The 1,019,923-nt window shown below is 45.3% G+C and overlaps 2 protein-coding genes and 2 pseudogenes across 15 annotated transcripts; all 4 read left to right on the top strand.

The window, feature by feature from the left end:
* The first annotated feature begins 83,938 nt into the window (after nt 1-83,938).
* Nucleotides 83,939-102,284, top strand: LOC307113456 (L-threonine 3-dehydrogenase, mitochondrial-like; annotated as a pseudogene). Its single transcript has 3 exons — nt 83,939-84,026; nt 94,933-94,999; nt 101,156-102,284. The product of its transcript is annotated as an L-threonine 3-dehydrogenase, mitochondrial-like (transcript).
* Nucleotides 102,285-107,409: 5,125 nt separating this feature from the next.
* LOC307113455 (DNA-(apurinic or apyrimidinic site) endonuclease 2-like) lies at nt 107,410-128,671 on the top strand (annotated as a pseudogene). The gene is made up of 4 exons: nt 107,410-107,614; nt 122,614-123,553; nt 126,426-126,492; nt 128,496-128,671. The product of its transcript is annotated as a DNA-(apurinic or apyrimidinic site) endonuclease 2-like (transcript).
* Nucleotides 128,672-154,722: 26,051 nt separating this feature from the next.
* LOC307113730 (jun dimerization protein 2-like) lies at nt 154,723-155,232 on the top strand (the record flags this gene model as incomplete). Its single annotated transcript, XM_079795598.1, has 1 exon — nt 154,723-155,232. Exon 1 carries the CDS (start codon nt 154,741-154,743, stop codon nt 155,230-155,232), a length of 492 nt encoding a protein of 163 aa, XP_079651724.1. The 5' UTR covers nt 154,723-154,740.
* Nucleotides 155,233-174,333: 19,101 nt separating this feature from the next.
* On the top strand, nt 174,334-745,924 carry MAGI1 (membrane associated guanylate kinase, WW and PDZ domain containing 1). Of its 12 annotated transcripts, none has more exons than XM_079794597.1 (24): nt 174,335-175,325; nt 506,535-506,651; nt 631,257-631,376; nt 645,069-645,272; nt 649,334-649,535; nt 653,863-653,945; nt 657,233-657,268; nt 662,373-662,430; nt 665,869-665,981; nt 668,146-668,238; nt 673,336-673,518; nt 675,029-675,649; nt 703,169-703,200; nt 713,315-713,531; nt 716,879-716,962; nt 719,609-719,700; nt 721,466-721,658; nt 723,838-724,128; nt 726,964-727,164; nt 734,867-734,960; nt 735,081-735,141; nt 736,023-736,166; nt 738,345-738,483; nt 742,404-745,924. In XM_079794597.1, the coding sequence occupies exons 1-24, from the start codon at nt 175,013-175,015 to the stop codon at nt 743,189-743,191; spliced, it is 4,479 nt and encodes a 1,492-aa protein (XP_079650723.1). In that variant the 5' UTR covers nt 174,335-175,012; the 3' UTR covers nt 743,192-745,924. The 12 variants fall into 12 exon arrangements, with proteins under 12 accessions (XP_079650722.1, XP_079650723.1, XP_079650719.1 ...); XM_079794593.1 differs by having other exon boundaries at nt 657,230-657,268; XM_079794599.1 differs by having other exon boundaries at nt 174,338-175,325; nt 726,997-727,164.
* The last annotated feature ends 273,999 nt before the right edge of the window (nt 745,925-1,019,923 follow it).

Raw genomic sequence — 1,019,923 nt, 5'->3', positions numbered from 1 at the left:
ATGAATGAATGGTACTGAGCCTGGCGTGTAGTAGACATTTAAATGTTTCCTTCCTAGAGCTCCATTGGGGCATTGAAGGGCTGTAGAGCTGAATAAGGGGAGAGCCTCTGGGATGTTAGTTTTCATTTGTAGCATAGAGCAGGCTATTCAGAAAAAACCCTGAGAGAGTTCATTGACCAGGTGCATGCTTTAGGAAAGTAGTTTGGAACTAAGTATTAGCAACCTAACAATGTCCATAACATTTAACTCAGCAAAGATAACAGGAAGCCACTTACACATTAAACAGAAGAGGAATGGTTAGGTAAACTTTGTTAGATGCACTTCATGGACTATTCCCTTGGCAATGGTGCTTGTGAAGAGCATGTGCTATAATAACATGCAAAATGCTTATGAGATTAAAATAAGAAAAAATATAGCACAGTACATATGTACATCTGTTCATTCCTAATTAAAACTACTATTAAAAATAGTATTCCTAACTAAAAATACCATTCCATTCATTTTCTTAAAAGCTGCATTATTGTCCAAGACAATACAAAATAATTTTGATAGTAGCATTGCAGGGATACCTCAGATATATGAGGGGTCTGATTCCAGACCACGGTAATAAAGTGAATGTTGCAATCAAGAGAGTCTTAATGTTTTTGCTGGTGGAGGATCTTGCCTTCCATTTGTAAAAAAAAAAAAAAAAAAAAAAAAAAAAAAAAAAAAAAGCAACACCTGAGCTCAATAAAGCACAGCATAATAAAACAAGGTATGCCTATACTTTTTCTCCTATTTTTTATAATATAAAAAAGTACTTTAGATTTTTAAAAATAGCACACCCTTTATCACATTCTTCAAGACAAGGTATGATAAAGACTTCTCACTGTTGTGAGACTTGACTGCCTCTTCATACCTCATTCATTTTCCTAACATTGCCCACAGTTTTCTTCAAAATCCCAGTTAAGTGTCCTCTATTTGCTGCTAGAATTCTAACAAAAGACACTATAATTCAATATTAGTACATATATACCTATTAGTTATGACCTGGCATGACTTGACAGCTTAAAACATCAAACATTTACCATCTCAGGGTTCCTGTGGTCTGAAATCTGGAGGTGGCTTGCAAGTGCAGTCATGCTGAAGGCCAGGCTGCAGTTCCATCTGATGGCTCAAATGGGGGAAGACCCATTTCCAAGACCACTCACATAGTTGTTGGCAGGTGTCAGTCCTAGAGGGTGTTGACTGAGTGGCTCAATGTTTCCTTGTCTGTTGACCTGGGTCCTCCTTTAGGATGGGCTTCTCCATACAGAAGCTTGCAACATGGCCCCCCAGCTTCACCTGAGTAAGCAAACAAGAAAAAGTGAGAGAGAACACCCAAGATGGAAGCCACAGGATTTTGCAACCTAATCTCTGAGGTGACATCTCATCACTTCTGCCAGCCACACTCAGGGGCAGGGATGACAACGGGCAAGAGTACACGGCAGCAGGACTCAATAGGGGCAATTTTTGAGGCAACATATACATTGTTTTAATTTAAACTCTTTATTGCTGAAAGTATTACATATGTCTCCTTTTTCCCCCATTGACCTCTCCCCAGCTGTTCCCAGCCCCCAGCATATGTCCCTGCCCCCTACTGGCTGTGTCCACTGGTTATGCTTATCTGCATGCACACACGTCCTTTAGGTGACCTATTACACTCCCCTCCCACCCGAGGCAACATATAATTTACAATGCACCCCAGAACACTGCATGATGACTGGGCACATTAAAAAGGATCTTTATCAACCAAAGGACTTGTGTGCATGCATACGAGCCTAACCAATGGTTAAGGACAACAGGGGGGTGGGGGCATCCGTGGGGAGGGGTGTGGGATGGGAATGGGGGGATGAGGACAAATATGTGACACCTTAATCAATAAAGAAATTTAAAAAATAAATAAATAAATAAATAAATAAAAAGGATCTTTCTATTTTCCTATTTCTTTATTTATTTATTTATTTTTGTTAATCCTCATCCCAGGATATGTTTCCATTAATTTTCAATAGAGTGGGAGGGAGGGAAAAAGGGAGGGAGGAATAGAAAGAGAGAGAAGCATTGATGTGAGAGATACATGTCATTGACCAAAAATGAAACCTGAGACCTTTGGTGTGCAGACCAATCCTCTCACCACTTAGCAACACTGACCAGGGCCATTTGCTTTTGGTATTATTGGCCATTACTAAGGAATAATTATTATTGCTATGCCTATTATCATCATATGAATCTTTTGTTTCTGAACAGTCTCTAACTGAGCAAGTTGATGTAGACCTGCCTAGACTTGACAAAGAATAATTCAATTCTTTGATGAATCAATATCTGCCAATATTTTGTTAAATATTTGACCAAAGAAAATGCTGAGCTGTGGCTTGGTTTCCAAGATATCCTATATAATAAAACCCTAATATGCAAATCGACCAAATAGCAGAACAACTAGCAGAATGACCGGTCGCTATGATGCACACTGACCACCAGGGGGCAGACGCTCAATGCAGGATCTGCCCCAGCCCATAGGCCCCAGGCCAGCCAAGGCAAATGTCAGCAGGGGACCCCCGATTGCCCCATTGGTTGCTCCGTAGAGGGAGGCAACTGGTGGTGGCGGCAGGGGGCAGGGCCAGCGAGCCAGTGGCACCAGGCTGGCCAAGGAGGGTGCCAATAGGGACCCCGATCACCCTGCCTGTCGTCTCACAGATTGGCCCTGATCACCGGCCAGGCCTAGGGACCCTACCTGTGCACAAATTTCTTGCATCGGGCCTCTAGTATATAAATAACCAGGATGAAATTTGCTCAGTTGATTTTTATGTTTTTTGACAAAGATCTCTGCTCTATTAATTGTACAGATTATCCTAAAACATTGTGGCTTGTGCACTTACTGCCCATCAGTTTGGCAAGCCTGTCACGTTGAAATACAACACAGAGATGCCCTTGCTATAATTGCTATCCTCTGCTGAAGTGGCCACAGATTATTATGAGTCACCTTGCGACAGTTCCCTGACATAGATGACGACAGCAAGTGGTTTTTCTCAGCCACTGACCATTGTTATATCCAAGGGCAAAATGAGCCGTTTTTTTCTTTGTAGTACAGGAAATAATGAAAAAACATAATTAGGGCTCATGATCTTCTCATTACAGGAAATTTAAACGAAAGTGTCCACCATTTAACCACAGTCTTCTGGATAAGCACAAATAAGAACTCTTTATACTTCTTCAAATTCCAGTAGCAAGTGCTCAGCACCTATTACATGTCCACAAGAGCCTTTTTTCTGTATAAACATCTTACCCTCCCAACTTTATTTTATCACTAGAGGCCTGGTGCACAAAATTCACGCACTGGGGGGGGGGGGAGGAGTCCCTTAGCCCAGCCTGTACCTTCTCGCAATCCAGGACCCCTTGGGGGATGTCCACCTGCCCGGGGGCAATCGGGCCTAAGCCGGCAGTCAGACATCCCTCTGGCAATCTGGGGCTCTCACAGTCCGGGACCCCTCGCTCCTTACTGCCCACCTGTAGCGGTGGCAGGAGAGGCTCCTGTCACCATTGCAGTGCTTGCCAGCTGTGAGCCTGACTTCTGGCTCCTTAGTGCTGCCGCAGAAGCAGGAGAGGCTCCCACCACCACCGCTGCGCTCACCAGCTGTGAGCCCTGATGGTCAGTGCACATCATAGTGACCGGTTGTTCTACCGGTCATTCTGGTCGCTCCATCATTCAGTCAGTTTGTATATTAGGGTCTTATTATATAGGATGGTTAAGAGGCTTGCCTCTGGTCCAATTTCTTATCAATTCTTGATGCCCAAACCATTTCCTAACCCCTCAGAGACATCCCTCCTCTCCGCTCCTTTCTTTCTGTAAAATGCCTTGGTTTAGACCTTTAAAAATCATAACAGAATGGTTATGAATGTTATGATCCTATATAATAAAATCCTAATATGCTAAGTGCCCGGTCGTACAGTCGTCTGTTCAACCAATCAAAGCGTAATATGCTAATGATATGCTAAGGCCACTCAACTGCTTGCTATGACGTGCACTGACCACCAGGGGGCAGACAGTCAACCATTTGACCAGTCGCTATGATGTGCACTGACCATTAGGGGACAGACACTCCGACCAGTAGGTTAGCTTGCTGCTGGGGTCTGGCCAATCAGGACTGAGGGAGATGGGCCAGACATGCCCTCAAGTCCTCCCGCAGTCCCTCCCCAGCTGGCCAACCTCCTGCATCCCTCCCTGGTCCTGATCATGCACCAGTGGGGTCCCTCGACCTGGCCTGAACCCTCTTGCAATCTAGGACCCCTTGGGGGATGTCGGAGAGCTGGTTTCAGCCCGATCCCGCAGGCCAGGGTGAGGGACCCCACTGGTGCATGAATTCATGCACCAGAACTCTAGTTACGTCATAAAAACCTTCTTCTGACTCCATATCCCCATTTCCAGTTCATCAGTCAGTTCTGCAGGAGTAGAAGAAACTGCAACCATTTTATGTCAGGCCGCTGTGGACGACTGGCTCATTTCCCTATTTACTTTCTCACTGGATCAGCTGCCACCTGTGTCTTAGTTATTCCAATCAAGCCTAGACCCCTGGTTTATGAATGGAAAACAGTAAAACCCAAAAGGAAGGTATTGCCACTTTAGATGACAGTTGGCAAAGCTAAACATAGTCTTCACATATGATCTGGGAATTGTGCTCCTTGGTACTGAAATTAGTTGAAAACTTATGTCCACACAAAAACCTGCACATGGATGGATGTTTATAGCAGCTTTATTCATAATTTCCGAAACGTGGAAGCAATCAAGATGTCCTTCACTAAGTGAAGGGGAAATAAACTGTGGTCTATCCAGACAGTGGAAGAGTATTCAGTGTTAGAAAAAAATTAACTATCGCCTGATCTGAGTGGCTCCAGTGGTTGAGTGTCATCCTGTGCACCTAAAGGTTGCCTGCCAGTCCGATTCCCATCAGGTTTGATCCCAGTCAGGGCAGGCATGGAAGGCAACTGATCAATGTTTCTCTCTCACATAGATGTTTCTCTCTCTCTCTCTCTCTCTCTCTCTCTCTCTCTCTCTCTCTTCCACTCTCAAAGCATGTCCTTGGGGTGAGGATTAAAAAAGAAAGAAATGAGCCACCAATCCATGAAAAGGCATGAAGGAACCTTAAATACATATTGCTAAGTGAAGAAGCCAATCTAAAAAGGCTATATATTGTACAATTCCAACTATACAACATTCGGGAAAAGGCAAAACTATGGAGACAGCAAAATGGTCAGTGGTCCCCAATGTTTCAGGGAGTTGGGGATCAAGGGATGAACAGGCAAAGCATAGAGGATTTTTAGGACAGTGAAATTATTTTTCATGATGCTATAATGGTGAATACATATCATTATACATTTATCAATACCCATAGAATGTACAATACTGAGTGATTTACCTAAACTATAGATTTGGAATGATAATGATGTTTTAATGTAGGTTTGTCGGCTGTAACACATGTACCACTCTGGTGGAGGAAGCCAATATTTGAGGAGGCTGTGTGTGTGTGTGTGTGTGTGTGTGTGTGTGTGTATTGGGGGTTGGGGGTGGCAAGGAGTATATGGGAACTTCCTGTACTTTCTTCTGAATTTTGCTGTGAACCTAAAACTGTTCTAAAAAATGAAGTCTATTATAATAAAAAAGGAAGTCATTGTACTGTTCCTTGAGATTTGAAATAATAACATCCTTTAGTCAAATTCTATCCTCCTTCTACTCAGGGAGAAAGAAAGGGAGGGATGGAGGAAGACAGGAAAAGCGTAAAAGTAAGTTTATGTAAGAAAAGAAGAAGATCCATGTTTAAAAGACACGTTTTCTCCAGTCCAAATGTCCATCGGCAGATGAATGGAAAACCAAATATGGTGCATGCACGTAATGAGACATTACTGAGCCTTAAAAGGGAAGGAGATTCTGTCGCATGGGCGAACCTTGAAGACATTCTGCCAAATGGAATAGGCCAGACACAGAAGGACAAATACTATAGTGTTTTCTCATAAACAGAAGTACCCGGAGTAGTCAAATTTGCAGAGAAAGTAGAATCGTGAATACCAGGGTCCTAAGACAGGGGGAAAAGTTAATGTTTAAGCAAGGGTGGGGAATTTTTGTTTCCCAAGGACCATTTGGATATTCATAACATCATTCATGGGCCATACAAAACTATCAGCTTAGCCCTAACTGGTTTGACTCAGTGGATAGAGTGCCGGCCTGTGGACTGAAAGGTCCCAGGTTCGATTCCGGTCAAGGGCATGTACCTTGGTTGCGGGCACATCCCCAGTAGGAGGTGTGCAGGAGGCAACTAATCAATGTTTCTCTCTCATCGATGTTTCTAACTCTCTATCCCTCTCTCTTCCTCTCTGTAAAAAATCAATAAAATATATTAAAAAATAAAAAGATCAGCCTGCTATATTTGGTCAAACATTTAATTAACTCACCCCTAGTGCCTTGGCAGGGCCAACCAAATGATTTCTCGGGCCTCATACAGCCCGTGGGCTGGACGTTCCCACCCCTGGTTTAAGGGTGCAGAGTTTCAGCTGGGGAAGGGGAAGACGTTCTGGGATGAATGGTAGTAACAGTCGCACAACAATGTGAATGTACTTAATCCCACCCAACTGTACACTTAAAATGGTCGTTTTTATGTTATGTATACTTTGTCACCATAAACAAAAGACATTTTTTTCGTCCTAAGAGGTGGAACACATTTAACTTATTTCAAAGATGAAATGTTTCTCATCCTAAAGAATGCTACACAGCATTCTTTAATCTGCTTTAAGTTCTCCTTGCCCTTCAAGGCCACTCTGCTTCATAAATCAGAGTAGCTGGAGGGGAGCAAGAGGGAGTCAGTGTCAGCGGGGTCTGTTGCAATCATTCACTGATAATTCATGATGCGGGGAAGTGGGAAGGAAGGCTCGGTATTAACCAGGATCTCCCTCACCGCTCCCTCATCATTGTGGGCCTCTCCCTGCTCCACGTGCCAATTCCTGCCTTCCTCACTGTGCCCCTTGCAAACAGTTCTGTGGCCCTGTGGCCTTTTTATTGATTAGCCTCCATCAGCCCATCATTCAAAAGGGCACAGTCTTTTATTCTTCCGAGCTACCACCGTACCCTAAATGAACACGTTAGGCTTAGTGCTGCAGACGCATCATTAATCTCCTGGATCTTTCCCAGGGGAATGCCCTCACAGTTCAAAGAATCACTTGAGAAAGGTGAGCTAATACCCTCCTTTTGTTGTTTCTCTGATTCAATGTTGCTGACACGAAAATGGCCACTGTCCCCCCAAATAATTACAAGACAACACGTTACACTGTAGGGTAATGTGTCGCTCAGGTTCAGCCACTTTCTCGGTTCATCGTTGGTTTTGGTACTTTTGCCGGCTTCATTTCTCAACAGGCGTTTTCTATTTTTTTCCTTTAGCCAGAGTGACCTGGCCCTGGCTATCGCTTCAGTTTCTTGGCCGAGCAGCCCTCCTGCTTTGCTAATGAAGCTTTAGCAACACTCGCTTTTGGGTCCCTCAGAGGCGTCGGTCTTGTTCATCCTTTAGTCTCAGGGCCTTCCCAACCTCCACTCCCACGTTTCTCCTCACTCGAGGGCTCAGCTTAACGTGGTTTCCTCCGATGCTGTCTTCTCCTTCACATCACCCCTTCCCACTCGTTTCCTCCCATGGTGTCTACTTTTCCCGGTTGTGTCAAAATCCCCCTCCCCCCTCCCCAGCACTGACTGCAATTTGTAATTCTCTATTTCTGTGCTCATTTTTTAAATATCTGCCTCCGCCACTGGATTATAAAATCTATGAAGAAGGGGACAATGTCTGTCAAGTTCACCACTATGTACGCAGGGCCAGGCACACAGCGTGGGCTCAGTCGTTGGACCAAAGAAAAGAAGGGGAGGAGAGAGAAGGAGAGGAAGGGAGTGGAGGAGGCCATGGGACATAGTTGCATCTTCAGTTCCATAGCTAAGCCGACCTGCATGGGAAGGTTCGATAGGCATTGAGACTCCGAGGGCATGGGATGTGACTTAAATCTTCAGGGTGTCTTTTCCCTAGAAAACTGCTCCTTCTGTATTTCTGATAGCTGGGAAACAAAGCATGTCAATTCACAGTGTGTTCCCGGGGAAAGAGCACGTGGAATCAATATCACAATCTCTATCCTAATTTCTCTGCTCTCTGATTTCTATTCTAATTTCACTTCACGCTCCCGGGTACCTGGGGCCTGGCCGGGTGCTTTAAGCAGTCCCGTGTTGGCGGTAGTGCTTGTAATCTGCAGGAGGGAGGGAAGCACTTCCTCATCCCAGGGCTGCTGGCTGGCTGTGCTCCCTGGGAGCTCGGGTGTGCTTCCTTGTAATGCCGCTGAAGGGCCAGGCATGCCCCTCTGTCTCCCGGACAGAAGTCCCCCCCCCGCCCCCCCCCCCCCCCCCAGACAGAAACCCGCGGGAGACAGCGTTGCCTCAGCTCCGTCTGGCTTCCTGGCAATCCCTTGCTGCCACTCAGAGTAGGAGGGGTACAAAAGACAAAACAAAACCCCAAAAAAGCGAGTACAAAAATCAGCCCCTCTTGGCACTTCACTCTTTCTGCACAGCCGGCTGCTCCTGGGCAGGCCTTCTGCCCAGGCTCCAGCTGGGCACCTGCTCATGTCCGCCGCACCTTCAGACTGAGCCTTAGGGGTGCAGATTTCTAGCCTTCTGCGACTTCCTGTGGCTTGGGTCTCAGAGAACTGGGCGGATCCAGCAGGTCTGCAGGTTGGGGGCAGGGTGCCTGCAGTGCTCCTGAAGTGGAAGTGATGTAGGGAAGTCCCATCTCTCTTTTTTCCTAGGCGCACAGACCACCCGCAGGGGGCTCTCTGCCCAGTGTTCTACCAGGGGCTGGAGGCTCTCTGAGAGCCTCTGCTGGGCGTGTGGGTCAGCGCCCTCTGCAGCCCAGGGCTTTGGTGTGGAGCCATTGTCCCTGGTGCTGAAACAGAGACCTCTTAGAGTTACTTTATGCCCAAATCCAGACCTCTCTTTGCCTGGAATGTTGCGGGTTTGTCTTCCAAAGTAGACCACATTTCCACTGCTTCCCAGCGCCCGGTGCCACACGGGTTCCCCGTCCCATCTCTGTTTTCCTGAGTGGGGATCCCTGTGTGATCTCAGGGGGGCAGGGGCTCCGCTGCCACTATCTCTCTCCAGCTTCCAGGCTGCACACCTGCCAGAGCTGACTCACCCTCTCCCCGGCTCCTCCTGTCTTTCTCTCGCCTCCCCAGCATTTTTCGTTAATATGAGATAATGCTCATAAAAAATTACCCAGACCGTTTTTAACTTTCTGTCCTCTAGGTGTCACTTATGTCTACAGGAAAAGAAAACTTCAAGTTGAAGATAATAATGTAGATAGTTGATTATACTGGGTACACAATTACAGAGAGAGCACCCTACACGATTTTCTATGTTTATTTTAAACAGTTATTGCAGTTCACTCACATAATAAATTCAATATGATATATGTTGTTTTATTTGACACACTGACAATTAAATTATATTTTAAATTTATAGTTAAACACTTTAAATTATTACCTAATGATGTGTTTGGTATCCACAAAGTACCCAATCATAGAATTGGCCCCACTTTCTAACAGAACCCAAATTAGAGCAAACCCTCATTTCCTCAGATCGCCCCCAAATCATCCCACAAAAGGCCTAATTCTATAGCAGCTACTTGTTAAACACCCTCTTACTCACACACCCTGTGGTTCCCAGAGGTGTGCGTTCTCTTTCAATGCAACCAGTAATAAGCCAAAATTATCCAGTCACAGGTACGTTCTTGGGGGACTTTGACTCAATGGCGTTGACAAGTTGATTGTGCATATGGGCACAGGAGCCATGGAGTCAGTGGTCATGGTTAGGGTACCTTTTTTTCCCTTTTCAAAATTTTTAAATAATAGGATATTTATGTTTTATGTCTAGAGAAAGAACTGATTACTGTAATTAAAGATACTAACTAATATAAATGTTGATTATACTAGATATAAGGATTTCAGAAATATAAAGGTCTAAGTACAGGATAATTGTATTTTAAAACTATAGTCATAAATTTTAAATTATCATCATCAAATGTTTGTATATCTATGAGTGCTTAAATACATATAAATAAAAACATATCAATATCAAAGGATATCAAAAGATATTTTACTACAATTTGTTACATAAGTAATGAGTCAAAGGAATATATTAGGATTTAGGCCTTCCACGTAAAACTTAGTTATTTTATACCCAAATCAATTGAAATTTCTTTTGTCACCCAATAATTGTTAATTTTCAGTGTTTTTGCATGCCCTTCAACTATTTTTTTAAGACTCTCTTGGATAATCCTGACCTTATTTTATTTGTTCATATTTTATTAATATGTTTTTATTGATTTTCAGAGAAAGGAAGGGAGAGGGAGAGATAGAAAACATTGGTGAGAGAGAAACACTGCTTGGCTGCCTCCTGCATGACCCCTACTGGGAATCAGCCTGCAACCGGTGCATGTGCCCTGATTAGGAATGGAACGGAACAAGCATGGGACCCACTCAACCAACTGAGTCACACCAGCCCGGCTTGTTCATATTTTAAAATGCCATTGCAGACTTTAATTCACCCCCAAAATACTGACTACATCACCAGCAGGTGGAGACACCAAGTGCTTATGCTCAGAGCTGCGCATAAGCTCACCTGCAGACTTGCCCAGTGCAAGCACACATTCTTGAAGGAATAGGTGGTTGGAATCCCATGTTTATTTGAGCACCTACCTGCCCTCCTGTGGATCTTTCTTTTGAGAAAAGAGATGGGGGATGCAACAAATCTCTTTGGTAACCCCCATCCTCACCCAACCTGGGGCTGCCTTATACTCACCCCTTGAGTATAACTATTTAGCTGCCAAGGCACCTGGAATAAATCCAAGCATGGTCAGTAGTCAGACAGGGAGCTTTTATCCAAAGGTCGGTAGTATTCAGCAGGGCCCAGAGGGTCTCAGAAGGAGTTTACCAGCCCCAGTGACCCCTGACTGCCCCAGGTTCTGTGTAGAGTGTCCAAGGGCTGGGGCTCCTCTCTACAAACACTGTCAAGAGTGGCATGCCACCTGCCTGAGAGCACGCACTGAGGAGCAGTGGGAGGGTGATCTATGCCAAAAGGACACTGGGTAGTATAAAACCTGCAGTCCGTCACAGGGTCATGGGTAAAGGAGGTAAGATCTGTTGCAACTCTCTCCTTTCAGGAAGGTGCAGGAGGCAGGGTGGGGACCCCAGGTACACCACGGGGTCCAACCACGTGTCCTTTTAAGAAATATTCACCCTTGGAGAATAAGGAGAAAATGTGTAGGACCAAGAAAGGATACAGATTTGAAAGCCAATGGTAGTTCGGGTGCCAGACATTCAAGGGTTTCTGAAAATTTTGTTAATTTTAGTTTTATTTACTTATTTATTCATTCATTTATTTATTTTTCCATCACCTTCCTCTCCCCAAGATATAGGTATAGTTCTCCAGCAAGGAAACACTTCAATGTGCCCTGAGAATAATTACACCATAAATTGGACATGTTTCTAATTCAACGCAAAATGTATTTGAATAGTCTGTTTGGAGGTGTTTAAAGAGCCCTAGGGAACAAGACAAGGATGCCCACTCTCACCACTTTTATTCAACATAGTTCTGGAAGTCCTAGCCAGAGCAATAAGGCAAGAGAAAGAAATAAAAGGCATCCAAATTGGGAAGGAAGAAGTAAAAGTGTCACTTTTTGCAGACGACATGATTCTGTACATAGAAAACACTAAAGACTCCACCAAAAAAAAAAAAAAAAAAACTATTAGAAACAATAAACAAATACAGTAAAGTTGCAGGAATAAAAAATAAATATACAAAATTCCACTGCCTTACTGTATACTAACAACAAAATTTCAGAAAAAAATGAGAAAAAAATTTCTTGTTTGCAATTGCAACCAAAAGAAAAAAAAATCCCTAGGAATAAACTTAGCAAAGAACATGAAAGACCTATATACTGAAAAATCTAAAGCATTATTAAAAGAGATAGAAAAAGATACAACAAAATGGAAAAATATCCCATGTTCATGGACTGGAAGAATCGACATAGTTAAAATGGCCATATTACCCAAAGAAATATACAGATATAATATAATCCCCATCAAAATCCCAGTGTCATTCTTTAAATAAATAGAACCCCCAAAAAATCATCAGATTTGTATGGAACCACAAAAGACCCCCGAATAGCCAAAGCAATCCTGAGAAAAAAGAATGAAGCCTGAGGTATCACACTATCTGACTTCAAATACTGCAAAGCTACAATAATTAAAACAGCATGGTAGAGCTTCCAGTCAATATGGCAGAACAGAAAAATGAAGTAGTCACTTCCTCCCACAACCACATAAAAATTACAAATAAACTATAGAATAGCCATCATTCAGAACCACCTGAAATCTGGTTGAATGGAAGTCCTTCCATTGAAGTCCCTTCAATGAGGGGATTAAAGAAGAAGCCACCTGGAAACTGGTAGGAGGGGCAGAGGCTCAGAAGAGCTGGTCCCAGTCATAAATGAAGGATATACTAACTTAAATGAAAAATAATTTACAGGGAATCAATGGTACAGTAGAGGATGCCAATAATCAAATCAGTGACTTGGAATATGAGGAAGTAAAAAACACCCACTCAAAACACCAAAATAAAAAAATAATCCAAAAGAGTGAGGATAGAGTAAGGAGCCTCTGGGACAACTTCAAGTGTACTAACATTCACATCATGGGGGAGCCAAAAGGAGAAGAGAGAGAGCAAAAAGTTGAAAACCTATTTTTAAAAATAACAGAAAACTTCCCTAACCTGGTGAAAGAAATAGACATACAAAGCCAGGAAGTGAAAAGAGTCCCAAACAGGATGAATCCAAAAAGGCCTACATCAAGACACACAATAATTAAAATGCAAAGATTAAAGACAGAGAGAGAATCTTAAAAGCAGCAAGAGAAAAGCAGTTTGTTACCTACAGAGGGTGCCCATAGACTGTCAGCTAATTTCTCAACAGAAACTTTGCAGGCCAGAAGGGAGTGGCAAGAAATAATCAGAGTGATGAAAAGCAAGGACTTACAACCAACATTACTCTACCCAGCAAAGCTCTCATTTAGAATTAAAAATCAGATAAGGAGCTTCCTAGACAAAAAAAATCTAAAGGAGTTCATTACCACCACACCAGTATTATATAAAATGTTAAAGGATCTTCAAAGAAGAAGGAGGAGGAGGAAGAGAAGAAGAAGAAGAAGAAGAAGAAGAAGAAGAAGAAGAAGAAGAAGAAGAAGAAGAAGAAGAAGAAGAAGAAGAAGAAGAAGAAGAAGAAGAAATAAAAAATATGGACAATAAAATGGCAATAAATATATAGCTATCAACAATTAAATCAAAAAAACGAAATAAATGAGCAAGCAGAACTGAAACAGACTCATAGATACAGAGAAAATTTTGATGGTTGCCAGATGGGAGATGGGTTGGGGAATGGGTGAAAAAGGTGAAGAGATTTAGAAGTACAAATTAAGTACAGCACAGGGAATATAATCAATAATATTCTAATAACTATGTATGCTGTTAGATGGGTATGAGATTTTTTTGGGATGATCACTTAAGTTTTATAATATCCAATCACTGGAGTGAATACCTGAAACTAATATAATAATGTTTGTCAACTGTAATTGAAAAATTAAAACATGATTTTAAAAAGGCACAGCATGGTATTGGTAGAAAAACAGACACATAAATCAATGGAACATAATTTAGAGCCCAGATATAAAACCATTTGTATGTGGGCAGATAATGTTAAACAAAAGAGACAGAAACACACAATGGAACCAAGAAAGCCTCTTCAATAATTGTCGCTGGGAAAATTGGAAAGACACCTACAAAAGAATGGAACTGGATTATAATTAGTCCTCATGTACAAAAATTAACTCAAAATGGATCAAAAGGCCTAAATGTAAGATCTGAAGCAATAAATTACATATAAGAAAGCATAAGTACTAAACTTGTGGACCTTTGTCATAGAGAGTTCTCAGTCCAAAGGCAAAGGAAATAAAGGCAAAAATGAATGGGACTATATCAAACTAAAAAGCTTCTGTACAGCAAAAAAAAAAACTGACAACAAAACAGAGCCAGCCAACCAAATGGGAGATGGTATTTGCAAACAATAGCTCCAATAAATTTTAATACCCAAAATATATAAAGAGCTCATAAAACTAAGCACCTAATAAACAGCCCAATTAAAACATGGGCAGAGAACCGGAATAGACACCTCTCCCAAGAAGACATACAAACAGCCAACAGATCTATGAAAAGATGTTCAACCTCACTAGCAATTAGGGAAATCAAAATTACAATGAGATATCACCTCACATCTGTTAGAATGGCCATTATCAACAAAACAAGTAAAAACAAGTGTTGGAGAGGTTGTGGAGAAAAGGGGACCCTCATTCACTGCTGGTGGGAATGTTAGACTGGTATAGCCACTATGGAAAAGAAGTCTGGCCCGGCCCGCATGGCTCAGTGGTTGAGTGTCGACCTATGAACCAGGAGGTGAGGGTTCAATTCCTGGTCAGGGCACATGCCCGAGTTTTGGGCTTGATACCCCATATGGAGCATGCAGGAGGCAGCCAAACAATGATTTTCTCTCATCATTGATGATGATTCCTCAAAAAATTAAGAATAGAGCTACCATATAACCCAGCAATCCCTCTCTGAAAAACTTGAAAGCATGTATTCGCAAAGATATATGCACCCCTATGTTCATGGCAGCATTATTCATGGTGGCAAAGACATGGAGACAACCAATATGTCCTTCAATAGAGAATTGGATAAAGAAGATGTGATACATATACACAGTGGGATACTACTCAGCCACAGTAAAGACAAAATACTGCCATTTGTGACAATATGGATGGACCTTGAGAATATTATGCTAAGTGAAATAAGTCAGTCAAAAAATGCTAAGAACTATGATTTCACTCATATATGGGATATAAAACTGAGACTCGTGGATACGAACAGCAGTGTGGTGGCTGCCAAAGGGAAGGAGTTGGGGGTGTGAGGGTTGAAGGGGGCCTAATATATGGTGATGGAAAATGATGTGACTTTGAATGGTGAGCACACTGTGCAATAGAAATCCACACCTGAAACCTATATGATCCTATTAACCAATGTCACCCCTTTAAATTTAATATTAAAAAATAAAAAGGAGCCCTAGCCAGTTTTGCTCAGTGGATAGAGCATTAGCCTGTGGATTAAAGGGCCCCAGGTTCAATTCCGGTCAAGGGCACATGCCCAGGTTGCTTGCTCGATCCCCAGTTGGGGGAGCGCAGGAGGCAGCAGATCAATGATTCTCTCTCATCATTGATGTTTCTATCTCTCCCACTCCCTTCCTCTCTGAAATCAATAAAAATATTTTTTAAAATAAATAAATAAAAAGGAAAGCTAAAACCAAACAATAAAAGCCCTAGGGCCCTTGGTTCCCATCTATGACCCACTTTGACCATTTTATCAGTATTGTGTGGCTGGCAGATAAGACTTGCATGGAAAACATCCTTGGCATGTACATTTAAAATTAGGCCACCACCAGTGTTGGTTTAATATTGTTACTGGTTTATCTTTGCTTCGTGGGTAAATTAAGAATTTTTGTTAAAATCATTTTAGAGATGTGTTTCTGACAGTTAATAACAGCCTCTTTGAATTTCTCCAAGACTTTCCTCGTTTCTGTAATTCTAAGAGTATTTATCTAAGACTAGGTTAACATTGTTTGTTTAACATACCCAAAGCATTACTGTGGGATTCTAGGTCTTCATCTTTGACCTTTTATTTTTATTATAGCTATGTTCTTAAGTTATAGCAAAACATCTAAAACTTCTTTAATGTGCTGTCCAGTTTGTATAGATTTTTCAAATGATTCTAAATGATTCTGAATTTGTGGACTACTCCCAAAGCACATTTACTATCAGCATAAATATTTGCACTTATTTTTTTTTATTAGTTGACAAGCATATATGAGGAAAATTATGCTACTCAACTGAACTGATTTAATTTCTGGAAGTTGTCTGTGTCTAAAGTGTGAATTTAACTCAGTGTTAGCATTTTTTACATTAAGCAACAACAACAAAAATAGGTCAAGGCTATCCTTGGAATCACTAAGAATATGGTTGAATAGTATGCAAAAAGCACAAGCATTTATAATTAACCAACTGTTAACTGTGACAAAAAGGAACTTCTATTGAGCTGGGTATAAAATAACAAGTCATTTTACACAAATGGCCCCAATTCTAATTTTAAATCCTAATTTAACTCTTTTGGTATATATGTAACAAATTGTGATGAAGGGTATATATGGTTTTGTAGCTATAAAATATATGTATAGGTAATAATTTAAGATTTAAACTATAGCTTTAAAATACAGTTGTCAGTATACTAAATAAAACAATAGATCATCTTAAATTTGTTATGTGAATGAACTGTACAACTTTTATAAATAAACAAACAAAATCATATCCCTGTATCTCTCTGCAATGCTTGTAATCAACTATCTGCACCAAATACTATCTTCAATTTTTTTCTCTAGACATAACAGACACCTAGATGACAGAAAGTTAAAAACTACCCAGTTAATATTTTATGAGCATTTATCTCATATTAATTAAAGCTTTGATAAGGCAAATACAAACATGTATGTATTACTATCCAAAGACATTTGCATATTTTGTTAACTCATGAACATGTATGGTTAAGGGTCAAGGTTAGAGACATGGTGAGAATAAGGGTGAAGTTAAGGGAGAGGGTCATGATCAGAGTCAACATAAGAGTCTTAGTAAGGTAAGGTCAAGTTACAGTTAGAGAGAGGTATGTGGTAAAGGTGAAGGCTAGTTTGATGGTCAAGGTCAATGTCAGTTTGAGGGACATAATGATAGTCAGGATAAAGATTAGGATCAGGTAAGATTCAGGGTCAAGCTAAGGATGGGTGTCAGTGTGAGAGTAGTGTCTGGGTCAGGGTCTTCGCCAGGATCAGAGTCAAGATTTTCAAGGTAAGGTTATAATCAGAGTCAGGTTAAAGCTAAGGGCAAGTTGAGAATCAAGTTCAGGTAAGGCTTGTGAGTGGGAAAGTCAATGCCAGTGTTAGAGTGACATCAGAATCAGTTTGGGGAGATGGTCATGGAGAATGTGAGAGTCATGATATGGATCCAGTTGAAGGTCAGTGTCAGAACAGCTCTTGGGACAAGGTCAATGTGAGGCTCAGGATTAGAGTGAGAGTAAGAGTAAGGTTCAGTATGCACTCAGAAAAGGATAAGGGTGGGGTCATGGTGCTGGCAATATAAGGGTAAGGAACAGGGTAAAGGTCAATCAAGTTATGTGAAAGGATGAAGGTCAGTGACAGTGTCATTGTTACAGTTAGGGTCAAAACCAGGGACATGGTGAGATATAGAGTCTATGTCATGGCTAGGGTAATGGTAATGGTTAGGGTCAGGGTCATGGTGAGGATCAGTTTCAGGTGAAGGATCAGGTTGATGGGGTGAAGAAAGTGTCAGGTAAGGATCAGGGTCTGAGTCAGTATCAGGGTTATTGTGTGGGTGAGAAACAGAGTCAATGTTAAGATGAGCATCAGGGTCAGAGTCATGGATGAGGTTATTGTGAGAGTCATAGTTATGCTCTATGAGAATCAGGGTCAGCCTTAGATTCAGAATCAGGTTTAGGGTTAGAGTGAGTGTCACTGTCAGGTGAATGTGCAGTTGAAAGTCATGTTCAGGTTAAGGATCAAGTTGGGGTCAAGTTCAGGGTGGGGGTCTGAAGAGGGTCAAAGTAAAAGTCCTGTTCAAGTTTAGGCATAGTGTAAAGGTAAACTTCAGGGTCTAAGTCATGGTCAGAGGCAGGTAAAAGTCAGGGTGAATGTAAGGGTATGTGTGAGATTCAGAGTCAGGGTCAGTGTGAGGTTAATGATCAGGCTCTGGATACAGTTATGGACATGGTGAAAGTCAATAACATTGTCATAGTTAGAGTCAGTGTGATGGGCAGATTTAAGGTGAAATTCAGTCTAAGGACCAGGTTGAGGATTAGTTTTAAAGTAAAGATAAAGACGTGGTATGATAAAAAGGTTCATGTTTAGGGTAAATGTAGAATTAGTTGATGGTCACCATGAATGCCAGGGCCTTTGTCATAGTCAGGGTCACGGTAAGGGTGAAGATCATGACCAGAATAAGGATGGGTGTCAAGACTGAGCTGAGGTTCAGGGGTGAATATGAGGTTCAGGTCATTGTAATAGGGTGATTGTCAGGATTAGGGTTGAGTTGTGTTCATGTTAGGATGATGGTCAGGGATAGGGTCTCGGTCATATGTTTATTAGGGTAATGGTCAGGATCATGGTCAGGGTGGAATAGTCTACATGACAGAGTTAGGGTAAGGTTTAAGGTGAGATTGTCCGGGTCAGCTTAAGTGTCAGAGAGTAAGAGTCAAGGTAAGAGTTGTGAGAGTGAGGATGAGGGTCGAATTCAGGATGAGCATTAGATTTAGTGTTTTAGTCATGGCCAGGGTGTGGTTCAGAGTCTTGTGAAGGGTAAAGTTCAGGATCAATGTTAGGGTCAGAGTGTGGGTAAGATTCAGGGTCAGGTTCAAGGTCAATGAGAAAGTTAGAATGAGGGTTATGATAAGGGTATGGGTCAAAATGAAGGACAAGGTGAAGATGAAGGTCAGTGTCAGAGTTAAGGTGAGTGTAAGGATTTGAGTCATGATAAGAGTTGAGGCAGGACATGGGTAAGGGTTAGGATCCAAATAAAGGGCAGGGTCATGGTTAGATTAGTGTGGGATTCAAAGTAAGGTTCAGGGACAGAGTGAAGGTAAGGGTCAGATAAAGGTCAGGGTAAAGGTCAGGATGAAGGTAGGGTCAGGGTGAGAATGAGAGTCAGGGTGAGGAGCTTATTCAGTGTTGAGTTCAGTGTCAGGCTGAGCATTATGGTGAGAGTCAGTGTGAGGTTCAAGGTAAGGGTCAGAGTTCAGTCAAGAAGAGAGTCATGTTGAGTGTCTGGGTCAAGATGAGGATCAGGATCTTGGTAAGGGTCAGGTTCAGTATTGAGTCTTTGTGAGCATCAGGAAGGATTAGTATCAGAGTCGGACCTACCTGAAGAACCGTGGACTCTTGGATCACCTGTAATAGCAGGAGGAATACACTTTTGTGCTCTTGCAGCTCTCCCAGTCTCTCGCTTCAGGCCTGTTGAACCAGGGTCCTGGGACTGGTCGCAGCCTCTTAAAGACTCCTTTTATTCTCTAACTGTGCAAGGCACATCCAGTTCTAACCATTATGCTCACGCAGTGAATTCTCTCTGTGTGTCACTTGCCTCACAGGGCAGTTGGATTTTTAAAAATATATATTTCATTGATTTCAGAGAGGAAGGGAGAACTAAATAGAAACATCAATGATAAGAGAGAATCATTGATTGGCTGCCCACTGCATACCCCCAATGGGGGTCGTGTCCACAACCCGGGCATGTGCCCTGACTGGGAATTGAACCATGACCTCCTTGTTCATAGGTCGATGCTCAACCACTGAGCCACACTGGCTGGGCAGGGCAGTTGGATTTGATGGTCTTTTCAAACTCTGTGGGAACCTTTCAGGTATTCATGCTTCCAACTGTTAGGTCCTGCTTCTCATGCAAGTTGCGGAATAGTGTTTCTCAGCTTTTAAAATTCATGTCCCAAGTGGCCCAAAATGTAGGTATGATCTCACCTCACAATTCAGAATGCACCTCCTGTTCCGTTGGAACCCATTTCAACTCCTGCACAGCTTCTAGGGTCAAGGAAATTCCGCAGGGCTTTAATTTCTGTGGTTTGTACTCTGAGAATAGAAGAGACTTTTGACATTTTTCCAAATATAAAAGTTGTAATGTCTGCTTTTTCCAACCCCCTACCACTCACTCCCTAGAAGAGCCCAGCCAGCTCTCGGCTGTCACTTCAGCTCGCCTCGCACCTCTCTTTTGAGAGTCTCTGCTCTCACATCATTTAAAGATATCGATTATCTACCCCACCACTGACCCTCGTCTCTTTCTTTTTGTTCTGGTTGCCTGTGGTGGTTGCCAGTTTTCAGATGAGAAAGACAGTTGCTGTTAAGGCTCTATTTATAATATGTCCTTGAAAGCGGAATGCTGACTTCTTGAGCTAAAGAAACTGGCAGGTAAGGAGAAGAGACACAAGGCAGAGGGTCATCCTCAGTGAGAGGGACCCAGCACCAGACGCATGAGTGTGGGCACACAGGAACGTGCACACACGCGCACACACAGCACACACATGCAGGCACGCACCTACATAGCATCCAAATCAAAACAAATAAAAAGAAAAGAAACCAGAGGTCCAGGGAAAAGAACATGATAGAAACCTGACACACGTTTGGTGGAAGAAGAAGACAGGAAGGGAGGGAATGATGGGGAAAGCACTGGACTTGGAGTCAGGGACCTTCATTCTAAGCCTGACTCTGCTTGATTTATTTGATTTAGAAGAAATTTGAGCTCGGGCAAGTTTCTTGGCCTGTCTGGATTTTGGTTTCTTCTTCCCTTGAGTGGGTGTAATATTTCCTTCCCAACTAATCTCATAAGATTGTTGTAAAAATCAAGTGAAATGATGGTTATGGAAGTACTTTGTAAACTGAAAATACTATAAGCAATGAGGCCCAGCATCACTGTGAGAGTGAGCATTTTGTGGAGTGCCATTTACCAGCCACTATGACGTTTTCTGCCTACATCCAATCATTCATTCTCACAACAATCTTGCAGATATAAACTATTATTCCTGTTGTCTGGATGAAGAAACATACAGGGGTGGGCAAAGTAGGTTTACAGTTGTGAGTACCTGTAGGAATCCCTTTCCACGTCCCGCGTGGTCCAGGGTTCCGGTTCAGGGTTCGAGTTCTGGAGAAGGGCCGCACACAAATGAAAGGAGACTTGAAGAAATTCAATTTGGCGAAATGGGGGGCCAGGCGGTAGTCCAACTCTAGTGGGAGAACTACTACTCCCTGCTCTGGCCCTGCCATCACTTTTATTGAGGCTTTGGGGAAAACATCTTAGCCAGGACAAACAGAAATTTACATGGGAAAAACAAAGGTGGAGGCTGCTTCAGCTAACAATGTCTCAACTAAAGGGTGAGTGGTTAGAGCAATTAAGGTTGTTGACCAGCCTTCCTGGCTTCCTGTCAACATCTCTCTTTTAGTGAAACTGATTTGTTTCCGGCAAGTACCTGAAACAGAATTTCTTTTTCTTTATTATTATTGATTAATTTTTGTATTATTTTCCATATGAACAACTGTAAACGTACTTTGCCCACCCCTCTATAGAGGTATGGTAATTTGAGGCAGGACACACACCTAGTAAGTGGTCAATTTGGACTTGAGCAAGCCTTCCTGGAGTCCAACAGCCATTTCCTTAGCCACTCTGAATATGTGTCCAGTGCCTTTACACATATGCAAATAAAAGGAAATCTTCCTCCCAGTGTTAAACAACATTCTCTCAGTCGCTTGGGCTACCATAACAGAACACCACAGCCTTAAACAGCAGACATTTATTTTCTCACAGTTCTGGAGGCTAGAAGTTTGAGGTCCAGGCGACCACAGGGTTGGTTTCTGGTGAGGACTCTCTTCCTGGCTTGCAGATGGCTGCCTTCTCACTGTGACCTCACAAGGCTCTTTCTCTGCACATGTGCACTCCTGATGTCTCTTCCTCTTCTTAAAGGACACAAATCCAGTCCGATTAGGGCCCCACCCTTATGACCTCATTTAACCTCAGCCACTTCCTTCATGGCCCTATCTCCAAATATATCACATCAGGATTAGGATTTCAACATATGAATTGAGGGAGGGAGGGGCACAACTCACTTCATAATAGACATGTAATAAACAAATATTCCAAAAAATAGGAAGTTTGTCCGCTTTTTCCCTCAAAGAGGGTTTTCTAATGTCCAATCAGCTTAACAGCAGCCACTGCAGCAAAATTCCTCAGCTCTGAAACCTGTCCAGATAACTGCTCTCCATTCACGCCAAGATCGAAAGGAATGAGCATTCTCTCCCCCGTGCTTGAGAGCATTCTGAAGAAGGGAAAGGCCTGTCCCTTCTCCCCCTCTTGCCACACATTCCTCTTATAGTTTCTGGCGCTTTGGGGTCTGAGGAGTCAAGAGTTCTCAAATCACTTCCAAGGCTTTGCAGCATGCTTTCCCGACCCCCAACCCTCACAGCTATTAGAAACTGTTATTCCTGCTTCCCATGGGGGTGGGGATGGGGAGAGAAGGGAAACAGAGAAAGATTTTCAGCATGCAAAGCTGCAGGGTTTTAAAAAATATCCTCAGAGGAAAATAAATTGTAGTGTTTTCTGCTGAGGTCTGCCCTCTCGGTCTGCTCCTGAAAACTTAGCCAAAAAGTTTCATATTGACCTTCATCCTTGAACCCTACTTCACAGAGGTGCTGATTAGTCCAAGGGCAAGGCAAGAAAGGCCAGAAAGGTTTGTTGCCTGTATGCCAGAAACCATTAAAGGGTTTTACAATTCATCTCACTAGTCCTAGCAGCACATGACAAATTGCCAGCATCAATCTATCTAACAGTATCAGGCTTCAGAGCTTGGGAGCCATATGTTCACGACATTGCTTGGTGCAAATAGACACTCTAAGTATGCATCGATCTGGCAAACTTCACGAGCATTTATCACAATGTTCTTTTGTCTCCCAACATGCATATTAATAAAAATAATACTGAATAATACCAAGTTGCAGCCATGCACAAGATTCCAAACTGTAGGTTTAGTTTGCAAAGTCAATAAAGGCTATTTGTAATCATAAAAAGAAAAGAAAACTAGCCCATTAACGAAAAGTTCTACAGAAGATTGAATAAAGCTTGTATTTCAGTTTTTATAGGTGGATGGTAGAGGAAAGATAAAAATATGGTTGAACTTGATTTATTTCCAGTAAAAGTTCTGGATTGGGTGTTCAGCCATGTGGGGCAAGAACAAACATTCTTCACTTTGTAACTGTGAAATAAGTCACACTCCATATTTATTCACAGTGCTAATTTCACATTTTCTGGGAAAGAAATTAATATATATTTTTAAAATATATTTTTATTGATTTCAGAGAGGAAGGGAGAGGGAGAGAGAGATAGAAACATCAATGATGAGAGAGAATCATTGACCAGCTGCCTTCAGCATGCCCCTACTGGGGATCGAACCCGCAACCCGGGCATGAGCCCTGACCTGGGATATGTTGGTGCTCAACCACTGAACCACACTGAAGTTCTGAGCTTCTAAAGACAGCAAGACCAAGAGTTAAATTTCAAGTCAATAAATACTAAGGTAGCCCTAGCCAGTTTGGCTCAGTGGACAGAGTGTTGGCCTGCGGACCAAAGGGTCCTGGGTTTGATTCCGGTCAAGGGCAGGTATCTTGGTTGCAGGCTCCTCTCCGGCCTGGGCCCTGGTCAGGGTGCATGCAGGAGATAACCAATAGATGTGTTTCTCTCACATTGATATTTTTCTCTCTCTTTCCCTCTCTCTTCCCCTCTCTCTAAAAAATCAATGGAAAAATATCCTCGGGTGAGGATTAAAAAAAAATACTAAGGTAGAAAAAACAGCTGGAGGGATATATGTCAAACTGGTGATGTGGGTTATTGCTGGGGTTGAGTTTGTATAAGTCATCATAATTCCTTTTCAAAGCTTAACAGAGAAAAATATAGCGAATGCATGCATCCTTGGCAACAAAAATGAACACATGTTAACATTTAGTCAACTTTTCCTCAAATCTTTTCTATCAAATACATGACAAAAGTTGAAGATAAATTTGAAATTGCCTTTCTATCCCTTGCAAGCCCCTTTTTCCTGTCTGCTCCCCCCACGCCCCAGGGGTGACTACTGCTGTGAACTTGGAATGTATCCTTCAGCCGCAAATATATGTAGCCATCAATTATATAAAGGTATTGCTCTGAATGTCTTTAAACAGGTATATAAACATCTTAACGTATAATTCTTCAACTTAAGTTTTTCATTCTCATTTCATGCTTCCTTGCTGGCTTTCCTCCTATGTTACTTGCCGGCATTTAAAAAATGTATTAGCCGAAACCGGTTTGGCTCAGTGGATAGAGCGTCGGCCTGCGGACTCAAGGGTCCCAGGTTCGATTCCGGTCAAGGGCATGTACCTTGGTTGCGGGCACACCCCCGGTGGAGGGTGTGCAGGAGGCAGCTGGTCGATGTTTCTCTCTCATCGATGTTTCTGGCTCTCTGTCCCTCTCTCTTCCTCTCTGTAAAATATCAATAAAATATATATTTTTTAAAAAAATAAAAATAAAAAATAAAAATAAAAAATGTATTAGTTTTTAACAATTTTCATAACTTTAGTAAGTCAAAGTCATTGAGAGATACCTATAGTCCCTACACCTTACAGATTATTATCAGAGAAAGCCACCCTCTTGATGTCTCTGTGTGGAACCAGTCAACCGTCTTTCCACTCAACCAGGGGCATTTCCTTTGGTTAAACATGCCAGGCTCCCAACGCCTGAGCTGAGCCGAGAACTGATTGGATAGTGCTGGCCATACTCTCACTGTTGCCTAAGTGGGATCCTTCCTTAATTACCTTAATAGCCAGAGAGAGACTGTATTCTTGGAATTCCAAAATTATAGGACTAGAAAGAGGTCTAAGAAGATCAGTTATCATCAGGATAATAGGCTCAATTATCTGGTATAACAAGGGGGCAGACACCTCTAAGCTTTCATGTTTTGTGGGTAGGGAGTGAACTTCTCAGCATCATTCCCCTCTCTCCACTTACCACTTTCACTCCTTCCACAATGAAGGCGACCAAAAAGAAAACCCTCATCAGATCCTACAGAATTAGGAAGGGTTCCTTCAGAAAAAAAAACAATATAAAGTGCCTTTGAGTTCTGTCTGCCATAATAGCATTTGTTTCATTTAGGTAGAATCTGATGACATTAGACTTCAAGTAAATACAGAAGCCTGAGATCTTCTCAACTTTAACACTCTTGTTTTTGGCTGGCAATTTTGCCTCAATACTCTAAAATTTCAGGTAATAGTCTGTAACTACAAGTAGGTTTCAGGAGAAGATTGATTTGATTTTTTTATTTATCAATAAGGTTCTAATGTACTTTTGATTTAGTAGGCTCTAGGGCGTCCCCTGGATTATATTAAAGCAGTGTGTCACAGGAAGCAAGGACTGTCACTTATAGGATGCCACCATCTGCCGACTCCCTCCATGTCCCTCCTCTGGCTGTAAAAATGTCTGTCATTCCTGGTCGGTTATGCTCATATATCATCTCAACACCTTTCTCAGGTTCCATGGAAGACGCCAGAATATTTGCTCATTTTTTCCTGAAAAGACTTTGTACTGTATGTATGCATGGATGGATTTCCAACACAATCACACAGAGATGTGACTCATTTTACACAACAGTAAACACACAATGAAACACTCCTTGTGCAACTTGATCGGTGTCTCTTTCAAGATTAAAAATATATCCAGGTGTGGTTTGTCAAAGATTCCCTTTATCTAAACACCATGTTCAAGCAAAAGGATCAAGGGCACTCATGTTTTTCTGATTATTCAAGATTGAAGGTGTGTGGGTGTGTTTAACTTTGCAATGGCTTTCATTTTGCTAAATGCTGTCTATAGATAGGTTCTAAGCCATATAAGGTCATAGGTTAACCTATATAATCCTCAAAACTACTTTATGAGCCAGGTTCCTTTATTTCTATACTAGAGGCCCAGTGCATGAAATTCGGGTACAGGGTGGGGGGTGTCCCTCAGCCCAGCCTGCACCTTTTCCAATCTGGGACCCCTCGAGGAATGTCCGACTGCCCTTTTAGGCCCGATCCCGGTAGGATCGTGCCTAAAAGGGCAGTCGGACAGCCCTCTCACAATCCAGGACTGCTGGCTCCCAATTGCTCACCTGCCTGCCTTCCTGATTGCCCCTAACTGCTTCTGCCTGCCAGCCTGATCACCCTCTAACCACTCTCCTGCCAGCCTGATTGATACCTAACTGCTCCCCTGCCAGCCTGTTTGCCCCTAACTGCCCTCCCCTGCAGGCCTGGTCACCCCTAACTGCCGTCCCCTGCAGGCCTGGTCACCCCTAACTGTCCTTCCCTGAAGGCTTGATCACCCCCAACTGCTCTCCCTTGCAGGCCTGGTCCCTCCCAACTGCCCTCCCCTGCTGGCCTGATCACCCACAACTGCTCTCCCCTGCTAGCCATCTTGTGGCAGCCATCTTGTGTCCACATGGGGGCAGCCATCTTGTGTGTTGGAGTGATGGTCAATTTGCATATTACTCTTTTATTAGATAGGATAGAGGCCTGGTGCACAGGTGGGGGCCAGCTGGTTTGCCCTGAAGGGTGTTCCAGATCAGCGTGGGGGTTCCCTTGGGGAATGGGGCAGCCTGGGCGAGGGGTCTGTGGTGGTTTGCAGGCTGGCCACGCCCCCCAGCAACCCAAACGGAGGCCCTGGTATATGGGATTTATTTATCTTCTATAATTGAAACTTTGTAGCCTTGAGCAGAGGCCAAGGCAGGCCAGGGCTGCGAAAGCTTGGCTTCCTCCATCGCCGGGGGCAACTCAAGCCTCCTGCTCTCTCCAGCTCCGTGGCTGCCGCCATTTTTGTTGGGATTTATTTATCCTCTATAATTGAAACTTTGTAGCTTTGAGTGGAAGCCTGGGCCGGCCACGGTGTGTGGAAAGCTTGGCTTCCTCCATTGCCGGGGAAACCCAAGCCTCCTGCTCTCGCCATGGCCGCAGCCATCTTGGTTGGGTTAATTTGCATACTCATTCCTGATTGGCTGGTGGGCATGGCTGGTGAGTGTAGCAGAGTGATGGTTAATTTGCATATTGCTCTTTTATTAGATAGGATTGTAGATGAGGAAACTGATGCTGGGAGCAGTTCAGTTACCTACCCAGGGAGTGAAAGGGGCTGGAGCTTGGATTAGAACCAGGTCTATTCAGCTTCAAAAGCCAGGTGTACAAGTAATGTTTGTGCCCAGTGTATCAATTGTGCTTCATTTAACATATGAACCCACATGCAAATCCCCTCACTCTCTGTGTTAGCTACAGTCTGATGGGAGGTAGACCGAGATGTACCAGTGCAACTTTAAAGCTTTAAGTGCCATCCTCTGCATAGCAATACTTAGTGACTTTTCATAATGCATTTTCATAAGCTTGACATTATCTCATTTTGGTCTTCATTTAGAAGTAATGATGAATATTAATAAGTGCCCAAGGCACAGTGTCTTCTCTGAGAGCCTTGTAACTTGAACAAGTGAGCTCCTAGAAAGTCTGGCTCAAAGTGGAAATGTGGGTATAAATGCTATAGTGGGGAGATGTGGGTACTCGGGGCCCTGAAACTTAGGTACACCTTCCCAAACTACTGCTTATCTTTAATGAGAGTTTTGAGAGACTCGGAATTTTCCGGGGAGAGCCATTCATCATTCAGGAACTTCCTATCATAGAAGAATTAAATGTCTCATTTGTGACCAGGGGCATCCTATCCGTTCTCTGCTACTTAATATGTAAGCAGATTTACCCCAGGGAATGCCAAAGATTGCCGGCAAACCAGCAGAAGCCAGGAGAGAGGCAGGAACAGATTCTCCATCAGCTCAGAAGGCACCGACCCTGCCCACACCTTGATCTTGGACTTCCGGCCTCTGAAACAGCAACAATGAACGTTTGCTGCCTAAGCTCTCTGTAGTGCTGTGCTATGGCACACGCACACAGAGCCACTGACCAGTCCTACCTGAAGTTGACTTAGCCTAGAATTTTCAGTTTCCTGAACCAATACTTTTTTTCTTTTACTTAATTCAATTTGATTGAGTTTCTAGCACTTGCTACGTAACACTCCTCACCGATACTCCATCAACCCACGGAGCACCAGATGAGAGGCCCAAAATGGTGATGGGAACGAAGCTGTGCACCTAGGAGAGAGTGAGGGAGCTGGGACACTTAGCCAGCTGCACGGCAGCTCACAGGAGGGAGGCAGAGCAGGGTGAGGCTATTTTCACATGAGCTCCATGCCAGCAGGAGCATGTCTATGTGGCTCCCTGCTGTGTTTCCCATGCCTAGCATGTGGTAGCTGCTCTGTAAATATCTGAGAAACAAACGAAATGAAAATCTCAGAGTCCTTAGTTGCAAGCAATAGAGCGTGTTTAACAAAAATGTGGGGGTGTATTAAAAAGATGTTGACTAAACCAGATAATTGCAGAGGTGACTAGAGAACTTGACTAGGACATACAGCCAGGACCATCATCAAAATCACAACAGGATCCCAAGAAATCAGAAACATCAATCATAAAGAATATAGGCACCCCTATGTTCATAGCAGCACAATTCACCATAGCTAAGATTTGGAAACAGCCTAAGTACCCATCAGCAGATGAATGGATTAAAAACTGTGGTACATCTACACAATGCAATACTACGCTGCTGTAAAAACAGAAAGAACTCTTACCATTTGCAACAGCATGGATGGACCTGGAGAGCATTATGCTAAGCAAAATAAGCCAGTCGGAGAAAGATAAATATCACATGATCTCACTCATATGTGGAATATATTGAATAACATAAACTGATGAACAAAAGTAGATCCAGCGATGTAGAAGCATCAAACAGACTGTCAAACTTCAGAGGGAGGTGGGGGGAGGGTGGTGGTGGAGGTGAGAGATCAGCCAAAGGACTTGTATGCATGCATATAAGCCTAACCAATGGACACATACAGTAGGGGGGTGAGGGCATGTGCTGGGTGGGGGTGCGGGGGGGGGGGGGGTGAAGAGGCTGGAGAGGCCAGGAAGAGGTCAATGGGGGAAAAAGGAGACATATATAATACTTTCAACAATAAAGAATTTAAATTAAAAAAATTTTTTTTTTAAATTTCACGCCAGGAAACCAGTGGTGAGGACTCCACGCCACTGCCCCAAACATGACAATTACAGTGTGGGCTGCATTTGCCAACGTCACCGAGGCAGAGAAAGGTTTTACAAACACTTTATAGACCAAGCTTGGTTTACCCGTCACGACATTCTGGCACAAAAATAAAACATTCACGTCTTCAGGGATTAGGCCACGTTGGGGGTAGCTCTGCCACCAACTGTTCCGACATGAGGATTCTATTGTGTCCCTGCGTTAATGTACGTGAAGTGGCTAGGACGGTGCTCCACGCTCAGTGCCACATGCCCCTCACCCCAGTCCTCCAGGGCAGTGCCCCCTGGGCAGTACTGGGGCGGTGAGCACAGCCCATGCTTGGCACAGAGGTTGGGCCTGTATGGGAGCAGGAATTCATCTGACTTCAGAGCCTGGAGTCTCGAACACCGCGAGGTTGGCAACCTGTGTTGAAATGCTGCAGTCACACCTGAGGGTAAAACCACAGACAGCCTGGGCAATGGACTACCAAAGTTTGCAAAGTCTTTTTTCTGCTCTATTTTTATATATCCTTACTCAAATGTCTTAGGAACTTCAGTAGTTTTAAATATCTCTTTCCTATATGATCAATTACAAAAACCATAAAGCCAGATAAAAGCACTTGCTTGGCACCTTGTTCAGAACCTGGACACAGGTGCCCAGGCGGAGAGGGGAAGTGTGGTCGCCCGGGTGTGTGCTTCAGAGCAGCGGAGTCGGCCTCGGCCAGTGCTGCCCATCCCACTGGGAACGCGAGGAATATTACTGCCCTTCTCCCCAGAAAAATATGCATAAAATTCCAGAGGCTTCATGGGCCCCTGGAACCCATGTATGAACTTCCGGTGAAGAGCCTTCTCCTTGATTAGTGACTGAAACTGTTGGAAAGCCTGCAGTCAGGTTTTAGTGCTGCAAAAGCACCACAGTCAACCGATGCCGCGTGCTCCCAGTGGCCAAGAGGAATCTATTATGTGCCGGCCAGTGTGTACCAGTACCTGGAGACTCGATTCTTTTCATCCAGCAAATTTATATTGCGTGTCCACTACTCATGTGGTGTACTTTCAAGAAGCTGGTGCTATAGATGTGAATGAGATAAACAAGGCCCTTGTTCTCCTGGAGTGGAAATTCCAGGGGCAAGACTGATACTCAACACAAAAAGCAATGACAAAACAAAATAGGACACGGTCACCAAGAGTGGCTGGCGGGAGGCTATGTCAGTGAGGTGGGTAGGGCAAGCCTCCCTGAGGAGTCATTTGAGCTGAGACCTAAGAGGCAACATGGAGCCAAATGTGTGAAGAAATAAGAAACTGCATTCTGAGGTAGAGGAAGCAGCGTGTGCAAAGGCCTAATGCAGATTATGAACTTGGTCTCACTGAGGAGTAGAGACAGGACCTGCCTAGCTGGCATGTAGGAAATTACTGCCGAATGTGAAGCCTCAGGAGCTCTAATCACGCACTAAGTTTAGTTTCTGGACATCACATTTGAATAAGCATTAAAACTACTTAGTCACTATTTAATAGGCTTTTAGGAATAGATTCTGTGTATCATGGAAAACTAGGACACCAAAAATCCTTGAAAAAAATCAAGAAAGGATCAGCACTTTCCCATTTATTAGACCTATGGACTATAGATCAATTTTTTAGGAATTGCTGAGCTAGAAGGCTTTTTGTTAAAAATCCTCAGGACAGGATATGTTTTTATTGATTTTAGAGATAGAGGAAGGGAGAGAGAAACATTGATGTGAGAGAGAAATATTGATCAGTTGCCTCCCCCATGTGTCCCAACGGGGGATTGAACACTCAACCTTCTGGTGTATGGGACGATGCTCCAACCAACCGAGCCAGGTGGTCTTTTGATGGCTCAAAGGGCTAGATGGCCTTTTGCTGGCTCAAAACCACCTCTATCGGCTAGAGGCTCAGATCTACCAAGCTTTTCCACCCCCATTTAGCCCCTGCTTTCACTTTAACCATCAGATCCTCAACATCTCTACAGTGTACTCCAACCACGAGCCTACTTTGGGAGGAAAAGCAAAATCCCATGTTTCCAGCAGAGATATTTCAAGTTTGGGGGGAAAAATAAGACTAATTACAGTTTTGACTATAAGTCACAGCTCCAAAAAGAGTTCCTAAAAATGCTTCAAAAAGGTAAGGTTTTCTAAAGGAACACCGCCCCCCCCCACACCTGCAAAAAAGAGAAATAGAAAAAAATAACTTGAAAAAACATCTGCAAATGTTTTTTCCTGCTTCAGAATTTCAGGAATGTCACTGTAATGGATTCATCTTAGTGCAGATAAAATCAGGGGCAGTGAATGTTGAGCGAGTGTCTATCACCCCAAACTGTAGCCCTTAAGGTTCTTGATACACAGTAATGCAGAAAGCTGGTCACACTTAACTTCGAGTAGCGATGCATTTTAACCCATACTGAAAGAACACAGAGATCTTTTGGGGTATTATTTAGTTCACTGAGAAATTTAATGAATGAAGCACGTTAGCTTAACATCAAAGGAAGAAAAATTGAAGGTTTTCTCCATCATCAAGGCTGCAATTGAGAACTGAATGGATTTATTTAGTGACATATGGAGAGATTAAAGGGTTAGCTCCAAAGAACAGTTAGTACAGTTCCTCCCCCCGCCATTTTTTAAATTTAAAAATTTTTTTTTAAACTCAGAGGTGCTGAGTGACAAATTGGTTTTCAAGAGAGAGAGGGAAAGAGACACCCAGAGAGAAACATTGACTTGTAGTTCCTTACACATTCACTGGTTGATTCTTATATGTGCCCTGACCACGGATCAAACCTGAAACCTTGGCATATTGGGATGACACTGTAGCCAACTAAGCTACCCGGCTAGGGGGTAGTGCAGTTTTTTATATTGAGTGTTTGTCAAAGGAGTTTCAAATATTTTACTCGGACCTCATAACAGCTCTTATAGTTATCACTGGTAGCCCTGTGCATGAATCTGTACGCCAGTAGCTCTCTGCTGCCCTCCTGTAGCTCTCCACCCACTGCCCCGCCTCCCCATAGCTTGCTGCCATGCCCCCTCCTGTAGCTCTCCACCTCCCACTTGCTTGCTGCCCTGCCCCCTCCTGTAGCTCTCTGCCGCCCACTTGTAATTTGCTGCCCCACCCTCCTGCAGATCCGTGATCCAGTTGTTACACAGTCGGTTGTTACGCCTCACATCATAACGGATAATTAGCATATTCCTCTCTTATTGTATTGGATGTTAATCAGGAGTCTCTGACTTGCAAATGTAAAATATGAAACATGTCTTAAGCATGTATAAGCATAAAAAGGAATGTGTTGGCTTATATTAAACTAGAGGCCTGATGCATGAAGATTCATGCAAGAATGGGCCTTCCTTCCCCTGACTGCCAGCACCGCCTTCGCTCTGGCCAGAGCCGCCTTTTCCCTCCGCCTGGAGCCGCCTTTCTGCCTTCCCATGCTGCCCAGAGGCCCAGAGCAGCTGGGGTGGTGCGGAATGCCTGCATCGTCACCATGGCGAGGACGCAAGCATCCCACCCTACCCCCGGCCACTCGGTGCCTGTGTATGCAAATTAACCCGCTATCTTTGTTGGGTTAATTTGCATACTCACTTCTGATTGGCTGGTGGGCATCGCGAAGGTACAGTCAATTAGCATGTTACTCTTTTATTAATGTAGATGTGCTACATTCAGGCCTGGCTAGATTCAAAGGCTACCTCTGTACCTCATTCTCTCTTATTCTGTCTTTCTCCTATCTTCTCTGTATCTTAGCTTAATTTTTTATTACATGTTAGTGTCATCTTTTCTGATTGTAGATGGCTTGTAGATTTCATGTCCAGATGAAGTGGAAATCAGGTTGTGTGGAGAGATTCTAATGGCCCTGCTGGCTGTGCACCCATTCCTTGAGCCAATCTCTGTGAACAATGGAACAGCTTAACCTCACTGGCCAGGCTCAAGTCTGTGGCCAGGCAGTGGCCAGGTAGGGGACGTGATTGACAGCCCAAGCCCAGCCACATGGAATTTGAGCCAGGGGTACTATTTCAGCAATGGAAAGAGAGGTGCTGAGTGACAAAAGCTGAAATAGGCAATGCCAATATTATTAGTCCCATTTTTCAGGTGAAGAACTTTTAATGGCAGACTTGACCAAATTAAAAAATGTTGGCTAACGATGGCCTCAAATTTCTTTAACAGAAGATGAAACATCCCATTCCCTAAGATAGACGCGGTTTAAAGTCCATAGTAACACAATGAAGTAAACTCACATCAAGGTAACAACCTCTGTTATAAGGTCCTCCTCTGAGAGTCGGCCTGATTCAGGGACACGAGTGCAGTGTATGTAAAGGAGGAAGGAGGTAGGCAGCAAGGAGTGTACTTGAACCCTTGCCATTCCCCTCTAGACTGCAGACTTTTTAAAGAAAGAAGCTGTGATTTCCCTCCTTATCCCCTGCAGAGCTTGGCAGGGAGAGCGAACAGCAGCAAATGGGAGCCGAGCAGAGAGAAGTCTGCGAGCCCTGTGCTTGTCCTCTTTTCCTTGGTAAGTGGGTGGAGCTCAGCATATCACCTTCGGTGCTGTGTCCCGTGACGGACAAGGCTGGCTTCTGCACTGGCAGGAGCTGAAGGTGTTTGACAGGGATTTGGGAGCAGCGCAGATAAGCTGGAGTCGCGGATTTACAGATTAGAGCTGAGTTTTAAATAGCATGTGCTTCCGCTCCTCTAATTTTATATATCGGAGAATGGATGCCAGAAAATGCATATCAAGCCCCACGTTTTCTGTGGGGGGATGGGGTAGAGGTATGCAGGCTACTGTCCTTGGTTCTGAACCACTCCGCCATCAGAGTTGCTTTTTTTAATATCATATACTTGTACTCCTTCCTGCCCAGCCTCTCCTGGTGCTATGGCTTTTTCTGTATTTTGTTTTCAAGATGAATGGGGTTGGGAGTGGTGTGGTATACGTTATTTACTACCTCTGAGGAAAGAGAACTGAGCCTTGTATCATGATATATAGGTTATTCCTCAAACTTTTGATAGTGCCTGCACTTTTCTGACAATTATTCAGTCTCGTCTTCCCAGGATTTGCTGATGCCATCCAAAGATGCCCTGAGTTCACAAATGAACTAGAGGCCCCAGGATCCCTGAACCCTCTGTTGGGTTACCTCCCACTCACTGCCACTGTCTCATTAATATCTGAAAAGTCCATTCCAAACGTCTTCTTAGACACCTGTGCTAGTTACCTATGACTGCCTAACATCACCCCAAAACTAACGACTTAAGACAACCAGTGTGTATAATATCATAGTTCCTGTGGGTCAGTCATTCAGAAGCAACTTGAGGCTAGCTGAGATGTTCTGGCAGCCAAGATAAGACTCCGAGCTTCAGTGAGCTGAAGGCTTGGTCTGGGGCTGGACAAGCTGCTTCCTCAGTGGTTCATTCTCTTGGCTGGCGAGCTAGTGGGTGGAAAGCCCCAGCTGCTCACTGTGTGAGCCTCTAAATTGCTTTTGAGTGTTATCCAATGGAGCAGCTGGCTTCCCCCAGAATGGGCGGCACTCAAGCAACTGAGGTGGAAGTGACCATGTCTGCTATGACCTAGCCTCTAAAGTCATATACTGTCACTTCCACTAGCCCAACAAACGAACCCAATACAGGGCATGAACACAGCAGGCAGGGGTCATTTGGGGCCCGCCTGGAGGCTGGCCACCGCTGCCTCTCACATGCATTTTTACCATAGCATGTATCCGCCTGTATTGTGATTACCTTTCCCTTACACACCCTTCTGTGGCTGACACAGTTGTCTGCCTACCAACAGCCATTCTCCCCATTCTCCTTGGTAACAGAACTTGGCTTTGTTCAGGTATTGATAGTGCTTTTTCCCAGAGATCAACAAACTATGGCCTGTGGCCTGTTTTTTTGTACAACCCATGAGCCAAGTCTAGTTTCAACATTTTTAAAGGTTGTAAAAATTAGAAGGATAATAATGTGAAACACAGAACATAGAGTGCACATAAAGCCTAGAATATTAGCTGCATGTCCCTTTATAGACAAAGTCTGCTCATTCCCTGAAGGGTTTAAGAATAGGCAGGGGTCCCAACTTTGGCATAAAGGCTGTAAGAGAAAGCCTACTGGACACTGAGGCGCTCCTAGAGAGTTTTCTACCCCGTTAAACATTGGATATGGCAGAGGCCATTCCTTAGGCCTCTCACCCATCCCCCCATGGGGGATGTTGGTGGGACTGGAACTGTGGCAGCTGCTTTGCATCCATGAGGGGAAAGCCAACTATACTCTGGAGAAGCAGCCCCAGATACCTGACATTAACTTGCTCAGTTAACCAATCCTAAAACAACCTACTTCTAGATTTTTGTTATCTGAGAAAATTAAAACTATCTTTAAGCCATTGTATGGAAACTAGAGGCCAGGTGCACAAAATTCGTGCATGGGGGGGTGGCCCTCAGCTCGGCCTGCACCCTCTCCAATCCGGGACCACTTGGGGGATATCAGACTGCCAGTTTAGGCCCGATCCCGCAGGAATCCCTGCGAGATTGGGCCTAAACTGGCAGTCGGACATCCCTCTCCCAATCCGGGACCACTGGCTCCTAACCGGTCACTTGCCTGCCTGCCTGATCACCCCTAACCACTCTGCCTGCCTGCCTGATTGCCCCTAACTGCTTTCCCCTGCTGGCCTGATCACCCCTAACCTCCTCTGCCTCGGCCCCGCCACTGTGGCTTTGTCCAGAAGGACGTCTGGAAGGTCGTCCAGAAGATGTCAGTCTAATTAACATATTACCCTTTTATTAGTATAGATGTTGTTACTTGCAGCTGAAAATATTCTAAGTGATATATACCCCCTTGTAGACAGTGAACTCTAGAGGGTAAATATGTATTTTATCACAGAATCCCTATTCCTACAATAAGGCCTGGCATAGAATAAGGTGTTAAGTATTAGTTGTCTGAATCGTGGTTTCTCCACCTCAGCACTATTGGCATCTGGGGCTGGATAATTCTCAGTGTGGGCTGTCCTGTGCTCCTGTGCATTGTAGACGCAGCAGCTTCTCTGGCACCATGACCAGGTGCTACGAACACCTCTTCCCCAAGGCGTAACAAACAAAAATGTTCCCAGACATTTCCAAATGTCCCTGAGACGGGCCAGTGAGCCAGGAGAAGTGGAGTAAGGAAACTGAGGAAGAGAGCTGAACAAACTGGCCAAGCAATTTACAGCAGACACAGAAGTCACCTCCCTAGAGATAACACCTGGGCCTCAGCTGTATTTCAGCTCCAGGCCCAGAAAAGCAGCAAAACCAGGGAGGCAACCAGCTGCAGTGACTAAAACCCCCCTGCCCTGACACTGACCAAGCAGTGGAGACCAAGACCCTGAAAAAGCCCACCCGGAAAACTGATGAATATTCTGCTGAAACCCTCCCATGAGACCTCCCCTAAGAGTTCTGCCTGCAAGAAAGAGATAAAAGCCTCAAGACAAAGGACCCAGCTCGCCCTCTCTCTCTGGAGAGCATCCTGCAACATTCCTTTTTTCCTCTTCGCCCCCCTCCCCTTCCCCCACAGGGCTGCATCTCCTAAACGCTAACGGTCCCACAAGACTTGCAACCAGGGAAGCAACGGGCAGCGGCCACTCATCCCAGGCTAGTCCCCTGAGCCTGTCCCCAAGGCCCCCGTTCCTCTGACTTCCCAGTGAGATAAGGCAGCCCAGCCTAGGCTCTCCCATTGCTTCTTCTATGCTAGGCCCTTCCTTGTTTCACTGTCCTCAGCTTTAAAAAACGTTCCCTTATAGTCACCTGGACCTGTGTTGTGAAATTTTTCCTACATGAAGTAAAAAACCCCACACCCTATGGGCTGGCTCAGGCAGATCCGCTCAGGGCTCGGGCCCCTGTCCAGTAACATCCCCTAGGGCTGTGGGGGGTGGGGGGAATCATTCCTGGTTGAGAACCACTGGTCTAAATGAATGATTCTTAGGATATTAATTTCTAGCATAAGTTATTATGCAAAACTTCAGATTGAACACAGGTTCTAATCAGACTCCGCTGAAGGCATAGAGGCCTTGGAGACAGGGCTACAGTGGAGAGGGCGCTTTGAGATCATGGAGACCCAGGAAGGGTGGGAGGGGCACATAGACGTCTCAGCCGTGTCTCTGCTGGCAGGGCTCTGAGAACCACTGTGAGGTCCTCTTCTGGTCCTTTCTGGAGGGTGGGAGGTGCTGCAGCATCATGAGAAAAGTTTCTTGGTCCAGCTCTTAGACAAGCGAGTCCTGGGGACCACAAAGGGCCAGGTGAGAGGTAAGAGATGTGATCTTACTTATGGTAACCAGAGAGTTCAGGAAGGCTGTGGCCCTTTGGGACAAAGGTTTTGATAAAGGATGGGTGAGGCAGAGGAAGATTAGAAGGTAGCACACAAAAACGGTTGGAAAAACACAACCCAATAATGAGAAAGATATAGCAATGTATCAGTGTGGTTCCCTGCAATGTGTCTGTCTCTTATGAAACTACAACAGAAAAGTTTCCATCAAACTGTTTTCTGTCAATTCTGGCCCCTGACAGATTGTGGCATATGGAGTGTGGTTTATCTTGTAAGTCATTGGGGTTTTCTCACTCAGCTTCACTAAATGGTGGCTATAATTATGGCAGTAAATGCCTCTCAAACAACAGCTTTTTTTCCGCCTTAAAAGAGTGAACATTTTAACAAGGAGCAGACCACCAAGGAACATGTGCTGCAGGGCTTCTTGGGAGAGAAGTCAGAATGCAGCTCACCCTTAGGAGGCCGATTTTCTAGAAAGAGCCTGGGGCAAAGAGGTTGGAGTCCTGATTCAGAGCCCCCAAATCCCCCCCTCAGTCTGAGCCGTGGTGTTCTGAGCTGGGAATTAGGAGGACTGAACAAGAATGTCTGCCTGGAGAAGCTTTCTGAACTGCACCTACAAATGCAAGGAGACCCATTGCCTCATCACCTCCACAACTTCTCTCTGTGAAAGGTGAACAGTGTCCTGACTGCGTATGCAAGGCTCATGCTGTGTGTTCACGAACCATCAGCAGCCTTTACATATTGGGTTAATATAAATCTAACCCTCAGTCTCTTACTAAAAATTCTTCCTCGTGCCCCATTGGCCCATTCTTAACTTGGATGGCAAGGGCCTCCACAATCCAGCCCTGCTCGTGCTCCAGCCTCAACTCTTGCTGCTTTCCATGTCACATCTAGGCTCTCACCCTCCCAAAGTGCTTGCACTTTCCTGCAGGGGCCACGTTCTCTTCCTTCTAGGCTTTGATGGAGGTGCCTTTGGCACAGAATGTTCTCCCTTGTCAACCTAAACTTCTCTGGAGGCAGTAATCTAGCAAAAGTGTTTACTTGGGAATAAGAATTGCAATTCTGGACACGCAGATTTGGGTAGCATGTGACAAAATCCAGCACCCATTTATGATTAAAAACTCTGAGCAAAGTGGGTATAGAGGGATCATACCTCAACATAATAAAGGTCATATGTGACAAACCTACAGCCAACATCATACTCCATGGGCAAAAATTAAAAGCATTTCTCTTAAAATCAGGAAAAAGACAGGGATGTCCGCTTTTACTAGTCTTATTCAACATAGTACTGAAAGTCTTAGCCACAGCAATCAGACAAGAAGAAAACATAAAAGGCATCCACATTGGAAAGGGAAAAGTAAAACTGTCATTATTTGCATATGACATGATATTGTACATAGAGCACCCTAAAGACTCCATCAAAAAAGTCCTAAGTTTACTAAATAAATTTGGCAAAGTAGCAAGATACAAAATGAACACCTGGAAATCAATGGCATTTTTATACACCAATAATGAACTCTCAGAAAGAGAAACTAAAAAAAAATCCCATTTACCATTGCAACAACAACAAAAATAAGATACCTTAGAATACCTTAACCAAGGAAATAAAAGACTTGTACAATAAAAATTCTAGAAGAAAACATAGGCAGTAAAATCTCAGACGTCTCATGTAGCAGTATTTTCACTAATACATCGTTTAGGGCAAGGGAAACAAAGAAAACATAAACAAATGGACTATCCTCTCTAATAAAATGGTAATATGCAAATTAACCATCACTTCGCTACATAAGCCACGCCCACCAGCCAAGCCACGCCCACCAGCCAATCAGGGCGAGTATGCAAATTAACCCCAATCCAAGATGGCTACAGCCACAGAGAGCAAGGTTTCCCAGAGCAAGCCAAGCTTTCCATAGCCGTTGCAGGCCTAAGCCTCCACTCAAGCTACAAAGTTTCAATTATAGAAGGTAAACAAATTCAAACAAATGGCGGCAGAATGGAGCTTGAGAGAGCAGGCCAGGGTTGCCGGTGGCAACAGGGGAAGCAAAGCTTTCCGCACACCCTGGCCGGGCTCACCCGCTTAAGTCTACAAAGTTTCAATTGTAGAAGGTAATTAACTGCCACAGAAATGGCTGCTGCCCCAGAAATGGCTGCTGCCCCAGGCTACAAAGTTTCAACTGTAGAAGGAAAATAAATTCCAGATACCAGGGCCTCCCCTTGGGTTGCCAGGGGGCGTGGCCGGCCTGCAAACCACCACAGGCCCCTCGCTCAGGCCGCCCCACACCCCAAGGGAACCCCCACCCTTATCTGTGACACCCTTCAGGGCAAACCAGCTGGCCCCCATCCGTGCACCAGGCCTCTATCCTATCTAATAAAAGAGTAATATACAGATTGATCATCACTGCAACACACAATATAGCTGCCCCTATGTGGTCAAAGATCCTGCCCCCATGTGGACACAAGATGGCCACTACAAGATGGCCAGCAGGAGAGGGCAGTTGGGAGGCACCTGGCATGCAAGGGAGGGCAGTTTTAGGGACCAGGCCTGCAAGGGAGGGCAGTTGAGAGGGACCAGGCTTGCAAGGGAGGGCAGTTGGAGGTGATCAACCCTGCAGGAGAGGGCAGTTAGGGGTGACCAGGCTGGCAGAGGAGGGAAGTTTGGGGCAAACAGGCTGGCAGGCAGAAGCGGTTAGGGGCAATCAGGAAGGCAGGCAGGCAAGCAGTTGGGAGCCAGCAGTCCTGGATTGTGAGAGGGATGTCCGACTGCCCATTTAGGCCCGATCCTGGTGGGATCGGGCCTAAACGGGCAGTCGGACATCCCTCCAGGAGTCCCAGATTGGAGAGGGTACAGGCTGGGCTGAGGGACAACCCCCCGCCGTGCACGAATTTTGTGCACTGGGCTTCTAGTATCAAAATAAAAAGCTTCTGCATCACAATGGAAACCATCAACAAAATGAAATGGGAACCTACTGTCTGGGAGAACATTAGTCAATGATACATCTGGTAAGGGGTTAATTTCCAAAACATGCAAAGAACTCATACAACTCAACACCAGGAAGGCAAATAATCCAATAAAAAAAAAAATAGGCTAAGGACCTGAATAGACACTTCTCCAAAGAGGACATACAGAAGGCCAACAGACATATGAAAAAATCTCAACGTTACTGATCATCAAAGAGATGCAAATTAAAACTACAATGAGGTACCACCTCACACATGCCAGAATGGCTACCATCAATAAATCAACAAATGACAAGTGCTGGCCAGGATGTGGAGAAAAAGGAACCCTAGTGCACTGCTGGTGGGAATGCAGACTGGTGCAGCCAGTGTGGAAAGCAGTATGGAGGTTCCTCAAAAATTAAAAATGGAACTGCCATTTAACCCAGAGTTCCCACTTTGGGAATATATCCTAAGAATTGCAAAACACCAATCAGAAAGAATATACCCCTGTGTTCATAGTAGCATAATTTACAATAGCTAAGACCTGGAAACAGCCCAAATGCCCATTAGTAGATGAGTGTATAAAAAAGCTGTGGTACATTTACACAGTGGAATACTATGTGGCTGTGAAAAAGAGGGCTCTCTTACCCTTTGAGGCAGCATGGATGGACCTGGAGACTATTATGCTAAGCAAAATAATCCAGTTAGAGAAAAGCAAATATGACATGAACTCACTTATTTGTGGAATCTAACGAACAAAATAAACTGACCAACAAAATATGTCCAGAGGTATGGATGCATGGAACAGAATAGCAGATCTCATTGGGGAGGTAGGGGTGAGAGGGGACAGGAAGAGATTAACCAAAGAACATATACGCATATATGCATAACCCATGGACACAGATAATAATATGAATAAGGCTTGGGGTGGGGTGCGGGTTGGGTGGAGTGAGGCAAAAAGGAAGAACATGGATGACATCTGTAATACTGTCAACAATTAAAACTTTTTTTTTTTTTTTTTTTTTTGTTTGGGCATAACTTTATTTTATTTTAATGGAATTGATCAGTCATCCTGACAGTGTTTTGGCTCCAAGCACCTTGGCTTTTTGGGGTGGTGGTGAAATGAAAGACAGACTGATTTGATAAATCAGTTCCATACAGCACCTTTATGAGTTTCATCAGTAATATTTAATAAATGCAGCACAGGACTGTGCAGAGTTGAGAGAATCAGCATCAAGACTCAATTTTTGCCACTACGAGCCTTTTCTTGCCTCAGTTTCCCCATGAGTTCAAATGAGGCTTCATGATACCCTCCTCATCCTACCTTTCTGAGCTGTGCAGAGCCTAAATGGGATCGTGGAAGGGCTTCTAACGTTTAAAGCACACAAAACGTTAAGACTCGTCTACAGGCTTCCTTGTTTACCAAAAGGTATCATTAAATTTAAGACAGTAAAGGACACAGAAGCCTCTTAGTATAAATGTCTGGAACCAGAATCTTCTAGGATTTACCAACCCTGGCTGATAAAGGAGAAATTAAACCCCCATTACCCCAGGAGGGGCTCCAATGAACGTGGAGGCTCTTTCCCGGAATGTTGATTAGGAATCAGGCGATTTGTTAGGAGGCTCAGGCAGGGCGTGCTTTATTGCTTCATCAGTAAGGCACTCGTGCTAATGGACTGGCATAAACCTTCCTCCGAGGAATCAGCCCTGGCTTCTACTTTGGAGACCATAAACTCAAAATAATTTACACGGCACAAAACCCATTTCTTCCAGTCTGTAAAAAAGTAATGAGAAACACCAGGCTGGGTAGAAAAATGGGGATTGGAACGGGATGCAGGATTGCAAGGGCCTCTGAGGTTGGCTGTATGTGCAGGGTCACAGTGTTTGCTGGCCTGCGGGTCAGAGGTTCACTCCCAAACTGTGCTGATCTAAAGCAGGACTTGCAGCTCACCATGCCACAGAATACTCTTGCGCCCTGGCCTCTCTGTGGGAGCCACTGTGCTCCCCCCAGTGCCCTCGGCGAACATGGGCAGCAGTGCCACGCAGTGCTCAGGTCCCTGAGTGCCCCCTCCATGCTAACCGCATACCAGCACCAGGATGAGGAGGAGCATCCTGCTGGTGCATTCTTTCCAGGTCTTTCAGGAGCTTCTTGGGCTCTTAAGTACCTCCTGTCTTCCCTGAGACTCGAGATAAATTCACTAGACAAGAGTGGGTGGCAAAACTGTTGTCCCTACCTCACCCTTCTCCTGCCTCACCACATATATATAATCAAATGCTTACTTTCCTTTAGCCAATAAAACAAAAGCCACCTTATAGAACAATTGTGAACCAACGAATCAACAGGCTGTAACCAAAAAGAGGAGTAATACCACATAGGTATGTACTTAAGGGAATTAAAAGCAAACGCCTACACAAAAACTTGTACATACACATTGAGGACAATCCTATATAATAAAAGCCTAATATGCTAAGTGTCCGGTCGTCTGGTCATCCGTTCAACCAATCAAAGCATAATATTCTTTTTTTTTTTTTAATTTTTTTTTCAATTTTTTTTATTAAGGTATTATATGTGTACATATCTTACCATTGCCCTCCCCACACCCCACTCCCATATATGCCCCCACCCCCCAGAGTTTTGCATCCATTGGTTATGCTTATATGCATGCATACAAGTCCTTTGATTGATCTCTTATCTCCCCCACCTCTCCCTAACCTTCCCCTTGTAATTTGACAGTCTGTTTGATGCTTTACTGTCTCTGTATCTATCCTTTTGTTCAAGTTTATAATGTTCTTTATTATCCATAAATGAGTGAGATCATGTGGTATTTTTCTTTCATTGACTGACTTATTTCACTTAACATAATGTTCTCCAATTCCTCCCAGGTTGCTGCAAATGATGAGAATTCCTTCTTTTTTATGGCAGCATAGTATTCCATTGTGTAGATGTACCACAGTTTTCTGATCCAGTCATCTGCTGACGGGCACCTAGGCTGTTTCCAAATCTTAGCTATGGTGAATTGCGCTGCTATGAACATAGGGGTGCATATATCCTTTCTAATTGGTGTTTCTAGTTTCTTCGGATATATTCCCAGGAGTGGGATTACTGGGTCAAATGGGAGTTCCATTTTCAGTTTTTTGAGGAAACTCCATACTGTTCTCCACAGTGGCTGCACCAGTCTGCAATCCCACCAGCAGTGCACGAGGGTTCCTTTTTCTCCGCATCCTCGCCAACACTTGTCGTTTGTTGATTTGTTGATGATAGCCATTCTGACAGGTGTGAGATGGTACCGCATTGTTGTTTTGATTTGCATCTCTCGGATAATTAGTGACGTTGAGCATGTTTTCATGTGTCTCTTGGCCTTCCTTCTGTCTTCTTTTGAAAAGATTCTATTTAGGTCTGTTGCCCATTTTTTTATTGGATCATTTATCTTCCTTTTATTAAGTTGTATAAGCTGCCTGTAGATGTTGGAGATTAAACCTTTATCAGTGATGCCATTTGCAAATATGTTCTCCCATGCAGTGGGCCTTCTTGTTGTTTTGTTGATGGTTTCTTTTGCTGTGAAAAAGCTTTTTATTTTGATGTAGTCCCATTTGTTAATTCTCTCTTTAGCTTCCATTGCCCTAGGGGCAGTGTCAGTGAAGAATTTCTTTTGGCATATGTCTGACATTTTGCTGCCTGTGGATTGCTCTAGTATTTTTATGGTTTCCCGTCTTATGTTTAAGTCCTGTATCCATTTTGAGTTTATTTTTGTGTATGGCGTAAGTTGGTGATCAAGCTTCATTTTTTTGCATGTATCTGTCCAATTTTCCCAACACCATTTATTGAAGAGACTGTCTTTATTCCATTGTATGTTCATGCCTCCTTTGTCAAATATTAATTGAGCATAGTGGTTTGGGTCAATACCTGGATTCTCTATTCTGTTCCATTGATCTATATGTCTGTTCTTGTGCCAGTACCAGGCTGTTTTGAGAACAGTGGCTTTGTAATACAGCTTGAAATCTGGTATTGAGATCCCTCCTACTTTATTCTTCTTTCTCAGGATTGCTGCAGCTATTCGGGGTCTTTTTTTATTCCAGATGAATTTTTGGAGAGTTCTTTCAAGGTCTGTGAAATATGCCATTGGTATTTTAATGGGGAGTGCATTGAATCTATAGATTGCTTTGGGTAGTATGGACATTTTAATGATGTTGATTCTACCAATCCATGAACATGGTATGTTCTTCCATCTGTTTACGTCTTCCTCTATCTCTTTTTTCAGTGTCCTGTAGTTTTCCGTGTATAGGTCTTTTACCTCCTTAGTTAAGTTTATTCCTAGGTATCTTAATTTTTTTGGTGCGATGGTAAATGGGATTGCCTTTTTAGTCTCTCTGTCTGTAAGTTCACTATTGGTGTATAAAAAGGCCATAGATTTCTTGGCGTTAATTTTGTATCCTGCTACATTGCCGAATTCATTTATTAAGTCTATGAGTTTTTTGACGGAGTCTTTCGGATTTTTTATGTACAATATCATGTCGTCTGCAAATAAAGACAGCTTTACTTGTTCTTTTCCAATCTGGATGCCTTTTATTTCTTCTTCTTGTCTAATTGCAATGGCTAATACTTCCAGTACTATGTCAAACAGGAGTGGTGAGAGTGGGCATCCCTGTCTTGTTCCTGTTCTTAGGGGAAATGTCTTTAGTTTTTGTCCATTGAGTATGATGTTTGCTGTGGGTTTATCATATATAGCTTTTATTATGTTGAGGTATGAGCCATCTATTCCCACCTTGTTGAGAACTTTTATCAAGAAAGGGTGTTGGATTTTGTCAAATGCTTTTTCTGCATCAATTGATATGACTATGTGATTTTTATCTTTCAGTTTGTTTATGTGATGTATCACGTTTATTGATTTGCGGATATTGTACCATCCTTGCATTCCTGGGATAAATCCTACTTGGTCATGGTGTATGATCTTTCTGATGTACTGCTGGAGCCGATTTGCTAGAATTTTGTTGAGGATTTTGGCATCTATGTTCATGAGGGATATTGGTCTGTAATTCTCTTTCATTGTGTTGTCTTTATCTGGTTTTGGTATTAGGGTGATGCTGGCTTCATAGAAGGAGCTTGGAAGTGTTCCTTCCACTTGAATTTTTTGGAATAGTCTGAGGAGGATAGGTTTTAGTTCTTCCTTGAATGTTTGGTAAAACTCTCCTGTGAAGCCATCAGGCCCCGGGCTTTTGTTTGCTGGAAGCTTTTTGATGACTGCTTCAATTTCGTCCATAGTTATTGGCCTATTGAGCTGTTTAGATTCTTCTTGATTGATTTTTGGAAGGTTATATTTTTCTAGGAATATGTCCATTTCCTCCAGATTGTCCAGTTTGTTGGAATAGAGTTGTTCGTAGTATTTTGTAACAATCCTTTGTATCTCAGTGGGGTCTGTTGTTATTTCACCTCTTTCATTTCTGATTTTGTTTATTTGGGTCCTCTCTCTTTGCTTCTTGGTGAGCCTGGCTAGAGGTCCATCAATCTTGTTTATCCTTTCAAAGAACCAGCTCTTGGTTTTGTTGATCTTATGTATTGTTTCTTTGGTCTCTATGTCATTTATCTCCGCTCTGATCTTTGTTATTTCCTTCCTTCTGGTTACACTGGGCTTTTCTTGCTGCTCTTTTTCTAGCTCTTTGAGTTGTAGGGTTAAGTAATTTATTACCATTGTTTCTTGTTTTTTGCAATAGGCCTGTAGAGCTATGAACTTCCCTCTCAAGACTGCTTTCGCTGTGTCCCATAGATTTTGGATTGTTGTGTTTTCATTGTCATTTGTTGCCATGATGTTTTTTATTTCTTCCTTGATCTCTCTGGTGACCCAGTCCTTGTTTAATAGCATGCTGTTTAGTCTCCATGTGTTTGATTTCTTTGGATTGTTTTTATTGTAGTTGATTTCCAGTTTTATGCCACTGTGATCTGAGAAGATGCTTGATATAATTTCTATCTTCTTGAATTTGAAGAGACTTTGCCTGTGACCCAGCATATGGTCTATCTTTGAAAATGACCCATGTGCACTTGAGAAGAATGTATATTCTGTGGCTTTGGGGTGAAATGTTCTGAAGATGTCAATTAATTCCATCTGGTCTAGTGAGTCATTTAGGATTGCTGTTTCTTTGCTGATTTTTTGTTTAGAGGATTTGTCCAGTGGTGATAGTGGGGTATTAAAGTCTCCTACTATGATTGTGTTGCTATTAATCTCTCCCTTGATATCCTCCAGGAGTTTTTTTATGTATTTGGGTGCTCCTATATTGGGAGCGTATATGTTTACCAGAATTATTTCTTCTTGTTGGATTTCTCCCTTTAGTATTATGAAGTGGCCTTCCTTATCTCTTGTTATGGCATTTACTTTGAGGTCTATTTTGTCAGATATAAGTATTGCTACCCCAGCTTTTTTTTCATTTCCATTTGCCTGAAAGATATTTTTCCATCCCTTCACTTTCAATCTGTGTGAGTCTCTTGTTCTGAGGTGGGTCTCTTGTAGACAGCATATATATGGGTTGTGTTTTTTTATCCATTCAGCTACTCGATGTCTTTTGATTGGAGCATTTAGTCCGTTTACATTTAAAGTTATTACTGAAAGGTATTTGTTTGCAGTCATATCTATTTTTGTGTCTGTATTCCTTCTTACCTGTTTATTTCTTCTTTTTACAGTATTCCCTTTAGCAATTCTTGCATTGCTGGTTTGGTGGTGATAAACTCCCTGAGGCTTTTTTTGTCTGCAAAGCTCCTGATTTCCCCTTCAATTTTGATTGATAGTCTTGCTGGATATAGTATTCTTGGATTCAGTCCTTTGCTTTGCAACACTTTGTATACCTCCTTCCATTCACTTCTAGCTTGTTGTGTTTCTGATGAGTAATCATTTGACAATCTGATGGGTGTTCCTTTGTAGGTAACTCTCTGTCTCTCTCTTGCCGCCTTTAGGATTCTCTCTTTATCATTTATATTTGCCATTGAAATTATGACATGTCTTGGTGTGGGTCTTTTGGGGTTGATCCTGCTTGGGACTCTCTTTACTTGCGTAACTTTTATCTTTCCCATATCCGGGAAGTTTTCTGTCATTATTTCTTCAAATAGATTTTCTAATCCCTGCTGCTCTTCTTGTCCTTCTGGCAGCCCTATTATACGCATGTTACTTCGTTTCATGTTGTCCCGAAGCTCCCTTAGGCTTTCCTCCTGCTTTTTAATTTTTTTCTCCAATTGCTGTTCAGCTTGAGCTTGTTTCTGTACCTGATCTTCTAACTCACTAATTCGGTCCTCTGCTTCTTGTAATCTACTCTTGAAACTTTCCATGGTGTTTTTGATTGTAGCTATATCACTTTTCATTTCTTCCTGATTCTTGCATAAGTTGTTGATTTTCTCATCCATCCGATGTATAAATTCCATGACCATTACTCTGAACTCCTTTTCGGTCATGTTGCAAGCTTCATTTTCACTAATTTCCTTTCTTGGCGACTCCACATTTTCTTTCCTCTGTGAGTTATTTCGTTTCCCCATTCTGGCTATTACCAGAAAGCTCAAGCTTCTGTTTGCGTGGACCTGGGCCGTGTGCTGTGGGGACTTCGCTCCACCCTAGTTTCACTGAAGTGCTCTGACACTAGGACGTGTGACTGTCTTTGGTTGGTGGGAACCAAACTTGCCCAGGATCAGTGTCCCCAGTGTTCCGTGTGGTCTCGTGTGCACATTTAGAATCAGGGGCCCTGTCTGCACCACACTGTTGGTATGTGCCGAGAATGAGATCCTTAGCATGTGCCTGGAGTCAGAGTTTCCCTGTGTCTGCACCAAGACTCGAGTGTCAAAGTCTCTGTTGCCTTGTGCGGTTTCTCGTTGAGAATCAGGGTCCCTGTGTGTGCACGCACCAACAATTGGGGTCGCTGGCTCTTAGTGTGAATGCGCTGTGAGTCAGGGATCCCAGGCAGCTGTGTCCGGCGTGCCAAATTCCCTGAAGTGGGGCTGCGTCCTGTGTGTGCTCTCTCTACTGAGCCAAACCGGCTAGAGCGCACATTCTTAAAAACCTGAAGGTGAGCCGGCTCAGTGCACTCTCCCAAAGTCCCAGAAGGGGGGCGGAGTCCGTCCTGCGCGCCAAATTCCCCAAAGGGAAGCCCCTCTGTGCACGCTTTTAAGAATCTCTGAAGGGGGAGCTGTGCCCAGCGAGCCAAATTCCCCCAAATTCCCCGAAGGGGAGCCCTCTGTGCGCACTGACAGATTTCCCCGACGGGGAGCTGCTTCTGTCCCGTGCGCGAGCGCGCGCCAAATTCCCTAAGAGGGAGCGCGTCCCTGCGCAAAGCTCGGCAGCTTGGGCCAGGGGCAGGTCTATCAGTTACTATGGCACTGTCTGTGCGCGCGCCTGTGAGCAGCTTGGGCGAGGGGCGCGTCTATCAGTTACTATGGCGCTTTCCGCACGCCTGTGGGCGCTCAGCAGCTTGGGGGAGGGGCGAGTCTATCAGTTACTATGGCGCTATCAGTGCCTGCGAGGAGGGGGATAGGCTCTTTGACTCACGGAAATCTGCCGGGAAGTCTGGATTCTTGTTTGTTTGTCTGAAGCTGTGATAGCAGTTCTCTGTCCCCAGTGGCTGCAGGGTCCTGGTTTGTGTCAGAAGCCAGGATCCGAGTCTCGGGCAGCTCTGTTTCCCAAGATGGCGTGGTCTCTGCGTCCGCACCAGCCGCCGAGAAGTGTCCGCTTTGTGCGCGGGGCTCCGCCGTCTAGGGCTGCCCTGTTCCGGAGCCCCTTGGAAGACCTGCAGAATCTAACTGACCCTATCTCATACACACACACACACCACACACATCTACACTCTCCTCTATGGGTTCCTCACTCACACTCTCTCTCTCCCTACCTTCCTGCCGGTCGCCATCTTTTTCAAAGCATAATATTCTAATGATATGCTAAGGCTGCTCAACCAGTCACTATGATGTTCACTGACCACCAGGGGCCAGATGCTCAATGCAGGAGCTGCCCCCTGGTGGTCAGTGCACTCCCACAGGGAGAGGGCCGCTCAGCCAGAAGCCAGGTTCATGGCTGGCACAGCGGCAGTGGCGGGACATCCCCTGAAGGATCCTGGACTGCGAGAGGGCGCAGGCCAGGCTGAGGGACACCAACCCCCAAGTGCATGAATTTCAGGTACTGGGCCTCTAATATTAGTAATAATAGCCAAAAAATGAAAGGAACCTGAATGCCCTTCAACTGATGAATAGATAAATAAAATGAGGTATATCCATACGATGGAATATTATTAAGCTGTAAAAAGGAAGAAGTGTAGATACATGCCACAGCATGAATGAACCTTCAACATAGTGTGCTATCGCTTCTCGGCCTTTTGGCTAAGATCAAGTGTAGTATCTGTTCTTATCAGTTTAACATAGTGTGCTAAGTGAAAAAAGCCAGATCCAATGACCACATACTGTCTGACTCCATTTGTATGAAGTGTCCAGAAAAGGTAAATCCATAGAGACAGAAAGTAGACTGGTAGTTTGCCAGGGGAAGTGGGGGATGGGGAGTGACTGCTAATGTGGTATCTTGAGGAGTGAAAAGAATCTTCTGGAATTAGATAGTGATTCCAGTTGTACAACTCTGTGAATATACCAGACTTAACCTTTAAAAGATTAATTATATGGTAGGTGAATTAGATCTCATTAAAATAATATTTAACTGAAAAATGGGAAAAAGAATCACCAGCTCTCCAATTTCTCGTAGCAAAAACAGACATAAGCTCCACCAGCCCATTGAATCCGAGGACTGCAGTGATGCTGGAGGCATCAAAAAGGCTGCTGCCCCCAACACTCCCCACCTACTTGCTGATGCCAGGAATTCTACTGTGGAACACATTCTGGTCTAAGTGTCTTAACAGTTTGCTCTTAGTCTCCACATTTCAGTGTCTGGGGCCAAGCACATCATGAAGACAAGTACAATACAACACTTTCTCCACTCAGTGGTGTCAGATTATCATAGTTTGGTGGAAGGGTTGCAAACAAACAAACAAACAAAAACAAAAAACATTCTGCATTTGACCTGAAATTCAAGGTTTTCACTCTCCTTTTATGTGTTTTGAATAGGAGCTTTGAAAGATATTGGACATGCATACAGCAGTCATTTAGCGGAATGTTCAATGGACATAGAAAGCACGATGCAGTCAGTTAGTGGTTTAATACTTACTTTGAGGGAAGCCAGAGACAGGGTCTGAGTCAGCTGGGATCAGGCATTATTCATAAAAACCATGCATTTGGAGCCAGAATGCCTAGATTTCTAGACCAGTTTTATCATATGACTTTAAGCAAGTTATAAACTTGCTATGCCTTGATTTCCTCAATTGTAAAATGGGGATAATAACAGTACCTACCCAATAGCATAATTAGAGAAATTAAATAAGTTAATACATAGTATAATCGCATATGTTAAATTAAATAACAATACGGGCAGAAATTTTAGGCCTGTGTTAGCATCAGTCAGCCTTGGCTGTGGCTACTTCTGAGGATGGCTAGAGAAAGGCCTACCCTTCGCTGCACCTTTCTGTGGAAGGCTGTTGGGGAAAATCCAGGAGGCCTGAAGTTGAGGTGAACAGGTGACCCCCTATCCCATGATATTTCCTCTACTTTGCCTGAAGCCTGCCTGCATTAGGCAGGCCTCCAAATCAAGCAGAGGCAGGTGGCCCCAGGACAGTGGTATGCCCCTTGGAGCTGCTTTAATAGGTTCCAAAAGAGGATTGGAGAGGGTGGCTCCAGGGCCTGGTTGCCCCTAATCCAGCCCAAGCTAGGCACTCTGCCCCCAATGGTCCCCCACATCACAAAAAGCAAAGGGAGAATTGCAAAGAACATTCTGAGCTCTTACTAAATTTTATTTCATTAGTTTTTAGAGAGAGATAGGAAGGGACGAAGAGAGAGCGAGACATTGATTTGTCGTTCCACTCATTTATGCATCCATTGGTTGGCTCTTATATGTGTCCTGACCAGAGATCGAACCTGAAAACTTGGCTCATCAAGATGTTGCTACAACCAACTGAGCTATCCGGCCAGGGCCTACTTTTACTACCTTTCTTTTCCCGTTATATTTTTAAATCCTCACCTGAGGATATGTTTCTATTGATTTTAGAGAGAGGGGGAGGGAGAGAGAGAGAGAGAGAAACATCGATAGGTTGTCTCCTACTCCCGCTCCAACCGAGGATGGAACTCCCAACCTAGGTATGTGCCTGACCAGGAATCAAACCCGCAACCCTTTGGTGTACAGGATGACACTCCAACCAACTGAGCCACCTGGCCAGGGCTTACTATCTTTATTTATTAACCGAACAATCAGATTATGGCACTATAGTTAGTATTTTGGGGAGTATGACAGAATAGGACACTCGATGTGGCAACTGAAAATAACCTTCCCACCCCTTATCCCATCATCCTCTATCATGTTGCCATTTCTCTGTGCACTTGCCACTACCTGAAATTCTCTTCCTCATGTTCTTGTTTGCTGTAATGTAGAGTTGTTGGCATTGCAGTTTGAGGGCTCCAGGAGGGCATGGCTCTTGTCTGTCTGCCCTGTCAGTGAGCTAGCCCAGCACCTGGAGCAGTGCCTGGCACAAAGTGGGCATCCAGTGAATATTTCTGGAATGAATGGAATGGGACTCACCCCAACGCTCAGCCCCACATCTGTGCTCTAGACAGGCCTCTACCAATGATCACCTCCCAGAACCTCCCCATCCCATCTCTTTGAGCCTCTGCACTTCAGGGGGCAGGTCAGAAGCTCTCCCACACACATACCACAGCCTAATGGCATCACAGCTGATTGGACCTGCAATGGACTCCTTCCCTAAACCAAGATATTCATAATTTCTTTCTTGGAAGTTTAGGTTTGGCACTCAGAGACTGTGGTTAGTAAGAACTGATGCTTAAAATAGGCTACGGTGGTCTGGTCTCAAGTCAGAGCAAAGCAGAAAGAGCCAGTATGCAGCTAAAGAGAGTAAAAGTAATTGCAAAGAGGAAGTGAGGAGATGAGAAGAGGGAGAGAGAGAGAGGAAGACAGAGTCGGCCAAGCTTTCAGTACTTCACCTAGTCCCTTAGGAGCTGGCTGAGCCTCCAGCCTCACTCATTCCTGCCAGTTCACATTCGTTTGCTGAAGTTTCTATTTCCTGCACACAAATAATTCCTGACTACAAATCCCTGGCACATAGGAGGCATCTGCAAAACCTTCATTGACTTGAATTCATTTTTCATTCATTAATTTGTTCACTTATTCAGCAAATATTTATTGAGCTGGGCACTGAGTGAGAAAGTAGAGGTGAACAGGTATGCACAAAGTAGACACCATCCCTGCCCTTGTGGCATTCTGGCAGGGAGGTGGTCATTAATCAGATAAAGACAAGAACAGGTAGAGTGCATTTAACTTTGCATCCCACACTGCCTGCTATGTTCTAAGAATGGTGGTGGGCTATGCATGATCTAACTCATCATCAATATTAAGGTGGCCACAGTCTGCTCAGAATGGGAACCCTTATATTGTTCTTTACTGATACATATTTTATCTGATTTTCCCCTCAGACTGATTCCATGAGATTGGTCTTAGAAGATGCCATTATATAGGCAAGTTGTTAATACTGGGCCCCGCAAGTGTTACGTGACTTATCTAAAGTCTTCGAGGCTGGTCAGAGGCAGAGCCAGAACTTAGCTGCTATCTCCTACTCCAAAACCCATAGTTTTTCATTTTCCTCCTCCTACAAAATGTTGCCTCTTCAAAATGCAATTTAAAACCACAACGAGATATCACCTCACACTTGTCAGAATGGTTATCTTCAATAAATCAACAAACAACAAATGCTGGTGAAGATGTGGAGAAATGGGAACCCCAGTGCACCGCTGGTGGGAATGCAGACTGGTGCAGCCACTGTGGAAGGCAGTATGGAGGTAAGTCAAAAAATTAAAAAATGGAACTGCCTTATGACCCAGCAATTCCACTTCTGGTGATTTATCTGAAGAAACTCAAAACACTAATTCGAAAGAATGTATGCACTCCTATTTAATTGCAGGGCTATTTACAGTAGCCAAGATTTGGAATCAGCCCACGTGCCCATCAGTAGATGAGTGGATAAAAAAGCTGTGGCACATTTACACAATGGAATACTACTCAGCCATAAAATAGAAGGAAATCTTACCTATTGCCAAAGCATGAATGGACCTGGAGAGTATTCTGCTAAGTGAAATAAGCCAGTCAAAGAGAGACAAATACCATATGATTTCACTTATATGTGGACTCTAATCCTAATATATAAAGAGCCAGGGTCCGTCACGACCTAAACATCTGGACAGACGACCGAATACCAGGCTAGGGGTCCCAGCCCGCACAGCAGGCATCAGTCCTGGGTCCCGGCTGCCCGGCCGCCCGCCCGGCCGCCTGCCCGCAGCGCAGTGGCAGGAGGGAGCTGTGGGAAAGGAGCCATGCTGCCATTGGACTGGCCTCTTGGTCCCTCCCCCTGCCCACAGGCTCAGCTCGCAGGCCCGGGGAACCAGAGCCATGCTGCAATGGGACTGGACCCTACCTGAGGGGTCCCGGATTGTGAGAGTGTGCAGGCTGGGCTGAGAGGCTCCCCACCCCTGAGTGCATGAATTTTCGTGCACCGGGCCTCTAGTGAATAAAATAAAATAGAAACAGACTCATAGCTGTCAGAGGAGAAGGGGGGAGGGGGACTGGGTGAAAAAGATGAAGGGATTAAGCAAAAACAAATAAACAAACAAACAAAAAATCCCAAACTAAACCAAACAAACAAAAACACCTCATAGACAACAATATGGGCATTACCAGAGGGAAATGGGGTAGGGTGGAGGCAGGAGAACGTAAAGTGGGGTGAACATACAACACAATATACAGATGATGTATTATAGAATTGTCAGCTTAAATCTGTATGATTTTATTAACCAATGTCACCCCGATAAATTTAATTTTTAAAAATATTGCCTCTTCTGTGAGACTGCAAGTGTGCAAAAACTATGCACACTGTACCCTGCAGAACCACAGCCAGAAGGCGTCCAGGCAGGACTTGGCTGTGCTATTTTTAGGATAAAGTCTGCCTAAATAATGCAAGCAGCAAAGGGAAGAGACGCTCAGCGCAGCCTCAGCAGGTCTCTGCAGTGCTGGAGCTTTGACCGAGGCCCAGGGTCTCCCGGGAGGTGGGGTGGGGAGGGGCAGGAGCTGAAGTTTGCCAGGCTGCCACCCCTTCCTCAAATCTCCCAGGAAGCCAGGCTCTGGGACCACAGTGAAACAATAAACAACCTGGTCACAGAGCTTCCAAGAGGCTCAGAGCAGGCTCATCACAATTGCGTTACAATGCTCCACAAAATTGTGCACTCCTGGGGGATCTCATTTTCCTCCCTGCTTATCTCACATTACGGACAAAAAGCATAAAAATAACCTCCTCAGAGCTATAAAAACGAATGTCGATAAAACCCCCAGAGCTCAGTTGGTGCATTGGAAGCCGTAGCCCTGTCTTTAGACAATCTTTCCTGAAAGGAAGATGGTATCGTGAACTAGCTTGGTTTTCATTTGACTTGACAAGTCCAAGCCCATCACACAAGAATGAGAGCTGCTGCTGGGAGCTCCCCAAGACCTCCCATCCACCCTGTGACTGAACTCTCACCAGGAGGTGCATTCAGCCCTCAATGCCACCTTTTTTAACATTTAAATCGTTTTTTATTTTCAATTACAGTTGACATACAATACTACATTAGTTTCAGGTGTACACCCCAGTGATTGGACATTATATACCTTACTAAGTGATCATCTCGATAAATCTAGTACCCATCTGACGCCATGCATAGTTATTAGAATAGTATTGACTATATTTCCTATGCTGTATTTTATATCCCTAACTATCAATTTGTACTTCTAATCCCTTCACCTTTTTCACACATCCTCCTAACCCCCTCCCATCTAGGAACCATCAAAATGTTCTCTGTACCTATGAGTTTGGTTCTGTTCTGCTTCTTTGTTTATTTTGTGGGTTTTTTTTTTAATTCATTTGTTGATAGATGTGTGTTTATTGCCATTTTATTGTTTTTATTTTTTAATCTTTATTTCTTTCTTCTTCTCAAAGAAGACCATTTAACATTTCATGTAATACTGGTTTGGTGGTGATGAACTCCTTTAGATTTTTCTTGTCTGGGAAGCTATTTATATGTCCATCGATTCTAAATGATAGCTTTGTTGGGTAGCATAATCTTGGTTGTAGGTCCTTGCTTTGCATCACTTTGAATATTTCTTGCCCATCCTTTCTGGCCTGCAAAGTTTCTATTCAGAAATCAGCTGACAGTTTTATGGGAACTCCCTTGCAGGTAACTAACTGCTTTTTTCTTGCTGCTTTTAAGATTCTCTCTTTGTCTTTAATCTTTGGCATCTTATTACGATGTGTCTTGGTGTGGGACTCTTTGGTTTCATCTTGTTTGGGAATCTCTGCACTTCCTGGACTTGTAGTCTATTTCCTTCACCAGGTTAGGGAAGTTTTCTATCATTATTTTCTCAAATAGGTTTTCAATTTCTTGCTCTCTCTCTTCTCCTTCTGGTATCCCCATGATATGAATGTTGATACATTTGAAGTTGTGCCAAAGGCTACTTAAATTGTCTTCATTTTTTTGGATTCTTTTTTCTTTTTGCTCTTCTGATTGGTTGTTTCTTGTTTCCTTATGTAGATGAAAAGGGGTCACATACTAAACCTGGCAAATTCAGAAAAGGCCTGCATGGCAGCCTTACAAAGACAAAGACCTAAAGTAACCACATAAGATGATCTAAAATAGAAACTTTTTAACTAAAAGCAGTTCATGGCAGGTAGTCCTCTCCTAAGGCAGTATTTTTCCCTAACAAAAAATAAATATTTATTTTAATTAAGCCTGTCTATTGTGTTTTTGCATCTATGATAACATACCTTTGGAATGTCAAAGTAATTTCCCTATTTCTGGACCCCTCAAAGCATAGGCACCACTCTGGAGTGACAAATCTCCTCATCGTTATTGTTATCATATTAATTGTTGACTGTTAACTATCCTGTATTTATCTGTGTAAAAGAAGTATGTGTATATCATTTTACCTTTTATCCTATCCCAGCGATTTACCCACTTTGTTTTCTCCTGGCTCCCTAATCTATCACCAGTGGATTTCATGTAACCCACTTACATAGTCTCTTTTGATTGTAATGTATAAAATAAGGTGCACAGCTGCCATTCTCTGGAGCATGATCTCAATCTGTTGAGGTTTTGCTTCTCAGCAATTGTCAGTTTGACTCGAGTAAAATCATAAAAATTCTCTACAGGTTTGAATGTTCCTTATGTTGATACTTATATTCCAAATCACTGATTTTATTCCCAGCTTCACCTACTCTATTGCTGATTCCCTCTAAATTATTCTTCATTTTAGTTAGTGTATCCTTCATTTCTAACTGGCTGGTTCTTTTTTATGGTTTCCATGTCCTTTTTTAAAACATTGTTTCTTTTTAAAAATTATTTTACTTATTGATTTTAGAGATGTAAGGAGAAAAAGAAACATTGATTTGTTATTCCACCCATCTATGCATTCATTGGTTGATTCTTGTATATGTGCTGGCGAGGGATCAAACCTGTAATTTTGGTGTTTGGGGATGATGCTCTAACCAACTGAGCTACCAAGCTAGGGCTTCATGTCCTTTCTTATGCTGTTGAAGTTCTCTCTAAGTTCAACTACTCTTCCCCTGCGTTCACTGAGCATCCTTATAATTAGTGTTTTGAACTCTGCATCTAGTAGATTGCTTGTCTCTGTTTTGTTTAGTTCTTTTTCTGGAGTTTTATCCTGTACTTTCACTTGGGACATGTTTATTTCTCTCCTCATTTGGTAGCCTCCCTGTGTTTGCTTCTATGTATTAGGTAGAGCTGCTACATCTTCTGGGCTTGGTAGAGTGGCCTAATGTAGTAGGTGTCCTGTAGGGTCCAATGGCACAGCCTCCCCAATCACTAAGGCTGGACACTCCAGTTGTGCCCCCCCATGCAATGTGGGCTGTGTACACTCTCCTATTGTAGTTGAGCTTTGATTGCTGTTGGCACGTCAATGGGAGGGATTTACCCCCAGGAGGATCTGCTGCAAGGACTGGATGCAACTATCAACCACCTTGGAGGATCAGTTGTGCAGTGGCCCACCCGACAAGGCAGGACTTACTTCAGCAGGGCTCAGATGCCTGCTGAGTCCATGCCTTGAGTGTGTCACTGGCAAGTGGTTGGGTGGTGTTTTGATGTGGTCTGAAGCTGTCCACTAGGTGTGCTGGCTCTGGGGCCTCCCAGAAAGTACAGGCCAAGGACATCCACCACCTGTTTTCTGCCATGGCCACCTGGTTTGAGCTACAAAGCAATCTGTAGCTGGCTGCCACTTGTGCTGGGCTTGAAGGTGCCCAGGAGAGGCCAAGCTGTCAGCCACAGCCAGCTGCTGCTAGTGCTGGGCTTGGAGCCACCTAGTGAGAGGAACAGGGCCTGCTGAGGCCAGATGCTGCTTGTTTGAGAGATTTTAGGGAAGTCTGATGCCCGAACCAAGACATGCCATTCTTATGAAAAAGACACAGAAAGAAACAGCCTGGGTGAGCCCACAAGTTTGGTGGGGCAAGGTCTCAGGGAAATCACCAAGGTGGGGCAAATAGTGTTAGCCAGGTTGATGGAGACTGAGAAATGGCACCCACCTGTTGGCTTTAGATGGGGGAGGAACAATGGCCTCTGCTAGCACTTTTGTCTGAAAAAATACTGCTCCCTCCCTCGCGCCCCCCCCCCCCTTAGCTTTCCTCTGATACCAGACACTTCAGTTCATCCCTGTATGTCCCTGGAGCGTTTTGAGCTGCTGTCCCAGCGCTGGAGCTCAGAGCCAGTGAGTTTGAGTAAGTCTGCATGGGCCCTTAAAGAGCAACACCTGGGTTTTCAGCAGCCCTCCATCTCACTCAGCCTCAATCTCCACTGGTTTTTATAGCCAGAAGTTATGGGGACTTCTCTTCCTGGGACTGGAACCTTGTGTGGGGCTGACCTGGCTCCTCAGGGTGAACATCTGCAGCTAAAGTATTCCTCCCTATTTTTGTCTGCCACACGTGGGTGTGAGACCAGCTCGTTCAGCACCTCCACCCCTCCTATCAGTCTCAACGTGGCTCTTCTTTAAATTCTGGGCTCAGCCTGGGCTTGTCCCTGAGAGCACCCTGTGAAATGTAAGTTACAATCTGTAACTGGTTCTCAGTGTGTGGTCTGTGGAATACCTGCATCCAAGTCAACTTTATCAGAATAAATGTTACAATGACTGGATAAATCAATATTTCAGGGCATAGGCCCCAGGAACCTTCATTTTAAACACACACACTTCTGCTAATTCTTAAGTACAATAAACCTTGAAATCTACTACTCTGCACTGTATGTTCCCCTACCAGTGTGCCAGAATATGGCACAAAGAAGTCATTGGCTCTAACATCTGTCCTTCTAGGTCAATGGTTCTCCACCTTGATACTGTCAACATTTAGCAGGTAATTTTTGTTTGGGGGAGGTGGGGTTGTCCTGTGCATAAGATGTTTAGCGCCATCCCACAAAATACCAGTAGTAACTCCCTTTTAGTTGTGACAACCAAAAATGGCTCCAATGACAAATGTCCCCTGGGAGCAAATTACCCGCTGCTCCCCATGGAGAAGCACTACTCTAGGTAAGCAGTTTCCAACCCTGGCTGCGCATTAGAATCACTCAGGCATATTTGTAAAACTTGGATTATTGGACCTTATCCCAAGAAACTATTATTTGTTTAAGAACAGAAGCCAGGCACCTGTATTTGCCAGAGTTGAGAACCACTTCTCTAGGTCGACACTTGGAGGCAAGGGTCTATGTATGTTTGTGACTTCACGGAAAGTAAAACCCTCGAGCCACATAGATGGAATTATTTGAAGACCTATGTACCATCAGGACCAGGTGTGTAATTAGGACAATATGAGCCACCTCTTCTGATGCTAGCAAATGGACAACTTCAGCCAAATACATTATAAATTCCTCCCTCCTAACCCCACATATAAATGATCTTGGTCAAAAATAGAATTTGTCTTGATGCTAGAAAAATAAATAGCCTCTTTTCTACTAGATGGTACAGAAAAGAGATGTGGCAGCTGAAAAGGCTGCAGTCATTCTCCCAGCATCAAGGAAGGCCGCCAAAGGATGGAAAGGGCACTTGGAGGAGGGCAGCACCAACAGAGTCACAGGGAAACAGAGCTGGAGCATTGGTCCCCTTGTGCCTGAATTGTATCCTGTCACCGGCCTCCTTGGTTACATGACAAAATCAATCATCTTTATTTTTCAAATAAGCCAGTTTCAGCTGGGTTTTCTGTTACAACCAAAGCATCCTAACTTGTGCACCATTCTAAAACAATACCCTCTTGCAACATGATATTGCTGAGAGCCTTGCTACTCAATGTGTGGCCCTTGCTAGCAATGCAGAATCTCAGGCTCCTCTCCAGATCTACGGAATCAGACGCTGCATGGTAACAAGATGCCTGAGTGACTCGTGTGAACATTAAAGTTTTAGAAGCAGCGGCTTAGATAGCCTAGCTCTCAAGCACTCAGCCAGGCGATCAGGAGACAATGATAAGGAAAAACAGACGTGATTACTTGGCTTCTCTGACTTGGTTAGATGCCCCGTTTTATACTTGGCAACACCTCATCTTCATCAATTCATTCATTCTTTTACTCATTCAACAAATATGTAATTAGTACTACATTTATAAATGTAATAAAAATAATGAAAAGTAAGCAAAAAAGAGACAGGGAGCAGGGTCTGCCTTTAAGAAGCTCACTCTCCATTTGAAAAAACAAATAGTACTTAATCACAAACAAATGTCAAGGTGTCAATTATATAAGTGCTACCCCGGAGAGGTATATGGGGCCATGGGGGAGATTTTATCTGATCAGGGTCAGGCAAGGCTGCCCCGATGAGATCTGAAGGGCAAGTAGCGAACGCTAGGACAGGGGAGAAAATACCCAAGGCAGAAGGAAAGGACAACACATACACCCTTCCCATTGGGGGAGAAGTGGGGTGAACTCAGCGAGCTGTGAGAGGACAGGTAGTCCTGGATGCAGAGAGCTGGGTTGGGGGTGGGGAGGTTCCTGATGAGTTTGGAGGAGTGGCCAATGTCCAGGCTTTATAACACTTTAAAATCCATGTTAGGGAGTTTCCCCTTTTTAATCCCCAAACTATCAGGAAGCTACTGATTCATTTTATTTTAAATTTTATTTTATTGTGGTAAGAACACAGCATCAGATCTACTCTCTCCACAAGTGTGGGAGTGTAAAATGTACTACTGTTGACTCTAGATTGACAACGTTGTACAGTGAATCTGTAGAGCTTATTCAACTTGATGGAAACTTCATGCCTGTTGATTAGTAATTCCCCATTTCCCTTCCGTAGCTCCTAGAAACCACCATTCCACTCTATGATTCTATGAATTTGACTATTGAGACACCTATTCACATCTCAGTTTCTCAGGGAGCATGAGTTAAGGTAGAACAGTCAAGAGATAGATGAACCCCAGTTGGCCTGGGACAGTCCTGGTTTGTGTATATTCTTCAGCATCACTATAAATGTATCCTAGCCTAGCAGGTAAATTACATATTTATTTTATAAGAACACTAGAGGCACCAGTGGGATCCCTCGGCCTGGTCTGTGGGGATTGGGCCGAAACCGGCTCTCCAACATCCCCCGAGGGGTCCTGATTTTCGAGAGGGCACAGGCCAGGCCGAGGAACCCCACCGGTGCACAATTGGGGTGGGGAGGGATTGTGGGAGGGCTCCAGGGCTCCAGGGTGGGTCCGACCCGTCTAGCCCAGTCCCCATCGGCCGGACCCCAGCAGCAAGCTAACCTACTGATCGGAGCATCTTCCCCCTGGTGGTCAGTGCACGTCATAGTGACTGGTCGAATGAACGGTCGGACACTTAGCATTTTGGGCTTTTATTATATAAAAGGATAGGTTTTGCAGTTGAGCCATCCAAGATTTGTGTGTGTTTTTTTCTTTATTGATTAAGGTATTACATATGTGTCCTTATCCCCCATTGCTCCCCCCCACTCATGCCCTCACCCCCCTGTTGTCTGTGTCCATTGGTTAGGCTTATATGCATGCATACAAGTCCTTTGGTTGATAAGCCATCCAAGATTTGAATGGAATTTAGTCCCTTGGTGTTGTTAACAAGTTACTTAACATCTCTTACCTCGGTTTGTTTAGCTGGAAAATGTCAATAATAATATTTTCCTCAAGGGGTTATTATTGAATAAATGAAAACAATATGGGTAAGAGAACAGTGAATGGTAGTTGTTACCACTCTCATCCTCCCATTGGAGACGCTATTATTCAAGACTCTTTCAGCTTAAGTGTGAGAAATACACCTCAAAGTCACATACACAGAAAAGACACTTAAACATAAAGCTGAGATGGCCAGGGCTTTTCAGACCTTAGGTGTTGTGGGGCTCAGGTGCTAAATGATGTCAACAGGATCTTGTGTTCTTCCTCCATCGTTTAGTTCTCCTTTCCTACATGTTGGTGGCATTTGCCAAAGGCTTGCAAGGTGATGAAGAAGGTAGCCTCTGAGACCTCCTGGATTAGTGTTTAGAGTTCCTGATTTTAGAAGGAAGAACAGCCTTTATTTCCCAAGGTCCATACCAGTCCTTAGAAAAGGGCTCTGTGTACCCCCATGGGGTCCTGTATTCACTTAACCCCACATCCAGGGGCACAGAGCATGCTGATTGGTCAGCCTTGGTCATGTGCCACCACATGGCAAAAGAAACAGATACCCTTGATTAATTCTTCCATCATGCAGAGTTGGGGAGACAATGTTCCATAGAAGGAATGAAAGATAGACAGAGATCTACACACATATCCTTAACAAAGGATTGTTAAATTGCACTCATCCCCTAATGCTCCTTACGTTGAGAGAATGGTCTCTGATATAGATACATAGAATTGGCTTCAATTCATGAAGAGCCAAAAGGAGAAAATCGTGTATTTTTATAAAAGTAGTTTTCTTTTCAAAATGGTGGAAACACACATGATATGTGGCCCATAGTAGATAATGTATCTGATAACATGGTTGCTCTTGCTGCTGCTTCTCCATTTGCCAAGTGTACCCACTCTCCCATGTTCTCTGCCCTGCTCTGTGTCAAGTGTACCCACTCTCCCATGCTCTCTGCCCTGCTCTGTGTCAAGTGCACCCACTCTCCCATGCTCTCTGCCCTGCTCTGTCTTGAGACCAACCTCTCAGGAGTGCCTAACCCAGCTCCCACTGGGTTCAGAGCAGGGGCAAGAAAGCGAGGCTAGGTCATGTCTCCACATGCTCAGTCTGAAGATTTCTCGAGGCTCTGGAATCATGTCCCCACCCCTTTGGCCTTTTGTGAGAGTGGTAACAGCTTTCCACTGTGCTAGGGTACTTACTTCATCATGCCCTGCTGGTTCCTTAACCCTGACTGCTCCTCTCCACAATGGTTAACTCAGTTCGAGTCTCCTTGCTTAAACTCTTGAATATGCCATCTGTGTATGGCCAAGATTCAGACCCATAATTTGCCTACATTCGTTTTCTCTTTTCCCCCTATTATACAAGTAATACATATCATGAAAATAGAAAAAAGAGATGAAAAATTATACTAATCTTACCCTTAGATGTGATGAATACTTACATTTTGGGCTATAGCTTTCCATATTTTATTCTTTACATGTAAATATATACAGGGTAGGGCAAAAGTAGGTTTATAGTTATGAGTATGTAAAACACAGAGTTTATTCTTATATTACTATTTATTAATTATTGTATTCTTTTCCATACAAACAACTGGAAACCTACTTTTGCCCACCATCATACAGGTTTATTTAAAGAACAAACATGGAATAATAATTAGATTTTTAAATGGAAAGTTCTCTTCTGTCAAACATCAGAGGGAAGGCAGGCAAGGTGTGTAAGAGATCAACCAAAGGACTTGTATGCATGCATACAAGCATAACCCATGGACACAGGCAGTAGGTGGGTGAGGGCATGTGCTGGGGGGCAGAAGTGGACAGGGACAGGTCAATGGGGGGAAAAGGAGACATATGTAATACTTTCAACAATAAAGAATTTAAATTTTAAAAAAGTTCTCAAAGGAAAAAATGTATAAAAATAGTCTAACTTCCTGTTCAAAAGGTAATAGGAAGCTAATGTTTTCAGATTCAACTTCAATCATATAAAATTACCTTTATGTTTGTAGAACATTATTATTAGCATTATTATAACTTTGCCTTTTTCAAAACAATTATTTTCCATGTTCTCTCATAAAGAAGTGACTTACCTTTCAAATTTCACTTAGGTCAGAAAAAATAAATGTGGGGAATATTTTTTTACTTGACTGACTTTCTGTGAACTTCTACTATTATCATAGTAGAGAAGGAAAAAAAGGAATTGAAATGAGATGGAACATTTTCTAATTTCTATTTCCATCTAGAGGTGTTATATTTAGCTCTAAATGAGAATATAACATTTTCTCTAGGTATTTCACTTCAAAAGAATAAAAAAAAATCACCAAGTGACGATGAGTATTTTAGAAAACACAAACGTTATATGCTGCACACTAAATGGACTGCTGAATCAGCGATGCCTGTTAACAAGGAAAAAGGATTAGGGACTCTGTATCCTGCCAAGAATTGTCTTCTAACTATCCCTTCTCCCCGCCCCCCAAGCATGGCTGGAACCACTCACAACTGTTCAAAAATCAGTCGTTCCACAAAGTCAATGAACATGAAGGCCACTTCAGACCCTGATGTGGACTGAATGCTTGTGTCCCCCAGTTTACATAATAAAGTTTTCCCCCAGTCTGATGGGGGAGGTAATTAATTGATGAGGTGGAGCATTAATTAATGGGATTAGTGCCCTAATAAAAAGAGGCCTCAGAATTCTCTCCCACTCTCTTTCAGCCATGTGAGAAGTTGGCTGTCTGCAACCCGGAAGAGGGTCCTCACCAGAAGCTGACCATGTGGCACCCTGATGGAGGTTTGTTACAGCAGCCCCAAGGGACTAAGACCGTGTCCTTTAAAATGAACGTGACCACATTTACAGGTCCAAGTTATTCAGAGTGACCTAAGATAACAAAGATTTACTCATGAAAAGCTGTGGAGCATTCAGAGTCCCACTCAATCAATTCTGTGATCCGTTATCTTCACTCTCTCCTTTCAGATGCTATCCATTGCTCCTCTCTCATAGTTCCTAATACTGCCTAAGGAAGACATGGAAAACATAGATTCCCCCACCCACTTACTGTCTCCAGCTCCATTAGTTCAGTTTTCTAAACCATTGATTTTACAGTAATTCCTAAGAGATCCTTCTGGATTGCATCATCTCTCTGACTCATCCACCTCTGAACTCATGGCCCCAGAAAAGTCTTGGCCTGGGTGTAAAACCCACTTCTTGGACTGGGCCTTGCTCTGTTGCAAAGAGAATTGCTAGGTCAGCCAGATATCTTGTCAGTGTTGTCTGGAGCCGTGTTCTCCACATTGTTCTGGTTCCCAGAACTTGATGAATAGTAGAGCTTTGGAAGCCATGCTTAAAGAGATAGAAAGACATTGAAGCATCGGCAGTGATTGCAACACAGTGTCCACTCCACCTTAACAATGCCTGGTGGTATCTATGAGGGTGTGCCCATACTTCCGGGCAAGATGGCAGCATAGGTAAATGTGGTACTTGCCTCCTTCCCACAATCATATCAAAATTACAACTAAACTACAGAACAACCATCATTCAGAACTGCCTGAAATCTGGCTGAATGGAAGTCCTACACCTAGTGAATTAAAGAAGCCATATTGAAACTGGTAGGAGGGGTAGAGACACAAGACAGCCTGGTCCCATACACAAGTGTGGAGAATAAAAATCGGGAGGAATATCGCAGCTGCGGAAGTCCTGTGGGAGGAGTAAAAGATCCTAGCCTCACATCAGGCCCCCCAACCCAGGTTCCAGAGCCAGGAAGAGAAGTCCCCGTAACTTCTAGCTGTAAAAACAAGCAGGGAACCCAGAAAACCATAGGACATTGAAAAAAGAAATAGGGGAAGATACAAACAAGTGGAAGCACATACCGTGTTCATGGACTGGAAGAATTAACATCATTAAAATGTCCATCTACCCAAGCAATCTGCAAATTCAACACAATCACTATTAAAATATCAATGGCATATTTCACTGATCTAGAACAAATATTCCAAAAATTTAAAACTGACCCCGAACAGCCACAGCAATCTTGAGAAAGAAGAACAAAATCAAAGAGATCACAATTCTGGATGTCAAACTATATTACAAAGCCATTTTAATCAAAACGGCCTGGTATTGGCATAAGAACAGGCATATAGACCAATGGAACAGAACAGAGACCCCAGAAATTTACCAATGTCATTATGGTAAATTAATATATGACAAAGGAGGCACAAGCATAGAGTGGTGTAAAGACAGTCTCTTCAACAAATGGTATTGGGAAAATTGGGCAGGCACATGCAGAAAAGTGAAACTAGATCACCAACTTACACCATACACAAGAATAAACTCAAAATGCATAAAAGACTTAAATGTAAGTGGAGAAACCATAAAAATCCTAGAAGAAAACATAGGCAGCAAAATCTCAAACATCTCACATAGCAGAATTTTTGCCAATATATCTCCTAGAACAAGAGAAACAAAGGGAAAAAATAAATAAATGGGACTACATCAAACTAAAAAGCTTCTGCACAGCAAAAGAAACCACCATCAAAATGAAATGGAATCCACTGTTTGAGAGAACGTATTTGTCAATGTTATAGCTGATAAAAGATAAATTTCCAAAATATATATTAAAAAAACCTCATACAACTCAACAAATGGATGACAAAAAATCCAATTGAAAAATGGGCAAAGAGGACGTATAGAAGGCCAAGAGACATATGAAAAAATGCTCAATGTCATTAATCATCAGAGAGATGCAAATTAAAACTACAATGAGGTATCACCTCACACCTGCCAGAATGGCTACCATCAGTAAATCAACAAACAACAAGTGCTGGCTAAGATGTGGAGAAAAGGGAACCCTAGTACACTGTTGGTGGAAATGCAGACTGGTGCAGACACTATGGAAAACAGTAGGGAGTTTCTTTAGAGAATTAAAAGTAGGAACTGCCCATTAAACCCAGTGATTCCACTTCTAGGAATATATCCCAAGAAACCTGAAGCACCAATCAGAAAGAATATGTGCACCCCTTTGTTCAGAGCAGGATTGTTTACAATAGCTAAGATATGGAAACAGCCCAAGTGCTCATCAGTACATGAGTGGATAAAAAAGCTGTGGTACATTTACACAAAGAAATACTATGGGCTATAAAAAAGAAGAGACATCATGGAGGGACCTGAGAGTATTATGCTAAGTGAAATAAGCCAGTCAGAGAAGGACAAATATCACATGATCTCAAAAGTACAGAGGCATGGAACAGACTGATAAATCTCAGAGGGGGAGGCAGTGTGGGATGGGAAGAGATTAACCAAAGAACTTATATACTTACTAGAGGCCCAGTGCATGACATTGGCGCACTGGGGGGTTGGGGGGTCCCTCAGCCAGCCCTGTGTCTTCTGGTAATCCGGGACGCATCGGACATCCTTAGCGCTGCTGCGGACGTGAGAGAAGCTCCCGCCACCACTGCTGTGCTCGTCAGCCATGATTCTGGCTTCTGGGTGAGCAGTGCTCCCCCTGTGGGAGCGCACTGACCACCAGGGGGCAGCTCTTGCGTTGAGCATCTGGCCCCTGGTGGTCAGTGCACATCATAGCGACTAGTCGTTCTGCTGTTCGGTCGATTTGCATATTAGGTTTTTATTATATATGACTAGGGGCCCAGTGCACAAATTCATGCACCTTGAAAGGAACTGTGGACTGCGAGGCTGTGGTGGGCACAGGGACGGATCTCAGCCCATCCTCCACACCCCAGCCTGGCCCTTCCCACTGTGACCCCCGGTCCCCTCTCTGCTGGAAACCCTGCTCCCACTGCCCCTGCTACTGCCGCTCCCACACACTGACGGCGCCGGCCTCGCTCGCACCCGCTGATGGCACGAAGCGCTTGGGACTGGCACCATCAGCGGATATGAGTGGGGCGGGCACTGTCAACACGTGCGAGTGGCAGCTGAAAGCAGCAGCTACTACCCCGATTGCCCCTCAGGAGCAGGGGGAGGTGGAAAAGCCCTAAGGGGCCATTGGGGCTGGCAGCTGATGCTCGCACCCACTGGTGGCGCCGAGCGATTGGGACTGGCACCGGGTGCTGGCAGTGGGTGCGAGCAGCAGCTCTAGTGCCAGCAGTGGGTGGGAGTGGGGCCATCGCCGGCAGCGGGTATGAGCGGTGGCTGCCGACCCTGATCGCCCCTCAGTGGAGAAGCCCTGAGGGGCGACCACGTCTGGCAGCCATTGCTTGCACCTGCTGATGGTGCCAAGCGATTGGGTCTGGCGCTGGGCACCAGAAGTGGGTGTGAGTGGTGACTCCAGCACCGGCAGTGGGTGCGAGCACCGGGCGGGACCATGGCACATGGGAGCAAAGAATTTTCAGTAACCACCAGAGGCTTGCCCCGAAGACAGTGACCAGAGCCCCACCTTGGTCTGGCGCCCCAAGACCATCCCGCCGCGGCCAACGCCTACCATGTTCTGCACTCTGCTGCTTGCTGCCAATGCCTGCCATGTTCTACACACGCCCACTGGTGGTCAACGCACATCATAGCAACTGGTTGTTCGGTAGTTCCACCGTTCAGTCTATTTGCATATTAGGGATATATATATATATATATATATATATATATATATATATATATATATATATATATCCCATGGACACAGACAATAGTGTGGTGTGGTGAAGGCCAGGGGTGGGATAGGAATGGTTTGGAAAGGGGCAAAAGGGAGGAAATGGGGGACATCTGTAATACTGTTAACAATAAAAATATATTTATTTAAAAAAAGAAAATGCCAGTTTTGCAAATGGGTTATACATATTTATATTTCTCCCAACAATATACAAGAGTTTTGGTAATTCCACATCCTCTCCAACTTGTAATTTTCACTTTCTTTTCTCATATATTATTATCTCATGATGGATTTAATTTTCATTTTAATGATAACTGATTTAGAGCACTTTTTCATGTGCTTATCAGACCCTTATATAGCTTCTTTCTGAAGTGTTCATTCAAATAGTGTTGTTTTTCTTTTTAATGTGGATTTGTAAGTGTTCTTTATATGAATGCAGTCCTTTGCCAGATATATATGCACAGAATTTTTCTCCCAAGCTATCTTAACTATTTATGTTTCCAATCACATATTTTGATGAACTGAAAATGTCATTATATTGTACATTGTCTCAATTTTCCCTTTGTTTTAAGAAATATTGGCCAACCAAAACAAACAAACAAGCAAACAAACAAACAGCAGAGATTGAGGCTGAGGGAGACTGAAAGCTTCTGGAGTCCCAGGTGTTCCTCTTAAAGGGCCAGTGCATGAACTTACTCAGACTCACTCCCTCTGAGCTCCAGCACTGGAGCAGCAGCTTGAAAAGAACCAGGGAGGAACTGAATTGTCCAGCATCAGAGAGAGAACTGGGGGACAGCTTTCTCCCAGACAGAAGTGCTGGCAGAGATCACTGCTCCTTTTCTGAGACCTCCCTCCACAGAGCCAGCAGGTGGGTGCCATATCTGAGACTACATCAACCTGGCTAACACTGTTCACATTGCCCTGGTGATTCCTTGAGACCCTGCCCCACCAAACTTATAGGCCCACCCAAGCTGTTTCCAGTGGCTTTTCCATAAGAATGGCCGGTCTTGGCTCATGATTAAGATAGTCCTAAACTCTCAAACAAGCAGCAACTGGCCTCAGCATGTCCCACACCTCTCACTGATTGGCCCTAGTCCTCACTCTAGAAGCAGCCGGTCTTGATTGGCAGCTTGGCCTTGCCTAGGCACCTTCAATCACAGCACAAGTAGCATCCATGGGCATATTGCTTTGTAGCTCATGCATGTGGCCCCAGGCTGAAAACAGGCAGTGGCTGACCTTGGCCTGCACTTCCCAGAGCAAGCAAACCTGGTAGACAGCTTCAGACCATGTTGAAGCATCACTACCCAAGCACCTCCACACTCAAGGGGCAGATTCAGCAGGCACCAGAGTCTACTGAAGTAAGTCCTGCTCTATGGGGTAGGCCCCTGCACAGCTGATCCTTCACGGTGGTCAGAGGTTGAAGGTTGAAGGTCAGAGGTCGGTGGTCTGTGGTAGAAGCCAGTCTTTGCAGCTGATTGGCCTTGGGGTGAATCTTGCCTATTGATGTGCCAACAGTAATCAAGGCTCAACTACAACAGAAGGCTGTACAAAGCCCACATAGGGGTCATACCTCAAGTGCTCAGCTCCAGTTATGGTGGCTGTGCCACCAGACACCTACTACTTAAGGCCACTCTACTAAGCCTGGGAGATGTAGAAGCTCTACCTAATGCATAGAAACAAACACAGGGAGGCTGCCAAAATGAGGAAAGAAATAAACATCCCCCCCCCCCCAAAAAAAAACAAACCAACACACAAAAAATAAATAAAATAAAATAAAATAAAATAAAAAAGAACTAAACTGAAAAACAACTAAACAAAATGGAGTCAAGCAATCTACTAGATGAAGAGTTCAAAACACTGGTTATAAGGATGCTCAATGAAATTAGTGAGAACTTCAACAACATAAAAAAGGATCAGTCAGAAATGAAGGATATACTAACTTAAATGAAGAATAATTTACAGGAAATCAACAGTAGAGTAGATGAAGAATCACATTAGCAATTTGGACTATAAGGAAACCACCACCAACAACAAAAAACAACCAATCAGAACAGCAAAGAGAAAAAAATCAAAAAAAATGAGGAAAGTTTAAGTAGCCTTTGGCACAACTTCAAGTGTACCAACATTCACATCATGAGGGTGCCAGAAGGAGAAGAGAGAGAGCAAGAAATTGAAAACCTATTTGAAAAAATAATGACAGAAAACTTCCTTAACCTGGTGAAGGAAATAGACATAAGTCCAGGAAATACAGAAAGTCCCAAACAAGAAGAACCTAAAGAGGCTCACACCAAGACACATCATAATTAAAAGGCCAAAGGTTAAAGACAAAGAGAGAATCTTAAAAGCAGCAAGAAAAAAGCAGTTAGTTATCTACACGGGAGTTCTCATAAGACCATCAGCTGATTTTTCAATAGAAACTTTGCAGGCCAAAAGGGATACGCAAGAAATATTCAAAGTGATAAAAACCAGCTGGGCTGCATCAGGGCAGAACGGGGTGTGTCAGGTGAACAGTGCTCCCTCCCATTCTTCAGTTGGGTCCACAAACCCTGCAGCCGGCGTGGAATTCCTGTGCTGCCATTGCTTTCCATTGCTCAGGCTCAGCACCTGGTTCCCAGCCTACACCTGGGGTTCACTGGCACCTAAAGGGAAATGGGCCACTCTGCTGCAAAAGAGGCCACCGTTGTGTAGCCCAGGGTCTGCAGTGTTGTTTTGGTCCCCGATTTCTGGGCTCTCTGCCTTCTCAGGTGGCAACGTATTCCTCAAACCTTTGTCCCCCATCAGGAGCAGATTCCCCCAGCTCCTAAGCAGCTGCATGACAAAAAAGTGTGCTGGTGAGACTTGTTTTAATGGCCAGAATTTTGTAGGAGATGCTCCTGATGAGATTCGAAAAGATCCACTAGGACCCACTAAGGAGGTAGAGTTTTGTATCTAGACATGACACGGAGACAATAAGAATACAAACAAGCATCAGGAAGTGGAGTCTAAAATCCTGGGCAGGACTGGAGCTGCCCAGCCTCAGGAAGGAGAATTTAAGCCAAGTTTCTTAAACCTTTAAGGATAAAGAAAAGAAGGCCTAGGAGAGGAAAAAATGGCAGTGGAATAGACAGACGTGTCCGAGCCTTGTCCTGGAGCAGATAGAAAGAACAGCTGAGGGTCACATGGGAAGTGTTTGTTGGAGAGAGAGAACTACATAACCAGACACCCAGAGAAGAGAGACCATAGGGAGACAAAGAAACAGCTTGCATATGAAAGAAAAGCAGGCATCACCAGAAAAGGAAGTAAACAAAATGGAGGCAAGCAACCTGTCAGAGAAAGAATTCAGAGAAATGGTCATAAGGTGGCTGAAAAGAATGGAAGACAAATTCGACAATATGTGTAAGAACCAAGAGGAAATGAAGAAGAACCAAGAAGAAATGAAAACTGACATCGCTGCTGTAAAGAACTCAATAGAAAGCATCAAGAGTAGACTAGAAGCAGAGGACCACATCAGTGAGCTAGAAGACAAGGTAGGAAAAAATACCCAAGTAGAGCAGCTTCTAGAGAAAAAAATTAAAAAGCAGGAGGAGAGCCTAAGGGAACTTTGGGACAACACAAAACAAAACAACATCGGCATAATGGGGGTTCCATAAGGAGAGGAAACTGAGCAAGGAATAGAAAACCTGTTTGAAGAAACAATGACAGAAAACTTCCCTGATATAGGAAAGAAAAAACCCACACAAATCCAAAAAGCTCACAGAGTCCCAAGCAAAATGAACCCCAAAAGACCGATATCAAGGCACATTATAATTAAATTGGCAAACACCAACAACAAAGTAAGAATCTTAAAAGCAGCCAGAGAGAGACAGAAAGTTACCTACAAAGGAACCCCCATCAGACTAGCGACTGATTTCTCAACAGAAACTCATCAGGCCAGAAGGAATGGAATGAAATATACAAAGTCATGCAAAAGAAGGTTCTGAATCCAAGAATACTGTACCCAGCAAGGCTATCAATCAAAATTGAAGGTGAAATCAGGAGCTTCACAGACAAAAAAGGACTAAGGGAATTTATTACCACCAAACCAGCAATGCAAGAAATGCTAAAGGGTCTGCTGAAAACCAACCAAGATTATGCTATCCAACAAAGCTATCATTTAGAATTGAAAGACATATAAATAGCTTCCCAGACAAGAAAAACCTAAAGGAGTTCATCACCATCAAACCAGTGTTACATGAAATGTTAGAGGATCTTCTTTAAGAAGATAAAAAATATAAACAATAAAATGGCAATATATATATCAACCATTGAATCTAAAAACAAGCAGAACAGAAACAGACTCATAGATACAGAGAATGTTTTGATGGTTGCCAGTTGGTGAGGGGGGTTAGGGAGATGAGTGAAAAAGTTGAAGGGATTAAGAAGTACAAATTGGTTATTACAGATTAGTTATGGGGATGTGAAGTACAGCATAGGAAATATAGACAATAATCTATATATATAAAAGGCTAAGTGTCTGTCTGTCTGACCGGTAGCTATGACACGCACTGACCACCAGGGGGCAGACGCTCAACTCTGGAGCTGCCATGATGCACATTGGCCATTTAAAAATAAACGGCACCACGGACCTGGTGCCAACAAACCAACACTTGACTTCCCCCAAGTGGGACACAGGCCCCACCACCACCCCAGAGCAACACCCACCAAATTGCAGCCAATGCTGCTGAGACCCCATGGCGCAAAATGCGGCTCACAGCCCAGCCCAACCCAGAAACGGTCGCTGTGGGTGCCGGTTAATGACATCACGTAGTAACGCCCAGCTTCCTCTCCCTAGCAACTAGCCTCCTTGCAGTTTCTTCAGCCCAGGAACATGACTTGCTTTATAGCCAGGTACAAACATTTTACACTTTAACCAAATGTTTGTGAAGCGTTTTCCTGTGCCTCATCTCATTTGATCCTCACAGAAGTCCTGGAGTAGGTAGATAGGAGACTCGGTAGAATCCTATTTTCTTTTCATTAGCCAGAAAACGGAAATTTAGAAAGTTTAGAAACTTGACCTGACTGAAAAGAAGTAAATGGTAGCCCTTGAAAATGACTTCAGGTTTTCTCACTGCACAGAATATAGTCAAACACTGTTGCAATTAAATATTTTACCCTTTGTTCTCCCCGCATGATCTACAATAATAATCTGCTTCATGGTGATATTTACTTCTGTGTTGCTGACAATTACCTGAAAGAGAAGTTGGGGTGCTTCACTGGGCTGGAAAAAGTTTAGCTAAATCAGAAAGCAGGTCTAATTAAGCAAGCTTATTCTATATATATAAAAGGCTAAGTTGACTTGCACATGAACGATACATATAAAGTTCTTGCTGGCGCCAATTGCATGCATGTGTTTCAATCTGTCATTGTCAATTGTGAATTTGGTTGACACTTCTATTATAGAGAAAGGGTGAATAGAGATATTAAAATATTTCTTCTAATTAATTTCCATTCAATGTGTACAAATCCATGTACCAGGACACTAGTATTCTAATAACTATGTTTGGTGTGAGATGGGTATGAGATTTATTGGGATGATCACTTAGTAAATGATGTCGTATCTAATCACGGGGTTGTACACCTGAAATTAATGTAAGAATGTATGTCAATTGCAATTGAAAAATAAAATTTATTTTAAAATGAAAAGAGAGAGAGCCCAAAACTTACTCTGTTCTCTTGGCCTCAGTTCAGCCTCCTTTACTTCAATGCTTCCAGAAACCTACATTTTCCATACATCCCAGTAGACCGCCTTTGGCGCTGTGCTGACATCATAGTGTCCTTCTTAGCACTTACCAGCATCTCATATTGTACTTCACACGCACCACCTCCAGCCATCCCTCAGCTGAGCTTTGCTAAGATACTAGGCATTCTCATTTGAAGCAGAATAAATTTTGCTCATTAAGCAAAATGTAGGACCCACATGGAAAGTACCTGGCAGGAAGCTGCTTAATGGGTATGGGGTTTTATTTTTTGGTAATGAGAATTTTTTGCACCTGGATAGAGATGGTGGTTGTGCAATATTCTGAATGTACTAAATGCTGCTGAATTGTTTACTTTAAATGGTTAATGTTATGTTGCAAAATAATTGATTTTATGTTATGTGAACTTTGCCTTGACTTTTTAAAAAAATATATTTTTATTGATTTTAGAGAGGGAGAGGGAGAAAGAGATAGAAATATCAATGATGAGAGAGAATCGTTGATCAGCTGCCTCCTGCACGACCCCTACTGGGGATAGAGCCCTCAACCCAGTCATGTGCCCTGAACGGGAATTGAACCGTGACCTCCTGGTTCATAGGTCGATGCGCAACCACTGAGCTACACCAGCCAGGCTTACCTCAACTTTAAAAAAATAAATATGTGTTGAATGAATACTTACTTAGACCTTATTTCAGAACTCTTCCCACAGCCAAGTGCAGACTGCTCTTCACCCAGCCCAGCACTTCAACAACTTCAGTCCAAAGTTTCCGAGTCTGCGTGAAGATGAAAGCACATTCAACCATTATTTGGAAAAACATTTCAAATATTTGCCTCCATCAAGATGACACAGGACATGGTTATCAGCATAAGGCCAGCCCTACAACTAAGTTTTTGTTTGTTTGTCTTAGGCTATTTTACAATAAAATTTGAGATTATTTAGATGCATATGCAGTTATAAAGAGTTATAGAGAGATCCTGTGACCCCTTCACTCAACCATCACAATGGTCACATCTTGAAAAAATATAGAATAATATCATAGCCAGGAAATAGACATTGATATCATCATCTATCTCATTCAGCTGCTTTATATGTATGTGTGTGTGTGCGTGTGTGTGTGTGTGTGTGTGTCCTGTTTCTATATTGAAGTGTAACGACAATTCCTTTTAGTACATACCATCGTCTGTTGACTAGTGAGAAATTCCAGAGGGATGAGGGATGGTGGCACCACCAGAGTAACCACAGTAAATGGCCCAAGTGCAGCTTAAAAGAAAGAGATGTTTCTAAAGTTGTGAGCGGGGCTCAGCAGCCTGGAACCTGTTAGTTAACCTTTCCTCTTACATTCACTTGACCCTTTCAGCGTGGCGTTCTCAGGTTGGCTGCCACGCCTTTTGTTTAATACAACATGCTGAAGGGTATGATACAGTGAGACTTTCTTCTGTCATTTGAGAAAATGGGAAACTTGCGGTTTGATAGCATTGAAAGGTACCTGTGAGACTGTGTTTACTTACAAAGAACACTTGCTAGTTCAGCCTCCTAATACATTTAGCCTCAGGTGAAGAAACAGACGTGAGGACCTTGTCCAGGGTTTAGTGGGGTCCATCCTATATGTTAAGTGAATTCATCTGAAGGTTCTAGGGATTGCTCTTTTCTACATTGCAGTCACTGAAGGATTAAGTATCTCTTACCTATTGGGCCTGCATCCCACCATCTGCTGCGAATAGCATGTAGATTTTAGTCTTAGCTGTTTCGGTAGTGCTATCCACAAACCCCCTCATCTCCCCCTATCCCACCCCCACACAGAATTGCACATGATTCAATCAACACCTTCCATTCTTCTAGACACAATGATTGGTTCAGAAAATGCACATGTCTGAACGTAGCCAAAGAGATGCAATCCCTGATCTTTTGCTAGAATGATAAGGGCAAAGAATCTCTTTCACTGGGATAATGTGTAGACAGAGCACCAGTGAGCACCGGCAGAGACAGCGCGCTGTAAACGAAGCCAGCAAGGACGAAAGAGACGTGCCAACCCTACCTGAGTATTGTTGAAAAAAAGACAACGGCCCCAAAATGGAGTCACGGGTGCTAAGCCCATGTCATCAAACCAAGACTTACTAGCTAACCCAACTGCAGTTCTAACCTCTCCTAGGAATGTCACCTGCAGCCAGTCAAGCTGGAATTACCTGGTCAGCACTGGAGAGGTAATCAGTCTGATGGGCCCCTGCCTGAAACAGCCCACCATTACCTGGAAACTCCCTTTTTTCTCCCTCTTTCATTGCATACATGTCCTGGGAGCTCTTTCTTACTGCTGCATGGGCTGCTGCGCGATCCAGGGATTGTGGAATAAAGCCCAGTTGAATTCTGTTCGTTTAACAGCTTCTAGAACCAGCTATACCTGAAGCTCTAAACTTTGTTACATGAACCAATAAGATAATAATGTGTATTTGTGCGTGCTTAAATACACATTAATTGATTTTATTACTATTTTTTTTTATCACTAGCAACTCAGTGAGAAGGATCAGTGGCAAATAACATTTATTAGGTTGAGCTTGGGGCCATCCATCCTTAAGTTAATTTAGTATTTGTCCTCTCATCGTTCAACAATCCCCTTATCTTGTCATCTGTCTGCATTACCGCCCGCAGTAGTTTGCCTGACCCACAGCTTTGGTGCGTGGTGTAAAAGAAGTAGAGTCAACGAGTGGCACCGGGGGTACATTAGCGCTTCTGACCCTATACTGTCGTTTTTTAAGCAGATTATGCATGTGTGGCACGGCAGCTGACCATCTGGCCTGCTTATGTAAGTTCTGTACTGAAATGGCCCAGGCCTCATTGTTTATTAATGTGATGCACGCAGCCTCTCTAAATCCTAATTCAATCTTCAGTCCCTGTTTTGTAGGCGAGGAGCTCTAATGACTGCAAGAGAAATGTGTGCTGCTTCAGATGGCACTATTAAAAGAAAATTGTTCCCAAAGAAATTCTTATCTCCTGGTGGGGGGAGCTAAGTCCCTATAAATGATGGGAAAGGAAATTACAAATGTGTCTTGTTTTCTCCTTATTGGAGGCATTGTTTTATCACAACTGTCAAGTCAAGCACACACCTATTTTGAAAAGCTCTTTACGGCTTTGAATTAAAGCACAAATGGAGAAATAAGAGGCTGCATAATTACAGGAGCTAATGGAGCTCTGCTTTGCAAGGCAAAGGCAAGGTTTTGCTGTTACGGCAAGGGGTGAGGCGTGGCAAGACGCTGGAAAAGAAGAGAAAAGCAACAGCAAAATGCAGTTAAGAGAAACAACCAACGATATCAGCAGAGGCCTAGCAGGAGACTAAGAATCTTGAAAAGGAAAGCTGAGACCTTTCTAATTGTGGTTCCCGGAGGCAGAGAAAAAGAGAAAGGGACAGGGAAGGGGAGGGGCCCTCAGATTCTAACTTGTTTCCACTGAATAAGCACAGTCAGTCAATCCATCAGTGTTGATGTAATCTTTGATGTTAAAAAATTTCATTAAGCTGGTTGTTTCTGTTTGCTCTCCATCACAGGTGATTTCAATGGACTGCGCTCCTGCTTAGTCACGGCTCCTGTTCATCACCCAGTGGATGTGTTTGAGAGGCCAGCAGAGGGAGCCCAAGATTAATGGGTGGGTTCCAAGGTTAGCCAAGGCTACCATCTTCCCTGTTCAGGACTCCCCAATCCAGCTTGTGACCAGGAAGCTCTTTCCACATGCCTCCTTCTCTTCCCACCTCTCTTTATCTCCCTCTCTTCCCCTAGCTTCTCTCCAAAACAGCTATGATTCCCAAACCCAAATAGTCTGAGTGCTCCCACCATTTACCAAAGAAGTCATAGGTTGACATTCTGATGGTAGGTCCCATGATGGATGGTAAAGAAAGGCCCCAGTGTGGGTCTAACATTAAAAATCATGTTGAATGAAAGAATGTTAAATGTCAAATCAAAAAGCCTATGATCTGCCCTGGCAAGTGTGGCTCAGTGGTTGAGCATCCTCCTGTGCACCAAGAGGTTGCAAGTTGGATTCCTGGTCAAGGCACATGCCCTGGTTGGGTTGCAGGCTCAATTCCCAGTAGGGGGCGTGCAGGAGGCAGCCAATCTATGTTTCTCTCCTCTCTCACACTGATGTTTCCCTCACTCTTTCTCTCCCTTCCTCTCTCTCTAAAATCCATTTAAAAAAACATATTTTTTAAACAAAGCCTATGATCTACTGTTAAGTGAAAATTACAGATTACAAAACTGGCAATGATAGCAACTCAGTTGTGTAAAGATTTTTTTTTTTATTATAGAACAAAATAGAAGTTTGTCAAATTAAGAGTGGTTGATTTTGAGGTGTGATGTGTGTATGGGGGGTATTTCAGGAATTTTTTTCTTGCTTCATTATGTATTTATAACTTTCATATGTATAGTGTTATGCAGTAAATGTATACAGCTTTGATAATCACAGGGAGAAATACAAGATTATATATGCTTGTGTATGTTTCATGTTATTCTGCTTTATAACACCATAGGAATGTTCACGTGACCATACTAAAGAGCAACACAGAAGGAAAGAAAGAAAATGAGCTCCTATTAGTCCAATGTGCTAAGGACTGTATTAGAAGCTAAGGAGTGAGAAGATAAATCAGTTACACTCCGTGGCCTCGGGAAACCTATAGTCACCTACATCATCTCATTTCCTTGTCACTGGCTCTGAAGTGGATGGCACAGTCATGCAGTGCTAATGTGGGATACGGCCTGCATCATTAGACAGTTTTGTTCTGTGTGAACAGCTTAGGGGCCACTTCCAGAAACCTAAATGGGATAGCCCACTACTCTGATCGTATGGGCTGTCCTTTGGCACGACTGGTAGAGCAGAGGGCTGTTTACATCAGCATCACCACGGGCACATGGGCAATGCCTCGCGCTGTGGCTACTATGCCCCTGGTGGTAGGAATTTTTCAGCTGCATTACCATCTTATGGGACCGCTGTCATATATGTGGTTCCTTGTGGCCCACAATGTCATTATGTGGTGCTGACTACAGTAGCCTCAGTTTGACAGGCAGGTTCCTATAAGCAAGTGACCCAGGGCCACTTAACTATTGCATGGCTGACTGGATCTTCACCTCCAAAGACTCTCCTCCTTCCCAAATTGGAGTCATCATAAGAGTCATAGTTTCTGCCATTTCCTAGCTTATAACTATTACCTGAATTATTTAATGGTTTTTTATTTCAACCTATTTAACAAAAATTATTTTTAAAGGAGTTTTATACTACTAATGTAAATGCAAAACAGAGTATGTTCCATAAATAAAAGATAGCCATTAAATAAGCACAATAAAAACAAATAAAAATGTACACTGAGCCTTCTGGGAGGCTCTGAAGCTCTCTCTCTTTTTAAAAAAATATATTTTATTGATTTCAGAGAGGAAGGGAGAGGGAGAGGGAGAGAAAGAGAGATAGAAACATCAATGATGAGAGATAATCCTGTAATTCAGGCATGCGCCCTTGACCAGAATCAAGCCCGGGACCCTTTCATCGGCAGGCCGACGCTCTATCCACCGAGCCAAACCAGCCAGGGCTGAAGCTCTCTCTTTGCCACAAAGAAGAGAATACCACATCTGAGAGAGATGGTAAAGACACACTGCCCCTCGCTGAGGCTTTCTCCTGGACATCGCTAGCGGGTCAGAACAAGTCCTGAAAGGGAGTAGCTTTGTATGCAACTTGTTGCAGACCTTCTTCACTGATCCCAACGTGGCTTTGAGAAATATGGCATTTGATGCAAAGCCAAGAAAAATATCCCAGCCAGAGCAGAACAGAGAAACCTAGCCGTTAGAAAGACAAGGCTGAGTTCAAAGACTGTGTAAATCAAATTTCACTACCATGAGTCTCGAGATTATGGGAGTATCTATTTTTTATAACAAATAAATACCTTGAAACATCAGCATTAAATGGAACATGAAACTAAAAGCAGTTTTTGAAAGAATAAAAATGTATGTCTCATGTTTGACAGGGCATTACATGAGAAGACAGTGCATTGCAATAGGAAGTACATACATTTAGGAACTGAATAGACGTGTATTCAGATCCACTCAGCAATTTATTACACATATACCTACACTTCTCTGAGCATTTTGTTCCCATCTATAAGCCTGGGAGAGGGGTGGATAGTTTTCTCTCATGCAAAGGTCATTTGCATAATTCCTTAGATTAAAGGATAATTTTCCCAAAAAGGTAAAATCGTGGTTCTTATATAAAAATGAATACCTATTGAATATTTTATTTAACTTATTATTAGTGAAATGTTACAACTCATTCAAAGGAGAATTCAAAGAAGAGAGACAGAGATAGATGGGAGGGCTGAAATAAATTTACAAATGGACAAATACTGTCTTCTTCCATGTGGGAGAGGGAAATTGACCATCCACAGGACAGACTTTCTTTGAATATCTGTAGACAAGACTTACTTACATTACTCTAGTTTTCTCAGCAACTTCTGAACTATTGTGGTCAATACAGGAATTTTAGGAAAACAGTTTTCAAGTTAACTTTTATTTCAAGACTTGTGAAGAGCTTAGTGAGAGGCTAAGATGTATATTAGAACTACATGCTCCCCAGAGACCTGTGCGCCACTGAAAAATATCCAGTCATCCCTTTTGTTTTTATTCCAAAGTCTTATTGTTCCTCGAATTTATATCAAGACCTGATCGGCAGAAGGTAACACTATTTTTGAAAATAACAGATTTATAATACAAAGCAAATCAACTAGAAAAAACTGTTCTCTTTTAAAATATCACCAGTGCTGATGATCCTGTAGTGACCAGCTTACTAGTGGAAAAGGTGGGACAGGAAGGTCCCTTCCATCTAAAAGCATAGGATTCTATCATCTAGCCGATTATGACGCTTTATTTCTATTTTACTAAATCTAAGTTTCAAAAGGTTAGAGGTAAATTAAAAATCAGCCTGTAATAAAAAAATAAGTAATTTCTGAAATTAAAGTGAAAATTAAGGAAAAAAATGAGTCAATCATAGAAAAAAATTAAACCAATTTGCAGTAAAATTTGAATGATATAATCCCAGGTTTTCCTTATTTAAGAAATACTGACAAAGAATGACACTATCAAAGATGAGTGATGACAAAAGCTCTAACTCGATGTCCTGATCAATACAGAAATTTATGGTAAAGCAATTTCCAAGACTTTCAAAGTGGCCTACATAATGATTTTTAACTCCTTTGCAAGTTCTCAAACAAAGAATGTCACTTTATACAGTAAAGAAGGTAATTCAAAGTGCATTTTCTAAGCAATAAAGGAAGCTTGTGAGTGTTTGGAAGTTGATTTAATTTCATTAATTTCTTAATTTCCTTTTGCGCTCAGATTTCGAATAGAGCTCTCTAATTCTCTCAACAAGCCTGCTCTGCCCCTACACTGGCTGGTTCGTATTGTCCCTGGAGGGCCTTTCTCAGTGACAGACCAACAACTCAGTGATTCTCTCTCAACCATTTAAGCTGTCCAAGTCCTCCAATAAACTTAGCAAACAAAGCAAAGGAATCCAAATAACATTTCCTTCTATTCACAGAAACTTCAACTTTTATGTGCAGCAATCAATGCCACTGTTTAACCAGGAATGACATTAAAAAAAATGGGGCAGTTGTTATTTACCATAGCCATGTAATAAGGTGTCAAAGGTTATCACAACAGGATATCTGTGTTTAAGTGGGAAGAGATACAGAGCCAAAGTCAAGCTAGCTATCCCTGTTTTGTTTCCCAACAGGAGGCAAGTCTGCTAACATAGACTTCGAGTACCTAACGCAGCAATGGACACAATGGTCCTTTTCAGTTTCTAGCCCTGCTTTCCTTTCTATTGTGGGTGACAGAAGCAACATTAGAATAGAACCATTCTAACTGAGTACCTGCAATGTGTGATATTTTACTGGCATCTTCTCTTGGTCATGCTACATGTATGCATTTTCTTTCCCGTCGTGTAGAAAAAGGGTAGCTAGCTTCTAGAAGTGATCTCTCTGGACACAGGAGTGGTGAGCCCGCGCTGATGGTTGTTTGGGGAACGTGAATGTCGTCAGGACCTCCCTTTGACCACCACCTCTACGTGTCCCATCTCATGACCTTGCTTTCTCCCAGATTCCTCTAGCACGTTCTCGCTATGACTAACACTGTCATTTTGTGGCAGGCAGTTAGACAGAAATGAGCAGAGCAAGGACGATGGGGCAGGTACAGAAGGTCCCCAGGCTGGAAAGCCCCAGCGGCCTAGCAATGCACAATCAACTGTAGGGTGGGACCTTGCCCCAGGATGACTTTTCCTCCCCTAGCACGTGCTGGCCATGTGGTTTGCATCCCTGACCTTTCCTCCCTAGAGATAACATCTAGGCCTCCGTTGTATTTCAGCTCCAGGCCCAAATAAGCAACAAAACCAGCCAGGCGGGCCTGACCTCAGGACGTACGACCCCCTGCCCTGGTGCAGGCCAATCAACCAGTGCAGATTACAACCCTGAATGGACACACCTGGAAAGCTGCTGAATATTCTATAAAGATCTTTCCCTGGGACCTCCCCTAAAATCTCCGCCCGTAAAACCCTTAGGAAGGAGGACCCAGTGCGCTCTCCCTCCTGGGAGCACCCCAGTGCCTTTCCCTTTCCCTTCTGCCTCTCCCCCCCCCCCCCACCCCCCTCAGCCTCTCTCTCCCTCCCAGCCCCAGGCACATTACCATCAGCTTCCTCACTTCCAAATTCCGAAGGCCCTTCCTTTGCCTCCATAACTTGTTTCCTCAGCCCATTCCTTCTCGGAATGACTGCTTCTACCTCTGTGATTTACCGAGTAAATGTTCTCTTACCGTTTGGGTCTTGGCTCTGCATTCTCTCCTGGCCAGAACCCAAGAACCGAGGTTGCTGAACCCAGGTTTGGTCTGACCCCACCGGTCAGGCACCTTGTGCCGTTCCACCGCCTACACAATTTCAAACCTTCGTCTTTGTATTTGTTGAAAAAGGCCTGGCTGTAGAGACCCACTCGCCCCTCGCTCTGGGCTCACAGGTGAAAGACATTGAGGCTTAGAGCGGGTGAGGTCGCACGTGTACTCAATGGTCCATAAATTTTAACCCAGGATTTTCAGTTCCCACGCCAGTGTTCTTTCTTATGCACGGTCCCCTCACTGCAAGTAAATTTGTATTCCTTTTAAAACTGATTTTCCCTGCTCTTTGTAACTATAATGCAAACTATGCAGGAAAATGCAAAATAAGAAAATAAAAATTACTCAAATTCCCACCATACAATGATTAATACTTAGAGGTATTATTTTCCAGTTGTTTTAATGCATCTTACAAAATTGGAATCATCCAGTAATTACATTAGTCTATATCTTTTTTTATTTTTAATCAACATATTAACACCATTTTCTTATTTAAAAATATTTTAAGAACATGGTTGCTAATCATTGCAAATAATTTCTTCATATTAATGTACCAGTTTATTTCAACCACTCCAGTGTCATTTTAAAACGATCTTGGTTATCAAACTCTTTCATCTTAGATGTTTTTTCCATAAGTGGAATTATTACATGAACAAGGTATGGAATTCAAATTAAGGACATTGGCTTTTATTATCAGCAGTTGCAGATGGAACAGGATAAATAGCAGGGACACCCTATACAGGGAAGATAATTACAAAAAAGTTACATGTGATAGACATGAGCATGTCTGAGTCCGTTATAAGACAGGTTTCTCACAATGAAAAGAAACCCCTTCCCCATAGGCAGCATTCACACAGCACCAGGCATTCAGATCAAGAACAAAAAGTGGTCCCCCTGCGAGTGGCAGTCTGTCAAGCGCTGCGTCATCTGTGCGAGCTCCGGTGGCCTCTGGGCTCACAGAGCACTGCATCTTTTTTAAAAATATGTTTTTATTGATTTTGGAGAAAGAGGAAGGGAGGAGAGGAAGAGAGAATAGAAACATCGATGAGAGAGAAACTATGGGCCACCTCCTGCATGCCCCCCACAGGGGATTGAGCCCTCATGTGCCCTACGGGAATCCAACAGGCCACATCGTGGTGCACGGGATGACGCCCAACCCACTGAGCCACACTGGCCAGGGCCAGAGCACTGCATTTTTCAAGGGAGAGGGGAAAACAGTCGGACAACACTGCAACCTGACAGTGCTGTGCGAGGGACGGTGTCTTAAACGTTTCTGTGGGAAGCATGGAAGGTCACACGCTTACACTGCTTCTTGTCCCGGATTAAGTGATAAACAGCTAAGGACCCGTAAACACGCGATGGCCCTGGGCAAGGTGGCCTGTTTCTTCATCCAGAACCCGCAGCAGTGCCACTTCCTCACGGCGGCCTCCGACTCGCAGGCAGAACGTAGAAGAGTTACTCTCACCGCTGCCCTCCTCGCTCTGCCTCGCACAGCTCCGTGGCTCTGCCTCGCACCGCTCCTCGCTCTGCCTCGCACAGCTCCGTGGCTCTGCCTCGCACCGCTCCGTGGCTCTCGGGCGCTGGTGCTGGTGGGTCTGCATGTGTGTGGGGGAGGCTGCCTGCCCCCAAGTGACAGCTTCCAGGGAGCAGGCTCCTAACTCACGGTGGTGGCTATTGCCAGCGGCTCACTCAGGGGTGCGTTGAACTGCACTCTCCTTCCCACTAAAGAAAACAGACTAATCACAGAAACGCACCACTGCTGAGCTCCCTTGCTGCCAGGTGGCCAGGAGATGGGTAAGAAGATCCAAGCAGGAATGTTGGGTGGAATTTTCAGGAAAGCAGATCAGAGGGTGAGGAATCTTCTGGAACACGCATTTCCCCTTCCCGCCTGGAATGCAGACACCGCTGGAGTGGGAGCAGTGAGCCTGGGACCCCAAGGAGAAGGCCGAAGCAGACAGGGTCCCCGAAGGCCCCTGGGAGTCCCTGTGTGTGCACAGGGCTGCCTGCGTCTAGACTTCTCCTTACAAGAGAAAAATAAAACCCTTACTTGGTTTAAGCCAGTGGTCAGCAAACTCATTAGTCAACAGAGCCAAATATCAACAGTACAACGATTGAAATTTCTTTTGAGAGCCACATTTTTTAAACTTAAACTTCCACTAACGCCACTTCTTCAAAATAGACTCGCCCAGGCCGTGGTATGTTGTGGAAGAGCCACCCTCAAGGGGCCAAAGAGCCGCATGTGGCTCGGGAGCCGCCGTTTGCCGACCACGGGTTTAAGCCATTGCTTTTGGTGTTTCTGTCACTTGCTGCCCAGCCATTTCTAGCCGATAGAGCAGCATCCCTAGCCCTGTGAGCGGTGCTCGGCAAGCAGCAGACTTTCAGCATCGATGGAGGAGGAGAGCCGCGGAAGGCATTCAGAACCAGGTCCCGATAGGTACATGCTGGTGTTCACAGACGCCAATCATATTTTCATCTCTAAGATTACACTGTAAATCAATTGACAAAGACACAGGAGAAAAATAGAAAGGTCTATTTTTTAAATGCGCTTTGAGTCATTCATTTAATATTTATTGACCTCCTCCCACGTACCAGACACCGTGCCAGGCGGTGGAGGGAAAGCAACACACACGCTCAGGCCAAGATTCCTGCGCTCACGGCACCTCTGCCCGTGGGGAGGAAAGGCAGTGAACAAGGTCCCGTGTGTTAGAAGGCCGTGGCATTGAAAGAAGGTGATCTGAGGAGCCCTCTGAGCACAGACCTGAGAGGGTGACGTGCGAGTGTCACAGGGAAGGGTGTTCTAGGCAGAGGGAACAGCGAATGCGCTGGCCTGGGCCTGGCCGGTGGCTCAGTTGGTTGGAGCATCGTCCTGTTCACCAAAAGATGGCAGGTTTGTTTCCAGGTCAGGGCACATACCTAGGTTATGGGTTCGATCCCTGGTCGGGACACATACAGGAGGCAACCGATCTATGTTTCTCTCTCTCCCTCAAAATAAATTTTTAAAAACACAAGGACTTGCAGTGAACACTCTCGTGGTCTTGCCCACGTGCCTCAGTGACCACTGTAAGGACAGCCTGAAGTCAAAGTGTCAGCACCCACATCCTTTTTGCCTCGCTTCCCAGTGTCCTAGGGGCACTGCCTTCACCTTCCAAATAAACGATTTACACTCAGCTGCTTGTCTCCAAGTCTGCTCCTGAGCGGACAAACCGACAAAGGCCCACGTTTGGGCATGTAAAGAGGCCAGCATTGCTGTAGCTGCGGGGAGGGGGGTGGGGGACGAGAGGGTTGGGAGAGGGTGGTAAGAGAGGAAGTCAGAGAGGAACTAGGTCACAGGGCACAGGCCTGCGGGAGGCTCAGATTGGACACCAAGTGGGATGGGAAGCGAGTGCAGGTTTGCAGTGACACGTTCTGACCTATGTGGTAAAGGCTCACTCTCGCTGCTGTGCTGGGAACAGTTTGAAAAGGGTGGTGGTGCTGGAAGCAGGAAGACTTCTAAGGAAATTACAACGCAGACAGGTAACAGGTGATGAGAGCTTGCGCCAGAGTGCTAGCCCTGTCCCTCCTCACCTCAGATGAGTTTATCCTCCGGGGAGAGCAGCCGAATCGTGGTGCATTCTTCTGTAAAGTATATTAAACGTCAGTCAAATTCAGTATGTATTGTTCCAACAACAGGCAGAAGGTCGTTGAAGCTACAGTTCTGAACAGAGATGACCATGTAAACAGTTTTACAAGGCAAAGCAGCTACTCTGTGGGCCATCAGGAAGGCGTGCTCATGTGTGCCAAGCGCGCACTGAAATGTTCACAGGGCCCCAAACTGGACTTCCACGTGCCCCTCGGCGGCGGGATGGGTAATGTTAGTATGTGCAAACCATGGAATACACGGCAGTGAGATTGACTAAACCATAAGCAATCCTACCTAATAAAACAGTAATATGCAAATTGACAGCACCTTCGCTACGCCAAAACCACGCCCACCAGCCAAAGCCACGCCCACCAGCCAATCAGGGCGAGTATGCAAATTACCCAACAAAGATGGCGGCTAATTTGCATACGCTGAGGGAGGGAGGAGTGAAGACTGAAGACAACTTAGAAGGAAGAGGGAGGAAAAGTGGAAAGCAAGGTGGCTGCCAAAGGGAAAGCCCGGGCAGGGCGGAGCGGGGCGGAACGGGGCGGGGCGGGGCGGAGCTGGGCAGGCGGCAGTGGCAAGCGGGTGCAGGCACGGCGGCCCGCAAAGGCAGCGGCAGCGGCAGCGCAAGCGGCCCTCAATGGCCGCTTGCAGGATTCTTCCTGCAAATGGGCTACTAGTAATGTATATAAACTCACAGACAACGTGCAGGAAAAGAAGCCAGATACAAAACATAATTCTACTTATAGGAGCTTCAAGACCCAGCAGACCTCATCTGTGCTGTTCTAAGTCAGGGGACTTCTCGCTTGGGTGGGGCAGGGTAACTGGATTTGAGCAAGAGGGGAGTGCCCAGGTGCTGGGTACGTCCTAGTTCTCGGGAGAAGTGCTGAGAACCGGGGTATAGATGCTTTATGAAAATTAAAATTTGCTGAGCTGTACACTTTTGAATTGTGCAATTTTCTGCAATATAGGATATATCGAACAAGTTTAAAATTCTGAAGCTCTAGAACATTTACACACACACATAAGTGTGCATATGTAAATGCAAAACTGACCTTTCTTATTAGGCAAAAAAAGAATGCTGGATTTATCACAAAATTTTGTCTATTAAAACTTTATGCCAAAGCAAAACAATAAACAGGTGAATTATTCTTTGCCTCCTGCGTGTAGTTGCAATCAGAAATAACATTGAGTAAGAAACAATTATTTTATCTTCATTTTCTTTCAAGGTTAATTCCCGTTAAAGCTGGCCTCACCTGAAACACAGGCCCACTCTACGCACGGAAGTGTGCCCCTCAGACAGAGAGGCCTGCCTGCTGTGGGTGCCAAACCCGCAGGAGCAGGGCAGGAGAAACAGCCGCTCTGCGGGGGAGCCTGGAGAGTTCCCTGTGAAGTGTGGGGAGCGGAGGTTCCAGCGCCAGGACCAGAGTTCAGGGCCCTTTCCTATCTCAAAGGATTCATTACCCTAAGACAAGCATGTCAAACTCGTGGCCGGTGGGCCATGAGTTTGACATGCTTGTGAGATGAGCAATAACTCTCCAACCAGAAAGGTGTGGGTTGTTGTTTTTTAACTTTTTAAAAATTCTCATCAGGTGATATGTTTTTATTGATTCTAAAGGGAGAGGAAGGAAGAGGGAGAGAAAGAGAGAGAAATATTGATTTGCTGCCTGCTATATGCACACTGACCAGGTGAAATGAGGGGGATGAGCTGGAGGAGAGCCCATGCCCTGGTGGGATTCTGGTGCCTCTGAACACCAGTACAGTTGTCCCCTCTTATTTATGCGGCGATTTGCCGAACGCCTGGTCATTTCCCAGCTCCGTAACAGCCCTAGGGGCTGAGAGGACTGAAATCTCCAGGAATGCCAGTCCTCTCTTCCTGCACCACATAGTAACCTCTTTTCTTTTTTTTAAATATGTGTTTATTGATTTCAGAGAGGAAGGGAGAGGGAGAGAGATAGAAACATCAATGATGACAGAGAATCATTGACCAGCTGCCTCCTACACGCCCCACACTGGGGACCGAGCCCACAACCCGGGCATGTGCCCTGACCAGGAATCGAACTGTGACCTCCTGGTTCATAGGTTGACGCTGAACCACTGAGCCATGCCTTTTCTTCGGCTCTTGCATGCCTGGCTGCAGGCATCAGCCTCCATCACTTCTCACAGCTGCATCAGCTCACCCACCCACTGACCACCGTCAACAGCCACCTCCAGCTCCTCCAAAGGGATCGAAGCCTCACCCAGAGTCCCCCCCCCCGCCACTCCCCCCCCCCCCCCGCCCACATTCTCTACTCACACAGCCAGGAGATAGAATAGCAAGTTGGTGTTTCACGTCCGTATATTGTGGTGAACGATAACAATTTGATTTAAATGATGAATAACTGAAAGGAAATACACTGAATTTGTAGATTTGGGAAAATGCTGAGAAACGTATTAGCCTCTTGAGGATTGTGGAGTAAGATAATGGAAATGAACCTTAGAGAACCATTGGGACAAGCCTTTAACATTAAAGTCTGGCGATCCTGGGGCTCAGTCCTGGGTCCTGTCCTTGGTCCCCTGCTCTTCTCTAAGTACTCACTCCCTTGGTGACTGTTTTTCCATTCACGGCTTTAAACATCCATATGCCAATAGCTCCCAAATTGTACCTCTAGCACAGACTTTCTCCCGAAGTCCAGGCTCACTTACTCAACTACCTCCACAATTTCCTGTCGGGTGTCTATAGAAATGTTGAAACTAACAAGGCCAAAGCTTCGCTCCTGTTCCTCTACTCACTCCGCCCTGGCCGGTTCCACAGGCGGCCTTCCGTGTGTCAGCAAATTTCCACCTCCTCTCGCCAGCTGCTCCAGCCAAAAACCTTGGGTTCATCCTTGCCTGCTCGCTTTGTCTCCCTCTCTATATCCTATCCACCAGGAAATCCTGTTGGCTCTACCCCCAAAATGTACCCATAGTCTGTGTTCTTTTATGTGACGGTCAGTCAGGGGTGGCCACAAAAGGAGACACAGGAGAGGCTAGAAAAGCAAGGTTAGTACAGTCACAGGTCCTGGGAGCACGAGGCCAGTGAGGAGCGCCAGGCCCTGCCAGGAGGCTGAAGACAGGAGGGAGGCCCACTTAGAGCCTTTGTTAGGGTTTCTGCAGGAGCTGAAAGGCAGGGAAGGGTAAACAGTTTGAATAAGTTTTTCAGGCTTCAAACTATACAGGTGTTCCCTCATTCCCAGGTACCTGGCCATGGGGCGATTAAGGCAGAGAAATATTGCCTCCTGAGCTTCAAGGGCCTGTTGGGTGAAGAGGTGTGGCTCTGGATCAGTTCACACCTGAGGCACACTGAGCCCTTTCCTATCTCTAATGATTCATTACCCTAAGACAAGCATGTCAACCTCGCGGCCGGCGGGCCATGAGTTTGACATGCTTGTGAGATGAGCAATAACTCTCCAACCAGAAAGGTATGGGTTGTTGTTTTATAACTTTTAAAAAATTCTCATCAGATGATATGTTTTTATTGATTCTAGAGAGAGAGGAAGGGAGAGGGAGAGAAAGAGAGAAAAATATTGATTTGCTGCCTGCTATATGCACACTGACCAGGGATCGAACCCACAACCTAGGCATGTGCCCTGGCCGGGAACTGAACACGCAACCCTTCCGGATACAGGGCAATGCTCCAACCAACTGCGCCTCACCGGCCAGAACCAGAAAGGTGCTTGTTGTTGTTGTTGTTGTTGTTGTTATTTTAATATAAGATGTCAAACCATCATAGCCTACAGAAAGTAAAATTATATAAACAATAGAATCCAGAATCTAATCACTTCTAACACTTCCACTGACAATGCCCTGGTCCAAGTCATCATCGGCCCTCACCTGGATTAAGCCAGCACTCGCAGGCCCTGGAGGATGGACGCCCCTCTCAGTACGTGAGAACTGGGCAGGGCACCAGCAGCACCACCTGTGGTGACTTCAACAACGTTCACCTCTCACCCACTCGCCTGGCTATGCACGTTCAAGTGCTTTGCCTTGCAGCACAGACTCCCCACTCATTCAACAAACATACCTCAGACAGTGAGCACCCACCCATGCCATGCACTTTCCCTGCACTGTGGGCACGGCGGTGAGCAAGGCAGGTGAGGGGGCTCACGAATATGCCCCTCCTAATCTAGAGGGGCCAGTGACGAGCCCGGAGTTGGCAGTGACCAGGTCGACTCTTTCCCTATCCAAGTGAGACTCAAAATTATTTTAAATTCTTTCTTCTTACTTTAAAATATTCACTCACTCTCCAAATACATAGGAAAATACACAGAGAGAGAGAGAGTATAGGTTCTGGCACCAATCCCAGTGTTGGGGGACATTTGACAATGTCTGGAGACAAGTTTCATCCTTACAACAGGAGGGGAGGTGTCATTGGCATCTCGTGGGCAAGAGGCCAATGATGCTGCTGAGAATCCGACAATGCACAGGACAGCCCCCACTAACAAAGGGTTAAACTGGCCCCCAATGTCAAGAATGTTGAGGTTGAAAAACCCCAGGGCTAAGTAAGTACCTTCTCTCCTTCCCTCAATGCCCTCCATCACACAATGGAGTTCGCATCCCTTCAATAATTTTCTAAATTACATAGTCATGACGTTAGTAGCTTAGACAACTAGCTTTCACAGTCTGGGTCTCAGTTTCTATAGAAGGTAATCTGCAAAGATTGCCCCCCCCACACACACAATAGAGCGCACCATCTGATATTCACACCTTCGTGTAGCCCTCTGCTCTTGAATCTACTAGTAAATGGCCCCATGCCACAGTTGAACTGATATAACGTACAACGTGAAATTCTGCCTGATTCAGGCCTAGCCTTTAGGAAGGCCTGGTGGTTCTGCTTCTCTGGCCTGAGGTGCCATGTAAGAATCCAGACCCCTGGCTAAGGAACCAGATGGAGAAGCTTACACGGAGAGGCCACGGGGGCTCTGCAATGGCAGGGAGGGACAGAGACATCAGACAAGGGGGCCTGTTGAGCCCCCAGGTGTCACAGAGAAGAAGATCTTCCCAGCTGAGCCCAATCCGCTCACAAATTGTAAGAGATTTTTTTAAAAGGTTGTTGTTTAAGCCGCTAAGTTTTGAGGTAGTTTGTTATGTGACAATAGACAATTAAAACTGTTTCTTTATCTTTGAAATGAGAAGATGGGACAAGATCCTGATATCTCAAATCCTTGAGCTAAACAAAACCTTATCTGGAAGCACAATCTGTGGGTAGCTGTTAAAAAGGCTGTTTTGTGGGGGTTTTGGATGCAGGTAAAAACGAACAGTGGAAGTAATTAGACAATAATGGGTTCCCTTCCTCACATTTTAAGAAGTCTGGAGCCAGATGATCATTGGAATTAGTTCCGTGGCCTCATGGAGTCAAATTCAGTTGCAGTGATTCCAGGCATTCATAGCATGCCACATGGCCACAAGCTTACTGCTGTACAGTAGTGGCCCACATGAGGATGCTGTGATAGGAGGAGGGAGGAAGAAGGGGAAGGTCAGTACCAGCCACATGTGTCCCTTTTTAATAAGAAAGTCAACGTTTCACAAAACTTTAGCATCAAGGACTTCTCATGTTTCATGGGCCAACACTGGGTCATATGCCAACCCATAGCTGCCAGCAAAACTGAGGGATAGAATTGTCAATGAATGAGCATACTCGATAGCTTGAAGGTGGGCCCATTGCCACTATACACAAAATCAAGGTGTCGGAAGGAAGAATTGGGGGATGAATTTGGAGAAATAAATCACCTGCTTCTGAAACAATGTGAAAAGCACAAAAATGGAGTTAATCAGACTGAATTACAGGAGGAGGAGCATGATCCCTGTTCACTCAGCCTCCCCTTTCTTCACTGTGGCCCCTACCAAAATGAGACTCCAAGGGGGCCTCCAAGAAGATGGCAGGACTTCAGACAATCAAGTCTAAAAGTCACTTGACTGTCCCTTGACAGACTTTCCTGTTCTTACAATCTAGAATCTGTACAGTCAATTAATGTGGTTTCTTGAGGTATTAAGTTCCTTACTTTTCTTTTTTTGTGGGGTGGACATCTTAAATCTTATCTGTTTCAAATGGTAAGTTCCCCAGTATCATGAAATTTCATTCATTAATTTGCTTATCAAGGTCTGTTAGGAAACCCAGGCATCTCTCTCATCCTATCTAATAAAAGAGTAATATGCAAATTAACCATCACTCAGCTACACCACAAGCCATACCCACCAACCAATCAGGAGCGAGTATGCAAGTTAACCCAACCAAGATGGCTGCGGCCACAGAACGAGCATGAGGCTTGGGTTTCCCCGGCAATGGAGGAAGCCAAGCTTTCCACACACCCTGGTGGGCCCAGGCCTTCACTCAGGCTACAAAGTTTCAATTATAGAAGATAAATAAGTCTCAACAAAAATGGCGGCAGCCACAGAGCTGGAGAGAGCAGGAGGCTTGAGTTGCCCCCAGCGATGGAGGAAACCAAGCTTCAGCAGCCCTGGCCTGCCTTGGCCTTTGCTTAAGGCTACAAAGTTTCAATTATAGAAGATAAATAAATTCCAGATACCAGGGCCTCAGCTTGGTTCGCCGGGGGCGTGCCAGCCTGCAAACCACCACAGGCCCCTCCCCCAGGCTGCCCCACACCCTAAGGGAACCCCCACCCTGATCCAGGACACCCCTCAGGGCAAACCAGCTGGCCCCCCACCCATGCACCAGGCCTCTATCCTATCTAATAAAAGAGTAATATGCAAATTGACCATCACTCCAACACACAAGATGGCTGCCCCCATGTGGTCAAAGATGGCTGCCCCATGTGGACACAAGATGGCTGCCACAAGATGGCCAGCAGGGGAGGGCAGTTGGGAGGAACCAGGCCTGCAAGGGAGGGCAGTTGTGGGCAATCAGGCCAGCAGGGAAGGGCAGTTGGGAGGGACCAGGCTTGCAAGGGAGGGCAATTGGGGGCGATCAAGCCTGCAGGGGAGGGCAGTTAGGGGTGACCAGGCAGGCAGAGGAGGGAAGTTGGAGGTGACTGGGCCTGCAGGGAAGGGCAGTTGTGGGGGACCCAGGCCTGCAGTGGAGAGCAGTTGGGGGGGACCAGGCCTGCAGGGGAGGGCAGTTAAGGGTGACCAGGCCTGCAGGGGAGGGCAGTTAGGGGCAAACAGGCTGGCAGGGGAGCAGTTAGGCATCAATCAGGCCCTAACCACTGGCAGGCGAGTGGTTAGGGTGTGATCAGGCTGGCAGGCAGAAGCGGTTAGGGGCAATCAGGAAGTCAGGCAGGCGAGCAGTTGAGAGCCAGCCTGGATTGTGAGAGGGATGTCCGACTGCCTGTTTAGGCCTGATCCCTCGAGGGGTCCCAGATTGGAGAGGTTGCAGGCTGGGCTGAGGGACACCCCCTGCCCCCGTGCACGAATTTCATGCACCAGGCCTCTAGTATGTAATAATCAATTAACATGCTAAAAAATTTTCAAGATCATTGTTGCAATGATCCTCACAAATGCTCTGTGAGGTAGGTATTATTACTCTCAATTTACAGATTAGGGAATAAGACTCAAAAGATAGGTGAATATGCCAAGGTCACATAATGCTAGAAATGCCACCCAAATCATCTGACCCCACTAACTACCAGAGTTTCTTCCAGGAGCTGGGAATAGATTGGTGAGCAAGTCAAAAGAGGTTCTTACCATCATGGGCCATATGTTCTAGATGGAAATCTATTTGAGGAATTGTAAGGAGACCAGTGTGGTTGGATTGGAGGGAGGGAGAGGAGGCATCAGAGATATCATTTGGTCATTTGTCCACAACTGCCTACTTCTCAAACCTCATCTTCCCCCTTCCCATGATCTTTTTTTGCACAGGACTCACTCTGGTTTCACTTTTGTCTTTTTTGAGTTAAGAGTTAGAAGGGTTAAATCCAATGATGCTAACTCTGGATCCCAGTAGTTTTATAAAAGTAGGCTTGTTGGAGAAATGGTAAAGGAGATTCTATGGATGAATCTTCCTAACACTGTTTTCTTTTTTCCTTCTCATTTGGAAGTCAGTTGACCAGATGAATCATTGTCTTTGCAGTTAAGAATTGCTGAGTCTAGAAAATACGCTGTTGTACTTTGTGGAACACCCACTCATTCTGTAACACATCTATCCTGAAATGGGGGCGCGGGAGAGGAAGGGGTGTTTAAAAGCCATGGCAGTGATCTGTGCTCCAAAATTTAAAGGTAGAGCCCTGATGTTCTTAGTTCCATGGCTGCAGAATTTATGGGATAAGCCTTGGTTTCTGTTAAAATCAATGAACGAACAGACTTTGTATCTGACAAATCCCCTAGGCCCAATGTAAACAAATAGATTAATGATGTCTTCCAGCAATTAGCAATCCCACAGGATTATTGTCTTGACAAACTCTGTTAACATGAGAAGGGAGGTTTGTTTGTTTGTTTTTGTTTTAAGTAAAGTGAAGAGTGGAATTTGAATGTTAGATGTAATCCTTTTGAACCAGAGCATCAGAAAGTTTCAATGGGCAAGGAATATTTCAGTGTGCAGGTGAGACCTAGAGTCCAACAACCCCAAGCACTGTTCATAAGGCCTCCTAACAGGACACTGGAAGTACACTTGAGGCAACCACACTTGCCCTTTGCTGTAAGAGCCAAGGTGACACTTAAAGGAAGTGGCAAACCAAGGACTGAAGGGTTGACAGGGCAAGCGCCACCCTTGAAAGACCTCATACCTTAAACTGCCATTATCCCTTTGCTGAAATGCAGGGTCACTAAAACCCCCAAATGTCAACACTATGGAACAATATGTCAACAAATGGAACAAGAGTGAACCGTACAGTAAGGTAGCAATGATAACGACAACAACAGACAGCTTCTGCCACTTAGTGAGCATGTTATGAGCCAGGAGCTTGATACTTTTTATCTAATTTCACGCTCACATCATCCCTGTGAGGTAGATACTAGTATAATAACAGATGCTTTTAGAATACTAGATGCTGGTATAATCCCCATCACACAGAAAACAAAACTCAGAGTCTAAGTCATAGGTAACATGCCCAAGGTCACTGGGATACTGAATTTCAGGCCTTCAAATTCTAGAAGTGAGCTTAAGCACTAAGCATTATGCCCCTTTCAGAACATTTGTGTGAATCTGATCATATTTCTGTTTTTAAAGACTCTTTGAAAGCAGAGTTAGATGTTTTGAAATCCACTGAGCCTGTTTTTCATTGGAGATAAGTCTTTTAGTTATGCTTTGATTTGGTTGTATTTCTAAATTCACAGATTCACAGTAAACAAACATGTCAAGCTCAGTCAAAGACAATCTAAATTATGTATTAACTAGAGGCCCGGTGCACGGATTTGTGCACAGGTGGGGTCCTGCAGCCTGGCCTGTGCCATCTCGCAATCTGAGACCCCTTGGGGAATGTCTGACTGCTGGTTTCAACCCGATCCCCGAATCCCTGCAGCCAGCCTGGCCTGAGGGGATCGGCCAAAATGGGCAGTCAGCCAGGGAGGAGTCCCAGCCACGGCTGGGCACAGCTCTGCTGCCATTCATCCGGGCCCTGCTGTGCCTGCCGCTGCCCGGTACCACTACCACAGAGGTGGGAGAGGCTCCTGCCACCACAGCTGCACTCACCAGCTGTGAGCCTGGCTTCTGGCTGAGCATCGCTCCCACTGTGAGAGCGCAGTGACCACCAGGGGGCAGCTCCTGCATTGTTCCCTGGTGGTCAGTGCGCATCATAGCGACCGGTCGACCAGTCGTTCCGGTCATTCGGTCGTAACTGTCACTTAGGCTTTTATATATATATATATATATATATATATATATATATATATATATATATATATATTTGGTTGCCTAGCTGTCCATGTTCTATGCCAGTGGTCAGCAAACTCATTAGTCAACAGAGCCAAATATCCACAGTACAGCGATTGAAATTTCTTTTGAGAGCCAAATTTTTTAAACTTAAACTTCTTCTAACGCCACTTCTTCAAAATGGACTTGCCCAGGCCGTGGTATTTTGTGGAAGAGCCACACTCAAGGGGCCAAAGAGCCGCATGTGGCTCACGAGCCGCAGTTTGCCGACCACGGTTCTATGCCATTTGGAACAGTCGGTTTGCACATCGCTTGTTTGTTTGTTTTATTTTTAAATGCCATGACAGAGTTTACCCTTTTTAACAAAACAAAAATAAATCACACATAAATCTCCTTTTGGATGGATAAAAGGGAAGAAGGGAGAGAGGGAGGGTGAGGGAGAGAGGAAAGTTGATGGATAGGAGAAAGAACAACCTTTCACAGCATCCTAACTGACATCCAGTGAGGAGAGAGCAGGAGAGGAAATCATCCTGACAAAAGCATCCTTATGTTAGGCGAGTTCTTGGCCACAGGTAAAGAGAGGCTTCCTTCCCTCTACCAGCTTCTGATCAAACAGCTCATTTTGTAAGGTACCAGGCAACAGGCTCAGAACTTGGAGAGACAGACTTTGGTTAGAGCAGTTTACAACAATGTCTCTTGTATTTTCTTCTCAAAATTACATTAAGTAATGTATTAAAGCATAGGTCTTATACACCTTCTCAGATTACCCTAACGGCCCTTGCTCTCTCCTGGTTAGTGCCTCATTCACACAGGGTCCTTCTTTCACTTCCAGAGAGGGGATCGCTTCTGAGAAGATGCCAAGGGGTTGGATTCTACAAAAGGTGAGAGGAGAATTCGGTCCCCACGAGGGTAAACCTTGGCCAGTGGGAAATGGGGCTGGGCGGGAAGAGGAACATAACTTCCCCTTCCTCTCCCTCATCCACGGACTGTTTCCAGGCACGTTGCCTCCTGTACTCCTTGCAGAAAAGTGCTGTGTGCAAAGCCAACAAGCCTGGCACGTGGTTCACATGGCTCTTCGTGGCTGGCTCATAATGCAAAGCATCCCAGTGCTTCTCTCCTTCCTTGCCCGGCTTTTCCCCTCACCACAACCTCCTAAATCAATGTTTTAGTGCCTTACACATGGCTGACCAGCTAGAGACCAAACCCTGGGAGCTGGGTGTAGCTATTCCACTAAGTTCTTGCCAATGGGATGTGAACAGATGTGGCATATACAAATTCCAAGGTCTTTTCCTTAAAAAACAAGTTAGTTTACGCCTCCATCACACCCTCCTGACTCCCTTCTTTTTTCTCTCTCTCCATCACCCCACTCTTCACTGGCTGGGAAGTAGTAGCAAGTCAAACAATTTGGGAGTCTACAAATCACTGATGGCTGAACTGCCATGCCAGTACTGGACCATTCATCACGGGTTCTTAAGTGAGAGGGAAATAAGCTTATGTATTTAAAATGAAAATGTATTAGGTGCCTCAATCTTTGCCTCTTTCTAAAGAATTCAAGCCAAGACTGGTAATAATCAGGTATCACCTGCATTTTGTTTGTGAGCTTTCTTCTGGTGAACACTCTTCCCTTGAGTGATACTAAGTGCCCTGGCTTAAGGGAAGGGGCTACTCTAACTTAGGTGGGCAGATACTGCTGAAAACCAGTGCTTCTCTGGTCAGGTTACAGTGGTGACTCCACCCAGCTTTCCCCTTCCTTTATATCTGAGACAACCGACAGACGACATCCAAATGCAAGCATCGATTTCTGGAGCCCTGAGGAGGTGGTTTTCTTTATTTTCAAATAAAACTATGAGAAAGATAGGACGCATGCTCAAATTCTCATGTTAGAGAGGACACAGACTTAAGAAGCTCTCAGGCATCCGTCCACTTCCCCTATTAAAGTGACTAAATGAACTCTTAGGAATGGACTAGCCTTGGCCTTTTGTGCTCAACTCAATATGAAAGAAAAACCACCACAAGGCCAATGGCCAAGGCCATGGCCTGCTGAGCAGGGTCAACCAAAAGTCCTCTGGCAAAAAACTGAAACCTAAGGACAATGTGTCTGGGGATAGAGATTAGAGGGATTATAGAGATAATGCAAAACAGAAAAAAATCCAAGTATCCCCATCTGATTAGCAATTCTGCTGCTAGACTTTTACCTTAGGGAAATTACTGAAGAGTCAGGCTTACTAGAAAGTGATATTATGGCAGGATTATTCATATTAATGTAATAATACAAATCCCCAAAATAACAGAAGTTCTACTGTTAGTAATATGTTTTGCAAATTCTGGTATATTCACACAATATAATACTAAGTAGTCACTCAAAATGATGATAAAGATTTGTAGCCATCAACATGAAAATGAAGTCCATACAATATATGAGGGTTTTATTATTATTATTATGTTTTTATTGTTTAAAGTATTACATATAGTAGTACATATATCTCCTCCCCCCCCCCATTTAATATATAAGTTTTTTTAAAGCATGTTGGTAAGGAAGTAAGACAGTGTCTATATTCTAGAACACTGGTTTTCCAAATATGGCCCCTGGGCCAGCAGCATCAGCATCACTTGGGGAAATGCAAATTCTTGGCCCTAATCCAGATCTATTGAATCTGAAACTCTTGTAGTAGATTCCACTAACCCAGTGGTCGGCAAACCGCAGCTCGCGAGCCACATGCGGCTCTTTGGCCCCTTGAATGTGGCTCTTCCACAAAATACCACGGCCTGGGCGAGTCTATTTTGAAGAAGTGATGTTAGAAGAATTTTAAGTTTAAAAAATTTGGCTCTCAAAAGAAATTTCAATCGTTGTACTGTTGATATTTGGCTCTGTTGACTAATGAGTTTGCCGACCACTGCACTAACCTGTTGTAATTAGCCTTCCAGGTGATTCTAATGCATGCTAAAGATTGAGAACCACTGGTCTAGAACAAGCAGGAGGTTGCTCTACATATTTATAAGGCATGAGTAAGAGCAATGTTTCCCCTTTGTTGTTCTAACACAGTCCCGGCTTATTAGTTTACAGTGGCCAGTAATAGAACAACCAGCTCCTATGGTCTTAAGCAATTAGTGACTATTATTTTCAGAAACTTGGGCAGGACAGGTTCCGGGACCTCCAGTGAAGGCTCCACCACCATATCATGTGATTCTTTCATGTCTGTGCTTCATTTTCAGCCTGGAGTCAGATGGTTGCTGCCGTTCCATGCATCACATCCAGATATGCCACATCAGAGGCGAAAAGGACCATTTCCTCTGGACTCTCATTCCTAAGGAAGCCTTTCCCAGGAGCCCTCCTCTCCCCACAGTCCTTCCCTCATTTCTCATTGGCTAGACCTGGGTCACAAGCTCATCCCTCAGCTAACTGCTTGCGACAGGAACAGGAAAACCATGATTAGCTTAAATTAATCAGGATCCCCCCCTGAGCTGGAGATAGGCTCACCATCCTTGAACAGAACTGAGGTCCTGCTAGTAAAGAAGAGAGGAAATGGCTTATGAATAGGCAATAAACTGCTACACTGAATCTAGGCTAATAACCACGTTTTCACACTTTTCTATAAAACTGAATTATTCGTAACTGTCATCAGTAAATTGTTCGGTGTTGGAAATGGGGCCTACTGTGGTTTATTTGTTTGTTTTCTTTCAGGGGTGTTCCTTACTTTGGAAATGGATCCGGAGTCTCAATAGGAAGAAAAATATTTGTCATTCAAGGTTTTTCTTTTTCTTTCTTTTCTTTTAAAACAATTTAAAAGGCTGACAATATCAAGCACTGATAAAACTGTGGAGCAACTGGAGATCTCATACATTGCTGGTAGGAGCATAAATTGGTGCAAACACTTTGAAACACCATTTGGTAGTATGTACTGAAGCTAAGCATGCACTTATCCTATGATCAGCTCAAACTGGAAGCCACCCATGTATCTAACAATGGAAGAATGAATAAAGAAGGTGTGGCGTATGCATACAAAAGCATACTACATAGCAATGAAGATAAACAAGCTACTGATACCTCCTATACATGGATGCACCTCACAGATAAAAGATAGAATGAAAAAAGTCAGACACAAAATATAGTTCCATTTATATGAAGATCAAAGACAGCCAAAATTAGTCTACAGTGACAGAAGTCAAAATAGTTTTTCTCCACACTGATAAAGAAAAACTTTGTTGTTTTACCAAACAAATAGCCTTTATTATTAAAACAGTATAGTACTTGCAAGAGAAAAGAAAAACAGATGTATAGAATAGAATAGAGCCTTAAAATAGGCTCAAGTATATATGAAAATTTAGCACATGATAAAGGTGGCATCTCAAATCACTAGGGCAAAAGAAAGATTTTTTAATCAAAAATGTTGAGATAGATGGCTGAGATGAGTAGCCAATTGTAAAAGACAAAATTAAATGCATACTTCATACATTCATACCGCATACTTCATACAGTGAGAATAAGCTCCAATGGATTAGGCAGCCAAAGGGAAAAATGAAACCATACAGGTACTAGAAGAAAACATGGTTGAATCCTTCATTAACCCTAGTGTAAGGAAAGGCTTTCTAACAATGACTCAAAATCTAGAGGCAATAAAAGCAATATCAGTAAATATAAATATATTGGACTATATATAAACATTTAAAAATGTTCATGACCAAAAAAACACTATAAACTAATTCAGAAGACAACTGACAAAACATTTGCAACATATATCACAAAGCCCAGTACCACTAAAACATAAAGAACATTTTAAAATTGGCTTTAAAAAAAAATCTAACAAGAGCCCTGGCCGGCATAGCTCTGTGGTTGAGCATCGACCTATGTACCAGGAGGCCACAGTTCCATTCCCGGTCAGGGCACATGCCTGGGTTGTGGGCTTGATCCCAAGTGTGGGGGGTGTGCAGGAGGCAGCCAGTCAATGATTCATCATTGATGTTTCTCTCTCTCTCTCCCTCTCCCTTCATCTCTAAAATCAATAAAAACATTTTTAAAAATTTAATAACAGGGGCCGGTTTCCGTTTAGGGGAAGGCCCTTTGGAAGCTGCCCCACCCTGACGGTGCCCACACGGAGATGGGCAGCGCTGCTGGGGGAGTCCCTGCGCGCGGGACTCTGCCACACCCCTTGTGGTCCCTGAGTTCTCCACCAGGGTATTTGAAGAGAAAAGGCCGGTCATTAGGACGCTGCGGGGAGTTGTGGGCCAGATGCTGCAGAGCCCAGCCTGTGGCTGTGGGACAGCTGCCCTGCCCGGCCTGACCCTGGGCACCTCCCCTTGGCACATTCAAGGAGATGCCAACTTCCACCCTGCCTCTTTCTCTGAAACAGATCGGCCACGGGTCTTAATTACAGGGGGTCTTGGCCAGCTTGGAGTGGGGCTTGCTAACTTGCTAACTTGTTAAGGAAATAATTTGGGAAGGACAATGTAATTTTGTCTGACATAAGAAAAACCCCCGATCACGCGTTCCATAGTGGACCATTTATTTATTCTGACATTCTGAATTATAAGAATCTTCAAGAGATCGTGGTAAACCACTGCATCACCTGGTTGATGTATTATAGCGCTTTGCTCAGAGCAGTCAGAGAAGCAGACGTGTCCTTGGCAAAAGCCGTAAGCATCTCTGGATTGCATAATGTTCTGGACGTTGCCTTGGAACACAATTTGCGATTGCTTGTGCCCAGCACGATCAGAGCTTCCAGACCTACTTCTCCTCGGAATCTTTGCGCTCAGAGACCCAGGACGATCTACGGGGTGTCCAAGGTCCATGCCGAGCTCATGGGAGAATATTATTATTACCGGTATGGCTTAGATTTCCCACGCCTGAGCTATCCTGGCATCATTTTGGCTAGCTCCCAACCTGGAGGAGGAACAACTGACTGTGCAGTCCAAATTTTCCACGATGCCATAAAGAATGGCAAACTTGAGCTACCTGAAACCTAGCACGAGGCTCCCAATGATGTACATTGATGACGGCCTTAGGGCCACCCTGGAAGTCATGGAGGCCCCGGCAGAGTCCCTCTCTATGCGGACCTACAACATCAATGCCACGAGCTTCTGCTCTGAAGAGCTGGCCCAGGAGGTTCTCAAGCACATACCGGAATTCCAGATCACCTACAACGTGGATTCTGTTCCACAGGCCACAGCGGACAGTTGGCCAATGAACTTTGACAGCAATGCTCGGAAGGACTGGGGATGGAAGCATCATTTTGACCTTCCAGAGCTGGTGACGACAATGTTGAACGTCCATGGTCCCGATAGTAGAGTTGCCCAAGCTAACTGAAGGAGGTCTATCCTGGACGTCCACTAGGGAAGACTGTAATGACCCCAAGGTCATAGACACCAAGGACCTGGAGTATCCAGAGTCGAGGCCTTGTTAACCTAATTTTAGCAGCTCATATTGAACTGCTGGATGGAAAATCACGTTGGCTTTCACATTTTCAAAATGCTGTTGGTCTGGTGGTAGAACTTCTAAATCTTTGCTGTTTGCCTAAACTTGTCCAAACACCCATGTCACAGAATGAAGACTTAAGTCATAATAATTTCCATTTCCTTAAATAAGATGAAGTGACTATTTCTGGGAAGGTGGAAGTATGTGACGTTTTGTGTTTAAATTCAATTTAAATGCATATATAAAAAAATCTAACAAAAGAAGGGAAAGACACATGAACAGACCACACACACACACACACACACACACACACAGACACACACAGAGACACACACACACACACACAAAAAAAACTTATGAAAAAATGTTCAAACTCCTCCTAATTAGGTAATTAGATAAATGTAAATTAAAACAACATTGAAATACTATTTCTTATCTGTCAATTTGTGAACATTAAATATGGTGATGCCCTCGCTGGTTTGGCTCAGTGGGTAGAGCGTCAGCCTGTGGACTGAAGGGTCCCGGGTTCGATTCCAGTCAAGGGCACATGCCCGGATTGTGGGCTCGATCCCCAGTAGGGGGTGTGCAGGAGGCAACCAATAATGATTCTCATCATTGGTGTTTCTATCTCTCTCCCTCTCTCTTCCTCTCTGAAATCAATAAAAATGTATTTTTTTTTAAATGGTGACAACTCATTCTGTTAGCAAGACTGTGGGGAAGGGCCTCTCTCAGATATTGCTGGTGGAAGTGCACTCTGGTGGGAAGGCCCTGGGGAGGGGACTGTGGAAACAGCTAATAAAACTGCATATGCACTTACCTTTTGACCCAACAATCCCCTTTCTAGGGATTTATACTGAGGATAAGCTCCAGCAATATGAAAATATACACACGTTATTCTTTATAGCGTTGTTTGTAGTTGCAAAATGTTGGAAAATTACTTATATGCCCAAATATAGGAGAATGGTTGAGTAACTAGGGCACATCACACAGTGAAGTGCTATGTTGCTGTGTTGTTGTTTTTATAAAGAATAAGGAAAGTCTTAAATGATAAAATGTGATTTCCAGAGTATGTTTTCAGTGAAAAGAGCGAAGTGTAAAGGAGTATCTGCATATGCCGCCTTTCATATAAGGAAGAAACATAGCCCAGCTGGTGTGGTTCAGTGGTTAAGCATTCACCTATGAACCAGGAGATCATGGTTCAATTCCCGGTCAGGGCACATGCCTGGTTTGTGGGCTCAGTCCCCAGTGTGGGGTTCAGGAGATGGCCAATCAATAATTCTCATCATTTCTCTCTCTCTCTCTCTCTCTCTCTCTCTCTCTCTCTCTCTCTCTCTCCCCCCATCTCTCTTCTTCTCCAAAGTCAATAAAAATATATTTATTTTAAAAAGAAAGAAACACAGGACAGGAAAAGTGGAAACTATGAGAATGGCGCCCCAAAGGAGAAGATGGGAATGGGCCAGAAAGATGGAGAAATGGGTTTGGGGTGGAAAAGAGGTGGGGAGAAGGACCTTGAGCAGGATGCTGGAATTTAGAACCATGTTTATGTTTGCATTCTCAAAAAATAAACGCATAATTGAAATCAACCAGAACATGGGGGAAGCCAAACAGAATAGAAACAGTAACAAATGAACCTGTGTTACACCTGAGTAACAGAATGACCGCAGGTGAGTGGTGCAACAACTTTTGAAGTAACTTGGAAAACAGTGTTTTTGCTATACGTTATAACACCAAAGAACTGTTTTAAACATGCATATGGATTAGCAATGCTGAGGCTATCCTATATGTCTTCAAGGACTGAGCAAGATGAGATATGGGTTTCTCACTGACAGAGAAAAGAGATATAAATAAGAAAAGGAGAAAGAATAGAATAAACCCTGTGGTGTTGGATTGGCATTAGAGGTATCAGTAGGAAACCATGATGTGCATTACACTTACACACACACACACACACACACACACACACACACACACACAGAGCCATACACACAGATAGATGTAGATGTGTGTTAGTATACACATATCTATTTCCTAGTGTTTTGCTCAGAGGATCCAGAGCGATGAAAACAATGACAAAAGGACAGCACAGGGAATACAGTCAATAATCTATAATAATAAAAGCATAATATGCTAATTAGACCAGACGTCCTTCCGGATGTCCTTCTGGACGACCTTCCGGACAAAGCCAGGGCTGCTCAGGCTGAGGCAAGCTACTGTGGCTTTGAGGGCCGAGCCCCTTGCATGAATTTTGTGCATCGGGCCTCTAGTACTGTAATAACAATGCACATGTCAAGTGGCTACTAGAGTTATCAGGGGGAACACTTTTTAAGTTATACAAATTGTCTAATCACTATGCTGTACACCTGGAACTAATACAATATTGTGAGTCAACTGTAATTTCAAAAAAGAGAAAAGAAAGAAAACAGTGATATGCCAGTGGTAACAAGAGTATGTAACTCCCCAATAAAGAACCAGGACTTCTTGAAGAAACGGTTGATTCCAAGGCTGAAGCTGGGAAGCACAAGATGAGCTTGAACTTCTTATGGTTCCAAAAAGTAAGAAACTGCTCACAAAGGTGAGGGGACCTGTTCGAAGGACACAGGAGCCAACATGAAGGCATTCCAATGGCCAAGCAGGGGCAGTTTGAGCAGTAAAAGAAATACCGATAGTCATGCATTGTAACACGTAGAATAGAGTAAATCTCCATGAGTATACAGGCTGATATTAATAGTTAATAAAGAAATAAATGGATCCCTCTTTCTTATAGCAAGAATTCCAATTCATAATGTAGAAGGGATGATAAAAATAGAAAACCACCTTTGTCATACAGTAACAATAGATGCTAAAATAAGCGGGAAAATACACGATGAGTAACAAGATATTGGCATGGTCTCAAAATATCTCCCAACAAGCTATTAATTAATTAGAAGGGAGAAAATAATAGCTTTACAATTGAGGAAATCTGGCAGACAGCCCTTCATCATCTGCTCAAGGCTAATATCACTAATTACCACGTGTCTGCAGATAGGTAGCACAAAGAAGGACATAAGCTTATTCTGTGGCATTCTGTGGCATGACCTTGTCAAAAATCATGAGGGAACATCACACAACCTAAACTGAGGAACATTATACACAACAATGGACCAGTCTCTTAAAATGTCGTGGGGGACAGGAAAGACAGAGGGACTGTCCCAGGTGGAGGAAGACTAAAGAGATACGACAACAGGATACAGTATGTGAACCTGGCTTGGATCCTGAGCCAGAAAAAGAACATTGGTGAATAACTGAGATAAGGTCTGTAGAAGAGTTAATAGTATTGTATCAATGTTCGTTTCCGGGTTTTGACAATTGTTCTGTGATGAGAAGATATGTTAACACTTAGGAAAAGTGGGTGAAGTTGGTAAGCAGGAATTCTTTGTTCAACTTTTTCAGTTTTTTGGTAAGGCTGATATTATTTAAAAATGAGAAGTGACAAAAAACAGAAAAGAATACTGGTTCCCCTTGGGTACCAGCTGGGAGGGGTGTGAAGAAACCTGGAAAATAGTCTCTATCTTGATCTAGCTTGGGGTACATGGCTACATACACATTTCCTAAATTACACTGAGCATTGTGGTTATGCACTTTGCTATAGGCATACTATTCCTCAATTTAAAAATAATTATTTATTTAAATATGTTTTTATTGATTTTTTTAGAGAGAGAGGAGGGGAAAGGGAATGAGAGAGAGAAATGTCAATGAGAAAGAAACATTGATTAACTGCCTCCTGCATACCTCCTACTGGGACCCAGCTCACAACCTGGGCATGTGCCCCTACTGGAAATTGAACTGGTGCTTTAATTAGCCTCCAGCATAATATGTATATGTAACCGGAGTCCCCTCAGTGCATGGGACAACGCTCAACCAATGGAGCCACACCGGTCAGGGCTTCTCGATTTTTAAAAAGTGTTTTAAAAAAGAACCAAATCAACTTTGACCAAGAAAAACTAATGAACAAGCTCAGTGATTTGCACTGGCTAGGCTTCTAATAAAAGCCCAGGAACGAACTCTGTATCATCATGGTGCTATCAGGAATATTGCAGTTCCCCAGCCCGAGTCAGCTTTTCAAGGGTGCCTGTAACGGGCAGACACTGTGCGAAGTGACCTTTCCTTTGATTTTTCATGACCGAACAGTGGAGGAGATTTTAGTACCCACCTAACCGCCCCCCCCCCCCTTTTGTTTAAGTTGAGGAAACCAAGTCTCAGAGACGTGCGGAGACATTGACTACCCAGGCAGAAAGAGGCAAAGCCAGCATTTCAAAGTCAGACGTATTTGCTTCTAGGTCCCAAACGTCTCCTGCTACCCCACACTGCCTCCAACAGGAGGATTTTGACTTGTATTTTTTTAAAAATGAATTCCAAATAATTTTACGGTTATAGTTGTTCAACCTGTCCTATGGTCACGATTTCATAATTTTTATCTGCACTATGTCCCCCCAAATTAACTAATTAAAGAAAAGTTTGAGCACTTGGCTCTTTATAAAGAAATGTGATTTCAAACGTTTGGAAAAAGTCTTTAAGTTTAGCTTTCTACCAGCTTGATTTATTTTTCTTCCTTTGCTAACCATTAAACTTCACTTCATTAACTTTCCTTTGAATTTTAGTTGAATGCCTATCACTAATCATAATAAAATAATAGAGCAAGTTCAGACAGACTCACTGTCAAGTCAAAGGGTGATGACAAAGTAATTCCTTTGCAGAGTGCTGCTTAGTATTTCTTTGCCACACATATTAAAGACTGGGCTACTGCACTTCAAACATCTCTTATTCTAATTAGTCCAGGAATCCTGAAATCACCTCATTCTATCCACCTCGTTTAGCGGGGTCCTTTGTGGGCAATACAGTCTGGTGTTTAAGACTACAGACCTTAAAATCTGATACACCTGGGTCAGTCAAGTCCTGGTTTTACCATTCTTTCAGAGGTATGACCTTGAGCGAATTATTTAAGTTCCCTGAAGTCTAATTTTCTTATCATTAAAATGAGATGACTGTTGCTGCTACTGCTGCTACTCCCACTAGTACTGCTAATTCTACCACTCATACTGCTACTGCTACCACTAGTACTGCTACTGCTACTCCCACTAGTGCTGCTACTACCACTTGTACTGCTACTGCTGCTACTACCACTAGTACTATTACTGCTACCACTAATACAACTACTGCTACCACTAGTACTGCTACTACCACAGGTACTGCTACTGCTGCTACCCCCACTGGTGCTGCTACTACCACTAGTACTGCTACTGCTCTACCACTAGGGCTACTAGTACTATCACCACGACTATTGCCACTAATACTTCCATTTGTACTGCTACTATCTCTAGTACTGCTACCACTAGCACTGCTGCCACTACTGTAACCCATCCCACTTTTCTTTTGTCATTGTTTCTGTAAATATATCTCTGACTAATATGTAGCTTGTAGATTATAAATATTTCTCTCTTTTCCACATCCAGTGCAGCTAGAGAGCAATCCGGTTCCTGAGTAGGGGCGGCTGGGGATTGAGAAAATGAAAGAGACAGACACAGAGATAGAAGGAAAAAGCTGGGGCCGGGTGGGACAGTTGTCCTCTGATGGAGAGACAGTGACCCAGAGCCGATACAGCACATTTATTTTATACAGCAAAGTACCAGGAAGTTTTACTAAAGCCCAAGACAAAGGAGATTATGTGCATTGTTGTGGCTTCATTGTAATCGTCACTTCTGGGTGGGCCCGAATAATCACATTTGTTCCTGGTGCTTGACTGGATTTAGATAACAAAACCCACCTCCTGGCACCTGAGATGAAGGTCAGGCTGACAACACTCCTGTCTCTGGCAAGGTGTGTTTCCAGGGCATGGCTCTGCCAGGCACCATTGGATTTAGTTGACAATCAGCTCAGGGGCCTTTCCCAGGCACTCTCTATAGTAGATAAACAGCATGTTTGTATAAGAATCCTAACTAACCTCAGAAGATGCAGACTGCAACCTTCAGTCATCCCAGTTTCAGAATATTTGCTGACCTTTAACCATAGAATCAGGACAATGAAGACCAGGATGGCGCACACCATACCAATAAGAATCTCCCATCTTCTCAGGTAACCAGTACTTGAATAAACCTCTTTCCTTTTTCACCACCATCTGTCTCAGGAGTTTGGCTTTCATGATAGCAGGCAGGCGAACTTTGGTTTTGGTTGCACTACCACTAGAACTGCTACCACTAGTACTAGTACTGTTACTACTAGTAGTAATGTATTTATATAAAACCCTAATGCAAATCGACCAAATGGTGGAATGACCAGTCGTTATGAAGCACACTGACCACCAGGGAGCAGACACTCAACACAGGAGCTTCCCCAGCCCACAGGCCCTGACCGGCAGTGGTGATGGGGGGTGGGGCCAGTGAGCGGGCGGCACCAACCCAGCCAAGGTGGGTACAAGTGGGGCCTCGATCACCCCGCCGGTCACCCCAAAGAGGGAGGTGACCAGCAGCAGTGACGGGGGCAGGGCCGGTGAGCGGGTGGCCCCAGGCCAGCCAAGGCAGGTATGAGTGGGGTCCCTGATCACCCCTCTGGTCTCCCCACAGATTGGCCCTGATCACTGGCCAGGCCTAGGGACCTACCCATGCATGAATTTCATGCACCGGGCCTCTAGTATTGCTATAAATATTATCCTTGGGTTGTAGAAGGGTAAACGAGGTAAAGCATGTAAAACACTTTGCATATTCGTTAGCATGTAATTATAGTTAATTATTATTGTTTCCTGGCACTAATCCAAGCTGACTGATATTCTGCTCATTGTTCCAGTGTTCACCAGGTATTTGTATTGAGAATCTACTGTGCACAGAGCACTCTGAAGGATACAGAGTTAATCCTTTCAGTATGTCCATGTGAAATGACTTTACTCTGAAATTCATTCTAAACACTCTTGATGTGCACCTCAACATGCCGGCCCTTGTATCCGGTTTGAGGAAAACAGTGGCAAATAAAACAAAGTCTCTGAACTCCTGAAGCTTATATTCTATTGAAGGAAACAGACAATAAGCAAGTAAACAGAGACACAAGGAGACTGCAGTGACCGTAGAAGGTAAAGCAGGTTTGTGTGTCAGAGAGCATCTGAGGGAGCCACCGGTTGATTTGGCAAAGCCTCCTGCTCCTTGCCCTTTCTGCCTAACCTTTCTAATTGCTTACCTGCCACAGAGCCAGAGCAGACACTTTGGACAAAATGTGGATGTGAGAGGTGCAGGATGGAAGGGGCTTCCATCCAGGCACCATGCTGCCCAGCTTCTCTGGTCTAAGCCACTGTTATCTTGTGTTTTGTCACTCAGAGCCAAGCTCAACAGTGCCCAAAACAATTACGTATTCTCATCGTAGGACTTCTCTGCTTCCAACCTTATCAAATATGGAAGCCTGGAAGAAAAACTCATAAAAGTAGAGAGAATGCCAGAGACTACTAACTAGTAGTAACAATTTAGACTTATTTGTTATGTTTTTTAGTACTTATTAAATAGTAACTGGTGAAGCTTCATTCCTATTCATAAACATCACAATAACTTTATGGAATATTTACCTAAGCCTCATTCAAAGGATTAACAAGCACAATCCCAGTAGTCAAGCAGCTTCTTAAATAAGTGGTTGAGCCGAGATTTAACCCAGGTGTGAATGAGCCCTGAGCCCACTCTTCCCCCGGTGTCTCCAGGGTCAGCAGGAACGTTGAGGAAGTGAACCGAAAAGATCAGAGACCCATGGCACATGATAGAAAAAGTATTACATAAATAGCTTATGACTAAAAGGAGACAAGCCCTGGCCAGTTTCTCAGTGGTTAGAGCATTGGCCTGTGGACTGACGGGGCATGGGTTTGATCCCCGAGGGCCCATACCGGTCAGGGCTCTTGCGGGAGGCAGACAATCGATGTGTCTCTCTTGCATCAGTGTTTCTCTCTCTTTCTCTGTCCTCCCTCCTCCCTCCCTGTCCCTTCCCTCTATCTGAAAATCTATGGGAAAATATCCTTAGGTGAAGATTAAAAAATGATAATAAAAAATAGAAGGAGACAAGAGCAAAAAGAATGATGAAATAAAGAACTGGAGGAAGACCCACCCCCTGGTCCTTTTGGTGGTGTCTAGCTCTATTTTTGTGGCTAGAGGCATCCATATTTGGAAATTTTTATAGAGGGCACTGCCCAGAGCAGGATTTCCTACCTCGGGAGGAAAGCACTCATGCTTTGCTGCATGGCTCTGGCCATATCCTGTCCACTGCCTGTTATTTTTTCAAATAAAGTTTTATTGGCACAAAGCCATTCTCATTCATTTATGTGTTGGCTCTGTCTGCTTTTGCACTATAATCGATGGCAGAGGTGAGTACTTGTGACAGAAACCTTAAAACCATGTTATTTACTATCTGCCCTTTACAGAAACATTTGCCATGCTCTGCTCTGTGGTGTGGCTACAGCTCGGAAAGTTTCCTGGTTAGACGCACCAGCTCACCTCTGCCGTCAATGCTGAAAATCCATTTCCAGGGGGTTTTCTACCTCTGAACATATACATCCAAGGGAAATGCTGAACCTCTGTGTCCTAATGAAAACTTTAATTAAATGCTCAGCAACACCAAGCCTGTCTGCACTCCCCTCCTGTGCATGATCAGGATGCACCACCGGATCTTGTTAGCACACGCTTCTGAACATGCCTGCTACCTCGCTTGCTTTACTACTTTACTGAGTCACAATAAACTAAAGTGAAAGAAAATGGGAGACCTGCAGCGAGGAAGATGGCTTTTAGAACACAACTGGTGCAAAGCGTGAGAAGGGCATCTTGGCTATACTTTTGAACTGGCAGGAAATTGCAGCGGTTCCATTACTGGGGAGTCTGTTCTCACACTCTCCGAGGGGAAACCCAGGGTCTTAATCATCTGGTAATGCACTTGCGTCGAATCTTGCAGATTTGTCAAACGCCAAAAATGAGCCACAGTTTTATCTCTTTTTCTCTTTGGGGCCAGCTCTATTTTTCATCCACAGCACAAGCAACTTCAAATAGAGATGACAGCTGAGAGGGGGAACGATCCTTCTCAAGAACTGAGCTCCGAGTGCGGGCCATGCTGTTTGAGGAAGAATCAGGTGAGATGGCAGGAGCAGAAGGAGCAGCAATATTTAATATTTTTCTGGGCTCCTAACGGGAAGCCACTATGGGGTAAAGTTTGGTTCTGTGCTGGCTCACAGTGGCCACACACACTCTTTGATGCCTGACTCAGTGTAGTCCTTTTCCTGTGTAATTTCAGCCACTTGTCATTTCTGTTTCCTCTTGGCTTCAGCTTCAGGGGGGAAGCTTTCCTGGGGGATGTACAATCAATCTCCTGTGGATTATTCACTGGGTGGATTAGGCAAGGCATGTTTCTAATCTCAGCGGGGCGTCCGCATGCCACCCAGCTTGATCTCAGCAAAACCCTGTTCTGTCATATTTGCTTGGGACTTGAAAGCCACTCTGAATTCCTCCATTCTGGTCTCTGCCTAAGAAAAACAGTGATGTTGGGTGATTAAGAAAAAGACATTAGGAATAAGACAACTTTGCATCTGAACATCAGTTTTGCCTCTTACTGGCTGTGTGGCCTATAGTCAGCTACCTAACTACTCTGAATCTTCGTTTTCTCATTGTTAAAAGGGGGTGGCCATACCCAACCCCAGTCTTGCTGTAAGGTTTAAACAAATGCACATATAAAAAGGACTTATCTCAGGTCCTTAGAATAAATGTTCATAAATGAAGAGTAAAGTTTCCACCTAGAAGCTGTGTAGAAAATAATATCAAAAAAGCAATAGAAATATGATCAAGAAACAGTAACAGGTCACAGAAAAATAAGTAAGTCTCTTACCCATATGAAAAGATGTTTGAGCTCACTTATAATAAGAACTAGGGGCCCAGCACACGAAATCATGTGATACCCAGGACCCAGAGTCCTGTGGCTGGGTGGGACCCAGAAAGAGTCCCACGGCCACTGCTGCCGCCACAGGAGGCGGGACCCAGAATCCCGCCCACTGCCCTGGCAGGACCCAGAAATCCACCTGTGCCTCCGGTCAAGTCCTCCAGAGTCAAGTCCCCGCCCACCCACATGCGACTCGCCATGCACGCAGCCCTGCCCACCCCGCGCAGGCAGCCTCCTGCTGATCAGTCATTACGGCATGATGGCCACAGGCTTTTTATATAATAGATTAGAGGCCTAGTGCATGAAAATCATGCACGGGGGGGGGGGGGGGGGAGGGTCCCCTCAACCCAGCCTGCACCCTCTCCAATCCAGGACCCCTCAGGGGATGTCCAACTGCCGGGGATCGGGCCTAAACTGGCAGTCAGACATCCCTCTCACAATCCAGGACCACTCACTCCTAACTGCTCACCTGCCTGCCTGCCTGATCACCCCCAACTGCCCCTCTCTGCTGGCGTGGTCGCCCCTAACTGCGCGCCCCCCTTGCTGGCCTGGTCGCCCCCAACTGCCCCCCCTGCCAACCTGATCGCCCCATGCAGCCTGCTGTTCAGTCGTTTGGTCGCCCCTCACTAACCCCCCTGCCAGCCTGGTCACTCCATGCAGCCTGCTGTTCAGTTGTTTCATCATCCCTCACTAACCCCCCTGCCAGCCTGGTCACCCCACACAGCCCTCTGTTCAGTTGTTTGGTCGTCCCTCACTAACCCCCCTGCTGGCCTCGTCGCCCCATGCAGCCTGTGTTTGGTTGTCCGTCCAGTTGGCTTTTTATATATTAGGATAATGCAAGTCAAAACTATACAAGGATATCATTTTCACCTATCAAGTTGGCAAAAATCCAGTCCAAAAATTTTACAACATGTTCTGTAATAAATAGCGGAAGTAAGCTCTTTCATGCATTGCTGCCAAGAAAGCAAAATGGTAAGATCCTTTGGGGAGCTAGTTGGCAAATCCTATCAAAATTAAAAATGCATTTACTTTTTTACTCAGCAATTTCACCCCTGAGAATTTTTTTACAGCTACACTTAAACCAGCATGAAGTCAAGTGACAGGTAAATCCCATTACTGTTTGCAGAGTGGTGCGCGTGTGTGAGCGAGAGGCCGGAAACACCCATGTCCATGTGGACGGGCGGATAAATAAATCATGGTGTATTTACATAATATTACACAGCTGTGAAAAAGAGAATGCAGTTCTCCATGCCCTGTGAAAATATCTCAGGGCAGCTAGTACATGAAAATGGCAGGATGCAAAAATAATCTGTACAGTACCCCAATTTCTATGTAAAAGTAGGGGGGAGATAAGAATATATTCATGATGGAAAAAAAGTATGGAGTTTCCTCAAAAAATTAAAAATGGAACTCCCTTTTGACCCAGTGATCCCACTTCTAGGAATGTATCCTAAGAAACCAGAAACACCATTCAGAAAGGATATATGCACCCCTGTGTTCATAGTGCAATTTACAATAGCTAAGATTTGGAAACAGCCTAAGTGCCCATCAGCAGATGAGTGAATAAAAAAGCTGTGGTACAGCTACACAGTGGAATACTACAGGGCATTACAAGAGAAAGAACTCTTATCGTTTGCAACAGCAAGGATGGACCTGGAGAGTATTATGCTACGTGAAATAAGTCAGTTGGAGAAAGTTAAGTATCACATAATCTCACTCATATGTGGAATCCAATGAGCCAAATAAATTGATGATCAAAAATAGACTCAGAGTCATAGAAGCATGAACAGACTGTTGAACCTCAGAGGAAATGCAGGGGAAGGTGGGTAGGAAGAGATCAACCAATGAACTTGTATGCATATATGCATAATCCGTGGACATGGACAATAGGGTGGTGAGGGCCTGGGGGTGGGGCAGTGGAGGACAGGAGCAAGCTGGAAGAGGTTAATGGGGGGAAAGGAGGACCTATGTAATACTTTCAACAATAAAGATTTTTTAAAAAATTTAAAAAGGGAATATATTTATGTTTGTTTATATCTGCACAAAAATTAATGCTAGAAGGCTATACAAATAACAAGAGTGGTTTATGTATAAGAGGCTGAAGACGGGAAATTGGGTAGGTGGGGTCAGGAGTTAGAATAAAACTTCTTTTTTTTATTTCTGAATCATGTGAATATATGACCAACTCAAATACCACAATCAGAATAAAGAGAATATTTAGCATTGCCTAAAATGCATGAATCTCAGAGCAAGCGAGCAGGATGCCAGGCCCTGCAGCTTGGAGCGCCCCTCCATCCCCTTGTCTCTGGGCTTCGGGGTGCGAGGCACCAGCAGTTTGCTCTCCAGATGCTGCGCGTGGTGAGCTGGACCATTAGTGCGGTCCAGAGCCCTCAGCAAGCACTGGTATACGAGGAGCCACCGCTGTACTGCCAGGCCACGGCACGCATTTTGGGCACGCTGGGTGCGGCCATCGGGACAGCAAGGTGACCAGGGACAGGGCCCAGCCTACACCTCCTATTTCAGCTTCAGCCGCAAGCGTAGCAGCTATTAGGGTGTAGCCACCTTGGGTAAGGACAGCACAACTACCCCCATGGCTGCTGAATTAGGCCTGAGTACCTACTTGCCACTCAAAATGGGAACTGGGTTGCTATGGAAACAAGAGGAACTTCGGGCTCTGGATACTGAGGGTTGGGCCCTCCTCATGCCGCACAAGATCTGCACATGGGAAGGGAAGGAGATCTTGACCCTAGTCCACGTGTGCTATCCCCACGCTGGGCCCTGGGAAGCCTGAGCGCTGGCCTTTAAGGTGTGCATCCATCCCTTGCTGCAATCCTGGCCAGAGCCCTCCAGCGGCTTGCAGCCACGTGATCATTCTGAGGACCCAAACACAGCCCCATGTGATCATTCTGGAGACCTGAACACAGCCCCATGTGATCATTCTGTGTGACCCGAACACAGCCCCATGTGATCATTCTGGGGACCCAAACACAGCCCCATGTGATCATTCTGGGAACCCAAACACAGCCCCATGTGATCATTCTGGAGACCCGAACACAGCCCCATGTGATCATTCTGGAGACCTGAACACAGCCCCATGTGATCATTCTGTGTGACCCAAACACAGCCCCATGTGATCATTCTGGGGACCCAAACACAGCCCCATGTGATCATTCTGGGAACCCAAACACAGCCCCATGTGATCATTCTGGAGACCCGAACACAGCCCCATGTGATCATTCTGTGTGACCCGAACACAGCCCCATGTGATCATTCTGGGAACCCAAACACAGCCCCATGTGATCATTCTGGAGACCCAAACACAGCCCCATGTGATCATTCTGTGTGACCCGAACACAGCTCCATGTGATCATTCTGTGTGACCCGAACACAGCCCCATGTGATCATTCTGTGTGACCCAAACACAGCCCCATGTGATCATTCTGAGGACCCAAACACAGCCCCATGTGATCATTCTGTGTGACCCGAACACAGCCCCATGTGATCATTCTGGAGACCTGAACACAGCCACGTGATCATTCTGGGGACCCAAACACAGCCCCATGTGATCATTCTGGAGACCTGAACACAGCCACGTGATCATTCTGGGGACCCAAACACAGCCCCATGTGATCATTCTGTGTGACCCGAACACAGCCCCATGTGATCATTCTGGGAACCCAAACACAGCCCCATGTGATCATTCTGGGGACCCAAACACAGCCCCATGTGATCATTCTGGAGAGCCAAACACAGCCACATGTGATCATGCTGGGGACCCAAACACAGCCCCATGTGATCATTCTGGGGACCCAAACACAGCCCCATGTGATCATTCTGGGAACCCAAACACAGCCCCATGTGATCATTCTGGGAACCCAAACACAGCCCCATGTGATCATGCTGGGGACCCAAACACAGCCCCATGTGATCATTCTAGGAACCCAAACACAGCCCCATGTGATCATTCTGGGGACCCAAACACAGCCCCATGTGATCATTCTGTGTGACCCAAACACAGCCCCATGTGATCATTCTGGAGAGCCAAACACAGCCCCATGTGATCATTCTGGGGACCTGAACACAGCCCCAGCCCCATGTGATCATTCTGGGGACCCAAACACAGCCCCATGTGATCATTCTGAGGATCCAAACACAGCCCCATGTGATCATTCTGTGTGACCCAAACACAGCCCCATGTGATCATTCTGTGTGACCCAAACACAGCCCCATGTGATCATTCTGTGTGACCCGAACACAGCCCCATGTGATCATTCTGTGTGACCCAAACACAGCCCCATGTGATCATTCTGGGAACCCAAACACAGCCCCATGTGATCATTCTGGGAACCCAAACACAGCCCCATGTGATCATGCTGGGGACCCAAACACAGCCCCATGTGATCATTCTGGGGACCCAAACACAGCCCCATGTGATCATTCTGTGTGACCCAAACACAGCCCCATGTGATCATTCTGGGAACCCAAACACAGCCCCATGTGATCATTCTGGGGACCCAAACACAGCCCCATGTGATCATTCTGGAGAGCCAAACACAGCCCCATGTGATCATTCTGGGGACCTGAACACAGCCCCAGCCCCATGTGATCATTCTGGGGACCCAAACACAGCCCCATGTGATCATTCTGAGGATCCAAACACAGCCCCATGTGATCATTCTGTGTGACCTGAACACAGACCCAGCCCCATGTGATCATTCTGGGGACCCAAACACAGCCCCATGTGATCATTCTGGGGACCCAAACACAGCCCCATGTGATCATTCTGGAGACCCGAACACAGCCCCATGTGATCATTCTGTGTGACCCGAACACAGCCCCATGTGATCATTCTGGGAACCCAAACACAGCCCCATGTGATCATTCTGGAGATCCAAACACAGCCCCATGTGATCATTCTGTGTGACCCGAACACAGCCCCATGTGATCATTCTGTGTGACCCGAACACAGCCCCATGTGATTATTCTGTGTGACCCAAACACAGCCCCATGTGATCATTCTGAGGACCCAAACACAGCCCCATGTGATCATTCTGTGTGACCCGAACACAGCCCCATGTGATCATTCTGTGTGACCCGAACACAGCCCCATGTGATCATTCTGGAGACCTGAACACAGCCACGTGATCATTCTGGGGACCCAAACACAGCCCCATGTGATCATTCTGTGTGACCCGAACACAGCCCCATGTGATCATTCTGGGAACCCAAACACAGCCCCATGTGATCATTCTGGGGACCCAAACACAGCCCCATGTGATCATTCTGGAGAGCCAAACACAGCCCCATGTGATCATGCTGGGGACCCAAACACAGCCCCATGTGATCATTCTGGGGACCCAAACACAGCCCCATGTGATCATTCTGGGAACCCAAACACAGCCCCATGTGATCATTCTGGGAACCCAAACACAGCCCCATGTGATCATGCTGGGGACCCAAACACAGCCCCATGTGATCATTCTGGGAACCCAAACACAGCCCCATGTGATCATTCTGGGGACCCAAACACAGCCCCATGTGATCATTCTGTGTGACCCAAACACAGCCCCATGTGATCATTCTGGAGAGCCAAACATAGCCCCATGTGATCATTCTGGGGACCTGAACACAGCCCCAGCCCCATGTGATCATTCTGGGGACCCAAACACAGCCCCATGTGATCATTCTGAGGATCCAAACACAGCCCCATGTGATCATTCTGGAGACCTGAACACAGCCACGTGATCATTCTGGGGACCCAAACACAGCCCCATGTGATCATTCTGTGTGACCCGAACACAGCCCCATGTGATCATTCTGGGAACCCAAACACAGCCCCATGTGATCATTCTGAGGATCCAAACACAGCCCCATGTGATCATTCTGTGTGACCCAAACACAGCCCCATGTGATCATTCTGGGGACCCAAACACAGCCCCATGTGATCATTCTGTGTGACCCGAACACAGCCCCATGTGATCATTCTGGGAACCCAAACACAGCCCCATGTGATCATTCTGGGGACCCAAACACAGCCCCATGTGATCATTCTGGAGAGCCAAACACAGCCCCATGTGATCATTCTGGGGACCCAAACACAGCCCCATGTGATCATTCTGGGAACCCAAACACAGCCCCATGTGATCATTCTGGGAACCCAAACACAGCCCCATGTGATCATGCTGGGGACCCAAACACAGCCCCATGTGATCATTCTGGAGAGCCAAACACAGCCCCATGTGATCATTCTGGGGAACCAAACACAGCCCCATGTGATCATTCTGGGGAACCAAACACAGCCCCATGTGATCATTCTGTGTGACCCAAACACAGCCCCATGTGATCATTCTGGAGAGCCAAACACAGCCCCATGTGATCATTCTGTGTGACCCAAACACAGCCCCATGTGATCATGCTGGGGACCCAAACACAGCCCCATGTGATCATTCTGGGAACCTGAACACAGCCCCAGCCCCATGTGATCATTCTGAGGATCCAAACACAGCCCCATGTGATCATTCTGTGTGACCCGAACACAGCCCCATGTGATCATTCTGAGGACCCAAACACAGCCCCATGTGATCATTCTGTGTGACCCGAACACAGCCCCATGTGATCATTCTGTGTGACCCAAACACAGCCCCATGTGATCATTCTGGGAACCCAAACACAGCCCCATGTGATCATTCTGGGAACCCAAACACAGCCCCATGTGATCATGCTGGGGACCCAAACACAGCCCCATGTGATCATTCTGGGGAACCAAACACAGCCCCATGTGATCATTCTGGAGACCCGAACACAGCCCCATGTGATCATTCTGTGTGACCCGAACACAGCCCCATGTGATCATTCTGAGGACCCAAACACAGCCCCATGTGATCATTCTGTGTGACCCGAACACAGCCCCATGTGATCATTCTGTGTGACCCAAACACAGCCCCATGTGATCATTCTGGGAACCCAAACACAGCCCCATGTGATCATTCTGGGAACCCAAACACAGCCCCATGTGATCATGCTGGGGACCCAAACACAGCCCCATGTGATCATTCTGTGTGACCCGAACACAGCCCCATGTGATCATTCTGTGTGACCCGAACACAGCCCCATGTGATCATTCTGTGTGACCCAAACACAGCCCCATGTGATCATTCTGTGTGACCCGAACACAGCCCCATGTGATCATTCTGTGTGACCCAAACACAGCCCCATGTGATCATTCTGGGAACCCAAACACAGCCCCATGTGATCATTCTGGGAACCCAAACACAGCCCCATGTGATCATGCTGGGGACCCAAACACAGCCCCATGTGATCATTCTGGGGAACCAAACACAGCCCCATGTGATCATTCTGTGTGACCCGAACACAGCCCCATGTGATCATTCTGAGGACCCAAACACAGCCCCATGTGATCATTCTGTGTGACCCGAACACAGCCCCATGTGATCATTCTGTGTGACCCAAACACAGCCCCATGTGATCATTCTGTGTGACCCAAACACAGCCCCATGTGATCATTCTGGGAACCCAAACACAGCCCCATGTGATCATTCTGGGGACCCAAACACAGCCCCATGTGATCATTCTGGAGAGCCAAACACAGCCCCATGTGATCATTCTGGGGACCTGAACACAGCCCCATGTGATCATTCTGGGGACCTGAACACAGCCCCAGCCCCATGTGATCATTCTGGGGACCCAAACACAGCCCCATGTGATCATTCTGAGGATCCAAACACAGCCCCATGTGATCATTCTGTGTGACCTGAACACAGCCCCAGCCCCATGTGATCATTCTGGGGACCCAAACACAGCCCCATGTGATCATTCTGGGGACCCAAACACAGCCCCATGTGATCATTCTGTGTGACCTGAACACAGCCCCATGTGATCATTCTGGAGACCCAAACACAGCCCCATGTGATCATTCTGGAGACCCGAACACAGCCCCATATGATCATTCTGGAGACCCAAACACCGCCCTTGCCCCATTGATCACTGGGATGCAGGCGACCTGGCAAGGCTCCACTAGGCCCCTGACGCCACTCCTGACTGTGGTTGGGTTCAGCCACCCAACCAATGCTGTTTTGTTGTTTTGTTTGTTTGTTTGCCCAGGGGCAGCTTCCTTCATGGAGAAATAGAGCTTAGTCGGAAATACTATTCTCAAAGCACTGAGGGTTGGTTATTCATTCAATAGACATCACTGCCCCTACCTTTGGCCTGGCCCTGCGTCACAGACTGGGGACCAGTCACCACCCAGTTCTGGCTCTGGGCCCCTCAGAGCTCTCTTCGTGGTGGGCTATGGACACATGACAGCCCCTCATAGAACAGTGTCTTCAGGGCTGAGGCAGAGGTGGCAGCGCCAGCAGCTGGGGAGTCAGAAGTGGCACTCCTGGGCCCTCAGGAGAGGCATCTGGAATGTGTGAATCTTCAAAGGTGAGAGGAGTAGAGCTTCGGGGCGAGGGGAGCAAAGCACTCTAGCATGAGAAAAGGCTGCAGGTGGAGAGTTCGCCTGATGTGCATAGCGAGCTGCGAGTCCTGTTCTTATTAGGGGTGACCTGGGAAGGGAGGCGAGGGGCCGGAGATGGCTGCTTTGGGAGCCAGATTTCAAAGGCCTTGAACATCACATTGCCTTGCTCACTTCCTAACACACTATGTCTCCTGCTCACGAACCTTCAATGCCTCCCTCTTACCTCTGGCTTTCCAGGCCTGGCTTTCCAGGCTCTTTCTGGTCTGTGCCCAGCCTCTGTTTTAGTCCTCAGTCCCCCTACACACTGTCCACTCTTGCCAGGTCATCTTCTCTCTGCCATTGAAAAGTAATTTTGATTTTGGCTTTTCTCACTATACCCTGAATTGGTGGGCATCCCCTCCCTTCTGTCTTTTTTCTTGCATGAACCTCTCATTTCTGAGTCCCTCTAGGCCAATGGTTCTCAAAACCCGACAGCACATTAGAACAAGGAGCTTTTGCAAAATATCAATACCTTGACCAATTAAATCAGAAACCGTTGGGTGTGGGCCAGGGTAGCAGTACGTTTCAAAAGCTCCCAGGCTGACTTTATTGTACAGTCAGGTTTGAGAGCCGCTGCCCTGCAGGCCAGTTTCCCTCCTGGGGTAGGGGGGATGTCAGTAACTTATGCTGGCATAGCTCAGCGCTGGGCTTGGCTCAAGAAGGTCCTCTAGGAAGATCCCTTGATTAGTTTGCGGAAGAGCCACGTAAACACGTAAGCTCCCACCTAGAAAATGAGCAGAAATGAGATAACGGTGGTGGGGAAGAGGGTGTACACTGCAAAGTATGAGCCTTCTGTCCCTCCCGACCTTGTTCCTCGGCAGACATTCATTCAGACTGTTCTCTCTGCTTCTGGTGACAGTGTCACGTACCTTTCTGCCTTCTCTCCTAGGTTCAGCGCTATCCTAGATCTAAGTGCACCTCCTACCTCCTTTCTTCCAGGAAAAGAGAACTGATAGTACCGGGTCACATGACAAACACTGTCCAAAGTAGCAGGATATGCCCACTTCCCACAGGACCAGCTTTTCTAGTCTTCTCGTCTCCCAAAATGTCACCATCGTCCTCTGGGTTGCTCTTCTCAGAGCCTAGAAATAGTTCGTATTGTCCTTCTTCCCTTCCCACCCTTCCCACATTCAATTGCTCAGGAAGTCCTGTAGAGTCTAGCTCCACATCACCTCTTCATTCCATTTTTCTCTGTCTCCTCTGGTACTCCCTTAGCCTAAGCGGCCTTCATCTCCTTGCATGAACTACAGTGGTCATCTCCTGCTGCTACTCTGGCCCCCAGTTTGGCCTCCCCGCAGGGTTCCCTCCCTCCACAGGCCCATCACAGCCTCTGCCTGGGTTACTGCTGCTCAGCCTTTACTTTTCAGCTCCCGATCACTTCCTAAAAGTCTCATTGATCCCAAGAACCAGCTCAGGTCCCCATGTTGTCCCTAGCATCCTATCTGGCATGTCATCAGTGTTCTTTGAACATTCGTTGCATTGAGTCAGTGGGATGGTCAGTGAGGGCTTTGACACAAGATAACCCAAATAGCCAGCAGTCTTCTTAATGCTGGGCCCAGCCCTGCTTTCTAGAGGCAGCCACCTTTAGCTTCCTATTTCACATGCTTTTGGTGAGCAATTCTAAGAACTGCTTTGATTACACAAACAACAAAGCAGGAAGGATGGACATGGAATCCCAGCTCTGCCAGAGCTGGGCTGTGACCTTGAGCAGTAGTTTTTGGAGCAAACACATTTTCTTGTCTAAAATGAAGCAGCTGGTCTAAGTCCCTTCCTGTTCCTGGCTTCTAGCTCTGCCTCTCCCTTCACCACCACCCCAGGAATGCTTTCAAGAGGACCCAGGATACAAGTGGATGACGGCCTGGTCAGTAACCTGGATTGCCGGGCTGGGTCCCACACAGGCCTCTAGTGATACCTACGGCTGCCTCCACCCACAGCAGGAGGGGCCTTCACCGTTGGCACCTGCCATCTGAACTATGGCTCCCAGATTACCTGTGTGCTGGGGACAGGACCCTGGTCCTAGACACCTCCCAGGCCTTCTTCCTGCTGCCAGAGGTGATGGGCTCTGACCATTGCCCCGTGGGTGCAGTCTTGAGTATGTCGACACCTCTGTGCCAGCAAACAGTGCCCACCTCTTTGCCCCCACTTCCTCCCTGAGTTGTCAGGCACTCAGCTCGAGGTCCTGCACTTCCAGTTCATCTCCAACAAGAGCCTTTGTCCAAGCAGTCAGCGCTGAGCTCAGCAATAAATCCAGGGACAGATGTGCCAAAACAAAGCCCGTGTGCGCTCAACCAGGGCTCCGCCTAGTCAGGCTGGCTCCAGCAGAGGCCAAAAACCAGATGAGCTACTTCCAGCCATCCCCAAGCTTCTCCCAATTTGGAGCTTCCTAGCCTGTGTGCCCTTGTCACTCCAAAGACCCCAGAAGATGAGGTGGTGGGCGAAGACGTTGAGGGGCAGGCCAAGCCTTCAGAGGCCAAGGGTGAGAAGGAGGCAAGGACCTCACTCTGGAAGTCTGTGCTGGGGTCCCCTTGCCCATGACCCTCTGCAGGGGCCACAGGGAGCCATGTGTGATATGAACTGTGAAGAAGCCAGGACCCAACCAAGGCCGCCACTTGTACATGTGTTCCAGGCCTGGGGTCCTTCCACAGACCCCTCGTCCCGCGGCAACTTCCTCCTCTGGAGCAGGCCCAGCTGGGCCCACCCAGTCAGGGAGGTCTGCCTGGTCAGCGCTGTACGAGAGCTGAGGCCAGCACTGCCCTTCACTGCCACGTCCTCCCCCAAGGCTTCTTCCCTCCCCTCCCCACCCCTTCTCCTCCTTCACCTTCCTCAGGACCCTTCTGTTTCCTCCTTCTCTTCCTCCTCTAGGGCCTCCCTCCCCTCTCTTCCTGCCTGGCTCCTCCTTGGGGAGCTGCTTCCGCCTTAGTTCTGCAGCCAGTCCCACCCACTTCCCACCTTCCTGTGAGAAGTACACAGGAACCAGTTGCTCCAGGCACTGGAAACCCTTTCCTTCCTTGCTGGGAAGTGTATCTGTGCCTCAATGAAGTCTGTGTTTTTGTTTTACTGCAAAATAAAAGAATAAAAAAACCTCTTTCGTTTTGAACATATTTCTGGTGTCACGCTGGGTTATAAACCTTGAGGACAGGGCATGGCCTATGCGGCACTGTAACCAGGGAGCCAGGCGTGTGTCCTACTCTCAGCCAGGGAATTAAATGCATACTTTTTACTGAACCAACGAATAAAGGAATGAGCTTGTTGCTTTCAAGTACAAAGGGAATGATCATTAGCTGACTATCAAAAACTATCGAAGAACCAAGCGATGATGAAAACAGTGACATTTTCCTTTTTAAAATGGGAAATAGGAAGTCGACCACTGAATTAAGAGCTCAATGACCTAAAAGGGGAAAAGGAAAACTGAATGTATTCCTTCTGTGAACGCTATGGGATACTTTAATCTAGCTTCCTTTGAGGGATTTACATGTGAGACTGAAGCCCAGCGGCGCTCCCTCAATGGGCTGAGAAGGAGCTACTCCCCCATCCCATCAAACCAGGTTTCTCCACAGCATGGTCCACTCTTTCCTCATGACCAAGCAATCCCTGGAGAATGGGGGGAAATCACACAGACAGATGACTGGTGAAATGACTTCTATGCCAAGAAGCCAATAACCATGTGTTCATCCACAATATCACTTCCCGGATCCACAACAATTTACCCAAAAATGCTACCTTCCTCATGGCGGCGTGCCTGATTTAGAGATTGGCATCTGTTTCAGATAAAGGGTCCGAGTGGAACAACCATCTATGTTCTGACCAAACAGAGGAATCATTTCATAAATCACTGTCAACCTGTCAGACATCTCACACGGAATTTCTTTTAAATCCAGACAGTTTTCTTTTCCTCAGAGCTTGTCCTGCATGTTGTTATCAAGACCACGAAAATAAATGCATACTTCAAGCTTTTAAAAGACTCCAAAATAGCAATACTAATCAGTCTTTTTCTCTCTCATTTTACCCTATAATAAGACCCTTTTAGCCCTGGCCTCGGTGGCTCAGTTGGCTGGAGCATCGTCCCATACACATGCGGGAGCAACTGATCGATGTTTCTCTTTCATATCGACATGTCTCCCTCTCTTTCTTCCTCTTTCTAAAATCAATTTTATAAATGTTTTTGGGAGGAAATATTTAATAGCCAATGTCCTCAGAGAGCCTCGAGCTCAGGAATTTGCAAACGAATGGAACTGACTTGGTCACTCACTGTTCGCTTGCCCAGAGCAGACATTACTCACTGACCAGTTCCTTCCCACTGAGCTTGCGTGGGTTCCTGTTGTTTGTCTCAGCCCAGGTCCCAGGTGAGCTCTAAAAGGAGCAGCGATGAACATGCAGGATGGCAGAGCCCGATCCGATCACTTTTAAGACAACAGAGCTGAGCTGCAGCGGGAAAGAGACGTGGCCGTGGTCACACAGTGCGACAGGGATGCTCCTGAGCATATCCCTAAGCACGGATCCTCAATCCTGTCCTTTCTCTCCACCAACACATGGCTTGCGTTCAGAAAGCCAAGTATGAGTTGTTGAGTATGTGTGATTTTTCTTGTGTTTTTCAACAGTTATTTCTTTTTCCTTAAAAAAAAAAATCCTTGCATACCAAAATAATCCCAATTAACTGTTTTTCAAATAAAGAATTTACTAATCATTCCAATATAAATGATTCAGAAGTTCCTAGCAGGCTGCTGCTCTAAATATCATTTTGTTTTAGTAATAATCTCCTTTTCCCATAAAATATGCACCCTCCTGAGTGAAGAAGGGGTAATTGTTATTAAGCAGGAAATTACTTTTCATCTGGGCTGACACAGGGCTGTGGGATGAGCTTGGATGCGTGGACAAGACCTTCCCCCAAGCTGCACAAGGTAAAGCCGCCGTGGCACTTTAATCAATCCATTACCGTGTTTATTAAATTTCACCTGGGCTTTATTTTTTCCTTTTGCTTCAGCAAAGTTTCTGAGAATTATAGGACGCCAGAACCAGACGGGCCCTTCCTTTCATCCCATTAGACAAGTATGAGAAAGCAGAGGAGTCCTGGACATGATTTGCCCGGGGTAACACAGCGAGGGCCCAGCTCTCATAATTCTAAGCTCCTTCCCACTCCGCACCCCACAACCCCAACATCAAAATGAGCATCCAAAACATCCTGAGCTCACTAATCAATGCTTCACACACCTTTATGTGCATGTGAATCAACCTGGGATCCCACGAAAACAGATCCACATTACGAAGGTCTGGGGGTGGGGGGGGCCTGCAATGCTGCATCTCTAACTGCTCCCCAGAGGCGCCAGGCGCGGATGCCTGGCCAGTGTGTTTAGTGCAGAGAACCGGCTGCGTCTAGTAGAGAATCTTCACTGGATCCCAGACTAACCAGCCTCACGTGGTTACGGTGTCAGTTGGGTCATCTCAGGTTGTTAAACGCTGGGATGCAGGTTCCGCGATAAGGAAGGCTTACACTCACGGGAGAAGCTGGCCCGTTAACCAAATTGATGAGATACAGGAGGAAGCAAATTCATCTCCCACTGCTGTCTTCAGATCTTCTCTCCTGGGTTTTCTCTCCTGCCCAGGTCAATGCCGAGGGTGGATCCCATGGCGTGTTCGGGAACATTCCAGTATTCACCATCTCATTTGGAGGTACTGAAATAGCCAGGGCAGTTTTAACGTCAGAACTTCCATTTCTCGTCCAATTCCAGCTTTTCTCCCCAGGAGTGTAGACATAACCTCAGGTGGGAAAGCAGAGTGATTTTATTTCTTTCCTTGCCGGGCCTCCAGTTCTAACCAGTCTTGGCTACTTCTGGACGGCACAGAGTTGGGGCGGGGAGAAGGAGAGTTTACGGAGGGGACCGTGGCCAGTGAACTGGTGACACAAAATCTCCAACACTGGCTCCTTCGCTTTGGGGCAGTTTTGTGTTCTTTAGAGACTCTTCCTCCCTCACTCCCCAGAGGCGGGTTCTTTAAAGAGGTTCAGACAGGCTATCAGCGCCAGTGGCACCCACTGTCGTGACTCACAGCCCACTCTCCATCTTTGCAGGAGGGACTGCCTCTCACCTTAGGGCTCTTCCCTGCCTCTGCGCCCCAACTCCAGGAAAAACCAGTCAAGCCCTCCAAAAACATCTTCATTATGCTCCACTAGGTGACGTTTTACCTTTTTAAAATCTCATGGCCCTGGTCAGTTTGGCTCGGACAGCACGTCGGCATGCGGACTGAAGGGTCCCGGGTTCAATTTCAGTCAAGGGCACATGCCCGGGTTGCGGGCTCGATCCGCAGTAGGGGGCCTACAGAAGGCAGCCGATCAATGATTCTCTCTCATCATTGATTTTTCTATCTCTCTCTCCCTCTCCCTTCCTCTCTGAAATCAATAAAAGTACATTTTTTTAAAAAATGTCATGAAAAACTATATAATATAGAATATTAATCTATTGGTCTTAAATCCCTAGAGGTGTATATTTTAGGCAAAGCATGTTTCCTGAGTACAGAATGGTTATATATTTCTAATAAATGGCTGCTAATCCTCCTGGCATAAAGGTTGGATAGATAGAATTGAATGTTTCTTCGATTCAGTTCATTATAGCAATTGAGCACCTGCCAATTTCTAGACACATTGCTTGAAGAGTTAACACCCTAAAATTCCTATGAATTAATGATAAAAGCACTATTGGAATCTCAGTAACATTTTAATTTTTTCCATGAAAAATGTATTATATAGAACATTAATCTTATGGTCCATTCATGTCGTATTATACTGACTTATGTATTATTATAGAAAGAAGTCTATAATACATTTAGCAAAAAAAGTTTGTAGAACAGACTATATACAGTATGTATATATATATATATATATCATTTGTAAGAGTATAAGCTATAATGTTAAAAAATAATGATTCTGATTATGGAAGAGTTTTGCTTACTAATTTATTCTTTCCTGTATTCCTGATTTTTTTAAAAACTATATAATACATTTATAATCAGAAAAAAATGTTAAGAAACAAATAATGATGTCATGGAATTAAACCCCCAGTTTTTTCCTTCATGGGTCTCTTTGTGACAACCTGCAGCATGCTACATTAGCCTCCCCAACGGAAATCATATATGAGCTGCAGGTAAAGTTTTATTATAGTAATAATATTTTACTCAGTCTTTTACATCCAAAAGATTATCATTTACATTCTTCCCCCTCCCCCAAGTCTTTGAAATCCTCTGTGTATTTTACACAACACATATCAATGTAGCTATTGGCTGGTGTATTGGACAGTATGGTTTTACATATGCACTTGCTGTTGTTCTGATAAATAAGAGGATAGCCAATTATGTTTTGGGTACCCTTCTACTTGCTTCTATAGATCAAGCAATAGTAAAATCACTAAAACACACACAAAATCAAAAGAAAGACATGCCCAAGAGTTAACAGCAGTTGTTTTTGAAGAGCTTTTGGTTTACTGGTTTTTAATTTCTAAAGTTGTTGGATTCTATTAAAATGGTTGTGTATTATATCAATAATCTTGCAAAGACAGTTGTTGGGTTTTTGTTTGTTTAAAGACACTGTGGCTCTAAGGGTTCCTTTCCCTAAAAAAAAACACACTTTGGGTGGACCCCTACCGCTCACCCTTATCTCTACTTTCATTCTCTCGTGTTGACAGGAGGGGTCAAAGTCAGCACCTGCGGGAACTACAGACTGGCTGTTCCTGGAAGGAGTGGCACTGAGGCTGCGATAAAAGGTCACAGGTATCAGAGCTCACGGACTGCGCCCCGAGACCATGACCAGGATTATTATCAAGCTTCTCTGAATAATCAGCCACAGATCTCAAACGTCTGATTCACCCTAAAGAGCTACTCCTCTCTTTTACTTATTTATTTATTTTCCTGTGGTAGTACCACACAGGAGACAGTTTAATTGACTGGTGGTACGGACTACGGTCAGCTAGAGGGACAGGCTACAAGGCAGATCTCACAGCACAGTGTAACAGGTGAGCCTGGGTTCCTGTCTCTGGGCTTCCGTCTCCTCAGCTGTAAGGTAGAGATAATAATATGCAACTTACTTCATACGATTGTATCATCCTATGTAATAAAAGCCTAATATGCAAAATTGACCAGGCGCTATGATGTACTCTGACCACCCGGGGGCAGATGCTCAATGCAGGAGCTGCCCCCAGCCCGCAGGCCCCAGGCCAGCCAAAGCAGGTACCAGCAGGAGGTTCTCCCTGCCCCTCTCCCCCATCGCCCCACTGGTCGCCCTGCAGAGGGAGGCAACTGGTGGCGGCAGCAGGGGACAGGGCTGGCGAGCAAGCAGTGCCAGGCCGGCCAAGGTGGGTGCCAGCGGAGGCCCCCCCCCCCCAATCACCCCACTGGTTGCCCCACAGATCGGCCCTGATCACGGGCCAGGCCTACGGGCCCTACCCATGCACAAATTTCGTGCACTGGGCCTCTAGTAATTTTATAAATACGTTGTATTATTGTATTGCTGTTTTGTATCAAGTATCTTATACACAGAGAAAAGTGCACCCATCCTAAGTGCAAAGCACAGTAAATCTTCACAAATTAAAAATATTCTCCTGTTATCATCACCTAGATCAGGAAACAACACTTCAGTGTGCCAGCCCCCTCCGGTCTCTGCCCCTGTATTAGTTGTCTCTTGCTGTATTACAAACAAGCTGAGTGGCTTGAAACAGCACAAATTTGTTATCTCAGTTTCCACAGATGGGGATCCTGGCCCTGGCTTACCTGGATCCTCTGCTCGGGTCTCGGAAGATGGCAACCAAGGTGTCAGCCAAGGTTCGGGTCTCCTTTGAGGCTAGAGCTCATTCGGGTTGTGGGCAGGATGCAATCCCGTATGTCTGTGTAACTAAGTCCCCATTTTCTTGCTACCCGTTGGCTGGAGACGGCTCTCAGTCCCCACAGGCTGCCCGGAAGCGCTTGCCACGTGACCTCCGTACTCAGTTCACACTGAAGCTTCCTCCCAGGCCAGCAGTAGCTTGTCTCTCTGACTTCTATTTTTGGCTTTAAATGTTCTTTTAAGAACCTGCCTGATTAGGTCAGGCCCACGGAGGACAATCTCCTAGGTCAGTGGTCGGCAAACTCATTAGTCAAAAGAGCCAAATATCAACAGTACAACGATTGAAATTTCTTTTGAGAGCCATATTTTTTAAACTTAAACTTCTTCTAACGCCACTTCTTCAAAATAGACTCGCCCAGGCCGTGGTATTTTGTGGAAGAGACACACTCAAGGGGCCAAAGAGCCGCATGTGGCTTGCGAGCCGCAGTTTGCTGACCACGGTCCTAGGAGATTAGGGATCTTTTTTTTTTAAAATATATTTTATTGATTTTTCACACAGAGAGGAAGGGAGAGGGATAGAGAGCTAGAAACATCGATGAGAGAGAGACATCAACCAGCTGCCTCCTGCACACCCCCCACCGGGGGATGTGCCCACAACCAATGTACATGCCCTTGACTGGAATCGAACCTGGGACCTTCTAGTCCGCAGACCGATGCTCTATCCACTGAGCCAAACCGGTTTCGGCTGATTAGGGATCTTAATTAACAGAGTGACATCCCATCAAACCACAGGTTCCACCCGTATGCAAGGGGCAGGGATGATAGCAGTGAGTAACACTGCTGGCCACCTTAGGATTCTGCCTAACACTCCTTCCTCTAGAGCAGGGGTGGGGAACCTTTTACTGCCAAGGGCCATTTGGATATTTGTAACATCATTCGAGGGCCACACAAAATTATCCACTTAAAAATTAGCCTGCTGTGTTTGGTCAACATTTAATTAGCTCGCCCCTAATGCCTGGGCAGGGCAGGACCAAATGATTTCTCCGGCCTTATACGGCTCTCGGGCCGGACTTTCCCACCCCTGCCTAAAGTTAATCACTCTCTGATGTCTAACACAGGAGTTTTACCTATTTTTGAACTTTATAAAAATGGAATTGAAAAGTTAACATGGTGGTACGCAGGCAGGCTAAATAGTCATCTCAGATGGTGGATAAAGAAAAGTTGAATTTATTTAAGGGAAGGAGATGGGGGATGGGATATACAAAGGGAAGGGCTGCCAGCCCCGAGCCAAGGGGACACTGGGCGATGCTGGCAGCCCCAGGAGCTGGAGTTTCATCCTCATATGCAGTCACTGGCGGGAAGCTCTTGTCCTCAGTGGGTGGGGGCTGAGCTGGGCTTGGAACAGGGTGGAATGCAGGTGTGCGGTCAGGGGTCTTCAGGACAGTTCCCATTCCTCCTATGGCCTGAGTCCTGCTGTCCAGAGAGCTTTTCCTGGTCTTCGTTCTCCTGTGGCGGGAAGCTTACAGATGGCCATTAAGGATTGCATGGCCCTAGAGTCCGAACAGGAATCATGCAGTTTGCCTCTTGTCTGGCTTCTTTGGTTCAGCATCATACATGTTTATGAAATGCACTCATTCTTCTGTACTGCAGACGCTGCCAGTGTGAACATGCCACAGTTGACTTACTCCTATAAAAGGTGGTAGTTCCTACCACTACCATGCTGCTGTTGTTTTGGTAAACACATGCACACACCTCTGTTGGGTATACATAAAGGCGTGGAATAGCTGGGTCATAAGCTATGCATATGTGCAGCTTGGAAACTGCCAAACAGTTTTCCAAAGTGGATTTACCAAGCTGTACCTCCACCAACAGTGTTAGCGTATTCCATGAGGCTATTTTGAGGGTTACAAAATAAGATCGTGATAAAGAACACAGGACAGGACCCAGGATATAGTCTGCAAGTGAAAGTTCGTCTTCTCAATGCAAGTGACTTAATGCTGAGTGTTCTCTTCTGTTACACTATTCAAGTCTATGGGTTGTGTGTGTCCAGCGTATTCATATACCCTGGTGCCTAGCCAAATGTATTAAATAGCCAAAGGAACACATCGATGCTGAGTAGCTTCCTGATCAAGAACAACTTCCTCAGACTTGCATTCTCTTTCCATTTCCCTGGCCCTGCACTGAGGCATGTAATAACACTGCGCTGAGGATCCCCATTGCTCAGAACTAACTTAGTCTACATCAGCCTCACTGAGGAGCTGGCTTCTTCTACAAGCAAGCTAGCAAGATTAAAACAGAGCATCACCACGCTGTTGCATACAGTAGCTATTTCTAAAACAAAAACACTCAGTTTGTATCTGTAGCAGGAGATTTAAAGACAGGTAATTCAGTTGGTAGGATCATCAGATCACAAGAAACACTTTGCTTTAAAACCTTGCCTACAATAAGATTTTTCACAATTAAGACATTCAACTCAGGCCACTTAGCAGCAAGGTAATGCTCATTTTTTCTGTATTTGATTTTTCTAATCATTATTAGTTTATCTTTGATTAAATCCAATATTAATGTGCATAATATACCAGATGTCAGTGAACAAATACATAAAAGCGTGCTTAGATGGATTTTTTAATGTAGAAAAAAGCACTGCAAGAAATCCAACCAGCCTGACCACTGTGGCTCGGTGGTTGAGTGTGACCCATAAACCAGGAGGTCACTGGTTTGATTCCTGGTCAAGGGCACATTCCCAGGTTTCAACTCAATCCCCAGTAGGGCGGGTGCACGAGGCAGCTGATCAATGATTCTCTCTCATCAATGTTCCTGTCTCTATCTATCTCCCTCTCCTTTCCTTTCTCTGAAATCAATAAAGACATATTTTTAAAAATAAAAAAAACATCCTCAGGTGAGGATTTTTAAAGTGTTTTTTTTGTTGTTGTTTTGTTTTGTTTTTGTGTTGTTGGTGGTTTTTTTTTTTTTAGAAAAAAGGTTTTCTTTTGTACTTGGTTATCTTTTTATCCAAGGCCTTAGCATGCTAATTGACTCTTTCTAATAGTTTGTCATTTCTCCTCAAACGGGCGATAAGGTTCAGCTACTTGCTGCAAGTTCTGCAGAGGCCACATCAAATCAAGGGGAGCATAATGGGGAGCTCTGTCAAACCATCCATTTGGTAAACCCAAGTTTTTGCCTAGACCACAAGCTCTTCAGAAATTGGCCAGACTTTAATCCAGGATCACTTAAGCCCCTCTAAACTTCCAGTTTCTCCTTTGTAAAATAGGATAAATAAAGGTATCTATCTTGGAGGTATTAACATTCACTGATTTAAAAAATATTTAATTCCATTATCTTCCAGGCTCTGTGTCAGGCAATTAGTAAATAATTATTACATGTTAATCATGTACCAGCTAATGTTATTCTCAACACTTAACACATTGTGGACCAGTAGTTTTATTGCTAGCTTTACCCAGTGGCCAGATAAGTTTCTATTGAACGAGTACAAAAAACGTTTTACATAAATGTTAAAGGCATGCTTTAAAATTAAATATCCATTGCATTTGAAGTTATTTGTTACACGTTCTTACAAGCTAATATCTTTTTAAAGTATGATACTTTGTAAAACACTGTGTAATATGAAGCGAGAATTCTTGTTATCCGTCTGCAATGTGTTAATTGTTTTCATATCAACTATCTACTTTGTGGGAAAGTATTTGAAAGGTTTGGAGTCTTAGGCTGGCTTCATACTCCCCCTCTCAAGCTCATACCCACCTACACGCATAATCATATGCCTACTGCCTATCTCATGTGCATCCAACTGCTCAGGCCTGTGTTCTCGATTATTGTGGTCAGAGAATGCAAACTAATTTTACTATTAGCCCAAGTGCTTCATAATTAGAAAGGCAAATATGTCTCATTTCAAAATCAGAAGAATGTTTTGGGGTTAACTGTCATTTTGATGATCTGGCCTGCATCTCCCCTTCCATTAGCTAAGAACGTCACGGGGCTCTGGCCAGTGTGGCTCAGATGGTTGGAGCATAGTCCTCTGCACCGGAGGGTCTCTGGGTTAAATTCCTGGTCAGTGCACAAGCCTAGGTTGTGGGTTCGGTCTCACTCAGGGCTGGTGCAGGAGGGGACCGATGGATGTTTCTCTCTCCTCTCTGTCCTCTCTTTCTCTTTCTCTCTCTCCCCCTTCCCTCACTCCCTCCCTTCCTCCCTCTCTAAAATCAATTTAAAAATGAGAACATTAGGGGGAAGGTCACTAGACAGATTCATTTTTATAGCTGAGACTCTCCTTCCCTCCTATTCTCCTACTCCCCCTACCTCCTGTCCCCACCCACCCCCAGTCCCTAGGACTCTAATGAAGCGGTCAGTGAGGAAACCTCCCAGAATGCTTTCCTGCCTTTGATGGAGAAGTCTTCAAATTCACTTTCACCCTCATTCATATGGTTAAGGAACAGCTATTAAATCAGCATTGACAGAGGAACAACAGAAAGTCACAGAAGCAGGAGAAGGTCCTAAACAGAGTATTCATCTCTGGAGCCGGAGCACGTAGGTCCAGGCTCTGACAGCTCCATTTGAGAGTCGCCAGATAAAACACAGACACCCAGTTCAAGTTGAATTTCCTGTGAACCACAAATACATTTGTCACAGAAATATACCCCAAATCTGCACATGAGATATATTTATATTGAAAATTGGTTAGTTGTTTATCTGAAATTCAAATTTCACTGGGCGTTCTGCATTTTTATTTGCTAAATCTGGTAACCTTCTTCCATTTGCTGGTTTTGTGACCTTGAGCAAGTTACATAAACTCTGTGTTTAAGTTCCCTCATCTGTAAAAAAATAAATGAATGAATAAAAAAGGAATAGTAAAAGAGCATTCTTCATAGGACAGAGTATTAGTCATCTGTACTGTTCAGTAGAATGTCTGCTTGTCTTCCTTCCACAAACCTGGTCCTCCTGCAGTGAGGTGAGGCCTATGACTTGCTTCAGCCAACGGAAACGCAGGAGGAATGTGTCACTTCCAGGTAGATGTGCTGCAGAACTAGTCACAGTGTGCTGCTCTCTCTGCCCCTGCTGCAGTGGCCTGGTGTGGTCAGAGTTCCTGAGAGTAGACAACATGGAGAGGAAGCCCCCATCTCACACACACACACACACACACACACACACACACACACACACACTCTCACACACACACACACACACACACAGGCACGCACACACACCAAAGGAAGACATAGTGTGAAGGAGAAATTTTAAACACTGAAATTTGGGGATTGTTTCTTACTGCAGCACAACTTAACCCACCCTGATTGAGAGTTGTTATAAAGATTTCATGAGCCAATAATTGCTTTTCTTTTAAGGTTAGAGAAACTTGTTATTAAATTTAATTTTCTTTAAACACATACTTTCCCCCACCCTCACCCACTCTGGGGAGTAAGGGAACTCCCCACTCCCCCGCCCCCTATAAAAACCGTGAGATGGTGATGATGAAGTATAAAAATACCACCATACCCTTCAGACCCCCATCCCAGGCCCCTTTTGCTCCTTTAGAAAAAGCCCCTGGAAATCCACTTGAGTGTACAACAGCCCTTCCTCTGGAAGGGCACTCAGACCCCCACACGGAGCAGGACGCTCTGAGATGAACTGAGGGAGAGTGAATGGACCTCAGACCCTAGTGGGTGGAGGGGATGGCCCTCCAGGACCCCCTGGCAACCAGCCTTTGTTTCCATAGGTCCCAGGTAAACATTGGCGTTGCTTGTGTATGTCCCTGCTCTTCCTAATTGCCTCCCTAGCCTCCCTCACTTCACTGGAGGCCTTGGCTCCTGGGTCTTTCCTCCCCTCCCTCCCTCCTACAGGAGGAGTGGGAAGGGGGGCCAGAGCCCACCTCACCCCTTCTTCCAGGCGTGAGCCAGTAGGTGTTAAGCATGGAGAACATGCCTGACACATAGTAGGCACAACGTAAGTACTTACTACGTAAGAAAAAGTCAGCAACACTCTTTTGGTACTAAAAAGGGATGAAGACAGGCCTTGCTTGCTGTCCAAGTGATGGTAATAAACATTTATTGTCCAGCCTTCTTTCTCCCGGCCTGAGAAATCAAATCTCCCCCTTCTCCTCCACAGTGTTGGGTAATAAACTTTGTAAAGTCAGCAGCATTTAGTTCAGGGAGGTTCTTTAATCATTAAACAGGATTTTTATGTCCAAAACACTCTTGATATGGGTCTGCTCCATGTGCAGTGTGGGCTGGGAGGGAGCAGGGGATTGCAGCCGACCGGCTGCACACCGCGGGAGCCAGCCCTGTGCACAGAGATTCAGAAAGGGCCGAGGAGCCCGGCCCACGGAGACCCGGGTTAATGAGAATCAGGTGCATGTCACTCAGGCCACAGTGCTCGTCCTGCTCTCTGGGCACCGGGACTCACATCCATAAACAGCCTGGGCTTGATTGTAGGCAGCCTTTCATCCCCGAAAGAATTCCAAAGCGTCCCAGGAGCGCTCTCCCTGGCAGCCTGGCGATGGGGAGACCGACAGGGGAAGGTGGGTGCAGAGCTCAGCTCCGGAGCTTCCTGCAACCCGCCGCCCAGAAAGGGCCGCCGGCCTGGAATGCCAGGTGACTCCCTCCTGCTACAAACAATACCATTACTTTTCCTTTCATGCTCATAAAAGAAATCCAAACATGCACTAGTGAGGCTTTCAAACTCCCTTTCAAAAGAAGGACAGGGTTCCTGTCAGACGCGCAACACTGCCATCGATGTGTATGTGTACGTACAGTTACTTTCATATACAACCGAAACAAAACCTCACAAACTGTCACTTACCCTTATCTACGCAATGTCACTTGTTTTAAAAAGCTGATCACTGTCCAAATGTGGATCTTACAACCAACGTATGTGTCAGGTTTTGCATGTTGCAGCACAGCTCACTCCCAGACGGTGAAGGGGAAGGAAGGCCTCAGGCCCAGGGCACTGGGAGTAGACCGCACCTGCCGGCCCCGGGACAGCCTCTTCACCCTTCCAGGCCACAAGCCTGGGATTCTTCCCGTTTTAACTTGCTGGGATGTTGATGTCCGATACCTGTGTGCGGGTAAACAAAGAGATGCCGAAGCCGCCCTCACGTGCTGAGACGATTTGCAGTTCCTCTGTTGATTCAGAGTTAGGGTTAAAGGTAGGGAGAAAGTCCACGTTCCTTCAGTACTAAACACAGCTTTGGGTGGACCCTAAACCAATCAGATTTTTATTTTACTGTATGTAACAGAACCCTCCCTCCACACACACACACACACACACACACACACACACACACACGAAATTACTGGTCCAAACAGTGGGCGGGCCCACGGGCGTGCTGGGCTTCAGCGTAGTTGGCTCAGAATGCTGGGATGAAGCCACGGTAACTGTCTTCTTCCACCGCTGGGCTCCACTCTCCTCTCTCAGGGCTGCATTCTCTTCTGTCATAGACAGGACCCTCCTGCTGGCCAGAGAAGATGCTCAGCAGCAGCTCTCAGCTTACATGCTTCCAGCCTGACCACCCAGAAGAATAAGGCACCTTTCCTGGTGTTTCAGCCAGAGCTCCAGGCTTCTTGCTATCCCAGCGCAGATCACGCGCTTATTCCCGAAACAATCACAGTGACCCGGGAAGGGCATCGCCGCCGCTGCTCAAGTATGGGTTCCGTGCCAACCCCGGGGAAACAGTGATCATGTCAGGTCCACCAAACTGCATGAACTTGAGAATGGGATTGTATCACAAAGGAAAATCAAGGGGCCATTTCCAAAAGTTAGGGGCAAGAACTTTAAGCAGATAATTTTTTTTAAATGGCCACTGCTGACCTCTATCTACAGACAGGGCCAATCTCCACCTCCTGCTCAGCCTGAAAGCAGAGACAGAAAGTTGGCCTTCTATCCCTTGGAGAAGACTTTTCATCACGAGAAATCCTGACACTTTCTCTCTCCAATCTCTGTCAGAAGTTAGACGCTGTGGCAAGAGATTCGCTTAGCTTTGAGATGGAAAACTTAATGTGCCGTGAACTTCTGGCCATTGGCCTAAGAAGTAAACACTCTCTTCGGGCCTTTTAGAAATCCTCTCTCCCACGTTCTGCCCATGGTTTGTAACGTCGGAATTGCCTTCATGGTTGCATCACCACGGCCTTTGCAAACAAAGTGTAAACCTGCAGGTCACCTTGGGTTAGCCAGTGAATTGTACGCTCACCTGATTGGCTGAGCTGCTGGAGCAGGAACCTTGCTCTGCCTTGCACTGCCAAGCGTGCATAAGGAAAAGCGTGGGCACACGAAGTGACGCTGACTAAATCTGACAAAGGAGGAAAGCACGCTGGAGATAGATGGCTCAGGGATGAATTTTTTCTGCATTTGCTGAATACCGTTTGTCTTCTGGGAAGCAATGCCAACAGAGCTGTGGCTTCTGGATTCTGCAAATATCATCGCTGTGCATGCCAGGAGATCACCTTGCTGAAACCCAGAAAGACAAACTGAGGAGGAGCATAGACTCTTTGCCATGTTCCCTTCCAGGCCAGATCACCAGGCCCAGGGTTTTGGCTTTTGTTTGCTTGCTTGCTTTGTTTTCAGTTAGTGGGGGTGTGGTTATGGGTTGTTTTGTTCTTAGTGATTTTTCATAGATTAATTCAATTCAAACTGAGGAAAGGCAACTTGCTGTGATGCAGGCACATTTATCACCTTCAAGAAATTGACAGTTTTGATTTGATAATTTTATTTTGCCTTGGAGTTAAGAGACCAAAGACAGTAATTATTACTTTACAGGTGCCACGTATGAAGCAAAAACCTGGGGCTTTTTCCACGGCGAGGACATTGCCCCTCCCGCTCTGGTGGCTCTTCCTTTTTCAGCTTTCAGATCTTGGCTTCTACCTCTGTGACTTCCTAAAAGTTTCACATAAGCAAAAGTAGACAAAGTTACCATACAACCAAGCAATTCCATTTTTAAGCATGTGCCAAGAGAAATGAAAACACATGTCCATGCAAAACCTTTTACATGCAAGTTCATAGCAACATTATTCATAAGAGCCCAAACTGGAAACCATCCAAAGATTTGTCAACTGGTAAATGGATGCACAAAATGTGGTAGAGCCATATAATGGAATATTATTCAGCCATAAAAAGGAAAGAAGTACATTTAGATGCTGTCATAGGAAGTTAGATACGCATGGCCAGAGCAGGAACGATGGGCCAGGTGCAGAGGGTCACCAGGGCCGAGATCCCTGGGTGCCTAGCAACGGGCAACACCCACAAGCCCTTGCACCACCACTCCCCTAAGTATTAACCCCTGGAGATGGCATGTAGGCCTCAGCTGTGTTTCAGCTCCAGACCCAGAGAAGCAGCAAAACCAGGGGGAGGGATGCCATGGCTGACATCAGGAGCAGTTGCAATAACAAATGACCCCTCCCCTGGAGCCAACCAATCAGTGGAGACCACGACCCTGAGGGGCACACCTGGAAAGCTGATGAATATTCTTTTGAGATTCTCCCCTGAGACCTCAGATAAAAACCCTCAGGACAGAGGAGCAAGTACTGCTTGCTCTCTATGGAACACACCTTACTTAGCCTTTCCCCCATCCATCCTCCTCCCTCTCCTCCTCCCTCTCTCTCTTCCCCTTTCCACTTCTCCATCGCCCTCCTTCACTTCCCCCTAAGCTCCAAGGGCCCTTCTTTTGCTGTAACTTATTTCCTGAGCCCGTTTCTTCTAGGGCTCACTTCTTCTACCTCTGTGACTTCCTAAATAAACTTTCTCTTATAGTTCGAGCCTTGACTAAATTCTTCTCTCAGCCCAAACTCAAGAACTGAGGTCACTGAACCAAGGTTAACACCTGGTGCCGCTTTTTCCACTGCTAACACTACAACATGAATGAACAAAAAAACACATTCTGCTAATGAAAAAAGCCAACACCAAAGCTCACATGTATATGAAATGTCCAGGAAAAGCAAATCTATGGAGACAAAAAGTAGATGAGCGATTGCATATGGCTGGAGGTAGAAACAAACTAACTGTAAATGGAAATGGGAGATCTTATTGGAGTGAGGAGAATGTTCTAAAATTGGATTTCAGTGGTGGTTATTCAACTCAGTAAATTTAATAACAATCACTAAATTGTATAATAATAATAATAATGCCAGGTCTTTCTCAGCCCGAGATTAAATAAAAGGCCCTTGGCACCTACTTTACAAGCCTCATCACACTTCAAAGGACTTGGATTTGGTCTCAGACACACATGGATTCTAGCCTCAGCTGTGCCATTTACTAGCACAGTCTTAGGCAAGTCACCTGCTCTCCGTAAGTTCTTAAGTCTTCAGGGAACAAGTCTATTTGTACTTAGTTATTTGTCATGGTCCAAAATGTTGTCTATGTTTGTCTTCTTCCTGTGTAACTGCACCATGCCTTCGGGACTAGTCCTTCATCTCTCCTGCCCAGCGAGAACACAGGTCTGTGTGGAGTGCAGCGTGATGGGTGAGCACTCCAGCCAGGGTGCTCAGATTTGCCTCTCCTCCCCAGCGGTGTGACCATGGGCAAGTTACTTAACCACACTGTTTCCTCAATGGAACATAATTTTTTGTGTGTGAGAGACTAAGGTTCTTGTGAAAATTAAATGAGATGATACACATGTGTGCCAGTACATACACAGCATTTAGAACAGTGTCTCCCCCACATCTCCCCTATAGTAGGTGTCAGCTACCATGTGTAAACCCCACATCTAGACAGATACAAATAACATACATCTGTTTGGCTTTTCACTTCCCAGAAGTGCGTGTCCTGTCTGGCCATGCATCAGCACCAACCAGCACTGGCGCCTCTGCAAGAGCAGGTAGATGCTCACCTTGACCTCTGGACAGCCTGGCTGACTAAATTTCTCCTACAGGTCCTTTCATCGCCGCCTCAGGTTCGCATCAAAGTGGGTTTTCTTTCAGAACCAACCCAACAAACTCTTCTGTACTAGCATTAGTTCTATTAACGTATTCATTAATTCACTGGGTCCTTCATTTAGTATACACTTGAGCCTGGAACAGCATGGACCTGCACGGATCACTTCTATGTGGGATTTTTTTCAATAAACACTATAATGTATTTTCTCTCCCTAATGGTTTTCTTAATACCACCTTCTTCCCTATCTATAGCTTACTTTATTGTAAGAATCCTACCTAATAAAAGAGTAATATGCAAATTGACCACACCTTCACCATGCCCACCAGCCAATCAGGGTGAGTATGCAAATTAACCCAACCAAGATGGCGGTTAATTTGCATACACAGGTGCCCTGAGCAGACCCCTTGCGACGGATCGCAGGGAGCTGGGTGTCCGCTCCGACACCAGGCTGAAAGCCTCCACAAGAGGCTTTCGGCCTGGTGCACGAGCAGACCCCTCCAATTGATCGCAGGGAAGTGGGTGTCTGCTCCGGCCCCAAGCCGAAAGCCACCAGCGGAGGCTTTCGGGCTGGAGCCGGAGCAGACCTCCTGTAATCGATCACAGGGAGCTGGGGGTTGCTTCAGCCTGGTGCATGAGTGGACCCCCTGCGATTGATCGTAGGGAACTGGGTGTCCACTCCGGCACCAGCGGACCTCCTGCGATCAATCGCAGGGAACTGGGTGTCTGCTCCAGCATCAGGCTTTCGGCCTGGTGCCGGAGCAGACCTCCTGCAATCGATCACAGGGAGATGGGGGTTGCTTCGGCCTGGTGCAGGAGCAGACCCCCTGCGATTGATCATCTGGGCAGGGAGCTGAGGGTCTGCTTTCGGCCTGGCAGGAGCTGACCCCCTGAGATTGATCGCAGGGAGCTGGGAGTCCGCTCCTGCCCAATTGGCTGTGCAGGCCTGGGCAGGGGCTGAGCCAGTGATCAGAGGGAGCTGGGGTCCCCTGCCCAATGGGCAGTGTCTGCGATCACAGGGAGCTGGAGGAGCCTGCCCAGGCCTAAAACTTCGGCCAGAGGCTTTAGGCCTGGGCAGGGCCCAGCCCTCGATGGGTGTGAACTATAGAGGAAACACCTTTTCTGACTGCACATTGGCTAAGCTTCCTGGGGTATGCCACTGGTAATATTCTTAGTAACTTGGGTAATAAGAATCCAAAAAGGTGATCTAGGGTTTTTCCACCACACTTCTGGAGAAAAAAATCAAGGTCCGCTGCTGGAGGGCTAAGAAATGTCATATCCTGCCCTAGCCGGTTTGACTCAGTGGATAATGCCTCGGCCTGCCGACAGCAGGGTCTGGGTTCGATTCTGATCAAGGGCATGTACCTAGGTTGCAGGCTCCTCCCTGGCCAGGGCCCAGATCAGGGCTCATTCAGGAGGCAACCAATCAAAGTGTTCCTCTCACTTTGATGTTTCTCTCTGTCTTTCCCTTTCTCTTCCACATTCTCTAAAAGTCAATGGAAACATATCCTCAGGTGAGGATAAAAATAAATAAAGAAATGCATATCCTATGAAAGACACATCTTGAAAATGCCTAAAGAAAGTTGTCATTTTTTCTTGGTGAAGGGACTGGAGTCCGTGTTGATGAAAACACCTTGGTGGTTGCGGTGACTGGCAGTGGCTGCAGCAGTGGGGTGATGGGGCTGGTGCCTTCCCCTGATTTGCCCGGTTGCCTCCCACAAAGGGAGGCCAGACTGCAGCTTAGGCCCATGCCCCATGGGGCGTGGGCCTAAACCGTCAGTAGGACATCCCCTGAGGGCTCCCAGTATGTGAGAGGGGGCAGGTTGGGCTGAGGGACCCCTGACCCCCAGTGCACGAATTTCGTGCACTGGGCCCCTAGTACAGTATATAATAGACTAGAGGCCCGGTGCACGAAATTCGTGCACTGGGGAGGGTGTCCCTCAGCCCAGCTTGCACCCTCTCTAATATGGGACCCCTCGGGGGATGTCCAACTGCAGGTTTAGGCCAGATCCCTGTGGAATCGGGCCTAAACCTGCAGTTGGACATCCCTCTCACACGGATCGCCCCAGGCACCCCCAGGGAGCGGCCACGCCCCCATGCCACGCCCCCTGGGGTGCCGATCGCCCCAGGCACCCCCGGGGAGCGGCGGCACGGGCGCGGCCACGCCCCCCCGGGGTGCCGATCTCCCCAGGCAACCCCGGGGAGCAATGGCAGGGGTGTGGCCACGCCGCCCGGGGTGCCGATCGCCCCAGGCACGCCCGGGGAGCGGCCACGCCCCCTTGCCATGCCCCCAGGGGGTGCCGATCACCCCAGGCAACCCCGGGGAGCAATGGCAGGGGCGTGGCCACGCCCCCCCGGGCTGCCTATCGCCCCAGGCACCCCTGGGGAGCGGCCACGCCCCTATGCCACGCCCCCCCGGGGGTGCCCATCGCCCCAGGGACCCCTGGGGAGCGGCCACGCCCCCATGCCACGCCCCCCAGGGTGCCGATTGCCCCAGGCACCCCCGGGGAGCGGCAGCATGGGCGCGGCCACGCCCTCCGGGGTGCCGATCACCCCAGGCACCCCCAGGGAGCGGGCACGGGCGCGGCCACGCCCCCCCCCAGGGTGCCGATGGCCCCAGGCACCCCTGGGGAGCAGCGGCACGGGCGCGGCCACGCCCCCCCGGGGTGCCGATCACCCCAGGCACCCCCGGGGAGCAGCTACACGGGCGTGACCACGCCCCCCCGGGTGCCTATCACCCCAGGCACCCCCCGGGAGCGGGCACGGGCGCGGCCACGCCCCCCCGGGGTGCCAATCGCCCCAGGCACCCCCGGGGAGCGGCAGCAGGGGCGCGGCCACGCCCCCCCGGGGTGCCGATCACCCCAGGCACCCCCGGGGAGCGGCAGCAGGGGCGCGGCCACGCCCCCCCGGGGTGCCGATCACCCCAGGCACCCCCGGGGAGCGGGCACGGGCGCGGCCACGCCCCCCGGGGTGCCGATCACCCCAGGCACCCCAGGGGAGCAGCGGCTCGGGCGCGGCCACTGGGCACCGCCATCTTGATTTTATCAACGGTCGACAGGCCACCCGGAGTCCCGCCCTCAGCCTCCACTGGCCCAATCATGGGCATAGCGGAGGTGCGGTCAATTTGCATGTTTCTCTATTATAAGGTAAGATATAACCTACAAAATACAAATTAATGGACTATTTATGTTATCGGTAAAGTTTCTGGTCAATAGTAGGTATTAGTAGTTAAGTTTTGGGGGAGTCAAAAGTTACATGTGGATTTTCAACTGAACCCCAAATTATTCAAGGGTCAACTGTACATTAATTGATTGTCAAATGGGGGCCTGTGTCCTAGAAGGTGGGGGTTAAATACAGAGCAAGATACAGTCCTTGTCCTCAAGAAGCTTCGAATCAGAATCAGAGGTTCCCAAACTCAGTAGGCATCAGAATGGCCTGGACAAGCAGTAGGGTGAGGAGGGGCATGGAGAAGAGAGGGTTTTTTGTTTGTGTTTTTTTTTAAATATATTTTTATTGATTTCAGAGAGAAAGGGATAGGGAGAGAGAGATAGAAACATCAATGATGAGAGAGAATCATTGATCAGCTGCCTCCTGCATGCCCCCTACTGGGGACCAAGCCCACAACCGGGGCATGTGCCCTTGACTGGAATCGAACCTGGGACCCTTTAGTCCGCAGGCCGAAGCTCTATCCAAACAGGAGGAGAGAGGTTTTAGCATCATTCCCCTGCTCTTTAACTTCCATCAACCCCAGAAAACTACTTTTAATTTAAAAACAATTTTTAAAAAACTAATATAGTATCTGCATAAAACATCTTTAGAAAACTGCTATTTCCAACTGATCTGTGCAAAACAAGTGTGCTTGCCATGCAAACACTCTCAGCTAAGTCCCGCAGGGGAGGGAGCCAAACACACTTCTATCCTGTCTCCCCTCTTTAGAAATTGTGGCATTGTCATCAAAATGCAAGGCTTCCTCTGATCATTTACTTATATAACCAGCCTGGGGTGGGCTCCTAAACAGAGCCCCAGTAGACTTTCTGAGTGGGAATCTCCAGGGGCAGAGCCCAGGCATCTATATCTTTAATAACCTGCCCAGGGTTCAATCTATGAACCTGCTTTTGGGGACCACTGCTCTAGGCCCCAGTTGGCAGGAGGGAGGATGGGTTGAACTGAAGGCAGGGAGACACGCTAGGAGGTAAAGCACGAGGACAGAGCACAGCCAGGAGTGTGTGGTGGGCGGAAAGACAGCCCCCAGGATGTCCAAGTCCTGATCCCTTGAACTTGTAGGGTTACCTGGCATAAAGGTCCCTGCAGGTGTGAGTAAGGATCTTGAGAGGCGGAGACTGTCCTGGATTATCTAAGTGGGTCCTAATTGTAATCACAGTATCCTTATCAGAGAAAAGGAGAGGGAGATGTAAGTGCCGAAGAGGAAGGAGACCATGTGACTAGGGATGCGGTTGGGGGTGAGGTGGGGGGAGAAAAGGTGATGTGGTTGGAGGAAGCAGCATAAGCCAGGAAATGCCGACAGCTTCCAGAAGCTCCAGGGGATGAAGAAATGGATTCTACCCTCGGGTCTACAGAAGGAGCCAGCCCCACCGACACCTTGTTTTCAGACCTACAAGACTCAGATCAGGTCTCTGGCTTCTAGAATTACAAGAGAATAAATGTGTGTTGTTTAAAGTCATTTCATTTTCAGTTATTTGCTATAGCAGGCGTAAGACAGTAATACAGAGGATTTTTAAAAACTAGCACAAAAATATGTAGTGGTGAAACCATTAAGTTTTAGCAGTTGATTAGCTATGCGAGGTAGAAGAAAGAGAGTGAGAGAAAAAAGGAGGAATCGGGAATGAGTGCAGGTGTCTAACCAGGGTGAGTGCTGCTGACGCCATACAGTGTTAAAACCATCACCAACACCAGCGCCTCCGCTGACCACAGAGGAAGCCGCCAGCAGCCGTCACTGTTTCCCAAGGAGGGAAGCCTCATTAGCTGGGACAGAGGTTCCGCCCGAAGTGTACGCTTTCCTCTTTTTAAAGAGAAAGAGTTGGGGAAGCAAGTGAAGAGTTTAACAAGATTTCTAGAGGGAATATTTAAACAGCTTAGAAAAACAAACTACTTTTAATCACCTTCAAACACTTGACAAGCACCATTTGTGGGCCAACCGACTTGAGAATTGCAAACCATTTCTAATTCTTGATTAAACAAGTGCGAGGGTAGACCGGGGGATACTGTTATAGCCTGGTTCTATTTCCTGGAAATAACAAAACTGTTTCCCTTAAAATGGTTCATCTTTCTGACCTTCCACTAATTCTGGCTGGCTGTCCTCTACCATTAAGGCCTTGACGACCAGGCTTTGCTGGGTCTTTTTCTCCAGGGCTGCTCCTCCACCACCTCCCCTTGTCATGTATTTTGCGGTTCCCGGACCCAATTCCAAGGTATGGGTGTATGTGTGCCAGGAGGGGTCTTCCACACATCACCAAGCAGTTCTCAGGACACCAGCGGGGCGTCCCGCAATTCAACGCAATCCTGACGCTGTCTACCTGGAGAGAGAGCATCAGGTCCCGCGGGTTAAGGGTTCAGTCTCACAAGCTTGCCCCGCCCCCTTCAGAGACCAGTCGCGAGCCCAGGTTGTTGCCCGTGCTTCTTACTGACCAGCTGGAAGTCCGTTGCCCACATCCTCCTCCTTGGTCTGATTAATTTGTTGGAACAGCTCACAGAATTCAGAGAAACGTGTTACTCACTAGATCACTGGTTTGTTATAAGAGGATGTCACTCAGGAGTACCCAGGTGGACGAGATGCGTAGGGCAAGCCATGGGGAAAGGCCCGGCGCTCCCAGGTCCTCTCCAGGCGGTCCCTCTCCCAGTACCCCCACGTTTTACCAACCTGGAGGCTCTCCAGAGCCTGTCCTTTTGTTTTGTTTTTGTTTTTTTTTAATGGAAGCTCCCTTCCACAGGCATGGTTGATTAAATCACTGGCCAGTGGCAAACATTTCACCTCCAGCCCCTAGCCCTCTGCCCTCCCCAGAGGTCAGGAGTGGGACTGAAAGTTCTACCTTTCTAATCTCATGGTTGGTTCCACTGCCAACCAGCCTCCATCCTTAGGTGAAGCCTCCAAATCGCCTTATTAACAGAACAAATGGAACCTTTGTTGCTTCATCACTAAGGAAATTTCAAAAGTGTTAGAAGTTCTGTGCCAGAAAGAAGGACTAAGACTAAATACGTGTTTCATACCATATCAGAGAAAAACCCAGGGCTGATCCTCCAAACTACCCTCTCTCCCGTGTCCCAACCACACCCATCACCAAGGCCTGACCGTCTCCACCCGCTTCCCTCTAAGGTCACCCTCAGAATTCTAGTCCAAGCTGCCATCACCCCTTACCTGGACCGGTAACAGGTGAAGGAATTATACCTGTAACAGTTCCTTCTCTGGTTTCCTGAATCCATTCAATGACCTCGCAATTCACCCTTCTGACAACTGCCAGTGAGGTTTATCCAAACAACCTGGGCCGTCTAAAGTCAGATTGAACGGGACCGTTAGCTGCGGGGGCTTTCACTCAGCCACAGTCTACTGTCTTCACGTACAAAACCGATAGTGACAGTCACTGCCTCTGAGGTTTCAGGTGAGGATTACGTGAAAGTGAAGTGCTTCCCTTGGTCCCAGCCAATAGCAGCTGCTCAGTAAATATTAGGTGTGGTTACTATTATCACTTGGTTTGTCTGTCAGCCGGTGAATTAGGACACTCTAATCCCAGCGATGATAAATATGCGCATATTTAGTGTACAACACTCATTCATCTGTTTCTATAGGTAAAATGCAAAGGGAGGGTCATGTCTTCTTTTCTTTCCCATAATTTTTGAGGCCAGCACAATTATGAGAAAATGCCTCTAACTTAGAAGCCAAGAATACTACAAACAGTCTAAATCACACATACACAAGGAGCATTTACAATATGGGTAGATGAACCATTTCAAGATTCTTTCTTTAAGGAATTTAATGAAATTCCTTTCATACATCTAACATACTCTTCCCACTTATTCCCCTATGGTGCCTAGTAAGAAAACAAACAAAAATATTTAAAGAAATAAATATTCAACTGTGCATAGAGTGGGCTATTAAGTATTCAGAAGAGCCTTTTATCAGAATGTGAAGAATTTAATCCTTAGCTGACCAGATGTAAACAATGAAAAGGCAAAAAGTAATGCAATCCTGAAATGCACCATGTAACTCTGTAAACACAGATGTATGTGCTTTCTATCAAATAAGGCCTTTAATTAAGAGCTGTTCTAATTGCTCAAAATGTGCTTCAAGTTGGATAACTCAAAAGCAAGTCTCTCACAACTGTGTTTTGCAGGAAAAGCTCATTAATTCAATGTGAGGGAAGTTTTCTCCAAAGTAAAGAATATTTTTTAATGACATGCCTTTTTGTTACTTTTAAAGGACCCAGGGCTAGAGGTAGAACTTTAAAAAGCTCAAATGACCCTGGCCAGTGTGGCTCAGTTGGGAGTCGTCCTGTGCACCAAAATATTGTGGGTTCCTTTCCCAGTCTGGGTACATGCCTGGGTTCTGGGCTTGATCCCCAGGAGGGAGCACGCAGGATGCAGCTGATGGATTTTCTCTCTCTCCCTTTCCCTTCCTCTCTCTCTAAAAAAGAAATCAATTACAGAGACCAAGATGGCGGCATAGGTAAATGCCAGTACTTGCTGCCTCCCACAACCACATCAAAATTACAACTAAAATATAGAACAACCATCATTCAGAATCACCTGAAATCTGGCTGAACAGAAGTCCTACAACTAGAGATATAAAGAAGAAAGCACATCGAGACTGGTAGGAGGGGTGGAGGCATGGGACAGGCTCCTCTGGTACCCACAGGTGGCGTGTTTTTAATAGGGAGGGACATCTAGGCTGGAGGCTTCCCGTGAGGAGCAAGGGGTCCCAGCCCCACACCAGACCACTCAGCTCAGGCTTCCAATGCTTGGAAGAGAAGTACTCATAACTTCCCCTTGAGTGTGTTGCTAATGGCAATCAAGGCTCAACTACAACAAGATGGTGCACACAGCCCACAAAGAGGCACAACTAGAATAAGTACCCAGCTCAGGTGCCTGGGGAGGCTGAGCCACTGGGCCCTACAAGACACCTACTACACAAGGCCACTCTATCAATTCCAAGAGACATAGCAGCTCTACCTAATACATAGAATCAGCTACAGGGAAGCAGCCAAAATGCAGAGACCAAGAAACATATGAAATGTGTCCTTTCACAAATGAAAGAACAAAAGAAATCTCCAGAAAAATAACTTAATGAAATGAAAGCAAGCAAACTACTAGATACAAAGTTCAAAATCATGGTTATAAGGTTGCTCAAGGAACTTAATGAGAGCTTCAAGGGACTTAGTGAGACTTTCAAGGATCTTAGTGAGAACATTAAAAACATGGAAAAGGACCAGTCAGAAATGAAGGATATACTAACTAAGAATGAAGAATAATTTATAGGGAATCAACAGTAAAGTAGAGGACACCAAGAATCAAATAAGCAATCTGGAATATAAGGAAGCAAAAAACACCCAATCAGAACAGCAAAAAGAATCCAAAAATATGAAGATAGTGTAAGGGGCCTCTGGGACAACTTCAAGCATATCAACATTCACATTCTGGGAGGGCCCAAAGGAGAAGAAAGAGAGCAATATAATGAAAACTTATTTGAATAAATAATGACAGAAAACTTTCCCTATTTGGTGAAAGAAATAGACATATAAATTCAGGAAGTGCAGAGATTCCCAAACAAGTGAACCCAAAGAGGCCCACAACAAGACACATCATAATTAAAATGTAAAGATAAAGACAAAGAGAGAATCTTAAAAGCAGCAAGAGAAAAGCAGTTAGTTACCTACAAGGGAGTTCCCATAAGACTGTCAGCTGATTTCTGAATAGAAGCTTTGCAGGCCAGAAGGGATGGGCAAGAAATATTCAAAGTGATGAAGCAAGGATCTACAACCAAGATTACTCTACCCAGAAAAGCTATCATTTAGAATTGAAGGTCAGATAAAGAGCTTCACAGATAAGAAAAAGCTAAACGAGTTCATCACCACCAAACCAGTATTACATAAAATGCTGAAGGGTATTTTAGAAGAAGAAGGAAAAGGAGGAGGAGGAGGAGGAGGAGGAGGAGGAGATATGAACAATAAAATGGCAATTAATGCATAGCTACTAACAATTGAATCTAAAAATCAAAATAAACTAACAAGGAATCTAATGAACAACATAAATTGATGAATAAAAATAGAACCAGAGGCAAGGAGACATGGAACAGACTGACAAATCTCAGAGGGAAGGGTGGGATGGGAAGAGATTAACCAAAGAATATATGCATATATGCATTACCTATGGACACAAACAATAGGGTGGTGAAGGCCTAGGGCAAGGTGGGAACAGGATGGAAGAGGGTAATGGGGGAAAAAAGGGTGACATCTGTAATACTCTCAGTACTAAAGATTTAAAAAAATATATAAATAAAATTTCGAAAGACTTTTTAAAAAAAAACAGAGAAATTACTTTGAACTATTCCAAGGGGCCCTGGAATACCTCAAGGATTCATTCTCTCTCCTACGTTTTTAAACTAATTAGGCCTATTTAATATGCTTGAAAAATTACATGGGAAGCTTTGACAAATAAGAATACACATACAGCCCGCCTGGTGTGGCTCAGTGGTTGAGCATCGACATATGAACCAGGAAGTCGTGGTTCGATTCCCAGTCAGGGCACATATCCGAGTTTCAGGCTCGATCCCCAGTGGGGAGCATGCAGGAGGCAGATGCTCAATGATTCTCTCTCATCATTGATGTTTCTATATCTCCCTTCCTCTCCCTTCTTCTCTGAAATCACTAAAAATATATTTTAAAAAAGAATACCATTATTTTTAGTAAAGAGCCAAATTAAAACCAGTTATTTACTGTATTAAGTTTAGTTTCAATTTGTTCTGATTATTTGCATGAACACAATAAAAGTAACAATCTATTATATAGACTTTTTCAAAGCCTGCTATGCTGGAATGTCATATTTCCCTGCCAGCAGCATCAGGGCAGGGGCGGGGCGGGGGGGGGGGGGGTGGAGGCCTTGTTCCTTAGGATGACTGACAGAAGATAGAGACCTTCTCCCCGATTCCATAAGAATAATTACTAACAAATAGAAAGAGGAGGGAAATGTTAGGACCCTAGGGCCATACAATCCTTAACGGCCATCTGCAAGCTTCCCGCCACAGGAGAAGGAAGGCCAGGAAAAACTCTCTGGCCACCAGGACTCAGGCCATAGGAGGAATGGGAACTGTCCTGAAGACCCCTGACCGCACACCTGCATTCCACCCGGTTCCAAGCCCAGCTCAGCCCCCACCCACTGAGGACAAGAGCTTCCCGCCAGTGACTGCACAAGAGGATGAAACTCCAGCTCCTGGGGCTGCCAGCATCGCCCAGTGTCCCCTTCCCTTTGGGTATTCTATCCCCCACCCCCTTTCCTTAAATAAATTCAATTTTCCTTAAACAAATAAAAATAATAAAAAAATAAATCAATATAAAATCTTAAAAAGAGCTCAAAGGCTACTTCCCATACTCTATCTTGTATTTCAAAATAAAAACAAGTAAAGTAAAAGAAATAAGTAAAAAGAAGACCAAAGTCCTACTTTTCCCATAAATGCTACATTATTGATTTTCTTTTTCAAATAGTATACATTTAATTCTTTTTCAAGAAAGGTTTTTAGTGAAACTGCTTTGCTAGTGCCTGAGCACCTGTGGTCTGCCTACCAGGGATTCACAAATGTCAGGAGCTCCACCACCCAACAGGTCTGTCCCAGGCTAGGGCAGCCAGCTGGGCATTTAGAGACCTGGATTCAAATCCCAGCGAAGGCATTTGCTCTCGGTGTAATTCTGGCCTACTTCCCAATCTCTGGATGTCAATCACCTTATCTGTGGCTGAAATGTCTTGTGTGGGGATTAGAGTGAGTAATCAGAAATACAGTAAGTGTCCCCTAAATTTGGTACATATACAACTGTTCACAATTGTATACAACTGTTCACAATTAATCCATCACCTGTATGCAAATGGTGCCTAAGCAAAGTACTATTGTTACCTTAAGCAGACGAAACAGGCACCTTACAGCTGTTTATTTTGTAAACATGTGCTTAGCATGTTCTGATGACAGAGAACGTTTCAAAAACTCCACAAATTTCAATTCAGCAGAATTTGAGGTCATGAGTGTTTGGTATCCCAAAGCGTGGAGAGGAGGAATGAATAAAGAAGAAACTCCTATTTGACACAATGACACAGTTAGAGATAATGGAACATCACACCATGTCAGTGGATTTTCAGCATTTGGGAAATAAGCATGTTCTTTCCAGGAGTATGCTTGATGCCTGCTGGGAAACCCTACCTTCCTGAGAAGATGAGCTGTCAACTTTGAATCCTGCTCAGTGACTTCCTGTCTTGCCATTACAGCAAGGCGATTAAAAGAAAACAAAGGAAATGCTGCCATTTAACATACCGGAGTACACTTCCTCTCCCCTGTGGTAATCATTGACTTAACAAACTTCACTCGTCTACTGCATGCCAGTCCACTGTGTTCGATGATGAGGATAAAATGACCAGGACTCATCCATGGCCCTCACTCACAGGGCACCAGGTATGCTCGGAGGGGCAGAACAGTCCTTCTGAGGCCATTTCCTGGGCTGCAGCTGGGTCCCGGCGCTGCTTTCACACACATTACATGTGAAGGGCGTGTAACGGACTTCAGGACAGGGCTGAATTAGATGCCATGCTGTTCTCATTTCTCCTTTACCCCCTTTACTAACAAAAATTGTTCATTGTAAAACAATAACAACAACCATAAAGCCTACATTTCTCAAAAAAACGTTATCTATGTAACCTATTTAAACATGAACCCATGTTCACCAAAAATGTCATTGTCATGAAAGACGGAAAGGCTGAAGGATTGATCAAAATTAAAGGAGACATAATAACAAAATGTAATATGCAATCTTGGTCTGAATCCCGGACTGGAGAAAAAAATTGCAATAAAGGTCCTCTTTGGATCAGTCAACAAAATTGGAATGCAGACAATAGATTGAATTAAAGTATTGATCAATGTTTAATTACCTGAAGTAGGTGACTGTGCAGCAGTCCTGTGAGAGGATGTCCTGGTTTTTAGGGGATAAAAATCTGAAGAATTCAAGGGTAAGGTGGCATGAACGCAACTTAATTGCAAATGGTTTGGGGGAAATTTTTATATCTGACAAATGAAACGGGCAAGATGTTAGCAATTAGTGAATTAGGTAAAGGCTGTATGGAGCTTTTGGTACTATCCTTGTGCTTTTTCTTGATACTTGTAATGTTTTATGAATAAAAGTTAGAATTTTGTAAATCTAAAATGTAGGATTCCTTATAGCACAAAGGGAGGGCTAAAAATTCCAAGCACACACTCTGCAGCTGGGTATCATTAAGAATGATGTCCTGTTGTGACCAGATATTAAAAGTTTGCTCTGCCATGGTGCATTTCTATGGATTTGGGCAATAAAAGGAAACATTCTTCCAGTCTAGGATTTTATTATCATTCCTCTGAGAATGTATGCTTGGTCAGATATTCTTTATTTTGGCTCCAGGTCACCTGTAATTTCAGAATGTGTTTTGAAGTCAATTCATCTCTTAGCCCATCCAAATATTGAAAATGTTATTAAATTATGAAGTAGAACTGAAAAGATTTTTGTCTGGAAATTCTTTTAGTCCATTCCCATTTCCATTCATCACTGGGTAATTTTTACTTGAAATCTGAAATCCCTAATGAGCTTAGTCTCTTGATAGCTCAAACATGACTGCTCTGATTTAAAGTTTTTTCTTTAACGATGTGATTTATGTGCTAACTTACACATATCTCAGCAGGTAGGGAATTCAAAGAGCATTCATGACTTGGGGCTTTGGGAGAAATTATTTTATGTAGGCTCCGTTATAAGTGGGGAAAATAAGTCTTACCTCAGAGGGGATGATGTAAGAGATAGTTATCATTTGTGAAATGCCTCAAGGTCTTAAGATGAAAAGAGCCCTTTTGATGCATCTGACTGCCATGTGTATTATGGGCTTACATTTCTTTTACAGTATGTAGAGCACAGTCATTTTATTTTATTTTATTTTATTGATTGGGTTTGAGAGATAGAGAGATACAGATAGAAATAGAGAGACAGAGAGAGAGAGAGAGAAATATATAGAGAGAAATATCAATTTGCTTCCCCACCCATTCATGCAGTCATGCATTGGTTGATTTCTGTATGTGCCCTAGCCGGGGATCAAACCCTCAACCTTGCCGAAACCGGTTTGGCTCAGTGGATAGAGTGTCGGCCTGCAGACTGGAGGGTCCCAGGTTCGATTCCGGTCAAGGGCATGTGCCTTGGTTGCGGGCACATCCCCAGTAGGGGGTGTGCAGGAGGCAGCTGATCGGTGTTTTTCTCTCATCGATGTTTCTAACTCTCTGTCCCTCTCCCTTCTCTCTGTGAAAAATCAATAAAATATATTTAAAAAACACACACAAAAAAAAACACCCAACCTTGTGCATCAGAATGATGCTCTAACCAACCGAGCTTTCTGGCTAGGGATCATTTTAAATGAATTGTTTCCTAAGCAGCCTTGAAGGTGGTTGCCTTGTTTTCGCAGATTAAACAAATTCACTTGCCTTTGGCCACAGGCAGTGTTTCTATCAGTAGAAGGAAGACATTTCTAGCCATGTTGCTTCTCCTTCTTACTCCCTGGCTGACTAAATGAGCTATTTTATTTTCACTTTATTACTTTACTTCTATTTTCATGTTATTATTTTAATTTTATTATACAAACTACTCTTGCCTTAGTACATCTTATATAATAAAAGCCCAGAGACCAGAACGACCAGAGACCAGAACCACCTTGGCACCTCTCGGGGCTGGCCCCGCCCCCAGCAAGTGGTTAGGGATGATCAGGTAGGCAGGCGAGTGGTTAGGGGCGATGAGGCAGGCAGGCAGAGCCCTGCGATCAGTCGCCTCAAAGAGGGAGACCCAGGCCACAGCCTGCAGGAGGGACGCTCGGCAGCTTTGACGGGAGGTGCTGGCAGTGGTGGACGCTGCAGGGCGGGGCTGGTGCCACGGAGGCTCCTGAGCGGGCATGGCGCCTGCAGCTGGCCCAGGTCCCAGGGTCGCAGCCTCCCCTCACAGCTTCTGCAGGGCTGGACTGCTACTCCTCCTGCTATGATGTCTGGGCAGATCCTGGATCCTTCCATGACTGCAGGCTCTCTGCCAGGGCTCGGCCCCCTGACCGGACTCTTCAGCTTGACCCTGACTGCAGAGGAGCTGAAATACACTGACATCCACAACATTGGGGCCAGGATCGCCCCTTTGCACTTCCTGGAGGTGAAACTGGGCAAGAGGCCTCAACCTGTGAAAAGTGAGCTAGACGAGGAAGAGGAGCGGAGGAAAAGGCACTGGGGAAAGAACAAAGTGGCGGCAGCCCCATGCCAGAACAAGACGAAGGAGAGGAAGGAGTTCCTGCAGCAAGAATCTGAGTGGCTGGAGCTCATGAATGAGGAGCTGAAAACCCAGATGGAGGAGCTGAAGCAGAAGTGGCAGCAGCTCATCCTGATGCTCAGCCGGCATTGCCTCACCTGCATCATCAGGACCAACAGCATTAAGACCCCTGACTCAGAAGGCAACCTACTGCTGGAGCAGCTGGAGAAGAAATGACCATGGGCTGGGAGGAGGAAGAGGAGGAGGAGGAGGAGGAGGAGGAGGAGGAGGAGGAGGAGGAAGAGGAGAAGGAGGAGGAGATGAGGAGAGGGTGAAGGAGGAGGGTCCCAGAGGGCTCTTCCTTGCAAAACTCTTCAATGAGGCTCAGCACAGCCAGCATCGGCCAGGCTTTTTTTGTGAAACTCGGATAAGCCACACCAGGGGGAGAAACCCAGGCTGATGAAACCCAGGACCAAGCGCTGAGACCAAAGTAGTCCTGAGGGGAGCCTGTTCTGCCTGGGGCCAGGCTTGCAGGAGGCAGGACAGAGGCTCTGGGCCAGAGAGACACCCAACCAGGCAGCTGTGGGCACTTCTCTGACCTCTCCGCCAGGGCACCCACCCAAAGGACCTCCAAGCAGCCAGGAAAAGCCATGAGTTGCAACCAAAATTAGGCTGAGTATGGAACTCAGAATGAAGCTGCAATCTGCCTGCCACCAGCCCTGATCCTGACTCTGACCCTGACCCTGACCCTGACCCTGATGCAAGGCTGGAGAAGGGCACAGTGCCAGGCCCTGCTGTACCCACCCACTGTGGTCCAGCTCAGTCCTGCCCGAGTGGCAGCCGGGGCGCACCCTCATGGCCCTGCTGGAGTTGCTGTGGGTACGAGGCACGGGCGCCCTTCCCAAGCACATACTCACTGGATGTTTACAGACTGGCTGTCCTGGCAGGGCTTTCAACTGCACATGTTTTTTATACTTTCTTTTTAAAAAAAATATATTTTACAAATAAAAGATTTTATACAAGCAATATATAAATGGATTTCTATAATCACTCGATGTGATACAGTATGAATATGCTATGGTTTGTTGTTACGAACAGATACTCAGCAGTTATGGCCACTGCGTGTACCTTCTAAGTACTGTAGTCTCTGGGTGTTGGGGGTGGCAGGGGCGGGGTGCGGTGCATTTCCATCCTGGTAAACCCTTCATAGTACTCAGTTCTGTATCGCTCAGTAAACATTACTCTTACAAGAAAGAAAGAAAGAAAGAAAGAAAGAAAGAAAGAAAGAAAGAAAGGAAGGAAGGAAGGAAGGAAGGAAGGAAGGAAGGAAGGAAGGAAGGAAGGAAGGAAGGAAGAAGAAAGAAAGAAAGAAAGAAAGAAAGAAAGAAAGAAAGAAAGAAAGAAAGAAAGAAAGAAAGAAAGAAAGAAAGAGGGAGGCCCAAGCCACTGGCCAGCGACGCTGTGGCAGGTGTGCGGCCGGCCAGCGATCGCCCCACAGAGGGAGGCCCACGCCAGCGAAGCCATCACACCCCATGCCTGTCACCTGCAGAGGGAGGCAACCGGTTGCAGGGGAGGGGGGCCAGCGCTGCACAGATAGCAAGCAGTAGCAGCAGTGGGGGTGGGGCCAGCTGCCTGCAGTGGGGGGAAGAAAAGCCCCAATAGGCCCTGATATCAGGCCAGGCCTAGGGATTCTACCCGAGGGGTTCCAGATTGTGAGAGGGTGCAGGCCAGGCTGAGGGGACCCCTTCCCACCCCCCCCCCCCAGTGCATGAATTTTTGTGCACCGGGCCTCTAGTTTTCATAATAAAGAGCATTGCCCAATAAATTCAATCCCACGGTCTTAGTTTGCTCAGGCTGCTGTAACAAAGTACCGTAGACTGGATGAGCTTATAAACAACAGAAATGTATTTCTCACACTTCTGGAGCCTGAAAGTCTGAGACCAGGGTGCCAGCACGGCTAATTTCTGACAAGGTCACCCAGCCCATTCATGAGGGTTCTACCCTCAGACCTAATTACCTCCCAGAGGCTCCACCTCCAAATTCTATGGGAGTTAGGATTTTGGAGGGACCACAAATATTTAGTCCATAACATCCTCTAATATTTACTGAGCATCTGTCACGTGCTAGTCCCTGAAAGTTGGTGGACAAATAGACCCAGTCACTGATCTCATGAAGCTTAGAGTCCAGTGGAGGAGAAAGACGAGAAATAATCAGATAATAAATATTCCATTTTAAAGTTTGAAATAAGACAAACAGAACGTAAAAGAAGAGAGCTGAGATTCTAAATATGGGGTCTGATATAAATTAACTTCTATAAAAACTTTCTGGTTCTATTTGTAATAAATGTGATCACCTATTCCCCCATAGGTAAAATGTTTTAACCGCATACTCATTTGTTAAAAACAGTGTATCTAGGCCATAGGAAAAGTTCAGTCTCATTCTGTTAGCAATTCTTCTTATTTTCTCAGTTTTAATATCTTTTGAGACTATAATGGGATGGAACATTGCAATTGTAGAAAAAATTGCAAATGCTGAGCCAAAATTGGGTTTCATATATTTGATAGGTAAGATTCAAGAGAAAATTAAACATTTTTTGAAAAAAATAAACAACCCTACAGTAATAAATTTAGGGACAAAATATTTATAAGACTCACTGCAATTCCTAAGAGAACATCTAGTTATCATTTGTTCAATGCTTTCTTTCTATAGATACTTACTCAGATTAGTTCCAATAATGTGGAGATGTTGTAAGGCCTTCAGAAAAATAAGGCAGTCAAGAATTTCGGCTCTGTGGAAGAGTGATCTCAAAGGGGCCCAGGACACAGAGCACGCAGGCCTAAGTAAGCACAGAACCCATAGAGACTTGGACTTGAATGAATGGAAAAGTTCTCTAGAGCCGTAGTTCTTAAAGTGTGGTCTTTGGCTCACCAGCATCAGCATCTTCTAGGGGCTTATTAGAAATGCAAATTCTCTGCTACAACCCCTAACCCCACCCCACTGAAGCTGAAACTCTGGTGGTGAGACAAGCCCTCCAGGTGCTTGTAATGCATGCTCACGTTTGAGAACAAACACCCTAGAACAGTGATGGCGAACCTATGACATGCGTGTCAGCACTGACACGCGTAGCCATTTCTGATGACACGCGGCCGCATGCCGAGGATGAAACATTTGCTGCTCCTGAGGATGAAACATTTGCGACTAGAGTCTTGGAGTTAGTTTTTTCCTCAAAGTGACACACTACCTGAGTTATGCTCAGTTTTTTGGCGAAGTTTGACACACCAAGCTCAAAAGGTTGCCCATCACTGCCCTAGAATGAAGTAGAATGAAGGCCCCTTCTTGACCTGGGCATGAAAACCTTGACTAAGGGGCTCAACAGTGACAGGACTCAGCTACTCTTCCCCTTTGGTTTTGCTTCCTTAGCTAACGTGCATTCTGTTTCCTCTGTGTGCCAATTTAAAGAAAGGATCTGATTGGTGCAATGTTGTTACCATCATTCCTGTTGGACAAAGCTCTGGAGGCAGGCCTGCTCATAGGCCACCAACCAACCTATACAGTGGCTGCCCGTAGGTCCCGTGCCCACTACTGGGGATCAAGCCTGCAACTGGGCATGTGCCCTTGACCAGAATCGAACCCAGGTCCCTTCAGTCCACAGGCTGATGCTCTATCCACGGAGCCAAACAGGCTAATGTGGAAGGTTGTATTTAAAAAATTAAGAGGAGATGGATCTTGGAGCAATTCCACCCACATTCTGATTTCCTATACCTGCTGCTGATACTGAATGATGTGGGGATGGGGGGAGTCCTCTTCCCCACTGGGTGCTGGGAGCAGGGTCCTTACAATATCCAGAGAAAAAGAATTGTCTGAGACTCCCACAGGAGAACAGGTGATTTTCATTTGTGCAGAGTTAAGTCCCTGGGCTTCCCAAATCCCATTTCCTTTGTCAAGTCACGGAAAAAGTGTAGCTGGGGTTCCAGTAGAGCTAAAACCAGAGCCAGTGTCCAGGTTTCCCTCTGTGTTGGGGCTGGGTCCAGCATCAGGCTAGTTCCAGTCTATTAGTCCATTGTGTGTGGGACCCACGTGGCTGTGGGCAATGGGGGAAAATGCAGGAAAGCAGGAGCAAAAGATCCCCACAAGCCCAGGGTCACAAGAATCCCAAGAGAGCCAGGAGAGTGACTGTCTTTGGTTAGGCCCGTTAGGGTGTTATGTATCCCAAATCTTGCAACCCTTGCAGTGGCCACGCCCATTCTGGCCAACCATCTGTGTCCGCAGGTGTGATTGACAGCAAGCACTTTCAATAGTTCCCTCACCTTTACTGGGCATGTGTCTGTCTTCCCTTTGCTGGGCCTCTGGGGCATGTAAAGTTGCAGCTTCCTGGTGAAGCTGCCCAAATGACATGCCTAGAATGTCTGGCCTTCCCTGTGCTCTTTCCCATTATTAATGGCTAATTACAATGGCATCACTGTTGCATATTTATTTTTTTAATTCAATGTATTGGGATGACCTGCTGTATTTCTAGAGAACAGAACAGGGTTTCTGAATTGTCATCACCCTTACCGTCTATGATGATTTGACCAATTATAGAAGGCTCCATGTAAACAATGAGCAGAATGTGGGGACTTATTAATGAAAGAGTCCAGCGCCCAGCCGATGTGGCTCAGTAGTTGAGCATCGACCTATGAACAGAAGGCCATGGGCATCAACCTATGAACAGGAGACCATGGGCATCGGCCTATGAACAGGAGACCATGGGCATCGGCCTATGAACAGGAGACCATGGGCATCGGCCTATGAACAGGAGACCATGGGCATCGGCCTATGAACAGGAGGCCATGGTTCGATTCTCAGCCAGGGCACATGCCTGGGTTGTGGGCTGGTTCCCCAGTGGGGGGTGTGCGGGAGGCAACCAATCAATGATTCTCTCTCATCGTTGATGTTTCTATCTCTCTCTTCCTCTCTGAAATCAATATATATATATATATATATATATATATATATATATATATATTTTAAAAAACACTGCTTTAAAAAAAGAAAGAGTCCAGAGCAGGGCAGGGTTCAGGTGTGATTTGATTCTGAGGTTCACAATGTTTTGGGGGTTTCACTGCTCTTTCCCTTCAATTCTTTCAACTCTGGCCTCTTTTGAATTCGTACTGGCCCCGGGCTGGCCTCCGGCATCGGTGACAAAAATGGCCATCTCTGCTGCAGGCCCTGTAACTGCAGCCTCACCACAGTCCAGAATGAAGGGAGCATTTGTCCCAGCATTCCGAGCGCAATCACCGAGGCTCATGCCAATGAGCCAGCCTGGGTGACCCGGGCAGCGCTGAATCAGGGGCTGGGACCCGGTGAGTGAACAGGTGTATCCGCTCACCTGGGAGACCTGCTCCTGCCCTGGGCAGGACAGAGCGCTTCCCCAGAACCACAGGTGTCTTCAGTGGGAGGCGAGGGCTGTTGGGCAGGAGGAGGGGGGGAAGGGAGGTATGAAAATAAGGATTAAGTCTGTTACCCCAGGCCCAACAGACACAGATGAGGAATGGGGCCCAAAAGGCTGATCTTCCGTCTTACACAAATGAGGACTTGGCTAGGGCTCTGCCTTTGTCCCGGAGTAATGCTGCACCTTCTTTCTCTCTCCCCGTGAGGTGCCCTGGCGATCAGTCTGCTGGTGGACAGCAGGTCTCTTAGTCACACACATGTGTTCTTGAAAGGAAAGAACTGTTTTCACCTGACCGGCTCACTCTTACTGCTGTGCCCATGAGCACCCGTCCACGAGGGCCCTGTCGCCAGGGGATGGGGAGAACCTGCTCCGTGTCAGCCTGGCCACGCTTCCAAGGTGCCACGTGGACTCTGCTTCAGTGGGAGGAGCTCCCCACGGTCACCGGCAGCTTTCGTCTATGGGTTTGAAAGAGAAATCACAGCTTTAAATACTGCCTAGTCTACTGGCCTTTTCTAAACCCAGAATTTGGTAGAGTCGGTCGGCTATGCACAAAACACAAGTGGAAGCCTCCCTATTGGGGCTGTCAGATGCTTGAGTTGCTAGCCAGCCGGTCGGCCGGCCGGCCGAAACTACAAGCGGTGCCCTTGCTGCGGGCCTCACTCTGGGCAGGAGCGAGGGGTGCAGCAGTGGGCCCCACAGGGCCCCAGACCCTGGGGGCTGGCCCCAGCGAAGAAGACAAACTGGAGACACATTTACTTAAACAGTTATAATAGGAACTGCGCAGACCTGGTGGGATGTGTCCCTGCTCATAGCTTCCGGCTGATCAAGAATGCTTCCCCCTCATTCTCTGCAAACAGGACGCCTGGACCGTTTATTTCTTAGAACTGGCGCTGTCTCCCTCCACCCCTTTGGATACACACTGACCCCATTACAGCAAATGCTCCCCAATACCCCACAGTCTCATTCCCCTTCACCAGGTTAACCTCCCCTTCTTCTTTGGATTTCATTTTAAACTGTTTCCTAAGATTCGACCAGGTATCCTTGTTGGAGCTTCAGCCCCATCTGTGTTTCCCTCTTGGCACCTGGACCGCTCAGCACTAGCCATCTCTCTGGGAGATGCTTGATTACCATCTGAACGGTCTGTGACGGAGACAGCCTTGTCTATCCTTTCCAGCTCTGTGTTCCCATCACACCAAGCGCACTCTGACCTCAGGGCTCCGCCTTTGCCCTCCCCTCCGCCTGGAGCCCTGTCTCCCCGGGAGCCACTGGGTCCCGTCTCACTGCCCTTACGTCTCAGCTCAGACATGACCTTCTTCATGAGGCTTTCCCTGACCTTACACATACAGCAAATCCCACTGTGGGCAGCACGAGTCCCTGTTCCCCGCCATACCACCTCTGCCCCTTAAAGACTGTATTGCTCCACGAAAATGTAAGCTCTGTGAGAATGAAGCTCTCCATTTATTAGACTGTTTTTCCCCCTAGTAGCTCAAATGCCTGACAGGCATCGGAAGTTAAGTAAATTTTTATTCAATGAAAGGTGGAATCAGTACCTAGTGCTTAGCAAATTGTTAGCACATAGCAGGCACTCAGTGAATATTTCTGAATGAATAAGTGCCTGAACGCAGCAGTACAGATACTACTAACACAAATACAGGAGCTTTACCCGAGTTGGTGGAGTCAGAAGAACAAGGGAATCTTAGCCATCTGGTTGTGTTAATACAACAGGTCAAACTTTGTTACAGCTGTGGTAAGTCTAGAATGTACGGCAGGGATGGGACCTCCTGTTACACCCTTCACTCCCCAGATACCCCTCTGACCCACTCTGCTGCTCTTCACCACACACCTATTCACTCAGCGGCAGCTTTTGTCGTCTTGCAGTTTGTTGCCAAGAACAGAGATTAAAGGTGTCCAAGGTGCTGGTCCAGTTGGTTAGAGTGTTGTCCTGAAACTCCAAGGTTTCAGGTTCAATCTCCAGTCAGGGGTCAGGGCACATACAAGAGGCAACCAATGAACGGGTAAGTGCAACAACAAATCTCTCTCTTTCTCACCCTCCCCTCTCTCTTGGACACACAAACTTTTCAATTTTTAAAGTGTCAGAGAAATTAGCCCACTGGAAGCCAAACCCTGAAGCTATTCCCAGCATTCCTCCACTCCCAGGAGAGCAGAGCGAGGACAAGCAGAGGTAGAGGGCAGGGTTCTAGAAGTATGTTCTCTTCCTAAGGCTAATTGTGTGGGCGGAGGAACTGTGCATGGTACAGAGCAGGGAGTCCTGTGGACCTTCTGGGAGATGAATTTCACCTGCCTCTTTAAACGTTGTGGCCTTTCAGTTGCTAATGCAGCTACAGAGTTTCTTTTGGAGCTGTTTTAGGATTTGCTCCATAAATTACCTGGGAGGGTGCCAAATGCAAATACAAGGAGAAATAGCAGCCCTGATATCTGTGGTGACAACTTAGTTATCCTCAAGGGAAAGGGAAGAATAGGTATCTTTTTCCTTAATAAAGTCTTTCCTATCAACTCCTAGATTCCATAACTGCTCTTACTTGGTAACAGGTTGGAACCAGCCTAGAAATTTCAGTAATAGCAGTGAAACAAAGTTTATTATAACCTCCTATAATAGGCATAGTGGATTGCTATTCTCCTGTGGAGACTATTTGAAAGACCTGTTCACAGTATCCTCCTCTTGGGATGTAGAAAGCCAAATATGGAGAGAAAAATCTGATTATCTCCCTAAACCCAGATCACGTTGCTTTTGTTGTTGTTGTTGTTAATCCTCATCCGAGGATATATTCCCATTGATTTTTTAGGGAGAATGGGAAAGAGAGAAACATTGATGTGAGAGAAACAAATTGATTGGTTGCCTCCTGCATGAGCCCTGACTGGGGTGGAGCCTGCAACCATGGTATGTGCCCTTGACCAGAATCAAACTCGGGACCATTTGGTCTGCAGGCCAACGCTCTATCATTGAGCCAAACTGGCTAGGGCAGTACACCTGTTTTCAATGCTTATGGGTATATATCCAGGAGTGGAACTGCTGGGTCATACAGTTATTCTATGTTTACTTATTGAGGAACCACCAAACTGTTTTCTACAGTGTTGGCATCATTTTATAGTCCAACCAGCAATGTATAAGGGTTCCAATTTCTTCATATCTGCACCAACATTTGTAAATTTCCATTAGAAAAATTATACCCATCCTAGTGGGTATGAAGTGGTATCTTATTGTGGTTTTGATTTGTGTTTCCCTAATGGCTAATGACATTAAACAACTTTCCATGTGCTTCAGAGTGTTTTAGTTTTAGAATAGTTTTAGATGAACAGAAAACCAGCAAAGATTATATAACAACATTTTAAGAGCATAATCTCTACATCAAATACAGTGGAAGACATCTCTAGCCCTCCTCTACTTCTTCCAAAGGTTTAGAAAATTTTGATAGAGAAATACGTCATTGGGGAACATTATAGTTATTGACAAAGGCTCTGATACATTGTTTATTTTGCCTACAAAATGGGGTAGATAGTATTACAGTGACATTAGAAATTAACAAATGAAGGTACATAGTACAGTGATTAAGAACATGGTCTTAATCACACAGGTTTGAATACTGGTTGTGTCATCTCAGACAAGGTACTTTATATCTTTGACTCTCAGTCTCTTCTTCTGTAAAATAAGGATAGCATCTACCTCATAGTATCATTATGAGGATCAAATGAGAAAACTTTTTGAAAGTGCTTACCTGCAGTATTTGGTACTCAATAAATGAGACATATACTTTGTTTGCCTGCTTTTAAAAAAATAAGTTTTTATTGATTTCAGAGAGAGGAAGGGAGAGGGAGAGAGAGATAGAAACATCAATGATGAGAGAGAATCACTGATCTGCTGCCTCCTGCACACCCCCTACAAGGGACAGTTCACAACCAGGGCATGAACTCCGATGGGGAATTGAACCGTGACCTCCTGGTTGATGGGTTGACCCTCAACCACTGAGCAACACAGGCTGGGCTGCTTGTTTGCTTTTTAAAGCAAGAGCAATCACCTAATTTGTCTGTGGTCCTGTGTTTGGTCAGGATCCATGAGAGGCCATCATTCACTCATGCATGTATTCATTCATTCTTCAATATGCACTGGGCCCATGATATGTGTCAAGTGGTGGACAAGAGGCTACAAAGCTGAATAGTAGTCAAAATCAGAGGTTTAAAAACAGAGAACCTAGGATCAAATCCCAACTGCCACTTCTTATGTGTGCGACCTGTCCAAGTTACATAGTCTTGTCAAGTCTCCATTTCCTCATCTGTAAAATTGGAAATAGTAATGTTCCCAGCCTTATAGAGAGGATTAAATAAGTGCAACATCTAAGTTTTAGATGCACCAAAGCATCTGGCACAATGACCACTCACCTAAAAAATGTTAACCACTATTCTATTATGATCATCATTTTGATTAAGACAAAGATAAATTATTGTGAAGATTTAATGAGACAATAACGGAAAGATTTAAGAGTGCATGACATAACTGTAAATAAATGTTATAATATAAATATTATTCTTTTTTTGATTTGTTTTTCAACCATTTAAAAATGTCAAATCACTCTTAGCTCACTGATCATAAAGACAAAGATTAAGGAGTGGACTTGGCTGTGGGCCATAACCCTGGTGCAATGCATCCACGCAGAAAGGACAAGTATGGTTCCATGAAACTTTCATTTCAATAATGTGTATACACTAGAGGCCTGGTGCACGAAATTCGTGCATGGGGCGGGGGGGTCCCTCAGCCCAGCCTGCGCCCTCTCACAATCTGGGACCCCTTGGGGGATGTCCGACTGCTGTTTTAGGACCGATCTCACCGGGATTCCTGCGGGATCGGGCCTAAACCAGCAGTTGGACATCCCCCTCGCAATCTGGGACTGCTGGCTCCTAACCCCTCACCTGCCTGCCTGCCTGATCACCCCTAACTGCCTTTCCTGCCTGCCTGATCGCTCCTAACCACCTCTGCCTTGGCCCTCGCCATGGCATCTTCGTCCAGAAGGACATACGGAATGACGTCTGGAAGGTCGTTTGGCTGTCCGGTCTAATTAGCATATTACGTTTTTATTATTATAGATGTGTATGTGTGCTAGGTAGAGAAACAAAATGCATTTCTTATTCTAACTGCAATGAAAGAAGTTTGAAAACAGTAACCTGGAGAAGGCTCTCACTATCTGGGAGCAGCCAGGAAATTCCCGCTGTCTTAGCAAGGGAAGTGCACAGCTTTGGCAGTTTCAGGCCTCAGTGGTGTCAGTTCAAAAGGGAAAGTCATAACAAGGTAATATGTTAAAATAAAATGGATAACTCTAGGGGAAATCGAGTCTAGTCTAAAACAGAATAGTCTGGGATTTAAGTTAAAAAAAAGAAAAGAAAAAAAAGAATTGCTATCTTTCTAGGTTTTGCTCCATCTCTCAGCTGTGAGTATTCCCAGCACTCTCAGGATTCTAGAGGAAAGGTCAAAAGAACAAGGTCAAATATCTGAAAAATGCAGATGCTGTGAGTTTGGGAGCAGAAACATTCCCAAGCGTATGCCAGCTTGTGCATTCAATAAAGCAGAGGGCTAACTTAATAATTAAAACTGCAGCGTCTTCCAGTATTTAACTTAATTCGGCAGTTCCCTGCTGCACGTAAAACCCTTGGGGTCCTGAGACTCGCGTGCTGCGTTTCTCAGCCGGAGTGTCTGGAGTGCAGAACACAAACACTACATTTGGGCACTGACTCCCTCGGGGAGGTTGCTCTTACCCACTCTGGGTTTGGCTGAGCCTCCCCTCACCTGGGCAAAGGTCCATAAAAATAAGTTTAAAATTCTAGGAACATGCTGAATCTGGAAAGTGAATAATACATTTTTGGGGGGCCCTCATTCGTCTGGCTACAAGATTTTGTGGGGAACAATTTCCCAAAGATGGCACAGGTCAAGGATTAAGGTCGCTCAGATTCCAGATTGCTTAATTATCCCGAGTCACTTTCCAAATCCACCTCGTGTTTGCTGGATCAGCTTTGTGGAAGCCAGTGCTGTGCTTCATGGAGCCATATATTCACACTGCGGGTGACTATACCCATCTGAGAACTCTGTGAACGGCTCCAGTAAAACACACCTTTGAGTACCATAATGTGATCGTGAAACTGGACTTTGTCTTTCACTTCTTAAAATCCTAGTAAAATAAATTAGAGTGGGCGGCAAGACTTTCTCCTCACAGTGGCCCCTTTAGTTTCTGAGGCCGTGTTTACAGGCTACCACCCTCCCTAATGAGCTGTCCCCTAGGATCACCCCGGCTCCCTGTTATTGAACTTAACAAACACAATTGTTTTCTTGTCGGAGGATCCAATTAGGAGGTAAACTTCCTCCAGGAAAAAAGAAAAAAGAAAAATCATGCCTTTTAGTTTTGTACTATCAGTGCCTAGTAGGAATTGACAAAATAAGTATTTAATCAACATTTGTTGAAGGAATGAAAATAATATAGCAACTGTCATGTGCCATCTTGGAACATTTAATTCTCTTCTCCAGTGTAGCCTCAGAGAAAGTAAGATTCATTTCGGGACCTTTGAAATTGGCCTTAAGTAATTTAACAAAGCATCCGTATTCACGAAGTCAAACCCTTGACTGGCTTCCTTTGTAGAGGGTTCGATCCCGCACAGTTGCCAGCTTCAGCATTTCTTCAAAATATCTACCAAAATGTGGGCCAGCCCTTGCAGCTTTGATTGGAATCAAACTCTCCCCACACTTGAATTCTTGGAACTCTTAACCACAGGAAGGGCGACCCCGATAAGAGCCTGCAGAGGACACACCTTGCTGAGGTTTCCCGGCGTGGCCCCAAGTCCACACACGCTTCGCCAGGCCTCATCAGGCAGCTGACTCACTTGTGTTTACTGTCAAAGCCACAGAAAAGCAGGAGATTCTACCTCTACTCTCAACAACTGAAACTGAAAGCAGTAATACGGATGGAAATTTCTGGATTGCTTTTTCAAACCGCTAGTGAGAATCTCCTTTCTCCTGACATTGCTAAACCTGGATGATGCCAGCTGCCCTGGCTACCTTTTCTGGCTGTCTGGAGAAGGCCGATCTGGATGGAGTAGGAGAGGATGAAGGCGACTGAGCAAAGCAGAGCTGAGAGATGCCGAGAAAGCGGACAGAGCCTGAGCCTCTTCACCTGGTGATGCTGAGAATTAGTTCACTTCCGTCTTGCCAGTCACATGGGGGAATACATTGCCTTTTTCGCTTAAGCTACTTCAACTGGGTTTCTGTCACTGGCAACCAAAATATCCTAATGCAAATAATTACTTTAGCCCCATTCTAAATGATCATTAATAGGACCTTGGCTAAACGCATTTTGAAACATTCAAAGAATGGAATATTGTTGAGCTATTTTTAAAAAATATATTTTTACTGATTTCAGAGAAGAAGGGAGAAGGAGATTGAAACATCAATGATGGGAGAGAATCATTGATTAGCTGCCTCCTGCATGCCCCTTACTGGAAATTGAGCCAGAAACCCAGGTATGTGCCCTCGATCAGAATCAAACCTGGGATCCTTCAGTCCACAGGCCAACACTCTATCCACTGAGCCAAACCAGCTAGGGCTTGTTGAGCTATTGAAAGTGATAAATGTAGGCTCATGTTCACAAATAGGAAACTAATGATATATTGGTGAGTGAAAAAGGATAAGAGAGAAACTCTATGTGTACATATTTATATTGCCCAAAATCCAGGCAATATATCCAAATGTAAAAAGTAGTTATATCTAGGTAATAGAATTTTTAATATCTTATGATCCAAGAACATAAGTATTTTGAGATTTTTAATAATTTAATTCTGCCTTTTTACTTTAAAAATTGTTCGAAAAAAACATATCAGCAGGGTTATTTTTTAAAAATGTTTTTATTGATTTCAGAGAGGAAGGGAGAGGGAGAGAATCATTGATTGGCTGCCTCTTGCACACCCCCTACTGGGGATCGAGCCTGCAACCTGGGCATGTGCCCTGACCAGGAATTGAATGATGACCTTCAGGTTCATAGGTTGACGCTCCACCATTGAGCCACACCAGCTAGGCAGTAGGGGTATTTTTAAAATATGAGCATTCCACCCTTAACTTCAGTCTGAATCTTCTTCTTCTTCTCTCATTCGGTTCTGTTTTGGTGGAGTAAATTGTTAAAGATATTCAGTGAGGAGGAAGAAGAGAGGGAACACCTTCAATAATAAAATCCTGTATTGTTTAAGCACCTGCCATGTTTAAGCACCTTCCATGTTCAAATTATTCTATTGTCATAGAGTTGGTGGGAGATGGAATAAAAGAGATACAAACGTTTGTAATCAAGAAAAAGCAAATTAACAATATCAACAGACGTATTTTCAGTAGAATTATGCAGGATAAAATGCTAATTTGGGAAACGTAGTGTTTTATGCAGCGGAATCATTTGGGAAGTTTTAGGAGAGATTCTCATAATATGTCCGTGGGTTTCTGCAACTATCATCGAATCTCCAGTCTTCCAGTTGCCAATATTCATTTCTCCCATGGAAGTGAACCAGCACATTGGCCAGGGCTAAACTCTTCCCGGAGTCCCTTCTCTGGGATATTAAAATAATAGTTTACATGTGATGCTGGAAAGGTCACAAGAACGAACACTTTATTTGCTCTTGCCTAGCAGAAAGTACTGGAAGGAGAAAGACTATGGTCAGAGAACGCTACCCCTCTGTCTCCCTGTGAGGAATCCAACAAGTGTCAAGTGCCCTCCCTGCCTGCCTTGACCTTGGCTCCAGCCACCAAATCTAACTAGCTCTGCATCGGAACGATGGCATCAGCCTCCTCCTTTGCTCTAACTCACCAGTTTGAAGTCAGTTCCGTACTGAATATGTACAATGTACTTACACTGAGTGGCCAGATTATTATGATCTCTGAACGCGTAATAATCTGACCACTCAGTGTACTTCTCTTTTTTTTTTATATATATTTTATTGATTCTTCACAGAGAGGAAGGGAGAGGGATAGAGAGCTAGAAACATCGATGAGAGAGAATCATCGACCAGCTGCCTCCTGCACACCCCCCACCAGGGATGTGCCCGCAGCCAATGTACATGCCCTTGACCGGAATCGAACCTGGGACCTTTCAGTCCGCAGACCGACGCTCTATCCACTGAGCCAAACCGGTTTCGGCAGTGTACTTCTCTTGAGTACCTCATTTATTTGATATCAAAGATACAATCATGCACCTGATCAGTTTTCCCCTTTGCACTGGCTGATAGAAAGCTCAGGGCAAATAGGTGGTTGATCTCCAGCAAAAACCTAGAATGCTTTTGGTACCCATTTGAGATACCAATACACTGAGTGGCCAGATTATTATGATCTCTGAACGCATAATAATCTGGCCACTCAGTGTATATTGATATTTATAATATATGTATCTGCTGGTATTTTTCAGAAATTAAAAGCTAACCAATTTATATGTTTTTCTTTGCCCCACAGCTCACCAACTTATTTCCCATCCTCACATTTTCAGAAAAATGAGGTAAAATTGCACTTTAGAGTGTAAGTACAAATTTGTTTAATCACATATGGAAAACTTTGGGAAGAAATGTTTTTGGGAAAAAGAAAAGAAATGCACATTTAATAATTGTGGGTTTTCCCCTTCCCCTTAGTGGAGTTAGCTATATGAAAATAAGGTCTCAATCTCTGCAGCGGTATCCTTTGGTTCTCACCTGAATCCGCTGTGCTTATTAAGAGTTCACTGTTGAAATGCTAATGCAATAGCAGTATAAGGATGTTCGGCATGTCACCTGTAACCACAGCCCATAGATCTCCAAACACTTCAGAAATGTTTGCAAATTAATCCCCCTTACATTTCAGCAAATTATTCACTCTTCAGAGCCCACAGATGGGGAACAGGAGATTGGATTCCTGAGTGGAACACTGTATTCATTCAGATGAAAGGGAAGAGATAGGAGGGTGACTTAATTAGTGTGCCCACACTCTGTGGTAGTAGATTCAAGAGCCAATAAAATGCTGCTAGCCAAACATGCTAAGTGGTAGGTGGCCACATCCGACTCTCTCCTAGCACAGTGTTCTGAGCAGGGTTTGGGGCATGCCTCTGGGCTCACCCCCTAGCTTTGTTACTTCCAAGCTCATGAGCAAGTTTCTTTACTGCCTTAGCTTCACTTTCCTCAACTGTAAAATCAAGGTCATACCTGCTTTACATGGTTGCGACGATTAAACAAAATGATGCACGTAATTATCCTGGCATGTAGGCCAAGCCTCAAAGTTAGGTATTTTATGGCATTATTTTCCCACTGGGATGTATTACCAAAGGCACAGCCTAAGTGAGAGAAGCCAGGACACTGGGATCCCACTTTACATCTCTTCGAGAAAAATCAACTTCACAATGAGATAACTATAAACTCTTTCAAGAAAACAGTCTATAAGTACCTTGGTTTTAGCCCCCACACTAACTAGGCTGTGTATCCAAGGTCCCACATTAGGCAGTTTAATGTCACACTTCAACCATGTCCTCATGTATTCATTCAGCCAATGTGCATGGTGCACACTGCACACAGGGCGTGGGTTTAGGTGCTGAGAATTCAAAGGTTGGATCAGACAGATAGTTCCTGAAGTTGCTTCCGGTCCAGGACACAGGACGTGGACCAGGTGAAGGAGAGTAGACAGAAAGGGTCAGAGGAGGGGAGTTTTCAAAAACTTAGTGCCTGAAAATTGGCAGTCTTAGCTGCTTGGAAGCTCAAAATACTTATGTTCTTGGATTATGTCTCTCTATATGTCTATCCATCCTGCCCTCTGTACACTCAGATATCCCTTCTTGGCATTATTCCAAATCTAAAATCTGAAGTGGGCTAAATTCCCCAGTCTTTACCTTTCTCAGCTGCAGGACACCTGGAATCCTAGAGAGGGAAGACGGTGTTGTACAGTAAGAAGAGTCACATAACACTTGGTCCCGTCCATCCTTTGGACTCCTCCAGGTGAGAGAGTGAGTCAACTGGGAAATAGAGGGGAGATGCAGGCAGGCGCGGGAACCCTTGGCAAGCAATCACGACTACTAGAATATGAAGTGGAGAAGTAAGCTTTACCCACAAGATAAAGCTGACTAGTGATTTGTAGGGGAGTCTGTGACTCTAAGGTGGTACACAAAAATGTGCATGTTTGTGGGGGATCCATTCAACACACTTGTGCATTAACTAGGTACCAGACATAGTCACAGTAACCAGGAACGTTAGTAAACCATACTGCCAAAGTTCCCTGCCTTCCCGGAGCTTACACTTTAGAGCAGTGGTTCCCAACTGTTTTGGTCATGCCCCATCTAAGCATCTCTAAAATCCTGATGCACCCCCCCCCCCCCCCCCGCCCGTGACATATAATTCTTACTAGAGGCTTGGTGCATGAAATTCATGCATGGGTAGGGTCCCTAGGCCTGGCTGGCGATCAGGGCCAATCTGTGGGGTGACCAGTGGGGTGGTGGGGGGCGGGGGAGCTGGCACCCACTTGGGTTGGCCTGGCGCCACCCGCTCCCCGGCCCCACTCCCCGTCACCATAGGTTGGGACTTGAGGGCTGGGGGCAGCTCCTGCATTGAGCATCTGCCCCCTGGTGGTCAGTGTGTGTCATAGCAACTGGTCGTTCTGCTGTTTGGTCAATTTGCATATTAGGGTTTTATTATATAGAAGTATTCAAAAAGTGAACTCCTATTTACGTGGAGGAAGCCTAAAAGGCCATTAACTTGGTCTAAACAAGCCTCCAAAGAACATGGCATCCATGAAAGAGAAAAATAAAAGAAAAAAGGACAGTTGAAGTACTGAGGAAGAAACCACTAAGAAATTGTTAAAAATAATAATAATAATAATATGAAGTGATATGAAAAAATAGCAAATAAAGTTTCAAAACATGTAATAGAGAACTGAAATGCACAAATATGTCACAATACATATTTATATACTGTATATGAGGCCCCTGGAACCACAAGAAATGCAAAAAATTCACTGTTAATAACTCATTCTCGAATTGCCCCCCTTAAAAGTCCAAGTGCTCCTCTGTGGGGCATGTCCCACGTTGGGAACCACTGCTCTAGAGGAAGATGTGGGCCACAGGTTTACTCTCCAAAAGGGTCCGTGATGTAAACAATGCTCAGGAATCAAGATGCTTCCTCAGCGTTGTGTATCAGCACCACTTAAGGGAAACCTTAAAGGTCCTGAGATTCTGAGGGGCTGGCTGGCTGTTGTGCTTGGGAAGGACCGTTTTGAAGTTCCCACTCATTGGATCCAGTCAAGTGTGCGAGAACTGATTGCTTCTGAGCAAAGAGCATGGAGACCAAGTTCTCCTCGCCAAGATGAGCCAAGGAAGAAGGGCCACTTCCTTCTTTCACAAGTTCTACCAGGCCGTGGGGGTTTCAGTTCCCGATATCTCAAGAGAGAAGCATCCACGTTCTTCCCCGAGTTTTATGAGCTTACATAGCACCCTCCAAACAGTGCTTTAAAACTAGTTAAATGTATTCCTATATCCTAGTTCAAGCTTTAGAAAGGAGAGGAATATTATCATCAGCTAACTTGAAACCCCAAATTATTTCCCAATTCTCTTTCCACATACTACTACTACTACTACTACACGTTTTTATTAGTCACCACTTAAAGGTATTCACTTTACAAGCTGGGCACTTTACAAGTGTTCGTCCATGTACTATCCTAAAAATCTCGTGCAGTATTGTTATACTCACTTAACAGGGGATAGCGGGAGGCTCCGAGGGGTCACAGAGCTTGCACAAGGTCACACAGAGATTGGGCCAATGGGCGCCTACCCCCAGATCTCAAGCCGGGCCCTTGCACTCACCTCCCTTATTTAGCACTTGGCCTCTCTCCTGTGACCAAAGAGGAACAAGCAAGTTATAAATCACCGCGGAAAAAATTGGCTTGGGAGACTCTACCGCCCAGGCCGACGTGGGGAGTGTCGGGAGGGCGGCCTTCCCCTTCTCGGCGCGGGGTCTTCTTTGTCCGCAGCTCCGGGGCTGGGGACCTCGCTCGCTCCACCTCCACCACCACCGGCCGCGGGCGGCGGATTCCGCGGTGGCTGCCGCGCCCGTGCCCACGCCCCCGCGGGCGCCGGGACGCGGTGCGAATCCCAGACCCGGGTGATCCTTATCTCCCGGCCGGGGGTGGGTCCACAGGCTTCCCGCTCAGCCGGGACCTGAGCCCGGGGCAGATGCCTGACTCCAGAAATCTCTGCTGGAAGGGCAGTTAAAAAGCCCCCAACCTCCTCTGACCATCTGGCTCCTTCCCCTCGTCTATAGTTTCCCTGAGTCTTAAAAAAGTTGGCCCCAAAGTTTAAGGGTTCGGGTATATGTGTGTGTGGGTGTGTGACATTCACAGAGTCCCCGTTTGGGGGCTCTGCGGGCCCCCCTCCTCCCCAGTCTCCCTTTGCCCAGAGACACTGGCAAGACCCGCTCCAGGACCCGACCCCGCGGGTGCAGTGCAGGCGGGAGCAGGCGCCCATCCCGGGGTCCAGCACCGGGGATCGGAGGGAAATGTGGGGGGTGGGGTGCGTGGGGCCGGCGGACAAGCCGGCTGGGTGACCCACAGCGTGGCCAGCCGCTGGCCACAGGCGATTAGAAGGCTTAGGCCGGCGTGAATGCGTGAGTGAGCGCGAGCGTGTGTGTGAGCTTCCCCAACCCCCACCTGTTTGAAATGGTTCCAGAATGCCAAAGCCAGATTAACCGCGTTTCCAAAGTTGCAAACAGTTGGAGTAAAACACGTGCGCGTCCCCCTAGCTCCCAGGGGCTGCGCTGCGTCCAAGGCCCTGAAAGAAAAGGAGGAATAGGAGGGGTGTCTGAAAGGGGGTAATTTGCCTCCTCCTGGCAGGTCGGTTTTAGGACCCAAAGGGAAGCACATTGGAATCTCTCCCTTCGGGAGGGAGGGATGGGGCGGGCGGGCGGCCGCGGGGCGCATGCGCGCGCGTCTCCTCTCGCCGGCCGCTGCGCTCGGCGGCGCGGAATAGAATGAACTGTAACAAAACAAGCCGAGCCTTTGTATCTGCTTAAAGGGGCCGCAGACGCTTCCCTCCGGCTCCCCCCACCCCCTGGCGCCCAACCCCCGCTCGGCGACGGCGTCTCCAGGGCTCCCAGCAACTGGCCGGACGGGCTGCCCTCACCTTCAGGAACAGCCCGCCGGCGAGGAAGGCAGCGCCGGGCGGGAGGTGGAGAGGAGACTCCGCGTTTCTAAGAGGCAAGAAAGAAAGAAAGGAAGGAAGGCAAACAGAACCGGCGCGGCGCAGAGTGGACTCTGGTCCCGGGGAGCGCGGCCGGGCGCCGGAACGTGGACCGAGAAGCGCCGGAATGCAAACAAAGCTCGCGGGCGCCGGTGCAGAGCTCGCGGGGAAGCCCGGAAAGTTTGTTTGATGATGGCTTGAGTCGGAGTGTGTGCGGGGAGCGAGGCTGCCAAGTTCTCTCTCCCGCGGCGTCCTTTGGAGGGAGAGGTCTCTCCCATGACCCGGCGGGGGCTTGGGGGCTGTGCTGTGGGGGCACCTGTCTCTCACGTTATTATTTTTGTGTTTTTTTTTTTGGGGGGGAGGAGGGGTGTAACTCGTCATGTCGAAAGTGATCCAGAAGAAGAACCACTGGACTAGCAAGGTTCATGAATGCACCGTGAAGCGGGGACCCCAGGGGGAGCTGGGGGTGACGGTGCTGGGGGGCGCGGAGAACGGGGAGTTTCCGTATGTCGGAGCGGTGGCCGCGGCCGAGGCGGCGGAGCTTCCTGGCGGCGGCGAGGGCCCCCGGCTGGGCGCAGGGGAGCTACTTCTGGAGGTGCAGGGGATCCGGGTGTCCGGCTTGCCCCGCTACGACGTGCTGGGAGTCCTCGACAGCTGCAAGGAGGCCGTCACCTTCAAAGCCGTCAGACCAGGTAAGACGGGACGCGCCTCCGGGAGGCTTCCCGAGACCGGCAGCGGCCTGCGGAGCGTCTCCGCCCTCCCCCCCGCTCCCCTCCCCGCCTCCCCGGGCATCTCGATTTCCCGCTTTCCCCCTCCGAGCGCAGCTTCGAGGGGAAATTGAGGCCGTGCGCCCTGTCGTGGAGGAAGACACAAAGTTGTGTAGAGGTTGCGGGTTGTTTGCTCACCTGCCTTGGGAAGAGGGGGTTGGGTTTGCGCCTGTTTGCCAACCTGTTATCTTGGCCACTTAGTGCGGCGCAGTTTCGCCTGAGCCTGGGGGACAGTCGCCTGAGCCTGGGGGACAGTTGGGGAGCTGAGGCTGGGGCAAAGGGGAGGCTCTCCTGGCTCCTTGGGGGAGCGTTGCCGCAGGCGCAGTGCTGCGTGCTTTTGCCACTTGTCTGTCCAGACCCGGAGAGTGGGTATGAGCGAGGGCAGGGCCTATTGGACCTTCTCCGTTAGGAAATCACCTTTACCCCATAACCTGCAGGGGGTTGGGGTGCCGATGTTCCGGAGCCAGCCGCCTGAAGATCCTGCGTTCACTCTACAGCTGGATGACGCACACACGTGTCTCCTCCGTGTGGCTCAGCCCCAAGTCTTGGGGGGCGGGGACCTGGAGGAGGGAAAGGAGGGGTATTTCCCACTTAGGGCCAATCAAGCCCAAGTTGATGCTGCCACTACCATCACACCATCACTGCCACCATCACCCTCAGTGCTGATAAGGATAGCTATTACTTATTAACTTACTATGTGCCAGACTCTGTAAAATGCTTTCCTTGCATTATCTTGTTCTGAGTCACAAGAATCCTTATAAACCCCATGCTACAGATAAGGAAACTGGGATTGACATCCCTTAAGTTACTTGCCCAAGGTCACACAGTTACCAAAATGAGGGTTTGAGTAGAGCCTTAAGCATGAGGAGGGAGAGCTGGCGAGCTGACCGGTGGGGAGGGGAGAAGCTGACTTGTGAGGAGGGCGTGGAAGCAAACCCCTCTCAGAGTCTGTAGAGGATGATGTCCTGCTGGTGGTGGGGAGTCCCTTGCCTGCTGGAGTTGGTGAGGGCGAGGGGTTGTCCGACAGGGTGCTTCCCCAAGGCACCCTGGTACTACCCGTGCCTGACGCGGTTTCTCTGCCATGAAAGCCCTGGAGGAAGGGGCAGAGTTGCGTGTGGTGAACATTCCCGTGTGTGCCTGCTGGTCTGGAGGGGCACAGCAGCTGGAGCAGCATGTCAAGGGAGGAAGCGCTGCTGGTCCTGCCTGGTTAACAGGCCTGTTCCTGATGAGACAGGAGGGGCCAGGCGGGGTAGGGGGGGCGGGGCTTGAGACAGGAGGGGGCCAGGCAGGGTAGAGCTTTGGGGGGCCTTGAGACAGGAGGGTGTCAGGCGGAGTAGACCCGGCCTTTTAGCTTTGGGAGCTGAGGGGTGACAGTCCTGGAAAGCGCCTTCCATTATGTCCTCTCCTTCTTGGACACCTTCTCCAAGAAGCCCTCCAACAACCATCCAGGATGAACAGATCCTTCCTCCTCTGAGGTCCCCTGAGCCTGTACCTCGTAGTTTTTTCTTTATTCTAAAGCGTGAGTTAGATCTCTTGCCTCATTTCCATACAAGGTAGTAAGTGCATTAAAGGAGAGAGTGCTTCCTTCATTGCTTATCACCCCAGGCTTTGCTTGAGGGCCAATTCCTGGCCTCGCCAGAGAATGTGTCCTTATCTGTAAACTGGCTTTTTTGAGGATATTCCATAAGCTAAGAAGCAAAAAGTATGCAGAACAGTGCTTTGCACATTGTAAGAGTTCAGTAAAAATTAGCAATTATTGTTATATTTAAATTGAATTTGAGCAGCTATTTGTTTCTAAGTTTAGCTGTTAGTGTTAGTTACCTGGATTGTGAGTTTCTTGGTAGAACTGTAGAGGAAATACTGTGAGAAAGCATTTGATGGGAGCAGCTGCAGGTCTCAGCTCAGGGGCATTTTGGGGAAAGGGGTGCCATCTATCTAGTTGGGGACCTGCAGGTGTCCCTTGGGTTCCGTATGGGAGCTCGTTTTCCGTATCAAGATGCTGTGTGTGGCTGAACCTCTTCCACGAGTTATCAGAGATCCTGGAGGCATTGTCCCAGAGCTGCCTCATCATGGAACTCAGGAAGGGTCGGTCAGATAATCAAGTGTGTTTGGGATCAGACATCTCTGGGTTAGAAGAAGGTGGTCGTGTCTCCAAGTGTTATGTTATTCCCTTCCCCCAGAACCATCCCACGCGCAGCACAGGAATGTCCACAGCAGGTGTGTGTGTAAATCTACTTGTCCTCCTTGTGGTGGGATAGAGGAAGGATGTGGATGGGGACACTCGAATGGCCTGGAATCCGCTACAAAATGAAAGCTACTTCATGTGATAATTACACGGGCATAGTTAGCTCTTTAACATCTTCATTTCAGAAACATTTCCCTGGTCTTCTGATCCCTCTTTTATATTGAGAATATGATTTAAATTATGCCGGGATTGCTCTTACTGGGCCTTTATTACTGTGTTTTAATCATATTAGGCAGGCTCATAGTTGGTACATGGAAAGGAAAATGTTACTTTTGTGCTGTCTGCACCCTGAGCTAGCCACTCCCAGGGACATGGGCCACTGTGGGTGCTGTCTGTATGGAAATGTCACGGTCTTCTTGTGGAAGAAAATTCTGCTGCTTCTATTTCATGGCAGGTCTCTGGAAACATGCACAGACCAAAATAGGCTGTAGCAAATGGTATTATATGAAGCAGGACTGGATTGTGAAGGAATCAATCTAAATGGATCTACCAGGTTGGAGTTAATTCATTTTAAAGGGAGAAATGCCTAAAAAATTTTACATCTATATGCTATGTGAATGTTATTGTTATTTTTTAATGTATGTATGTATTTATGTTTTTATTGATTTTAGAGAGTGAGAGAGGGAGCGAGAGGGGGAGAGGGAGAAACAGATCGGCTGCTTCCTGCATGCCCCTTACTGGGGATCTAGCCAGCAACCTGGGCGTGTGCCCTGAATGGGAATCGAACCAGCAACCTCTCAGTGCATGGGACAGTGTTCAGCCAAATGAGTGACACTGGCCAGGGTTAAATAAATGTTACTATATATATACTAATGACCTGGTGCGCAAAGTCGTGCGAGTCCCGGAATCCCTCCCTGCGTGCACCTCCCCGAGCGTGCCTCCCGGAGCATGCAGTCCTGTCCTCCCACCCAGAAAGAGTCCTGCAGCCGCCGCCCCACCACCGCCCTCGGAGGCGGGACCCAGAAACCCGCCTGTGCCTCCGGTCAAGTCCTCCAGAGTCAAATCCCCACCCACCCGTGCTCGCATGCTGCGCACCCAGCCTCCTGCTGATCAGTCGATACTGTGAGAGGGTGTCACTACCATTAGCATATTAGCTCTTTATTATATAGGAATATACACTGAGTGGCCAGATTATTATGATCTCTGAATGCATAATAATCTAGCCACTCTCTCTCTATATATTAGAGGCCTGGTGCATGAATTCGTGCATGGGTGGGGTCCGGCCAGCCTGGCCAGGGGGAGGGGACATGGGCGGTTGGCTGGCCTGCCTGCTGGTCGAACTTCTGGTCGAGGGGACAATTTGCATATTAGCCTTTTATTATATAGGATAGGATATACATTGAGTGGCCAGATTATTATGCGTTCAGAGATCGTAATAATCTGGCCACTCAATGTATATAATAAAGCATATATGAAAACTTTATGAGTATATATTTACCTATAGTAAAATGCACACTCTTAATTATATTGTTTGCTGAGTTTTGACCATTGTATATGCTCATGTTATCTTCACCCAGATCAAGATATAGAACCCCAGAAATTTCTGTCATGTCTCCTTCCAGTCAGTTCCCCCCACCCTCCAGAGGCAAAGGCTGTTTAATTTCTTTCACCAGGAATTACTTTTGTCTGTTATTGAAATTCACACAAGTGAAATAATGCAGTATGTCCTCTTTGTCTGGCTTTTTCAAGCAGCGAAATAATTTGGAGATTTCATATTGTTGTGTGCATCATTGTTCCTTTTTATTGTTGAGTAGTATTTCATTGTATACACATACCAGTTTGTTTATATTTTTGTTCATCTATGGACGTTTGGACCATTTATCATTTTTTGACTACTGAATAATAGCTAGATGAATAAAACTGTTCTACATGTTCTAGTTGCTCCACATTTTTGCTAATCTTTGATCTTGTCTGTTTTTTGAAGTTTAGCCATTCTTATGTATGTGGAAAAAGAAAAAAGTACTTAAGGAGACTTTGCTACCGGATGTAGCTGTCTTTATTAAGCTAGTCTTTATGAAGCACTTGCATTAGAATGTGCCAGGCCCTTGGCTAAGCTAGTGCTTGATGGGGATTTTGTTTTTTATTCCTCATAACTTAGATGTCAGAAACTGAGAGCCAGAGAGTTTGGGTGGCTTTTCCAAGGGTCATACAAGTGGCAGAAGTAGAGCTGGAACTCAGCTGGGTTGGATTCCAAAACCTATACTCCTGATCCTGGGGGAGTGGGTCTCAGTAGGGACCCCTGACCAGTGGCATTGGTATCACCTGGGAAACTGGTCAGATTGCACATTCCCGTCCCCACTGATGCTGAAGCTCATGGGGGTGCAGCCTGTGGGGTGTTTATAACAAGCCCCCCCCCCCCCCCCCCCCCCCCGTGATTCTGATGCCTGCTCAGTATGGAGTACCACTGCTCTAGGGTATGGACCTACAGTGAGGAAATGGCAGCAGGTGAGGCAGGTGACCTGGGCTCCAGGTCAGTCATCTAGGCACCCTCTTTGGACCCAAGTTTCTTCTTGCCAGAAAAGAGTGGGTGTGCCTCTGCAGGTCTTTCGTACTCAAAATGCAGCGATTCCACGAATAACTTAGACTTCAAAAGTTTAAAATGGTGTGATTGTAGTTTCCCAAACTGGTAATATTATAGGCTATGCGTACATATTTTTGTAGGTGAATTTTGTGGTTTTTGCAAATTACCCAGGAACCGAAACAGTCTCTCCACCTTTTTTTTTTTTTTTTTTGAGACAAAATAGAGACAATAAATAAGACACAATTTAGAAACCACAACACCACCACCTGGCCAGCCCTTCCTTCCCCGGAATGAGGGGATTATGACCACATGCAATTGAACGTAGCTCTCTGTGCCTTCCTTTGTTTTGTTTTGATGTTATGTGTTTATTTTGAACAATTGGAATATATTACAGTAGTTCTATAACAAAAGTCTGTTCTCATCTTAAAACACAGTTCCTCGTCTTTCTTGGTTTCCCACAAATTCTGCTTCAGGGTCTCAGGGCTTGCTTTTTCTTTCCCCCATAAAGTCACAGGATTGACTCCTCCCCTGGTGTCCCTTCAGAGAGACCTTCAGTGAACTCCTCATCTGTGCTGTGCTGCTCCGTGCCTGCACCCAGCTCCAGGAATGGGAGCCCTGGTTTGTAGCATCACTGGAGATGGGAAGAGCTGCATGTGATCAGTTTTCCAGAGTCAGTGTGAGCTGGCCTTGCATTCCACTGACCTGCCGAGGACAGCTCCCGGGCCCCTCGCCACCCTTACTTAATCTTGTTTGTGTCTTCATAGCCTTGTCACATTTTCATAGTCTTGTTGCTTCTTTATTGTCTGTCTCCCCTCCCACTGGAATGTAAGATCCATGAAAACAAGTAGCTTTACTCACTTAATTCGCCCCTCCATTTGTCAGGGCCTCAAGTACCCGGCAAATCATAGATGCTCACTAAAATATTTTGGATGCATGGATGAATTTTCCAGTGTCGCTTCTTACGTAAGTGCAGACTAGACCACCTACAACGTATTTCCCTCTTATCTCCCTATTCATCTTTTATTTCTTCTCATTTAGGATCATAATATGTTCACTTCCTCATCACCAGATCTTTCATTTAGCTGGTTCCCTATGTCTAATAATTTAGACTGAGCTATAAATACACAAATGTCTGACAGATTTAATGAATTATATTTAAGTATTTCTGCCTGTTGACTCTTGGAGTTTGCGAAGTGAAAATTCAGATGTTCAGCAGGCAGGATGATGGGGGGTTGTTCTGTTTTCGGTTGATGTGGGACCTGCTCCCTGTTGAGATCTATAAGAATGACCCTAAACCTCCGTTTTCTTGTAGTATTGTCTCTCTGTACAGTTTCTCCAACCACTAGCAAATCAGATCTTTGCTACAGAAAGTCTGATTTTTGTCCTTTCTTGCTCTTAAATTGTGATTTGTGTTTATATTTCTTTTTTCTTTTTTAACTTAAACTTTCAAAAATCAACCTGTTTTTGTTTTTGGTGCCTAAAGACCATTCTCTGAAGGGTATTTTTTAGGTTATACTGTGGAACATTCCATAGTTTTTGCAAAAAATAATGCAAGGACAGGCAACCCAACTCATGCATTGTTTCCAGCGGCCACCCTTTGCCAATGACTGTGATATTTAAAAATAGACCAACTTGACTTTATGATGCAATGCATACAGTTGGCTCACTACATTTGCTGGCATCCATTCCCCAGCTGGTTTTAGAGGGCCAAATTGATGATATCCACCAAAGGGAATTAAGTGGTTTATAAGCGAAAACATTCTGACATCTCCGTACCACAAGGGTTTATAGGAAGGATGTTGCTTTATAAACGATGGTTATTTAATGCAAAACACCCGTCTCTGATGTTAGTGGTCTCTTCCTTGAGTTTGTATATATGTGTAACAGGATATATTGATTTTGTATACACTGAGAATAAAGGCTGTCAAATTTGTTAAGGACTGACATTCACATCCTAAGAAAGTAGGTTAGTGTGTTCCTGTCTGTCTTCATGCGGCTCAGATGATGAGTCCATAACCTTGAAACACCCCTAGTCAATACTGGAGCTTTGCTGTGTGCATCCCCATGGCTGTCAGCATCCCCATGTAGTATTTCTTATGGATTTGTATTGGTGTTTCCATAGCTGCACCCCCATGATGTCAAGGACACGCCTGTCCTATTAACTTCTGCTTCATAGTCAGGTGTCCTGGGGAGCGTCCACTGTGTTCTGGATGTCATCTTTTCAGGAGGCATGTTGTGAAATTAGAAAATGTAATTTGAACAGAGTCTTCTGTGATTAAATAAGCTTCTTTTTTTATAGCTAAGTAATTCAATAATGGAGTAACCCATTATTTATGATAATTTCCATAGTCTCTATCCCAGAGTGAAAGCCAGGTCCTTACAGTGACTGGCAGGACCGCCAGGATATGGCCCAGGACATTCCTTCTCTGCCCTGTCCGTGGCCTGCTGGTCTCCACACGGGCATCTGGAAGGATTGCTTCCTCATGAACTTCAAGTCTCTTCCAAATGTCACCTTCTCAATGACACCTTCTCTGACCTCATTCTTTAAAACCATAACTCCACTGCCACTTGTCATCCCCTCTTCTCCTTCTCCGCTTTATTGTACTCTGTAGTATATAAATAATTGCAGAATAAGTAAGTTCCTTGTTTTGTCTCTTCTTTCTAGAACATAAGCTCCGAGAGGGCAGGGATGTGTTTGATCCTGTTCCCTACTGCCTCCCCAGCCCCGAGAAGAGTGCCTGGTACAGAGTAGTTGTTCAAGTATTTCTTGACATCCACTGTCAAATTTAGAATAAATCTCTGTCGAGCTCAGTTGCCTCTAAAAATTGTGGTGTTTGAAAGTCTCTGGCAACTTAGGTATTTTGTGATGGATCATGTTAAACTTGCTAAGGGTTTAACATTTGCAGTCTCTGGTTGGGGATAAGTAGAGCTTAGCTGATGGATGTAGGAATATTTTCAAAGACAGGAAGCATTGCGAGCCTGCTTCAGTTGGTCTTCATGTTACAGATTTAGGGCAGCACGTGCTGCGTGTCAGGGGACTTTGCAAACTCTCAGCCTCACATGGACTAGGAGAGGTTCTTGTGGGCACCGTCAGCTGTGTGTGTATAGACTCTCTCTGTTACCATCTCCAGTGTCGGGAGAACGAGTTATGTAAGAGAATTAAATTCTCACGGCTAAGGTGGCAACCCCAGCATCACTGCCTACGGAGGCATTTGGTGGGCCTTTAATGGGACACAGTTATGTTTTCCACAGCAAGGCTAATCTTTCAGCCCATTATGAGATAAGATTCGAAGCTCTCTTTATGGACAGTGGGTTGATGGTGCAATTAAAAGGCAATTATGCCCTGATTGTAAGCCATGTTTCAAAATTATTGCAATATACAGTGTTAACAGGACTGCAGCACCGCTTGTAAAACTATCCACAAATACCAGTTTCTCAGTGGTGTAGATTCTCAGGTTTTGGACTCAGGCTGGCTGGGTAGAAGGCAGGCTCTTCCATTCCTTAGCTGGGTGACCCAGGGCGAGAGACCACCTCTTTACGCCAGGATGTCTCCCTCTGAAAATAGGGATAGTAATGACACCTTCTTCCTAGGGCTGATGGAAGACGAACGTGAGATTTAAGTAAACCCCATGGCACAGGGCCACTGTTATTTGAATGTTCCCAGTCTGAACTCACTTGGAAGAGAAGAATCTCTTGAGAGGTGGAGATTGTGGTACACAGGTCCCTGGAGAGCTTTTCAAGTCTGAAAAACCCCCTCACTTTGCTGCATGATTCAAATGCTGCTTTTAAAAAAGGTTGGGATTAGTTCAGACAAATTGAAGGAAACCTTTAGATCTCACCAAGCGTAGGTGGAGGTCTAAGTTGCTTGAGCTTCTCCCGCATTGTCACTGGTGACAATTGATTCCAGTGCTTGTCATCAGGCTGCAGGTTGCGGAAGGCAGGAAGGAAGGACAAGTCCTCTCCCTATTTCCTGGGCGTCCTGGGCAGCAAGGATGAGCCTTGAGAACAGGACGCTGAGGAACTCTGATCTTCCCGGCACCACACCTGGGCTCCCAGATCGGGAACGGCTGGGGAGAAAGTGGAACTTGGTGTTTTAAGGGTTTGCAGTCAGACTGGTTGTGTTCAGTCCCAGGCTCTGCCAGTTCCCGGCTGAGCCACTGTGGGCACATTAACCTCCTAGAACCTTGGTTGAAAATGAGAATAATACTTACCCATAGGGTGGTTGTGAGGATGAAATGAGAAAATGTATGCAAAACACTCATTTCTTTGCTTGGCACCTAAGTGCTTGCAGAAATACCTTCATGGTAGCAGCTGTGATAATTTTCATGGGAGAAATGGAGACTCCTCAGTGAGTTCCTCTAAAGGAGTGGTTCTTCTGGGGAAATTTGCCCCCGGGGACATCTGGCAACGTCTGGAAACATTTTTGGTTAACAGCTGAGAGTAGGACGTGCTCCTGGCATTTACAGAGTAGAGGCCAGGGATGCTGCTGAACATGCAAAGCATAGCCTGCACCAGAGAATTCATAGCCCCAAATAGCAATAAGGCTGAGGTTGAGAAACCTGCTGTAAGGAAAAACTTCATGGTTAAGACTGGGAATCTGAATTCAGAGTGGTAAACTAATAATCATAACTATTATTGCTATATTTTTAATTTTTGTAATTAAAACGTTAATTCTTTTTTTCAATTACAGTTTACATTCAATATTATTTGGTATTGGTTTCAAGTGTACAGCATAGTGGTAAGACAGTCATATACTTTACAAAGTGTTCCCCCTGATATTTCCAGTACTCACCTGGAACCATACATAGTTATTACAATTTTATTGATAATATTTCTTATGTTGTAGTTTTACATCCCCATGAATGTTTTGTAACCACCAATCTGTTCTTAATCTCTTCACCTTTTACACCCAATCTCCCTCCCCGCTCCCCTCTGGCCTCCATCTGCCTGCTCTCTGTTGATCTTCTGACATGTCACTGACATAGGTTTGGGTTTCACCTGGGTAGATGATGTCATTCTATTTTAGCCATGAGAGAATTATCTGGGGAGGTCAGGTAATTTATCCTGGCCCCCAGGCAGCTGACGCGGATGAGATTCAAGCTGAGATTCTGGTTCCAACATTCTTATCCTTGGTTTTGTCCAGAAAAAGGACCAGGTCCTGGGCATCCAGTCTGAACCACCAGCAGCTGGGCTAGATGGGGAAGATAAGCGTGTCTGACATCCCGGGCTTGATGGGGCTCTTCTATATCATGAGTTTGGAGGAGGAAGGTGTAAATTGATTTGAAAGAATTTACATTGGCTGTAGATCCAGGGGGTGGGAGAAGGTGAAGCCCAGAAAGTTCTGGGACAGGTGCATAGTAATGAAGTATTTGATGCTTCTAGATTGGTTGTGGGTTAACGTTGGGAAAGTTCATGCATAAGCAAGTCGTGGTGGCATCTGGTGGTCAGCTACCCCTGTTAGGTAAGAACTGAAATAGCTGCCTGGAAGTTGATTTGGTTTTGATACACAGTCAGGTATGTGAGCAGTATTTTGTTGGTTTTGGCCCATGGCTGATAACTGATGAACTCTCCCTGTCTCCTCTTCCCCCTCTCCGGTCTGCTGTAATTTAATACATTCAGAATTTTTCTCTTGTCAGTTTCTGCATTAGAAAAGTCTTGACTCTGCGCCCTTTCTCTGTGGGAGTCAGTGTGGATGCACCTCTCAGAGGCTGTTCCTTTGCTGCCTGAGACAGCACCACCGGCCAGGTCCCTTCTCCCCCCCCCCCCCCTCACCCCCCAAGACAGTCCTAGAAATACACCATTGACTCCAGCGTGTTTACCTGCCGAACACAGAGCGGGCTGCCATATTTCTCAAGCAGTTCTGCTCGTCCGCCTTCTGTTTTCTCTGATCTCCCTTAGAACCCTGCCGATTCCTTCCTCTCTGCTCTCCTTTTTCTCCCACGAACACCAGGATTTCAAGAGTCACAACAGTCTTGTCATTCTGATTTGCCGCTCTGGGTTATGTACTTCCTGAATTTTTGAAGTCAGCATCCCTGTTTTAGAGCTTTCGTAATCTCTGTCTTCTGTCGGTGTTCAACGAATATTTGTCGCATTGAATTCTTTTGAGGGTAACGAGTAGGCATAACTTTTAAATAAAATAAAAATTCTTGCCTAAGATTTTGTTGGCTAGAAAACCCATGGCTTATTTTTAAGGCATATTAAATATACTTATCCATATGTCTGGCTTTTCCGTGATGATTTAACATGGTTGTCTGCCAGTTGTTGTAGCATTTTGAACTGTAGAGAAAATATTGAATTAATTGTGTTGAAGGTCGCAGAGGGCCTTTATTCTGACCAGATGTGTTCAGTGATTGAACCTATTGCTTATGTAATGTGGCCACGGAAGGCATCACTTGGGCTTGATTTAAATAGAGTCAGTTTTTTACCACCTGGATTCTTGGCCCAGCGTTAGAATTTACATCTGAGAGGGAAAGCCTGTTCATTTCCTCCTCCAGCTACCATCAGCCTGCTGAAGTCTGTGCGACTTGGTTAGAAATTCAAAACTCAAGGTCAAGTTGTTAAGAAAGAACTTCGGTTTGGAGCACGTGGGTTTTTTTTTTTATGTTTACTGATTTTTTTTATTTTTAAAGCATAGGCATCTAGATTTTGGTTTCTGATCTTTTAAAAACTCAAGTAGTATTGTGACTGTGTATGGCTGTCAATCACTGTCCATAGTTGGTCTGTGCTTTCACAGCTTGTTTTTCCTGGTGAAATTTAGTTTTGTTCCCCTCATTTAAACAGCCTGTGCAATACAGAAAGATGTGAATATAAAAGAAAAATGTATCCACATTGCTTATTCACTGCAGAGAAATACACATTGTTAACCGGTGCACGAAATTCGTGCATGGGAGGGGGTTGTGTGTGTCCCTCACCCCAGCCTGCACCCTCTCCAATCTGGGACCCCTTGAGGAATGTCCGACTGCCCGTTTAGGCCCGATCCCACCGGTGGGATCGGGCCTAAAGGGACAGTCGGACATCCCTCTCATAATCCAGGACTGCTGGCTCCCAACCGCTCGCTTGCCTGCCTGCCTGCCTGCCTGATTGCCCCTAACTGCTTCTGCCTGCCAGCCTGATCACCCCTAACCACTCCCCTGCCAGCCTGATCAAAGCTTAACTGCTCCCTTGCCAGCCCGATTGCCCCTAACTGCCCTCCCCTGCCAGCCTGGTCGCCCCCAACTGCCCTTCCCTGAAGGCCTGGTCACTCCTAACTGTCCTCCCTGCAAGCCTGGGTCCCCCCCCCCCCCAATTGCCCTCCCCTGCCGGCCCGGTCCCCCCCAACTGCCCTCCCCTGCAGGCCTGGTCACCCCCAACTGCCCTCCCCTGTAGGCCTGGGTCCCCCCAAACTGCTCTCCCCTGCAGGCCTCGGTCCCCCCAACTTCCCTCCCCTGCAGGCCTGTGTCCCCCCAAACTTCCCTCCCCTGCAGGTCTGGATCCCCCCCAACTGTCCTCCTTTGCAGGCCTGGTCGCCCCCAACTGCCCTCTCCTGCATGCCTTGTTCCTCCCAACTGCCCTCCCCTGCTGGCCATCTTGTGTCCACATGGGAGCGGCCATCTTTGACCACATGGAGGTGGCCATCTTGTGTGTTGGAGTGATGGCCAATTTGCATATTACCTCTTTTTTATATAGGATATATATTTATACACACACATATATACATATATATAAAATACACACAAACATATATGGTTTTTATAGATTTTTTTAGGGTCTTTTTCTTATGAAAATTGGAACATACAATACATACTTTGTGCCTAACAATATATCATGGATATTTTCTCTTCACTATCTATATATCTACTTTATCATTACAATTTTTTGGTTGTATTATAATGTATTAAACCACGCTTCGGTTGTACTATAATATATTAAACCATTACAATCTATTTAATAAATTATATTAAAGGATGAACTGTTAGGCTGCTTTCAGTTTTCTGTTTTTCACACACATGGATGAATATTCTCATACATATATTTTAGTGAACTTCTTCAGATTGGTGTCTACAATTCTTGGCAGCCGTGAATTTTATCTTTTTAAGACTTAATAGCTACCACTGTGGTGCTCTTCAGAGAGCATGTCAACTTCTATCCGTGCAACTTATATGTGAGAGGCTTGTATTTCTTCACTTATCTCAGTTATAACAGATACTACCTAGCACTGGAATTGTTTGTTTATGATAGTCATCACAAACTCAGTACTGAGTGGATATTTGAAAAAACATTAGGGAGCGGTGGGGACTGGGGTGAATGGGAAGAGCATGTCTTGCTCAAAGGGAGCAGTTGACACTCAGCTTCAGCTTACTGCTGTCACGTGCAAACATTGGCCCAGTGTTGCCAGGTTGTACACATTTTCAGGAGACTCCAGAAGCTTGAGTTTGTTAAAAAAAAACAAAAAACCCACCAACCTTGCAATTTTAAAAATGTTGGTTCAAAGTCATTTCAAAAGCATGGATGAACCAAACAAAACACATCTGGGAGCCATATTTGGTCCTCAGGCGACAAGCTTGCACCCTCTTATTTATGCATTTGTCTCTCACTTGATGTCTCTCACACTTCATCTCTTTAGTTACAGTGATCACTTTTCTTACCCCTGTCTGTATTCTCAGGGCCCAGAGACTGGCCAACGCGCAGGGAGGGTCCGTAAGTGTGCGTCAGAGTGAATAGTAAGTTCCGGAAGTGGTCTAGTTTGTCACTTTAGTCCAGGTTAGTTCATTTGGGACCCACCTGGTGACAGCGCCTCCATTCTAATTGTGAGGAGCTGGGGAGAGGGTATATTTTGACAGCTGATCATAATTCATGGTTCTGGTCTGCTGACTCTTAGAACTGGGTGTAAGATAGCATCTTGATGATGACATTTATATGAATAAGTACTGGAAATATTATATATATATATATATATATATATATATATATATATATATATATGTATATTCTCTGCTTTTAACCGATTATACTGTGAAATATGTGGCCTTACAAATAAAAGAATGAGTGAAGTTTATGTAAATCTTTTAGGGAGGTTTGGTTTTACATATAGCTGGGAAGTTCCTAATACCACGACTTGTTTGGGCATTCTACAGGTAAATAAGGACCTAACCTTTATTCCAAGAGTGGATGCTTTATGAACATGATTAACCTCTAAGGCCAGTGGGCATCTGTTTTGCAGGGACAGTGTTAAAGGTAGTTTTGTTTTTTGAAAACCAATGCAGCCCTCTGGCTTTCCTGCCGCATCATGAATTGCTCTGCATATTTATGTTGGGTGCTGGGCCTGCAGCAGCAGGGTGGGGGAAGGGACTCCGGTGATTCAGAGAAGAAGGTAAGTCAGTGCAATTTTCTATCAAGGAGCCAGTCAAGGAAGGGCCTCAATAAAATGAAGACTATGCACTTGGCAGTAAAAGCTCAACATGGCGTTCATGTTTTGCTAGGTTTGGATTTGGACTGTGTTTCTGTTCTCCTTAAGAACATTTCAGTAGGCTGTCTAGGAACTCAGAGCTTAGATAGGATATTCTATATGTAATTAGGACTTTGGATGTGAGATAAGACTCAGGACAGTTTTCAAGTTTCGACAACTATATGCCCTGATCCACTTCCTTCTTTATTATAATCACTTCTGGGGCACCCACAGTTCCCCTGAGTTGGCATGAACTTTGGCTTCTGTTTCTTTAAAATGCTTAAGGATAAGATGTAGCAGGAAAAGCCTGTATTCCATGGTGTTTTAGTACCGGCGATCCTTGATAAAATTGGTAAAGAGAAGAGCGCACAGTGAGCAAAGCCCTGGTTAACATCTCCATGGTGTATATGAAAATTCTTTAGAAAGCACAGAGTGTTCTCTCTATATTCACATAGTGTACATATCTCATTATCCAGAAGAGAGAAGTCAGAGAGAGAGGATGCCCAGCAAGGAAAAAATTCATGTAGCTGTTGTCTATTTTTGTCTCTCTAAATCTGTGGGGAAATACTGCCATCAGTAAGAAAAGGCCTGGCGTTCGTAAGCAGTGTGAATCTTCCTGAGGTTCATTTTAGCTAAAAGTGGAAGCTCAAGCAATTCTGTGTGAAGTAATTATCTCATGGGAAGGTGACTGTGGGAAGGCATTAATGGGAATGTGATAGCTGGTTACTATTGGAGTCCTTTTTGGTGGAAGGAGCCTGCCTGGTTTAATAAAACATGGTGGTGAGTCATCCTATTGCCAGAATTCCTGAGGGGAAGAGATGTTCTGAAAAGGCTGCAGGATCTTTGGGGCCCGGAGCACCTGTTACCAGGCACTTACCCTCACCTGATGGCTGCCGGCAGCTTGCAGGCAGAGCTGCTCGGAGAAAATGATCAGCTTTGGTAGACACATCTACCAGATTGAACAGCACAGGAGACAATGCCATTACACGTGGTGAGGACAGTCTCAGTTCTTTGGTGTCACATTTACCTGCTCCATGAAGAAGAGGATGGAGTGACACTTTTAGGTTGATCCTTGTTAAATGTGAAAGCTTGGGATTAGTAGTTTTTAAGTATCCTTTTTACCTTTTTTATAGGGGCCCACAAATTAAGTCTGCATGAAAGGAAAGTGCATCAGAATTACCCGGGAGAATTTTCAAGATGTGGGCGTCTGGGGGTGACTGCATTAGTGGTGCTGACGCATGTCTCCCTGCCCAGCACAGCCCGATGCCCCAACCCCAGAGAATGGTCCACAAACAGCCACTGATTCAGAATCACCGAGGTGTTCATGAAATATGGGGCTCACGAGGCCCCAGTCCAGAGCTCGTGATCAGAATCCTGGGCGGTAGGCCCTGTGACCCCACCAGAGTTTAAAAAAGTTCTGGCTGATTGTGGGAAGTCCTAAAATACTGGCCTTTTCAATTCTAGTTACCTAATAAATGATGGTAACAGACCCCACTCTATATTTGAATGAACACTGATTGCAGGAGGGAGTAAAGGACAGAAAGATTATCTGGTAATTGATTTGAGCTACTAGTTCTAGGGCGGCAAATACTGGGTGTGTGCATACGTGCAGGTGGAAGGTCAGGCTCTTGCTTCCGGATCCTGGCATTAGTCTGATAATCCTGAGGGACCGTGTCCTCAGCGCCGCACTTGCCTTTTTAAAATAGCCAAGGAGCTCTGGGGGAAAGACAATACTATGCAACAGAACATCCTGCAATAATGGGAGTGTTCTTCAGCTACTTTGTTCATTATTTTATCCACTAGCTACACGTGGAGACTGTGTACTTTTATTGTGGCTACTGTGGCCACATTTTGTTCGCCACACTATGAAAATGGAAATTTTCCTTTTATTTAGTTTTAGTTAATTTAAATGTAACTCTTAAGTAGACACATCTACCAGATTGAACAGCACGGGAGACAATGCCATTACACGTGTGAGGACAGTCACAGTTCTTTGGTGTCATATTTACCTGCTCCATGAAGAAGAGGATGGCCGAAACCGGTTTGGCTCAGTGGATAGAGCGTCGGCCTGAGGACTGAAGGGTCCCAGGTTCGATTCCGGTCAAGGGCATGTACATTGGTTGCGGGCACATCCCCGGTGGGGGGTGTGCAGGAGGCAGCTGGTCAATGTTTCTCTCTCATCATTGATGTTTCTGGCTCTCTATCCCTCTCCCTTCCTCTCTGTAAAAAATCAATAAAATATATTTTTTAAAAAAAATTTTAAAGAAGAGGATGGAGTGACACTTTGGGTTGATCCTTGTTAAACGTGAAAGCTTGGGGTCAGTAGTTTTTAAGTATCCTTTTTACCTTTTTTATTAATATGTTCCCTGGTGACAGTTTTCTTAAAGAAGCTCAGTGAATGGCAGTAGGCTGATTCTCCCAAAATAGAGTAGTTTATATGGAACAGATATGTTTCATGGGACTAGGCATGGCACTGTTCCTGTGGCTTGCTCTGTCTCCAGCAGCTGATATAATGGATGATGGAATAAATGATTTCATTTTGAGTATTTTGTACAGAGAGGGAGAGTCTAAGTTACCTTTGTGTTGCATAAACTATTTACCTTGATGTTTTCGGTTACAAGTAATAAAAAACAACTTAAATGGCTAAAACAACTAAGGGGATTAGCTGATGCATGTAACCAAGACTGGGAGAAGAAGGAGGGAGCTTCAGGTAGGGTTTGCTCAGGACACGGGTCACGTTTCTCTGATTTGCTTCAGAACTGCTATTAGCCCATATGATGCCTTTGTTCAAACCAGAAAGTATGTATTTTCTGGGCAGACCAACCCAGCGTGGCCTGGAGAGCAGAGTCTGGGCAGGATTTTGGCTCATATTCGCCACCTGTAAGAACATAACCTAGGGACAGTCTTGTTAGGGACAGTCTTGGTCCTCTCAGTCTTGGTCCTCCACTCTTCACTTTGCTGGCTTTGGCCTCAGGTTGGCTTCTGTTGTTTGTAGGTGGGCAACTGGCAAAAGGGGGGGGAAGTGCCTGCTTATTCCACAGGGAGGCCTAGAAGAGGAATGTCTCAGGCTGTGCGCTGAGTGGCTTAGGCCTGCAGCCCCTAAACCAATCAGGGAAGCTTATGCAAATCAGCACTCACTTGCAGTTGTGGGGATGTGGGGGGAGTCAGTCCTCATCTGGGCCATGTCACTGTTACAGTGGGGGAGACTCGTAGGTGCTGTTAAGGGAGAAGCCATGGGTTGGATGCTAGTCAATGAGGCCTAATTCTTGCACCTGCCCCCAATGTGATGGTGAATTTAAGAGGGAGTCAGACTGGACAAAAGCCATGGGAATTTCAATCGTGATTGCGTATAGATGAGGTCAGAACAGTCTTTGGGCATGAGTTTAGTAGTTGATGGATTCAAGAACAGTAACAGCTCCATTTTCGGTCCCTTTGTTATTGTAGCCCTGCTTGGGCTGCCATAACAAAATGCCGCAGGCTGAAACAACAGACGTGTTTTCACAGTTCTGGCCTAGAAGTTCATGATCCAGGTGATGGCAGATTTCAGTTTTTGGTGAGGGCTCTCTTTCTGGCTTGCAGATGGCTGCTTTTTTATCTTTGGTGTTTCTTATACGACCCTGCTAGCGGTTCTCCACCTTAGGCTGGTGTAGAGCCTAAGACCATCGGAAAACACAGATATTTACATTACGATTCATTAACAGTAGCAAAATTACAGTTATGAAGTAGCAACGAAAATAATTTTATGGTTGGGGGTAACCACAACATGAGGAACTGTATTAAAGGGTCGAGGCATTAGAAAGGTTGAGAACCACTGGCTTAAGAGTTTTAGAAATGCATTTTGGGTTCAGACCCTGACTAGAATACCCTGCTTGTGGGGGTGGAGAGGGGCATGGATGCCATCTTTAGGAAAAGAGCCACATGCTGTTGCCCGGATATATAGTCTATGGAGGAAAATCGTCTGCTTTGGTACAGCCATCTGCACCATCCATTCGCCAAAACTTTTTCATCATCACAAATTCTCTACACATTAAATACTAACTCCCCTCCCCCCTGTTCCTGGCAACCACCATCCTCCTTCCTGCCTGTAACTCAGACTGTAAGTGCCCATGTAAGTGGATCAGACAGTATTTGTCCTTTTCTGGCCATTATGTCACTTAATATAATGTCTTCAAGGTTCATCCATGTTGTGGCACGCGTCAGATTTTCTTCATTGTAAAGGCTGAACCGTATTTTGTTTATCTGTTCATTCGCTGATGGACGCTTGGGCCTCCACCTTTTCTGTTTGAGTTTTGTCTTCCTTCTCCCTCAGAAGCAGGTGCAGTTAAGCTTTCTTGCTGTCTTGGCCTCCTCCCTTCAGCTTTGCTTCTTTTCTCGTTGCTTTGCCTGCCCTTCCCAGGTCTCCCAGGAGCACCATCTGCTCAATGTCTGTAGCTCCGAGGATGGGGAATGTTTCCTCGTCATCTCTTTGGCACTTAGAGTGGTTTGCTAAGGGTGTGTATGCCAGTCATCTGGTCTTAGGGGCTTCAGTTGTACCATCAGCTTTGACCTGGTCAACATTCCACCTTTCTAGGTTCAAGGCCATATGATCAGTAGTTATGCTCACCGGCTTTGCATTTCAAGTAGTCCGGGCTCAAATCCAGTCCCACTGCTCACCTGCTCTGTGACCTTGGGTGTGTGACCTTCTGTGACACAGTGATAAGAATACGCACCTTGTGTGGATTAAGGAAATGTTGCAGCGAGACTCTCAGCATGGGACGTAGAGCAGAGGCAGTGATGAATCAATGATGGCTATTGTTGCATTAGGTTTGTCGGTTTTCCTCTTTTGAATCTGATAACTTTTGATTTTAGGTTAGTGGCGGTGCTGAGTTGGCTGTGTAAATGGCTCAAAACACTTCTGTGTAGTACTCTGGGTTTTATCTTCCACCCTGGCACTACCACTTTCTCTTAGATATCATGGAGTTGAATTTCTTGGATCAAATTATATGGAGCAGATTTGATAGAAACACATTCTAAGTATCTGTATCTGTTCATGTTATTTTCGTTAGATCTCTTACTTGAGGTCTCAATTTAATCACCACCGTGGAGGAAGCTACAGATGATGATAGCACAATTAAATGACTCTGGAGTCTGTGGAATTCTAGAAGGATCGGTGTAAAGACAGGAGGGGCAATGCACACAGGCATTCTGCAACAACCTCTGTGCCAGGGCAGGGGCATGGTTGGTCAGCCTTTTTCCAGTTGATTGTTCCAGCTGTGAATGAGGTCATAAAGGAGCTGCTAGACATTTATTGCTTATAAAAGTTATGTATGCTTTTCTCTCATTTACTCCTTCCTGTATGCTCTACTTTGCTGAAAGTGCTCTGTTATCTCGTTTACTCCTCAAACAACTCTGTGAAGTGGAGATACTATTCTTGTCCATTTTGCAGAAGAAATTGAGGCTCAGAGAAGTTATTTCCTGCCCCTGCGGTTAACAGCAGAGCCGGGATACCGTCAGGTGCTGCCAGCGCTGGGAGTGGTTGGTGTGTCTGCACCTATTGGTGAGCGAATGGCCGTCCCTGGGGTCAGCAGAGCCAGAGCTCTGTGTCCAGGTCTTGGATGCCACGTCCCGCGCTGCTGGTGACTTACCACGGCTGTCTTCATGTGTCAGTCAGTCCATGTCCACTACGTCTTCCTCTTACATTTTCCCAAACCAGTTAGGAGAAGCTCTGCAAGTGATGTGACACAGCAGGGGGGCTGTCGTGGGGAGACGTGATGCTTACTGGCAGTCCCATATGTTTAAAAATTTATTTTTATTTTTAAAAAATACATTTTTATTGATTTCAGAGAGGAAGGGAGAGGGAAAGAGAGATAGAAACATCAAGGATGAGAGAGAATCATTGATAGGTTGTCTCCTGCACGACCCACACTGGGGATCAAGTCTACAACCCGGGCATGTGCCCTGACCGGGAATCGAACCATGACCTCCTGGTTCACAGGTGGAAGCTCAACCACTGAGCCACGCCAGCTGGGCTGAGAGTCCCATTTTATTTCTACTTTCAAGTCATCCAGGACTCTGCCATTTTGTGATGCCCGTGCCTCAGTTTCTCCCTCTGTAGAAAGAAGCTGTGCCATGTTTACAGATGGGAGACAAACTGTAGGAATGCAGTGAGGTTGCTCACCGCAGCCCCCTGAGGACATGGTCTGTGCTGGCTGGGAGCCAGCGGTGTGCCCGGGGACCGAGTTTGCAGCATGGCTGTGGGGCTGGCAGTTCCCGACTTGTGGGCCTGTGCAAGGCTCACTTTGAACCATTCCCCAAGTTGTCAGAGTGCCCAGTCGTGTTTCCTGTCTCGGGCAGCATGCTGCTGTAGGACTATGATTTTGGCCCTGAAGGCTACAGTGTGGGTCAAGTCCAGGATCCACTGGACCGGAAGGACTTTGGTGGAGCCGGCCTTGGGGACCTGGACTTGTACCTCTATAGGATTGTTTCATCTGACTCTGCCCTCAGTACTCATTTTATTTTTAAAGTAAATACGGGGTGGGCAAAAATAGGTTTACAATTCATATGGACAGTGATACAATAATTAAATAATAATACAAGAATAAAGTCTGTGTTTCACCTACCCCAACTACTTGGTTGCATTGGTGGGAGCTGTGAGGGTGGAGTGAGCAAGGGGCAGCATCCCTGCATAGCCATTGCATCGAGTCGCAGCATTTTCACCTCTGAACTCCAGTCTGCACCCATATAAAGGCATTTATATTTTTAAAAAGAGTCTGTATGTGAGTAAGACTAGGTTTGGGGACTCTGTCGACTTCTCTCTCCCACGTAGTATCTGATGCAGCGTTAAGGCCCCGGCTCTGGAATGTGCTCCGAGTCAGGCAAGCGTGGATCTGGACCCCTCTGCACCCAGCAAACATGAGCCAAGACCTAGAGGCGGGAGAATTGCTGGTACACCCATGGCTCAGACTGAATGGAGTTGAGGAGGGGACACGCAGGCAGGACCGGAATGAGATAGCATGCCCCTTTATCAGCCTGGCAGAAACTCAGAAGTGTTCATACCCTATCGGTCTTGATAAGGCTTGTAAAACCTTCTTGGAGAGCATTTGGGAAGAATCCATCAAAAATGGTAACATTTTTGCCTGGCGTTCCCACCATTAGGAACCTATTCTCTGCAAATACTCCAGCCTATACAAGATGGATGTAGAGCTGTGTTCTCTATAGCATTGCTCATAATGACAAAAATATAAACTTGACATATTGGCTATGGGTAGTGGGAAAATTATGGCAGCTCCCTACAGTGGCACATTCTGCAGTCAGTCAAAAAGAATGAGGTTGATCACTCTGTCTTGACATGTAAGCATCTCGTGAAATAGGTATTAAATTAAAAAAGCGAGAGGCAGAACAGCAGCTGGATGCTGACCTGGGTGGGTGTGTTTGTGCGGTGGGGAACTGTTCCCCTCTGAGGAGGGTGGCCAGATGTTCCAGTTTATTGGAGAAATACCTGTCACACCTGCTGTCCTGGCCTAATAATTAATAGTGCCCCTTTCAGGCTTCCGTGTCCTACTTTGGACGATGGATTATGTGGTTACCTTACCGTCCTCTGAGGACTGGAATTGGGGCAAGAGTAATGGGAACCTGCTATTACACATGTGACTTGCTGGTGTTGCTTACAGCAGGTACACATTATTTTTGCAAGGTAAGTTGAGTATTAGACCTGCTGCATTATGTGGTGGCTCACCGCTGGGTCACCCACATGGTCATTACTAAGGAAGAAGCTACCGTTTTTGGGGGTCAGATATCTAAGCATGTACTTTGTTCTACTTAAATAAGTCTTCAGTTAACTCATTTATTAAGATACTTACTGTCTGAGAAAACTACTTAGCATTCAATACTAACATGCTTTTTTAAAGATCTAGTGGGGATTTTTGTATTTCCTTCTTTCATTTGGCTCCCAGATCACTGAATTGAAATTCCCCTTTAGAAAAACAACACACCTTTTAAAAAATGTAGAAATTGTGGCCTGCCCCACCCCCGGTTCCTCAAACATAAATTTAGACACAATAGGAGTCAAAATTATTAAGTGAGCTACATGCAAACTGTTGACCTAGGGTGGGCTTTCCAGTTGGCTGGGTTCCTCTTTTCTTTGCTTCCCAGTAAATCCTGGAGGAAATGGGGGTGGGGGAGGGGTGGGACATAGCGGCAGTTAAAAAATAGCGGTGATTCAGACTTACCAGACATCACAGACACCTTTGCTGTGCCAGGCACTGTGTAGGTGATTTCTCATCTGTCAGCTCATTTATTCTTTACTTAAACTCTTGAAGAGTATTATCAGTCCCATTTTATACATGTGGAAACTGAGGCTCAGAAAAGCTAAGTTCCATCCCCAGGAATTTGGGATTCAAATCAAGTTTCTTTGATTTGGAATTTTAGTGCCCAGTTGAGGCCACTAGCGTTTCTCAATCTCAGCACTGTTGACATTTTGTGCTGGGTAATTCTTTATCGTTGGGACTGTGGTGGGTGTTGGATGATATTTGGTTACATCCTTGGCCTCTGCCCATTAGATGCCAGTCCCCCTCCCCCCAAGTTGTAACAGCCCAAAACTGTTTAGACATTGCTAGAAGTCCCCAGGGCAGGGGGACAGACAGTTCCTGGTTAAGGATGACTTTACCAAAATTGAAGAATATCATAGAATCCAGGCAAGTCAAGATTTAAGAGTAGCCAGGCCGACGCAGACAGACTCTGCACCTGACAGCTTGTGTTTCCTTCCAGGTCTAATTTTCTTTGCGTTTCATTTTTGTTCATTACCTTGGGAAGTAGGAAAAAGTAATTGGAAATTCCATTAGTCAATTAATGGCTCTGGTCAAAATGTTGAAGAGGTCGAAAACATTGAACTAAGAAGGCACTTATTGGCTTGTTAATCTTGCCCACCCTTTGTCAGATATGTTTCTCTTTGCCCTGGCCAGTCAGGGATGTGCTATAACCATGAAGGCGCATATTCCGAATTCCTTGTGACTCCATTCAGAGCTATAGCAAGAGGCTTCAGAAGTGCTGCTTAGAGCATTTGGTGATATATTTAGTGGTATTTGGCCATTATCGTCTATTTCTCAGCCACTTCATGGCTCATTCCTGGGAAATCCTTTGTAAGTGAATTAAACTAGTTAACAAAGGCTCACCATCTGCTTTTTATCATGCATCATTAGCTGGCTATTACTGAGCCTTAAGATCTTTTCTTTGTGTTTTGAGGGAAGGCTGGTGATAGGGGACTTCTAATACTATCTCTTCCCATATTTATATTTGTGAGAACAACTTGGAACGACTATTTCCTAGAGAAAGTACAGTGTGTGCTATTCAAATTTAGTGGATCAGGGTGTAATTCTTTGCCCTCTGCTAAAAAATAGTTTCTCATATATTACTTGATTACTTGTGCAAGAAAAGTTTCAGTTAAGTTTTTGAGAGATTACGGCCTGCATGCATTTTAAGGTGGGTGTTTCATGTTAGCTGATTATAGATGGTTTCAGTAGCTGTCATTCTTTTTTTAATTTAGAAAATAGGACTTTCAAACACCCACTTTGCTCTTCATCCTAACTAAAACAAACAGAAGCACATCCAGTGTAGGTCAGGTTGTGTGATGGAGGGAGTGTCAGAGCCAAGCAGAAGGAAAGGCCCAGTGTCTGTTGGGTATCACATCAGCTCTTCGAAGAGTTAACGCCGGTCTTTTCAGTTTCGCATTTTATTTGACCGTGGAAACATGACAGGTCACGTGGTACAGGGCTGTCTCTCCGGTGTTTTGGAGAAGCACATGGTTTGGCTGTCCGGAAAACGGCCCGAGATGGAGATTTCCAGACAGGACAATGCCTGGGAGCCAACCTGTAGGAGGGATGGAAGACGTTGGGGGGCGAGGGGGTTGCAGCCGAGGCCAGGCTCAGAAGTTGAGATGTTTCTGCAGCGTTGTCCTGAGCTGGGACAAGATGGCAGGCTTGTCACGTCAACTGACCCTGGGGTGCGGGCACTTCTGGGACGGGATGTGACCCAGGGAAAGGAGCTCTCTGCAGTTACGACAGTCCCTAAGGGGATCCTGGAGCGAGGGCGTAGCACAGTGCGCATTGCACCTGAGCACAGGATGCCGGTGTGTGTGTGTGTGTGTGTGTGTGTGTGTGTGAGTGTTAATTTAACTCACACTTTCTTCAGCAACTTGACCAAGAACACACATCTGGGAAGAGGATGTGTTTTGAACTCACGTTTGACTAGTTCCTAAACCTCTACCTTTGCTGCTGTACAACTACTGCAGTGTTATAAAAAGAATACCCTGGGCAGGCCCTTTCCCTCTCCCATTCCCTGTCGCTTTAGGTCCCTGCAGTGCGGGGACACCCTTGAAGTTTGCTGAATTGGCTTTCTCCAATCTGCCCTTTGTCACAGGGGTATGAAAGGAAAGGTAACATCATTTGTCCTAAATGAATCATCACCTGGAAGGAAAGTTTGAACTCGAGTCCTCTATTATATTCCCCAGCCAGGGTGACTTTGAGCAAATGGATGTCCCTCCAGTTCCCCGGGGAAGCACTTTACTCACAGGCCTCTTATCATTGAAACACACAGGTAACACTTGGCTTCCTCTGACCCGGCCTGCGAGCCGGGGCTGTGCTCACAGCTGCCCGGCTTCTGCACGCCCCGCAGCCCTGGAGCGGGACCAGCACAGCTGTTTCCTCTGTGCCTTCCTCATCGCTGCCTGGAAATCTCGAGGGCAGTGATGTTTTGTAAATACCAAGTTAGTGGTGGCCGTGGTGTGCAGAAGTTTGGGGATAAAAGCAGTTCAGTTCATGATTGAATAAAGCAGGGATTCGGCTGTTCCTCCAAAGAGCCCAAACAGGAAATTTGGAAGAGGAAGCTACATTTTATCAAAACTCAGTCCGTGGGGATTTTAAGGCAGGTGGCCTGTGACGGACACTCCCGTCCAGCCAGCCAGCGCAAGCCTCTCCTCACTAGGCGGCGTCCGTGGGGCACCTGCACGAAGTCCACCCGCTTTCAGCCTTTCTTCCCCCCACCTGCTGGTCTAGGGGTGGGCTCCTTCATTCAAGCCTGAACTCAGGGAGGATTTGAGTGCCCCAGGCCTTGTTGGGCATCAGTGAACATCAGCATGAGATTCCCATGTTTCAAAGAGCTGGAAGGCGAGTGGGGAGCCATCTGTGAATTGCCAACCGGCTGCGTGGGGCCCTGGGGAGGCAGAGCCTGCTTAGAGCAGACCCCACCGAGGGCCTTAGCAAGTGCAGAGCCTCCTGTGCTTTGTTGTGAATTGGAGTTAACAGCAGCACCCACTGCGCGGAGTTAGTGTGAGGACTTAACGAAACGGCCTGAGGTGAGGGCTTAGCGTTGTTAATGATTATTCTTTTTTTTTTTTTAAATAAAAAAAAGTACATATTTCTAGCTCCAAGGGTTAATATGCTCAGGAGGACAGGTTGAGAACTACAGTGTGTGTAAAGTTCATATGTCTTTTATTGAAGCATAATTACTTGTGTGACTTTATGAAAAGTTTTAAGACTTTAAAACTCCAAATAAAATCCTTGGCAAAAGGATCTTAGCTTCATATCTGGTAGTGATGGTGATCCTGGTTAAGGATGGAACTCGAAACCCTAAAAAATGGGCCTGTTACATCCTTAAAATAGAAGGCGAGACTGGAACATGGTTTTCAGGCTGAAGAAGGAGAGGAAAGATGCTGAAAATGAAGGCATGGGCTGCTCAGTGTCGACCACCTCCTCTCCCCTTCCGTCCTGTCCCCGAGAGCAGGACTGCCGTGAGATGCTGCATCATTGGAGTCCGAGGTCTCTCCTGCAGCACGTCCAAAGAGCGTAGGTCACATCAGCTGTGACTTAACCCTAACCCATGGCTTTGCATGTGGGGCTGCTTTAGAAACAGCTGCTCTCTGTATTCCATTAAAAATAAAAAAATCTAGTTAACACGATGAATTCATAGTTTCATAGATTGTTTCTCAATGTCTTTGAGCTCTGGAACGATGAGCCAGCAGATGTTTTAATACTCGTGTGCACTTACATTCGATGCCAGCGGGGTACAGGAGGAGCCGAGCTGCAAGGAAACAGCAAAGGTATGCAAGTTGAGGACTCTTTCAGTTGTTACCAGGCCGAGTGTTTGTAATCATGGCTTCAGAGGCAACTTGTTGGGCCGACTCCCATTTCTCTAGCTCTTGGCCATGATCGTTTGCCTGTTAAAGTGTTTGCAATAGTCAGAGATGCCTGGGACCCAGATTTTTGTACTCATCTTGTCTGTGGGGTTCTTCAGTCAGTGGCGGTGCAGCACGGCAGATGGCATTTCCCAGAGACGGCTGTGAGACTGTCCCCCATCCCGCATGCTCATCTGACAACACGACCTTGACTGTCCTCCCCAGATATCCCTCCTCTTGAACCCGGGCAGACCTTTGTGATGGTCTCTACCCGCAGAGCGTGACAGAAGTCAGTCACACTGCATAACATTCGAGGCAAGACCGTAACAAGGCCAGGTGCGTCCGCTTTGCTGCCTTGGGTGCTGACTCCTGGAGCCCAGCACCGTGCTGTGAGGGAGCCCTCACTTGCCCTGCAGAGACCATGTGTAGAGTCCATGTGTAGGTGTCCCAGGGACAGCCAGTTCCAGCCTCCAGACTGTGAGTCTGGACGCCTCCAGATATTCCACGCCCACATGGCAAGTCACCCCCACTGTGGAGCCCAACCATTTCCACTGGACTCCACCTGAATTCCTGAACCCAGGACAACAAAATGCTGGTTTTATACCCCAAAGGTTTGGGGTGGTTTGTTTTGGAGCATTAATAGTGATGGGGAGAAGGAGAGAGAGAGAGAAGAGGGAAGAGAGAAGAGAGAGATCTGAGTGGGATCTCCCTCCACATTTGCTTTTTGGGAGTATGAAGCATGACCTTGTGAATTGTTTTAGCTTGTCTCCCAGGTAGAAAGGAAGTGGCATTGTCAGCTTAAAGAGAGGGTAGAGGAAGATTATTGTGTTGGACTTACCTTCTCTTGGTACTGAACTATTATTAGAAACAAACAAAAAAGTGAGAATTTGCTCCAGGCAGTTACCAGGCTAGCCTTAAAAACAGGAGGCGTTTGGTTTCCTGACATCCCATAGACATGTGTGTGCCTGCTTCTTTCATAGCTTCCTACCCATGATGCAGTCTCTAAGCCCGATTTAATGCGTATTCGGTAAAGAACATTTTGTGCTCAAGAGTCTTGGGCTAGAAGGGACCTTAGCGGTCTCCTCACCTGTTGGGTTTATCGTGCAGAAACCCACGGCCAGCACGGAGTGACTTGCTGAGCTCCCACCGCTCGGAAGTGGCTGGGCTCAGGCTGGGCTCAGGCTGGGCTCCGGCTCCTGGCTCCTGGCTCCCAGCCGGCGCTTTCCCGGCACCACACTGTCCTTCAGGAAGGCGTGGCCAAAGCCGGGCTTGTGTCAATAAAGGCTCTACGTCCACAGGACTCCTGGGAACGTGCATATTCCTTTCTTTCCCAGCACATTAAAAAGTTGTATCTGTCTGTGAGTGATAGAAACAAATAATAGGACAAGAGATTCCCCCTTCTTCTGTAATGAAAGCTTTCTCTCATGCCTGCCCCTTTAACCTTAGGAACCCACCAGGCAGACCTGCACTCTCCGTCACACGGAGGCTGGATTGCCATTGCTGTCCTGTGTCCTGAGTTCAGGCACAGAGCGGGGACGGTGGGGAAGGGAGGGAGGAAGGAAGAGTCTGGGTGCATGGCCTGCCTGCGATGCTGGGGTCCCGGGAAGGCCTTTGCCATTTTGCATTGACTGTCCTGTTCATCTTCACAGTTTATGGATATCAAAGCTATCCTTTCTTCTTTCATTTGTCCATGGCGGACAGGTCAAAGTAGTTCAAGGGGACGTTTTCCCTAATAATGAAGATGGAGCTAATATCTCTCTCTCTCTCTCTCTCTCTCTCTCTCTCTCTCTCTCTCTCTCTCTCTCGTTAATCCCAGCCCTGTACTGATTCTCCTATAAGTGTCAATCATTAGATGTAATTCACCTGCCTGGGCAAATGGCCCTTCCCAAGCCATGTGTCAGAGGCCAGCTTTGAAGTGTAGGGATTCGGAGGCGACACTTTTAAAAAACAGTCCACATTGGGACAGGGAGGAGGACCAGTCATGTTGGAGAATACCCAGCTCTTCCCCTCTTCCAAATGGTCTTAAAAACAGGCCCTCATTCTTGCCTAAGACCTGAATCCTTACAAATAAAATGGGAGATGTACTATTGTCTTCTGCATATTTGCATCCAAAGGAAACAAAATGTCAAGTGACTGAAATTGGTAGCTTAGGGGATTCTTTAATATAGAGATATTTAGTGCGATCTCGCCTCCCCCAGGCTAACATTTTTTTTCTGCCAATTTGCCCTTTATTTCCAAAAATACTAATTACAAATGATTTCTTTCTAAGGTAATTATTATTATTTTTAACATTTTATTGATGTTTTACAGAGAGGAAGGGAGAGGAGTAGAGAGTTAGAAATATCAATGAGAGAGAAACATCGATCAGCTGCCTCCTGCACACCCCGCACCAGGGATGTGCCCGCAACCAAGGTACATGCCCTTGACCGGAATCGAACCTGGGACCCTTCAGTCCGCAGGCCGACACTCTATCCACTGAGCCAAACCGGTTAGGACATCTTTCTAAGCTAATTATTGCAGGCCTATGTTTTGTCTGAGGAGAACTAATAGAAGACCCTGTCCTGTCCTGGCAGGCCGTCTCTGTGCTGGCCTTTTGTTCTTTTGTTTGTTTATTTTGTATTTTTAAATATATTTTTTACTGATTTCAGAGAGAAAGGGAGAAGGAGAGAGAGAGAGATAGAAACATCAATGATGAGAGAATCATTGATCGGCTGCCTCCTGCATGCCTCCTACTCGGGATCGAGCCTGCAACCTGGGCCTGTGCCCTTGACCGGAATCAAACCCGGACCCTTTAGTCCATAGGCCGATGCTCTATCCACTGAGCCAAACCAGCTAGCAAGGGCTCTTGTGTTGTTGTTTTTTTAATCCTTACCCAAGAGTATTTTTTTTCTTTGATTTTTACAGATAGTGGAAGGGAGAGGGGGAGACAGAGAGAAACACTTATGTGTGAGAGAGAGACACACATCAGTTGGTTGCCTCCCATATGCCCTTGACCAGGGCTGGGAGCCTGCAACTGAGGCACGAGTCCTTGACCCGAATCGAACCCGGGATCCTTCAGACCACAGGCCTACGCTCTACCCACTGAGCCGAATTGGCCTTTTGTTCTTACTCCTGAGCCCCTCTCTGTGCCACAGGCGTTAGGCCTGGCAGGCGCTTCCGAGGGCGAGCGCTGGGGGCCTCGCAGGACTTGAGGCAGGAAGCTGCTCACCACCCTGCGCTTGCTGCTGGGGAGAGTACAGAGGCCCAGGGAAGGCTCGGACCTTGACAGCCCTCATACAGCTCGCTCTTAGTTTTATATGCACGAGAGCCTTCGATGTCCATCTTTTTCTAAGGGCTTTCACAGCTTGGCCTGTGGGCAAGCAATTATTTTATTAAAATGGGCACAGATGTCCAGAATTCCCCATCGTTCTGCAGACGCCTTGTGTTTGACGAGCAGACACACTGGTGTGAACTGGGCAGGAGCAGAAGCTGAAGGGCGGGTAGGAGCGACCCTGAGGGCGCTGATTAGAGAAGTCGCCGGTCTCCAGCACCGGGCGGGTCACCTTCCTAGCGCCTCACCCAGGCTGCCTGCAGCTGCGCAGCCGCGACTCCTTCTGTCCACGGGATCCCTGGGATGATTACATGAAACGGTGGGTGTGAAGCCCTTTAGGCAGGGCCCAGCATGATCCGGATTCCCATTGAGGCTGGTGGACTGAGAGAATAAAGAGTTGCTGACCTTTTATAACAGCCTCACGTGAAAGGTTTAGCCCACGAGACGGGGTGTTGCCCCATCGCTGGCAGAGAATGAACGTTTAGGAGGAGCCCTCCGCAGGCCTGGCCCCTGGTGCCGTCTCCCCCCCCCCCCTTCCCCCCCCCAGGAGGCTGGAGGGGAGCCTGCGTCAGCCACCTGCCTCCTCACTGCAGTGCTGCACTCCAGTTTGCACACCTTGCGTGCGTCTCTCTCCTCTGGTGCCTTTGGATGGTCTTCGGTTTTATTCCCCGCAAGCCCCATCCCGTGCCATTATTAGAAGCATCCGCGTGTGGGTACTGGGGGTATTTTTGTCTCAGTCAGTTTAGATGGGCTTTATTTTTAACCCACTTTTATTTCAGTGAGAAAGTTTAGTCGGGGTAGGAAAAAGAAAAGGGGAAATAGGGATTAAAACCGAACATGACCTCCCATCCTGCTTCCCGGACTCTCCTTGGAGTCCTTAAAAGGCTCTTGGGGAAGGAATTTCAAGCTGTTTTCATTACTAAGAGCAAACCCCCACTGGACAAGAGCACATTGTCTAAAGGTACGGTTACCTGGGCTAACCAAAAAGTCAAGTTTCTTTACTTTTAGACGGAATTGTCGCAGCTCGTTGGTTACACCGGCTGTCTCCGGGCCAGACAAGTTACTCATTAGTTCGGCCGTCAGTGGGGGAGCGCCGACTTCTCAGGACCGGGCTGCATGTGCAAAACATGATGCAATTAGTTCTTGACATAAGAGGATTGTGGACCGCTGGCGTATGCTGTCATACCTTAAAGAGAAACTTAAAAACTTGGTAATAAACAAGGGAATGAGCCGACATGACTGCATGCAGCAAAAATTGATTGGAGCTTTCTGACATAGAAAAAATGATGGCCTTTCCAGCTGGCCTGGAACACATTTTGAGGTAATCTGAATTTTAGGTCATTAAAATATATATTAAAATAGACTTGCTTTATTCACTGAATAGTTCACCATAAGGCTCTGGGTACTTTCATATTTTCTCACACTTGGAGAAGGGGAAGGCATTGATAGATTTTAACCATCTGCCTATAGGAAATTTTGGTATTTCATATGCTTAGCACATTCAGATGAAGAATATCAATATGTTAGATGGGAAACATATTGTTCTTCGATGTATTGGTCCTCTCCCCTTTCTGTCTGTCTGTCAATCCACCCCTCTGCCCGACTTGTAATTTCATTAAAAAGGGAGTCTTTTATAGCCATTACCTTGAGGGATAAAGGGTAAGAATGAAAAGATATTTATGAGCTGTAACTTGGTTTTACTCCATTTAGATGTGATTGTGTTCTCCACTAAGAAATGAAGCAATTGTAAATACCATATGTAAGTGAGCTGTAGACCTACTTCCATTAAATGTTTCAAGTATTGGAAACACATCAACAGTAACCCTACAAAGCTATATGCCTTCAAAGTTTACAGCCTCCTTTTTATGAGCTTCAAGGTTTTTTGCACTAGATTAAAAAAAGTTGGTATCTTAGGAGTTTAAAACTTTCATCAGCATTTTAGGAAAGAAGAGGGTAACAAAAACCAAACAAACCATCCATGGTTTGAGTATAAGCTACAAATGGAAGAAGTCCTTATCTTTTGGCTTCAGTTAAAAACAGATCAGCTTTGGTCTCTTAAGTCTCTGTTTCTGAATAACACAAAGGAGTGGATTCCAAAGCAAAACCAGGCTTAAAACTTGATAAGTTACGGAATTGTCACAATTAATGGATTTTGGAAGTACTAAGTATAGTGAATTTTTTAAATTGTTAATTCCTTTGTTAATTTGTGAATGACAAGTGAATTTGTTTAATTTGTTAGGCAGATATTTATTGAGGGCCGGCTGTAGGCTGTATCCATCATCTATTGGCATAAGAATGTTTTGTAACAAATCACCTGAAACTCTGTGACATTGAGCATTAAGTAGTTATTCTCACACTCCTGGGTCTACAAATTCATTGGGGAGCTATGTTCTGCCTCATTCTGGGTCCCAGGCTGGACAGGGCAGTGGGAACTGGGGCAGGTTCTTCTCCGGCCAAAAATGGAAGCTCCCCAGAGGGGCAAGCAGGCACAGGTGTAGACAGTGAAGCTGGTCTGGGAGTGAACGTGACTACCATTTCAGCACGTATCCAAAGCCCATCAGAGCGGCATATGCCTTCCGCAGAGGCTGGAGGAGGAGGCGGAGGGGGAGGGGGAGGGGGAGGGAGAGAACATTTGCCAAAAATAATCTAGTCCACCACACGAGTATTTACCATTTCCTGGGAGACTAGAGTTATCGTGGTGAGCAAGATCAATAAAGTCCTTCCTCTCATTCTCTTTTGGAGGGTCGGGTGGAGGGAAAAGAAGACAGTAAGCACATTAGCAAAAGCAATCAGTTGAACAAGGTAATTTCAGATAGTGGGCAGGGTGATGTGGTAGGGCATGACTGGGTGGAATGTAGTCATGTATGTCATATTTTGTCATTTTTATTGAGCTCTTTAGGGCTGATGTTCTTTCCTTGCTAGTATAACATCGCTATCGTTACATATTACGTTGGCAGATCTGAACTTCGGTCTGTGGATAGTTGGTGGAGATTTTGGTGGTTTGGATCTTCTATGAAGTTTTACACACACGGTGGTTAGTGTAAGTGAGGACGTCTGATGTCCATCAAGGGGGAGGTCTGTGCAAATGCACATTTTTTTAGGTGCCCCCTAGATCAGACACTGTGGTGTAGGGTGTGTAAAGTGCTGGCGGCTACATACTCTGCAGAAGAAAATCTAAGGAATCATTATACCCCAATTAAATTTCTGCCTCCACTGAGCCGATTGAGGAGCCAATAGGCTGATGGGTTTCAAAGCTGCGAGAAACTGGGACTAGAACACCTAACAAGGTGTGTGTTGAGGATGACATCATTGGAACTGTGTATGTTAAAACAGGAGTTGCTTGTTAAGTTGTAGGCAAGCTAGGATGTGTAAACCTTCACCCTGGCAGGCTGGGGCCCTCTCAAAGTTCAAGATGCTGATACCATCGGAAATCACGCAGAAGGAGTGGGAGGAAGCTTCCTGAGTTCCCAGCCCTCCGACTGTCCCAGGTGTCCAACCCAAGCTGGAGTGTGTCTTGCTTTACCTGGCAGAGTGCGGCTGGCTCAGAACAGGACATGTGGGCGTTCTCCACCCAACCTTGACAGCAGGAGTGGAAGCAAAGCTGGAGGAGGCTGACTCCGCTTTTGGTTTTCAGACTGTCAGACTGGGAGGCTAACTTTAAGGTGGGGAGTTTTTTCCCCTTCGTTTTTCATTTATAGTTATCACTAAATATATTCCAACGATGGAAAATTATGGCTTTTTACTTGCCATTTGGCAGCTGTGCCTGTATCTCTTTTTTAGTGTTTGGTGTATATTTTAAATTCAGTTAGATTTGAATGGAGGGAAATTATGAGCCTTAAAGTTGTCTCACTGTTAATTTAGGTTAGCTGCAGTATAAAAAGACGAGTTATAATAGTAGCTAGCAATTATTGGGAGCTTATTGGGTGCCTTGTCCCAGAGGAAGCACTTGACAGATGTGGTATCTTTTAATTTTATCCTTCTAACCACCCTGTGAGGTGGTGCTATTATTATCCCATCATATAGATGAGGAAGCTGAGGCTCAGAGAAGTTCAACAGTTGCCCCAGGTTACGTCGCTAATGATGGCAGGTCCTGGATTCCAATCCACCCCTGCATGCTACGGGGCCCAAATATTTAAGAGCTCTAGTTATTTATTTTAGTTTTTTAGAAGAAGAGCCTTTTGAATTGGTGCACAAACTTTTGTCTGAAAGAATCTATTCCCAGGGTTCCCAGAGCATGAGCTTAGGTAGACACTGAGTGCCATGGAAACAATCGCACCTGAATAATTACAAATGGGAGTAGAAGGCCCCACGGAGCCGTGCACGCTCAGCTGGAAGAGATTATCGGAGGTCGTTAAGTTTGCTGTTTTAGGAATGTGCTTGCTGGTCTTTTATTTTCCCTCCTTTCCTGACTCTAGCTGGAGTCGGATTTGAATTAATTGTTTGGGGCTGGTAACTAACTTTGGATCCGATCCCATCTCTATGGATCCTTAGGGAGGCTGTAAACCCCTCCAGGGACAGTGGATGAAGAGATGTCTTCTTGTTTCTAGCAGTAGTTCTGTTTAAAAGGTATTTTTAATTTCTAATTAACTTGAGCTTTCAGTGGGACCAGATCTGGCTTTTATTTTCTCAGTTGCGCTGTGTGGGGACAGCTCCAGCCACTTACCTACCAACGACTCATTGTAATTATTGGCTCTCGCCGGACCCCTCTGGACAGGCACCGCCGGGTAGCCAGTCCGTCCAGCGTTTGTGATTTATGTGGCTGCTTATCTCAGGGCCTTTGGGCAATGCTGCCTGTCTGCACCGTGGAGAAGCCAGAGCTCAGTGACTCATCAGAGGGGCATGGGTCCTTCTGTGCTTGCCTGGGGCCTGCAGCGTGTAAGCGTTGGGGATCCTTGGGGCAATATTCCTGCCCCCAGAAATGTATACCATAGTCCCTCTTTGTCCACGGGATACACTCCAAGACCCCCAGTGGATGCTTGAAACTGAACCCTATGTAATGCTTTTCCCTATACCTACAGACATATCTATTTTAACGTTTAATTTGTAAGTTAGGCACAGTAAAAGATTAACAACAATAATGACAAAACAGTTGTAACAATACACTATAATAAAAGTTATGTGAACGTGGTCTCTCAAACACCTTATTTTACTGTCCTCAGGCTTCTTCTTGTGATGATATGAGATGATGCAATGCCTGTGTGATGAGAGGAAGTGAGAGACTAAAAAAGGCACACAATTTAAAATGTATGAATTGTTTATTTCTGGAGTTTTCCATTGAATGTTTTTGGACCATGGTTGACCATAAGCAGCTGAAACCGTGGATAAGTGGGGCCTACTGTTGGTCAGCGAAGGAGCTTCCCATTCTAGAACTGCATGCCCCTCACATTTAGCACTTGACTTTGTAAGCATTCCTGATCAGCCGTGAAAGCCATTCTAGCTGGGACCCAGGCCTGTGAGTGCAGAGGCCTGGTGCTTGGGTGCTGCAGCCCAGGCAGATACCATCGGGAGTCAGGACAGCATCCTGCTGCGTGCTGTCCAAATTCCGAATTGAAAACTGGGGGAAATAATGAAATGGTGGTTGTTTGTTCTAAGCCACTAAGCTTGGGTAGTTTGGTATAAAAAAAGATAATAAAAATAAATGCATTTGGGACATGTTTAGGCAACACCAAGTGGGCGACCAGCACTGGGCTGGTCTCTCCCGCAGGGATCTTAGTGTATGGGTAGGAAGAAAGATATTGGATACATTTTTCAAAGGTAAAAATACTTTTCACTGGATGCTGAGTTCTAGAGCACTTTGTGTTGAAAGCGTTTGTTTAACGGCCTCCCAGCTGTGGGTTGTTCTGTCTCTTTCCTGAGATGATACACTTCAGGATGGACAGGGAATCGCCTTTGTCCTGTGAGGAGGGGGCACAACTGGGGACTGAGCATGGATCTTGCAGCCAGAGGGGATTTGGTTGGGGCTTACTAGCTGTGTGACATGGGGGAATTTTACTTGTCTACCTGAAGAGGGGTGTGTGTGTGTGTGTGTGTCTGTCTGTCTGAGAATATGTGATCTCTCAACTGCAGGTAACATTTACCTCGTGGAGTCTGAACATTATATAAGATGATGCAGCATAGGATCTGATGAGATGATATTTGAACTTCCTAACTCACAGGCTTGCTGTGGTCAAATTTCATTCAATGTGATCAGAATAATGAAGTGTCTCCCAGGAGTGAAAGTGCTGCTGTGGTGAAGAACTGCTTGGGTCCAAGTGTGCTTGGCACCTGGCTAATGCCCGGCAAGCGTGTGTTGACTGAATGACTGATGTGTGGTCTATTTGGACGTAAGTTATTCTTGGCCAGTAGGTGTTCAGCAGGGCTTCTTGGTGCTAATTGCCTGTGGATTCCTACAGTGACTCACCAGCCTCTAGCTACCCAGGTTCTTGTTCTATCAATGTGCGGCCACACCCTGTGGAATAGCAGGCAGAACTGTCGGTTGGAAGCGTCAGTGGGGAAACTGACATCAGATGGGTTGCTGGTAAAATCGTGTGAAGTAATAACCAAATTAGTAATGTGTCATTATGACCAACTCCATAGGGTCTGTTGTAGTTGTGCTCCATTAAATGGGATGTTTGGTTAGATGTTCACTTCCCTCCTGGAACATCTGGGATTAAAGCTGAGATGATGGCCAAACTCTTGGAAAGAGAAGGGAATTTGTGAAAAACTGATAAGGACTATGCCCTTCCTTCAGTTGGTCTACTCGCTGGCCTGGAAGGTGTTGATATTGTTTAGGGTTTTGGTACTTGAAATGTGGTTCATGGACTGACCAGCATTGGCATCTCCTGAGAGCTTATTAAATACAGAATCTCAGTCCCTTTCCCAACCTATTAGATGAGAATTTTCATTTTATCAAGGTCCCCCGGTGATGCCTTGACGCAGTAAACCTGTGCTTGGGAGGATGATTGGAAAGCTATGGTTAGATGGTCCTTGTATATTGAGGTGATGACTGTTAAAGGAGAAGTGTTACTTTTAGGCAGGCAAGACACAACTACTACTACACAATGAACTTTGATCACAAAGCTGCTCACTGTTCTGGCTCAGGTTTTCTTCAGGACTCAGTCCATGCTACTTCATTACAGATGCTGAAAGATGGTGCTCAAGGACCTGGGAAAGGAGAGCAGATACTTGTTCTAAGTTATTCATGGGGTGAATGTCTTCATCAGGACATTGGTGAGGCAGTTTGCTTTAAAAAAATTTTTTTTAATTGAATTTTAACTGCCTCCCAGCTGTGCATTGTTCTCTCTCTTTCCTTAGAGAGAGGAAGGGAGAGGGAGAGAGAAGCATTGATGTGAGTATATAACATCAATCAGCTGCCTCCTGCACTCCCTGTACCGGGATCAAGTCGAAACCTGGGCATGTGCTCTGACCGCGAATTGAACTGGAAACCCTTCGGTGCACCTGATGACGCCCATCCAACTGAGCCACACTGGCCAGGGTGAGGCAGTGTTTTCTAACTGTGTCACTGGCTGTGTTATTCAAGAAATGGAAAGAGCTGACCTTTACGAAGTGCCTATTATACGTCAGTTAGTGTATAAGGAAGGCACATCTGTACATTGTTTCCTTCAGTCCTCTTACACCTTCGTGAGGCTGTGGAGGTTTCGTGAGGTTAACTTGCGGATCAAACACCACATCTCCATGGCACCTACCCCTACTGCCATCACTCTGCGCACGTCTTCTTTCTCATAGCATTGGGATTGGTTTTTAAAACTGATATCAACGTGCAATATAGGGAAGAATCCAACTAAGAGAAGAGTCTGCAACCAAACTCATATTGATTGGTCAGAGCAAAGTCTGAGAGGTAGTGGTTGGTAAATATTTGAATTTTATTGCACCAGAAGCAGGCCAGGAGGCAGTCTGCTAGGATGAGCTCATCCAAGCTATTGCTTCATTTTCCTGGGAACGAGAGAAAGTGATGTCTCATTCTGCGTTTCCAACACCTGCATTTCATAAATATACCGAAGCCGCAGAGAAACACGTTTCTAATGCCAGTGACACATGGCATCTCAAGCAAAGCCCTCCATTGTGAGTCGCTTGTAAAGCACCTTCACAACTTTGCCACACTCATATTATCACTATGTATACCACTGACCTGTTTCCTATGGCTGATTCACTTAAAAAGTTAAATGTATTTTACATCATAGTCGTAAGTGGAAACCTGCACTATTTGCCATGATTATAATAACATATATGAATCCAGGCTTCTGAGCCTGAGTCCTGTCATCCCTTCATTAAAGTGGACAGTTGAGCAACCAATGCTAGGTGGAAAAATCCTCCAGTTCCAACCTGTGACCTCAGATCCAAAATTGGAAGGGTTGAAAGAGAATTGCAGAGGAAGTAATTTTCTCAAAATGTAACTCACTGTTACTTATTTCTGGGTCTGTGTACCATCTAAGTTCCTCTGCACGTCGGCAGATATGACTGAAGAGAAGTTTTCATAGTTGGAATTCTCTTCGCAGAGCCACCTCTGAGCAAGTTGTCGTTTACAGCACTTGGGCTTCGGGAGAGCTTACTGTGCTGAGCGTATGCTGACCGGGCCTGTGGTAGAGGCAAACTGGCTCACAGATCCTAGCATCCTGGCAGGCTGAACCTGAAGAGTGAAACGTGACGCACATGCCGAGAATGGCCTGACAGCTACGCTCCTGGGGCTGAGAAGCTTCAGCTAAGTGAGGAGAGGCTTCCTTACCAGGTGGCCTTTCTTTGCTGGGCAACCTTAGTAGGTGGCACCATTATCAAGGGATTTGTAGTTCTTTCTAAAGCAGGGGTGGGGAACATCAGGCCCTCGGGCTGTGTAAGGCCTGAGAAATCATTTGGTCTGGGCCTGCCAAGGCATTAGGGGTGAGTTAATTAAATGTTAAAAATATAGCAGTCTAATTTTGTGTGGCCCTCGAAAGATGCTATAAATATGCAAATGGCCCTGGGCAGAAAAAAGGTTCCCCACCCTTGTTCTAAAGGAACAAGCCTGAGCACTTGATTTTGATGTTGGTCTTCCACCAGTAACCTCCTCAATCTTTAACTTTTCTATTTCTGCCCGTGGTGCAGTGCCTATTGCCCACCTACCAGGTGTTGATAATATTTGGAGCAAAATGCAGAATTGGCTTTGTCACGGTTGGTTCTGGCTCTCCTCTTCCCTGCCTCACTGGGGTCACTGCAAGTCCTTCCTGCAGGGTCCTCCTCTGTGTCTGCTTCTTCCTCCCCACCCCGTCAGAGCCCCCTGCAGTGTTCATCATTAGGTAGCTAGACTTTGCTCATCCTTGAACTGCCTTTATAATGTCTTCATATCTGTGGGCCACCTGTCCTAGGTTTTACTTATATATTTTTCCAATCAAATGCTTTTTACACTTCATGTAAAAATCTGTAAAATGATCAGATTTATATGACAGCTGACTTTGCCCAGTTACTCATGAAAATGAACACACAACTGTTAACATTTTAAAAAATTGTATCTCGCCCATATGCTATTGGGACAACCTTTGACCCACAGCAGTGGTTCTCAGCTGAAGCATAACCTTAGATTCTTGGGGGTGGGGGAGATAGTAAAAAAGCCCGATGTTCGAAGCTTCTCCAATTAGGTCAAAATTTCTGGGGGTGGGATACAGGCATAGAGAGTTTTTCTAAAAAGTTTCTCTAAAGAGTGTAGTGTGTAGCCAAAATGGAAAACACTGAGCTCAGAATATGGCCAAACAGTCCTACTATCTTTACTCTCCTCCCATTTTAACCCATGCTTGACTCTGTTTCTATATTAATCCTCTTAAAAGTGTCTTTTTTTGAGACTTAATGATTAGATAGAAATCATCACGGTGCTCTGAATAGTGCCAGCATCCGGGACATTTTAGTTGCATAATTTTGTGATAGGGCATTGGATGGAAGTGAGCAGACTTGCGTTCCAGGCTCGGTTCTGCCGCATAGTGCCTTGGGAATTACAGGTAATTGACTACGTCTTTCTGAGGCGTGGTTCAGTTTGTTGTCTACCATTGATATTTCCCAGAGTTAAGTTAGGGTCAAATGAGAAAATGTATTTTTAAAATTGTTTGCCCTAACCGGTTTGGCTCAGTGGATAGAGTGTCGGCCTATGGACTGAAGGGTCCCAGATTCGATTCCGGTCAAGGGCATGTACCTTGGTTGCAGGCACATCTCATCAATGTTTCTAACTCCCTCTCACTCTCCCTTCCTCTCTGTAAAAAGTCAATAAACTATATTAAAAAAGAATGAAAAAAAATAAAATTGTTGTCAACTTTCTACAGGATACCATGACATAACTATTATTATTAAGTCTGGGAAGATTTAAAAATAGGGAAGAATTTGAGACTCTATTTCACATTCGTGGTGATGATTTAAACAATGACTTCTTGCTAATGATAATTATGGAACATAGCCCACAGTGCCACTCTGGGCCTGCTCATCGTCCTCACACTGGGACAGCTGGGCTCGTCCTGATGTTTGCAGACAGCACCTGCAGCTACACCTAAGCAAAAGCACGGTCTGATGGTGGTGTCTAGAGGTAGGGGCCCAGTCACTGTCTCTCCGTGTGCTTTTGCCAGTGTGCGTTAGTCAGCTCTGGACTTGCCCTCATTGTGGGCGGAGTCCTTGGAGGTTGCACGTTTCCACATCATTGGTAGAAACCTTTGCAGCCGACGCTGGCTCAGGAGTGATGTGGGTGAAGGGACATCGCACTCCCCGTCTCCCACTAGAGTTAGGGGCTACCTGGATCCCCCCTTTATTATAGTCAGTTGCAAACATTGTCCAGAACATAATTATGCCTGATTTAACCTTCAACTCAAAACTAGCTGGGGACTCTGGCTTTTGGGAGCCATAGGCTGAAAAAAAGGGATCTCACAGGCATAAACAAGTACCTTGAATTTGAAGACAAGCGTAGACTTGAGTGACTTGGATATGTTCCTGAATATTTCCATTACTTACCAACTTAGGATTTTTATTTGACTGGGATGTCATAAGTTCTCAGTAATAAGCTGAAAAGTTGAGAAATGTTTTTTCTTTCAAACTTTAAAATAAGTGTCCAGATAAAAACTTACACCTGCCTTATGTCTTCAGTGCATTTTCAGATCCATGATCTCATTTCATTATAACAATATGAGGTAATAGGGAAAGGAATTTTCCTCATTTGATACCAGTAAATGGTGACGGCAGCTAAGGTTTAGCTTTAAGGGAGTTGGAAGAGTAACGTTTTGAGTCCTGGGTCCTATCACTTACTAGCTGTGTGACATGGGCAAATTACTTAGCTTCTCTGAGCCACAGTTTCATGGACTGTAATAACACAGTTCGTGGGGACATGGAGAATAAAAGGATAACGTGGGAAACATGGGGACTTAGTGCAGAGTTGCTAATTCATAGCTGAGGTTCAGCCTGGCTCAGTGATGGTGAGAACTGGCACACGGGCCCCTGCTGGACACTGAGGACGAGCAGGGGCCGGGGAGCCCTAGTGCTCGCTCGCTTGCCCATCATTGCTGGCCCTGCCAAGGAATACCGTGTGCTCTAAGCTTACCTTCTCTTATGTGAATGGTACTTACATGCAAATAATTACAATCACATGAAATAAAATAATACATTTAATTTCATAGTCACGTTAGCCACCTTTCCAGAGCTCGGTGGCCGCCCGTGGCTGGTGGCTAGCGTTGGACAGCACGGCTGGGAAATGTTCCCGGCGCTGCTGAAAGTGCTACCCGATGGGGCTGCTCTGGCAGGCAGGTGAGCTGTGTGCCTTCTGGGGGCTTTGGTAAAATAGGCCAGGAAGAGGATGATCTTGGAGTTACGCTCACTTCCGGCTCTAATCTTTACTTCTCCACTAATTATCTGATTGACATTGGGCAACTGACTTAGCCTCTTTAAGCCTCAAATTGATCATCTGTAAAATTGGGATAGTAATAGCCCACTTACAAACTTGTAACTGTTATATGAGACATGTCCTGAATGCTCAAAAGATGGGGTATATCTTTTACGTGTAGCTTAGCACTTGCCCCAGTCTTGAAGGCGTGGCCTCCATCTGCCTTTAGAGTCCAGGTCTTTAAACTCTGCTGCATTGCAGCGCCTCCTGACCTCCCGGGAATGGCGAGCTTGACTGTGGCATTTGGAACCAGCAGCTACAGGGATATTTTCCTGCAGTGCTGCTTTGGCGGAGCTGTATTTACTCTGCAGAGCAGTGCCTGCACCTCTGGGCCCAGTTCCCTGGGCACCTGGCCTTTCCTAGTGGCTCTGGGAAGAGGGCTTGACTTAGAGAAGTTCCATGAGCTTTCAGCCTGAGACCAGCCTGCGGGTTCGTTCCGACCCTCTGCTTATCGCTAGGGCTACCCTTGGGCAAGCCGCATGCTCCTGGTCTTGTGTGAGATTTCATATGCAAGGTGCAGCTTCAGAAAAAAGGCAGGTTTCTGTTCTGTCACCTTTCTCTTCCTTGCTAGTGAGAAAGGTCACGGGCAGAGTTTGAGGCACTTGGGAGATTTCCATGGTGCATTTGTGAAGGGGAGAAATGCTGAAACACGGCTATAGAAAGTGATGTTATATTTTAAATATTTATGCCTAATAAATTAGTGCTTTCAATGCATACATCATATGCCATGTGGAGTGGCCACCATTATTGGATAGTTATGGTTTCATAAACAGTCTTCATTATCAATGTCTTGGAGCATGGATGGTCCGGTAATGGGGCTCGTGTGTGAAGGTGTAGTGTAACTTCAGTCTAGTCAGTAGGTTATAGTCACTGTATCTAAACTCAGAACAAGAATCTTCCAGAAGCCTGAGGTTGAAGCCCCGGGACTAAAAGCCCTCAGGATAGGCCCTGAGAGTACAAGGTTTATCATATAAATACGTTTTTAAATTTTTTATCAGCCAGGAACATGGGTATTTTAATGCATGGGGTTTTATAAAGAAGTGGAGAAATCAGGAAACATCATAAAGAATAAGTTGCTTGCTTTCTGACACAAATACAGGTGGGCAAAGGAGGCGTACAGTTGTGAGTAGGGGAAGCAGTTTATTCTTTTGAGTTAATAAAGCTATTGTAACAACCAGAACCTGCAGGTCTTTTTCCATACGAACACTGTAAGCCTGCCTTTGCCCACCCCCACATTTGCGTTTCTCTCTTATGTGGACTTGTGATTTATTTCTCTCGTCTTGCTTTCAGCTTCAGTAGTTACTATGGACCACTGTCCGCTTTGAAGCTGTGAAAATTAAATGAAGTCCTTTTATCCAAAGAACGTGGAGTATCATGCCGTCTCCACGGTCTCTGAAATGCCTTTCAAATCACTGCAACTCAGGACTTTTCTGTCTTTTAAAATTTGCTCACATAATTTGGATGAAAATAATTTGAGCAGATGAGATTTAGGTAGCATAATTCCAAATCTGAATCCTCTTCTAAATAGTTTCTTTTAGGTAAATATTGTGTGTGTGTGTGTGTGTGTGTGTGTTTTAATCAAGCTGAACTCTTTGATGGGCAGTCTTTTTTTTCTTTTTTTCTATTTTTAAATCCTGAGGGTGGATGGGTGGAGAGAGACAGAGAGGCGTCTATGTGAGAGAGAAACATAGGTTGGTTGTCTCCTGTGTGCACCCCAACCAGGGAATCAAACTCATAACCTGTCGGTGTATGGGACAAAGCTCCAACCAATTGGGCTATCCAGCCAGGGCTAGTGAGCAATTTTAAATAAATAATTTCTCTGTCCCTCCGTCTTCATTATTCACTCAGGCCCTCACTCATACAATTCCTAGTGTGGACGGAAACAGTAGATGGGAGCAGCCACTTCCTACGTGGGTACCTTTACCAGGTTACTTAACCTCTCTGTGTCTCAGTTTTTGGATTTGTAAAATGGGCGTATTGGTTGGTACTAAGCTGAGAAGGTAAGTATCACAGGTACAGTTTAGAAGGTGGGAGATTTAAATGTGCTAATGCATAGAAAGTGATTTGAGTAGTACCCAGGAAGTACTTCATATGTTGTCATTTATATTTGTTGTTATATTATCATCCTCATTCTTTCATCCACTTGCTCCCTCATTCAACAAATAGGAATTAAATGCCTTTTAAACAGCAGTGTGCTGGGTACTGGGAATCTAGTGGTTAATAGAAATATGTGGTTTTGCATTCATGGATACTGAACCTAGCAGCATTCACTTATTTTTTTAAATGTTCTCTTTACTTTTTAAAAGTTTTCTTTACGCAGAGGGAAGTGCTTAATGAAACTGTGATGGCCATTTTTCATGTTTATATCTCCCTTACCCCCCCTTTTTAAAAGCTTTAAAACATTGTGGTCTCAGGGTAATGTAGTGTTGTGGAGAGGAGGGGAGGTTTTACCTGTGTTTTGCAGATGGAGCAACTTTAGGACAGATAGCAGAAATTATTTTTATTTTTTAAAAGATGGAGCTATTTTATTTTACTTAAAAAAATTTTTTTTTAGTGATTTCAGAGAGAGGAAGGGAGAGAGAGATAGAAACATTGATGAGAGAGAATCATGGATCAGTTGCCTCTTGTACACCTACTGGGGATCAAGCCCGAAACCCGGGCACGTGCCCTGACCAGGAATTGAACCAGGCGACCTCCTGGTGCATGGGAGGCTGCTCAACCAACTGAGCCACACCGACCCAGCAGATAGCGGAAATTCTTGTTTATGGTTAGGGTCAGAGTGGGGCTGAGGCCCAGGCCTCTTACCTCTGAGTCCTATTCTCTGCAGTAGCCCTTCCAACCCCACTTTTGGTGCTGATGGCAACCACAGTGTTTCCTCATTTACTGAGCATGTCCCTTCGAAAGGCTTTGTGAGTCTCTTGAGTTCCGTGATGAATTAGATCGCCATGCTCTCACCCTGAGCATGTAACTAGAAGCATGCTGAGAGTGTTTCAGGAGCATGTGACAGACAGCATTGACACAGCAGGTGGCAGGTCAAGGAGGGTTTCCTGCAGAGGATGGCATTCAAGCCGACACTGTTCATGAACTTAATCTCTCTAAGAATGGTCAAAATGCCCATAGTTGGCAACTTGGTAAGGGATCATTCGGTCACATATAGGTGGCTGCTTGGAGCTAATTGGTGTACAGGCACCTCCTCATTGGAAATGTACATGATATGCAGTTGGGTAAAATTGGAAATGGCATGTCTTTCTCAAGTCTCTGAGAATTCATGTAGATAACACATTCCAAAGGGTTCAGTGGGATCAAAGATTATTGAAGTGAGTATAAGACTAATAAACTGTTTTAAGTAGGACTCTCTCACCTTTCCCTCCCTGGTACTTGAGAGGCTAAAATAAACTTTATTTCCAGTATTTGATTGTTTATTTACTGACTACCTGTTTGGAGGAAATGTCATATTGTCTCAGAACAATGGGGGCTATGGTCACAAGAGGGCGGTGAGTTCAGACAGTGAGTTGGTAGAGACCCAGTTCGGCTCACATGTTTGGCATCTCTGAGTTCAGGTGAAAAGGATAGTGACATTGTGGGGAAAACCAAGAGGACGGAAAACAGAAAATTGACACGTTAAAACTAAAAGAGTTAAAATCGTGCCCATTTGAACATGCTCTGTGACTTGACCTAGAACCATAGTCAAGAAGAATGTAATAAATGTTGCAGATATTTGTAAAGACCCTCGCTCATAGATTCACAATTCTTCATTGACTTTTGGGTAATCAACTTAAGAGCAAGGGTATAGGGGAGGGAAGCAGATCGGTTAGATGTGCATACATCATTGGCCATTGACTCCCCATGCCCCTGTCAGACATGCTGATCAGTCATGGCACCTTTTCCCACCAGAGGTAGATGTGTTTGCAAAGTTATTCTTAATTTATTGGAATTGGCACATGAAATGCAACCTGTATGCTATTTATGACATGTTTTTTTGAGTGATGTGGTCCAGATTTTACCCATATTAAATTAACTTAAAAAATTATTGCCTTAGTAGAAGAATTAATATTTGGAGAAATCCTTAGGTTCAACTGAAAAGATTCTATAAATACTTTCACAACCTATGCTAATTTTATCCCTAGATGAGTTGGGGTGTGCACCCAAATTTGTCTCTTGCATCTGAATCTGGGCAATCTCGAAGCTCTATTATCAGAAGTATGTAATTAAGGTAAAGATATTCGAACAGGCCAGCCAGTCCTAAATTTAGCTCTTGCTTTGATGTTCCCCAGGTGCAAATGCGCACATCCTTGGTCCTTCCGCCTTCCCTGTGGTTCCTCTTTCTGAGGCTTTCAGCAAGTTTGCTTTTGGCTCAGATTCCGGAGTTAATACTGTTTTCTCCTGTGGTTCATTAACCATATTTGAGACGGCAATTGGAACCTGAGAAGCTTGTTTGTTTCAATATTCTTTTAAGGGTAGTGTGACACTACTTACGTTTAGCTCGTGATAGCGCAACAAGCTGTTTTGGGTTTATACTTTGAGTGTTATGTTGTATTCATTGGCTGCCCTTTCTGTAGGTGAAGGTAGGCAATGCACTTAAGGGGTTGTGACCTTACCTGCCAAGGAATTCCAGCACAGCTACAAATTCCACTCCGGGTGCTTCGGGGTGGAGCCCTCAGAGGCCCTGCCGTTACTCATGTACAACCTGGGGCAAGTTATGCAACCTGCCTGTGCTTTAGTGTCCTGAGTAAAGCAGAGGTAATAGCAAGTACCTACCTCATAAGGTTGTCATGGGGATTAAATTGCATGACATAACAGAGATGAGTAAATCAACTCACACACAAAGTTTAAGATGTGAGCAGTTAATCCAAAGAGATAGGATGTCAGGGCAGGTGCTTGCTTTGGGCACAAAAGTTGAGGGGTACCAACAACTCCAATAATTAAGGTAATATTTTTAAAAAATGAGAATTAATGAAAAAGTTTATGATGAACAAAATACCAAGTGTTTAATGCAATCAGAATTCTACCCTGCCCTTGTACGCCCCTGCCTTACTCTTTGCTGGTGTTTGCTCAGGGATGCTCTTGCCCAGGGCCAAAGACTTGGCAGCTCTCTTAGGAATGGCGATCAGTGTGTACTGACCCACTTTGGAGGCCTGGTAATCTTGAGTCACCAGCACATACTTTCAAGATGACTCCCTGGGACCAAGAGTGCAGGTGAACCCTGGGATGTTGCTGAGCTCACCGTTTGTGAGGAGGCTGCTTCTGTATCCTTGTCTCATGGCCTGGTGCTAGGATCACGTCAGCTGGGCTGCCGCAGACCGGAGTACTTGGCTTGTCCTGCTAACACACAAGCTATTCACTCCTGAGAACTCCTTTGGACCCCATATCATTAAGTTTATTTTTCAAAAATTTTAAGGTTTTTTAAAACAATTTTTATGTATTGATTGATTTTAGAGGAGAGGAAGAGAGAGAAACATCAATTTTTTGTTCCACTTATTTATGCATTCCCTGGTTGATTCTTGTCTGTGTCCTGATTGGGGATCGAACATGCAACCTTGACGTATCTGAAAGATGCTCCAACCAACTGAGCTACCCGGCCAGGACTCATCAAGTTTGTTAATGTAGCTGTTCTTTAGAGAGTGAGGTATAATGTCCAGTTCTTATGTTGACCTGCGTCCTGAAAACAGAATAAGAACCAGGGACAAAGAAAGAATATTCCAGAAGCACCGAGTTTTGCTCATATTTCTGTGGGTATTTTAAGACTGTTGTGAAACAGAGGTGCACCATTAAAATTCCCTGAAGCGAAGAGAGCTATGAGTTTATAAGCACGTCCCCAAAGAAGTTAATCAGGTTTCCATGGGGTTGCCGGGCTACGCTGCTCGGAGGAAAAATAGTGCTGCCCTGAGAGCAAGAATAGCTGAAACCACTCGCCCCAGTGAGCTCTCAGCCAGCTGCTCCCGAAGGAAACGAGGAAACGAGCTCGGCCGCTAGGAAGGTTTTTGTTGGAGAGCGTTTTGATTAGGCAACAGGCTGCTTCCAGCCTTGGGAATGTGATCTCTTGAAGATAGAAATGTTATGGCCCAAATGGGAGCTGGGATAGCAGGAAGGGCTTGGAGGCTGAGGTTATGCCTTGTTGGATAAATTACTGTAAGAAAATTGGACTGGGCTTATTGTTCAATTCTTATTTATTGTTCCAGAGGCCTGCAGATTTTTGTGTATAGCTGTGGCAAAACAAAACAAAACAAAAAACAACACAAACAAACAAACAAACTGGCTGTGCTCTCTAATTTGATTCCTTTTTCTGGAATTAAAAAGAAAATGAGTGAGTCAGTGAAGTGGGTATTTGAATGGAGAGATGCTTTCTGAATCCTTCCCATCATTGCTCTGGGAGTGAAGTAATGTAGGGCTGAGTCACCGTGCTGTGTGATTCAGATACACTTGCAGTGAAGAAGCTGCGAGCACTGGTGGGGTGGAGGGTAGATCCCTGAGCTGGAAGGATTTGGGGCCAAGAGGAGGGAAGGAAGTGGAGCTGTGAGTAGGAGGTGGGTGAGCTCCCTCCTCTCCCCAGCACTGGGCTCTGGCAGACTCAGCCCCAGCTGACAGAGAAGGTCCTGCTTGCTGGGAAGGCAATGGGCGGGATGGGCAGGACCTCGGGTTCTGGAGTCACCCACCCAGGATCTGCATCCCAGCTTTACCACCGAGTGGCTGTGCGATTGGCAACATTACTTACCCTCTGTGTGCTTTGGTGCTCTCAGCTGTAAGATGAGGGTAATGCTACCTGCCTTGTCAGGTTGTTGTGAGAACTAAGGTGCTTGAACTGTTCCTGGCACCTAATGTCTTATATAAAATATAAATCTTAGTTTTTATTAACTGCTATTGCTATAGAGCTTACCTTCTCAGGTGTACCCATGTGGCGGATAACAGGCATGCTGATGAGTCCATGCAGACAAAAATCACAGCTAGCGATGGGGATACGTGGGGTGCAGTGTGAGACAGGCTGGTCAGGAAGGCCCCGGGGAGGGAGGAGCGGGTATCTGAGCAGAACCTGGATTCCCAGGAGTTGCCCTATGGCGATCTGGGTGCAGAGGGAGAAGCACCAGCAAAGTCCCTGAGGCAGAAAAGAACGCTGAGTGTGAGGAAGAGCTAGAGGACCAGTGTGGCTGCAAGTGGCACAAAAATGGAATATGGAATATGGCTCAAAGACATGCTCTGCTGGATCATGCTGGGCTTCGTGGATCTTGGCCACGAGCTTGGCGTTGGTTGTAAAGGTGTTGGGCCTTCCCCTGAGCAGTGACATGATGCAGTCAGGTAGAGCGCCTGCAGGCTGAGGTGACAGCCCTGGAAACCATGCTGACAACCTTCCCTGCGTGGTGTGGGGGAGGGGTGTCAGCGGACCACAGGGTTAGACTCTGTGGTGGCCTGTGGTCTCCTTTCCAATGCCGAGCCGCCAGAAGCTCAGAGTGAATGGGAGCGAACCCTCCAGTGCCACCATCGTTTCTAAGTCGACTCGGAGCATCGCTGAAGAGGCCCAGGGTTAAGTGCTTTAGTTGACATGTTGGTTTTCTAGAACTGGAACTGGAGAGATGGTGGCTGGAGCAGTTTCCACTTCTTGTTAACTTGAGATATTCAAACACTTTCTACTTGGACATACCTGTAAGAGATACCACGGAGAATGTTTGAGGATGCCTATGCCTGCTGTTTGTTTTGAACAAACACGAGTGAAAGTGTGCAATTTGAATGAGACAGGTGGTAAAGCTTCTGCTAATTTAGGATCATGCTGTGCAGCTTCTAATGCCTCTTCATGGTTCTGTCCTTTAAGCTAAGTGTGTTTCGATTGGTTCTTGTATGTAATTAAGTTTGGTTCAAAAGAGTAACAAAGTCAAGTGCAAGAGTAATGAACTGTAGATCATGATACAAATTTTTTTTAGCATCAATAAACTCATCCTTGAGAAAGGCCTTTTAAATAAATTTTGCAGGGCCTACATTTTAACTACGCCCTCCCCCCCCCCCCCCCCCTTTTAGCAGTCATGTACAGTAAATGCCATCATTTGAAGGTGTTAGTGGTGATTGTTTCCACTGTGAGTACCTTCTGACGCAGCGACTCATCCAGGGTCACAGGGGCTGGCGAGGGAGGGGCAGCTGGGCAGACAGCCACACAGAGAGACGCAGTGAGGTCACCAGGGCTCAGGCTTCTTAGCGCTCAGGGAACTATGGTGAGACACTTGCAAAGGGCAGTTTTGAAGGAAGCCGGGTAGGAGGCAGCCAGAAACAAAGTCCGCCCTTTGCGTGGAGACCCTCTTATTCAGCGGCAACTGTGTTTAGCCTGACATTTGTTTCTCCTTAATTCCAGCTCAAAGATATAATTTAAAGTACTTTGCATGAATCCATGCTGGCCATTGTCACCATCCTCTGGGAACAGTTAAAATGAAGAAGAATTTGCCAAGTAAGGTGACCCGCGGGCTTGGTCTAGTCCTGGAAGAGTTTGGAATCGGAGTCAGTGTCTGTCAGTTAGGACTTAAGTTTAGTCCAAGGCTGAGTGACACTTGATTCCGAAGGAAGGAGCGGAGAGAAATCACTGCAAAGCTTTTCGTGATGCAAAGTCCACCTTCCACTTCAGACTTGGGCAATAAGGTGTTTCCGAAAAGGGTTTCCTTATTTAGAACGTTACTGCCTGTAGGGGCTAGAGGTAACAGACCATTTTGTGGTCTAAACTCTCTCTCTCTCTCCATATATATATATATTTTTCATTTAGGTCTAACACGTGCTTTAGAAAAAGAGAAATGCCATTTTTGACATTTACCTTCTAGGCAGTGATGTGTTTGCTGTGCCAAGTCCTGAATTTTTAGGATGGAAATGAAGATTGCCATGAGTTGAAAACTAGGTAGCAAGAGCATTTCAGTCATTTTTTGGAATAGGAAGAAAATCAAAGTTGAAATTTCTCCTGGATAATGTAGATATATATTCTTTTATAGATATTACTCTTTTTATCTTTGTAAAGAGTAGTGGTTCATATCTGTTTTTGCAACTGAGCAAAAATAACTCTACCTGTGGTGCTGTGTCAGTTTTTCATGGTCTTAGTTTGGCTCCAGGATTTAGAAGATTTGATGGTTTCTGACTTTACAGCCTCCAAGATGTTCCCCCATGATTCCTGCGGCCTGTAGTTCATACCCACATACAGTCTTCTCACACTCCGAGTTGATTTGTGTGAACAATAGCACAGTGATGGCAGAAGTGATGGCATGTCACTTCTGAGGTCGTTATAAAACACTTCCTTCTGGGCATGTTTTCTCTCCCCACTCCCCCGAGTCCCTCACTTTGGAGGAAGCCATGTTGTGAGCATCCCTGCGGAGAGGGATGCCGAACGGCAGCCCTGGCAGCAGCCGTGGGAGTGAGCCTGGAAAAGCATCCTCCAGATCCTGTCCCCTGGGGAGGGCTGCGGCGAAGCTCCGAGAGATCCGGACCCAGAACCACCCCGCTGAGCCTCTGGGATTCCTGACCCACAGAAACTGTGAGATACAATTAACATACAACGTTTTGATAGTTTCAAGTGTACGACATAAGGATTCAGTATTTGTATATATTGCAAAATGATCACCATTATAATGGTGTAGTTAACATCTGTCACCATTATAATTCTTTCTGTGTTGAGGACTTTTTTTTTAAAGTATTGAGGACTTTTAAGATTTACTCTCTTAGCAACTTTCAAATATGCAACAGAGTATTATTAACTATACTCACCATGCTGTACATTACATCCCCAGGACTTCATTATTTTATAACTGGAAGTTTTTCACCTTTTGACCACCTTTACCCATTTTGCCCACTCTCCTAAAATGTTTGTTGTTTGAAGCCAATAAGTCTGGGATGATTTGTTACACAGCAGTAGCTAACTACTACAACTTATAGCATAAGGTTGGTTAGTTTATCTACACACCCACCCTACCATCTGTCCATCCACCCATCCCATTCTGCATGCTTTCAACAAACATTTGAGGACCTACTCTGTCCTAGGACACTGAATAAATGCCACAATCCATGTTCTGAAGGAGCAAAACACCTAGTTTTCTCCAGTAAAACTATACTTGAATTCTACCTTGTCACTTTCCTAGAATTAAGTTTGAGTTTTAAAAGTCAATAAATATTTAAAGAAAGTTTTATTTTTTTGAATCTTTTATAGGACAGGGAATGAGAAATATCATTTTATTTAAACCATATTTGGCTTATAGCATAAACATGAATTTTAGATTAAATTAATGCAAAATCTATTTTATGGCATCAGTATTTGTAAATTCTTTAATGCTTTAAGTGGATTACTTACGTTCACTGTTTACATTTTTTATTGTTTATATGAATTATTCAAAAAATAAAAAGATACTAAGGAATTTGAGAAAAAAATCAGACTTGAGCCAAACCAATACATAAAATAGTAAATATACATATTGATGGAGTGCTTTCTCTGTGCCAAATTGTGAACATTTTTGTATGTTTTGTCTGTTAATTCTCACAAGGTCTTATAATTATTATCTCTGTTTTACTTATAATGAAACTAAGATTTAGCATAGTTAATTAGCACAAAGTCCAAAAATCAATGAGGTGGAGGTGAGATTCAAATCTACATCTCAATGTCTTAGTTACTTTGCTATACAGAAATGTATGTGCTTGTGTATTGATGCATAATATCATGTTGCATATTTCCAGAGTTTTATAGTTTTGCCTGGAGGCTTTAGTTTTTCTGTTTGCTATGTGCAAACTGAGCCCTTAAAGCATGGTTTGGCCAAATTGTTACCAAAATATCATGGAGGCTATAATAGTCAGGACTTTAAATGGTGTATATTATCAAATTCGGTGCAACATAAAGGAACTTACTGGTACTGTCTTTATAAGGTGCTGAAGATGAAAATAAAAGGGGGAGGATGGGGAGGAGGTGAAGAAGGAAGTGAAGTAGAGGGGGAGAGAAAATACCAGATTAGAGGCCTCATGAAAATGTGCTTTATCTCTAAATTTTGACCAGTGTTAAAATGGGGCTGAGATGAGTGGACTGATGTCTCTTGGGAGTATACCAAGTCGCACTACCTTTCGTCTTCATAAAGGTATTTGGCACCCACCTGGAGGGCAGGGCACCAGTGACGTTGTTCGGAGAACCGGACTTTAATTGAGCACCACCGTTTACCAGATGTGTCACTCCAGTCAAGATGCCTAAGCACTTGTAGTTTATTTTCCCATATAGGAAATGAGAATAATATCAACCTCGTTTTATCTAGTTCTGAGGCTTGAGTATATGCATATTGTACTTAATAAATAGTTGAATATAAGATCTTTCTTCTTGTCTGATTTTCCCTTCTCTTTCACTATCATTCCCATCATTAGCAGCCTCTTTCCCCCAACCTGAACCCTGCAGAGGGATCATCCAATTTTAGCAGGAATACATGAAGTGTCAGGCTGAATAGGAACTTTAAGTAAAAGTCAGGGAATAAAATGATTCAAGGTACTAAGTAAAGGTCAGACAATGCTGACTGCCCAGGAAGTTACATAAAAGAAACTAAGTTAAAAGGAATACCTACTTAATTAAATTACAATTCAAATAAAAGAAGAAACCAATGTGTATATCATATGTATATGACATACACATTAGACCAGGCGTCCTCAAACTACAGCCCGTGGGCCACATGCGGGTGTTTTTGCCGTTTTGTTTTTTTACTTCAAAATAAGATATGTGCAGTGTGCATAGGAATTTGTTCATAGTTTTTTTTAAACTATAGTCCGGCCCTCCAATGGTCTGAGGGACAGTGAACTGGCCCCCTGTTTAAAAAGTTTGAGGACCCCTGCATTAGACAGTGGGACGTTACTGCATCGTAAAATGTTTAAAATTACTAAGGTGTAATCAGCAAAATTTCATCTTCTGGTGAACATCTTTCTAACAATAGTGAGGCAATTTGAATTGTTTTTTTACACTGTTTATATTTACAACTAGAGGCCTGATGCACAAAATTCGTACGAGGGGCTCGGTCCTCGCAGCCGCGGCGGCTTGCCTCAGCCCTTGCAGCCGCGGCAGCTGCCTTGGCCCTCGCAGCCCCAGCTTCTTCTGGAAGGTCGTCTGGCTGTCCGGTCTAATTAGCATATTATGCTTTCATTATTATAGATTATTATAGACTAGTGGCCTGGTGCACGAAACTCGTGCACATTAAAAGGGAATTAATTAGAGGAAATATTTTAATATTGTTATTTGCCCTCTCTCTATAATAAAAGTGTGAGAGATAAAAGGAAATGAGTACAGTGTATATGAAAATAATACATAATTTTATTAATAAATAATAACAAAATGATATAACAACAATAACAAACTCATAATATGAAAACAACATTGATGCAAATAATGACTGATAAAGTGATTAACCTTTTGCACTCAGATGTCGAGTGTGACTCGACACAGTTAGCATTAGAATAAAGGAATCGAGAAAAAAGCAAGCGAGTGCAAAGGGTTAAACTTATTCTAATATCTCCCTGTATACCACATTAAGAGTGAAAACACTTTTAGAGTGCTTGACTAATTTCCCTTGAGATAAAGTATTTACAACTTTAACTTTAACGTCACATGCTCTTCGAACTCGAGAGAAAGCAACATATAACTGACCATGTGCGAAAACGGGTTCAGGTAGGAATATTCCTACTCTGTCTAGAGTTTGTCCTTGTGATTTATTAATATCGCAAATGCTGGCATCACGGGAAACTGTCGTCAAATCAATTTAAATGGGAGGCCAGTGTCAGATGGGGACAAATCAATTCTTGGAATCAGAACAACCTCTTCCTCTGCAGATCCTGTTAATACTTCAGCTTCGATAATGTTAGGTCGTAATCTTTTGATAATAAATCTGGTACCATTACAAAGACCCCATTTACTATTAAGATTTCTCAATAGCATGATGATTGCACCCACTTTCAATTTTAATTTATGACACGGCATTCCCGAAGGAGTAATACTATTAAGAAATTCTATGGGAAAATTTTCCTTTTCAGCATCATCTGTTGAGTCAATGGAATCATCACTCAAATATGTGTGAAAATCTCCATCAAGTATATCCAAAATTTCTTCATTTAATTTTTGAACGTGCTAATTTTTTGGACAAAGAATCGCACGTTTAGATATATTTTTAATATTATCTATAGATATACTATTTCCAAAGGTGGCTTCAATAATAGATCCATTACAAATCATTTCATGGGGAATTTCAATAATATCCATTCCTAAATGAAAACTACTGTCAAGTTTGCCATCTCCAAGTTTTACTAACCATTCACTATAAGCAGAATCCTCTGATCTCATATTTGTTGTAAGAGACAACTTTCTGAAACATCCCCAAACATCACAGTACTTTAAACTCGTTTGTACTATGGCTGATCGCATAGCATGCGGCACAATACTGAGACATTATCGAAAATCTCCCCCAAGAAGGAGAACTTTCCCACCAAATGCAACATTCAAATTCATAATTTCTCTTAGTAATCTGTCTATGGCGTTTATAGCATGACTGGATGCCATGGTGCATTCATCAATAATAAGAAGTTGGGCCTTTTTAATGGTTTTAGCAAGTTCGCTTTATATCGAGTCTAGAAATTGAAGTTTCATTTAATGGAATTTGTAATTTATATTGGGAATGAAAGGTTCTTCCACCATTAAGTAAATTTGCAGCAATTCCTGTAGATGCTGTGGGTAAAACAGTACCACCACGACCTCTAATATAATGTATTAAAACTTTATACAGATATGTTTTTCCACCACCACCTGGACCATCCAAGAAAAAGCATTTGGGGTGTACAGTTTGATCTTCGATGGCTGAAGTTATAGTTTGAAAGGCTGCCAACTGTTCATCATTCAGAGAATTTATCAAAACTTCTGCCTGTTGTCGTTCGTACGATTCATCACATGTATTTGCATTCATTAATAAAGGATAGTCCGGAAGTTTGAAATGTGGACATTTCATTCCATGCAATGTGAATACCTCTTGAATTTCTTTAAGGGCATGCATTTCACAGTTCACACAGGCACCTTCTCTTCGGTGCAATTTCCAACAGAAATCTTCAATAAAATGAGATTTATTCTCATCCCATAATTTGTCTGCAGCAGAAGGACATCCAAACACACATATGTATGCAAAAAGTTGCCGTAGTTGTTTGGGCATATTAAGGATGATTGCATCGTCAATCGTATCTTTCCAGATAGTGTTGTCAAGTAATAATCCTCGGTGTTTAGCAGCTTCATGAAATGTATCATAAGTTACACCTCCTACAGTTCGCAGATCCTCAAAACTTATTGCACCTTTTACATGCAGAAGCAAAAGTCTAAGGTAATATCGTTCTGGTTCTCTAAAGCTCACAGTGAACAGTCTACCTAATACTTTATTCCCACCCTTTCGGCGTTTTGTCCACAAAGAATTATTAAACACATAATGCTGTGGAATCTCCTAATAATAATAATTACATGCATCAGAAGGGACAATCCACGTGTTATCGACAACTTTATTTCCAATAGACATGGTGCTACCAGATCTTCGTTTGTATTTGGGATACCCATCAATATTTCCAATGGTCACATTTTGAAATTCTTTTGGATATCCCTTTGAACATTTTCCATTTTCCATACATGGACTATTTGGATTTTGTATTCCACATGGTCCATGTACCATATTTGATTTTACAGTTTGAAAAAGTCGAGGACACTGGTCCTCATCTGGAATTTCTGCCTTAACTATACGGTCAATGTCATCTTCTGAACGTAATTTGGACTCACTATCTAATATCAATAATATGTGAGCGTGAGGCAGTCCTCGTTTCTGAAATTCAATGACATGAATCTTAGCTATTACTTTGCCAAATAAATGGAATTTGCATACATCATTTAAAAGAGCGTTCAGCTTAATATTAAAAACTCTGGCTACCAAGTCAGGTCTGTTTTCAACTTTTTGCCAGCGTTGTAGATTGTTTGTAATATCTGCCCATTTAGGGTTGCATGTCATGGTTATAAATAAATTGGGCTTGCCATACTTCGTTACAATTGCCATAGCATCCTGATATCGCTGCTGCATATTTCTGGGACTACCCTCAAAAGATGATGGGAGTATTATCATTTTACCAATCGGTACATTGTCATTTTCAGATCTAGATTTGAGATAATCCATCAAACCACTATATTTTTCAACTCTCAACTTAGATTGGTTTGCTTTAATGAAATTTATCCGATTTGCCTCCATTTTTTTAATATGAATCCACAATAAACTGTTGAGTTAATTTTCCTGCGTTTAAAATAGGATTGAACGTGTCCCTCACAGAGAGGTGAAATCCATAATACTGCATTTGTGTGACTCGTGTCCTTACATTTTGTCTAGTATTATTGTTGAGTACACTGTTGTCTTTGAGTCTTAATGCAATATCTGTTCCCCAGCCTTTTTCACCATGTGAAAAAGAATAGGATATGTCATTGCATCTAATGTAGGAAATAGGATACTGATTTGTTTCATTTTAGTGGCACTTGGATTATTGGGATCTGGTTTACAATGAATGAGCAAGTCCCTTTCAAAAGGAGGTTCTCCATCTTTGTTTCTGAATATGACAGCAACCTCGGTTACACTGGGAGAATTATATCTTCCTGGGTCACTGTTACGATCATATTTAATTGCCATAGTTACTTCTGTGGGAGCTATACCTTTTGCTGCTGCTTCAGATTGGGCTTCCTTTTTCTACCTCATGTAGCATTTTGTACGATTTTGTTAATTCATTTATTTCATGCATGAGGTTACTGATGTTGATCATGAGTCTTTCTGAGCAGCCCTGGTTCTCTGGCATTGCTAATCGTTTACTTGTAGCTTCAGCTGTATCCAAAATATAGAGTTGAGCAAACTTCCGAGAAACACCATCCGAAGGATGTAAAGTACCAGTACGGTGATAAACTTGTCCATGTATTCTAAAACAGTATGGCCCATACCCTGATGGCGATGCAATATTTGCACCCATGGAAGCAAAAGCAAAAGAACTATTTATGGATCGAATATTTTCCATGAAATTTTTACTTTCAGAATCTTCGTTTGTCATTAATCTTTTTAAATATGCTGGGTATTCTGGAAAATGTATATCATTTGGACAGACTTTCCCTTTGCTACAACATCGAGTAAATTTCCCATCGGATGGTTTTTCATCAGAGAAATTTAGTGATAGGCAAAATTCACATCTAACAGTCATTCCACCACAACTATGTTCGAGAATTGCATCCTCATATACTCCATTATTGCTGAGAAGGCAGTTCCTACAGTATTGCTAGTACTTGTTGATGACTGTTCTCTAGACTTCTGTCTTCGCCACCGCCTTCTTTCAACTTCATAGGCACGTTGGTCTTTAGACATTTTCTGTCGAAGACGCCGGTGTTTTCGGCTTCAGAGCGACGTTTTTCCAATAGCTGCTCTTCAGATACATTCTGTCGCAGGCGTCGCCTTCTTTCAAGATCAGACGCCCTTTGCTCTTCAGACATTTTCTGTCGTTAACATCGGCATCTTTCTGCTGCAGGGCTACGTTGTATCAACAGTTTTTCTTTGGACATAGTCCCACCTCTCTACGGCCACGGTCTGAGATACAGGTGAATGAGTCTTAACTGTCAGGCCGTTGAGCTGTGTGACCAACGGCTGATTCTGGCCGTTTCTGTGGGGGTGGGACTTCCTCCTACCATTTGTCAATGTTCACAGCTGGGATGCGGAAGCTGGGGCTCCAGAGGGAGCGATGCCCTCTAAGCTGCCAGCTTTCTCCCTCTGCTCGAGCCCACAGGCGGGCCTTGGCAGAAGTTGCCCAGGTCCCCTCGGCTTGGACCCCACCAGCAGTGTGCGGTACTGCCACACGCCGCCAGCCTGGGTCCTCGATCCAGGCAAGCACCGGCCTAGGGCTTTGCCCCCTGTTGCTTGCCCGGGCCCCCATTGTAGCTTGGAACAGGCAGGCGGTGTGATGGCGGCTTGGATCAGGGCAGTGGCTAGGGCGCTGACCCACGCTGCCTGCCCTGGTCCCTGATCAGGGCATGGCTTGGGTTCCGCCTGCGGGGCTTGGCTTGAGTCAGTGCCTGCCAGTCCCGGTCCCGATCGGGGTGTGGCTTGGGTTCCGCCGAGGCTTGGCTTGAGTCAGCGCCTGCCAGTCCCGGTCCCGATCGGGGCGTGGCTTGGGTTCCGCCGGCAGCAGCAGGTGCTGCCTCCTCCCCCCGCCCACCATCTTTGCTGGGCTAATTTGCATAGCACCCCTGATTGGCTGTGGGCATAGCAAAGGTACGGTCAATTAGCATATTACCCTTTTATTAGTTAGGATGGCTTTGTCATAAATCTATCTTTTAATGGTCTTCTTCCTTACACTCCTTTCTCCTCTGCTATTGTAAGTGTTCCCTCTGCTGCCTTATGTACTGTCAATTTTCCCAACAAGTGATGGGAGCCACTTTGCCATGCGATGTGGCAGAATTGGGGATTGGCTGAGCTTTGCCACGTGATGTGGCAGAATTGGGGATTGGCTGAGCTTTGCCACGTGATGTGGCAGAATTGGGGATTGGCTGAGCTTTGCCATGCGATGTGGCAGAATTGGGGATTGGCTGAGCTTTGCCATGTGACGTGGCAGAATTGGGGATTGGCTGAGCTTTGCCATGCGACATGGCAGAATTGGGGATTGGTTAAGCTTTGCCACGTGATGTGTCAGATTGGGGATTGGCTGAGCTGCTGGGAGAAAGCAGTGGGACTGAGAAAGCCTTGACTAGCCCCGTGCCCTTATTGCCTGAACCAGTGTTTTCCCACATGCTATCCCTTCAGCCGCAGAGGATCTTTTCCCATTTGCCTCTGGATTTTCCTTCTGCTCCTTCTTACTGGGGATAGCATGGTTAGTGAGTGTGCCCAAGAGGAAGCTATGTTGCGCTTCATAGCAGGGTAAGGAGTTCATTCCCTGGGGGGTGAAGTTCCAAACCATCTGCCTCCTTGGCCACTTGGTGCAGAGGTGAAGGGAAGCTGGGTGTGGAGCTGGGCCAAGCCCAGGGAAGCACATGGCAGGATGCTGGGCAGGGCTCCCCCCAGCAGGATGCAGGGAGGCCCGGCCGCCTGTCTGGTGGAAGCAAGGCTGTGCCTGAGTCAGCCTCACGGCTCTGTGCATGATGACAGGGCTCCTGTGAGCCCGCTGAGCTTTCACGGTTTGGCTTTTTGAATTGCATAAAAGCATTTGCTTGACTTGGATGAAGATTTAATATCCTTTCTGGGTGAAGGGTCTCAGATAGTAGAGTCTGTTGGCTGCCAGCTCAGAGTGCCTGCCAGGGGCTGCTGAAAGGAGAAATTTTAAAAGGAGAATGTGGAGTGAGGCCTGAAGTGCTCCAGGGAGCATTTCAAATTGGATCCTTTTACAATTAGATGGTCTCCAGTGATGACATTGAGTTCTGAGAGGTGCCAGGATTTTTTTTCTCAGGTTCAGCCCCACTTAAAACCATAAGCCACAGGTCCTCAAGAATGAAGCACAATTCCTCATTGGGCCCACCTTCTCTAAGGCTCTGAGGCCTGGTGGGCCTTCTAAATAACGATTCGTAAACGTGCATAATTCAGGGCATATTTAGAAAACGGATGTGTTTATAAATCTAGAATGAAGCTGATTCTTAAGCACCCTGGTGGCAAGTATTCATTATTCTTTGACCATTCTCCAGGTGGCAAAGTCATGCCCCTGGAAACTCACTGTATCAGGTAGCTCTTGCTACAAACCCGCTGTGTAACAAACTGCTCCCAAAGCCACAGCCCACAAGGATGTCTTTCTCTCAGTCATAGGTTTGTGGGTGGCTTTTGTCAGGATGGTCTTGGCTCCAGAGTATGGGGGTTGGGTTGGGGTTTGCCCTATCTCTTTCCTCTTTCTTCTCTGACAGCAGCTACTCTGACATATTCTGCTCATGGTGGATCACCAGAGTGCCAGCGGGCCAGCTGGACTGCAAAAGCACATTTGAAGCCTCCGCTTGTCATGCCTGGGGACGTTCATTGGCCAAAGCAGACTGTGTGGTCCAACGCGGCATTCCTGGTGCAGAGAAGCACACTCCATCCAAATCAGAAAGAACGGCAGAGTTCCGTGGCAAAGAGCACGGATGTATAATTTTAAAACGGGTGGTATGAAGAGCCATGAGCATTAAGCTTTCTTGGTTTGTTCCTTCTTCCTGTCTTCCTCCCTTAACCTCCCTTCTTTCCTTTTATGGTATAATGTACATAACATTAAAATTGCCATTTTAACCATTTCTAAATGTACAGGCCTTTTTGTGGCATTAATTACATTCACATTGTTGTGCAACCATCACCATCATCCACCTACAGAACTTTTTCATCTTTTCAAACACTAACTCCCTACTTCCTGCACCCCCAGCCCCAGGCAACTGCCATTCTGGTTTATATCTCAATGAATTTGACTGCTCTGCATATCACATATAAATAGAACCATACAATATTTATCTTTTGACTCGCTTACATCACTTAACATAATGTCTTCAAGATTCATTCATGTCTCAAAATTTCCTTCCCTTTTGGGCTGAATAATATTCTATTATAAGTCTGTGTCAAATTTGTTTATTCATTCATCTATCAATAGACACTTGGGTTACTTCCATTTTCCTGATTCTTTTTTTAAAATAAATTTTTATTTTTCAGTTACAGTTGACATACAATTTTATATTAATTTTAGGTGTATAACATAGTGATTAGACATTTATATAATTTATAAAGTGGTCACCTCGATAAATCCAGTACCTTTCTGACACCATACATAGTCATTACAGTATTATTGACTATATTCTCTATGCCATACTTTATATTCCCTGAGACTGTTTTGTAACTACCAGTTTGTACTTCTTAATCCCTTTACTTTTTTCACCCACCCTTTCAACCTCCCCTCCCATCTGGCAACCATCAAAATGTTATCTGTATCTATGAGTTGGTCCCTTCATTTTGTTTTTTAGATTTCACATGTAAGTAAATTATATGGCATTTGTCTTTCTCTGTCTGACTTATTTCACTCAGCACAATACCTTCTAGGTCCATGTTGTTGCAGATGGCAAGGTGTCATTCTTTTTATGGCCTAGTACTGTTCCATTGTATGTATGAAATACTTCTTTTTCTATTCATCTATTGATGAACACTTAAGTTGCTTCCATATCCTGGCTGTTGTAAATAATGTTGCAGTGAACATATGGATGCCTATGTCTTTTGGAATTAGTGTTTTCGGTTTCTTCAGTTAAATACCCAGAAATAGAATTGCTGGGTCCTTCTTTGTCTCTTATTATAGTCTTTGTTGTAAAGTCTGTTTTAAGTATTGTTACCCCAGCTTTTTTTTTTTTCCCCTCACTTCCATTTTTATGAAATGTCTTTTTCCATTCCTTTACATTCAATCTGTGTGTGTCTTTTCATCTGGAGTCCCTTGTACACAACATATGTAAGGGTCTTCCTTTCTTACCTTTTTTGCCAATCCTATCTTTGGATTGGAGCATTTAATCCATTTACATTTAAAGTACTTATTGATAGGTATATAGTTACTGCCATTTCATTATTCATTATTTTAATCTTCCCCCCTCTCCTTCTTAAATAAGTCCCTTTAACATTCCTTGTAATAATGGTTTGGTGGTAATGAACTCCTTTATCTTTTTCTTGTCTGGGAAGCCCTTTAACTGTTCTTCGATTCTAAATGATAGCTTTGCTGGGTAGAGTTATCTTGGTTGTAGGTCTTGCCTTTTATCACTTTGAATATTTCTTGCAGTCCCTTCAGGTCTCCAAAGTTTCTGTTGAGGAATCAACTGACAGTCTCATGAGTGCGCCTTTGTAAATAACTGTCTTTCTCATGCTGCTTCTAAGATTTTCTTTGTCTTTAACCTTTAGCATTTTAATTATGAGAGTTTTCTGCTACCTTATCTTCAAATCCCTGATTTGATCCTCTACTTAATTAATCTGCTGCTGATTTCCTCTAATGTATCTTCATTTCTGACTGTTTTTTATAAATGATTTTTATCTCCATTTTTATGTTTCCTATGTTTTTGTTGAAGTTCTCACTGAAATCATTGAGCATCCTCATAACCAGTGTTCTGAACTCTGCAGCTGGTAGATTGCTTGTTTCCATTTTTTGTTGTTCTTTTTCTGGAGTTTCATTTGGGACATGTTATTTGTCTCCTCATTTTGGCTGCCTCCCTGTGCTTGTTTCTATATATCAGGTGGAGCTGTTACATTTCCTGGGCTTGGTGGAGTGGCCTTATGTAGTAGGTGTCCTGTGGGTCCCAGGAGTGCAGTCTCCCTGGCCACCTGAGCTGGGTGCTCAGGGTTGTCCCTTGTATGGGTTGTGTGTTGCCTCCATTATAGTTGAGCTTTGATTGCTGTTGGCACGTTATCGCGGCTGATTGGCTGTGAGGACTGACCATGACTACAGCTTTTGTGCAGGTGTTGACCCTATGGAGCAGAATTTGCTTTAAGAGGGCTCTGTGCCTGCTGACTGCACCTTTGAGTGTGTCTTTTGGATGAGGTGGTTGGGTGGTGCTCTGGCATGGTGTGAAGCTGGCCACTGGGTGTGTTGGTTCTGGGGCCTCTTGGGAGGGTTTCTGGTATAAGCCATGGTCAACCAATGCTGATGCCCTGGCACAGGGCGACCTGGTATGAGCTACAAAGTGATCTTCAGATGGTTGCCACTTTGCTGGGCTTAAAGGTGCCTGGGAGAGGCTAAGCTACCAAGTGAGGCTGGCTGTTGCTAGTTTTGAGCCACTTACCTGAGGTATGTGGCACGCTAAGGCTAGGTGCTTCTTGTTTGGGGTTTGTGAACCTTTGAGAAGCTTAAGTCCACACCATGAGCAAGACAGGACATTTGTATAGAAAAGCCACTGGAAGTGACTTGGGTGCACCTATAAGTTGGATGGGGTGGGGTCTTAGGGAATCACCAGGGCAGGATTAAGGGTGTTAGGCAGGTTGATAGACACTCAAATGTGGCCCTGGCTTGCACTGCAGGGGGAGGGCTCAGCAAAGGAACAGTGGCCTCTGCCAGGTCTTCTGTCTGGGAGAAAGCTGCCCCTCCAGTCCTCGTTCTGAAGCCAGATGGGTCAGTTCCTTCTCATGTGTCACTGGTGCCTCTGGAGCTGCTGGCTCTGTGCTGGAGCTCAGAGCAACTGAGTCCCCGTAATTCTGTGTGTGGGCCCTTTAAGAGGAACTACTGGGATTCCAGTAGCCTCTGTCTCACTCAGCCTCTATCCTCGCTGGTTTTCACAGACAGAGATATGGGGATTTCTCTTCCCAGCACAGGAACCCTGGGCTGGGGGACCTCGCTTCTTAGGGAGGACGTCTGTAGCTGCCACGTGTGGGTGTGGGACCAGCTTGTTCTGCGTTTCTGCCCTTCATACCAGTTATAGTCTCGTGTTGGCTCCTTCTGTATGTTTGTCTTTGTTATAGAATTCTGTTCAGCTGGCAGTTCTCAGTGACGGTGGTTCTGTGGTTTAGTTGTAATTTTGATGCAGCTGTGGGAGGAGGCAAGCACAGCATTTACCTTCTCCACCTTTCTTTGTTGCTGAGTTCCCATTCTTCCTAAACTGGAGCCATCTGACTTTGTCTAATAATCTTTTCCTTTCCAGATTCTGGGTCCAGCTTTGTCCATTCATTCATTCAACAAATACCTATTTAGCACTTTTTATGTCCCAGCAGCTGTTCTAAAGAAACCTGAAATTTCTCAATACTTAGAATTGTGCTGTCCTATTTGGTAGCCATAAGTTACATGTGGTTATTTAAATATAACTTAATTAAAGTGAAATAAAATTTAAAATGCAGTTCTTCAAATTTCAAATATAGCTGCATTTCAAGTGATTCATTGCCACTAGTGCCTTCCGTATTAGACAGCGCTGACGGGAGAGGTCCAGAGAAAGCCAGATAGCAGTGGTAGAGTGAGAGCTCTCTGCTTCTGGAAACTGTCCCCTTACACAAGTCTGTCAGGTGTCATCTGTGCGTGCAATCAATTACGGTTTATTTGTCTAGGTGTGAGCAACAAGCCAGCCAATCAGAGTCCTCCTTAGCACTTGGGAAAGCAGACTGAACAAGTGATTCAGCTCCTCTAGGTCACTGACAGCTTTACTTTCTGGAGGCATTTGGCAGTGTCAGGAGACAGTTTGATTTTCGTAGCCGGGGGAAGCGGGAGGTGCTGCAGGCATGTCATCGAAACACTCCACAATGCTCAGGACGGCCCCCCACAGCCAAGATGGCCCCAGTGCTCCCAATTCCAAACATGAGATATGTCCCCGCTGCTGCTGAAATTGTCACAGATAAGCACAGGGACGGAGAGCCATGTTTTTGGCATGTAGAAGAAGCTGGTGTGCAATGAGAGAACATGAAGCTCCAGTCTCCACTTCCTTTCCCTGAGACCAACCCTCTTTTCTTCGCTTGGGTTCTAGAAAGGACCTCAGTGTTATACAACTTGATTGTTTCACTTGAATTATTTTGAATTGGGTTTTAGCCTTTTGCCCAATGTTGCTAATACAGCAAGTTATTTAGCAGCTCCTTCCTTTAGTTATACCCTAAATTGGGTGTTAGCTTTAAGGGAGTCCTATGAAGTGTCTAACACATACTAGTAGTAGGCATTCAGTTGTAGCAAGCTCATAGAAATGTTTTGATTAAGTTCCAAATAAACTGTTACATTCCGTATGAATCAACTATTACCGGTATTTTACACAAACAATGGGGCCTCATCATATTTCACCAGTGGCCTCTTGGCTGGTGATGATCTTAGTCCTACATGTTTTTACTGGCAACTAAAGGGCATCAGTGAAATGCCTCTTCAAAATCTTACCAGCTCCGCAGGCAGGTGCAGTATCTGAGGATTTTCTGCATTGCATCATATGTACTTAAAGGGAGGCCTATGATTTTAAAGAAGACTGTGTTATAATTATTTGGAAACCTTATCAATCAACTTGATTTCCAAAAATCAACAGCCTGAGACTTTGCTTTTTAATAACTCAAGAGATCCTTGATAGAATGTCCATGGAAGTGACACATTTTTATCTTGGAGATTTTAATCAAGAGTAGTTATGTATATGAAAGTGAGCTTCAACATCCTACACACCTGTACAGTATTTGAAGGTTTGCCACTAATTGTCACTATTCCTTACAAAATAATTCAAACAATACAATAAATACATTGTGAAGCTACATAAAATACCCTTTTGGTCGTCTAATTTGGTGTATCCATATATAATTACTTAAAGTAATAAGGGAGTAGAGATACAGAATAAAAAAAATTCCAAGGCTGCAAAGGGTACAGAATGAAAAGTCTGATTCCCAGACTCCCGCTCTTCTAGATGGAATCACCTTTAATGGCTTCTCATCTAAACATTGTTTATACTGTTAAAAGTATATTCTTGTTCCTCTTCCCTTTCCCTCCTTCCTTTAAAAAATACATAGAAAACAGAGTAATTATATGTGTGTGTGTGTGTGTGTGTGTGTGTGTGTGTGCTGTATGTATTTTTTGACGATATGTATATATCAGTTTCTGCTCCTCATTATTTTCAGTTAATATTTACAACTCTGTTTTGGAGCCCCTTTCCATTAGCACTGAGATTGGCTTCATTCTTCTCAGTGACTTGGAGTTCACCTTCATGTCATTGTTCCATGCATAATTCATTTAACCAGCCCCTCTGATGAGCATACGGTTCTTGCAGCCTTTGTTTTTACAGATACTGCTGCCATGAGTAATGTATCCTTGGACCTCCATCTTTATGCACATATCATTGTACTTATAAAGTAAAATTCCAGTACTAGCCTTTTTGGTTCAAAATGTAAATACATTTTGTTTTTATTACATTGCCCAATTGCCCTTCCAAAATGATGCACCGTTTTCTGCTTTTACCCACTCTATATGGACATGCCTAAAATTCCATCCCCTTATTCCTTATCAGCCTTTCCTTCCCATTTCTCTCTTCCCTGCCTAGCACCAGGCCCAGTCTAGAAGGTGGGAGGCCTTCCGTTGAAGTGTTTATCTCATCAAAGTATGTAGAACACAAATCACGGGTGCATTCTGGGAAGACACAAACCTGTCCCCTCCCCCACCCACCTCCACCCCTGTTAATTGCTGGCCCAGCTGCCTCTGGGTGAAACCCCTCCTCACCCGTTCCTCCCTTTCATTCTCTGGGCTGCTTTTAAGAGCTGGTTCTCATCCGTGGTGCCTGAGAGGTTGACGTCTTTCCACTTGTTTGCCAGCACTTAGAGATAGGCATGGTCGGACCACTGCCTCCTGGGCCGTTTCAGGAGCGGCAGAATCTGTTTGCAGGTACCGTGTCAGAAACAGTGTCCAGATCACTGCTCTGCCTGGCTTCTCCATTCCTGCTTCCACCGGGGAGATGGGTAGGACCCAGGTTTCCAGCCACGTGCTTCTCTCTCTTTCCTAGCCTTCGGCCCAAATTGGAGTCACCTGTAACCCGATTCTGTGGCCTGTGGAGTTTATAGTAAGTGCGGTTTTTAAATCCTCTCACCATGACATTATTGGCAGATCCTCCTTTGAGGGGTCTACCGTTTTGGAGCAGGAATTGATATTCTGGCCTCTTCCTCACTCTCCTCCCAACATTTTATTGTGAAAAATGTTAAACATACAGCAAAGTTGAAACACCCATATGCCTGCTAACAGGTTCGGCCGTAAATATTTGACTGTGCTTGTTTTAGTGTGGAACTGTCCCTCATTCATTATTTTGGGCTCTTTTGGCGACTTCTCTCTGGCATCTTAGAGGCAGCACAGCAGAGGGTTAGGAGTGTGAGCTCTGGAGCCAGACCGCCTAGGTTTCATGCCTGACGCTGCTGTTTCACCCTGTGACCCTGGGCAAGCTGCTAAACCTCCTTGTGCCTCCATGTTTTCATCTGAGCTGACTCCATGGGTTCTGTGAGATGAAATGAGTCGGTACGTCTATAGCACTTAGAGCAGAGTCTACCCATACTAACCATGTAGTACATGCCATATAGTAAGTGCTAAATTAATATTAATTTCATGGATTTTTGTGGCTTTTTAAAACTAATATTGTTCATGGATTTTAGGGTCTAAGCCACTGTGAACCTGGTACTGTGCCAGACATTTTAAGTTCATTGCCTCATTTGATCCTTCAGCAGATTATCCCCACTTTCAGAGATGAGCAAACTGAGGCCTAGTAAGTGACAGCAATGAGATTTAATCACAAATCTATTGCACTTCAGTGGTCATAATCTCCAGGTGTTGCCCTTTCTTTTTAAATCTCAAAATGGAGAAATTTCAGGATTCTATAAGGTGACAGTGTTTCTGTGGTTGGAAAACAAACTTTTCAACTGAACTCTGGGAAACAGGTACAAGCACCTAAGGCAGTGATGGCGAACCTATGACACGCGTGTCAGCACTGACACGCGTAGCCATTTCTGATGACACGCGGCCGCAGGCCGAGGATGAAACATTTGCTGCTCCTGAGGATGAAACATTTGTGACTAGAGTCTTGGAGTTAGTTTTTTCCTCAAAGTGACACACTACCCGAGTTATGCTCAGTTTTTTGGCGAAGTTTGACACACCAAGCTCAAAAGGTTGCCCATCACTGACCTAAGGTTTGATCACTTTGGTGTGACCTTGAGCTGTTGAAGGTCAATGTTGCAGAGGAAAGAACACCTTGCTGTTTTCGTATTTGCTAACACACTTTCCCTCCCATTAGCATGTCCAGGTCCAGGCCCTCCTGCTGTCCGGGGTTCTGGCTGACCTAGCCGGGCCAGAATTTCCTCGGGTGTTTTGGCAGTGCCATCATCCGTCAGCTGTGTGATATCTCAGATGCTAGAAGATTACTGCTGGTTTGCTGTCCAAAATCTTTTGTTGAAAATAGAAAATAGAAAAATAATGTGGCCACTGACTCTCTCATAGACCTGGGTGTTTTGAAGAGAAGCCTTGCCCCAGTTGATTGCTTTAGGGTGAAACTTTGGCCTCGATAACACCCATATCTCTGAGAAATAGCTATGTTATGAATATTCCTCAGGCAGTGAAGAGGAGATTGAAATAAAGCCGTCAGCTTTTGTTTTGTCACTCTAGTTCCTGCCTTAATTCAGATTCAGTCCTTTTCCCCTTTCCCATTCATTCCAGGTGGCAATGTGAGTCTCACACCCTTAACATTGGCTCATCTCCCTTTACAATTGAGAGGCCATAGCCAGTAATGTTACTTGGCTTTCATTGTATTTGCTTTTAGAGTCACCTTATTTTTATGGCAGCTAATTCTGTATCTCTCATTATAGAGGTGATATAAAGTTTTCATTTAAAGAACATTTAATTACATAAAAGAAACTTCTTTTTTTGAAAAAGCTAAGATGGGAGAGTAGAATTGGCACTCGGATGTGGCAAAAGTCACGAGGATGGAATGCAAAGGATGGAAGTTTTTAAAATACTCAGTGACCTCAGGGTTGTCTGTCTAGTCTCCATTGACTGTTGTTTTGGGCAGAGGGAGCATTTATCAGATAGTTGCATCTGTTTTGAAGATGCTCAGTGGAAAGTCATTTCATCTGCATCTGTTTCTTGGCTAAGAAAAATATAGGCAGTAGGTTCTGCCGCTTTGGATGGTTTTAGAGCAAGGCGAATCATGCCCTGGGGCTTTGGCCCAGCACACGTGTTTTCATGAAACAGCCTTTGGTACCATCAGCACCCAGAATCGGTGAGTTGGGTGCAGATATTTCCAACTTCTTAATTTTTTCCAAATTCTCTGCATTTTTTTCTTGGCTGTCCATCCAAAAAGTGGGTACTGTAAATCTGCTAGACTTGGGGTGGCTTCAGAAGGCAGACACATCAAAAGTGGCATCCCCAGGGAGTCCCCTGAAAGAGAATCCAGGGTAAGCCTGAGTGAGGATTTGCATGATTCTTGGGGATTCTGTTTAGGAAGATAAAGATGTGCAGCTGCTCAGAGAATCTGCCTGCGCTGAGTGAGCGCTAAATAACCTGGAGTTTGGAAGGGAGGGAAGGTAAGGGCAAGATCCTTCCTTGGACGGAGAGTCAGGTAGTCTCTGGTATGAACCTGTTGGCAATTCATGGAGCCTTAAGAGTGGGAGCAAATGGGAGAGTGGGGTGGGGGTTTTGAAATTGATTGATGTGTGTGTGTGTGTGTGTGTGTGTGTGTGTGTGTTAGATAGAGAGAGAGAGGAAGAGAGAGAGAGAGAGGAGAGAGAAGAGAGATTAATTGATTTTGGGGGGATGTAAGGAGACTCCTTTCTTTGTGTCTCTTGGTAAGAGAGGAGCAGGTGACTTGGGCGACAGCTCTGTGAAGTTCTCTTTCTCAGACTGGCTCCCTGCCCTAGAGATCTGAGGCCTGTGTGGAGGTCAAGGTGATTCCCCTGGGTCTGCTCCTAGGGTCTGCCTTTGCTATCAGCGGAGGCCACTTCCTCCGACAGTGTGGGCTGTGCTACTAGAAAGTCTCTCTCAAGTCCTGAAGTACTTTTGATCCCCACCCTTCCCCGCTGGGTCTCGGATGCCAAGGTATTTACTGGGGACAGAGTTTCACTGTAAAAGAGACAGGACAGTGAGAGCCAGGTCAGGGCAGTTACTGGTCAGTGGGTGAAACGTGTTTTCTGTCTGCAAGGTGGTGTGTTGTAACTGCTTTGCAGAGATACGATGTGATAAGGGCTCATGTTAACACTCTTAAAAGTGACATTAGAAGGACCAGGCTTGCAAAGTGGTTATATGCCAGGACTCAGCAATCCTGCTGTCTTTCATTAGCCTCTGGCAGCCTTGTGTCTCTGACAAGTTGCTTAAGTTTTATGAGCTGCATTCATCTAACATATAAAAAATGTTGACCTTTGCCCTAGCTAGTTTGCTCAGTGGTTAGAGCATTGGCTCGAGGACTGAAGCTTCGTGGGTTCAGTTCTGGTCAAGGGTGTGTGCTTTTGTAGCGGGCTTGATCCCGGGCCCCGGTCAGGGCGTGTGCAGAAAGCAACCAATTGATGTGTCTCTCTCACATTGATATTTCTCACTGTCTCTCCCTCTCCCTCCCACTGTCTCTGGAGATCAATGGAGAAAATATCCTCGGGTGAGGATTAAAAAAAAAAAGTTGACCTTTAGTCAACAAATTTTATTAGGTACCTACTGTATGCATGGCATTGTACCAGATCTTGAGATAAATGGGTGAAAAAGGCAGGCAAAGCTCCCGCCCTCATGGAATTTTCCTCCTTTCATTTAGGAGTTGTGTGAGATCTAAATAAAATAGTGCCTGTAAATGGCTTGGCATGGGGCTCTTCTTAAATTATGAAATAATTATTATGGAGAAGTTATGAACTGCCCAGTCTACCTTGGGTTGCCATTATTTTAACAACAGAACTTGGAAGAAATTACTTCATTCTTTTATACACAGAATTAAAAAAAAAAAAGGATATTCTTTTAATGTTCTTTCTTGCCTGTTCCTAAGATGAAACCTAATTTCTCTGCCCATTGTGTCATGATTCTTTTTTTTTTTAAACCTCACCAGAGGATAATTTTCCATTGATTTCAAAGAGAGGAAGTGGGAGAGAGAGAAACATCAATCGGTTCCCTTATTGTGCGTGCACCCACTGGGGATCGAACCTGCATTTTAGGTATATGCGCTGATGGGAATCGAACCCACTACCTTTAGGTGCACAGGATGAAATTCAACCTACTGAGCTACACGGCCAGGGCTGTGTCATGATTTTTTAACCAATGTTTTGATGTAACAAAGCTCATCTTTCTAAAGAACTGATTTGGAAAGTATATTTGGGGTGTGTGTGTGTGTGTGTGTGCATGAGAGTGTGTAACTCCTGGAAAAGCTTGAGTACACTTGAATAATGTAGTTCAGCGTAGTGTCCATAAGAACAAACAAGCCAAATGTGCTTATTTCTTATCCTGAAACTACTGATGGGCGGGGGCGGGGGGAGAGTAAAGAAAAACAACCGTTTGGTTAAGTCAGATCCTGGAAACTGACCCCATTGGAGGAATAACCTTGACCAAGTAACTCAGCGGATTGCTCAGGTGGCCACCCAGCGCCTGGCTCTCACCAACCCCCTTGATGTCAGCGTCCTTCTCCTGGCTCAGTGGAACACTCATGGTGTTTATCAGCACTCTGTCCAAGGAAGCCTGACGGGAAGGTCTGGGGGAAGAGGAATGGAGTCTGTCCTAACTGGAAAGTTTGTTTTCTAAAACATGTACCACACATGGTTAGATGTAGTCCTGGATTATCAGTTCACCTCCCGACTGTATTGGCGCTGAGGATAGCTGGGCTCCACCGAGTGCCTTTTGAGGTGCTGTCTGGGCACTTGGCCTTCTTATCTCACTGATATCTCTGAAAGGCCTCCTTTTAAACATTATGTCCCAAGATACCCAGCATAGCACATATACAGAGGTATTTCTGCTGTTACAGCCAGCCATGCAGAATGCACAAAGTAGTGTTCAGTGGCTTTATCTGTTTTGTATTTTCTCTTAACTTACATCAGGAATCTTCAAGATCCTGTCATTTATTCAGGGCAGTCGGTGTGCATACAGTTCAGTGTGCATGGTCAGTGTTGCTGGAGGACCTGGACTTGAGAGGAACAACACTAGCAGCTGCCACCCTGGGAGGTTTGGGCTGAATCACTGAGTTAATTCAGAGAGGTAAAGGGAGATGCTTGCTGGTAAGTAGTACCATGCTCGAGGTGACTTTCCTTTCTATGGATCTGTGTTGAATCCTTTTTTGACTGGACAGAGACCACTCAGTTTTCTGTGTGTGTCCTTTCCAGTGCATCTCACCAGAGGAGCTAGCCCGGTGCTGGGTGTGCAGGATGGAAACAGGAGTAACCCCTCTCCTTGTCCCTGGAAGCATGGTGTCATGGAAGGTCAAAAGGTTATTCTGGGGTTTCATGTTATTTCAAAGCATAACAGGAACGGAATTCATCCCTCTAGCCCAGTGGTCGGCAAACCGCGGCTTGCGAGCCACATGTGGCTCTTTGGCCCCTTGAGTGTGGCTCTTCCACAAAATACCACGTGCGGGCGCACAAGTACAGTGCGATTGAAACTTCGTGGCCCATGCGCAGAAGTCGGTTTTCGGCTCTCAAAAGAAATTTCAATCATTGTACTGTTGCTATTTGGCTCTGTTGACTAATGAGTTTGCCGACCACTGCTCTAGCCTATCGATGTTTGCCTGCCTGCCACATCAGGCTGGCTGTGCTCTGAGCTGCCATGGGACAGACAGACGAGTCCCTGTCCACGGGAGCTTATAGTGTAGAGACGAGGCATAGAGAGTCAGCCACAGTGATGGGTTATGAACAGGAAATGAAGGAGTGCACGCAACTGGAGCATTTAAACTCATTTGTCAGAGTTTTTCCTTGCCACATCGGAGGAAGGATAGGGAAATTACACTGAGTGGCCAGATTATGATGATCTCTGAACGCATAATAATCTGGCCACCCAGTGTATATCCTATATAATAAAAGGCTAATATGCAAATTGTCCCCTCGACCAGGAGTTCGACCAGCAGACAGGTCGGTCAACTGCCCATGTCCCCTCCCCCTGGCCAGGCTGGCCGGACCCCACCCATGCACGAATTCATGCACTGGGCCTCTAATACACACACACACACACACACACACACACACACACACACACACACAGTGGCCAGATTATGTGTTCAGAGATCATAATAATCTGGCCACTCAGTGTATATGGAAACGAGGTGGGGAATTGCACGGAAAAGGAGAATGGAAATGGGTGCAGGATACCAAGAACCACCTCCCTGCACAGCTCTGCTCAAGGGCAATCTTTTGTATTTTGTGTGGACAATGAGACCCATAATTCCAGCTTCAAACCTGGGCAATTTTCTCCGGTGTGATTTCCAGATAAAACATTGTAATTAAATCATGATTAGGCACTTTTCACTCCTTTGGCATCATTCCATTGGCCAGACCTGCTTTTTGTTTGGCGACCACAGACTTGATAAAAGAACCAGCGACATCCTAGTTGTCCTAGAATTGTTTGTACTCATCACTTGGTTAGAATCCACTCTGAAGACAGATGTCTGCCCGCCCCCCGCTCCTCCCGGCCCCCCAGTTCTCCTCTCCAAAGATGCCAAAACCCTTGTGAGGAATCTGTGAAATGTAAACTATGACTTGGTTATATGAGGTTCAGTGAAGTAGCTGGAGGTTTTCCCAGAAGAAGGCTGAGGCAGAATTGTCTAGACATCACTTTCTCCTTATCTAGGCAGGACTTTCTGGGCGCTTTTCCACACGGGAAATGAGGCTCCCAGGCAAGTCAGCTTGAGCGTCTAAAACCCCATCGGGGGTGCGTCCGGATCCCTCCTGAAACACACGGGGCTGCGACTGTTGGTTTGGGAAGGACAGAAAGAGCTTTGCCTCTGTTGTTTTTGTTGGTATAAGAGAGGACTTATTCACTTGTCTGTGAAGATTTTGTCAAGCACCTACCCTGCACAGACATGGCCCTTCTTCCTAGAGAATCAAAGATGGGCAGAAAGGTGATTTTTTTTTTTTTTTTTTGTGGTGAATCAAATAATTGTGCAGATTAGCCTAGGACCGTGGTCGGCAAACTACGGCTCGCGAGCCACCTGCGGCTCTTTGGCCCCTTGAGTGTGGCTCTTCCACAAAATACCACGGCCTGGGCGAGTCTATTTTGAAGAAGTGGCGTTAGAAGAAGTTTAAGTTTTAAACATTTGGCTCTCAAAAGAAATTTCAATCGTACTGTTGATATTTGGCTCTGTTGACTAATGAGTTTGCCGACCACGGGCCTAGGATGACAATTTGAGTAAAGAGCGAATAGGAGAGGAGCAGCAGTCTAAAGGAGCAGAAGATGAAGGGACCTAACAGAGGGGAAGGGAGGGCAGGGGAGGCGCAGAAGCAGTGAGTGTGGGGTGAGTGTGAAGTCGTCTGACAGTTACCCCAATGAAGGGGCTGGAGAAGAAGCAAGCTCGCTCAGTCAGGCTGTGTACCTTCCGGAGCTGCCATGCCCTCAGGGGCGCTGGCGAGTTCTGTTTGGGCAGATGTAAGAACACCAGAGTCCCTTCTGGCTGGCCAAGGGACACAAGGGTGGGCATTGGCTTCTTACCGCAAATACATGGGCCATGTTACGTAGAGCCCTGTTATCTCCCGTACAGCTATCAGAAGTAACGCTGAGATGAACATAGAATGCTCAGTTTTTATACCGGCTCAGTGTATTTTGTGCCAAAATACTAAATGACTTAATTTCAAACCCTAGGAACTGCATGTACACCTGTTCTTTTTTTTATTTTTAAACGCAGTTTTTATTTATTTTAAATCCTCACCTGCTACATTTTCCCATTGATTTTTAGAGAGAGTAGAAGAGAGAGAGAAACATTGATGTGAGAGAGACACATCGATTGGGTGCCTCCTGCACGTGCCCTGACCAGGGCCCGGGCCAGGGAGGAGCCTGCAACTGATGTATGTGCCCTTGACTGGAATTGAACCTGGGACCTTTCGGTCTGCAGGCCGACGCTCTATCCACTCAGCCAAACCAGCTCGGGCTGTACACCTTTTCTTGAGCTGGATGGCAAGTGTGTCTCTTTGATACCACAATACAGAGGTGTTTATTGAATACAAACATTGTTTAAAATAATGTTGAAGCAGTTTCTCTGTAGAATTGTTTCCGCATGTTAAGAATATTGAGCTAGTGTAAGAATGTCTTATATTGTACTAATTTTTTCTTGTTCAAGCCTTAAAAACTTGGTTTAGATTCACAAGTTTCAGGAATTTCTTTACTTCTTTTTCAGAGAGGAGGGAGAGAGAGGTACAATCATCCCCTCTCATCCATGGGGGATACATTTCAGGACTGCCAGTGGATGCCTGAAACTCCTGATAGTACTAAACACTATAAATGCCATGTTTTTTTTTTCCTATTCATACATACTTATGATAAAGTTTAATCTATAAACTAGTCACAGTAAGAGAGTAACAATAATCTATACTAATAAAAGGGTAATATGCTAATTAAACCAGGTGATTGGACTTCCTTCCGGATAGTTAGGGGGCGACCAGGCCAGTAGGGGGGCAGTTGGGGGGCAACCAGGCTGGCAGGGGGGCATTTGAAGGGCGACCAGGCAGGCCAGCACGGGGGCAGTTGGGGGGCGGCCAGGCAGGCCAGCAGAGGGGCAGTTGGGGGGCAGCCAGGCAAGCAGGCAGGTGAGTGGTTAGGAGTCAGCGGTCCCGGATCAAGGGATTGGGTCTCAACTGGCAGTCAGACATCCCCCAAGGGGTCCCTGATTGGAGAAGGTGCAGGCCAGGCTGAGGGAACCCCCCCCCGCCCCAGTGCATGAATTTTGTGCACTGGGCCTCTAGTAATTAATAATAAAATAAAACAATTATAATAATATATTGTGATAAAGGTTCTGAGAGTGTGGCCTCTTTCTCTCAAAATACCTTACTGTCCCGTACTCACCTTTTCACGTAAAGGAAGCACTTTAGGGTTCCTCTGTGGCATATGTGAGTTGCCAGCCTCACTACTCTTGCGCTTTGGGGCCATTACTAAGTAAAATAAGGGTGACACGGACACAGCACTGCGGTACCCAGTACCTGCGACATGATGTGATAACCGAGACGGCTACTAAGTGACAAATGGTTGGGTGGCTTATGCGGCGTGGAGGTGCTGGACAGAGGGAGGATTTATTTCCCCGGTGGCACAGAGCGGGATGATGTGGGATGTCATCACACTGCTCATAATGGCACACAATTTTAAACCTATGAATTGTTTATTTCTGGAATCTTCTATTTCATGTTTTCGGATTGTGGTTTGACCAAGGGAAACTGAAACTACTGATAGCGAAGCCCTGGGTAAAGGGATGCTGCTGGCATCTGAGAGAGCCACATAATCATAAGTGTACAGCGAATGCGATGTCAGGTCCGCCCACTGGGGGGCACTGGCTCAATCCAGAACTAGAACATGACAGCACCAAGAAGACCCCCGGCTCATGCCCCTCCCCAAAGTAACCGCTACCCTGACCTCTGTCTCTACTGATGAGTTTTACTTGTTTTGGATTCATTCATTCATTATGTATTATTTTATACCTGGTTTCATTTCCTCAACTTTATGCTTGACATAGTTTTGTCCATATTGCATGTAACGATAGTTCACTTGTTTTAAAGGTTTTTTAGTATTACTAGAGGCCCAGTGCACGAAATTTGTGCATGGGCATGTTCCCTAGCCTGACTGGCAATCAGGGCCAATCGGGCCTTCGGCTGCTAGCCTGGGCCTTCCTTCCCTGGCTGCTGGCTGCCAGTCGGGGCCTTCCTTTGTTCCGCGCCACCCCCTGGTGGTCAGTGCATGTCATAGCGAGCGATCAAACTCCCGGTCTCCCGGTTGAAATCCCGAGGGGACACATTGCATATTAGCCTTCTATATATATAGATAGCATAAAGATAGCAACATGTACTCACATGTTTTACTTTATTTTCTTTTTAATCCTCATCTGAGGATATTTTCCATTGATTTTAGAGAGAGGGGAAGGGGTGGGGAAAAGAGAGTGAGAGATAGACAGACAGACAGAGAGACAGAAACATTGATGTGAGAGAGAAACAGAGACCAGTTGCCTTATAGTACATGCCCTGACTGGGGATAGAACCTGCAACATAGGTATGTGTCTGACTGTGAATCAAACCTACAACCTTTTGGTGTACAGGACAACACTCTAACCAACTGTGCCACACTGGCCAGGGCTCACATGTTTTACTTTTGGTGATATTTGCTTTGCTTGGAGTTTGGTACTATTATGAATAATGCTACTATCATTATGGCCTTATACATGAAATATGTTTGCATTTCTGTGGGGATTGGGCCATAGAGTATGATTTATCTAATTCCAGGAGATAATTGCACACAGTGTTCCAAGGTGGTGGTCCTAACATTCCCACCAGTAGGATAGGAGTGTCCATTGTTTAACATTCTCACCAGCACGCAGTATTGCTAATCTTTTAATTGTTTAAAAGCGTACCTACTGTAAATTTTTAGAATTGATCACAGTGGCCCTGACCGGTTTGGCTCAGTGGGTGGAGCGTCGGCCTTCGGACTGAGGGGTCCCAGATTCGATTCCTGTCAAGGGCATGTACCTTGGTTGCGGGCACATCCCCAGTGGCGGGTGTGCAGAAGGCAGCTGATTGATGTTTCTCTCTCATCGATGTTTCTAACTCTATCCATCTCTCTCTCTCTAAAAAATCAATAAAATATATTTTAAAAAGAATTGATCACAGTGGTGTCTGGATATTTGTTGGAAAGAAATGAGGCTGAGGTTTGCAGCCCAGAAACCTTGAATGAATTTTGCTTGTACCTTGGTTGAAGGGCCCTTAGAGCGACATTTGAGACCTGAACTGACTGGGCAGTCAGCCTTCATTGACTTTAGCCTCTAGACCAGGCGTCCTCAAACTATGGCCCGCGGGCCACATGCGGGTGTTTTTGCCGTTTTGTTTTTTTACTTCAAAATAAGATATGTGCAGTGTGCATAGGAATTTGTTCATAGTTTTTTTAAACTATAGTCCGGCCCTCCAACGGTCTGAGGGACAGTGAACTGGCCCCTGTTTAAAAACTTTGAGGACCCCTTCTAGACTCTCAGCAGGGTCCGAAAGCCAGTGGCAAACTATGTGAACCCTCATAGTTTTTTAACCTTTGGGAGTCTCTGTCTCCTCATCTGCAAAATGGGAATAATTTTAAATTCCTCACAGAGTTGGTATAAAGAGTATATCCACCAAAAAAGCACATAGTTCCTGCCCCATCGTCATCCTAAAAAAGTTATGAGGTCGCTGTGAGTCACAGGAAGAAGTGGCTGGCTACATTGCTTTGGGACACTTCAGTATTTATTTGAGTTTATCTATTTTTAGGGGAAACAGCGTTATTTCACTCAGAGCATTTGACATCAGCCCCCACAATATCCCTGGCGGACCTGCTTTGTTTGTTTGCTGTGCGGGTGGCGCTGTGCTGTCGGAGGAGGCTCAGCGGGACCGTAACACTCCGGAGCCCAGGGCCGCTCTGGGCGGTGAGCGGTGACACAGGGCTGCCGAGGAGGAAATCCTCTTCAGCTCGTGTTTGGATGTGGAGGAGTTTTGTTTTCCCTTTGTCAACTCTCTGCATCCTCCACGGACACAAACAAACGTTCCAGCCCCGGGAAATACTGTGATTGGCAGCAGCCCTACGTCCTGCCTTTTTCCTTTTCTGCCATGGCATGGTGACTGGGGATGACACTTGAAAAGACCAGTGCTTCTCATCCTGGTATTGGAATGAGCCGTAATGATTCCAGAAATGAAAGCGTGAGGTCCAGAGAAATAAGAACCATGAGATCAAGTTGTGAGGCATTTTCAAGGAGGAGAAAGGAGAGTCATAGGGGTTGTTTGCATCTCTTCCACCCAGAACCAGGTTTATCATGCCACCTCCCCAAGCACAGGTTTATCATGCCACCTCCCCTGAGCACAGGTTTATCATGCCACCTCCCTCAGCACAGGTTTATCATGCCACCTCCCCCAGCACAGGTTTATCATGCCACCTCCCCCGAGCACAGGTTTATCATGCCACCTCCCCTGAGCACAGGTTTATCATGCCACCTCCCCCAGCACAGGTTTATCATGCAACCTCCCCCGAGCACAGGTTTATCATGCCACCTCCCCTGAGGACAGGCTTATCATGCCACCTCCCCTGAGGACAGGCTTATCATGCCACCTCCCCTGAGGACAGGCTTATCATGCCACCTCCCCTGAGCACAGGTTTATCATGCCACCTCCCCTGAGCACAGGCTTATCATGCCACCTCCCCTGAGAACAGGCTTATCATGCCACCTCCCCTGAGCACAGGTATATCATGCCACCTCCCCTGAGCACAGGCTTATCATGCCACCTCCCCTGAGGACAGGCTTATCATGCCACCTCCCCTGAAGACAGGTTTATCATGCCACCTCCCCTGAGGACAGGCTTATCATGCCACCTCCCCTGAAGACAGGTTTATCATGCCACCTACCTTGAGCTTCAGCAGAGACTCTTCAAAGACACTGGAGCTTCTGGTCAGGTGGGTTATTTTGTGGCTTCCCTCTGCCCGCAGGCCTCACTGGCCATCTGAGGTGCAGGCCAGGGGGCGGAGGAGAGGGGGCTAGCCCTCAGCGTGCAGTCTCCCAGAGTTTGACCAGCGGACTTCCATTTCTAACAGCTAAGGTTACTTTTATTAGATTAAAAAAGTATATACCTAATATGCTCTCTTTACTCAGATCTTGCCATTTTTTAAGAGAAAGTAAGTTAAGGAAGGAAGGCAGACAGGAGTCAAGAAGTTGGTACTGTGGGCATTTGAATTTACACTAGGGTGTGTATCTTCCATGTATCTCTCATTAGCCACAGGATTGGGGCAAGTTCCTTGATTTTGCTCAGCCTCATTTTTTCATCTCCTCACGGAGTCTCCGACCCTACCGTTTGTTATGAAGTTTATGTTAAAAATGGCAAATGTTAGGCAGCAGCACGTGACAATTGCAAAAGTATTTAGAGCTGCACTTACCTAAAGGACCTGCATGCATCCGTTATTTTAATCCTCACAACAACCAGGGGTTGTGTGCTCCAGTGGTCAGATGAGGAAACTGAGGCAGAGTGCTTACGCAACTTGACTAAGATTACTCAGGTAATAAGTGGCAGAGCTGGGATTTGAATGGGAGGCAGCTGATTTGGAGAATCTGTCCTTAATCAGGATATTGCTGTTCTCCACTGCCCTTCCAAACAGCCCCCACCCCCTCGCTCTCTGGAGATAACCATTTCACAGTTGGCCAGAAGTCTTCCATGTAATTTGAAACAACCAGGATCCTGCCATCCAGGCCATATGTGACCTGCCCGTTTCATGATACGCTGTGTCACAGCCATGTTTCCATGGCAGTAGGTACAGCTTTCCCAAGGTGAAGCGTTAACCACCGTGGCAGGAGCTGGCCACTGGGCCCAGCCTCGGCGGGGCTGGCTCCCTCGGAGCAGCCCAGTTCTGCTGGCTGGCTGCCTAGGACTGGCTCTCTTTCCCACAAAGGAGCTTCTGAGAAAAGCTGTGGGAAACAAATGACTTCAGAGGTTTTCAGAAACAAAAGTGCAAACTCTAACGAATTTCATCTGGCCCAAAAATGTTACTACCCCAAATCTTTAAAATATTTTCTTATAGGATTATTCCCCAAAGGTTGTTAATCTGAGAACCATCCAGGCCTATTAGGCCTGACTTTTTGCCCGTTGATATTGGAGTTCTGTGTATTTGAATGCTGGAGTGTGGGGGTTGAGGTAAAAAGATTTCTCGGGGGTAAGTGAGGTAATTTTAACTAATATTGTAGTGGCCACTGGGACCCTATCATTCCAGCAAGGATATGGCATTTCACACAGCCAAGATGAAGCTTTTGAATTAGTCCAAAAGACCTTTCAAAAGGTAGTAGTAGATTTTCAGAGCCACAAATATTGACTGATTGGATCTGCCCTAAAGATTCTCGCTGTAGTTCAATTTTACCTAACGGCATTGTCTTTCTCGATAAATGTTATTGTAACGTTATCGGCCTCTTTCTTTTAGTGGTCGGCATTTCAAGCCATTTTACTTTGGGTGTTAAGAGTGGCCGCCAGTGAAAATGTTTCTGTGCTGAGATTACTGTGTGAGGGAGAGGCTTATCTGGCCCTGGGAGCCCGGAGCAGCGTGGAGACAAACCTTCACTTGTTCACCGGAGGAAAGAATGTGGCCTTGTATACCTGCCTCCCTGGACACACCTGTAGGGCTGGTTTCGATGATGAAACCTCAGCTTCTCAGCATCTGACACAGGCAGTTGACTGGGCCCTGGCAACTGGACCGAGGAGCCGAGGTTTCTGTGTCCTCCTGCTGGTTAAGTCCCAAGTCTGTGTGTAATCTCTCCCGAGCTGGTGCGGTGAAGTCGAAACTTGGCTTATCACTGGGCTTAGAGTCTCCTGGAACATATTTTAGATAAGAGTGGAAAACATGCCAGGCTCCGCCTTCGCTGCCCTAAAATACAGAGGAGCTTTTATTTCCCCGCAGACAGAGGAAGGCATTTGGTTTAATTCTGAAAGCTGCTTGCGAATAGGCCAGAAGTATGAAGGCGGACCTTCCTTACCTCCTTTAGGTTGAATTTTTCAGCCGGTGATTTAGAAAAAGGAATGAGGGTGCTAATAACCTTTGCTCACTTGTAATGAGTTAGCCTTGAAGTTCCATTGTTGAAAACAGCATAGCTGGCCGTCTCTGTTGGCAGTCCACCTTGACCTTGGGCAAGTTACGTAACTTTTCTCTGAGCCTCAGTTTTCTCACCTGTAAAATGGGGATAATAATAAAATGTAGTGAACTCAAAGGGTTGTATGAACACTTAAGATTGTAATATTTATAATTCTTAGAACAGTACCTCGCACTGAGTAAGTGTTGTAAAAATGTTTGTAAATGAAAATAAATGGGAAATACTTTGTACAGTTACATGAAATTTATGTGGCCTTTCTGGTTGCTGATCATTCTGACCCAGAAATTAATCATTAGATCAAAATAATTGTGGTTTTCTTCTCTTTTTTTTTTTTTGGCATGTCGTTAAGACTTTGCTTTTAAATACACATACCGTACTGCTCTTCCTGCCCCCTTGGAGAGCAAAAGTATCGGAAAAACACAAGTGCCGGCACTTCCTCATAGTATTGGTTTGGTTGTGGTCAAAACAGGAATTGTGAGTCATGAACTCAAAAGGAACAGGAATGAGCCAAGGTGAAATGACATCCCCAGGACAGGGTCATCTTTGACAAACAGACTCCGGAACTCCTCAGGTGTTACAACAGCCCTCTTCACCTGGAATGCATGGGTCCCCGGGGGGCTCTGTGGCTGGAAATCAGGGCATCAGACATTTGGGTGGGGTGAAAATTACGTCTCCATTTCCCCTCACCCCTAGCTGACCTTGAGCATTTCCTTCAATTATGAATGTAGGCAACAAACCACAGCAGCATAAACAATGTCCAGGAGTTGGTCATCAATAGAAATCTCAGATGTCTTAGTATGACTTGCAGTTTGCTTGGGCGGATCAGTACTTAGAAATTATACTGGTTGTTAGACTCACCACTATTAATGCTAGTCAGTGCCGTAACTTAGAAAATGCATAGCTACATTATAATTTCGTTTTACATATTTTAAACTATAGTTCAGTATAATTGGTTTCCTTTGTACCCTCACATATTTTATTTTATTCATGTGTAAACATCATTCTGAAGGGCCCATAGATTTCATACAACTGCCAAATGAGTCCAGGCACAAAAACAGTGGAGGGGGTTGTAAAGGTGGGAGTTCAAGCTGATGAAATGGTGCTGTCCCACAGAAATGCAATGTGAGCGGCACATTTTAAAACTTTTTCTAGTAACTACTTTAGGATGAATAAATGGAACAAGTGGAATGAATATGAATAACAATTTTATTTTTATTAACTTAATTTAATAATTCAACTGAATCTATTCAAAATGTCATTTAACAGATAGTCAGTGTTAAGCTACTAATGAGATATTTTGCATTTTTTCTTCATACCACGTCTTTGAAGCTAGATGTGTACTTAGAAACATCTCATTTTGGATGCTACAGTTTCATTTGAAGTATATAATCTGTTTTCACACTTAACAAAATTTAGTTGGAAAAGTAGATTCAGGTCCCAGTGCAATGACAAGTTTTCCATTAACTGCTTTGAGTCTTTTAAATTTAAATCAATGAAGATGAAATACAATTCAAAATTCAGCTCCTCAGTCATCCTGGCGCCTGCAAGTGGCCCGCAGTTACTGGGTCAGACAGCGACCTCTGGAGTGGGAGGGGCAGACCCCTGGGGAGGAGAAGCCGGGGCATTTGGGGGTGTCATTAAGACTGCACAGGCTCTTTGGTTGCGTCGGTGAGTGAGGCAGGTGCTTGTTGAGATCCTCCCCTCAGTTGTCCCCAGCACTCTGCCTGGCCCCAGTAGACCCTCACTTGCAATAGTGACAACAGAATAGACTCTGGCTGGGGCTTTGTGTGTCAAATGAAGCTTTTGGCCCTGACCGGTTTGGCTCAGTGGATAGAGCGTCGGCCTGCGGACTCAAGGGTCCCAGGTTTGATTCCGGTCAAGGGCATGTACCTTGGTTGTGGGCACATCCCTAGTGGGGGTGTGTGCAGGAGGCAGCTGATCGATGTTTCTCTCTCATCGATGTTTCTAACTCTCCCTCTCCCTTCCTCTCTGTAAAAAATCAATAAAATATATTTTTTAAAAAAATGAAGCTTTTGCAGATCAGTAGGGGGTAGAAATTTGTAATTTCCATTTCAACCTTTGAAGAGGGATTTACAAATTCTTGGAGAAGAAAGTTTCTAATATTTTTCCTTGAGCAAACCTTTGGCATAATGGGATTTAATTCACACATGAATTTTGAGGGCTTTATTTGTTTTTTGCCCCACCCCAACCCCTTGGGGTCCTGCTGGGCTTGATTTACTCTTGTACCCTAGTCCCTTCCTTCCTGGATTCCCAGTTGACCTTCCTTGACGGTCTGTCAGTCACATGCCAGGGCGGGTGCGGGCCTGGTCTTTTAGTGTTTTGGGGGCTAGAGAGGCTTTGCAGATCCACATGGGGGGCTTTCCCACGAAGGTTCAGCGAGGCTTCATGCTTCCCACTGGCTGGTTGTTAGAAGCGCCCTCCAGGGCTGTTTCCAAAGGCAGCTCAGTGATTTCAGCCAGCGGCCAGTTAGCCACTTGGGCAGTGGGCTCACTTTCATCGCTAACGTGGGCCTCTGATTTGGATGCTGGGTGTGGCCTTTTCATTTCCTTTAATTCACATTGACAAGCTCTGAAAAAATGACGAACCAATAAAGTTGCTATTCCTGATCCAGTTTACGCTTTCCTAGATATCAGTCTAAAAGCATGGGGGTGAGGTAGACATGGAGGGCGTTCTGATACAATAGGTGAATTCTGCCCAGGAGTAATCAGGCATATTTCCCACTGGGGAGAGAATGTTAGACTCGTTTGGCCCTTAGAAACCTGGATGCATGTCTCATTCCTCAGCTGAGCATTATTCAGTGCTAGGGCTTCTGAGAGAGAAAAAAAGGCGCATTTCCTGCTCTTGAGGAGTTGTGGTCTTGGTAAAATGGAGCAGTAATCTTGGACAAGTCTAAATGCTGACTCAGATGGAAGGCTGGTGTGCCAGTGGATTCTGTTTTTTTTTTTTTTTTTAATGGTACACCTAGCAGAAACTTAGCAATTTCCAGCCAAGTAGTAGCACTAAGCACAGAAATGGAATTTATGTATTCCTTGCACAGATGTTTAGTGGATGCTCACTGTGTATGAAGCACTATTCTAGACTTTAGCAACCAACACAATGGACACAGAGTTTGCTCAGGTTTCTGCTGCAGGTGTGGAGTGGATTCATACGCACAATCGCACTTGCATGTTAATGAGTTGAGGGAATAAATGTTAGAGCCAAATGTTATCCGGGCCCTTGGAAGTGTCGTTGGAGGAGTACACCCGTGGGATTCCCCAGTGCCTCCTGGGAGTGGTGTTCGTAGGCACCACTGAAGTACGCCTTTCAGAAGCCCCCACGGGAGAATGATTCATGGACTGTATTTGCGTGGAGTTACATTCCTCGGGTTCCAAAGTCCCACGTCCCTTAAGCCTGTCTTGGGAAAGGTGCCGCTGTGGCTCCAGTAGAGCCAAAAGCAGGGCCGGTGTCTGGCGCTTCCGTTCCATGTTGCAGGGGGTGCACAGAGCACCAGGCTGGTTACAGTCCTTCAGTCCATTGTGTGGAGCCCTCAGGGCCGTGGGCCATGTGGGCAAATGCAGGGGGATGGGCCCCCTGCAGCCGGAGTCCCAAGAAGGCCAAGAGCCAAGAGCCAAGAGCGCAAACCCCCTTCATCAGGGAGTTTAAATATTCAGGTTTCGTGCCCTTGCAGAGGCCACGTCTATTCAGGCCACTGACTCACTTCCAGGTGTGACTGACAGCTGAGCACCTTCCCCCTGTCACTCAGACCTTACTGGCCATGCGTCCAAACTACCTTTTTCCGGTCCCTTCCCCCATTGACCAGAGGGGAACAGACTTGAAGAGTGTTGACACAGTTGTACAGATGGCATGCCTCTATTACCTTTGCTCCTTTCCTGTTAAATAATAGCCAGATTATTACAAAGGCAGCAGCAATGCACTCGGGAGGGGATCCGTGCTTGAAGAATACAGATAGGGCGGGTGAGGACAAACCTGAAGGAGTGTCAGTTGCCTTCTTTGCTTGTCTTGTACTCCGTGCTTCATTCACTCTGGTCTTGCCATCCTCTTGGGATGGTTATGGGGCCAATAGAGGAGACTGGGTGATGCAGTTCAGTCATTGGCTTTGGACATAAACGTTCAGTGGCACGATTCATGGTTAGTTATCTCTACCATCATCTTCATGCCCCGAAGACTTTGGATTTTAAATGGCTGCCACGAGATTTTAGGATGTTAAAATCAAAACAGATTTTAAATTGTTAAAACAGTTTAAAGCAACTTAAATTTAAGCAATTAATATAATTGCTTAAGTGTTATTTGTAGGCATTGTTAACGTAAGAAATGTCCAAACCTGTAAGAATTTTTATGAGATTATTTGAACTAAACTGACAACAGTTGCCTGGAAGTGAAATATCAAGGGATTGCCCAAGCCGGGTTGGCTGGCTCAGTGGATAGAGCATCAGCCAGCAGACTGAAGGGTTCTGGGTTCGGTTCCAGTCAAGGGCATGTGCCTTGGTTGCAGGCTTGATTCCCCAGCCCTGGTTGGGACACGTGTGGGAGGCAGCCAACCAATTGATGTGTCTCTCACATTGATGTTTCTCTCTGTCTCTCCCCTCTCTTCCACTCTCTCTAAAAATTAATGGAAAAATGTCATTGGATGAAGATTAAAAAAAAAAATCTCAAGGGATTAAGGAAATGGCCCAGAGAAGGGTGGTTCTGCACCTTATTTTATACATGACAGTCAAAAGAGGAGGCATAAGACGTTACATGAAATCCATTGGTGATAGATTAGGGAGGCAGGAAAAAAGTAAAGCAGGGAAATCTCTGGGGTTGGATAAACAGTCAAAGAAATAGACACATGCTTATTTTACATTGGTGGGTCAGGATAATTAAGAGTCAACAAGTAACTCAATAACAGTGAGGATTTGTGGTCTCTGCTCTGGTGTCCCGAGAGCTCCAGAAAACAAAGAGAATGTCCCTGAGCTTCCAAAGGTCTGTTTTCATGAACATTAAATTAAAAAGCAAGAACAGAAAAACGACAGACAGGCTCAGGTAAGCAAAGACGGCGCTCTGTCAGGGAGGATGCCTGCTTCCGGGGAGGAAGGTTTCACCTGAGACCGTCTCCCCTGAGCACTGGGGTCTGTGAGGCCCCCGCAGGCCCCCGGAGCTGCTCAGGGTGAGCCCGGGCCCTTTCCTCTCGCACACAGGCTCTGCAACTCTGTGGGCTGAAGATAAGGGTCTTGGGATTTGTTTTTCAAATATATTGAGTAAGCCAAGTCAGTTTGAAGAGTGTCTTATTTTTTAAAGGAAAGGTTCCCAGAAATCAAACATTGATTTTTCTTTCCTTTTGAGTTAGCCCTAACTGAACTTTCCAAGAATTTTCAGGCTCTTGGGTCTAACACGGACTCTAGTTTAGAAAGACTGGCCAAGTGACTTCTAACCCCATTTCAGAGCTGCCATAAACTTTACTTCGGCAGTTTATTATTATCATTATTGTTTTTTATCCTTACCTGAGGGCATTTGCATTGATATTATGAGAGAGCGAGAGCGAGAGCGCACATGTCTTGAACAGACTCCTTTTCCAGAGCACAGGGGCTCAGGTCAAGTCCAGCCCGGTCCAGAACTCATTGCCAAGGATTTTAAAAAATGTTTTGCTGACCAAAGCTTTTACTTAAAAACGTCCTTAGTCAGAAATCTGCATTTATAATTAATGTAATTTGAGCATCATAATTCTGTGATAGCTTGTCTCAATGTGTTCATTTGATGGTTTTAAGATATAAATACAGGATTATTAATCCTTACAAATTACCTTATGCCAGGATTTAGAGAAATGCTGCTGCTTATTCACCCCTTGGCCCCGCCGTAGGTTGCAGATCTGTTGGGGTTTAGGAATTCTGACCCCCAGACTCTATGATGCTGGCAGGAAGGTGCAGGGACAGAGCGCCGCCTTCGGGCTCAGGGGCTGTTCGCTGTGGCTTATAGTTCCAATTCTCCTGCAACATTAGGATTCGGGGTTTTTTAGGGACTCAGGACAGCACAAGCCGGGGAATTATTTTACATTACAATCAGGATAAAATGGTATTTGATAAGTTACTCAGGGCCTAAAGGTCTTAGGGCACCAAACAACACAATATAGAAAGGAGCCAATTTCCTTGACATTTAGTTGTAAATTGAAATTAATTCAAGTAAAATACTTGAGATGAAACACTTTAGTGGTGGAATTTTGGATATCGTTTAGCTTTCATGGTTTTGTCACTTTAACTCCGAAAGTGTGCTGTATGAACCCATTGGCTAGATAAAATTCTCCATCTATTCCCTTTTTCCTGTAGTTTCTTACTCTGTAGGTGAAACACACTTTTAGTATTTAAAAGTATTACTTGTTTTGTTCCATGTAGCTTGCATCTTTCGTTTTTCATTTGCTTGTGCCTGGTCCTGTTTCTTCTGGAGTCAATGCTGACTGAGACTGGGGTGGTGCGCTGCTGTGTGTGTCTCTGTGTGCGTGCATGTGTGTGTATGTATCTGCGTCTGTGTGTGCATGCATGTGTGTATAAGTGTGTGCGTGCATATGTGTGTGTCTGTCTGTCTCCGTGTGTATGCATGTGCATGTGTCTGTATGTGTGTATATGCGTGTTTGTGTGTTCAGGACACCATTTTTGAGAAATGGATGACTGCAAAGCAGCAAGGCCTGCCTGCTTGTGGGCAGATGGCGTAACCAACAGCTCCCCGAATGCCTTGCCAGGACAAATGAGATGGTGCTGTCCCGTTGCTGCTGCTCACGCCCATGCTGGATTTCATTCCGCCCCTGGCTCTGCCTTTCTCTAACCTGGAGAAGCTGAAATTTGTGTCCAAAGGAAAACAAACAAACAAAAGGCCAAAACAGGGTGTAGTGAAGTTTCAATATTCCACATCAGGACATAAATGATAAAAGGCAGGAAAGGCAGGGACAGATTCCTCCGGGCACCGAGGTCAGAGGTCAGTGGCCGCAGCCAGAGGAGCAGAGGAGGAGCTGCGGTTGTAAACGTTCCTTCACTTGTGCTTTTCGAGGGGTGAGCTAACACATTCCCTGTTCTCTGTCACCACCCTTTCTGATTCCCAGTTGCTGCCCTTATTGCCGGGAGGGCAGGCGGCCTGGCAGGAAATGCCAGGGCCTGTCCAGGTGGCTGCCCGCCCGCCCGCCCTCGGGGCCAGCTCACCCACACCCTCCCAGCGCCCTGCAGGCTGACCTCGGGGCCGCCCCGGGGGCTGGCTCCTGTGTTTTCTTTCTTAGGTGCAAAATAATTAGACAGCAGGGACAGTTGGGCTCTTGAATTATTTTTTTCAAATTTATGTGAAAAACCGTATTTTAATTTAAAAGAATTAATAAAAAAACCATTGCCACCCCACGCGTGGCTTCATTCACTGCTCTGTTTTAGCACCTAGGGCAGGACTGGATACACCCCGGTACCCAGTAAATTTTCCCTGAATGACTGGATGGTGCACAGTCCACCAGCTCAGAAGCTTCTGGGTGGTCATTCCAAATGCAGATTCTCGGGCACCTCCTGGGCCTTCAGAATCAGAATGTGGAAAAGAGAGGCCAGCGAACCAGTATCAGTCCACAGTCTTCCCAGTTAGATATGTTTGTGTCTCCAAATTTGAGAACAGATTTGTTGCTTTTCATACATATTGTAACGCGAAGATTTTAGTTCCTACTTTCTATTACACTTTCCTCAGCCCAGTAATATTATGCAATGAATATACCTAATGGAATGAATGAATGCCAATACTGGGACTATTTACCCAGTGATTATATACTTTTCTGTTAGCCAACAAAATTGGCACTCTATATTTAACCAATTCTCTATTGTTGAATAAACTACCCCTCCCCAACTTTTGGTTATTTTTTTTTTTAATGCTACAAAGAATAAGTAATTCAGGCATATAGTTTTTCTTTTGTGAACTGAAAGGTTTTTTTTTAGAAGTTTCTTGCATACAGGAGATATAATATCCAAAGGGCTTCCTTTATGGCTTTAAAATGTGTACTTATTTATTTAAAAGACTTTATTTATTGAAAAAATTTCTACATGAGATAATGAATGTTAATTTATTGTGGTGATTATTTTGCAATATAAACATGTATCAAATCATTGTGTTGTATACCCTAAAGAATACAATGTTATATGTAAATTATATCTAAATAAAATTGGGGGGGAGGGGAGAAATGCCAAATACCCTCCCACCCCCAAATACACACACACACACACACACACACACACACACACACACACTCTTACTTGGCATCTAGTGCAGTGTCTGGCACACAGTAGGTAGTAAATAAATATTTATAGAACACGTCACTGAATAAATGGATGGGTGAAGCAAAACCACAAAAGACTAAAAGCTGTTAGCCTTTATATAGCACTTTCAATGTCTGCTATCTGGCTTGTTTAACTAGTACATTTCTTGTGAAGGAAAGACAATTGGGGCCACTTTTTGATAACTTTAACTAAGAAATTGAGAGACTGCTTAATGGAGTTGAACCAGGATTCCTAAGCACTTCCCTGGAGGTAGGCCCAGGGTTAGGTACTTTGAGACCAGAACAGTGCTTCTCCCTGGCACTCTTTTTTCTTTTTTCATTTGAGAAATAAAATTTAGCTACAGTTTCTCACCTAAGTGATGCTAACCTGTTACAATGGAAAAAAAATGTTCCCAGTTCCCAGATAAGTTTGGGGCCCTTGGAGTTCTACAAAATGAATAGATTTCTTAATTGCAGAATTTCCTAAGGCTTGTATTGTTGTCGGGGTATATGAAGAAAGCTGTTACCCAATGGAATCCTTTCTTTGATATCTCCTGATGTCACTTCTCTACCCAACACTCTTTGGGGGAATACTAAAGTGCTATTTTCCCAATTGTAGGACAAGATTCATGATTATCCGTAGAGACATCCATGCAGCGGAATTTACGCATATGTAAACACACACACACACACACACACACACACACGCACGCACGCACGCACGCATGCCTCCAGTATGCTAGGGCATCGTTTCTGGAGGGTTCTTTTCTAGGTGTGTGCGTGTTCTGAGAGTCCAGTGACAGTGGAGGACATTTCAAAAGACTGTTTCTGCCATCTCCTCCCATCACGAGAAAACAAAAAACATGAAAGTACAGCCAATTAGACATGAAGAATGCGAGCATGAACATTATAATTTCTTCTTCAAACATCAGAGCAATATTCACTTTATTTATTTAACGAACCCTTATGTACTTTACATAAGGATGCGTTAAATAAATAATCTTGTAAAAAGCTCACATGTGCCAAACCTAACCCTTTGCACTCGGATGTCGAGTGTGACTCGACACGGTTAGCAGTAGAATAAAGGAATCGAAAAAAGCAAGCGAGTGCAAAGGGCTAATGTGAGTTTTTTACACCTATCAACTAATCCTCATAACAACCCTGTAGGGTGTGTGTGCTACTAGCATTGTCCCCGTTTTATGGGTGATATAATTAACTATAAAACCAGAAAGCCACAGTAATAATTACACTAGTAAGTATAGCTTTGACCTTATTTAATAAGGGTAATTAATAATGATTAAGAGAAGCCTACCACATTATGGTCTTCCTGCCCCATAGTAATGGGGCTGGGGGGTGAGGATGTTATGTGTAGACCCTAGAAGGGAGAGAATGTTTTCCTCCCACAGAAGAAAGTGGCATTCTCTGAGAAAGTGAGTGCTGTTCCTTTAACGCCCCACAGCCATTGGAAATCACCGGTGATTCCTGAAGAGGTGATCTCATTGGCTTATGAGAGAAGCCACGCCCACGGGCTGCAGCTGTCAAGCTGGGGTTCTTGCCTCCTGGTGTTAGAGCAGCAGTGCCTCTCCATGGGGTCTGTGTTGGTCCCCAGGTGATGGCTGGACACACTTTCATTGTCACAGTGTGGAGCGTGCTCCTGGCACCTAAAGGGTAGAGACCAGGGATTCGGCCCGAACATCCCACAATGCCCAGCACAGCTCCCCCAACAGAGAATTATCCAGCCGCAAACAAAACGTAACTTGCAGAAGGTTGGGAAAGCTGCTTCAGGGCAAGTCGATGTCATTCTGTGATAGCGACCTGTCTCGCTTTCTCACTAGGAGCCACCGTGTTCTCAGTATTTGCTCCTTGGTGCCATTAAGCTTTTTTTTTTTTCTTGGCTACTGTTTCATGTCCATTTGCAAATTATTTGGGGCAGATGCCGCTGTGGTGGAGAGAAGAGGTGAGAGATGGTGTCCATTGACAGGAAAATTGTTGAACTTGGAGGGGGCCTTTTCGGGTTTGGAGTTCGTGAGATGTTCAGAGATCTCCTGCCGAAACGTACTGTGAACAAACCCAATCCTGGGTAACATTTCGGGTTGTCCCAGGTTGGGCATTGTGATAAGTGCTTTGCATATATTTTGCTTACTCGTAATATCCAATAACATTAAAAAGGAAGGTTACCGATCTTAAAGATGAGGAAAGAATCCCAGGAGACTCCAATTCTTTGTTGAAGCATGGCATAAAGAGAACATTCTTCCAGTGGGCATGCCTGGGGTCGCTTTCCTTGGGAGCTGTGCTTTGTTTGGGATAAAGAGAAGTGAGGTTGGAAGAATTGCTTCCTGGTTGGTGTGTGCGGCACGGCCTTCCCTCCATGCTGGTTGCCTCGCCCAGCTCTTGGCATTTGGTTGCCAATGCTGTGTATTCTGTTACTAAGAGCCGAACGGGTAGGACAGACAACAGGCGACCTGCGGCCTTTCCCACTGACACTCAGAGACTCTGTTCTGACTTTTTTTGTTTTGTTTTAATCACTTAAGATTCTTCTCTCTTATTTTGTGCTTTCTTTATGCCCAGAGACTATAAAGGGATCCAGAAACTTAGTAATATTATAAGCAACCATTTATCAGTTGGCCACAGTGTGTTCACTGATGTTCACAGAGTATGAGGAATGTCAGCTTTGCTTCCAAATCCTCATTAGCCCAAAACTACTTGATACCACCATTGCATAAATGCTTTTACTCCCCAAATCAATCACCCTCCTTTCTTGTAGGTTCTTAGATGCAGATGACACATTCCAAGGAAGATCAGAGGAACTGCTCTGAGTGATGGAGGAGTAAGAGTCGGCATTTTATATAGCCCAGGTCACTCCTACTTAATAATTTAGGTGGGCTCTTAATTGAACATTCCCCATTGAAATATTTGCTCTGAGGTTAGAAAACGAACCATCTTTCAGACCATTTGACAGTGTTTTTCTTTGGAATACCTTGAAATGATTCAGTCTGTCTGTCAGGAATTCAAGGTTGTCTATAGCTGTCTACTAGTACAATTAGCTGTTCGTAATTTGTCCAGAATTAGAGTTGGTGATCTTTCTGATTATTGATTTCCCTCCCTCACAGTGTAAACATGAGAGAGTATGAAATAATCTTGGTAGTAAAATGTAGTTTGTATGTTTACAAATAATAAAGGTAGTACATTTGCTATTGATCTTCCAGCCCATAGTAATAGCAATGTGGAAATATACAGGACTTGCAAGAGGCAATTAAAAAAAAAAAAGAAATAAATAAAACAACTCTTTATGTCCAAATGAGAGTCCACAATAAATTAAAAAGAGTGTGTTTTGTTGATGATCTGAATAGCCCATTCCATGCACGAGCTGTGTTAGTTTCAAGTATAAATAGATGTGTCTATGTTGTTCTCTAGCCACAGAGTCATAATGAAATGATTTGAGGGGCAGTCACAAAAGAGTTCCTAGTGCCAGCAGCCGAGAGTCTCCTAAATTGATGAGTTAAACAGGACAGGATGTAACAGAGGGAGAGATGCTTGCTGTTTACCTACAATGGTTACATCCTCAGTAAAAACGTGTCCCGCCCTTGGCTGCAAAGACCCAGACAGAACCTTCTGTCTTTGAGGACTGGTGCCCCTTTGTGCCCTGCCATCTTACAACAATAAAATGACTTCAGCGATGCAGTCTCATTTCAGGAAATGTTTAATGAGTCTCCGGAAAACTATAAATAAATCTTATGTCACAGTTACACCGACGAACAAGTGCACCTTGAGGCCTCAGATCTTAGACTGTCCTAGCATGTTCGTTATGAGCAGTCTCTTCAAGGATGCATGCTTGATGCTTTATTGTAATTTATGTTATTCTGGGCTTTAAATTGTCCTGTCTAAATGCAGAAAGGCAAGGAGCATCCAGTGTCACCGAATGTGACTGGTGGGGAGGTTGTCATTTTAACGATGTCATCATAGGACTGAAGGAGGCTTCCCAGGTTGCTCACCCTGTCACAGGCTCTATGCAATACTTGACTCACCTTGAGCAGATGAGTGGGGACAGAGCCTTTAGTACAGGTGCTTAAAGAAGCACGTTTCAGAATGCCACCCCATCCCGTAACACTTGACTCAGCTAAGGAAAAAGGAAAGAAATCATCCTTTTCGCAGATCAAGTTCTTGATTTCTCATGGCAGCAGTGTTTTATTTTTAACTTGGATGATTGAGAAAACTTCTTAGGAGCTTGGAGTTTATCTTCCTTGTACATATGTGAACTTCAGAGAGGAAGGGGGTTAGAATGACATTAATATAGAATATGCTTCTTAAGTCAGGATATATAGTCATATATTTTATTATTAGAAGAGTATTATTTTGTTCATGTTCTTTTGTTCATGTACTTCTCTTTTTCTAAAAAAATAAATAAATAAAAATAAATTTTAAAAATTGCCATATTCTGTTTTTTTTTTTATTAAATTTACTGAGCCTGATTTCAGTAAAATAGCTTCTGGGCTAAAGTAGCCATCTAACAGAATAATGTCCTTCAGATAAAATTCTTATTTAATTTTATGTAATTTTGTTATTTGTCTCTTCCCCCTTCTTTGAATAAAACCTAATCCCTTTCAATAGCTGTCCTGTTTGTTAGAAGCTGGTTAAGTTGGATGTAAAAAATAAATAAAATCAAATAAAAGGTGTGGCTTAAAAATTGTTACCGAGCAGGTGAGGGACAGTGAATTGTGGGTGTGCCATATACAAACATGGGCACACAGTTGCCGTTGGCTGCCGTGGCTGCCGTGGCCACATGTGCAGCCTGTCATTACAAACCTGCCTGCCAGGGGTGTGTTCTCAACTCCCTCTCTCCCGTGGGCAATCGGGCCACCTCCCGGCAAACACTGACTTCCAAACAATTTCCTGGTGAGCCAGCTGGGGAAGGAGGGGTCTTCCTTAGCTGAACACTGTGCACTGTCATTCAAAACAGACAAAGCTAGCAAGCCTTGGGCATTTTGGGAAAAGAGCAAGGGAGTGTGACCAGAAGGAGCATTTTCAAGTATTTGGCTGCCATTCTTTTGACAGCTCTTTGAAATCTCAGGCAGTAATACCTTGCTATTGGAATTTAGGTTTCAGAATATACTAGTAGGCCTTTCTCTCCTTTACTGCTTTACTTTTTTTTTTTTTTTAATCCTCACCCTAGGATATGTTTATTGATTTTAGAGAAAGAGGAAGGAAGAGTGTGAGAGAGAAACAGTGATGAGAGTGAGAAACATTGATTGGTTGCCTCTTGTACACGCCCCAACTGGGGATTGAACCCACAACCTAGGTATATGCCCTGACTAGGAATTGGACCTGCTACCTTTTGGTGTACGGAACAATGCTCCAAGCTACTGAGCCATCGGGCCAGTGCTGCTGGTGTACTTTCTTGATGAGGTTCTCTCTCTGGTATCACTACATTGGTGTAGGCTGTGCTTTTGGTAAGCTGTACAAGCTTGTTTATCTCTAGGATGAAAGATACTGTCCACCGAGAAAATTAGATACATATTTTTTAGCAGTTTGATTCAAATTTTGCTGAATTTTATTTATTTTATTTTTGGTTGGCAAGATAAATATAATTCTTCTTTGCTTTATTGATGGCCCAGCCCCTTGGTGTGGTAAGCCTCTATGTACCCTCACTTCGGAGTCCTCTCTGTTCCCGTCTTTGCCATTTAAAGATACAAGGAATAGGGTACTTTGGAGAGTCCTCCCTCCGTTACTAGTCAAAATTAATTGAAATGTACTCACTTCTCAGATGAAGAATGATTTGCAGTTGACTTACTATGGATTGCAGACATCTATTGAAATATGGATGAATTCTGACTGCCATATTTTGTATTGTGGTCAGTGCCCTGCATCTGACCACATTATAAGATTTGTAGGCCCTTGGAAAGCTCATTGGCCTAGGCACTAGGTCTGTGGTGCTAATGGATGATGATACTCTGTTCTTAAAACCTTTCCATGGCTCCCCATTGATTTCATAATGAAGGTCAACATCCTTAACCTGGTTCTGAATGATCTGGCCTCTTTCTGTTTGCTGCCTAACAAGACCACCAAAGCTCAGTGGCTTAAAAAGAAAACCCACAAAAACGCAAACATTTGTTATTTCTCGTGATTATTTGGGTTGGCCAGATAGTTCCTCGGCTTGTTTCACTGGGGCTGACTCATCTTTTATGTTTAACAGGAAAGGTGATTGTGCTAGAAGGCCAAGGTGGTTTCCCTCACTGTCTGGCCTTCGGTCCTTGCTGTCCTGAGGTTGTCTTGGTTCTTGTCAGCACGTTCCCTTCACCTCCATTAGGCTAGACTGGCTTCCTTACTTGGTGGTGTCAGGGCAGCATTTCAAAATTGTGAAGTTCTGTAGAAGCAAGGTCCCTGGAGGCCCATGCTGTAGCGGTCACACAGTGTCGCCGTCTCCACATTCTATTGGTCAAAGCAAGTTATAAGTCATCCCCCTCTCCCCCTCCCCTGCCATCAGCCAAAATTCAAAGGGTGAGAAAACAGGCTCCACCTCTTGACGGATTTGCTGCAGAGAATTCTGTCTGCCAAACGCTCCTCTTTACTCTTTCCATTGTCCCCTTTCACTTTACAGTCTAACCACAGAGCTTCTCTCAGTTCCTTAAACTCACCTTGTTCTCCAGCTTTTGTCCTGAAAACATGTATTTCTCTCTACTTGGAATATTTTCTTGCCTCTTCTTCCAGCTAACTGCTACACATACTAGCGATTTCAGCGTCATTGTCATTCAGTAAGGGTGCTTTTCCTGGCCAATACCCTAAGCCCTCCTCTGTGATTTAATGATTGCCTTTGCTTTCCTAGTCATAGTATCACTCATCACCCCTTTATCAGAACTTCTGAAACTGTAGGAGGCAGGACTGGCGTCTGTCTTGTTCTTACTATGTGTCTAGTACCCAGCCCGGTGATGGCCTTCATGGTGGTGGTGAAGAAGTACTTGTGCAATGCAGATCAGATTGGTGCAGATTCAGTACTGGCATTTGCTCACAAGATGATCTTAATGTTCCCTTTTGGAATGTCGTCCTCACTCTTCCACTCTTCCCCCTTTTAATCCTTCTGCTCAGCCAAGCAATCTGGCCTCAAAGAAACAGCCCAATAGAAGAGGGTCCTGGTGATACCATTAGTTTGGAAGCCTTTTCCTTAGACTTACTGAGCCACTAGAACTGTTAAATCACTTGTTAACATCAAGTGATTTTTAGGAAAAGTCTTACCTGTAGTCAATAAAATAGTTGGTTACAGATGCTAACTTAAAAACTTTCCCCTAGCTCATCCACCCTATCATTTCTTTCTTTTCTGAGCCTATATTGCCGTTAGAATCAATTTGTCACCCTAATTGCTCTCTAATTATTTCATGTGCAAGTCTCAGCTTCTCACTTAGGTTCAACTTTGTGAAGGAATAGGAACGTGTTTTATACCCATTTATTCCCTTCTTCACAGTGCATACTACCATAAATTTTAAACACTGGCTCATCCAAGATGTCTTTCTCTCCTTTTACTCCAAACAAGTTTGCGTAAAACTTAAGTGTTTTGAGTTTCAGAGAGTCTGTGTGCTGATCTAGTTGGTTGTGGTCGCCAGACTTCGAGAGCTCCCCGCTGCCCCAGACAATTCTGTTTTCATATCCATGCCTGTGTAGTACACGCCCACATTGAAGATCACCGACTTTTTTTTTTAAAGTCTATTTTAATTGACTTTAGAGAGAAAGGAAGGGAGAGGGATAGAGAAATAGAAACATTGATGAGAGAGGCACGTCTGTCGGCTGCCTCCTGCATGCCCCCTACTGGCGATTGAGCCTGAAACCTGGGCATGTGCCCAGATCAGAAATCGAACCGGGGACCTCTTGGATCATGGGTCAACACTCAACCACTGAGCAATACCAGCCAGGTGACTTTTTAAAAAACATATTTGTATTGATTTCAGAGAGGAAGGGAGAGGGAGAGAGAGATAGCAATATCAATGATGAGAGAGAATCATTGATCGGCTGCCTCCTGCATGCCCCCCACTTGGGATCGAGCCCGAAACTCAGACATGTGCCCTTGACCAGAATCGAACCCTGGACCCTTCAGTCTGCAGGCTGACACTCTAACCACTGAGCAAACCTGGCTAGGTTTTTTGTTTTTTTTTTAAATAAAACTGCATCTTCTGTATTTTGCATACTTTAATTTCAGAGCAAAATAAACAACAAAATCTCAAATATAAGAGGACCAACATTTGAGCCAATAGCATATGGTAGAAATGACTGCATGTCACTCCCAAGGCTAGGTCATCAAAGATATTGTGGCTTCTGCTTTGCTTTTTTGGGGTCACTTGCTCTGGGGTAAGCCAGTGCCATATTATGAGGACATGAAAGCAGCCTTTTTGACTGGTCCACATGGTGAGGAAACAGGTGTCTTGCCAACAGCCATATGAGTGAGCGTCTGAAAGACAAGATCCTCCAGCCCCAATCGAGCCTTCAGATGACTGCAATCCTAGCCACCATTTTTTAAAAAATATGTTTTTATTGATTTTTAGAGAGAGAGGGAGAAGAAAGGGAAAGAGAGAGAGAGAGAGAGAGAGAGAGAGAGAGAGAGGAACAGTGAGAGAAACATCAATGTGTGAGAGAAACATCAATCGGTTGCCTTCTGTAGGTACCCAACTGCAACCTGGGGATGTGCCCTGACTGTGAACTGAACCCACAACCTTTTTGGTGTACGGGACAGGTGATACTCCATCCAACTGAGCCACCCAGCTGGGGTGGGCAGGATGCATTTTAAAGCACATGGTTTAATTTGTGTCTTAAGGCTTTTCTATGAGTATACACATCTACACTAACTCTAATTATAGTGCAATGGGAAGTTGATTGTAAGAGAATATATGTGGAGATTTTTGCTGTGCTATACCCAGAACTGGGTTTCAGTTCACACATAATAGTAGGTTTCCTTGTGCCCAGGAGAAAATGTGAAAGTTTTTACCCTGTAATATAACGTGAAAAGAAGTTGAAGAGAACACCAGAATGGAAGTGGTCTTTTGATAAATACTCCATCTGATTAGGAGAAGCTAGTAGTAAAGGTCAAAATGCAATTGGAAGACCTTGATGCTTACTTTAGACAGAAGTATAGTTTTTCTGTTATACAGAGTTTGTTTATAACAAACTTACCTTTACACACTCTAAGTGATTTACCCTTTCAGGGAAGTGAGGGAAGTGTGAGGTACACAAGAGAAACCTTTTTCCCTTTTGCTGATGAAGGAAACGACCACTTGGTCTGATTGCTTGCCCCGTCATATCACCATTAGTGCATCAGAGGGTGGACTAGATCCCAGGACTTCTGTCTGACCCAACCGTTTCCCACTGACAGCCTGTGGTGCCCCTCAGCTTCTTGTCCTAAATTATCACCCTGAGTAGGTTTGCCCTGAGGCCTCGTGTTTGTGGTATTTTGTTTGTGGGGTTTTGTTTTATAGCTTTTGTAGTACGAAGGGGTCTCAGTTACTGAGGTAGAATTATCCAGTGTCTTACATGGATTGCACTGAATTCTTGTTATAAATCTTAGGATTCCATCCTCGTTCTCTGTGATGGCTGAGTTTTTGTCAGTCTGGGAGAGGATACTGTATGAAATGAATTATGAGCTAGATTAAGGACAGCACGAACAAGGTCTAGATAGGTTGGAGGGCAGGTGCTCAACAAACAAACAGGTACACTGTCACATGCCTTTTTCATTGAAAGCATTGAAAGGCATCAGTGATAACTTCCTGTGTGTCCCCCCATCTCCCCACCCCCCACCCCCCCACCCCCGTCTGTGTATCCCTGAAAACTCATGCTGACTAAATCTTCATTTCCAGGGACCTTTTGAAGAACAAAATGATTTCAGTTTTGCCTGGAGGCTGGAATAAGAACCATAGTTTTCCTTAGGTAACAGCTCCTACTGTCCTTGCATTTTTACTTGAAAGCTAGATTTTTCAAAGGAGAAACTGCACTTTTCACATTTAAAAGAAGACATGGACCCATTTTCCTCTAGAGATTAGAACCTAGGGATTAGACTTAATGTGGTTTGATGGGTCTAGCAGAATTTTGGAGTCTTGAGGTGGAAGGAAACAGTTGAACAACCACATATGCAGAGTGCTTGCCACATGGATTAACTCATGTGCTTCCGTAAACTGATGCCCTCTAAATGTCTCTCTCTTATAAGTACCGCGCGCTAACCGATTGCGCCACTGGAGCTCCATAAATGTCTCTCTCACTTGTCAGTTTGTCCTTATGTTGCTGTTGCCCCTAATTCTGTTCTCAGTTGTGGCCCGGTGTACTGGTTAATGGTTAACAACCTGCCCTGGGCAGGGAGTGCTGATTTGTAGTTTGCCCATTTCCATTGTGTAAACACTCCCACCAAGGCCAATATGAAGTGACTAATGTGCAGGCACTGAACACAGAGCTGGGAAGAGTTGCACACAATTGGCTCTTTGGTGTTAATCCAGGCGGCTCCTGCCTCCACTGAGTTCCATACATAGTAAGGTCATGACTGATAAGATAGTAACTGTAAATGAGGGTGGATAATGGTTCATTGGGGTTAGGAGTTTTAAAAGCTCTTTTACACACGTTATTTAAGGAGCACAGTCTGAAATAAGTGTTGTTACTCATACCATTTTATTTTTTATTTATTTATTTTATTATTATTATTTTTTAAAAAATATTTTATTGATTTTTTACAGAGAGGAAGGGAGAGGGATAGAGAGCTAGAAACATCGATGAGAGAGAAACATCAACCAGCTGCCTTCTGTATACCCCCTACCGGGGATGTGCCCGCAACCAATGTACATGCCCTTGACCGGAATCGAACCTGGGACCTTTCAGTCCTCAGGCCGACGCTCTATCCACTGAGCCAAACTGGTTTCGGCTACTCATACCATTTTAATACAGCCTTTATTTCCATATACTTGGGTTCTCATTCTCTTTGGTCATCTCGGTGAGATCTGAGGTTACCCAAAACCTGAGTGGAGTTGCTTCTAAGTGGCAGATCTGAGATTCAAACGGGTCTTTCTGATTTTAGGGCATGCATTTGTAATCGCTGTAAGGCATAAAGAATTATTCAGAGGTTTAAAGGTTGATGGCATTTCCCCTAAGCCAGTGGTCGGCAAACTGTGGCTCATTTGCTGCTCTGTTGACTAATGAGTTTGCTGACCACTGCCCTAAGCTTTCTCTCTTCCAGTTGTAAATATCCACAATTCTTAGGAAATAATTCATTACTTTATTCAGGTGAATGTTATGTGTTAGGCATTGTTCTCCGCATTGTGCATCAGGGAACAAAACAGTAAAATATTCTCATCCTAGTGGGGGAGAGAGACACAGATTCATGTAAAAGCAATGAATGTTGCATGTTAGGATGTGAACATTTTTTAAACAAGGTGATACTACCGCCTGGGACCACTTACTTTGCATACCTTCGGCCTTTGCTGATTGCCTCCCCGGGAAGGGACCTGCTGTGTTAAGCAGTTGTGTTTCCTGAGCACCAGGTGTGGTCTGCCTGGCCCACTGCAGACCGGCTCCCTTCCTTCCCTTGATTTGTCCTTCCTGGGTTAGGGACACAGCCTCAGAGGCCCTCCCCTGTCCTCGGACCCATGTCCCGTCTGGGCTGGTGTTGATCTGTGCTCAGCCTAAACAACACGTCCTTTCCACAGGGACACCTGCCAGCCAGGCCTGGTTTCCTCCTCAGATCATTTTGCCATTGATCGAGTGGACCTAAAATCAGTCCTTCAGATTTACCTTTGTGGTTTCTCATAATGTGAAACACCTGCAGGGACAACTTGATTTATTGGCAAATAAATCTACATTTGCCATCTCTGTTCCTTAATGTTCCTTAAAGCAGTGTTTGCTAAAGTGTGGGACTACCCATGGCACTCGGGGATTGGCAGTAATGCCGTCGAATCTGGCAGTCGCTCCCCGTGTAGGTCACCCTCCTGGTGTGATGATGTCACGAAGCCTTATGGGCGCCCATGAGCCTTACTGTCTTTCGGCCTTCCTGACCTTCTTGTTCTGAAGAGAGAAGCAGTGGGAGGGAGAGAACCAGGTGTGGACCCTCTGCAAATGACAGTTTTTAGCTAGAAATTTAATAACATTCTTTTATTTATGATGTATTTCTTTTTAGGGCTACCTTCTAGTGAGAGTAGATGATACTGATTTTTGTCTCACAGTAATGAAATAAATTTAAATTTATTCAGGTTAGAAATGAGTTCATTTAAACATGTGAATAAATAACAGGTGTTTTCAAGTATGACACGTATCAAGTTGGCTCTTCAGTGGCTGAAGTTTGGTTAATATTTGTCTAGATAATGCTGTAGGGTCAGAAGTAGACATAAATCCTTTTAATAGACTAGGTTGTAAAATAAGTAACAACATTTTAAAACCTAAAAATATCTCACCATAATCATGCATGTGAATAGCGGTTAAGAGCATAAACTTTGGACCCAAACTCTTGATTTGAATCCCTCTTTACTAGTTGAATGAGGTAAGGTACTTAATACTTGGTGTCTGGGTTTCCTCATCTGAAAAACGGGGATATAAGTATTTACCTTAAAGGCTAGTTGTGAGGACTAAATGAGTTAATGCATTAAGGATAGTTACAGCTATGTAAGGGTGAGCTCATTATTATTTTATTATTATATTTTAAGAGGATGAGGTTCTTCATTTTTACCACTTTAACCAACATGTCCTAGTTGTTAAAGGAGTATCAGTTAGTGTTCTAGGTCATGTAACTTGAAAAAGGAATGAACCATATTGTGTTAATACTATGAACAAAGTTCCCATTGTCCTTCTCCCAGATTTGCATTGGGGAATTGTTTTCACTGGCCCTGGCTTGTTTATAATGGTTCTTGTTGGGAAAAGGTGGGCTTTTTACACCAAGTCTTGGCGTGGTGCCCTTTATTGTCATTTCATTTGACCTTCCAGCCAATTTCTTATGTATAAATAATACATAAAACACCACCTGGACTGAGGCCTTTTATTGCGCTGGGATTAAATTATTGCTTTGGGATTAAATTTTACAGAAATATCAAGCTGAGGGACTGCAGAGTTGAAGGTGGCTTTCATATGGATCTGCTTTTTCTGGGGCGGCCTGGCCTGTGGTGAGCTGTGCAGGACCTGAGCTCCCCAGTGACAGGAAATGTTGCATGGGGCAGGGAAGGGATGGGGTGGGGGGCGGGCAGGATTGGGAAAGACAGGAATACAGAAAGCTCAATAGATTTATCTATTTGCATGTCTTCTCAAAGGATTTTATATATGAAAATTCATCATGATGCCCTAAATGGAAAATAATAAGTTAACTTTTATTTAGCACTTCCTGTGTGCCGGGCATGGTTCTAAGCATTTGACAGTATTAACTCATAAATCCTCCACAACAGCCCAGTGAGGTGGGCACGTCTGTTTATTGTCGTCTGAGGAACAGAAGTGTGGAGTGTAGAATGTGGGTTTCTTGAGCTTACCTGATCAGAGACAGGCTCTGTGATGCGTCCTGTGAGAGTAGAGCCCAGGAAACTGGCTCTGATGGTCCAGCAGACGGATATTTTGGGTGTAAGGTGGCCTCACTTCAACCTCACGTTACTAGGCCTCCTGGCTTCTGCCAGGAAATGATAGCTTCTCTCAGAATCCCCACACTGTATAGATTTGTCTCCCAATGATATTCTTGCTTGATCTGATGCTAGAAATTCCTGAAGCGGGACTCATATATCTTCAAGTGACAGGCTTAATTTTTCAACTTTACCATCTCCTGGATGGGGAGAACAGACCCAGCCCTTTGTCATTTGAGAACTTCAGTAGCACCTCTTGAAGGTGAGAACTTGGTATGTGGAAAGGGAAGACAGGTTTGAATAGGGCCAGTGGTTCTATTTCAGTTAATTGAAAGAGCATTTGATTAATGAACCATTTACATTTTTCTAAAGTTAAAAGAATGAAAAAAGTGGCAGGTTGTATAAGGTTTTAAATGTACGTTACTTCTTCAGGAGTCAAAATGAGATTTTTACCGATGGTCTTAGCTTCATTTGTTTATACATTTCCTTGAATTATTTAAGTATTACACAAGTGATGAAATGATGTTGGGTAAGTCACTCCTCTGCTCCCCTCGACGGCTGAGTTGAATATAAAAATCTTTTCGATTACTTCCTATTACTCTCAATACAAAATCCAAATTCACTGATGCTCTCTGCAATATCTGATCCCCATCCCTATGGCTTCAGGGCTGACACTAGGTCAGACTGCTTCTTTGTGGTAATGAGAAAATAACACTCTTGGTCAGACTGTACACATGGAGAGGGCTGCACGTTAGCCCCACATGTTCCTGGCCGGGTGCCTGTGTGCAGCACAGCCTGACCAGCCTCATCTCATAGCCCTCACAACGTTCTCCATGTCCCTGGTCATTCTCATCTCACTTAAAATGACTTGTTGAATGCCTCCCATTCTTGCTGGAGGGTAAACGCCCTAAGGAATGGTCCTATATTGGTCATCTTTACCACTGTATCTCCAAGAACAGGCACAATACCAGGCACCTAGTAGGTTCTTTACCATGTTTATTGTTTATGATGTGTATTGCATGCAGGCTTGACAGTTGTATGCATGGGTGGGCGGAGAGATACGATTGGAATGGATGGACCAAGCGTAGGTCTTGCAGTGAAGAATTAGAGCTCCTTTGCCTGGGGCACATGGATCTGGGATCTTAGAACCAAACTTGCAGACTCATGGAATAACCCAGTTTTGTCTAAGTGCTCTCAGCCCTCAGGGAGGCTATCTTTTGCAAATCTATTCTGTTGTGAATCTCTCACATTCCACATAACCAGATGTTCCTGCTATGAAGGAAAAACATGTTATGTTTTACTGTTATGTGCAATGCCACCAGAGCTCATCAGAGACATTTGCAAACTGGGGTTATCTGACGCACCAGCGGTTATCTGACACTGACCTGGTGATCTTCTGACTTGTTGGTCCCTATACTGTCCCGCTGTTTATAGATTTTCTTCAGGCTGAAATGCCATGGAATCATCACATTCTCTTCCCTGGTGTTTTGGTTTCCTAGGATTACTATAACAAAGTACCACAATCAGGGTGGCTTAAACCAACAGAAATTTATTTTCTCACAGTTCTGGAAGCTGCAAGACTGAGAGCAAGGTGTCGGCCGGGCCACGCCCTCTCTGAAGGCTCGGGAAGAACCTTCTTGTCTCCTGGCTGCTGCTGGTTGCTGGCAGTCCTTGCATTCCTTGGTTGGATGCCTCATCATTCCAGTTTCTGCCTCCCTCTGCACATGGTTGTCTTCCCTCCGAGTTTCTGAGATTCTCTTGTCTTACAAGGACAACAGTCATTGGATGTAGAGCTGACCCTAATCCAGTGTGACCTCATCTTAACTAATAATATCTGCAAAGATCCTATTTCTAAATAAGGTCACCTGGGGTTCCAGGTGGACATGATTTTTAGGGGTAAGGGGACACTATTCAACTCAGTAGACCAGGTTCCAACCCTTTTCCTTAGTGGCTCGTCCATGAGTTTAGGTCAAGGCTCTGTTGTTCTTTGTGTGACTGTGTATGTGATGTCTTCTCTTATAGTCTCTGTTTCTATAAAAGGGGGCTAGTAATATTACCTATATGTTAGGAAGTGGTTTTAAATTGAATTTTAGAGAGGAAGGGAGAGAGAAAGAGAGAGAAACATGTCCTGACCCTGACTGGGAATCGAACCTGTAACAGGATGTACAGGATGACACTCCAACCAACTGAGCCACCCAGGCAGGAGGAGGTTTTGAGGATTAAATGAGGTGATGAAGACAATCATGTAAACATGGCCAGTACCTGGGGAAAGCATTGAATATATTCTCGTTATTATTCCTTTCCTTCATCCGAACCTGAACCTACAGATATTTTCTGAGTTTCTTTTTACTGATTTTTCAAGTCAAGTCTTGTTTTCATTTCTGCTCTTTTAACTTTTATTAGTAGGTTATAGCCAATTGTCAATCATTTTTGACTGATTCTTCTTGGATTGATTGGATGGTTTGATCACTCCTTGAGGAAGATTACAAGAGAGTTAAGAGCTCTGTGTTGATTAGAGATTATTCCAATATGCTAGTAAAATTTTTAAGAAAATTGCAGGTCGGTGCTAAAATATAGGCTGATTTAGGAAATTGTCTTTTCAAATCAATTTTTGTCTGATTTTGCATTGGCTTGAGAAAGAGGTCATGTGGCTGGGTTTTTCCAATTTGCCAAAACCATGTTAAGTAATTCTGCTGTGGGTTGAAATGGTAATAAAAGTCAAAGAAATGTGTTTGCATTTTCTGTGCAGTTATAATTTTGCAGTGGAGTAGAGTAAAAGTGTAAATAAAAATGCAGACGAATTCCATTTTGTTCTTAAGTATAATATAAATTAAAGCATGTATTATGGGTTGATAATTCAATTTAACGTTAATTTTTGTGGGTTTTTTCCCCCCGAAATGTGAAATTGAATAAATGTTAAGAATCTCTTTAAGAAGAGGCAAAACGGACTAAAATTACTTATACTGTATTGTTTTAAAAATATTTTTAACTCCCAGGAGAGAATGATGTTTCAGATTAGAAATTCATGTGGTGTTTCTGTGTGACTAACAGAATGTGATTGAAGATCCAGTATGACTTGTAATGATTATGGTTCAAACTCAGAAGAAGGTAGCTGTAGAACCCCTTGTTCTCGAATATCGCTGTGTCTTTGAAGACTATCACAGAGGTCTTAGAGAACTTAGGGACACAGTCTGAAGTGTTGAGTTAGAAGAAAATAATACAGCAGAATGGAGTTGAGTAGAGGACTGACGTTAAATGAGTGCAGCTCTATTAAGTGTAAATGGAGTTCAGTTTGTTCTAGTGGCCCTAAGGGATGTAAACAGAATTATGGGGAGTAATGGTGACATGCAGAGCTCTCTAAAATGAGACGTCACCTAGACATGTAGCTCCTTCACTGACAACTGAGCTTGCCAAGCCCAGGCTGGGTCATGCCAAGCAGAAGTTCAGAGGGGACTCAAAGATTGGATGAGAAGTTGGAACAGGTGACCACTGAGATCTTGTGTTTCCAAGATGATATCCAATGGGATACGACCGAAGACAGTTAAAAGAGCACGCTGATTGAAGGCCTGGGGTATTTGGCTAAGAAGTAGAATTTTGATATTCAGAGCAGTAGCTGGGTATGACGGAGGAGACCAAGAGTATGGGGAAAATTATTCCCTCAGTTTTGAATGGTCATTGTTAACAAAGACACAGATGGGAGAAAGTTGCTTTTTTTTTTTTTAACTTGGCACAATGAGAGAGAAAAACATGGAAGGCGAAGAGAAAGAAAGAGGGAGAGAGAGAATGAATGAATGAGAATATGTACATGTTACCTCCTACATGCCTTCCCTTGTATAAGCATTTTGGGGGTTAAGAAATGGAAAACCAAGTTCTGCTTACATATATAATTTCAGAATGAGAAGTCAGCATTTTATCTCCTGGGACAAAAAAACACACACACAAAAAAACCTCCCTTAAATTAACTGAAATTAATTCACTTTTCTCCAAATGAAAAGCTGATGAAAAGCAAGGGTCATGAAAACTGATAGTTTTCCCAATCAATGTTCATCATATTACTTGGTTTCCTGTGCAGTGAAGAGCCTCAGTAGATACTCTAATGTCTGCCAGAATGACAGGGGACTCAAATTCTATGCCCTTTAAGCTAGTTTTCATTGTGTTTTGTTTTATGCTGTTGTTTTTTTAGGGAAATGAGGAGCATTATCCTTCCTAAAGAAAAACAGATCTCCCTGTGATACAATTTAATATTTCAACACTTTTTATGTGCATTCTCCTTACCTTACATATGTTTGTAGGTGGGACAGTTTGAAGAGGAGAATAATATGTTAAATATTCTGATTTTAAGCAATTAAGTTTAAATTGACCTGTTTAGCCACCAAGTTTCAGGATGAAAACAGTTCACTTGTAGCCAAAGAGATTAGTTGCACAATGTTGTGGAGCTATTTTATAGATCCTCAAAGGGAGCAATGTGCAGGCGAAGGTTCTCAGCCCCAGATTTTAATCAAGATAAGCAAAAGTGAAGAGTGCAGACATTGACTTGGGTGGTGAACGCACAATACAATACAATACACAGATGGTGCATTGTAGAATTGTACACCTGAAGCCTATGTAATTTCATTAACCAATAGTCACTCCAATAAATCCAATTTAAAAAGAAGAATGCAGAAAGTTAACCTGATATAATCATTTAAGTTCCCATTTAAATTGCAGGAGTCTTTCTGGGCATTTACTAAAAATGCTTAAGTATAGGAATTTACTTGTAATGATTCTGGTGTTGTCAGAATTATGGGGAGTAATGGTGACTGGATTTGGCCATTCTAATAGATGTATAGTGGTATCTCATTGTTGTTCCTCTGTGTAGCTTTTTCTTTTTAAAATTGAAAAGTGACAATATTGCAGAAAAATAGAATAAAAAAAAATAAAAAGCAAAACCTCTAGTCCTAGGTAGTTCCTCATTCTTAGAGTTAATGGTCTGATGTATATCTTTCTAGGCATTTTTCTATTTATGTATAAAAAAGAAATATCTTTGGATAAGTTTATGAAATAAAAACAGATAAATTTAAACACTCTTGACATTAGTAATTAGAAATGTAAGAAAACACTTGGCAGTCCAGATAAATTTTTAAAGTCAAAGGTAAAATTGTAGTACCATTGATATCGAAAGGTAACATATACATAATTTTGCATCTAGCCGTTTCTCCCACTGACAGGACACTTTGATTCAATGTAAATCAACACTTGCTTTACTGAGCTCCGAGGCTCTTGCTTCAAGGTTGCTTAATTATTTTTAGAATTGAGGAAACACAAGTGAACTGGGCTGTCCATAGGGAGGGAAGGCAGGAAGCAGAACCACCATTAGTTACCTGATCGTCATCAATTTACCAAGCGAGGGGCAGGCAGTTTTCAGGAAAGCATATGGAATATGGCTCTTGCTGGAGCTACGTGCCACTTGAAGGATACACATGGGTAACCCACCGGGATGATTCATGGCCAGTTCAGCTGTGAACTTCTCTTTTAATTAGGTAGGAAGCACCTGTGTGTTCTTACTTCATCATTTTTTTCCTTCCCAATCCAGTTTCTTCAGGGATTAAAAAATAAAAAAGATCCAACAAGTTGGAATTTAAATATTCTGTAGGGGAGAGCGTTCAATATCTTAAAAAGGGTGAGTATCCAGATGATCTGCTGGAAGATGAGGTGAGAATTAACAGGTGGGAATTATGGAGGGCAAACATCTGTACACATTGCGAGGTGTTTGGCAGGGAGCTATGTCTTAGCATCCTGTGTGTTTGTATTTCCACCTTTAAAAAAATACGTTTTTATTGATTTCAGAGAGAGGAAGGAAGAGGGAGGGAGAGAAACAAACATCAATGTTGAGAGAGAATAATCAATCGGCTGCCTCCTGCACGCCCCCTACTGGAAGCCCGCAACCCAGGCATGTGCCCTGACTGGGAGTTGAACCTGACCTCCTGGTTTAGGGGTCGATGCTCAACCATTGAGCAACACCGGCCAGGCTGGAATTCCACTTTTGATTTGAGTATTTATTTTACAGAATTAACGCTAAATGTTTGTAAGCTGTTTTTCAAATTTGAATGGTACCAGTGGGTTTTTTTAAAATTATTTATTTTATTTATTTTTCTCTCCTTTGGGCTTTGAGCATGTCCATGAGATGGCACCAGCATCTTTTCATGACTTGTGGAAAGTGGCTGGGATTAGGAGCTCTTCCCAAGGGAGTTATCAGCATCATTTACCTAATAGTTTGCCTGTGAAATTCTCTCTGCCCTCACCTGAATTGTTTTAAATATCGCTTTCAATAGTAACTGAGATACTCCTTGTGAAAACAACGACTAACTGCTGTTTAATGGCGTGCCTTCTATACGCTGAATGTGACAAATGCATTCCTTCACTACTTCCCAGAGGGCCTGGCTGTTGTTATCATTTTCGTTTTTAGATGAAGAAATGGAGGCTCAGAGAGGAGCCACACCTGGCCCAGCGTCATTGAGCAGCACTCAGCTGAGTTATGCAGCGTTGAGAGCCTAGGATGTTTGTGCATACCCCTTGCAAAGGTTCACCCACTGTAAGCAAATTTACCTTACACATCTGGGCTCACTCTCTCTTTACAGCTGGTGGTTTGTAAATTTAATGTGCTCATCAGGCATTAGTAGAAAAGTAGGTTCAAATCCTCTTAAGGAAGGTGGCTCTCCCAGAGTCTCAAACTAGCATCCTGTGGGCAGAATGTGGACTGCACCTGCCTGGTTTTGTTGTGGTGGTGGGGTGGGGAGGGAAGCACTGTGTTTTAATTGAATTGAGCACGAATGCCTCAAGACTTGGCTTGTACTCTCAAGCTCCCCTTTAGTCCCCATAAGTCCCCATTTTCTTAGGCCCTACCTGCTTCACTTACTAAGTTTATCTGCATGGCCCCTGAATTTGTGGTGGCAGAAACCATTACACCAGGAAGTATGCCAGCGAGGAGACATGTAAGTTTGTTGGTTCAGATTAACATTAACACATCGATTTTTTTGCCCTGAAGTAAACATTGCTGGTATAGCCTTACTCATTAGAGAACAATGGGTTGACTCTATTACCAATTCACTTTTAACATTTTTCACAGAGGCCCTTTGTTGGGAGAATTTCCTGCCTTCTTTGTCTGCAGACCTGTGGATAGAGTCGTATGGTGCATGCCCTGAAGGCTGATGTTTGGTTCAGTCTAATAATATGCCCTGAGGTGACGTTTATCATCAGGCTGAATCTATTGAAGGAAAAAATGAAAGCAAGTTAGCTGTTTGTTCGTAAGCATTAGTAGAAAAAGGAGGGTCTATGATTCCTTTTTCTTTTCCTTTCTCCTCTCTTCCTTGCTGATTGACTGCCCAGCTTAGATAAACTGCATTCTGGCTCCACGTGAGAGTCTTCTGAATTGTCGAGATTACTCAAGGGCTTGAGAACTCTGAGTAGAAGCAGAGAACCTGCGATCTGGGTCAGTGGTAGAACTCCCCACGCCTCTGTGGACATTGCTTCTCTAAATGCGGTATGTTCTGAAGGAATTTCTCTTCCATGTATTTTCATCTTTAAGTATCTCCTGCCACATTCTTGGTGTGTTTCCCATGGAATAGGATGCTATATCAAGTAAGTTTGGGAAGTACTTCTTATTGCAACACCTATTTAGGGATTTCTGTATAACAGTGACATATTTACTGAGCAGTAACATATTTAAGGGGCATACTTTGTATTTCCTAGCACTGTGTTACTCAACTTACTAGACCCGAGACCCCCCCTCTAGAATCTGTACTGTCTGTGCACCACCTCCCAGCTTCCAAAACAGCCTGCACCGACGAGCTTTCTCCCGCACACACTCTGAGATCGCCTCTCGGTAGAAATTGCCCCAAAGCATGAAACCATGTCTTGATATTTTGGCGGTGGGCATAATTCCAGTTTCATTTCAATGGAGTTATTTTGTGAAATGCAAGTTTGTCAAATATGAACAACTTTAAAACAAATGTTGCAGCTAAGAAAGTAAAGGTTTATTTTTAAGGAAATTGTGTCATGCCTGGAGTCACAGGTGAGCCCCTGCTCAAAACCTGGCTCCCCGATGGCTTCCAGGGGCTGGGTTGTGTAGGGGAAAAACCATTAATCATGGTGGCTAAAGGAGTTGAGGTCGTGGGCTCTACTGATTGGCTAGGCTGAGGTAGGGAGGAGTTGATCACCGTGTCAGTCCTGATGTCAGCCGGGTTCTGCTCGGCTCTCATGGTGCGTGAGTTCCGTGAATTAGGTTTTTCAGCTGCAGGTGCCCACTCCCCAAACTAACTCAATTTGGTGTGTGACTTGAAAATACATTTATGTTACCTAATTTTTAAAAAGCCCAAAGTCAGAATTTCTTATTTTTTGACACTTGTTTATTAGACAAAACAGGGAGCTTAACTAAAACCAGATGCTAGTTATTTTTAAGCATATCCAGATACACTTATAGGTAGTTTTTTTCAATCCTCACAGAAGGATATGTTTTATTGATTTTAAAGATAGAGATAGATATAGATAGAGGAGAGAGAGAGAGAGAGAGAGAGAGAGAGAGAGAGAGAGAGACAGACAGACATCGGTGTGAGAGAGAAACATCAATCGGTTGCCTCCTATACTTGGGGATTGAACCTGTATCCTAGGTATATTCCCTGACTGGGAATCGAACCTGCAACATTTTGGCATATGGGATGACTCTCCAACTGACTGAGCCACCAGCATGAGTGCAGGTGGCTTTTAGTCCCTGCTTGCTGGGCTCTTCCCGCCCTGGGCCTGCTGCTGTCTGTCTGGCTCTGCCTTGGCCTTATCAGGGCAGCTTATACCCAAGCCCCCACGTCTGGGAACATGGTGTGCATAATTTAGGCAGCAGGACTTTTTTTTTTTTTTTAAGAGGACAGGGTTTATTTTTGTTTTTGTTTAGCTGAAGTAATAGAGTTCCATTTAACTCTAAATAGTTTTTAGGCACCATTCATGGGAATTCAAATAGGCAGTTTTATAACCAGACCCAAGAGAAGATATGAGCTTGGTTATTAGTAGCCAGTTAACAAAATAAAAATTCCCAAGATACAATTACTTTCAGCTCCCCACCCCCTATCAAGTATTATCATCATAGTGGTTGGGAGTTTAAATCCTGGTTTGTTCATTTAGTAGCTGTGTATACATGCCATTGGGTAACTAATGTTATTTCAGCCTTGGTGTGCTCATCTGTGAAATGGGACAACTCTACCTATCTTGTGTGCCATTTAGCACAGAGTCTTACATATAGTAAGTACTTAGTACATATTTTTTATCACCTTCCAGGTGGCAATTTCAGTGCTGGCAAGTCACAAGTCAGTGGGCTATAAAACAAAATTATGCTTTTGTATTTTATTTGGAAAAGCAAGGTAAGTGAAAGTAAGAGTTCATGATCGGACTTATAAAAGTTTGAGGAGAGAGGGTCTTGGTGTTGGAGTAGTAGCTGTGAGGAGCTTGAAAATGATCAGGGACTGGCATTTTGTACCAACGTACAAGAATGGCTTTGGCAAGCATGTAGTTTCGATACTTTGGTTGCAAGCAGCAGAAAATCCACCCTGACTCCCCTTTAAGCAAAAAAAAAGTGTTAAAAACAAATAATAGGACATTGGAGTAGCTTACAGAACCTGAAGGACACCTGAAAAATGGGAACCGAAAGATAGAGACTGGGCAGCTCCAGGCTCCTAGATGGAGGGAACTGATGAGCTGTCAAGCGCCCCCTGGAGGATGAATCGACCCCAGCCATTTTCAGCTTGAGATCCAAAATCCATGAACAGATGCCCAATTGCCCAGCCTGAGTAAAATGTCCGTGTAGAGCAGCGAGGCTGCGGGTCCCACTGAACCACAGCTAGTGGAGAAAGGGTATATATATTTTCAACAGAATTGACTTTCTCCTGCAGGAGAAGGGAAGTGGATGTTGGGTAGCAGAGCCCACCATGTCTGAGACCTTAGAGTACAAGTTCATCCATGAGGTTGGGGAGATGATGCACAGATGTTTCACTTGATTGAGACCTTTGTGTTGAGGGGGTTAGGAAGGCAGTTTGGGCTTATGCCCTGGGGGTAACGGGAAGTCATTGTAGGATTTTGGTGGATGGAGTTGAGGGTCATTTTCTGTTGTTATAGCAAGGTATTTTAAATACTTCTTTAATAAGCAGTATTCTTTTCTTAGATAATTTTATCATTTTTCCTAGCTACCTGATATCTGTATGTCCCCCATTATATTAGTTGCTGGTGACTTACCTATTGGAATGTACAATTGACAGATTTGTATATTGTCAGCACAGTAATTATTGTCATATTTTACAGATTTGTTTTGAAATAACTGGTATGTTCTTTTCATGGGGATAAAAATCTCCTTCCAGCTTTGACATTCCAGTTCTGTCTCTTAACCAAGGTACTCCTTAAGTTTTTAGAGTGGTAGCCAAAACTCTTTTGAAGTATTCATTGTTTCATATTGTTATTCAATGTAACTCTCTCCACACGCAGACCTGTGGCTAGGAGCTTGCATCGTGCAGGTGTTATCTGGTTTGCTTATCTTGTTTGGAATCCCCAGGCCTCTGAAATAGAGCTGGCAGAGCTACTCTGAGGAGAGTGGGCGGTAGGATATAATTTCGACACTAGCACTTCATTGCAAGAAGAGGTTTTGTACATGTGAATGCAGTTTGAGGTGGTCTCACGGGGAGGTTGGGCATGGTGAGCAGAAAACATCCCACGGTCAGAATTCACACACTCTCCTTGGAGACAGTCGCACTTGAACGTGATTTCCCATGGTGCATGGGGTTGGCATGGGAGAGGGCCATCCCTAGAAAATGAGGAAATGGGTCATTTTGTCATAGCTGGAAGGTGCCCTCTATATTTTAAAATCATAAAGTAACCACTTTTATTGAAACAGTGACCTGCATCAGCACAACATGCTGGGGAGGAGCAGACTTGCGCTTCAGCCCGTGTTACAGACGGGAGGGGCCTATGAGTGGTCACTGGGGGATGACCACGCGGATGCAGTGACACGGCACCCTGGGAAGTGACCCGAGGAGCCTGCTGGGAAGACTGACCCTGGGTTTCTGAAGGAGAACTTGGCCAGGGAGTCCTAATATTATATTTTAACGTTGGAGGCATAGTGACCAGTTTTTTCGTGCCTGATTTTAGTAACCCAACCTACTTCACAGAGCGGGCTGCACTGGAGATAATCTGTAGCCACAACTCAGAAGTTGTTCTTTTTAGAAACATCGAGGTTTGCCGGGGACAGTAGTGGGGGAACGGGTAAAACAGCAGGAAGGAGAGGTTGGTGTTCGCTGCTTGGAGGACGCGTTCTGTGTTTACTGCCTCCGAGTGCTTCTCTGTGCGGGGACTCGGGCCAGCAGAACAGTCAACGCTTGGTCTCTTTTGTTAGGTTAAATGGATTTCCTTCAGGGCGTGTTTGTTTATGATATGTGTGGCATCTGGCTTATTTATTGTGTTAACTTTGATTCTGTCTCTCTTCATTTACATTGTGCTTACGTGGAGTTTGTATGTCTAGTGAATAAGAGTCCCCGGTGGTGGGACACACTAGAGAGAGTAAAACAGAGGGGGTGACAAGGTGAGGGTAACATGTGACAATATAGGTACAACCCAGGCTCCAGGCACCCGGGCACTGGGGAAAGCGTGAGTGCAGGGCAAATGACACGTGTCAAAGCCTTGAGGCAGGGGCACATCTGAAAAAAGCCGCTGCGTGTTTGAGGAAAGTAATAGGGGTGGAGAAGGAATAGCTGGGGACAGACTCGAAGGACAGTGACGTGAAGTTACCCGTAAGGATGAGGGGTGGTGCTGAGTGAGCATTCAGGGCTGGGCCACACGAAATACCAGGTCTGCTGAGGACTTCAATCTGAAAAATGTAAGCCTTTTGGTTGGCCATTTCCAGAGAGCAGAGTAGTCTCGATTTTAAAACAATATTTGCTGTCTGTATGTTTTTCAATCCTCACCTGAGCACATGCTTAGAGAGGAGGGAAGAGAGAGAAACCTTGATGGGAGAGAGACGCATCTATTGGTTACCAACTGGGGATCAAACCTACAACCCAACCCAGGTGTGTGCCCTGACCCGGAACCGAACTGCCAACCTTTTGGTATGCAGGGCGGCACTCAACCAGCTGAGCCACTCTGTCCGGCTGGGTTGCTTTTGCTTTTAATATGTCCTCTTTACTTTAACATTTGCTTATGTTTCATTAGCCAAAGCTTGACTGTCCGAGCTGCTACATGGTCTAGGAAGGAAGTGGAACCTTCAAAGGATTTGGCACCTGAGACCTGAGTGGAGTCTTACTCATGTCATGACAATCTGTAGGACTTTTGACAAGTAATTTTACCTCCACGCCTCAGTCTGTAAACAGATAGTGATAGCCATCCACCCACTCTGGTTATCTGAAGGAGCAACAGGAATTATACACACACATATACACACACACACACACACACACACACACACTCTGCACACTCTGAGTGGCCAGATTATTATGATCTCTGAACACATAATAATCTGGCCACTCAGTGTATATACTATATAATAAAAGGCTAATATACAAATTGTCCCCTCGACCAGGAGTTCGACCAGCAGGCAGGCCGGCCAACCACCCATGTCCCTAGCCAGGCTGGCCAGACTACACCCATGCACGAATTCATGCACCGGGCCTCTAATACACACACACACACACACACACACACACACACACACACACACACTTAGTGGCCAGATTATTATGCATTCAGAGATCATAATAATTTGGCCACTCAGTGTATATAATGTTTATTATTTATAATATTACTTCTCATGTCATATTGGAAACCAAAGGGAGCTAAATAGTAGTATTCTTAGCAATTTGAAAAATCAGATTAAGGGCTGTCCTTAGAATTAATGTTATTTGCAATTGAGCGGCTTTTTTTGTTTGTTTGTTTTTAATCCCTAACCTTCACCAAGTGGAGATGGTCCCAGTGGTTTGGTTTTGAAAGCGAGCAGCAGGGCTCCGCCCACTGACTGTGGGTCGGTGCTAGAGACAGTAGGGCATCTCACTTTTCTCACCGTGGTTCAAGCGTGGAAATACATGATCAAGTTCTCCTTTCCCAAACTTACGAGGAAGACCGGGGCCTTTGCTTAGATCACTTTTAAGCTTCTCTTTGGTTTTGGTCTTTCCCTTGAGAGCTCAGGGAAAGCATTGACTCCTGTGGAGCCTGAGGAGGCCGGACGGGCCGGACTGGGGAGGGACCCTCTGCCCACCATGTCTCCCCGGCGGTGCGGAGCTCCGCGCCCCCACCAGCTGGTCTCGCTGTCCTTCGGACGGGCTGACCGTCTCCTTGCTCCCACGTCTAATCTGATGCCTCATTAAGCCCACCCGTGGCACTTCCTTCATGAGCCCTCTGACCCACCTTGACCACTCCCATCCTGAACTCATTTTAGGCTCTGCGTCCCCCCTCCCTACTCAGTCCTACATCAAGTAGTATTTCCTCCGCATTGTTAGAGCTATCGTTTTAAACATGTCTTTAGGTTAAGAGTGTATTTTCAGGGAGAATAATGACACACCTGTGCACTGTCAGGTAATGCCAGACACATGTTCCAGTACAGTGACCTTAACAAAACCAAGCGAACACAAATAAGGGTATGTCTTTAACAGGGACATACTTTAATCGTGCAGAAACCATTCCAGAAATCCGTCACTTCAGCATTCTAAGAACGCTCCGAGCTCTCCCTGGTACCCAGAGGCAGCAGGAGTTGGCAGGCTACCTCTAGAGCGTTTCCCTGAACCCTCTGGGCAGTGCTACTCTGAGCATGCTCTGTAGATCCCTGCAAACTGTTCTTGTTACCCATGCACAATGCTGTCCACACAAAAGAACTTGATCATGTATTTCTACGCTTGAACCACGGTGAGAAAAATGAGATGCCCGGCTGTCTCTAGCACTGACCCACAAAGAAATTGAGTGTAAGCATTTAGAAATTTAATAATAATTTTACGGAGCAATTGTGCATCTGTTGACTTTAATAATAAAAATAATTAGGAGCTTGTGTTCCTCTTCTAGTAATTAGTTTTTGTTGTATTTTTATACTTTCTGGAAACGAGAAACAACTGGTCCTTCCCACAAATAGTTTGAGAAGCAGTGTTGTGAAACGGTGGTTTTCAACCCTGGCTGCCCCTGGGCTCACCTGGGGGAGCTTGTAAGGAACTTCCCTGGCCAGGGCCACACACACGTCATAAATCAGATCCTGGGGATGCATAACCCAGGCATCAGTTTTTTTTGTTTTTTTCTTTTAGAATACTTTTTAAAGCTCCCCTCTTACAGTACTGTGGGGTCAAGGTTGAGGTTCTCTGAATAGTGTGCCTGCCATACTGCTCGGGTGTTGTGAATTCTTGTTGCTTTCTAGAACAGATGGAAAGTTTTCAGCTCTGTCTCAGAATGCTGTCAGAGAGGAGCTGGGCAGCCCTGGAGATGGTTAGCACCTTCCCTGCCTGTTCTCCCGTGTTGTGTGCCACGTGCTTCCTGTCCACAGGAGCCAGCTCATGGCTCTCCCCTCCTGGGGTTCCTGGTGTGTGGGGAGAGGGAGATGGGCTGTAAACTCGCTGTGCACCAAGTGGGTGGGGCCTGTGTGAGGCAGGTGGGCTAAGACCTGGAGAATGGGAAAGAGGTGGCGATGGGAATAAGAGAAAAAGGACATTCTGGGCTGAGGGATGGTGGGAACACATCCGAGACATGGGCGGAGCTTGGAATGTTGTCCCAGGTGGTGGGCCCAGGAGAGGGGTGGGAACTATTGGGAAGAGCAGCAGAGGACAGGCTCCAGGGCCTCGGAGGCCATGACAAGGGGTTTGGGATTTGTCCAAAGGGCAGTGGCCAGCCCTTGGAGGATGGTGAGCAGGCAGTGAGCTTCCTGTCGCCAGCGTGACATCTCAGAGGCTCATAACCCTTTGCAGGCATGGTAGGTGAGAAGGGCCTTGACATTGGGTGGTTTTGCCGCCCCTTCTAATCCTGAGAACAATCTCCGGCCAAGCAGCTGAATGGGAGGTAAGGCAGTGGCCAGTGCAGGCCACGCCGGCCTCCCCAGCTCCCGGGGCTGCATATCTTGTGGAGCTAACAGCCGGCAGCGTGCCGGTGTTCTGCGCTGTCGGGGGATTAGTTGGAAAGGGGAGAGCGGAACCCAACAGGTATTGCACAATCTAGATGCCTTCCCAAAGACGGTGCTCCTTTCTAATTTGCTAGATACACGTGGTTTCACGGAATTTCAAATGATTTTCTGTGCCTGATTTTAGGCAAATTACAAACTAGGCCATTTTTAAAAGGCACTTAGGAACTTTGATTAAGGCAAACCTACTGGCAAGAGATAAAAACAAAAACCTTTCAGAAGTACCTGATCTCCAGGGAAGGCGCGCGCGTGTGTGTGTGTGTGTGTGTGTGTGTGTGTGTGTGTGTGTGTACACTGTCCTGGGTTGTATTACACTTGATAATGACCTTTCATGACTACTTCTGGTGCTGGGAACTTAATTCTTACTCCGCCCTATGAGGTAGGCACTGCTATGGTCACTATTTTGTAGATGAGGACACTGCACCCTAGAGAGGAGAAGTGGCTTGCCCAAGGTCACACCCAGCTAGGAAATGTGTCGTCAGGGAAGAAGCGCAGGTTCCACAGCCTGAACTCTCCATCCACTGCCCTGCACTGTCTTTAGACTTCAAGCAAAGAGCCCCTGGCTGAACGTGGACAGACTCCACGGGCCTTTTTACCCGATTGGCCCTGTGGCCTTGTCGGACCCTTTAGTGACCCTGAAGACCCCGCTGGCTCCCTTCCTTTGGTCTTTAATTTCTGATTCTCTTACAGCTCCTCAGAGCAATTTTAGTTTTCACTCAGGTTCCCTTAGCGTGTGTTAGAAGGTGCACACTGCTGGCCTGGTCTGTTCCTCACCTAGAGCTGAGGGTGGGTGTCCCAGGTGGGGAGCAGGCTCAGCTGGCTGCCCTGGGGCCAGCAGCACCCGGCAGCCCCGCCCCTTCGCAGAGCTGCCGGAGGAGCCCGGCTGTCTCTCCCAAATTGCAATGGGGGCGGGAGCCGCAGGCAGGTACAGGTAAGAGATCCCGAGCTCCGGCTCCCTGTTTCTTCACAGTGAATCCAGCCTTTCTCCTCCAGCCCCTCAGGGCCTGGTGCTTCCTGCAGGAATGAGACCCCACAGGGTGCAGCTTACAATCCAGGGGCCTGGGCGGCTCCTGGCGCCTGAAGTCAGGGTCCGGGCTGCTGTCTGCCTTCAGTGCTTGGCATTTCACTGTGAAGGAGCCATGTTGGCTCTTCCTGTTCTTATTCCTTTGAAGCTGGGCTTCCATTTAGAGGGTGGCAGTGTGTGGCTCCTTCCTCGTTGGCACCGGAGGTGGAGCTCAGAGGGGAGAGCTCTCCTTCCGCTCTGCGCGCGCCGCCCTCCCTTCTGTGTGTGCGATGCTACCGTCCAGCCTGTTCTGTTACTGAACAATCTTCTGTTACAGGTTGTTCAGTAACAGAAGCAGGTGGAGGTACTCATTCTCTACTCCTGCTGCATTAGAAGTCCTCATTCATTCGTACCATCCTCACAGAGGTTGATTGTTGTGTTCCTTTGTGGTTAGTGTCCTGGTGAAAACTTAAGGACACGTGCGTTGTCCTTTTGGAGAGAGCCGTCTTGAGCTCTTTGTGGGTGGGGGGGTGGTGTTTTAATAAGATGACTTTTTAAACCCAGTGGGTGCCTCCCGAAGCTCGCAGCACCAGGAGAGTGATGACGGTTGGAGCTCCGCGGGGAGCGGTGTTGGGGGCGTTTTCAGGCATTTGGATGGATGAATGCAGATTCAGGGAGGTCGCGGAGGAAATGAGAACAGTCGAATTAGTCTCTACTAACTGTGCCAGTTTCCCAGAAACTGAGGCTTGGACCCGAGCCCTGGTGTAGCTTGAGCAGCAGTTATTTGTGTACGTAGATAAACGATTTTCCCCATTCTGAAGCTGAGCAGAAATATTTTTCAAGAGGAAGAAAACCTCCCAATTGCAGTTCTTTATTTTCCCTGGTGGTAGCAAGCGGCGAGAGAGAGAATGTTTTTCATTGAAATCACAGAACTTCATCTCAGCCAACTTTCAATTGCTTCCCTGTGCAGCCTTTGCCAGAGTTTCAAACAAGACTGTGCAAGAAAGGAAAAGAATGTGTGTTCACAGATGCGAAAGCACTGAAAACAACTGGTGCTCTCGCCAGTTAGTCAGCCGCTCTCTCCCCATCCCACAGGGGAAGCAGGACTGCCCCTCAGCACGCTCTCTGATCTCCGCATCTCCCTCGGGCCTGCATGCTGGGTTCCTCCTCTGGTCAGGGCCAGCCTGCGTTATTTGTCCTTTCTCTTCCTCTGGCCCCATCCTTTTTCTTTCTTCCTTTTTTTTATTCTCTTGTCTGTTGATTATTTTTATTAGAATCCTTTGTGTGGGACCCTGAGTTGCAGGTTGTGTGATGCTCTTGAACCCAAATAGGAAGAGGGTGCCTATTGGATGGATAAAAGGTACCCAAGGAATACCCCAGCTAAGGGCTGTAGTCAAGCCTTAGGAACAGCCTGGGACCTGGGACGTTAACCATATAAGGTTTTTCTGTAGGTATCTGTCTTTTCCCCCTGAATTAGCCCTTGCTTCATTCTTCTATTCTTCTCTTAAAATAGACTAATCTACCTACCATAACAGCGCATGGCTGCCCACGGCTCCGAGCATACATTCCTCTCATGGTCTCAGCTAGACTGAAGCGGGAATCTCTGGTCTTCATTGTAAATTCCAGGGGAGTGACTCTGATTGGTCCATAAGGGCCCGGATCAATAAACTGGCCAATACAGTGGAGCTCCATGCAGAAACGGTGGCAAAGGTGTGTGTGTGTTGTAACCAGGAAACAGGAGTGCGACAACAGCTGGAAAGGTGGGGGATCGTGCTGTTTGCCCAGCAGCGTGTGGCGCTCCACAGTTGGGTTTTATACTTGTTTGTTGGACCTCTTATTAAGTTCCTTCCCGTCCCAACTCCAACTTCAGTAGAACCTAGCCAGATACTAGTGAATGTTTATGTGCATGGTATTGCACAGTCAGATATGGCAAATTAATTGTGTCCAGTATACTAAGTGAGCATTTATTGAGTGCCTACTGTACGCTAGGCCCTGTGTCACATCTAATACTAGACATCCAATACATGCTGCATTTTATTCTCATCCGCCCCTTTATAACCTCTTCCCAATTATAACCCTGTGTTTCCTGTCTACCTCTCACCCATCATGCTCACTTTAGTGAGTGAGGAGTCAGTTTGCAGGTTGGCTATTGATGTTTGATTTATACCTTTCAAGTCCTGGGTAGAGGTGAGTGTGATTTTTAAATAGTTAATGAATTCAAAGAGGCCTGATTAGATATGTAAGGAACTGCATGTGTCCCTGCAGTAACATCCAAGGTCTGATGACTGAATACATATTGCCCATCACTTGCCCCAAAGACATGCTAAGAAGCATGTTTTCCCAGTAGGATAGAAAGCTCTTAATATTTTGGCCCAGGTCATTATAATCATGGTACACATGATAATGGGAAAGCTGCTCTGAAATTCTTTTGGAACTTTATTTAATTATTCTCTTTGATCTAAGCATACAAGTGATTAACAGCAAGCGATGTGAAAAACCTGCCTTTCCCTTTTTTCTTTGAAAGCAAGATGCGGATTTCTCTGGATTCAAGACCGGTTCAGGACTCTCACTTTGGATTTGACCATGACATATGGTATCTGGGAAACTCATGCATCAGGGAGAGTTTGTTTTCATTTGCATTTCTTAATCCAGTCTTAACTTTAATCCTCCTTTGCAAGTCTAATTAAAAATGTAAACAAGTTGGCTGAAGTATACTATAAGTTGTATTAAAAATCTCTGTGGGTCATTGGTGTGTGTAAGGAGAATTAACACTGATGCCAAGGTCCTTGCTATAAATTAATTTTTCTTCCTAAAAAACAAAGATGGCTTGTAATGTCTCCTTCTCTTCCCAACCCTCTTCCTTTTATTCCTCTGGTGCTGTGGTCTGTGAGGGGCTTAACCGGTCACGTCGGGTGTGGTGGTGGGTGACATTCCCATGACTCGTCAGCACCCCTGGAAGGATGTCATTTTTCCTGAGGTTGACATTCCTCCTCGGCCTTCCTGGGATCTGCTTTGTTCAGATGAAGCATCAGAAAGGAACACATTTTTAGTAAGAATTATTGAGAGAAATGGACCTAATAATTGGGCACTCCCTGCCGCCGAGGGCTGCTTGCCTGGAGCTGAGTCTTCTCAGTAGGGCTTCACGGTGTGAATGCATTTTCTGTGTCTGAAGGATGCCTGTTGACAATGTGTGGCTTTGCCATTGGCTGCTGCTGTCTTTATTTGTTGGTCCAGGTCTGTATATTTTGAGGGACTATGTAATAAGTGCTTCGAAATAGCAATAGGAAGGAGGCATCCACGTACTCCTGTTTTCTGTACTCACCAACAGTTTGAATTTCAGGTTATCTTTTTTATTTTTTGTTGTATGTGTATATACATACAAACATGTGTATTTAATTTTTACAAGTAAATGCCTAAATTACATGATGCCACACCTCTTCTGTATTACGGCTTTTCCTTAGGTGTGGTAAAATAAGACTATCATCACCTTTTCTCCCCATATCCTTTTTTATGAAGTTTTCAGTGGACTGTTATTTGGGATGAGTAAGGTATGATTTTGTATGGCATGGTCAATCCATCCATTTGGATTTCTGGGTGAAAAAAGGTGGCAAAAAATAGATATGTTTAAGAAGTCCTTTTGAACAGGGATTATAGAAAGAATCATTGAACTGACTGCATGTCAAACTCCCTGGCTCCTGGTCAGTCTTATCTGAGCATTCATCCCAAGAGTTCTACACAGAGAAAGAGCTACTGATGACTTCATGTGGAGTTACGTATTTGGAATTGGGCTTCTTCGAAAACAGTAAGCCTTGACAAGTGCTCCATGTGATAGCATGTTGGTGAAATGATTAAATGCTTTCTATAAATTTTCTAATGCAAAAGAATAAGTACTTTTTTAATACATAAATATTAAAAAGAACTGATAAAATCACATATAATTGCACCAATCAGATATAACCAGTGTTACCCTTTTGGGATATGCTCTTCTAGATGTATTATGTGTGTGTGTGTGTGAAATTACAATCTATATCAAAGTGTGTACATGTTGCTCCTTGAATTTCCATTTCCTAATAAATCATGAACATGTGCCTCATCAAAAAGAAACCCACTGCCATTTTTAAGGGTTGCTTAGTGTGCCATTGTATGCACACATTCAATTAACTATTTTCTTAATGTTGGGTACCTCAGTTGTTTCGGTTTTTCACATTTTTCACAACTCTGTGGTGAACATCCTTGTAGCTAACTCTTTGCCCGAACACATTAATAATTTTTTTGGAAGAGCTTCCTAGACGCAGAGTTGCCGAGTCCAGGATTTTGATGACTCTAAGGCTTTTTCTTTGAATCACATGTAACCAAATTTTCCTGTCGGTAACCTTCCCGTCGGCACTGGGCATGGTCGTGCTCTTGCTGTTGTGACTACTGTTGTTGTTATCATTATTTAATGGCCTGGCGGTTTCACTTTTGTGATGGGAGCCTCAGTTTTCTTCCATGCCCAAGTCTGTTACTCATGTCTGACTCTGAGGGCTGTTGCCTTTTGGCCAGTGCCTGGAGGGAGAAAAATGCCACAGCGGGTAGAGATGTGGTCTGTGTGCAGCTTCCTACTCAGCCAGGCTGCTGGGTGACTGACCTGATCCCCCGTGAGCCTCCTGTCCCAGTTGTTGCAGGCGGTGAGGCTGTGGTCCTCTCCACGCTGAGGGGTCCTGAGCGAGTGTTTCCATCACCGAACAACCTGAGCATCTATCTCTGGGTTTCTGGGCAGCTAGGGAAAGCTGACTAATTAACTGGTTCCCAGGGAGATATCCAGTGTTATGTAGGAATATTCTTTTGGGCTTAATGCCAACTATAGTTTGATTACTGAAGAGCCCTTTCAGAGGGTGAACGTGTTCAGTGCTTTGATGGCATAGATGGGCATTATTTTTCAATGCTAATATGAAGGGCGATTTGGCAGAATTTTGGAAGAGGCTTCATCATCTAGATGACTTTGTTTTGATTTTAGTCATTAACTGTGCACTTGGCACTTCAAACTATAATTAATTTAGGTTAAGTTGTTCATAAAGAAAACTGCAGGATAGGTGGTTGTTAGTCATATATCAAGATTGTTAGTAGGGACTTGAGTTTGGAAAGAAAGAAGTCTGATTACTGTTTGAAGACAAAGCTATCTACTGTGCCTTGCCTTCTGGAATGAATGGTAGTGATTTCGAGAATTCTGGTCTCTGACTCTGAGGTGACAGTTTGATTCTGAACCCTCAAGATGTCACTTGATCTAACCCAGACCAACAAGTGCTGTGTGTATTTCACATGTTGTGTTCCTTAATATGTTGGTCAAGCAAGGCATTGGTGGAGAGAAAAAGGATGGGAAAGAGGCTCTGGGGTTTTAAAGACGTCCTTCTGCCTCTTGGACTTGCTGTGATCCCATGGAGGGAGCCAGTTGTGAGACACATTTGCTGTGGAGGCTCAGTCACGGTTACCCTGGTTGTACTCAACCCGGTGGTGAAATAAAGCACTGATGGACTTAAGTCAAATCATGCAAGAGCTTGTTCACATTGCTGAGTTCGCCAGGCACAGCACAGCTATCAGGAAAAGACATCTTGATTTGTTATAGTAAGTAACATTATTAAACGTCTCCATTTCCCATCATTGTGACCATGTCCTATTTGGAAATGTCACAACGATGGGCGTGTGTTATTGTGACCTCATGTGAAGGATCCATAACAACAGTAAACAGTTCACATTGCAGGTCTTCATAAGGCAATAAATCTGGGTGATGTAAGCGGCCTTGGCCTGCAGTGCAGCGATGTTGTGAAATTCCCCACGCCAGCAGCGACACTCAGAGATGGGATTGGCCCTTTCAAGGCCCTCGGTGGTGATGGCTGGGAACACCCCTTTGCACTTGTCAACAGATGCAGTTGGCCCATGGGGTTGCCTGCGTGTGTCCTACTTAGGCTCATTGGATGGTTGCACCACTGCCCTAGGTGGTTCTTGTTCGTTTCCAGGACTTCATTTGCAGAATACTCTAGTTATTTATTTCTCTTTTCTTACACTAATCCTCAGTTAAAAACAAATAAGCCCTAGTATTGGTAAGGCTAAGTACACAGTAGAATTTCCAATTGCTCCCTTTACAAAATCAGATAATTTGGATACTCCTTAGCATATTTTTCGTGGAATGGCCTATTGCTAAAAAGCACACGTGTCTGGACTTTTGCCGAAGGGACACGTCCCCCACAGCATGCTGACAAGAGCGCCGCGGTGGAAGTTGCATGGGGTTTGGAGCCACCCAGGCCTGGGCTGAGTATCTTAGTGTCATCGCTTATCCTCTCTGAAACGAATCTTTCACTATTAGCTGGGGTCATAATATCCATTGTCTTTTGGGGGTTATGGCAGACCTGAGTGCAGCTGTGGCCTGCTCTTCTTGCAGAATCAGGGGTTTGTGATTATGCAGAAGTGGCGCTGTGAGAATTCTGAGGCGGGACTGTTCAAAGTGGCACATCGTCCACCTGGTGGTCCTGGGACGTTTGATTTGGAATCGAGCCAGCAGGCTGTGAGGAAGCCTGAGCATCCTCAGGGCCCACATAGCTGCTAGTGTTCCACTGGGCGCCCTGCTGAGGCCCGTCATTCCAGCCCCTGGCTGCTGAGCCGCCCTCAGTCTGCACAATGGAAGCTCCAGGCATCGGGAGCTGACATTTCCACTGTGCTCTGTACAAAAATCCCGACTCAGAGAAATCGTGAAAGATAAACTTACTGTCTTTTAAAGAATCAATGTGTAATTGATGTGTACAGCATAATGATTCCGTATTTGAATATATTGTGAAATGATCACCACAATAAGTCTCTATATATGCATATTGTTACCATGTTTTTTTTTATAAACAGCATGAGATGGGCATTAAGATTCCTGCCTGTTGAAGGCTCTAAAGCTTATTTCCACATGTGGCTTTTATAAGGAACACTGCAGTGCACATCCATATGCATGTGAGCATCCTCATACCCATCCCTGTGATCGTATGCCAAGAGATTTATATTCTACTCCTGCTTTTGGCTTCAGTTCAGGTGGCACCTCCTCCAGGCAGCCTTACCTGACAACCTGCTCCAAATCCTCCCACCTCTCCTTTCTTCCAGGTTAAGTGACTTTTTCTTGCTCCCTTTGTACCACATATCTTTATTTTCCTCCCCACACCATGAGTTCTTTGAGAGTAAATGGCTTCCTTTATATTTTTGTCCCCACATAACACAGTATAGATGCTTAGTACATATTAGTACATAGTGATTCATACGCATGTAATTCATATGGTTTATACATCCTACATATGAATGTATAGATAAATGGACTGATGGACATTAGCTAAAACTGAAGTCTCTGTGTCTAACTTTACCTCCTATTCCTTCTCTTGCATAATACAAATTTTAATCAGAATATGAATATTTTATCTTGGGGGTTGTTTTGTGTTTTTAATAATTCTTTATTATTCTCCTTGGGTTTTATATTTCGTTTTTTTTCTGGCTTTATTTTCCTCAACTTGGTTGAAATTCAGGGAGGTATTTCTCATACCCTTTCACTAAGTTACCAGAAAATGTAAATGTGATGTTTTGAATTGTTCAAAGTTGTATTGTTTTATTGATAGTGTGTTACTAAGAAAGCGAGTAATAAGATATTTTAATGTCAATTTATTAACTTCTCACACATTTTATTGTACTTAGCCATGTGTGATATCTTTCGGCATATATTCAGAACTGTATGGTTATTTCATTACCAGTTAGCGAGATGGACTTCAGAAGGGGTGGAACTCCAATAATCGCTGTCCAGTGACTTTTGAATATTCTCCATCTTTGTTTCTGTGATTGCAGAGGAGACGGAACATTGCCTATTCTTTTCACTTCAGGGGATGCATTTAAAACATAAAAAAAGAGGAGCCCAGCGTGGTTTTCTCGGTCTTCGGAGCCTATAGCCCTATTGCGTTAATAATGCACATGTATTCATTACCTTGGCTCTCAACAGACGGTGACAGCCATTACTATTTCCCTTCCCCTTACCACGACTAATTTTGCGTTGTTGTTTCAGTTATGGTTATTTGAAGGCCTCTCAAGCTAAATTCTTACGTCTTCCTGACATTGCAATACGACGCTACTCTCAAGTGGCAGCTCACTGGTGTTCTCTGCATCACTTGTGTTTAAAAATGGGTTGGTGTGAACTTAGGACTTGTTGAAAGTCACTAAAGGTATTAAATATAGTCATCACTGTGGCTCATTATGTGTGGGAATAGCTAAGAGGACAGAGAATTCTGACTTGGGGCGGGAAGTGTTGCATGTGTCACTAAGCCCAGATGAGAAGGAATGGTTTGTGCTGATCCAAAATTGGCAGCAGAAACTGCGCCTCTAGGAGACCTGCCTTTTCAGTTGACGGAGCTTTCCCTTCTCCTTTCACACACTTCCCAGTACATATCAGACGACTGCTTTCTGTGCTTCGTTCATTCAGCATCTCCCTCCGACCCACGGCTCAGTCGGTTACTCTCCCCACCTACCAAGCATGATGTTACCTAAGTCAGTGGAAAGATCATTCTGGATAGGGTGGTGGTTTCCAGTCTTTTAGCATCTGTAGAGTATATACTAAAAAACTTCAGATGCTCCCTTCATGTTAGTTGTACTTTCAGAATCTGTTAGTTTTATAAAACTACAAGGAATCCAGTAAATGCCTATTATATATTACATCCATATAATACTATGTCTATGACATTTGTATGTGTGTGTAATATTTATATGTTAATTACACTATTTATTTAGCATACAGATCACTCTTGATGTGCATATAGAATCCCGTACCCCTTGGAATAACTTTTCTGTCAGATTTTGTGACCTGTGTATGGGAGCATTGGCTGTTAATGTCTTGTGCGTCTTGGGCAGACGTTACGCTTTCTCGTGTTATTTTTTTAGCACGGGGGAGCTAAAGGCTTCAGTAGCATTTTAAAATTAAATGTGTGTGTATTTAAGACTTGTGAATTAATTTTTGCATTTTAGTAGGTTCTAAAAGTGCATTCATTGATATTAGAAATTTTATCCCATTTACTGCTTGAGTAATTCTATTTTCTTAGCTTCTGCCAGGAGTAACATGCAGTGTACGCCAGCATTCCTTGTCCTTCTCGTTTGGGCCTTGGGAGTTATCATGGGTCTCTTGAGTTCTCTGGCTGCCCGTATTAGACGGCACGAAGTCCCTGTTACATGCTCAACACCTTCCTTGGTTCTGGCCCCGGAGATGAAAGATAAAGCCCTTCCTCTCTCCACCTCTCTTTGAATGCCCGGGGCTTTTCTAAGTTTGTTGAAATGGATTTTAGGTGCGTAATATGTCTCCTTCGATTCTAAGTCCCATGAAGATTAGGGGAACTCTTTTCTAGGAATACTTAAAGTTGTTGATTTCGCGTAGTTATGTGACTGCTCTTTGACCCTGAGACCTGGTGGTGGGAATTGTTTACTCAGTAGTGAGAATGTGATTTAGCCATTCAGCTGGGCTATCTTTTTTAAAAAATATATTTTTATTTTACTTTATTTAAAATTTTTTAAATTGATTTCAGAGAGGAAGGGAGAGGGAGAGAGAGAGAGAGAGAGAGAAACATCAATGATGAGAGAGAATCATTGATCGGCTGCTTCCTGTACACCCCCTACTGGGGATCGAGCCCGCAACCCAGGCATGTGCCCTGACCGGAATCGAACCTGGGACCCTTCAGTCCACAGGCTGACACTCTGTCCACTGAGCCAAACCAGCCAGGGCTTAGCTGGGCTATAAAGATTGAGTATTGTTGACCTAGAGAAGTGTTAGTTTGACGGTATGTTCTTCATGAAATACAATATACTATATTGAACTAATGGCAGCCTGAAAGATAAGTCAGTTATTGACATTGTATTATACAAGCTCTCAGAGTGGCTAACATTCAGTGAATACAACATTAATGTTTGTTTGATGTGCATTATCATTCAGTGCAGTGTAGCTATGCAGTTCTCCTGTGGCAGAAAGTCCTTTGCAGTGAATACTACTATTTCAATGCGTATGTGTGATAAGGGGCTGCTTGCCGCATCCCAATAAGGTCTTGGTGGCCATTAGAACTTGATTGAGGTTACAGATGGGCTGACTTAACATCCTAATAGAAGACACTGTGCTTAGGTGCCAGTGGTGCCTGTGATTGTATTTACCATCTTAACCAGACAGGAAGGAATGTTTATTTTTCTGTCCCTTTAATTTTTCCTGAGTTTTCTTTTTTTTTTTCTTTCTGTTTACTGTCTCTAAGAGGAATTTTTATATAGGTATCTGTTAAAGTTAAGGAAGTTGAAGAACTAGATTTAAGCTTTATGGTGTGTTATAGTTTTTTTATGTATAGGAAAAGTTGCAAGTTTATGAATTTATTTCATTGAATTCAGGAGGTGGTGGTTTTATTTGCAGATGGAAATGTCATTGCCTTCCTGCCCCTGTCATTTTAATTTCAGTGTAACTTACAGAGTTTTGAAATATGCTCTTTTGGTAGTGTTTTATTTTATTCAAGTAATACATGTTTATTGCAAAAATTCTAGTAAACTATAGTTATATATAGAAGAAAAGTACATTTCCCCCATTACCTCCTCTGTCCCCAACCCAAAATTCTAATGCTCCAGAGGTAAACAATTTCAGATATATTTTTTTAGTTTTTCTATACATATACATATGATTTTTGGAAAATTTTTTTCTAGGTGGCAGATACTTTACTCTTGTCCAAAAATGTTGCTTTCAATTTAAGACTATCAACACTTTATTGTAACTATGCCTAGTATTTTTATGTGTTTGCATAGAAGCCCTTTTAACATTAACTGGGTACTCTATTAAATGATTACGTGACAACCCATTTTGAGATTTTGTTTTTTAAGGAAGAGATGTATAAGATCAGATTGGAGAAATAAAGTAGCTGGCTGGTTCCATTGCATTCAAGTTTTCTGTGTATCAGCCAAAATATAGGTTTGGCTGCATTAGCAGATGACCCCAAATCATAGTGGGTTCAATATTATGGAAGCTCCTTTCTGTTTTATATAGTGGTCCAGCCCTCCAGTGTCCAGGGCTAGCATGGTGGCTCTGTGGGGATGGGAACGTGGGTTCTATCCCATTTCTGCTCTGCATTAGGAGAGTATTACTGTCTCTTTTTAGTATTCACGCCGTGGGAAGGGAACAGGGTGGGCAGGTCTGTTCACAGACGTGTCTTGGAAATTCCACACTTCACTCCTGCTCACATCTCATTAGCCAGACCCTGGGCCTATGGCCATTACCAGGTGCAATGGAATGCTTTTAGTCAGGGCGGCTATGTGCTCAGCTGAGGATTTGGGGGAGGGGAGAATACATTTTAGTAGGCAGCTCGTCGTCTTTGCTGACGCGTATGACTTTATAATTGTGTTCAGAAGGGATCTTGAGATATTAACATTTTGAGATTAAGTGAAAATTCCATTGATGTACCAAATGCAAGTTTAAAAACTAATTTTCTATTTAAAAATTTTCCTTGTTTTCATCAATGTTATTTAGTTTGTCAAAACATATAACATAAATTTCCTAATTATGAGACCTTCACATGTGAATATTTGTTGCAGACTGGATGTGAAGTAAGATTTTTATTAGGAAATGAAACCATGTAAAATAGGGAGGTTTGGAATATAGCAGTTTATTTCTTAATCTGATTAAAGGATGGCCGATTACTGTTCTAACCTTTATGTAAATATCCTTGTAAAGTTATTTTTTTCTTTATTGATTAAGGCATTACATATGTGTCCTTATACTCCCATTGCCCCCCCCACTCCCCCCCCCATTCATGCCCTCATCCCCCTATTGTCTGTGTCCATTGGTTAGGCTTATATGCATTCATACAAGTCCTTTGGTTGATCTCTCCCTTTTACCCCCACCCCACCATCCCTACCTTCCCTCTGAGGTTTGACAGTCTGATCGATGCTTCTCTGTCTCTGGATCTGTTTTTGTTCATCAGTTTATGTTGTTCATTATATTCCATAAATGAGTGAGATCATGTGATATTTATCTTTCTCTGACTGGCTTATTTCGCTTAGCATAAGGCTCTCCAGTTCCATCCATGCTGTTGCAAATGGTAAGAACTCCTTCTTTTTAACCGCAGCGTAGTATTCCATTGTGTAGATGTACCACAATTTTTTAATCCGCTCATCTGCTGATGGGCACTTAGGCTATTTCCAAATCTTAGCTATGGTGAATTGTGCTGCTATGAACATAGGGGTGCATATATCCTTTATGATTGGTATTTCTAGCTTCTTGGGATATATTCCTAGCAGTGGGATCACTGGGTCAAATGGGAGTTCCATTTTTAGTTTTTTGAGGAAACTCCTTACTGTTCTCCACAGTGGCCACACCAGTCTGTATTCCCACCAGCAGTGCACGAGGGTGTCTTTTTCTCCGCATCCTCGTCAGCACCTGTCATTTGTTGATTTGTTGATGGTAGCCATTCTGACAGGTGTGAGATGGTACCTTATTGTCGTTTTAACTTGCATCTCTTGGATGATTAGTGACTTTGAGCATGTTTTCATATGTCTCTTGGCTTTCCTTCTGTCTTCTTTTGAAAAGTATCTATTTAGGTCTGTTGCCCATTTTTTGATTGGGTTGTTTATCTTCCTTTTGTTAAGTTGTATGAGTTCCCTGTAAATGTTGGAGATTAAACCCTTATCAGTGATAACATTGGTAAATATGTTCTCCCATGCAGTGGGCTTTCTTGTTGTTTTGTTGATGGTTTCTTTTGCTGTGCAAAAGCTTTTTATTTTGATGTAGTCCCATTTGTTTATTTTCTCTTTAGTTTTCATTGCCCTAGGAGCGGTATCGGTGAAGAAATTGCTTCGGCATATGTCTGAGATTTTGCTGCCTGTGGACATCATTAAAATGTCCATACTACCCAAAGCAATCTATAGATTCAATGCACTCCCCATTAAAATACCAACGGCATATCTCACAGACCTAGAACGAACTCTCCAAAAATTCATCTGGAATAAAAAAAGACCCCGAATAGCTGCAGCAATCCTGAGAAAGAATAACAAAGTAGGTGGAATCTCAATACCAGATATCAAGCTGTATTATAAAGCCACTGTTCTCAAAACTGCCTGGTACTGGCACAAGAACAGACATATAGATCAATGGAATAGAATAGAGAGCCCAGAAATGGACCCAAACCACTATGCTCAATTAATATTTGACAAAGGAGGCATGAACATACAATGGAGTCAAGATAGTCTCTTCAATAAATGATGTTGGGAAAATTGGACAGATGCAAAAAAACGAAACTAGACCACCAACTTACACCATACACCAAAATAAACTCAAAATGGATAAAGGACTTAAACATAAGATGGGAAACCATAAAAATACTACAGTAAAGTTATTTTTGACTTAGTTTATTGAACTTGTTTGCTATAGTTAGAAAATATAAACAAAACTGTGATATCTCTATGCAAGATAATCACCATGCAACATTTGTTTTTTAAGTAATATATGTATGTATGAATTTATAGATATATGAATGCATATGTAAATGTGTGTGTGTACATATGCATACATATACACACATATACGTATCTTACCTAAATTGCATGAACATTTGTCCCATAGATTTTAACTATTCACAGCCTGAATGTTTTAACCACATGACCCATATTTGATAAGGATTGATGCTCACAGTACATGTAAATCATCATTTTTTGCATCACTATTCAGATACTTGTTTTACTGATGTTTTATAATTTATTTAATGAGTTCTATTTGGTGAATATTTAGGTTGTCTCTGAACTTTTGCTTTTATAAACAATATTATGATGAATATCTTTGTATATGCAATGTTGCATATTTGCCTAAATATTTCCTTAAGACAACTATAACATGTAGAATTGCTTGGTGATAGAATTTATACTTTTTAAAGGTTTTTGTTACACATCATGTTTATAGAGTTTTCTTTATATTCTGTCCAGCTCTGGAGGTTTATCTTTTATTTAAATCTTTGTTAATTTGATAGCAAAATTAGTTTTTTGATAGTTCAGTATTTTCAGAGTCAGGGAATTTATTCAAATTGTCTTAAATCTATTCTTTATTTTTATCTGATATTTTGAGACTATGTCCTTCTGTATTTGAGGGAAGTACTTTTGTTCATTGTTCGCTTTTGTGTGTGTTTCTAGATGGTGGTGGGGTCAAGTTCTCCCTTGTTTATCCTTCCATGTGGGTGATGAGGCTGCCCTGAGGTGCCTCCTGTTCGTATGTCAGTCACTAGTTCCCTGTGGTGTGTAAGGGTAGGCAGCAAATGGCAGGGCGCTGGCAGAGGAGGTGGGCAGGCTTCATTTGGGCATTTACTTCTTTCTGTTATATTGTGAATTCAGGAATCGCATTAGTTGACCATCAACTTTAGATCCTTTTAATATAGCCTTTGGTTGGTGCCTGCTCTAGTTACCTTCCTCTTTCCATTCTCATCCTTTTCCTATCTTTTAAAGAATCTCATTGTCTTTCTTTTTTTCTTCTTCTTCTGTTTAGGAGATGATTTTGAAAGATTCCTTTCTTCTTACTTTTTGGTAGTTGGGGAAATTAAGTCTGAAGGCCTTGTTTCTTCTTGGTATCAGGCCATGTACTGGCTGTGCTAGTTTCCTCGGAGGAGGCATCTTTTACCAAATGCCAATAGGCAATTCACTTATACAAAACAACCCAAGATCAAATGGTGTTATAATTGCAGGCATCCTTTCTCCTGTGTGAGGGCAGGAGAGAGGGAACGTAAGACCGTGGAAAGGGTTAGAACAGTGCAGTCATGGTATGTATCATGTGCTTTTACAATGGGAATTCTGATCCTAGTGTTTAAAGCAACAAATCTCTACCAAAGAATATCTTTTGAAAAATATTAATATTAGTAATTAAGTTACTGACCCATTCTGTTCAAACTGGGTGGTCTTTCAGCAGTAGAAATCATAGGGAAAATTGCCAATTTCAGCAAAATTCCAGAAATAAGTCTTTGTTATAATTTTTGCAAAGAATTGTTTGTCTAACAAACACTAAATGTTTTATGACCTACCTGGCTTGTGAGGGAACTAGTCTTGCTCATTCCCGAGGGTCTCATTTCAGAATTACTTGATTTTACTTCCTTTAGACAAGTGCAACTTCTGCATGAGTGTGTCTTCTGGCCAACTTGTTTAGGTCTCACAAAATCCATCTTCAATAAAGATAATGGAATGAAATTGAACAACTGAATCCTTTTTTACGACTCATTGACTTTTTGGCCCATTTTTAATACATGCATTTTAACTATGCTTGTCTCATGAGAGGCCATTGTATTTTCAGACCTGGATTTCAACCTTTTCTGTATAAATCGAACCACTAAATAACTGGGATGTTAAAGAAATTGGGAGGATAAACAGTTGTGTAAGTTGCTGTTGTGGGATCCCTGAATGCTTCCAAGATGAACATGTGCATTTTCCACATGGAGGGGTCAGTGCCCTTATCTATCCTTCCTCCCTCCCTCCCCCTTCCCTACCTCTTCCCTCCTGCCTCCTTTCCTCCCTTTCTTTCCTTCCTTCGCTGCTGTGGTGGTTTAGTTGGGACCACCTCCCAGGGACCTGTGGTTGTCAGCTGTCCTTTAGCTCCTCAGGTGGGAGGGATGTGTGGTATGTAATGCCTCCTTCTATGACATAGATATTTGCTATGCTGGTCCTCCTTCCCCATCTGTCACAAAGGCACTTGTTTTGGGACCATTCAGCATTATTTATTGTTTATAATTGTCCTGCCAACATGTATCTCCTTCTGTGCTGCTGCTTCCAAATATGGCATGCCAGGGGTCAGTACTATACTGATACTACTACAACGACAACGACCACCGCTACTACTACTATTATTACTACTATGTGAGTTTTTAAGAGAATGTTTTTATTGATTTCAGAGAGAGGAAGGAAGAGGGAGAGATAGAAACATAAATGATGAGAGTGAATCATTGATTGGTTGCCTTCTGCACACTCCCTAATGGGGATTGAGCCAGAGTCATTGATTGGTTGCCTTCTGCACACTCCCTAATGAGGATTGAGCCCGCAACCCAGACATGTGCCCTGACCGGGAATCGAACCGTGACCTCCTGGTTCATGAGTCATTGCTCAACCACTGAGCCACACCTGCCAGGCCCAAGATTTTTTTTGTATCACATAGACAAGCTAATAGATTTCATGTATCCCTTAAGGATGGTAACAGGAAGAGTAGAGGGGAGAGAGGAGACTAATAGTAATAAAAATGTGATCTCTGGAATCAATCAGACTCATTTCTGCCACTCAGGTTCTATCTATCTGAGGCAAATTTCACAGGCTGGTTTCCTTATCTGTAAAAGGGGAATAATGATGTTCAGTCCTTAGTATGTAACAGGCATTTGCCCAAGCTGTCTACTTCAAACCTTTTAACTCTCCTTTGGGTCGTAGTGATTATTACTATTCTCAATTTACGGATGATTCTGAGCACAGAGAGGTAAGAACTTTGCCTGTGGACACACAGCCAGTGTGAGGGGAGCTGGGACTGGGACACAGGTGGTCAGGTTGCCCCATGTTGTTATAACACATGACACTGAGCATGCCACTTAGCACATTGTAACGTTTAGTCAGAGTGTAATAACATGATCCACTTTATTCCCATCTTGACCTTGTCTGCTGTAGGTGGAGGTGGGCCTGGTCTAACATGATCCTTAAAGCAAATGTAGAATGACTGCCTTTTAGGAGTTTAACTGTTTATCCTGGGGCTCCCAGCGAACTTCAGTTGCTTCTATTCACTCTCTGCTTCCACCTCAGTTTCTGGCTTTGCATCAACAAGTTGAGAAATGTTCAAGGAGGTTTCAGCCAAAGTCTCTGGTGCGTTGATGAGCTGACTCACCCCAATTAGGCTGCAGGCCTGCCTGTGGGGATACTCTTGTTTACTGAGGAGCATTTATTTATTTATTTATTTATTTATTTATTTATTTATTTAGGGTGGATTGATGGCATCAAAGCCATCCAAAGTGAAGTGCGGCCTGCATTGCCTTCCATCACCCCAGCTCCCAGCTGGGGGAGCTCTGGCTGCCGGGGGCAGCTCAGACAGGGTGAAAGGTGACGCTCTGGAGGGAGAAACTGCCAAATGCAAAAGCCAGTTCCCACCTTTAGCTCATCCGTCCGCCCCCACTTGTTGCACAGATAAATTGGAGGCAGCTTCTGGTCAGAGCTGGTCATTAAATCAAACCAGGCAGCCTTCCTTTGGGCTAGGTGTGAGCAGGCTGACAGGTGGGAGCTATTTAAATAGTCACAAATGCAGTGTGCAGTCATGGTGGGAAGACTCCATTTGTGTCTGGTGTCACTTGCCTGGTACAGTTATTTCTTCCTTCTAATCATGGGTATAATAAACACTTATTTGAGAACTGGAGAGAATAATAATTTATTTTGTTTTTATTTGGGCAACTAAGGAATGGACCTACCTTGTTACATCCAAATGTTGATGTTCAGCCTGAACACCCTGTCAGGTGAGGATTTCGCCCCAAGATGTGTGGTTTTGTGATGTACTGTGGCTCTGTTTCTGTTAGGGGCTATTCTGTTCTTGCAGGTGATCAGGTTCTTTTCTGATGACTACAGAGCTTCTGAACAGTAGTTACTGAAATACCTAGGGGGCTGTTTCGGTGGGAAATACTTACCCACCTTTTTCTTACATTACTGCATCTGTGCGTGAGAGGTAGGACACCTTCTCCCGGGATTCGACCTGCGCTCTTCAGCTGGATGCGAGCTGAGATCATCTCTGGGGAACCTGTCCCCATGGGTGGAAGTGGGGAAAAACACATTAAAATATCTGTGGGATTTTGTCAGCTGCTCATACTTATAGGGAGGCTGCAGTGTTTATGGCTCTGCTTTAATTATGAGCGTTACTCGTGGCAGTTAGTGTTGGTAGAGAGAGTTGAGCTGTGTAGGGTTTCATCCCTGATGTGGAATGAAGTACCTCATATTGGTGATTATGTGAAAAATGACTTGATTTGTTTAAAGATGTTTTCTAAGACATTTCCAAGAGCATTTTATGTAAACTTCTTAGGGATAAAGATCCCATGGCATGGATTTTGGGCTCAGACCTGTATTTGAATCCCAGCTTGAACTTGGACAAGTTTTTAAATTTTGTTTTAACTTAATTTTATCAAAGTAATAGATGTAGATAATTTTAAGAAGCTCAAAAGTATTTTTAAGATTTATAACAAAAGTATGAGTCCCCAACATCACCCCTCTGAACCCTTCAATGGGACCCCTCAGAGAATACCATGTTCAACTCTGTAAGCTGTTTCTTTGACATTTCCTTCCAGATTCATAAACCATATGTTTGCATTTCTATTTCTTGTAGTTTGAAATGTAGGTATTATCTGCTATTATCCCTAGTAAGAAGTTGAGGGTTCATCTTTACATTCCATTTGTTGAAAGGACTATTCTTTTCTCACTGAATTGTCTAGGCACCCTTGTTGAAAATTAAGTCCATAGGGGCTTTGACATGCTGTCACACTATCTTTCTGTCCCTTGAAGTGTGGGTGATTGGTAATAAAATGAATGGGTTCCAACAGTCTCTTGTGTGAAACCTTTGTGACCAGAAGGGACAAGCATCTTGGGGGGATGCATCCCAAGTCAGATAATGGGAGGCTAGAGAACCAAAGTATAAGATTATGCCAACTGAAAAATGCCAAATGTGCCAGAAGATATGAAATAGGAATTAATTTTGAGAGTTACCAAAAGAATATGACATAGCATAAGCAGGCTTAGGCCAGCTTTGGATGAGCTGTGCTTTAGCCTTTGCCGCAGACCTCTGCAGGCCCAAGAGTTGCTGTGGGGCTAAGAGGTGCAGAGCAGCAGATGCACTTGGCTGTGAGTCCATTGGATGTGTCCTGACCTACACTGTTCCCATTCCCCGCATACAAGGTTGCCTCAGGTCTTAGCAAGGGACAAGTCAGCACTTTGTCTGTGGACAGCACCAAAGCCTGCCATCTTGGCTACTGCCCAGAACCTTGGGTACCTCTGCAGTGAAATGGATTTAGATATTTTTATTGACTTTGTTCTTTTCTTTTTTTATTGAAGTACACTGATATTAAATACTGCTTGGTGACCTTCTGTTGCCATAGCCCAGATCAAGGTATGGAATACTGCAAGCACCTCCCAAGCCTCCTTCCTACTCAAAGCTCCCTTCTCCAAGAGGTCACTTGTTGGCCTGTTTTTGAATTTCCAATAAATAAAAACTGTAGTATGTGCCCTTTTATGCCCAGCTTACCTTCTTTAATATAATGTTTGAGACATCCGTTTTATTGTGTCTATCAGTAGATAATTTATTACTGTTTTTATATCATTCAGTGTAGTGTTCCACTTGTTCTATGCATAGGAATCTGGGTAGTTGTACCTTGGGGCTATTTTCAGTTAAAGTGCTATATTTATTCTTGTCTGGGTACATTGATAGACACAAGAACTCATTTCTTTTATGTTTTTACACAGGTGTGGGAGAGCTGGGTTGGATGGTAGGTATGCATTTGGTTTCAGAAGACACTCCTAAATGAATTCTGATTTTTTTGTCCTCTTCTCCTATTTACATCTCTTTAAGCTCTGGCTAGAGCATGAGTTTGCAGCCTCCATGGACAGGTCATGGATGGGAAAGAAGAAGAGAATTCCATAGGCAGAAAGGGGTGGAAGGTGGGATAATACTGAAGGAACATTGTGAATGTTCAAATGTTAAGTGGGGTAATGTTAAGGGAAGAAAGTGAAGACAATGACTTTGAGACAAGTATTATTATGAGTTGAGAAAGCAAGTTTTCAATCTGGATTCAAATTCTAGCTCTGCTGTTGACTAGTTATTTAACTTAAGGACACTTCACCTCTGAGGCACATTGGTCTCACCTGTGAAGTGGAGGAAACAGTAAGAACTTGTGTGGTGGGGTGACTGTGAGCTGTAGGGGGAGCATTGCCTAGAAGCCGCAGCTCACGTTTACTGAGAGCTTCCTGTGTGCTGGTCACCGAGCTAATGCAAATAGCTAATTTTTCTTTACAACAACCTGTGAGTTATGTCCTCTTATTTTCCCGGTTAGGAAGCTGAAGGTCTGAGAGGCTCAGTTACGTGCCCCTGGTTCACAGACCCGGTAGGTGAGTAGAGGGGAACTCAGATAGGTGGACACCAATGGATAGACTGCAGAGACCGTGGGAAGCAGACGGACATGAGAGATATGGTTCTTGCTTTTAGACATGAACAAGTGAAGAACTGTTGTTGGTGCAGGCGGATAACCACCACCAAGTGGTTCATCCAGGGTTTTCTGGAGTCCAGGAAGGAACAGGGGCTGTTGGGATGAAGGAGAAAGGAAAGTTGGCAAATCTCTTTCCACAACATGTAACCTCATCTCTATGGCAAGGCTTCGAGTTTCTTTCCCAGCATTCCTTCCCTGTGTACCCTGTTTTGGTCTGCGCTGGCCTCACACAAGCCCCTAAGACCTAGGACTGGCCTCCTGGGAAGTACCCAGGATTCCACAGTTGTTGTTCTCCCTTTCCCTGCACAGTTCCTCACGTCTCTTCTCTCAGTGCTGTGCTCTTACTAGTAGTGGGATGGACCTACTACTAGTAGTGGGATGGACCTACTACTAGTAGTGGGATGGACCTACTACTAGTAGTGGGATGGTCACACGGTCCCAGTGCTGGAGCCAGGCGAACATTACCGACCTGCATCTCACCCCCTCCAATCTCACTCCCTCAGTCCCACTCCAGGTGTTATCAGGTGACTGTATCTTTTCACACCTATAGAAATATATAAAAACCATAATGTCTTCGTTTCATTAAAAAGCCTTTTTTTAAAAACACTTAAAATGGGACTCTCATTATGCACACAGCCCTATCTCCCCTTCCCTCCTCTCTCCTCTTCCCAGCCTCCCTCCCCCTTCCCACCTGGATTCCTGGCTTATTCTTACTCTCTCCTGGTTCCCTTCCTTCTTCCCCTCCCTTCCCCCTTCCTCATTTCAGTGAATTGCTACCTTTGTCCAGCCAGTGTGCTGGGACCCAGGGATATAAAGATGCCTCAGACACTGCCCTGACCCCCTAGGAGATCAAGGTCTTGTGTGGAAGTCAGATGTGAGTAGTTAATTACCACAAAGGTGTGTTCTTTGGTTTGTTAGTTTTTTTAAATCATCTGGACAAGCTTCCTCATTCACTTAGAATGAAATGGGAGGGTTGCTGAGGGCCAGGCCTGCTAAGCTGAATTGACTGTGGCTCCTGGGAATTAAAGAAAAATGTACCCAGTGCTCAGGCAACCGACTAAGTGCAGTTCCTCCCCTCCCGTGTTTGTTTACCGATCACTGCAGACATTTCTCACCTTCCTAGGCTCCTGTCTGCGGAAGAAATAAATGCTCATCATCCTGATGGAATAAACCGCTCCCTCTAAGAGGAATTGCATAGAACGAGGAATGGCTTTCCCAACCTCAGAAACAACTGGATCCATTGAAAGGGTAGCAATCTGTGGCTCAATCTGGGAAGCCAGGCGCAGGCTACAAGGTGGATTTCACTTTCTGAGATAAGGAATAGGGAAGGTGACTGAACGCTTTCTCTGTGCCAGGCATCGTACACGTGCTCCGCATTGCCTGGCCCTCGCATTCTCACAGCCACGTGTGCAACAGGCAGCACGAGAACCGCTGATTGCAGACAAGGAACAAGGGACACCGAGCAGTGAGCATTTCAGTTCGGTTCCGCTCCGTTGGAAATGCTTGTGCCAGGCTCTCTGGTAGGCACTTGGAATGCCTCAGCTAAAAGCAGAGAGTCTTGCCCTTGGGTAGTGTGCATTCTAGTGGGGTGGCAGGTAGGGCAGGATTGACGCTAAACTGTGAACACAATCAGTGAGTAGATTGTGAAGTATATTAGAAGTTGGTAAGGGCTCTGGAATCAAGAAAAGCAGAGCAAGGTCAGGAGATTGACAGTGCCCAGGGCTTAGTAGATTATAGTATTCAATGGAATAGTCACGGAGAAGTGAAGAATTCAGTAAAATGTGCAAAATATTAAAAAGACCACTGTGTCCTATAGTCTAGCTAAAAGGTTTTAAGAACTCATTTGACAAGTCTTTGTTGAGCTGGATAACATATAGGAATGGCTTATCCGTCCCCAGGCCTCGTATGCCTTGCCGTGTTTCAAGGGAGACCAGTTCACTCCTAGGAAATAACTATCGCTTCAGGGAATGGTGCGGACAGATTTGGCATGAAGTTCAAGGTGGAGAGATGACGTCAGTCAGCACTCTCCTAGATGCATGCTGAGCACACGCTGTGTGGAGCTGGGTGGTGCGCGGGATTCTGAGGCGTTTTCCCGGAGCACCCGAATCTCTGCAGAGGTAGACGGTTAAGGCCTTGTCTCCAGAGTCAAGCTACCTTTTGGATGTGAGCTCTGCCATTCGACATGTAAAATGGGAATAGTCGTGTTTGCTCAGAGGGTTATTGGAACACGATGAAAGGGTTGTTGACCGTGTTGGTTGTGGGGTGTGACACGCCCTCACATGGTGATCATTGTTTTCCGTCTCGTCTACAGGATCATTTGAGGTTTTACTCCTGGCAAGACGGCCCAGGTAACAGTCTCACAAAGTCTGGGCACCGAGGCCAGGCGAGAGGCGTGTGGTGGGGACGCACTGGCATGTCTCCCTTCCTCCTCCCAACATGGGCCCACTTTCCAGAACAGCATATGGACCAGAAGGAGTCCCAGGGATTTTTCTCAGCAGGTGGACGGGTAAACAAACGACAGGGCGGGAGGAGGGGCTTGTGGATTCCTGACAGATCAGCAGTTAAGGTGTCACCCCTGGGACTGCCATCTGTTCCCATCCTCCCCAGCCTTGCCATATCTCGTGTCTCCAACCCAGAGTGGAATTCAGAAAGTAAGTGAAGGGCAGAGGCCGGGGGCTGGGGGAGGGCCGTCTTCCCGGGACGCTGCCTTCTGTGTAGCCACTCACACCCTTTGAGGTCACATGGGTCTGGGCTGGTTATGCCAGAGGCCTTCATGGACCTCCCTCGTTAGGAATTGCGGCTTGATGCATCCATGTATTCACAAACGCTGCTGCCAGCAGTGTGCCCGCACCGTGCAGTGGTCAGGCGAACGAAGCTGGCGGGGGCCCTGCCCTCAGGTTGCTCCCAGCCGTCAGGCAGGGGTGGTGCTCATGGTGAGCAGTGATTGCTCACCGAGGGCCAGGTAACTTTCTAAGCACTTTGCATGGATTCAGTCATTTAAACATCAGACCCACCCTTTGAGATAGATATTATCTCCAGTTTACAGATGAGAACTAAGGCAGAGAGAGGTTAGGTAGCTCACCCGAGGGCACACCCCTATAGTAATGGACACTTAAAATATCAGGAAATTTCACAGACATCCGGGTTTTCAGCTTCTCCTTAAAAGGATCTGATGGGAGAGTGTGGAATTGGGCTTGGGCAGTCATTGGGGCTGGATTAGGAGAGACCTTGAATGCTAAGCCAGGAAAGTGGGGTTTTATCCGTCTGTGGTGAGAGAATGATTTCATCAGATTGAGTGTGTTAGGGGCATGTTAGCCACTGTGACCGACAAAATGCAGAACCTCTGTGACTTCACATCATGGAAATCCACCTGGTCTTCGCAGGGTGTCCAGAGGGGGTTTCTGATTGGAAGGTGGCTCTGCTCCAGCTGGTGACTCATGGCCCCAGGCTCCTTTGTTTTTGGCTCTGCCACCTTCAGTGTGTAGCTTTCATGTCCCTGCAAGAAGCTGGTGGAAGAGGAAAGGACAGGGTGTCGTGAAGTTTTTCGTAAGCAGGTTCTGGAAGTGGCCTCATGTCACTGTGCACATTCCACTGGCTGGCACTCTGTTCCGCGTCCTCAGCCAGCTGCCTGGGCACTGGGGAGTGTGTCTAGGTGCTTTGCACAGACGTAGAGGAATAGAGTAGCAGATCTGCTACATGTCTGTTCTTGACAGTTGAGTTGTGATGGGATGTTGGGAAGGATCGGGAGGAGGGGGAGGAGACGGAGGAAAGCCTTATCGTGAGGGCAGGGATAAAGAAGGCTAACGTTTACTGAGGACTCTCCATGCAGGAGCCTCAGAAGAGTCAACCCTACGTGACAGGTGCTGCCGTGTCCCCATTTTACAGAAGACAACTTGAGCCTGGGGGTCGTTTGCTGAGGGCTGGAAACGCCAGGGCTCCGACCCTGGCTGATCTTCGCCAAGCTCCTGAGCCCGGGACCACCGCCTGCTGCTCGCTCACCAGCTGCTGTTCTTCTGGGGATGCAGAGGGGAGGGAAGGGAGGACAGAACCACATTTGAAATGAGGTGAAAGTGCTGCTGTCAAGGGACATGCTGCTGAAGGAAGGACCTTCGAGAAGGCACAGCCTTAGATGTGAGCAGGAGAGGAGTCAAAGACGAAGAAGCGTCATGCTTGGGCGCCTGGTGGTGCCTGAGGGAGGGCAGGGCATGCTCTGTGCTCCTCTGTGCTCCTCTGTGCTCCAGGCCTCCCCAGCTCCAGACCTGCGACCCGCCATCCAGGGCCACATGCGCCTGGTAGCCGCCGGACGGGTTGCTCTGTGCGGGTTTCACTGCTGCTCTGTATGGGCTGCTGCCGGAGAGTTAGATGCACAGTGGAGGCGGACAGTGGAGGCACAGTGCCTGTGACTCAGCCATTGCGTCACGTCCCTCCTCACGTGTGACCGTCTTTGTCTGGGACGCCCCTCCCCTCTGCAAGCTCCCACCCACCTGGCAGACCAGGCCAAATGCTCCTCCGCAAGACACTTCCCCGGACTTGTTGGCAGAGGTAGTTTTTCCTGTTCTCGGTTCACGCTGTGCAGTTAACTCTGTGGATTTATTACGACCTGATTGGGGTCCGTTTCCACAGTTAGAGTGCGAACACCCCCAGTTTCTGAGGTTTCTGTACAAGAGAGGTAAAGAAGGGGGCAGAATCTTTGGAGAGATGAGTTGTCTGTCATTTATACAAAGCTGGGTTTGCAAACACAAAGAGTTTTGGGGCCAGGGTGGTGACACCAGAGTGACACTGGCCTGGCTGAGTCGGGATGGGTCAGAATTGGTGGGGTGGTGGCTGGACAAGAGTCCACACCTGGTCTGAGGAACTGCTGACTCCATTGTGTTGGCAAACGAAACATTGACAAGGGTGCGTGCTGTGCCCATGTCTCTGCTGTTGACCGGCCGCTGACAGGAATGTGGCACGTTGGAGAAATCCCTGAAAACCAGGAGCAGCATGGAGAGGATGTAGGCATCCCCCGTGTGCCTCCACCCGAGAAATTAGAGTGAGGAGAGCTTGCTTTCTGTCACTCCTTTTTAAAGGAATAATATATTTTTATTGATTTCAGAGAGGAAGGGAGAGGGAGAGAGAGATGGAAGCATCAGTGATGAGAGGGAATCATCGATTGGCTGTCTCCTGCACACCCCACACTGGGGATCGAGCCCGCAACTCAGGCATGTGCCCTGACCGGGAATCATACATAGGTCAGTCACTGAGCCATGCCGGCTGGGCTTCCTGTCACTCCTAAATCCGAGGGTGAAGCTGGCCCTGTGGTCACAGTGCTGTGGTCACAGTGCTATGGCCAGCTTCTCACCGGCTTGGACATGCTGCTGAGGGAAGGCCCTTCGAGAAGGGACAGCCTGCGCCCTCGGGCTGAATTGTGTTCGCTACTTTGGAGGTAATGAGAAAGTGAGGGGACATACGATTATTGTTTGTTTCTTTGAAATCGCTCTAACAATATATTTGTCATGTTAGACCCTGTTTAAATCTATGAAGGACAGTCCCCTTCTCAGAGCAGCTGATGTTAATGGAAGAGGAGAGAAAACCCCCCATTAGCCTGCCCCACACCCTGCTTTTCTCCCCTGGCCATTCCCTTGAATGACACCAGCTGCCTTAGGGACCAAGCTTGGAGCACAGCCCTGCCAGGGGCACCTGGCTGAGGATGCTGCCACCCTGGCAATCCCCCCGCCCCCCGCTCCTGCTGGAAATGGGCCCTGATCCCTGCGGCCTCCCCCAGGACCTCTCCCTCCTTGGGGTTAGTGTGGAAGGAGGGAAAAAGTGAGGGCTGCAGACCTGGACACACCGGCAGCCCCATGACCCAGCTCCATGACTTCCGGCTCCTCCCGCCCGTTGTCCCCACCTAAAGGTGGCTTTGTCTACAATTATATGGCCTAGGACAAGTACGATCACATATTTAAAGAACATAGCAAACAGCTGGCACATGGCAGGCGTTCAACATGTAACTGATCTCTTCTCGCCCTTTCCAGCCCATGGTATGAATTTCTTGCTCTGTAAGTTTGAAGAGTTCAGTTGCATTTGTGGTGGATGCAGAGAAACTTGGTGTTTGCTCATTCAGAAGTGAAAATGGATTAACTCTGAAATAATACAAGTCAATGAGAACATAGGATTTGATGTATTACTATTTTAATGTAGATGTAATTGGCGACTATATATTTGCATAAAATTATTCTTGAAAATGGCTGTGTTTGCCGCCCCCCCCCCCCCCCATTCCGTCTTCACAAATGAGGAGTTTCTTGTAGAGATGAGAAGAGCAGGCCTTTGGTCGTTTTAAAAAGCAAAGCTTTAGGGTCACAATGTTATCGTCCTCCTCTTTCCTTTTCTCAAAAGACCGAGATAGTCACAAACATGCCCGTGGAGAGAAAGAGTACAGTAGAGTTAAAGGTAAAGGCATTTTTGATTCCTGTTGGGAAGAAGCAATGATTTAATTATCTCTTATAAGAACTTTGAAAACCCTGGTTCCCATCTTTCCAAGTTTATTGGGAGCATTATCCAGCCAAGTGGACTCACAAATCAACAAGATTAAACTTTAGTTGCAGGCAGCAGGACTCATTGTGTATCGTCTCCTCAGCAGCTGGCCTGTGTCATCGATGTGAGCCAGGCCATTTCTCCTCATCACACTGATTAGCTCCATAAATTATGGCAGCATGTCTTATCATGGCAACGTGGAGCAATGAGTTCTTTCTGAAGTCACCTAGAAGCCTTTGTCATGAATTTCTGTTTGGTGGTAATGATCACATTTATGCTTAGGCCACTGTTAAAATATTGTACTTGTTATCACCATCTTAGAATGAACACTGTTGAAAACACTATGTTTTCATGAGCCTTTATTTAAATCACCAAATGTGTGTAGCTATGCCGATTTGTTCCCTCCCTCCATCCCTCTCTGTCCCCTTTTGAAATGCCTAAGGGATGCTGTCAATGTTTCCCTTGTGGAAAGAATCCAGTCCAGGTAAAGCAGGACCTACCTGTGTCTGTCTGTGGTGGCAGACTGCAGCACCACCTGTCTGGGCTCCTGGTGCATAGCAGTTAGCAGGATTTCATGAAAGGCAGCATCTCAGGTTTATGCCTTTTTGGGTTTGTAGGGGAAGAAAAATAATTTCCCCTCCACCCTTTCATGTTCTTGGCTGGGATCTGTAATAAAAGACAGATTAATGGGAAAGAAACAAACAAGTTTAATACTTTCATACACATGGGTGATACCCAGGAAGACTGAGTAACTCCATGAAATGTTACAGCCATCACCTTACATACCATCTCCAGCTGAAGACAAAGGCGAGACTGAGGGGGTTGGGGGAGGTCAGGTGGGGGAGGTGACCAGGAGAAGCCCGGGGGACAAGGTTGGGCACATTTCAGCCCAGCCTCATTCATTGACGGAGTGTCTGAGTTTTAGTCACATTTCTCTTCCTGGTTCAGAGAGGAAAATGTCCTTATTAATGTAAATGTCTCTTGCAAAATGCCAACTTTACGCAGCTCAGAGCGTCTCGTGTGTCTGCCATTTAGGCGTCTGATGTGGCACTGCTGCCCCCTCAGGTTCTTCCTTGATGGAAATACTGGACCCACAGCCTTGCTGACCAGCTTCCTGCAGTAGGACCCATCGGATAGCCCTGCCAGGAAGTGGAACCACTGGCTCTGAAGTCCCGTGTGAATGGGGCGGTGATACCCGCTGTGGCTGGAGGCATGCGAGGATTAACAGGTGTAAATTAGGAAACAGCCTTGAGAGCATCCTGATTTGCAAACAGTCTTACGGTGATAATGACACAATGGCATCAATTTTTAACTTGTTAAATGTGAACAACAGGACATATCTGAAATCATAACTTGCTTGGCATCATTTTTGTGTTTTGATGGTTTGTAAAATCTTAAAAGTCTTAGATTCCTGTTTCTCCCTCCAGGAAACTGCTTGCCAGTCCTTCTGGAAAGACTGGTACTGTTTCCTGTTCAGAAGGCTGCTGGCTGTGACCGCGGCTCCCTTTGGGAGACAAGGGCCGCGTTTCCGGGAGCCGCGGAGACCCATTGCCTCTGCTGTGGCGCATTGATTCCTCTCGGTGAGCAGGGCCGTCCGGTTATATTGCATTCCAGGTGACCTCTGTGCTTTTGGAAGACTAGCTGTCAGTTTCTAATATGCCGTTTGGTTTCACGAGGAGGAAGGCTGGCCCTTTGAGCATTTGCGCGCCCCCTCCGTTAGGCATCCTGGACGGTGAGCACGGAGCTCCCTGGAGAGAGAAGGTCTGCTGCTCCAGGCTGCCATCTGCTGCGAGAGGAGACCAGTTCAGCCTTGCGGAGGGTTTAGGTCCTCAGCCCCCTGCCCTGTGTCCCAGGCATCAGTCTGGTGGGGACCAGTCGATCTTGAGAAAGTGCTGTGCATGTTTAACACATGGCATCCTCACTTATTCATCAGCTCTGTCCGAGTGGAGGGGGCCACGCCCGGTGTGGTGTTCCAGAGCACTGCAGCATTCTTGCCACCTGATGGGGAAGTGCCCTGTCATTCTCCTCAGGGGAGGGGGAGGGGGAGGGGGCATCGCTGGGCAGCACACAGTTAGGACCCAGTTGGATGCGGCACTGAGTTCCTTGACTCGGCCCTCTGGTCAGCACGCCAGCGAACAGGGGCACCTTCAGTGTTTACCACCACCTGCCAATCATGTGTAGCTTCTACCTGGGAAGGCATGTTTCAAGGTTGGGGGAGTGGGGAATGGAAAAGCTGAACACGAGGTAGAGAAGGTGATGCGTAAGTGAGGGCTGTTGGGGTCAGACCGGCATTGCATTCCTCTGGGAGCAGTTCCCACTGCTTTTCCTGCTCCCTAGGCTGAGGGCTGCTTCCTACACTCTGCCTAGACCTGCACTGTCCGCTGTGGCAGCATTAGCCACATGTGGCTGTTTAAACTGAAATATCAATGGATGAAAATGAAGTACAGTAAAAACATCAACCTCAGTCACGGTAGCCGTGTCTCAGTGCTCGTAGCCACGTGGCTGCATAAAGGACAATGACTGCAGATCTCAGATATGTCTGTCATTGCAGGGACATATATGTCTGTATGCATTAGAGACAGAGAGCTCAGGGATAGCAGAACGTGTGTGTGTGTGTGTGTGTGTGTGTGTGTGTGTGTGTGTGTGTATGCGTGCGCGCGCGCACCTGTGCTATCAAGCCTTCAGTGCCTGACCCCTGAGAAGCTCCCAGTGACTACCAGTATCTGTGCAGGAGCCAGTGCAACCCTGAGTGAGTGGATACCATGAGTGAGGGATGAAGGGGTTGCTACATGTGTGTGGCTTAGCACTGTCCTTTCCCTTGCCCAAGCCAGTGTACCCTGTGGCGGTAATGGCTGTCCAGGCCTGGTTTTTACAAGTTTACATGTGCCGTCTGCCTCCTCCTGACTTCATTTATTTGATTACGTTTCCCTCTGTTTTTCAATGATGTGAATCTCTTGCTTGCAGAGCTCAAGGCAGACATTTCATAAGCCTTTTCCCTCTCACAGACACATGGGTTTCTACTCCTATGGCATCTTTTACTGAGCGCCTCCTGAAACGGGGTGGATTACTGGCTGGCTAGGTGGAAAGTGCTTCAGGTAAACATTTCAACGCAAGCCTGGTGTTCCTCCTGGAGGCGCTGCTAACCAAGGCCCTGTGGGAAGGCTGAGGCCTGCAGGGTTAAGATGTTTGTCCAAGGGAACCAGCTCCCAAGAAGGCCGCGGAGACCATGGCCACGTCCTTATCACAGACCTCAAAGCCACGAGGCTGGCTCCCTCTCGCTGTGCCCTCACGGCTGCTGTGAACCAATGTTCTGTTGACCTTAGGCGCCCCTAGGACCCTGGTCAGTTGGGAATTATACTGGGATGGTGCTGCAAAGCCTCTACAATAGCAGCCTAAACAAGATGGACTTTTCTCCCAGGAAAGGAAAAGTCGGGGGATGTGGTCCAGAATGTCCGGGGCCCGATAGGATCCCCAGTTGCTTTCTGTCCCGCCACCCTCAGGCCAGGCCCTTGTCCGCACCTCACGGAGGCTCCTGGACTGAGTGAGAGGCAGGAGGGAAGGAGAAGGAGATAAGCCCAAGGAGAAGTGGCCTGTCCTCTTTGAAGGAACTTTTCTGGGCGTTTCACCCAACAGCTGTACCGACACCTCGTTGGCTACCCCTCCCTGCGAGGGAGGCTGGGACGGCAGTTTTGTAGCCGGACAGGTTGCCTCCCATGAAATTGGGCTCCCTCCGCTGGCCCAGAGAGAAGTGTAGGATGGGGTCAGCGCCTGCAGCCTGTCAGTCGCCTGATCTATTTCCATTCTGATGTCGGGAGTTCCCACCCCCATGGATTTGGGCAGGCTTTGCTGGATCAGCCCAGAGTTTAACTATTAAATTTATCCTCAGGTGTGGCATGCCCTCTCTGTTACCCGGCCCCCCCACCCCCTTTTATTTTTCTTGAGTCCTCCTGCCTGTGCACAATGGCAGAAAGAAATGCACAACCAGGAATGTGCAGAATACAAAGAAAAATAGTTTAATGTTGAATTGGCCAATATGGAGGCAAAGCTAATGCTCAGCAGCCCGAACTCCCCAGTGGTGTGTAAGTTACAGGTCACATAGGGCAGAATCACAAGACTCTGTGGGTTAGGGATTCGGGATGTGCTGGGAGCTGACTGCTCGGAGGTGAGGTGAGGGTGATGAATCTTCAGGTCGTGAGGACAGCTCTGAGGTCTGTCCCCTTGTCTCTCTGTCTGTTTCATGGGGAAGCAGCCAGCAGGCCGTTCCACCTTAGGACTGAAATCTAGCCCAGGTCAGGATGTTATCTCTATCCTGCCGGAGGTCCAGACCCATGACCATTAAGTCCCGGATCCTGTCTTCTGCTGCCTCAGGAGTTGCTGATTACCGTGGGGAAAGGCTAGGTCTCTGAGGGGTATAGACACAGAGTGATTTCTAGCACTAGGATTTCAAACTAAATTTAATCACAGTCATAGGCCCTGGTGTCATCTCCCAGTGCAGTCAGCATGTCCCTCTCGTGTGATACCCAGCAGATATGCCCATGTGTTACCTTCCTGGCCCCTGGACACATTTGAGTCTCCAGCCCCTGATCAGAGGATGCTGTTCACACTGCTGAGATGCCAACTCCTCGTTCAGTGCGGGCTTTGGGTAGGTGTTTCCCTTTTCAGGAGTGGGGTCCCGCGGTGTGTGTGGGGACTGGGTTGTGGTGAGGCCAGCCAGGCCCAATGACAAAGCAACACGTTGAGCTGCAGAGACTGGCTTGTTTTTAGGTGCCTGCCTCATTGGTGAGCCACTTCTCTGAGCTCCTGGGGGCATGCTTTATGCAAATCCCCCCAAGCAGGACCTCCTAGAGGGTCTTGTAAGACCAGCTTTGACTGTTTTTTTTTATGAATATATTTGAAAATTACCCATTCTCCAGAAAGGGTGGTTCTTCTAAGCCTGGTCTTTGAAACCACTTTTATTGACCTGGTGGGCTCTTTATTGAGATTATATAGAAATCGTGAGTGTGAAGCTGCTGGCACAGGAATTCCTGAGCTTTTTGAGAATAGAGAGATAAATGCTTATCACTCACTCACTCATTTATGCTTTCATAAATTAGGTTTTTTTTATATACAAAGCACTAAGTTACTGGGGTGGCTTACCTTTTGAATGAAAAGAGAAGGTATGTTGCATTTGTTTATGTTTCTTTGTTTCTGTGTGCTTAAAAATACATATTTTTTAAAAGGTTAGAATTTTCACACAACTAAACTGTTTTGGGCAGGGGCATTTGGGAGGGAGGGCTCTTGATTCAGAAGACCATTTCTCCTAGGAAGGTTTCCCTTTTAGTTTAACTACAAAATGCATCAATCAGAGCATTTTAATACCACAGTTACGCGAAATATGGTCTTGTGTAGACAGAGGCTGCTTTTGTTTCCTGGACACCCAACCACCCTTTTAGGGCGCCCTTTTTGGGTGCATCTGACCAGAAATGCATCCTGGGCTTCTCTGTTCCGTCGAGGGGGCGGGTGGTGTGGGCCGAGCAGAGAAATGAATGATCTATGTCAGAACTTGCCAGCAGCTGAGAAGTGTGGTGTACGTTCACTTTTGGTCTCCGTATTTGAGGGGTGGAGCTTGTGCTAAGAATTCTGTTAGCACAGGGTCTGCAAACAAGAAGGACCTAGGGTCCTGCCCTGCCCGGAACTCACTCATCAATGTGTTAAACGTGCGCTGCTGAAACTATTCCTACCAGGTGTGGGCGGCGATGTTTGCAGGTTCCATCCATCTGGCTGCTGCACATGTGTGAGGTGGGGCTGTCTAGAGATTGCAATACATCTCAGAGTCCTTTTGGAATCTTGAGTTATGAATCAAAGGATGCTGGTGATGTGTCTCAAAATAGCAACCACAAATGTTTTCTAATACTTTGCCAATAATTGTAAATATGTGTGTCAGACATGTGTTCTAAAATTTTAAAATGGCAAGTTTGATTTACCTGTTAGGTAGAGCTTCCCAGTCGATCCATAATCCCAAACATAATGTGGGGCAGAGGCAAAGGGCAGTGTGTTTCTCACTGCCTCCCCTGCCCCTCTGGGCGGGCTCACGTCTGATGCTGGCGGGGCCAGGGCACCGTCCCGGGCAGCATGCTGCTCCTGTTACCAGGCTGTCACCCCATGGAAGCCACCAGGAGAATGACCTTGGCCAGGATTTCTTCCCTGTACAGGGACAAAAAGGAAGGCAGGTGCGGGAGCACTGGCCCATGAACACCTGGTGTTCAGGCTGGTCCTCGCCGCCTGGCGGTGGCAATCTTGCCCTGGGCCCACGCCCTCCTGCGCCCTCCCACCTGGCTCCCTGAGTTCTCTGTGTCCCCGCTTAGCCTTCCTCACGCCGCAGTCTCAGCTTTTGGCCCTTTGGAGGTCAAAGGTAATTTTCTTCCCACCTTTCTAAGTTCTTCTGTCTGGGCCAGTAATCAAATGCTAACAGGAGACAGGTTAACAGGAGAAAATGCCCAAAATTATGACATTTTCTGAGACAGCCACTCAGTGCGGACAGTGGGGGAGCACAGTGTGGAGGCGCTGGATAAGGGGGGATTCAAGGGCGCGGATGTCGCGAGATTTCACTGCACTACTCAGTAATGGTGTGCAATTTAAAACTTATGAGTTGTTTCTTTCTGGAATTTTTCATTTACTATTTTTGGAGTGTGGTTGACTACAGGTGACTGGAACTGTGGCAAGTGAAACCGCGGATAAGGAGCGATCACTGTGATGATTAGCTTAGCTAAGCCTTAGCCCAATGGATTTTCCCCAACTGAAGTTTGCAAATTCACATTCCATCAGAATCCAAACATAGCAAGAGCATAATACCCATAAGCCGCTGAGTGGGAGACAAGAAGATGATGAAGAGCTTTGTAGAAAGAATAGCAATTGCTTTCCCACAGCCCTATTGCTGTGCCAAGCACTTCCGCATACAGTCTTCTTTGAGATGTCACTGACCCTCCCATGGGTATTAGCTGTATCCCCGATGTGGAGAGTTAGCCACCCATTTGCCGAAACGCCACAGAGTGAGCGTCCCCTTTGTGCGAGGCCTGCTTCTCGGTCCCAGGCACACAGGAGCGAACAAGACAAAGCCCCTGCCTTCCTGCTTTGAAATAAAGGAATCATGATTGAGGCCCAGGGAGACGGAATGACGGGCTAAGGTCGTGCCGCCAGTGAAGGCGGGAGAGGACATTGCACCGTAGGCGTTTCTGTGTGACTTTTCTTCTCCAGTCTTGCTTATCAGTCTTTTCCCACCGTGTGCCCCTGTGAAAACAGGCCAAAAAGCTCAGCCTTCCCTTGACTGCCTGAGTTTTTTTCCTAAAAGGTCGCCCAGAAGTTATGGGGTATTGTGTTTCATAGCTTTGTTTCAATGAAAACCCTTTTAGGTGATGTAATGCCCTCCCTGTATCTACACCGCAGGAGGGTGTGTCTCGGATGAGGGTGAGCACCACACTGGCGTGTCCTGGTGGACGTGCTCCTGGGATGCGATCTCCTCCACACAGAGGCTCTCCGGGACGACTGGCCTGCCTGGGCCTGAGGGTTCCCTGGGCCTGCAGGGCTCTCAGTGTTAAAGCTGAGTCCCAGGGAAAAGGGGGTGAGTTGGTCACCCTCGATGGCACACTGGCAGTGCCTGAGAGCAGGACAGAACACTGGTGCAGCATCTTAGAACACGCCCCACGCTGTTCCATTAAACTAGCATTCTTTTTATAAAGGAAAGGTATCCGGATGAGTTTGGCTGGTGACATTTTACTTCACTCCTACCCGTTACTTAGTAGGAAAATGTGATATGGCCCTCAACCATAATAGAGTGTAGTTGATCATTAATTTCTGGCGTGCATTCTTGCTTTGTGCCCGCTGGTAAAGTAACTTATTTTTCTGCATTTGAAACTGAGTCCCGAGAGGGAGAGCTGGTTCCCTCAGAGCTAAATTTTTATAATTTCCGAACATCAACATCAAACCTTCAGTGGAAAAGGAGGAAAGGAGAAAATGTTTATTGATTTATATTTTGGTTCAGTTCAGTTCCTTCTCTGTTAGATGTAGAGAAAAATATACCTCCCATCAACCACTGCAGCACTAACCATATCGTCCGGTCCAGAGAAATGCTTGTTCTATACCAAGGAAGGAAGGAGGGAGAGAGGGAGGATTAATGAGCATCATGGTCAAGGTGAAGCTATTCACCTTGGTCAAAGAATTGCTATTCTTTCTACAAAGCACAGCCAGGAGGATTATGGGAACAGACAAAGCTGCATTTAAGTGCTTGCTCTGCTACTTACTACTCCTGGCTAGTTCTGGGGCAGGTTCCAAGTTCAAGCTGAGCCTCAGTGTTCTCATCTGTAAAATGGGCAGAGCTCAGTCTCCAGTGGAGTTGCATATCGAAAGTACACTGAACGTGTATGGAATCGACCTTCCATCCTCAGCCTGAACAACGAACGATGTAGGTGGTTCCCCAGGCTGTTAGCTCAGGAGCATTCAAACTCTGCTGGGTGAGAGTGTTGGGATTTTGAACTCATGTATTTTTATACATCTTTTATTTTTAAGAGAATGCTCTAGAGATGAGAATGTCTCTATAGATGAAAACTAAATTTATTCAACACTCTAGTTAGAATTACATGAGTAAATTATAAGTTAATATAATAATTTACATAAGGTCAGTTTCTTGGACAGCAAGAATATTGTTCAGATCTTAGTTTTTTTGGCTAATGGAGACTTGGATTTTACAGAAAAATGAACCACCAGGTGGTGCCAGCCATTTTCTGATCCAGGGAGAAGAAATACAAACCCAGCTACCTGGTTTCCATCGGGATACCCTTAACAACTGGGGATTCCTTAAGGCATCCCGCCATCGGCCTCAGATTTCGCACTAAGTACATTGAAATCCTTGAGCTTTAAATCCTCATGTCAAAGCTCGGTCTCTGATTTGTGATTTGTCATGCTACACTCCTAGCCGGTAGGGCTTTTGTGTTTACAAAGAAAAAATTTGCCGGTAGTGATCAGCTGTTGCTTTTAGGACGCTCATTTCATTAAGTAGGAGTGTTTAAATAAGTATCCACCCGCAGGGTAGAAAAATGTGGCTCAGGAAATCATTGTCTTAAAATCAGTGTAAACAGATGTGCTTGGTGTTCAGAACGCTGCTGCTGCTCTGTGTGACCTACAAGAACAAATGAATGTTTCCTTCCCTTGGAGCAAAGTAAGGGCCAGAGGATACAAACAGCAGATACTTGCACTTGTGGATCCACCCTTCCTTTCCCAAATACCTGTGAGATGCTTCCTCAGGGGGGCAGTGTGGTACAGTGGCTAGGACCTTGGATTGGAATCCTAGCTCCCACATTTCCTAGCTGCCTTGAGTAAAGTTGCTTAACCTCTCAGGCCTGCAGTTACCCCATCTGTTGTGGGAATCATAAAAGAACCTGCTTCAGTGGTTGTGATGAGGCTCACGTGTTTTTACAGAATAAATGCTCAGAACATGTTGGTGACCATGAATGTTGGTATTTTAAGCCAGTGACCGTATGGGTTAATATAAGGAACGTCCTGGAGCTGGCAGCCCCACCCCAGGTTCGCTGTCCTAGGTGCCATTGGTGGTGGTAGAGCATCATTTAGCTCTGAAAACCTGGAGGATCCAGACCGTGCCCCCAGCTTTGCCAAGGAGGGAATGGTGCTGTGAGGCTTAAGTACCTTGTTAAGCAAGCTGCACGGGGCGTCATTCTTGCTGTAGATTTGCCATGTTGTCAAGTCTAGGGTGAAATGTCCCTTTTCAGCTGTTACTCACTCGAGACCGTGTTACGTCATGGCTTGCACCCCAGAATGACACTCATTTCAGGCAGCCTGTGGTCTGCTTTAGAGATTCCAGTGAGCACCTTGAAAATAGCACTTTACATAACCAGCTGCTTTTTGGGCGCTCATTTCGTTCAGTGGGAGTGAAGCCTCCTGTCAGTGTTAGGGTGGGGCTGGCGGGTGCTGCGTGTGGAGCTGCCCAATTTCTGTTCCTTTGCTGTGTGTGCGCCCTCAGTTTCCATGGGTTCTCTACTGGCCAGACGTGGTGCCATATGGCATTTTTACTACTGGTTTGTAGCTCTGATCCCCAAATTTTGTGAAAGAAACAATTAAGATTTTTAAGCCTATTCATCTACCTACTTTTCATCTCTGGGCCAGATAAGAACAAAAGGTCTGTTAGGCTTTGCAGGTTATTGACTGCTAGGCCACAGTAAAATATCGGAGGCATCACGAATGACATTGGAAGGAAAACAGCAAAGCTTACCTTTTGTAAATGACTGGAACTTCTAAAATTGGGGTGGTTAGTAGGCACCACTTGCAGTTCGAACGTGGAGAAGGTCTAGACAGGTATGTGGGACAGGTGAGGGTGAAAAGCTCAGAGCTGCCATGTGAGAGTGAAGTTGAAGTATCTGGCGACACAACAAGGACATGGCCCCTGCGCCATTGTGAGTGGTGTGGCTGAGCATGTTGAGATGTTGGGACTCTGTGTTGTGAGTGGTGTGGCTGAGCATGTTGAGAAGTTGGGACTCTGTGTTGTGAGTGGTGTGGCTGAGCATGTTGAGATGTTGGGACTCTGTTTTGTGAGTGGTGTAGCTGAGACATGTTGAGATGTTGGGACATTGAGCTGTTGTGAGTGGTGTGGCTGAGCATGTTGAGGTGTTGGGACTGTGTTGTGAGTGGTGTGGCTGAGCATGTTGAGATGTTGGGACTCTGTGTTGTGAGTGGTGTGGCTGAGCATGTTGAGATGTTGGGACTGTGTTGTGAGTGGTATGGCTGAGCATGTTGAGATGTTGGGACTCTGTGTTGTGAGTGGTATGGCTGTGACACGTTGAGATGTTTGGACTCCGTTAGACACTTAAATTGGTTAATTTAAGGTCTGATGCATTAGGTGGCGATAACAGTACCTAACAGGTGACATTTATTGAGAGCCTACTGTGTGCCAGACATCATGCCAAAATTAAATATAAATTACCTCATGTGATCTGGCAAGGTAGCTCTTATTACCCCAGTTTTATAGATACAGATGGTGGCACTCAGCAAGGTTAATCATCTTCCCAAGGATTTCCATTGGCTGATGTCTCCTTAACTGTGAAATCTGAAGAAAGAGTGTATTCATGGCCCCTGGTGTGTCCTGTAGATGGCCAGTGATCAGTATCACCTTATTCAGAATTTGATTTCCATGCGTTTAGAATAGGCTGTGATCTGCTCTGGGACGCACACTGTCAGATAAGGCCCAGACCTGCGTGACCTGGGTTTCACTCACGTTCCAAGCTGCACTTGGAGAACTGCTGCCTTTGACCTCTGATCCCCAGAATATGTCACTATTGGTTCAGTAGCACCTTGGGAGGAGAAACTTGGGGTGTGCAGAGCGGCCTGAAGGTTACAGAGCTCCTCTGCACGGTGTTCTCCAGGAAGAGTGCAGGGCTTGTCAAAATATTTGGCCCGAAACTCTCTTACAGAGTTCCTCTGAGATGAGGGTTACAAACACATGAAAAATGTGAGCTTTACTTCCCCCTACTTCTATTGTGTTTTGTTGCTTTAATATGAAAAACATTCCACGGGGTGAATTCATCAGGACCCCGCTGAGAGCTGGAGCGAAGGGATCCCTGGAAACAGGCTGTGTGGAAACGAGGGGGTTAAATGCAGGTGACTAAGTCTGATTCTGGCTGTAGAGGTGCCTGGCTGGGAAGGTATATTAGTCATCTACTGCTTTGTAACAGAGGGCCCCCACATCTATCAGCTCACAACAGTACACGTTGTGTATTCCATGGTTTCTGTGGGTCACTAATGTGAGCAGGGCTTCCCTTGGTGCCTTGGCCCAGGGTTTCTGATGAGATTGGGGGCACGCTGTGCACTGGGGTTGCAGTGTGAGCCGAGGCTCGACGGTGGGCGGGGGACTCTCCTTCCAAGATCCCTCTCGTGGTTGGCATGCCTTGGCCCCTCACCACATGGACCTCTCAGCACAACGGCTGCATAATGTGGCACCTGGCTTTGCCCGGGAGGAAGGGTCGGGGAGCGGGAGGGAGAGACAGTCTTTGTGACGGACCACAGAAGTGAAAGGAGGGTGGAGATCTCTTGGTAGGGAGATACACTTCAGTTTTCATTTGTGGTTAGGAGACAGGGAACAGTGGAACAAAATGCTACCATCCCTCGCTGTGAGTGTCACATTCCCGATCCCTAGGTACTCAGACAGTAAGGAATGGATGGATATCGTTCAGGAACAGTGGGCCCCATGATTTGCCCCTGGGAGCCCTGTGGGCTCTGAAGTTTGCTGGAAGAAGGAAGGAATTACAGAGAGCATTTTACTGTAGTCCAAATATTTCTTTCAGCAGGAAACACTATTAGGTTAAAACTACACATCTATAAAATTCCAGGGAGGCAGAACTAAGGAAAAAAAGAGAGAACAGCTGTGAATTTGTTTGCTTGATGAAATAACCGTTTCTACCACCTCCTTTACTAGAGCGTAAATTAGGGTGTTGCAGAAAGGCGGCCTTGTTTACTTGCTATCTCTTAAGACCTTGGAGGGAAACCAACACTTCTTCCTGCTCTCCAGAAACTGCCCCCTAGCTCAGGGCTGTGACATCTGTTTCCATGTTAGCGAAATGGCAGTAACGTTTGATTGAGGCCAATCATTTCCTTGGAGGGAGGTCTGGAGCAGGAAGTGGGAAGGTGGAATGATAAAAATGCTCACACTGGTATTTAGATATTTAGTTTTTTAAATATTACATTACTGGGATTGGCTTCCTTTGTGACTATGTTATCAAAATCGATGATGATCCTGGATTTGAAATGAACCCCTGATGTCCCTCAGGCTCGCTTCAGGCCAGTGGATCATTTGTTCTTCAAATGTGAGGACTCCCCTCCCTCATCCCCGGGCATATTGTGAAATGTCTGGAGAAAATTTTGATGCTGCTAAATGCCCTACAGTACACAGCTAAGCCACCAGTTTAGAGAATTATTCAGCTCAAAATGTCAATAGGTTGAGTTTGAGAAACCCTGGGACAGGTGAGATTTGGGATGACGGCCCCAAGGCATCCAATAATAATATCAGAGAGGACGATAGATGAGCATAGTAGACCAACAGAGATGAGAAAGCTGACAAAGACCTGCCTGTGAATCTAAAGGCGAGAACGTGTTGCACAAGAAGGAATGGCAGATGTGAGTTACTTGGTGCTTTATGTTTGGACGTGGCATTTATACCACAGGGAAAGCGCTCACTGTCCCTGGGAAGCAGGCACCTGCTGGAGCTGGGCTGGCTCGGGTGAGTGGCTGTGTGTCTGATACAGCAGAGGACAGAGCACCTGCTGGCTGCAGTAGTGCCTTTGGTGAGCTGGAGGGATCGGTGAAGGTGTGGCATTGCAGATGCGTGGGCGTGGAGAAATCCTGGAGCCCTGTCCTCCTCTGAGGGTGTGTTTCCCCACCCTCCCTGTTGCAGCTTGTGCCCTGCCTTGCCTTCAGGGCAGCTACATCGGGTGTTGACCTGCAGGCTGTCCAGCTGCTGCAGGGACAGCAGACAGGCCCAGCATGGAGTGCAGGCCCGGGAGGCACACACCACCCTTGAAACTACACTTTGCCTGGGACTCTTTCTAGCAGGAGTGGCTCCCAGATGCCACCTGTGTCTCCATGGAGTACGCCATCATAGTGCTTCCGAGGGAGCATGCCTGATCTGTCTTTGCCCTGTACTCCCCCATCTGTGTCATGTCTTTGCCACCTCTGTGCCTCAGCCAGGGGTGCTGAACCTCTGTGTGTTTTGAGATCCTTTAGAAACTGTCAGAACTGCAGGCGCCTCACACTGAGCAGCTGAATGAGGTCAGTGTCCTTGTGACTGTCAGCCTGTCCCTGAGTGGGGCTGATTCACGGAGTAAAGTTTACAGACTTTCCAATTAAACATCATCTTTGTTGGGCTCTGTGCTGCTGTGTGCTGCATTCTTTATCCCTTGCTCGGGACCAGGTATGCCTCCCTCCTATCGGGTCACAGACCCCGCTCCAGGCATATGGAATTCGGCAACTACAGAAGTATAGTGAATAATGGTGACATGGCAGAGTCACCATATCAGAAAGAATATGTGCACCCCTCTGTTCATAGCAGCATTATTATAATAGACTAGAGGCCCGATGCACAGATTTGTGTACCAGTGGGGTTCCTCGGCCTGGCCTGGGCCTTCTCGCAATCCAGGACCCCTTGGGGGATGTCGGACTGCCAGTTTTGGCCTGATCCCCGCAGGCCAGGCAAGGGACCCCATTGGTGCAAGAATCCATGCAATGGGCCTCTAGTATGCATATAAGATCTTTGGTAAATCTCTTCCCACCCTCCCCTCTTCCCTCTGAGATTCATCAGTCTGTTCCATGTTTCTGTGCCTGTGCATTGAGCATCTGCTCCCTGGTGGTCAGTGCGTGTCTTAGCTACTGGTCGAACAGTGGCTTAGGCTTTTATATATATAGACGAGGGGCCCAGTGCACGAATTCGTGCACCTTGAAAGGAACTGTGGGCCGTGAGGCTGCAGTGGGCACAAGGGCAGGTCTTGGCCCATCCTCCTTGCCCCTGTCTAGCCCCTCCTGCTGCGGCCCCTGGTCCCCTGTCTGCCAGCAGCCCAGCTCCTGCCGCCCCAGCCAGGGGTGCTGAACCTCTGCGTGTTTTGAGAGCCCAGCTCGAGCGGGGCCAGCACCATCAGTGGGTGCGAGTGGTGGCTGCTGCCCTGATCACCCCTCAGGAGCAGGAGGAGGTAGAGAAGCCCTCAGGGGTGATCGGGGCCGGCAGCTGCAGCTTGCACCCGTTGATGGCGCCAAGTGATCATGGCCGGTACCAGGCTCTGGCAGTGGGTGTGAGCAGTGGCTCCGGCGCCGGCCGTGGGTGCATGCAGGGTCGGCACCAGCAGCAGGTGCAAGTGCCCGGCGGGACCGTGACATGCGGGAGCAAAGAATTTTCAGTAACCACCAGAGACTTGCCCCCATGACAGTGGCTGGTGCCACGCCTTGGTCTGGCGCCCCCGCTCACCTGCTCCACCATCCTGCCACGGTTGATGCCTGCCATGTTCCGCGCTCTGCTGCCTGCTGTCGACGCCCACCATGTTCCGCGCATGTCCCCTGGTGGTCAGCGCACGTCATAGCAACCGGTTGTTTGGTTGTTCCACCATTTGGTCTATTTGCATATAGGGTTTTATATATATACTAGAGGCCTGGTGCACGAATTCGTACACGGGTGGGGTCCCTAGGCCTGGCTGGTGATCAGGGCCAATAGGGGCCATCTCGCCAAGTCCTGATCAGGGCCTGCTGGCCAGGGGGATGAACAGGGGGAGGGACCATGGGAGGTTGGCCGACCAGCCCCATCCAGGGCAATCAGGTCAGCTGGCCGGGGGAGGGACTGGCCAGGGAGAAGGACCGTGGAAGGTTGGATGGCTGGGGGACCCCAGGAGGTTGGCCAGCTGTGGAGAGGAACCGGAGGAAATTGGCCAGCCACAGGAGGTTGGCTGTGAGAATGCACTGACCACCAGGGGGCAGCTCCTGTGTTGAGCATTTTGCCCCCTGGTGGTCAGTGCGCATCATGACTACTGGTCGATTGGTTGTTCCAGTCATTCTGGTCGTTCGGTTGTAATGGATGCTTAGGCTTTTATATCGATAGATAGATAAGATCTGGAAATAGCCCAAGTGCCCATCATTAGATGAGTGGATAAAGAAGCTGTGGTACATTTATACAATGGAATACTAAAAAGAAGAATCTCTTACCTTTTGAGACCTGGAGACTATTATGCTATTATGCTAGACAAAATAAGCTAGTCAGAGAAAGACAAGTATCACATGATCTCACTTATATGTGGAATCTAATGAACAATAAACTGACGAACACAGTAGGTTCAGGGGCATGGATGCATGGAACAGAATGACAGATCTCAGAGAGGATGGGAAGAAGTTAACCAGAGAACTTACACATATATATGCATGACCCATGGACCCAGACAATAATGTGGTGAAGGCCTGGGGTGGGGCTGGGACTGGTCAAAGGCAGGCAAAGGCAGGGAAAATGGCATACATCTGTGACACTGTCAACAACCACAAAATAATAATTCTAGCACTCATCAATAATGTGGGTTTTTTTTTACCATTTTGGTGCAAATTTTTCCAGGTGTGTGTGTGTGTGTGTGTGTGTGTGTGTGTGTGTGTTTGTGAATTACTAAAACACAATCATATATATAAAATACTAGAGGCCCGGTGCACAAAATTCGTGCATGGGGGGAGGGTGTGTGTGTGTCCCTCAGCCCAGCCTGTACCCTCTCCAATCTGGGATCCCTCTCACAATCCAGGACTGCTGGTTCCCAACTACTTGACTGCCTGTCTGCCTGATTGCCCCTAACCGCTTCTGCCTGCCAGCCTGATAGCCCCCTAACCACTCCCCTGCCAGCCTGATCGACGCCTAACTGCTCCCCTGCCAACCCGATTGCCCCTAACTGCCCTCCCCTGCAGTCCTGGTCACCCCACTACTGCCTTCCTCTGCTGGCCTGGTCACCCCTAACTTCCCTTCCTTGCCAGCCTGGTCACCCCTAACTGCCCTCCCCTGCCGGCCTGGTCGCTCCTAACTGTCCTCCCCTGCAGGCCTGGTCCCCCCACAACTGCCCTTCACTGCAGGCCTGGTCCCTCCCAACTGCCCTCCCCTGCTGGCCTGATTGCCCACAACTGCCCTCCCCTGCTGGCCATCTTGTGGTGGCCATCTTGTGTCCACATGGGGCGGCCATCTTGTGTGTTGGAGTGATGGTCAATTTGCATATTACCTCTTTATTATATAGGATATATATATATATATATATATATATATGTATAATTTAAAAATTATATGTAATTTTAACTTTAAAATACAGGTAGACATCTTGTATTGATAAATATATAGTTCTATATTACCTTTCAAAGTGTTTCAGAAGTTCACTGTGTTAATGTGCCATAATTTCTTTTTTAACAGTTCATTTTTGATGGACATTTAGCTTCAGTAGTGTGCTGATACGTATTTAACAACTGGTTTTCCGGGTATAAAAGACCCCTGATGTGTGGCAGCCTGCTTTCCAAGGTGTGAATATATCCACCATGGCTGATGGCAGGCACTAGTGTGAAGTCACTTAACAGGGAGCTGTGAAGAGATGCGACTCTGAACCAGGGCACGCCAGCATCGGCACCACACTGCTGAGGTTAAAGCTTTAAACAATTGATTTTAAGGATAGTTCGTCACAAGAAGTGTTGTTTAGCTATTTAGATGCTTGTCAGATTCTAAATGTGATAAGAGAGTCACTCAGCTGGGGCGGGAGGCGGGGAAGGAGTGGGGAGAACATGCCTGCCATTGCCAAAATGTTTAATTGATAAGCTATCAACCTTTTTCTTTTTACTGCTCCTATCCTCTTAGTTTTTCAAAACTAACGTTGGGCTTCCGTTTTCTAAGATAATCTTTTACAACATCTTGAATCAATATGCTGTTTAACGTGATTAATGCATTTTCTGTGTCTGTGCCTTTTGAAGATGTTACTCTGCCCGCGACTTCATGGATACTTACCTTGGGCTGTCAGTGTGCGATACCTGGTGGCCTGGGTAGGGAGTGCAGGCCATGCTTCTCCGGGAGCATCTGAGAACATCGAGTGTCCATTTAATCGGAAAGGATGTTTTTTAATGTCCATGGATGCTTTGGTGTCCGGGAACAGAGGGGTCAGGATGGACAGAAACATGGCATTTTTCAGTTAGCAGATGTTTCCTGTGACTTTCAAAGAGGTTAAATTATAGATAGGCCAGGAAAAACAAACAAACATGGCTTATAGAAGTATTGCCTTTCTGATGAAAAACTCTAAATGCAGTATTAGATATGTATGGTATTTAGGTGACCACTTTCAGGAGGAAATGGAGGGCTATTGTGTCCATTTCTTTGTTCATGAAACTATTAATGGTGGAAAGACTTGGTCAGGTGAGAGCAGATTTATTTTTGAAGAGAGTGGTCCTTATGCAAAACCCTTTCAACAATCCATTCGGCTTGTACATGTGGCTTTCTTGGGGTCTCCACTGCCATTCATTTGTTTTTTAGCATCTCAGAGCCTAGGGATTAACCATGGGCCTCTGGGCCTGCCCGCTCTTCGTTTTCTTCCATCCACGCAGCAGATGCATTCATTTTCCTCTTGCAACAGGTGCACAAATAAGACGTGTTGCTTTGGTACTTGCAAAGAGTCCTTGGGCAGCAAGAATTGGAAAGGTGTCCAGATGTCATGTGCAAACAGGACGCACTATTTGCACACCTGCAGCTCTGACAGTTAATTATGTCTCTCCTTCAAGATCCCACAAGGGCTTAGAGTCAAGGTAGGGCAGGGATTCTCGAAATCAAGTCATGCTCCAAATTTGCAGTGGTTGTGAGCAGGCGTGGGTGGTTTGGCAAACTAACTTTTAATCCTCTTTCAATGAAAACAAATCCATTCTTTAAAAATTTCCAGGAAAAAAAATGGTACAATAGTCAGTAACATTTTGATTCTTTTGTACTGGGCTTGGTGAAAAGTACTTTATGTTTAATTCTAATGCCAACTCTAGGAATCATTCATATGCTCTCCGTTACCAGCGAAAACACGGAGTGAAGAGGGTTGAACCAGCTCATCTGGTGCCCACCATCTGGTAGGTGGCAAAACCAAATTCATGCCCGGTCTTGGGAATTCTGGAGCCCAGCGAGCATGTCTGTCTCTCACATGGTGATGCTGGAGAAGGGGCAGGTCAGGCATGTGTCCACCATTAAAAATGTAAGCACCACAAGGCTTCCTCAGTACCCAGGTCAGCTCTGGCATATAGTACACATAAAAAATATGTGTTTACATGGAGGATGAGTATGTATGTTGATCGCTCTGGGTAGGGGGTTTCTCACTTCTGTTGCATTCCCATTTTATTATTGGAGATTCTGTGCTAAGCTGTCAGTACTGGGGGAGAAGCCACCTGGAGGCCTGACAGTAGTGACAGAGAGGACGAGACAAAAAGATGCTCCTGGCAGCAGTGGGTGTGCAGTGTGGTTCAGTAGCAGCAGCTGCCAAGATTTTATTTAGCTTATATGACCCTCCACAAAGCTGCCACTGGCCTCGGACTAGAGAAATGAATAATATGAACCAGTGGGAATGTCCTCGCCTTCACTTAACAAATACTTATGGGGCCCCTCTTTGTCAGGAACCATGCGGGGACTGGGAATCTAACAGACAACAAGATGGCTAAGAGCCCCGCTTTTGTGGGCCCCACTTTCTGTCTTGTCTCCAAAAAAGAACTGGGACATGAAAGAATGGACAGGACAGTTCAGTGACCCTCCCCGTGTGCCCCGTCCACCCAAGTCCTCATGCATGTCCTTCCTCGTTGAAGCACTTTGTAGATGTTCTCTCACTTCCTGCGTCTTTCAGTGTGTGCTTCCAAGAGAGAAGGGTTTTAAAATGTCAAGTTAAAAAATTAACTTCATACTTTAGTCGTCAAATATCCAGTCCGTGTTCAAATGACTAATTATCAACTCTCACAAAGTAGGCTGGTGTTCTCTTTGATTGAATAAGGATCAAAATAAGGTCCCCGGTCTGTGACTGATTGATTGGTCCTCTATGCTACTGGTTATCTGTTCAATTCCCTCTCCACCTCCCCGGCTCCCCACCGGTCTCCCTTTAGCTGTGGTTTAGCCTGGGAGAATGTGGGTTGTTTCTCCTCCAGTTTCCTGCAGTGGATGGTCCCACCCTCTGCTCTCAGTTCTGGATTCCCTGTGAGTTGGGAGGTGCAGATAGACACCTGCTCTCTTCCTTCCCTGGATGATGGACAGTGGAGCGATGTGGTCAGGTTGAGCTGATGCCTTTGAAATGCAAAAATGAAATTCCCCAAACAAATACTTGTCTCAGGGTTTGTTAGCTTATCTTGGCCATCATTCCCTGGAGCATGCCCTGTTAGGACTTGAGTCTCTTCATCATGATGCACCATCAACTCTGTCCTCTGATAGGTCTTAACTTTCCCCCAGTCTGAATATGCTAAGTCACAGGGGCACCAGGAAAGCCCTTTGCCCAAGTAAATTGATGACTGTTTGTATTATGCTTGTGTTGTAGTGATAATCTGTTTTAGCTCCATGTAAGAATCAGGCTTCTCATTGTATAACATCTTTGACCTCTGAGAAGGCTGGTGTGGAGTAAACAGTGGGGAGTGGTGCCCCCATGAATATTACCTTATGGAGCGTATAGATAAGGGTAAAGGGCACCGATTGTATACACGTACTGGTATATACTCTGGCCAGAGTGCAGGAGCCCCCATGCCTGAAACTGGGCAGGGAAACAACCCCGTCCTGACGCGTCCACAGGTCTCTGGATCCCCCAGGGGCCCTGCTCCACACTGAGAACCTCTGGCCTAGATCCCGTTGTTTCCTTGACCTCTGAGATTCTGTGGTTCTAAGATGCTACTGCAAAAGCTGAGGCTACTCAAGTTCAGTGTGTGGGTCAGGAGTGTGTAACCAGCACTCACTTCCTTGTCTTCCAGTAAAAGCCTCTTAGATTTATGTGGAACCACCATGACCCCTTCCTCTGCTGATTTGACCCCCAACTCCGGCACAAAATTGGGCAGAGAATCATGTCTCCTTGGTGGACTCTCTCACATTGATGGAATCAACATTGTAAAAAAATGAGACCTCGGTTCTGGGGATCTCTAATTCTTACCTGCCACTGCGCAGGTCATCCATTGACCACTAGAATGAAGGATGTGAGGGTGATGGGCAGGAGGGAGAGTGCAAACACTTCCGGGCAAGCTCATTCAGCAATAGCTCCAAACCATGTTCTCTTGTTGGGGAGCTTATGCATTGTTAGTGAAGAATGATAGAAGTAAATATGTATTTGAGTGAATTGGTAAATGGGTAAGTTTTCCAGAATGAATTATGTTGAATCATTGTTACTGGTTTTGTGTTGAGCCCGTTACACTGCATTCTGAGAGGCCGTCTGCAGGGTCTTCTGCCCTCTGGCTTCCTCCACACTCCAGTTTCCTCTCTCCAAGGCTGACAGAACAGGTGTCCCGTGAAACTCACGGCTGGTTCCACCACACTGTCAAGATAGAACCAACACATCTTAACAGGAAGCACGGGCCTTCAGCGGTCCCCTCTGCTCACATTGAACACACTCCTCGCCCCTCCAGCTCGCTGCACATTGCCTTCTCCTCTCGGTGCTGTGCCCACTGCCACGCTGTGGTGCATGCCACTTCTCAGGCCAGTGATGTGCATAGCTTTCTTACTCTCCGCCCTCTGCTGCTTGGATTCATGCTTTGGGTCACATCTTCTGGAAGGCTACTACTTGCTCCCACATGGGGTTGGACCTCCCCCTCCCCGAATGTCCTGACAGCACCCTGTACTTACTTCCTTAATTGCCTTTATCAGCCCGTATTCAGCCATAAATCTATGTATTGTTCCATCAGCCATGGCCCTTACCAAGTTCATTGTCAGACCTGCTGCATCTGGATGGTACTTGGCAAATGATCCCTCAGTAAATATTTGTGGAATTAAACGTTGGAGAGAGATGTACAAAGTAACTACAAAATAATGCAGTAAATTCTTTGGTAGAAAAATTTATAAGAGAACCCATGGAGGAGAAATTAACCCACATTTTCTAGACCAGGGCAGTGTTTGAATAGTATATTGTGTTAACAAAATAAAAGTCTCCAGTTCTTTTTATATTCTATTTAGGAAAGGAGAAGGGTAGGGCGGGGGGAAGGCACTCATAATTTCACTTAGTTGTTCTTTGATCGCAGTTAATGTTATGTGTTTTGGCTTTCGCTGTGTAACTAGAAAGGAGCAATTAGAAGATATGGTCTCCTGAGTTGGAAATGACTATTTCAGGCCATTATCACAGTCCAAATTTCTTTTAGGATTTGCTTTTCTTTTTTATTACACCATTGTGTCTGGTTCTAATACATTTGCTATGTCATTAGCTTAAAAACACAGGCAAACTTTTTCTTTCATTACTGTCATAAAAACGGTGCTTCCGAGGCCAGAGCAGTCACGGGTGCTTGGAGGACTCAGAGGTAGGCGGGCCAGAGGCGTGCCCCAGAGCTGCTGCTGAACGGAGGCCTGCGACCCCTGCTCAGGGCACTGGTCACTCTCCCTCTCGCTTTCTCATGCCACCCAGTGGGTCACCTGCTTCGTTTTGAAAAATGGGAGGACGTTCAAAGATATTACTGAGCTAATGTGACGTATATCAATACCTTTTTTTGCCTTTTATCTCCAGATACTTTAATTTACCAGGTGAAGCTCTTGCTGGCTTCTAGCCTGGTACCATGCCCAGGTGTTAGCGTGATTGTGTCGTAATGGTAAATGTAGATCATAGGTGATGTTTCCTTTTTGAAAGGGCCATTCAGAATATAATAAGTCATTTTAATTATGGGGGCTTTCCCATGTGCAATTAGCTAAGTATAATTCACTGCAAGGTATTTCTAAATCAAATTTAGAGGTGAGATATGTCAACGTCTGATGTAAAATTCAGTAAAACTGAGGCTTTTTAAAAAAGCATGGCATCTTATGGCAAAAGTCAGGAAGACATACACATCTCTGGAATGAGTCCACAAACATGTAGTCTTGTAGCCCAAACGAAGGGCAGAGCTTGGCACACAGGCATGTAATTTACCTGAGAATGTGAAATATTCTTATTTTAGTAAAAGTGAGCTATATTGGTAACTTTCTTAGACTGTAACTTACATCTAAGCCCTTATAGTCTTCAAGTATTCAAGATATTGGATAAATAAATGTAATCGTAATTGCTCTATTATTAACTTATTAAGTAATCCAGCGCTTTTTATCCTTTTTCATCTCATGGCACACATAAACTAATTACTAAAATTCTGTGGCACACCAAAAATATATATTTTGCCAATCTGACAAAAAATAGGTATACTTTTGATTGTGTTACAAAAATAATAGTAATTACCTACCTGTTTTGCTCCAAAGTGACTTTTTAAAAAAATCAGATGTCTATACCAGTACTTGTATATACAGATTTCTGGCACCAAGAATTAACCCATCAGACACAACCTTATTATGTGATGTGACCAGTACGATGCAACTCTTATGTGACCTATGTATTTATGGTTCAAGACAGAGCATTCAAACTAATGGCTGTTGTTGTGTTGCTGTTGTCTTTTTTTAAATTTGACAATCTAAGGGAAAAGAGGTTAGTGCTGCTGACTAAAGAGTCATTTATTGCATGTTTTAAAAATTCTTGCAGCACACCAGTTGAAAATCACCGAATTAATCCATTGAATATATATTTAGAGCATTGGAGTAGTAGATATGAATGCACATATCTAATTTCTCACGTCCTAAATTCACTTCATTTCTTTGCATTGCCATTATGAAACAGTATATATGATGGCCATGCTAGCAGTTGGTACCAAATCGGAATAATTTGCTTTATACAGAACAAATTAAGAATGATCCTGAAGAGCTCTGTCATCAGAGCATATTTGGTTGAACACATTGGACAAGTTTTCAACGACATCGATCATTTTTTTCCTATTAGCTACTCAGAACATCTGAATCATTAAAAAAAGGCCCATTTGGGAAAAGCAGTTTTGTTGACTAATAACAGTAAGAGTCCATCTGCTTTGCTTCTCTGCTTACGTCAGCATCTCTCCTCACCCATTTCCAACCAGTGAAGCCGAGGCAGACTGATGTTCAGTGCAATAGGCGCTCTGATCGTGTGGCTATTTAAATTTGTTAACGACGATTTAATAAAATTTGAAATTCAGTGCCTCAGTCACACTAGCCAGTGAAGTTAACAACTCCCAGTTTGGACAGTGCAGACGATTGAATATTTCCATCACTCAAGAAGGTGCTTTTGGATGCAGCTGCTCTAGAGATTTCCAAAGCCTCCTTTGGTCCCTTAGCTGCTTCTGTTAACATTGAAGTCCTACCCCTAATCCTCCCAGGTGGTGGTTTCTAACCTGGACTCCACACAGGAATCAGCTGGGGAGTGTTCAGAAGTTCCTGTGCTCAGGCCAATGGAAATCAGAATGGTGTATGGGGGCGGGGGGTGAGGCTCAGGCACCATCATTTAAAAATATTCCCTGAGTGATTCCAGTCACTGCTAACATTTAGCACTACCATTGTAGCCAATATGTTTCATTTTTTAATGTACCGGTCAGTGTCCCTTGAACTTGGTACACCTGCCTTTTTTTGACCAACCTCCTTCAGAACCTGCTTAGAGAGAGAGAGTAGAATACAATGTCTTGTGCCTCAAGTGAACTTGGGTCTGCCCCACACTAGTTGAGTGACTTTGGGCCAGTTACTCAGCCATTCTGAGCCTTTGTTACTTCACGTGTAAAATGCAGGTAATAGTAGTACTTGGGTTGGAGCCTGTGAAGATGAATTAACATGAGGAATATAAAACAGTTGTGACAGTTCCTGGCACATAAGCCTTTAATAATTATTAATCTATTTTAGAATAAAATATATTTTAATATGTATGAAATAAAATATATTAAGATGTACTTCATAATAGAATTTTATATAATAAAATTCTTGCTAAGATCATTCTACATGATTTGTGTTCGTGAATTTTTCCTCTCTGCCAGGGAACATTTAAATATCTCCTTACGGTATCCAGTGGGAAATCAAGATGGGGATTTGGGCATCCTGTTAATGAGTGGGGAGATATTTGGGGGCAGGAAGGCTTCTATAGAGTCTGCTATTTCTACCACAAGTTGCTTGCTCTGCTTTCTTAGTTCACATGGTGAAATTGCTGAGCAGGATTGAATTGGAATGCTCTTAGCATTGTTCTCTCTTGAGAAATGACTGGGCTGGTGCCCCCTCCATACTTAGAGGAATCAATAACCTTTATTGGCCGTGGCCTGAATTAGGCAAGACCATCTTATTCCCAGACCAGTGGGCCCAGCCTTAACAGATTGTGAAGGAACTCCTTTCCAGTCCTTAGAATCAGTGAGGCTTCCACGAGGTTGGACGGAGAGGTCGGGATGGAGGGCAGAGGTCAGCGCTTGCAGTTCGGTGCTGGCTCACTGAACCCTTCAGACAAAGGGCTCTCATGACAGCAGTTGGCTGGGAACTGGACCAGTAGGACTTGGCAGTCTATCAGCGGATCTGTGGATCGATTTCCCCAAGTCAAAAATAAAATGCAGTTAACTTTTATGGGCTTCATCCATCCTTTTCCTCTCTGTAGACACTAGTATTTTCTTTCAAAAGGTATGTCTTTAGAAGCTGCCTATTAAAATGCCAAGACTCTTAGCAGCTGGTTATATAAATGGACCATTTTATGTCTCTGTTTTAAAATAATCAAATCAAATTACTATAGAAATGAAATCTGAATTATGGCCATTTCTCAAAGACATGAAAACAGGCCAGCTCTACTCTTCTCCATAAAGGCGTCTGTAACGTTCTGGGTGTTGTTTGAGTAGTTCGGAGGTGGTAGGGAAAGGTGGACTGTTGGGGTTGTTAGCGAGGATGTGCAGTTGCTTAAGAAACGAAGAGCTTGCTTCCTTAGCTACACAAACAAACAAACAAAACAAAATAGGAAGCCTGTACATTTCCAAGATGGAGTCCTTCAGGCGAGAAGCAGTTTTTAGCTTTATAAAGGTCTTAGTTTCATGGATGCCTTCCAGTATGCCAGGTGATGCTGGTGTCAGTAGTGACATCCATGCATGTGAGGGATAAATACTGGCTACATTTTTGTAGGCTGTTCTAGGCTTTAGGTTGATGTATATCAAAGGCACTTATTTTATGGGATATTGTGTATCAGACACTGAGTTAAAACACTTTTACAGCAGATAAAATTAAGAGAAGGTTACACCGTCTTTTAGAGTTTATTAGGGATGAAAGCCCAGTGTATGTCAGGAAAATCTGTGCCTTTATGTAGTAGGTACTAAAGACCCACCCTCATGGGAACCTGTTCGACATTTGGGGAGCTAACTACCCTTTCAGTCATCTTTATAGTACACTAGGGGCCCAGTGCACGAATTCGTGCACCTTAAAAGGAACTGTGGGCTGTGAGGCTGCAGTGGGCACAGGGGCCGGTCTTGGCTCATCCTCCACGCCCCCGCCCTGCCCCTCCCGCCACAGCCCCTGATCCCCTGTCTGCTGGCAGCCACACTCCCACCACCATTGCTCCCAGGTACTGACTGCACTGACCCTGCTCATACATGCTGACAGCACTGAGAAATTGGGGCCGGGTGGTGCTGTCAGTGGGTGCAAGCATCGGCTGCTGCCCCAATTACCCCTTAGGAGCAGGGGGAGGTGGAGAAGCCCTCAGGGGCTATCGGGGCCGGCAACTGCCGCTCGCACCCACTGACTGTGCCAAGTGATTGGGACTGCCAGCGGGTGCAAGCAGGGCCAGCGCCAGCATCAGGACCACAGGGCACAGGAGCAAAGAATTTTCAGTAACCACCAGAGGCTCGCCCTGATGACAGCGACCGCCCCACCTTGGTCTGGTGCCCCCGCTCACCTGCTCCACCATCCTGCTGTGGCCAACACCCGCCATGTTCCATGTGCACCCCCTAGTGGTGGTCAGCACATGTCATAGCCACCGGTTATTCGTTTGATCGGTTGTTCCACTATTCCGTCTATTTGCATATTAGCCTTTTATTATATAGGATAGCCTTTTATTATATAGGATGGTTTATAATGGCTGCATAGTAGTATTTAGTACCTACCATTTTTTGTTTGTTTCTTAAGCAGTGGATTCATTTTATTACACACTAGAGGCCCGGTGCACTAGATTCCTGCACTCGGGGGGTGGGTGTAGGGTTCCCTAAGCCCGCCTGAGTCCTCTCGAAGTCTGGGACCCCTCGGGGGATGTCTGACTGACAGCTTAGGCCCCCTTGGACATCCTTAGCGCTGTTGCAGAGGCAGGAGAGGCTCCCGCCACCGCCACTGTGCTCGCCATCCGTGAGAGTGCACTGACCACCAGGGGTCAGCTCCTGCATTGAGTGTCTGCCCTTTGGTGGTCAGTGTGCATCATAGCGACCGGTTATTTCGCTGTTTGTTCGATTTGCATATTAGCCTTTTATTATATAGGATGATTTTAGGTGGGTGCTTCAAATGTAATGCAGGTTAAGTCTGGGGTGAATGGAGAAGAGACCTCCCACTGGAATTCCCTGCTCTCTGCTGCAGGGGCTTTTAGCTCAGCAACTCCTTGGGCCTTTCAGACAAAGTTGGAAGAACCCTGGCCTTGGATGCATGTGTATATTTCTGGGCACCACTCCACCGTTGTGGGGTCATTAGTTGGTGCCCTTTTCTCCCTGTGTAAGACCATGTGTGGTTTCATGGTTTGGAGCAGCACTCTGCATCTCTCTCTGCTCACAGCTGTAGGAAATGCTGGGTCCAGGATGCTGCATATTTTAACAAAGGGCAGTAGAATGTTTAAAGCAAGTTTCCTTCCACCAGTCAACTTAGAGCCTGTCCTTTCTCTGCATCCTCACTGTCACTGTGTCCTATACATTTTTTCCCGAATAAACTGCCCATTTGATAGGCCCCAGATAGAACCTCATGGTTTCCGTTTGATTGGTCGATTACTAGTGAAGGTGATCGTGAAATCCTATCACCTTCCTATTTCCCTTTTTCTCTCTCTTATTCTCTCAAGTTGCCTCTGTCAGCCTCTGCTAGAGGGTAGTCATGCTTTATGGCAGAATTTCCTGGGGCAGAAAGGCAGCGAACATTGGGCGCATGCTGGATCCTGGGTCCGTGAAAGGGAGGGAGCCAGTGCAGGGGTAAGGTGTGGTGAGAGAGAGCAGAGCTTGGAAGGTGGCCCCAGAGAGGCTGCTGACACCTCCCTCCTGGATTCTTTCAGGAGAATGAAAGTGCTCTTACCTATGTCCTCAAAGGGCACTGTGACTTTGAATGTTTTCTCTTTAATAAATAGAAATTGACGTTTTTTCTTTAAAACCATGTAAATCACTTTTAACCAGTCATTTTGTGCCATTAATTTAATGTTATCTGCAATGTTTTTTGGAACACAGAATGCCAAGTGTCATTGTTAACTCATAATTATCCTGTAATTGTATTCAGTTTTCACTCACAGAAAATGTTTTTATAGATTTTGGGTCACAGCAACGGGTACCCTCACCTCGCTGGCCCTAGTTGGGAGCACTGGGTCAGGACCAGGTAAATGATAATATTTTAATAGTAACAACACAGCAATTAGCATTTCTAGAACACCTACTTTGTGCTACCTTTTATACTGCACCTACGCTGAGTCAGAAACATGAAGAGATTGGCCAGCTTGGTGAGGCACTGTTTTTTTTTTTCCCCCTGGCACTTAAAAAATATTTGTCATTTGTCTAGGAAAATGTGTTTTCTGAAAGCTCTTTAAGAGAGCTTGGCTTCGAGTCATAGAGATGTGAGTTTCAGGCCTGATTACTTCAGAGACCATGCGATTACCGCCCTCAGAGTTTCTGTGGGCGTTTGCACAGAAAGAAAATAGTTCCAGCCCAGCTGCTGTGGCTCAGCCTTTGAGCGTGGACCTATGAACTAGGAGGTCATGGTTCGATTTTCAGACAGGGCACATGCCCAAGTTGCAGCCTCGATCCCCAGTAGGGGGGCGGGCAGGAGGCAGCTGATCCATGATTCTCTCTCATCATTGATGTTTCTATCTCTCTCTCCCTCTGCCCTTCTCTCTGAAATCAATAAAAATATATTTAAAAAAAAATAGTGCTGTGTTTATAGCTCTGTGGGCATGTGTGTGTACATACATACACATGCATATGTAAACATACGAAAGATTTTCATAGTCTCAGGAATTCAGAACATACATATTAGGTTATAATGAATGAAGTAGCTAGCAATGAAGCTAGCGTAAATAAAGCCAGCAAAAGAGGGGGATCTTTATTATATAGGGGTGTCTCGTGCCACTGAGGGTCAGGAAAGAGCTGGCGCTCGAAATAGACTGGACACTGAACCAGAAAGGCCACAAGGACCTTCTCCCTCTGGTCTCCGCTTTTTGTTTTTGCTGCTGCTTCTCCGTCTCCGCAGCGCGGCTTCCATGGGGAAGAAAACGTGAGTAAGCCTTGGCTCCCCACAGCTCCAGCCACCCACGGAGCCTGCGGGGCTGGCGGGCAGGCACAGTGCCGCATTCCCTGGAAAGAGGTGAGCTCCGCCGAGCTGGTCAGCTGACTGCTCTTGGCCGGGCGGAGCGCAGCTTCCCAGGCCACGCAGGGCTGCCTCCAGCTCCCCATGGAGATCTGGCAGGAAGCTTCCCAAGCAGAGGCTGGCTCTGGGCTTGGCAGACAGGCCCAAGGATGTCCAATATAATAAGAAAGCAACCCAGCACTTAGGAACATCCCAGACTCTAAGCGGGAAAGGTTAGCGAATATTGCCTCCATTGTTTGTTCAGGTCAGCGGGGGCCGAATGATAAGACTCGGGGAGAAAGTTCCCATGACAATAGATGCCCAATAGATAGGAGGCCAAGATGTTGTTTGCGAAACTGTGTGAAGGTAAATAATGAAGTATGGATGGCAGCGTTTTGCTTTCCTGCATATGCAGTTTGGAATTGTAGAGCATCTTCTATAGTTAGTTTGCAGTGGCTAAACATTGATGATCCATTGCGAAGTAAAGCTTTCTTGTCCTTGTCTGTATGTGATATGGCCTGAATGTTCGTGTCCCCTCCAAATCCGTGTGCTGAAGCCCTCACCCGATGTGGTGGTGGTTGTGGGCGGGGGGGGGGGGGGGGGGGGCGGCCTTTGGGAGGTAATTAGGTTAAGGTGAGGCCATGAGAATGGGACCCCTTGGAGGGATTAGTGTCCTTGCGGGAGGAGAAAGACACAGTGAGAAGGCAACTGGCTGCAAGCCCGGAAGAGAGCTCTCTCCTGGAATCCAATCCGTTGGCACCTTGATCTTGTACTTCTCAGCCTCCAGACCAAGAGACACAAACTCCTGTTGTTTAAGCCACCTGGTCTATGGAGTTTTGTTATGACAGCTATAGCTGACTAAGACAATATGTAGCTGTTCATTAAGTTATTCATCAATTCTTTGTTTAAAACCAGTGGATTAGTGATCGCAGCCAGTATGTATTAAGTGCCTACTCTGTGCCAGGTCTTTGCAAGGTAATAAGGATTCTGCCCAGAGCCCTCCTGAAATACAGAGCCTCATGGAGGAGAAAGGGTAGGAAGACCAAACACATTCACCCAGAACAAAACCAACGGGATAATAGGATGTGCAGGCGCCATGCAGGACACAAAGAGGTTGTGAGTCAGGTGACCCGGGGAGGGAGCAGGGCTGGTTTCCATACCACTATTTACAGCTCACGACAAAGACCTCTCTGATGAGGTGACACGGATTGAGGCGGGAAGAAGGGAAGAAACTGGGCAGAGACCTTTCCAGGTAGAGGGAAGGGCAGGCGTATTGCTGAGTCCCAGTGAGCAAGGCCGGCTGTGGTGTGAATGAGCCTGGGTCACGAGGGCCCAGGAGAGATGGTGCGTTGTTATTTTTAAGAAATCCACGTGGTTCATAGTCCATTTTGTAATACAAGGCAGATTTGGCAACAGGAAATGCCTCTGGGATGGGAGGTGCAGGGGCTGAGGGGTCACAGCGAAGGCAGCATCTGACTTCCTGGAGGGAGGGCGCCGTGCGCCTGTCCCAGGCTGGCTGAGGTGTGTGTCCCCGGAGGTGTGATGCTTGAGGTTTGAGTTTCATCGGAAGCATCTGGGCAGATGGGTGTCTTGTCACCAGATTCAGAGGATGGGCTGAGAAGTCACTGTGCAGGACGTTCACGGAAACTGCTAGACAGATCCCCAGGTTGACATTAAAAAGCGTGGATGCTGTAAGAAAACAACTAGCAGCTATCCAGTGAAATTACTGAGAAGGCGACATGTCCTTCCGGTGGTAACGTATTTGTGAGTTATTCTGAGTTGGAGTAACCACATTGTTGGGTGTATGTGTGCATGTTGCATAGGGAGCAGAGTGGTGGGATTTGGGGGTGCATCGCCGATGTTCCTTGGAAGTGGAGACATCTGCTGCCATGTGACTGAGGAATGGTAGTGCTCCAACAGGGGCTGCCGCCATCTCCCCGAAACCGCTCCTTCACTTCACACCACAGCACAGAGCCTCTGCGGGTCCTCGGGGACCAGAGAAGGAAACCCCCATCAGTTCATTCGATTCTCTCCGGGGAGCCAAGCTGGAGCTCATTTCCGCTGCTGCGGTGACTGGTTTCTTGTCTGGAGTAGTGTCTGCCGTGAGCTCCTCATCAGCACTAATGGGATTACTCATGTTCCATTTAGCGGTCTGTCTGGAAATCACCTTCTGGCAGGATTCCTTGCCTGGGAAGAGGTGCTACGGGCTCTACTTGTCCTTTTAGGTGAATGGGGTAGACATTGGGTAAAGGAGAGACGCTCCTGCTGGCTAGACGTCAGAGCAGACCATCTCCACCCCCGATTGAAGGCCACGAGGAAGAATGATCCTTGTGGTCTCCCCAAAAGTGCCCCAGGTCCTGCCATCCCATCATCAGCACGCACGCCTCCTGGTTGAAATGACTTACCCAGTGTGACGTGACGGGCAAGCATGATGCTAGGAGCCACTTGGATGAATGAGTTCGTGCACTGGCTCCTGTTTCTGGCAGAGATGAAATCACGAGATACTGGGGAAAGGAGGAGATACTAGAATGCCTGAGAATGAAGACGGTGTGTGGGGGAGGGAACGCGGATGTGCACCCAGGACAAGGGGGAGGGGGAGGGGCACTCAGGATGGGTGTGCGGAGCGCCATGGAGGGAAAGGGACCAGGGGAGTCCCGAAGACTGGCTGAGCCTTCCTGCCAAGCAGACTGCACTCACCATGGTACACGCACAGGACGGGACTGGCCTCAGTGTGCAGTGTGTCTGCCTGACTGCGCCCATCCCCCTGACTGTGCCAACGGGGCCCCACGTGCCCCTGGGCACCGAGCCTGTTCGGGCCGGCAGCCTCTCCCCTGGCCTCCAGGCTGGGCTGTGAGCAGGTCAGCAGGGAAAGTGTCCCGCCTTCAGCTTGAGAGCGGTTTTCCCTCAGAGCTGAGAGGGGTTTTGGTTGTCCAGGGTTCCTGCAGGGTTTGGGCTGAGCAGAACAAAGCGAACCGCCGGGTGCACAGCGTTTCGGAGAGACGCTGACCTGATTGTCCTTTCTTCCCCACCGTGTCTCTTCTCTGCCCCCTGGCTGCCCCCATCCCTGTCTGACTTGCGTAAGCGCTATATTGTCATATTGCTGGGAGCTGGAAATGGATGACATCTGAGAACTGATGACATCTGTGGTCCTGGTGAAGGTTTATGTAAAATCTTTCACCCACTTGTTTAACATCCCCTTGAAAATGGTAACAATTGTGACTGTGTCCTAATGGCCTTAAATTGACATTTATCTTCTCCATTTGAGCTGCAGAAGGGTCCAGAAAGAGGCTTAGGGTCCCAGTGTGCTCAATTATCCCAGCTGTTAGAGCGTGTCATCGCTGTCTGTGGCGGAAACACCTCGTGAAACGCACCCCGCGTTTTACACCACTCTGCTGGGCGCACGTGTGTATGCGGCCCAGCGATGGACTACACGTGCATTTCCTAATAACAGCCAGCGGCCCTCCTTCTGGGCCATAACCGTGGGCTCGGGTCTCCTTTGGAATTCCCAGCATCCAAATATTTCCCTCCGATTGAATGTCTGTGCTTTACATGACTCCCACCCTGGGAGCTCGCCTTTTCCCACCGTAAACCCCCCTTTGTTTCTGTCCTCCCCGCTGGGGTTTCCATGTCCCAGAGCAGTGTCAGCTCTGAAGGTAACACTTTTGTGGAGGGAGAACTCACTTATGCACTACCATCCCCACCCCCCAAATCTGGTTCTGTTTAAAATGAGATTTGAAAAACCCAAGAGCCATTCAGGGCCCCTGGGAATCCCGAGTGACAGGCGACAGGCACAGTCTGTGTGTGAGGTGGTTGGAGGTGAGGCTGGGATCCTTATGACGGTCTCGCCACGAAGTGGGGCCCAAGGGTATTGAACTGTCTCAGTTACTGGTAGTATGTGCCAGCTGTTTACATTATTACTGTTCTTCAACCCAGAAAACCATTAAGCAGTGGAGGCTCAGCCATCAGAGCAATGGCGTGTTAAATCTTGGCTCCATCAGAAAGCCTCCAATAATTTCCTCAATCTCTCTAGACAAGGTTTTCTTACTGTAACATGGGAATACTGGTATCTATCGCGAAAGTTGCTCTGAGGATATGGGATCATGTGAACATATGAAGCATGTGTTGTTACTGGAAGCCACATGGGAGTTCCCTGTCCAGCGTGGCCGCCTCCCCTGCCGCTGCACCCCAGTTACTGTGCCTTCGTGCGCCAGGCTCTACAGTTACCTCGTGCTGTGTTCAAAGGGCGCTCGCTTCATTCTCTGCGTGGAGATGGCAACATGCAGCATGGTGGTTACACTTCCGGCCTTAAAAGTCAGATTTAACCCCCGGGGCAGCCTCTCACTAACCAGGCGATCTTGGATAGGCCTAGGGCATGTCACTTCTTGAGCCTTAGTTCCTTCAGCTGTAAAATATGGGAAGTTATCGTACCTACCTCATAGGGTCGTTTTACAGAATAAAGTTTATATCGAGTCCTCAACACAGCCTCTGATGTCCAATACTGAATAGGTGGAAATTGTTATGTTTTATTCTTTTTATTGCTATTGTTCCTGTCATCATTGTCATCATGATTATCATCATCATAAATCAGAGGATCTCAACCAAGGGCTGAGTTACCTTCCAGGGGGCGTCTGGAATGTCGGGAGATGCTTTTTGTTGTCACATGTGGTGGATGCTGCTGGCATGTAGTGGGCAGAGACCAGGGATGCTGCTGCACATCCTCCCGCGCACAGGACAGTCCCCATCCCAGAACGATCTGGTCCCAGGTGTCGGTAGCGTGGAGGCTGAGAAACCCTGGTGCGAGGAGACTGTTCTCACCGATCACTGATGCCGCCTGGAAGTCTTTTCTTCGTTTTGATGTTTTGGCATTACCGTGTTTCTTTTGCCAAGCCGTCTGAAAACTGCTGTTCTGCAAAATGATGAATTCTTCAGAACTTTCTGCCTTTCTTATCTGTGTTCTGTGCCAAGCAGAGCCTGTGCCAGACTGTGCTGAGGAGCTAATGGGCTGATACTTCTCGGGGCTTCCACATCGATAAGACAGATGTTTGTTTTTCAAACTTCCTGAATGTTATAAATGAGGCTTGAAGTTATTGGAGTTGTCCCAGGGAGAGATGGAGAGTGGATTTTAGAGAGGCCTCAAACGTTGCTCCAGATTCTTGTTAATTTAGCATTATGATCTTAATGGTTTAAGTAGTCTTTATGGACCTCAGTTAGGCATTGTTTTTGAAGCTCTCATTATCATTCCTGTGTAAAAGAAGATACAAGGTATTTTGTTATTTGCAAAATTTATTTACAAATTACTTGGCCTTCTGACATTCTGACTGATGGATTAAATAAGGTTTCATAAGTGGAAGTTTTAAGATGAGAATTTTGAGGTTGTGTATTGTGTCTCATCTGAGTATTTCCTTAGTGTATCTTCTATTTATAGTCAATACACATGCAAATAAAAATTATTTAAGCATTGACTATTGAGGATAAATGTATCACAATGAGAAATCTTCGGTACATTTTCATGTTCATGATGCCCTTTAGGCTAAATGTCACAGACGTGATTGTAGCCCAGCGTTACATTTCCATGTCCTGATAGAGCCCTCACGCTATTCATAGTTTATATCTCGATGCCAGATCGGGGAGGCTGCTCTCTCTAATAAAGAAAATCAGCTGATGTAAACATTGTCTTATTCGAAACCTCTTTCCCTTTGCAAGTAGCAGAAAACAAAGAAACGAACAAAAAATGGATGAAGATGTTACTAAAAGGATGAAGGAGGCGCTGTCCAGGGAGTCTGCCGGGGGTGCTGAAGTGCAGTCTCCGTCTCCCCTGCGTGGTGTGTCCGACAGAACACACCCAGGTGTGGGCGTGGCACGTGTGTGCCGCACCCTGGGGGAGTTAGATGTCGGCCGAGGCTCAGGTGCAGCGGAGGCGATCCTTTGAGGGGAGTGGTGAAGATGCGTTAGGGTCACCAAGGAAGGAAAAATGGTCCGACATTCAGTACTGGTCTTCCCTTACCCATTCTTTCGGTCGGCCATTCAGTAGCTGCTGAGTTGAGTGCTGGTCATATGCCAGGCTTGGTGCCCTGATGGAGGTTCCAGGATGAGCTCAAGGAAGGGGGTCCTTGCCTCAGCCTTGCCACCAGTTTATTAATTTGCATTGATAGGAACATCGCAGTGTGCAGGGTGTGGGTGAGTGGTACCCCGTATTCTTAGGACGCCTGAAAGCCACTGCAAAGGTCTTTTTTATTTTTCTAAACATCTCTCACACAAATGCTTTAGTCCCTTCCTTTTCCTTTTAGTTACATGAGTAGTTCATTAATGTGTTCATGTGTCCAAAAATTAAAGCCCCCAAGACAAAGGGGAAATTGCCTGCATCCTCCTCCCCTCTCCTCCCTCTTTCCCTCAACCAACGAGGAGGGAGGTTTCCCTTCTCAGAAGTACTGAGCGAGGGGAGGGGTTGGGAGGAAGGGGGAGAGGGTTTGAATCTCAAGTTCTGCAAACAATGCGTAGCACATAGGGAGAGCTCAAATAAATTAGAATTGAATGAAAAAAATTAAATTAATGCAGCTGGTTTGAGGGTTAATAAAATAGGAACCCTGTGAATTTCTGGGTGTTTTTTTGTTTATATGTATTTTCTTAACCAACTGATAATAAAAGTAGAATTACTGTCATGTTAGGATCCACTAACCTTTAAATGCACCCTGGGGGAGTTAGATGTCCACAGAGGCACAGGTGCAGGGGAGGCGATCCTTTGAGGGGTGTGGTGAAGATGGTTAGGGTCACCAAGGAAGAAAAAATGGTCTTCCATTTTTTTTTTGGAAAAGTTAGGTGCTACTGAGCTGGAGGGTAGGACAAGTGGTGGGTGCGGGGAGGTCTTTGGGAAGTGAGGAGGGTGCAGGGAGATAATACTGACAGGGCTTAGGGCAGGCCACCCCAAAATGTGCCACTTTGGTATTTAAGTATTTTGAATTAAAGTTCCTTGAGAAACAGCTGGTGTAAGAAAGAACACTATAACCTCCCCCCCCCCACCCCTCCCTGCTAGAAGCAGGAATTAAATCCCCATGTGAAAGCATCCTCTCCTCCCAGGAGGATGGCAGGCATCCCTGTCTGTGGTTAGGGAATTCAAGGCTGAGAAACCTGTATAAATAAACGCCTTTCGTTCTTCATTAATTTGCTCCCCTAAGCAAAACCCCAAGTTTTGTCATATCTTCACAAGTAATTGCTGCTTTGTCTAAAAACGTAGATAAACAGCCTGCCTTGGTCACTTCTTAGATCCCATTTCTATGAGACATTCATATGGATAAATACATTTTCCCCATTAATCTGACTTGTGTCCATTTCATAGTTAGATCGGCCATTAAGAAGGGCAGGGAAATTCGCCCCCCCCCCAACAATACCCAGATTTATAGAGATCTTCCTCAGACCTTGACAATGTAGAGCTTTCTCCAGCCAAGTTTGCCTACGAGGCTGCTCCAGCTAAGTGATTCAACTGCAAAGATTTTTCTCCGAATTTATTAGTCATCTGGATGGAATCTAAGATCTCAGCAACCTGGCATTTTTCTAGAATGTTATGACTTTGCATCTGATCTCAAGACGTAGCTCCTTTTATCAACACTTCCTGCTTTTTTATATTAATTTTTATATTAATTTTAAACCATTCCTGGGACTGTACGAATTAGGTCTGGAAGCACTCAAGCTGTTTGTATTGACTGCATCAGTGTTTTGTATAGCTGGAAGCTAAACACCTGCTCTTTTTGAAGTCTGTTTTTCCCTTGAATTTCTGCCATGGTTTCTTGCCATTTCAAAAATGAAATTTTCATTGGAAGCTTTAGATCTATGGGGTTAGCCCAGAAGAGCTTTACCCGGAGTCATTCTTTATCTGTTATTTTTCACAAACATCTAAAATAGAAACCAGTGTTGTTGGCAGTTTGCAAATAACTGTAAGGTGACTGAGAGGAAGAGTTAAGGAAGAGTTTCCAGAGAAATTTGCCTGGCTGTTGCCTTTGGCCATTCCAAGTCTTTGGCCAGTGGCTGCCATCGCATCTTTTACTTGTGTTGGTATCCTCTAGCCTTCGGGTGTGGTTCAGGAAGGGAAGGACTCGGGGGTCAAGTCATGATTTGTGTTGTGGAATGCAGTTCATCCCAGACACTGTGGCCATTTGCTCCAAAGAGAAAGGAAAGGAATGGGTTTGAGCGGGGTGCGGGGTTCAGGGAGTGCACCATCGGTCCGAGGAGAAAATGGAGTGAGTTTTGTCCACGTGGTATCGGTAGAGAAATATTTCCGGGCACTGTATGTAATCTCTTCGTGGCCGGATTCCCGGGGTGTAGTGAAGGCACACTGAGAGGAGGGCCTCCCGGACAGAGAGACGGACAGGTCTCAGCTCTTCACCCAGCCCGCGGGGGGCGGGTATTTGCACTAGTATCTTCACTGTTACCTTTTCTAGGCAGCACCCAGCTTCTTAGGCTGACACCTTGAAGTTTGCTCAGTGGCTCTAATCCCCCAACCCAGCGATTTTTAACTGGTGTGCCACAAGAATTTTTAAACATTTAATACCTGACTAGTCAGGGGCACTAACCTCTTTTCCCTTAGATTTCTAAATAAAAAGATGACAACAGCCAACACAACAATGGCCAGCTGGTGTGAATGCCCTGTCTTGAACCATAAATATACTAGAGCCCCGATGCACGACGATTCGTGCAAGAATGGGCCTTCCTTCCTCTGGCTGCCGGAACCACCTTCACTCCAGCAGGAGCCGCCTTCCCGCCTTCCCACCATCCCACGCTGCCCAGAGGCCCGGAGCGGCTGCGGTGGTGCAGAACGCCTGCATCGTCGCCATAGTGACGACACAAGCATCCTGCCCCGCCCCCGGTCGCTCGGCACCTGCTTATGCAAATTAACCCGCCATCTTTGTTGGGTTAATTTGCATACTCCTGATTGGCTGGTGAGTGTCATGAAGGTATGGTCAATTTGTATCTTACTCTTTTATTAGTGTAGATAGGTCATGTAATAGAGTTGCATCTTCTTAGTCACTTCCCATAAGAGGGTTGTGTCTGATTGGTTAATTCTTGGTACCAGAAAGCCTTATATACAAGTATAAGCACCTGATTTTTTTTTTTTAAAAAGTAACTTTGGAGAAAAAAGGGTAGGGAAAATAACCCCAGTTAATTACTATATATATATATTTTTTGTACAATTACAATTGTACCTTTTTTTTTGTCAGATAGCCAGAAAATATATGTTGGTGTGCTATAGAATGTTAGTGATTGGTTGATGTGCACCGTGAGGTGAAAAAAGGTGAAATCGCTGCCCTAGCCTATCGCCAGGCTCTCCACTGCGGATGGACTGGGAGCAGCGCAGCTCCATAATGCCTCCGTCAGAGGCGAGGTTTGGCTCATTGCTCCTTCTGTGCCTGTAGCATTCTGAGACTCGGGGCTCCTAGTGGATGGCGATTGGTGCAATGACCTCAGGCTCTTGGCGAGAGCTCTTGTCATTGCCACCAGTGTGTGCAATTAACCCATTTATGAATCAGTCACCTTCTCCCTTGCCAGGGCTGAGTCATTTTAGTAGGTGGTCACAGACAGATCCAGCCCATATTCCACCTGTCCTAGCTAAACGGCGTCTTCCTGCAGGTAGCACACAGGCTGCCTGGATGGTGTCTGTCCACTTGGAAATGACCAGACCCTGCGAACCAGCGCCACTCTGCGTCCCCGTGCCCCTTCCCAAGCCCCCGTCTTCCTGAACTTGGCTTCCTGAGAGACGGTCTTCAGAGGGTTTCTGAGCAAGAAACCGATTCCACCCAGCTGGCTTCCTGAACAAGTCTTTAGGGTCAGAATTTCACTGGATAGTTAACCAGTTTTCAAACTCAACTACTGTGGTGTGCTTGAGGGTCACAGAGACAGAGAATCCAAGTTCCAGGGCCTCACCTCCGAGGCTCTGGCTGAAGAGATCGGAGTGGAGCTGACCCACTTTTGGAGAGGTGTCCATAGGCAGTCGTGTTGACTAGACCCAGCTCAGACTGCACCGTTATTATAAAGGTCTTAAAGAAACACCATGGGGGCGGGTGTGTGTGTGTGTGTGTGTGTGTGTGTGTGTGTGTGTGTGAATATATCCATGTCTATACCTGTGGATATGTATAAATAAAAATAAGTGGTTTTCCTACCATGAAAGTAACATATCTTCCTTGTAGACAACTTGGCAAGTGGAGAAGCATGAGAGAAGAGTAAACACTACCCATAAGCTACCAGTAAAAACGTTTATCTTATTGTTAATTTGTAGGGAAGGATGGTAAATCCTCCATCGCTTCCTGTCCTCTTTCCCACTTCTTCCTTTCTCTTCGTTGTCTCCTCCCTCTGCCCTTGTATGTTAAAGATAATGTAATTATATAGCTACTGATAATTGGACAATTTTTAGAAAGTCTTATTTGTAAGCTTGTCCCCCTTAATGCCCCTTAACTATTGTCTAATATGCATTTTTTAAGCCATGCGCTTTGTCATTGCTGCCTATCACACATCACTAGGACCTGGTCTCTCTGGAGGCAGACCCTGTAGCAGTGCCCTTAGGAGATGCTAAATAAATGTCTGGTGAGCAGTATCAGAACATATGGATCGGAATTTACTTAGCCAATCCTATGTAGCTTGTCATTTACGCTTCTGCCCAGTGAGTGTACTTGTATGCATACTATATGTGTTAGTGTTTTTATCCAACTATTTTCTTGAGAAAATTATATCTCAAGGTGGAATTCTGCATCAAAATGGAAATATCAGACCAAAGGTTTCAACATGAAAAGAAACCTGTTCCAATCAGCTGGAGCACAGGGCATTACCGAAGGAGCGGGCGGCTCTCGGAGCCGAGCACAAGGGAAAGAGCAGGCCTTGTGGGACCTGACGCAGTTGGGGGCATTCAGTAGCCAGGGTCCCCCTTTGGCTTCCCTTGTTTTAGTTCCGTTCACCACTGTTTGCACCCACTCCATTGCCCTTCCCCTCACAGAGTGTGCTCCTCTGTTTGCACATGTACCTGGGGCGGGGGGGGGGGGGGGGGGGAAATGGCCATCGCAGCCCTGGCTTTGTGGAGTTTCAGCAACAGGGCTACAACCGGATTCCTAGAGTTTGCCTCCCGCTTCTGAATTGTGGTGGAGAGGGTCTGTGGGCCCAGCCTGGGTCAGTCATCTGGGGAGATCGTGGGTTCCTCACATGGAGCGTGAGTCTGCAATTATCAGGGGCATGGAGTGAGGAGTTGACAGAAATGGGGGGCAGCAGGCACTGTGAAGGGGTCTGTTGCAAAAGGATTGCATGTTTAAGGCATGTTGATTTGAACGTTCTCCTGTCGCACCCATCTCTTACCACTTTGGAATGGAAAGACTCTAACCTCAGGGAGCTGAGATTGTTAGGGGGACGTGCCATGATGCTTGAGTCCAGGCTACCATTTCCCCACTTTATTCGCTTACGTTTAGCATTTTTTATTCTATAGCCAATTTAACAGGACCAGCAAAATGTTATTCTATCAAGTTCCAAACCTATGTGTTTGGGGAAAAATAGACTGTTTTTGTCTGACAGTCATGTCTTCTGCTTAATCAATGAAATGACAACCCAATTTGGCTTCCAGTCAAAAGAAGGGCCGTTACTAGACTTCAGAGGGGTTGGGTCAAAAGCTTGAAGAGTCTGGGTTGATGAAAGACTAATTTAGGTAGAGCTGTTCTAGGCAAATATTTTTAAAGGCGACCACAGTGGCTTCCTTCTCCTTTTTCTTCTTTCCTCCTCATTTATGTGAACTGCTGTAATTAAGAAGGCAGTACGTTTTTGTTTTTCCTTTTTATGGTCCAGAGGCACTATAGTTTTTATTAATTTTGAATATTGCATCTTAATTATTAATGTTGGGCTTGTTTGGCGAAAATGGGTGAGCATAAGCTTGCTTTGGCTCTTGGGAAAGTCAGAACTACTGGTCTGGAATAAAACAGACCAGAGCTGGAGTCCGGGTCCTGCTACTGAGTTCATGACCTTGGCTCTTTCGTTCTCCTGTTTCACCCTTAGTAACATTATTTGTAAGATTGGCATGAGACACTGGCGGGGGGTGGTGGGGGTGGTGGTGGTGGTGATGGTTGTATAATTGCCAGGACAAACTGCGTCTGAAAACTCTTGTAACACTTTAAAGTGCTTTTAACATATATGTGACTTGTGAATCCTCCCCAAATGGGCTTTTGGAGAATTTCTCATAGTTATTACTTGGGCATAGTGACAACATGTGTTAATTATTTTTTAAGGTTTCTGGTTTGACCTCAAGTAAATTTAGAAGGGTCTAGAAAATGGGGGTGGGGGGATGTAGCCTCCAAACTTGCAGAGGTGGTTCCCTAAGGGTCATAATATTTATTCTTTTTTTTGTGTGTGATTAGTTCACCTCCTTAACCTCTGTTAGTCTTTGCTCCATACTCAGTTTTACCTTTTGCTGGGTGATCTTCCTACTTACTGCAATGGCTAGCTCCTCCCCCTAGCTTTCAGCTGTATTCTCACATCCACTTGTAGTTATTATTAACCACCTAAGGTTAAATTAGGAGTTCAACGTCTGTGTTCCTACAGCACTGCATGCTCACCCTGACATTCCATTCTCCTTTGTTGTTGCCCACCTGTTTGTCCATCTGGTCTACTAGGCTGTGAGCTCCTAGAGGGCAGGAAAAGGGCCCTGTTTGCTGTCCTATCTCCCAGCACCTAGTTCCATGGAACAGTTTTTAGGCTCATGCACGAATGATGTGTGAGAGTTAGTTCCCTTGCTGCTCAGGTACAACGTGTTTTTGGCGTTGTATTTACGTTTCTGGGAGGCCTAGAACCAGCTAAGCATGGCACCTTTGTTTGACAGCAGACTGTTCACTAAGGAAGTGGCAGAGGAAGACATTTCTAGTTGTTTATCATTCGCTGCTCTGGTTTCTTATACAGTGAGTGGCTGTGAACATGCTGTGTCTGCAACAGCTCATCCTTCTGTGTCTGCAACAGCTCATCCTCCACCTATTTGTTCATTCCAAATGCAAAATATCTCTAAAAATTATGCCTAATTTTTGTGTGACTGAGCTGGGAGTCAAGTACAATCTTTGCAATTGTACATGGCTGTGTGGAGGAAGTAGGGCCAGTATTATTATTGCCTCCAGACATTATTCTGATGTCAGACCATTTGAAATATGAGGTGAATGGAGAGGACTCCTGTTTCCCTAATGAAATTTTCTATGCTTGTGGTTTACTAAGAGGTGCATTGAGTGAAGGACGCTAAGTAGGAAGACGAAACATCACTCACTGAGAGAGGTATGTCAGTCAATATTAAAGGATTCTGGCCAAGGAATTCTATTTAACACCACAGAATGTCTCTATGAACTTGTTTGAGAGATATTTATTCAGTGGAATGACTGTGATGTTTTATTCATTTGTTGTATGGATGAAGGGAAATATTTTGATGTGGTCCCCAAGGCATAGTAGATACATTTTTTTTCCTGAAATATAAGAAATGTGGATATCATTCATTTTTTAAAATGTATCTCATCCATTTAATAAATATTTACCAAGTGCTAGTTACACCAGGCATTGTTCCCGGGGTTGAAAATAGAGAGCAGAGAACCAGAGATCAAGTATTTATGACATGTTTCATATCTTATAATGATTTGTATTATTTGAATACGTTTTATGCTAAATAAATAACTTTGTATAATCTGTCGTATGACTAGAAGGAAAAGAAATAAGCCCAATCCAATGCTATCTACAGTTCCTCTATTATTGAAGTGTAAACATTTACTTTCTGCCTGTATATGTCATGATTTTTTTCAACCCATCGTCGACTTTGGCCACACTGTTGGCTTAAATGTATTAGATGAAACATACTCATAATATGCCCTCCATACCCCTCCCCAGCCATACACACACTCGGAGCTGGGAATGAGGTTAAACTGGTAAATATTATATTTCCCAGGTAAATTAGAACCTCCTCATTCTGTAGCTATGAAGAAAGTGCCCTCTTGTGGTTGACTGGTTGTTTTACAAGTCTTTCTCAAATATCTGCCTTCTTATATGAAAACTATATAGTAATTCATGGATACACATGGAATACAGAAGTTAAATCACATTTTTTAAATATGAGGTGAATGAAGGCAATAATAATACTAGCCCTATTTCCTCCACACTGCCTTGTGCAATTGCAAAAATTGTACTTGACTCTAAGCTCAGTCACACAAAAATTAGGCATGTTTTAATTATACTAAGATATAATTAATATACCATATAATTTATCCATGTAACATGTACAATAAGTATTTTTAGGACATTCACAGGGTTGTGCAACCATTGCCACAATCAGATTTTAGAACATTTTATTCCTTCCATAAGAAATCCTACACTCATTAGTAGTTACTCCTTGCTCAACTCACCCCCTCCTCCCACAAGGCCTAGGAAACCACAAATCCACTTTCTGTCTGCATCAATTAGCCTGTTCTGGACAAATGGACACAAAGAATCACGCCACACCAACACGTGGTCTTTAGTGACTGGCTGCTTTCACCTGGCTTGTTTTCAAGTTCATCCATGTTGAAACACGTATCAGTACTTCATTCCTTTTTATTGCAAAACACAGGCAGTCCTCGGGTTACGTCGGACTCGATGTACGTCGTTTCGTGGTTACATCGCCATCTCCCACCTACAGTTATTTATAAAAAAAAAGTTCTGTCATTTCGACGTATGTACACATGTGCTTTATGTTTTTTATTATTTATTTACCACAAGTAAAGGTCAGGAATTGTTATCTTTCTTTTAAACTTCTTTTACTGTTTCACTTCATTACTGCTGTGTCTGTGCTCCATGTGAGTGACGTGGGTGCTCATGTAGGTGGGTTCCGACTTACGGCGAAAATCGGGTTACATCGCGCCGTAGGAACGGATCTCCGACGTAACCCAAGGACCTACTGTAGTTCCTTTTCAAATAGTTGATATTCATCCCCTCCCAAGAGGTTGAGAGAGAGACTCAGTACCTACTTCCTGTATCTGTTTCCGTTTTAGTGCTGTAACACATTTCTACAAAGCGTCTTAAACATGCAAGTGTATCATCCTGCAGTTCTGTAGATTAGAAGTCCTGACAGGCGTCTTTCTGCTGAAACCGAGTTGCTGCAGGGCTGCGTCTGTTTTCAAGGCCTGTGGGCGAATCTGCTTCCTGGCCTTTTCCACTGGTAGAGGCTCTTCTTTCCGTCTTCAAAGCCAGCAGGGTTGTATCTTTCTCCCGTGGCCACCCCGTTGGCTGATTCTTCGCTTCTACATTTCAGGCCCTGTGATTAGGGCAGGCCTGCCTAGGTAATCCAGGGTCATCTCACTGTTTATTTAAGGTCACTGTAGTTAGCAACTTTACCTCTCCTTTGCCATGTGACACATTCACGGGTCTGGGGCGTCGGGCATGGACATCTTTGGGGGCCGTTATTTTGTCTGCTGTGCTGCTTAATTATAATTTCGGCCAGCTGTGATTGCAGGGTTTTGATGACCAGGGCTTATGTAGACTAGACATGTGATGAACTGACATGAAATGCATCCCATCCCAAACTCTAGGAGACAGTGAAATCTACAAATCCGCCCTGAGAAGGTTCTTTTCAAGGTGTCTCTGTTTTTGCAGAACTGTCTTCGGTGAGGGTTTCCATTCAGCTAGCTCAGCGCCCTCCCCCGACCCTGTGACTGACCTGATTTGCAGCCTCAGACGGGGCGGGGTGACAGAGAATTAATCAGAATTGAGGGATTCTGATTCAGCCACTGTCAGCTGAAGCGGTTATGATCCTGTAACAGCTTCCCAGTCATGAGAAGAAACTGAATTATCTATAAGATGAGTTTAATGTCAAGTCAATTTCATTATATCCTTGGTGTTTGAAAAGCTACAATTGCTATTCAATTTGGATAAGAATTATTTTAATGAACCTGTTTCTGTGAAAAAAACCTTTTAGTTAAGAAGACTTTGTACAGTCCCTGCTCAGGCAGATAAGGCAGCGGTGAAGCTGGAAGCCCAGGGCCTGGAACTGAAAGTGCTCAGTGGGTGCTGTGCATAGTGGGTGCTGTGCATAGTGGGTGCTGTGTTCACTGGGTGCAGTGCTCAGTGGGTGCTGTGCATAGTGGGTGCTGTGTTCACTGGGTGCAGTGCTCAGTGGGTGCTGTGTTCAGTGGGTGTAGTTCTCAGTGGGTCATGTGCTGGGCCAGCGTCTTTCCTCCTGTCTTCTGCAAAGCGCTGTTCACAGCTTGGTACCCATCCTTCCTTAATTTTTCTAAGTTTTACAAGCAACCCCCACTTGCTCTCAACATATAAAGTGTTTTCTTTCATCCAGTTGATCAAAATAATGATTTCTTTTACATGTTAGAATCTTTAATTTTTTAAAAATTTTGTTTACTGATGAGAGAGGGAGAGAGGGAGAGAGAGATTTGTTGTTCCACTTATTTGTTAATTCATTGGTTGATTCTCGTTTGTGCCCTGACCGGAGATCGAATCAACAACCTTGGCATATCAGGGTGGTGCTCTAACCAACTGAGCTACTTGGCCAGGGCCAGTGTTAGAATCTTTTTTTAAAAATGGATTCTTCCCTCAAAGTGCACGTTTGAGTTCAGCTGTGAGCAGCTTGCGGCCCTGTGCACCCCGAGCTAACACTTTCCGTGGGAAAACGCGAGTGAGCCTCCGGGACTCTGCCTTCCTTAGCTCAGGGCTGGCTGTTGGTCCCGTCGGTTCCTTGGTGCTGTGGTTGTAGAACGTTTGCTTTACATCGTCTTGGGTGCTTTCACACTTCTTTAGGGCAAGTTAGTAATTTTAGAATTAAGTGTTGACTTAAATTAACCTGTATGTGTTCGATAGGGGGAATCATTTTGCTTGCGTATTGGTGGCGATCACATGGACTAAACCGCCTTTCCTCCTCCTGCCTGTAGTTACACGTTAAATGATGGCACAGGCTCCAACAGCGAGCCACCCTTCTTCAAGTGTGTGGACTGTTACAGCTGCCATTCCCCATTAAACACTGTGATTTGCATGAAAATTCATGCTCCCTTCACATGTGATAGGTAACAGAGCCAGCTGGTAAGGAAAGGTCAGGGTTACTTGTTACTGCTCGGCTTAACAACATACTCGTGTCACTTTCAACAGATAGATGGCTTTTGGAGACCTTCAGGAATCAAGAGCTTTTCCTCCATGGTGTGAGTCAAATTCATTTGCCTGGGACTTTCAGAGACCCGTGTTCCCACCAGAGAACTGGGTATCCCAGTAGATCCATATATCTTATGCTGAAATTTTCTGGGAAGGGACAGAAGCTATCAAATTAGGGGATAAATCTATCACGTGACTGCAATTCCTGCTTGTGGCAGATTCAACTTTACTTTCCAAAGTTCCTTTTAAATCATCGAACATTTGTTTCTGCCAGAGAACACGGGCAAGGTAGACCACAGTCCTGGAAAGTGTTGAATGCAAATGCATGGCACCAGAAAGAGCCCTCCTGGCTGCCCTCAGGCTGGGCTGAGCCCTTTCAGAAGCCAGTTGGGGACCATCTGTGTCAACTTGACACTATTGTTGGTCCATTTGCCCACATCAATATGGAGAAGAGAGGGCTGCGGACGTGAATGCTGGCCACGCCAGGCTGTGATGGACGTGATCACATTGGCAGTAATGGTGGGGAACATGAGCAGCCTGACCGGTCATTCTTGTGGGTTCTAGAGCATGGCCAAGCGCTGTACAGCTCTTTGCAAAGTCAACGGTTTTCGTTTCATTGGTGAATGCAGGGTTTTGGAACATCCACACTATTGATATTTGGACATTGCTGTCTAGGGCTGTGCCGTGTATTGTGGGGTTTTAGCTGCATGCCAGTAGCTCCTCCCTAGTTGTGGCAACATCACTGTCTCTAGACATTGACTGCCCCGGGGGCATAGTCAACCCTGGTAGGAAAGCTGGTGAATGCCCTGGAATCTTTGTAAACCTCTTAGATCAACTTGAGCTGAGACGAGAGTCTGTATTTTCAAGTTGCTAAAAGTGAAGATGAATTTTGCCTTGTGTGGTCATCTTTATGTTTTTCTGCTTAGCAAATTTTAAAGTTATGGGCAATAAAGTCTGTAGATCTGAGCTTGAATTCCGGCTCTGGGACTTGTGTGGTCTCGACCAATGGCTGCCTGCCGTGTGTCCTCACCTGTGCAGGTTAAGTAACAGCAGCAATCTTCCTGGTATTTTGTGAGGATAAAATTAGATCATTTATGGAAAGGGCCTTGTATGGGGCCTGGGATATGTTGGGTCTTTAATCAGTACTACCTTTCATTTCATCCTCTCCTGCATTTCTCAAAGGTTTTTATTTTTAAATTACTGGTGGTTTTGTTGTTGTTGTTCCTAATGCAGTTAGTCTCATGTGGCTGTTGTAGGGCTTCGCAGAATATGATATTTGGAATTGCCTGATATGATGTAAGTGCTTAATGAGTATTAGATGCAGGAAGAAATGATGCACAACATTAATTATTATGCAGTACCTGTTTCATCATGAGTTAACAGATCCTCAAATAACACTATAGCAGTGTTAGCTAAAATATATTGGTTACTAACTATGTGCCAGGCATCTTGCTAAATTTTTGTCTTTAAATTGATTTTTAGAGAGAGAAAAAGGGAGAGACAGACATTGATGTGCGAGAGAAACATAGGTAGGCTGCCTCCTGTACACCCCCTACTGGGGATTGAGCCTGCAGCCCAGGCATGTGCCCTGATCTGGAATCGAACCTTTTGGTGCAGGGACCGTGCCCCACTGACCAAGCTACAGGGGCCAGGGGCTTGCTCAATTCTTCATGTATATCATTAATTCAATCCTCACAGAATCCCTATAAGAAGAGAACTATTGTTATCATCTCTGTTTGGTAGTGGCTGAGCGTCCCGGAGATTCTGCACCCCAATCAAACAGGCAGGATTGAAGCCATTGTGTACATTTGTTCCCCATCTTTTAGGAGACTGAACATATTTTTCAAGTCCATTTGGTATTTATGCCAAGTATGGCCCCTGTGTTTTTATAAAATAGTGATAATGAACATGCTGTTTCTTTGCTTTTATTACTTTTTTTTCTTGACTTGTAGCATTTATTCTGTCCCAGTCGATCTGGGCAGTATGTTACAAGCAGAAACGAATCTCACCCTTTCAGCATGCTGAGGCAGGTGCTGTCACTACCTGTATTTTACAGGTGAGGAAACTGAAGCTCAAGCGGAAGGGATTTCCCTAGAGGCACACAGCTGAGCATAGTGTGTGTGTGTGTGTGCTTCTGAGAAGTGGAATATTTGCTTTTATAAATGAAGTTATTTTAGAACCAGGGCAAGTTTTTAGTTTTTGACGTTTGCTTTTTGTTCAAACGTTAATTTTTTAAATATATATATATTGACAGAGAGAGAGAGAGAAAGAGAGAGAGAGAGAGAGAGAGAGAGATCAGTTTTGTTGTTCTTCTTTTTTGAATATGTATTTTATTAATTTCAGAGAGGAAGGGAGAGGTAGAGAGAGATAGAAACATCAATGATTGGCTGTCTCTTGCACGTCCCCTACTGGGGATCGAGCCTGCAACCCGGGCATGTGCCCCTTAACTGGAATCAAAACCAGGACCCTTCAGTCCTCAGGCCGAAGCTCTATCCACTGAGCCAAACCAGCTAGGGCTGTTCTACTTCTTTATACATTCACTAGAGGCCCGGTGCATGAAATTTGTGCACTGGTGTGTGTGTGGGGGGGTCCCTCAGCCCATCCTGTGCCTTCTCGCAGTCTGAGAGCCCTCAGAGGATTTCCACCTGCTGGCTTAGGCCCGATCCCCGCAGGCAGGGATCGGGCCTAAGCTGGCAGTCAGACATCCCTCTCGCAGTTTGGAGCCCTCACTCTTTACTGCTCTGCTCGCTGCTCCTTAGCGCTGCTGTGGCGTGAGAGGCTCCCGCCACCGCCACTGCGCTCACTGCCATGAGCCCAGCTTCTGGCTGAGCGGTGCTCCTCCTGTGGGAGCACACTGACCACCAGGGGGCAGCTCCTGCGTTGAGTGTCTGCCCCCTGGTGGTCCGTGCACATTATAGCAACCGGTCGTTCCGCAGTTTGGTTGATTTGCATATTAGCCTTTTGTTATATAGGATTGGTTGTTTCTTGTACGTGCCTCGACCAGAGATCGAACCTGCACCTTGGCGTATCTGGTTAAGGCTCTAGCCAACTGAGCTACTGGCCCAGGGCTTTGTTTAAACCCATGGTCGGCAAAATGCGGCTCGAGAGCCACATGCGGCTCTTTGGCCCCTCGAATGTGGCTCTTCCACAAAATACCATGGCCTGGGCAAGTCTATTTTGAAGAAGTGGCGTTAGAAGAAGTTTAAGTTTAAAAAATCTGGCTCTCAAAAGAAATTTCAATCGTGCTGTTGATATTTGGCTCTGTTGACTAATGAGTTTGCCGTCCACTGGTTTAAACCATCTTGATCCAGTCACACTCATTCACCCTCGGTCCACCTGCCCCGCCTCTGGTGGATCATCTGCTCTGTGCAGGCGCTCTACTGGCTCTGGGTGCCCTTCAGGGACGGTGGGAGATTGGGAGCAAGGAGCAGGCAAAGGCCTTGTTGGGCCAGTGGTTCAGCACCGGGAAAGCCAGGGTATGAATGAAGCAGCCAGGACAGGGCGTAAACAAATGGCTGGAATGCAGAAAAGCTCTGATGGAAGCGATCGAATGACTCTTTGTTCATGAATCACACAAATGTCTTTCAGCTGCTCTAGGCTGAAGGCCGTGAGGATTCATGTTTTACATTAAATTCGTGGTTATTTTTTTTTTTGGGGGGGGGACACCATTTTTTGTTGCTGTCATGAATTTTTTCATCACGGTGCCTGAAAGCTGGCATTAATTATTGTAGCAGCGTGTCTGCCCAGAGATTTCCTGTAGTTGCCAAGAAAACCAAATATTCGAGGAGAGTCAGAAAATCACCCCAGATGTGTTCTATTACGATGTAGAAATCAGCCTTTACAAAAATGATGTCCAATTTATAATTTAATGTTTGACAAGATCTTTTTTCTGTGTGTGTGTGTGTGTGTGTGTGTGTGTGTGTGGTTGTGCGCGCCCGCTTAAATAAGGGTTACCATTTTAAACATTGTGTTTTCTGGAACTCAAGAGACCTTGAAGAATTTTTGGAAATATATCTTCCATTCTTTCACTTCATCACTTTTTTGACATGAATGTTTCTGTGGCTCTTTAAAAATAATTGTGAGTAAGATTTAATGAATGGGAGGCAGACACTCAGAAGGCCTAAAACCCCAGCTGTCTGAGGGTGGGTTTCCTGCAGCAAGTGGTCCAGAATGCTGCCTGGGTGCCTTTGAACCTTTGTGCCTACGGAGAGGCAATGCAGATTCATATTTCAGGAGACTAGTGAAAATTGCAGATGTACAGTAAGAGCATCAAAAAGCTGTACTGTATTCATGCAATTTATTCTGTTAGATTTGGGGCACAATGTAAGTTGGGGGTTTATGGTTTATTTCTTTTTCAAAACATTTTGTTTAATTTATTTCAGAAATAATTGTGTTTCTCAAAGAACAATTAGAAAATGCCCTAAAAAGACCTGTAGACTTGCCAATCATGATAATCACAATGTACACTTGGGTGTATGTGACTGCAGATTTTCCCTATGCATATCCATTCATTTATAGACTGTGCGGTCTTTATTATAAGACACTGTCTATTGTGATGTTTATCATTGTTCACCAGAGTAGTCAGCGGTAGTTTGGAAGGGTGGAGGAGAAGGCGAAGGAAACTTTATTAAGTCACAGATTTCATAAAACTTAGAGTGAAAAAATGCGCTTGGGATCAATAAATCTGTATTTATGCTATATGAATGTGACTCTTTTGGATGATGATAAGAATTGTAATGATAGAAAATTTATGGCTAATATTATTGAGCTCTTGCTATATGCCAGGCACTATGAACTTTATATACGTTGTCTCATTAAATTTTCACAACTGTCCGATGCTGATAATATTTTTAGTAATTGACTCATAGATAATCAATAGCAGAGGCAGAAATCAAACTCAAGCTTATCTGCTTTCAAAGGCTGACTTCTTAACTAGTGTCTCCCTGCTGCCTAAGCAAGTGCTGGGTCTCAGGACCTTGTTAGGTAAGAACACGGGCTCCGTCAGCATCAGTTGGCTCTTTGGTTGAATCCCTGGGCTGTTTCTTACTTCGCATCACTGTGTTCTCTGAGTTGGATGTACTTGTTCATCCCCGGATGGGGGATATTTTGAGCATGCTATTTCTCTTAGTGGAGCAGGCTAATGTCAAAGTAAGGAATGGATGCACAGCGTATCCACAGACCATGGAAACAAAAGCTTGATGGAGTCTGGGTTTTCAGGGGACACAGGGCTCTGCGGAAAGTATGTGAGCGCTTAGTAGGAGTCCATTTCCACCAAAAGCAGGGATTTCAGAATAAGAAGGAACTCTTTGCTGCGAGATTTTAAATGTCGGACAGAGTTGGACCTCAGAAAACAGTGATCCCAGAAGTGCTGCAGGAAAAAAAATGAGGCTCATTTCAGACACATTTTCAATAAATTTGTGGGTGAGAAAAAAATCACAGGCAAATCATACAGGCAACAACGATATTGTGTAAATATAGTCCACCTTTGAAAGCAACATCAAAGGCGATAGCCACCGTTTCACCCTGCTTAGGACCTCTGTGTTTGTCAAAAACGGAATTTTGGCTCAGCCAGAATTACATGTTGTAAGTAGACATTTTTAACAATGGAAAGTTAATTCCAATGTTAGACAAAGCCTTTATTACATACCAGTTTTTCTACTTTTGTGTATTAGCTAAGAGAATCTGGGCTCTGAAAACAAATGTCTGTGTGCCGCTTGGTCATTGGGCAGGCACATTCTGGGGTCCTGTATGTAGTTTCTGTATCAGAATCCTTGGGCGTTTTCTCTCTCCCTGTGAATTCTTCTTCCTTTTTGCTCTTTGGAAGAAATTATTTTAATTTGTAACTCATTCAGCAACCACAAGTAATTTGTATTAAAATGAAAGTACAATGGGATATAAAAATTCTAATCTGGGTATCTAATTACAAAAATGTCATTAAAATTAATGACTTAAGTATAATTAAGGCTATCCAGCCTAGCCAAGGCAATCTGAAACCTGAGAAGGGCAAATTAGATTGCAATTATATTTTCCTTCAGAATCCCTCTTACTCTCCAGAAGGCAGTCTTGTGCGCTTTTAGATCCTAGAGCAAACTCAAGGTGACGCAAGGTAGCATTCCAAGGCCTGTCTGTGAGCACCACCACCCGTGGAACTTTCCAAGCCAGGAGCCGACTGCAGACAGTCCGAGGGAGGTGGCTGGCCTGGGGCCCGTGTCTGCCAGGGATTCCCTCCCCCTCATTCAGGTCATTCGTCTTTGGAGGTGTTGGTTGTTGTTTTAATATCTTATGCCTTGATCATAGTGATTCAGGATTGGTGAGAGAACTTAGGGGTTTATATGTAGTTTTTAACTTTACATGTCATGGGGATAAAACTAATAATAGCTGACATTAATGGAGAATCACTCTAGGCCAGTACTTTCCTGAAAACTTCATACATAGGGTTTCATCTGTTTCTTACAACAGCACTGCCGGCCTGGTAGCTTCCCCATTTCACACACGAGGGACTAGGCCCTGCAAGGTAAAGTCCTGCTGCGGAGGGAGGAGGCCATGCTGGTCTGGGGAGTCTGGGTCCCGACACAGCTGTACCCGGTCCCAGGGAGTCCCATGGAGAGAGGGCAGAGAGGCGGGACGAGTTAGGCACAAACTCGTGGTGAGCACAACGAGCACTTGGCCCTGTAATGTATTTTCTCCTCTCTCCCACATGCCCCCGCATCCCAATAACGAGGTGTGTGGGAGCTGTAACCGCGTCACGGGCCCAGCCAGCACGCATGGGCCCCGAGTGCTCCATAAATCTTCCACTTGAGTCTTCAGTGGTGCATTTTGGACATGAACATCTTTGCCCAAGGACCCTGTTGGAGACAGGTTGTGACAGCAGAGGCCATCTCATGGGTGATGTTGGAGCGACATTAGCGAAGGGAGGCAACTTGGGGAAGCTGTCCCAAGGCCCTCCCCCCTCTAGAACCTGAACTCGAAGGCCCCTTCATTCTCATTCTGCTGCAGTGTCCTCAGAGATCAGGGAGGGATACAAAACCCACTGCACCAAGATCCAGTGGGAGGGATGATGAGGTTCGATCGGTGCTGACAGTGGCTCAGCACTCAGTTTCCTTGCTGTGTTTTTATTTTCACAACCGTTCAGAGGTAAACAGGGCACATTATTATCTTCCATGAATGTGCTCTTAAAAAAAAGAGGAGCATGCTACTTCGGGAGGCACTGTGTTATAGAGACAGTAACTACCCCTTCCTTGGTGTCCAAAGATACAAGCCATAACATCTGCATTTGTATCTTCTTGTCTAAGGATAATCGGAGTGGGGCTTTATAATCATTCTGCACGCAGGGCTTTGCAACTTTATTTGCATACAAATCCCCTCGGAATGTGGTTACAGTGCAGTGTGCCCTGAGGTGGGGCTGAGATGGCATGTGTTGTGTGTAACAAGCCCTGTGCTGCTGATGGGCTTGGAGCAACAAAACCAAGGGCACCTGCAGTGTGAGCCCGTTTTGTAAGATGATCAAAGGCCTCTACACACATACGGATCTGAGGATTATATCCACCTAAGTAATTGCCTGGCCTTGCTTATACTGCTTTTGTTAAAAAAAGACAACTTTTAAAGAATGTGTTCTAGTTCTTTTCTTCGATGGTAAAGCAAATGTTGAGTTCAAGTTTTGCCATTTTTTTCAAGGCACTTTTTGTTAAGGAGTTGTTGGCTTTAAACTGAAATACACTGATGTCAGTACTAAGAGCTGTTCGCTGGTTTAAGTTTCCAGGTGTTCTTAGCCCTGGGATCGCTTTGGTGTGCGCTCTCCGAACCCCCCTGCTTCCTGCAATCTCCGCAAAACCTGCCTCGGCCGTGGAGTTTAAATGAGAAAATATTATTCTCTGTGCAGCACAGTTTTTATCTTTTTAAAACATGTCTCTCACAGTTTCCAGATAATAATGATTTTTTTAAAAGAAGTAATGCGTGTAGAGTGGTCTAAAGTAGGGAAATTAAAAATTAAACTCTAGAAAGGTTCAAACACACGCTCCTGCGTGCTGTACGTGAACTGGGAACATGGGCCTCATTGCTGCATTTCATCTTTGTCCTGTGCTTGGTGGGTGTGGCTAAAGTCACTGTTCCCCCAGCCGGCTTAATGAGGTGAACCCTGCAGGAGCATTCGCTTTTCAGAAGGCACTCTAGCTCTCTGCTGCTTGGTTTCAGTAGAGCTGTGTGTGTGTGTGTGTGTGTGTGTGTGTGTGTGTGTGTGTGTGTGTGCAGGTGCATGTGCTTGCTTGCTTGCTTTAGTAAAGCAAAAAAAAGTTACAATTAAAAAACCTGATGGTGGCTCTTGACCTTTCCTTTGCCGGTTCTTGAGTTTCATTCCGTGGAGCCGGTGTTCCTGTGATTTTTCCTGCGGTTGCTTAAAGGGTGTCCGGTAGGAGGGGCGCCTGCCTCATTCTGTCCTCAGAGCTTCTTTCTGGGCTGTGCTTCCCCTGGAGGGAGGCGTGGGTGGCTCTGGGCCTCCTGAAAGATATGAAAATATTACTCAGTTTAGGATGATGGGGATTTTGAAAACATTTTGAGGAAAGTCTTTATTAAAAAAACAAACAAAAGTGTGGATGACTCAGAAAGAGAAAGCGCATACACTTTGGGATCTGAAAAAAATAGTATAGAACTTGGGGATCGCACAGGAGCCAGCAGGAAGGGGAATGCGTGACGGGTGATTACGATACAATGGAGCGGTAGCCGCGGTGGGGTCTGAGGAGCTCCTGCTGGCCAGGCCGGGTACGCCTGCCAATTGGCTTTGCACGCCGTGGTTCTGCCATCCCTGCAACATGAGCCACCAAACGCTGGGCAAGAGACAGACTGACACTCCCAGAGGGGACTGACTGTCCGGGATGGTGGTCTGTTACCACCGGGGGCTGGACTGGAGCCCAGGCTTCGTTACCCCCGGGCTGGTGTGTTTTCTGCTGCTTCATCACAGCGGAGGGTGATGGCTTTCCTTTCACTTCCGCAGGCCGCATTCCCCATTCTTTGCATGTTTTCTAGAGACCTCACTTGTCATTCTCGGGTGCCTGGAAGCTCTTGCTGGTGAGCGGTGGTTGCCAACTGTGGTGTAACTGGGATGAGGTCATAGAAGTAGGCCACGTAAAAGACCACACAAAACTTGAGCATCTATTCCCTGAGCATATTCATTAGAATATTAGTGCTTTTTAAACCCAGGAGGAAGATATGATGTGTAACGTGTCAATTTCAGCTGTTTGACTATAGACTCCCCACCACCCCGGCCTTTGTTTGGGTGTATCTCATTCAACTTAGGTTTTGAACTAATTTAAGGAACGTTGTTTTAGATGTATACATAACAATCTGCTGCTTGAATCCCTTCTAACTATTGTCCACAGACAGGACACCTCCTCCCTTCTTCTAGGGAATATACTACATTGAATGCGGACAAAACTTATTAAAATCCCACTTCTGAGTTGAAGCAGGTATTCTCTACTTACCCAGATGAAGTTTTCTGAGGATTAACTTGTCAATCTGGGCTGTGTCTTTGGAAAGAGCTGTGCTGAATGTGTGAGGTTTAATAAGTACTCAATATATGTTAGGAAGACAAATGCAAATGTCCATCGCTGTTAATTGTACAAGCAGGAAAATGCCAGGCATACTTCAGTCCGACATGGTCATCTCAATTTAATAAGTAGCAAGAATAAAGCCACCAGCCAGTCAGCGATTCTCTCCCATCATTGATGTTTCCATCTCTCTCTCCCTCTCCCTTCCTCCCTGAAATCATTTTTTAAAAAAAGAATAAAGCCACAGATGGGATTGAGGATTGCAAATGTCACATCAAATTATTTAGTTAAGGGTAGTAGATATTTTGGTTATATTGTCAAGGTCATGTATTTATCAACAATTTAGGCAGATGTTGTAGAAATGTGAGTATTTTGTATAGGAATCGCCTTGCCTAGAAACAAGATTGAGAAGGATAGAAATTCTAAAAATGTTGAAGATTGCCCATTGATTTGCAAAAGGAAAAACCAAATTGATTTCATAGGGAAGGAATTACTGACATTCCCCAGCCAGCGATTAAATTCGCTACAAAATTAATTTCAAAAGGCTATCCAGCCTCTGGTTGAGTATTTCTAAAGACCAGTCTCAATACTTGTTCAGGCAACTTTTTTTTTTTTTTTTTTTAAATACCTGTCCTGACCAGGGATCAACCTGCACCTAGTTATGTACCCCGACTGGGTATCGAACCCGCGACCCTTCAGTGCACAGGCAGATGCTCCAACCACACTGGCCAGAGCCAGGCAACTTTTTAAGGCAACTTAAAGATGGTGCACAGATGCTGTAGCTTAGTGGGTTTGGTGTTAGGCTGACCTAGGCTTGAATCTTGACACTTCCATTTCTAGCTAAATGACTCTGGGTAAAGTACTTAAGTATTTTAAAATTCAATTTTCTGTATTTTATTATGTAAAATAGATTATAAATATACACTTTCTAAGGTTGTTAAGAGCACTAATGGGACTCGAGCTTAGTGAGCACTCACGTATGGGCAGATTCATAGTTGTCACCATCACCAATCGTTGTGATAAAGTCAAATACTTGGCACTGTCTCAAATGAAAACCAAGCCCCCTAACAGCAATCCTGTTGTGGGTTGCGTAGCCTTGTCCTGTGGTGTCTGTCCATTTCTAACATCAGAGCTATCCATGAGATTCATGTATTTGTCAGAGATTTCATTCTACTGGAGTGGATGCCATATATTAGACTTTTTAAAGGGAACGGGTAAGTCAGATAATGTTAGTTACTAAATTCTTCCATTGGGCTGTGTGTTGCCCTCCATGATGGAAAGTATGCATTGTGGACCTAGGGACACAGCCCCTTTATGAAAACCAACCTCACTGTTTTGTTGACTTAAGTTCATATAATTTCTTGACGATTAAATAGCCATTTTTCGGCCATACTCTTGGCTCAGTGGTGGAATCCCAAGGAAATAGTTCCCATGTCACTTTGTGAACCACATTAAAACACACACATAAAAAGGGACAGAACAAGCAGTGAGCTTTTTAAATGTCTAGAAGAAATCAGCAGGCCCCAGGCATATTCTGAATCTGTGTGCGCACTTAGGATGATCCCAGAAACAAATTAATTTCTGAAATTCCTTAAAAAATTCGTAGGGCTTCCTATGATTTCTTTCTCTAAGTGTTCTATCCAGTTAGGTGATCTTTCCCACGGGCCTCAGTTTCCAGGCCTTCTTTAATACTTCAAGGTAAATTGAACTTTGATTTAGTGTGTTGACCTTAAAGAAATCGATGTCAGATTGTTCTCCAGCAAAATGCCTTCATTCAGGAACACAAAGAATTGCCACTGAGGACATGTGGTCTAATAGTGAGCCAGGGCACGTCTGGAGAAAGAGAGGAGAGGAACCTCTTTCCTGGACTTGGGCGGGGCTGATGTAAACAGTCAGTTGGAGGAAACCCCAGTGTAGTGACTTTGGCTGGTTGCGCCAGCCTCCCATTGGCTGAGCTGGTACTGGGCTGGAGGCTCCGTTCTTCCTCCCACCAAGAGAGTCAAGTATTATCACTTCCTGTTGGAGACGCAAGGTAGTCTCTTCCCACTGGGGTCAGTAGTCTGTGTTCAGTGACACATGTGTGAAGTTCTACCCATTAATTTTTATGAGGATAAAGAGTGAAAACAAAATAGATAAAACTGACATCTCCTTCTTTAAAATGTCTGTTGGTTTGAAAACATAGCAAACATAGTAAAGTAGAATACGGCAGCCCTTGCAATGAATGTCAAAGCTAGACATTCAGATTTCCCTTCCCTTTTGAATAGTGAGGGGGAGAGGAGGGAACAGAGGCAGAGAGAGAATGAACCACAGCAGAAAGTAATGCTTTGCTGGCTGTGCCAACCATTTAGCTAAGATCTTGGTGATTCAGCATCATACCATTTTGACATCTACATCTTTTTTTTTTTTTGGTGGGGGGAGGGTGTAGAAAATTGGTAACTGCACTAAGTGTTTCATGTTTATTATAAAAGGAAAGAGAAAGATCATCTTACTACCCAACTATAACCCTTGTTCACAATCAGTTCTTTTTTTTATTTAAAAATGACATATATAATTATAATTTTTATTATAATCTGTGTGCACACTTTTATTATAAACTAGAGGCCCGGTGCACAAAATTCATGCATGGGGGGAGTGTTCCCTCAGCCCGGCATGCACCCTCTCCAATCCGGGACCCTTCAGATGATGTCTGACTGCCAGTTTATGCCCGATCCCGCTGGCAGTCGGACATCCCTCTCGCAATCCAGGACCATTGGCTCCTAACCGCTCACCTGCCTGCTTGATCACCACTAATTGCTCCCCTGCCTGCCTGATTGCCCCTAACTGCCCTCCCCTGCCGGCCTGGTCACCCCTAACCGCCTCTGCCTCGGCCCCCACCATCATGGCTTTGTCCGGAAGGACGTCCGGATGGATGTCCAGAAGATGTCCATTCTAATTAGCATATTACCCTTTTATTATTAGTGTGTGTGTGTGTGTGTGTGTGTGTATGTAAAATTTGGGAATATGCATACACTCCCAACAAGGACACTGTGCAGTCTTGCTCCTTTATGCAGGGTCAGGCAGCGTGGGTTGGAATTTCGGCTCTTGCCCTTGGAGGCTACATGGCTGGGCAAGGTACTTAGTTTCTCTGTGCCTCCGTTTTCTGGGGTTGTTGTGAGGATTGAGTGAACTAATATGAGGAAAGTGCCTGACAAGTAGTGAGTACCAGGTCAATACTGTCGCCGTCTTCACGTGGTCACCTCCCTTAGCTCTGTTTTCCTTTGCAATGACTGCCCATCTCCCGTTGTATGGCTTTCCTGCCATTTATGGAAGCACCCCTACCTTTGGGTTCCAAATTCTGCTGCCATGAGTATCCTTGTGCGTGTACTTACTATGCCACAGTCCGGAGGTGGTAGCGTGATGCGTCTGTTAATACCACACAGAGACGCTGCTGTTTATTTTTCTTCATGCAGACAGGAGTTAAGTCCTCCCTCAGGTGCTTACTGGCTGTGCGGCCTTGGGTGAGATGTTTAGTCTCCTAAGAGCTCAGTTTCCTTTTCTAGAAAATGGAAGGAAACAGCAGTGCCTAATTCAGTTGGTGCTTAAATGGGTTACCTGAGAAAGGCACTTATCGGCGTGTCTGACCCATCACAAGTACTGCGGACGTGGGGAACCACAGCCGTCGGTGGAGAGAGAGCTGTGTTGCTGCTGATGGCACTGTTGCATCCCCAGAGCCCTGCGCCTGGTTCTCCAGGGAGTGGATAAATGCACAGGGTGACTCTCTCCTCTTGGATCATCAGGAAATAAAACAATGGTGGCGCCCTGAGAACTGCACATTTGCTCCCTGGCTTTCTCCCTCCCGCTCTCTGGACCTCTGTCCATCTGCTGTGGGAAGTGGGAGTCCCAAGGGAGTGGTTTCTGGAGCATGAACAGGTGCCCCGGGAGTCACCTCCGCTGCCTGTGTCTCTTCTCCATCATCAGAGGCCACCGCCACGTACAGAATCGCCCACTCGGAGAAGAGAGACCGATGTTCCAGGAGCTGCCGATGGGAACCCTCCTGGGACACATTGGTGGTTCCTGTGGGGGAGGGAAAAGTGGAACCACTGATTGCTCCTGGGTTCCTTGCCTGAACAACCTGGTATTTGCAGTGGTTTTACCTGTGGAAATGCAGTCATTCTGGGCATAACAGAGAATTACTATCAACCTCCCCTGGCTCACCTCCCGAAACGTTCTGGGCTCACGTCCCAATCTGCTCTGGAGCGCGGGTCCTGAGGGTGAAGCAGTCCTCGGGTTGTGCCCACCGAGGCCCCTTTGCAGCGAGATGGAAAACACAGCTCTCCGTCACAGCAAGACCCGTCCTCGTTTCTGCAGCACTGTCCGCGCCCCTGACTGGTTTCCGCAAGCGCTGGGCGCCAGGCAATCCTGAAGGAAGGGTGGAGATGAAACAGGCCACGTTCCCTCCCACGTGGCACCGAGAGGCAAACGCCCGAGTTTCACCTGCAGCCACTGCGGGCATCTGCCTCTATCGCGGGCATCAGCCTCCTTCATGGGCATAGGCCTCCACTGCGGGCATCTGCCTCCACCGTGGGTATCGGCCTCCATCGCGGGCACCTGCCTCCGTGATCACCATGGACTTGCGGTTCCAGGCTCACTCTGCACTGCTGTGCGGCTGGCTGGCAGGACGGAGGCTCTGCAGGCTGTGCGTGGGCGTGTGGCCGCGGACAAATGGCTCTCTCCTTTGACCTCTGCTTTGCCACTAGAAAGACAGACCTGAGAGCATTTGAGCGGTTAGAAATGAAGCCTCACGTAGTTACTATGGGAAACGGCTTGCCAGCGCTAGGATGTGGTATTTTGTAGTTCTGTAGGGTCCTTTCTTGACAAGACTCTCCTGAGTTTATTGGAGAAGTGATGCAGTCTTCATAAAAATGTCTAACCGGTTCATTCGACTCCATTTGCCTTCTCTCGCGTACGGGAGTCTCGGTTGGCATCTCGCAACTAGTAAGTGTTCCTCTGAGTTCCGTTGGTGACCAGATGGTGAAGTGGATGGCGGTGAAGCCTTTTTGACACAAATATGCTGTCTGGTGCCTTCTGCATCTTAGGGCACTCTGGAAACAGGACGCGGCCCAGTGAGGGTCAGGTAAGTTGAGGGTTCTTTTCATCTTCAAATATCTGCCTGTTTCTGCGATGGGCACCCAGATTACAAGAAATTCTCAGCCCCTCTCTTCCTTTGCTCCATATGAGGCAGTACCGCCTGGGAGCCCAGCCTCACAGCCTGGGCTCCCATGCCGACTCTCAGCTTGGTGCTGTGGGACCTTGAGCAAGTTCCTTCATCTCTCTGGTGTTCAGTTTCTTTTAAAAATATATACATAGTAATGACCTCACAGAACATTGTCTGACACAGTAAACAGTGATTACATGTTAGCAGGGAGTCGTCAGCAGACAGTGATTGTGAGTCTGCCGTGGGCTGGGCACAGAGCTGGGCACAGAGCTGGGCATAGAGCTGAGCATAGAGCTGGGCATAGAGCTGGGCTTTCTGGATGATGATGATGGTGATGGTTACCATAGCAGCAGCAACAGTAGTGACGGATCAAGGTTACTCTCCAGGCCGGATCCTGTGTGAAGCGTTTGACCTGCATTATGTCATCTGAATTCCAACAGTTCTACAGAAGAGGTGCTGTTGTAATCTCAGATTTGCCCTGGAAGCTGGGGTTAGAAAGGTGTGTAGCTTTTTACTGGCCAGAGCCACTGAGTGGTAGAGCCAAGATTCGAATCCCGCTGTTATTTCTAGGACCTTGAGTTTTAATTTTGTTGCCACTTCTCTCACATGAGAAGGAGTCATTTCCAGTCTCTTTCACCTGCTCGTGCCCCTCAGTAAAGAGACGCGCTCCCAGGTTCCTGGAACAGAGGCCACACATTTGTCAGCCACAGCTTTGCCCCGACTGTGTCTTTGGTAGCAGAAAAGGATAGAAGACGAATGCCAAGGACTTCTGTTTGTGTGATCTTGTGCCCATCTCACCGGAAAGCAGCCCCCCCACACACCCCTCTCCCCCCCCCCCCCCCCCCGGACTGCTCCCTTCAGATTTTGCAGTAGGTGTTTCTTCTGGTGGCTTTCCTCTCCAACATGTTGCTTGTTCTGCTGGAATCCCCCACATTGGCCTGAGGTCTCACTAACAGCAGCAGCAGCAGCCGCCGCTGCATGTTTGCTAGAGCGCATTGTGTGCAAGCGCAGACCTAGGAGCCCTGTTATCCCCACTGCTCAGGTCAGGACACAGGCTTGCAGTTACATGAGGGCTGTGAATGTCTGGCGTTGAGGAGGATGGCTCACTGAGCAGCTCACTTCCACATTACAAACCATCCTGGGGCACATCGTTGTGGCAGGGAAAGCACCAGGGGCAAGGTCCAGGTCCCTGCTCTCCTGTGCGCACACGGGGCAATCAGGTAAATTGCTTCCCTTCCCACGCGCCGCGTCCTTCTCTCCACGCTGGGCTAACACTCTCCCTGCGGGGGCCTGTGCTGACATATATGAGCTAACAGGCAGGGAAGCTTGCAAGCATTTGATGGTTTAAAGTGTGAACTCTGCTAACATGCACACGCATATGTGTTCATTGTCTTATTTTGAAGTGTGAGAAACAAGTAAATATTTGCCCATTTGTCAGGCTTCTTGAAGGGATGTGTTGAAGTCCATTGAGTTTTGAGTGAGGAAGTTTACTCTTGAGAAACACTGCGCTCAGTGAGAGAAGGCAACACAATGCCTTTGATGTCTCCCGGGCAGAGTGTCTCACCTTCGACACCACAGGCATTGTGGGTCGTGCACTTCCTGCCGTGGGGGGTCTGTGATTGTAGGGTCAGCGTATCCTGGGCCCGTATTCACTAGATGCCAGCAGCATCCCCCTGGTTATGACAACCAGAAATGTCTCCAGACACTGCCAAGCGTCCCCTGGGGGCGAGAGTAACCCCAGTTGAGGCCATTGGTCTGGGAGTCTGTGTTGGCAAGGAATTAACTGAAGAGTAAATCTCTGGTAGACTGGGTACCTGTGCTGATGGGCCCACGTGGGCAGCTTGTGAAATCGGGCCACTGTGGACAGAAGGGGGCTCCTTCTCAGGTACCCAGACTGCCTGCCTTTTGTGGGGATGGGCACCCCGTGACTGCAAGAAAAAAGCGGTGAGCCAGCCTGGCTGTCTAAGTGGGAAGTGTTGATTATAATAAAACCAGTAGCCGGAAGCATCTTTGAAAAGGATGAGTAATCTTCCCTTCTCTCCCTTCCCTTAGTTTGGTTTATGCCTCATTCTGCCCCCTCCCTTCCGTGCTCCGTCTTATTTTCTTTTCTTAAAATAACTTAATTTTTCCCTTGCAGCTGGCGTACAACATTCGTTTCAGGTGTACAGCCCAGTGATTAGACATTTATGTAACTTACGAAGTGGTCCCCCTGATAAATCGGGTGCCCACCTGGCACCATACACAGTTATTACAATATTATTGGCTGTATTCCCTATGGTGTACTTTTCACCTCCATGAAGATTTCGTAATAACCAATCTATGCTTTTTAATCTTTCCACCATGTCACCCAGGTGCCCCTTTGGCAACCATCGGTGTGTTCTCTGTATCTGTGGGTCTGATTCTCTTTTGTTTGTTGGTTTATTTTGTTCTTTAGGCTTCCCACATCAGGGAAATCGTCTGGTATTTGTCTTTCTCGGTCTGACTTATTTCACTCAAAGTAATCCTCCAGGTCCACCCATGTTCTTGCAAATGGTAAGATTTCATTCTTTTTTTATGGCCGAGTAATATTCCGTTGTATACATACGTACCACATCTTCTTTATCCATTCATTCATCTATTGATGGGCACTTAGGTGGCTTCCATATGCTGGTTATTGTAAATAATGCTGCAGTGAACATATGGATGCATATGTTTTTTTAATTTAGTGTTTGGAGTTCCTTTGGATAAATTACCCCAAAGTGGAATTACTGGGTCCTTCTTTGTCTCTCAGTATAGCCTTTGTTTTAAAGTCTATTTTGCTGGTATAAGAATTGCAACCCTAGTTGCTGTTGTTTTTCCATTTTTATGAAAAATCTTTTTTTCCACCTTGTTTTCTTAACTTGGGAAGGTGATTGGTTCAACAGTTCCATGCTAGGTGGTTCTTTCTGTGCCTCTGGGAGATCCATCTCCTTGGGAATCAATACACTCTTGAAGTCAGCAAGTGTCCTTGTATGGGCTAGAACCCACTTAATTAGGTGCTAGGATTTCAGGTGCCATCCAGCTCTGTGTAAGGTGCTGAGATAGTGACAAAACGGGCCTCTCCAGTCAGCTTTTCCTGAGAGAAGCTTCTGGCAAGAGAAGAAGTGCTCTGAAGTGTCTCCCTGGAACAGAATGTTTACCTCTATTTTTCAAAGGAATTAGCTGGTTCTTTTAGTGAGGATTCAAGAGTTTCTTGTTTCCGTATCAAAGATGAAAAATTCAACTTATGATCCAGAGAAAGTAGAAATGAGTGTGTTTTCCCTTGTTCCCACCTCTTTTTAGTTTCATAAATAATTTATTCGAGAGTTCCTTTTTATGGATCATATGGCAGAGAAACCTAAAGCACAAGTAGTGAGCTGCCCCTGCATCTTCTGAGAAGATGGGTTAAGTCACCAGGAGGGTATGGTTTTATTTATGGAAACTTAATCTATACTGCATTCAAAAACCAACTGCGCACGTTGTTCAGTGCAGTCTCTTTGTTTTCATGTCTCCAACACTCTCTTCTCTGTAAATGCCCTTTCTCTCATCCCCAGCGCGGTCCTCTAAAATGCTTAGGAATTAGTGCTTGTCATGAGCTCACAGACAGTGAAGATGAAAAGAGTTAACATAGACAATCAAATGTGTTTTTGTTTCCAAATTACTATTAAAAAATAGCAAATGGAAAGCTACAAAATTTGAGAAGGGCTTTTAAATCATTTTATAAACTTTGCATTCAAATAGGATACCCAAAGCTCTAATACATCAAGAAATTTAAGTATATCTTTTTAAGTGTCTAAAATAAAATTATTTCATTATAGCTTAAGAGTTATTTTCTTGAATGGAAATGCTTTCAAATGTGGCCTTCCATGTAACATCAGATACAAGGTCCTCCTCACCACAGGAATTCTCCTTTCCATCCAGGGTAGGTGATAGAGCGAAGTATCCCGTGTGTATGACCGTGTGTTTGTGAATGTGGGTATTATTTTGTTTTAGCTAAGACTGAAGTGTAGATGTTGTGTATAGTTTTTATTTTAGCTCTGTTCTCTGAGTACTCTGTATTGCTGGTAATATCTACCAATGGCCTCAGAATGTGTCACTTGGGAACATGACCAGAATTATTTCATAAATGCCGTTAATAGGAAGAGATTGTGCCACCATAATGCACTTTGGAGGGTTTGCAGCGGGCAAAGGCCGTGCCTCAGGATGCACAGAGATGCTTGTGGGAGGCCTGGCAGCAGGTGCGGAGGCTGGGTGGGCGCCTCGTGTTCACAGACTGTGCTCGTGCCGTCCAGTCCTGGAGCAGCGTTGCCTTTAAGAAGACAGTCCCAACAGGAATTTTGACCTTTGCTCGTGTTTTTATGAGCTACCGAAGGTGGTCCAGAGTGACTGACTCCATGACGATGCGTACTGAAATCTTCTGGCCTCAGTTCTCTCACTCCCAGCACTCGAGGACTTTGCTGTCGTCCACATCCCAGCGCCACCATCTCTGGTCCCGTCCTGAGCTGTGCTGCCCAGGTGGGCGCAGTCTCTGCCTCGTGTTGTGTGCCCCGGAGGTCAGCCTCCACTCACCTCCTTCTCCCTCCAGGGTCCCACAGGGAAAAACTGTCAGGTTTGTCCTTCTTCCTTCCAGCAAGTGGGGGCCGGGGAAGCCCAGCCGAGAAAGAGGCGGAAGTCTCTACACCACCCCATACGCATGTTCTTACTGCATGAATACTATGTGGCTGTTCCCGGATTTAGAATGTCTTTCATTGTGAAAGTTGAAAGTATTTGAAAGATTTAAGAGGAGAGCTTATTCACAAGTGGAGAAGTGATAATGATAAAATTACATGAATTTTAAATGTAAGAGATTAGAAATGACAGATTTTGAATTATCCACGTTCAGCTTATTCATTATTACAGCATAATAATGCACAGAGTTGCCTTTGGGATAACAATTTTCTCAAATTGGTCCTATCTGAAATAAGTTGGCACAGGGTTAATGAGATTTTATTTTAATAATTATGATAACTTTGAAGAATAGCTATCGCCTTAATTTTTAAAAGACTTACTTGATTGTGGTGAGTTAATTTTATTATTCACACGAACAAATACTAAAGCATCGTGATAACCTTCCTGTAGGCCATACATATACATAGTTGTATCCTTGGGTCTCATTTACATTTTCATAAAAGACATTGATTTTCTTATGCCTATATGTAAATTCCCACCACCTAATGCTGAATCCCATCACACACTGGAACAAATTAATTCTAATACCACCCATGCTGTTTCCCTTTTTCCTGTATGACTCTACACAAAGTGGTGATTTTTATTTCACAAAAACTCCCACATGTTTGTGCAAATGTGCCAATATCAGAAACTACAAATATAGGGGGAGGTATGGGCTGGACCTGGTCAGAAATTACCATGAACCCCACCAAAGTACTTAATCTTTGTAGCTCTTTCTTTTTAATTGTCTAAAGGAGATAACTACCTCCTTAGGTGAATTTTTGTATGCATTAGTTGAGATTAATGCATAAAATATGTAAATTGGTGCAGCCACTGTGGAAAGCAGTATGGAGGTTCCTCAACAAATTAAAAAAAGAGCTATCATATGACCCAGCAATCCCACTTCTGGGTCTATACCTGAAGGAAATGAATCACTATCCTCAAGAGGTATCCATGCCCCATGTTCATTGCAGCATTAGTCAAAATTGCCAAGACATAGGAACAACCTTAGTGTTTATTACTGGATGAACTGATAAAAAAAAAAGTGATTTTACTAGAGGCTTGATGCACAAAGATTCGTGCAAGAATGGGCCTTCCTTCCCCTGACTGCTGGCACCGCCTTCGCTCCGGCCCAGAGCTGTCTTTCCGCCTTTCCACACTGCCCAGAGGCCCGGAGTGGCTAGGGTGGTGTGGCATGTCTGCCCCCAGCTGCTTGGCGCCTGCATATGCAAATTAACCCGTCATCTTTGTTGGGTTAATTTGCATACTCACTCCTGATTGGCTGGTGGTCGTCGTGAAGGTACGGTCAATTAGCATGTTACTCTTTTATTAGGTGGATGTATATAAATTACATATATATATATATATATATATATATATATATATATACACACACACACACGTGTGTATGTGTGTGTGTGTGTGTGTGTGTGTGTGTGTATATATATATATATATATAATTTCTCCATAAAAAGAACAGCATCCTGACATTTGTGATAGCATGGATGGATTTTGAGGGCATTATGCTAAGTGAAATAAGTCAAACATAGAAAGACAAATACTGTATGATCTCACTTATATGTGGAATTTAAAAATACTGAATCCATAGAGACAGAATGCAACTTGGTGGCTCCCAGAAGCTGGGGATGGAGGCTGGGGGAAATGGGTTTAAAAAGAGAGAGAGAATATGAATGCACTGTGTTTTGGTGCATCATAGGTGTTTAACTGGTGTCCATTCCCCCCCCCTTTTTTTTTTTACATGGAAGATACTTTCTCTTAAACATGAAAAACAGCAATCAATTTATATGTGCTCCAAATTGGCTTAGCCTCCAAAATACTGTCCAAAGTGGTTGACTAGGAATGTGTCATATGTTTATCTGTAAGTTGGCATCCTTGGTTTCAAATAATAATGAGAATAAAGAATTTGAAAACCAGTGGGGCTTCTCTCAAGTTTAACTTCTTTCAGATGCTTGGAACTAACACTGCCTTGGGGTGGGGGGGCTGGTTTACACAAGCTGTTTTCCTTAAAGCATTGCCTTTTCCAGAGGCCCTGATAGAAGCAGACTGACAACATCAAAGAGTGCATCATGGCATACAGCTAATAAAGTGCCTGCTTCGGAAGCTTGTGAAATCACTTCCTTGCTCTTGAAAAATGATGCGGAGGCCCTAGCTGGTTTGGCTCAGTGGATAGAGCGTTGGCCTGTGGACTGAAGGGTCCCGGGTTCCATTCCGGTCAAGGGCACATATGCAGGCTGAAGGATCGTCCCCAGTAGAGGGTGTGCAGGAAGCAGCCAATCAATGATTCTCTCTCATCATTGATGTTTCTATCTTCCCCTCTCCCTTCCTCTTTGAAATCAATAAAAATATATTTTTTAAAAATGATGAGGAGGATAAAAATCTGAGGACCAAAGCAAGTGAGTGAGCACAAAATTGGGTGACTGTTTTCATGTGCCCTGAATATATAGTTTTTTATTAATTGATTTGAGAGGAAGAGACTTCGATTTGTTGCATTCATTGGTTGCTTCTTGTATGTGCCTGACGAGATCGAACCCACAACCTTGGCCTATTGGGATGACACTAACCAACTGAACTACCCGGTCAGGGCTGCGTGCCCTGAATATTAATGTCTTTGACAGATGTCTTAAATAGTTATTTTAAAAAATTTCTTCACAAATTAGCTTCTTATTTTTTTCCTCCTGAAACTGTCACTTTAAATGGGTTTGGCATTAATTTTTAATCTGCCATTGTTTTTACATCAGATCCTGGCATATTTGCTGATTCATTCTTTGCTGTGGTGATCAAAATTGTCTCTCAACCATAAGTAGGAAATGTGTTTTGCTTCTATGCTTTAAAATAATTGGTAAATAAAAAAGTTACTGCATTGCAGCAGTAGCCATCATGTGATAGATTTCACGTGAATGGTAAATGGGGCAGGGAGGAGCAGAACCTTCTGGGGGGAATATTTGAAGAATAACGAGAAAGATTTTGTGTGATTATAATGAACTAGAGGCCTGGTGCACGAAATTCGTGCATGGGAAGGTTCCCTAGGCCTGGCTGGCAATCAGGGCCGATCTGTGGGGCAACCGGCGGGGCAATTGGGGGGGCCCTCGCTGGCACCCACCTTGGCTGGCCTGGGGCCTGCGGGGTGGGGGTATCTCCTGCATTAAGCATCTGCCCCCTGGTGGTCAGTGCGTGCCATAGCGACCGGTTGTTCCACCGGTCATTCCACTGTTCGGTCAGTTTGCATATTAGGCTTTTATTGTATAGGGTGAGGAGGGAAAACTAACTTACTCCTTCTGTTAGACATTAAGCATCCATTCCATTCAAAAAGTGCCTGAACCCATGTTGGGATTGGGGGGTTCTGTGGGTTTGGCTCTTACTTACCCTGGAATTTCAGTGTTCCTTTTCCTCTTTTCTCCTGGATATCGCTCCCAGGGAGTCAGCTTTGTGTGGTGGTGAAAAGAATCAAGCTGCCTGGGTTTGATCCAGGCTCTGCCACTTCCTAGCTGTATAACTTGGCACAAATTACTTTACTTTTCTAATTATTAGTTATTTTACAAATAAAATGGGCATAATGATTATACCTATGTTAAAAGATGAACTGAGGCACATTACCAATTTTAAGAGTTTATTTGAACAAAAATCAATTCAATTTGGGCATAGCCAACCTGGAAGTGGCTGGGAGTGCACCCCCCACTGGAGAGGGGAAGGACTTGTATAGAGAAGAGGTTGAAGCCAAGCCAGGAAACTGTTTGATTGGCTGTAACTTCAGCAGTTGCATTATTGAGGAAAGTCTCGTGAACTGTTTGCATTGCTGTCCTTTGGTTTTGCTTTCTTAATCTAGGGCGTTACAGGCTTAGGTTTTGCGTAGCTTATGCAGGCTAAGACTTTAAAGCCACCTGTCCAGTGACTTCCATGTTTAATTAACTTAACACCTACTTCTGTGAGGTTTCAGTGGGATAATAGACGTGAGGGCTTCACCTTAGTATTTTTCTTTGTTTTTCTCATTGGGTGATAATGGGGGTATGTCTGGACCATACCACAGGTTTCAAGGACCCTGGGCAGTTTAGAGAGGGAGGGAGGAAGGGAGAAGAGAGAGAGAGAGAGAGAGAGAGAGAGAGAGAGAGAGAGAGAGAGAGAGAGAGAGAGAGAGAGAGAGAGGTTGCAAATGCATCCCTATAGTTCTCAGACACTACATTTCAATTCAGGATATATGGGCTTTTCCTGATTTTCTTGTCCGTTTCTGTCATCTTTGTGGCTGTCCTGAGACATGAACTCATGCTGTTCTTTCTATTTTTCTTTTACAGACTGTTAAAAAGAAAACATTATTCGGACACTTGTTAAAATGGCACAAAAGACTTCAGTTTGATTACAGTGAGGGTTTACAATAGGGGAGAGAGATTGGGCTCAATTCTGAATACTGAGCAGAGTAGGGGCGGTCAGTGGATGGAAAATTACTCAGGGGAGACCTCAAGGAGGGGCTTCATGATAAGCAGACTTCCTTCTGGCTGAAGGCAGGTCAAGGTGATCAGACTTCAAGGGTGGAGGGATGGCAGGATTCTTTGCTAAAATCGGGCTGGGAGGGCAAAGACAAGAAGGGGATCAAGGTCAAGACCAAGTGAAAAAGGAGGGATCAGTGGGAGCCAGTCAATAACAGGGACACAGCAAGGCTTGTCCTGAACCAAAAATAGATGCCTGCTGGCACCGTCCTTAGTAGCTTCGTTCCCTACACTTAAGAATCATACCTCTGGGCTTGCAGCTGTAACTATGCCAGATTATTTCCAAAATTTGTGGAGAGCATCCATTTTGGATTACTTACATGATTTAATTTTGACTTTCAGTTACATTTCTGTAATTGGTTGCCATTTGTAAAGCACTTTACCGTGCATTGTGTCACTTACTCCTCACAAGAAGCCTCAGTGAGCATTTCGCATCTTAGAGAAGAAAACTGAAGCTTCCAGAGGGTAGGTGGTGCCTAAAATCACATGGAAATAAGTGACTAGACCCACGTTTTAACCCCAGGCGTTAAAGATACCTTTAAGTCGGTAAAGGCATATCCTACAGATAAGCACCATTTAAAAATTCTTCCATAAGGAATTCTGTATTTGTAAAAGACTGAACAGACTAAAGAAGGAAATAAAAGATTGGTTATCAATCAGGTCTTTCGACCCTAAATATTATCCATCTTCTTCTAAACTGTAAAAGTGTTACGTGAACTCGAGTGTAGCGTTGTTAGGTATGTCAATTAGGGACGGAACAAATAAGGCATATGCAGTGGCATATGAGGACGCACATACGCGCATTCTCATACATGCCGGCCACCCTGGGCTCAGCGATTCTCACAAAGGCATTTTTCAGCGACCTTTGGACATGGCCTTTGTCTTCATCTCTCTTTCCTAAGGCCGCTATTAAATGATGCGACCATCCTCTCTTGTCCTCTGGTAGGAAGGACCGCAGGCATCTGGGAAGTGTTTTTCAGAAGCAGCTTATCAGAGCTGTGTAGAACAGTGCCCTTTCCTCCGAAGGTCAGCGCGACATCATCTCTTTGATTGAGAAGGGACATCAAAGTAGGCAAAGGAGACTTGTTTGTTCTTTGCAGCGTCCCTGCCACATAATGAAAACACTGTGGCCTGGTTCCGATGCTACAGACATTGGTAACTTTCTCCTTCTGCTGTTACTCTATTGCCCAGCAGGGGGCAGAGCAGTTTGTTTCTTTCTTCATAAGCCCTTGCCCCCCTGAAGATCCGCCCTGCTAGTTCAGAGGCCTCAGCTGGTTAGGGCAAATGCAGAACTAGTCACACCGCTTTAACCAGATGTTGTATAATTACTGCTTATCCTGGATAGCTCAGAGCTTTCTGTGTGCCTGGCACTGTTCACCTAGTAAATGCATTAGCTGGGTCAATCCCCAGAACAGGTTTATGATGTTATTTTTAATCCCCATTTTAAAGACTCAGAGAGGTTAAATAACTTGCCCACTGCATCTTATTTAAAGGAAGGTTCAGAAATTTTTTATAAGCTTCTTTGATAAGTCATGTTGATGTTCATTAACACCTCCTGTTGTAAAATTCTTTCTTTGGCCACACAAGTTCCAAGGAGTGTTTTAGTTCTGTGTTCATTGAGCTCAACTGAGAGCCCTTCCTTCAGGGTCTCCGTGCTTTCCCTGGGGATGCTCAAATTCCAGTGTAAACACCTTAGGGCTTGAGCCAAGGCATTTGTGACCCAAAGTTTCTAATGGAGTGGATCTGAGTTTGGGCCCGAAAATGTGCATTTTCCACAAATACCTCAAGTGAGAGAGATAGAGACAGTCCACTGACTACATTTGGAGAAATTCTGATCTATATAACAAATTTTAAACTAATTCTGATTTTCAGAATCACTAATGGAATTGCATAGGTTTATACAATGTTTATAAACCAGTATTTGTTAAATTAATCACAATTTAGAAGACCCATGTTGTGTTTTTTTTTATAAATTTTATGAACTCACCTCGTTTGTTGACTTGATTGCTAATACCAGATTTCATCTTGATGATGCATCTCTACATGAGAAGCAGTGTTGAAGATTCCTTTCTCGCCTCTCTGTTTCAAAATCCCAGTTCCTCAATCCCCTTTAAAGTATGTCTTTATAGACTTTACAGCGAGAGGAAAGGAGAGATAGAAACATCAATCAGCTGTCTCCTTCACGCCTCCTACTGGGGATCTAGCCCACAACTTGGGCATGTGCCCTGACCTGGAATCAGCCCGGTGACCTCTTTGTTCATGGGTCAGTGCTCAGCCACTGGGCCACACCGGCCGGGCTCAATCCCATTTTAAAAGCCCGTTTTCCTGAGTTGCACGTGTACCTTCCTTTTGAACTTGTCTCAGGTTTCCTGGTTTCTGTCCCTGCCTCCAACAGGGACACTTTGCACAATTACAGGATGGTTGCTTTACGTCCCATTACCCACTCATCATGCTGGGTGCTTGCCTTCGGCATTGCCTTCTGATTGTAATTTGGGGCACATGTCCCGGCTTCAGCAGCCGCTGGGCCCCTTCCCGCTCTGCCTGCCCTTAATCAGAGCCGGGGCCTGCGGAGGCTGCCCCTCCCTGTACACACAGCCCTCCTGACCCTGTCTGCCCTCCATCATCATTTTGACTTTAAATGCTCCCCCCAAGGTTATGGAGCAGGTGGCAAGAGTATGCTCTGTCTATAGTGGCTGGATCTTGCCTGAGGGGCACAAAACAAACCATACATTTTAAAGTAAAGACTTGCAAGATGACTTGAGGCCTCCCCTTTGCTTGCTGGGCCAGCATTTGATTCAGTAATTTCAGCTCTTCCTGGATCCAACCTCAGCCCCACTCAACATAGTAGGTGATTGGCAAGAGCACAGTTTTGCAGCTGATTTTCTCATGGTTTATGCAGAATAGAGTCAGAGTCGTCTTATTTAGTTGGCCTGGTGCTCAGTTACTAGGGACGGCGATGATAATAGTAGCAATGGCTCTGTTTCATTGCAGGGATCTGGCACGGACAGGCGCTGGGCGTGCTTTCACTTAATCTTTACCACCCCTTTGCCAGGTTTGCTGGCCACCAGCGAGACCTTCCACTCCCGTGTGACCGAGCTGTAGAAGCCATCAGCTCTTCCACTTAGATGTCTGGCCGTTTGTGCTGTGGTCCCCTCGTTCACTCCATGCATCCAGTTATTCCCGGAGCCCATCAGTGCTCTTCCAAGTTAGCTCTGACCCCTCCACCTCTCCCGGCGCTGCTGCTGGCCTCGCTGAGGATGCCTCTGGACCGTCCTCACCCTCTGCCCACTCGCCTGCTCTGCTCTCGTCCTTTTCCCCGGGCTCCTGTGAGATCCTGGGTGCTTCTGCCCTTCTGCACACGTGGTCCCCTAGCCTCAACGCTGTTGTGCATTCCATCCTTCTACTGACAATCCGGACAGATTCTACTTGGCAGCCAGGCCACAGTTTTGACAGCAGCTCCTCTAGAAATACATGTTCCTCACGGCCTTCCATTGGGCACCTTTAGTATCTTCTCTCTGTCTCTGACATGTCAAACTCTTTTTAGAAAAATCCTCACCCAAAGATATGATTTTTTTCCTTTTATTTTTTTTTTTGGGGGGGAGGTGGTGGGAGTGGGGGGAGAGATACATTGAAGTGAGAGAGAAGCATTGATCTGTTGCCTCCCGTATGCATCCCAATTAGGGTATGTGCCCTGAATGGGAATTGAACCCGCAACCTTTTTGGTGAACAGGACAACACTCCAACCAACAGAGCCACCCAGCCAGGGCTCTGTTTCTTTTTAATAAGTTTCTCCAACTTGATCACCAGATCCTTGATGTCAGGTCTGGCACACAGTAGGGGCTTAATAAATATCATTTGAAAGAGCGAACGGACAGCGAACCTAGCCTGCCAGTCTATGTAGCAGTACAAAGCGGCAGGTAGAGCCCTAGCCGGTTTGGTTCGGTAGATGGAGCGTCAGCCTGTGGACTGAAGGGTCCCAGCTTCGATTCCAGTCAAGGGCATGTACCTGGTTGCGGGCTTGATCCCCAGTGGGGTGCGTGCAGGAGGCAGCCGATCAATGATTCTCTCTCATCATTGATGTTTCTATCTCTCTCTCCCTCTTCCTTCCTCTCTGAAATCAATAAAAATATACTTAAATTTAAAAAAAGTGGCAGATAGAAGTTTATATCACCCCATGTCTGAAAGGGCACATCATTACATTTCCCTTGCGTCCTGCACTCTCTGGGGGGTGACTGCTCAGCTTTTCAAACCCTAACCCAGAAGAGAGAGATCTAAAAGCTCACGCCCTGCTCTGGGCTGAGCCTCAGTCATCTCCAGAAGACTTGAACTTGAGAATCGAAATGTCTCCCCGCTCATGGCCTCAGTTCCCGTCTCCTGGCCACCAGAGCAAGTAACCTCTGGACATGAGCTGGCTTCGTGCTGCTCCTCTCTGATTCTTTGAGGACGCTTTTCCAGTGACCTGGTGTTTATTAGATCAGCATCTTAATTCTGCTGATGCTCAGAGCGAACCTGGAAAGACGCAAGGTCTGACTTCTCTCCAAGGTGCAGGCAGCCCCTGCTCGCAGGCAGCGTGATTGCCTCTGAGACTTTCGGGCTTGCTCTGCCCTCGGAGCTGTTGTTATGTGAGAGGCGTCCTGTGTCTGGCGGTGGTGCTGGGAAACAGCATCTTGTTGAAAGCTTTCGTTCAGCCACACCTGAGTTCTACTCCATGGCCTCTCCTTGAGAGAGGACATGCTCCCTGGTTCTCTGCCCGCCTCCTCCACCAGCGTCAGCTCGGCGCTTCTGCAGGTCGGGGGCCTCAGACCTGTCATCTCAGCGCTTTGTACTCTGTCTCTCTTCAAGAGACTTGACTGTTCAGAGCGGTTTTATGTTGACAGAAAAATTGCACAAAGTACAGAGAGTTCCCACACGTCTCCCCTCACCCAACAGTTTTGTGTTAGTGCAGCAAGTTTCAACTTTTTTCATCTCATGGCACACGTAAACTAATTACTAAAATTCTGCAGCAAATCATAGATATGTTTGGCTCTGTTCAGGTGGCTCAGTTTGGGCGTTGTCCTGTACACCAGAAGGTTGAGGGTGCAATTTCTGGTTAGGGAACATACCTAGGTTGTGGGTTTGAGCCCTAGTTAGGGCACATACAGGGCAGCTGATCAATGTTTCTCTCCCTCCCTCTCTCTCCCCTTTCTTCTCTCTCTGAAATCTGTAAACATATCCTTGATGAGGTTAAAAAATATATGTATTCTTTGGATAAAAAAATAGGTATAATTATGATTAATTCACACTGGATGGCTATTGTTACGTTGGCTGTTGTTATTTTAAAAATTTGACAATCTAAGGGAAAAGAGGTCAGTGCCCCTGACTGAATAGTCAGGTATTGCATGTTTTAAACATTCTTGTGGCATGTCATTTGAAAATTGCTGTTAGTGTATACATTCATTACAATTGATAAATCAATATCAATATATTATTTAAAGTCCATAGTTTAATCCCTTACATTCATAAATATATTTGAGAACATAAAAGGGCTTTTGTTTCTTGTATACCTTTTTGAAAATTAAAAATGAGAAATTAAAAAAAAATTATAAATGACATTTTAAAAATTTTTTGCCAGTCTTTATGGTCTGGTATAATAGAAAACAGTTGGCGTCTCATAATTGCTTTTTTTCAGTCTGTTGTGATGCCACTAGTCTTATAGCTTCTGGAAGACAGCGCTGGATATTTGTGAGACAGTGAGGGTGAAATGGCATGTACATGGTAGTATCACTAGGAAACATATTTGAGCTTGTGAATCCCCTGAAAGGGTCTTGGGAACCCTCTGACCCCACTTTGAGAACCACTTCCACACACCCAGATGACGCCTCCTTTACTCCCATTCATCCTTTAGACCGCAGTTTAGGTGTGTGTGGTCAAGGAGGCCTCTCTCCTGAGGCCAGACCTCCTGTTCGCCTCCCATCACACACACTCATATCAGACTGTCTGGATGCGCCGCTAGACTGTGCGTCCGGAGGGCAGGACTGCTCGCTGCTGGGTGGCGTAGTCTTAGCACCAATGTCCTGCATGTAGTGGTTGAAGCAATGATTGATTAGGCAGAAAAAATGGAAACGAATAGAATTGTCCAGGAATTTACCAGTAAAGGGGGAAGAAGAGCTTGAACATGACTTATTTCTGCATGAGACTGAAGTCGTTGATGGCGGCAATGATGCTTTTTTCTGTGCATCATCAACAGGCAGACTTGTGCTCAGACATGGCTATTCAGCTAGTGAGTGGATGGGATCAGGGGTAGATGGGATGGCAGGGGCAGTTGAGGGTCCATTTGACTATGTGATTTTTGTGCCCTGGAATGACTGATTACACTGTGAGTCACTGCTGTCAGCTCCGAGTTAACGTTTGGCACAGTGATTTCACATATGTGCATCGGGAGTTCTTACCAGGTATGCATCCTAGATGGGACGTTCCCAGGAAGCAGGCTTGCCTTGGGGATACACGGCCTTGAACCAGGAGTTCAGTCTCCACATGCCATTGCCAGCCTGCCATGAGGAGAAGCCATCGATTAAACATGTGGCATAGGCTACTAAGAAAGACATAACGTTATGCCAATCGAGGTCTAATCTGTGTTGTTTGTTTATGTTTTTCAGGTAAGGAATTGCATTTGGTTCTGCCCGGTTTCCTCAGGAACTTGACAGATGCTGTCTTCTTGCATTTGTTTGTAACCTGCCAAACCTGCAAATGTGCTCACCTGCCAAATTAGGGCTTCGCTTGTAAGTAATATGCTCTGAGCTTTTGTCAGTGGAGGGGATCTTGAGGTAAGAGCTATGGAAGATACCTGGGCTCTGTATATTCTCTGTCAGGCTGACACCGGAGCAGCGGCCTGACTACTGACCACTGCTCCCGAGCACACCCCTATCCCCATCCCTCATGCAGGCTCATTGCTACCCCCCACCTGTCCTCTGCACCTTTGTCCACTCTGTTCACCCTATGGTGATGCCTTCCCTTTTATCTCACTCCTTATCTCAAGCACAAAGCCTAATGATTTCCCATAGGTAACATTTTCATTATGAAAAAATCACCTATACAAAAACATAGATGAACCTTGAAAACATCATGCCAATTGAAATGAGCCAGACCAATAATATGATTCTACTTATATGAAATCTCCAGAATGGACACTTTCATAGAGACAGGTTGCTAGGAGCTGGGAGGAGCGAGGGAATGTGGGATTATTGCTTAATAATTACAGAATTTCTGTTTGAGGTGATGTAAAAGGGTCCCCCCCCCAAGTTTTATTGAGATATTATTGAAAAAATTTTGGAAATAGTGGTGATGGTTGCAAAATTTTGTGACTGTACTAGTAACTGTTGTCACTCAGTTGTATACTAGTACTTAAATGGCTAATTTTATGTTATAAATATTTTATCACAATTTTTTAAAAATATTTTTATTGATTTCAGAGAGGAAGGGAGAGGGAGAGATAGAAACATCAGTGATGAGAATCATTGATCAGCTGCTACCCTCATGCCCCCTACTGGGGATCAAGCCTACAACCCAGGCATGTGTCCTGACCAGGAATTGAATCATGACCTTCTGGTTCATAGGTTGATGCTCAACCACTGAGCCACACCATCCAGGCTATCACAATTTTTAAAAAATTAAAAAATAAATGAGCCATAATCTCATCCTTCAAAGATTTCACAGTTAACCCTTTGCACTCGCTTGCTTTTTTTCTCAATTCCTTTATTCTAATGCTAACTGTGTCGAGTCACACTCGACATCCGAGTGCAAAATATTAATACTTGGGCGCATCATCCTTACTCTAAAATTTTTTAACATATCGCCTGATAATCTTTCTTATTATTGAAGTTAAGGTCCTATGGCACAATAATTTCTACATCTTGCTTTCTTTAATCCAACCGTCTTTCATAAGTATTTTTCTATACCATTGAAACCTTTGCATCGATACCGTCAGCTACGTAAGAGTTCATTCTGATCAGACACATTCATTCATGACCAAGTGCCACCATGGTCTTCCCAGCCTAATCCTGTTAGTGCTGATGTCTCCACTTCATTCATTAGCAGGTAGCTCTCGGGCCCTGCATGTTTGGGGTGTGTTGGATATTTGCCACTCGGCCTCTGGCCCTGTAGGCGTGGGGAAGCTAGGATCACCTGACCTCTGCAGACCAGTTTGTGGGGTGTATTTGGTAAACACTGGGTGAATGGTCTATGATTCTGTATTATTCCTGTGGCCCTAAAATTCTCTGGTATAGTCAGCTCTCCTTTTCTCTGTTAGTGGACACTCAAGATGTTTTTGACCTCTGCTAAAAACTGATTTGTAATATAATGAACAATTTCAAAGAGGTGTTAAAAAACATGCAGCAAAAACCCCAGTGCCTCTCCTTACCAGACTTCTGGAGAAGAAGTGTCAAGTCTCATTACTTTTTTTTTTTTTTAAGAAGTAGAAGAACAAAGCCCACACGCTGAGTTTTCTGAATATATATCTTTCTTATGTGTAAATTAATTCTCCCCAGTCTTTCTTTTCTTTTTCTTAAGATTTGAGAACCAACGTAAGAAAATGAATATATACTAAATATAGATACAGAAAATTGCTTTAAGGAAACCTTAATGAGACCAGTGGAAATGTTTTTTTAGATTTAGGGCTGCTTCTGAAACATTTTTCTTGGTTGACTTAGAAGGGGGATGGTGGAATATGAACTGGGTGGACAGCCTCGTAAGAATTTTCTAGACTGTGTCCTCATTGCAGAGTACCAGGCACATAGTGGAAACTTGATATGCAAGTTCAATGAATACATAGATTTTGAAAGAGCATTACACTAGGATGTGAATATTATCACCACAGGAATAAACATATATTACATATTTTAATACAAGATCTCAAGAACCTTGGAGTGGTGATAATGGGATGGTATGAGTCATGCTTGTATGTGCCTGGCACCCAGGAATATGTGCAGAGACCTTTGCATGTAGAAAGCAGATAGGGTTTCTTTCAGTGATAAAATAGGGCTTATTTTACTAGTACACTACCTCCCATTTACTCCCTGTCTTCAAAAGCTCATCTTTTTCAGATGTTTACGTGGGCAGATGTTTCAGAGTTTGTTTACAAACATTTTGCAGACATACTGTCAGCAGGTTTCAATTACCAGCAGCTTCGTAAGCCTGTTTCCTGCGTTCCGATTGTATGACAAGTGCTGTTAGGTTTTCAGAGACGCAGGGACAGAGAAGCTTCTCAGCTCAGCAGAACCCGGTGGAGATCGGATTGTGAGTCTTAGGACAGTTCGCACAGAAGGAATTCCCGAAAAGGGGGAGAGCAGGCAAAGCAGCCTCGTTGTGGGGCTTGTCTTGAATAAGATGATGCCCAGCCATTGTGCACTTACCATTGTGCGGTTGCCATTCCAAGTCCTGTGCAGTGCACTCGCTCACTCACCCACCCACCCACACGTGGCATCTTGTGGAAACCTCTGAAGAGTCCTGGGGAAAGACAACAGAATCTTCATTACCTAGATGAGAGCAGAGAGTCTTAGAGACCATAGAACTTGCCGAAGTCTACTTGAAAAATTTATGGTGCAGTCACAATTCACACCCTCATACATCATGCTCCAAAGCTCTTACTTGCTCTCTCTCTCGCCCACAAGAGAGAGAGAGAGAGAGAGAGAGAGAGAGAGAGAGAGAGAGAGAGAGAGAGAGATTGAAATGAGAAGCATGTTTGGGGTGTGTTCGATTTTTCCATAAGGAAAAAAATACATGCGCTGTCTCAGGACATGCGCACAAGTGTTCTTAGAATCATCTCTTTATATTAAATGCAATGACGTGGACTGTTTGACATGGCTTCTGATGCACCGAAGGGCTCCTGTGGTAAGGCCTGATGCTGTTGCTATTGTTTTGTCATTGATATACGGCAACAGAAGCCGTTGAAGAACCTTTGTTGTTCTTGCACTTGATGTAGTGGGTGTGGCATTTCGAAAGGGGTTGGCTTGGGGCTCTCCAGGGTCTGATCTTGGCATCACAGTGGGTGTGTGACCTTTGGTAAGCTCATTACCACTCAGAGCATTGGTCTCCGCACCTGGGCAATGGGGTAGTAATTGCACTAACCTCTTAGGATCCATGCACGCATTAAATTGAATGTTATGGTAATGTACATAATGCACCTTGCACAATATCTAGCACTTAGAAAATGTTTTTAGTGTCAGTTGATATCAGTTGATCGTTATAAAAACCTTAAAGGCACCCCCCAGTGGAAGCCGATCCATGGTGTTCCCTGGCAGAAGTACAATTATGGGCTGCTGGTTGGTTGTATGTGTGAGTACGAGTGGGAGTACCTGTGTGTGCCGCGTGAACATTACTATCAAGGCTTTGTATAAACATGGAAACCATTACAAGTCTTGGAGGATGTCAGGCTGAGCGCTAGTTTCAACGTAAACCTCACAGGTACTATAGAGCGAAGATGTGGCCTGAATCCATTGGCACAAAGAAGAAAGAAAACTTTGGAGCTTTTGAAAACTCGATGGCTTGCAGTGAGTTTTTCTTATTAACTTAGAAAATGGTAAGGGAATACAGAACCTATATCTAGGAGGCCTAATGAGGCTGGTTCCATGGGTTGGTGGGTGTGTGTGGTGTGTGTTTTCAGTAACTGGTTAAAGGAAACTTAGACCTCCCTTCACCCTTTCTAGCCCATTCGTCACGTGGAGCTAGAGTGATGTTCATAAGTGGAATCCCATGACCTCACTTCCTTTCATTGTTGCTGATTTGACATGACTGACCCCAGGCACCTACTCATCTGAAACCTTCACCTCCTGCCATCCAGAGGAGTTGGGAGGCCTGGCCACATGTGGCAGCAAGTGGTCCTGAGTGTTGTTACTCACCTGGTGCTGCAGACATTTGCCAGCAATCCTGGTCTCCAGGGCAGGGTTACAGCGCCCCCTGCCATGTCCCACACCACTCTGCTCACCCCTGTTGGAGCTGCTGCCCAATGGGAGCACATTGCTTCATTGTCTTGGGCCTTTTGGTTCCCCAGCACATTGCTGGGTTCTAACTCAAGGAGTGCTTGCTGAAGAAGCGAATTAGTCCCAAGATTGCCTTGTCCCTTACCTGAAGAAATTGCTTTTGTTATTAATTTTGGGGCAGTCTGTCCATCCACCCACCCACTCATGCATTTTAAAAGGATTGAAGGAAACAATATTAATAATCACTTCTGGCTGGTGAGAACACAGGTGTTTATAATAGTAGGTGAATGACATCGTCTTTGAAATGATAGCACCCTATTAAATGGGGGCTTTGCTCTTGTCACCTTGGGCTCTATGATCTAAAAATCCCCACCTGCCATTCCCAGATGGGTGAGGCTTCTCCTGTTCCTGGGACTTTCCTCATGGGTTTGAGATCGAATGGTGGAAGTGAAAGTCCCCTGTGGTAAGAATTCACTTTTGAAAATATCAGTGTTGTCCTTGACACTTCTGTTTGAGAGTTCGAATTGTTGGAGCATCTTAGGTAAGACGTGGGTTTGGTTGCAGCTTGGGTCCTCACTGGTGGTGTGACCTTGATCTGGCAACCTAAGCTTGAGGCCTCCCGAAATCTGACTGTGGGGATAAGAACAGCACGAGACGTCTGGACAGTTTGTTGACAGGGTGCTTGTAGTGTCTGGCACAGTGCCTTTCACACTGTATGTGAGTGATGGTTAAATATTATCTTTGTTAACATTACTTATTTGTATTCACATGTGTTATTTATTTTATCATGAATGAGAATTAGCAGAGGAGGGCTCTTTAATTGTGATTCTCGTTGGTCAGTATTTATTGTCTTTTTTTTTTTTTTTGGTCTGCAGGTGGCTGTTGACAATAATGACCATGGATTTGTTGCTCTAGGGCTAGGGGTTACATTTTAGACCAGCTCAGGGAGTTCCACTGGGTCAGAAGGATCCCTGGCAAGAGCTGTGGGTACCAGGTTCATTGCTGTCAGAGCATCAGATTGCCCTTGACCAACTTTACTGATTCTTCTGATTTATCCTTTCTACATGATAGAGCAAGTCCATGGAGTCCCAATGCCCCACATCTTATTGGCCTGTTTGCTCTCACTGCTCTACATAACCTTAGGTATTATTTCCAATGTTAACATTTTCTATTGACCTCCTGTCCTTAAAAAATTTAAACAGAAATTTAAAAAACTGAGCTTTATCCAAAACACGAGACACAAACAATACATAAATTCTGCTTCCATTTGCCTATTAGAATACTTCCAGACAGCAGTCCATATGTATGGCTCTCATTCACTCATTTTCAAGGGGGATAAAGAAATGCTGGGAATATAGCACAGTTCCAGTAGGGATCTGAAGGAATCTTTGGAGGTTAAATGATATCCATAGGACTTTAAATTTTACTTTGTATCCCCTTCAGGAGCAAATAATTGGCCAGATTTTCAAATAAATTGTATGCACATGTTTTTTAATATATAGCCTAGGCTGAGTGGCTAAGCTGGTTGGAGTGTCAACCCATATACCAAAAGGTTGCAGGTTCCATTCCAGGTCAGGGCACATAGCTAAGTTGTAGATTTGATCACCAATCAGGGCTTATACAGGAAGCAACCAATCTCAATATCTCTATTCATTCTCTCTCTCTCTCTCTCTCTCTCTCTCTCTCTCTCTCTCTCTCTCCCTCTCCCTCTCCCTCTCCCTCTCCCTCTCCCTCTCCCTCTCCCTCTCCCTCTCCCTCTCCCTCTCCCTCTCCCTCTCTCTCCCTCCCTCCTTCCCTCCTCCTCCCTCCCTCCCTCTCTTCTCCCTTCTTCCTCTTTCTCTCAAATCAATGAATATATTTATCTATGTGTGTTTGTGTGTGTGTGTGTGTGTGTATATATATATATATATATATATATATATATATATATATATATAGAGAGAGAGAGAGAGAGAGAGAGAGAGAGAGAGCGAGAGAAAGAGAGGATCTCATGTGAATTGCAGTGATCAGTAGGATAATTTTAGGATTTGTTCTCTCTCTATTACGTGGTTTCTCTGTCTCCTTTAGAGCTGTTAATCCAGATTTGATACTGGATTTAGCATCCCAGGAATTTCTAATAAATGCATAATATATTGAAAGGGATTGGGTCCTTTCATTAGATTTAGGAGATCTGTTTCCTTCAGGAATCTTCAGAGGTCACGCATTTGATGTGGAACCATCAGTAAGGATATTTAGTGCTGCCGAAACAGATTTCTGACTAATGATAGCAAAGGCCGTGTAGATAAGACAATCCATTTATCTGCAAATGAAAACGAGTTGGCATCTTGTCAGCTTGTCCTCTTTTGCTGAATTTATTCCACAGCCCATGGTCTGTCGGCTACAGAGATGATGCACTGAGAGTAGGCACTTATTTTTGAAAAAGATAAATGGATGTAAGGAAGGGCCATTATGCAGATAGGAGAGTAGATTGAAGTTTAATTAACCCAAGATGGGGGAAGTAACAGTAGGAATTAAGTAGGAATTAAGACCTGCATTGGTCGCCCTTCCCTGGGAGAGGATCAGTAAGGGCCATGATGCCGTGGCTCCTGCAAATGCAAATGCAAATGCATCGCTCCTTGTCCTCCTCGGGAATGTCCATCTGACGGTCTGTCTTCTGAGATTTTGGATTGAGCCAGCAGGGAAGGAAATAGCCCAGAAGATCTCTTCCCCTGTAGTAGTGGTTAATTTATGCTTTAATATGCCTTAGAAAGCCACTTTGTTTCAAAATTAAGATGAAACACCCAACGAAGGGACTGTGTTGAGATGTAAGCTATCTTCAGATGACCACATCTGCTGCCTCTGTCCCTGGTAACCGGATGTCTTAGAAGAGAGATGGATGAGTTTTCCTTCTCTGGTTTTCCTCTTGGTTTGGAGTTGCCATCAGTAGGTAATCTTTTGGTAGATGTGTCTGCTCTGGTGGGCTAAATTCAGTTTGTTGTCGCAATTTCTTTTTCCCAGCACAGTGTTTTGAGGTAATTTAAACACATAGGCCCTGACCAGGTAGCTCACTTGGTTAGAGCGTTGTCCCCATACACTAAGGTTGTGTGTTTAATCCCCGGTCAGGGCCCATTCAAGAATCAAAGAGTGAATGCATGAATAAGTGGAACAGCCCTAACCGGTTTGGCTCAGAGGATAGAGTGTTGGCCTGCGGACTCAAAGGTCCCAGGTTCGATTCCGGTCAAGGGCATGTACCTTGGTTGTGGGCACATCCCCAGTAGGAGGTGTGCAGGAGGCAGCTGATCGATGTTTCTCTTCCATCGATGTTTCTAACTCTCTCTCTCTCTCTCCCTTCTCTCTGTAAAAAATCAATAAATATATTTAAAAAATAAAAAAATAAGTGAAACAACAAATTGATATCCCCCCTCAAATCAATAAATAATTGTTAAAAATAAATAAACCTATAAAATATGATATTTTATGTAATTTCTTTTACTTTTTTAAAAAAAAAAAAATCAGATGATATTCCACCGCATAATCATGAGAACCTCTTTCATGGGCATGAGATCTCCAGTTTGCCACAGTCCTCACCATTCCCTGATGTTTTATACCTAGTTTATTTCTCTCATTTGAGTTTCTGATCAATGAATTTAAGAATCACAAAGTCATAGTTTTTAGAACTTAGAGACACTTTTTAGAGAGTTGTCAGTCCAGTACCTTCAGGTAGTAGATGTGTAAACTCCAGGAAGTGTATCAAACCTCAGGGTATGAGGCTTTGGGCTAATTATGCTTACTTGTGATGTACACTCTGTGGCAAGAGTTTTGTATGCCTACCTTATGATAGTTGAAATGTAAAAACCTACGTCTCAAGAGATCTGAATTTTATGTGCCAGAAGTTCCCATTTTAAATCAATTTCACATTCCTGTTTGCTAAGTCATCCGAAGTAAGTGAGTAAGAAGTGTGCAGTGATGTGCAAGTTGTGGTCCTTTTTCCATTCCTGCTGTAATATTGATACCCTCTAGAGGGCAATAGAGAGCAGCTTGAGATTTGAGTCTGGGGCGGGCTACTGGTTTGGAGTAATTCAGAAATCTTTTCTTCTGCCTGTCTTCCTGGCATGGTAATCTTGGGCGTACAGAGAGTTCTTGGAATATGCGGGAAAAGAGATGAAAATTGTATTCTCTGCTAGGTATTGTTTATTAGTATCCCTAGGAATCAATCAGATAAAAGGTGTGTGTGTACAAGGAATTTTTGCAAATCTTTGTGTCTTAAATCAGTAGCCAAAGGCAGCCTGTAGGTGTGTTTGTGTGGCTGCTAGGTGTCTGTAACCTTAGCACAGAGACACTGCCTGAGAGGCGGTACCTTTTCCGCCCGGTTCTGTGGTCTCACCGAGGTTTGCGGCCTTTGAGGCCAAGTCTGAGTTAATTTTATTCCTGAACAGGTTAGCAAGAGCTAATTTGCTTAATTGATTGACATGATTTCTTTCTACTAGGAAGCAATGTAATTTAAAGGGGTAGAGTTTTCACAAGACTTAGAATTGTTTAATTGTGACATTTAATTATCATCTTAATATTATATCTCAACCCCAAATAACCACTGCCAATAGTATTTCCTTGGCTATTTGTGAAATTTGAAGACTCATTCTGTCCCATGCTTGTAAACTTTAGCAAGAAGGGAGATTATACGTTACATTCCAGTTTTGGCTACAACCAGCATTTAATGTTCATCTTAGTATCAGTCTTTGCTTTCTGGGGATAAATATGTACCGTTTGCTTGATACCTGAGTTATAAGAAGTAGCGTTTACTATTTAAAGCACTAAAATTGCCAATTTCTGCATGATAATGTAAATTTCTGTATATGCTACTAGAATTTAATTTTAGCCAGATGCAGCCGAATGTTAAGTTGGCTGTGCAATGGCATTTGCAGCTGTAACGTGGAGGTGACGTGTATGTGTCTCTGACTTGGCAGACAGACACTGCGTGTCTGCTTTGGAGCTGACACTCTGAGGAGAGGCTTCGTTCCTGGGCGTTGGTAAGCTTCGCCTTTTCTTTATATGCCCCCCATGTCAGCGAGGTGTGTGCTGCACATTCAAAGTGGACCTTTCCGTCACCTCGCAGGAAAACGGGGTGACATACCCTGTTGCACTTCGGTTAACTCGGAGTTACCCAAGCAGTGAATGCTGGAGTTGGAAGACTTTGCAGAGGTGATTTGGTTCATTCTGATCTTTGCAGTGAATATGGTAAAACGTGCTGTGGAGATGACCATCTCCCTCATTAAAACAATGAGCAAGAAGTCTGAGGAGGAGAGTTGACGATGACACATTCTGTTCTACAGCCTGATGCGTCAGCTCCCAGTCTCCCGGCGTACAGGGAACAGAGGAGGTGAGGTTCCTTACCTCTTGTTTGTTTGCTCATAGATGCTTCCATTCTGGGAAATACTTGTGGGCTCCACTGCCTCCTGGATCCCCAGCAGCTTGCTCCCCTTGTTCCTATGAAGAGAACCCGGACTTGTGTTTAGTCAGCACAGTGACTGGGTCTCAGCAAAGCAGGCCTGGCCCCAGTGGTGCTTGCTGCATTGTGATTGGTCTCCGCCAGTCTGGTCGCTCATTCTGCTTCCACAGTGATTGGTCCAGAGTTGTCCATGTGACCCAGCTCTGGCCAGTGACACCTAAGGGGAAGTGGGAGCTATCTCCTTCCTGAAAAAATGACAGGCACCCATGAAGATGAATTCTTTTGCTTCTCTTGTTTCTCATTTTGAAGAAGACATGTTGCTTTGAGACACAGCATCCCTCTTGGAACAGTGAGGTGGCAGGCTTGATGGAGAAAAGGAACATGCTGAGGACAGTGGGACAGGAGCGAGAGCATTGCCGAAGAGCTGCACCACCCAGGGACCCCCTCCCACCCTCCAGATGCCTATGAGAAAAATAAACCACTAATTATGTAAGCCCCTGTTACTCAGGGATTCTCTTACTTGCAGCCAAAAGCATTCCTCATTGCTGCACCACCTACAAGGCAAAGCGTGTCATGGCGATGTTCACCAGTTCAATGACATAAGGAGACAGCAGTGTATTTTGTCTCAATATGCTGTTGTGTAAATATTATTTTCTTTTGGCTTGGAATGAAAGACAGATGTTAAGAAATGTAATTAGGCTGTTGGTATATGTGGCCAAGTTTCAATTTTTAATTGAACATGAGGCCCTAAAATATTTAACAACAGAAAAAAAAAAAATCCGGCCCTTTCTTATTAAATTAAATCATCCTATACTGCTGTGTACCCGAAGATCAGAGCTAGCACGATTGCATTCCATGGTGATTGTGGCTGCTGCCTTTTGTTGCTAAGCGCTTGTTTTAAAATCCAGTCCAGTCTGCTGCTTAGACTGTATACTGTATTTACAGTAAGCCGATGCAGAGGCTCTCACAGGGGGCTGGCGATGGCTGGATTCCCGGAGCAGCTGAAAAGATCAGGAGGGAGAGTTCACTGTTGTTTGTGATGGGAGCCTCAAGGACGGGTTCCAGAGGCGGCCAGCACAGGGCTGCTTGAGGACGTCGGCCTTGGCTGGGTAGTGGCTCCTCTCTGTCTTAGATTCAGCCTCATTTTTCAACCTGAATGGCTGGAGCTTAATCCACTTGCAAGCTTAGAAAGAAACGAATCTGTAAGTGACTGGATAAAGTGTCTGTTCTATATGTCTGTTGTACAGTGTTATACCCATGTGTTAAAGCATACTGGCTTTATGTGATTTGAGCCAACTTCAAACTTTTGTATGAACTATATTCTAAAGCTAGTTAGAATTACTGAAAACTTTCAACTGGGAAATATTTTTATTTTTAAAAATATGTTTTTATTGACTTTAGAGAGTGGAGAAGGGAGAAGGAGAGAGAAACATCGATGTGAGAGAGAAACATCCATGGGCCCCCTGCATGGCCCCTAATGGGGATTGAACTGGCAACCCAGGCATGTGCCCTGACCGGGAATCGAACCAGCAACCTTTGATGCATTGGACCATGCTCATTCAACTAAGCCACACCAGCCAAGGCTAGGAAATATTTTTAAATGAAGACATTAATTTACTAAGATGTGGGTGTAGGCAATGTCACAGTAGAGCAGACCACAGAGCCTGCTATAATGAATAGATGAGCACTTTGTAATCAGTGTGTTGGTTCTGTACAAATGTATTTCTATATGGTTTGTTGCTTCAGATTGAATCTGCCCCACCCCCAATTGTTTTTTAATTGCTAATTTATAAATCAGAATTTTTTTATTGGATAAATTAGAATATAGATTCAGATCACCAGATCCAAATTTTTACAAACTCTGGTTTAATAGGGTCAGAATTAATTAGGTTTTACTCTACGTTGTTTCTTTTTAATCTCAAGAGTTTTTAAACACAGTGAGTTATCATTCTGCGAGGAGCTGTCGTGTGGGTATTGATTAAGAATCAAGGTAAAGCCTTATTATTTTACAAAATAATTGGCTTCCATACACACTTGAGTTGTACAAGAGGAATAGTGCTTACGAAGTTAAAATTTTAGGTTTTATCAAGTTTTTTTTCTTTCTTTAAGATTCAAAAGAAAGTTGTTAAGAATAATGGCACCTTGCCCTGGGCGGGTAGCTCAGTTGGTTAGAGCATCATCCCGATATGCCAAGGATGCGGGTTCAATCCCTGGTCAGGGCACATGCAAGTGGCAACTGGTGGATGCCTGCTGGGTGTAGCAGCAGGTCAATGCTTCTTTCTCTCTCTTTTCTTCCTCTCTCTAAAATCAATAAATAAAAATTAAAAAAATATGTAGTTTTAAAAAAGAATAGCGGTGCCCTGGACAAAGCACTATTAAAGCAAACCTGTTTATGGGCATCATTTGTTTGGATGCCTGTATCTCCTCTGACAACACTGTGAGGGCGGAGCGCAGCGGGTGACGGAGCTTCTGCTCAGTCCTTGGCTGGTGCGTTTCCGGTTCCCCGCCTCCCTCCCGGATTTGGGCTTCTGGGCCCGAGGTTTGAGGAGGCACCTGCGTGGTTTGGTGTGAGTTACACTCACTTCTGTAGCCCTCCTCCTGCTTTTCCCACTGAAGCAGAAGTCTCATCATGGCCTTTTCCTGCTGGAAACTGCCCAGCAGCTCCCCTCAGCTTATCTGAGCATCCAGGCTTCCCACCGCTGGCTGTGGGGCCAGGTGATCTGCCCGCCCAGTCTCGGGCTCAGCTCCTGCCACTTCCCTCGCAGGGCACTCCCTGCAGTGGCCCTGGCCTCGGCTCCCTGCGCTCATGTCCATCTGAAGCGTTGGCGTGTTTGCCTGGTAAGGCATCTCTTTTCCCAGGTCTCTGCTTCGCTGGCTTTGCCTCATGTTCTCGGACAGGCTCCTGGGTCACCTCCTCAGAGGAGCCTCCTCCTCTCGATCACATCACCCAGGCGGATATATCACGCTTGAAAGCATACCCTAATTGTAATTCTGAATTTATCTTATACATCAGCATTTCGGTTGTCCGTCTCCCTCTGTGGAAATGGAAGTTCCACCTCACCCCCTTGTTTATTCATCTCGTCTGTCTGCAAGGGAGCCTGGCTCCCAGTGCCTGGGGCACTCAGTAGATGCCCACAGTACTTCTCGAATGAGAGGACATGAACGGAAGCAAACAGTGTACACATATACCTGGGCTCCTGCAGAGGGAGATGGGAGAATTGGCGTAGGCCATCCAAACCTGTGATCACTCCCTTCTCCCAGGTCCCGTTCGGTTCGTTCTGTCATAAAGCATCTGCCTCATTAGGAACTCCATCTGGAATAACTGCCCCTTTCTTTTAAAATTTATACTTAACATAATAATTCAAGTGCTCATTGAAGCCCCTTCATCAGGTAACACAAGTTCAATGCTTACAGCAGCTGCTCCCAAAGTGTTCTGTGTTTTATTAATCCCGATGAAACTCTCTGAAAAGGGGTGTGCTGTCAAATAAGTTGGTGAAATATAGGGGAATCCTATTCATTAGTGTATGCCATTCGCATATTAAAGACATTTTCAGAGTTCTGTGGTGATGAACTCTGTTACGTGTGTCTCACTATTTACATATTTAATTTGGCTGCAGAATCTCCTCTGTCCCCATGTACTTTCTTTCCTTCCAAACTCCTGTTCAATGTGTGGGACTAACTAGATCCTCTCCATGTGCCTCCCTCCTGCATGTGGTGGCTGACCTAGGCCCCGGTGATACCGCATGACCCCGGGGAGGGAATTTAGAGCCCTGACCAGAGGCACCTAAGGTGAGACCGTTCCAAGGCCCACAGCTGCCCAGGACCCCAGGGCTGAGGGGTCAGTTTTCCTAGGACTCTGGTCGACAAGCTGTGCCTGTAGCACACTGATGGCTGGTGGCCTCTGGATCTCTGCCTTCTTCCACATTAGCGTGTACAGAAGACTCTGTTCTCTCTGACCACTTCCGAGATGTCATCTGTGAACTGAGAATTGCATTGTTCAGATATTTCTAGGCTTTGCGAATGCTGCAGAAACTTGGAACCCCGTTAAGAAAAAAAGACACTTTATGCCTGCCCTATAGTCATCTCCTATCGGGAAATTGGACATGGCAATGGGTATCCAGTTCCAGACAGTCAGTGTCTTCACCAGATGGAATGGCTAGCATCCCAACACACGGAGTATTCTGTCTTAACTTCCATTTTGGCAAAATTTAATCCAAAGGCAAGCCTTCTCATTGTGAAATATTATACTAAGGTGTTTTATATAAAAAGCATTGAATTATTTTATTCTCTGGGTGGCATAGTCTAAATAAGATGGAAGTATAAATCTAATCAGCTGCAAGGCTGTGTCTATGTTATACTGTGTAGCTTCTTTTAAAATGACTGATTCATAGGCTACAGTCATTCATGTAATCTCAACAAGTCTTTGCATAATTTTATATTTCTGTTCTCTACTCTCTTTGCCAAGAATATGTTCATATAAATCACTTTCCCCCTGCTAAACTGGCTTCAGAAAATATTTGAAAAGTAACTAGTCTCTTCACCCTTTCAATAATAGTGTTTCTTTTCCTTTTTTATATTACTAATTAAACCACCTGAAATCAAGGTTTTTGAGATGTGTCTCCACATTTTCCCCGTTATGCACAGGCTTCTAATGTTGAAGCAACACTTGGGAGAGTCTTGGAGTCCTAAGAGCCGATCTCTTGTCTGTGATCATTGGCTAAGGCTGTGCTGCGTCTGCTTTTAAGTTGGAATAAATGGGCTGCACTCATTCCAGGGTCTGGGCAGAGAGAGAGGGGGTCGCTCATTCTTGTCTTCCCACTCCTGTAGCTTGTCTCACTGACCTCCTTGTGTTCCCTCCTTTCCATGCTATGCCAGCAGATCAAAAGCTAGCCCGCATGTTTGCTTTGCAGCCTTTGTTTCTGAAGAGCTAACGAGGTAATCACTGTGGTAGGATCTTCAAAGTTTGGTAGAGTTTAAAATCCTCTTCCCAGCACAGGGAAATTTATACCAGCTTTTGCTGAGTTGAGGCAATGGAAGGCAAACAGCAAGATATCTAATGCCATGTCTGTGGTGCTGTATAAAAACTCCGGGTGTTTCATTTATCTTGTTATCTATGATTTGAGCTCCATTGCAATAGCTGACATTGAGGTAGGTCCTGTCACTGTTTCAGGTGGTGACACGGAAGATAAGTGACCACTTTAAGGTCACACAGTGATAGAACCGGCTTCAGGCCCAGGCATTGTGGTCCAGAGCTCACACACGTAACCGTGTACTATCTTGTCTCCGTTGAATGACTCGATTATTGGAAGGGATACAGAATCATATTTGGAGGTGTTTTTGTTTTTTGTTTTGAGTAGACTGAAAAACCGAGTTCTTTTGACCCAAATTCTGGGCTTTGAGATTTTAAAATAAAGTATGGAGATTTGAGCTGTGGGTTTCCATAGAGATCACTTACTTAACAAATATTTATTGAGCACTTGGCATGTGCCCGGCATTACCTAGATAGTGGAGATGCAGCAAAGAACAAAGACAGGGGGGAATTCCTCCTCTCACGTACCATACACTCTCGGCAGTACTGCTTGATCTTCTGAGCCAGGTGTGCAGTACATTCCCTACCCAAAGACTAGCTATGACCACACTCGGGCGATCCAGAACAATCAGTCCTGTGCCTAACGGACTTTCCTCGTGACTGCTGAAGAATAAATAACTTGAGCAAGTCATCCTGGCAGGAACCTCAGAGATGAGACAGAATCACTCAGACATCCCCAGTGTGGTAGCGATTTTTGTTGTTGCTATGGTAACCACTTTTCTTAGCATCCTTCTCCACCACTACATCATAATTTTGACAGGACAATGTGAGTTTATGTACAAACACATGTGATTTTATAGAGCCTGGTTGGGGTGGAAGAAAGCTCTAATGTGTTTTTGCCTTTTTTAAGGTCCGCAGCGTTCAGGCTACGCAACCCTGTCTGTATAGGCTCCTAACTGCCTGTGCTTCGCTTGTAGTCTCCAGATTGCTTTGTTTGAAATGATTGTGTGTCTGAAAGTGATGGGGTTTTAAAAATATATATGTTCACAGGTACACCTAGCAAGTTCTCTAAGCCGAAAACATGAGAGTTTTCACACAGTTCTCCGACACACTGCGGCTCACTGAAGATGAAATGCTCGAAGCCTCCCATGCCATTAAGATGCCATTACTCCCACTTTAGCTTAAGTTCTCCACCAAAACTGCGACTATGGTGTGCACTTTACATGCCAGAATCACTGATTTTGTCAACTTTTGCTGTTGTTACCTTCCAACCCGGATGAGAAGTCACTGCTCTTTAGGAGGAGGTCTGTGCTGGAGAGGCACAGATCCCAGCTTATTACGAAGGGACTGGTGTGTCCCAAATGCAGTGTCTGTGGCATCCGCCCCGCATGAGCAGCACTGGTTTGGAGAGCACAGCGGGGGCCTGAAACCTGGAGAGCTGCTGTGCAGGAGCTCCCACAGCCGGAGGTGTCAGGATGCACCCCGGCTGTGGTTTCTGCCCTGCAGGTTCTCAGCTTCCTTTGCAGCCCCATTGGGGCGGGGAGAGGGGGCACCAGATGCTGGATGTTCTGCACGAAAGCTCCAGTATTGAAGTGTTTGGTGATGTAGCTCTTTGTTACACACACACACACACACATGCGCACACATGCACACTCTTCTTCCCCAGGGCGTACTCACAGCGCCACAGGGGGTTCACTATAGCACACTCTACCCTGGACGGCCTTCTCTCGGTGCACTGGGGCTTTGTTGGGTCACTCACTAGTCCAAACTCTGAGGTCCTTTTTTGCCCGGGCCTCCCTGACATCCTTTTCGGACCTGTGACCGCACTCAGCCTCGGTCCATCGGGGATGTCCTAGTAATCACCCTGCTCAGGGGTCTGGGAGCTTCAAGTTCTCCTGGACAACCTTTCTTCAGCACATGGACACCTGCTTCCTGTATCTATAAACGTCAAAGACACCATTGACCACACACACACACACACACACACACACACACACACAATCCAATTCTAGGCACAGGAGCGGCAGGAAACTCACATGGTGATGCTCATGTTTCTTTCAGAAATGCGGCCCCATGGAGGGCCGATTGTGTCTGCGCACGTGACACTTCTGCTAGCATTTATTAAGAATTTAGTGAGGCTTTTCATGTCATGTTGTTGTTGTGGAATTGAGATAAAATCTAGCTTTTCTTACCCAAGAGTTCCACATCCTGGTGGAAAGAAGATGGGCCTCAAGTCATGGGTGGTTTGCTCAGCTCCTCAGCTCTTCCCAGGAGCTCTCACACCCAATGGGCCATTTCACCTTAACCCCAAACAACAGCAAGAGACCAGGTGAGGTGGGCAATGGTGAGTAAACCTTAGTGAGAGCACTTGTACCACAAATTGCCAAACTCAGTTTCCTCATCTGCATAGTGGGTACTCTCCCTGCCTCTGTTGCACAAATAGGTTGAGAGTACTGTGGAGGGAGCCGGTGAGGAGAGTAGGAAGGAGGGGGGAGAAGGGCCGATGGTCAGTAAACTTCACCCGGAGGGGTGGGTGGATGGGGGAGGGCGCTCCGGGAAGAAGCAAGAGCCTTGAGGGGAGAGGCACTGTGATAAGCTGGGCATGAGAAGTTGTTGAGTGAGCTTCCCGCATGTTTCCCCCCACAAGCCTCCTTGGCAAGGATCATGTCTTTGTAAGCCCACTTCCTGAAAAAAAGCATAAGCACACCACGGACCAGTGTGCAAAGGTTGGATTCCATGTGTGTCCTCTGCTGCATTGTTTAGAACAACCTGAGTAAGAGGACCGTATTTTCCGGCGTAGAAGACGACTGGGCGTATAGAAGATTTTCCTGAGTTAAAAAGTCGTCTTCTACGCCGGAAAATACGGTATATTCATACGTTTCCACATTTATGTACAAACACGTGATTTTATAGAGCCTGGTTGTGAGTATATTCATGTTTCCACATTTCTGTGCATGGGTCCACTTTCCTCGTCACTACGAGTGCCCATTTGCCTCAATAGATGAGGCTTCTTAGAGCAGGAGGCAGGAAAGAACCAGTGTTCAGCTTTTGTCGACCAAAGCAAGGCTCTCCACATCCCATGAGCCTCCAGGACCGTTATCGAGAGCCAGTGGCTGCATGTCGGGGTCAGTAGAACCAGCCTGCCTGGATGGCTCAGCTCAGCACGCCGTCCTGGCCTGGTATCCAAGCACCCCGACCCTCAGCTGCGTTCCTGTTTGGATAAGTTACAGGGTCATCCCTGCCACCGAGGACGGAGGGTGAGAGAGCCGATGTTTTCATGATGTGTTCATGATGTTGCTCTTTCTCCAAGGTCAAGCATTTCCGTGACTGTTTGGGTGCTGGTGGGCATCTTAGCTAAAAGCCATAGGATTTTTGCCCCCACAGTCCTTGAACCCTGGGAAGACTGCAGTGCCTGGTCTCCATGGAGACAGGCTGGCAGGGGCATGGTAAGAAGAGTGTAGTGGGCTTAGGCAGAGAAGGCCCGAGAGATCCTGTCTGTCCTGAGTGTCCTGGCTCCCGCCTGGTGTGGAAGGGAAGTTGGCACGTTCCTTGGGGAGGAGTCTAGGTCCTGAGGAGAAAGCCAGAGGACTTGCCGTGGGGGAGATCACAGCCCAGGGCTGCACGGGTTGGTTGGAAGGTAGGAGCAAGGCCCAGAGCGTTCACCAGAGTTTGGAAGAGCTCAGGTAGGAGGGGGTTGGGAAGGGAGGACACAGGGCTCAGTCTGAGCCTGGAGAGCAGAGCACGTCCCCTGGGGTCACCTTCGGAACCCAGCCCTGGGTAAGCCCAGGAGATCCGGTGCCTCAGGGCGGAGAGCAGAGGACCGGGTGGCCAGCACAGCCCCACTCCCCACTGCCATCGCGTAAGCCTGCGGGCAGCTGGGTGTCTTCCAGGGACCAGCAGGGTTAGGGGGAATGCAGGGTGTGGAGTTTGCATTCTCATGAGTGAGGTGGCTTCTTTCTTTTAAGCCCTAGCCGGCTTGGCTCAGTGGATAGAGCGTTAGCCTGTGGACTGAGGGGTCCCAGGTTCGATTCCAGCCAAGGGCACATGCCTGGGGTGCGGGCTTGATCCCCAGTAAGGGGCGTGCAGGAGGCAGCCGATCAATGATTCTCTCTCAACATTGATGTTTCTATCTCTCTCTCCTCCCTTCCTCTCTGAAATCAATAAAAAGTAATATATTTGAAAAATAAAATAAAACATCTACTGAGCACTTAACCTGTGCCAGGCACTGCTCTACATACTGGGGACACATCAGTAAGTAAAACTGGCACAATCCCAGTCTTTTTCGAACTTACATTCTGATGGCTTTCCTCAAGGACCTCACTTAGGCGATAAGAAATTAAAATGTTGTTAATAAAATAATACTAGTCAGCCATGGGCCGGGACGGAAAGGAGAACTCCTAAGGCTAAGGAAACTGTAGAAAGTTACGACGCTGCATTCAGGCTTGCACTCGGCATAGTAACATTTAAACATTTGCCACTGCAATTATAGAATTAGCAAAAAACTAAACATGTAAGAATAAGGGATGAGTAGGTAAATTATGGTATATCTTTCATAAAATACTATGTGTTAATGATGTCATAGATTAATATTAATTAGAATAGAACATTACTCACAATGTGTAGTGTAAGTCATAAAAAGCTAGTTATAAAATAGCCCATAGTATTCTATGGCTTATTAAAATGTTTAATGTATATTACATATAGTATGTTTTGCAAAAATGGAATTATATATTGTAAATGTAGACATGTATATGTATGTATACATTGTATGTGTGTTATGTAATCAACAGGAAAACCCACACATACCTGTATGCAGTGTGTTTAGACAGGTTAGCTTTGTGTGGGTTCACCACTCTCTGGATCTCTGTGGATCTAGCTGTCTTCTGATATTTCTCTTATGAATATGGGATGTGTTAGTTTAAAGGATTTTATAAACATTTCTAGTGCACAGCACTTTTGTGTGGTGTGTGGTGCTGGAGGAATTCTGGAAGGGAGGGTAGAGCAGGGGGCAAGGATCAGAGAGGGGGGCAGGGAGGAGTGGGCTGTGTCTCCGTGGTTTTGGCGGAGGGAAGGAAAGAGAAAGGACAGAGAAGCAGACAGAGGAGGGAAATGTGTGGCCCGTGTGAAAGAGCAGGTGGGAGTCTGTGAAGGGTGCCTAGCGACACCCGGCCTGGGAAACGTGAGTCCTGAAATGACCAATATATTGTCTCTGGCAGGCTCATGTGAAAAAGAGGGTTTCACTTGCTCTGTTCTCCTCCTTAGTGCCATGTCAGTTTCCAGGTTCATCTGCCATGTGTGTATGTGGATCCCATAGTAATTTGACCTCAGTATGTACACAGATCATCCTGATCACAGGCCACTCTGTTTATATCTTACTTAGGAAAACGTGAGGAAATGGGAAATCAAGGCTCATTGCTGGCACTTACCCAGGCGAACTGCCAAGAGACCTGCGATAGGAGAAGTGGTTTGAAAGGATAAAGAAAATACTCAACATTGCAACTGATCAGAGACCCGTTCATCTCTCTCTCCTCTGGACTCGTGCATTGCACAGAGAATTGTACCAGGTCCTCAGAGTAATCCTTTTCTCCCCCATTTTGGGGAGCTGTCTATTGGATCCAGCCCCAGTGCTCCTGGCAGCCCTGGGAGCTTGTTTTATTGTTTGAGTGCCTGGCACAGCATTCTTTTAAAAAAATATATTTTATTGATTTTTTACAGAAAGGAAGGGAGAGGGATAGAGTTAGAAACATGGATGAGAGAGAAACATCAATCAGCTGCCTCCTACAGACTCCCTGCTGGGTATGTGCCTGCAACCAAGGTACATGCCCTTGACCAGAATCAAACCTGGGACCCTTTAGTCCGCAGGCCGACATCCTATCCACTGAGCCAAACTGGTTAGGGCTGGGCACAACATTCTTAAAGTGCACCAACCAAATCGTGACCTCTTGAAAAACACCTCGATGGAGTGTTAGGTTCATAGGCTGATCAGTCAGAATTCCACGTGGAGGTGTGGAGGTACAGAGACTGTGCGGGAAGGTGTCATACAGTGTTCACAAAACCTCCAGAATACCTCCTTGTCCACTTGGTTAGACGGAATCTACTGCTGTAGCTGACACTTTGAAAATCTTCTGGCAGTTTCTTTTCAGTGATTGCCTTCTGCCATTGCATTGTGGTGTGTGTGGAGCTGGAGCTGACTCAGCCCGGGGCGGGCATGTGACCAAGCTTGGCCAATCAGGGTAGAGCTCCATCCTCAGGGCCACTGCGATTGGCCCAGGAGTCAGGGTGGGATCTAGGCTGGCCTTCAGAATCAGTACAATGACTTTTGTCAGACCTATTAATATTAAAATGATTTCTGAGATGGAAAGTTGTTGCTTGAAGCTGTGTGAAGCCACATTGCTACCATATAGAGAGTGCTTAACTGAGAATAAAGCTAAGCAAAGCCAAGACGGAGAGAAAAGGTGTCAGTATTATATTGTGTAAAACCGAGCACAGTTGATACTTGGGATTGGATGATTTCTTGTTGTAGGGAGGTGTCTTAGGCAATGTGGGTTGCTTAGCAACATCCCTGGCCTCTACCAATATGCCAATAGCACACCCCCCTTCCCCCATGGCACCAGAGGAGATAACCAGACAGAGGAAGGGAAATGTGTGGCCGGTGTGAAAGAGCAGGTGGGAGTCTATGACAGTTTGTCGGTATCCTCACCATGTGTCCATTGATGGACAGAATTGCCTGTAGTTGTGAACTACTGATTGAAGCAACCAGGTGTGATGGGGCTTGAAGACAAGTCGAACTTTTGAGTTATTTGTGCTGGTGTTTAGTTTCTGTCCTCGCCACCTGTACGACTGCTTCTGCCTTCAGGTCTGCGACCAGAGCCAGGAAAGGTTTTCCTCTTTGGAGATGTATGTGACCCAGACAGTTCAGCATCCTCTCCCCATCGTCTCCCTCCAGGTCCTCTGCCGAGTCCCTGCCACCTGTGAGGAAACATGTTCATAGGCTCGGAGAGGAGGACAGGGACGCCTGTGGGGGCCGTTGTTCTGCCGCCACATCACTGATACGTTTATGTTTTGCTTGAACTAGTTTGACTTGACTTTCAGTTACTGCAACTAAGAGTGAACAGCAAAATGTTTGAAACCTAGTATTCGAAACCTCCTTCTAAGTCGTGTTGCAGTTTTTAGAATCAGACTTTTTTCTTACCCCCCAGCCCTTGACAGGAAGCCGTATCCCTCCAAGTGGACTCCTTGAACGTGGGTTTATTCTTCCCATTTGTCTCGGGTCCCAGGAGAAGAGTTACCAGAAACTCTGCCTCCTGCGCAGGTAGGCAGGCCTCCGGGAGGGAGAGGCAGAGAAAGGAAGCGGGCACCCGGCACAGAGAAGCAGCCAGTGACCTTGGAGAGCTGGGGTTTCGGAGCAGGTGGCAGGGAACCGGGCGCTCCACTGCGCAGCCTGTGACACGAGAGAGGCTGCCTGTGTCGGCCGAATTGCTGCTCTCGGTCCCTTTGTGTTTCGTGCATTGCACGCGGAGGTAAGTGGCTGATCAATCAACCCTGGGTGGAGAAGAGTTTGTTTTTATCTTCCTTCTCAGAAGGAACTGTTTTTGTGCTTCCGCCTGTGTGCTCTGGAGACTGGGTGTTCTGACAGGAGGTGGCACTAATCCCTTTGGGATGACCGTTCACTGGCCTGGGGCGAATCTGGCCATTCCTCCTTCCCTGTCCCAGAGCCCTCCCGGATTCTCAGCTGGTCCTGCGGCCATCAGCGCCTCCCTCCAGGATGGCGTCTGCTACCACAGCCCCGAAGGCGAGCGCCAGGGGATGCTGTTCATTTAGAACCGTCTGAGGGAGCCTGGCTGGCTTAGTGCAGCGAGCGCCCCCTTGGAACTCGCTAGGGAACAGAGGCCTGAATCTCACATACATGTAATTGGAACTCAGAACTTTCTGGAAGCTCTGCTCTCACTAACTGCTTCCAGCGCCTGGCTCGCCAAAGGGCACCTCAGCTGGCATGGAGCGGCCCTGGCTTTAGTTTGTGAAACTTACAGTCCAAACCAGAATGAATTCTGCAGCCTAAACTTTTCCTGCTTTTTTATTTAAGCAGCACAAAGTCTTGGTTATAAAACAGAGCGTTTGCCTATAATGAGCACATAAATATTTCATCGATGCAATTATCTTTGACGTGATATTACTCCACAGCATGGGTCGTGCCTGGGAGAAGTGACACGTTCGCCCCCTTGCTCCAGGTGATTTCTTTTTTAAACCAAAATGTGTGTCTGAAACTGGTTCGTGTGTACGTGACTCTGTACCTGCCGTGTCTTTCCCCGGAGTGAGCACGTGGCCCCGGAGGAAGTGGCAGTGAGAGGAGGCGGGGCTGCTTTTTGCTGTCAAGATGAAACGGACAAATGCTGGTCCGGTAGGAATTTCCCAATTCCCAGCAGACAATTAAAAATGAATTTCAAATTCTGAGCTTTCGCCATATGTAACGAGTTAGCAAATTCAACTTACACCTTTGCTCTTTAAACAAACTGGCTGGGAGAGAAGGGAGAAAATACTATAAGGGCCCAGGAAATCCTTTATGACCTGGCAAGAACTGGACCTGCTGCCTGGGCACTTTTTACTCGGGTTACACAACGTTTTTATTATCTGATAAAAGTGATATGTCCTTGACAAAGTGTCTTTTTGCAGAGCATTGCTGATTAAAACTTACTAGTATGAGATGATTTTTCTTTCTAGAGAAGTCTGCATTTTCAGCGTGAAGCTACGCACGATACCGTATTTGCAGATTTGCCAACCTCTTTGGTTTTATGGTTGTTTGGCTTTCATCTCTCTCTCTCTCTCTCTCATCCTCATCTTTTATCTTTTTCACCATTCCGTGTGCTGATTCTAAACCTGAGTCTATGGTCACAGTTCTTTCTGGATTTGTGGGAAAACAAAGCATTATAAATACCTTTAATCTCCAATGGTGAAAAACAAGATAAATTTTCAGGCTCGGTGTGATCGTGAACAGAAATCTGGCATGATTTAGATTGATGGTGTGTGTGTGTGTGAGTGTGTGTGTGTGAGTGTGTGTGTGTGAGTGTGTGTGTGAGTGTGTGTGTGTGAGTGTGTGTGTGAGTGTGTGTGAGTGTGTGTGTGTGTATGTGAGTGTGTGTGTGTGAGTGTGTGTGTGTGAGTGTGTGTATGTGTGTGTGTGTATGTGAGTGTGTGAGTGTGTATGTGTGTGTGTGTGTGTGTGTGAGTGTGTGTGTGTGTGAGTGTGTGTGTGTGTGAGTGTGTGTGTGTGTGTGAATTCCATGGTGAGGGTACCGACAAACTGCCATTAAGAGATTACTCTGTCAGGGAGGAAGTGCCTGAAGACTCACCTGTAGAAGTCTAAGTTAAGGGTCACTGGTTCTCGAAGGACACTCAGGATCTGGGATTTTATTCTACTTACGAGCTAATAAGTTCGCCTTCTGTGTTTTATGCTGACAGAAAACATGAGGCGCTTGGGTCAGAGAGAAAAGACTAAGCACTCCGCACAGAAGGCAGAATGAGCATCACTGTGTGTCTGCTTTCAGGCTCCCTCAATCCCAAGGGGAGATGCAGAGGGGCCCTGGGGGTACTGTGCACACGGGGTGCGCTGTGAGGCTGAGGAACCCTGAGCTTGGGGAACCCACTTATTTGATGGCAAACCTGCTCTTTGCCCTGGAGGGAACCTTGACCTTATCCCTCAAGATTGCTCACTGCAGACACAATTCTGGGTGATGGCCAGGCAAAGAGCAGTCAGGCTTCCCTCCCTCCCTCCCTCCCTCCCTCCCTCCCTCCCTCCCTCCCTCCCTCCCTCCCTCCCTCCCTCCCTCCTTCCTTCCTTTTATAGAGAATAGTTTACTGATTTTTAGAAAGAGAGGGAGAGAGAGAGAGAAACACTGATGTGAGAGCATAACATTGATGGGCTGCCTCCTGCACGCCCCTCCCCCACCCCCCCCACTACCACCACCACCAGGGATCAAGCCCGAAACTGGGGCATGTGCCCTTGACCGGCAATTGAACTGATGACCTTTGGGTGCACAGGACAACGCCCAACTAAGTTAGCCACACCGGCCAGGGCAGGCTTAGTGTTCTTAACTGGGGCACTTGGGGCTCAGGGCCCATGGTTGATGGCCATTCCCGAGTCCCCCTAGGTACTTCCATATTTCATATCAGTAACACCACCTGCCAGTTACTGCACATCCCTGCACACCCAGCACAGGGCTCTCACTGCTCTTCATGGGTCAGTTTGCAAGAGCCCAGTGTAGAAGGAGGCCCATGTGTGGGTGGGCAAGCTCAGACCTAACGAGTATAAACATAGCCTGTCCTGACCACTGCCCTAGAGCGAGGATCTTTCTATTATTTTCTGTTTTCATAGCCCCTTGTTTCTTATAATGATATGTCGTTTTGTTTAAATTTTCTCCTGTCTCCACCACTGAAATGAAAGCCCTTCAAAGGCACGGCCTGTGTGTTGCTCACCTTGGTTTGTTATCTACAGCTACATCAGGGCCTAAGGTGTGTGGGAGCCTGGGGTAAATATCTCAGGACTGTGTGTGTTTTGTACCTTAGGGTTTTCTCAGTGTTTAGCAAAGTGCCTGTGACCTAGTAGATGCATGAAAAAACCTGTTGAATGAATATATAAACGAGTGGGTGGATTTGGCCAGAGATTGAGGAATGGAATCAGGACGTGCACTGAGGTCTGTCTGGCTCTGCAGCCTCGTCCTTAACTACTGTTAATCTCTGCCCTCGTCAGTTGTAGGGGGGTCGGCCCAGTGCTCAGACATCCTTGGGGCTCAGGGTTCTGCATGGGTTGTTTTAGGGGTGCCCATAAGGCAGGCGGTTGATATTATTTTGGAGGTCAGAAATGAAGAGCTCCATTTGTTATTATTATTTGTCATCTCTCTTGCAGCTTGATCGGGAGGAGACAGTGTGGAGAAGCAAGGGGTGCCTCTCAGAATAAACAACAACCACTCTCACTTCAATACAGGCCTCTCTCTCTAGCGTTCCCTGTGGGTGACAGCACAGAGGGTCTGACCAAGAGTGTTGAGTTTCTCCCAGGCTGGTTTCCATGGTGATGGTTGCAGCTTTCATAGGGCCGGTGTGGCAGGGAGAGGAAGCGTGAGACAGAGATGTTGCATCATGAAGTAACGAGACCCTTGATGCCCACACCGGTCGGGCCTGCAGTCGGTGACAATAGACAGAAGTGGCTCCCGAGTGGGAGGACTGAGTCCGGAAGGCTGTTTTGTCTCTGAAGCTCTGTCTCCTGATTGCATTTTTGAGAGGTTTGCCTGTATTAGGGGTCAGGAGTTAACAGGAGGATTAATTCTCTAATTTTGACTTTCCTGGATACATATGCAGTGAGAGAACGGAGTAGCATGAGGCTCACTGCTACGTTCCCAGGGGCATCCCCAAGCACTTATGGGCAGCATTTGTAGAAACATTCGAGAAAGAATTTCATCCAACAGATAGTTTTAGAGTGCTGGGTAGGTAATATATTGCTGCATAACAACCCATCCCAAAACATGTGGCTTAAAACAACCATTTTATTATTATCTCATGATTCAGGGGCAGTTAGTCTTGCTGTGGTCTCTCGCATGCTTGCAGCTCAGAGGGTGTCTGCGGCTAGATCACCCTGCGGCTCCCTAACTCACGCCCGTGCTGTTGATCTGCCTTTGGGACTGTCAGCCAGAGCACCTGCTCCTGGCCTCCCCACGTGGCCGAGTCCTCACAGCACATGGCTGGGGCCAGCAGTGCATGCAGGAGAGCGACCGGAAGTCCCTGTGCCCTCAGCCTGGAAGCAGCACAGCCCACAGTAAAGGGGAGGTGATGCAGACACTCGCTGCTTCGATGGAGAATGTGCCAAAGACTTTTTGGGTTGTTTTTAAATATATTTTTTATTTATTTCAGAGAGTAAGGAAGAGGGAGAGAGAAATGAAAACATCAATGATAAGAGAGAATCATTGATCGGCTGCCTCCTGCATGCCGCCTACTGGGGATAGAGCCCGCAACCTGGGCATGTGCCCTTGACTGGAATCGAACCTGGGACTCTACAGTCCACAGGCCAATGCTCTATCCACTGAGCCAGGGCTGGGTTGTATTTTTAAACCACCACAAATACCAACTCTGTATGGGGCACTTGAAGGAACATGCCCGCTCCCTGTCCTCATGGAGTTTATAGCCTCGGAGCTAGGCTTCAGTAAAAACATGCAAATAAAAGGTAAACAGCAGTGTAGTAAGGGCCATGATGGGGACATTCTCTGAGAGCCTACAGTTGGGGACCGGCTTAGTTTGCTCAGGCTGCCATAACAGAACACCACAGATTGGGGTCTTAAGCAACAGGGATGCATTTTCTTACAGTAGGTTTCTTCTGAGGCCTCTCTCCTCTGTTCACAGGTGCTGCCTTCTCATTGTGTCCTTACATGGTTTGTATTCAATGCATGCATGAATGTGTCCTAATCTCCTCTTTTTTATTGATTGATTGATTGATTTTAATCCTCACCCAAGGACATGCTTAGAGAGAGGAAGGGTGGAAGAGAGAGAGAGAGAGAGAGAGAGAGAGAGAGAGAAACATTGATGTGAGAAAGAAACATCTATTAGTTGTCTTCCATATGTGCCCCAACAGGGTATCAAACCCACAACCCAGGTATGTGCATGTGCCCTGACCAGGAATCTAACCAGCAAGCTTTCCATGCACAGGCCGACGTCCAACCACGTGAGTCACTCGGGCCGGCTTAAGCTCCTCTATTTATAAAGATAGCGGTCATATCGGTCAGGCCTCACCCACATGACCTCCTTTCACTTAGTTATCTCTTAAAGACCCTCGTTCCAAGTGCAGTCGCATTCTGAGGCCCTGCAAATTAGGACCTCAACATAGGAATTTTGAAGGGATACGGTTAAGCTCAAAATAGGGATTTGACTAAAGTTTTATTGCAGGTCCTTTTTGTCTGCAGATACATCCTGCTATAGACATACATTCCAATGACCCAGTTTTAAATCATTAGGGACTGTCTGTGCTTTTAGGGGTTGCTTTTAAAGTTAATTTTGTTTTATGTTTAAATAAAATGTTTACATGGTTTCCAAGTAAAATCTACCAAGAATATTCAAAGACTTCTGGCTGCCAGACTGTCACCACATTTCCTTGGAAGCTGTGACCTGATTGCTCCCATCCCTCCACTCATAAAGAATTTGTTACGTTGATCGTGGCATTATGCAGTTTATAGTAATTATTTCTCACTATGAGTTATTTCTCCTCTGCTAGACTGCAGGCTCCATGAAGGCAGGAACTGGCCTCCTCTCACTCATTGTATCATCCCCGAAATCTGTTACCATACCAAGAACATAGTCGGCATTTGTTGAATGAATGTATGTACTGGGGTGCAGGGTATAGACTGAAACCAAAATATTTGAAAATCGTGTACATAGAGGTCATGAATTAGATGGGGCCATCAGTTGGAATGTGTATAAAAAGAAAGTGCAGAAGGTCCATTTATATTACAGAGAGAATGAATGAATGAATGAATGAATGACTAGAAATTGGCTCACATGGCTATGGAGGCCATGATCTGCTGTCTGCAAGTTGGACAACCGGGAAAGCTGGTGGTGTAGTTCAGCCTGAGTTCCTAGGTCTGAGAACTAGGTATAACCTTTGGTATAACTCCCAGTCTGAAGGCCTGAGAAGCACTGGTATAAGTCCTGGAGTCCAAAGGCTCAAGAACCAGGAGTGTGGATGCCCAAGGGCGGGAGAAAATAGACATCCCAGCTCAGGAAGAGAGAGGTACCGGTTCCCCTTGCCTCTGCCTTTTTGTTCTCTTGGGCCCTCAACAGATGGGATGATGCCACCCACACTGAGGAAGGCAGGTCTTCCTTATCCAGTCTACTGAATCAAATGCTAAGTCCTCCAGAAACACATCACCGATACACCCAGAAGTAATGCGTTACCAGCACTCCGGGTGTCGCTTCGCCCAGTCAAGTTGACATATAAATTAACCATCACCTATACTTAGGGGATGAGGCAAGGAGAGTGAGCAAAGAGGAGAAGTAGCAGTTGGACTTCAGGCACCCCCATGTCTCTGGACATCTGGGAACAACCTAGTCATTAGTCAAGAAGTGCGTGGTTGAAAGAAGTGCATGGCGGGAAACGAGAAAACATTACTTCAAGTTTGCTTCTACTCTTGCTTAGTTATGTGATCTTGGGCAAACTAGTCTCTACAAGTCATTTCTTCATCGTTGACATGAGAGTAATGGTGTCTTAGTAACTGTACCTCACAGGTTGTGGGGGCTTGGGAAGAGGTCATGTTGAGACAAAGCTGGAAACTCCTCAGTGCTCTCGAAATGGAAGGGGGACAGTGATACTCAGAATCAGAGCCCTCTAACTGTGCCTGCGGAAGCCTGTGTCTTTTAGATCATGCCTGGAACGTCTCCCTCCTGTTCCGCCATATAGTATTTTGCTTTTCTAAGCCAAGACCCAAAGGGCTTGTGGAATCCTGAGGGATAACTTCTTAACTTTTTAGGGATGAGGTGATCTACAAAGAGAATTCTCAGAAGTTACAGACGGAGGCTTTTATTTGCCACAGTTTGCTGTTTTCCCATCAAGTAGGCTTTTTGGGTGAGCTTCAATCATAAGGACACTAGTTTTGAGCACAGTTATTTTTAATAACTGAAAGCACACTAGATACTTCTAGGCAAGTATTACACCGTTATGGTGTGTGCTTCAAGTACCATAGAGGCTCGAGCCATTCAAACTTTAAAAAAAAAATAGCTTGACAAAAGCAGATCTTGAATTTTTAACCTGTTACATGCAACATGTGAAATGAGCACCCTATGCCCAGTGAGGTGCCGGAACCCGGCGTCAGCATGCTTACACTCATCTCTAAGGGATGAGACGCTGAGAAACGATGCTAAATGCATCTGGTCTTACTAAAAGCGCACGTGGCAAAGAAACGCAGCAAGTCTGCTAATGCTTTACTTTGTTTCTAATTTGCATCTTTATTTTACCAAAACTCATCTATAATGTTTCTAAAAGGCTTACCTCTTCTGTCCTCCGTCTGGCCTTTTCAGTGACTCTTAATGTATTCATAAACGGGTGGACCAACCCACTTGCAGAGGCAGAGACTTGGCGAAAGGCGCAGCTTCAAAGGGCAGTTTTCTAAAACTTCTGAGGGCTCTGTGGCCCAGTGTGCTGAGCGCTGGGCTGGAAACAGAGAGATAGCAGCTTTTCATTTTCTGCTCTCTCACTGCCGCCTCTGCCGCTGCCTGAGATTGGCTTGAGAAATACGCCAGGCTGCTCATTTTTCCTCACCGTGTTCTTTACTTGGAAAGAACTGAGATAATTATGTGATTGCAGAACGAATTTCTGTCACACACAAGGGAACAGAAACCATGTATTTAATATGTTACATATACACATCTCTACTTGAAAATTATTGGCTGGTTTTAAGTGTAGTTTCTATCATGCCAAAGCTGGGGTTGTGGGGTCTGTCTGATCCTCTGGGTTCTTTTAAATTAGAACGATTTGGTAACTCCTAGCAAACCTCTGACATCCCCTCCAAGGCCGCAGAGCCTGTCGAGCATTGAGAGAGAGAGAGTGAGAGCGTTGGACATGATTCTCCCCTGCTTGGCGGGCTTTCCCCTCCCTCCTTCTCTTCACAGCCTTCAGACTCCTTGGCCTCTGGTGGGAAGAGGAGGAAATAAGGGAAAGCCAATTGAGAAGAATGGCCAGGTCCCTGTGGAAGCCGCCAGCAGAAATGGAATGCATCTCCTGTCCACTCTTTCCCTCTCCTTCCTCTTTCTCTCTTTTCTCTTCTTTTGCCTTCTTCTCTGCTCTGCACCTTCTACTCTTCTCTCCTCTCTTCCTCTTTCTCCAGTCATCTTTTTCCTTTTTTTCTCCTCTCCCCACCTGCCAGCCTCCCTGTTTACTGAAGCTCCAATTAGAAGAAGTAACTGATTGACTATATTAACCAATGGCTTCTCTCAGCCAGCCTCTTAGGCCATCCATGTTAGGGCTCTACACCGCCCCCCCCATGGGCAACCATGCACCCCTCGGGCACAATCTCTCTCTTTCCACAGAGACACGGAGCTCTGCCCACACTCCTCACTGTTCATTACAAGGGCCAGAGGATGCTCATGTCAACGAAAGCTGGCCTTCCTCCCCTCCTAGCCTCATTAGCTTCTCTTTGTTGGCTTCGTTCATTTTCAGACCATTCCCATATTTAATTGGGATTGATTTCTTATAAACGGGGAGGAAAGCTGGGCTGAGTCTCATCTGTAAAGGTTGGAGCAATGTTGAAACTCAGGTGGGAGAAAGTTTAGTTGTGAGGGAGGGATCGATTTTATCAGGCTGGTTCTAAAGATTCCTTTTTAAAAAAATATATTTTTATTGATTTCAGAGAGAGGAAGGAAGAGGGATAGAGAAATAGAGACATCGATCGGCTGCCTCATGTACACCCTATACTGGGGATCGAGCCTGCAACCCAGGCAAGTGCCTTGATCGGGAATTGAACTGTGACCTCCTGGTTCATGGGCCAACACTCAACTACTGAGACACACCAGCCGGGCTAAAGATTATTCTTCAACTTACAGAAAGTGGGTTACATTTATAGGGTTGATTAGTTAGGTAAATAGGAGATGTGCAGAATATATCCTAATCCATACTCTGATAATGAAATGCTTTTAAAATGTGTATCCACTGATGCTCTATTGAACGATGCTTAACTCTTGTACCTATTTGGTTGTGTATTCTTCACACAAGCACAGCCCCAGGTTGGACCGGCATGACCATACTGTGCATTTTCACAAACCTTCTAATCGTCAATATTTTATTGACTTGCTTTCCTCTAGTTTGGCTATTGGTGTAGTTTAAAGGCTTTGCTGAGAAAGAAACTTGAGAGGGAAGTTTGAAATCCCTGGCTGGTGAAATGACTTTTATCTAACAGTTTATCTTAGTAACTCTCTTCTCCAGGGAATCTTTTGCCACCTTGATTGCATGTTTGTGTGTGTGTGTGTGTGTGTGTGTGTGTGTGTGTGTGTTTTAATTTACAAAGCGCTTCCATGTGGCATAGCATCAACCCTGCAGCACCTGAGTAATGGCATTTTAATTTGGAAGTTACTCTCCAGAGCCCTGCAGGTCGGCAATGAAGAAACATTTCCTTCAGCGAAGGCCCAGTGGCCTTTGCGGGTAGACGTTCCTGCACCGTCTACAGGAACTGCAGCAAACAGTCACGTTCGACAGGAGCAGTCCTCTCTGAACGCGTGGCCAGGTCTTCACTTCGTCCCACCGCCCTATCGAGACAGTGGTGCCCTTGAAATGATGAGTGAAAGCCACAGGGGTTTGGGCATGGGAGTTTTTTGTGTATGCCGTGCCAAGGTGGAATTATAGGACTGGACTTAAAGCAAATTGAGCGTCTTGAATAAAGGCCCTCAGTGTCTTCCTGTTGAAATTACAGTCAGATGCAGACACCTGTCACCATGGCCCTCAAGCCCCTGTGGTGTCCGGCCATTTCTTGTTTTTCAGCCCCATCCCCTGCGAGGCCCAGCACCCATCACACTGTGGGCCACAGAAAGGCCTGGTGTGTCAGACTGACGGGCAGGCCCGTGCATTTCCATTTCCCTCCGCCTGAGTCTGCCTTCTCCTTGTGCCTGGATCCCCCTTTCCCTCCACCCCGGCTGCACCAGCTTCTCTCCCAGCCCCCAGGCTCCCCTCTGCCCACAGAACGGGGCTGATTCTATTGAAGCTAACACTTCCCGGCTCACTGAAGCAGGCGCCTCGGCTCCTTTGGGGCAGTGCCCCCGTTTGTAGCTCTCCGCCTGTCGCAGAGGAAGTGCTCAGTGGCCATTTGCTGAGTCGGTGGATGGAGCCTGGGTAAACCGGGGAGCACAGAGGTTTCTATGGCTCCTTGCTCTTTCTGGAATGTTCTGCTCTTTCTGCTAAGCATTCCACTGAGGCTTTGGCAAATTCTGCTCAGATTTGCTCATTCATGTCAACAGTTGCCATGGTTTGCTATTTCAGAGCTTTTTTCTTTTTTTTTTTTTGACAACAGAAATGTTGTGCTTTTAGACAGAGGCACCAGTTTGGTATAAAGTTAAGATTATTTTGTTTTAAATCCCACCTGCAAAGCAAGGTGAAATTTGAACTTGCCTGTGTATCATCCACTAATGGACTTCCCAACAAAGCGTAACAGAATGCTGGTACTTTCATGACCTCCAGGAGACAGAAATAATTGGAGAACCTAGTTTGGACCTAGGAACTGCTTGTTGACTAGAAAGTACTGAAAGGTACATCCTTACAAACACGGTTCTAGTCTGTACTCCTGAGAAGAATTGGTCCCACATGGACTTGGGGTGGGTTTTATGCTGAAACCACAATTCAGGCAGAAATATGCTGCAGTCAGGGAGTAACCCCTCCACCAGGGGCATTTTCCTTTGTTATTTAATAAGCACATCAGTGCCAGCTTCCCACTGGGTTCCTTCGGGAGCAGACATAGCCCGAACCTCTCCGGGAGCCCTGTCTGGACAAGAAAGCGGTCATTTGATTTGAAATTATTTCTCCACGTTCACGTAATCTTTGCCGTGGAGCAGTTAAGGTCTGATCACCCAGGAGGGTGTGAGGATGTCCAGGATCTATCATTCAAAGCGATACATGGGAGGTTCTGCGATGGCGTATGATAGTCACCGGCTGGTCCCCTGGGAATGAGGAGGCAGCATCGCCAGACGTCGCTTAGTCTGACTGGGCACCTTGCACAACTGCTGCTTTAAATATTGAGCTAAATTTCATCTAACACAAAATTAGCCATTTTGAAGTGTACGCACATGGTTGCGTTTTAAGGGATTGTGTGTACAGTTGGCACTGGTGCTCTCAGGGGTTCCCAGGACAGCTGGCCGGCCGTGGTACGCCACTGAATGCTAAGGGCTTCGTGAAATTTCGTAGAGCAGGCAAAATACTCAGTTAAGCTAACACACTCCAAAAACATTGAATTACTTAAAATAACACTTTATTACCCAAATGTAAGCGTAGACATCGTTTTCTCTTACTTCAAATAGACCTTGATAAGAACATAGCTCGACTTAACACCATGAGGATGAGAACGTGTATAACATCCCCTGAAATTCTCTGCGTCAGCGTCCTACCCGCTATCTGTGTGAAGGTAATCTGAGATGAATTGTGGCTGATCTTAACCTCCGCGAAGGTCTCCACCACTTCAGCCAGGCAGAGCCGTTTGTAATTGATCGGGGATTTGGGAGAGCCCCGAGGAGTCTGTGCTGCAGTGGGAAGCCGTGTTTCGAGTTTAGAAGGAAAATAACAGCAGTGATAGGGGAGGGAAGGTAAATACGAGAAAGAGCTCACAGAGCCCATCTCCTGCAGAATGGAATGAGTGAGGGCTCGTGCGTGACTAACACCGAGGAGTCTCCTCACCCCATAGGAGCGTCTCTACCTCGTGTTAACACTGCAGTGCCACGCATGGCATTAAAAATGAATCAAAAAGAGAGAGAGAGAGAGAGAGAGAGAGAGAGAGAGAGAGAGAGAGAGAGAAAGAGAAAGAATCCTTACGAGGTCATGCATTCAGAGGCACAGAAATTCTCAGGAACCGATTAAAATAACGGTTGAGAACATCGAAATGGACCTACCGTAGCATCCCTAAACCTACAAAGCACAGCTGCCCCGCTGACTCGTTTGTCAAGCGTGCACAGTCTTGGTGCCAAGTCAGATGAGAAAAAAATTCCAGTCAAAACAGCCTGTCTGTGCAAAGAGAATTGGAAACAGATCAAGGGCCGGAGACACCTGGCAAGTGGTGATGTCCCAGCAGTCCTGAGCGGCACGTGGCCGTGAGGCCCTGAGGGCCGCCAATCTGATCCCAGCCTCTCACTGGGGAGCTTAGATGGGTTTCTTGCTGAATCGAATCCTGGGGCTGATGCTCATTTGGTAACAACTGTGTCCAAGAAAACTGGGAAGAGTTGGAGCTTGCAAGCAAACTGCAAAGAGATCACAGAGTTCCGTTCAGGGAGGGAAGGACTTAGCCTGTGCTTGTTGGAGAGCTAAAACATGACAGAAACGAGGCCGGACACATAGCCTGTTGCACTTGCAGAATGTTGCTCAAGAAATGGTATTTTCCTATGAGGGTTATGAAAAGAGGACAGTGGGTGGTGACCCCCTTCTTTCTTCCACACCTCTTCACCACCACCCCACCACCCCCACCCAGGGAGGCGCTTCATTAACCGAGACTCTTAAAAAGCAAAGGCAGCAATAAAAGGCTGTTCCGGTTGTTCCAAAAGCCACTGAATTCTAGGCAAGTGAATTTCTTGAAACAACTCGAAGCCCATCAATGTGTAGGAAATCCCTAGCTACCCTGAAGTTGACAATTTCCTGGTTAGTTGGAGTTTGGGTAGCATTTTATTGACAGCCTTCACCAATCTGGAACTCATTTCCCTGAGGGTCACTTATCCAAGCAAACCAGTGCAGTCGCCCCGCCCACTGTCCTGCAGGCATCCCCATCAATGAGGGGAAAGATGATGTGTATTCTTTGGTGTCATGAAACCTGAAACCTGAAACCTGCCACTTTCTGTCAGCGTGACCTTAGGCCAGTTTTGCACAACTTTGAGTTTGAGATCCTGCACGACATCCAAGCGGCAGTGCCCCAGCGCAGTGGGGTGTGAGCTTGGCTGAGAAGAAAGGCCGGTCTGGAAGACTCCTCAGCATAGATAGCGAGTGAAGCGTTGGGCTGGGATAGAACCGCTTAAGGGCAGTGCATAGAGCAAAATGAGAAAGCGCACTGGGAGTGTACTTAAATTTTCTTGGGGAAATTTTTATTGAGTCTATTCTAATCGGTGAGAAAAATTGACCAGGGCAGACTTGCTAGCATTTGAACAATCGCCTCACAGTCTTGGGTCCTCACTACTCCTCCTGGAGTCAGCGAATGCCCGCCTGGTGTTCTTTCCTCTAGTTAGACTCACTCGACATTAGAGCAGCTGTCCGATTTGCTCACCTCCTGGCTCCGTAGTGCAGCAGCCAAGACTGTGAGCCAGCCCCCTCTGCTGAGCAGCCTGAGCACCTGGTGCCTGGAAGCTGGACTGAGGCGATGTCAGGTGCAGGATGGAGCTCCTGAACTTGGAGCCTTTCGTAGGCCCCGCCTCCGGATTCATTCTCTGAGGACATGTGCGTCCAAGAGCCTTAGCGGGGGCAGCTCTGCACCTCAGAGATCTGAGGGAGACCGTTCCTTACCGCCATATGCTGAGCCCAAGCTTTGAGGAGTGGAAATTAAAAAGCAAAAAAAGGAGCTGCTAATTTATTCATTTATTTGACAAGCATGCAGCAAAGACCGAGGCTTTGGAGAGTCCCTGGTTGCCAGTGCAGACATGGTGCTTGCTTTCAAGGCGTTCAGATCTGGAAGAGATAAATAAAATAATTACCGGTGATGAAGTATTCTGATCAAAAATAATCCGATAGTCTTTAGCCGAGAAGGCTTCTCAGAGGAGGGGCCAGTTAAGCTGAGTCCTGAAGGATGCAGAGGGGGTCGATGTAGGAGGATAATCAAGAAGAGATTAAGCCCAACTGGCGTGGCTCAGTGGTTGAGTCTTTGCCTATGAACCTGGAGGTCGTGGTTCGATTCCTGGTCAGGGCACATGCCCAGGTTGTGGGCTCAATCCCCAGTGTGGGGCATGCAGGAGGCAGTTAATCAATGATTCTCTCACATCTTGATGTTTCTATCTCTCTCTCCCTCTCCCTTCCTCCTGAAATCAATAAAAATATATATTTGTTAAAAAAAAGATTAAAAATAAAGGGAAAAGGCCAAGGCAGAGAGGGTTTGGTGATTCTAAAAAGAGAGGAGTGCCATGTGAGGGGTCTCCTGGGGCAGCCTGCAGGACCCTGTGATAAATGACAGCAGTAACCGAAAGGCCATGTTTCACTGGACTTTCCTTCTTTCCATTATAGTCCTATTTCACAGGCCTGACGAGCACTCCCCAAGAGTGGCTGTGTGTGTGCATTGATTTTTTTAAAGAAGCAGGGGGGTAAGAGTCTGCCCACAAAGGGCTGAGGCCTTTTAAACTGACACTTGAAAAATATTTGCATGCAAATCCTTCCTGACATTTGGATTTAGAAGACCAGTGGGCTTGCTCGAACGTACTGAATACCCACCAGAAACCTCCCTGAGGTTTGTCATTTCCAGCACAGCCAGCGTTCCAGCCAGAGCCCTGAGCCCTGAGGGAGGCTGGTCACTGCTCTGGTGTTGGCACTTGGACTTCCCAAGGGCCACATGCTGAGGAGACGAGCGAGGGAGAGGGGAGAGGGAGAGGGAGAGAGAAAAGAAGAGAGAGAGAGAGAGAGAGAGAGAGAGAGAGAGAGAGAGAGATAACAGGCATGGGGAATATATGCAGGCAGTGATTTGCATATGATTTGCATACCACTTGATAAGCTGAAATCTGGTCTTAGAGAATGTTCAAATTAAAATTATACCACAGCGACTTGTGCAGCCATTTCTTAATATTCTCCCCCTCTATTTTATTATTTTGCTCCTATTGATTGTAATTCATGTATTTTTTTTTGTTGGAAATTTGCAGTTGTGATTCAGAGCATCAGTGGGGGGAAAAAAAAGGATTGCCTGGGTCCACCAGAGACCATTTCTTGGCAAATGAGGTTTGCATTCCAGCCCTTCTTGTCACATCTGTCTTACTCCTGTTGTGAAAGTGCCTTTATTGGGGCCCGTCTTGGGAGCTCCAGGGAGCTATAATTGAGATAGAAAAAAAAAAAAGTGAATCTTGCATGGATAGCTACTTGGATTCAGGCATTATTCTTAGGAATTGTGCATTTTTAGGTAAGTTACTTTGTCTTTTGGGACCTCCTTTTTTTCATTCGTAACTGGAAATAAATATGTAAACTTCATAGGCTATTGTGAAAATTAGACCCTGTGTACACGGTGCTTAGCACAAGGCCAGCCCTTACTCTTGCCAACCTGTTTCTGTGAACTGTCCTCAAGCCTATTGTGGGCATAACGTTGTCTCTGGAATTTGGCAGTGAGCACGTTGATGGTAGCTCAGGGGACTAGGGGTGCCGTTGACTGTGGTTGTGGATGTGGGGAGTGGCCCCAGCACTGCGGGGACCTGAGGAGCTGACCTTTGCACTTAATATTTAATTAACACGTGCACTGACTTCACTAGAAGCAATTAGAGAAGCAGCTTCAAGTAACGACTTTTTGAAGTTTCTGTACCTGGGGCGGTTAGACACTCGCATTTTCTGCCCTTCAAGGGTTTCTTATACAACGCTTTCTTGTCATTTTTTAATTTGCTGACTCCTGCTAATGATCAGAACGGCTACCTGTAACCGTCGCAACGTGAGGATGAGATGGGATGTGGTTGCTCAGCTTCATTTGTAAGTAGGCCCAGGGCAGCCATGGAATACAAAGCTTGATTTAAAAACATATTTAACACATTAGATCCATTTGAGGGTTGTTGCTAAAATTTGCTGTTTATTATTTAACGACTGTCTCACACACCTTATAAACCTGTTTTTGATTTTTAAGTCAAAAGAGTAAATTTGTGTCTCGTTAACATAAATGTGTAAGACCTCGCAGTGTCCTTCAGGGTAGCGGCTCTGGAACTTGAGTGCACAGCAGAAGCCTTCTGGCCCCGCCCGGAGCTTTGGTCCGGGCTTCGGGAGGAGGCCCAGGAATGTGCCTTTCTAGCAGGTGCCCCGGGTCATTATAATGCTGAGCGCAGGGGCCACGTGGGGGGGAGTCCGGCTTTGGGGAGCATGTATCGGGGCCACGCGGGAGAGCCTTGCCCAGTCTTGTTTCTTTATTACATGTATTTCATGGTGGGATCCATTGCTTTTTGCTCAGAATCCAAATGTGTATTTCTGTTTGGCTTTTCAAATTGGGAAGCTGGGTTTATGGTATCTGGCAGGAGGGAAGCAAGGTCTTAGGGTCAAATAGACATGTTTTAATGGATGGATAAGCTGCTCTTTAGGTTAAAGTAGGCCTTAATCGTTTTCATCATCAGTGGGAATTCATTAATTTAACACATTGATTGGGGACTCCTATGCACATAGTATTGTTCTAAGAGTTCCAGATACTCCATGAGTGAAGAAGGTAAGATTGCTTCCCTAATGCTGTCTAGGTATTGCATGGGGCACAGGACGGGTGGAGGGAGGGAGCCTACAGTAGATACAATACATGACAAATAGAAAGTGTTATGGAGAATAAAGCTGGATGACATGACCAAAAGTGATAGTGAGGAGGGCTGTTTTACATCAGTGAGAGTTCTGCAGGCAGTACGGGGTCGTGCTCACGGGTATTTGGTGACGGAGGATGTTTCTGATGGAGGAAGATGCTTTCAGGACAGGGAGGCAGGAGTGTCCTTGCTGTGTTTGGAGAAGAGTCAGGAGGCCAATGTGATTGGAACCCTTTGGTGGAGGGAAGGGGGTGATGAATGGCCCATGGATTCCACTCTGAGTGAGAAGGGTGTCCTGGTGCAGGGGGGTGGGGGGGGTGTTGAGATGTGCAGTGATGGGTTCTGCCTTGCCTTTAGAAGGAGGGGCAGTGGCTGATGGTGGAGAAGGGAATCAAAGCGTCCAAGGTGATACAGGATGAGTAAAGGGAAGTAACACTTGTTGCCTCACACATGGCAGACATCACAAATCAATCACAGAGTCCTTTCCTGGGGGACATAGCTAGGGATGACTTCTCAACACAGCATGCAGGCAGCACCGAGGCTGGAGTGTGTGCACGAAATAAGATCTCTTTCCACCTGTCCCAGCAGTTCAGATAGCGAATGGCTTGTGAATACATTATTTAGCCTTAGAAGAGGTCCAGGCATCTGCTCCAGGTTCATTCAGTCACCCACAGTGTACATTGAGCATTGTGAGGCAGACAGTACAAAGGTCCGGAAGCCAATGGCCTTGATACGTTCAGATCGTAAGTACTGTGAGGAAAAGTGACGTGCCTGAGATCTGAGAAGGGAGCCCTTGGCCGCCTAAGTACCAGGGAAGGGCATTGGGCGCCAGGAGCGGCAAGTAGGAGGTCCCCGGGACAAGCTGGCTGGAGGACAGCGTGTCTGGCACATTCCCTTTTCTCCTAGTTCACACGCACCCTTCGGTCCACGCAGAGTGTGAGCTCTGAGCGCTCTCCCTGTGACGTGATGGGCCTGTCTCAGAATTATTTGATGGGGTGATGCCTGCATTAGGTCTGGACCTCCTAATACTCTCCCACCCCAAACACCACTCTTCCTCTGCACTCATTTCCACTCTGTCTTCCCTCCTCTAGTCAGTTCGCTCTTATCCCTTTTTTCATCTTACCAGTTACCTATGTTGACGAGGATTGTCTGGGGGAATATATGAGGGTTGGTTTCTCATGGCATTTATGTAGTAATACGTTTATTAGTTTGGGGAACGAGCCCCCACTTCCCTCTATGATTATGTTTTGTAATAAATACCCACCTAATTTACTAAGTTTTTCCCTTGAGCACAAGCGACCTTTTATGCAAAAGAAATTTCTCATGTTGTGCCCTGAGAGAGTAGTTGCTAAAATACACACACAGAAAAAGTCACTCAATAGGAAAAATAAAATAGGAAGGAAACCAATTATTTCATGTTTAGGGAGTCAGCCAGCCAGAGGAGTGAGTAGGAATTGCAGTGCTTTGTCATGGATGTTTCGATGGTATGTAATAGATTTCTGCTTTTTAGGACACTCATTTTATTGGGCATCGCTTTGAGAAGGGCAGCTGAGGGGTTAGTGCCCGGAGCAGGAGTCAGGGGGAAGTGTCAGGGCACCTGCCATTTCAAGGTAAGAATTCCCAGGTATGATTGGGCACGAGCCGAAAACACCGCCCGGATCAGTGGTCAGTGGTGTTTGTCGCTGTCTGAATTAAAGAGGCGTTCAGGTTAGACCCTCCTGCTCTCCGCCCCTGCGCCAGGCTCCCCAAGCTTTGCTTACTCATCTGTACAATGGAGGTGATTGGATCCGCCCGCGGGGTTGCTGTGAGGAGGAACCCAGGGTGGTGGTGGTGAGGACAGTTCCCATCTGAGCCCTTACTCCCTGCCTGGGCGTTTTCCAAGGCACTTTACACCCGTCACTTCGGTTCCTCCTCACAACGGCCTGGGGAGTGGACACTGGTGACCCACGCCCCCACTGAGGAATCGGGACACAGAAAAGTTGAGTGAGTTGCTTCGTCCAGTGCCTCACAGACATCAGTGTTTATATAAAGGAAATAACTGCAGTCGCTACTGTTTAGATTTAACTTAAAAAAAAAAAAGACATAGTTTGAACATACTGCAGAGTATAGGAGGTCAGATACTTAATCCCTCTTGGTTTTCGTTTGTTTAGTTATCTGGCTCCTTTTCATGGCACTCATTTTCATCTCTGTTTTTCCATTGATAAAAATAGCCTGTTTTTATCTTTTTTTAACCCATTTTTTTCTCCTGTAAGTCCCAAATACGGGCACCCTGTTAGAGCGTGACACCTGCTGGTCCTTCCAGCGTGACATCTTCTCCGGTCCCTCCAGGAAGACTCTCTCCATGACAGGGAAGTGGACATTTCAGATAAACGGAAAGCTCCCCCAGGAAGTCATGGTTATTGGCTTTATTGGAAACATGGCCCACGTGTGTTGTCTCCTGTGCTCCAGGTGCCTTGGAACCAGCAGTGTGCGGAGTGAGGACAAGGGCCTAGGTGTTGGCTTTGTATGTGAAGGTTGCCTGGTCTCCGACAGCCTCTCCATGTTTCAGTCTCAGCCCCCACGTCTGCCACATGGGGTGGTGGTGATGCTGTTGATGGTGATCCTAGGGTAGAATATGGTTATACATATCTCATATAATCTATGTAGGGTAAGTCACTTCCTCTCAAATAATATAATTCATGTTCTGTGCGTTCTCCTTTCCCCTCAATATCCAGTTGCCCTCACAATGTTCATTCTTACCCCTCTTCTTCCCTTTTGTCTTCCATTTATCCAACATTCCACCCACCTACCTACCCATCCTTCCATCTGTTCATCCGTCCATGCATCCCTCCCTCTCAGCCATGAGTACCATTTTTACCAAATGCCCTTTGAATCCTGGGCACACAACGGTGAACAGAACAGAGACAGTCCCTGCTTTCAATGAGCTTACTTCCTTCCCACCTCGACCCGCTTGGACCTAGTAATTTAAATAAGGTTTTCATCCTGCAGGTTGGGGATCAGCATTTGGGGAATGATGTCCCATTGGGTGGTTTTCCTGGCACAGTGATTGCAGATGGAGCTATCTGCTTTGCCCCTTCGAAGGAGGTGCTGACGTTTGCTTGGCTAGGAGGGTGAAAAGAGAGGAGGAATTTGTCCAAAGAACACCAAGCACACACAAAAATATTAGCCGAAGAGGGAAAATGGAAGAAATAGAGACGAGGCATCTCTGTCAGAGGGCATTTAAAATAAAGATAGGTTAGACCCGTGGTTGGCAAACTGCGGCTCGCGAGCCACATGCGGCTATTTGGCCCCTTGAGTGTGGCTCTTCCACAAAATACCATGGCCTGGGCGAGTCTATTTTGAAGAAGTGGCGTTAGAAGAAGTTCAAGTTTTAAAAATTTGGCTCTCAAAAGAAATTTCAATCATTGTACTGTTGATATTTGGCCCTGTTGACTAATGAGTTTGCCAACCATTGGGTTAGACGAATGGTGGTGTTCATTGAGGAAATAAAAAAGCAGTGAAGTTACAATAAACGAGAAGAACATTAGGTGTATATTCAAGGAGGAGGTCTAGAGTGCCATCACTATCAGGCTGTGATGCCAAGAAGTGGCATATGCTTGTCACTATTTACCATGGTATGGCCATATCGGTATTAATCCACATAATGACGATATACAGACATATATCATTTACAGATATGTTTCTCTTATTTAATTTGTTTATTTTCTGTCTCATCTGCACTCTAGATTTTTCACTCCATGCTATCAGTGCATCTGTAATCTTAGTGTCTAGAACAGTGCCTGCCAGGTACAGGGTAGCACTCCACAAATACTTTTGAATAAATGAATTAATCTCCATTGCAATTTAACATGCAGATAAATTAAAAATGGATGATCCTACAGTTTGCAAGAACCTTGGGTTATTTCACAGTTTAGGCCAGTGATGGCGAACTTCTGACACGCGTGTCAGTGCCATTTCTGATGACACGCGGCCGCTGAGGCGGCCACATGCCGAGGATGAAACATTTATGTTATTTAAACTATAAATATCACGAAATAATGTTTTTTCCTCAAAGGGACACACTACCGGAGTTATGCTCAGTTTTTTGGCGAAGTTTGAAACACCGAGCTCAAAGGTTGCCCATCACTGGTTTAGGCAGTTCCAGAATTTTCTAATCAGAAGATAACTATGAACAGTTTTCAAATTATGGTCTTTGTGGATTCAGGAGTTTCTTATTAATGCATCAGAATGGATTTTCTGAGAGCAGAGAAATGCTGCGTGAGGGGACTGGGCTTCCACGCCCAACTTTGATCCTCCGCTTTTAGGTGATTTAGATATCTGGCTTCTAATTAGATCTGATTTGAAGAACAGTTTTCTCTACTTAAAAGTGTACATTAGATTAGAAAATTCTCATCTGCTCTAGCCTTTTGCACTCGGATGTCCAGTGTGACTCGACACCGTTAGCATCGGTAGCAGCTCTTTTTATACTCTTTGAATGTATCAATAATTTGAAATATAAAAAAATCCAAATAAATAAGTTTGTACGAAAAGAAACTCCAGTTTTTTATTCTACTGCCGCGCTTTGTAAAATCCGGGGTATTTAAAAAATTAAATCCCGAGTAGAATAAAGGAACCGAGAAAAAAGCAAGCGAGTGCAAAGGGCTAGGAGTCTCCTTTCTTGGTCTCCTCTCTGACCCACTCAGGCTTCTCTACTTGGGAGCTAGAATGATCTTTCAAAGTGGAAATCTGGTTGTCATGCCCCTCCCTCTCCCTAAAACACCTCAGTGGGTTCTCATCAATAATAAAACCAGTATCTACCATTTATTAAGCATTACTAAGTCCCAGCACCATTTTAAGCACTTTATGTGTATTAACTCATTTAATCATCTATATTGGATAGAGAGTGTTATAAATCCCCATTTTACAGATAAACCCAGGCTCAGAGATGTTAAAAAACTTTTCCAAATGATACATCTAGTAATCAATCTCAGAATAAAGACAAAATAAAGATCTTAAGCGTTCCAAGTCATTTTGCCTAGACCCTTCTGGCAGTTTGGTAAAACCTATGGAAAGCATCTCAGAATACTATTTTTCACTACGTAACTATATAATAAAAGCCTAAGCGACCATTACGGTGGAACGACTGGTCGCTATGATGCGCACTAACCACCAGGGGGCAGACACTCAATGCAGGAGCTGCTCCCTGGTGGTCAGTGCACTCCCATGGGGGAGCGCTGCTCAGCCAGAAGCTGGGCTCACAGCTGGCAAGTGCAGCGGCAGTACTAAGGACTCCTCGGGGGATGTTCGCCTGCCGGCTTAGGTCTGTACAGCCATCAGTCGGACATCCCCCAAGGGGTCCTGGACTGCAAGAGGGTGCAGGTGGGCTGAGGGACACCCCCCTAGGGCACAAATGTCGTGCACCGGGCCCCTAGTAACATAATATTACAAAGAAAATGATTATATTTCAATACAGTTAACATATTTCTTTAGTTAATCCTCACCAGAGGATATTTTTTCCATCGATTCTTTAGAGAGAATGGAAGGGAGAGGGAGAAACAGACAGAGAGAAACATTGATGTGAGAGCGACACATTGGCTGGTTACCTCCTGCATGCACCCCGACTGGGGCTGGGGATCGAGCCTGCAAACAACTTACGCGCTCTTGAGTAGAATCGAACCCGCGACCCTTCACTTTGCAGGCAGACACTCTAACCACTGAGAAAACCCAGCTAGAGCATTAGCAAAATATTTTAAGTATATTTGTAGCAGATGGATCATAGAAGTAATATATGAGCTTCTTTAAATACCGTTAAGTAACCAGATCTCAAGCCAGGCATAATAGCTCTGTAATTGGAAAGTTGTGATGAACACAAATGAATTTCAGGGTGTCTGCAAGATCCCCAACATGATATAAAAATACTACCCATTTCTGTTGGTGCAAAAGTTGCAGATATGGCTATAACATTACCATGACTTTTCGCATACATTCATAATAGAAGGCAATGCTGAATTTCAGTTAAGGGTTAGTGAAAATAAGAATGTGATTTTTTTTTTCTATCCAGGTTATCAGACCTTGGAATATGATCTTAGTAATAACTCCTTCCTTGTTTTACACACTACACAAGCTTGGCCTCCGATTACCTTGCCAGCCACACACCTCCTATCTCACTCCCTTGCTTTTGCTCCGCGACCACACAGCTTACCTCTGGTCACTCCTGTTCTTCTCCACAGGGCCTTTGCACACACTGCTTCCCCTGCCTCGAATATCCTTCCCTTCCCTCCTGTCATTCCCATCTCAGTTCATGTGTCACTTTCGCAGGGAAGACCCTGGTCTCCCCCGCCAGGTCACCTTCCTCTGTGAGAGGACCTGTCACGGAATCTCATGCTCCAAGTCAGAGCTACAGGCTGGGTTGGTTTGTGTGAATAGTTGATCCAGGTCCGTCTCTCCAAACAGAGTGTAAGCTTCATGAGTGTAATGGTTTATAAGGGTTGTCATAACGAAGTATCACAGCCTGGGTGGCTGAAACAACAGAAATGTATTTCCTCACGGTTCTGGAGGCTGGGAGTCCAAGACCAGGTGTCAGCAGAGTGGATTTCTTCGAAGCCTCCATCTTTTGGCTTGTAGATGGCCACCGTCTTTTTGTGTCTTCACATGGTCTTTCCCCTGTGCGTGTCTGTGTCCATTTCTTATATGGGAACATGGACCCCAGTCCTATTGGATTAGGGCCCACCCTGCTGATGTCACTTTAATTTAATCACCTCTGGAAAGACCCTATCTCCAAGTGCAGTCACATTTTGTGATACTGGGGTTCGGGCTTCAACATATGAATCTGGCAAGGTTGGGGGTGGGGGTCACAATTTAGGGGAGGGAAGAAGGCTGATTTTGCTAACAATTATACCCCCATCAGCTGGCATAGCACTTAGCCAAACCAGGCCATCAATCCGTATCTGTTACCTTAATGAGTACGCATGCAAGCACACATGTATGATGCCGTACTGTGTTGACTGTTGAAACATTTAAAACATGTATTTGTATCACACGTTCTAACATTGAGCTTGTTCCCTGAGTTCTCTTTTTCACTGTTCTTAAGTTATGTGGTCTATGAATGTTCACGTTACATTTTTATAAAGAAATCTTACGTACCTACTAGAAGCCCGGTGCACGAAATTCGTGCACGGCAGGGGGTTGTCCCTCAGCCCAGCCTGTACCCTCTCCAATCTGGGACTCCTGGAGGGATGTCCGACTGCCCGTTTAGGCCCGATCCCACCAGGATCGGGCCTAAACGGGCAGTCGGACATCCCTCTCACAATCCAGGTCTGCTGGCTCCCAACTGCTTACCTGCTTGCCTTCCTGATTGCCCCTAACTGCTTCTGCCTGCCAGCCTGATCACCCCCTAACCACTCCGCTGCCAGCCTGGTTGATGCTTAACTGCTCCCCTGCCAGCCTGTTTGCCCCAACTTCCCTCCTCTGCCAGCCTGGTCACCCCTAACTGCCCTCTCCTGCAGGGTTGATCACCTCCAAATGCCCTCCCTTGCAAGCCTGGTCCCTCTCAACTGCCCTCCCTTGCAGGCCTGGTCCCTCACAACTGCGCTCCCTGACAGGCCGGGTGCCTCCCAACTGCCCTCTCCTGCTGGCCATCTTGTAGTGGCCATCTTGTGTCCACATGGGGGAAGGATCTTTGACCACATGGGGGCAGCTATATTGTGTGTTGCAGTGATGATCAATCTGTATATTACTCTTTTATTAGATAGGATACTTGTCTGCTTGAAATTAAATCACAAATACAGAATATTTAAATTTCAACTCTGGCGTGATTAGTTGCAACCTGAATTTTATTCTGTTCTGACATGCAACACTTTGATTTAATAACAGCTATTTGGTTGTATAAAGTAGGTTTTTTGTCTCTATAAGAAACTAATCAGATTGGAATTGGTTTAAGCACCTATTTTCTGGGTTGGTTTCAGAAGAGAAATCTACGCAGATGAAAATTTTCTAATCTCCGCATACCTTTTTCTTTTTGCTCATGTCAGCACAAGTAGCCACAGCATTCTCAAGTACAAAATTGAGGATTGCCACACAATGCTGACACTTAACTTCTGGAAGTACATTATCTTGGGACACGCTGGGATAGTAGGATTCAGATTCTGTTGGATCTTGAAGGTCAAGGTGCTTACATTTTTAGCGCCACAGCCCCAGACAGGGGAGCAAGAGCAGGAACGTGCCTCGGACGGAGGCGGTGGCCCTGCCTGGGTGCGCTTCCCTCGTGAGATGCTACTGGGGATTGTTAGAATAAATAGATAAAAACTATAATAAAAGAGAGTTACGCAGTCGGGGGCACTGGCAAACAGGATTCTTCAATGCAGGCCGTCACAGGGCCCTTCGTCTGCTGGTGTACGGTCCCGGGGGGTCTGCAGGGTGCAGCCTTTCCCACACATTTGCCCAGACTTGTTGCTTAGGGACTGAGATCCTGAGAAAGGCTCCAGAGTGGTCTCTCAGGACAGCCTCAATAGCTCACGCCTTTTGCTGGTTTGGTTAGTCGGGTATTTTTATCACATATATGGTGAAACTGTAAAAACATGCTTCATTTATGTGAGCCACAGGAAGGCTTTGGGCTCAGTGCTTGGCGGTCTGGTGCAATGCCATAGCTCGGTGCTTTGAGACACCCCGCCCCCCGAATCCTCCCCACTGCTGAGGTGGCTCCCTTCCTCTCTGTGTTTAGAAAGCACCCCACAGATTCCCACAATGCCCCGCAGGTAAAGACCAATACAAGCGAATACAAAGAACCCCCCCACCGGGTCTTTCATGGGGTCATGTGACAACTACAGTTAATTTAGTCCAAGTGCCCAAAGGAAATAGGGCCCCAGTCCCTGCACCGGGACAAGCGGGGCGGTGCATTCTTTTGGAGGTGTTTTCCCTGCTGCTCACTCTTTCCCTAGGAATTGGGGAGGTGCTGCTGTGGCCTAGCAGCTGGCAGGGTGTCGGGTGGAGGCCTGTGAAGCCTCTGGAGCAAATGGAGATACCTTTTGGGGGAAAGTGAGTGTTACCTTCCTAGTAACGGAAGGCTGCTTGGTGTTTTTCCAGCTGAGTCGCCACCTGTCCCAGTGGCTGGATCCCCAGCGCAGGGACCGGCGAGGGCAGTGCTCAGGGCTGCGTGACCCGGGGTCCGCCTGGGGCAGGGCAGGCTACTGAAGCTTGTTTCTAAAGTAGAAAGCACGGGGTGACTGAATGAGAACAGGGAGATGGAAATGGGTTTTATTAGTTGCATCACATGAGGTATTTATAGTCAAGGGATGATCATTCCTAAATTCAACTTGCTGCCTCAACTGGTTTCTAAAATGCTCTAACCCTCAGACAAGCTGCATTCTTTGACATTGTGCTGGATAAGAAATATATGCAATATATTCCCCACCACCACCCTTTTTAATATATTTATTGATTTCAGAGAGGAAGGGAGTGGGGGAGAGAGAGAGAATCATTGATCGGTTGCCTCCTGCACGCTCCCCACTGGTGATCGAGCCTGCAACCTGGGCATGTGCCCTTGACCAGAATCGAACCTGGGACCCTTCAGTCCACAGGCTGACTCTCTATCCACTGAGCCAAACTGGGTAGGGTTATTTTCCCCTTTGGATGTTAGCGCTTTTAATACCACTGACATATAAAAATGATATATTCATTATAGACTATTTTAAAATTAGAAATTTGAGGAAAAAAGTTAAAAAACAATAACGGTATATATAATCCCACCACCTGGAAAGGGCAGCTGCTAACCAGTAAGGTATTTCCTCTTAGTCTTATTTTTAATGCATAAATGTGCAAGCACATGATCACATTTTAACAAAGTCAGCATAGGTCACTAGTTTTGTATGTTAGTATTTTTACTTAATATTGTAAAGTCTGCATTTTAATGATGCTTTATTTTTAGCAGTTATTTTTTAGTAGTTGAAAAACTTGGGGTACTTTTAGATTCACATGTAGTTTTATGAAATAGTACAGCAAGATCCCTTATATACTTTGCCCAGTTTCCACCAGTGTAACATTTTACAGAGCTGTAGTATGGTATAGCATCCAGGCCATCGGCACTGACACACTCTAGCAGTCTCATGCAGATTGCTCAGTTTTGCTTGCACTCGTGTGTGGGTGTGTGGATTCCATTCTTCACAGCTGCATCGCCGGTGTGGCCTCCTGTGTCCGCCTCCACAGTCAAGATACTCAACTGTCCCGTCTCCATAGGACCCTGTTCCCCTTCGCAGCCTCACCACCTCCCTCCTGCCTCCGTCCAACCCCTACAACCACTAACCGGCCCTCAATTTCTAAAATCTTGTCATTTCACAAATTTTAAATCAATGGAGTCATTAATACATATTAACCTTTTGTGATTGCCTTTTTTTCACTCAGTATAACTATTTAGATATTCATCTAGGTTGTTGCAAGTATCAGTAGTCTGTCCCTTTTTAGTGTATATATATAAATGTGTGTGTGTGTGTGTGTGTGTGTGTGTGTGTGTATATATAAACATTGAATAGCTTGTCATGTGTTTGCCATCTACATATTCTCTTCAGTGAAGTGTCCAAGTCTCTTGTCCATTTTCTTTCTTTTTAAAACATTTTTAGTTATTAACTTTTAGAGAGAGAATTTGTTGTTCCAATCAATCATTTATGCATTTGTTGGTTGTTTCTTGTATGTGCCCTGACTGGGGATTGAACCTGCAACCTTGGCAGGTCATTTAGAAGGAGATGAAATTTAAATCTTAAAAAAAATTTTATTGGCATAGATAAGGACTAGGTGGGAAATGCACATTTTAGTTATACATTCACACACTTCTCTCTTCACTCAAGGAGACGTATTAGAACGCGGATCTGAGAGTACCTTTTCATAAACATGCCCCCAATGCATTCTAGTTTATGGAAAAATAGAAAAGAACTTGCAAACCTGAACTTTATTACAAGTTTCTGGTGACATTCTTCCTGCCCTTGTGGGCAGGCCGCGGGTTTGAGAGGTGCTGCCCGAGGGTGGGGTGTTGCGGGCGTGGTCCTCAGTGCAGCACCGGCAGGGCCTCGGAGGGGAGCTCCCTCCTCTGGGCCTGCACTTCGGGCTTGCTGTCCTTTTTGGTGATGGATGTTTTGGTTGGTCCAGGGGAGGTTTTCACTAGGCGGTGGGAATGCTGTTAAGGAAATGGTAAGATTTATCAAGGAATCCCCAGGGGAACCTCAACAGCAGTTCTTATCACCACGGATGCCTGTAAAAGATGGTCCTACGCTGAAATAACCACCTCGCATTCGACTTCAAGACTTGCTTCGCTCCATGGAACCCACGTGTCAAACACAGCGCAAGTGCAGGATATCCGCGGCAGTTAGGTCTAGCTCATCCGTGTTTTTGAGCTCAAGGATGTAGACAGGTAAACAGAAAACGTTCCCTGCAGAAGTGGCATGCCGTAGGGGAAAATTGCTTTATTAGTCCAAAGCTATGCTCAGCTGACGAGAAATTAAGCAACATGATTGAGGAGGAAAAGCTGAGCAGATCGAACACGGACATAAAAAATGCCTTCACCACTGAGACCATCATTCATGTTGAAAGATTGGATGGCTCTTAATTACTCATCGGGTGTCAATGCGGATAGAAGACAACTATCTCCGAAGGAAAAAGGTAAATTGAAATCGGTAAAAGACTCTCCAAATTCCTAGGAGGAGTATGTGTGGAATTTTGCAGACTTTCTGAAGCCTGTTGGTTTCAGTGTTGGAGAGAAATTTTGCACCGATTGACATTTTTCTTGTTCAGCGGGTGTTGGCACAACTGGCCGACAGAAGCTGAGACCAGCGCTGATGAGCAGATGAAAACGCCGCCGCCCAGCTTCCTCCTGCCAGCAGGGCAAGCCGCGAGCTCTTGTCTGGGTACCCAGATCGGGGTCCCCGCGTCTGCAGAAAGCCGAGAGCAGTGCGGACGTGAGCAAGTGGCCCTTCTCGGTCCCCTCCACTCAGGACCAAGGACGTGTGCGTGTTACGTTGCTACATGATCTCGAGTAATGCTCGCTTTCCTTTTGTCAGCAAGGACGTTTGATTTCCTTTCTGGGTCCACAAGGTGGTTACTTGAAGAAAATGCAGGTGCTGGCCGGGTAGCTCAGTTGATGAGAGCGTTGTCTGGCTACACCAAGGTTGTGGGTTCAGTTCCTGGTCAGGGCACATACATGAATCAACCAATGAATGAATGCATAAGTGGAACAACAAATCGGTGTTTTTCTATCTCTCTTTCTCCCTCCCTCTCTCTCTAAAATAAATTAAAAATGCACTATGAGTTGCTATTTTTTAATGGGAAGCAGGCACACACAGCCTCCCGCTGATTGAGGTGTCTGCTCTCGAGTGCGTTCCTCCGTCAGTCCGAGGCGGCTGCTGGGCACGTGGAGGGTGCCACCTTTGGGTGTGGGAACAGAGGAGAGAATGGAGCTGCCACCCCCTCCTGCTGGCTGCGGGGAGGGACGCGTAGGAACTGAGAGGCAGCGCAGAGCGGCGATCCTTCTACATCGTGAATTCGGTCCAGTGCTGACGTGAGCCCTCCTGCACCGCCATCAGCCCCCTCCCAGCCACATTCTTCCCTGTGTGTGTCAGTCACAGGAGCAGCCCCTGTGGCCTTGTGGCCCAGCCTGGCTCGTCCGTCATCAAGCCCCGTCAGGCCCTGCCTCCCCAGTGTCCCCCCGGCTGCCCTGTCCCAGTCCTCCATCCACTGTCGCCCCGGCCCGCAGCTCACCCGGCCCTGCTGGCAAACGTAAATATCAGAACGATTTAAGAAGGAAGACAAAATAAAATAGTAAATTTAAAAAGGTCATAAAAGTTCTCTCTCCTACCCTGTTTAGCCCAGCCTCCAAGCTGAAGATCTTGTTTATGCTTCAATAATAATAATAATAACTACAGCAATGACAAATGAGGGCGCGTAGTCAGTCGTCTACTATCCTGAATCACTTATCTCCTTGTCATCTTTCCCCTCCCACCATGAAATTTTAAGTTTCTAAAGGGTCCTCCACAGCTCACAGTGAAACACCAAGTGCACGGGAGACCCTGGGTTAATACCTGGTGAATACCTACCCCTGGTAGGTCCCTTTCAGTGGCTCGTTAGTAATGACGTCGGGTAAGTCTCCGTGTGAGGGCCAAACTGGGAGGAAATGTCACTCTGTGTTGTCCCTCCAGAAGAAAGCTGTTGCTTTCGTGTGATTCATTGACACATTCAAAGGGTGGTGTGGCCACCTGTTTCCATGGCTCCTGAGCGGGAGGGAGCAGGGGTGGAGGGAAGACTTGCCCTGTCCGGCTGTGACCAGGACGGGACTGTGGGAGGCTGCACGCCTTCCCCGGCACTGGGAACAGCAGTGCCTCTTGGATGGGAGCTGGGCTGGCCTCCCCAGGTGACCTCGCCGGCTGCTTCCAATTCCGTGTTTTTAATTCCAGGTGTTTTTCCTTATCTCCCGGTGTTGTTGTTGTTTTTAAATTACAAAAGAAATGTTTGTTGGAAAAAAATCTGAGTTTTCAGAAAATTATAAAGTAGAAAATGAAGGCCTCTGCTCCGGTATCTTTTCCCAGAGGCAACACTGCTAGTGATCTGGTGTGTGTCTTTTCATCCTTTTAAAAGAGGAAATTTAAAAAGGTCATGGAAGTTCTGACCTTTGCTTTCAGGGTAGAGGCGGGGCGTTGGCGTGGCTTTTATGAAGATGCACCCCAGTTCCCGTCCTTCCCTTAGTTTGCAGCTTTCCTCTCAGAACTGTGTGCGTGAATGTCTTGTTGTTAATAGTCAGTCAGCATTTTGTAGACATTTACCATAATTTTGCTCTCATGAGTATGTGTTGTTGGGCTGTTCCTAAAATTTACTATTAAATAATAATGCTACAAATTTCCTTGTGCTTTACTAAAGGTGTGTCAAGAATACATGCTCGATTTTATCAGAGGCTTTCTTTACACTATATGCTGAAGTAGTGAAATGGTTTTTCCCTCTAAACGGCTAGGATTTTAAAGTTTTAAGTCATCAAACAAGGTGGAACTTGAATACTGCCATGATACTTTTGAACACCGTGAAATTGCCCCCATTTCTGCCCTAGCGCCCCTCCTGAGAGCAGCTCACCAGACTGCCCTCCAGCGTTGGGACTGGTTACTGCTTCTCCGATCGAACCCTGTGAAATGGGTGGCTTGTGCTGTAGAAACATCCTTCAGCAAAGACGATTGTTCTCGGTGAAGTTATTGTTGTTGTTTTGTCTTGTTTTGTTTTTATCTCAGCTATGCAGTTGAAATTCCTAAGTTAGACACGTGTCTGATGCTCCACCATTGCAATGAGCTACCTCCATAGCTCTTCCCGTGGTCTTGCCTTGAACGTGTGGATTACCCCTGCTTGGTCCATGGCGGGTTGCTTTTGTTTTTAGCATACTGTTGAATTCACTGTGCTACATTTTTACATGCTTTCATATGAGTTTATCTTTGTGTATTCTTCACATGCTCCTCAACATATATGTGTTCTATAGTATACTGTTAATAAACATTCAATTAATATTTTTCTGCACTTCCCCTGTGTCTAAATTGTCATTTATGCTTTGGTAGAAATTACTTTGAGACGGATGAGTACTGCTTTCCAAATTGATTTATTCTAAGCAAGCATCTTCCAATATCCTTGAAGGTTAGAGGCCATGCGGGTCCCATTTTTAAGGCTGATATGTTGCTGCTTTAAATTCTACTGAAAACTCTAAATGTGGAGCTTTTCACCAACCCACACACAGCAAGGACTGTCATCATTTTATTTTTTCTGCCTCCTGAGTCCCAGTGCCCACATGGTGAGGTGAGACCGACGGTGTGGCTGAAGGTTCCGTGGGGAGATCCGAGGGCGTCAGGTCCGAGCGTGCGCCCCTCTGGTTACGGATTCTTCTACCTCTCGGGGCACAGCAGAGCCGCTGGGATCCCAGGGCGGTGTGCTCAGCACCTCCAGGCTTGCTCCCCTCCTCTCTGTTGGAACCCGCATAGAGCTAATTGGGAATTCACTTCACAGTGCCAGCAGGAGGTTTCAAGTTTATTTATTAACACTAAACACATCTGTTGGGCTGCAGTGATGAGATTAATCTGCAGTTTTAATATTTGATTTGCAACTGATTAATCGCCTGCAGCTTTCATTGTGGTGCAGATCCAGGCCATCGACGTGCCTGGGAAGGGCGCCGGGTCTGAAGTGTAGGCAGCTGTGTGCGGGCAGGGGAGGGGTGGGGACCGGGAAGAGGCTCAGGCACAGGGAGGTGTATTTCCTTTCCTTTTGGTCGTGGTGGCTCTCGGGAAAGGCCCTGTGGGAACTTGCCTGCGAGCGGGAACAAACCAGGGAAAGCTGGCCCGCGTCGGGAAAGGAGAGGGAAGGGCTGTTGTGACCTCAGCCTCCAGCACTGTGGCCTTTTCCCTGAAAATCTCGTTCCCACGTGCCAACTTTCACAGGCACCTCACCGGATGCAGAATGTCTGTGGCTGAGGGGAGAAATAAGGGGGCTGGTCTTGCTCTTGAAAATTCATTTGAGAGTTTGCATCCTCTGTGTCCTAGGAGTCCGAACAGATGTCCCGTGCCGATGAGGCTGTGCTGGCTCTGTGCTGGTCCGTTACCTGCTGGGCTGGAACCTAAGGGGTGGCGGGCCCTAAGCTACTTAACATATTCTACTTGATATAGGTACCAGTACATATAAAAGGAAAATATATACTTGGCAGACTTAATTCCTTTTTTAAAACGGTTTTAGGTTCACAGCAAAATTGAGAGGAAGATCAAGTTTCTGTATATACTCCGTCCCCACCCCACCCCCAAGCCTCATCTACTGTCAACACCCTCCACCAGAGTGGCCCGTTTCTTATAACTGGTGACCTGCACTGACACGCGTTATCACCAGAGTCCGTAGTTTGCCTTAGGGTTCACTCTTGGTGTTGTACATCCTGTGGGTTTGGGCAAATGTGTAATGACACGCATTTGTCATTATATGTCGTACAGAGTATTTTCACTGCCTTAAAATCCTCTGTGCACCACCTGTTCCTCCCTCCCCCTCCAACCCCTGGTCTTTTTACTGAGTCCATGGTTTTGCCTTTTCCAGAATGTCCTATAGTTATTATCGTACATAATGTAGCTTTTCAAATTGACTTCACTTAGTAATACGCATGCAAGGTTCCCCCCTGTCTTTTCATGGCCTGATGGTTCATTTCGGTTTAGTGCTGACCAGTATTCTGTGGTTGGGATGTATCACAGTTTATCCACTCATCTACTCTGGGACATCTTAGTTGCTTCCATGATTTGGCAATTACTAGTATGAATAAAGCTGCTATGAACATCCGTGTGCAGGTTTTTGTGTGAACATGTTTTTATAGCTCCTTTAGGTAAATACCGAGGAGTGTCATTGCTGGGTTGTATGGTAAAGGGTATGTTTAGTTTCGTAACAAACTCTCTTCCAAAGTGGCTTATCACTTGTCATTCCAATCAGCAATGAATGAGGACTTCTGATGCTGTACATCCTCACCAGCATTTGTTTTTGTCAGTGTTCTGGGTTTTGGCCATTCTAATAGGTATGTAGTTGTATCTTGCTTGTTTTAATTTGCATTTCCCTAATGACATTGTATGGATAATCTTTTCATAGGCTTATTTTGCATCTGTACATCTTCTTTTATGAGGTGTCTCTTCGGGTCTTTGGCCCCTTTTTAATTAGGTTTTCTTATTGTTGAGTTTTAAGAGTTCTTTGTATAATTTGGATCTTAATGTCCTTTTTGACGCTTCTTTGATATGGTCACTGCTTATGTCTTTAGTGTCACCTTTGCTCCACTCTTGAACTCTAAATCTCGCCTCACCGAGTTCCTGTGTTTGCCATAATATGAGGTGACCGCACGTGGAAAGTTTTTTCCCATTTTGCTAATGAGAAGAGTGGGGGAGGAACTTTTATTTTGACAACTTGTGTACAAAAGCTTTTAGGAATACAGATGAAATAGGACATGTCTATAACACTTAGTAAGCCAGTTGTATATTATATAAAATAATAGAATTAGTACATTTTTCTGTGTCCACTTTTTATAAGAATGCGCACCTGTGATCACCAATAGAGAGAGGAGCGAGACTTATGTCTGGAGGTCTGATGGCCATTGTTGCAGGAGCTGCCAGGGCTGGGAGCACCTTCCCCATCGTGCCCAAGGTCCTTGCCTTACCTCTAAGGAAACAGAGGCTCAGGTGGGCACAGCAGGCTTGAGTTTACACTAGGGCAAGACTATTTCTGGAGATTATAAGTATCCAGGGTTACATGAAACCAGATATTAACTGTGGTACCCAAATGACTCATCAATTTGACCTGAACATTTGGTGATAAAATATAAAACTGTAAGTAATCTTAAATGTCTTTGCAGAGAACTAGACATGACTTACACTGGTGCACAGCACAAAATTCAGATGAAATTTTAAGCTAAAATATTAGATATCGGGGAATTTGAGACATTTACTTTAAACATTTTCTCCAGATCACTACAGGGAATCCATTCAGGATCATAAGAAGTACACATATTAGGAGAAATTTAAGAATTTCTGCACTACACCATAGTGAAAGTAGAAAGACACCTCTCCACATGTAAAACATGAATGATGGCCTTGATCCAACATGGACAAAGAAATGTGCAAACCCCAGTAAAAGTGCAACTCTGCCTACCACCAACAGATGGCGGTAGGTATCATTAGGTGATGCCCCATTGGGCTTGGGCATTTCAGAACCTGTCAAATCCATCAATTAAGAAGATGAGCTAGAGAAAGCCGGTTTTTTTATACTTGATAATGGCATATCATTTAAGATCAGTTGATTCCTTTTTTCTGTAATTCCATACTCACCAAGAAAGTGGGAATAATTTCTTTAATATTTTAATATTTTAATGTTGAGTAAGGTCTGCCCTTGATAGAGTCTACTGGTAATGCATGTTCACAGGAATGGATTTGAAATTACAGCTACTAATCGGTTTCCTTTGAGATCAGTTTTACTAAATTGATTTAGTGGTATCTGATCATCTCTTAATTACTTAATAACATACAGAATACTGTATCATGGAAATCTCTCCCTCCTCTCTCCCTCCTGCAGGGATTTTTCCCCCTCCCACTTAAAGAATGGCTGTTGTCATTTTTACTTTCACAACCTTGGACATTTTCATGTTTAACCATTGTATTCCATTCTACACATGGGCATATAAAATAAAAGTGACATAAACTAATGTAACCTGCAGATTATCCACAAATTAGTAAAAGCAAAGAAAAATGCTTTCTTCTAAGCTCCATGTACAGCTTTGTCATGTGGAGCTTAGCTAGTACATGCAGGGATAGCAGTCGTGGTTTGACTCGCTAACATGCTTTCTTGCCATAGAGTGAGTTTTGTCCGGTTGGGGCCAGGCCCTGGGGTCTTTGGGCTGCAGCCAGCGCATCCGCAGTGTAGCTTGCACCCCACTTGTTTCCTCGGGTTTTCCTTACAGAAAGGACGGGAAGGTGTGTGCACCCACCAGCACGAGCACGTTTCCCGTCACGCCACACTCCAGTCGCAGGTGAGGACAGTTGATGGCAATCCCGGTTGGTCTGCTTTCTTCAGAGATGGCGCATGCACTTTGCATAGTGGAACGATGCATTTCTAACTCGGGATTACATTTTACAGCCCTCAGAAGTGAAGTGGAAACCAGCCTTTTTCTGGCATGGATTCTGCTCCGGTTTTGTGTCTTTGACGAAGAGGTTGCATTTCTGTCAAGGAGTCTGTGTTTGGCAGGTGGTCTCAGCTACGTGAAGGCTGGAGTTGCACCAACCATTTCCCCCCAGGGACGGGAGCCGCTGTGTGCAGTGTGGGGTGGACGCCGTGCAGGAGGAACGCGTGGGCACCAGGGGTCCTCACAGATGGGTGTGCACAGAAAGGCCTCAATCACAGCCTGGCTCTGTCCCCTCAGCTTGTAGAGAAGGGCTGAGGCACAGAGAGGGCAGGTGGTTTCCCAAGGTGGCAACTCACTGGTAGCAGGTGTCCCCTCTAATGGTTTTGCTGGACCATATGCTGGACCACTCGAAACTCTGATGCCCTGCAGCAGGTGTAGGGCCTGGCACCTCCATTTTAAATCTTATTTTTAAAAGTATCCCCATGGGTCTGGCTGGGTAACTCAGTTGGTTAGAGCGTCATACCAATATGCCAAGGTTGTGTGTTTAATCCCTGGTCAGGGCACACACAAGAATCAACCAATGAGTGCATAACTAAGTGGAACAACACATTGAGGTTTCTCTCTCTTCCTCCCCCCCCCCCTCTGTCTCTATTTCTCTCTCTCTCCCTCCCTGAAAGCAATCAATAAAAAAAACAACACAATGATTTTTTTAGAAGTCTCCCCATGCCATTTCTAACATCCAGCCAGGTTTAGGAATTCCTCTCCTCTGCTTCCTTCATTTCCCACAGTGGTTCTCAACCTGGGGACAATGTTGGTCCAGAGGGAACATTTGGTAAACTCCTTTGGGTGAGTTTGCTTTTTTTTTTTTTTAATATATTTTATTGATTTTTTACAGAGAGGAAGAGAGAGGGATAGAGAGTTAGAAACATCGATGAGAGAGAAGCATGGATCAGCTGCCTCCTACTGGGGATGTGCCTGCAACCAAGGTACATGCCCTTGACCGGAATTGAACCTGGGACCCTTCAGTCCCCAGGCCGACGCTCTATCCAGTGAGCCAAACCGGCTAGGGCGTGAGTTTGCTTCTTATGGGAGACACATTCGCTGTCACAGATGGGACTTGCTCCCGGGATCTTGTCAGTAGAGGCCAGAGGTGCTGCTGAACTCATGCTGCCTTGCGCAGCGAGGAAGTGCCCGCCCGGGCCGGTAGTGCAGCTTTGGGAAGCACCGAGGCACAGCTCTGCAGTTGCCAGGCTCAGATGCATTTCAGTCCTTCCTGGCTCTGTGACCTGAGGCAGATGACCTGATCTCTTGAAGCTCTTGATGTTTCCCATCTGTAAAGTGGGGGTGGTCACAGGATACTTCACGGGGTGGGTGGAGTGATGTAAAGTGCTTAGGAGACTGGCTGCCAGGAAATTCTCAGCAAACACTAGGTGTTATAATTGACCATCATCGCAGTGCATGCCTTTTCGTTTCAATACCACATCGTAAGACTCAGCTAAAACAGTGAAAGAATAGCCCCTAAACGTTAGAAAGACACATTCTAAGGACTTAATATAGGTTTGCTGATTTAGATGGAAAATCTGACTGCGTTGGGCTTTTTTTGGTCTATACCTAGTAAAAGGGATGAGCAGCAAATGTGGGGCCTCGGGGCAGTGGCTGTATTTATCCCAATTAACTGTGGCGATAGGGAGATTCTGGGGGCAGCAGTACAGGCAGGTGAGCCGGGTGGGGCTCAGCATGATCGCAGGAGAGCAGTGCCCGCCAGGTGCAGATTCCCAGCTGGTCTTCCCGTCCCCTGTGAGAGGTGAATGTGGGGTGAGGGGGCAGGCGCTGTGGGGGCTTAGACTGGGATTATCTTAGCGAGGTTGTAAACTGCTGTCACGCAAGGGCCTTGCTATGTCTGTGCTGCAGGCCACAGTGGCTCGGCCTGGGCCACACATGTTGCTGCCACACCATCATTTTTTGGTGGGTTGAGGATTTGGGGGCAACCTCAGAATTTTCTCCTCACCTGTATAAAAGCCAGGAGTTCAAAAGACCCAGTCTCTACTTGAGTCACATTAAACAAATATTAGTAATGTTATAATAACGATGGCCTTATACACATGCATGTGTATGTATATATGGGGAGACACACATGTATATGTATGTATATATAGCATGCATATGTACATAGAGATACACATGTATGCCTATTATCATGTGCATATAGAGACATGCATGATAATATACATGCATTCATATGTGCGTATAGCATGTTTGTATCTATACAGAGATATACATGTGTTCACATGTATAGCATGTGTGTGCATATAGAGACATGTGTGTACATATAGAATGTGTATGTGTACAGACACATGTGTATAGCATGTGGATGCATGTACAGAGGCATGCATGTGTATATCATGTGCACACATATACATAGACATGCATGTGTGTGAGTGTATGTATGATGTGCTGGTGAGTGTTTAATGGCTGACTCTGGCTTTGGTGAGCCTGACGTCCCTGCTGAGCACACAGTTGGGCAGAGATTGGCTCGCTTAGCCCTGCGGGTGCCAGGCACTGCGGGCTTCAAGTGGGAGGCTCATTTACCTCGTGTCAGCCCTTTGGAGGTGGATGTACTATGATCACCTTCATTTTGCAGGAGCACGAGTTGAAGCAACCAGCCCAAGGCCCCAGCTGGTCCCTGGCAGGGCTGCAGTGGGCTGCAGGCAGCCCGGTACAGAGTACCTGCTCTGCACCTCAGCATTTACTGCCATCGCTCCGGAAACTCCAACGTTACTCACTCAGTGTCCCTTAAGCCTGGGTTCTGAAAGGACGCGCCCTCCTCCCGGCCCCCGTGTCTCGCACATGTGGTCCTTCCTTCCCGGCCCTGCCAAGCCCCTGGAGCACAGCCCCACCCTCTCCCAGGCTCCTCCCCAGTGGCCTGGGGAAGCTAATTAAGTTTTACCTTCTGGCTGCCTTCCCACGAGAGTCGGCCGCTGAGGGATTCTGATGACCCAGGCTCTTCTCCGCGTCACATGTGTCCTTCTCCTCCTAAACCACTTTGAGACCATCCCCCTCCCCGCCACCCTCACACAGACCGCTAGGCCCGCCCGCCTCCCTCAGGGACAACAGCCATTGCTCCTTCCTCGCGGAATCCCTGCTGAGGTCCCCAGATCATTTGGACAAAGGCCCTTGGGAGTGCAAGGTCTGTTCCCGGCAGAAGGAAGCCGCTTCGCTCTGGGGACAGATGGACGCCTCCATTTCCCTGCCTGAGAACAGGCTTCCTCTTGCTGGTCTCTCCCAGGGCGGTGGTGGGAGGTATTCCTAAACGCCTCACCCGGGCGTATGGCTGGTTTGGGAGGATACTGGCGTGAGGAAGGGGCGTGAGGCCAGCGCTCAGCTCCTCCTCATGGCGCCTTCCCTGTGGCCAGGCACCCGTGGCTGTCGCTGCGCGTTTCTGAAGGGGCCCGAGGCTGTGCGGCCATGGATCTGCCCTGAGCCCTTACAGGGCCGGAGGAGAGGGAGGAGTCACGGAGGGTCCGTCAGAGCATAGAAGGCGCCACAGTGCTGGTGCTGTCATCCTTCTCCGTGGCCTCTGCACCAAGACATTCACACGGCATGTCTCCACCTCGCTCCCTGGGCTTCAGGAGTCCAGGCCTGGGCACTGCGTGAACCGCGCTTCGGGTACGTTCCATCCTCACCTCCCCTTCAGGGCTCTCAGCTTTCATCGCACCCGTGAGGGACGGAGTGCGTGCAGGGTCCCCCAGCATTGTCCTGCCGTCCCTGCCGTGGGATTCTTTCTTCCCCAAGACTCTGTGTGGCTCGTGTTCCCCAGAGCAGTCTCGGGGGAATTCTGTTACAATTGCTGGGCGCTTGGGGTGACCCTTAGGTCCACCCTGAACAGGGTTCCGTCTGTGTTCTCTGAAGAAAGTACACGTCCAGGTCTGATGATCTTGTAATGCTATCTGTGTCGCTCTGGTCACTGATGTCATAGCACGTGGTAAACAAGCACACAAGTGCAGCCTGTAAAGGGCGGGGAAGTAGGACGTGCTGAGAGTGACAGGGCGTCGATGACCAGCCCTGTGTGTCGACCAGCACCAGTCGGTGTAGCCGTGGTTAGTACACAAAGCCTTCTGCCTCGGCAGGTAGACTTCTCGCTAGCATATTGGGTGGGTGGCTTTTTAAATGTCCATATAGAGCAGGGGTTCTCAACCTTTCTAATGCCGCGACCCTTTGATACAGTTCCTCCTGTTGTGGTGACCCCCAACCATAAAATTATTTTCGTTGCTACTTCATAACTGTGATTTTGCTACTGTTATGAATCCGGTGGTCTTAGGCTCTACAGGTCGACCCACAGGTTGAGAACCGCTAGCAGGGCCGCCTAAGACCATCAGAAAACACAGATATTTACATTACGATTCATAACAGTAGCAAAATTACAGTTATGAAGTAGCAACGAAAATAATTTTATGGTTGGGGGTCACCACAACATGAGGAACTGTATTAAAGGGTCGCGGCATTAGAAAAGTTGAGAACCACTGATATAGAAGGTGGTTGAAAATGTTTTCCTAATGGTTTAAGGAAATTGTTGCCTAGAAGGGAGGATACAAGCCAAATAGTTTCACAGCCTGAGCCTGGGTGACGGTGGGCAACTCTCTGTCATACGGACCAAGTTCAGGGTGATGCCAAAAGCTAGGGTGAGCCAGGAATCAGAGGTTCATAAACACAGGCCTATGGACAAGAGCCTAAAACATTCCGATTTCTGGCCCTACTGCTAAAAATGTTAATTCAGGAGCTGTGAGGGAAAGCCCAGAAATATGTAATTTCTAAAAGGGGCCACATACAATTGATGCTTTTTTTTTTTAAGTCGTTGAGTTCTATAGAGTTGCCAGGACACTGAATTAGCAAATCCTGAGCCATGGCTCCTGGAGAAACACGGGGTTAGGTTCCTGCGAGCTTCTGGCCACCTTTTCTCAGTTGCTTTATACATATCCTTGTTTCATTTGTGATTCTGTGTAAAGATACGGTATGTAAACTATACTTCTTAAAAATCACATTACAGACTTCTTTATCATAAAACGTGGATGAGAAAGATTGACCGTTTTACTGAGCCTGGATAACGTGGCTGTAAATGTCTTCGGCTTTCAGTCTCTTAACGCTGTCTACTCTGCTCCCCCTTGCTTTTTTAAATTGGTTATCATCTCAGAATCCACAATCTAACCATTTTTCCATGGATTCATCACACACTGTCGATGTCGCTTTCTGCACTTCTGGAGCAGCCCCGGGCAGGTTGGCAGGCTTTCTCTTCCTCATTCTGGATGCACTTTACTGTTGGCGACATGGGCCTCGTGGCCGACACAGCATACGTCCGAAGGAAGGTCATCCGCTGCTGATGCCTCTGTGAGGCGCGTCACGGCTCCTCACACTCGGGAACTCTAGATGCACTTCCGAGCCATTTGAAGCGACAAGTAGCAAGCAGAGCACAAAATGTGAGGATTTAGCATTCAGGGTTAAAACCCCTTCTGCACCCCTTGGCGTGTTCTAGTTCTCATTAACTGTGATGGCCATTCCTTTGCTTTAGGCCGGGGGTGCACAGTGGCCATGATTTTGATGCTTGGGGTGCACACGGCGATGTCTGCAGACATTGTTGGTCAGGGCTGGGGGAGGTGCTACTGGCATCCAGTGGGTGGAGCCCAGGACGCTGCTCAGCACCCCGCAAGGCACAGCCGTCCACACAGAGAGCTGTCCATCACACAAGACACAGCTGTCCACACAGAGAGCTGTCCATCCCGCAAGGCACAGCCATCCACACAGAGAGCTGTCCATCCCACAAGACACAGCCGCCCACACAGAGAGCTGTCCATCCCACAAGACACAGCTGTCCACACAGAGAGCTGTCCATCCCGCAAGGCACAGCCGCCCACACAGAGAGCTGTCCATCCCGCAAGGCACAGCCGTCCACACAGAGAGCTGTCCATCCCGCGAGCACAGCCGTCCACACAGAGAGCTGTCCACCCCGCGAGGCACAGCGTCCACACAGAGAGCTGTCCATCCCACAAGGCACAGCCGTCCACACAGAGAGCTGTCCATCCCACAAGGCACAGCCGCCCACACAGAGAGCTGTCCATCCCACAAGGCACAGCCGTCCACACAGAGAGCTGTCCATCCCGCAGGGCACAGCCGTCCACACAGAGAGCTGTCCATCCCACAAGGCACAGCCGCCCACACAGAGAGCTGTCCATCCCGCAAGGCACAGCCGTCCACACAGAGAGCTGTCCATCCCACAAGACACAGCCGTCCACACAGAGAGCTGTCCATCCCGCAAGGCACAGCCGTCCACACAGAGAACTGTCCATCCCGCGAGCACAGCCGTCCACACAGAGAGCTGTCCATCCCGCAAGGCACAGCCGTCCACACAGAGAGCTGTCCATCCCGCGAGCACAGCCGTCCACACAGAGAGCTGTCCACCCCGCGAGGCACAGCGTCCACACAGAGAGCTGTCCATCCCGCAGGGCACAGCCGTCCACACAGAGAGCTGTCCATCCCGCAAGGCACAGCCGTCCACACAGAGAGCTGTCCATCCCGCAAGGCACAGCCGTCCACACAGAGAGCTGTCCATCCCGCGAGCACAGCCGTCCACACAGAGAGCTGTCCACCCCGCGAGGCACAGCGTCCACACAGAGAGCTGTCCACCCCGCAAGGCACAGCCGTCCACACAGAGAGCTGTCCATCCCGCGAGGCACAGCCGTCCACACAGAGAGCTGTCCATCCCGCGAGCACAGCCGTCCACACAGAGAGCTGTCCATCCCGCGAGCACAGCCGTCCACACAGAGAGCTGTCCATCCCGCGAGCACAGCCGTCCACACAGAGAGCTGTCCACCCTGCGAGGCACAGCGTCCACACAGAGAGCTGTCCATCCCGCAAGGCACAGCCGTCCACACAGAGAGCTGTCCATCCCGCAGGGCACAGCCGTCCACACAGAGAACTGTCCATCCCGCAAGGCACAGCCGTCCACACAGAGAGCTGTCCATCCCGCGAGGCACAGGCACAGCCGTCCACACAGAGAGCTGTCCATCCCGCAGGGCACAGGCACAGCCGTCCACACAGAGAGCTGTCCATCCCACGAGGCACAGCCGTCCACACAGAGAGCTGTCCATCCCGCGAGGCACAGCCATCCACACAGAGAGCTGTCCATCCTGCGAGGCACAGCCGTCCACACAGAGAGCTGTCCATCCCGCGAGGCACAGGCACAGCCGTCCACACAGAGAGCTGTCCATCCCGCGAGGCACAGGCACAGCCGTCCACACAGAGAGCTGTCCATCCCACGAGGCACAGCACAGCCGTCCACACAGAGAGCTGTCCATCCCACGAGGCACAGCCGTCCACACAGAGAGCTGTCCATCCCGCGAGGCACAGGCACAGCCGTCCACACAGAGAGCTGTCCATCCCGCGAGGCACAGGCACAGCCGTCCACACAGAGAGCTGTCCATCCCACGAGGCACAGCCGTCCACACAGAGAGCTGTCCACCCCGCAGGGCACAGCCGCCCACACAGAGAGCTGTCCATCCCGCGAGGCACAGCCGTCCACACAGAGAGCTGTCCATCCCGCGAGCACAGCCGTCCACACAGAGAGCTGTCCATCCCGCGAGCACAGCCGTCCACACAGAGAGCTGTCCATCCCGCGAGCACAGCCGTCCACACAGAGAGCTGTCCACCCTGCGAGGCACAGCGTCCACACAGAGAGCTGTCCATCCCGCAAGGCACAGCCGTCCACACAGAGAGCTGTCCATCCCGCAGGGCACAGCCGTCCACACAGAGAACTGTCCATCCCGCAAGGCACAGCCGTCCACACAGAGAGCTGTCCATCCCGCGAGGCACAGGCACAGCCGTCCACACAGAGAGCTGTCCATCCCGCAGGGCACAGGCACAGCCGTCCACACAGAGAGCTGTCCATCCCACGAGGCACAGCCGTCCACACAGAGAGCTGTCCATCCCGCGAGGCACAGCCATCCACACAGAGAGCTGTCCATCCTGCGAGGCACAGCCGTCCACACAGAGAGCTGTCCATCCCGCGAGGCACAGGCACAGCCGTCCACACAGAGAGCTGTCCATCCCACGAGGCACAGCCGTCCACACAGAGAGCTGTCCATCCCGCGAGGCACAGGCACAGCCGTCCACACAGAGAGCTGTCCATCCCGCGAGGCACAGGCACAGCCGTCCACACAGAGAGCTGTCCATCCCACGAGGCACAGCCGTCCACACAGAGAGCTGTCCACCCCGCAGGGCACAGCCGCCCACACAGAGAACTGTCCATCCCACGAGGCACAGCCGTCCACACAGAGAGCTGTCCATCCCGCGAGCACAGGCAGCGACCACACAGCTGTCCACCCCGCAGGGCACAGCCGTCCACACAGAGAGCTGTCCACCCCGTAAGGCACAGCCGTCCACACACAGAGCTGTCCATCCCACGAGGCACAGCCGTCCACACAGAGAGCTGTCCATCCCGCGAGGCACAGCCGTCCACACAGAGAGCTGTCCATCCCGCAAGGCACAGCCGTCCACACAGAGAACTGTCCATCCCACAAGGCACAGCCGTCCACACAGAGAGCTGTCCATCCCGCAGGGCACAGCCGTCCACACAGAGAGCTGTCCATCCCGCGAGGCACAGCCATCCACACAGAGAGCTGTCCATCCTGCGAGGCACAGCCGTCCACACAGAGAGCTGTCCATCCCGCGAGGCACAGGCACAGCCGTCCACACAGAGAGCTGTCCATCCCACGAGGCACAGCCGTCCACACAGAGAGCTGTCCATCCCGCGAGGCACAGGCACAGCCGTCCACACAGAGAGCTGTCCATCCCGCGAGGCACAGGCACAGCCGTCCACACAGAGAGCTGTCCATCCCACGAGGCACAGCCGTCCACACAGAGAGCTGTCCACCCCGCAGGGCACAGCCGCCCACACAGAGAACTGTCCATCCCACGAGGCACAGCCGTCCACACAGAGAGCTGTCCATCCCGCGAGCACAGGCAGCGACCACACAGCTGTCCACCCCGCAGGGCACAGCCGTCCACACAGAGAGCTGTCCACCCCGTAAGGCACAGCCGTCCACACACAGAGCTGTCCATCCCACGAGGCACAGCCGTCCACACAGAGAGCTGTCCATCCCGCGAGGCACAGCCGTCCACACAGAGAGCTGTCCATCCCGCAAGGCACAGCCGTCCACACAGAGAACTGTCCATCCCACAAGGCACAGCCGTCCACACAGAGAGCTGTCCATCCCGCAGGGCACAGCCGTCCACACAGAGAGCTGTCCGTCCCGCGAGGCACAGGCACAGCCGTCCACACAGAGAGCTGTCCATCCCGCGAGGCACAGGCACAGCCGTCCACACAGAGAGCTGTCCATCCCGCAGGGCACAGCCGTCCACACACAGAGCTGTCCATCCCACGAGGCACAGCCGTCCACACAGAGAGCTGTCCACCCCGCGAGCACAGGCAGCGCCCACACAGAGAGCTGTCCACCCCGCGAGCACAGGCAGCGCCCACACAGAGAGCTGTCCATCCCGCGAGCACAGGCAGCGCCCACACACAGAGCTGTCCATCCCGCGAGGCACAGCCGCCCACACAGAGAGCTGTCCACCCCGCGAGCACAGGCAGCGCCCACACACAGAGCTGTCCACCCCGCGAGCACAGGCAGCGCCCACACAGAGAGCTGTCCACCCCGCGAGCACAGGCAGCGCCCACACACAGAGCTGTCCATCCCGCGAGCACAGGCAGCGCCCACACAGAGAGCTGTCCATCCCGCGAGCACAGGCAGCGCCCACACAGAGAGCTGTCCACCCCGCGAGCACAGGCAGCGCCCACACACAGAGCTGTCCATCCCGCGAGCACAGGCAGCGCCCACACACAGAGCTGTCCATCCCGCGAGGCACAGCCGCCCACACAGAGAGCTGTCCACCCCGCGAGCACAGGCAGCGCCCACACAGAGAGCTGTCCACCCCGCGAGCACAGGCAGCGCCCACACAGAGAGCTGTCCACCCCGCGAGCACAGGCAGCGCCCACACACAGAGCTGTCCATCCCGCGAGCACAGGCAGCGCCCACACAGAGAGCTGTCCATCCCGCGAGCACAGGCAGCGCCCACACAGAGAGCTGTCCACCCCGCGAGCACAGGCAGTGCCCACACACAGAGCTGTCCATCCCGCGAGCACAGGCAGCGCCCACACACAGAGCTGTCCATCCCGCGAGGCACAGCCGTCCACACAGAGAGCTGTCCACCCCGCGAGCACAGGCAGCGCCCACACAGAGAGCTGTCCATCCCGCAAGGCACAGCCGTCCACACAGAGAGCTGTCCACCCCGCGAGCACAGGCAGCGCCCACACACAGAGCTGTCCACCCCGCAAGGCACAGCCGTCCACACAGAGAGCTGTCCATCCCGCGAGCACAGGCAGCGCCCACACAGAACTGTGGGGCTCACAGCGGCAGGAGTTCCAAGGGTGAAAACCCCCAACCTGAGCTGAAGGCTCCTGAGGGCAGGCACTGTGACTCACTCGCCTCCTGCAGCCTGGTCCAGGTGTGGGGACCCCGTGGGCCGCAGTGGATCAGCCCCTGGAGTGGACCTGCCGCACACAGCCCTTCGGGGTGGCCTGTCTGCATGACCTCCGCATCCTAAGATTCAGTCTGGGACTAACCTCCTTTCTGACTTCATCATTTTAAAGATCTCAGCTCCGCCGTATTTCATACATGAGGAGAACACAGAACATAGTATGAGCAGAGCTGTAGGTGTGGCCGGGCGTCCGCAGGAGCCTGTGGGAGTGAGAGCTGTGATGTTTGTGTAGCAGTCGCACGGCTGCGATGTGTCTGTTGTGTGTACAGAACAGCGGCCGGCACAGCGTGGGCAGTAAACCCTGGCCCTTCCCCTCTGGTGGTTTGGGACACACAGTAACCAGCTCGTGGGACTCCCACCTCCACATTTCACAGATGTTGCCATTTTCTTGTATTAAATTTATACTCGGATCTCTGTTTCAATCTCACTCTATCACCTTTTGCCCGTTTTATTTTAAGAAACGTTAAACTTGTATTTATTGAGCCCCAATATGTGCTGAGATCAGGCAGGTGCCCTGCCTTGGCCCAGGTTGCTCGGTGTCCTGCCAGCCCCCTCTCTGCTCTGCCGGCCTCCTTGTCCCCCCCACCCCCAGGTGGTGGGATTTCAGGACCTGGACAGAAGCAATAGCTAGAACAGCTACAGCTGGGACATAGCTGCCACACTGACCTCTGGGTGCCCATTTAGATGGGGGTGAGCGGCCTTTGCTGCGGTCAGCTTTGTGGGAACACAGCCATGCCCATGTGCACCTGCCCCTGTCCGCCCTCAGCCTGAGCAGCTCAGCTGGACTTCCCCATGGTCTGCAGGGCCTGACCTAACGACTGGCCTTTCCCTGACAGCGTGCGTGGATCCCTAATGTACCAGGTGTACCGGTTAATAATGCGGATTTTGTAGTCAAAGAAAACACAATCATTTCAAGAGAAACACCAAAAGTGCTTTATTCAAAGTAATGTCCATCGCTAGCTACACATTCCCCCATCTTTCAGGTAATTTGTGGATACCGTCCCAATAGAACTTTTCTTGTTTTGAGGCAAACCATTCAGAGACCCAATTTTCCACTTCTTCGTACGTTTTGAAGTGCTACTCAGAAAGTGCGTGTGCCATTGATCGGAACAAGTGGTAATCTGAAGGAGCAAGGTCTGGTGAATACGGCGGGTGGGTTAACACTTCCCAGGCAAGATCTTTTAACGTGTCTTTAACTGGTTTTGAAGTGTGAGATGGTGTGTTATCATGAAGCAAAATTACTTTGCCGTGTCTTCTGGAACATTCTGGTCGTTTCATGATCAAAGTGTAGTTCAAATTGATTATTTGTTGTCGGTAGTGATCAGTATTAATGGTTTCATCTGGTTTTAGAAGCTCATAATACACCACACCTTCCTGATCCCACCAAATGCAGAGCATTTTCTTCTTTCCGAAGCAATTTGGCCTTGCAGTCGATGTTGATGGTTGACCTGGATCAATCCATGATTTTGTGCATTTGGGATTCTCAAAATAAATCCACTTTCCATGGCCAGTCACAATTCGATGCAAAAAAGACTTTCTTTCGTGCCGTTGAAGCAACATTTTATTGATGACTTTTCGGTTTTCCATTTGTCTTTCGTTCAGTTGATGTGGCACCCATTTTCCTTCCTTTCAAATCTTTCCCACTGCTTGTAAATGATCGGAAATTGTTTGCTGAGCAACGTTTAATCTTTCTGCAAGTTGTCTTTGAGTTTGACACAGATCTTCATCCAATAATGCTTGTAATTGCTGGTCTTCAAACTTTTTTGGTTGACCTGGACGTTCTTTGTCTTTCACATTGAAATCATCACTTTTAATGTGTTTAAACCAGCGTTCACAAGTATCTTGAGATGAAGCATGTTCACCATAAGCTTCCCAAAGTATTCAGCAGCACTTTTCTTCAAAATAAAGTAATGAATTAAAACTTCCCGCAAATGCTTTTTTTTTTTTTTGGCACAAAATTCGACATTTTTAAGTGTAAAAATATATATGATGTTAACACCTTCAGCAAATTTGACATATGAAGTTTTGAAGCTTGTTGTCAATACAACAAAATAGCATACAAATCAAATTGCATATATATCAATATATGTGTAGCTCCATCTATTGAAAAAAAAATCTGCATTATTAACTGGTACACCTGGTAGAAGAGGACTTTTTCATGTAAGGCAGGGCCAGGCTGCTTGTCTGCATGGCTGTGTAAACAAGCTGGCTTCTTGGAGGTCCTGCTTGCTAGGCTGGGGGTGGGGGTGGGGTGGGTCCAATCTTTTGATTAAATTTTTTTCTCCTTTAATTCACCTTTCAGTTTGATCTGATGGAGTGTCTCTCCTGAACTTGTTAGAAAAGTTATTGGTGATGCCTGCTTTTCCAGAATGTTAGTGGCCTCCCTCCCTTTTCTGGTGGCGAAAATAAAGAAATACAAAGGTGATTGTAAGAATAGCAGTAACAGGTAAAAACGACAAGTGTCAGACGCCAGGCTATGAACTTTCTATGCTTCACATCATAGCAGATCTACCGTCCCCTATTTCAAATGGGGAAACTGAGGTTCAGAGAGGAGAAGCAGCTTGGCAAGCCTCCCAGACCAGCGCGGCAGAGCGGGAATTCTGAGCACAGGTCCTGCGTGAATCCAGTGTGAACTCTATGCAGCAGGACCTGTGGGCTGTTGATGTGTTGATGTGGCGTATGTTTTCACCATCTATTTTAAAATGTTAACATGCAGGCTTTTTCCCCTGAAGAACCAAGATGTCGTTTCAAATGGCAGTTTTCCGGTGAATTTATCCTTGTTTAATTATGAAAATGACTTGTGTGTTTAATAAGATGCCACATCCACAACAACATACCGACTGTTCCTTTTCTTGACAGGAAATCATTTAACTGTGATTTACATATGGTAATGGCGGTGCCCTGACATTTGCTTCTCTCCCTGCTCATTCTTGCTTCTAGACTGGGGATCCATCCACCCTGGAGGGAAAGCGACTTCTGCCCCTGGGGCTACATACCCACAATGCATCTAGTTGCGAATGTGCATAAGAATGTGCACTTGGTTTTTCAGTTTGTTTTTATTTTCTCGGGCCCTAAGCCGATGGCAGCAAAGGGCTCTGTGTCCTGAAGGGTGTCTGCAGGCTGGAGTCCTGGGGGTTTGCTGTGCCCTGAGGTGCCACTGTGATGAGTGTTGTTTGAATTTGATTCTTTTCTCCCTGGTAATCTTATGCCCAGAATGGCATCCTAGCAATAATTGGTCCTTTAGCCTCAAGGTGTGGTACTCCGGAAGACTAGACACGTGGCCTCCGTGGCGGTGGTGGTCCCCGTTTGTCATATGTCATTAGAGCAGAATTTGTTTAATCTGGAAGGGAGAAGTGTCATTAGAAGGCAGGTGTCCGAATGCTTATGGACGGCCTAGCTGCCCGTGGTTTCCAGCGGGTTTGATGTGATCGTGCGATGAAGAGCAGAAATCTGGCTCATTTTCCCCTGATGACATCGGAATCTTTTTCAAGACAGTAATGTTCTTTATTCCCGATGAGGGTGTTGATTGCAGAGTTGTGAAGGGACAGTCACACTGTGTTACTAGACCAACAAGTGAATGGATGCAGTGCTTCCCCTGGTCTGCGTTTTCAGGGTGTCTTATCTGTGGCCCTGGACCAAGCCCAAGGCTTCCCTCGCACCTTGTACTTGAGCCTGCTTGCATCGATCACCATTGTGATCATTTGTGTAATTGTCCATTTAATGTCTAGCTCATCTGCTTGACTGTGACCTCAGAGGCGGTGAAGCCCTCACCTGACACTTTTACCTTCCTGGCCCGCCTACCCGCAGAGTGGGTGACACGGGCCAGCACTTAGTGAGGATTTGTGAAATGAATGAATCAGGGAAGTCTTACCCCAAAATACTGCATGCCCTTGGAGGCTAAAAGCCCATCCTCCCTCCTTCCCACCCTCCCTCCCTTTCTTGCTTTCTTTTTAAAATTTATTATTTAATTAGAGTTGACATATAATATTATATCTGTGTCAGGTAGACAACATGGTGATTAGACATTTATGTAACTTACAAAGTGGCCACCAGGATAAGTTAGTACCCATCTGTCACCATACATAGTTATTACGATATTATTGACTACACTCCCTTTGCTGTACATTACATCCCCGTGAGTTATAAGTGGAAGTTTTATTTCTTTTACATTCACCTTTTCACCCATCCCCTCTCCCCTCTGGCCACCATGAGTTTGTTCTCTGTGCCTATGAGTTTGTTTCTGTTTCGTCTTATAGTTTGCTGTGTTTATTAGATTCCACATATAAGGGAAGTCATACAGTATTTGTCTTTCTCTGTCTGACCACCTTCTCTTTCTTGTGTTTACGTCACAATGCAGCATAGAGGTGTCATTGTATCAATACCAGCCCCATAGGATAGGTGAGTGGTTTCTATGTGGTCAGTGTATAATTGGTGTCTTTTCAGCCTTGTTCTGGCAGGCTGTAAACCATGGGCTCCAGGCAGCACATGGAGGGAACACAGCCAAACCTGGGAACCTGCATCCTTCGCCATCGGCTCATTCAGAGGTTCAAGACATGAGAACCACGGGCCTGGGACTGATGTCACTCTGACACAGGGAGTGAATGGTTTGGTGCCTTTTACTCCCGAAGCAGGATGGAGGATCTGGGATCATTGTACCTCATAACTTGGGAGTCAGACAGTCTGTGCTTTCTGTCCAGATGACAGTGAGCAAGTTATTTCATCTGGCTGAGCCTCACTTTTCTCTTCTGCAAAATGGGGATAAAAACAGGACCTCCCTGGTGGGTGTTGGGATTAGATAAACATAAGGGCCTGTCATGAACAGGTACAAAAGAGCAATTATCATCAATCCTTAAAGAAAGGAGGTGTGGACACAAATCCTGGTTGATTGCTAATCTTTATTATGTCTTTATCCTGATGTAGTTACATCAAGGTGCAGGGCAGGAAAACCTTCCGATTTAGCCCCCTCACACACAATTTCATGTTTTATAGGTATTGTGTTTGGTTTTGGCGGTGGACTGAAACTTCCTCTAGGTAGGAGGAGAAAAATGGCTCCTGAGTGGATTAAAAATGGAAAGCTAGATGGGAGGGAGGGAGAGAGAAAGAGAGAGAGAGGCCATACGAGAGAGAGAGAGAGAGAGAGAGAGAGAGAGAGAGAGAGAGAGAGGCCGTATCTCACACCCATGCTCCTGAAAGTGTGGGCCGCGGACCAGCAGTGCTGGCCTCGGGAGCAGTTAGGAATGCAGGACCCCAGCTCACCCAGCCCTTCCAGAACCAAAATCAGCAGTTCAACCAAACCCCTACATGATCGAGAGGCACACTGACACTTAAGTCAGGCACACTGAGAAGATCTGTCCTAAAGAAGTCATTCCTTCATTTTATCAGTTTGCTTACTATCATGCTGGAATCTTGGTGCTCATAGATGGTGTCAGAGGACAGGGAAGGTACAGATCTTCTAAAAATTAATCTTGATTATTAAAGAATAGCATTTTACCTGCCCACTGGGTTTTGTAACTGAATTTCAAGCTGGAGCTTTTATTCCTACACTGACATTTTGATATTTGGTTCCTCACGTTCTTATTAAAAGTCAACAGTGATATTTACAAAGAGAACTGCACAATTCTCTAGCGCCCAACAGAAAGGTTTTATAAGTGATTTTGAGCCAAAACACAGAATCAGTTCATTTTAATGAGCCTCATTTCATCCTCTTAATACAGATTGTCTTTGGAGCATTGAATCTCTTTCCCCAGTGAACTTGTGGTCAAGTCAGTGATTTTCCTTGAGGTGGCCACGTCATTTTAAAGTCCTAGCCTGTTGAATTAATGTCAACCCCAATCGTCTTCTGTGTGTACACTTCAGGATGCACCGGTACAGACGCCGTACGTGGCGCTAAGCATTTTACATGCATCATCTCAGTTGGCAGTGGCCTCTGAGGAAGGCACCGGCAGGCTCCTTTGATAGACGAGGAAGTTACTCTCCGAGAGTTTGTGACCTTCCCAGCAGCGCCTGCTGCTTCGGTGGCAGAGTCAAGATTTAACCAAGGTCTCGGTGCTGCTCTCACTTCCCTGGGGGCATGTGCCAGGCGGTGTGGATTTTGCTCCAGACTCGGGAGCTAGTGTCTTTGCCACCAGATTTGGGCTGCACAGAGCTCAGGCTGAGGAGGATGCAGCAGGGAGAGGTGTTAATGGAAACCAGAGTTCAGCCAGGCCTTGGCGCCAGGTGGGTTTCGCTGCTCTCTCATTCCCCAGTTGCTCTGGGATCCAGCTTACTCCTTCCTTTAGCGGAGGTGTTCATTTGGGAAATTCGTACGTTTTGCTCCCGAAAGAACCAGCAGCACAGGGCTGCCACATTGCTTGCTCTCGTGTATGGAACATAGAGGACACTTTCCCTGCCCCGTTGTACTGGCTTCTATTCCTTCTACCTGGGAGGCAGGCGGCACCAGCTCCACACTTAACGTACATCTTTGGCAAGATTCTTAGCCCACCTCTGCGTCGGCCTCTGTTTCCTTCTCTCTAAATTAGGGATGACGGTAGTATTAATCTCCTAGGGATGTTGTGCGTTTGAAGGCAGGGATGCATATATAGTTCTTAATCTAATACTTGGCAGGCAGTAGGCATTCCATACAATACAGCATAGAGGAGTCATTGTATAAATTGAGATCATTGTCCTTATGCTCATTAGCATGGTGTTTGCTATTGTATTACTTTTTTTTTTAATACTTCCTGATGTTTCCTTTTTTGTTGTGGGACACATTGACGTTCTTTCATTGATTCCCACATTTTATCGGATAGCCCTGCTTCATTTTTCTCCCCTGGAATAAGACGTTTGCACTAAAGGATTCCAGCGTCCTTTTACCTTTGATGGTTATCTTAATCCTGTTAGCTGCTTTCCTATTCTATAACATGGTGTATGCATGAGATTTGGAAATGAAAGTTGTTTGAGAGATGTACATCGCTCTGTGTTTAATGATGGTTTTGCGTACAGGCTTTGACTCCTTTGAATGTGAAGTGTGCTTTGCGAACTTACATCAGACTTCACCTGGTTCCCAATATTAAGCCCTCTGGGCGGACAGCTGGGCACAGAGCAGACGCTGCCATGTGGTGTCACATGTGGTTTATGAGACGGTGGAATTCACCAGAGGCAAAGGGGCTTTGGGATGGATGCGTGTTTTCTAGCGTTTGATTAGAAGAATGAATTTTCTCAATGTGTGGCCTGGAATTGCCTTGATAATATTGAGGGCTTTTAAAAATTAGCACTCATTAAACTCCATTCCTCTTCCCCCGATGCAGACTTGATGACATTAGAGTTGTCTTTTTGTTACAACCTTATGAATGGTCGTCCCAGTACCTTTGACACCCAAGCTCTGGGTTGCCAGGGAAGCCCCAGCTTTGAGGAGAGGCTTAGGAAAAAGAACCCCAAACCTAAGAAGATTCTTTCTTTGTTAAATAACAAAACTTCTCACACAGAGTGTGGGAGAGTCAGAACACTAGAATTGAGCTGCCTGAATTCAAACACAATTTCTACCTCTTACTAGGCGGTGTGAACTTGGGCAACTTCCTCCACTTGTCCGGGCCTTATTTCTAAAACAGAGATAATGACCGTTCCGTCTGCAGGGAGTGAGAGGATTGAATTAAATGCTGTATGTAAGTGCTAGCGTGGTCCCGTAGTAAATTGTAGTCTTCGTGGTAATGGATGATAGCAACTCAGAATTCCCCTTTGCACAGCCAAGCGCGCGGCCAGGAGAGCTCTCTGGACTAATAAGTCTGCGTGAATCCCGTGGAGCCTCCGTGGGCCGAGGGCCGAAGCGCCCTTTCCTTTCTCGTCTCTCTTGCTGGAGTTGGACACAGTGCGGCGCCAGAAGTCACGGTGGCTTGTGCGTCACAGTCTACACTGACTCTAGGGCTGGATGGAGATCCTGGCTTTTAATTCGTGTGTTGCTTTTTTTTTTTTTTTTTAAGCCTTTATGGGTGTTCAGTGAAGTGTTTTTCAATGCCAGCTGGGACTATGGGTGGTGAGATGCTCCCTGCAATCTCCTTCTCTGTGGGTGTACCCCCAGGGGTCACAGTGCTAGAATGCCAGGGAGCTAAATGAGATTCCCTCCACACACACACACACACACACACACACACACACACACACTCACACTCACCAGCCTTCACACTGCGAGGAGAACACAGCACGCATGTCAGGAAGGGAATTTATAAAGGCCCCTGTAATGATTGCAACTGGGCTTGTTGTTCCAAGTCAGGAGACAATTTCATCTTTTGAAATTGATATGAAAGGAATGAGGTAAAATAGCAAGAGGCATTTTCATGTTTAAATTTATTTGACAATTGCAAATACATATAATCACTCTACATGCAATCTATGCTTAATATTTTACGTTTCTAAAGCCGGGCAGTAAAGCCAGTGGTAGTTTATTTATATTCTTATACTTGACACCCATAAACTTAGGAAAAGAATTCACCGGGCAGAAGACTCAGCAGCAGGTCTCTACCCAAACGTTCACTTCACGTCCTAACCAACCAAGACTCATGTGTGGTTCCTGGGTAAGTAGAGGTACAAGTGGGTAAAATTCAGCACTTGGATACTTCACCATACCCACAATGAGAAGACAACATTCTTCAGGCCAAAAAATAGACAGTCAACTACGCATGTCACTAGCACACAGAAAGAGCCTCAATTGTGTGTCCAATGAAGCTCTGAATTTGAAGCTTTTCATATTCATGGAAGTTTGATTTGAAAGTGGCAGGTAAACGTTTTCACAGATTACTACAAGGTGGCCAGACTTCAAAACTGTGCTCCCTTTGTGTATTTCTTCCTCCCACCCTGTGGAAATAGAACACACATGTGCATGTATGTTTTGAACATAGCTGGAATTGTGTTTTACATACTGGAGTCACATTGTAAGTAAAGTTTACCACCAGTGTAACTTCCCCAACCTCCACTCCTGCTGATTGGAACGAACCTAAGCCTGGCACCCCTCGCAGTGTCGAGGAAAGGGAAGGCACAGTAGGAACCAGAGAGGTTGATCCTCGGGCTTTGTGATCCCAAAAGTTCAGGCGCTGGTGGTGTAGAGTGATTTTCAGGTGTGATTTGGGTTGTCAGTGATTCTGGCTTCGTAATAAACTCTTCTAGTACCAAATCCTGCCGAAGGTGTGATTGCATTGCCCGTGACATTGTTCCTGTGTCCCTCCCCACGCCCTATCCTGGTTCAGAGACACAGAAGCTTGAAGGTATTTGCATTCCATTTAAGCACATTGGGAAGCCCATGAAGGAATACAAGCTGGAGAAAGCCAATCAGATTCATGCTTTTGAAAGATCGCTTTATGTCCCATGGCAGAGGCTACAGCAGGAAGTGAGGTGACCGTTTAGGAGGCTTTTGCAATCGTCCAGAAATGAAAGGTGTGATGGGCAGAGGGGCCTGTTCAAGAGAAACACAGGAATGGGGTCGGGAGAACTGGGCAATGGATGTGATGTGGGGATATGGAGATGGACGGAGTCAGAGATGACGTCAGGTACAAGAAAATACTCTGCCCTCTCTCCCAAGTTATGAGTTTAGTGTAAGTTTCCTTTGGAAAAGAAATAAAACAATAACATACAGGGTTGCTTATCCCCATTGAGGTTATTCTGAAACCACAGGTGACCTGGATGCTTGTTGGGTGAGTTGCCTACCTGGCAGACTTATTCTGACTGCTCAGATTTCCTGATTCCAGCAATTTATGCTCATCGGGGGTCATCTATTTTGATGCTACCTTAAGCCAAGGCTACAACATGTTTTCCACATTTTGGGCAGAGTGGTTTTCTCAGGTATTCCTCATAGTAACTTTGGTTGTTGGCCTTATGCTTCAGAATTATACCTTAGTCTCTAGCAAACCAGTGACCATTATTATTTCGGTCCCTCTGTAGCTGAGGCCTCTACATGAATGGCCTTGCACTGCATGCAGTATGCTAATCCCTGTACGATTCCTAAAAGGTGGTCATAGGAAGCTGAATGGTGATACTCACTCTACTGGGTGGGCAAACCACTAAACCCACCGTGGCCAAGGGAGAGTTCAGTTACTTCCAGAATTCAGCGAGGCTGCCCTGGTGCTGAAGGTGAGGACAGTGTATTCCTCGGGATTTGTTTGACAATGTCTGGAGGTGCTTTTGGGTTTCTCAAGTGGCGGGAAATAAGTATTGGCATCGGGCATCTAGTGGGAAGAGACCAGTGATACTGCTAAATCTCCTACAAGCAGCATAGCCCCAAAACAAGGAGTTATCTGGCCCCATATGTCAACAATGCTAAGGTTGAGAGCTCTGAATGAAAGCAATATTTTACTTTTCCCAGGTGTCATGGGGTTATTTCTCTTTTCTATTGCTCACTTTGAATGACCATGAATCCTACTTTCTTCTTGAAGTCTTAAATAATTGCAATGACTTCATATTTAGAAGTGAAAATAGTTTTCTTCGAAGAGTGTTTACTTATCTACCCTTTGATAATCATGTTTTTACAATCCTAATATATAAAAACCCAGGGTCCGTAATATCCAAAACGACTGAAGGCTCGACCAACCGGAAGTCAGTGCTGGGTTGCTACAGCTGCGGGAGCCCAGACCCAGCACTGACTGCCAAGGGTGCTGCAAATCAGGCCCAGAGAGAGGCCCGGGGAGAGAGAAGCAGGGTCTGATCCGTAGCCTCTGTGGCAACTGTTGATCAGCACTTGCCTCTCTCTTTCGCTCCGGGCATTTCCAAAAGCAGCTGCGCCTCTCTTTCTCTCAGGCCTCTGCTGGGGCTGCTGATCAGCCCCACCTCTCTGATCATGCCTGTTGATAGGCCCAGAGACGCTGAGTGGCATAGAAACCGACCAATCAGAACCAAATCTGGGTGAAGTGTGAGGAGCCAATGGCTGCCTAGGAGGCGGAGCTTTTGACACTGACTGGCATAGAAACTGACCATTCAGAACCTAATCTGGGTGAACTGCAAAGGCAGAACCTTAGGTGGGGGCTGAGGAGAGGTTTTAAGGGCAACAGCTGTTTGGTATAAGGTGTAAGAAAGCAGTTCAATTTTTTAATGACCGATTTGGCAGTATAGTGCATATGGCTGTCTATCAGTCCAGATGTAGGGCTTATGTATTTTTGTCTGCCAAGAGCATCTCCTCCTGATGAAAAAGGCTTTCCCCCCCATTTAAGCAATCCTATCCTATATAATCTATCTATACTACTAAAAGGATAATATGCTAATTAGACCGGGTCAACGGGCCATCTTCTGGATGTCCAGCTTCGTTCCAGACAAAGCCATGGTGGTGGGGGCCGAGGCAGAGGCCGTTAGGGGTGATCAGGCTGGCAGGGGAGGGCAGTTGGGGGCGAGATCAGGCTGGCAGAGGAGGGCAGTTGGGGGCAACCAGGCCAGCAGGGGAGGGCAGTAGGGGGTGAAATCAGGTTGGCAGGCAGAGGCAGTTAGGGACTATGAGGCAGGTAGGCAGAGAGGTTAGGGGCGATCAGGCAGGCAGGCAGAGGGGTTAGGGGCAATTAGGCAGGCAGGCAGAGGCAGTTAGGGGCAATCAGGCAGGCAGGCAGGTGAGCGGTTAGGAGCCAGGGGTCCCAGATTGCGAGGGGGATGTCTGACCACTGGTTTAGGCCTCATCCCTGTGGGATTGGGCCTAAACCAGTGGTTGGACATTTCCCAAGGGGTCCCTGATTGGAGAGGGTGCAGGCTGGGCTGAGGGAACTCCCTCCTCCCCATGCACGAATTTCGTGCACCAGGCCACTAGTATTTAAATAATGATTTCATAGCATGAGTGTGGCTAGTATAGAAATAATAATGAAACTCATTCATTTTCATTTGGGATGGCATGTATATAAATAATTGTTGGAGTTTGGAAGTAGATATTATTCTGTTCAGCCAACTTAGCATTATCTCCTTAATTAAATTTTTTGCCTCCCTTGGTGTAATACTTAAAGAAGATAGGTTTTTAGATATTTATGTATAAATAACCCCAGAACGTGTTTGAACTAGTGCATTACTTGCTCTAAAGATTAGCTGAAAAGTTCATCTAAAATATAGTCGTTTTAAGATGAGGAGTGGGAGAGTTGGCTTTTAGCATAAATCATTTGAAAAAGTAACTTTGGGGTTGATTGAAACATATTGTTGCTTTCAAATATGTGAAAAAAATATATCTTGGATCCTCTGAAAATCTGTTGGTGTTTTCTTGGTGCTGTCTGCGAGGTTGGCATGCCTGGGATGTCTGCCTGCAGTGAGGAAAAGAAGGAAGCAAAGGTTTAAAAATTGACTGGCTGATAACAATGAATTGATTTTATTGTTGGTGTTGCCGATTCCATGTGGCTGGAAAAGAGGGTTTAATGTACAAATCCATAGGCCACAGTGTCCAGGCACACAGCTAACCCCCCCTCACTGTTGGCACTGGGCACTTCCAGTGGGCACTGGGCTCTCACTGCCAGACCCACATTCTGGAGCAAACGAACCCAACTGTGGACATGCAGGGAGTGTGACTATATTGACCACTTGGACCCCTCACCTCCAGAGGCTTGGACTCACCTCCAGAGCCGTGGACTTCACCTCCAGAGCCTTGGACTTCATCTCCAGATCCTTGCACTCACCTCCAGAGCCTTGGACTCACCTCCAGAACCGTGGACTTCACCTCCAGAGCCATGGATTTTACCTCCAGAGCCGTGGACTTCACCTCCAGAGCCGTGGACTTCACCTCCAGAGCCTTGGACTTCATCTCCAGAGCCTTGGACCTGATATCCAGAGCCTTGGCCTCACCTCCAGAGCCTTGGACTTCACCTCCAGAGCTTTGGACTTCACCTCCAGAGCCATGGATTTTACCTCCAGAGCCGTGGACTTCACCTACAGAGCCGTGGACTTCACCTCCAGAGCCGTGGATTTTACCTCCAGAGCCTTGGACTTCACCTCCAGAGCCGTGGACTTCACCTCCAGAGCCTTGGACTTCACCTCCGGAGCCTTGGACTTCACCTCCAGAGCCTTGGACTTCACCTCCAGAGCCCTGGACTTCACCTCCAGAGCCTTGGACTTCACCTCCAGAGCTTTGGACTTCACCTCCAGAGCCTTGGACTTCACCTCCAGAGCCTTGGACTTCACCTCCAGAGCTTTGGACTTCACCTCCAGAGCCTTGGACTTCACCTCCAGAGCCCTGGACTTCACCTCCAGAGCCTTGGACTTCACCTCCAGAGCTTTGGACTTCACCTCCAGAGCCTTGGACTTCATCTCCAGAGCCCTGGACTTCACCTCCAGAGCCTTGGACTTCACCTCCAGAGCTTTGGACTTCACCTCCAGAGCCTTGGACTTCACCTCCAGAGCCTTGGACTTCACCTCCAGAGCCTTGGACTTCACCTCCAGAGCTTTGGACTTCACCTCCAGAGCCTTGGACTTCACCTCCAGAGCCTTGGACTTCACCTCCAGAGCCTTGGACTTCACCTCCAGATCCTTGGACTTCACCTCCAGAGCCTTGGACTTCATCTCCAGAGCCTTGGGCTCTCCTCCAGAGCCTTGGACTTCACCTCCAGAGCCTTGGACTTCACCTCCAGAGCCCTGGGCTCTCCTCCAGAGCCTTGGACCTCATATCCAGAGCCTTGGACTTCACCTCCAGAGCCTTGGACTCACCTCCAGAGCCTTGGACTTCACCTCCAGAGCCTTGCACTCACCTTCAGAGCCTTGAACTCACCTCCAGAGCATTGGGCTCACCTCTAGAGCCTTGGACTCACCTCCAGAACCTTAGACTCACTTCCATAGCCTTTGAGGTTGCTTTGGGTGTTCCTTCAAATGAGAATATTTTGGACCATGATTTTGTTTTGTTCTTTAGGCATGCCAACCTTGCAGACGGCACCAAGAAAACACCAACAGATTTTCAGAGGATCCAAGAGATATTCTTTTTCACATATTTGAAAGCAACAATATGCTTCACTCAACCCCAAAGTAACCATTTGGGGTTGGTATTTTTCACTCAATCTCTGGAGATTCTGTTAGGTTGTTGCTAAGTTTATTTACCCACTCACCCAATGAAGGATATCTGGGTTGTTCATTTTTTGGCTATTACAAGTGAAGCTGCTATAAACATTCAGGCATATATTTTTGTTTTGGGGAGCAAAGGGATTTTGGCTCCTCCCTCCCAAACCCCCACTGTGTTCTTTGTGCTTATTTCCATCCAGGCCTTGACTGGATGCACACACAAAAAATCACATGAGCCATATGGAATTTCAAGTATGTTTTCTACTTATTTTACATACGTTGTTATCATAAATGCTTTCCACGCTGGTACAAGGTCATCTCCACAACAAAGTCAGAACTGTGGGGTGGCTTATAGCAGTGCCTCCAAGCTTTAACCCTTCTCATCACCTGGGAACACTGTTCACTGCTGCTGTGGTTCACTGCGCCTGGGTCAGGGCCTGAGAAGCTGGATTCCCTGGACGCCCCCTCACCTGCTTATGTGGCGGGTGTATTCGGCTCCCATGGCTGCTGTAACAATTACTGTAGAAGCTGACTCTCTCTCAGTTTTGGAGCAAGAATTTAATCACGGTGTTGGCAGGGTGTGCTCCCCAGAGAGTGTAGGGAGAACCTCTTAGCCTCTTCCTGCCTCTCGTCACTTCAAGACTGTTCTATAAATGGAAAGTAACCATTTGGGGGTGGCATTTTTCACTCAATCTCTGGAGAGTCTGCTAGGTTGTTGCTGAGTTTATTTAACCACTCACCCACTGAAGGACATCTGGGTTGTTCATTTTTTTTGGGTATTACAAGTAAAGCTGCTATAAACATTCATGCACAGATTTTGTGAGCATGATTTTTTACTTTTCTGAGATAAATGTCCAGGAGTACAGTTGCTGAGTCATATGGTACTTGCCTGTGTAGATATTTAAGAAGCTGACACACTTTTCCAGAGTAGCTATATCAGTCTGCATTCCCACCAACAGTGTATGCGTGATCCAGCATCATTATTTTAGAGCTTCTGACAGGTGTGTAGGGATAGCTCATGGTTTTTCTTTGCATTTCCCTATTCGCTAATGATGAATATCTTTTCATATGCTAATTTCCATCTGTATATCTTCTTTGGTAAAATGTTCATATATGTATTTTAAAATATATTATTATTGATTTCAGAGAAAGAGGAAGGAGGAGGAAGAGAGAAACACTGAGATGAGAGAGAAACATCCATCCGTTGCCTCCTGTACACATGCCAACCAAGGTCTAACTTGCAACCTGGGCATGTGCCCTGACCAGGAATCGAACTGGTGACTTTCAAAATGCAAGGGAGAATGCCAACCAACTGAGCCACCCTGGCCAGGGAAAAATGTTCAGATTTGATGTCTGGCATCTGATCATTCTTTTGCTTGTTTTCTACTTAGGTTGTTTGTTATTGTTGTATTTACTATTGAGTATAGGGAATTATTTTCCTGTTCTAGATACTAGGCCTTTTCTGAGATATGGTTTGCAAATATTTTCTCCTAGTCTTTTCATCCTCTTTATGGTCTTTTGCAGAAAAAAAGTTGTTAATTTTTATGAAGCCCAATTTATTGTTTTCCTTTTGTAGAACATGGTTTTGGCTTCAAGAATAAAAACTTTTTGCCTTGCTCTCAATACCAAAGATTTTCTTCATTTTTTCTTTAAATATTTTATAGTTTTACATTTTACTTTTATGTCCATCATCTACTTGGAGTTAATTTTTATACAAGATAGGAAGTTTAAGTCAGGGTTCATCTTTTTTTCTTTGGTGGGTCCTTGTTCTAGCACCATTTGTTGAATGGTTATCCTTTTTCCACGGGATTGCTTTTGTTGCTTTGTGAAGAATGAGTTGGGCATATTTGTGTGTGTCTATTTCGGGGTTCTGTACTCTGTCCCAATAATCGCAGTGTCTGGCCCAACACAAAAACTATCCAGACTTGAATACTTAGCTTTATAATAAGTTTGAAATTAAGTAAACTGATACTTCCAACTTTCTTCTTTTTCAAAAAGGTTTTGATATTCCAATTTCTTTGCATTTCCATATGAATTTTAGAGTACTCTTGTATATATCTACAAAATACTTTCATGGGATCTTGATAGGCATTGTATTAAAACTGTATGGCAGTTTGAGGAGCAATTGATGTCTTCACTATGGTGACACTTCCAATCCATGAGTATCGCACACGTCTTCTGCATTTATTTAGGTCTTCTTTGATTTAGTCCATCACTGTTTTCTAGTTTTCAGCAAACAAATCCTGTAAGTTCAGATTGCATTGTGTTCATTGCTAGTCTACAGAAATATAATTGATTTTTGGATGTGTTTCTTGTGTCCTGTGACCTTTCTGAAGTCACTTACTAGTACCAGGAGGTTGTTTTTACTTTTTAATAGATCCCTTGGGACTTTCTATATAGGTAATCATGTCACCTGCAAATAAGGGCCATTTTTTTTTCCTTCCTTTCTGATTTGTACGCCTTCCATTTATTTCCCTTTCTGGCCATTTTTGCCACACTCTTGCCAGACTTCCTCACTTTGTTGAATGAGAGTGAAGGCCTGTGCTGTTTCCAGTCTTGGGGGTAAGGGGTTAGGCTTCCACCAGCCTATCTAATAAAAGAGTAATATGCAAATTGACCATCACTCCAACACACAAGATGGATGCCCCCATGTGGACACAAGATGGCCACCACAAGATGGCCAGCAGGGGAGGGACCAGGCCTGCAAGGGAAGGCAGTTGGGGGCGATCAATCCTGCAGGGGAGGACAGTTAGGGGTGAACAGGCCAGCAGAGGAGGGAAGTTGGGGGCGACCGGGCCTGCAGGGAAGGGCAGTTGGGGGGGACTCAAGCCTGCATGGGAGAGCAGTTGGGGGGAACCAGGCCTGCAGGGGAGGGCAGTTAGGGGTGACCAGGACTGCAGAGGAGGGCCGTTAGGGGCAAACAGGCTGGCAGGGGAGCAGTTAGGCATCAATCAGGCTGGCAGGGGAGTGGTTAGGGGGTGATCAGGCTGGCAGGCAGAAGTGGTTAGGGGCGATCAGGAAGGCAGGCAGGCAAGCAGTTGGGAGCCAGCAGTCCTGGATTGTGAGAGGGATCTCAGATTGGAGAGTGTGCAGGCTGGGCTGAGGGACACACACCCCCGTGCATGAATTTCGTGCACTGGGCCTCTAGTTAAGTATAAAGTGATTGTGGGATTTTGTACATGTTCTTTATCAACTTAAAGAAGTTTCTTTCTATTCATATTTTTCTGAGAGTTTTTTTTTTGTCATGAATGGATATTGAATTTTATCAGAGACTTCTGAATTTATTGATATGATCATGTGAGTTTTTTTCCTTAGCATGTTAATATTGTGGATTGATTTTCAAATATGTAGCCAGCCTTCATCCCTGAGACCTCATTTGGTCATGATGTGGAATTCTCTTTATATATTGATGGATCGTTACTGGCAATTTCTCTGTCGGTCTTGCTTAAAATGTTTCCATAGTTTGATCTTTTCAAAGAACTAGCTTTTTATTTCATTAATTTTTCTCTTTTTTTTCCCTGTTTTTAATTTCTGTTCTTTATGTTTTTCTTTTCTTTGGGCTTATTTTTCTTTGCTCTTTATAGGTTCTTAAGGTAATAACAGAGATTTTGATTTGAATTGTTTCTTTTCTAATATAATCTTTTAGTGTTATACATTTCACTCTCTGCACTGCTATAGGTGTAGTCTCACAAATTTATTATGTTGTATTTTTCTTTTTCATTCAGTCCACTATATTTTATTTCCCTTGAGACTTTTTCTCTTTGACCCATTTTTTAAAATATAAGTGTATTGTTGGGTTTTAGTATTTAGAGGTTTCTTTATCTTTTGATTTCAGGTTTGTTTTCCTTGTGCATAGAGAACACACTCTGTGTGTCTGATTTCAATTCTTAAAAGTGTGGTGAGGTTTGTTTCATCCTTCACAGTCCGATCTGTGATGGTTTGTGCTCCGTGGACGCTTGAGAAGGATTTCATTCTGCTCTTGTTGGGTGGAGTGTTTTATAAACACTTGGTCCTGTTGCTTGAAGGTGACTTTCTACATCTCGCTGATTTTCTGTTTAATTCTATCAATTGTGGAGAGAGCAAGGTTGAAGTCTCCAACTATAATTGTGCCTCTGGTTCTCTTTCAGTGCTCTCGGTTGTATGTTATGTATTCCGCAGCACTCTTGTTGGCTGCGTACACACTTAGGATTGTGATGTCTTCTTGGTGGTTTGACCCTTTTATCATTACATAGTGTTTTTCCTGTCATGTTAACTTTTTTTTTCTTGCTCTGAAGTCTGTTTTATCTGATATTAATGTAGCAGTCGGCTTTCTTTTCATCAATGTTTACATGACATATCTTTTTCCATTCTTTTGCTCTCAACATACTTATAACATTATGTTTGAGGTGTTGAACAATTTCCATTTCATGTACTTACTGACAATTTAGAGCTTACTAGTAAGTCTGACACTTTGTTTTCATGTGTGTTGCGTCTTTGGTCTCTCCTTACTTTCTTTTCCTTGCCTGCCTGTGCGTTATTGTAACCTTTTTTAGCACTTCATGTTGATTTGTCTGTAATGTTTTTGAGTTTATCTCTTTTATGGCATTGGATTGCTTTAGATATAGACTTTTTCACAGTGCACTGCTGTCATTTACTAGTTCTATGAGTGAACTGTTGAAGCTTTGCCTCCTTCACGTCCTTGTTTATAACATCATTGTCTTAAACATTTCCTTCCTGTACGTGTAGGACCACAGGAGCCAGTGTTTGACCTACTCTGACCATCAAGTCTAACTTAGAAAACTCAAGGGGAGTAGGAAAATATATTGTATTTACCTATATTTTTGGTATTTCCACTGTTTTTTTTCTTCTTTCCTCTTATTCTAAAATTCCTTTTATAACTTTTTTGTTTGTTTAGATAACTTCTTCAGTCATCCATTAAGAGTAGGTCTGCTGTCTACTGAGTCTTTTAATTTTCTTTCATCTGAGAAAGTCTTGATTTCCACCTCATTTCTGAAGGAGATTTTTATCTGATATAGAATTCTCACTTGAGGGTTCTTTTTTCCCAGCACTTGAAAAATGTGCCTTTTTCTTTATGTCTCCATAATGTCCTATGGAAAATCCACTGTCATTCTAATTTTTTCTCTTCTCTAGGTAGGTATCATTTATTTCAATGCTCTCAAAATTGTCCTTTTCATTTAGTTTTCAAAAATTTGATTATGATGTGCTCTAGTGTATATTTTTAAAAATTTATTTTGTCTGGGGGTTCTGCTCATCTTGTATCTGTACGTTTATGTCTCTTGCTCAATTTGGAAAGTTTTCAGTCAAGTAAGTTTTTAGCTCCCCCCTCCCCCCCCCATTTCCTTCCACTTCAGTGACACAAATGTTAGATTTTTCGTTATATTCCCACAGAGAACCTGCTTATTTCCCCCCATCATCTTCTCTCTTTCAGATGGATAATTTCTAAAGTTTTATCTTCAAGTTGACTGACTGTTTCCTCTGCCCCCCTCCATTAGTCATTGATTTTAATTTATAGTTTTAAAATTTCTATTTGTTTTACCTTTATATCTTCTGTTGTTTTGTTGAGACTTTATACTTTTTCATGTGTTTCAGCTATGTTTGTAATTGCTCCTGGAATGATTTTTACAATTAATGCTTTTAAATATTTGTTAGATAATTCCAATACCACTGATTATCTTCATTCTAGTTGAGCGTTTCCTGGATCTTATGATGAGTGGTGTTCAGTTAAAATCTGAATAGTTTGGATTGTATCTTATGAAACCCAGAATTTTACTTTAACTTTGTTTTACATGGTTTGACAGAGGAAGGGGGATGCTACTTGTTACTTACTCTTCTTTCATTGACACTTGATTGGGGGAGGGGCTTCTCATACTTCCCGGTGGGGTAGGAGCTGTGACTTCCCATTGGACACATGGGGAATGAGGGGGAGGGAGGAGAAAGGGCTCATTAGCCCCGTGGAGTTGAAAAGTCTGTCTCTCTACCCTGTGCTCTCTGACATCGGCCTGCCACGGGCAGGGAGATCTGGTGCCCCATTACAGCCTGGAGAGGATGGATGTCTAGGCTCCCTGCTTGCCGTTTCTGGGTTGGGTCGCTCTGCTATTGGATATTGTGGTATTTGGCTGCAGTAGAGCAGTTACGGTCGAAAAGTTTTCTGTGTTGTTCGTCTACCTCTTTGCTGGTTGTTCAGCCAGGGAGAGCAGAGCTTTCCTCGTTCTTTCTGTTTGATCCATTGGCGTTTCCCACTCACCAGCTCTTCACTCTCATTCCGGGATGAGCAAGGCACAAAGAAAACCCAGGGACTCGCGTCCAAGCGAGGTCTGTCCCGAGGTCCCCCGCTTGTCTGCTCTCCTGTTACCTGTCAGACTTCTCATTGCCTGGTGCTCGGCGTCCACGGCTGCTGTTGCACTCAGTGGGAGGAGCAGGGAAACGTGCCTCTGCCCACCTTCCCAGAGGGGAGTGTTAGCCCTGCACTTCCCTAGGCAGCAGGTGAGACCTGACTGGGGTCTATGATCCCATTTAGTGATGAGAGCTGTGGCCATGGCCTGAGCTATTTGCTAGCAGCATGGTTTAAAGGAGACAATTACTAAGGAAATGGTTATCTGCATTTTTCCAGTTCTCTTCTTCCCAGCCCTTCTAAGGCATTCCAAACTGGAAGTTATCGCTGGTGGTCTTGATCTGGCATCCAGAAGGGTTCAGGAATCTGGAGAAGGGGCTGTGCGTAAATTAAATAAGAGTCCAGAGATGAAACATAATTTTGAAAGGCATTTGTGGGGGCAGAGGAGCCTGGCTGAAGTTCTCCTTGTCTCAGGACCCATTGCTTTTTATTGTCTTAAGGCGAGGTGGAGAAATACACATCAAAGTAGGGTTTGGTACAGAATCCTTTGTCAGATTGGGGAATTGCCTTCGGCTATTCAGATGTTTGGCCAGTAGGAGGCAATAACATGTAGATTGAGATGCCCTGAGCTGTCTAACAGCAAACAATCAATTTATGCATCCCTTTCAGGTTTGGGGAAATGCCTTTAGCCATTCCCAACAGGCCTGTGGTTGGCAAACTTCGGCTCTCGAGCCACATGTGGCTCTTTGGCCCCTTGAGTGTGGCTCTTCCACAAAATACCACAGCCTGGGCAAGACTATTTTGAAGAAGTGATGTTAGAAGAAGTTTAAGTTTAAAAAATTTGACTCTCAAAAGAAATTTCAATCGTTGTACTGTTGATATTTGGCTCTGTTGACTAATGAGTTTACCGACCACTACAACAGGCGATAACATATGTGACTCAGCCCTTGTTGAGTCCCCAAGTTTCATCAACCTTTCAATGAAACTCTTGCAATTATGACATGCTGGAACTGGCTTCCGGCAAGAAGTCACTAATGGAAGGGCAAAGAACCTTCCCCACCGTGGGGCCTGCCGCAGTGCAGAAAGCTCATGACATCTCCAGGTTCCTTCTTCTTCTCCGTGTTTACCCAGGTGCCAAGTGCTATATTTTAGCCAAGAACTGATTTTGAAAAGATTTTCTACTTCCGTTGTAGAACGTGTCCGTGGCATGTCATGCTAGGGCCTGTGCTGCCCCAGCTCGTCTGGGGGCAGGACTCCAACACGAGAGCCTCGTGCCTGTTTGGGGCCAGAAGCATCCAGAGACGGCACAGGGCATGTTTCCCCTCCCGGCAGGTCGCTCACGGGAGGTGGCGCTCTCGTTCTTTAATTGTTATTCTTTTATATATAAGACTTGGTTTTTAGCTCTTTTCCGCTCGGGCCTGGTTGACTACATTTTCTTTCCAGAATCTCCCTAATTATGAGGAGAAAAGCAAATGTTAAGCTAGTCTCCTTTCAACAGGAAAAAAAGATGAGAAGTGTAGCAGCTTTATTTTCATCTTTGGACTTTGCTTGAACTTTTAGGTTGCAGTGTGCTCCCATGCATGTAAATAAAGCACAGGCGTCAAGGGGGTAGAATGCGGGGGTGTCTAGGTAAGCCCACATAGAAACACGTTACGGAAAATTCTGGTATCTGGATGAAGAAAGGGTGTTTTGGGGGCTTAAGTGTTTTAAGTTTGTGGATGGAAAAAAATGTTACACTTTTCACTCGTTGCCTTGGGGCCTTTGGAGAGAGGGCTGGGACAGCTCGGGGCCTGGCCAGTGCTGAATGGCATCTCCTTAAAGGAAACGGATTGCCCTGTGCACACTGAGGGGCTGATCTGCATCTGGGAGTGGCCAGAGGCACCAGCCGGTGTTGGACCTTGAAGAAACCTTTGAGGGAGCACATGTGTTAGCTCAGTGTTAGCTTGGTGTCAGTCCATCAGCAGAAGAACGGCTCGGTTCCCCGCAGGCGCCTTGGAGGTGTTTCATGTGGGGCGCCTCTGTGAGTTCCTCCAGCTTCAGAGGCCGAAGGCGCCACCTGAGGACAGGAGGCGTGTTCCAGGTGGGGCCCGCCCCTGCACTCCGTGGCCCTCTCACCTTGCTCTTTGTCACCCATCACAGCCAGGGGGACACCTTGGGCCCCAGTGCCTACTCCACCCTTTACATTTGATGCGTGCTCTTCAAACTAAATGTAAGTCATTTATGGCTTTTCTCAGGAATTGGTGTGAAAGCGGAAAGTGTGGCTGAGTCTCAGGGAGAGACATCGAAGTCCAGGTCACCCAGAGTCCCCCTGTCCTTGGAGATGGTCCTGCCAGCTAGTGTGAGTTCCCTTCTGCAGTCAGGGCTGGCAGAAGGCCAGTGGGACCCCGGGCTGTGACTCTAAGGGCGCCTTAGGGGATGTTCTTCACTCCCGTCCCTCCCACCTGCTCCTGGGGCTTTGATTTCAGGGCACTTTGTCCTAGGAGACCCTGCAGGATGCTCTGGACACAAAGGTTCTGTGTGGATATTCTCAGAGTTAGTGGACCCGCTGAGAATTCAGGGTCAGAGAAGAAGGCTAGGCTTAGAACCCTGCTGTACACTGGAATCACTAGGGAATATGCAAAAATAAAAGAAAGAAAAAGAAAAAAGTAAAGAGCAAAAAGCCTATTTCCTCCCCACAGATTCCTAATTGCTCGGAGGTCCGGACCTCAGCACTGGTGTTCTTGCAGGTGCACCCCAGCGAGTCTAGCTTTCAGCAGGTTCAGAGCCCTGGCGGCTAGGAAGCGCCCAGCTGCCCCGTGAATTCTGCCTGAGCCTGGCTGCTTCCCTGTGGTGAGAACACCCCAGGCCGAAGGAGAGAGCTGCTCGCTGCTGTTGTTAGGGCCAGGTGGGGGAGCCAGTGAATGTCATTCCTTCCGGTTCTCACCTTAGCTCAATCACCATCATCTGATTTACTCTTCTAATACAGATTTATTAAAACTGGGAAGTCTCATTTTCGGTTGGCATCTCCCTAGGGTTTAGGCTGGTCTCAAAGGGCATTGCAAAATGTATTTAATTTTGTGAAATAAAGTTTATTTAATTCTGTTAAATTTATTTCACTTCTAAGGATACCTTTCTCTCTGGAGTGTCAGTGCTGGTCTGAAATCAAGCAGTGGGGAGAGGTGTCCCAGGTTCCCCGGGCTGAGGTGTTGACCTGTTTGTTTGTTCCTCTGACACGTGTCGGACCCCCTTCTATGTTTTGGTGACTGAGTGCCAGGGACTTGCTTGCCCCACAGGGGGTCGGTAATTGGGTTTATTGGCTCATCTGGCATCTTGGTTGCAGTTTAAAAAATGTTATTTCAGAAGTGGGGTGAGTATGTCTGCCTATGAGCAATGTATTCAGAGAAGTTCACAATAGAAGTTTACCACCCCCTATTGTGAGTAAACACTCCGCCCACCCTGCTTGCAGGGTTTAACTTGGTTGCCCACGTGGGAGAGGAGCTGGATGAGATGCTACAGACCAGGGGCCTGTTGGAATGACTGCTGACCTGATGAGCCAGGAAGGAGCTTTGTCACTTTTTCTGAGAGGCACAGTCCTATTAATTTTGGAAGAGGACACTGAGGGAGAAGGCATTGCAGGGATGGAAAGGTGAAGCCAAAATAAGTATCAAATTTTCAGAATGGGAGAGACCTCTGGGATTTTCGAATCCGGCTCATTCGTTTACAGATATGTGAACTAGGCCAGTTTATGAGGGATTTCAGCGACATTCATTAAGCACCTATTAAAATGCCCCATGCTGTGCTAGAGCTAGAAGAGGCAGATGATGGATTCGTCAGGGTTCCCGAGAAACAGAGATAATAGAATGCTTGTATGTGTGTGTATGTGTACTTAAATTTAAGAAGAGATTTATTGTGAGAATTTTGCTTATGCAATTGTAGAGGCTGACAAGTCCCCAAACCTGCAGTTGGAAAGCTGGAGACTCAGGAGGGTTCAAAGACAGGAAAAGCCAGCTTGGCGGCCCAGGCAGGAGGAACTCCCTCCCACTCCTGGAAGGGCCCACCCCTTTGTGCTACTCAGGCCTTCAACTGATTAGGTGAGGCCCACCGACGCCGGGGAAGACAGTCTGCTTTAATCAGTGTCTACACGTCAGTGTTAAACTACCCACAAGCATACTCACAGAAACATGCAGAATACTATTTGATCAAATATCTGGGCACCGGTGAACTTGACACATAAAATTAACCTCACAAATGACTTCCCCAGCACAAATATGATACAGATTTAGGTGTCAAATCCAGGTATCCTAACCCTTGCCCACAGTTTTGTGTGTTGTTTTTTTTTTTTTTATCAGTTTCATTATGCTATTTGCTGACTCATCTGTAATAAATGAATATATACAAAACCCATCAGACTTGATAAATTAGATTTAATCAACAATCAAAACTTCCACTTATCAAAAGACATCATCAGGAAAGTAAATAGACAAGACACGGGCTAGGAGAGATATTTGCAAACTACATTGCTAACAAAGAGCTAGTATCTAGGACGCATGTTTAACAGCATTAGTGGTCAGGGTAATCCAAATTTAAATAACGAATAAACAATGATGCATAAGAAGAATATACAAATAAATGGTGAATAGAGAATGCATCCTACGGGGAGGAGTGCAGTGGTTTGCTACTCCTCACTGATGGCACAGCTCCCTCGAGCCTTCACCTGCACACCTCTGCCATACAGTGTTCCATGAACAGCGGGTGTGTGAAAGCAATCTGGGGATAGCATTTAGGTTTTCCCTAGTTTGCAGTCTGGCGATATGGAAAAACTGGCTTGTTTAACTTGTTTGTTGTATATACTTAGTCGTAATCACAAATCTTTAAAACATTTATCTCCTTGAGAACAAACAAAATTCCATGAAAGGTGTTTGGAAATATGTTACTTTCCAGTCAGATGATGAAGGGGGAGGGCAGCTAAGATTTATTGAGCATGGTGTTGTGTGTGCTCATTTATTCCTCAGAATGGCCACGTGGTACCTGCTGTCGTGACCCCCGTTGTCCTGACCGAGGCTCCCAGTGGTTAAGGAGCTTGCTAATACAGAGGCAGCAAATGGCAGCGTGCGGATGAGAACATAGGTCCACCTGCTTTGGTTTAGCCACTGCGTGGATTGTTTTCATTAGTATTACCATTATTTATTCATTCAGCCGGTCAGTCATTAAGTGCATACAGGCTCCTCCTCCACGCGGAGAGGGTCTCAGCTCTCTTATGAAAACCTCCTGGTGGGGAAGTGACAGGTAACAAACAAGAGAAAGGAAAGTAAATTATTTCAAAGCATGGTCAGGGCTCTGAGCACAGTGAGCCAGAGCAATGGGCCAGGCCCTGGGGAGGCCTCCTGGGAGCCTTGTCCAGGGCCCTCTGCGGAGCCGCAGTGAGAGCAGCCGACCTGTGACCCAGCCCTGAGCTCTGCAGCCTCGCATCCCCCTCCACTCGTGTGTCCTCCTCCCCGCTTCCCCCCCGCCGCCGCCCCCCAAGAAGCCTGGACCAGAGAGGCGTGCGCTCCTGAGCAAGGCAAGTAGAATCCTAGCCGTTTGGAATCATCACCAACATGGGCCTTTGGCAATATTCTTCTCTAATAAGCTCTTGGATCTAAATGAAAAACTTTTTTAACCCTTTGCACTCGCTTGCTTTTTTCTCGATTCCTTTATTCTACTCGGGATTTAATTTTTTAAATACCCCAGATTTTACAAAGCGCGGCAGTAGAATAAAAAACTGGAGTTTCTTTTCATACAAACCTATTTATTTGGATTTTTTTATATTTCAAATTATTGATACATTCAAAGAGTATAAAAAGAGCTGCTACCGATGCTAACCGTGTCGAGTCACACTCGACATCCGAGTGCAAAAGGTTAAAAATCAACAGTTAAGCAATGACTGTCCCTGACTGCTCTTCATTTGCCTGCCTCGCAGGGTGGGGCTGTCCCCGGTTGTCTCAGTGATGGGGGAGCCCTTCAGGCATGTCTTGGAGGGCAGCCAGCAACAAGGATGCTGATGTCCAGAGGGCCACCCCTGACGCGACACAGCAGCCGTCCTGCAGGGACTCACTGGGCGTCCTGTGAGGGCTCAGCGTGTGCCGACGCCTGCGCGCAGGGTGCGAGGGGCTGGGCTGGCAGGTCTGAGTTGCCCCCCACCTTCACTTGGGGCTCTCCCACTCTGTGACTCAGTTCATTCTGTTCTGTGCTTTCCCTCCTGTTGTCCGGATGTGTGAAATGGCCAGGCAGAAGATGGTCGAGTTTGTTTTCTTTCCTTGCATGTAGCGTTGAAAAAGCAGTGGCACCTTGGCTTGCTGGTCTCTTTTCTAGTAAAAAAAAAAAAGACCGATAAGAGCAATGTTGATGAGCAACTGGACAGCCGTGGGGGGGAGCCTAGTGCGCCCCGATAACGCGGCCTCGCGCACATCACTCCCGTCAAGGTGGGCGCCTGGCCCTGCGTGTCCGAATTCCTGAGTGGCCTCTGTGGCCCCTTTCCTTAGACTCCCTTGTGAATGGAGCTGGAAGCCTTCAGGGAGATGGAAGGAAGAGAGAGTGGAAATGACAGCACGCTGATGGGAAGGTGGAGATTAGGACTATGGGATGATCCGTCTGTGAGGTGAGAATTCTCTCCCCCAGGTGTTTTTCAGCCAGGTACACTGTGCACCACTCTCTACCAGCCAGAGCCGTGGCCAGTGCAGAGACGCATCTCTGTAAGAATTCTTTCCTTAGAGGGTCTGCAACACACCGAACAGCCCAAGGGCCCGCGCCTAGGCCCGCCCACGCTGTCTGTAAGTAAGTGAACGCTGCTCTGGAACATGGAAGAGGCAAACAAGTTTCCGAGCTGGCGCAGACCTGCTGAACCTCCGTAGCCTGGCCTTTCCTAACCCTGACATCGTGCGTGACCGCGGTGCCGCTGTGAAGAGTAAGACGCTAACACGGCTACGTTTCTGCTCCCTCGGCCTTAACTCGGATCTCACCCGTTTTCGTCACTAATGTCCCTTCCCCGCCCCCGGCCCAGCGCAGGGCTCCACGTCCCGCTGTGGGTCCTCAGGGAGGCTGAGCACCGGGAGCCTCAGTCAGAAGGGATTTCGGTCAGAAGGTGGGAATGTCTTTCCCCGTCGGGTTCGAGGCTGGAGGAAGCCGCCATTCTCACTTGCTTTTGTAAGGTTTCAGTGAGGTGATGTTCAAAAACGTGATTTATGATAAAGTGTCCAGCTTGCAGTCCTCGAAGGGCAAGGTGTGTGTATAATGGAGGAGAGCGCTCCTCCTCTGCCTCTGTGAACTGGAGGCTGACACCAGTAGGCTTTGCCCCAGGAGTCACTGCTAACTGTCTCTGAGGCTCGCCAGGCCTCTCTGCATGTACACGTGTCCTGCTTTCCAGCACGGGGTGGAGTGCTTTCCCCAGTGCATATCCATGCACAGTGTCATCAGTGAGACCCACGGCTCACTCCCCACCCTTTTCTCAGGGAGTGGCTTCCTGCACACACACACACTCACACACACACACACACTCACACACACACACACACACACACACACTCACACACACACACACTCACACACACACACACACACACACTCACACACACACACACACTCTCACACACACACACACACACACACACACTCACACACACGTGTGCCCTGGCAATATTGGGGAACTCTATCCTGTTTTTGAGAGAGACAATCCCCCAGAGCAGGGGGTGGCAAAGTGCAGCGTGTGGCCAGCTCTGTGCCTGCCCGTGTTTGCAATACCATGTTATGAGAACCCAGCCGTGCAGTCTTGTACACGTTGTGTGGGACCCGTTTCCTGCTAAAGAGGCAGAGCTGCATGCTTGGCCCTGGATCTCAGCCTGCACAGCCTGCACTGCTCACCGCCTGCCTCGGAACCCTGAGTGCCTCTGCTCTGGAGCCCTCCTGCTGCCGGAGAGGTTTTTCCTTCCATCCTTGCCTGTCTGGGGCCATGGGTTCTCTCTCGTCTCCATCTTTGGAAGATGTTTAAAGAGGGGTGCTGTGCAGAGTGGATTCCGAGGATGCTCTGCCGAGGGGAAGCGGCTCTCCTTTTTCAGGCCCTCACGTGGCGTGGACAGTGCTGGTCCCTGTTGTCCTGATGCAGCAGGAGTTGGAGGGGCATTCGCTGTTGTGACCCTGTTTGTGTGAGGTCCCCAGTGGGTCAGAGTGCCCGGAACCTGGTCCCAGCCTGCGGCTGTGTGAGTGGCAGACACATCCGGACAGTTTGTGACCCAGATGATCCACTCCTGCCCGAGAATAGATTAGGGTGAGGCTGGGCAGTAGGGCAACGGCTGCCTTAATTACTGGACGTTCCGGCTCTGGAAGGTCGGCGGACTCAGCCTGCGTGTGCATAACGCGTTTAAAACACGCTATTTGTCAGCTCCGTCCGCAGGCCCCACAGCCCAGGCGCTGGTCCTGGGAGGAGCCCTGCTCATGTGACATCCCGGGCTGCGCGTTCCCCGGAGGCCGGTGCGGGTTAGGTGTCACCGTCTTGGTGTCTGCCGGTGTTGGGCACCGGAAGGCTGTTGGGACAGTTTTGCAGCGGGACAGTTCAGCTGGGAAGTCAGTCTTTGCTTTTCATATTGAGATTCCCGTGGATGTTTCCCAGTGCCGTGGTGTATATGGAACTATCTTGTGTTACTTTCTTACTTTAAAAACGGTCAAACCCACACCGCTGTTGAAAGAACAGCATAATGTGCACCCCTCCCCAAGACGGACCAGCTGTTCACCTCTGGACACGCCCGTGCCATCTCTCTGTGTTCATACACACTTGCATGTAGACAAATCGCCTGAGTGGTGGGGCCATCTGCCAGCTGCAGTTCATTCTTCCGTAAAAGAGGCCTGGGAAGAGTCAGCCCCCCCGGCTGGAGTGAGGATTGTAAAGTGAGGACCTCGCACAGAGTCTGCCCTGGAGTCCAGCACACCGCCGGGGCAGTGTTTCCAGATCCCCATGGAATGTCTTCTTAAACACTTCATGTTTTCTTGAAGGGCAAGCAGACGTGCACACGCAGGCACACATACATGCTCACACACATGTCTTCAGATGCCACTCCAGGTCTAAGAGTAGAGACAGCTGACAGCCCTGGGTGAGGCTCTGCAGCTGCCTGTGGGTCAGGGCGGGACATCAACGCGCTGTAGCTGTGTTACTTTCTGCTTTCTCTGTGTACATCTTATATTTATTTACTTTGAACCGGTATTATTCTACTACCCTACTTTAACTGGAATAAATATAAGAAGCACAAAAGGCTGGAAATAATGAAAAAAATTGAGATGATGGAATTTAAACCTTGCCTTTCTTTCTGTGCTTAATTCCAGTTCCTTCTCCCTGTGGGATGCAGTTTGTTATAAAAAGATTCTCCTGGAGAAAAAGAACAGAGAAGGCAGCCAGGAAATAATGATAAAGCGGGTGTCCTGAAGTGCTAGCACAATGTTTTGAGCTTGTTCATGTGGGGAGTTCAAGGTCAATAGTAGTTTCCAGAGCTCCATCAGCACACACACACATCTGTTCTGCAGCCTCTATTTTACATCACAGACTCGCCACACACTTTTCTTTCTCATTTTAAGTTCTATGGAAACATGACTGAAAGGCTAACTGCCTCTGAACCGCGAGGGGCATGGATTTAATCTCCGCGTGTCTGACGAGGTGCCACCTGCCTGGAGTCGTTTCCACTGGACCTGTTGTTATGAGGGTTATTCTTAGCCCAGTGGTGGAGGGGCAGCGCTGAGGTTTGCCAGAGATGGAGACCATTGTGAGGAATTGGGAAGAGGCTCCTTCTCAGAGCCTCGCTGCCCACGTACTGTTAGCGATTCGCTGCGGCTTAGACCGCGGGCTCCCAAACTTCAGCATCTATCAGTAGCACCTGGAAGGCTGTGAAAACGTAGATTGCTGAACCTGACCCTCAGAGTAAGTGTGGGATGGAGCCCCCAAATTTGCACTTAACAAGTTTCTGGGTAATGCTGCTGAGGCCAACCTTGGAAACAATGACTACCTTCCACCTCCACCCCAAGTGTCACTTACCTGGAGAATTGCTCACCTGGAAATGCAGGGCCAGCATCTAGGCCAGGAATTAGTAAACTGTGGCCTGAGCCAAATACACATTTCTTTGTAAATAAAGTTTTATTGGGAAACAACCTTGTTTACAGATAATCCTCGCTGCTTTCGTGCTGCGAAGGCAGAGCTTAGTGGTTGGACAGTGTCCAGATGTGCTCCCAAAGCTGGGAACTGTGCATCTGGCCCTTCGGAGAGGAACGTTGCTGACTGCGGATCTCTGCCAGTGCGTCCCTGGCATTTGGGAGAAGGGGGCTTGGAAGGAATTCTACGGGGCACTGGCACTCGGGTGTTCCAATTTGTGTGTTTTTAGAAGCAAGAGCTTTTTTCTTTATTTGCCTTTATTTTTCTACTTAAATATATATGATCATGGAATTTCATTCATTACTTCTCCACAGGTCATTCTCTAAATTAATTTTCTGTATTGGAAACAGCGGTTTCTCAAAGCGAACAGAAACACAGTGTACCTTGTGCCTTACTAATACAGTGCTGGCATCTGTTTGAAGCCTGGGTGGGGAGTTTTTAAAAACCACCCAATTAAAAGGGGGAAATCATTCTTATTTTGACACTGTAATTGTCAGATTAGTGATACTGTACTTCTTTTAGACTGTAGGAGGAACTGGCGCAACCTCTCTGGCAAGCAGGGTGTCACTTTGTAGCAAGAGTCTTTAAAATAATGTTCATACTTATTACTCCAGTAATTCCTCTTTTAGGAAATTTCAGCGAAACTTCATATTCAAGGTTTTTCATTACAGCATTGCTTGTAGTATTTTTTAAAGGAAAGAGAGCTAAATATCTGTGAACACGGAACTGCTGCTATTATGATGAATCCACACTGCTACCTTGGAGCCGTTTAGAGTCAAGCTGGATGAAGGGAAGCTGATGAAATCTTTTTGGAGAGAATTTGTATCAAAAGCCTTAAACATTTTTATGCTTTCGGCTCCAATATTTTCATTTCAGGAATCATGAGAAAACAATCAGAGATACACACAGCTTTTATACAAGGAGAATGATCACAGGGAAGGCATTGGATATGCTTAGTAATTAGTAATCGTTACATAGATTGTGATGGAATGAGACAATAAAATACTGGATAGCTAATGAAGTGTATTTTTGAGCACTAGTCGTGTATTGGGAATGTCACGGATTACGTGTTAGATTTGGGTATAAATCCACATGTACGGCACACACCTGCATATCTCAAATGGAATAGGAACTCTGTGTTCCGCCCAAACCTGTTCAGCACCAGGTGCGCCCAGACACTGGACAGATTTAGGCTCCTCCCTTGCCTTTGCTGTCTTCCTCCATCACATCAGCAAACCGTGTCAGTTCCCGCATTAAGTGACATCCCTCTGTCCCCATGGCCCCCTTCCCGCAGGGCCTTCCTGTCCACACCTCTTCAGGTCTCCTGTGATCCGTTCCATGGTCATCGCATTACCTGTTTCTCTGTCTGGCCCACTGCAAGCTGCAGAGGTCATCTCAGGATTTAGACCAAGCCTTCCCACCTTCTGACTGAAATTCCTGCAGTGGATTCCTACTGAGCTTAGACTAAAATGCACTCTTTATCGGCCCTGGGAGGCACAGAATTCTCTGGCTTCCACATCTGTGCCACATGTGACCTAACACGTGACCTCTTTTCTACTTCCGAGCCATTTGCCCATGCTGCTCCCTCTGCCTAAAAAGCTCTTTCCCCACATGTTGCAGAGCCAACTAGCCTCTCATCTTCCTTCAGTTCGCATCTTAACGGTTGTCTGTCGGAGGCCAGCCCTGTCCCCTTCCTAAAGCCTGCCAGTCCCTGCTCAGGAACTCTGGGCTGTCCTGGTGCTACCTAAGGGCCCACAGAGCATGTGGCTGCAGGCTCTTTTTTAAAAACTGTGTGTGTGTGTGTGTATATATACACACACACACACACACATACACACACACACACACACACACACTCACTAGAGGCCCGGTGCATGAAAATTCATGCACTGGAGTGGGGGGTCCCTCAGCCCGGCCTGCCCCCTCTCACACTCCGGGAGTCCTCAGGGACGGGAGGTGACCCAGTGATCAGGGAAGGCGACGCCCCATCACACCTCTGCTGCTGCCACTGTCAGCAGCACAAGCCTTGGCCGACCCTGGTTACCTGAGCCTTGGGCAGCCCTGGGCGGCTGGGCAGCCGCCATCTGAGGCTTGCCTGCGCCTCAGGCCAGCTGTGGGTGGCTAGGGGCCGAGGGGACTGGGGGACTCCAGAGCCAGGCGTGCAGATCGGCCGGGCCCGCCTGCTGCCCCAGCGGGGTTGAGGGGACTGGGTGCCACCATCTTGTGGCTGTGGGTGCCGCCATCTTTGAGGGCATGGCAGTCAATTAGCATATCCCCTCCTTATTGGCTGTGGGTGCCGCCATCTTTTGCGATGGCATGAGGGTCAATTAGCATATTTCCTCTTTATTAGAGAGGCTATAAAAGATAGAAACATCAACAATGAGAATCATTAACCCTTTGCACTCGCTTGCTTTTTTTCTCAATTCCTTTATTCTACTCAGGATTTAATTTTTTAAATACCCCAGATTTTACAAAGCACGCAGTAGAATAAAAAAACTGGAGTTTCTTTTCATACAAACTTATTTATTTGGATTTTTTTATATTTCAAATTATTGATACATTCCAAGAGTATAAAAAGAGCTGCTACCGATGCTAACTGTGTCGAGTCACACTCGACATCTGAGTGCAAAAGGTTAATCTGCTGCCTCCTGCATGGCCCTTACTGGGGATTGAGCCTACAGTCCAGGCATGTGCCCTGACTGGGAATCGAACTGTGACCTCCTGGTTCATAGGTCAATGCTCAACCACTGAGCCATGCCAGCCGGGTGCTCTAGGCTCTTAATAAAGATTTGTTGAATACGTGAATGGATCTCTTCAAATATCTAATTGTATTGTAAGTGTGTAGGTGTGTATATGTAAGTGTGCGCACACACACAATCAGAATGTTATTGGTTATGCAAAGCAAGTTGTTTTTCACTTTTTTTGTTGGACTTTGGTGTACTTTCCAAATATTGTAATTAATCTATATTACTTTTTATTGTGGTAAAATAGACATAACAAGAAATTTATCACTTTACCCATTTTTAAGTTTCAGTTCTGTGGCAGTAAGTGCACTGCTATGCAGCCTCACCACCCCCCACCCTAGACCTTTTTCATTTTCTCTGTGGAAACTCTACCCATTAAACACTGACTCCTCAAAAATTTATATTCTTTTCACAATTAGAAAATTGTACTAGAAAGAAACAAATAGCAAACATCTTTTCAAACAAAGCTCATATCAATATATTTTGGATTGTGAGTTTGAGTGACTGTAAAACTAGTTAATTTGTATTCTAATATCTAATTTTGGTTTTAGAAAATTATTCTTTCTAAATCTAAACTGCTGAACTTACAGATTTCTCTTCTGCTGCAATAGCTTCCCCGCAGTGCAAACCATTTGTGCTGCCTAATAAACATGTCCTTCCTACCACTCTCATCATTTCTGGGAGACACTGTGTGCCAGAGCAGAATCCCCTGCAAGTGCGATTAGTTTAATACTCACATACAAGTTTTTCTCAACGGTGAAATTAATTTAATAAAGTCTACATTCTAATTGTGACAAAACACTGTGCTTGGACCTAGGAGAGGTGGACATGCAGGCGCTCACGACGGAAGAGTCGGGTTGTGCCTCGTTGGTTGGAAGCAGATGGCGTAAGGAGGCTAACGGTGCACTGGAGACCTGGGTTCCTGACCATGAGGATCAGTTCTCCTGCCTAGCATTTGCCCTGAGGATCTGGGGGCCAGGAGGCAGGCCAGACCAAGCAGACACCCTCAGATCCATCACCTTGGAAGTGATGCTCCGGTTGAGTTGGCAGAAAACTGTCTCGCACAGGAGAGGAAAGTTAGAGACGGCACCCCTTCGTTATATGAGGGGGGTCACTTCATGTTTAAGTGACGACAAGCAACATTTGCAGCATAAATAACTGATAAAGGAATCATATCCAGAATATATAAAAAACATCTTACTTAGAATAACAGAACCACCTGTGTGGAAAATGCACAAATATGAGCAGGAAGTCACAGGAGAGGAAACATAGACCAAAAAATAAAAAAAAAGATTCAGTCGGTTTCATTAGTAATCAATAATTGTAAATTAGCATAACCCCGAAATGTCATTCTATTTGTTAGATTAGGGAGGTTTCAAATAGAAACTCTGGGCCCGGAGTGTGTAGTGAGCATCCCGAGTGCCCAGTGGGCAGCACTTCACAGGTGTTGCTACAGCTCGTCGTCTGGGAGTGAAATGTGTGCTGCGCTGGGGAGGACTCAGGAGCGGGACCTGATCCCCTTTGGACTTTGTTGCCCCCAAAGCCGTTCCCTTTGCTGGTTTTGCTCTGCACCCTTTTGCTAGAATAAATCACAGCGATGAGCTCAGCTCTATCCTGAGTGCCGTGGATCCTGACAGTGAACCATCGAGCCGGGGGTGGTGCCAGGGACCCTGGTACATTGGTAACAGCACATGTTGCCCTGAGTGTGGGACGCAGGGCCTCTAAAATTGTTGGTGGAAGGTAAATTCGCACCACCATTTGGGAGAAAAATTTACCAGTAGCTAGGTAAGCTGAAGATGTCTTTGTCCATTTCCAGATTTAGAGAATCGAGAGAGAAAAATTAACAGATATGTTTAAAAAAAGGCATTATAGCGACATTGTAGCATGGGTGTGTTGTCACAAACAAAGGAGATAGCCTAATGTTCTATGAAGGAGAAATATATTTTGATATATTTTAAAATAAAATATACAACATTTAAAAATAATAGAAATTACATCAATCAATATGGTTAAATTTTTGTAAACTAATGTGAATTTAAAAAGCAGCAATACATTGTTTTAAATGTAAAAGACCGAATTCCAGATATGTAGATAAAATATCCTATATAATAAAAGGGTAATGTGTAAATTGACCCTAATGGCGGAACGACCTGGGAATGACCGGTCACTATGACTTGCACTGACCACCAGCGGGCAGATGCTCAATGCAGGAGCTGCCCCCTGGTGGTCAGTGCGCTCCCACATGGGGAGCTCTGCTCAGCCACAAGCCGGGCTGATGGCTGCAAGTGCAGCGGTGATGGCAGGAGCCTCTCCTGCCTCCTCGGCAGTGCTAAGGATGTCCAACTGGCGGCTTAGGCCCAATCCCCACGGGGAGCGGGCCTAAGCCGTCAGTTGGACATCCCCCAAGGGTTCCCAGGCTGCCAGAGGGATATCTGACTGCCAGCTTAGGCCCGATCCCCTGGGAAGTGGGCCTAAGCTGGCAAGTGGACATCCCCCGAGGGGTCTCGACTGTGAGAGGGCACAGGCCAGGCCGAGGGACCCCCTCTCCCCCCAGTGCACAAATTTTCATGCACTGGGCCTCTAATGAAAATATAAAGGGAATGGCAAATTTAGGGCTGTCTAAGCCCCCTTTTGCCCATGTGTATTATTAAATCATCTTAAATCATCTGAATCCTTTTCTTGGAAAAAGTTCCGCATATTTCTGACCTATGTTTTCTTTTCCCTTTTAAAACAAATCTTGAATTTCAAAGGAAGTGCAGATGCTATGACAAACTCTGTCTTTCAATATATTATTTCATTGGCTCACTGCCCTTGGCTATTAAGAGAAGATTTATAGACATGTCCCCTAAATAATTGGCAATTAATTTGAGATTAGATGCCCAAAAGTACAGTATTCTTAATGTAATGTGAAGGTTGAGGCTTTTCGCCTACAAATGTCACGGAACACAGAGTAAATGTTAACGGGCAGCACAGTTAGCCCTGCCCTTTTGCACATTCGCAGTAGAGAGGAATTTGAGTTTGATGACCACAAACTGGGTTGGCTAGTTTGAATGTAAAGCTTATGTAAACCGAGAGTGCCTCTATGTCCTAATGCCTTCCCATCTGTTAGTCCCTTGTTTATCTCGATAGGGACTGATAGGAACCTACGGTCTACAAGGGATAGAGAGATACTGTATCCCAAACCTTCTTTGGAATTGTGCTTACATTTGGGTCCCATGGACATCTTTGGTGCCCATGGCTCAAATGATAACTGTCAATATTTTTTTTAATGTCTAGGACTCTGGTCTCCTAGGGCCGTGGTCGGCAAACCGCGGCTCGCGAGCCACATGTGGCTCTTTGGCCCCTTGAGTGTGGCTCTTCCACAAAATACCACGGCCTGGGCGAGTCTATTTTGAAAAAGTGGCGTTAGAAGTTTAAGTTTAAAAAATTTGGCTCTCAAAAGAAATTTCAATTGTTGTGCTGTTGATATTTGGCTCTGTTGACTAATGAGTTTGCCGACCACTGTCCTAGGGGAAGGTAAACCATAGATTCCAGGTAAGAGATTTTGCTGGTGAACATGGTTATCGTTTTGGTCAAATTCCAAAGTGCCTTATATCCGGAGGTAGAGTTGGCAGGTGTCATCATCAAGTATCAGTGATTTACCTGTTGGTTTCATTTCCTGAACTTACCTCGCGCGCAGAGCCTGGAATCCATCATGCGCTGGACATTTGTTAACCAGTGTGCACATGTCCAGGCCATTTGAGACCAAGGAGAATTTTAGTCCCTTCCACAAACTCGAGAAATATCCTGTGATCCAGTTTCCCTAGGCCTGTATTTCATTTCTCACTATTTCTAAGCCAGTGGGATGGGTTTTAAGTTTAGCTGCATTAAAAAAAAAAAAAAAATAACAGTTCACCTTTGGACTGATCCCGGCTCTTTCATTCTTGCCTCGAACCCTTGTCCACTCTGTATTCTCACGATGGTAATTTCCAGCTCTCATCGCGTGCTTTCTCGTTGCCATGCTCTGTCTTTGTCTCACGAATCCTCCCAGCAATCTGGTGCGGGGGCTGTGTGGTGTCCGTGCTCTGTGTTCGCATATGAGAACAGTGAGGGTCAGAGGTTACACAGTAAAATACCACGGCCCTTGGGCTCACCAGCTAAGACCCGGTGCAGCCAGGATTAAACCCAGGCCTGTCTGTCTTAACTACCAAGATTTATTCTATTTTTCTTTTAGTTCAATTTTCTAATGGGATTTTGAGAACTAAGCCGACCACATAGTCATTCAATAGTTGTGTTTATTTTAAATGTTTGAAATACACTGTATTACAGAATAATTTGCATACTATATACTACACTTGTTTACAGATATAGATAGCTCTGTAAGTCTTGACAGATGTATAAACCTGTGATGTCACGGTCATAACCAAGATATATTTTACTGACAGCTCCCCCAAAAAGTTTCCTTGTGCTTCCCCTTTTAAAACATGTTATTTTGGAATCATTGTAGATGCCCAGGAAGTTGTAAAAATCGTGCAGACGTTTCCTCTACCCTTCGCCCAGTTTCCCCCAATGGTAGCTCCTACCTACGGGTAGCTGTAGTCCAGTCACAAAGCCAAGAAGGGGGCATTGTTACTCTCCACAGACCTGAAGTCCCTGCCCACCTGCATCAGTCTTTGTCTACTCGCGGGTAACCACGTAACTGCCTTCTGCGCTATAAATTTGGTTAGCCTTTATAAAACTTTCTGTAAAGACAGAACTGTGCAGTATGTTCTCTCTTGTGTCTAGCTTCTTTTGCCTAGCATTATGTGTTTGAGAGTGACCAATATTATGTATGTGCTCCTTCTAATTGTGGTGTAGCATCTCATTGTTTGACTATAATGCAATTTGCTTTTCCATTCTCCTGCTGATGGACATTTGGGTTGTTTTTAATTTGGGCCTATTATATAATGAGTAAAGTTGCTATGAAGATTTACCTACAAGTGTGTGTGTATGGGGGGGACATAAGAGTGGAAATGTTGGGCTATTTGGTTAGTGAAGGCTTAGCGTTATAATACACTGCTAAATTGTTTTCCCAAGAGAACGAACCATTTTATACACAATCGTGCTAACACTTGAGATGGTCAGCCTTTAATCTTTGCCATTCTAGTGGGTATGTAGTAGGTCCTTATTGTGGTTTTAATTTGCTTTTCTCTGATAATTAATGATATTGAATACCTTTTCATGTACTTGATGGCCAGTCATATATATGCTTTTGTCTGATCAAACCCTGTGTTCATTTTAGGGGCGAGTGGGTGGGGATTTGTCTTCTTCATACAGTAAATACTTGATGCGTAATTGTATGTTTATTGAATGACCTAAGATTGACTTGAATATGTGTATTTTCTTTTTGGCCACTTGAAACTGTAGGTATAATACAACTCAAATAAAATAGTTCAGGTTGGTTGTTAGTATATGGTAAGCTGTAGCAGGAAATCTTGTTCTGAACGTGACATTGGGATATAGATCAGTAGTTGCCCGCCCTGGCAGGACATATCACCCTGACTACTCCTGTCATCCGCATGGCCTACTCTTCCTGGCCATGGGGAAGTTTCCATCTGGAGACATGACTACTGTGGTCACACGGGTGCTGAGTGGCTGCATTGTTTCTCTAAGGCTAGAAATGCTCTTACCTGGTTTTATCTTGTCTGAAAATGGAAAGGCAAGCCGAGCCTTGTTATTTTTAGCTGTCACTGTCGCGTCTTTCTCCATTAAGAACGAACGTTCGCTAGGCTGATAAGCAGGCCTTCTGTGGATCCTGTGGACTATAATTTGTTTTTATTATTTTAAAAAATTGTTACCTTTTTTTCTGTGGCACATATTTGTAAGAACATATATATTTTTAGCTTTGTTTTTGTTCTGTTACGTGTAGAGAATTACCAAGAAGTAAACACATAGCACCTCCCAGTTAACTATTGCTTAAACAACAACAATGATAAAAAAGAAATATGTAGATCGTGTTTGTAAATCAACACAGGGGTGTGAGATCACCTGTCTATATAAAGAGCGATATCTCCTTTAGTTCCCACGTTCAAGACCTTCTTCCTAAAGGACACTGTTTGAAAAGGACGTCCGCATGATTCCCTCCACTCATACATGGTGTCTCCTTCCTTTTCTTTTCCCCCGGAGGGATCAGGCAGCGTGCTCTGCTCCCCGTATCCCCACGGTATCAACACGCAGACCCAGCTTCCGCACCGGGGCCACTGTTTGGATGAACTATGCTTTACTTAGTTGATCCCTGGTGGTTGGTTTTTTTGTTTTTATTTTTATTTATTTGCCATTATAAAAGCTGTGCGACAAATACCAATAGAGATTTCAGCAGACCTTTGCAGGTATATCCGCAGGGCACATTTCCACCAGTTGGAGCCCTGGTCCAAGAACATTTTATAATTTGTCAGCTCTTGCTCCTGAAGGCTTCAGCATCCTCTCTCATACAGTGTTTGCAAATGTCTAGGGTACATATTTTTGCTGTATTGGCCTAGTTTAAATTCTTTGTTATTTTAGCCTTCTAGTGTGATGTGAAGTGGGACCCCCAAATCAGTGCTGTTTGATCATTGTTGCATCCTTGCTTGCCTGCACCCTTGGGGAGGACACCCTAATGTGAGCCCTGCGGGTGCCTGAGGGGTGGCGGGAGGGCCTCCTGCGGTCCCCGCGCCCCACAGCCCGCGGCTCAGCGGAGGCGGGTGGTTGATGCTCTGTCTGTTTTACACGTTTCCTGCAGGAGGAAAGCTGAGCAAGGACCTGCGGCACTTTCTCAGCCAGCGCTTCCAGAAGGGCTCTCCTGACCACGAGCTGCAGCAGACCATCAGGGACAACCTGTACCGCCACGCCGTGCCTTGTGAGTAGCCGGTGCGGCACCGCGCCCGTGGGCGGCTGTGTGGGAAGTGGAGGGGAGGGGAGAGCGGCTGGCCCAGTGGCTCCTAGGTCCTGGGAACCACAGTGAACAGTGGGACGCACAGCACCGCACGGGGTGATTTCCTGGCTTTCGGGCATTGACTCTGCCGCCCGCCAGCTCCTAATGCCGGCAAATGATCTATCTCTGTAAGGTTCAGTTTTCTCATCAGTGAGAGGACATGTCACTCACACGAACACCTTCAGAGCCCTGTTCTGAGGAGTGAATGGGATGAGGTACACCAGTTCCATGTCGCATGGGCAGGGCATGAGCCTCTGTAAATGCTAACCGAGGTTGTATCAATGGCGTGGACCAGGCCAGAGGCCCTCAGGATGGCCACTGATGGGGGGAGGCTGTGGGGCAGGCGACTGGCAGCTCAGGGGTCCTGCATTGTCCCAGACGCTGCCAAACTGCACCCCCTGTGGCCAGTCCTGAGGCGGGGGTCCTAGAAGACAGGTGACTAGCTGATTTCATGCAAAGCAAGAAAGAATGATTCTGGTTTTATTGCTGGGAAGTTTTCTTGGCTCCTCTCTGTTACCCCATACTTCACAGTTTGGAATGCCTTTTTAGAAATACTGTGTTTTAATTAGGGAAAGAAAGGAAAAACAAATTGAAGTTCAAGGTACCTGCTTATTGTTTGATTAGCTTGCTATAAATGGCTTTCTTTAATAAATTACGTTTCACAGGTAATGTGTGAGAGTTGTGAACGTTTCCTGATACAACTGCAAAAAAAATACATGTAATCTAATGGGAGGCGTGCCATCGCTCCGCAAGAACGCAGACCGTCAATCTAGACCAGACCCTCTAAGGGACCCTTAGAGAGCAGCTTCTAGAAGAGTCCCCCTGCCCCCGGCCCCCATTTTACTTCTTAATAAAACCTGGGCTCCAGGGGGAAAAGAGCTGGACTTCAAGGAACCTGGGTCGGTCCCAAAGTGGCCTCTTCCTGCTGCGAGGCAGAGCTCTGGACAGAGAGGGTGTGGTCATAAGGTGTCCATGGGATTTCTGGCCCTCAGTTCTCTTGGGCTTTCAGCATTGGAATTGAAACTAGAATCCTACTGACACCCTAATAATTCCTTACACTTGGATTAGTAATGATTTCTAGTGTTAATCACATGGATTAAGCATGGATTCTCATTCTATTTTTATATATCAAGAAACCAAGGCACTAAGGTAAACCAATAAAAACAGGTTTAAAGGTGACCAGGGCCTCGGATCTCCTGATCCACCATTGCCCTGCCTCTGAGATACTGTCCAGTTTTACTCTTAGAAAAACCTTTTGAGGCTGGGATTTTATACCCATTTTACAGATGAGGAAACAGAGTCGGGCAGATCAAGTAACTGCTAAGTGGCATCTCTTAAGCCATCAGGGCTTGTGGCTGGAGCGCAGCTGCCGCTGAAGTTCTAGCACAGCAGGTTGAATGCAGTTTTGCAGAATTTAGTAATTGCAGAATCATGATTGTTCTCTGTGTAATCTTCCCCCTGCTTAGATTCCAATTTAAGAAATGGGGAATGAGGCACACCATTTCTGGATGCATCTGTGGTGTTACCATGGTTACATTTTTGGCATGCTTTCCCGTTTATGTTTTCCACTGATTTTATTGCACCTGACTGTGAGCTAAATGACTTGGTTTTAAGCCTACCGTCACGTAGGAACTGGGGCAGAAGTGACCTCCGCCGTCACACACAGTGCAGAACCATGTTTCATCTTTGCTTGTGTACAGGCCTGGGGTTGCATTCCTGCGAAACCAGTAAATTAGGGATTTGGAACGTGCAAATGGTCTTCCTACTGAAAAAGAAAACAAGTAACATTTCATTTTATGTTTCCTTCGTAAAATGGGAAGGAAATTCAGCGGAGGTCTGTTTCCGAGGCCGGCGGAGAGTGTGCCTTTGAACAGGAGCGGCCGTGCGGCACGGATTCTGTTCCAGGCTCGCACACCTCCGGCCACGGCTGTGTTGACTTTGGTTCATTGACCCACGTGACAGGTGAAGCAGGACCTCTCGACCACCTGTCCTGCCAGCCGCTCAGGAAGCCCTGCGGCCCTGGGCTTGGAGGACGGATCCTCCTGGCTCTGTGGTAACTGCCCTGGGAACAAGCTCGTGTAATCTGCATTTTCCAGAACTTCCTGCTGCTGCTATTTCAGTGACTTCAGTATTTTGAGAAGGGATGACCTCATGAGCAGGTGCTTGCGCGTTGGGCTAGCCTTCTTTTCCTGTACATTTTAGGAGGCTCCGCGGCATGAGGCATCAGTAAGTCAAGCCCTTTGTTCTCAGGTTCTTCTCCTAGTGCAGCCTAGCTTCGCACGCACCCCAAGGGCTTTCACCATCCAGGGTCCCTTTTACCCAGTCCCCTGGGCAGCAGCCCTCCCATTGCACAGCTTTATTGAGATACTGGAGGACCGGTGCACGACATTCTTGCACTGTGGCGGGTTGTCCTCAGCCTGCGCCCTCTCACAGTCTGGGACCCCCAAGGGGTCCTTAGCGCTGTCATGGAGGCGAAGAGGCTCCCGCTCCTGCGCTCACCAGCTGTGAGCCCGGCTTCTGGCTGAGCGGCGCTCCCCCTGTGGGAGCGCACTGACCACCAGGGGCAGCTCCTGCGTTGAGTGTCTGCCCCCTTGGTGGTCAGTACGCATCATAGCGACTGGTCATTCTGCCGTGCAGTCGATTTGCATATTAGGGTTTTATTATATAGGATGATTCACCTACCATACAACTCGCCTGTTTAAAGTGCCCATCCGGTGCTATTTTTGCTTGTTGTTATTCTCCACTCCTACTTTATTCAAAAACTTTTATTTCAATAGTATGAGCAAGGTCATCACAATTAAAATTTAATTATATTTGCCATTGAAAATCACCCCCCAAAACAAACAAACAAACAAACACCAATTATGGCAGAAAAGAGAGCTCGATGCACAGTGAATCGAAGTCCTGGTGTGAAGCCTGAGGGCGTGGTGTAGCTGTGTGGCCTTTTGCAACCTCCCTGACCTCCTTATACTTCAGTAAAATGGAAATAGGAACACCCACCTCCGCCACTGTCTCCCCAGACCTCTGGCACCCTGGGAGAGGGGTCCGTCACAGGAAACAGGCCCCGAGAGGTGACTAGCTTGCCTGGAGTCACACAGCGAGCAAGTGGCCAGGGTTAAGCCAGCCTGTATACCTCCCGGGCGGGAGGGTAATTAATAACACTGTGATTAGAGCAGTGTGACAGGGACCGTTGAGAATGGGATAAAAGGGAAGCTTCTCATTGTTGAGCTGTATGGCGTTAGCTGTTTAAAACCATAGGGATTTATGTTTTTGGGGGACTATGTAAAAAGAAGTATCTTCTCTATGAATTGCAAGTAACTCACTAATACATACAATAGAAATTCAGTAATCATTTAATGATTATTCAGCTTTTAAAAATCATTACAGGATTCTCTTGGGATATCTAGATTTATCTTAGATTTTGTTAGAACTCTTCTTAGTATACCAATGGAAAATCACCTTTAAATAATGGATTTGAAATGCATGTAAATGGCATCCATGCTGCTCACTTCTCTCATTCCTCAGAACCATCTGGATAACATTCCTGTCTCCTGCCCCTGAAATTCTGTTGAATTTCCCAGCCTCCTTCCCCTCAGAGCTTCAGTCACGGGAACTTCATCCATTCCCCAAACACACCTGCTGCCTTTTAATAACCGGGTAGATACTCTTTCCCTACATTTCCATATGACCAGTTTTAAGCTTTAATCTAGATGCCACTTCCACCATGAGGGCCTCCAAGGATTGTGCCCACTGCCCTCACTGCTCCCAGACCACCCTCTGTGACTCTCTTCAAGCACATATTTGCCTGCTGCATGTCTGTCTGTCCTGTCAGAATCTAACTCTGCTGAGGTTGGGCACTGTCGGCCTCAGTAACCAGCCCATGCCTAGAATATTGCCTGGGCCATAGGATAAATATTTGTTGAATGAGTGAACAAAATGAAGAAGTGGAGAAGATGCTCTTTGTGTTCCTTGTTTTATTTTTTCCTCGGTTACTGCGCATTAGGGAGAAACAGCAGAGCTGCTTTTGCCATGAAGGTTTTAGAATAAAAGGCAGCTCAGAGATGTGAGGTCCTAGAAGGCTGCTAGGAATCCCTGGATGACGTGGCTGGCCAGCCAGGCCCAGGGGAAGGTCAGGCTCCGGGGAGCGGGGAGCTCGAATGCCATCCCCCCTCCTCCTGACTACAGCCTGGACCTCTGGACCTGCTGCACTGACAGTTTTCCTGCGTTGTGACCTCCCGTCCCAACTGACGTGACATCTGAAGATGCATGCGATACCTGACCGGGCTTGTCATTCACTACACGGCTGCTGTCACCAGGAGATACAGCTCGTCGCCGAGGACTGGTTCCCTGGAGGGCTGCACCACCCCGCCCGCTCCTGTCTTCCCTGGGCTCCCCTCTGCGGAGCTGGTAGTCCTTCCAGGCAGAGGTCCCCTGGGACAGGGGATGGGCGCTTTGCTCTGTAGCTTCCTTCCACTTGTCGATCAGGGCGCTGCCTGATGCTGAGACCCTGTCCCCCGTGGAAGAGGCATAGGTCATTGACGAAGCAGTTTACAAAGGGGTGGAATTGCTTCGATCTACAAGATAATTTAAATTGGATGTGATAGTAAACATAAGTGATCCTAATCGTTATTCGTGCCATTTTTCAAACCTATTTGAACCTATTGGTTTCTCTAAGTATAGCTGGGCCAGCTCCACTGGCCGAAAGCCAGCCCGGTCTGCAATTAGAGCTGAGCGTACGAACTGCCCAGCTGGTCAGCGAGCGGCCGGATGAGAACTGGGCGCTGGAACACGCTGCTCTCCTGGGACGCGCATCCCTGGGTGTTTGACACGAGGGTGAAGTTCAGGTCGCGCTTCCTGAGCTGGACAGTGCCACGAACATCCCGGGACTGATGACTTGGAAGTCACCGGGACCTCCTTGCTGTGCTCACTGCCTGGTCCTCCACCAAGCGCTGTCTAAAACGGTGTCGCTTTAGCCTTTACAAAACCTCGCCTGTGTGAAATGGTGGCCGGTAACGGTAGTAGTAGCTTCCGTTTGGGCCTCCTTTGCTGTGTATTAGGTATTTGCCGTGATCCTTACACATCTGTCAACTCTAACTCCAGCCTCACCGAGGACGCACAGATTAGGAAAGGTCTGAGCTCAAGCCCATTAGACTCTTAATCCCTGCCTCTTTTCTATTCAATCCAATCTTCATGAATTCTCCATCTATTCTCACCTCTTCTCTCCCCGTCCCTTACCACCAATACTGTATTTTCTCATGTGCTCTGGTTGGTCTGTGGTCTGGAGACTCCACCCAGCCACTGACTTCCCCCTCCACTCCCCCTACCTATCCTTTCCTTCCTTCTCCATCAAAACCTACTTCTACATCCGTTTCCTATTGGCTGTCCTCAAAGAGGCCAAGAATTCGAGCACAAGTGAATGGTTCATGCTGTGGTACAGGGTTCTCCATCCTACAAAATACTGTAATGTGGTATGTTCACCGCTGCTCTTGCAGTCTCCCTCTGTCTGGCAAGCAGTCTTAAAATCTATGACATGTTCTGCTGCTGTGAGACCTTGCAACAAAATACTGTGCTTTCACAAATTAAAATGAAGTAGCTGCAACCCATTATCAACCTATGTGTAACTCCATCTATTGAAAAAAAATCTGCATTATTTATATTTTAACAGATGACTTTAAATGTGGTGCTGCTAAAAACACCCTATATAACTATATAATGGGATTTTGGGTGGGTTTTTTGTTTTCCTTTTTATATTTGTATTGATTTCAGAGAGGAAGGAAGGGGAAGAGAGAGATAGAAACATCAGTGATGAGAGAGAATCATTGATCAGCTGCCTCCTGCACGCCCCACACGGGGGATCAAGCCCACAACCCAGGCACATGCCCTGACTGGGAATCGAACCATGATCTTCTGGTTCATAGGTTGATGCTCAACCACTGAGACACGCCAGGTGGGCTAATGGGATGTTTTGCCAACAAAGCGGCCTCCTGGGTAGGGATGAATCTTATGCTTTTGATTTGTTGTACTTGTTACATTGCTTACTAGTAGCTTAGCATTGCATACATGGAAAACACCTTAAACACAGGATGCCCTCTGTTACTGGACCACTTCTCACAGTTTCCTGTTCCACCAGCTGAGGTGTGGCTCGTGTTTCAAAAGTAATGCTATAGTCTAGGTAAGGAGTGTTATGCCCAATTAAAAAACCATGGCTTTTATGCCCATGGCTTTGAAAAAATACCTTTTATTTAGATACTAGAGGCCTGGTGCACAAAATTCGTGCATGGGGGGGGGGTCCCCTCAGCCCAGCCTGCATCCTCTCCAATCTGGAACTCCTTGGGGGATGTCCGACTGCTGGTTTAGGCCTGATCCCGGCAGTCGGACATCCCTCTCACAATCCTGGACCACTGGCTCCTAATCGCTCACCTGCCTGCCTGCCTGATTGCCCCTAACTGCCCCCCCCCCGCCAGCCTGGTTGCTCCCAACTGCCTCCCCACTGGCCTAGTCGTCCCTCCCTGCCCCCCCGCTGCCAGTCTAATTGCCCCCAACTGCCCCCTCCCCTGCTGGCCTGGTTGCCCCTAACTGTCCCCCCCCCCCCCCCGCTGGCCTGGTCACCCCACACAGCCTGCTTGTTCAGTCGTTTGGTCACCCCTCACTAACCCCCCTGCCGGCTTGGTCGTAGGCAGCCATCTTGTGTGGGTGTGAGGGTTCATTTGTATATTACCTCTTTATTATATAGGATTATGTGGATAATAGTTACTATTAACAAATGTTCATCCACATGACTGCTTGGAAGGGCACTGAAGATTGTGAGGGATGTGAGAATGTTCTCTGTTATTCTGATAACACCCACCCGATAGATGCCAGCACACACCCACTTTGTGACAACCCAAAACAAAATGGCCACCCTCATTCCCACAGCCTCCCACCCCAGTGGGGCTGTGTGGAGCTATCCCAGCAGCGAGCCCCTGAGGAGGTCTGGGACCTTTCCTCTCCTCCCGGGGGGTGGGGGGTAGTGCTCAGGTGTGACAGGCTTCCTGGGGGGCTGGGTCAGAGCAGCTGGCAGGTTCTCCCACTCACGGATTTTGTTGACTTGAACAGGTGACCCAGGCTTCCCGGGCCTCTATTCTCCCTTTAGCATTGCTGTTTCTGAGAAGTCCAGAGCCCAGCAGTGAGCCAGACTCCTCACAGTCCTCTCTCCAGTCAGACTCTCTCCCCTGCCTCCTCCCTCCTCTCTCCAGTCAGACTCTCTCTCCCCCACTCCTTCCCTCCTTGCCAGCATGAATCCTCAAGCCACATTCTCCCTTTTCTCTTTTCAAGTTCTCATTAGGCTTTGGGCCTTATTTATATGACTATCTTTTTTTTTTAATGATTTATATGATTCTTTTGGGGACGCTAAGTTAAAATCATTTCCTAACATTTGTTGAGTAACAGCCTCACACTAGCAGCGAGGCGAGAACACAGGGAAGATTAATAATTGGATGATTTAGCCAATAATAGGCCTGCTTGAAGCAGCGCTTTCTCTGCATATTCCCAGCATCAGCTAATTCCCCAATGTTCTTTTTCTTTGTGTTTCTTATTCTATGTTGTTACCCTAATTGCCATTGTATATTTGCTGAGTAGATGAAGTCATTGGAAAAAAATAAAAGAAAAGCTACAAACGTAAGAGCCCCTAACACTGGACTTGATTTATGTGTGTCTTTTAATAGACTCATATAAACATGGCTAGTGCTCTTTTTTCCAGGGTTCTCGGGAGTGTAGGAAAAGGGAAAGCCATAGGAGTCTAGATTTAAGTTTAATTCGAGTTGATGTAATTTATAATCTTCTTATGAAAACATGTTAGACCAGCCTCACTGCTTAACAACAAATCTCTCCTTAACTGAGTGGTTTCTACATGTACCAGGCACTGTGCTAAGTGATTTACAAGTTTTGGCTCTTTTAACCCTCTCTAAACCCTGCGAGGCATGGCATTATCATCCCTGTATGATGAGTGCAATGTCAGTGTGGGGACTTAGGTAAGAGGCTTGTTCAAGGATGCACAGTTTAATGATGATGGAACCCAGACTCATATCCAGTTCTCACTGCCTGCAAGAGTCCACGCTCTTGCTATATTTTTTCTGGGCACAGTCACCTTGGAGCACATTTTTTAAATTAATGTATTGAATTTAAAAAGAAAAGAATATTTTCTTAATAACATATGGATTAATCCTTGGCTGGGTGTAGGATACTAAAATATCTATTTCACAGTCTTGTTAATTTATTTAATTGCTTTATAAATTTAGCTGACATTTTCATCCAGATTTGTTGCAATTATAAAGCAATTTCCACAGCAATTTATACAGGAACATAGAAGTTTCACAGTATCCTTACTGTCTGTTATTTAAGAGATGGTTTTACCAAGTTTGAGTTTCCTAAGAAGCATTCAAATAAAGTACAATATATTTTATTTCATTTATTTATTTTTATTGATAAAGGAAGGGAGAGGGAGAGGGAGAGAGAGGGAAACATCCATGTGAGAGAGAAACATCTATTGGTTGTCTCCTGCACACACCCCAACCTGGGACCAAACTTTTAACCCGGCATGTGCCCTGACCAGGAATCCAACCGGTGACCCCTCGGTGCACAGGACGGAGCTCAACCAACTGAGCCACACCAGCCAATATATTTTAAAAGAAACCTCCTTATATCAAATATGTTCAATAAAATATTACAAGTAATTTCCAGCTTCTGTAATGGATTATGTGCATTTATGCTAAGATCCAAATAAGGATACTTACCAGTTATCCTCTGACGAGCTTACTTAAAGTCCTAAGGAAATGAGCTACCTCAAAGGATTACCTTACGTTTAAAGAAGTAGACGTCACTCAATGACATATTTTCCTATTGTATTTAAAATTAACCATTTATGTATCCCTATTTTAGGAAATACTCTCATGTTTTCAGGGGTAATGGGCTATGGTAAATGCATCTTACTCTAGAATGACGACAAAACATTGTAAGTGGTTAAAAATGTATTATGTGTGGGGAGAAAGAAAGAGAGGACAAATGACAAGCCAGTAGGTTGAAATGTTATTATTAGATAAATCTGGGTATACAGTGTTCGTTGTACTATTCTTATTCTTGAAACTTTCTGGAAATTTGAAGTTATTTCTAAAGAAAGTATTTTAAGACTTAATCCATACAAAACATTAAAAAGCAACAAATATAGTTTTTGGGATGAGAATTATATGTGTTATGTTTTCATATCCCCCGTTATTAATTATCAGTGCTTTTAGCCTATAATTGATATTTATCATTAAAGTATGGAGAGACTAGCCTGAAAGACATTGTACATATAATAAAACAAAAATCAACCACTTATGGGATAGCAAGTATACTCGGAGAATTTTAATGATAGTTTCTCACTTACGGGGAGGAAGCTGAGGCATGGTGATGCTAAGTGACTCGCCCCACAGCTATGGAATGGATGGAACCAGGCAGTCAGGATGGATACCAGCCCTCCCTCTAGTAACCACCACATTTTATTCGCTCAGACTATGTATGTGTATGTCTATATATACAGATACATATGCATATACTGAAGATTTTTAGAAAATAAGTAAGGAAAATTATTTTAAATGGATCCGAAATACCTGCCAATGAGATTTTAGGTGACTATGAAAGTATAATGATAATTATTATTAACACTGAGCACTTGCCATGTGCCAGGTTTCATTCTATGTTCGCATAATAACTCATTCAATCCTCACAGTGGCCCTGGAATGCAGATGCTGTTACTCTCCACATTCCAGGAACTGAGGAACAGAAAGGTTTAACAACTTGGTCAAGATGTCACAGCTACTAAGTGGTAGAGCTGTGGAGTGTTGTTCTAGAAGTTTTGCTCTTCACCGGTAGCTCATATTGCCTATTTTGTAGCTCTAGAAAAGACCTGAGAAAAACAGGAAAAAGAATCAGTAACTAAACACATTCCTTTTCTTTGGGGTGGTGTCTTTTATTATTCGTTCTGTGCTAGTTACTTGCTCTCCTTAGATCCCATCAAAGCCACTACATCATTCAACTCCAGGGGGCACTATTTCGTTTGTAATCTGTGTGAATGGTGCCTTGGTGGGCAGCCCTCTGACTATGGTTTTTGCAGTGGCTGAGTTCTCCTCAGAGAAGATACTCAGCTAGACTTAAAGCCTGAGGGATAGAATCAAATTTCCATTCATTCAGGAGGTATGTGCCTCAACCATGCTCTCCAGGTATGGTGAAGTGGTGCCTTACCCCAGTAAGGATAATATCCCCTGTATCCTTGAACACCAGAGGCCTAATCTAATCCAGTTACAAGGTCTCTCTATTCTTAGTTCAGCTAATTAAAGGCTGGAGACAGTATTAGAATTGGATCTTATTGGGTAGTAACTATTATTTGTTTTCTTTTTTCATCAATCAGTTGACCTATCTACTTACCCAACCATTCTCCATTTATGCCACTTATCTGTGCATTCAACCAACATGTAGTAAATACTACTGTGAGCAGGTAACATTTCCTGCTCTAGGGGAGTTCACAGTGTAGTGGGGAAGACAGACAATAGCAGCTACCCTAGAGTAAAGTAAGTCCCATGATAGGGTAAGCCTAGGACTGAATAACATACAAGAATGGGCACCAACCTCAGTCTTGAGACCAGCGCATCAGTGTGACCAGGAAGTGAAACAAATACCAAAGGAGAGGCGAAATGAAAGCAGTGGGACCTCTTTCCCAGGGAGCGTCAGGAAAGATCTACCCACGGGACCGTGGGCAAGTGACTCTCCTTAACCTCTCTAGGCTTACTTTGACTTTAAAAGGAGTCTGTCTACTAAGGGCGTAATAGATACAGAAATCATCCTGATCGCCAGGCCCAGTCTCAAGATCGTGAAGTCCTTTGGAGGGTGCTTGCTCCTGTGTCCCTCCTAAGGACTGAGAGGTCTGACTCTTATGAAATATTTGAAAACACAACAACAAAGACTAATGCAACAGCAAGAAGTTAGGACATGGTCTTAATGTTTGCATTTATTTAATGTTTTTAACATTCACATAGCAATGTGGTATAATCGCACTATTCACTAATTGCAAGATGTATAAAACATTAATTCAAGGTACATGAAAGTCGGTGTAGTCTGAAAATAGACCCCACGTTTAAATATTTTTTCTTCTTTTTAGTGTGTCTTTATAACTGTAGGTATCACTTTATTTGAAGAGAACAAAGTCTAAATTTGAGGCACTTCATGAGTAGGAGGCCTGGGTTAAATGACTTTTTTGCCCTTTCCCTTCCTTGGCAACCTTGGGGGTATGGGGTGCTGTGGGGGGACACCTCTGAGCCCAAGGCATGGCTGTTTCACGCTCAGCTGTAGTTGCTTATTATGGAAGAAGCCTGAGCAGGGTAGGTGACAGTTGTCAAGAACTATGTAAATGAGCGAGATGGGTGCTAACGGAACCCCAATTTTACCAGGGCACAGCCTCCTCATCCATTTCTCACCACACCTGTCATCAGAAGAAAACTGTTGCTGGAGTGGCCATCATCTTCGAGGATGCCGTATTTCTGGTTGGGGCTTCTCTACTCGCATGAGCTGCCTATGAGAAGTGGGCCGTACGAGTGTCTTAAGTGCTTTGCTTCGGTTATGCTAGAAGGGATGTAATCTTCAAGGTCAACAAGCTGATGCCCTGTAAATGATTTATTACATTGGCTTTCTAATTGCAGTTGCTCTATGTAAATGAACTTGACATTTTTCTCCTTTCCCATCTCCTAAGATGAACATCGTCACAAACAGACCCTATAGGGTTGTTAGGAGTTACAGCGTCAGTACCCTATGTTTTCATTTTCAGTTGATTCGAGGGATGCACATTTCTTATTTCCATCTCTAAGTGGTTTTGCACAGTCTCAGCTTCACTTAATTAGAGATTTGGGGAAAAAAGACATCTATTTCAGTGGAATTTTGAAAAAATGCTGCCCAACTTGTAGATAAAATATTCTTCATGTGTGATATGACTTGAAAATGAGATATCATGTGGAGGCATCAGGGAGACTGGAAGTCGGCCGGGTTCCAACAGTGTTGCCTGCTGGACTACAGCTAATTCTGGGAATCTACAAGAAAGTCCTTTGACCCAGGACTCCCTTGTTTTCCCCAGGGAATAGAAATGTGTGGCCAATACAAGTTGGATTGAATTTCCTGTTGGTTGCTGAATGTATCCTTCCGTAGGCCATGTGCTGAATGGTGGGTATTCAGACCCCTTCATTTCGCTAGAATGAGACACCCATGCAAATCTCCTCAGCTCACTGTGGATATGGCTCATGGACTAATTGAGAAACACTGTCAGATATAATTAAACAAATATGGTTTCTCTAAAGAACATTGACTAGAGGGAAAAAATAACTTGTTGATATGGCACTTGCTGTTTTTTCTGAATTCATAGTATTTGCTTTAGGGGCCTGGCCTCCCTGCCACATCATCCTTCTCTCTCCCTCCCTCTGTTCTCTCCCCCTCCCCCCCCCCCCCCCCCCCGCTCCTCTTCCTTCTCTCTATTTCCTTCCCCTTCTCTCTTTCCTATCCTTCTACCACAAACTGGTCTGTTTCTCCCCCTTGTTCCAAACTTGGTGGAGTAGCATGCCAGTTATGCCAGTTACTGGAGCTAGGCATTTTTGGGTTCTAACAGAGAGTGCATTTGTTTTGCTTTTTGATTTGAGGTATTACATACATATAGTAAGCTCTATAAATCTTAAGCGCAGAGCTTGAAGTGTTTTTACACACACACACACACACACACACACACACACACACACACATGTCTGCACCCACGTGTCCATTTACACACACATCCATCCCTGTAACCATTACTCAGATCAATATATAGAACATGTGAACTTCCCAGCAGGCCCCTCCTGCTCCCTCCCACTGAACACTTCTCTCTCCCAGAGGTAAGTAACCTCGGTTCTGAATTATCACCCTAGATTAATTTTGCCTGTTCTAGAAGTCCATATAAGTGGAGTCATACAACATGTATTCTTTTGTTCTAGCTTCTTAGGCTAACGTTACTTCTGTGAGATTCCTCCATATTGTTCGCATGTAACAGCAGTTTGATTTTTTTTATTGCTATATAGTCTTGCATTGTAGGAATATACCATGATCTATTTGTCCATTATTCTGTTCATTAGAATTGTCAGCACCTGTTAGCTCCTGCTGGCAACATTCTCATATAAGAATGGTATGCTTGCTGTTGGCCTTTTTTTCAAACCTATAGATAGATGTGCATACCTCTTTACTACATCCAACAGTGTATGTACGTGGTATGTGCTCAGCAAATACTTGTGGGAAGTCGTGTAGAGCAAGCTTTGCGAGGAATGCACACCTGTGTCAGCAGTGATTGGACGGCAGCAAACACTGACACAGCACTTTTCCCTGTGCCGGGCGCTCAGTCTTTGTAACAAACCTGTGGAGCGGGAACCCTGTATCCCACGTTCTAGGTGGGAAGGGGAGGTGCATGGTAGTCTCTTACCCAATGATTCGTACTGAGAAAGAGCCCCAGGTGGGTTTTGAAGGAGCCTCATCAGTGGTCACATTTCCACAACATTTAATTAGTCCACTCCTGATCACTTCCCTAATTGTTTTCAAATTGTTCAATGAGGGAAACTCTTGGCCCTTTTCTCAGTTGTTTGTTAAAAATTGCTAGTGAAGAAGTGTCTGCACTCTGCTGCCACTCTAAACTGTGCCCCAAGGACACCGAGGACACCGCATGCTCGCCCTGAAGGTTGAGGAGCCAGGCCCTGAGGGAAGGCTGGCCCAGGGCTAGGCCTTTAACTTTGTGTGGGACAAAGGAGTTCAGAAGAAATGCCTTTAAGCATCTCTGCTGGCCTAGCTGGAGACCACACAGGCTCAGGGAGGCTCAGCCTTGAGATCTGTATGTACTCTGATAAGAAGCAAGTCGATTTTCATGGAATCTCCTACTCCTGCTTTACTTATGCATGGAAACCTGGTCTTTGGAGCTCCGGGTGAAAATAATTTGTTATTGTCAAGGCTATTTCCAAACCAAATGAGAGCTGTTTTTCTCCCCCTATTGAAGACTGGAAAGCCACATCCTGAATACTTCCTGAATAAAACTTTCCTTCTTTCTTTCAGGGAGAGAATGGAGTTTGTGTTTTTGTCCCTTTCCATGCAGTTTCAATGCAGCTTCCTTGTGAAACGGCAATGTAATTTATCCTGCACAATCATTTCCTTGTGGAAAGTTAATAAAATGAAAATTTCATTTTTCAGTATTAGGTTGTGGCTAAAGCTTTTCAAAAGTGTTAAATAGAATCTGCTTTTCTTTTTTTTTTTATGATGATTAAAAGGGCCACGATCTGACTGTCCACATGTATTACGTTCATGGTTGATAAAGAAATGATTCCCTTAAGTTTATTTTTTCTCTCAGACCAAATATATACGCTGACACTTCACCTTCTGCTCCCAGGGCGTGCGCCTTCCTAGGTAGGAGTGGAGCAAGCAGGCAGCGAAGGCCTGGGCTTCTCTCCCAAGGCCTCGCCCACTTTTCCAACCGCCGGAGTGACGTCCAGGGCTGGGCCCTGCCTCCTAAGGGGGCCTGGGAGCTGTTCAGCGTGCAGCGTGCGCAGCAGCAGAGGACGGCTTGCATTTTGTGGAGATACGTTACACAGAGACAATTTAGTGAGCACTTAGCGCGGTGAGCGGTGCCAGGCCCTTGGCACACATTATCCTCCCAGCAAGCGGGTAGGTTTTGTTCCATTTTTTATACAGAGGAACAGGCCCCGCCTGGCAGGGACTTATCCGTGGTCACACAGCAGGAAAGTGGAGCCATGTGAGCCTGACTCGAGCTGAGGCTTTGCCCACCATGCGTGACCAGAAAGACAGGGAGCGTTGAAATGCATTCCTTCCACACGCTGGCTGTTCAGGGGACGGACAGTCAGACGTCTGTGCACACGGGGCTGCTGGCCGAGTCACACTGGGAAGGGACAGACCTGTTTTCTCATCTGTGATTTGTAGGCCCTCCCGCCCCCCCCCCCCCCCCCCCCGCACTGCATCCCATCCAGGGACGGATGTTACCTTGTCACTCTGCTGGCCCATCGCCTCCGCCATTCATTCTTAAGGCTGCTTTCCCATCACATGGGCCTCCACCCATTCTGAATGGAGGTTCTGACTCCCTTCTCCTCCCACCCCCCAGGGGGAGGGAGGTCCCTTGCTTCTGCCTCCCTTTCCTATTTTCCTACCATTCTCCACTCAGAGCCTCTCCCGCCCCTTCCTTTCCTTCTCTTGGAGCTGTGGAGTGAATTCTGGGGCATGGTCGTGCCTGGCTCCAACACCTGGCTGAGCGAGGCAGGCCCAGGGCCGACTTCCTGCTTGACAGTCTGGGCGTCCTCTGTCCGCGACCAGGAGTGGCATCACCAGCTGCCAAGGACTGACCACCTGGCACTAGAGAAAGCTTCCCTCTCGGAAGGCAGAGGTCTCGGTCAAGCTTGCTCACCAGGGGCAGGGGAGGGTGTCTCATCAGACACGGAATGGAGATAATGCCTGGGCTCCTACAGATGCTTTCGAAGGGCTTGAGTGACAGAGATAAGCAGCAAAGCAACAGCTTGGTGCTGAGCCAGATTCTGCCCTTAATTCTTGAAGTGCCTGTTCCTTGAAAGTGGATTCTTCCCATTAATATTCTAAGCCTCTCCGTCCACCTTTATCTTAACTCCAAGGAAAACTGTGATTTCAAACATGAGCGTTGTTATCTTTGAAATTCCCTCCAGAGGTGGGGGAGAGGCAGCGAGATGGAAAAGGCGGGGGGTCCCACCCGAAGCAGCAGAGCCTTCTGCCTCATCTCCTGAAGTCAGTGTTGCACCCCTAACCAAGAGTCTCCACCTCCCCCCGCCCTCAGCCACCCAGGGAGCAGCCCCATTCCCCGCCCGCCCTGGCCTGGGGCTCCCGCAGGACCTAGGGGGCACCGGGGACCTGGCTGCCTGGCCAGAGAGATGCCCGCCCGCTCTGCGCGGCCAGCCCCGCAGGTGCGCCCTCACCCCCTGGCCTAGATAGCCGGCAGCCTCCCGGGGCCGGGCTGTGATGTAATGCTCTTTTTTCACACTCCGGCTTAAATACAGATGGAAATTGTTGTCATGTGTTAGAAATGTCGCCGGTAATATAAAAGGCGCAAGCTTGGGCATCTTCTCTCCCTTCTCGCACCGTCAGCTGCTCCTGCCGCCTGCACCTTCTTCCCTCGCAAACCGCCCTGTGGTCAGGTGGCCACGGCGCCCCGGCTTGCTGAGGAAGGGGTTCGGATCCCACCCCCACCCCGCCTCTCTCTACAGCCGCCGCAGAGCCGAGGACCGGCCTGGTAGGAGGCTCTCTCAGGCTCACAAAGGGAAGGATTAATCTTGGCGATCAGGCTGGGGTTTGCAGGCAAGTACAAGTGGTCCAGGATCGCCCCTCGCTGCCCCCGCCGCCCTGCCCAGCTCTGGACCCTCCGCTCCGCCGCCGGAGGAACCTGGGCACCGGCGGGCGCCCGCCCGGCGTGGGGTTTGCGCTCGGGCGGTGGGAACGTCCATGGAGGTGAAGATGCCGCGTGTGGTGTGTGGACCGGGGAGGAGGGGCGGGGGGAAACGCGGCCAGCTTGGGAGGCCAGATGGCTGCGGCTGCGGGTTTAATTCACCGGCAGGCCCGTTTGGCCGGACAGGGGGGAGGGGGAGGGGAAGAGGGAGAGAAACACCAGGGGTCAGTGGGTAGGGAGAGGCGGGTTCTGGAGCAGATGCCTGGCGAACAATGGGGCTTTTGAAGGGGATGCTGGAGGAAGTGTGGCCCGCGCTTTGTATCGCCTCCTCCGCATTGCAGGTTGGGACCGGGCGGCTACATTTTAATGAAGTGCATTCCAAAGTGTGCTCGTCAGCCCGGGCTCGGCGAGGGGCTCGGCTGAATGGGGACCGGGCGTGGGAGGGGGAGGGGGCCGGCGCAATGAGTTCCTGATGGATGGTCGGGGAGGAGATGAAAGCCGGCTCAGTGTGGAGGGCCGGGAAGGGAGGGGGAGATCAATACCTCCCCGCGCATCTTAATCGGCTCCAGCAGGTGTTGGTAACTGTGTTGCTGCATTGTTCCGGCGGCTGGGAAGGCGGGAGCCGAGAGCCCGGAGCCGCTGCTTGGGGCGGGCGCGGTGGGCAAATGCCTTTGCACTTTGGAGGGCTTTGCAAGCTCCCGGGAATTAATCCAGGAGGAAGGGCCTGCATCCGCACCCCCTCCCGTTCTCCCCATTTCCCCCATTTTTAAAAGAAAGACTTGTACTTGCAGAAGGCTTTTTAAGTCCGCTTCCTGGAAATTAACATGTGTGTGTCACAGCAGCCTTAACTAGGTAAGGTGCGCATGTCTGGGGGCTTCCAGAAAATAGAAAGCGGAATCTAGAGTCGGGCTTGCCGGAGCTTGGAGCAGCAAGGCCAGGCTCCCTGTCCTTGGAAGTGAACGGCCAAGCCAGGAAGGCTGGGGATTGTTCAGTCTTAAGTTGCATTGCGCTGGGTACCTGCGAGAAGCAAGCGGTCATGTCCATGGTGTTGGTACATACACTTTGCCTCACAAGCACAGGGGGTGGGTTTGTGCCTGAGCCGAATTATCTGAGGGCAGGTGTGACACGTGTGAGGATTGGCTGTGTGTGCCCCTGGCTCTTTCCTAGAGTTTACCGTGCTCAGGGCGCTGCCTGTTGAGGAGCATTTGGGAGACGACTCCTGAGTGTGTGTGTCTGGGTAGCCTCGCTGGCTTTGTTGTTGTCTGTTTGTTGACTTCCTCGCGAACAAGTACTCATTGCTTTCGGAAGGTTCAGACATATTTGTTGCAGGTTCAGATAAAACTGGAAGCTTTGACATGAGGGCATTAGGATGCTTCCTAAGTGTATATATTCCATGTACATGAACACATGTATATGAACTTGGTAACCTCCAGAATAGCCTGCTGTCTTTCTGGTCCTGGGGAAATAAATGCATTTGTTAGTTGAGAAAACCTTGTGTTTTATCATCTGTAGGGCTATTAACCTCTGAAAACTGGTGTTTTGTGATAACTTCGGAAGCCCTCAAGTACTGATCGCTATCAGCTCTCAGGTTCTTTTCATGATTTTACTTGCTCGGCAACTCGTCAACAAGACGCAGCTCATCACTTGCCAGTGGGTTTTAGTGCTCTCGGAAGCGTTGGCAGATTAATGGCATCAACAGAGGCCTGATCCCTCCATTTCTAACGGAGCCTTCTGCTCCACCCTCCCCAGGCTTCTCCTCTTCTAGTTTTGGGGAAGGGGTGGGGCCCGGGGGAAGGGTCCCTGCTGAGGACACTCTTCTCTAGCCCCTGGCCCCCACCCCGAGGTAAAGACTGAGGTCACTTGTGTGCATTTCTGTTGTGGTTTCTTCCTCACACTGCATCTTTCAGGCTGTATTTATGTGGCAGCATTTTTTAAAAATTGGGGGGTTTGGTGTTTGGATTTGTTGTGCTTGTAATAAAGAGGTGTGGGGTCAGTTCGTTGTTCTTTGCCCTCAACTGTGGCTCTTGACTGTGTCTATTATTACCTGTAGGTCTTACTGAGCAAAAGGCATGGGTGGTTGTGTTTATTATGACACGCCTCTCCCACCCCTGCATCCCACCCCACCCCCACCCCCATCCCATAGACCAGAGCTCCCGGCCTGTTTAGTTAACAGTGGCTGGAAGAAGCAGGTTGTCATGCGGCCCAGGTATGTCTGCTGGACCCAGGTCTCCAAAAACTTGCAGATAACAGTTTCATTAACAGAGAGGACCTCCTTGAACCACTGTATACCTAGGACTGTTTTGTGATAAATGCCAGTAGGCTTTTCACGCCCTCATGTAAAAGAGCAGAATGTACCCATGTGTTAAAGGCACCATAAGCAGTGACTGGAGCTGATATTACTAAGACACGTCCCGCACACACTGCTAATGAGGCGCCCCTCCTCTTGGCATATGGCTGTGGGTAGAGGAGAGGAAAAAGAGGTGAGAAGGAGAGATTTCCATGTTCACAAGGGAGCCCACCACCATGTATAATTGACACCAGTTATTAAAAGGTTGAAGGCTAACTTCTGTTTCTATGTCATATAAAGCAAGTAATGTGATGCCAATTGTGATCACATATTTAACGAGCCAAGTAACTATGTAGACCTACGTGGGAGTTGCTGTAGGGAAAAGAATTGGTGAGACACCTACAACTCAAGGCAAAAGGATTTCTAAAGTTAAAAGTCCATGTGGAAATGATATAAGGAAAAGTTAAATCAAAAGATTCCCTCCACCCTGCCCAAAACACTCCCGATTTTTCTTCCCAACTATATTTTTATGGCAAAATCCAGTTGGTTTGGTAGTCACCATTTTGTCAGCATGTTTGTTTCTTCTTTAGAAAAATGTTTCTGAGGATGATCATCAGACCCCAAATATTTGCATGTAAACACATCCCTTGCAGTCAAACTGGCACCCTCTGGCGCCAGGAAAGCGTCCTGGGATTTCTTCCCTGGAGGAGCCGTGGGAGGAAAGGCAGTGATGCCAACCAGGAAGTCAGTGGCTCTGCTGGTGGCTGTGTCGGCACGCAGGTCGGCCCTGGGTAGTGTTTAGGCTTTGGAAGTGTCATAAGTACTAAGCGCAAAGGGCTTGCCTGCCTTCCTTTGCTGCCCGGGTCTTGATGACATGTTTCCCCCACTATCAGCCTCTAGCACATCTATGTGGTTAATTTAGGGTGCAGGGTGCCCTCAGCCAGGAACAGGATGGGCAGACGGGGCTCGGGAAGAGTGTGGGGGGCCATTTTGCATTGGTAAACCCATTTGACGTGTGGTTGGTTCCACGCTGACCGCAACACTAAGGGTGTTCAGTCCCCAGTAGTCTAGTGCTTGATGCCTAAACGCTATCTGGGCATCTGTTGAGTTGCTGTTTTTCCCGATACAGTCCTTGCTCTTGTTGATTTTTATTCCTCCTCCTAGTGAGATTGACATACCTTAAATGTTCAGTAGGCTTTCGGATTCAAGAGAAAAAACAGAATGGGGAAAATAGTACCTAATTTTTACAGGTACTGAGCTTTGAAATGTATCAGTGGGTTGAGCTCTCAAATGAGAAGATTTTTATAGTTCTAATGTTTGTAAAAAGGGCAGCAGAAAAGCATTGTTTATTTAACTCTTATTTTGTGTGTCTTAATACTTTTGTCCATGGGGATTTTTGCTATTTTTCTTTCTATATCCTAGTTCTAAGCACAATGCTTAGCATATAATACGTGTTCAATAAATACTTGAATGAGTGGATGAACCGAGAAGTTTGACCAGCCATCAAGAAGCTTGAGCTGGTTCCTACATTGAAGTTGCTATTACCAAAATAGTGCAAAAAGTGTAATTCCATGAAAAGTCAGTTTAAAATAGAAAAGGAAACAGAGCCTTCCCCTATTTAATAACACATATTCTTTTCCATAAACTACATAATTTATCCAGTAGTTCTACTGGAAATAAAAAAGCATTTAGACTTCTACTCACTGTTTAATTGATCTTAAAAGTTGGACTGTTCTGATTAAAGAACCGCCTTTTCTCGCCGCTTTTCCTGCTTTATTGGTCGTGGTTCTGAATTATCGCACTTGGTACATTTCTTTGCTGCAATAAAGATTAGATCAATGGGAATCCACAAATTTAATAACAACCATATGAAATAACTTGCCTATAAGACAGTAAGTGCCATAATTTTCTAATTAATTGTGGCTCAGTGCCAAAGAGAGTTGCTTTAAAAATAAGTAATTATTATAGACAGATACCTGGAAGGGAAGCAAGAGAGTCTAAAATGCTTAACTCCTTTCCATGAGGCTTAACACTCCAGCTTGCTGAGGCCTTTGCTATTCACTACTTACATTTTTACCTGGAGGTGACCTCTTACAAGAATAACTTATTTTATAAATATGAGGGCCTTCTATGCCAGGCACTTTTTAGGTATTGGGGATAATGCAGGGAACAAAACAGACACCCTGTCTCCCCGCCCCCCCCCCCCCCCACACACACACCCTCCTAGAACTTGTAGTAAAATGCATGTTAATTTAATCCTGATAAGATCAGGGAATAGGGAATAAGGTTGAAGTGATTAGCTAAAGTGAAATCTTTCAGCTGTAAGAATTTTGTTCCTAAAAATTACTGTGGTTGGCAAAACTGAAGTTTGCTTGATTGCTTGCAAAAAAAAAACAAAAACAAAAAAACAGTCAAGCACAGTGGAATGATACAGTATAAGCTCTCCTCAAAAAAAAATTTTATATATATTCTCTGTGTGTGTAAATATATATTGCATATGTCATTTGGTTTCCCTCCAAACCTTTTTGCACTAATATGTACACAGACAGATTTTTTTTTTTCTTTCAAAGAAAATGGTATCACACTCTACAGCCTGCTCAACCAATGTCACTTTTCTTTCCCTCCTAAAATTGTTATCTTCATAGGATAATGCAAACATTTTTGCCTAATTCTTGGTAACCGCTACCTGGTGTCCAAAGTGTGGAGCTGAGGTTGGTAAAATCTAATTAAGGGTTTCCCGAACGGAGGGATTGAGATTGTTTCCGTGTTTCCAGCATCGCGCACAGTGCTGGGAACTTCGCACTCTGGGCCTTATTTGCTGTCCTCATTGCCGTTACCAGGGGCAGCTTCCCACATTAGCACATGTCTTCCTGCTTTATTCCTTCTAATAATAACTGGAGTCTACATAGATTAGATGGCTGTTTGCTAGGGCTGGTTCACTTTGTTTTCACAAAAACTCTAAGATACATTTTTTCATTCAGCAAATATTTATTTAGCAACCTTTATGTAGGATAGTGTCACACAAAACAAAAATCCCTCATAAGGTTTGTTCTAGTCAGAGAGACAGGCAGTGAACAGCAGATGTAATAATAAATAGATACATACATACCTTATTTTGTACATTAGAAACTGGTAAGTGCTATTGTGTGGGGAGCAGAGCAGAATAAGGTGGCGAAGCCTGTGGAGATGGGGCACAATGCCCTGTGGCAGAAGTGGTCTGTGCATTGTCCGAGGAACCGCAGGGAGGCCAGAGAGGCTGGCAGAGAGAGAGAGCGCTGGTGGGCATGTGGAAGGAGAGGTCTGGGTGTAAGAGCGAGCAGAAAGAGTACCAAGCACTTTGGACCATGTAACCCAGTGGTGGGCAACCTTTTGAGCTTGGTGTGTCAAACTTCGCCAAAAAACTGAGCATAACTCGGGTAGTGTGTCACTTTGAGGAAAAAACATTATTTCGCAAATGTTTCATCCTCAGGAGAAGCAAATGTTTCATCCTTGGCATGTGGCCGCCTCAACGGCCGCGTGTCATCAGAAATGGCTACGCGTGTCAGTGCTGACACGCGTGTCATAGGTTCGCCATCACTGATGTAACCACTTCACTCAGAGAGAAATGGGAGCCCTTGCGGGGTCTTGACTGGGATAATGACATGCCTCAGCTACCATTGGGAAAGTCTCACCTGAAGTAAGGTGTTAAGGATGTACAGAGGGGTGGGAGCAAAGGACACAGTTAGGGTGCTGTTACTGAGATCCTGGTGCAAGAAGATGGTGGGTAGGCCAGAGCAGGAGTGGTGGAGGTGGTGGAGGAAGAGGTGGGATGTATTTTGAAAGTCTACCCCCAAAAACTGTCTGATGGATAAGATGAGGGGTATGAAAAGAGAGGAGTTGGAAATGACTCCAAGATGTTTTTAAACCTGGACAACTGGAAAGATGGGGAAAGCAGGGGCTCTGTCATCTTTTGGTTGAAGATGGGGAATTCCATTTGGACTCAGTGAGTTGAAGATGTCTATTCTACATGGAAGTGGGCTGTCAGGCAGGCAGTGGGCGTAGAGTATGCAGTTCATGGAGGACATCCCTGCACCTGATTTTGGAGATCACGTCCCAGTTTTGGAATGCTAGAAGCCATGCTGAAAGGGCATCCTTACACAGAGAGCTGGTGCCCATGTGCGAACCTTTCCATAGGTTAAAGTCCTGAACGTGGCATAACTGGGTTTAAGAGGATGTGAATTATGCCCTCGCCGGTTTTGCTCAGTGGTTGGAGCAGAGGCCCGAAGACAGAAGAGTCCCAGGTTCGATTCAGGTCAAGGGCACGTACCTCTGTTGCAGGCTCAATCCCCAGCCCTGGTTGGGGCACATGTGGGAGGCAACCAATTGATGTGTCTCTCTCACATCAATGTTTCTCTCTCTCTGTCTCTCTCTTTCCCTCCCACTCTCTCCAAATATCAATGGAAAAGTATCCTCAGCTGAGGATTAACAACAAAATAAAAAGAGGGTGTGAGTTTTAGGAGTAGAAAGTACTTCCACATTACTCTCTGCAAAGAATTGTATAATTTACATTCCCATAATGTGTACAAGTATTCATTTCCCTTCATCTTTGCCAAAACTGAATATAATCTTTCAAAGTTTTGCCAGCTTGACAGGTGAGAGATTTTTTTTTTTTATATTTCCAATCTTTACTCCGAGCTCATGTGTCCTCTGGACTCAGGCTCTGGAAGCTTCTAGAAGCCATAGGAATTTCCCTGCTCTGTGCAGGTTTGCTCGTGTGGGAACACTCAGAGATGCCGCAGGCTCCGTGCCAGAACACTGCAGGAGAGCTAATATCTCAATAAAGTGAGTCACACCAAGTTTTCAGTTCCCCAGGGCATGTAAAAGTTATGTTTACACTGTCCAGTAGTTGACTAGGTGTGCAATAGCATGACCTAAAAAATGTACAAAAATACTTGATTGCTAACAAATGCTAATCATCATCCGAACCTTCATTGAGTCGCCATCTTTTTGCTGGTGGAGGGTCTTCCCTTCACTTTGTAAGAGTTTGGCACGCGATAAAACGAGGGATGCCGGTATTAGGTAGGCCAAACTAATTGCTTGAGGACCTCAGCCTTCTGCAAGAGAGTGTAGCATCCAGCATTGTTCAAGCAGCTCATTAAAGATTAATGGGGAGACAGCTAAGTAGCAGTTTTAAAGTACATCTCATTTGAAAGAGGAAATTTTGAATTATACCATCCTGAGAAAGAACAGTTCATCCTGACATTTGGACACGTTTGAATAGCAAGTGTTGAATTTAAATCATTGGCATATCCACAGTAGTTAGAATAGTGAGAGAGTTCAGATTTCTTTTAAGTTATATGAGGTCAAAGGAGCCCCAAGTTGGAATATTAGTGATTTTTTTTATAAAACAAATAGTTGCTATGACCCAGCAATATGCTAGATACCTTGCTAGATCCAGAGGATGCAAAGTTGTGCAAAACACAGCCTTTACCCTCATTTAGGGTCCAGTGGATTTGGTGGTGGTGGGAGACACATACCTGGCAATGACAGCCCAATGTCACATGGGCTGTGGAAGAATGTCAAGTCCTTGGGGACTAGAGAGACTGGCCTGGTTTTGTTCAGGATTCAGATCTGGAAAGGTTTCATGGGAGAGACATGGTTGTGGGTTTGGAGGACAGACAAGAGTTTGCCAGATGGGCACGTGGAGGCATTCCAGGAACAGACCCCAGGCATGTGCAAATTATGGCACCAGAGGCTGGCATTTCTGGGAGGCATCAAGCCATGGCTTGTTGAATGTGCAGTGGTGAGAGTTGGAGGGGAAGGCGGCAGGACAGACACGGAGGTCCTTGTACGTCCTGCCAGGACCGTGGACCTTATCCCAGGGGCAGTGGGGGTCTTGGAAGAGTTTAGGCAGGAGAATAGCAGGGTCCTATTTGTATTTTTGTAAACCAGTATGGTAGTCATCTAAGGCGGGGTCCCCAAACGGTGGTCCTTGGGCAGAATTCTGCTCACTGCCTGCTTTTGTTTAAAACCTTCTATTGGAGCACCGTGCTTTGTTTCTGTGTTGTTCATGGCTGCTTTTGTGCTGCAAAGCCAAGTTGTTGAGACAGAGACGCCTGAACTATTCATTGTCTGGTCCTTCCCTGAAAAAGTTTCTTGACCCTTGCTGTAGGGGATGGAATCAGTGCCTGAGGGACAAGAGGGAACCTAAGGTCAAAATGAGAGCCCACGTTAAGGCAAAGGAGGAAGGGAGGAGCCCAAGAAGTACTCGGGAGAGAGAACTTAGTGATGGAGTTGGCGATAAGGAAGGAGGCAGAGAGCACAGAGTCCTGGGAGGAGTGGCCAGGTGCACTGGATGGTCATAGGGGCGTCAAAGTGGAGATGTTCATTGGTGTGGGGTCAGTGAAACTGGGAATGGCAGAGGTGGTGTTCCAAACATCAAGTTTAAGTTTGGACCTGTTTTCATAGTATCTTATTAATACCTAAAAGTCCAGAAGCACCTTAGCCAATGTCCCATCTAGTAGCCTGTTCTTGAAATGAACCCACATCTTTGCCATTTTTAATTGTGAATGTTTATTTCTTGATAATCAAATCATAGAGTAAAGCAAACTTATTCTGCCTCTTATGTCATTCATTCCATCATTCAACACTCTGCTGTGTACCAAGGGTCCCAGGATTGTTCTCATGGAGCGTCTCTTTCAATAGGGGAAGGCAGACAGTGTATTGCCCTCTATGCTTCTCTGATTCCTAAAGCTGTGGAGCATAGCATTGCAGGATAACTGAGGTTCTATTCTTGCTCAGCCTCTTATTTTGCAGATGTTTAAACTGCAGAGATAGAACTTGCTTGCCCATCTCTCCAGGACAGTGGCCCGGCTTTCATCTGGGTCGTCCACATTGAGCAATGTGATTGGATTCCTAGTCAAGAGTATAGTCATTATTTTAATACACCTTTACGTGGAATTGCTTTTCATCTTTACCTGGGGAGCGTTGACTCGGAAGTGTTTCTTTTTGCTATGAATACAATCCTACCAGACGTGTCCTTTACTGCAAGAGCTCTGCTTTCAGGGGGTCAAATTTAGGGAGGAACACTTAGCCCCACCCATGTTCTTATCTCATGTAACATGCTGGTAACTATTCTTGAAAACTGACATGGAAAATGAAGGGACACAGGCTCTGGCAGCTTCCTGTCTTCATTTCTCCAGGAGTTGAAAGCATCAATTTTCATTTCATGCTTTGAATTGCTTGTAATAAGGGTTTTTAGCGAGTCTTTGGGAGGCAGATGAGCCAGAGCTTGGGCCCTTCTGGACAGGAGACTCTGAGGACAGCAGAACAGCCCGCAGGACCACGTGTGTGCTGGAGAGGGGAGGTCCCGCAGTCCCGCTCTCCCTGCCCGCCTGCCACGGTGAGCTCCCTGCAGCTGGCCAGGTGCTCCGCGAAGTGATGCGCTGACTGCATGCTTCTGTTCGGTGTCCTTGTGGTATAATATGTCATGCAAAGAAGTGGGGCATATCCTAAGGAACCCGAAACACTCATCAGAAAGGATATATGCACCCCTATGTTCATAGCCGTGCAATTTACAATAGCTCAGATTTGGAAACAGCCTAGTGCCCATCAGCAGATGAGTGGATTAAAAACTGTGGTACATCTACACAATGGAATACCATGTGGCAATAAAAAAAGAAAACTCTTACCATTTGCAACAGCATGAAATCACTTGGAGAGTATTATGCTAAGCGAAATAAGCCAGTCAGAGAAAGGTAAGTATCACATGATCTCACTCAGATATGGAATCTAAGGAACCAAATAAACTGATGATCAAAAATAGACCCAGATATATAGAAGCATGAACAGACTGTTGAACCTCAGAGGGACCGCAAGGGAGGGTGGGTGGGAAGAGATAAACCAATGAACTTGTATGCATATCTCATAACCCCATTACCCTCGGATACAGACAATAGGATGGTGAGAGCCTGGAGGGGGGTGGCACAGGAGTGGGCGGGAAGAGGTTAATGGGGGGAAAAGAGGACCTATGTAATACTTTCAACAATAAAGATTAAAAAAAAAAGAAGGAGAAGGAGAAGGGTGGAGTGCCTGGTTAATGTCCCAGTGGCCGTAAGAAAGCATCCTGGTAAGGCTTTCCTTACCAGGGATAAGATAAGATTCCGGGCACAGGCTGTGTTATTGGAGAGTAACAAAGGATGTCCGAAGGACCGTAACCAGGACCTTGATGCAGAGCACTTACCCAGCAGTGGGTTAGGATAGAAAGTCCCAGGGCAATTGACCAGGTGATTCTTACGGGGTGTCTTCCTCCCTGGGAAGCCAGCAAGCCTTTGGGAAGTTATAGCTTCTTGGCAGTTTCTCCTGGGAAACACACTCGCTCCGGCAGATTGTGTGACTGATTCCCGGCTGAGGAGGAGCCTGCGTCCCCTCCAGAAGCGCCTGCCCGGTGTTTGCACTCCCCGGCGCGCAGGGAAGGTGTTGGAGCAGATTGCACTGCTTGCCAACCAGGGAGAAGGTGTTAAAAAAAAGTCAGTTACTTGCCAGTTTGAAAATATGTATGCTTCAACATTTTGTCATTAAGAAAACTTCTTGTAGTTTGAGATGGCTTTCATCTAGATGAGTTTTCAGTATTTTAATGTATTTATGAGAGGTGTTTGATTTCTCATGTGAAAATCTTGATTTTTACATTTTTATTCTTGTTTTGAATTTAATCACAATAAGATTTGCTCATTTTGCTACACAGTACAGCGTTTTGACAAGTGCATGCAGTTACAGGAGCACCACTTCACTGAAGGCACAGGCCGGTTCAATCCCCTGCTTCTTTCCTACCACCTTCTGTTTGCTAAGCCCACCCCATCCCCCAGCCCCAGGCAACCATATCTGCTTTCTGTTCCTAATAATTTTACCTTTTTCTGAATGTCATATAATTGGGATCAGATCGTATGAAGTTTCTGGATTTAGCTTCTTTCACTTAATAAGATAGATTTCAGATTTATCCGTCTTTGTGTCATTAGTTTGTTCCTTTGTGTTGCATGGTATCCCATTGTATAACTGGATCACAGTAGGTATATCTGTTCAGGACAGCTGAGTTATTTCCGTATAAATTAAGTCACGAAAGGCGCTCCCAAAGAAAGCAAGAGAATAGGCTCAGAGCCGCAGAGAGAGACTCAGTGTGCATTGGAGAGGTTTGTGTGTAAACACACGTTTGCCTTGTGCTGGGGTAAATGCCTGGGAGTGGGGTTGTATGTTTGTTTAACTTTATAAGAAATGTCAACTCTTTCCCAAACTGGTTACCATTCTGCATTCTTCCTTAGCAATGCAGGAGTTCCAGTTGCTCTGCATCTTCACAGCACTCGGTGTTGTCAAATTTTAAAAATTTTCCCCTAGCCTTTCTAATAGTTTGGTGGTATTTCATTGTGATTTTAAATTACATTTTCCAAATGATTAAAGATGTTGAACATGTTTGCATGTGCTTATTTGCCATCCATATGTCTTCTTTGGTGAAGTGTCTGTTCAATTCTTCATGCATGTTTTAAATTGGTTTTCCTTCAATTACAGATTTTAATGGCATGCACAAACCACTCAATCTTGCTAACCATTGATTGCCTAATTTGTTTAAAATATCAGGATGATGTTTTCCAGCATGATTTATAAACATCTTATTTTCAAACATTAAGCTCATGGTAGAAGTCACACAAGTCGGGGCTTACATCCTGGCTCTGTCCTTTATTATCTGGATAACCTTGGTCAGTCAGAAGGCTCATTTACCTCATCTGTGAAACGGTCTTAATGTTTAATTGCTGATCGTTAGATTAGTGCCTTGCAGAGATTCCAACGCGGGCACTCAACAATGACAATTCTTATTACAAATATTATCAGTATTACTGACTCGGGTGAACTTCTGTAGCTGTGTCTGCCTTCCCTCCGTGGATACGTAGGGCCCATGAGGGCAGGGCAGGTTTAGTCTGTTGTGAATCCAGGGTTGAGCACAGCACCCAGTGTGTGAAAGGCTTGGATGACCTGGATGAACGGATGCGTGAGTGACAGAAGCATGAGTACTGGTGGTGGTCGGCTCACCACAAACACCGTGAATACAGTGTTGTGAGGCGTGCTCTTGAGTCCGGGAGTATTTGTTGAGCTGCACCTCCATTACATGTTCCTCTTATTTTTATTATTATTATTTTTTAATATATATATTTTATTGATTTTTCACAGAGAGGAAGGGAGAGGGATAGAGAGCTAGAAACATCGATGAGAGAGAGACATCGACCAGCTGCCTCCTGCACACCCCCCACTGGGGGATGTGCCCACAACCAATGTACATGCCCTTGACCGGAATCGAACCTTGGACCTTCCAGTCCGCAGACCGACGCTCTATCCACTGAGCCAAACCGGTTTCGGTATTACATGTTCCTTTTATTTTAGTGCTGTAGCCGTTGCTATCTTTTTATTAACACACTTCAAGTTTATTCCAGGGTGGTTGAAGTTACCCTTGTGCATGTTCAAAGGCCAGAAGGGCCAGGGCCCGTGACTGGTTCTTAGGTCTCTCTTCCACTTGCTGGTGCTATCTCTGCCTGTCATTGCAGAGGGAACCAGACTTCCCAGCTCTGTGCCAAACTGCTTATCACTCTCTTCTCCCGAGGCGGCTGCCAACGATTTCCTGGCTCTTTTGAGCATAGTGGCTGTGTGGTAGGCTGGTCTTTGCCTTTCTCCAAGAAACCAGCCTGTAGAAATAGCATCTGGGTTCCTACAACGGGGCCCCATTTTTAAGCAATCAGACTTGGGCCGGGTGCTTTCCGAGTGCCACTGATTTCAGCCTGGCTCTCCTGAAAACCCTTGCTGCCGCTGCTCAGTCAGCTGCTGGAGTGGCCCATTCTGTAGGCTGAGCAACTCTTCAAACCGACCTTGCACTGAAAGAAAGTGGACTTGAATCCAGTTTGCTTTCTTTTGCAGAAGTCGCTTTTTGAGGCCAGGGAAAATGGGAATAGGGATTGAGAATGTCAGTCTGGATACTCTGTGATGTGGTCATTATTTCATGTTCCACCTAGCACCAACTTCACACTGCCGCTATGGGAAGTTCTCCAAATTGAACTGCCTTCATATGTAATGCACTTCACCTTTGAGAGGCTAGTAGAAGCAATAATCTCTTCTTCAAGGGAAAAAAGTGACAGAGAGCTTCTTGGTACAGATTTTCAAAGCAATGCTCTCACCTGGTTAGTCACCACCCAACCTGAATGTGCTTTTAGTTCCTCCTCATTAAAAACTTGGTTAGAACATTACACTGAGTCCTTAAAGCGCCCTCTTCTCCTCAAGCCCCGCCTTGGTTGTACCTCTCAGACCACTGAGAGCTGGACTGAAACGGTACGATTGCACTTGAACTTGCTCCTGCCTCCAGCCTCCTTTCTGTTGCTGTTCAGTTTCCCTTTTGTTGTTGGTACAGTCAGCACACATTTGCCCTGGTGTCAGCCATCATAAAAAAATCCAAGGAAGTCACTGGGATTCAGTGAGATGGGTTCTCTTTAGAGGTCAGAGAAACACACATTATTTGGGAATAAGAGACGCAGGCTGGCCCTGCCACTCTGCGCAGCCCCTGTGACACTGCCTCACTTCACTGCCTTGCAAGGTGTTTTGAAGCTGAGGAGGAAAGCAGTGCCGGAACAGCTTAGAAGACTTTTTAAAAACAGTTCTCAGAGCTGTCAATGGTATGACTCCGAGAGCAACAGGGCGCCTGAGAAGGGAGCCTGTGCTGTGCAGTGTGGCCGCCACCAGCCATGTGCCTGCGGGAGCTCCCGGATGGGGCCCATCTGAACTGAGACACAGGGTTGGTGTAATATGAATATATACCACATCTTTATAACTTAGTGTGAAAAAAAATTAATAATTTTTACTGATTTCATATTGAAAGTATAGCAGTTTGGATATACTGAGTCAGAGCAGATATACTATGGAATTAATTTCACTTGTTGCTTTTTACATATTTCAATGTTCGGTGTGTAATGTAAACTTACACCCGTTGCTCACATGTTGCGTGTGTGTGTGTGTGTGTGTGTGTGTGTGTGTGTGTTGGGCAGTGCTGGAGCGCTGCATGCACCGTGGCTGTAGAGTTGACGCCGTAGCTCGGGCTGTTGTCCACTTGCTAGTGAGGCCCGTCCGTCTTCGGGAAATTCACATCCAAGACGCAAGGCCCCTGAGTTCTGGCGGGCGGGGGCCCTGGGTGGATGACGGCTGCGGCTTCCTCCCTGGATGTTTGGGCTCCGGGTGACTCTGGTTTGAAGTTTCAGATAAAGAAATGAGGTGACAAGGTCCGAAAACAAAGGAAACGCCTGCAATTTCTCTGAAGAAGCTTGCTTTCCAGGCGTGTGGTTATTTGACCTCGTTTTCACGCTCAGAATCCATGGCAACATCGTGAGCCTCTGTTGCGATGCGCCGAGGAGGAGTCCCAGAGGACTAAGGTCCCTGAAGTTAGGAGTGGTCCTCTCACGGTGTTCCCACGGTGCCCCTGGACACCTGTGACCTGGCCCTGAGGACGCTGCAGGGGTGACCCCGCCCTGCACCTGCCGGGCCTCCTCTGTGCCGGGAGAGCCCGAACCGCAGAGCTTACTGGCTCACCAGACAGTGATCGCTTGCCGTGCGCCACACCCGTTCTGGGCTGGAGAAACAGCGAGAAGGCAGACCAAGACCCCTGTCCTCGGGAGCTTACGTTCCGCTGGAGCCTGTCGTATAAGTTAACACAGGTGTTGGGAATGAATGTGTGAGCGAAGGGCGGACTTGGGGGTTTTGTAGCCGACCCACTTTTTAAAACAAGAATAAGTGTCATTTTGTGTTTTGAGTCTACAGTAGGGGCCTCGTGCAATGCCACACATGTGGTAGGCACCTTTCGTGTCTGCTCAGGGTGCTGATTTCCCACCTGGAGTGGGTAATGGGGAGTCAGACAATGGCCACAAAACCTAAGTAGGTTAGTTATATGGTATGTATGAACTTGACAAAAGCTATGAAACATGGCAATTAGAGCAAGGTAAGAGGTATTGGGGTGCTGATGGGAGATGCATGGCACCTTTGAATAGAGCGCCCCTGGGCAGGTGAGGTCAGTCAGTTCAGGAGGTGGAGTGGAGGGTGTTAACCTTGCAAGTGTCTGGGAGGCAGGGGGGTGGAAGGCGGGAGGGGGTGGGAGGTGTGGGGGCGGGGGGGGACACATTTCAGGGGAGGGGAGCTGCCTGTGCAAAGTCACATTTTTGAGGAGCAGGTAGGGGAGGGGTGGGGCAGTGTGCCTGGACCAGAGCGTGTAAAGAGGAGAAAGGGTATAGAGATGAAGTCAAAACCATCATAGGGCATTTCAAACTTCACGTTTACGATAGAGGTTTTAACAGAGAACTTCTGTGGTCTGATTTATGGTTTTGCTTTCATTTTTTAAACATACAGTGAAATGTCCCCTTATTGGTATACAGTTCTCTGAGCTTTAACAAATACACACAGTTATGTAATCACGATCCTAGTCAAGATACAGAGCCAGCTGTCATTTTATTACTTAAAAACCACGCCCTGTGCTGCCCCCTTGTTGCCTCACGTCATAAAGGCAGTCTGGAGGGCCTGTGGGCGTTGGACTGTAAGGAGACAAGCGTGGGTGCAGAGACAGGGAGGAAGGCCGCGCTGTCAGGTGAGCAGTGATGGCGCCTCCCCAGGGAGCGGAGGAAGTGGTCACGTTCTGGGTTGGTTGGAGGCAGAGGTTTGGTGGGAGGTGGGAGAGAGGAGAAAGGGATGACATCACGTTCTTGCCCTGAGACAGAAGGAAACTGAGAGTCGTTGTTTACTGAGATGGGGCAGGCGGGTTGCAGGTTTGAAGGGGAAGATCTTCCGTGAGCCTTGGAATTGGGTCTCACTGTGGAGATACCCAAGCGGAGATATGGGCAGGGAAGTCTGCTCAGCTGAAAGGCACAATTCATAATTAGAAGCCAGTGTGCACAGTGAGACCATTGGGGAAACCTGTGATTCTTACAGGAACCACTTGTCGGTCTTTAGGATTCACAGGTGCCTGAGCGATCACATACCCTCGATGGTTACTGTCCCTGAGCTCCATTCTTTACCTGGCTGTTGATAGAAAGATGCGTCTCTTTTCTGTGCAGAGAAGACTACACGTTTCGGTGAGGGTGTCGTGTCCTGGCGTTTGCTCCACTTGGTAGCTGAAGGAGCGGCCTGTGCTGGGAGTGAGGGAGAACTGCTCCAAAGGACCCTTCATCCGCCCGAGTTGTTTACTCCAGCAGCTCTGGTGTTTGACTGCGGGCCGCCGGGTACTGACGTATTTCTGTGCCTGTAGCTGCCACCCCACTTGAGTTGAAGAAGAGGGAACCAAAGGGAAGGCTAAAATTTAAGGCAAGATCAGACGATGGTTGGCAAAAACAGGATACAAATTCTATGTATAGCCTAATCTCAAATTAGGCTGGATACATTCCAAACAGAATATCCTAAAATATAATTGTCAGTGTACCTAAAATGTAAATCTCTGCGCTATGAGATGACAGGAGCGTTTTGTTGCATTTAAAATATTTTTCCATGTTTTAGAGATTTTCTCAATGAATATATGTATGTAATCTTCTCATTCAGGAAATGTTTATTCAGTGTCAGACCTGGATGGGGACTAGACCTGTGAATAGACAGGAAGAAAAAAGGTTTTATAACGTCAGGGAGCAAATAGCCTTGTGTCAGTCTAGTTTTATAATGAGAAAAAGACACATTAATTCACGGAGAAAGAATGCCATTGAACTTGTCTTGTGCCGTTGGCTTCTTTATGACCAGTCCTGGGTGAGTTTTGATGAGTCACGCTGCATCCACGTTTCTCCCTGTCATGGTCCCAGAGGCGTGGCACCTGTGGCTCGGTGACTCCCGCTGCATGCCTGGAGCCACTCGTATAAGGTGGCCCCTTGTCGAGTGGTTCCTTGGCAGAAGCTTTGGTGGGGGTCGCACCTGCTGTCGGGGTGACCTAACATGTCCCCTGGGAAGTCCCTGGGACAGCTTGTGGAGGCCTGTACTCCGCCCCCTGACTGTGGGACTGTAGGACAGTGATGAACAGAACTCCCGGACCTAATGGACTTGTACAAGAGACAGTTCTCGAACCTGCCTTCTGTCGTGGCAGGCCCCACGCCAAGTCCACGTGCTCTGTCAGGGACCCAAAGGATGAAGCTGACTTCGGAGAGCTTGCAGGAATCTCTGTTCTCACTGCGAGACGTGGACCAGGGAGATTTCATTTCCCCCATGACTGGCTCTCCATTTAGGTTTAAATTCGCTTAATGGAGCTGGCATCCAGCTCTTCTATTAGTTGCTGCCTGGCTAGATGCCATGAGTGGGAACAAAGAGACATACGGGAGAATATTTCATACCTCCAGATCTGGAACCTGGAAGAGACGCTTCCTCATATCTTCCCTGTACTGGATCTCATAGTTGGTTGAGTTTTACTTTCCTCTTTTTTCCCCCTTTCTTCTTGTGTGAAAATGTTGGTATGGTGACTTCCTTTTAATTTTATCAAATACAATATGTCCAGAAGCAAAATGAAATCATGTTTCCATGTGTGATTCCTGGCAGAAATGGTGTGATTTCATCTCAGGATAAAACTGTGAATTTATGGGAAGCAGTGTGGTCCTTGGGGGAGGCGAAAGGAATGGGTACAGACCCTGCCTGCCCGAGGCGCCTGTGTCTTGGCGGCTGGAGGAAAAGTTCCAGCGATTTGTGGGAGGCTTGGGGGAGCCCAGGCTCCTGAGGACAGAGGAAAGTTGGTCCCAACAAGCATGCATGCTTCCAAATCGCACAGGTTGTGTGCATGTGTGTATATGTGTGTGTGTGTGTGTGTGTGTGTGTGTGTGTGTGAGAGAGAGAGAGAGAGAGAGAGAGAGAGAGAGAGAGAGAGAGAGAGAGAGAGGCAGAGGGAGTAATAACACAAGCAAGAACGAGCATAGATAAAATAGTGTAGTGGGTCGGCCTGCCTCGGAGGCTGTGCGGGGAGTGAGGGTGGGTGCCAGCGACCAGGAGCCCTTGCCCCGCCCTGCACTGAGAGTGACTGCTGGTTACAGGCACACATTTTGTAAGTAGCCTGACTCCTTCCGTGTAAGGCAGCTTCTCCACCCAGGGCCACCTGGAGAAGCCACGAGATGGCCCAGCTGTGGGTGGACACAGCAGACAGAGCTGAATTGATCAAGAGCGGGATACTGTCTCAGGGACAGTCTGAGGGATTTCCCAAGGCAGTTTGGACTGTTGTGCAGGGCTGGCATTAGGGGAAGAAAGTGAGACTCTCACTGGGGCACATAATTTAGGGGGGTGCTAGAAACTTAGTAGTCAAGAGAGATAATATTTTAATGCAGTGTTAAAAATCTAATGATTTTATATATGACTAGAAGCCCGGTGCACGAAATTCGTGCACGGAGGGGGGTTGTCTCTCAGCCCAGCCTGTACCCTCTCCAATCTGGGACCCCCGGTGGGATCGGGCCTAAACGGGCAGTCGGACATCCCTCTCACAATCCAGGACTGCTGGCTCCAAACTGCTTGCCTGCCTGCCTTCCTGATTGCCCCTAACCGCTTCTGCCTGCCAGCCTGATCACCCCCTAACCACTCCGCTACCAGCCTGGTTGATGCTTAACTGCTCCCCTGCCAGCCTGTTTGCCCCCAACTTCCCTCCTCTGCTGGCCTGGTCACCCCTAACTGCCCTCTCCTGCAGGGTTGATCACCTCCAACAGCCCTCCCTTGCAAGCCTGGTCCCTCTCAACTGCCCTCCCTTGAAGGCCTGGTCCCTCTCAACTGCCCTCCCTTGCAGGCCGGGTGCCTCCCAACTGCCCTCTCCTGCTGGCCATCTTGTAGTGGCCATCTTGTGTCCACATGGGGGTGGGATCTTTGACCACATGGGGGCAGTTATATTGTGTGTTGCAGTGATGATCAATCTGCATATTACTCATTTATTAGATAGGATAGAGGCCTGGTACAGGGGTGGGGGCCAGCTGGTTTGCCCTGAAGGGTGTCCCGGATCAAGTGGGGGTTCCCTTGGGGCGTGGGGCAGCCTGAGCGAGGGGCCTGTGGTGGTTTGCAGACCGGCCACGCCCCCTGGCAACCCAAGTGGAGGCCCTGGTATCTGGAATTTTATTTTCCTTCTACAATTGAAACTTTGTAGCCTGAAGCGGAGCCAAGCCTGGGGCTCCCTCCACAGCCGGCAGCCATTTCTGTTGGGGTTATAATTGAAACTTTGTTGCCTTAAGCGGGTGGGCCCGGCCAGGGTGTGCGGAAAGCTTTGCTTCCCCTGTTGCCAGCGGCAACCCTGGCCTGCTCTCTCAAGCTCCATCCTGCCGCCATTTGTTTGAATTTGTTTACTTTCTATAATTGAAACTTTGTAGCTTGAGTGGAGGCTTAGGCCTGGCAAGGGCAGGCGGAAAGCTTGGCTTCCTCTGTTACCTAGGAAACCTTGCTCTCTGTGGCTGTAGCCATCTTGGTTTGGGTTAATTTGCATACTCGCTCTGATTGGATGGTGGGTGTGGCTTGTGGGCGTGGCTTGTGGGTGTGTCAGAGGTATGGTCAATTTGCATATTTGTCTATTATTAGGTAGGATAGGATCGGTGTTACTGCTTTCCCTCTTCGCCTCAGGCTTCAGTATGGCTCAGCCTGGCACTATTAACTGACCTTGTCTTTATTTTAAACTGATTTTGTTCACCATGGATTTTTTGTATTAATTTTGATTTTTTAAAAATATTCCATGAAAATACTATTTCTTTTGATTGCTGTGTTTTCTGGCACTTCTTTAAATTTGCACAGCAGGTTTGGGCCTCGTTTTCTTCACTCTAGTCTGGCTCTGTTTGTGATATTTGCCTTAATTTCTTTTTAACATTTTTTTTTTTTATTGATTTTAGAGAGAGGTGGGAGAGAGAGACATTGATTTGTGGTTCCACTTATTTATGTATTCATTGGTTGATTCTTGTATGTGCCCTGACCTGGGATTGAGCCCTCATCCTTGGTGTATCAGGGCCGGGGTTGCCTTAATTTTTTTAAATTAAATTTATATTTTTATCTTTTTTGAGAGTATTACAGCTGCTCTCCTTTTCATTCACCCTCCAACCAGTTCCCACCCCACCCCAGGCCTTCACCACCCTATTGTCTGTGTCCATTGGTAATGCATATAAGCATATAAGTTTTGTGGTTAATCTCTTCCCGCCCCCTCCCTTCTTCCCTCTGAGATTCGTCCGTCTGTTCCATGTTTCCATGCCTCTGGTTCTATTTTATTCATCAGCTTATTTTGTTCATTAGAGTCCTTGTTTATTTATTTTGATTTTTAGATTCAATTGTTGATAGATATGTATTTAATGCCATTTTATTGTGTTTATTTATTTTTTTTCTTCTCCTTCTTCTCCTCCTTCTTCCCCTCCTCCTCCTCCTTTTTCTTCTAAAAGTATACCCTTCAACCTTTCATATAATACTGGTTTGGTGGTGATGAACTCCTTTAGCTTTTTCTAGTCTATGAAGCTCTTCATCTGACCTTCAATTCTGAATGATAGCTTTGCTGGGTAGAGTAATCCTGGTTGTAGGTCCTTGCCATTCATCACTTTGAATTATTTCTTGCCACTCCCTTCTGGCCACAAAGTTTCTATTGAGAAATCAGCTGACAGTCGTATAGATGCTCCCTTGTAGGTAACTAACTGCTTTTCTCTTGCTGCTTTTAAGATTCTCTCTTTGTCTTTAACGTTTGGCATCTTAATTATGCTTTAAAGTGTCTTGGTGTGGGCCTCTTTGGGTTCCTCTTTTTTGGGACTCTCTGTGCTTCCTGTACTTGTAAGTCTGTTTCTTTCACCAGGTAGGGCAAGTTTTCTGTCATTATTTCTTCAAATAGGTTTTCAATATTTTGTTCTCTCTCTCTTCTCCTTCTGGCACCCCCATAATGCAAATGTTGGTACACTTGAAGTTGTTCCAGAAGCTTCTTACACTATCTTCATATTTTGGAATTCGTTTTTCTTTTTGCTCTTCTGATTGGGTGTTTTTTGCTTTCTTATATCCCAAATTATTGATGTGATTCTCAGAATCCTCTACTTTACTATTGAATCCCTGTAAATTATTCTTTATTTCAGTTAGTATATGCTTAATTTCTAACTGGTCCTTTTTCATGTCTTTGATGTTTTCACTAAGATCCTTGAAAGTCTCAGTAAGTCCTTTGAAGCTCTCATTAAGATCCTTGAGAAGCCTTATAACCATTATTTTGAACATTGTATCTAGTAGTTTGCTTGCTTCCATTTCATGTAATTATTTTCCTGGAGATTTCTTCTGTTATTTCATTTGTGACATGTTTCTTTGTCCCACATTTTGGCTGTTTCCCTTTGTTTGTTTCTATGTATTAGGTAGAGCTGCTATGTCTCCTGGAGTTGGTAGAGAGGTCTTGTGTAGTAGGTGTCCAGAGGGCCCACTGGCTTAGCCTCCCTAGTCATCTGAGCTGGGCACTCTAGTTGCACCCCTGTGTGGGCTATGTGCACAGTCTTGTTGTAGTTGAACCTTGATTGCTGTTGGCATCACTGGGGGAAGTTGACTTTCAGGCCAATTGGCTGTGAGGACCAGCTGCGACTATAGCAGAAGAGCTGCTATGCAGGAGACACCCCTTTGGAGCAGGACTTACTTCAGTGGGGCTTTGGCGCTCACTGAGTCTGCCCCTTGAATGTGTTGCTTGTGGATGTGTAGAGTTGTAATCTGGTATGTTCTGATGCTGATCACTGGGTGCACTGGTTCTGTGGCCTCCTGGGAGGTGCAAAGTCAGCCACTGCCTGGGGCCACCCAGCAGGAGCTATAGAGCTATCTGCAGATGGCTGCTACTTGTGTTGGGCTAGGAAGTGCCCAGGCAAAGCCCAGCAGTGAAGCAAGGCAGGCTGGTGCTAGTGCCAGATCTTGGCCTCTTATTGGTAGGTATGGGGCATGCTGATACCAGCTGCTGCTTGTTTGAGAGATTTTAGGGAAGTCTGAAGCCTGAGCCAGGACAAGCCATTCATATGGAAAAGCTGCTGCAAACAGCTTGGGTGGGGCTGCAAATTGGAGGGGGCAAGATATCAGGGAATCACCAGGGCAGAGCAAACATTATGAGCCATGCTGATGGAAACTCAGATATGGCACCTGTCAGTCAGCTCTGAGATGGGGGAGGTCTCAGTATAGGAACAATGACCCCTGCTAGCACCCCTGTCTGGGAGAAAACCGCCCCTGAGGTCTTGCTCTGATGCCAGACAATCCAGTTCCTCCCCTGACTGGAGCTCAGAGGAAACTAGTCCAAGTAAGTTTATGTGCCGTCCCTTTAAGAGGAACTGCTTGGGTCTCCAGCAGCCTCCATGTCACTCAGCCACAATCCCTGCTGGTTTTTACAGCCCAAAGTTATGGGGATTTCTCTTCCCAGCTCTGGAACCCTGGGCTGGGGGGGCTGGTGTGGCGCTGGGACCCCTTGTTCCTCACAGAAGGCCTCCACAGCCAAGATATCCTTCCCAATTAAAAGAATTGTCACACGTGGGTGTCAGACTAGCCTGTTTCTCACCTCCACCCCCCTTACCAGTCTTGATGCACTTTCTTCTTTACTTCTCTAGTTGTAGGATTTCTATTCAGCCAGATTTCAGGCAGTTCTGAATGATGGTTATTCTGTATTTCAGTTGTAATTTTGATGTGGTTGTGGGTGGCAGAGTAATGTGTTTACCTACACCTCCATCTTGGTTCTCCTTGCCTTAATTTTTAACTTTAGAAGCTCTGAGTAAACTATGATTCCAAGAGACAAAAAGAGCATCCAGAGTGATCACCTACAAGCAGTTCAATTCTTACAGAACAGCAATTGTCAACCTGTGTACCACAAGAATTTTGAAAACATGCAATACCTGACCATTTAGTCTGGAGCATTAACATCTTTTCTCTTAGATTGTCAAATAAAAAAATGACAATAGCCAATACAATAGCCGTTCATTATAAATGAATAAAAATTATACCTATTTTTTTTTGTCAGATTGGCAAAAAATAGGATATATATTTGTTGTGCCACAGAATTTTAGTATAGAATGAAATGAAAAACACTGGGATATCACTGTTATAAAATATTAACTATGCATGAATTGAACTTGTTTTTATGTGCCCTGATATGAAAAAAGGATGTTTACCTATCCATTTAATAGCTATTTATAGAACAACTAGAGGCCCGGTGCATGAATTGGTGCACCAATGGGGTCTCTCAGCCTGGTCTGTGGGATCGAGCTAAAACCAGCTCTCCGACATCCCCCAAGAGATCCCAGATTGCAAGAGGGCGCAGGCCAGGCCAAGGGACCCCACCGGTGCACAATCGGGACTGGGGAGGGACAAGGGAGGTTGCCCAGCCGGGGAGGGACTACGGGAGGGCTCCAGGGCATGTCCGGCCCTTCTCACTCAGTCCCGATTGGCCGGACCCCAGCAGCAAGCTATCCTACTGGTCGGAGCATCCCCCCGGGTAGTCAGTGCACGTCATAGTGACTGGTCAACTGGTCAACTGTATGTCCCCTAGTGGTCAGTGCACATCATAGTGATTGTTCGCTTGGTCGACTGTCTGCCCCCTCGTGGTCAGTGTACATCAGAGTGAGCGGTTGAGTGGCCTTAGCATATCATTAGCATATTATGCTTTGATTGGTTGAACAGACTACTGGATGACCGGACACTTAGCATATTAGGCTTTTATTATATAGGATCACTATGTACTTAGCACTCTACTAAGTACTTGGGGTTAAAGTGATACATAAATTAGGCAAAATCCAAGTATCTATAGAGCTGACATCCAGTGGTAAGCACACATCATCTCTAGTCCTCACAATAACTCTGCAAACGGATATCAGTTTCACCAGTTTACAGGTGAGAAAGGTGAGGCTCAGAAAATAACCCTAGCAACAGAGAACTAAATACAGTGTTATCAGCACAGAATAGAGTGTTGAAAGGATTCAGAGAAAGTCAAACTTATTATGATATGGGCTTAGTCAGTAGGAAGCTCCCTGCAATATATGAATTGTATATTGGTTCTTAAAGGAGAACACTATCCTATATAATAAAAGGCTAATATGCAAATAGACCAAACAGTGGAACAACCAAACAGCCGGTCACAATGACATGCGCTGACCACCAGGGGCTGCGCACGGAACATGGCGGGTGTCTTCAGCAGGCAGCAGAGTATGGAACATGGTGGGTGCTGGCCATGGCGGGACAGTGGAGCAGGTGAGCGGGGGTGCCAGACCAAGACGGGGTGCCGGTTGCTGTCATTGGGGTGAGCCTCTGGTGATTACTGAAAATTCTTAGCTCCCTCGCGCTGCAGTCCCGCCCAGCACTCGCACCTGCTGCTGGCGCCGGCCCCAATTGCTCCACTCCAGTCAGCGGGTGCAAGCGGGGCCGGTGCTGTCAGCGCATGGGAGCAGCGGGGGCAGGAGCGGGGCTGCGGACAGACAGGGGACCGGGGGCCGCGGAGGCAGGGGCCAGGTGGGGGCACAGAGGATGGGCGGAGACCCGCCCCTGTGCCCACCACAGCCTCACGGCCCACAGTTCCTTTCAATGTGCATGATTTCATGCACTGGGCCCCTAGTGTAATCATATTTAAATGCAAGACTAAATATAGGCAGCAATACAGAACCCATTTTCCTTGATTTTGGCAAAGCAATAAAAAGGCAGAGAAGGCTGGGCAAAAAAATGAAGATAGAGAAAAATATTTACCTACCTCAGTCAGAGGCATCTGCCACACCTCTGAAATGGCAAAGAGGGTACTGGCTCCAAGCTGTCATAAATAGAACCCTTTGTCCAGGCTCATTGATGAAGAACTGGTGATCAATAGCAACATCTGCATGGGCTTGCCATGGAATGTCACCAGTGTCATGCTACCATGTCACATACATCATGATATTGGTGTCACTGTGTTGACTGTCCTAGTGCCCTTCCCTGCATTTCCAGAAGGCCAGTGTTAGGATGTGCAAACATTATTGCTAAAGAGTTGTTAATAATTGTTACTTGATTGATGGGGAGTGTATCCATTTCTACAAAGCAGTATGGTGGGATTTTGATTAGGAGAGAATCAACATTTAAAAAATATTAACCATAAATAGAGTACATGCTTGTAAACTTTTATAGTTTTCATGCAGTTCATTCACATCTTTAGTCAGATTTCCTCTGAGTATTTTTTAGAATTTGGTGCTATTATACATGGTATTTAAAATGTTAATTTCTGATTACAAATTGTAAGTATATAGAAATATAATTGATTTTTATATATTGATCTTGAAATCTGAAATACTGCTAAAGTTGCCTATTAGTTCTCTCTTGCAGATTTTATCAAATTTCCTACGTAGATCAGGAATCAGCAAACTTTTTTTTTAAAAGCCAGGTTGTAAATATTTTTGGTTTAAATATTTTTGGTTTGTGAATCTTCATGGCAACTCTTCAACTTTTCCCCATTGTTGGAGTGGGAGGCAGGGGAGGGGGCAGACATAGGCAGTACATAAGTGAATTGAGTGTGACTGCATTTCAATAAAACTTTATTTACAGTCTGCCACTGTTGTCAGTCCTTGACATAAATAAATGTGCTCTCTGAGGAAAAAAAATACAGTTGTACATCTTTTATTTTTTTTTTCAATCTGTATGCTTTTATTTTCTAGCTTTATTGCACTGGCTAGAATCTTTAGAAAATGTTGAATGGAAATGGGGAGAGCAGATATCCTTGTCTTGTTCATTCTTTCACCATTAAGTAAGACAGTTGATTTCTCATAGTTTCCCTTTTCAGGTTGAGGAAGTTTCCTGCTATTTATAGTTTGCCAAGACTTTTAAAAAATCAGTAATCAGTGTCAGAGTTTGTCAAATGCTTTTTTTTGTATCTATTTAGATGATCATATGGCTTGTCTTTTTAAGTTTATTACTGTGGCAAATTATATTAATCCATTTTTTATGTTAAACCAACCTTGCATTCCTGAGATAACTTCCTTTGCCACGTTATTATCCTTTTTATTTATTGTTGGATATTATTTCTTAATACTTTATAATTTTTATATAAATATTCATGTGAGATATTGGGCATTAATGTTCTCTTTTGATGGAAATAATGGAAAAAGACTATGTTCATATGGTTTTGTATGAAAAGAGTAAATATAAATACCAGCATATGTACATTGGTTATTTTGGGCATGCGATTGACTAAATTTTGCCTTCATATATCTGTAGTTTGAGTTTTTCTTTTTATTTGTAAAAAATGTGCAAGTCTACATTGAAATTCATGGGTAGGCTAAAATTCTGGGAGCTGTGTAAGTTGGAGAGAAACAGTCTGCTTTTTGGCCAGAGTCTGATCCTTCCTGAAACTGTTGGACAAATGAAATGTTCGGACGGTCTGGGTCTCCTGTGAAAGGAGAGCAGTGGGGTGGGCATGGGCTTTTGTATCTCGTCACATTTGACCTTGCATCCTGACTTGCCATGAGTCTTTGATATTTTTGCTCTTAAAATGGGCATAAGAAGACCTAATGGACAATATTATCATAAGCATAAAGGTTAATATAAAGAAATTAGCATATAGAACACCTTCTAAAACGTGATTATCTCTACTATTACTATTACTACTGCTGCTGCTACTACTGTTTCTAGAATCAAAGAAACTCCAGGTCTCTAGTTCAACTTTACATTTAATGCCAAAGTCCAGCCTCCGTCGTTGACAGGTGATCTCTTGCCTCTGCTTAACCACTTTGAAAGACAAATGTTTATGAACTTGAAGTTTTCACTCTTCCACTGGCGTGCTTGGTCTGCAGTAGCTCCCCAGCTGTTTGTCCAGCTTCCCCTCATTTTGTCTCATGCACGCACTAGCAACATTGCCTTTTTTTCCTTCCCTCTAACACCTTTAGTTTGTTCTTAACGTCCTGTGTTTTATTAACTGCTTTCTTTGCCTGGGAAGCACACCCAGCTCTCCTCAATTAAATTCATGTAACTTTAGACCATCCTTTACCCCTTTGAGTCTTAATTTACTTATCCATAAAAATGGGGATAATAATGGTACCCCCTTGCAGGGTGGAATGGATGAGATAATACTTGTGAAATACTGAGGACGGTGCCTGGCGCATAATAAGTGCTCAGTGTTGTAAATCTATCTGATCTGCCTCATCCTCATTAGTCAAGATTAAGTAGGATTAATGCCTTCTTTGCTTTGTACATTACTTCTCTGTTACAGGATAATTTCTTTCTGTCCCCCTGTCCCTAAATGTCTTTTCTTTCCATTTGGGCATATGTGCTGTATTTTTTATTGTTACTTACCCAAGAATAGGACTTTTGTTTTTTAATCTTTTCTTGTAAGGTTCGGTATATTTGTCTAAACTGCCAAAATGATTTAATCACCAGTGGCTCCTCTCTTATTGAGGATTTCATGAGAAAACCCTACCAAATGCCTTTTGAAGGCTAGACACTCTTTGCTATATTCTCGGACCTATGATCTATAATAAAGAAGCCTAAGAATTAAAGAAGATGATTGGTTATAGTTTTTTTTCTTGACAATTCCATGGTATATCCTAATAATAATTACTTGCTTTTGAAGGGTACATTTCACAAGCTTATTAGGTAATAAGTTCTATTTAATAAAGCCTCTGACATATAAGCTCACAGATTCAGTTGAAGATCATCTGGAGCGCTTATCAATCACACTATACAATTTTCTTTGAATGATAGGCCTTCAATATATATATTTATGATAAAAAAATTAAAAAACACTTATTTTCTTCTTACATTCTTCAAAATACAGAATTTGAGGGAAAATTTCTACTCTATATTTGTATTGCCTTGATCGAAATTATGTGAAACGGTACACATGCAGTTGAGTAAAGGCTGAAAAATAAAATAGTGCCCCTTAGTTTCAAACTCTGTGATTTCTGAAATGGAATTTTCCAAGCAATTAATCCCTAAAGTGGTCAGGTGCATTGGGTTTTTCATTTGCTGGAATGTATCTCATGTTTAAAATTTTAATGAAAAACAATAAAAAGCAAACTGTTTTATAAGTCACCAGAAAAAGAGATGACTGCTCTCTTCAAGAAAACAAAATTAGTAAATGCACCTAATTTTTAAAAACATTTAAGCCCACTTTTTACAGATACAGTTGGCAAAATTGAATTTGTTATTCAGTAGTTGACAGTTCGGTTAACATGCTTTTTTTTTTTTTTTTTTTTTGCTTTTTTTTTTTTTAACCATCGATTCTAAAAGAGACCCCCAACAACTAGACAGCTAGAAATGGAGTGTGATGGTGGGAAAAGTGGTTTAGCCCTATTCCTTGATTATTCTGTTTTCTGTTTTTAACTTGATCTGTTCAAGTTAATCGATGTAGATGTGCCCTTCACCTATTTAACAGTCATCCACTCTTGGCCACTGGGTTCCTCTGTGCGTCCTCTCCGGTTTACTCCCCGGCCACAGGATTACTGTGAAGCAAACCCTGGACCTCATCTCATTCCATTTGTAAACATTTCAGGGTGTTTGGCCTGGTTTATAAGTGTTATGGACAGAAGACCTTTCCTAATGTTTTGTGTGCTGTACTTTTTAGTACAGCTTTTAATTTCGATTCAGTGTGTGAAGTCTTTCTTTCATTGCTGTGTTTGTAAACTGACCTGATTAAGGGAGTCCCTTACAAGTATTGTGGAAATGAAGGAGCTCACCTCCCTGCCCAGAGGGCGTGGCCTCTCACCTTCCTTCTCCCACTGCGAGGCCCTCCTTGCCTTGAACCATTTCAGTAAAAATAGTGCAAGTCAGTATTCACCACATAATGTTTTCTTGAACATTTTTAATCTTAAAGAATCTTAAAAGGAAATATCCTGAGATGATATAAAGCAAAATAATGAGTGTGATTATTTCTGAGTTGTGGAAGGATTATATTTTTTTCCTTATCTGTACTTTCTGATTCTACAGTGCTCATATATTTATTTTTGTAAACGGGAAAAGTTTTCTGTAAACTTTTTTATTGTGTTTAAATATAAATAACACAACTACCAAATAACAGAATTAATCATTTTAAGTGTACAATTAATCATTTTAAGTGTACAATTCATTTAATTGTCCAGTTTAATCATTTTAAGTGTACAATTCATTTACATTAAAGTGCATTCATACTGTTGTGTAACCACTACCAGCTTCTACCTGTAGGATTTTTTCATCTTCCTAAACTGACACTATGCGCTCATTCAGCAATAATTCCCTACCCACCTCCTTTCCATCTCTCTGAATTTGACTCTTCAAGGTACCTCATATAAGTGGAATTAAATAATAATTGTCCTTATTGCGGGTTATTGAACTTAGCATAATGTCTTCCACATTAATCCTTTGTAGCACGTGTCAGAATTTCCTTCCTTTTGGGGGATGAATAATATTCCAATATATACATATTTTACCACATTTTTAATTCATTCATCCATTGATGGACATTTGCATTATTTCCCTAGTTTTGTTTTTGTTTTTTTAAGTTCTCCTTTAAATGTGTCCTTTGCTTCCTAATTAAAAACCTTTTGATAGCCATGTTTTATCTGAACCTCCAGAAAGCCTTGAAGGTGGGCCGGGGTCACTGGCCTCCTCTTATGGTTCTGGAAACTGCGATTCAGAAGTTCGAGGCTTGCGAGGAGACACAAGGCCCTCACGCCTGCAGCAGGCCGGGGGTCAGCAGCTCCCGTCAGTCCCGGCGGTGCCCAGCTCTGTGTCCTGGTCACATGCTGGAGGCCTGTGGATGCCGGCGTGGTTTTCTCTTTCTTTAATTGAAGGATCTTATTGGCCATTTGGGTGGGACAGCTCCTTTGTGTGACACTGTCGCAAGTATCAGAGATCATTCATCCTGTGACAATGAAAATCATTTCCGCACATTTTCTAAATGCTTCGTGGCCCGGGCGGTGAGGAGGGAGAAGGGGCAGGGTGGGTAGGCATCACCATTGCACCAGATGTATAGGGTCTTCAAACCACGTTATATTCACTCCCCACAATTACATGTGAAATAATATGGAAACTGCCTCGAAGTAGCCTTTTCAAGTAACTTCTGTTATTGCAGAGTTATCCAGTACAACTAAAGGTTGTCTAATAAAATGAATCTACCTAGGTGAAATCTTCCTGCATGCACACCACACACGCGGTCCTTGTTTGGGGGTGGGGTGCGCAGGCTGTGGGCCAGTATCTCGGATGGGCGCCTGCAGTGGTCATTGGTCACCACGGAGGAGGAGAAGGGCGTTGTGCTGCTAGTCACCCTGGGACCATCGCAGTGAGCGGGCTCTGATATGCCCTCTGGACAGAGCAAGGCGCCGAACCTCTGCCCGGAGGCTGGACCTGCCGTGTTAGGAGAATGGAGGGCCGCACTCCCGCCGCGGTGTGAGCCGGTGTCCCTGGACGGTGACGGCTCGGGCTTTTCATCCTTAGTAATACTAGGCCCAACGTGATGCTCTTGGTTAGAGCGGGGCACGGTCTGGCTCTCTCACTGCCATCCATCTGGTGTTAGCCTTCAGGTGTTCACAAACCAGGCAGCTCCCACACCCTGGTCCTCAGAGGGTGGGCGCCCTCCCCTGGCCCACGCGGCTCTCCTGGGTGTGGATCAGGTGCGCTGGCTGCAATGGGACTCGGTCATAATTCACACAGCCCCCTGCACACTCCTGCTGGGCACGCCTGATGGAGAAATGCAGTGTGCTGTGCAGCGGCAGCAGGGCTGGTGGGGACCTGGGAGCACTGGGCACCTGGCTGGAGCGTCCCTGCCCCTCTCCAGCCCTCCCTGCCAGGCTTCCATGCAGGCCTGTGCTGCCAGATCTTCCCCACTCTTTAAAAGTTTGACTTTAGAGAAAGGGGAAGGGTTGCGGGAGAGAGAGAGAGACTGACATCAACGTGTTCCACTTATTTATGCATTCATTTCATTGGTTGATTCTTGTATGTGCCCTGACCGGGGATCAAAACTACAACCCTAGCATATGGGGCCGACATTCCAACCAGCTGAGCGCCCCAGCCAGGGTGTGATGTTCTCCACTTTTTCAAGGCAAGCTGGAAACCTGAATTGTGTGTGTGTGTGTGTGTGTGTGTGTGTGTGTGTGTGTGTGTGACTTATCCCAGCTTTTAAATATTGGCAACTAATTATTTTAATTGCATTAAAATACATAGAACATAAAATTCACCACCACAACCACGTTTAAGTGGACACCTCAGTTGCATTACATTCACACTGAATGTACAACAGTGTGAACCACATTTACGCTATTTTACCACCCATCTCCCAAACGCTTCTCATCTCGCAAAACTGGAACTCTCTACCTTTCACTAGGCAGCTGTCCATTTCCCGCCCCCAGCGCCTGGCGCCGGCCATTCTACTTCCTGTCTTTGACTTTGGCTCCTCCGGGTGCCTCATGTGAATGGAATCAGACAGCGTTTGTCTTTTTGTGACTGATTCACTTTACTTAGCACAGCATCCTCAGGGTCCATCCACCTTGTAGCATGTGTCACCATCTCCTTCCTTGTGCCGAATAGTATCCCATTGTATGTATATTCAGCATTTAATGTATCCGTTTATCCACTGATGGGTACGTGGGTTCCTTGGCAACTCGTGTTTTAAAAGAATTGAAAGCACTGTGTGAGCCAGACAGTTTCTCAGCTGGCTGGATTGAGCACATGAGCTGCGATGTTGTGCCAGCTGCCCTATATGATGATGACATGTCACATCCACATTGTGGTCAACTCGTCACTATAGATCATAGGAACCTCGGAAGCACAGAGCATGCAGTAACGCTGGACATCACAGCGATGGGACAGGCCGCCTCCTACCTGAAGGCTGGCTTATTCTCCAAGTTCCCGAGACGCCCAGCACTCACATTTCACGCTCACTGTGCTCTAAATTCTAGAGTAAACTGGGCAGCGGTGCTCCTGTGGGAACCAACATACAGGACGTGCACCGGGCTCTGCCCACAGCGGCGTGAAGCAGGCGCAGATGAGTGAATGAGGACATGCAGCCCTGAGCGTGCAGGCCTGCGATCGGGCACTACTGGCGAATCACCAGCCCGAGGGGGCACGGCGGGAGTGGCGTGATCGCGTCACAGCAGCGTGATCGTGTCACAGCGGTTCCCCGGCTGTGATTCCCAAAGACAGCTCCGTTCTGTGCCCTCGTTTGATCACAGTTAAGGGCTGGCCTGAGAAACCACAGCAGGGCATTGCCCCCCTGCTCAGCTGGAGGTAACAAGGCCTCTCTAAGCTCCTGCGAGCAACCAAAAGGAACAAAAAATCCATGTTTTCCTGGTCAAAAGTTATTTTATTCTCATTGCCTCAGAGCTTGGGATCTGCACTGGGGAAAGGAAGGGAATGGGATGAGGAACTAATTCCTGTGTCACTGCGTCACTACCAGTAGGAACCCTGCCTGCTACTTACCCAGAGCGGGAGGGACTCCGGAGGAGCTGGTCTAAGTGGGGGTGCAGCCCCTCCGGCTTCCACGCCTCTGCCTGTGTCCCTCTCTCCCCGCCCCGCTGCCCCCAGAAGGTTCTGTGCTGGTGTTGACATGGAGGCTGATGCCAGCACTTACCTCCTGACATCCCTTGACGGGAACACTCAGCGGCTGGAGTGGAGTTCAGCCCAAATGAAATGTAAACGTGACCCCGGTGGCCATGCCCCGCAGGGTGTGCCGTCCCAGCCGCCGGAGCGTCCCCCTTCTCTTCCTTCTTTTCTTACATTCGACCAAATGTAAGAACCCGATTTTAGGGCTGCCATCGAATGCTCTTGATATTCGGACAGTTCCAATTATTTTTTAATTATAGTAGCAGTTTTTGGTGGGAAGGCATTTCTTTCCACAGAATCAGGGTGGCTGTGGAGGGACCAATGATGGCCTCACATTCGGACTTTTGACATTATCTCCAAATGCAGTGGACATAGAGCCACAGAGATATATTCACAGTATTTTCATTACTTCGCCTAAAGGTGAACCGTACTTCTTATAAACTGTACGGGTGTTACGTACTGAAGGGTCCCAGGCCTCTCTGACCGCTCAGGGGCCCCGTGGCTTTGCTGCTTTGAGAGAAACACTACTGATTAAAACCTTCTTTATGGGACTTTGGGTTGCTTTTTGCTGAATTCCTAAACTCGTGCACAAGCACATGATCCACATTCCAAAACAAACAAACAGACAAAACCCGGTAACATTCGCTTGTGAAAATTGACCTGTGAGTTAACAAGTCATGTTAGCCAAACATGAAGATGCTTGGAAAACAAGTTACTCTTGGCTGTTAGTATAAGGTGACCAGATTTTAACATTGGTAAAGTGGGACACCATTGACGGGGGGGTGGGGGTGGGGTGGGGGTGGGGGTTTCCTTGATTAAAAATTTGGTCTATATGGAGCAACAAAAATTTTCATAGAATGCAAAAATAGTATTGTAATATATTTTTTAAAATTTCAACATAAATACAATTTACAAATATAAAAAATAAAAAATTATGTATAGTATTATTTTATTCTTTGGCATATTTCTCATTTGAGTGAATTTTTTTTAGTAGATTGCTGTCGTTGTTTAAAAGGTTATGAATTTGCCGTAACGTAAGTCGTAAGTGTCACTTTCAAGGCCGGCGCTAGACTTTTTGCCGCCACTATAAAATATAAATAATACGAGTACTGTCTGCTAAATTCAAGAAAATTTATGTATTTATGAAATAAATACATAAATTACTTACCTAAATTATCTGAATAGCTGATTTGTAATGACATCACTTGTTTAACTAGCTTACTACCACGCAGCAGGATGTGTATCGTCTGAGAGACAGTTACAAAATGTTTTCGTCGTTGCCAATCCCAAAAAATGCCATTGTTCATTAAGTCCAAACAATGGTGGTCGAATTCTAACAACTGATCAACAATGCGAACTTTGATAAGCAGTTCTCCATAATCAGTTCTCAACAATTATTTGTTATTATTAAAGTTTAACATTATAAAATTAACAAAAATAATATAAAACTCATATCCTGGCTAAATAGCCACATGGCCGCCGAAAACCATATATTCCCTTCCCGTTTTTCCGCCGTTCCCTAGCTTGTTGTGCATTCTTTCCAAAAATCCAGACTTTTTTAAAATGCCGCGGGACGTCGGACAAATTGTTAAAAATCGGGACTGACCCGCCAAAAGCGGGACGTCTGGAAACCTTATGTTAGTATGAAGTGTGTACTTTTTGCTTTGATATCATTTGCAGTTAATGTGACTATCAAAGATCATTTGTGTTAATCGTGGAGAGAAATTGCAGATAAGCAAAACGGGAGAAATCAAAATCACCTCGAATCCCACCACTTAGCCACCGTTAAGGGTCTGAAAAGGGTATCCTTCCTGTCTTTCTTCTGGGCGTACAGATGACATGTACGTATGTCACATGTGTGCCTACATTAACCCGAAGTGCTTTATGTCCTTTCTTTCTATGTAAAATGTTGTGGCATTTTTCTCTTCCGGTTCCTGTAACTGCCACATGTTGGGAAGGGCTCCCTGCCCGTCCATTGTGTGCTTAGGTTTTTTCACTTCCCTGCCTGCCCTGCTGGAGGGCGTGCAGGCTCCTCCATACATGTTTCTTAACGACAGTATGTTGGCCGAACCACATTGTCAAGCCGAAGAGGAGAGGATCCAGAATGTTAAATCAACCCAGACTCTTGTACCTCACAACCACGAGTGAGTGCAGATGGCACGGTGGGCCTTTTCTCATTTAAACGGCTCCATCCTGGGGAATACTTGTTGCCTGAGCATGTTCCCACCTATTTGCTAATTAGCATTGGCATGCTAGATCTGGCTGCACAGCGTGGGTTAACAGCAAGGAATCTGATAGGCCATTGATAAGATATTTACTTTCTATTGGCATTAGCCTGCATCTGATGTAGGTCACAGCACCTGATAATGAGAAAAAAGGGAAGAGGTGTGCCTTAAATCATGTTCAGGTTCCCTCTTGCTCTTTGTCACTTAGAGCTGTGTTTAACTCTAACAAATTGTGCACACGTGTGCATGTTTGCATGGGGGCTTGTGTCGGGGCCTGTTGGTGAGTATCCAGGTTTAGGAAGAGTAGACGATCTCGACGGTGTCTAGGCGGTCCGCTGGCCTGGCCTGGCGCTCTGTTGCTATGTTCTTGGGAACCAGTACTCCGCGTGTGGAGCCTTCTGGCTCATCTCTATTTTTAAGTTGTCATCCCAGTTGGTCTGAAGCCTTTGGAAACATACTGTGTTTATGCCATTGATGAGCTGGTGGCACTGAGGGGCCAGAAAATGTGTTCTCTCACAGGCGTCCAATGATCAAACATCAGTGATGCCGTTTCAGAGCATTTCTGACAAGCAGTCTCCCTGCTAAAGACCCTGGCTGCAGGTTAGAATCTGCTCGGCCATCAAAGGTTAGGCAAATAAATCTTGAGGTGGCTGTTGAACATAGGAGAAGGCTGTGCTCGTGGTTAATTTCCCAGGAGACTTGGCATAGCCGTTACTTAGCCCACCACTTCTTTTTTCTTTTCTCTTTTTGGTCTTTACATTCGTTTTGTAAATTGGATGACATGTCTTGTCCACAGTTACTTCAAGATTTCTGCAGGGAGTTATTTATACGGGATTTAAAAAAATCTCATTCATTCTTATGCCATCTAGTCGCCTCTGCCTTGGCTAGATCTATTCAGCGAACGAAAAAAAAAAATCAGAATTAGATGTGGAAGGCGGCCAAATGCAAGGGCAGAGATAGCAGGGGAAATATCAAAATCAGGGCACTTGCGAAGCACATTGTGATTGCAAAAGGAAGGAAAGAACCTTTAAAATAGATTTGTTCTGCTCTCTCCTTTTTTTTTTTTTTTCCCCTAAAAAGAGTTGTTATCTATTTTTGTCGTCTTGTGTAAGGTAGCCCAGCTGGTCCAGGATACCTGAGGTCACTGGCCAGCCCTGCATCTATTCCTATTGGTCTTGAATGCCCTGGCCCTGAGGCTGGCTTTGGTGGGAGAAGGAATGGAAAAGGGAGGTGCAGCGGTTGAGCCAGGCCATTTGGCCAGTCAGGCTTGGTCTTGTTCCTCAGGAGCCCCGCCTCCCGTGGCAGGAGCCCCGCCTCCCGTGGCAGGAGCCCCGCCTCCCGTGGCAGGAGCCCCGCCTCCTGTGGCAGGAGCCCCGCCTCCCAGGCTGCTGCTGGAGGCTGTGTTTACTAAGCACTTCCTGAGTGCTGTGCACGAAGCACCTACCTTAGTAGGTGGGAAGACAAGGACTCTGAAGGTTTATCACCGTGATAATGATTATGAATATAAAGGCTTGGCACAGGGGTCTGACACACGTGTGCGTTGAACAAGCATTCCTTGTTAGCAATATTCGTAGTGAATTTCAACAGCTCGTGACAACCTAATCAGTGGGCACAGCGGCCAGCCCCATTTTCCTGATGAGAATGTTGATTCTTAGGGAAGTGGAATACCTCACCCGGCTCCTAAGTGGCTGAGTCTGGATTTGGACCCAGGTTGGAATGATTACATAAGCACTGATAATATTAGCGATCAGTACTGTTTGTCAGGGGGGCTTGTTGTTTGCAACTATTTTATAGACATTTTCATCGAAGCTTTATGAGCCTGGTGATGTTAGTCTTGCTGACTTAGCCCATCTCACACAGCTTCCGAGAGGAGGGGTTAGGTGTGAATCCCGTTCTCACGCTCCCTTCAGCGCTGCCTTAGTCATTCAGGCCCAGAGGCCCAGGAAGTGAAGGGTGCATTATGTGTATTTTTACCAAAACCAGGCTCCTAATTTTGAAGTGGAGTTCAACTGTGATTTTCCTCTTCAGTTCTCCCTGCAACCCTTCTCCCCTCTTTACACCTGGCGAAATGGGTGGATAGTTAGAGGGAATTCGCCACCATCCCAGAGAGGGAGCAGCTGATGCCCCAGCGCCTGAGGGAGAGAGGACAGGAGAAGCGTCCACATACCAGTTGCTCCTTCTTCGTGTGCAGCGGAAATATGTACGGCAATCAGTTTGGGTAAATTCTTTATCCGTGACCTGTTTTCTTGTCTGTAAAGTTGGGATGATAATATTGCCTTTAGAGGGTAATTGTAGGAAATAAAATATATTCAGGACACCTGAGACCATGGCATCTATTTCTGTACTGCCAATCAGAACCCATCCTGTCCTGTGAATTTGCATCCCTCGCACATGCCTTGACCTCCGGGAGCCTGCTTTAGTATTTCACAGAGCAGGCTCACGTAGCTCAGCCTTGACCCTGGGATCTGAATAGGAGGACAGTTGTTTCTGTTGCCTGATTTTCTTTGCGCGCAGATATGGACTGGAGAGCATATTCGGAAATGTGGGTATTTTCTGGATCATTTTGTTCTTGTTTCTGCTGCCCTTGATTTTGTTTTGTTATAAAACGGATTTGTATGTGGGCTCCAGAGACCTCCTCTGAGCCTGACTGTTCCCAGGGTGGCTGTCCCGGATGTAGACCTTTGCAGGTGCGATGCCATCGGTGCAAGGGAGCAGGAAGCGAGGGCACTGAGGTGCGTGCCTGGGCGCCACGTGTAGGTGTGGGGATGGGGTGCCTGGTGTGGGCCTGGTTTGCTGTCACAAAGGCTGCAAAGACCGGGAAGGCTCGGTGTTCTGGTACCTTTTTCTTCCCAGCTTCTTTTTGTGTACAGGGCTTGCTCATCTTTACCCCCCACCACCCCGGGGGCTTACTGTTATCAGACTTCCTTGATTTACTGCTCACGTTTGTAGTGGTAAGAGTAGTGGTATTACTCTGAATCCCCCAGTACCTTGCTGGGGAGTTAGGGAAGGACCCAAGAGCCTCGCCTAGGAGGGGATAGTTGGTAGCCTCCATGAGTCCAGAGGTCCAGCGAACCTCTCAAGGGAACAACGTGCTGTTCACCCTAAGGCACCCACAGCCTGCTGGCCGCCCGAGTCGGCTGGTAGACGCTGTCCTAGTTGTCATTTCTATGCGGCAAGCTGCCGGTGGCTCATCGCAGCAAGTATGTCGCCTCCTGCAGGTTCTGTAGATGGGAATCTGGGGTGGCTCCGCTCCGGGTCCTGCCTGGGCGGGGTCCCAGGAGGTTGCAGGCTGGAGGCCAGCCTGAGTGCCGGGCTCTTTAAAGGCCGACTGGGCTGATGACCCACCTCCAAGGGGCCTCGCTGCCAGCACCCGTGAGTTCACGCTGGGTGTTGGCAGGGGGACACGTGGACTTCTCCATGGGGCGCTTGAGTGATCTCATGACACACCAGCTGGCTGCCCTCTGGTGGGAGACCAAAGAGAGCGAGTTGCAAGTTTTATGACCTGGCCTCAGAAATCACACTTCATGTCTGCACGGTCAGGGTAGCCCTGTTCAGGGTGGGAGGGCACCACAGGGGCCTGACTACCTGGGCAGCATTCGTGGGCGCCCCTTGCCAGTCAGTACCTGATGCACACTGCTCTTCCCCTGTGAGCCGCATGCTCTCCCGTGGTCTTGTTTATTCCCGAACCTGTGTAGACCAGAGTCACATTGAACTAAATGTTACCGAACCCAGTGAAATAGAAGGGGGAGGCGGAGAAAGATGCTGTGTTCCTGAAAACTTACTTGAATCCTTTAGGAAGACTTTGACAAAGGTTGGTGGCTTAAAAATTGTTATTAAATTAAGTTTAGGGAGGACTATAAAATATAAAGAGAAGTCATAAAAATTATCTAAAGCACTCAAATTGCTTTGCAAGTGTCTTTACATTATCACTTCATTTCAAATGAGCCCAAATTGGAAATCATAGACTCTAAATTATAACGATGCTAGTTTATATCAAGAAAGAGTCTGTAGAAGTCCAAACAGGGAACCTGGGTCCAAAAAGAGTTCTCAATCTAATTTAAATGAGGGATGAAAGAGTAAATGCTGTGCTTGTTAAAATAAGATACTGTGTGTGTGTGTAGGAATAATCATGTATGATTTCTTTTGTGGAATCTTGTGATTAACTTCTTACCTGCTGGTCTCACGCCTGTTGTCAGGGCTCTTTCTTACCTATTATCGCGAAAGGAAGTTCCCCACATTCTTCTTTGAAGATCCATACAGATCAAGGCATTGCTTCCTTGCGACATCACATTTTATCAATTCTCAGAAACTGAAATGCATTCCTCCATCATGCCATGTTGCCATTTAATTGGCAGTGTTCTCTCTGCCTTACTGCTTCATAAATATGATCATATGATCATTGTCCTTAGATTTGATTAAACATGGTATGCTTTATGATTTTATTTTCTAGAAAATATGTTAGAGACACGTGAATTGCTTGTTAGAGTTGAGGTGGGCATGCCTGCCCAGATGTGGTTTGAATAACTGAGTCTGTCTACATTTATTAATAAAGTTTTCTAAAGCAGTGGCTTGATTTAAAAAGCAAGAAACTCTCTCTTTACCTTTTTTAAGTGGAGGTAATAAATATTGCATCTGAGTGTCTAAGTTTCCTCGTGTGTAAATGAGAACGTTGACATGGGTTATGTACAAAGGACTGGCAGCTTGAACAGCCTGGTCTGGGTCTGCGCTAGAGGAAGCAGAACGTAATCTGTGGGGGCTGCCAGATGTCTTTTATGATCCATCAACCCTCCAACGAACAGTGCCCCATGAGGGCATGTTCCCAAAGTTTGCCTGTGGTTTCAGGGGTTCAGGGACCACCCAAAGCTTCTTCCTGAGCATCTCTGGGGCCTTTGATGTCAAGCTGATGAGCCCGGGCTTGAATTTTGCTGCTTATGTTTGGATTTTTCTGTGTTACGGCTTTTTTCTTCATTAAAAGTATGTACAGTAGAACTTTTTGAATTCTCCTGAGTTTGTAGATTGTTCCTTTAGGCTCAGACCTTTGCTAGAATCCTTCCTCCACCGTAGTCCAGCCAGCGTTCTGACTGTCACGTCCCAGCCATAGATGTTCTGTGCCAGGCGGCTGCGGAAGGAGAGAGGAGCTCAGAATACTTTAATAAATGACCTCTGTAGCTCAGGGCACTGCCAAGGAGGGAAGAGTTATTGATAGAAAAAATCACTGTTATATTTTGAGTTTTCTTAGCAGCATTTGAACATTTATAAAAGCTTTCCTACTTGAGGTGCAAAGTCTCAACGAAACCCCGTTACAGAGTCCATTGAAAGGCGGGACAGCTCCAAGTCTGGCACCTAAATGCTTCCAACAGCTCGTTTTTATCTTTTCCGCACTTACCAGCCATACCGGTTGTGCTGTGTCCATAAGAGTTACTGGAGGAAGGCTGTCCTGGCATGAACATTTTCCAGAAATGGGCTGAATCTGTACTGATGCAAACACTTACCTCTTTGAAGCTCAAATCTGCAACTTGAGCTGTTCCCACCTGGATTGACCACCAGCCAGCATTCACCACACTCCCAGTGCTGAGTGAGTGCCCAGTGTCTGCTTGGCTGCAGTGGGCACCGCGGCGGAAGCCCGCTGCGTGGGCAACCTTAGCTGTGTGGCTCTGTATTGCTGGCGTTCCTGTTTCCTTGGCGGTGTCATTTCTTCCGAGTTCATCTTCCCAGGTCTCATAATGTAGAGAATAGAAGCAGCTTGCATTTCCTCTGATCCCGTTATATTAATTGCATGTGGCTGGCTTATCTTAGACTCCAAAACTGTTTTAGAATTTGGTCTAGCAGTGTAGTCTCTCCTTATTAAAGGACAGAGTAAGCGATACGGGTCCATTTTTCATTTGCACCATCCTAGTGGCCGATTTTAATGGCAATGTGGTACCCCTTTCTCTGGAGATAGAAGATCAACACTGATATGTGCCAGGGAATCCCCTATTGACTCATCTTAAGCCAATTTATAGACATTTTAAACAATTTTTAAAATTAATTTTAGAGAGAGGAAGAGAAACATTGATGTGAGAGAGAAACATCAATCAGTTGCCTCCCCCAAATACCCCCACTGGAGATTGAACCCCAACCTAGGTATGTGCCCTGACCAGGAATTAGACCAGCAACCTTTTGGTGCAGGGGAAAATGGTCAACCAACTGAGCCACACTGGCCAGGGCTTCAATTTTTAATATGTTTTTATTGATTTCATAGAGGAAGGGAGGGGGAGAGAGAGAGATAGAAATATCAATAATGAGAATCATCAATCAGCTGCCTCCAGCACGCCCCCTAATGGGGATCAAGCCCAAAACCCAGGCATGTACACTGACCAGGAACCAAACGGTGACCTCCCGGTTTAGGTGTCAACGCTCAAGCAGAGCCACACTGGCCGGGCTCAACCAATATTTTTAATATCACAATGGGACGATATTAGTTATTTTTGTTCTATATATGGAGTTGGTATCTTATTAAGAAAACTAGCTTTGAAGTCAGATTTGTTTTATTTTAATTTTTCCCAGCTTTATTCAGGTATAATTAACAAATAAAATGATATATATTTAAGATATACAGTGTGATAATATGATACACTACATTGTGAAATATTGCTACAACAAGGTTAACTCATCCAGCACCTCACATAGTCAGTGTGTGTGTGTGTGTGTGTGTGTGTGTGTGTGTGTGGTGAGAATACTTCAGAAAGATTTACTTTCTCACAAATTTCAAGTCTATAAGACAGTATTGTTACCTTGCTGTGCATTAGACCCCCAGAACTTACTCATCTTATAACTTAAAGTTGGTAGCCTTTGACCAGCCTCTCCCCATCCCCCCTATTCTTCAAGCCCCTGCCAACTGCCATGCTGCTCTCTGGTTCTAGGAATTGTGCTTTTTTAGATTCCACGTGTAAGTGCTCATACAACAGTTATCTTTCCGTGTCTGGCTTGTTTCACTCAGCCTGGTGTCTTCTGGTTTATCCATGTTTGTCACAAATGGGAGGAATTCCTTCTTTTTTATGGCTGAATAATATTTATATAATAATTACTAGTATAATATATTAACATATAAATATATATTATACAATATTTCCTTTATCCATTCATCCGTGGATATATACTTACTTAGGTTGTTTTCATAGCTTGGCTATTGTGAAGAATGCTGCAATAAACAAGGGAGTGAGTACAAATATCTCTTTGAGATACTGATTTCACTTTCTTTGGATATATGCTCATAAATAGGATTGTGGGATCATTCTAATTTGTTTTAAATCTTGGTTTATTACCCATGAGCCACGTGAACTTTTGTAACCTCTCTGAGGCTCCATTTTCTGATGTATAAAAAGGGAAAAACCCTTTCTTCGTAAGGGTTTGCGGCAGGTTAAAATAAGTAATGGGTTAAATAACATAGTGTAACACCTGATATACACTAAGCAAGCACCCAAAACATCAGCGATATTTCAACAGAGAGCAAAGGGAAAAGTTAAGTAAATTTAAAAATTTAAGTAGTATGTAGGCAAATATTTTCATATAGCTAATTGGTATTTTGGAAACTGAAAGTATTACAAAATCAGCCAATTGCATGGAAATGTCCCTCAAATTTTTAGCTAGGGTTGTTTAGGTTGGAAGTTGGGGTCAAAAACAGCCCCTTCTTCATGATCGCTGGTAGGATAAGAAAGAGTGGCTAAGAAAAATGCAAAGAGGTGACATCCTCTGCTTTGGAACACAGTTTATTTTTACAGGGATAAGTGACATAGCAAAACCTTTCTGGTAATTTCTCTCAAATGGTCACCTTCTGAAGGAGGTGTTCTCAAGAAGACATTAAAGTTGGTTCCTTAGTTGTGAGTTCATTAAGGAATGTGAACTCCAAGGAGAGAACTATTATATTATTTTCCCTGTGGTATGACTTTTTCTACCCCTACCTCTTCTGAAAAGGATCGGAGCCATCCACTGTGCAGTGTGTGTATAAATGGATGCTTTCCGTTCCTTTGCGAGAAGCCCTATTTGGAAGAGGAGTTTCTCTTGAGAATGAAGTTCCTAAAGTTTATTGCTATAGAAGGTTCATTGTTCTCCTTAGTTTTCTGTCAGCTGTATTAGAGCAAATACACACATCTGTGGGGCCATAGCCCTTACAGTAGAAGTGATTTTAGGGCTCATGAACTTTTATGCCTGGTAATATAGTCCATGTCTTTAATTATTGGTTAAAATGCAGATTCATAGGCTCCTCCTCTGGAAATTCTGACTGAATAGATCGGGATGGGGTCCTCTATCTGTATTTTTTTCACGCAAGCACCACAGTTGAAAATGTACATTTGAGGAAGGCTGGACGACCCTGTAGAGACAGTTAATCCAGTGGAAGCGCTGGCCAACGCCCTAGTTCTTGGAAGTGAACTGCGGGCTCTCTCCAACCCCAAGACCTGGATTTGGAGGAGTGGCTGAGAGGGAAGGGGGCCAGAAAGCACACAGTCCATCACTAGCTTTGATGAAACGTTGTGTGTGGATCCGGGCCTGTCAGATCTCTCCATGGTCCTGCTGGCCGTGTATTATTTAGAAAATGATTCCACTTGTGACCAACAGTCTTCATGTTGCAACAGGAAGGCCAGCAGAGTGGTTGTCAGCTGTGAGGAAGGAAAATCAACCAGTTAAAAATAGAATTGGGGCACTTAGCCTCCTGGTTGGGTGTTGATAGCATCAGCCTCTAGTCCCTAGCAAGATCCTGTACTTAACATGGAGAATGATGATAATTACCCTGCCAAAGTGAGAGGGCCTGGTAGTGCCTTAGCCTTCCATAGGTCTGCAAGGCGGTGACAGCAGCGAGACTCCAATCTGGCCAGACCTCACTCCAGTGCTATTTTATGGTTATTGATAGACTCTTAGAACTCCTGTTCCCTCTTGAAGCGTGAGGCTGTGGTTGGGGGCTTGTCCACATGGATATCGCCCATTCATTACTGACCCAGTTTAAGGTGACTCCCTACCAAGAGCAAATTTAGCAAGGTGATTATGTTATTGAAGGGGTGTCTTCCAGGTGCCACGCTAGGAAAATTGAACCACTAATGTTTTTTAGGATCCACGTTGTGGCTGGTGCAAAGTTGTGGAAATACCATGGTGAGCTGGAGAGTCAAAAGGGACAAGGAGATAGACACTGATCAGTTTACTTCAATAAATATATTATTACCAAATGGGATAGTCACGAGCAAGGAGAAGAATAAGGTTCTGTGACTGAATATGACAGTGGCATCTAACCAATATGTTCATGATCTATTCCTGTGTAAGAAACCACCCCAAAACATATCAATTTAAAACAACATACACGGCCCAGATGGTGTGGCTCAGTGGTTGAGCACCAAGAAGTCACCAGTTCAATTCCCAGTCAGGTTGAGGGCTTGATCCCCGGCGAGGGGCGTGCAGGAGGCAGCCAATCAATGTTCTCGCTCATCGATGTTTCTATCTCTCTCTCAAAAAAAAAAAATCAATAACAATATGTTTTAAAACAAACAAACATGTCACGCTTCAAGGGATGATACAACTGGGTGAACTTAGCACCAGGATCCTCCTGAGGAAAAAGCCAAGCTGCTGGTTGGGGCCACAGTCACCTGAAAGCTTGACTGGGTGGCAGGGTGGTTTGAAGATCTCTTCCGTGGCTCTGGGCAGGAGGCTTCGGCCCTGGGCTCCTACATGAGAGCTGGCTTCCCCCAGAGCAAATAGTCCAAGAGAGACAGAGCGTGTGCGCATGACCAAGGTGGAAGTGGTGGTGTCTTAAAACCTAACCTGGGCGTGACATACACCATCACTTCTCCTGCATTCTTTTGGTCACACCACCAACCCTGTACACTGTGGGTGGAGAATACACAAGAATCTGAATGCCAGGAAACAGGCACCCATAGGTCTGTCTTGGAGGTTACCCACTTACTGAGTCTGGGGGACAGGTCTCGGGATGAGTATGTGATTGGGGGGTGGGGAGATAGATAGCCTTCCCTGGGTGATCAGAGCATGTTTTTATAATGAATGAAAACAGGCATGCATAGAGCAGAAATCGCTGAAAATCTTGTGCTGAAAGATGCTGCTGAAGTGGTTACCAGGGGCCAGACTACACATGTCCTTTTAAGTCAAATTAACAATCAAATGTGCCATTTAAAACAAACAAACAAACAAAAACATTTCTTCCTACAATGAGCCAGTTTGGAATCTATTATAGTTGTTCAGGCTAAAGGTCATGGTGGATGAGAACATTGGCAATGGAGATGGTAGTGGATGGACATGAAATATATTTCAGAGGAAAATTGGTCAGAACTTAGAGATGCAACTCCGGGGTCATCCAGGATGGCTTCAGAGGTTCTCACGTAGAGAATGGGGTGGGTGGGGGAGACAGTCTCGATAGCGTGAACTGGAAGAGGCTTGGCGGAACCGGTCCAACACCGAGTGCCACCATTGCATGCTTGAGTCAGTGTCTCAGGTGTTCAGGTATGGAGATAAGCAGGGAGGTCTTTGCCAAGAAAAATGTAATCCCATTGGGATTCACAAAAGCTTGCTGCACGATTAGAACCATATGACAGGTGTTGTTTTTTTGTTTTAACTTACGTGTGAGTCGCTAAAGTCTGGCAACATACAGGGAATTCTTGGCATTTCTCTTTAGATTATCATTCTTGTCCTTTAAGGCACGTTGTTGAAATCTTGAATCCCAGCCTAATTTATTTTTTGAAGTAATTGTTAAGGTCCACTAGGATATATTAGTTCAGGTCTCCATTCCTCTTTCCCTCTACCTCCAAAATGAATTAACTCTCTCACACAGCCTCTCCACACACAAACACACATACACTCCCCTTTGTCAAATAATTATGACGTCATAAAATTATAACATTTTAGAGTCTCGGGATCAACAGCTGATCATTCTTATTTTCTAAGCAAGAAATATCTTAACTAAACACCTACTTTGTCCCAGGCTCTGTGTCAAGGGCTTTTATAGTTTTAAAAAAAGGCAGCTTCTCTCACCCATTAAAAATTTACTCTAGAAAAGATTGTTCTATGAACCTGCTATATGCCAGGAACTGGATTTGTAAAAAATATGTTTTTATTTATTTCAGAGAAGAAGGGGAGGAGAGAGAGAGAGAGAGAGAGAGAGAGAGAGAGAGATATCAGTGATGAGAGAGAATCATTGATCGGCTGCCTCCTGCATGCCCCACATTGGGGATTAAGCCTGCAACCCAGGCATGTGCTGTCAATCAAACTGTGACCTCCTGGTGTTGCTCAACCACTGAGCCATGCTGGCTGGGCTGGAACTGGATTTTAAGAGCTGTCGTCTCCCATCCATTCCCTTGAGTGGAAGAGGACAACAGCCATACCCTGCCCACAAGCAGTTTACACTCCCACCATGGGGACATGAATGTGGCATGGCCACAATAGACAAGGTAAGGCCCATAGGTATTGCCCCATAGCTTTTGTTGTCTTGTGTGGTTCATTATTGATCCCCAAGCCTCTGAAAGGTCTTAGCATGGGATAGGCCCGCAGGATACAATTGAAAGAATTGTTGAAAGAAAGAATGAGCAAATCACCATATTCTTTATTTAATTTTTTGTTTAGAAATCACTTAGACTTGGAGATAAGTTGCAAAAATAGTATAGGGAGTTCCCATATATCCTCTATCCAGTTTCCCCAGATATTAACATCTTACATAACCATGGTACAATGATCAGAACCAGAAAACTAACTTGGCTCAACACTGTTAAGCTAAGGACTACTTCGATTTCACTGTTTTTTCCACTTGTGTCCTTCTTCGTTTCAGGACCCAGTCCAGGGTCCCACGTTGCCTGGTGGTCATGTCTCCTGCAATCTGGGACCTTCCTCAGTCTCTTCTTGTCTTTCACGACCTTGACGCTTTTGAGGAAGAGCTGTAGTCAGTTATTTTGTAAAATGTCCTTCCATCTGGGGTTATCTGATGGCGGAGGGCCGCACAGACTTCGTGCTGGAAGACTTCGTGAAGGAAGGGGCTCTTTGGGTGGGCCTGTCGGAAGGGGACTTGACGGACAGAGATGGAAGGAGGACCCTTCCTGCCAGGAGAATGGGGTGCAGGCACATCTGTCCAGGAGCCCGCTGCTGTGCTTCTCCTCCTTTGCATGGACAAGGAGTGGGAGCCTGAGCTGACGGGTTACACTGTGGCCCCTCCGTGTCCAGCACCTGCTGCTTTGGGCCTTGCCTGCCTCCCAGCAGCAAGAAGGTCCCCTTCACGGGGCTCCAGCCCAGCCTCCAGGTGCTCCCTGCTGTGCTGTTGGATTCAGGCTCTGGCTTCCTGGTGTTCGAGCTGCTGTGCTTCCGGTCAGCCTTTCCCCAGCCTTCCCGCCCTTTTTCAGTCTGGAGACATAGGGTCTTACACTTGTTTTACTTTTCTTATTATGACTGTTGTGTTTGCTAAGACTTAGCAAGCACTATGGGTAGGCTTCAGGCCAGGCCTCTTCTCAGTGGGAGGGAGATTACCCTCGGGGGTGGGGTCAGTGAAAGAATCTTACTCTTTTTATGTGTAAGTACAGATAGATCTTAATACCTAAACAGACATGCAGGACATCGGTAGCATTACAGTTTCACTGGAGGGAGGCAGTGACTAGGGAAAATAAGTTTAAAAGGCTTATTGGTGGGATTGATAGTGAAAAAAAGGTTGAGAAATGCTGATCTAGGCCAAATGATTTGCCTATATTATCTCATTTAATTTTACAACATTACTCAAGTATTCATATTATCCCCATCCTATATAATAAAAGGGTAATATGCAAATTGACCCTAAAGGAGGAATGACCAGGAACGACTGGTCGCTTTGATGTGGGTTGACCACCAGGGGGCAGATGCTCAACGCAGGAGCTGCCCCCTGGTGGTCAGTGCTCTCCCTCACGGGGAGCACCGCTCAGCCACAAGCCGGGCTGATAGCTGTGAGCGCAATGGTGGTGGCAGGAGCTTCTCCTGCCTCCTCAGCAGCACTAAGGGTGTCCGACTGCGGCTTAGGTCTGCTCCCCACAGGGAGCGGGCCTAAGGCGTCAGTCGGATATCCCCAAGGGCTCCCGGCTGTCAGAGGGATGTCTGACTGCCAGCTTAGGCCCGATCCCCCAGGGAGTAGGCCTAAGCCAGCAGGTGGACATACCACAGGGGTCCCGGACTGTGAGAGGGCACAGGACGGGTTGAGGGGACCCTCCCCACCGCCCCCCCCCCCCAGTGCACGAATTTTCGTGCACTGGGCCTCTAGTTAAAAAATACAAATAAGGAAAGTAGAGAGTAGAGGAATTGAGTAGCTTGCTCAAGGTCACAGAGCTCAGGGTAGACTGGGGATTCCTAGACAAGGACTCTCCCAAGATCAAGGACTAAACACTCGACATCCCAGTTAGTGTGTGGACTTATTCATATTAAAAATGAGTTAGAAAGTCAACTTTAAAAAATGCATAGTGTACCCTAAGGCCAAAGAAAACTTTTCTAGGCTCGTTCATTGGAACTTCCTGTTACATTGCCCTATGATTAGGGTTAATAATTGTGGGTCTGCTCTGTGTACATTTGTAATGATGCTAGGATTCTACTCAGGGACAGGTATATAATTACATGAAAGCAGGGCCTTTTGTCTGTTCCCTGTGGCACTCTCAGTGCCCAGAACAATGCAGCACATAGGAAATGCTAAAAAAAAAAAAAATGTGTTGAATGACTAAAGAGGAAAGGATGTTATACTTTAAGAAAAAATATTCAAAGCCAAAATGAATTAATTCGCTTTTGATGTTCGGGCCATGATGTTTGCACTTAAAAAAATAAACACCAACCACCAAAATGCAGAAGACTCATACCTACCACAGAGAAATAAGTTCTGGGTGGTCAATTGAGTTTAATGTAGAAACCACCTCTAGCTACTCAAATTCCACATGGCTGACTTAATGTCCTTATACCGTGTTTGGCTGATGGAGAGATTAAATCAGACTTAATTTTTCCATCCATTTTGAGGGGCTTGAAAACCCCCACAATATTATTGTTTGAGACAAAGTGCTGATAATACAACTGAGTGAAATATAGAGCCTCTTCTCTTCTTTCTCCGTTGAGTATTAAGAGAGCTACTATGTTTGAGGTGGGGACTCAAACCTACCTGAGATTTCTCCTGCACTGGAAGGATGAGCTAAAGCCCTAAGTTGGATAAGGATGTACAAGGAAGTCTGAAATTTCCTCTCCCTAAGAAATTTTACTTTTATCATCTGTGAAATGGAAACTTAAATCTGTTAGCATGTGACACAACATTGAAATTCACTTTATCCTTTTTGAGACATAATGTGCATCTCTGCTTGAGCCAGTGGAAGGTTCAGGAGTGGTTACTGGATGAAGTTACATTTGCCAAACTGCCCTCTATAAAGGCAAATGCACATTTCAGTCCTCACAGGCCCTTCCCAAAGTAAGCAATTCAGAGGATCGGGGCCCGAGAAAGGATCACGTGGCTCAAAAGAAGCCCATTTTAAGATACATGAGTAGAGAGAGACAAAAGGGTGGTGACATCACCGCTGTTCCCCACTTTCTAGTTCCCTGTGGCATTTCCCAGCAGCACTGAGAGGGCTTCTAAGAAAATCTACCACAAGGGCAGCTGAAACCAAAGTTGTGTAGCTCAGAATCCCAGTGGTTGGGAATTTTGCTTGCTGCTTCAAAGGATAACCTACCCTCTCCCCTGCCCCCGTGTCAGACCAAGCTTCTTTTGGATGTGGGTTCAAATGTTTCTTTCTTTAAATCACATTTCTTAGAGTCCTATAAAGTGGCCTTTCTGTTTCCCTCTGCATTTAATTCTTCTTGTCCCATGCTCTTGAAAGGTCTAAGGCTTGGCATAGCTAGATGGTAATGTTGGGAAATAGGGATGGACACACACACACACCTGGAGACACACACACACTGGGATACATACACACCTGAACACACACACACACACACACACTGGGATACATACACACCTGAAAACACACACACACACACATCTGGACGGACACACACTGCGATACATACACACCTGAACACATGCACACGCACACACACTGGGATACATACACACCTGAACACACACACACACACACACACACACCTGGATGGACACACACTGCGATACATACACACCTGAACACACGCACACGCACACACACTGGGATACATACACACCTGAACACACACCTGAACACACACACACACACACACACACTGGGATACATACACACCTGAACACACGCACACGCACACACACTGGGATACATACACACCTGAACACACGCACACGCACACACACTGGGATACATACACACCTGAACACATGCACACGCACACACACTGGGATACATACACACCTGAACACACACACACACACACACACACCTGGAAGGCTGTACTCCAGTCCTCTTGCTTCAGGGCTTCTGTTACCACCTAACACTCAGCCTGAGAACTCTCTCAGCGGGTCGCCCTGTGCTGCAGACACTCCATCCCACACACGGAACGACCTAATGTGATTACTCAAAATCGAAAACCACTTTCACTGTCTCAGCCCCACCCTCTCTTTTGAAGTTACTTAGACATTCCTTTTCTGCGTCTTATCAGAATCGGGCTTATCTAGCCCTCTGGTGAGCTACACACAGGGAAATTGTACCAGCTTCGCTTTAGGCACCCCCATGTGTCAAATCCTTCCCCTGTGGCTGCTTAAAAAAAAAAAAACAGACACAAGTGAATGTGGTATTACTCACTCATTTGGCTAATGCATTTCCACACCCTTGAGAGAGGAGGCCTGTTTCAGACTTACCTTGTGGATTTTATTGTCCTGCTTCCATAATTCACGAGGACAAATCATTTTAGCATTATACAAAGTATATAAAACAATTCCTTTTTGGCTCCTCGCCCCCCCCCCCCCCCCAGATGATTTGCTGTCCCGGGCAGTGATGTGAGCATGTGAGCACCCCGGGGGCCAATGTAGTCAATCGATTATTTCCCATGAATGCCCACTCACTATTGCCACGGTCCACCTGGAACTAGAACTGAAAGTCTGTATGCAGCAAAGGGATGAGCTGGTCTGAGGTGGCAGCTTCCGAGGGGCTCTCTGAGGCTTTTTCATGGCCTGGAGTGCCCAGGGTCGTTGTTTTGGGGGGTGTTTATCCTTGCCAAAGAAGAGATGAAAAATCTTACAAAATTCAAAAGGCATGCTCCTTGGCCTTAAAGTTTATAAAAGGCAGTAGCATGAGGAGACCAAGACCCAGGACTTTGAACTTGGATTGACCTGAGACATTGCTCCAAGCTGAGTAACCTTTGGGAGTTACTTAAACTCTCTGAACCTCATCTTTCAAAGGGAAGACACATAGTTCACCTTTCTAGGGTTGTGGGAGGTGAGATGCATCCATATTGGGGCTGGAAATTAGTGCCAGGGCAGATTTTTAAGGGGCTAGAATGTGACGCTAAGGTGGTTAGCTTGTATTTCATGGACTGGGGCCAGTGTAAGTTTCCAGGGGAGTTAAGAGATTGGATTTGTATTAAGGGAAGTGGGGTGGTAGGCAGGAATACCAGTGTGGTGCTTTCAAAATGGTCTGCACCAAGTAGAGAGTATTTTGGGCTCATAATAATCACTTAATAAAACGGCAGGTGCTATTTAATAATTGTTATAAATAATACTAGAAGTTCGGTGCACAAAATTCTTGCACTTGGGGGAGGGGGGTTCCTCAGGCAAAGGGACCCCACCGGTGCACGATCAGGGCCGGGGAGGGACACGGGAGGTTGGCCAGCCGGGGAGGGACCTCAGGAGGGCTCCAGGGTGTGTCTGGCCCATCTCGCTCAGTCCTGATCTGCCAGACTCCAGCAGCAAACTAACCTACTGGTCAGAGCGTTTGCCCCCCTAGTGGTCAGTGCACGCCATAGCTACTGGTTGACGGGTTGACTGTCTGCCCCCTGGTGGTCAGTGCATGTCATAGTGAGCAGTTGAGCGGCAATAGGATATCATTCGCATATTACACTTTGATTGGTTCAACCGCCCACTAGACGACTGGACACAGCATATTAGGCTTTTATTATATAGGAAGGATGATGCCGGTGGTGAGGACGGAAGGCTCATCTTTATTCCTGCATTATATTAACGTATAAAATGCCTGTCCTGTTTGACCCACATCCCTGCATCCATTTCCCAGGTTGGGCCCATTTTTCCCTGACTACCCTGGGCAGAACCACGTGTCCTCCCTCCCCAGCTGGGTGCCCTACAAGCACTGTTTACACCCCTCCCCCCAACACACACACACACACACACACACACACACACACACACCACCCAGACCCTGCTGATGGGGCGGGGTGGGGGAGGCCGAGCTCCCCGGGACCGGCAGGCCCGGAGGGTAAATAGCGCGCCTTGAGCCGCCGCACCCGCCGGGCGAGCGGGGCTGGGACTGGGGCAGTGCCCTGCCTGCGGGCCCATAAAAGGAGCAGCTGCGCGGGCCGCTCAGACGCGGGGATGCGGCCGGCGGCTGGGTGCGCGCCTGGGCTCCGGCGGTGACCGAGCGGAGGGCCTGCAGGTGAGGGCGGCCGTGGGTGCTGTCCTGGGGCTCGGGAGTGACAGCGGGGGAGGGCGGGGCGGGGCGGGGGCCAGGCCGGCGGGAGGGGGCCGAAGGGGGGGAAGCTGGAGGGAAGGAGGGAGGGAGGGAAGAGGGCGGCCGGGAAGGAGGGAGGGTGGAGGGGGAAGGAGCCACACCAGAGCAGCTGGGCTGCACTTGCCTCCAGCTCACACGTTCAAGTTCTCCACCTCCGACCTCTGCCCGCGGGGGGCCGCTTCCCTCCCGGAACCGCTCCCCGAAAGGCTGGGGCGGCGGCGCGGGCTACGCGGCACGTTCCCGGCGCTTCGCGGGCGGCGGGCGTGGGGCCGCGGGGACGGCCTCGCTGAGACGGGGGCGACGGGGCAGGTGGAAGGGATGCGGGGCCGGTCTCTGCGGGTGGAGTCGCGGGGACGCTCCGTTGGCCCCCGGGGGCTGAGAGCCGGGCCTCCCCTCGCTGCCTTCCTTTCCCGCGTCCCCCCTGGACCGGCTGCAGCCTCTCAATGAATTGTGGGCTCACTCCCCCACCCCCACCCAGCCTGTATTTCAGCCTCTTTCAGAGTGCTGTTTGCATAGATGGGGCTCGGCGGGAGAAGATGGGAGGCTCTGGGAAGAAGAGGCCCTGTGTGCGGAGCCCCATCTAGAGCCGGCTCCCCGCCCCCACCCCAGGGCCCTGGTAGGGCACCCAGACCTCCTGGGCTCGTTGTCCCTCGGCTCCCCCAGCTCCTCCCCTGTTGGGGTCCTTCCTCTGTGCCAGGGGTGGCTCAAGCTGAGGGCTCCATTTCACTGGGGGGGTCCCCACATACCCAAGGGCTCCAGGCTCCATGGCTCCCCTTCCCCTCAGGAAATGCAGCTCTTCTCTTGGAACTCATGGCTTGAGCAGAATTTCTCCCTCCAGACCAAAGCCGCCGGTCAGTGAGTTGCATGAGTTCTCTGGCCTGGACTGGGGGTTCACTGGAGACCTTGGCTTGGGGGGCCTTAGCTAGGAGTTTGGGAATTCCTCGGTTACCCCAGCCACTTCTCAGTTGAACATTATCCTTAATTTCCTTCTGATAAGGACGCTTCGTAGTTGGGCTTTCTACAACAAGTGGGAGGTCACAACCCCAGGCTCTGCCTAGAAGTTGCACAGCAGCGGTTTGTTTTGGGGGAGAACTTGTGATTGTCACTTGTGGGGAGCGGCCACAGGGTTTGGACAGGTTCAAGCCTCGGACTAATGAGAGGGCACAGTCCTCTCATGGCAAAGTCACCTGCAAGTCCCAGCTTAGAGGGCAGAGCCCTCCCAGCACAATTATAGCCAACAGCTCTAGTTGTAAGCTTGAACCTATGGTCCGAACACCTGGTCCCACGTGGCTGAGTGATGTGGGCTTGATAGAGTTCAGGTGCATGTAATTGAGTAGGTTAGAACATTGTTAACATCTTGACCACGCCCTTACTTTACCTCGAGGAATCTGGCTATAAAATAAAGACTTGGCTTGTGGGCCCTGCCCCTGTCTCTCCACCAGAGAAGCATCGTCCCGCCGAGACCCAGCTTTCATGCTCTTGTCTGTCTTTTCTCAATCCTTCACTGCCCCCCCAGCCCCCCTCAGGTTCACCCTTGGCCTTGCTGGCACGGCACAGTCACTTTGTTGTAGAATGAATGTGGGCAACGTAGCCACCATAGCCAGCCCGGTGGAGCGTCCAAACACCGGCCAGACTCTGTTCTAGGCTCTTTACACCGGCTCTCTCTGGTCCATGCATATAGTCATCGAGTCCCCAGTTAACAGATCAGGAGAAGCGCAGGCAGGCGAGTGTATCCAGTGTCCACAGCAACCACTTGGCTGCGCTGGGACTGGAATCTAGGCAGTGGCACTCGAGAGTCAAAAAGATTCGGAATTTGCAAGTTAACCTGTATAAATCCTACCTGGCATATTACTCAATAATGAGTATAAAATGCCTAGCACGTAATTTTTAGAGTTATTATTAGGTGTATTTTGTAGTTGCAAGAGCACAGTGCCATAACCAGTTATGCGTTTTAAAGCCGAGGATGTCTGCTCTTACGTTTCACTCTTTCACTTCGGCAAAACACCTAACCCTCCCCTCAGACTCAGTTTTCACATCTGTAATGTGGGTGGTTCTGCAACCAAATGCGAAGATGTGCCTAAAACAAGGAGCACATGGCCTGGCACACACAGTGCTCAAGAAGTGTTGCTGTTGGCCTTGTTATTTTTTGTGAATCATTATAGGCTACCGCATTGGGTTTGCGTTTGTTTTGTAATATCTGGGTTAACATGGCTCTGCATTACTCCTTGGGCCAGGGCACGATATAACCTCTACACGTCTGAGCTTGAAGAGGTGCTTGCACACATGTACACCCACACTCACGTTCTGAGTGTGTGCATGCACACCCCGAGAACATCTACATTTGAAATTGTAAGAGCTTAGTGAGTTCAGAGGTGTTCAGTAAGAGCTGTTTCTCCTGGCAAAGCCATCACTCTGCTTTCTTAGGGCCAGGGAAACTTCAGAGCTAATTTTAAAGCTGTCTGAAATCCAGCTGGAAGAATTAGCACCACATTTAACAGTTGCAAGGGGGAAAAATGGGTTACCTACAACATTTACTTTCTTCATAGGCTCTTAAAATCTGTAACCTATTTCACTAAACTGTTACAAATAACCACCTGGAATCTTAACTCAGTTAAACAATTCTAGAATGAATTTCTTCTCAGGTATGGTTTTGTAGATGTCGGTAAGTGAAAAGAAGTCTTTGAATGAAACCGCTTCAAAATGCATGGTTGACATAGATTAATGTGTTTTGAGCAGCTGCTTGTTTAAGTTTGGCCAAGCAATTTGTTTATAAATGTAGAGGATACCATAAGATCATTGTTTATAAAACAGATGTGTTGACTAGAAAACGACCCAAATGCCCATCCGTGCGGGACTGGTTAAAGAAATTGTAGTATATGTTTACAGTGAGGTGACTAAGCCCTCATTGAAAGCACCAGGTGTTTGTATGATGGCATGGAAGAGACCGCTGCCGTACCAACTCCATGTGGTCAAGAATTTTGTCCACTTTCAGCATCTCGTTTTTACCTCCTGGAACAGTGCTTGCTACTTAATGGTTGCTCCACAAATAATTAAATGAGTGAATATTGTTCAGTGAGACAAAGCAAGGTATTGAACAGTGTCTCTAGTTCATTGCCATGCATGTTTTTAAATGAGTGCCTTTCTGTGTGTGCACGAGCAGAGAAGACAATGGTTATTTCTAGGGAGGGACTGGAGGCCTGAGGCAAGAGCAGTTGTGTTGTTGGTTGGCTGGTGGTTGGTTTTTTGTAACATACACCACTATGTGCATGTACTAATTAAAACCAAACAACTTTCAGAGGACCTGTTTTTGTCCTTCATTTTTATTCTAGGTAACGCACCCTTCTTGTTACTTTACTACAGGTTATTTAAATGCCTGTTTGCCTTGTTTAAATGCATGCAGCCCTTTGATAGGATGATAGGCATGGATTGGGGGGGGGGGGGTGTCACTAGATGGAATTCCTACCTAAGTGGTGCATTGTCCAGCCTGTGAGATTGCCCAGGAGGCTCACCTTCCTGTTGTCCTTGCAGTCTTCATGGACCCCTCCCCTCAATCCCCCCACCCCACCCCTGTGCCTTAGACAGAGCCTGGTCCCTCTCAGGAACTCCTTAGATATTTCTTAGTGAATGGGTGGCTAGAGTTTGAGTCACCTAAGAATTTATAATTTCATAGCAAGAAGGCCGAGTCTCAAAGTAAAGCACCTTTTGCTTCCAGGTGGGTGCTTCCTGGTCTTGGAGAAGTGTTTTACAAGCGCCTCTAGAAGCCTGACCTCTTGCCTAGGTCCTCCACGGTGCAAGGTGGCCCGTGAGGATGCAAGAAGAAACGGATTCTATGTCTGTACATTTTTAAAATGTTTGTTGCTCAAAAAATATCCTATAGAGCCCAAATGTTAATAGTATGTGGTATTTGCTTTCTCTTGTTTGGTTTGTTTTGGCTGAACCGTTGACAGTTTATGCCACTTCACCTTTGCCAATGTTTTAATTAAATTCTTAAGCTTCTTTTAAGACACTGTATTTTGAAATAGGTGTGACACTTTCTTCTTTCTTGTGACTTTTTAAAGACTGACATTAGAGTTTGGAAGAAACTCTATTTTACATCGTTATTTGAATTTTTAGTATGTGTCCATTCCTAAGATTTGGGTCTTTATTTCCATTATCCTTGACCACCTTGGGAAATGAAAACTAAGGCACACACACGTGTCTGTTGCAGCCCTCCGAGAAGAGATGCTGATCCTTGTCCTAGAAGGGATCAGTATAGACAATGATAGTGAAGATGCTAGCAACATGCTAACATGTTATGGCAGTGAGTAATTTCTAAGTCACATTCACATGTATTGCTTAATCCATAAAGTAACCTCATCAGGTTTGCATTATGTGTGTTACCAGAGGAAACACTGATCACACTGCCTTTTCTTCGACATTTCCAGCAGCACGTGTATTCCTTGATATTCTGGATCTGGCCTGCTACTTTCAATTAGGCTTTGGTGATGGATGAGGACAAGACCACTGTAATCATGTCATAACACAGACAAAAACATAAAAATTGTCTAGACCACAAAAATGACCAAACACCCTCCCCTGCTAACTAATATCACTGACTTCTGCTTCTTTGTTTTTGCATTTATAGTTGTAACATTGCTCATTCCTCCTGTGTTCTAGGTATGATTCATTAGAATACACAAGCATAGAATTACCTGCACTTCTTTTTCTATTATTATTTTTTTTAATTTTGAGAGAGAGAGGGACATTGATTGGCTGCATCCTACACTCCCCTTCCTGGGGATCCAGCCTGCAACCAGGACATGTGCCCTGACTGGGAATCAAACCAGCGACCTTTCGGTGCATGGGGTGATGTCCAACCAACTGAGCCACACCGGCCAGGGCTACCTCCATTTCTTTTTTCTTTTTTTTTTTAAATATATTTTATTGATTTTTTACAGAGAGGAAGGGAGAGGGATAGAGAGTTAGAAACATCGATGAGAGAGAAGCATCGATCAGCCACCTCCTGCACGCCCCCCACTGGGGATGTGCCCGCAACCAAGGTACATGCCCTTGACCGGAATCGAACCTGGGACCCTTCAGTCCGCAGGCCGACGCTCTACCCACTGAGCCACACTGGCCAGGGCTACCTCCATTTCTTAAGAGCAGTGCAGAAGGACGCCTGCTTCCTTGAACCCTTCCTCCAATCGCCCGAAGCCACTGGACACCTGCCCCGGTCCTATCAAAGCCCTTAGCAATACCTTCCTTCCCCTCATGAGCCCTAAGTCCACTCTTCAGCTCTCCGCGTGCTCCTGGTGGTCTTTAAAGCATTCGCATTGAGTTTAGAAACAGAAGAACTTTCCAGAACTCTTTAATATTTTAAAGTGAAACACAGCATTTTGTATGTAAAATAGTAATTATGCATTATAGAGAATCTGAAGAGTGCAAAAAGATTCCGAGACTAAAATAAAAGTGTACATAAATTCCATAATTCAGGAATAATCATGATGAGCAGTCAACTATATTTCCTTTACATCTATACCTATGTGTACTTCTACAACCCTCTCTCCATAGATACACTCACACACGTTCTGAAATTATTCTAATATCTTCAGCTTTTCCTTCTTGACTGTGGTAAACATCTTCATGTTTTCATGTATGTTTAGATTTTGTTTATTTCTTTAGGATACATTTCCTTAGAAATGTAGGTACTTATAAAACGTTCTCCATACGCACTGTGTAATTATTTTCAAACAGAGATGTTGGTCCTTCCATCACCCGGAGACTTGACCACAGTTGGGAATCAGGCCTGTGGCACCGTGGGGCGCTCTGGACTCGCAGCCTCGCTGCTGCTCCCGGCATCCGATTCCTCCTTCCCGCTCTCATGGCTGGTCTGCACAGGGTACCAGCATGGCTGCACGTGCTGTCACCTTGTGGGAAAGGGCGAGGGACAGGTCCTAGGGAAGGAGCACTGTGCATCCATGCACCCAGTGTGTACCGACTGTGTCTCCTAATTAACTGTGTCTTCTGCCGCTTTAAGGCAGAATCTGATTGATCATTACCTCTTACTCAGCACCTAGCAGGCAGCTTGGTAAAATAAGCCATCTTTGTAAATATTTGTTGCCTAAGTAGATGAGAATCCTGTTGCAGACTCAAAGCAACCTGCAATATTAAAAGTTATTTTAACACAATACAGCTCCCTTCCCAAACCAAATATAGAAGTTTATAACCCCATGCATTTTTGGAGTTACATTCGCTCGGCCATCCTGCGGATGCTTGCTGAGGGCCTCCTTTTGCCAGGCACTGCCTAGGGCACTGGGTGTAGCAGGGTGCTCAGCCAAGCTCCGGGACACAGAGAGTAAACCCCAGAAAATATGGGAGGTGTGGAGTGCTGCATGCTGGGATGTAAAAGAGCCAAGTGGTGAGGAGATAGAGAGGCAATGGAGGGTGGTGAGTTTGCATAGAGCGGTCCAGGAAGGCAAATAAAAATTAAGAAGTCTCTATTCTACTTCTTGGTGGCGGGTGTTGATCCAGAATATTCATTACTAGAGGCCCAGTGCATGATTTAATCATGCACCTGGTGCACCAGCGGGCTGTCCGCCGGTGCCCCAGGCCTTCCGAAAGCCTCCGGCGCTGCGGAGGCTTTCGAAAGGCCTTGCGCCGGAGCAGAGAGCCGGCCAGGTCCCCCGCTTTGGCCTTTGATCGCGGGGGACCTGTCCGGCTGTCCGCCGGTGCCCCAGGCCTTCCGAAAGCCTCCGGCGCTGCGGAGGCTTTCGAAAGGCCTTGCGCCGGAGCAGACAGGCGGCCAGGTCCCCCGCTTTGGCCTTTGATCGCGGGGGACCTGTCCGGCTGGCTGTCCGCCGGCGACCCAGGCCTTCCGAAAGCCTCCGGCGCTGCGGAGGCTTTCGAAAGGCCTTGCGCCGGAGCAGACAGGCGGCCAGGTCCCCCGCTTTGGCCTTTGATCGCGGGGGACCTGTCCGGCTGGCTGTCCGCCGGCGACCCAGGCCTTCCGAAAGCCTCCGGCGCTGCGGAGGCTTTCGAAAGGCCTTGCGCCGGAGCAGACAGGCGGCCAGGTCCCCCGCTTTGGCCTTTGATCGCGGGGGACCTGTCCAGCTGGCTGTCCGCCGGCGACCCAGGCCTTCCGAAAGCCTCCGGCGCTGCGGAGGCTTTCGAAAGGCCTTGCGCCGGAGCAGAGAGCCGGCCAGGTCCCCCGCTTTGGCCTTTGATCGCGGGGGACCTGTCCGGCTGGCTGTCCGCCGGCGACCCAGGCCTTCCGAAAGCCTCCGGCGCTGCGGAGGCTTTCGAAAGGCCTTGCGCCGGAGCAGAGAGCCGGCCAGGTCCCCCGCTTTGGCCTTTGATCGCGGGGGACCTGTCCGGCTGGCTGTCCGCCGGCGACCCAGGCCTTCCGAAAGCCTCCGGCGCTGCGGAGGCTTTCGAAAGGCCTTGCGCCGGAGCAGACAGGCGGCCAGGTCCCCCGCTTTGGCCTTTGATCGCGGGGGACCTGTCCGGCTGGCTGTCCGCCGGCGACCCAGGCCTTCCGAAAGCCTCCGGCGCTGCGGAGGCTTTCGAAAGGCCTTGCGCCGGAGCAGACAGGCGGCCAGGTCCCCCGCTTTGGCCTTTGATCGCGGGGGACCTGTCCGGCTGTCCGCTGGTGCCCCAGGCCTTCTGAAAGCCTCCGGCAGCCATGGTACAGACGCTGAGCTCGCGGCGCCACTGGCGCCGTGAGCTCAGCGTCCTGCTGGCCCAATCAGCTACCCCGGCCACCCTGAGTCCCGCCCCCTGCGCCTCCTGCTGGCCCAATCGTGGGCGTAGCGGAGTGATGGTAATTTACATATTACCATTTTATTATGTAGGATAGCTTCAATGTTAGTGAACATCTAACCATCTGCTGTCATTGTGTGTGGTTGGTGACTCTCCCTCTGATGGCAACCACTTTCCATATATTATTTAATCTCATATTCCCACTGCTTTTATGAGATGACTAGAAGCCCGGTGCACGAAATTTATGCACGGCAGGGGGTTGTCCCTCAGCCCAGCCTGTACCCTCTCCAATCTGGGACTCCTGGAGGGATGTCCGACTGCCTGTTTAGGCCCGATCCCGGTGGAATCGGGCCTAAACGGGCAGTCGGACATCCCTCTCACAATCCAGGACTGCTGGCTCCCAACTGCTTGCCTGCCTGCCTTCCTGATTGCCCCTAACCACTTCTGCCTGCCAGCCTGATCACCCCCTAACCACTCCGCTGCCAGCCTGCTTAACTGTTCCCCTGCCAGCCTGTTTGCCCCCAACTTCCCTCCTCTGCCAGCCTGGTCACCCCTAACTGCCCTCTCCTGCAGGGTTGATCACCTCCAACTGCCCTCCCTTGCGAACCTGGTCCCTCACAACTGCCCTCCCTTGCAGGCCAGGTGCCTCCCAACTGCCCTCTCCTGCTGGCCATCTTGTAGTGGCCATCTTGTGTCCATATGGGGGCAGGATCTTTGACCACATGGGGGCAGCTATATTGTGTGTTGCAGTGATGATCAATCTGTATATTACTCTTTTATTAGATAGGATAGAGGCCTGGTGCACGGGTGGGGGCCAGCTGGTTTGCCCTGAAGGGTGTCACAGATAAGGGTGGGGGTTCCCTTGGGGCGTGGGGCGGCCTGAGCGAGGGGCCTGTGGTGGTTTGCAGGCCGGCCACGCCTCCTGGCAACCCAAGGGGAGGCCCTGGTATCTGGAATTTATTTTCCTTCTACAATTGAAACTTTGTAGCCTGGGGCGGCAGCCATTTCTGGGGCGGCAGCCATTTCTGTGGCAGTTAATTCACCTTCTACAATTGAAACTTTGTAGCCTTAAGCGGGTGAGCCCAGCCAGGGTGTGCGGAAAGCTTTGCTTCCCCTGTTGCCGCCGGCAACGCTGGCCTGCTCTCTCAAGCTCCATTCTGCCGCCATTTGTTTGAATTTGTTTACCTTCTATAATTGAAACTTTGTAGCTTGAGTGGAGGCTTAGGCCTGCAACGGCTATGGAAAGCTTGGTTTCCTCTGTTACCTGGGAAACCTTTCTCTCTGTGGCTGTAGCCATCTTGGATTGGGGTTAATTTGCATACTCGCCCTGATTGGCTGGTGGGTGTGGCTTGGCTGGTGGGTGTGGCTTATGTAGCGGAGTGATGGTTAATTTGCATATTACCATTTTATTAGAGAGGATTACTATGCCTCTTCTATGGAGCTAAGTGTATGAGGAGTGAGAGAGTTCAGTTACTGTCCTAAGTTCACACAGCTGCTAAGTAGCAGAGCTGATATTCAAATCCAGACTTTGTTTGAAGCCCTTCAGAGGCATCCTTGGCCCAGACTTAGAAGTCTAGAGTTAGTCCTTCCCAGGCAAGCTCCAGAGGCTAGGAAGGAACAAGCCCTTGTGGTCAAAACTCCTGGTGATAGGTCATTAGAAACCATTGCTATGTAAACCGTATTTGCATTGATGACTGGAGGGGCCAGCTCCTCTGTGCCGCAGAGTGGCCTGGGAAGGCTCTGCTTGTGACCCCAGGTGGGCTGTAGTGAGCTACTTAACATATGTTTCCTTACGCCCCCTTAGTGAGCGCGTATGCTTTGGCCCAGGGTCACACATGCGGATCCAGGTTGAAAGGACACAGGCACCGTTTCTTGTTGTGCTTGTTCCCTAGAGACTGGGCATATCCACCTCAAACGCCCCTGGGAGTGCCGTGGGGAAGAGTTTTCTGTGTCTGACGGGAGTTGGTGTGCATGTCTTATTTCATAAAAGAAAAATATTGAGGATCGAAAGGAGAGAAAGTGGCCTGGGTCTGACTGCTGCCCTCGACGTCCCTGTGGTTCTGATTCGAATTTCGCTCTACAAAAGTTAGATGACACACAGCATCTGGTGACTCTTGGCAGATGTAGAGAATTACTCTGAGACTGTAATTAATTTTTCAGCTCAATAGCATGCTACTTTTGACTCATAATGTTTTATTTTCCAGATTTCAAAGAGCTTTTGTAATATTTTAGGTAAACCCAGCCTAACTTGGTATGAATCTACCTGTAGGGGATTTCTGCATATGTGTATTTCTTTCAGAAAATGCATAACATATTTTTGGATGAGAGGGGGAAAGGCAGGGACAGAGAGAGAGGGACAGAGAGATTGGTGTTTTGCTACACTGAAAGAGTGGTGTGCACCTTTTACTCTGGCGAGGGTAACCCATTGACTTTATCTCAGTTGAAGCATCATGCTCAGCTAAGCCATTTTGTTGATTGTATTAAAATTTGGAGGTCTTGAGGCTTTCCTCATTCCTGTAATTCTGCCCTCTGGTTTCATCCTTATGTTCCAACCTGCAGGTCAAGGGAAGGAGAGGAAGAGAGACAATTGTGACTACATTTAAAAGATCAGTAACTCATTCTCTGTCTCTTTAAATGTATAATTTTCAAGGTTTGGGGGAGACTATGGGATCCTAATTTGAGTATTAGTTTCACAGTGATTGTTTCCTTTGTATTTGCTTAATAATCTAGTGATTCCTCAGTGTAAATTGAAAGATGAGAAGACTATTTTGGAAATATGTGAATCCAATACTGGTTTTCTGATTTTTGCTTTAATTTCAAGGTATGTTCAGGTCCTAAAGACTCGTGTTCAGAAAGCATCCTTTTTTCTCTGCCCCCATTTGGTTCAGTGTTTTCCTTCCCACAGTTATTTATTGAACATTAAATTATGAGGAGACAAAAGAGAATAAGATAGATAGATAGATAGATAGATAGACAGACAGACAGACAGACAGTTAACAAGGGGGACAAATAAATGAAGAAATAACAATAACCCAGTGTGGTAAATGCCCTGAGATACCCTAAATCATGGAGAATATGCAAAGGGAGCATGGAGAAAGGAGTGGTTGTCTCTGCTTGTGAATGTTGATAATGGCTAACAGGAAAGTGGGCTTTGTAGCATCAATAGGAGTTTGCCTGGCAGAGAAAGGAAGAAAGATCTCATAAGGAGAGGTAATATTATGAGCAAAGGCATGTTGGCATAAATGTGCATGGCCTATTCATGGGCAATGTATAGTGCAGTGCATCTGGTATTTAAATGCATGGAATGAATGGTGATGATGATAGATGAGGTTAGAGAAAGTAGGTTAGGGTATAGGATCTGAGTGTTGCAAACCTAATCCTCAGTAACACCCTTGTTTCACTTAGAACCCTTTGCATGAACATAGACAGACTCTGAACTCAAGTTGACTCAAATAGAAAAGAGAATTTATTGGCTTATGCAATGAAAAAGTCCAAAGATATATAACTGCCTTCAGGCATGGCTGGATCCAGGTACCCAAAGGTTGCTGTCGTGGATATTTCCCCATACCTCAGCTCTGCCCACTGCTGTGTGGGTTTTATCTACAGGCTCATCCCTTGTGAGGACAGGATTATTCCTGCCGTTTTAGACTCCCATCCTTGCCACTTGGCACCCTCCATGAAAATGAGTTTCCTTTTCTTTTTTATTGGTTTGAGAGGGAAGAAGGGAGAGAGAGAAAGGTAGAGAAACATTGATGGGTTGCCTTCTGCATGCACCCCAAGTGCGGATCAAACACACAACTGGGGCATGTGCCCTGACTGGGAATCGAACCTGCCACTTTTGGGTGTACAGGAGGACGCTCCAGTCAACTGAGCTAGAGCCAGTTTCTTTTTTTGCAATGGTTCCAACCAAAGTCTGAGATTGAATCCAATTGGATTAACTTGGGTCATATGACCACCCCTGGACATGATGGTGGAGAAAGGGCTTGGATCAGCCAGGTCAGTGTCACGTGCTGATCCCTGGAGCTGGTTGGAGAAAAATGGGGAATGGAGACTAATTAGACCAAAATAGCACGTGTCCAATACTATAAATTCTACTCCGCACAATTAAAAGGATTGATGCCTGTGGAAATACGCGGGAATCCTTTCTGATTTATTTTACCTTCATAACTGTGGTAGGGGGGCCAGGCAGAGGCTCATTCTTTCGTAGAAATTTTTAGGAAGGGTAATCTGTAGCAATACTTTCACAGCATTTTTTAAACTCATATTAGCAGATCATTTGTTTTTGTTTTTTTTTATTCATATTACCCAATACAGGGCTCTTGCGATGTTAGAATGCAGGAAGCACTTGAGGCTAGGAATTTAGGATGTGCTAGGAATTATTATATAAAGGATGAAACCTGCATTCATGAACTCACAGCTTGGTAGAAGAGATAAGATTAGAACAGAGGTAATAATACATAGTGAAATGTGAGTATATATAACACAGAATCAACAATCGATAAGGAGAAACTATAAGTAACTCAGTCTGTGCCAGCTGCCTTTCAACACAATGGGTAAAGCCCGCCAGGGAGGAAGAGCTGGGCATGCATCAGCCTGTTGTCAGTGCCATGTGCCCCTCATAGTGTGAGCACCTCACCAAATGGGTGTGATTCTAGTGCTTATTGTGGATTTTTTTTTTTTTTTATTCAACGTGGTCCTTGAATCCAAGCCAGCTCCCTCAGCTGCTACTCAGCTAGAGAAGCAGCGATCAATGTGATTTTTGACTATAAGCTGTCAAGACAAAAAAATTGAGGTGTCATAATTAAGATAGAAATTACCTAACTGATCTCTATTTTAAGAAGTATTAATTTTACCTTTGCCAAATTCAAGCCTTAGCTGTTTTTCTTTGAATCATTCCTCGTAGTCAAATGCATAAATAGCTTTCAGCTGAATGAATGGTGGTATTTGAATGTCATTGACAGTTTTATTCCACTAAAAGCGAAAGAAGCTGAACACTTGGGTGACTTTAAGAGATTCCCATGTTCATTGTTTTCCTGGTGTGAAACAAACCTATATACTGATAGGAATATAGTTGAGGTCTTAACACATCCTGATGGACGCTATTTCAGTGGTCCCTGCCCTTCGCCTTTGAACATAAACTTCACTCAGAGGAACTGGTAGGATGACCTGGACAGCTTCCTTCCTCCTCTCCCTGTTGCTGTCGCCAGCAGATTGACGGCATCAGGAGCTTATGTCAGAGCTGCAAGAGACAAGGCATCACATCTGGTTCACCTGCCTCGTCTCCTCTGGTTCACGTCTCTCACAGGAGAGGAGAGTGAGCTCGTTAAGCTTCCTCAACATGAACAGTGAGCTCTTGAATCAGATCTTCCCTTTGAAGAGCTGGTCATGCGAGGCTTTGAGGAAAGGGGAACATTGTTTTAATGACCCGACCTTCGAAATACCCACGACCATCAGACATCCTTTTCATCTTTCGAGTCCTTTTCAAATTCATAGCAAGGGGTGACAGTGAAATCTCTTGGGGAACAAGAGCAGCACCAAGAAGGGCTGGCATCTCCTACCAGCCGCAGCGGGCTTGCCAGGGTTATTTTTGCCCTTGGCAGTCTCTTCCTCCCTAATTGCAGGCCATATGGTGCCTTGTCCCCCACATGGAGAGTTGGCACTTTTTCTCCATTCAATCTCTGTTCTTTCTGCTGCACAAATTACCTGCCATGGTGATGTGGTTGAACAAACTCGCCCCCCCAGAGGCTCTGGAGCCTCTGCGCCATAAAAATCCGAGCTGAAGCTTCCTCGACGTGCGCTAGATTGGCGACTAGCCATGGAACCCTGAATGGGGTGGAATGAGGTGGAGTTTGGGAGGCAGTCAGATCTGGGTTCAGACTCCGGCTATTCTTGCTATTATGTCGTTCTCACTGACAGACCCGGTGAGCATTATGTGGGGCACTGTGGTGCTTTTCTCATCCTATTTATTTGTGATATCAGCTCTGGTGGAACCGAGGCTTGGGATGGTCAGTGAGACACTCGCTTGCCAGAGTCACGTGGCGCAGGCCACTTTCAGACTCTGGCCTTTGTGTTTATGAATCCCCATCTCCTAACCAATAGCACCTTTTCTCTCTAAACTGGGACCTGACTGGGTTCCTGCTGTGTCCTTGCTTTGCCCTCCATGGCTTTTGGCTCCTTCTGTCTGGTTGCTTTGCATGTTTCCAAACTCCTGCTCCAAAGCGGCCCTCCGAGCTGGGCTGCCTGTCTGCAGGCTGCCGTCTGACCCAGGACGTGCTCAGGGGAGCCGTGCTTTCTGGGCTTCGGGTCCTCTCCTGAACGTCACACACACCATCTCTGCTTAGATCCCATTGGCTGGAATGCAGCCCCCTCTCCATCTGACCACAGACAGCCTGGAGGTGCGCTCTCAATTCTAGGGTGCCATGCGGCCCTGAGAAATTGGGAGTTCCTTTACTGGGAAGAATGGGAGAGTGGAGGTCGGAGGTCAGGTTGAGTAGCAATCCCTGCCACAAACAGCAAGTGCAAAAGCTTTGCCATGTTCAAAGCCATTGTGGCTGGAGATTAGTGAAAAGAGTGGAGTCCGATGAAGTCAGAGAGGAAAGTGGGACTTTTTAGGCTATCGTTAGGATTTTTTATTTTTTTTTAAATTATTCTCCATGGAAAACCATTGGAGCATTGAATGGAAACCAGTGGTGTGAAAGATAAGATGGTTTGATTCCGGTTTGATTCTGACTACCATGGGAAGTTAATTGTCTGTAGGAGGGCAGGAGTGGGAACGGGGCAGGAGAGGAGGCCATGCATTGTGGGAAGGGATGCTGGCGGTGGTCATACTGGAGCTGTTGGCCATTGGGAGGGCTACAAGTGGTGAGGTTTAGAATACATGCTGGTATGTGTATGAGGCAAAGGCAAACTAAGGGCTAATTACTGAAAACCTGGAATGTTCTGTGTACCATTTGAAGCACTTTAGTATACTAACTCACTAACTTTCATAATACCTCTATCCATGGGTCCTATTTATTCTCATTCTACAGATGAGAAGTGTGGGAAAGTCAAGTAACTTGCTCAAGGTCACTTGACTGGAAACTCCAGGACCATGATTCAAACCCAGCAATCCGACCCCAGGGCCTGTGCTCTTACTGTCTCTCTAGGCCAGGGGTCCTCAAACTTTTTTAACAAGGGGCCAGTTCACTGTCCCTCAGACCGTTGGAGGGCCGGACTATAGTTTAAAAAAAACTATGAACAAATTCCTATGCACACTGCACATATCTTATTTTGAAGTAAAAAAACAAAACGGCAAAAACACCCGCATGTGGCCGGCGGGCCGTAGTTTGAGGATGCCTGCTCTAGGCCTTCAGGATGCTGCTGAGTGCTTCACCTGAGTGGTCCGGTGCCCGGTGGTTCATTGACTGCAATGGATGGGCAAATGGGGGCTAGGGAGCAAATCTGTGGTGGTTCAGTTTGGGCCATGTTAATTTTAGTGTCATTATTAATCACTTACTTTTGAAATAGTTTAAGGCTCATATAAAGTTGCAAACATTATACAGAGAGTTCCCGTGTGCACTCCCCCTCAATAATAATATCTTCATCAGGATCTATATTAATTCTGAGAAGGTCAGAGGTGTGCGTGGAGATTTCATCAGGCAGTTGGATAACAGGCAGGTCTGCAGCTCTAGTTCTCACCTTGAGCTATCCATTTGAGATTCATCATTATGTAGATGTAGAACCAGGAGTCTGGATTGGAGCAACTGGCATTGAATTTCCCACAGATTTTGACACACCCTACGAGAGATTTAGTTCATGCTTGGAAACTACTTAATGGTAAGAGGCACCTTTGATTGCACTACCTATGTGCCAGGCACTTCACAGGAATTATGTCATTCAATTCCCACAGTAGCTCAAAGACAAGGGATTATCGTCCTTATTTTTAGACAGATAAATAGAAGAAGCATATGGGAACTGCAAACAGTAATATGAGCTCTTGAGATGCCAACACGGGGATGTCTGTCTTCAAACTTGTTTGCAGCCACTCTGCTGTACCATTTGGAGGAGTTTTATGATGAAGAGAGACACCAAGGTCAGTCCTGGCATTTGCTAATTCAACAGCAAGGGTGACCCTGGTGATGGGTGTTCATGTCACTCAAGGCAGCTCTCTGAACACTGGAGGATGCCCGTCTTTATTTTAACCTTGGATGATCGTGGGGCGGATTTTCCTTCAAGTGCTCTCGTTATCTTTGCTGGATCCATTAGCAAACATTTACTAATCACCTGCTATGAGCAAGGCACTCTCCTGGATTCATAAGTGGTGTAGTGTGGCGAGGACATAAGGTCAGTTCACAGATTACAGATGTGCAGGTGCGAGGGACCAAAATCAGCTAATGATGGAAAAGGGATCAGAAAGGGCCTTACCAAACACGTGCAAGGAAGGCTTGCTGCAGAAGTTGCCTGCTGTGTGCACGCGTGTGTTTAGTGTAACTGCCTATTAATGATATCTATGTAGAGCCAGCCCCCCACAACCCCTGTGCTGTCCAAAATCCATGTAATTTATGATTCTCAAAAACTTACCTACTAATAGCCTACTGTTGACTGGAAGCCTTACCAATAGCATAAACAGTTGACTAACAGTTTGTGTGTTATATGTATTATATAGTTTGTATTATATGTAATATATAGTACATATATTCTTACAATAACATAAGCTGGAGAAAATATGTTATTAAGATCATAAGGAAGAGAAGATATCTTTATAGTACTATCCTGTGTAATTTTACATCATCTGATTACAAGATGAATTGTCAGTTAGTACCTGTATCAACACTGTCTTTTATGATATGAAACACTGTAGATACTATATGTGTTGCTAACACTAGACATCAAAAATGAAAGAATAAGCCCTAGCTGGAGTGCTTCAGTGGTTGGAGTGTCGCCCCGTGCACCTAAGAGTCACGGGTTCGATTCCCATCAGGGCACATGCACAGGTTGCAGATCTGATAACCAGTCGGGACAAGTGCAGGAGGCAGCCACTTGATGTTTCTCACATCAATGTGGTTTTTTTTCTCTCTCCCCCTCTCCCTTCCTCTCTCTCTTAAATAAATAGAGGCATATCCTCGGGTGAGGATTAAAAAAAAAATAAGAAAGAAAGAAATTATAGTCTCCCTGGTCTGTGTGGCTCAGTTGGTTGGGTGTAGTCATGTAGGTTGCAGGTTCGATTCCTGGTCAAGGGCATATGCCTTGTTGTGGAGGCGGCCGATGGATGTTGTGCTCTCACATTGATGTTTCTCTCTCTCCATCTCCCTTCTTTTCTAGCTAAAAATCAATAAAATATTCTTTAAAAAATGAAAAAATACTATGAAAAAGAAATTGTTTATTTACAGGTATTGATAACGAAGCAGCAGCAATATGATTGCTTTTTGGTCGCCTAATGTAATAGATTTGATTGCTTCATAGTAGTAAGAAAATCTCTAAAAAATTTTGACAAGTCCACATAGACATAGATCTGCACAGTTCAAAACCTGTGTTGCTCAAGGGTCAACTGTATATATTCTGTATGTAAATTATGTGTCTGTATATTATGTGTGTGCTTATATTTTTATGTATATATCTACATATTATATGTGTGTATATGTTTAACATATTTAAAACCTGCCGTAGCTCAGTTGGTCAGAGCATCATCCAGATACACCAACGTAGTGGGTTTGATCTCTGGTCAGGGCACATGCAAGAAGCAACCAATGAATGCGTAAATAAGTGGAACAACCAATCCATTTCCCTCCCTCCCTCCTCTTCTCTCCCTCTCTTTCTCTAAAAAAAAACACAAAACCAATACATAAACCCCCCTCCCACCCACCCCCACATAAAATTTTAAAACAATTCCACTCCTTAGGTATATACTCAAATTGAAAACAGATGTTCAACAAAAACTTGTACATGAATGTTCATGGCAGCACATTATTCACAGTAGCCAAAGGTGGAAGCAGCCCAGATGTGTGCCAGCTGATGAATGAATAAGCACACTGTCGTGTAGTCACATAAGAGCATATTATTTAGCCATGGGAAGGAAGGAAGCACTACATGCTGCCACATGAGCGAACCTTGACAACGTTTCACCAAGTGAAAGAAGCCAGGCACAAAGGCCACGCACTGTATGGTGTCATTGATAGGAGATGTCCAGAATGGGCAAGTCCAGAGCAGTTGCCAGGAGTTGTGGGGAGATGGGAAGAGGAGAGCATGCTTGTTGGGTATGGAGTTTTCATCTGAGGTAATGAGAATGTTTTGGAACTAGCTCATGATCGCGGCTGTACATTGTGAATGTACTAAATGCCACTGAATTGTACAGTGTGAAATGGTTCAGATGGTGAAATTTATGTTTTTATATTTTACACTATAAAATCTTTTGCTTTAAATGTGGAAACAGAAATTCCTGGATTTCCTTTTTATTTTTAGAAAAGAGAGCATTCTGATGAGACAGTTAATGGCGGTATTTTGAAGCTGAAGGTAATGTGCCGGCTGGGGGCGGCGGGGGGCACTTTCACCTCCGAAGGAGGAAGTGCGAGTTGACATTTGCTGCCCAGAGAGAAGCACGGAACCAGGTTATCAGGTTTAAATAATCAAACAGCCTTTGTGGGGGGCGCTTCCTCCACATCACAGACTCAGAGGTCGAGGTGCAGGGGGTCCTGGAACCTCCCGGGCTTCACAGAAAGAGGCGCTGCCCCTGGGAGTGCCAGGTCCCTTGGACGGCCCCCTCCATGGGACAGGCAGCGCTTGCTGTTCACCAGGGGGGACCTCAGGCCCTGGCCCCTGGCCCGCCTGGTGTATGCATTGAATCTGGTCAATGAGTGGACAACACCTTCAGCCACATAAAGAAACGCCATGTTTCCTGGCAGCGGGACCACTTTGGAAAAATCAATTTTGAAGAAACAGATGCATTTTGCGCCATTCGATAAAATCAGTAGCAGTTAACAGAGTAAAAGAAAAGCGAGGAGCCCTAGCCAGTCTGGCTCAGTGGATAGAGCATCAGCCTGTGGACTGAAGGGTCCCAGGTTCATTTCCAGTCAAGGGCACGTACCTTGGTTGCAGGCTCAAAAGTATCCTCAGACGAGGATTAACAGCAAAACAAATTAAAAAAAGAAAAGTGAGGAGAAAATGTGGTATTCTGTTAGTTTTTAAAAGTCTGTTTCGAGCCACCTTTTTCAAGGTGTTTCAGTCCTTCTATGATAGGAGGAATATATAAACAGTTTGAGACTAATGCATGGTGCTCTTATTATTTTTTTATTTTTATTATTTGTTGTTAATCCTCATCTGAGGATTTTTTTCCCATTGATTTTTAGAGCAAAAGGGAGAGAGAAACACAGATGTGAGAGAGACACATCCATTGGTTGCCTCCTACAAGCGCTCCAGCTGGGGCCGGGGATGAACCTGCAACCCAGGTGCATGCCCTTGACCAGGAATGGAACCCAGGACCCCTCGAATCATGGCCTGATGCTCTAACCACTTGGCAACACTGGCCAGGACAACGAATGGTTCTTCTAAAGTTTTTGTATTCTTTCAGTCAACCGAAACGGGCAGCTTGTAAAAACTGTGTAATGGAAAGATCAGTCCTCCCCACTTTCTGTAAAATGGCCAGTTGCTGCTGGCCGTCTCTCAGCTTTGAAAGCCACACTGCAGGTGTGCAGCTGTGAGACTCGGGGTCTTCACGGACACGGCCGAGCACAGCCCGCGGGCGAGCTGGGACTCGCTCCCGGGCGGGAAGGCTGCTGTGTGACCAGCAGTGGTCACTTTGCCTGCGGCTTCAGCCTCGGGCAGGGACTTGGGGCAGCTGCTTGAGAAGGCTGGGCAATGACCAGGGGAAGGCAGCGTGTGTGCGTGTTAGCCGTCCTGTAATAACTGTAATGACCATTCTAAGTGGTTTAGCGCCTGCATGCTTAGCTTTATGATGGTGTTTCAGGCCTGGGATTGAGAACTGGATGCTTTTTTTCCCTCTCTTACTCCTGCCTATTGGTGGCCTTTGGAAGTTCCAGGACTGAATGCTGATGATCAATGACAAAGCTAGGGGCTAACAGCTGTGGGTTTGATGGCCATTTAATTTTTAACCTTTAGAGGATTGTGGGAATATTTAATAGCCCAATTACCCATGTTGTCAGTTGAGGGAGCACTCCCATCACAGCACTGAGATTCAAGTCTGTAAAAGGTAGCCCTGAAACACCCCTCCTGGCCCTTCTCGCATTTATTTCCCGCTACGAGACGATGGGTCAGACGCAGGGGCCTGCGTGTGAGCGGGAATTAGGCTCTTCGGCGGGTGAGCGATTGCAGGTAGATGCACTGTGTTATTAGGGTAATTGAACTGTGTTTTCATAAAGAGGACAGTTTCATTACCAAGTTCTTGTTTTAATATTGTCATAATAGCAGCTGGAGCACATGTGAACTAATTTGCATGCGGACAGGAATTCTGGACAGCTTGGTGGCATAATTACTGCATAACATGCGTTGCTGCTAGGAGCGGCAGCTTTCACTGGAGGTGTGCTCCTGGGACCCATCTCCCGACTGTGTTAAGTTTCAAATGATATTCAGGCAAGAAGTCGCGTTTCAGTGACGCCCCATTTGTTTTACAGGCAATAACTTCCCCAGTTACCTGAATGTGTGCGGCCATTTTAGCAAAATATAGCAATGATCTCAACACCTTCACAGTTAACTGAACGTCCAGGAGGGCAGGAAAAGGAGAAACAACCAGATATCCTATTGTGCTGTCAGAGTGCCAGACACAGTGGACGTTAACTTGCGGGTCTGCAAATTATGACGAAAATGGAGAATGTGAGATTAGTTCTTTGAGAAGCTCATTATGTGTAAAAAAAGATTTTTTTGTTGTTGCTTTTGCAAAGATTAGGAAACCTCTTTTCTAAACACAGTTTGTCATCTCCCCCTGGCTGTGACTTAGTCAAGCCCCCGGGTAGGAGCGTGGTGAGGGCCGTTCCTTCGTGCTCTGACCCCATTCCGTCCAGCGTGGCCCACTGTGACAGTGAAGGCTGTCTGCTGGCATCACTTACACCAGGCGCAGTGACTGAGCATAGTAGGTCCTCAGTAAGTATCTGTGTAATGAAGAAGTAGGTTATCATCATCGGACCTGAGGATACTAAGAATTAGGCACATTCTATATTAGTGACTAGGTCGTTGTTTTGTTCTTTTGCTTTTTCATAAATTTTCATACATCAGAGTTTCGATGTAGCCGTGGAATACTCCATGACATTAATCTCAAAAGACAATACGGTGGAGCACGGAGATTTATTTCAGGCAGTAGTCCATGTCGGAAGTTACGATGGCATTGTTCTTAATGCTCTTGGAGTGTTCCAAACTTCGTCTTTCCACTTCTCAGGTTGCTGTTGATGCTTCAGTGACAATGCAATATTTGATATCACAAGTTTATCTTGGTTCCAGCATTTTCAAAGCATTTGCAGGGTGAGCTGACTGATCTGTGCCGACCTCGGGGCAGCAGGGCCTGTGCTTGCTCATAAATACTGAGGGGGAGGGAGCAGCGACCGAGCGCCCGTGGAGCTGGTGGGGCCATCGATTGGAGCTGCCGATTTGAGGAAGGTGTTCTGTTCAGCGCGTGTTGGAACTTCCGCTGAAAGGTTGTCCACAAAGGAGGCTCTGTGCCCTCGGGGCGGACTGGCCGTGTCTGGGGAACTTGCTGGCTGAGGGGCGTGAGCTGGGAAGGGGCCATGGACTTGTAGGGAGATGGGAATGTTTCCGTTTGAGCCTAGAGATGCAGCTCTAAGTAGATGATTCAGATGATGGCTGAGGGAGAGGAAACCACATCTAGCAAACAGCACAAATGAGCCTCTGTTTTCAAACACTTGTTTCTGGAAGACATATGTGAGGCCGCGCCTCCAAGACCCGTGGCCTCCGTGCAGGGTCTGAAGGGCTCAGTAGCAGACTTTGATGGGCTGGGCTGGGCGCTTGGCCAGTTTTCCGCTTACGTTTTCTGGATCCCTGCCAAACCTGCGGCTGAGTGCTCACCTCCAGGGAGTCCCCGGAGCTGAGAGGCTTGGAGAAAGAGGAACCCAGCAACCCTGCGAGGCCTCAGTTTCCCAGCATTCACCTGTCGTCGGCTGCTGTTCAGCTCCGTTTGGTTGTACAGCGAGGACTGCACACTTGGATGTTGTTCACCTGTTCCCACACTCACACGCAGGACAAGGCAGGACGTGGCGACACGCTGTGGAGTGGCTGCATTGCTCAGTCTTTCCGCATCCCTGTGGTACTTAACCCCAGCCCCTGCTAGCCTGGCCAGCTGGGGACTGAACGATGCCCTGAAACGTCTCAGCATTGGCCCTGGAAATTGGACAGAGAAACAGCCACATGCCAGTCGCTTTTCTGTAAGCAGAAACGGAGGCTAGAAGCAGAGGCTAACGTTCATCACGCTCTGTGCTACGGAAGCTCTCCTAGCTCTGAGAATTCTCAGAGCAGTGTCAGGAGCTGCTGATTAATGAGGACTCAGTCTTACCTGTAGCACCTTGTTTTTCTTCTTAGGGAACCTGTAAGAAATTCCGTTGTTTCCGAATAAAGCACAGCTGATGTTTTCCACTGGGTAGAATTATCTCTTTTCATTGTATACCATGCTCCGTGGTTTGAGTGTCGATTAAAATTTTAATTATAAAATGTTGCTGTGGAATAACGAAGCTACGCCAGAGACCAAAACCAGGGTTCCTTGTTCTTTCCCCTTTTTTCCTTCCCTTCCCCTTTGTTTCCTTCTCTCTTTTCTCCCTTTTCTCCTCCTTGCCTTCACTCCCGTTCTGATTCCCCTCCTTCCTTCCTCAAAGCTCATTGAGCATTTGCTTTGTAGCAGCCCCTGTAGTGAGTTGCAGGCTGGGTTTTATGTGATTTTGAAATTTGATTTCTGTTAGTGTCCGGAATAAGAAGACACCGTCGAACTCTTCTGTGGGGAGATCTCCCAGGATGTGCATTCTGGAAATATTTATGCTTATTATGTTGAATGACAAAATTATGGGAGGAATATGTTAGCCCTTGTGGCTAATTTATATTTGCATTTTAGTTCTAGCCACTGAGTCCTAACTTATAAATGAGTCCATTTCCAAGCACATAGGAAAACAAAATTGCTAAAGGTCAAGGTTGCCCTTGAAATTCTCTTACTTTGTGTGGTACCTGACACTCCCGGGAGCAAGGTGATCGCTTTGAGATACACAAGGAGCAGAGACCAGGGAGAGCAGCCTCTCACCTCCTGGTCACTCGGGGACAGAAGTTCATTGAAATGGAGAAACAACAGCACTCTTTTTGTAAAATAGGTTTTTATTGATTTTTTGAGAGAGAGAGAGAGAGAGAGAGAGAGAGAGAGAGAGAGAGAGAGAGAAGCCATCAATGAGAGAGAAACATCTATTGACTGTCTCCTAGTGGGGATCGAGCTTGCCGCCAGGGCATGTGCCGTGGCCAGCATCTAACCGCTGGCCTCTCGGTGCACAGGATGCTGAGCCGGCTGAGCCTCACAGGCCAGGGCCACAGCACTCTTTACCTTGCTTTCCTGCCTTGTGTCTTTTCCTTTTCTTTCCCTCCCTCCTTATTTTCTGGCTGTTCATGAAGTTGGCACACGTTGAATGGCATTTATAGTGACTGCCCTCTAACCCTTTCCCAGACCTTTGCAAGGTGGGACTAGAGCCTTGTCTCATTAAACATGCAGAGCCTCTGAAGAGAACTTTCTGCTCTTGAGATAAAACAGCAGCACTGGGTCACCAGCAATCTGTGTAGTGACTTCTATGGGCTATCGTGCATTCTGAGTGACTACGTATACATGAATAATTGATGGTGGTGTGAAAACTCAACTAGAAATGATGTGTGTGCCCAGACCCCATAGTTAGCCCCCAGGGATATGCATCCTGGTTGAAAAAAATAAAAACAGGTCTTTCAGTGGAGAAAGCCCTGGTGGGTGGGGAAGGGGTGGATGCTGGGAGAACCTGCAGTGTTGATACCAGCCCAGCCTTTGCATATCAGGCAAGGTTTCCTGGAAGAAGTACTGTCTAAGCTGAACCTAAAGCCAAAAGGTCATATGGAAGTCCAGCAGGAATTGGTGGCATAGTGTCTTCTGATGAAGGAATGACAGGTGTAAGGTCCTAAAGTGTAGAAAACCATGGCAGGTGCCACACTGAGCTAAATTAGCTGAGACTTATCTGCCTTTGGAGCGTTTACTTGGGAGGGAGCGCAGGGAGCCAGGACTTCAGCACTGGGGTCTGCATGCTGACTGATATGACTGGGTTTGAAAGCAGTTCATGGAAAACTTTTAAGAACTCTGCAGAATTGGGGTTTTCTCTTGTAGTTTCGGAAAGCCTTTGGAGGATTTCAAATGAGAATCATCTATATACTAGAAGCCCAGTGCATGAAATTTGTTCAAGAGTAGGCCTTCCTTTCCCCAGTTGCTGGCACCGGCTTCCCTCTGGCACCTGGGACCTGGGTTTCCTTACAGCCGCCAGCAGGCACCCGGGACCCGGGCTTCCCTCGCAGCCCCAGCTTTGTCTAGAAGGACATCCGGGAGGACATCTGGTCTAATTAGCATATTACGCTTTTATTATTTACACTAATAAAAGAGAAACATGCAAGTTAACCATCACTCCGCTATGCCCACCAGCCAATCAGAGCCTATATACAAATTAACCCAACTAAGATGGCGGCCGCCACAGAGCTAGAGCAAGCCGGAGGCTTGGGTTGCCCCCAGCAATGGAGGAAGCCAAGCTTCCTGCCCGCCCTGGCCTGCCCTGGCCTCCGCTCAAGGCTACAAAGTTTCAATTATAGAAGATAAATAAATCCCAGATACCTGCTTCTAGCTGGCCCTGGTCTCTGCTTGAGTCGCCGGGGGGCATGGCCGGCCTGCAAACCACCACAGGCCCCTCGCCCAGGCCACCCCACGCCCCAAGGGAGCCCCCACCCTGATCCGGGACACCCTTCAGGGCAAACCAGTCGGCCCCCACCCATGCACCAGGCCTCTATCATATCTAATAAAAGAGTAATATGCAAATTGACCGTCACTCCAACACACAAGATGGCTGCCACAAGATGGCCAGCAGGGGAGGGCAGTTGGGAGGGACCAGGCCTGCAAGGGAGGGCAATTATGGGTGATCAAGCATGCAGGGGAGGGCAGTTAGGGGTGACCAGGCCAGCAGAGGAGGGAAGTTGGGGGCGACCGGGCCTTTAGGGAAGGGCAGTTGGGTGGAGGGGAGAGCAGTTGGGGGGGACCAGGCTGGCAGGGGAGGGCAGTTGGGGGGGACCAAGGCAGTTGGGCCTTTAGGGAAGGGCAGTTGGGTGGAGGGGAGAGCAGTTGGGGGGGACCAGGCCTGCAGAGGAGGGCAGTTGGGGGCAACCAGGCTGGCAAGGGAGGGCAGTTGTGGGGGACCAAGGTAGTTGGGCCTTTAGGGAAGGGCAGTTGGCCTGGAGGGGAGAGCAGTTGGGGGGGACCAGGCCTGCAGGGGAGGGCAGTTTGGGGAGACCCAGGCCTGCGGGGGAGGGCAGTTGTGGGGGGGACCAGACCAGCAAGGGAGGACAGTTAGGGGCAATGAGGCTGGCAGGGGAGGGCAGTTCGGGGGGACCAGGCCTGCAGGGGAGGGCAGTTCGGGGTGACCAGGCCTGCAGAGGAGGGCAGTTGGGGGCAACCAGGCTGGCAGGGGAGGGCAGTTTAGGGGTGACCAGGCTGGCAGGGGAGGGCAGTTAGGGGTGACCAGGCTGGCAGGGGAGGGCAGTTAGGGGCAATCGGGCTGGCAGGGGTGCAATTAGGCATCAATCAGGCTGGCAGAGGAGTGGTTAGGGGGTGATCAGGCTGGCAGGCAGAAGCGGTTAGGGGCAATCAGGAAGGCAGGCAGGTGAACAGTTGGGAGCCAGCAGTTCCGGATTGTGAGAGGGATGTCCGACTGCCCGTTTAGGTCGGACATCCCTTGAGGGGTCCCAGGTTGGAGAGGTTGCAGGCTGGGACTTGAGGGGTCCCAGGTTGGAGAGGTTGCAGGTGTGTGAGGGACACACACCCCGTGCACGAATTTTGTGCACCAGGCCTCTAGTTATAGATATAAAAGCCTAAGCGACCAAAAGACTGGTCGACTGGTCACTATGATGTGCACTGACCACTGGGGACAAACGCTCAACACAGGAGCTACCCCCTGGTGGTCAGTGTGCTCCCACAGCGGGCGTGCCACTCAACTGGCCATCCCATCCCAGCAGCCCACCAGCCCAGCGGCAGCCACTCACTCCCTCAGTAGTCCTGCAGGTCCAATCTCCGGAGAATGGGCCAGGCACTGACAGATTGGTGCCGCCTGCACGATCCCGACAGCACCACTGGGCTCCTGAAAGTCGACCTCAGGCACTGTGGCCACTTCCCCTCCCTAGACACTCCGCAAGGAAGAAATGATACAAAAGCGGCCTCCAGGTGGCGCCTGACAACTGGCATGAATGTCAGCCGGACGGATCTGGATCTCCGGCTAGCAAGGGCATCCCACCACCTGCCCAGAGGGCCGATCACATCCTGGCCCCTCCCCTCCACCCCCCTCAGCATGGGTGCCAGACGCAGGGCTCATGGCTGGTGAGCGCCGCTACAGTGGCGCCAGCCTCTCCCGATCAGGACTGGCTGGGCACGAGCCCGCAGCAGGCACAGCGAGGCCGGGGTGAGCAAGCAGGTGGCATTGGACTTTCAGTTTCAGCCCAATCCCTGCAGGCCACGCTGAGAGACCCCACCTGTGCACGAATGCGTGCACCGGGCTACTAGTGTAATTAGGTTTGTATTTGCTGTTCTTTTGTCTCCTGGGTCTAGAATGTGTTCCCTCTCTCATAAATCATTGTGAGGTTTCATCCTCATCTTGGCTTCCATGGGGGAGAAAATAACTTCTTGATTCTAAACACATGAGTGAGCTGCCTGTGGGATTAAGGAGGGTGGTGTTCCGAGCCCGTGTTGTTTCCCAGAGTGTACACCGGGGAGCACTCGTTCTGAAGGTGCCCAGGGAAGACAGCTGGATCAGCGCAGCATAGTGTGTCCTTTGTGAGTATCAGCACAGGAAGGATTCAGAGTCTTCCAGTGGAGAGCTTAATGGGATTAAGCCTAGCGCTTCCCAAAATTATTGGACTCTGATGTGTTTATGGCTGAACATATGTGAACGTTGGCAGGCCATGCTGTGGGAGAAAGTGAAGGCGACCTGAGACTGTTGGGGTTTTTCCTCTGTGATAGTGTGTTCTCTTCATTACTGCCTCTCGTAGCAATGAAGAGGGCTCAGGAACTCATTGCTACCTTAAGCTTATCCTATATAATAAAGAGCTGTTATGCTAATTAGACCAAACAGTAGCACGACCGTCCGGATGACCTTCCGGACAAAGCCAGGGCTGCGAGGGACTGCGGGGGCTGCAAGGGGCTGTGAGGGTCAGCCGGGGCTGTGAGGGGCTGTGGGGGCCAGCCGGGGCTGTGAGGGGCTGTGGGGGCCAGCCGAGGCTGTGACGGGCTGCAAGGCCGGCCTGGGCTGCAAGGGCCGAGCCCCTTGCACAAATTTCATGCACCGGGCCTCTAGTATAACTATAATGAAGAAGAATGGAAATGATAGAAGAACATATCCCAGATACATTAAATTCTGTTGAAATAAGCAATAAGTTTAATAGCCAATACAAGTTTTTTTTAAATGACAAAATTCTCATTTATGCTTCAGCAGATAAATGGTGGCTTTTTTTAAAAAGGACGTTTGGTGACTGCTAGTTTGTTACCAGTTTCTTATGCGCTTCAACATTTTGTAGTTTAACGTGAAAACTTGACTCTTTATACTGCTCTCGTGCTTTAAATCACTCATTAACTGTGAGAAGGAATATAATATTTGTCATAATCTAACAGCTACCAAGTAGAAGCTCAATTATCAGGCGCTCAGGTGCGCATATTTACATTGGAATGTAAGTTTCCATTGTTCATGAATATTCATTGTACTTTGTGTTTACTCAGTAATACAGGCCTCAAGTCAATATTTTCTGAAATCTGTATTTTACAAACTAATGGCATGTTGGCATACATATTTAAATATTTATATTAAACCAATTCTAAACATCTGTTGTACTTGCTCCTAAATTGTGGGATATTGATATTTTTAAGAAACATTCCTTTTCATCTCCTCCCAGTGATGTATCTTGAAGGCTGGTTGTTATATGGAGAAATATGTGTCAGTGGGTTATGCTGTTTTGTTAAAGCTGTTAGGTCAGAATTTGATTGCTTCTGATGAAATGCCACAGAGAGACTTCTGTTGACGTCAGCTCTATCTAGTGTGATCGCGGCAATAAAGTGGAGGTGGACGCGAGTGTGCAGTGACCTGGTATCGAGCCCAGGTTAATGGAGTCGTAAAGCAGTCCTCCCCTTTGCCTCTCTTGCGCTCTGGGGTCCAGGGAACAGCTCACATCTAGCATTTTGTAATGAAGTGTGCCCTAATTTTCTGCAGCAAATTTTTGATGGAAGGATAAAATTAGGTCCTGTCTTTTATGAATTTACAGAGTTTCATAAACTGGTACCATGACAGTAGGATTTCCACCGAGTTGACTGAAATCTTTGCTTAAGTCGATGGGATGGTCTTAACGTCGGGCAGAGATGTGCTGAGAGCTGGGCCTAGTTAGCTCTTTCCCGTCCCACCCAGCTTCCCAGTCACAGGGACTTCGGAAAGGCAGTTTGGCAGCTCATCCTACATCTTCAGCGCTGTCCTTGCTGAGAAGGTGGGCTGTTACCCGTGTTTGCTGATTTCCCTGGAATCGATTCTTTTTGCTCCTGGGCTCTTCATGTGATGAAATCAGGGCGTCCTGCCCTGGAAGCTTCCATTTTGCCTATATCCAGGGCGATGGGGCCATTTTTAAGAAGGTGAAAAACCGATCCCTTTGCTAGCTCACTGTTTTAAAGAGTACTCATTATGTATCAGGTGCCGGCAAAACATTTTACATACATGATCTCTGGGTAACCTCACCACATCTCAAGGAAGTGGGCATTTTACATAATGCATTTTACATAACATGATCGCAGTGTAACCTCACCATGTCTCAAAGAACCAGGCCCTTTTTTGAATTCTGTTTACTGAAGAGGGACCTGAAGTTCAGAAATATCAATTAATTTGCCCAGAGTTTGGTAGTGACCCTAATCTTTCTGATTCCAGAGCCCGAGTTCTTAACCATATTGTAGAATGCCTCCCAGATTAGTGCTTAGGAACGTCTCTTTTCCCCGGGGCTGGTCCAGGCCCCCGTGAATTCTGTTGGGGTTATCTGTCCTGGGTCACAAACCACTCCAGCACTTGCTGACCTGAAACAATAACTTACACTTACCTTGTTCCTGCACCCGCACGTAGGCCAGGGCTCTGCACGGTGGCTCCTGTCTGCTGCACCAAGCGGAGGCTGGCTGGGTCATCTGGAGGGCCCACTTCTCAGGCAGTTGGCTGCTGTGCCTGCAGCGGTGCCGGCCGCTGCCTGGGAGCCCAGCTTCTCTGGTGGGGGCTCCAGTTCCTCCCGCAGGGGTCTCTGTGGCTTCCGCCCAGCGCGCAGTCGCTCCCAGCAGCACGTGTTCTGAGAGGCTGCAGCGTGCTCTGACCGGCCTTGGAGAGAAGTCACTCCTCTGCTTTCTCTGGGTCAAGCCAGTCACTCGGCAGATCCAGGTTCCAGGGAGGGGCCAGGGGCTCACTATCACAGTCTGTCACTCAGTTACTCTACCATCCTCTTAACACTGGTTCCTCTTTCTGCAGTGCTTTATGGAGCGTGTCCCCAACCCAGCATGTGCAGTGACCTCTTTAAATCAGTCTGTAAAATCTCACGACCCTCCTCGGTGAAAACCCTTCAGTGTCTTTCCCCCTTCTTCAGCGAAGGCATCCCCTTTGTGATCAAGTCACCACATCTCTGCTCCGAAGCTTCCTCTTACCCCGCCTTCTGCTCCCTGCGGTGGCTCCCACCCGAGCACCTTCCTGCCTCCGGGCATCGCAATTGCCCCCTCTGGGCTTCTGCGTGGCTCCCATGGCTTCTCAGGGAGCATTCTCTGGCCAGAGAACCCGGTAATTCCACTTCCATTGCCCAGGATTCCCCATCACTCTTACTCTGCTTTTCTCCTTTACACTAAGTGACATATTACATTGTTATTAGCTTGTTTATTGTGTGTCTCCACCCTTAGAATATAACCTCCATGAGGACAGAAACTTGGCTGTGTTTTTGTTTTGTTTTGCTGTATCCCCAACACCTTGAACCTGGCACATAGTAGGTGCTTAGTAAATATTCTTGAATGCACAGAGAAACTTGATTTCAACACAGGTTTTAATTTTTCTTGGCACAGATGTTTATGAAGCCTTTTAATTTGTGACCGTAACTTACTGTCCCAGGATGCCGTGGGCTCATCACATCTGGCCCAGCAAGCAGCCATTCGGGATTAGGCCACAGTGAGGCGTGCTGGGGTGGATCCCTCTAATTTCCATCTCCTACGTTTTCTTTCTGGAAACATTTCCTATCAACGAGTAATTGTGCAGCTACTGCACCTGGCTGTGCCAGTGACTGAGGACACAGGGGGGGCAGGCATCACCAAGTCCGTGCTGTGTTGATGTCGTGGAGAAAGAGGAAGGTAGCCAACAGGTGTGCAGGTGCATCCAGCCCTGGCCGAGCGTGTACGTGCTACCGGGGAAACCCACGTGGGCCGCGCAGCACAGGTGGGGGACCTGCTTCCGCAGGGCGGGGAAGGCCTCAGCAAGGCACTCTAGGCCTGTAGTCGGCAAACTCATTAGTCAACAAAGCCAAATATCAACAGTACAACGATTGAAATTTCTTTTGAGAGCCAAATTTTTTTAACTTAAACTTCTAACGCCACGTCTTCAAAATAGACTTGCCCAGGCCGTGGTATTTTGTGGAAGAGCCACACTCAAGGGGCCAAAGCGCCGCATGTGGCTCGCGAGCCACAGTTTGCCGACCATGGCTCTAGGCTGAAAGCTAGACAGTGGTTTCTGGTTCGTTTTAAGCTGCTAACTACAGGGATACGTGCATTCAGCTAATGTTTACTCAGCACCCACCACATGCCAGATCCCATTCCCAGATCCAGGGATTTGGCAAGAACAGGGCAGACGAAACCCCGTTGTCCTGGAGCTTCCATTCTAGTGTGAGAAGGTGTGTTCTAAATGCCATTTATAATCTAAAATTAAAGTACAGTCGTCTTTTATAATATGTCAGTCAGGGGTCGGTCAGGGAAACAAAAACAGAGCTTGGTATTTCAACAGGCTCTGCCATTCGGGAGAGCTGGTGTTGGAGATCTCAGAAAATAGTGCTGGGGAGCAGCCTGCATTCTTGGAGGGCCATAGTGAGTCTTTGGGGTTCAACTCAGGAGGCTCAGAGAAGGACGTGGCTGATGGGGGGCCCTAACCACAGAGGTGGCCCTGCCCACCGGCCCCACAGTGCTGGTGCCACTCGGCTGGCTGAGCTGGGCCTGGGAGCTGTGGCCTGGAAGCTGTGCCTGGGAGCTGTGCCTGGGAGCTGTTCCTGGGAGCTGTGCCTGGGAGCTGTGCCTGGGAGCTGTGCCTGGGAGCTGTTCCTGGGAGCTGTGGCCTGGGAGCTGGGGCCTGGGAGCTGTGGCCTGGGAGCTGGGTCTGGGATCTGTGGCCTGGGAGCTGTGGCCTGGGAGCTGTGGCCTGGAAGCTGGGTCTGGGATCTGTGGCCTGGGAGCTGGGGCCTGGGAGCTGGGGCCTGGGAGCTGTGCCTGGGAGCTGTGGCCTGGGAGCTGTGCCTGGGAGCTGTGGCCTGGGAGCTGTGGCCTGGGAGCTGTGGCCTGGAAGCTGTGGCCTGGGAGCTGGGGCCTGGGAGCTGGGCCTGGGATCTGTGGCCTCGGAGCTGGGCCTGGGAACTGGGTCTGGGAGCTGTGGCCTGGGATCTGTGGCCTGGAAGCTGTGGCCTGGGAGCTGTGGCCTGGGAGCTGTGCCTGGGAGCTGGGGCCTGGGAGCTGGGGCCTGGAAGCTGTGCCTGGGAGCTGGGGCCTGGGAGCTGGGCCTGGGATCTGTGGCCTCGGAGCTGGGCCTGGGAACTGGGTCTGGGAGCTGTGGCCTGGGATCTGTGGCCTGGAAGCTGTGGCCTGGGAGCTGTGGCCTGGGAGCTGTGGCCTGGGAGCTGTGCCTGGGAGCTGGGGCCTGGGAGCTGTGCCTGGGAGCTGTGGCCTGGGAGCTGGGCCTGGAAGCTGTGGCCTGGGAGCTGTGCCTGGGAGCTGGGGCCTGGGAGCTGTGCCTGGGAGCTGGGCCTGGGAGCTGGGCCTGGGAGCTGGGGCCTGGGAGCTGTGGCCTGGGACCTGGGGTCTGGGAGCTGTGGCCTGGGAGCTGGGCCTGGGAGCTGGGGCCTGGGAGCTGTGGCCTGGGAGCTGTGGCCTGGGAGCTGTGCCTGGGAGCTGGGGCCTGGGAGCTGTGCCTGGGAGCTGTGGCCTGGGAGCTGGGCCTGGAAGCTGTGGCCTGGGAGCTGGGCCTGGGAGCTGGGCCTGGGAGCTGGGGCCTGGGAGCTGTGGCCTGGGAGCTGGGGCCTGGGAGCTGGGGCCTGGGAGCTGGGGCCTGGGAGCTGGGGCCTGGGAGCTGGGGCCTGGGAGCTGGGGCCTGGGACCTGGGGTCTGGGAGCTGTGGCCTGGGAGCTGTGGTCTGGGAGCTGTGGCCTGGGAGCTGGGCCTGGGATCTGTGGCCTCGGAGCTGGGCCTGGGAACTGGGTCTGGGAGCTGTGGCCTGGGATCTGTGGCCTGGAAGCTGTGGCCTGGGAGCTGTGGCCTGGGAGCTGTGGCCTGGGAGCTGGGCCTGGAAGCTGTGGCCTGGGAGCTGGGCCTGGGAGCTGGGCCTGGGAGCTGGGGCCTGGGAGCTGTGGCCTGGGAGCTGGGTCTGGGAGCTGGGGTCTGGGAGCTAGGCCTGGGAGCTGTGGCCTGGGAGCTGTGGCCTGGGAGCTGTGGCCTGGGAGCTGGGTCTGGGAGCTGTGGCCTGGGAGCTGGGTCTGGGAGCTGTGGCCTGGGAGCTGTGGCCTGGGAGCTGGGTCTGGGAGCTGTGGCCTGGGAGCTGTGGCCTGGGAGCTGGGTCTGGGAGCTGTGGCCTGGGAGCTGTGGCCTGGGAGCTGTGGCCTGGGAGCTGTGGTCTGGGAGCTGTGGCCTGGGAGCTGGGTCTGGGAGCTGGGCCTGGGAGCTGGGGCCTGGGAGCTGTGCCTGGGAGCTGTGGCCTGGGAGCTGTGGCCTGGGACCTGGGGTCTGGGAGCTAGGCCTGGGAGCTGTGGCCTGGGAGCTGTGGCCTGGGAGCTGGGGCCTGGGACCTGGGGTCTGGGAGCTGTGGCCTGGGAGCTGGGCCTGGGAGCTGGGGCCTGGGAGCTGGGCCTGGGAGCTGTGGCCTGGGAGCTGTGGCCTGGGAGCTGTGGCCTGGAAGCTGTGGCCTGGGAGCTGGGGCCTGGGAGCTGGGCCTGGGATCTGTGGCCTCGGAGCTGGGCCTGGGAACTGGGTCTGGGAGCTGTGGCCTGGGAGCTGTGGCCTGGGATCTGTGGCCTGGAAGCTGTGGCCTGGGAGCTGTGGCCTGGGAGCTGTGGCCTGGGAGCTGTGCCTGGGAGCTGGGGCCTGGGAGCTGTGCCTGGGAGCTGTGGCCTGGGAGCTGGGCCTGGAAGCTGTGGCCTGGGAGCTGGGCCTGGGAGCTGGGCCTGGGAGCTGGGCCTGGAAGCTGTGGCCTGGGAGCTGTGGCCTGGGAGCTGTGGCCTGGGAGCTGTGGCCTGGGAGCTGTGCCTGGGAGCTGGGGCCTGGGAGCTGTGGCCTGGAAGCTGTGGCCTGGGAACTGGGACTGGGATCTGTGGCCTGGGAGCTGTGGCCTGGGAACTGGGTCTGGGAGCTGGGCCTGGGAGCTGTGGCCTGGGAGCTGTGGCCTGGGAACTGGGTCTGGGATCTGTGGCCTGGGAGCTGGGCCTGGGAGCTGTGGCCTGGGAGCTGTGGCCTGGGAACTGGGTCTGGGAGCTGGGCCTGGGAGCTGGGCCTGGAAGCTGTGCCTGGAAGCTGTGGCCTGGGACCTGGGGTCTGGGAGCTGTGGCCTGGGACCTGGGGTCTGGGAGCTGTGGCCTGGGAGCTGTGGCCTGGGAGCTGTGGCCTGGGAGCTGGGTCTGGGAGCTGTGGCCTGGGAGCTGGGTCTGGGAGCTGTGGCCTGGGAGCTGTGGCCTGGGAGCTGGGTCTGGGAGCTGTGGCCTGGGAGCTGTGGCCTGGGAGCTGGGTCTGGGAGCTGTGGCCTGGGAGCTGTGGCCTGGGAGCTGTGGCCTGGGAGCTGTGGCCTGGGAGCTGTGGTCTGGGAGCTGTGGCCTGGGAGCTGGGTCTGGGAGCTGGGGTCTGGGAGCTAGGCCTGGGAGCTGTGGCCTGGGAGCTGTGGCCTGGGAGCTGTGGCCTGGGAGCTGGGTCTGGGAGCTGTGGCCTGGGAGCTGGGTCTGGGAGCTGTGGCCTGGGAGCTGTGGCCTGGGAGCTGGGTCTGGGAGCTGTGGCCTGGGAGCTGTGGCCTGGGAGCTGGGTCTGGGAGCTGTGGCCTGGGAGCTGTGGCCTGGGAGCTGTGGCCTGGGAGCTGTGGTCTGGGAGCTGTGGCCTGGGAGCTGGGTCTGGGAGCTGGGCCTGGGAGCTGGGGCCTGGGAGCTGTGCCTGGGAGCTGTGGCCTGGGAGCTGTGGCCTGGGACCTGGGGTCTGGGAGCTAGGCCTGGGAGCTGTGGCCTGGGAGCTGTGGCCTGGGAGCTGTGGTCTGGGAGCTGTGGCCTGGGAGCTGGGTCTGGGAGCTGTGGCCTGGGAGCTGTGGCCTGGGAGCTGGGTCTGGGAGCTGTGGCCTGGGAGCTGTGGCCTGGGAGCTGGGTCTGGGAGCTGTGGCCTGGGAGCTGGGTCTGGGAGCTGTGGCCTGGGAGCTGGGTCTGGGAGCTGTGGCCTGGAAGCTGTGGCCTGGGACCTGGGGCCTGGGAGCTGGGCCTGGGAGCTGGGTCTGGGAGCTGGGCCTGGGAGCTGTGGCCTGGGAGCTGTGGCCTGGGAGCTGGGTCTGGGAGCTGTGGCCTGGAAGCTGTGGCCTGGGAGCTGTGCCTGGGAGCTGGGTCTGGGAGCTGGGGCCTGGGAGCTGTGGCCTGGGAGCTGTGGCCTGGGAGCTGGGTCTGGGAGCTGTGGCCTCGGAGCTGTGGCCTGGGAGCTGGGCCTGGGAGCTGGGCCTGGGAGCTGGGCCTGGGAGCTGGGCCTGGGAGCTGTGGCCTGGGAGCTGGGTCTGGGAGCTGTGGCCTCGGAGCTGTGGCCTGGGAGCTGGGCCTGGGAGCTGGGCCTGGGAGCTGGGTCTGGGAGCTGGGCCTGGGAGCTGTGGCCTGGGAGCTGTGGCCTGGGAGCTGGGTCTGGGAGCTGTGGCCTGGAAGCTGTGGCCTGGGAGCTGTGCCTGGGAGCTGGGTCTGGGAGCTGGGGCCTGGGAGCTGTGGCCTGGGAGCTGTGGCCTGGGAGCTGGGTCTGGGAGCTGTGGCCTCGGAGCTGTGGCCTGGGAGCTGGGCCTGGGAGCTGGGCCTGGGAGCTGGGCCTGGGAGCTGGGCCTGGGAGCTGTGGCCTGGGAGCTGGGTCTGGGAGCTGTGGCCTCGGAGCTGTGGCCTGGGAGCTGGGCCTGGGAGCTGGGCCTGGGAGCTGGGCCTGGGAGCTGGGCCTGGGAGCTGTGGCCTGGGAGCTGGGCCTGGGAGCTGTGGCCTGGGAGCTGGGCCTGGGAGCTGGGTCTGGGAGCTGGGCCTGGGAGCTGTGGCCTGGGAGCTGTGGCCTGGGAGCTGGGTCTGGGAGCTGTGGCCTCGGAGCTGTGGCCTGGGAGCTGGGCCTGGGAGCTGGGCCTGGGAGCTGGGCCTGGGAGCTGGGCCTGGGAGCTGTGGCCTGGGAGCTGGGCCTGGGAGCTGTGGCCTGGGAGCTGGGCCTGGGAGCTGGGAGCTGGGAGCTGTGGCCTGGGAGCTGGGCCTGGGAGCTGGGAGCTGGGCCTGGGAGCTGTGGCCTGGGAGCTGGGAGCTGGGCCTGGGAGCTGTGGCCTGGGAGCTGGGCCTGGGAGCTGGGTCTGGGAGCTGGGAGCTGTGGCCTGGGAGCTGGGCCTGGGAGCTGGGGCCTGGGAGCTGGGCCTGGGAGCTGGGAGCTGGGCCTGGGAGCTGTGGCCTGGGAGCTGGGCCTGGGAGCTGGGAGCTGGGCCTGGGAGCTGTGGCCTGGGAGCTGGGCCTGGGATCTGTGGCCTGGAAGCTGTGGCCTGGGAGCTGTGGCCTGGGAGCTGTGGCCTGGGAGCTGTGGTCTGGGAGCTGTGGCCTGGGAGCTGGGCCTGGGAGCTGTGGCCTGGGAGCTGGGCCTGGGAGCTGGGCCTGGGAGCTGGGCCTGGGAGCTGGGCCTGGAAGCTGGGGCCTGGGACCTGGGCCTGGGAACTGGGTCTGGAAGCTGGGGCCTGGGACCTGGGCCTGGACCCACTGCTGCCAGGGGCCGCCCTGCTGGGCCTCAGGTCAGCAGCAGCAGGAAGAAGCAGGCCCTCCTCCCTCTGCCTCCTAATCTTCCTCCCTGGCCTTTGGCCGCTGTAGCACAGGAACCTGGGAGACACTTTGCAGACTCCTAGCCCAGCGTCAGGGCGCGGAGCAGGGAAGGCAGGTGGAGTGGAGAGCAAGTTAGTAACAGAAGAGGTGCTGCTGTGCTGTGCTGTGCTGTGCTGTGCAGAAAGGCAAGCAGGCTGAGGGGAGTGGGCAAGGCTGTTGCAATTTAAAATCGGGACTCGGGGATCTCCTCTCTCAGAGGATGGCCGGTGTGCTTGAGCAGCCAAAGCTGGACTCCCGACACTGGTGGCTCACACGGCAGAAACACATTTTCTCACAGTCTGCGAGGATGGACATCCACGGTCAAGGTCCCAGCACGGTGGGTCGGGGTGAGAGCCCTCCTCCTGGCTGGCAGATGGCCCGCTTTCTTGCTGTGTCCTCACATAGCAGATGGGGTGGGGGACATAGAGAGAAGAGGGAGACAGAGGGGGAGAGAGAATAGGAGCGAGGGAGGCAAGAGCTCTCTCTGGTGTTTCTTTTTATAAGGACACTAATCCCATAGTGGGGCCCCATCCTTAGGGCCTCATCTAACCCTAATCGCCTCTCAAAATCCCCACCTATAAATACCATTGCATTGGGGTTAGGGCTTCGACATGTCAATTGGGGGCGGGGGCGGGCAGCGAGGAGGGTGGCATTTAGCCAACAGCAGTAACAGTTGAGCAAATACTTGAAGGAGGTTTGGGAGCAGGCGTGAGGCCATCTGTGGAAGGAGTGGTCCCCTGGCAAGAGTGTGCAAAGGCCCTGAGGCAGGAACCTGCTTCGGGTGTTCTAGGAATAAGGAGACCAGCATGGCTGACACAGGGTGACACATGAAGTCACATGCTAATAAACTTGAGTGCTTAGGCTCCAGTCAGAAAATACTGGGTTTTAATCTCCCATCAGCCCCTCTTTAACAAAGTGGTGGCCTTAGGCAAGTTAATGTGTCCTTTCCAGTCCTCAGTTGAGAAGTGAGGATCTGAAAACTCTGCTCATGGTGTGATAAGGGGGCAAAGAATGTAAAAGTACTTGCACTGTGCCTGACATATAGTAAGTGCTTAATAAAATGTGGCTATGGTGCTGATAACAGTAGGCCTAATAACCGTAGACCTGTATTATTAATTGATCACCTGCTGTTATTATTGCTGTTCCACTTCTCCTCCTCATCATCACTACAATGATTACTACAATGACTACTACTAATAATAATACTTAATATCTAGGGCAAGAAATTGCTTCTGATAAGTTTTGGGATTTTTTATCATTCCAATCCCTCAACCCCATGTAAAGATTTATGAATTGTGCATCAGTAAATTTTCTCACCCTCATTTTCAGTATTCGTGTTACCTGAAGCATGTGAGTGGCAGGTGTGCCTACGTGGTTATTTAAAAAAAGGCAATGCGTTCTCCTTGCAAAGTATCAGCTGTCGGTTGAGCGTCGATGGTAAGGAAGCCTGCAGGGGTCGGTGGCTTTCTGGACTGAGAATCCCCTGAGGATCGGACTTCCCCTGGGCCTGGAGCCCCGCTGGGCTCAGACCCTTCTTTCTCCATGGCGCTCCTTTCTGGCCGGGGAGATGCTTGTCTTCCTTGTGCTCTCCTGTGGCACCAGGGAGGTGTTTAGTGAATAGTTATCTACAGCATGCAGGCTTTATATCTGAAGAGAAAAGTAAGAGATTAAGTAGTATTCATTTTAAAGCTAGCCACTTCGACCTAAAAGTTGATCAGGCCCGATTTTGTGAATTTTTTTCTACTGCTGTTTATTTTGGTGTAAATGTCATAAATTGGCATTAGCTGGTGTTCATTTAAGGGTTTAGAAAAACAATTACTTCCTCTTAAATGTCTGTTTCCTGTATAAAACCAATTTCTTCTACAAAAGTTTGTGAAGTCACTAACTTTAAAAATGAATAGCTCTCATCTCTTACTGTCCGTTTCGAATGTAACATGTATTACATATTAACATGGAAAGGAGCTTTCTGGATTTCTCCGTTGGCTCACTGCAAGACCTTGGCCAGGACCTCAGTTGGTTAGAGCATTGTCCCGATATGCTCAGGTTTCGGGTCAGATTCCCCGTCAGGGCACATGCAAGAATCAACCAACAAATGCATAAAGAAGTGGAACAACAAATCAATGTGTTGTTTTTTATTCTCTCTCTCTCATAAATCAATAAATAAAATTTTTGTAAAATAAATACCCTATTGTTTTGTCTCTTTATTTTGGTTTTATTTGGAGAAGCCAGGCCTATAGTAGCCATCGTAGGCAGCTTCTGGATTTAGGGAAAACTTTGATTCTTTGTTCCCCCCTGGAAAAAAATGTGGGTTTCCCAGAAGATGGGAGTGTAACTGCTGGGTAAACAGGTTAAGAGGCAGGTATCTGGTGAAAATGGCTGTAAGAGCTCCAGGAGCCTCTATCGCATCACCTGCTGACAGGGAGCTAATGGCAGTCAGACCCACGGCCACGTCCAGGAAATAAAGACTGCCTCCCCCCTCTCCTCGCCCTTGACCTGCAGGCCCTGTTGACAGGGATGACAAATTTAGGTGAAACCCAGGAGAGAGAACCAGTGAGCAGTGTGTGGTAGCACATTTAATTAATACATATCAAATAAAGAAAAACAAAAACAAATAGAACCAGTCCTTTTTTTTTTCTTTTAAGAACAGGTTGTTCATATGTCACAACTGTGATGCCATTATCTTTTAAATAAGGTCTTGACATTTCTGTCTCTAATACAAAGTCATTGATTTGAGCCCTGGCTGCATGGCTTGGTTGGTTGGAGCATCATCCCCTAGATTTTGGGTTCAATTCCCCAGTTGGGGTGTATACAGGAGGCAGCTGATGGATGTTTCTCTCTCATATTGATGTTTCTCTCTCTCTCTCTCTTCCTGTCTCTCTGAAATCAATAAATACATCCTCTGGTGATTTTATTCTTGATTCGATTTTGTTTGGACTCACTCTGTAGAGAGGACAAGTGTGTAATTTGCATTCTTGGGTTATGGAGAATTCTGGAGGCTTAAGCCGACGTGGCTCTCAGAAGGCAGTGAGCTCACCACCTGCCGTCTCTGAAGTAGGGCTTCTTTGAAAGTGCCAATTTCTATTAAGTACAGGCATAGAATAATTATTGTTCTTAGTAACATAATAAAGATTTCCACTTGATTTTGCATTTTAAAAACTGGCCACTCATTTTCTAATAATACATTTAATACTTCATGTAGTATTCCAATGAAATAATTTTTTAAAGTGAGTGTGGGTGAAGACCAGGTTTTTTAATTGTTTACATCAGCACAGACTTCTATTCAGTGCTGTTCTCATTTTCCAAGCATTAGTCATTGTCTCTAATTTCACCTCTAAAAGCTACCTAATTTGGCTTAACAGTCAAAGTGAAAAATAATAATTTATAGGACTCATCTATCTAGACAGTGTAGTCTGTAACATAAAATGAACTGGAGTGTGGCAAGAGAAATACTACATAATGAGAGACTATAATTGCTCACTGAGAAGTGAACTAATAGAAACGAAGGCAGTAACAGTTCATCAACAGTGCCTACATCGTGTTGCAATTGCTCCAAGTTCATACTTTTTTGGATTCTGACTTATAGTGATAGAGATGCTTGGCAGCCATTCGATAAGGCAATGGATGGTCCCAGGGTCCGGGGAGGCAGGCAGTAATTCAGTTTTCTAGGAATGTTCTGATGTCATCATTTAAGGGGAACAAACATAGGTAGCTAATGAGCAATCTAGTCTCGAGTGAATTCAGCTGCCTGGGAACATCACCCTTAAGTGATGTCCAGACACTCAAGTTTTTGTCTTTGCTCATAAGATACTTTTTAAATGTTAGTTTTTGGTGCCAATAGAGATTTTTCAGGGTGAATGCTGTATTTAAAAAAAAGAAAGAAAAAGCACATGTTTAAAACTGGAAAAAATATCCAGTTTTTATACTCTTCACTCAGTAACCCTTTAACACTATACTGAACTATAACCCTAGAAATTCTACTGTTCCCGCTGGTTTCTTTTATACTATAAAAGCAATAGTACTCAGTAAGGAAACATAAGTAATACAGTAGTATAACTTTCCTTAGTGTAGGCTTAATATACACATCACACAACATTCCTTTTGTTTACTTTGGGCAGCGCATGTACATGATGGGAACCAAAATTAAATCTACCCAGTGTTGCATGTTTGGCCAGATGCCTGAGAAGGCTTTAAGAACTATCATGCCCAGGCCAGCGGAGAACCAGCGTCTGCGTCGAATCAACACAAACTCCCTTTATCTTGTATTCATCTTGACTCATTCTTGTGATTACATTGTCTTAGTGCTAGATGTAAATTGATTTCTCCCTTTGTATCCAGCCACATAGTGTTTGTTGAATAAGTATGTATCACATCCATTCCTTCAGAAGGTAATCATGAAGAATCACATGATCACATGAAATTAGGGGACTTGAAATCCTCAAATTCAGGCACTGTATTCCAGCAGTCAGTCATTTTCTCATAGGTAGATGCTAGTGCTTAATAACAAATGGTCAACTAAAGTTATGGTAACCACAGGATGTGTTGACTTTGTGATTTCTTATCAAATGATAACCCAAAGAATTGTGGTTTGGAGTTGCGCACATTTGCGTGAAAAGCTTTTAAAAATGGTGATTAAGAAGAGAAAATTTTGTGATGGTAGAGAAAAAAAATGCCTCTCCTGGGAGCATTGAATGAGGCAATATATATGGAAAACCTGCACATTACGGTAGCAATATAATAAGTGATGCTAGCTTCTTTTCTTTCTTTAGCAACCATTTCCTTTTTAAAAGCAGAGTGTGTGTGCTGGTGGTGATGCTGACAGCTAATGTTTATTGAATGCATATCATGACGAGGCTGAGCATGTTATGTGTGTTGTTTTTACAATCCTTGTACAACCTTATGAGGCAGGTGTCACTGTTACTCCCATTTTAGAGATGAGGAACCGGTGCCTACAATGTTCCACTTGGCTACGGTTGCACAGTTTGTAAACATCAGAGCTGGAATTGGAACTCAACAAATCTGATTTTAGATTCTTATAATGATTTCATTCTAGGAGAACTCCAGTACCTTGCGATTTTTAGGAGAATAACAACGTGGCCAGTAATTTCTGTTCTTGGGTCACATACTGTATTGGGAGAACTAATGGAGTCAGCTACTAAATTGGTGAAGAATGAATCATATCATGAACATGGACTATTCATAGAAATGTAACAATTTCTCTATTAAATTATGACAGACTTGAAGACAGAGACTTTTTTCTGTTTATCTCTGCATTTCTGTAGTTTGATGTTATTTTTAACAGCTTTATTGACATATAGTGCCCACTCCTTAAAATTCACCCCTTTAGCGTGCACAGATCAGTATTTGTGTTATATTCCTGGAGCAGTGCAACCATTGCAACTGTCTAATTTCAGAACATGCTCAGAACCCCCAGGAGAAGCTACGGACCCATTTATAGTCACTGCTGATTTTTTAAAAATATATTTTTATTGATTTCAGAGAAGAAGGGAGAGGGAGAGAGAAATAGAAACATCAGTGATGAGAGAGAATCACTGATCGGCTGCCTCCTGCATGCCCCACACTCGGGATCGAGCCCACAACCCGGGCACGTGCCCTGACTGGGAATCAAACCCTGACCTTCTGGTTCATAGGTCAACGTTCAACCACTGAGCCACGTCGGCTGGTCCACTCTTGATTTTTTTAAGCTAAAGACAGAGAGCTGCCTTAGAAACATTCAACATTGGATTTACAGTCACCTAATTTGTGGAAACTTGATTTTCTTAATTAATTATAGCTTCTCACCAAAATAATTATTTAGGTTCACACGCTTTTGGAATTATCTAGTTGAAATCATTGGAATCAGTTTTATATAATCAATTACTGTCTTGAACTCCGAAAGAGTGGAAAGGATTACCTGTCCAACTGGAGAAGTCGGTCTGACCTAGCGCCGCTTTATCAGGGCAGCCTGTGGTACTGGGACACGGCATTGCTGGTTTTCAGAATGCCTTTCTGGGCAAAAATGCTTCAAGATAACCCTCCTCAGAAGTTGATTGTTGATAAGCTTGTCTTTAGTGTTGGAGACTTTCATCCTTTTTTTCTTGAATGCTGAATGTTTGAAATGAATCGATGACAGCTTGAGAATTTTCACTTTCCTGTTTTCCATGAATGCAGGGTGTCCATGAGTTTGTGTGCGCCAGGGTTTCCTCCCCCACATACAAGAGGAAGAGTGGTTAACAGTCAAGTGCAAGAGATTCCTTGACTTTCCTGGTCAATGGATTCTGGCCTAATTCTCCTCTTTATTCCAGTTGAGAGGTGGTGGGACAGACAGCTCCTGAGCGCTCAGCCTCATCCTCCTTTGATGAGGACAGGTGATGACTTACTCACTCTCAGGTGCAGAGCTGTAGAGACTCAGCTGCCCCCCCCCCCCCACACACACACACCAGTTTGTTCCCCCATTCCAGTATCTTCTTTGGGTACAGGAGCTTTCGCTGCTATGTGGCAATGAAATCCTGGGTTCAAATCCTAGCTCTGCCACTTACCAGCTGAGTAATTTTGGGCAAGTCACCTAATCTCTCTGCATGTTTTCTTATCTGTGAAGTGGGGGTAGTAAAGGTACCTACTTTATAGGCTTATTACAAGGACTAAATGAGATAACAATAAAGTATAAATGTTGGCCTAGATACAGATTTTTTTGTTATGAACAAATTTTCACATGCCCTAAATTTACCCAGTAATTTGCATCCTTCTGGGGGAGTCCATTTGTTATCTCATGATCGTTCTGTGATATAATTGGGGCAATGGTTACTCTTTCTGTTTCACGATAAGGACTTTGAGTACCTAAAAAAGAGACTGTCCAAGGTCAGTGGCATCATGAACTTGGTGCAGAGTTGAAACTGGAACCTGATTCTTCCTCTGCCAGTCCAGCCGTTTGAGTTGCTGCCTTTGTTCATCTTGGGGAGCTATTTGCTTGACAAAGACTTTCACAGGAAATATACACCCTCGCTTTGTATCGTAACGTGATTCACTCAGCACTCATTGGGTGGATCCCCTACAAGGTAACATGTTCAAGTGTCTTGTAATAACAGAGGACAATGGGCCTCCAGGAAAAGGATGTGTGGCCAGTTTGAGCAGTTCCTATTGAGCCACCTTGGCAGTTCACTGGGATCTGCCACTCAGAGCTGCTGTCTCTTCGCCCTAAGTCGCCGCCGTTCGGAGAGAAGCTGAGCACCAGGTCAGATGCTTGCCGTCTCTGATATCGAGGGCACTTTGCCGAATCATCAGCGCAATAGAGTACATGCCAAGCCCGTCCCTATTTCAAATGATGTAGATGTGATTGGTTAGTGATATTTCTGTGCCTCCGTCACGTAGTGGTCCTCCAGGCAAGGTGGAACCCGAAAGGGTCCCATGATCCCAAGCATGTGCGTTGTAGCTGGAGTGAAATGACTGTCTTTACACACCCGCTGTTGAGCAGCTTGGTAGTATTCCACTCACGACACGCGTAACTACTGAGTATTCTGTGTGACTGTCCAGGACACAAGGATACGGGTACTGCTCCTGACCTTGCTTGTGAGGATTGGCGGTTTGGAGAGAGGGAATGCCAAATTAGTCAAGTGGTGTTTCTCTAAAGGATCAATTTATGTTGCTTGTGGATTAGCCAAGGTTCTCCAGAGAAACAGGACCAGGAGGGTGTGTGCGCGCACATATGTAGAGAGAGAGCGATTGAGTGACTGAGTGATTGCTTGATTACAGGGATTGGCTCCCATGGTTATGGAGGCCTAAGGCCCTACAGTCTGCCCGCCCTACTGGAGATGCGGGAGAGCGATGGTGCAAGTCGTGGTCTGAGTCCGAAAGCCCAGACCCAGGAGCCAGGCCGCCTGAGGGCAGGAGGCTGGGCCTCGGCGCAGGCAGAGAGCGGAGCCCTCCTCTGCCTCCTCCTGTGGAAGCCGACGGGTTGGTTGATGCCCATCCTCACCGGGAGGGTGACTCCTCTCCGTGGACTTCATCTAATGTCTTCAGGAAACACTCTCACGGACACACTGAGAAAGAGTGTCACCGGGTACCAGGCATCTGTAACCCAGTCAGGCTGACACACGGGATGAGCCTCCATCCGGTGCCAAGCCCTTGGAAGTGAAGAAGGGAGGCCACTGGTGGGTCAGCGTGTTTGGAGCAGCAAAGAACAGCTTCAAAGCGTTGGTTCCAGCACCCCTGGGATTAGGCCCCCCTTCTTGTTTCTTTTTACTTTAATCAGTCATGCCCCCTTAGTTGCTTTTCCATTTATAACGAGGCATCCGTTCTGATTGGACACAGGCCCAGTGGATCCCGAGCTCTTTGAAGACAAGGACCTTACCTTCTCAGCTTTGTTCTGCTGCAAACAGCACAGCTGGTGTGTGTGTGATGCTCAGCGACACTGACAGTTTGAAGAACGTTCATTCCTGTGGCCATCCTGAGTAACACAGCTGTCGCATCTGAGCAGCAGTGTTTGGGGTTTCACCGCCTCCCCGTTGTCCCCCCTCCAGCCCCCACCCCCACACTCGGTTTGAACCACAGCAAATCCCCAGCCCTTTCTGTGGCTCCCTAACCACCTTGCCCAGCCCTCTCCTGTTGTCACAGTGAAGTGTTCTTTGCGCTCTTTCACCTTTTCCTCTCATGCCTGTGTCTTCTCACATTTATAAGAGCCCGAGAGCCTTCTGGAGTTCATATCACTTGTTGTTCGTTATTGTGATTACCTGCTCTTATCCTCCCCACAAAAACGTTCAGCTTTCTCAGAGAGGGGCCTGCCTCTGTCTTGCTCGCCCCCCCCGCCCCCCCACCTTACACAGTATGTGACACATGCATGGTAGGCACTTGAGATGTAGTGTTAGAAGAAGAGAGGGAGCATGCCCTGGGAAGTTGGTAATTCTAAAGACCTTAACTCTTGTCAGGCATCAGGATACTGTCATCTGAGGATTACTTAGCCGTTGCACATAGTAAATGCTCAGTCAATAGTAGCTATTAATAAGAGTGTTGTTCTGTGTTCTTTGATGAGGGGATGCTTTCAACAGTCATATTAGGGCTGAGCCTCGTGCTTCCTCTGTCTTTAGCTCTTCTCACCCTCGCCTTGAATGCCTTCCAAGTGTTCCTGTTATGCCGCACAATTACAGACAGTCAGTCCCAGTCCCTCACCCCCCTTTTTAAATCCTCACCTGAGGATATGTTTCCATTGATACGTTTCCATTTTAAAGAGAAAGGAAGAGAGAGACAGAGACATTGGCATCAATGTGAGAAACATCGATCAGCTGCCTCCCATACACGCCAGACAGGGAACGGAAGCCGAGACATTTCGGTGTGTGGGATGTTGCTCCAACCAACTGAGCCACACGGGCCAGGGCCCAATCCCCCTTTCCAAGAAATGTGGACGTGAAAGGACACAAGCAAGAAGCCAGTGGACGTGTCTAAGCACAGGCGCCTTCTCTTAGGAGAAAAGGTCTGTGGGGCTCCCCTCCTCGGTTCCCTATGGGCACTTCCTGTTAACACAGAGGCTTCGGTAAGAGTGAGCGCATTCTATTGAAAATCCAGGAAGATGACACGCAGGGCACAAGCTCGCGGCTCCACCTGCTGCCACAGTGAGGCCACCAGAGAAAAGCCGCTCGTGTTCTGAGTCCCTACCATGCACAAGGCTGTGGTCAGTATCTGTGCGTACATTGTTCCCAAATGTGTTTTGGGAATAAGGAGATTTACATCCTTATCTTGATTGATGATCAGGCTCCCTGAGGAAAAGGCACCTGTTCGCGGAGAGGAGTTTGCGGGGGCACGTGCTATGAGGTTTGCACTTCTGGAAGGATGAGAAGAGGACAAGATCCTTCATGACTTGGGAACCAAGGAGTCAGGGCTTCCGCTTTGGGAAATGATTGCTTAGCTGTAGCGTGTATGTCCCCTCCTTTCTCTTCGGAAACAGCGAGGATTGAAATAGTACACAGGCAGGAAAACTAGCCAGAGAACAGAAGTTTGGTTAACTGAAGGCCAGAATCCAAAGAACGATGCAGGTTTGGCTTTGAGGATATCTTGCATGAATATCATAAGCATAGAGGCTTTTCTCCAGGAGCATATCTCCAAAAGTGTTGTGGAAATTCACATCCCAGTTTCCAAGGCAACCAAATCAAAGCCAGATGAACATCAGTTACCTGTTTGTTTCGGATGCTGACCTACATGCTGGACACTGATGGGGTCTGCATCGCTGGGGCCTGATTGGACGTTTGCACAGAACCCCGAGCTGTAGATGTTTTTATTATTTCCATCTTCACCTGTCCATGAAGAAACTGAGACTGAGAAAATCTAGTGACCTACATTCTTTACGGAGGTCAGTGGTGGAGTTGGACTTGGAAAGTAGGTTTATCCAGCTACACAGCCGAAGTCCTCTCCCCCCCTCCCGCCCCCTCCGCCACTCTGCCCTGTTTTCCCAAGAGGCAGAGCCCAGCTGGCATGGTGCTCACCGTGGCGTTGGGAGGAGTGAGGTGACGAGGCCGCGTTTGAGATGCTGCTTGAGCGTTCAGTCCAATAGCGAGTAGCTGGTTTCCCTGGTAATTTCTAAAACCCTGATAACTGTGTTACGGAGAAAGTCTCAGTTGGCACTAATAGGAATCAACACCTTTCTAATTTTGCCAGTTTCCCTTTGTCATAAGAGAATGCAGTTCTCAGGCTCAGAGCCTTAGGCTCCAGGCAGAGTGGAATAGCTTTATTTTATTGTTATTGTATTTCTGTTCAGTTACTGTTTGTGGCAAGCCAAAACTGACTCCTCACTTCACGTAATGCTAAGTGTTTCCTTACAAAAAAGTTATAAGCAGTGAAATTCACCCTTCGGTGTCCAGTTCTGGGGGTTTTTAGAAATGACAGCCCTTCAGCCTCCCCGGCAATCAGGACACAGCACAGCCGCCTCCCAGTCCCCGCACGCTGCCCCTCCAAGGTCACCTCCAGCCCACAGCTGGCAGCACCTTGACTCACCATCCCCGGCTCTCTCTGTGTGCAGCCTCTTGGGTCTGGCTTTCCTTTCCCTTAGCGCAGTGGTCAGCAAACTGTGGCTCGCGAGCCGCGGTTTACCGCTCTGTTGACTAATGAGTTTACCCACCACTGTCTTAGCGCGTTGTATTCGAGCTTCGCCGTGTGCTGCGCGGCTGCCATTTGCTGAGGGGTGTTCGTTGTAGGGATGCACCATTCACCGACAGGGGAACATTTGGGCTGTTTTTCAGTTTTGAGTGATGATGCATAACGTCGCTATAAACATTTGTATGCAGGTTTTTGTGTAAACTTAAGTTTTCATTTTCCCAGGGTAAACATCTAGGAGTGTGATTGTTGGGTCATTTGGTAAAATGATGTTTAACTTTTTAGCAAACTGCCCAAGTTTTTTCCCAGTGGCTGTACCATTTTGCATTTTTGCCAACATGTAGATACGGGAGTTCCAGTTACCTCATATTTTTGCTAGCATCTGGTCTATTTAAGACTTTTTCAAAATCCATCCTGCCCAGGCTGGTGTGGTCCAGTTGTTGGGTGTGGTCCCGTGCACCGAAAGTGAGCCCTTTGGGTTCCCAGACAGGTCACATGCCTAGATTGTGGGCTCCATCCCCAGTAGGGAGCATGCGGGAGGCAGCCGATACATGTTTCTCTCTCACATCGATGTTTCTCCCTCTCCCTTCCGCTCTCTTTAAAAATCAATTTTTTTAAAAAAATCCATACTAATAGGTGTGTGGTAGTTAAGTATCTCTTCTTTACATGACTGTATATGTTTTAAAAAGCAGCTTGTTTTGAAGGGAGGATATGGAGCAAATACGACTGCTGGTCCTGCGATACAGCAGTATTGTCCGAGTAGGTAACTGAGTGAATGCCACGTTCTACGTGCTTCCTCTCCATCAATAAAGGATGAACAGCCCAGGGCTCTCCTGGGTATCTGACCAATTTCAGGCAACACAAGCACTTGTTTTATTAGAGAAAACGATGACTTTTTATTCACCTGGAGATAGCCGAGGTAACCAGAATTGTTGAAGGCTATTGTTGGATTTTGATCAGCAGGACCCAGATTAATGAAGCATCTGGAGAGATTAGTGAGCGTTAGCAGTTTAATCTCAGTAGGGTAGCAGCTCCTCTGTTAGCAGCAGTCTGGCCTTGACACAGTTTGGTCAGGCACTTGCCTGGAAACCGGGTGGTGTCAGACGTGTGGCTGTAGGCATGGCGTGCCAGTGTCTCACCTCAGGATGTTTTTGTTTCCTGACCTGGATATTTCTAGAAGAAGAGAGCAGATGAGCCCTGTACCTGGTTTCCGTTCTGTAGCCGTGGTTGTAGAGTTGGATGACAAGGAAGGTCACGTCTGGTTTCCTCTCCGTCTGTCATTCAGTCCCTCCTGTATTCTTGGGCGCTCGGATGTGTTGTTTGGGAGGCTGCTTTTGTTGTCGGTCTTGTTGCTGTTTTCTGCAAACAATGCTGTCACACATATCTAAGGAGGTTTTTCCCAAGAGACCATGGTCAATAGGAGCCAAATAGAATTTTTAGCACAAAGCAGAGTTAGCCTAGATCATTTTTCAGTGCATCTAAGAGTTTTTAAAGGAAGGTTTTCCCGTGTGCGTAGGAGATGTCTGCTGTTCAATGCAAGTTGGTCCTTGCTGTTATTCTGAGAGCAGAAGTGCTTTGGTGGCAATGAACCAGACCCAGCGCAGTGCGGGCAGCCCAGATGCTCTTAGGGTTTCGAGCTGCGCTGGCCAATCCGGTTGCCCCTAGCCACGTGTGCTCTTTAAATGTAAAGTTCTTAAAGGTCAGTTCCTCAGTCACACCGGCACTTACCCATGGCCACGTGTGGCTAGTGGCTACCATGTTAGGGGGCGCAGACAGGGAGCGTTTCTATCGCGGTGGAAAGTTCCACTGGACAGCGATGGTTTGGAATGAGGGACGCCAAAGTCGGAATGTCTGTGCTCAGGTCATCATGCTGCCCTGCCTGCTTGTCGTGTGACCTTGGGCAGGTGACTCCTCTGACTCAGCTTCCTCACCTGTAAAATGAGCCTAATGGAAACCCTTACCGGGTACTTCTGCCTGTCTTGTGAAGATTAAGCACAATAGCCCTGATTAAGTGCTACCACCTCGCCTAGGAGAGACACGAGGAAGCATCCAATAAAGGGAAGTTCTTCTTTTCCTAATGCTTGATAGTCTGTCTGTTTTTGAAAGTGGGCGGTGGGCACTGTGTTTATTTAAAGCTAATAACAACCAGATACCACTGGGCCAGTGTCTCGCTAGATGAGCAGAAGGCAGTGTTGTAGGCTACAGAAAACCCATTTGTCAGCCTGGTGATTTTTTTTTTTTAAATATGCTGTCCCTGAGAAACATGATAGAATTTGTTTTACTTCTCTTCTGCCAGGAAATAACCCTTCTGGCTTTGTTAGAAGCATGGTTTGCAATAATTGTACCCACCCCAGATGGCTCCTGAAAACCCTTTGAAATGCCATCTGCCAGGCGTGTGTCCAGCAGCAGCCTGTCATTCTGCTGGAAGAAAAGAGGAGGCGGAGTCCCCGCCCGCCCTTTCTCCCGCGTCACTGAATGGAGCCGGTCCTGCTGGCGCAGACCCAGGGCTTGCTCAGAGGGTGACTGGGAGGACACCTCCTGCTCCCCGCAGAGGGGAAAGGTTTTGTCTGGGCGATAAACCCTGAAGGTTTTGTGGGTGGAGACTGCCCCGCCCCGCACTCCCTTCCTCTGGCTGGGCATATTGATTTACATGGGGGAAAGGGAACCTGCTACTTTCATTTTTCCTCTAAAATGTGGCATTTGTCAAGTTTGTCATTTTTTTTGAGTCCTTTCAGGAAATTAAGACCCAAGGGTGATTGTTGTCTTTAAAGTAAACCTGACAGGTTGTTTCTGAAAACATGGCTGAAAGAAACGGCAAAGATAAGATAGCTGCAGAAGGAGGAAAAACAGCCACCACATTGTCTGGGTTTGGGAGACTTTCAAAATCCAAGGAATCTTTTGTTTGGTTTCATTTATGCTCCTCTTTGGTGGGGGTGGGGTGGGCGGGTGGCTTAAATTAATGGCAACATACAGAACATATTTGGGACAGACCCTTTCACAGCAAGTTTCAAAGAGAGTCTATTCTTACGCTGCCTGGCATGTCCCACGATGATGTCGGCTGTTCGTTTCCCAAGTAGCTGGCTGAGGACCGTCCTTCTCTCCCAGTCACTTCGTCACGGGGTGCTAGCGCTCCACCCAAACTCCCTGGCTGCTTTGTCTCTACACTCTCTCCCTAGATCAGCCCGTTCTGGCTCTTGCCTTTCAATATCACTCCCACGTTTATGTCCTAACCTTCAGTCTGATACTGAGATCTCTCTAAGAGTAAACTCTCCAATTCTTTTTCCCTAAAAATCATCTCCCCCATCATCTCCATAAATGGCACCACCCATGTGCCCAGGTCAAAACATTAGATGTTGGTCTTTATTCTGTTTTTCTGACACACTTCATCTGTTGCTGGTGGAAGTGTGGGGGACAGGGCGCCCTACCAACCTGTTGCTCATGGGAGTGGAATTCTTGCAATATTCTGAGGAAAGAATTTTCTAAGACTCGCACGGCGGGACGGGTGATTTTTATTTGCGTAGGTTTAATCCCTGAGTTTCCAAAATCCCATTTCCCTTTGTCCAGTCATAGAGGAAGTGCAGCTGGGGCTCAGTAGGGATAAAGTCAACGTTGTGTCCAGAGCTTCTGTTCCGTATCGGAGCAGCGTCCCATCCTGCATCAGACTAGCTCAGCTGTGCTCCCTGCTGTGGTCCATCACCCATTGCATGTGGGGTCCACAGGGCCACATGGCTGTGGAGGAATCATGGCTGAACGCAAGGACCTCACGAGCCAAGAGTCCAGTGCAACAGGAGAGAGGATTCCTTTGTTTAGGGCAGTGGTCGGCAAACTCATTAGTCAACAGAGCCAAATATCAACAGTACAACGATTGAAATTTCTTTTGAGAGCCAAATTTTTTAAACTTAAACTTCTTCTAATGCCACTGCTTCAAAATAGACTCGCCCAGGCCGTGGTATTTTGTGGAAGAGCCACACTCAAGGGGCCAAAGAGCCTCATGAGGCTCGCGAGCCGCAGTTTGCCGACCACGGGTATAGGGGATTATGTATCCCCAGATGCATGTATCACGCATCTCTTTCCCCAGGTTTGACTGAGAGACAAGTACTTTTCCTGTCACCCCAACTTCACGGGGCATGTGTCTATCTCCCCTTTGTTGGACGCCTTTCCCCAGTGATCTGCAGGGAATGGGCGGGTGTTCCCTGGGGAGTGCAGAATTGTAACTTCCTGGTGAAGCTGCCCAAATGACATGCCTATAATATCTGGCCTTCCCTTTGCTCCTTTCCTATTGTTAATAACTGGCTAATTACAGCAGTAGCATGTCCACTCCATCAGCTAGTTCTGTCTTAAAAATATAGACCTAGCATGGCCCAGTGAGTTGACATACTTTTAATACATCTGTGCTGTGGACTAAATTCAGCTACTTAAGATACTCAACAATGTCCAGCTGGAGTGGCTCAGTTGCTTGAGCATTGTCCTGTTGCTGGTTTGATTCCCAGTCAAGGGCACATGCCCAGCTTGTGGGTTGGATCCCCGGTCAGGATACATATGGGGGGCAACCAAACCATGTTTCTCTCTGACATCGACGTTTCCCCTCTCTCTCCCTTCCTGTCTAAGCATGTCCTCAGGTGAGGATTTAAGAAAGAAAAAACAAGATGCTCAACGATTTGTGATCAAAATCTTATTGCTTCTTTCCACCTTCTTCCTGGTGTTCTTATCCTTGCCCTGAGTTCTCTCACTCGGACACTGTAACGGCACCTGTTTGGGACCCCTGCTACTCTGTTCCTGGCCTGTTCAACTCTGTAAAGCCAGATGATCCTTTAAAAATGAATCATGGCATCACCGTCTTCCCACACCCTTAGAATACAGCAGGAAGTGTTTTCTGTGGCTTACGGAACCTGTCCCCTCACTTTCATTTTCATTTCCAACCTCTTTTTCACTGCTCTGCTGCAGTTTCTCCGGCCTTCCTGCCCTACCCACAGCATGCCACCCCTATTGCCACATCAAAGACCTGAACCTGAACCCCTCCAGGAATGCTCTTCCCACCATCACCTTCGCAGGGCTCTCAGTTTTGATGGCACCTCCTTAGCCAGCTTTCCTCATCACCAATCTAAAGTAGCTTCTCTCCTCTCCACCCTCCCTCCTCCTCCAAGACACATCCAAGCCCTTTCACTTATGTTGCTCTGAGACCTTTCTAATGCTTTAACCTATGTTTCCTACAAAAGACTTATTCCCTCTTGAAATTAAATGCTGTATCTCTTCACATCCATTGTTGTTTTCTATCTTTCACAGTAAAATATAATTTCCATTAGAGTAGGGGCTTTGTCTTGTTCATGAGTGTTTCCCAGGCCCTAATTTAGTGCCTGGCATCTGTTGGGACCTCAGTAAATATCTTACCTTATAATAGACAAATATGCAAATTGACCGCACCTTCGCTACACCCAAGCCACGCCCACCAACCACGCCCACCAGGAAACCATTGCAGGGACGTTGGGGTGTGGCAGAGCCCGAGGCTTTCCCGGCTTTGGGCACCAGCAGGGAACCTGCACGGACCGCAGGCAATGACCAGGGGGTCAGCTCCTACGATCCGTAGCAGGGACGCTGGGTGCGGCTGAGCCCAAGGCCGGGAAAGCCTCGGGCGGAGGCTTTCCCGGCCTTGGGCACCAGTGGGCAGCCTGCACGGATTGAAGGAAACCACTGGGGGTCGACTCCTGCGATCCTTAGCAGGGATGTTGGGTGCGGCCGAGCCCAAGGCCACCGCCCGGGGCCAAGCCTCGACCCTGAAAGAAGGCAGAAGGCGGTGGCCACAGCCAAGGCCTGGGTCCCCAGTGCTGGCAGAAAACTGGTGCAGGCAGCCAGGTGAATGAAGGTCTATTGCACGAATATCCTATATAATAAAAGCCTAATATGCTAAGTGTCCGGTTGTCCGGTCAGCTGTTCAACCAATCAAAGCGTAATATGCTAATGATATGCTAAGGCCACTCAACCACTCGCTATGATGTGCACTGAACACCAGGGTGCAGATACTCCGACCCGTAGGTTAGCTTGCTGCTGGGGTCCGGCCGATCGGGACTGAACAAGGTCCCTGGGAGATATCCATGGTCCCGTGGTCCCTCCCTGGCTGGCCAACCTCCCATGTCCCTCCCCAGCCCCAGTTGTGCACCGGTGAGGTCCCTCGGCCTGGCCTGCACCCTCTCGCAATCCGGGACCCCTAGGGGGATGTCAGAGAGCCGGTTTTGGCCAGATCCCGCAGGCCAGGCAGAGGGACTCCACTGGTGCATGAATTCCTGCCTGGGGCCTCTAGTTTATTAAGTAAATGGAATGTAAGAATCTATGTAATGTTAAATGTATAAATCATTTGAACTACAAGATTTTATTAACTCATTTCATTGTAACAATAATTATGTTACTGTTTATAAACTATAATATCTGCTAAGAATTATTGAGCTAAGTCCTCTAAAAGAATCATCCCATGCAACACACACAACAAACCTATGGTGGAGGTACTATTGTGACCGCTACTTTGCAGATGAGGAAACTGAAAAATAACAGGAGCTAAGGAACTTGCCCAACACCACAACCTGGGGAGCCCGACCATGAGTCAGTCCATTGCTCACTCCAGACCCCTGCTCGTCAACACCATGAGGTATTCTTGGTGTTTCCTGAGTGCCTGCTGTGGGCCTGACACGAGATATAAATGGATATAAACCAGCTTCCTCAAGGGACTTGTCATTGTATGCCAGGGGAGCCAGAAATGGAACAAACTAGGAAACAGTACAAGAGTGGACTTCTGGGTACTCCACAAGCAGGCTGCTCTACCAGACAGCCACAGCATGCTGGGTGATAAGCAAAGATTTGTAATATAATCATCCTATGGAAAATTCACAGCTATTCAAAACACGCAGATTTATTAGGAAAACTGGGCTCATATAAAAATGCACTTATCTTGAGTAAAACATGCAGACGTGTGGTTTTTTTAAATGAAGGACATTCTGGATAGCACTGCATGCGTATGGATATGATCAGTCACATGTGATCAGAGACTGCACTGTGCTGGGAACATGCGAACCACTAGGTGCATGCTGTTGGTTATTTAGTTGCTTTCACATTCCTAGGACTAGGGGATAATCCTTGCTCATGGTATAAGAAAACACCGATCTGTTAAGCAGCGTGAGTGACAGGGCCTTTCAGAATGAGCTGTGTCAGCTACGTCCCCTACCTTGAACGTGGGAGCCGAAATCATGTGATTTGCTTTTTTTGTTTTTTCATAATACTTAGTGTGGGTTCCTGGTACACACTACATAATTGCATCTTGGTTTATTTTCTTCTCCTGGCTTATGTATAAGCCACACATCTCCACGTTGCTTTGTTGAGCTTCAACTAAGGTGATAGGCCCACAGCCAGCATCTGAGCTGGTGACTCGCATACGCTAGTGGCTCGATGTGGTTACTTCCTAAGAGGCATTGGTCTATTTGTTAGTTATTGTGAGAATAACCAGCTCAAGTCAGGGGGAGACTTTTTTAGCAAAATGCAGTGTCCTTTCTCTCTAGTCAGAACTCTGGATGGCCTCTTTTTACCCAACATATTAATTACATGGAGAGCAGCCGCATTATTCTGTCCCTGGGAGATAGCCAAGTGCAGACCCTGGGCAATCGTATGTCCCCAGAGTTGTGTTTATGTGGTGGGTGTCATTTCCTGCAAAGGGCTCATTACACTGAAACTTGCCGGATGTACTAAGGAACACAAGAATCTCAAGGCCTGTGATAAAAATATAAACCTCTGAGGCTTTGCACTTAAGGTGGACAACGTGTTAGTATTGACCCGAATCCTCAAAGCTGCTGATTATGACTGCTTTCTGTATAAAACCCAGTTCCCCTTCTTCATGCAGTGCATTTTTCAAAGGATAAGACTCTCCCCGGGCTACCTGGCTGTGCTGGTTTCTCTCCTGCTCCTGTTTGCGAGTCCCAGGCAGGTGGGTGGAGGTGGGGCCGCTCTCTGTTAGAAAGACGTTGTCTTCGCCTGGTCCCTGTCTGGGCAGATCAGCCTCGAAGTCTTAGGCACGCCGGCTGACTGAACAGGTTATTTTAATTACACCTGGATGTGGCGCTTCCTGTCCTCGTTGAGTGATGGTTTCTTGTGCCTTTGTCTTGTCTGCTGCAGGCACAACCCGCTCTCCCAGGGAAGGAGAAGTGCCCGGCGTGGACTACAGCTTCCTGACCGTGAAGGAGTTCTTGGACCTCGAGCAGAGCGGGACTCTCCTGGAGGTCGGCACCTATGAAGGTGAGCTGCTCCCGGCAGCGAGGACGCCTCTCTCCCGGCCCCGGGGACCCGGGCCATCGGGCAGAAGTGCTGTGTGGACTAGTGAGTCTACACAACCCCAGGAGGTTGCAGGTCACCCTCATATGAACAATAAAATACGTGGAATAGGCTTTGTGTAGCTCTTTAAAAGTAGTTTTTGTGGCATTTTCTTCTTCTACAAGTTTTCCGGTTTAATTTATTAATTTAAATATGTGTGTTTTGTTGATCAATATGGGCCTGTGTGGTATTGGAAGGAAGGGGAAGAAGACTCAATCAGTCACAAAATGGGGTCTTTAGGGAGTGTTGTTTTCATCTTGACGGAAAGGAATGGAATGTCATTTTTACTATTAATTAATTTTAATGTATTTTTCAAGTAGATAATACATTTACATGGTTCATAAAGAAAAATATTTAAAATATTTATTAACTAATCTCTTCCATATACCGATTTCCACCTGCCTAATTTTCATTTTTTTCCTTCCAATACTACAACTAATGTTATTAGTTTCTGATTACTGTTCTGAAATTTCTTTATGTAAATATGTGTGTGTGATACATGTGTGTGTTTTATGTGTGCGTTCTTATTTCTTCCCTGTTTTACACAACAGGTAGTTAATAATGCACACAATGCTATTTTATTCAACAGTGTGTCTTACAGTCTTTGCAGTTCAATAACAGAGCACTTCTTGTTTTCTTTTTTAAGTGGCTGTATACTCTTTTTGTGTGGGCATACCGTAACTATTTAACTAGCTCCCTTTGATAAATATTTTTAATATTTCAGAATACTATTGCATTGAATAGCGTGGAGATAAATCATTTCACACAAGTGGAATCATATCTGTAGGATGAGATACCACGAGTGAGATTGCAAGGTCAAAACCAAATGTGGGGGGAAATTAAACTTACATTTTCTGAAAGCAATATTACAGCTTGATGGCTCTTCTGAGTGTTACTGTTTGAGACAGGAGGATATAATACGCTATTAACTAGGTCAAATTATTAATTTGGTCAAATTATTATGGTATGTCTTTATGAACTCTGAACATTTGGATTTATTGGACAATTACTGGGGTGTTTTCAAGATTAGACTTAAAAACAAAGGGTCAGTACGAAGCTGACTTTTGTTAGGGACATTGTGGCTTTGCTGTGAGAGTAGTCTCTGTTCCAGGCTGTCCGTTAAGGGGTGGTCATGAGTCTGGGCGCTGATCCTGCCTTTTGTATTCTTTGTACCTGCTGCTCATTTCAAAATTGTGAGTATACACTGGACAGTGTAGTGTTTAGATGATAATCAAATTCCTGATGGTGAACTCAGGAATATTTCCTTTGAGTATTGCTAATGATCAATTGTCTTACTTTCCTGGTGGTTTGGGGCTGGGGGAGGAATCTCAGAAAGCCTGAAGCAAGAAGGGTTCATTAAGGACTCGGAGTGAGGCGAGGGCGGGAGAAGTACCGGAGTCTCTTCTACACGCTGTCTTCGAGACGTGAGTCGAGTTAGAAATTCAAGGCTGAGGACAGAGCAAATGTGACTCCGCCTTGGTTAGCAGCCAGTGAACAGTCCTTTTCTGCAATCAGTCACTAGGCCCTCCTGGGGAGCTAGAGTCCCCTAAAGTAAAAACTAGAAACATCCACTTGCATTTTTGGAGAGGTTAAGGGTGAGAGAGTGGTTGTGCAAAGCCAGAGAGTTGAGTTGAAAAGGAAAAGCATGTGGGTTGGACAACTGGTCTGGGAAGAAGGGAAAATAAACTCATTTTACTAAGGTGTTTCTGTTGCGGGTACACAGGTGGAATCACTGTGTTTTCCCATTTAATTTGACTGCTTGGCCGAAGTCGCTATTATCACCACGCTGTAGATGGGATGCTGAGGCCAGGTAGCCCCTAGGAACTTCTCCAAGGTTGAGCTTTGGAAGGTTGTAGAGCTGGTTCCAGATACTAGAGCCAGGAACCAAACCCAACTCGGTGTGACTTTCACACCCCACACTCTTTCCTGGAAACCTCCAAAGGAATATCCTAGATAGAACTACAAAATTGTTAGCACAACCTGCTGGTATGTGGCAACAGAGAAAGTTTTTTTCAAAGAATACCTAATCACCTCACATGACCCGGTCTTTCTGTGAATGTTGCTTAGCTGTTTTGGAGTTGAAATTTTCTTATGCCCAAGATTAATCCGTTCCATTTTGAAGGCATTTGACGGCAGTGTTCTTTAGTGTTTGACCTTTTGGCTGTGTAATTTCCTTACCACGTGAGATGGCTCATAATTTTGGGAACTGACTGGAGTCTATGATGTTGACTCTTATAAGCTGAAAGCACAGCGCAGTTTTTATTAAACGCCTGGTGGTGTGATAAGAATGGGGCTGGATAGATTTTTGAGAGCCTCCTCTGCTTTTGTGCCCCCTAGACCACCCCTTGTGGCACCTACTGTCTGCTGCACGTACAGGCGCGCAGGCTGCGCTGTGGCTCTGCTGGGTTTGAATCTCAGCCCCTCTGTGGTTGAGCCCTGCGCCCTCCTGTGAGTTGCCTAATGCTCACGTCTCCATCTCTCTTTGGGAAAATGAGGGTAATAACCATGCCTCCTCATAGGTAGGATGAAATGAGATACTAATTGGAAAGGCTGAGCGTGGTGTCTGACACATGTAAGTTCTCCATCAGCATTGGCTCGGATTCTGTTTGTTTACACACATGACTGGTCCTCAATGGCCACCTCAGTGAACTAGTAGATTTGCTGGTAAAACCGCTTTGCTTCCTTCCCAGGTGCTCACCATTGCTTTCCCTGCTCAAATTGTTTTTCTCGCAGCTTGTCCTGGTTCCAGAGAGGAAAACTGTACTGCAACAACACAAAACACTGAACCGTTTATGAGTAAAAGTGATAAATGTACATGATAGAATACTTCCTATGGTAAAGAACTTAAAAATGTTTAAGTCCAGGTTGCTTCCTTTCCTCCCTGTAGGTAATCACTGTTACAGATTCTAGTACACAGTTTCAGAGAACTCAAATAAATGACATATGCATGTGGATTCTTGTTCATTTCACTCTGTTCTTGCCCTTCACACTTAGGTATCTTAGAGATCTTTCCACATGACCCCATACCTTGCCACTCTATTCTTTATAAATGCTGCATGGTGTCCCAGTGTATGCATATATGTAATTTATTTAACCAGTTGCCCTGTAGTAGATGGACACTTAGGTGTTTTTGTACACAATATTATGGTGAGCATCCCTGCATAAATATCTCACTGCACTGTTTTGACTATGTCTATCACCTGAGTGTCTGGCAATCTAGTTTTAAAGAAGCCCTTTTATACACGTACAGTTTGTTTCAACCATTATCTATTGAGCATTTACTTTGGGTCACTGTCCCGAGCCCCAGGGTGTGATGTCCGGGTCAGAAGACCAAAGCAGCTCTATCTTCAAAGGTGCTTATGCTTTTCAGTTATTTATTACACACCCAGTGTGTACTGTGTGCTGGGTGCTCTTCAAAATGTGTTACGTTCACTAACTCGCTCAATTGCCCAACAATCCCATGAGGTAGTTATAATTTACCCCACTTTACAGAAGAATGTCAGGCTCAGAGATGCCAGTTATCATTTTTAGAATAATTTTTTTTATTTTTCCATTACAGTTAACATACAATGGTATATTAGTTTCATGGGTACAACATAGTTATTAGCCATTTACATAACTTACACAGTGATCACCTGATAAATCCAGTACCCATCTGACACCATAAATAACTAGTACAATATCATTGACTGTATTTCCTATGCTGCAGTCTACATACCCATGACTATTTTATAACCACCAATTTGTACTTTTTAATCTCTTCACCTACTTCACCCAGCCCCTCTATCTTCCACCCACCCCCAGTCTATCAAACATCGAATGTCGGCTGCCCAGCTGCCCAGGGCCGGCCGAGGCTTGCACTGCCGGCAGTGGCAGCAGCAGAGGTGTGATGGGGGCGTTGCCTCCCCTAATCGAAGGGTCGCCTCCTGCCCCTGAGGGCTCCCGGACTGTGAGAGGGGGCAGGCCCGGCTGAGGGACCCACCTCCAGTGCATGAATTTTCATGCCCTGAGCCTCTAGTTGTAAATAATGCAGTGAACATAGGCGTGCATACATCTTTTCAAATTAATGCTTTGGGTTTCTTCAGATAAATACCTAAAAGTAGAATTGGTGGGTCTGTCTTTATCTCTTTTTATAGCCTTTGTTTTAAAGCCTGTTTTTTCTGATATAAGTATTGCCCCCTAGCTTTTTTGTTTGTTTACATTTTCATGAAATATCTTTTTCCATCCCTTTACTTTCAGACTGTGTGTCTTTGAATCTGAAGTGAGTCTCTTATAGGCAGCATATGTAAAGATCTTGTTTTCTTATCCGTTCAGACACCTGTCTTCAGATTGGAGCATTTGATCAATTTACATTTAAAGGCATTGTTGATAGCTATGTCGCTTTTGACATTTTATTATCTGTTTTTTGTATCTTCTTTCCTTCTTCTTAAAGAAGACCCTTTAACATTTCCTATAATACTGGTTGGTGGTGACGAACTCCTTTAGCCTTTTCTTGTTGGAAAGCTCTTTATCTCTCCCTCAATTCTAAATGAGAGCTTTGCTGTGTGGAGTAATGTATTTCATGCCATTCCCTTCTGTCCTGCTAAGTTTCTGTTGAGAAATCAGCTGACAGTTTTATGATAGCTCCTTTTTAGGTAAATAACTGCTTTTGAAGTTTTTCTCTGTCTTTAACCTTTGGCATTTTAATTATGAAGTGCCTTGGTATGGGCCTCTTTGGATTCATCTTGTTTGGGACTCTGCACTTCTTGGGCTTATATGTCTATTTCATTTGTCAGGTTAAGGAAGTTTTCCGTCATTATTCCTTCACATGGGTGTTCAATTCCTTGCTCTCTCTTCTGGTACCCAGTGTTGAGAATGTTGATATGGTTGATGTTGTCCCAGAGGCCCCTTACACTGTTCTCCTTGGCAGCGGCGGGGGGGAGGGGGAGTTGTTTATTTTGTTGTTGTTTTTCTGTTCTGATTGAGTGTTTTCTGCTTCTTTATCTTCCAAATTGCTGATTCTAATCCTCTGCTATATCTACTCTGGTGTTGATTTCCTTTAATGTATTCTTCATTTCAGTTATTGTACTCTTCATTTCTGACCAGTTATTTTTATGTTTTCTATCTTCATATTTATGTTGCGTATCTCTTTATTGAAGTTCTCACTCTCTAAGTTCTTCTACTTTTCCCCTAAGAGCATTGAGCATCCTTATAAGCAGTGTTTTGAACTCTGCATCTGGTAGACTGCTTGTCTCCATTTTGTTTTGTTCTTTTTTTTCTTTTAAGTTTGTTCTCTTCTTTCATTTGGAACATGTTTCTTTGTCTCCTCATTTTGGCTGCCTCCGTGAGTTTGTTTCTATGTATTAGGTAGGGCTGCTATGTCTCTCAGTCTTGGTAGAGTGGCCTTATGTAGTTGGTGCCCTGTGGGGTCCAGTAGGGCAGTCTCCCTGGTCACCTGGGCCTGGCACTCCAGGAGTGTCCCTTGTGTGGGTTGCATGTGCCCTCCTGTTGCTCTATCCACTGATCCGGCCCGGCTAGGGCTCCCCATATATTTCAGGCACCTTTCTAGCTGCTGCCCCATTGCTGGAGCCCAGAGCTAGTAAGTCCACCAACTAGTAAGTCTGTGTGCAGGCCCATTAAGAGGAATGCCTGGGAGTCCCGCAGCCTTCTGTGTCAGCCACAATTTCCCCTGGATTTCACAGCAGGGAGTTATGGTGAATTCCCTTCCTGGCACTTTATCTCGCATTTTATCTGGAAACCCTAGTTGTTAGTATTGGACAACATTGGTGATGGTAATGAGTCCTTAAATACAGAGGTACTTATGTGATTGAAAAGCTGGACTTGGTGAAGTACTGGTTATCATAATAAGGAGGGAAAGAAGCAGGTGATGATAACCCTCCTAGCATGACTTCTCGTTTCTTTCTTACATACCTGAATATGCTGCTACCATTTGCTGAAATCAGAAACACTGAAGAAGGCCAAGTGTGGTGAGGCGGGGCTCCTGGATGAAACTGTCCAGCGCTCCCCCCGCCCCCAACTATAGTGCCGGCACTTACATAGACCCCAAAAGAGTCAAGGCCCTTCCCAACTATCACCCCTCACAAGGCATAGAGCTCAAAATGGATCTCCGCTTTGCAATTGGGACCAATTTCTCTTTCTGTCACTAGACAGAATCAACATCGAGCAAGGCAAAGAGGACGAGGGTAACTGTGTCTGTTCCTTTGGTCCGACTTCCTTGTTACGCACTGAGCTCATTTATGGGATATGGTGGTTGGGATAAATCAGTTACACCATCTCCCTTTTGTCTTATTTCCTGTTTGTTTTTTCCCTGTTGCCATTTTTGCTCAGCAAGACAGGTTGCTGCTCAGCGCCCCGTGGCCTTCTCTGGGAGAAAGTTTACAAGGGGTGGACTGTTCCGCGGGGGAGGTTCCCAACACGCCTGTTGTACTAATGCCTCTGGGCAGCGGAGGCCGGCATACAGCGTGAGCAGCGCAGAGAGCTTCCCTCGGCGTGAAATGCGGTGCCAGGGCGACATTTCAAACTGGCGTTAAGGGGTGCGTGTTTCTGCATGTTAATTAGGAAGCAGGGTGTCAGCATTCAATAGTGTTATTGTTTTGCTTCCTAGAAGGTCTGCAAAAAAGCAGCTGCCATGGGCATACTTTGGGGGGACACAGAGATAAAAGCAGGGGCGAAGAGAGTTCTTGTTTGCCATTGAGGAAAATGAGGCGGCGGGAGCCCTGCTCTTGGCAGGCCTCGGCAGCCTTCTGCCTCGACAGCTCTGTTGGCAAACTCTGCCATGAATGTTCTCTGTTGGTGATGAAAGGAACCGAAGGGCTTCTGTGTTGCTGTTGGCTGCTCCTCTGCATCGGAGGCCGGGAGGCCGGGAGGCCGGGAGGCCGGGGGCCAGGGACATTCGCTCGCTTCCTGCTCAGAGAGCCCCCGGACTTGTGGAGTTGAGAGCAGAGACGCTGGAGAAGCACAGATCTGTGTGTAACTGCCAGTCATCGCTCATGCATTGTGTGACTTTCAGCTTCTTTTTAGGGAAATGGGCATATGAACGCCTTTTCCTGTAGGATTGCTAATAAAGATGGCAGTAAGTGACCATATGGCTAGTGACATGTGGTAGGTGCACAGCAAATGCAGCTTTGGTTAATGTCCTTTGAATATGTATTTGGGCCACAATACCCTCTTCTACCGTGTAAAGCTTTCATCTGCCTACAACATCAGGCACGTTTAAGAATACGGAGTTTATCACATGCTAACCCTGAGCCAAGCACATCGCTGAGTACTTTCACAGAAAACGTATTAGATGGGCGCTATTCCTATCTCTAGTTTACACCATGGGAACGGAGGCCGGAACGAGGGAGGCCTTACCTGCTCAGGGTCACAAAACGAGTAATTGCTGTTGCCCTCTTTTGTCTTTTATTTCAAGCCAAAGGACTCTGGCAAGAGCAAACATCTAATTATAGGATGTTGGCTATTGTCCCGTGCACATAGGTCATAGTCCTGTAGGGCGGAGCGGGTAGGACAAGGAAGAGTGAAAAGAAAGTGATGGGATTTTGTGAATGATGCCAGTAAGTGCTGAGCGAGCGAGTGGCGAGGTGAAGCGGCTCTGAGGTGATGCACATGGAGTTGGACTGGAAAGCAGCTGCCCTGAGTCACGCTAGTAAGAACCAGATCCGCAGCATAGTGATGCACGCTGCAACCCATGGGCGCTGTCCCAAGGCCAGTAACTCAGCTGCAAGGAACTCCCAAGTGACAGGCCGCGCCTGGCACCATGGTGGGTGTGGGGATGCTGTGGCGCCTAAGAACAGATGCGGTCCCTGCCTTCACGGACTTCAAGTCTAGCGGTGAGGACCGGTACTGATTAATTAAGCAGCTGGATAAATACAGCAAAGGGCGTTGGGAAGGACAGGTACGGGGTTCCCGAGAACATGTAAGAGCCTGGGAGGGAGGCTTTGGTGCAGTGTGTGGGGTCAGATGCTGTCCCTGAGGATGAGTGGGTGATGGCGGCACAGGAAGCAGAGGGGAGGGTGCTAACCAGAGAGGAGCAGGTGCACAGCCGGGAGAAGCGGCGGGCACAGCTTGCACGTGAGGCTGAAGGAAAACTAGTGGGACTGGAGCCGAAAGAGCAGCAAAGAGCAACCTCGAACGGTCCCTGTGGAGCCAGCAAGGCCAGGCGTGCGTGGCCTGGGGCCAGGGCCAAAAAGGAGTTCCATCAGTGTCTGTGTCTTTATGTTCTGTGTGTGGAGCCATGCTTTACACATCAAAAGCATAGTTTTTGCCTCCCCCTCCCCCAAAACAGTGTTTTGCCCCCTTGGGGCTGACGCTGCCCCGTGGAAAATGTCTGCTCCAGGTTCCCAGCTACAGGCGGTCACTACCATGCTGTTCTACTTGGCCTGTAGGAAGAAGGGAGACAAGTCTCCCCCTCCCCCACCCCACACAACATTTTAAAAGGATCAGGGGACCAGGGGCCCTAGAGCTGTGGACCCTGGCCCAGCCAGGCTGATGCCAAGAAAGGCATTTCTACTGCTTTGGGTCTGGCTGGTCTTCATCTACAAAAGAGGAATAAATCCCCAGTGCCGAGCGCCTGGCATTAAACGCTTCTCCGTGAGGAAATACATGAGTGAATACTAAATTTGTGCAAAGTGAGAGGCAGTATAGATTTGATTCATCCTCGCTTAAAACTCAGGGAGCGGTTCTCCTTAAATATTTTATCAAGCTCTAAAAAATATTTGCAGCCCCCATGAATTTTTAAACGCATGTCAGAAGGAAATGTTTTCTTTGGCTTGGTGGTGGCCAGAGACTGCCTGTTAATTAAGGCGGCAGAGGCTCCCCGCTGCAAAGGGCCTGCCCCCCTCCAGCCGCCATCCCTGTAGAGTTTTATTGTAGAGCCAGTTCTGAAAATAGCTACAGAGACGCACACATTCCCGCTTGGGAGGGCGCCCGGCCACCTCAGGAAGTGTGTGTTGGCTAAGGTGGAGGCTGGGGGGAGCTGTCTCCCGTCCCCTAGACACTGTGCAGCCTGCCAAGTGATGACCCAAATTAATTTTTTAATCACTTATAATTCTTCCCATGATTTTTATTTAATACCATTAAGTGATCCATATATTCTTCCCAGGGAGTCCCTGGTGCGTGCTGTGGGGTTTGTCTCTGTGCCACGGCTCGGCCGGGCTGGTTATTTATGACCAGAGTGCGAACTATTGACAAGGTGGAGAGTTGGCTGGGAGGGAGGGGATGCGCGCTCACGGGGGAGGGAGGAGTGAGGCAGGGGAGGGAGAGTGGGAAGGGGGTGGCTGAGGCCCTGGTTCGGCCAGTTATTGGCAAATGGGGGAGATCATGATATGAAACATTCCGTTTTTAAATGTTGGTCACTAACTCAAATTGGGTTTTTTTGTTGTTTTTTTTGTTTGTTTTTAAATATATTTTATTGATTTTTTACAGAGAGGAAGAGAGAGGGATAGAGAGTTAGAAACATCGATGAGAGAGAAACATCGATCAGCTGCCTCTTGCACACCCCCTACTGGGGATGTGCCCGCAACCAAGGTACATGCCCTTGACCGGAATCGAACCTGGGACCCTTGAGTCTGCAGGCCGACGCTCTATCCACTGAGCCAAACCGGTTTCGGCTCAAATTGTTTTTTTAAATATGTGAAAAAAATATCTGGAAAGGAAAGTTGGACCTCTGCCATGAGAAAACCACTAGGTAGAGCTTTTCTGTAAAGGTCGCAGCCCTGTGGACAGTGAGGGCTGCCGGAGCGATCGGAGGAATGACACCTCTGCTTGCCACACCTTCTAGCTCATGGGCACCTTCGGGAAAGTCATTTGAGCTTCCTGAGAGTCCTGGGAGGCCGTAGGGCCGGTGCTGGGTCAGAGAGAAGCTTCCCTATCACAGAGGATGTATTAGATTGAGTATCAAAACTTGCCCGAGGTTATCTGGTCCTTGGCAGGCTCGCTTGCTTATTCCTTTGTATCAAGGAATAACACCCGGTTGCCAGTGACAAGCACTTGAGACACACTGTGTCATTAATCCTCCCAACAAGGTGTGACCAGCCTCAGTTTAAAGATTAGAAACGTGCACTTTGGACATTAATAAGCATGTATCAGGCCTCACTCTAGCGGTTTGGCATGGGCAAAGGCATCCAATGGACCACCTCATCTTACCCTCATAGCAGGTGTGCTAGGTGGAAACTAGATACTCTGAGGATCCGGTTTTACGGAAGAGGACAAGACTTTTTACAGGATGGTGAAATAACTTGCCCAGGGTCGCAAGCCAGTGGAGAAGCTGGGACTTGAACCAGGGGCTGCCTCTTCTAATTCTTTAACACCGTCGTGTGCTGAGCCCCGCGAATGCCCAGCCATTAGATCAACCCAAATGGCATTGCTGGTAATTGACAGTTTGTCTTCTACAACAGCACTTGCATGTGGTTCCACCTAATGAGATGCACCTTCCTGTCTCCAATCATCGTAAACTAGTTTCCAGAAACAGGAAACAACTATGGACGAGTGGATTCGGGGGGGGGGGGGGGTGCTTTTTGTTGTGTTTTAGAAATCTGCTCATCATTTATTAACTTAAGAACCTAGACTTGAAAACTGAGGAAAATCCACATTTGTCAACTTTAGGTACAACTTTTACTTTCTAAACATTTATTTCTGTCATGAACAAGATTTCTAAGTTTTTACTGATTCTTAAATAACGGTGGTTTTACGAATATTACTTCGGTCTAATAGCCCTGAAAAAGTGATATGATTGTAAAAATATATTCCACGCCTTTCGGTGGAAGAATTACATACACATTGCCTTAGTTTAACCTGTAAGTCGGAAATACACATGATGATGTTTTGATGTGATTGGAAGGAATTGGAATTAAATTCAATAAAAGCTCTACTTTTTGTTCACTGTAAAAAATATTTGTAAAAAGTTAGCTTTCTTCCTTAAACCGTTCTGATAGATAGTCTTCGGTTAGTGGGAAAGTCAGCCCGTAGCTGTGGGACGGTGCAAGCTGAGTGGGGGCCCTTGTGTGTGCTCCTTCCTCACATACCGGGCAGCCCCTGAAACACACACACACGGGGCCTTTCCTCCCACTGGTTCTGCTGGTCCCTGTGCCTTTAAGTTGGAACCTGGAAGGACTTTGGGAAGAGACGGAAACGTCTGTCACCTTCTGTGAAAGGCCACAGAATGTGTGTCTGTGGCCTCCGCCTATGGCCTCACGTTCAAGCCTGGTGAGTTCCCCCGATGACCGCTTGCATCCTCTCAAAGAGAGTGGGTGTGTATATGCATAAATTTGGTGACTCAGAAACTATTTTAAATAGATAATACTCATTGAAAAAGTTTTAATTATAAAGATCAAGCTTAAAGGAAACAAATTCCTCATCACTTGTGTCTCATGCACAAGTTACTGCCTCCTTATCCTTTGTGCTTATATAATAAAATGTATGTTTAAAAAAAATTTTTTATGTAATTGTGATCTGAGGTTAGACAGTAGGATGAGACCCTTGGAAAGAAATGGCGTTTCTTGTGATTTACAGGTTTTTTTGCTAAGCCAGAACAGCAAGCCTGGCTTAGGACGCGTCTTAAAGGGCTCAGTACACCTGGCCCTCCCGGCTTCCACTGAAGCCCAGAGATGGGGACTGGATCAGGGGCTTCTTAATGTTGATGTTTTTTATCATCCACTCACGGAATAGTATTGGTTATAAGCTGTATTTTTCCAACTTTGACCATTTATGAATCACCTTCATGATTTTGTTCGTATCTGAAGATAATGTCTCTTTACAGGTTTTTTTTAAAGCATACTTTTTAACTTAAATTTTCAAAAGGAAACTCCTCACTACTATTGCTGTGCTTTATTTAGTTGATTAATTTCTTATTCTATACTAGAGGCCTGGTGCACAAAATTCATGCACCGGTGGGTGGGGGGGATTCCTCAGTCCGGGAGCCCTCAGGGGATGTCCGAATGACAGCTTAGGCCTGCTCCCCCCAGGCCTAAGAGAGGCTCCCGCCACCATCGCTGCACTCGCCAGCCGTGAGCCCGGCTTCTGGCTGAGCGGCACTCCCCCTGTGGGAGCACACTGACCACCAGGGGGCAGCTCCTGTGTTGAGCGTCTGCCTCCTGGTGGTCAATGCACATTATAGCAACCAGTCATTCTGCTGTTCGGTCAATTTGCATATTAGCCTTTTATTATATAGGATAGTTGCCTTTTTAAACTGTAAGCTAAAAAAGTCAATTTAAAAAATATTTTTGATTAATTTTTTATTTGTTATTTTTTTATCACCATTTATCCTCTCTATGCCCTCTTCCTCCTCCACCCCACACCCCCCACAATCACCACACTGTTGTCCCTGTCCATAATTTTAAAAGTAACCTTTAGGCCTTAGCTGGTTTGGCTCAGTAGATAGAGCATTGGCCCAAGGACTGAAGGTTCCCAGGTTTGATTCTGGTCAAGGCCATGTACCTCGGTTGCAGGGTCAATACCCAGCCCTGGTCAGGGTGCGTGTGGGAGGCAACCAATCAGTGTTTCTCTCTCTGTGTGTCTCTCCCCCTCCCTTCCACTCTCTCTAAAAATCAGTGGAAAAAAATGTCAAGTGAGGATTAACAACAATAACAAAAAAAGTAAGCTTTGTATTACTACCATAATTTACTAATTTGATTTTTTCTAGTGCACATTAAAAATGTACACACTCGCCGAAACCGGTTTGGCTCAGTGGATAGAGCGTTGGCCTGCGGACTCAAGGGTCCCGGGTTCGATTCCGGTCAAGGGCATGTGCCTTGGTTGCGGGCACATCCCCGGTGGGGGGTGTGCAGGAGGCAGCTGATCTATGTTTCTCTCTCATCGATGTTTCTGACTCTCTATCCCTCTCTCTTCCTCTCTGTAAAAAATCAATAAAATATATTTTTTTAAAAATGTACACACTTATTCAAATTAAAAAGTCCATCCATGTACCCCCCCAGGAACACATTCTGGTTGGATCTTAACCAGACTTTGGGGAAAAGTAGCTGAGAAAAGATGGGTAATTAACTAAAAGAATGACTCATATGGGTTTCCACCGTTGACACAGTTTCTGCTAAAACTTGGCAAGGTTGTTCCACGGAGGATGACCCTGAGAGCTAAGCTGCCACTCAGTTAAAGAGGCGCCACGTGGTGGTCACTGCCCTGCCTTTTAAAACCCGCCCTCGTGAGGAGCCCCTTCTGAAGGGAAGGTGACCTCCGCTTGGTCGGCCGTGAGGGTGCAGCCAGTAATGAATGTTTTATGTTCTGTGAGGCTCGCTCTCAATTGGATTCAGCATTCTGCTAGTGCATATATGTAAACGGGTGACCAATTGAAATTCCGATGTAATGAGGGTGAAGTGTTGCTATTCAGCACAGCCGCCTTTGTTTTGAGTCTAGTAAGTTCTTTGCACCAAAACAATGCAGCTTTCCTTCCAGCTTCTAAAATGCCTCGCTGGGTACCAACGACATCTTTTCCAACCCATTTCAGAAGCCAAATACAGTCTGTTCTGGGTTTTGTTGTGTTGTTGTTTTTTTCCAGCTTAAATACATTTTCAAAAATGTGCTGAAACAGTTGGATGTGAAGTCTTGAAAAGAACAACAACAAAGTATTCTTTCTGAAACATGCAAATGTGTCTCTCCATCACCTAGGAAACTATTATGGGACACCCAAACCTCCTAGCCAGCCGGTCAGTGGGAAAGTGATCACGACGGATGCCTTGCAAAGCCTTCACTCCGGCTCCAAGCAGGCGACCCCCAAGCGAACCAAGTCCTACAATGACATGCAAAATGCTGGCCTAGTGCATGCGGAGCTGGAGGAGGATGACGGTCCTGAAATGAACAGCAGCTTCACAGGTAAAGCCCGGGTGGTGGGCCCTGTCCCCAGACTTGGGGGAAGCGGGTGGTGGGAGGCTTTTTGCAAAGAACTGGAAGGTCTGTTCTCAAGAGGAATTAGGAAGGGTCACCAGGATTCACACTGACGCCACAATGCTTGGGAGGGGTGTCTTTTCCCGTCTATTTATCATGTTGCTTTGCAAGACTGTTCTGACGTCACCCAAATATCTGAAAGGTGCTGGAGGGACAGGTTTGTAGAAGGGACAGGGACTCGAGAAAAGCCAGCGTTGTTTCTGCCTCTTCAATACTATGTCCAGAAGGCTATCTGCATATTGTCTATTAATTTTTTGGTGTGACACTGCTCCATTATTATGGCTGACAGCTGACAAAGGGAAATATGAGAATTTGTTTAACAGTTTAGTAACAAGTGATGCCCTTTGGAAGGCTCGTATCATTTGCATCATACCTTGGAGAGTAGAGCTAGAGTGGAACTATATCACATGTCTATTAACATGGGGATGTTTTGCCATATGCCCTATACGATGGGAAATAATAAATGCCCTGCTTACCTGTTGCATATGCGCTCTGTATCAGATGGCACACATTACTCATTGCATTACCTATTTGTATAGATTCAGGCTGCCAGCCCCCACACTTAGGAAGGGGTCTTCAAGGGCAGGCCTCTGGATATGGCTAGACTGTTGGTCTTGTACATTTCCAGGAAGCACCGTTCACAGAAACTATCATGGATGTTCCCTGGGTTGGTGCAGTGACCTAGAGCTGTCCAAAAATATTTCTTACTCTATGGGGGTTTAACCTTATATAGTAACTCAGAACGTAACCACTGCCGTCTATGACGCTGCGACTTTGAAGAATATCTTGTTTCTTCTATTTTTCCTCTACTTGAATATTTTCTTTTAATATTTTAGGGTTACAGTTCTTAAGGAGTTACCCTTTTGCAACACATGAATCTTCCTCTCTCGTAATGACCTATTCTGACTTCACCACATTTAGGCATTACTTGGTTAGACTTAATTCCAGGGAAGGGGAGATTCCTTAAACTGTATTTCCTTCCTTGTGCTACCAAGTGTAATGGAATATTTAGGGGAAAGTTTGTGTTATGTGAATGCTTTCTACAGCCTATATGGGCCTCTCTGAGGTTTTCTCATTTTTTTAAAGCTCAAAAACCTAAAATTCCTCAACATGGCAATTAAAAACATTTTTGATGACTTTCTTGTCTAACAGTAGCCCGATCCCTCTGCAAGAATCTTTGGAAAAAGCAGGAGGGGACCTGGTTTGCTATCCTAGCTTGGTTCTTAGTAGTTTCTCATTATGAACATAGTATCTACTTCTCACGATTGCAAAATAACCAGCTAGGATTAAATCATGTCTGTGTTCCCCCTTCCAGCTCTGAGAGTTTGATTCCATGAAAATTGCCATTTTCTCTATTAGAATGGGCTGGGCCAGTGGCTAACTTACAGCTGCAATAGCTAGGAGAAATTTGCCATCCTGTACATATTGAAATTAGGTGATTTCAACCAGTTAGAAATAAATATTTTATGGATTTATAGTTAGTAGCTCTCATTGAAATGAAAGCAGATTTAAAAAATATTTCTTTTGAAAATAGCTAATATTTTAATGTCTTCATCTTTCAACAAATAAGAAGAGCAAATCATGATATAACCCAAAACACAGACGTGGACACCGAAACAGAAGCCCTACGGCGTCACCTGCCGTGAAGCCGTCCTACCAAGCCTCTGGGTGGGCCCCAGGGAGCATGCGCCTTTATTTCTCCTTCATTTATTAAGTAGATTTCTTGGTAGAAAGCGCATGGGGTAGTTGACTCTAGGTCTTGATGCTCTTCCTCTTTCTAATACTAAAATCTCGGACTCTAGAAGCCATGCCTCAGAAAATCTGTCCCCATAAAATCTCCACTTGAAATCCTGGCATCAAAGGAAAACTTCTGGGCCCAGATCATCTTTGCTAAAGTCAATCTGATCATTAGTTTCTGCACAAAACAGTGGCACCTGATTGTCTTATTCGGATGCCTGTCTTAATGCCAAGAAAGCCGATAGGATGCACAGAGAACTGGTCTCAGTATGTACATTGATGGGACATCCTCAACACATATGTAAGGAATGTGTTGAATGAATGCCCCCTCACTTACCAAACTACAACTGTGACAGCTGGTAACCCGTCATACACTAACTCATGTAAATTCTTTCAAATAATTGACACTACCCCGTCTAGGATATGTGTAGCAAACCAGCTGTGTCAAAGCATCTTGCACTCTGAACCCCTTTAAGTAGCAACCCACCAGCCACTTTTAGAGTGGCAATAGCATAATGATTGCATGTTAACGGTCTCTCCTGGTGATTCTTCTGTACGTGTAAGTGGGAAAAGTGGACCTTCCAAAGGCATACCAGAAATGAATACAAGTTGGCTCCTAGCAAAGTAAGAGTGAATCTTTCCATCCTTGCCAAGTTTTGAATTTATTCTTTATGGGTTAGTAATTTCAAAATGTTTCTTCTCTCTTCGCCTAATTTCCTTTCTTCCTTCACATGTATAGTTGTTAAAGGGAATGTAGGGGATTGAGTTGTTAAGGAGGCCAAGGGCAGCCTTGATTTCAGGCATGAAAATCAGAGGCTCAGTCACGGGTATTGGGTGACTTTCTGTGTCTTTCATCTCTGCTTTCCTCTGTGTAGGCCTAAGTGTCAGGCAGGATTGGCAAGCTCTGTCAAGAGGGTCACCTGCACCTGCAGTATGTCTTCATACCTGCACCAGCTTAATGTCTTCAGCATCAGGGGTCCACCTCTTGATTGATAAGAGCAAAACTTTCATGCCTGATGTTCATTGGTTTGCCTTGGATCATATGCCTGATCCAATCACAAATACAAGAGAGAGAGGAGTGTGACTTGGGCCCACCGTGTGAGCAGCAGCAGATTTGAGGCAGTGCCCGGAGCCCTGGAATAAAGGAGATGGTTTTTAAAGGGAGGTCTAAGCGGTGGTAGCAGGTGAGGGGAGAGCTGCAGAGGGAGGAGAGACCACAGCCTCTCCGTGTGCAGAGGTTTTGGTGGCCGTGGCGGTGTCATAGGCTCATCCTCCCTCCAGCTTTTGGATTACCTTTGTTCTCACGTGTGTCATTGGGAGCTGCTGATCAGAGAAAGATTCGAATTACAGCCTTTCATTATTCCTCAGGCTGCGTTCAGTAAGTCAGAAATGTCTACAGTACAATCACTACGGGGAGAGAAAGTAACTCCGTCACTGATTGTATGTTTTCCAACCCCATAGAGATTGACATTGGCCTCTATAAAAATTCAACCAGAATGTCAGCATTGCATTTGTGGATACTTTGATGACATCACCTCGTGATGTTTCTGGTTAATAAGTCTCAAGTACTAGAGGCTTCTTTTTAAGACCCAAGTCAGATCCATCCACCTACATAATACTGTTCGGGGGGGAACTGTCTTGGTTTTCACAGGAACATTCTCCTCACTTTTGCAAAAGAGACTCAAATCTGAGTCACTGGTGTAACTCTCTGCATTGTAAACTTTTATATTCTTTCCAGCTTGATTGGTGAATCAGACCTTTGCCACTGTCTACCAAAAAATGCTTTAAATAATTTATGCAAAATGAACAAGAATGCCACTGTTTTCACCATGGACTTCTTTCTCACCTTCAGAAGCCTTCTGAGCCATGAAACCAGATGATTCCCCCAGACTGACAGTTCGGCTCATCTGTGTTTTGATGACCTTCTCTTCCTCTTTTCTTTTTTTATGGCCTTTGTAGTTTAAGAAACTTTAGGGTTTGAGTCATGATTTGTTTCTTCTTTGACACTTCCACGATTGTGAGCAATGTATCATTTGAGCATGTTTTTCTCTTCTTTATTTTTAGGTAAAATAAATGTGGTCTATCATTTTGATGTTTCTGCTTAAAGTTATCTAAATAAAACAGAATAGTCAATGGTCAGAAAGGAGGAGAGGATGAGGGCTTTGAGGTGCAGACAGTACTTGGTGCTGTGCCTCCGTTTGGGGTCTGATGGATGATTGTTTCCTCTGTCTCTCTCTCCCACGATTGCACAGCCGATTCTGCTGATCAAGAAGAGCACAGCCTCCAAGAAGCAACGCTCGCACCTGTGAATAGTAGCCTCATCGCTGCTCCCATCACGGACCCTTCTCAGAAGTTCCCTCAATACCTACCTCTTTCCACAGAGGATAATCTAGGTCCTCTACCTGAGAACTGGGAGATGGCCTACACCGAAAATGGAGAAGTCTATTTTATAGAGTAAAGTATACCGTTATTTCTTCCTGACTCTGTCCCTGTCTTTCACTCCCTTTCCTCCCTCTCTCTAGCAGCTACAGATGTAGAATAAATCTGAAAGGACTGATCACAGGCTGGAGGAATTCTTTATACAATTTAATAAGCTTTGCACAAAAAAAGCAATTAGCGTATCATCCTAGTCATTGAGCCTGAATAGTTTGAGGAAACATACGGTCAATAATTTCTTTAAAGAGTTAGACAACTAAATTATGGTGTATATTTAAATTATGGTCTAATATACTAAGAATATATTTAGCCATTAAAAATAGGTAACTCATTTGCTTATTTTCTCTTAGTTGGGTTGCAGTTTTTCGTTTGTTGAGTTTTAAGAGTTCTTTATGTATCCTGGATACAATGCCCTTATTATATTTGTGATTTCAAACGTTTTCTCCAAGTCAGGATTTTCTTTTTATTGTCTTAACTGTGTCTTGTGAAGAGCAGGAAGTTCTTGATTTTGATGAATTAAGAACTTACTAATTTCTAATTTATGAATTTTTTTTCCTGTGGCTTGTGCTTTTAGTGAACTAGTTAAGAAATTAGTAATTTGCTTAACTCGAAGTCATCAGGCAGTCACTTTCTGCTGTATTTCTTTGAGAAGTTTTATAGCAAATAAATTAACCTCAACCTCCACCTTACACCTCATACGAAAAATAACTCAAAATAGATCACTGTAGACTTAAGTGTAAAATGTAAAGCAATAAACTTAGGAAGAAAGCACTATAAAAAATATACAGATTTTTCCTAGATTGGGATCTAGGAATAGGCAAAGAATTCTTAGATTTGACATCATACACATGACCCCCTAAAAGGAACAAATGATAAATTCAGCTTCATCAAAATGGAAAACTTTGGCTTAAAAAGTTTATCTGAGAAGAGGATAAAGAGACAAACAATAGACTGGGAAAAATATTTGCAAACCCCACATCGGAAAATTGACAGGCATTTAGAATATATAAATAACCCTCAAAACTCAGCTGTATAAAAAAATAAAAGCCCTATTAGAAAATGAGTTAAATACACGGACGTACATCTCACCGAAGCGGGCGTACAGGTGGCAGGTAAGCACCTGAGGAAACATTCAACACCGTTAGCCGCTAGGGAAATGCACATTAAAGCCACGAAGGTATCATCACGCACCTATCAGGATGGCTAACATAAAAAACAGTATCAACACTACATGATGGCAAAGATGCAGAGAAACTAGATCATGCACGCATGGCCAGTGGCATGTAAAATTGTATGGCATTCTAGAAAACGGTCTGGCAGTTTCTAAAAAAACTAAACCTGCGACTATAACATCACCCAGAGAAGTGAACACCTACATTCACAGGAAAACCCGTACATGGATATTTAAGTAGATTTATTCCAAATAGCCCCAAACTGAAAACAACCCAGATGTCCTACACTGGTAAATTGTGACCCGTTCATGCCAGGGAATGCTATTCAGCAATAAAGAGAATCACTGATATGTGCAACGATCTCAGCGAGGATTATGCTGAATGAAAAATGCCAATGCCAAAAGCTTACATAATGTGTGGTCCCCTTTATATAACATTTTTTAATGACAAAACTATAGAATGGCGGGCAGATTAATGGTCTCCACGGTTTAAAAATGGCTCTTTTGTCGAGGAATTCGAAGGAAACCAGGTGTGGTATAACAGGCAGCAAGAGGATCTTGTGTTGGAGGAAATGTTTTCAGGGTCCTGAATGTGACATTGAACTACAGTTTTGCAAGATGTTACTGATAGAATTTTAGAGACAGGACAGGTGGTCAGAGATAAGGGGGGGGTCCATGGGAGAGGAATGCATAGGTGAGAGCTTGGAGCTACCAGAATGCTAATCTTGCTTTTACAGAAGCTAGAAAAGAGAAGGGGAAGGGGAAGGCATACATTCACAGAGAATGGAGAAATGTTAAAAGATAAGGCGGAGGAAGGTATACATTCACAGAGGATAGAGGAATATTGCAAAATCAGGGGGAGATAGAGAGGAGGGCACCAGGTGGACTTTGACCTTTGAAACTGATACTATGCAGGAGAATGACCAATTAGGAAAGCACAGGGGACATAAATTAAGGAAGAATCCAATTAGAAAGGGTCATGTGCAGACAAACAGCCATAGCATATATAAACTGGAGACAGACTCAGAACAAGATTTAGGTTTTTTTCCCATTTTAGAGAGAGAGAGAAAACAGGCTTTTCCCATTTGGGGACCCCTCCCCAGGGGGAGTTTGTATAGGCTTCCAATAAACTTCCACATTTTTATTTAAAACTAGAGGCCTGATGCATGAAATTCGTGCAAGGGTAGGACTTTGCAGCCCCAGCTGCCTTGCGGCCCCACCCCCCGCCCGCACCCACCTTGGCCTGGCGCTGCCCGCATCCGCTACCACAACCCTCGGTTCCCTGGTTCTGCAGAGCCCCCCAATTGATGCCCCACGGAGGGTGGCCTGGGCCTCCATCTGCAGGGCAATCGTGGGGCGATGGCAGGGCCTGCCCCCCTCCAATCGCATCGCATCTACCGTGGCTGGCCTGGCACCAGTGTGTGTCATAGTGTGGTCATCTGGAAGGATGTCCAGATGGTCGTTCTGCTGTTCGGTCGATTTGTATATTACGCTTTTATTATTATAGATCTTTTAGGCCAAATGAAATGAAATAGCAGCCTCCTGTGTGAATTCCACCATTCAGTATTTAAGTCTGGGATTTATTTCTTCGAACTTTGTAGGACAAGGACCCACAAGGAAGAGTCCACACCCCCAACTCCACGTATCATTACCATGGTGGTGTTTGAGTGAAGGCAGTATGGGATCTCTCTATGCTTTTCTTTTCTTTTTTTTTTTTAACTGCATGTGAATCTGAAATTTTATCACACAAAAATTTTTAAGGTTTTTTTTTAAACATCATGCATAGTCTCCCTTGCCAGCACTGAGCATTTTTACTGTCTTACTGTGTAGGGATAGTATAGACCATGATCTCTAACTTAGACTTCCTGGGTTCGATTCCCCGTTCTGCCAGGTATCAGCCGAGTGTCCTGGGGCAAATTTCTTCACCTCTTTGTTTTCAGTTTTCTTATCTGTAAAAGGAGGAGTGGTCATTTTAATACTAAGAATGCTCCTCTCATAGGGTTATTGTAGAATGAAAGAAATGGTAACATGTAATTGTAAAAGCACAGATCTGGTAGTTGTGAGTAGACAAACCAGTAGCATCAATAGTGATACTTGTTACTATCGTACCTTTCTTTCCTTTATCCCAGCTGAGGTGATGTGTTAGATATATTTTCACATTCTGTTCTTCACTGAAGGCATACTTATTTTCTAATATTTAATAAGATTTGAATCTAAGATAAAGACGGGTGTCAATTTTTAAAAACATATTTACAAACTACACTTCAGATTTCAAAAAAATTTAGGTTACCACCTAAACTTCCCCCCAAAATTATTTTTACTTTTTAATTTTCGTCTCTGGTTTGCAGCCTGAGCTCCTGGACTTGCGGCCCCTTTGCCCCTCTTGAGCCTCCACGCAGTGCCCAAGTATTGATCTGTGCGGGTCGGTTCTGCCAGTCATTCCGGGGATGTTTCTAACAGGATGAAGGGCACTGGCCTTGGAAATGTTCCTGCAGTTTCAGGCCTTCAGGGCCCCAGTTGGTGTCTGTTGAAACACTTCGTCTAGAGTTATACCCTCCAGAGGGCAGTTGGGCAGCGCGTTGACTTCTCCGAGTTTTTCGGGGCCCCGGTGTATTTATGTTAGGTGATTTGGGGTAGCCTTCAGCACGTCTGAATCACAACTTGGGACGCTGCCGTTAATGAAATGTATTAGCCGCCTTGAGCCACTTGCATGAATTGAGGTAGTTTGCCACAGTCATGAGAAGTCTTATGTAATGGTGTGAATGAAATAGCAGCCTCCTGTGTGAATCCCAGCGTTCACGATTTAAGTCATAGCAAATTTAAAATACATTGGGGTTTGCTCTTCAGCAAGTGTGAAGACTAAAATAAGTCTAGTCAGCCAGGGACAGTATAGACGAGGGGTGTCATTTGGAACTCATTTTTCAAAAATAAAACTGGGATTACTGTTTCAGCTCTCAATACTGGGATGACTATATCTTCCGTTGAGTAAAAAACCCACCAGAGTCTTTCCCTCGGCCACCTCCTAATTCCCGACGGGGCTCTCTGGTCTTCGTTTGTTGTTGCAAAGACTCTGTAGTTGAAGAGCAACTGTTCAAGAACGTAAAATTTTTTTGTCACTGAGCTCTTTGCTTTTCCTTTTTAAATCTATTTCTTGTTTTTGTTTCTGGATTTCAGCCATAACACAAAAACAACATCTTGGTTAGACCCTCGGTGCCTGAACAAGCAGCAGAAGCCTCTGGAAGAGTGTGAGGATGATGGTAAGGGGCGTGGCAGCTCTCCATTTAAATGAGTTCCTTGTTTGTTCAAATTTTAGAGGGTTGTAGCAAAGTCAGCCAGTTTTCACAGTGAGTTTTCAAAAGGGAATCCAGTTTCTAGCAAGTGCACCCAGGTCTCCAAAAGCAGAAGGGAAGTCAGTAGACTTGTTCAAAAGAATGATTTGTGTCCACATGAAGGCAGAGGCGCAGCTCTGCTCCCACAGGAAACAGAACTTGACACAGTCAGGCAGCATTCAAATGAAGATACAACCTCTGCCTCCAGGAGCTTGGAGAAAACTCTAGAAGAATAGAGCATTGCCTATTGAACCCTAATCTCATACTATAAAATTATTAGGGGGGGAAATCAGTAGCTTTTCTTAAACTGTCCATGTTTTATGACTATTATTTCCCCAGATTTTGGTGTCAGAAAAGCAGATCTTGCCTTGTTTGGGAATCTCTGTGTAATGCAGAATATATCCTAAATACCTAAAAAGTGTATTTTTCTAAGAAAGAGGCTGAGGTGTTACCCTAGCCCACTCTCCTCAATATCTCCACAAAGAATCAACTGGCTATAAAGGTTACTGTTTTAGAAAGTCTATTTCAAGGCTGTGGGATTTCTAGCTACTTTTCCAAAATGAAAAAAAGTTTAAGACAGAACAAATATGTTCCTTTTCAGTACACCAGAGTCTTTCCCAAGCTCTACCAAAATTACTTCTTGGCATGGACGAATTTAAAGGGAAAGGGTTTGCTTTGCTACTTATTATTCATTTCTGGCATTTGAATTTGTGTAGTTATTGAATTAGTATAATTATGTTACTATAAGATAGTGAACCTTTATTAATGTATGCTGTGAGGCAGAATTGTTACATATAATACGTGTATTTGAAAAGGTAAGCAGTGAAGTATAACCTATCAGACTAGCATTGTACTCCAGGACACTTCCACTGCACACGGGCTGCAGATGACATGGCATGAACGTAGACTTACATGTTCGTCTTTATCTGATTGGCTTCGAGTAGAAATACAGATCCTTTGGCTGAGAAGGCATGACTGAGATGCCCATTTTATTTGATGTTTAGTCCATTCCTGAGGAAGGAATGGAGCAGGTGTGGTCGCTGCAGTATTTCGCATGTGTAAGGGCTAACGGACTGTCCTGACTATTCACATGTTCAGTGTGACATGTAATACCGAGGTGACAGATTTTCAAAGATCAGGACATATACATTCAACCGTAAAATGTCATGGAACAAAATTTAAACTTTATTTGAAGCCTGACGATTCTGAAGCCACTTCAGGCGCTGGTATTACCATAGGGTCTTTCATGTCAGAATGTGTGAAAATGCCTGTGAACATAAATTCAGAGGTTGTAGAGAACGCCAATAGTTTTTATTGAGAAAAAAAGTGTTAACGCAGTAAAAGTATTGACTAGAATTACTGAATGGTTTTGTTACCAAGTCTAGTAAGTTTTAATTCTCAGGTTTCTTATCATTGGTGTTAATGTTACTTCCTTTGGAGTAAGTATGTATTCAGACCAAAAGCACTTGGTTTAGTAATTATCCCTCAACACTTCACATATTCTTTTTCTAGCAGAAATTGTATTAATGCCTATGCTCCTATATACACTAACAGTATAAATATATAGCCAGATTATAGCACCGTGACTAATATAGGTTCCTATCCCTGCATTGTCTGCTGCCAGGTAACACAACGCCGCCTTGTACCGTGTATGTCCTAACACAAAGCAGAATAACATTGTTGGTCACAATATTGTTTCTGTATTTCTTTCGAGTCTTTGTAGACATGCTGCATGCTGGTTAGATGTGCAGTTTCCTCATAGAATACTCTGACATTTCATATCTATCCATTGAGTGCCTTCTATCTGTCAGGTGCATTCTGGGAACTTCAGATGGATCAATGAACGCAATAAACAAAAAGCCCTGCTCTTGGAGAACCTCAATTCTAGTCATTTTTCACTCTAAGTCTTTTTTGTTAAACGTTGTGCATCCTCCAGATTATAGCTCAGAATCCTTGCCCACAGATGCGATTAGGTCGCTTTATTATATGTCTTACCTAGAGGACTTACTCAGTTTCCCTTTAACTTTTATTTGGTGAGCTTGGACTTGTCTCCCCCTCCGGAAGGATGGAGGTGATTTGCTCGCTTTGCCACCTCCGTCACCTGGCATAGTGACTGGCACAGAGTCGGTCACATTAAATAATTATTGAAGCAATAAATGAATGCCCCAAAGACATTATAAATTAATATCCAAAAGGGCATTCTCATGAAAGGTTTATGTAAATCATATTCTCTCTTTGAGAAACAATGCCAGCATCAAAACGTATTGTTGGCAGTTGTATAGTCTTTAAATAAGAAGTGTATAAGGTGCTTAGGGCCATGTTGGTTCTAAGTCAGTAATCGATTTGAGAAATGTTTAGTCCCTGTCATGTACCCAAACCACACTGGGCACTGAGCCGATTGCTCCAGTGAAAGCAGCATGATCCTTGGTTTGGGGGGCTCACTGTGGAGGGACAGCCCCCCACTTGGGCACCGGAGGGACTTTATGTATGGAATGTGTGTGCTGTCCTGTGTTCTCACCGCAGGTAATAAAATGATTGGCTGACAGCAAGGAGGGAGGGGGGCGGTCCAAGAATGGAAAGCACCTGCACTTGCTTTGCTCACAGAAATTATCAGGAACATTTTCATTCTAATACTTCCGAGCTCTTTGACTTCGAAGACTCACGTGAAGTAAACGGCCTCCTTCAGGGCAGCCTTCAGGCTTTGCTTCCCAATGTGCATCATCGTGACGTAATCCATCTTTCTAACCCCTCGTTGTCCGTGTGCATGCTCCGTGTGCCCCCCCCCCACCCCCTGCCTCTCAGGCAGCGGTGTCGCTGGGAAGTGAAGTGATGCTGCAGAGTGAGTGTGGCTGCCTCGCTGATGGGAGGATTGCTGAAGGGTTAGGACTCCTGTGGAAAGGTCTAGCAGCATAGTTGGTCAGTAGTAAGTGACTTTTCGCTTAAGAGCATTGAAACCACAAAGCTATTTTCATCTTTTACAACCAATCAAGCTCCACTTTGCAGTGCAAGGAAGTGAGCCATATAATTATGGTCAATATCAGCTCTTGCCGTTGGGTGATTTACACTGAGGTCTCCAGTTTCTTAGCCACAATGCAGGTAAGGACCAAATCACGTAATGTGTTTGCTGCTATTTTGCCGAGGGGAGTTCCTTTCCTGGTGCTGGTGTCTGAATTTCTTCTCTTTTCTGTCTCATTCCTGCTCTTCCTTTGGAGAAGAAGGGGTCCACACAGAGGAGCTGGACAGCGAACTAGGTAAACCCGCAGCGGCGGCTGCTGCATGCCTCACGCCATGGTTTTGTCGCCAGGGAACTGCTGAAGGCCCGGGTTCTTTAGTTTGCATCATCCAACTAGGATTTTCATTCCAGTTTACCCACCAGGGGTCAGTCTTACAGCCCACATGTGTGACTGCAGATCAGGCGGCGCTGTGATAAGTTCCGTCTACAGAGAGGAAGTCCGCGTGCAGGAGACCACAGGGAGAGCTCACAGCGGGTGCTGGGTGTGCTTGTGCCCTGAGGGTTAAGAAAAAACAGAGGGATAGAGGCTTGTCACGCCCCTTGAACTCCCTCATGTAACCTTTCTCAGCCTGGTTTTTTATTTGTTTGGTGTGGATAATATAAAAAAAGCAAAGCAGAACAAATAAAAACCTATCAGACTAAGTCAATGATCATTACAAGAGCAACACTAATACAATAATTACAGTGAGGATTAGCTGAATAGTTACTGTCGTCAGTATTGTGTTGTTATTAAGTCATTGGCCACACGTACGGGGACCCTTTCCTTGGGGTGTCTGTATCTGTGTAAATCAGGTCTTGACTACCGTGGCTGTGATAATTTAGAAATTATTCACATTAGCAGAAAATGCCAAACTCTGTTATCCCCCTTTGCTGTCGGACTGTATGAGTACTATTCCCTGCTCAGTTACCTGTTCAATGTTATTCACATCAGTTTGCGTTCCATCTGCTCCCTCCACGGAGGGATCGACAGCAAAGCTCCACTTTGGCTAAATTGCACAAGAAGCCTTGGCTGATTGAGAATTGACCATAGTATATTTTTAAAATGGAAAACTGTTTAACATCAATGGGAAAGGAACTGTACTGCGATCATTGGACCAGCCTAGCATTTAAAGATTGCCTTAACTGAAAATAATGAATATTTCATACAGAATATTATTTTTTGTTTGACAGATAGATAAAGACTGGAGTTACGATATACGAGAATTTAGTTCTGTTTTTCTTAATGTTTGGACATATCCTCTTGTAACTGATGGATATGCCAGTGATGGTCGATAATCATTGATAGATCTATTTTAAACATGATTAATAAGTTTCCTTTGTGGTCATGGTGGTAGGAATAACTTGAGATTCTATCTGTGTAATAGAACAATTTTAAAAACTATTTTTTTTTAAATTTATCAGTCCCGTGATGTTAGATAAAGTAATTGAAAGAGGCAGAACTAGGTTTTCTGGACATAAAATGAGTGCCCTAATCACTTGATGAACCAATGCCAACCACTCTTGCTGCCCAGCTAATAGGTGTGAGTGGCCACTGTCTGTGCGTAGCTGGTGGACATGATACGGCCGAGTGCAGGGCGCACATTGATTTGCTTCTCTGCAAGTTCAAACATGGACATTTTTAGGAAAGAGGTATTTTTTTCCCACGCAACTGTAACAGGGTGGGAATTTCCCTCTCCGGCCACAGACTCTAACAGAAGTTTTAGCGGCTACATAGTGCCCCTTCTTATGGTCCTGGCCACGGTCCTGGGCGGTGGTTTGGAAGCGGAGGAACTGTCTCAGTCAGATCAAGCTGCCTGACCTCTGATTGCCCACTTACTGGCGTTAGGACCTCGGGCAAGTCACTCGCCTTCTCTCAGCTTCCCTTTCCTTCTGTGCAGGGGCTGACAGGCGCTCCCGGGTGCTTGCTGGGGAGACTTAATGAGAATGTGTCTTACTTAATGTTTGTCCCTGGGATCAGCTCATGTTGTTTTTGCCAGTTTTATTATTTATTACCTAAGTCCCTCTTACGGACTTTTCAGCACTTCCTTCTGGTACTTTTTGCCTTTACTATGGAACAGGAGAGGAACATGTGTACTATAGAAATGGCCCAAATGTGTCTTTGAAGGTGTAATAGGATCAGGGCTCCTGATTTTTGCCTGTATGTGTTCACTGCAAAGAGTGGTGTACATCCACGTATACACACACATATACACACACTGTTTGCTTTGCATTCACTCCAGATTCTATTGACAAGCCATTGGCCATTTTTCAAACAAGAGGGACCTCATCTTAAACAATAGCAACTGTCAGGTTTCCTGTGAACAATGCAATTCCAGAGGCGACCAGGACACCCCCTCTGAAATCTGCCGCTGGGGCGGGGGCTGCTGGCATGGGCTGGACACAGATCCTTTGATGATAGAGTTGTCATTTCTGAACTGTGTTGTGTGATCGGGTCATCAGCTTCATTACGCACGTTTGGTTTGCAGAATGGGGCACATCCTCTGGGATAACATCGCCCCAGAATTGAAAAGCACTTGCAAACCTTTTGGAATCACAGGGTACTCACGTGCTGAGAGCACCCAGGAGAGGAGAGAGGAGGTCTCCTCCAACCCAAACTAAGTCACAGCCTAGAAATGTATCTCTGAGGATGAACGTGACTTTCTGTCTGTGTGCTGACAAACCCCTTAGTGAAGAACTTAGAACATTCGACTGCTCCGTATTTGCTTCTGTGGCGGCAGTTAGTACAATGGGAGGTTTTCAGAGGCGGAGCAGCAAGCAGGCCGGCCATACAAAGCTGTGCATTCCTCGTGTGCCAGCCGGTGCTGTGCTAAGTGTTTTTACAAACGCCCTCATTTAATCTGCCGCGGCCTTGGAGGTCAATCCAGGAGAAAGATCTGCTCCCAGGATGTTGAATAACTAGACCAGGTCCAGCTCTCCGCGGGGGAGCACGGCCCATCCAGGACTGGGAACCCCCAGGCGGTCCTGGTGCCTGAAATCTCGGCGCAGGCTGTGCAGTCTGGTCGGGTGATGCCATTTTTTTCTGAACTTCAGTATTTTATGCTATTTTCAGTTTTTTAGAACCAAATTGGCAAATTTGAGGACAAACATCTTCCTTTTATAAATCGATGACCCATTTCTATTTTAAGCAGTAGGGGGGACTAATTCCTATTATTAAGCTAATCACCACTTTGGAAGTGAGAAATCAAAATCTATCTTTTCGATTTTAAATGAATTTTACTTGAAAAACTAGAACATTTTTAGAGTTTGCTAATCTGTCCCACAAGCTGTGTCTAGATTTGCAAATGTCCAGAAATCCTAGTTGAGCGACCTCATTCTCTGTTGACCGGGTAGCTAGGCAGGCAGAGTGGCCCTTTCCTCGAACCCTCCGACCCCCAGCAGAGCACTTACCTGCAGTGTTTGAACTGTCCGCTCAGATGGGGCACTCGTAGTGACCTGTGTCCGGGTGCCTAGCACACTCTCAGGCAAACAGCAGGCACTCACTAAATGTTTGAGAAATTAATGACGGGATGAATTGAATTCTTAATGTTTTCCCTATTTTATCTGAAGATAATAGGGCCAAATATTTAAGGTTGCAGGTTCTGAAAAGAAATTTGGCTCATTAAACATAATGCGGCCCTCTCCCACTCACCAGTTCCCCTGCCCCATGCCTGAACAAATACAGGACTGTGCACCAGTTTGCATTTTTTTAATCTTTGATTTCCCAACTCCTTGGAAATATCTTCCTGGTTCTTTTTAATTTAAATGGTAATTTCCAGTTTTGTAAGGGGAAACCATTTCCCCAGCATGTGATTTGCATTAGTCCACAAGACTCTGCATATAAAAAATGCCAAGTTTTATCAACATCTGCAAATTGGACCTGTCTAGCCTTTTAGTAGCTTACATCTTTGAGTTTTTTAAAGGAATTCAAAGACTTCTTTAAAACCTGCTCAGTGTGTGTGTTTTTAAATTAGAAGAAAGGGGGTGGGGAGGGGGGAACCTTGTCTTTTTGTTTGCAAACATACTGTGGAGCAAAAACCATGAAATTAATGTGTCTTGATGTGCAGCCAAATTTGAGGAAAACGTGAACTTGAAGCAATTAACCTGTGTGTTTGAGTGCACTTCAGCATGGAACCGTTGGTGGCATATGTAAGCCCTGATGAAACAGTCACTATTTAAAAGTAATGGTCACGTGATTCCATGAATTTTTAAAAATCTAGCATTTCAAAATATTTTCAGGGTTTTTGTAAATTCCACTTAAGTTGGTTTATCTAATGGCTACTTCTAGGAATGATGACTCACTTTGGAGCCCTGTATTATACAACCTTGCCTCCGCTACGAACCCATGTATCTATCAGGTGGCTTTCAAGTTAAGTCGAATAATTGTTCTCTGCCTAGACTTTAATGACACAAAACACAACCCAGTTGCTTTGGTCACCACGTCAGCTTATCTGGTGCAGTGGGCTTTCTCGCACTAGATAGTTGTAGCAGCACTCGCTGTGACCTCCTTAATAAAGGGCAGCCTTTGATATGAAACCTTACCAAGTCAAGTCCAGCAGAGCACAGTCGAATTTCCCGAAAGCCACACACAGGGGTGGGCAAAGTGGGTGCACAGCTGCACGTGACATTCTTTTGACTTAATAAAGCTATAGCAGTAGCCATAACCTGCATGTCCATTTCCACGGGGACAACCTGTAAGCCTACTTTTGCCCACCCCTGTATGTGGACCCCCCGATGCCATTTACATTTGAAGGAAATGTAGGCTAGTGAGACCCGTGTTTCTGCCTTCGTAGGCAAACTGCTGGTGAAGACAGACTGGTCCAGATAGAGCGAGCGGTGAGGGATGGGCGCGTGCATTTCGGAAACACTGTGGGCATGTTTATTTGGTAGCCTTTTTATCAGGAACAAGGAGAAAACAAGATGTACATCTTAACCTTATTCCAGGAAGTGAAAAATAGCACGATGAAAAGAGCATGAAAAGTAACACATTTTTATCTAATTTCGCTTTTGTGTTAAGGTAGTCTAGAAATAAAATGAGAAAACTGTAAATATATAAGATAGGAACTGGGCAAATTTTAACTACATTTTTATTAAAGCCTAATTTAATAGTTGGTTTAGAATGAAGGCACCCGGGACTGCATTTTATTACGTTTCATTTGCTTGTGCAAAATATCAGTAAATAATTGTTCTTCGTGTAGAAAAAATACACTGATAAGATAAAAATAATACTGGCTTTTCTTTTAGGATACACAGTTTTAATTGGCCTTAAGGCATTTTTATGAACTTCTTTTTGCCTAACTTGTTAAAAATCCCTAGGCTCTTTAAGAATATGCTCTTCTCCCTCTAAATGTCCTTTTATTTTTCAGAACTGCCTGCCGGTTGGGAAAAGATTGAAGACCCTGTCTATGGTATCTACTATGTAGAGTAAGTGTCCACTAATCCACACTGTAGCTTGTACCCTCTGTCATCATGCACATTTATGCTGAACAGAGTTTGCCATCATTATATGGTATAAATTAAATAATGATAATAACAACATAATTTTATAGTGAAAATATATGTCTATTTTAATGAATGAGTAAATATTCATCAAATCTGAAGACAACAAGTCTATACTAATAATAGAGGAATATGCAAATTGTCCGGGACGCTGTCACAGTAACAGTAATGACTGGCAGGCTTCCTGGGGCGACAAGGCCGTCAGGGGGGTGAGGGACGACCAAACGACTGAACAGCAGGCTGTGTGGGGTGACCAGGCCAGCAAGGGGGGCAGTAAGGGGTGACCAGGCTGGTGGCGGGGGGGCGCAGTTGGGGGCAACTAGACCAGCAGAGGGGGGCAGTTAGGGGCAACCAGGCTGGCGGGGGGGGGGGGCAGTAAGGGGCAACCAGGCCGGCAGGGTGGGGGCAATTGCGGGCAACCCGGCCAGCAGGTGGGGGGCTGTTGGGGTGACCAGGCCCGCAGGGGGGGGGCAGTTAGGGGCAATCAGGCCAGCAGGCAGAGGTGGTTAGGGGTGACCAGACTGGTGGGAGGGGCAGTTAGGGGCGATTAGGCAGGCAGGCAGGCAGGTGAGCAGTTAGGAGCCAGCGGTCCCAGATTGGAGAGAGTGCAGGCTGGGCTGAGTGGACCCCTATCCCCGTGCACGAATTCCATGCACCGGGCCTCTAGTTATATTATAAAAGTCATGAGGGCCAACGCTGTATGTTTTGTTTGCCACTACACTGCCAAGGCCCAGCAGTCCTGGTGTAGGGCAGGCACTTAGTATTACTTGAGTGAATGAATGAATGAATGGATCTCAGACAAGCAGCCATTCACTAGACCAAGTGAGGAGGGCCATCTTCAGGAGGAGGACCTGTTTTCCCACTTTTTGCCCTGTCCAACTCTGAACTGCTCAGTAATTACTTACTAATTCATTCAGACTTTCTAAAAGGGTCAGACAAGTCTTAATAATGTAGGAAATGTTGCCAAGATTAAGAAGGGATTGAGAACTAGCCTAACCTGCAAGATCCTGGTGCCTCTGTGCCTCTCCCTGGCCTAAGGACCATACACGTGGCTCCTGGTTTTCGTTTCTAAGAGTCTCCCGCCCTCACCGTGACCTCTTTACTGTGCGCCGTTGTCTAGCAGTGGGCGTGCACTCGCCTTCCCATCAAACCCATCAGCTAGTAGGATGACACCCAAGAAAGTAAAAGAAACCCAAGTGATTAAACATAGAATAAATATACTTGATGCCATTTTCTCTGAGAAAGACGAGAGGTAACTAATAAAAGATCCTTTGAAAGAAACAAACACCATATGAATGTTCTGTCATAATCCTTCCTGCCTCGACCAGGACACCTGGCAAGCTCTGTCCCTCCTGCTGCCGCTAGGAGGGTCATTTGTATAAAACCTTGTGACAAGACCATGAGGCAACCATGCCAAGTCATAAACTGCATGGCACCTTATTGTGAAGAATCCCGAGTTCAGTAGAGCAAGTGTCCTTGGGCCTTACTCCTGTCGCCACCTCTTTTCCTAACAAGAGGATGGGTGACTTGGGGCCTCAGAAAGGAAAATCTCTGACCTTCATAAAACAAAATTCCTGTGTGCCCGGCGGATCGTCTTTCTCACACATGTGCAGTGGGGGATTGCCTGTGTGGGCTCGTTTCGAGTTCTCCCTCAACGAGCTTGTACCGTTGTATTAAAAGGAGCAGGTACCGCAGCTTTGATGCAGAAGCGTGGTGGAGCGGCAGTTTGTTTTCTTACTGTGCAGTTTTCCTCCTGGTGTCGTCTCAAATCCAATGCCCATTAATGTTAGACTCTGATCTTAGCATGAAATTGCCTACAGGGATTAGGAAATAAACAAGCAGTCCGACAATAAAAATTAAGGGGAATTAGTCTATCCACCCTATTTGACAAGCCTGCCTTTGAAAAAGAAATCCTGGCTTTAAAAATAATTTTGATTCTAAATAATCATATGATCGATATGTTCCCAAACTTCGAGTGAAGTGTGATTTTAATGAAGAAAAAATATGAATATGTTTATGCTTCTGTATATTTATAGAACATGTGTGTATGTACATAGGTAGATACTAAATAAGACAATGGCAAAAAAATCCCTGTGTATTCATATGTATGTGTGTATATGTACGTGTGTATGTATGTGTGTGTCATGGCCTTATTCGTTTTGGGACCATCTGGGTCTTCCCATTGGCTTATGTTAGCTGCCTTTGGAGTCTCTCTGATGTATGCATTTTGACCTATACTTTTAATCCTGACTCCATGTCTGTTGTTGCAAATAGTTGACAGATGTTGGCACAGTCCTTTTAACTTTATCATTGAGGTGAACTCTATCATGGACAGCCACACGGTATTTCTGGCATTATATGTTACTAGATGCCTGGTGCACAAAATTCGTGCACGGGGGTTGGGGGCCCTCAGCCCAGCCTGCACCCTCTCCAATCTGGGACCCCTCAGGGGATGTCTGACTGCCAGTTTAGGCCCAATCCTGCTAAACCGACAGTTGGACATCCCTCTCACAATCTGAGACTGCTGGCTCCTAACCACTCGCCTGCCTGATTGCCCCTAACCACTCTGCCTGCCAGCCTGATAGCCCCCTAACCACTCCCCTGCCAACCTGATGGACACCTAACTGCTCCCCTGCCGGCATGATCATCCCCAACTGCCCTCCCCTGCCGGCCCAATCGCCTCCACCTGCCCTCCCCTGCAGGCCCAATCGCCCCCAACTGCCTTCCCCTGAGGGGCTGAGGGCCTGAGGGGACTGAGCGACTCCAACTGGATGAGGCACGTGGCGCCTGCCACCCCCCCGGCAGGGCTGAGGGGACTGGGAGACTGAGGCTGGATGAGGCGGGGCTGAGGGGACTGAGCGCTGCCATCAATTAGCATATTCCCTCTTTATTAGATAGTATAGACATCGCCACACCTCCATTTTAATTTCTTTTTTTAATACTTCTGTAATCTATTTCTTGTTGAATTAAAGCAATTCACCCAGCAGGTGATTCCTTGAACACTTGAGAGTCTGGGGTTTGGAAGCAGCCTCTTCACTAGCTGTTATGTTAGTCGAGTTGTTGCTTAACTGCTCAGAAATTCACTGTTTTTAATCCATAAAATATAAATGAAAACAGGGCCTAACTCCTGGCATTTATTGAAGATTGTAAAATACAGTGCACGTAAATCTCACAACACGATGCGGGGTGCGTACAGGCAGTCAGCACGGAGCCCGTCTCCTTCCTCCTACCTGCACGTGACAGGAGGCACTCAGGGCCTCAGGCACCTGCTCTGCTCAGTTCTAATCACGGGACTTGGCCCGACGGGCATTGGACTTAGAGATGAAATGTTTCCTAACTGGGTGCTCTCTGCTTCTGCTCCAGCCACATCAACAGGAAGACACAGTATGAGAACCCAGTTCTAGAAGCCAAACGGAAGAAGCAGCTGGAGCAGCCGCCGCCGCAGCCGCAGCCGCAGCCGCAGCCGCCATCCGAAGGTTGGCTTTCTCTGTGTGTGGTCCAGGAGCGCAGGGCAGAGCCTGGGCGCCGACACCCCCCTGTGGTCAGCACTGGCCTGGTGACCAAGTCCTGTGGCCTGAGGACTTGATGTGCAGGGAGCAATACCGAGCTGCCAGAGTTCCCTGCCCTGGACCCCAGGAGGGGGGCCCGATTCCGAGGCACTGATTGCACTTAATTTAGAAAGGGGCTGTCCTTAGGCTGGAGCTGAGGGTTTGAGAGTTATTTATTTATTTATTTATTTATTTATTTATTTATTTATTTAGATTGATTTCAGAGAGGAAGGAAGAAGGAGAGAGAGATAGAAACATCAATCATGATAGAGAATTATTGGTTGGCTGCCTCCTGCACACCCCCTACTGGGAATGGAGCCCACAACCTGGGCATGTGCTCTTGACCGGAATCGAACCCAGGACCCTTCAGTGCTCAGGCTGATGCTCTATCCACTGAGCCAAGTCAGCTAGGGCTTGAGAGCTTTTTAAAATTACAAGTCAATTCATGCTCTTTGGAAAATTATGAACAATTCAGCAGTGTGGAGTATTAAATTCTCCCCTGCTCACTCCAAACCCATTCTCAGTAATAAGTGCTGCACAGAAGTTTACTAGGGATGTACAAATATGCATATTTTAACACAGATTATAGCTTACATATGTGTTTAAATTTAATATATTTTTTATTGATTTCAGAGAGGATGGGAGAGAGAGAGACATCAATGATGAGAGAGAATCGTTGATCAACTGCCTCCTGCACGCCCCCTCCTAGGGATTGAGCCTGCAACCTGGGCATGTGCCCTGACCAGGAATCGAACCGTGACCTCCTGGTTCATAAGTCAACACTCAATCACCTGCCACACTGGCCGGGCTTAAATATGTTTCTTGTGCATATTTCAAAGCTGGTTAATAGAGATTTACCTTGTAATTTTTATATTCTATTTTATAAATATTTATTTTATATTCTATTTTCATTTAGTCACCTGCTTATTAATAGATGCTTAGGCTTTTCCCAGTTTTTCATTAGACTCTTAAAATAATAGACTTTAATACACCCTCATTGTAACATGTGAATATCAAATATATGAATGTCAAATATAACACTTCTCTTATTATAACACTGTATGTAGTAAATTAGATCATAGAGTGGAAACTGGCACACTTTTTCTGAAAATGGGCATATGGTAAATGTCGTGGGCTCGGGTTCATGCAGTCTCTACTGCAACCACACACACCGTCTGGAGCTTGTGAAACAGGTATCCACATGCGTGAGCAAGTGGGCGTGCCTGTTCCAGGGCAGCACCACAGGTGGGCTGGAATTTAAACGTCAGGTAATTTTCATGTCATGAAATCTCTTCTCCATAAAATATAAATGAAAACAGGGCCTAACTCTTGGCATTTATTGAAGGAGTTTGTTTCATCCATTTAAATGTGTAAAAGCCATTTTTGACTCACAACTTGTATAAAAACAGGCACTGGGCCCAATTTGGCCTTTTGGCCATAATTTGCTAACCACTCCCATAGACTGTATGAGAGAGAGGGGGAGAGAGAGAGAGATCACCTACTGAAAAGTTCTCCTTTCTACCTCAGTTTCTTTCCCATTTAAAAATAATCTTCTTGAACATTTTCCATGAGCGGCTGAAGCTTGGTAGTGTTGGTGGAGTTTGGGGAACGGGAGTGTACACTTGAGTGTGTGAGCCGAGCTGAAAGGACTCTAGGCAAATGTCCAGGGTCACTCACTGAGTTACCCCTGGACCTCCAGGGGCAATCGGACTAGAGTTAGGACCCAACTGCTGCAACCCCTTTCCTCCCTGAGACAAGCTGGCTTAGCAGCCCACCCGTGTCTCTGTCGCATTGGGCTGGCTGAGTTCACTTGGTTTTGTGGCTTTCCTGATGTGTTTTGTTTTGTTTGGTCTCCCTTTGGACTCTCCAGCCAGAGAGAACTGGGGATTTATTGGTTATACCACAATATTTCTATCCCCAAAGGTCTTAGGAAAGAGAGAGACAGAGAGAGCGGTATTTTGGTATTATTAATAGAGAGTGGGATCAAATACCTTTTTTTTTTAAGTCTTGGCCCCTGGTTTTATTGGTTTGGGCAGCTTTATATGAAGAAGAAGGTGAGTCCTAAGTGAGCACTGGATTCCCTTTCTTGCAGAATGGACAGAAGACCGGTCATCGCTCGTGCCTCCTGCTATTCCCAGCCACCCCCCAAGCAACCCGGAGCCGGCCAGAGACACTCCCCTTCAGGGTAAGGCTTTATATCATTGCACCATTGTTTTAGCTCAAAAACCTGATTTTTTTAAAAGGTACGTTAAGAAGTGGAATCTTTTAACTCCCAACTCATTCCTTTAATAGTAAAAATCATAATGATTAAAATTCTAAATGTATCAATGATCAGAAGTGTCAAAAATATTAAAAACGTTTTCGTGCGAATTCCTTCAGCTCTTTGTAATGTTCTGAAAGTGACCACTACTTGTCACTTCCAGACAAGTAGTGCCGTCGGGGGCAGATGTCTCTGTGCTGTGGGCCGCCCTGTGCATGGTAGGGTGTGAGCACCTTCCCTGGCCTCACCCCCTAGCAGCCTCCTATGTGGCAGCCAAAGGTGTCCCTGCTGGGGCGGGGAGTGAGGGGCAAAACCATTCCAGGGTCGTGAACCACTGGGACTTAGAGACCACAGATATTTAGCGATTGTGTTACATAACTTGAAAACTAAGCGTTAGATATTTCAAGATTCTAGTCAGCCGTATTTGGTTTTAACTGAAGTTTTTCTGCAACTGTAAAACGGTGGGACATGTTGTTTTAAATTCTCCTCTCTGATTCTGGCTGCGGTTTTGGCATTTACCCACATTTTACATCATTTTGTTGGGTCTCACTTGTTTGCATTCACAGAAAGTTTGAGCCCCCTGGAGAGGTTCCTTCTGAAAATTGAAAGCTCTAGAATCTTGCTACTTCAGGCCTCATAACCCTTAAATGATAGAAAAGGTTTTCGGGTTTGTTTGTTTGTTTAGTTTGTTTCTTTTAAATAAGAAAAATAGGACAAGCATCATATTTGGTAGAGTTGGGGAATGTTTGTGGTACAGAACTGTTAAAAAGACTATAAAATCTGTTCTCTCCATTTTAAGAGATATGTAAATAGATAAGTAGAATAATTATTTTCTATGATTTTGATTCCTCCTTTATAATTTTCGTAAGAAAGAAATTGTTTCCCTGCTAGCTGATATTGTCATGAGATTAGTATTAACATCAATTTATGTAAAATAATGTCTGCTGCCTTGGGTGTACTTTTTAGGATGATAATGACTTTAATAAAGATAGCACGTAGATAATAGCATTAATTAATATCAACACGCTTGTGCCTCCTTCATATTTTTTAAATATAATACTCCTTCAGCAGCCTCACGTCGTCATATTTCCCCTCTCCTGGTAAGTCAGCTACCCTAACTTTTACGTATCTTGAACCTCTTTTCTATTCCTTAAACCAGCGAAACTTGGACCATGTCAAATTGGCCTTTGCATATGCTGTTCCCTCTGCAGTGGTCTTTTCCTGCCAGTGTTTGCTTTGTTAACTTCTATTCATCCCAGGCTATGGCTAGATCCCCCTGTTACATTCACTCTTTCCATCTTATGCTTCTCATTTTTAGAACCTAACAGTTATAATTAGTGTTTCTGTGTGTTCAGCTACTTAACGGTTGTTCCTCTTTAGACTTTAGATCGCAAAGCAGGAGGCTGCTTTCTCGCTGTAGGGCCCCCCAAACCAGGCAGCATTCCTTGGGTATCTAACATCTGCTAAAATGTATTGTGGAGTGAAAGAATATACATATGTGTAAACATACATACACGCATGCACATACAGTATGTATACACAATAAGCAGCACAGCTTCCTTAAAGAAATGTCTTAGAGATGAAGTCAATGAACACTTGAACGGGTCAGGTGCTGGTGCCAAAACCTTAGTGCCCGGCTGCTGCGGGTCCAGAGGCATTGATCTGTGCTAGGAGCTTCCTTCTGGTTTCTAGGCCTCTGCCTTTTCTTTTCTTCTCTGAGTCTCTGGCCCCACATTGGTTTGGGATTTGGGAGAGCTCACTGCACTCTCCCTGGGGCCCTCATGATTCCTGCCGCCTTCTGCTTCTCGGCCTCCGTGCTGAGCCTGCCTCCAGTTACACCCTCATCGCAGGCGTGTGGGGAGCAGTGGTCTGTGCCCTTACACAGTAGTGCCCAGAGCAGTACCGACCTGACAGGGAAGCAGGCACCTCAGGGTTGTTCAGAAGTAGATTTGGGGCCAAGACCCAGAAGGTCCAGGTTCAGTGAGTCTAGGGCAGGCCCTAAACTTAGTCGCTTCCCAAAGCTACCCAGGTGATGCCCTTCCACCAGACAGCACCACTGGCACCAGTCGGGAGACGAGGCTCTCTGAGGAAGTGGTGTGTGCACAGGCTGAGCAGAGCCCCAACCCACAGCTGTGGGTAGAGAGTGGTGTGTGCACAGGCTGAGCAGAGCCCCAACCCACAGCTGTGGGTAGAGAGTGGCGTGTGCACAGGCTGAGCAGAGAGACCCACAGCTGTGGGTAGAGAGTGGCGTGTGCACAGGCTGAGCAGAGCCCCAGACCCACAGCTGTGGGTAGAGAGTGGCGTGTGCACAGGCTGAGCAGAGAGACCCAGACCCACAGCCGTGGGTAGAGAGTGGCGTGTGCACGGGGCTGAGCAGAGCCCCAACCCACAGCTGTGGGTAGAGAGTGGCGTGTGCACAGGCTGAGCAGAGAGACCCACAGCCGTGGGTAAAGAGTGGCGTGTGCACAGGCTGAGCAGAGCCCCAGACCCACAGCTGTGGGTAGAGAGTGGTGTGTACACAGGCTGAGCAGAGAGACCCAGACCCACAGCCGTGGGTAGAGAGTGGCGTGTGCACAGGCTGAACAGAGCCCCAGACCCACAGCTGTGGGTAGAAAGGCATTTCTTCCCAAAGCCCCACGAACTGGTGACCATCCCATACAAACACAATAAGAGGGGGTGAATGTGAAGCCCTCTGGCCTGCCTCCCTAGGTGCGCCTTGGAAAAGGACGGCAGTGCTCTGCTCATGCTGCATTACGTTGAATATGTTTTAAGCTCAAAATATGCTGATAGCTTAAAAAACTCATTCAGATAAACTAACACAGGTTCACATTTGTAACTGCACCTGTAATAAGGGTAAAAAGCTTGAAGACCCGCTGGGACCGCCTTCAGCCTTCTGAAAGACGGTTAAATCTCATTTCTTTGAGCTGTTCATTCCGTCCCTACCTCGCTGAGCCTGTGTTTTGGAGCAGGTAGATGAAAGGGGCAGTGTGCTCCACGCTGGGTGTACAAACAGGCGCACAGAGCTCACAGCTGCCCGGTGGCTGTGTGTGTGCGTGTGCGCTGCCATCGTGTGGGTTGGGGACGGTGAGCCAAAGCACCAGATCAGTAGTGAGAGGGAGACAGTTGGGCAGTGCTGGACGGTTTGGCTCAGAGGTTAGAGCGTTGGCCTGCAGACTGAAGGGTGTTGGGTTTGATTCTGGTCAAGGGCACATACCTCCGTTGCAGGCTCAATCCTCAGTCCTGGTCAGGCATGTGCAGGAGGCAGCCAGTCAATGTGTCTCTCACACTGATGTTTCTCTCTGTCTCTCCCCCTCCCTTCCACTCTCTCTGAAAATCAGTGGAGAAATATATCCTCTAGTGAGGAGTAACAACAAAAAAATGAAGCTGGGAAGGGGTTGGGAGTGTTGGAGGAGGTCCTGCCGTTTCTCCTAAGGAGGTCAGGAAGCCTCACTGAGGAGGTGGCGGCCCCTGGGGTCCCTGCAGGGCGTTCCCTTTTAGCTTTAAGGGCTCCGAGCTCCCTAGCAGCCTCTGCCTCTGCCTCCAGGGTGCCAGCTGTTCACCAGGGCGGTCTCCCTTGTCCTCAGCTCCCAGGGATGATTGCCATGGCAGCTGTCTCCCCACAGCCCTGACTGCACGGACACCCTCCTCCGGGGGCCTGGCAGGGATCTTCCATGGGGAGTCCTGCTACAGGGAGTCCTGCTGTACCTTCACTCCCTTTAGCCGTGGTGACAGAGCCAGCTTGTCCGCTCCCAGCCAGCCAGGGACGGCCCCAGAGAGGAGGTCGAGGAGCACTCCTATGACTCTACACAGTTAGAGCCTTTTTAAGAGCCAGAAACTTTTGAAATATGCAGTTATAAATTGTGTGTATGTACAGAGACCTTTGAAAAAGGCCTTTTCGATATAGCTAACCAAAACTAGCTTTCCTTCCAGGCGCCAGGCTCTCCCGTGCTGGTCTAGGGAGACATTTCCCCCTGTTGTGGTTTGGGTTTTGGTTTTGTTTTTTTTTAAATAACATTTTTGATAGAAGAGGAATAGGGCACATGGGGCAGCCGTAGCCAGGACTGGAGACGGGAATTAGAATTAGGAGAGTTGAAGAGCCTGAGCCTTGAATTATAACCACTATTTGGGATAACCAGAGAATTTCCAGCAAATCTTTAAATTACAGTGAACTGCCCAACTAATGAAACACAAAACTTCTGGTTACTCTACAAGATGTTATTTATGAATGCTATCAAGAAAATTCAGACCATTAAGCTTTTAAAACCTTAGGTAGCATATCTGGAAGTTATTTAGCTACATATCTATATATTCTAAATAAGACAACTGAATTTGGAGCTATATGACTCTTTTAGTAACTATTTTGCTTAGTTTAGGTTTTTAAATTTTGTTTCATTTTTAAAAATATTCCAAGCCACTTCTAAACTTTGTTTATTTATTCATGCCGGGAGTCAAGCCCGGGGCCTCATGCATGCAAACCATGTGCTCTGCCACTGAGCTCACCCCCCACCCCTAAACTTTTTTAAAAAACAGTGGATTTTAGCAGTGGGCATGTCCAGACTACTTAACAAAGTGTGAAAAGATGCCAATTAACAGGAAAAATCTGTTTAATTTAGAATTCAAATCCAAGTAAAATTATAACTCTTTTTATTTTGAAATCAGTGATGGTACTTTTTTATCAAATTATTCGTAACAAAACACAAGACAGAAAGCAAAGTCCGCTCTGCCTCCTGTGAAGGGCCGCGTGGCCGCATGACCGCGGTCACACCACAGGAACCGCAACCGTGCGCCGGGGTCGGGTGGCGGGCCCCTCTCTCCTGCTCTTGCGTTTCCCTTCAGAGCTTCCTGCTGACGTGTGCATGTGCCCCGTGCCCCCCCTCCAGCCGGGAGAGACTTCCTAAGACACCTGTGTACCCCAGTGCCCGGCACAGGAGCGTGGAGATGACCTAGACGTTGTATCATTTCCTGTTTCACTCACCTTTTCACTCCTCCTGACATTCCTTCACTTTTCTTCTTTTAATCCAGGCAAACCCTTTTTTACACGAAACCCTTCTGAACTGAAAGGCAAGTTCATTCACACGAAGCTGCGGAAAAGCAGCCGTGGCTTTGGCTTCACGGTCGTCGGAGGGGACGAACCTGACGAGTTTCTGCAGATCAAGAGCCTCGTCCTGGACGGTCCCGCTGCGCTGGACGGCAAGATGGAAACAGGTGGGCAGCGCGGCCGGAGCTGCCAGCCCCACGCAAGCCCACACAGCAGCGTGGTTTCTGGGTTTAATCACCTCCTCTGGGTCGGCTCCTCCACTCCGTACATGCATTCCCCGGTGGAGATGGAAACCTGTGAGGCCATGTCACCTTCGGGGAGCTCTCAGGGTGCCACTGAGGGGAGTAGAGCGGTTAATTTGTGAGAGTGTAGGTCTGTTTGAATAGATGGGCTCTGAGGTTGGGTTTCTGCAGTGAGGGTTTGGGTTAGAAGAAAGCTCCAATGCTCTTTCAGTGACCGTATCTTCTCACGGGCCGGGACCACGCTGGGTGCTGAACGAATGCCTTGTTAGCCATTAAAATAAGTGATAGACGTAGTCCCTTTGTGTCCTACGATACTCCCCCCAAATCCAGTTTCAGATCAGCTTCCTGTTGGTAGGCATTTATATCATAACTAGAGGCCCGGTGCACGGAATTCGTGCACAGGGGGCGGGGGGTGTCCCTCAGCCCAGCCTGCACCCTCTCCAATCTGGGACATCCCTCTCACAATCCGGAACTGCTGGCTCCCAACTGCTCGCCTGCCTGCCTTCCTGATTGCCCTAACCACTTCTGCCTGCCTGCCTGATCACCTCCTAACCACTCCCCTGCCAGCCTGATTGATGCCTAACTGCTCCCCTGCCAGTCCGATGGCCCCGAACTGCCCTCCCCTGCCGGCCTGGTCACCCCTAACTGCCCTCCGCTGCAGGCTTGATCACCCCCAACTGCCCTCTCTTGCAGGCCTGGTCCCTCCCAACTGCCCTCCCCTGCTGGCCTGATCGCCCACAACTGCCCTCCCTTGCAGGCCTGGTCCCTCCCAACTGCCCTCCCCTGCTGGCCATCTTGTGGTGGCCATCTTGTGTCCACATGGGGGCAGCCATCTTGTGTGTTGGAGTGATGGTCAATCTGCATATTATTCTTTTATTAGATAGGATAGAGGCCTGGTGGGGGCCAGCTGGTTTTCCCTGAAGGGTGTCCCATATCAGGGTGGGATTCCCTTGGGGCGTGGGGCAGCCTGGGCGAGGGGCCTGTGGTGGTTTGCAGGCTGGCCATGCCCCCCGGTGACCCAAGTGGAGGTCCTGGTATCTGGGGTTTATTTATCTTCTACAATTGAAACTTTGTAGCCTGGAGCAGAGCCAAGCCTTCTGCTCACTCCATGGCTGCAGCCATTTCTGTTGGGATTTATTTAACTTCTATAATTGAAACTTTGTAGCCTGGAGTGGAGGCCTAGGCCAGCAAGGGCAGGTGGAAAGCTTGGCTTCCTCCATTGCCGGGGAAACCCAAGCCTCCCTCCTGCTGTCTGTGGCTGCAGCCATCTTGGTTGGGTTTATTTGCATATTCGCTCCTGATTGGTTGGTGGGTGTGGCTAGTGGGTGTAGCAGAGGTATGGTCAATTTGCATATTACTCTTTTATTAGATAGAATATTGAGGTAGATTTTCTGCATACTGTTTTTTTTAATCCCCAAACTCTTACCTTTTGCAGGAGATGTAATTGTCAGTGTGAACGATACCTGTGTTTTGGGACACACACATGCACAAGTTGTGAAAATCTTCCAGTCCATTCCCATTGGTGCCAGTGTGGACCTTGAACTCTGCCGAGGTTATCCATTGCCTTTTGACCCAGATGACCCCAATACGAGTTTAGTGACCTCAGTGGCCATTTTGGATAAAGAACCAATTATCGTGAACGGGCAAGAGACCTATGATTCGCCAGCTAGTCACAGCAGTAAAACGGGCAAAGTCAACGGCATGAAGGATGCCAGGCCGAGCAGCCCAGCCGACGTGGCTTCAAACGGTTCCCATGGTTACCCCAATGACACTGTCTCTTTGGCTTCCTCCATAGCCACTCAGCCAGAACTCATAACTGTTCATATAGTCAAAGGGCCAATGGGCTTTGGCTTCACTATCGCAGACAGTCCTGGAGGGGGCGGCCAGAGAGTGAAACAGATTGTGGACAGCCCAAGGTGCCGTGGCCTGAAGGAAGGGGACCTCATCGTGGAAGTGAACAAGAAGAATGTGCAGGCTCTCACTCACAACCAGGTCGTGGACATGCTGATCGAATGTCCAAAGGGGAGTGAGGTCACCTTGTTGGTGCAACGAGGAGGTATGTAGGTTTAGTTTGTTCTTTGATTTTTATTTATTTTTTAACCCATAATCCATTGTTTAACTTACTGGTCTTCGGGTGGCTCTTTGGGGCTTTTTAAATGTCTGCTTTTCTAAGATTATTTTTATTTAAATGTTTAGAAATGCATTTAAAACGTTTTCTGATTTCTTCAAATGGTAGACCAGCATCTTTAGAATAAAGGTTGTGTTTATACATATGTTACACATATGCAGCTAGAGCGATACCCTTCAATGTAAGTCACATTGTGCCTCTAAATAACCATTAAGCTTTTAAAACCTTTCTCCTTTAATTCTCCTGAACCTGGCCTGCACAGCGTGCAAAATGGGGCTCCTTGCCTCTCTCCTGACCTCAGCTCACACTCCTCTCCCCTGCTCACTGCTCTGGAGCCACCTGGCTGCTTTTCTGAAGTGCCTTTAGCTCCAAGCCCTTCCTACCCCAGGGCATTTGCATGTCCTGTTCCTTCTTCTTGGAATGCCTCATTCCCACCTCTTCCCCTGGCTGGCTCCGTCTCATTGGTTTCCTCCTGAGAGAAGGCTTCCCTGGTCACTTATCTAAAGTAGCCCTCCAACACCTCCATGTGACCTCTACTGCATTATTACCCCATATCTTCATAGCCTGTATCCTGAGTATCACAAGCCGTTCATTTGTATATTTATTTTTTGCTGCTCTCTCTTTTTTACTAGAATGTAAGATCCATAAAGCCAGGGCCCATGTCTACATATTGACATCTGTATCCGCAGCATTTAACACAGTTCCTGACTCCGGCTAGGTATCCATGAGTAAATAGGTATTGGATGAATGAGTGGATGGATGGATGAGTATGCGATTGTTTATACTTGTCAGGAACAAGAGCTCCACCAATTGTACTAAACACATATCTCAGCAGACCCACAATTTAATGGCGGGATTAAAGACCCCAGGGAAGTGGGGTCTTCTGGGTCTTGAGGAGTTAGACGTCCTGCTTCCCCCTGCCTGCGTGCCTCACCGGAACCCCCAGGACCTCAGCCTGAGAAATATTTTCCACGATGTTGGAATGTCGTTGCTGAATCTGTGTCTGTGACTAGTGATGGATCACCCACACAGAGTGCCTGACGCCGGTTGTTTCCTCGGCCCTTGCCAACGTGATTTGTCCCATGCAGGGCCTATTCCGACCCTCTGAGCCGAGACGAGGAGCCAGACTCTTCATTTTCTCTTGGCTCCGTTGCAACAGTGGCGCGTGTGTATGTCGCAGCCACCTGTTCTCACGCTCTCGTGGCGCTGTGCGTTCTGTGATCCAAACCATGGGTGTCGTTGGAAGGAAACCCAACATTCAGGGCAGCCGTGTGTGTGAATAGAAATGCTCAATCTTTCTTGAACAGTTTCAAAAGCCACTGTGCAGGTTTCATTCTTAAAAACGGTGTTTCCACCGATGCAGCTTTGATGTGTCTTGTACCTAGATCACTTTTTCGGGATGGATAATGGTTTTTTAAACAGTGGCTGAGACGTAGTAGGAAGTGACCTGCGTGTGAGGGCGATGATAATACCTGGCACTTAGACACAAGCTGGCAATTTACAAAGCACTTTCCTGCGGCACACGCCTCTCCTCTCACTGTCACCACGTCCCTGACAGGTGGGAGGTGCCAGCCCACGAGGTGACGGAGAAGTTCACCCAGGAGCTTGTGGTCTAGTCCTCGGCCTCACTTCTGAGGAGCGCTGGTTTCTGCAGAAGCGCTGGTTTCGGTAGTCAGCAGCTGGAAACTCGCCAGTGGTCTTTGGTTCTTCGGGGGCATCTCTGATTCAGCCACTGCTCCTTCGACAGTCACAAACCACTCTGCTCTCCTACCTCATTTATTTGCCCCTTCATTATTTGCTCCTTCATTCCTTTTGTCAGTGTGTTTAGTTTTCCTTTGTCATTAGAGTCACTTTTAAGAGGACCAAAAAAGTGAGTCTCATTACAATCTACCAACTGACAGTGGTTGCTGGTATCATCATATAATGAATGTGCCCACACTAGCAAATAATTGATTATGGAAATAGACCTCTTGATTTCAAATACGTTTGCATTCCCTGTTCTTAATTTCTGAGACCTTTTTTGTGAATGCCATTACATTTTATAACATGAAATTAACGTGGAGAGATCCAGAGCATATTGCCACATTAGTCAACATCTCCATAGTTTAATCCGGAACCTGAGTAATTTAAGATCGTTGTAACATCAGCACTTCTTTACAATACGCCATATGCCTCGTGTTTGATTTACATGTGGGAGAGGAAGTTTGTACACGTGCAGTTTGGCAGGCTAGCAGCAGCTACTATTAATCTTTATAGGAAGCATATAAATATATCTGTGTCTGCCACACGTTAGTTATTTGAATCGGCACTGGCATTTCGATCATCTGTCCTGCACGGTGGAGTGGAACTGTGAGTAGGTTTGATGAGACAACAAAGACAGAAGCTCAGTTAAATGAGAACATAAAATGGCCACTTCGCTGATTCTTTAGTAAATAAATGACAAAGCTTTATTCAAAGGTCCTAGTGTTTGCAAACTGGAAACACAACTAAGCAATAGCCAGAGTTTTCCAAAGAAGAAACACAAGCTGAGGGTTCTGAGTAAAAAGTGCGTCTTGAGTACAGTCAGTCCTGCAATAGCAGCTTCTGTATTGGTGCGAAATGGTATTCCTCTAGGTCGGCGGTCGCCAACCGGTGGTCCGTGAGGTCCGAAAGGTTGGCGACCGCTGCTCTGGGTGGCCCGTGGTCTGCATGCAGGAACGGTCCTTCCTGAGTCCTTCGGGGGTAAGCAGAGGGCTGGCTCTCTGGAGGTTACATATCGGCACTGACGCAGGGCTGGACAGCTCAGAAATGTTCAAGTTCAGGCTACTTGGAACAAGAACAGAATAGTCGCCTCATGCCTCGTCCTCCTTAAAGATTTAGCAGTTTGACTATAGTGCTCCCTTTTATGTCCATTCCTCATTTCCCCCCTTTAGAACAGGATTTTTTTTCTCTCTCTGAAAACATCAGAGATCAAATAAAATATGCTGAAGTCACTTGATGCCAAGGAGGCAATGCCTTCATTGGGTTCCTATGTCCCTGGGAAGGGGGTATATGGATTAGCGACAGGCTTGCTATATGGGAATTTATAGTCAGCTCAGTATTTGTCCATTGAGACATTATTATTACATATCAGGTTTGGAAACCAGTCTGTCTTGAGGATAGGTCAGCCGGTGGAGGAGGTTCCTAGATATCAGGCGATTCTCTCTAATGAAGCTCATTTCTGTCATAGCTCCAAGTAAGCAGGCTGATAACCCAAGAGGTCTGCACCGACTGATTCTCAGGAATTCAGATCTTGGGGGTGAGATCTGTGCCTTAAAGATCTTTTCCTACTTCGGGGCATAACTGGCTGTTTGTATTTTATTTTAATTGTTAATCTCACAGGCCCATTTTTGCTTTTCTTGTTCTTTTCAAGATCGGGTACATTTTGGGTTTTAGTATTTTTCGTCTCTCTTCCCCTCCCACCCTGGAAATCACGCAGAGGTTGAAATACCGTTTGTTAATTTCTGGGGTCAGGCCGTTTCCTGGGTCAGGCCTGGAGTTGCTGGGAGTGCCCGTCCATATGCCCTGGCGCCTGGGACCACCAGGGATTTGTTTTTAAGTCTCTTCTCTGTAAGCCTGGCCCTGCCTGCTGTCCATCAGCAAGTTCCCTAAGGGCCAGCGCCTTCCTTCTGGGCCTGTCCTTCCTCTGTCGCCCTCTGCTGCCCAGTCAGGAGAATGCTCCTATTGATTTATTTTGACAGCTTTTGCATTCAGGTGGCCTGTCCTCTGACACCAGTGTGAGGCTAGAGACGTTTTTTGTGGTTTTTTTGTTTGTTTGTTTTTTGTTTTGGGGGGGGGGGTTAATCTGGAAAATCATGCTAGAAGGTGATTACTATTTTTTACATATAGGATTTTTTTTTAATTCACAAAAGATACAGAATTTGTTGCATAAAGATGTTTTACTTTTTAAAAGAAGGATTGTTTTATATGAAGCATATAACTACCTGTGCCCCTCTGTATAAGATATTTTGGCTAATTCACACCAATTAGTAGGTGGGTCATCATTAATATATAATTTTGGGTTGAGTCAGAATACTCTATTTCAAGAGAAGATTTGGCAGTGCATTATGGGAAAGGGGAACTCATGCTCTGGTTTTGAGAGAAAGTATGTGTTGGGTGTGTCAGGAGCCAACCTCTAGTTCAAACTCTGCTCTTTCCTGCCCTTACCTGTGACCAGCTTACTACTCCTGCCTCAAGACTCATTTTTTAATTTAAAAAAAATGGATAGTTTGAACCAGATCACCTTTAGGATGACCCCTTTGGCTCTAATTTTATGCAAAGAATGACCTCATGATGTGTGGAAAACAAAATTCACTGAGTGAAATGTAAAGCTCTGATTGGCTGTTGGTCAGCGACTGGTGCATCGGGCAGCACCCCGTCTACCAGCCGGAAAGGTGCTCCAGGGAGCTGAGCGCAGTGGGAGACAGGCAGAGGGAGCGGGCAGGACGTTTCCCTGGTAAAAACCAGAGTGGCCGTGCCAGGTCCCCTCCCTTCGCGGGCAGCAGGTCTGTGAGGCAGGTCACCTCGCTGACGGGGTAATTCCAGATGGACGGGTTTAAGATTCCATTCCTGGGAGAGGCCAAAACTGGAACTAAATTATTGACGTCTGGGTTTGCTGGTGTGGGACTCCGCATAAGCGACTCCCTTTGGGGAGAAAAGAGCACATGATTCTAGAGCAAGGGGTGCAAGTGTAAGTCCCAGCCCCACCTTTGCTGGCTTTGTGGCCCTGGGCAAGTCATCGGAAAAAATGGGAAGACTTTGCACATGTCAGCACATGATGGAGATAAAATAAGGCAGTGTTTGTGCTAATTTCTGACATAGGACAAATCAGTGGTATTTTATTGATGTTGCCTAATAATAGGAGCAACTGACTAGGGGTGGCTTTTATTTACTGGACCTACAGTATCTTAATCCCAGTGCTTGACTGGCAGGTATCCGTATTCTTTTAGAAGCTCCGCCAGCGATTCTGAGGTATAGCCAGTGTCAGGCTCCTGCCCTCAGGGATCCTGCTCATTTTGATTCTATGACATACAACTTGGGAAGAAGTGAGTGTATAAAACTAAACAGTAGCTTTCATTTCTGGGTAGTATCCTTCCTTTAAAGCCTGCTTCATCAGCAGCACATTCCTCAGTCTTCGCTCAGGTCCATTTCAGCTCCCAAATGCCACCTTTCCTACTTCTGAGAACAGAGGGAGGGCTGAACTCGGTCCTCGTTTGGGGCACAGTCTCCAGTGGCTGTTGCTGATCACAACCAGAATGGAAGTGATGCTTGCTCTTCGGTGTGCACACTACGCCGAATGCTTTTGCGAGGTGCTGAGATGGTATGCTCCCTGCAGGGCAGGTCTGTGTCCACCTTGGACTTACCTCCCTGGTGCCTCGCAGGAAATCCTAGCTGAAAAAATTAAACGCGCTCCACAAGTCAACAGCAGAACTTTATTCACAGAACTTTGTAGCCTCACCTCATAACTTTAGAAAGATGATAAAGAGGTGCTAGAAGGCAAAAATTAGATATGAAAAGGGTGTGGTGATGGTAATGATAACTTACCACTATCACCAGTGAGTACTTACTGTGTGCCAGGCTTGTTGTCATAGTAGCAACACACACACACACAGCACACACACAGCACACACAGGCAGGTAACACCTCGCAGCACCTCGTCGTGTGCCTGCATTGGAACTGTTACCAATTAGCGGTGTGGTTCTGAGTAGGCTCCTCTGGGCGGTGAAGGCCGTGATTGTCATCCCCGATGCTGGGGGCGGAATTGAAGGAATCGTTTGTTTTTCGTGTTGACAATCACGGCTACATTTGCTTAGATAGAGCAAAGGGAAATTTCTGGTTTGGTTGGGAAAGCATGTATAGCCTCCTCCTTGCTTAAACCACTGGCAATAAAAACAATAAACAGTTTTACAACACGCCAGGCATCGTTGGTTCTGAACACTTTTTATCTCATAATTCAGAAGCGGCCTCTCAGGCCAGCACAGTGTTGACTCCATTTATTTTATTCTTTTATGTTCTATTTTTTTATTTGTTTTCATCTTTATTGTTGAGATTATTACAGACGTCCCTCGTTTTTCCCCCCGTAGCTCCCCTCCACCCGGTTCTCGCCCCACCCCAGGCCTTCACCACTCTATTGTCTGTGTCCATTGGTAATGCATACATGCATATAAGATCTTTTTTTAATCTCTTCCCATCCTCCCACTCCCCCTTTCCCTCAGAATCGTCAGTCTGTTCCATTTCCATGTCTCTGATTCTATTTTATTTATCACTTCTGTTCATTAGATTTCTTATTCATTTGATTTTTAGATTCAGTTGTTGATAGATATGTATTTTTTGCCATTTTGTTGTTCATATTTTTTATATTTTTCTTTTTCTTCTTCTCCTCCTCCTCCTCCTCCTCTTCTTCCTCCTCCTCCTCCTCCTCCTCCTCCTCCTCCTCCTCCTCCCTTCAGCATTTCATATAATACTGCTTTGGTGGTAATGAACTCCTTTAGCTTTTTCTTGTCTGTGAAGCTCTTTATCTGACCTTCAATTCTAAATGATAGCTTTGCTGGGTAGAGTAATCTTGGTTGTAGACCCTTGCTATTCATCACTTTAAATTTTCTTACAACTCCCTTGTGACTTGCATAGTTTCTGTTGAAAAATCAGCTGACAGTTGTATGGGCACTCCCTTGTAGGTAACTAACTGCTTTTCTCTTGCTGCTTTTAAGATTTTCTCTTTGCGCTAGCTGGTTTGGCTCAATGGATAGAGTGTTGGCCTGTGGACTGAAGGGTCTCAGGTTCAATTCCAGCCAAGGGCACATGCCTGGGTTGTGGGCTCAATCCCCAGTAGGGGGCGTGCAGGAGGCAGCCAATCAATGATTCTCTCTCATCATTCATGTTTCTCTCTCTCTCCCCCTCTCCCTTCCTCTCTAAAAATCAATAAAATACATATATATATTTTTTTAAAAAAAGATTCTCTCTTTGTCTTTAGCCCTTGGAATTTTAATTATGATGTGTCTTGGTGTGGTCCTCTTTGGGTTCCTCTTGTTTGGGGTTCTCTGTGCTTCCTGGACTTGTAGGTCTATTTCTTTCACCAGGTAGAGAAAGTTTTCTGTCATTATTTCTTCAAATAGGTTTTCAGTATCTTGCTTTCTCTCTTCTTCTGGCACCCCTATAATTAGGATATTGGTACACATGAAGTTGTCCCAGAGGCTCCTTACATTATCTTCATATTTTTGGATTATTTTTTCTTTTTGTTCTTCTGGTTTGGTGTTTTTTGCTTCCTCATATTTCAAATCATTGATTTGATTCTCGGGATCCTCTAGTCTACTGTTGAATCCCTGTATATTATTCTTTATTTTGGTCAGTGGATGCTTAATGTCTGACTGGTCCTTTTCCATTTTTTGGCATACTCACTAAGCTCCTTGAAAGTCTCACTAAGTCTCTTGGAGGTTTCTAGAAGATTCTTGAGTAGCCTTATAGCCGTGGTTTTGAACTTTATATCCAGTAGTTTGCTTTCTTCCATTTCTTTCATTTGAGACATGTTTCTTTGTCTCTGCATTTTGGCTGCTTCCCTGTGTTTGTTTCCATGTATTGGGTAGAGCTGCTAAGTTTCCTTGAATTGATAGAATGGCCTTGTGTAGTGGGTGTCCTATAGGGCCCAGTGGCTCAGCCTCCCCAATCACCTGAGGTGGACATTCTTGCTGCACCCCTTTGTGGGCTGTGTGTACAGCCTTGTTGTAGTTGAGCCTTGATTGCTGTTGGTATCACTGGAAGCAATTGACCTCCAGGCCAATTGGCTGTGGCGACCAGCTGCAACTACAGTGGGAGAGCTGCTGTGCAGGAGACAGCCCTATGGAGCAAGACTTGCTTCAGTGGGGCTTTGGTGCTCGCTGAGTCTGCCCCTTGAGTGTGTCGCTTATGGATGTGTAGAGTTGTAATCTATAATCTGACACTGACCACTGGGTACACTGGGTACACTGGCTCTTGGTCTCCAGGGAGGTGCAAATTCAGCTACTGCCTGGGGCCACCCAGCAGGAGCTACAGAGAGATCTGCAGATTCCTCCTCTTTGTATCGGTTTGGAAGTGTCCAGAAGAGGCCCAGCTGTGAAGCAAGGTAGGCTTGTGCTATTGCCAGGTCTTGGGCCTTTTACTGATAGGTTTGGGGCTCCCTGACCCAGCTTCAGCTTGTTTGACAAGTTTTAGCCTGAGCAAGGACAGGCCATTCATATCCAAAAGCCACTACACACAGCTTGGGTGAGGTTGTAAATTGGATGAGGCGGGGTCTTAGAGAATCATCAGGGCGGAGTAAACAGAAATGGCCACCAGTCAGCCCTGAGACCAGGAAGGTCCCAGCACGGGAATAATGCGAGCACCTCCATCTGGAAGAAAGCCGCCCCCGAATTCCTGCCCCCATGCCAGACAGTCCAGTTTCTCCTCATATGTGCCTGTGTCCCCCAGAGCCTCGCCCAGCACTGGAGCTCAGAGGAAGCAGGAGCTTATAAGTTCAGTTCATGGTGCTGGCCTTTTAAGAGGAGCAGCTGGGTCTCCAGCAGCCACTGTGTCACTGAGCCCTGACCTACACTGGTTTTTACAGCCCATACTTCTTACTACCAGTAGAGACTTCTGATCCCAGATCTGGGACCCTGGGCTGGGGGGCTGGTGTGGGGCTGGGACCCCTTGCTCCTCCGGGCAGCCTCCACAGAGATGATCTCCGTCCCGATTAAAAAAGCAGCCCACGTGGGTGCTGAACCAGCCCGTTCCATGCCTTTGCACCTCACCTCCTACCAGTCTCAGTGTGCTTTCTTCTTTATTTCTCTAGTCGTAGGACTTCCATTCAGCCAGCTTTCCGGTGGTTCTAGATGATGGTTGTTCTATATTTTAGTTGTAATTTTGATGTGGTTGTGGGAGGTGGCGCGTAGAGGCGTTTGCTTGTTGGTTCTCCCTGTTGACTCCATTGTAGAGAAGAGGATGATGGGACCAGAGCGGTTCGGTGACTCACCCAGAACCAGATAGCTGGCAAAGTCAGAATTTGAACCCAGAACTTGGGTTTAGAGCTGGGTTCTTAACTACTGTGGTAGGCAGTCTCACACATTATAGGGAAGGAACTGCAGGACCCGAGCTGTTGAGCAGCACGTCTCACACATAAAGGAGTGGATTCGGTCGGAAGTCCATGGGCAAGTTGATGCCACTTAATTTTCATCCAAGTGTACTGAGGTGTGACTAGTTCATGAAATCATCATCGATCCAGATGGGAAAGCAATATCTGATCTCATTGCCTACGCCCCTCATTAGCATTAGGTCGTCTTCGTGTTTTCCCTTCTGAAGTGATGCAGAGCCGTCATAATCAGGTCCGCAGTGGACTGTGCACCAGAGAACTAAGCCGGGTGAGCAGGTGCCTCTCCCTCTCTGCCCTCGGTCTTGGACTGGAGAATGAATTGCAAATTGCACCACTGAAGTGTCTGACTGCCAGAGTCTCTCAGATTGCACGGCAGGGCCTCCGAAGGGGGACTCGGTGCTTGCAGAGCGATCTCCTAATAGTCCTGTGTGCTCACACCAGCAGACTGTCAGCCCTCCATCGTGCGCCCAGGCTCCGTCCGCCGCCCAGCTCTTCCCCGGCCTCTGCCGCCCATCATTGGCACCTGGCCTTGCAGGGCCTTGCAGCAGGTCTCGTGCTTCCTGCAGTTCATTCTCTGACCAGAGTGACTGAACGTCAGCTGATCAAGCCCCTCCTGGTCAGACAGGCTTCCCTGAAGCCCTGCGCCAGGGCCTGAGTGCTGGCTCCTTCCTCGCTCTGTATTTTCCTCTCCCGGGAGTCTCGGGGCCCACACACATCAGTCAGGCTTCTGCTCAAAGGTCTTTCTTGTGAGAAGCCAGCTCTGCACCATAGACAGTAAAGCAGCATCCACCACCATCACTTGCTTCTCCCTCCTTTCTCCTGGCACTCAAACTTCCTGTGATCTGGGAAAGTGGCTTGGCCTCAGCCATTTCTTCACCTGGGCCACCTGTGTACCTGGCACGTTGTAGGTATTCAGAAAGTCATACATGGTGATCGAAAATAGGAATGAATGCCAGGCCCTTTGTTTCCCCAAACACTCCCCCGCAAGAGCTCTTTCTGAGGGGAGCACTATCATTGCAGCTGAGGAAAGGGGCCGGAGAGGGTGACCCCTGAAATCACACGCTGGAAAGGTGACTGCCGTTTGCCGGCAAAGCCTAGGCTCTGGGCACAGGCTGCTGTCCAAGGAAGGGCGTCGGAGAATCGCACCAGGGAATCCTATTCTCAGGCACCCAGCGCCGCCGTCACTGGCCTCACATGGCTGTTTAATCGAAATTAAATGCCAGGTCTTTGGCCAGTGGCCACCGCAGAAGAGCTCAGTGTGGCTTGTGGCACTGTGTGCCCGTTCAGTCAGGGAACATCCCTGTCCTCACAGGAAGCGCTGTCGCCCAGCACTGCACTCGAGATGCCATTATTTTACCCTAGAAAGGAAATGTCGAGGATCTATTGTTACCCTTTCTCTTATTTGTATAACCTTGAGGATAAGGGAAATACGGAATGGAAGGCAGCTTCGTGGTGAACGGACTTTTTTATACAGATAACAATGATAGGGCCTAAGTACTCAGATCTTTCATGTGTAGCGCGGCTCTGAGCTCTTTACATGTGTTAAGTAGATGTTTGGGGGTCACAGAAGTCGAGTCTCAGAACATAAAAGACTTACCAAGTGTTAGCACTTGGGCATCTGCTCTGTTGCAAGGAGGGAGCTCGTCTAGTTTTAATGGGAATCATAGGGCCTTCATGAATACTGACTGGCACGGCTTAGGAAGCTTAATGTAGATGATTTTATTATGTAAACTCTCTTTAATCCAAAAAGGGGAAGAAACTTTAAAACACAAGGAAAATTCGCCTTAAATTCTTATATAAAATCAAGTAGAGTTTGTCACCGGAGCTTCAGCAACGTGAAAAGACGTTGAAGTCTCCTTGGGGTAGGTATCTGATTCGGTGTCTCAGACTGATTGGCCTTCCTGCTCGCCTGTTACTAAGCCGTCAATTTTCTAATCATTTTAGAAGTCGAGTCCTATAGTCAGAGCCACTGCTGCCTAATATCTTCCTAGCTATTAAAAGTTGTTCAGCCCTGGCCGGTGGCTCAGTTGGTTGGAGCATCGTCTCATACACCACAAGGTTGCAGGTTCAATTCCCAGTCAGGGCATGTATGTAGGTTGCAGGTTCGATCCCTGGTCGGCGTGCATATAGGAGGCAGCTGATCGATGTTTCTCTCCCTCTCACCTGTCTTCTCTCTCAAAATCAATAAAAACATATCCTTGGGTAAGGATTAAAAGATAAATAAATAAAGTAAAAAAAAAAGTTGTTCACGTTAAATTAGCAAACTTCCTAGCACTTTGCTCTGCTGACCCGGGCAGTCACCGCTGCTAGTAAGGCGCCTTCTGGCCTTTACCACTAATGCGGTTTTAAGCTGCTGTTTTTATTTACTGCATGGCTCAAAGTGATCAAGGGTTTTATTTGAGAATTTTTTTTATAGAATGTTAGGTCATATTTATATTTATATTTGAGATGACTTATAGCAAGAGATGAGACAAATATGGGGTGTCCCCCAAAAATGTACACACACTCTGCCGAAACCGGTTTGGCTCAGTGGATAGAGCGTCGGCCTGCGGAATCAAGGGTCCCAGGTTCGATTCCGGTCAAGGGCATGTACCTTGGTTGCGAGCACATCCCCAGTAGGGGGTGTGCAAGAGGCAGCTGATCGATGTTCCTCTTTCATCGATGTTTCTAACTCTCTATCCCTCACTCTTCCTCTCTGTAAAAAATCAATAAAATATATTTAAAAAAATGTACACACACTCTTTGAATAACTATAAAGGCAATGTTTATTAAAGTGCATTTCATTTTCAAAATTGAGTTGTCAGCTATTAAATTGTGTATACTATACATTTTTGGGGACACCCAAAATGTCTGTATTTTGGGTCTGTCTTTCATTACATAACACATAAAACCCCCTCGCTTTCAGCATCTTAAGGACTCTGGGTTTTGATCTCCTAGTTTGTAACCGCAGTTTGGAGACAGCAGTGTGGACGCACTAGGAGAGACGCGAGGACCTGCTGTGGACCGTTTTCTAGGAGTTCCTTTTTACCACAACCTCAAAATTCCAGCAACTGGCTTTTTCTGGTTTCATTTGTACATTTTTTTTAACAGAAGAAACAAGGTATCTTTAGACATTTTTGTGAGTTTATTTTCTGCCTTTACCTTGGTTCCATATAAAGTTTATTTTGTAGTTGTCACCTCCTTCCGATGGTGTCTCTACTGTGAAAAGTCTGCCTTGCACGCAGGCAGCACCTCCCTTTCTGATGCTGTGGCACCTTATTCGCTGAGTTTCTCTTTCTTGCCAGAGGTATCTTCCTAGTTCTGAACATTTTAAAAACTGTTATCCGAGGCAGAGAGTTTACTCCATTTAACATTTTCCCACCTGCCCTCATTGCCCTCAAGTGCATCACGCATTCTGTACCGCCGGCTGGAGTGAAGTATTTGCCAGGGTTCTTATTGAAGCTGTCTGCATTGCCACCTGCAGAGATTTTAAAAGTTCCCCAACCTATACCACATCTGGTATTCCCCCTGTTGTGTTCCTGCTCAGATATTAACTGTGTCCCCTATTTGTGAACTTACTCTTTTTTGGTTAAGAAATCTTGCGGTAGAATCTTAAGGTGTGAAAATAGCGCTGGGTCCTTAGGATGCAACGTGCAACATGCCTTTTTTTTTGGTGCCAACTTGTTACCTGCGTTTATTTCACACTCATGTTTCTAATGTTCTCAACTTTTTTCCCCTCACCATTTACAGTAAACATTATCCACTCTTTCATTCAACAAACGTCAGCACTGTGTTCATCTCCCGTTATAGGTGGATCGCCTGCAAGTGAAGTAAACATCTGTAAAAACACAGTGTGACTGATCACACCCTCCACATTTTTTCGAGCTTAATTCTTTTTCTAGAAATCTCACCTGGTATATTACCTTTGCCACAAAAAATTCTAATACACTAATTTTGTAATTTTAACATCTGAGGCAACGTTGTTTGAAGGATCCTTTTGCATGGTATCAGAGTCGCAGTCCTACTAGCCAGGAGACTGGCCAATGATAAGACTGGAATGGGTGGATCCCCTCCATCCCTGTTGCTGGCTGTCAGCTCACTTCACTCAGCAACCTGCTATTTATTAGACTTACTTTGGCAGTTGCTGTGGTCAGGGGCTTGTCATGATGTACCCATCTCAACGGCTGTATTTAAAAAGACTTTCCTAGAGTTGCATAAACACTTACCCATTTGTTGTTGGTTTATCATCTTTGGGAGATAGTTGGAATTAGGTCTGTGCTTCCTGAGATATTTATGTTGATTCTAAATTTTAAAATGTTCTCCATGGTTACCTTTGCCATAGAGACCATTTACCAACGTGGGAAATGACCACATTAAGACATAGCACTGCCCGTGCATTAATGGGACTCTGTGTGTGTGGTTTGCCCCTGCAAAGCAACTGTCACTTGACTTTGGTGATTGGAGGAGGAAGAGGCAGCTGTTTTTATCAGAGCCTCAGATGGGGCAGTGTGACATCCTGGACTGATGTTCTCTGCCGGGGGCCATCTGTGCATCGTGGGATGTTTAGCAGCCTCCTGGCCTCTCCCCCCCAGATGCCAGTGACACCCTGTCCTCCTCCGGTGGATTCCGAGGAGGCAGACGTCCCCTGAAGGGCAGCTTCGATCTTGATTGGGAACCGCTGCTTTAACCCCTTTGACACCCATCTGCTTTGCTTATTGAAAACGCTTTGTTCTAGCCCTGGCCGGTGTGGCTCAGTTGGTTGGGCATCACCCCAGGCACCGAAGGGTTGCAGGCTCGGTCCCCAGTGCAGGACGAGACAGCCGGTGGATGTTTCACTGTTTCTTACTTCTCCCTTCCTCTCTCTTTCAAAATCAATACAATTCTTTTTTTTAAAAAAGAAGATGCTATGTTCTGTTTTTTGTAGGTGTAAACGGAGTCAGTTTGTGGATTATTGTTTGTAGAACTTGGATGGAAGAAAAGGCATGTGAGAATTTCCCCGTTTCTTCCCGGTCATTGCCTCTCTGCCTCTGCCCAGTGGTGGAAGTAGCACTCGGCCAGTTGTCGCCATCCCGCTTCCGACCTGCTCTCTGCGGCCGGGTCTCTCTGGCAGTGCCCGAGCCTGTGCGCTGTCGTCTGAAACGTGGGTGGGCTGTGCCTTCCTGGCCCTGCAGGGAGCCGTCCTGAGGGAGGGCCGTGTCCCGCTGAGTGGATGAGGCTCGGAGGAAGGCTGAGCGGGCTCCTTGGGCTCCTGCTGTTCCAGTGTGACTGTCCGGACTCCAGAAAGACCAGGGGAGGCAAGAGGGAGCAGGTCCCTGGAGCTGTGTTCCTTGGGTCTGTGCTGACATGGCTTCCGGTAAACAGTGAAATGGGGAAATCAGAGCAGAATAGGTTTTTGGGGAAGTGGGGTTTTTCCGGGGTGAAGAGGCTCCTGTGTAGGTGATACCCTTCCTGTCCTTTTTCGCTGAAACAGGCTCATCCTCATGGAAAGGGGGTTGATATTTGCTTCCCCCATTTTAATATTCCTAGTTTGCGAAGTAATGAATTGGCAGATTGTGGCCAGTTGCTTAAATCTGTTTTTACAAAAATGTGCTGATCTGTGAAGCCTGAAATCTAGGAGGTGGTGAAAGCAGGATAGGAGGGGGGTGTGTGGGAGTAACATGTGAGTGGGGCTGGGATCCAGGCAGGGGGAGGCAATGGGACCCCCACCCTTTCTCTGACCATCTTCCACAGCCTCGTCAGTTAGGGAGAAGCTGAGTCTGGGGTCAGGTCCAGGGCTAGATCGCATCGCTCTCCTCTGTGTTGCCCTTCCATAATGTGACCTTATGGGTCAGACTCTGCCACGATTTCTTCGTTCTGAGAGAGTAAAATTCCACAGCAAGAGAAAAACTGGGCGAGCTGTGCACATTCACTGTGCACTGGGTACCCCAAAATACCCATGGCTGATTTCTTACACACATATACAAAGCAGTCTCAAAACTTTATGGTAGTTTTTAAAAAACACATTTCCAGTGTATTGTTTTCATTGATTCCCCGGGTACCTGGACTCTAAGCTTGATCAGAGCCTCATTTGCCTAGAAAAAGCTGCAGGGAACAGCCCAAACCAGGAGAGGAAGCGAAAGGACCCTGGCCCTCGGTCTCCACTGTGAGAAGCTTGCTGAGCGTCTCCTCGCTGTCCATGCTTGCTGGGGGAGCATGCATTTCAGCGCCAGTGTGAATTTCTGTTCCTTTCCCTTCCCGCCCGGAACACAGAGGGCTCCTTCAAGTGCCTGTGATCCATCTTGTTCCCGGATAAAAAATGTCATTAAATAGCCTTGCCGTTTCCCCTGCACCTTAAATGTACTTGACCTATAAAAGTTCTTTTTAATTGAGATTCACCCTGAGCGGGACAGTGTATGTGCTGGGGGGGGGGGGGGGTGTGAGTGAAACTGATTCCCATATTCTGCCTCGAAGCAAATCCAATTGGCAGAATGAGTATTGACTCAGTGAGACCTGAAATCTAATAGTGGGCAGAGCATAGCGTCTGCGGCTTCCCAGGGCTCTCGGGCAGCCATTCATTAGGGATCGGCAGTCAGGGAAAGCTTGCCCCTCGGTGACGTGATCGTCACGTAGGCCGGGGCAGATATTGTTTCAGCAAGAGGTGTTTGAAGCCATTTACTGTCTCCATGGGAGATGAATGGGGCTGCTCATCACACGTCCTTTGCTCTGAGGAAAAAGACCTGAGTCTTCAGTAAATGGCTCTTCAGGTCTGACCGGCGGACACTGATCAACGCGGCGCTGCAGGCTCCCACGTCGGTCGCCTGGCCTTCGTTAGCCGTGGCCAGGGCTTTCTAAGGCCACTGTGCTTTCCCAGATGTAAGAGGTTGGAATACAGGTTTATATGTACAGGCCTGGCTTCGGTCGCAGTGAAGCAGTTTGGTGATAAAGTTCATTGAAATGGCTAAATCACAGACGCCGTTAGGGAGAGAACAGGAAAACGTCCCTCCGACTGCGACAGTGCATTGCAACAGGAAGGCGATGGTGACGCCGAAGCGGTTGTTAAAACTGCTCCGGAGTGTCCGTCTCCTGGCCGGGGAACAGGATCTGAAATGTTCTTTTTCGTCAGGTTTGCTTCTGGGGGGACGGGTGAGGCCTTTGGAGCCTTTAGCCCTGTTTGGCCCTACAAGTGCTTTTCTAAGGAAAGACACGAAGGTGCCCTTCACTGGAGCACTATCGACCCCGAGGAACCCCGGGGAACATACCCGCTTGCTGGGGCTCGGAGCTGTGGGGCTGGGCTTCTCTGTGAGCCTTCGTTACCTCTGGGCGTGAGCCTGGCTGTGACGGGATTCTAGAACACAAGGTGGCACAGCGGGCCTTCTCTCCGGGAGGGACCGGCGGGCGTGGAGCCGAGCTGGCAGCTCACTGGCACATCAAGGAGCAGCGCGGGTCGGGAGCCGTGAGCAGTCACAGCAGCGGTTCACTGCTTAAGCTCAACACCTTCACACATTTATTCAAAAGGTGCTGCTGAACTGGGGACTAGATACTGTTCCAGGGCTGGGGACTAGCCTAGCATAAGAGACTAGGTCCCTGAAATAGACAATAAACAAGTAAATGATAACAATCAACAATATAAACAATGATTTTAGAGCATCATCAGCTGTGTGCAAAGGAAAAACCGGGCAGTGTGAATAAAGAGTGACGAGCAGCGTCACTTCGGAGCTGCTGGTGCCGTACCCCTGGATGGCGTCTCTGAAGAGACATTTGAGGAGAGCCCTGCGTGGGGAGACGCTACCCGCTCACCGATCTGCAGGCGCAGTGTCCCGGGCAGAGGGCACAGCCAGTGGAAGTGTCCGGGGGAATGAAGGGCATTGGCCCGGACGTGGAGGGTGCCAGGCGGGCTGGAGCACACGGGCAAGGAGAGAGGAGTGGAGCATGAGATTGAAGAGGTGGGCAGGTCAGATCAAGGCGGCTTTGTGGGGCGGGAAAAAGAGGTTGCGGTTCACCGAGAAGGTGCTCAGAGCCACAGGGACTTGTCACCGGGAGACCATCTGATCTGATTTGTGCTATAAAGGCTGTCTGGCCTCCCTGTGGATAATGCACTGAGCGGGTGAGAATAGGGCAGAGAACGGTTTCAGGCTCTTGGGCTCGCTGAGGAAAGGAGAGTCCGTGGCGGTGGACACGGACAGAGTGGATGGATTCAGGATACGTGTGGGAGACCTTCGCTGTGGGAGATGAAGAAGCCTGGAGAAGGGCTTCTACTTCCGGCTTTGGGGGTCCTTTAAGGATCAGCGTTGGGGTACCGTGCTTGGCCCTGTGCCTAACTTACATTGCTAAAAATAAGCAGGCAGGATGAGAACCAGCCTCTAGGCAGTGATCCTGCCATAAAGAATCCTGAACGGTGCTTTTTCTTAACCTAGAAACATCTCGGCCTCAATTTCAGTGATGGGTTTTCCTTCGGGGCCAGTGACCTTAAAATAGGGGCTCACACGGCACCCTGTTTTACCAACCCCAGAAAGGAATACTTAGGGGTGTTTCTTTCAGCAATCTATGTTGAGCTGTTGTTTCCTATTCATCTCCCCCACCCGCCCACAACCCAGGCAGCTCAAGTTAAACTCTCCACTTTAGAGGAACTGCCTGGGAGCCTCCAGGCTGCAGGTCATGCTTCCTAGCCCAGGGAGACCTCAGTGAACTGTGGGTAAGGGGAATGGATAGCAGGGCCAACCCCAAGCACTTGCACAAGAAAAGCAACTCACATTTAAAATATAGATGGTAGGAAAGGCAAGCTGTCCGTCCAGCAGCTGGGAGTCTTTCTCAGAAGTGAAGCATTTCTGGACGGAGGTGAGACCCTGCGCCTTAACGGCCTCGTGGTGAATGATTTCAGCCCACACAGAGCTAGAGAGCTTTCCTGGAGCCACTGGGAAGCTGGCCCGACTCCGCCCCGAAAAAGTAGATCTTGGGGCGAACATTCCCTGGAGAGGAAGATTGGCCTCCTGTAGGTACATCTTGACAAATGACTGGTCTTTTCAAGTTGACAGTTCTCTTCCTTCCCAGTCCAGATGCCACACCTCACTCCTGTCACTCCATCTTGTCCCTCCCCTAGTTTTTAAAATAACCCTGTTATCAAGGAGTGTCAGAATACATTTATAAGCTAGATAAAGTTCTTACCCACTTCTGAAAGTACTTCACACAGATTGGTGACCAGCCAACCTGCCAGTTCCGTAGCGTTAAAGTCTTGCTTCATTGCCCCCAAATGAGAGGCCCGTCTTGTTATATTTGAGCGTGTGTAGCCTTGAACAGTCAATGATTTGGGGCTGCCGCTCGGAGTAAAGAATCAGTGACATGAGAAGAACTTGCCTGACTGTGCATAGATTTCCATGCTCTCTGTAGAAAGGAAATTCTTCCTAAATTCACATCACCATTATGGGTTCAATTACAGGTTGATGTCCATGTATTCTATGATGCTGTATGAAAAGTTTTCTATGAATACACTTGGCCTGTACAAACACCGTTGTGTTAATTCCCTTTTAGAGGGTTATGATCCAAAGCAGATTAAGCACCTTTGAAGGAGATTGTACAGTTCAGTGTTTAAAAGCCAAGGTCTGGCTTTAGACCAAGTCTCCTCTTAGCTGCTCACCTGATCGGGTGATCTTGGCCGTGCTATGTAACCATCCGTGCCTCAGTGTTCTCGTCTGTAAAATAGGGATATTAACACTTAACTGAAACAGCAGTAGTGAAGTATATATGTGTGTAAGCGCTCCCAGTTCTAGCTAATTATTTTTGTGCTCAGCCCTTGCTTTTGAAGACCTTTTTTTTTTTCTAAAGAAATGCTAGAGAAGCCAAGTTTTCAACCCTTCAAGGTTTACCTTCCATGTTTTTGAGAGTCAACAACAATAGGACTGTCTGTGTTATTTCAATGACACCTTTTCACTTCAGGCCATTTATCTCTCGGGAATTGCATGATGACAGTTCATCCATCTCGCCGAGGGGTCTGAGCAGCCCAAGTGTTAATGACTTCAGGTCTCTCCTCACCTGTGCCAGTTCAAGGCGTATGACTTTGAGGTGAAAGGCTCTGTAAACCATTAGCAATCACCAGCTTCGCCAGGCATTTACTGCTCTTTGGGACATATTTATGAGGCTATCGGTGCTGTGTAATTGAAGCAGACCTCTCCGTAGCTGTAAAGCTGCACAACTATATTCTTAATCTTCTTAACAAAATGCCAACTGACACAGCTTTGGGAGCTACTTATTCCAGGCATCTGAAGCCCGACCATCTCTCTGAATTATGATGGCCATAATATATCATAATGACCATTACGAGATCCCCAAGGGAAAGAATGTTTTCATCTTTTTGGAGACATTGGGTCTGCTGCTTCTGCTCTTGGCAGCTGGTATCATATTTGCATTGAAAAATTGTACCACAGGGTTGATGATGATATTTGGCCAGAGGAAGGAGAAAAAAATAAAATATGTTTAAACTAGAGCCATTTTTTCATTTGGTTTTCTGAATTCAATTTTGTGATAACGTTTGTAAGGTCCTTCAGTGAGAATGAACTCGCGTTTAAACTTGGCCGTGAGCTTATGCTGGCACACTGATTTAGCTTTAATTTAAAAAAATAATAATAAAATAAGCTGGGAAAGCATCATCACCATTATGCAATCAGGCATCAATCACTGCCTGTGGCTGCCGTCCCGGCCATGACTCAGTGCTGGCCTCGCTCAGGGTCCAGCTCCTCCCTCTGACCCTTCTTCACGCCGGATGAGCTTCCCTTCGCCCTGCTCCCAGGAGCAAAGTGCTTCCTTCTGTGGCACTGAACACCGACCACGCTGAGTCCTAACTGACTTCGCTTCTTTCTCCTTTAAGAGGATAGACTCTGAAGGTGTCCGGGCCAGGGCCATGTCCGGCTCACCTTTCTCTCGGTGATGCTTCACTCGGCCCATGGCAGAGCTCAGTGGACGAATAGTCTTGGGGTTGGTGCCTTCTCAGGATTCAGGTCTTAGCTCAGATGTGTCTCTTCCAGAAAGACGTGCTTGCACACCCGGTGCCGAGTAGCTCTGCCTCCGGCACAGCCTGTTCCCTGCCCCTTCATTTCCTCACACGTTACCACCTGGGAGTGTTGGCTGCGTTGATTGTGCTCTGTGTCCCCACAGAAGGTGAGCCCTGTGAAGGCAGGCTCTCGTAGGTCCCGGCCATTGCTTCATTTCGTGCCAACTCCTGGCACACGGAAGGCGCTTAGCGAAGTTTGCTTAAATAGGGAGTGAATTTTCCCCATTTTCCTCCTTGCCCTCAGTGGGAAAAGTTAGGACTGATGGTACCTGCCTTTTCCGGTTTTCTGGACTGTCCTTAGCATTTGATGGTAAGGTCGGGGCAGCTTGCATTCATTTCATGGTTTATCTATTATGTATGAAGCAAACAAAACAGAAAACTAGTTGGCAGAGGATGGTGTGGATGGCTTTCTTAGAAGGGTTACCTGTCATTAATATTCATTGGTTAGAGCCACTGGTTTGTAGTCAAGTAGCCATCAATTCTGCATTTCTGGGGAAATCATAGATTTTCTCACTATTTTTCCTGCACACCCTCTACATCTCTATCTCACTGAATTCTTAGTATTTTGCTCTGTCATCAGACTACCCCTCCTTTCCAGTAAAAGCATTACCTAGAAGGTTCATTATGTTTTCCTGCAGTAGCATTTTCGCTGATGAATATTAGTGTTCTGGTGTATTCTTTTTAAAAATATGTTTTTATTGATTTTTAGAGAAAGAGGAAGGGAGAGGGATGGAGAGATAGAAACATGAGATGAGATGAGAGAAAAACATCATCAGTCAGCTGCCTCCTGCATGCCCCCTACTGGGGATCGAGCCCTCAACCCGGGCATGTGCCCTGACCAGGAATCGAACTGTGACCTCCTGGTTCCTAGGTTGACTCTCAACCACTGAGCCACACCGAGCTCTGGTATATTCTTTAATGCAATTTCTCCCCTCAGAAATTTTTTAGACGTGCCCTTTAGATCTTCCCAGGAAAGAAGGAAGAGAAGCAAAGAATGAAACTTACTTTCTGCTCGGTCCTTCTCACTGTCCCTTCCATTTGCGGTTCCAGTGTTTTACTTGCGCTGCCCTTACTGGAGGCACAAACTTAGGCGATGTGAATCTCACCCTAGGAACCGCATCTAACGCCATGGCGATGTGCTTGGACAGGGACGATTTAACCTGAGGGTTCTAGGACCCAACAGAATGGGCTTCCCAAGGCTGGTCAAGGTTTCAGAGACTGCTTGAAATTATATGCAAAATTGTGTACCTCTGAGCAGCTTTTCTGTTGTAGAAAATACTGAAACAGGTAATGAAGCCATCCTTGATGCCATGAGTCCAAGAACCAACTTGCTGTTTTGGTGTTTAACCTTCTAGCCTTTGTTTCCAAAATGCATATATATTCTGTTATATTTTTACTTTTTTTATATAAATTGTGTTACCGCCATTATAAAATTTCACCAAGAATAACATTTGCCATTTAGTTATATGAGCACATGTTCAATAGCATAGTTTATGGCCTTGACATTTAAAAGGAACGAGATTCCTCCTCCTCATGTTAATTGGTCAGATCCCATCACTGGCAGAGAATTTGCCATTTGTTCCTCCAAAGGGACGCCTTTCTCATGGGGACCTCCGTTCCCAGGCTTTTCTCACTTCTGTGGCTCGCACTTAGACTCACACTGTGAAGGTCCACTTCCCAGTAAAAGTTTTCTGGGATCCCTTTGAAGCCGCATTTGCCACCTTCCAGGCTCTCAGAGCCGCAGATGGTGCCATCCAGGAGCCCTTTCTTCTGCCTGCGCTCCACATCCCCTCCCTCTCCCCGGAGGGAGCAGATGCGCCCATTAAGACAAGGGCTGTTCCTCCTCACACGCCTCCTATGGAATATGGTTTACACAACACAAGCTTCCCACTGGGAACGCGAAGTGCGCGTCTGTCCTAAGGAAACCACCTGCCTGTGACGTGTGGGCTGTGCTGCGCCTGTCCCAGCCAGGTCGGGCGGCCTGCAGTCCCTCCAGCCAGACCAGAGCCATGTCCTGAGATGTCTCGGTCTTGGAGGACTCTGCTGAACGGTAACCGTTTTTGAGTTTTCCACTAGGTCTCCCACTGTTTCAATCCATCTGAATAGTTTAGGCTAAAGTAAATGGTAACTGTGTCAGGAGCTTTGCTCCAGCATTCATTAGATTTTAAGATTTAATGATATATGGACCTAAAACAAATCGTTGTTGTTGTTGTTGTTGCTGCTGCTGCTGCTGCTTTAAAGCTGTTAAGTGGAATCTCTTGATTTTTTACTTTTTAAGTGCTGATTTGTGCTCCTGTTAAAGGTGTGGCTCTTTTAAAATGAGGGTTTTCAACAACTAGCTAGGAAACAGGAACAAATGCCTCTTTAAATTAAATAAGTTTGTTGTTGTTGTAAAATACAACTTGTGTCAATGGAGCTGGGCCACTGGACTGTTCCTGGACTGTTCCATGGACTACTCCCTGGGCTGACTGTTCCCTGGGCTGACTGTTCCCTGGGCTGACTGTTACCTGGACTGTTCCCTGAACTGGCTGTTCCTTGGACTGTTCCCTGGACTATTTCCTGGACTGGCTATTCCCTGGTCTGTTCCCTGGACTGACTGTTCCTTGGACTGTTGCCTGGACTGACTGCTCCCTGGACTGACTGTTCCTTGGGCTGTTCTTTTGTCTGTTCCCTGGACTGGCTGTTCCCTGGACTGTTCCCTGGACTGTTCCTTGGACTGTTTTCTGGTCTGTTCCCTGGTCTGTTCCATGGACTGACTCTTCCCTGGACTGTTCCTTGGACTGTTCCCTGGACTGTTCCCTGGACTATTTCCTGGATTGGCTGTTCCCTGGTCTGTTCCCTGGACTGACTGTTCCCTGGACTGACTGTTCCCTGGACTGTTCCCTGGACTATTTCCTGGATTGGCTGTTCCCTGGTCTGTTCCTGGTCTGTTCCCTGGACTGACTGTTCCCTGGACTGACTATTCCCTGGACTGTTCCTTGGACTGTTCCCTGGACTGTTCCCTGGACTGACTGTTCCCTGAACTGTTCCCTGGACTGTTCCCTGGACTGGCTGTTCCCTGGACTGTTCACTGGTCTGTTCCCTGAACTGAATGTTCCCTGGACTGACTGTTCCCTGGACTGTTCACTGGACTGTTCCCTGGACTGGCTGTTCCCTGAACTGTTCCCTGGACTGTTCCCTGGACTGACTGTTCCCTGAACTGTTCCCTGGACTGTTCCCTGGACTGACTGTTCCCTGAACTGTTCCCTGGACTGACTGTTCCCTGGACTGTTCCCTGGACTGACTGTTCCCTGAACTGTTCCCTGGACTGGCTGTTCCCTGGACTGTTCCCTGGTCCGTTCCCTGAACTGAATGTTCCCTGGACTGTTCCCTGGACTGACTATTCCCTGGACTGACTGTTCCCTGGACTGTTCCCTGGACTGGCTGTTCCCTGGACTGTTCCCTGGACTGGCTGTTCCCTGGACTGTTCCCTGGACTGACTGTTCCCTGGACTGTTCCCTGGACTGTTCCCTGGACTGGCTGTTCCCTGGACTGTTCCCTGGTCCGTTCCCTGAACTGAATGTTCCCTGGACTGTTCCCTGGACTGACTGTTCCCTGGACTGACTCTTCCCTGGACTGTTCCTTGGACTGTTCCCTGGACTGTTCCCTGGACTATTTCCTGGATTGGCTGTTCCCTGGTCTGTTCCCTGGACTGACTGTTCCCTGGACTGTTCCCTGGACTGACTGTTCCCTGGACTGTTCCCTGGACTATTTCCTGGATTGGCTGTTCCCTGGTCTGTTCCTGGTCTGTTCCCTGGACTGACTGTTCCCTGGACTGACTATTCCCTGGACTGTTCCTTGGACTGTTCCCTGGACTGTTCCCTGGACTGACTGTTCCCTGAACTGTTCCCTGGACTGTTCCCTGGACTGGCTGTTCCCTGGACTGTTCACTGGTCTGTTCCCTGAACTGAATGTTCCCTGGACTGACTGTTCCCTGGACTGTTCACTGGACTGTTCCCTGGACTGGCTGTTCCCTGAACTGTTCCCTGGACTGTTCCCTGGACTGACTGTTCCCTGAACTGTTCCCTGGACTGTTCCCTGGACTGACTGTTCCCTGAACTGTTCCCTGGACTGACTGTTCCCTGAACTGTTCCCTGGACTGGCTGTTCCCTGGACTGTTCCCTGGTCCGTTCCCTGAACTGAATGTTCCCTGGACTGTTCCCTGGACTGACTATTCCCTGGACTGACTGTTCCCTGGACTGTTCCCTGGACTGGCTGTTCCCTGGACTGTTCCCTGGACTGGCTGTTCCCTGGACTGTTCCCTGGACTGGCTGTTCCCTGGACTGTTCCCTGGACTGACTGTTCCCTGAACTGTTCCCTGGACTGTTCCCTGGACTGGCTGTTCCCTGGACTGTTCACTGGTCTGTTCCTTGAACTGAATGTTCCCTGGAGGTTCCCTGGTCCGTTCCCTGAACTGCTCCCTGGACTGACTGCCTCCTCACAGGAGACAGACCCTCAGCATCACCCCTTTAGGCTTCAGGCTGGTTGGTTTCATGCAGTTAATGGAAGGGCCATTAATTAATGTTTATTTTTAAATTAATGTGTCATTGTCTCAGCAAGATGTGAATATGGTGTTCCTGATAAAGAATTCTGGATTAAGGCTACATTCTGCCTAAACTAGTCCCCGGAACCCTGCCCTTCCTTGTCCCACAGAAGTGTCCCTGCTACTAGTGTGGTGGGGAAGCCGTGGACGGCGACCCTGTGCCTGTGCCTGTGTGTGTGTGTGGTCAGCACTGCCCTGCTGCTCCTCCCAGCCCCCCGCCAGCTGCAGCCGGCTGTCCTCACTCCACGTCATGTTTTGGAAACCATCCATGGTGTTGCCCTCAGAGATGGCGCGTGTCTTCTGACCTCGCTTACTGCTTAACAGTTGGCTGGCCCACGGCTTTTCTAGAGCGTCCACTGCTCCCGGGTTTCCTTGTACCGGCCGTGAGCACCTGCTGCAGACCCCTGACCGTGCGGGTTTCTCTGTGAGGGACATGGAAATGCCCTTTATTTATGTGTGCAGATTTAGAGGCAGGACATGTACGGTGGCCGTCGTCGTGAACGATGGCAGAGTGAGGGTTGAGGCCATGTGCCCGGGCTCCTCTGACCCAGCTGGAGATGTTTTATACATTTTTTTGTAGAGTCATGGGGACCCTGGGTAAGGCCAAGTCTAGTTACCTGTGGTGAAACCTATTCATTCCAGTTCACTGAGAAGGTTAGCCTGAATTAGGGAAAGATCTGAACGTTGACAAGTAATATTAGGTAATTTTGAAGTCTACACAGTGACCCACACTAATATAACTTGATAAAATTCATTAAGGGGATCATATTCATGAACAAATAAAAGCACCTAATGATTATTTTTAAGAATAATGACATATCTAAATCGCCCAATGTTATTCTCATCCATAGGTAGAATATTTCCCCTACAATATGTTTTCTACTTTACAAGCTAGGCAAGTGATTTTGCCTCGTTCAAGTAAGATAAGCAGAACCACTTCCTTTCTGAATGGTGTCAAGTGGCAAAGGAAGAGGAAAGGGGAGGGCGTTTGAGGGCCACCCCTTAGCAAGTACAAGGCTTTTAAACCTTTGGTCCATTTAATGGCCGTGGCAGTCTGGTGAGGCGAGTCTTTCTCCATTTCATAGATTGAGAAACTGAGGCCTCCAGGGCTCTAAAGCAGCTCCCTGAGAGTGTCCTCTCTGATTCTCCCTGACCAGAACAGTAGCACTCTTCACAGTGTAGTTTCCTTAGATGTGGTCCTCAGACCCCTGCATCAGAATCTTCTGGAATATTTGTTCATAGGCAGATTCCTGGGCCCCTGCCAGGCAGGGCCTGGGGTCTTGCATTTTTAACAAGTGGCCCGGGGCTCCTTAGCACCCTGGAGTCTGAGAGCCACTCTCCCCACCACGGTGACCCCATTTTGGTGATGTGCTGAGCCCTGCCACAGAGCGCCGCGGGCCTGAGGACGGGGTCCCTCTCAGCCCTGACTGCAGGGGACGGTCCGGTGCTCCCGGGGGGGGGGGGGGGCCCTGCTCACCCCTTCCACGGCCCTGGTCACTTGCACCGAGCCTGGCATGGCGCGTGGTTTGACGAGTCACTTCCACGGGAGTAGAAATCCTCACATTATGTGGGCATCCTTGTCTCTAAAATGCTGACATTTCCGAGGCAGAATCACCAGATCCCAGTGTGCCTTTGGTGTCTAATGCAGATGGAATCTGCATTTTACCTTCTACCCTTTGCTGAAACCAGAAAAAAAAAATTTTAAAAAAGAGAGAGGGCAACTTGCAGAAATGATTACCTTGGAACACTGTTAGATGCTTGCTTCGCTCTTGCTTTCCAGCCCTCCTTTGCTGCGCTCCCCTGGGGCACATTCCCGTGCGCCCCCTACCCCCTCTGACTGGCCTAGAGGTGAGGAGATGAAGGTGCCTTCCTCCCAGCTGTCTCACCCCCACCGAGGACTGGGCGGGGAAGAGCCAGCAGGTCCCCTGACCGTCTTCTTGGTTCCTCTGCCTGCCTCTTTCTCCATGGTTCTCTCTCCCTCAGCTCTGTGAGCCTTCTCTCATTCCCCATCCACCTGCCTGCCCCTGAGGGACTAGTCCCCGCTGAGCTGAGTCCCTTCCAGCAGGCTGAGTAGGAGTTTGCTGGGATGACTGACACGTGGAGGGGTGTGTCCACGATCCGTAGGGGTCCCAGACCAACTTGCATTTGTGTGCTGTGCTGGCAGAGCATTCGTCTTTGTTTTGGTGTTCTGCTCATCCAAATAAAGAAGGCATTCCTCTCCTGGCAGACAGAGACAAAAAAGAAAGAGAGAAAGAAAAGACACTCCCCCCGCCCCCCCAAAAAAAGAAAAAAAATTAAATTTTAACCATGTACTCCAGTGAAATTCAATATATACCCCATCCTCTGTCCTGATTGGTCCACTTAAATTGACAAGTGGATCGGGTAGAAAGGAAATATCCTGGACTTAATTGTAAGTTAAGTCCGTCTTAATCCAGAAGAGCATTTCAGATTCTGTCCAAGTGTTCAATTTCCCAGGCCGCGGAGGTCTGTGAATTTCTTTTCCCAGCCTCCAGGCTGCTGCAGTACAAGTCAGCATAGCTAATGCAGATAGATCTGCCTCTGCTTCCTCCTCCCTCCGCTTTGATTCGATATGAACAGCCTGGTAACTCCGGTGCCGGGGAGAAATCTGACATAACTCTGCAGATGGCTGGGTTGCCATGAAGCGCCTGGGGATTGTTCTTTAAGGAAAAGGTAACATTTATGTGCTAATGATTTCTCCCCCCCTCCCCTCCTTGTTGCATTTTTTTCCAGGGCTGCCAGTTCCCAAGAAGAGCCCCAAGTCGGTAAGGACTTGCCAGTTACTTGGTGCTTATTTGGGGGGCGGGGGCCGGGGGTTGGTGGTGGGAGGGGACGCTGTCTGGCTTGACTTCACTAAATGTGCTTTGGAGTGGATGGGGGACCGGAGCCCGGCTCCCCATCTGAAGTTCTGGGGATCTGTTTGGTATGGAAGGTATGTGGGTTTGTCTTTAACTGCCTAGTGATTTGTGGGCTGGCTGCGGGAGCCAGGATGAAGGGAGCAGGACTGGGATTTTCTCTGTATGAATGCATCCCAGCTCTCTTTCAAATGGATGACTTTTCCTTAGATGTTTTAACTTGAGACAGACGCTATTGTTTCTTTTGGGAGGAGAATTAAAAAGGAAGGCTCCACCTGCTTCCCCGGTAGCCTGCTCTCAACTGGTGTTCCCAGCTGTTCACGTGGGCACACTCTCCCCGGGGCTTTCCGAGGCGCTGAATGATGAATGATTTACAAAATTAAAAACCTGTGGGTTTAGGGAAGAACCACTCTGCCCTGTATGCACCCCATGCTCACAGGGATGGATGTTCCCGGCCCCAGCACTGAGGACAGACATTTCCTTGCTGTGGAAACGTCCTTTGTTGTTTTGCTGGCTTTAGCAGCATTATGCTGCAGGTGTGGGATTCTTTAAAAAAAAAAAAAAATCAATGTGTTGCTGTCCTTTCTAGTCTGCTTTCCCTGAAGATGCATTACCCGGTTGACACGTTAGTAATAGCCTCGAGGCGGTAGTGTTTTGATTGGTGGTGTGAGCTTCTGCCCCTGGGGCACGGACAACAAATTAGAATGCTGTACGAAGTCCGAGTCTGGACCGCGTGCCGGCGAAATTGATCCAAGAGGCTCCCCAATTCACTGCCGATGGGATCAAGAGGAGCCATTTCCGTGTGGCTTAGGACATTTGGGGGAGGGACATCTCTGTCACCTGGGAAAGGAAGAGCCTTAAAACTTTGCGGCACCTGGCGCTTCAGCTGGATTCCTCCCACCGCCTCCAGCCTGGCAGCAGGAGGCAGAAGTTCACTAAGGAGCTGAGAGAGGGGCTTTCTGCGTTTCAAAGCCCCACTCCCAGCTTCTCCAAATACTGGTAGATGCTCCTGACGACGACCTAGGGATGGTTGATAATTGATGTGATTGCAATAATTGATGTGATTGCAATGGCTTCGTGCCGTGACGCTGGGCACCTGTGACTTCAGGGCTGCCTCCCTTGTCGGTTTGTGTTAATGTCCAGACACAAAAGTGCTGGTAGGCGCCCACCAAGATGCCAGAGCCTGTGTGTGTGTGTGTGTGTGTGTGTGTGTGTGTGTGTGTGTGTGTGTGTGTATACATATGCGTGCATATGTGTCTCCTCATCCCTGGGTCGTAGTCAGAAACCTGTGCAGCCTGCAGCAAAACAGAAGCAAATCTGGAAGATGTGTCACATGAGCTTGAGTTAGCGGAGCCATCCTTTTCTCCCCCACCGGAGCCACGCTACACGATGGACTTTTTTACACACCCACATGGAACCAAGTCCTGACAAGGAGCTTCCTGGGGGAGATGCACCGGTTTTGCAGAGGCAGCAAGACCTCGGGCGGTGCGGCGTTCCTTCTCGTGCAAACTTCACTGTGCAAGAGGCTCACTTGCATCTCTTCTCCCCCGAGTGTTTTGGAATTCCCTGCTGCACCGGAGGGCATCAAGCAGCGCTAGAGCCTGCATTCCCCGAGGCAGTTGAAAGACTTCCCTGTGCCAGTTTGTTTTTGCAGAAGCTGTGTCATTAGCAAGCAGCAAGCCAGTTACTCAGGCTGCATTCCCAGGAAAAAAGAGCTCTTAACTGCTTTGCCCACAGTCTGCCGGCTCTTAATTACACAAGCCAGGAGCCCGTGTGCGGCTGGTTAGCGAGGAACGAGCCCCAGCGTGGGGCTTGTCCTCCCGATGCCTGTGCCCCGACAGGGATGTGGTTCTCACAGCGTGCCGGCACACCGGCAGCCGCTGGTCAGGATCGGGGGGCCATCAGCCGGGGTCTGCTGCCGCCAGCGGCGCGGCGCGAACACCTGTGATCAGTGGGTGCTCTGCACAGGTGGGTGGAGAGCTGTTTCCCTTTCCCGGTGTGCATTTCAGGGCTGTCCGGCCAGAGACAGATGATTGTGGGGTTTTCCTGGTGAGGTCGGAGGGCACCCCTGGGGTGCTGCATGTCATGGTTCAGAAAGCCATTCCCCTGTGGCAGGCAGGGCCGGGGAGGCAGCTGTGGAGTGAAACGCTGGGTTGTGATACACTTGGATTTCCCATCAGTCCTGTGATGGCCTGTCTTAACCCAGTTCTTTTTTCTTAAAAGCTCCTGGCATTGTTGACGTGTTCATGTGACTGACCGCTTCTTTTTGCCCTCCTGCCTTTTTTAAAAAATACTGTTTTCAGTAATTGAGTAGTTGGGTTTTTATGAGGACGGAGGGACTTATCTTTCTGGTCCTGTTTCCCGTCCTGGATGGTCTCGATAGCTCACTCCTAATAAGCAATGCCACCCGCTAGTTTAAATGCTAACTTTATGGTTCATCTACGCACTGGAGACAATGGCAGCATCTTGACGAAATTTCATTGATTGAATGCCGGGACGTCCATAACATCAGAGATTCCTCTGCCAAGTGCCAGGAACAAAAATAAGACCTGCTTGCGGTCAGGTTTTAGACCTCTCTGGGAAACTGGTTCCGGCCCAGTGTGATCACCCTGACTGGAAACGCATTCAACTGGGACTATTGGTCTAGACCACACACAAGAATTTAGAATTTAAAGCTCTAAATATCATGCCAAATCCTGAATTTTACGTTAATATCCATTTAGGTTTTCTCACTTGTTCATTTCTCGCTGTGCTTCTGTTTTTCCCTTCCTTCATGTGTCCATCTGATCATTTGTCCATCTGTCCCCCCGGCCATCTACCCATTTATCCACCGATGCATTTGCCTTTTCTTCATTAGTCCATCCGCCCATTTGTTTGGGTGGAGGCCTAAGTGCCGGGCTTGTGTGGCCCTGGGAACGCTGTGATAAGGAAGATGTCGTGTCTTTTGGAGCTTACAAGCTCGCAATTTATTGATTGCTACTTTCAAAAGACAGACTCGCTGTCACAAATCACCAGAAATGTGTAATGTGCCTGTTCCAACAGTAAGTGTTAGCTGGGTGTCTTCTATGTCAGACCAGTGCCGGGTACCCCAGGACTGCACCGGAAGACTCTCCTGCCTCGTGCAACCAGGAGAGACCCCCAGCAGGCAGCTCTGCACCCTCCTCGGGGAGCTTACGTCTGAGGAACATGCACTCTCCAAAGCTAACCAAGCCAAACCAAGTACACACTTAGTGAAAACCGTTCAGCTCTAAGTTCCAATAATCTGTGAAGCAGCCAGACACAGCCATAGAAACAGGCTCGGTTGAGTTAGGTGCCGCGATGGAGCTGAGGAACACCTCCGTGTTCCCTAGCAGCCTGGGCGACGTAGGAAACCACACTCCATATTTCCTGTTTCAGGTCGAAGCACGGGCACAGTGTTCCCAGTTACTAACAACTCCTCACGCACAGTTTCCGTAAGGGGGACACTGAGTGATGGGCAAGGGAGTCTCCTCCAAACGCCCCAGGATGAAAGGCAGCACCGCTGACGGGTTTCAGTTCCATTGTCTGCCGTTCCTGTGCCCTGGACGGGACGCTAAGGACACGGCTGGCCACTAGTGATTAAGAGATGTGAGGGCCCTAACCGGTTTGGCTCAGTGGATAGAGCATCAGCCTGCGGACTGAAGGGTCCCAGGTTCGATTCTGGTCAAGGGCATGTACCTTGGTTGCGGGCACATCCCCAGTAGGGGGTGTGCAGGAGGCAGCTGATGGATGTTTCTCTCTCATCGATGTTTCTAGCTCTCTATTCCTCTCCCTTCCTCTCTGTTAAAAAAAAAAGATGTGAGGGAGAGGTCTCAGAGAAGGTGCACAGTGAGGGACCCGGGCCGGACCATCCGTTTTATGTGTCCTGCCTCTTTCTGAAACTCCCAGGGGTCGCAGGACCCCGATATCACTGGTCCTTCAACCAGGGCAGAGCTACAAGCCGGCAGAGCCCCCGCAGCTGCAAGGAGAGGAGACGCTGGGAGAAGGACTAGGGTGACTCAGATACGCTCCTCGCCTCTCACTTCCCACAGCCACTCGGACCCTCACCCCTTTGGAGCCGAACACGTGCCTGTGAACTAAAATTCGTCTTCGTGTCCAGTCGGTAACTCCCTTTTCTTCTCCATTAACTCCTCTTGCCTGCCTTTTCGGAAGAAACCGTTTGACTTAGGCCCATAAATGACCAGAAAGAGCCCAAGAGGAGGAGCATCTTCTGCCGCGCCGGGTGCGAGTCGGTGTCCGCACCGCCCGTGAGGCCGCCCCGGGCCGGCCGCGCCGGGGTCCCGCCGTCCATGGAGATCACTGCAGGGCCTCCAGTCTGGCAGGCGCGTGAACTGTAAATAATTTTGCTTTAAAATGGATCGATTTGTCATTTTTAAGCCACAGGAATTCTTTTCATCATTAAAGCGCCTAAGTGCTGTCTGTATTCATTTGCTCTTCCAAGCAAATATTTCCAGCTCACTTTATAAGTACCTTCATGTTGAAAGGATTCTGGGAAAGACTGATGCGCTGGGTTTTCCCCCATTCCGTTTATAAAAACCAGCGCACCTCCCCGATCTCCCTGGCCTGTCAGTGTAAGGAAATCCTTCCTTCCAGGGAGGTGGGTACAGTTTTATTTTAAAAAGTCTTATGGCACAGGCTAGTGTGAGGCCAAGGACTTCAATGGCGTTTTCAAAATTAAGCCCATTTTTTTTCTTCCTGGTTGGTTCTGATTTGATATTCAGAAATTTTAAAATATTGATTCAAAAATATCAGCCCAGTGACAACAGCTGGCATTGGAAATATTCGTCTCAATACTCCAACCCTTTCCAACCAGTCACTCAAGGTGGGACCTGGGGGCGGGGGGAGGCGGGGTTAGGGGGGCTGCCCACGTTTATGAGAGCTCCTTCTCCTCCTGCTCTGTCCCTGGTGCCGTCTGTGAGCAGTGCCTGTTGACTTGGCACCAGATGCCTTCTAAGTTCACTGTCCCTCTGCTTGGTCACTAGTACTCCCCAGCTATAACCCTCCTCGGGCACCTCCCCAGACTCAGATGTTTCCTGGCTGGCTCTCTGCTTTCATCCCATCCCCACTAACCGTCACACACACACACACCACACACACACACACACACACACACACACCATCACCATCCCCGCCCCCACCCCGGGAGCCAGACCAAACTTGCTGGAAGCAGCTCGGCTTCTGATGCATCCCGGCTTTTCCTTCATTAATATATCCCTCCTCCCCTGAACTAAGAATGAAACCCAAACTCCCTAACGCATCCCAGAGGCCCTGACGTTAGCCTCCCAGGTCACCGAAGCCCCCTTGCGCCACACTCGCCTCCTCTCCGTTCTCTAACAGCCCCAGCTCAGTTTTGCTTTGGAGACTGAGCACCTGCTGCTTCCATTCGTGGGATGCTCTTCCAGGGCCTCTCCTTAGCCGGCCACAGGGCAGTGCGGTCTGTTGGCGTCAGCCTGCCCTGGTTATTTCCATCTGCACACACACACACACACGCACCCAACCTAGATACACCCGGGACGTGAGTTCTGAGAGCTCAGCTGCCATCCCTTTCTCACTTACACACCACAGCCCTGGAGTCTGACTCGCAGCAGGCGGTCAGGACGTGTGACTCATCTACTGGGGAGGCGAGAAGGGTGTTGGGAGTCAGTGGACTTCATTGCCCCTCGGGACGGCAGCAGGGGCTCAGGAGGACCTCGCGGGCAGCTCTGTCCTGGGTGCTCGGGGCACTCCCTGCAGCCGTGTCCTTAGTGTGCCTGGATTGCGTTAACAGGCTTGAAGGTGTCTCTTTAACTGCAGATACCTGACTGTGGGCCAGTTTTTCACCAGAAAATGAGGTGAAGGACAGTCACATTAGATGCACATCTGCTCCTGGCCTTGTATTTGGTTGAGACCTGAATTTGTTCTCCTGCCCCAGCTCTTCCGGGAGGGAACGTAGCCTGCGGGTGAGGCACCCAGGCTGGCGGTAACCTGGGAGAGAAACATGGCTGTCCTCCTGACAATGGTGGGCTCCACCGGATGGAAGCTCTGCGGAGCTGATTAGCATCTCGCAGAAAAGAAAAGGCTTATTTGGGGCTTTTTCACGTAGAGAGAGCGAAGCCTCAGAAAGCTCAGAGTGCCAACCGACTATTCAATACAGAGTGCACCTTCCAATTAAGTGCTTTTCAAAGCTAAACTTGAGAAGAAACATCAAGTGAGGCTGAGTCTTACCGGGGGATCCCACGAGCTCCCCTATCGGTGTGCAGGTAGCCCTGGGTGTGGGAGCATGCCAGGCAGCCGGCCCGGCCCCGGCGCAGTCTGAAGCGCGTCCGCAGGGTGCAGCCTTCCTGATACTTTCCAAATTGGGAGCCACGTGTGGATGGCATTTAAAAGGGCTGCAGAAGTGCAGTTTGATTGAGAGGCAGTTTTGCCAGCTTGTTCCATTTTGTGTTAAATTGGACCTACATGACTCATTCATTGGGGAGGTGAGAAGGGTGTTTGGATTTGAAAAATGGCTCAAACCATCTCCAGTGGACTTCGTTGCCCCTCTGTTTATGGCACATCCGTATCTTCTGTTAAGTGGGGGAGGTCCGTTCCTCCACGCCAGAGGCCTGTTGCACCGGACAGCCATCGCAGGGTCTTGGGACCCCGGGAGGCGGCACTCCAGCTCTGCGCGTTGTGTGCGCACCTGTGGGAGCTCCGGGCTCTGCGAGGAAGGTCCGGGGTGGGGTGCTCCTCAGTGGGCAGCGCCGCAGATGACGGTGTTCTCCCGGTCAGGAGCGGGAGCAGAGGTTACGTTTGGGTTTCCGGAGACCACAGAGGGACCCCTCGAAGGAGGAAGTGGGACGTGAGCCTCGCTCGGGCCCCGTGAGGCTTTGTGAACAGCGGTGTGGACACGAAGGAGACTGGGCTTCGAGCGCCGGAGACCTCCCCGTGGAGCAATTGTAGTGTCCGGGCACAGACCCCACAGTCTGACATTTGCTGCTTATTTGAGGGACCGAGAGAGAGAGCGGGCATTTGAAGGGAGGAATGCAACTCTCAGGGAAACTGGGAGGCCCTTTATTGGATTATTTGCTTTTATATTTTAAAAAATCTCTCCTTCCCCCGCTCCCAGAGGTGAACAAAAACAAGGATCGCCAAAATGTAAAAAATAGGGTAACAGTCCCCATTGATGCTTTTTACCAAGGTTAATCTCAGAATGAAAATAGCTTTACATCTTGTCAGCTGCCGAGAAGCCTTCGCTGTGCACCCTAATAAAAACAGCAGCACAGGGAAGGGGAAAGCGGGGCGCCCACCCGGTCCCCTGCTCTTCGCTTTATGCGAATGTGTGCACCCCCGGGGGCTGTGCTGCCCCTGCTGGTGCGGCAAGGCCACCCTGTGAAGATCGCAGCCGGGAGAAAAACAGGTCCCAGGTGCAAAGGGGAAGGGGATCCCCTCTGTCGTTCATGTTTTCTGACTCTGGAATCCTTTACATGCCGTCCAAACGTGGTTCCTAATTTGGAAAATACCAGGAAGGCAGCGCCCGGAGAACATGCTTCAATCTGTGCCGGGGCCGGGCTGCGGCTGCCAGGCGCGTTCCCACACCACGGGCTTCTTGTCTCCAGGGGAGGCGAGAGGGCAGGCATTGACCTTCTGGGGCAGAAATGAGATCGCTGGCCCTGAGAGCCATGTTCCCTGTGGGGGCGGATGCTGCTGGAAGTTGGCAGAACCGGTTCTGTTCCAAGTCTTTGGAATGTTGACCCACGCAGGTCTGAGCTGAGCGCTTTATCCTCAGAAGAGAACGATGCCAATGTGGGTTTCTGATGGTGTTTGTCACCACCCAAACGCTGCCTTCCCCAGAGCTGCTGTCCTTGACGCTGCGTGAATTAAACCCCTCCTACAGTGTTACCAATACCTCTTCGCTAGTTTAGAATATGGTCCTCAAATGTCTCCCACGGACACACCAAGTACAATTTTAAATGGTCTGTCTTACCTTCATTAAATGCATGTCCAATTTTCTTCAGCTTTGAATCTTTGCCAGAACCTGATTTCAGATTGGAATCTGTAATTGTCAAGGGCAAATGAAGCTTTTGTCCTCCTTGGACTTTCTTCAGATGCTTTTTTCAAATTAAGGACTGGAAGGAGAGGGGCAGAGAAACCTGAGATTTAAATGAAAGGGACCCTGGAAATTTCCATTGATATGGGGATGAAACTTGGAGGATACCTAGGGAGGAAGCAAGAGTGAGCTGTTGGTAGAATTCCTTGTAAGACCAAGGGGAAGATTTTGATTCTACATAGAACTTTAGAAACCCAGACTGCTCTGAATCAAAGATCTTATAAAGTGCTTGGGAAGCATAAGCTATATAAGATGAGAAGACAGAGACAGCCCTTCCTGTCCTCTGTCCCTTTAGAGTGCTCTTTAGCAGGTAAGTGTAGGACATAGCACCTGTCATGTGAGAGGCAGGGTTCCAGGGTTTTATTTTGAATGGGGGAAACTAAACACCTGGGCTTACCACAGTCTTTTACTGGAGAAAATAAGAACTGAAATTATTTCATTGCCCACCCAGTATTTTTCCTCCCCCTAATTTTTGCTCTCTGTTCAAAGAACATTTCATAAAATAGGAAGGGTCATTTGCTGGGCAGGTTTTAAGGAACACCTGCTTATTTCTGTTGAAATGTAAATGCACTTCTTTCCCTTTGAATACTACTTTGATGTTGGACAGGGTGCAAATCGGAGAAGGCTGACCCCTGAGGTCAACCCATATATAAAGTTTGATGTCAGTTTTCAACCAACAGTAGTGTGAGGCGATCAAGAAGTGACATGTGATGTCTGTAAAATTGATCAATTTTATGAATTATGATCAATTTTATGAATTATGAACGTTCATAATTCTAAGAATTATGAAAGTTCTTCATATAATAGTTATTTATCTACTTCTAAGTTCAAGTGCACACATAATGGTTTCTAAAAGCTCTGATCCCCACCCCAGCTGGTTTGGCTCAGTGGATAGAGCTTAGGCCTGTGAACTGAAGAGTCCCGGGTTCGATTCCGGTCAAGGGCACATGCCTGGGTTGCGGGCTCAGTCCCCAGTGGGGGTGGTGGTGGAGGGCATGCAGGAGGCAGCTGATCAATGATTCTCTCTCATCATTGATGTTTCTATCTCTCTCCTTCTCCTTTCCTCTCTGAAATCAATAAAAATATATATTTTTTTAAATAATGAACAAAAACTGATGAACAAAAATAGAACCAGAGTCATAGAAGTTGAACAGACTGTCCAACCTATGTGGGAAGGCATGGGGTGAGGGGGTAAGAGATCAACCAAAGGACTTGTATGAATGCATATGAGCATAACCAATGGACACAGACCCGGGGGGGAGTGGGGGGAGGCATGTGCTGGGGGGTGGGGACAGCCGGGGAGAGGTCATGGTGGGGAAAAAGGAGACTTATGTAATACTTTAAACAATAAAGAATTTAAATTGTAAAAAAAGAACACGATGAAGGAAAAAATTAAATAAAATAAAAGCTCTGATCCCCTTTCCTTGGAGTCCAGAAGTTTTGATGGCAAACCCTTAAATAGGAGTCAGGTATTTTATTATTGAAAGAATAATCAAAGACATGGATTCCAAAAAAACATTTTTATCGCTGATTATATTTCTTAAGGATATCATAGCTTTACATTTAAACCACTCGTGGTATTTTGTGTCACACAATTTGTCCAAAAAAGGGGGATGTTAAAACTTGTCATAAATGCGCCCGGTGTCTTCGCCAAGAACCCATGAGGAAAACTGGATTCGTTTTCTGCCACAGCCCCGAGAGCAGTGTGGTCTGTGATCATGTGTTTGCACCTGGCCCCCTCCTCTCTCTGTCTGCCCATCACTCGGGGATTTATCTGCATTCAGCATTAGCTGGAGGAAGGTGGGAGCCAAAATATTGCTGATATATTTGTGCATGTGTGTGCACAGAAGTGCTGAACAAAGACAAGCTGATAGGAAACACCCACTCAGAACCAATAATAACCCTCTCGTCTTGCCCCTCTCACTCGCTTCCTTTCAGCAACCCCTGGAGAGAAAAGACAGCCAGAACAGCTCCCAGCACAGCGTGGCCAGCCACCGCAGCCTGCACACGGCCTCCCCCAGCCACAGCGCACAGGTGCTCCCCGAGTACCCGCCGGCAGAGGCCCCCGCCGCAGAGCAGGCCGACAGCTGTGGGCAGAAGAAGCCAGATCCTTTTAAAATCTGGGCCCAGTCCAGGAGCATGTATGAAAGCCGACGTGAGTAGACCCCGGCTGCTGTCTTCGCGCAGCCCACCTCCAGGGCCTCAGCTTGCTCTCGGGGCTTAGCAGCAGTAGGGTTTCCGTGTGTAGACTGCAGAGCGGTGAGCCGAGGTGAGGGGGGAGAGCGTGTCAGCAGGGATCGAATCTGCCGGCTACTCCTGGGGGCTCCCTCGGGTCGTCAGCTTGGGGAGGGTGGATGCGGGTGGTCATCAGACACAGGGCCCGGGTGAGCACGGGTTATTGTTCCTTGCAGTTAAAGGAGGTGGCAGGTGAGAGCTGCCGTCCCGTTAACTCCTCCCCGCGTGGAGATGGCCCACGCTCTTGGGAAGCGGCTCTGATGTACAGGAGGACACCAAGTGACTGGTTTGGGTTGCAGGAGTAATGAGAAAAAATTAAATTCTTCCTTAGTGGTCTCTAAGTTTTTAAGAATACTGGTAGTTTTTTTAACCAATATTAGCAGTATTATTTATTCTGTGGTTAAATGTGTTCCCTGGCTTTGCCTTTTCGATAAATAGGAACTGGTGGCGGCCTACACCGTGACTTTGTGGCTCCTATGAACAAAACATTGCCTTCGTGTTTAATTTCTTACCTTCATTATGAAGTGACTGCCAAAGACTATTCACCATAAGTAATGTTCACGTATCTTATCATTACCGCCAATGCAAGTTCCTGAAAGGCGTTCATCTTAGCACATACAATTGGCTCTCTTTTGGCTGTGGCTGTTACTAGCTGTTCCTCCTGAGTCTGATTGGTCAGGATGAAGCAGCTGGAGGTCATGGACCTCCTTTCCTCCTGTTGGCCTGGGGCAGGAGAGAGCGTGCAGTGATGGAGGCTGCATTTGGTGAGGGGTCTGATTAAGAGTGGAAGGAGAAGAGAATCATTTTGCCCATCTGCCCGCCCCCCCCCCACCCCCTCAGCACAGGTGTGGTCAGCTGTCAGGCCAAGTCCCCTGGGGAGTGGAGGCGCCCCAGCCTCGACCACCCACTCGGTGGGGGGGCGGGGGGCAGGAAGCATGGCCTTTGCTGAAACAGCTCCTCCGTGGCCCAAACAAAACAGGGAGTGAGGCAGATCCCTGTCTGAACTGCTGCCGGGTGCAGCTCAGCGGGCAGGCCCAGGGCGAGTTGGAGTCTAGGTGATTATCAGATGGTGGAAGGCACTCGGGAGCGCATTGTCGCCTTATCACAGCCGTGCGTGGAATGAAGCAGGCGTGTGGCTGAGGGCTCACGATGCTGACAAAAGGCACGTAATTGGGAAAGGGATTTACTTAGTGCCTGGATGAGAAAGACCCCTGGGAAACCTGACATGGGCCGCAGGAAATGCAGGTCCATTTGGAACGTCTCCTAAGCAGCAGTCCCTGCGTGTGAACCTGGAGTCTGTCCTCCCGGTCTGCCACTAACTGTGGAGACTTCATTGACGAAGTGTTTCCGAAGAGGAACGTTTTCGCATTCTTTCTTTGACCACGCAGCTTCTCGGCTGCCCGGCCCGCCCTCCGCGGACGTGGAGCCACTCCCTGGACTGTGCCTGCTTTCTCCGTGTGGCACATGTGAGACTGCGATGCCCACGTCTGGATCTTTTCATGATAACATAAGTCGTATTCTGAAGCACTGGTGGGACGTCGTGATCGACAGGCAGCACTAATGCATTTTTTACTTTGATGGAAGCAAAATGTCTTCAGAATTTATCCAATGTTTTTAAAAAGTTTTCACCACCACCCCCACAATAAGAAAAGCATGCAATCTTCCCCCGCCAGCTGTGTGAGCGTCAGAGGGCTCAGTGGCCGGCGGGCGGGAGGCCTTGGGCCGGGCCGGTCTGTCCTCGCTCTTTCCCATCTGCAGGGTTAGGGTCCAGGGCACAAGTGAGGGTCGATGTCTTTGTGGTGCAGCCTAATTGATGTTGAGATTTACTTGGATTCCTCCTTGCTACTAAATGAGGATAATGATGAGACCCCCCCTCCCCCGCAGTGGTAATTATCCTGAATCTGTCGCAGAATTTCTTCTTTTCACAGAACCTATGAGTGACCCTACATTGATCTTGTCTTTTAACTAGTATTTTGCTTTACCTCTGATCAGTTTCTGCCGTCCCCTAGGTGGTTTTTTATCTCGTCTTTTGAAGAGAAACACAGTGTGTAGCCTAAGATGTGATTCGCTGCCCCCTCCCCCCAAGATATTACACAGAGCAAAGTACTCCAGGAAAATTAAAGTCGGCTATAGTACCTTCATTGTACCCTTAATCTGTGCCTCCCTTTGTGGAGAAATATGTTTTCCTTGTATTCCATTTTATTGAGAAGGGCGATGGGAAGATGAGCCCCGTCTCTGACTCGGTGCCTTCACATGGTCCTGGTGCTGTGCACACTCCCATAGCCTGCCATGGCGTCTGTCACCACAGCGGTGTCAGATGAATCATCTGAAGTGCAGACGTGTTCGTGAAGCCCTTAGAAGGGCTTACAAGTTTAATTAAATACAAAGGCAAGCATGGAAGTCCTTTAAGAGCCATATTGCCTGTTTTGTATTTTTGTTTTCTAGGTAACATACGTATTGTGCACGTGTTTTTAAAAATGACACTGATACAGTCTTACTGTATCAGGGACCAGCTGTACCCGCTGGTGTTGGCTATAAAGGAAGTCTAAAACTTCCCGCTGGCGTTTTGCCCGTTCACAAATAGTTTGGAAAGAAAGCCTGTCAAAGCTGCCCCGTTACCCAGCGTAAGCCGGGCTTTTGGGGAGACACGCTTACACAGCTGGAAGTGGTGAACGGGCTGCGTTACCAGAGTCTGTTTCGGGAGCTTGGTTATCGTTCTAGACCCTTCTTATGTGTGTGTGTGTGTTCAGACCTCGGCAGATCTGGTGCTTTGTGCCTCTACGTGGAAGGCTGTTCTGTTGAAGTGCCTAGAATTCATCTGAACAAGCACAGGATGAATTCCATCAGGAACCTGATGCTCTTAAATAAGTGCTATAGTGTGGCAGTTACAAAAGTATACTTAATTTTTTTCCAAAGATAAATATGGGTTTAGACAAATCTGAAGTTCATGACATAGTTAGGACAAGGCCATACAAGAATGTGTACTTTGGGGTTCAATTAAATATGAAGAGTCTAATATGGTCATGGGAGTTCTATGAAATGCTCAGTGGTACAATTGTAAATTCTAGCTTTCTTACAAGAAAAGCACCATGGAAAAAAAATTAAAAATAAAGCAGAATCAAACTGCAATCTTTTAAAATCCAGAGCAGCCATGACCTTTACTGTGAAAGCTTAACTGCACGCTCCTTATCAATCAAAACGAAATTAACATGAACTGAGAGAATGCACATACATTAAGCTTTGCAAATTGTGAAATTAATATTCCAGCTATGTCACCTTCGCCTGCGTCGGGATTGAGCAAGGGTGAAAGAGAGAGAGAAAGCAATTCCACGAATTTTGGAGAATGTCAGAGTAAGGATTCGCTGAAAACTTTTATTTCTCCATTATATTCATTCTGTTTGATGTTCCCATTGGTCTGGGGGGCTGGGAGGGGGGAACACAGAAAGGGAAATGCCATGAGCCACGTGTTTTGGTAATTCTTGTTAACCAGGCATAGACCAAAGACCAGATAAAGAAATAAAAAGTGATGGCATGGGCTTGCTAAGTCTGGAAATGTGTGTCTGCAGGAATGGAGACACCAGGAGGTTTCTTCACAAACCTGGTGATTCCATCCGTCTAATTAGCAAAGGAAGTCTTTTGAGCACTTTATTGAGCTGTCACTTCCGTCACCAAAGGAGATGAACTGCTGAGGTTGTCTCCTATGCCAGGGCTTAACAGTGAAGAAAGCTGGAGCAGGTTCTCCTAGCTCCTTTGATTTAGCCTCACTCAAAAGAAAACAAAGGGACATAAACATCAGAAAGAGGGTTGTACCCTGCTGTCTCCTACAAATGTAATTGGAGTAGAATCTGCCTGGAATAAAGAAGAGAGCTAACCATTTGGGAGGAGCAGTTGAGGCACCTCAGTGCCGCTGGCAGCAGAGGACGCAGAGGGAGGAAGCCTGTGACCCGTGTGTCACCCAAGTGGACGGGCTGTGTGCATTTGGCGGGGGAGGGGGAGCATCATTAATGGTTAAGGAGCCGAAAGACTTCCTTTGCAGCATCCCTACGTGTTGGTGCTCTGTGTTTGTGTCTCTGTTTTCCTGCCTCATCGTTGCAGTCCTCAACATTCTTGGTGTCATTGGGCATCTTGTTTTTAAATAAATTTGCCATTTTCCCATTGATTCTAAGGGAGAAACAAATGCTTTTTTCCTGTGGACTAACCTGTATGATAAGCCTAAGCCTGCTGGCCACACCCCCCACACCCTGATAGCTTACACCTCAATGGGCATAATGAGGCCGAACTGGCTCCGTTTGGTGTCATCGCAGGATGGGCATGTGCTGCTGAGAAAGGGGTCTGGCTGGAGGTCTCTGCAGAGGCTGTTCACAGAGAGGCTCAGCAGGCTCTGCGCAGGCTCTGCCAGGAACCCAGTGCGCTGGGAAGCACCCAGGGTCCATTTTGGTAATAATCCTGCTTGAGTGAACCAACGACGGAGACCCAAGTTGATTTAATTTGTTGTTTCCATGAGTCTATTACACTAAATACCCTGTAGCCAGACACTCAAACGGAAGGAAAATATTGTTACCTTGGCATGCTTAAGAAAATATAATTCTCAAATCATGTCTATGGGAGTCCTCCGCTGTAGCTCCACTCCATGTTCCGTGGCTCTGGGAGCTTAGCTCGGCGAGAATAATAAAAAAGCGCGGGGTGAAAAGCACGGCTCAGCCACGGCATTAAGATAGCTCCAGCAAAAGCATCAGAGTCAGGCCTCTCTGACTTGCTCTTCCCGGCTTATTTGGCTGCTTCTCTCGGGGCACATGCACTCGCTGTACATTTGGAGCCTGTGGGTGAGTCACTAAGAAGGGCCCTCTCTCCAACTTGAAGCGTAAACACCGCTTCCTCCTCCCTGTCCCATTGGACAGAATTGGAGAAGAGAATTAAATGCTCGGGTCTGCACCCCGCTCCAGTCCCAATCCAATTACTTAAACCAGAAAGTCGGCAGAACAATCTTTGAAAATCTCACTTAAGATTCACTGCCACTAAACTACATTTTTTTCTCTTTAAATAAAAGATAAGTCATTTATAGACTATAAAGCACTATCTATTAAATAAAAATTAAGTAGAAATAACCCTTCTTTATTGCCATAGTTAGGTAACAGGGTGGTATATAGAACAGTTTCATGTGCAGTAAGCATGTTTCCATGGAAATTACTTTTCTTTTGAAAAACGAGATTTTTTTTATTTAAAAACCCTGAAATATTGAATTTTAAAAGTAAAATATCAAGTTATTGGATAATAAATTAATACTTTTAATGATGGAATATAGGCAAATTCTGGAGTAAAACAGTCACGCTTTAAATGAAATATGGTTCATTGATACAGAACCATTTTGTTGTCACCATTAATCTTAAAGATATGGAAGGCTGGAGACTTGGGTAAAGTACTGAAATCTTAGTAAACTTTGCAAATTGGGAAATATTCGGATGTTTAAGGCTAACTTATTTAGACAAAAATGATGTAACTACAAGTTAAGTTATTGGCATTGCTGGCCTTGATTGCCTTAAAGAAGAAAGAAGTGTCTTGGTTTGGTTGGTTTTTTAATGGAACATTCTTTACGCCAAGCTCTCTCTTCTTTTAGTGATGGAGCATCAGGTGCCTTCCCTGAGTGGCTGTGACTTCACCTCTCTGTCCCAGGCACCGTGGCGGCCGTGGTGATTGTAATTCAGCCCCTGCAGCAGTTCTGAGGAGAGGAGCCCCTGCTGGTCACGGGCTCCGTCAGGGATGATGGCTCGGGCTTGGTCAGGAATGATCCAACAGTGATTAGTCCTTGGAAAAAACTTGGTGCGCAGTGACTGCTGCCGCTGTCCGCCCTTGCCCAGCGTCCTGTTGTTTTGTCGCCTCGTCTGTGTTAGAAGCTGTCATCTGCCCAAGCACCGCGAGTGTTGGTCCTGTAACTGTGTACCTTAGGGGTGTGCCTCCTTGTCTCAGAGAAATAACCCTCTCTTCCTTCTCCCCCTCCAGTTCCAGATTACCAAGAGCAGGACATCTTCCTCTGGAGGAAAGAGACTGGATTTGGATTTAGGATTCTGGGTGGAAATGAACCAGGGGAACCTGTGAGTCTTTTGTGTCCCTCCCTCCCCCGCCCCTCCACACACACACACACACACACACACACAAATCCCAAGGCTCGAGTCCAGCCAGGTGCCACGCTGACCGCTTCGTCCAGGCAGAGGGGCCTTTCCTTGGGTTTTGTGGAGCTTTTGTCTCGAGGGAAAAGGGACTAGAGAACAGAGAGTTCACCCACCCGGCGCTGGCAGAGCCCGGCATGGAGACAGACTGGCTAATTTATTAGGAGTGCACTACCCAGGAGAACCGGCAGTTATGCCCGAAGCCGGAGGCCCAGGGTTGTGCTAGGAGCTGACCGGTCAGAGCTGAGGTGAGGGTGAGGAATTACCTTTTCAGATCTCGAGGACAGTGTCCCTCTGTCTGGTCTCATGGGGAAGTAGCTAGGGGGTCGTTCCACCTTAGGGCTCAGGAGCTGAAACCTAGCCTGCCAAGGTCCAGGCCCATGACCATTAGTCAGGCCCCGGCTCCTGTCTGCTGCTGCCTCGGGGGTGGCTGCTTATCCGGGGGAAAGGCTAGGTCTCTGAGGGTTAGAAAGAGAGACATGATTTCTATACTAGGATTATAGCTAAATTAATCACAGTCATAAGGACCCTTGGTTTCACTATAAAAGTTTATGTTTATGTCTGTGAAAAGTGGGAGCTGCCATCAAAGAATATGAAGCCAAAAAGCAAAAGGAATTGGTATCCAGTAAGAAAACAATGGCCCGATGCTCTGGCCAGTTCTGTATTTTGAGGAGCACCTGGTTGAGAGATTAGAAAAAGTTGGACCCAACTGTCTTTACAAAAGAAAGAACCCCAAAGAAGAGTTAGGAGACATTTCACCTCTGTGGGCCTCATCTTTAGAATAAACTTAGTGTTTCATCACAGAATCCCTTTGAAGGGGGAAAAGAGAACTAAAGAAATGTATTATTAATTCCCTCGTCAGAATAAAAATAACTGTTGTTGAGTGCTTACTCTGTGCCAGATGCTATGCCAAAGGCTTTAACATACACGCTCTCATTTATCCTTCAAATCCATGAGTGTTTCCCCATTTTTCAAATCATCAAATGAAGACACAAAAAGTTAATTGACTTGCCCAAGGACTGGAAAGGGTCTGATTCCAGAGTCCATATTCTTAACCACTCACCTGGCGGAGCTTTTAGTAAACTATGCATGTCACGCAAAGGTAGCGGTAGCATTGGTACCTAAGGAGAAGGCAGGGAGAGCACCACTATTTTAACTAAAGCTTAGTGGACGGTAAACATAAGGCACTAAATAAAGGCTGCTTGGATGCGTGTGCTGAGAGGACAGAAATGCAGATGTCAGACCAGACTTGCTTGTTGGTTCACTCCTTCACTTAATAGTGTCTACTGTGCATTCACTATTGGGAGGCACAGTGCTGTGTTTTAAAGAAAAGTAGTACCACTCTTACAATTAGCAGAGTTTTCTGAAAGGAGGGTTCATAAGTAGATAGAAAAGGAGAAAGGGTTTTGCAAAGGAAAGGAATGAAGTGTTTTATTTCTGCAAAGGAAAAACAGAATCATCACCACAGATAAGTGTCGGGGAACCAAACAAGAAAAAGTTCTTTGTCCCCCATGTAAGAACTGTTGTAGCACCTAGCACAGCGCCTGGCATCCCGTGGGCACCAGAAAGTGCTTGTGGCATGGATAGAGACATGAATGAATTAAATGTTCCCAGAGATGTGAAGTCTTTGAGTATAATAGCAAAGGAAAAGGTCGCTGTTTTATCCATCATCCAATTACTCACTCAACAGATTTATATCGGTCACATTGTACCACTGGGTGCTGCTGATACGGATGGCCGCCTGAGGTCTGGGGATGAATTAATCTGTGTGGATGGGACACCAGTCATTGGAAAGTCACACCAGCTTGTGGTCCAGCTTATGCAACAAGCTGCCAAGCAAGGCCATGTCAACCTCACGGTGCGGCGCAAAGTGGTATTTTCAGGTATGTTCCCCATTCATTCCTTCAGATGGTGCATTGTCGCTCTGTGCACAGACAAGGACCCCTTCCTGTGTCTGCCTGCCTCCTCAGGCATCTGCTTTCGCAAATGTTTGCAAATGTGTCTAAGCTCAGAATTTCCAGATGGTTTGCTTCCCTCAAACCCTGCAAGACTGTCGTTCAAAAGTACTTCAGTGTGCCATGCGTACCTGTTTAGCAAAGACTTCTAGAAGGTCAGGTGAAAATATGTTACCTCCCCCAACACCTTGCCAACTAGAACTTTATCATCCGCTTCATCTGATGATAACTCCCAACAAAAGAGGTCATTAAGACAGGAGAATCGGACTTTCAAATTAAGAGAGCAACAATTAGGTTGTGCTCTATCGTTGATAGGAAAAAAGCGAGATATTTTTCTCTCTACAAGAAAGGGGACGAGTTGCCCAGTTCTAAGTCATATTTGATTCTTTCCCCTGCAAGCTTCAAAATACTACATATCCTTTCAGGCCCAACGCAGGTATACCTTCTCTGTGACGGCCTCGGACAGTCCCTCCTCCCTCCCCGCCTCCAGATTTTAGCTTCCCTCCATGCCATTCTTGTGAATCAGGGTTTCCGTCTGTGGCAGACCCGCCGCTCAGTGACAGCTCACCATGTGCCTGCCCTCGCCCTTCCCTCACCAGCTGCCTGGGAGCACACTTGGTGGTTCACCTTTGTCTGCAGCCCCCACCCCCACATGTTTAAGACAGAACCCAGATGCAGTAGAAGCACATTCAGTGCTGTATCAGTTGAATTACTGAAGAAGTGTGATGTCACATAGTAGTTCTACATAGTTTTAATATTAGTGAAACATATACTTAGATAAAATCAACTGGCACCTTGTTTAAAAAAAAGTGGTGTAACTCATTTAAGTCATATATAATTAATTACAGAAGGTGTCAGATTCCAGTGTGGGAGAGTCCTGCCTACTGCAGCCCTGGAGACCACTGGTAATCAGTTAGGTTCCGAGGCCGCCAGGGCAGGCCAGCCAATCTTTCTTCACATAGTATTCCCTGCAGCCAACACCAAGGTCAGAGTGGCTTTTGAGATGTGCTGAACGCTTTCTTACTTCACTGGCCAAATAAAAGTAGTAGAGCAATGTGATTTTTATTTCAGAATTATTTTTAAATCCTTAAGTATTTGGGGTTTTTAGCTCTGGGTCAAAGATATATTAAATCTATTAGAAGACAATTAAATCAGTCACAGAAGGGCAAATATCATATGAGTCTACTTCCATGAGGCACTAGGCAGACAGGGTTATAGTCAGGAAGTAGACTGGTGGTTGCCAGGGGCTGCAGAGAGGGAAATGGTTCGGTGGCCTTTAATGGTAGAGTTTCCATTTGGGAAGGTGATAAAGTTGTGGAGATGATGGTTGACAACACTGTGACTACTTAATGCCACTAAACTGTATACTTAAAAATAGTTAAAAATGTTATGGTCTCTGTATTTTACTACGATAAGATAGAAATCTATGAGAGGAGGAGCTTTCCAGAATAAATATAGTCTTACCCAAAAGCTGAACACACATTTTGCTTCTGGCATGAAACCTAAGTTGGTTTCACCAACTATTGTGGCTCTTTAGGAGTGTTTTACCCTGTCACCTGACCAAGCAATCCAACTGGAATTGCATAGCACGGGAATTCTGAGGGTATCGGTTGTGATGTGCGCAGAGTGGATCAGTGAGCCTGGCCGCCAGGAGGAATCCCCCAGCAGGGCAGCCTGCGGTGGTGTCTGTGTATCTTCTTGCCTGATGGGAAATTCACAGCAAAACCTGGAAAGCTGAGTAGAACTGAGACTTGAGGGTAATGGCACTCATAATGTGGGCCAAGGTCAGACCTCGGCAAGGACGGTCATCGTGGTGTGGGCCAACCTGCACTTCTGCATGGCCTGTGTGTGGTTCGCTCAGGGATCCCTCCGAGTGCGGAACCGGGTGTTGATTGTGGGTGTGATTGTGGGTGTGGGTGTGGGTGCGGGTGTGGGTGCGGGTGTGGGTGCTGCTTGAAACCCTTGAGCCTGGGTTCTGTGCGGCCAGGCTAATCTCCTGGCTTCGAGCACGCGTGAAGCTGGGAGGGGTGCGAGTGGCGGGCGCTGGGGGGAGAGGGTGGCGGCGCTGGGGGCCAGATCGGGGCCTGAGAGCGCACCTTCTGCACAGCCCCCAAAGCGGAGCCGGAGGTGCCCTCGCCGGCCTCCTCGCACCACAGCAGCACGCAGCCCGCCTCGCTGACCGAGGAGAAGCGCACCCCGCAGGGCAGCCAGAACTCGCTGAACACGGTGAGCTCCGGCAGCGGCAGCACCAGCGGCATCGGCAGCGGCGGGGGCGGCGGCAGCGGCGTGGGCAGCGCCCTGCAGCCCTACGACGTGGAGATCCGGCGCGGGGACAGCGAGGGCTTCGGCTTCGTCATCGTGTCGTCCGTGAGCCGGCCCGAGGCGGGCACGACCTTCGGTGAGTGGCAGTGCCCTTCCCGGGTTTCCGAGGCCGCCGGGCACGCCGGTCAATATCTCATTAACAGAAACGCCTCCCTGCTCTTCGCTGCAGGTGATTAAAGTCTTAATTGGGATGCAGTTTGTTTGGTACTTTTCCCTCCTGAAGGTTGGGTGTTTTTTTTTTAACCGTTCAGCTTCCATTCTGAATGCGTGTTCACACACCCTAAGCATCCTGGCATCTGCACGCAATTCGCAGAACCACCCCTTGATGTCGAGAAATTCTCGCCGGGGAAAGAGTGGCATCTGAAGGTCTGGGAGATTTTTAAGGAGCGAATGGCTGTAAAAAATTCTTAGGAAAAGTAGAGGTGTAAGGAGTAAAAATAGTACATGAAATGCCCTTTCCACCTGATCTGTGTCCTTTCTCTACTCTGTCCCCATCTGAAATGTTTTAATTTTAAATAATTTTTGCTTTTGCCTGATTAACAATCTAATTAAAACCTGAGAGTTGTATGTCTTCCTTGCCCTTGAATTCTAGCAGGGGTGATTTCCCGTCTAGTCCAGGTGTGGGGGTTTCAGCAGAGTATTTTCACCCTCTCAGAAGGTTAACTCTCAGCAGAGACAAATAGGAACCCATCGGATTCCAGGAACTAGTAATCTATGAATCTGTTTCCGATTGAATGGATTATAAATATGTGCTCCAAGAATGATCCACCTTCTTCATTGGATAAAGTAATTTGTTATTCCCCACGCACATTTGCCGATGAGTATGGAATGTGGTGGGAGGCAGGAAGGGCTGTGCAGGCTTTGAAATATACCTCAGCTCTATCCCCAAATGCCTTACCCACAAGGAGTCTGAGGACCTTGCTGGCTAAGATCAGCGAGGTGGCCCACCCCTTTAGCTTCCTGCTTCCGAGGAACCCCCTTGCCTCCATGTAGTCTCTGCCCTTTCCATCCTGCTAAAGCCGGTTCCACTAGGTTTGGCCACGAGGAGACAGAGTCAGCGGGTCTGTGCATGTGTGGCTGCAGTAACAAGCACCCATTACTAACAGTGCTTTTGTGAGCTACTTTAATAATCCATGTCATGGATGGGTGACATGACATCAAGGCAAGGCGTTTTTCTACTTTTAAAATTAGTTTTGGAGACTTTTCTGCTTAATTTAATAAAAAGAAAGGCAGGGGAGTGAGGACTCCCAAGTTATTTTCTTCAGATCCATATTGTGACTGTCCCCATGCACCCTTTGATGGTCTCAGGATTTCAGAATTCTGTTTCACTTTCTAGAAAGAAGTAGCAGATATGTCCGGTGGGAGGCTATGTTACTTAATGAATATTGAATGTCTTCACTCACAATTGGTCTTGATTGTTTTCCTCTGGTTCTTGCAATGAATGTACTAAACTGTCCCTAATACTTTGCATGACACTTCTGTTCCGAACTATGCGAGCTTTCCTCACACCTGCTGTTTGATACCTTTCTCATGCGAGTTGTCCTTGGAGATGGGCAAAACTTAACCAAGACCTTGAATTAAGTGTGGAAGCTTTCACCACATCTGCCTGTTGGATTCCAAAAAAACTGTTTAACTTCCTTTTAAAAAATTCTTTTGCCATAATGTTACATCCAATAAAACAAACTCAGGCAAATACTCTGAAATTCAAAGGACGTACAGCTCCTTCCCCACGTTATCCTGAGGGTCCCAATGATACTGGGAGAGCCTACTCAGTTTCCGTGTCTCCCATGCTCGTTTTGTCACCCTTTCCAAAAGGTGGCTCAACTGCTTACCTGTCTTCAGAGTCCCCAGAAAGACAAATTCCCAAAATAGGTGAATGTGCATAAGAAACTTTGAAACTAAAATATGATTAGCTGAGAACTGTCAGGCTTCGAAGCCAATTTCCCACCTCTCTCTAGAAGTTTGCAATACTCTTGGCTGAGACATGGAATCCCTCAAAGTGCACAATAAACCTTCCTCTTCAAATGCACTCTTTCTGGTTTTTCATGTTGCAAATGGGTAGTAACTGACGAGGAGAGAGGAAATGATTGAAGAAACAGGGTTGAGGAATGGTTTGAACCCAGCTTTGTGTGGGTCACCGTCCTCAGCCTCAGTAGGTACTAGGTTTTCATAGTCCCTTGAGGGGGTTTTCGTGAGGATGGAGGAGGATTCAGAGCTCGTGAGCCATTTGGGCCCTATCCTGAAAACACAGATAGGATGGTTGAGCAAAGGTCATGGCAGCAAAAATAGATGTCAAGGTTGGGAGCTGTCTTGGCTCATCTCTTGCTTTTCTAAAGCTTTCACCATTCTGGAGAGAAGGCAGGAGGCTGAAGTGTTTGTCCAGGAGGCGTTCTCAGATTGAATGTTGGGTGCTAGCAGATCTCATGCCTCACCAGACTCCCAGGGATGATTCTTCTAAATGGAGAAAGAACAAAACATTGGCAGAAGCTTAAAGAACAGCTGGCAAAGGGACGTGGCATGAACACAGAATGTGTAGAAGCACCCCTCCCAGCCCTGGGGTCACATGTGAAGTCCCAAAGTCAGTCAATGGCAAGTTATTTGGGGGGCTCTTGAGAATCTTCGAAGTTGTGAAATATCCCAGATTTTATGATTGATTTAAGGCGGGGAGCGGGGATTTCCCCGCATTTTGGACCAGGAAAGGACTGCAGGTCAGGGCAGTGGCTTCTTCCACGGATGCCCCGAGTGTTGCCAATGTTTTGACCATCGGCGCAGAGCTCTCCTTTAATAACATTTGCTTAATGCTTTAATTAATTAACACTTAACCTTCTCTTTCCCTTTTCAACCCTTTTTCTCCTCCCTGTACTATATTCCCACGTAACTTAAAAAAAATTAAAACTCACTATCAAAGCAGGCAATGCATGTGTGGCTATGCCTCACAAAATAGGTCGGATTATTGAGGGGAGCCCTGCTGACCGATGTGGCAAGCTGAAAGTAGGAGACCGGATCTTGGCAGTAAATGGATGTTCCATCACCAACAAGTCCCATTCAGACATTGTCAACCTAATCAAGGAAGCGGGAAACACAGTTACCCTCCGCATCATTCCCGGGGATGGTAAAGTATACTATTGTCTCTCTCTCTCTCTATCTCTCTCTCTTTCTCTATCTCTGTCTCTTGACCTCTGTGTCATTGGTGTTCATGTAATTGAACAGTGTTGATGTAGAGGCAGCCTTATCCATCCCTAACTGAACAGAGCCTTCAAACAAATGTGAGCCATTGTTACTAAACCTTTACCTCCCCTTCTTTACTTAATCCTCTAGCCCTTAATACCTACCTTGCTGCAGATATAAAAACATTTCAGAAAACCTTCAAGTTTTCCCGATTTAGTATTTTGGTTTTGGTGCCCTTGTCTTTAAAACAATAGAATCGTTTGAATACAGGTGGTAAAGGTCTCCTGATGTTCTATCTGGACATCACTGAGGATTTTTTTTTTTAAACAATCACTAAATATATGTGTAATATGTGACATCACAAAGTCTACATAATGCCAGTGCAGAGCCAGGAGTGTCTTTTCTGAATAAGTGAATGTATCATATGTTTTATTTCATTGGGAGAGTCTTAGGGTTTGTGCATCCTTGATTTGTTGCTAATTTTTACATGTGACTGAAGATATAATTAAATCTCTATATTTTTTATTTAATTGTAGGTTATATGTACATTAAGCTAGGCCCATTCTTGTTTGGTTGGTTGGTTAAATTCAAATCTTTGGTTCTTTTATGGCAGTGGTGACCCCCACCCCCTGCATCCCCCACCCCGGGACATGTGGCACTGTCTGGAGTGAGTGCTAATGGCATATAATGGGTGGACCTAGGGATGCTTCTGAACATCCTACAGTGCACACAGCCCCCCACAATGAAAAGTTATCCAGCTAAAATAACAATACCCATTGTGCTATTCATATTTAATAATAATGAAGCTGATACCTAATGTCACTAAGTATAGATTCATCAGAGAATTAAGTCCTATATATTGAACTCATTCTAAGCAGATTTTGTTCTTGGGAGAAAACTGATACCTGTCCCAAAATGTTCCAATCCTTTTTTTTTTTTTTTTCATTTTTGCTCTGCATGTGATAAAATAAAATATGCAGGGCATCCCCAAAAATGTATGCACACTTAACAGTTGATAGCTCAACTGATGTTTCTTTCTTTTCAGATTTAACCCATTGGAATTAATAATTATTCAAAGTATATATACATTTTTGGGGATACCATGTATATTCTAAAAGTCAGTGAGTACTTCTCAAGAGGAAATGTGGTTTTATTGAACTAGTGTCATAAAAATCTATGCCATTGATGTGTAAAAGAAAATAATTGGAGATTTTTATCTAAAGGTAATTCACCAAATGAATATCTGTATATACAAATCGTTAGAACGTGAGCTTTATAGTTTAAAATTCGAGTAGTATAGACTGTGCCTTTCAGAAAAAGTAAGTCCAAAATTGAACAGTAAAACTAAAAATTGTTGGTTCCACGAACAAAGAATTTTCTCGGCACCAAAAATACCTCATCCAAAATGTGGAGGGAAATTAGCTCCTTCAATGTTGGTGTCCTTCAGCCTGCCTCCCAGGCATGGTTAGGAGAGGAGCCTCTGGTCTGGAGTCAGTCCCCAGTCACCACGCTGGGAAGCTGTTACAGTGTAGGAGGGTGACCACAAGATGATAGAACAGAGGTTCCTAATGGAAAGGATGAAGGAAGCCAGAGAAATGAAGGAAGAAATGGTTGAGTGAGCCCAATGGAGTATATACACGGAGTGACCAGATTATTATGCGTTCAGAGATCATAATAATCTGGCCACTCAATGTAAATTCAGACACATGGACAAATTTCAAAAACTAATCCAAAAGAACTGGACATAGGAATTGACTTGCTGGATCTACGTTAGTCGTAATGTAGAAATGAGGATGTCAAATAAGGAAGAACTTAGCAAAAGAGTTTGAAATCAGTCAGGAAAGAGAAATATGCAGAAACACCTTATACTGTGCACATACTAGGTGTTGACTTAATTTTTTAAAAATACAGTGAAAAATATTTTAGGAAATCTGAACCAAAAAATGTAATACAAGGTGAATTATCAGTAACAGTTGTCAATAAAAAACTTTTCTAAACTTGAATACTTCAAAGGTATAAAATTCAGATAGACGTATCTACAGGCTATCATGGTTAAAAGAAAGCAAACATTGAAGTTGATACAATATAGTTAAGGGCTGATGCCCTGCGGAGGCTGCCATTTCATTGAAGACACTATAGGAATTTGTTGCCATGGTGATAAAACTCTCCATCAGTTACTCTGTAAGTTTTGGAGGCCAGGAGAAGGCAGTGGAATCCAGCAGAGGGTGGATTTGTGATACTCAACTTTTAACTGAGGCAAAAAAATCACCTTCTTGGCAATTACAGTTGAGGCAGGGGAGTTCGATTTGTGGGGAGATGCTGGAGCAATCCAGGAGGGTTTTGCAAACACCTGGAAGGCAGAGAGTGAAATTCATGGAGGTTCCTTCTGTGAAAGTGTGCTGGCCATGGCAGGTGGTGGGAAAGGGCCATGCTCTCTGTGTCAGGGACCGCTGGTCTCCTTCAGATCTTTCACTCTAATGCTTCATTCTTCAGGGAGCCCACAGACAGCTTGTTTCATGATCCCCGGGAGGAGACTGAAGTTCTTAATCAGCGTGCTTTCTTAAGCTCCGAGAAATCCATCTTGTCCAGAGAACTGTTCTCAGAAACCCTAGGAGGCACTTGAGGAGGATGCATTCTTGGTTGGACAGTACTTGGAACCCACTCTGAATCCACTTCTTTATCGTTCTTATGTTGCCTAAGTCTTTTTTCTTATCATCATTTGCCTTTATTTTTTTCTCCAACTTCACTAGTTTTCCTCACTCTGTTTCTTCTCTCAGTTCTTCTTCTCCCCTCCTCCTCTTCCTTCTCTTCCCTCCTCTCTCTGTCTCTTTCTCTCTGCCAGCCCCCTCCAATAAAAGTTCTGTGGCATTGTGTTGTTAGAAGGCCTGCCTTCACGGATGATGGTGGGCAGACCGAGATCAGGGGAGTCCTCACCATCTCTGCTTTTACTACCTCTGGGACCAGGGCAGGGCAGAACATTTTCTCCTATGAGATAAGGGTAAGGGATAGGAAATAAAAGGTGACATCACAGAACGGCCCAGAGAATAGCTGGACATACTGAATCTGAACTTGCAATCTGACAAGTCAACCACACCTGCTTCCTACCACTTGTGTCGTACAGGGATACCCTGTGAAATCTGGATACCCTGACTGCGCCAGGCTAGCATGGACCCATCAAACTGAATACAGTTTAAGATAATGAGAATATTTATGAGCTTAAAAAAATATGATCATAAATTTCCTCACTCTGCTTCTCCCAATTCCCCTTCCCCTTCCTCCTCCTCCTCCTCCACCACCACCTCTCTCTCTCTCTCTCTCTCTCTCTCTGCCCTCTCCACAGTGATGATCACATTGTCTCAGATCACCTTTGTTTCACAGGAGGTAGGGCTTGGACACAGGTATTGCTGTCTCCTTGGAAAAGGCACAGAACAGTGTAAGTTTATCTTAATAGCAGGCTCTATGGATGTGATGCTAACAGAGACTCAGTCAAAAGGAACAGCTTCCAATCATACACATTTTAAGTCTCCCAAAGCTTTTCAGTTATTGCCGGGACTCATGTTTTCAAAGGCCTTCTTCAGCTATTTATTACATGTGCTTAAGAAAGGAGGGCGTTATCCTTTGTTGATCTGTGTGGCTTTGTAAGGCGGATTCCGGCAGGGCGGCTGAGGCAGTGCCAGGGAAGCAGGATAGAACTGGAATCTGGTGGCGGAGCTCTGTTGAAGCCCCTGAGAGAGGCGCCTATCAGGAGTCGGGGCCTGGTTGGGCCCAGCGCCCTGACGGCTCCTCCAGAGCTCCCCTGTGCTTTTCTTGGTGCACGACTGCCATGCAAAGGATGGCGATAGCCCTGTTCCCTGCTCCGAGCGAGCTGCAGGAGGGGTAAACACTGTGTAATGAAGGCTGTAGGGTACTTTCTGGAATTTGTCATAAAAACAGCCAGTCTGGCTGGCTGCCGTGGAGTTTTAAAAGCCAAATACATTGCCACCCCTTCGCAGTACTGCTGCTGGAACCTGCTCTTATATCAGAGCCCTGGGTTTAAAGGTTTTTCTATTACCGGGCAAATTGTGCTTTGGACCAGAGCTATAAATTTATGACAGTGGGCTTCATCTCTGTATTTTAAAAAGCTAGAGAGAATCTCAGCACTTCACGTCTTGGTCTAATCCTAACTGAAGACTTAAAGCTGCCAGTGCCTCCACTTGCTCTCTGGATGACCTTGGACATATTGCCTGTCTTTTCTAAGCCCCCATGTCTCCATCTGTAAAATGGGGGTGCTAATGGCACCTGTTTCATTGCACCATAAGAATTAAATGAATTTAATGCACTTAGCACAGTTCTTGACACATTGTAAATGATTAGGAAATGGTGGTTGTTTATAGGTTAACAAAAACAAGACAATTTAGGAAGTTCAAATAGCTATTTGCATATTACCGTAAATGTTAATTTTTAAGTTGCTTAAAGTTTAGCTTCAACCCCAGATTTGCATTTAAGTAGGTGAAAATAGCAAATGAAGGTTAAGAGGAAAATTAATAAAACAGTTCTGTTTATATGCGTTTTGGGTAATCATTGGTTGTATCTCAGCAAACACGAAAGCACAGAAATATAAAAATTGTGAGATGGGATCTGATCTGCCTGGGAGACTGGTCACTGAGGCCACACATGCACCTGTGAGGCCTCACAACTCGTTGCTATATTCACTTTAATCACAAGGAAGCATCCATATTGGTTTCCTGATTATGATTTCCCCAGGGCCCGCACAATCTTCTGACTTCCCAGAGAGTCTCCATAAAGTTAATGACAATGAGTGATACCAGGTTTCTTAAAAGGACCAATACCCGTGCTTGGAAACTCCTGGTGAGTCAGAACGAGAGGCTGCGGCCCTCGTGCTCTGTGCTCACACAGCTGCGGGCTTGATGAAAGATCTCACTCTTACCACCTTGGCTGTACTAGGCAACTGCAGTTATAAAAATATGCTTTCAATAGTCATAAACACATGCTACCACAAAAAACATGCTCATCGTTTTGGGGGCAGTTTTCATCTTCCAGGCGCAATCACACTTTTCTTTCAGATAATCTTTGCACCAGTTCCCTAAGACACATCCGTTATCCCGCATGTGCAGTGGAGGAAGCTGAGGCATGAAAAGTTTAACTTTGCTTAAGCCCCAGCCGGCACATTGCAGAGTTGGGATACAAAGCCAGATAGTGTGACTCGAGAATCTGTCCTGGCTACCATTATGCTAAGCTGCCTCCCAATAACTTGAGAAGCCCCACCTCCCCAACTCAGAGGGTTGCAAGGCATGCTGACATAATAAAAGGCTTCAAGGAGCCTGGCTCAGTTGGTTTGGTGTCATCCTGTACACCAAAAGGTTGCCAGTTTGATTCCCGGTCAGGGCACATACCTGGGTTGTGGGTTCCATCCCGGGTCAGGGCAGGTATGGCAGGCCAACCGATCAATGCTTCTCTCTCACATCAATATTTCTTTCTCTCTCTCTCTCTCTCTCTCTCTCTCTCTCTCTCTCTCCTCTCTCTCTCCTCTCTCTCTCTTCCTCTCCCCTTCCCTCTCTCTAAACATGCTCTCAGGTGAGGATTTTTTTTAAAAAGGCTCTGGGGGTGGGAGGAGGCTCTGAGGAGTCCACGAGAAAAAATACAGACATGCAGAAACATTTCTCTCTGTCACCTATTATTTCTCACTCTTAACTGACCACATGTTCCTTTTCCCTCAGAATCTGTAGAAATATTTAGCGAAATAGGTTGTGAGAAATATTGTCCTAACCCATGAACAAGATACACATTTCAGTTCATTTGATCTAGTTACATTTTCCTTTTCTCCTCACCCAAGTATATGCTTTTTTATTAATCTTTTTAGAGAGAGGGGGAGGGGGAGAGAGAGAGAGAAACATCAATCACTTGCCTCCTGTATGCACCCAGACGGGGGATTGAACCTGCCAATTAGGTATGTGCCCTGACTGGGAATTGAACCCACAACCTTTTGGGATGGTTCTCCAACCAGCTGAGCCACCGGCCAAGGCAAATTACATTTCTTATTAATCTTGTGTCATAGCTGTAAGAATTGTGGGCTCTATGGCTGGAATACAAACTATTAACATCAGATTTCAACTTTCTCATTTTGCTAAGAATTTAATTTATACAAGTTCCACAGCAGTAAACAAAAAGGAGAAGCATGGCAGGGGCCATAACTTAGTAAATGTGTACTGAGTGCTTACTGTAGGGCAGGTACTGCACTGAACATTCCATCTGCTTTTATCCCAGAGAAGGGAATTACTAGCATCATCCCCTTCTGGCAGATGAGGAAAAGCAGTCACACAGCTAAGGAGCGGGGAAAGGAGGATTTGAACCTGGGTTTAAATCTCAAGCCCATGCTTTTAACAAGTATGTGTGACAACAGTAACACAGAATGGCAGACAGGCCACAGTGGTTGGGATTTGAGGGATGTCTTCTCACCCGTGACTGCAATGAAAAAAAATGCAGTCCTGATATCCCAGTTGGTGAGACTTGACATATTTTCTCATAGGAACTTTGTTAGACATGCTGGGTAAGATACATGTATTTGACAAACATTGAAGTGCCTCCGATTCTAGACTTCCTGGCACACTGTGAACTAAACAGGCATTTATAGGCAAATCTTAGACTCTACCCACCATAATTAGCATTTTCTAAAATGGAAAATTTATGCCAAGTTCCAAATAGTCAACCTAAAAATAAATATTTAAAGTGCATCTTGCTCATAGTCGCTTGCTATCTGCCTTGATCATAATGGAGAAACAATTCATAAAAGAATATGTAAGCATTACTGTATGAATGATTAAATTTGATTGTGTGTGTGTGTGTGTGTGTGTGTGTGTAGCGTATAAGCATGCTCATGTTTTCAACATCTGCATCTCCATACTTTAGAGACTAATGAAGTTGCTTAGGTATGTGGTTAGTGAAGAAGAAAATCAATTTACATAGGAATATAATCATAGTTATTACGTTAGGGTGGCTTCATGATTTATACAGCTTGTATTTACAAGCTCCAGCTCTAACAAATGCAAGTTTTTAAATTAATTTCTCATAAGTGATACCTGACGAGATCTGTCAAGAACTCCACATTTTCAATTACACTTCATTAAAAGCAATGGGCAAGAAGGTAGATGGTGTGTGTGTGTTTAACAAGATGTTAGCACACTTCTAATTTTAATATTCACCTGAGGAAATTAAACACAGTCACTAAATATTGCCAGTACATTGCAGGAAATGTTAAGAAAGAGGTATATAATGAGTCTGTCCAATTCTGGGGAATAATTCTGGTGATACAGTGTTTTGATGGGACTGTCACTTTTAAGTGGCGGGGGCAGAGTGAGAGATACCCGCCTTGGCTGCAATTTTAGGTTAGTATTTTCTTGGACAAACTTTTTATTTGTGGGGATGTCTTGTTGGGAGAAGGGTAACGGGGTATACATGGCTCACATCATAGAATATCTTTAAATGATTCTTCAAACTCTTAATTATTTAGAAATTGAAGTCAGAGCTACTTGAAATGGTTACAGAGAAGCCCACCTTGTCACTCAGATACAGGGCTTCGGCACCCTCCCTTAGTCTGGGGGTGTCTTCTTCAGGGCCCTCATTTCGTGATGCTCTGTCTCATCCTGCAGAGTCTTCGAACGCCACTTTGCTGACCAACGCGGAGAAGATCGCAACCATCACCACCACACACACCCCCTCTCAGCAGGGGGCCCAGGAGACCAGGTCAGACCCGGCTTTGTTAGTTTAAAGGCAAAAAGTAGCTCCTGGCATGACGACACTCCTCCTGGGGTCTTCCTCAGTTTCCCCACAGGTTGTTTTTATATGTATTTCTCTCTTTGGCAGGAATACCACCAAACCAAAGCCGGAATCACAGTTTGAGTTCAAAGCACCCCAGGCAACACAGGTGAGGCCGTTTCTCTGTTTCTTTGCTTTGCACATTTCCTTCCGGCTTTCTGAAGCTATTTTTATGAGATATCTTTTATAAGGTACCTCAATTAAAATAAATAACCTTTGGTGAGGGGAAGTACTGAATATGTGCTCACATTTAGTTGTCTAGGAAATGACATTTTATTTTACTACCTTTGAAAAATATTCCCAGATATCCTTTTCCGGGGAAGGGGGAGAATTGGGGAGGAACAAACAAAATAAGAAGCTATAATTGGTGACCAATAGAAGAGCAAAACAGCTGACATCTACTCATGGTATTCATAACTGCATTTATGCCAAGATAATACCTTTTTCTAAGGTGTTTCTCAGACTCGTGAATTTCAGGGGGGACCCACAGACCTAATACCTGTCCCATACAGGGTAATGGAGGGTGCGCAAATAATGGCAGGTGAAGAAAATGTGGGAAATACTGTGTGTTGCAAAGTTAAACAGGTTCCTTTTCAACTGGCCTTCTGAGCCTTTTGATACCCTAACAGTGGACACTATGGCATTTTGGGGTTATTGGGCGGGGAGGTTGAACTTCCAACAATGTGCAGGGTATCATGTAATGAATTTTCCTGTCGTAAATGGCGAATTGCAGCCTCACTGGTTAAATTAAATTTTAATATATACATATTGGTGTGCAGTCTACGGGCACACTCATGAATGTTTTCAAAATATGGACTCCAAACTTCTCAGGTTAATGGATATTAATAAACAATTGAGGATCTGCAAGAGGGGGTAGTGATGGTGCCTTTTGGTCAAATCGGCATAATAGAGGACGTTTGGGAAGAGATGGAGAGAAAAGGGGCGGGTGTAAGTTCTCCCGGAATGATTCCATTTCATGTCTTGAACTAGGAGCAGGATTTTTACACTGTGGACCTGGAAAGAGGAGCCAAGGGCTTTGGCTTCAGTCTCCGAGGGGGCCGAGAGTACAACATGGACCTCTATGTTCTGCGCTTGGCAGAGGATGGTCCTGCCGAAAGGTGTGGAAAGATGAGGGTGAGTCGGAAGAGGAATCTGGAGTAGATGTAAACACGTTATCAGCAGTGACCTTTTGACGTTATGTGGCTAGAACCTTCTTTATGAGAACTACATTTTCTATAGCTTTCGGGATACTTGAAATGCATGACTCCCACCCCAGCGTAAATCTCCTCCTGAAGCATAGTTAGCTGGAGCTGCTGAAGTTAGGTGAGCCCCTTCTACTCTTTGAGGTTGAATGGAGGATTGAAATTACTTGCAAAATTATTAAAGGGGATATTTCTGAATCCCATTTCCACCATTGTTATACTTAGTCTCCTGAGGCACACACATCATCGCAGGAATTCCTGGCTGGACCAGGATGCTTAGAGAGCAGGAAGGCCTGCGGTCCTGCAGGCTGAGTGGTGGCTCCATTCCGTCTCTGGCTGGTCACCCGCCATCTCACCTCAGCCTCAGGAGCCTGCGGACTCTGCCTCAGCAAAGGCACGGCTGCTCCGTGGGATGGTTATTCGGGGTCACTCTGTAGTAGTCAGAGCTACAAAATTTAAAGACACAAATGCAAGGATCCACTCTGCTCTGTTTAGATAGTTAGTGTCTGCTATTGTATATGAATGCATTGCTCTCCTGGGCAGATTAGATGACTAAAGAAATATCATCACGTTATAGATAAGTCACATAGATTGAGACACACACATAGGAAATAATTGGCAGTGAATTAAAAAAAATCACAAGTCAGGTCAGGAAAAGAAAAAAGTGAATAAAATTGGGCCTGAGCAGAAAAAGGGACTAACGGTAGGGAACTTAATACTTGTACTTAAGACACAATCTTGATTTTTATGTTTCTTCAGATTGAATTTTTTAACGAGTTTCCCCCACATTGGAAAGTAGATGATGTAGCTTGTTTTAAAAAATTAAACAGTGAAAAATGGTACATAGTAAAAATACAGTTTCCAGGATCAAACTGTTTATCAGTTTCTTATATATCCCTCCTTTATGGATATAGTATATGCACAATGTGTGCCTATGCAAGTTTATAGTGTACATATACTTTTTAAGTTCCAAACACATTGGATATGCTTTTCCATGTCTTTACTCACTTAAAAAGAGTTTCTGATTGAATGAAATACCATTGTCCTGCCATTTTGTATAATGCTGTATAGATCACAACACATTTGTCCAGTCTGACACCTTCAACTTGGTAGGCATTGGGTATTATCATCTCCTTTCACCGTTAAAAGGACTTGAGCAAGGTCACGTAGCTAACTAGTGATAGGTCCAAAGCCAGTGCTTCTCTTCTGCCTTCTGGATGTACAAGCTTCATGCACAAGAATCTGGTCTGTCTTGTTTACTCCTTTGCTCTAGTGTCCGGAATAGCAGCTGATACATAGTAAATGCTGCGGTCAGTTATCAACCGGACCGGATTGCTGTTGCATGGAAGGCTCAGCTGGGAAAGGATTTGCTTCCCTCACAGAGTCGTTGGCAAGATACAGCGCCTGTTGGGCTGCTGGGCTGAGCGCTCCGTGTCCTTAGCATGGACTCCATAGGGCAGCTCACAGCATGCCTCAGTGAGAAAGTGAGCGAACAGAAGAGGGCAAGTAAGACAGAAGCCAGAATCATTTTGTAACCTTATCTCTGAACTGACCTCTCATCGCATTTGCCATATACTGTTAGAAGCAAGTCACCAATTTCAGCCCACATTCAAAGGGCAGGAGATTACATGGGGTGTGAATACAAGAAGGTGGGAATCACTGGGGGCATCCTGGAAGCTGCTTACCACATCCTCCTTCCTCAATAATTAACATTCCCCTCGATAGCTTTATTAGTTTTTCTTTTGCACTTACAGCCCCCTTTCTGATAATCAGAGAAAACATTGTATCTAGTCCGACCAAGGAGCGAAGGAATGATTATTTGAAATGTGCCAAACTGGTTCTCAGATACTATCTAACATAGATGTACTTTTCTAATTTTCTTGTTAATTGTATTTACCTCATTAGAATGTCATCTCCATCAGGGCGGGAATTTTTGTGGAGTTTTTTGTTGTTTTCACTGCTGCATCCTGAGCAATAGATGATTTTCTGGCAAACACTCAATAAATATTTGGGAAATCAATAAATGAAAGAATTTCAACCATAAAGCACCTCAATAACCAGTGAAACCCTTATGTGGTCTTCTCACTTTGCTCTCTCTTGCTTTGGACAGATCGGTGACGAAATTTTAGAGATCAATGGTGAAACCACCAAAAACATGAAGCATTCTCGGGCTATAGAACTGATTAAGAACGGTGGCCGCAGAGTGCGTCTGTCTCTGAAGCGGGGCGACGGCTCGGTACCGGAATATGGTGGGTCAAACTATGAAAACCTCCCCTCCTTCCCTGGCATGACTCCATGACTTTGTCTCCAGAACTGCAGCAGGAAAGTCTTTTTGTTTCCCCTCTTCACCAGTGTCTTACCAGCCTTCCGCACCATGTGATTATTTGCCTCGCTTGTTCTGAAACCTCTACACATTTCATCCTTTTGCTTGCTTCCATGGACTGGGGCATGGCCTAAGACAAGATCTTTATAGCCCCCTTTCTGATAATCAGAGAAAACATTTTGTCTAGTCCGACCAAGAGCGAAGGAATGATTGTTTGAACTGTGCCAAACTGTTTCTCAGATCCAATTGTTAGCACAAAATGACTCTACTCCTTTTAAGAAGCAGGAAAGCAGGTTTCCTGAGTGATATGTTGAGGCACAATTCTTTTTCTTCTTTTTTCTTTTGTGGTTACTTGATGTCTTATTTCTGAGACGTGAAATTCTGAGATGATTTGGGAGCTTGCTCACCTCCTTTATGCTCTGTATACAACACTTCTGCGTCCCCACTCCGGTTGCTGCCCCAAATGAGACTACTTGAGCCCACTAGTATAAAACAAACAAAACTGTTGCTACGTTAGCCATATGTTTTTAAATGATAAAGAATGGAATCGATTCCCAGTGCTCATCATGAGGGAAACATGTGACTATACCTTTCCTATGGGGAAAGCCAGATTATGCATAAAGTTCTTTTGTCATATCTATAGACATGATTTGACTGAACAGCAAGGATCTTTAAATAGCTTAGTGTCCTCATGGCAAAATATTGTATATTATAATAATTATGTCCTATTTATTTGAGATTCTTGTTTAAAATTTAAAAAAAAAAAAAGCTATGCCCTAGATGTAGGGCTTTTCTTCCCAACCAAAGGTCTACAAAAGTTTCTATAGAAACTGTGATTGAATGGTCCCTATGCGTCAGTCCCCTTTATTAGGGATTTTATCTGTTATCACCCTCTTTTCTCAAAGTCATTCTGCACAATTCCCAGTTGCACTTTGGACTTGAAGAGATCTTTAATTCAAATACAGCTCAAGGACAAGGTTAACTCCTTTGAAGGGTAGCCTTCCCAGGTGTTGGACATCGAGGTGCAAAATACGAGGGGCCCAAGGTGTGGGGGTGGCATATGAGCTGAGGCCCTCTCAGACATGGCCAACCACACACAGGGAAGGTAGCCTAACAACCCTGAGATGTTACAGCTGTGCTGGGTATGGAACCCTGATAGGTGTATGGATGCCCTGAAACTGTGTAACGCTGTCTCCCTTTTCTGTCTTCCCTATGCTTCTGTTGGATGTGATATTTCATTTCAGAGTCACCGTCAGTAACCTCTGTACCCTCTCAAAACCTGTGTCTGTTGCACTGAGGATGAAAATCCAACACTAATAAATGTTCTTTGGGCTAAAAATAAAGATCATTTAAATGCTCGGCTTTCCAAGAAGGGTTGAACATGCCAGGGTTGTGCTGCTGTAAAGTCTCCATGTGTCATTTGGACTGAATCTCTAATTCTAGTGATTAGAGTCACAAATGGGTTATAATATGTTAAGTTCCAATATTTTTCTGACTTGATTGGAACCTGCTTCTCTGTGAGGCTATTTTTGTAATGAGTTTTTTGTACTTAATTTAACAGCCGTGGTCTTCAGGGGGGAGGGAGGGCACTTCGTTCTTTTGTTGTTTATTGTTAAATGCTCTCCTATACCAGCCTGTCATTGTCCCAGTTGTTTGAAAAAAAAGAAAGAAAAAAGGATGCATCTATTGTCTGGGTCCTGAGTCACCTTCTATGGCTGTCTAAAACGTCACTGTTCTGATTTCTGCAGCCTTATTTGAGTGTTGCCTTAGACTGTCTGACTGGACAAATAAACTCTCTTTGCCCTATGTTAACAAATGCAGATTTTTTTTCTTTCCTCTTTGTTACAGGGAATCTAAATGTTCAACTTTTTTGTCTTTCTCTCTCTCTCTTTCTCTCTGACTGTTCTTGGTGCTGGGCCCTCCCTTCTACAGCAATGATACCTCCTAATATCGCTGCATGTATGAGAAATGAAAAGCTCGGGGAGGCTTGCTTCTACCTTATGGGCCATAATCAAACTACGGTTTGTAGCTCAATCAATACTAGGTGTTTCTGTGCTGTGGCCTAATTTCCTCATTGCTTCTGCTTAGCTCTATTTTGATATGTTTGGCAATTCATTCTGAGCACCCTGCGTTCTCTGAATTGTAAGTACACCGCTGACCCTGTTGAAGTCTTGCTCTCCCTTTTCTTAAAAGTAGGAGTAAGGAGCCCCCAGGTTAATCTGGCTCTCCCAAATCTTAAAGTGACTTTGTGTTATTCTAATAGCCTACCCAGCATTTTTAGAACAAGCATGTCAAACCCGCGGCCGGCGGGCAGGGTGCCTCGTTTATTTAAACAAACGAAGGGCCGCGAGTTTGACATGCTTGTTTTAGAATGCACAAACCTCATACCACAGAACTCTCACCTGGGTAGACAGGGCTTTGCTAGACGGGAAGACATTTCCTGCTTATCTCTTGGGAAAGGGCAGCCCGTGGGCCAAGCCTGTCCACAGCCTGTTTTTGTACCTAAAGCGTAGCAACACGGCCCATTTTATGTGCTGTCTAAGGCTGCTTTGACACTACAGTGCCAGAGCTGAGTAACTGTAACAAACTCTGTGGCCCACAAAGCCAAAAATAACGATTCTCTGGCCCTTGACAGAAAAGGTTTGCCAACCCCCGCTCAAGGCTCTATGCCTGCTTTTGTTCACACCTACCCAGGGGGTGGGGAGATCATTCATGAGACAGATGGCTTACTCTTGACCCTGTTGCTTCATGCAAGATCCTTAAAGAGCTTCCACTTCATCTCCGTGACCGTCCCCGGCCTGCCCTCCACACGGCAGCGCCCCATTCCTGGTGCTCTGCCTACAATGGTATAACGTGTGTGACCTGTTGGGGTTATTTGTAAACAAAGCAACCCTGCTTTGAAAAAAGCTCTCATAACTTCGGGATGCCACCTACCACAGCTGCGGTGTTACTTCACATAGTTTCATAGCAAACAAACGCCCGTGTGTGCGGCCCTGCTTTTAAGGCTAGAGATACCTTGATGTTGCGAGCAGCAGTCCAGTGGCTCCTGGCTGAGCATAAAGAAAAGTGCCTCTGAACGTCAAGTTTATCTGGACGCCATCTGATGTCACCTGTGCTCCCTTCCACTCCCTTTTATCTGTCAGGAGACTCCACATTTTTAAAACAATAGTTCCCTAAGTTTCCACAAAAGGGAAGAAACTGCTTGAATAACATGTACAGAGGCAGAGGATGTCTAACGGACCCTCACTTCATGTCCCATTTGCCAGTCGCCAGCATCTGGCCATGCTGCCCCTGGGACCATCCCCTGTGCCCCCCCCCCCCCGGGGGCATCTGGCTGGAGTAGACGCACACGCTGTGCCACAGCAAACGCAGAAAGCCCGAGGGCACCGCAGCCATGTCTACCTCCGCACCCCTTTCATCCCCACCCACATCCAAAGCAGGCTGTTAGCATTCCCCAGGAAGTTCCCTCACACCCAGGCTTTTTTATTTTTTTTTCTCAGCAAGTTCAAACAAGTATTGTTTTAAAGAAATGTGTCCTTTCATGGGGGCTGGGGGGCGGGGGGCCAGGGAGAAGGGCTGGGGGTGGGAAGAGCAAGGGTGGTGGTGGGCCGTCTGGCTGCTGCTAGCCACCTGAGGGGGTGCCTCCCTGTGGAGTGCCGGAAGGGTCTGTCCGGTGGAGCCGCCAGCACTAGTTGTTGGCCTAACTAGTTGCCGCTGCCCTAACCAGGCCTGGCTGGCTGTGGCCGGTGCAAACGTGTGTGCGGGTTGTGACGGGGGGCGCTCCCGGGGGCGGGGCCGGCGCCCAGGGCTGCTCACCGACTGTCGCTCTGCTTCCTTCCCCCGCAGACCCCGGCAGCGAGCGGGCCGGCGGCCCCGCCGGTGCACACGGCTTCCCGGAAGTGAGGCCTGGCGTCCCGGAAGTGAGGCCCGGCGCCCCGGAAACGAGGGGCCGCCGGCTGCCCCCGCCATCGGAGTCCAGTCACCCACCCGACCTTCACAGATCACCTCCGCACGGGGACCAGCGGGCGCACGGGGGAGCCTCGAGGGGCAGCAGGGAGCCCGGCCGGGCGCCCAGTGAGCACCACACGTGGAACGGGACTCCCAGGACCCCCGGCGGCGGCGGGGCCGGCCGCCCCCAGGACCGGGCGCCCGAGGGGCGAAGGGAGGCGCCCCCCGAGCGGCTGGCGGCCGATGGCCCAGGCCGGCGGGCCCCCGAGAGGCGCCGGGAGGGCACCCGAAGCGCCGACAACACGCTGGAGCGGAGGGAGAAGCCCGAGCGCAGACGCGAGGCCTCTCCCGGGAGGAGGCGCGAGCGCTCGCCCGGCCGCCGGAGGGAAGGCTCGCCCGGCCGCCGGAGGAGGTCCCTGGAGCGGCTCCTGGAGCAGAGAAGGTCTCCGGAGCGCAGGAGGCCGGGCTCGCCCGAGAGGAGGGCCAAGTCCACCGACCGCCGGCGTGCGAGGTCCCCGGAGCGCAGGCGGGAGCGGTCCCTGGAGAAAAGGAACCGAGAGGACCGAGCCGGCCACCGAGAGAGGGAAGAGGCGAGCCTGAAGCCCGAGGGCGGCCGAGGCTGCCGACACCCCCCGGAGCAGAGAAGGCGGCCTTACAAAGAGTGCAGCACCGACCTCAGTATCTGAGCCCGTCACGGGCCGGCCGTTCCCCTGTCCCAGGTTCAAGAGGAAGCTCACACACCTGAAATACTTTCCTCACCTTAGGAAGCATCTGACACCTGAAGACCCTATGAATAGCAACAAACATTTTATGCATTTGAATTTATAAGAAAAAAAATATATATGTGAAAAGTGTTGTGCCTGATGTATAATATTAAAGAAAGTATTTTTAAATGCATACTTTTTTGGAAATTATTTGCCAAATGTTGCCCCAAAGGGGGATACATTTTGTTTCTACATACACTGTAGAATTGTCAAGAAGTGTTCCCATCTTTGGGCAATCTTGTTCTCTCTCCTGGTTAAATAGGGCTTTTGATCATTTTCTCTAAGTTAAAGGAAGTTACTGATTAATTTGATATAGACTTATGTAATGATGTAGTGTTACACTTTAGTTAGGAGTTTTTCTTTAAAAAAAAAAAAAAGCCAAGAGGCAAAAGTTATATTTGTAAATGCTGAGGACTCTGGGATTGCCGGTGATCCTAAAATCAAGCAAACTATATGAAGAGACTACTACTGCAAATGAAGGATATTTATAGCAAATCTACACAGCACACAGAAATGTTATGTTCTTGCGTCATAGTTGGTTCAGAAAACAGTTATACTCTCCCTGGCCATAAAGGTTGGCCGCCATGACCCAAATGCAGCCCAGGTGCAGATGGTCAGCTTCATTAGCGTTATCAACATCTACCAAGATCTCATTACGGCAGTGCCATCATGGCCTCACTCAACTACTGGAAGAAATGGACAAAAAAACACCTTCTGTATTGTCTTGTCTGGTTGAGGCTGCAGAGGAGATGGAGTGGGGGACAATGTGCCCCATGTGAAGGAATCAAAAATCCCCAATAGAGAAGGTATGGTCCCCCTTTTAGCATAAGCCCAGGTTGCTCTTTCCCAAATTGGGGAGGAGGGGATGAGTCTTGGTGGCGTTAGCTCCCTATTGATATGTAGGGTTTAGAGGTGCTTATTAGAAATGCCAGTTTCCCTTTTGAAGCTATTAACAGTCTCCAGAATAATTGAAGGGGAAAGGTCATGATCCCAGTAGCTCTCCATCTCATTGTCAAAGAACGTTCTGCCCTCATGACCCTGTCCTTTGAATTTTGGGACAGCAAAACAAAACATGATTTTTCTTTAAAAAACAATTAACACATTCTTTTGCAATCCACTCCCACATGAGGTGTAATTGGGTTGGCTATAGCCCAGGGAAGTGGTTGAAATGGGAAATGGATTACTGCCTAGCTGAGCCAAATGTTTGCTTGTACCTGTTGGACCACTATAGCAAACTGCTGCTTACAATACATTGTATATTTCCGTAGTACTGTTTAGCATTTTCCATACAGACACAATCTTTGCAAGTCAATCACTGTTGTTCTCATGGTACTGTTTAAAAAAAAAAAGAAAAAGGACCAAAAAAAAAAAAGAGAAAACCAGCCAATCATTGTGTGTACAGAGTTAAAAATTGTAATTAATAGAGCCTGTTTAAAAACAACAACTGTTGCCTTTTTTCTTGTATAAAAGAGAATTTATGACAAAAACTTTAGCAGTGAGGAATGTGATATGTGTTTATATTTCTGAATATGGAACAAATTGATTCATTGGGATATATTTTAATGTAAACTAAATCAGGTATGTAAAGCTGTTTTAAAATGGGAGACTATATAAGTAATTCTTTAAAGCTTTAGTTGGTTTGAATATTATCATTTCCTCCATGGTGAGCCTGCTTGTGAACTATTAGGCACTTGTTTGCATTCTGTTCTTCACTCATTTCTTGCAGTGTGCTATGGACTTAATGCTGTTTCTGTACTGATGAAAAGCAGTGTGTGGGCCAATCTTTTTATAAAACACTATGCATATATAATATTACATTGTTCAGAGCTTTATTTGACTTATGGGTTTATACATAGCACTAGGGTGAGTAGCTATAGTTGAATGGGCATTCACAAAACAACTTCCTCAGAGAGAAAAGTCTGCAGCTGCTATTTTTACCAATGTTTTCCATACAAAATATACATCGAGCTATAGTAGTATGGCTTAGGGAGAATACAACTGAATAATGATGTTCTTTTTCATCCATTTCCTAGGAGCCAACTTGTAGATTTTATTCCTAAGGTTCCACTGCTAGGAATTTTCTATTTCTAGCAAAATCTGTGATGTTAAATGATTGATGCTCTCAGTTGTGGTCCAGAGTTTTAAATAAATGAAATCAAGGTAGATTTTTGGAGTACATCAAAGTTGATATTTTGATGTCTTTTTTATTGTCGTAGATAACATTTGACATTCTAAAATCTATGTGCTACCCACCTGGGCTTGTCTCAATCTGAAGACTTTGGTGTGGCTATTTCCTCAGAATTCCACACAGATTCACTTTGGAAATATTGTACTGTACAGGGACTATGCACTAAACAAAGATATAGTTTTCTCTGAACTACTGTAACCTTAAATTGGAGACTGATTCTTGTGAGCCTACTTTCCTTAACCCCCCACTTCATGTAAATGTCTTGATGAGAGATGATGGATGTGTATTTTGTACGATGAAATCAAACCATTTAGAAATTTCCTTCCCACCCATATTACACAGCTGATGCCTAGAAGAATGTGGGGGAGGGAGGACTCAACACCCTACTTGTATTTTTTAAGTTTCTTTTGTGAAAGATTTTTAATGCATTTTTACTGTAAAAATACATGGAAATGTATGCATTCCATAACCACTATTGCTTCTGGATTGATATCTTTCTTGTCTCCATGTTGTCTCAAATGTATCAAGGTCAGGTAACCAAGTGAGAATGTCTGGCTCCAGCTCCATGAAATATACCATTGTGCTGAAAGAAGGAATTATACCTTTGCAATGGTATAGGGCCTTTCTATTCAAAGTGTGGTCCATGGGCCAGCTGCCTCATCACCAATGCAGAACCTATTAGAAATGCAGAATCTTAGGTTCCACCTTGGAGTCTGTGAACTTTACAAGGTCCCCAGTTAATACATGTGCTCATGGAAGTTTGAGCAGTCTGGTGGTGCATGGAACACTGGAAATAAAGCAAACCCCACCAAAGAGCTTCATCGCCTCCTACCTGTGATCTTGGGCAAATTCCTTAACCTCTTTTTAAGCCTCGGTTTCCTCATCTTGAAAAGACCACACCTCATAGAGTTGGGAAGAATAACTGCAGTGTTTAGCACACCTCTGACAAGCAGAAGAATCCTCAGTAAAATACTTTTTTTTTTTTTTTGAGGAGGAGGAATTATCTGTATGGCAATGGGTATTCTATTTTCATTGTCCTTGTTTATTTTCCAATCAAAATGAAGAAATACTTTCTCTATTAAAATGGGGAAGAAGGCCTTCTACTTTAATGATAAAGTTCACAAACAGTGTGGCTCATATACATACTCACCAGTGTTTTGAAATATGAAACCATAAGGCTGTGCTGTGAAAGTTAAGACAAAAATAGTCTCAGAGCGTAAGTCTTGGAGACAGATGTATGTGGAGTTAGACATACTCCTAACTAGTCATACTAGATGAAAAATTCAACCCGTGAGTGAGTTAATATCTGTCCTGGTTGAGCATGTGGTTTCTAATGAGGTTCCAGGCTCCCACACAGTTTATGGATTATACCTTCCATGGATAGGGTTTCCCTAGAGGACCTCAGTTCCTGGGCACTCAAAATGTACTGTGTTTAATAGCCTTCCTAGCCCTGGCCAGCGTGCTCAGTGGTTAGAGAGCCCAAGCTTAGAAGGGTCTTAAGTATGAGTCTAGGTCAAGGACATGTACCTGGGTTGCAGGCTCCATTCCCAGCCTGATCTCTCTCTCTCTCTCTTCTCTCTTGCTCTCACTCTCTCTCTCTCCACCCTGCCCCTTCCACTCTTTGAAAAGCAATGGAAAAATATCATCTGGTGAGGATTAACAAAAAAAAGTAAGCCATCCTACGATTTCTCTCTTTTGCTGTATATTGCTTTATTTTGTCACCAACGTGGTAATTATGGACACTGCTCACTTCCCTAGCTTCTTTTTGTTAAAGATGGCATCTGGAAATGGTCCCTGGCTTAACTGACAATGGGAGCTATTTGTGAAGCCCTTAGTCACACAAGTTCTTTGCCTGCCATAAATAGCCACACTAAAAAGAATGTGATGTGACTCAGTTATAGCTCTCAGAGATTTTTCCTGCCAGTGGGCAGTCGGAGACCACCTTTGATGGTCTGCATTCATGTTAAAGGACGAGGCCTTTCAAGTTCCTCCAGGTGGTTTTTCTCACAATCTGGCAACATGGTCAGCTGTCGGGGGGAGAGGGGGTGTTCAGCACAATAAGATCCTAGTGCGTTTGGAATACACCTCATTATATGCTTTGAAGAAGGGAAATGACAAAGCTGGGCCCTCTCCAACTCAGGTACTTTTTTTTTTTTTTTTGGTGGAAGTGGGCTTTCTATGAAAACTTTTTGACTAGTTTCACCCAGTGGGGTCTTTATGCATTGTGCCCATCGTCAAGAGTAGGAGTATGGTTTTAATTCTCTAATGGGAGATTGCTGGATCACAGATCATTTTGAAAGAAGATGGATTTAAGCAAGGTGATATTAACAGTAAATACCCAAATGTTGACTGCTACCCTCTGTCACTTTCCACTTCATTGTCATGTCCCTCCAGGTCCACTTGGTCTTCACAGCCTAGAACTCTAAACACCAACCAAGAAGCACTGTCCTTTTAAGTAGATCCCTCAAGGAATAAAGTCTCTTTGATCTCAGAGAATCAGAGTTGAGGGGAAAATAGCTCAGAAAGGCTACTAATCCCTACCTGCAGAATAGGAGAAGCTTGTGACTAGAGTACTTGTTTTTTCACTGCATATTGCAGACTGACTCTGCTAGGTACTTGGTGGTGATATAGGATTCCAAGGCAGGGGGAATAGGGAAACTGAGACAGGAAAGTGAAAACAAGGCCAAACAGTGTGGGCAATTTCAGCCAGCTTGTAACTAACATGCCACTACCTTCCCCAGCCCAGGACACAGAGCAAATGGTTAAAAACACAACTCCCTTATAAGAAAATGCAGAGAGAGGGGGGGAAAGGGAAAAATGGGCAGTTTTACTCCCTAAGCAAAGAAGCCAGCAGCCTCAAAGCTTGACAAGATAAAGTTGGCAGGTGCTTCTGAATTCTGGGAAGGCCACAACAAAGTAAAAAAAAGGGACCTTGAGAATTATCTGTACCAACATAGTCAGCAGAGGCATTTAGAAGCCTATAGACAGGAAGGTATATAACACCTCAGACCCCCACCCATCTTGCTCTGCAAATTAGCAAAGAACCTGTCTGTGCTTCATTAGCCAGTGGTATAGGTTTGCTTGCTTTGCTTTTGCTTTTTTCAATAAAGGTGCACACTTTAATTGCTTTAATAAATAGACTTTTCACAACACAGTCAAGGTCTCTAGTCTAAATTCGTTGATATGAGAAGACAAGGATCGAGGTTGGGGACAGCCCTATCCCACTGGCTCACAGTGCTGTCCTGTCCAGTAACACCTCTCTGGTGTCAGTAGGAGGTGCCTGTAACATTTGGTGCCATGACTCAGATCAAAGGGTGTGATTGGGATCAGAGGTGGGTTACTCCCAGTTACCTCTTGGCTGCACAATTGTCCTTGATTCCCTCCAATGGATGGCAATGAGTTCAGTCCCTTTGGGGATTTCTTTTTCTGTTTTGCCACTGGGGGTTAGAGGGTTGCAGCATAATAAAAATTTGCAAAATATACAAGGCCTGTGCTCGGGGGCAGAAAATTGAAAATAAAACCACACGAGTGCTTGGGTCCTTGCCCAAGCTCCGAAGATCAAAGAGGCAAATTGTTCCCTTTGGTTCAAGACTCTTGACGGTGCTACTGGTATAAGGGCCTTGCAGAGGTGTCTGGGATTGAACCCTAAGATGCAGAGGTGTAGGAAATGGATCTCTATGATCCATCTCCAGCATGGTCAGCTTTTGATGGAATTTGCTGAATTCTCCCCAGGGCAAACAGATGTAGGGAGGAGGGAAGAGGAACAAAGACCTGTGCACATGGGCCAGCATCCTGGTGGAAACCTCCGAGGCGTCTGCCTCAGCTAGACAGGGGAGATGGAGGCAGCTAGAGAGGTCTCAGCCCAATTTTTTTTAAATGGCCCAATAGGAGACAGCAAGACCTAGGTGATGTATGAGGAAACAGGTGACCCCATAGTACTCAGCCAACGAGGAACCAGAGGAGGGACTAAATAAATAGGCTATGCTCGCTGCCCCACATGTACCTGTAAAATGAAATGGAAGCTCGCTCTGGAGAGTGTATTAAAAGTCTCATTTTCGCCATTCTTATGTCTCAGAGTCCATCATTTGAATTCGGACAGGTGAGCAATTTCTCACAATTTGAGGGCTGTCTGGGATCTCTGTGCAGGTGGAGAGGGAGGAGCCGGTTTAAGAGGAGATACATCCCACCCGATTTTGGGTGGCCCCTTCGCCTGAGCTCCATCTCTTCGCAGACGCCATAAAATAGGCCCAAGACTGTTTTACTTGAGAAAATGGCAAAAATGACATAATGGGGGTACACACACGATAACCAGGCAAACCTCATGCATGGGCCAAGGTGGGAAATTAGACTTTAGTACTACCTTGGTGGTCAGGTATCCTCCAAGGTCGGGTATATGTGATGGGACATAAAGTGAGTACACAGTTGTGATCTGCTGTTCTGCTTCTCCTGTGAGGGAAAGTGCCAGAGAAGGACAAAGTGGATCTCAGGGAGTGCAAGAAATCTCCAGTGTGGGGGATTGAGCACACAGGATAGTCACCAGGGACTTTCCGAGGATGGGAAACAAAAATCCTAGGGCTAGGGAATACACTCCCCAGGATAGTCCATTGGGGAGAATGCTGATGTTCTGGGGAGGGGCAGTTCCAGAACCAGGGACAGGAGACGTTGTTTTGCTTTGATGGTTTTTTTATGCAGGGCATTCCGTGGTGTCTGTGGCAGGACAATGAGATTTTATCTGTGGGTTGTGCACACCTGTAAATACTGTATATAAGAGTGTTCCTGTTGATGTTTTGTGTCTCTTTGTTATTTGGTTTAATTTAAAGATGGGGCACATCACACTTTGGGGGCCCCAGCCATTTGTGGCGAGACTGAACACGTGGCAGAAATTGTAGGAACGTCCCAGCAGCTGCTGAGAAGTCTTAATCTTGGGGACTCTTCCTGCTTTCCCTCTCAAGGCATCAGCCGTCTGAAACTCTTAGCTAGTGAGAGCTTTTGTCTGTGTGTCTGTAATGTAATTTTGGCTTTCTATCTTTTGGGCACTTAGTTTGCTCTTGGCTGGTTTATGAACATAAGGAATTCTTTGTCTCTGCTCTGCTGGGTTAGTGTAAGATAAGATCCTAGTATAACTAGACAATCAATGGGTTCATGCTGCTGCCAATACTTGAGCCAGTTGAGTGGAGACAGGGTTGAATCATGTATGTGTGTTTGCCCCATACTGACAGCGGTATAGAAGAGCAGGGGTCATCCACAAAACTATGCCTACAGCCAACCCTCCCTCCCCCTGCCCCCAAGCCAGCTGTTTGTGTAGGGTGGGACGGAGATTAAGTGGGGAAGTAGGGATTACAGGCTGGGGTGGGACTCCATTGTTTGGGCAACAGGGTTAATGTTTCCATAATAACAGGCAGTTCTTGAATGAGAATGGACCAAATTTCAAGGTTGATTCCCAGGTCCCAGGGGCATACAACTCCCAGCCAGGTCAGTATGTCCTTTCCTTGACCAACACAGGGTAGTCATGTTTGGCAGAGGATCATTAATATTTCCCGTAACCATAGCTGGTCCCCAATATTCTATTTTTGCTCCTAACACTGGGAGGAGCAGATCTGCAGAAGTGCCCTCCAGAAAGCTGCAGAAATAGCGGTGGTGGTGGTGGTGGTGGTGGTGGTGGTGGTGGTGGTTGGGGGTACATGCATTTTTATAAAGAAAAATAGAATAAAATAGTACTTTCACATTAAAGCCACTAAAGGCCAGTGAGTTATCCCTGTTACAAAATTGACAGGAAAATGCCTTGGGTAATAGTAATAATTAGCTTTAAAATCTCAAAGTTGTTATAAATATAACAAAAAATAAAGAGTATATGATAAAGCTTTTTCAGTGATAGTTATATATGCCTAAACATAGTTTTCCAAAGTCTTTAGTAACTTATATCTTTGAGTTTTCTGGGTTAAATAATACAAATCATTAAATATCTAGGTATTTTGAAGTAACAGGTTACTGAAATATTAATTAATCTGAGTTTGCCTACTTTGGGATTTTTTATTACAGAGAATGTAGAGGATAGATTTGAATCTACCAATGAATATGTCTTGTATTTTCTTTGAAATATATTTCTTAAAAATCTGAATGTATTGCTAATCTGAGAAGTGCTAAGTACTTAACTTGCCGCCTAAAATTTAAGGATTCTGAGTTAAAAATTCCAATTAATTGGAAAGAAGTGATATGATTTTGGTAATAGAAGGCATAAGGTATAGAGATGCATTTTTGAAAGGAAGAAAATTAAGTTGTTCTAAAGCTAAATGAATAAGAATATTTGTGAAAATTATCAAAGCATTGTGAAGAGAAATCTTAAAAGGAAATTATAGGAAATCTGAATAATTTAATTAAATAAGTGAATCTAAAATAAGCTAATATACACCAAGTGGCCAGATTATTATGATCTCTGAATGCATAATAATCTAGCCACTATATATATTAGAGGCCCGATGCATAAATTTGTGCATGAGTGGGGTCCGGCCAGCCTGGCCAGGGAAGGGGACATGGGCGGTTGGTCGGCCTGCCTGCTGGTCGAACTCCTGGTCGAGGGGACAATTTGCATGTTAGCCTTTTATTATATAGTATATACACTGAGTGGCCATATTATTATGCGTTCAGAGATCATAATAATCTGGCCACTCAGTGTAGAATTTGTTTAGTCCTTTTCCAGGGAAAACGTTTTTTGTTAAAGGGGAAAAAGCTTTTCCTGTATTTGCCTAGGAAGCAAAAGTCCTATAAATTATTGAAATAATTATATATTGTGTTATTTTAATCAGGTACTTAATTACTTAAAAAAGTGATCTTAATTGTGGGACTGAAGTTTTGCTAGCTCATGTTTGCTAGCTCTCTTTGAATGAATAAATAATATAATACTGTTTCATAATAATAATGATAATACTAGTATATAATCTTTTGGTAAAGTAAGTTTGACAACCTTCCTAGGGTTTGAATTTTAAGAAACTTTTTGACCTAGAATTGGTTTTAGGTCATTCCAATAGGCCCTGGCATGCCTCACAGATTTGTTTTCTCTATGAAGGAAAATTTTATAGTGAAGGTACATGGGAAGCTTTGTCAAACAAAGAAATAATAACTACAGTCTATTTATAGATGCTGTCAGTTATAATTAATTGTTATCTTATATAATAAAAGGGTAATATGCAAATTGACCAAACAGCAGAACAGCCAGTCTGTTATGACGTGCACTGACCACCAGGGGGCAGACACTCAAAGCAGTAGCTGCCCCAGCCCACAGGCTCTGATTGCCTGATCAGGGCCTGCTGGCCAACTTCTCAGTCCCTTCCCCCAGCTGGCAGGCTCCAATTGCCTGATGGGGAACAGGGAACCGGGGGTGGGTGGCAGCAGACACGGTCTCTGCCAGGCCAAGGCCCCCACCCTGCCAGTTGCCCCAAACACAGAGGGTGACCCGTGGCGGGGGGCAGGGCTGGGGAGCGGGCAGGAACAGCCAACCTCTTGGTCCCTCCCCCGACCGGCAGGCTCTGATCACCCGATGGAGGGACTGTACCCGTGAATGAATTTCATGCACCGGGCCTCTAGTTAGTTATAGTATTGTAGAATACTGTGTTTTCAGAAAGGACAAGATTACATGTCATTTGCATTATAATGAAATCCATAACTGTGTCATTTTAAATTTTCCCTTGTCATTTAAAGACAGTCACTGTTTTGTTATAATGCATTTGACAAGGAAAATCAGAAGATCGTAAAGCAAGTTGGTACATTTTTCTGCCTACATGATCCCTTCAGAATTTGCCAATTGTTAATGAGTGAATCATGGCAATACATTTCTTTGCATAAATTCAATAAGATCGGTTTCCAATGAAGGTTTTATTAACCAAAAACTTTGACTGAGTGTCATGTTTAAAAGTCATGTCTGGACTCTGGAGACTTGAAGTCAATAAGAGTGACATGGAGAAAGCCTGGTATCTTATTTGGTCATGTGGTAGCCCTGAAAATGGATGACGCTGAAGCATCGGGCCCATACCTGGCCGTCACTAGTGGTTGAGTGGGAGTGGTGCAGTAAGGGTGCCTCTGCATCCTTGCCCAATCCTTCCCCCACCTCTCTCCCCAACCTTGTGCTGGCTATGCTCCAACGAGTAGGAGGGCTGCTGGGCTGAGCCTTGAATCCTAGGGTGTGGGCCTGGTGGAGCCACCACAAGTACAGATCTTGGTGAAGAATTTGTCTAACCCTGCAGATATTGCCGGCAGGCCTGAGGGCAGCTGGATGGCTTGGCTTCTCTGCCCTGAGGGGCACATTGAGACTCAATCATGAAATTCTAGCCAAGGCTGTCAATTGCTATTCTTATTGTGTTTATGCAAATGATCAGACTGAATTGAAACTATCCTATCTGATAAAAGAGTGATGTGCAAATTGACCATACCTCTGCTACACCCACAAGCCATGCCCACCAGCCAATCAGGAGCGAGTATGCAAATTAACCCAACCAAGATGGCTGTGGCCACAGAGAGAGCAGGAGGTTTGGGTTGCACCCAGCAATGGAGGAAGCCAAGCTTTCCGCCTACCCTGGCGGGCCCAGGCCTCCACTCAAAGCTACAAAGTTTCTATTATAGAAGATAAATAAATCCCAACAAAAATGGCAGCAGCCATGGAGCTGGAGAGAGCAGGAGGCTTGGGTTGCCCCCGGCAATGGAGGAAGCCAAGCTTTCCACCTTCCCTGGCGGGCCCAGGCTTCCGCTCAAGGCTATAAAGTTTCAATTATAAAAGATAAGTAAATCCCAGATACCAGGGCCTCCACTTGGGTTGTCAGGGGGTGTGGCCGGCCAGCAAACCACCACAGGCCCCTCGCCCAGGCTGCCCCATGCCCCAAGGGAACCCCCACCCTGATCCAGGACACCCTTCAGGGCAAACCAGCCGGCTCCCACCCTTGCACCAGGCCTCTATCCTATCTATCTAATAAAAGGATAATATGCAAATCAACCATCACTCCAACACACAAGATGGCTGCCCCCATGTGGTCAAAGATGACTGCCCCCATGTGGACACAAGATGGCCTCCACAAGATGGCCAGCAGGGGAGGGCAGTTGGGAGGGACCAGGTCTGCAAGGGAGGGCAGTTGTAGGCGATCAGGCCAGCAGGGGAGGGCAGTTGGGAGGGACCAGGTATGCAAGAGAGGGCAGTTGGGGGGGACCAGGCCTGCAGGGGAGGGCAGTTAGGGGTGACCAGGCCTGCAGGGGAGGACATTTAGGGGCAATCAGGCTGGCAGGCAGAAGTGGTTAGGGGCAATCAGGAAGGCAGGCAGGCAAGCAGTTGGGAGCCAGCAATCCTGGATTGTGAGAGGGATGTCCGACTGCCTGTTTAGGCCCAATCCTACTGGGATTGGGCCTAAACAGGCAGTCGGACATCCTTTGAGGGGTCCCAGATTGAGAGGGTGCAGGCTGGGCTGAGAAACACACACCCCCCGTGCACGAATTTCGTGCACTGGGCCTCTAGTCTATATATATAAAAGCCTAAGCAACCAGCCGACCAGTAGCTATGATGTGCACTGACACCATGGGGCAGACGTTCAATGCAGGAACGGAAACCACAGGCATAAAAACATGGAACAGACTGATGAATCTCAGAGGGAAGGGTGGAGGGTGAGGATGGGAAGAGATTAACCAAAGATCTTATATGCATTATAGAGGACTGGTGCACGGATTCGTGCACCAGTGGGGTCCCTCGGCCTGGCCTGTGGGGATTGGGCCAAAACCATCTCCCGACATCCCCTGAGGGGTCCTGAATTGCAAGAGGGCGCAGGCCAGGCCGAGGGACCCCACCGGTGCACAAATCCATGCACTGGGCCTCTAGTACTTAATGAAATAGATAAATTGGTCTTAATTAGGCTCTTTAATAAAAATAAGGATGATTAGCCCTAGCTGGTTTGGCTCAGTGGATACAGCGTCGGCCTGTGGACTGAAGGGTCTCAGGTTCGATTCTGGCCAAGGGCATATGCCTAGGTTGCAGGCTTGATCTCCAGTTGGGGGGAATGCTGGAGGCAGCCAATCAATTATTCTCTCTCATCATTGATGTTTCTATCTCTCTATCCCTCTCCCTTCCTCTCTGAAATCAATAAAAATAATATTTAAAAAAAATAAGGATGATTTTAGGGAGAAAGGTTATATTTCAACTAGAGGCCCAGGCACAAATTTGTGCATGGGTGGGGTCCCTTGGCCTGGCCAGCAATTGAGGCCTATTGGGGGGCCAGCCAGCCAGGGGGAGGGACCCTGGGAGGTTGGCCAGCCGGGAGAAAGGGACACGGGAGGTGGGCCGGCCAGCCAGGGGGAGGAGCTGCAGGAGGTTGGCCAGCTGGGGGAAGGCTCCGTGGGAGGCTGGCTGTGGGAGCGCACTGACCACCAGGGGGCAGCTCCTGCATTGAGCGTCTGCCTCCTAGTGGTCAGTGCGCATCATAGCAACTGGTCGACCAGTCATTCCAGTCATTCTGGTCATTTGGTTATAACAGTCGCTTAGGCTTTTATATATATAGATTATAGATAGATAGATAGATAGATAGATAGATAGATGATAGATAGGGAATTATTAGAATTTATTTTTTTTTTCCTTCCACCAGACCATTTGTCATAATTCTTGCTGTTCTTACTTTTGAAATTTTATAACACAGTTTGTCTCCACCAAGTTACAAGTCCTACTCATACTCAGGGAATACCACTTCTAGACATCTCCTTCCATGCCCAGGCATCATCCCTCTGAAAGAGAACAAGGGCCTCCTAGCTCTGAAAGAGAACCTCCACCCCTCCTCAGTCAGAAGAGAATCTATGACCCTTTTCCCTGAATTAATTCAGAGCCAAGATCATTGAATTACGCAGTTAGAGAGACATAAGCAGAGCAAGGATGATGGGCCAACTGGAGGAGAAACAGAAGGTACTCTGAGACGATCCTCTCACCAGTCCAACTGCTCTGAAGCCAGCAATGGAGGAACCTGTGTAGACTCTCTCTCCCTCTCCCTTCCTCTAAGAAAACCAAGAGGTTTTAGAACAGCTAGTGAAGATCAATTAGTGTAAAAAGAAGAGGAGGGGAATTTGTAGGAAATGGATCTCTATGATCCATCTCCAGCATGGTCAGCTTTTGATGGAATTTGCTGAATTCTCCCCAGGGCAAACAGATGTAGGGAGGAGGGAAGAGGAACAAAGACCTGTGCAAATGGGCCAGCATCATGGTGGAACCCCCCGAGGCATTTGCCTCAGCTAGACAGGGGAGATGGAGGCAGCTAGAAAGGTCTCAGTCCAATTTTTTTTAAAAAATAGCCCAATGGGACACAGCCCGACTTAGGAGATGTATGAGGAAACAGGTGACCCCATAGTACTCAGCCAATGAGGAATCGGAGGAGAGACTAAATAAATAGGCTATGTTCGCTGCTCCATGTGTACTTATACAATGTAATGATCACCTGCTCTGGAGAGTGTATTAAAAGTCTCATTTTCACCATACTTAAGTCTCAGAGTCCATCATTTGAATTCAGACAGGCAAGCAATGTCTCACACAGGGGCCTCATAGGGACCCCCAAATACAACTGTAATTAAACATTGACCCGTCCAGGGGGTGCACATAGGGCTTGTCACCCAGCACTCGGGGTCCTCATGGTTGTTCTAGACAGCCAGAGAGAGAAACCAGGGCACGTGAAAGGAATGGAGAAGACGAGTGGTTTCACCGCCTCTGGGCGCTCCCTCCACAGCAGCACACTTGGACCCACTACATGAAATCCTCAGCTGTTCTGCCTCTGGAGGATGGCCAGGAGAAAAATAAATTCAAAGCACCAATCACCTGTCAGTCTGCTGCACCTCTCTTCTCCTCTTGGCTGTTAGAAGGTCTATTCACAGCTATATCCCCCTGATAGAAAATACAGACAGGCGAGTGTTGCATCAATTGGGGACTTCTCAAGTTTCAGTGACATCATCTAAAAACCTAGAGAAGGTTCCTCCCTTAGTTTGCCTTTACACACATTGTCAGCAAGGGGCACTGGCTGAAGACTATTAAAGTACAGACTACTAATACATAAACAAAGGCTTTGGCGAGACACTCTAGTTAATCAAATGAAGGCTAAGATATCCAAACTGTTTGCCAAGCTGATTAGGGCTCTTTACGAATTAGGGGACTAGCTCCATGCCAGTTGTGGAGTGGGTGAGATATAGGGACCTTCTTCATGCATGCACTGCGGACTCTGATACCTAACTTGGAGACGCAAAGACAATTTATTAAGTATCTTAAAAAAATGGATAGGCACAGCAGAGAATGTTGGCTTTGTCCTGCTGAGCCTTACCAAAACTTAAAGGTTGTCTGTAAACTACCTACTTCGACACGAAGAAAGTATTACCCACTCTAATCAGGCACCTGTTACACATAGCTCTACAGGACCCATGAGTGTGCCGCGCCAGCACAGCCAAGGGTTCAGCAAGCCTGAGGGGGGCCGGCGAAGGATGAAGAAAAGACAAAGAGAATAAGCTGGGTCTAGGTGGATCTTCTGTGCCTGGCTGAGACCACAGAAAAGATTCAGACTGCAAGCTGAGCCTTTATTTTATAGTCAGAGGTAAACAAGGTAATTTACAATGTTCTTGTAAGTTTCACTTGTTTTGGCAGCACTTGCTGCACCTCCCACAGCCCATTAGCTACCCAGGAAAGATCTAGGGAGCATCATAAGATCAAGCTTAATTATGCTAAGAGGACTGTGCCCTCTAAGCTGGGACTTGTTTTTGGCTTTGCCAACAGGTCAGTATGAGGCTTAACCCTATAACCACTCTCTACACATGAGACAGGGGGAGTAGTCAGGAATGGCACATTTTCAGCCACTTCAGTGGACATGTGTATTGGATTGCAAATTTTTTTGAGAAAATGAAAATAATACAAGAAGTTAGAGATGGTTCATATTTACAATGGCTGGCAGGGCTAGAAATACTACAATTCTTCCTCCAGCAGGGCCTTTGGCAGGAAGGAAGGGTCAGTAATTGGTAGCATTGCCGCCTAAATAAAATAGGAATACACCCAAAAGGTATGAGGCCACCCCCGGCAGAACAGGGAAGAAGGGGAAGAAGACAAAGGAGATTTTAAATCAATTAAAAATAGGAATGCAAGGGGGCTACACAATAAACACTAGATAAGCCTGGAAACCCAGGGGGTTACACAGTAAGGATTGGTTAAGTCTGGAAACCTGCACCTGAGATGGGACGCCTTCTCCAGGGATAACATAGGAAATGTAACGGGGACGCCATTCTCTCCTATGATCTCTTCTATTCTCTTTCAGATGGGAAACCAAAAATTAGGACCACAAGATTCACCTTTGGAACGCATTTAAAGAACTGAGACAGCTTTGACCCTCAGAACCTAAAGAAAAAAAGATTGATTTTTCTTTTTTTTTTTTTGTAATACAACTTGGCCCCAGTATCAATTAAGAGATGGGGAAGTTTGGCCTGGGAATGGGAGCCTAAATTATAGCACAATCTTACAATTAGACTCATTCTGTCAAAGCAGGGTAAGTGGACTAAACCACCTTATGTCCAGGTCTTTCTGGCCTTGAGAAATAACTCCAAATTATACCAAAGCTGTAAAATAAGTCCTGAACTCTTAACAGCCAGAGCAAAGAAGGAATTAAATCTTAAGAGTAAATGCCTGATTTCACCCATAGTGCCCCAACAACCAACTGCCCCAGAACTAGCACCATCCTACACTGAATCAACTGGGTGGGGGGAGGATAAAGCAGGAAATACAAAAGGAAAACAAAAAGTACCACCTCAACTTTTCCCTTTGAGGGAAGCCCGAGGACAGAGGGAAATAATAATTCAAATTCCATTTAACACGTAAGATTTTATAGGCGTAAAGGACAGGTTGGGAGTTTTACAGATGACCCTGGCAAATTTATCCAAGAATGGAGGAAGCTCACCTTAACATATGATTTATCTTGGAGGGATATTAACCTAATCCTCCAAGAAGCCCTGACTACCTCAGAAAATAATAACATTAAGGGAAAGACATTAGTCTATGCAAATGCAATCCACATACAGAATAACTACCCGTCAGGAGTGGAGGCCATCCCTCCTTCTAATCCTAATTGGGACTATGATTTGGAGGATGGGCGGTGGGCCAGAGGGCACATGCTTTTTGCCTCCTGCAGAGAATGAAAGCCTCCCAAAAGAGACCTGTTAATTACAATAGATTAGCAGCCATTGGCCAAGGTCCCCAAGAAAATCCCACCTCCTTCATACAAAGGCTGAGGGCAGCTTTGATCAAACACACTCCTCCAGATCCTGATGACGCAGCTGGAGCAACTATCCTAAGAGATGAATTCATAACCCAGCTGGCCCCAGATATTAGGAGGAAACTACAGAAATTAGGAATGGGACCAGCTACCTCCATGGAAAGATGTTGAAAATAACATCTTGTTATTTTACAACAGGGATTGAGGGAGAACAAACAGGGCTTCCGAAAAGGGGAAACACAAGGAGAAAAGGCAGGCCCAGCTATGGCTGCCTGGCAGGGGCAGAAGCTGAGGATGCTACAGAGAGGGGAACCTAAAAGTACTCCTCCCAGCACTTGCTATAAATGCCAGTGGAAAAGGACTGCCCTAGAGGGGGCTGCCTTGAAAACCATGCCTCTTTTGCAACAAGCCCGGCCACTGGGTAGGGACTGTCTCCAGGGCTGGAGGGCCCCCAGAACAGAACCTGTCCACACAGCGGCCTTAAACTGAAGGGGCCCTACGCTTCAGCCGGCTCCTGCTAAGAACATCAGCATTGGGGGGATGGAGCCAAGGATAACCCTTGAAGTGGCAGGAAGGCCCGTTAACTTTCTTTTAGACACGGGAGCCGTCTTCTCTGTGCTAACCTCCTACTGAGGATCTCTCTTCTGTCAGCAGTATTATACCAGGGGCAGATGGAAAACCCAAAGCAACGTACTTTACACCACCTTTAGATTGCCTGGAAGGAGCGACCACTTTTGTAACCTAATTCCTAGTTATGACAGAATGTCCCCCCTCCCCCCCATTGTAAGGGAGAGATATTCTAAGCAAAGTCAATTAATGACTTTTTCAACAGAAACTGAGAGTCCCATTCCAACTATAACTTTACTTATTAAAAAAGGGGTAACTTGTGGAGAGTGGCTACAGCGTTTGGAAAGGATCAAGTCTTGGACTGATGAGATGGCATGGTCCTCTTGTGGCAAAGCCACATACAAGTCCCAGCTTGGAGGGCAAAGCCCTCCCAGCACAATTATAGCCAAAGGCTGTGGTTGTATGTAAGCTTGACCTTATAGTCTGACCTTTTAGTCCTAGGTAGGTGAGGGATGTGGGCTGCAGGAGGTACAGCAAGTGCTGCCAAAAAAAAGCTTGATAGAGTTCATAGAACTGCAATAACAGGAAAGAAGCAGATTTGAAACTCGCAAGAACATTGTAAATACCTTGACCACTCCCTTGTTTTGCTTTGTGTGATCTGACTATAAAACAAAGATTCAGCTTACAGGTGGGGTCACTTTGTCCTCATCCAGGTGCAGAGATTCACCTGGCCCCAACTATATTCTCTTGTATGTTTTCTTTAACCCTTTGCACTCACTTTTTTTCTCGATTCCTTTATTCTAATGCTAACCGTGTCAAGTCATACTCGACATCCGAGTGCAAAAGGTTAATCCTTTACTGCCCCTCCTCAGGTTCACCACTGGCCGTGCTGAATGTGATTCAGTAACTAAAATAAATATAAATGTAAACCAGGAACTTAACCCCGAGGTCTGGCCACAGGAACTCCAGGATAAGCCCATAGAGCAAAAACCAGCTATGATCAAGTTAAAGGACTCAAATAAATTTCCAAACAAATGGCAATCTATATATATAAAAGCCTAAGTGACCATCACAACTGAAACAACCAAACAAACGACTGAACAGGCCGCGTGGGGTGACCAGTTGGCAGGGGGGTTAGTGAGGGACGACCAAACGACTGAGCAGCTTGCTGTGTGGGGCGACCAGGCCGGCAGGGGGGTTAGTGAGGGACGACCAAATGACTGAGCAACAAACTGTGTGGAACGACCAGGCTGGGAGGGGGGTTAGTGAGGGATGACCAAATGGCTGAGCAGCGGGCTGCGTGGGGCATATTGGGGATCAGGCCTAAACCAGCAGTTGGACATCCCTCTAGGGATCCCGGATTGGAGAGGGTTCAGGCTGGGCTGAGGGGACAACCCCCCCACCCCATGCACGAATTTTGTGCACCGGGCCTCTAGTATCCTATAAATCTAGAAACAAGGGAAGGCCTACAAAAGGTTATTACAACCTTCTTGGTCACGGGCTGCTGTTTCCTTGTAATTCCCCCTGTAACACCCTATCATACCCATCAAAAGAAAAGGACAAAACATATAAATTAGTCCACGATTTACAAGCCATCAACAAGGCTGTAATTCCTATACATCCTGTTGTACCAAATCCATATATAATTTTAGGGGAAATTCCCTCTCAAACTCAATGGTTTTCAGTATTAGATTTGAAAGGTGCTTTCTTTTGTATCCCATTAGACCCAAACTGTCCATTTTTGTTTACCTTTGAATGGGTATACTCCCAGGGGCACTTTCCTCTCTGTCCCCTCAAACTTCCTGCCTCTCACAAAGGCAGAGCAGCCTGCTTTCTCAGCTTAGGACCCCCCTAAACCCCCACCCCCACCCACCCATCCCAGAGAAGTTGCCAGTTTAACCCGTTCTTTGCTACATGACTACAGACACTTGTTTACAGAACTGCAGGCACTAGCTTAACAGTCCTACCAGGAGTAAATCCTAGCATGTTATCTCTAAGGAAAGTAATAAATAGGAAGCCTATTAAAGAAATTGTTCAGGTCTGTTAAGGGCCCAGCATTTCGGAGATGCATTTTATCCAACAGACAGCCTCAGGCATTAAGAAAAAGTTACCAAAGTCTAGCCTTCGATCCCAGACCCGCAATGAGCAACTGGTAGAAATAACTTTCAGTGTTTTTTACAAGATGGGACAGGACAAAAAGCCATCCCATAAAAACAAACAGCTCAGCTTTAAGCCGTATGTCACCCCAAGGGCACCCAACGCCTGGAATACAAGGAACATAAAGGGGCCGATGTTACTTCTACGGACAAGAGGGACAGGGAGAAAGGGAAGGCCCTGGGAAGGGCTTCCTCAGGGCCACACCCACTCTCAAAAGTTTGGCCACTGGAAGAGGGACTGTTGCCGGCGGCCGCAGGGCCCCCCAGACCAGAACTACTGACGGGGCCCAGCACTCCAGTCAGCCCCCATGCGGAGCAGCATCTATAAAGGGATGGAGCCAAGGGTTTCCTTGATAGGACAGGCAAGCCCATGGCAGGGGACTACATGCTCTACTCTGACTCACTCACCAGGGCCTCTATGTCCCCCCAAAACCTGCTTGATCGCTGGTGGAATGCACATCCTCAACGCTGCCATCTCACTCTACCGCTCAGCTGCAGCCTTGGGAATCTAGTTCAGTCAGGCCTTCCTTACAGATCCAAGGTGCCCCATTCCCTTATTAGGGAGGACACCGTGCCTAGTCTAAATGGGGGTGTGGGGCACTCCTCCTTCTCCCCTTGTAAAAAGAAAAAAAAAAAAGACTTTAAACTAAAGCCTCTAAAATGCCCAAGCCAAATATTAAAAACAAAACAAAACAAAAAAAACAACTAAAAGGGACTATAAAAGTCACAAAAAAATCCATGTAAGTCACAAATGTCTATACAAATTTAAAAAAGAATAAATAGAAAAACAAAAAAAACTTTAATTTTTTTCCTTTTTCAAAACCCAAAAGTTATTATGCCACAAAAGCCCCAGGTATTATGGCTCTTTGCAAAAACAAAACAAAACTTAATTGGTTTTTCTGAGGACTCTAGCAGATTCACACAGGAGTTTTAGTCACTTGACATTGACTTATAGCTTAAAGTAATTTACAAATTGTTCTCCTCCACTACTACACTATAAATAAAAATCAACACATAATAAAAATTACAAAGACTTATACTAATAAATTAACCGGTCCTCATAGTCGATACCACATATTCAGACCAGGGGAAAATACAATCCCAAGTCAGAACCCTAATTAAATATATCAAGCTAAAACAAATAAGGACAAAAAAAGAAAGGGTGGATCAGTATAGCTAAGAAAATAAGACTCTAGGCCAGTGATGGGCAACCTTTTGAGCTTGGTGTTTCAAACTTCCCCAAAAAACTGAGCATAACTCCGGTAGTGTGTCCCTTTGAGGAAAAAACATTATTTCGCGATGTTTATAGTTTAAATAACATAAATGTTTCATCCTCGGCATGCGGCCGCCTCAGCGGCCGCGTGTCATCAGAAATGGCACTGACACGCGTGTCAGAGGTTCGCCATCACTGCTCTAGCCAAACTATGCCAAAAACCTCAAAGTCCTAAGTGTCTATGTTACCCATAGGTCTTATGAAAATAAAAACTACACCTAAAGAAAGAATTATAAGATTACTTCTCTCAAATTAAACCTATTTCTTATAAGTCCCCACAGGACCCTCAACCTGAGACCTACCCTTGTGAACCCATCAAGGACCTCAAGCTCCTTTTCAAGAAACAAAAAAATTTACAAATAAATAATCGAATGACTTGCCATCCTCTTATCACAGGAACTCATTTCCTTCGGACCTAACCTCTTCCTGCTTTTCACTACACCTCTGTTAATACTCTCAGGGGATTTTGTACCAATTTCTTGTGTTAGATAGAAAGCCAGTCATTTAATTTACTATGCTTCCTGGTTTTCTCCAGGTTTACAAATTCCCAACTTTTTTTTTCAGATCCTGGTTTCAAACCTTGTAATCTTGTTTTCACTTTTTTTTTTTTGGTAGTTTAACCACATCTTTCTCAATCTGTAGAAGCCCAATTCAGTATTTTGTAGTCTTTGTCAGATATTCCCGTATTTGAGAGAGGAGCCACTCCATGATATCCAATTTGAAAAGCAGTTTTTTTAAATTTATAAAACTATACTTACGGTAAAATATTCAAGCACATCAGGAGAGTATAAAATAAAGAGAGGCGCTGTTCCTTAACAACCTATCAATCCCGAGCCACAGAAGTAACTATTGCTAATAGCCTGGCTCGTAACATTTATGATCTTTTTCTATTTCTATGTGAATGTATATACAGTGGTCCCCCCTTATCCATCATTTCACTCTCCACTGTTTCAGTTATCAACTACGGTCTGAAAATATTAACTGGAAAATTCCAGAAATATACAATTCATAAGGTTTTAAATTGCAGACCATTCTGAGTGCTGTGATGACAGCTTATCCACTGCACACAAACCATCCCTTTGTCCGCGTCTGCACGCTGTGGCCGCTCACTGTCCCTGAGCCACCATTAGTGGCTGTCCTGGTGCTGAGGTCCACTATCACAGTGTCACAGTGCTTGTGCTCAGGTCACCCCTATTTTACTTCACAATGGCCCCCAATCACGAGTCCTGATGCTGGCCATGTGGATGTGCACAGAGGAGCGGAAGAGCTCCCTCTAAGCGGTGAAAGGTGCGGTTAATGAGGGAAGGGAAAAGCCGAGTGCCGAGGTTGCTGAGCTCTGAGGTAGAAGGGATCTTCTATCTGTGAAATTGTGAAGAGGGAAAAAGAAATTTGGGCAAATTTTGCAAACTGCAAATGTTCTGGCCACTGTGCATAAGTGCTTAGTTCAGATGGAAAAGGCATTACATTAGTGGGTGGAAGCAAACAGACCACATCCACGTAACCTTTATAACTAGTATCTTGTTAGAGTTGTTCCACTCTACTGTTAGTTATTGCTGTTATGTCTTACTGTGCCTGATTTACAAATTAAACCTTACCCAGGGATGAATGCATGTACAGGCGAGAACATAGTATGTATAAGAGTAAGGACTATCTGCAGTTTCAGGTACCCACTGGGGGCCTTGGGGACGTATCCCATGCAGTCAGAGGGGGCTACTGTATATAGTTTGGGGCTTTGTTTTCATACAAAAAGAATGGGCCTTTAAGTACAGTCTATTTTATGCACTGCACCTTTATCATATTTTGTGGATGATTTTCCATGTCACAGCATGCCTATGCATGAATATATACATACACACACACATATATGTATACTGTACATACCGCGTGTGTTCTTCTGTCGTCCTGGCTCCGCTCTCCCAGATGACTGCAGAGGCTCCCTTGCTGCTCCAGTTCCTCTTCCGTGGCCCATCCACCGACAGGCTCGGCACCCAGCAGCCAGAGCGATTCTTTAAAAATGTCAAGCAAAAGGCCAGCGTCCTCAAGGTAGACTAGAAGGCCCCACGGGATGGGATCCCACCTCGCCTGCCTCTGAGCCTTCCTCACCAGCTCTGCTCCAGCCGCAGGCCGCACGCTCCCAGCCTGCCCTGGGGCCTGTGCTTTAGCCAATCACCCTGCCTGGAAAGCTCTTTTCCCAAATATTCCCGTCTGACCTTCTTGCTTCCTTAAAATCTTTGCTCAAATCTGACTCTTCCAATGTGGCCCACCCTGACTGACCACCTTAAAATTGATACTTGATTTCCCTTCTTTGTTCTACATGTTCCCCCTCCATAGCACTTGGCACCTTCTCCACGCTGGATAATTGACGTGCTTACGATCTTCATTTGCTATCACCTGTCTCCCTAGAATCTGGGCTGGCTTAAAGGCATGCACCTGTGCAGTCACGGGAGGCCACGCTCAGAAGGGCCCGGGCTTGGCTTAATGCTCTGCTGTTCACCATCTTAAAATTTTAGAAATTTTTGAACGAGGAGCACCACCTTGCCTATTTGCACGGGCCCCAGTCTATGAAGCTGACCTTACCTACAAGATAAGCTTCACAAAGGCGAGGATCGGTGTCCTGAACTCTGGTGAATTCCAAGTTCCTGGAACAAGATCACATGCATAGCAGGCGCTCAGTAAACAGAAGCATTGCTCTCTCCCAGCAGCTCATAGTCTGAAGTGGACCATCACTTATTAGCCAGCCCTTTGTGGATTACAGAAACATGCTGTGGTGAACAACCTTACCTATAAAACTTGGTGCCCTTGAGTGGTTTGGCTTAAATGCTTTTGAAGGGATGCATTGTGACTCCCAGTTCTTATTTATTTCTGGTGACACTGCTATTATCGAGGTTTCACATGCTTTCATTGGAAACAGCTGTTTGTAGCAAAGTCCTTGCAGGCTTCAGACTTGCATCTCATGGGACGAGAGTTACCAGCACAGCAAAGCTGCTAAACCCACATGAGTGCACCAGAACCACCTGAGGGCTTCAAAATGCGGGTGTTTAGGCCCATCATCCAGAGACCAGTTTGGGTGTAGCCTGGGTCTTTAAAGGTCACAGGTGATTGTGATAGTCAGCCACTATGTTCATCATCTGCGTGAACCTCATAGGCTGGGATTGGATGGGTCTGCTTTGCTTCTTTCTCTCTTTATATTGCCTACTGTGGTCTTGCTTTAGTAGCAGCCCCAAGGAAAGATGGTTAGAAATTGTTTTTCCAAAGTAAACAGTCTTCTGGATTCAAGAAGTTATTAGCCAAATATAAACATAATGGGCACATGTGTCAATTGTGAATTCTGTTATATATTCCTGTCACCACTAAACTTATTCATTAGTAAGGATAATTGAGAGGCTTCTACATTCCCAGCAAGAGATCAAACCACTATCATGTATCTAAGATTTAGCCAGAGTACTTCTGTAGTAGGCAGTTAGGCATGGGCAGAGCAGGAATGATGGGCAGGCGCAGAGGGTCACCAGGGCAGAGATCCCTGGTGCCTAGCAACGGGCAAGACTACAAGCCCTTGCAACACCACTTTCTTTTTTTAAAAAAATATATTTTATTGATTTTTTACAGAGAGGAAGGGAGAGGGACAGAGAGCTAGAAACATCGATGAGAGAGAAACATCGACCAGCTGCCTCCTGCACACCCCCTACTGGGGATGTGCCCGCAACCAATGTACATGCCCTTGGCCAGAATAGAACCTGGGACCTTTCAGTCCGCAGACAGACGCTCTATCCACTGAGCCAAACCGGTTTCAGCCACCACCACTTTCTTAAGCATTAACCCCTGGAGATGGCTTTTAGGCCTCAGCTGTGTTACAACTCCAAACCCAGGGAAGCAACAAAATCAGATGGCTGACATCAGGAGCAGCTGCCTTGACTACTGACTCCCTGCCCTGGTGCAGACCAATCAGTGGAGATCATGAGAGGGCACACCCTGAAAGCTGATGAATATTCTATTGAGATTCTCCCCTGAGACCTCAGATAAAAGCCCTCAGGACTGAAGACCCAGCAGGAGTCACACTGCACCTTTCCCTACCCCCTTCTTTCCCCAGGGCTGCCTCATGATCTCTCTCTTCCCCTTCTCATCTCTCCCTCTTCCTCCCTTCCTTTTGTCCCCTCCCTCCCCCTTACCCCTTCCTTTTCTGTCTCCCCTCCCCCTCCCCCTCTTTCTCTCTCTCTCTCTCTCTCTCTCTCTCTCTCTCTCTCTCTCTCTCTCCCTTTCTCTTTTCCTGTGCATGCTGGAACCTCTCCTCCCTCTTTTTCCCTCAAGGCACATCTCTCTCCCTCTACTATCTAAATAACTTGCCCTTTATAATTTGAGTTCCTTGGCTCTGAATTCTTTCAAGCCAAACTCAAGTACCAAGGTTGCTGAATGGAGGTTAACACCTGGTGTTGTTTTGCCATGCCAGCACTTTCACTTGAGTTCCTTTGAGAAATATTTTAGTGCTATTGTAAAATGGGACACGCGCTATGTTAAAATCTACTGAGAAAGAGAGACTATTGAATAATTAGTGATTAGCAATCATGCATGTGGATGAAGGATACTGCCTAAGGATTTCTTCTGGAGTAGTTATGATGCTGCCCCCTGCCCCCAACTACTTCAGCAGCAGACAACTGTGGGCTGAAAGTAATCATGTCATGGCTGAATAAGTGGAATGTGACTATCCTATGACCAAAACAACATATATGCCTTAAAATTTAAGGGGAACAAAAGTCTTGGGAAAATGCTGCTGGGAATAAAGGCAACTTACCTAGAAACTCCTTTGTTAACAAAAGAGACACTGACATTGATCCTGATATGACTAGCCCCAACCCTGGACCAAAAGAAAACTCAGAAATAAGCTTGAAATAGTCCTGAAATAGAGAACTAGTATTATCCCTCTTTCATTAGCTGCTAACTGTGGCAAGCCCAGTGAAAATTTCATCGTCTCTAACCTATCAATTTTACAGCCCTCCCTTTAGCCACCCCATCTAAAAGAATTTTTTTTTTGAGGCAGGCTCTTCACTTATCCTTGGAAATTATATCCTAATTGCCTTTAACCCCTTCCATTATTTCCTGGAATGTGTAGTTAAGTTCAAAGCAGTTTGTTATAAATGCAGGCATGGTGCTTGGACACTAGGTCTCAAACAAAAACAGCAACCCAGTCTTCCTGAAGGTTAGTCTCGCAGGACAGGCAGACATTAGATAATTGAGTGAAATGTGGTAAGAGCTATGGTGTATGTGGTGCCCATGACTGTCTAAAAGAGGTGCTTAGTCTGGATGGTGCAAAGAAAGGAAGAGGAAGGGCTTACTGAGGAGAAAGCTCAACCTGGGCAAAGGCCTCCTGGCTGAGTCCTGGCAGGAAGTGAAACTGATGGGACTGAAGATCCACTATGGCAGAGAAAAGAGAAACCAGACCTGAAATGTGTCTGTGAGTCTCAGGGAGAGAGGCTCACTGCCTATTCCCAACAGAGAGAGGAGAGACCAAAGGAACAGTTTACAGGGAACCACCTGTGAATTTACACTCTGTCCAATGCTACAATAACTCCTACGACAAGACAAAAAGCAATGAGAACAGCCCACATTCTACATCGCTATAATCCTAAAATCTACTACAATAACCATAAACATATGAAGGGAAAATCATGTGTTGGTCTCCTTTTTACAAAAGAACAAATATAGGGTGTCTCAAAAATATTACACACTTTGAATAATTATAAAGGCAGTATTTCTTAAAGTACATTTCATTTTCAAAATGTAATAGAAATTAGCTGTTAAAGTGTGTATACATTCTTTGGGTCGCCCTGCAAGAGCCAAAATGTGGGTCATAGAAAGCATACTTAGGCCGGGATTGCCTTGGCTGCCTGTCACTCTCTTTTACTAGCAAGTCTTATTGTAAACTGGTACCACAGGGAAACATTTCCTGTGGATAGATGGGCAGCATTACTGAGCAATGTCATGAATCCCATGAAGTCATCCAGTCTGGCTTCTGATGTCTGTTCCTCTCAACCAGTTCTGGTTTTATTTTATAATATATTTCACTAGAGGCCTGATGCATGAAATTCGTGCAAGAGTAGGCCTTTCTTCCAACGGCTGCCAGCAATGGCTCCCTCCGGCCCCGGCTTCGTCCAGAAGGACGTCTGGAATCACGTCTGGAAGGACGTCCAGTCTAATTAGCATATTATGCTTTTATTATTATAGATGAGGGTTATCTTTATTACTTTGATGTATTTTGTCTGGATTGTTTGTTTCATTCTTCATTTTTATTACAAATTGTTCTCTCTGGAGATTAAAAATCATGGCAGAATAAGTGGAAGCTCACAGACATGCTCCCAGGACCAAATTGGGATTACAACTAAAATACCAAAAAAACAAACCACCCTGAATAATCAACTGAAGACCAGCTGGAGAGAACCCTGATAACCAAGGACTGAAAGTGGAGACCTCATAGAGACTGATAGGAATGGCAGAGGTGCAAAAGGGCTGGCCAGGCTCCCACAGACAGCAGCTGAAGCTCTGAAGAGATATCTCAACTGTGGGGGTTGCCACTGAGAACTCTGGGGTCTAATTCCCAAGCTGGGTCCCCAGCAGAGAGCACCAGAACTGGTAAAGCTGCCCGTATAACATCTGGCTGTGAAAAACAGCAGGGTTGCTATCTGCCAGGGAGAGATGGCTGGAAATGCAGGCACCCTCTTAAAGGGACAACACACAAAATTTGGAGTGCAGCCACTCACCTTGGGCATCAGTAGAGGGAGGGCAGAGTGGACTGGAGCTGTATAAACATAAGCCAGGGTTGGAGGATCTGGGGTTAGAACTCAGAAGGCAGACACCCCAGTTTCCTGTGCTGAGTCATTCCCTCACACTGCAGAGGTCATCTTTCTCTGGCAAACCTTTGCTATCTTGCTTATTTTGCCTGGGGGGAAGACAGTTGACCCACCCCAGTGGTCGGCAAACCGTGGCTCGAGAGCCACATGCGGCTCTTTGGCCCCTTGAGTGTGGCTCTTCTGCAAAATACCACAGCCTGGGTGAGTCTATTTTGAAGAAGTGGCATTAGAAGAAGTTTAAGTTTAAAAAATTTGTCTCTCAAAAGAAATTTTAATCGTTGTACTGTTGATATTTGGCTCTGTTGACTAATGAGTTTGCCAACCACTGACCCACCCTATTGGAAAATCCCTGGCCCCACGTTGTGGAGTTTCTGAAGCCCATTAGAAACTGAGAATAACAACTAGCTTTCAGGCAGAAGCAATTGTCCCACCATGTTGAAAAACCTCTCACCCCACCTGTGGACAATTGCTTGAGGCTACTCCAAACTGAATCCAATCAGTCTGTAGGCAGAGGCAGTTCTCTGGATGCTTTGAATCTTTGCCTGATCTAATTAGTCAGAAACAGCCATTTGAGTCCCTGCCCCAGACACCATCCTAGACTGCTCAGCAAGGCAAAAGCCAGCAGACCCAAAATGCCTGCAGCTGATACCTGCAGGACCAGCTCCGTGGGGGAAGGAAGTACAGCTTAGAACAGGATCAATCAGGGTGTGAGACTCAAGGCAGACCCAGCCTCTGGGGTAAGGAGTCCCTGACCACTGGGTAGCTGGCATGATGACACAGGAGTTGAACCTCACTGGCAGTAAGTTGGAGGGGAGATCTGTCCCACAAATGGACATCAACAACCAAGTTACAATTACAATAGGAGAGCCCAAACAACGCACACAAGGGGCATCCTAGATCATCCAGCTAATGGTGAACAAAGATATTACACCACTGGACCCCTCAAGACACTTTCTACATGAGGCCATCCCACGAAGACCAGGAGGCATAGAAATTCTATCTACTACATAGAAGCAAATACAAAGAGACAGCTAAAATGGGGAGACAAAAAACAACTCCCAAATGAGAAAAAAGAAGAAATCTCCAGAAAAAGAACTAAATGATATGGAGGCAAGCAACCTAACAAACATAGAGTTCAAAGCAATGGTTATAAAGATGTATAAGGAGCCCTGGCTGGTTTGGCTCAGTGGATAGAGCATTGGCCTGCGGACTGAAGGGTCCCAGGTTCGATTCTGGCCAAGGGCACATGCCTGGGTTGTGGGCTTGATCCCCCAGTAGGGGGTGTGCAGGAGGCAGCCAATCAATGGTTCTCTCTCATCATTGATGTTTCTATCACTCTCTCCCTCTTCCTTCCTGTCTAAAATCAATAAATATATTTAAAGATGTATAAGGAACTTAGTGCAAATTACAACAGCATAAAAAGGGAAATAGAGGACATGAACAAGAACCAGAGATAAATGAAGAATGATCTACCTGACATTAAGAACACACTGGAAGGGATTAAAAGTAGATTGGATGAAGCAGAAGACTGAATTAGTGATTTGGAAGACAAAGTAGAAATAAATGCCCAAATAGAGCAGCAAATAGAAAAAAATAATTAAAAAGCAGGAAGATAGCTTATAAGGGAGCTCTGGGACAACATGAAATGTAACAACATCTACATTATAGGAATACCAGAAGGGGCAGAGGATGAGCAAGGAACAGAGAACCTGTATTAAGAAATAATGACAGAAAACTTCCCCAACCTGATGAAGGAAAATGTGACACAAGTTCAGGAGGCACAGAGCGTCCCAATCAAGATGAACTCAAAGAGACCACATCTAGACACATCATAATTAAAATGGCAAATGTTAAAGACAAAGAAAGAATTTTAAAGGCAGCAAGAGAAAGAGAGAGAGAAAATTACATACAAAGGAGTTCCCAAGAGAAACACTTCAGGCCAGAAGGGAGTTGCATGAAGTACTCAAAGTAGTGAAAAGCAAGGGCCTAAATCCAAGATTACTTTATCCAGTCAGGCTATCATTTAAAATTGAAGTGAAATAAAAAGCTTTTCAGACAAAAAAAAAAAAAAAAAAAAAAGTTAAAGGAATACATTACCACCAAATCAGCAATGCAAGGAATGTTAAAAGAACTCATGAAACATTCTCAAAGATAGACCACCCCCACTTTGCTTTCTCCCGCCTCCCTACTCTATCACCACGTAACCCACTTAAGACTCCTCCTTTGATTGTAACGTGTAAAACAAGGTGAAGAACTGCCATTCTCTGGAGCATTATCCCAATCCGTTGGGATTCTGCTTCCCAGCAACTGTTGACAGTTGGGCTCAAATAAACTCACAAAAAATCCTTACAGGTTTGAATGTTTTTATGTTAATTTTCTCGTTTGGAGGCTGGAAGTCCAAGATCAAGGTGAAGGGTTGGTTCCTGGTGAGGACTCTCCTCCTGGCTTCTGCCTTCTCACTGTGTGTGCAGGCGCACTCCTGGCGCCTCCTGCTCTTCATGTAAGGACACCAGTCCTTTCCGATTATGCCCTGTTCTTACGACCTCATTTAACTTTCTCCAAACACAGTCACGTGGGGAATAAGGGCTTTACCATATGAATTTTGGAGGCACACAATTCAGTCCATCCCTTTAACTTTATCTGCCATGGGATAAATTCCTTTACATTTTTAAAGCTTAACTATAGAATGATTTTGTCTGATTGGTCAGAGAGACACAAAGATTTCCTTCACCTCTGAGGTGTGGGAAGGCCAGAGGGAGGGGATGGAGATGAGGAGGGATCCAGAAGCAAGAGCTGATTTCTAAAAGGCTGATGCCAGTTTGGGGCTTCTTCTCTCCTGCTAAGAAAGTGGGAGAATCTGGCATCTGAAGATGCAAAGTTGGAGGAGGCAGGCAAGGCCAGAAATGTCCTGTGTGGGCTGCATGCCTTGAAAATTAGCACTGCCCCTGAGAAGCCGGAAAAAGCTCCAGCCACGGGGAGACACCCAGCTCAGCTTCCAGCCCCTCCCCAGAGCTGTCCAGGGCTATTGCATCTACTTACCAAAAAGCAAAGCCACGGTTCTGTGCACCTTCTGGGAAGCCTCTGTGTGCCTACACTGCCACCTAAGGCCATGGGAAAATCTGGAATTCTTCCTTCATTGAGATCAAAGAGCAATGACTCAGGGAAGAAACAGAAGTTTTCCTTCCTGGCAAATGCAGAGCCCTCTGGAGGTGTGCGGTACTGGAGAGCAATACTGTGACTTCTCTAAGCCAGTGGTTCTCACCCAGGGCAATTGCCCCCCAGGGCACAGTGAGCACTGTCTGGAGACATTGTGATGGTCAGAGCTGGGGGAAGGGAGTGGGTGCTACTGGCGTCCAGTAAGTAGATGTCAGGGGTGCTGCTGAACATTTTACAATGCACAGGACAGTCCCCCAAACAAAGAATTATCCAGCCCAAAATGTCAGTAGTGCCAAGGCTGAGAAAAACTGCTTTAAGCCGAGTGCTAGAGATTTGCCGGGGCCTCGCACTGGGCAAATAATTTCAAACAATATGGACCTCTTAATTTTGTAAAAGATGTAGTTCTTAGATAAGCCTGCATTCCTCCAAAACTGCCGATTTGAATGTTTCTTTGAAAGAGATATCTCGGTAAACAGTTTCCTTTTATTGTTTTCCCACTGCTTCTGAGGCAGGCTGGTGAATTCCTTGGTTGTAACACACAGGATCCTTGGAGAAGAGTTTGTGACATCTCCAGCCAACCTGAATTTGGTTGCATTTTCAGTTTTATTACCTCTCACTATCAAGTGGCCTTGATTTAAATTTCAGTCACCAACTGAAGCTTCACCTTGAGTCAAAAATAATAAAAAACCCATGCTTCAGAGGTGTTATGGGGATTAATTAGGTAACTTTGGTAAGGGGCTTTAAAGATAAAAAAATTCTCTTTGAATTTTAACTATTATAATTAGGCAAATTAGGCACTTTTTAGCCATTACTGAAGGCTTTGATCCTGCCAGCCTTCTCACTTGCCTGAGCAGTTAGTTCACTGGGAGGAAGGATATTGGAATAAGCAGTGGCCTCAAGGTGGAAAAATGCAAACCTCCTGGTGATGGCTGTTTTCAGATTCTCTTTTAGTGGTGAGATGAAGAGAAAAGCACCCTCAGGGGAAATCAATGCCTCAGTAGTGATGGGAGACTTGGGGGTATTACCTCTGAAACACCAACAGTAAATTAGAGAAAGGGTGTGTTCTCTTATTCATACCCATTCATGCACTTCCCCTTCCCTCCACCTCCCTTCCCACCCCGTCCCTGCCCCACCCTGAAGAGGAACACACGATTATGAGATGGTAAAAATGTCTCAAGAAGACCACACCGATGTTAGGGAAATCCTTATCTTCTCTGTAGACTCCATCTCTTAACCCCTTTGCAGTTTGCTCCCTTCTTCCCTTCCAACTGCCACCATTGCTCTGTCATTGTCATCTTATATTTGCATTGCCTTTTATAGTTTGGAAAAAACAACGGAAGCCAAATTATTCCAGGCAGTGTTCTGGGGGCTGAACAGCTTCTCATCCTCACAGCACCATGGAGACAGGTGCAATCATCCCCAGTGTACAGCCTGAGGCGCGTGGAGGCCGCTCTCTCCAGGTCACGGTCGGAGAGCTGGGAAGCCTGACCCTGGGACTGACTGTTTCAGAGTCAGTGTTGAATTCTTCCCCGAGCCTCATCTAAAGACATTCCACTGTGCCTTTTTTTTTTTTTTTTACATCCAGCTTCTGTCCAATGGGAATCTAGTAGAAAAGGTGGCATTTTCTCTGTTCTTCAGATACAGACACCTGAGATAAGAAATTGGCCTACGAATCCCACCAAGACAATTGGTGAGCCCACCTTGCTCATCTCTCACACACTCCTCAGCCCTGCACTTTGGCTTCCACACGGACCCCCTGGGACCCCGAGCCCACAAAAGCTGCCTGTCCTCACAGGCCCAATGCGCCGTCCCTGCGGCCCTCCCTGCCCTCCCCCAGCACGGAGCACCGCCCACCACCCCTCCACTCTCCCCTTTCCTCTGCCGTTTCCTCCCTCCTCCTCTGCCCTGTACCCTCAACACCCCCCCCCCCCCCCCCCCCCGCCTACTCCCCCACCCATTGTGGTCTGTCCCTAAGTACCTTTAGACACGCAGGCTCCCCAGAGAACCATCTTGTGCATTCTTTTCTAGTTTGGGGATTTTACCTATTTCCGAGGCTTAGATCAGAGGTTCCTAAACTTGCCGCATATGAGGATCACCTGCGGGAGCTTTAAAACATCCCATGCCCAGAGTGCAGCAGAGCCTAATTAACAAGCACATCTGACATTAGTGTTTGTTTTTAAGTTCTCTAAGTGATTCCAAATTGCAGCCACGTATGAGAACCAGAGGCGTGAAACTTCTGTGTGAGTCTTCGGTGTGAACCCTTAGCTGAGCCCTCTCCCGTCAACGTGAGACATGCCCCGCGGACACCGTCAATTCATCTCCTCCAAAGAGCAGGGTTGACAAATGTAGCAAATCAAGACACAGAAAGCTCCACTGCATTTGCATTTTAGATAAACGACCAGTAACTTTTTAGCAAGAGTATGTTCCAAGGGTTGTATGGGGCATACTTATCCTAAACAATGATTTGTTGTTCATCTGAAATGCAGACATGACCGGCCTCCTGCATTTTACCTGGCGACCCTGCGGAAGACAGAGTGCTGGTCTCTGAGTGGCCCTCTGCCTGCGTGTCCCTTTGCTCAGGGAAGAGCTTCGCCAGCTTCCTGTGGACTCGCACCAGGCCTCAGAGCTGTCTGTGACCCAGGTCTTTCTCTTCCGGCGCCACATCCAATCCCCAGCTCTTTTGACTTGTCCTCAATCCTGAAATGATCCTCAAATCTTTCCTTCTCACCTCTTTGCTGACGCTTCCGCCTCAAATCTGCTCTGGTCATTTTGGAGAAATGATAGATGGCTGTTGTTTTAAGTTTTGCAGTGTTTTTTATATCTCCCCATAGTAATAGGTAGACAGAGCGAGGAGGCTACCAAATATTTTTTCTATTGGAATTACAAGTGCTTAAGTTCCTAACATAAAACTTGGAAGGAAACGATATTATAGTTCTGTCTATATGCATTACTATAGATTTAAACAGTGTCAGAGGCTATATTCCAAATGATGGTCTTAATAAGGGTTATATAATATACGAGGAAGTCACCTACAGATGGCTTGGCTGTTATCTGAAAGAGATTAATCCTACAGAGCAGAGCGTGGCAAACCAGTTCCATGGGCCAAATCCCACCTGTGGCCAGTTTTGGGAAGGAAAGTTTTATTGGATCAGTCACCCGCATTGGTTTACATGTGATGGTTGCTTTGCCACAATGGTGGAGTTGTATAACTTTGACAGAGACTATAAGGCCGGCAATGTCTACAATCAATACTACCTGGCCCTTGATAAGAAAAAGTTTGCTGCCCTGACCGGTTTGGCTCAGTGGATAGAGCGTTGGCCTGTGGACTGAAAGGTCCCAGGCTCGATTCTGGTCAAGGGCATGTACCTTGGTTGCGGGCACATCCCCGGTAGGAGGTGTGCTGGAAGCAGCCGATCGATGTTTCTCTCTCATCGATGTTTCTAACTCTATCCCTCTCCCTTCCTTTCTGTAAAAAAAATCAATAAAATATACTTAAAAAAAAAAAAGAAGAAAAAAAAAGAAAAAGTTTGCCAATCCCAGCTTTAGAAAATCTAAAAGGAAGCTTCCATGTGCTAATAATTGGAAGAGATGTACCATCTGGACGAGGAAGGCAAGGGCAGAGGAAACAGCAATTTCAAAGAAGCAGCCGAAACCTGACGTTGCAGAGGTAGGTGCTCCAAATGGCAGCCACCCACCTGGGGTTCAAATGCTTTTCACAGGGGCACATGCTCGGGGAGAGAAACAGCAGGGGCTTACTTAATTAACGGCCGATCGCAATGTCTCTACTCAACAACAGGGAGCCTAGGTTTCTCTAAATATACACGTCACCCTTAAACTCCTTGAAAAATCACTTTTCTTTGTAGTCAATATCTCCGCGTCTGAAATCCTTCTCTCGGGAGTGCAACTTTGTTGGAATGTAACAAACCATAGAGGAAAATATTATAAAGAGATTGGGTCCAATTAACTCTGCCACTGATTTACTGTCTAATAAATAAATAGGAGAGACAGGAAGATTAACCAAGGTTTTTACTGACGATGGATCCTAGGTACTCAAATACTTCCTATCAACTATCCCATGTTAGCCTGAAAATAATGGAAACAAAAAGCTATGGGTAAATGACATGGATAAAATTTTCTTCCCAGAGTTGTTTTAGTTGAAATGCGTGAGGGAAATGCATAATTTAAGGGAATAGTTTATAAGTTTTTGTAAAGTAAATAATTCTATGCTGTGATTGTCTGGGTGTGTCTGTGCGCCCCCCTCCCCCCATCTTCTTGCTGCATTGATTGAACTCTTGCTACGAGCCAAGCATTGTGCAAACCCCCCACCTGAATGCTAGAGAAACATGTTAAAGTCAACACGTCCAAGTCGGTGCTCTTGGTTCCTCCACCCCAATCTGCTTCTTCCCAGCCTTTCCCAGCCCAGACCACCCAGGTGTTCACACCTCACACTGGCACTTCTTTGGCTTCTGTTCCCCTTATTTCTCCCACCCGATATATCATCAAATCCTGTCAGTCCTTCCATCACAACACAACCTGAATCTGACAGCTTCTGCACAGCCCCACGCCATCACGTCGTCTTCAGCACCAGCACCTCTCCTTAGAGGCCTGAGCATCTGCCACTGGTTCTACCCTCCGGGGTCCGTTCTCCCACAGCAGCCAGAGTGATCTTTACAAGATGAAAATCAGGTCAAATCCTTTTCCTGCTGAAACCTTCCAATGGCTTCTCTTGGCACTCAAATTCTAACCCTCTTCCCACCATTGCTTAGGCACTGCGCCATCTAGTCCCTTACTGCTTCTCTGACTTCCCCTTCCACCCCTTTCTTCCTTCCTGACTTCAGCTGTCTAGCTATGGAGGCTTCTTGCTCTTCTTTCAAACCACCGGCTCATTTCCACCCCTTCGGTGCCTTTGCACTTGCCCTGCCTCCACCTGGAAGGCTTGACCCTTGAACAACCGCATTGCTCTCCTCCCTCTTCTCCGGTGGCTCTCTGGGGGCAGTTTTGCCCGGTTGAGGTGCCTCAGTGGATTGAGCATCATCCCCTGGACCAAAAGGTCCCTGGGTTCGATTCCCGGTCAGGGCATATGCCTGGGTTGCGGGCTGGATCTCCAGTAGGGGGCGTGCAAGAGGTAGCCGATCAAAGATTCTCTCTTATCATTGACTAGAAGCCCGGTGCACGAAATTCGTGCACGGCAGGGGGTTGTCCCTCAGCCCAGCCTGTACCCTCTCCAATCTGGGACTCCTGGAGGGATGTCCGACTGCCCGTTTAGGCCCGATCCTGGTGGGATCGGGCCTAAACGGGCAGTCGGACATCCCTCTCACAATCCAGGACTGCTGGCTCCCAACTGCTTGCCTGCCTGCCTTCCTGATTGCCCCTAACCGCTTCTGCCTGCCAGCCTGATCACCCCCTAACCACTCCGCTGCCAGCCTGGTTGATGCTTAACTGCTCCCCTGCCAGCCTGTTTGCCCCCAACTTCCCTCCTCTGCCAGCCTGGTCACCCCTAACTGCCCTCTCCTGCAGGGTTGATCACCTCCAACTGCCCTCCCTTGCAAGCCTGGTCCCTCTCAACTGCCCTCCCTTGCAGGCCGGGTGCCTCCCAACTGCCCTCTCCTGCTGGCCATCTTGTGGAGGCCATCTTGTGTCCACATGGGGGCAGCTATATTGTGTGTTGCAGTGATGATCAATCTGTATATTACTCTTTTATTAGATAGGATAGAGGCCTGGTGCACGGGTGGGGGCCAGCTGGTTTGCCCTGAAGGGTGTCACAGATAAGGGTGGGGGTTCCCTTGGAGTGTGGGGCGGCCTGAGCGAGGGGCCTGTGGTGGTTTGCAGGCCGGCCACGCCCCCTGGCAACCCAAGGGGAGGCCCTGGTATCTGGAATTTATTTTCCTTCTACAATTGAAACTTTGTAGCCTGGAGCGGAGCCAAGCCTGGGGCTCTGGCAGCCATTTCTGTGGCAGTTAATTCACCTTCTACAATTGAAACTTTGTAGCCTTAAGCGAGTGAGCCCAGCCAGGGTGTGTGGAAAGCTTTGCTTCCCCTGTTGCCGCCGGCAACCCTGGCCTGCTCTCTCAAGCTCCATTCTGCCGCCATTTGTTTGAATTTGTTTATCTTCTATAATTGAAACTTTGTAGCTTGAGTGGAGGCTTAGGCCTGCAATGGCTATGGAAAGCTTGGCTTACTCTGTTACCTGGGAAACCTTGCTCTCTGTGGCTGTAGCCATCTTGGATTGGGGTTAATTTGCATACTCGCCCTGATTGGCTGGTGGGCGTGGCTTGGCTAGTGGGCGTGGCTTATGTAGCGGAGTGATGGTTAATTTGCATATTACCATTTTATTAGAGAGGATGTTTTCTCTCTCTCTCTCCCTCTCCCTTCCTCTCTGAAATTAATATAAAATATATTTTTAAAAAAGGGGGTGGTGGTGCAGTTCTGCCCTGCAGAGGACATTTGGCAAGTGTCTGGAGACATAGTTGATTGTCACACCGAGGAAGGGTCTACAGGCATCTAGTGGGAAGAAGCAGGTAAACACCCTGGATCACCAAGGACTGATCGCCCCGAGTGTCAGCAGAACAATGATGAGAAATGGTCCTACTCAGGTCTCTGCATAATTGTTTTCTCTTCAGAGAAAACCTTGGACAGTCTTTAGGAAACAGCTTTCCCCCTCTTCTAACCCCACTCATTCCTTATTCCCTTATCCAGCTTAACACTACCTGGAATTAGAGTGGATATTTATGCTTTTCGTCTCTCACTCCACTTAAATGTAAGCTTTCTGAGGTCATGAGCTTCGTCTGGGTCACCAGCAGTTCTTCAGTGTCTGGGCCACTGCCTGGCACATAGTAGGCCTTCAATAAAATTTTCATAGAACTCTGAGGTCTGGATAGGTTAAAGAACTTGCCAGCTATCACACGTGGCTAGTAAGAGGCAAAGGTGCCCACGTGTCCACCAGCCCCTTTAAACACTGCACAGACACATACAATCCAAGGAACAGCTTCGTGCTGGTTATATAAATGCAGGTTTAAGACCCTTTTCTCAGCTTTCCCCTTCTAATTTTCCACATTCTCCCCACGCCTTATTTCAAGTCTTTCTTGTGTAGAAATTCTAGATCCATTTAAACCCCGATCCTCTGACCCCTTGACAAATGCGTATTTCTTGTTCCTTTCTGACTTCCCTTCCCAATCAAAAGCTGGCTCATACGAGGGAGGTGGGAATGGCAGTCAGGCAGCCAGGCAGCCAGGAGCCAGCTCGCACTCCGGCTGTCAGGCTGTCAGCAAACCCCACTGTCTGTGTTTGATTAATTGCTTGCTTAACCTCGAGTTCTCTGTAGCTTTTCCCTCCCAGACAAGATTATGTCTCCTTTAGCACCAACTGGGCAATAACAGAGGAAGGCTTGAAATGATTATCCTAATTTAAAGACAGTATGAATTTCTGGATCTTTTTTTTATGATCAGAAAATAGTGAGTGTTCTCTGTTCTTGTAAAAGCATGACACTTCTCCAAAGAGGACATACAGAAGCCAATAGACATGTGAAAAGATGCTCAATGTCACTGATCATCAGAGAAATGCAAACTAAAACTACAATGAGATACCACCACACACCTGTCAGAATGGCCACCATCATTAAATCAACAAGCTTTCCCTGAAATGCTCCTATTGAAGGAGTCTAAGGTGTCTTTGTAACATGTGCACTAATGTGGGCCCCATCAGCCTGGTGGCCTTGCGTGTGCTGAATCACTTGAGTGATTGACCAGGTTTCTCATCTGCTTCTCTGAGTGCTCTGGTCCTGCTGGTGGTTGAATTCCCTGAGCCCAGCCTTCAGCTGGACCTGAGGAAGAGCAGCTACAACTGACTTTGAAAACCAACAGCCCCCACATCTGTATTGAATTCTAAAGCTTTGAAAAGTGATGTCAAGAAAATGTCGTTACCCATAGCCCTAAGAGGTGGATATGATAATGTTGTGCTCATTTTATTGGTGAGGAAATAGACCTAAAAGCAATTTGCTCAAAGTTTGGTGGATGGAGGATTAAAGCTGGATTCCTCACCCCCACGGGCCTCCCCACTGTGGTCTGAGGGATGCCCGTTGTCAGAGCCTCTGAACAGTCTGACATCCTGCTGCTGGTGAGCCTATTAAAGCAGCGCCACACAGCTTGCGCTAGAGAATATCACCAGGCAAATCCCTTCAAATCGAGGTAGTTTTCTCTGGCTCTCTTCCAACTTAGAGTCAGTAATGGCTTTTCAACAGAGGACCAGAATGCCTTTTAGCAGGGTATGAATGGATAATAATGATTGTGATGGTGGGAATAATAGCAGCTAATATTTATTTGGTCTCACAAAGGCCCAGGGTAAGTGCTTAGTGGAGGTGATATTATTTTACCCTCATTTAATGAACTTCATAATAATGCTATGCAGAACTTGGTGTGTCTATCCCCTTGTGACAGATGAGGAAACTGAGGTAGAAAGGCAGGGAAACATGTGAGGAAAAGCCAGGATGGGAACTTAGCTTTATCTGATTCCAGAGCCCATACACTTAACAATGTTATGCTGCCCTTGAAATAACAGCCTAAACTTTCAGTGGACAAACACATTTAGCAAAAGTTTTCTGTGTGTCTGCTAGATGCCCAGTACTCTATCAGGTGCTGGACAGATGTCACCATTGACTGGAGAAGCAATGCATTTGTGGGGAAGACAAACGGATAAGCAGGTCAGTCCAACTTTACTAATGGTGTGTTATAGTAGACAAAGCACAAAGCATTGCAAGGACTTAGAAGAAGGAACAAGTAACTGTTTCTGAGAATGTCAGGGACAATGTCCTAGAGACACTTGAGAATGAGAAGCTTATGTGGAGGAGAAGCAAAATGTGTTCCAAGGAAGAACAATAGCATGCATAAAGGCATTACAAAATCATTGGAAATATTGGTGTGTGTGTGTGTGTGTGTGTGTGTGTGTGTGTGTGTGTGTGTGTGTAAGGAACAGGGAAGGAAGAGGAAAGAAAAATAAAATGGAGAAAAATAATCTGAAGCAAGACAAAGAATGACATTATACCCCAATCTAGAAAGCTGGACTGTCACTTAAATAAGGGCACACAATGTTTTGGGCAAGGACGTGCCAGGACAAGATACAATTGTTGGGAGATCACTCTGTTGACTGGAAGGTGGGAAGCAGAGGGGAGTGATGGTAGAGAGCCTGGTCAACAGGCTATTGTCAAAGTCCAGCAAAAAAGGACGTGGGCCAGATCTGAGATGGTAGGAATTAGGGTGCAAAGGAAAGAGGATTGTGGGACACCCTGGGCAGAGTTTGTTGGCATGGAAGTCAGGTTGGGGAGGAGGAGAAGAAGCTGAAGCGAGAATCATGAGTCAAGTTGGGGAGAATGTCTGATGGTTTTACTATTTGTTAAGAGAGCAAGCAATCCACTTCTGGGTACCTATCTGAAGAACAGAAAAACAGTGACTCAAAAAGGTATCTGTACCCCCATATTCATCTCAGCATTATTTACAATAGTCAAGACATGGAAACAACCTAAACTTCCACTAATGGGTGGTTGGGTAAAGATATGGTATATATAATAGAATACTATTCAGCCATAAGAAAGAAGGAAAACTTGCCGTTGCAACAACATGGATGAACCTTGAGGGCATTATGCTAAATGAAATAAGTCAGACAGAATAAGACAAATACCATATGATTTTACTTATATGTTTACTGTAAAAGAAGCAAAAGAAATGTACAAAAAAATATAAAACAGAAACAAACTTATAGATACGGAGATTAGTGGTTACCAGAGGGGCAGGGGGTAGGGACCAGGCAAAATGGGCAAAGGGGGTGGACTGTATGGTGAAGGATAGGAACTAAGCTTGTAGTGTTGATTAATTTGTAGTGTATTCAGATGTTGAATTATAATGCTGTACACCTGAAACATATAAGGAAAAAATCTGGGAAAAGAATATGAGGTGGAGGACTCTTATCAAATTACAGGGATTTTTTATTCTATTCAGTAGGAAAATATTCTGATTTCAAATTAAAACTTAATTTTCCCAATGGTTATCATTCATCTTTTCAAGTGATTTAAATGAAAATTCTATTAGATGGCTAATCAAAACAGTGGCATGTTAACTCCTCACTTCTTTGTAGAAAACATTAATTATACTAAAAGTATCACTAAAATGATATATAATATTAAAAATAGCAAATACAAGTGAAGAAACAGATTCAAGAGGAAAGACTGCATTTGTCTTTGATTTTTAGAATATCTAGATGAAGATGTCCAGAGATAGCTGGGGGAAGAGTTTGAAGTTCAAGGGAGAAATCTTTTGAGTAGACACAAACTAGAAATGGCTGTCTAGCTTTTCCCAAACCTCCTGGTAAGCAAGTTGGTGTTATCTGATCCTAGTTAGAGCTAATCAGCCCAAGGAAGTGGTCTCAGCCAGGGATACTTTTGCAATGCAGGGGACATTGGTCAATGTCTGGAGTGAGTGCTACTGCACGTAGTGGGCAGAGGCCATGGATGCTGCTAAACATCCTACAATGCACGGGAAGTCTGCACAGTGAGGAGTTACCCTGACCAAAATGCCAGTAACGTTGAGGTTGAAAACATGTGGAAGTGCAGAGGTGTTTTCCCAAGTAGGACCAATTAGATTCTTTCTCCAAGGAATTGGGAAACCCAAATGGTGCTAGTTATAGAGCGAAGCCTGCTGGAGCCACGTCAGAAAGGAGGTGAGTGTGCACCTGGCGATGCTTTCCTCTAAGCCTCTCTGGTTGTTTGGTTCTTCCTTTGCCTCCGGGGATTATTCTTTTTTAAAAATATATATATTTTATTGATTTTTTACAGAGAGGAAGGGAGAGGGCTAGAGAGTCAGAAACATTGATGAGAGAGAAACATGGATCAGCTGCCTCCTGCACACCCCCCACAGGGGACATGCCCGCAACCAAGGTACATGCCCTGACCGGAATTGAACCCAGGACCCCTCAGTCCGCAGGCCAACGCTCTATCCACTGAGCCAAACCAGCCGGGGCTGGAGATTATTCTTAAGACCCTTCCAATACATTTATTTTATGTTCAAGTTATGCTTTTGTTAGACCAAGTTTGCTAACTACCAAAGAACTTGCATGGGTTAGGACTCTTTTGGCTAATGACAGAAGTCCAATTTAGAGAGTACAAGTAAAAATAAAATCAATAGCTTGTGATCCTGGGAAGTCAGGACGTTTGCTGCCTTCAGGCACATTCAAATCCAGGATCTCACATAATGTGGACAGGATGTTCTCCCTCTTTCCTTACCCAGCTCCTGCTTGCAGTCTGTTGGCTTCAGGTCTCTGTGTTCTGTGGCCAGAAGAAAGCACAGAGAAGAATAGGCTGGATGAGCACAGACTACAGCTTCCACTCTCTCTCCTCAATATAAAGTGTTATCTTGTTAGGGGAATACTGGTGCATTATTTTTATATGCATGAGTATTAATTGTTGAAAATTAGAGCTGGAAGCAATCTTAGGGATCCGCTATTGCCTGATTATTCCCACCTCAGAGGCCCCTGGTGCCGTACACTGCCCCAGTCCAGGAGCCCAGTGCCAGTGGTGCCGGACACAGACTGGCCGTGGAGCCAACTGGAATCTGAATTGGTGGGCGGGGCTAGAGAAGCCATCCTGGAGCCCCTGTGTAGTTTGAGAAACGCACCCAGAGTTTGATGCACTGTCCACCCATGTTGTAAAAACAGGCCCAGCTTCTCAGAAGCATTGAGTTACTTTATCACTGCTAGTCGGTAGCTGGTCTACAAGTCATGGCTCTGGAATCCAATCTGGGTTCTGTGGAAGAGATTGTTGACTACATGCCACCATTTGTATCATCTTCCCTCAAATACTGTGAAACCATGAGATCCAGTTCTAGTCAGTGGCCTGGGCGCTTCAGCACTGGTCCCCACGCCTCCCGCACACGTCCCACAGGCTCTCTCCTTGCGGCTGCATCAGGTGCAGGCAGCTTCCAGGCCTCCTCCTCCCCCCCCCCCCCCCCCCCCCCCCCCCCCCCGCTGGGGAAGTCAAGTGTTGGTGATGGTAGAGCTCCCCAGTCTGGGTCCCCAAATGACCGCATGGGAAGGACCCCCTGCCACCCTGTTGACCTACTCAGGCCTGTTTACAAGCCAGAAATAAACTATGTTGCGTTTGTGCTGTTATGTATTTTAGGGCTTATTTGTTATAGCAGTTAGCCCACCCCCAGCCAGAAGTTGTTCGTTTCTTTGTTTTACTATACCATGCCCTTCTGCGGTTTGCTATACCATGGACTTCTGTGGTTTTACAAATAATAAATTTTTCTCTCAGTGTAAAGTAGAGGAATTCTGACTCTACGGTGGTCATGTTTTGAAGCAGATATCAGGCTGTTCATCTCCCTGTTGAATTTCCTCTGTGAGTTTGACTTGTCCTGATTACCAACGCAACGAAGAGAAATGATGTTACTTCTTCAAGATCTCCAATAAGCTATAGTGCAACTTAAACTAGAAGCAGATAGCCATGCATTATTTTTGCAAGGAAGCTTTTTATTTTTTTATTTTATTTTTTAAATATATTTTTATTGATTTCAGAGAGGAAAGGAGAGGGGGAGAGAGAGAGAAACATCAATGATGAGAGAGAATCATTGATTGGCTGCCTCCTGCACGCCCCCTACTGGGGATCAAGCCCACAACCCAGGCATGTGCCCTTGACCAGAATTGAACCTGGGACTCTTCAGTCCACAGGCCGATGCTCTATCCACTGAGCCAAACCAGCTAGGGCACAAGGAAGCTTTTTTAAAAAAAACACAAATATATCTTTATTGATTTTGAGATAAAGAGGAAGAGACAGGAAGAGAGAAAAACATTGATGTGGCCTGGCCAGGAATTAAACGGGCAACCTTTCAGTGCACCGGATGATGCCCAACTAACGGAGCCACACTGGCCAGGGCAGCAAGGAAGCTTTCAACATCATCAGAATAGTTCCACCATGGCCCTTGGTTCCCAAGCTTCTTCCCTTCAGGTTTGTCAGCGTCCTGTCTCTATTTGTAGAGGGCTCTCTATTCCTCTCCTCCCTCAGTGGTTCTGATTCCAAATCAGTCTTTCATGATGAACAGGGGGGAAGGCTTGCCTCTGCTGCGGTCCTTCAAGGAAAGCGCCTGCCACCCAGGGAGCGTCTTGGGAGGTCATGCCAGTGGGAACAAATGAGGCCACAATACAACAAGAACACACAGCCACAGCCTTGGTGCTGCTGTTTCCATACACCAGGCTGTGCGTTACACTCATTGTTTAACCACAACACTGTTTGAGGCAGGAATTACTACATTTTTCACATGAGAAAGCTACAGCTCATCCTGCTGAAATAGCTTTTCCTATATAGCAGAGGCTCTGAAGCATGGACTTGCATGAGCTTTCCTGGCTCGAAAGCTTAAGCCCAGAGTCAGCCTGAAAGATTTCCCTCACCACTCAGGTCCTTGGGAAGGCCAATGAGGAACTGAGTTCCCTGAGGCTCGGAATTTATGTTTGAAGAGTACATGTTGGGAAGGGAGATTTGGGGGGAGAAGAGAAACAGGATGTTTTATGGGTTGGCAGAAAGGATGGGCACTTGCTGATGGAAAGAGGTGCTGTATGGTGCTGTGGGACTGTCCACAGAGGGGCACAGTGACTTTTCCATCGACTGAAGGTCTTATCCAGAGACATGTCAGAGGCCTTGAACCCGAATGGCTCTCAATAACCCGATTGCACTTTCTGATTCAACTCATTGTGATGCTCAGGTCGCGTCTGTGTACTCTGCAAGCCATGTGCTCTCTTCTGTTATTTTATTCCTTCATTTCCCCTCTTCAAGCAATCACCCTGTTTGTGAGTGTCTTAGGCTGTGTTCCCCAGAAGCGGACCACAAGGTCAGCCATTGAGTACACGCAGTTTATCTGGAGGGAGATCCCTGGAATCACGGGGAAGGTGATGCGGAAGGTGACAGGGAGAAGAAGGAAGCCAACACAGGCACACTGGTGAGTAGGCGACCTCTGGGGGCAACTGCGGCCCAGCCCCGGGATAGTATTGGCTGTCCTCAGAGGTGCTCCCCAACAGTGACGCTATGAGCTGAGCAACGTGTGCTGAGGGTGAGGGTGCTGCAGGAATGCGCCTGCTGCAGGGATGTGGTGAGGAAACAGGGCCTGTGCATGAGGAGGACTGCATTCATGCCGGGAAGAAAGGCACAGCTAAAAGAGCCCCAGACCAGGAAATCAGGAGAACAGTCTTCTAATCTCAGTTCTGACTCCACCCGATGGGCAAGCTTGGGCAAGCGCATGCCCCTCTCTGGGCCTCTGATTTTCTCATCTGTAAAGAATGGAGCATGGGGTGAATGACCCTGAGGCACCTTCCAGCTCAGAGAGTTGAGGAGTCTTTGGATCAAAACCCTGTGATGGACTCAAGCAAACCTCTTCAGCAAAAGGATGCATCCTGATAGCTACCTTCTACTGAAGACTTCCTCTGCAGAGACTGAAAGCTCACATGCGGCATTGTATTCCATCGTCACGGCAGTGCCAGGAAAACGGGCACTGCTTCCATCTCTCTCTTGTAGAAGAGGAAAGAGAGTGAGGTTGACGACTTTGTCCCCACTGCCTGGATGGTAAGGAGATGGCTGTGAGCTCACGCCTCTCTGACGCATGCGCACTACATTCTGCTGCTTCCCCTTTGGGTGCTGGACCAGAACACCTGTGCCACAGAACCACGTGTGGGTGCGTGTGTGCAAGCACGGGGAACCCTTGAATTGGAATGTGTGACGGGACATATGAATTATGGATGTATTCCAGGTCTGCCCATGTTGCAAACTGTGTCCCAGAATGCAAATCTATAGCTAAAGCAGCCCTTTCCCAACATCATCATCATCATTGTCATAGCATAACTTCTGATGACATACTGCATGCCTGCCACTCTGCCCAGTGCTTTACATTCGTCACGTTGGACAATCTGCACAGCAACCAGATGAAGCAGGGACAATTACTACCCCCAATTTGCATGTGGGAACACTGCAGCGCAGCGGTGAGAGTCACTTGGTTGGGCCTCATGGCCAGGTATGACATAGTGAGTGGCAGAGCAAGGAGTCTGGCTTCAGAGACCGTTCTCACTCCTCCAGCACCAGTTACCTCTCCAGAGTCTCCGATGCTCAGCCACCTTGGCGTTTGCATCTGCATGGTGGCTGCTAAGTCAGAGCTCAGACTGCATTTCACTGTGCCCCTCTGGAGCCAACAGAGGAGTGACCGAGGCCATTTCACACAAGATCATCCAGGTGCTAGTAAGTGGCTTAAAAGGGAGCAATTTCATGTTTTCTTTGTCTCCTGGTACATACCATGTACTGCAAATGGTCTCTGCTTTCTTTTTTTTCACCCATTCAGAACTAGGCATCTGTTAGAGTCCTTATTATTGTTTAAAAGCTGTGTTGCATCCTAGTGTTCTCATAGTGTCTCTTCTTCATCGGCTCTTGAACTGGGCCAAGCTGCATTATCCTACACACTAACCAGTCCCATTGGTAAAGGTGTTTCTGGCTGCAGGCTCTGAGAGCTTTCTCAAAGTGAAGACACACAGGACAAGACTGGCCATTTGACAGGCGCCTATGACGATTCCTCACCTAGTCATTCTGTATTAACTCATTCTTTCTTTCATTTTATGTTTATTCAAGAACTAGAGGCCCGGTGCACGAATTTGTGCATGGGTGGGGTCTGGCTGACCTGCCCCCAAGGGGGCTGATTGGGTCGGGGCCTGCAGGGGGGAGGGGCTGTGGAGGGTTGGCCACCGTAATGCACATCATAGCAACCAGTCGTTCTGGCGTTCCAGTCACTTGGCTTTTTATATATAGAGATTGCACATCAATGCAGTCAGTTCTCTATGAGGCACCATGGGAACACAAAAGGCGAACAGGACTTACTCAGATCCTCAAAGATCCACTGGCCAGCTTTCTAAAATGTGGAATGGAGGCAGAGCTAAGGGAAGAACCAATTAATCATGGAAGAAAGTAGGACACACTCCTGTTATTCATGAAACAAACATTAAATAATGAAAAGTCACTACATTAAAAATTTGGCCTTCAGAAAATGTTAACATTTTGGTTGTGAAATAGCAAAAATATTCCTCAGACTAGAAAAAAGAGGGGACTAAAATATGGCACATTTAAAAAATAAATAACTTTTTATTGTAAATTAAAATACCATCTTGAGTATTGTTTTAATAAGTTTGCTTATTTATTTCCCTTTAGTTATTTAGCAGGGTTAATATTAGGTCAGATTGTATATGTAGCTCATTCAAACTCACCCTCTGACCTTAGCCTTGCGTGTTCTCAAGGCTTATTGTCAATCGGGGGTGGATATAGTTCCTTAGGTGGATCTGAAGGCAGTTTGTAATTAAGCAACAAGAGGGAGAGACTGAGGTTGTTTCTGAAGGTGACAGCTACATGCGTTGAAGTGTGGGCTTCCCTCAGCAGTGACAAATCTGTTTGTCCTCTGGACAGGAGAGAGTGGAGGCAGGCAGAAAAAATACTTCCTTTCCAGGGAGGTTTGCCCGCCTTGACCCCTGCAGGTGGCATGGCTGGATTATTTAAAGAGCATTGAAGATTATATGTATGGAAGGGGTCAATAATGGAGCAGTACATGGGTTCCATGACCTATTGAAAAAAAAATTGACAAAAGGCATTCAAATTTATGTGCCTTTTCTTCCTGAGCTGACAAGAATCCTCAAACTGTAAATAATAAATGTACACCATGTTCCTGTAGCTGTTTATCTTATACTATAAATGTCATCTACCATTGATGTTATAATGTTCTGTCCACCTATCTTCATAATTGGTCCACTTCCTGTCCCGTCTTCCTGTCCACTTACCCCTCTTCTGATCCCCAGATACTGGGAGAATGTTTCTCACTCCTGTCTCTATTTCTGACAGGTGTGTCATGTGTCCTTTATTTACAAAGAAGGACAAAACAGAATTCTGAGTTCAGGGTGCAATTTTGATGTGGTAGAGTGATACCGTAACAACTCTGAACTACAGGCCATCTACCCAGCAAATTCATCACTTTGGAACATCAATAAAAAGCCAAAATGAAGGAAGAAGACTCTGAGGGATAAAGTATAGGTCAGCCCAGGCATGCAATCTCATGGGAGAATTCTTCAGGCCTTGATAGACACACTTCTTGTTGTACACAGTTTTAACAAGCAATCTAGCTGGTCTCTAACTCAGCAGATTAATTACAGTAATTACTTTTGGGGAGTCAGTGTATATTTCAGAACAGTGCTGGCCAAGAGAACTTTCTGCAATGATGAAAATGTTCTATATCTGTGCTGCCAGCTACATGTGGCCTTTGAGCACTTGATTATGGCTAATGTGACAGAGGAACTGAATTTTTTATTTTACCTAATTTTTATTAGTGTAAATTTAAAGCTCAAAAGCCACATGTGCCTGATATCTAGTATATTAGACAGTATACGTCTAAACAGACTCACTAGCTATAGTGAAGTACCAAAGCATTATTGTACTGGGTCATTTAGTGTCAGAACAAAGAGGCTCCTAAAGTAACAGCCATCATTGAGTGTCATTGAATTATAGCTTTGACCATTCACTTGTTTATCCAGTTTTCATTTCATAAATATTTATTAATCAGCTACCAAGGCTTGTACTTTCCTAGGACAGTGGTCGGCAAACTCATTAGTCAACAGAGCCAAATATCAACAGTACAACGATTGAAATTTCTTTTGAGAGCCGAAAACCGACTTCTGCGCATGGGCCACGAAGTTTCAATCGCACTGTACGTTGCATGCCCGCACGTGGTATTTTGTGGAAGAGCCACACTCAAGGGGCCAAAGAGCCGCATGTTGCTCGCGAGCCGCAGTTTGCCGACCACTGTCCTAGGAGATATAACAGTGAACAGAATGGAGATAAATATTTGTTTTCATACAGCATACATTTTAGTGGGGAGATGTTGCCACTAAGTAAATAAGTGATAAAAAAATATAGGAGATCAACTGATGATGAGTGCTACCTCTAAGTTAGGGAAAGGGGACAGGGAAAGGGGGAGGATGTGGGAGGTGCATTTATAAATAGGAAGGCCAGGGAGGGCTCACTGAGAAGCTGGAGGAGGTGAGAGATCAAGTTGCAAAGTTACTTGGTGAAAGAGCATGCCAGCTAGAGGGAACTAGAAGCTCAAGTTGGATGGTTTACTGGTGGTTCAAGGAATAGCTGTTGGGTGAGTAGTTGCTGAAGGAAACAGATGATGGAGATTTGTACCTGGGTGGAAGTAGTGGAGGTGGATGTCTGTTGCTGGTAGATCTATTAGCATTTGCTGACAATTTAGACTTGGCCTGTAAGAGAGGAGTCTAGGATGAGCCCAAGATTTGGGCCCAAGCAAGTCAAATGATGGGGTTATTATCTACTGACACGGCGGACCATGTTTACAATGTTATCTTGACTTTTAAGAAGAGGTCAAATCAGAGATGGTCAATGCCTGGAAGGGAGCCACCATTTCTTTTTGCTGGATGCATGGCAGACATCAAGCATGGGCTTAAATATGGCCTCAGCATCATTCTTAACATAGTTCTCCTGGAGGAAAATAAGTGTCACCGTTGGCACTCAACGTGAAACCTTCACCAGATTCAATTACACATGTGATTCCATTTAGAAAGGTGGGGAAATGTGTGACCCATATGATAAAGAGTTCAAACCAAGAAATGACTTAACTTCTATATAATATAGTTGATTCTATTAATATGCCTCAGGTTTCTGCTATTCCTTACCTTGGGGGATCCACACAAAGAAATGATTGGCAGAATTATGCAGTTATCTCTGGAACCCTTTGTTATCTTGACTGTAATATCTTTCATTGTAGAGTGGAATTTCTTAAGATGTGGGCCTGACTTAGGACACTTAGCATGATTCTCTGAAGGGCAGGAGCCCTGTTCCATTCATATCCATCTGTTCAGTACTTGGATTATTGTTAATGATCAAATAAGTTGGTTAACTTGAACATTTTTGAATCAACAAAGAACCTGGTTTTAAGGTGTCCTCACCATCTACACTAATAAAAGAGAAACATGTAAATTGACTGTCACTTCACAATGCCCACCAGCCAATCAGGAGTGAGTATGCAAATTAACCTGACAAAGATGGCAGTGGCCCCAACCCCCAGCTGCTCCGGGCCTCTGGGCAGCACGCATGCAGGCATGGAGCGGCTGGGCGGGGCAGGATGCCTGCTATGAGGGGGAGGGCAGGGGGCGGAGGGAGCTACAGGAGCGGTGTTCTGGAGCGAAGACTGAAGGCAGCGGCCACAGCGAAGGCCTGGGTCCCGGGTGCTGGAGGAAAACCAGTGCTGGCAGCCACGGGAAGGAAGGCCTATTGCACAAATTTTCATGCAATGGGCCTCTAGTATTAAATAATACCATTAAGCATTTATTAAGTACTTAACTGTGTGCTGAGTACAAGAAGTCTAGTAGGGCCAATCATAAGAAGAACAGTGTGGGTAATACTTAATCACAATTAAGCCAATATTTATTAAGAACATACTGCATGTCACAAACTGGGCTAGAAACTGGAAGATTTAATTCTGTGGAAGATTTCATTCTGACCCTCAAGTAGCTCAGAGTATTACAGGAATATTCTCAATCGAATGTAATGGCTTCATTGCGTGTCACAGATTCACATAAGCATGAATCTTGGACAGAGCTCTCAGAGAGTCATATGGCCCAACTACCCATCCTTAGGCATGTAGGATAACATTATCCTCACTGTCTAGGTCCGTGGTCGGCAAACTGTGGCTCAAAAGCCACATGCGGCTCTTTGGCCCCTTGAGTGTGGCTCTTCCACAAAATACCACGGCCTGGGTGAGTCTATTTTGAAGAAGTGGTGTTAGAAGAAGGTTAAGTTTAAAAAATTTGTCTATCAAAAGAAATTTCAATAGTTGTACTGTTGATATTTGGCTCTGTTGACTAATTAGTTTGCCGACCACTGGTCTAGGTGAACAACTGAGGGCTGAAGAGGATTAATAACTTCCCCAGGGCACACACCTGAGCCTTTGTGGAATTACATTCTCAAATGGAACAATTTTGCCCTCCAACGGACATTTGGCAATATCTGGAGATATTGTGGCTGTCACATGGGAAGCTGTTATTGGCAGTCACCCAGAGGGGTGAATGGAGGCCAGGTGCTATTACCCACCCAACAATGTAGGTCAGCACCATAGTGAGGAGTCGTGCCGGCTAAACGTCAGCAGTGCCAAGGCTGAGAATGTGGGTTTTGCTCTTGCCTTAGAGAGCATCAGAGCTTGGATCTACTTACTCAAATCTGAAAGAGAGGATGAAGCATGAAGTCTAGTCTAGAACCATACGGGTGACACAGAACTGTGGGCACCCTGGGTGCACACTAGCTGGGTGGGAATGTTTGCTCACACAGGTGCTCTGGGTGGCTCAGCTTTGCTGGCATCGGATGGAGCTTTGGCCTTTGTTTTGGCTAGTGGTTGTGTGCTCTTAGTCAAACCGGATGGTGTTTGCTCAGACAAAAATCAGGAGGTTTGCTTAGAAAAAGAGAAAGGAAAAATATCTCTCTGCAGTTTTGTTGGTAACACACTATTGACCTAAATGAAGCCAAAGAGAGAAGAGGCATAGGGTCCAGCGCCTGGCAGGGATGCCAGGGACAGTAGGTTCAAGGTGGCGAGCCTGCTGTGGGTGTGGCATGTGCTGACGAGCTGGAAATTCTCCTTCCTTTGAAACAGATAAAAGAAAAACTGTCCAAGTCAAAACAGTGGTGAGGTTCTGTCAAAGTCAGGACAGTGGTGAGGTTCAACAGATACTTTGGTCTCTCACTGCATGACTGGGTCTTGAAAAGGAATCTTTTAATCTTCCAATGGCTTCTTGACACACTTAAAGTAGAACACCAAAGTTCTTCCCAAGGCCCTCTGACCTTCTCTCTCTCCCTCTCAGCTCCCTGGCCTCCTCTCTGTTCTCTGAGCACATTAGGTAGAGCCCCACCTCAGGGCCTTTGCATTCGCTGTTCTCTCTGCTTGGAACTCTCTTTGACCATTACCCAATATTGTAAGTATTATCCCATCACTTTTGCCACATTTTATTTGTTAAAGCAAGTCACTAAGTCCTATCCTCACTCAAAGGGAGAGGATTACACAAGGGCATGACCCCAGGAGGCGGGGGTCATAGGCACCATTTGTGTTAGCAGCTGCCAAGAGGCTGAATACAGATGCATAGCATTTCCAGCATTTCTGCATGGACAGCCAGCATCTTTTATTTGCCTGTGTACGTGGCGAGTGTTCTCTAGCTTGCTATACCATCCTTTTAATAAATATGTGTTGGATGCCTGCAATGTTCTGGGTGCTGAGGGACAGCAGAGAATAAATGCACAACCCGAAAGTGTAATTTATATCAGATGATAAAAAAAGGTGAGGGAATAAAGACGGATGTTGAGAGAGGTGATGGTCTCTGAGCAGAGACATGAAGGAAGTGAGGGAGAAGGTGTGTGGAGACATCCAGGAAGAGAGTTCCAAGCAGAGGTTTTAAAAGACTGTGGCTTCTTTTCTCACCGTCACATTCTCTCTCTCTCTCTCGACTCCTCTCCTTTGCTCCCTGGATGAAGCAAGCTGCCATACTCTGAGCTGCCCTAGGGTGAGGCCATGTAGTAAGAACCTAAGGCAGCTTCAGCTGATAGTCAGTGGGGAACTGAGGCCCTTGGTGCAACAGTCCACAAGGAAGCCAGTCCTCCCACACCCATGGCAGATGGCAGTGGGCCCTGCCCCAGTTGAGCTTTCATGTGAGACTGCAGGCAACTCTTGGTGTAGCCTTGTGAAAGAACGTGGGTCAGAGGTTCACTGGTGCTCACATCTCTGACCCACAGAGTATGTGAAAGATAAATACCATTGTTTTAAGTTGCTAACTTCTGTGGTAATTTGTTATGCAGCAATAGATAACTAATAGGTCTTAAATGAGTTCTTAATCAGAGTTTCCTTACCTGTAAAATGTGGATAATAAATGACCCTCCCACATAGGGTTGCTGTGGGGACTGAATGAGAGAAAGATGAGTAAGAAATGATTCTTCCTATCAAGGAGAGTACAGTCCAACGGACGCTTTATGTCAGCTGCAGTGCATGTGTGGGGACATGAGATGGGAAAGGCATGCGCAGAAGAGGAAGCGGCACAAAGGCATCATGTAGGCCAGTGCACGGCCAAGGCACAGACGTTGTGGAGGGGGAGGCAGGAGGTGAGGCTGGGACTGGCCAAGGCCAACCCCTTCAGAGAACTTCTATGTCCTGAGAAGGGGGCAGAGGATCCCTTGGCGTAATGGGTGCACTGAAGTATGTTGAGCACTAGAATACATATGGTGGAAGGGGCTGGGACCCCAAAGGATTTTAAGTTCTAAGCCTAGAGGATACATCCTTAAACTGCTTTCATTTTGTATTTTTAAAGTGCATGAATATGGTGACAGAAGAAGATTTGACATTGTGTGGTGGGCACACAGTACAATATATAGATCTTGTATCACAGAAATCCACACCTGAAACCTATATGATCATGTTGACCAATGTCACCCTAATAAATTTAATAGGATTTTAAATAAAACTTACTACATAATAAAAAAATATATGAGCAGTGTGTGTATTCTCATTGTAAACAGTTAATTAATAGAAAGTAAAATCACCTTTTTAAAATTTTAGCCCTCTTCCCCTCCCCAAGGGCATCCTAGTTCCATCTGTGGTACTGTACACTGGGACACAAGGATCCGTGATGTGTCAGAGCTGGCTTCTAACAACACGTGTGTGGGACATCACATTTGTAGCTTGAAATTAGCCATATTTGTGCTATGTAAATTGTCAAAGACTACAAATCAGAGAATTTTTAGAAGGATACCACTGGTCATGTGTCTCTATTAAGACTCTTCTACATATTTACATGTGAAAAATCATTTGATACTGATAGCTAGAAAAATGCAGTTAATAGTTTAGAGCATGAACGCTGGAGTCAGGCAGCTTGAGTTCAAATCCTAACTCCATCCTATGTGGAGTGACCTTGGCTAAGCTATCTGAGCCTCAGTTTCCTTCTCTGCAGAATGCACGGAATAGTAGAGCCCACCCCAGACTCATAGTGAGGATTAAGTGAGCGAAAGGACTTGGAACAGTGCCTGTCACCCAATGAGTCTGTAAAGTTTAGTTAATATTGTTAACAGAAATGGAGTCATACTTAGGTAATGTTGTACAACTTACTTTTTTTTTTAACAATACATCTTGGAGCAATTATAGAGTAGATTTCCTTTTAAAAATTAAGCTTTTTATTTTGAGATAAATGTAGGTTCACATGCAGCAAAAAACACAGAGATCCTGTGTGTACCCTTTCACAGTGTCACCCAATGGGAACATCTTGTAAAAATGAAGTTCAATATTAAAACTCAAAAGCCGACATCGTAACAGTCAATATATAGAATTTTCTACCACCTCAAGACCCTGTGTTGCCCTCTCACAGCTGCACCTACTTCACTCCTGTCCCCACCCCTCCTTAAACCTTGCAACTACTCATATGTTCTCCATTTCTATAACTTTAAGATTTGTAGAATGTTATATAAATAACATTTTATGGTATGTTCCCTTTGGGGATTGACTCTTTTCACGCAGCGCACTTCTCCGAAGATTCATTTGGTTGTTCTTTGTATTACCAGTTAGTTCCTTTTTACTGCTGAGTGGTATTCCATAGCATCAGTGTGCTACTGTTTGTTTGCCTTCTTCACCCATTGAAGGACATCTTGCTTGTTTCTATTTGGGGCCACTAAGAATGTCACAAACATTTGTGTGCAGGTGGGTTGTAAACTTCCTCCACTCCAATTCTGGGATGTGTGAGAAGAAAAGAAAGCTAGGGCGTTTGCTCCCATTCCAGAACCCTGACCATATCTCCCAGCTGATCTGCCTTCTTCATTCCTTTCAGAGTTGCTTTATGTTTCTTGTATATATGATGTTCAGAGTTTTTAGTTATACTTAGCAGGAGGAATAGAGAAAAGTATGTCTACTTACTTTTTCTGGGGACAGAAGTCCCAGCATCCTAATTGCTGAATATCAGCCTGTAGTGTGAATGTATGGATATATCATAATTATTTACACATTTTTCCAGATTTTTACTCTAAAAAATATGCTCAGATGAATAGCCTTGTACACCTGTGAGGATATTTTTTTCTATGATATTAATCAGAGTGGAATTGCTTGGTCAAAGGGTATAAACTCTTATATTTAGATAGACACTCCAAAATGTCCTCCAAACGGGCTTTCCCAGTTACACCCCCAGCCACCATGATATACTCTGAATAATACCTTATGGGCTTCAAGAGTCAGCTCTACCCTCACCTGATGTTTAGTGGGTGCAGGCGGAGTAAGTGAGGTGTATCTATTGTGACCTGGATGTGGACTCAAACATGGGCTCATCTTTTGCATCTGAGTGTGGAGTGTTTAAAAAGCTGAACAGGGGCCCAATGAGGGGCTGGTGTCACAGTTGTTGATCTAGTTAGCCAGTGTTGAGGGACCACTGATGGGAAGACTCACAATCAAGCCCTTACACCCTCTCTCAAACTTGAGACAGAGGGTTTGGTCAGCTGTGGAAAACAGCCTGGGTTCAGAGCCAAGAAGAAACCTGGCCACAGGTATAAAGCTGGGGTCTCACTAAGGTCAGGGAGATGGGAGGGATTGCCTTTGTTGTGGAGAAAGGAAGAGAGTTGAGTGGTAGGAGAAGTGATTTACCTGGGCAGCAGTTCCATAAAAGCCATGAAGAACCCATCAGGCAGAGGGAGTTTATTATTCAGGTGTCTATTTGAAGTTGTGGCGATCCAGGTGGCAACATGCAGAGACATCCCTACAAGACAACAAGACCAGAGTCACCCATGTGGGTAAAGGATAGTGAAATTAACTGCTAGGAAAACCCTGAGATAAATTTCCAGCTTTTAGGTGAGAATAAGATAAAGGATACATTTTGGGTTTGATTCTTGACAGGATTTCAAAGGAGTGAGAGCATTCTAGAAAAACATCAAAGTACTAATTGTATGAATTTTCTTTGCTGTGTAACAAACTTAACAGCTTAAAACAACACCCATTTAATATCTCATAGTTTCTGTGGGTCAGAGATTTTAGAACAACTGGACTGGGTTCTCTGCTGAGGATATTAGAAGCCTTCAATCAAGGTGTTGACCAGAGTTGGGAAATCATCAGAGGCTCAACTGGGGCAGGATAAACTTTCAGGTTTCATTAAGTGGTTGGCATAATTCATTTCCTTGAGGTTATAAGGTTCATGGCAGCTTGCTTCTTTAAAATGAACAATGGAGAGGGAGGAAGGGAGAATAGTGGGAGGGAGAAAGAAAGAGAGAGAGAGAGAGAGAGAGAGAGAGAGAGAGAGAGAGAGAGAGAGAGATTCCAGAATGAATTGGCTAGCAATACAGAGTCTTATATAGCATAATATATTCCCTTTGCTATATTCTGTTGGTTAGAAGTACATAACCAATCATAGAATAATGCAAACCTGTTGACACCAGGCATATGGGAGACCTTGGTGGCCATCTTGTAGTCTGCCTGCCACAGTAGCAAAGAAAGATATAGAGGGATATTAGAATATTGAGTTCAAAAGGGAAGGAAAGAGATAAATTGGCTGTTAAATAATATTGGAGATCAGAATGGATCTGAATGTGCTACATTCTAGGGAGCCTTGAAGTCCACTGTGAGAGAAGTGTCCTGTGGCACTGTGGACCTCACTAGAGGACGTGTCCATCCTTGGCCTCATGTTGCCAGCATTCCTACTAAGAAACCAATTTTTGTTTTTAATTCTCTGCTCAGATACTCATTTTCCAAGCAATCATTTCTTTTTAGAAGTGTTTTAGAAATGAAATGACAATTGCATTTTTTTTTGACAATTGCATTTTAAAGTAAAGTATCTATGTTGAATTAACCTTGACCATTCTCCATGGTTTCACACAGACTCATTCTACATTGAGAAGCAAGACAATATATAACCTCTTTAACCTTATCTCTAGTCCAATTCTTCTGCAGGACTAATTGTAGGGAACAGAATGTGCTGCTTGCTAAATGTGTCATGTCTCTATCTTCACCTATGAGTGTCTGTTTTAGAAGCTATGTTAGAAAAAAAAAAGATTCTTCTGGAAATATTCAGAAAGGTAAAAATTTATGGAGATGGAGTTAATTGGACTATGTCATGTAGAGGGCCACCTGGGAAGACACATGGGCATTTTCTTTAATTATCATCAGCTGATCTCAGGGCAGAGGCAGAGCCACGCCCTGGGAACATGCTTCCCCAATAAGGCTGGACATGTTAATCAGTTCTGACTTTGTAGCAGCCCAGGTGTTGGCAGGGGCGGGACTAGATATGTAAATCAAGGCCTATAAAAATAAACGCACTGCGTGGCTCGGGTCTTCATTGCAGCCTCTCCATCAGAGAGGAAGGATGGTGTCCCACCCAGCTCCCAGCTTTAAATCTATTTCTGCGTCTTCTTTCTTTATTTCTATTATTTCGCAATCCCTGGCCGCCTCCACTTAGAACCGGTTTGTTCATCTCTCTTTCTGTGTGGGATGCAGAAAAGGGAGATCCCCACCAGGTTTGGCCCCCGCCGCATCAGGCCCCCGCAATGTCATAAATAGCTCTCAAATATTACAGAAAGGATTGAAAAATAACAGCAGTGCCAAATGAAAAAGCTCCCTGTAGGTGGAATTTATAAGCCTCTAAAGCAGTTATTCGCACTGTTTTAATTGTCAAAATATTTTGTGAACTTCCATATGCTGATGGTGCATGCCTGTGAATATCCTTGTTCGATAAGCTGTATATTGACCAAAAGTAAAATCTTACAATATTTTATAATTTGTTGAAAATGACAATCACATTGGCTTAAACGTTTTTTTTGTCTGTATGATGAGAACTCCCTTGGGAATTTTGTTGAAAGCTATGAACTTTTCTCTTGAAAAAATGTTTATAGGCAGAACATTACATTCAGTTTCAGGGGTTTGTGAATCCGTGTGGTTATCTGTGGATTCTACATTAAGAAACCTTGGATTATATATATTCGCAAAAACTATGATGGTGGATGAACCTATTGGGTTGAAATATAACACATGTATGAGAAAGACAGAGAGAAACAGAGACAATGAGACAGAGAAAAGCTCACACACATACACAGAGACAGAGACAGGGAGATAGAGATAGAAAGACAGAGAGACAGAGAGACAGGGTGAGGTAGATGTAGAGAAGCATAAAGAGGGACTTGCAAACAGAGAGAGAGAGGCAGAGAGAGACTCAGTGACAGAGAAATAGGGAGAATCAGGACTAGAGACAGACACAGAGACAGAGTCAGTGGGGTAGATTGTTGTGGGGACGGACAGATAAGCCTGAGATGGGCGAAGTGAGAGGCCGAGAATTTGCAAGCCTGTGAGCACCCAGGGGCGTCCTGACCAGGGATGTGCTTCATCATCACCACTGGCTTTGAAGGGCTGGCCGATGATTAAACGAAGAGGCAGGGCCCTGCTGGGTGAGTTGCTTCCTGCCTATAAATTAGGTGATTCAGAAAGGACGTCAATAGAGACCTCGTGCCACCATTTGTTAAGCAGCGTCTGGACAGTGCTGGCTGGAGGAATCGATCCCTCTCTGCTTCCCAGGTGTCTTTGTTGAACTCCTGCAAAAGCTTTGCTGAACTTTTGGAAATGTGTTTATCTCATCTCGCTATGAAGGGGAGGATGAACATCTAAAACAAAGCATGCTTTGAACTCTTCCCAGAATTTTGCTAAGGTTTTTCTGAGTACCTGGTCTGTGAATACTACATAAGGCAAAGAAGGTCATTTAAAAAGACATTATACTATTCTTTCATGGGGGATCAGCCAAGGCCAGCATTAACATCAAGAGAGAGGTGGGAAATTTCGTGGCGCTATCTTTTGATGTGCACAGGATCACCCACTGTTCCCACACAGTGAATGGCTGTAATTCACGCTGCGAACGCTCAGTGCCTTTCATGTCTTGTAACATGAAAGCACTTGGAGTTTAAAATCCTGCTTGGAAAGATGATAGCTCATGTCTTAGTGCATATGTCCCTGATAAACATATGTTTTGAGCAGATATTCAATCCCTCCTACCTGCCGACTTGATGAAAACTCTGAAGAATTTACCGGACAGCCTCCTTTCATGTGTCATCATCACATCGCATTAGGATCCCATTTGTGTTAGGGGAATGACTTATTGCTCAATCAAACCTCGACACAAGCAGTTTTCCAACCACCAAATTAAGCATCACTACTTCTGTCTATCCTGGGACCCACTGACAAGTGAAAACTGTGGATTAGAGAATAGAAGCAGAAATCAAAATAATTGTGATGAATTGTAGTCTATAAATAAAGATGGGAGTTCCATGGGTACTTATGCTACGAACCATCTTTAAGGGGTGAAAGTTTACAACGATTGGCCAGGAGAGCGCATGATGTGGAAGGATCTGGAAGACATTCTGCACCGACGGCGGGTGAGCAGCAGCCCCGACCAGGGCATGGAGAGTAGGAACTGTCTATCTTGGTGATATTATTTAACACATTACATTCAAAACAGTGCCTGGCTCTTAGGCGCTAAACACATATATATTTTTTAAAACACATATTTTTAATGAATGAGTAAATAAATGCATCAAAGTAGAGTTATGTTAAACAGAAATATGAATGCATAGAAAATAATGTGTAGCGATATAGAATTGCTCATTTTAAAGAGAAGGTTAACTGACAGAGATTTCAGAAGGCCAGTGGTTGATAACGCAAAATAGACATAGCTAATCCCATGACCAGCAAAAAGCATTGAAAAGAATCACTTAATTTGGCTTTTTTTCTATACTTTGAGCCCCCATACTATTTGCTCAAATAAAACATTTTGGCTTGATGAGGACTAAGTTTAAGTCCTCATCTTGACTCTTTGGTAGCAGAAAGGAATGTTTGTAAAACCCTTAAATTTTCTAGTGAGATCAGTATTATTCAGAAAATTGTGGTAATTGGAGGGGTGGCTATGGATAGCATTTCCCCTTACTCTGTGCTGGACACTGTGCTCTATGTGCTACACGTTTTGTAAGTTGCGGTTTAATCATCAAAGATTCTGCAGTGCTAGATGTTGTCTTTGTTTTCTTTATGAGGATGAGGTTCACAGAGGCTCTGCAGCTGGCCCAAGGTCGTTCAGCTAGACTGGCAATGGAAGTTCATACAAAAACACATAGCATTACATTCCCAATTACTCTTATTTGCAAACACTAACTTCAATGCTAAGCAAATTTGTCTGTGACATAACTACTTCACTGTCTGAGAATGTCTTGCATGAATTCTTTTATTCTGTGCCACGAGGTGTTTGCATGCATGTCAGTGTTAATATTAGATTAGTAACTCTTAGAGGCCAGAACTGGCTCCTTGCACCTCTTTATGGTGTGTCTGGCTTTGTGTCCCCACAGCCTGACATGTAGATTGCACTCAATACCAAGTTTATTCAACCAGTAGACGAATAAGTGAGCAAATGTCACATGTAAATTAGGACCTTTCCTTTGGCTCATGAAACCATTTTTAGCGTATAAACAAGTTTGTGCCTTACATGCTCATTATACACAAATTCAAAGGTGTCAGGGAAATTGATCCAAAAGAACGTCATAAGAGCTTTTGAAATGGTGATGAGGTACATGGTTCTGTTACTCTCTTGGGGCCAGTGATAAGACCTGTGGCTTGTATCTTACTTCCTGGGTTCAGCAATGGAGATTTCAACATTTCTTTGGGAGCAATTATGAAGAACACCTTGGGGAATGGTGTCCTTCATAATTTTTCTCTACCTATTCCCCAGAGTTTTACTATAGCCATTCCTTTAGGGCTTGTTAACATTTTACACTATAGCACCCCAGTTTAGAACTCAGGCCTATCTTGCCCTTACAAAACCCTTATGAAACTATTGTTCTTACAAGAAAGAACACATATGTTTCACGTGATAACATAAATATTTTTAACTCAGATGCTTACTTAGCACAGTGCTTTCCAACCAGTAAGCTGTTGCAAATATCTGTGCATCACATCAGTTTTTCCAGTTGCAGCCATTGAAATAGATAGACTTTTTCCAGGATCCTCTTCAAGTCCCAGTCTAGGGCCAGCTCACATCTGAAGCCAGACAGTAATCTCATCAGTGAAAGTAGGCTGTCTTCAGCTTTAAGGACATTCAACAAACATTGGTGAGCACCAGTATGAGCCAGGCCTCTTTGAAGCCTCTTTCGTTTTCAGTTATTCATTCTCGGTGCTGCGTCCTGGGTATCTCCCACTTTCTCTTCCGTTCACTTGTTCTCTTTTTGTGTGATCTGCTGCCCAATTTAAACATTAAGTTTTAAATTTTGGTTATTTTATGTTTTATTTATGCAAAGTTCAATTTCGTTCTTTTTCAGATCTTCTAAAAACACTTTTTATAATTTCCTGTACCCCTTATTTATTTTCACATTTATCTTTTATTTCATTAAACATAGAAGCATAACTTCTTATAATCCATGTCTGATAATGATAACATCTGAAATGTTTAGGTGTCTGTTCTTTCTGTCGGTTCTCATTCAGGGTATATTATTTCCTTATGAATTGTTGTCTGTATGTTGCTCACTGTCTGTAAATAACTATTTCTGTGTGTGTGTGTGTGCGCGCGCGTGTATGTGTTGGGGGGGGGTGGTGGTGGTTCCTAATGATGAAGAACTATTTTAAGTTAAAATCATAGTTCATATTTCTGGGCCACTTTGGCACTACAAAACCGGGGCTGTAAATCCTTGAAAGAGCCTATCCATGGTTTATATCCTCTCAGGGACAATTCTCTCTTTCCTTCTTCCTTTCTTTTCTCCTGCTCTGCTCAGTGCCGAGGTACATTTTGAAAACCACGAGGGTGGAGGAAGGGGGGGCTGAATCCTGATTTATCCTTTCCCCAGTGCCGGGGCCTGTGAGTGCCCAGCTGATGCTTCTGGCAGGTGGTCGGCAGACACCAGCTCTGCGTGGGCCCCACGCTTTAACTTCGGTTTCTGCAGCCGGAAAGCCGTCCAAAACACAGTTTAGTTTCTTCCTGATTTGCAAATGGCTCCAGAGTTAAAGCAACTATAAAGTTTTTTATTTATCTCTCTTTATTTTAGTACTTTTAAAATATTTTCTTTCTATTTTGTCAGCTCTTTGAGGCGGTTAAAAGGATGCAGTCTGGCTGGAGTGACTCAGTGGTTGAGGTCATGGTTTGATTCCTGGTCAGGGCACCTGCCCGGGTTGCCAGCTCAATCCCCAGTTGGGGGGCATGCAAGAGTCAGCCATTCAATGATTCTCTTTCATCATTGATGTTTCTATCTTTCTCTCCCTCTCCCTTCCTGCCCAAAATCAATAAAAAAAAACAACCTGGACTGTCATTGTACCTCATCAAATTTTTAAAAAATAGTTTTTAATAAGTTTTTCCTTTTTATAATCAGAAAAGATTAAGAAATTCAGGACATTTAAAACTTTATTTGACTACTTGTATCCTATTCTCTCTCTCTCTCTTTTTTTTTAAGCTGAGGTAATTTCTAGCTTCTTGGAATCCATATATATTTTGTTCCCAATGTAACCACCAACTTCAGAGGCAAAGGGGAAATGAAGTGAGCATGTGGTAACCTCTGCAATAAAATCTGGGCCTTTACCCTTGTCTATACCGGATGTGGGATTGCATACATAACCACCGTTTTTTCTATACAATCAACCATATTGACTAACTCACTTAACTTACTTAACATGCTCCCATAAAGACAGTGATCTAAGCTGGATTAATCCAGTAGAAAAGCCAGAGATATTCATGAAGAGGTATATTGGGAGGGGAGGTGGGAGCCACCTACTTCCTTACTGTGAATGCAATTCCAGACTGCATGGGCTCTGCAGGGCTTAAAACGAAATTCCTTCACTTTAGCTTTGCATTAACCTTTAGCTGTAGTTTTTTATGCTTCCTGAAGTGCACTTAGGACCTGTTTTGTTATTATGGGAATGTTACATAAGATGCGATTCCTGTTTAATGAAGTTTTTAAGATGATGACTTCTCCCTCTCTATTATAAATTCTCTGTGGCTCTCCTTAGACATTTTCTACTTATTACTCACCTGACACATACTCAATTTACTATTTCTTCTGAGTGGAGATAGCATTGTTTTTATTTCCGCATTATTGGGGTAACGTGTCCCTAATCCAGAGGTCCAAGGCTCTTCTTTAGTAGCATTTCCCTGCTTGATTTACAGCTCTGGTGAATACTATTCCAATATCTCTTCCTTTCTCTCTAAACATGCACATAAGTTTGTGTGTATAATATATACTTGTATTAATTTATAACACACACACTGCATATACACATGTATATAAATGAGTATGTGTATATGTAAATACACACATATATTTTTATAAACATGCAACCACACTTACATGACTAGTAGTATATGAAGAGATGAGAAAAACAGACTGTTCTTAGTAATAAAACATGTAGCCACATCTATCTCTAAGGGATAGCAACAGTTCTTCCTAGATCAGATAACCGTTGCTTAGCAAAATATATTACTAGGCCATTTATCAACAAAATGATGGGCTCAGTACAGGTTCTTAAGGTAGAAAATTGAAACAATGAGAACTGACGTCTGCTCATAATGAAATATGAATCTGAAAACTCTCAGGGGCCGCTGTGGAAGGAGGCAAAGGGGGCTCTGAGGAAGGAGAGGCAGCCAGCAAATCAACCAGAGACAAACTAAAGCCAGTGGCAGATGTGGAGGGTTAACGCAAACCCCGCGATGGATCAAATCCAAACTTCAGCCAATCTCTCTGATGAGTGAGGGCCACATCACTCTTTTCTAAACAATCGGTAGAGGAGCTCATATATTATCTTTTGTCTTCATCTTTTGTGAGGTGAAGGCATAGGATTTTGCCAATGAGGCCTGATACTCTCCAGAATAGCATACGCAAGGAAGGGATTCTGAGCACTACTGGACAGCTCAGCCTGGGATAGAAACTGGAGCCAGGGTTGGTGAGAAGACATGTAAGCTGGGACTCAAACCCAGAACCCTATTCTTAACCATTGGCATCCTGAGTCCTGAGCACGGTGGCCTCATCCTTCCCACAGACCGCAACACTTCCCTTAGCGATGCAAGGCCCAGTACCAATAGAATTTCCCAACTAGTCCTGCAGCCTTAGTCATCTAGGGACTTCTCAACTCCTTTTATTACTGCATCCTCACCTCACTTGTGCTCTGGAACTCCCCTTAGCAGCTTTGATAAACTATTAGCAAATGTCATCTCTTTTTCCCCACATCATATAAGGGAGGGCATTTTGAGTCATTTCTTATCATTATTCAAAAAGTGTTATTTGGGAAGATTTGGGTGACTGCAGCCTCAAATGTTGGAAATGGAACTTTCTTAAATTGGCTAGAGTGCCTGGTGTACACGAAGCCCTTAAAACAGTAACTTCTTTTTTCACTCTGCATTGATCCAAGAAGCTCTTACCAGGGGCAGGGTGATGAGTGGGGTTGAAGAAACAGAGATCAGTAGATTAAAAAAATGTATATGGTGCTATTAGGTTCCTGCTCTATTCTCTCAGCCAATAGGGTACTCTTCCCTATCCACCCCTGACCAGAGACTGGATATTTCTTTTCTGGAGAAATTGAATTGAGAAGGGGCTCATTGTATCATCGCCCTGCAGTGCAACTAACCCCATTCCCACACACAGAGTCCAAGTTGCCTTTTTTTAGTAAGAACAGCAAAGGATCATCACACATTTGAGAAAAGCCTTCAGCTTGACAGAGAGATAGATTTTCAACAATAGCATGGCAACCACAGACAGTCATCAATGTCCTCAGAGATAGTAGCAGATATTGCATCCCTAATAATAGAACAGGATGCTGTAAAAAAGGGAGGGAATCTAAGAAAGAGAGAAGACTTTTGGAAATTAAATGCTGAAATGAAATGGAAAAGAAAAGCTGAAATGAAACGTTTCATAGAAGAGCATAACAAAAAAGAAAGATGGACATCGGAGAAAAGACAAGAAAATTAGAGAATGATTCTAGGAGGTCCAAGACACAAATAAGAAGAATTTCAGAGAGAAAACTAGAGCAAAGAGGCGGAAGGGAAAAATGAATCAATTAAGAGAAACATCCAGAAGTGGAGGCAATGAGCTCCAGAATGAAAGGGACCCCTGAGCACTGTTGCGGTTTAAATAATGTGACCTTATTTGGAAATAAAATATTTGAAGTTGTAATTAGTTAAGATGAAGTCATGCTGCGTTAGAGAGGGTCCTAAATCCAATGACTGGCTTTCTTATAAGGAGGTCATACAGCGACAGAGGAGCCACATGGAAGAAGCCATGTGACAACAGACAGAAATTGCAGGGATTCAGCTAGAAGGCAAGGAATGGCAGGGATTTCAGCAACCAAGGAGCTAGAGGAGAGGCCTGGAACAGATTTTCCCTCAGAGCCTCCGGAAGGAACCACACTTTTGACACCTTGATTTTTGACTTCTAGTTTCCTGAACTTGGGAGAGACTAAATAGCTGTTGTTTTAAGCCACCCAGCTTGTGTATTTTGTTACAGCAGTCCTAGGAAACTAACACAAGTCTCCAGTCCTTTGGATGAGATTAGACCCACACTAAAAAATTCACAATGTTTTAAACCCAAAGAATAAAGAATGAACTCTAAAAGCATCGAGAGGGAGAAATAAGTCACACGAAGAGTGTCAGGAGTCAGGATGGCATCAGATTTCTCATCATCAGCAACACCGGAAACTAAAAGTGACGGAGCCACAAAATTCTGAGCAAAAGCAATTCTTAAATCCCACTTAGTCTCTCCAATGAGAACAGACAAATGACACTGCCATACTTGCAAAGACTCAAAACATTTGCTTCCAGGGTGGCCTTCCCTGGGAAGACCCTGCAGGGTGTGCTCTTATAAACAAGTGGGTAAACAAGAACAAACACCAAGGTGGCATTCAGGAGCAGGCACCCCCACCCAGGAGAATGGCAAAGGAAAAGACCCAGCATGTCAGTTGAATAGCAGGCCTGAACGGAAGGTGCAGAATGAAGAAAAGTGGGTGGAAAGCTCCGGGGGAAGGTGTTTGAGGAAGAAAAAGATGGAACTGCTGTGTTGGCGTAAATGGAAAGATTATTCATAGTTGTGTGGCAGAGATGTCCAACGTTTGGGGAATATTAACAATTTATACTTACAGAACTTTTCAACACAGGGAAAATGGTCTGTTCTGGAATCATTGAGAGAGAGTACAATGATATAAAATCAGGTAGACTGGACTTTGATTCAAGAGATTTCCCATGATACTTTTTAAGATAGGCAATTTTCCCCCCTACTTACCAAAAAAGAAACTAAGCCATGGGAGATAGGACTCTATAACAAAAGAGACTGCAATGGCCAGATTTAGCCAAAACAAGCAAGCAAACAAAAAACAACAACCCCAAACAAACAAAAAACAACAAAACAAATCAGGACAACTAACTACATTTAAATTTCAGATAAACAATACCTTTTTTAGTATAACTAAGTCTCAAATACTGCAGGGACATGCTTATACTAAAATATTTTTTAATTTTTTTAAATCAAATTTAATTGGGTGTCCTGGGTTTTATGTGGCAACCCTAATAAGAGGCTCAATGGATAATTGTTGGACCTCTTCTTTTCTTAATAATCCATTATGATCTGTCATCCAAGAATTATCAAAAGCTGCTTGCAATCCATCTCCATTTTAAAGTTCTATCAGCTTTGGGGATTAATGAGTCCCAGAAGGTGAAAACCACATACAGCTTCAGAAGAATGTCTTCCCATGCTGCTCTGTTGTAGATTTATCTGTAGCTTGACAACGGCCACACTAATGACTTGGGTGGAAAACTTTATGAACAAATTCAGGTACAAGTCCTGGTAAACAAAACTGAGAGCATTTAAAAATTTTGGTGGGTGAAGAAAGGATATATGACATTTCATATCATATTTGAATAAGTTGGCATGTACTTGGTAGAGGGTGGTGACCTTGTCTAAAGATTGTCAAGCACAAAGTTGCTCTTGTCCTCCCTTTGAACTCAGGCTCAACATCTTAATAGTCATGGCTGTCACGGATCAAGCTTTTATCCCGTGTCAGTCCTTCTCTTTGCTGGAGTTGTTCCCCGGGACCTCTTTCACCTTTTATATAATTGCAGAGTAATTCATTCTTCCTCATTGGCAATTAGCTGGTCAGGATTGGTATGCCCAGTTTTCAAATCCTTTCCAGCATGCAAGTCTTCAAACAGCTCGGAGAAATCAAAGAAGCCATAAAGTGGCCAATTGCATGGCTATGGTTTTCGATTATTTCCAGCCTGGTAACGATTCTTTCTGTAATGGACTTGTGAGTGTTAAATCTCTCTAACTTTTTAATGGTAAAGATTCTTGCTGTAATGGACTTCTGAGTATTAAATCTCTAACTTTATAACATGGTATTTTCTGGTTATCAAAGAACTTTTTTTCTGAGACTAGATGTATTCTAGTATAATGACTACCCTAACTCATACTGTTCTTTTTTTCCTCCTTTCTCACATTTTTAAAGGCACAGTCATTTTCTCCTCATAATTTTCATCTCTTTGATTTCCCACATCTATTCAAAATGTCAATAAGCTCCTCTGTCCCAGGATTATTGGCTTCTAAAAGTTTTGTAGCCTCAGGCATTTTATTCCTTTCATTTTTCAAATTTAGTGTTTCAGTCACTTTATTCATTTTCTGATTGTTCACCCCAAACTATAAGATCCAAAGTCTTGTAAATGTGTGTGTGTGTGTTTCTAAAAGAATGGATTTGTGGGTGGAGTACAGAGATACAGAAGTAAGTTGCCAGATTTTACTTAAAGATTCTATTGGTGATCTGAAGGACAAGTAGATGTTTTGGAAAGTTGACAAGACTAGAGAATATAAATATAGTCACAGCATTCTTGGTGTGTGTGTGTGTGTGTGTGTGTGTGTGAGAGAGAGAGATTCTGAACTGAATTTTTTTTGTGTGTGTGTGTGTGGTGGGAAGAGCCACACAGGTCCAAATTTGAATCCCAGCTCTATGAATTTTGATCTATATAATCAGACTGAGTCACTTTAGCTCTTTTGATCCACACTTTCCCCAACTTTCGAAAAGCAAAAACAGTATCTACTGTGTAGATTAGACTCAAAGGAGATGAGGGGAAAGTGTGCATTGTATCATTTCTGCAAACTTGTCACACAATAAAATGTAACTACTTAGAAAGCACTTCTACACAAAATATCATGGTTTTGGTCAAACCATGCCGACCCTTCAACCTTATGGAATTGGCAGAAAATATCTCTGCTTAGCATAGATGAGTTGTGCCTCAGGGCTTATTGCTGGACAAACACAGCTTAGAATTCGAGAATTTGGATGCTCTTTGCTCTTTCTAATACAGGACACCACCTCATGAAGCCAATGGTAAGGAGATTAAAACATCATCTGATTTCTTTGAATTAATTATTAAAAACCCTCTAAATTGTGCTTTCATTTGATTATCTGAGAATAAAGTTCATTTTTTTTAAGTCTACCTTGTCCTTTTGTCAGCATTTGAAACCTTTTCCTCGGTAGAATATATCGCTGGGGTCTCTGGCCTCACAAAGAATAGAAACTAGTTACAAAGCAACACATCTGAAAAGTAATGAAAAATGATTCATTCCATGCTAAATGCTGAGGAGCATGGTATCTGTCGTTTGAATAGTGAGAACCTTTGTTACTGCCGAATGAGAGCAAGGAGTGGCCTCCTGAATGACCAGACAGCAAACCTGGCACACAGTCGCATGGTGAGGGGAGGGAGGTTGGTCGTGTGGGGCAATGACAGTACACTCAGCTTGAGTTGCCAAATGGGTTTTTTATGTTTTGGGTTGGTGCCCTTTAAGAGCCTTCATCGACATGAAGCCAGGTTTCTCTGATCCGCCTCTCTGAGACCTCATATGAACAAGGCTAAGTGCTCCCAGTGGGCAGGTGTGCATTTGCCCAGAGCTTGCCTGCAATTTATCTCTCTGACCTGGAAGCTAGTAAATTACAGTAACTCTCCTCAGTTATCATGAAAGTATTTTGCTTTGAATGGATTTAACCTGGCAAATGTGGCACAAAGAGCCCTGTTTTGTGGGCGCTGTTCTGTCGGGGACTCACTGACTGTGGCAGAAGCTATCGACTGCCTGAGAAAGACATAGACATTGCTTTTTTCCAAATCAGAACCCAGGTTTGATTTGGGTACCTGGGGGGTGCATCATGATCGGCTCAGGTTATAAAGTTGCCACCTACCCTTGTACTAAGATAGCCTTTGACATAGTCTAGCCAACTAGGTGTAAAAGCAAGCCTGTTGAGGCCTCTGAGAAAGCACTCATGGGCACGCCCTTCTTCCTGCAGCGTGGCCGAGGGCAGGAGCCGCAGCAGGTAGCTATAACCGCCAGGGAGCAAGCACAGAGACTGAAGGCCAAATGTTACTGTCAGGATCTCAGCGAGCAGTGATCTGCTTTAGGTTTCTTGTCTGCACTGGGAGAAGGTGGTATTCTATTACTTTAAGCCAGAAGCATTCTTTTCGGTCCTGGTTGGGTGTTATCAGTGGGGTAGGTTTTGAACCTTCTTTCGCTTTTACTCCTTTATGTAATCCTAATTTTCTAATTCCTGCTTTGGGTTAATTTTTAAAACTTTGATTTATCCTTCCCCTGGTATGCATGAAGCAGCATCTACACTAATAAAAGAGAAACATGCAAATTGACCATTCCTCCGCTATGCCCACAAGCCACGCCCACCAGCCAATCAGGAGTGAGTATGCAAATTAACCCAACAAAGATGGCGGCGGCCATGGAGCTGGAGCAAGCAGGAGGCTCGGGTTGCCCCCGGCAATGGAGGAAGCCAAGCTTCTCACCCGCCCTGGCTGGCCCTGGCCTCCGCTCAAGGCTACAAAGTTTCAATTATAGAAGATAAATAAATCCCAGATACCTGCTTCCAGCTGGCCCTGGCCTCCACTCAAGGAGGCACTGAAAAAAAAAAAAAAAAAGAAGGAGGTGCTGGGAGCTTGGGTCACTGGGGGGCGTGGCCAGCCTGAAAACGGCCCTCAGCCCCTCACCCAGGCTGGCCATGCCCCCCCAGTGGGGACTCTCACCCCATGGGGCATGGCTGGCCTGCAAACCACCACAGGCCCCTCGCCCCACGCCCCAAGGAAACCCCCACCCTGATCTGGGACACCCTTCAGGGCAAACCAGCTGGCCCCCACCCATGCACCAGGCCTCCATCTATACTAATAAAAGGGTAATTAGACTGGGAGGCCTTCCAGGAGACCTTCTGGATATTCTTCTGGACAAAGCCATGGTGGCGGGCCTGAGATAGAGGTGGTCAGAGGCCAAGAGGGGAGAGCAGTTGTGGGTGATCAGGCCAGGATGGGACGGCAGTTGTGAATGATCAGGCTGGTGGGGGGCGGGGCCGTTGGGGGTAAGCAGACCAGCAGGGGGGCCAGTTGGGGGCGAGCAGGCCGTCAGTGGGGGTCAGTTGGAGGTGATCAGGACAGCGGGTGGGGGGCAGTTTGGAGTGAGCAGGTCAGCAGGGGGGCAGTTGAGGGTGAGCAGGCCAGTGGGGAGGGAAGGTGGGGGCGAGCAGGCCAGCATGGGGGGCAGTTGGGGACGAGCACACTGGCACGGGGGCAGTTGGAGGTGATCAGGCTGTCAGGCAGAGTGGTTAGGGGCAATCAGGCAGGCAGGCAGGCAGTTGAGCGGTTAGGAGCCAGCAGTCCCGGATTGCGAGAGGGATGTCCGACTGCCAGTTTAGGCCCAATCCCTGTAAACTGGCAGTAGGACATCCTTTGAGGGGTCCCAGATTGGAGAGGGTGCAGGCCAGGCTGAGGGACACCCACCCCCCCATGCATGAATTTCGTGCCCTGGGCCACTAGTCATTAAATAAAGAAGCTCCTGAATTCAGAAAGCTTGAATGTCATTATCATCTGTTTCATGGGCATGGCCATCAGTAAGTATTTAAATCTTGAAGCCTCAGTTTCTTTATCTATACAACGAGGGTGATAATGACAACTACATCAACAATACTGGTAACAGTAATTAGAGCTAACATGCATTGCTCATTTATGGAATGCCAGACACTAAGCTAAATACATTTATTTGCATTATCTAAGTCTTCGCAACATCACTACAATGTAGTTTAGAAATGTCTAACCCTGGTCGGCGTGCTCAGTGGTTAGAGCATTGGCCTGGGCACAGGAGGGTCAAGTGTTCGATTCCCAGTCAAGGGCACATACTTAGGTTGCAGGTTCGATCCCCGAGCCGGGCCCAGGCCTGTGCAGGTGGCAACCAATTGATGCATCTTTCTCACTTCAATGTTTTTTTCTCTCTCTCTCCCTGCCTCTCACCCCTCCCTGCTATTCTCTCTATAAATTAATGGAAAAAGATATCCTCACTCCTCGGGTGAGGATTTAAAAAACAATTTCTAGGGTATAGATGAGAAGACCGAAATTTGTAAAAGTGAAGTGACTGAAGGTCCGTGGCTTTGAACTCACCTGTGTTGGGTGTTCACTCAATGCCGGTCACCAGCCTCCAAAGGCCCCCAGGGATCCTGGCTCCTGCTAGTCACGCCCTTGTGAAGGGACCGCCCAGGGCTCCAGGGTTAGCCCGTGTGACCACGAGCAGACAGCACGAGGGGTGGCATGTCACCTCTGCGATCAGGTTATAAAAACTGGGGCTTTCATTCTGGGCTCTCCCTCTCGTCATTTGCCATGGGGTGCTCTCTGCCATGCTGGGAGGCTCACAGCGGAAGCCCGTTAGCCAGTCCCTGCTGTGTGCCACCGTCCCGAAACCAGGTTCGCCAGCCCTGGGCAGCCCCAGACACCTGCAGGCCTGGTTGCCAGCAACTTCATGAGACCCAGAGGCAGAATCACCCAGCTAAGCTGCTCCCTGTTCCTAACCCACAGAAACGGAGAAGTAATAAATGGTTGTTGTTTTAAGATGCAAAGATTTAGGGGAATTTTCTATGGAGTAATAGCCTATACCATCACCTTCCCAGGGAGTCTCCCCTCCGCTCCCTGCAGAGAGCCCCGGGGCTACCTCACAGCAGCTCCTTCCCGCAGCTCCTGGCACCACTGAAGGGCTCCGAGATGGGTTTCTTGTCTGTGTTATTTAGTGCTGTCACCTCAGCACCCAGAGCAGCTCATGGCACGTGGTCGGAGTGTGAATATTTGTGGAATGAGTGAATGAATGTCCTGCTCAGTAATCGGTACTAATAACAGTCTTGCTCTAACCCTTTCCTGTCTCACGTGAAAAATAATAGATGAGAATATATACTGACATGTCTGCTTTTGCTTTTGAGTCTGAATGACCCTTTCAGTTGGAGAATGCCACTTGTAAGCCATATTTCTCTCAGTACTGACCCCTACTATCTATGTCTTCTCAGTTTAGAAATTGATCAAATGGAAGGACTTTTTGGTAGGATGTCTGTCATAACAGGTAAATCTGAATTCCAATGCCAACTCTACCTCTCATTTTTTTGTGACCTCAAAGAACACCATCTTTTCCATCTTACTCTTTCTTTCTCTTAAGTTTCCTTCTTAGTCAAACATGTGTTATTCAACTTTGAGTTATCCTATAGAAAAAAGGAACTCCTTTTATAGTTTCCTTAAAAATTGTGCCCACTTCTTTATTTATATTCTAAGTTTTGCTTATGATGATTATCATAGGGAAAAATCAAGGCCAGAAGGGTCATAATTGCTTGGTCTTGTCCTCAGGGGCCAAGAGTTAAAGGACCTTAGACTAAATACTTGGAAGGTTGCAAAGCTAGATTTCATGGCCTCACATTGACAACCACAGTAGAATTTGTTGAAGAATCTACCTAAGGCTTTGATCTAAGAGTAACTGCCAACCTGATGAGGTATTATCTGACCCAGCGAACCCTTTTCTATGGCAGGGGTGGAGTTGAAGGTGATGTACCAGTAGATTTCAATCCAAGCTAGCAGTTTTGGAAAGAATTATTTAAAACATACTTCTTGACTGCTCAACATCAGCTATTCATCCTCTGTTCTTTGTTTTAAGAAGCTTTCATAATATTTAGGTCATTCCCTGTTTGTGTTAATATTCAGCTCCTCTATTTTAAATAGTTGACACCTTTCAAGACTCTGAAAGTGACATTTGTCAATATTTTGGGTTAATAGCCCTCTGGCATCTTTCCGTATTGATCTCACAGTCTTTCTCCATGTTTCTTTTGCTGTCCCTTTTCATTCTATATCTTAGGATGTTTGGATTGAAAAAGAAACAAACAACAACAATTCAATGCTCTGGCTGATTTCCCAGTGGTTAGAGCATCAGCCCACACACTGAGGTGTCGCAGATTCTATTCCCAGGTAAGGGCATGTACCTGGGTTGCAGGTTCCATTCCAAGTGTGGGAGGCAACCAATTGATGTGTCTCTCTCACATTTATGTTTCTCCTTCCCTCCCTCCCTCCCTCCCTCCCTCCCTCCCTCCCTCCCTCCCTCCCCCCTCCCTCCCTCCCTTTCTCTCTAAAAATCAATGAAAAAATCCTCCTGTGGGGGTTAATAACAACAACAACAAAAATACCAATTTAAGCTGCTTCAGAAAATATATTTTCAGAAAATTTACTGGCGGACATAAATGAAACGTCTGGAGATAAAGCTTCAGATGTGGTTTAATCCAGAGTTTTAGTATATCATTAGTCACCAGGTATTTTTCTCTGGGACTTGCTTGACTCTGCCCCTTCTGTATGTCAGCTTCATCCTAATATTGGCTTCCTTATGGTTGCAAAAATTGCTACTGTCATTCAAGTTCCCACTTCAGCAAACCATGTGTCCAGAGGGAGAAGATGCACCTGTTTTCCTGGATTCCAAGCCAAACCATGAGGACCCAGAATAGTTTAAGTCACAATCTGGGAAGAGGCTACTTACTGGTTGACCTCTAATATCTAGTCTCCCCTACTTTCCTAGAGATAGAATTTTAGCTGAGCACAAATATGACTGAAAAAAAAAAGACAATATTTTCCACCTTCCTTTGCTGCTAGTGTGGCCATGTGACTAAGTTCTTGCCAATGAGATGTGAGTGAAATTATTCTGTGCCATTTTGGTGTTTTGCCTGTAAAGTAATGAAGAGGAAACCCGGGAGCTCCCCTAGTTGTAAGCAATCTTAGGGCATGCGGACAAGAGCAGAACTCCAGGAACGGAAGGGCGGCAGGACTGAAGAAGCTGGGGCCCCTGGAGCTCCTTAAAGAACAGTCATCATACCAGCTTAAGTTTTATGTGTCAGAGAAAGAACCTTTGATTTTGCACAGGTTACTGTTCATTTTGGGTCTCTGTCTCATTTACAGCCACATCCTTTTTTAAACACCTCCCTACCCCTGAACCAATCGCTGAGCGGGAGAAGGAGCTGTGGGGATTGGTTCAGCTGAGGTCACGTGCTCCCCTGCTGGGGGTGGGGCCAGCTTCCCAGAGCCATGTGATTTCCAAATGGAAATGGAAGGCTGTTGAGGAAGGAGATGGAGGGAGCATAGGTAACACCACCAATTGTCCACTGAGCTTTCTTTTCCTTTCTCTCTTGTTCTGGTTTAACTCCCATGATCAACTATGCCTGCAAGCCAGGGATTGTTGTTGGCCTTAAGCAGCCCAAACAGATAAACAGACAACAAAAACCAGGCAATTGTCACACCGTCTTAGAAAATGGGGCCAATCAATGATTTGGCGGCTGCTCTGAGGGGAGCTGCTCCCTGGGCAGGATGAGGGAACGGAGACGCGTGCCTTCCTTTGACGTTAGTATGTTCTGTGAGTACAGGCTGCGTCTGCATCATAAATGATATGCTCGGTGCATGTTTGTCACTGCGACGTGTTTATTCACTGCAGCGCTGAGAACTGAACAGGCTCTACAAAGTGAATCCTAAATGTGCCATTAACCAAGAAGAATGGAGGCAAGGCATAGATTGTAAAAATATGGAAATAACTGCTACTAAGGCGAATAAATTTCCCCAACGGCACAAAAGTCTACGTTTTAGGACACATGAATAACAGCACATAGTTACAGTGAACACATTTATGGAGAGAAACCAGAAATGGGGATAGACAGCCCTCAGAGTTGACATTTCCCAGGTTCACCTGCTTCCATTTAATGTCCTGGTTTGGTTGCTCATCTGGAACTCAGGGGTGGGCTACTGAACATGCTGAGAATTTGTTTGAAATACATATTCCAGGGCAGGAGGCAGGGGTGTGTGTGTGTGTGTGTGTGTGTGTGTGTGTGTGTGTGTGTGCGCCCTGGAAGGCAGGTCACTTTTCTGCTTGTCCACATACATCCTGAGGAGACCCATTTCACAGATTACATCAATTGTTGCCAAACAGCATTGCTTCCCTCATACGTTCCCTGGTGGAGAAAATACAGTTTTCAGATTTCCAAGGACATTGCCCCTAGACGTCCTGAATAGAGCTAAAAACCCATCTTTGATGAAGTTAGCATTGTATTCTAAGAACACAGGAAAGCCGGCGGAGAAAGTCCGCAAATGTGCTGTGCGGATGGAGCGAAGGCATCGTGCAGAAAACCCCAGCAGATAATGAGAAAGTTGCCAAGAAAGTGCTAGTGTTTATCTTTGCATAAGAGATCCAGTTTGGGCATTGCATCAACTAGATATTTGATAACGCGCCACCGCCACCGGGGGCTATATCGCACATCAGCTCCAGCACAGAGCTTTGGCTCGATGTCTCTCTGTCCACTGTTGTGTGAACAATGTGCTTCAAACATTTGTCTAAACAAGGCTTATTACTGCTTCAGGCGGCAGCAATGACTGCTGGGATGGCACACCAGAAAAGGGGGGAAGAGTTTAACAGCTGAATGGGTCCACTGCATATAAATTCCGGCCTGGATTAAACATTTATTGGGTGCCCTTGACCTTGGGTGCTGTTGGATGTATTAGCCTGAATTATTAATCTATGGGTATAGGTACCACACGTCTCTAATGACTGCTGGGGCCATATGCTGAAGTGATAGCTTAGTCTGGACAAGCTGGCCGCCACCTGTATGCAGCCCTCAGCTCTGGCGCTTTATACAGACTAGAGTGGGCAACTTCCAGTTGGGGCGGTGACCTTCGGAGAGCAAAGTTTATTCTAAAGGTTCGCAGAAAATCAAACAGAGCTTTTAGTTGGTGTAGTGAGTCTGTGCCAAGCATCAACCAGGCCACGTAAGCATTCAAGTCCTGCCCTGAGCCTGCATGGAGAGGTGGTGTCGCATGTCGGCGTGTTGCTGTGGGAGCTTTGGCTCTGCACCACGTGGTGTTTGAGAGGCGTGTTTGACCAGGAGCTGGGGGACCAGGGATGGTCATTAAGGGATAGCCAAGAATTCTGGGAGGAAGTGGGGTAAACTGAATGGGAGCTGGGTCACAGACTTTATCAGTCTAGGAAGCTCAAGCTATTTTTAAAAACTATAGGCACACATTACACCCAGGATTTATAATGGAACTGAGATTAATATCCCAGTGGCCTTTACGTCTGGGCAAAGAAAGCTCTTGGTTTTGATGCAGGGAATCAGCACGTAGCACACATCCCTGCCTGCTGAGTTAGACCTGCTTCCCAATGAGTTAATGCTGCAGGAAGACAGCTCTCTGATATTTGGGAGAGACATGGCACTGTCTACTCTGAAGGCCAGAATAGGATAGGATGTGGGGCAGGGCCAGGGGCAGCCACAGGTAACTCCCTGCAGGGTCATCGGGCTCATGGTCCTCTAAGGCTGGGGTTTCTAAAATCTTTTGATCTTTAGAATCCCTGAGGAGATTTAAGCATATTGATTCTTAGCCTCATACTCCGAACTTACTGAAAGGCGGGCCTGGGTGCGAGACCTTGAAATGAAGCCTTTGAAAACAGTCTCTGCAGGGTTCTGAGGAGTGGGAGGTGAAGAACATCCCTTGAGCAGCCCTGCATGGTGGTAAAGGGTGGGGCTTTGAGTCAGACTGCGCAGGGTTAACCTCTGCTTTGTTGCTTCTCTGCCATGTGAGCCTAGGCTGGAGCCTTAACTTCTCTGTACTTCAGTGCTGTTGCCTGTTAGATGAGGGTAATAATAGTACCTCCCTATTGTGCTGCAAAATCAATCTATCTATCTATCTATCTATCTATCTATCTATCTATCTATCTATCTATCTATCGCCCTAATATGCAAATAGACTGAACGGCAGAAATTCTAACAACCAAACAACCGGTCACTATGACATGCGCTGACCACCCGGGGGCATGCGCGGAACATGATGGGCGTGGGCAGCAGGCAGCAGAGCGCTGAACATGGCAGGTATCCGCCCCAGCAGGATGGTGGAACTGGTGAGCAGGGGGACGCCAGATCAAGGCGGGGTGCCAGTCGCTGTCATTGGGGCGAGCTTCTGGTGGTTACTGAAAATTCTTTGCTCTCACGCGCCACAGTCCTGCCCAGTGCTCACACTCACTGCTGGCACCTGGCACCATCCCTGATCACTCAGCGCTGTCAGCGGGTGCGAGCAGTGGCTGCTGGTCCTGATTGCCCCTCAGGGCTTCTCTACCTCCCCCTGCTCCTGAGGGGCTATCGGGGCAGCAGCTGCCACTTGCACCCACTGAAGGCTCTGGCCCCGCTCACACCCACTGCTGGCGCTGGCCCCAATTGCTCTGTGTTTGGGAGTGGCCGTGGGAGCAGGGCTGCCAGCAGAGAGGGGACCAGGGGCCACGGCGGGAGGGACTGTGTGGGAACACAGAGGATGGGCCAAGACCCACCCCTGTGCCCACTGCAACCTCGCGGCCCACAGTTCCTTTCAAGGTGCATGAATTCGTGCACTGGGCCCCTAGTATGCTATATAAGTTCACTATTACTATTAGCTATTAGGGCAATGTTAGTCTTTAAGAGCCAAATCTATCCACACCTTCCCTATCGATCAAGACCTAAAACAATGATAGTAATGACAACAGCTAAGAGTTATTTAGTGTTTACTGTGTACCAGACAATACAGAGTTCTTTCCAATAATTATCTCATCTTGGCATCACAACTATTTTTTAAAATAGGCAGTGTTATTATCTCTTGTTTAAAAGAGGTGCGTCATGATCAGAAAAGTGAAGCCATGTACCCATTCCTTACAGCTAGTGTGTGGCAGTGCTAGGATTTGAACCCTGGACCATCCAACCTAAAGCCCTCACACCTTCCATCCCTGCTATGCCTGCCCTGAACCTCTCCTCTAGATGAAGAATTTCTGCACCTTTAAAAAACCCATGTTCCCTTAATGCCAGCTATATAACCTTATTTAGTAAAGACTTGTGTTTCTGTGGCACTGAATGCTTTGAAAATGTCAAGCATCTCCTTATCCACTGAGAATCACTGTCCTTGAGCATGGTCTGTCTGCTTCCCGCACTCATGCCCTTGGTAAACTGACTACCCTATTGTCTCATCTGTAAGCCCGTTAAGGACAATGAGGGTGTTTCATGTTTTTCCTTTTGCCTTCTTCAGGGACTAGCTCAATGCTGGTGAAATAAGAGATCATGGGTGGATACTCAGAATCCTTTGTTGAAAACATACTGACCAGGTTTGTGTTCATTTCGGGTTTTTCTCTCTGAAAACTTTTTACTTGGGGTTTAGACTGTATTCCCTGCTCTGTAAGACTTAACAATTTCTTATCTTCAGCTCTATATCCATGGCCTATGTAGAGGACACTTAAAAAGACCCCCCAAATTGAAATAGGGATCTCAAAGAGATAGCTACTCCCATATTCATTGTAGCATTATTCTATAACAGCTAAAGGTGTAAACAACCCAAATGGCCATTGAATATAAATGAATAAAGAAAATGTGGTATATAGATATAATGGAATATTATCTAGCCTTTAAAAAGGAAATCCTGCCATATGTAACAGATGACCTGGAGGACATTATGCTAAGTGAAATAAGTCAATCACAGAAGGACAAATATTTAATGATTCCACTTATATGAGGTATCTAAGATGATCAAATTCATAGAAACTCAGAGTAGATTGCTGGTTGCCAGGGGCTGGGGGAGGGGGACACGGGAAGTAGCTTTTCAACAGGTATAAAATTTCAGTTTTGCAAGATGAATAAGCTCTAGAGATTTGCCATACAACATGTGCCTACAGTCAACAATACTGTATTGTGTACTTAAACATATATTTAGAGGACATATCTCAGGATAAGTGTTCTTACCACCATCCTTTAAAGGAGAAATACTCTAATAAACAAAGGTGAACTGCCTTCTCTAGCTGGTTTGATCTGCCTCACTTCGCTCAGCCTTTCCCAAAGCTGACCCTGTGTTGTTCGCTAACATCAATAGTGTCTTTTACCTGCAGACATTTCATAATCTCTTTTGTGTCCAGGGAGCAGTCACACAGGCCTTTGTTACACTGTGGTAGTGCTCTATATTGTCCTTTTAAGCACTCCTCCAATTTTTCAAAACATATTTATCTGTGTGTTTCCTTGACGAATGTCTCTCTCCACCCTGACTGTCAGATCCATGTCTATTTTGCACATTATGTATCCCCAGGACCTATTAGAGCACCTGGCACCCAATAAGCATTTGCTGAATGAACAGATGGCTTTATCATTTTTGTGTTGTGGAGAATAAGCATGGGGGAAAATACAGCTCAGAAGGGCCCAATCATGAAAAGGGAATTACTGACTCATGTAATTGAAAATTCAGGTGTAGGTTCAGGAATGGATGCAGGAATGACTGGATCCAAGTGCTTAAACAGTGGATCAAATCTGTCTTTCTCCACCTCCGCTTCTCTCTGCTATCTTCTTGCTGAGGCTAATCTGTTACCTCATAGTGCATAGACTGCCACTGGCTGCAGGATGATATCCTCACAATGTAATCATCTCAAAGTAAAAAAAGCGTCTTTTTCTTGATTTTTTAATCAGAAGTTCCAGACTTGAATATCATTGTTCCAACTTGAATAGCACACCCATTTCCTGAACCAATCATTATTGCCAGGAGGGAGGATTATTGGAGTTGTCCAGACTTTGGTCATGCCCATCCCAGGTCAAGGGCGGGTGTGGTTAGCCCTACCTGCACCCATGTGGTCTGAGATAGAGGAGGTGTTGTTCCTCTTGCCAGAACCCAGAGCTATGTCGGGAAGAAAGAAGAAAGGGTGCTGGATAGACAAAACCAGCAGCTCTTCACTGGGTGCCAACACACTTCCAGGATGGATAAGTACCCATGAAGCTAAGGAGTAAAAACTGCTTTAGAAAGGAGAGCTAATTGACCTGAAGGGCTCCGTAGATCACCAGGTGAGACCCACAGTGGCAAACTCCAAATTAAAGGCAGAAATGTGTGCCCCTTATTCTTCTTTTCTTCCCTAAGAACCCCACTGAAAGTCCGAGCTGTAACTTATGATGAAGATGAGAAGTTCCAACATGGAACTCAGAGGGCACTGAGGGAAGGCAGCAGTACAGAGCAGAGCTTACCCAAGCCAGTCCCTGCTGAAGGCACAGAGCATGCATAAGCATCTCACAAAGCTGGCCAGATGTTTGCAGATTCTAGGTGCCTTACTAGCTATTGTGTTCACTATGTTTCCTCAAGAAGGTCCAAGGGATGGGAGGTGGCCCAGTTCTCTATGCAGGGTGCCCCAAAATTTGAATAATTATTAATTCCAATGGGTTAAATCTGAAAAGAAAGAAACATCAGTTTCTTATAAAATACTCCTGGATAATATATTTATCTGTAACCTGGAATAGCAAGTATTTGACCTTCATTTTTTTGGATCACTAATCCTTCATCTTCTGCTGCAGAAACTGATGGGTGGGGCAAGGAAACCTGATTCCTCCTCTCCCTGCTCTCCAGGAACTCAGCCAAGCACACACTCTCTCCTGGAACTGTAATCTTGACGTAGTGACATAAGCACAAATGAAATATTTGGAGGCATTTTCATGGCCATTGATGGTAATGGCAGCGACAAGAACAGTGACCAAACTGGTTCTGGAGAAAGAGCTCTGTGCTTCCAGAAATCAGCCCCAGGCCCCTGCCATTCCCACCCTCCCTTCCCAGCAGCCCACTGACACCAAGCCATTAACATCCTTCCAATTATTGCTTGTGGCTGAAGACGGTCACCATTGCCTTATCCTGTTGGCAGCCAGGAATCCTAACTGTTTAGCAATATGATCTCCAGTTCGTTATTTAATATCCATCCCAGTTTCTTCACCTATACAATGGGAGCAGGAACATTTTCTGCTCTCAGGGATATTGTGAATGTCATTGAGACGGTGTGGCAGAGAACTAAAAAGCAAAACTGCCACAGAACTGATAAATATGACAGAATTCTGTGCATCATCCATGAGCGGGTGAGTTTGATTTAATTCTTCAGTATTGCAGCCTGCACTCAGCACATGCTAATTGCGGGCACTGGGCTTGGCATGCATCTGGAGATGTGTGTTAGGTACTCCCTATGTGCCAGGCGCAGCTTCTGAGTAGCGTTTTGATAAGGAGTTTATCATTTGCTGTGTATCTGTCACCTTCTTCCAATTCCAGGGAACACACTACTCCGGTCCCCACGCCTGCGGGAGGATATTGACTATTTCCAGGTGGCCTGCCTCTTCTGCCAACAGCTGTTATTTTTCCTCCTGAGAAAGCTCTGATAAAACAAGGGCAACGAGGAAGCACCTTTCTTTATTACAGTGTTCTTCCTGCCCAGAGGAAAAACGTTCGACTATGTAAGCGGCCGGCTTGACGCAGCTTTTCAAGGTGTGCGTGCCGGCCGGGGAAAAGGCCACGGCTACAAGCAGCAAGACTTCGATGTCACCGTGGATTGGCAGAACCAGGGGCCAGATGGTCATTTCAAACATCAACCCCTGCTAGCACTGCGTTTTGGAAAAAAAAAAAAGAATAGAAAAACTTTATAACAATGTCATAAACATTTTGGGAATAGAAAAAGGCACAATACCATAAGAACTATTTTTTTCCAACAAAACAATCAATAAAAAGTAAGGGGGAAAAAAAAGAGGCGAGGTCTTCAGTTCATCCAGTGAGCACAATGCACATGTCCCAAAATCAAATTTTCTGATGCACATTGAAACCTACATCATGTGACTGGCAGCACAGAATTCCAGAAGATGGGTCAGTTCCCAGTCATGGCTTGGGATCTTGGCAAGGGGGCTGTACCTGGAGAATGCTAAGGATCACTTATTCTTGTAGGAGCTTAAGTAGATAAACCCTTCTTTCCCACAAAGCAGACTCAATTTTGCTGGGAGATTTATTTGTCTGCCTTAATAGAGCTACAACATTACACTGTCCCCATGTGCTAATATCTAGCTAATTCCTCTGATTTTGGGGTGAGAGTTGAGGCGAAAAGACACTTTTAATGTCGACTATTTATAATTCTTGAGAAAACACAGGAAGGGAAGTCTCCCTGTTGCATAATTATCCGCGGCGACTCAGCGTTTCTGGAGTGCCAGCTCTACCCTGCGCATGTAGGACCGAGCGCAAAGGCTCTATCTGCCTTTGTTCCACGCAGCCGATTTTTTCATGAGAGGTGGGCACGCCTCCCTCTGCTGGGATTAGCTTCACCTCCCCACTTCCAAGCAAGCCTCTGCAAAATGTGCTGCACCGCAATGCGGATTTGCAAAATGTCAGAACTGAAAGGGACCTTGGAGGTCACCAAGTTCAGCCTCCCCCTCTTTTCCAGAAACGACAAGCTAGAGGACCTAAGTGAGTACGAAGATTGTGACAGATGTCACTGGAACCCAAGACTTGCAGAATTTCAAAATCCTTCCCCTGCCCTGTTGTCTCCCCATTCTTTTAAAACAGAACCCTTTGAAGATAGAGCACAATTGTAATGCTTGATGACAGTGGCTCTTTCAATCTAGTGGTGAGGTCTTCCCATCTCTTTCATTATGGATCATTTTGTTTACTTAAGTAGATTGCTTTAGAAGCAACGTGGAGTGGAGGAAGGGAGAAGCAGAGGTCATTTTCCATAAAACATCTCCTGTGAGAGCAAACAAAGAGAAGCCTGGAGAGTGTGAGAGATTGAGCTTCCTGAGAGAGGCTCAGTGGGTTTGATGACCTTGATGTTCCTGCTACAGTTGTTATGGCAACAGGAAAGTGAAATTATGGTTGCTAAGGGACACTGAACTAAAGCAATCTCCTTCACTTCCTGGTCATTCTGCTCTGCAACTCAGAAATCCACCCAAAGCAAGGATGAGTCAGCAAAACAAATTTTAAAGATGGAGCTAAAATTGAGCTCTATTTAGTAGTATTTGTTCTTGAAGAAAGTCACAAGATTTTGTAATTGTTGGGACAATTATTTGTAAGCTTTTAAACGACTTAAATGTGGTAAAGTCCTCAAATGGAAGGAATGCTCCTGTCGCCACGTCTGCAAACCTCCCGGCACCGTGGCATCATTACCCTTCTAAACCAACGAGTCTTGAAACAGGTAATATATTCACAGTGTAAATCTTTGCCTCCAGAAAGGTCAATATAATTAGTGAGAGAAAGCTTAGGCTATACCTGAACATGACTAATGGCTCATTAGGTGAGATGTTTCCCTGGACCATCTTGGAAGAACCATCGGTGACATCAGTGTCCATTTCCGGAGCAGTGACCTTCACCTTTCCTCACATCTGCTAAAACCCAGTGTGCACAGGATGCTTTGGTGACCGAACAGTGCTGGGGGAACATGAACACCAACTGATGGCAGTACAGTCAAATGCCCCTGTGTTTTGATGCTCTGGGTTTTTCAAGGAAAGGGTTGTCTGTCTCTGAAATGCAAATACCACGTCTCCAAAAACTCTTATCTAGACTGTCTTTTAGAATGCAGATTCTGAAAGATAAACCTCATTAGAAAAGCCTAAGCCATCTGAACAAATCAGTTTAACTCAGTTCACCTATAGTTTTCGAAATTGGTAAATTTTACTGTATAATACCTGTCGCATGTCTCTTAAACTGTAAGGTGTTTACCAGTAAAGAAGCTTATGTTTAGAAGTTATGGAATGTGTTTGCCAATCTAGGGAGTACTAACTACCTACTTTTAACTGTCTAATACAGAGTTTAAGTTTGGTTCTTTCCTCTGTGTTAAAGGGGCACGTTTTCTCCCTACCTCATCTCTCCAGAATTTGACAATTCTTAATGAGTGAGTCATGGCAATACCTTTCTCTCTCTCTCTCTCTCTCTCTCTCTCTCTCTCTCTCTCTCTCTCTCTCTCTCTTCTGTCTTAGAACATTTATTTGGTAAAATCACAGAGGTGGAAGAAGTAATTCCTAGAAGAAATGGGCTGAGGAAACAAGTTATAGAGGTAAAGAAAGGGCCCTTGGAGCTTGGGAGTGAGGAAGCTGATGGTAATGTGCCTGGGGCAGGGATCGGGAGGGGGGAAGGAAAGGGAAAGGCACGGGTCTGCTACTGGGATGGACAGCACTGACTACATTTCTTTACATAAATTCAATAAGACCAGTTTTCACTTGTGGTTTTATTAATTAAGATTTTGACCGGAATGCCATGTCTGAGAGAGACGTGTCTGAACTCTGGATGTCGCCAGAAAGCCTTAAGGAATTGAGATTGACTTTCAAAGCTAATTAAAGCCCATGACAGAAATAGCCTTGTACCTTGTTTGGTCACATGGTTCATGGCAGTCTTTCCAGCTAAGGAATGAAGGTTGCTTTCTTGAGAGATGACAAGAAAGGAACCTCAAGGCATTTTGGGAACTTCAAGGACTTGAGGAATTTGCCCAAACCTATAGGTATTGCAAGCAATGCCAGATGGCAACAGTGGCTTGGCTTCTTTGCCCTGAGGGATCAATTAAAGCTCAGTTTAAAGATTTCTTGTAGGATTCCAGCAAAGCAGATTTAAAGAGCCTGTGTGATCAGTTTAATCAATTGGTATTCTTTTTGTTTTTTACTGGTGAACCAGCTACCTGATGACATCACAGAGATGTTCAAACTATAGACAAGAAGAATCTATCGGATTTCATTCCAGCAAAAGCCTTGCATCTGAAATCTTCTCAACTGATTTCTGATTTGCTGAGTTCATTAACCATTGTTTTGTGTTCCTCCTTCTGTTTTCACAGGACGTATGCCTATGACCTTACTTACTTGGTTGCTTGTTTACACAGTGTAGGCCTCACTTTAGAAGCCATCTGCATTGCTGTCTCCTGAAATGAGACTCAGTGGTTTCGCTGAATTGAGTTGTCAGGACTAAATGGTTGAGTCAGTGAACTATGGGATGGTCTATCAGCTTCACTTGAAACTGTTTTCCCTTTTTTGCCCAAATGGTTCAGACAGAAAAGGCTCACAGTTCTTCAAAGAGGAAATCATAGAATATTTCCCTTTGCCCATTTTGAGTTAATATGATGGACAGGAAAGCTTCAGACAGGCGTGACACACCTTCCTTCCTCCAGGGAAACCTCTCCTCAGCCTAATCTGGAACACTGTAAAATTAGGAGCTCCTTTTATCACATGGGTTTTTACCTCTCACCAGACCTTAAATTACTATAATTCTCCTCACTTTTGGGTTATGCCTTTTAACCTTCTTGTCAAATTTGTCACTTCTAGAGCACCACAAGGATGCCAGCTTGTCTAACACGTTATCCTCTGGACATTGCCCATGCTACCTTCCAGGGGCAGCAGACTGACCTGGACTTTGCAAAGTCCCTCTTCTCTGTGTGAAGACTCCCTTTCCTTGTTGCTCCTTTTCTTCCTTGGCAGATAGGAAGAGCCTCTGAGCCTTGGGGTAGGCATGACTACACCCCTCTCACAGCAAGAAACAGAGAAAATGGGGCCTTTACCCATTTACCCTTGTTAGATTACAAGGCTCATGTTCTCTAGGGGGGAATATTATCATTGTAATTAGCTAATTTACTAACATTAATAATAGGAAGAGAGTAAAGGGCAGGCCAGACATGATAAGCATGGTCATCTGGGCAGTTTCACCAGGAAGCTACAGCTTCATGCTCCCCAGAGAACGACTGGTCCATTCTCTGCAGATCACTGGGGGAAGGGATTGAACAAAAGGGAAGATGGGCACATGTGCAGTGAAGTCAGGGTGGCATAGGGAAGGTGATGGCCAGTCAGTCTAGCCTGGGGAAAAGATCACTGGCTTGAAGGGTGGAGCCACTGCAAGTGGGCAAAAACTTGGAAGGGTACAATCCCCAGAGTTCCCTCTCTCTTGGGCTCCATGCTCCCTTGCACTGTCTTGCTCTGTGACCTGCACTCGCCCTGTGCATTCATGTGTTCTCTCTCCATAGCCATGTGGTCTTACGCAGCTGTATGGCCCATGGCCATGTGGACCCCACACACAATGGACTGCAGCTGGGAACATAAACTAAGCTAGCCAGATACTGGACTGGACTTTAATATGGACAGAAATTCTGGGCAGTGGCCTTGATTTTAGCCCTGCTGTAGATAAGATTGGACTTTTTCCATGGTGAGATGGACAGAGATGGGGCCTTGGGAGGGAAACCCCTTAATTTTACATCATCAATAAAGTTTCCACAAACCGCATCTTCTCATGGGAGCCTCAGCTTTATGGTACCCCAATTATTTTCCTCATGGTACCCCAAGAACTCCACCTCCAACAATAACACCTGTACCCGTATCTCGCTCTCCCGGTTCCTCTTCTTTCCCCTCTCCACCTCTATCTCCATTTCCATCTCCATCCTTATCATCTCTAGGGATAGAGATATATACATAGAGATATATAGATATAGATATAGATATAGATATAGATATAGATATAGATATAGATATAGACAAAGTGAGGTATAGGAGGGAAAACGGGGAAGGGAGGGAGAATGAACAGGGTAAGGAAACTCACCTAACCTAATAGAAATTTTCTAGGATTTAAAAACCAGAACTATAAATTGCAAAGTATCTGCTAATGACAACGGCAAATCTAAGTACCATGGAAAAGTATTTGGATATGTAGTGAACATATGACACTTTATTTGGTTACTAGTATCCAAGCCCTGTCTTCTTTATGACAGACTCTTCTATCATGGTATTTCTTTTTGGGAATCTGAGGGGGCTGTCATAGTTTGAAGACAGATGTTGAGATATGCATTTGCCTGTAGGTGGTTCACTGGGAAGTACTTTAGGAACACTATCTGCAAAAGAGTGAGGAAAGTAGAACTGGGCAGGAGATGACATTGAACTGTGATGTAGTTTACATTAGAGATGCCAGCCAACACCACAGGAGTTATGAGTCTGGGGTAGCCCTTCAGAGATGTTCCAACTTGAGGCACAAGGACCAGCCTTTGTGTCCCTGTATCAGTCAGCCATTGAATGCAGACTGCCCCCAGTAGAGGGTGTACCTTTGGATAAGGCAGCTCTTCCCAGTGGAGGTGATTCCTTGGGAGGGACTCATCTGTAAACCATCAGCAAACATCATCCCTAGGGGATAGGAGGTGAGGGTCTGGGTCATACACCATAGCCCTCACTCCTAGAGCCAGCTCCCCTATCTCCATGTCTCCTGGATGCTAGGGCATGTGCACAGAGCTAGCTCAGCTCATCATAGTCTCTAAGGATGTGCAATCTTGAGCAAAGGACACAAAGAAGAAGGTCCATTAGCACTCATGTATGGTGCAGCAGCAGTAAGCATGATTATCGTTTGGGGTTTGTGGCAATAGTAAATGGGCAAAATATTCCTGAAACCCAGCTTCCCAGTGTCCCAGGCTTCCTGAACACTTTAAAATCCTGCTCCAATTTCTGGTTCATTCTGTGAGTTTTCAATTTGATTCCAATAAACTCCATTTTATCTTCACACATTGAAACTTGGTTTTGGTTTCTTGGAACTAGGAACTCTGATTGATAAAGGGAATAAATTACAAATGAGGAAAGGAGGAAAGCTAAATTTTAGAATAATGTTTATTATCTATACTAGCAGATTAATATGAAGAAGGTATCTTTTTAATATGATATGACAGAGATGATAATAAGTTGATTATTATTCACCTCCCCAACATCTTCTTTAACCCCAGAGAAGGATAAAAAAGAGGTAAGATTCTGTTTTAAAAAATAATTGAAAACAACTATACAAAATTGGCAATTTGATGGACTATGTTTGGTAGAGAGGTGGCATCCATTACATAAACCTCTTTTGTGTGATATTCTCAAGCATATTTGCAAATATGAGTTTTCAGAATATGGATCTGATTAAGTGGGTTAGCCTAATCAGTTGAGAAAAATGGGAAGCTGTAACTGGGCATATTAAAAGTCCTTACAGGGCCAAGATAGATGAAGTCAGATTAGGAAGTAGAGGAGTTGGTCAAGACTGCAGTGGGGATTGTGTAAAGACCTCTGCATCATTCAGAGTTCAAGGCTGAACGGTGTCTACAGAGCATGAGGTGAGATGGAGATGCCTGTGGTTTGGGGGACAGATACTCCCAAGTTAGCAATCCCCAGAAGTCATTTCGAGAAGTGAAACAGAAGGGCCAGAGATAGGAGGGTAGCTAAAGTCTTTATGACAGTATGTTTAGGGTGTTGAAATCTTTGACTACTGGCTTAATAAATCATGGATTAATAGTGAGGTTTCCAGTGGGAAAAATCAAAGTTTTCAACCAATCAACTTACATGTATACAGATAGAGTGCTCCCTGGGTTAGGCCATTAAACCTGGTTCGAATGTATTCAGCAAAGCAAGTGTACTAAATGTGAGGCCTAATGGCCTCTCCTGCCTGTGACTGTATTAAAGGCAAATCAGCTCAAGAGGGTCCTGGTCATTCAAATGCTATGCCTTTTGGAGTGTGCCTGCTGCTAGAGGAAATGGATCCCGGCAGGAGCAGATCTCTGAGTGTTTAATCCCTCACTGCTACAGCAGCAGCATTGACAGGCTTGAGATGGCCAGGACAAAAATTGGGATTTCTGTTTCTCAGTCTCTTGAAACAAGCTAAAGAGGATACTGTATAAACCCTTGAAGATGGTATCAAACTTCCTTTTGGGAAGGTGTTGTTGCATGGTGTTGAGCTTTGGAGTGGGAAAGGAATGTTCCTTGGGTAGGGTGGCAAGAGAAGGGCTCATTGAGGAGATCATATGTAGGGTGAGACCAGTAACATCGGAAGGAGCCAGTCATGAAAAGAGGTTAGGGATGAAGCTAGGGGGAGTAGGGAAGAATGTTCCAGTCAGAGGGAACAGAATATCAAATACTCTGAGAGAGGAAAGAGCTTGGTATATTTGAGGAACTGAAAGGTGGCCAGTGTGGCTATAATTGGTGAGTGGGGGAGGACTGGGAGAGAGGGGAGTGGAGAGATTAGGGAAGGGGGCCATTATGCTTGGCCAATTAGACTGTGATGCAAAATTTGGCTTTTACTCAAAGTGGAATAGGAAACCACCAAGAGGTTATAAGGCAAGAAGTACACGATCAGATTTCTACTTATAAAGGCCACCATGGCTTCCACAGGATAATAGATTGGAGGTAAATAAATAAAAGTGGAGTCAGGTAAACCAGTGAGGAAGCAATTACCAAGGTCCAGCGGAGACATGGTAATGGCTTGGTCTAGGGTGGTGGAGCCAATGGAGACTGAGAAAGGCAGATGAATTAAGAGTCTAATTAGGAGGCAAAAAAAGGAGGATCTGGTGATGGATCCGCTGGTGGAAAGGGATCCTGAGAATGGTGGGAATCCAGGATAACACCCAGGTTTCTGTCTTGAGCTCTCACTTGAGTCTGACTTGACTTCTAGCGATTAGCCCAGTTTTATTCTGAAATTTCATTTTCTTGAGCTCTTGCTAAGTCAAGATCTCAGTTACTGTTTTGCCTCACTCTCATGCCTGTCCGTATACAGAGGCACAAAATCAAAACAAACAAACAAAACCCACAGCTCTTCTGAGCGAGTTCTGCCTCTTGCCAATATAATTGAAAAATGAGCTCCTGTTTTGGTTATCAGCCCCACATGACTAGCTTCTCACATGCAATGCTGGGTTCTTGAATGATTTAGAATCAGCTCTTCCTTCTCAGCCCTAATATGAATGCATTGCCTGTTGATTATCTCAGACACAACTTATTACCCTGAATTTAAGACTCCTTCAGCACCGTTTCAATTAATGTGGCGATGAGTGTGCACATTAGAATGGCCAAGCACAGCCAGGATTTAATTGATTTAATTTGCATATCTCATTCTGAAAGAATTATATGCTGTAAATTCACCCACAGCTAGGATCTGAAATATTGCCACCTCCTTTGTGAATGCAAAAGTAGCTTTTCTGAAGGTTTTCCCAACCCTGGTTGCCTTTAGATCACATAAGACTCTTACTGTTTGCTCCAACTTTTTAGAAGAGGGTGTGAAGCCTCTTGGGAAATGAATGCAAGCTTGGGGTTGGCTATGAGTTTAGACAGTTTATGATAGGAGGAGTCACAGAGACTAACATCATCTTCCAGTCATCTCCAAGGATCTTCCGGGAACTGGTGCTTTGGGAGCTGACGTCAGAGCAGACGCTTCTTTGATGGAAAGTATAATGGGGAAGAGAGCTGTGATATCTTTCTGGGCAAAGATAGACTTCTCAGAAATCTGGAGACCTGCCTGGATACTGTTGGAAGTTTTTAGGTGAGAGAATGTATAAAATGGAAATGGGAGGAAAACCTTTGTTGCTTGTACAAACAGCTCTCTGCCAAGGTGAATATAGTTTATTCTTTTAAGTGAGTCTCACTTGGCACATTGACTGCTGTTTCTGTTGAAGTTAGTCATATTAAATCCATACAGTCTGCTGTCCACTATTTCACTTGTTTAAAAACACGTTTTTTTGTTTTTTTTTTTAAATCAGCAGTTCAAAGGAAACGTCAGTGAGGTATTTTTCTTAACATTACTGGATCTGAACCAGTGGATTTTGATTTAAAGATGTTTTATTATAATGCTTTAAAATACTGTTTTCCCTTCATCCTTGGCCAACATCAGTTTATCTGAGGACCACTTCATTTTGCCATTTGTACGTTGGGTTTCATGGAAAGCTAACTTAATAATAATGCCAAAAATAACAATATCGATCACTTACTCCATGCCATAGATCACTTACTCCATGCCATAGACCAGTGGTCAGCAAACCGTGGCTCGCGAGCCACATGCGGCTCTTTGGCCCCTTGAGTGTGTCTCTTCCACAAAATACCACAGCCTGGGCGAGTCAATTTGGAAGAAGTGGCGTTAGAAGAAGTTTAAGTTTAAAAATTTTGGCTCTCAAAAGAAATTTCAATCGTTGTACTGTTGATATTTGGCTCTGTTGACTAATGAGTTTGCTGACCACTGCCATAGACTATCCTAATCTGTTTATATGCAATTGGTCTTTAGGATGGCAACCATTATTAACCCCATTTTAGAGATGAGAAAACTGAGATGTAGAAAGACTGTGAAATGTATCCAAACTCATACAACTAGTAAGTGACAAAGCTAGACATCGAGCTCACATTATTCTTCCTTTGTGAGAAAAATATTTTCTATTGCATAGATCCATATGGAAAAACTAACCTTCAAAGACTTGGATTCTTATGTTCTCTGACATTCATTTTATACTAGAGGCCTAGTGCATGAAATTCGTGCACTGAGGCTGGGGGGTGGGTGGTGTCCCTCAGCCCAGCCTGCACCCTCTCTAACCTGGGACCCCGTTTAGGCCAGATCCCTGCTGATCCTAAACCAGCAGTCGGACATTCCTCTCACAATCCGGGACTGCTGGCTACCAACTGCTCACCTGCTTGCCTGCCTGATTGCCCCTAACTGCTTCTGCCTGCCAGCCTGATCACCCCCTAACCACTCCTCTGCCAGCCTGATTGACACCTAACTGCTCCCCTGCTGGCTCGATCGCCTCCAACTGCCCTCCCCTGCTGGCCTGGTCGCGCCTAACTGCCCTCCCATGCTGGCCTGGTCACCCCTAACTGCCCTCCCTTGCTGGCCTGATTGCCCCAAACTTCCCTCCCCTGCCGGCCATCTTGTGGTGGCCATCTTGTGACCACATGGGGGCAGCCATCTTGTGCGAGGGCATGATGGTCAATTTGCATATTACCTCTTTATTATATAGGATGTCTCATTGTTCTGTATTTCACCTCCATGTTAAAATTTTATAGGGTGGCTCATTACCAAAAAATAATAACTCTTTTTTTCTGGGCAACTCTGATGACCAGCCTCTCTAGGCTTCCTCCGACATGTTAAAAGTTATTGCCTTCCATGGATCATTTTGTGTGATTTTGCAGCTGACATTTTATCCTTGGTTGCTTAATAAATATAAACAACAGTGTAGCACTTCATATTTTGTGGGAGCTGTTTGCGGATTTCTCAGCAATAATGAATCTGTCTACCAGAGGAGCAGCCCAGAGGGACTCTATTTCTTGCAGAAAGAAATGAAAAATTTTGTCCATCGAGCAAAACCAGGATGTCTGGGGCTTCCCTGTGCCATGGAATGAATTTCTGCCACTCAAATGGCGTCAAGCACTATGATTGTCCCTTAGCATCATGACAGAGCAGATGATTGCTCAGGAGACTGTCAGGAGATCCAGGCTTAGACCAGCTCAGACTGTCTCTAAGGATTAAATGTAGACAAAAGTTCCTCTGAAGGGGCATTTCTTGCAAACTGCCAAAGCAAAAATACAAAGGATGATGAAGTCTCATATTTAAAATTCAAAGCTTTGTAGTACATGTTTGAGTCAATGCCCCCTCCTTACTTTTATTCACTTAGAGGAAATTTTTATGCCCAAAACACATATTTTATGCCACTAACTAAAAATAAAATATGACAAACACACAAAAAAGCTTCCTGGGAGAACCATCCCAGAACCTCTCAGCTCCTTGGTAGCGAGGTGAACGCAGATCCATGTGAAGTGATTCCCAGCAGTGCCCCTGGTGTGAGAGCTGCCTGTCTTCCCATGAAAAGAATGCTCCTACCTGGTGGTTGAGCTTCAACCTATGACCCAGGAGGTCACGGTTTGATTCCCAATCAGGGCACATGCCCAGGGTGCAGGCTCGATCCCCAATATGGAGGCAGCCGATCAATGATTCTCTCGTCATTGACGTTTCTATTTCTCGCTCCCTCTCCCTTCCTCTCTGAAATCAATTATATATATATATATATCAACAACAACAACAACAGAGTGCTCCTGACAAGAGTGTTTTCAGTCACTGTTGTGTTTGAGGGAAGATAAATGTCCTTGGCTATTAACTTCCTCAAAATGGTTGGTTCATCCCTGAAGTGTACCCAGGCACTTAGAGTGAAATAGCTGGAACGTTCTATACAAGTCTGTCATTTTCTCCGAGTCTCTGTATAATGAGATGGACTGAGTTTGAAAAGCTATCTCTGGATTTCAGAAAAGTAAAAGGCCCCTGGATTGTGGCACATTTTGCAATTTGAAACAACCCGCTCATTGGTGACAATAGGGAATCTGGACAAAATATTATATATAAAAAGTCTATTTGGAGGTTTAAGAGAGCTAACTAGGCAATGAGAAACTCCTGGGCCAAGATGCAGGAGACAGAGCCCTGGCTGCCTGAAGGTGCACTTGCTGGTTCTGGAAGGGGCAGCGAGGGTGAGGCACTGCTCTGAGGCCTGATGGGCTGGGGGACAACAGCTGGCGATCAGCACTCACTCAGGGCGGACAGCGAGGAGAGGCTGTGCATAAGGGCTGGAAATGTGACCTGCAGCCCCCCTTTGAATGACTGTATCTGGTTGGTCCCTAAAATTGGACAGAGGTGATTCTCGATTCCTAGTGCCTCTAGTTGCCTAACACAAGTAAATAGGAAATCCTCCTTGGAAGAAGATAACATGATTTCTCAAATTATTTCTGTGAATACTTTTTCAAATACATTTCTATACACAGATAACCAGGTGCACAAGGAGACTACACATGACTAATTACAGACAGAACAAGAGACAGTAGATTAGGTCCTACCCAAATGTTGGAAAGATCAAACACATTTTAAAGTAAATATGCTGGAAAACTTAAAAATCTTGTCAGGAAATGGGAAACATGACACAATGGATTTTAAAGAAACCAAACACAAACATGGGAATTGAAAACTACAATAATCCAAATTAACACTTTAAAAGAGAGAGATGAGTTTAACAGCAAATTACACACAAATTCAGAATGAATTGGTAAAGTATAGCATCTATTCTAATAAAAGGGTACTATGCTAATTAGACCAGATAGACTGGACGTCTTCCGGACGTCCTTTGGATGTTCTTCTAGACAAAGCCACAGTGGCGGGGCCAAGGCAGAGGTGGTTAGGGGCAATCAGGCCGGCAGGCAGAGGCAGTTAGGGGTGATCAGACAGGCAGGCAGGTGAGTGGTTAGGAGCCAGAGGTCCTGGGTTGCGAGAGGGATGTCCGACTGTTGGCAGTCGGATATCCCCTGAGGGGTCCTGGAGTGGAAAGGGTGCACAACAGGCTGAGGGACCCCCCTCCACCGCACAAATTTCATGCACTGGGCCTCTAGTTTCAGAACAAAACTGTATCTCAAACTGCCAAGGCCCATCAGTAATGGAATGAGCCCAGGGAAGGTGTAGTAACTCCACTAAGCTGTACTCCATCTAAGTAAAAAATTCAGAAGAAAGTCTTTGTATTGGGGGATCACTTGTAAATTGTATAAATGTCTAACCACTCTGCTGTACACCTGAAACTAACATAATATTGAATGTCAACTGAAATTAAAAAATAAGATAAAAAAGGGAGAGAGTCCTGTTTGTGGAGCATTGCTCAGAAATTGTAGTGGATTACTACATTGGCCAGGATCCAGAACAGATAACAGAAAATAATCCACCCAGCCTAAATAGGAAGGAATTAAATATAGAGACATTTAGGGGCTTACAGAGTCCTTGGGAGGTCTGGAGGAAGAGTCATCAGGCTAGGCATTCATGGAATGTCTCCTAAACTATATCACAAAAGCAGTTACCTGAGGAGCTGCTACCACCACTTGATTAGAAAGCTGCCACCACAGCTATTGGCTCCAAGACTTGATTGCCTCAGCTATGACCCCTTCCGGCAAATAGATGCCCTGAACTATTTTTCTTGCTACCCATGACACTGGAGAGCATCTATCATTATCTCACCAAAATGCACTTGCCAGAATACACAACATAAGCTGCTAAATTTTGCATGATTATGTCTTCTGGTAGGACCTGCCTCATGCATGTATGTGCTGGAAGGGAGTCTGGGGTGGGCAGTTTTCGCTTTCCAGCCTCTAGCGTCCAGTAGGGCCTGCTCCAAGGGGATTGGAGTGGAGAGGTATGAGCCGATCTGCAAAATCTACCACATCTCTTGCCCTTCTTTGCCTGGTACCACAACATCCTATTTCTTCTGGAAACAGAACTTACTTATTTTTCTGTGAGGGAACAATTCACTCAATGTAGACACTGACTCAGATCTGCCAATTAGATGAGCCTGTCCACTAGACACTGTGATTGGTTTATAGATGTGCACTTGGTCCATTTTAGTTCTGTAAGAGTCTTCTCCAATGCTCCTCGGCCAAAGCTATTAAAAACAAACCAACTTGTTACTACTACTGAGAATCCTAAATGTTCAGGAGATGAATGTGGGCTGCTAGTGATAGCTTGCCCCCATGAAGAGAGGACATATCTGAAAGCAAAGTCAAACAGATAAGATATAAGAAATGGAGAGAGATACAGCATTCCTTCAATTTTGCTTGAATCTCTGGCTCAAACTATGCCTGTCTATTGACCTTTTGAGTTCTCAATTATATGATCATAGAAATTCCTTTGCTTATACTCATTTCAGTTGGGTTTCTGTCACTTTACAATGCAGAGTTCTGACTCATAATTATGCAACTTGACATATTTTGATGTGCCCCCTCCTGTATTTGTAGACCGAAACCAACCCTTTTTGTAAACAAGACCATAGAGCTTGTATAAGAACATAGCATCTTATTTATTATAGAAATCCACATTTCCTTGATACAAGTTTTGTGGGAGGGAATCTGAGAGGCTCACTTCAGGCATAAATTGGAGCTCCTGTGAGTGGGAGTCTGGACAATTCGCCCCTTGGGGTAGTAGAGTGGGTAAGTGAAGTTGTATCATTTAAAACTGGGGTGCCCACATTGGCAATAGACATTAGATTGCATCTCATACTTTTCTCAGGAGTCTTTCTAACAGTCACCCTTTTAGGTGTAAGAGTAGTTTATTCATTCATTTATTCATGCAATGTTTTGGAATCTCAATTCTGTGGATGAGTGCAGCTACCTTTCAAACAAAGAAGTGGCTATATAACTCCACTGTTTACAAATTGTAATGGTTCCACATTGCCTAGGAAAAAAGGTCACATTTTGGGTCCTTCTCAATTCAAACCTGAACTGCCTTTGAGGGCACAGCTCCAACCATTCTTCTCAGAGTCCGTGTGGCAGGTACACTGTGATATTTGCCTCTTTCTTAGCAAGAGGCCCTCCTCCCACTCTCACCAGGATGTTTGCTCAGATGAATTTCTGGGATACGGATGTACCTCCTTGTCTATTCATTTTATAAGATTTGGATCAGACAGCACTTATTCCATGACCTGATTTTTACATTAAGATCCTCCTTTGAGCTCCCAATGTATTTTTTCACATTACCCTTATTTGACTTATCACATTATAATAAAGTGATTTTGTGTTTCTTTTTTATTACACTATGAGTAAATGTATATTCCACTCACACCATTATCTTTAGTGCTCCAAAAAACTAACTAGATCTATTCCTCTATCATATTCTTTTGTGGCATCACATATTTCTTTGCAATATTTGTCACAATTGAAATTTTATAGCTGCTAGTGTGACTTTTGGATTAATTTGTATCTTCTTTATTAGATACAAAGCCTAAAAGGACTAGGATCAAGACTAATTTTGTTGCCCTAGCCAGCTTGGCACAGTGGATAGAGAGTCAGCCTGCAGACTGAAGGGTTGCGAGTTTGATTCTGGTCAAGGACATATGCCTGGGTTGCAGGCTCAATCCCCAGTGGGGGTGGGGGGGTGGGGAGCGCATGCAGGAGGCAGCCAATCAATGGTTCTCTCTCATCATTGATGTGTCTATCTCTCTCTCCCTCTCCCTTCCTCTCTGAAATCAATAAAAAATATTTTTAAAAAAGAAAAAAAGACTAATTTTGTTCACCAACATATTCCTATGGTCTAATATAGTCCCTGGAACATAGTAGGTGCTAAAATATTTATTGACTAGATGGGTAAATTTTGATTGAATGAATGAATCGATCCTGAATAAAAAAAAAGTATTAATCTCCTTCAGGGATATCAGTATTTCATGAAGAGGAGTTAAGAGAAGATAAAGTTTTTTTCTAGTAGAGAGAATTTGTAATGTCAATAACAGTAGAATTTCAGGGTGAAGGCTTATTTGGAAACAATGTTTATGTATCACATATTCTTTATCCAATTACCTATCGAAGGACACTTTGGTTGTTTCCACATCTTGGCTACTGTGAATAATACTACAATGAATATAGGGGTCATATATCTTTGCAAATAAATGTTTTCAGAATTTTCAGGTAGATAACCAGAAAAGGGGTTGCTGGGTAACATGGTAACTCTATTCTTAATTATTTGAGGAGCCTCCATAATGTTTTCCATAGTGATTGTACCAGTTTACATTCCCACCAGCAGTGAATGAGACTTCCTTTTTCTCAACATCCTCTCCAACACTTGTTATTACTTGTCTTGTTGATAATAAAGAAGACGCAGTACAGATGGAAATTCTTCCATTTGCGACAAGATGGATAGATTTTGAGAATATCATGCTAAACAAAATAAACCAGGTAGAAAAAGTTAAGAACCATATAATTTCACTCATATGTGGAATATAAAACTGAAAGCAACAAATAAACAAGTCAGAAAACAAACAAAAACACATAGACACAGACAACAGTATGATGGTTATCAGAAGGAAGGTGGGTGAGAGGTAGTAAAGGGGGTCAACTATATGGTGACAGATTTATCATGTATCATAGAAATGTACACCTGAAACCTAACTTGAAACCTAAATAATGTTATGAATGTCACCCCAATAAATTTAATAAAAGATAAAATAAATAAAAACAATGTTTAAATTTCTATCTTACAGAAAAGTTAAAGAAACAGTACAAAGAACTTGTTTTCCTCCCTGAACCACTGGACAGTACGTTGCAAACACAGTGCCCAGTCATTTCCCAATGCTTGAGCGTATACTTGACCTGAAGAAGGCCATTCACGTATATAACTACAAAACTAACAACAGCACCAGGAAATGGACATTAATAAATGACTCCCATATACTCCGCAGGCCCCATTCAAGTTTTGTCAGTTGCTTCATTAATGTCCTTTACAGCTGAAGCATCCAATCCTGGATGCCACGTTGCATTTGGTTGTCATGTCTCTTTAGTCTCCTACTATTGGACAGTCTGTTAGGTTGCCTGTAACATAGACATGTAGTATGGGGGCCTCCACTGGTACTCTGGCCCCAGGTCCTGCAAATGTTAGGGGTAGGCTCAGATCTCCCTACCCAGCCCACTATGTAGGTAAATACTGAAAACGTTTTGATGATCTTGAACTCTAGAGAAAACTCAGACACTATTTTCAAACTTAGTATGTTGGAGAGGATTGCATTTGTTTGCTTGTACAGAAACCATTGGCACCTGCCTCACCTCTGACAGGCTTGTGGACAATGCAGGGCTTCTGTGCACACCGCTATCTTCTTTTAGTGCAAGTCTGATGGCACTGGCCAGCTAAGGCTGCACTTTAATCAACAAGAAGGCGACTAAACTGTAAAGTGAGCCCAGTGTTATGGGGAACAGACTGACAGCTGTCAGAGAGGAGGGGTTGGGGGGGGCGCGCTGAGTGAAAAGGTGAAGGAATTAAGGGAAAAAAAAGGCAGCACAGACAACAGTATGGTGATTGCTAGAGGGGAAGGGGAGTGGGGGGAGGTGGAAGAGGCAAAGGGGGCATAAACAGTGGTGAAAAGAGACTTGACTTTGGGTGGTGAACACATGATGCAGTGTGCAGATGATGTGTAGTCTGGTTTTATTAACCGATGTCACTCCAATAAATTCAATAAAAAAAGAAAGGAAAGTGAGCTCAGTGTTTTAGAACCACCCAGCTCATTGTTCAATCTTCCCTCGGGCTGGTGTGGACCTGCATGCTGTAGTGAGGTGCCGGCCCTTCCCAGGAGCTCCGGTGGAATTGAATTTAAACAGTGCAGTGCGCTCTCTTCTCATGATGTGGTGGGTACGGGCACACAGGGTCGCTGCGATGGGCCTGGCCATTTGGGGGCACTGGGTTGCAGCGGAGGGCCCGGGTGTCCAAGGAGTCGTCAGCCCAGAGTGGCAGGTGGGGTTTCCGGAGGTACTGGATCATGGCGCTGGGTCAAGGTGGCAGGGTCTGCTGCACCAGGTCACAGTGGCGGGGCCAGGTGCACCAGTCTGCAGCCTCAGGGTGTGGGGTCACTGCTGCTCCCCACAGCCTCCTTCCAAAGAAGACTCTGCAGATTTTCCAAAATGCTGATTTAACTCTCTTAACCATACCTTAGTGGTTAATAAGCAGCATGTTTTCACCTGGGCCAGGAGGCAGAATTGGGGGTTGAGGATGGAAGTGGGGGCAGGAAAGCATCAGAAAGCTCAGTGGTGCAGAGAAAATAAAATCAAGCTTGGCACATGACACATGACACAAAACTGGAATTACATGGCTATAAATGCATGTTTTTCAGTGGGATAGCCTTCCAATAACTGCTTATTAGTCATAGACACTAAGAAGCCATTATTTCTCATTCATTCAAACAAATTTACAGAGCATTACTTAGGGTCTACTATGGTGATACAGGATTAGTAAGATTTTTGTTCTTCAAGGAGTTTATAAACTAAAAGGAGGTGAGACAGATACTATGCAATAGTTACATGGATATTTATTGAGCACTTACTATGTTCACCATTTCATCAATTAATGTTCACCACTACCTGATGAAGTCAGTATTATTATCAACCCTTTCTACAGATGAGGATACCGAGGCCCAGAGAGCTTACTTTGGCCAAGTGGTTGCTAGAACTAGGAATCTAGCCCAGCCTTCCGGCTCCAGAGCCCAAGCTCCTAACCTCGATACCCTCCTAACCTCTATATCCTGAGCATGTCAAAGGACAGTAGACTCCATAAGAGGGTACATAAAGGAGAAAGTGGTGAATTCTAATGTGGGGAGTAAGGAGGAGTTGCAAGACAGGCTTTGGAGCTCACACAAATTATTTCATTTTATAAGAGAAAATACCATAAGGAAGTAGAACATGTGGACACTTGCCATACATACACATAGTGCTATAACTCCTAATGGTTGGGAATGTTTTATTTGAGAATACTCACTGCTATATCCCACACCGCTGTAGGTGCCCCGGCTGGCTGGAAGAGGATGCTGGTTAGGAGAATTCACTGGACTCATCAAGCAGAAATAAGCACAGAAATAGATCTTGCCAATAGGGGCAGAAAAGTCACATGATGAGGACTAGAAAGCAGAACACCTCCGGAGAGTATTTAAGAAATTATTATAGATTGATGATCTTCTTTAACAGTGGATCCTGGCCTTGATTCTGTGAACATCTTGATGGGTTTGTTTACACAGGTATGAAAGTAGGAGCTACAGAAATATTAATTCCTCTGTTACTTTATGCTGAAAGTAACAAAAGACATCGCCCCAAGTGGGCTTAAATATTAAGGAAAAATGAGCTCATCAGAAGTCTAGAGGTAGAAGGACTTCAGGGTTGGTTGATTCAAGTCTTAAATAATTTGACTGTATCTGTCAATGTAAGAAATGCCGTGTGCTATGTTTTAGTCAGCTCACGCTGCTGCAACAAAATACCACAGACTGGGCAGCTTAAAATTTTCTCAAATTTCTTAAGATTGAAAGTCCAAGATGAAGGTGGCAACATGGCCCAGTTTTGTTGAGGGCTCTCTTCGAGGGCCTGGCGACTTCTCATTGTACCCTCACATGGCAGAAGGAGAGAGGGCGAGCTCTCGAGACTCTTCTTCTAAAGGGCACCGATCCCACTCATGAGGGCTCCACTTCCTGACATAGTTACTTTGCAAAGGCCTCACCTCCAAATGCCATCGCACTGGGGATTAGATTTCATCATATGAATTGGGTGGGAGGCACAGACACAGTCTATAACATGCTATAACAAACTAGTCCTGAGGCCCTAACCGGTTTGGCTCAGTGAATAGAGCGTCAGCCTGCGGACTGAAGGGTCCCAGGTTCGATTCTGGTCAAGGGCATGTATGTTGGTTGAGGGCACATCCCCAGTGGGGAGTGTGCAGGAGGCAGCTGATTGATGTTTCTCTCTCATTGATGTTTCTGACTCTCTATCCCTCTCCCTTCCTTTCTATAAAAAATTAATAAATTAAAAAAAACACTAGTCCTGAGATCTCAGTGGCTTCACGCAATACAACATTACTGCTCATCCACGTAATCTTTCTAAGGAAATGGAGGCTTCTACTACATCCAACGACCTCGGCTTCTTTTGTACTATAGCGTGCCTTCTTGAACTTGGCCCCAGAATCACCATGTGTGATCCAGCCTGCAGATGGAGAAAGAGAAAGAATGCAGAGTGTGGTGAGCCAGCACGGCCATGGCATACTCAGCCCCAGGGCGCCTTAAGTGCCGCGCCAGCTCAGCCAGGTTCAGTGACCCTGAGAGGGGGCGGTGAAGGATTGAGAAAAGACAGACAAGAGAATGAAAGCTGGGTCTGGGTGGGACGCTGCTCCCAGATGGAGAGAGACAGCGCCACTGACTACAAGCTGTGTCTTTATTTTATAGCCAGATGCCATGAGGCAAAGTAAGGGTATGGACAAGATGTTTACAACATTCTCGTGGGTTTTGATCCTACTCAATTACATGCACCTGAACTCTATCAAGCCCACATCACTCAGGCACACGGCATAGGTTCGGACCATAGGTGCAAGCTTACAACTATAGCTGTTGGCTATAATTGTGCTGGGAGGGCTCTGCCCTCCAAGCTGGGACTTGCACGTGGCCATGAGAGGACTGTGCCCTCTCATTCGTCCGAGGCTTGAACCTGTCCAAACACTGTAGCCGCTCTCCACAGCGGAGGATCAAGCAGGACATCTTAGAGCCAGGCCTGGGAGCTACAAACATCACTTCCATCCAGAATCCACAGGTCAGGACTCAGTTTTGTGTTACTGCCTACTTCAGGGCAGTCTGTTAACTGTGGTTTGCTGGGGGCCCAAGAGGAAAAAAACATGGGTTTGGAGAACTTACTGTATTATCTCTTTCTCATGAGGTTTTTTTTCATTTTTCTTCCCTATCATTCTCAAAGTCACCTTCCTTCTCCTGGCAGCAGTGCCAAGTGCCATATCCAACTACCACGGCTGAGGGAGGAAAAGAAACCGTCTCTGTCTTTGTCTCCAGTGAATGAGGGCACTTTTCCCAGAAGCCCCCAGCAAACCTCCCCTCACCTCATATAGGCCACCGATTGCTGCCCCTACCTGTACCAGTCACTGGCAGGAAATGGGATTCCTCTTTGACAAGTCAAGCCTTTCTCTGGAGCTGGGAGGGGCATCCTCTGAAGCACACAGAGGCTTACACAGGTGGATCCCTAAAGATGTCAGGGTTCTATTAGGGTGCAAAAGAGGGAACTGTTGCTGATTCTCAAAGCATCAGTGTCTGGTGTATTTATTCCCCACACTCAGGAGGGACTACGTTGGCTTCTCTGTGCAATGAGAGAGGAGGGCCGTAAGGACCAGCATTGGTGATGTGACCAGAGCTCTGATGTGACTTTCTTGGTCCTCTGTCTGCTAATAAATTCTTCCCCACTCTTGGCATGCTTTCACAGAAATTGCAAGGGACTGAATTTCTCATCTTGGTTGAGAAAGAGGGAAACGAAACACATGCAGGAAGTGGGATATAGATACCTGGGGAGGTGGCGGAGCCATTGGGAGGGCAGCATACTCACTGGTTTAAGCTGCGTTAATCTAAATCTCAGAGGCAGAGAGGTCTGGGCAGCCTGGTGGGTAACTGGAGGAAAGCTGCGACTTTGTGGGATTTTACCTGAAAGCACCATCCTTCTGGAAATTGGAAGTAGCGCTAGGAAAACGCCTGGAGTCTGGGGAAGACTGTGGGCTTTGCGGAATTCTTTGGGTAGTTTAATATCCCATTTACTAACCATGTGCTGACTCTCTCCCTCTGCTTTAGTAAATAAGACATGAAAGGGAAGAAATGCACGACTGTCCAGAGGGTGAGGAGCTGGGGCTAAGCTGAGTGTGACTTATCCCCTAGGAAGTAACAGGAAGAGTCCTTTGTCAAGTTTTCCCAATGGTCGCCTAGTGAAACGGCAACAAATCCCAAGTTCTATCCAAATAAATGTTTCAAAGGCTTTGAAGTATGTGCCGGTGGGTGACCAAAGCACGTTCTCTGGGAGGTACTGTGATGCAGGGGTTATAAGTATGGCCTCTGGGGTCAGAGAGTCCTGGGTTCCAAGCTCCAGTCTCCCTCCAGGTGTTTGATCTTGGGTAGCTAACTGAAGCTCTGAAACCCCAGTTTCCTCATTTGTAACATACATTGGCCTCGTCCTGCAGCTTACAAGAGATATTTAGAATAAAAGTAATCAACAGAGTTCCTGGATGGTAAAAAGTGCTTCATAAAGTCTCGCTGATCTTGTTGCTATAACTTAGTTTGTAACACAGCAGCTATGGCGATAGAAATTGAGAAGTGCTCTGGGGTGACATAAAGGTGAATAAAAGTGCCCACGCAGGACTGCCGAAGAAGACACTCTCAAATGGCTTTTTAAGAGCAAATTATATTGTCACTTCTCTGGCATGGTAGAGGACACAGTGCCCTTCTTGGGAAGAAAAGACCTTCTTTTGAGATAGTTGACACTTTTTGTGTGAGGTTTTAATCAACACACACTGTGACTTTGTCAATGTGCACTTAGCTAAATGTATTTTAAATGATGCCCAGCAATTTCATTCAAGTAAAACTTCTTTATGTGTCTAGATTAAAAGACTGATTTGCTCTGATTCATTCATTATCAATCTGTCCATCCATCCATCCATCCATCCATCCATCCATCCATCCATCCATTTATTTACCCTGGTACTTGGTCATATTTATGGTGTATAAATGATGAAGGATTTCCTGTTCTCAAGTAGCTCACAAGCTCTGAGGGACACATCCAAGTAGACAGAATATAAAGATTAAAGTATTTATTCAGGGATGCTTGAAAGCAGCACAGAAGGGTAGTCACTCCAGATTGGCAGTGGGCCAAGGGGCATGGAATACTCTGAGTGGTCCTTGAAGTTGCAGCCTCAGTATCACTGGGAACTTGTCAGAAATGCAGAACCCTAGGCCCCACTCCAGACTTTCTAAATCAGAACCTGCGTTTTAAGAAGACCCTCAAGCAATTTGATGTACATTAAAGTTTGTAAAGAAATTCAATGGAGTTTATTGGGTGGGGGCAATATCATAAATGGTCTTGCCAGTAATGCATATAGGTTTTCTCCAGGAGGTGAAGGAAGCCAGTGAAAGTAGTTTAGGGAATGGTGTGGTCAGGTTGGTTCTTTAAATTTGAAATACTATTTAAATACTTTTGGCCAGTATTCTCCCTGCATTTTGCCCTTCTCTCTGTTCCAAGAAGAAGCCAGGCCCTCGATATTTCCTATAGGTCATCTTCTCCCCAGCCCCAGGTTGATAGCCAAAGTTGGCCAAAGACTGTGCTTGCCTTTTTGAAAAGCCCAAGCTTTTAGAAGAGATGGGACCAAGAGTCCAAGCTTATAGGGTCAAGGACAGAGAATAAGGGAGTATTTCTAAGAACTGGGAAGAGCCTAAACATGGGGAAGCACAGTGGGGGCTGAGATTAGCAGATCTATCCACAGCTGTGTCCCCGGGTTGGGGAGGGGTTTTGTCTACTCAGGGAACTCAGGGACCAGACGTAAGCTCAAGAATTTATGGGAATAGCCCGATCCTCATTTCCCCAGCAGAGCATTTGGAAGCCTCTCCTGGGAGCAGTGTGCCACAGACGCCTCACAGATGAACAGTGCCACCCTCCCCTTCAACCATGCTGGGGTTGGGTACAGCCCCAAGGTCCCTAGGACCTTCATGCAACCCAGAAACACCAAGAAAGACTGACAATTTCCTGATCCCATGGCAAACTGGGAATCAGATCATTTGAATTAAAATAGATAACATTGCTTGTTTTCCTGAGATTAAGGATTAGCTGCATTCTTGCAACATTTAGAAGGTTCACCTTGATGCTTACTTTGCAAATTTCAGGAGGCAAAAAATTATACTAATGTAAACACAGAGCATTTTTTTTTTCTTTTGTGCTGTGCCAGCTCAGCCAGATTCGGTGAGCCTGAGAGGGGGCGGTGAAGGATTGAGAAAAGACAAGAAAAAAAGCTGGGGCTGCATGGGACGCTGTCCTCTCTGATGGAGAGCTAGCGACAGCACCACAGCCCGTAAGCCGTCTCTTTATTTTATAACCAGATGCCACGAGGCAAAGTAAGGGTGTGGTCAAGATGTTTACAACATTCTCGTGGGTTTTGAATCTACTCAATTACATGCACCTGATCAAGCTTTGTTTACTTGCAGCCTATATCACTTAGGCACGTGGGACCACGTGTTCGGACCATAGGTTCAAGCTTACAACTAGAGCTGTTGGCTATAATTGTGCTGGGAGGGCTCTGCCCTCCAAGCTGGGACTTGCACGTGGCCATGAGAGGACTGTGCCCTCTCATTAGTCCGAGGCTTGAACCTGTCCAAATACTGTGACCGCTCCCCACACATTTTAATTTTTTTTAAGACTGAGAAATCGTAACAAACATTAGATTTCAAAAAGCTGACAAACATCACACAAATTCCAGAAAAATAACAATGTACTTTTATTAGTTAACTGCCTGCCGCATCTCTGCAGTTGACCTCCCCTTTGTATCAGTTTATAATATTGTTATCAGTCTTGTCTCTAGCATATTGGTCATTTAATTTTTATTATTTGTGGCTTATAAAAGTTAATTTCAGCTCCACACACAATTTTTGGCAATATTACACATTTTTAGAATTGTTAAGTTTGGGAAACCTGTAAGAATTGAAAGGATTTCTTACATAGGAGCCTCTGGCTTTATACAATTCATTTCCACCCTCCCCCCCCCCACACTTTTCTATGAGTTTGTGGTGCAGGGTACTGTAGGACAAGTTTATAGTGGGATACGACCGCTGACCCTATATCTTCACGTCACAACACGGAAATGACTGTGAGCACATAAGTACCACCCACTAATTCCAAACTGAATGTGTCTCTAACTTTAGCCATTGCCATCCCAATACCTTCAAACAAAAATAGCAGTGTGGTGCAGGTGGACGGGAAAAGGAGAAACACAGTGGTTTTGGGGCAGGCTTTGGGCTGTCTCCTCTGGTTTCTTCCCTTCTCAGCAAAGCAGACGCCTGGGAGAGCAATTGCAGCCCTCCTGTCACTTTGGGACGTTCGAGGAAGACACTGCACGTGCGTGTGGTCAGTGCCGCTGTCATTTTCACACCATCCCTCCTCCCTATCTCAGCTGAAAGGCCGAGAGTAACATTCCTCCTAGCAGCAGGCTGTGCTGTTTCATTTGGCCAATTTGCAGTTCTAGAACTACAGGGTTGCACGAATTCCAAACTCCCAGCAGCTGTCAGCCCTTTCTGTCTCCCACCCAGCAGCACTGGACCCTTTTTGGTGGCATGTCCAGTGCCTCCTTGCACATTTGTGTTTGGTGACCGTCCTTGAGAATCTCTAATACCTTACACTGGGTGGTTACCATGGCTGTCAAGTTCTTTAGTTAAGAATGACCAATGATTATGTACTTACCTGGGCTGGGCAAATGGATGGCATCACACGTGTTACGCTAGCATTCACCTCACAACTGCTTACATGTGAAATGCCATCTCTTCTTTGGAGCCACGCTTTCATGCTTTTCAAGGGCAAATAACCTCATACTTTTTCGCATCCCTGTGCCTATTTAACTACACCTGTAGTTCTCAACCTTGGCTACACATTGGAGGCACCTGAGGGTCTTTAAAAAACAACAACCACCTAGCCGGTTTGGCTCACTGGATAGAGCATCGGCCTGGGGACTGGGGGGTCCCAGGTTAGATTCCGGTCAAGGGCATGTACCTTAATTGCGGGCACATCCCCAGTGGGGGGTGTGGAGGAGGCAGCTGATCGATGCTTCTCTCTCATCGATGTTTCTAACTCTCTATCTCTTTCCCTTCCTCTCTGTAAAAAATCAATTATATATATATATATATAACAACAAAAAAAACCCCACAAATACTCAGGCCTTGCCTCAGACAGATGGACTCAGGATCGCTGGGGGTGGGACCGAGACAGCTGCAATTTTTGTAAACTCCCCAAGTGGTTCTGCTGTGTACTGAAGGCGACGAGCCACTGATACCTGCCTCTGATGGCCCTGTTTCCCACCCGTGAAGCAGTTAACTGTGGATAGGACTCTTCTCATCTGAATGTAAAGCTCATCAGTCTCTGGATTTAATGCCTCATCAGCCTCTGCCCCCTTTCTTATCCCTCCTCCCACCCCAACACATGTATACTGTCTACATCAATGCTCTATACACAACAGGGGATGATTTATTGGGCAAATAAGATTATTACCCTACATTAAATAGTAATAGATAAATGCCGCAAAAGAAAAATGTCCATAGTATATGATAAAGGGAGTGACATGATTTAAACCAAATATTTAAATCAAATTTGGTACAAATATTTTAAGACAAAATTGCAAGTATCCAAGTCTATAAAAAATTCATTGAAGGATGAAGTTTTTAAATTTTAAACACATGCTTTTTAAAATTGCAAAGTCCTTTTATGTTTATTCCCAATAGATCAGTAAATATAAGCCAGTCAGAAAAAATAAGAAACACTGTCAGTGCCCCCTCCAAGATAAATAATATGCTGTCATCCGGGTCCAAGGCAGACTACTTGGTTTGTGAAGAGTGCCCCACTTTGCTTTATGAGACAATAAACCTTGCCTTTAATGAGCCAAGTCAGAGATCTGCCCCACTCCAAGATGAACAAAAGGCACATCCCTAAATCCCTTTCCAGCTCATTCCCACCTAAAATGCCACCAGGATTTTATTCCTTCTGCCTAAAGCTTTGTCCCATAATCAAAATGCTAAGACCATCCTGCTATGATCCTCTAGGCCAGTGGTTCTCAACCTTTTTAATGCTGCGACCCTTTAACACACAGTTCCTCATGTTGTGGTGACCCCCAACCATAAAATTATTTTCCTTGCTACTTCATAACTGTAATTTTGCTACTGTTAATGAATTGTAATGTAAATATCTGTGTTTTCTGATGGTCTTAGGCGACCCTGCTAGCGGTTCTCGCGACCCACAGGTTGAGAACCGCTGCTGTAGAGCCTAAGACTATCAGAAAACACAGATATGTACATTACGATTCATAACAGTAGCAAAATTACAGTTATGAAGTAGCAACAAAAATAATTTTATGGTTGGGGGTCACCACAACATGAAGAACTGTATTAAAGGGTCGCGGCATTAAAAAGGTTGAGAACCACTGCTCTAGGCATTGTGCTAAGCATGTTACTTCTACTATCTATATATAAAAGCCTAAGCAACTGTTACAACCCATTGACTTAATGACCGGTAGACCAGTTGCTATGACATGCACTGACCACCAGGGGGCAGACGCTCAATACAGGAGCTGCCCCCTGGTGGTCAGTGAGCTCCCATAGCCAACCTCCCGCAGTCCCTCCCCCCGCTCCAATTGGCCAGGCTGAGGAACTCCACCCGTGCATGAATTCGTGCACCGGGCCTCTAGTCTATAATAATAAAAGCGTAATATGCTAATTAGACTGGATGTCCTTCTGGTGACCTTCCAGATGAAGTCAGGGCTACGAGGGAAGCCTGGGTCCCAGGTGCCTGCCTGCTACCAGAGGGAAGCCCAGGTCCTGGGTGCCAGAGGGAAGCCGGTGCCGGCAGCCAGGGGAAGGAAGGCCTACTCTTATGCGAATTTCATGCATCGGGCCTCTAGTCTTGTTATAAACCCTCACAAAAGCTTTATGAGGAAGACTAGAGGCCCAGTACACCAGTGGGGTCCCTCAGTCTGTCCTGCGCCCTCTTGCAATCTGAGACCCCTCAGGGGATGTCAGACTGCCAGTTTCGGCCCGATCTCCGCAGGCCAGGCCAAAACCGGCAGTCTGACATCTCCCGAGGGATGTAGTAGTGCTGGAAGCGGCAGGCGGCCAGGGAGGAGCCTGTGCCTGGCCGGGTGCCTGCCGCCACAGAGGCAAGAGAGGCTCGCACCGCCGCAGCTGCACTCGCCAGCGGTGAGCCCAGCCTCTGGTGCCCAATGGTCAGCTGAGTGGTGCTCCCACTGTGGGAATGCACTGACCACAAGGGGGCAGCTCCTGCGTTGAGTGTCTGCCCCCTGGTAGTCAGTGAGCATCATAGCGACTGGTCTACTGGTCGTAATGGTTGCTTAGGCTTTTATATATATAGATACTATTAATATTTTCACTTGCTGATGAGGGAACTGTAGGTCGGCATGAAGCACTGGTTTTGCACTCAGGTCACCCATGGATTCCATGGCCTCTGAGGCTCAGCCAGCTTTGTAGTCACTTCTCCAGGGCGAATTTCCCCAGCCGCCTGGCTGAGATGTGGTGTTGATGGGTGGAGAGAACTGCCAGGTGCAGAACTTGGTGTGCCCTGAGAAATGGGGTACCAAGGACCAAGAAAGGGGAGCCTGATAGTATAACCATAAGAGTTCTAACTCTCTCCTGAAAAATGGCATACATCGTACCTTCCCAGCCTCATCTTGTGACACTCACCCTCCTATAGTTATTTGCTTTTTAACCATATTTTTAAAAATTTCCCAACACACTGAGCTCCTTGTTTTATTGATTTTCATCTTTGCTATGCCTCCCATTGGAAATGGTCCTCCTGTCCTTCTCTATCCACTTCCCCTATCCATCCTAAGGCCCCCTTCCTCAGGGAGGTGCAAGTCCCTCAGGGAACCCTGTCCCGCCTGCTATGCCAGGTGCGAGGGCTCCCAGCCTCACAGAGCCTGGCTTTGCTTGTCTGTCAAAGAACCCTGATGGGATTCAGGGTGAAACAGACCAGCAGGGGGCACAATACTTACAGCAAAAACAAACACAAAATGGACTAGAAGAGGCAGGGAAAGGGGTCTTATTGGTAGTTCAAGACATCGGGAATGTCCAGAGCCTCAAGCAAAGCCAAAACTTCAGGACTTAGTGAAAAGAGATCTCCAGAAAGCAAAACATGGCCTAAGAGGGGGTGAGTAAGGGAGGGGAGAAGTAGGCACCCTACTATGTCCCCAGTCCTCAGATATCTATCACTGGCCAGCATGCCTACCTCTGAGATAATCACAGACATGGATGCTGGGGTTAGAAGACCCAATGGAAACGGAACAATCCGGGGCTCTGTCCCTGGAGGGGTGAAGGGCTCCCCTCCAGCCGTGTTCACGAAGTCCTGAGTATTCCACCTCGTCTTAGAGATCAGCTTGGCTGTATCCTTTCTTCTTCTTTGGTGGTTTATAGAATATCCAAGGTTTTCTGAATAATTTTCCTTCCCATTATTTTTTGTCCTGAGTGTTGAGTAGCGGCTAATCAAGAAAAAAATACTAAGACCTAAATTTTGAGCTAGAAATAAGACTCAGAAAGTGGTGACTTGTGTATTATCTGATGTTAGGTTCTGTACTTACATTACTTATTCTTCAGAAGTAATTTCTTGCAAACCGGAGCCACTGATCATCAATTTTATGAGCCACACTGTTCAGAAGTCTCCGGAGCACGCCACCATAAAAAAAAAAAAAAAAATAAATAAATCTCTGATCTGTCTTTTTGAGTTTAGTTTTAGGTTGTGATTGGGACTCCTAATTAATCTCTGCAAATGTGGAGATGTGGAAAGGAACTCAGCAAAAAAGCAATTAAAGGTCTCTCTCTGATTGTTTTTCCCATTAACCAAGGTTATTGCAACCACTAAGCCAGCTGTGGCAAGTCTTTTTAATAACTTTTTTTCATTTCCTGATTTCTTACTCAGTTTCTCCTGCATTCCTCATTCTTGGCCAGCCTGGATTCATTGTTTGCCATTTCCGTCCATATGCTACTTTCAAATAATCTCACGCGGATTTATGTTGGAGTCCGCCCTTGGAGCTGATTTCCTTGGCCAGCAGTTATCAATGATGGAAACCAATGCAGCAAAACACTGGGATAAATGACGAAGGGAGGGCAACAAGAAACATGCCCTCTCCTCCCCAGCATAAAGTTCAATAAGGTGCTGCAATTATACATTTTATTTTAATTAAAAATAAACCTTTCCCCCAAAAGGCCCCTTGGGCAATGAGGCACCAGAGGGCAGTATTACTTTAAATTACATTAAATTAAACTTTATGAAGCTGTGATTAGTAGTGAAAACCTGGAGGGATTAGATTGATCGTGATGTCGGAAAGGAGCCTCCTGGGCTCGTGGCAGGAGAATGTGAATAATGAAAGAAGGGAGATTGGAACCCGTCTCCCAGGGCTCAGATTCACTGACCAGGATTCATTTCAGCCAGGAGACTACTCTGGGAAGAGGCAAGAAATTAGTCCTCAGCAACTGAGCCATATCAGGGATGTTGCAGGCCATGACAACTCTCAAATTTATTTTTATGATGCTTGGATTTTATAAGTCATGCTTACCGTTATAATTTGATATTGCTCCGGAGAGCTCTTGAGAGATGGCTCAAGGCTAAGGAAGAGCTGGGGCAGGGTCTGGGGAGAGGGATGGTTGAGATGAGGAGAAACTTCATTATTGCAGAGTCTGCATCCCAGCGCTCCAGGACCAGTGGACTCCAGGGCTTCATCTGGGCAGCTGAATATTTGACTCAAGCTCCAAAGCCAAGAAGTACCAGTATGTCAACTTCTGCAAGGTGCCAGCCAAGGAGTGTGATTGGCCTTGAGCCAGCCAGGCTTCATTGTCTCTGCTTTGTCCCTATTTGCCTGTCTCTTCTCCTAGCATCTTCCCCATTCCCTCTGAACACCATGACTGGCTCCCCGTCCAGCGTACTTCCACCTACCCCTCGATGATTCCTCAACAAGCCACTTCCCTGTCTTGTGCTTCATTTCCACATGTATAGAAAGTAGTAAAAATGTAACTATAAAGTTTATTTATGAGATAAAATGAGAAAAGCCCCTAGCATGATGACCAGCATATTTGCTTTTTAATAAATGGGTATATAATTTGTTATCACCATGATTCTATAGATATGAATAATATTGAAAATGAGTCCAACTTCTCTTACAATTTTAAGGAATTTTCAGGATCAAAATACCCTTAAACTTTTTTTTTTTAATATAGAGAGATTTACTAGAATAAGGTTGAATGTATACTTGTAATTTACTATTCAAGGTTGGGCACCTTTGAAAGTGGAAGGTAGTGCTATTAATGATTACACTTGGATAGTGGGCATAAAGCAGGACTATCCCAACTCAGTCAAGATCTGTGCTCACACTAATATAATGTCAGGTTTTGCTGAAGCAGTAAATCCAGATTGAAATGCAGGGTGACAGAAAAGTGCAGCTTTCTGATGGGCTTGCAGGGAGAAACTCCTAGTGCAGAAACTGCAGAAAGAAGGGTAGACAGCAAATGGAATTGATCTCCCAATATTATTGCAATAGAAGCTCTATCCTTATGGCTTTTGGTATGAACATGTCCAAACACAAAGCAAGAAAATTGTGCTGACCTCAAGCCCCAGTCCAAGGCCTTAGAGTCTAGGGCCGTGCTCGGCAAACTGCGGCTCGCGAGCCACATGCGGCTCTTTGGCCCCTTGAGTGTGGCTCTTCCACAAAATACCACGGCCTGGGCGAGTCTATTTTGAAGAAGTGGCGTTAGAAGAAGTTTAAGTTTAAAAAATTTGGCTCTCAAAAGAAATGTCAATCATTGTACTGTTGATATTAGGCTCTGTTGACTAATGAGTTTGCCGACCACTGGTCTAGGGTTACCTGTGCCTCCCGGAGCTCTTTCCTTGAGCCAGTTTTCACAGCCTCGAAAGCTGGGTGGGAGTTTTGCTGTAGTTTCATAACATGAGTGGGTAGAGTGGTGTTTGCAGGTCCTGTTAGGGTTGGAGCTGGGCCTGCAGAGAGGATGCCATTCAAATATTAGCTACTTAGAGTCAGACAGCCAGAACCCAGACCAGCTCAGGGTGCCCCTCCTCCATGGTGCCACAGCCTACATTCTGACCACATTCTATTCTGTGTTTTGTCTATCGAGGACAAGGAAATCTGCCTTATTCATCATTGTTACCAACCTAGCGGACAGTGCCTGGCACATAGTTTAATATCGTTGAATTAAAGAGGGCAGAAAAGAATGACTTGCGCCCTTGAAGAGTTAGAAAGGAACAGGCTGGCAAACACACACAGAAAGATACACAAGGTGTCCAAGAAAGACATAAAAATTATAATTATGGCAACTAACATTTACTAAACTCTATGTTCCAGGCCTTGCTAAACATTTTATATTTTGATTATTTCATTTAATCTTTACAATAGTCTTATTCCCATTTTATAGAGGGGGAAACTGAGGCTCAGAAATTTTAGGTAACTTACCCCAGAGCACATGGATGGCAAGTCTATGTGGACAAATCCGAAGGTTTCAGATACCTGCTTAAGGAACTTCTGAGAGGTAACACAGTGGGTGGGGCCTCCAGGTGGGTTCAAGCCACTCCCCTGCTGCAGTCAACATGGACCCATAATTAACCAGAAGTTCTGTGATCTTTTTTCTGCCAAAACATACAGACTTGTCCATCAGGCCATTTACCTATTCTTTCTCTGTTCTCAGAGACTCTGTTCCACATTGAATTTGGATTCCAATGACTTTTAAATGATTTCTCTTTTGCGAGGTCACTTGAGTTACTTTTAAAAATCCAATACTGACCTACCAAGTGCCACTTGCCACACAGGTAATGCTTGTGGAATTGGTGCAATGGGTTTTGAGTAATTCAGAAAGATTTCCTCTGAGTGGTGAAGAGAAGTCATTTACTTCTTGGGTTGATATTGCTGGTGAATTCACTGTAATTCCACTTTCCTATTATAACTTCTTGGAAACTTCCCAGGGGCTGGTACATTTGCTCCTTTTCTTTGTCTCACAGTTAGATATAATGAGCAGTGATCTACCTTACAATGTACTGGCTGCTCATGTCTCCCTTCTGTGTCATGAGCAATCAGCTAATGGGACAGATTCTAGCATTTTACAGGGTTCTTGCCAAATGCTCTGACACTATTTTGGAATACATTCTTGGAGGATAAGCAAAAAAGAAATACAGCAATTGGAATTATTTTCCCAATATTATTTAACAGCACATATATTTTAAAAGATTGAGCATATTGTGTTTGGTGTTGGACCACAATCTAACAGATCATTTACAACAAAAACAAAATAACTATTTTTAGTCTACTCTGAGTGTGTGCTTGAAAGCTCCTATTTAAGAATGGTTGAGGACTTTAAAAATTATGGTTAAATCTTCCTGTTATTGAGAAGATGGAGTAATATTGTTTTTCCTGCATAACATCAAATTTATATCAGTCAGAATGGTCTAAGAGTTGCTGGTATAACAAACAGCCCTCAAATCTTAGAGAAGCGTAAGGAGCAAGGTTTATTTCCTGCTTAGATGCATGCCCACTGTGGTCTGCCTGGGGTTGTTCTAGTACAGTCTCTCAGAGACCCAGGTCGGGGGAGGCTTCATCTCCATGCTTCCTTGATCACTGAAACAAATAGGCCTACAGGGCTTCTCCCAGAAGTGACACTAGCTCACATCTCACAATCCAAAGCCAGTTACTTACCCACATCCACATTCAAAGAAGTGGGGAAGAGTATACTCATCACATGCCTTGAAGGCAGAGAACTGAGAGTACTTGGTGAATGGCACTAATGACCTCCATTTTTTTCTTTTTCCATCAACTTTTTATCATGAAAATTAGAGATATATAGAGCTGTTGAGAAATCATACACTGAAGTAAACACCTAAATAGTTTCCACACCTAGATTTAATTTTTACCACACTGTACGCTATTTCTCTCTCTCTCTCTCTCTCTCTCTCTCTCTCTCTCTCTCTCTCTCTCTCTCCTGTTCTGGCACCATTGTGGAGTTGGTGCAATGGGTTTTGAGTAATTTAGAGAGATCATATGATTATTGGAGTTTGACACCTCACTTTTTCTAAGCTCTCTGGTAGGAGCTACAAGAAGATACTCTTCTTCATATGGTGCAGTATGAGGCAGTGATGATGGAACTGCTGCAGCCATTTTGCAGCCATGAAGAGAGAGGCTGAAGCTACGAAGCACCCACCATGTGAAGCCTGAGGGTAAAGGCAACAAGGGAGGAATCAGACTGAAGATAAAGGGAGAAATGGGAGAAACGAGGTCCTTGATGGTAGGAGTCTACCCTGAAATCACTTTGCCTCTGGACTTTACGTTAAGGTGAGAAAATAAATTGCTCTTTTTAGTACATAAGAATATAAATAAAAGGCTGGAGGAGAAAGCCCCTGTGAACACCATGATGTCTAAGTTGTGGGAAGTGGTATCTGGCCTGTGAATAATGACAGATGGCAACAAACTCGTGTCATGCCTACCTTTCTCATGGACCATCACTGATTTCATAATAATAACACAAAGAGTTTTCACTTACAGAAATAAAACTGTCCTTACCTAGCCCTTTGTTACTTGTATTTTTCAGGACTCTTGAAATTGGAAGTGGCCAATACTCAAATGAGCATAAGCCAAACATGGCTCACTTAACTAGCAAGTCTGGTGGTGTTTCATGCTTCAAGCATGGCTGGCTGAGTTCAGGGTTCAAATGGTGCTTTTCTCCTCCTCCAGGCAAGTTCTCTCCTTCCTCCTCCTCCATGAAGGTTCACTCTTTCCTCCTCCTCCTCATGCAGGTTCTCTCCTTCCTCCTCCTCATGCAGTTTTGAGGAAGTTTTAATTAAATATATTTTAACTAAACTTGATTTGATGAGCCAATTTTTCAGTTCAATTATAACCAAACAAGCTAATTTGTCTATATGTCAGTCTTTGTGCAAGGGCTTCTGCTGCATTGTCTTATTTAATTTAACCCTTACATTAAGCCTATGAAACAGTTACCTTTGGTAAACCCATTTTTACAATAAGGGCAGTGTGGCTTAGGGAGCTTAGTGATTTGCCCAAGGTCCTACTTGGCTAGAAAGTGCAGCACAAGGATTTGAACCCCTGTCTATGTAGATGAAAGCTTGTGTGTGTGCCAAGACTAGTAGAGCAGAGAGGTGAAGTGTTGGATTCTGGAGTTTGCCTATCTGAGTTTGGGTCTTGACTTAATGTTGAACAGAAGAATGAATGGATGAGTAACTTAGCTGTACACAACGTGATTGTGGGGGTGGGGAGAAGGTCCAGAATGCTCCAGATGACTAGTAGAGATGAGGGCAGCATGCTGGCACAGAGGGTACGGAGTAAGGCCTGGAATAGGAATTGGGAATGTGGGTGGGGGAAATAGTGTAGATAGGAAGGATGGAGTTGTAGGGAGATGGAGGTGTAGATCACGAATGGTGCCTGCATCACATCTTTGCCCAAATGAAGTGATACACATAATCATCATGTCTGGCACATGGCCTGACATCTAATAGCACTTAAATGGTGACTAGCACTAGACTCAAGGACAAATCCATTGTTACTGCTTTTTATCCAACAAGAGTCTCTGTAGGAACCCGCTGCCTCATCTATTGTTGTCCCTTTATCTTCCTTTTCTAAAGGAAGTTACTTGAACTGCATGCCGAGCCCCACCCAGTCCCATCCTAAAGCTCTAGCTCAAAGACTGTGAAATACTTCTTTGCAATTACTCTTCTGTATTCTTTTCTTTATCCTGATTTTTAATATCACTTAATTTTTAAAAGTATATTTTAATTAAACGGGAAATTGTGTGGGAAAATATAAAGAAAACATATAAGCAAAAATAAGGAAAAAATAACACATGACTCCAATCCTTTATTGTTTAATATTTAGGTAATTGACATTAAGGTCCCATTATAAATAATGCTGACATGACCATCCTTGTCTGCAAATCTTTGTGCATATTCTTTATTTTTTTCATTAGTATATTTTGCAAGGAGAACCAACAAAGCTAGTTGTCACCAGTGTTGGTTGAGATCTCTATCACTAGGTTCAGGGTGTGAATCCCAGGTAGGAACTTCACTCTGTCAAGAAGGAAAAGGTGGCCCAAGAGGTGAAATTTGTCCCTCCTGACTTACATCCAGTGTCCCCCAGGCTGTGTCTGCTCTCAGGTGTCTCTGTGGTAACAGTGCAGAATGGTATTTGGGAAACTCACCTAGTAATTATGCCTGAGGACTGCATTTTCAATTCTGCAGATTTCCCCCCAGGATTTTCCTACCTAGCTGCCTCTAGACCCAAGATCTAAAACACCAATAGGTGCTGTGATCTCTCTATTGAGTATAAAAGTTCGTCACTCTTCGAGAGGACTTAAACTACTTTTTTCACAACTTGAATACTGGAAAATTGTATCATTTTACCATCAACAAGGACAAACTAGTCCATCTTGGCCATTCCAGTAATTAGTAGAAAGAGCACAGTATGGACAGAAATCAGATCTAAGCAACCAGTTATACTTCTTATTACAAAATATTTTCTCTAAAAGCAAAGTGAAAATTAGAAAGAAATGCAATTCTTTTTACATAAAAAAAGGACATGGGAGAAATTTGCAGGGACGGATCTTGGAAAGCTCACCTCTGCCTATTGAGACAACAAGATCTCTGGTGGATGAGCCCCACACGCTGAGAAAGAGATGAGCATCGTGGAGGCCCTACATCAGTTTGGTTAGAAGGACCCTGAATCATATGTGCTACATTCAAAGTACACAAGAGAAAGGAGAGAGGGAGAAACATGGCTGCTAACTTGGACACTAAGGATTCAAAATTTTCTCTAAGTGGTGCCCAGGGGAATTCCACAGCTTGTTTGCAATAGTAACTCCAGTTTTGTGGCCCAAAATAGACCTCTAGCTCAAGACCCAGCAGCCTGATGTTTTTTAAAGCTCTTGTCTGTCCAACAACAAAGGGAAGCACTTTAACCACACAGCAAAATAGAATTCCTGTAGTCAGCCTTTTGTTTATAGGACTTGGCCAGCTAATATGTTTCTCACATGATCTTTGTAAAATTCTTTTTGTGGAAAACCTGAAACTAAAAATATGTTAGAGACAGCAATTTTTTTGTTACATGGGGAAGACTTGTACAGGCACTTCACAAAAGAGGATAAACAAATGGACAATCAATATTTGAGAGTATTTGAAAGGTGCCCAACATCATTAATTATAATAGAAATGCAAATTAAAAACAAAATGAAATACCACTACAAATCCACTAAGTTGGCTAAAATGGACTATGGAGGAAAGCCGAATGTATGTGTGTATTTGCCCTAATGTCTTGAATATCCCAAAGGAATGTGTTCATGTGTGCACTGAAGAATGTTCTTAGAAGCACTGTTTTTAATAGCCACAAAATTGGAATCAGCCCAAATTTTATCTGCAGTAGAAAGGATAAATAAATTGTGTTTTGTTTACTCAGAAATACAAAAGAACAAACTACTGTGCATGGATGAATCTCAGAGATGTAATGTTAAGCAAACAAGCAGACAGAGGGAATGCCGTGTGATTCCATTACACGTTTCAGAACTGGCTGCACTGATCAGATCAAAGGTGTTATAGGGTAGTGGCTGGGAGGGGGAGGAGAGTTTCTAAAATGCTGCTCACATTCCATTTCTTGTCTGATTACATGGGTGTAAACAATCTGTAAAACTTCATTGAGCCACACACTTATATATGTTGTGCACTTTTCTGTACCTGTTATACTTCAGTGGAATCATTCACTGAAGAAAAGGCCACACGGAAAGATGTCTGCAAATAGGCAGCCTTCTCATTTCATGGGGTGAAGAAAAGGAAGGTGATTGATTCAAGGACAATGGTTTTTATAATTACACTAGAGGCCTGGTGCATGAAATTCATGCATGGGTAGGCTCCCTAGACCTGGCCGGGAGATCAGGGTTGATCGGGGCCTTCCGGCTACCGGTCAGGGCCTTCCTTCATTCCGTGCCACCCCCTGGTGGTCAGCGCACATCATATGGAGCGATCAAACTCCAGAGGGGAAACTTTGCATATTAGCCTTTTATATATATATAGATCTTATTTTGCTCATGAAGTGTGGGATGAAAATTTGTGAGTAAACACATTTTGCTAAATTGAATCTTGCTCTTGCTCTTTAAGGAGATCCTATGATGAATCATTTTGAGAAGGTCTTGGCTCTCTAATTCATCTTGGCTATGAAGTAAGACTTTTATTCATTGAGCTTAATCCCAGGGAGGAGAACCTGAACTCCTTCAAACTTAGGTCATTTGCTGTTGTTCTTTATGTATGTATGTATGTATGTATGTATGTATGTATGTATGTAAGTTAAACTGCAGTCTCAAATAGCATCTACATTCATCACTGTACTAGTTTCTTAGGGCTGCCATACAGATTACTATAAACTGGATAGCTTAAAATAGCAGAAATGTAGTCTATCGTAGTTCTGGAGGTCACAAGTCTGAAATCAAGGTTTTAGTGGGGCTCTGCTCCCTTATGAGGGCTCCAGAGGAGCAACCTTGACCCTTCTAGTCTCTGGTGGCTCCAGGCATTTCTTGGCTGTGTCTTCTTCACACAGCCTTGTCCATTGTGTTGCTCTGTGATATTTCCTCTTAGAAGAGGATGTATCCTATATCCAGAACAGTTTTTTTTTAAATCTTGAGATCCTTAACTATTGCATCTGCAAAGACCCAATTTCCACATAGATCACATTCTGAACTTCTGGGCGGACATGAATTTGGGAGAGGAGACCACTCTTCAACCAACTATAATGGACTAAGCCCACCCACAATCATGCACTACATGCTCTTGGCTGCATGGACTGGAGCGCCCAGGAGCCCCATCTCCTGGAACTGATTTTTCCCTCCAGTCATTCTACAGACATTTGAGCCTCTGCTATAATGCTCCACATTACCTCAGACACAGAAGATAACGAACTTAACAACTGATGTTAGAATGTGACTAAGTGCCAGGACTTTTATCACTTAATCTTCTTCACAATCCTGTCACTTTATAGATGTTGCAATGGTGGAGGCAGATTGTTTAAGTAACTTTCCCAAATTCACACAGAGTGATTGAGCTCTGGTTTATCTGCTCCAAAGAATAGATGCCTACTTTTCAAACTATACCAGCTGGCAATGAACATTAATTCATGCTCACTGCGGACCAGGCCCTGAATTAGACTACAGGGCACAGAGATGGGTGAAACATGGGCCCTGCCTCTGAGAAGCTCATGGCCTATCCACCTACTTAACCCAAGAGCATTAATAGCAAACCACTCATTCGACAAATATGTAAGGAAAACCTGGCACATGCAGGGCACGGTTTTAAGTGCTGGTGAGTTGTTGGTGAACATGACACATAGGATCCCTGCTGGCTTGGAGCTTACAGCCTATTGGGGAAGACAGTGACAGTAAGTAAACAAAGAGGCAATAAGATCTATCCACATTGTGATAAATCCTATTATATAGGAAATGAACTGGGAAATCAACAAAGATTCAGTATCACCACATAACTAGTAATTTAGCAGTGACCTTCTACAGCAGAACCCAGTGTAGGCACTCGAGGTGGGAGAGCCTCGTGGTTAGGTTCTAAGGCTCTGTATAGATCCTGGCAGAGCTACTCATGGCTTGCGTGACCCCAGGCAAGTTATTAAAAAGCTAATCTGTAAAGTAGGGAGAATAGTAATCCCTGCTTTGGAGGGTTGCTTTACAAATGGACTTAACTTGGCACAGTGCCTGGAACACAGTGAGAGTTCGACAAAGATTAGAACCAATGATGTAGGCTAGAGAAGGGGATGGGTGGTAAGGAGTTGCTAAAGCTCTCCTGCTCCCCCACCCATGAATACCACTGTGCATGTGACCCACCTCCCCTGCACAGGAGGCTGGACTCATACCAAGCTCACACCCCGCTGAGGGAGACAATGGCTGACCGGGGAAGATGGATGCCGTGTGTTCTCCCGCTTAGAAGCCTGCTTTTATTGCTCCTGACAGTTCATAGCCTCCCAACCACGCTCTCTTCTCATCTTCCGCACTGAGGCTGTGTCCTCCCACCTCAAAGCTGCTCACAGCGCAGCGGAGCCTCCCGCCCACTGGCCGGGCGGTGCTGCAGCACAGGGGCTGCTGGTGGCATCTCATTACACATCCGGGGGACGGTAAACATTGACAGCAGTGGCGGGTCACTGGACACAGCACACAATTGTAGAGCTGATTTCTCTCTCTCCCCCTACAGTGATGTGATAGATTTCATTCCCAGTGAGCTCTGCGGGCAAGATTTAAGGATGTTTTTCCCTGCTGTGAGTCGGGAATAAAGTCTTCACAGATTGCCAAAGCAGGTTCAGTGAATTATTCTTGTTTACTGCTGCTCCCCGCTCCTCTGCATGGAGGATGCCACCTGATTTAGTAAATGTCACTGTTGTCTTCCATTCATCACCCGCCTCAGACGCACTGCCCGGCGGTGATACTCACTGCAGATGTTCCTATCAGCCCATTCCAGCAGCAAGGAGCCTCTCCCCAAGGCAGCCTTTCCAATGGGACATTGTCCTTCTCAAGAGACAGAGGTGACATCCCAGGGTCCCCCTGTGACTCCTGGGACCATTGCAGAAGCTTCAACTCGGGGAAAAGCCTGCGTCCCAGCTGATGATGGCTTCTGTCAAGATGCAGAGTTTTCTTTTTTGTTGTTGAAGTGGTAGGCTATCTGGGTTATTTGGACAAAATGTGGACAGAGGTTAAAAATACTGGCTTAGGAATGATGTGGCCCATGTTTGAATCTACCCCTTAGTTTTTTGAAACTTTGGGAAAGTGGTTTATCGGTAGAATATTACTTAAAAATTTTGGGGGGTTGTGGGTTGTTACATGGTATAAGACATGTGAAGCCTGGCACCTAGTAAACGCTCAATAAAAGTTCATGGTTGTTAATGCTGTTACTATTGCTGCCATGTTAGCCTTGTCATTGAGGTTGTTTTATTTTCAGCCAGGCTAGGGGTTAGCCCACCTTTGTTTGTTTTCTTAGCCTTGCTTTATTGGAGAGGCTGGAGAGAGGCTCTGTTAGAGGGTTCTGTTTGCTCCATCTGGGATGAATATCAGGGGAAATTGTTCCAGGCAACACATTGTGATGTTAGAAAAGGGGCGCACTGGACTCTGAGCCACAAAGCTTGATGCTGAGATCAGGTTTTTCAATGAACTAGCTGTTGGAATTTAGGCAAGACACTCAGCCCTTTAGAACTGTCCTTCCCCCTCATGCCTCCTCGGCTTGGCTGCTGTGAGGATGAATAATAATCTATTATGCCTATTATAGCATCATGTACTATTTACTGAGAGCAGAGTATAACTCAGACAGTTTTCACAAACCTGTAAGACAGATGTTATTATCTCCAGCTTAAGGTGACGTCAAAGCCCTATATTTAACCACTCACAGTCTGGTCAAACGAGATCATGTCTTTAAAAAGAAAAACTCTCTTTCTCAAATTCTTTTTTCTCAGAAAAACTTTCTCAAAAATCTTTTGTTGTCTTGACTCTTTAACCTGACATTTAGGGGCCTTCGAAGTCTGGCCCAGGTCACATTCCCATTTTCATGTCCCATCTATAGCTGGGATTCTGTGCTCCCTAATAGCCGCAGTTTTATTACCATTTCCCAGGATGTTCTGTTCTCACACATGCCGCTGAGCCTTTGCATATCTGTTCCCTCTGACTGTAATGTCCTTCCCTGTCTGCTTGATTACTTGGAAAACTACATTAGGATTTGAATAGGTGACTTTCTCTATGATCTGTGACTCCGGCCTCTCCCGTAGAGCCTGTCACCTTGTCCTTTGTGTTTTCAGAGCACCTGCATGAGACTCTCACACAGCACACATCACACCCTTCCTGGATTGTCTACGAGAATCTGGATGATCTCTGTTCCAACTCCTGCTCAGTAAACTTTGAGTTGCCAGCACCAAACACAGTGCCTGGCACAAAGTACAGGCTTAATACCTGTTTGTGGAATGAATGAATGATATGTACTTGGTGGGGTTCCTCCCCCTTCACCTCATTGACCTTTTCCAACCTCACCTGTGATGGGGAGGAGGTCTTTTTGCTCAGGAATGTGTTAGCACTATAATGTGTGCTAAGACAAGAGATCCCTGTTATTTAGAAAAGACTGGCTTGCCTTGTAGTTACTCTTCTCGGAGGCAAATGGTTGTGGCCTGGGCTGGGGCCAGGGAGCCCTTGGCATTATATGTATTACAAGCTCACACTTAGCCCCCAAATCCCCTATTAAGAAATGTATCCTCAGAATATAATCAATACTGGAGAAAACGTTTGATCCTTTTGACGTTCATTGTAATATTTTATAAAATAGGAAACAATTTCTGAAAAAAATCTCAATGTCCGATAATGTGGGACTGGTTGAATAAACTCTTTTGCAGATCTGTACAATAGAATTAAAATTATCCGTTAAAAATAACAATGTAGATGAACATGTTGATATGGGAAAAATATATTTAGATGTAGAGTAAAAAAAACAGATTACATAATGTATATATAACATCGTACCTTATTTATAAAAATATATCATGTATAATTTTATATTTATTTGAATTCCTAGCATATATGTTATACAAACATATCTATACGCGCGCGCGCGTGCATGTGTGTGTGTGTGTGACACACTTCGGAAAAGATTTGGAAGGTTATATATCAAGGTGTTAACAGTGCTTCTCTCTGGTTGGTGGAATTATAGTATAACAATTCTTTTTTGTTATAAAAATATTCTGAAGTAATATTTAATATTAAAATATACTTATATCCATAGCAATGTTCTGTAGGGTTTGTGTCCTAAATGCTAATGTTTCCATTACATTAAAGCAAAAATTTTCTTCCAAAATGAATAGTGAAATGATGCTGGCTGCAACTGATCAAAGCCTCCTCCCTATTGTACGTGACCAGCTATCCTGTTAGTGAGTCCCATTTGGATTGCTGGGCTGAAATATTATCTCAGTGCAACCAGAAGGAGAAGGTGAATTATAATTGCTTCTTTAAAAGGGTTTTATGTGGAGAGTTCTCACTGATTGATTTATGGTTGAAATCAGGCTTTCAAAAAAGTTCCCCAAATATATTAACATACACAAATGGTTAACCCATCTAGGCTCCAGAGACAGTATTATAATGAGACGTTTAAAACAAAGATCATGAGAAACTATTCAGTTGCAGGCAAATTTCCATCTGCAAGGGTATGTAATTATAGAAACCAAGTCTCATATAGTTTTGCTGGTCACCAAATTCCTCTGGTATTTAGGATCCTTCCTTCACTTGCTTATTTGATGTCTTATATCCTTCCCTTTTCGTTGTTTGGAATAAATTCTGTCCTCATTACATTGTGATTTTCTTAAGAAAGGATATGCTTTATACTTTGCTTTCCTGGCAAACCCAAACCCTCTAGGGATTCATGAGTAAGGACTAGCATATGAGGGTTCTTGATCTATTTTTAGTATTTCAAAATGTCAACTAGACAAAGTATATTTTCCCATCCTAAAGCCAGCTAGGCCAACCAAAATGTCAATTTCCTTGCTCTTGGTTGGAACTATATGAACAAGGTAATACTATTAGTTATTTCTTATTTGCCAGATGTACCTATTGGTTGCTGAGGCCACTAAAGAAATTTCTAGGATGTGAGTGGACAGTTATCAGAGCCCTGTGGTTTGATGATGTAAGAATTGTAAACCATTGGCCAAGGACATGGACAACCACAGTGTTAATGTTTAATATGTATTAGTTGGCTTGGGTAGGGGGCTCTATTTCATTGAGATAAGTCATTCAACTTGTTTGACATCAAATCATGCAGATCAAATGCAAGTTATTGACTGAGACTTTCAGCTCTACTTGTTTGTGTTGCGAGAGTGGTTGTCCATAAGTTTCATCGAAATCACCTGGGAACTTACAGTACAGGTTCTCTGGCTGCCCTCTTCTCTACTCCACGGATCTGATTGAGGGGTCTGAGGAGAAGCCTGGGAATCTGAAATGTTAACAAGCCCCCAGGCAATTATCATGTACAATTAAATATAGGCACTGCTAATGTAGATCAACACTAAGTAACTTAAAAATGGCAAATCATAGTTAGGCTGAACACTTCTTTTTGCGTCTATGAAACAGTAAAGATGCCTATAGGTGACCTAGCTTGGGTGATTGCTTGAAGGTTCTAGCTTTTATTTCTCTCTGATCTTATCTTGAGGACAGTTTCTGTGGAATGTTCCTGAATAAAATGTGAAGATTGGGTTACCTGCTGGGAAGTTAAAGGGAAATTCTCTGGTGGTAACATAACTCTTTTCCCCCTGGATTCAAGAATGTGGAGGCTCTAAAGGGAAATAAGAAAAAATGCTAACTAAATGGCTTTAGTGTAAATTTTTAATTCAGTAAGAAAAATAAAAGGTATAATTTGCTTCCAGATCATATTCTAATAGACACACATAATCTAACTACTATTCTCCTCTCCTTATAATATTATTTCTTTTTCCAACAGTATAGCCAATGCAGATTGTTATTTCGGCAGCACTTGAGTTCAGGATGTTTTTCCAGTTTGGAAACAGAACCCCTGAAACTATTTTATGCATTGTAATAATGCAGTGAGAAGTCCCACTGTCATAAGGAAAGTTATAACAAGTAATCTAAATCAAAACCAATATACTTTAATACATGTAAAGCCTCAAATAAATTGAAAAATCAACACATAGAAATCCATGTAAAGGAATATTATTGGAGTGAACACATTTTTTGAAGAATAATTACACTTAAAATGTTCAAGATGCAATGCTGTTATACAAATAATCTAAAACTATATACTAGCATGAACCACATTTGGGGGGCACCCAAATAGAAAAATAAATTGACTATCAAGGAACACTCAAAAGATATTTCTCATGGGTATCTCTGGATGACATAGCTATAGTCATTTTTATTTATCATATTATACTTATAATTTTTCTTTATTTTCTAAATTTACAACACAAAACATGTGATAACTTTCTGACTGAAAAACAAAACAATTTGTTTTTAAAAGAGTACCTGCATATGTAACCTTCATTTATCCATATATAATATTTAAATCCTAGATAAAGAATACAACCAGTTTGGCTCAGTGGATAGAGCATTGGCCTGCGGACTGAAGGGTCCCTGGTTTGATTCCAGTCAAGGGCTCATGCCTCGGTGCAGGCTCAATCCCCTGTCCTGGTCTGGGCTTGTGCGGGAGGCAACCAACTGATGTGTCCCTCTCACATCAATGTTTCTCTCTCTCTGTCTCTCCCTCTCCCTTCCACTGTCTATAAAAATCAATGGAAAAATATCCCTGAGTGAGGAGTAACGACAACAACAAAGAATACAAATTAATGTCTCATGAAAGACATGAAGTTGTGGGTCAAATGAGAAGGGAGCTGGAGGTTGTGGCAGGCATTACCAGTGACTTCCAACCCCTGTCCCACAGAGCCCTGGCATCAAACTTCCCAACATCCCATCAATTACCAGCTGATTGGAGAGGCACACAGGGAACAACTCCTGGTCTTGGCTGGCTTGATACAGATTCCCTGTTCCCAAGGCACTCTATCTAATTGGGAGATGGCAAACATGAAAAAAGTTAAGTAGAAATTTAAAATTTCCAGTTCAAAACAACCAAAGAAAGTCCGGCTGGTGTGGCTCAGTGATTGAGCATCAACCCTTGAACCTGGAGGCCATGGTTTGATTCCCTGTCAGGGCACATGCCCAGGTTGCCAGCTCGATCCAGTGGGGGGCATGCAGTAGGCAGCCGATCGATGATTCTCTCTCATCATTGATGCTTCTATCTCTCTCTCCCTCTCCCTTCCCCTCTCTGGAAAAAAAAAAAATCAACATATTAAAAAAAATAACCCAAGAAAGGAGAAATGTTACAAGGCAGTCCATGATTAATTACCAAATGAATTGGAGGAGGAAGACCTTAAATTCTTTCCAATATATACCACCTTTCTCTATGTGATATTAAAATACGTGGAAGAAAAATGTGTCTGCCTCCCCCTGGGTCAGATCCTTTCTACTCCTGGGTGATCAGAGCTGACACATCTCGTCAAGCAGTGAACTTGAACTTGCTGGGTTCTCTCTGGGCCTTAGTTTTCTTTTACTTTACAGTGAATCAGAAGGCTTTGCCATGAGAAGCTGTAAAAGATGTGATAACATGTACATATTCTGAAACTGGAGGAGAAAAGCACGAAGGTTACTTAGGTATAGTGAAAGCCCATTTGAAGGTTTCATTTTTACAGACTAAGGTTCCTCCACATATCAGATGAGGACTTCCCTGTGCTTCTGCTGTGATAAGGCTTCTTTCTACTCTACTCAGGAAGGTTTGAGAAAGAGATGGGCTGTGAGATGACAAACTTAACTCCCTTTCAGGGTGTCAGTATTACTTTTCATTTACATGCTGATTGAATCATAGAACAGACTAAGGCATGTGTGTGTAGTGATAGCCATAAGATAGTAACTGAATGAGCAAATGCACGTTTTTTGCTTCCCAATAATGGGCTGCAGCTACTTCATTTTAATTTGTGAAAGCACAGTGTTTTGTCGCAAGGTCTCACAGCAGCAGAACATGTCATAGATTTTAAGACTGCTTGCCAGACAGAGGAAGAGTGCAAGGGCAGCCGTGAACATACCACATTACTAGGTGTACCGGTTAACAATGCGGATTGTTTTTAATAGATGGAGTTACACATATGTTGATATATATGCGATTTGATATGTATGCTATTTTGTTGTATTGACAGCAAGCTTCAAAACTTCATATGTCAAATTTGCTGACGGTGTTAACATCATAGATATTTTTACGCTTAAAAATGTTGAATTTCATGCCAAAAAAAGAGTATTTGCAGGAAGTTTTAACTCATTACTTTATTTTGAAGAAAAGTGCTGCTGGAAGTTATCATATACTTCGGGAAGCTTATGGAGAACATGCTCCATCTCAAGATACTCGTGAACGCTGGTTTAAACGCTTTAAAAGTGATGATTTCGATGTGAAAGACAAAGAACGTCAAGGTCAACCGAAAAAGTTTGAAGACCAGCAATTACAAGCATTATTGGATGAAGATGCGTATCAAACTCAAAAACATCTTGCAGAAAGATTAAATGTTGCTCAGCAAACAATTTCCGATTGTTTACAAGCAATGGGAAAGATTTTCAAGGAAGGAAAATGGGTGTTACATCAACTGAATGAAAGACAAGTGGAAAACCGAAAAGTCATCAGTAAAATGTTGCTTCAATGGCATGAAAGAAAGTCTTTTTTTGCATCAAATTGTGACTGGTGATGAAAAGTGGACTTATTTTGAGAATTCTAAACACACAAAATCATGGGTTGATCCAGGTCAACCATCAACATCGACTGCAAGTCCAAATAGCTTTGGAAAGAAGACAATGCTCTGCGTTTGGTGAGATCACGAAGGTGTGGTGTATTATGAGCTTCTAAAACCAGGTGAAACAGTTAATACTGATCACTACCGGCAACAAATAATCAATTTGAATCAAGCTTTGATTGTGAAATGACCAGAAGACATGGCAAAGTAATTTTGCTTCATGATGATGAACCATCACACACTTCAAAGCCAGTTAAAGACACGTTAAAAGATCTTGCCTGGAAAGTGTTAACCGACCCACTGTATTCACCAGACCTTGCTCCTTCAGATTACCACTTGTTCTGACCGATGGCACATGCACTTTCTGAGCAGCACTTCAAAATGAAGAAGTGGAAAATTGTGTCTCTGAATGATTTGCCACAAAACAAGAAAAGTTCTATTGGGACAGTATCCACAAATTACCTGAAAGATGGGGGAAATGTGTTGCTAGCAATGGACATTACTTTGAATAAAGCATTTTTGATGTTTCTCTTGAAATTATCGTGTTTTCTTTGATTACAAAATCTGCATTAGTAACTGGTACACCTAGTATGCTAAGATGTGGAATGGCATTTTCCAGGGCTGTGCTGGAAGTCGGAAGATCTGGGTTCATCCCAATTTGGTCACTTGCTAGTTATATGTCCTTGGATGCTGCAAACCTCTGTGTTTTTCTCCTGTCAAACCCTCACTTTTCCTTTCCTAGGGAAACAGTACCCCAATTTTCATTTGAGTAACTGCTCTTTTTCCTGATTGAGGGGTGGGGTGTGATAGGCCTGGCCAATAAGAACAAGAGTGATTGAATGACAGATAGGCATGTGGCCCAAACTGGGCCCATTACAATGACTCTTGAGACTTTGCTAGAGATTTTAGGAAAGGAGTCTTCTCTTTTACAAGGGAGGCTGCTAAACCTGTAGATGGTCATCTTCTCACTGTGAGGAGCGCCTCCCTGAGAATGAAGCCAAACCAGAAGAAAAGCAACGTAACAGAAGAGGAGCACATGTATTCCAGACAAACATGACCTGATCACCTCAATTCAACCATTACCCAAAGTGTAGACATTCCACTCAGGGCTCAGAGTTCCTGTGAATCAGTAAGTTAGCTGGTTTGCTTAAGCTTGGGATGAAGTTTTTGTCACTTGCTGCCAGAGTTCAAACCAGCTGGGCTATTCCTCTTCAGGCCTCTGGGTTGCTTCTCTTTAAAGGGTTAGGTATTTTAAAAATCTTTATTTTGCTTCCTGATTTAAAAACCAATTATGCTTATTGTAAAATTATGACATTATAGAAAAAGATTAGATTACATTGTGTCCACACCACCATTATTAGGTTGTATCAGTTAATGATCGCTGCATAACAGTCACACCCAAATCCAGTGGCTTGAAAGAAGTGGTGATTACTGCTCAGGACTCTAAATGTGAGCTGGGTAGCTCTGCTGATCTGATCTAAGCTTAGAAGATCATAATTGAGCTCACTTATGTGTCTGTGGTCAGCTGGTGTGTTGGCTGGGGGATGACAGGTCCAGGATGGCCTCATTTGTACGCCTGGTAGAGCCTGGCTGTCAGGGCAATGGCAATGGGGTGTCACAGTTATGTCTCTCATCACACAGCAGGCTAGCCCAGGGCTTGTTCATGGTGGCTAAGTAGGGCCTTACACGATCAAGTGGAAGCCTAATGAGGCCTAGGTTTGTAACTGGCACTTTCTGTTGTTGTTGTTAATCCTCATCCGTGGAACTTTTTCCATTGATTTTTAGGGAAAGTGGAAGAGAGAGGGAAAGACAGAGAGAAACATCGATATGAGAGAAAGACATCGATTGGTTGCCTCCTGCACGAGCCCTGACCAGGGCCTGGGCCGGGGAGCGGCCTGTAACCAAGGTATGTGCCCTTATCCGGAATCAAACCCGGGACCCTTTGGTCCACAGGCCAATACTCTAACCATTGAGCCAAACCAGCTAGGGCTAACTGGCACATTTTACTCCTGCTGCTTCTATTGGCCAACACAAGTGACAAGGCCAGCCAAGATTCAAGGGAAGGAGAAACTGATTCCACATTTTGATGTGAGGAGTTGCAAAATCACAAAAGCAGAATCCATACAGAAAGGGGGAATAATTGGTACTCTTTTTGTAATCACTGCATAACTTTATTCCCTCAGAAATAATCACTGTTAATATTTTGAGGTACATTCTTCTGAGTTAATCCAAAACACATATCTTATATTTATTTTTATTTTGGAGAATACATATTATTCAGAAAACATATTTTTATTTGTTTTTTTTGGTTGTTATGTTTATGAAAAATTGGTACTATATGTATTATCTTACAATTTATTGTTTTCATCTTGACACTATATCTTGAGCATTCCCCCACATCTATGCATATCAACCTATTCTAAAGAGACTGAATGTACATCATTTTCTTAGCTCTGACCTTCTAAGACTCTGGGATTCTATGACATATTATGAACCAAATTTCCCAAATCCTTAAACTCATTTCCTCAGTGACAAGAGAACTGTTAGATTCCCAAGCAGCTACGAAGTTGAGCCTACAATCTGACTGAGATTATGTGTCAATTTTGAGTGCTTAGTGATTTCACCCTTGCTAGTTAGAAAATTACTTGCTATCATTACTATTAATTATAATGATAATTACAAGACTGTGTCTGATGAAACTCTAGCAATTGACTCCCATTAGCCCATGAAAGTATGTGCTGATTGCTCTGGATATACTGCTTGTCTTCTGGTTTGCACCAATTCAGCAAATGTGCTAAAATTGGAAGACAGAACAAGCTACTAAAGATAGGTAACCCAGATGTAGTAAGATAAGAGCTCATCGTACTGATTCTACACCATCAAATGGACGGGGCATTATTGGGCCCTGGCTTCTTTCTGGCTCTTTGGAGGTGAGAAATCCCGGAGCCTTGTGAGCTGCTCCCATTTCTTCAAAGCCCTCATAGCTTTCAGCACCTTCAGCCTGAAGACAATATACACTGTAGTAGCTGACTTTGGAAACCTGAAGAGATTCTTTATGATTAAGACCTTTGGGGGAATTTTAGTTAATAGATGTTAGCTAAAGAATGGCAATTAGGTTATGGATCCTATAATAAATGATTCATCTCTGAAATAGTTGTTTTCAAACCTTTTTCCTTTTGCATAGCCACAGTTCAGCCATTAGCTGCATTGACAGAATTGATCAGACTAATGTGACATGAGCTAAGAGCAAGTAGACTTTTGTGTCTGCTGCAAGGCAGAATTTTTTCATCCATTAATTCATTTATTCATTCAAAATACTTATTGATCATCTGCTGTTTGCTATGGGAATATAAAAATGAATAAAAAAGTCGTTGTCCTTACATTTTAGTAAAAGGAAAGTGGTATTTACAATGTGATTTAAAGTGTTGCATAGACAGAAATTGATATAAGAGTCTAAAGCAAAATTGAGATGGCATATACAGATACCTAAAATAATAAAGTACATGTGTTTTTATCAGTGAATGTTCTACAGAACCACAGAACCAGTAAGAGAAATATATTATCTATCTATCTAATTTATCTATTATCTATCTATCTATCTATCTATCTATCTATCTATCTATCTATCATCTATCTATGTATCATCTTCTATTGGCAGAGAAAAAGAAAGGGGGAGGGGAAGAGAAAGAGAAAGAGAGAGAATAATTTATTCTAAGGAATTGGCTCATGCAGTTGTGGAGGCTGGTAACTCCAAAATCTACAGAGCAGGCTGGCAGGCTGGAGACCCAGGGAAGAGTTGATATTGTAGCTTGAGTCTGGTGGCAGAATTTTTCTCCCTTAAAGGACCTCATTTTTTTTTCTCTTGGGGCCTTCAGTGGATTGGATGAGGCCCATCCACATTGTAGAAGATAATCTGCATTGTTCAGATTCTACTAAGTTAAATGTTAGTGACATCTAAAAAATACCTTCACAACATCTAGACCGGTGTTTGAGCAAATACTGGGCACCAGAAAATTAACCATCACAGTTCTGGTTAGTTGACACACAAGATTAACCACTATAGTCTACCCCTTGTCAATTTGGCACCTATACACCTCCCCTTAAACCATACTTAATCACTGAATAAAGACAATAATTAGGTCATATTGCTGCCTAAAATGATATAAATAGCATACTTGTAACCAAAAATGTACTGATACTTTTCCTGAAAAGGCTACAGAATCCTTGGGCAACATTCACTCTTTAATTCCCTGTAGCTTAAATGTTATGATGTAAAGTTAATACATCTTATGTTATACTGGGGCCCAGTGCACGAATTTGTGCACCTTGAAAGGAAGTATGGGCTGCGAGGCTGTAGTAGGCACAGGGGCGGGTCTCAGCCCATCCTCCACGCCCCTGCCCAGCCCGAGCTGCCATGGCCCCAGGTTCCCTGTCTGCCAGCAGCCCCACTCCCGCCACCACTCCCACATGCTGACAGTGCCGGCCCTGCTCGCACCTACTGATGTCGTGGAGCAATTGGGGCCGGCATCAGCAGTGGGTGTGAGTGGGGCAGGTGCCGTCAGCAGGTGCGAGTGGCAACTGCTGCCCTGATTGCCCCTCAGGAGCAGGGGGAGGTGGAGAAGCCCTCAGCGGTGATCAGGGCCGGCAGTTGCTGCTCCCACCCACTGATGGCGCTGAGCAATTGGGACTGGCACTGGGCACTGGCAGTGGGTTCAAGCAGTGGCTCCGGTGTTGGCTGCAGGTGCAAGCAGGGCCACTGGCAGTGGGTGCGAGCAGGGCCAGTGCCGGCAGCAGGTGCAAGTGCCAGGCGGGACCGCGGTGCGTGGGTACAAAGAATTTTCAGTAACCACCAGAGTCTTGCCCCGATGACAGTGACCGGCCCCCCGCCTTGGTCTGGCACCCGGACTCACCTGCTCCACTATCCCACTGGAGCCGATACCTGCCATGTCCTGCACACGCCCCCTATTGGTCAGTGCACGTCATAGCGACTGGTTGTTCAGTTGTTCCAGTTGTTCCGCTGTTCAGTCTATTTGCATATCAGCCTTTTGCATATAGGATGATACGAGAATAAGAGAGAGAAAAATATTAGCTTAATACACACATACATTTATAACAAAATGAAGAAGTTCACATGACAATTAGGGTCCCCGTTTCTATAACTAGTCATGTGGCCATAGCTGGTATTTACAACTACCTTCCTCCACTACCCTTTTCATATTCCCTTTGTCCTCAGTAAGTGCTTTGGCTAGTTGTGGTTCTTTACCTGTTAGGGTGACCTAAACCTTCATTCCTGAGGGGTCTGAGACATTAGTTATCCTGCCTGAATTAAGTTGTTATAGTTTTTCATTGACTTTAATCAAAAACAGAAGAGCACTAAGAGACACTAAGGGATCTCCTGCGACCTAGACCTATTCTTCCTTACTAACATTGCAGAGTAGCAGTCCAGTTTCCCCTGGGTGAGCAGGATGAGTTATCCCAGCCAGCAAAGTAACTCCCTTCTTTGCCTGTTCATTCAGAGGCATGAGGAACCCTGAGTTACTGGGTGGCAGTCTTAACTTTGGTTCAATGGAATCACAATTATTGTGTCTCCTGGTGAAGGCATTTCTCCCTCTGAAACTAAGATTTCTAATTCCACAGAGGATAGGATTGCAGGGACAGGGAGCACAAAATTTGCTAGTGGATTACTATGGGTATCAGTAGATTATCCTTTGATTCCTGGACCCATCAATCTTGTCTATGAAAGAAAAAGCGCCATATTTTGGATGCTGATTCAAAGGATAGTTTAGCCTCTTGGAAAACCTTGTCCCAGCCCCCAAGGCATCGCCATCTAGCTGGCACTGTAACTGAGTCTTCAAAAGGTCATTTTACCAATCTATCAAGCCAACTACTTCAGGATGGCAAGGAGCATGGCAGGACCAGTACATGTCATAAGCATGGACTGTTGATGCACTTCATTTGCTGTGAAGTGAGTTCCTTGATCAGGAGCAATGCGGTGTAGAAGAGCATGGATGTGAATAAGGCATCCTATAAGTTCAGAGACGGTACTTTTGGCAGAAGCATCGAGTGCCTGGAAGGAAAATCTACATCCAGAATGAGTGTCTATTCCAGGAAGAACATAATGCTTCCCCTTCCATGATAGAAGTGGTTCAATGTAATCAACCTGCTATCTGGTGACTGACTGATCAGCATGGGGAATGGTGCCATATCAGGGACTCAGAGTTTGTCTCTGCTGCCTGGAGAGGTCAAGGTCACACAACTATAATGGATGGTAGCTCCAAAGTCTATGTCTACCTGGCCTGTAACAGTAAGAAAGGGTCCAAAGAGTGAGCACAAAATGAAATAGTTTTCAACCCCCACCTTCTTACCCCCGCCCTGGTGTTGAGAGTGAAGTACTAAAGGAGACTCAGACAACTGGCTTTGATTACAAACAGGCCAGTAACTTTTTATGTGACGTGTGCAGTTTCCTTTCTGTCTTTACAGAGCTGCCATGTTTGTAGAATCACAGTATTGACTTAAATCATGGATTTTCAAATGGTGTTAATGTTTTGTTACTCAAATGTTCTGGCTGTGAGAAACCTCTGAGGGGTAGTTAGAGGCCAAACAGGTGGGTTTCTGAGAGTTTCCCCACAACCATCTTTACTTCAACCAGAGAAATTTAACTTCCATCAAGTTTCATCCTTGGGAGGCTAAAGACCAGAAGATCAGGTGCCTCCTATCTTCAATGCTATAGAGACATGAAATTAAGACTCAGCCAACATTTACTGGAAGTTCCTCTACTTATGAGCTTTAAACCTAAAAACTGTTTTCAGTTATATCTTGCTTAGTAGCTTAACACATACATGTGTTATTCTTACAATTTTATTAGTAGGCTGAGTGGTTCTTTTGTTCCACATGCTGTTGGCAAGAATACCTCATGAAGTTACATTTAGCTGGTGGCTGGGCAGGGCTCAAAGGCTCCAGAAATCCCATCTCACATGCCTGAGGTCTCAGTGCTGGTAGATGATTAGGAAACCTTGGATCTTCACCTCACGTCCTCTCATCTTCCCATGCCTCTCCATGAGACCATAGCAGGCTAGCCTGAACTTATATAGCATGGTGGCCTCTCTAAGTGTCACTTCCGTCTTATTTGACCAGTCAGTGCAAATTACAATGGCAGTCCAAATTCAAAAGGAAGAGAAATAGACCCCCACTTCTTTTTTGTTGTTGTTGTTAATCCTCACTTGAGGGTATTTTTTCCCATTGATTTTTAGACAGTGGAAGAAAGAGAGGGAGGGAGAAAGAAAGAGGGAGAGAGAAACATGTCACATTGATTGGTTGCCTCCCACACGAGCCCTGCTTGGGGCTAGGGAAGAACCTACAACCCAGGTACGTGCCCTTGATTGAGATCGAACCCACAACCCTTTGGTAGGCAGGCTGACACTTTAACCATTGAGCAACACCAGCCAGGGCTACCCTGTACTTTTATCTAATTTGACAATATCTTCCTCTTAATTGGATTGTTTGATTCATTCATCTTTAATGTTATCACCATATAGTTGGATTTATATGTGCCATTCTACATTTTTTTCTATATGGTGCATATCTTTCTTTCTCTTCTTTCTTTACTGTTTCTTTTGCATTAAGTGAATATTCCCTAATGAAACATTTCAATTCCCTTAATGATCTTTTGACTATATAATTTGAATTATTTTCTTAGTGGTTGCTTTAGGGCTTAAACACATACATCTGATCTTATCAAAATTGACTTTAGATTTGTACAAATGCAATTCCAGTGAGATACAGAACATTGCTGCTATGTATCTCTATTCTACCTTTTCCCTTTTGTGCTATTGTCACAATATTACATCTATATGTGCTACAAACCCGACAATTCATTGTTATAATTATTACCTTACCAGAGGCCCAGTGCACGAAATTCGTGCATGGAGGGGGGTTGTCCCTCAGCCCAGCCTGTACCCTCTCCAATCTGGGACCCCTCAAGGGATGTCCGACTGCCCGTTTAGGCCCGATCCCTGGGATCGGGCCTAAACGGGCAGTCGGACATCCCTCTCACAATCCAGGACTGCTGGCTCCCAACTGCTTGCCTGCCTGCCTTCCTGATTGCCCCTAACCGCTTCTGCCTGCCAGCCTGATCACCCCCTAACCACTCTGCTGCCAGCCTGTTTGCCCCCAACTTCCCTCCTCTGCCGGCCTGGTTACCCCTAACTGCCCTCTCCTGCAGGGTTGATCACCTCCAACTGCCCTCCCTTGCAGGCCTGGTCCTTCTCAACTGCCCTCCCTTGCAGGCTGGGTGCCTCCCAACTGCCCTCCCCTGCTGGCCATCTTGTGGTGGCCATCTTGTGTCCACATGGGGGCAGGATCTTTGACCACATGGGGGCAGCTATATTGTGTGTTGCAGTGATGATCAATCTGCATAGTACTCTTTTATTAGATAAGATAGAGGCCTGGTGCAGGGGTGGGGGCCAGCTGGTTTGCCCTGAAGGGTGTCCCTGATCAGGGTGGGGTTCCCTTGGGGCGTGGGGCGGCCTGAGCGAGGGGCCTGTGGTGGTTTGCAGGTGGGCCACGCCCCCTGGCAACGCAAGCGGAGGCCCTGGTATCTGGAATTTATTTTCCTTCTACAATTGAAACTTTGTAGCCTGGAGCAGAGCCAAGCCTGGGGCTCCCTCTGAGGCCCCGCAGCCATTTGTGTTGGGGTTATAATTGAAACTTTCTTGCCTTAAGCGGGTGGGTCAGGCCAGGGTGTGAGGAAAGCTTTGCTTCCCCTGTTGCCGGCGGCAACCCTGGCCTGCTCTCTCAAGCTCCATTCTGCCGCCATTTGTTTGAATTTGTTTACCTTCTATAATTGAAACTTTGTAGCTTGAGTGGAGGCTTAGGCCTGCAATGGCTGGCAGAAAGCTTGGCTTCCTCTGTTACCTAGGAAACCTTGCTCTCTGTGGCTGTAGCCATCTTGGTTTGGGTTAATTTGCATACTCACTCTGATTAGATGGTGGGCGTAGCTTGTGGGTGTGGCTTGTGGGTGTGTTGGAGGTATGGTAAATTTGCATATTTGTCTATTATTAGATAGGATATTTATGTCTATAAACAAAGTTAAGAGAAAAATGGAGACAAGTATAAGTTTATAGTGTTTGTTGTATTAACCTTACTACTTACCATTTCTGGTTTTGTTTTTCATTTCTGTGGATTTGAGTTACCATCTGGTGTCATTTCCTTATTTCAATGCAGTTTTGGTCTGATTCACTACCTTTATGCTATTATTTTCAAATATTCTATACTTCTATATATTATAAACTTAATAATACAATGATACACATATTTTTATACAGTTGCTATTTAAATTAGTAAAGAGAAGAAAGTAAAAACAATAACCATTCATGTTATCTTTCAATATTACACAACTAGAGGCCCGGTGCCTAAAATTCGTACACAGGGGAGGGGGGTCCCTCAGCCCGACCTGAACCCTCTGCAATTCGGGAGCCCTCAGGAGATGTCCTACTGATAGCTTAGGCCCGCTCCCCATGGAGTCTGGAAGCTGCAGTCTGGCCTTCCTCTGCAGGAGGCGACCAGGCTGATCAGGGGAAGGCACTGCTCCCATCACCCCGCTGTTGCTGCTGCCACTGCTGGCCCCTACAGCTGCCAAGGTGTTCTCATCAACAATGACTCCAGTCCCTTCACCATGAAAAAAATGACAACGTTCTTTAGGCATTTTCAAGATGTCTCTTTCATAGGATATGACAGTTCTTTCTTTCTTTTTTATCATCACCTGAGGATATTTTTCCATTGATTTTTAGAGAGTGTGGAAGAGAGAGGGAAAGACAGAGAGAAACATCAATGTGAGAGGGATACTTCAATTGGTTGCCTCCTGCATGAACCCTGACCTGGGCTCAGCCAGGGAGGAGCCTGCAACCTAGGTACATGCCCTTGACCAGAATTAAAACTGGACCCTGAAGTTGGCAGGCCGAGGCTCTATTCACTAAGCCAAACCGGCTAGCGAGGATGTGACATTTCTTAGCCCCTCCAGCAACAGACCTTTGTTTTTTCCTCCAGGAGTGAGGTGGAAGAACCCTAGATCACCTTCTTGGATTCTCATTACACAAGTTACCCAGAACACTGGGAGTGGTGTACCAGGAGCTTAGCCAATGAGTGGTCAGAAAAGGTGTTTCCTCTGCAGCTCACACGCAGAGGCGGGACTGTCGGCACGGCCCAGCAAACAGGCAGGCCCGCCCTGCTCCCTGCTCTCTGTGGGCCCTGCTGCGTGCACAGCCTCCTCCTAAGCCAGTTGTAACTGTAACAGTGTCCCAGCTAATTTGCATATTACCTCTTTTTATATATATATAGATTACATTAACTGATATGTACTTCATCTTTTGTGTGTGGAGTCAGATTACTATTTGGGAATACTTTTTTTTCAGTCTAACCTACTTCCTTTAGTATTTCTTGTAAAATGGGATTGTGACCATCTTTGGAGATAATCTGCCACAAACTGCTATAGAATTCCACTGGACTCAGGCATTTGAGGTTGCAGCAATAGCAACATAAGTGCATGTATGATCACCTTGATTGGAGCTTTGATTGTAAGTGGAGGGAATTTCAATAATGCTGGGTAGTGTGCTCAGCAAGCCTTCTGGGAGGAACCCCGGGAAGGTCAGAGGAAGCTACCAGGCCTGGGCCTTGGAGCCGTCACAGTGGCTGCCTTGCTCAGTCTGACCTACAAAGCAGAGGAGAGAAGGCTTCCAGCTCTGGCTCCTTCCCAAGACAAAGAAAATATTCCCAATTATGCTGTGGCAGCTTAAAAATAGGTCATATCTGCAGCTTCAGCTATTTCGTGGTGACCCTGTAATCTAAACCAGCTCTTTGCTCTCTATTTAATTTGGAAAAATCATTACAACACAACAAAACAAAAGCCCAATTAGGAAAGCTCCACTGCACAACAGATAATTACTGCTTTTTTAGAAAATGAGTATCTTTGGATATACCTGGATCGGGAGAGGCAGAGCCAAACTCCATGGGCCAGGCACTAGTCTGGACATCATCAGCAATTTCTCGCTAATTCCTCATGAAAGCAACCCTGTGAGTCAGATGTTATTATCTCCTGTTTATAGAAGCAGGATCTGGAGCCCTGAGAGTTTAAGTAACTGGCTCCAGCCACATAGTAAGTGGAAGAAAGCTGAAATGTAAGTCTCTGTGTTCTGGGTCTCGTGACAGTTATGAGGAACAAAATGGTAAATTTGGGGGTGGTGAGAGCACCTTTGGTTCTTCTGGTTTATCTCGCACCCTTTTATTAGCCAACATCTCACACCTCCCCATTCGGCCTGTCTCCAGTTTGTGTTTGGCAGTTTGCTCTGTTTTATGTATAGACTGATGCTCTAATGCTAGTACATTCTATTTGACGATTCAATGGTTTGGAAATTTTAGAATAATATTTGTTTTCTGTCTTTCTTACTGATGGGCCACATCAGTTGCCATATTGGCTTCTCAGTAATAAATCTTAGACTGTTTTTCATCTTTAATGTGCAAAGTTGACACCTGGAACACTTTCATGATAGTGTCATAGTCAAAGCTAATTCGATTCTGGTTGGTGGATAAAAAATACAGTCCTGGCTGTCCTGAGATTTTATGCATTACTACTCCCACCACACAGCAGCTGCTTTGCATAGCCTTGCGGAAGTCATTTCGTCTTGTTGGACCTCCCTTTCTCCACCCGTAAAATTAGAGGTTTGTACTTGATACTTGACCTTAGATATAGGACGTTGTCATGGCCTCATCAAACCCCTAGTGCAGCAATTCTCAACCTTTTTCATCTCATGGCACACATAAACTAATTAGTAAAATGCTGAGGCACACCAAAAATTACAGGGTGTCCCCAAAAATGTATACAACTGACAGCTCAATTTAAAAAATGAAATGCACTTTAATAAACACTACCTTTATAATTATTTAAGTGTGTACATACATTTTGGGACTCTATATATTCTACTTTTTTGCTGATATGACAAAAAATAGGCATAACTTTGATTAATTCACACCAGACGGCTATTGTTGTGTTGGCTGTTGTCACTTTTTTATTTGACAATCTAAAGGAAAAAAGGTCAGTGCTCTTGACTAAATTTCAGGAACTGCGTGTTTTAAAATGCTTGAGGCACACCGGTTGACAATTGCTGTCCTAGAGATTGGGAGGAGAATAACTCAAAAGGCCCAGGAGCTTGTGTTTTTCTTGTCTCATCATCATTTCAGACACGGGACATCAAACCTATCGTCTAGCTACTGGTCCATCCCAGCTCTCTGCTTCCCACCCAATATTCACACCCCCATCTGAAAACTCATTGAGATTTTTTTAGTTTCTGAATGCAAGAACTCACTGTTTCTACAACCCAGGGACCATCATTATAATGATGGTACTTGCTGCCTCATGTTGAATCCCACTATATTCCAATGTTATGTTATGCTTTAACATCTACTGTATATACTATTAAAAGCAATTTACATAAGTTGTCTCATTTAACCCTTGCAACATGCCTACAAAATAGATACCTTTATTATCCCCAGTGTGATATGATGAAAATGAAGCCATAGAAAGTAAGAGGCAGAACCTGGATTAGAACTCAGGTTTTCTGACACCAACACCTTTGGTTCTTCTGGTTTATCTCGCACCCACCAGGCTGTCTCCCATGGGAAGTGGAAACTGGGAGACCTCAGCACAACTCTCTGGAGTGGGGGTTCATTTTCCCAAACTCTGTGTCTGCTTCCCAGTGGGGAGGGGTGGAATGACTATTTGGAGATAACCACAATGTCTAATCTGGGGCCTTAGATAAAATTGCTCAAAGTAATTTAAGTTCAGATAGAAAGTTATCAGTAGTTCATAACTGAGAACTAACTATCAAGGCAGGGGGCTGGGACACAGAAAAGACAAGTGTAGTGTGCCCGTGGCCAGGTGGGAAGGACAGGACTCTCCCATTGGAGTTGGAGGATCTGACAATAAAGGCCGATAGTTATCATGTCCCCTGTCATGTTTTCATCCAATGGAATTATATATTGAAGCAAACCACTTCCAAGTAGCTTCAAGGACAATTTCCATCTTGGAGTTCCTGGAGGTATATACCTATGGTGTCACTCCTTTAGCCACAACAGACTTGAGAGCTGTTCTAACCAGCACAGTGTCCCACCCGTGTGTGATGTCTTTCATGGGCAGCACCGACTGAGACCATAGAATGAGACACGTGTCCTTCCTGACTGTGTTTCTATTATTTGGGTTAAAGGGTAAGAAAAGGAGAGGAGCATTCACACCACTTCTCACAGAACACTCCAAGTCTTAGACTCTGTGCTTATAGTGTTCATAACTAGCTTGGGAAGGAACATTAAGGAGGCTGGATTGCAATTTTAAAGGCCCAAACCAACTATCAAGTATCAATTATTATGTTGGTATTTTGGTCATGGGAAGAAGTTTTGTAGGAGAGCTCTCTGCTGGCATGCATTTTTTTCTGTGGATCCCATCTTAATTTAACAGCTAGATGGCAGGTTATTTTTGGGTTCTTGAATGAACTTGATACACACACAACTTGAATCAAGCTGAGAAAATTCTCTACTGCTGCTTTACTCTCTGCATCAGCCTTGGCCTTCCCACACAGGAAACTTGCTCACAAGAGAGAGCTTCCAGCCACTGGCTTGTGTCCATTGCTCTCCAGGGACAATCTAACACTGCCTCTTACAAAGATGGGAAAATGGAGGCACTTATTCAAGAATCAGTACCAAACATGCAAGATCTAGTATGTATGCCTCTATTTAGGGAAAACAGTAACTAAAAATGATAAAGAGCTCCTTCTATAGATGCTTCTTTAAGAAAAATGAAACTGTTTTTGGAATAAAGCATCCTGGAGTCTGAAGCTTGTTTTAAAATTTTACATTCAGTAATTTTTATGCAAATGATTTTAATTTATTCCTTGTGCCACATAAGAATAATGATGGTTCTTTTCTAAAGCTCAACGAAGAGCTGTTCTAATGGCATCAGTTTTGCTTTACAGACTCATTTAGCTGGAGGAACATGTTTACAATAGCCAAACAGGATTTTATGGAGTAATTAGTGGTTAGGAAGAAGGACGAACATTTTTTTCTTTAAACTAGAGGAGACCCAAGAGCTTCTGATAAACAGATAGCTCGCAATGTTCTTCCCATTCCACCAATTCATCCACTCTGGAACTTAGCTCTTATTGTTACAGACCACAGTGCACCTGCGTTCCTCAGCAGTGGCACCAGGTGAGAGTGACTTCGATGCCTTGGGTAGGAAGGCCTTAGTCTAAGGCCAGTCTTCCTTTTGACTAAGAAAGTTGTGGCTTTTGTGTTATGACTCCAAAAGTTCTGATGCTGCATACCTGAGGCTTGGTGAAGATCCAGTACCATCGTAATCTCCATCCACTATGCTCACTCCTTAACTGCTCACTGACAAACTAAAAGAAAATGAGACAAATCTAGTTTTCATCTTCTAACAAGTGTTGAACATACTCCCCTGATATACAGAAATTCTGGAGCAGACTAGGTTTTAGAAAATCTCTCCCTTCTATTTCCTAAAAGGATTTTTTCTGCCATCATTCCTTCCTTCCTTTCTGTTCCAAGAACTCTATCATAAGACTTGTGGCTTTAAGTTTGGCCTCAGAGCATGCAGAGGCCCTCTGTGAATGGAGAAGACCGCTGGAGAGATATTTCATTTCTAAAATGGCTCTCAGTGATCCTTGCCTTCAGTATTCATGTCCTTGTGTAAGAGTGCGATGGACCTAGTTAGGGACTTGCTTCTAAGGAATAGAATAGGGCAAAGTGATGGGATGCCATTGCCAGGACTGGGTTATAAAAGACGATGACTTCTGTCTTGCTCTTACTCTTTCACCCTTTCTCATTTGCTTCTTCTGATGGGAGCTGGCTACCATGTTTTGAGCTGGCCTTTAGGGAAGTTCATGTTGCCAGGGGCTGAGGGTGTCTACTTGCCAGCACCCAGTGAGGAAGGAGACTCTCAGTCCACAGCCCACAGGAATACAAATCCTGCCAATGATTACAAAAGTGAGTTTGGAAGTGGGTCCTTTCCCAGCTGAGCCTTCAGATGAGACCCAAGCTCTGGTCAACACTTTGATTTCATCCTGAGAGATCCTGAGGCAGACAATGCAGCTAAGCTGCTTCTGGATACCTGACCCATAGAAACTGTGAGTAATAAATGTTTTAAACCATTAAGTTTGGATTTCAAAGTAATATTTACATCCTAAGTAAATAATTATTAAGTAAAATTCCAATCCTTTATCTTGAACATCTACTGTATACACTACTAAAAGCAATTTACATAAGTTGTTTTATATTTTTATTCCAAATTTTCAGTCAGAGTAACTATGTTATTTGAATTAAAAACTAAATTGCACATTTTGTTTTCCATCATTGGCATGTAGCATCTATATGAATAATTATAATTATTTGGTTTTGGCTAACATTGCATCTATCTATTTAGGTCTTTCCTGACCCCTTCTTTTAAAAAGCACATCGAATTAGACAAACATCATTTTGCAAGTGTCAGAAACTAAAATTAAAGTAGCTTAAGCAAAAATTAAGGCTTCATTTATTCATGTGTGTGAAAAGTCCAAGGCGGTGGGTCCTGGCTTCAGCATGACCAGAAGCAAGGATGCAAATCAGGCACTGTGACCCAGGCCCTTTCTCCGTCTCTCCACTTCCCGACTCTGCTTTCCACAGCTCCACCTGCACTCTGCATTCTCTTGTCTCATCTGTGCTTCCATGTCAACTCTTTCTTCCTCTCAGCAAAGATGCCAACCCAGAGTTAGGAAACCCAGAGAAAAGGGCAACATCTCCTCTTTTTAGATCTGCATTGTTTTCCCCCAAGGGACTCTGATTGGCCCTGCGAGGTCATGTGTCGCCTGCATTGGATCAGTCACTATCTGAGATGTGATACCATGATTGGCTAGGTTGGCTCACATATCTGTCCCTGAGGCAGAGGACTCTGAGTTACTTGATGGACAACTCTAGACAAATCCTATGGAATTGGGAAGGAGAAGAGTTCATAAAAGTGAAAAAATTCCAGGTAACTAAAAGTACCAGAGGTCCATTAAGTAGGAAGGTAACAGTTTATTTCTTAAGGTGCTATGATTAGTTAGTGCTATAAAGTCATGCATGGCTTAACACAGGGGGTGCATCCCAAGAAATGAGTCATTAGGCAATTTCGTCATTGTGCAAACATCACAGAGTGCACTTCCACAAACCTAGACGGTCCCAGGCGTCCTCAAACTACGGCCCGTGGGCTACATGCGGGTGTTTTTGCCGTTTTGTTTTTTTACTTCAAAATAAGATATGTGCAGTGTGCATAGGAATTTGTTCATAGTTTTTTTTTAAAACTATAGTCTGGCCCTGCAACGGTCTGTGGGACAGTGAACTGGCCCCCTGTTTAAAAAGTTTGAGGACCCCTGGAGCCCATGCACACTGAGGCTACATGTACAGCCTGTTGTTCCTGGGCTACAAACCTGGACAGCATGTTACTGCATTGAACACTGGGGGCAATTGTAACACAGTGATAAGTACTTATTATCTAAACATGTAAACATAGAAAAGGTACAGTAAAGAAAAGTATGGCATGAAAGATAAAAATGGCACACCTCTGAGAGTTACTAACTATGAATGGAGCTTGCAGGACTGGACGTTGCTCTGGGTGAGTTCTTGAGTGAGTGGTGAGTGAATGTGAAGGCTGGGACATGACGGGACACTGCTGTAGACTATAAATTCTATTCCACAGGCCTCCCCCTGCTTCCTTCCAGCAGGGTCAGAAGTAAAACATCGATGCTGTTTCATGAACAGGGATATGGCCTAGATTGATTAGAAGTATCGAGGAGAAACTGTCTGGGTAAGGCATAGATCGCCCTATCAGTGACTGTCAGGAGGGAAAAGTGGCCTGGGATCAGCAGAAATAAGAAACAAAGATGGGGACACAAAAAGGCATAAGGGACTGACAAGGCAATATAGTTTTGGCTCTTGCATATTGGAGCAGTGGTCAGATTAAGGAGCTGTGTGGTATTCATTAAAAAAAGAGGGGGGCCTGGCTGGCGTGGCTCAGAGATTGAGCGTTGACCTATGAACCAGGAGGTCATGGTTTGTTTCCTGGTCAGGGCACATGCCCGGGTTGTGGGCTCGGTCCCCAGTGTCGGGTGTGCAGGAGTCAGCCAATCAATAATTCTCTCTTATCACTGATGTTTCTCTCTCTCTCTCTCTCTCTCTCTCTCTCTCTCTCTCTCTCTCTCTCTCTCTCTCTCTCCCCCCTCCTCTCTGAAATCAATAAAAATATAATTTTTAAAAAAGAGGGGGTTTAATATGCAGAGAGTGTAGAACTGAGGACAGGATATTTTGATTTTCTGCAAATATTTCCAAAGTCCAGGGACAGGCTGGCCCCATGCAACCACAGCAAGCTTTTCCTCACCTTTACTTAATACTCACTAAGGTGGCTCCTGCGGACGTGTCCTTGTGCAGGACCTGAGGTCAACAAGGGACTTTCAGCAACGTGCTCTGGAGACCATCAGCTGGGCCTGGGGTCAGGCTCCTCTGTGCTGAGACAGGTTGCTGGCTGCCTGCCTGGGATGTCATCTGTGACCTCAGAATTGAGGCACTATGAGAGAGGGGCTTTGTGGCCAAGCCCCACAGATACTGCTCCTGTCACAGGAAAAGAATCCCTCCTGAACCACATATTCTCTCATTTCTTACATGAAATTCAGCTCTATCATAATCTTATGGGACCATGTCATATATGCAGCCTGTCATTGACCAAAACATTGTTATGTGGTGTGTGACTATATAAGAAATCATCCCAACTTCATGGCATTAAACAGTAATGATCACATTATTAACATCCCTCACAGTCCCGTGGGCTGACGGGCTCAGCCAGATGGTTCCCACTCGGGTCGGTGAAGCTGCTGGTCATTGTTTATGACCATTGCTGGGTATGTTTAGGAGCTTGTTTTCTTGTCCCTCAGTGGGTGCCTGGGCTGGGAAGACTGGAGTAGCTGGAGTCCTTGTTCTCTCTCTCCGTGGTCCCCCCAGTGCGGCAGCTAGAAGGCAGCCAGATTTCTACACAGGGTCTCCGGAGGTCTACATCCCAAGAGGAGAGGGAGCCAGGTGTCTTGCAGGAATCTGGCCTCAGAACTCACACTTCTGCTCCATAGAAGGGAGCCGTAGTCAAGGGGAGTGGAAGGAGAGCCCGCTCGATCAGAGGAGCATTGAAGAATCTGTGGGGACATTGTAAACGACCACATGAGAATTAAAGAAACTCTATTTTGTCTTTCTGAACCAGCACTTAATTAAGATTTATTCCTAGACGAGGGTGAGATATGACTGAGACCTGCATGTGTTTGACACAGGAAGGTAATAAAGTCACTAAATCCAAGGATGGAGGTTTTTAATTTCTAGACTAGAAAAAATTTACATGTATTTTCTTAATCAGTACTCCTATCCCAAAGAAACGCGATTTCATGTGAGAACGCCCGCAATCACCGATGAGTGTCTGGCTATTTGTTGCCCGGAGAGAAGGTCAGGTGACAGGGGGCAGCGAGCTGGCTCAGTCATAAGGCGTGTATTTCCTGTGCCCAGAGGCTTCTGGGTATGTTTAGGAGCTTGTTTTCTTGTGCAAATAATAATTTGTATGGAGCAAAGATAAGCTAAGTGGTAGAATGGCTTTTTGTTCTAGAAATTTGTCTAATCTCTTTTCATGCCTTATTTGTAGTGTATTTCCTAAGGGGTTCTAAACTTACAATTGCATATGTTTGTGTGTGTGTGTGTGTGTGTGTGTGTGTAAATAAATGTTTTTTTTTATTGTTTAAAGTATTACAAATAGTAGTACATATGTCTCTTTTTTCCCCCCACTGACCTCCCCCGCCTCCCCTCCCTGCCGCCCCCTGCACTTGCCCTCGTCCCCTCACCCCCAGTGTCTTGTGTCTGTTCTTGTATGCACACATAAAATGTTTTATTACCAAAAACAAGTTAAGCAGCAATTCTTTCCTGCCTGAGAAAAACTTCAATGGCTGGCTTTGTCAACTCTTTGCAACAAGTGTGGATTATGACTTTGGGAAAATCGTGTCACCTTTATGTGCCTTGGATCCTCTGGCTGCACTGGGCAGTTTCACACATTTAGATGCTCATTTCTAAAACCCATAAACCTTAAAGCCTGAGTGCTCGGCCTCTCACACACAAAACTAAGCCCTCCTATACATGTATCTGACCTAATTCCTTCTAGATGCCTCAACCCCATAAACCTTACTATGAACATGCTCAGCCCCTCAATAAATCCCTGCCTCTGAGTCATGGCAACATGCTTCCAGTCCCCCCTGCTGACTTATACCCCAAGACCATACTGCTCATTAATTGAGAAGCAACATGTGATACGAACCCAAGATTTTATTACAATCATTTGCAAGTTAAAATAGTATCTCAGTGGTGAGGGGAAATTTTTAATAAAGCAAAAGAAAAGTTATGTGAATAAACAGAAGCGAGAACGGTATTAACTGTGACGTTTAAATGATTCCATGATTTTAATCACTCTGATAATAGGCAGCTGTGTGAACATCTATTTAAGGAGCTGAAACCTGTGTCTACTATGGATTTGAATTAGAGCTTTGTTTCCTGCCTTTGGTCATTTTAAGGAAACAAATGGAAATGGTTTTAAGATCTTATAAAAATCTACCAGCTACCAAAAAAATAAAAAGGTAAGGTGGTAAGCACTAGGGAGAAAAGTGAACACACACACACATACACACACACACACTCACACACTCACACACACACACACACTCACACACGCCAGGAAGATACAGGAGGAGAAGGAAAAGCAAGATAGATTTTTCATGGTATCATTTGGCGTAACCTGCAATGGGAACAGGAGACAATGAAGCATGAATTCATGACAAGCGGTGGTGCTCAGGTCATACTCCCCCCTGGTGTGTCTCCATAGGGAAGGTGGGGAGGGGAGGACGGTTCTGAGGATTCAACCCACCAGGAGGCCACATCAATGAGCTCAGGCAGCATGCATCCATGAACTGGGGTGGGGAGAGTTGTGGAGCTCAGATACCCCTCTGACCACCTCTGAGCACAGTTGCCACTCCTGATGTTATAGTAAATGAACAATATAATGTCCTAAGATTAGGAGCTTCTTGTGATTCACCTCTTGGGCGTTGAAGTCAGTGCCTGAGTTGGAGTATGGGCCATAAGGGCAGGGAGAGCTGACGCCTGGGAAGGGAATGCTCTTAACACCTTCATCTATACAAACAGGGTCTCAGGTAGGGCCACCTTTGAGGCAGTCATAAGCCTTTGCTCTCAGAATCTTATTTATCCACTTCCTAGTCCAGTGCCTAGCAGACCATGGGAGCGCAATAAGTATACCTTGAACAAGTTAATCCATCCAAGTAGCAGGAAGTAGTGGAAAGAGTGTGGGTATTGAAGACTTGAGTTTCATCCCTAGCTCTACCTCTTTTAAGTCTAACATTATGTGTGGTCTCTGTATCAATTAGGATCCAACCAGAAGCAGGGGGTGACATGGCCTAATTCCCACTTGATCCTCTTGGTTCAGGCTGGGAAAGCAGGCTGCAGGTGATGAAGAGAGGAGGCAGGGAGCTCAGGTGGGCTCCTCACCTGGCATTTCTTTGGGTGACTGTGTAAAGAGTTCATGGACTTGAATCCCTTTTGCTTTCTGGACTGGGTTTCATTGACTGCCATTCTCTAAACTCGGAGCTTATTTGAGTGAAAAACTCAAATACTGGGCCCCGGGATTCATCTGCTTTGCATGTGCATCATGTTCCCACTGTACCAGCCTTAGTGCCAAGCACCAGGGTAAGAGCTTGCCAATGCAGTTATTGATAAAACCAAAGCGTGGCATGCTCCTGGGTAGGAAAAAGTCCCAAGGTTTCCGATGGGCCTATTTCAGCCAATAGCATTTTAGTTCCAAGGCTTATTTACTAGGAAAAAATTTTAAGGGTGGGTGAGAGAATGAGCTGCTTTGCTTTTTTCTTTCTTTCCTCTCCTACTTGTACAAATGTTTGTGAGACACGCACATGGCTTAAACATCAGAAGGGGGATTAGCAAGCAGGAGGAGAAATCAGATTCATCTTTGAGTCATCTGGCAGGAACAGAGGAGTCCTGGGCTCAGAGAGGCTCTCTGCCTGGGATAGCTCCGCCTGTGGGCTCCGCTGAGTGGCAGGAAGAGCTGTCCAGGTCAAGCCTGGGTCTGGGTTCCACTTCACTTGAGGGAAACACCTGGAGTTATTTCTAGCAGGGACACAATGCTACAGGTTCAGTTTGGGACCTCAGAGTGCCAAGGAAGAAGTGTCCATGTGACCTGAATATTATTTCCAGGCCTCAGTGGCTGGCAGCCAACCTAGGAGCGTCATATTGCCATGACAACAAGGGGACCACACCTCCGGTGACATCCAGTGATGGCAGCAGGCAAAAGGACCTGCAAAGACCAAGCTACAAAAGCTTTTCAATGTGCGTAAAGCTTCAGAGACCCCTGTTTTGAGCCTGTTTGAAACAGAAATAAATTGCAGATGGATTTGTGAGAGAGTTGCTCTGGAGAAAATGCCTTTGGAATCTTAGAACATTCCTGTCCCCCCTCTTTACTTGCTATCAGCTGCTAATGAAAGGGTTGGTACTTATCCTAGGTATTGCCTTGAACTGGAGTTGAAAGTGTCTGCAATCACAGCAGGACCAACAGGGAGATAAGAAGATCAGTACGTCAAGACCAGCCAAAAATTAAATCCGGGTCATGTTTACTCTGTTTTGCTAACAGCCTGGAGTTCAGCTTAAAATTCATTACAGGAGCCTCTCAAGGTCTTATTTCTAGAATAAGCCTAACACCCCAAGATTTAGGACTGCCTTTTGTAGCTTATTTTGCCTAGTTTTCTTGCCAGTGGTGGGGGTGGAGACCATGTCAGCGATTTGCGTAATGTTAGCCCAAAGACCTTGGAATATCTGAGAGGGACATTATGTAGAGCAGGAATCATCTTTATGCTGCAAAGGAAACCGGACGAGCAGCAAGACTGCACACTGACCTCATGACTTCACCTCTGTCAACTTCATTTCTGCCTCCGTTTCTGCTCTGCCTTTGGAAGAAGGGAAATGCAGACCCCAGCACAGAGCAGACAGTAGATCTCTCAGGAAGTGACATAAACCAGGGAAGTCAAGGTGACATCAACTGGATTGATCCGAGGAGAATGTGAACAGGGCTCTCTGTAAAGCAGAGATTCACTGACTTGGGGAGTGGTGCAGACTCCAATCCAGTCCATCTGGTGGCTCATGCATGCTTTGAACAGGGATGTTCCGCTTTTTTCATCTCATGGCAAACATTAAACACTGAAACTCTGCAGCACACCAGAAATATATTCTATTATTTGCCAATCTGACAAAAAAATAGGTATAATTTTGATTCATTCACACCGGATGGCTATTGTGTTGACTGTTGTCATTAAAAATATATATACACATATACATATACATATATATATATATATATATATATATATATATATATATATATGTAATTTTATTGATTTTAGAGAGGAAGTGAGAGGGAGGGAGAGATAGAAATATCAATGATAAGAGAGAATCACTGATTGGCTGCCTACTGCACACCCCCTATTGAGGATCAAGCCCACAATCCGGACATGCGCCCTGACAGGGGATTGAATTGTGACCTTCTGGTTCATAGGTCAATGCTTGACCACTGAGCAGTACTGGCTGGTTGACTGTTGTTATTTTTTAATTTGACAACCTAAAGGAAAAGAGGTCAGAGCCCCTGACTAAATTGTCAGGTATTGCATATTTTAAAAATACTTGGGGCACACCTGTTGAAATCACTAGTTTAGAGGGGTCGCAAACCCCTCTGTTCTAGTAGCATCCATTTGCCTTTGGTTTGACTCACTCTATTTGGATCCTGGTTTTCATTTGGAGCCATTTGGTCATGGATAGGATGGAACAGGCTGCTGCTGTTGCCCCTGCCAGGCTCCCCACCCACCCCCTTCTCATTTTAGTCTATGTCACTAGCACTCATCTGGGGGGGCAGATTTTGCCCCCAGAAGACATTTTTCAATGTCTTGAGTCATTTTAGATGGTCACAAGTGGGAGGGGGTGCTCCTCCCAGTAGTAGAGGGTAGAGGCCAATGATGCTAAACACCCCAGAGTACACTACACAACCACACAGCTAAGCATTATCTGGCCCAACTTGTCTACAGTGAGAGGTGGAGAAACCCTGCCCCACAGGAGTTACCTGGTCCCCAGCCTCCCCACCCTCCTCCATCCAGTCCTTCAAGGTGGCCCGGGAGGATGCAGGCCGGAGGATATGCATACATTTGCTTTTGCTTTCAAAATTTGTTTAATAGTCTCTTCACATGAGGGAATAGCGTTGTTATGGAGAGCTTTGGGTTGAGACAAACTGGATTTATGTTCTTTGGGTTTGCCAGGCACTACCTGTGTGGCCTTGATCAAATAACTTATCTACTCTGGAATGAGCTTCTTCATTTGTAAAATGAGGAGAATAATATCGATGGTGAAGATTAAACAAGAAATTGGATTTAAAATGAGAACCCCATGCATGGCCCATGGTAAGACTTAACCAGTGTTAGTTGTATGATAAAGCTAGAGCTAGATCCTGTCAGCCTAACCTTTATCAGTCACTGCCAGCAAGCATGTGATCTTAGCAGAACACGTGGCCACTGTGTTTATTATATTTATTGTCAGCGCTTAGGAAAGTATATAGCAGTTTCTGTGTAAAATAAAGATCCCCCAACTGCCACTCTTTCTGGGGAAAAACTTTGGGTTATGTATGGTATATGATGTTTGGTATGGAGGCATCAGAAGTAAGATAGCAAATATTCACAATTACAAACAAAAGCAAATGAGAGACGAAATTCAAACTCATAAAAATTAATCACTTGTGGTGATAACATTTGGAAAAAACTCTCATTGAAAAAAATTGCTAACTTAGCATTTCTCTAACCTTGAGTAATTTAGCTGAATGATCCTTGCCTGTACCTCTATCCCCAACCTGACTCCTCAGAATGTTTCTGAGATAACAGAATTTCAAAGCAAGTTTCTGTGCGTTCACATGAGCAGGGCTTCTAATGAGGATTCTGAGAATGCCTTCAGCATGGCTTGTGATGGATAATGTGATGGAAGGCCCCTGTGGCTTTCATTTTGGACTTGACTTAATAAAAAACAATCACGGTAACAAAAGAGAGTGGGAGGAAGTCTGCTTCCCCCAGTTTTTCTATTGTGTGGCCACTTTCATGTTGGGCTTCACCATACAAGACAGCAGGAAAAATAATTTAATATAGAAATGCCAGCATGGAGTAAAGTTAAGGAGAGTAAATCAAGCATGAAGAAGTAGAGTGTCGTAAGGGCATACGTTTGCTTCTTTAAGGGCATAGGTTTTGCTTCTTTAAGGGCATAGGTTTTGCTTTTTTTTATTTATTTCAATGTTCAACAGCACAGTACAATGGAGTGTGCTTTTTCATGCATGGACATCACTGCCAGGAGAAGGCTTTCAGCAGACACACCCCAGTGGGTACCAGAGCACCTCTCTCCAGTCTTCAGCCAGCCTGATTTCCCTGTTGGTTAAATACTAGTAAGATGAAAATTAAAGACTCAATGCTGACACATGCCTAGGTGGAAGAAAAACTGGTTACATCATGTGATATCAAAACTGATCAGAAATATATCCACTCAGCTAGAGTAACTGAAATGTCTCTGTAACATTTTCCTTTGCATTAAAGCATTGTATGTCCTAAAACACAGATATGATATTCTATCTGGAAACAGCAAAGCCAGTGGTTATCAACCTTGACTGCAAGCTAGAATCACTTGGAAAGTCTTTTTAAAAATGTCGATGTCATTCAACATATACAAGGAAATTGAATTTAATTGGCATAGTATTTTAAAAACATTTGGCATCAGTATTTAAAAAAAAATCTCTTCCACATAATTTTCTAATCTGCAACCAAGCTTGAAAACCATTGCAATAACAAGTCTGGTCTTTGGATTTTATTTTTTTTTCTGAATCAAAACACCTACAGATTACCACGCACCTTCATCGGTCACAGTGACTCCCTTTGGCATTGATTCATGACATAGAATCTTGGATCGGGTTATAGAACAGAGAAATTAGAGGGGTGAGAAGGAGTGGCGTATGCAGCTTGAATAAGCTCCACACGCAGGGTGATGTTAAAGTATTTAACAGCCAATGTGGCATGAGCACTGACCTCTCAGAACAGATGCTACTTAATACCAGATCTGCTCACTGATACACTCTGACCTTTGAGAATTTGGGTATTAGGACACTGGCACCCACTGATTCTTGCACATTGTGAATTCATTCTATTATCAGCAGTCTCCTAGCAAAACCCATCACGGGCAGGGAAGGCGGGGGAGGAGAGAGGGGAGTTAAGAGTGTGTAGGGACCAAGGATGCAGGATGTGTGGCTGGCTATCTATTTGGGGAGGAAAGGGTTTAAAAATAGAGCAGCACTGGACAGAAGGCTGATAGGCTTGGAATACAAAAACAGATGTTACCTACTTCCAAGGGTTGACTTGGTTCAGCCAAGTTCTTGGGTGTTGAGATGTTTTATAAACACAGTGCCCTTTGTAAGAATTCTGGAGATGAGCTATAAAAAACTTGGAGCTAAAAAAAATCTCCTAATGAGGACTAATGGTTCTCAATAAACTCCCAGAGGTCACATAACAGTCAAACTATAAATTGTGGAGCCTGAGACCCAAGTGAAGGGTCACCGTGACATTGTGTACATCATTAAACCAGTGAACTTCTGCTTGCCTGTTGGTGGCCGGGCCTCTCTCCTGCAGACCCAATCATCTGTGTTCTCCGAGGGCCCAGTAAGGTGCAGGGAAAGAGCAGTCCTGCTTTCAACTCCTTGGCCAACAACCACCCCCGCCCCCCGCCCCCAGTTTGGCTTTAATCAGCATTTCCCCCTCTGCAGCCTACCCTCTGGCAATCCTGGTCTGTGGACACAAGGCAAAAGGTGGAAATATATGTTGATGTCTAATTGAAAGTTTATAGTTAAAAGCCCAGCATGCAATTGTCCTCTGACAGAGGAACTTTGCCTGTTCCGTGTCAGTTAAAGATGCTCTCGGTCATTAGACTGACCACCCAGACTAATTTTAAGTTGATTTGAAAAGGCGATGAGCATTGAAATAGATACGTTCTTGCAGATAATGAGTGTGTTCAAGACTTGAAGATCAGAAATCTAGAAGTCAGTTTGTGACATGTGCCTTCAGACACATTTCCAAGCTGTAGTGATTTATTCAAACATTTGCCAAATACCTTCATTTTCCTCTTTCTCTACAAATGCTGAACTGTTCATGGCGAAGGTTTTCCCTGACATCAATGAGGCATTCCATGGCTGAGCTGTTATTTTGTGATTCTTGAGGTCAAGAGGCTATTTGATCTCACCATTCCTACCACCTTCGGAGAAGAGCAGAGTTAATCTTACTTCTTTGCAGGCTATTGCTAAGTGGAAAACATCCTGCTGGCAGGGAGGCTGCCATTAAAGGTCACCCTGGCTCCACTGTAAAATGTCGCTCATTTCTGGTTCCAAATCAGAATTTAGTGTCTATACAAATGACTAGTGACAGGCTCTCATATACAGCTTTGAGGCTGTCTCCTCAGCCTGACACCCCTGGCCTTTCTGAAACTGCAGCCATGTCAATCTTTTACTTATTTATTTTTAAAGTTAGTTTGTTTGTCCTTGTTGGGCCTCCAGTAGAAAGGCATCGGTTGAGTACTGGTCAGTTGCTGCCACTTTATCATCACTGTTTTGTGGAAAATCCTCTTTTGTTCTGCTTGTTCATCATTCGCTCCATTTCCTTCGTACATGCCCCACGCTTTATGCAAATGGCTGTTTTATATGGCTTTTATATATTTTTTCTATTTCCTACTGTTTTTCACTAAGCACCGTGTATTTAATATTTGCAGTGGCTAAGAGGATGTCAACAGCTAAATCCAGTATTCTCTCCCCATTAACTGGAAGCTGGCTGGAATTGGGGGCTCCTCTCCTCTCCCTAGCAGGTGGGCTGGACCCAGCCTCAATTTTCCAAAAGTTCCTCTAGGTGCTATCAGCCTGGGCATACACTCCCCTGAAGAGCCAACACTGCCACACAGCCTGGTTTGGCCCTGTTTTGCCTGCATGCCAGCCAGCTCTCATAAGCTCTAGTCTAGAGTCTAGAAGAAGGGGTGACCTCCCACCCAGAGCATGGCCCACACTCTGGACCCAGAACGTCTCTTCCTGGGATGCTGTGGTGAAGGCAACTGTGTGGCCAACACCCTGCTGCTGCCCTTCTCTCTGGGATGTCTACTCTGTTCCTGTGAGGCTTACACAGGGAGAGACTAAGTCCTGAACTCAACAAAGATCTCCGATGTGGCTTTTGTTGTCCTCTGCTCCTAACTTCTGCTTAATTCTCAGAGATGGGCATCCACTTAATTTGGCCTAATCTCTTCTCCCAGTATTAGGCCCCAACTTCTTGCCATGACAAACAGTATACAAAGAACAGCCTTACTCTGTCCCTTTACAAACCTCTGTGAAATTTTCCTTGGAGTAGAATTTCTAGGTCACAGGAAATGCATAGACATAATTTGAGTAGTTCCGGCTTGCTCTACTATGAAAACGTGCCCTTATGTTGGAAGCTGATTGGCAGTTGAATTCCATCTGGAAGTTTAGAGTCAGAGAAGGCAGCCTGTGCTGTCATTTGAATTGGGAACCAGCAGCCTTGCTAGTTGAGGGAGTGGCAGTTTCTGTCAACCATGCGGAGTGGCAGAGAGCGCTGTTCTCAGAGAGAAGGGCTGACTGTGGATATGACGCCCATGGACGTCATGCAGAGACACCTAGGGACTGGGCCTGGCTGTCCAGCTCTTGGGTCCCAGCCTTTCTGAGCTGGTTCCTGCCCTGAGTTCCACAATGAATTCTTGTTCATCCCCCGCCCCAAAGCAAGATTCAATACATTTCTGATACTTGGGACCAAATGAGCTTTTAACACAAAAGGGATAAATCCTTCTAAAAGTTGACAACAGCAAAAACTCTAATCTAAATTTTTCTAAGTTTGCTGAAAGCTGTGTTCTAGAGATTTTTTAAAATGAAGGTTTGGTTTTGGTTGAAAGTCAAGTTTTATCAGTGGCCATTTTTTAACGAGAGGGGGTTCTTCCATCAGATAAAAGCAGTTCTTAAATTTCTGCTGAGGGATTTAAAAAAAACAGGATAATAGTATACAGAGAAGTTTTGCAGGACCAGAACCCTATAGAAATTAGACACAAATTGCTAACATGACGACTGCTATTTTAATGTACAGCTATAAAGTAATCTGTTTGGCATCAAGTAGGCATAATATATATGATGAATTGAACTTTTCCTGTTTAAATATTTTATATCAAGTACTAGAGGCCCAGTACACAAAAATTCGTGCACTCAGGGGTGTCCCTCAGCCTGGCCTGCGCCATCTCGCAGTCCGGGACCCCTTGGGGGATGTCCACCTGCTGGCTTAGGCCCACTCCTCAGGGGATCAGACCTAAGCTGGCAGTCAGACATCCCTCTGGCAGCCTGGGAGTTCTCAGGGGATGTCCGACTAACAGCTTAGGCCCAGAGCCTAAGCCGTTAGTTGAACATCCTTAGCACTGCTGTGGAGGCGGGAGAGGCTTCTGCCACCGCCGCTGCGCTGGCCAGCCATAAGGCAGTTTCTGGTTGAGCAGTGCTCGCCCTGTGGAAGCACACTGACCACCAGGGGGGCAGCTCCTGCATTGTGTGTCTGCCCGCTGGTGGTCAGTGCACATCATAGCGACTGGTCATTCTGCCATTAGGGTCAATTTGCATATTACCCTTTTATTATATAGGATAAGTTGTTCTGCTTTTAATCATTCATTTTAGCATCACTTTTAAAATTGTAGGCACTTCTTTAGTCACTTGACTCTGCTCTTACCTGTCCATTCTCTAGAATGTTTTGATGGACATAGGTTTCCATAATGCCTTTTTGTAAGTCTGGTTAAAATTATCTGGTGAGTTTGGTTTAAGGGAAACATGCAGTGTTCAGTCATGGGTATGGGAGTTGGTGGATTTCACATTAATGAAAATGATTGCTCTCTTTTATAACCAGAGACTATACAGAAGGAAGTGGAAAGAAATTTTTGATGGCAGGACATAAAAATACTAGAGGCCTGGTGCACAAAATTTGTGCACGGGGGGGGGGGGTGTCCCCCAGCCCAGCCTGCACCCTCTCCAATTTGGGACTCCTCAGGGGATGTCCAACTGTCGGTTTAGGCCAGATCCTGTAGGGTTCGGGCCTAAACCGGCAGTCGGCCATCCCTCTCACAATCTGGGACTGCTGGCTCCTAACCACTCGCCTGCCTGCCTGATAGCCCCATAACCACTCCCCTGCCAGCCTGATTGACACTTAACTGCTCCCCTGCCTGCATGATTGTCCCCAACTGCCCTCCCCTGCTGGCCTGATAGCCCCCAACTGCCTTACCCTGTGGGGCTGAGGGGACTGGGGGACTCTGGCTGAATGAGGCTGGATGTTGCAGGGACTGGGTGAGGCAGGGCTGAGAGAACTGGGGGACTTCGGCTGGATGAGACGGGGCTGAGGGGAGTGGGCGCCACCATCTTGTGGCTGTGAGTGCCGCCATCTTGTGAGGGCATGGAAGTCAATTAGCATATTCCCTCTTTATTGGCTGTGGGCACCACCATCTTTCTGAGGGTGTGATGGTCAATTAGCATATTCCCTCTTTATTAGATAGGATGGTTGCTACAATGCCAAGGCTTCTGCTTTTTTGTGGGTTGCAATGACACTGAAGGTAAATGCAGCTCTTTCTATGGTTTTATTGAGAATATGTGTTTTTTTTCCATTTAAAGTTAGTTGTCAGATAATTTTTGTTTTGTTGAGACTACCTCTTCCATCTACATTATATCTTATTTGAAAGATGTTTCATATTCTGTGTAGTTTTTGCCCAATAATTTTTATCTTTTCCTTCCTCCCATTGTATTTTTCTTGGTTCGTAGCCCATCTGTTGTAAATTCCAGATAAAATGTAGTAAAATTTAAGATTTATGGCAAGGGAAAATCAGAATCAGGTGGTTTGCAGTTAAAGAAAAACAGACTTATAATGGCAAAATTATTATAAAATCACATGTAAACTTAGAATACATTTAGTTCTCTCTATAGAAAAGAATAGAATGACAAGTGAAAATGACCTTGATTTTTCACTTGAACATTTCTACATGGTCAAGGCATAGATCAGCAAAAATCAGTTGATGCTGTGGGAAGCAATAGCCAAGATCTTGCGAGTTTACCAAAAGGAAACTTATTTTTTTTCAGCTTGTAAGCTCTTGCTTTCCTCATAAAGATAAAAGCAGAATTAAAAAGCCACGATTGTCCTTTTGCTCCCAGGACATTTTTTTTGTGTTCATACTATTGTTACAAAGTTTAAGTTTTTCCTTCCTTTCTTTTTTGGGAAGAAGGAGAAGAAGGAGAAGGAGAAAGAGAAGGGGAAGGGGAAGGGGAAGGGGAAGGGGAAGGGGAAGGGGAAGGGGAAGGGGAAGGGGAAAGAGAAGAGGAAAGAGAAGGAGAAGGAGAAGGAGAAGGAGAAGGAGAAGGAGAAGGAGAAGGAGAAGGAGAAGGAGAAGGAGAAGGAGAAGGAGAAGGAGAAGGAGAAGGAGAAGGAGAAGGAGAAGGGGAAGGAGAAGGAGAAGGAGAAGGAGAAGGAGAAGGGGAAATAAATTGCTGGGGTTATAGCACATGTTTAAGTGTTAAACCTCTTTGAGCTTTTTAAGCTCCAGGATATGAATGAGAATAAGTGGATGTGGGAACTCCATCTCAGGCTTCTGGGTTATGTGATAGTTTTCTCCACTGGACTTGGACTTGTGTGGACACTCTTGGCTTCCTGTGAACAGAACTGGCCTTCTGCAAGTAGAGGTATCAGGAAGAGACTGTGGTCACTGTGGTCATGACCTGTCAGCAACAAAGCCCTCCTCCCTCTCTGAGGGCCAAGTAGATGGGACTTGAGCTTCCTGGGAAAATCTCCTCAAAGGCCTAAATAAAAAGCTGTAAAAAAGTGGGCAAACATTTTGTTGGGCCAACCTAGGTTTCCAAGAAGATTTTAAATTTCAATGAACTCTCCACCATTCCTTTTTACTAACTCCCAGCATAATTCACACATTTATGGCACCTGGTTGGCCCCAGTGGGGATTTTGCAATGCCTCACATGATAGATAAATGGCACTGCAAACTATTCATGCATTCATCTATCCATCCATCCATCCATCCATCCATCCATCCATCCATCCATCCATCTGTAGGAATCCCTTTCCACGTCCAGCATGGTCCAGGGTTCCGGTTCAGGGTTCGAGTTCTGGAGAAGGGCCGCACACAAATGAATGGAGACTTGAAGAAATTCAATTTGGCAAAATGGGGGGCCAGTTCTCTCTAGTGGGAGAACTACCGACTGCTCTGGCTCTGCCATCCCTTTTATTGATGCTTTGGGGAAAACATCTTAGTCAAGATAAACAGAAATTTACATGTAGCCCTTAGGCAGGAAATAACAAAAACTTAATGGGACAAACCAAGGTGGAAGCTGCTTCAGCTAACAATATCTCAACTAAAGGGTGAGTGGTTAGAGCAATTAAGGTTGTTGACCAGCCTTCCTGGCTTCCTGTCAACATCTCTCTTTTAGTGAAACTGATTTGTTTCCGGCATCCATCCATCCATCCATCCATCCATCCATCCATCCATGCATCTTTCCATCCATTCATGCATCCATCTATTCATCCATCCACAACAGTTTATTAGGTGCCTTCTATGTGCTAGGCACTGTATTATATATTGAGGATGTATTAAAGTATTGTCTCTGCTGCCCAGGAACTTAGAGCCTAATAAAAAAGACAGGGATTCCTCAAGCAATTCTACGGAAGAAATGCACAATTAGAAACATTTAGAAACATATCTAAGCCTGTAAAGGAAAGGAATTTGCTCTAGGGTTGGAGCAGGAATGTGATCAAAGAAGGCTCACATTTGAGCTGGAAAGAGCACCGTGGACTGAGGGAACATTTGTGCAAGGTCATGTGACACCAAAGGCTTAGCAGGCCATAGGACAGTAAGATGGCTGAGCACATGGGGAATTGGCTCCAGCTGAGGTGGGTGAGGTGCACAGCAGTCTCCTCTACAAGGGTCTTACATACTAATTAAGACGTGTATTCTTTACCAATGACAATGGGAAGTCATTGAAGCCAGGGCTGCAGTGTGGTAGATGTTTCATAAGAGATACTTTGGCTGCTAGGTGGAGAATAAAGGGGAAAGGAGCAAGAGAGGCATAGTGAGACGTAGTCAGACCAGCGAGAAGAAAGCTGTTGCAGGGGAGAATGGTGGCTTGGGCTTGTGTTGTGAAGGGGACTTGGAGAGTGGTTTGTGGAGCATTAGCTAGAAGATAAAATAGGCAGTCCTAGGTGATGTGTGAGATGTGAGGGAGAGGGAGAGACAGGTATCAAGAATAATGCCTAGCTTTCTGGCTGTGCAGCAGGAGGGGTGGTGGAACATGCCAACAAGAGAGATTATTATGGAGGAGGGGGCAACCCTCCTGCACCTTGGTCATCAGGGCCTCCTCTTGTCACCTGTGCTTCATCTCCAAGTCAGTATACACCGAGCTACAACTTGAGAAAGATGATGGAGAGGAAAGATTTTGAAAGGTGACAGGTCGCTAAAGGAACAATTTTTTATTGAGCACTTTTTATGTGCCAGGTTAAGCATTTGGGAATCCAGTAGAAGGAAAATTAGATCATGTTCCTCATGAAATGCCCAGTCTAATAGGGGAGACACACAATAAATAATTATAATTACTTCATTAATTACTCTGTTTCTATGATAAATACCAGGAGAGCAAGACAAAGTTAGCTAATCAGGTCGGGTTAGGAGAGGGAGAGGGGCAGGGTCAAGGCAGGCACCCAAAGAAGGGTGAGAAGAAAGAAAACATTCAGGAGGAAGAAAGACACTTTGGAAGGTCCCAAGGAATCAAACGTTTGGAGTGGTTAAAGGAGAGAGAGAGAGATCCTCCTATGTGGTGAAAGTGGGGGTACAGGGCCACCGTGACGTGTGACAGACATGGGGTGGAGCAGGAGCAAGGTCCTGGCAGCTCAGGGCTGCTCCGCTTTCACTTACCTAGGCGTCTGAACGTTGTTGTTTTTACAGCTTCCCACACATAGAACTCAAGAGAAAAAAGAGGAAGTGAACTGGGAGGGGTGTGATACTAACCAAGTAGAAATTGTAAAGGACAGACAGGTAAGAGGGACAACATACCTGAGGAAACGAGGAAGGTGGTCTTGAGGGAGAACTTTCCACTTTATATGTATTTCTGACTCAAGCCCTGATTCAGCTCTTTTCTTTTTTTGCACTAGACCCTAGGATAATTTTATTTGATTACCCTTTAGTTCCCATTAGTTCCTGAGTTTCCTGTGTGACCAGAGTTATAGAAAATACCATATGGTAACCAGCTTCTTCAAGTCACCCATGGGAGTGCTCTCTCCTTTGTACTTACCTACCTGCCTTCTCCAGAGGATGTGGGTATCATTCTTGTCCTGGATGAGAAAGGAGATGAAGATGGTTTGTAAGAAATAAGTGAAATAGTTTTGTGGCTCTGTGTACCCTGGCTGCCTTTTTCCTAAGGTGGATTTGGGTATGAAGATACCCTGTGATTCTCTCTTTATTCTTCATTAAATTGTCTCCAGTCTCCTTTGTCCTGCCTAATCAGAGTATCTGTTCATGATGTTTTAAATTTCTTCTGTGAGCTACAAGAAAAATAGGTCTCACAAAGAGCTCCGTCTCATTTAATAACTTGCTTGAAGGCAAGAACAGTGTCAAGGAGCATTCTTATCTTTCCCATTTTCTAGATACACTCAGCTGAACATTAATTTGAGGCAGCCCTTTAGAAAGGAGATCATGGCTTTCTTATCTCAACGGCTTTCCTGATAATTTGAGTTGTGTGCATGTTCTGAGATTGGGAGTTTCTTCTCGGGTGGCTCTGAGGACAGCATGATTGTTCTGTCTTGGAAATGAAGTAATCTCCCACTGGTACACTTCTGCTATCGCAGATGTTCAAGCGATAGTTTCCCTCGGTCTGAAGACAGAAAACATAAATAGCTTTTAGATTTGTTGTAAGACAGATTAGGCCCCTACATTTTACTTGAACTGGTGTTTGTGTGTGCACATGCCTGATTGTGTGTCTCTCTGCGGGGCAGGAGGAGGCAGAGGAACACAATGCCATGGAAAGACCACAGGGCAGGAAATTTGGAATTTCAAGTTAGAGTCTTGGCTCTGTCTGCCCCCAAACTGGCTGTAGAAGAACCCTGAGCAAATCATCCCATTGCTCTGCTCACAGTTTCTTTGCTTGTGAAATGAAAAGGATAATCCTTCCCACCCATCCTCATACAAATGCTGGCTTGAGGATATGAACAAATGCTTTATCCACACGAGAAGATTATTGTTAGAATTGCTGCCCTTCTCTCTATGGACTAATCATTCATTCATTGGTTCATTCATTCAATAAATGACAGGTGTGTCAAGATCTGACTTGCTGGGTGGAGGGGGAGCTGGAGGGAAGCATGAGTGGCTCGGGGGACATGAACCTGGTGGCTGCAGTCCTTGTGGAAAGAAATGAGTGTCCTAGACCAATGGTCGGCAAACTCATTAGTCAACAGAGCCAAATATCAACAGTACAACGATTGAAATTTCTTTTGAGAGCCAAATTTTTTACACTTAAACTTATTCTAACGCCACTTTTTCAAAATAGACTTGCCCAGGAGTGGTATTTTGTGGAAGAGCCACACTCAAGGTGCCAAGGTGGTGACTGAGAAGGTGGAAAGAAGTGGATGGTTCAAGATAAAATAGAGTGGACTTGTTAGAATCTTTATGGGGGAGGTAAACCTTAAGTTTAAATAATTAAAGAACAAGATGAATTTTGGGGGACAAATATGTAAAGTATGGGAAGTCACTAAGGCTTAGGTTGGAACTGCTTCCTGTTTTTTTTTTTTAAATCCTGGAAGTCATGCATCAAAAAGACAAAGGAAACAGTTGCTTCCCATGTACATGATCACAAGCCAGCGTAATGATGACGCTTCATTTTAAGAAACATATGGCATGAACAATTTCTTTCTCTAGTAACTTTCAATTAATTACTCAGGGTGTGGCAATAGCAACTCAAAACCCCAAATAAACTTAAGCCGAAAGCATAATTCAAAATGCGGATGTGAGGGCGATCTGGCTGCGACATCTGTCACCCCATTGATTGCCAGGGTTGATTCGGCTGATCTGGCTGGCTAGGCGGGTGTCCCCCTCCTCCCTCACCGATCCATGTGCGTCCCTCCCAAAGCTGCGCGCTAGGTCGAAGAGGACGACCTTCCCCCCAGAGGAGAGGACCGGTCTTCGGTCAAGGGTATACGAGTAGCTGCGCTCCCCTGCTAGAACCTCCAAACAAGCTCTCAAAATGCCTTTTATGTTTTCTTGAACAAAGGTTGACTTGTGGGAGGATCAGAATTGCTTTGGAATGTGTTGAGACACAGGCTCACAGTGGAGCAGTTGACCCTTTCCTTTGGCTGTTACACAAGCATTGTTAACACAATCAGAATAAACACACCAATAACAACCTGTACAAGACAGCCTGCAGTATAAATCTGCATAGGGCACTAGGCCTGCTGCCTGACTTACCCCCCTGTGCTGTAGCTCTGAGTGGAAGATGTACGGCACGTGGGTACCAGCTGCCTGAGACTGTCACAACAGCTGACAGGTTCTTTAGGGACCGTGACTGAATTGAACTCACTACAAAATATATGTCTACTTGTATTCTATTCTCTACTTCTACATCGACTAGTACATATTTTTTTATGACAAAAGTTGATGAATTATTATTCCATCTAAATAAATAAAGGACGTACACTTTTGTCACTTTTTATCCACATAGTACCATCCACTATCTAGCTTATTTTGGGGAATCATTTATTTTTCAATTTTCTAATCATTCATGCATTTAGTGAGCACTTGTTTTACCATGTGCTGGCGGTTGTCCTTGGCATGGGGATTCATGGAGGACAGGAAGACATCGTTTCTGCCCTTCCGAGTGGGGAAGACTGAAACAGGCAAATTAGTAAAATAATTGCAAGTTGTAACATCATGCAGGGCCTACTATATTGTGGGAGGGATTTGGAGTTTAGTCTAAGTGTAATGGATAGTCTTTGAAAGCTTTAGGTAAGGGAGTATTAAAACCTGATATAGATTAAAGACTATAATTTTGCTACTGTGTGAAGAATACAGTGAGCAGAATAGAATGGCCTTAGCACAATAAAAGATGCTCAACATCTAGTCATTAGGGAAATGCAAATCAAAACTGTAATGAGATACCATAGTGAGATATCACTTCAGAAGAGGCAAATCCATAGAGATGAAAGTGGATTAATGTTTGCCTGGGGATGGAAGGGATGAGGGCTGACAGTTGATGGTATGGGTTTTCTTTTGGGGGTGCTGAAAATGTTCTAGAACTAGATTGTTTTGCTGGTTGCACAACTCAGTGAATATACCAAAATCCAACGAATTGTACCTTTAAATAGGGTGAATTGGATGGTGTGTGTACATATCTCAATAAAGATGTCAAGAAAAAGAAAAATGGAAAAAGAAAATTGAGGGAAACCACAAAGAACATGGATTACATGACTGACTTGTCTTCCTGTTTCAGGTCAGAACTGGCAGCCTTGCAATGGCTCCTGGAGAATGAATGAGCAGTCAGGATCCTGTCTACATCACCCCTGTATCTCATACAGCAGCCCCACAATGACCTCCATTTCTATGAACCAGCCATGCACTTTCTTTTGGGTCTGCTATGTTTTCTTTTCCATTTCTTTCTGTTAGAAAAACATTTTATTAATTCTGCAAGCTCAGTTCAAATTCCATCTGGAAACTCTCCTTGGTTGGCTGGCCCTATAGTATGTCATTCTTGCTTCCTGTGAACCCATTACATGTGGCTGGTACCTCTGTGAGATCTCAACCACATAGCATATCAAAGACCAACTGATTCACCCTTTCTCCCCTTCCTCATTTCCTCCCTTCTTTCCTTTCACCTTCCCTTTTACTTCTCCAAATCCTGTTCCTTCTCTCCTTCCATCCCTTTTTACAATCAGAAGGAAGTTTCTCTGCCACTTAAAAGTCCCTAAAACTGTCTCAGCCTATCAAATATCTATAGATCTGCTCACAATTAGTCTCCTAAGAGTAGTTGTATAATAGATGTTGTTCTTACAGAGGTTCACGTTATTCTCATTACAACATTCCCTTCCTTTTATAACTCGAGTTTTGATGGCAGTTTTAAACAAGACATAACAAGCATTTTTTTCATAATTAACAACATTTTCAGTACATATTTATTGAGCACTTACTATGTGTCAAGCACTAGTTCCAACAGCTACATCAGGAAACAAGACAACTGAGGTCCTTGATGTTTTTTTAAGACCAGACAATGACAAAATGCAGTGCAGAGACTTAAATTGGGTGATGTCAGAAAGTGGGTGAGAGGCATCTTAAGACTGAATGGCCAGGGAAGGTCTGTGAGATGACATTTGAGCTGTGATCTGAATGACAGGGAGGCACAAAAAAATCATGCCAGGCGGAGGGGACAGCCCATGTACAGGCTCTAGGGTCAGAAGTGCCTGGCATGTTAAAGGACCCGAAGACTGTTGCGTGTAGAGTTTGGTAGGAAAGGTGGAGAGAGGAGCAGAGCAGTTTGAATAGCCAGGGGCTGGTTTGTCCCATCAGTGTGAGTGGTTGAGATTTATTCTAATTCCAAGGAGGAGCCGCTAGAGAAAATGTGACACAAACATGGTTTGTAAAATAGTTGAAGTTCGGGGCTTTCCTGTTTTTAACTTTTGCTTTGGACTGTGAAAAGTAACTTCCACAGTCCAGAAAGTGCAGAAGGGAAGTGGGGAGATAGTCAAGCGTTGAAGCTCTTCACTGTAGCTGAACACCAAACAGTAAACAATGAAACTCACAAAACCCTGGGATTTGGTGGTGAAAAGGTAACAGGTAGGGATGCTATGGCCAGAGGCTGCACAATAAGTATTTTGGTTCATATTTTTCATAATCCAGTTGCAGCTTAAAGGCAACATGGAAGGATTGTTTTCTGTCAGAAAGAGTGCTGAAAGCTCTTTCTGCTGCCCCAGAAGAGAATGTGGATCTCATAGTGGAACTGAAAAAAGAACCTGTTAGAGAGGCAAAGACCTGTAGCATCACATGTTCCAGGCCAGGACTTAAAGAACATTTTGGAAGAAATAATGCATCACAAAAGAAATCCATTAAATATAGCGAAAGCTTTAATAATGGTTTGTGGTTTTTTTTGGATATTGAAAATTCCCACTCCTAGGAATTTATCTAAAGAAATGATCTTAGATCTGCACAAACATTTAAAGAATGCTCAACCATTTTTTAAAAATAGTAAAAATTTTGAAACCTTCAAAATATCCAGTAATGGGGGAATGGTTAAATAAATATCCCTAAGCAATGTAATATTTGGCATTAGGCAAAATAATTTTGTAGAAGAATATTTAATGACAAGATCCCCCCCCCATAAAGTATGATTAAATTTACCCCCAATAATTGGTAGTTAAATTGAAACAGATTAGGTTACAAAATACCAAGTGCCCTTTTGTCTCAGTTCTGAAATTATATATTTAAAAGGAACACTTCCAAGACGTTACCAATAGTTATCTCTGAGAGGTTAGATAATAAGATTTTAAATTTCCTTCCTTTTAATTTATCCTTCTCCCTTTTAACTTATTTTCTGAAAATTTTAAAGTACATATAAGAAAAAAAATTAATCAAAGGCATCCATCAATCAATAATTAATTAATAAAAATAAAGATTTAACTGCTGCGTGAGGTGCTGAGTGCTTTCTTTACCTTGTCATAAGGAAGTTGAACACTTACAGTGTCTTCTGAGACACATACTACTGTTAACCCCAATTACTGCTGACAACACAGAGACACAGAGACGGGAACACACCCGTCACACATCTAGTGAATGTGGGTGCGGGTTAGAACCCCAGGCAGTGTGAGGCCAAAGCCCAGCCTTTTCACTGTGACACTATGCTTCTAGTAATGCCTAAGCCCTGAGCAGTAAACGTTTCCCTGTCACCAGAGATGGTCTGAGACCTGTTCCCTCAATTTCGCTGTTTAGAGGTGGTCACTAGTTCCTTAGTGAGGAGCGGCTAGAGATTGTTCATCTTTTATTATCAACTAAAAGCCCAGTGCATGATTGAATCATGCACGTGTAGGGTCCCCTACACGCTTTCGCTTTTCGCGGTGGAGCTGGGTGCCTGTCCGCTGGTGCACCAGGCCTTCGGCGGAGGCTTCTGAAAGGCCTGGTGACGGAGCAGACAGGCACCCAGCTCCCCCACTTTTGATGGTCCGCGGCCGCTGAGGGGGGCTACCCTGCTGTTGAGAGGCGCAGGGGGCGAGAGTCCCGCCCCCTGCGCCTCTCAACGGCCGCTGAGGGGGGCTGCCGTGAACACCTGGCTACCCTGCCATTGAGAGGCGCAGCTGAGTGTCCACGGCAGGCCCCCTCAGCAGCCGCGGATCTGGCCGTTGAGAGGCACAGGGGGCGGGAGTCCCGCCCCCTGCGCCTCTCAACAGCAGGGTAGCCCCCCTCAGTGGCAGCGGATCCGTGCCTCTCAATGGCTGGATAGGCCACCCTAAGTCCCGCCCCCCAGCCTCCCGCCGCCCAATTGTGGGCGTAGCGGAGTGATGGTAATTTACATGTTACTCTATTATTAGATAGGACTAGAGGCCCAGTGCATGAAATTCGTGCATGGGGGTGTGTGTCCCTCAGCCCACCCTGCACCCTCTCCAATCTGGGACCCCTCAAGGGATGTCCGACTGCCCGTTTAGGTCCGATCCTACCTGGATCGGGCCTAAACGGGCAGTCGGACATCCCTCTCACAATTCAGGACTGCTGGCTCCCAACTGCTCGCCTGCCTGCCTTCCTGATTGCCCCTAACCGCTTCTGTCTGCCAGCCTGATCACCCCCTAACCACTCACCTGCCAGCCTGATTGATGCCTAACTGCTCCCCTGCCAGCCTGATTGCCCCTAACTGCCCTCCCCTGCAGGCCTGGGTACCCCCTCCAACTGTCCTCCCCTGCTGGCCTGATCACCCACAATTGCCCTCCCTTGCAGACCTGGTCTCTCCCAACTGCCCTCCCCTGCTGGCCATCTTGTCGCAGCCATCTTGTGTCCACATGGGGGCAGCCATCTTGTGTGTTGGAGTGATGGTCAATTTGCATATCACTCTTTTATTAGATAGGATAGAGGCCTGGTGCATGGGTGGGGGCCAGCTGGTTTGCCCTGAAGTGTGTCCTGGATCAGGGTGGGGGTTCCCTTGGGGCATGGGGCAGCCTGGGTGAAGGGCCTGTGGTGGTTTGCAGGCAGGCCACACCCCCCAGTGACCCAAGTGGAAGCCCTGGTATCTGGGGTTTATTTATCTTCTATAATTGAAAATTTGTAGCCTTGAGTGTAGGCCTGGGCTGGCCAGGGCGGCAGGGAAGCTTGGCTTCCTCCATTGCCAGGAAAACCCAAGCCTCCTGCTTGCTGCAGCTCCATGGCCGCAGCCATATTGGTTGGGTTAATTTGCATACTCACTCCTGATTGGCTGGTGGGCATGGCTTGTGGGTGTAGTGGAGGTATGGTCAATTTGCATATTACTCTTTTATTAGATAGGATTTTAGAGAATGTGGATTTCCTTACAGAACACGGATTTCATGTATTTCTCTGAGCCACTCAGGGTTTGGGATTAAAGAGCATATCTGGGCATTCTAATATGTAGGTACTTACAAGGATCAGACCGGACTTTATGAGTCAAGATTCTGATGTCTCTCCAATGGGAAAAGCCCGGCAAGCCGACTGTGCCTAATTGTCTTCACTAGGCTTCTATCCGGACTTGCAATGTGCTGCACGCAGTCCATTCACTGCGCCCCTGCACCAGGTGGTTTGGGCTAGCCCTTGTCATCGACACCTTTTATAAGGCTGGGCTCCACTTTAGAAAGAAGAGCACACAACAAGAGGTCTGAAGGAAGACTTTACACCAGGAATGAAACTGGAATGAAATGCCAAAAGCAGCTATAATGAGAACTGCCCATGTACAGTGAGAGCCATAATGGCTGCATTATGTAACCTGCATTGTTAATAGGTGCTTGCTAAGTGCCAGGCATTGTATTACCTGCACAGAATATATGTTCACCCCATTACCCCAACTCACAACAGTCTCTGAGGTGGGTGTTAGCATTCTCCCACTGCATGCAGGAGGAGGCTGATGCCTGGGGAGGGAAACTGTCCAGGGCCACACAGTGGACACTTAATCGCACGGCTATTTTTGGTTCCACAAAGGCAAATGCCACTTTTCACCGTCATCATCCTACACCCCTATTCCTTCCTCAAATATAAATCCTGAAATTATTATTTTTATTATTGTTTTACTTCTATTAGGTGATAAAGAAATTAACCTTTTCTTTTCGTGAGCTTTCAGCATCCTCTGTGAGAGAATCTTTTCCCTGCTATTATAAAAGCTCTGCCTGGACATGTCTGTGTTCTGTCAGCCACTCCTGGGGGTCCAGGATCCCGAGCTGCGCTGGCCCAGAGCATGAGGCGCGGGGAAGTCTGATCATCGTGGAATGATTTCGGTAGGCACTGAATCCGAGTGGCTGGAAGCCTTTGGACTCACAAATTCTCACCCTTCTGTTTGCCTGTCGCTGCGGCTTAGGTACTTTGAGTATTCCCAGGCAACAGGGCCGACATCCTGGTTACTCTGGCACCTGAAAGTGACTGACAGGTTTTCATGCTCTGCAGCTGCCCGGTGTGTCCTCTGCAGCATCCGAGGCTGCCACCACATGGAGTCCTGTCTTTGTCAGAGGATGGGGCTCTCTCTTGGCCTCTGGGTGATTAGAGCCATGTGTGGGGACAGCCCCTCTGTCTCCACCTGCTGCTGCCAGACCCCCTGGCTGGATGCCAGCAGTGATGCTGTGGTCCTTCACAGTGGCTGGTCTCACTGGGATGCATTGTCATTTCAGTATGTGTCATTATCAGCTAGTTTTTAACCCATCTCCATTCTTATGCCCTGAAAAACAACACACACACACACACACACACACACACACACACACACACACGTACTCTTTCACCTTGCTGTTAACACACACTCTTAAGTCATTCAGTGTTTACAACCTGACTTTGGGCCTTGCCTTTCTCTTTTAGCTCATTCTTCAATGAGTTATAATATACTTTTAAAGAAAAATCACCCTTTTCCTTAATACACAGAACATAATGCATGTGTTTTTTAAATCAAAGAGGTAAAAATGAGTAAATGAAAATTACGTGCAATGAAACTAGCCAGAGATTCCTATTGTTGTTATTGTAGTGTCTTCCCTTTGTTTTGACACATGTATCTTATACTCTATGGATACAGGTATAGGTACTCCAAGCCATACAGCTGTGAAAAGTTATTCTATAAATTGGCTGCAACTTCAGCTTGTTGGTCAAGGAAATGGACATAGCTGTTTGAGATTATTATTGTTTTGTTTGGGCTCACACTGACTTTTTCCATTTAAAAGAAGTTATAACATGCATACACTACAGTGCCTAGATATTCAGTGTACAATTGGAGAAATTCTTACAGTTGCATATAACAACCAGCCAAACAAAGACAGAATGTTTTCAGTCCCTTCACTCCCGAAGAGTCCCTTGTGGCTTTTTTTTTTTTTTTTTTTTTTGGCCATTAGTAACTTTGCATTTAGGAACTTCCATTAGAATAATAGAAATGTTTTCCCTTGATAGAAGGACATATGTCAATGGAGGTGTTTCTGGCATTTACTAGCGCACTCAGTAGCTTGATTTGAAAAGTGAACTGTGCAATACTATACAATTTCAAACACTTTTCTGTAAAAATGTCTGACATTTAATTAGGCTGATTTAAAGCTATTAAGCTTTTTGTCAGAAATAATTTTTAAGTGGATGTGTCAGGATAAAAACAGCAGATGTCAAGGGAAGATGGCGATAATTTGTGCGTGTGCTGTCTGGCTTCTGAGCAGCTGGGTCTTTCAATACTGAGCACTTGGGCCTCCACTCTCCCTTATAGAAGCTGTGCGGGCAATTAGGGATCAAATGATGGAATGCTAGTTTTTGTGGCGAATATTTGTCTCATACTAGGGAATTAACTTTGGTTTCTACCCTGTAACAGACAAAAAACATCGCTGAGAAGAGAAAGCATTTAAGAAATTCAACTCACCAGTTAATTGGTGAAGCGCATGCCATGAGCTTTCATTCTGGGTGATTACAAGGTGGTTGATGAAAATAAATCAGGTTGCCCAAAGCACTTGAAAAGGCTTGAATTCTATTTGCAATCTTCTGAGGCAATTAATTAATTTTATTTTAAAATTAAATTGGTTAATAGGATTATATAGGTTTGAAGTGTACATTTCTATGATCACCATCTGAATATTGCATTGTGTGCCCACAACCCAAAGCCAAATCATCTTCCATCACCATATATTCGGCCCCCTTTACCCTTTACCATCCCTCACCCCCCCTTCCCTTTGGGAACCATCATACTGTTGTCTGTGTCTATGAGTTTCAGTTTTATATCCCATATGTAAGTAAAATCTTATGGTTCTTAGCTTTTTCTGACTTATTTCACTTAGTATAATATTCTCAAGGCCCATTGATGTCACAAATGGCAGTATTTTGTCTTTTCTTATTGCTGAGTAATAGTCCATTGTATATATGTACCACATCTTCTTTATTCAATTGTCTACCAAAGGACATTTTGGTTGTTTCATGTCTTGGCGACCGTGAATAATGCTGCAATGAACATAGGTGTGCATATATCTTTACAAAATACATGATTTCGAGTTTTTCGGGTATATGCCCAGGAGAGGGATTGCTGGGTCATTTGATAACTCTATTCTTAATTTTTTGAGGAGTTTCATAATGTTGTTCATAGTGGCTATACCAATTTACATTCCCACCAGCAAGGAATGAGGGCTCCTTTTTCTCCATGACCTCTCCGACGCTTGTCATTACTACTTGTCTTGCTGATACTAGCCATTCTAACAGGTGTGAGGTGGTATCTCACTGCAGTTTTCATTTGCATTCCCCTAATAGCTAGTGAAATTGAGCACCTTTCATATATCTGCTGGCCATTGGTATGTCTTCTTGGAAGAAGTGTCTGTTCAGGTCTTCTGCCCATTTTTTAATTGGATTGTTTGTTGTTGAGTTGCATGAGTTCTTTTTATATTTTGAATATTAACCCCTTGTTGGAACTGTTGTTTGCCAATACCTTCTCCCATTCGGTTGGTTGCCTTTTTGTTTTGTTGGTGATTTCTTTTGTTGGACAGAAAGGTTTTTAATTTTATATAGTTTCATTCATTTATTTTTGCCTTTACTTCCCTTGCCTTTGGGTTCACATGCATAAAATCTTCTCTAAGACGAAGGTCCATAAGTTTAGTACCTATGTTTTCTTCTATGTAATTTATTGTTTCAGATCTTTTATTTAGATCTTTGATCCATTTTGAATTAATTTTTGTACATGGGGACAAACTATAGTCTAGTTTTATTCTTTTGCAGATGGTTCTCCAATTTCCCCAGCACCATTTATTGAAGAGGCTTTTTTTTTTCTCTCCATTGTCTGATTTTTTTTACTTCTTTGTAAAAAAATGATTTGCCTATATACAGGTGATTTTATTTCTGGGCTCTCAATTTTGTTCCATCGGTTTGTATGTCTGTTTTTCATTGTCAATATTATGCTGTTTTGATTATTGTAGTTCTTTGGTATAATTTGAAGTCAGGTAGTGTGATTCTTTTGGCTTTGTTCTTTTTCTGATAATTGCTTTGACTATTCAGGATCTTTTGTATACAAATCTGATGATTTTTGTTTTTTTTCTTAAAATGTCATTGGGATGAAGATTGCATTAAATATGCATATTTATTTGGGTAATATGAACATTTTACCTATGTTGATTCTTCCAATTCGTGAACATGTAATATCTTTCCATTTCATCATATCTTTTTCAATCTTTTTAAATAATGCTTTGTAGTTTTTAGTATAGAAGTCCTTCATATCCTTTGTTAAATTTATTCCTAGATATTAAATTCAATTGCAAAAGGAATTGTTTATTCAATTCTTTTTCTGAAACTTCATTGTTAGTATATAGGGATACAGTGGATTTTTGTACACTGATTTTGTATCCTGCAACTTTACAGTATTTGTTTATTGTTTCTAATAGTTTTTTGATTGAGTCTTTAAAGTTTTCAATATACAGAATCATGTCATCTGCAAAAAGTGACACTCTTATGTCTTCACCAGAGGCCCGATGCATGAAATTCGTGCAAGGGGCTCAGCCCTTGCAGCTGCGTAGGCCACCTCAGCCCTTGCAGTCCCAGCTTTGTCCGGAAGGTCGTCTGGAAGATCGTCCGGAAGGTCGTCCGGCTGTTCGGTCTAATTAGCATATTACGCTTTTATTATTATAGATTCCCAATTTGGATGCTGTTTATTTCTTTCTCTTGCCTGATATCTCTGGCTAGTACTTTCAGTACTTATGTTGAATTAGAGTGGTGAGAGTGGACTTCCTTGACTTGGTCCTGATTTTAGAGGAAAAGCTTTCAGTTTTTCACCTTGAGTATGATATTAATGGAGGTTTGTCATCTATGGCCTCTATTATGTTGAGGTACTTTCCTTCAATACCTATTTTATTGAGTGTTTAATCATAAAATGGATGTTGTATCTCATTAAATGGTTTTCTGCATCTATTGATAAGATCATGATTTTTACCCTTTGTTCTGTTAATGTGGGGTATTACATTGATTGATTTGTGTATGCTGAACCATACTTGTGTCCCTGGAATGAACCCCACTTGATCGTGATATATTATTTTTTTTATAAAGTATTGTTGTATTTGATTTGTTGGCATTTTGTTTAGATTTTTTTATATCTGTATTCATCAGAGCTATTGGTCTGTAGTTTTCTTTTTTTGTGTTATCCTTGCCAGGTTTTGGTATCAGGGTTATGTTGGTTTCATAAAATGAGTTAGGAAGTATTGCCTCTTCAATTTTTTTGGAAGAGTTTGAGAAGAATAGGTATTAAATAGTCTTTGAATGTTTGGTAGAATTCATTAATGAAGGCATATGGTCCTGGACTTGTATTTTTTGGGAGGTTTTTGATGGTTGTTTCAATGTCCTCATTGTTGATTGGTCTATTTAGATTTTTCAGTTCTTCATGATTCAATCTAGGAAGTTTATATATTTCTAAGAACTTACTTATTTATTCTAGATTATTGAATTTGGTGGCATATAATCTTTCATAGTATTCTAGTATGACCCTTTGTATATCTGGGATATCTGTGGTAACGTTTCCTTTTAATTTCTGATTTTGTTTATATGAGCCTTTTCTCTTTTTTACTCAGTGAGTCTAGCCAGGGGTTTGTGAATTTTATTAATCTTTTTAAAGAACCAGTTCTTTGTTTTGTATTAATTTTTTGTATAGTCTTTTTGTTCTCTATTTTATTCGAATATGCTCTAATTTTTATTACTTTCTTTCTTCTGCTGATGGGCTGCTTTTGTTCTTCTTTTTCTAGTTCTTTAAGATGTAATGTTAAGCCTGGCTGGTGTGACTTGGTGGTTGAGCATTGATCTATGAATCAGAAGGATATGGTTTGATTCCTGGTCAGGGCACATGCCTGGGTTGCAGGCTTGATTCCTAGGATGGGGGCATACAGGAGGCAGTCGATTGATGATTCTATCATCATTGATGTTTCTATCTCTCTCTCTCCCACTCCCTTCCTCTCTAAAATAAATTTAAAAAGCATATTAGAAAAAGAGATGTAATGTTAAGTTGTTTACTTGAGATTTTTCTTGGTTTTTTTTGTGCTCATTTATTGAGTTTTTTATATCCAGAATTTCTTTTTGTCCTTTTTTTTTAAATTTTCAATCACTTTGGTAAAATATTCATTTTGTTCATTAATTTGGTTTCTGGGTTCATTAAATTGCCTATCTGTGTTGTCTTGCATATTGTTGAGTTTTTTTCAGAACTGTAATCTTGAATTCTATGTCATTTAAATCACATATTTGTATGTATTTTATGAAGATTTTTTATTTTCTTTCTGAGTCTAGTCACCTTGGCTATTCCTGCTTTTGATGAATTCCTTCTCTGTCTAGGCATCTCTGTATGAGTGGCACTTCTCTAGGAGATTGATAAGTCTTTCCATTGCTTTCCAGTAGGTGGCACTGAATTACAAGTGTTTTTAGCTCTCTTGCACTTCTCTGGCTTTTCAGATCTCTGCAGGGTGCTGGAAAATGGCCTGTTCCCTGGGAAGGTGGGCTACTCCCTCCCAGAGGACAAATCCTGGAGGGAAACACAGTGGGCAATGGGGCTCCACATCCGTGAAATCCCAGTGATGTCCCCCATAGCTAGACACTGTGTGTGGGTGGGGTGAGCTGGAGGAACCCAGTTGAGGCATCCTTTGTTGCTCTGCCCTTCCAGCAGTTGTGACCAGTGGACCTCCCCCATGTCCCCTCTGCACCTCCACCCAACCCTGAGATTAGTCACCAAGTGTGCCCTTTGCTCAGGAAAAAAGCATTTCAGTAGTAACAGTTCTTGGGTTTGAAGGTAATGTGTTCTTCAACCCCACATGAAGGGTGAGGAGAGGTGAGCTCTGGGAGGTTCAGGGAAGGTGGCCAGTCTCCATGGTTTTGTTTCTCTGTCTCAAATGCCAGTTGCCAGACAACTGTGGCCATACCTCGGTGCTATATCCCTACCTAGGTCACTGGGCTCAGCTGCAGCTTGTATTGCCCATTCCTGCAGGAATGCTCACTAAATGCCTTTGTTCCTCCTGCCTAAAGGAGTATCAGCCACAACCTGATTCCTTCTTTCTCTGGGCTGAGCCCCACAGTGAGCTCCAAGCTGCAGGTCTGTGTCTGTGGCTCCTTTGAGCTCTTCTCCTTTCTCGCCTTCCTGGTTTGCTCCCACTTGCGCACCTTTAGATGTTGAAATGCATGGATCTCTCAGATGTGTTTATGCATTGAGCAGGGCATCCTTTGTTGAATGGTGTCTGTTCACGTTGTTGAAACTTCAAGAGGAGAGACCAAGGGGATCTCTCATGCCACCATTCCTGTGACATCACTCCATCTATTAATTTCTAAAGAAGCTTTTGTTTCGGGGAGGTGAAAAGGAAGGCTTTTGCCGGACCTCTGTTGCAGGGTTTCTTAGTAGTGGCACTATTAACATCTTGGGCCACATAGTTCTTTGTTGTGAGGGGTTGGGTATTATTAGATTTTAGCAGCATTCTTGGCTTCTGCTTACTAGATGTCAATAGCTCTGCTCTCTCCACCCCAGTGTGAGAATAAAATATGCTTCCAGCCATTGCCAGATTTACCTGGGGATGGAAAAACCACTGCACTATGGGAATTAACACAGCTTGTGAACTAGGAAATCCTAAATTAACAACAGGTTATGTTATCTTCTATACATTGCATTTTAAAATATGTAAATCCTCAAAGCAAAATTTCAAAATATCATTCATTCTCCTATTCAATAAATCAATAAACATTCATTGAGTGCTCACAGCATGCAATAAACTTTACCCAGGCATTGTGAAAGATACAGAAAAAAGTGATACAGATGTCTGTCCTTAAGAAACTTGAGATCTGAGTTGGGGTGGGGAGTTAGGTCATGTAGACACATAACTATAATGCAAGTATAACAAAAGAAAAAGGTAAAGTTTTATAGGATGTTTTCAAGGAGAGGAACTCCAGTGGTTTGTTAGATGTTCATCCCCGAGCTAGCATTCTGAAATCTGATTGTAATAAGGTGAGGCGGACCAACTGTTTGGGGTATAAGAGTATTTGGAGTTGGAGCTAGACCTCTGGAAGAAAACATCAAATCAAATGGGGCCAGACAGAGAGATGGAAGCCTAGTCTGAAACCAAAGGTTTTCAACCAGAAATAGGAAGATGGCGAAAGCATTTTCAAAAGGAGCAATTGGCCGAAACCGGTTTGGCTCAGTGGATAGAGCGTCGGCCTTCGGACTGAAGGGTCCCAGGTTTGATTCCGGTCAAGGGCATGTACCTTGGTTGCGGGCACATCCCCAGTAGGGGTTGTGCAGGAGGCAGCTGATCGATGTTTCTCTCTCATCGATGTTTCTAGCTCTCTCTCCCTCTCCCTTCCTCTCTGTAAAAAATCAATAAAATATATTTAAAAAACAAACAAACAAAAAAAACAAAACAAAAGGAGCAATTGGTGAGGAGCCTGGAGAAGGCTCCTGAAATACTAATAAGAGCATCTTGCCGCTTTTGTAGGAAACTGTTAACTCTCACAAGATACAGTCGGGGCTGTAAGAGCACTAAACTGGTTTGATGGGAGGGAAGCCTTTCAGTGGAACCAAAATTATTCTTCTTTCATCTGTGGCACTCGGTAACTAAGTAGTTTTGTATGGAAAGCAATTCTAAGCCAAACACCGTCAGTAGAAGACTGGCTCTCAGAGGGTCCTGCTTCCATGCCCCTACCACGGGGCAGCCACATGACCAGTATCTCCACCTTAGAACTTTGTTGTTTTGGTTAATCTATAAAAAAAATGAAAATACATTATTATCACAAATGGCATGGTGTCACATTCTCAAAATATTCCTAAGAGTGTTAATAGGTATCACCTTAAAGATTTTTATCAACAAACTAGTTTTGAAATGCCAAGTAAAAAAATTAAACATATTTCTTTACTGCAGAATTCATCAGAGTCTTTAAGACATAATAAATTTTAAATGAAGGAATAGAATATAAAACATTTTCCAAATGTATTTAATTACAAAGCCTTTTGTCATGTAACATCTCATGACAACATGGTCTGTGCTGCAAGCTTTGTATAACCCCGCCTGGCTATGAGTTTGTAAAATAGTGGCTGTTGTCAACTGTCTGGACTTCAAGTGACTAGGCTCTGGCAGGAAAAATATATCTACATGCAAATATTCACAGTCCTCTTCCTCCTTCATCTGCTAAAGAAAAACTCGCCTTTTCCAGCTTGGTTCTACCATTTCTACTTCACCAAATGTATTTCTCTGTTGATCACCAGCTTCTTGGTCTTTATTGCACAACCCTGGAAATGGTAAGGTCTGCAGGCACTAGCTAATTACTCAAGTAAAGTCAAAGGGCAAACAGTAGAAAAAAATAATAGAAATATTAAGGGGAATGCTCTGACTGGTTTGGCTCAGTGGATAGAGCGTCGGCCTGCAGACTGAAAGGTCCCAGGTTCGATTCTGGTCAAGGGCATGTACCTTGGTTTCGGGCACATCCCCAGTAGGGAGTGTGCAGAGGCAGCTGATCGATGCTTCTCTCTCATCGATGTTTCTAACTCTCTATCCCTCTCCCTTCCTTTCTGTAAAAAATCAATAAAATATTTAAAAAAAGAAATATTAAGAGGAAGATGAACAGTGGGACAGGTCGTGGAAGCAATTGTTGGTTTGAGCAGGGCAGGTGACTGACCTTGAGAGCAGCCCTCATGCATCTTGGCGTTTGAGAAAGACTGAATGCTCAGAATGACAATATTTTTCTGGGTGTTATAAGAATAATTCATAAGTTGGTGTTTCTCCTTATCAAACTATAACAAACATTGAAATTGCTTTTTATTTACTTGTAATTGCTTAGATAAATTTCTTTGAATATGAAAATGAGATTAAAAAGTGGGGATTTCATCAGGGGGAGCACTTTGTAAAGTATATGATTGTCTAACCACTGTGATATATCACCTGAAACAAATATAAAATGATATTAGATGTAAACTGTAATTGAAAACATTTTTAAAATGTAAAAGGTTTTAAAAAACAAAACACTTTACGAAGTGGAGAGAAATAACACTTAAAAAGTGGAGATTTCAAGTGGGACCCAAAAGGCCTTCCTTCCTAAGGGTTATTACAGGAAATATTGAATGGGAAACAGAGGTTGTGTGTTAAGGTGAAAGAGGGCCAGGGTAGGTGAATATTGTGGAAATAAAGGCTTAATGGGACGATCTGGTGAATATCTATTATTTTTGTCTTTCCATACACCTTCTCAGAACAACAAACACTCTCCTCCTCCTAGGAACTAATTGTTCATCTTCTACCCCATGTTGTTCTAACAAGCTGCCAATCACAGGACCTAGTCCCGTGCCACAGGAATGGGCATACAAGTAGGGCTGGCCAATTATATTAACCTGTTTCATGGCTACATGGGGCGAGCACATGACCTGAACAGGCCAATCAAAATTCATCCCTGCTATTTTATATAGGACTAGAGACACTCTGGTGTGATTAAGCAGGAATGATAGAAGCCTGGAGTTGTCTGCATTCACACTTCTTTTACCATTCCATCTCTCAGCCTGGCCACAAGGAAGAAGCCAGTTTATAGCTTAGAAGGGAGGGCATTAGGTAGAATCTGACCTGGGAGGTGGAGGGGGATAGTAAAAACGTAATCACACTATCTCTGTTACGGGGCAACCTCAGTCCAGCTTACCTCTGGACTTATCCATTAATTGAGCCAATCATGCCAATCTAGCTCAACTAATTTTAGTTTTGTTATTTGTAAGCAAAGGAGGCCCAATGATTTACCCAGCAATGTTCTTAGTGCCTTGAGGATAGAAGGGTGTAGATGTCAGCAATGAGGGAGAAAGGCCATGAAGATGGGGAGAGAAGACATTGCTGCAAACTTTCCCATCTGCTCTGTTTGCTTAGAGCAGAGCCTGATGCTGTGAGGAGGGAGTAGGAATTGCAAAGTGAGTGGGGACTGAGAAATTGATTTCTGCTCCTCACCCTGAGTTGGCTGCCCTCCTGATGAGCTGGTTTCCTTGAATAGTGTTTTGATTTTGAATCACTTAAATTTATGCTTTAGAGATTGATTTCCCCCCCTTTGATCTGTAGTCAACACTGTAGTCAGTACATTTAGGTAAAAAAGTACAGGCCCAGAGTTATTATCAGTTGCCTGTTTTACCCACTTCTGTATGGACACAAAAGACTGTAGGTACAGAGAAAATATGGTATTTCTTCATGATACATCTGGGGTGGCACCGGGCCGTGGACGTAAGTGTGATGAAATAGTGGTCGTCTGCCCACATCGGCTGAGCACGGCTACTCTCCTGTCACTGTGGGCACCATGTTTCATTCACTGGCATCTGTAGATTCTTTGCATACACAATCCCTCCTACTCCCTGCCCCCCCCCCCCCCCCCCCCGCAATTCTGCTTCTGGAAATTCAGTTCATTCTGCACAAATTAATGTCTCGATTCATGTCATTGTGAAAGGCAGTAACTAAGGAGATGATAGGCTCTGAAGTAGGAAGCATTTGAGTTTGCAAAGACAGAGACCATGTTGATTTTTCACTGTGAACTGAAACACAAATGAGGGTACTATGTCAGATGGGTGTTTTTTGGATGAGATTATTCAAAATGTAATGTTGCTGTTATTCTTGTCATTTATTTTATTTCTCTATCTTTCTGTAAAAAAGGAAGTTCTTGTGCCGCTGCCCTTGGTCTTAGCTTGTTATCTCCCTTCTCGTCTCTTCCCTATACACCTATAGAGGTGATGTCATATAAACTCAAGCTAAATTAGAAACCCTTTCTAAGGACAACTGAACTGGGAAACTAATTTACCGTTGGTCCGTGTGCATGGGCATGAGGTATGCACGGCTTAGTGGGGGGAGGACTCAGGAGGCTGTGGTCCTGGTCAGTAAACTCATAAACGGGGCAGCAGTTGGGAAACCTGTAACCATGATCCAGGACATTTTCTGTCTATTAAAAAGCCATGAGCCCTATGTGCTGTGGAGACCTGATTTTTAAAATATTTAATACTACTATGCATTGTTTAAAGAAACTTTAGGTGTGTGGCCAAATGAATGGAAGTTATGTGGGGGGAAGTGATGATGATAACGATGATAAATTATATTTATTGAACTCACTCTATGTAAGGCATTGTTTGAAGCACTGGAATACATTCTCATTTAATTGCTACAACAACTTTATGAGGTTGCCCATTTGTCAGATGAGGAAACCGAGGCTCATACAACTCATACAACTAGTACATAATGGAATGGGATTTGAGCCCAGATCTCTGTGACCCCAGAAGTGGATTGAAATTCAGCTAGCAAATGATAATTTTGTGCTTATCAAGAGAATGGTGGCCTTTTATGGCTATTTCCGGAGATGCCCAAGCCTAGGCTGAGGGTTATTGTCAGGAATGTTGTAAAGAAAATTATTGTATACTGACTTAAGAAGATAAGATGAGGACTCAAAAGGGAGAGGCAGCATGTGGGGGATGACCTAAGAATGTGGACAGGTAAGCCAGGGTCACATGTTATTATAAGGATTTGGTGTCTTAATCCTCAAAGTCTTAGGAAGCATTTGAAAGGCTTAAAGCTGGAGAGGGACTTGCATTTTTGTAACGTTACACTGGCTTCACTGAAAAATGGATCTAAGTGGCCAGACTAGGTTAACAGGAACTTTTAGGAGGTCATTCCATTGACACCATTGACATGGGAGAGCTAAGCATGGCTGACCTAAGCGAGTTAATTAAAATAAAGTTGCTGATTTAGACAATACCATCCCAGATGACTGCCACACTCCTCTCTTCCTCCGCCTGAAATTCTCGCCACTGCTCATCACTTCAGCTGAAGCCACTCATCAAATAGGGTAGGCGGGGGGGGGGGGGGGGGGGGGGGGAGGGGATTAGGGCAAACAAGTAGCTTAATCTTGTCCCTGGATAGGGGTCCGGGTAAAGGGGCAGCGATGGCTTTCAGAGGGAGGAAAGCAGGTCTGGCTGGGGTTTGCTGAAGGTGGGAGGTGGGCTTGAAGTTGCCATCTGTTCCAGAGTCAGGCATCCAGGGGAGTAGAAAAGCAGGGGAATGAGAATCAGGAGCCTCTTCTTTTTATTTATTTATTTTATTTTTATTTTTTAAAATATATTTTATTGATTTTTTTTACAGAGAGAAAGGGACAGAGATAGTTAGAAACATCGATGAGAGAGAAACATCAATCAGCTGCCTCCTGCACACTCCCTACTGGGGATGTGCCTGCAACCAAGGTACATGCCCTTGACCGGAATCGAACCTGGGACCCTTCAGTCCACAGGCCGAGGCTCTATCCACTGAGCCAACTGGTTAGGGCAGGAGCCTCTTCTTTTTAAACTATGAGACTTGGGCTGCGTCACCTAATCTCCTGAAGCATCAGTTGTTCTGTCTAGAAAGTGGGAATAATAATAATGCCTGCCCTCTGTTCCTCATGGATTCTTGGGAGTCTCTACTAAGATGGTATATGTGGGAATGCTTAAAAAGCCACAAATCATGCGGTACACACTAACTGTCATGTCCCGCCATCAAGATAGAGGCAATCGATGGATGTAAAGGATAGCTCCATGGCAAGAGCATGCTCATATTTTAAAACTTCCGATTTCTCACATACCTGAGTATCTGAGTCTCACTCCTCGGATCTGATTTACTCTGCACTGTAAACAGCTACTCACCAGCTGGCGGTTCTGTTCTGTGAAAGCGCCACGCAGAGTGCTACGCCCTCGGGACTTCGGAGCCATTCAGACAGAGGGTCCATTCCATGCCCTGCACACGGACACTTGTATGTCCTTGGTGAAACCCTCCTCACTGTCAGCGCTGACTCTGTGCCTGCCAAGAGCCTGCATGTCCTTGGTGAGATCTCCGTTTTCTCCTCTGCAAAACGAGTCTATTGGTAGAACTGACCTCATAAGCCTGCTTTGACGATTAAATGACATAGTACGTGGAAAGCAGCTAACACCGGGGCTAGTCCACGTGCAGAACTCACTGGGTGCTAGCTCTTAGCTCTGACTCGTTCTGTCTGCTCTAAACGGTACAGGGCCCCTTCAGCTGCGTTTTCTCACGTAACCATCCTTATCAACAAGGGCGTGTGTGTGTGTGTGTGTGTGTGTGTGTGTGTGTGTGTGTGTGTGTGTGTAGGTCTGATCAGAAGCCATCTTACTTCATCCTTCCACTTAGGCAGGCTTTGCATAGCTCCATGGAGGGTCACCCTCACCCCCCTCACCTCCATATTCTCCGGGAAAGGCTCCAGGGGAGGGGACCTGGGGGAGGGGGAGAGGCTGGGTGGTGGAAGGGATGATGAGGGGGCAAATGACACTAAGCCACGTCAAAGCCGGACGTTCCCAGGCCCCGGAGCACCAGGGCACTGCGTGGAGTTCCCGCCGGCCCTGCATCATCAGCCCCTCGGGAGAGCTCGGGGCTTGGGGGGTGGGGGTGCGGGTGGGGGTGCGGGGTCGGGGGAGCCGTGTCCTAAGTGACGCTGACGCTGACGCACGGCCCTGCGAGGTTCCAACAGTTCCAGCTCGGGAGGCGGTGGGCACCGTGCCCGCCCGGGACGGTGATGTCACGGAGGAATCTCAGCCCTTGGAAGGCTGACAGACGCCTTTGCCGGCTACACTGTGCAAGTCAGAGGGCACCGGGCCTCCAGAGAGAACCCTTTCCCTCCAGCCTGGAGCCCGTCAAAAGCAGCAGGCTCCCGGCCATCGGAGGTCAGAGTCAGCGCGGACGGCGAGGGCGAGGGCAGGGTTGGGGGGCTCCGACCCAGCGCACGGCCAGCCCTCTGCAGGCAGATGGACCAAGGCTTCTCCATCAAAGGGCCGCACAGCTCTGCCTGCTCGCCTGGACCCGAGGGTCCTCTGCTTCCTTTGCCGCCCGAGCCTGTGGACGGAGCAGAACCCGCAGGGGGAGCCGTTTTGTTTTGAATATGGGGTGTAGCCGCCTCACCAGCAGGCCGGATAGTAACATTCCCTCTCAGAGCTCCCTTTGGAGACACGTCACTTTCCGGGGCATTATCCAAACGCCACGGAAGGAAGCCCTGGTCACCGTAGAGGAAACACCATGTAATGTGCCTCGATGTGAGTCTAAATTAGGAAATGAGACGCATGCTTTTCCAATTACATCGAGTGGGTTCGAGCATTTGGGGGTAAGGAAAGAAAGCACAGGCTTTGAAGCCAAACAGACCTGAGGTCAGATCCCGGCTCAGCTGGTGACTAGCTAAGCGACCTGGGCAAGTTGCTTCATAACCGCATAGGGGAGCGAGGAAAGCCTGCCCCGAGGGCTCCGACTTGCACTTAATGCGCCTGCGTTTAAAGCTCCACCAGCAGAAAGTGCTCCACAGATGGTGTGTTCGCCCTCCATATCTCTGGGGTCAGAGAGCACACCCTTTCCTACCCACCCATGAAGGCTGCTTCTCTAATTGGTGTTTTGCTTTTTAAATGGAAGGTGTGATTCGGTTCCCAAGGAAGGACCCCTGCTCAAACTGAGTTCTGCTGGGACGTGAGGCCTCCTCTGATGGTGTCTTCGAGGGGGCGGTCTGAGGCTGCAGCCTCCACAGAAGCTGTTTGGTGCTGTGGGGAAATGTGTTTGTGCCCAAGCACAGGCCGGAGGGAACGCCATGACAGAGTGGCATCCGCTTCAGGTGAGAGGCCTGCGCAGGGGCTTGTAATTATTCTTGAACCGAAGCATGTTTCCTGCCATACCACAGGCGTACGGCTGCGTCAGCCCAGGGACGGCTTGGCTGCCGGAAACTGAACATTGTCACTTGGTAGTTATGTGAAAAGGGAACCCGAGAAGGCTGGTCAACCTTGAAGCTAAAGGTCAGAGCCAACCACTCCCTATCTAATTGAGACAATGGTAACTGAGGCAACTTCCCCACCAAATAATCATGTAAATCCTTATTGATAAGATAATCTGCCTGTTCCTGGAATTACCTGCCTAAGGGCAATGGGTGTATCTCAGAACCCCAATAAAAGGGATGGCAAAGGCCAGAGCAGGGAGTAGTCCTCCCACTAGAGCTGGGCTTCCGCCTGGCCTCCCATCTACCAAAATTGACTCTTTTCTAGCTTCTTTTCATTTTGATTGTGGCCTTCTCCAGAAACCGGACCTGAACGGGAACCCTGAAACACGCGGGACGTGACAAGGGATCCCACACTTGGCTCTTACTCAGAAGTGATATTCTGCTCAGTCTCCTTCAGAACCTCAAGGCCATCGGGACAGCAAGCCAAGTTCTCTGCCTGCAACAAAACAAAGATTGCTTTGGATTCCATTTTATAAATCACAAGTGGGGCTTACTACCCGGCCTAGAAAACCATTAGTAGGTAAGCAATGAGTGAAATCAAGAAGGGAGGGGGATACAAACCCACAAAAGACCAGCAACATATTCCTCGGGAAGTGTTCCAGATATCCTCTCTTTTTCTGTAGCCTTGGGCCTGCGCCTCTGAGTAAGGAGCCCTGTCCCCTCAGGATATTACCTCAGCTAGTTTATCAGAAGCCTGGCTAAGAGGTTGCTTTCTGATTTTTTTTTTTTCTCCAGCCACATGTGTACAAGAGAATTCCATATTTGACAGCATCCTGGTACTTCCTTTATTTAACAAAAGCATCTTGATTTTTCCATGACGGTAACACTGAAGTTACCTCAAGTCCCATCTTAAAATAGTTATTATACTGAGAGGTATTATTAGCATAAGCTGGAAGGAAACTGGGAGACAATTACTCCAATTCCCTCATTTCATAGGAGACAATTTGACGACCCAAGTTGAGTGCCTTCTCGAGGCAACACAATGACTGGGGTCAGGGCTGGACTGAGAACTCAGATTACTATCTCCACATTGATGCTTTTGACATGTAGTCATTTGGGTGCTATTTGGAAGTAGAAAACTAAACAGGGATTTAAGTATAAGAGGATACCACTAAACAGGCTGCTGTGGAAAATCATGACCTACAGAATGTTATGAAGAAGGGATTGCAAAGATTACCAAGGTCACAGGCCAGAGAAAATACGGCAAAGAGAAACTGAATGACTTGCTACATAGCTTATATTTGATGGAGTCAAAATTTAAACTCATATCTTAGATACTATAGTTAGTATCTTAATTTCGCCTAGTTAGAAATTAAGCTGGCACAACTTCTAGCCAAGATGGCAGCCTAGGTAAACACGGTTCTCGCCTCCTCCCACAACCACATCAAACTTACAGCTAAACTACAGAACAACCATCACTCAGAACCACCTGAAATCTGACTGAATGGAAGTCTTACAAAGAAGCCACATTGAGAATGGTAGGAGGGGTGGATAACCAGAATTGACCGGTCCCACACCCATGTGTGTTGGATAAAAACCGGGAGGGATACCTTAGCAGTGTAAGTTCCTCCTAACAAGTGAAGGGTCCCAGCTCCATACCATGTCCCCAGTCCATGATCCCAGTGCCAGGAAGAGAAGTCCCTATAACTTCTGGCTATAAAAACCAATGGGGATTGAGGCTGAGGAGGACTGAGGCTGCTGGGGTCCCGGGCAGTTCCTCTTAAAGGGCCTGTGCACAGACTTACTTTGAATCACTCCCTCTGAGTTCCAGCATGGGGGCAGCAGCTTGAAAGTTAGGCACCAGAGACATACAGGGAGGAACTGAATTGTTTGGCATCAGGCAAGATGGTTTCTGACTACTGTGGTTCTAAAAGAATTAGACATGGAGAGAGTTGGCCAGAGAAAAACTTAAGAAAAAACTCAGCAAGAAGTGGGGTAGAAATGATCAAAACAAAGGAAAAAAACAAAAAAGGGGCAAAATATTCACGTTTGAGGTAGATTTTATTTACCAAAAGCTTTGAGCAAATTGAGAAGGTGGCCAACAACACAATAAGGGAAAGCTTACTTGGGAAGGTCTGCATGAATTAAAAGCAACTCCCATGGAAACAAAAAGTCTCTCTTCCAAAGCAGAGTCCTGACATGGAAACTCATTGGCTATTATCAGCCTTAATGGAGCTCCTTTGTTCATTCCTGAACTAATCAATAATCACTAAGTCCCTGGGATGTGTTGGTTTGTGTGATTGGTCGTGTTTGAATCACATGTCCACCTCTGGAGCTATGGGATGATGGACACCACCCTTCTGAAATTAAGGAAAGGGTGGTACAAGGAAAATCAAGATTCGAAAGATGAGGGAATGGAAGCCAGGCAGGTAACAACAGAACACATCCAGGCTCCTGTTCTCTCTAAAGTAGCCACTGCATAGAGATCCACACGTCTTTAATATTTCCAAATGAAACATTATGATCTAAAATAAGCATTTCTGTGAAGTTTATAGAAAACATACCTGTTTCTCTGTGTTGGAAATTTCAGACCAACAGGAATAATTCTGAAACATTGAAAATGTTAGAAACCTATAAAATATTTTTGGTTCACAAGTATATTTCTGAGAAAGTACGGATTAAATATTGTGAATCATAAAGACTTCAGTTTCAATTACTTGTTATGTGGCCTTATTATGGATTCAGGATTTCCTTTAGAGTGTGTTAAAATAAATAATTTCAGCCCTCACTGGTTTGGCTCAGTGGACAGAGCATCGGCCTGCGAACTGAAGGGTCCTGGATTTGATTCGGTCAAGGGCACATGCCCAGGTTGCGGGCTCAATCTCCAGTGGGGGGCCTGCAGGGGGCAGCCAATCAATGATTCTCTCTCATCATTGATGTTTCTATCTATCTCTCCCTCTCCTTCCTCTCTGAAATCAATAAAAATATATTTTAAAAATAAATAAATAAATAATTTCAGAGTCATAAAAACTGTAATTTTTGTGAAACTATCAGCTCTGGGCTCATTGATTCAAGAACAGAGAAAAAAATCACACTGGTTGGAGTAACTAATTGGCCAACCAGAAGGGTTCTTGGAATCATTTTGTCCCCTTATAAGAAGTTACCTTAAAAAGTAAATATGTACATTGGGTCTATTCAAAGATTTGAGTTTGGTTCTTTTCCCTTGTACTTTTCATATTCCTTTCAGGAAATTTTTATGCATAAATAACTTATTAATTTGGAACTCTTCCTTTACATCTGGAAAACGTATTGCATTTAGAGAAGAAGATGGATGCTCACAATAAAAATAAAGCACGTGAAAGCTAAATGGACATTATTGGATAAATGCATTGTTGGAAGAAATTAAGATGGTGATGATGTCATTGACTCGACTTCCCCTTCTTTGACTTGATCGTCCACCTCCAAAGACAGGTGAACATGCCATTCTTCATAGCCTACATTTCCTTTGTAGTAGATTTGACTGGTTTTAATTTGTTGACTTGAGATAATATACAGCATTTGAGTTGAAAGGGGCATGAACAACTAAAACGACATCTCTCTCTTTTTTAAGGGACCTTTGTTCTTAAATACAGGAAGTTGTAAAATCTTCAATAGCAAATTTTATTAATTCTTAGGCAATACTATAAGTGATGCTATTCTATTGAGTCAATGCCTTGAACATGAATCAGGAGATTAACTTTTGTAGCAAACTGTCAATCTTTACTCCTAAATCATGGAGAGTAGTGAATTTTTTTTTTTTTTGGCTTTGAAGTTGAATTATTTATTCTCTTTGCTCAGTTGTGTCAGTCAGAAAGATTTTTCTTCTCAGCTGAGCTCTGTGTGGTTTTCTTTAGGTAATTAACATCTCTCTCCCTCCCCCACTATGCCATTACTTTGTTATTATTCTCATTCATCAAGTTCTAAATATTTCTTTAAAATTCTGAGGGCCTTGACAGGTTAAATTGTAACCTATTATTGATGATATTAAATAACACATTCTGAAAACCCTTCCTCAGACTTTCTGTTATATTTTCAGTAAAATGCCATTCTATTTGCATCTTTATTTCTTTAAGAGGGAGGCAATGCAGAATCACTTGCTAAAGCTTACTACATGTTTTCAGATCAGAAATATGGTTTAGGAAAGAAAGAAAGAATGAATTTCTCAGAAACATTGCATAGCAGCCACTGTCAACAGGCACATGAGCTTAAATATATACAAATATTTGGACAAGAATGTTCATTGCTTCCTTATTCGTATCAGCTAAAAAATAAAAATGCAAACACCTAAATTTCCAAATAGATGAAAAGTTAAGTAAACCAAGGTACAAGGTAATGCTATGTAATATTTGAAAAGGATGAAGTAGATTTATCTGGACTCACTTTGATACATTTTTAGGAATAAAAAAAGCAATTGGATAATAGTTAATATAGTAGAATCATTTTTTTTTTTTTTTGGTAAAATATAAGTCTTTCTCTTATACTAGGGTCCCTAGCACCTGCCAGCTGCTGGCAGGGTATTCCCTCCCTTCTCCTGGCCGCCTGTCACTACTGGGGTCTCCCTCCCTTCCCCTGGCTGCCTGCTGCCACTGCCGGCCAGGGCCTCCCTCCCCCATACATGTAAGATATGTATGAATGCATGCAAACTGTTAACTGTAGCTATCCCTGAGCAGTGGGAATTGTGGACAATGAGTTGGGGATGGGGAGCGTTTTATGTTACCTTGACATACCCCTGCACTTTTTCCATAATTATCCTATATAATTAAAGTGCAATATGCTAAGTGTTCGACCATTCATTCAACCATTCGTTTGAATGTTCCACCAGTTGCTATGATGGGCACTGACCACCAGGGGGCAGATGCTCCAACCCACCGGTAGGTTAACTTGCTGCTGGGGTCCAGCTGATCTGGACTGGGTGAGACAGGCCGGACATCCCCTGGAGCCCTCCTGTGGTCCCTCCCCAGCCACCTGGCCCCTATCGGCCCCAATCGGGATTGGGTGAGATGACCCCGATCACCCCAATCGCTGGCCAGGCTGAGGGACCCCACTGGGGCACGAATTCGTGCACTGGGCCGCTAGTCACATATAAAGATGTTTAAATGCACATGGATAAAAGAAAAATAGGTCATCAAGCTCTCATTTTACAAGAGAAAGAAATGAGTATGGAGGTGTTTTTTTTAAATCTTTAAAAAATATATGTATTTTTATTGATTTCAGAGAGGAAGGGAGAGGGAGCGAGAGAGTGAAACATCAATGATGAGAGAGAATCATTGATTGGCTGCCTCCTGCATGCCCCACACTGGGGATTGAGTCCACAACCTGGGCATGTGCCCTGACCAGGAATCGAACCAGTGACCTCCTGGGTCATGGGTTGATGCTCAATCACTGAGCCACACTGGCCAGGCCTGAACATGGAGATATTAAATGACTTTCTCATGGTAACACAACTTATTAGAGCCAGAGATGTAATTCGAATCCAGGCCTTCAGCCTGTGTATGCTTCCTTTAGTTTTTCAAGTGAGTTTTATTATCATCTAATACAGTGGTCGGCAAACTCATTAGTCAACAGAGCCAAATATCAACAGTACGATTGAAATTTCTTTTGAGAGCCAATGTTTTTAAACTTCTTCTAATGCCACTTCTTTAAAATAGACTTACCCAGGCTGTGGTATTTTGTGGAAGAGCCACACTCAAGGGGCCAAAGAGCCGCATATGGCTCGTGAGCCGCAGTTTGCCGACCACGGATCTAATAAATAGGATAATCCTAGTGCAGGGAAGAAATATCTTAATTAATCTTAAGTTAATAAAATCAATCTGCAAAGTTAAGAAGAGTGGTCAGGAAGAGAGAAGGGAAGACCCTTTGCACTGCTTTGTGAGGCAGTCTAACCAGGCAACACCAGGGAAAGTCACGATGACTCAGCTCTTCCAACAACGGTGTCACTGTAGTGACATCTACAAATCAACTTCATAGACCATCTCTCCAGGTGGGCTCTGAATTGAGCTCTGCTACTTCTCCTTTTCATCTGTTCTCATTCACTCCTTTCTCTCTGGCTACCCACAAAAAGTTGCTCAGATAGATGCTACAGCACCAGAATTCACCGTGTTGAGTATTTACTCGTTGTTGTTGTGGGGTTTTTTTGCAGTACACTTTAAATTGCAAGCATTTAAAATTATTACCCTGTTGATACTCTCTTTCTTTCTGTGGGATCTGAACTTTGTGAATACTAAGAAAAGAACGTTGTAAGGGAGAGGGAAAGGAGATGATCAAAAAAATAGGGAGTTTCTGAACTACATTTCAATGTCAGCCTATCATCAGTGTCATCTTCATTAACAATCAATGCCCAAACCTGTAGAGAATTTTAATGAGTTTATTTGAGCCAAACTGACAATTGCCAGGAAGCAAAATCTCAATGGATGGAGAAAATGCTCTGGAGAAGGGCAGTTTGCAGCTTATTTCATACATTAGAATCAAAGGGGGAGGTGTAAGGAGGGTTACATGAAACCCACTGTGGTAGATAAGGGGGGTGGCAGCAAGCAAGGCGGGAAGTCTCTGGGATGGAGAAAAAGTGAAACAGAGAAACATATATTTCTTTTACTTGGGTGGGTACAAGATAGATCATAATTCAATTCACAGCACATATCGATGGTGTTAGGGAAGAGGTAAAGATGAGGGGTCTGTGGTCTCTGCTCTTGCACTTGGGTGAGCCCTGAGGGGTCCGGGAGAGGAGATTACGCTGACATTCCAAGGTCTGTTATCTTGGATGCGAAAGACAATAGGCAGACTCGGTTAAGGTAAAGTGACCTTTGTCAAGGAAGCTACAGGCCTGGGACGTGACTATCCTCATGACTCACTTTTAGTTTGGAAGTTTTATGTTCGGTCCCTCCTATGTGGTTTCTTTCGATCTGAGTTTGTAAGGCCTGCCATGCAGACCTCCCCTGAGCTGTCAGGCTTAGTATGTGGCCCCTTTGTTTGCCCACAAATCTAATCCTTGTCATGGCCACAGCTATCATTTATTGGGCATTGACTAGAAGCCAAGCACTGGGTTGGGCATTTACATAAACATATGCCTCAGTACAACCCACTGGGGTAGGTATTGTTATAATCCCTATTTGTATATAAGGAGATTGGAGTCAATAATGCTTAGGTGATTTGTTCAAGGTCACATTGACTAAGAATCCCCTTGCATGCTTTGGAGGAAAATTGTCTTCTCTTAGGATTCAATCTTAGGGAAAACAAGCCAAGGGACCATAATAAGACTCACCCTCATCGTAGAAGTAAAATCCTCCAACACTTCCTTTCTCCAACGTGTTAAACTAATTCATATATAGGGAAACTCTGCGACTTTCTGAAACCTTCTATTGATTTCCTGGTGTGGGGAGATTTACAGAGGCAATTTGTAGGCCTCAGATGCTGTTGAAACACTCGCTGACTTGTCATGGAGAGGAAGAAAGTTTGTGAAAGGAAGGCCAACTACTGTCATCATTTGGCCTCATTTGTGAAATGGATGGCTGTGTTCCTGGCACTGAGGAAGATGCCCCACAGCCACTTGAAAGATGAAAGGGCTTATCTTGAAACAAGGTTTTCTGGAAGATCACAAACCAATCATTTAAAACGTTACTTCAGGTAAAAAGAGAGCAAAGAACTCTCAGAATTTTCCAATTGACGTCTAATTAGGATTTTAACAGCAGGTAGGGAAATTTCCCTTCTCCATCCAGCCTTTGGAAGGGGTTCTTCTTATAGGAAGGGGTCCAAGTTTTCCTATGTGTTGGTTACGGATTGGTTACACGCAGTGGTTGGGTTGTTTTTATCTTGTCCAATGTTGGTATCTAGGCGTTCCTGCTGGATTCTATAGTCAAAATGCTTGTCGGCAAGCTCCAGGCTGATTTTAATATAAATAGCAGGTTTGTCCTATTTCAGGTGCTTATTAAAATGTCATTCAGCTGAATCAAAAAAAGAACATAGTACACCATTATTCTGCCTCAAAGCTCATCCATATCAAAGTTGGAAATCTTTCTTTGCTCCATCACACTGAAGCAGCTGTTGGTTGGTGCATGGACTGAATATAGGAGTAAGTGCTGCTCTCTGAATGTATGTGACAGGGAGAGCTGCTGCCCTCTCTCTGCTGACATCACCAACTAATTTTGGAACTGATAAGGATGGATTCCCCAGTGCTATCAGCTGCTGTATACTAGTAATGTGTCATGAAATAGAATAATTATACTGAAATGTTGTTATTTCACACAGCACTTTCCACTAATGTTTAGATTCTATATAACCTTTGAGAGTTGAGTATCAACTCTCCTAAAATTAAAAAAATAAACACATCCAGACTGCCAAAATGTATGTATCACTGTTAGCAGTGAGATTTTTCTCCTCTCCAATGAATTTGGGGGTAATCCCTGAGGTGATGCTATCACACGAAAGGGTTAAGTTGTTTTAGAACAAGTCTGAAAGGATTTCATTTTCTCAACACTTTGCCTCATCTCTGGTAGCTGCCACAACATGCCTCATTTGGGTAGCACAGCCCTTGAGACATCCTTCTGGCATGGAACAAGTCACAAAAATAGGGAATCTCCCTTCCTCACTCTCAGCAGTTATTACCATGAAGAAATATAATTAAGGACTCATACTCTTAGTATAATGAAAATATTAACATTTCCTATTGTTTGGTTCTGAATTAATAGTAAGCAAAGGGAAAAGAAGCTTATATGTATGAAGACTGTGCTGTGTCACTTAAAGAGTTTTTCCAATACTTTAGGTTAATTTGCACATGAATTTTTCTTTATTTTTTTTTTAGAATTGACAACTTCTCCACTTGTCCACTTATTAAATGCATATTCCAAGGAAGTTGACTCAAGTCTTATCTTTTATCATCCCCCCAAATCCTCTGAATTCTGGAGTAAGAGTTTCATTTTTTTTTAAAAAAGACATTGCGGCATTGGGCTGATTTATGGAATGATGGAGCTGGGATGTCCACTCTTCCATAAAAGAAATGAGGACACTGGCAAAAACTGTCTATATCAACTTTTGGGGAACTCTGGAAATTAACTAAAGGCTTGCAACAGTCTGGGACATGTTCATTCAAGAGAGATCGCTGAATTTTGGCAAGAACAGTATGATTTATGGCATTTTAAAACTTGCCATAATTCTACTCCCCTTTTCAGCTCTGGAAGCCTTGAAAGCTAGCAGCTTTGCACTATAACAGCTATGAAAGCCACCAGCCTGCCAGCCATTGGAGGGGGGAGAGGGGTGGGGGTGGGGGAGCGAAGAATGGGCTTGGAACTCTCCTAAAACAGTTCACAGAGAATTAATTTCCACTATGTGGCCTTTTTGGAGGCTTGCTGAAAAACTCCATCATCAAGGTTTTTATTTTTTTTTTTTTACTTGATTCAGAATCTGTATGAATAGCATTATATCTAGGGTGTTTGTTGGAACTAATCAGTGGTAATTGTTTAATATTATAGCTGCCTGAGGAACCATTACTATTTGACCAAAAACTTGAAAGGAAAAATTGAGGAATGGGAGGCCCATAGAGGGCTTTGAAACTCACTGACATATTCCTGGGAATTGAGAAAGCCACAGAAATTCTATGTAGAACATTTTAAGGAATTTTCACTTTTCACAGTTTTATTCACTTGTGATCAACTGTGGTCAGAAAATATTAAATGGAAAATTTCAGAAATATGCAATCTGTAAGTTTTGAGTTAAGTGCTCTTCTGAGCAGGGTGATAAAATCTCACACAGTCACACTCGGTTCCACTCATGTTTGTGTCTAGCATATTTATGTTGTTTATACTACACGCCCAGTACTCACTTAATAGCCATCTTGATTATTAGGTCAACTGTCTCAGTATCTCAGTGCTTGTGTTTAAGTAATCCTTATTTTGCCTAATAATGGCCCCAAATGTCAAGAGCAGTGATGCTGGCAGTTTGGATATGTCAAAGATAAGTGAAAAGGTTTATATGTATAAGGAAAAAATAACAACAACATTTAGGGCTCAGTACTACCCATGGTTTCAGGCATCCACTGCGGGTCTTAGAACATATCCTCCCAGATATGGGGGAACTATTGTACACACAAATTAACTGTATTTTTATTTAGCAATGAATAAATAAAAAATAAAATTTTAAATGCCATTTCTTTTAAGTAGCATCAAAAATAATAAAATGCTTGTGAATTAGTTTAACAAAAAAATGTGAAACTTATATGCTGGAAACTAAAAAGCATCATTGATTGAAGCTAATGACTACCTAAATAAGTGGAAAGCCATTCCATGTCCATGGATTGGAAGAATTGATATTGTTGAGAAGACAATACTCTCCAAATTGATCTATAGACTTAATGCAATCTCTTTCAAAATCCAATTTGCCTTTCTTTGCAGAAATGGACAAGCTGATCCTGAAATTAATGTGGAAATGCAATAGCCCCAGAACAGTAAAAACAATCTTGTAAAAGAACAAAGTTGGAGAAGTCACACTTGCCGATTTCAAATCTTACAACAAATCTATAGTAATCAAGATGGAGGGGGAGGGGGGAAGCTGTGGTACATTTATACAATGGATTACTACTCTGCTGTAAAAAGAAGAAAATTTTACCATTTGCAACAGCATGGATGGATCTGAAGAACATTATGCTAAGTGAAATAAGCCTATCAGAGAAAGACAAGTACCATATGATTTCGATGATGTGTGGAATTTGATGAACAAACTGAACTACCAAGCAAAATAGAGACAGACTCTTAGATAGAGAGTTGTTATTTTATAGAGTAGGCAGACAGCTCTGGGGTGTGTGTGTGTGTGTGTGTGTGTGTGTGTGTGTAGTGTTATAGTGTTAGGGGGAGGGAGGGAGGATTGAGGAAAAAAAGAATTCATGGACAAGGACAACAATGTGGTGATTGTGGTGAGTGAGGTGGGTGAGTGGAGGTAGAAGAGGACATAGATAAGATAAATGGTAATAGAGAAAAAATAAATAAAACGAAAAAAATAAAAAAGAAAAGACAGGGTAGTACTGGCATAAGAATAGACATATAAATCAATGGCATAGAATTAAAAGTCCCCAAATAAGCCCTAAAATTTATGTTTGATTTTTGACAAGTGTGCTAAGACAATTCAGTAAGGAAAGCACAACCTTTTCAACAACTGGTGCTGGGACAATTGGATACCCACGGGCAACAGAATGAAGTTGTATCCCTATATTTTGTATTCATATAAAAAATTAACTCACAGTGGATCATACATCTAAATTTAAAAACACTAAATCTTTGCAACATTGAGTTAGGCATGGTTTCTTAGAAATAACAATAAAAAATGAGCAATAATAAAAAGTATAAATAAATTGGAATCTGTAAAATTAAAAACTTTTATGCTTCAAATAACACTATCAGTGAAGTAAAAACAACCTAGATAATGGGAGAATATTTGCATATCATATATCTTGTAAGAGCCTAGTATCCAGAATACATAAAAACAAAACAAAACAAAAAACAAAGAACTCTTACAACTCAACAATAAAAAGACAAGCTAATTAAAAAGGGGACAAAGGATTTGAAAGAACTTTCTCAAAAAAAGTTATACAAATAGTCAATTAGCACATAAAAACATGTTCAACATCATTAGTCATTAGGGAAATGCAAATCAAAACCTCAATGAGCTATCATTTTATACCCACTAGAATGTCTGTGATCAAAAAGAGAAACAGTAGTAAGTGTTGGCAAGGATGTGGAGAAATTGGAAATTTTTCACTGGTGGGAATATAAAATGTTGCAGCCACTTCAAAGATAGTTTGGCAGTTCCTCAAAAATTCAACATAGTGATACCATATGGCAGAGAAATACCAATATTAGATATATAATTTAGAGAACTGAAAACATATTTTCATGCAAAAATGTTTATATGAATGTTCACAGCAACATTATTCGTAGTATCAAAAAGTAAAAGCCGCCTTAACCGGTTTGGCCCAGTGGATAGAGCGTCAGCCTGCGGACTCAAGGGTCCCAGGTTCGATTCTGGTCAAGGGCATGTACCTTGGTTGCAGGCACATCCCCAGTAGGGGGTGTGCAGGAGGCAGCTGATTGATGTTTCTCTCTCATCAATGTTTCTAACTCTCTCTCCCTCTCCCTTCCTCTCTGTAAAAAAATCAATAGAAAATATATATTTTAATAAATAAATAAAAGTAGAAGCAAGCCAAATGTCCATCAATTAATGAATGTTTAAATAAAACCTGACATATGAATGGAATATTATTCAGCCATAAAAAGAGTGAATACTGCAATATGCTACAACATGGATGAACCTTAAAACATTATGCAAGGTGAAGTCCAACAAGAAAGGCCACATATGTAGCATTGCAGTTATGGGAATTGCCCATAGGCAAATTTATAGAGACATAAAGTGAATTAGTGCAGGGGTTATAGGTGGAAGAGATGGTGGGTGTGGGGATTCTTTTAAGGGTGATAAAAATGTTCTGGAATTAGCAGTGGTGATGGTTGCAAAACTTTGTGAATATACTAAAAACACTGATTATATATTTTTAAAGGAAGAATTTTATGGCATGTGAATTATATCTCAAGAAAGCTATTTTTTCCTCTAAGTCATTCCCCAGCTGTTCTCAATTAATGCTCTCAGATCATTGGTTGATGAATGACTCGGCAGAACTCAGGAGGTTCTAACTTATATTTTTAAGAGCCAAACTGTTTTGCAACATAGCAAACATATTAAACAGAATGTAATCATCACATATCACTATTATCGACCAGATAAACAAAACAGATTTCCTCACAGACACCATATGGAGATGGGATTACCCGTAAATACCAAGTTACTTTGGTCATTTTACACTGAGCTTGAGCTGGCAGAGAAAAAGAGGAAGGGAGGTAAGGCAGACTATGCTAAGCCTGATGATTCTGCCCTTGATTAGCAAGAATAAAGAAGGCTTTCCTTAGATCTTTAACTGTCCAGCCTGGCTCCCTCTACTGATTACCTACAACAGATTAGATTGTGAGGTTTCACTGTGATTAAATTAATTAAAATCTGTCTCCCTAGAATCCTAAGTAAAACCCGTATCTCTCAGAGTTTAAGCATTTCCCCCTTAAGCTAGGGAATTCTTAATAAGAGACTGCTGTGTCCTTGAAAAGGAAAAACTAGGCTCTTCTATCTATGTCCTGATCAAAGATGATAATCAACAAAGGAGCTGAGTTTTTGGTAATGAAGATGACTTTAAACCTGAAATATTTATTTATACTTTTTGTTGGTCCAATTTGTTCCTTTATAGGTAAATATCTTTGTTTATTTAATGCTCACGTTGTATTCTAACATTCTAATACTGACATTTTATTCCCAGCCCCTTGGATGCACAAGAGTGTGTTATAAATCAATAATGTCCTACTGGCACACTTTTAATCGTCGTTAAATATAATGATGTGCATCAGTAAAAAAAGGGGGCCTATAAGAAATTTCAACATTTGCGTTTCATGAATTTAGTTTTTAGGTGCCCATATTTGTATTTTGCTCTGTGTTTGCCAATTTAAGTTCTACCTGCTTATATGCTAATATGATCTTGGTGTACCAAGGTTGTACCCTGGAGGAAATGTAATTGTAAAATTGGATTGCAATTTACATATTCCACAGGAGCAAACTAAAGATCTTGTTTATTTTATGGATTGACAAGTTATTTCATGGAGGTGTTCAAACATCATAGATCCAGTGTAACTCTTCCTCCCGATGAATCTCATTTGCCATTTAACAATTATTCTGCTTTGGACATATTTATCTTATGACAAGTAAGAGGACAAAGAGGAAGGCTTTGAACTGTCATCTACAAACACAATACCTGATATCAAACTCAACATTTTCAGGAATCTGTGGGCAGAACTTGTTTGTTTAGATGTGATTTGTGTGATTTGTGCTATGGAATTCCCATGTAGATATGAATATGGTAACCTTGAAGGGTAGTTTAGATTTTCTGTTGCTTTTCCCTAATAACCGCTTTTTGCGAAAGAATGCATATAAATTACAAAGTAGAAGGAGCAATGTCTAGAACTTTGAACTTGTGTTGGTGACTGAGGTTGTCCAGCCTTGTCTTAAACAATGGAAAGATGTGAAAATGTTTCTAAGGTGGAGAAGTATTGTTCCAGTTCTGTTCAGCTACATGAGTCCAGAAAAAAAAAAGAATAAATTAGTAGGAAATTGGGGTTGTCTTAATTTTGGAATAATTAAATATAAAATGGGAGTGGCATTTTCAGAATAAATCCCTGAAAGTTTTGGAGAGTCAAGCCAGGAATTTTAGGGCAGTAAGTTCCCAGCATGCATGCACACATGAATTATGACAGTATTCCCATATCCCATCCAAGACAGACCTCACTAATGGAGCAGGACAAACTTTCCTGTTAAACCCTAAGGTCATGTATGATAGACTCCAAGATGGCCCCAGTGACACCCCCTCCCCCAATGAAGTTCCCTTGGGTGGTTCTCTCCCATCCTGTATAAGGCTGGCCTCTTTGACCAGTAGAGTACTGCAGAAGTAGAATATAGAAGAAAAAGTAAATGTGTGATTTCCGAGGTTGTCAAAAAGGACATGTGACCACTGCCTTGCCCTCTCTTAGGTCCCTTCCTCCCAGGCAGCCAGCCCTCACGTCATGAGGACCCTCGAGGTGTGGTGAGGCCTCCTCCTCACAGCCAGCATCAACTGGCCAGTCACCTGCGTGCCATCTTGGATCCTCCAGCTGCAGTCATACCTTCAATCGAGACACCCTCGTGAGAGGCCTGAGCCAGAACCACAGCGAAGCTTTTCCTAATTTCCTGACCTATAGAAACTACAAGAGGTTATACATGTTTATGGTTGCTTTAAGCTGCTGAATTTGGGGACAATTTGTTTGTTAGCAAGTAATGTTTGAAAGGTTAAATGAGGAAAATGAGTCAGGGAAGAGAAATAGGATAATAAAGGGTATATGCATGTGGGCAACTGGGCTCAGTCCCAGTGGAGAGAGAGCCTTTGAAGATTGTTGAGTTCATATCTGAGAATTGTGTCAGCAGGGATGGGGAAGCATGTGCATTTTTCCAGACTCCCATTCTTCTTTGTTGTTGTTTTTTAAATATATTTTTATTGATTTCAGAGATGAAGGAAGCAAGAGAGAGAGAGAGAAACATCAATGATGAGAGAGAATCATTGATTGGCTGCCTCCTGCACGCCCCCACTGGGGAATAAGCCCGCAACTCGGGTATGTGCCCTGATGGGGAATTGAATCGGGACCTCCTGGTTCATAGGTGGACGCTCAGCCACTGAGCCATGCCAGCTGGGCTCCCATTCTTCTTTGGATGAAGGTTGTCCTTGGGGTTATTAAATCCTCAGTACTTCCAGGCTCCTTTGCCCTTGGGCTCCTAAGGAATCAGAGAAAATCTCACTCAGAAGAGCAGAATGCTGCCTGTGGTTGAACTGGGAGGCTGTCAGTATGTGAAAGACTGTTCACTGAGGCCACATGTAAGCTCGGGTGGACTGACTGGATTGTGGTGTGGATCATGGAGTGGGACCTCAGTAGCGTCTGCCACTTGGCCCCAGTCTTTTTCACTGCCACACTTTCAGCAGCCTTCCCAATCAATTAGAGTCGTGATTTGAGACGAAGTGCTCCTCTCTTCCTTAGTCTAAAATATACTCCCCTCTTTTTGTTCTGTCCCCTCCACTCACCACTTTCCACCTTGTGAATTCTTAACTTTTAAAGGTCAAAGGTTACCTACCCAGTGAACCTTCCCTAATAATGCCCTCCCCTTTGCCTGGCTAGGTTAGCCTCCATGTCTTTGTTGGTCCCCTGCTTTCAATCGTCAGTCACATGGATTGTAATCATTTTGTTATGTGTTTATCTTCCTCACTAGCGTGTCAGTGAACTTCTGCTCATCTTTGTATTTCTAATGTCTGGCATATATTAGGCCCTCAAAAATGTCAGCCAAAAGAGCAAGACTGGAGGACTTTGAGGTCAAGTTGCAAAGCTGTTCAGTGTTCCACAATATTCTCTCAGAGTTTATTCTTCCTGCAGAGGTATTCACAGACAATGGCTTTACTCTGGGTAAAAGAAACATGTTTACATACTTTTTTTTTTGGATTACTTGGACTGCTTTGTATAGAAGGAGTAATCCACGTGAAAATAAAGATTCTGCTAAACTGATGTTTGGAAGATAACATTTTAAGCCTCAAACCATCCAATTTTTGAGTTTATTTACCATATGTATTTTTAAAATAGGTGTATTTTACTGGCTTGGTAAGAACGTTTTTTACTTAAAAAAAAAAATGACTCTCCATAGCCAAGTCATGGAATGGCTACACTGCCATGTTAAGTGTGGCATGAGGTTTGGTTCCTATTATTAAGTTTAAAGGATAATGTTTATATGGGGGGAAGAGGGGAAGTGACCAGCACTATTTCAAAGCTGGCATTGTTTGTAAAGGTCTCCGGGGAATGTTACCATCCCCAAACATGAACAGATGTCACTCTCCTGTCCTGGATTGACCTGAGGCCCTTCCCCATGGTTCACTTGTGTAGTGACTTAGCCCTTGTGGATGTCCTCATCTTTCCCTTCAGGGCAGGACAAACAAAGAGAAGAGAAGTGAGTTTCATTTCGGCTTTTGTTTTGTTTTGTTTTGTTTTGTTTTGTTTTGTTTTGTTTTGTTTTGTCTTTATCCCACCAGAGCTACCCCATGGCTCACCTTTAGAGCATCTAACAGTTGCTGGACCTGGAGAATCCCTTCTTGTCCATGCCAAGAGTTAAAAGGAGCCAGTGCATTTTCCAGGGGGCATCATTAAAGGTGCTAACAGATGGCGATTTCAGCTTTGTCATTCAAGGGCTTCTCAAAGGCCACCTGATGTCCCTGGGTTAGAGCTTTTCTTTCAGCCTTTTCTCATTACATGTTAGCTCTGTTTTGTGAATAAACCTTTGAGGAAACTTGAGAGCTTCTTTTGGAAACCTAAGGAGTAGAAAACTTGAAATGCCTAAACTTCAAATTATTCATTTGACCTTATTCTCCATTCCCATGGTACAGGGAATGCAAAGGTAGCTGCTAAGTATTTTCTGTGCTCTGAGAAGATGCTGTTCCTTTAAAAAATTAACCATTAATTCTATTATAATTATATGTACACACATCATTTTCTACTCTGGTCTCTGTGAAAGGGGGCAGCAATAGAATTTGGGGAACCAGCTAGTATTATAAGAAATATGAATCATGCTCTGTTAACCATGATTGTTTTATTCTGATTAAAGAAGGCACTTCAACCCTGGCTGGAGCTGACCTGGAGATGCAGCCTTCCTCCCCATTTGGAGCTGCCTGTTATCATAGAAAGATTAAAATCTTTGCTGCAGAAACCAGAATTGCCAGCCCTTTGAAGGTCCCCAGCCCTTTTGCATACCTGCAGGCCTTTGCAGACCTCCAGCTTACCTGTTAACTGCCCATCTGGCACTCCTTTTGGCTATTTCCCCTGTAATCCCAGCCCTTGCATATCTCTAAGCCCTTTGAAGACCCCTAGTCCTTTTGCATATCTGTAAACTGCCCTTTTGCCTACTTTTCCTTGGTACTTTTACTATATAAGCAACTGGCTTATGGTGGGGTGCCGGGCAGATTTCTGTGGCTGACCTGCTGCTCTCCCATACTGCCCGCAGTATTGGAATAAACACTCATATATGATTCAACCCTGTCTCTGCTTCATTGGCTCAAGTAGTGACAGGCAGCACGGGCCCATTGTTTGTCCAGCTACATCTGTACAAATCCTTAAAATTTGATGTTAAAAATTTATATCATGTTTGGATCTTTTGAATTATTTTATTTATCCCAAAGTGTATATAACAAATCTAATAAAATATATTCAAAACTCTTTCTTTCTATAGCTACCTATAGTTGAGACAAAGAATAAATGCCAATATCAGGCTTAGGATTTACATTTTCAGTAATGGTTTGGGACTCATCTGACTGCAAGTAAAACATAGACATTTTAAAATTCAGCTGGATTCACTTTGCTTCAATTCTAGTTGACACAACCTAATTTTGTTGGGGCATGATTCAATTAGGACTGTAATATTTGACTATTCTCAACAGTAAATAGAAAAATAGCATCATGTTTATCTCTGAGCACCCTTTTACTTGCAGTTCCACTTTCAGCAAGTAGGAAGTGACCTGGTATAGACATGACTGTCAAAGACATGCCTCGTATTTGCTGACCAAGCATTCCTGCCCCATTTTCTTAGAGAACAGCAGCCCAAGTGTCCATTTAGGTACCACCAACCTCTTATTCCCAATCTTCCTCATCACTTCCTCTAACAGAGACCAAACTTCTGCTGCCTGCTGCCACAAAAAGCCAAACTCCTGAGACAGATGCTGGTGAAAAAGGAAAGAGGTTTATTCAAGTGCCTGTCACCTGAGGAGATGGGGAACTCTTGTCACAAGGCCCATCTCAACATCTTAGTGCAGGCAGAGGTTTTTATAAGGAGGGAGAGGGGAAGACAAACAAAGAAATTAAGAGGAGTGGGTTGAATAGTTCTCTACATGCAGGACTGCACAGTCTATTCTGTCAAGGCTCTCCAAACTGGTCAAGTGATGGACTGGTGCGGGTCATCCTGGTCTTCATCACCCTGGTTCTATGTTTGAAGGCCAGCAAATCTCCTAGAACTGGGATGACTTAAGGTTGGAGTCTGTATCTTCTGGAATTAGTTCCTGGGATTCTTATACAAACATGTTATTTATCTACAAGCTACATAGTCAGAGTCAGCATTTACAGAAACCATGTCAAAGGAATGTGGGGTGAATTACAATCACACATTCAGATGAAGATAATTCTATTTTGAAGTTCCAAGGTTGGGCCCAAGACTCAGTCTGGATCAATCCAAAGATCTCATTTCCCCTGATCACAATGGTCATTAGTTCAGGGATGTATGTGCACCTATCCTAAATTAGGCAGATCAAAGCCTCCCGAGGACTTTTGCTGGAATTATTAGGCAAGAGTTGAACTTGTCTTCAGGATCTTAGATCTTAGGAAACTTAAAGTCAGAGTTGTCAGAGGCCACGCTGGTGGAGAGAATCTGCCTTCAATATGAAGAAATCAAGAGAAAAGCTGAGCCAAGAGATGGTGAGAAAGAGTCCTTTTGAGATCTGACCATGCCAGGAACAACTGAACTTAAGCCTTTCAGTATAAAGGAGCCAATAAGATCCATTGTTGCTGTTGCTGTTTAAGCTCTTTGAGTTGGCATTCAAACTAATATACAGAACTGCCTGGGTGATCCTTGGCAGGATGGAATGTGACTAATGCAGACGTGACTGAGTCCTGGGAGTAGGGAGATCGCCTGCTCTGGCTGTCACTCTAGTTCCTTGATTCAAACACTCTAATTTCTGGCAATTATTTTTTAATAATTATTTTGGGTGTAGGAAGCCAGAGTGAATATAGAACGTGTATCTGGGTTCTTGCCCCTGCTCTGTGTTAGCCCACAACTGGTGCAAATCCTTTCCAGTGCTAAATGCTTCAGCTTCTTCTCTGTGAGCTGCAATTTCTTCTGTGTTGAATCTAGGTCAGTAAATTTTATACTGTTTTGAGGAGCTCTTGCCTCAAGTTCTTGAGGAGGAATTAACCTTAGGAAATAAAAGAGACCAAGTCGTCATAGTTTGGGTGTCCCTACTGTATTCTCCACACAAACACAGCCTCCTCTATTATCAACATCCCCCACCAGAATTGGTACATTTGTTACAATTGATGAACCTATGCTGACACATCAAAATCACTCAAAGTTTACATTATGGTATACTCTTGGTGTTTGGGTAAATGTATATTATGTTCCATCATTTTGGTATTATACAGAGTATTTTCACGGCCCTAAAAATGCTCTCTGCTTTGCCTATTATCCGTCTCCCCTCCGCCCAGCAACCATTGATCTTTTTAGTGTCTCTATAGTTTTGCCTTTTTCAGAATGTCATATAGTTGGAATCATACAAGCATGTAGCCTTTTCAAATTAGTAATATGCATTTAAAATTACTCCATGTCTTTTCATGGTTTGATAACTAATTTCTTTTTAGTGTTAAATAATATTCCATATTATGGATGTTCCACAGTTTGGTCTGTTTAGCTACTGAAGGACAATTTGTTTACTTCCAAGTTTCACAATTATGAATTACTAGAGGCCCGGTGCACAAAATTCTTGCACTAGGGGTGGGGAGGCGGGGGGAAATCCCTCAGCCAGGTCTGCACCCTCTCCCAGTCCGGGAGCCCTCGGGGGATGTCCAACTGATGGCTTAGGCCTGCTCCCCATCCTTACTGCTGCTGTGGAGGTGGGAGAGGCTCCCGCCACCGCCGCTGTGCTCACCAGCTGTGAGCCTGGCTTCTGGCGTACTGACCACCAGGGGGCAGCTCCTGCATTGAGAGACTGCCCTCTGGCAGTGTGTGTCATAGCAACCGTTCGTTCTGCTGTTCAATCAATTTGCATATTAGCCTTTAATTATATAGGATGGTGTTATAAATGTCTGTGTGCAGGTTTTTGTGTGGACATACATTTTTAACTCCTTGGGGTAAATACCAAGGAGCACAATTACTGATCATATGGTAAGTGTATGTTTAGTTGTATATGAAACTGCCAAACTGTCTTCCAAAGTGGCTGTACTATTCTGCATTCCCACAGCAATGAATGAGTTCTATAGCTCCATGTTTTTGTGAGCACTTGGAGTTGTCAGTGTTCTGGATTTTTGCCCTATATTAGGTGTACACTAATATCTTGTCGAATGACATATGTGGAGCATCTTTTCATATGCCTGTTTGCTATCTGTATATCTTCTTTGGTGAGGTGTCTGTTAAGATCTTTGGCCCATTTTTAAATTCGGTTGTGTGTTTTCTTAGTGTTGTGTTTTAAGAGTTTTTTGTATAAATTTGGAGAGCAGTTCTTTATCAGATGTGCCTTTTACAAATGTCTTATCCCTGTCTGTGGCTTGTTTTCTTATTCTCTTGGACATCGTCTTTCAGAGAGCAGAGGTTTTTAATTTTAATAATGCCCAGCTTCTCAATTATTTTTTTCATGGATTGTTCTTTTGCATTGTATCTAAAAAGTCACTGTCATACCCACGGTCATCTAGTTTTTTTCCTATGTTGTCTTCTAGGAATTTTTAGTTTTGTGTTTTATACATTTACGTTTACAATTCATTTCTACCTTATTTTGATGAGGGTGTAAGGTTTGTGTCTAAATTCATTATTTTGCATGTGGATGTTCAGTTGTTCCAGCACCATTTGTTGAAAAGACTACCTTTGCTCCTTTTTCAAAGATGAACTGACTATATTTATGTGAGTCTACTTATGGGTTCTCTATTCTGTTCTACTGATATATATGTCTGTTATCTCACCAGTACCACACTGTTTTGATTACTGTAGCTTCATATTAAGTCTTGATGTCAGGTAGGGTAAGTCTTCCAACTTTGTTGTTCCTCAGTATTGTGTTGATTATTCTGGATCTTTTGCCTCCAAATAAACTTTAGAATCAGTTTGTTGATATATATAAAATAATTTGCTGGGATTTTGATTGGCATTGCATTAAATCTATAGATTAAGTTGGGAAGAACTGACACCTTATTGAGTCTTCCTATTCTGAACATGGAATATCTATTTATTAAGTACTTTGTGAATTTTTGGATATATTTATTTGGTCTTATTTTCCCCAAAAATTTATTTTTTAAGGATAGTTTGTGTTACCAGTTGAAGCTTTAGTCTTTATCTGAGTGCTCTGTTAAATATTGATGCAGGAAGTGAGAGCCATCTCTCTTTGTTTTAACTGCTGTCTCTTCCATGCCAAGACATTAATATTATTTATGTGTCCTGTTCCAGGTCTGTGCCAGGCATGTGCTGGGTGCTTGTGCATATATTAGCAGTGGTGTATTGCCTAGGGCCAAGCAGAGTAGGGAAACTTTATCACCCCTAGTCTCTAGATTAGAAATGGGAGATTTCTAGAAGTTAAGTAACTTGCCTCAGGATATCCAGCACTTAAGTATCTAAACAGAGGTTTGAACTGGGATTTAGATGTATCGGAATTCAAGGTATTGCTTTGTCCTCATAATTATTCCCTGTTTTGTAAACTCGGGTCAGTCTATAAGAACTTTTTGTTGGTCCACATTGAAGTTTTCACTAGGCTCCAACAAAATATAGAACTTGGGAAAGAAAAGTAGCATTTTCTCCTAATTCGATTAGCTTAGCCAGAGCATGAGGCTACATATACAGTACAAACGCAGTTGCAGGTAAAGATTCACCCTGTTCTAATGTGGAAGATCTTTTGTTGTTGCTGCTGCTACTCTGGAAGAGGAGACTTAACCCATCTGAGAAGAAGGTGTCTTCCTGAAAGATGGCGGTAAATATTTCCTCTCACTTCCTTGAAGTAGAATTAAAGCATTTTGTTTCAACACCCAAGCCCTTCCTCTTCTGAAGGAATGCCAGCCACATTTTGCTTGCTGAATTTAGGTTCTACTCTAAATGAGTTGGTAAAGTTTTCCAAGTGGGCCAAACAAAGGAAGTAGGATTTGGGGGATGGAGGGTGGGTAGCTGATTGGTATAATCTGTGGCAAAGAAAAGCACCATGAAAGGAGCCTGAAGCCCATGACTCTGGGAAGAAAGGATTTGATGGTACCTAGGACCTACTTAGGAGGTGCCCAGTGAATTGGCCCCAAAGAAGCCCTGGATCAAAACATTTATCAGCATATTGCTCATTCCACATGGTCTACGCTAAGAGCTCTAGCTGACTGACACTGGTTAAAGGTGTATCCATAGCAGTGACTATTTAGCAGGAACAACACCTGGCCCAAACCACAAGACCTTTCTCTACTTCCATCTAGGGATGTGTGTGTACCTTCCCACAATTCTCCCAGAGCTACTATAAATTCAAAGGGACCCCTTGAAGCAGGACAGAAGCCAGCACCCTCCTGTATATGGAATGGGGCTGATCATGAAGCAAGGAGTCTTCTTATGCCCACTTGGATGAAGGGCCTTGTCCTGGGAAGTTTTGGATTATGAGATTGCAATCAGAATGTAGGTTGCACAGTCCAGGTGTTTTTCATCCTGGGTAGAAAATAGCGTCACATTAGCGAGGTCCTGCTGTGTGTTCTGATGAGATCATGGTTAAGCTGAATCCTCCACAGCTCAATGAAGCTCTAAGCTTTCCCAATGATTTTGTGGCATTAGTTACTTCTACTTTTCCCTTCTGCTTCCCGAGTCTACTCAGCCTTCCATATTTGTCTTATATTTAATCTTAACATGAAATTCTGACTCTTCTTTTCCCATAAAAAGTCTGTCACCCTCAGTGTTTTGTGAAGCATTGGTAATTTCCATAAAGAGTTGGGATACACCCCAAGGAAAGGATGTATTAGTCTTCTCTGGCTAACTACTAGTGATCTTCAGGTAGTATGTGGAACCGACTCCACAATGGCAGCCATCTGGGAAAGTATACTTTAGTTTCCATTTTCCCATTATTTCACCTTGTAGATTTATATCATAGTGCCTGGCACAGTGCCCAGAGCACCATCCTCATTTAGTGAATCTATAATAATAAAAGTGTAATATGCTAATTAGACCAGATGGCTGAACGACCTTCCGGACGTCATTCTGAATGTCCTTCCAAATGAAACCACGGTGGCAGGGGCCGAGGCAGAGGCCGTTAGGGGCAATCAGGCAGGTGAGTGGTTGGGAGCCAGCAGTCCTGGATTGCGAGAGGGATGTCCGACTATCAGTTTAGGGCCTAAATTGGCAATCGGACATCCCCCGAGGGGTCCTGGATTGTGAGGGTGCAGGCCAGGCTGAGGAACCCCACCCCCCACCCCCATGCATGAATTTCATGCACTGGGCCTCTAGTGAATTAATAAATTTGTGCATATATGCATGAGTAAATAAAAAGGAAAAAAATCCATTCACTTATGAATAACAAAGTAAAAGTGAAACGCTTAGAACATTGCAGAGTGAGAGAAAGAGTTATTTTTTCTTATCTCAAGAGTATGCTAAATACACCAATGAAAACATTGGTAATTGCCTCTCATGCCCCAAAGGTGTGTGAATTTCTTATCTCACCAGCTCAGGCCATTTCTTCTCTTTGTACAGGAAGGGACTGTCCTAGGTAGACTTTGAAACAGTGAAAACCTCATTTCTCATGGTTGTGAATCACATTTATTGCATCAATCTCCTCTTTAAGTTTTAAAATCTGTACAACATAGTATGTAGCCTGATCTCACATTTAAAGAATGAATATATGGAAAATGAGGTAGTGTCACCAGAACCACAGCTCGAGTTCCTTTATTTCATCTCTTGGTTCAGAATCCTTTCCTCTATAACTTCTTTCCTCTAAATCTGGGCCCACATGCTCACATGCTTTATGAGGTCCTAGTATGAAATATAAGTGAAAGAAGTTGCCAGTTATAAGACAACTAGAGGCCCAGTGCACAAATTCATGCACCAGTGGGGTCTCTCGGCCTGGCCTGCATGATCGGGCCAAAACCAGCTCTCCAACATCCCCCGAGGGGTCCTGGATTGGGAGAGGGTGCAGGCCAGGCTGAGGGACCCCATCGGTGCATAATCAGGGCCGGGGAGGGACGCAGGAGGCTGGCCAGCTGGGGAGGGACCGAGGGAGGACTCCAGGGCGTGTCCGGCCTGTCTCACTCAGTCCCAATCGGCTGGACCCCAGCAGCAAGCTAACCTACCAGTCGGAGTATCTGCCCCCTGGTGGTCAGTGCACGTCATAGTGAGCGGTTGAGCGGCCTTAGCATATCATTAGCATATTATACTTTGATTGGTTGAATGGACGACTGGACACTTAGCATATTAGGCTTTTATTATATGGCACAGGGAATGGTGGTGAGTATGACAAACTAGAACACGTGCTCCATCTAAAATCTACATTGAGCTCTCATCACAAGTTGCCTGAGAGAGCATCGATAAACCTGCTTCTCTTACAAAAGTCTAAAATCTGTCTATTTATGTAAAAAACTTCAACTTTTTCATTTTGGCAGCAATTTTTTTTAAATCTTGAAAATATTTTGTGGGATAATAACACATGTATTCAAAACCCGCTTACAGGTTCTCACTGGCAACTTCCATTGAGCTTGAGCACAGAGCTAGGATATGTAACCATAAATGGTGTCTCAAGTCCTTCAATACTAATCTATGCCTCTCTATGACCAACATCTGAAGACAATTTCCTAGTTAAAAATATCTTCGTATGAATTTCAAGTTCTCACTTGAATGCTCCCTCTCACTCTCTTTGCCTTTGTTGTGTTTTATGAAGAGAAGTGACAAGGAGGCAGTTACATTTACATCCCCTTGTAAGCAGCAGAGTCTGGACAAGAGCAAAGTCTCTGGAAACTTTCTGGCTGAATATGTGACCTTAGGCAAGTTACTTAACCCCATGCCTCAGTTTCTTTACATTGCAAATGGAGATGATAATACCACCTACTTCATAGGGTTGTTTCAAGGATTTAGTGAATTATATGTAAATTGCTTGGAATAGTGTCAGGCATGTAGTAAGCACACAATAATTTTTGCTATTTTTAGAATTATTATGTTAGTATTTGCTATTAAACTATGCTTAGCCTTGGATCTACTCGTCAGCTTTTTCTTTCATGTGGTTCACAGCTGAACAAAGGTTGGTTGTATGCACTGCTCTTTATAACATAGGCAGATGAGGGTTAAGAGTAGTAACATAATCCCCAAGTCTTCTCATTTGGATATCCTCTTGTGGGATCAGGAATCCATCAGACTATGTAGACACTGGTTAAAGAAAAAAGAACTGGGGGTTGAGACCTTCTAGAGGAGCCTTCTGAAGTTCTGAGACAGGGGCCCAGACTGATTTAAAACAGACCTCGTTTAAGCTAGACTCTCCCCTATTTTTGATCTTATCAGCAATACACCATTAAAAACAGCAAACTCTGTTCCTCTGATGGGTGATAGGGTTCTTAGAATGGATAGATGAGTGTTCTTAGAATTTTTACTAAGGCATTTAAATATCTTTGGAGTAATTTTCTGATACCACTGTTATTACTAACCTCAACCTTCATCACTGAATGTAGTTATCTTGCAACACGTGTATGCTACCTTAAAGTACGTATCTTCCAGCTGGTTGTATAGGCTGAGACCTCTTGCTCAGGTAGAGGAACAAACCTATTTTATGTGAAGAAGGGATGTCCAGAAATACATCATGCAATATAGTGTTTGTGTTTCTTAGCAGTGCAAATAGCAGGGTATGATAGCGGCTGGGTAATGTCTGGTGGCCGGACCAGTTCAGGACCTGATTTCATAAACATCTCAGACTTGTCCTTTATGTCTCCGTCCTGCAGCATGCCTTTGACTTGAGGCCACTTTGCCATGTGCAGAAACCTCTCAGGAAATTTGATGAGCACATCTCTCCAGGTGGCAGGCAGGTGTAACAGGAAAGGAATGTGGAGACTTAGGTGGGTTGTTGCCTTGATGTTGAAATCTCTTGAGCTGTCAGGGAAGCAGTGGTGAATTTGTATTGAGGGATTCCTCCTCCTTAAGAAAGGCTCTTTCTTCAGGTGTTCTTTCTCTGCCCCGTTTCTTTGTATGAATCATCTTCTCTTTCATTAATATTTTTCTTTTTTTCAGGGAGAGGGCTCTATAGATGATAGTTTCAGGAAGAAATGTACAGAGTCCTGCTCCCCACATTGACATTGAAGAGACAGAAAGAAGATAACCCAGAGAGTGTATAAAAGTCTATGTGAATGACCAAAGGGATGTAATCATTCCCTGAGTCAGGGGAAGTCTTGACAGGGTGACTGGCAGGCACTCAAAGCTGGTCTTCTCTGTCTGTCCCAGGAACTCATTTGACGGGGAGCTCTGTCTGTGAGATAAGGCATGGCTGGACAAGAAGGCCACTGGGCTTTCATGATGACCCTTTGGGTTAACTTCCAATACATGTCTCTGCCTTATAATTTCTGTTGGTTTGGCCATTTTCTTGCCATAAAAGGCTCAGTGAGACTTGAACTCAACTTTATCCACATCTCTGCTCAGCAGCATCAGGACCCTGTTGCCCACTTCTGCTTGGAATTAAGTGATTTCTTTAGAGTTTTGGGCTTTCAGCCAAGAGTTTAGTTGTCCTTTTCAATGTCATTTTTGATTAGTAGGAAACTGAACTTTATTTCTCTATTTTGTTTAGTTTTTCCTTAATCTGTGATTTCCCCCCTCTTGATTGAAACAGCAGTGATTTTCTTATTAGACTCTTTCCCCTTCCAGAAATTGTATCAAGATTGGAGACCTCATGGGCTGTCTCTTGAATTGCTCATTGCATAATGTGTTCTTGATAGAACATTATAGTGAACAAAGCATTTTAGGTGACATCTAACCAGAGACCTGTAAACTATATTGTCACTTTGATTTCTGTTTTATCACTTTTTACTGTATTTTCTCTGCTTTGGCTATATTACCCCCAAGTGGTTTTTAATCCATCCCAGGTGCTGAACTTTAAAAATGCATTTGTGTGGTCAACATGTTACACCAGAATGGCCTCTCTTAATCTGGAGTGAGTTTGGGGTTCGGTTTACATGTGTTTGTACCAATTCTTGCTTCTACAATTCAAGGCCCTTTCCATTTCTTATGGATACTGCTAAGGAAGTTATTGATATCCTGCTCTTCACGTTATGAATGTGCACTCCATTTCATGGCTTCTAACATTTCCAACTGTAGATGAAAACTTCTTGGTAGCTGTGCATTCTATTCGACATTGTGATAAGAACTGACTTCTATGTTTACCACTGATAAATGCCCAATTACTGATGCAACATTGAAAATCCTTTATAGGCTGAAAAAGAATAGCATACCCTTGACCTCTTGGCCTTTGTCTCTGCAAAGACTCTACCTTATGCCTTAGGGTGGTGACATTGTTTACTGACAGAATTTTCAGGAATCTAGAAATGTTCTATTCTGTGTTGTCCAATATGGCAGCCGCTAGCCACGTGTGGCTGTTGAGCATTTGAAAATGTGGTGTGTGCCTGAGGAACTAAAGTTTTCATTTCATTTTATGAATTTAAATTTAAATAGTCACATATGTCTAGTAGCTACCTTATTGGCAAGTTGTAATCTTTATGAACAGTAGGTTGATTATTGAGACTTTTATTAAGTTTGTAAATTATTCCCTTGTGTTTAAATCTGCCTTGAAAAATTAATAATGGTGATAACATTTTTGAGTCCTTATTAAATGCTGGTTGTTGTCTGTGAATGTGTTTTAAGATGTATTACCTCGTTTAATCTTTACCTCAAACTACAAGGGAGCTACTATTACCATATTTACTTTATTGTAGTTAAAATGGAAACGAAGAGAAGGGAAGTAATGTGCCCGAAGTCACACGGGAATTGGAGTTGCAGCCGGAGGCCAAAAAACGGCTTGGGTGCTTGGCTCTCTCTACCAGACACTAACCTGTTTATGCTTTCCCCTTGTATATGAATTGTCTAGGTAGGAGCTGCATTAATTCCCCAGGGCTGCCATAATCAGCTACACAAGTTGGGGGGCTTAGAGCACCAGGTGTGGACTGTCTCACAGTTCTGCAGGCCAATGTCCACAGGGCCACGCCCCCTGAAAGGCAGGGGAGACTCCTCCTGGCCTCTCCCTAGCTCCCAGTGGTCTGCTGGCAGTCCCTGGCATCCTTGGCTGGCGGCTGCATCATTCCAGTCTTCATCATCCCAGGGTGCTCTCTCCTCTGTTTCTGTGTTCAGGTGGCTTTCTTCTTATGAGGACCACAGTCATATTGGATTGGGGGCCCGCTGTACTCCAGGATGACCACATCTTAACTAATTGCATCTGCAATGCCCTGTTTCCAAACAGGTCACACTTGGACTTACTAGGGTTCTGGATTTGACATAGCTTTTTGGTGGAACACACTTCAACCCACAACAGGAGCCTGTTTCAGTTGGTTAGGATTGGGGACTTTTTTGCATTCTTGTTGTTTTTTTATATATATACTGAGGGTTTCTAGAAGCAGCATGTCATAATGGGAAGAGCCCTACATTGGGAATCAGGAGACCTGAGTTTAAATCCTGGTTGTGCTTTAGTCCCACCATTCCTTGGTTTTCTCATCTGTAAAATGAGGACAGCGAGATGAGTGGTCTTATCTCCCAGGTTTCTCTCCTTTTCCTGGCAGGCCTTGCTAAGCAGAGGGAGTGTGGAGGCTGTGGCAGCACACAGGCCTTCCCTCCCCAGTGGAGCCTGCCAGTTAATGGTGATGCCTGTTTCTCCCACATCTCTCATCCCCACGCAAATGTCAGCACACGGCCCTTCCCGCAAGTTCAGGAGGAGGCAGGGAAAGGTGGCGACAGAAGCCAGCATGACTTTGCACTCACATTGGTTTTCAGGACTCCTGAGGACACTGTGGTATCGCATGCTGGGTGGTCCGGGTGGAACAGATGGAAGCAATGGGGCTGGGGCACTGCCACCCGGCATGATGCCATGGCGAGAAGGCTGAGCAGCAGAATTCCCCCTGGGAGCTAGCTCAGCAGTCCCCAGCTGTGTGACCTCCTCTCTCTCCATTCTAATCACTCCCTCTACCATCACTGTAGAGTGGGACCTGTGTTCACTCAGCCCCCTCCTGCCCGTATGCCTGATGCAGAGTTACACCAAAGACCAGTGAGGCTCTTTAAACAGTTAATTTCTTTGTTAAACCCATGGTCATGTCCACCTTTCTCAGACTTGGCTATTTCTTGGGAAGCCTGGAAGAAAAGTTTGACCTTTGCTCAGGCCCAGGTCTGTAGCTGAACATTGGTACCTCCTCAGAAGTTAAGGAATAATGTTTGTTGTGTGCACACTGCTTATTTTCCTTTTGTCTAGAGATGGAGACCTCAAACGCTCCATGCTGATGTTGGTGGTAATTCTTCTAAGCATCTCCCTTGGTGTCCTCGCTGTGCGCTTCTTACCCACCAGAATTCCTGGTCCATGACTCAGGCCCTGCGCTGTTCTTTCTCCTGTGAGTGACTTATCAAGCAAGAAAACACAGGCCATCAGAGGGCAAACAGCAAGAGTTTGGGACTCTCCCCATTCTTGTCTCCAAATTATCCCTACTCCACATGAAACGAAGAGACAGATCTTCATTTTCATGAAACTTCGCAGTTATTGGAGAGACAGGGATGGATGAAGCTGCCCAGCGCTTCAGTCCCTGTTCTCGCGGCTGGAGCGGACCTGCCAGGATGGTGGCAGATGTGTGTTTGTTTCTACCCTCTGTGTTAGTTTGTAAAGAAATCGACTTGCTCAGTAGCATCCAGTGATTTGAAGAGTGTCTTTTGCAAAGGGGTTCTCTTTTAAATGGACATCGCCTAAGTTGTCATGCAGCAAATCTTTGAAAGTAAAAGCCATATTTTAAGAAAAAATGTTCCTTGCTTAGAATTCTTGAGGGAAATTTATCTTCCAGTTATGATTGTGCCAATTTCCCCAAATGCACAATAACGTGTTAGAGGAGTGTAATGTGTCCAGTTATTATCCAGCACTGGATTCGGTTACATTTCGATGGAAATAACAAAAACGAAATCCGCAATTAGCAGCAGCTCACAGAGGTGGAGGGCGTTTGGTCTCATATTTAAGAAGCCGGGGAAGTCCATCTAGGATGGCATGACGGGCATGCATTAGAGAGCAGGGTTCCTTCTAGCCTGTTTCCTGTCACATGTGTTTTCCTTTCCCATGTACATGTCATGGTCCATGGTGGCTGCTCATGTGAGCCTTTAACACCTGTATCATAACCGACAGTAAAGAGACAGGAGTGGTGAAGGGCACTCAGCTTTCTTTAAGGAAACTTCCTCAAAGCTGCTCACACCATTTCTGCTTGCATCGCGTAAGTACCTGGTGACAAGGTTTAAACTAGCTGTAAGGGGAGCAAGGCACGTAGTTGTTACTCTAGGCCACCGTGTGCACAGCTAAAACACAATGCCTTTCGGGAAGAAGAGCAGAAAGGGGTTTAAATGAAAAATTAGAAGCCTCTCCTCACGTGCTGTGCCCCCAGCCGAGTGGGGTGCTGAATACGAAGACTGCCCAGCCGGACCTAAAATTTTCCATTGTCTGGTGTCCACTTCCCTTTTGGGCCTCATTTTTCAAAGTCTTTTCATAAATATTCTAATCTTGGATACACTGACCTTCTCTCAGTTCCACAGACTGCTCTTCCATGGCATTGAGCCTTGACCGGTATGGTTTCTTCAGTCTAGAATGTTCTCCTCTTCTCCCACCTGACTCCAGGTGAGACTCTGACTTGTCTTCCAGATCTTAGTTGAGTTCCACATCCTCAAGGAACACTTCCCTGGCCCGTGCACTGGAGGTTCTGTAGTCATGCATTCCCGTAGACCATGTTCCCCTTCTTCAGAGCATTGACGGCCATCTTCAATTATATACCCATTTATGACTTTTTCTGTGACTCATGACCTTCTCTGTCTCCACTAGACTACACGTGCCCCCTGAGAACAGAGATCATGCCTGTGTTTTTCATTGCCAAGCTCACTGTGGCTATCAGAGTGCTTAGCATAACATGGACGCTTAATAAATAGATGTTGAATAAATAAATGCATCAATAAATGCTCTGGTACAAAAATTAATAATGTCACTAGGGTGATACAATATACAGAATTTGCTTAGTATATGCATGAAATACATGCAAATGCTACATAATTTCAAAAATGTTGAGAGAGGAGCAACCTATTAAATCAATGTGTCCATGAAAGATTCCATTTTCACTTCTACAATGATTTTTTGTTGGTATTTAGACTTAGCTTAATGATAAATCAATTCTCCATATTAGCAAGAATATAGATTTTCCTTAGTAATAAATTAATTTATTGGTTAACTTTATGTTTTTCCAATTGATTATTTGGGTCTCATTTTGATCTGATCAAGCAAAGGAGGGGATGTGATTCCCACCTTGTACACATGGCTTCACTCTCCATGCATCAATTTTCTCATTTAGAAATGGGATGATCAGAGCACATGTCTTTTAGCTGTGCATTGGTTTGGATAGGCTGTGTTGCATAACAAATGCCCCAAAACTCAGGCGCTCAACCCAACAAAGATTTATTTCTGATTTACACAAAATCTGCTGTGAGTCAGATGGTTCCCAGGGCAACTATCCATTCACTGGCTCAGCAGTGATCTAGGTCACCTCAATCTCTCGCCACTTCAATGCACAGCTTCCAAGAGAAGGAGAGAGAACTGGAGGAAAGGGGATAATCATTCCTCAGCTCTTAAATGCTTCAGATTGGAAGGGACACATTCCACATCTGTTCGTAGCCCATTTGTCAGAACAACTTATATAGCCCTGTCTGACACAAGGGACGAGGAAATGCAGGAGAGCACATGGATTTCAGTGTGCAGTAAATGTGTCAGCCATTGGGTTCCTGCAATGATTAAATAATCACTGAGTACATGATGATGGTGATGACTTTCTGATAAACATTTCTTTGAGAACCTAAGTTTCATTTTTCTTTAACCCTCATACCCACCTTCCCTTCCACAAACAAACAGGTAGTAATCAGCACCATAAATACCCTGAATCACATGTCTGCTGAATAATAGAACACAAAGAAAAAGACAAAAGCCAGCATTCAATGAGTGATCGCTGTTATGATGATAATGGGATTCTAATGAAGCAGCAAGAAATTACAACTAGATGCACCACAAAAGTCTCCACAGCAATGCTGAATGCATCTGAACTGGCTACATAGGGCAAGTAGGATGATAAGGGGCAGAGAAAGCAGTCAGAAACGATGATATGAGGGATTCCAAAAGAGGGACTCATATGAGTGATCTTCCCAAGGAATCAAATTGTCACCTGAGAAGAAGGAAATTGCACAGGCCAATAGGGAGTGAGGTGGACATGACAATCCCCAGGAGGGGACTGTTTCCAGTGTTAAGTTGCTGATAACAAAGTCAGCTTTAACTAGACACTGCTGACACCAGCGTCCTAGTCCTAGTCACTCTGCCTGGCTCCTTCCACTTCAGTGCACCAGCTCCCAAAGAAAAGAGACACTCACATTTTTGTGATCTGTTCCTCTATCTGCAGCGAACAAAGAAAGCCATTTCCTCCAACCCCTCAGATCTATTCTTCAATTTTTGTACACTTTGTAAAAAAAAAAATGGAAAAATGGCTTTAAAACAAAAATGTCTTCATATTATTTTTCTGACACTTTCATCGAATATCCCTAACATTCTCTAATAGCGGGCAGCATTGGGCCTCCATCTCTCTCATTTATTTTAGGAAAATAGATTTGTAGGAGATTTTTGACTTGTCTTTTCATCTGTTGTTTTTCAAGTTTTCAGAAAGTGAGCAAATGTCATTGGACTTCATTCTCCTTTCCTTTCTTGAGTAAAATGTCTTTTCTGTCTCCTTGGAAACCCTCTGTAAGTGCTACCAGTATTTTTGGTAGAAGCCACTGATCCTTTCTGCTGGGTGGCTTGCTTCTCTCTGCTGGAAATGTGAGGCATGATCATTTGATTGGGCCAGGTACTCTGAGAGTGTGTTCTGTGTTTCTTCTAAAAGTCAGGTGTCTTGTAATATTCCAAGACAAAGGTGAAGATGCAAAACTCATGGTAAAACTTAAGGTGAGGATGGTTTTCAAGCCACCCCAGCTCAGAAGATGACACCCCACATTGAGTCTGAGGAAACTCAGGGAAAGAATATCACCCCAAGTAGAATGTGGCAACTACCAGTACTACACGTCATGGGCGAATCTTTCTAAACATGATTTGGAGAAAAAAATGAAGGCTCTCGGGTGGATTGGTGCATTAATCAAGGGAATTGGGATCCTCATGCTTTCGTTATGCATGTTGGAATAAATTAAAGTAAAAACCAATCCATCATGGCCATTCAAAGGTGCAGGCACCTTGCCTGAAAAATGAAAAGTGAAGGGAAGGAATTTCATCTGGTGGTCAGGCATGTTGCTCCCAAACCAGCTGAATTAATGAGCGCTCGGAAGAGGTCTGGCAGCCAAGTGAGTTGCTGGCTTGTTGGTATCACTCTAGTGGTTGGAATTTGAGATAATGAGAAAAGAGAGGGAGGACTGGGGCATTACACGCTACAAGAGCAGACTATCGGAAGCCCATGGGAGCAGAGAACTTAGATGTCATTATAAAAATAAATGACCTGACCAGCAACAAAGATTGATGATAAGAGAAGAAAGAAAAGGGAAGGACCCTTTGAAAGAGCTTTTGCCTTGATCAGGGGGGTAATTTATTTACTGTTTAACATGGCAAGAGATGCAAAATGAGATTCCTGAGTTGGAAAGGGGGATTTCAGATTTGCCAATCAATTGTGGGCTGAAACTAGAGCTTTCTGAACCTGTAGGCCAAACAGGTATGGCAGTTTAGCAGTGAGTGTATAAGGAGGAATTAACCTACATCCATGTGGGAGAATAGACATCTGGTAGCTGACATTGAACATGAATTTGGAGATAGAATGTGGGAGATTTGAAACCAAACCAAACACAGTATAATGCCAAAAGTGTAAGAAGGAAAGTCTCTGGGCCAGAGGTTTCCATCAAAATAGTAACTTTTTTGAGATTTAACCAAGAGTGTGTTATTTGAATTAATTCTTACAATAAATTATGAGTTAGACCAAATTATTGTGTCTATTTGACAGATGGATAGTCTGAGGCTCAGGAATGTTAAGTGATGTGATAGGAGCACACAGCTAAGATGGAGGGGGTTGATAGCTCATTGAGAGGTCAAGCTCTTAAGTGCTGCCCTTCCCATGGAACTCCCCAGGGACAGTATATGTGCATAAATACCAAGGTGATAACCTCAGACAGGGTTTCAAGGGCAAAAATAGATTTTGAAAACCCTGCTGTTTCCTATAGTATACTTTTCTTGTCTCCTTCCCTGACCTGACTGTTTTGTTTGTGTTCCTTTCCCCTTGCTTTATTTGTACCTGCCTCTTACACTGTGTGGTTTTGATCTACCTTCTCATCTGCTTTGCTTTTTGTTTACACCCAAGCAGTCAACATGAAATCACGGTTAAAGGTGTGGCTTCTGAGGCTGGGTTGCCCAGGTTCAAATCCTAGCTTTGTGACTTGCCTGACTGGGGTGAACTTTGTGCTTCAGTCTCCTAGGCTATTTTAGTTTCCTGTGCCTATATAACAAACCACCCCACAACTCAGTGGCTTAAAATAACCACAAGCGCCCAGTTGCTCACAATTCCGCCAGTTGGCCAGGACTTGGCATGGATGGCTCATCTCTGTTCCATGTGGTGCTGACTGGTGGCACTTGACTGGAGCTGGAGGAACCAAGATGTCCTCATTCACAAGCCTGGGCCTCAGCTGGGGAGGGTGGGACAGCAGGGACTGAATTACTTCTCTTCTTTCTCTCCATAATCTCTCATCATTCAACAATGTAGCCCCACTTTTTCAGATGGTGTCTGGATCCCAAAAGGGCCAAAGCAGAACCTGCCAAGTCTCCTTAAGCTATAGGCCCAGAAGTCACAGCTGCATTTTACTGGGAAGGAGAGCGATGTGGCCAGCCCAGGGCCAGGGTGAGGGGAAGAGGCTCCACCTCTTGGTGGGAGGAATGGCATGCGTGTCAGGGATGGGTGAGATTGCGGGAGGCTATTTTTGCAGACATTCTACCACAGGGAGGTAATTGGGTTGTTGAAGTAGCTAGTTCCTATTATCCTGACCATAGCTCTGAGCTCTCAGGAGAAAAGTGTAACAAGATATAGGCCCTAGGACTCTGTTTTGAGGTGAAATGCAGAATTGGATCAGGGTGTAAAATCATTGGCAGTGAGCCCTCATTATAAGCCTACTCAATGTGCTAAAGTAAAAAAATTAAAACACTTACCATTTAGGTGACATTTTATTTCCTTGTATGAGGCTTATGGTAGACAATGTGAAATATTTTCTGTCTAATGCCTTTGACAAAGCCAAGTGTCACAGCATATCACACATGCCATAATTATGTGCACCCAGTCATTGCAGGTGCGCCCATGACCCCGGTTGCTGAGATGTATCACAACTTCTGGAGAGGAGCCCATGAGGGATGGGATATACAAAATCATCCAAGATGGGATCAGACAGGAAGGAGCCCCAGCAAAGCCAGTAAGCTAAATGTCTTGAATGTCATGTCTTGTTATAGAGATGTGAACAGATTCATTTTCCCCTTTCATTTGGAATTCTGCAGAGCTCTTCTGTGAAGTCTCCCATGCCCTACTCCTCAGACACAGAGTTAAACACTAGGTTCTGCAGGCCACCTCCATGGAGGACCATCAGATGTCCACCTGGCTTACAGGAGTTCACATGCACAAAACAGGTGAGGGCCCTGCTGCTTCAGTCATAAACAGGCAGCAGATGAAATTAAGCCAGGCATGCAAGCAAAACATAGAGGAAGAATGAGCGAATGATTTCTGGGGTTTCGCCAACACAGACATTTTTGTGTGACAGTTTTTCTTTAGGCTCTTTGCTGACCCTGTGAAGGATCCACTCCTGCTTGACTACACACAGGTGCTGCTTTATTTTGCTTGCCACCCAAATCCTGTGGAAGGGGTCTACAGGGCCCTCAGTGTGGCCATTGGAACTCATATCTTTCTCACTTCCCCACTGTCTAAAATCAATAAGCATGTCCTCAGGTAAAGGTTAAAAAAACATTGGATGGCTACTTTAGATGAATAGTCCAAGAGGATCTCTTTGAAGAAGTGCCAGTTAAGCTGCCATATGACAGATTTTGTGAAAAATCGCTGGCAGAGGTGTGGCAAATGGGTTATAAGAGGGAGCATTCTCTCTCTCTTGGGACTGGGCAATAGGATAGAAAATGAAGGTCTGATTTATGGTGGTTTTCTAAGATCAATTTCTACATACTCTAATTTAACTGCATCAAACATCCTCTAACTTACAAAGCCCATTTTCTAACAATGCAAATACTCTAATAGGCAAATACCTCAAATAGGATTCCAAAGGAACATCATCTCATTAAGCCTGTAGCCCTACACTCATAACAAGTGACCACAGTGCTTCCCTCACCTCCCGGAGGCAGGCTGCCCTGAATCTGAACCAGTGTATAGAAGTAAGTACATTTGTGCTATGTTCGATGACAGGCCTTGTGGTTCATCCTGCCAATCTCTATTTGCAAATCATAGGCCTTAGACAAACACAATGGCTTCACCCATGTTGAATCTGATTAACCTTTGAAGATTCTAAGGGCTACTTGGGAGAGAAACAATGATTTGTGGGCATCCCTTTCCCACGGAGAAGTTGCCCTTCACCTACCAGCAAGGAGTCTTTCCTCAGCACTCAAACTCAGACTCCTGTTATTGGGCTAGAGGCTACGTTTTGAGCAGTGGGTGTGGATGGCTCACCTCTTCTTTCTTGAGCACCACAGGATCACTTTGTATCACTCAGTGGGGCTTCAGACTAAGATGCTCTTTTATAAGCAAATTCCATAAGAAGGATGTGGGCCTATACCTTAAAGGAGACTCGGCAGGTTCTGCTTTGGCCCTTTTGGGATCCAGACACCATCTGAAAAAGTGGGGCTAATTGATGAATGATGAGAGATCATGGAGAAACAGAAAAGAAGTAATTCAGTCCCTGTTGTCCCACCTGCGCCAGCTGAGGCCCAGGCTTGTGAACTTTGAGGACATCTTGGTTCCTCCAGCTCCAGTCAAGCGCCACCAGTGGGGCTTCAGACTAAGATGCTTTTTGATTGACTGGGGAACAGAGGTGGCATAAGCAATCATGTCCTGTGGACAGAGTGAAACCAGATACTATGCTTCTCTCTTCTCAGAGACAGCAAGTTTCATAAGAAGGATGTCTGTAACCAGGGCTAGAAAGAAGGGGCATTGGATACCTGTTATGACTGTGGTTCCTGTTCATAACATCTGACCTGTCTGGTTGCCATGGAAAACTACACCACATCTCTCCTTTATGGGGTGTGCTTCCTTCTATCAAGGTTAACACCATTACCTCGTGTTTACTAGAATCATGAGGAGGTTACTTGGACCATGATACTAAGGACCAAAACTTCATGGGAGAATGGTTTGTTTCTTGAATAAGGAATTTGATGATCTATGGAGAGAACTGGCCTCGGTGTGAAAAGGCTTATTTTAGTTCTCAGCTCTTCCTGTGATTCACTCATCTGGTGACCTTTAGCCACTCTGGTAATGACCCCAGCCTACTCCCAGTTATCACCAACTTTGAGGATAGGATATCATAATTTTGGTACTCACTGAGCTATTAGAAAAGCAGGAGCTATGAGTAATTATGAGCATGGAAGTCGATCAATCATATAAACTCATTCGTTATAGCTTCTAGTCTGAATCCACAATCAAACATAGATTGTGGATTCAGATAAGGACAGATTAAGGACTTGCTCTGCCACTTTTAGCTGTATGAACTTGATCAAGTTCCTTAGCTTCTGTGAAACTCGGTTTCTTATTCAAAGAAGAATGATAAAATAGTACCTTCCTCTGAGACACTATGATGGTTAAATAAATCCACCCATAGGAAGCATTCAGCAAACGCTTGACACCTAGAAAATACCCAATAAACGGCAACTTTCAAATTATTTAAGTTATTAATAAATAATAATAATTTGCAACTGAGTGAGCTCCTTTAAGTATCCTGAATGACTTGGCTTGGAAGTCTCGATGAAGAAGAAATTAAAGAGAAAATTCTGTACAAGCAGCGAAGCTGTGATAGAATGCAGTGTAGATGGGAGCGAAGTGCCACTGTTTGGAGGCGTGGCATGTGGAAGTGCTTGAAAAACCTCCAAGGAAGCTTAGAAAATGGAAATTGCTTGGTAGTGTCTAGAAGCCTTATGTGACAGTATTTTCTATCTTCTTTCCTACGCCCAACAAAAGAGGGGGGACTTCATTCCTTTTCAATAGAACCCCCTTTTGTTCCACCAGTTATTCCTTGAGGAAAGAGAACCTTCTCTCCAACTGAAGGGTGGGTCCTGGTTTGTCTGAGCCAATCAAAAACTCCCCTGGCCAATAAATTAGTTTTGTTCTGTACCACCCCGAACCCCTAAATGCAAGGTTGGTTGGGGGAACTTCCCAGAAGGAACTTTTCTAGAAGGTTCTAGTTCACTCTTAAGTTCAGGAAGAGGTAGTGTTTTTTCTGCTGGATCTTGTTTCATCCACACATGAAGCCTCCAACTATATGGCAGCCACCTTGTGACCACGATGAGCATCCGCCTGAGGTGAAGCTCCTGTGGTGAGGTTGGTGGAGTCTGAAAACCAAAACAAAGAGTTTCTGATGCACATGTGGAGTGATTCTCCTGAAATCTGCTCCACGTGAAACTCGGGGCCTGACATCTTCTACGTTTGTACCTGTTCTGCTCTTCCAATATTGAAAGTATAGAACTTGAGTGATGCTATTTTTAGTTATTGCCTGCTTGTGGACTGGTCATGGAAATGATTCTGTTCTCTTCATGTGGCAAATTATCCAAGGGACTTCCTGTAAGTTAGTGATTGAATAGAAAGAACGAAGTATTTGTAGCCTGAATACCTGGATCATGCGTATAGAATGCATATACACATGATCCAGGTATTCAGGCTACAAATACTTTGATATGGAATACATATATTTTGATATAGAATACATATATACACCGTTGATACCTTTTAGCAAGCATGAGATCTTATCACAGGTCTGCATTAAGAAGGAAGCATACTGTTGACACATTGAAGTGCTTTGATTTATTTTGTTTAATCCTCACGATTCACCTGAAGAAAAACTCAGACTTATTTTTATTCCATGGTAATTTAAGAAGAACAACCCTGAGGGAATAATTTATTCCTCTCTATCTTGGTAGTATTGTCTAGTAAAACCTGATAGAGAGAATTTACTCATTCCTGTTCAGACTAGGTGAGATCATTTATACATCTCCAGCTCCCACTTCACAGGTGAGATACAGAGAAGTTTAAATACTTTACTCCCAGTGAGAAATGGAATCAGTGCCCAAACTCAAGAAAGAAGATACTGTCCATTTTTGGACACTAGCAAGCCACTCTCCAGACTCAGACTGCACAAGGAAGATGCGTTTTGGAGTTTTAGAGACCCAGCTCAAGGGCCATAGAGAACACCTTGCAACTTCTGCCTAAAAGACAAGCCCCATGCCCTCGCCAGTTTTGCTCAGTAGCTAGAGCATTGGCCTTTGGACTGAGGGGTCCCAAGTTTGATTCTGGTCAAGGGCACATGCCCGGGTTGCAGGCTCAATCCCCATTAGGGGGTGTGCAGGAGGCAGCAAACTGGTGATTCTCTCTCATCACTGATGTTTCTGTCTCTCTCTCCCTCTCCCTTCCTTTCTGAAATCAATAAAAATATCTCACACCTGTCAGAATGACTATCATCAACAAATCAACAAACGACAAGTGCTGGCGAGGATGCGGAGAAAAAGGAACCCTCCTGCACTGCTGGTGGGAATGCAGACTGGTGCAGCCACTGTGGAGGACAGTATGGAGTTTTCTCAAAAAGTTAAAAATGGAACTCCCATTTGACCCAGTAATCCCACTTCTAGAACTATATCCCAAAAAACCAGAAACACCAATCAGAAAGGATATATGCACCCCTATGTTCATAGCAGCACAATTTATAATAGCTAAGATTTGGAAACAGCCTAAGTGCCCATCAGCAGATGAGTGGATTGAAAAACTGTGGTACATCTACACAATGGAATACTATGCGCTATACAAAAGAAGGAACTTGTACCATTTGCAACAGCATGGATGGAACTGGAGAGCGTTATGCTAAGCAAAATGAGCCAGTTCAGAGAAAGATAAATATCACATGATCTCACTCATATGTGGGATATAATGATCAACATAATTTGATGAACAAGAATAGGTCCAGAGACAAATGGTAGGGGAGGGAAGGGTTAGAGAGCAACCAAAGGACTTGTATGCATGCATATTAGCATAACCAATGGACACAGACACTGGGGAGGTGGGAGCTTGCCCAGGGTGGGAATGACTGGGGGGGGGGGGGGTCAATTGGGGAAAAAGGAGACATATGTAAAACTTTAGACAATAAAAAAAAATCAATGGAAAAAAATATCTTCGAGTGAGGATTAAAAAAAAAAATATTTAAAAAAAATAAAAGACAAGCCCGCAGGATGATTGTTTTTTTTTCCTTAGGTTTTTGCTATTTTTCTCTATAGGTACAATCATGTCACAGGCCATAGAATTGGGCAAGTTTCTAGGCTCTGTTCATTAGAATTGTACTTTATAGAATTACTAGAGGCCCAGTGCATGATTGAAGCATGCATGTGTAGGGTCCCCTACACGCTTTCGCTTTTCGCGGTGGAGCTGGGTGCCTGTCTGCTGGTGCCCCCACTTTTGATGGTCCGCGGCCACTGATGGGGGCTGCTGAGGGGGGCAGCCGTGGACACCTGGCTACCCTGCCGTTGAGAGGCGCAGCTGGGTGTCCGCCGCAGGCCCCCTCAGCGGCCGCGGATCTGGCCATTGAGAGGCACAGGGGGTGGGAGTCGCGCCCCCTGCACCTCTCAACAGCAGGGTAGCCCCCCTCAGTGGCAGCGGATCCGTGCCTCTCAATGGCCGGATAGGCCACCCCAAGTCCTGCCCCCCAGCCTCCCGCCGCCCAATCGTGGGCGTAGTGGAGTGATGGTAATTTACATGTTACTCTATTATTAGATAGGATAGTTAGAAACAGAGATGAGAAACTCAAGGTTTATGATTCTAAGTTCACCAATGTCTCTGACAGTGCTAGCTATTAATCATGAATCAAACCAGAAACAATAGTATCAAAAAGAGACTACCAAAGCAACACTTAGCGTTGTAGAAACTTTGGTTCTCAGTAAAAGCACATCCGTCTAGGGACTGTGTGGGAAGCACGTGAGTACAATCTTGGTTGTTCCAACGGTCGAGAATATCGGTAGCTTTTGTGCTCTTATGCACAGATGGAATCTTCTGACTCCTTTATTAGGAATTTTAGTTTAGTGCCTAGACATGCAAATATTGAAATGCGTAATATATTATAAGTGACTTTTCCAGGCCTAGGGCATATTTATTTATTGCAATGATATGTTGATGTGTTATATTATCTGTGAATTTTATTTCAGAATAGTTAAGAGGGTGTTGTAAAATAAATGGCCGATAACCACTGGTTTACACAGAAAGAAAGCGTTCTTGTGGTTCAGCAGAATTGTTGAACTTTATAAGCAGTTGGTTTAGGGTTGTGTGGGTACAACTTTCCTCCTTTCAGAAAGCATTTCATCAGTGCCAGCCCCTTCCAGCTGAAAAGGCATTTGAAGAAAAGAAAATTCATTAACTGGCAAATAATTTAGTAATGAGTCAATGGAGAGCTGGCATATTAGAAGAACAATTTAGAGAACAATTTTGTATGTTCTGGATAATTAACTAATCTGTTTCATGATTTACTGCACTGACTACAAATGTGTATTTACCACGTGTGACTACTTCCCCTTTTCCCAGGTTATTTTTTGTAGGATGTTTATTTCTTAAGCTGTGTTTCTTGGTTATCAATTTTTAAAAGAGCTGAAGTCTGTACTTGTATTCAATGTGGAAGGAATGCTAAACTAGTTTTATCCAGCAAAGTGCACTGTAGTAAAAATTGCACCCCAATCTTTTCTGTATGCTCACTCCTTAAAGGATCTTAATCCTGAAGTTTCGAGATGTTCTTGAGCTTTGTTTTCAAGAACAAAGAAGAAGAATGCATTTCCAGGGCTGACATAATAAGGTACGGATGGTCATTTTGTTATGATGCAATGAGCCAAAGATAGTTAGTTGGAAGTGTGTTTGTGGGAGAAAGTCTAGTTTTCATATTTTTTAAAGCCCCAACTTGATGTTAAAATGTAAACACATTATCTGGGAAGCATAATTCATTATGAACTTCTCCCTGAGGCTTCCTCTCATACAAAATTACTTAGAAAATTAGCCTGCAAACTGATGTTCAAAGACTGAGCCATATTACAGGTAGGTTGAGGTTGAAGTGAGTGTCCAGGGTTTTTTCCTCATGTGGAGGTAAAATGGAAAAAAAGTGGAATAGAAATCTTTGGTTTATCAAGTGATGAGGTCAAGTGAGCAGTTCAAGGTGAAGTCTGTCCATAGAAAACACACATGAGAGGCCAGCTGTGACGAGAGAGCTCGTGCCTTATGGCATATCTCATTCCCATGGAAGGCAGACTTGCTGATCCTGGCACTCTTTCTTATTAAGGAAGGATGTAGCCTCAGAATCCTTCCAAATACAGAGTTCTAAGAAGCCAGACATATAAAGGAAACATTTCTTTCTGACACTTTAGGACATCCCTTTTGAGGGTCAACGTATGGATGATGCCAAGAGTATAAAGGATCCTAAACTCTACCTGGAGAGGAGCAATAAAGACATTTAATTGATAGAGAGAATGCCTGCTACTTACCAAGCTTTAGCACTGGAAGGTATCTCAAGCTGTCGGCTGGTCCCTGGGACTGGCATTCTCAAGTAGAGGTTTCCTTAAGCCAGAACAAGTATAAAGGGTTAAGATATGTAACTTATTTAGTATGTCCAAGATTTCTTTGGCCAGAGAGAGGGGCGGGGAGAAGAGAGAGAGAGAGAGAGAGAGAGAGAGAGAGAGAGAGAGAGAGGAAAAATGATCTTTAAGTCTATAGCCACACACGTTGACAGCCCAGTTAATCTCAGGGGAAACAAAAGTCAAAACAAAAATATGAAATCACTTTGTAAGGGAAATCATTTATCAGTCGTGCTTGCAGACAAGATATAATGAAGCAGACACAATGGCCTAATCTATCATTTTGTATACAGGGCAATCAGGTTTGCTATTTAACAATTGGATTGTGTGAAAATATACTGCAGATATCCACTTTATTTTTATTCAATATTCTTATGTAAACACCCTATCATTTGAATTCTAATTGAACACTTTCACCCTAACATAGATTTAAAAAACAACACTCATGGATACTGCAAGTAGAATAAAACCTCAGCGTTGCTCAACAGGGACATGGCTATGAATTGAGAAACATCTCCCTTGTTTACTCTATTGGAAAACAAAGCTTCTCAAAACAATTAAATATCTTATCTCAACACTGTCTCCCCATGGGTTTTCTGAATTAGTTTCTGAAGTGACTAGATGGTGCTTTTGTGCTCCTCCTCAGCTTTTCTGGATACGAGAGGCTCTGCAGGAACTGAATCTCAGCATTGTGATTAATTCAACTTTTCAGGGCAAAGGCAGTGCAGGATCAAACAGAGCCTACAGTCTTCTGAGAGAAGCAAATAGAAAATGGCCCAAGTCTACCTACCCCAGGGCCAATTTATGACTTGGTGCCTGGTGAATCTTTAGATTAACACTCTCCAACTCCTATTGTCTAGACCTGGCAAAGACAGAAGATAACTGTCAACAGGGAGGCAGTCAGTGCTAGATGTGGGAAATACAGAGCCTTCCTTTGGGTTGTAGATCAAAGAAGCTTGCCATTTAGATAGACCCTGGAAGTCATCTGCAGATCAGGGAGAGGCATCCCTGTCAAGAGTGAGAAGGCAACCAGGCTCAGTAAAGAAAAAGTCCTTGTGTGAGGACTCAAGTGGACGAGACCACAGCAATCTCATAATTGAACCAGGGCAACTTCTGTTTTGTGCATGATAGTTAGTTGGAAGTGAAGGCAAGAATGAGGATAGAGATCTTGTTTGTGTTACAGTCTTTGTTCACTGATGACAGACACGGGGTCATCTCTGAGATCTCACAGGCAGAAGTAGGGTATTTGTTTACCACCATTTAGTTCCCACTTGAAAGTGTGGGTCAGGACATTTGCTTTAATTGAAAGAGGTTTAAAGGGGATGTTTGGAGAGATCATTTACCATCTCTCCTCCCCTGAGTAAAACGTTTAGATGATTCACGTCTACGGAAGGAAGGAGGATTAAGATTGATCATAAAATGCACTCTGTCTGATATACGAGCACAGGGCTGGCTGGCCTCCTGAGCAGCAGTGGTCAGTCTCCTGATTTCTGACGGGGAGGTCACAAATGGACCTGGGGTGAGTTCCTATGGGCTATAAGTCACCCCTGGTTTGACTCGTTCTTTGGTTCTACTGTTTATTAACTCTTCATTGTTGATTTGTACATTCGACAACCGAGTACAGCTCTCTCTTTAATTCCAAGCTTGGCATTGGGTGTGAAAGACCTCACTGTCTGTTGAGTGCCTCTCACCTGCTGCCATTGACTTCCTTACATTCCATTCTCCACACAGCCAGAGTGGACTCTTGAAAATGTAAATTAGAACAAATAGTATCTTAAACATGATGCCCTAATGCAGCGGTTCTCAACCTTTCTAATGCTGTGACCCTTTAATACAGTTCCTCATGTTGTGGTGACCCCCAACCATAAAATTATTTTTGTTGCTACTTCATAACTGTAATTTTGCTACTGTTAATGAATCATAATGTAAATATCACAGAGAACCGATGCTGTAGAGCCTAAGACCATCAGAAAACACAGATATTTACATTATGATTCATTAACAGTAGCAAAATTACAGTTATGAAGTAGCAACGAAAATAATTTTATGGTTGGGGGTCACCACAACCTGAGGAACTGTATTAAAGGGTTGTGGCATTAGAAAGGTTGAGAACCACTGCCCTAATGGCTCTCCCTCTGACTTAAAATGACATCCAACCACCTTCAGCTGACTTCTAAAGCCACCAGGAGCTGGGCCTCATCCAGAAAAGTGCTGCATTTGCTGAGCCAGGTGCGTGATGCAGGATGGGTGGGGACACCAGCATGCATGGTGTTAATGAACCTTAACTTTTAAGATGAAAGTAAATATTAAGAAGCTCCATGGAGAGTAATATGAGTTTGGGAGGATGGCAAGACATTTCAGGTCAGTGTAAATGCTTTATCCTATGTGCAAGGAAAACCGCTGAGGGTGATGTGACCAGATTTGTGTTTTTAAAAGATCCCTTGGGCTGCCATGGGGAGCATGGATTAAACAAAAGATCTAAACCAGAAGACCAGGTAGGAGACCATTCTGGTAGCTTAGGTAGTGGAAAAAAGGTAGGTGCAAAAATGTATTTTGGAAGTAAAATTAATGGGATTGGCATTTGATTGAACATAGGGAGGGGTGAAGAAGTGGGAGGAATCTAGCTTGATTTATGGTTACCAGCTTCTGTATGAGATCTTCTTATGACCCAGGATTCAAAAGTGGCCACTTACGCAGTCATTCCAAATCTAGCTCATTGGTACCATCTGCTGCTACATGCAGAATTTAGCTAGCTTTTGCCTGCTTTTGGCCAAAATCTGACTAATTATGTTATAAACTCATTGGGCTTGACTCAAGAGATGCTGTCAAATCAAGATATTCAAACATCTTTTCTTGAATATGAATAAAGCACTTACTAATAAATTCCATCATTCCCCTTTATTTTACAAAATGCATAAGATCGCCAATAAAAGTGTGTGAGCTGCAAATAAAAAACCCAAAGCAAATAAGTAATCCTCATCTTCTTTAAGAGTAAACAAATATATTTTCTTGGATAAGTAAGTATAAATAAAAGTATAAAATCTAAGATAATTGAAAACGTTGGGGTGAGAACCATTTATTGAATATAGACAAATATATTTTGAGCACATTTTGTAAAAATGCAGAATAGCAACACTGAATATCTGTAACGTGTGATTGAAGGCCCTGATACGCCAATGCTGAGTGAGGTTCTCTCAGCCGAGAATCGGGCGGCTGGCTGAGGACCATCTTGCAAAGTGCAATATCTTTTCACACTTGCAGTTAAAATGAACAAATAATTTAGCCTGACAATCTGGTGCTGCCCACGAGGTCCTCTTCAACCAGTCTGAGTTTTGCATGTGAACAGTTTGTCATTAGTCTTCACTCTGTACCACTCACAGCTGGTCCTCATATTGTTCAAAGCAAGTGACATCATGAATTTTCCCAAGAATCACTAATACCAGCAGTAATGCATTGGTTTCTCACTATTTAAAATGCCCTCTAAAATCCTCTATTTCCCCCAAAAAAAGTATTAAACTCTAATCAAAATTATTAATAGTTTGAGTATTAGCAACAGGAATTTTAGCCTTCTGTTTATCTTTATAAAAATAATCTTTAATCAGTATTATTTACAGTATGCTGTCAGCATGCCACATTGGTTTGGCATGTACTCCAGAGGGTTGCATAAGCCCTTCTTTCTTCCAAAGGAAGGTTTTAATTATAAAATTTCTCTTGTATTTATATTTTATCTAACTTGTAAGGAGTTACTAATAAATATCTAGATTATGACCATCTTTTGAGACCTTAGAAACTCATCATTTTCTTGTTTTCTTTTTTATTTCTACCACATCCCTTCCCTCCCTTCTTCCTTCTTGTAATCCACTCTGTCTGCATGTCTTCCCCCAATTTGTCTCCAGGCAGTTTATCTTCAAGCTACTTTGTATGTGCCAGGCCCTGAGCTATGTATACAGGTAGACAAGGACTCTCTGCCTGAAGGTCAAACAATTAAATGGGGGTGACAGATTAAGAAACAAAAAATTACAATGTTGGGAAAATGGGTTGTTAGACATATACAGATAAAGTAGTGAGGAAGCTTATAGGACTGACTCGTAACTCTTTTCATTGTATTCATTCAGTTAACAAAGATTTATTGAGACTGGGTGATAGACACAGTACTGTGAATATGGAGCTTAATGCCTAGGAGAGGAGGCAGTTAAGAGGAATAATTGCATAGATAGCAGTATAATTGCATGTGTATATGTTATGAAAAGAGTTAAGGGTCCTTTGGATCTCATTACGCAAGGAACACACTATCTAGTTTGAGTGTTGAAGGTGAACTTCTGAGGACATGGCATTTACTGTCACTTAAAGGATGAGGAGAGTTAGAAAGGCGGTGAGCCAGGGGCAGTGATCTGGGCAAAGTCCCTATGGTGGAGAAAGCCAGTGTAGCTCAAGACCAGTGAGCTAAGAAAGGGCGGGTGCAGCGTGAATGAGGGAGCTGCCAGGTTGTGCAGGATCAGGTAATTTATCCTAAAGATCTCGCCTTAATTCCAAGAGCCATGCGAAACCATTTAAGCAGAAGACCAAAAAGATCTTGTAATTCTCAGCATTTTATTTTCTCTCAAAACTCTCTGGCTTTGACTTTTGGCCAATTTTGCAATGGATTTGGTTGCTGGGGGATTGGAGATCAGTACCTAGGATTAGTGTTGTAGCTGTAATTAGAGTTCATGTACTAACACCCCAAACCAGAAAAGACTCTGACAGCAGAGCATGTCCTAAGGATTTCAAAGTCTAGTAAGAGATGCAGGACCTGTGTCTTGGAGGCTGACATAGTGAGCTTAGAGACCAGCAATCCCAACACGTTTTTTTGCCTTTACCATGTTTGTATATAGCCTGTGAACACTTGAGACATTATACACTTGATAAGGTCTTTGGAAAGAACAGATGAGCAATTTCTCTCTCTCTCTCTCTCTCTCTCTCTCTCTCTCTCTCTCTCTCTCTCTCTCTCTCTCTCTCTCCTCTCTCTCCTGAAAGACAAGACTTTAGTGATATCCACACCAGCAATCAGTGACAATACTCATAAAAACTGAGCACTTAAACCATATTTTGATGACATTCAACACTTATCGCACCATTGGTGTGTGTGTGTGTGTGTGTGTGTGTGTGTGTGTGTGTGTGTGTGTGTGAAAGGCCTCTTTCCAGGAGCTAAGTAAATATCACCTCACAGAGAAAGAGCACCTAGTCCCATGAAGGTCTTTGAAATTGCTCTGTAGTTAAATACACGGTAACACGTCTAATTCAAGCTGGATCATGTGTCACACATGCAGGTAATGCAGCACCAACAGCGACGTTTAAATTAAAACGAAATCCTTCATTTTGTTGTGAAAATCCCCAAACTTGAGTTCAAATACAACAAGCATCAAAAAGAGCAAAAGAGCCAAGAAGAGATCCTTTGATGTTTCCCCTGCTCTAAAAACTACTTTAAAAATAAATGTTATGAGGGTTGTTTTCTACGAAGAACCATCACTTCCTCTGCAACAACTTTGGAAGATTTCTCCTGACAGATTTTTCCGTTTTATAATTTTGTTGGTGCACAGATTATGTGTAGCAGTCACAAGTGCTGAGTCATTATATTTCACCAAGTGGTTGATAAATTCCCTTTTCCTCTATCACCTTCCTTTATTTAGGCTCCAAGATCAATGCTCTGTTATATACATAGAAAGAATAAAGGCTCAAGTAATTTGCTTAGCTGAAAACCAGGGCTGAAGTATTCTTACTGATATTTTAGTTCTAGGAGCTGGAGATGGCTTTCATTTAGACAAGCCTTAGAAATACAGAACTGAAATGTCCCTCCCTTTCTATTGTAACTGCGAAAGTACAGTTCCTTGGGGATCTAGCTCTAACTTAGTGTTATTAAATATTCAGCACATGGATGAAGGTCAACAAAAACATTGTGAAATAGTGAAAAATATCCTTCCTTTTTGGAAATGGCATAGAATGCTAACTGCATATTCCTAGATTGTAGGAATTTTTATTGCCATCCCCACTCTCTTGCCTGAAAAAAGATAGGAAGAGCTCACAAATATGTAACTCATCTAAAGCCGAGGTTCCTCATGGCCTCTTCTCATCTGGTTTCACATAGAAAATCACCAGTCATGACATCTGAAGACAGCGAAGAAGACATTGAAATCTTTCATGAAGTCTCCCAAAGAATGGCGGATGGAAACCCACTTAACAAGGCACAGCGATCTTTCAGTCTCGCTTTCTAGTCTCGCTCCACATTTACTACCCATGGCCCTCTCTCTCGCCTTCCTGTCTCAGTCTTCCCCAAGTCCCACGCCCAGGCGCACCCTGCCTGAATCTGCTCACCTCTGCGTTTTGTGTGTCTGCTTAGCCTCTCGTGTCTCTTGCAGTCCCCTTGTTATCCATTTTAGAAAAAAAATCAAAGGCGAGGAGACTGCAAAGTAAGGAAAGAACCTTTCTCCCTAATAGGGTGGGTGGGGAGACAGATAGAACGCAGGCCTCTGCTTCCCGTGTTTGAATGTTCTTAGGAACCACCCGGTTTAAAACGCAGACCCGGATTCGGTGGGGCTGGGGTTGGGCATCAGCTTCTGTGTGTGTAGTCAGAGCCCAGGAGTCTGTTCAAACTCCTACAATCAGGGAATATGCAGTTAGCATTCTATGCCATTTCCAAAAAGGAAGGATATTTTTCACTATTTCACAATGTTTTTGTTGACTTTCATCCATGTGCTGAATATTTATAACACTAAGTTAGAGCTAGATCCCCAAGGAACTGTACTTTTGCAGTTACAATAGAAAGGGAGGGACATTTCAGTTCGGTATTTCTAAGGCTCATATAAATGAACAGCAAGGCTGAAAGAGGGTTCCTCCAGGAACTGAGAGACGGCCTGTGCGTAAAAAAGGAGCTGGACTCTGACTCCAGGAAGACATGATGCTGCCTGCTTTGTACGCCACTGCAGCACCCGGCCTTACCCAGGCGACCTTATTCAGTAGATATATGAGTTACCTGATCTCAAATCTCGCCAGCCCTGACTGTTTCAGCCTTCCATTCCTGTCCCTTCTTAGCGTTTGAGACGCCAAGCAGTGCCACATTTCCTGGAACAACTCCATCTACTCCAGACATTTATCTGGCGGGTGATTTACACGGAATCCAGAGGCACCGAAGTGCTTTTGTCTGACCCTTGCGGCCTTCAGAGATTCATTCTTCACTCCCAAGTACACTCACACCCCACACCCGGCCATCGCTCACTTCTGACAGGCTGGTTGGGATCTTAATCACAGCTCCCCCAGTTTTAGTTAACATAGCTTTGTCCGTGAACTTAATCAGCAAGCTCTCCACTCTATCATTCCAGCCATTGATCAAACAACAGCCACTAAATCAGGGAGAGCTCTGGTGGAGCCCTGAAAACTATGCCCGTTATTGCCGCTGAGCCGCTGATGGAAACTGTTTGTATATTGCTTTTTAACCATTTATTTATCAGTTTCATTTTAACTGGGTTACCTCAGAATAACTCATAATTAACAGTTTTTAAGACAGTTTAATTGAATAGCAAATGTGAAACTTGCTTTTTTATTTTAAAAATGAACAAAATTGGAAACATATACTATGCAATGTGGACTTTATCTTCATTCTTTCCTTAATCTGATTCCCGTACCCCTCCCACTCTCCTTGTCATTAAATATGGTTTTTCCTCCTGGAGATTTTTATGTGCATTTTGTTTCCAAACATTTACTGTTAGCTGTGTGTAGATGGGCTCTTCCCGTTCCCAGTTGCCTTGTAGCTCAGATGGGCCATGAGACTAGCTTAGGCTCCTGTGCTGTCAACAGAGGTGACCACGCGTCATTGCTGGACTGATGCGCAGACAATGGAATGAGTTCGCCATGATGAGCTTTCGTCCTTTGCTGCAAAGACTGAGGAGGACCCGTGTTCTAAATGGTGCCGACACGAAACGGCGGAACCTCTGCCAGCCTCCGTCCCTGAGTGACTGTGTGGATTAGAAGTCCGCTCTCATTCTGCAAATCTGCATTATAAACCACAAGCAAAACCTACCTTCGTTGTGTTTAATTACTAGAACTTCAGGGTCAATTAGTTACCACAGCAAAACCAATCATTACCTGGTGATAGATACATCTACAATTAGTGTTTTTTAAATTCTTTTCTTTTGCACAAGCTTTTTTTTTAAATCACTTTTTATTTTCTACCACTTTCTTGTCCTCTTGGTATTTCTTTTTCTTTTCCTTCTCAGCCTATAGTTTTGCTTCCTTTGGTACCATCTATTTCCAGAAATATGTTATCTTGCATCTCTTTTTTGTCTAGTCACCCAACAATGTTTGTGTCTCTAAGTTTTCTCCTTCTCTTTACCCCTCCCACAACTCAAACTGGACGTAACCCCATTGTTTGCTGAGAAAACATCTCACATGACTGAACGTCCTGCTCATCCTTGGCTACTCTGTGTGGCTGAGGATGTACGCTGTGCCCGAACTATGTTGTCTGCCCAAATATCTGCAGCAGAGGTTGGTCCTGAAGCCTCCAATCTTCTGCACATAATGATTGCTTTGCTCAGCTCTCAGCACCTAATTTTTACATATATTTTTTATTACAACAACTAAATTCTAGCTAGAGCTGCACAACCCACAAAAATTTAATTGGTTTTGTCAATTGTGGATACAAGGCCAGATAGCTTCAAGCATCTTCCAGCCCCCTCAACTGCAGGCTATATTTCCTCTCTGTCATTCTTTCTCTCCCTCTCCCATCTCCTCAGCATGCTTTCCCATTACTTTTTACAGTAACAGTTCTGTTATAAAAACAATACATAAAAGCATATTCTATTAGAAACTGTAAACCACTGAGCTGGCCATCAGAAAACCAGTATCACAAGTATTATACAAATGCCCATTACTTTTCATCAGAGCAAGAGATGTCAGAATTTTTTTTTATTCTGTGCATTCTCTGGAGACAATGAGGTTATACAAATGCATAGACTCAAGAAATATGATTGACACTCTTGAGGTTTGTGTGATCAGTTTCTGTGATGGATGGCAAGCCGCAAAGCGGAATCAGTTAAAGCGGAAGGAGGCAACCTCAGGCTTGTATTAGATAGTGGTCCTTAAGGTCAGCTTTGGGCATTTCCTTGTGCATTTCATCATGAATCTGATTATTAGCCCTTCTTGTGATGATATATTTTGGCTACCTCAGAGGAAATATTATACACATTATTTGATCCAAATAAATGGAAAGAAAGAAAACATATTTAGAAAAACATTCGAATACTAAAAAGAAGTCCAAATGACCTGGTCCAACTTGCTTATTCTTCAACATGGAAGCTGAGGCCCAGAGAAATTGGAAATGTGCTCACGTCATGAGGCAGCTCAGACAAAAGGAGGCCCAGGGTCAGGTTCTCTGGTCTCTACATTTGGTACCCTCGCCACTTCTTGGAAATTCACATTTATGTGATTTTTCCTAATGTTCATCATATTTTTGTGTTTTCTGCATCCCCAAGTCTCTTTTGGTAGTTGTAATACATTCAACAAACATATATTTATTCAATCTTTACATTTAAAAAGGTATTTATGCAGAGAATTGTGCTTGTGGTTTGAATGGGTGTGGGGGAGGTATAGTTGTATGCATTTTCTATTGCTGATTTAACTATGACAAACGTAGTGGCTTCAAATAACTCAAATTTACATCTTACAGTCTGCAGGTTCAAAGTGAAGAGTTTTGGGTTCTAGACCCCAGTTAGCTTGGTTTGGAAGACAGCTGTGCGACCTTCAACAACTGTTCTCTGAATCAGTTTCACCATTTGTAAAATGAGGGCATTCATTGATGGCAACTGCCACTTAGGGGGTGTTGTGAAGAGTATAGAAGTTTAATTCATATTAAGCATGTAGAGCAATGTCCGGCACATTGTATGCACAAGAGAGCTTGAGAGATGAATTCTTCTTATTATAATTGTTATCATTATTCATATTGCTGAGCATACAATTTGGTTGTCAACAGATACTGTAATATGAATTATCTAATTATTTAAATAGTTGATATTTTATTGAGGTGAGTGGGCTTGGTAGACAAGAGAAGACAGGACATTTTTGAGCTGGAGGCAGTGAAAGAAAGGATGAATCCAAAAAGAAAGTTAAATTCAATCATTGTTTATCCATTGTATACACTGGACAAGTGTCACAAATGGACCTAGTTTACTATTCACATTTGCCAGGAGTTGCATGGGGAGTGGATGTCTCTTTCTCTACATCTAAATTTTTCTATCAGGTGGTATGTTATCAATGAGACAAGGCCCAAACCCATTTCTGCCCCTAACAAGCCTCTTCTGTAATTCTGTGGCTAATCCTTTCCTCTGTTGCTTTAAGATCGCTAAACAACACCTTGAGTGAAAGGGTCACTCCAAGACAGAAGTGGCCAGGCTGTGATGAAAGCATTATCTAACAGCCCTGGCTGGGTGCCTCAATAGGTTGAAGCGTCGCCCCATACACCAAAAGGTTGTGGTTCAATTCTAGGTCAGGGCATGTACTGTACTTAGGTTATAGGTTCAATCTCATCAGGGCGTGTATGGGAGGCAACGGATCAATGTTTCTCTCTCCCTTCCTTTCTCTCTGAAATCAATAAAAACATCCACAGGTGAGGACTAAAAAAAAACAAACAAAAATGAATTAGCTAATCTAGTGGTAGGAGGCAGTAGAAACTGCCATCATGTGGGCCTGCACGTGACAAATGGCAGTCCTGTAATAGCATTGTTAGGCCACTAGGCTCACCAGATTTGCTCGCCCCATCATTGTAAGGGTAGAAGCTCTTGTAGAATATAGTAAACTTAATACATATATTGACTACCATTCACTTCACCAAAGAAAAAATTACTTCCAACATCTGTGATGCTGATGGGGGAGTCGTCTGCTGCAACCTTAGGTGGAGATGGTGGGAAGCCTGCTGTAGACCTGCGTGATTGAGGACTCCTGATCCGTCATCAAAGGCTAGCCTGGCTAGGATTCTTCGGATTTAACCCCCTGACCCTGGATTCTAGATTAGATTGAACTTTTGCACATATACTTACATATTACCATTAAAATGTTTTCAAGTAAATTACATACCATGGAACAAATGGCTGTAATTGAGGGTGATGTTGCAGAGATTACAATTGGGCTCTGGCTCATTGGTACTCCTGCTCTTCCTGAAAGCTCCAAATTCTCTGTTGCATAAAATCTTTAGCATAAAAGCACACTCTCAAGCCTCTCATCGTATTAAAATTGTTTCTTGACTCCACCTTCTCCTCTCGCTACTACCCCCTTTTCTTGCTTCCCCTCATAAGCAAACCATAATAACTCCAGTTCTCAATTTCCCATTCTTACTTTATTTTATGATGAAAATTTTTGAAACTTTCAAATGTATTTTGCACATATGGGAGAGTGTATAACATCTATTTAAACAGGTTAAAAGCTAAAATAACACGAGTACCCATGAACCATTTTTTTTAACTTAAGAAATAGAATACTGTCCATATCTTTGAATCCTTTTTTGTGTCCTTCCTCATTCCCCACTCCCAAGGTAAACATATGATGACATTGTGTGAATTACCCTTCCTCATCTTTGTAAGTATTAACCTGTTGTTTGGGTTTGAAAAACTAAGAAGCAAACACAAGCTTGGCTGGGCAAGGATAGGACAATATGTTCATTATTAGAGGAAGGCCTCAGAGCAAGAGAAGCTCAACAGCATTTCTTTCTTTTTTTATTTATTTTTTTATTATTGATTTTTTACAGAGAGGAAGAGAGAGCGATAGAGAGCTAGAAACATCGATGATAGAGAAACATCGATCAGCTGCCTCCTGCACCCCCCCCACCGGGGATGTGTCCGCAGCCAAGGTACATGCCCCTGACCGGAATCGAACCTGGGACCCTTGAGTCCGCAGGCTGACGCTCTATCCACTGAGCCAAACCCGTCTCGGCTCAACAGCATTTCTGAGTCACAGTCTGGCTTTAACGTTCTTAAACATTTGTAAGTCTCTTCTGCAGAAGTAAGTGGGCAAGGGCAGGAGAGGAACAGGAAAACGTAGGGCTCCCCAGAAGTGAGGGCATTTGGAACAGGTTCTGACATCAGCAGAGATATGGTCAAAAGATATATTCTGCTTTTAAGTGAAACATGACCTCCCTTTGAAGATTATGTCAGAGCAGAATTGTTCTGGATGGTGAAATGTCCTCAGTCGATCCAGGCAGCAAGGACAGAAGGCGGATCAGGGGCTCCTCAGCACATTTCTTCGCTGGCCAAGTACAGTTAAGAATCTGGGGCATTCTGTCCCAAGGTCAGAGTGAACTGGCAGCAGGTGTCACTGTGATGGCAGCCTCAGGACGTCTGTTTCCATAGTGACCCTGATCCAATCTGGGCTCATAGCCTTCTATGGCTGGTGCATGCTTGTCACTTGCAATCTCCTTCACTGCCATCCCAGGATTCTTCCTTTTGCCTCTCTCCTGTGGCTGGGTCTCCTGTACCTATTTTTTAGTTTATTGTCTCATTTTTTATGGAATTCATTCTTTGGTAGCTTTTTAAAAATGTAACATAGGAGGTGCATTTTTTTTGAATATGTGCATTTATCCGTGATCCTCTTACCCTCAACTTGCCTAATAGCTTAGCTGAGTGCAGTTCTAGGTGGAAAATAATTTTTCTCGCCTCCAGTGCTGCATTGAGAAGTTCACAGCCATTCTGACTTCTGATCTTTTGTTTCTGATCTATTCTTTTTTCTTTTCTCTCTGAAAATTTGTAGACTCACTCTTATCTTCATCCACAGTGATGTGTTTACCTTTTATTTTGAGTACCCAGTGGGCCCTTTCAATTTAGTTACTAATGCCCGTCAAGAAACCTTGAGTTATCGTGTTGATGGCTTCTACTCCATTCTTTTCTTTGTGACACTCCTATTTCTTAGAAGTTGGACTTTTTGGACTGTTTTCTTATTTTTTTATCTTCTGCTTTCCTTATTTATTCATTTTGTGATTCTTTTTGAGCTATTCCTTGCTTTTAGTTTCCAATTTACCTACATAATTTTCCATGTTTGTTACCATATATTTAGTTTTCAAGAGCATCTTGTTTTGCTTATGGAAGCAATATCTGTCTATTACTGTTTGGAAGGTACTAAAAATTGTAATTTTTTGAAATTCACTTCTGCATAGTGTCTGTTTCCACCAAGTCACTTTTCCCCCTATATATTTTAATGGTCTCTGTCTTCTCTATTAGAGATGTTCTCTCATATGGTCCTCCTTAACTGTGGGCCCATGATTAGGAATGTGGGGGACTGAACTAATGGGATGACCTGACTGTATTGGTAGGGCTTAACAACTTTGAACTCTACTTCAGGGCATCCAGATGGGTCATTTTTGGATAAACCCTCAATGTGAGTATCTTTAGATTCTTCTCTTTGGATGTGCTTGGGTTCCTCAGGGAAGTGTCTTCCCCTCTCTTGCTTCAAGGAGTTGGCTCTGAATTCCTGTGATCTTGGAGACAAGCAGGAAAAGAGAGATAATGGTCACTGTATTCAGCATTTTATGTCATTTAATCTACTTGGTTTTCAGTACAACCTTAACCTGTCAACTAAACCTGTGGGGTAGGGAAGGGTGAATTACTCAACAAGGTGAAATGGAGGAGGGAATCTAGGAATCTGTGTTTCAAACAACTTTCTCCCAGTCCTTTTCATTTTAGTAAACCTCCCCAACCCCCTAGTTCTCAGGTTACCAGCTGCTGCTAATTCCTGTGCCTGTTTCGGACTCCAGTGTAAATTGGTTTCTGCTCAGATTTCCTTATGACTAGTTTGACATTTAGCTTTCCTGAGTCTGCTAAGCCATTTCCTACTTATCCATCTGCTTTCAAGCTTCCAAAATTTTGTTGTTTTTGTCTCTTCTCCTATTCTCCCCATCCTTTCTGGCTTGTGTCTTAAAATATATATATATATATATATATATATATATATATATATATATATATATATATACTCTTATTGTAGTGTTACTAAAGTTTTGAAAGGAAGTGAATTAGATGTGTGTTCAATCCATTAACTTGGTCCAGATAATTCCTATTATACTTCAACTTGCTTTGATGTGGTTTCTGCTTCTATTGCACCACTAAATTATCTTATTTAGGTCACTAGTGGCTTCCACATTGTCTAATTCAACATCTATTTTAGGAACCCATTTTCACTGACCTCTCCACAGTATTTGAAACTAATATCCACTCCTTGAAATCACTGACTTGCCTTCAGTTGTACGGCTCTTCTATAATTTTTCTTTTATATTTTTAATTAACCTTATTTGTTGGCTTCTCCACCTCTGAGCCACACTCTAAATCAGGGGTCCTCAAACTTTTTAAACAGGGGGCCAGTTCACTGTCCCTCAGACCATTGGAGGGCCGGACTATAGTTTAAAAAAAAAACTATGAACAAATTCCTATGCACACTGCACATATCTTATTTTGAAGTAAAAAAACAAAACGGCAAAAACACCCGCATGTGGCCCGCGAGCCGTAGTTTGAGGACGCCTGCTCTAAATCATAGTATTCTTTGATTCCTCATGTCTTGTATTTATTCTCTCACTCTAGGTCAGAAATATACTCATCGTGACATTAAGAAAATACCTGTATATTGATTCCCCCCAAAATTTTTATCTTTATTATTAATCTCCTCTTTGAATTACAGTCTTATATATAAAATTATTCATTTTCCTCATAGCATATTCCATTTTACATAGTAATTTGCCTATATAATTATATCCTCATTCCCCCCTAGATTCTGAAGCCTATTAAGGGAGAAACTATATCTGTGTGTTCACCTAGCAGAGCACCTGTCATACAGCAGGGGCTTAAGAATATATATTAAATTAATAAATGCACATGCACATATATACATATAGATGAATATGGCTTACATTTTTGGCCCCATGGTTTCCACTTTCTACCACATCACACCTTTTTTGCTAGGACTGAGTTAGGGGCCTTTCAGGCCATTGAAGATTGTCATGGATCACTACTCTTGTGTTTTTTGTTTGTTTTTGTTTTTCTGTATGTGCCCTATCAAAGCCTTAGAGAAAAGATTTAACAGCTTGGTAGCATATATTTAAAAGCGGACACCCAAGGAAAGGTGATCAATTATATTAGAAGAATTGAGTAAGAGTTTATTTCTAAAACAAATATTTAATTTGTGAAGACAAACAAACACCAAATTACCAGCACTTAACCTCTTGACAAAAAATCCAAATTAAAAAAAGAACCATGCTCCATCCCCCACCACAAATTTTCCATAGTCTTCCATAGGGGAAAAAGTACCTTGAGATTAATCAGCTACCTAATCACAGGCTTTTGCCAAATTCTGGAGTCTGTATTAACTCCTGACATCTTTATTTGTGAAAATATCATGTTGGGGATCCAAGTAGAGCAGAATTGAAACCTGGGAATTTCCACTAGTCTGCTGGCTCAGAGTTTCTTTTTTTAGTTTTTCACATTGCCTAAGGATGGTAAACCAAAGATTATTGAAAAGAAAACAATGGTTTGCCAGGTAATGTGATATGGAAAGCCAGTGTTGGCTGTTCAGGGACTTGCACCTCCCACGCTGTTGAAACAGCCTTGCTTTATCATGTGCTAAAATCATAATTTAGATTTTCAGCCATGTTTCTAAGTCTCTGGTGGCCAAGTCTGTCTCTGAAGTGAGTTCAACTGGGCCCAGACTAAAATCCAAGTTAGTTCAAAGAACATTTGCCCCTATACTTGGCCAGTGAAACAATCCCAGGGAATCATTTTGTTGTTATTTTTAATGATTTTAAAAGGCACAATTAGCTTGATAATGATTTATACAATTCCATCATTAAGATAGCCTAAAACATTTTATTCACATACATTTTGAAGAGCTAAAACAGATGCTGTTTTGGATACTCTAAATATTATAGTAAATAAAGCCAATACGTTGGAGAAATATAGGAAATAAGAAAATAAACAAATATGTTGAAACTACAAATAATTTTTGAAGGAAGAAAATAAATAGTGTGATGTGATAGAAAATGTCTTAAATATGTATGAAGGTTCTTTAGACAAAAGTGATTATGGAAGACCTCTTGAATGAGCTACTTTCAAGCTGAAATTTGGGGATTAATAAGGAGCCAGTCATCCAAAGGCCCAGGGAAACAGCATTCTATATGGTGAAAATCTGATGTCCCAGATTTTTAGAGGTCCAAAAATCTGGGACATCAGAGAGCTTGATGTGCAGGCAGAATTAAAAGATCAGCATGGCTGAGGGTAGGTAGTGTGCAAAGTGCGGTAGTATTTGATGACATACTCAGAAAGGTGGATGGAGATTGGACCATGCAAGACAACAGGCCTCAAGGGCTCAATTGGAAACTCCCAAAACTTTTCAGAGAGTACTCAGCATTAAAATTATCTTCATACTAATACTAAATGTAATTTGCCCTTTTTACTTTCATGAGCACACGATAGAGGTTTCCATAGGATACACATTGCTTTTCGTGAATCCCTCAAATTTCTGAGGTCTTAGTGTGAACAACTAATACAAAATTTAAGGTAAGATGTGTACCTCTAAGGAGAGAAGGTACATGAGCCATAACAAGCTAATAAGAAAAATTTCAGCTAAAATTTTTAATGAATTAGCAAAGGCTAAACATGGCTAATATGAAAGGTTAGAACCCTTGGGAGCTTCAGGCTCTAGGGGACTTGACACCTACTCACAGGCTTTTTCATGGTCCTCACTGGGTACTCTTGAGAAAGTAGGCAGATTGAAATTCCAAAGTAAATCTTACTGGTGGTACAGGTTTGGAGGAGGGGAACAACAATCCCTCTGGAAAAGGCATGACAACCCAATCAAGTCCTTCAGTTGAAATCATAAGACAAGGAATTTAAAAATAAATATAATTACTATGTTAAGGAGTCTAGTAGAAGATTTGGAGAGCACACAACATATAAAGGATGAACTTCAACAGAGAGATGAAAATTATAGAAACAAGAAAATGAAAATGCTAAAAATGAAAAACAGATAAAGAATACCATTAACAAGCTTATCAGTAGGCTCAATACAGCTATGAAAAGAATAAGTGAAATTGAAGACAGATCAATAAAAATTATCCAGTCTGAAACATATGGAAAGGAGAGAGAAAAAAGAACCAAACACCCGAGAGCTGTGGGCCAATCTCAAACAGTTTAATATACATATTATTGGAATCCCAGAAAGAGGAGAGATAAAGAAAAGGTCAGGGGCAATATTTGAAATATATGGCTGAGAATTTTCTAAAATTAATGGAGCATGCCAAACTCCAAATCTAAGGAGCTTAGAGAACACCAATAACTGATATAAAAAACACACAAACAAACCAAAAAACAAAAACCTGAGCACATCAGATTAAAATTTCTGAAAACCAAAGATAAAGAGAAAATCTTGAGGGTGATACAAGAAAACAGACACATTTCTTAAACAGAAACAAAGATAAATATTTCAAAAATTTTTCATCAGAACTCTGCAAGGCAGAGACAACAGAGTAACATTTTTTATTTTTTATTTTTATTGATTTCAGAGAAGAAGAGAGAGAGGAGAGAGAGATAGAAATATCAATAATGAAAGAGAGTCATTGATTGGCTGCCTCCTGCATGCCCCCTACTGGGGATTGAGCCTGCAATCCAGGCATGTGCCCTGACCAGGAATCAAACTGACCTCCTGGTTCATAGGTTGATGCTCAACCCCTGAGCCACTTCGGCTGGGCAATAGAGTAACATTTTTAAAGCAATGGAGGAAAAAGGTCAACCCAGAATACTATACCCAGCCAAAATATCTTTCAAAATGAAGGAGAAGCCGAGACTTTTTCAGACAAAAACTGAGAAGTTCATTATCAGAAGATCTGTTCTACTGAAAATGTTAAAGGAAATTCTTCAGGCAGAAGACTGTAACATGATAAAATCTTGGACCTATCTGAAGAAATAAAGAACATTGAAAATGGCATTAATGAAGGTAAATGTAAAATTTCTTTTTTTCCACTTTAAATTGCTTTAAAAGATAACTCTCTAAAGCAAGTAATAATACACTGAGTATTTAAACTATATATATATATATATATATATATATATATATATATATATATATATATAATGTATAAATATGAAAAATGTATAAAACAATAGTAAAAGAAAGGGAGAGAGGACCTAGAAGACACTGTTTTAAGTTCCTTTCCTGCCATGTGAAGCATATATTATTTGAAGGTAGAATACAGATATATAATGTAAATTCTAGAGCAACCACTAAAAGTTATATCACAATAGGCATAAAAATATTTCAGCTTTAATTTCTAATGTGGTATCAATAAATATAACCCAATTCTTTGGATTTCCCACTAATTTTTAAGAGTATAAGAGAGTCCTGAGACCAAAAATTTTAGAATTGTTCATACAACACCTTAAAGGCCCCAGTAAAGAATTTGAGTTTTATTTTAAGTGTGATTGAAACCCCTTTGAGAGTTTAAAGCAAAGATATAAGATGACCAGATTTACATTATAAATAGATGTAGAGAATGGATTGTAAAGACCAAGAATAGAGGTAGAAGACCAGTTATGAGGCTGCCACAGTCACCCAAGCCACATGTGGTGGTGGCTTGGACAAAAGGGGTAACATTGAAGATGAGTGGATACATTGGGATTATTTTTTTTAGATATCAAATGGATTGCAGGTGTGGATAAGCTTGTGATGAGAGAAATGGATTAATCAAGGAAAATGCTTAGATTCTTAATAAACTTTATTGATTAAACTTCATCCTTCTAAAGTGTTCAACTAGATGAGTGTAGACAGATGAATACACCTTTGAAACCACCACCACAATACAGAAATATAGAATATTTCTACCAATCCTAAACAATTCTTTGTACCCTTTTCAGGACTCCTAGATTTTTTATTTTATTTTAACAACTAAAATAATAATGGTGTAACTAAGGTAAGTCCACTACAGGAGAAATATGTTTAGAAGTGGGAAAAGATGGAAATTAAGAATTTTGCACTAGATTGATAGACTATTTTCATCGATCATGTTTCATATCCTCTAAAAAGACTTCCATATTCATTGCCCTTTGCTCTTCTCCAGCTTAAGGAGAGCCCCATTTCTGCCCTGCCATGACACTTTGCAATGGTCCCTGTCCTACACTTACCATGTTGCTGCATTGTAACTGCTTGCATATCCCCAAATGCAGTGAGCTCCTAGGAGTCATCACTGTGCATTTCTGCAGAGTCTGGCACATAATGAACATGCAATGGGTACTCAATGAATAGGTAAATGTGAATAATTCTCAATTGGCTGGGATGTCCCATCATTAATTAGATGGATTCTTCATACCTGACTAGAATACAAAATATCCTCCACCAACCTTCAGTTGCGGTGGGCTGTAGGTTATTGTTTCATTGGTTAAGGTGCAATGTCTTTGATGTGACTGGCTTTTCTGAGCAATAGACGGCATCAGTAAGCTGGCTGGGATGAAAAGGCATTCTAGGATTAGAGTGATTATGACTGACCACAGAGACTCAGCCTCTTGAGCTCAGAGTATTGACACAGAGAGCCCAGACAGCCTTCAAAATACGCTGCAGCCATTTTTCCTGTAATGTGGTACTGCCTTCTGAGAGAACAATAATAAAGACTTAGATTGTGGCTGGCTGGTGTGGCTCAGTGATTGAGCAACAACCTATGAACCAAGAGGTCACAGTTTGATTCTCGGTCAGGTCACATGCCCAGGTTGTGGGCTCTATCCCCAGTGTGGGGCATTCAGGAGGCAGCCAATCAATGATTCTCTCTCATCATTGTTGTTTCTCTCTCTCTCTCTCTCTCTCTCTCTAATCAATAAAAAATATTTTAAAAAGACTTAAATTGTGCATCACATTTTAAAAATTGTGGTATTGCATACACATAATAAAATACACAATGAAGTTTTACATATGTGTTCACACATGTAACCATCACCCAAATCAACACATAGAACATTTTTGAATCGAAGAGTAAGCTAAGAGTAAAGGGATGGAAAGCCACTGGTCAGTCTGAATTAATGAAAATAGAGAGAAATGTAGAGCATTGTAACTCTAATAGTTTCACTTCCATCTATTACATAAGGAAAGCAATTTAAATGCCATCTTACATGCCATGTAATGCAGTATAATATTATTTGAAGAAAGATCAATTAACTGAGCATATATATTGTAAACCTATAGGCATCCACTACAAATTCTTTTTAAAGAGGTATAAAAGTTTAGGTAATATGTGATTGACTATACTTAATCATTATACAGTATTTCCTGATTTTTTGCATTGGGATGTATTAAAAAAAAAACTATTAACTTTCTCCTCTGAACTCTTATTTATATTTTCATTTGCTTAACAACTAATTTCATCAGAGAGAGCAGAAAGAAAAACTTCAGCACAGATGCGGTTGAAATGTTCCAATTAGTGGGCCTGAGCTGAAAAGGTTGTACAGATAATAATAAAGAGTTATTTCCTGCACTTATTGTCCATTCAGCTGTATTACAGACAACTGGTGACAGTGTTCTGGGGGAGAAAGCCACATGTTTCATTTGAGCATCGTATGTATTCATTCACTGATTGGAAATATGTCAACAGTAGGAGAATGAAAACAAGAGATATGAAAATAATGCCTGCCTGTGTTTCATTTAAAGCCTACTTACGGAATAGTTTGAATAGCCTGACCCATTTCTCCAGGAGAATACTGTGGAAAAGGTTGACATGATTACAAAGTCATGTTCTTCCAATAATAACAATACTTGCATTTATAAGCAGCTTTCAACTTTTCACTGATTTTTACACATATTATCTCATTTAAGATTATTTCATATGCCTCTCAAAACACATATAAAGGCTGGATTTTAAACACAGGTGAAATTTGCAAGGACTGGTTTTGAAGTAGTCATAACTCGCTGCAGCTGTACCCTCAAGAACACACCTTTGTAACCAGAACAGCGTGTACCTTTAACCCTGGATTGTTAAGAGGCTGACAGCTGACATATTACTGTGAGAATAAGAAGCAAGCTCTTTTCCAAGTCCCTCCCAGGAATCATGTACACGTTCTTCAGATACAGAGTGTTCAGAGTTGTTTTCAACTTGGAGCCAAGAACTTCGTCTTTTCAGCTGACTCCTTTTCTTGTTTTTACCTGTATCCCCTTAAGCTGGGGTTGTATGGAGAGTGATTAAAATCAAATAGATACCTTCTTTTAATGGCCAGAAAGAGAACATTCTGTAAGGCAGGGGAATTACTATAGAGGGAACAGCAGATTTTAAGCAAAACCTTCCAGAGTGAGATGTGGTGGAGGATGGGCAGCGAGGGCCTGACAGAACTGGGGAGAGATCTATTTGTGATTCCAAAAGTACTAGTCTAGGAGAAAACTAGTTAAAGCTTGTGCCTAGGTCTACTTAGGATTCCTCTTGACGAGTGAGCTGACAGGCAGCAGCCGACTGCGGGGTCCAGTTCCTGTGCCCGGTCAGGAGCCTGACTTGCTGTAAGACTGAATTAGGTTTGATTCCTAGCTCAGCGACCAGGGTGACTCACTGCATCACTCTTGGGCCTCAGTGTGCTCCCTGTAAAGTGGGGATGACATTGTCCCGACATCATAGACTCACTAAAATAATTTTCAGAAAGCATGGAACATTCCAGTTGGCGGACAAGAATTGCTTCATAAACGCTGCCCATCATCAGGGCTGATTTTTTTAAATCATCACCCGAGGATATTATTGATTTTAGATAGAGAATAAGGGGAGGGACATAGATAGATAGATAGATAGATAGATAGATAGATAGATAGATAGATAGAACATTGATCTGTTGCCTCCCATAAGTGCCCTGACTAGGAATCAAACCCACAACCTTTTGGTTTGTAGGGTGATACTCCAACCAAGCGAGCCACCCGGCCAAGGCAAGGCTGAACTTTAACTAGTGTTATCAGAGTGAATGCTCATAAATTGAAGAGGCTAAAGAATAAAAATGATGGAAAATCGGACTGAGTTTCTGAAATGCTGAAATGAACGAGGAAGATTTCATGTACTTCAGGGTAGCTGGTACGCCGAAACCAGCTAAAGGGCTGTCTGTCATCTGGGGTCTCCTGCTTTAATGACAGGGCAGAGCACCGAAGTGTGAATGTTGAAATGCTGATCCCGCCAGGCACAGACATTTCTTTCAGCAAGAGCTTAATGTTTCCCACTGTTCTCTGGAATATGGTACATTTATATTTATAAACAAGATAATCAAAAATTTGCATCCATAACATTACTTCACACTTGTTGAAGTAGCCACACAATTAAAAAACGTTTTCTTAGTGAAATTGGAATTGAGATTTTTGTTTGTCATAATCTAGGAAGTATTATGTCACTTCTTTTCTAGGAAAAACATTTTTTTTAATCCTCATCTGAAGATATGTTTATTGATTTTATAGAGAGTGGAAAGAGAGAGAGAGAGAGAGAGAGAGAGAGAGAGAGAGAGAGAGAGAGAGATGTGAGAGAGAAACAATCATTTGTCGCCCTTCCTCCCATACTCACTCCAACTGGAGATCCAACCACAATCCTGTTTGGGTGTACAGGACAATGCTCCAACCAAATGAGCCACCCAGCCAGGGCTCTAGGAACATTTTTCTCATCCACTCTCCTCCCCCAGCCATTTGCATGAAATGTTTCTCAGTTGGGATCCCAAGCACCATATGTATGAAAGCACTTAGTAAACTTAGGATAACAAAGTTGTTGTTATCGAGTGACGTCCATGTGCCAGGCTGTGCTCAGCCCTTTAAGCTAACTCCTTCAGCCCCTCCCACAGTCTGCTTTGCAGGTGTGACTGCTGCAAGCGCGAAGGCTCAGCCCAGAGCCGTGAGACAACCCGCCCAAGGTCCAGCCACAGCAGCAGTGCTTGTGTTTGGACTAGGGCAGGTAGCCCCCAGTCCTAACTCTTAGTCTCAATGTCTAGATCAAGGCCAATTGTTTGCTTTTGGTAGAGAGCCCTTATGTCCCAAGTTGCCCAAGACAGCCCAGTTTATGCCTGGTATAATTAATAACAGTGCCCACTTTCCCAAAATTGTCCTGGCCTCATTTGGACCACAAACTCTAGGGTCTCCCTAGTCTCTAGTTACTCTCTCATTAGACCTCGTGCCTCCATTTGTTACCACTCCCCAGACACCACATGCCATATGATGCCCGCGCTTCCTCCGCTCCTCCGCACTGGTACCTCCTAGTGCCAACGTGTCTGCAGAACTACCCAGGGTGTCATGGCTACTGTGGTAGCCCCCTGCTCACCGGGACACCCTTCACTCATCTCTGGGTTTCTCTGTCCACTATGCCACAATGCCTTGATGGCCACTGCCCACCGAGTGGTCCTAGATGGGGGATGACCTCAGCCACCCCTTTGGGTACCATTTCTGGCCTTTGCTCCTTAGGGCCATGCACATAAACCCCCTGACTCCAGAAAATTCTCTACTTTGGTTTGGAGACACCTGGCTTGGCATTGTGGTTTTATTTCCTTCCATGAGAAGCTGATGACCACAAATTACAGCAAATGTTCCCATGCTGGCAATAGGCTGCTCACCTCCTTAGACACAGGTAGCTCACCTGCTGGGGGCGGGACAAGCTGGGCACCCTCCTTAGCAATAGGCTGCTCACCTGCTGGGGGCGGGACAAGCTGGGCACCCTCCTTAGAAACAGGCTGCTCACCTGCTGGGGGCGGGACAAGCTGGGCACCCTCCTTAGCAATAGGCTGCTCACCTGCTGAGGGCGGGACAAGCTGGGCACCCTCCTTAGCAATAGGCTGCTCACCTGCTGAGGGCGGGACAAGCTGGGCACCCTCCTTAGACACAGGCTGCTCACCTGCTGGGGTAGAGAACGTTGAATGAAGACGCACATGCTCTCTGTTGAAAGTGTCATTTGGTTAACAATTATTCTTTTAGGGAATGTTTTTCTCACATGAATGTGTCCGTGCCTGTAAATAGGCTGTGACAAACTTGCCTCTGATGTGAGAACAGAAGAATGCAAGATTGGGACAAGGAACCGACCAGGTACACGGAGTGAAAGGGGAAGAAGGTCCTCCTTTTCCCTGTGGTCAGCCCCGCTGTGTGGCGGGGACCAGTGGCAATGCCGCTGCAGCCTCCCATCAGCCGCCCCCGCCCCCCCCCCCCAGCTCCCACACTCCCCCCCCCACCCCACCCCCCAGGCTGATGCACCTGCTCCCGTGCCAGGGGCCCGAGGCTGGAGATTCTGAGGCAGGAGAGAGTGGGTACCTCCTCACTCTCGCCTTCCCGTCTTGTTGTCCCGCATCTTGTTATTTTGTGAATCAAGGGAACCAGACTCCAGTGTGCGGTGCTGCAGATCGCGGAGGGAAGCACGCGGCTCCTCCCTCCAGCGGATGGGGCGGAACGGGGCGCTCCTTGAAACCTTCTTAAGGTCCATGCGGCCCCTCAAACCCGTGAAGACCCTGGGACACCGTGGCGGCTCTCTCGGCCTTTTCGCAGTAGCGCCCTCTCATCTGCGTTTTGCTTTCCTTGACTTCAGTTACTGCCGTCGAAAGATATTACGTGGAAAATTCCAGAAATAAACAATTCGTGTTTTGAATTGTGCACCGTTCTGAGCGGTGTGGCAAAAAGCTCAGGTCATCCCAGTCCGCCCCACCGGGGGCTGAGCCACCCCTCTCCCAGCGTGTGGGCTCCGCATCGCTCCCTGCCCGCTGGTCGCTCAGGAGCCCTCTCCCTCATCGGATCCACTGTTGAGGTGTCGGAGTCTTGTGCTCAGAGAGCCCTTAAGCTACTCAGTAGTGGCCCTGAAGTGCAAGAGGAGCGATGCTGGCAATGTGGATACACCACGGAGCTGGGAGTGCTCCCTTTAAGTGAAAGGTGTCTGTACAGGAAAGAGCACCGTACCTGGGGTTCAGGACTACCCCCAGTTTCAGGCATCCCTGGGGGTCTCAGAAGGTATCCCGGGGCTAAGGGAGGGCCCTGTATTTCCTTACCTATCCTGTCATGTAAGTTATATGGTTTAAAATTCATCAGGTGAGGACCTGGCTCAAGGTCACACAGCTAGCCAATGACCACTCCAGGCCCAAAGCAGATATTCTCCTACTTCCTTCACGTTTCTCTACACTTCTCTCCAACAGAAATCTTACAGAACCAAAGAGACAAGGTGGAACGTGTAGCGTGTGGAACAGGAAATACCTTTAGACGGTTGGTTCACAAAGCACACCCAGTACCACGGTTAAATGAACACCTGGGCCTTCACTTGCATTAAGTGTATTAAGGCGATCCAAGGAACAGAAGCGAGATGCAGGGCAGACCATGACCTTGTCAGGCTGTGTCCACTGAACGCAGCTGGACAGCTGTGGAGATAGACGCCCAGAGAACTGGGCGGGTGCGGATGGCCTCTGACATTTCCTTGGTAGTGAACATAAGTACCCACCTCCTTGGCTTCATTGGTTTTATTACTGAAAGTATAACTCCATCTCCCTTTCTCTCATACAATTTTGAAAATTACATTAAATGACTTCCTATCTTTTAAAAAAATGTCAGAACACTGGGGAGAACAACAGAACACCAAGTTTAGTCAGAAGTGTGTTTCATACAAACCAACTTACTGAATATAAAAATCTAGAAATGAGGAAAGTGTAGTAGAAAAATAATATTAAAAATAGAATTCTTACACCCAAAAGTAATTTTTAAAATGAACAAACTATTTTTAGAACAGTTTTAAGTTCACAGCAAAATGGAATAGGAAGTATGGAGAGATCCTACATGCCCCCTGCCTCCTCACACACACACAAGCTCCCCACAGCCACCTACCCTCCCTCCCCCCACCCCTTGCCCGGAGCATGGAACATTTGTTATAATCAGTGAAGCAACATATCATTATCACACCAAGTCTGTGGTTTCCATTGGGTTCACTCTTGGTGGTAGACATTCTATGGGCTTGAACAGGGTATGATGACAGGTGTGCCCACTGCAGTATTGGACAGAGTCGTTTCACTGACCTGAACATCTTCCTTGCTCCCCCTATTCCTCCCTCCCACCATTGCCTGACAACCCTGATGGTTTTACTGTTTCCATAGTTGGCAATGGGGCTTTGAGCCACAGAATCACCTCTGTGTCACGACCTCAGGATCTAGTGTCCAATGTCGTACATTTTTTATTATTTCTATCTTAATCAGGGGTCAGGCTGATTTCTTTAAAAAAGAAACTCTCAATCTTGTTCAAGAAAAGAGGAAGGTGCCCTGGCTTGGTGGCTCAGTTGGCTGGAGCATTGTTATGTACACCAAAAGATTGTGGGTTCAATTCCAGGTCAGGGTACATACCTAGGTTGCAGGTTCGAGCCCCAGTCTGGGTGTGTATGGGAGGCAAACAATTGATGTTTCTCACATCTCTCTCTCTCTCTTCCTTCCTCTCTCTAAAAAATAAATAAATAAATAAAAATAATTAAAAATAAAAACATATCTTGGGTGAAGATTAAAAATAAGAGTAAGGTAACTTAAGTATACAACCAGCAGTTATAGTTGTGTTTAAGAGTGACAGCTTTGGGATCAAACAGAACTGAGTTTTAGTATTATTGCTACTAGGCACTAATCATGAAACTTGGGTGGGTAAATTACTGAATGTCTTAAGCCTCAGTTTTGCTATCTGTCGTATGGGAATAATAATCCTTACTTCAGTATTGTTTGAGGATGAAATGAAACAATGTATATACAATGGCTTGTGTATGTGCTCAGTACAATAATATTGGCCATTACTTATTTGTCACAGACTTGGATAGTGAGTCTGCATGAGACAGGAAGTGGAAAGTTAACAAGAATGGTAGATACTTCTATCTCCCTGGGGCCACACATTCAGTCTTTTTGTCAACTTCATGATCTGTTCCTCTTGTGTCTTTTGATCTTTTCTCTCTCTTGGCTGACTTCCTCATTTTTTTTTTTCTCTCTCTCTTTTTGTTTTGTTTTGTTAATCCTCATCTGAAGAACTTTTTCCTTTTTTTTTTTTTTAAGAGAGAGAGTGGAAGGGCAGGAGAGACATACAGAGAGAGAAACAGTGATGTGAGAGAGACACATTGGTTGGTTGTCTCCCATACCTGCCCCCACCTGGGCCAGAGATCAAGCCTGCAACCGGGGTATGTGCCCTTGACCAGAATTGAACCTGGGATCCTTCTGTCCAAGGGCTGACATTCTATCCATTGAGTCAGACTGGCTCGGGCCTCACTTTTCTCTTTCTGTCTCTTGACTAACATGGCCAACCTGACCACTAGTCCTGAATCTGCTTGATTTTTTATTTTAGTGTCCATCACCAATTGACTATAGATTCTGAATATCTTAGGTAAAACTCTGTAATCACAGTCTGATTGGTTGCTGGTCAGCCAATAGGTTGACACGTTGGGTCAATTTTCACTCATACTATAATTAAGCTAATGGGCAGGTTGTTGAATTCCAATATCAAATAAGTTCCTGGATTCATTTTACTTTGAATCTCTAAGTGCTTTGTTCCATCATCCCTGATCCTTTGGCTTTCAGGTTCAAGGCTTTTAGATTCAAGCACCGAGTGAGATGCTTTCCTTGTCTAAAATCCCAAAGATATGTCACTTAATATGTTCAGGCTTCTTGTAAGATTTGCAAACGTTTCAAAGGGACATTTCGAAAGCTTCTAGACAAAGATACTCGTGTCAAAAGGGAAACAGCTGTCTCTGTATTTGCAGAAGGGATATAATTAAACAAAAAGCAGAGATGAGAATTGAAATTGGATTATTGCAGCTTTTGCCTCATCAGCCAGGACCTTGAATTCTCTGCTGCTGTATCTAGTCTCTGACCATTCCCTGATGCCTCCACTGTGTTTGGTTCAGCATTTCTTTTCGTTTTACTGGAATGCTTCCCTTCCTACTTCGTAGCACGTTTCTCCATTCTTACTTCTTCACCACTCTGCTCCTTCCAGATTCTTTTGTTCTTTTGCTTTCTGTGTGTTTAGTCTGGTTTAGGTTTTTGTTGTTGTTGTTTTGCTTTGTTTGCTGAGAGGAGGCTAACTTTACATTACTTTCATTTTATTTATTTCTGAGAACAGTCATTTTAACTTTTTGTGTGGTGAAATCTCACAGAACTCATTAAAGTCCGTTTGAAAAGCACAGTATTAATCTCTTGCTGTTTACATGTAAGCAATTTTAGCCAGTTTTCCAAATGTTTAAATCCCTGGTCAGAAGCTGTGGTTTACCTCCCAACTTTGTTTGGGAGAATGAAACGAAAGCAGCGGGGCTGTTTCTCTTTAGCCTGGGTTCATGACCAGGCGCTCCTTCCTTCAGTCGAGTTGACCTTGTTCTGTGTGTCTTGAAAGTCAAAAAGTAACTCTCTTTGAAGATCTCTAAATTCATGTCGATCAGAAAAACTTATATATTGCTATAAAGGTACAAGCACTTTTACTTTTATCCAAATATTGGCAACAGGCGATCAGCAGGATTTTTGATTGGTCACTCCACAAATATTACTTGAGTGTCTACTAAGGACTAAAAGTAAAGAGGTAAGAGGGTACAAGACAGGTATATACAGGGTGAGGCAAAAATAGGTCTACAGTTATTCGTATGGCAAATAAGACAATAATTAATAAATAATAATGCAAAAATTTAAACTGTTCCATGGACTCAAAACTGTCAACCTACTTTTGCCCCACCCTGTACTGGCAGCTGTTTTGTGAAAAAGTCAAACAATAAAGAGACAAATTGCACAATTGTTTGGGTTTCCCATGTTATTGTGGAGTGACTATGAGAAGGGTTATTTGAAAGCTCTTATACATTGGTTTTGTCCTTAAAAGGGGGAAATTACTGCATGAATGAGTTTTGAGTGTTTTTTATTCATTTAAAAAAAACACTAAGTGAATTTCAATCTTAACCTGAAATCTCAATTTCTGTCCACTTTGGATTTATTCACATACTCAACAGATATTTTCTGAGTTTTTGTCATGAATTAGGTCTGTGCTCTGGCTGCAAACACAGTGATGCCGGAAGAAGAGAATACATGCTGTTCACTACTGAGTCCGGTGCTGGGCAAGTAATCACATATTTATAGTATATTTATTTACAAAGTAAGTTCAATGCTGTGAAGAAAATGTACAGGGAGCTATGAGGGTACCACGGGGGACCTCCTTTAGTTGGTGGTGTTATGGTGGAGAGCAGGGTATTGAAGTGTGCAGGAGCTGAAATCAGACAGACCCAGGGGCCAGTTCTGCCTGCGCTACTTACTGGTTTTATGACCACAGATAAGTGGTCACACAGATAAGTGACTGAACCTTTAAACACCTATCTGTGTAATGGGCACATGAATAAGCACTTCCTATTTCAATGTCTTGTTGAAAGGACCCAATAAGCACTTAGACATAGAATAAGTGCTTTTAAAAACTAGCTTTCAGTCTTAACTAATCAAGCAACTAAATATAGAGGACAAGCAGCAGGAAAATAGGCATCATTTGGGAGCATTTCTGCCCACACAGCCCCAGTGCAGCACAATGCCAGGACATTACCACTACTTCCAGGGACCCTGAGTCCCAGGCGACTGAGCCTTCCTTCCTTTGGGAACTCCGTGTCCCCGTGTTTGCGCGCTGTGGCTCCCTTTCCTCTGGATCCTGAAGTGGGAGAGCCCGGCGTGGGCCTGGCTGGGATTCTGCCTCAGCTAATGTTCCAGATCCATTTCCAGGGTTATGTGTGCAGCATCCATCTCGGTTCCTGACATGCCTTGAAATATGAGCTTTGCTCTGGTAGGCCTCTCTCCATGTCCTCCTTCCCAAAGCTAGAAGCAAAAGAATTGCTTTTAAAGTGTACTTCAGACTTCAGAAAGTAAGTGGACAGCCCGAGCAGCAAACGCCCTACTGATCACAAAGCACACAACTTTGAGGCAGCAGGAAGCCCTCCCTGCCCCCCAGCCCCCAAGACAGGAGTTCATAGCACACGGGCAAGTGCAAGGCAGCTTCTTCACCCATCAGTTCCTCCCAAGCCTATGCCAGAGCTCTTAGAAAAGATGGAGAAAAATAAGTAGGTGTGGAATTCTATACATTCACTGAATGATTGTTCTGCATTAGTTTATAGTTTAGGAATTTAAGAAAAACAACAGTAATAACAGTCAACAATTTTGGAACACCTACAGTGTGCCAAAGACCACGCCAAAGGGTGTCCGGGCATGAACCTTTTTGTCATTACAACAACCTCACGGGGAAGGAACCAGCATTGTCTGCCTTCCAGGGACGAAGATGCTGAGACTCACAGAGATTGTCCTTTGTCTGAGGCTACTTCACTCATAAACGGCACAGCTGGGCTCCAGCCACGTCCTCCTGACGCAGAACCCTTCGGCACACAAGATAATGAGGTTATATCCATGAGGATTTATATTCACTCATTCATTCACTTATTCAACGCTGATTTCTTGGGTGTCTACTACCTGCCAGACAGTTCAAGGCACCAGATATAGACCAGGAGAAACAGACAAAATGAGTACCCTCATGAAGCCTGAATTCTAGTGGAAGAAGACAGAAAATAAACAAAATGTGTAAATTTTATAGTGCAAAGTGGTAAATACTAACTAAGGAGAGAAATTAAGGAGGATGGGGTGTGGTCTTAAATAGGGTGGTCAGCTAAGGCCCACGAAGAAGTGACATTGTACATATTATAACCATAGTGCTGATAATTCCGGGCCCAGTAGTGAGAAGGTACTTGAGGAACATTATTGTCTTTCCTCCTTGGAGGGTCCGACAGTCCACAGGATCTCTGAGCAAGCCACCTGTACAATAAACACACAAAGACATTTGCAAACATCCGGAATTAGTATTTTCTTTTATAGGCACTGGGTATGAGATTAAACAAGCACTTTGGACTTGGAAATTCTATTAAGACCATTTTTTTTAGGTTTAAGAGCTGATGTTGAAATATGTTTGGACATGCATACAGTTCTCTCCTCCAAAATAGACTTGGGGATGTATATGATGGTCAAACTGAGCTGCCAGATCAATTCTCTGTTAGCTCAAAAGTCACCAGCACATTCATTAGTGAGGAAAGGCCCCGGTCATGATGCCATATAGCTGTCCAATACGCCCAAGGAGAAAACCCACAGAGTTAACAGTTGGAGGCTAGATTTGCTTCCTAGAATCCAGTCTATTCAATGAAAAGAGTTATAGCAATATAGATAGCAAGATCAGGTTTTATACACTTACACACACACACACACACACACACACACACACACATACATACACACACAAACATACATACATACATACACACATACCTGTTTCAATTTTCCGCCTTTTCCCTATTGTAACAATAAAAACTTTTAAGACCAATGGGCAGCTTTAGTACACTGGACAGCCAATACTGTGACATTTGTCACTCAGGAAAGAGGCTGGGATAAAATAAGCTTTTCTATCATCTTTGAAGAAAATGGTCACATGAGCAGCATAGATAAGATGGCAGGAGATATGTTTAGCTTTTAACACCATGGCACAGTGCCTGAGACAGCCTGAGCATAGCCCCTGGTCTATAATGAGAGTGCCAACTACAAATGCTTTCAGCCCTTAGCGGCTCCAGGAAGACCCGCCATCCTTGGAAAGTCATTTGCTGTTAGTCTTTGCCCTTGAAAGCAATATTGTTACATCTCCTTAAAGTGTCCACGCTTCAGATTTCACAGTGACTGGTCAGAGATTCTTAATGTCACCATTCCATTTCCCTTTAGGTGCTGGATTTCCTTCCCACCTTGCTTTGTTGCCAATTTTAAGAGTTAGGTAAGTAGGATTAATTTCTATGTCAATATCTCTAGCTGCTTTTGAATTAGTAATTCTACTTTTACTACAGTGTATTTCCTATTCGTTTCAGAATAAAAATGAACATGCCTTGAGGCAGTTCACATTCTCTCAGTCTTCTGAATTTTTTTAAAGGCCACTTTGTGAACCTGCTAACGCTTAGTGTGTGTTCTCTGCGCTAATTCATGCCTGGTGGTGATATGCCCATTTTGCTGAAATCAAGACACTTCCCAGTCTTGATGTTTTATTATATCAGATCAAAACTTCCAAGCCTATTGAAAACAGATCCACAATCTGGACTGTACTATGAATCAGACAAGGTAATTCTGCACTTTTTCTGAGAAACTTATTTCCTCCCAAAGTTTCATATAGTATTGTGTCACTCATCCAGGAATAATGAAAAATTTTATGGAAAAACCTGTCCTTTCTCTAGTGAAATGAAGAAAAAACATGAAGTAGTTAGAAAGTAATGCTGGAATTAGTTTAGGAATTTAAGAAAAACAACAGTAATAACAGCAGCGGTTCTCAACCTGTGGGTCATGACCCACAGGTTGAGAACCGCTAGCAGGGTCGCCTAATACCATCAGAAAACACAGATATTTACATTACGATTCATTAACAGTAGTAAAATTACAGTTATGAAGTAGCAATGAAAATAATTTTATGGTTGGGGTCACCACAACATGAGGAACTGTATTAAAGGGTCGCGGCATTAGAAAGGTTGAGAACTACTGAGGCATCCAAGTTCAACATTCAAAGGCACAGCAACAAGGAGCAAGATATTCAAGTTAAATGATCACATCTATTGGTCAGAATTTGCCTGTGGGGTATAAGCTTAAGATTTTGGTTACTAACAAAACTAGCTAGCTTTTAATTACCTGGGCAAAGAGAAAGAATGGGTAACCAGATAGCTTATAGGAGAGATGACAAACTCCTAAATGACTTTCCAAATCATTTGCATTTGTCTTTAATGTTGGATATTTATTTACCCAACTGGATATGCTCTTTCCTGGCTTTAGCACAGGCTTGTGCAGAGCACAACAAAACGACTTCCCCGGTGTTAGAAATTCATCTGCTTGATCTGAAGGAAGGTCAGCCAAATGCCAGCACGTGTTGCTTCTTCCTGCTTTGGAAGCCCTCCTGCTCTGTCCTATCAACTCTCTTTTGAAAGAAATTTATATGTGTGTGTACATATATAATTGTGCTGCTCACAGATAATGCTGCTTTTTCCATCCACATATGGTTTTCAAAGAAATTGACCCATTCCCCAATACTTCCTTTCACTCTTGCCATGAATCTTTTCAAGAAGGCCATGAATCTGGAATATCTATGTTTATAGATGAGAATAACTTAGGCCTTTTTTTCAACTATGTTGAAATCAGACCCAAGAAATTGTAGGCAAATTTAGTCATCATGTCAATTAGAGGTAGTATATCATTATCTGTAAAAATGAAACTGATTCTTGGATTGATGGGTAGAAAATTCCCCTGTAATGATTTTCTTCATTTTGTTAGCACCCCAGGCTTTTAGAGTGTCAATATCTTACCTTCCCATTCCTCAAAAATGTACTCCAGACATCACACTCTGGCCTCATACGTTATTCTCTATGATATAAAAACTTACCTAAGTTACCTCCCTTTCTGTTGGATTCCATGTGTGAATGGCTGTTGGTGGCTGGATGTCTTACCCATGCTAGGGAACATATAAGATTTTTTTAAAGACAGGATGAGAGACACTGGCAGGCCTCAAATTACATCTATGTAGGTCAGTGGCCATTTTTCCTAAGCACAGGATTACCCCCAACAAACATACAACAAACATTTCTCCCAACCAAATAACTCTTTACAGTAGTGGTCTCAAAACATAGCTCCTACCCCAGCTGTTATGAGCCTTATCTGGGAACTTGTCAGAAATGCATATTTGAGGGCCTACATACATCCCCACAAACTGTGAGGATGTGGCCCAGCAAACTGTGTTTTAATAAGCCCTCTAGTCAATTCTGAGGCATGTTAAACTTCCAGACCCGTTCTAGTGTACTTCCCTCCAAAGCTTTGTAGGCAGCCTGAATTTTCCACCAATCTTCCCAACCAGATTGTAAATTCCAAAAGAGCATGGAGTTCATCTGCTTGTGAATCAAGAAACTGCCAGTCTCCAGCATTAACACCTGGCATTAACATAGTGGATGCTCAATATGTATTTGTTGAACACGTGGGTGGCTGGCCAAATGCCTCCTTCTTTAGTGGTACACATATAAAGGCTACACCTTTCCCAGCTCATTCATACAGGCTAGAGAATGTGGGGTTGAGGAGGGACACTATGAGCTACACTGCTTGAGTTTAAATCTTTGCTCCACCATCTAACAGTGTCACCTTTGGGAAGTTGCTTCATCTCTCTCTCTTTGTGCCTTGATTTTCTCATCTGTAACATGAGGATGAAATTTGTACATCAGCCTCAAAGGGTTTTTTTCATTGAAATGGGCTGAGGTGGTGGTGTTTGTTATTATTGTATGACTCCCTTCCCAAGCGGCAGCCTATAGTCACTCTGCACCCAACCTTCAGAGACTAGGACGAAGGTCTGGGTAGATCCGCCCCACACCTTAATTAGTATTATATTAAGAGAACTGGATCCTGCAGACCTCAGTCTAACTCCTGGCTTTGTTATCATCCTCATCATGATTTATTACATCATTTCTAACTTTCATTAATATTTGATTGCAAATAATGCATGTGGGAGTACTTAAATTGACTCTCAATCTGGTTACATAAACAGCAGTAATGATCTGATGGGATTTCCATGGTAAAGCTTTTCTCCAATCTTTTCTTACTTTGACACAAACCTATGTTTCTCTTACCTTTACTAAGATCTCAAATGGTCATCATGGTTAAACCACTAAAATATAAACAAATTGTTGACGCCCCCCCCCCCCCCCGCCGCCCTCTTTTCTTTTTGCTTCTTTGCTTCTGCCACATGCAGTAATGTGCTATTTATTATCTCCCTCTGACTAATCCTCATTTTGTTTTTAATGCTCAGCATTTTCCTTTCTGTGCAGAGCCATAGATTGGCAGGAGTTCAAGGAAAGGCTGAAAATGCTTCTTAGAAACTATTTTAATCCCAAACAGTTAACGTTTGGAGAACAGGTTGAAACATATATAATATAGGCACCCAAATGCAGGCAATTATCTCCAAAGGGCAAGAGGGGACAGAGAATAAAGGCCCTGCTGCCCTGAGGTCAAGGGTGAAAAACCAGAGAAAACGCCCTGGTTGGATTTCCAGGGGTCACAATGTTAACTGAAGAATGAGCGATAAGGCCAGCGGAGCAGCTTGATCAGGCCTCAGTGCGTGGACTCATTCCGCAGCTCAAGCCTGGCTATTGGAGCTCCTTTCCTGCCTCTGACAGCCATCCTGAGCCTGATAACAAGGTGCAGAACTTGATGTCTAGAAACCCTTAATGATACTCTGTGCAAGGTGGATGAAAGGTGACAAGGCGCAGGGGAACGTGTGCAGAAGTTTTAGCTCAAAATCCGTGTGACTTTCAGAGGTTCCTTTTGTTGGCTTCCACATTTGGACAACGCAAAGACAAGGCTCCTGCTTAATGTTTCCGAAGGGAAAAAAAAAGGGTAACCCAGAATCAGTATTGCCTTCTCTTTAAACAGTGCCGTTTGTGCTGTCCCTGCACATGTCATGGACATGGCATGTGCCGAGCCACCTCTGGTCTTCCTTTCCATAGTTTCAGCCTGCCATTTAACCCCGTGCTCTCCCCTCTCCTCCCTCTCTCTCTCTGTCCTTGGTAAAGCCCCGTGCGTCACAATACTGCTGTTAGACACTATTAATTATTATTCAGTATCTACCGTGCAGCTATTATACAATGTGATTTTCTGAAAGGAAATACACTGCTAAAAGCATAACAACACCTTGCGGGACCAGTTAGGGGAAATATGTGAGCTAGGGAGGCGGAAATCCGTGTTTAGTATTACAGAGAAAATATGACAGGCGTGAGAAGTTCCGCAGGCTTTTGCAGCACTCAAATCTTTCCTTTAGGACCAACGTCTATGAAAACACTCTACGCCTGGAATTTGCCCTGTCAAAGCCAGCCATATTTTTTTAATTGAATCTTGCTCTGAGAGTAGTGAATTTTTTTCCATCTGTAATTTGCTTTTTATGTGAAGGGAGAGACGTTCTGGTTCTCTTCTTTGGGAACTTGTCATATTCCTGTAAAAACAATCAATGTTGAGCCATGTATCTCTTGCCTCATCAAACTGTGATGTGGGGTATAGGTATGTGTATGTTCGCAATATAGGTTTTTCATTTCTGTAGTTTATAGTCAGATTATTGGCGAGTGGCCCTCGTTTATTTTCCAGAACATTTCTAAGCCGATGACAACTCTTTAGTCTTTGTTTGTTAACTGTGTCCTGCCTGTCTACCTTTTCATGTAATAATTGCTTTCAGGGAATAAAACAGAAATGGGGTATTGCTTTGTTTAATATTTTTCAAATCAAATATACCATAGCACAACCATCTGTGAAAATACATTTCAGCTTTCATCAAATTCTGCGAGAGCTTCTTGGAGGATTAATAATGCTTTTGCGTGGGTGTGCTTCCATGGCTAATGTAATATTGTCGGGCAAGGACTGGGTTATATTTGTGTTCTGACTCAGGAAAAAAATAAAAAGGCCTGTTGAGGAGGAAAAAAATATATTTTTACTCCTAGATTGTGGTTACTTGCAGAACAACTGCCTTTGAAATGGAAAATGTTGGTGAGAAGCTTTTCTTGGTGGAAAATATGGGAGTAAAAGACAGACTCCCTCTTCCTGTGCGTGGAGTCCGGGTCCCCATCAAGGGAATAGCGCTGCGGAACCACAGGCCCGCAGGACGGGCCCCTGGTGCCTTTCAGAGGTTACCTTTCTTTTTATTTTTATTAATTTTTTTTTAATCCTCACCCAAGGATATTTTCCCATTGATGTTTAGGGAGAGTGGAAGAGAGAGGAAAGACAGAAACATCTATGTGAGAGGAACACATGATTGGTTGCCTCCTACACCAGCCCCAACCAGGGCCCAGCCAGGAGGAACCTACAGGGACCCTTTGATCCACAGGCCCACACTCGATCCACTGAGCCAAACTCGCTAGGACCAGAGGTTACCTTTCTTCTTCCTTTCTTTCTTCTTTCTTTCTTTCTTTCTTTCTTTCTTTCTTTCTTTCTTTCTTTCTTTCTTTCTTCCTTCCTTCCTTCCTTCCTTCCTTCCTTCCTTCCTTCCTTCCTTCCTTCCTTCCTTCCTTTCTTTCTTTCTTTCTTTCTTTCTTTCTTTCTTTCTTTCTTTCTTTCTTTCTTTATTGATTTCAGAGAGAGGAAGGGAGAAGGAAAGAGAGATTGAAACATCAACGATGAGAAAGAATCGTTGATTGCCTGCCTCCTGCACTCCCCTTACTGGGGATGGAGGCTGCAACCCAGGGGTTACCTTTCTTACATTGATTCTGGGCAAGCAGGCTTTCGTCTCAATTGTTTAGCTCAGCAATTGTGACCCCTGTTCATGTTCCACACCCCGCCCTCCTCCCCATTCACCCCAAAGCCCCTCTAACACGGAGGTGCTGCAGGTAGCGGGCTGGGGCTGCCAGGTAGTAGAGCACACGCAGCAAACCTTTTGCACTCGGATGTCCAGTGTGACTCGACACGGTTAGCATTAGAATAAAGGAATCGAGAAAAAAGCAAGCGAGTGCAAAGGGTTAAGACACATCACTGTCCTTCAAAGTTCCTTAGCACCTGCTCCCAGTAGAAATTTCTTACAGGCTGTTGGGAGTCCTTACCCCTCGCCATAGTGCAGGAGCTCCTGTCTCTCTGCAGGTGTGTTCGCAGCAAAGGACATCCCCAGCTGTGGTCATAGAGAGGCCTGCAGGCAGGCCCTAGGCCAGGTGTGGGGAATGAACCGTCTAAGTCAGTTGTGTTGTAACACTTGTTCCAATGCCATCGATACATTCAGGATCAATTTGAGCGTAGTTTTGCATTTGCTTATGTGTGCTTTCACCCACCGGAAACCTTAGGTGAACACGGACATCTGCGCCCAGTTGAACGAGGCGCGTAGGAACACACAAAACGCACACCTCTCGCCAGACACCCACCGCGCACCTCGGTTCAGCACGCTTGTCATGGCCACCGCCACACCATCCAGCTGCTGCGACCACTCTGTCCCACATAGATAAGCTTCCTGCCGCCACATCACAGCAGCCCCCAGCGCCACCCTCCTGCCTCACTTGCGCGAGCCAACTCCAAGGCCTCTCTCAAGGTAAAGGCGGTGTTTACGGTATGTATGTATTTCTCATTCGTGTAACAAGTGGAACGCAGGTTTCATTAGGTTCCTATCTTTTTGAAATGTCACAGATGCAGTGTGTGTGCGCCTCTCGCCCCGTTTTCCAGACGCCCCGTGCTTTTCCTCCACAATGTTGCACCGCATGATGATTTTGAGGAGCACACGTGTTACTTATCGCAGAACTGACTGTCTGGGAGCTCAGCGGCTGGGAACAGGAGGGAGCTGTTACCCTGGCCTAAGGACTAGGGCAGAGGAGCAGTCTGGAAACCGGAGGGAGTCGCCCAGCTCCCAGAGCCAGGGGCCCAGCATAAAGACAGCCTGTGGGGTAGACGCCTGGGCCTCGCCCTCCTCCCACTTTCCAATCTTTGGCAGTTACCTCCTACTGGCAGAACCCGGTTGGAAGCCAGTGGGCTAGGGAGTCTGTGTAGTATGCATTGAGGGTGGGCTACACAGAGCAGAGTGGAGCAGGGGGAGGCATAGAGCTGAAGGCATCCTCATGCCCAAGCCCATTGCAAATCACTTTTTTAAGGGATTGCTTTATTTTATTATGCAAATCAACTTTATTCTCATTCTGGAGTGCATTTATCTAGGCAGGGGTGAGGGTGGTAGACACATCAAGGTGTTGCTCTAAACGAGGCGTCCTCAAACTACGGCCCGCGGGCCACATGCGGGTGTTTTTGCCATTTTGTTTTTTTACTTCAAAATAAGATATGTGCAGTGTGCATAGGAATTTGTTCATAGTATTTTTTAAACTATAGTCCGGCCCTCCAACAGTCTGAGGGACAGTGAACTGACCCCCTGTTTAAAAAGTTTGAGGACCCCTGCTCTAAACAAAGGGAAATTCTCTGCCACAGAAGAGGAACTGCACCCCTACTCCAATTCAAACAGTAGCCAACTCAGAAATAACATTTTCCCCACTTCTCATTATATATGCTCACATACTTGCATTCGTAGTCACTTCCATATGAACCCCTTTTTTAAGGGCAAACAAGTTTTCACCTTTGATGCTTGAATTTTGGGCAAATTGGTTGGATAATCTATATATACAAAAGGCTAAGCCATGGTCCAACCGGCCGACCAGCCGGTAGGGATGACACACACTGACCACCAGGAGGCAGACGCTCAACACAGGAGCTGCCGAGCTGTAGTGGCTTGGCAGCAGCAGTTCTTCAGTGATGCACCCCAGAACTAGAGAAGAGGGACCCCGATTCTGGGGTGCATCACCTGAGAACTGCCCTCTCACAATCCGGGACCCCTCCAGGGATGTCAGAGAGCTGGTTTCGGCCTGATCACTGCAGGCCAGGCCAAGGGACCCAATCTGCTGGAGGAACCCCACTTACTCTGCAGACGCCCTTTGGCCATGGCACTGCCCCAGGTGCGGCAGGTCAGGGAGGGACTGCGGGAGGTTGGCTCCAGGGTGTGTCCAGTCCATCTCGCCCAGTCCTGCCCTGCTGGCCACCTTCTAATTAATTTCCTTTCAATGTTCATGAATCCGTGCACGGGGGCACTAGTGTTAAATAATTTACTACCTTTTTTACTTGGTCAACACAGGGAGAAAATACTTTTGGGAGTCCTACTATGATAAAGCTGAGAAAATATGGGGGTATTTTGGGGATGCAGGTCTCTTCTTCAGTTATGCCAAGGTATGAGAGAGCAATCGGAGGAGATGGTGTAATTCACTTGCTTACACACCACACCTTCAGTTAGTAGATTCACTCTTCATGGCCATTGTACAAGACAATTGGCTATTTTTCTCCAGTGTTTAAGTGCTGTAGTGTGGGGGAGGGGGCTTGAAGTGGGCCTCTGAAGGTCCTGCGGACTTTTCAGATGCCCCAGCTTGAGCTGAAGTTCAGAGACCATGAGCTCATAGTCTTCGGGGAAATTATAGAAAAGGATGTTAAAAGTTAAATGAATCAATTTAGCAGTGATGAGGATGCAAACAAGAAGATATTTTATGTGGTCCTATAGAGTTAAGATGTTCATTTGAGAAAATGAAGTACAAAAAATTTTCACCTTCCAAAGAGGAATAAAATGAATAACTGTAAAAATTTTTTCACAAAGTTGCTTTTTTTGAAAGAGGAGGCTCAAGTCTTATTTTTTCATAAGTAAAATTTCTTCCAACATTAGCCATAATTTGCTGTGTTTTACACTAAAGTGAAGTTAATAGCTCATACTGGTTAAATTATGACTGTGGAAAGTAATTTGACGATATTGATAATGTTAACAGGGATAATGGAGATGAAGATTTAGAGTCTTAAAGGAGGCTCATGTACTTTTAAAATTGAAATATAATTCATACACTTTTAAAGGGCATAATTCCATGGTTATTTTTTTTAACATATTCACAAATTTGAAGTCTTTCTTCTAGTAGTTTTAGTTTCAGCTCTTATATTTTGAGTTAATTTTGAATTAATCCATTTTGAATTAATTTTGTGTACAGTGTGAGGAAGGGGTCCAACTTTATTCTGTTGCATATGGCTACCAAGATGTCCAGCACCATTTCTTGAAAAGAAAATGTTATTTTCCCATTGAATTGTCTTGACACACTTACTGAAAATTCAACTGACTATAGTAATATGGGCTTGTTTCTGGATTCTCAGGTATACTCCAGGCTCATGGACTGGTGGAACTAGATAGGCCCCTTTGGTCATGGAGAGTAGGAGTTGTACCCTCACTCCAGTGGCTGTCTAGTGTGGTCAGGCATAAATGAGCTGTGGGCCAGGTATACTGAGGGAACACTGGCTTTATCCAATGGTTGTCATATGGGAAAGCAAGATGAGGTTGGCCATATCTGTTGGTTTTTCAAAAGAAGTCATAAGTTGTATTTTTTTTTCTGGAAAAATGTCTTCATTTATATTTAGGCAACTAATTTAGTTAAAAAATGCTGACTGGACAAAGAAAGCACATCTTTAGATTGTACTTGGTCCATAAACCATCAGTTTTTAAAATTTTATCTTTATTGTTGAAAGTATTACAGATATCCCATTTTTTCCCCATTGACCCCCTCCCCCAAATCTGTCTCCTCCCCAGGCCTTCGCCACACTATTGTCTGTGTCCATGAGTTATGCATTTCTATATTATAAAACCCTAATATGCAAATAGACCGAATAGCAGAACAACTGAACAACTGATCGCTATGACGTGCGCTGACAACCAGGGGGTGTGCATGGAACATGGCAGGCGTTGGCCACAGTGGGATGGTGGAGCAGGTGAGCGGGGGTGCCAGACCAAGGCAGGGCGCTGGTCGCTGTCACGGGGTGAGCTTCTGGTGGTTACTGAAAATTCTTTGCTCCCATACGCTGTGATCCCGCCCGGCACTCGCACCTGCTGCCAGCGCTGGCCCTGCTAGAACCTGCTGCTTGTGCCAGAGCCACCACTCGCACCCACTGCCGGTGCCCCCTTCCCTCTGAGATTCATCAGTCTGCTCCATGCTTCTGTCTCTGGGTCTATTTTGTTTATTAGTTTATTTTGTTCATTATATTCTACATATGAGTGAGATCACGTGATACTTGTCTTTCTCTGACTGGCTTATTTCCTTAGCATAATACATTCCAGGTCCCTCCATGCTGTCTCAAAGGGGAAGAGGTCTTTTTTTTTTACAGCTGCATAGTATTCCACTGTGTAAATGTACCACAGATGTTTTATCCACTCATCTACTAATGGGCACTTGGGCTATTTCCAGATCTTAGCTATTATAAATAATGCTGATATGAACATAGGGGTGCATATATTCTTTCTGATTGGTGTTTCAGCATTTTTAGGTTATATTCCTAGAAGTGGGATCACTGGATTAAATGGCAGTTCCATTTTTAATTTTTTAAGAACGCTCTATACTGTCTTCTATAGTGGCTGGACCCATCTACATTCCCACCAGCAGTGCATAAGGGTTCTCTTTTCTCCACAACCTTGACAATATTAGTGTTTGTTGATTTGTTGATGGTAGCCATTCTTGCAGGTGAGAGGTGATACCCCACTGTCATTTTCATTCTCACTCTTGGATGATTAGTGACTGAGCATTTTTTGTACGTCTCTTGGCCATCTGTGTGTCAGAAACTCTAGGCAGCAAAATCTCAAACATCTCTCATAGCAATATGTTTGCCAATACATCTCCTAGAGCAAGGGAAACGAAGGAGAAAATAAGCAAATGGGACCACATCAAAATAAAAAGCTTCTGCACAGCAAAAGAAACCATCAACATGAAAAGGGAGCCCACTGTATGGGAGAACATGCTTGCCAATGATACATCTGATAAGGGGTTAATTTCCAAAACATATAAAGAACTCAGACAACTTAACAAAAGGAAGACAAGTAATCCAAGTAAAAAATGGGCAAAGGACCTAAATAGACAGTTCTCCAAAAAGGACATACAGACAAGCATCAGTTTTTAACCTTTGAAACACGTCAGCTCTTTCATTTGTATAGATAAGGTTGGTAGGAAGAGCTCATTGTTAGTTTGTGTCAGACTCAGAACTAGAAATCTGAATCTGTGCTTTCCATTTCCCAGTTTAATGTGGCTAATATACCAAAATTCTAAGAATTTATTATTTTTCTAGTAATATTTTCTCATTACCACGAACAGATATTGTGTTTACTTTTAAAATTAAATAAAAAAACACCTTAGAGACCTAAACAAATGTTTAGTTGGGAGTTATGTCAGTATTAGTTATCCATTGTAAGCTTTTAAAAGAAAATATCTAATCTGTTTTCAGAAGTGCAGTAGAAGAGCTTTGGTGTTGTTGTTGTTTTGTTTGTTTGTTTTGTTTGTTTGTTTTTTGTGACAGTAGACAAAAGAGCAGTGCATACTCCCCCTCCCCTTAACACACACACACACACACACATACACACACATACACACACACATACACACACACATACACACACACGCCTCTGAGAGGCTTCCCTCAGTCCGCCTGGTTATAAATATACCACATGGGGAAGGATTAGAACTCGTCGTTCTCAATTTTCTCTGCTCTGCTTTGTGTTCAGAGCCTTTGCCAAGAGCAGACATTTCCTTCCCCGAGATCCTCTCAATGGCATATTTTCTCATCCAACAACCACTCCTGGAAAGACATTCCCAACTCATGTGCCAGAATCCGTTGAAGAAATCTTAGTCTCCAGTAATATTAATGCACCCTATTTCCCAACTCTTTCACATTTGATTCAATTCAGCAAATGTGAGATGAAGACAGATGTGCAAGGAATATTTATGGGACTACTAAAGTGTATAAAAAGCATGATGATCCAAGAGGCAAACATACGAAGCAGAAAGGAATGTTATAACTAAAGGTGCAAATGACAGACTGAAGTGAAATAGAAGAGTGACTTCTAATTTGGGAAGTTAAGGCAAGACTTCACATTGTGTGGACAGTTGCTCATCCACGCTAAGCGATTAGCACCCAGCAAGACAAAACATGTGAACATTCGGAAATTCAGAGATAATAGACTGCAGTCAACTCCAGGTTAAATCAGGCCAAAAGTTAATAAAGAGTTCAGTCATCCAGAATCCTTCCCTGCTTCCCATCAACCACCCATATGCTTGATATTTAGACAAAGCAACTGTATAATTGATAGAATTTTACTTTTCATTCAGTTATTTGGAAAAGTCAGTAATGCTGTTTGACAAATATTGAGAGGATACTCTATTGCCCTCCTAATTAATTTTCAAATGGCTGGAGAGAATTTGGAAGTAATCAAGAAGTTGTTTGGGGAAAGTAAAATATAAGATGGCCTTGTCATCTTTGTTTCACAGAGAGTTACCCTGGGTAAATATGTTTATGACAAATTACTTTTACTACTTGATAAGAGTCTTGTTATTATTATTTACTTTACCAGAGGACCTCATTGTTCTTGAATGTTTGAAAAAAAGATGTTGTGTTAGTCTGAGAAGCAAATGCCAAGATGGAATTAAATGAAATAGAATTTAATTAGGGGAAACACCTGTGAGAGAAAACAGAAGGAACTGGTAAGGTTGGGAGTGCCATCAGATAGTGAAACGGGCTGCCCCAAATGTGGGAAAGAGAAGGACAGGTGGGTGGAAGAATTTGGGGTTACCATGTTGTCTAAGGAAGGTTTGGCAAAGCCACTGAGGAGTCCTTGAGCAAAAGTTGGCTGTTAGAGGAGTCCCATGTCTTCCAGGAATGGGACCGCTTTAGTATCCTCACCACACCCAGATTGTGGGAGAAACTTGTGGGAAGTGATGGCTGGGTGCAAAAGTGGTGGTGGATTTCAGATTGCAGGTTTTGGGTTTTGGTTACTTATACTCTATAGTTGGAAGTCTTTGAAGCAGTCTCATGTTAGACAAAAATGGTAATTTTGTTAGGATGTAGATTAGCTATAATAAGAGAGTCCAGAATACAATGGCTTAAACCACAGAGACTTTTATTTTTCTCTCAAATTGGTTTCCAAGCTAGATACTCGGGACCCAGGTTCCTTCCATCTTGTTGCTCTACTGTCCTAGCATGTTACCATTATGCACCTAATGGGTGATGCACACGATGGCTCACCAGCATGTCAGCATTCTAGTCAACTGCATGGAGGAGAGAGATGAAGGGAGTGTTGCATCTTTGCCTTGAAGGGCATGAGGTGGAAGTTGGACACCTCCCTTTCTGCTCATACTTATTTGCCAGAATTCAGTTATATTAGTTACCGATGGCTGCTATAACATATTACCACAAATTTAGAATTTAATATTCTCACATTTCTCTCTCTGTTTCACTGAGCTAAGACTGAGGTGTCCACATGGCTTCCCTCCTTCTGGAGGCTTTAGGGGAAATGTCCTTGAATATCCCAGCTCCTGGTACTGGTGGGACTTTTTGGCTGAGACTGCATCCCTCCAATCTCTGCCTGAATGGGCCCTGCCTGCTCCTCTTGCATTAAATCTTGAATTGCCTCTATTCTGTGAGGACATTTGTGGTTGCCTTTAGGAACCACCCGGATAATCCAGGATAATCTCCCACCTGAAGAACCTTAATCCACTCACATCTGCAAAGGCCCTGTTATCACATAAGGCAGTGATTTTAAACTGGTGTGCCACAAGAATTTTTAAAACATGCAATGCCTGACTATTTAGGCAGGTACATTGACCTCTTTTCCCTTCCCTTAGACTGTCAAATTTTTAAAAAATGACAATAGCCAACGCAACAATAGCCATGTAGTGTGAACGAATCAAAATTATACCTATTTCTTATACACTAGAGGCCCAGTGAATGAAATTCATGCACGGGGGTGAAGGATGTCCCTCAGTCCAGCCTGCACCCTCTCCAATCTGGGACCCCTTGAGGGATGTCCCACTGCCCATTTAGGCCCGATTCCAGTGGGATCAGGCCTAAACGGGCAGTCAGACATCCCTCTCACAATCCAGGACTGTTGGCTCCCAACCACTTGCCTACCTGCCTGCCTGATTGCCCCTAACCACTTCTGCCTGCCAGCCTGATCACCCCCTAACCACTCCCCTGCCAGCCTGATCACCCCCTAACCCGCCTGCCAGCCTGATCACCCCCTAACCACTCCCCGATTGCCCCTAACTGTCCTCCCCTTCTGGTCTGGTCACCCCTAACTGTCCTCCCCTTCTGGTCTGGTCACCCCTAACAGCCCTCCCCTGCCAGCCTGGTCACCCTTAACTGCCCTCCCCTGCCAGCCTGGTCACCCTTAACTGCCCTCCCCTGCAGGCCTGGTCCTCCCCAACTGCCCTCCCCCGCAGGCATGGTCCCCCCCCCCCAATTGCCCTCCCCTGCTGGCCTGATCGCCCACAACTGCCATCTTGTGATGGCCATCTTGTATCCACATGGGGGCAGCCATCTTGTGTGTTGAAGTGATGGTCAATTTGCATATCACCTCTTCATTATATAGAATTTGGTGCACTGCAGAATTTTAGTAATTAGCTTATGTGTGCCATGAGATGAAAAAGGTTGCAAATTGCCAAGGTAAGGGAACATTCACAGGTTCCAGGCAATAGGATATGGATATTTTTGGAGGCCATAGTTCAGACTATCATATCAGTCATACAGCCACACTCAGCTGCAGGGGAGCATAGGAGATGTAGTCTTTTGCTGACTGCTGTGCATCTATCACAAATTAGGGGTTCTATTAATAAAGGTAGAGGAGGAACATGGATATTGCATTTCATTCAGCCTGTTTACCTCAGAAGATTCTTAGAAATACTATAGTTTAAATCTTAGAGTAAAAAGCTTTACGTCATCAACTCTAAATTCCATAATTTATTGAGTACTCTGAACTCCCAAAGAGGTTTCAGTGGGAATGCATTTTTTGTGCCTGCCTTCCATTTGTCACGTACTCCTCACTGTTTCTGTACCAGTGCCCTGATTTTAAATTTTAGTCCATGTGGTGTGTGGCACATGTAGCTTAGACCTAGCCAATTTGCATTTTCCATTGGTTCAAGGTTGGGCCTGACATCCAAAGATCATCCCCCTTTGATGGAACAGTGGGAAAGTGGCACTCTCAGATTGCAGGGTTTTGGTTTGGGTTACTTATACTCTGTATTTGGAAATCTACACTTCCATCATTCCACAGGATGTGAAAAGCCTGCCCAAGAGTAGAGCCATCCTACAGGAGAACAAACTGAGGGATAAGGCGAAACATGGTTTTGATGACATCATTTAAGCACCTGGATTCAGCCACACCTGAACCAAATATACCCCTGGACTTTTTATGTGACCCCATAGGCTTCATACCTGTGTGTTGGTTGCATTATGGCAGATATATCCCTTCTTCCCTTCTCTCTCAGTAATGGACTTGCCAAATTTTAGCCCAGGCAAAATTATTTTGTCATATGATTGGGTTTTGTCACTTGAAACCAAGAGGCCTGACTAATGCAAAGTTCAGTGATATGCTGAAGGAAATGCATCAGCTGTGGATAAAGTCAGGGCTAAAATTCAGATGGCTTTCCCTTCAAGCTATTCTATTATCCTGCCTTCCCTTCACTTCACATAATGGCTGTTGACCAATTTCTTTTGATTCTGCTATAAAGCGGAGGTCATTGAGTCCCTCTAGTCCATCTTGATTTTTTAAAATGGCTTCAGTTTTTATGTGATTTCTTCTCATCTGACCTACATGTTTTAACAGCATATGGAAGAAACATCATTGACAAACAGAATTTGTGGCAATGTTGAATACCATGGCTTTGTTCAGGAAATAAGGAAGAAAAAGAGGGTAATTTCAAAATGCCAACAAGAAGTCAGGAAGAGATTGACGACCTTTTTGTTGTTGTTTCCGGCAGATTTATAATGCAATAAAAAATTTGTTCTGCAATCATTGAGCCCATGTGGTTGATATTAGACTTTTCAGTCAAAACCGTTCATGTCTTCAAGAGGCTCTGAAGCTTTTTATTTAAGTGAAGGATGCTGCTAAAATGTTGAACTCAACATTCCCCCTGAAGTTCTTTCAAGACTGTTATTATGAATAGCCTTTTTAAGAAATTCCAGATGAAGTGTGCAAACCAAGATAAAAGAGGAAGCATACAAGCAGCTGTGCACAATAATTATGCAGAAGTATGCAAATTTTAACCCCAGTGATGATGGAAATGCTAACCTTATGTTTCAGTAATAATAATAACTACTCTGACCTAATGGCGAGCCAAGAGGTGCAAAGGGCACTTGGACTCGAGAATTAATCAGTAAAGGAGGCCCTTGTTCCTCTACAACTTCAGGTTATTTTCTGAATATGTTATTGTTCAGTGCAGCTCATCATAGGAACAAATATTAACAGTGACATGTTCATGGCACAGGTACTTGCCATTCTATGTAGACCTGCTTTATCGAAATTTGATTCTAAGCTTCCATAAAACAGGGAAACAGGGAACTGATATTAAGAAGCTGAATCCTTAAACTTAAGAGACCTTATGACAGAGTTGGAATTTGCTGGCAAGAATGAGTCAAGTCTTTCTATGTTGGGAGCGGGAAAAGGAAGCTAAGGGGCTTGAGAGAAAGTTAAAGAGAAGACTCAAGAGCTGGACCAGTGCTATAAATTCTGGAAATAAGAGTAGCTGTCACTTATTGAGTATTCACTATGCACCAGGCACAATAAAGCACTGTATAGTTACAATATTCTAGCTGTATCATTAGAGAAAACAGATTTGCAAGCTGGGAAGAGGTGGGGCAGAATCGATTCCATCAGCTCAGAAACACTCTGCTACATGGGGGGCGCCCTTGCACCTCATCCTGTGACACCACGCCACGGTCCCGCATGCTACAAATATCTCTTATGTAACCAACTATGTCAATGTGATTTGGGAATATCTTCTTTTGAAATGTTTCTTCTTTTTGTTTCCTTTAGGTTTTAAAAATCAATGTTTACTTGGCAAGCAATGTATAAATAACTCTTGGTTTAGGATAAAACACTGCAGGTAAGCTGGAGTTTGCTTTGTCTATCAGCACTGGAATGCTTGGCCTGCCTTTCTGCTGGGACCTCATGGTGACCAGCTCCTGAGGCTCACGTTTGAGAGCCATTTCTTAAACCAGGAGCGTCTAGGGAAGCTTTCCAGGAGGACTCTAACGAGGTCCTGTCTTTCTCAGGTCCTGTTAGCTTGTGATTCAACCGTCTTCAACATGCTCTTTTCAGCTCAGGTCCAGCATAACTTCCAGCTCCAGCCAATAGGGAAGGAGAAAAAGGGAAGGAGAGCATGCTCATTCTCTTTAAAGACATGAATTGAAAGGTCCATGTATCACTTCTGCTCACACCTCCACTGT

Source organism: Cnephaeus nilssonii (assembly GCF_951640355.1).
Source record: "Cnephaeus nilssonii genome assembly, chromosome: 17".
Taxonomy (NCBI): domain Eukaryota; kingdom Metazoa; phylum Chordata; class Mammalia; order Chiroptera; family Vespertilionidae; genus Cnephaeus; species Cnephaeus nilssonii.
The sequence above is the reverse complement of the archived record's forward strand: the minus strand, read 5'-3'. Positions and strand labels throughout refer to the sequence as shown.

Bases quoted from the DNA above. Each gene is read 5' to 3' on its own strand.
- MAGI1 (XM_079794593.1), top strand. From the start codon at position 175,013: ATGTCGAAAGTGATCCAGAAGAAGAACCACTGGACTAGCAAGGTTCAT. The intron at 668,239-673,335 runs GTAAGGCTTTAT...CTTTTAATCCAG, and splicing joins CAGAGACACTCCCCTTCAGG to GCAAACCCTTTTTTACACGA. The intron at 713,532-716,878 runs GTGAGTAGACCC...TTAATATTCCAG, and splicing joins GAGCATGTATGAAAGCCGAC to CTATGTCACCTTCGCCTGCG.